The 1,113,209-nt window shown below is 43.8% G+C and overlaps 2 protein-coding genes, 1 non-coding gene and 2 pseudogenes across 4 annotated transcripts; all 5 read right to left on the bottom strand.

Annotated features, from left to right (window-relative positions):
- Nucleotides 1-16,181: 16,181 nt before the first annotated feature.
- On the bottom strand, nt 16,182-16,300 carry LOC144686991 (5S ribosomal RNA; annotated as a pseudogene).
- Nucleotides 16,301-47,299: 30,999 nt separating this feature from the next.
- Nucleotides 47,300-152,034, bottom strand: LOC144686402 (neuropilin-2-like). 2 transcript variants are annotated; one of them, XM_078551552.1, is made up of 17 exons: nt 151,428-152,034; nt 127,094-127,274; nt 118,067-118,248; nt 109,618-109,848; nt 108,602-108,757; nt 106,522-106,691; nt 103,895-104,050; nt 93,237-93,381; nt 91,357-91,715; nt 87,928-88,072; nt 79,157-79,273; nt 69,503-69,664; nt 67,999-68,261; nt 67,790-67,886; nt 66,501-66,548; nt 51,726-51,806; nt 47,300-48,766 (listed from the first exon to the last, which is right to left on the bottom strand). In XM_078551552.1, exons 1-17 carry the CDS (start codon nt 151,498-151,500, stop codon nt 48,441-48,443), a joined length of 2,892 nt encoding a protein of 963 aa, XP_078407678.1. In that variant the 5' UTR covers nt 151,501-152,034; the 3' UTR covers nt 47,300-48,440. The 2 variants fall into 2 exon arrangements, with proteins under 2 accessions (XP_078407678.1, XP_078407679.1); XM_078551553.1 differs by lacking the exons at nt 47,300-48,766; nt 51,726-51,806 and adding an exon at nt 63,883-65,313.
- Nucleotides 152,035-185,869: 33,835 nt separating this feature from the next.
- Nucleotides 185,870-1,062,942, bottom strand: LOC144686400 (partitioning defective 3 homolog B-like). Its single transcript, XM_078551550.1, has 23 exons — nt 1,061,809-1,062,942; nt 965,719-965,820; nt 801,140-801,311; nt 734,922-735,046; nt 695,357-695,439; nt 683,846-683,932; nt 670,330-670,455; nt 668,473-668,840; nt 662,050-662,189; nt 638,383-638,511; nt 598,911-599,096; nt 592,430-592,600; nt 580,195-580,300; nt 576,543-576,648; nt 575,408-575,538; nt 563,708-563,752; nt 513,345-513,551; nt 493,747-493,984; nt 420,116-420,220; nt 368,247-368,531; nt 285,459-285,591; nt 230,493-230,569; nt 185,870-190,500 (listed from the first exon to the last, which is right to left on the bottom strand). Exons 1-23 carry the CDS (start codon nt 1,061,926-1,061,928, stop codon nt 190,104-190,106), a joined length of 3,639 nt encoding a protein of 1,212 aa, XP_078407676.1. The 5' UTR covers nt 1,061,929-1,062,942; the 3' UTR covers nt 185,870-190,103.
- LOC144686401 (cytochrome c oxidase subunit 6C pseudogene) lies at nt 917,300-917,698 on the bottom strand (annotated as a pseudogene).
- On the bottom strand, nt 917,720-917,831 carry LOC144686998 (U5 spliceosomal RNA). The gene has a single exon (XR_013578036.1). It is a non-coding gene; the product is annotated as a U5 spliceosomal RNA (small nuclear RNA).
- Nucleotides 1,062,943-1,113,209: the final 50,267 nt, after the last annotated feature.

Raw genomic sequence — 1,113,209 nt, 5'->3', positions numbered from 1 at the left:
ATTTGGATCCCAGTGTAGCAACATTTTGATTTCTCAAATCTCTTTGTGGCCTTGCTCCTCCCTATCTCTGTAATCCCCTGCCCCACAGTGCTCAGAGATATCTGCGTGCCTCTGCTTCTGGCCTTTTGTGCGTTTTCCATTACAAGACGTCAAGGGTAGAAAATTATAATTCCATTATAATTCCTCCACCATTGGTGGCCATGCCCTCAGTTGCCTGGGTCCCAAGCCCTGGGGTTCCCTCCCTCCACCTCTCTGCCTCTCTACCTCTAAAACACTTCTTAAAACCTAACACTTTGACCAAGCTTTTGGCCAACTCTGCTGATATCTCCTTATGTGCCTCAGTGTCGTATATGTTCCTGTGAAGAGCTTTGGGATGTTTCATTACATGAAAAGTGCTGTATAAATGTAAGTTGCTGCAATACAATTTCTGGCCACCAAGTGGCGCTGCCCCCTATGTAACTGGCACAGCAGCTACAGTGCAACAGTTGTGGTAGAAACAGGTATTATTAAGGCATAAAATAAAAATACCTGGAAAAACTCAGCAGGTATACTCCGTCACACTCTGAAGTAGCATGTTGATTGGTGTAAAGGAAACATGCAATTAAAACTCTCTATCACCGATTCCAGCATAGTGAAGATACTCTCCTCTGCATATTTTTCTACCTGTTGCTGTTTAATTTAACATTGTGGAACAAATGCAAAAACATTTCAGTATTTCTTCAGAGGCCAGTCAGTGTCTCTTTGCCAATAGTTGCTTGTAGTTCGTGATGGAGGCCTTTCAGTTCATTCATCCAAAATATCAAACCACTATGCCCTTTTTTCCCATGAAAACAAACAGGGTCTCCGTTTAACTGCTCATCCTAAGGATGTGAGGTAGCTCCAAAAATAAACACCTCCTTTATTGTGTTGCCGTCGGATATCTCTTCATCTTGCACTTAACTCTCTGCCAATCGATGACACATAGAATGATACCAGGAGGGAGTTTCTTCAGCGCATAATGTCTAGGTAGGCTCTCTGATAGAACTATCCTGTTAGCCCCACTCCAACCTGCTCTGTCCCCTTAGATCGGCAAAGCCTTTCTTTCTTTTCACGTTTTCATCTAATGTCCCAGACATCACCATCACCATCCCTGGGGATGTCCTGTCTCACCAGCAGAACAGACCCAGCAGAGGTGGCGGCACAGTGTGTATACAGTCAGGAGTGTGTTGCCCTGGGAGTCCTCAACATTGACTCCGGACCCCATGAGGTTTCATGGCATCAGGTCAAACATGGGCAAGGAAACCTCCTACTGATTAACACGTGCTGCCCTCCCTCAGCTGTTGAACCAGTGCTCCTCCATGTTGAATATCACTTGGAGGAAGCACTGAGGGTGGTAAGGGTGCAGAATGTAGTCTGGGTGGGGGACTTCAATGTCCATCACCGAGAGTGGCTCAGTAGCACCACTACTGGCCAAATACTAAATGACATAACTGGGTCTGCGGCCGGTGGTGAGGGAACCAACAAGAGGGAAAAACATATTTGACCTCATCCTCACCAACCTGCCTGTCACAGATGCATCTGTACGTGACAGTATCGGTAGGAGTGACCACCGCACAGTCGTTGTGGAGATGAAGTCCCGCCTTCACATTGAGGATACCCTCCATCATGTTGTGTGGCATTACCACCGTGCTAAATGGGATAGATTTCGAACAGATCTAGCAATTCAAGCCTGGGCAACCATGAGGTGCTGTGGGTCATCAGCAGCAGCAGAATTGTATTCAACCACAATCTGTAACCTTATGGTCCGGCATATCCCCCACACTACCATTACCATCAAGCCAGGGGATCAACCCTGGTTCAATGAAGAGTGCAGGAGGGCATGCCAGGAACAGCATCAGGCATACCTAAAAATGAGGTGTCAACCTGGTGAAGCTATAACACAGGACAATTTGTGTGCCCAACAGCATAAGCAGCAAGTGATAGACAGGGCGAAGCAATCCCACAACAAATGGATCAGATCTAAGCTCTGCAGTCCTGCCACATCCAGTCGTAAATGGTGGTGAACAATTAAATAACTCATTGGAGAAGGAGGCTCCACAAATATCCCCATCCTCAATGATGGAGGAGCCCAGCACATCAGTACAAAAGATAAGGCTGAAGCATTTGCTACAATCTTCAGCCAAAAGTGCCGAGTGGATGATCCATTTCGGTCTCCTCTGGAGGTCCCCAGCATCACAGACGCCAGTCTTCAGCCAATTCAATTCATTCCATGTGATATCAGGAAATAGCTGAAGGCACTAGACACTGCAAAGGCTGTGGGCCCTGACAATATTCCAGCAATAGTACTGAAGACTCGTGCTCCAGAACTTGTCGCACCCCTAGCCAAGCTATTCCAGTACAGCTACAACACTGATATCTACTCAGCTATGTGGAAAATTGCCCAGGTATGTCCTGTACACAAAAAGCAGGACAAATCCAACCCAGCCAATTACCGCCCCATCCGTCTACTCTCGATCATCAGTAAAGTAATGGAATGGGTCATCAACAGTGCTATCAAGCGGCACTTGCTTAGCAATAACCTGCTCACTGATGCCCAGTTTGGGTTCTGCCAAGGTCACTCAGCTCCTGACCTCATTGCAGCCATGGTTCAAGCATGGACAAAAGAGCTGAACTCCAGAGGTGAGGTGAGAGTGACTGCCCTTGACATCAAGGCAGCATTTGACTGAGTGTGGCATCAAGGAGCCCTAGCAAAACTGGAGTCAATGGGAATCAGGGGAAAACTCTCCGCTGGTTGGAGTCATACCTAGCACAAAGGAAGATGGTTGTGGTTGTTGGAGATCAGTCATCTCAGCTCCAGGACATCACTGCAGGAGTTCCTCAAGGTAGTGTCCTTGGCCCAACCATCTTCAGCTGCTTCATCAAAGATCTTCCCTCCATCATAAGGTCAGAAGTGGGGATGTTCGCTGATGATTGCACAATATTCAGCACCATTCGTGACTCCTCAGATACTGAAGCAGCCAAATGTAGCAAGACCTTGGCAATATCCAGGCTTGGGCTGACAAGTGGCAAGTAACATTCATGCCACATAAGTGTCAGGCAATGGTCATCTCCAGCAAGAGAGAATCCAACCATCGCCCCTTTATGTTCAATGGCATTACATCACTGAATCCCCCACCATCAACATCCTGTGGGTTACCATTGACCAGAAACTGAACTGGACTAGCCATATAAATACTGTGCCTACAAGAGCCGGTCAGAGGCTAGGAATCATGTGGAGAGTAACTCACCTCCTGAGTCCCCAAAGCCTGTCCACTACCTACAAGGCACAAGTTAGGAGTGTGATGGAATACTCCCCACTTGCCTGGATGAGCGCAGCTCCCACAGCACTGAAGAAGCTGGTCACCGTCCAGGACAAAGCAGCCCGCTTGATTGGCACCACATCCGCAAACATTCACTCCCTGAACTACCGACGCACAGTAGCAGCAGTCTGTACTATCTACAAGATGCACTGCAGGAATTCACCAAGGCTCCTTAGACAGCACCTTCCAAACCCATAACCACTACCACCTAGAAGGACAAGGGCAGCAGATAGGTGGGAACACCACCTCCTGGAAGTTCCCCTCCAAGTCACTCACCATCCTGACTTGGAAATATATCGCCGTTCCTTCACTGTCGCTGGGTCAAAATCCTACAGTACCTACACCACATGGACTGCAGCGGTTCAAGAAGGCAGCTCACCGCCACCTTCTCAAGGGCAACTAGGGATGGACAATAAATGCTGGCCCAGCCAGCGATGTCCACATCCTGTGAATGAATAATAAAAAAAAAATTCCCTTGGAAGTGGATTGAATTGGTACTTTCAAAAGCAAGTTGGATATAGAGTTGAAAATGACAAATGACAGGGCTTCGGGGGAAAAAAGCAAAGGGAGTGGGACTAATTTGCATAGCTCTTTCAAACAGCTGGCACAGGCACAATGGGCTGAATGGCCTCCTCTATCCTGTAACATTCTATGAAAGTAGACCCAGATTTAAATGCTACTGCTGGACTATTTGTGTTGAGAATGTGCATTTGAAGTGTGCCAGGGGAGTTTATATAGGATTACATTGCATATATAGCATAGGAACCATTCAGCCCATGCCAGCATTGATGCTCCACTTTTTATTCATTGTTTAATGGGATTTGGACATTGCTGGCAAGGCCAGCATTTGTTGCCCATCCCTAATTGGGCTTGAGCTGAGTAGCTTGCTAGGACATCTGTCATTGAGAAAATGTTGGAGTCTATTATAAAGGATGTAATAGCAGAGCATTTAGAAACACATAATCTAATCAAGCAGAGTCAGCATGGCTTCATGAAGGGGAAATCATGCCTAAAAAATTTATTAGAATTCTTTGAGGAGGTAACAAGCAGGATAGATAAAGGGGAACCAGTAGATGTAATATATTTGGATTTCCAAAAGGTGTTCGATAAGGTACCATACATAAAGCTATTTAATAAGATAAGAGCCCATGGTGCTGGGGGTAGTATATTAGCGTGGATAGAGGATTGGCTAACTAATAGAAGACAGAGAGTTGGGATAAGGGGGGCATTTTCAGGATGGTAATCTGTAACTAGTGGAGTGCCACAGGGATCAGTGCTGGGGCCACAATTTTTACAATATATATTAATGACTTAGATGAAGGAAGTGAATGTACTATCGCCAAGTTTGTGGATGACACAAAAATAGGTGGGAAGGCAAGTGGTAAGGATGACACAAGGATCTACAGAGGGATATAGACAGGTTAAGTGAGTGGGCAAAGACTTGGCAGATAGAATATAATGTGGGAAAATGTGAGGTTATGTACCTTGGCAGGAAGAATAGAGGAGCTGAATATTATTTAAATGGAGAAAGACTGCAGAACACTGCAGCACAGTGGGATTTGGGAGTCCTTGTGCATGAATCCCAAAAAGCTAACATACAAATTCAACAGGGAATTTGTTGAAGGCAAATGGAATGTTGGCCTTTATTTCAAAGGGAATGGAGTATAAAAATAGGGAAGTCTTGCTAAAACAATACAAGGCACTAGTTAGACCACACGTAGAATACTGTGAACAATTTTGGTTTCCTTATCAAAGGAAAGATATACTGGCATTGGAGGCAGTCCAGGGAAGTTTCACTAGGTTGATCCCGGGTATGGAGGGATTTTCTTATGAGGAGAGGTTGAGTAGGATGGGCCTGTACTCTTTGGCGTTTAAAAGAACACGCTTATTGGAGATTAGAAGAATGAGAGCGACCTTATTGAAATATATAAGATTCTTAGGAGGCTTGACAGGGTAGATGCTGAGAGGTTGTTTCCCCTTGTGGGAGAGTCTAGGACAGAGGGCATAATCTCAGAGTAAGGAGTCGCCCATTTAAAACAGAGATGAGGAGGAATTTCTTCTCTCAGAGGGTAGTCAATCTGTGGAATTCTTTACTGCAGAGGGCTGTAGAGGCTGAGTTGTTAAGTATATTCAAGGCTGAGAGAGACAGATTTTTAATCAGTAGGGGAATCAAGAGTTATGGGGAAAAGGCAGGAAAGTGGAGTTGAGGATTATCAGATCAGCCATGATCTCAGTGAATGGCGGAGCAGACTCGATGGGTCGAATGGCCACACTCGGTCAAATGCTGCCTTGATGTCAAGGGCAGTCACTCTCACCTCACCTTGGGCGTTCAGCTCTTTTGTCCATGTTTGAACCAAGGCTGTAATGAGGTCAGGAGCTGAGTGGCCCTGGCGGAACCCAAACTGGGCATCAGTGTGCAGGTTATTGCTAATCAAGTACCGCTTGATAGCACTGTTGATGACCCCTTCCATTACTTTATACCGATGATGGAGAGTAGATTGATGGGCCATGTTGGATTTTTCTTGCTTTTTGTGTACAGGACATGCCTGGGCAATTTTTCACATAGCTGAGTAGATGCCAGTGTTGTAGCTGTACTGGAACAGCTTGGCAAGGCAAGTTCTGGAGCACAAGTCTTCAGTACTATTGCCGGAATATTGTCAGGGCCCATAGCCTTTGCAGAATCCAGTGCCTTCCGTTTCTTGAAATCACGTGGAGTGAATCGAATTGATTGGAGACTGGCATCAGTGATGCTGGGATATCTGGATGAGGCCAAGATGGATCATCCACTCGGCACTTCTGGATGAAGATTGTGGCCAATGCTTCAGCTTTATCTTTTGAACTGATGCGCTGGCCTCCTCCATCATTGAGAATGGGGATATTTGTGGAGCCTCCTCCTCCAGTGAGTTGTTTAATTGTCCACCAACATTCATGACTGGATGTGGCAGGACTGCAAGAGCTTAGATCTGATCCATTGGTTGTGGGATTGCTTAGATCTGTCTATCACTTGCTGCTTATGCTGTTTGGCACGCAAGTGTTATAGCTTCACCAGGTTGACACCTCATTTTTAGGTATCCCTGGTGCTGCTCCTGGCATGGCCTCCTGCACACTTCATTGAACCAGTGTTAATCCCCTGGTTTGATGGTAATGGTAGAGTGGGGGATATGCGGGGTCATGAGGTTATAGATTGTGTTCGAGTACAATTCTGCCACTGCTGATGGCCCACAGCACCTCACGTGTGCCCAGTCTTGAGTTGCTAGATCTGTTTGAAATCTATCCCATTTAGCATGGAGGTAGTGCCACACAACACGATGGACCGTATCCTCAATGTGAAGACAGGACTTCATCACCACAATGACTGTGCGATGGTCACTCCTTCTGATACTGTCATGGACAGATGCATCTGCGGCAGGCAGGTTGGTGAATATTAGGTCAAGTATGTTTGTCCCTCACCACCTGCAACAGACCCAGTCTGGCAGCTATGTCATTTAGGACTCAGCCAGCTCGGTCAGTAGTGGTGCAATTGAGCCAATCTTGGTGACAGACATTGAAGTCCCCCACCCAGAGTACATTCTGCACCCTTGCCACCCTCAGTGCTTCCTCCAAGTGGTGTTCAACATGGAGGAGCACTGATTCATCAGCTGAGGGAGGGCGGTACGTGGTAATCAGTAGGAGGTTTCCTTGCCCATATTTGACCTGATGCCATGAGACTTCATGGGGTCCGGAGTCAATGTTGAGGACTCCCAGGGCAACTCCTTCCTGACTGTATACTACTGTGCCGCCACTTCTGCTGGGTCTGTCCTGCTGTTTGGACAGGACATACCCAGGGATGGTGATGGTGGTGTCTGGGACATTACCTGTAAGGCATGATTCCATGAGGATGAATATGTCAGACTAGTCTGACTCTCCCCAATCTTGGCACAAGAACCCAGAGTTAGTAAAGAGGGCTTTGCCGGGTCAACAGTTTGCTGTTGTCATTTCCAGTGCCTCAGTTGATGCCAGGTGGCCTGTCCAGTTTCATTCCTATTTTGTGACTTTGTAACAACTGAGTGGCTCACTTGGCCATGAAAGAGTCAACCACAGTGCCGTGGGTCAAAGATCATTTGGCCAGACTAGGTGAGGATGACAAATTTCCTTCCCTAAATGACATTAGTGAACCAGATGGGTTTTTAACAATAACCAGCAATAGTTCCATTGTCATGCTTATAATTCCAGGCTTTCATTTAATTCAAATTCCACCATCTGTCATGGTTGGGATTCAAACCTGGGTCCCCAGAGCATTGATCCTGAGTCTCTGGATTACCAGTCCAGCGACAATACCACTACACCATCACCTCCCCCTAGCTCTAACCAACGTTCGATACAGGTTTAACATAACTTCCCTACTTTTCAATTCTATCCCTCTGGAAATAAAACCTAGTACTTGGTTTACATTTTTAAGGCCTTGTTAACCTGTGGCACAATTTTGTGATGAATGTATTTGTACTCCGAGATCCCTTTGTTCCTTTAGCCTCACCTAGACCCATACCTTCCAAGTAATAAGTGTTCTCTTTTCTCCCTACCAAATGTACTACATTACATTTATCTGTCTTGGACTTCATTTGCCAATTATTTGCCCATTCTGCGAGTTTATTAATGCGTTCCTGTGGTTTGTTGTAGTTCTCCTCAGTATTGATTACCTCTCCCCCACCACCCCCAAGTTTGGTGTCAACTGCAAATTTAGAAGTTGTGTTTTTGATTCCAAAGCCCAAGTCGTTAATGCAAATTGTGACCAGCAGTGGTCCCGGCACTGATCCTTGTGGAACTCCACTTCCCACCCTCTGTCGCTCTGAATAATGACCCTTCATTCCCACCCTCTGCTTTCTGTCTTGAATCCAGCTGGCAATCCATTCTGCCACTTGTTCCGTGACTCTGCATCCTCTGACCTTACTCATTAGTCTATTGTGGGGCATCTTAGCGAAGGCCTTTTGAAAACCGAAGGTGAATTACATTGATGACATTATTACTGCCTCTGTAGTACCTCCTCAAAAAGTTCAATAAGGTTGCTCAAGCAAGAATTTCCTTCTTGAAATCCATGCTGACTATTAATTATTATATTTCTCTCATTTCTAGATGTTCTTCTATTCTCCCCTTTAATGGGGATTCCATTTTGTTTCCTACCGCCAATATTAACCTGACTGGTCTATAATTCCCTGGACATATTCTGTCCCCCTCCTTAAATATAGGAATTACATTAGCTATCTGCCAGTCCTCTGGCACTATACTCATATTAAGTTATCCATTAGAGAAAGGTAGTAATGCCCCCGCTATCTCAGCGTCCCGCCCCCCTGGATGGTATTACAGTGATACCTGCTGGAAGGCTCCTCTGTCTGTGAGCTGACTTTGTTTCTCCTGCTCACTGTCTTGTCATGTTGACAACCTTCCAAGATTGTCCTGGGGTCTCCAGAAATAAAAGATTCATCTTCAGAACACTGCAAGTGGCAAAAATGTGGGAGAAAAGTGAGAGAAGTCAAAAAAAAATTGTTTCTTCATTTGCTTTGAAAGCTTTTGCCAGTCATAAAAGGGGGAAAAAAATGACTGACCAGCAATTAAGCTTCATCCAATTGGAGAATAGAGCCCGTTCATTTCCCAATTGGTTAGGCGGCTGGCATGGCCCAGAGGACTCAGGCAGCACCTTCCAAACCCACAACCGCTCCCACCTGGAAGGACAAGGGCAGCAGATACACAACCACCTGGAAGTTCTCCTCCAAGTCACTCACCATCCTGGCTTGGAAATATATCACCGTTCCTTCACTGCCGCTGGGTCAAAATCCTGGAACTCCCTCTCTCACAGCACTGTGGGTGTACCTACACCACATGGACTGCAGCGGTTCAAGAAGGCAGCTCACCACCACCTTCTCAAGGGCAATTAGGGATGGGCAATAAATGCTGGCCAAGCCAGCAAAGCCCACATCCTGTGAATGAATTTAAAAAAAGATGTCGAATGGCCAAGGACAGTGGTTGAAAGTCATATGATGAATCTTTGAACAGGTCCAATCAGAGTTGGCAACTCTACAATCCAGTGTTTTCTGTGGAATGATTCATATATAAGTGTGTTTGTGGAATAACTGATTACCTTGATCCTGACTTGCAATGGTCACACAACTCACAGAATCACACAGTGCAGAAGAGGCCCTTTGGCCCATCGAGTCTGCACCAACATGTGAGAAACACCCGGCCTACCTACCTAATCCCATTTACCAGCACTTGGCCCATAGCCTTGAATGTTATGACGTGCCAAGTGCTCATCCAGGTACTTTTTAAAAGATGTGAGGCAACCCACCTCCACCACCCTCCCAGGCAGTGCATTCCAGACCTTCACCACCCTCTGGATAAAAAAGTTTTTCCTCACACCCCCCTAAACCTCCTGCCCCTCACCTTGAACCTGTGTCCCCTCGTGACTGACCCTTCAACTAAGGGGTACAGCTGCTCCCTATCCACCCTGTCCATGCCCCTCATAATCTTGTACACCTCGATCAGGTCTTCTCTGCTCCAACGAAAACAACCCAAGTCTATCCAACCTCTCTTCATAACTTAAATGTTTCATCCCAGGCAACATCTTTGTGAATCTCCTCTGCACCCCCTTCCAGTGCAATCACATCCTTCCTATAATGTGGTGACCAGAACTGCACACAGTACTCCAGCTGTGGCCTCACCAAGGTTCTATACAACTCCAACATGACCTCCCTACTTTTGTAATCTGTGCCTCGATTAATAAAGGCAAGTGTCCCATATGCCTTTTTCACCACCCCACTAACATGCCCCTCTGCCTTCAGAGATCTATGGACACACAAGCCAAGGTCCCTTTGTTCCCCAGAACTTCCTAGTGTCATGCCGTTCATTGAATACTTCCTTGTCAAATTACTCCTTCCAAAGTGTTTCATCTCACACTTTTCACGGTTAAATTCCATCTGCCACTTATCTGCCCATTTGACCATCCCGTCTATATCTTCCTGTAGCCCAAGACAATCTCACTGTTAACCACCCGGCCAATCTTTGTGTCATCCGCAAACTTACTAATCCTACCCCCCACAAAGTCATCTATGTCGTTTATATGAATGATGAATAATAGGGGACCCAGCAAAGATCCCTGTGGTATGCCACTGGACACTGGCTTCCAGTCACTAAAGCATCCTTCTGACACCACCCTCTGTCTCCTACAACTAAGCCAATTTTGAATCCACCTTATCAAATTACCCTGTATCCCATGTGCATTTGCCTTCTTTATAAGTCTCCCATGTGGGACCTTGTCAAAGGCTTGACAAACTCCATTGACACCTGCTGCAGAGGCTCACAGAAGAAGCATGAGCTCTGGGGTTGAGGGATAATTCTTGCCTTTACAACCAGTGGCAGTCAAAGAGGGAACAATTTGTTGGGGTTGCTCCTACTGCTGCAATTTCTCTGAAGCCAGTCATCGCTGGGGGCTCTAAAGTCCCACGAGGAGTGTTACCAACTCTGGCTAGGTGTGATCCTGAAGGTTTCATCACATGACCTCCCACTTCATAACCGCCCTGCCCCCACACCCAAGCCATGGTCCAATCGGAAAGGCAGCAAACTCGAATGAAAGAAAAGGCAATGCATCAGTCCTATTGCTTTTCAGATGTAACACGTTGTGCATTTCTAGTAGCCCCTGGTCCACCTCCCATTCTGCAATTGGCAACCGTGTCATCAGCACAGTCACCCCACCCCCAACATTCCCCCCCCCCCCACCAAAATCCCCCCTCCCCCTCCACCCCAGCCTCTGTGCTCTGGAAGTCCTTCCTTAAACCTCTCAACCTCTCCCTCTCGCCTTCCAGCTCATAGTTCAGTGGGTAGCACTCTTGCTTCTGAGACAGAAGGTTGTGGATTCAAGTCCCACTTCAGAGACTTATGAGCACCAAACCTAGGTTTGTGCTTCAATGCAGTTCTGAGGAAGGTGGATATAAATGATCCTGTGGTGCTATTTTGAAGGAGAGCAGGAGAGTTTTCCCTGGTGGTTTTCTGGCCCATATGCCTCAATCCACGCTTCAAAAACAGATTATCTAGTCAATGTTGCATTTCTGTGCAAAAACCAGCTGTCACTTTTCCTAAATTACAACAGTGATTACACTTCGCAAAGTATTTCATTGGCTGTAAAGCACTCTGGGACATCCTGAGGTCATGAAAGGCGATATATAAACATGAGCCTTTGGAGAGTCTGTGGTGTAGTGGTATTCTTACTAGACTGGTATTCCAGAAACCCAGGGTAATGCTCTGGGGTTGGGGGGACCTGGGTTCAAAGCCCACCCTGGCAGATGGTGAAAGTTGAATTCAATAAAAATCTGGAATTAAAAGTCTCATAATAACCATGAAACCGTTACCAATTGTTGTAAAAAATCCCATCTGGTTCACTAATGTCCTTTAAGGAAGGAAATCTGCTGACTTGACCTGATCAGACCTGCATGTGACTCCAGATCCACAGAATGTGGTTGACTCTGAACAAGGGCAATAAATGCTTGCCTAGCCAGTGATGCCCACACCCCATGAACAAGTTAAAAAAAAGTCCCACCTCCTTGACCAAGCTTTAAAGCACATCTTCATAATATCTCCTCCTTTGGGATGGCCTGGTTTCCACAAGACACTTCAGGGGGCTTTTTTCTTTAAATATTTAAGGCACTATAGAAATGTTCAACAAGTCTTCAGGCACCACCTGTAGAGAAAGAAACATTTAAAGTTTGAAACAAAAATAAAAATACCTGGAACAGCTCAGCAGGTCTGGCAGCATCTGCGGAGAGGAACACAGTTAACGTTTCGAGTCCGTATGACCCTTCAACAGAACTAAGGAAAAATAGAAAAGAGGTGAAATATAATCTGGTTTAGGGGGGTGGAGGGTAGAGCTGGATAGAGGGCCAGTGATAGGTGGAGATAACCAAAAGATGTCATAGACAAAAGGACAAAGAGGTGTTGAAGGTGGTAATATTATCTTAGGAATGTGCTAATTAAGGCTAGAAAGCAGGACAAGCAAGGTAAAGGTAGCCCTCGTGGGGGTGGGGTGGGGTGAAGGGAAGGGATCGAAATAGGCTAAAAAGTAGAGATAAAACAATGGATGGAAATACATTTAAAAATAATGGAAATAGGTGGGAAAAGAAAAATCTATATAAATTTTTGGGGAAAAAAGGAGGGGAGATCGGAAAGGGGGTGGGGATGGAGGAGAGAGTTCATGATCTAAAATTGTTGAACTCAATATTCAGTCCGGAAGGCTGTAAAGTGCCTAGTCGGAAGATGAGGTGCTGTTCCTCCAGTTTGCATTGAGCTTCACTGGAACAATGCAGGAGGCCAAGGACAGACATGTGGGCATGAGAGCAGGGTGGAGTGTTGAAATGGCAAACGACAGGGAGGTCTGGGTCATGCTTGCGGACAGACCGGTGTTCTGCAAAGCGGTCACCCAGTCTGCGTTTGGTCTCTCCAATGTAGAGGAAACCGCATTGGGAGCAATGAATGCAGTAGACTAAATTGAGGGAAGTGCAAGTGAAATGCTGCTTCACTTGAAAGGAGTGTTTGGGCCCTTGGACGGTGAGGAGAGGGGAAGTAAAGGGTCAGGTGTTGCACTTTCTGTGGTTGCATGGGAAGGTGCCGTGGGAGGGGGTTGAGGTGTAGGGGGTGATGGAGGAGTGGACCAGGGTGTCCCGGAGGGAACGATCCCTGCGGAATGCAGCCAAGGGTGGTGAAGGGAAGATGTGTTTGGTGGTGGCATCATGCTGGAGTGGGCAGAAATGGCGGAGGATGATCCTTTGAATGCGGAGGCTGGTGGGGTGATAAGTGAGGACAAGGGGGACCCTATCATGGTTCTGGGAGGGAGAGGAAGGTGTGAGGGCGGATGCGCAGGAGATGGGCCGGACACGGTTGAGGGCCTTGTCAACCACCGTGGGTGGAAAACCTCGGTTGGTGACCCTTTGTCAGGAAATTTCTGATGGACAGTCACCAACCTGTAATGTTAACTCTGTCTCCCGCTCCACAGGTGCTGCCCAACCAGCTGAATATTTCCAACATTTTCTCTTTTTATTTCAGGTTTTCAGCACCCGCAGCACTTTGCAGAAACCTCCCTGTTTTAATGGCTGCAATACTTCTCTGCAATACAATTGCTGGCCACCAAGTGGCGCTGCCCCCCATGTAACTGGCACAGCAAGTACAGTGTAACAGTTACAGTGGAAGCAGGCGAATAGACAGAAGTTTCCAATCAGGCATCATTAAGGTAAGCTCCTTAACGCTCTCTAAAGTAGTTTGTTGATTGGTGTAAAGGAAGCATGCAATTAAAACTCTCTATCACTGATCCCAGCCTAGCAAAGATGCTCTCCTCTGTGTATTTCTCTATTTCTCAACCATTTACATCTTGTTGTTGTTTAATTTAACACTGTGGAGCGAATGCAGGAACATTTCAGGACTTTTCAGAGGCCAGCGGCTCTTTGCCAATAGCTAGAGCGATGGAGGCCCCTCGAGCTTGTTCAAGTTCACCCATCCAGAATACCAAACCCACCGCATTTTCCATTTCTTTCGAAACCCAGTTCGTCCACTGATCTCGGTTTAGCAGCTGATCCCAAAGGCATGGCACTGCTTAACTGACGGCGCAGGGATCTTTCAGCACAGAAAGAGCCCATTCTGCCCCTGGTGTCCATGCCGGCTCTTTGAAAGACCTATCCAGTTACTCCCCCTGCCAACCTCCCCAAATCTTACTCCTTGACTGTACAATTCTTTCCCTTTCAAGTATAACAGCAAGTATAACTCCTTAACAGCGCTGTGGGTGTACCTACACCATGTGGACTACAGCGGTTCAAGAAGGCGGCTCACCACCACCTTCTCAAGGGCAATTAGGGAGGGGCAACAAAAGCTGGCCTTGCCAGCGGTGCCCACACCCCATGAATGAAAAAAAAAGCATATATCCCATTCCCTTTTAAAAGTCATTGTTGAGTCTGTATCCACAGCCCTAACATTCGCGATTGTTCATTCGCGATTGTAATAATGTACTCCATAAAAAAAAAATTCCCTTCATCTCCCATCTTGTGCCAACTTTCTTAATCCTGTGTCCTTTGACCCTCCTGCCATCGGAAACAGTTTCTTTTTTACTCCATTAAAACCCTCCACAATTATAAAAAATCTCTGTTAAATCTCCCCTTGCCTTGCTACAATTGCTGAATTTAATAACTTTAAAAAAATATATATAAAACTATATTGTAGTGGGAAGAACAGGATTCACCAGGAACTTGCCTTTACAAAGCACTCTTAGCCTAGTTAAATACCCCGAGCTGCTGGACAGCAACATTTTCTGATAACAACTGACTATGAGCCAAAGAAGGAGATATTAGAACAGTTGACTAGAATCTTTGTTAAAGCAGTGGGTTTTAAGGGGGCAAGGTCCAAATACTGCAGATGTTGGAAATTTGAAATAAGGACAGGAGCTGTTGGGAATACTCAGCAAGACTGGCAATGGGACCCCCAGCTCCGGCTGGACATACTCCGGGGGCACATTGACAGGAGTGATGTCATGGAAAGCCGGCAGCGCGAGGCCAGTGCTTTCTTGGTTTACCAGTTAGCTCACGCAAACAGAGAAAGTACTAGACCCTGCCCGATCAGCTCTTACTGCCGTCAACGTGCAACAATTGGGGGATGGGGGTGGCGGCACGGGGAGAGACACTGGGAACATCAGCGACAGTAAAATCTCGATCTCAGCTGAGCTGCTGTTTAGCGTCTGTCACAGCTGCCTCCAGCTGTCACCCTGCGCCGCGACACTTGGTGTTTCACTTGCAACATGTCCCATCAGCGGACTGTCTCCCCACCCCCACCTCCATGGTAGCCGCAGTGTCCTCAGGAAGTTGTAGTCTGCTCTCCACCCGGGCACCCGCTCTCCGCCCCACAGGGATAGAGAGACTACATTTCCCTGCCAGCACTGCAGAGACCCTCCTTCCTGCTTCTGGGGGAACAATCTTTGTGGAGCAAATTGGCCCAACTCAGTCAATGACATCGATGGAATATTGTTTTAACGTCTCCTGGAATGTTTTCTTTGGCCAGTGGGAGATTGATGCCGATTCCAGGAGACTCCCGACAATTCTTTCAACCCCCTTATCTGGCAACATCTATGGGAGGAGAGAGAGAGAGTTCATATTTCAGATCGATGCCCTTTCATTAGGACCGGAAGATGTTATCAGTGTCACAGGTTTAAAGCGAGAACACAGGTATTTCTTCGCAAGCTGGTAATAGGTCTTCCTTCTCTCCCTCTGCGTTGAGTTCAGTGGGCTCCCTAGCACCCCATTGTTATCAGTCTTGGTTAAACTAGAAGATGTGTGAAATGCAGCGACACTCACAGGATGTGGTACAGAGCCTGGCAGTCACAGCCTCAGGCCAAGCCCAAGGCCCAGGCCACTGGACAACAACAGTCCAGGGCCCTTCCGAAAGGCCTCAGCTGCCAAGTACCCCCACTGTCCCAGCCCAGCCCAGGCTCATTGAGCAGCTGCCATCTTAGTGCCTGCACAGGCTGAATATTTTACACCCACCTGAGAGGGTACTCTGTTTAACATCTCAACCAAACAACAGAGCTGTGCTGGAACTGTCAGCCTGTCTTGCGAGGGCTCAAATGTCCAGAGTGGGACTTGAACTGACAACCTTCTGAGTGAGAGGTAAGGGTGCTACCCACTGGGCCAAGGCTGACACACTTACATAGTGACAAATGTGAATTATTGAACTTTTCCTCTCACTAAAGTTGAAAGGACTTGCAGCAATGTTTCTGCTCGGGTTCGAACCAGGGACCTTGCGTGTGTTAGGCAAGTGTAATAACCACTGCATGATAGAAACACTTAAAGCCTACTGCACCTGGTATTCCCAGGCGGAGTCCCATCCAAGTACTAACCAGGCCTGAGTCTGCTTAGCTTCAGAGATCAGATGAGATTGGGCACTTTCAGACTAGTGTGGCTATTGGCTAAAGGGCTGGTATTGTCCTTGGCTTAAATGAAACAGGTTCAAGTACTGAGCCTTGTCTCGCTGTAGCCCTGGTGCTGGGTGCCAGCCAGCGGGAAATGAACGGAAGGACAGAAGGAAAGGTCTGTGATAGGGTGGAAATCAGGAGAGAAGGACTGACGAGAGGGATGATGGTGCAAGGGGACAAGTAAATGGACAAAAATTGTGTCTAGTGGAGGTGTAAATGGCAATTGCAAAATCATATCCAGCACCTGCCTCCCAAAAAAATGGGAGCTGTGGTTATGAAGTGAAATTGTTGAACTCAAAGTTGAGTTGAGAAGACTGTGAAGTGCCTAATCGAAAGGTGATGTGTTGGTCTTTGAGTTTCCATCGAACCGCATTGGAGCAGTGTCGGAGACGCAAGTCAGAGTGGGTGGAAAATTAAAAATAACAGGGGGTTGGAAACTCAGGGTCATCCAGACTAAACAGAGGTGTTCTGTGGAAAGATCACTCAATCTGTATTTGGTCACCCCAGTCATGGGCAGTGAACACGGTGTACTGGATTGAAAGAAGTACCGTGTCACTGTTCCAACAAGAAAATGTGGAGGTAAAAAGCACATTCTGCACCTCCTGTGCTCACATGGGAAGCCGTGGGCGTTGGGGGAGACGGAGGGTGGGAGGAAACATTCTCTTCGGAATGTTTAAAGGGGAGGGGAGGGGAGGAAAAGTGAGCGTTTGGTGGTGGTGCCATGCAGGAGGTGGTGGAAATGGCGGAGGATGATCCATTGAGTACGGAGGCTGGTGGGTCGGAAGATGAGGACAAGGAAAACCCTATCATGGTGCTGGGAGGGAGGGGAAAGGGATGAGAGCAAAAGTGTAGGAAATGGGATGGACACCATTGAGGGCTCTGGTTGAGGGAAAAAGGAAGACATGTCAGAAGCACTGGTACGGAATGTGCCATTGTCAAAACAGATGAGATGGGAACAGAGAAACTGGGAGAATGAACTGAGCCCTTACAGAAAGCAGAGTGTGTGACCAAGTGTAACCGAGGTAGCTGTGGGGGAACGGTGGGCTTATAAAATGAATTTTGGTTGATAGCCTATCTCCAGAAATGGGGGTAGAGAAGGCAAGGAAGGGATGTGCTAAGGAGCGTCTTGAAGCAGGAGAGGCTCAGGGAGGGAATTCGGAGACAGCATAGCCTCTTGTGCACCCCTAACGTTCATCACTCCACCATTTAGAGCCCCCAGCTTCCCAAGGCCTAATGGAAGGCCAATGACCTGAAAAGTTAACTCTGTTTCTCTCCCCAGATGCGGCCTGACCTGCTAAATACCTCCAGCAATTTCTGAAAGAGTTGCATTTATATAGCGTTTGTCACGGCCACCGGATGTCTCAAAGTGCTTAACAATGAAGCACTTTTTTGAAGTGAAGTCACTGATGAAATGTAGGAAATGCAGCAGCTAGTTGGTGCTCAGGAAACTCCCACAAACAGCAGTGTGATAATGACCAGGTAATATGTTTTCTGTAACATTGATTGAGGTGATAAGTATTGGACAGGACAGGAGGAAGAACTCCTCTGCTCTTCTTTGAAATAGCACCATAGCATTTTTACCATCCGGTCTATCCAAATGAGAGGGCCTTTGTTTAACATCTCATCCAAAAAACATCACCTCTGACAGTGCAGCACTCCCTCAGTACTGCATTGGGTATCAGGCTAGATTTTGGGCTTGAGTCCCGGAATGCGACTTGAAACGAAAACTTGCTGACTCAGAGGTGAGGGTGCCTATCAGCTGAGCCAGGGCTGACGCCGCCCATCTCCTTCTGTGGCTCAGTGTCCGTTTTCTTTAATAGCCCTCCTGTGAAGCGCCGTCAGCTATTTTGCTGAGGTAAGAGTGCGGTTGAAATGCAAGTGTTGTGAGAAGCGAGTTTGCCCCTCAGTTTCTGGATAATCAGTCGGCCACTGGGTGGCGCCCCACACCAGCGCTACAGAGACACAAGGCTCAGTATGTGAGCCCCTTTCATTTGGACTAAAGACAGTGCCAGCCTCTGTCACGATACAACAGCTTCCAAAGAGGGCATGTCACACCCATTTCCACCCTCAGAACTGCTAACGGAGCTCGATGTGATTTGCCGGGTTGGTTCACTGAGCATCCCACCTCAGGAGAGGGAAGCTCTTGCTGAGTGCAGACCCTGGGCAGTAGGGGTGTGGTATATTGTGTGTGGTAGGTGGACAAGTGGAGAGGCTATGGCTGTGGCAGAACACCAACTGATCCAAACCATGAGTCACACTGGTGTCAGTAAAGAAAAAAGCAAAACTGCTTACCCGGAAGTAGTCACTGCTTTTTCAACATCTAATCTTAGGACGTGAGTGTTGCTGGCTGGGCCAGCATTTACCACCCGTCACTAGTTGCCCATGAGGAGGTGGTGGTGAGCCGCCTTCTTGAACCGCTGCGGCCCATGTGGTGTAGGTACACCCTACAGTGCTGTTAGGAAGGGAGTTTAACCCAGTGACAGTGAAGGTTCAGCGATTTAGTTCCAAAACAGGATGAGTCATGGGGTTTGGAAGGTGCTGCTGAAGGACCCGTGGTGAGTTCCTGCAGTGTAACTTGTAGATGGTACACACTGCTGCCATTGTCCGTTGGTGGTGGAGGGAGTGAATGTTTGTGGATGTGGTGCCAATCAAGCGGGCTGCTTTGTCCTGGATGGTGTCGAGCTTCTTGAGTGTTATGGGAGCTGCACACATCCAGGCAAGTGGGGATTTTCCATCACATTCCTGACTTGTGCCTTGTATTAGGTGGACAGGCTTTGGGGAGTCAGGAGGTGAGTTACTCGTTGCACAATTCCTATCTTCTGACCTGTTCTTGCAGCCACAGTATTTATATAGCTTGTCCAGTTCAGTTTCTGGTCAATGGTAACCCCGGGGATGGCTGTTGCCTGACTCCTCACTCCTCAACATCAACTTGCATTTATGTAGCACCTTTAAGGTAGTAAAATATCCTGAGGTGTTTTACAAGAGTGTTATCAGATGAGATTACGTAAGGCTTGTGAGGTCAGCTGTGTCACAGGAGGTAGTTCTCGCCCCTCTCGGGCAGAAGGCCCATGGGTTATCTCACCAGAGACTTGAGTACAAAATCCAGCCTGGCAACCCAGTGCAGTTCTGAGGGAGTGCTGCACTGTTGGAGGGTCCACCTTTTCGATAAGATGTTAAACCAAGACTCCATCTTCCCTCTCAGGCGGATGTTAAAATGTCCCATAGCACGATTTTGAAGAAGAGCCCAGGAGTTATCCCTGGTGTCCTGGCCCTCAATCAACGTGATTAAGTCAGGTGATCTGGTCATTATCACATTGCTGTTTGTAGGAGCTTACTGTGCGCAAATTGGCTGCTGCATTTCTACATTACAACAGTGAGTAGAATCCAGAAAGTATCTCACAGGCTGTAAAGCACTTTGAAATGCCTTTAGGTCATGGAAGGGGCTCTAGAAATGACATTTCTTTTTTTTTTGAGACTTATGGCAGGTAAAATGGATTAATTGATTATTAATGTAATAATGATATTGAGACACTCTCAGAAGTCCTTCGCTATGTGAGAAGAAGCTCCTGGCCTCCACAGTGTGACTCATACTCAATGATGATGGTGCCGACAGTGAAGGGAGATTTAGTCGATGGTGGGTGAGTGCACTGATGACTACACAGGCTGAAAGGTGATGTGCACATTATCTACCTTAAGCCTCCAAAAGAAAAAGATTCATTTCCATTGCGCCTTCCATGACCTCCAGACATCCCAAAGTGCTTTACACCAATGAGGCACTTTCTGGATTCTACTCACTGTCGTAATGTAGGAAATGCAGCAGCCAATTTGTGCACAGCAAGCTCCCACAAACCACAGTGTGATAATGACCGGATCATGTGTTTTAGTGATGTTGGTTGAAGGATAAACATTGGCTAGGACTCTGAGGAGAACACCCACCCACCCACCCCCCCCCCCCCACTCCTTTGAAACAGTGACATGTCCACCTGAGGGGACTGATGGGACCTCGGCAGCTTAAGGCCTCATCCAAAGGATGGCAGCTTGAGCAGTGTGGCACTCCCTCAGCACTGCACTGCAGTGTCGGCCTGGATTATGCGCTGGAGTCTTTTGGAGAGGTGGTGGTGCTAGCACTGAGCTACAGCTGACATTATTGCAGCTATCTTATCCCCGGCACATTGCAGATTATGAGGCAGCTTAGCAACATCTCTTTGGACTTCAACACCTACGTTTCTTAGTTTTCTCCTTGATTTGTGCCATCTTTGTGTCTCTCACTCATTGAAGCCGCTGAACCCAGATCTGATTTATATTTCTATCGCGCGTTTGCTTGAGAGATAAGAACAGGAGCCCCTTGGGAGCGGAATCCAAACACCACTGTGAGCGGAGGATGATCCATGCGTTGACTCTCCCACTCTCCCACTCTGTGCACCGCTTGCTATCTTACTCTCATTGCAATTTTTGAACAGAAAGATAATCTTCTTCCACTCGCCCGTAAGGCACAAGTTTGAAAATAAAGGAAACCATAGCTAGTGATATCGGGACTCGAAGGAATTACACTCGTTTTGAGCTGTTTATTTTCCTTTATACTTTTGTTAGGCGCATAATCATAGTTTCTACAGAGAAAAAAACAAGATCACATCCTGTTATGAAGTATTTTTTAATTTTATTTTGCATTGCTTTTCCAGTCCAGAGAAAGCATTTAATCTTTGTTGTTTGTCATTTTTTTTTTGTTTTGGCTCCCTTTCTATTTTTAGTTTTCCACACTCCCTGTTGTGCAATTCAGTAATCACTGTCCAGCCAGCTTCATTCCTGTGGCTCCTCACTGAATTCCCATTATCTCAGCGCTCAAATGTTCCCTCCACACACAAGTGTAGGCTCTGACTCCTTGATGTGGAGATCTGCTTTGTTCCTCGTCAAACCTCCTAATCTGGCTCCGTAAGAAACTGTTTTGGCAGAGTTTGTCTTGTTCTTCGAGGAAGGAATGGTGTTTATGTGACACCTCTCCTAGACCAAATTGCTTTGAAATGTCCCATGAAATGGCAGGAGCCCACAAACAGGGATTTTTAAAAAATTATCCGTTCATGGGGTGGGGGCACCACTGGGCATTTAATGCCCATCCCTAATTGCCCTTGGCTTAGCTTGCTAGGCCATTTCAGAGGGCACTTAAGAGCCAACCACATTGCTGTAGGTCTGGAGTCACATGTAGACTAGATTTCCTTCCCTAAAGGGCATTAGTGAACCAGTTGGGTTTTTACAACAATTGACAATGGTTTCATGGTCATCATTAGACTTTTAATTCCAGATTTTTTATATCACCACCTCCTGTGGTGGGATTTGAACCCAGGTCTCCAGAGAATTGCCCTTGGTTTCTGAATTACTAAGCCAATGACAGTACCACTATACCACTGCCTCCACCACTTCCCCCTGTGATGTGATGAAGCATCTTTTTTGTTTGGAGTGATGTTGATTGAGGGAAGAACAGTATTTTAGTTGCCACGTGGTGCCTTGGGATCTTTAATGTCCAGCTTAATGTCTCACCTAGTGACACTGGGAGTGTCAGCCTGGATTGTGCACTCACGTCCTGTAGTCGGGTTTCAACCCACAGCCTTCAGAGGTGAGGGTGCTACCAACTGACACTTCTAAGTTTAAATACTGCAATGCGATGGAGTATTGTCCAATGGACGTTGCTCCCATGCCAGGGTCCTGAGCACAAAATCCAGGCTGACAGTCCAGTGCAATACCAAGGGAGCGTTGCACGGTAGGAGGTGCCGTCTTTCTGATGAGACATTAGTCCAAGGCCCTCTCTACCATGACGTTTAATATCCCATGGCACCTTTTGAAGAGGAGCAGGGGAGCCCTTGCCAATAATTATCCCTCAATCAACACCATGTAAAAATGATCACATTGCTGTTTGTGGAATCTTGCTGTGCATAAATATTTCCTATATTACAACAGTTCAAAAGTACTTCATTGGTTGCAAAGCACTTTGAGATGTGCTGAGGGCGTGAAAGGCGCTATAAAAATGCAAGTTTCCTTCTTTTCCGTTTACTTGCTGCTCTGCCTTTACCAGTATAAGTGACAGCCTCATCTTTGCAGAAGTTATCTGGTTATAATTACAGAACCACGAGCAGATTTTTGTCATGTCATGTGGATTGGAACCAGGCTAAAACTACAAAGAAGAAAATACGATCTTCCACAATGATGGAGCTAAGTAACTATTTTTTTTAACGTTGGCATGTTTTATATTGCTTGGAAAAATACCAACGCATGTTTTCTTTTGGAAAGCCGGGATGGTGAGATTTTTGAGAAACCGCATAGCAGTTAACAATTCCTCTTCACCAGAAAGCCTGGGACAGACCTCCCTCCGACTTGGAATACGTGGGAATGAAAATCAGAACAAAACATTCATTTGGCAACCTGTATTTTAATTGGTCTGCTGCATATATACAATTAAAACCCACGCACAAACTATCCAACCATCAGCCAAAGTATGTTATATTGTCAATCACGGGGTTTTAAAGTGATAACTTTACGAGCATATCTATGAACTGCACATATGTCACATAACATGACATCAAATACAGCTGCTTTCTTCGACTCCCTGCTGCTCTCCCCTGCTCCTGGTGAACTCCAACTCTTGCGTGTGTCGGGATACAGTGAACACATGAGGGTGGCCCAGAACAAATTTAAAGGATTGATGTAGAATTCTGGAATAAAGTAAGAAGTAGCCATTCGGCCACAGATTTCGTTACCTGTGAATCATTCGAGGTTTTACCCTGCCTGAGAAGGTCTCATGTGGGATTTGTCCCCCCCTCCTTAAAAAAAAATAAAGCTGTCAATTGGGCTTGTCCAGGCTCCAAGGCGTTACAATGGGAACAAGCAAGATGGCAAAGGAGATCTTTGTACACTTCCGGCATAAATTACTTTGAATCCAGCACCCAATCAAAATGAACTTCATATTGCTGGAAAATGTAGCGAAAAGTGTCAGCAAATTTCAATTTCCAGGTTTTGGTGGGGGGGGGGGGGGGGGGTGTGGGATGCTCCAAGATCCATGTCTCTAAACATCAATCACATTTCCCTCTTCAAAAATTCTTTGCCAATATTTAATTGTTTGTGTTCTTGCTTTTTTCTCAACAGAATATTAGATTGAAATGCAGTTTACGTTGTCTCCTTTTCATATCTCACTGTAACTGAACTTTGTACTCTAAGGGACTACAGTCTGAAACTGGCTGCTAAACTCTTGCCTAGGGACAGAAACAGGACATACGGCCCAACAGGAAAATGTTTTTGTTATTGCGGGTTATTCGTTGGCTTCTCACTCCAGAAGAGATCTCACGCTGGGGGCAATGGTCTTTTGCTCAAAAAATGTACTTACATGCTAACTACTTACAAAGTTTAAATAGCTGGAGCTACTCTCTGAGATGCTTCACACTCATCACCTCTCAGTGAGTAAAGTGCATCTATACTATTCGTCTCAAACTATTCTATGTGGTAGCAAGCTCCACATTCTAACCATTCTCTGACTAAGTAAGTTCCTCCTGGATTCTTTCTTGGGTTAATTATTGACTATGTTATATTAAGCTGATAATTAATGTCAATCGTTCTATTTTTCCCATACTATAAATGAAAGGGACTCTTTCCCCAGTTACACCAACGCGCCTCATCCACATAGACCAGTTCAAAAGCAGTTAAATTATTTTAATAAAAGACATCGCATCTTTCACCAACCAGCAAGTCACCAATCTGCATCACATATTACAGCAATCTGCCATTGGTAGACAACAGCAAGGTGTAACAGGCAGGGCTGTTTTCTTCCAAAAGGAAAGGGCTGAGAGGTGATCCCATAGTGGTCTTTAAAATTCTGATGGTGTTTGATAGGTTAGTTGGAGGGGGGTTGTTTCCGAATATACCCAAGAGGGAATTCAGAGAGCGAATGGAATGTGGAAAGCACTACCACACAGAAGCGTTGAGGCAAATAGAGGTAAATTCTATGTATAACCTTAAATTTGGGAGATGCTGTGGCAGTGTCCCTACCTCTTGGTCAGGAGTTCTGGGTTCAAATCCCACTTCAGAACTTGATGGCCACTGAAGGTGGCTGAACATTGTATAATCATCAGCGAACATCCCCTCTTCTGACCTTATGATGGAAGGAGGTCATTTATGAAGCAGCTGAAGATGGTTGGGCCTAGGACACTACCCTGAGGAACTCCTGCAGTGATGTCCTAGAACTGAGATGACTGACCTCCAACAACTACGACCATCTTCCTTTGTGCAGGGTATGACTCCAACCAGTTGAGAGTTTTCCCCCTGATTCCCATTGATTCCAGTTTTGCTAGGGCTCCTTGATGGCACACTCTGTCAAATGCAGCCTTGGTGTCAAGGGCAGTCATTCTCACCTCACCTCGAGAGGTCCATGTTTGTCTTTTGTCCATATTTGAGCCAAGGCTGTAATGAGGTCATGAGCTGAGTGGCCCTGGTGGAACCCAAACTGGGCATTGGTGAGCAGGTTATTGCTAAGCAAATGTCATTTGATAGCACTGTCGCTGACCCCTTCCATTACACCACTGCTGATGGGGCGGTAATTGGACGGGTTGGATTTTTTCTGCTTTGTGTACAGGACATACCTGGCAATTTTCCACAAAGCCGGCTAGATACCACTGTTGTAGCTGTACTGGAACAGCTTGGCTAGGGGCATGGCAAGTTCTGGAGCACAAGACTTCAGTACTATTGCCAGAATATTGTCAGGGCCCATAGCCTTTGCAGTATCCAGTGTCCTTATCTGTTTCTTGATATTATATGGTGTGAATTGGATTGGCTGAAGACTGGCATCTGTGATGCTGGGGACCTCCGGAGGAGGCTGAGATGGATCATCCACTTGGCACTTCTGGCTGAAGGTTGTAGCAAATGCTTCAGCCTTATCTTTTGCACTGATGTGCTGGGCTCCTCCATCATTGAGGATGGGGATATTTGTGGAGCCTCCTCCTCCAGTGAGTTGTTTAATTGTCCACCACCATTCATGACTGGATGTGGCAGGACTGCAGAGCTTAGATCTGATCCGTTGGTTGTGGGATCGCTTAGTTCTGTCTATCTCTTGCTGCTTATGCTTTTGGCACGCAAGTAGTCCTGTGTTGTAGTTTCATCAGGCTGACACCTCATTTTTTAGGTATGCCTGGTGCTGTTCCTGGCATGCCCTCCTGCACTCTTCATTGAACCAGTGTTGATCCCCTGGCTTGATGATGATGGTAGAGTGGGGGATATGCCGGGCTATAAGGTTACAGGTTGTGGTTGAAAACAATTCTGCTGCTGCCCCACAGTGCCTCATGGATGCCCAGTCTTGAGTTGCTAGACCTGTTCGAAATCTATCCCATTTAGCACAGTAGTAATGCCACACAACACGATGGCAATGTGAAGGCAGGACTTGGTCTCCACAATGACTGTACGGTGGTCACTCCTACCGATACTGTCATGGACAGATGCATCTGCGGCAAGTAGGTTGGTAAGGATGAGGTCAAGTATGTTTATCCCTCTTGTTTGTTCCCTCACCAACTGCCACAGACCCAGTCTAGCAGCTATGTCATTTAGGACTCGGCCAGCAGTTGTGCTACTGCGCCAGTCTTGGCGATGGACATTGAAGTCCCCAACCCAGTGTACATTGTGCACCCTTCCAAGTGGTGTTCGACATGGAGGAGCACTGATTCATCAGCTGAGGGAGGGCGGTACATGGTAATCAGCAGGAGGTTTCCTTGCCCATATTTGACCTGATGCCATGAGACTTCATGGGGTCCGGTGTTGATGTTGAGGACTCCCAGGGCAACTCCTTCCTGACTGTATACCACTGTGCCGCCACCTCTGCTGTGTCTGTCCTGCCGGTGGGACAGGAAATACCGAGGGATGGTGGTGGTGGTGTCTGGGACATTATCTGTATGATATGATTCTGTTGCTTGACTAGTCTGTCTCAGCTCTCCAAATTTTGGCACTAGCCCCCAGATGTTAGTAAGGAGGACTTTGCAGGGTCAACAGGGTTGAGATTGCCGTTGTCGTTTCTGGTACCTAGGTCAATACCAAGTGCCCTGTCCAGTTTCATTCCCTTTTTGTGACTTTGTAGTGAAGTGGCATGGTTTGCTAGGCCATTTCAGAGGGCACTTAAGAGTCAATATGGATCTGTAGTCACATGTAAGGACAACAGATTTCCTTCCCTAAAGGGCAATCAACAATGGTTTCATGGTCATCATTAGACTTTTAATTCCAGATTTTAAAAAAAATTAAATTCAAATTATACCGTCTGCTATGGTGGGATTCAAACCCAGGCCCAGGGCATTACGCTGGGTCTCGGGATTACTAGTCCAACAACAATACCACAATGCCATTGCCTCCCCCTGCTGCGTAACCATGGACCAATCCAGTAGAAGTCCATCGTCGCCAATGGCCTCTTAGGGCAGTGTACCTGAAGGAGGAGGGGGAGGAATCTTAAATTTGGAAATTTCAATGCAATTTATTTCAATCAAGTGAAGCTCATTAACATTTCTGCCCCTCTCAATCTGCAAACCTTGGCAATTCCAAAGGAATGTTTAGTAAATTCAGTTATTATATCAGAGAACACTCTCTTCACCTCTTCACAGTGGTTGCAACTAAGCTTGTATAAACATATCTCCGTAGAAGATAGCTCCCTGCTAAGTCACAGAAAGTTTCTTCAAGAGTAATTTTAAAAATTTTAAAGTAGCATTTTAGCATGTACCTCCTTTTGGTGGGGGGTAGTGAGGTGTGTCGGCTAGGTGGATAAATGCCAAATAAAAACACACTTTAACCTTGACTCTCAAAAACCATCAGCTCATCTTAAACCACTCTAGCTCATGTTTTTGCATTACTGACATTGGGAGAAAAAGAATTTGTTCCATTCTATTCACCGTTCATTTTCTCACCATCTGATCTAATTGATTCTGGAAGCTTCCAGTTGCGTCTGGTAACCTGATTTGTTTTACATTGACACCTTCTAACCCCAGCGAAAACACTTGACTGTTCTTGTGAAAACTGGCCCATTAGAAGGCTGATGCAGTCTTAAAAATACTAATGGTTCACATAGAATCATACAGCTCAGAAGGTGGCCATTCACCCCATCGGGCTGAGCGAAAGGGCTAGCCAAGTTGTACCAATCAAATATTTCCTTTTCAAGTATTTCTCCAAGTCCCTTTTGCAAGTTCCTGTTGGATCTGCCTCCACCAGTCTTTCAGGCAGTGCTTTCCAGGTCACAACAATGGGCTAAAATTTCCCCAAGAAAGGGGGACAGGAGTTGTGGCTGTTTTCAGGGTCTCCAAGCTGCCTCCGGCCGGGAAGTGATTACATTGGTGATTTTCCTGTCGATCAGCCCATAATTGACAGGGTGACAGGTTCCCCATCCCTGTTAAAGGCAGCGGGCAGATTCTAACAGGAGGACCAATCAGAGGCCTTCCAGCTTCAGAGGAGTCCCGGCTGCAGTTCAAGGTGAGTAGCTGAGGGGGCACCTCAGCCAGAAGGTGCCCGCCCGCTCAGCCACTTCTTACAAACCTGAATGGAAACATGGAAAAAAAAGCGGCCAGGCTGCCACTGTGGGGGGCTGGGGAACCCCTCTACAGGGCAGCCTGTGGGTGCACGCCCACACAGATAGACACAGAGGGACTGTAGACCTGTCTTGGAGCACTGGCACCCCAGCCTGCCCCTGGGTGCCCGCTTCCCAGTGGGCAACCTTCCCAAGCCCCAAACCTGCGAGTGTCAAAATGACGAAAGCTGGGATCAGGGTTGGGAAGCCAGCACACCAGCCGGCCTCGCCATTTTCGGAGTCTGTCTGCCCCCGGTCCCAATGGCAGAAGGGCAGAAAATTCAACCCAACAATATCTTAAATCAGTGACGTCTGATTACTACTGTCCCTCCTGACAGTAGGAACAGTTCCTTCTTATTTATCATTTTGAACACCTCCCCTCAGATCCCCCCTTCACCTTCCCTGCTCTAAGGAGAACAATCCCAGCTTCACCATCCTCTCCACACCTCTAAAGACCCTCGTCCCTTGTACCATTCTAGCAAACCTCCTTCGAACCCTCTACAAATGCGTGTTAATGTTTTTCCTTTTGTCCTGCTGATTTAAATTGTACATACGCTCCCTGCGACAGAAAGGCTTTTCAAAATACCGACATTTTAAAAACTTGTGGAGTCTTACAGCACAGGAGGGGTCCCTTCAGCCCATTGTGCCTGTTCGGGCTTTTTGAAAGCACTGTCCAATGAGTCTCACGCCCCCTGCTTTCTCCCTCCCTGTTCTCCACCCCACACACAAGTGTAAACATTCCTGAAGCTCGGAGGAGAAGTAACAGAAAGACCACAAGACCATAACACATAGGAACAGAAATTAGGCCTGCAGGAACAGATTGATGGCCATAGACGATGCAGAGTAGAGCGAAAGAAACATGATTAAGAGACAGGTATCATCATTATCTAATAGCGAGGATCAGAGCTGGAGTCAACAGAATCTCATAGGCTCCCATGTGGCCAATCTAAACTTGTCCTATTCCCCATAACAGAAATATAAAAGTTAAACACAGCTTAACAGCTGTAGAGGACAGCTTGTAACCTAAACGTTTCAAACAAAGACCAGCTATCTCATCCTCCACATAGACTGGGCTATTTGCACAGTCTTCCGTTTCCATGGCAGCCATTTCAGAGATCTGCATGCCTTTTCAAAGGTAATGAATTATCGTGGCTTGGTGGGTCGCACTCTTATCTCTTGAGTCAGAGGAATGTGGATTCAATTTCCACCCCAGGGACTTGACCACAACGTCTAGTCTGACGTTCATGGTGGTGCACCTTTTGGATGAGGCATTAAACCATTGTCCTGTCTGCCCTCTCAGTTACATGTAAAAGATGCCATGACACCATTTCAAAGAAGAGCGGGAAAGTTCTCCCCGCTGTTCAGGCCAATACTTATCCCTTAACCAACATCGCAAAACACAGATTAGCTGGTCATTTATTACATTGCTGACTGTGACATTCTGCTGTACCAAATTTAGCTGCCACATTTCTCACACTACAACAGTGACTATACACTTCAAAAAGCTCCACATTAGCTGTAAAGGGGTTTCACATGCCTTGAGGTTCTCCAGGGCCCACAGTCCTGCCCTGGATTTCACCCACCTCCCCCTTTGACTGGATTCCCTCCCTGGAGGCCACTGATAGACCTACCTTGTGTTGGGGGACTGTGCTCAACAGTTCCCTTAAATCTCCGCAACCCTTTGGCCTTGCCTGATTATGTCATTTCCCCCTATAAGGCTGAACACATGGTCAACATTACTCCCCCCTCACAGTTCCTCAAACACCAGGCTTAACTGGCAGAAAAAGGGAAAGGTTCTACTGTTCCTCGGGTGTATAGCCTTGTTCTTCTTGAGGGTCACAACCATGATGAAGGAATGTCCCAGAGGACAAGTAACAGTGAACCATTGTATTAGTGAGTGCTAATACAAGATTGAGCTGTAACCCACTCACTGTTGAAGCAGGTAGCAGACACTATGACTAGGGTATTGTACAGAATACTAACTAGTCCCAGGAACTGCTCAGCATACTAAACATCATGGTTTAAAACAATGCTGCTGCAATCGAATCAGAAAATATCAGAATGAATTCACATTTGCACCATCTTTAAGGCCGCCTACTTCCACTTCTGTAACATCGCCTGACTCTGTCCCTGTCTCAGCTCATCGACTGCTGAAACCCTCACTGAGCCACATTGGCTCCCGGTCTAGCAATTTCTTGCTTTTAAAATCCTCCTGCTTGTTTTCAAACTCCTCCATGGCCCTGCCCCCTCCCTATCTCTGTATCTCACCAGCCCAACGGCCCTCCGGATTTCGATTCTCCTCTAATCCTGGCCTCTTGAGCTTTCCCAACTTTAATCTCTCCACCATTGGTAGCTGCACCATCAGCTGCCTTGACTTCAAGCTCTGGACTTCCCTTCCCACACCTCTCTGCCTCTCTACCTTTGCTTTCCTCCTTTATGACACTCCTTAAAACCGACTTCCCTGACTAAACCTTTGGTCATCTGACCTAATAAGGCCTTGTGAAGCTCAGTGTCATATATTTGTTTCATAACGTTCCTGTGAAGAGCCTTGGGACATTTTATTATGTTAAAGGTGCTACATAAATAAAAGCTGTTGTTGTTGTTGTTGAATGCTCCTGAAGCTTTGTCTTCCCTCCAGGATGTAGCATCACCTACAGAATTCGAACAACACTTCCAAACTCCACAGCCTCCCCCTGGGAATAAAGAGCGGCAGATGCACAGGAAACTCCATCACCTCTAATTCCCCTCCAAGTCACACACCATCCCGACTTGACAAGGTGGTGTTGGGCGTTCCCCTTGAACCACTGCAGGCCCATGCGGTGTATGTTGTGATGTGCATGTACCTTTAAGGGTGGCTTACCTTAAACCGCTGACTATCACTACCCACCACGAGACAGGATGTGATGTTTAATCCCATGACTCTGCAGACAGGGCACAGCAGCAGTTCTACAGGTCAGACATGTATACATTGCCTCCCAGTTACCATTATATATATATATAGCCTTACCTTCAAATAAAGAACCTACATCATTGTTTTGTCAATCCTTGTTGTATGATTGGTATGTTTACAATAAACAGAGGAACGCAACAGTGTAGGTACACACACAGTGCAGTTAGGAAGGGAGTTCCAAGGGTCTTGACCCAGCGATAATGAAGGAACGGTGATATATTTCCAAGCCAGGAAGGTGTCTAACTTGGAGGGGAACTTGCAGGTGATGGTGTTCACAATTGTCCGTCGCCCCTGCTCTTCTAGGTGATACTTTCTACAGCCTCTCTTCTAGATGGTGCACGCTGTTGCTATTCCCACCAAGATTAAAATTCACTCCCCCCACCCCCCCCCACCCCCCACCCCACCTACAAACCCACCTTGTACACTTCACAGGAAATGGTCCCGTTGATATTAAACGTAATCCTGAATGCGGCACCAAGCAGCATGCTAAAATATTCATCTCATCAACAGGACTGATCACATCAACTGGAATCACAGAATCTGAACAGGATGGAGAGGGGACATTCAGCCCTTTGTGCCCGTGCTGGCTCTTTGAAAGGGCTAACCAATTAGTCCCTCTCCAATGCTGTTTTCTTAGAGAATCTCACATTTTTCCTTATATTGTGTGAAATATACTCCTGATCACTGAGTTTATATAAAATTATACTAAATATTACCCAGGAATATTATATTGATCATGTTTAATATTGTACAAAATGTCTTTTAAATTTTTTAAATGATAAATTACGCATATGTAATCTCTGCTGCAAACTAAATTCACCAATGAATACCCATACAATATATAGCAAGTCCAGTGTTCCACTAAATTTGTACCCGGGAAGCTTAATCATTGGCATCTTGGCAGAGGGGAGGCCATTTGGCCCATCAACTGGCATTGGTGATACTCTACTGCCAGGAATTTCTTAGAGCTGCCCCAAGGAATTTTACCTTCCCTACCAATTGTGGCTGGACAGGTCTCTAGTGGTCCATCATATGACCTTCCACCTTCAAGTACCCCACCCAGTCAAACGGCCCTTTCTTCAATCTCCAAAATGGCTGGTAAACGAAAGGGTTCAACTCAAATGAAATGAAACCCAAGCTTTTTAAAATGCCCTGTACTGTTTTCTCACTGGTTATTTGCAGCAGAGTCCAGTAGGTTGATCCCTAATTGACAACCCTACCCACCCCCTCAACAAGACAAGCACGCACATTTTCTCAAATCCCATCTTCTGCCTCTTTCCCCAGGACCTTTAGTTTTTATTTCCTCAAGTGTTTACCTAGCTCCTTCTGATTGAATGAGTTTTAATCACCACTTGTAGTAATGCAATCTACATCCTAAGAAACCTGCAGAAACTCTTCCAACACTCCCCTTATGTTTCTGGCATTAATCCTCAATGAACACCCTCCATTTGTTAGTCATTTATGGACCGGTATAAATAACCTTTCATTATTTATTATCCCAAGCCCCCTAATAAATTTGGACACTTTCCCTTAACCTTATTGACCGTGTGACTACAATGAGTATCTCATGTCTCACATTGTAAGCATCTCCTCCACCCCAGCACCATTCTTCTGAATTTGCTGTACAATCTATAGCAGGGCGTCGAAAACAACCCACATCCCTACATATGTGATCTAACTAACATAATGCACCACTATTTAGTGCCCCAATCCAGAATCTTATATTACCCAGCAATTGTGGCAGCAATCCCTGTACCCCTAGATTGTTCTGCAGTTGCACCTTATTGAGAATATGACCAGTGAGGGTGACCGAATAGAGGTCTCTAGGATTATGAAAGAGTTTAATAGGGTAAGGGCAAAGATGATGTTTCGACTTGTGGGGGAGGTATAAACTAGGGGCCATCAATTTCAGAAAGTCACACATAGAAAGTATTCACCGGCTACAAGGTATTTGGGTAAGGTAGGGTAGGACAAAATGGAGGGAAGGGTTGAAAGTGTTAAACAGCACTATGTCTCCTGCCAACGCAAGATAGCCATGCAAAATGGCCACCAATACCCGTCTGCGCATGCCCACTTGTCCACACATGCGCAGAAAACCAATGATGTCATTGGCAAGAGACACAGTGCCAGCAAAAACCTGTCAGAGAGTGGCTACTGCGCAACCTAACCTGATAACCTAACCTGCTTATGATTGACGCCCATATCGACCAGCAGTAAGGTCGTATGTCAGTTTGAGGGGGTGGGTCTGCGTGTAAGCCAATCAGGGCTGCGGACAAATTTATTACCAACTGAGGCCCAGAGTGAGATCATGGGTGGGTTAAACCACTGAATCGGTACCTGGGACAAGCCCCACTGCTTCCTTCGGTGGCCTGCTCCAATTTGGGGAGCTGTGGGGTAAACGTTGGGCGCAATGTGAGTTTTCTTTAACTGGTTTGGAGAAGGGGGTCTTGCCTAATGTTTTCTTACAACTTCTGCATTTGCTTAAAATATCTTATGAACTGTTTGATAAGCACCTCTGCCCCTGGCCACTGCCAACTGTTCACTTGTAATTACATTACAGAGTGAAACAGTACAACTGCGCATGCATGGTGTTGGGACCAAACACAGCCAGTAAACGAAGAAACTGATTATAACACAGGAGAAGGATGATGTAGTCGATGAGCCAAGGACAGAATCTATTTGGTTAGAATTAAGGAAGAATGGAGGAGCTGTTATGCTACTGAGTGTAAGCAGTAGGCCACCAAATAGCGAGATGGATATTGAGGAGTAAAGTTTCAGGCAGATTACAAAAAGATACAAGTAGTAGTATAAAAGGTAAAGATGGGGAGGAATTTCTGAAATCTGTGCAATAGAACTTTATCAATGTGTTTTCAGCCCAATGAGGAAGGAAGCAATGATGGATCTAGTTCTGGAGAATGAAGTAGAGCATGTTTCAGTGGGAGAGCATTTGGGGAAGAGTGATCATAATATAATCAGATTTAGAATAGTTATGGGAAAGAGCAAGGAATAATCAATCATAAAAGTACTTAATTGGATGAGGACTAATTTCATTGAGTTGAAAAGGGATTTCATTCAGATAGATTAGAATCAAAAATTGGTAAACAGTAAATAGACAATGGGAGGTTCTCAAAGAGGAGATGGTTCAGGTTCAGAGTAGACTCATTCCCCTGAGGAGGAAAAGAAGTGCATCCAAGGCTAGAGCCCCTGGATTATTGAAGATGTAGAGGTTAAAATGAGACAGAAAAACAAGACAATTGTAAGGTTCATAACATAGTAAAGAACAAAGCGTGAATAAAAAAAGGCATATTAGAGGCTAACATAAAAGGGAACTCATAAGTCTTTTGTTAACATATAAATAGCAAAAAGGTAGTCAAAGGAAGGGTGGAATCGATTAGAAATGAAAAAGGAGATCTCTTTTGGGGACAGGAAGCAGTAAATGAATACTTTTTATCTTCACCAGGGAAGAGAATGCTGCCAATGTAACAGAAAAAGAGGAAGTAATAGTAATATTAGATAAGATTAAAATAGAGAGGATATACTTAATAGGTTGGCAGTCTTCAATGAGACAAGTCACCTGGATCATATGGGATGCGTCCTAGGTTGCTGAAGGAAGTAAGGGTTGAAGTTGTGGTTGCTGTGACTGCAACCTTCCAGACCTATTTAGATTTGGGGCTGGTGTCAGAGGACTGAAGGATTGAAAATGTCAAAAAGGGGGCGAGGGATAAATTCAACAACCACCAGGCCAGTCAGCCTAACATCGGTGATAGGAACTGTTTAAGCCTTGGGAAAATAATGGGCTAATAAATGAAAGTCAGCACAGATTTGTTAAAAGCAAATTGTGTTTGACTAACATGAACATGTTCCATGGAGAGGGCTGATGAGGGTAGTGCAAGTTGATGTAATGTATCTGGACTTTCAAAAGGTGTTTGCCAAAGTACTACATAATGCCAACCCCAAAATATTTGCTTCTACCTCCTTCCGAAGATCCATTAATAGATTGCCCTGGTAGATCTATCATTTCAGTCTGTTGCTGCCCCACTGAACTGATTTCTCCTTATCTCGGCTCTTTTTTTCTTCCCTTGTTCAGTCTCTTCTTACCTATGTCCATGACTCTTCCGAGGTTCTCCATCACTTTAACAGTTTCTAATTTCTTGGGCCTAACTGTCTGCACTTCACCATGGATGTCCAATCCCTCTACACCTCCACCCCTACATCAGGAGAATTTGAAGGCTCTCCACTTCTTCCTTGAACAGTGACCAAACCAATTCCCATCGACAACCAACTCCGCCCAGATGAACTTGTTTTCACATTGAATAACTTCTCCTTTAACTCCACTTATTTTCTCCAAATATAAGGTGTTGCTATGGATAACCACATGGGTCCCAGTTATGCCTGGCATTTTGTGAGATATGTGGAACACCCCTTGTTCCAATCCTACTTGGGCCCCCTACTTTTCCATTACATTGATGACTGTATCAGTGCCATTTCCTACTCTCGTCCTGCATTGGAAAATTTCACCAACTTTGTTTCCAAATTCTACCTTTCTCTTACCTTCACGTGTGTTATGTTTCTTCTGTCGGGTCGCTTTACTCAGTGAACACAGTTGCACATCTATCTACTGGTGGGTGAGTTGGTAAACAAGACACTGCAGACGCAGAGACCAATGTAAGGCTGTTTATTAACACAAGATATAGAGTACTAACACAATGTGCGCTTCTCAAACCAGACCCAATTATAAATTACTGATTAACATTGTAGCCCGTGCTACACAGCAAATGGATAATGCAATCACATGGTCAATCTGCTCACATTCTCTAAATGGCGTATTGCACCTCTGATTACCACATCCTCCCACTTTACTCGAAAGTGCAATTTACAATCTTTACAATTTATCAACTATTTACATAAATCAACTATTTACAAATTCAAAATCTCTGGAGGCTTCATTAAATGTGTTGAAAGTCGTAGTTCTACGACTTCAGATGGTTTATTCGAGGCCTCCACCTCAGGAATCATCTGTCCACTTGGCTCTCCAGTAGGAGCCTGTAAGTTTGTTTCTTCGACTCTCTCAGGCTGAATGGATCCCACAGGCAATTCCAAACCAAGTGGCGTTCCTTCCACATGTGGTGTAGACTCAAACGGGAATGCTTGGTGCATCCTTTCTTGTAGATCTGTTTCCCTTTTCCTGAGGTGATCTATGTGTCTCCTAATTATCTGACCTTCGGCCGATATGTGATAGGAAACGGGTCCTGTCACTGCACTAACTTCACCTGATAGCCATTTTGGCCCATCTCCAAAGTTCTTTGCAAAAACTGTGTCTCCAACAGTGAAGTTTCTTTCACGACTGTGGTAATCGTGTCCATTTTCCTGGGCCTCCTGACTTCTCTCTACTCTCCCCCCTAAATTTGGCCTTTGGAGACTCAAACGTGTCCTGAGGCGTCTCTGCATCAATTACTCTGTGGGGGCAATACCAGTGGTCGTGTGTGGCATAGTCCTTTAGCTGAGTAGGAAACGTGATAAGCTAGTTGCAATAAAGTCTTCATCCAGTTTTTCATTCCGGACTCAAAGGTCTGGGCTGCCCTCTCGGCCAACCCATTGGATGCAGGGTGGTATGGTGAGGTCTTGTGTCATGCCATTGAGACTTGTAAATCTTTGGAATTCTCTGCTAGTGAATGCCGTTCCATTATCAGATACTATTATCTCTAGTAACCCGTGTATCGAACAACTCTGGCGCAAATTGTCTACGGCGGTTGCGAATGTGGGTGATCTCACCTCGAATACATCCATCCACTTTGAGTGAGCGCCTATAATCAAGAGAAACATTGTGCCCAAAAATGGCCCCATGTAGTCAACATGGAGGCGGATCCATGGCCTTCCTGGCCATTCCTAAGGATGCAGTGGGGCAGAAGGAGGCAATTTCTGTACCTGTTGGCACTGCATGCAGCTCTTGACTAAGTTTTCGATTTCTGTATCAATCCCTGGCCACCATGAGTCGCTGCACGCCAACACTTTCATTCTAGAGATGCCGGGGTGAGCACTATGCAATCCGGTCAATAATGGTTGTCTTCCTCTCGGAGGCACAAGGACTCTCACTCCCCACAGCAAGATGCCATTCTGGCAGGTGAGCTCGTATCTCCTATTAAAATAGGGTTTCATTTCATCTGACTTTGGCTTGTTGGACCATTCCTGTAAAACTTTTTCCCTTACTTGAAACAAAACTAGATTGCGGTCTGTCCATTCTCTTATTTGTTTGGCACGTACTGGTGACGCATCCAGAAATTTTAAAAACAAGACAAATTCTTAAGGAATTGAGACATTCACGTTGCTGTTTTTTAGAGGTAATTTGCTCAGTGTGTCGGCATTTGCAATCTGGCTTCCCAGCCGGTGGATAAAAGTATATTCGCAAGCAGCTAGAATCAGTGCCCACCTTTGGATGCATGCCGAGACAATCGGGGGTATTGCCTTAACTTCCCCAAACAAGCCTAGTGGTGGCTTGTGGTCGGATACAGTAGTGGATTGGTGACCATGGATGTATTGGTGGAACTTCTTAATGCCAAATACAATGGATAAGCCTTCTTTCTCTATTTGTGAGTAAGTTCATTCTGCAACACTGAGTGTCCTTGAGATGTAACCAATGGGCCGTTCAGTTATCCGCCATCCAATGAGAGAGTACTGCCCCTACTCCGTAAGGGGATGCACCGCAGGTCAAAAATAATTCTTCTTTGGGTCGAAATGTACCAACAGCGCCGATGAATGTAGCAACTGCTTTACTGTCATATAAGCTTGTCGTTGTGGAGCTTGCCAAGTCCACCTGTGGTTTTTCTTGAACAAACCGTATAATGGAGCCAGTACTGTTGACAAATTTGGGAGAAAACAGCCATAGTAGTTAATCATTCCCAAGAAGGACTAGAGTTCCGTGGCATTTTTCGGGGCTGGCGCCTCATGAATAGCTCTCACCTTGTCTCCTACTGGGTGAAGGCCCTGGGAGTTGCCCCTATGACCCAGGGAAACCACTTCTTTTGCTTGGAAGAAACATTTTTCTCTTTTCAATTGTGAGGAATGCTTCAATACCTCTTCCAGGTTAACCAAGTGTTCTTCATCAGTTCATCCTGTTACTAGGACATCATCGAAATAAACCACAACATGGGGCAAGCCTTGAAGTAAATTTTCCATTGTCTGTTGGAAAATGGCACAAGCCTATGAGACACCGAAGGGCAACCTGGTATATTGGCATAGCCCCCTATGTGTGTTGATAGTCACAAAATCCCGAGAGGCCTTCTCTAGCTCAACTTGCTGGTAAGTGTGGCTCATGTCAAGCTTCATATATACGGTTCCCCCTGTCAACTTGGAGTACAATTCATCAATTTTTGATATAGGTTGCCTGTCAAGTCTGGCCATTTTGTTAATGGTCAGCTTGCAGTCCCTGCATAGTCCCACACCAAGGTTAGGCTTTAGTACTGGAAGTGTGGGTGCTGCCCATTCAGAAAATTGTGCAGGTTGTAAGACTCCCAACCTTTCCAGCCTGTCCAATTCGACATCAACTTTTTCTTGAAACGCATAGGAGACTGGCCTAGCTTTTAAGAATCTGAGGGTTGCCCCGGGATCCACATGGATTTTAGCTTGAAGCCCCTGAATCTTCCCGAGCTCTCCCCTAAACACAGAGGCATACTTCTGTAATAATTCTTGCAGGCCTTTCATTCTGAATTGAAAAATCTCAGTCCAGTCCAACTTTATTTCCTTAAAGCCAGTTCCGACCAAATAGACTTGGACCCTCCCCTGCTACCACTATCAGGGGTAAATTGACAGACTGATTTCCATACTGTACTGGAACCTTGCATATACCTCTTACTTGTATGTCCTCACCAGTATAGGTCTTTAATTTAGCATCTGAATTTTCCAGATTTAATGAATGGTCTCTTTCATTCAGATATTTGAATGCATGTTCCCCTATAACTCTCTTGGATGCCCCTGTATCCACCTCCATTCAGATGGGTTTCCTGTTGACTTCCACTGTCACGAAGATTGGCTCTGTTCTGCCCATTTTTAAGTTGCATAGTGAGTAAATATCTGACTCTGTTTCTTTTGGCTCCTCTATTATGTGGATTTCACGATTTCTACCTTTTTGCTTTTGTCTTAATCTGTCTTTACAATATCGCACAATGTGCCCATTACAATGGCAGTAGAAACACTTGATTCTTTTAAGTTGTTGTTCATCTGCAGGCTCTCTGGTTCCATTTCTGCTGTTATTATTGTGGATTTTCTCTGTTAAATCATTGCTTTTTTGCAATGGTTTTTGCTTTTTGCTGGTCTGTTAATGGCGGCTGTTTCCCGCCTTTCCACAGAGCCCGGCGCTTCCAGGCCATTTCTAACCGGTACTTCCCTCCCGATGTGAAGGATGGCGCCATTTTGTGCACCCTTGATTGCTTCTGGTTCCCTAACTGCGTCTCCATTGCGAGCACCAACTCCAATGCCTTGCTGAAGCCTAAATTTGTTTCTGACAACAACCTTTTTTGAATGGTGTCTATGTTAATCCTACGTATTAATCGGTCTCTTAACATGTCGTTAATCGACGTCCCAGACTCACAGTGCTCTGTCAATTGAACTGGTAATGATACGGCCAAACTGTGACATACTGGGAAGAGATAACTTCGGTGACTCTGATGAAGGCTGTACTCACAATCACCTTGCAAGGTACGGCTAATTTCCTTCTGTTAAATTTTCGCGGCTTTCTTTGGTGTCGGCGACTGGTCATGTTTGGCCTCATCGCCAGTTGTTATGTTCTTTCTATCGGGTCACTTTGCTCAGTGAACATGGTTGCACACCTATCTACTTGTGAGTGAGTTGGTAAACAAGATACTGCAGATGCAGAGACCCATATCAGATGAAGCACGTGCTGTTTATTAACATAAGACACAGAGCACTAACACGTGTGCTTCTCAAACTAGACCCTATTCTAAACTACTGATTAACATTGTAGCCTACCACTACACAGCAATTGGATAATGCAATCACATGGTCAATCTGCTCATATCCTCTTAAAGATGTATTGCACCTCAGATTACCACAATGTGGTCCATCTCTGACTCTTCCCTTCCCTTCCTCAACTTCTTTGTCTCCATTTCTGGGGATAGGGTATCAATGGGTATTCACTAAAAGCCCACAGATTCCTACAACTACCTTAACTCTATTTCCTCACACCCTGCACCGGCCCAATAAGGATTCCATTCCATTCTCCCAGTTTCTCCATTTCTGTTGCATCTGTTTGTTGATGCAACCTTTCATAGCAACACTTTCGATATGTCTTCCATTTTCCTCAACCAAGAGTTCCCCTCCACTGTGACTGATAGGGTCGTTGAATGCATCTGTTCCATTTCCTGCATTTCTGCTCTCATGCTTTCTCCTCCTTCCCAGAACCAAGATGGGCTTCCCCTTGTCTGTGCCTTCTGCTCCATCAGCTTCTGTATTTAACAGATCATCCTCCTCAGCTCCATAGTGAGTAGTCTGAAGGGACGGATTCTTCTGCAACATCCTGATCCATTTCTTAATCATCCCCAACACCCTTTCTTTCTCCTATGGCGCCATCCTATGCAAGCTCAGGAGATCCAACACTTGCCCTTTTACCTCCTCCCTCCTCCCTTTCCACCAACCAATGCCGCCAGTACTTCTTCCTGGTGTAACAGCGACTTATATGTGCTTCTTTCAATTTTGTATACTATATTTGCTGTTCTCAATGCCGTCTCCTCTACATCGGAGAGACCAAGCTTAGCTTGGGTGGCTGCCTTGTGGAACACCTCTGTTCAGTGTGTACTCGAGTTTCCATCATCTGCCATTCTAATTCTCCATCTTGCTCTCACCCTGACCTCTCTGTCTTTGGCCTGCTGCAGTGTTCCATTGAAGCTCAACGTAATCTTGAGGAACAATGTCTCATCTTTCAATTAGGTACTTTGCATCCTTAACCCCTCAACACCGAGCTCAACAATTTCAGATCATAAATGCTGGTCCTTTAGTTTCCTTTCTCTTTACGTGTTTTGATATTATGCTGGTTTCTGTCTTGTTTTGTTATCAGACAGCAGTTCCTCGAGGCACAGCTTTTGTTTCTTTACTTGTCCCATTACCACACCCTTTGACCCAGCACCACCAACTCTTTTGTCATTTAATTTCTCCTGGTCTTCCATCTCATCACAGACCTTCCCTTTTGTTCTTTCCCCACCCTCGCCCCATCTTTCACTTGCTTAAAACCCATTACTTTTCCCAGTTCTGACGGAAGGTTATCGACCTGAGACGTTAACCCTGTTTCTCTTTCCACAGATGTTGCCTGACCAGCTGTGTGTTTCCAGCGGTTTTGCTTTATTTCGGATTTCTAACATCCACAGTATTTTGGTTTTGTATCACAGAATAGACTTGTTAGCATAAGTAACAAGAGTTAGATATAGCCCTTGGGATGAAAGGGATCAAAAGGTATTGGGAGAAAGTGGGAGCAGGCTATTGAGTTGGATGATTAGCCATGATCATACTGAATGGCGGAGCAGGCTCGAAGGGCCGAATGGCCTACTCCTGCTCCTAGTTTCTATGTTTCTATGTTTAAAGCCCAAGGGATTAAAGAGACAGAGACAGCATTGATAGAAAACTGGCTCAGGGACAGAGACTCAGTGAGTAGTGGTGAATAGTTGTTTTTCACACTTGGGGGAGGTATACCCTAGGGGTTGGTATTGGACTGAGGGAATTCACTAAAAGTGTATGGGGTTTGTTACAATGGGGAAACATGTATGTACTTTATTACATTGAAGGGCCCTATGTTCAAAACATGGGGACAACCTAGGACATGAAGGGGAGAAGATTCCTCATGGATTCCACTAGTTTCCCACTGCAATTCCCCAACACTTGAAACTAGCAATCCCCAAAACTCAGCCAGCTGGAAAACCAAAACAAGAAGTTAGCTAATGGGAAGTGGCTGGCGCAAGGAATTGGTGCACTGCCCTTTACCATTTTGGTTTCAATCCAACCCTCGCTTAGTGGGATCTTAGCCTCTTGTTTCAACACTGACAGTCAGTCTGGGAAAATCTCAGTCCCGCTGCCTGAGTACACAACTTGGCAATTTGGCAATAATTAGAGTCAAATTGGTTGTGCTATTCAGAGAGGCTGCCAGAGCAGGTTGATGTGCAAGATGGGATCTGGTACACAGATGATGCAGCTGGGGATGCTTGTGTGAGGTGCTCAGTACAGCTTTTCATTGTATCTCATAAGCATTGAATGCAAAGAGCAGAAAGATTTCAAATGTCCAGCAGAGACCCTTATTATCATAAAATTCACCCTCTTGCAGCTGGCAATGTAGGAAGAGGAGGCCATTCAGCCCCTTGAGCCTGTCCTGTCATTTAATTAGATCATGCGTGATCTGTACCTTAACTCCATTTACCTGTTCCATCTCCCTTAATACCGTTACCCAACAAAAATCTTTCATTTTCAGTTTTAAAATTTTCAATTGACCCCCAGCCTCAACAGCTCTTTGGGGGAGCAAGGTAATTCCCCCTTGTTCAGGACTCCCCTATCAGAGGAAATCATTTCTTTCTCCATTCACTATGTCAAACAGGACCAGTTTTAACTGCCCACTGGAAATATATCCCCGTTCCTTCCCAGTTGCTGGATCAAAATCCTGGAACTCCTTTCCTAACAGCACTGCGGGCTTACCTACACCACACAGACTGCAGCGGTTCAAGAAGATGGCTCACCACCACCTTCTCAAGGGACAACTAGGGATGGGCAATAAATGCTGGCCTTGCCAGCAACACCCATATCCAAAAAAATTTTTTTATTACACAGACTGAATTGCTTGTCCTCGCCTCTTCCGGAGTTTACCTTTTTGTAATTGAGAGGCAAGGACCAATATTGTGAAGAACCAGGTACAATGGATGACAGGCTGAGGCATCCTTCTTCCCAGAGCCTGGGATTGACTCGAACAGCTGGGTCAACTTCTGGCACCTTCATAATGACCGCACTGTGACGTTAATTAGTGTGAGTTGGAATGATTCTAAAACCCAAATTCTTCTGTTTGTCTTTGATACATGCATCCAACTTAATACTGGTTTAGCAAATGACATCTCTCTGGGACATTCTTGAATCAATTTCTCCAATGATGCAGCACGGTGGAGTTTAAATTAGACTGAAGAGATCGACCTTGTTAATGAATAGAGGAAAGATTGGCTTACAGGAAATGTATCCCTCCCACATACTGAATCAAACATTCTTGATATATTTTCCTTGTATAAATCCTTATTTTTTTCTCATTTCTACCCAAGAGCTTATTCTTTCCCCCCTCCCTTCCCCTTGCCAGACTTCCTCCACATTCGAGGTGCGATAGGACGGAGCTCTTTAACTTTCAGTTGTTTCTTCCTCATTCAGTGAGTCATTTTGTCATTACTGGTAGAATGAACTTAACCAATGCCTATGATGGGTTATCATGGGTTTTCCCAATGTTGGATCCCTTTCTCGACACCGCTAATTTGCTGTTGTTCTTAACGGCTTTCATTTATATAGCTACTTTAATATAGCAAAATGTCCTGAGACATTTCACAGGAGTGCTTATCAAACTAAATTTCACATTGAGCTACATAAGGAGATACTCAAGCAGGTGGAATAAAGCTTGGTCCAGGAGGTAGGTCTCAAAGTGCATCTTAAAGAAAAGAGATGCAGAGATGTTTGAAGAGGGAATTCCTGTGCTGAGGGTCTAGATCTGGAGTGATGATAATCAGGGCATCAGAATTGGTGGAGCGCAGAGATTGTGTTAGGAAGCAGAACTGAAATCTGCCTCATTCTGTTTGTTAGACATGCTTCATACCATCTCTTCCTACCCCACCCCCAGCCTTATTCCCAAACATTCTTGAGCTTCACGTTTTCGTCCTCTTATCATCCCACTGCCATTTTGGTACCTCAGTTCCTTGGCCAAATTTTGGCCCTCGGTCTTTTCCTTAATGTGCCAACACAGCTGCAGATGTTGGGAGGACCGTTCCAATTGGAGGTAAACATGACCAGTGGCAAAGCTAATTGTTATGGGCCTGAGCCCACTGAAAGGACTGTGGGAAGCTAACGCCTCAGCAAGTGAAGACGCCTAGCATATCTGCATTACCAGCTCATGAATGGATGGGTGTCTTTCAAATGTCGACTGCTAATAGGCCCCACTGCAGGATCGTCCAGCCCTACCATCCTACTGCAGTGACTTTTGTCCTTTCCGTTCATTCTGTCCATCATCTATATGAACAATATACAATACCTATATAAGGATGTATAACTTACCACTGCCTTTGAGACAACCTTATCTAATGCTTCCTTTTCCGATATTACGACAGTGACTACGCTTCAAAAATACGTCTTTGGCTGCAAAGTGCTTTGAGACAGCTGGTTGTTGTGAAAGGCGTTAGATAAGTGCAAGTCCTTACTTGTTCTTTGTTAATCTGCATTTCTGATATTGCTTCAAATCTCAATTCTGTTAATTTCCTAGAAGTGTTTTAAAGTGAACGAGGTACTTTTTTTTAAGTGTAGTCACTGTTGTAACATTGAAAGCATGGCAGCCAATTTGCACACAAGGTCCCACAAACAGCAATTCAATAATGATCAGATCATCTGATTTTTAGTGATGTTGGCTGAGGTCATTTTTATTAGCCAGGACACTGGGGAAAACTCCTAGGCTCTTCTATGAAATCTTTTACATCCACCCAAGAGGGTAAATGAGGCCTCAGTTTAATGTCTCATCTGAAAGATGGCATCTCTAACACTGCAGCACTCCTTTAGTACCACACTGGGAGTGTCAGCCTCAGATTTGCGCTCAGGTCTCTGGAATGGGGCTGACCTTCTGAGTCACGAGACACGAGCACTATGATTGATCCAAGGCTGACAATTAAAGTGCATCACCACAGAGCTATAGATAGAGAGGCTAATAAGTATAGCATGTAAATGAGAACTGGCAGGATCCCAAGTTAATTGTTCACGCAATAAAAATCTAAATGTGGATTTAAAAAAAAACACTTCGGTGTGCAAATCTTCTCATTTCTGTATATTACGATGTTTTTTTTATTGAGGCATTCATCATATGGCAATAGCTCTTCAGTAATGTATTCAGCTTCTAGAGTCTAGAGTGTTCCTTTACAATTACTTTATTAAGACAGTATTTCAAATCTACAAGGAAAACAATCATTTGCGTCCTCACAGGAGACGAGTTGATGTGTGTGCCTCCAGCAATATCTTGAGTCGCTGCCATTCTTCGCCACCAGGCTGTAGAAACCAGTCAACAACCGCAACTGAAAGAAGGCTCACAACATAAATACTTGCCCAAAGCCCTGAAACACCTCCCAGGAGAGGGAGTGAGTCAGTACTAATGATCCACCCAAAGACCAGGCAAGTACAGTGACCACCCACCTCCCCCACATTCTGCCCCCCCACCCCCCTCCCTCACCCCATCACAAACCCCACGACACCCACAGGGCTGCTGCTTAGGCATTGCCCTCCTAGCTGTTCAGACTATAAGTTACCTCAAAAACACACACTGTTGTCAGCATTAGACGCTTACAAGAATCTTTATGCGTGGATGTAGTCCGCAGGTGAGCACTTGAAAGTAAAATGGCATCACAAAAAGTACGTACGTCTAACGCATACAAGAAGTGGTAGAATTACACAGAATGTACAGCACAGAAACAGGCCATTCGGCCCAACCGGTCTATGCCAGTGTTTGTGCTCCAGATGAGCATCTCCCATCCGACTTCATCTCATCCAATTACCATACCCTTCTACTCCTTTTTGCCTCATGTGCTTATCCAGCTTCTTCTTAAAGGCAACTACACTATTCACTGCTACCACTCTATGTGGTAGCACCTGGGCCCATACCTACGTTTTCCCATTTGACAAGCAGTGAGATGCCATCTTAGCCAAATGGGCATCTTGATTGACCTGTGTCATGGCTAGGTCATTACACATGCTACATGACAAGATTTCAGTGAGGTTAAAATAAAATGACACCACAGACCACAAGTGGGATGTGTGCATCATACATACAGTGGGCACCGCAAGATATGGTATGGCCACCATGTTCACGTGTCTTGCATGATAGACGTGAAATGCCCATTTCGGATATAAACTGAGCATCCTGGATAAGAGTTGATCACCATGGATGTGTAAGTGTGCCATAGGCACTCTTTTATATGTCATAATACCATATATATACTTATATGTGTGTGTGTGTGTGTGTGTGTGTGTGCGTATGAGATGTACATAATATAATACAACATGTTCCATAGAAAGAACTGTGCCCAGTGGTCGACCTCTTCCAACAGACCTTGCTTTCACTTTCACTCCCCATAAACTTGAAAAGCTTTGGACAGGAACTTCCTCAGAGTTGCTGCTCCTCCATCACTGGAACTGTGGTAGAAACTCCATGTGAAGTTAAGGGAAAACCCACACTGGTTTGTGATAGTAAACTGAGCAGGGGCTTGGTGGCACATTGGTCTCTGGACGTCTGAGACTTGGGTTCAAAATTAGCTGACATTGCTGCAAACAATGATGACTTTACAGGTCCTTATGTAACATGCTTTTGGCACTGTCTACCCCTCTAATGAGTTGAGTTCAGTATTTGGCCTACTGCAAACAGACTAGGAAGTTCCCTTATTGAAACCTTGGCCATATGGAGTCAGCTGATAACAGTCAAACTCTACAATTGATGCCTGGGCTATGGAGGAGAGAAGAGAAGATGGGCCCAGGCTCCTGTTCCTCTTTGCTGGGAATACCTCCCAAACGCTGACCTCCACCACTTAGACAAGGGGTAGGAGGTACATGAGAACACCCACCACCAACAAGTTCCCCACCAAGTGCTTCACACTGGCCCGAGGCGGGACGTGTGTCATCTTTCCTTCACTGGGGTCCAAAACTTAGAACTCCTGATCTAACAGCACTGTGGGAGCATCTTCACCACAGGCACTGCAATGGCTCAAGAAGGCAGCTCACCGCCACTCTCTCAAGGGCAATTTGAAGTGGGCAATAAATGCCGGTCTTGTAAACAACGCCCATATCACCAGAATGCATTAAAAGAAAAGCCTGATGCATGGATGATAGCATCAAGCTTGCTACGCTTGGTCAGTTGGTTTTCAACAGTCACTGTCTAGATCTCGCGGTTAAAGGCAGCCACTGGAGCAAGGTACCTAGAGAACTGCTAGCGCCTGTGGAATTGGACAACTGTATGGTTCACCTCTTTTAGAATAGGAGAGGAGAGGTGAAGGGAGCCAGATTTCGGATAAACCGGAGGGGGGAGTTCACTGACAGCATTGTACCCAATGAAAGATCAAAAAGAGATATCGTAAACATGAACCCTGGAAGGGGGGGGCGGGGTGGGTACTGGATCATCTGATGCTAATTCACATTCAACAAAAAAAAATACCCTTTGAAAGCTCTGAATAGCATCAATTGAACCACTGCCAAGTAACACCATTACAAAGCCAGTATTCAAAAAGTCAGCATTTATTCTCATGTTTCTTTAATCATTGCTTTTTTAAAAATGTTTTACTGGCTGATTCAGCCTTTCGAGGCTTGACGGCTGTTTCTAGTAATGGATGGGGTAGTTTGAACAGCTTGGCTCACCTTAAGAAGAAGTCCTCTGGTGTATAGCACTCAAGAAATTGTTCCTTGTAACTCTGGCCAGGATTTTTTAAATAAAATCTCCCAACCACCTCCAAATAAATCCTTTGTCTTTCGGTGTTTCTTTACATCTCTCACCCCTATGACACGCCCCCTAGAAATAAAAAAGTATTTTGTTCTCATCTCCCTCCCCTTTCCAAGGCAGGAGAAAACCCTATCTGGAAAAGTCAATGCACTGTATATTAAATAATAATAGATAAAGTCCTCTGACATCAACAGACACTGCATAGGCCTCAAAGACAGTGCCCAATAAAACATTCTCCTGTCACAGACAGGAGACATGTGAATACTAATCTGTCATAGCTAATAGATCACACTTGTCCAAAGGCACTCTGCATATAGTCCATAATTTCTTTTAAGCTCTGCTTAAACGGTTGAAGTTTGCTTCTCGCCAACGAATGATGAAGTTGTGGGCCTCATCTTTCGAATTGGGCCACCAGCCCCCGAAGATAAGTTTGAGGCGTCGGCCATCTTGAATTCTCTTCCGGTTTCAGAACCACTGAACTGTCGGAAGCCCCAACTGTGGGGGCCAGCAATTTGAAGGACAAGACGTAAACACGATAAAGCTACACGGCACAGCAAGCCAGCATTGTGGCCAGTTTGAAGGAAATGAGACTTCCCTTCACAGCATGAAACAGGATAAACCTCGTCATGGTCTCCGGAAGTAATGCCAAGATGAGGCCTACTCTTACTTCATCCCAAAGTTCACAGTCAGGGGAGTAATGATGGCTCATATCCTTGGGAAAATAGTCAAGTTAAGGCTTTTAGTGCTGACTTCAAGAGGTTCTTAAATACGCCCCTCATTTAACTGGGGGGAAAGTGTGGCTGGTTCTGAATGAAAATGGTTACGATTAAAAGGCAATTCCTTACTTACTGCATCCTCTTGTTTGTTGCTGCCAAGTTACTGATAATAAAAAAAGGCCTTTCTTCCCCCCGCCCCCATTATGATCATGCCTCTGAGCAGCATTTCTGCTGGTTCATCTTCACTTTGTGCTTGATCCCGTCGTAGAGTTCAAAGTTGTAGTTCTCTAGGGTGGTGGAGCTCCGGCTTGACAGGCCAGCATAGGAGCAAGTGCAGTACAGTAAGAGCCCAGCACAGACTGCCCCGAGGAGGACCCCCACTGAGCTCATGACAATGATAGTAACCAGGATTGGGTCCAGGGAGTAGAGCCAGTTCTTGTCTTTTCCAGATGTTGGGGTGACTGACATCCCATCAGAGGGCACCACTGTACTCGATTCTCCATCTTTCCGCGCATTCAAGTCAGATCCCACATCTGTAACACAACAAAAGTAATTGTTGAATGGTTGCGTCTTTAGAAGACCACTTTCTACCTGAGAACATATCAAAGTTTGGCACAGCTTCAATAAGATTTACAAGAATGCCGCCAGGGCTTGAAAATTGCAGCAATGAGGAGGGGAAATTGGATGGACTAGGGTTGTTTTCCTTAGAACAGAGGAGGCTAAGGAGTGACCTAATTGAGGTGTACAAAATTATGAGGGGCCTAGATAGGGTAGATAGGAAAGACTTGTCTCCCCTAGCTGAGGGGTCAATTACCAGGGAGCATAGATTTAAGGTGATTGGTAGAAGGGTTAGGGGGGACATGAGGAAAAACTTTTTCACCCAGAGGATGGTGGGCGTCTGGAATTCACTGCCTAAGTTGGTGGTTGAGGCTGAAACGCTAAACTCATTTAAAAGGTACCTGGACCTGCATTTGAAGCGCTGTAATTTGAAAGGCTATGGACCAATTGCCGGAAAGTGGGATTAAAATGAGCAGCTAGTTTCTTTTTAACCTTTTCTGGCCAGCACAGACCTGATGGGCTGAATGACCTCTTTCTGCGCCGTAACTTTTCTATGGTTCTAATATCCAATTGTGTGTATTATACAATACTGTATTTACAACATGCATTGCAGCAACTCAGAAAGGCTCCTTTGACAGCACCTCCCAAACCCACAACATCTACCACCTCAAAGGCCAAGGGCAGCAGGGGTATGGGAACATCAGCACCTTCAAGTTTCCCTCAAAGTCCCAAACCATCCTTACTTGGACATATATCACTGTTCCTTCATCATCGCTGAATTGTGGAAGCCCTATCAGCACCATACGAGTATCTTCAGCACACGGACTGCAGCGGTTCAAGAAGGCTGCCCATCACCACCTTCTCAAGGGCATCTTGGAATGGGCAATAAATGCTGACCTTGCCAGTGATGCCCATATCTTGAGAATGAACAGAACATTTTTTATAATGTCCACAGGCTGAGGTATCTTTGATACAATAAAAACTTCTGTAGAACCTTGGTTAAACCACACCCGGAGGATTGTCAACACTTCTGGTCTCCATATAATGAAAAGGACATGGGGGCACTGGAGAAGGTGTAAAAAGGATTTACTAGATTTATACCAGAACTGAAAGGTTATACCTATCAGATAAGATTGAACAGGCTGGAATTCTTTTCTCAAGGTAAGATTGAATAATGCCCTGATAGAGGTTTTTGAGATCATGGAAGGATAATTGTAGGGTAAATGTAGGGAAGATGTGAAACCAGAAGTGGGGGTCAGAAATAAAAGACAGTCAGTAATAAATCCAATAGGAATTCAGGAGAAACATTTTAACTCAGAGATTGGTGAGAATGTGAAACTCACTACCACATGGAGTGGTTCAGACAGATGGCATAGATACTATAAGGAGAAGCCAGATAATCACATGAGGGACAAAGTAATGAAGGATCTGCAGATAGCATCAGTTGAAGCCAGGTCAGTAGAGGCTAACATCAACATAGGCCAGGTGGGCTGAATGGGCTGTTGCCACACTGTAAAAACCTAGAAAAAGGTTTTAATTTAAAAAGTGTTTCTGCATTCCCCAACAGACAAACGCCTCCTTCGTCCATGTTAACACACACAGGTTAGGAAAGCTCCAAGGGCAACCTCTGGTTTTGCTGAGTGAGTGGATCTCAGCCAGGCAGTAACTGTGGGGCACCAAACTTTGGCCTGGGCCACTGATTCTCACTGTGGTGTCCCGGGCAATGGAAGAAGCAATGTAAGGAGTTCTAGATTGATATTTAGCAGGGATCTTGTTGTAACTTTAAACTGTTTCAATGCAGCTTTGTAAGACACCGATACAACTGAAATGGTTGAAAAGAATCAAGGAGTAACAAAGTGGAAGCATGTCCACATATGTATAGTATTGTTTGCAGTGCCACTGAGGATGGATGCTGACAAGCTCAAGTAGATGCCAATGGAGTTTGTGGGTTTATAAAGAGCTTCCTTAACCGAGAACAGGCAGTGCAATGTGGTCTTATTAAATTTCTGTTAATGATTATTTCTCTATGTTTTAAGTAGACAGTCCCATGCAGTCATTTTGCTGAAATGTATTCAAGTCTGGAGTCCAAGGCTCCGGCGGCAATTCTGAAGAGTGCTTTGGCAGAGTCAGAACAAAGGATCAGCCAAGTTGAACACTTGTGGTCACCTGTTGCCCATAGAATTGGGGTAGTAAGTTTCCTTTGTACTTGTTACTGTGTGCAACTAGTTGCACTCGACTAGTAAAATTGCTGATTGTCTCCGAATTTGTGGAGTCTTTAAATATGTTTACATAGGAGCTGTGCACCCCGAGTAATAGACAGTATTGATAAGGAAGGAGGGGCCAAAATGGAGGAAGAAAATTACCTCGTAAGGGGGAATAAAGTATTAGCTTGCTTCAAATAGTTCCATTTGTACTTCAGAATGAACATGTTCTAAGGAAAGCTGATGAAAACAACATCTACAATACTCTGCAACCAGCTGTCAGCTCTGGGTAGCACTGAAGGTTCTGAGTTCAAGTCCTACCCCAGGCACCTGAACACAAGATCCAGGCTGATGCCCCTTGGACAACTGAGGGAGTGCTGCACTGTTGGAGGTGCTGCCTTTTGGGTGAGATGTTAAACTAAGATCCTGTCTCCTCTCAGGTCAATGGGAAGGATCCCATGGCACTCTTTTGCAGGGGTGTTCTTCCCCAGTCTCCTGGTCAATATTTATTCTTCAATCAACTAATTGCTAAAACTGAATGATCTGCTCATTTATTTCAATGCTGTTTGCGAGACCGTGCTGTGGATAAATTGGTTGCTGCATTTCCTGTATTACAACACTGGCAACAAAGCTTTTTGAGGCATCCTTACAATAGCACTTGTGCAAAGCCCCACCAGGTGGGATGTCCACTGCCATTTGGAAAAGTTAAAGCAGGCTCCGAAATCCAGTTTACCTTTGCTGTAAATATAGGTGTCAGCTTCCCTGTTGGGCTCAAAGTGGGTCCCTTCAGCATCACTGGAGATCCTTTCTCCCCCTGTAACAGAAAGCAGAAGATTACATCAAGGACAAAGGACAAAGTACAAAATATAAGCAGCTCTACAGAGCAAGAGACTCACATTCCATTTGTGTTGTAACTGCTGATCAATTTTATAGACACAGAGGGCATTAACTGGCTGATATAGCAACATTTAAACAAAATGTGTGCAAGTCAAATAAAATATCTATAGTATCTGTGACCCTTGCCATTTTTGACGATCTTACTATAATCTATTCCCCAATAAAAGGAAGTTCAACTTGGTGGAGGTACAGGAAGAGGCCATTCAACCCCTCAGAGCTGTTTCACCATTTGACTAGATCATGGTTGTTCTCTATCTTAACTCCATTTTACCAGCCTTGGTTTCAACATCCCTCAAAACCTTAACTAACCAAACTGTGTCTTTTCTCATAATTCCCATTGCTAAGTTCTGGAATCCTCTGTGCCACCCCCTTCTTCAATCCTTTCCTGATATCCTTATGAAGGTAACATATTGAGAACTACACAGTAAATGTGGTCAGAATTATCTATACCTGCTCATGGTCAAATACACTTGAGAAATCAGCCCAAGGACTTGGTTTAGAATTGCAGATAGCAGGTTCTGATTGGCCAGAACTCTTCACTAACTGACCAGTAATCACACACGGAATGCCTCACTTCTTGGTCCCTTGCTAGTGGACACTCGTCCGTGCCTCGCCGAATACACATTTCCATTTCAAACAAAAACAGAAAATGCTGGAAAAACTCAGCAGGTCTAACAGCATCTGTGGAGAGAAAGACAGAGTTAATATTTCAAGTCCAGTTCATACGGACTCGAAACTTTAACTCTGTCTTTCTCTCCACAGATGCTGTTAGGCCTGCTGAGTTTTTCTAGCATTTTCTGTTTTTGTTTCAGATTTCCAGCATCCACAGTATTTTGCTTTTATCAACACCTTTCTAATTTCGTACTTGAATAATCTATCCACGATTGACAATCCAGCCACCATTTTTCATTCCATCTGCTTGATTGGCCCTGATCTCCTGGGGTGCTCTTTAATTTCCTCAATATTTAAGGCCTGGCTGTACAAGCCAATGTCGTATTCTCTGGTTATTGATTAGTGTGAGTGGCCGTACGGACTCTCCTGCTCCAATCTGCGTCCAACCCCCTGTCCAGCCTCTCCGCCATCTTTTATAGTGGCCCTCGTTAACACAACAGTGAACTTGAAGCATGCATGTGCAAGTTGCCACGTTTGCCATTCGTGGATGTAAGGCCTTGTGTGTCAATGTGCATTGGACCAACTGCGTGCTGGGTGGAGCTTTAGAAGAGGTGGGTCAAACTAATACACCCCTCATTTAACCATCAAATAATTACATGTATTGAGTGCATGAGCATCCTCCAACGCACTAAGGGAAAGCAAAAATCAGTAAAAGTGGTAAATTAAGATACCAGTAAAACTTGTCCGAACTGGTTTTATACACTTGAAAATGGAACTCCAGTAGTACTGGTATCAATAGTACTGGTTTTTGACTACTTGAACTGTTTTTTCCTCCTAATAACATAATGCAGTGTACTAGATCTGTAATTGCACATCTCCATGCAAAGTTTCCTGCCTCTTCCTCCCTTCCCGAAAAAACCAAGGATATGGGCTCAGCCCCTAAGATCTTCTTGTTCAGGCTTTTCGTGACATCACTTAGGGTAATACTGAGCTGTCAGTTCCCTGTGAAGAAAGAAATTGGAAAGGAAATTTCAGACTGCACTTCCTGTGGACAGTTTTGAGGCATATTGGTGTGGCTCTGGGTTCAGTCCACCATCAGGGTTGAGAAGAGTCATATTGGACTGAAACATTAACAGGCTTCTCTCTCCACAGATGCTGCCAGACCTGCTGAGTCTTTCCAACACTTTTGTTTTCATTTGAGAATAGGGAGTGTTGCAAGGGGGGAAAAAGATGAGAGGAAATCGTAACCTAGTAACTTAGGCCAGAGCTGGAGTATGGTGTCCACTTTAGGAACGAATACAGGGCCTTGGAGAGGGTGCAGGAGAGATTTACTGGAATGGTCCCAGCGACACAGGCCTTCAGTTAAATGGATTAACTGGTGGGGGGCAATGGTCACAGGCCTTCAGTTAAATGGATTAACTGGTGGGGGGCAATGGTCACAGGCCTTCAGTTAAATGGGGCAACTGGTGGGGGGCAATGGTCACAGGCCTTCAGTTAACTGGATTAACTGGTGGGGGGCAATGGTCACAGGCCTTCAGTTAAATGGAGCAACTGGTGGGGGGCAATGGTCACAGGCCTTCAGTTAAATGGGGCAACTGGGGGTCCCAGGGACACAGGCCCTCAGCTAAATGGAGCAACTGGGGGTCCCAGGGACACAGGCCTTCAGTTAAATGGAGCAACTGGGGTGAGGTTGGGGGGGTGGGGGTGGTGTGCAATGGTTACAGGACTTTAGGTTAAATGGAGCAACTGGGGAAGCTAGGATTTGAACAGAAAAAGTTATGGGGAGGTTTAACAGATGTGTTCAAAGTTGTGAGCAGATAAGGTGAAACTGTTTGCACTGAAAGAGGGTCGGTAATCAGAGGAAACAGGTTTAAGAAAATGGGAAAAAGAAGCAAAGCAGAGATGAGGAAAATGAATACTTTAAATTCTGCACCTGCACTTTGTGTTTAAATAATGAAAAACAAAGAATTAATCCCTTTTAAATACTTGGGGCACTGGGCTAAGAACACAAAATAATATAGCTACAAAACGGCTCACTAAACAATAGGAGCATTCCCCCCAAGGTTCATGACACTAAGCACAGTCTATGAAATGTGGCTCTGTAGCCCTGGGATTGACAGATGAGGATGAGCGAGATGCCATTTGGCTGGAGGTAGTGAGCTCCTGGCAGGAACAGGATACTGGGGTTTCCTGCGCCCATGATGTTATTCCAGGTGAATCCTGTTTCTCTGTTACTTCGCTGGAAGGTGGGGAGTTAGAAAACAACTTTTTTTTTGGAAGGGCAATGTCAAGGGGAAGGGTGTGGTAATGCTTTAAACTCTACACCTGGATCAGGATTTGTGTATGATGGGAATGGTACTTGGGAATTCCATAGGTGGCTCAGGATTTCTGTCCAATGAGTTGGGATGAATTAGTGAACAAAGTCTCTGTACTAAGTGAACAGAGTGGGATTAGTACAATTTCCTTTTACTGATACCCAGCCCATTTTTCAAGAGCAAATGTGGACCAGAGGGAGAGGAAGGCACGACAAGATTTGCTTCCTGACCCCATGATTGCAGAGATTTTACACAGTACCTCTCTTGTATAAAAAAATAGCATCTTTATTCCATTCCACACAGTACATCTCCAGGGTGGTGCATTTACATTCAGAACGCAAGAAGCAGACAGCTCCCTCAGCAGTTGTCAGCTAGTCCAAGTACATGATGAGCCATGGTGCAGTGTACAGACCACCCCACTGTAACATTCACATTCACAAGCATGTTAACTGTCAAACCACACGAGACCAATGCTTTCAAAGGAGACAAGGGTGAGTTCGGGGAGGGGGTGGGGGGGGGAGATGGATGCAGCAGCGGGGCGAGGGAAGGGTTGGCATGCCGATCGTATTTTGGGGCATAATCAATACCCCAAACAGCTAGGATCCACATTAAAAGGGCGCTTTGTGTCCTGGTTTTCATAATGCTTCCCACTCCGAGCTACCCATTGCACAGGTGCCAATCTTTTGCCCCTTTTTCTACACAAAAAGCAAAGCTGCCCCTCTATGCGTTTGCTTGCCTAAATGCCAAAGTATTCGAATGAGGAAAACCCACTTAAAGAGAGCAGTACCCAATGCTAGTCAGCTGTAGCTCAGTAACAGTGCTCTTACCTTTGGGCCAGAAGACTTGAGCACAAAGTTGAGGCTGATGCTCCAGTGCAGTACTGAGGGAGTGCTACACTGCTGGAGGATAAGACATTAAATATTACCTAGCTGCCCTCTCAGGGATGTAAAGGGTCCAATAGTTTGCCACTTTAAATAAAGGCAGGTGAATTTGCCCCAGTATTCTGGTCAATATTCATCCCTCAACTGACATCAATGAAACAGATTATCTGGTCATTATCACATTGCTGTTTGTGGCAGTTTGCTGTGTGTAAATTGGTTGCCCTGTTTCTCATACTGCAACAGTTGCTACACATCAAAATTAAGCCATTGGCTGTAATGCACATTGGCATGTTTCGAAAGGCACAATGTAAGACTTCTTTGGCAACTGACTCGCCTTTGGGTCACCTTGTCATAGGGCAAAAGACCCTAGGGCAGTTCAAGTGGGTTGCAGCTTGTCGCACATGCACTCCTGAACACAGGAACAGCGCATCTGTCAGATGTAATACACTGGGGGTGGGGGTGGGGGGTGGAGAAACTGTTTTGTGTGGGCCGCAGACTGCTACCTGCACGGTGTTCTTCATTGATAAAAACAGCAGGGCCTGAAAAAAAATTCTCCCCACAGCTGTGTTGTTTATGGGGGCTGCATAGACAAGGAAAAGAGCTTTCCCTTGTGTTTGTAACCCCCCACCCCAGCCAGAGCCCCCCACCTTTTAAAGTACACAATTTACAAGGCTGAGCATTGAAAAGGAGAGAACATGGGGTGGGGGTGAATGATCATTAATCAGGGGTCAGGGAAGGTAACAAGCTAAGCAAAATTCTAGATGTTTGATTCGCTGGCCAGTATAGTTATTCCCTCCTGGTGACAGGTTTTTAATTGGAGGACTAGTTTGAAAGTTCTTTATAATATTGAATCCGTGAACCTGCAGAGTGAAAGAGAATTCCACTTTCCATATATAACAAGCCAGAAGAGCAAGCTCTAATTTTTTTTTTAAGTGTCAGCAGGGAAAAGAAAGCACAGAGCTATTTACCTAAAAAAAATGTCAAAAGTGGCTTTTCCTGTTTTCGAGGGCCATGGTTTTCATGGTGAAAAGAGTTTGACATTTTAATGAAAAGCAAATCACCAGATTTTATCTTTTCATGAAGAGAGCCCCATTAATGGTCGTCATGAGTGATCTAGTAACAATACAGGGGGTAGAATATAGGAACAGGAAGAGGCCATTCAGCCCCTCGAGCCTGTTCCATCATTCAGGTAGATCACAGCTGATCCATAGCTTAACGCCATGCACCTACTTGGGTTCCCTATCCTTTCATACCCTTGCCTAACAACAATCTATCAATCTTAGTTCTGAACTTTCCAATTGACCCCCGGGGAGCTTCAATGGCTCTTTTAGGGAAGAGAGTTCCAGATTTCCACTACCTACTCTGTGAAGAAGTGCTTCCTGACACCATCTCAATTTTTAAGGTTATGCCTCCTTGTTCTGGACACTCCCACAGAAGGGAAACAGCTTCTCTCTGTCCACCCTATCAAGTCCTTTAATTAACTTAAACCATTCAATCATCCCTTAATTTTCCATATTTAAGGCACAATGTTTAATCGATGCAACCAGTCTTCAAAATTTAACCCTTTTAGTCTCAAGGGAAGAGGCAGTACAAGGCAGGAACTTGACTATAAGATTACAAATCTAAAAATTACTGTTTGGATAAGTGCTTTGCACATTCTTCCATCTGCCCTTTTAGCAGAGTTTAACAAAATGACTTAAAGGCCACATTAAAATAGCAGCAACAGGAATGTCACAAGAACGTGTTAAATACCATCCGCTGGGAATGTTAAGAGTAAATTCCAGGCTACCAACAATGATCGAACTGCTGTCATATTGGAATTAGGGGTCTCAGAATTAATGAGACTGTTCAGCACCCCTGTGGTGATTCAATCAGAAACTCTGTCTCTCCATTCTGGCATAAACCCCTTCCAGATCGAACGCTGCAGCCTGGCATTTGAATCTGGTGCTTTAATTAACTCTCCTCTCCTATTCCTTCTATAACAATCACGCTCTATTCTTGTTAGATGCTTCATCTATTTAGCCGCTATCCTAGCCTTAGTTTGCTCTGTCATTCATAGCTGACCTTCCATTTATCCACAGCCTAACAGTCAGCTGTGAATCAGTAGATAGCAGGCAGGATAAAAGATTGTGGGTTCAAGTCCCACTGCTGAGACCTGAACACAAAATCTAGACAGATGCTTCAGTACAGTACTGTCAGAGATGTTGCTTTGCAGCTGTCAGACCGAGGCCCTGTCTGCCCTCTCAGTTGGGTGTAAAATCCCAAGGCACTGTTTGAAGGTGCACTGTGGAGTTCTCCCTCATGCCCTGGGCAATATTTATCCCTCAATGAACATCATTAAAAACAGATGGTTTTCGATATTATCTGTATATGGGAGCTTGCTGTGTGCAAACTGGCTGCTGGCTTTCCTACGTTACATTGACTATACTCCAAGAGGAACCACTGTGAGTCCTAAATGTGCCTGCCTTTCCATGGAATACCTGAAACATTCTTTGTTCCAGTTCTACTCATGCGCCCGCCCTTACCTCTTTTTACGATATATTGCTGTTTGTTTCCTGCACTCAGCCCAAACTGGAAAATTCATCAACCTTGCTTCCACCCTTCCTTCACCTCCACATGCTCCATCCTGACTCCTCCCTACCTTGGCTTCTGTCTCCATTTCTGGGGACAGGCTATGGGCCAACATCAACTATAAGCCCAATGATTCCCACAGCTACCTTGACTACTTTTCCTCCCAGCCCACTTCCTGTAAGGATTCCATTCCATTCTTCCAGTTTCTTCATCTTTTTTGCATCTGTTCTGATGATGTCACCTTCCATCTTGTCTTTCTTTTTCCTCAATCAAGGATTCCCCTCTGCCATGGTTGACAGGACCCTCGACCATGCCCATTCTATTTCCTGCACTTCTGCTCTCACCCCTTCTTCTCCCTCCCAGGACCACTGTACGGATCCCTTTGTCTCCATCTTCCACCCCATCAGCCTCCATATTCAACAGATTATCCTCAGTCATTTCTGCCACCTCCAGCATGATGCCACCACCAAACACATCTTCCTCTCCCCTCTGCTCTCAGCATTCTGAAGGGACCATTCCTTCCATGACTCTACTCCTCAATCATCCCTAACACCCCCTCCCCATCCAACATCACCTTTCCATGCAAACATGGGAGATTCAACGCCTGCCCTTTTACCTCCTCCATTTTCACCATCCAGGAGCCTGAGTACACCTTCCAGGTAACACAGTGAGTTACTTGTACTTATGCCAATCTAGTATACTGTACTTGCTGCTCATAATGGGGTCTCCTGTACATTAAGGCGACCAAATATAGATTGGGCGATCGCTTTTTGGAACACCTGTTATCTTAATCCTCCAACTGACACCCACTCTGACCTCCCTATCCTTGGTCTGCTGCACTGTTCCAATGAACCTAAATGGAAACTCAAGGGTTGTGGGTTGGGTTGCCAACCCTCTAGGAATGCCCTGGAGTCTCCAGGAATTAAAGATAAATCTCCAAGATACTAGTGGAGAAATAAATATCATTCAGGACATTAAAAAAAAGTATGTTTGTGGGAAAAAAAAGAATATTTGAAAAGTTTTGTTTGCTAGTTACTAAAATATTAGAGTTGTGAGAAATAACAAACACTGCTTGATTGTCTTGGAGGCCATTTGAAGGAACACCTTGCATTGCTCCCAACCAGAGTTGGCAACATTAGGGTACATTAGAAAACAAAGTATGATTCCAACAGACAGGTTTGGTGCACAATTGGTGGACATGTAAGAGATATAAAAGTACACAAAAAAAGGTGCTTATTATGAACATTTTATCTCTCAGTGGAGGATGGTAAACATGTATCTACAAAAAATATGTAGCAACATATTATAGAGAAGACACCTTCTCCACACATAAAGGTCTGCTCTTTAGAGAGGCATCTGTACTCTCGAAACAACTCATCACTGTAGGTGTCTTAATTCATTGTTTATAACAAGTACCAAGTAACTGAAATCTCTTTTTTTTAGATGAGATCTCCTTTGTAATAAAAGGGACATGTACATCTGAATTAACTGACCTCTTGTGAAGATTGTGAGGTAATAATGATTTCTACGATTGTAAAGAAAAAAGGTTAATGTAGGCAATGGCAAACTGGGTCATCTTTTCTGAACCAGTAGGATTAGAGGAAGCAGCCATTGCTTGAAGGGAGGAAAATTCAAAACCAACCTGTGGAAATGTTGTTTCAGTGAGTGAGTGGTCAATCTATGGGAATTGGGTTTCTAGGGAGACTGCACAAGCAGTTAGTGTTGATTCATTCAAATGCAAATCAGATGGATGTATTTCAGGAAATATTTTGGGATGCAGTATATGAATAATTTGAGATGTGACATGTGGTATATGTATAGTAGGCATGGGAGGAACAAGTGACTTGGGAGCTCTGCTTTATAAAGCTCTCCATCAATGGGACTTCCCCTTGAAATTATAAACAAATTGATAGAGATTAATTGTTGGCCGGGTGAGCCCGGAGTGGCTGGGAAACGGCCCACCACCCGCAATCGGCCCCCAACTGCGATTTCATGCTGGCTGGCCAATTAACGGCCAGCTAGCATGAAAGGCGTGCTGAGTAGCTCAGCGCTATCAGGGTGGGGGCAGAAGGAGGGCGAGCGCTGAAGTCTGCGCAGGTGGGAGGGAAGCGCACAATGAAAGCTCCCTGAAGGCAGAGATCTGCCTCAGGGAGTTGAAGAATTTTAACATCAAAAATAAAGATCTTGAAAATCTGAAAAAAATTGTCCCCACCCACCCATGGGTGAGGTTTCCTCAAAAATCCAAAGGCCGCCTGGCCGATTTGCCCGCCCACCAACTGTAACGTTGGACGGGCAGCGAAAAATACAGTTAATTAACTGATTAACGGCCTTAATAGGCCTCTTAATTGAGTGCATGCCCATCGACCAAAGTGTCACGCAAATGCGCGATGACGTCATGACGCTCGCCTGACATCATCACGCGCTATTTCACGTCAAGTGTGTCGGGCACACACCCAAACGCCGGGCTGGAAATCCTGCCCATGATTTCCAGAAGGTTGTTGGAGCAAGGTTTGCTTGTGAGCTGGGATTCTCCTGCCTAGGCTGGGAACATAATGTTGGGAATATACCTATTGCTGTCCCTTTGACTATTTTTTGGGCACTTCAAGCCTTCACAACTGCTGGTCAGAGGCCGTCCAGGATTAGTCTAGTCCTACTCACCTCCAGTGACTCTAATTGTGAGTGCTGCTCACAGCTCCTCCAATGATGACACTGGAGTGCTGTGATGTCATTGGAGTGTTGTGATGTCACTGGAGCACTGTGTTGTCGCTGGAACGCTGTGATGTCACTGGAGTGCGGGGTGTTATTGGAGTGCTGTGATGTCACCTGAGGGTTGTGATGTCACTGGAACACTGAGATGTCATTGGGGCACTGTTATATCACCGGAGTGTTGTGATGTCACTGAGACACTGTGATGTCATTGGAGTGCTGTGAAATCTGAGGGTTTTCTATACGAAAGACTGCCTTTTCATAGCATTTTAAAGGATTTTTCCCACGTGAAAGAAATAGTGCCCTGGCAAGCATTTATTTGAGTTTAGAAGGGATGAATCGGGAGGATCAGACAGTGCAGTGATCCATTTTGGTGCATTATACTTCTGCACCTTCTTTGCTTGCTGAAACGTTTACTAAGCACATTTTCATGAAGGCAGCTGCCTCTTTCAGGATTGAGGAACAGTAGTAACTGAAATGTCACGTTAAAACAATATATCTTTCACTGACTGTAACAAGACAGACAGACTTGCATTTATATAGCACCCTTCACAACCTCAGGATATGTCAAGGTGCTTTAAAGCCAAATAAATACTTTTTAAGTGCAGTCACTGTGGTAATCTGGGGAAATGCAGCACTCAATTTGCACACAGCAAGGTCCCACGAACCTATATGATAATGACCACTGTTTCTTAGTGAAGCTGATCGAGGGATCAACATGAGCCAGGACACTGGGGAGAACTCCCCTGGAATGGAATTTTTTACATCTCCCAGAGAGGATAGACAGAGTTTTTGGTTTAATATCTCACCTGAAAGACAGCACCTCTGACTGCGCAGTACTCTTTTACTACTGCACTGGAGCATCCACCCAGATTTTGCACTCATGTCCTGTCATGCAACTTAATCCCACAACCTCCTGACTGAAAGACATGATTGATGCTCACTGAGGCATGGCTGACACATGGATTTAGATCAAATTTGCAGAAATATCTCCCTGTTCTAATGCTGACGATTATGTGACAATTGCAGAATGAGTATAAGCGCTGGGAATATGAATAAATGTGACATTTGGATTAAGACTGCTTCAGAAAGCATGTCTCAGAGTGAAGGATCATCCACTTACGGAGAGTGATGATTGATTGCTGGGCAGAATCATTAACAGCCTTTTGTCACTGGATGGCGATGTCATGCTGCTCGCTGCAGACTCAAATTACTTGGGAAAAGAAGAGCTGTGAGCATTTTAAATTCTTTTCTTCTCCTCTCCCCCCGGAGTATGTGATTACCATTAGCACGGAGCAAACTCTTCTTCTGGCTAATCACCAGCAAAATCCGGTTTCAATCAAATCTTTCCAAAGACTATCTTCATGTTGACATCTATTTCTAGAGTGGCAATCAGCGTGACATCATCATCTGGTGACAAAAGGCTACTAAACAATGTCGCCAAGGCAGCAAATGGCAGCTCTCAGCACAAAACAACCTCTTTCAGAGGAGGTTTTTATGTGTGTGTATCTGTGCATGTGTGGACATTTGTGCGCGCATGCATGTCTGTGTATAAGTGTCGACATGTGCATGTCTGTACGTGTGTCAGTGTGTGTGTCTTTCTGCTCATCAAGGTGAGAGATCGCATTGCCAGAAATCGAAGCACTTTACGATTTCAGGCACGGAGTCTCAGCATCAAGTGCACCTAATTCAGGAGAGTGAAGTACTTTTGAATTAGAGTCACTATTATAATATAGGAAACGTGGCAGCAAATTTGTACATGGCAAGATCCTTCAAACAGCAATGTGATAATGACCAGATAATGTTTTTAGTAATGTTCATTGAGGGATAAATACTGGTCAGGATACCCAGGGATAACTTCTTCAACACAGGGCTGTGGGGTCTTTTATACCCAGTTAAGGCGGCCAAGAACTCCTCACTTTTAACATCTTATCTGAAAGACACTACCTCTGACAGTGCAGCACTCCTCAGTACGACACTGGAGCGTCAGCCTGGATTTTTTGTGCTCAAACAGCTGAAGTGAGACTTGAGCCCACAATCTTCTGACTATGTTCATGATTGAGGCACACAAATCACTTAAGGGTTAAGATGACTCTGCCCTGGCACAAATCTATCTCCCTGAGGAACGCAGGAACAGGATGAGGCCATTCAGCCCCTCAAGTCCATTCCATCACTCAATTAGATCTGAATCTCAAACTCCATTCGCTCTCCTTGCTTCCGTAGCCCTTAATACCCTTACCCAATAAAAATGTATCAACCTGGCTTGTGCCAGATGCTGGACCATGAAACAAGAAGGTCAAACGTTTTCAACCACCTTCATCAGATCCTGCTCTGTATTAACTTTGGATGGAGAGATGGAATTTGGCCTGATATATGGTTTGGCTGGGCCTCCTTGGGGAACTTTAGTGAAGGAAGTAAATGGAAGATTGCATGATGAAGCAAGGCAGGCATGCTCAGTGGATGAATGGACTTTTCTGCTTTCGTGCCTTGTCAGTGCATTTTTCAATCTGATGAAGGCATGCTGCAGGTGGTTGAAGAAGATGCACCTTCTTTCAGCAACACATGCAAAAAATAACATTGACAAATGTCATCTGTCCTATTTTAGGAAAGTTCTAGAAGGCAGAGATACTTGTGGCAGGTGTGTTCATTTGGCTTCTCAATTAGTGCACAATTTTGCTTGATTTGCCTTTCAAAGATGTAATTTTCAGAACAATAAAGAGCGAAATAGACCTATTTTCGAAAATGCAAAACACTCTTTCATGTTCACGGCAATTACATGTGAATTACTGTCCCTCACAACAGTGTCATGTTTATTATACTCTCCAAGGGTGGGGAACAAGTGAAAACCCACCCCTTTCAACCAGGAGCCAGGTGTTTCAGTTTAGGCCTAATTTTTTTTTCTCTCTAGCAGTAAGGCTTCACTTTTTAAGAAAAACTGGAGAAATCAAGTTCCTAATTTTTTTGTAGCATGTTATCTCGCTAAATTGCGTGGTGGGCTATTCTCAGTTACTTGAAGGCCCCTTCCAAAATGGCCACCCGCCCTGCAACGCCAGGTTGATACAACGACCAATTTGCTACGACAGGATTTGGATCTCAAATTCTCAAATTCCACAAGTCTATTTAATTATTGCAGTGCAGCTCCTTTGAACATGGAGACCTTCAGAAGGAGAGTGGTATTTACATATCAGCACCTTGCCACGTGTTCTGTGAAGCATCTCAATGCTTTGAGTAGAATGAATTGCTCTGAAATGCAGGGGACTGTTGGCTCGCTGGCTGAATTGGCGCACAGCAAGATTCCACAAACTCAATGACCAGTTAACCAGCTATTGGTTATGTTGGATGTGGGAGGCACATTGGGCAGGAGACCAAGGACCGCAATGAGATGCTTTGTCCTTTCTGGTTGGGAGAACCTTTTTGACAACTAATGTTATAAAGCCAGAGCAGGCAGTTCATAAAGGTTGGAGAAAAATTAAGACAGATCGAGAGAACAAACTGAGGAAGACAAACATGGAAGCCAGCATGTACTGCCTAGAAATATTTCACATTAAAGCAACCATTTTGCCCGACCATCAATAAATGAAATTTCAGTCTGCCCTCAAAGGAAAGGCCTTACGGGGAACTGTGACACACTTCCTTGCATTTTTTAAAAAATATTTTTCTGTGTATGTGTGCCATAGATTATGACTGTCAATTTCTTTTCCACCCAGAATTACGTAAAATATCAACAAAAAAAAAGTCTTCACGAGCCACTGCTTCTCGGAGAAACACAGAAGGACCCCCTTCTGGGCTGTTCTTCCAGTTTGCCTCGTACAGTACTGTGAGGAGATCTTGCACAACCAATTCTCTCAGAAGAAGGAAAAAAATGAAAGATAACACGATGTGTGAGATCGTCGCTCTTTTCTTTTCTAATTATAATCCACAGGTGCGATGTTGAGTAGAGAGAATAGAAAAAGCAGGCGTTCCCATGGCGATTGCAGTGGAGAGTGCAAGTAGAGCCAGCGATACGATTAACGTTTCTCGTTTTGTTTTTTTTTTAATATTCCTAGCCGTGTGTTCTCTCAGTTTGAGGTGTAATCTTCCTTTCCAATTTTTATAGTGAGCCCAGGCTCCACTCCAGTGACATAGCCGTTAGGAAACTGGACGTTTTTGAAATTGACCGAGTGAAGGCTCTTCTTGGCTGCAAATCCGTACCGTTGGCGATACAGCACCATGCCCAGAGAGATACAGAGCAGCACTATCAGAGCACCTCCTCCAGCCATTATGTAATACCAGTAATTGGGGATGGGCTGCGCTGACACAGACTCCACTGTGGGTTCGCTCCCCGCAGGGCGTCCCCCTGCTGAAGAGACACAAAATAGCGCTGGGACTAATCTCATTGATCGACAAAGAGCATGCTCAGCGCGCACGGTGCATCATGGGAGCACGCTTTCACCATCAAGTGGATCCCTGTCCTCCCATCAGGTGTCTCAGTGAAACTGTAAGGAGAGGCGTCAGGTAGAGATTTATGGGTAAGAGTTTCCGCAAATCTTGTGACGATCTGGTAGCTCAGGCATTTTGTGGCGGATCACACTTGCTGACGTAGCCAACAGCAAGAAATGCCGCCCAGCCAATCTGATCATTCAAAATGACCACCTTGGGTCTGGCCTAGTTTCCACAGCGGAGCCTGTAGTGAGGCAGGGAGCCACCCAGAATCCACCACAATCAAAAGCAGGAGCTGGGGGCCAAGCAGGATTCCATGATGCACCGTGGCTTTACTTCTTTGTAACTGGGCGATGTGATGAATGACATTATTAAAAGTAAAATGACAACACTTGCAACAGCAAACTAAAGGCAGTCAATCTAGAGATCACTTTATGAGATTAAATTTGCTGCGATAGGCCAATAAATTTGGTCCTCGCATGCCAAAACTAGCCTAAAATGCTGAAACTATGCTGTGACGTATCAAGTGTGTATGCTTCTCTGAATTTCCTCTCTCCATCATTTTAGCTGAGGTGTTAACCTGTTTCAAACAAATAGGTTAAGGCCTCTGTAACAAAGCGAGGGGAGAAATTCCAGACCAATGCATTAAGTTCTCATCCCACAGAGTACTTTCTCAGCCCTCAAAGTTCCAAACTTCTTTTTGCCCTCTCAATTTTGTGGAAAGTCACTCTCTAACTCTGATGCAGACAAAATGGCAACTCTAGGGTTCGTTGTTACCATCAACATAAATCGCAGGACGTTGACAGTGAAGATTTTTAATCGGTTCCTTCAGTGTTTTTGGAGCTTAATTGATTCACTCCCACTTGTGTCTTTAACCCAAAATCATCTTGGCTTTGTAAAAGCCCATGCTACTCGACCAAATTATGCTGAAGTAATCATAGTTCGAATAGGCTGACGGAAAGAGAGCTGGGAAATCAGTGAGAACCTTCAGTGACGGAGAAAATCCCCTTCCATTACCTCACACATTTCCATATAATTCTGTATTTCTAAATACCCATTTATCTGAATAATTGTCTAGCAGCCTCAGATAAAGTACAATCAACTCACCTGTCGGTGTATCACTAGCATGGATTCCTGGAAAGGCACTGATGGGTTCTGCAAATAAAATACACTAACTGTTAGGGCTCTGAATACACAGGGCAACACTTCACTACAGTCTTGCCTCTTTGTTCCATACAACACCAACAATAACTTGCATTTACATAGCATCCTTAAAGTAGTAAAACATGCCACGGTGCTTCACAGGAACATAATCAGGTGAAGTTTGACACTGTGCTAATTAGGAGATAATAGGACATCTTGGTTAAAGAGGTGGATTTTAAGAAGCCACATGGTTTCAACAGACAATCCACTGGTGTCTTTGCATTCGCTGCAAAAGCAGAAAGACCTGAGCTCAAAATGTAGGCTGACACTTGCATTGCAGAACTGAGGGAGCGGTGCACTGTCAGAGTGTCAATACTGAAGGAAAAGGTCACTATAAGAGGTGCCATCTTTCAGTTGAGATGTTAAAACAAGGCCCCACCTGCCCTCTGAGGTGGATGTAAAAGAGTACATGGAATTATTTTGCCAGAGAACAGCCTAAATATCATCGGTTTCCTGACCAATATTTATCCCTCAACCAACATCACTAAAAAAGATTGCCTGGTCATTGCTCTTTGTTGGAGATCGCTGTGCAGGAAGGGCCGCTGCGTTTCTTACATTACAACAATGACTACACTTTAAAAGTACTTCATTGGCTATAAAGCACTTTGAGGTGCCCTTTCTTCAGCATGAAGTTCCTTCTCTATGACCCTGCAATCCATTCTCTTGCCTGCATGCATCTAAATATACCTTCTTTCTGGTCGACTAGGTCGGCTGGTGTTCCACATTTGTATGTCCTCCTCTTCCCAAACACCCATCTATCCTAATTCACTATGCAAGTACTGAGCATGTAGTGTGCCAGTATTACCCACAGGTTGCAAAAGGGCTGGCTTCCTGCGTTATGGCAGGTCACATGTGTTCTTAATCATAATATGGAGATGAAAATAAGCAAAAGATGGTGCGTGAGATGGCTGCACATTTTATCATCTGATGCAGAGCTCCTGGGAAAAACCTCAGAAAATCGGTACAAAATAATCAAGGACAGGGAGCATGAAGAAGTATGTGTTAGAGCTAATTCATGCATAATTGAGTTGAGGATTTCTCAATGAATTAGCTCAGATCTCATACTCTTCTAATCTTGCAACATTCTTTCAGCTCCTCTTTAATCCTACTTCACATGTCGCTATTGGCACAAAGTCAACAGGTAACATTCTGCAGAAACAATTCCCTGCTGATGGTGGGAGTGTGGTACTTACGTATACATTGGTCAGGTGACACATGTGATGCTATGGCGATATCATCAATCGCAAGGTCCCCACTAGCACCATTTCCTGCAATGCCTTCAATGATGACCTAGGAGCAGAGGGTTAATGAGAAAATGGAGTGTCAGAAAAAGAAGAACACTCACTATTAAAGCAGAAAGGGATTCTACTGTTCTGTAGCTACAATGTAGGTGGCACGTTACCTGATAGTCAACGTTGTATCCCGGCAGGATGATCTTTCCCTCTTTCCACTTGTCCCCCTGATCTCCCCTCAATGACCACAACGTCACATCATTTGTCCTCTTCCTCAATAGCACCCGTAGGGTGCCAACATTGGCACCGCGCATCTGGTACCAGAACACCATGCAACGGTGGCTGTTGATGGGTGGTACCATGGGACTAAGCAGCCTGGCACGCTGTCCTTCAACCATCTTAGTAGCTTCAATGTGCAGGTAACTCCATTTATCTAAAAAAGGAGAAACAGAAAGTGTTCCTTAGATGGAGATATCTAGTCCAACCAATTTTACTTGGCTCATTGCTCTATTTGCTCCCATAAACCTCCTGAAGCAAAAAAGAGATTTTATGTCAATTCATTGGAAGATAAAATGCGCCAATGAGAAGAACCATTTGTTTGCCAGGTCGCCAACTCTGGTTGGATGTATTCCTGGAGGTTTCATTACATGACCTCCTGCCTCTAACTGTCAAAGAGCCTTTTCCCATCTTCAATGTGGCTCAAACTGGTAAAGAAAGAGAGGCCTGACCTTTGTTTGACAGCTTTCGCCTGATGACGAGCTCTTAAGATGTTGCTGCAGACATTGACACCTTCTGGTATAACCCCATCCCCTGACTGACTCTTGATGGAGAAGCAACATTCTGACATTTTTGAACTAGCAATTGTTCAGGGCCCCAGACTCAGCAACAACATACATTTATATAGCACATTTTTACTTTGTAAAACATCCCAAGGTGCTTCACAGGCGCATAATCAAACAATATTTGACACTGAGCCACAGAAGGACGTATTAGGGCAGCTGACCAAAAGCTTGCTTAGAGGTAGGTTTCAAGGAGTGTCTTATAGAAGGAGGGAGAGCTAGAGAGGCAGAGAGGTTCAGGAAGGGAATTCCAGGGTTTTGAGCCCAGGCAGATGTAGACATGGCCACCAATGGCGGCAGCAAACATCAGAGTCCAGAATTGGAGGAGCACAAAATTCTCGGAGGTTACGGAGATACTAAGGAATAAGGCCATGGAGGGATTTGAAAACAGGTCTCAGCGCTAGATTCAATATGGTTGAGACATGGTATAAACTCTAAAATTGACCTTGAGTCCTCTGGGCTTGGAGGGGGACAATTCAGTCAGACTTCTGGTTCCTGTTCTCTTTCCAGTGATACTGGTTCTTCAGTGAAAGTCAGACAAGAACAGGATTGAGCTCAGCTATTGTGATTCCACCCCCCACACCTCCCCCCCCCCCCCCCCCCCCCCCCCCACCCGCCTTCACAAGCACTCCCCTTAGCGTAATAGCCAATCATCACTCACCACAAGAACGTCAACCCAGGTGAGGTCAGAGAGCAATGGGCACCAGCTGAATTGTTGTCCAGCATGAACATGAAACTGAACAACAAATGGAAACCAGTGGAAAGCTCCCCATGCAGTGGAAAGAGTGGAACTCCGGGTGAAGATTGCTGCCGCCTCAATTCAATGTTAACTTACCTGCATTGTGGTCCTGGCTCAGTCCTACATCTTCAAACTTGGAGCTGCCAGAGTGGACCATCCACTTAGAGGTGGCTGACGGGTCATTTGTCCATCCACAGAGTTCATTGTTTTGTGGCTCCCCAAAACTGCAGTTGAAGCCTTCGATGCTGGGGTGTATTTCTGCGCAGCCAGAAATAAATTTCTGATCAGGAAACATATTCATTCATCCATTCCCTCCCTGCCCCTCTCATCTTAAAAAAACACAATTCCTTCCCTCACAGCCCGGCCGGACAAATGAGGCGTCGATGAGGGTAACCAGGATATTGAAAGACCTCACCAGAAGAGTTTGCCCACCCCACTGTTTTTCCTTTGTCACATTAACATCCACTTCCTACCTAGTGTGAGGAACAAAGCAGAACATAGAACAAGAGAAGATGAATAGCATAGATATATTTAACAGGAAGCTACGTAAACACCAAGATTGAAAGGAATGGAAGGTTATGCTGATACGGTGAGATGAAGTAGGATGGTAGGAGACTCATGTGGAGCATAAACGCCAGCATAAAACAGTTAGGCCAGAAGGCCTGTTCCCGTGATGGACATTACATGTGCTTCTATGTAAGGTTAGTGCTGTGTAATTTCAACACTTATCTCAATCTGTGCATCTGGCGCTGGATTTTAACGGAGTCAAGAAGAATCAGCAGACTTTTAAAAATGGTGGCTGGGGCCTGAATGTGGAAGTCCCACCCCCATTTCCGACAAATCCAATTTTTTGCCAGCAAGGGGGAAGGGGCAGTATGTGACTCACGTAGCTGGGAAACCTGGACTCTGCAGGGTGTTGAGTGCTGAGTTCAAACAGACCTTCCAGTTTGGCTGGTCCAAGGGCCTTCACCCACAGTATGGGTGTCATGAATTGATGAAGTAGATGTGAACGCTAATGGAGGGTGAATGAGGTCAGTATAACTGTCAGGATCTGAAGTTTTTTAAATGACCCATTCTTAAACATGAAAAAAATAGGCTGAAACTGTCAATGAGAGTTTAAAAAAACTGCTGCTGGACTGCTTTGATTGAACATCTGTCGTAGGTTAGGGAAAACAGTACCATCTGGTCGTGCAGTTTCAAGAGAGGTTGACACTTCCACAAGCGTTATTATTATGTCATTATGAATGCTTGGCTGAGTTTAAAAAGCTACAATTATCTCAGCAGGGAGTTCTAAGCTCATAGTTTGATTTATTAAAGGGTTATCTGTCTTTGACTTGGGGTCTGAATAGATGTGTGCTTGTTTTTATAAGAGATTAACCACTTCAGGACATTCAAAAATTTTGAATGGGTTTGATGAATGAGGTTTTTTTGCACTATCAAGTATGTGTGAGTGAGAGCTGTGTTAGATTGTTAGAGGTTTTTTTTCCAACTACCTGTGGTCTGGCCATGGTGGATATTGGGTGAGTGGCTATGGAGGTGGCATGGGGGTATGAGGGGGCATTGGGGGCTTGTTGGGAGTATGGATTGGAATGGGGGTCGGCTGGGAGTTGAGGAGGTGTGAGGGGTGAGGGCTAGAGACCCAAGAGCTTCCAAAACAACTGAGACCAAGTCCCAGAGAGCCGAGTCGGGCCTTCTAAGAAGCCCACAGTATCCGCCTGCCCCTAGGATTAGCTTCCAGGTTTGGTGGGCCTGACTCGCCAGAGTGAAAACTCGGTCTAACAGGGCGCTTTAAACTGAGGTGAGTCTGCCAAGGCAGGAAATTTCCCGACTCGAGCCACCTGCCTCGGTAGCGAAAAATTGGACCCCCCTGTGCCTATTTGTAGAACTCCCAGGCCAGGTATAAAGCAGCCAACTAGAGAGTGAAAGCTCCCTCTACTCCACTCCAACAATGCACCTTAGCCCAATCTCAGGAAAGAAAACATTTTCACACCTGTCAGCTCCATGGTTTCTTCAGGGTGAGAGTGCCAAATTCGCATTGGCTCTGTCCTGAGGGCACTCCTGTTCTCTCAGAACTGGATCGTAATGCCCAAGAATATGAAAATAGCACCCTTACAATTAGCGAACTTGCAAGCAGGTCTCTAAGCACAAGGCAACAATTGATAATAACATTCTCTTCCTCATCAATTAGCTTCTTGCAGTTTTATGATTTAATTCCTAAATAAAATGGAAATAATCAACCCACTGCCCTGCCTGGTTTCATCTGTTTGGAAAACGTCTTAAGATTAAACCTTTAAAGTGGCGAGTCTCCCCATCAGGAACCCTAATCAAATACCAGGATTTGTAACCACTTTGAAAAGGGAATGTAATCCCTTAGTGGTTGAAGCTTCCTCTTTAAAAGAGGTCAGGTGGAATTTATTTCAATCCATGCTGTTCTTAATAGCTATAGTGTGTAAAATGCCTTCTTCTGTTTGCTTAAGTCTTTAAGGTTTGACTTAAATATGCAAAAAGTGATCAAACAATTATTAATTTAATCTTACATACAAGTCCGATTAAAATAAGCAGGGCTCATGTTTGCGTTGGCTATAAGTCATTAAAATACTTTCTAGTCATTTGTATGAGAGGGGGTTAAAGAGAGAGAGGGAAAAAAACAAAAATCAGCAGGTGAAAGGGTGCAAGGTTGCAGTGGGTGGGGTGGGGGGGTGGGGGGAGAGACAAGAAAGGTGTGAAATAGAATGTGAGAAGTAATACTCATGGATTGTGAGAGAGAGAGAGAGAGAGAGACAGAAAGAGAAACCATGGCAAAGCTTAGTGCCTCCTGCTATCACCATGGAAACAGGGACAGGAAAGGTAAATAGGGAGGTAAGAGATGCTGAACCTGAGTGATCTCGAGCTGGGGAGGGCCTTCATTTAGCCTGCAACAAGCTGAGGACGTGCTGAGAGTTAGCACAGAGGAAAATAAAATACCTCAAAGGACTCAAGGCAACAGATCGTCTCTTCACACCAGCTGAGGACTGCTCTGGTTCTGATAATCAATGAGGGTTAGCCGAGAGAGATAAATATTCCCACCAAGTCTTGCTCCTGATGAAGATGTGCAGGAAAAATGTGCAATACCATACACCCAGTTTTGGTACTTTTTTTTTCAATTGAACAAACTCACCCCAGCCTGCTCCCTAACATTTCAGCTCCTTCCTGCTCTCCATCGCCGAGGGCAGAGCAATTCATGCTGACTGCCGTCACACCATTTGTACAGGCATTAGACTCTGGCGCTGATATTTACAGGAGGGGGAAGGGATCAGGGGTATGTGTTTGAGTGACGACATCCCGGAGATGTTAACAAATTTAATAGCAGGACCTGGTTGACATTTTTTTCTGCAGATGGCCAGATGGGAAATCGCGAAGAAGAAGATTGAGCCAGGGAACCTTGAGAATGGGTTCAATAGTGGGGAGGCGGCGGGGGATTGGGGTTGGCAGTGGGGTGGTTGTGAGGAGGGGGATGGGCGCTTGGAGTACAGCAGTGAGAAGTGAGGGATTGAGGGGAGAGAGGCTAGATATCACAGGGGGTGTCTGTAGATCAATTCAGGGGGGGAGGGAGCATTTTACAATACTGGGTGGGAATGAGAGGACATGGAGAGGAATCTGAAGAATCATGGAGGTGGAGGCTCTGAAAATCATTGGGGTTGTCTGAGGATCACAGGGGTTGTATATCAATTGCAAAGATTGTGAATTTTGCATTGGGTGTCTGCAGTTCATAGTGGGACTGAAAACCATGTGGGTGAATGAAGATCACAGTGGGCTCTGAAGATTATGGAGTTGAGGGGGTGTGAAGATCATGGGGGTGCTGAAAATCACCGGGGAGAGGGAAGGAGGGAGGGAGGGAGGTCTTAAGGTCATGGAAGAAGATTTGCTGGGGGATTGCAGAGTGGAGGACAGGGCAGGGATCAGAAGCACTCCTTCTCCTCCTGGCCCACAAGCAGTGCTGGAAAAGCCCTTACCTACTGGACTGTCAAAATCTGAGGTACAGAACCTCATTTAAATATTATAATTACTGACTCGCCTCTCCAGGGCTGGCTGGCACAAAACCCATTATGATTAAACCAGAAGGAGGTCACTTGCGGCGGCTTGGGGTCCCCGATAGTGAGGAGGCAGGAAGGCTGGTCGTGGAAGGTCTGATTATTGCCGGGCATCACATTTCCAGCACTGCATGGGGACCGGGAGGAGCAGGGGTGCATCTCACTGCATCTCGGAGCAAACCTGCCACAATCTACAGAAACATCTCGACCACGGTCAAATTTATCTCTTGTCCCCTGGCCCGACCGATCCCGCTCATCACGGGGAGGGGTTGGAAAGGTTAAAAAAGCCCCCTGCAGCCTACAACCTTCCTGTTTCAGAGATGAAGTTGTTGGGGAGGTGGGGGGTGGGGTGGAGGTGGTGGTCATTGGGGGATGGGAGAGATGCCATCAACCCCTGGAAAATTGGACTATTTAAGAATAGGATAATGGAGTCACTCATGTCTCTCTCACACTCTGGGTAAGTTTGTTTATAATTGTGGACTTCAGAATTTCTCAGGAGAATGCAAACTAAATATGCAGCACATGGTTGACGATACTGTCAGTCATTTATTTCATTCCACAAGCTTTATAAGTCTCATTACTTACAAGTGCTGTTTTACTTCATGTTCAGTTTTGAAGAACTCCAAAGCTGTGATTTTGGATGTGGCAACTAGCTATCGAGATTTATTTGTTTATTGGTCAGAATTCACAACAGCCTCGTTTTTATTTATTTGATTAAAACTGGCAGTTCCGTTTAGCTAGCCAAAGGCCATCAGCTGAGGTCTAGGCGCCAGTGCAAGAAAATGTAGACCGCAACACTAGCACTTGGCATGAGAGCACTCGAGGTATTCAGGATGTAAAAGTAAATGTTGTGTTTGGATTCTCTCAGCATTCATCTGGAGTGAGTGGAGTTACATGTTTCTCTCCATTGCTGAAATTATTGGTGAGAACTTCTCTAGATTTTTAACCTACTTTTTTTTAAGAATGACAATATTATTGAACCAGTATTTTTCTGGATTTGCTGGATTACTGGGCCAGTGACTCCCTGGGTTTGCTCGGCTATTGGGTCAGAATTTCTCTGGCTTGCTTGGCTTATTGGCCAATGTTTCTCTGGACTTTTGGCCAATGTTTCTCTGGATTATTGGCCAGTGTTTCTCTGGATTATTAGCCAATGTTTTTCTGGATTATTGGCCAACGTTTATCAGGATTATTGGCCAGTGTTTCTCTGGATTATTAGCCAGTTTTTCTCTGGATTTTTAACTCAGTGTTTCTCTGGTTGGTCACATCTGCCACCTGCTGCGGGATTTAGTGCCACAGGGGCATACAGGGCATCCGCTGCCAGTGGCCGTGAAAGTGATAGCGGCACTCAATTTCTATGGCAGTGGATCCTTTCAGGGCTCCACAGATGACCTCTGTGGGATATCACAAGCCTCCACCCACAAATGCACCCATGAGGTCACGGATGCCATCTTCACGAGGGCACACAACTTTGTGCATTTTGCCCAGGACCAGGACAGCCAGGATGCAAAAGCGATTTATCCAGATCTCGGGTTTCCCACAGGTACAGGGTGTCAGTGACTGCACTCATGTGGTACTCAGATCTCCATCACAACACGCAGTCAACTATGTCAACCGCAAGGGATTCCATTCGCTGAATGTGCAGCTGATATGTGACCACCAGAAACGCATCCTGCAGGTCTGTTCATGGTTTCCAAGGAGTGTGCACAACTCCTACATCCTCAGTCGGTCACAGATCCCTGAAGTCTTCCAGGATCCACAGAAGCTACAGAGGTGGCTCCTCGAGAACAAGGGCTACCCGCAGAGGATGTGGCTGATGACACCCGTGCGGCGGCCTCAGACTGCAGCAGAGCGACGGTGTAATGAGGCTCATGCTGCAGCTCACAACTTGGTGGAACAGACCATCGGGATGCTGAAGATGCGGTTCCGGTACCTGGACCAGTCTGGTGGAGCCCTGCAATACAGGCCGCAGAGGGTGTCACGCATCGTCATCGCCTGCTGCGCCCTTTACAACCTGGTGCTCCAATGGGGAGAGAAGCTGGCTGAGGAAGAGATGGAGGAGCTGGAGGTCTCCTCAGATGAGGGGGATGCCGACGGGGATGAGGCTGAGCAGGTCCTCGAAGGCGGCGATGAAAGGGATGAGGCCCTCACACTGGCTAGACAAAGCAGGCGCACTCAGGAAGCCCTCACAGCTGCTAGATTTGTGGAGGATGACGATGACATGCAGTGAGGACACTCCATAGATCTTCATATAGCCTCTGTGAATGTCTGGCCGAGGGCAGCTCGCTTGTGCTCTGTGATCAGGGTCATATCATAGTGACGCAGCCATGAAACTTTAGAAGCATCTGATCCTTTGTTCGCCTTCAGCACCTGAGCCCTTAAGGAGCACAGCGTCAGTGGTCACAGATGCTGAAGAGATGGGGGCCAGCCCTTCCTTAAAGTTGCTGAGAGCACAGAGAGAGAATGATGGAACTCTGATGCCTGTCCACGACATTCTGGCAGCAATGACCAGCACCGTCGAGGTGCAGGCTTCACTGATGTGTCCAGGGAGTGTGAGGCCAGACCATCACTTTGGTCTGAAGGCTGCACAGAGAACAGGGAAGAGACCCTGGACTGAGACACCTGCCTTTATCTTGTGCAGAAAGGTTTCACATCTGAGTGACACGAACACTGCTCATTAGAACAAGGAGCCATAGGCAGGGAGACATTGTTGGGAGTTTATTGACAACAGTGAACATTATGTACAAGTAATTTACACCCGCGCCCAGGCTGTGCAACTACATCTTCTTAACCTCCCTAACCCTGGTGCTACGTCTTGGTGCTCCCCGGATATCCACAGCGGAGGTGGAAGCAGCCTGCTGACTGCTACACCCTGTCTCGGTGTGACCTTGGCAGGCGTCCTCTGAAGGGTTGGGACTTGGAGGGCCCCAGCCTGCTTTCGGGGTCCTGCTGTGTGGCAGTGACACCCTCCTCGGCCTGTGGAGCTGGAGCAGCTGAGGTCACAAGAAGTGGGGATTTGGATGGTCCAGACACTCTTGGAGTCACCTGGATGGATGGCCCCGGGGTGTGCACCTGCTGATCCTCCTCCCTATGGGTGCCCGAGGGCCCCAGGCTGACTCCTTGAGGAGAAGGGGATGCTGGAGTGAGATCGAGCTGGCTGGCACCTCTCTCACGTACACACTGTTGGAGGTCAACTATGGCATCAGTGATGGAGTTCAGCCCATGCAGCAGTGCAGGAGCGATGTCCTGGACCAAGGTCTCCATGGCAGCCGCCATCCTACCAGTGTTGATCTCGGTGCGCTGGTATGCCGGCGCTATCACCTCAGCCTGAAGGCGGACAGACTCCTCCATCGTGCCTTGCAATCTAAGGAGTGCAGCGGACATCCCTTCCAGATGTTCCCGAGTTTGTCTTTGCAGCTCCAGCAGCTGTGACATGACCGAGTCCAGAGGCTCATCATTTGACTCGGACTCAGCAAATTTCTGACCTCTGGCAGTCCTCCGAGTGCCAGGGACCTGGGAAGTCCCTGCCGCCACCTGCTGTGGATCAGTCAGCACAATGTGCTCACCAGATTGTGATCCCGAAGCTATTCTAAGGCTAGTTCCCACTGAGGTGTGTGTCTCTGCGCTGGTGGAGGGTGTGGGTGAGCGCTGTGATGGGACTTCAAGGAGGGTGCCTTCAGATTCCTCTTCAGAGGTTTCTACGGGGCTTGATTGGAGGCTCTGGGTTGTGGACTCTGTTGGCTGTTTCCCAGATATGCCTGCAGAAGCAAAGAGATAATTAGTGCATGGCAGTGGCCTGTGAAGCAGGACATATCACTCACAGCATGGTTATCTGATGGAGGTTGCGCTGCTGGATCCTCACTTAGTAGAGCACCGCCAACCTCACCGTCAGCACAGGAATGGTCCAGATCATCGCCGACCAGTTGGATGGCTCTGTTTTCAAAGTCCATGAGGACCTTGATTTCAGGCATTCCTCCACTGGCCTGTGACCTCTCCCTGTTGTTGAGTGCCAGTTTGTCCTGCATGAATAGACAGTGTAAGCAGAATGCCTGCCGGACAAGATGATAAGTGTGCCTGGCATGTGAGGGTGGTGAGTGGTCCCATGGATGGGATGAGGACAATGAAGGTGTGTGTGAGAGAGTGAATGGTTATGTCTCTTGAACTGGCAGCGAGTGTGGGCTCTGTGGATGTGTGATGAGTTGGTGAGCATGTCCTCTTTTGAAGGGCATTGTCACTGACCACCGCTGCCACTGCCTCCCAAGCCTGGTTGGTCATGCCGCTGCCCATCCTGTGGCCAGAACGGCAGCAGAGGACATTGCAGCGGGCCTCCACAGCATCCAAAAGGCGTTCCAGTGACGTGTCACTAAACCTGGGGGCTGTAGTCTTTATGCCTTTCATGGACATCTTCCCTGCAGCAGTCGTGGTCTGGAATCACTGAGCTGTGTCCACGTGGCTGGACTTTAAATATGGCGCCCGGCATGATGAAGTGGCGAGGTGATGGCGTGGCGGACGAACGAGAACCTGCCCGCCAAGGAAACGGCGTGGTTCCCGGGAAAGCATAAATAATGCACGGGTTTGGGACGGTACGGCATGAAAGCCCATATTCACGGCTGGCGGGTAAACCGTAGTTTTACATGCCCGCTACTACATTTTGTGTAAATCTGGGATGATTCCTCCCAGTGTTTCTCTGGATTACTGGCCACTGTTTCTCTGGATTAATGGCCACTGTTTCTCTGGATTAATGGCCAGTGTTTCTCTGGATTATTGGCCAGTGTTTCCCTGGATTATTGGTCGCTGTTTCTCTGGATTACTGGCCACTGTTTCTCTGGATTATTGGCCAGTTTTCCTGAATATTGGCCAGTGTTTCCTTGGATTATTGGCCAGTGTTTCCCTGGATTACTGGCCCAGTGTTTCCCTAGATTATTGGCCACTGTTTCTCTGGATTATTGGCCAGTGTTTCTCTGGACTATTGGCCACTGTTTCTCTGGGTTATTGGCCAGTGTTTCTCTGGACTATTGGCCAGTGTTTCCCCAAATTATTGGCTAATATTTCCCTGGATTATTGGCCAGTGTTTCTCTGGATTATTAGCCAATGTTTCCCTGGATTACTGGCTCAGTGTTTCCCTAGATTATTGGCCAGTGTTTCTCTGGACTATTGATCCGTATTTCCTTGGATTATTGGCCAGTGTTTCTCTGGACTATTGGCCAGTGTTTTTCTGGTTTATTGGCCAGTGTTTCTCTGGACTATTGGTCCAGTGTTTCTCTGGATTATTGGCCACCATTTCCCTGGATTATTGTCCAGTGTTTCTCCAGACTATTGGCCCAGTGTTTCTCTGGATTATTGGCCAGTCTTTTCCTGGATTACTGGCCCAGTGTTTCCCAAGATTATTGGCCAGTGTTTCTCTGGATTATTGGCCAGTGTTTCCCTGGGCTATTGGCATTTTTTCTCTGGGTTATTGACCAGTGTTTCCCTGGATTATTGGTCCACTGTTCCCCTGTGTTGGTGTTTAACAAAAATCTATTTTTGTCAGCTGCAGCAAGAACAAGAATAATTAATTTAACTACAAGAGAATTTCTTTCGTTTTTTTTGTTACTGGCATCTTCCGAGAATAGTTGAAAATCAATAGATTTGTAAGAAATGAAAAACAGCAATCAGTTTATTGCTGCAATGCCACAGAACTTACCAAGAGTATGTGGGCTGGCCATGCAGGAAGGATCGTCCTCATTGACACATGGGGCCTCTGTGGCATTCTCTCCAATCCACTGTGTGGATACAACAGTTGCAGCAGACGTGGTGGTTGCTGGAAGCATAAAGCAGTTCTAGTGAGTTTACATAGCTGTTGGCAATTTGACATTACATCACTTCAATGTGTATAAAACCTGGTGAGACACCTTGTACTGAGGACATGCAATGGAATGCAGAAGGTTAAAAAGATCTGCTATCATGGACAAAGTGCCGGGGAGGGTTAGGGATTGCAGTTATATAGAGGTTCATTCATGTCTTCAATTCATCTCAAAGCAATTCGCAAACAGTGAACTACTTTTGCTGCAGACTGGATCAGCTGGATATGAGGTGAGGTGAGTTGTAGGAAGGGAGGAACTAAACCAGTCTGCAAATCCATACGAACTTGCATTTATATAGCACCTTTAATGTAGCAGTGCATTCCAAGTCAGTTCACAGGACGTATTATCAGACTAAATTTGGCACCAAACCACATTAGGAGATGTTAGAGACAGGTGGCCACAAGCTTGGTCAAAGAGGCAACTTTTAAAGAACTCCTTAAAGGAGGAAAGAGACGTAGAAAAGAGAAGTTTAGGAAGGGAAATCTGGAGCTTGGGGCCTAGGCAGTTGAAGACATGACTACCAGTGGTGGGGCGAAGGAGGTGGGAGATGCGCAAGAAGCCAGAATTATAGGAGCCAGAGATCTTGGAGGGTTGTAGGACTGGAGTAGGTTACATCATTGGAGGAACATGTACCTCAATGCATCACTGCCTGCCAACTCAGAGCAGGATTTCTCATTTTGATTAACCTTTCCACAAATGCATTTTATATAAACCTTGCCTGGATCTTATAATTAATGACATTATAAACTACTCCCCGACAGATTGACAAATTGCCTTCACTTTGCAACTGAGCAAGATTCGTGCAAATCTGCTCCATACAAATTCACAAGTTATGAAAATAGACCTTCATAAATGTAAATGTTATTAAGAGACAATTATTCCACACACACACACACACCACACCGCATCCACCCCCAAAATCTGTGACCAATTTAGAACACAATGTGCCCTGTAAAGCATCTAAGTATATACTTTAAAAAATGATGTCTGGCCTGTGTCTCAACTTCAAGACATGAAGGGAAGAGAGAATTAAAAGACCAGTTAGTATTCTGGATAATGTTTACTGTTGCATATTGGAACACAGTTATTATAAAAATGAATGAATCCCTTTCTTTCCTGGTCCAACTTGGCACAGTTTCAAAAATTGTCTGCAACAAATCTTTTCTTGATCACAATAGCTTTTTAAAATTCCTCAGAAGCTTTGCATTAAATCACTGCTAAAAGCAATCTCCTGCCAGTTTCCCAGAATACCTGATCCAATTGATCTGGGTTCAGTAACACACATTACACCTCCTAATAAAGTAATGGGATGGAAAATACAAAGTGCGAGCTGATTGAAAGACCACATTATCCAGGCTGATGCTTCAATGCAGTACCAAGAGAGTGCTGCAATTTCAGGGATGCCATCTTTCAGGTGAGCCAATAAACCAAGGCACATGTCAACCTTCTCGGGTAGATGTAGAAAATCCTACATCACTATAGCCAGAACAGGGGCAGGGCTCTTCCTTGCTGCCCTGGCCAATATTCATCCCTCAACCAACATCACTGAAAGAGATTATCTGGCCATCATCTCTTTGCAGTTTGTGGGACCTTGCTGTGCACAGATTGGCTGCTGAGTTGTCTACATTACAACCATGGCCACTTCAAAAAGCACTTCATTGGCTATGTTCTGAAGTTGTGAAAGGTGCAAGAATAATGTATTTCTGCAATAGAAACTCACAAAAGTAACAGAGAGAACGATCCTTTGTCCAACAGTCTGTAAATCTATTGACACCAAATTAAGTTCCCACATTTGACCAAAGCATAGCTCCACATCCCACTGCTGCAGTCAATTTCTGAACCAAGCTTGCTGGCAGCATCAAGTAGTAAACAGTCATTGTCCTGACTGACAGATTCATTAAAAAAAATACATTAAGTAGCATTAGGAATTTTGTACTTTCCAATTTCTGGTTGGTTGGTGAAGCTCTGAAAAGCTCTGGTGGAATTTACAGCTTTAACTTAAATTCCCTTCCACAGGCCTCTATTTTGAATCTTTTGTGTAAAAGGGCATTGTAACTCAAGTCAACTAGACAATTGGTGACAGCTTCCACTAAACAACAACAGTGAGTACCTCAAAAATTACTCTGTTGTCTGCAAACTGCGTTGGGGCGACCTGAGGTCCTGAAAGATTATGTAAAGGCAGAATTTTCTTTAAATACCACGAGGTAAATTCCTGCAGCTTTCCCCCCCACCCCAAAATATACTTTGTTCCTAAAATTTACAGAAGTGCATTACAAAACATTTTGACTTCAAAATTACAGAGAGTGCAATAAAATTCAACTTGTCTTCATACAGCATGTTCCACTCTTAGGTTCCTCAAAACAATTCTAATACTCTTGATATTTACAATATACATTCCACGTCAGGCATACGGCCTGAGGGCAAAATGGTTCAAGTTGAACATTTTTAAAAAGTACAATATAATTCAACTTTTCTCTATACAGCATGTTCCACTCAGGGGTGCCTCAATACAATTTCAATACTTCAATATTTGCTGTAGGGTAGATCTACCGTACAGCGGGTCCTAATAAAGTCTTTGTAGTCTTAAGTAGATTAACTGTATGTATTTATTAGCTACAAGAACGATGTACATCTATACAGCAAAAGGCACCCGGTGCAGAAGGGGGTCGGGAAGGAGGAGGACCTCCTCGTGAACCTGCTCCTGGGCTTGGCCAGGTTGGCCATTAACAAGTCCAGGCAGCGGGCGATCGAGGGTGGAGTCCCGCCCGATTGTTTGTCCCTCTTCCGCGGCTATGTTCGCGGCGGGGGGTCCCTGGAGAGGGAGCACGCGGTGTCTGCTGGTACCATCGAGGCCTTCCGTGCCCGGTGGGCACCGCGGGGACTGGGGTGTTTTGTTGACCCCTTTAATCACATTTTGGTTTAATGTTTGCAAGGTTCCTTTAAACTTTGTCCTTGGTTTTACAGCTGACCTGACTTAGGGGCTGTGCCTGATTTATCCCTTATTGTGTTAATTTAGTTTATTGTTTTAACTCTGAAAGAGATACAGCAAAAGGGTTCAAGCTATGAGTTGTCTCCATACTTGCTTGTGCACACGATTCTGTCCAACACTAGACTGACCACTAGGCGCGGATCAGGTGTTCTTTATATCACTGTGCAGACGGTACTGTACTCAGTCCCACATTAACTCTATATGTGTCAGACTCTTAGACTACAATATTGACAATGTCCATGTCAGGCATATAACCCGAAGGGTTTTGCACAAATTCCAGCCCCTCGGTGTAACTTGTTACCCTGGTCAGTACAAGGTAGAGATAAGGAGACAAGATAGTTGAATGCAGTGGAAGGGAGTGTGTCAGGTGTTGCTTCACAATTGTGGTGTCGGTAATAGACTCCAATAGGAGCAACTCCATGTGGGAGCGTATTCCATATTCTAACCAATCTCTGAGTAATTTCTCCAGAATTCCTTTTTACTCACTATCGCATATTTATGATCCCTAATTTTTGTCCCCCCAACCCCACCCCCCCACACACACCCCTCAACCCCACCCCCAATACTAACAAGGGGAACCAGCTTCTCCACATTAATAAAAATCAAACACCTTAATAACTTTCAAGGCTTCTACCAAGTCATCTGTCAGCCTTCTCTTAGAGAAAAAAGCCCCAGTCTTTTCCAGCTTTCATGATAGTTGTCCCCTCTCAGTTCTGGTTACGTTCCTGTAATTCTGTTTTTACACTTCCTCCAGTGCTTATAGACCTATGTAGAGTGGAGGGGAGCTTAGGTCTAATTTTGATTTGAGAGAACAAGAGTAAAAAATCCAACTAGTATAGCCGTACCACACAGATAGCCACCTCCTGATCAGTATTACCACTAAACATGGAAGAGGCTGCAAACCTGTCTTTTCCTGATTATCGGAGGAATCTTGATTCTTGAGTGACGGAGAAGGAAGGGGAGTGGGAAGGAGAGATGGGGAGACAGGCAGATGTGAGCTAATGAGAGAGGGCAATAAATAAATAAAAACAAGCGGGGAAGTGGTGAAATCTGGGGGCGGTGGAAATTACGCTGAGATCTGAAGATCTATTATTGGGAGCGTCCCAATTGGCCTCAGATGCTGTTGGGCACCGTAATCCACACGAGCAGATGGCTGGGACATTCACACCGAAGGCTAATTGTAAGAGGCCACAAGGCAGCCCCACATTGCGTGTGGCGCCGCATTCACATCCGTGTGCAGGGATAAATAAGCTGGCCTCTCAGCTCCTCCAGCACTGTGTCCTTGTAAGGAAGCCTGCTCTGTCACTTTGGAGGCTGCGCAATGGGAAAACCGGCCTGAGGGGGAGGGGAGGGGTGATGGAGTTGGGGGCAGTGGTGGTTGGGTGGTGGGGGGGGGGGCTGCGGGGGAATGGCAGAGAGAGCTTGTTTGTGGAGTAACTAACTCTACCCCTCCGTGGCTGATTAAGAACAGATCCTTTCGCTTGACAACTTCCTGCACCGGCAACTTAGAGGCCGAATATATGAGATGTGGTTTCAGTAAGTACTTCCCCACACCCAAACATCTGGCGAACAGCCCCAGGCACAAACTGCCTTTAGTTTAAGAAAAAAAATGGCAATTACCAATTCATAAGGGGGTTAGTTGAACTGCAAACACAAATTACAGAGTCCAAGACACACTCTTGCTCCCTGAATCCATCCCTGCCATATTTCAAACTATCAAGAGATTGATTTCACACAATCCCTTTGAGAAGTCTCTAAAATTTATCAAGAAATAAACTCCACATCTGGGTTATTTGTTCAGGATCATTAAACATTTTAAGCATTTATTGCAAGGTTTCTTGGCATGAATATTGCCAACTTATTACGCGTGTGTGTGTGTGTGTGTGTTTGTGTGTGTGTTTGTGTGTGTGTGTGTATGTGTTTGTGTCTGTGTGTGTGTGTTTGTGTGTGTGTGTGTGTGTGGTCACACATGAAGACACCAGCCAGCAAACCAGAAACCAAGATCTCTCTACCTCCTTTCCCTGCTCTCAGGCATCCCTTCAGCTCTTTTTGACCAGGCTTTTGGAGGCCTGTCCTAATACCTCCTTATCCGCCTGGGTGTCAAACTTTGCACAGTAACGCTCCTGTGAAACACCTTGTGGTGTTTTACTACATTAAAGGTGTTATATAAATGCAAGTTGTTGTTGTTCATGCTGATGCTGAAAATCTAAAAAAAAACAAACTGAAGATCCTGTGTCACTGAAGCTGCCTTGCTTGCTGAGTGCTCCTAGCATTTTCTGTGTATAGTACTGTTGTTGTCCCTGAGGTTGTAAGAGATTAAGGCCGAGTGCGCAAGTACAACGGAGTATTCGCTAGTCAGTGAGAGAGTGTGAGTCCCAGGGTGAGTGAGATTGTGTGTGAATGTGAGTCCCAGGGTGAGTGAGATTGTGTGTGAGTGTGAGTCCCAGGGTGCGTGAGATTGTGTGTGAATGTGAGTCCCAGGGTGAGTGAGATTGTGTGTGAGTGTGAGTCCCAGGGTGAGTGAGATTGTGTGTGAGTGTGAGTCCCAGGGTGAGTGAGATTGTGTGTGAATGTGAGTCCCAGAACGAGTGAGATTGTGTGTGAATGTGAGTCCCAGGGTGCGTGAGATTGTGTGTGAGTGTGAGTGTGTGAGTCCCAGGGTGAGTGAGATTGTGTGTGAGTGTGAGTCCCAGGGTGAGTGAGATTGTGTGTGAGTGTGAGTCCCAGGGTGAGTGAGATTGTGTGTGAGTGTGAGTCCCAGGGTGAGTGAGATTGTGTGTGAGTGTGAGTCCCAGGATGAGTGAGATTGTGTGTGAGTGTGAGTCCTGGGGTGAGTGAGATTGTGTGTGAGTCCCAGAGTGATTGAGATTGCACGTGTGTGAGTCCCAGGGTGAGTGAGATTGTGTGTGAGTGTGAGTCGTGGGGTGAGTGAGATTGTGTGTGAGTCCCAGAGTGATTGAGATTGCACGTGTGTGAGTCCCAGGGTGAGTGAGATTGTGTGTGAGTGTGAGTCCCAGGGTGAGTGAGATTGTGTGTGAATGTGAGTCCCAGAACGAGTGAGATTGTGTGTGAATGTGAGTCCCAGATTGTGTGAGATTGTGTGTGAGTGTGAGTCCCAGGGTGAGTGAGATTGTGTGTGTGTGAGTCCCAGGGTGATTGAGATTGTGTGTGAGTGTGAGTCCCAGGGTGAGTGAGATTGCGCGTGTATGAATCCCAGGGTGAGTGAGACTGTGTATGAGTGTGAGTCCCAGGGTGAGTGAGATTGTGTGTGAGTGTGAGTCCCAGGGTGATTGAGATTGTGTGTGAGTTTGAGTCCCAGGGTGAGTGAGATTGCGCGGGTGTGAATCCCAGGGTGAGTGAGACTGTGTGTGAGTATGAGTCCCAGGGTGAGTGAGACTGTGCATGAGTGTGAGTCCTGGGGTGCGTGAGATTGTGTGTGAGTGTGAGTCCCAGGGTGAATGAGATTATGAGGGAGTGTGAGTCCTGGGGTGAGTGAAATTGTGTGTGAGTGTGAGTCGTGGGGTGAGTGAGATTGTGTGTGAGTGTGAGTCCTGTGGTGAATGAGATTTTGTGTGAGTGTGAGTCCCAGAGTGAGTGAGATTGTGTGTGAGAGTGAGTCCCAGGGTGAGTGAGATTGTGTGCGTGTGTGAGTCCCAGAGTGAGTGAGATTGTGTGTGAGCGTGAGTCCTGAGCTGAATGAGGTATGTGAGTGTGAGTCCCAGGGCAAGTGAGATTGTGTGTGAGTGTGAGTCCCAGGGTGAGTGAGATTGTGTGTGAGTGTGAGCCCCAGGGTGAGTGAGATTGTGTGTGAGTGTGAGTCCTGGAGTGAGTGAGATTGTGTGTGAGTGTGAGTCCCAGAGTGATTGAGATTGCGCGTGTGTGAGTCCCAGGGTGAGTGAGATTGTGTGAGAGTGTGAATCCTGGGGTGAGTGAGATTGTGTGTGAGTGTGAGTCCCAGAGTGAGTGAGATTGTGTGTGAGTGTGAGTCCCAGGGTGAGTGAGATTGTGTGTGAGTGTGAGCCCCAGGGTGAGTGAGATTGTGTGTGAGTGTGAGTCCTGGGGTGAGTGAGATTGTGTGTGAGTCCCAGAGTGATTGAGATTGCACATGTGTGAGTCCCAGGGTGAGTGAGATTGTGTGTGAGTGTGAGTCCCAGGGTGAGTGAGATTGCGCGTGTATGAATCCCAGGGTGAGTGAGACTGTGTGTGAGTGTGAGTCCCAGGGTGATTGAGATTGTGTGTGAGTGTGAGTCCCAGGGTGATTGAGATTGTGTGTGAGTGTGAGTCCCAGGGTGAGTGAGATTGCGCGTGTGTGAATCCCAGGGTGAGTGAGACTGTGTGTGAGTGTGAGTCCCAGGGTGAGTGAGATTGTGTGTGAGTGTGAGTCCCAGGGTGAGTGAGACTGTGCATGAGTGTGAGTCCTGGGGTGCGTGAGATTGTGTGTGAGTGTGAGTCCCAGGGTGAGTGAGATTGTGTGTGAGTGTGAGTCCCAGGGTGAGTGAGATTGTGTGTGAGTGTGAGTCCCAGGGTGATTGAGATTGTGTGTGAGTGTGAGTCCCAGGGTGAGTGAGACTGTGCATGAGTGTGAGTCCTGGGGTGAGTGAAATTGTGTGTGAGTGTGAGTCGTGGGGTGAGTGAGATTGTGTGTGAGTGTGAGTCCTGTGGTGAATGAGATTTTGTGTGAGTGTGAGTCCCAGAGTGAGTGAGATTGTGTGTTAGAGTGAGTCCTGGGGTGAATGAGATTCTGTGTGAGTGTGAGTCCTGAGATGAGTGAGATTGTGTGTGAATGGGAATGAATATGATATTGTTAGTTTTTGAGTACTATAGTGAGTGAGATTATGTGTTTGAAGATTGTGTATGAGAGTGCTGATCTGATTGGGTGAGCCTGAGTATAAACAAGGATATGAATGAGTCAGAATACATGAATGTCAGTGAGATTTTGTGAATGCATGACTGATATCGATCAAGGTCTTACAGAGATGAAATCTGTCAAAGTTGCGAAACGGAATTTGTGGTTAACATCAGGTCGCTGACCTTGACAGCGTCACTTTGGCAGGAAGTTACAACTATCCATTGCCCTATTGTAGACAGAAAGTGCAGAGAAAATGCACACACATACACACACACAAACTCATACATACACATACACACACAGCCATTGATACAAACATATGCTCACAGGCAAACACAAACACAGACACACAAACTCATACATGCACACACACACACACACACACACAGACACTGATACAAACATATGCTCACAGGCAAACACAAACACAGACACAGACACACAAACTCATACATGCACACACACACACACACACACACACACACACAGACACTGATACAAACATATGCTCACAGGCAAACACAAACACAGACACAGACACACAAACTCATACATGCACACACACAAACACACACACAGACACTGATACAAACATATGCTCACAGTCAAACACAAACATCAAACGCAGACATACAGACAGACACACGGACAGACACACACACACATGTGCACACACATACACAGACACACACATGTGCACACACATACACAAACACACACACACAGAGGGGTAAAAACACACATACCAATGACAGTTTTCAGAATGCACCTACCCAGTAAATCACACCCCTGCAATTCAAAGCGCATCCCGATACCGGCAGGAGACCATCTCTCTGGATACACTCGGACAAACCGTGCAGGCACAGGATCAAACCTCCGAATCTCAGGAGTGTCATAGTTCATGTTCCCTTCAAACATCTGAGGACAATGAGGAGAGACAGAGTAAGCAAAATTGACCAAAGAACTACCACAGGTATCTATACAACACAGGAGGCACTGCAAACTGACCCCTCCATTGAACTATACGGGGCAATAGCTAAATCCATTGGCGTAACGAATGAAAGACTTGCATTTCTTTAGCACCTTTCTCGACCAGAGGCTGTCCCGAAGTGTTTTTTTTAACGGCCCATGAAGTGCTTTTATGAAATATAGTTGCTGTTGTAATGTAGGAAGAGCTGCAACCAATTTGTACACAGCAAGCTCCCACAAGCAGCAATGAAATAAATAAATATTGGCCAGGACCAAGGTAGCATCATGGAATCTTTTAAGTGCACCCGAGAGGACAGACGGGGCTGTGGTTCCACTGTAAAGATGGCACCTTCAACTGTACAACACACTTTATACATACATCACTGGAGTGTCAGCCTGGAACAAGGCTGGGGAGTGGGGAGCTCTCCGTTGAGTCCTGGCCAACATGTATCCCTCAAACATCAACACGAAATAACAGATTGGTCATTATCACAATGCTGTTTGTGGAAGCTTGCTGTGCGCATATTGGCTGCCGTGCTTCCCACATTACAAGAGTGACTCCGCTTCCTGAGGACACGAAAGATGCTGCCGAAATGTAAGATTTTCTCTCTCACTTCCTTTCTGGCATGTGGCGGAGATGCAAATGTTACAAACTGCTCTGAACATTGTTTTTGCCATGTAGCCCTTAGCTAGGAAATGGAAATTAAGTCAATTGGAAACAAATTCACTAAATTATTAATTAGCAAACGCAGACTGGCAATAGGCTTTTTCACTCATTCTTTGATAATGAAAAACATCGGTTTTTTATATATATATAAATATATATAAAGGGCTTTCCTACTTGATTTTCTGTCCATTTCTCTCTTGGCTGCACCTTTTTGTCTCAAGAGTTCTACTGCTCCAATCATACAATGGAATCATAGAATGGTGCAGCATAGAAGAACGCCATTCGGCCCATCATGCCCCTGCTGACTACTTGAAAGAGCTCTCCAATTAGTCCCATTCCTCCTGTTCTTTCTTCATAACCCTGCAAATATTTCCCCTTCAAGTATATGTCCAATTCAAGTATATGTCCAAATTACAATTGAATCCGCTTCCACCTCTCTTTCCGGCAATGCTTTCGAAGTCCACTGTAACTCCTGCCGGCACCCGAAAAGGCATTAGGAGTAGTTGAGCACGCGCACTCGGCCCACACTGTGGCCACTGGTGCATGTGGCAACTATTCCTGAAGCCTTTTAGGTTGGCAACAGGAGTTTAGAATATGCGCGATCAGCATCAATTTCACTGCGGCAAATAATAGAGGAAAGAGTTGCCAGCAACAATTCATCCCAATTGCCAATCTGCGATGGGATCTCAATGAAATTTTACACATGCTGCTTCCTTAAGCTAGACAGACACAGACTCCTGGCATCGCCTGAGCCTGACAGGAGCCACACAAGTGAGCATTTTGAGTATTACCGTTCAGGTAAATCTCCTCTACATCCTCTCTAAAGCCTCGACATCCTTCCTAACATAGGGTGCCCACATTTGTGCTTGTATTAGTACTTTGTACAGAAACAGCACCTCGATACCACCCTTGCGAGATTCCAGGGGTAGCTGTCACTGTCCCCTCTTGCTGCACACAGATTATAAAACACATCATATTATTTTAATAATGGGAGATGGTAGCGTAATGATAGTGTCACTGGACTAGTAATCCCGAAGCCCAGGCTAATGCTCTGGGGACATGGGTTCAAATCCCAACAAGGCTGCTGGTGGAATTTATATTCAATTAATAAATCTGGAATTAAAAGCTAGTCTCAGTGATGGTGACCATGAAACCATTGTTGATTGTCATAAAAACCCACCTGGCTCGCTAATGCCCTTTAGGGAAGGAAATCTGCCGTCCTTACCTGGTCTGGCCTACATGTGACTCCAGACCCAGCAATGTGGTTGACTCTTAAAAATGCTCTCTTAAATGGCCTAGAAAGTCATTCAGTTCAAGGGCAATTAGGGATGGACGACAAATACTGGCCTTGCCATTGACACCCACATCCCATCCCATGAGGGAATGAAAGCTTTAGAATTAAGTAAGACTGCACAGGTTAAGATTGCAAGTTGGTTTTTCAGTTCGCATTCAAATTACATGAAATTAATTTAATTAATTTCCATCTGGATGGAAAAATGTCGGCCGAAGTTCCCACTCCGGTCCTGTCCGATGAGCTGGTAAGAATGTGGGATGTGGCTGAAGGTGATTAGATACAACAACCCTAGCGGCCCAAAAGCCCCCAAAAACTCACCACTTAGAAGACTCACACATTGGAGCGTACAGTTGTGTCAGATATTGGATGTCTATGGTCAAGGTCCCCTCCCCTCGCCTTCCCCCGACGCCCCTCACCCTGGTGTGTTAGCGTATTCAAGAGAACAAAAATGATTGCCTTTTTTTAAGAATGAGTATTGATCCCACAGTGTCGGCAAATAAGATGGAGGGAGAGTGGAATTTTGGCAGGACCTACCAAAGTCTACTTTGCGGCAAGCAGAGTAGTTAAGCAGACTCTCTATGAGCTACAGCAAAGAGAGCTCACAACCAAAACTACAGCAAAGTCTCCCAATAAAAGCAGGATAACTTCTCCAGCAAAATGCTGTGCGGTGGAGGATAGTTATACAGCTTATGTACATAAAATCAATCCCAGTTGTCAGCCCCAGATGTGATTGGTAGGGGAAAGACCCAATCATCTCCATTCTGACTGGGACTTTTTCTTTCATGGGGTGTGGGTGTCGCTGGCTGGGCCAGCATTTATTGCCCATCCCTAGTTGCCCTTGAGAAGGTGGTGATGAGCTGCCTTCTTGAACCGCTGCAGTCCATGTGGTGTAGGCACACCCACAGTGCTGTTAGGGAGGGAGCTCCAGGATTTTGACCTAGCAACATTGAAGGAACGACGATGTATTTCCAATTCAGGATGGTGTTTGCCTTGGAGGGGAACTTGCAGGTCATGGTGTTCCCATCTATCTGCTGCCTTTGTACTTCTAGGTGATAGAGGCCGTGTGTTTGGAAGGTGCTGTCTAAGGAGCCTTGGCAAATTGTTGCAGTGAATCGTGTAGATGGTACGCACTGCTGCTACTATGTGTCAACGGCAGAGGGAGTGAATGTTGAAGGTGTTTAATGTTTAAACTTGTGGAAACATCATGTGCAGTGGTTAACATTAATGGGCACAAATACGTTGCAAAAAATTGAAGAAATTGAGGGGCCATACCTTGTGTCGTGATCCTCCTGATTCCTTCACAAATGTCCAGTTGACTCCATTCATGCTGTAAGCTAATTTAAACTTCCGCACGAAAGCCTTATTCTCCCCTCCTGTCCCGCCATCCACCACCGATGCTCCTCGCGCACCCTGGATGATGATGGCGCTGATGGTCTTTGGGATGGGCAAGGCCACTTGGAGCCATTCCGTGCCAGGCGGAGGGTGAGACTGTCGTGGGTACCATCCAGATCGGCTGGCAACAAGCCGGGCACTGCCTGATGACCAGTGGTAGTCCCGCGTAGAGGAGGCCGAGATCTGGGAGTCGGGGATAATTCCGGAAAGCATTCCCAGCATATCGGAGCAAGGTGCATCTGTTAAAAGAGAGGGCGTCATTGTATGGCAATGGGCACCTTATATTGGAACTTAAGAAGCTCGTGTGGCCTGCATCTGTACCCTCCTCCAGCTCTACAACCCTCCTGAGATCTCTGTGTTCTTCTAATTCTAGCCTCCTGAGGAAACTTCAATTACATTCACTCCACCTTTAGTGACTGTACAATCAGCTGACCAGGCCCTGAGTTCTGTGACTAGGTACGGTAGGGTTGTGGTTATGTTAGTGGACTAATAACCCACAGATCATCATAAAAACCCAATTGGTTCACTCATGTCCTTTTGAGAACGAAATCTGCCACCCTTACCTGACCTGGCCTTTTTGTGGCTCCAGATTCAAAGCAACCTGGCTGACTCTTAACTGCCCTCTGAAATGGCCTAGCAAACCAGTTGTACCAAAAGAAACTGTGGCGGACTGCAGCAGTTCAAGAAGATGCTTCGACACGGCCTTCTCAAAGGCAGTTAGGGATGGGTAATAAATGCTGGCCTGGCCAGCGATGCCCGATTCCCTGCAAATGAAAAGCTAGTTTTTAAAGTTCCCACTGTATATTTCTCTGCCTCTCGACCTCTTTCTCCTTCTTAGGAACTCTCTCTGTGAGCAAACCTTTGGTCACCTATCCTAATATCTCTTTATCTGGCTCAGTGACAAATTTTGTTTGATTGCACTCCTATGAAAAGCCTTGTAACGTAGACTTCTGCTACATTAAAGATGCTATACATAAATGCAAGTTCTTTCTTCCTTAAATCAAGGTCCCTGCTGGAAAATGACATACGTGAGGGCAGGATTGGGTTTGTCTGTGAGGCCTTTTACAGATTAAGTGCTTCCTAGTCTCAGGCTAGTCATGGAACTTGGGTGAGGTACAATGCCAGCGCCTCAAGGAGTCGACATATCCAGGAGAGAAGTGGGAGGAGAGGGAGGGTGGGCGCTGTCAGGAAATTAAAACAATGGTCTATTTAATATCTCGACCGAGGCATGACATTTTCTTGCACATTCAGTTTGAATTAATGACAAAACTAATGGACACAGCAAAGGCCGTTCACTTATCTTGACATGTGCTTCCTGAAGGGAAGGAAGATGGTGGCATAGCGGTGATGTCGCTACACTTGTAATCCAGAGGCCCAGGCTATTGCTCTGGAGACATGGGTTCAAATCCCGCCAAGGCAGCTGGTGAAATTTGAATTCAGTTAGTAAGTCTGGAATATAAAGCTAGTCTTAGTAATGGTGACTGGGACAACTATCATCAGTTGTCATAGAGACCCATCTGGTTCACTGATGCCTGTTAGGGAAGGAAATCTGCTGTCCTTACCTGGTCTGGCCTACATGTGACTCCAGACCCACAGCAATGTGGTTCACTCTTAACTGTCCTCTGAAATCTTCAGTTCAAGGACAAGGAGGGGTGGTGCAGCAAATGCTGGCTTTGCCAGCAATGCCCACATGCCATGAAAGAATAAAGAGGGGGGGAAAAATTGACAGGGGAGTAGAGCAGGGAAGAGGGAAACCTCACTTGTAATCTGGCATCCATAGAGCTCAAAACGCATCGATATTCCATTGGTCCACATCTGAGGCCTAATCCGGACAAAGCGCGCCAGGACAGGTGGGGTCAGCGTGTTCAGGACCACCTCGTTACCATCTGTGTTGGCCGGAAACAACTAGAGAAGGAAATAAATGCTTTAGTACAAGTTGATGTGCACAAGGATTCATTTGAAGCTGCTTCTTCTTGTTCCTTAAAGCCCCCTCTCCCAGTTCTAAACGTGGTGCTGTTACGCCAAGTGAGAAACAATGCACAAAGCCAGATCTTCAGCTTGGAAATCAGCAGCTGAAACCCTGGCTGATTTTTCACACACTATTTAAGAACAGTCAATCCCAATTTCAGGCCCTCAGATGGTAACAGATAAAGTTAAAAAAAAAGAGAAAATTGACATAAGCAGGTTAAGTATTCATTGCAATGATTTCACAAGCTACAGTTCTTAACACTTGGACAATTTTCTTTGTTTTAAACTTTCTCCACCTCTTTTATCTCTAATACCAGCTTTCTCTCCCAATGTTTACTTCGCTTTCTGCACATGGTTCAAACTTAATTTATCATTCCTGCTTTATACTTCCTGATTTAGACACCGCATGTTTCATTGGTTGATGAGAAGAAACCAGCTCCCAAGAAGGGAGTCAAGAAGCCTTAAAGAAACCGTTAGTGAAGGAAGGGAAGAAGCAGTGAAGGTCGAGGAAGGGGAGTTACTCCATCTACATCTACAAAGTGATGAAGCACGTTCATCCCGACACCAGCATCTCCTCCAAGGCCATGAGCATCATGAACTCATTCGTGAACGATATTTTCGAGCGCATCACAGGTGAGGCTTCCCGCCTGGTCCATTACAACAAGCGGAGATCCAGACCACCTTCCACATGCTACTGCCCAGGGAACTAACTGGCCAAGACCGCCGTGTCGGAAGGGACAAAGGTGGTGACCAAGTACACCAGCTCCAAGTAAAACACGGCAATGAACTGAAAAACATTCTCATTGAGGATTCTTCAACCTGATTGGATGAAGAGCTTCGCTGTTCCTCACTTTGCTCACACATGCCATAGATTCCATGAAGAGAATGCTACACTAGGCCAGACACCCAATGGCAGCAAGTGTCCACCCTAATACCTGTGAAACTCTGTGGGACCCTGTTAATGAGGTGAACAGCAAGTGCTATTCCTTCACTGCTGACTGCAAAATTTGGGCCATTATATTTTAATTTTTTGGTGTGTGCCTGCGTCATTGAGGGCATATCTGTGTATATGCATCGGTGTTTGTCTGTATTTGCGGGTATGCATCTATATGTATGTGTTGGTCTGCCTATGTGAATATGTCTATATAAGTATCTGTGTGATAAAAGCATGTGTCTGCGTTTATTTATCTGCATGTATGTCTATGAATACATGTACAACTGTATGTTACCTCAGCAACCTCTATCACTCTAATGTTGCTGCTCGGAGACAGGATTGAATCCATCGCCTTTGGCACCTGGGCATCTGGCATCGAAAAGTGCAGAAAGGAAAACTGCTTGGCAGTTGGGAATCCCAAGCTGTGAATGCATTTTCCTTCTGTTAATTACAATACATGGAAAACCAGGCGGGTCCTTTTCACTGGCCTGCGAAACTAACAGGGAGTCCAAACGGAATCATCAATCAAATTTAAAAAGGATTGTGAGAAGGGATAAACAACGTGTACTAGGAGGGACAAAGAGAAGGGGCCCACTGGGATGAGTACAATAAATCACAGAAACAGGTTATAAAGGTGGGCTGGATATGAATGCAATGGCCTTCCTCATCTTTATCTGTTCTGTGATCAGCTAAGTCTTGACATGATCGCAGCCCTTGATAACGGGTCCCTGTTTACCACTTCCCGCACCCCTCCCCCTTCCTGGCCCTCTCCAGGGAACAAACAACCAGGCTCACAGAGTCCAGGCGCAGGCTATGAAGGCCATCACCACTCTGGTCGTGTCATCTTGTGCAATATGTAAGGGGTCCCCTGCCCCCATCAAGCCACCAACAAGGCAAGAAACAGTTCAGTCTACAATCTGAAAGAAGGAGGCTCACAGCCAATGTGAGTCAACAGAGTGCAGGGGTGATGGGTGAATGGGACTTGGTATCAGGGAGGATAGGGGCAGTAGAGGGTGGAAGATGGGAGGGTGAGCAGGAGCGAATTGCAATGTTACCCATTGGTTAAAATCCCAACCCCCCCCCCACCCGTCTAAAAACTGGGGCTTTGGAGCGACACTCGGTGGGATTTACACATGAGGTGCAAGTGGAAAATCCTAATCTTTAAACACTGTCGAATGCACAGCCAGTTTCCAGGCTGAGGGTCAGAGCACCAGCATGTTGGCGAAATGTGCGGTTTGAGTCTCATTTTGGCTGCCGTGAGTTATGACTGTGAGGGCGAAGCGAGGAAATTACAGCCCGCGGTCCTCGCATTAACAGAAAAACCTCCACTCTGCTTTGAAGGAGCAGTTAATTTAGGCTGGATTCTAGCAGACGAGGCGAATATAAATGGGCTAATTATGCATTTGAGCGCTGCTGGAACTGATGAATTTTACTTACAACTCTAACCTTTCCAACACAGTACCTCTGGGATGAAAAGAATTTGAGGAAATCTGGTGGAACATTAGTCTTATTCAAACTGGAACAGGGCTGCAGTTACCCAGCAGCAGAGTTTTAGTGTGAGGAGATTTACTGGCATTTTTTTTTTTGCGTTTAAAATGTAACCAGAAGTTGACATGCTGGAATTTTCCATTGAAGGGGCCCGTGTTTGCTCTCTCAGTACAAAAGCCTTGTTCAGGTTTTATCCTTCCCATTGACCTTTGTTACAACTCCCCTTCACCCCTCACAACCCCCGAAAGCAAAGTCCCAGGGTTACCAACCCTCCAGGATTGGCCTGCAGTCTCTTGTAGATCAGCCTCCAGGACAACGTTGTGGGCAACCCTGGAGGAAAATCATCGGGACATTAAAAAAAAAAGGATTGTTTTTGTTCGATTTTCTTTGAAACATTTCTCTTTACCAGATATAAAAAAAAACAGGTGAAAATAGGTGAAAAAAAATCTGTTTGGCTGACAGTCAGTTGGGAAATGAGTCTTTTTGCTTTCCAACTGGTCTAGGGAGGCAGTACATCACTGTGGGCAAGTCATGTGATGAAACCTCCAGGAATACATTTGATTGCAGTCGGTAATCCTACCTGGTACATTTGATCTCTGTGTGTGCTGATTGGTTTCTGGTGCTGCAACATAAGCTCTGGAAGTAACTAGGAAGTAGAGTGGTATTCAATTAAAGGTTTCAGTGGGGGTGGGGGTGGGAACGGGCTGGGATGAGGGGTGGCCATAAGGAAATCTAAAGAGAAGGGGGGGTTGCCAATGACAGTCCTAATTAACATGGGGAAAGTTCACCACTGAGGGCCAAAACTGACTCATCATCAGGGCCTCTGTTTAAAGAGCTGATCTCGCCAACTGGAATCCAAATTGAAAAGGGTGATCTTCACATCCAGAGCGCCATTTGAAGAATTGAACTCATTATCCAGACCCGAATTCGCTGAATAAATACTATGATTTGTTTTAGTGATCCATGTTAGCTGACTGGGGGAATGAGGGTGTGAGATAGAATATTTCATGCTTGGAAACTAGCTAAGGTAAGTACTTATATTCCGTATGCGCTCCTGAATTTATATTTTGCAAGGTAAGAACTTGCAAGTGGTGATTCAGTGATGCCTATCCTTTCAAATCACGTCATATTTTAGTGCCTCTCGTGTTTGCCTAGCCTGGACCAGTCTAAATAAAATACATGCTATTTAATTTAGCCCCATGGCGCTGAGGGATGAAGTTTTCCACAGGGACCTATTTTTCTAGAGCACCTGCTACAGCCTTGAGGTGTCAATGAAAACTGTGTCCTGAAGGAAAACTTACAGCCTCATGCACGGAAGGTCCCTTATTGCCTAAGTTATTTTCATAGAACATCGCAAGGCATGCGCCAGAAAGGTTACTTGGCACCTGGCCTGATTCTTTCTTCGCCATCAAAGTTGTGTTTCAATTGTTTATGTACTGGTTTTATTCCTAAAAAGACGTCTTCATTTTCCACAAAGAAAGTGCTCTCTTCCAACTCACAGATGTCTCAGTCCAATTTAGCTAATTTCCTTAGTAGTCTCTAAATCTCTCTCTTCCAATCCCATCCCACTTACTGCACTCCAAATGGGTCGTCTCCACTGAACGTAACCCGGCTTCTTTAAATTAGGGTAGAAATTAATGTCAGCGAATTTTTGAGAAGACAAGGCGCCAAACCAAACATTCCAATGTGGACAAGAGGAAACATTAACATTACATAATACTTTATCCACGCTCTCCTAAGTGCTTCAAGTTCAATTCATTTCTTTAAGGATTGCCAATATGCAAGTAAATTCAGCAGCCATTTTGCAATGGTAAGATATAGTTAAGCTAATTGCCATCCCTCCAGGATTGCCCTGGAGTTTCCAAGAATTAAAGATTAATCTCCAGGACACGGTTATGAGGAAAAACCTAGCATTTAAATGTACTTTTCATTATCCTGAAGGCTTCCATATATTAATTGGATAAATGGAGGTTGGGGAAAAAGGGCTGTTTGAATGTCAGTCAAGATTAATCCAATCAGGTATCAAAATATCTGCCCCCTTTCTGATTGGCCATGGAGGCAGTGAGGCTGGAGGATGGACCAATGGCAGGACTGTGTGGGGGGTTGGGGGGGGATTGGTGTGGGGCGCCAGTGGTGGAGGTCAAGTGACGGAACCTCCAGGAATACACCGGAGGAGAGCAACCCACTGTTTACCCCATGTTCACAGAGTATTGGGAGGCCAGTTGTATCCATGGGGAGGGAAGGAGGGGATCACATTGGCCACCCAACACGCCACTAGGTGGATTTTGGGAACATTCTGTCTGACCAGCAACATAAATCAACAGTGATGTCTGGGCATCAAACTCATTGCTAGAGTTCATAAGGTCATAAGAAATAGGAGCATGAGTAGGCTACTTGGACCTGCTTCACCCTTTCATAAGATCATGGCTGATCTGATTGTGGCCTTAACTCCACTTTCCTGCCTTTTATTTATGGATTCTATGGTTTCCTTTTACTGAAACAATTGCAGCTCTCTTCGTTCAGTTTAATTATAATGAATGGAAAACTGCTTTAACCAATACATTTTAATGTTCTCCTTACAATACAGCAGCACATTGGAATTCTGTACTCGAATCAGTGTAAATAAAGAATTAATAAGCCTCGAGGCGACTTGGAGATTAGAAATGCTTCCTCTCCCACCCTGCAGAGTAACAGATGTAAGTGGAAGAGATTTCCAGAATTAATCTTGATTGATTAATTCCATCACAGAAGAGCTGAGCTCTCCCATTTCCCCTCCGCCCCACCTAAACAACACCACCCCCATCACTCCTCCCCCCCAACCCAACCACCGTAAAACACCCAGAGCAGAGGGGACTCAAGAGGTGAGTGAGCTGACCTCCAAGGGGGTGTTGCAGTTATTATTATTAATACCTCTTGGTTGGGATGGGAGAGTCCTTCAGAGTTCCTGGGCAGAATCGTCCCAGATTTGTACTAAATGCGGTAATGGGTGTGAAAAACGATGTTTTACCCGTAAGCCGCAATGGCGGGTTTTTGAGCCATACCATCCGCTTCCCGCCCCGTTAGTTATGCAGCCACAGGAAACTCGCCGTCTCACTGGCGGGTGGCCTCTGAATTGCCCACCACGCTGTGACTTCACCATTTCCGCACACCGAATGCCATATCTAAACTGCAGCCATGCACACACAATTCTCAATGCTTGCAGCCCAGGACTGCTCCAGTGAAGACATGGCCCCGAAAGCCAAGAAGAGTTCAGTGGCCTGTCACTGGAATGCCTTTTGGAGGCCCGATGTGATGTCTTCCATCCCTGCTCTAGCCGCAGGAGGTCCAGCAATCTCACCACCCCGGCTTGACAGGCGGTGGCAATGGTGGTCAATGCCAATGCTGCACAGAAGAGGTTGACCATCCAATGCAGAAAAAGAATGAATGATTTTATCTGTGCCACCAGGGTAAGGCAACCATCTCATTACTCTAAACTTACACACTCACAAACCCATCAAACATTCACTGGCATCTCACTCACTGCCAGCTCAAGGGACATCACCACTCACTCTCTCACACACACACCCTCACATCTCCATTTGGCCTCATCTTCTCTCTGGAGACTGCCTCCTCAGCCCTCACCATCTTGAGGCCACTTGCGCAAATCACCATGTGCCCCACACACACCTTGGGATACCCCCCTTCCCCAGTACAGCTTCTCCCTTGCCTTAGGCCACTTCTCCCCCTTCCACAAGCAAACCTTAGCCCTGCAACCATTGAAAAGCCACTCCTGCCTTACGACTGGTCTGGTAGGTAGAGACCTGCCCCTAAGCCCCCTAAAAATCACTTTGGTGGTGCTGCCTGTGAAGCCTGGCGCTGATGACCATGAGTGCTGCCTGAAACAAGATAGGCAAACAAGCCTCAAAGTCCTGAGTGAAGTGCAGTTCACCAGCTGCAATGACACCGGCGTGCCTGGATGATCCAGTGTGGAGGGATGATTCCGGAGGGCAAGGCTTATAATGAGATGCTAAAGTATTGAAATTAGGTTCCCGGCAGGAAACGCCATTGACGGGTGGAGCGGACAATCGCAAACTAGTTTCACGATGGCTTAAAACCAATTTTTGGCCTTCTTGCCATATTGTCCGCTCACGGCCAACATGACACCCACTGCCAATGGGACCAAACGATTTTTCCCCCTGCATCTGATCTCTGCCTAGTGACCACTGTCTGACGTATGCACAAGATGGAGTTGGCCAAGGTCAGAAACAGGTTTGTTATGGTGGCCCTCCTCCTAAAAGTGGACGACACTTCCTGTCACATTTCACACGGGTCATGGGTACTTGAGTAAGTTACAGTACCCATGACCTGCAGCATAGCCAGCAATCAGAAAGGCTCATGCAGCTCAAGAAACCTGAGTAACTAAACTGGGCGGTAGGTTCTCACTGATCAGGAGTCTGCATTACCAAGCACAATGGGCATTAGGTTGAAAATGCTTTTGTTTTATTAAGAAAAGCAGAATATGAACCAGAAAAGCAGGTGGCAACCATCAGGTTCAAAAGCCCTCTCCAGGATGCATGTTTACACCAACACATTTGCAAGTGAGCTTGGCCAGTTTCCAGCCAGGTTTCTACAGGCAGCTGTGGAAAGTGCTTTCCACTCCAGCTGATGATGGTTCTTGTACAGTCTCCTCCCTCAACATCATTCCTGCATCTCTCCAACCAGGCCTTAAATTAACTTCTGTGGATTGCTTCAGATGAGTAAGCAAGACAACATTTCTCTTTTAATGGCCCCTAAATAATATGAAACATATCAAAGGGTGTCCTGCTACAGGAATCATGGTAAGTTAACATACAGGTGCAGGAAGCAATTAAGGAAGCAAATGATATTTTAGCCTTTATTACAAAAGGATTGGAGTGCAAGAGTGAAGAAGTCTTACTTCAATTGCATAAAGCCTTGGTGAGACCACACCTGGAATATTGTATATAAAGTTTTGGTCTCATTACCTAAGGAAGGATGTGCTTCTCTTAGAAGCAGTGCAGTGAAGGTTAACTAGACTGATTCCTGGGATATGAGGGTTATCTGAGGTGGAGAAATTGAATAGACTGGGCCTATATTCAATAGAATTTAGAAAAATGAGATGCAACCTAATTAAAATGTATAAAATTCTTAAGGAGGGGGTAGATGCTTGGAGGATGTTTGCCCTGGCTGGGGCAACACAGAGTTACAGCCTCCGGTTAAAGGGTCGACCATTTAGGACTCAGATGAGGAGAGCTTTTTTCACTCTAAGGAGATTCTCTGGAATTCTCTATCCCAGAGGGCAATGCAAGATCAGTCATTGATTATATTCAAGACTGAGATCAATAGGTTCTTGGATATCAGGGGATATGGGATAGGGTGGCAGGGTGAAATTGAGGTAGAAAATCAGCCATAATCTCATTGAAAGGCAGAGCAGCTTCAATGTGCCAAATGGCCTAATCCTGCCTCTGTTTCATGCGCTCTTATAAATGTTCTCTCAACCAATATCGCTGAAATAGGTATCTTCTCAGTATCACATTGTTTATTTGTGGGAGCTTGCTGTGCAGAAATTCACTGCCGCATTTCCCTGCAACAGTGACTTCAAAGGCACTTCATTGGCTGTAAATCATTTTGGGACATCCTGAGGTCATGAAAGAGGCTATCGAAATGAAAGTCTGCCCTTCTTGTCACTCGCAGTTGCCGCTTGCTGCTTCATTGCTGCAAAGTCTCACTTGTCACAACATTGTGACGCTGTGTCTCCAGCTGACAACCGCATATCAACAGCGATGCAGGTTTCCCTTGACGACTCTCAGAAAGCAAAAAATTGAATTAACTACCCAGCTGCCACTACCTGATCAGAGGCCGACCTTGCACAGAGTCTGCAGCAGAGCCCCTTTCCACCACCACTCCCTCTCATCCCTTCCACCCCCTACTGTCCCCACCCCAACCCACCACGAGTCCCCGCAAACTCCCATTCAACTGCTGAATCTCCCCAGGTATCCCAACATTGAGCTGATCCCTGGGCCTCCCAGATAATAATAGGGAGGGGTAAATGAGTGAGTGGTATGTTGACAGGATTTAATGCAAGTGCTAAATTTCACATTCCTCAATCTATTTACTGAGCTATATTTGTGCAAGGAAATCCACCTTGTCTAGACAAAAGATCAGCAGCACTGGCTTCTAATTCCTCCTTTTGCTGTTGGGTTTTGATGCTTGTAATATAATCCAAGATTCTTCAGGCCCAAGGAAAAGTCTTGTCACCAGCATTTTGCTCAAAACATAAGTGGGAAAAATTATAATAAACTTCTCACTTCAGCCTATCTATTTATTCTTTTGATTTTATAAAATCATTTTTCATTCCATGATGTTTTTCCATTGTAGGAATCAGTTTATTGTCCCTGGTCACAATGAAACAAGACAGCAACAAGCCAGAAAAGTGAGTGACATCCATGCCTCACAAGTGCCAGGCAATGACCATCTCCAGTAAGAGAGAATCCAACCATTGCCCTTTGACATTCAATGGCATTACCATCACTGAATCCCCCACTATCAACATCCTGGGGGTCACCATTGACCAGAAACTGAACAGGACTAGCTATATAAATACTGTGGCAACGAGAGCAGGTCAGAGGCTGAGAATTCTGGGGTAACTCACTTCCTGACTCCCCGAAGCCTGTCCACCATCTACAAGGCACAAGTCAGGAGTGTGATGGAACACTGCCCACTTGCCTGGATGAGTGCAGCTCCCACAACATTCAAGAAGTTCAATGCCATCCAGGACAAAGCAGCCTGCTTGATTGTCACCTTCCATTCACCACCTTAAACATTCGCTTCCTCCACCACCGACACACAGTGGCAGCAGTGTGTAAAATCTACAAGTTGCAATGCAGCAACTCACCAAGGCTCCTTTGACAGCACCAGCCAAACTCGCAACCTCTATTACCTAGAAGGACAAGGGCAGCAGACACATGGGAACACCATCACCCGCAAATTCCCCTCCAAGCCACACACCATCCAGCCTTGGAACTATATCGCCATTCCTTCACTGGGTCAAAATCCTGGAACTCACTCCCTAACAATACTGTGGGTGTACCTACACCACATTGACTGCAGTGGTTCAAGGAGATGGCTCACCACCACCTTCTCAAGGGCAATTAGGGATGGGCAATAAATGCTAGACATACACAAATTCCATGAAAGAATAAAAAAAAGCTGGGTTAACATCAGTGGAGGTACTGTCTGTAACAGAGTGCTGGAGAGGGGTTACTGAGTGCCAGTGTGAGGGAGCTGGATTTACATTGGTAGAGCTATAATGACCAACAGGCTGCTGGGGGGTAGGGTCACTAAGTGGCTGTGTAGGGAATGGGACTAAAATCAGTAGAGATACAGCCAGCAACACAGGGCACTGGGTGAGGTGCTACTGAGTGAGCCTGTGATGGAGCTGGACTAGCATCAGTGGAGATAATCAGTACCATGGGACACAGGGGTGAGGAGTTACTGAGTGCCAGTGTGACAGAGCTGAACTAACATCAGTAAAGATACAATCAGTAACAGAGGATGCTGGTGGGAGGGATTACTGTGTGGCTGTCTAAGAGACTATATACATACAGGACGATATTCAAACATAATAGATTAATGTCTGTCTTGATAAAAATACTGATGCCTATTCAAGCTGATCGGGAGCCCAGGGAATCCCTAAATTATTGCCAGCTAGCTAAGTTCAGTTTCCTAACTGAACGACTGTTAAACATAGGCTCTATGCCATTCACACAGTTCCTTGGGTAGAAAATTTGAGGCCTGTTTTAGAAGGAAATGGAGAAGTGTTCCATTCCCTTTCCCTCAAGTGCCAACACAGACCATTCGGCAAAACAAAATACCCAAGGTCAGACAGCCTTTGAGAATAAAGGAGTAGGTGTTGGCCATTGAGCTACTCGAGCCCTTTCCAACATCCATTAAATCATGGTTGACCTGCATCTCGAATCCATTTACCTGTTTAGGTTCAGATCTGCTCAATATAAATCTGTCTGCCATTACCTTGTGGTTCTTCCCTTGTCGATAGGTCATCCAGTCTTCTCCGTTAGAGCTCACCTCCAGCTTGTAGGTGCTAACAAAGTAAGTCTTGGATGTATCTACAGAGATGGCTCCCTGGGTGGCAACACCGGTTAGGATCTTCAGTATCCCAAGGTCCACCTGGAAGGAAAAGGGGAGGATAAGACATTAAACAAAAAAGCACACTTCTTCACACAACTCAAATTAATTTTGCTCTAAAAAGGCAATTGAAGGCCCCAAGCTATCTTGATGTGGGGGGCTGAAGGAGTGATATTAGCATGCTTTGCTCAATCCTTGCACTTTATCTGAATAGAGACATGCCGAATCGCTTGCCCCTTCCACCTTCCCACCCCATCCCCGATTAAGCAAACCAACCGATATGAAAACCTTCAAAGTGACGCCTTCAAAATAAACCAAATACTTCAAGGCTTGATGACCTTATTCTAATGAGGGCTTGAAGCCTTCAGAAAGCCGCAAGGTGACCCCTGGTTTTGGATTCCCCACAAGTGGAAACCTCACTTCTATGTCTATGTCAGAATCTTGAAGACCTCGACCAGATCAGCCCTCAGCCTTTTCTTTACCCAGAAAAAAGTGCCCCAGCTAGTTCAGCCTTTCCTGCCTGCTATAACCGCTCAATCCCTTGATCCATCCCCTCATCATTAGAGTGTGAATTCCTCTCATCTTTTTAAAAATTCTTTCTGGAGGTATGGATGCCGTTGATAAGGCCAGCATTTGTTGCCCATCCTTAATTGTCCTTGAGAAGGTGGTGGTAAGCCACCCTCTTGAACCGCTGCAGTCCCTGTAGGTGTCGGTACACCCACAGCACAATTTTCCAGGATTTTGACCCAGCGACAGTGAAGCAACTGCAATACATTTCCAGGTCAGGATGGTGTGTGATTTGGGGGGGGGGAGGGGAACCTGGACGTGGTGGTGTTTGCGCTATGCCTGTTGCCCTTGTCCTTCTGGTTAGAGGAGGTCACAGGTTTTGGGAGGTAGAAGCCTTGGTGAGTTGCTGCAGTGCATTTTATAGACAGCACACACCGGTGGAGGGAGTGGACGGTTAAGGTGGTGAGCGGAGTGGATGGTTAAGGTGATGAGGGGAGTGGATGGTTAAGGTGGTGAGGGGAGTGGATGGTTAAGGTGGTGAGGGGAGTGGATGGTTAAGGTGGTGAGCAGAGTGGATGGTAAAGGTGGTGAGGGGAGTGGATGGTTAAGGTGGTGAGGGGAGTGGATGGTTAAGGTGGTGAGGGGAGTGGATGGTTAAGGTGGTGAGGGGAGTGGATGGTTAAGGTGGTGAGGGGAGTGGATGGTTAAGGTGGTGAGGGGAGTGGATAGTTAAGGTGGTGAGGGGACTGGATGGTTAAGGTGGTGAGGGGACTGGATGGTTAAGGTGGTGAGGGGAGTGGATGGTTAAGGTGGTGAGCAGACTGGATGGTTAAGGTCCTAAATGACTGTTTGTCCCACCGTTTGATCACTGCCGCCCCCCCCCCCCCCCCCACACCCCCCACCCCCAGGCCCAGCAGAATCTTTATTAGCTGATTGGATGATTCTAGACTGTCAGTCAATAGCCTTCTTTCCATATTTCTGACATTTGTATAACTAATAAACTAAAGTACATGAAGAAAATTGTTTTGAAATCATAGTTTTTTTTATGCCCTCCTGCTTTTTCTCCTCGATCATTCGTAGCAGTGATTTGGAGGCTCATCTTTAATTCCTGGACTCTTTGGGGCAATCTTAGAGGGCTGGTAACTCTAGAGGTGAAAGGCAGAGCAGAGAGAAGATGGATGTGTCAGGCCTACCTGGTACTATAACTGACCCGGCCTGGGGAAATTGGAATGACAGTAAAATCGATACAAGAGTAAATTCAGCCAAACAATTCACTCAGGTTAAAAGCTGTCATCAATCCATTCCCAGTTAGTGCAGAGCCCACTGTCTGGCATTCCTGAGCATCATTGGCTAATGAAAGTGGATCAATGTTAATTCAGGTGCAGACTAATAGGTAAAACATCCCACAATCCCAGAGATTCCCTTTCAGCCAGAGAAAAATTCAGGAGAGACTGGCTAAGAATGTTCTTTAACCCTTAGTGGTTGAGGCATAGGTGCATTTGAGGGGAAGCTAGATAACCACATGAGGGAGAAAGGAATAGAAGTATTAGGATGATAGGGTGAGATGAAGTAAGGTGGGAGGAGGCTGGTGTGGCACAAAAATACCATCATAGACCAAAGGGCCGAATGGCCTGTTTATGTGCTGAAAAGGCTACTTAATACTACAATAGAATGAAACCGAGAAATTGGTCATTGCAGGTGAGCTTTCAATAACAAATTGTGATCCTGGATAACCCTTTGATTGTCTTAAGTCCATCTTTATTTTCATGTCCATTATGGTGAGGCCTGCAATGACCAATTCCACACAGCCTCTGTACCCTCCAAAACAACTATGGCAGCACTGTACAGTCAGCGGCAGGCCTTTAATAGCTGCTGGCAGTAACCTAACCCCCAACAGGCAAGATCAGATCTTTTGGGCACAGGTCAGCAAGTGCTATCCGCCCTTTTATCTGAACCCGACAGGCGCATTTTGGGATCCTGCTTCTGGTTTGAAGTTCTTGACATACCTGGATCCATTCCCTGACCGTGTCCTCGTTGGGTGTCCAACCATTTATGTGGTAATTGAGCCGCCCCTGGCTCGCATCCCAGTTTCCGTAGGAGTAGGAGGATGAGGCAGTGATCTGCATATTACTGATCTGACCAGATTCCATTCCCAGCGGACGATTGCACTGATAGGCTAGAAACACAATAGAACATATTAATGTCCTGTCACCTTTGACCCGCTGTGTGGCTAAAGTTTGGCTTTTACAAGGTATTGAGATTGGTTTAAAACACCTAAAGAATAATGAAGGGCTACTGGTAAATCATGGATGCATATCAGATGGTTGACGGTGGTATACAAGGGTCAGCGGGTACACATGTGTCAGCTGCAAGAGTACTTTTCTGCCAGCTAAGTCCAGGGTCAGGATATTACCAGGACTTCAAGGGTTAAATTACGAGGAGAGATAACACAAACTAGTGCTGTATTCCCTGGAATTTAGAGGATTTAGGGGTCACTTGATCAAAGTTTTCAACATATTAAGGGGAACAAATTGGGTAGAAAGAGGCAAATTATGTCTGCTGGATGGGGAGCCCAGGACTAAGGGGCAGAGCCTAAAAGTTAGAGCCGCACCTTTCGGGAGTGAAATTAGGAAACACTTCTACGCAAAAAGGATGATAGAAGTTTGGATCTCTCCTCTGCAAATGGCAATTGATGCAGGATCAATTGTTAATTTTAAATCTGAGATTGATAGATTTTTGTTAACCAGAGATATGGGCCAAAGGTGGGTATATGGGGTTAGGTCACAGGTCAGCCACAAATGGCTTAACAGGTTCTAGAGGCTAAGTGGTCTGCTCATGCTCCTTTGTTCCATTTTAAATATACACACAGTTCAACAACTACCTGTGTTGAAATAGCATATTTAACATAGTAACACATCCCAAGGCACTTCAAAAAAGCTTTATTAAAAGAAATTCCACATGGAGCCACATTAGGACAAGCAACTAGAGATTTACAAGGCCTGATTTGGGGGAGCCCAGAGATCTTGGGGGGGTTATGGGGCTGAAGGAGGTCACATACATAGGCAGGGGTAAGGCCATGGAGGATTTGAACACGGGGATGAGAATTTTAAAATTGAGGCGTTACCGGACCAGGAGACAATACAGGTGAATGAGCACAAGAGTGACGTCCCGAATGGGACTTGGTGCAAACAAAACTAGGTAACATTATTTATTGTTTTGAGTTGGATCCTAAATTTGTTGCGGCGTTCCTCTTCAACAGCTTTTCGGAGCAAAGTTAGTATCTGATGAAAGAGACCGGATAATTCAGACCAGGCTGAAAGTGCGGCTGATGTTGCAGTTTGATCGCTCATTGCAGGGCGGAAATTTGGTTTGGTGGGGGTGAAGGGTTGCAAGGCAAAGCAGGGAGCCTCGCACTGACTATTCGCTTCAGCAGAGCTGAATATTGTGTGGGACACACAGTGGATGGCCGATGTTACACTATCTGCTTTGAGCTCCCCCCCCCACTCCCCACCTCCAAGGGTGAGAGATTTCTGGTGCCAGATCAGAAGAAACCAACATGAGATCACTGACATTTTTAAAAATGGTTTTGGCATGCTGTGGTGCATGTCTGAGATGCGATGGACATTCACTAGATGCAAGTCTTGTACGTATATAGGTGAGAGGAAGTGATCAGGTGGTGGCTTCGTGTGGAGTAGGAAAACAGAGGGAGACTCAACGACAAGATACTAAAATAGCATTGTCCCACTGGTTCAAGAGATACAACTGTGACAAGATGTATGGGGCTTGCATGTATCTTAGACATAATAACCTCAGCATAGTTACCCCCATGACACCAACATGACATTTTCCCCATAGCAGCTAGTCTTGGGAAATAGCTAAGTAAGGCCATCAACTAAGTTCTAGTTAGGTTGATGGGACTGTGATTGGGTAAGACTTGATTTGAGTCACCTTATATGCTAATTTTGCTTGGAAGCCTTATCATCCAGTTCACCCGAATTTGATTTAAATCCAGTTCCTGAAGGTGAAAGGTCAGAACTGAAACCCCCTGCGGGTTACCCAATGCCCAATCTCCAATTCCCTACTTACAGTCCGCAGTGTCTTTCGTTGAGATGTTGTATTCAGCAGCAAATCCATCCTTAGCCACGGCCATATCTGTGTGGAAGGTGAGCGACATGATTCCGGTATCGGAACGGATCACAGCTGGGATCTTTGAACCACAATAGCGTCCAATCAGAGGGCTCACTGCGGGTGGAGGAGAAAACAGAGAGAGGAGCATGAAGCTGGAACAGTTTTTATGAGACATTTTCCCTTCCAATTTGAAACTTCCCCTAAGAATTAAATGTGCCAAAAAATACAGAAGGTTGAACTGAAAGTAAGTGAGCGTTTCAGGTGGGATCCTTCAGGGTAATTCAATCCTAGGCTTTCAGCTCTTGTCAGAGTTTGGGTTTGAAAGCAGAGGGAAGTGATTATGGGGATATGAGGCCACAGGAACTTTTTACTAAAGAATTAAAGTGAGCATTTTCTGCAACTATTTGATTTCCTCTGTGGATTCTGTAAGCGTCACACACTTACCTGCTCAAAAACTGTGATACGCTACATTCTTTGTCTAAAATAATTATTGAGAAGACCCTCGAGTTTGCCCCGGTACCATTCACTAAAAAAGACAAATAATGATGTTCCCTCTTCAAAGGACCACAACTAATAAAGAGCTTAACCGTAAAGGAGAAAGAGATCAAACTAAATAATAACATGGTTCTGGATAGCTACAATACATTCCAGTGTCTTTGGTACTCAAAAGTCAGTGAAGGACTCTAGTGTACCAGGGCCACTGGGATGCAGCCAAGGCCATGGGAGGGAGGTAGGCAGCCAGGGTAACCACCAATTCCCCCACCTTTCTGGACAAGTGGGATTTATGCCAGGCCAAACCAATGTCCCACTTAAATCTTGGAAATGGGCTCAGTTTAAAAAAGTGCCACTGGGCTAATTGGGTCAAAAGGCTTAAAAGTGTCATATTTAACAAAAGAAAATGAAGATATTTGGGTGAGGAATACATTTGCTCCCAACAGGCGGTCGGCCTTGGAAATCGCTACAGCAATCCTTACCTTCCGGAAGTCCATCCCAAACATCGAGACGGTCGTATCTGCAGTCTGTTGGTCCAATCTGCAGGGGGTCGTATTCCAGGTCAAAGGTCAGCATGGTGAGGGTAACCTCTGACCTGGGCGGTGCCTGAATGATGTAAGTGCAGTACAGATTGTGAGGGTATTTGTCAGGAAACTTGGGAGACTCAATCGTGCCACTGGGGGCAGTGAAGTTCTTGGAGCAATCATCAGACCCTGCAAAGCAGAAAAGGTAATAAGGCAACCAGTCAGAATGGCAAATTACCCTTCTTCCTCCTCCCATCAATTTTAATGGACTTCCTCTTTCTCTTAAGGATGTAATTTCATTAGAGAGGGTACAGAGGAGAATTATGAGGATGTTGCCAGGACTGGGAAATTGAAGCTATGAGGAAAGGTTGGATAGGCTGGGGTTGTTCTCCTTGGAGCAGAGGAGGCTGAGGGGAGATTTGACTGAGATGGACAAAATTGTGAGGGGCCTGGATGGAGTGGATGGGAAGGGCCTCTTTACCTCAGCAGAGAGATCAGTGACTAGGGGGCATAGATTTAAAGTGACTGGCAGGAGGATTAAAGGTGAAATGAGGAAAATGATTTTTCACCCAGAGTATGGTAGGGATCCGGAACTCACTGTCTGAAAGGGTAATAGAGGCAGAAACCCTCAACTCATTTAAAAGGTGCCTGAATTGTCGTAAACTGCAGGGCTATGGACCAAATGCTGACAAATGGGATTAGGTCGAGTGGCTTGTTTTATTGATCGGTGCAGACACACTGGGGCCATGTGGCCTCCTTCTGCACCATAAACCTTCTATGATTTGACGCGTCAGGCAGAATTTTGCAGGCTGAACATGGGGGACATTAAATAGTTTTCTCATCGCCTATTGGCGTGAGTAACCAGTCACTTCCCATCACTTTGGATTACCGTACCCCAGGCTCACTGTACCCAGCCCCCACCCGCCACCAGCTAGTCTGCTGAGTTTACTGTGCAGTGGGATTGTGTAACTAAAGCTGGCACACAAAACGCATTGAGTAATGCCTAGAACGATAGCCTATGTCCCAGAATCAGCAAGCAACACTGCCGCAGTAGAGATCTATTAGCACCAGTAATAAGGATTTTGACGGAATTATATCTCCTGGTGTTCACTAGATTTTAGATATTGTTCTACACCCTTCACCACAAAACTGTTTTATCAGAATAAAAGTAGATGCTGGGAATCTGAAATAGAAACAGAAAGTGCTGGAAAGACACAGCAGGTCTCTGTGGAGAGAGAAACAGAGTTTACGTTTTGTGTCCAATGTGACTCTTCTTTGGAATCCATTTTATCATGTGCAATCTGTAAATGGGGCAATGGGCATCTAGGACCTCCATGAACAATGGATACAACACTCTATCTCCTTAACCAACAAGAGGAAAGGATTGGGAAAGAAACAGAGGAATGACAGTCGAAGGAAATCGGGTAAATTAGAGACAAATCAAGTACAGAAAGAGAAATAAATAGAGGGAGAGAAAGATTGGAGTAGAATTCAGAATGGAGAAAAAACGTCAAATTTAAAATTTGACATTTTAAAAATCTCTAACAACAATTTACTACATGCAAAAATGAGATTAAACTGTTTAAATTGTTCCCTTTGTGGGCCAGAAGGACTGATTGACATTGCATCACCAATTGTCACATTGTTAAATGGGGATTTGCGCCATGCTTTTCTCTCTGTGGCAAGTTTAACGAGCAGTTAATATGCAAATCCAGCAAGTTCTTCAAAGCAACAGGGAGGTTAAGGGTGAGATGCAGATTGTGCAAACCAGTGTAAATTGACCAGAGAGTTCTGAAAATTGGCAACTCACAACGTATCTCATAATCCTCTCAATTTGCTGGGCAGTTTGCACATTAATAGCACTGAGTGTCGTTAACACACCATTAGCTTCCAGCAAGATCTGGCCCATTGAATTTCTCCGCCAACCGTTCACATATAGTATATTAAAAATCCATCTGTCTGACAGCCTCTTCCTGCCCTGCAATGTTGTGTCTCTGACTGCGAACAACACAAGAGCCTGTCCCATTGTCACACGTCTTACTGTAATTGCCACCAACCCCTCGGGACATTCAGTTAAGTGAGTTTGAGCTGAACAATTGCATAGAACTAAAGGAACTATACACATCATAAATAACAGCAGCTGGCTTGGATCATGCATTACAAGAAGTAATACAATCTTTTAACGGTTCGGATGACTTATAAACTATCTTGAGTTTCAGGCTGAAGCCTTGGATGTCATTTGACTAACTTTTGTTTTTCTTCTGGACAAACCTTGGTGATTGTGTCATGCCTCTGAAATGAACTGCAGGCCTGCTGCTGATCTGTACACTCAGAAACCTTGCCTTCAAACTGCCCGCACAGACTTTTTAATCTCATTGGTTTGTTCAATCATCAAGGCAAAGTCAGAAGCTTTTCCAACTGTGCTCACTCAATGTGCCCTCATTGTCTGGATTCATCCCAGCTCTCACAATGGCCAGTGCTATATCCATAGCAATGCACAGGTAGTTGCTCAGCCTGTACACCAGACGGTGCTGTTCTGAGGTTCAGGGTTGTCCACCCTCCAGAATTGCCCTTCGGGAATGACAGATTAAGCTCCAGAACACTGCTGCGAGCAGCCCACCCAGGGGATAATAGAATCATTGAGTCATTACTGCACAGAAGAAGGCCATTCACCCCCATCAAGTCCATACCAGCTCTCTGTAGAGCAATCCAGTCAGTTGCACTCCCCTGCTTTATCCTTGTAGCCCTGAAGGTTTATTTCCCACAAGTACCCATCCAATTTCTTATTGAAAACATCGATCATCTCTGCTTTCACCACCCTCATAGGCAACGAGTTCCAAGTCATTACCACCTGCTATGTAAAGACATTCTTCCTCACATCCCCCCTGCATCTCTTGCCCAAAATCTAAAATGTATCCCCCTAGACCTTGTATGAACAGCTAATGGGAGCAGCTTTTCTTTATCTGCCTTATCGAAACCTGTCATCACCTTGTACAACTCGATCAAACCTCCCCTCAATCTCCTTCACCCCAAGGAGAACAGCCCCAGCTTCTCCTACCTAACCTTGTAGCTGATGAACCCTGTCCCCAGAGCCATTCTGGTAAATCTCCTCTGCACCCTCACGAGGATCCTCACATCCTTCCTTAAGTGGGGTGACCAGAATAATTATAGGAACATTCATAAAAATGTGTTCTTATCTTTGTTTCCTTTGAACGCTTTTGTTTATTACTTATAAAAATTATTTAGTATGGGATGAAAAGTCTGTTTGACAGACACTTAAGAATCATCTAATTGGGATACCAAGTGTCTGTTCATTTACCAATCAGTCATGAGGAGGGAGGAGCCCCATGAGGATGTATGTGCTGGTCGATCAATAGCAGGAGTGGACGGGGGAGGGGGCAGCAGGATGGTTTGTGGCCATGGGATGAAACCTCCAGGAATGCACCCAACCAGAGTTGCAATACTACCAGAAATGCATAGAAGATGATTGCACAAGTAACTGTACACCACCACCCCTCCGCCCCCACCACCATGATCTTTCCCCTAGCCTAACTCAGAGAGCTAGACACATAGGCTGACCAGGAACAATAGGCTGGAGAGGCTGAATGGGCTTAGCCAGTCTGCATGACCCACACAGCAGCAGTAAGTTTGGGAGTGACGATCCCAGGCAGTGGAGGCACTCAGGTCAAAGCCTCCCTGTACATGGACGATGTCACCGTCTTCTGCTCGGATCCGCTGTCGGTGCACAGACTGATCCACATCTGCAACCAGTTTGAACTGGCCTCAGGAGCCAAGGTAAGTTGTGGGAAGAGGGAGGCCATGTTCTTTTGGAACTGGGCTGACTAATCCTTTATCCCTTTCACCATCAGGTCAGACTTCCTGAAGGTGCTGGGGATATGGTTCGGAGGGACTGGGGCATGCATTGGAAACTGGAAGGAGTGGCTATGGTGAAAAGGAAACTGAGCATGTGGGAGCGACGCTCCCTTTCCACAGTGGGTAAGAACCTGGTCATCAAGTGTGAGGCACTCTCGATGTTGCTGTACATGGCGTATTCCTCACTCCTGCGCGATGGCGATCACCCGAGCCATCTTTCGCTTTATCTGGAGGTTGAAAATGGACCGTGTCTGCAGGGACACGATGTACAAGCCTCTAGATAGAAGGGAAAAAATGTGCCCAACATCACCCTCATCCTGATGGCCACCTTTGTGTACAGCTGCATCAAGCTGTGCGTAGACCCTCGGTATGCAAACACCAAGTGTCACTACGTGCTGATGTTCTACCTGTCCCCGGTGTTGTGAAGGATGGGTCTGGCCACACTGCCACGTAACACTCCAAGTAGTTGGACCGTGCCGTACCACCTGTCCCTCGTGGAAAAATTTATGCAGAGAAACACCTTTGACCACAAGTCCATCAGGCAGTGGTCGGCACGTAACGTCTTAGAGGCCCTGCGGGAAAAGGAGAGGGTGGATCCTGTGGGATGGTTCCCCGAGCAGACTGTCAAAGTCATTTGGCAGAATGCCTCATTGCCAGAACTTTCCAACAAGACATAGCTTGGCTGGTGGTGAGAAAGGCCCTCCCCGTCAGATCCTTCCAACATGCCAGGAGTCTCAACCCCTCTGTACGTTGCCCTCAAGGTGGCTGTGGTGGGGACAAGACCATTGTTCACCTCTTTGTGGAATGTGCCTTTGCAAAGAAGGTCTGGAGAGAGATGCAATGGTTTTTGTCAAGGTTCACCCCGAGCAGTTCTGTGACACAGGACTCTGTGCTCTATGGGTTGTTCCCAGGGACAGACACCGAGACAAACATCAACTGCAGCTGGAGGATCATCAACTCGGTGAAAGACGCTCTTTGCCCGAAACTTGTTGGTCTTCCAGCGCAAAGAGTTGTCCCCGACTGAGTGTTGCAGACTGGCACGTTCCAAGGCCCAGGACTACGTGCTGAGGGATGCACTAAAGCTTGGGGCACAGGGGAAAGGTCACTGTCTAAGACCTTTCTGCCGTAGTGCACCGAGGGACTGGGAATTTTATAGACCCCTCGGGTTGTATGACTCACATTGAATTGAATGTATGCAGTGTAAACTATATGTATCACATTTGTATTGAGGCACCTCAGAGTGCAACATGATCTATGTCGATAACTTGAATACCATTGCACTGACTGTAATGACCGGGTTGAAATGTGTGTAATGTTCATTGATTATATTGAAGCACCTCATGATCTATGTGGAAAACTGGAATATGATTGCACTTTTTATGATGGCCATTTTGAAATGTTTTGTAATGTTCTTTCAGATATTTTATGAATAAAGTGTATTTTTCCAAAATAAAAACTAAGTTTGGGAATCCTGGAATCTGGAGGAACCTTCTATCAAACTGAGGCCAGAGCTGATCTAGGAAATTTGTAACCAAGCTAGTTATAGGTTCAGTCAGCAACCCACCTCGGGTTACAGACCACCAAGAATGTGTGTCTGTCCCTTGACAGCAGAGCAGGCCCAAGGCCAGAGAGGGAGGTATTTGCATTCACAATGTCCGGGTTAACTGCTCGCATGCAGCCACAACATAAGGAGCAATTTTGCAATGTCAACAAGTTGTTAATACAAAATGAGAGCTCCGTCAGAGAATTATTAGCCGGGGGTGCGGGGGGAGGGCAGAGAAACAAAATCAGTCACGGTTCCTGTTGCTGATCTGTGTCCACTGTCCCTTCGTGGGATGTGTTTTTGTGTGGGCATTGGATGAGAACAACCAAAGGAATTTATATGGTACCTTCAGCGCAGTAAAGCATTCAAAGGCTCTTCACTGGAGCTTTTTATTGGATAAAATTTGACACTGATCCTCAAAAGGAGATACTAGGACAAGTGAGCAAAAGCTAGGTCAAAGACTTAGGTTTTATGGGGTGTCTTAAAGGAGGAGAAAAGAGGTCGACTCATGGAGAGATTTAAAGGAGGAAATTCCAGAATTCAGGCCTAGGCAGCAGCAGGCATGGCCACCATGGATGGGAGTGATGGAAACAGGAACACGCAGGAGGTCAGGGTTTGAGAAACACGGAGATTCTCAGCAGGTTGTAGGGCTGGAGGAGGCTGCAGAGATAGGGAGGGATTTGTACACTAAGGCTGGGTCCTCAAATTTGAGACGTGCCAGACTGGGAGTCAATGTCGGGGAGCCAGCGCAGGGGTGCGCTGGGTGAACGGGACTTGGTGTGAGTCCGGGCAGGATTAGCCTTGCCTCTGACACTTTGCACACTTGAACAGTCTGTCGCCATTCGCCGTGTAGCTTCACACTTGAAAACAGGTGCCCTTAGCCAGCCAGTTCGAGAAGGATGTTACGGGGCGGGTGTGAGTGGGGGTGGTGTGAGTGAGGGAAGAGTTTCTGGTAACCCCTAGAATGTCTCCCAGTGAGAATCAGCAACCTCAGGAGACAAGCAGAGGAGACTGGGGAAAGAACAGGGTTTACACCATAATCCTTGTCATATGTTGTTATAAAATAAAATGTGGATCATGCTTGAAAAGTGCAAAGAACATTCACAAGATGTCTCAGGATAAACGTGTGATGCCCCCCCCAGCCTGTCTTCACGTCTGTCTAAATATGTCTCTCTCTCTCTCTCTCTCTCTCTCAGTCTTTCTCTATATCTCAATATAAATTTATCCCTATCTTCCTGTCTCTCTTGCTCTCTCTCTCTCTCTCTTTGCCTTCTCAAATCTTTCTGAATCTCCATATATATCTGTCGCAGTCTTTCTGTTGTTCCCTGTTTGCATTTCTCCCACACCATCTGTCTTTCTGTCCCTGTTCTGCTGTTTTTCCACCACTCTATCCGTCGCTTGGTCTTTTGTGTTGAATCAGGAACAGAGGAAAGTTTAGAAGTAAACATCTATTCATATTTCTTGGCTGCCGACTGCCCGCCGAATGTAAACACAGAAGCACAAGGAGTTGTAAGAGGGAAAAGCAGGAGGTGGAACAGATCACAAATCATCCACCCTCTCAGATCTCAGCTCCACTGTTAAATAAACAGAAGCTTCATTCTTGGCTCCCGATCAAACATTGAACAAACCAACCAGTAAAGCCCAGGCCTCTGTAAAACCTCAAGGCCACTCCAGTTTGTTATTGCCTCTCACAACAGGAGAACAATATGCTAAGCTTTCCAAAAGTTTATTCTGCCAATTATCTACCCACCCACCCCCAGTCCCAACCCAATTCCTTCTCCCTCCCCTGTCCCAAAAGTGCTCACCCCTTACTGGGGTACAGTAAGGTTGCCAATGCATCAGTACTGTCCTGGCATCTCCAGGAATTGGAGATTAATCTCCCAAAACAAAACATATTTTTAAAATTGTGATTTTCCTTCATTTTCTTTATATTTAGTAATTGTAAAAATTTTGCAGATGGCTGAAGAGGGGTGGGGGCACAGGGAAAGGCATGGGGCCTCAAATGCTTGACAAGTCATGATCTAATTGGGCAACAAGAAGTCTGTCCCTATTCTAATTGGCTGTGAGAAGGCAGACCGCCCAGAGGATAGGCCAATGACAGGAGAGTTGGTGGGGTGGGGGAAACATGGGGTTCCAGGCGTGAGGCCATGTGATGAAACCTCCTGGAATGCAGCTAAGCAGAGTTTGCAACCCAAGGGTCCAGTCCCCATAGTGGGGGCCTCATGCCCTCTGAGGCACTTCTCTAAGGCTTATGTGAGTGGGATTCACCATTTCACTGTGATGAGCACAGAGGAACTCCTCCCCGCCCTATGTTTAAAGAAAGAAAGATTTGCATTTATACACTGCTTTTCATGACTACTCGATACCTCAAAGCACATCACAGCCAATGACATACTTTTGAAGTGTAGTCACTGTTGTATTGCAGGAAATGCAGCAGCCAATTTGCACACAGCAAGCTCCCACAAACAGCAATGATGACCAAATAATGTATTTTGTGATGTTAATTTTGGGATATTCACCAGGACGCCAGGGATAACTCCCCTGCTCTTCTTTGAAATAGCACCATGGGATCTTTTGCTTCCAAACAAGCAGACAGAGCCTCCGTTTAACATCTCATCTCACCTCCAACAGTGCTGTGCTCCCTCAGTACTGCACTGGAGTGTCAGCCTTGATCTTTCTGCTTAAGCCCTGGAGTGGGACTTGAACCCAGGACCTCGTGCTTCAGAGGAAAGCTTGCTACCGAATGTGTCACAGCTGACAGCATATATCCATGTATATCTGAAGGTTTACAACACTGTTTCTGGGGGCTGTACGCGTGTCTTAACTTGAGTGTTTTGTGAATTCAAAATGGTGTCTGCCATAAAATGCCTCTGGAAAGAGGCATAGCAAACACAAAGTTCAGAGAAATGTTATATATATAATATTATATATAATAATTTTTATATATTTTCAATGCATACTTTACAAACATGAAAAGAATGCAGGACTAACCTGTCCTGAAGATTTCATAACGCAGCGAGAATCCTGCTCCCTGGTGTGCGTAGTCCGACACAAATTTGATGTACAGGGTGGACCCCGAGGACACAATGGACGATGGAGCGATACTCCCACAGTATTTGCCCAGCAGGTCCGCACTCTCCCCCTCTCCGTCACGGATTTCAATGTAGTCGTACCTTAGGAAAAGCCAAGGAGAGCACAGTAAGTCAGGCATAAAGGGAGTTGGCTGGTGTAGTGAGCAAACGTTACCTGTCATTTTGACTCTGGGCAGTGGCATGCAAAAGGGTATTGTCGATTCAGTGAAGCTCAAACTTTCGTTCCCACCAACTCAATGAAATGAAAATTAGGAGCGGGGCGTATAAAGAGCAACCGGTCCAATATCCCCAGTTACTCAAAGTTGGAACACCCCCCCCACTCCCCCACACACCCTGCAGCGTGCTTAGCTCTATGTGTTGCCCATCCCTAATTCCCCTTAAGAAGGTGGCGGTGAGCTGCCTTCTCAAACTCCTACAGTCCATGTGGTGTATGTATACCTGCAGTGCTGTTAGTGTGGGAATTCCATGATTTTGACCCAGTGTCATGTAGTTCCAAGTCAGAATAGTGTGTGACTTGGAGGGCAACTTGGACATGATAGGTTTGCCATGTGCCTGCTGCCCTTGTCCTTCTAGGCAGTAGAGGTTGCAGATTTGGGAGGTGTGTAAAAGATGCACTGCAGCAACTCACCAAGGCTCTTTCAACAGCACCTTCCAAACCTGCAGCCTCTGCCATCTAGAAGGACAAGGGCAGCAGGTTCATATGAACACCATCACCTGCAAGTTTCTCTCTAAGCCATACACCATCTATGCTGACCTGGAAATATATCACCGTTCCTTCACTGTCGCTGCGTTAAAGTCTTGGAACTCCCTCCCTAACAGCACTGTGGGTGTACCTACATCACAGGGGCTGCAGAGGTTCAAGAAGGCAGCTCACCACTACCTTCCCAAGGGCAATTAGAGATGGGAAATTAATGGTGGCCCAGCCAGCAGTGCCTACATCCTAGAGTCATAGAGGTCTACAGCACAGAAAAAGGCCCTTTGGCCAATCGACCCTGTGCCGGTCAAACAAGTACCTAACTATTCTAATCCCATTTTCCAGCACTAGGCCCATTGCCTTGTATGCCATGGCATTGCAAGTGCACATCCAAATACTTCTTAAATGTTATGAGGGTTTCTGCCTCTACCACCCTTTCAGTCAGTGAGTTCCAGATTCCCACCGCCCTCTGGATGAAAAAATTCCTCACATCCCCTCTAAACCTTCTGCCCTTTACCTTAAATCTATGCCCCCTGGTTATTGATCCCTCCACCAAAGGGAAAAGTTCCTCCCTGTCTACCCTATCTACACCCATCATAATTTTACACGCCTCAATCATGTCCCCCCTCAATCTCCTCTGCTCCAAGGAAAATAACCCTAGTCTATTCAATCTCTCCTCATAACTAAAACTCTCTAGTCCAGGCAACATCCTTGTAAATCTCCTCTGCACTCTCTCTAGTGCAATCACATCCTTCCTATAATGCGGATTCCAGAACTGCATGCAATACTCTAGCTGTGGCCTAACCAGCATTTTATACAGTTCCAGCATAACCTCCCTGCTCTTATGTTCTATGCCTCGGCTAATAAAGGCAAGTATCCCATATGCCTTCTTAACCACCTTATCTACCTGTCCCGCTACCTTAAGGGACTGGTGGACACGCACACCAAAGTCCCTCTGATCCTCGGTACTTCCCAGGGTCCTACCATTCATCGTGTATTCCCATGCCTTGTTTGTCTGTGAAAGAATTTTTTAAAAGTACTTATCTAGTTGTCCCTTAAAGACATTTATGCTATTCACCTCAACCAGCCCATGTGATGGTGAGTCTTATGTTCTACCCACACTCTGGCTAAAGAAGTTTCTTCTGAATTTCCTATTGGATTTATTAGTGCCTATCTTATATTTATGGCCCTAGTTTTGGATTCCCCGAACAAGTGGAAATATTTTCTCCACATTTACCCTATTTAACCTTTTAATAATTTAAGACTTCCATTAAGTCACCCTTCAGCCTCTTTTTTCTGGAGAATGTGAGTGTGTTGCTGGTTAACAGTTCATTAGTTGTTTACTTAGAGTTAGGAGGGCACTTCGGACAAATTCTTAATTGTAGATGAGTTGACAGGGCAGAGAGGCAACTGTTCTCCCCTCTCATAGGAGTGTCCAGAGAAAGGGAAAGCAAGTGTAGAAATAAGCTAATCTGCTTAAAAGCAAACCCAAGTAAAGCTTCTTCACACTATGGGTTGTGCCCATGATGTACTTTTTTGGCAAGTTAAGAGTATTAAGGCACATGGCAGAATCAAAAAAATAGAGCTGTCATAGCTCACAAAATGGAGGAGTAGCTTGTTCTGATGGTGTGCTGCACTGTCGGAGGTGCCATCTTTTGGATGAGACATTAAACAGATTGCCCTCACAAGTGGACATAAAAAAAAATTCCACGGCATTGTTTTAAAGAAGAGCAGGGCAATTCTCCCCGGTGTCCCCAGTGTCCTGGGTAATACTTACCCCTCAACCAACTTCATTAAAGTCGATTATTTGTTCATTATCACATTGGTATTTGTGGGACCTTGCTGTGCACTAACTGGCTGCCATGCTTCCTACATAACGACAGTGACTGCTCTTCAAAAAGTACTTGATCAGCTTTGGGACGTGCTGAGGTCGTGAAAGGCACCAGGTAAATGCAACTTCTTTCTTTCGTACCGAGGGTGACATTTGCCATGGGCACTTCAGACTGTCACTCGCTGGTCCTGGGATCATAGGGAACCTGAGGTGTAATTCTCAACTCCCACCAGCAGAGGACGGCAAAGACAATGCTGCAGCTTCACCATTGGTCAGCTGGATTTTTGCTCTCACATTTCTAACCTTGATTGTGCATGTGGAACATATTCGAACACAGTTAGAAACGCATGTCCTAGTTATACTAATGGGACAGTTTAGGGTGATGAAAGAGTTCAATATTCAACCCAGGAGAATGCCCCAAACAAGACCGATGGTGTGCTGAGTTGATATCTTATCTACACACTGCCGGATTTGCAAGATAGTGATCAAGAGCAGGGGCCCTGGCTGATTTTACTGCTCACTTGACCACAATTTTGTTTTGTAGACATCAGCCATGGCTCAGTTGGTAGTGGGCTTATCTCTGAGTCATAAAATGGTAGGTTCAAGCCACGTGCCAGAGAGTTGAGCACCAAGTCTTGGCTGATAGTCCTGGTGCAGTACTAAGGGAGTGTTGCACTGCTGAAGGTGCCATCTTTCGATCAGAGGCTAAAACTTAGACCTTGTCTTCTCAGGTGGCCATCAAACATCCCACAGAACCTAAAAGGTCAAACAGAGCTTCTTTTCTGACCTCTAAAAAGATAAGACTTGGGTTCGTATTAAAAAAGGTCCACCCAATGCTACTTTTCCCAAACAGTTAAACTTGTCACACAAGCTTACATGCTGCTTATTTGACCATGAACATGAGGAATCACAACGCAACCTGCTGTCCACATGGGCCTTTTCTTTGGTCCATGCGAGCGTTGTGCCGACATGTTGCTGGGGTTGGGGGTGGGGGTGACCAAACAAATTTAGAAAGACAGCAAAGAGCCCATCCACCTCCTCAGGATCTTTAATAATGCCACCGCTGCCAAGTCCCCAACCATCCACATCCTGCAGAATACAACTAACAAGAAATTGAACTGGACCTGCCAAGGGTGAGGGATTTCAATTACGTGGATAGATTGGAGAGGCTGGGGCTGCCTTCTTTAGAGAAGAGAAGGTTGAGAGGAGATTTGATAGAGGTGCTCAAAATCATGAAGGCTCTGGACAGGGTAGATAGGGAGAAACTGTTCCCATTGAGGGAAAGGATGGAGAACAGGAGGGCACAGATTTAATACGATGGGTAAAAGAAGCAACGGCAATATGAGGAAAAGTGTTTTCATGCAGCGAGTGGTTAGGATCTGCCTGACAGTGTGGTGGAGGCAGATCCAATCGTGGCTTTCAAAAGACGATTGGATCATTAGCTGAAGAGAAAAACATTGCAGGGCTATGAGGAAATGGCATGGGAACGGGACTACATGAGTTGCTCTTGCACAGAGCCAGCACGGGCACGATGGGCTGAATGGCCTCCTTCTGGCTGTAGCCATTCTATAATTCTTCTATGATTCTATATGATGCCTTTCACAACCACAGGAAACCAAAAATTTTCAGAAATGCTAAGCTTCTTCTCCATCCAGTGTTGATTAGTTTCCCCCACTTACCTCCGACAAGAAATAGATACAGGTCTGTGGCTTGTTGCGGGGACAGAGGTCTGGGTTAGGACATGGGCAGCAGAGTTTTGCATGAATTACACATGCTGAAAAGTGAACGAGCTGGTGCAAACCTCATCACGCTGCAAAACTAGAATTTTAATGAAAATGAACTTTTTCCCTTAACTAAGTCTTATGTGCCAAGTCTGGCTGGGCCACACGAAGCACTATTAGGTCCTGCTCTCCTCTGCAATAACTGTTCACCATTTCGGGAACATTCTGGAACACAAGGATAAAGAAAACTTTTCACGACAACAAACTGTCTTCTAAAGCCCCAGCCTCCTCCTCCCTTACCACCAATATTCAGTGCGAGGAGCTCAGGGACATTTTCCATCACTAAGATTGATTGATCAGCTGCCTTTGCCACTTTCATCCCTTGCCCTAACCCACTGGGCCAAACACCCTCAAACGCTCGCCCCTGAACCAGCCCTGAACGTCTTTCTCTAATTTATCTCCTATCTCCCCTTATGCCATCTCCGAGCTCACCTTGTCCATGAGACCCTCCACCTCCTCCCTCGGCCTTATTCCCTCTAAACCACTGACCATCCTCCTGGCCCCCATGTTAGCTGATAGTGTCATGGTTCTCTTCACTCAGGTTCAGGCCCTCCCTCCTAAAAATTTGACATCATCATGCCTCTCCTCAAAAAACTCTTGGCTCCTCCTTCCTTGCGAGATACATTCCACCACCAAACTCCCTTGCATCTCCAAAATCCTTGAGCGTATTGCCACCTCCCAATTCCATGCCCATCTTCCGATGTTTAAATCGCTCCAATTAGGTTTCCACCCCTGCCACAACATTAAAATGGCTCCTATCAAAGTCACAAATGCCTTCCAATGTGACTGTGACAAAGGTAAAATATTTCTTAGTTCTGTTGAAGAGTCATTCGGACTCGAAACGTTAACTGTGTTCCCCTCCGCAGATGCTGTCAGACCTGCTGAGCTTTTCCAGGTATTTTTGTTTTTGTTTGTAAAATATTCCTCCTTGTCTGTAGCCTTTGACATGGTTGATCACAGCGTCCACTTCTGACCCCTCTCCACAGATGTCCAGCTGGGTGGGACTGCACGCGCCTGATTCCATTCTTACCTATCCAGTTGTAGCCAGCGAATGACCTGTAATGGCTTCTCTTCCTGCTCCTACACTGTTACTTCTGGAGACCCCTAGGATCTATCCTTGGCTCGCTCCTATTTCTCATCTACGTGTTGCCCCTCGCCGACATCTTCCGAGGACACAACATCAGGTTCCACATGTATACTGATAAGACCAAGCTCTATCGCATCACCGCCTCTCTCAACCCCCCCAGTGACTCTGAGTCGTCAGACTGCTTGTCCCACATCCAGTGCCGGATAGGTGTAAATTTCCTCCAACTAAATACTGGGGCAGGTTGAAATCATTGTCCTTGGTCCCCATCACAAACTTGTTCTCCAGTCACCAACACCATCCCCTCCTTGGCAACTGTCTGAGGCTGAACCAGACCGTTTGCAACCACAATGTTGTGTTTGATCATGCGATGATCCTCTGCTCACGTGTCTACGCCTACACTCAGGCCACCTATTTCACATTCTGCAACATCGCCCAGCTCCACCCCTGCCTCAGCTCATCAGCTGCTGAAACCCTCATCCATTGCGATCTCTGATAGCCTTCATTATCTCCCAGCTTGACTATTCCAACACACTCCCCTTCCAACCCCATCACAAATTTCAGCCCTTCCCACACTCTGCTGCTCGTATTCTAACTCACATCAAGATGCATTCACCAATCATCTCTGTGCCCGTTGACCTACATTAGCTCCTAGCTGAGCAGTTTAAGAGTCCCCTGCTTGTTTTCAATCATTCCAGGTCTCATCCCTCTCTCTACCTCTGTAATCTCCTTCAGCCACCCACTCCCTGAGATTTCTGCGCTCCTCTAATTCCAGCCTCTTGCGCGACCCTGTTTTTAAACGCTGTAAGATTGGTGGCTGTGCTTTCAGCTGCCTTGGCCATAAGCTGCAGAATTTTCCCTCTAAACCATTCTGCTGCTCTCTAGTCTTCTTTAAGGCCCTCCTTAAAACCTAACTCTTTTACCAAGTGTTTGGTCATCTCCTTACGTGGCTCGATGTCAAACATTGTTTGACAACATTCCCGTGAAACCCTTTGGGACATTTTGCTACATTAAAGGTGCTGCATAAATGCACGATGAAGAAAAAGCTTTGAATTTGTCTGGGAGGGAGGCTAGACTGAATGCACTGAAGGCAGTTTTGCCTTTCTTGATAAGTTATTGAGCATTTGCTGTTCCAGCAAAAGTACATTCAGTACGTGGCCAAGATGCCATAATTAAGTCCCAGAACGTCAGCTGCCTTTTCTAACATGCTTGGGCAAGATGCCCAAGTATCTTTACTCAGAGAACTATAAAAACATGGGGTGCTGAGGTGAATAGGTATGTTAATCTGAGGTGCATTACACCTTTAAGAGAATGTGAGCAGACTGGTCATGTGATTGCATTATCCAATTGCTGTGTAGCGCGGGCTACAATGTTAATCAGCAGTTTAGAATAGGGTCTGGTTTGAGAAGCACACATGTGTTAGTGCTCTGTGACCTGTGTTGATAAACAGCACGTGCTTCATCTTACATGGGTCTCTGCATCTGCAGTATCTTGTTTACCAACTCACTCGCCAGTAGCTCAGCGTGCTACTGTGTTCACTGAGCTAAGCGACCCGACAGAAGGAACATAACAATAGGATAGATGCATTTAAGGAGCCAGCAGATAAGTGCATGAAGGTGAAAAGAATAGAGGGATCTGGTAATAAGGTTAGATGAAGAGGGGTAGGAGGAGGTTTGTGTGGAGCGTAAATGCTAACACAGCCAATTCTGTTGAACCACGGAAATTACAGAATAGTACAGCACAGAAGGAGGCCATTTGGCCCATCGGGTGTGAACCAGCTCTTTCAAAGAGCAATCCAGTTAGTACCAGTGCTTCCCTGCAATTTTGTTCTTCTTTAAGTATTTATCCAATTCCCTTTTGAAGCCCACTATTGAATCTGTATCCACCGTCCAAATGGACATTGCATTCCAAATTGGCTAACGACTCATTGCATGGAATGTTTTTCCTCATGTTGGTCTATCTCTAGAATTCTATGTAAGGGTAGGCGAGTTCTCCAGGGTGTCCTAACCAGCGATTATCCCTCAACCAACATCACCATGACAGATTATATGATCCTCATCGCATTGCTATTTGTGGGATCTTGCTGTGCGTAAATTGACTGCAGAGTTTCCTACATTACAACAGTGACTGCCCTTCAAAGCAGTGCTTCATTGGCACGGTGGGTGAGACTTATTGAGAACGTGAAAGATGCGATGCAGATGCGAGTTTATCTTTATCAAACCTTGGTTGAGGGTTGTCTGACTGAGTAAAGGCTGGGAGATAAACTGAGTCTGCTAATACTGGGCAACCCACCATATAATATCCACATCCAATGGTCCACATCCCCAAGGGGGGTGGGTGGGGTGGGGCGGATGGTGGTGGTGGGGGAGGGGGAGGGGGGGGAGGGGGAGGAGGGGGATGGGGGGAGGGGGGGTGTTGGTGGGGTGGGGGGCTGGTGGCTGGTTTGTAAACACAGCTGGGACAAGGACAGTTGGCATTCTCAAGCCAATAGTGCTTGGAGGTCAGTGGGCCCCACCAGCATGTAAGTGTACACTCCTGGTTAGATTTTGACATTCAATCTGTTCCAAAAATCAGGAGTCAAATTAAACAACAAACAAGAGTCACAAAAAGAAATAGTTTGCATTTCTATAGAGCCTTTCACAACTTCAGGGACATCCCAAAGCACTTTGTAGTCGATGAAGTACCTTTCGAAAGGTAGAGACTGTTGTAATGTAGGAAATTTGCGCACAGCAAGCTCCCACAAACAGCAATGTGATAATGGCCAGATAATCTGTTTTAGTGATGTTGGCTGAGGGAACATTCACAAGGTTGAGAGGTGGTTAAATAATTTGGTAGGGTTGACAGAGGGAAACTATTTCCTCTGGCGAGGGGGTCCAGAACAACAGGGCAAAACTTCAAAGTTAGAGTAAGGGGTGATGTCAGGAAACACTTCTTCACACAAAGGGTGGTGGAAATCTGGAACTCTCTCTCCCCCCCAAAATACTACTGAGGCAAGTAATTATTTTAAAACTGTGATTAATAGATGTTTGTTAGGTAAGGGCATTAGGCATTGAAGGATACAGAACAAAGGTGGGTAGATGGAGTTAAGGCTGATCAGTCATGATCTAACTGAATGGTGGAACCAGTGTGAGGGACTGAATGGCCTCCTCCTGTTCCTATGGAAGTCAGGTCTGCACAGCCCCATCAAAATGTGAGGTGTGCACCTTGTCCAAGATGTGTCAATGAGAATGAGATCTCTAACACTACAAATTTCAGGAACTGTACATCAGGGTGCAGAGAAAGAGTGAAAAGTTTCTGAGTCCTATATGAGCATGGTTGACCACTTCACTATGACTAGTGCCAAGGAACCTCTCCCTGCCCCATGATTAGTGTACATCTCTAGGGGGTTAACTATGCCTCCTCCGTGTCTCACTGAGAGCCGCTGGAAATACATTGAACAAACAGAATGTTCAAAAAATGATATGTATACACATTGATATTTGCATTACATCCTTTACAAACAAACACAATTTCACAAAGGGTTTGCAAACTGTTACCTGCAGTCATGTTTTTCAAGTTCAAAGTGCGGGTTAAAGTTCAGCAGGATCTTCTGATGGCTCTCAGGTGCGTAGATGACCCATTCACACCTCAGGTGAGCCACGTAGTCATGTGGGTATCCAGGTGAGGTGATGTAACCCGCTTCTCTTGCGTTTAAACGTTCCCCGCATGGCGGCCCTCCTACAAGAGAAACAACAGTTACCTACTGATGCCAGCTGGGGGCAGCCACTCTCACTGTGAAGTGAGACTGAATATTTATGTTGGTCCACAGCTTTAACAGCCCTCTTGTTTACCATGAGCTGGAACACCCCAGATTAAGTTCAATAGTAGAAGGGAGGTTAGAGTAACGTGGGACTTTTCTATTAGTTAAAGGTGCTACATAAATGCACCTTTAGAACTAGGGGGTCACTGGTTAAAAATAAGGGGTCGCATATTTAAGACAGAGATGAGGAAATTTTTTTTCTCTCATAGGGTGGTGAGTCTTTGGAACTCTCTTCCTCAAAAGGCGGTGGAAGCAGAGCCTTTGAGTGTTTTTAAGGCTGAGGTAGATAGATTCTTGATAAGCAAGGGGGTGAAAGCTTATCGGGGATAGGTGGAAGCTTACAATCAGACCAGCCATGAATGGCGGAACAGGCTCGAAGGGCCAAGTAGCCTATTCCTACTCCTAATTTGTATGTTCATATGTAAATTGGCATCAATGTTGTTGAGATGAGGTGGCCAAGGGCAGCATCGAAGAAACGTCTTTTGAGCAGGATTTTATAGGCCGAGCTTTTGTTTTGAGGTGGAGGGGGAGAGGGGGGGGGGGGTGGGGGTGGCGCACGCAGGAAGTGGGTGGGGGGAATAGCTTCATTGCTTCAGGGTTGGAAAACTGAAGGCCCCTCCAAATATAACAATAGGGTTCAGCCGTAGCTCAGTGGGTGTTCGCGTGTCTCAGTCAGAAAGTTGTGGGTTCAAGTCCCACTCTGGAGACTTGAGTATAGAATTTGTGTTAGCAATTCAAATGTGGTACTGTGGGGACGTTTCCAAGATTTCAGCAGTAACTACAATTCCAGAGTACTTTATTCAGTGTGACATTTGGAGGCTGTGAAAGGTGCTATATAAAGCCAAGCCTTTCTTACAAATTAAATTGATTGCACTTTTATGGGGGAGAAAGGAATTTGAAAGAGTGATGTACTAAGGGCAGGGGAATGGGCAAAGTTCTTTCAGGCAAAATGGGCCAAACAGCCTCGGGAAGGATGACTCCGCAAAGAGAGGTGGCTAACACAGGAACCAACACACCCATACTGTTCTCCCGTAATCAGAACCAAGCACACTCTACCCTGTGGGAACCTGATCACATTAGATCCAGGGAAACCAGTGATTGACAAACCTAAAAGAGCGAGTGAGAATAGAGGGGTCAACATAACAGGTAGAACATTTTTTGAAAACAGCCTCTTCAGTGAAAGGCCAAGACTGAATTTTTCCATCAAGTCTTCCCTCAGAAACAATAGATTTTCTCTAAAGTGCAGTCCAAACTGAAGAGAGCCCTGTGTTCACCTTTGCAAATGCTAATCCTTACAGTGAGGGTCTCTGCCTGTGTCAATGTTAACACCTCATTATTCATTAGCAGCGCTGCTGCAGCCTGTGTAAAGGTCACACTCCTATGTTCCTTAAAGGGCATCATGTTGCCTTAGCAACACCTCTCTTACAAGAAATCGCGCCAAGTTTATACACGGAAGGACAGCGGCGTGAAAAGCTTGGCAATGTGATGACATCAGTGCGTCAGCACACTGGCTATCGTCTTCCTTCATTCTCATTTTCGCTTCTCTGAGCACTCCTCCAATTTGGCCTCTTGCGACTTTCCAATTTTCATTGCCCCACCTGTGGTCGCCTGCCTTCAACTTCCCAAACTCCCGAAACTCTGGAATTCCCTCACTAAACCACTTTGCCTCTCTCTCCTCCTTTAAGGCACTCCTTAAAACCAACCTCTTTGACCAAAGTTTTGAATACCTGTCATAATGTGAGACTGATTGACATATTTATCTGATTACACTATTTTGAAGCACCTTGGGACATTTTGCAATGTCAAAGATGCTATATAAATGCATGTTGTTGTTATCAATTACTAAGAGCTGTGTAGTTGTCCCAGATATGGCACCTGCTGTGGTGGGCGTTGTTTGCTGGTTTGCCACATGCCATCTTGGCAACCATGCTGACAATCCTGTGCCAGAATTGGAGCCACTGGCATGTGAAAATGGTCAATGAATGCCAACGGGTTAAGTATCTATGAGAGGGTTCGGGAGCATGGGGTGGAGCGTCTCACCTTTAACTTGGTACATCGACGCACACTCCTCCAGTAAGGTTTGCCTAAGTGTTGTTGTGCCAGTCGTGGCTCAGGAGGTATCCCTCTCACCTCTGAGTCAGAGGGTCATGGGGTCAAGCCTCACTCCAGGGACTTGAGCATGTAACCCAGGCTGACACTCTGCAGTACTGAGGGAGTGCTGCACTGTCGGAGATGCTGTCTTTCAGTTGGCACGTTTGCCCTCTCTGGCAATGTAAAAGATCATGATACTATTCTGAAGAAGGGTAGGGGACTTCTCCCCACTCTCCTGGCTAATATTTATCCCTCAACCAAAGTCACCAATAAACTGATTATCTGGTCATTGCTATTAATTGGATCATGCTGTGCACAGATTGGTTGCCGCATTTCCTACAACAGTAACTGCGCTTCATTGGCTGGAAAGCACTTTGCGATGTTCCGAAGTATGAAAGTCTGTAAAGAAATGTAAGTCTTGACTTTAGGTAGTGATGAGGAGCAGGGACTGTCCTAGCTGGTCCGGATAGAAGGAGCTGAGTGGGGGTGCCACATTTTCCACACGGTCCCTTGTCCTCTGGTCACTCATTGTCAGAGTTCACGCATGGACTAATGGCAACTGGCCTGTGGGATCTTTCAAATCGCGTGCTGTTTACAAGCCTAATTCAATGCAAGTCAGGTGCTGATCCTTGGCTGTTCTCCAGTCTATCTGATAAGATTGCCCCAGAGACTAAAAACTAAAGATAAATCCACTCGACGTAAAAACTCAGCAGACAAATCTTAAGTGCATTAATGGAAAAATGGTGAGTGTTGTGTTTGTTTACTTTGAGCACTTTCACTTATTTGTTATCAAAATATTGGAAGCTGGGAGAATGGGGATGTGTTAAAACCTCCAGGAATATGTCCAGCTAGAGTTGGCAACCCAAGTCAGACTCAGCTGCTTGCTGGATGAACAGGCTGAGCCAGTCTGGGAGCTGCATCCTATTGAAAACACGACTGTCACACTTTCCATAACTTCCTTTTTTTACAAGACACCTCATGGTCCGTGCTGTCTCCAGGCTCCTGGGGCGGGATCTTCCCAGAAGTGAAGGGGGTGGGGGGATGGGGGGGATGGCGTAATGTCCAATAATGGGAGTTTTTAGGGTAGCCAGTTTGCTCGGGTGGGAGGTGGGACCTCTCCGAAAATATTACCCAGGATGATGCCGTCAGGAGCTGGCAGGCATTGTGGGATGGGGGCAGGCAGCCACTTAAGGAAGGCGGGTGGGCCTTCTAATCTGCCAGGCCAATCAGAGGGCAGCCTTGCCAGAGCCATTGAGATGCTCACTGCTCAGCCTGCAAGGGAAACCAGAGGGTGTCTCCAATCTGAGGCCCCTTCACAGGGGTGCCAGAGAGTTGCATCTGTTGCCAGAGCTAAGCAAGGGCCGTGGGAAAGAGAAGGGAGGGGAGGGGGAGGAGGGGGAGGAGGGCGTGTTATGCTTCCAATGAAATTCCCTGGGAATCCGCCTGGAGACCATCCCTATGTAAGAGGGGGAGGGGCTGCTCTAGCGCTGGCACAATGCCAGCACCTCAGGAAACTAACCCTTACTTGGGCCTTTAGTTGTCTACATTTGTCGCCTGCAGGTAGCTGAGCCACTGCATTCCTGCTGCTGGAACTGCTGGTGGACACGGCTCCCCAGAATTTTACTGCACCCATCCCCCGTCTCCTCACCCCTCCCATTGCCCCACCTGGGGGTTTGTAAAATTCTGTTCCTCAATTGTGTACATAAGTGAGAAAGGGTTTGGTTTCACTCTGAAAAGCTATGTTCAGGTACCAGTTGCTTCTTCCTGAAGCACTTACTATGTTGGGGCAGGAGCAAGTCCAACTCCCCAGCCCCAAGCACCCCATTCACTGGAGTTACCAATGCTGGTTGGTCCTATTCCTGGAGGTTTGATCACATGACCATTCACAGCCAATAACCCCACCCCCACACTCTTGTTATTGGTTACCCCACATGCCCATCCTCCTGCCTACACCAATCAGAAAGCAAACAAGCCTGGCCTCTTCTGATTGGATGATTCTTGACTGCTGGTCAAACAGTTTTTTCTCCATCTTGATTATTTTTAGAACTGACAAACAAAAAGGTTTAAACTAAATTTAAAAATTATTTTTCATGCTGCTCTGATTTTTCTCCTGGGTTTACTCCCAGCACTGACCTGGAGATTGATCTCCAATTCCTGGAGATTCCAGAACAATCCTATCCTCATCCTCCATACACTGACATGGACAGGCACAGACACACACACCCAGAGGAACACACACACCCACACTGTGACATTACCAACATACACACACACACACAGACACTCAGACATATGCCACCCAGGCACACACACACACATCCCAGACACACAGACACTCATACATTCACACACCCACCTCCCCCCAGATGCACATACACACACACAAACATACACACCACCCAGGCACGTACACAGACACACACACACAGACATATACACACCACCCAGGTACACAGACACACATTCACATATACAGACATTCATACATGTACACACATAGGCAGCCTCTTCCCTTACCTGAGGCCACTTCTCCCCCTTCCCCAAGCAAGCCCTAGCCCTGCGGCTGTTGAAAAGCCACTCCGCCTCACGGCTGGTCTGGTAAGTAGAGACCTGCCCTTGAGCCCCCCTAAAAGTGATGTGGTGCTGCCTGTGAAGCCTGGCACTGATGACTGTGAGTGCTGCCTGAAGCAAGGTGGGCAAACAAACCTCAAAGTCCCAAGTGAAGTGCAGCTCACCAAGTGCACGTTGCTTATTTTCAGCTATGAAACGTATCAGCATTCAATCACGCCAATGTGCCCGTATGATCTAGCGTGGGGAGGATGATTCCGGCGAGCTGGGCTTATAGTGAGCTGCAGATGTATTACAATGAAGTTCCCGATGTGCGGTGATGGGAAGCGTGGCCCGCCATTGACGGGCGGAGCGGACATTTGCAAAATGGTTTCAAGATGTTGTGAAATTGACTTTTGGCCTTCTGGCCATATTGTCCGCTCTCGCTGCCAATCATGCCTGCCACCAACAGGCACAGAAAATTCCACCCACAGACACAAACACACACACACAAACACAAACACCCAGGCACACAGATAGGAACATAGGAACAGAAGTAGGCCATTCAGCCCATTGAGCCTACTCTGCCATTCAATACGATCATGGCTTATCATCCACTTCAACGGCTTTTTCCAACACTATCCCCATATCCCTTTGTGTCATTGGTATTTAGAAATCTGTCAATCTCTGCTTCAAACATACTCAATGTCTGACCTTCCACGGCCCTCTGGGGTAGAGAATTCCAAAGATTCACAACCCTCTGAGTAAAAAAATTGCTCTTCATCTTGATCCTAAGTGGCTTCCCCCTTATTTTGAAATCGTGGCCCCTGGTTCTAGGCTCCCCAACCAGGGGAGTATCTTACCTGCATCTGCCCTGTATGTCCCTTTAAGTATTTATAGGTTTCAATGAGATTACCTCTCATTCTTCAAAACTCTAGGGAATACAGGCCCAGTTTCTCCAATCTATCTTCATAGGACAGTCCCGCCATCCCGGGAACAAGTCTGGTGAACTTTCACTGCACTCCCTCCATGGCAATAATATCCTTCTTAAGGCAAGGGAATAAAAGATAGACCCACAAGCACACACATACACACAGAAACACATACCCACACACAAAGAAACACACACACATACACAATAGACACACACACACCCACACACATAGAAACACACACACACACACACAATAGACGCACACACATAGAAACATACACCCACACACACACAATAGACACACACACACAAAGAAACATACACCCACACACACAGTAGATACACACACACATAGAAACAAACAAACACACACACAAACACACGCACACACATTATAATAGAATCGTTTCACTTGTGCTGACGATCATGGCTAGGATTGAGTGCTCTTCCTGCAGTCAGATGTTGAAGGAATACATCACTCCAGATGTGTGACAACCAGCCATGTGGAACACTTTTATACTGGCCAAGGTGCTGTGAACAATAGCTTGCCCACTGACCACCAACTCTAATATTTAAATAAAGATCTAAAGTAAAAATACAAATGCAGAAAATTTGCGTACACATCCTGCTTCGCTGCAATTTTAGTTTAAAATGAAAAATGATCCTGTTGAAGCACTTCCTGAACCCTAGCGACTCCACCTGTCCCTATCTTGAAGGGGAGTCAGGCACAATGATAGACATGTCCTGACATTTACCCTTCTATCCCAAAATGCTTGGGACACAAGCGAAACAAACTCTGCATCAGTTCAGTGGGTTGTGTAGAGTGACCTTCACTCTGAGCACAACTCACATTCTACTTGATTTGGTAATGCGTGCTGGGAAACCGTCGGACAACATTAACTCAGCACACGGCTCCCCTCTAAAGAAAGAACTTGCATTTATGTATAGCCTTTCACAACATGCTGAAGTGCCTCACAGGCAATGATGTTTTGTCACCGTTGTCATGTAGGGAAACATAGTCACCAATCCTCACACTGCACACACCAACAAACTGCACTGAAATAAATGACTGGACAATCCATTGGTTTGGATGATAAATATTGGGTAGGGAAAAGGAGAACTCCCTGTTCATCTTCTGATGCTGCCAAGATCTTTCATATTCAGCAGAGAGGATGGATGGGAGTATCCTTTAATGTCACACCTGACAGGTGGCACCTCTGACAGTGCAGCACTCCCACAGTAAAGAAAGAGCTGCATTTATAAGTAACTTTCATGATCATGTGACATTCCCAAAGCTCTTTACAACCAACAAAGTATTTTTGAAGTGTAATCACTGTTGTAATGCAGGCAATGTGGGAGCCAATCACAGCAAGATCCCACTAACAGCAATGTTACAATGATCAGATAACCTGTTTTTTTTATATGTCAATTGAGGGGTAAATATTGGTCAGGACACCGGAGAGAAGTCCCCAGCTCTCCTTCGAAACAGTGCCACGTGATCTCTTACACCCAGCTTAGGGAGGGCGTTCGGGGTTTCGGTTTAATGTTTCATCCGAAAAGCAGCAACTCTGGCAGTACAGCACTCCCTTAGTACTGCACTGGTCTCAGTTTAAATTATTCACTCAAGTCTCCAGAGTGGGACTTGTAAAGACACAACCTTCTGCAGCAGAGGCAAGTGTGAAACCCTTTGATCTAGGTAACCAATCTGGTTTCTGATGCCGTGGGCAGATCTGAACCAGCACTGCACCAGATTTGATGCTGGTGGCTCTGGGTGTGAAAAATGGAAATGTGTTATCCCTTATCTCGGTATACAAAAAAATACCCCTATAAGAGCAAGTCAGAAAATAAAGATTTAAAAAGAAAGGTCTATTGAAAAGCGCATTGTTTCCCTAATCTCCAGGATCAATGTGACAGCATTTTATTTATGATGCTGATAACTCTGTGTATCTTAGCTGAATGCAAACCAGCCTATCTGTGCATCAGCTTCATGGATAAGGGAGCCGAGTGATGACAGGAAGCATTTATGTGCTAAACAGCGTCCTTTAAACACTGAAAGGCCTCCTGTCCTCAGTGAGCTGTCTTGATGGAGAGATTAGCTTGCTGTAGTCGGTGCCAGAATGGACAAAGTTCAGGCAAGACAGACACCATCAGCTCATTAAAACACCATATTGTTCGGAGAGATCTTGCTTCCTTCTTCTGCACCATCTTGCTATTCTTAGAAACCAATTCCCCTGGCAGTAAGCCTATGGTCACTCAACAACAGCATTTATATAGCACCTCAAACATCATGAAACCTCCCAAGCCTTTTCATAGGAGTGTTAACAGACATAAGTAATGGCACCAAGCCCTGCTTCTCTGCTTCATGATTAGCTGAATTACAGCCCCCCTACACCCAAACTCTCTCTCTGCCTGATTGGTTGGATTAAAGGCCACCTCCATCCTTTGATTGGTTAGATTAGAGATCTCCCCCCCCCACCCCACCCCACCCCCAACCCCTTCCTTGATTAGCTGGAACAGAGCTCTGTCCCTGCTCTCCACTCCTATTGGATAGATTAAAGTCCCCTCTGCCTCTTGATTGGTTGAAATAGAACCCCACCCCCCTCAACCCACCCTATTTCTCTGACCCTCTTTGATTGGCTCTATTAAAACCCCCGCTCTCCTCTTTGCTCCTTGGCTAGCTGGGTTAGAGGCACTGCCCTTCCCATCCCGCCCACCCCCATCCACACATGCCCAGCCTCTCTTCTCTGTCCCATTTGTCTCAACGGGATCAAACCCAGGTTTCACCTACCCTCCCACTCTCTTGCCTGTACTCTCCCCTCCGCTCTCCTCTCTGATCTATGCAATAGGGAACATTTCCCAGTTCTTGGAAGCGATTCCTGACAGGACTGGGTGGGTGGACGCAATGTTTTCCCACCTCCCAATAGCAGGAAGAGCAGGCAGCATCCAACGGGAATGACTCCACTTTGGAGAAGTACTACTTCACTGGCTGTAAAACGCTTTGGCATGTCCCGGCATTGCTCTAGAAATGCAAATCTTTCAGCCTTTCAATTTCTGATTAGTCTGTTTGCACTCTCACACTTAAAACAAAAGGCAGGAGTGGCTCTTGCTTCAGTACTGTGTTTCGTGGATGAATGCTAAAGAAAGATAGCACCATATTAAGAGTGATTTATGATGCTTTATATATGCGTATTTCAAATGAAATGATTGGGTTTAATTCAAGATTCATCAAAGTGCCAATCGTAGATAATATTTTTAAAGATATTGCAGAAGCAGCACATTTGCATCATGTGGCCGTACAGTCTCCACATCTGGAAAACCCATCTGTTTAAAAATCTCCTCAAAGGAAGCTCAGCCTTGTCACTCTACAAACGTACATCAGGTACCAGAGCTGTTGCTCATAACTCAGACACAGCACGAACATCAGCAGCAGAGAGCCCTGGGACTATCGCATGTTAGTCAACAACCCGACCCCCCCCCCCCCCCACCCACCCCCCCCCCCCCCCCCCACCCCACCACCACCAAGAGTGTGAAAGGAAGAAGCAAGGACCCAAGGGCTCAGGGTTGCCAACCCCTCCAGGATTGGCCTGGAGTCTCCAGGAATTGAAGCTCAATCTCCAGGACACTGCTGCATGCAATCCTGGAGAAAAATCATCGGGACATCTAAAAGATTGCTTTCGTTAAATTTTTTTTGAGCATTTCTCTTTACCGGATATAAAAACATTGAAAATGAGGGGGAGAAATGGCTGTTTGGCTGACAGTCCAGCATCATCCAATTGGGTAATGAGTCTTATGGCTTTCCAATTGGGATAGGAAGGCAGTATGTCACAAGATGGATGTGTTGGCTGACACATGGCTGCAGCGTGAGGGCAAGTCATGTGATGAAACCTCCAGGAATGCATTTAATCACAGTTGGCAACCCTACAAGGGCGATCAGTGCAGAGGAACACGCCTCGGACATAGAATCATAGGGCAGAATTTTCTGGTCAACGTGCTGGGGCGGGCCCGACATACTGATACATAAAGTGACACGCAATGACGTCGGGCGGGCATCCCGACATCATCGCACGCCATCGCGATATTTTGTTCGGTGGGCACGTGCTGGAGTCGGTTGCATGTCCGCCAAAATGTAAATGGCCTATTAAGGCCATTAATAAGTCAATTGAGTCACTTGGGAATGCTGACCGTCCAGCCTTAAGGTCCTTTGCATTTTTCAGGAAACCTCATCCACGGGCGGGATGGGGTTTCCTGAAGCTTTTATTAAATAAATAAATACATTTTCATAAATATAAAAACATGTCCCAACTCATGTGACACAGTCACATGAGGGGACATGTTTAAATTAATTTTTAATTCAATTCTTGAATTGTTTTAATATCCATTCAATCTCCCTGAGGCAGCTCCGCATGTGCGCGAAAGAGAGCAGACCCCGACTCTCCCTCCTCCCCACGCCCGCACAGGCAGCGCCGAGCGCTACCAGCCACGTATTATACTGGGCGGGCCTTAATTGGCCCACCCGCGTAAAATGGCGGCGCTGAGCCGATCGCAGGCGCCCACCCCCGCCAATTCCCGCCCAGCCTGCCGGCCATAGGAAAAATCCTGGCCATAGATTCTTACAGCACAGGGAAAGGCCATTTGGCCCATCGTGTCTGTGCAAGTTCTTTGAAATTGCTAACTGATCGTCCAAGTCCCCCGCTCTTTCTACATAACCCTGCAAATTTCTCCTTTTCAAGTATTTATCCGATTCCCCTTTGAAAGTTACCATCAGATCGGCTCTCTCCACCTTTCAGGCCATGCCTTCCAGATCACAACAACTCACTGTGTAGAAAACACTTCCTCAGATTCTTACCCCCCCACCATAGGTTCTTTTGCCAATCACTTTAATGCTGTGCCCTCTTGACAACCAGCCCTTCTGCCCATGGAAATAGTTCCTCCCCATGCACGCTATCAAAACCCCTTATCGTTTTGAACACAGCTATTCAATCTCCTTTCTGGGTCTCTATAAGGAGAACCGCCTCAGCCTCTGTGGTCTCTCCGCATCACTGAAGTTCCAGAAAGAAGTATCTGATCAGAGCAGCCACATAGGCCCTCCATTGTTCAATATTTGGAGGTTATGTTGTCTGTAAAATGTTTGCTGCAGTCAAACCCTGCCCCACACATGTTATTCAGTCCACAGGACTTCACAGTAAAATGTTTGCAAACTTTTCTTTCGCTCAGCTGGCCCATGTCGCTCATATAACTGTGATGGGAGATTTGACAAAAACATATAAATGATTTCAGATGGCTTTGATTTGTGGCCTGCTCTTATTTTCTCACATGCTTGGATGAGGAGGCATTGTGTAAACCATTAGGGGCAATGTAGCTGACAGGAGGTGATGGGCTCTGCTCAAAGGGAGCAAATGCTCATTCACTAACAAGGACTTGCATTTATCTAGCACTCCTTTAACACGGTCAAAACATCCCACAGCACCTCACAGGAGTGGAATCGGACGAAACACTGACCCAAAGCAGGAGACATTAAGACAGGTGCCCAAAAAACTTGGCCCAAAGAGGGAGGAGAGTGGAGAGGTTTAAGAAGGGAATTCCAGAGCTTTAGGACCTACATGGTTGAAGGTGTAGTGGTAGGGTCTGCTACATACAGGGTTAATGTGGGACTGAGTACGGTACTGCCCACACAGTGATGCAAGATGTCACATGACCCAGAGCCAGGGTCAGTCTAGAGATGGACAGAGATATATAAAGACCGAGGATGGAGTCAGCTCCATACCTTCTACTGTATATACGTATATAGCTATGAGTCGTCAATAGAGACTTGCTGTTAATATACTCAAAACTACGAAGCCTACTTCATGGTGCCCAAAGCAGGATTCTTCAGAAGGGACGGGTGCCAATGGTAGAGCAAAGGAAGGAGGAGGGGTGAGGGAATGCTAGACAAGAGGCCAGGGTTTAACAGTGGTTAGTAATAGGGTTAAGTGTCTTCGCACCATGTTTGGCCAATTATTCTTCTTTTGTATTTTAAGAATCTCGCAGCATTCCCATCACGATGAGTCGTACGTGGGTCACGCGTTTCAACGTAAGCACTGCATAAACACACTGGGCAGTTATAAACCAAACAGAAACAGTGGAATAATTTTGCATCCACAAAATAAATGTGGGGTTGGAGGGGGGCAAATCCCTTTGGAACGAACATGGGAATGAACAAGACGGAGAAACACTTTGAACGATTTTCTGTTTCTACTCGCTCAACCAGCATGTTCATTCCTTATGCTGTTAGATTCATTAGAATCAGGAAGAGGATGCTGCTTTGGGAACACAAAAAACATTGCAGAAGGAATTTATTGAAAAGAAATGCAGAGATTACAATTTAAGAAGCTAGAGCTGAAGAACAGTGCGCCAATGTGTCCAAATCAATCATAATGAATGATGGGGATGGGGGGGATCACAGGATCACAGAATTTTTACAGTCCAGAGAGAGGCCATTCAGCCCATCAAGTCTGCGCTGGCTCTCTGAAAGAGCATTCCGCCTAGTCCCACTCCCCTGCCTTATCCCCACAACCTTGCACGTTCTCTCTTTTCAAATAACAATCCAATTCTCTTTTGAATACCTCGATTGAATCTGCCTCCACCACCCTTTCAGGAATTTCATTCCAGTCTCTAGCCACGCTCTGGGTGAAATTTTTTTTCCTCACATCACATTTACTCCTTTTTCCCATTATTTTACATCTGTGCTCTCTAGTTCTTGATGTTCTCTTGAGTGGGAACAGTTTCTCACTATTTACCCTGTCCACACCCCTCAGGATCTTGAATACCTCTCTCAAGTCTCCTCTCAGCCTTCTTTTCTCCAAGGAAAACAATCCCAACCTCTCCAATCTATCCTCATAACTACAGTTCTTCATCCTAGGAATCATTCCTGTGAATCTCCCCTGTACTCTTTCCAATGCCTTCACATCCTTCCTCAAGTATGGCGCTCAGAACTGGACACAGTACTCCAGATGAGGCCTAACTAATATTTTATACTGATTCAACATGACCTCCTTACTCTTGTACTCAATGTCCCTACTAATAAAGCCTAAGATACTATACGCTTTATTAACTGCTCTCTCAACATGCCCTGCCATCTTCAATGACCTATGTACATATACACCAAGTTCCCTCTGTTCCTGTACCTCCTTTAGAGGCTCTCCATTTATTTTATATAGTTTTACCAAACTTTCCTGCATTGGGCTTCATCTGCCACTTGTCTGCCCAATGCACCATGTCTCTGTCCTTTTGAAACTCAAGACTATCCCCCATCACAGTTGACAACATTTCCAATCTGCAAATTTTGAAATCATGTCCTGCTCATCACAGTCTAGGTCATTAATATATATCAGGAAGAGCAAGGGTCCCAACACTGACCCCTGAGGAACTCCAATACAAACCTTCCTCCAATCTGAAAAACAACCATTTATCACTACTCTCTCTCTCCTGTCACTCAGCCAATTTCTTATCCAAGTGCCTACTTTCCCTGTTATTCCATGAGCTAGAATTTTGCTCACAAGTCTGTTGTGTGGCACTGTATCAAATGCCTTTTGAAAATCCATATACACCACATAAACAGCATTTCCCTTATCAACCTTCTCTGTTACTTCCTCAAAAAACTCCAGCAATTTAGTTAAACATGATTTTCCTTTGATGAATCCATGCTGGCTTTCCTTAATTATCCTGCACTTGTCTAGGTGACTATTGCTTTTATCCTGTACACAGCGAGCTGATATGATCTGCAAAGCTCTGCCAGAAACAGATTCAATAGTAACTTTTAAAAGAGGATGGGGGTAAATACTTGAAAAGGGGAAAAAATAAATTGTGGGGCTGTGGAGCAAGGGCTGGCATAGGCATGATGAGCTGAATGGCCTCTTTCTGTGCTGAATGATTCTATACTGATAGTTTACAAATTCCAAAAATGAGGGTCGGGAATAAACAAGAGGGCCGATCAAGCCTGTTCCACACTCACGACCATAATGGCTAGGGCCTTCCTTTAACCACAGCTATTTACCCCTTCTACTCCACCTATCATCTCCTGGGGAAGGATCAACAGAGATAAAGCCAGCACTGTTAAGTAAAAAAAATACACTGTAAAACTCCCTTCTGTTCTGAAATATGAGTGAAAAATTGAACTTATGACAACATATTTAGGCCTGTCAAAAGACTCTTGTAGGATCTTCACAGCTTCCCGCCTCACCACCACCCTTCCCATCTAACTTAACAGCTGTTCCATTGGTTGGTCACTGAATGTTGGCAAGAAATTCAACCATGAGAGGGGCACCCAACTCCGATCCTCTGCTTTCCGGGTCTGTGTCACACCATCAGGGGAGCCCGGAAGAGATTCAAAGGGACTCTTCCAAGTTGGCAATGGTTAAGCAAGTGTTTCGAGGCAGTTTCCCCAACCTAGATCTCGACTGACATCGCACAGGCTGCAGACAGACGGCAGCAGCTGGTAGAATGAAGCATGTTTTTTCTTTTCCTCAGGAAGGTTGAAGCATTTGGCTGCCTGCCAGTAGATGCTGCTCTCGCTCTACAAACTCACACTGCCTTCTATTCACCAACCTTGCTGCTGTCTGCTCCAGCATTTTCTCTCTCTCTCTCTTCAAGGCTCTCAAACTCTCGCACACTCTTCTTTCTTTCTTTCTCTCTCTCTCTCTCTCTCACTCTATGCTTGCTTTACCCACTTCTGTCCCCAACATTCTCCTGCTGCCAGTGGAAGGGAAAGAATATGAGACAGAGTGAAAAAAAATATAAGCTATATATACTTAAAGGGGAAACATTTTCAGAGTTATGGGGAAGAGCAGGAGAGTGGCACTAATTGGATAATTCTTTCAAAGAGCTGGCACAGACACGATGGACTGAATGGTCTCCTTTTGTACTGTGTGATGCTCTATGATTCCATGGAAACTCCTAGACTTATCAAGGAAACTTCAATGTAAAATATTGTGGTTTATCAAGAGATTGACTGCAGGAAGGGCCCTGAACACATGAGGTGAATCTGGCCTGAGGAGGGCTTCCCATCTTGAAGATATCCTCACTAGCATTCAACGAGGCAGCGATCCTGCCCTTGATGGCCATTGGCTGACACCTAGGATGTGAGTGTATGGTTAAGCAGCTGATTGGACAGGAATGGTGCAGCCACATCTGAGCAGCCTTAATGTTCAATCTCAAAGTTCAATTGCAAAAAGAGTGGACATTGTGGGAATAATGTTTCCTCTTTTGGGAGAATCTAGAATTAGGCGTCACTGTTTAAAAATAAGGAGTCGCCCATTTATGACAAATGAGCGGATTTTTTTTTTCTCACAGGCGGTCATGAGTCTTTGGAGCTCTCTTCCTCAAAAGGCGATGGCAGCAGAGTCTTCGAGTATTTTTAAGGCAGAGGTAGATAGAGTCTTGATCAGCAAGGGAGTGAAAGGTTATAGGGGGAATGTGGAGAAATCAGATCAGCCATGATCTTATTGAATGCAGGCTCAAGAGGCCAAGTGGCCTACTCCTGCTCCTAATTCTTTTGTTCTCAATTCAGCCCAACTATCAGGGGATGGCTGGTCCCTTTTGAACTGGCTAAGCTTCTGGGATGAGGAGGGAAGAAAGATGGTCTGTCTCTATTGGTTGCCAGGAGTAACTGAGGAGGGATTTAGGCATTGCGTCCAACAGTTAAAAGAAGAAGCTTTATTTCGTACTTGAGCAAAGGAATCCCTACCCTTCTGGGGGTGAATCTGACTCAGGGCCAAGGACACCAAACTTGTTCATTCAACAGGACAGCCTCCCTTCCCCCGCAGGTGACCTGACTTCCCTGTTTCCATGGTGCCAAGTATAAAACCAAACATAATAAACTAACTTCTTCACCATATTTGGCACTGTACTTGACCCTGAGTAACAGTGGTCTGGCACAGCCTCTCTACCAAATAGTAAGTGGGGCAGGTTCTGTTCCCATGGCAACAGTGTTTATACTCGAAAGATAACAATTTCTCTTATTTATTGCAGCTGATTGCCAATTACTCTCAGGAGCCTCGATGATCTGATCTTTAAAGTGGGGATCTGTTCTATCCTCAGAGCACAGGAACAGAAAGAGGCCTTTGAGCCTCTTGAGCCTGTTCTGCCATTCAGTTACATCATGGCTGATCTGTACCTCAACACCATGTATCCACCTTGACTCCATATGCCTGAGCACCCTTACCCCAAATAAAATCTATCAATCTCAGTCTTGAAATTTTTAATTACCACCACCCACTACAGCTTTGACAGCACTACTGGGGGGAACATCTCACATTTTCACTGCCCTCTGTGTGAGGAAGGATCCCCTTCATTGAGTTACAAAGGATTTCGGAAGACGCCAGGGATTTGCAAGCTTTCACTGACGCACCTTTCCTTCTCCTTAAATGGCACAGAGTTGTGAGGCAGGGTCAAAGTCAGAAAGCATGTCCTCCACAGCAGAAAACCTTGCCAACGCTCACCACCTGAGCTTGTACCCAAGGAATGAAAGAATGGCATTGATACGTTGACAGGGGAGATGGTGGTGTAGTGGTAATGTCACTGAATTAGTAATCCAGTGAAACCCAGACTAATACCCCAGGGGCATGGGCTCAAATCTCACCATGGGCAGCTGGTGAAATTTAAATTCAATTAATAAACCTGGAATTAAAAAAGGAGTTAGTCTCAGTAATGGTGACCATGAAACCATTGTTGATCAGCATAAAAACCCACCTGGTTCAGGGGAAATCTGCTGCTAGTCTGACCTACATGTGACTCCAGATCCACACTAATGTAGTTGACTCTTATAAGTACCCTCTGAAATGGCCTAGCAAGCCACTCAGTTCAAGGGCAATTAGGGATGGGCAACAAGTGCTGGCCTTATCAGTAATGCCCACATCCCATGAAAGGGGAAAAAAAAAATCACCTTTCATGAGCTTGCAACATTTCAGCTAATGAGGTACTTTTGAAGCATAGTTACTATTTTAACGTAGGAAAGAAAGCAGCCAAATTGTGCACAGCAAGCTCCCACAAATGGCAATGTGATAAATGAGTGAATATTCTGTTTTAGTAATGTTGGTTGAGGGATAAATATTGGACAGGACACCAGGGAAAAGTCCCCTGCTCCCTTTCAACATAGTGACATATGGGGTCTATTGCATCCACCTGAGGGAGCAGACAGGGCCCTTAGTTTAGCATTTCATCTGAAATACAGTGCATCTGACAGTGCAGCACTCCCTCAGTACTCCACTGACAGTATCAGCCTAAACTCTTGGGGTGCGACTATGAACCCGCAACCTTTTGTTTCAGAGGCAAGCATGTTGAACCACAGATGGCACTTAATCTACATGGAGAATGAGTAAATAGGTGTTGGAGGGATAGCTTGCTGCGCCTGAGCAGGGGTGGGGGATTAGCAGGGGCCGGGGGGGGGGTGGAATGAGTGTTGGAGTCGGGGTCAGAGTGGGGTATGGTAGCGTGGGAGAGGAAGCAGGAGGCGCTTGATTGGGACGCAGGCTGGGAAGAAGTTAGGATGTGGCTCTGGCAAGGAGACTTGTGGTCACAATAGCATTCCCAAAACTGCAGACAGGTTGACTAAAGTTTTCAGTAAGAAAATGACTTACTGATTCCAATCTCTTTCAGTGGTTACACAGGGCTCACACACTATCAAATGACCATCAGACGCAGAGTCTGATCACAACAGCTGTTTTGAATGTGTGTAGGGGGGTGGGGGAAAGTGGATAGGAAGAGGAAGAAATGCTGCAATTGGAATCAGACAGTTTATACCATCCTGATTACAGTTCATTTGTTCAGGATCTGTTATTAACCAGCTTTCTGAGTCATTTGGGTTTAAGAGTGGAGCCATCAATGCCTCTGCATACCGTATTTACTCATATATAGTCCTCATCTGTTTGTGCTGGTGTGCAGCCTATAGTCAAGTTTTCATTTTATTTTCTTGAAAGAGGAACACAATAATTTAATTATTGGGTTTGCCCAAATGCAAGGTTATATGTGCATCACTGTAACTGATTAAATTTTGCATTATAATGTGTTGGATCTAAGTTTTTAAAAAATTATTTATTCCTAAAATCAACTGCTAGCACCAATCATTTTCCCAGCTTCTCATGTCTCATTTATTCCTCAACCAACACCTAAGAAACAGATTATCCACATACTGAACTCTCCACTTGCCTGGGCGAGTGCAACTCCAGCACCACTCAAGAAGCTTGATATCATCCAGGACAAAGCAGCCCACTCGATCGGCAGCACCACCTTAAACTGTCATTCCCTCCACCACTGATCGGCACAATATGGCCACAGGCTATACCATCTACAAGAGGCACGACAGCAACTCCCCAAGGCTTACAAAATGCACAAACTCTGCCGATGGGATGCACAGAGGCAGCAGGTATTTGCCCCGTCACCTCCAGTTTACCCTTCAAGACACCCAACATTCCAACTTGGACATATATCACTGTTCCTTCATTGTTGCCAGGTCAAAGTTTTGGCACTCCCTACCAGACAGCACTATGAGTATATCATTAACACAGGGATACTTATTATCCCAAAACCAACTGCCTTTGGTGGGAGATGGCTGTGCGCAAATTAGCTGTCGCATTTCCTACATTGCAACAGTGACTACACTTCAAAAGTCCTTCATTGGTACTTGAGCACGTTAGGGTCTCCTGATGTTATGAAAGTTGCTATCTGAACGCAACTCTACCTTTCTAATTTTTTACAAGGGCAGCATAGAATGATTGTTAATCTGTGTACAGCCTGTACTGTAACAGATCTGAGAGAATCTGGTGTTGACACTGGGTGGGAAGTGTCTCATTTTGATGGGCAGGAGACAGAGCTTTAAAAACATGCACTGATCCCACGCCATTAACCCACTCACTTAGGTAGAGTTCCCAGCTAATGACTGGACCCACACCAAAATATCCCTGTGCAGCTTTAAACATTTCCTTCAGAAACTAAACACAGTCCAAAAAAGGCAGGAGAACATTCCATCGTCCATGTGGAAATGAAAAAAAAAATTATCTTGTTTCACAGCTTGTTCGAACTCATATGTAAGTCACACTGGGGAAAAAAAATCAGCAGGCCAGCACTGGCAGAGTTGGGCCAGTGGCGAGGGAGGTCTGCGCAGCACCAATTGTGATGGTAACATGTTGCATACTATACTGAAGATCCCAGGCAATAACCTGTGTGGGCACTCCAAGTTTTTGAGTTTGAGTCCCACTTCAGAGTCTTGAGAACAATGTTTAGGCTCACACTTCAGTGCGGTACTGAGGGAATCCTGCATTGTCTGACATGCCGCCTTTCGGATGAGTTATTAAGCGGATATCCTGTCTGCCCTCTTAAATGATCCCATGGCACTATTTAAAAAAGAGCAGAGGAGCTCTGCCTGGGGTCCTGGCCAAAATGTATCCCTCAATCAACATTAAAAAACAAATCACCTGGCCATTATGACACCGCTCTTTGTGGGAGCTTGCTGTGCACAATTTGGTTGCCATCTTTCCTACATTACAACATTGACTACACTTTAAAAGTAATTCATTGGTTGTCAAGCAATTTGGAACATCCCGAGGTTGTGAAAGGCACTGTATAAATGCAAGTCTTCACTTCTTACACCAGGAAACCTAACTGTAGCCCCTAGTGAACGACACACTAAGTTTGAAAAGAGTGAAAATGGAGCGTAACAGGAAGCTGCAATTAGGCAATGCCGAGTTTGAGCCTGAAGACTTGTAGAGGCAGTAAATGGTTCAGGAACAGCCAACTGTGTGTGATGAATCTGGATATCAACGGGGTGACAATGCAGGGCGGAGCAAGGTTGCTTTGGACAGGGTATTCAGAACACAGGAGAAACAAGAGAGAAAAATTCAGAGGAACTGGAGAAGGTGAAACTGCTGTCTGATGCTTAAGCTGAAGCAACCACTACATAAATACGAGAGAGCTCCTCAAAGGAAATATGAAGGCAACACCGAATGCACAAGAATGGGAAGTATCAACAAGTCCCAGAGATAGAAGGATAGCCTCTTAATTTAGGGTTAGGGGCACTTCAAAGCGGAATGTGTTGTAACGTTAAGGGTTAGGCGTGTCACCAACCTCATGATGAGAATGGGACACGCCATCGCTCAAAATGGTGCCTGCATTTCTCCACCTATGACCGGGGAGACTATGCTTAAACTTTGGATAATTTTTAAAAAGGACAGTTGGTGAGGATTTACCACATCTCCATCCCTGATACACACATGCCCAAACCTCCCAGTGGGAAGCCAAAGTAACTGAGCCATGCCGACCAGAAGGTGTCAGGGTAGATCACTGGTGTGTGATGAATCTCTGTCACTGGCAGAGATGCTGCAGTTGGTCCTGCCACCCCAGAGGGGAAAACCTACTGGGGTTTCAGCTTCAGTGAATGCTACTGGAGACAGCCTTTGGATCTCAGGGTACTGAGGATCAGTGAGACTTCTCTTAACCAGCTTGACTCCACTGTTTCCATTTTAACCAGCTCCTCCATAAACTGCATCCATATGTTCCATATATACCGTATCCACCTCCACATACAATGTATACGTTTCATAAAGGCCATATGGACAACAGGTTTCCTTAACTACAAGGCCATGAGTGAACTATTGGGCGTTTTCACCCACAACCCGATACCTCATGACCACTTTCATTATTTCTTTACAGATTTTTTTTTTTGCACAAAAAAAAGCCAGAATTCAAATTCTCACGGTGGGATTTGAACTCAACGGCCGAGATTTTAAGACCCCGTCGTAAAATGCCGGAGAGCCCTTCACAAATCCATTGAGTTCGGCGGGACAGTAAAAATCCCGCCGGCGGAAAATTGCGCGCAATATTTGGCCAGTTCAGTGCCGGCTTTTCCACACTGGCTTCTGAAGTCTGGGTCCCTGTGTGTAAAACAAAAACTCCAGATGGCGTTGAAAGAGCCTCTGTAAATTTGAATGTAGACGAGAGTTGTGCTGGGAGATGATCAGCTCACTGGGACAGCGCGATAGCTGCAGAGGGAGAGAGGGAGAGAGGGGGCAGCCTGTGGATCACTGCCCTGCTACAGAGGGAGAGAGGGAGAGAGGGCAGCCTGTGGATCACTGCCCTGCTACAGAGGGAGAGAGGGAGAGGGGGCAGCCTGTGGATCATTGCCCTGCTACAGAGGGAGAGAGGGGGCAGCCTGTGGATCACTGCCCTGCTACAGAGGGAGAGAGGGAGAGAGGGGGCAGCCTGTGGATCATTGCCCTGCTACAGAGGGAGAGAGGGAGAGAGAGAGGGGGCAACCTGTGGATCACTGCCCTGCTACAGAGGGAGAGAGGGAGAGAGGGGGCAGCCTGTGGATCACTGCCCTGCTACAGAGGGAGAGAGGGAGAGAGGGGGCAGCCTGTGGATCATTGCCCTGCTACAGAGGGAGAGAGGGAGAGAGGGGGCAGCCTGTGGATCACTGCCCTGCTACAGAGGGAGAGGGGGCAGCCTGTGGATCACTGCCCTGCTACAGAGGGAGAGAGGGAGAGAGGGGGCAGCCTATGGATCACTGCCCTGCTACAGAGGGAGAGAGGGAGAGAGGGGGCAGCCTGTGGATCACTGCCCTGCTACAGAGGGAGAGAGGGGGCAGCCTGTGGATCACTGCCCTGCTACAGAGGGAGAGAGGGAGAGAGGGGGCAGCCTGTGGATCACTGCCCTGCTACAGAGGGAGAGAGGGGGCAGCCTGTGGATCACTGCCCTGCTACAGAGGGAGAGAGGGGGCAGCCTGTGGATCACTGCCCTGCTACAGAGGGAGAGAGGGGGCAGCCTGTGGATCACTGCCCTGCTACAGAGGGCAAAGCATTTACCTATCTCCAAGCTTGAGGAATCTTCCGTTTTCTGCGAACGCGGATTGGGGATTAAATTAAATTTCTCAGGCGCCACTGCAGTTTGGTTAGGTTGCAAACTGGCCCAGCTTTACAATGACAGATAGCTGGGACCCCGGGCAGTCGTTGCGTTAAAATGTAGCGGCGGAGACTGACCAGCGCTCCGAGATTCGTGTGGACCGAAAGGGGCTGGAGGCCGGTTAAACCCCGGTCCGGATTGGTCACTCTCCCGGGTTAAACCCCTGTCCGGATTGGTCACTCTCCCGGGTTAAACCCCTGTCCGGATTGGTCACTCTCCCGGGTTAAACCCCTGTCCGGATTGGTCACTCTCCCGGGTTAAACCTCTGTCCGGGGTGGTCACTCTCCCGGGTTAAACCTCTGTCCGGATTGGTCACTCTCCCGGGTTAAACCCCTGTCCGGATTGGTCACTCTCCCGGGTTAAACCTCTGTCCGGGGTGGTCACTCTCCCGGGTTAAACCTCTGTCCGGGGTGGTCACTCTCCCGGGTTAAACCTCTGTCCGGGGTGGTCACTCTCCCGGGTTAAACCCCTGTCCGGGGTGGTCACTCTCCCGGGTTAAACCTCTGTCCGGATTGGTCACTCTCCCGGGTTAAACTTCTGTCCGGGGTGGTCACTCTCCCGGGTTAAACCCCTGTCCGGGGTGGTCACTCTCCCGGGTTAAACCTCTGTCCGGGGTGGTCACTCTCCCGGGTTAAACCCCTGTCCGGGGTGGTCACTCTCCCGGGTTAAACCCCTGTCCGGGGTGGTCACTCTCCCGGGTTAAACCTCTGTCCGGATTGGTCACTCTCCCGGGTTAAACCTCTGTCCGGGGTGGTCACTCTCCCGGGTTAAACCTCTGTCCGGGGTGGTCACTCTCCCGGGTTAAACCCCTGTCCGGGGTGGTCACTCTCCCGGGTTAAACCTCTGTCCGGGGTGGTCACTCTCCCGGGTTAAACCTCTGTCCGGGGTGGTCACTCTCCCGGGTTAAACCTCTGTCCGGATTGGTCACTCTCCCGGGTTAAACCCCTGTCCGGATTGGTCACTCTCCTGGGTTAAACCTCTGTCCGGGGTGGTCACTCTCCCGGGTTAAACCTCTGTCCGGGGTGGTCACTCTCCCGGGTTAAACCCCTGTCCGGATTGGTCACTCTCCCGGGTTAAACCTCTGTCCGGGGTGGTCACTCTCCCGGGTTAAACCCCTGTCCGGATTGGTCACTCTCCCGGGTTAAACCTCTGTCCGGGGTGGTCACTCTCCCGGGTTAAACCCCTGTCCGGATTGGTCACTCTCCCGGGTTAAACCTCTGTCCGGGGTGGTCACTCTCCCGGGTTAAACCCCTGTCCGGGGTGGTCACTCTCCCGGGTTAAACCTCTGTCCGGGGTGGTCACTCTCCCGGGTTAAACCTCTGTCCGGGGTGGTCACTCTCCCGGGTTAAACCTCTGTCCGGGGTGGTCACTCTCCCGGGTTAAACCCCTGTCCGGATTGGTCACTCTCCCGGGTTAAACCTCTGTCCGGGGTGGTCACTCTCCGCTGGATACTCGCTCCTACAATCTGGGAGCTGACGGTTTCCGAAGGGGCGCTGCTGCATCAGGATTGAGAGCGGAGAGAGAGACAGAGACAGAGAGACAGACAGAGGGATAGAGACAGAGACACAGAGAGGGAGAGGGACTGGAACTGACCGGGGGGCCGGAGAAGCTCAGTCCCTGTGCAGCTGAGGTGGGAGGAGATGTTCTGTCCCGCAAACAGGGATTGGAGAAGAATTCGAGCCGGATTAAACATCAATGCTGAGAAGAGCCGATGGGGGCGACCAGTATCTGCAGGAACCGCCGACAAGAGGCAGGGATTCCTGTGTGAAATAGATCCCGAGACTGCTGGGCTCGGCACAGGGGAGCCGGTCAACCTGCGAACAGCTCCCTACATGAGCCATTGTGTGTGTGTGTGAGCGAGAGAGTGGGGAAAAGACAGAGAGAGGGGCAGATAGAGAGTGAGACAGAGGCACACACACAGCACAGAGACAGATGTAGGGGCAGAGAGAGACTGGGGAGTCCCACTCCTGTTCTTTTTGCCACCCATGCAAAATCCAAATCAAAAATTCTGCTTAGTTGGTAATTTTTTTTTGCCCTTACAGGAGAGACACGTTGCCTTGTGCCCCCTTCCTCCTCCCTCCCCCCTGCTACTTGCTTCACCTGTAGCGGGGAACAAGACTCCCCTCGGCCCGGGGGACAGTTACAACACGCTGAGCTGCCGAGAAGCTGGTTGCTTGGCATTTGAAGAACAGGGGTAGCCGCCCGTCTCACTCCCAACCTTTCCTACTCTGTTCTGTTCTCTGTTTTTTTGGGAGAAGAAAAAAAAAATCGCTTTTATTTAATCCAGATGTGTCCTTAAACACCCGCCAAATTCCACATCTGCCACTTAGGTCGGCAGGGAGAGGAATAGAAAATGTTTCCTTAGCTTCAACAACATAACAGCAAGGGCAATCTGTACCCACTCCGGCCAGCAGCACCTGACAGAATGTGTGAACCAACAATTAAATGGCAGAGAATAACGATCAGCATTCAAACCGCACCGAGTGAGAATTATTAAGCATATGAGCCCGCTCCCTGGAGGCAGAGGCTCCCTTGCAGTCGTTGCGAAAGTTTATTCGGAGATCGTTCCTACCGTTCTGTGCAACGCCAAGTTTCAATACGCAACAGCAAGTGATCCACAGGAGTGGTCCCATTCTCGCCAACATCCTCGCAAAACTTCCTGATTTTGTTCCCCGGAGGGTCAGTTGTGTGTCTGTCTGTCTGTGTCTGTGTGTGTGTCTGTTTGTGTGTTTCTGTAAATTCCACTTCTGATCTCTCCTGATGCCCGGTTATATCCTGGCTGCTCGGGGGGATGTTGTCTTATCCCACTCTGCTGAGGTGTGAGATCCCCTCTCTCTCTCTCTCACGGACACAAACACTTCTTTCCCCTTCTCTAGGCTTATTTTTCTCGGACGACAGTTCCTCCTCCTCCTCCTCTCTCTCTCTCTCTCTCCAAAAACAATTACAGAACGAAGACTGGGTCCTCTTCTCTTTAAGCCCGGGATGGTGTCACTTCCTCTCTCCGATAGCCGGTTCGAAGGTTTCCTCTCTCTCTCTCTCTCTCTGTTACATCCTTGAGGATGGTCTAACACCAGATAAAACGCAGTCCAAACAGCAAGGAGAACACTCCCAGGAACAGAGAGGGGCTGCTTCGGCAAGTGTGGGAGAAGCTGACTGCTGCACCTTGTTAAAATCGGAGTCCGACCAAAAAGCTCTCATCCGCACGAAACCTCCTTAAAACTTCGCCCCGTGACAAAATAGGACACAAGTTAAGGGAGGAAGCACTTCCGTGAAAAGTGCGGTTTCCCCCCACTTTTTTTTAATGTCTTAAGGGATGTGCCGCCTCTGATCTCCAGTTCCTCTGTGTGTGTGTGTGTGTCTGTGTGTGTGTGCCGCTCTCTCTCTCTCTCCTCTCCTGCTCTCTCGGACTGTTCAACACGCATGAGGATGGCGAAAGCATTAAGAACGGGACTATCGCATTACACACACACACACACGCCCTCCAGAACCGCAATTAAAGGCAGTCCGATTATCACCGAGAACACACTCCGGATCACTCACTCACACACACACACACACACACTGGGAATCGTCACTCTCTACCCTGTTTAAAATAAACCTGGCCCATATAACCAAAAAAAAACAGTTCCTCCCTTAGGCAAAGACGCGAGGATTGACGTTTTTCTTCGCGCAGCCCTTTTATTTGAATTGTTTGTGTGTGTTTACAAGTATTTTTGGCGTGATTTCTTACCGCCACTAACAGTCACTAATAATAAAGTTCTTTAATAGCACACGCCCGGAGAAGCATGTTTGGAGGAAACGGCCACTACCTTTCGATATTCAGCGGTAATCTCTCCCCTCAGAGGGGGGCTAGTGCACCAGAGAGAGAGATTCTGATTGTAAAGTGTCTGCCTCCAGATATTTCGCTCATTTAAGAGCTGAACACGGCGATTAAAAAGTGAGGGGTGAAAGCTGTAACTAAGATGCGACTGTGCACGTCCTGGGTACTGTGCTCCCACCCTGTGTGTCACTGTATCGGGACACTCAAGTCTTTCTCTCTCAGTAGTTGTATAAGGGAGAGCGGGGCCTGTGCAATGCAGTAACGCGGTGCGGGCTGCTTGCCACCGGCGGTCACACACACCCACCCACCGGCGAGGGGGGAGCTCCAGCCACCCACTGCAAATCAGGGAGCGAATCCCCCCCCGACCAACCCGGACAGTGTTACCTGGAAGGCGCAGCCGGCAACAGCGGCTGAGCCAGGGAAAGGGTTAAGCAGTGCGGGCTGTGGAGTCTACCTACGGGCCGTTTTATTTTAAGAGGCAACGCTCCCTGCCTCCTCCATCTCCCAGGCTGGGAGCAAAGTAACCAGCTCAAGGATTGCAACTGACAGGGGGAAGGGGCGGGGTGGGGGTTCGCTCTCCCCGTCTGTGCCCTGGATAGCGCTGGGGGCAGATTGACTAGGGGAGGCATCGCAGTACCATAGCTCACTGTAGCACTTACTTCGCACACCTGTTCAATGCAGCCCCCCGCCACCGCCCCCCAACAAGTCTGTTTATGCGTTTTAAATAATTCCGGATGCCGCATTTCGCCGGCGCGATGGTTTCTTTCAACTTAATTGGGCCAATCGTAAGAACCGCTTCTGCACCATGCGAGGGAAGACACAAAGGCTCTGAAAGGTACTGTTTCTGTGTAAACGTCTACCACACGGAGATATAAACTGTTGTCATACCGACTGCTTTGCTGTTGAATTAGGACTAGACAGGGCAGCACAAAACCATTCATTATACCTGGATCCGTGATACGACACCATGATGCATCTGGGATATAACATTGTAATATCTCGATAGAACCACGTCACATTGTGATATACCCATCATATAACGTCATCATAAACTTGTGACAAATCCATGATATAGCTGAAATATAACACCGTGATATACCTGGGATATACCACCATGACATCCCTATGATATAACAATGTGATATATCTGTAAAATAACACAAAATACCTGGGACAAAACACCATGATATAACACCATGATACACCTGGGATATAATGCTGTGATATTCCTATGATATAACACTGTGATATTCCTTGATATAACACCGTGACATACTTGCGATACAACAGTGATATACCTGTGATATAAAACTGTTAAACACCTGGGTGTAACACTGTGATATTCCTTGACATAACACCATGATATACCTGTGATATAACACTGTGATATACGCATGATATAACACTGTGACATACCTGGGATATTACAATGTGATATACTGACGATATAACACTGTGATATACCCGGGATATAACACTGTGATATTCCTGTGATACAACACCATGATTTATCTGGAATTCGATCTGTAATATACCCAGAATATATTGGAATGGGGGCTTCTATACTGCTTCACCTAGGTGCTATCATGTCCAGAGGCCCCTTGTTCAGATAAGGAACAATGATATTCATAACAGAGCATAAAAGGCCCCTTCCCTCTCCAGTTTTTGCCTGTTTAAGGGCAGTGATTTGTTGGAGTGTATCTCCTTTCCAAGTCTCTCACCTGTCCCACTGCCAAAGCTTCTCCTGAAGTCAATAATTGGAACTGGGACACTAAAGACTCCACTTTCCCATGCCCATCACACACAATGTAGCTATTCTCTCCATGTGTGAGAAAGAGTATGAGAGGCATTACAATCAAGCCCCATCATGTCTTCACTTGGTGTGTCCAGCAGCAGTACAGGGACAAAATTTCGTTCCAGTCCTTGGGTATCTAAGACCACTTGTAGCTCTTCAACTGTCACCCAGCCTTCCTTTACTAATAAAACCATTCAAGCAGAGTTATTTTTAAATACATCATCATTGATATACATATTTCCTTTTCATACTTAAAATGATTTACATTTCCCCACTCCCCCTTCCCACTAATACAAAATACAGAAAAGCACTGGAAGTAGGAGGCAGGTTAAGTAACAACCATAAATGGATTGACGCTTCCTCTTTATCCCTGTACAGAAGCTGGCTGCAAATTTCCAACATATTTCATTCTGTAAGATTTCCAGCAGATATTTCATTGGGATATATCGGCTAATGTGGACCCAAAGATTACATTTGCCTATATACCAATAGGAGCAAAGATTTCACATCCCCAAGGGGAAACAAGAATGTCCTTGTGTCAATTGATATTGTAGGACCTTTGGAGGCTGCAAAAACTGGGATTCAGTCCCTTAATCTGTTTAGAGACAGTAAGAAGGGAATTGCTCAGACTGATTTAAAAATATCATACACTAGCTAAAATCAACTTCATAGCAACTAAAGTACTGCAGGAAATGTACATCATCTGAACAAAACCTGATCCTTTCAATCATTGGCTTCTATTGGCTGTTAAACTAATTGACATCACCTCAAAATTAAATACAGAGCTGACTCTGCTCCTGCCTCAGCACAATTGCTGCTGAAACCTTCACCCATGCGTTTATTTGTTACCTCTAGACCTGATTATTCCAAAGCAATCCTGGTCAGACTTGCATTGTCTACCCTCCATAAATGTAGGCCTTTGTGAACTTTGCTGCCCGTATCCTAAATGGCACTGAGTCGCGCTCACCCATCATCCCAGTGCTCGCTGACCTACACTAGCTCCCTGTTGAGCAACTCCTCAATTTTAAAATTCTCTTCTTGTTTTCAAATCTCTCCATGGCCTCGCCCCTCCCTATCTCTGTAATCCCCTCCACTCCTATGACCCTCCGAGACACCTATGTTCCTCAAATTTTGGCCTCTAGCACACGCTCAACTTTAATCACTCCGCCATTGGACCTTACCACTGGAATTCCCTCCCTAAACCTCTCCACCTCAATACCTGCTTTAAAGACAGTCTTTAAATGTTATGTCTTTGACCAGATTTTGGTTACTTGCTGAATTATCTCCTCATTTGGCTCAGCGTCAAATTTTGTTTGATAATACACCTGGAGGCACTTTACTACATTAAACATGCTATATAAAGGCAAGTTGCTGACGTTGTTGTTGTCCAGTTCTTCCTGGTGTCCTGGCCAATATTTATCCTGTGATCAACATCACTCAGAACAGATTATCTGATCATTATCACATTGCTGTTTGTGGGACATTGCTGTGCACAAATTTACTGCAATGTTTTCTAAATTACAACAGTGATTACATTTCAACAAGTACGTAATTGCCTGGAAGGCGCTCTGGGGTGTCCTGAAGTCATGACAGGCACTGTTAAAATGCACATTTTTCTTTTTTTAGATCTCTCTGAGGGCTGTTACAGCACTACAATGCTAATGGTGAGGGTACTATTAGTTGTGACAATTCTATAGCTTGAGTCTTGGGTCCAGGCCTGAAAAAGTGTGTCTGTTGTTGGGATAAGGTTTCAGTAAACATAGGGAGCCAGAGATCTGACATCTCCCCCCACTAAGGGAACTCTAGGAGGGACCTCAGGGGAAACACAGAACCCAGGAGATATCTTTTGGTACATTTCATTGCTTTAGGCCCAAACCAGGCCTTCTGGCTGGTTTATGCAGAGGATGCTGGCTATCTCTGAATGTCAATGAATCCAATCAAACTGCAGTCCGTGACAAACATCCTCCTTTGCTTTGAGGGACTACCAGAAGAAGATGAAGAATCCAATCAGTTGGGTAAAGGGAACATTGGAGTGTTGTCCTTACATATTAAGAACCACTTACATTGGGAAATCAACTTGCCAATGACAGGACAAGTGTCCATGTGGAGGTCACAATGATGGCTCGGCCTGTTCTTTTCTGGTTATTGGGTTTAGAAGTAGTGGACCAATCCTAAATGAGAAACAAGGTGGGAGTGTTTAAAATTCGGAAAGGCGATGTGGAAGCAGAACTTTTTCAATACTGCAGTGGTCAAGAAGGATGATTTCAGACCTTTGTATGAATATGTATGAATTAAGATTAGGAATACTGTGCCTCTCTATTCGTGCTCAGCCGCAGGAGAGGGGTCTCAAGTCCATTGTCTCTGATAAACTGTTTGAACTTCCGGTACATGGTGAGATTCATTGGGGAGTTTTCCAGCGCTATTGTTACTAATGTTTCGGCTCCTTTCATTTACACGGTAGGTGCGTTGGGCTAAACCAAGGGTTAAACCGCCCCTGTTTTTAGGAGTAAATAAGATTGCAGTTTGGAACTTATCTCAGGCCAGAATGGGGAGAGAGCTTCTTAACAAAAGGAGCCTTGTAAAGGAAATATTTGGAAGGCATTCTGGCTTTAATGTGGTGTGATGAGACAATGTCACAATATACCCTCACCCCGCTGTTATCACACTCTGCCGACTGAGGGAGAATAAGAGCCCTCCTTTGTTCACCTTATCTCTGGATGATCAGATAAGACACAATTCACCATCAAACACCTTTCCACTTCCTGACCAGAGAGTGCGCGGTTTCTCACCGTCTGTACAAGAGGCGGATTTTCCTCGTGTGTTTCTCCACAACTTTCTCTGAAGAAGGCCAGTCAAACTCAGTAGCTCCATTGTATTTATTTCATCATGTTCACGGGTTCCGCCCTGAGTCTCTCGATCTCTCAGTTGAAGAATCGTGTGCGATGGGGCGCAAATGGAGGGCAAGTCATATCAACAGACACTTCATAACCAACCCCACTCAAAACCAAATCTCCGAAATGTGCCAGTCTCCACTCTATTTAAATACTTTCCCCCATTAACTTTGTGTCAAATTTCAATAATATGCGATGAACAACAGCTATAGTCACAACGTTTACTGTGACACTTCTGTCAGAGGCAAGGTTAAGGATTCATCCCGTTAATTATACTTCTGTTTTACAGAATACAAATATATCTGGTGTCAGTAACGTTAATGTATAAGACAGCGTGATGGGAAAGGCTATATGATACTGTACGTTTTTAAACATTATTATTGTTGCGTGTCCTTGGCCAGAACAGGGACCATTATGTTGGTATCGAGTTTCAGAGTTGGCGTCTCCTGTTAATCCCCTTTCTCTCGCCTCGTGCCCATCTGGTGCCATTCAGAAAATCATACATTACAGAAGGAGGACATTCGGCCCATTGTGTCTGTGCCAGCTTTTTGAAGGAGTTAACCTATTAGTTCCATGCCCCTGCTGTTTCCCCATAGCCCAGCAAGTGTTGATTCCAAATCCCTTTTGAAAATTACTATATAACCTGCTTGCTACAGCTTTTCAGACAGCACATTCCGCAGCATAACAATTAATTGCATAAACTGATATATTTAATTGTTGTAAGTCAAAACATACTGGTCTACACCTTTTCCTATTTCTTATGTTCTTATAAGGCAGAGGTAGATAGATTCTTGTTGGGCAAGGGAATCAAAGGTTATTGGGGCTAGATGGGAATGTGGAACTCCATACACAAGAAGATCAGCCATGAACTTATTGAACGGTGGAGCAGGCTTGAGGGGCCGAATGGTCGACTCCTATTGCTATTTCTTATGTTCTTATGTTCTAGTCTTTGACCTGGCAATAGTAAATGTCATCATGACAGCATTACAACTATCTTTCAAAAAGGTACTTCATTTTCTGTGAACTGCTTTGGGACATCCTGAGGATGCAAGAGGTGCTATATAAATGCCAGTTACTTTTTTTCAACAGTTGGTTTCCATAGGTTGGGTTTCCTCACAGTCAGTTTAAACTTGTGAAACCATCGGTAATGATGGCCTGTTTACATTGCATCTCCCTGCTGTCTTTCTGATAAATGCCCTTTGACAGTCACATCATGAATTCTCATGTAAAAATATTTCCATTGTTTTCATGACATGACAGTTTCACACATAGGCATTGGCCAAAGTGGCCATGCCAGCCTGCGCACATGTAGAAAGTACAAAAGACTTCTCCATATGTCTCACGACCTCCGTAAACTTTACAACCAATGAAGTACCTTCATTTACATTTCCACAATGCTGTTGGTTCACAGGAGGATATTAAAAAACTAGAAAGATTACTTAAGCTTGTTCTTCTGCAATGTGAAAGCAGCCTAACCTTTGGTTGAAAGCCTGCAAGGGTTGTAATAAGATTTGCTTGATGTAAATTTGGGAGTGCCACAGATATCTATGCAAAAGCTCTACAGCACTATTTTGAAGAGGGGGAGGGAAGTTCTACACCAGTATCCTGGCCAATATTCGTCCCTTAACCAACAGCACTAAAACAGATAACAAAACAAAAACAGAAATACCTGGAAAAACTCAGCAGGTCTGGCAGCATCGGCAGAGAAGAGCAAAGTTAACGTTTCGAGTCCTCATGACCCTTCAACAGAACTAAGTAAAAATAGGAGAGGGGTGAAATATAAGCTGGTTTAACGAGGTGGGGGGGAGAGAAGGGGGGGTGGTTGTTGGGACAAGCAAGCAGTGATAGGAGGAGATAACCAAAAGATGTCACAGACAAAAGAACAAAGAGGTGTTGAAGGTGGTGATATTATCTACAAGAATGTGCTAATTAAGAATGGATAGCAGGGCAAGCAAGGTACAGATAGCTCTAGTGGGGGTGGGGTGAAATAAGACTAAAAGGGCATAAAAGGTATAGATAAATGATCGGTAGAATACATTAAAAATAATGGAAATAGGTGGGAAAAGAAAAATCTATATAAATTATTGGAAAAACAAAAATGAGGGGGAAGAAACGGAAGGGGGTGGGGATGGAGGAGGGAGTTTAAGATCTAAAATTGTTGAACTCAATATTCAGTATTCATATCTCAATATTCATATCTCACTGCTGTTTGTAAGACCTTGTTGTGCTCAAATTGGCAGCTGCTTTTCCTATATTGCAACAATGGCTACACTTCAAAAATACTCAATTGTCTGTAAAACATTTTGGGATTTCTGAGGTTGTGAAAGGTGCTATATTCCTTTCTTGCTTATTTTTTTATTTCTGTTCAAAGTTTATAACTGGGGGCATGGTCTCTGGATAAGGGATTGGTCATTAAGGACTGAACGGAAAAGATATGTCTTCACTCAGAGGGTTGTGAATCTTTGGAATTCTCTACCCCAGAGGGCTGTGAATGCTGAGTCTCTGAGTATATTTAAGACAGACGCTGATAGACATTTCGGATTCGAAGTGAATCAAGGGATATAGGGATCAGGTGGGAGAGAAATGTTGAGGGGTCAGTCATGATCGTATTGAATGGTGGAGTAGGCTTGAGGAGCGGTATGGCTTATTTCTGCTCCTATTTCTTATGTTATGTTCAGGGAATTCAGTCAGTCCCTTAGATGTTCTGGTCATTTGTTACATAAAACATATTAGAGTTGAGTGTTTTACCCTATTTATATTAACATGGTAATAGGGCCCAGGAGTGTATGCAATAGATTCCATTGTCTTATACACTTGTAAACAAGGCCAGTGAAATTATGATCAAAACAAGAAATACAAAATATAGAAGGTATATCTGCATTGAACTTATAAAAAGCAATGCATCTCCAGCACCATTCAGGTAACATAGAAAGGGTGATTTTGAATGGAGCCTACCTCATTCCAAAGTACCATTTCAGAGAGAAACATTCTTCACAGAAACGTATGCCATGCCCAAAGTTATAGTCATAGAGAATACCCAATCATTTCATTGCTTAATTTCTCTGAAGATGGACAGGCTGAGGTGAAGTTTGGTTTGAATTATAAACTCCTTAATTCCACAGTCAGTAAATACACAGAACCATGAGTCATTAGCTGCCCTCCCACTTTGCATCCCCCACAAAGTTTATCTTAAATCCTGTTCATCTGTCAGCCTCATGCTCGCTAACCAATATTGACTCTCAGTCTGGCAGTACGTTGAAGATATAATTTTCATTCTTGTGTTTAAATCCTTCCGTGGCTCACCCCTCTCTATCTCTGTAGCCTCCCCCAGTCCCACATCCCTCCGAGATTTTTGTTTTCCTCTTATCTCCTGCGCATCCCTGATTTACATTGCAACACTATTAGTAACCATACTTTTGGTTGGCTGGGCCCTAACTCTGGAATTCCCTTCCTAAACATCTCAGCCTCTCTAACTCTCTCTCTTTCTTTAAGATGTCCCTTAAAACCTAACTCTTTTGATCAGCTTTTGGTCACCTGCCCTAACATGTTCTTATGTGGCTCAAATTTTATTTGCTAACACTCTTGTGAAGCATGTTGGGATGTGTTACTAAATTAAAGATGCTGTATGAATGCAAGTTGTAAATGAGCAAAGCCTTATCCCAGCAACAGACTTCCATTCTCCAACATAATGTGGCTCCAGAACAGATATAAGTTACACCACAGTTGTTGTGAATTCAAACTGGTGGTAAGATAAATTCTGGCTGAGTGGGATGGGGATATCTCAAGATGCAGTTCATGCAGGACCTCATGCTACTCAATCACTCCTGATGCTACTGGATTAATACATCTTTAAAACTGCTTTCCATTGATACAGAAATGCAGTGTAACTGTGCATGCATAATATAGCTGTATTGCCTTAAGTCAACAATGCATATGTGTGAAGGATTCTTTTGAGGCATTGTGCTAACTGAGGCAAGCTGGGTTAAGTCTCGATAGTATTGGTGTTAAGGTCTATCACCCACCTGGTCCTTATCTTTGAGATGGGTCAGGCATTGTTTGTGTTCACAAGGGTAAGATGTGGAGCATGAACATTCCACAGTGAGCTGTTGGAATGCCAATTCGAAAGACAGCTCCTGCTGGTCCAATAAACTCAAGAACTGAGCTTTTTAAATCGCTTTCACCCCGGCACCTCAACTTCCTATAAATGCCCATAAACTAATGTGCCATTTATCAATTGATTTACAATGCTTTCTTGACACACGGGTAACTGCAAAAGTAGCCAAAATTACATACCCATCTCAAAAGAAGAAAATAAACTCAAAACTCACACCCACGCAGTGGGGCCAGCAGAATTCTCTCAATGCCCCTCTTAAATGATGTAAAGTGGTCCCAGAGAAGATGTGCTCTAATAGAAAGACTTGCATTTAATATATAACATCTTTCAGGAACTCAGGATATTCCAAAACACTTTACAGCCATTATTGTCACTGTTGTAATGTAGAAAATGCAGTACACAATTTGTGCACAACACACAAAACGCAATGTGATAATGATCAGATAATCTGTTCTCTTAGTAAAATTGTTTGAGGGATAAATATTGCCTAGGACACTGGAACATTGGAACAGGAATAGGCCATTTCGTCTGTCCAGCCAGCTCTGCCATTCTGTTAGATCATGGTTGATCATCCACCTCAATACCATTTTCCCGCATTATCTCCATATCCTGTGGTGTCATTATTCTCCAGAAATCTAATGATTTCTGTCTTGAGCATGCTCAATGATTGAGCTTTCATAGCCCTCTGGGGTAGAGAATTCCAAAGATTTCCCAACCCCTGAGTGAAGAAATTCCTCCTCACTGGAAAGAACTCCACTCTTCTTTGAAATAGTGTTCTGGTTCATTTACACCCACTTGAGAGGGCAGGCAAGGCCTTAATTTAACATCTCATTCTAAAGACTGATGTGACTTTTTGTACAACCTTCCCATCTTATTTACCTCTCATCCAGGTGCCATTCCTAAGAGGGTACTGTTTTAACTGGAGACCCAATAACAGCTAATTAGACCTGTGAAAATGTGAACCCTTGACGTGGGGTCCCTAAACATCAGGCCATTGATATCACAGTGAAGTTGATGGTGGGAGACCCCCGGTCACTTGCAGTTGACTACATTCACTTAATGTAAACCTGCCTGAACAGAACATGTTCAGTTGAGTCAGAGCATTGGGGGTTGACTTGTTTGGGAAACCATACACCAGCATTATGGTCTTTGAGGCATAGGCTATAGTAAGGGTCCTTCCATAACTGCCATCTTTGTCACAAGAATCCAGTCAGTATCCTTTTGGCTCCACCTCCCTTCAAAAGTTGGTGTGCATGGACTTACACCTTTCTACCTCACATTCACACAAACAACAAGAACTTACATTTATGTCCCACCTTCAATATAGTAAAATATCTCCCAAGGTGTTTAACAGAAGTGTTACCGGACAGAACTTGACACTGAGCCACTTAAAAAGACATTAGGACTGTGACCAAAAGCTTGGTCAAAGAACTAGGTTTTGAGGGGTGTCTTAAAGGAGGAGAGGAAGGTAGTGAGGCAGAGAGGTTTAGGAAGGGAACTTCAGAGCCTAGGGTCTTGGCAGCTCGAGTCACAGCCACAAATAGTGAAGCGGTAAAAATCAGGGATGCACAAAAGCCAGAATTGAAGAAGCGCAGAGATCTAAGAGGGTTGTTGGGCTGGAGGAAGTTACAAAGATAGGATGGTGCAGGGCTGCTCATGGATTTGAACACAAGGCTGAGAATTTTAAATTTGAGGCATTTTGGACCTAGCATTACCCACACAATTCTATCACTTCTCAATAAAATCATAACCGATCACTAATGATTTTTACTTAAATACTGTTGGTCTCAAAGATCTGACTCTGAGAATAACCCTCAAACCAGCTCAATTAGGAGTTTATACAATCCAATATTTCAGCATCTCTACATGAATGGAACAACACTTGGGAGAAAGAAAAGAGCATGTCAAGAGGGAAAATTCCTTGATTGGATAAAGTTTTTAAGCAAGTGAGTAATGGAGCCAGACGAACCAGAAATGCGTCAGGTTTGATCCCTGGTCTGTCCTGAGTTAGCTGATCTCTGTTGGGGTAATGCATTTAGCCTCAGTATTCCTGTTTCATGTAGAATTACATAGCATTTACAGCACATAGAATTCTGACAACCTTGATCATGCCAATCACTCAGCTCTCTCTCTCTTCTAGAGAAAAGAACCTCAGCCTGTTCAGTCTTTCTTGATACTTCTCTCAGTTCTGGTATAATTCTAGTAAATCCATTTTCTATCTACAGTGCCTATATGTCTTTTTTGTAATATGGAGACCAGAACTGTATATAGGCCTCTGAGTATTGTCCAAACAAGGTTCTATGTAATTTTAACACAATGTCCTACTTTTCAATTCAATTCCTCTAGAAATGAGTCTTGTTAACTTGCTACTTTTAATGATTCTTGAATCTGTGCCCCTACACTCTTGTTCCTCTACCTCATTTAGACTCCTATTTTCTAAGGAATATGTGGCCTCCTTATTCCTCCAAAAGACACCATCTCACACTTACCTACATTCAGATTATTTTGTTAATTACATGCCTGTTCTGCGAGCTTATTAAAGATTTCTTGTATTTTGGCACAGTTTACCTTAGTGAAAACAATACCTCGCGGTTTGATGGCATTCACAATTTTGAATTGTACATCTGATTCCTGAGGCTAAGTTGTTTATGTACCTGATAAACAACATAGATCCCAGCACTGATCCCTGTGGAAAACCACAGCTGGGATTTTTCCGGCCCGGTTGCGGGAGGGACCTGCCGTGGGTGAGGCGGCGCCCCAGCCAGAATCCCATTGACTTGCGGCGGGACCGGAAGATTGTGGGCAGGGACGGGCAGGGAAAATCCCACCTTTCGCCAGTTAGAGTAAATGCCTTTAAGTTTAACACCTATTCTCTGTCTTTTTCTGTTTTGTAGCCAGCTTGCTATCCATCCTACCACTTGTCCTCTGACTCCATCTACGTTGAATGTAGTCAGCAGTCTATTTTGTGATACTTCAGTGAAAACCTTTTGAAAAATCCAAGTTTTTTTTGTGTATATTCATTCATGGGATGTGGGTGTCGCTGGCTAGGGCATCATTTACTGCCCAACCTTAATTGCTCTTGTTCGGAGGGCATTTGAGAGTCAACCACATTACAGAGGATCTGGAGTCACATGTAGGCCAGACCAGGTGAGGGCGGCAGATTTCCTTCCCTAAAGGACATTAGTGAACCAGATGGGTTTTTTTGAAAAAAACATGGTTGTTTTTACAACTATCGGCAACAGTTTCATGGTCAACATCAGACTTTTAATTCCAGATTTTTATTCAGTTTCTATTGGATTCAAATATCACCACCTACCGTGGTGGGATTTGAACCTGGGTCCCCAGAGCATTACCCTGGGTCTCAGGAATACTAGTCCAGTGACAATACCATTACTCCACTTCCTCCCCTTGTCTATTCTGTCTGCTACTTCTTTGAAGCATTTAATAAGGCTGGTCAAGCATGAGCATTTTGCATTTGGAATCTGTGCTGACTATTCTATTTTTATATTTCAGCTTCTGGATGATGTTCTCTTACATTTTTTGAGTAAACATTCATTAATTTTTCTACCCCCAACTTTAAGCTAATTGGCCTATCGTTCCATGGACTTGTTCTTGTAGTATAAGGGTCTGGCACATAAAGGGTTAACGTGGGACTGAGTGCCGTACTGCCCAATGATGTAAGAGAACAAATTACCCGCACCCAGAGGTCAGTGTGGTGTTGGACAGAGCCGTGTGTAGAAGCAAGCATAGACACAGCTCCTAGTTTAGACCTTTACTGTACTTACGTATATAGTTTATAGTAGTTAATAAATACTTACTGTTGAACTACCTAAGACTATGAATACCTTAATAAGGCCCACCAAACTACGTCTAGCACCGTACAATACGGTGGCAGTGAATGGCAAAACTCAAAACCTCGCAGAGGCTGCAGAAGAATATTAAAATCCTGAAAAACTGCAAGTAAAATCAAAGAAGCATTCTAACCCGAAGAAAAGCTCAGGAAACAAAGGCAGATAAGGAAATTGCCAGAGAAAAAGCTCCAAAGAAAGGCTTGGAAGCTGAAGACAGAAATTAAATTCCTCACTGTAACAGAAAACTCCATTGAATCCTGTGGCTTTGACACCCTGCAAAGTCAGCAGACCGAGCAGGGGTGAGCTAAAAATTTAAAACTCCCAGACAACACAAGTCCTGAAAAATGTTAAATACCACAGTGGTCAGAAATTGCTGTTTAAATCGCAGTCTGTGAAACTGAATTCCCGAGTTGGCGCCTGAACATGTGGTGGCCAAGCTCACTCTGAACAAAGAAAAAAATGTCATTGAAAATTAATTGCAACTGAGTCAGCAGCTTTAAACACCCAGCAAAAGTTAGGATTTGAAGACTCTAGACCTGAGAACATTGCGCTAAAGTGGGGAAGACTCTAACCAGTTGATTCAGGCAGCCATTGTTGAAAAAAACTGAAATGCTGATATCGCAAATGCTATTACTGCAGAGAGCCCACCAAAATCAGAAAGCATGGGAAAGCCCTTTGTGAAGAAGTGTATGCGATGCCATCATGGATTATCGGAAACCTCTTAAAGCTGAACCTGCAATTTAAAAATGTTAACCAACTGGACTTATCCAAGCCCAGATCAATCATAAAATTGGGTACTTTAGAGAAAGAGATTCCTTAGATACATGATTGCTTCTGGTCTGGATAAAAAGACAGAAGCTGAATGAGTTAACACATTGCTTTATTCAGCAGGCCCAATAGCTGATGATATAACAGGTAGACAAGGAATCAAAAAATTATCTGCAAAATTTGATGAAGTTTTAAAATCATTTATGCTTATTTTGACCCCAGAAGTAACAAAATCCTTGACAGGGCAAAATTTAATAAACCTGTCCAGAAGCCAGGTGAGCCTGTCGACTCCTTCATAATGAGTGTACAGAATGGCTCAAGGCTGTGATTATGGTGATCTGAAATCTAAGCTACTCGGGGATAGAATAGTTGTAGGGCTGGCAGACGATGCACTCTCAGATACGCTTCAAGTGAAGGAAGACCTAACGCTTGAGAAGGCCATCCAGGCTGTCAGGCAATCTGAAATCTGTCTGCAGTACAGATCTATATTAAGGAGAGAAAGCAAACCATGGTATAAAGTAAACCCCACTGTCCAGTTAGTGAAAGAGCACAGAAAGAGGGACACTCCAGGTCAAGGGAAGCAATACCCTAACTGACCAGTAGAGCGACATACCAGCGCTTTGTAGCAAAGTGGCCCCCACGGTCGTGATCAATGTCCAGCAATTTCAGCCCAATGCTTTCAACGTAACCAAATTGGACACGTTGGGAAGCTGTGCAAAGTCAAAACATCAAAACGCACAGAAGATCCAAAGAGGATTCATGAGGTCGAGACTATACACCAAGAGGAGACACAACCATGCGTCTTGGGTGAGGTTAAAGTTCCTGGATTTTCATCCTGGAATGTGGACATCTTGGTTAATGGCCATCTCACAAACTTCAAATTGGACACGGGAGCCAGTGTTACAGTCCTATCAGGCAAAGAACCGTGGCTGAGAGATCTCTGGCTACGGACAACAAACACACCACTCTATGGACCCGGAGGAATCTGACTTCCAGGCATAGGCATGATCCTGGGGCCACTAAGGTATAGCAGCAAACAAATCTTCAAGCTGATTGTTATACATAAGCAGTCTTTTTCTCTCTTGAGCAGGGATGCCTTAATCTCCTCAAAACGGCAGAGGATGTCAAGATAACCACTGTCATAAATTATGCAGAACTGCAAGTTCCCAAGAGCTCCAACAAGAAAGATTCTCTCGACTGGGACTTCAGCTCTGAATTGTCTTCTCTCTTTGCAGAGCAGGTTTATCCACTTTTGTTACAAGTGCCAGGAGCCCCTCATTGGTCAGACCAGCCAGCCACACAGGTGGTTACTATGACAGCTCAAGTAGATGATGGTCAAGAGAGGAACCAGCAACAAGAAGAGCCTCAACCTCCGGCTCTGACTGCAATCCCCAGCCAGCATGACAGGGCCACAAACGATGCTGGAACCAAGTAGCAGCCATTCATTGATGACAGCACACGACACAGCCAAACACAAAGGTGAGCTGACAACTAAGTCACACCCTCACAACAGGAAGAGCCATCTTCCATCCCAGCATGCATCACAGCAAGCAGCATGAAGGAAGAAGATAAAAAAACACTATAGAGACGATCACAGAATTGGTCCACCCCTTAAAGAATGGAATAAACCAACCATCATTTACAATTGGGGAGTCGACAAAGGGGATTCAATGCCAAAGGATGGCAAAAAAGGATGAAAAGACACCCAGATGCCAGAGCAACCTCTATTTCATCAAAGTTTACCTGCGGCAACAGAGCCTACCACTCCTCTAACAGAGTTAGAACAAGATGCGGAAGGGTTATATGGCCTCCAGACTGCCTGAGCCTATGAAGTCAGAGACTTGAGGGGGGGGTATTTAGGGCAATAGTAATTATGTAAATACATGGGGTTAACTGGGATAACTTGTAAATATGTTGGATAAAGACTTGGGGGAGGTGTAGTATAAGGGTTTGGCATATAAACGGTTAATGTGGGGCTGAGTACAGAACCGCCCACACCGTGATGTAAGAGAACACATGACTCACACCTAGGGGCCAGTGTCATGTTGAACAGAGCTGTGTGTAGAAGCAAGCATGGAGATAGCTCCTAGCTTGGATTTTTACTGCACCTATGTATATGGTTTCTAGTAGTGAATATTATGAATACCTTAATAAGCCCAACACCTTACAACAGTTCTACCTCTCCTTTTAAATATAGAAATAACATTAGCTGTTCCCCAGTCCTCTGGTACTCTTCCCTTTTCTAATGATTTTAAAAAAATCAACAATAGTGCCTCTGCTATCTCTTCCCTAGCTGCTTTTAGTATGCACACATGTGATCCATGCAAACCAGCAGTTTTATCTTCTCTAAGTTTGATTAGTTTATCAATTATCTTCCCCCTTTCCCAGTTATCTTTCCCAGTTCTGTTGAAGGGTCATGAGGACTCGAAACGTCAACTCTTTTCTTCTCCGCCGATGCTGCCAGACCTGCTGAGTTTTTCCAGGTAATTCTGATTTTGTTTTGGATTTCCAGCATCCGCAGTTTTTTGTTTTTATCTTCCCCCTTTCTATCCTCTATATTTTAACACAATTTTTGATCCTTTCTTCTAATGTCATGCCCACCTTGTTAGTCACCCCAGCACCTATGGCAAGTTAACTATTTAATATTTCTGCTGCTTCACTGTCGTTATGTGTGAGTTTATTGTGTGCATCCCTTAGTGGCCCTATCCCTATTCTGATTCCCCTTTTTATTATTTATGGGCCTTCAGATTATTTGACGATTCATTTTTATATCCTTGAGAATTTGATTTTCCAGTTCCTCTAAGCTTTCTTAAAATTTTAACTTCTTTCCCAAACTCTTTCACATTGCATTTTGTCACTCTCTCCTTCATCGTCTTTGCAATTAGGGAGGGTAGAATTGGGCAGAATTCTTATAACATTTTGCAACCCTACTGTTCTAGTTTCTTCCAAATATTAATCCTTGCCCTCCAGCAGAAGAATAATGTTGTAGCCACCCCCAAACGACACCCCCAGCTCCCTCTCCCCATCCCCCACCCCCAACAAACACTTACTTGAATGAAAGCTGCTTTTTCTGGCAAAGAGTTCACACCAGGAGGTAATGAATATGGTGCATTATGTACACTAAGAACAGTAATCTCTCAGAGTGTAGCAATAAAAGGTCAGGACTCTCAGTCTAAGTTAATGGATTTGATACTGTTAACACCTAGCGTGCAATTTGCTGTGAGAGGTGTCCAGCAGTTTTCTAGCATTTCTCCCGTAGAGGGGTCAAGTCAGACTCCGCAGCCCAGAACGCCGAGGACAGAAGGGAGGCAACTTTTTAAGGAAGCCCGCGTTGTTGATCTGCATGCCAGTAGTCACAATCCATTGACTCGAAGAATCATATGGCACAGAAGGAGGCCACTCAGCTCGTCACGCTTGTGCCAGCTCTTTGAGAGAGCTATGCAATTAGTCCCATTCCCCTCTCATTCCCCATTCTCTTTTGCAAGTATATATTGTATTCCCCTTTGAATGTTACTATTGAATCTGCTTCCACCACCCATTCAGGCAGCGCATTCCAGATCATAACGACTCACTGTGTGAAATAATTCCTCCTCATCTCCCCCCCCCGATCCCTGGTTTGTTTTGCCAATTACCTTAAATCTGCTCCATCTGGTTACTGATCCTCCTGCCAATGGAAATAGTTACTTCTAATTTACTCTGTCAAAACTCTTCATAACTTCAAATACTTCGACTAAATCGCCCCTCAACCTTCTCTGAACAACACCAGTTTCATTAATCTCTCCACATCACTAAAGTCCTTCATTCCTGGTACCATCCCAGTAAATTTCCACTGCCCCCTCTAAAAGGCCTTTGCATCTCTCCTACAATGTGTTGCCCAGATTAGTACACAATACTCCAGTTTAGGTCCAACCATTGATTTATAAATTACTGCAATATAGCTAAATATAGCCCAGTTACACCAGTGGGTAGCATTCACGTCTGAACATAGTGGGTTCAAGTCCCACGTCCGAGACTTGAGTATAAAACCTAATCTAAACTCCAGTGCAGTACTGTGGGAGAGCTGCACTGTTAGAGGTGCCATACTTTAGATATGATGTTAAACTGAGGCCTTGATTTGCATTCTGGCTCTAAAAATCTCACTAGGCTGTTTCAAACATGTGCTTGGGAGTTTTGCCTCGTGTCATATCAATCCTTATCCCTCAACCAACATCACACACAAAAAAAGACACCTGGTCATTATCACACAGCACAGGCAACAGTGGAATGCTGGGGCACCCTCTCAAAAAGTTGTGGCTGGAGGGGGTAATTGAAAATTTCAAAACGGAGATGGATTAATTTTTGTTAGGCAAAGATCTAAAGAGTTATGGAATCAAGGCAGGTGGATGGAACAAGGATACAGATCAGCCACAATTTCCGGGGGCTGCTGACATACTCCTGTTATTAGGCTTGTGGGATCTTGCGGTGCATAAAATAGTTGCCATTTCCTACATTACTACAGTGGCTGCACTTCGGAAAGTGCCACGTTGGTCAAGCTTTGGGATGCCGTGAGGTTGTGAAAGGTGGTAAATGAATGCAGGACCTTCTCTCATCATTTACTCTGTGCCACTGGTGATGCCTGAGGTACCTCCAGTATGTGTGCGTGTCGACTGGACAGTCTGGGGAAAGCTGTACAGTTCCTGCTAGTTGCTGCTCCAGCAAGAGTATAGCATTATTGCTTCATGAATTTATATTGTTTGAGCCCAGGTGTGTGCAGACTGTTAAAAGAAACAGTTTCTTTTTCAGAATTTCTTTGCAGCCTGCCTACTCAATGGGAGAGAAGGGTAATATATATAGAACACTGTAGGAAGCACAACCCATTCACAGTGTTATGCTAGAAAGAAACGGACACAACATGTTTTTGTTATAAAACATACGAGTGGTGAAATGAGTGTGAAGCTTACCGCATCTGAATTTCCGCTAAAAAAAAATTTCCTTTTAAAGAAGATATAGAACAGTGTGGACCATATTTGATCTTCAGAAATTCAATAGCTTATGGACATACCTTTCAGAAAACAACTGAAACATTGCTCCGAAAAGCACTGAATTGTCTGAAGACTGAGGAATGAGGGGTGGTAGTTAAGTAGAAATATTTGTACAGTTGGATGTAGCATGTGGGAGTGGAGGGAAGGACAAGAATTCTTAATTGTTTGTTTTAATTGTTTGTTTCATAACTTCACACATAAGTTTTCCCTTTGGGAAATGGGGTAAGTGTTGGAAGGATTAGCAGTCTGATAATCAACCTGTTTGAACCATGTCATGAATGCCCCTTCCATGACCTACAAGCCCTATAGTGGGACTTGAACCTGGAGCTACTGGTTCAGAGGCGGGGAGCAACCTACTGGATATGGAGCATTGCATGGAATGCCCAGTTGGCCAGCCTTCTTCCTGCATCCTTGAAAACAACAATTCTTGTGTTGCAAATTGCTGGAAGCGCAGGTTGATGGAGGCACGGTGAGAACATTTGGAACACCTGGGAACTCTGTGAACGATAGACTGTCCTATCTCCTCAACCCATTTAAGGATTCCAAAATAAACAGAGGAAATACTGAGAAAGAGGATGAACTAAAATGGGTGAATTCAATGTCAAATCAAGTACAGAAAGAGAAATAGGGGGGAAAGATTAGATCAAGAAAGTGAGTGTTAAAAAAAGACAGAAAGGAAAAGTGAGAAAAACATGTAAAATTTAAAATTTGATATTCTTAAAATCTCCAAAAACAATTCATTACTAGAAAGAATGAGGCTCTACACATTAACATTTTCAGTTTATGGCTCGGAGAGGATGATTGGCAGGTATTAACAATTAGCCCACTGTTAAAAGGGTGCTTATGCAATTAATTACTAGACTTAACTTCCTGTGGTGCATTTAATGGGCAATTACTGAGGAAATAATGCAACAATTTCATGAAATTTACTGGGTGGTTAAATCCAAGATTGGGGATGTTTTCTGATGATTGCACAATATTCAGCACCATTCATGACTCCTCAGATACTGAATCAGTCCATGTCCAAATGCAGCAAGACTTGGACAATATCCAGGCTTGGTCTGACAAATGGCAAGTAACATTCGTAACAGGCAATGACCATCTCCAACAAAAGAGAATCTAACCATTACCACTTGACATTCAAAGGTATTACCATTACTAAATCCTGCACTATTAACATCCTGGGCGTTAACATTGACCAGAAACTGAACTGAACTCGCCATATAAATACTGTGCTACAAGAGCAGGTCAGAGGTTAGGAATCCTGTGGTTGAGTAACTCACTTCCTAACTCCCCAAAGCTTGTCCACCATCTACAAAGCACAAGTCAGGAGTGTGATGGAATACTCTCCACTTGCCTGGATGAGTGCAGCTCCAACAACACTCAAGAAGCTTGACAACATCCAGGACAAAGCAGCCTGCTTGTTTGGCACCTCATCCACAAACATTCACTCCATCCACCACCGACGCACAGTGTGTATCATCTACAAGATGCACTACAGGAACTCACCAAGGCTCCTTAGGCAGCACTTTCCAAACTCCCAACTACTGCCATTTAGAAGGACAAGGGCTGCAGGCAGACGGAATCACCACCACCTGGAAGTTCTCCTCCAAGCCACTCACCATCCTGGCTTGCAAATACATCGCCATTCCTTCACTGTTGCTGGGTCAAAATCCTGGAACTCCCTTCCTAACAGCACTGTGGGTGTACCTACTCCACATGGACTGCAGCAGTTCAAGAAGGCAGCTCACCACCACCTTCTCAAGGGCAATTAGGGATGGGCAATAAATGCTGGCCTAGCCAGCGATGCCCACATCCCGTGAATGAATAAAAAAAAGATGCCATTTTCGCAAAGCAAATGATGGAGTGACTCAAATCAGCCAGGGATATGTGACAATTCACAATTCATAAGGTATCTTTTCCTCAGTACGAGTTGCTGGCTGATTTGCACATAATAGCAGACAGCATTGTTCACACACTGTTATATTTTCAGTAAATTTCAGTCCAGTGAGTACAGAATTCCCCATACTGTCAGCCATGGCTCAGTGGGTAGCACCTTCATCTTTGAGTCAGAAGGTTGTGGGTTTAAGTCCCACTCCAGACATGTGAACAGAAATATAAGCTGACACCCCCAGTGCAGTACTGAGGGATTACTGCATTGTCAGAGATACTGGGTGGAATCATCCCAGATTTGCACAAAGCGCGGTAGTGGGTGTGAGAAAAGACGTTTTACCCGAAGGCCGCAATGGTGGGTTTTCACGCCGTATCGTCCCCTTCCTGCCTGATTAATTATGTAGGCACAGGGAACATGCCCTCTTGCTGGCGGGCGTCATCTGATTTGCCCACCATGCCTTACCTCACCACTTCCACTCTCCAAGTGCCATATCTAAACCGCAGCTGCGCACACAGTTCTCGATGCTTGCAGTCCAGGACTGCTCTGGTGAAGACATGGTCCCAAAAGCCAAGAAGAGTGCAGCCCCCTGACTCAGTGACACATCCCTGGGACACCTTCAGGATGTCGTGGAGGCCCACCACAATGTCCTCTACCCCCGCTCTGGCCACAGGAGACCCATCAGTCTCACCACTCTGGCTTGGGAGGTGGTGGCAGAGGTGGCCAGTGCCAACGCTGCACACAAGCAAGCCTGAGCCCTGCAGCCGTAAAAAGCCACCCGCGGCTTACAGCTGGTCTGGTAGGTAGAGACCTGCCCATGAGCCCCCCTAAAACTGACGTGGTAGACCTGCCCATGAGCCCCCCTAAAACTGACGTGGTGATCTCTGTGAAGCCTGGCACTTCCGGAGCGGAAACAACCTCGAAGTCCCAAGCATCTCCCAGATGCATGTGTCGATGTGCCTGGGTGATCCAGCATGGGGGATGTTCCTGAGTCAGGGCTTATAATGAGATGCTAAAGTCTGGAAATTAGGTCCCTGGCATGCGGCAGTGGGAAACGCGGCCCACCATTGACGGGTAGAGCGGCGGTCGCAAACTGGTGTCATGATGGCATTAAACCTATTTTTGGCCTTTTCACCATATTGTCCGCTTACACCCGCCATGGCGCCTGATGCCAACGGGGCCAGAAAATTCTGGCCACCATCTTTCTGATAAGGTGTGCAACTTCTCAGGTGGAGCTAATGATCCCATGGCGCTATTTCAAAGGCGAGCAGGTGAGTTCCCCCTAGTGTCTTGGCCAATATTTATCCCACAATCAACATTACTGAAAAGCAATATTTGGTCATTATCGCAATTGGGACCTTGCTGTGTGCAAATTGGTTTCCCATAGTACAATAGTAAATACACTTGAAAAGTACTTAATTGGCTGTAAAGTGCTTTATGAAAGTCCTAAAGTCATGAAAGATGCTGTATAAAGACAAGTCTTTCTTTATTTCATACCTACTTGCAATTATTTAGAGAAGAAGTGTACAATAATCTATATATTAAAGTTCTTTTAATTCTGGCACTGAGCTGTTCCCACTATGAGATATATTTTCACAACTAAAATCCGGGATGATTCTTTGCTGCAGACTATAATGTTTCCTTCTTTCAGGGGCTTTCAGAAAACTTAAAGGAAAAGGACACTGCCTGGGGATGGGAAATAAACGCTTTTGTGCCAGTGTCACCCGCATCATGAAAAAAAAATTGAAGTGGGCAAATCAGGAGTTAGTCATTTGTGACCCAAATTTTGAGAACATGGAATGTCCAAACATATTCCTGTACTCACAGACAACAAATCCTCAGCAGTGACATAGCAAGATGAGTTAGGGATGAAGGCAAAGTGGTCTGAGCAACACAAACAACTTGCATTTATGTAGCAGTCTTAACATAGTAAAACATCCAAAGGTGCTTCACCGGAGCTTTATCAGACAAAAAAAAATGAGAGAGGTGGAGAGGTTTAGGGAGGGAATTCCCTGAGCATAGACAGCTGAAAGCATGGCTGTTAATGGTGGGGCAGCAGAAATCAGGGATGCTCAAGATGCCAGATTTGGAGGAGTGCAGAGATCTCTGAGGGTTGTAGGGCTGGAGGATGCAACAGTATTAGGGGACGGATTAAGGCCATGGAAGGATTTGAACACACAGAAGATAATTTTAAAATGAAGATGTTGGTGGACCGAGAGCCGATGTAGATCAATGAGCGCAGGGGTGATGGGTGAACAAGATTGGTACAAGTTAGGGTATAGGTGGAAAAGTTTTGGATGACCTCAAGTTTATGGAGGGTGGAAGATTGGAGATTGGCCAGGAAAGCACTGGAATACTGTTATGTTCTACTGTGGGGTTATTTTGCTTGCGAACCAGTTGCACACTTATCTGTCGGTGGGTGAGATGATTACAATATACTGCAGACGCAGAGACCAATATGAAATGAAGCATATGCTATTTATTTACACAAACAACAGAGCACTAACATGACGTGTGCTTCTCCAACCAGACCCTACTCTAGACTAACATTAACATGGTAGCCCCGCTACACAGCTATTGGGTCTTACAGTCACGTGGTCAATCGGTTCACATTCTCTTAAAGGTGTATTACACCGCGGATTGCTACAAATATGTCAAGTCCATAGGTAACAAAGGCGTGGATGAAGGTTTCAAAAGCAGATGAGTTGAGGTACAGGGCGGGGATTGGCAATATACAGAGATGGAAGTAGGTGACTTTTGTGAAGGAGTAGATATGGGGTGACAGGGAATAATGGGCATCCAATGATGAAGAAAGAAAATAGAAATGACAAGTATAATTTGGGCACAATATGAGGAAATATTAGAAACTTACAATACACGGTGTGAATAGGTCACTGCTTACAAGAAATTCCCCACAGCAACTCTTTTTTTCTATTATATAAATAAATGCTGTGACTCAAACCTCCAGTCCCAGGAGACGCAATCCTGTTCAACTACCATCTCCTGCAGACACCTGGTTTTAACTCTAATCCTCCCTCCCAGGTGTGAGCTGCTACACTTTATTTATTTTTGACACAGAGGCTGAGCTGGATTAAGAAGTCAGCTGTCTCCAGCAAGGAAATTCTGATCAGAAACTTGATAAGGGGGATGGAGAACATTTCCAAAGTAATTACTCAGACACCATGTGCCAAAACTGCCTCTGTACTGGCATCAGGCATTTTCTTCCCTCTCTGAGCTTTCTAAAAGGAACAATATTATCCTCTCAATGTCCTGTAGATATTTGAAGTCTTCTTGTAGTTCAATATTTCAAGCTTTGACTACCGGGGCATCTCAAATCCAACTCATTTTTCTTGAAAAGACATAAACTCACTTTGATGTATCACATTCCTAAAATTAAACCGTGACTAACTGGGTTTGCGTGCAGTCGGTTCTAGTTTTTAAGCTGCTTTTTGCCTTGACCTTTGAGGTTTGCTGCTGCTGGCCCCAGTTTAAACTTGCCAGATCATTGGTAGCATTGTTTCCACTGAGTTAGAAGGGTGAGGGTTCAAGTCCCACTTCAGAGGCTTGAGCACAAAACCTAGGCTGTCACTCCCAGTGCAATACCAGGGAGGCGCTGCACTGTTGGAGTTGCCATCTTTCGTATAAGATGTTAAACCGAGGCCCGCTCTGCCCTCCGAGATGGATGTATAAGATCCCATGGCACTATTCTTAAGTTGACTAGGGGGAATTGTCTCTGTTACACTAGCCAATATTCTTCCCTTGACTAATAACTAAAATACAGAGGATCTGGTCTGATTATTTCCTTGCTGTTTGTGGGAGCTTGCTGTGTGCAAATTTGCTGCCGCTTTTCCTGGATGGCAACAGCTACAATAGTTCAAAAATACTTCATGGCCATGAAACACTTTGGACCTCCTGAGCGTGTACAAGGTATGAGAGCAATACAAGTCTTCCCTTCTTTCTGTAGTGCTGGGAATATTTAATATTTTAAAAAAAGGCCTGACTCTTCACATTGACCAATTTTGTAGGGCTAGGCCTTACTCTTGTTCTGTGGCTGTCTGCAGCTTTCCCTCTGTGGCTTTCCACCTATGCAGTCCAATCCTGTTCACTTCCATCTGTCTATTTGCATCCAGTGGAGGTTTGGTGTGTCTTCCATGTGAAGCCAAGTCCAGTGGACTTATCTCTCTCATAGAAACCTATAAAATTCTAACAGGACCAGACAGGGTAGATGCAGGAAGGATGTTCCCGATGGTGGGGGAGTCCAGAACCAGGGGTCAGAGTCTGAGGATACGGGGTAGACCATTTAGGACTGAGACGAGAAGAAATTTCTTCACCCAGAGAGTGGTGAGCCTGTGGAATTCGCTACTACAGAAAGTAGTTGAGGCCAAAACATTGTATGTTTTTAAGAAAGAGTTAGATATAGCTCTTGGGGCGAAAGGGATCAAAGGATATGGGGAGAAAGCAGGAGCAGGCTATTGAGTTGAATGATCAGCCATGATCATAATGAATGGCAGAGCAGGCTCAAAGGGCCGAATGGCGCACTCCTGCTCCTATTTTCTATGTTCCAGATTCTTCTCTTTTTAATGCCCTGAGTAAATCCTTGTCGGTTTTGCTAGCAGTGTTATCATTGCATTTGCCTTGAGGTGCTGGTGCTGCAGCTTGAAACTTAGCTCAAGGTCAGGCATGGAGAGAAACACCGAGAGACTAACTTAAGCCCAAGACTCAGAAAAGTATCTTCCATTCCACCTAGGGACATTTCAACCCCTTACACAGGGGTATTGCTCATTTGTTACTACATTAGTAGCATTTTGAGACCAGATCTGCTGGAAATGAGTTCATTTTGCGATGGAGTCCCCATAAAACTTTCATCATCCCACCATAGGGTTGCCAACTGTAATTTAATCTATTCCTGGAGGTTTCATAATATGACTTGCCCCCATGCTCCAGCCATTTGTCGACCAACACATCCATCCTTGTGACACACTGCCTCCCTACACCAGTTTGGAAAGCAAAAAGACTCATTACCGAATTGGATGATGCTTGACTGTCAGCCAAACAGCCCTTTTTCCCCCCATTTTCAATATTTTTATATCTGGTAAAGAGAAATGCTCAAAGAAAATGACAAAACAAAAATCTCCTTTAATTTTTCTCCAGGGTTGCACACAGCAGTGTCCTGGAGATTGATCTTCAATTCCTGGAGACTCCAGGCCAATCCTGGAGGGGCTGGCAACCCTATCCCACCAGTCTAGATGTGTATTCAAGACATAGTGCCTGAGTGAAAGGAGAGGGTGCTTGTCCACTGGGATATCCAATCCCCAAGTGTGCAAATTTCCAATGCTAATCACATGCCGCCATATAGATCACTGCAGAACATAGTTATCAGGAAAGGCTGAACAGACTGGTGCTCTTTTCTCGAGGAAAGAGAAAGCTGAGGGTTGATCTATTAGAGGACTTTAAGGCTGTGAAGGGGTTTGATATGGTAGACATAGAAAACATACTTCCACTTGTGAGAGAGACCAAAACTAGGGGACATAACAAAAGATAGTCACCAGTAAAATCCAATAAGGTATTCAAGAGAAACTTCTTTCCCTAGAAACTGCTAAGAATGTAGAGCTCGCTACCACAAGTTGTAGTTCATACAAATAACATAAAGACATGTAAGGGGAAGCTGGAGAGAGGAATAGAAGGATATGTTGATAAGATAAGGGTGTGAGAAGACTTGTGTGGAGCATGAAGACTGGCATAGACTGAATGGCCAGTTTCTTGTCTTGTAAATTCTATATATATATATGTTCTGAGTGAATAACTTTCTTTTCTGAGACACCTAATTCATTGTGGCAATGGCTTTCCCCTTCCCACAAAATAATTTAAAAAAAACACTCTTGTGCAGTTTTCATTATTATTTTTAGTGGAAACTTTTTGTGAGAAACCAATTTAGATTTTTATTCCTTCCTCTTTTACCGCCAATTCTCGCTCCTGTCTTTACCCTTTCCCAGGGATGTCAGTTCCTTGCTGGGGTACAATTCTGGGGGCACTGGTAATTTACTCAAATGGTTGTTATTGACATGTGTGCAGGGACAGCATGTGTTTGCTATCATGCCATTTTCAGCTGCCATTCAAGCACTAGCACTTCCACCAAGGGTCACCACACTATTCAGTGTTTCTTTTAAGTCAAAACAAATTAAGGGAACTTAATGAATAACTATTTCTACCTTTTCACTTATCGCAAATCTGCACTTACTGCACAAGCTGGCAACTTGTTTCAAAGGTCAACCTTGAGCAGGTGAGAACATGGACTCAAAGGAAGATCTCAGCTCCTTTGAGTCCACACCCACACACCTCTGTGCTGTCAGGCTGAATGCCTGACATTAAATGCTTGATGAGTCAATATGAGCTCCAAATACACATTAGAAAGGCTGAAACCGTCATGTTTGACGACTCCTTTGCCACTAATGGCATCAGCCGTGGCTCAACGGGTAGCACTCCTACTGCTGAGATTGTACATTGAAGAAACCCTCCAGGCATCTGAGCACAAAATCCAGGCTGACACTTAGCGGGAGTGCTGCAGGTGCTGTCTTTTGAACGAGATGTTAAACCTGAGGGCTTGAAACATTGATTCTGTTTCTGTCTCCACAGATGCTGCCAGGCCTGCTGAGTTTTTCCAGCATTTTCTGTTTTTATTTCAAATTTCCAACATCTGCAGTCTTTTGTTTTTATGTTAAACTGAGGCCTCATCTGCCCTCTCAGGAGGATGTAAAATAATCCCATGGCCCTTTTTGAAGAAGAACTGGGGAATTCTCCCCAATATCTTCAACCAATGTTGCTAAAATAGATTATCCGATTGTTATTTCATTGTTGCTTGTGAGGCTTTGCTGTGAACAAATTGGTTTCTGTATTTTTCTACCCTTGAAAAGTATTTAATTGGCTGTAAGGTGCTTTGGTACATCTATAAGCCTTGAAAGGCAAGTATTTTTTTGCTAATTCCATCCACTCCTGCTCACTCACTCTACTCAAATCAGCTCATAAAAAACTTTCACGTCAGGTTCAACTGAGAGTTTGGTTTAAAAGCACGCAGGACACACAAATAGTTTCTCCTTGTTCCCCCCAGGCCCCCACCCCCAATCCCATGATTAGTACTTTTTGCTTCTGTATTCAAGTTCGCCTACTTCCAACTCTACTATAGCACCAGCTTCCTCTGATACTTGGTTTCCTACCAGCCCCAACTCCCTTACTCACACTTTAGATTTCTCCAATGATTTTCCTCCATAAACCCAGTCAAAGGACTTGCCCATGTCAAGCCCAGCACCAATTCCTTGTTACCCCTTTGCTAGTTTACATTGGACCCCTGTTCCCAACACATTGAATCCTCTTCTCTAAACACTCTCCATAACTTCCTTCAACTCTACCTTTGTAACTTCCTCCAGCCTTAAAGCATCTCCCTTTGGTCCTCTAACTCTGAACTTCTGTTCTGAGAGACCAAACTCAGACTGGGCGACCGCTTTGCAGAACACCTTCAGTCTGTCCGCAAGAATGACCCAGACCTCCCTGTCGCTTGCCATTTTAACACTCCACCCTGCTCTCTTGCCCACATGTCTGTCCTTGGCCTGCTGCGTTGCTCCAGTGAAGTTCAACGCAAACTGGAGGAACAGCACCTCATCTTCTGACTAGGCACTTTACAGCCTTCTGGATAAATATTGAGTTCAACAACTTTAGACCCTGAACTCCCTCCCCCACCCCCACCCCCTTTCCGTTTCTTCCCCCTCCCTTCTGTTTTTTCCAATAATTTATATAGATTTTTCTTTTCCCACCTATTTCCATTATTTTTAAATGTATTCCACCCATGGTTTATTTCACCCCACCCCCACTAGAGCTACCTTGCTCGTCCTGCTCTCCAATCTTAATTAGCACATTCTTTTAGATAATATCACCACCTTCAACACCTCTTTGTTCTTTTGTCTGTGTCTTTTGGTTATCTGCTCCTATCACTGCTTGCTTGTCCCAACACCCCCCCCACTTCCCCCGCCCCGCCCTCCCCCGTAAACCATCTTATATTTCACCCCTTTCCTATTTCTATTTAGTTCTATTGAAGGGTCATGAGGACTCGAAACGTCAACTATGTTCTTCTTCGCCGATGCTGCCAGACCTGCTGAGTTTTTCCAGGTATTTCTGTTTTTGTTCTGAACTTCTGTTAATCTTCCCATCCTTTAACTCCGACACTGGTGGTTAAACTTTCACCCACTTCAGCTGTGGGATGAAAGAAGAAAATTTTGCATTTATATAGCGCCTTTCTCAACCTCATGGCGTACCGTAGCACTTTAAACACAATGACATGCAGTCAAATGTGCCAACCAAAATGCACATAGTAGGGTTCCAGGAACATCAACGAGAATGACCAGATAATCTGTTTTTTAGCGATGGTGGTCAAGGGATGAATATCGGCACAGGATGCAGGGGAGGAATTCTTTGAAAATTACCATGGGATCTTTTACAACCAACTGAGAGGGCGGACATCTTTGTCTAAAACCTTACCTAAAAGCTAGCACCTCCGAGTGCAGAATTCCCTCAGCACTAAGGTGCCGGGGTTGGTCATTTGGTTAAGTCTCTGGAGTGGGACGTGAACTTACAACCTTCTGAATCAGAGGTGAGTCCTACCAATTGAGCCACAGGTGACACACAAGTTGAGAAACTCACTTCTTAAACTTCACTCCCCTCCACCCCTGCCTTTAAAACCATTCTTTTAACCAAGCTTTTAATGAACTCTCCCAATGGGGCTTTGGGATCAGTTCTTTATGTTTTTCCCTTTGGGGAGTGCCTTGGCACATTTTTCCATGTTAATGGTGCTACATAAATTTAGGCTGTTGTCAAGCTCAGAGACATTAACTACTTTTATTTATCTAGCATATTTAACTTAGTAAAGCGTTCCAAGGCACTTCACAAAATTTGACACTGAGCCAAATAAGGAGATATTTGGACAAATGACAAATATTTGGTCAAAGAGGTAGGTTTCTTGAGCTTCTTAAAGAGATAAATGAATTGGAAATGTGATCAGAGGCTCAACTTGGTGTCAAATGCAACACCAAGGGCAAGATTTTTAGGTTGGCTTGGGGGTGCGCACCCGACCCGATTGTACGCAAAATTGTGCAATGTTTCAGTTGGTGGGCGCCCGTGAGTGTCAGAAGTGCGCCTGCCAACAATTAAGACGACAATTAAAGTTGTTAAAGTTCCAATTGTCCCAGATTTTTTTGTGGTCCGTCCAACCTTACAGTTGGCGGATGGGCGAATCTGTCAGGCGGACTTTTGCATTTTTGCTGAAACCTCATCCAAGGGCAGGATGAGGTTTCCGTTTTTAATTAAAAAAAATAAAAATGTATGGACAGAATTTTCATCATCTATATGTTCAGGTGACTGATTCAAGGACATTTTTTTCTGGGTTTTTAAGTCCTCAGCTCCCTGAGGCAACTCTCTGCCTTCAGGGAGCTTTCATTCAGCGCACACCCGCGGCCGTGGTTACATCAGCACCCACTCTCCTCCTGCCCCCGCCCTGGCAGCACTGAGCATTTGAGTGCGCGCTTCACGCTGGCTGGCCAATTAATGGCTAGCCAGTGTGAAATCGCGGTGGGGAGGCCGATCATGGGCGGCGGTCCTTTCCAATGACTGCGCCCGCACGCCAACCTGAAAATCCTGCCCCAAGATTGTGAATGGTCTGGTCCAGCCCCAGTTGTCAGGGGGTGGATGGATTACTTGGGTTGTTGTGGTACTACTGCACAGGCAAATACGGACGAAGTCTGAGCTCTGGATTTGAAGTGTGGGTGGAGTGCTGTCTGAAACCACTGAGAAAAGCCACAACGAGACTGAACACATATTAATATATAATTGGTTCAATCTTTTTTCTGTCTTTTTCGCCCGACAACAAAACAGAGAGATTGCATCTTTGCAGCTCAAGAGACAACACAATGAACTAATTAGCTTCTGAGTATTTCAGTCTCGTGATGAGGCACAGCTCTGGTTATAAAGCACTGAGGCGGGCAATGAGCACTTGAGATTCACCACTTAATATCAACAGGCAGTTTTCTCTTCCCAACTCCCCACACCTCCAATTTCCCTTTAAACAGGAAATCAATGCTAGGCTGCTGAAGGAGTGTTCTGTAAGCTGAATCGATGATGGTTTTGCCTTAACATATGCTGGGAGACGGTTTCCTTCATTGCTGCACTTGGTAATATGAGGCTGCACTTGCTGAGTTTCATTAGTGTGTGTGATGCTTCCTGGCTGGGAGAAAGGAGGAATAGTAACTGAAGGAGTGCCCAGTGCACAGAACTGTCAAAGCCAATTACTGTCCTTGTGCTGCATCAAGACTGGGGGGAACAGCTCAGGGATGCTGACGACAGATGAGGTTTTTAATGTTAAGACTGTGCTAAATCCAGCTGAGCCACTAGGGGATGCTGTGCATTTCTGACACAATCCATTTACTGGAAAGTTGAATTCTTGTTCATCGCTCCCCCACCCCCACCTCTACCCCCCCCCTTTTGTTTTCATGTCAAGCTGTGCAATGACGTTCTTCATTTGAAGAGACAGCCTCATTAACCTGGATCATTTGAAGTGTAAAATATCACACTGTCACAGGAGGGTCTGCATCCTTGTTTAAGGCACTTCAGAGAAGAGCTGCTCTGAACTGTTAACTAAGAGGCAGCTTGCTTTCTACATAAGTCACAAGAAAAACTATTTGGGTGCAAGTTTATTGCATGCCTGTTTTATGTCTGGGCAGTCTGTTTTCTGAATGAAGTGTACAGAAACTTCTTCAATATAAATTGATCAGAAGTCAATGTTTTTATTGAGCAGGAATTCTCGCTATTCATTTCTCAGCATGTGGGAATGTTAGCTTTTAAAATCAACAGTTTTTCGGGAGCAATAACAAAAACCTTGCAGTGCCAGCCAGCCCTCTCCTTACCCTATTCTGACCTTGAGACAGCTTTGGGTTTTGGGCTTTAGTAAAAGTGAGATTCTTTTTGCATTACACACAGCACCAGAGGTAGTTATGGTTTTAGAACTATTTGTGTACCCAGAATTTACAGAAGAGCAATGTGGATTGGAAGGGGTGGCTAGGGGGGTGGTCAAATGGACTTTGGGTGATGTTCGCACATTCATTGGCTGCACATTTATTTATTTTCATCCATTGCCCCTGTGTTCGCTGGCCTGCGTGGGCTCATGCCTCAAATTTCAAATTCCCATCCGATTGTTCGAATCCCTTCATAGCCTCAATCTGTCTCCATAATTTCCTCCAGTTCTTACAAGACTCTACACTCCTCCAACTCTGGCCTTTTGTACTTCCCCCCTCCCACTCCCTTTCCCTTCAGACATCTGGGCCTCTCCTTCTTTAAGACACAGCTTAAATATTTGAGCAAGCCATTAAGAGGCTGTGTCAATTTTTGTCTGATCGTGCTCCTGTGAAATACCTAGGGATGCTCAACTACATTCAAGGCACAGCACGAATGCAAGTTGTTATTAAATATCTTTAGCGCAGTCCCATCTCCACTTTTAGTGCTGGTTTAGGAAAGTTTCCATCCCTTTGTTCGCCGTTGTGGCATGAATCATCATTAGACACTGGCAGTTTTGCAAAAGATAAAAATCCTATTTTGTGAGCAACCTCAACCCAGTTTTCCTCAGATTATCCTGTGGGAACATTATCTTCCCCTCCCCTTGCTGTAAGTAGAAGAAAAAATATCTGAGGAACAAAATCAGTGAGTATATGACTAGTGCACAGGGGTAAATTGATGACATTTGAGCACAGGTACATTGAGGGGAGGTTAAAATCATATTCTGTTGACATAGATAATGGAGTATGTAGAAAAGAACAACAAACTTGCATTTCTATTGTGCCATTCACAACTTCAGGACATTCCAAATCACAGCACAGCCGATGGAGTGCATCTTAAATATAGTCACTGTTGTAATGCAGGAAATGTAGCAGCCAGTTTGAATACAACAAGCTCCTCCAATCAGCAATGTGAAAATGACCAGGCAATTTTTTATATAGCAAATGTTGATTGTGAAACAAATATTGACCAGGACTCTGGGAAAAATTCCTTTGATCTTCTTCAAAATAGTGCCATAGGATCTTTTACCTCCACCTGAAAGAGCTGACAGGGCCTCGGTATAACACCTCATCGGAAAGATTATCTCTCACATTGTCAGTGGCAATCACTCTGTATGCTCTCCCTCGGGTGGGAAGAGCGAGGGCTACATTCTTAATTTCTGTTGCGAATAAAAAAAATGCCTCAGGTAGCCAATTCAGATTTAATAAAGAAAATTACCCTGTTTCCCCTGCAACCCGCCCCACCCTCCTCCCCCTCCACTTCCCTGTGTTCTTTTAAAATATAAAGTTGCTCCAGAAATCTTCCGAATAGTCGTCTTTGAGTGCAACCAGACTGACAGGCAAGACAGGGAGTCAATCATGTGCGTCACTATCTCAACACACCTCCTGGGACTCAGGGTCAGACTACAGAGGTGTGATTGGAGGAAATGCATTGCTTAGTCCGCTCAGCTGTCTGCAGTTAAATGGCAGTCCTGCTGGGCTAGTAGGGATGCGACTCTGCTTGACATTAATGAAAGAAAACTTTTAGAAAGAAATTATATTTTTAATTGGCAGACTGTCGGTGGTGGAGATGCGATGTTGGTGAACCCACCTCTGTGCAAGGCCAGTTAAGGAACACGGCTCCTTAAAGTTGCCACTTCCTGACATGTCCATGGGCAGAGAGAGAGATTAACCACATAGTACCCAAAGTAGAATGTACTGGCACATGATTCAGGCGAAAGTAATTGCTTTTATGGAATTGGCGTGCATGTGTATGTGAAAAAAGAAACCTCAGTCTGTTAATTGATAATAAATGTTTATAAAAGAGCAAACAGAAGCACACAAGAGCAGGGGGGAAGGATTCTCAAATCAATTTTAGCCAAAGGAAAATAATTTGTAATCCCATTAGATTTTTGGTTCCGTTGTTGAAATGCTCCAGCAGCTCTCAAAGTTGTTGTTAACATTTTAATTGTTACCGGCAAGATCTAGTACAGAATTTCAGTATCCAGATAGCCTTTAGTAGGTGTTCAGCCATCATTATCATGGTGCAGTCGTACAATGGGTGTCCAGAAGTGATATACAAATGATTAACAACAGTTAAACTAAGAGGGAGTTCAGATAGTGTATAATGTTTTAACCATCAAATAAAACTATTTATTAGATTTGTAATCGCTCTGGGTTATACATCATTCTTTACCTTAAAATTAACAAAATTGTTAGATACCAGGCACTATATGGAAACAGAAAGTCAGTCAACACCTGTAGAAAGAAAAATTAGTTTGACATTCTGGGCACAACCCTTCATCGGAAACTTCTGAGCACTTAGATTAGACTACTACTGGTAATCATCCTAAAATAGGTAATCCTTCTAGGCAGAAGATGTTTCAACCCCTTGATGAGGTATCCTGTTATTTGTTCCTGAATATCCATTATTCTCTACTTCACCTGCAATGTTTCAATTCTCTTCAGTGCTGCATTCTCAAACATTCAACTGAGGATAGTCTTTCTCCAACTGAGAGCTTGATGAGATACTCCAACTGGGTGTCCAGCACCAGTTTATCACATGGGCGATGATGGACGGCTCATGAATTGAGCCCAGCTAGGCCAGACTTTCAAAAGCCGCAGAGCTTTGAAAATACCAGTCAGTGGCTCAGAAAATGGGGCAGCAAGCAGCTGTATGGGGCTCCGTGTGTATCTGGGGACCTTACCTAGATGACAAGGCTCTACCAGTGTCCTCATCTTTTAGATCATCTTCCCTAGCCTCAGTTCACCAAGTAGGAGGATATGGAGCTCAGTGATACCACATGTGCTTCGTACATATGAGGTACTGGGATTCAGTCCTCAGCATCTTCACGTTAATTTTTACTATATTTGGTGATTGAAGTGAAGACCCATGTCAACATTTAAGATTAAGTTAAGATATCTGTAGGAAAGGGTGGGTAAAGGGATATGGGAATGGGGTAGGCAAATGAGATTAAGACTACTATTCATGGAGTGGACAAAAAAAGCAAAATGGGCTGAAAGACCCATTTCCAGGTAATAATTCTGTATAAATATAATACAGGGGTTGGACAGACTAAACTTGAATTCCCTTGAATATAGAAAGGGTAATCTAACAGGAGAATTTATGGTGATTAAAGGATTTGATAGGGTAGATGCAGAGAAAATATTTCCTCTGGTGGGGGAGTCCAGAACAAAGGGGTATAACCTTAAAATTAGCACTAGGCCGTTCAGTAGCGAGGCCGGGAAACACTTCTCCTCACAAACGGTAGTAGAAATCTGGAATTCACTCCCTTCCAAAAAGCTATTGAGGCTTGGGGGCCAATTGACAACTTCAAAACTGGGATTGATAGATATTTATTAGTGAAGAGTATTAAGGGATATGGCACTAAGACAGGCGATTGGAGCTGGGATTTACAGATCAGCCATAATGGCCAGGATTTTCCGATCCCACCTGCACTAGGACCGGAAATTCCTGCCTGAAGTCAACAGACCTTTGTCCAATCCGTCAAATTTTCCTTTCCGCCGTGGGCGGGACCGGAAAATCCCAGCCGATATAACCGAACAGCAGAACACGCTTGAGAATCTGAATGGCCCCCTGTTCCTATGTTCCAAGGAGCTGTCTTCTGATTAGAATCTCCTGTTTAAGAGAACATCCTCTATTCTATCCATAGATTGGATAAAGTTCATGGCCATCAATGTTGCTGAAGCAGACTTGAGGGACTGAATGGCTCTTGATACTGTGCCGCCACCAGCTTTTGTACTTGAGTAAAATCCATTCAAAGCAGCCACAACCTGATTTTAGCCTTTTATCTCTCGCTGTATGTCTCTCTCACTGCAGCTTAACCCATGATTTTACTTGGAAAATCACCTCATTGAGATTCTGGAATTGTGACACCACAAGGCATGGATTCCTAGGTAATCAGTGCTGCCTGGCTCATCATAAAAAGATATCCAATCACACACTGAAAGCTTCTCATGGGTGTAAATTGTTCCATTGGTGCACCATTCAAAGGCCTATCAAATTGTCATGAAAACCTGTGCAATGTGCCAGTGGGAATGGATTCTCAGGTGGATTCTTTCTCATTTATTGACAGCAACTGCAGGGGAGTGGAGCGGAATGGGTAATGCATTCTCCCCCTCCCGTGCCAATATTCTTGCCGCCTTCTCTTGCTGGTAAATTTCCACAAGCACCCGTCAGCTTGCCTCAGCAGATAAACAGTGAGTGACGGAGAACTACTGACCATGGGGGTTAGGGGGTGTGTTGGTGCAGGGAGGGTGAACCTCAGTCAAACCTGTTCCATCTACGTCAAACATGGCACTGGGAAGAGGGCACGAGAGGGAGGTGTGGGTCGTTGGGTAACTTATCAACGGCAGGAAGCCTGGATGATCCCCATTACTGCAACCCCCACCCATATCCAGAAGCCAGTTACAGCTACTCTGGTAGAGATCAGTTAACAGCACTCACTGATGGATGTGGGATCTTCCAAGTTTGTTTGTCTCAGTAAAACCGCATAAGACTCACTTGAGCCATTAAACATTGATGGAAGAGTGCGGTTAGAGACCTTTTGCCATCAGATCTTAATGTTACCCTACTTGATACTAACTGAAATTACATGGAGATCTGGGAGTTCATTTTCTTTTTCTCACGAGTGCAGAATGCTTATTAAGACAGGGAAACACATTTTCTATTTAATTACTGATGAAAACCCATTTTTAATTAAATTTAATTGCAAAAGCTCTCTTAAACTGACATTTATAGTCTTCCTATATATTTTAGGCCAGCTGTATGACATCATTAGGTGGTGACAGGAGGCTGAAAATTCTCTGAAACACACTAAATGGCATCTCTTAGCAAATGGAGAGCAGGCTTTGAGACCAATTTTTGATCTGGTATCACAAATTATATCTTGCTAATAACCAGATATTGAAAGAGTATTTGACATATTAAAAGGGAAATTATTGCCGGTCCGTGGAGAGATAATTGAACAGCTGGGGCTGAATAGAATGGGGAATGATGTCATGTGGAAGAGATACAAGAAGGACTTTTAAACTCATATGGTATTGCCAATAATAGAAACTGCTTTCTTGTGAGATTACAATATAATGGTACGCGCTATAATATGTGTGGATTAACAATAAGCATTTCCAAATCATCGCACTGCATAAGCTGTGCATTCGTCATGGTTTGTGCTTGTTAATATCTTAGGAAGCATCATTAAACAGGTAAAATAAGCATCACAGTGCTAGAGTCTGTACCATGCTGGTTCTGGAAAGTTCTTCTTGGCTCTTAAACTCTGTAGGTCATTTCAGCCTAAATTTGGCACTTGCAGCTTCACTATCATGTACATTCCTTCACAAAGCAGTTCAAGGCTAGCCCATTTACATTTTTACATGCGGACCATCACATGTATAATAAGCAGTTACATGGAGAATACCTGGGAATTGATGCATTGCTGACGATTGAATCAAGGATTTAGATAATGTCCCTTTGCTGGTTTATACGCTCATCTGAAAATTGCAATTAAATTCCCGCCCCGGAATATTTCCTTATTTGCAAGGTGCGCTGTAGTTAATTCTAGACACGGACTTGATTCCCTTGCAGCCTCACCATTCTGATTATGTGATGAAATTTGCAATGAGGATTAACAATCGTGTTATCTTTACTGCAGCCTTATCAGGAAAGGATCTGTGGTTGCTTACTGGAGAAAGTGTTCCCTTGTTGCAGGGTCGATCTCCATCAGCTTTCCTTTAGAGCGTTATTTGTAAACCTGATCACGGTAAAGGCAGTTCAACGACTTATCTGCAAACTTGATTAGCATCACGTAACTATTCATCAAGGCAGGCAAAATGATCATTCTCATCTGACTGGTGGGACAGGCCATTCTTTCATAAAACATATTAGAATAACACTTAGTTGAATTCAGATGTAGAATAGAGCAATTAGAGACGTGGACCAGCAGTGGAAGACCAGGTCTGTTGATGTATTCCCTTTTGTGCTGTAATACAATGCCTTTGTACCAACTTTTGACTAGACAGCTGCTGTCATACCATTCTTTTGCCTGGGATCTTGATGCCGGCCATCCTGGTAGGGGTACCTGTATCGGTCCGGGCTGCTCTCCCTGTATGCCATCTTGCCGTGGTCGTGGTGGCGAGGCATTTTAAAAGTCTGCGTTGGGGATGGAGGCACATCGTGCCTGTGGGGCCCCTTGTACTGGTTTGGAAGATTGTACGCAGCCTCCCGCAGCCTGGCGCTGTTCAGGTAGTCAGGGATCCTCGGGTCCAGGCGGCCGTCAGCCGCATTTCGGGGATAATTCCCTCGATGCGGGTATCCTGCAACATGATGCTGGGCTCCCAGGTACCGGGGCGGTTCTCGGTCACCATAGGGGCCCCGAAGATGATATTCATCCGGCTCTCCAGGAAGATGCCTAGAGCAAAACAAAAAGCACAGGCTTTATTTATGGCTGCGTATGGAGACAGCAAAAGTCTTCCTAGAATGGAGATGATTGGGTAATGCCCCTGTCAATTATGCCTGGAATTGCAGTGGTAGGAGTGTTTGGGATTGATTTTACACACATATTTTATAATTCAAGTAACTTTTCTCCTCTCATGGCATCCTAGTTAAATGGGACTGCATTTGCCAAAACAACGGATGCAAAATTCTTTTGTCATTTAATCTCTCCTCCCTTCCACCTTATTATCAACCTTCCCTTTCATTTTTTTCTCCCTCTCCCATCCCCCTAATCTTTCCCTGTCTTTTTACTTGCTGAACTCACCTCCTGAGGCAAGGTAAGTAACTCACTCCCTGACTCCCCAAAGCCTGTCCACCATCTACAAGGTACAAGTCAGGAGTGTGATGGAATACTTTCCACTTACCTGGATGAGTGCAGCTCCAACAACACTCAAGAAGCTCAACACCATCCCGCTTGATTGGTACCCCATCCATTACCTTAAACATTCACGCTCTCCACCACTGACTCGCTCTGGCAGCAGTGTGTACCATCTACAAGATGCACTGCAACAACTCGCCAAGGCTCCTTCAACACCACATTCCAAATCCGTGACCTCTACCAGCTAGAAGGACAAGGGCAGCAGATGCATGGAAACATCATCACCTGCAAAGTCCCCTCCAAGCAACACACCATCCTAACTTGGAACTATATTGTCATTCCTTCACTGTCGCTGGGTCAAAATGCTGAAACTCTCTTCCTAACAGCGCTGTGGGTGTACCTACACCATATGGATTGCAGCAGTTCAGGAAGGCAGCTCACCAACACCTTCTCAAGGGCAGTTAGGGATGGGCAATGATTGTTGGCCTAGCTAGCAACAACAATATCCCATGAATGAATAAATTAAAACCTGTTACATTTTCCAAATTTTTCCAGTTCTGATGAAAATTCATCATCATGAAGCATTAACTCTGTTTCTCCGTCCACAGATGCTTCCTGAACTGGCGAGTATTTCCAGCATTTTCTGTTTTTATTTCGAATATCTCTTTTTGTGGTCCGGTGCTAATTTTTGTTTAATAATCACTCTAATGAATTGCCTTGGGGAGTGTTACTATGTGTTAAAGAGGCTATATAGAGGCAAGCTGTTGTCCTGGACCACCTGGCTCATAGAATCCCATACAGTCATCATGCTCCTTTCTTGAAGATGCTCTTTAAAGCATCAATCCCCCATCACCATTTTGATTATATCCTCGAGGCTCAGTGTCCTGTGCAATTCTTCTCTCCTCCACTCCTGAAAACAATGGCACACATGCAGGGATTCAGCTGCCTGGTTTCTACAGAGCTTTAGAATTGCACTCAAATGGTTATTTTTTAGATGTGTTTTTAGTCAGGAACTTGGTAGGTCAGCCCCAGCTCAGGCCTATCCGTCCTTGGCTGATGTCAACATGTACACTGATTTACCATAGCAATGGGAACCTTGGCTATAGGCTCAAGGGATGGGATCTTATCCCCTCTAAAAACAATCGCGGGTTGGCACAATTTCCGGGTCCTGACACCGCACCTGTTGGCAGTGCACCCAACAGTGCGATCTTAAGGGAGACGGCCTCCTAATTAACCACACCCCACCGTCCAAATAAGGACGGCAAGCGCACTCCTGGGGCTGCAGGCCCAATCCGAGGGCCCGTAGCCCTGGGAGTCAGGTGGCCTCATTGCCATAGGTAGGTGCTGCTGCTATGGGAGGGGCAGCACAAGCACAACACCATGTTGAGGCGATCCCTGAAGAGTTTTCAACTTTCTTAAAACATACCGTGGCCACCATTGCCAGGCCAACACGTGTGAGCAGGAAACCCCAACACAGGTTGGCTTATGGCCACAGCTGAGAGCCGCTGATGCCTGTGGCTTTGGTTGGGGGGCGGAAACTAAGAGAGGCCTCATGAGCCACCCCTACCAGCTGTAGGCAAGCTGCCTCTGTACACATGCTGGGCTTTGGCCTTAGCGAGAGGGCCCATCCACTGCTTTGGCAGGACTGGGGCATGCAGGAGTAACAAATATTTCCTAAAGAGCTCTTTGAATAAAATTTATTCCAATATGTGGTCCATGTGATCTCTTGGACTTTTTCAATGACCTGAGGGGGTCGGAAAGGAATTTTCTAGAGTGTTCTTTCCCTTACCGGCTCTATGTTTATTTTTTGCCTTTCCTAAGGAGAGTACATGGCTGGGGTGGGGTGGGACGGAGTGGTGGTGGTGGGGGGTGGTGGGATGGGGGTGCTGGTGGGTGTGGATTAGTGATTGGGGAAAGTGGGCTTTGTATAAGGTGCTCAGTCATGAATCTCTAGTCAGCATGGCATGGGTGGCAGGCTTGGTGGATCAGCTGGTCTTTTCTTGTCTGTCCATCCTGCACGTTTGTATGACCACCCACTTCGATCACCCCCTCATTCCCCGCACATGTTGTCTTTTCTCTTTCCAGCTGTAAGTACACAATCAGACAAGTGACCCAGGTTGGTATTTCAACAATATTTAACATTCTTTTCTGAAAAATTCAATAAAGGAACTTTTCTTTAAAAATAAAACATGTTAAACAGCTGACTTTGTTGCTGTTGTTTTAATTTCCAAGAAAACCCTGAGGAGTTCTTCTGGGCAGGGGTTTCTACTGCAAGAACAAGTTTTCATGGGAGTAAAACAATTACCAAATGAAAAACAAGCGGTTGTCTGGGACGGAATATTGCAATTTGCAGAAATGTTGCACTGTCCCGTGCATTTCTCTGATCCACTCTTCTGGTTGTTAAATGGTGGAAAAAGTGTCGTTTGCAAACTATAAGATGCTTACCGCAAGCGCAGGGCCAATTTGGGACTCCCCTCTCACCACACCCCATTTCCACCTTCCTGGGCTACCTTTAAGGGTCTGTTTAGTGTATTACCGAAATAAAGAATGATTAATATGTGTCTTAAGCGATAGAGATTTAAGTTTGGTGTGAGTTGAAGTAAAAGGGAAGCAGTGCACTTTTCAATGGGAATATCACGGTAGCAGGTGCCTCTGGTGTTGCTTGTAGCGAGTTGAGGATACATTGTTTACAACAAGGTGCAACAGGGAAAGTGCTACAGGAAACAAGTGTGACACACATAGGAAGTGTACACTTCACAAGACATATATACAGAGCCACTTGTACACCTAGATCTCAATATATAATGCCAGGACCAGAGTACAGCAAAAAGAAAAGTGAGCCACTGATTGTAGCAATTATATAAACTTTAATCAAATTCAGATAGCAATATAGTTAGTTGTACATAGATAATATATATCTATATAGTTTCATATATATATGATATAAAGATATAGACAGATACGAAGATAGTTGATAAAACAAAGTTTCTATGACTGTGGCAATCACCGGCTCATTTTTCCTCTCTCCACACCACATTCCTGCATGATGATCTATTATTATAATGTCTCTGAAGGATGTTGTTTTCTCAGTTCCTTCAGTTACATTTTCTGGAGCTGATGTGACCCTTTGCAGAGTTAGTCCAAGAACTGATCTATCATTTTGCCTTAGGACTTTTGTTTTTTCATTTCTAACATCTAGGATTTTGAGTGTGTGATTACATTTATTATTGAAGTACCTTCTCTTCAGAGGGGCGCTGAATGTTCCTCTCTTCCAATCGATATGTCTGGTTTGCAGTTTTGCTTGTGGTCCAGCTGGGAAATGGTTCTCATTGTATGAACAGCTCGGGCCTCACCCATATGACTTATAACACACTTGCATGTTCCCATTGTTATGCCCAGAAAAGGCATGTCATGTTCATAATTTTAAATTTGGACTCCCTGCATTTGTATAGAAGTTTCTGCAACTGTCTTTTATTTAAAATGGACACTGGTGAACTGTTACAAAGGCCGCCAAGGGTCAGGTGACATTCTGCAACTTCAACACAGCCTATCTGATGCTTTCAGAAAGTTCCTAATTGCATCACACCGGGTGGGGGCCTCTCCCTGGAATGGACAAATCAGGACGAATACTATCTGTGGAATTCACACTTACTATTGTTTGGGGATTTACCCAAAACGCAAGCCAAGAATCCATGACTCCAAGTTGGAATCCTAACAATAATGGCTGGGCAGAAACCAATTCATCCTGATTAATTGTGAAGAACTCATCTATTATCACCATCGTATAGCAATGGCTTTCAGCTCAGTCATTCCAGGTGGACAATACCAGTACTGAAACCAGCTGAATTAACAAGTCTTTATCTGAAGGCCCCGAAAAACCTCGGCAGTCTGCAGAAGAACACCAAAACAGATAGCAGCCACAGCAAAAGGCTGTGTCACCTGTGCCTTTAAGGACTCAGATGCCACACATCTTTAGATGACCCTACCAGCCTGATTCTAAAACTCCATGTCCATCAGTAAAGACTTTGGACCTTTTTAAAAAAAATTATTCATGGGATGTGAGTGTCGCTGACTAGGTCAGCATTTATTGCCCATCCCTAATTGCCCTTGAGAAGGTGGTGGTGAGTTGCCTTCTTGAACTGCTGCAGTTTATGTGGTGTGAGTACACCCAAAGTGCTGTTAGGGAGAGAGTTCCAGGATCTTGACCCAGCGACAGTGAAGGAACAGCGATATATTTCCAAGCCAGGATGGTGAGTGGCTTGGAGGGGCACTCGGTGGTGTTCCCATCTGTATGCTGCCCTTATCCTTCTAGATGGTAGTGTTCGTGGGTTTGGAAAGTGCTGCCTAAGGAGCTTTGGTGAATTCCTGCAGTGCATCTTGTAGATGGTACATACTGCTGTCACTGTGCGTCGGTGGAGGGAGTGAATGTTTGTGGATGTGGTGCCAATCAAGTGGGTTGCTTTGTCCTGGATGTTGTCAAGCTTCTTGAGTATTGCTGGAGCTGCACTCCTCCAGGCAAGTAGAGAGTATTCCATCACACTCCTGACTTGTGCCTTGTAGATGGTGAACAGGCTTTGGGGAGTCAGGAGGTGAGTTGCTCGCTGCAGGATTCCGAGCATCTCACTTGCTCTTGTAGTCACAGTACTTATATGGCTAGTCCAGTTCAGTTTCTGGTCAATGGTAACCCCCAGGATGTTGATAGTGGGGGATTCAATGATGATAATGCCGTTGAATGTCAAGGGGCGATGGTTAGATTCTCTCTTGTTGGATATGGTCATTGCCTGTCACTTGTGTGGTGTGAATGTTACTTGCCACTTGTCAGCCCAAGCCTGGATATTGTTGTGGTCTTGCCTCCTGGTACGAAAACCACAAGTGCCTAACTTCGTGACCTGCTGAATATTCATCTCTTTGAGGGGATCCTGCACAATCCGGATATATGACTTTAGCTATTTGAACCCATCTGAACTACAATTCAAGAGTGGAAAAAGACTCCTTTCTTTATTGAGCCCGCAGCGTCTGTCCTTCTACTACAAACCCGACGTGCAAACTATGAACTATTCTTTTGGGTTACAACTTGTAAAAGTATACTATTTTCTTTTTCTGTATCTTTCTTTTGTGCGTGGGAGTGATTGACACAGTGTAGACTTTTGGGTTGAACATGTGTGAATAAATAGCTCTCTTTGTTTAAACCCACAGAAGCTTGCTGCTGTTAATTCTAAATTGATCACACACACTCCAGGGGCTAAGAACCACAAATATCTTCCTCTCCAAAATCACACTGACTATGGATAGTAAGGGAAAGGGTACAATGGTTGCAGTTTATCTCTCCTCCCCTGTCCGTAACACCTTGCTTTGACCTGCTTCCTCTTGCACAGAATTGCACAGAATGTACAGCACAGAAACAGGGTCATTCAGCTTAACTAGTCTAAGCCAGCATTCATGCTCCACACATGCCTCTTCATCTAACCCTTTCTCCCTCATGTACCTATTTAGCTTTCCCTTAAATGCATCTACACTATTCGCCTACTTCTTGTAAGTTACACATTCTTGTCAGTTTCTGGATAAAGAAGTTGCTCCTGAATTTCTTATTGAATTTATTAGTGACTATCTTATATTTGTGATCTCTAGTTTTGGCTCCCCCACAAGTAGAAATATCTTATCTACATCTAGGGGAATTGAATAAACACTTGAAGGGGAAAAGGTTGCATTGCTTTGGGGAAAGGGCAAGGGGGTGGGACTAATTGAACAGCTCTTTCAAAGAACTGGCAGAGACATGATGGGCCAAGTGGTCCCCTTCGCTTCTGCATCAACCTATGATTGCACCCTATTAAACTCTTTCAATATCTTAAAGGTCACCCTCAGCTTTCTCTTTTCTGGTGAAACGAAAACCCAGCATTTCAGCCTTTCCAGGAGGGGACAACCTCTCAGGTCCTGGGATCATCCTTGTAAATCTCTTTTGCATTTTCTCCAGCACCTCTATATCCTTTTTTATAATACAGAATAATGCATCGCATTGTGTGGTTAAACCAGGATTCTACATAGCTGTAACATAACTTCTTCCTTTTTCAATCTGATCTCTCCAGGAATGAATCCCAGTGCTTTTTTCACACTTTTTATGGTCTTACTAACTTGTGCCGTTACTTTTAGTGGTTTGTACATCTGTATCCCTTTGCTCCTCTACCTCATCTAGACTCTTAGTTTCCAAGCAGTATATGGCCTCACAGCACTGACCTCAGGGTTCAAATTTTTCATATAAATAGGGAATAGAACAGCAGTGGTCCCAGCACCAAACCTTGTGGAGCACCACTTCCCACATTTTTTCTTCTGGTAGAACATTGGCTCATTGACCTTTACCCAGTGAGGACCTGAGGTGTACAGAGTAAGCCGGTCCCAGGTTCAAGCCCTGGCAAGCGAGCTGGCATTAGCCAGGATGATTGTTGCAATACTTGGGTTTTAGCAGTTGAAGGCAGGAATCATAGTTCAATTATGGTGTCAGTAGCAGCTAATTTGCACACAGTAAGGTCCCACTAACAGCAATGTGATAAATACCTGACAATCTGTCCTTTTTAATGTTGCTTGAAAGATGAACATTGGTCAGGACAACAGGAGAATTCACTGCAAAAACAAAAATACCTGGAAAAACTCAGCAGGTCTGGCAGCATCTGCGGAGAGGAACACAGTTAACGTTTCGAGTCCGTATGACTCTTAACAGAACTAAGGAACAATAGAAAAGAGGTGAAATATAAGCTGGTTTAAGGGGGGGGGGGATGGGACAAGAAGAGCTGTCCCACCACCCCCACCCCCTTAAACCAGCTTATATTTCACCCCTTTTCTATTGTTCCTTAGTTCTGTTGAAGAGTCATACGGACTCGAAACGTTAACTGTCCTCCTCTCCGCAGATGCTGCCAGACCTGCTGAGTTTTTCCAGGTAATTTTGTTTTTGTTTTGAATTTCCAGCATCTGCAGTTTTTTGCTTTTATCTTAGGAGAATTCACTGGTTCTTCTTTGAAAGTAGTGGGAGGTCTTTCATGTGCACCCGAGAGGGCAGAAGGAATCTTGGTTTGACATTCCATCTGAAAGATCACATGCCTGGTGCAACACTCCCTCACTACTGTACTGAAGTGCCAATCTAGAGTAATAAACTACAGTTGCTACAAGTACAAAATGCAAGGCCTGAATTCATGTAGCGCTTTATTATATCTATGCTTCACACGCAATGAACGACTCTGAACTGCTGCAGCAACTGCTGCTGTGCAAGAAAATGAGGCAATCATTTTGTATCCATCATTCTCCTACAGAGAGCAATGAGATGAATGACCTTTTTGTCTGCTTAGTAGCATGTGAAGATGTCCTTCACAACATTACTTCCAGGCAACTGTTTGCTCCTCTTCAATATTCAGTGTAACCAGGAGAATAGGTGGACAAAATGTTGATTCAGAAACCCCTCCAGAGGTGCTGTACTTATGATAAGACATCATTCCCTCAGTCCTGCACTAGAGTGTCAACCTGGATTACTATGCCTGAGTCCTGGAGTGGGATTTGAACTCCCCGCAAGGTTTATCTATCTGGGTTTCCATAGCTGGAGACACAAGAACAACTTGCATTTAATGCCCCAAAGTGCTTTGGACAAACTTTGATGCTGTGACACATGAAGTAGTATTAGGACAGGTGACAAAAGGCTTAGTTAAAAAAAAGGTAGATTTTAAGGCGTACCATGGAGGGAGAGAGAGAGAGAGATGGAAATATTTAAGGAGGGAATTACACAGCTTACCAACGCAGCTACCAACGGTGGGGAGATGGAAATCGAGGATGTGTAAGGGGCCAGAATCAGAGGAGTGCAGAGATCTTGGAGGGCTGCAGGCTGGTGGAGGTTACAGAGATAGGGAGGGGCGAGAGGCCATGGAGGGATTTGAACACAAGGATATGAATTTTAAGTTTGACTGCACAGAGTTAACAGTGTCTTGAATGGTAGAAGTACAATGATGCTGTCCTGGCGCGTGTGTGCGTAGGCAGAGAACTGATATTGTGCATTATAAGGTAGGAGCTTGGCAGCAGCCCTAGGCCCTTTCAAAGGATAAGCCAAGATGAATTAGTAATATTCTTTCAATTTATTTAGCTGCAGTCAATAGCTGTGAAATCAGATAATGCTGCAATTTAATCCAATCATTGGCAATTTTTCACATAGCAACCTTGTGGACTAACCGTCCCCCAGTAATTGCTGCTCACCATCTCATATTTAAACACTCTCCACTTGCAACATTTCTGTCTGCAGTACTAACTTTCGGTTGTACATACGAGCATATGACTTTTTATATTTTAATTGAATAAATATTTTACAATCATTGCATTAGTCAATTTGCTGTGACAATGTACACAGGGAGTTCTGATCAAATGCAGTGAAGCGGAGTTACACGATAGGGAGGAACAATCGAACAGGGCGCGCAGGCACAAGTCAGACCCCCATTTTAAAGTCAGGTCCTCATTTTGGTATTTTCATTATAAACTCCTAGGTTCACATTTATAATGGGAACTGGCTATGTAAACATGTCAGGCTGTAATTACAGCCTCCTGCCAAGGATGACACTATAACTTCAACTGCGGGAGTGTGATATTATAGCCTGTTATTTGGCAGTTGCACTCAAAAAAAAAAAATTCTAAGGCATTCCCTAGATTTACTGAGAAAACGTGGCTGCTCTTGGGACCATGGAAGGGATGGACTCTGCTATTAGCTGCAGCGTCAATTCTGTGTAATGTACAAAACGATACTGTGCGTTATGCACCATATTATAAATAAAAAGACAAAAAATAGTTAGAAATACATAGGGCTGCATCTTCCGGTTGTGAGAGGGGTGGGGCCCGCTTGCTGATGCGTAAAATAACGTGGGGTGACGTCGGACGTGCGTCCTGACGTCACCCCGCATCATTTAGATTTTCAGTTCGACGGGCGCGCAGCCGAACTGTCAAAGGCCAGTTAATGAGCAATTAAAACAATCAACTGAGCTGCCCGGCCAACCTTAAGGTTGGGGGGGGGGCAGACGAAGAGCCCAGGCGGCCATCAGAAAATACATGAAACCTCATCCGCGGGCGGAATGAGGGTATTAAAATTTGTACAAAATGTTTAAATAAAAGAAATTGACATGTCCCAGCTCATGCCCATAATCATTTTATTATGCCTGCAGATGTGCTATATGTTTCCAGTTTTTAGTTCATATTCTGAACGTTTTCGCTATTTTACTCTAAATGCTGGAATCTATTACTAAGGACATGGTAACAGGGCACTTGAAATGTGATGGGCAGACTCAGCGTGGTTTTATGAAAGGAAAATTGTGTTTGACAAATCTGGAGCTTTTATGAGAATATAAATAGAAGGGAGAGCCCTGTGGATATAGTATATTTAGGTTTCGGAAGGCATTTGATAAGGTGCCACACGACAGCCTGTTACACAAGGTTAAAGCTCATGGGATTAGGGTAATATATTGGAAGGATTGAAGATTGGTTATTGAACAGAAAACTGAGAGTAGGAATAAAAGGGTCATTTTCTTAGATGATTACTTTGTAAACCGTGGCCCAGATTTTCACCACGACAGAGAAAATGGTGGAAGTGGCTGAAGTCCCGCTCTGGAATAGGGCACTTCCCATTTTTGCAGGGTGGGAATGGGGGAATTTCGCTTTTCGCACATGTGCATTTTACGGAGGCAGCTAGCTAGTCAAGTCATCAGTTGCCTCCACTGAAGTCAGATTTTGATAGGCCAGGAGTGTGAAACCTGAAGTGTGCAGATCAGACCTGGTAAGAGCAGGTCTGAACTTTATGGATTTTTTTGGATCACCAGGTTTGTACCCCTTTGAAGAGGTAAGGTACCCCTTTGGATCTGGTCCCAGGACATCTTTGAGGGAGGTCAGGTGTCCTTTGGTGGAGGTCAGGAGCCCTTTGAAAGTGATAAAAATAGGCATGAATGCGCATAAAAAGTGCATAAACTCATTAACTGTCAAGCTCATTGGTACGGTCAACAGACCTGTTAAAGTCAACTACCAAAGCTGTCAAAAGCACCCATCAAAGGAAGCTGTCAAGGCATTTAAAAGTTCTGCACTTTAAATCTTTGTTAAAAAAATGTCTGGAGCGCTTAAAAAATGATTGCTTGCTAGTTCACTCTGCCTGTCGGCATAAACATGAGGGTTTCCATTACTGGATTAGTGCTGCATGACTTATTTCACAACTCCATTATCACAATGGGTGCCTGCTACTTCACAGTTTGATTGACAGCTCAAAGTGGTTATACACCCTTTGAAGTGGGTCTATGAATTCCAATGCTTTATGTTATAAGGGATTGTGCACTTGAATGAAATGTTTGCTGTTATAAGGTTTTATGTAGTTGAAGGAATGTAAATGTAGTAAATGAGTTTTTATAAATGAGAATGCTTTTTGCAATTTAGTGAAGTCTGCAATAGACATTTAGATATTTTACCTCATCTCTGCGTGGGTTCTGAGGTCTGCCCATGATGGACACTGGGTGAGTTGGCATGATAGGTGTAAGGGCAAAGGTGGTGGGTGGGGGAGCATGAGTTGGCACTAAGTTGACAAAGGGGCTATAAAGGGCCATGGGATTGGGTGCAGGGCATAGGTTGGAATGGAGGGTATGAGGGGCCATGCAGTTGGGTACGGGACATAAGGTGGCATTGGTTGGCATGGATGGAGCATGGGAGCATGTGGGGCAGGGATGAGGGAATGTGAGCGCTGGGAGCTGGAGGAATGTTTTCTGTTTTATTCTTTTTACTTTTGGACACAGTGTCAGAGACCCTGATGCAGGGCTTCCACCCAGCCTGCCTCGGCACCCAAAGGCTTCCTCATTTCTTCCCAGGTTGCCCTCCCCGATTTCTACTCAAGCACGCCTCAAGCATACATAGGCTTGGACCAAAAAAATCCAGCATCTGGGCAGCCATTTTTAAAGGTCGGGTTTGCAGGGCCAGGAATTCTCCCGACTCTGTACATGGAACCCAAGAGCGACGGTCTGGGCCTATGTATGGAACATCTACTCCCATAAAATGTGTGCACGATTATATAGCTAAATACCAGATCTGCGGGGCTACAACCATTAGGAAAGATTGAGCAGAGCAGGACTCTTCTCCAGGAATGAGAAGGTTAAATATGGCCTGACAGAGAGCTTTATTATTGTGAAAGAGTTTAGAGTTTAACAGAGTAGATATGGAGAAGGTGTATCCACTTACAGATGGGACCAAAATAAATACAAGATAGTCACTAATAAATCCAATAGGATGTTCAGGAGAAATATCTTTACCAAGGGACTGGTTAGAGTGTGGAAATTGCTATCACATTGAATTGAAATGAATCCATTTAAAAGGTAGCTAGATAAGGAAGAAAGGAATAGAAGAATATGTTGATAGAGTCAGATGAACTAAAGTGGGAGAGGGCTCTGTGGAGCCTTAACACTGACAAAATCCTGTTCGGCTGAATGTCCTGTTTCTTTGCTGTAAATTCTATGGAAATTGACAATTATTTCATAAGATATATATGCAAATGGACTATTAAATTGTATGGTAGCTTAAGTAAGTACACCTACATGTATAACAGTTTCATGACATATGTGTGAATGTTTACCTACATTTACAATAACTTCAGACAGATGCATAAAAGAGATTAAAGATTTTCTGCAGGACCTTTCCCCAGTGCTCAACTTGTCCTTTCAACCTTTGTGTTTTCCTGTTCAGGCTTTGTGAAGGAATGATGGGTATGCCTACTCTCACGTCACAACGTCTATGGCTGAGATTTTCCGGCCCTGCTGCAGTGACTACAGCGAGCCAGCCAAACGTCCATTGACTTCGGCGGCACCAGTAAATCCCACCGGCAGGCAGGACCGGGAAGTCCCGGCCTATGCAACTGCTCGTTTTCACTTGTCTCATTTGGCAAATGAAAGAGCGTTTTCAACCATATAAAAATCATCTTTTGCACGCAGGTTATTTTGCTCCCTGACCAGCAATGTGTGGCAGATGTGGCTCCCAGCGACACTCTCACCTCTGAGTCAGAAGGTCGCGGGTACAAGTCCCACTCTAGAGGCTTGAGCACATAATCCAGGCCAACACTCCAGTGCTATGCTGAGCCTCATCAACTCGTCATATCGCTTTAAAAGATTAGTGAACTTCCAGCTCTCCCTTTCGGACAAGCTGCTAAACTGAGGCCCCATCGGTCCTCCAGGTGGATGTAAGAGACATCAAGGCATTATTTTGAAGAATAGTGGGGGAGTTCTCCCCGTGCCTTCATCAAGATTTATAACAGATTATTCAATTGTTTATCTCATTGCTGTTCGTGGGACCTTGCTATGGGCAAACTGGCTGCCGCAATTTCCAACAATACAGCTGTAAATTTAGTTAAATCCAAAAATAGGGGCAGGATTTTGAGCTCGGCAGGCGCGCGCGATTGGCGGGCTGGCCCCGGGAGCGGCCGGGGGAACGGGTTACCGGCGGCGACCAGCCCCTGACTAACGGCCAGCCAGCGTGAAACACACGCTGGAATGCTCACTGCTGCCAGGGTGGGGGCGGGTGCTGACCTAAGTGCGGGCGGGGGGGAGCGCGGAATGAAAGCTCCCTGAAGGCAGAGGGTTGCCTCAGGGAGCTGAAGAATTTAAGAGCAATCAATAAAGATTTTAAAATCCATTAAAAAAAAATGTTCATGCATCAGAATCAGTCACCTGAACATATAGATGATGAAAATTCTGTTCATACATTTTTATTTATTTAATAATGGAAGCCTTGTCCCGCTCTTGGATGAGGTTTCATCAAAAATGCAAAGTCCCCCTGGCAGATTCACCCATGCGCCTACCGTGAGGTTGAATGGACCACAAAAAATCCGGGGGGGGGGGGTGGTGGGGGCGGAGGTGCGGGTAGGTGGTGGTGGGAGGGTACAACTGGAACTTTAGTGGGCTTAATTGCCCTCTTAATTGTCGGCGGGCATGCTTCAGACTTTCGCACGCATCCAGCGACTGAAATATCACGCGAGATGACGTCGGGATGGTCACCCGACGTCATCACGTGCTATTTTACACTCGAGTAGGTTGAGCGCATGCCCACACACACGCCGAGCTAAAAATTCTGACCTGGGATCTTAAATCTGAACAAAGCAACTTACGTAGGCATGAGGGGCATTTTGGGAAGGACAGATTGAGAAACTAGATTAAAAGATATGGGGCAGGATTTTCAGGTTAGCGTGTGGGCACGAGCCTGACCCGCTCGAGTATAAAATAGCCCGTGATGACATTGGGCGAGCGTCCCGACGTCATCCCACGTCTGTGTGATATTTTGGTCGGCAGGGTGTGCACAGAAGCTGGAAGTGCGCCTGCCGACAAGTGAGAGGGCAATTAAGCCCATTACAGTTGTAACTGTCCCCGGTTTTTCATGGTCAGCCCAACCTCATGCATGGCAGTCGGGTGAATCAGCCAGGCAGCCGCATTGCATTTTTCATGGAGCCTCATTCGAGGTTTCTGTTATTAAATAAAAACAATTAAAAATCTATGGACCAGAATTTTTATAATGCATATGTTCAGGTGATGCTTGGACATTTTTGTTCTGATTTTAAAATTTTTATTTAATACTTTTGAAGTCTTCAGCTCCCTGAGAACATAAGAACAAGGAGCAAGAGTAGGCAATTCAGCCCCTCGAGCCTGCCCCTTCATTCATTACGATCGTGGCTGATCTCATTTTGGCCTCAACTCCAATTTCCTGCCCTCTCCCCTTAACCTTTCAACCCAGCTCTTTGCCTTCAGGGAGCCTTCATTCCGCACTCGCCTGTGCCCGTGCCAGCGCCCGCCCTCCTCCCGCCCCCACCCCAACAGCACTGAGCATTTCAGCACACGCTTCAACTGGCTTGCCGTTAATTGGCCAACCGTGAAATCGCGGTCGGGAGGCCGATCGCGGTCAGCGGTCTGTTCCCTGGCCACTCCCGGACCCGCCAATCGCAAAATTCTTCCCAAGATGTTATAATCAATGGCAAAAGTTGTTTAAAAAAACCATAATTTGCAATAATTATATATCCCCTTAAGGAATAAAATCCTCTCAGGAAAAGTAGTCCAACTGTGGCTAACAAAAGAAGTTAAAGATAGTCTGAGGTTTAAGAATGCAGCTTTTAATGTTGCCAAAAAGAATCATAAGCCTGAGGATCAAAAGAATTTAGTATTTAAGGATGACTAAGAAATTGATAAAGGATAGACAATATAGGACATGGGAGAAAAGTAGCAGGACAAATAAAAATAGATCGTGAAGGTTTCTATATGTGAAAAGGAAGAAATCAACAAAAGTAAGTGTGAATCCCTTACAGACAAGGACAGCAGAAATGATGATGGCAGAATAAGGAAATGGCAAAGATAGTAAAGGAATACTTTATGTCTGTCTTCATGTTGGAAGACACAAAACAAATAGTGAAAATTATGAATTTGAATAAATGAAGACTAGAAAGGAAACAGAACTGGAAAGTTGATGAAATAAAAAACTAACAAATTCCCTGGACTTGACGACCTGTATTCTAGGGCTTTAAAAGAAGTGGCTTTAGAGTTAGTGGATGCATTGGTTTTAATAGTCCAGAAATCCCTGGGTTTTAGAATGGCCCCACGGATTGGAAGGTAGCAAACGTGATTCTGCGATTCAAGAAAGGGAGGAGATAGAAAACAGGGAACTATAGCCCAGGTAGCCTGAAATTAGTAGCAGGGTTAATGCTAGAATCTATTATTAAGAATGTGTAACAGGCCACTTAGAAAATCACAATATGATTGGGTGGAGCTTGAGGTGTCAGCTGTGGCTCAGTTGTTAGCACTCTCGTCTCTGATCACAAGGTTCTGGGTTCAAGTCCCACTCCAGGGCTTGAACACAAAACTCCATGCTGACAATCCAGTGCAGTAATGAGGGAGTGTTGCACTATTGGAAATACTGTCTTTCAGGTGAGATGTCAAGGCCTCATCTGCCTGCTTGATTGGATGTGAAAGACCTGATGGCACTAGTTCAAAAAAGAGTATGGGAGTTGATAGAAAAGCAGAATACTCTCTACATGGCGAGAGACTGGGAAATTTTGGTGTTTGGTGGGACCTGAGCATCCTTGTACATAAATCGCAAAAGGTTAACATGCGGTTTTGGCAAACAATTAGGAAAGCCAACAGTATGTTAGCATTTATTACAAAGGGATTTGAATATAAGAGTGGAAATGCCTTACTTCAATTATATAGGGTGTTGGTGAGACCACGTCTGGAGTACATTGTTCAGTTTTAATTTCCTGATCGAAGGAAGGATATACTTGCCTTGACAGGGAGTGTAACAAAGGTTCAGTAGGCTGATTTCTAGAATGAGGGGATTGTCCTATGTTTGAGTAGACTAGGCCTACACTCACTAGAGTTTAGAAGAATGAGCTGATCTCAGTGCAACATATAAAATTCTTAAGGGGGTTGACAGGGTAGATGCTAGGAGAATATATCCCCTGCGGAGGAGTCTAGAACTAGAGGCCACAGTCTCAGAATAAGGTGTCAGCCATTTAGGATTGAGATGACAAGAAATACCTTCACTTAAAGAGTTGTGAATCTTTGAAATTCTTTACCCCAGAGAGCTGTGTATGTTCAGTCGTCAAGTACATTCAAGACAGAGATTGATAGATTTTTGGACACTAAGGTAATTAAGGGGTGTGGGGATCACGTAGAAAGGCGGAGTTGAGGGAGAGGATCAGTCATGATCTTAGTGAATGGCAGAACAAGCCAAATGGCCAGCTCCTGCGCCTGCTTCTAATGTTCTTATAAATACAATTCAGAAGTACTTCATTAGCCATGAAGAGTTCAAGGATGTCCTGAGGTCAGGAAAGGCACCATGAAAATGCAAGTTCTATCTTGTGTTGTCAAGGCTGATAACGGAGCAGTGGACTCTCATTATAATTATAATTAGTCCAAAGAAACTTTCAATGTCTCCATGCAAACATTCGAGTCTCCTGCCCTGAGAGTCATGTAACTTGGGCTCAAAACAATTACAGTATTTAGCTTAAATCATGGGATTTTGTAAGTGAGTTACATGGGTAACTGCAAACCCTTCCATCTTTTAGGTCTGTCCATCAAACCTTACGTTGAGCCAAATCTCCGCCCTCTAAACTGGCCATGCCCCCAACTCTCGAATAAGAGCATCCTTCAATTGCGTTCGTTCAGGGGTCTCTTAACCATGCAATCAGATTTTAAGATGCAGCAGGAAACAAAATAGGTTTTCTGTATTTTTTTTCATTTATCCTCATTTGAGACCCACTCCATTTTATTTTGTTTATGGGACAAGTCACATGAAAAATGGGAAAACTCCAAAGATTGCAGATTCCTATAAACCTTGCGCCTGAGGTGCGCAATTGATGGTTAAATGAGTGGAAGCTTAAGTTTTGTACTTGCAAGAAATGCGTTAGCATGCTTTGGGCACTTTCTTTGGGCTTGAATATTTCTGCTGATTTACTCTCATTTTAAATTCTGGCGGTTTCTTTTGCGATTAGAAGGATAGTTGGCAATGGTATCAAGACTGTTTTTGGGTCTAGCTTCTGGGTTGTGCGCAAAGAGGACACTTGGGACCCAAGAGCGATCAACACAAGGAATGGACTTCTGAGTATGGTTTTTGAGGCAAATGCCCTCAAATCATTGAAGAAATAGGTGGATGAGCTAGGATGGCAGCCTTGTCTGTATCTACTCATAGAAGCACACAACATAGAAGGAGGCCATTTGGCCCATCGTAATCTTTGGCAGCTCTTTCAAAGAGCGATCCAATTAGTCCTACACTTCTGCTCTTTCCCCACGACCCTGCAAACCTCTACTCTTTAAGCATATATCAATCTGTTTTCACCAGTTTTTCGGGAAGCTCATTCCAGATCATTTTAACCCACTGGGTAATTCTTTTTTCTCATTGCCTCTCTGGATTTTTCTTTTTGCCAATTACTCTAAATCTGTGTCCTCTGGTTACCAAAACCCCTGCCAGTGGCAACAGTTTCTCTCTATCTGCTCTATCAAAGTCCTTCCTAATTTTAAACACTTTTATTAAACCTCCACTTAAACCTCTCTCCAGGGAGGAGAACAATCCTAGCTCCTCCAGGCTCTCCACATAACTGAAGACCTTCATCCCAGGTACCATTCTGGTAAATCTCCTCTGCAATCCCTCTGAAGACTCAATATCCTTTCTGAACTGTGGTGCCCAGAATTGGACACAATACTCCAGCTGAGGCCCAAATAGTGTTTTATAAATGTTTAAGCTTTTGTACTCTGTACCTCTGGTCAAAAATCTCATATGTATTTTTTTTAAACAACAGCCTTCTCATTTGTCCTGCGGCCTTTGTGTAAATGATATCTCATATCTCCCTATTTCTGAGTCCCCATTAAGGCTGTATCATTTAATTTATATTGCCTCTCCTCATCTTCCTACCAAAATGATTCACTTCGCACTTCTAATGATTCCATTTTCATCTCTCTAAAGCACACAAGCCTGCAGCCTAACCAAACAGACTCTGGAACTCTATTCTTTTCCATTTTATCTGCGCCACATTGAATACACCATGGTGATGGTGTCTGTCAGCAAAATAAAATGAAAGATTAACTTTATGCAAAGAATGCAATGCAAATTCAGGGCTGCTCAATTGCAGTTTGGTCAAGGGAAATTCAGCCATTTGGAGAGATTAGAGAAGCAGGGATTGTTCTCCTTAAAGCAGAGAAGATTAAGGGGAAATTTAATAGAGGAATTCGAAATCGTGAGAGATATGATAGAGTAAATAAGGAGAAACTCTTATCACGTAGAAGGGTTGTTATTTAGAATACACAGTTATAAAACATTGGCAAGAGAACCATAGGGAAGATGAGGGGTATAGTGTAAAGGATTAATATAAATAGACAATCTACATCATCAGTGATGTAAGATCACATGACATCAGAATATGCTGAGACATAGTTCTATGTGAAGCCTCGTGCTAAGCCTCATCCTGCACATAGTTAGAGGAATGTTTAATAAAAGTTAATGTTTACCAACAGCCTTGCCTCCATCAGTCTCTCTCTATCCTTACCAAGGACAACTTCAGCTAAGATCAATAACTATGGTAACAGAAGGAGACGTTTCTGTTTATGCAGCAAATTATGATGATCTGGAACGCACTGTCTAAAAGAGCAGTGGAAGCAGACTCAATGGTAACTTTCAGAAGGGAATTAGAAGGGAATTGGAAAACAAATTATTTGCATGGGTTTGAGGAAAGACAGAGGTTGGGGACGAATTGTACAGCTCTTTCAAAAGGCCCAGATAGGCTGAATGGCCTCCATCAGTGCTGCATGATTTTAATGAGCTTTCCATTGACATCGTACACATTTTAAAATCCGCAGGTAGAATTTAGTGTTAACACCCATTTTGAGCTTTTATATGCAATCCATCCCAAGCCTGCCAATTAGAGGCTCCCTGCTAAAATGTTGAACAGAGCAGATTAGAATGACTCAAAGGAGAGGAGGGGGAGAGGGTTTAAAAACAGCTTTTTTTTTTAAAAAAGGCCTATGTTACAAAACGTAAAGCTCAATCAAAAATTCTCATTGTGCAAATTAATTATTAAGACTTGCAACAGTGACGTTAAATGTTAATTTATTCACACAGAATTAGCTCTAGGCTCACCAAGACCAGCTTTATATGCATTGAAAGGTCAAAAAATTCTGAAAGATGTTGACCAAATGAACAAGAATGGGCTTATTTGACTGATTCCATTGATGAGAAAAGAACAGAGTTGTTGACAATCAATTGTTCATCATGCACTGGACAATTACAAATGTTTAAATGGTAAGGAGCTTCAGGACAGAGGGAATGAAATACACACTGCAACCAGTGTTCATCTACTGAGACAGATCATTTATTCAAGATTGTTGCTATTGTGGAAGCCAAACCTAAAATAACCATCTATTCGGAAACAGGTGGGAGGGTGGAGACAGGGTTGTTGGAGGAGGGATGTCAGTGATGAATACCCCAGGAATGCCCAACTAGAGTTAGCAATCCTAGATCTGAATCCTGTCCCCCTCTCCCCTGAACTGAGTGCAACTGTTGCTAACTTGCCAAATTTGACAATAACCAGAACAGTACTGCTGGAACTAGGCCTGGTCAAAAATTGTTTTCTCAGAGGAACTTGCTGGATATTGTAACATGCTATTTTTTTTTTAGCAGTTTGAGCTTATAGCCAACGAGCCAACTCAACACAGGGTTACCAGCTCGGGTTGTACATATTCCTGTAGGTTTCATCACGTAACCTCCTGTCTCCAACTGCTCCATCTTTACACTCTTGCCATTGGTCTTGTTATATATAAATGACTCAGAAATGAATCAGATCTAAGCTCTGCAGTCCTGCCACATCCAGTTGAGAATGGTGGTGGACTATTAAGCAACTCAGTGGAGGAGGAGGCTCTACAAATATCCCCATCCTCAATGATGGAGGAGCCCAGCACAGCAGTGCAAAAGATAAGGCTGAAGCATTTGCTACAATCTTCAGCCAGAAGTGCCGAGTGGATGATTCATCTTGGCATCCTCCGGGGGTCCCCAGCATCTCAGTTGCCAGTCTTCAGCCAATTCTATTCACTCCATGTGCTATCAAGAAATGGCTGAAGGCACTGGATACTGCAAAGGCTATGGGGCCTGACAATATTCTGGCAATAGTAGTGAAAACTTGTGCTCCAGAACTTTCCGCGCCCCTAGCCAAGCTGTTTCAATACAGTTACAACACTGGCATCTATCGGGCTGTGTGGAAAATTGCCCAGGTATGCCCTGTATACAAAAAGCAAGACAAATCCAACCAGACCAATTACCACCCCATCAGTCTACTCTCGATCATCAGTAAAGTAATGGAAGGGGTCGTCAACAGTGCTATCAAGCAGTATATGCTTAGCAATAACCTGCTCACTGATGCCCAGTTTGGGTTCCGCTAGGGTCACTCAGCTCCTGATTACAGCCTTGGTTCAAACATGGATAAAAGAATTGAACTCCTAAGGGGGGGTGAGAGTGACTGCCCTTAACATCAAGGCAGCATTTGACTGAGTGTGGCATCAAGGAGCCCTAGCAAAATTGGAATTGATGGGAATCAGGGGGAAAACTCCCCGCTGGTTGGAGTCATACCTAACACAAAGGAAGATGGTTGTGATTGTTGGAGGTTAGTCATCTCAGCTCCAGGATATCACTGCAGGAGTTCCTTAGAGTAGTGTCCTAGGCCAATCATCTTCAGCTGCTTCATCAATGACCTTCCTTCTATCATAAGGTCAGAAATGGGGATGTTCACTGATGATTGCACAATATTCAGCACCATTCGCGACTTCTCAGATATTGAAGCAGTCCATGTCCAAATGCAGCAAGACCCGGACAATATCCAAGCTTGGGCTGACAAGTGGCAAGTAACATTTGCACCACACAAGTGTCAGGCAATGACCATATCCAACAAGAGAGAATCCAGCCATGGCTCCTTGATGTTCAATGGCATTACCATCACTGAATCCTCTGCTATCAACATCCTGGGGGTTACCATTGACAAGAAACTGAACTGGACTAGCCATATAAATACTGTGCCTACAAGAGCAGGTCTGAGGCTAGGAATCGTGTGACGAGTAACTCACCTCCTAACTCCGCAAACTCTGTCCACCATCTACAAGGCACAGGTCAGGAGTGTGATGGAATACTCCCCACTTGCCTGGATGAGTGCAGCTCCCGCAACACTCAAGAAGCTGGACATCATCCAAGACAAAGCAGCCCGCTTTGGCACCACATCCAGAAACATTCGTTCCATCCACCACCAACGCACAGTAGCGGCAGTGTGTACCATCTACAAGATGCACTGCAGGAATTCACCAAAGCTCCTTAACAGCACCTTCCAAACCCACAACCACTACCACCTGGAAGGACAAGGGCAGCAGATAGATGGGAACACCACCACCTGGAGGTTCCCCACCAAGTGACTCACCATCCTGACTTGGAAAGATATCACCATTCCTTCACTGTCACTGGGTCAAAATCCTGGAATTCCCACCCTAACAGCACTGTGGGTGTACCTACACCACATTGTCTGCAGAGGTTCAAGAAGGCAGCTCACCGCCACCTTCTCAAGGGCAACTAGGGGTGGGCAATAAATGCTGGCCCAGCCAGCGAAGCCCACATCCTGTGAATGAATTTAAAAAAAACTCAGACCTGGGTATAAGGAAACCAGTTATCATGTTTGTGGAGGATACAGAACTTAGCAACGTAGTAAATAGTGAGAAGGATGATAACAGAATTCTCTCTCTTCAGGTACCATGCCCTGAGAGGATGTTGGCGACCTTGGTCCTCCATGTTAATCTTGCTCTGGAGGCATTTTTGTTGGTGGCACATTCATCCAGCTTGCAAGGCAGACACGTGGTAGGTTCAATCTAATGCAGATAAGTGTGAAGCGTTCGCTTTGAGAAAGACAATATGGAGAGGTCGTATAATGTATATGGTACAATTTTGAGGGGAGATGGTGCAAGAGCCCTCTGCGGTCTTTGCACAAATTCAATTCTGGCCTCATGCATATTTCTAATTTTCATCGCCCCACCATGGAGTTGCTTATTCAGAAATCTTTGAAGGTAGCAGGGCATGTTTGACCATTAAGAAAACATACGGCGCTGAATATTTGGGGGCCTCCTGAAGTCGGGAAGGGAGGCAGCAATGTCCTAAAAATGCCGGCGTCGAGTAGCGTGTCAATCTTGAGGTGCCAATTCCAGTGTTGGCAATGATCACCAGTGTGGGAGAAGGGCAGGACAGGACTCCCGCTCTCCTTCCAAGTGAATCAATGCGTTAAAAAGTTTGCTTAGTGTTTGCCAGGGCAAAAGTTTCAATTTTTAAAGGGCTGGACAGCTTATCCATCCCTTCTGAAAATGACCAGCTGAAGGCAAGTGAGTACTTATGGAAAGCCAGTCATGGTTGCCTCAGGGCATCAACCCAGCCCTATAAGGGGGTCAGCAGGGCAAAGGGAACTGGGCAGTTGGTGAGGGGTGATTGTACAAGTGGCCGCTAGAATGGGCACTCAGCACTCAGACTTTGTATGGGGTTGGCATCACAGGGGCAGAAAATCAAGGGCTCGTTTCCCACCTGTGTGGCAAAAAATTCAGCTCATGGGATCCTTGGCTTTAGAAAGAGGGGCTTTGAATACAAATGCAGGAAAGTCATGCTAAACCTTTGCAAATCTCTGCTTAGGCCTCAGCTGGAGTACTGCGTCCAATGCTGGGGACTGCACTTTAGGGAGGATGCCAAGGCTTTGGAGAGGGTACAGAGGAGGTTTGCCAGGATGATACCTGGGGGATGTGGGACTTCAGCTATGTGGGAAGTTTGGTGAAGCTGGGAATGTTCTTCATGGAGCAGAGAAGGTTAAGGACAGACCTAATAGAGGCACTCAAAATAATAGATCAGGCAGTGAGAAACAGTTTCCTCTGGCATGTGGGTCAGTAACCAGAGGTCACAGATTTAAATTAAATGGCAAAAGAACAAGAAGGAAAGTGAGAATTTTTTTCCACACAGAGGGCTGTTAAGACCTGGACTTCACCATCAGGAAGTGTGATGGAAGCAAATACCAGAGGAACTTTCAAAAGGTAATTGGACATGTGCATGAAGAGGACTAATTTGCAGAGTTATGGGGAAAAAGCTGGGGTGTGGGACAAAAGTGGACACATCCCTTAAAGAGCGGCATGGGCACAGCACATTGAATGGTGTACTTCTGTGCTTCAATGATTCTATTATATAGTAACTTTCATAGTCTCAGGATGTCCTAAAATGCTTATGAGATAAACTTACATGGTAAATTAAGATATAGGCAGAAGACAGTATTCCGGTAAAACAGGTATTATACAAGCCACAAGATAGGTTGGGTAGAGGATATCCCTTCAATCCATTTCACCCTTCTAGATACAATCTCCTCCCAGCATAGAATGCAACTGTTTCTTAAATTAGTTCAATTATACACACAAACACCCATATATCCATACACACACAACCATATATCCACATATACACACAGCCAAAATATTTACAGACATATATAAATACTGATATCAGTATCATGTGGCAACTACAAAAATATGAAAAAAACACTTGTAACATTGCCAGGCTGCACTAGGGGAACGAATATATATTTCTTGCTGTGTTGTGCTTATCTTTGACTTGGGCACACATGTTTAAAAAGACAGACTTGCTGCTGGCCTCTCGAGCTGTGGGTCTACTCTGGGGAGAGGATTTAGACTGAACGCTGCATTGATGAAATAGTCCTCATACACACAAGATGAGCTGCGTTCCTGTTACTATGGCACCCAGAATCACTGCAGACTGATGGCTGAGGAGTTTTGTTGCTAGGATTTTGCTGCCATCACGACAGGCTGGTCTTCAGGGATGTGACAGGATGGTGCAGCTGGCAATGATACTATTTTCAGCTACTGCCCTATAGTCTCTGGGGGCTCAGGGTTCACAGTTCCAGGCAGAAAGAGGGCCAAGATAAAGTCCTCTGTTTCCTCTATGGCCCGAGATAGAGCTTGTCAAGCCTTCAGCTTTTCTTTCTTACAGACCATCAAAGATTGTTAAAGAAGAAAGTAACTTTGTGAACGTTAAAGAGGTAGACGGTCTATGGGGTAAGTGTTTGGCAGGTTAAAAGATAGATAACTGGAATCAGAGATGTGCATTCTTATACAGCAACAACTTATATTTACATAACGCCATTGGAATGGTAAAACCTCCCATGGCACATCACAAAGAGTTACAGCATCAGAAAAAAACTGACACCATGCCACATAATGAGACATCAGGACAGATGACCCAAAGTTTCGTCAAGGAGGTGGATTTTAAGGAGTGTCTTAAAGGAGGAGAGCGAAAGAGATAGTGAGATGGAAAGGTATATGGAGAGAATTCCAGAGCTTAGGGCCCAGACAGCTGAAGGCAGGGTCGCCAATGGTGGGGCAATGAAAATTGGAAAGGTGCAAGAGGCCAGAATTGTAATAGTGCAAAGACCGCAGGGGGTTATACAGTAGGTAACTCAAAGGACTTGTTGTAGGACCAGATAATTTGAGAAGAGAAGTTTTGGAGTAATGTCCAGTACTGAGATATATCATAGGTCATTCCAATATTTGACATTTAAAGTGACATAAATTACTGTTGGAGGTATTATTGTACAAATACTTTGTGAACTCATGTTAGCCGTGGCTCAGTGAGCAGTATTCCCACCTCTGAGTCAGAAGGGTGTGGGTTCAAGAGATTTAAGCACACAATCCTGGCTGGTACTGCAGTACTGAGGGAGTGCTGCACCGTAGACGAGAAGTTATGTTAAGGTCCGGTTTGCCCTTTCAGAGGGATGCGAAAGATCCTTTGATGCTATTTTGAAGAACAGTGCGGAGTTCTCCTGTTCAATATTTATCCCTAAATCAACACCGCTAAAACAGATAATCTGGTCATGATGACATTGTTGTTTACGGGACTGTGCTGTGTACAATTTGGCCTTTGTATTTCCTACATCACAACAGTGATCACTCTTTTAATATATTCCATTGGATGTGAAGCACTTTTGGATATCTCCAGAATGAATATTGCAATATTTTGTTTTGTTGCATGACAACAAAATTTCCATGACTGAACCCCAGTATAAAGCATCTCATCAGAAGGCACTGCTGCCTCTTCTGCTTTCTGATGAGTTCTTGACCCCTATTATCTAGACAACACACTGAATTTTTCAATTAATAAAATTAAGAAGCAAACAAAAATGGAAAAGCAATGGCATTATTCTTTGACCTATACACAATCATCATGTGACGTTTCTGCCTGATAACAGATTCTCAAACGCCTGTTAGAAAGACAGGAACGCTTTTGTTAAAACAAGACTGACGGTTCAACACAGACCATTTAGATGCAGAGCTTTCTCTTTTACAGATATCAGCCGTCTCTCAAAGATCTCATTATTTTAAGTCAATTTTCTAAAAGAGAAAAATAAATAGTGTGTGACTGCATCGACCAGACACTGACTCCTTTACCCTCTAGGTTTTGTGAAAGAAAAAAGGAGTCTAATTTCCATTTCTACTCAAAAATTTATCTCGAGGTATTATAGTTTTCCAGCATTCTCCTTTTATTTTCGACTTGTAACGGGCACACACAATAAGGCTTTCCTTTTCAAGATGGACAAGGTGCATGCTCATTGTTGCTCAATGACTTGTGCTACCTTGAGAGTGGACAATGCCGGTCACTACATCTGGGAGCAGATAATGCTGGACACTACATCTGAAAGTGGGTAAAGCTGGTCACTACGCCTGGGAGTTCTTCACTGATGCACAGTGCATGTTCCAGACAGAGCTCAACACTGTTCCACAGGGAGTCACAGACAGGGCTTGACACTGGTTTACAGTGTGTGTTCTTCCACCCTTAAGGCTACACCCACTCTTCTCTTCCAAACGTTCTTAGTTGCTACTGAATGTGCTCACCTTTGACAGACTCTTGCCTCAACCCAGTTCTTAGTTACTCAATCCCACCCTCCAAGGTATGCGCTAGTTAGCAGCCAGTGAAGCACTTGCCTATAGCTCACCTGCTCATCCATTTCCTATGAAGCACTTTGAGATGAAAAGTTATTGAAATATCATTCAAGATTATTTCAGCTGGCCCTCAGAGCTGTTGATTGCAACGTTCATTTAAATCCGCTCCTAACCTGATCAACCAGATTACGTTTGGATTACATGACCATCTCCAAATATTTTTCCCATATTAGCATTAATTCCAAAACAACTTTTTTGCCTTTCCACAAGGGCGTAGGGGGATTTATTGCTTGTAAAATAAGCCCATCAGTGGCCAGGCTTAGCACAAGTTGTCCACTAACTCACTCCTTGCCTGGAATCTTCCAGCTCTCCCGAGGCAGGGCCAGCGAGCCATTGAAATCTCCGTTTGCATCGGTGGAACCAGAAGATCCCGCCGGGGTGAGCAGCTGGAAAATTCCGGCCCTTGTTTGTGAGAGAGGACTAAGCTGTCCGCTGAGGGAAAGAACCAGGTTAGAGGTTGTCTCCTACTCTTGGACTCTAAGGGGCTGAGAATCCAGTTCACTTCTGAGAGAAGCAAAATTTATTTCTCTCCACTTTACATACTAATGGCAAAATTTAGGCCGACCCTCCAGTGCAGTACGGTGGTAGAGCTGCACAACCGTGGGTGCTGTCTTTCAGGTGTGATGTTAACCCAGGGCCTGGACTTGCTCCCTTGGGTGGATGTAAAGCATCCTACAGCGCTTTTTTTGAAGAGGGGTGAGAAAGTTCTCTCCAGTGCCCTGGCCAATATTCGCCCTTTAACCAACATCACTAAAAAAAATCTGATCATCATCATGTTGCTGTTTCTGGGTGCTGTGTGCAAATTGTTGGCCATCTTTCCAAATTTCAACAATGAACACTTCCTAAGTACTTAATTGGCCGTAAAACGCTTGGGGGTGTCCTGTGGATGTGAAAGATGCTAAATAAGTGCAAGTTTCTCTCTTCAATTGTTGGGTCTATATTTTTGGAAACATATTGGCCATAAATAAACTCGGCAAAAATTTAGTGATTTTTGTGTCTGTGTTGGTTAGTCCTGATTTTTATAAATACTTAAGGGTAGCCCTCTCACCGTATATCATCACCTGCTTCCCTGAAGACAACGAATCCTGATGAATACAGGTTTCATCTGCATCTGTGGCTATCTGGGCTTGAATCTTTCAGGCGGTGGGTGGGCTCAGCGGGAGCAGTCGGGGAGCCGATCGCCGCCTGCGTTTCATTCACTGATCAATAAGCCACAGGGAGATTATCAAGGATGTCTCTCTCCTCTTGCATGTGACGGCGACTCATGCTGGAGAGGTGTTTCAATGGCACCTCGCCCAAGTGGCTATTCCTTATGGGTGAACCTGGAGGGCGAGTGTTGGCAAGCTGTTTCTTCATGGGAAGCATCAGAGCCGATCCCAATCCTGTCTTATACTCAATGCCAACACGTTTACTTTTCTGTATGGGGCGTTGGTTGGCCATCAAGGTAAAACTTTCAGATTATTTTTTCTTTCCCTTCCTTGCCCAGCTTTGGCAACTCTGTCATTGCCATGTCAAAGATTAGCTGCCTCAGCATGGAACCAGGGACTTTCCTGATCTCCAAGGCACCACCATCTCGTGCAGAGCATTCACTCTCTGGGCAATCAAAAGGATCTCGGAGAGTTTTGCTGCATAATTTTAGTAGTAGACGAAGAAAGGCTTGGACCACATGGCAAATGTGTCTCATTCAACAACAGTCTGCATTTATATAGTGCTTTTAAAGCCATAAAACATCCCAAAGCACTTCATAGAAGCGTTACCAGACAAAATCTGACACCGAGTCATATAAGGAGATCTTAAAACTGGTGACCATAGCTTGGTTAAAAAAAGGCAGTTGTCAAGGACAGTCTTAAAGATGGAAGAGAGAGATAGAGAGAGAATTCCAGAGATTAAGGCCCAGACAACTAAAGGCCTGGCCACCAATGGGGGAGCAATGAAAATCAAAAATGCACAAGAGGCCAGAATTGGAGGAGCATAGAGATCTCAGAGGGTTGTAGGACTGGACGAGGTTACAGGGAGAGGGAGGGGAAAAGCCATGGAGAGATTGATGGCAAGGATGAAAATGTTAAAATTGAGGCTTTGCTGGTTCAGGAGCTGATATAGGTCAGCGAGCACAGCGTTGATGGCGAATAGGGCTCGGTACGATTAGGATATGGCAGTAGGGCTTTGGATAAGCTCAAATTTACAGAGGGTGCAAGTGAGCAATCACCTCGACTACATTGCTTTGGACAGGCTACAAATGGGTGCACTTGAGAGGTTAACCTACAACACTGGGAGTTAGAAGCCAACATACGATCCTCTGTGGATATTGTTCGCTGCAACATGGCTAAGGAATCCATTATTAAGAAAGTGGTAACAGGGCACTAAGCAAATCATACCATGATTATCCAGAGTTAACTTGGTTTTATGAAAGGGAAATCATGTTTGACAAATCCAATAGAGTTTTTTAAGGATGTAACTAACAGTAGATAAAGGACAACCGGTAGATGTAGTATATCTGGGCTTTCAAAATGCATTCAGTAAGATGCCACACTAAAGGTATAATAAAAGGGCTCATAGGGTTCTGGCTAATATATTTGCATGGATGGAAGATTAGTTAAAGGACAGAGCACAGAGTAAGAATAAGCCAGTCATTTTCAGATTGGCAGGCTGCTACTAGTGGGGTGGATACTAAGGGAACCAACTGGTATGGGAATAGGGCAAGAAATTGGAAGTTGAGGTAGACGATCAGTCATCACCTTATTAAATGACTGAGCAGGCACAAAGGGCCCTGTGGCCTACTCCTGGTACTATTTTTTTTTAATAATCTGGATATGAAATGAAACTTCATAAATTGTAATGTAATCTGCGCAAAAAGCATATTCACCAAGGAGGGAAAAATAGCAAAAATAATTCTATTAACAGAAGAAAGTACAATAGAAATTTGTTTTGGGTTTTACAGTTTCTAAATAGAAAACCGAACTGCATTCTTCCATTCCTGTTTTCTGAATGGAAAACGTGGTTTGTGTTTTTCAGCATTTACCTATGAAATAGAAATTTGATTTAAGTTTTCAGTTCCTATTTCTGCCAGTGGAAGGATATATCTAGTTGCTTTTGCTTCTCATCCTGAATCGTATTGAACTCAGTTTGTATTGGTGCACTTAATGAGATTATTTACAATAACCAGACCGAACAGAGAGAAATCCGACCAGTTACAGGTAAGGTTGGCTCATTTTCCAAGCTGGTGAAGGTCAGTGGACTAGCCAAAGGAGTCCACCCTCTGCACTGTCAGAGTGGCATAGCTTAGGTGCCGTCATCTGTAAAATACCATTAGGCCGCATTTCAAGGGTTTCTGGCACGTAAGAACTCTTCCTGAACATTCTGGAACAATCTAGAAATTCACGCGGAACAACAACTGTAAAGTTTCACGTGCCAAGTTCTCCTGCCAGTGAACCTTCATATAGAGGTCTGAATTCCATGTTGACCGTCCTTCATGGGAATTATCAGGTAGGGCGGTAAAATAGACAATGGCACAGGCAATCCCAGTTTTTCTTCTTTCCAGCATCTCATTGTCTGGGCCTTTTACTGAGCTCAAGGTGAAAAAAAAACCAAAATGTTAAGAGGCAGCATGGCCGTTGATGGCTCTATCCTACCTGATCAATCCAGGCTGACATGCCAGGGCCCGTACAGAGGGATTGCTGCACAGTCATAGATGCCATTTTTCAGATGCGACGTTAAACCTAGGCCCTGTCCGCCCTCTCAGGAGGACATAATAAACTCGAGAGCGCCATTTTGAAAGAGAATTGTCCCCGGTGTCCTGATCAATATTCATCTTTCAACTATCATCACAAAAACAGATCATCTGGCCATTATCATATTGCTGTCTATGGAACCTTGCTATGCACTAATTGGCTGCTGATTTTCCTACGTGCAACAGTGGCTACACTTCAAAAAATATTTAATTGGCTGTAAAGTGCTTTTGGGATGCCTGAGGCTGAGAAGGGTGCTATATAAATGCAAGTCCTTCTTTTTAATGCAGCTTTAAAATATTAACAAAAGAGAGAGAAAATGCAGTTATGGTTCATGCGTTCAAGCTGCCAAATTTCCAACGTTACTTTGACTCAATCGAATGTTTTTTTAAAATCACAACTTTAACCACTTAAAAGAATCCTCAATTATTAAAATAAATTCCTGTCTCAATGCTGAGTGAAGCTTCCTTATGTATAAAATTAATTTTTCACAGCTGTAGATTGTATATATATTAAATAAATAATTCTGTAAACAGCTCAAGAGTCAATGACAGATTAGGGCAGCAGTGCTTCCTTTGAAACTTTATCCTGGAAAAGTTAGCTAATTAAGAGGATTTCTGTCAAAGCGTAACACTGAAAACTTTTGGAAGACACCGGATACCTCCCAGTAAATCACTCTCACAGTGAATAACCAGAGGACATGTTAAACTGTCTGCTAGTTCCGGTGGATGCGAGAGATTCCATGACACAGCTCCAAGAAGGTCAAGTGTGTTCTTCTGGTTTACTGACCAACATTCATCCTTCGCTTAATACCATCAAAAAGAAAAGCAGATTATAACTGGCCATTCACCTCAGTTATTGTGGAATCTTGCTGTGCAAATCAGCTGCACGTAAAAAAAAGCTGAATAGATTGGTTGTGAAGCACTTTGGGATCTCCTGAGGATGCAATAAGGGGATGATATACAGATAAAGTTTCTTTCTCTTTCCTTCTCGGCATGTCACAAATCAGTCACCCACTCGGTGTGATTTAGCAGCAGTAAACTTTACTGAGATTCCAAGGCTCTGTGTTGAGCGAACTTGACTATAAATTTGAATTCATTTACACATCAGCAGTGGCTCAGCTGGTCAGCACTCTTGCCTCTGAGTCCTACTCCAGAGATCTGACCACAAAATCAAGACCAACACTCCAACATAGTGCTGAAAGAGTGCTGCTTTGTCAGAGATGTTATCTTTCAACTGAGGCCAAATCTGCCCATTCAGGTAGATGCAAAAGATCTGTCAACTCTATTTTGAAGAGGAAGAGGTTATTTTTTAAAATTATTCGTTCATGGGATGTGGGCGTCGCTGGCTAGGCCAGCATTTATTGTCCATCCCTAACTGCGCTTGTTCAGAGGGCATTTAATAGTCAACCACATTGCTGTAGAGTCACATGTATAGTTTATCTAGGCCAGACTAGGTAAGGATGGCAGACTTCCTTCCCTAAAGGGCATTAGTGAACCAGATGGGTTTTTATAACAATCGGCAATGGTTTCCATCAGTCTTTTAATTCCAGATTTTTATTGAATTCTAATTTCATTATCTGCTGCGGTGGGATTCAAACCCAGGGCACCAGAGCATTACCCTGGGTCTCTGGAATACTAATCAGTGACAATACCACTATGCCACCATCTCCCCTAAATATTTATCCCTCAACCAGCATCACTAAACAGATTATCTGAACATTACCACATTGCGGGGCATTTCTGTGCCTAAATTGGTCGCTGCATTTTCTACATTATGTCAGTGATTACACTTCATAAGTCCTTCATTGACAGTAAAGTATTTTGGACATCCTTAGGTCATGAAAGATGCTGCAGAAATACAAGTCTCTCCATCTTTCTTTTTGCAAAGTGCTGTGGTTACTAGGTTTATTCTGGGTAATCAATGGGAACTTCCGGGATCAATACTGACACAGGCAATGGAGCACTAAATGAATACTTCTTGAGTGAAAAGCAATCCACAATCATTGCTTACTCACAACTGCTGTAACCATTGCTATTAACGAAATAATTTCAACTTTGGTTGAAGTTAATCCTTTTTTATTGCCCAGGCCGTACAATTCAATAATTCAAATAAAATAATCTGATTTGGTCCCAGAAGTGAGAAATCTGGTTTAAAAACAAACTTTCAAAGACTTTCCCTGCACTGTGGTGTTGAAGAATTGGGATTACGAGGCGTACACACATGTATCTTTGAAGGAGTTGCATACTTGGCGTTTTCGAAACTTTATCTGAATGCACTCTGCCCATTTGAACTCATGGCCAATTACAATGAGCAACATAAGCATGAGCCTGCCTACTCAGCTGTCTTTGCGATACTCAGCTCTGAGTCGGAAGGTTGCTGGTTTCAAGTCCCACTTCCGAGACCTGAGTCATTAAAAATAACCGAGGTGTTCACACTGCTGTTTTGTTGGAGCTTGCTGTGTGCAAATTGGCTACCACATTTCCTCTAACACTGGTTACACCTTATCGGTTACAAATCAATTAATTTTATACATAAGGATGCTTCACTCAGCATTGAGACAGGAACTTATTTTCATAATTGAGGAATCTTTTAAGCAGTTAAAGTTGTGATAAAAAACGCTTGAATAAGTCAAGTAACACCAGAAACTTGCCAGCTTGGATACACATGCCCTTACACATGAACCATAGCTGCATTTCCCTCTCTTTCTTGTTAATGTTTAAAGTGGCATTCAAAAAAGATTTGCATTTATATAGCATTTCTTGAGGTTGTGAAAACATTAAATAAAGGCAAGTTGTTTCTTCCTTTACCTCTGCCAGGGAACTAAATGTGTGAGCAAAAGTGAGAACACATGCAGCTGCAGACTTCACTGCTCATGGTCATGGAAGAGGCGTCCTTAGCAAGCTAACACATGTGTTTCTTTTGTTTTTAAACATTAAAAAAAAATCCTAGTTTTATCTGAAGGATTTTTGGTGATTGAATCCTTAATATCATTGATTCTGCCACCAACAGTGAATTAAAGTGTATGTTTTCTTTAAGATAAAAGTTTGTCTTTTGTCTTTAAAGTTCAGCCACAATTTCCTGAGATAAGCATTCCACAGTAACATAGCTTAACGTTATTTCTCCACAAATCCCCTAAGCTCAGTAACCCCATGAAAAACAAGCTTACTTCCTTCCCCTGCTTAGAGCCCTCTGATTTTGTTTCTTAAACCTTACCAGTTTTGAAACATCTGTTTTCTAGGGTTTGTGAGAGAGCTGTGCAATAGATTATAATTCACTTGGCTGTGCTCAAGGTGAAATTTACATTACCTTCTCTGCAAGTTTCTCCTTGCCCCTCAATACCTTAAGGGACACAGCACAGAGCTGGTTTTAAAATGGCCATTGGAGGGTAAACCTCACCATTGTTGGGAAAATGGTGAACTAGTTTTTATCTCTGTGTTTAATTGACTGCCACTCCTCTTCAAGAAATGCCTACCTTGAAGAAGTACTGCTCTGCTCTCCAACAGGATTTCCGTATCTCTCTTCTGCCTTGTTCCTAATATTACTCAGTTCTGTCGAATGGTCATGAGGACTCGAAATGTCAGCTCTTTTCTTCTCCGCCGATGCTGCCAGACCTGCTGAGTTTTTCCAGGTAATTCTGTTTTTGTTTTGGATTTCCAGCATCCGCAGTTTTTTGTTTTTATATTAGTTTTTGCTTATGTTGGCTAGCAGACTTGAGAGTGACAATAACAGGAATCCACTCCAGCCATTGTCAGTCCTGAAGATAAGCCATCCTCAACTCTTGCAGCACTCATCTCGCGCGCTCTTTCAATTGACGTTAAGGGAGGCACTGGATACTGCAAAGGCTATGGGCCCTGACAACATTCCAGCAACAGTACTGAAGACTTGTGCTCCAGAACTGACTGCGTCACTAGCCAAGCTGTTCCAGTACAGCTACAACACTGGCATCTACCCAGCTATGTGGAAGATTGCCCAGGTATGTTCCATCCACAAAAGCAGGACAAATCCAAGCCGGCCAATTACCGCCCCATCAGTTTACTCTTGGTCATCAGCAAATTGATGGAAAGGGTCATTGGCACTGCTATCAAGCCTCACTTACTCAGCAATAACCTGTTCACTGACACCCAGTTTGGGTTCTGCTAGGGCCACTCAGCTCCTGGTCTCATTACAGCCTTGGTCCAAACGTGGACAAAAGAGCTGAATTCCAGAGCTGAAGTGAGACTGCAAGAAAGCAGCTGAAGTTATTGGGAATCAGGGGGAAAACTCTCCGCTGGTTGGAGTCATGCTTAGCACAAAGGAAGATGGTTGTGGTTGTTGGAGGCCAATCATCTCAGTCCCAGGATACTGCTGCAGAGTTCCTCAGGGTAGCATACTAGCCCAGCCACTTCAGCTGCTTCATCAATGACCTTCCTTCCATCATAAGGTCAGATGTGGGGATGTTTGCTGATAATTGCACAATGTTCAGCACCATTTGCAACTCCTCAGATACTGAAGCAGTCCATGCCCAAATACAGAACAACCTAGACAACATTCAGGCTTGGGCTGATATGTGATAAGTAACATTTGCACCACACAACTGTCAGGCAATGACCATCTCCAACAAGAGGGAATCTAACCATCTCCCCATGATCTTCAATGACATTACAATTGCTGAATCCCCCACTATCAACGTCCTAGGGGTTACCATTGATCAGAAACTGAACTGGACTAGCCATATAAATACTGTGGCTACAAGAGCAGGTCAGAGATTAGGAATCCTGCGACGAGTAACTCACCTCCTGACTCCCCAAAGCCTGTCCACCATCTACAAGGCACAAGTCAGGGGTGTGATGGAATACTCTCCACTTGCCTGGATGAGGGCAGCTCCCACAATGGCAAAGAAGCTCTACACCATCCAGGACAAAGCCCCTTTCATTGGCACCCCATCCACCACCTTAAACATTCATCCCTCCACCACCGACCCATAGTGGCAGCAGTGTGTACCATCTACAAGATGCACAGCAGTAACTCACCAAGGCTCCTTCAACAGCACCTTCCAAACCTGCGACCTCTACTACCTAGAAGGACAAGGGCAGCAGATGCCTGGGAACACCACCACCTGCAAGTTCCCCTCAAAGCCAAACACCATCCTGACTTGGAACTATATCACTGTTCCTTCACTGTCGCTGGGTTAAAATCCTGGAAACCCCACCCCCCCAAACAGCACTGTAGATGTACCTACACCACATGGCCTGCAGTGGTTCAAGAAGGCGGCTCACCATCTTCTCTCCTTCAAACAGCATTTGAGGCCAGGATTGGTGACGGGGTGGTGGGTGGGAGGGGAAGTCAACCAAAAAATTAAAAACCAGATTGATAGATTTTTGTTGGTAAGACTATTAAGGGTTACAGAACCAAGGCAGGTAGATAGAGTTAAAATACAGATCAGCTTTGATCTAATTGAATGGTGGAACAGGCTTGAGGGGGTGAATGGCCCATCCGGTTTCTATGCTTCATGCACAACCAATGCCCACTTAGGCGAGTGAGTGAAAGGCCACCAGAGTCCTCAAACATGTACATCAATTCACATTTAGTTGCTTTTAGCACAGGTTGGGAGGAGGTCGGGAAGGTGGTGAAAAGAAATGATTGCAATGGGGGAAAGAAAAATCAGGTGAGGAGAGTAGAGTAGAATATTGACATGTTAGATGTGGCTGATGGGGAAATGGTATCACTGCTAAGTCTGATTAGGCTTTTGTCTGACATATATTCATTGAAACTTCCACCAAAAGCTATGGGATAACATTGAGGAGCTGGACTCTTGACTGATTTCCCCACCCACCCTGCTGCATAGCTCTGGGACAGTGCGCCAAATATAGTAACCACTCAAAGGTCTTGGCTTAGCTCAGCATATCCTGCCTGTTCCTGGGGTCTGGCTGGCCTGATGCATTTACCCTCTCAAGTCATTTGGAGAGGGATAGGGCATATGCCGTGTTGACACTCATGCAAAAGTTCTAGGTCCAACGTACAATGGTATACTATGCCTCAATAATGCGTATTCCGTTAGAAAATACTTCTGTTGTTTTGAGATTTACTCAGTGTAACAAAGTCTTACAGTGAAACCTAGATTAAGGAGCTCAACTTTCAAACCTGAACCCTTAACGTGCTGAACATAGAATATCCTTTGCAAGCTGTTAAATAAACACACATTTCCTGTTCTATAATATTGCTGTAACAGGTTTGTGTGTGTGTGTTTATACTAATCAAGGCAAAGGACTGTCAGGCAGGGCACTGGAACACATTCTTCTTGTAGTCCGTGACAACATCGAGCAATACCTGGGCAGACATATACAGGTCATGCTAAATTCCTAATTCCTTCTACATCACCCCTACAATGTACCTTTGCTCCAACTCCAAGGATCAAGCTCTATATTGTGTCACTTTGATATTCTCACATCAGGCGAGTCTCTGAAGGAAGCTGCCTAATTAGTGCCAAATTATGGGCTGTTTAAGGCCATGCACCGAGAGTCATAAGGAACTCAAGTTAATGCTGCCTAAACCCTTGGGAGGCTAAAGAGTTGTCAAGGAGAAATGACTTGCTGACTAATCAGTTTGGAACAGATTCAAACTAACCTCCAAGAGCAGGAGGAACAAAATTCAAAAGCGTTGCAGCGTCGTTGCATTCAGATCTCCATTTCCTTGGAATGTTTGAAAGAAGAAATAAACTAAAGGATTTGATTATTTTTAAGATCACTATCTGGACTGATTTTCTATTGAATTCCTCAAAAGGCCATTTAATTTCTCTTCAATGCTGCTGGGGCTGTTTTCATTGTGTTAGATTTCAACAGTGGAGCACTGCCTTGTTTACAGGTTTAGCTGCTCAGAATTTCACATCTGTGGGGGCAGGAAAGAACAGAAGGAAGGAAAGAAAGAGAAAGGACTTGCATTTATTTAGTGACTTTTACACCTGAAGATGCCCCCAAAAATGTTTTGCAGCCAATTATGCAATTAGGTGTAGCCACTGATGGAATTTAGGGGAAATATGGTAATGAAGCTCCCACAAACAGCAATGTACTAATAATCAGGTAATCTGTTTTAGTGATGCTGGTTGATTGGTTATAGATCCTAGCCACTAGAACTTCAGGGAAAACTCTGCTGCACTTCTTCAAAATAGTGCAAGAGGCCAGATGGCACCCCCAACAGTGCAGCACTCCCCCACTCGGAGTGTCAGCCTGCTTTTTGTGCTCAAGTCTATCGAGTGGCACTTGAACACACAACCTTCGGACTCAGAGGCAATGCTGCCATCAACTGAGCCACATCTGATACCTGATAGTGGGAAAAAAGTTCTAAAATTCCTCTCCGGCCTCTAAGGTTATCAAAAACAACGCAGGTTGTTACGTGGACCATCAGTAATTATAATTAAGAAAATTATATTGTGCTGGATTTTTGGCCCCCACTGTTTGCGGTGGTGGGGGGAAACAGATGCTGGCAGGCGTGGAATTTATCAGTTCCCCGGCACCATCCTGCCCCCAGGCCATTTTCCCAAAGGTGAGATGGGAGGGCAGCAGGGCTTCCTGCCCTCAATCAGTGCGTAGCCAACTTACCCAATTAAAAAGCCCATTAAAGGCCTGTTAATGGAGACTAACTGGGATTTTCCAGTCTGCCTCGAGGTTTCTGCAGGCAATGGGGGTCAGTTTAGTTGTCTGGAGGTGGCTTCCCAGCAGCAGACCAGGGGGTGAGTGCTCCTGGCAGGCTTTGAGGCCCTTCCTGCCTGCCTGGGTGCTACAACAGCCATAGGACACCCATACTAGGGACGCAGTTTCCCCCTACAGTGGTGGCCCAGCTGCAAAGGCCATGTTAAATTTGAAGTTTGAAAATGTCGAAGAGTGCCCTCTCCCTCACTTACCCTTACTCTTGCTGCTGCTTTTAAGCTGATTGGCCCTCCAGCTTTGACAGCCAGCCCTCTACCCTTAATTGGACAGTGAGCCTACAAACTAGAGCAAATTACATTGAGTGACTGTTTCCCAAATACTGAGCACCTTCTGACCCCCATTTAAGTATGGCAGTGGGGCTTAGAGGTCCATGGGGAAAAACCTACCCATGGTGTTTGTTTTCAATTGGCAATAAATCTAGCTAAATACTTTTCCAAAAACACAATGCCCTGTAATTTACATGATAAACTTCTCAGCTTTGATAAAAACTGATTAGTTAAGACAGGTTACTGGGAGAGTAGGGCAGGGGTTACTAAAATAAGTGGTGCAATGTATCCAAGCTTCAGGCAAGACTGGTAATCTGATGGAATTTATTTACCTCAGGTGGCAGCCTCTCAGCAAGAGCAATTAATGCTGCATCAACCAACAGCTGGATGAATAACTGGTTGGGAACAGGATGAGAACAGGACAATTACGGGCAGAGATAATGGGTTCTGGGTCATTGGACTCTTGGGAATATCATGCCAAAGAAAGCAATAGATCAAGAAGGAGTCATGTAGGATGAAAAGTTAGCAAAATAGTTGAACTTTTTTTTGAGGACAGAAAGGAACTTTAACGATCTGCTTGGGAGACTAAAACATAAGAACATAAGAAATAGGAGCAGGAGTAGGCCATTCAGCCCCTCAAGTCTGCCCTGCCAATCTATAAGACCTCAAGTCTGCCCCGCCATTCTATAAGATCATGGCTGATCTGCCCCAGGCCTCAACTCCTCTTTTGAGCCAGCTCCTCATAGCCCTCAACTCCCTGATATTTCAAAAATCTATCTACCTCCTGTTTAAATATTTTCAGCGATCTAGCCTCCACAACTCTCTGAGGGAGAGAATTCCAGACATTCACTACCCTCTGAGAGAAGAAATTCCTTTGCATCTCAGTTTTAAATGGGTATTCCCTTATTCTGTAACAATGTCTCCTAGTTCAAGGCTCCGCCACTAGTGGAAACATCTTCTCAACATCTACCTTGTCAAGCCCCCTCAGAATCTTGCACGTTTCAATAAGATCACCCCTCATTCTTCTAAACTCTAATGAATTAAGGCCTAACCTGTTTAGCCATTTTTGATAATTCAACCCCTTCATCCCAGGAATCAGTCTAGTGAATCTCTTTTGAACTGCCTCCAATGCTAGTATATCCTTTCTTAAATACGGGGACCAAAATTCTGCACAGTACTCCAGGTGTGGCTTCACCAACACCCTGTACAGTTGCAACAAGGCTTCCCTATTTTTAAACTTCAACTCCCTAGCAATATAGGCCAAAATTCCATTTGCTTTCTTAATTACTTGCTGCACTTGCATGCTAACTTTTCGCACAAGAACACCCAGATCCTTCTGTGCTGCACTTTTTTGGAGCCTCTCTCCATCTAAATAATAGTCTGCCTTTTGATTCTTCCTACCAAAGTGCATGACCTCACACTTTCCTGCATTAAACTCCATCTGTCAGGTTTTTGCCCATTCACTCAAACTATTTATATCCCCTTGCAGATTCCTTATGTCCTCATCACAACATGCCCTCCCACCTATTTTTGTATCATCAGCAAATTTGGATACATTACACTCTGCCCCCTCCTCCAAGTCATTAATATAGATAGTAAATAATTGAGGCCCACAGGACTGGTCCTTGTGGCACTCCACTAGTTACGTCTTTCCAATCTGAAAAAGACCCATTAATCCAGACTCTCTGTCTGCTCTGTGTTAACCAATCCTCAATCCATGCTAAAACATTGCCCCCAATACCGTGAGCTCTTATCTTGTGCAATAACCTTTTATGTGGCACCTTATCAAGTTATGGGTTAAGTAGGTTCTATTTATAGTGAAATTGTGCATTTTCTTTTTCATAATAGGCTTGATGGATCTCCATAGAGTCATAGAGCCATAACGTCACAGAAGGAGGCTACTCGACCCATTCCCTGCTCATTGTGCTTTGCACCATCATCCCTTTTGTCATTTAATTTCTCCCACCTTTCACCCCATCACTGACCTTCCCTTTTGTTCTTCCTCCATTTCTCCGCATCTCTACCCGCTTAAAACTTTTTACATCTCTAACTTTTTCCCAGTCCTGACAAAAGGTCAACCACCTGAAATGTTGGGCCTAATTTTAACACTGGGCTTTTGAGTGAGTTAAAATCTCACCCAGCTAACTCTTTTCTCTCTCCACATATGCTGCCTGGCCTGTTGAGTGTTTTCAGCATTTTCTGTTTTTATTTCAGATTTTCAACATCCAGGTATTTTGCTTTCATACTGTTGGACCAAATGACCTTTTTGTTCTTCATGATTTCTTGTGTCGTGCAACATGGCTTTGCACAACAAAAGGATAATGTTACTGGTGCAGCTTGCCTTACCTTGGTAAGGTAGTGTACTGATGTTCCAGCTCTTCAAATTGGGATCGACCATTTGGCCCTTTTACAGGAGCTTGTATCTGTGAACGAATGCATTGATTATTAATGACAACATCTGACAGTATATAGTATTAGCACAGCAACAATTGTTTGGCAGTAGAATATACTTTCCTCCAAAAAAATTAAACTTCTAACCAAATCAGCCCAGGGAACTAGCCAAAGCAGTCAGCCCGCAAATAACCAACCAACTTAACCACCTCAACTTATCTTAACCTGCCAGCTGACTAAACTCACTCAGCTTGTCAACCTATCAGCTCATTCTACGAGCCAAACCCAGACTTCACATGGACCAACATAGTTATCATTAATTGAGGTGGTTAAGTTTTTGACAGCCTGGGGAGGTTGGACAAGAATTTTCAATAAAGGTTTTTCCCTTATTGATCCTGGATTTATCTCTTTTTTTTCCTCGCAATTCCAGGAGATTTTTTCATTGCGGAATGGGAGTAGAGGGTAAGAAGTATTTAGATGCCCGAGTCATCATGGTGTGGACAGGGGCTGTGACTAGTGGGGTACTGCAAGTGAGTTGCGAGGAGGGCGCAAAGAAGCTTCAGGGGGGTTTGAAGAGGCTAAGTGAGAGGGCAAAAATCTGGCAGATGGAATACAATGTGGGGAAACGTGAGGTTATACATTTTGGTAGGAAAAACAGAAATCAATAGTATCTCTTAAATGATGAGAGGCTGGGTAGTGTTGAGCTTCAAAGGGACTTGGGTGTCAGGAATCACTGAAAGCTAACAAGCAGGTATAGCAAGCAATTATGAAGGCAAATGGTACATTGGCCTTTATTACAAGAGGATATGAGTATAGGAGTAAAGATGCCTTATTGCAATTATACAGAGCCTTGGTGAGGCCACACCTTGAGTATTGTGTGCAGCTTTGGTTTCCTTATCTAATGAAAGATATACTTGCCATAGAGGGAGTGCAATGAAGGTTCACCAGACTAATTCCTGGGATGGAGGAATTGTCCTACAAAGAAAGATTACATAGACTGGGCCTTTATTCTCTGGAGTTTAGAAGAATGAGAGGTGATCTCATTTAAACATACAAAATACTTACACGGCTCGACAGGGTAGATGGAGGAAAGATGTTTCCCCTGGCTGGTGAGTCCAGAACCAGGGGACACAGTCTCAGAATAAGGGGCAGGCCATTTAGGACTGAGATGAGGAGGAATTTCTTCACTCAGGGGGTGGTGAGACTGTGGAATTCTCTGCCCCAGGGGTCTGTGGAGGCTCAGTCAATGAGTATGCTCAAGGCTGAGATTGATAGATTTCTACATATTAAAAACATCAAGGGATACAGGGATAGTGCAGGAAAGTAGTGTTGAAGTAGAAGATCAGCCATGATCTCACTGAATGGCAGCATAGGCTCGAAGGGCTGAATGGCCGACTCCTGCTCCTATTCCTTATGTTGTAATGTTCTTATTCAACTAGATCATCGCTAACCTGTATCTTAACTCAGTCCGCCCACTTGGTTCTGCAACCTTTAATTGTCCTTGCCCAGCAAAAATCTAGTTTTGAAATTTCAATTGACCTCGCCTCAACAGGTTTTTGGGAGGAACAGGTTTTCAGATTTTCACCGCCATTTGTGTGAAGGAGGGTGAACGCATTTTGTCCAACTGACTATAAATGAACATCGAGAAGGAGGATAACCCCCTCTGATGCCCTCTATACACCAGAGCAAGCGGCACAAAGCCAATCACTAGCCGCACCTGCGTAAAAGTATAAAACAACACAACTAAATAACAGAAACATCTGTGCGCTACTGACACCAGCAGCAATGAGGAGTTTAAAAAAAAGGCTTGTAAAAGTGAGGCAGTAATCTATTACACACAGCCATGGTGTTCATATCACACTGCTGACTGGAGGCTCTCCTGGTACATTCATTCAAGTGAATAGTTGGCGGCTTGAAGGATGATAGGATAAGATAACCCACCAGCAATGCATTATTGGCTGAGAGATTGAAGATTCGCTCTGACATCAGACCGAGTCGGCACTCACCGTGATTCTTGGAACTTAATGCAAGAGAGTTTTGGATGCTTGGGGAAGAGGCAAGATTTCTGTTACAAGTAATTCTGGAGATGAAGCTAAGTCAGAACCACTCAAGGCACGAAGACAGTAAATGGGTTGAATGAAACATACAGTGTCTCAAGAAGCCAAAGCTGAGGATCTTGACAGATAACTACTGCAGGTAGATCTGGTTATCATCACTTGTAATTTAGTTTAAGGATTGGGACGGCCTCAGTTTTCCTGCTAAAATCAATAGGATCAACTAAGAAAAAGAATTTGCAAACAGTGCAAGTAATATAAACCATGGATTATGAAGATTATGTGCTGCCATTGATTTTTTTTTAAACATGTAAGAGATTGTTTTGAGTTATCATATAAAATAACTATTGAATGGAACTCTCCTGCTCTTACTGATTTTAATTGAAGAAGTGGGTAAGAACAAATTAAACAATTATTTAGATGCAAGGTATACGGTGTCAGATTTAAAGGTCAGTCATATAATTAATTGTGTCAGGTGAGTGCTCAGTGCCAAACATTTACTCCATAAATTTGTTAAAGAGCCACACAAGGGACAGCTCCTCGATTGGCTTGGAATACAATGCTTCAATTTTTACTTCAAAACGTTTGGGACTTTCATAACCGTAAATAAAATGATCGATTAACAACAGTGGCAGCACTTCTCTTTTGGGGAAATTACTCATCTAAATCCTATGGTCCATTTGTCTTATTTGCTCATATCGTAACAATAATGGACTTTGCTCATTTTCACACTTCTGCACAACCACAAACTGCATCGTCCTTGCGCTAAACATGTTCAGTGGATATGTCCCAGAGAGCTCCGCAATAGTGAGCGGATATCAAGCATGATGGAAAATAGCAGGAGGGTCAAAAAAAAAAAGGTCACAGAGCAGGGTTTTAAGAATGCGTTCAAAAGGTGGATAGGGAGGTGGGAAAAAAGAAAGCCCATCACGGCCTCAGGATGTTCCTGCGCTTTAACAGCCAATGAAGTACTTTTGAAGCGCTTTCACCATTGTGACACTGGAACTTGGCAGCCGATTTGCACACAGCAAGCCACCACAAACAGTGGTGTGATAATGACCAGATAATCAGTTTTTTTCGAGTCACGTTAATGCTGATGGACAGAACATCACGGAAGAGTCTCTTACTCTTCTTCAAAATAGTGCTGTGGGATATGTTACGAGGGATGACTGGGGCCTTGGTTGAACGTCTCACCCAATAGAGAGTGCCTCTGACAGTGCAGCGTCGGTGTATGCATCCTACCATCATAAACGGAGTGGCAAAAATCAGCAAGAAACAAAACGTAATTCCCTCTTCAGGTTGTCATCCAACCACTCAATTAAGTAATTAACTTCTTAGAAGTAATTGTTGCAATTCATCTGCAGGAGATTGTCAGAATATTTTCAGATTGCAACCAGGTTTTATTTGCCCCCCCTCCCCTCACTTGAACTTCACACCTTTTTGCTGACTGAGGAGGGAGAAAAACTGAAAATATTACCGAACTTCGCAAAAAAAAATTTGAATTCCTTTACCAGTCAACAATCAATCTGACGATCGTGTGCCAGTATTTGTGCACACGCACGTTTTCCACATAAACCTGCAAACTATGTGCACACAAGTGTGCGGCCTCCACACGAACACGAGTGTTCCAATTATGGGCATGGAACAAGCACATCAGGTTTTGTATGAGTGAGAATCCATGCATGTGCACCTTCAGTTTTCCAGGCATTCAGGAGTGACATGTGGAAAAGTGCCTCGAGATGCCGGTAAGCAAGTGATGATTGTTATCATTGACTTTAGACAAGTGGACGGGACTTGTTAGCAGGTATATATTTTTACTGTATGCATTAGATATGTGTTTGGCATGTTTATATAAGGTACTTGTTGTGGCTCAGTTATTAGCACTCTCGCCTCTGAATCCAAGTCCCACTCCAGAGACTGGAGCACATAATCCAGTGGAGTGCTGACAGAGCGCTGCATGGTTAGCGATGCTGTCTTTCAAATGAGATATTAAACCAAGGTCCCATTGGCTGCTGTTCTTTTCTGGTAAATATAGGACTGTCCTCTCTAGAAAGAAGCACCTTTGATGTTTTTTGACAGACTGTGCCATTACAGATCAATTACATTGGGTCCCATAAAAATCTCACATTTCTACTTCAACACATCATCATCAACCTCAACACATAACAGATTTGGTTTCAAAAACAAGCATACATAAATTAATATGAGCTCCATAAACGTGGCAGACTTCTTAATCTGGCAATTTAGTCTCCAACAGTCAGATTAATGAAGTGGAACTGTGTGCGTGTTGCATAACTGTGACTAGTGATATCAAACCATAAATACGAAACTATACCTTTCGCCACACGACTAATTTTTATTCTCCAGTTGACCCCGAGGCTGCTTATAGAACTGAAAAATCATCTTTGGTAACATACCTTACCACAAGATAACACTAAAAATTATTGATGGTTGATGATTTCACCATCATCATATAAAACTATACTTAGCCTTATGAGTTTCTCATTTCGATAATTAAAATGTAACAAAGTAACTGATGTGAAATACTGTGTCATACATCAATGGTCTGTGGCGATTTTTAAAACTCATTCTTGGAATATGGGCGTTGTCAGTGAGGCTGGCATTTTACTGCTTAGCCCTAGTTACCCTATGACAGAGGGTGGTGAGCTTCCCTCTTGAACCTCTGTAGTCTGTGTGGTAAAGGTGCTCCCAAACTGCAAGTGGCTCAGGAGTTCCAGGATTTTGACTCAGCATCGATATATTTCCAAATTGGGATGGTGTATAATTTGGAGGTGTTGGCGCTCCCATACACCTGCTGCCCTTGTTTGTCTAAGTGATGGTGGCTTGCGGGTTTGGGAGGTGCTGTTGAAAAGGCATCCTCTAAAGAGGGAGAGTTTCTCTCCCCTCCTCTGGTGCCTAAAGCATGCATGTGTGTCCTGCTCCCTCCACTCTTTGCACTTTCAGCCACGAATGCCAAACTATTGTGTGAATGGGAGTTCAGCATCCAGCATTGAGGGCTGATGTTCTGCATCATTAGCACTACAAAGGAGGCAGAGGGGGTGCCTTTTTAACATGGCTGAGTGCATAAGCTGGAGCAGGTGCAGGATTGGCTGAAGAGTTAATGGCAAGTGGAGAGGGTGAAATGCATGGGAGAGGGGAGGGGGAGGAGAAATGGAAATTACAATAGAGAGAAAAAAAGGGGGTGAAAGGCGAAGAAAGGCGGAACACCAATGGGTGAAAAAAATGGAAGTATGGGCATAGGGGTTAGGGGAGGCGCCTTTCTCGCAAATATTCAAGGGATAAAGATCTTATCCAGGAGTATTCTTTGTAAACAGATTTAACAGACTCTTTGGAGCTTTTATTTGTTTGGTAAAAGACTTCGACACCTTGTTTAGTTTAGTCATGTAAATGATTTATAGTTACTGTCTAAGGTTTGAATATTGGATTCTGAATTGAAGAGGTAGAACACACTTAGAAGCAATCTTGATCGAAAGCTATATGTTGTTTGGGTATTTATCATTATATCACCAAGATATTGAATATGACACAGAGATGATTGTGAAGGAGATCGAGCTGAACAGAATGATATTGCTATACCTGGTGTGAAATTGGGCTTGAAAAGTTAGTTACCGAGGAGATAGCATTAAACTTTATGTTTTAAGAAATTCTTATTGGGACTGAATGATGCAGTAGGCTCACACATGATTTAGTTTCAGCCTCTGGAATTCTGGCTAAAAACTAGTCTACGTGAATGGGGTGAAAGTCTCCGCAGGCTGTGATTGTAAAATAGGATTGAATGAGCATGGACAGTCAAACCCGCTGCCAATAGGTGTGATGTCATACTATCAGCTCGCACTGATCTGACAGTTGGTTGGCGTAAGAAAGGCAAAACTCACACTTTTGCACTAGGAGATGATTTTTGGATGTTGACAATAAATGCACTGTTGGAGCAGTACAGAGGAAGAGTTAGAGAGATTTTTGATAGGCAAAGGAGTTAAGGGTTATGGTAGGGGGAGTGGAGGGAGGACGGAGTGGTGGGGGGGGGGGGATGCGGTGTGGGTGGTGGGGGGGGGGAGGTGATGGAAAAGTGGAGTTGAGACACAACTAGATCAGCCATGCTCTTGTTGAATGCAGGCTCAAAGGGCTGCATGACCTTCTCCTGCTCCTAACTCCTATGTTTCTATATTCCTATGAATGTTTAATCTGCAACTAACCTGTAAAATACCATTTTTCTTCAGAATGCTTAATACCAATGCTAGTGCAAAAAGTAAATAGCCCATTTCCCAGTACTGACAATCTCCATCTCAAGGAGTGGAAAATTCTACTTTAGTTAAAATACAATCATAAGAACACGAAGGTGGGTATAATCTTGTAAAGTATCCTCCTGTCTGTGTGCCGTGAGAAAAAAGATCTAAAGGAGATATATATTTCTACTTGTCCAAAATCCAGGACTGGATCAGCTGCAGTTTCCTCCAGTTAAACATTGGAAAGACCAAATCCATCATTTTCAGTGCACAGCACAAATTCTGTTCCCACTCATTTATTCCCACGACTCCATTCACCTCCCTGGCCACTGTCTCAGACTAAACCAGCCTGCTCGCCATCTCAGCATCCTATTCACCCCAGAGTTGAGTTTCTGACCCTATACTCCCTCCATTACAAAATCTATCACAGAATTAGAGAGCACAGAAGGAGGCCATTTTGTCCATTGTGCCTGCTTTATGAAAGAGCTATCCAATTAGTCCTACTCCCCCTACTCTTTCTCAATACCCTGCAAATTTTATCTTTTCAAGTACATATCCAATTATCATTTGAAAGTTACTATTGAAACTGCTTCTACCACCCTTTTAGGTAGTGTATTCTAGATTATAATAATATAGATATAAAAACATAGAAAATAGGAGTGGGTCATTTGGCACTTTGACCCTCCTCCGCCATTTAATATGATCATGGCTGATCCTCTATCTCAATGCCATACTCCCGCTCTCTTCCCATACTTTGATGCCTTTAGAGTCTAGAAATCTATCTATTTCCTTCTTAAATATATTCAGTGACTTGGCCTCCACAGCCCTCTACGGTAGAGAATTCCACAGGTTCACCACCCTCTGAGTGAAGAAGTTTCTCCTTATCTCAGTCCTAAATGGTCTACCCAGTAGCTTGAGACTGTGATCCCCTTTGTTTTAGGCCCCCCAGCTAGAGGAAATAGCATCCCTGCATCCAGTCTGTCCAGCCCTGTCAGAACTTTGTATGCTTCAATGAGATCCCCTCTCATTCTTCTAAACTCCAGTGAATACAGGCCTAGTCAGCCCAATCTCTCCTCATATGACAATCCTGCCATCCCAGGAATCAGTCTGGAGCACCTTCGCCACACTCCCTCTATGGCAAATATATCCTTTTTCAGGTAAGGAGACCAAAACTACACACAATATTCCAGGTGAGGTCTCACCAAGGCCCTGTACAGCTGCAGTAAGACATCCTTGCTCCTGTACCCATGTCCTCTCACAATGAAGGCCAACAAAACATTTGCCTTCTTAACTGCTTGCTGCACCTGCATGTTTGCTTTCAGTGATTGGTGTACAAGGACACCCAGGTCCCTTTGTATTCAACATTTCCCAATCTATCACCATTTAAATAATACTCTGCCATTCTGCTTTTCCTACCAAAGTGGATAACTTCACACTCATCCATGTTATACGACATCTGCCATGTATTTGCCCACTCACTGAACTTGTCTAAATCTCCTTGAAGTCTCTTAACATCATGGAGTCATGGGAATAAATGAGTGGGAACAGAATTTGTGCTGTGCACTGAAAATGATGGATTTGGCCTTTCCAATGTTTAACTGGAGGAAACTGCATCTGATCCAGTCCTGGAGTTTGGACAAGTAGAAATATATATTTCCTTTTGATCTTTTTTCTCACGGCACACAGTCAGGGGGATACTTTACAAGATTATACCCACCTTCGTGTTCTTATGATTGGAATGTAACTAAAGTAGAATTTTCCACTCCTTGAGGTGATGATTGTTTTGTGCCATCAACAAACTTGGAAATATTACACTTGGTTCCCTCATCCAAATCATTGATATATATTGTGAATAGCTGGGGCCCAAGCACTGATCCCTGCGGTACCCCACTAGTTACCGCCTGCCATTCCAAAAAAGACCCATTTATTCCTAATCTCCGTTTCCTGTCTGCTAACCAATTCTCAATCCATGCCAATATATTACCCCCAACCCAATTTTGCACACTAATCTCTTATGTGGGACTTCATCAAAAGCTATCTGAAAATCCAAATACACCACATTCACTGGTTCTCCCTTGTATATTCTGCTAGTTACATCCTCAAAAAACTCCAGTAGGTTTGTCATAACTCCCTGGTTCAAAAAAATTTTCATCTCCTCTTTGGTTCCTTTTCCAATTACTTTAAATCTATTTCCTCTGGTTACCAACCCTCTGCCAGTAGAAACAGTTTCACCTTATTTATTCTATCCAAACCCCTCATAAATTTGAACGCCTCCATCAAACTACCATTCTGCTATCTCACCTTTATATCACTATCAGCACCTTCTTTAGTCTTTAACACTACCATTAACACTCCTTTTGTCTTGTATCCATGACATCCTTGTCAAATTTCTCCTTAGCTCCCACCTATCCCCGACCTTCTATTTTGCTCCACCCCCTCTTAAACAGTATAAAATCCATCACATTTCTACCTCGCTTTAGCTTTGAAGAGTCATACGGACTCGAAACATTAACTCAGTTCCTCTCTCCACAGATGCTGCCAGGCCTGCTGGGTTTTTCCAGCATTTTCTGTTTTTAATTTCGGATTTCCAGCATCTGGGGAATTTGGTTTTTATTTTATTACCTCCATCGAATCTCCCCTTAAACTTCTCTGCTGTAAGGAGAATCCCAAATTCTCTGGAATAAAAACAAAATACTTTATTTGTTCCACTTTTTTTTTTCATCTTGCTGCTCCCAGTGGACCTTCAGGTGTTTCTGTATCTAAGATCAACAATGTTGGATGAGGAGGTGGCCAGCTTCCATGTCAATGTAACAAGGTGTGACTTTCCTTTCCCCAGGCAGGGAAAAGCCTGAGCTTCTCTTGTTGCCTTCCTACAGCACCACAACTGAACTCAGGAACTCACAGTATGTAGAACTACATAGAACTTAGAACACAAAAATAGGCCATTCAGCCAAGCAGGTCTATGTCAATGTTAATGCTCCGACGAGCCTCCTCCAACCTTCTTCCATTTACAGCTTTCAATATAACTTTCTATTCCATTCTCCCTCATGTATTTACATAGCTTCCCCTTAAATTCATCTATGCTATTCATCTCACTACATTATGTGGCAGTGAGTCCTGTGTTCTAACCACCCTCTGAGTAAAGAATATTTCTCCTGCAGTCCTCATCTGGTCTGGCCTACACGTGACTCCAAACTCACAGCAATATTGTTGACTCTTCCCTCTGAAACGTCTGGGCAAGCCACTTGGTTCTCAAGGGCAATTAGGGATGGGCAATAAATGCTGGCCTAGCCAGCGATGCCCACATCCCGTGAATGAATAAAAAAAAATTGTACATTTTTGGTCCCTAGTTTTGGACTCCCACCCCAAGCAGAAACAAGTGCAGGATAAAATCTTCATCTCACCACTCAAGACCCTGCTATCGAGTATCATCATAATCAAACAGAGCTGAGAAAAATGGCCTGGTATGTAAGCTCCTTGGTGGTAGGACAGCTGCAGGTTCTCTTGGCTAAGAATTGTAGTTGTAAGAATAATTAAATAGCTCCCTATAGCCTCCCAAATTACTACTATCCAACAACAATTTGCATCTATACTGTAAGTTTAAAGCATAAAATGTTTGAAGGCGCTTCACAGGAACATTATCAGACAAATGTGATACCAGGCGATATAAGGAGATAAGAGGACAGGAGGCTCAAAGCTTGATCAAAGAGGTAGCTTTAAGGAGCATCTTAAGAGAGAGAGCAAGGTTGAGGGGTGGAAAATTTTTTGAGGTTGTTCCAGAGTTTTGGGACCGGATCCCTCATTTATCCCCTAAACTTATTTATATTCAGTGCTATACTGCTGAAGGCACAGCTGCCAATGGTGAGGTGAGTGAAGTTGTGGATGCACAAGTGGTCAGAATTGGAGTAGTTCTGAGGGAGTCAGTACATTATAAGGGTGAATAGGTTAATTACACAAGTAAGGATGCCAAATGTCAGCACTTTGTACTGTTGCTAAAACAAGTGCAACCCATTAAAGTTTATCAGGAAGCGCTGAAGCTGCTATCGATGAAGCTTGGAGGTCACTAAGCTCAATCATGCATGAAGCAGCAGAAACATCATTTGGTAAAAGCAGGACCCTCAACTGGTTTGAGACCGACTCAGCTCAGATGACATCTGTCATTGAAGCAAAGAAACAAAGCCTACATGATAAATCTGCTAAACCTCTGAGGTAACAACTTAAACCCAACAGCTAAGACACTGCACGACCTGAAAGTAGCCAAAAGCACAAGAAATTGGAGCAGCAGTAGACCATTTGGCTCTTCGAGCCTGCTCCACCATTCAATGCGATTATGGCTGATCTTGGGCTTCAGCTCCAATGCCCATTCCCGATATCCCTCGATTCCTTGAGACACCAAAAATCTGTGGTATAGATTTAAATATATTCAATAACTTCACACTTCCCCATATTACACTCCATCTGCCACCTTGTTGCCCACTCATTTAATGTCAGTATCTCTTTGCAGCCTCTCTCTGTCCCCCCCACAGCTAACCTTTACCACCTTGCCAAGATAGCCACGCAATAGATAGGGAGATAATGGAGAAATAAACACTGGATCAATTTATTACAAGAAATCCAAACTGTCTGTGACAGTGGAAATTTACTACATATGCATGAAGAGATCAAGGGGGCACTTGGTCCTACCATCACCAAAGTTGCCCCCCTGAAGTTGACAGATGGTGAAGTACTCACCGACAGAAGTAAACAGATGTCCCACTGGGCTAATCACTACTATGATCCGGACTCCTATGAGACAGATATCGTCCAATCCACCCTTGACACTCTCCCGCAGCTTCTTGATATGAATGAGTTAGACAAAGAACCCTCATCACTTGAGCTCGAGAAGGCCATAGTTCACTTAGCAAACAGCAAGGATGAAATCCCAGCCAAATTGTTCAAGCACTGAAAGCCCCATCTATTGCTGCACCTTTACGAGCTTCTCTTTCTCTGTTGAAAAGTCGGCTTCTTTCCACAGGAGCTGTGTGATTCAACAATCATCACACCGTACAAAAACAAAAGGGACTGAGGAGACTGCAACAACTACAAGGGCATCTCAATCCTTAGCCTCACAGGGAAGATCGTTGCTAGGGTCATACTTAAAAGACTCCATCTACTTGCAGACCAACTGCGCCCGGAAACACAGTGTGGTTTCCGTGCCGACAGATCTACAATGGACATCTTCTTCTCCATACAGCAGCTACATAAGAAGCGTAGGGAACAGGGTATACCTCTTTACCTTACTTTCATAGATTTCACTAAGGCATTCGACACTATCAGCAGAGCAGGACTCTACAAGATTTTGGGGAAAATTGGCTGTTCACCGAAGTTCCTCAGTCCCATCCGCTCCTTCTATGACAACATGTACTGCAATGTACAGTTTGATGGCTCCACTTCAACAGTTTCAGAGTGAAGAATGGAGTGAAACAGGGCTATGTCCTAGCCCCCACTCTGTTTGGTATCTTCTGCTCCATGGTCCTGACCTTTGCCTTCCCTGCAGATATGGAATGAGTTTACTTGCACATTAGGTGAGGCGGCAAGTTCTACAATCTATCAAGACTGAAAGCAAAGACAAAAACGCATCATGTCCTGATCAGAGAACCTCTCTACACAAATGATGCTATGCTAGTCGCCCCGGAAACCCAGCTACAAAGACTCACGGACTCTCTCCCATGCCAGTAACTTGTACTCTCTGACTATAAGCATCAAGAAAATCGTGGTCATGGGTCAAGGTGTTACATCTTAGCCCCCATCACATTAAACAACACCCCGCTAGACATAATTAGTAAATTCTGCTGCCTCAGGTCCACAATCTGTCCCCTGATGCAGAACTTGATACACACGTAGGGAAAGCAGCTACCACCTTTGGCTGACACACAAAACACGCAAGGAATAACATCAAGCTAGCCCGGAGGACCAAGCTGATTGTTTATGAGGCCTGTGTTCTTAGCACCTTATTGCGTGGCTGTGAAACATGGACGACTTGAAGCGATCAAGAAAAGCTCAACAATTTCCATCTTCGCTATCTGCGGTGCTTTATGGGTATATCCTGGCAGAAGAATATCACGAATGAAGCAGTCCTCTCAAAGGCTGAGCTTCCACATTTGTTAGTACTCTTCAAGCACGAGTGGTTTTATTGCCTTGGGCACGTCTACAAGATGGGAGACAGTCACATACGCAGGGACCTGCTGTATGTTGAGGTAGACGGAGCCAGATGGCCAGTGGGATGCCCAAAGCTCCATTTCAAGGATGCTTGCCATTGTGATGAGCTCGCTGACTTGCTGATGAGAGAAAAATAGCAACACCTCCTGTGGCTGGCGTGCACCACCACGATGACCAGTGGCTACAACAGCTTGGCAATAGATGCCAAGGCGGAAAACAACAACCCACAATGACACCTGGTAGCTTCATGTGCAGCACTTGTGGTAGGACCTGCCTCTCAAGGATTGGCCTCTACGGCCATCAGCAAAGGTGCGCCATATGAAGACAACCCATCTGAAATGGAATGTTTGCTGCATGTCCATTATCATTTGTAAATGGAAGAATGCAGCCTCCAGATGGAGGTTAATTAAAAGAAAAACCGTTGACAAGGTTCTTCCTTCCCTCCATCCCATATAAAGCACAAGAAACCATGAAACATAGTAAAAAGGCACAGTGTTTTTATTTAAGAAAGTCAATGCATGCTGCTGCTCTGGAAATTTTGAGGCAGGTATTATAGATGGGTTAATAAATAAATAGACGTTTGTCTCTTTCCAACCATTTGCCCCTCTACCTGAAATAACAGACTCAATTCCCAAGGTCAAGATCTGCTTGTTCTCGCTTCCTGCTGCTTGCTGGGTGGCATGCAGTTTAATCCTCCAATTCCATTCTGCGCTCCTGTTACTAAACTTCCCAGTTTCCACAAATTGTCTCCAGATTTAGCGTTTCCTCTCTATTTTTCTCCAAATCCTTCTCTCCTGCCCTGTTGCATCCCTCCACCACTCTCCCCACAGCTAAAAAACAAAAATCAATTTACTGCACAGAAACAAACATCACTCCGTTACAAACTACCCCTAAAATTCAAAGGTCAAAGTTCGACACAGCTTAGACAAGAAGGCTTTTGTGATTACTTTCCAATGCAACCTGCCAGTGTCTAGCACAATGGTTTCTTTCTGCGCGCTTGCATGTCCTGACCGAAGACTGCGACACCATTCAGTGGAACATTTCAAGCCTCTTCTCAAAACAAATATAACCACAGGACGTTCCCACTTGGACCGACCGGTTGGCTAGAACTCACACTGGGACTCCTTTTTCAGAGGGATACAATGCTCGACAAGTGTGATGGCTGAACCTGAAAGCCCTTGTTTGACAATGGGTTGACTGTGTGCAGGGATCATTAGGAAAACACTACTCCAATTCAAATTAAACTCCCTGCCACTGTTGCGTACGCCCAGCAGGCTTGGCACGTTCCTCAGAACCATCGGTACTGTGCGTGTGAAGGGGATTCTTGTCTGACTACAGCAGCTCCAGTTTGACTAACGACCTCTCAGATGTTTTAGTTATGTCGGAAACCCCCATCAATTGACAAAGAAACCAAAACAGGGCTGTCTGCACAGTTTCAGCTCTCACTTCCCAGACATGTCCATTGCTAAAGACAGAACCTCAACACCAATAGCCTCTCTGTTTTTAAAAAAAAAGCATGCCAGAATTGCACCTCCCCCATCTTAAAGAAGGTCTCTATGCCAAGATATTTTTCCTCCGGGTAAAGGCTATATAAAGGTTAGTAATGGACACTATTACTGCATAAGAACAAGTCTCTCATGCTCCCTTGCAACTTTCTCCCCTTTCAAAATGCCCTTTAGTGTTTGCTACGCAGTTTTTCCAGCAAACTATTTTGAGAAGGGACTCAAGGTCTCAATTGAGACTATAATCAAAACAAGTCCAACTCTTACACACCAGTGAATATATTAATAGATTCTATATCCTACATGATGCATTTCACACAAGATGCTGAGGACTAAATAAAGATCACAGCGCTGAGCCCCACAACTGTGCCACTTAACCACAGACTAGCTTATAATGGTTGTGGATTTTAAAAAGATAAAAGTGAGTCTCTTGGTGGTTTCTTTATAAGCCAATCTTATTCACAAGCACTCTAGTATCCGCAGGTCCAATCACACTTCCCTAACTTGCAACAGAAATCTTTTCAAGTGCTAATTGAAGTGGATACTAGGACAGGCAGGAACCACTGCTACTAACACTCATAAGGTTATAGTGTGAATGATATATATGGATAAAAGCACTGTAGAATCTACATCTCTCCCTCTTATACATGCACACGGAGTGCAGAATCTGCCTGCCTTTAATCCGTATTGCATGAGTAATATGCACATGGTACAGTGCTCCCCAGAAACTTTAAGTAAAAACTAATATCAGTGCAGTTTAAATGATGTGCTGTTCAGCATTAAAATCACGATTCAGTTGAAGCAGGCTATTGTCTGTCAATGTGCCCACAGCACTGAACTCTAGCAAAAAAGACAGCATTAATATATAGAATAGGAAATAAGCTGGAGCGTCTAGTGTATCTTGGGGATCAGATTAGGGTTGCCAACCCTCCAGGGTTGTCCTCGAGTCTTCAGGAATTGAAGATCAATCTCCAGGACAATGCTGTGTGCAACCCTGGAGAAAAATCATCGGGACATGAGAAAAGATTGCTTTCTTTTTGTCATTTACTTTGAACATTTGTCTTTACCAGTACATCGAAGGATGAATGTATTGGTTGGCAAATGGCTGGTGCATGGGAGCAAGTCACAGTTGGCAACCCCAGATCAGGTGCAACTGATAAGCCGCTCATGTATTGTTCCCATGGCTTATGTTATTTTCTGAATCTCAATGGGTTTCATTTTATACTAGAATTAAGAGTTTTTTTCTTTATTCTTTCATGGGATGTGGGTATGACTGGCAAGGTTAGCATTTGTTGCCCATCCCTGATCCCTAACTGACTTGGCCATTTCAGGGAGCAGTTAAGAGTGAACCACATTGCTGTGGATCTGGAACCACATGTAGGTAAGGAGGGCATATTTCCTTCCCTAAAGGAATTAGTGAACCAGGTGGGATTTTACAACAATTGAGACTAGCTTTATATTCCAGATTTGTTAACTGAAATTAAATTCCACCAAATGCTGTGGTGGGATTTGAACACATGTCCTCTGGATTACTAGTCCAGTGATAATTTCACCATGCCACCATCTTCCCATATGAATCTAACAGTGTTCAATGTTATTTATCTAGAAATTGGACAGAAACTTCCAGTGATATAGACATCAAATGGCATAAATTGCTGACAACTCATAGATATGGATTAAACTTGCCAAAAAAAAAATAGGGCTTGTCCATTCCAGTGTAAGTATCCTTTTAACAGCGCAACAAGTCTTAATTACTACCAAACAACCTCTTCAATACAGAATATTAACTTTTACAAGGATGGAGTCTCATTCCTTCTGATATTAATTATTGCTCGAGATTTACAAAAATAAAAAAAACTTCTTAAACTTATTTTTCCGTTTTGCTTTTCTCTCTCTTAATCCAGTCTTTCTTTCCCTCTCTTTATTTTGCTTTCTGTAACTGAGACTCCACAGGTCCTAGAGGCCCTGTAGAGAATACTGCACTTTTAGATCACTAATTGTAAAAGCTCATAGAACGTCCATGGGCAAGATGGAATTAAAGCAAACATTCGCCTCTCAATACAAAATCAAATGCTATGTGCTCTTTCTATCCAGGAAAACACTCCAACTTGCATTCTATCTAATGGTAATTTGTGTTTTCTAATTTACATATAGACTACTGATACAATACCAGCTAAGATCTTCCACGGTGCTGCCACTTGAGGAATGGATACTGAGTGGCACTTTCAACTTAAGTAGAGTTAGAGGTCATGGGGGTGGGGGGAACGTAAGGAGATTATTTGAACCAGAGCTGAAGGTGGGCTGTCACGTCAGAGGCCTGAAGAGATTAGAGGGGGAATATTGTTGCGTGGGCAGAGAAGATAGGCTGAGGTTAGAAACCAGGGGAAGTAAGAAGAACGACATTTTGACTTTCCAAAGCACTTTACAGCCAATAAGGTATTTCTTTTGGGGTGTAGTCACTGCTGTAATGTAGGAAGCACTTAACAGCCTCTTTGCACACAGCAGGCTTCCACAAACAGCAATGACCAGGTAATATGTTATAGTAGTGTTGTTTCAGGATAAATGTTGACCAGAGACACTCGGGATGGGATAGGATGGGGAAGTAAGAGGAAACATACAGCAGGGTTAGGTGGTAGATGAAGATTGGAGGCTGAGAAGGGCAGTGGTGGGAATGGATAGAATAGGGTTAGAGCCAAGGGTTGGGGGAGAGAGGGGTGGGGGGCGGTGCGGGGAGGGGTGTGGGAGGAGGTGTGGGGGGGTGGTGTTTTGCTAAAGAGGAAGAGTTTAGCTGTAAGGGACTCCATTCACTACCTTCAAGAGTGGAAAGTTAAAATTTGAAAAGGTTGGAAGGGGGAAAGGGAAATGAAAAATATAGTAAAATTAAAGTAAATAATTCAGAATTAAGGAAGACAATATGAAAAAAAGTGCAACCATGCTTGATTTGATACACAGTATTTTCATTAATGTAAACTTTAATTAACAAGGTTTCAGTAGTGCTTTGGAGGCAAGTTATCATTTAAATATGACAACTTCACATTTTTATATTTCTGTTTATTGTTGGGGATATGTACAATACTGGCAAAGCCACATTTATTGCCCAACCCTAGTTGTCTTGAGAATGTGGTGGTGGACCTTCTCCTTGAACCAGTGTTGGTCCTTGTGCTGATGGTGCTCTACATGGAATATATGTATTGTTTGAAAAGATTCAATTATTTGCAGCATTCTCCTGTTTCAGTTTGTTCAGTGCAGATGTTATTTAAGAAATATTATTTTTCCATAACTTTTAATTGCACAGAAAAACACATACAACTTATGCATGGAGACAATGGGAAAGCTAGAGACCTCGTTTAGCTAAACAGAAGTAAAACAGGAAGCTATCAGGTGGGGAGCAGGTGAATAATGCTTGGAAATGACATCTGAAGAGTGGGTAAGGGTTGATCTGGAGAGCAGGCGAAAGTACCTTATCAGCAGACGTCTGGGTTCAGATGAATCCCAAGGTTCAATTGAAAGCTTAAAAACCCATATTATTTGGCAAACAGCTGGGTTTCTATTGGTGCCCTGGCCAAATTACCTCCTTTAAGCATCCAGAAAAAAAAAAATCAACAGGTTATTCCTTCAATTGTGAAGTCTTAATGTGAATCAAATCGGTTGCACTGTTAGCCTGTACCACAACAATCGCTCTGCTTCTAAGTAATTGGTTGTATGTGAAGCACTTTGGGTTTCTATGCCTATCTGGAAAATGCAGCACCGTAACACTGGGGGTAATTTTAACTGAACCTAGTCCTGCAAACTTCAACATAGAATAATATCAGGCATGGTGCAAAACAGGCGGCTGACCCTATCCTGTCAGTTCCGAGGGTTCAATTAAAATGGACCCTTCCTCAGTCTTTCTCAGGAGCACAAATTGCACCAAAGTTTCTAGCTCCTCACTCCCCCAAACCCTGGTGTAAAGAAAGAAGGATTTGCATTTCCAAAGTGCCTTTCACAGCCTTAGGATATGAGAATTCTCTGCCCCAGAAGGTTGTGGAGGCTCAATCGTTGAGTAATTTCAAGACTGAGATCGATAAAGTTTTACATATTAAAAACATCAAGGGATATGAGGATAATGCAGGAAAATAGTGTTGAAGTAGAAGATCAGCCATGATCTCATTGAATGGCGGAGTGGGCTCGAAGGGCTGAATGACCTACTGCTGCTTCTATTATTTTTTCATTCATGGGAAGTGGGCATCGCTGGCTAGGCCAGCATTTATTGCCCATCCCTAATTGCCCTTGTTTAGAGGGCATTTAAGAGTCAACCACATTGCTATGGCTCTGGAGTCACATGTAGGCTAGACCAGATAAGGACGGCAGATTTCTTCCCTAAAGGATATTAGTGAAACAGATGGGTTTTTACAACAATGGTTTTATGGTCATTAGACTTTTAATTCCATATTTCTTATGTTCTAAGAACTTTACAGCCAATGAAGTACTTCAAATGTCATCACTGTTGCAATTTAGGAAATGAGGCAGCCAATTTACGTGCTGCAAGGTCCCACTAAACAGCAATGAGATAAATGACCAGGAGATCTATTTTAGGTGTTGGCTTAGGGATAAACATTGGTCAGGGCATCAGGGAGAATTCTCCTCATTTTCACAATAGTGCTGTGGATTTTTATGTCCAACAGAAAGGAAAGATATGGCTTCGGTTTAATGTCTCCTCTGAAAGGTGACACCTCTGTCAATGCAACAATGCAGTGCTGAAGTGTCAGCCTAGGTACTGTAATCAAGTCTCCATGGGACTTGAATTTATAACCTTTTGATTCAGAAGGTGAGAGTGCTACTGCCTGATCCAAAGCACGGACTTATGAGTAGGTGGTTTTCTCCGTTTACTGTTCTGTACTCTGATATTTCTCCATACCCAGGACAAAGCAGCCCACTTGATTGGCACCCCATTCACAAACTCCCTCCACACTGATGTACAGTGGCTCTAGTGGGTACCACCTACAAGATGCACTCCAGGAACTCACCAAGGCTCCTTAGACAGCACCTTCAAAACCCACGACCACTACCACCTATAAGGAAAAGGGCAGCAGATGCATGGGAACGCCACCCCCTGCAAGCTCCCCTCCAAGTCACTCACCATGCTGACTTGGAAATATATCGCTGTTCCTTCACTGTTGCTGTGTCAAAATCCTGGAACTCCCTCCATAACAGCACTGTGGGTGTACCTACACCACATGGCCTGCAGCAGTTCAAGGCGGCAGCTCACCATCATCTTCTCAAGGGCAATTAGGGATGGGCAATAAATGCTGGCCTAGCCAGCGGCGCCCATATCCCATGAGTGAATTTTAAAAACCCTATATTGGTTTCTATTGGAGGTGGTGGATGGGGTGCCAATCAAACGGGCTGCTTTGTTCTGGATGATGTAGAGCTTCTTGAATGTTGACGGAGCTGCACTCATCCAGGCAAGTGGGGAGTATTCCATCACACTCGTGACGTGTGCCTTGTAGATGGTGGACAAGCTTTGGGGAGTCAAGAGGTGAGTTACTCTCTGCAGAATTCCCAGCCTCTGACCTGCTCTTCTAGCCACAGTATTTATATGACTGGTCCAGTTCAGTTTCTGACCAATGGTAACCTCTAGGATCTTGATAGTGAGGGATTCAGGGATGGTAATGCCATTGAATGTCAAGGGGAGATGGTTGGATTCTCTCTTGTTGGAGATGGTCATTGCCTGGCATTTGTGTGGCGTGAATGTTACTTGCCACTTGTCAGCCCAAGTCTACATGTTGTCCAGGTCTTGCTGCATTTGGACATCAACTGTTTCAGTATCTGAGGAGTCGTGAATGGTGCTGAACTTTACATACTGTTATTTCACCTCTGCGGCTTAGGCTTGAATCCAGACCGGGATGGTGGGATGAAAGCTTCCTCTTGCTCAGCCATTTTCCATTGGCTGTGGAGATTTGATGCAAAATGAGTTTGATACAGTTTGAAGGAAGGGATTCCATGTCACAAAGCTGTCACTCAAGTGACAATCTCAAAGAGCGAACTCAAAGATAGCTACCGCATCAATGACATTTCATAATTGCGTTACTGGGGTGCTCACAAAAGGTAGGACTTAAGGCATGCTACTGCAGCAAAGTAGAACAGAGCTTTGCCCAGCATTAAAAACCCCCAGTACATCCAACCTGACTGCACCCAATTCTGCTGCACGAAATTGATCAGCTTGATGAGCAAGAAAATTTATCAGGGAGGGAAAACTGGGGTCACTCCTACATTAGTACTATTCTGACGAAACTGGCTCCCAGTCTGGCAATGCCTTGATTTTTAAAAGTCATCCATGTGTTCAGATCCCTCCATGGCCTACAACCTTCCAAGGCCTTTGCATTCCTCCAATTCAGGCCTCTTTTCCTTTGCCTCACTGTTGGCAGCCCTGTCTTCAGCCATCTAGCTCCAAACTTTGGAATTCCCACATTAAACTTCTGCACCTCTCTCTTCTCCTTTAAGAAGCTCCTTAAAACCTGCCTCTTTGAGTCCTGTCCTAATATCTCCTTCTGTGGCTCTGTGTCAAATTCTGATTGATAATGCTCCTGTGAAGCGGCTTGAGATGTCTTACTACGTTAAAAGGCACTATACAAACACAAGAACAAACATATCTGTAAAAACTCAGCAGGTCTGGCAGCATCTGTGGAAGGGAGCACAGTTAACGTTTCGAGTCTGCATGACTCTTCAACAGACCTGCTGAGTTTTTCCAGGTATTTTTGTTTTTGTTTTTGATTTCCAGCATCCGCAGTTTTTTGTTTTTAACTATACAAACACAAGTTGTTGCAGCTATAACTGCACACACGCATGCATCTAGATGTACCTTGACACTTTGTGCTCAATTTATCTAAAGATCCTTCTGAGAACGTAAATGAGAAAGGAATAAAGTAACTCTAGATGGTTGAGTGTAGCACTTTCTAATTGGCTTGAGATCATTCCACTTCCCCAGAACAGCTTATATGAACTTGATTTGAAAAAGACCTCCAAACCGAGAGGCTAGACAGCTAGAATTGCTATATCTACTGCAGTTTCTGGGCTGATTAAAAAGAACTGCAAACCTGAAAAGGATAACCGAAACTCATTAAGTTTCTGGCACTGACATATACTTGACTGAAAATGTGGCACAGAAAAGCCGAGACTCCATTTGCTGCACTATATTATAAGCATGCTTACCACAATTCACATGGGAAGAAAGATACATCAGTATTTTGTCAACAGTGGAAAAATTACCAATTGTATCTGTTGGTTTATGGTGTCAGCTGAATTCATTATAAATGTGCAATGTTGAAAATAGTGTTGCTAACCCTCCCAAGATTGCCCTGGATTTTCTAGGAATTATTGATTAATCTCCAGGACACTGCTGTAAGTAAAAAAAACTCAGGAGAAAAAACAATGGCATAATAATTGTGTTTTTAAAATTAAATAGTTTGAACTCTTTTGCTTTATTGAATATAAAATTGTCTGACATGGGGAAAAATAGGTTTTTTGATTGACAGTCAAGTATTATCCAATCAGTTAACAAAGAGTTTATTCACTTTGTTAAGGAAAAGTTCTTCTCTGACTTCAATGAAGTTCTCACTACTATCCCAAAATAAGAAAAGATTATCCTTCTGAAGGACTTTGCCAGGGTTGGCCATGACTCCAATGTTTGGAGTGGAGCCATTGGGAAAAACAGGGTGGGAAAAGCCAATGCAAATGGCATTCTCCTGCTGACGAAGCGTGCTCAACATGGCCTCATTATAACAAACACCGTCCTTCGCCAGAAGGACAAATACAAAACAACATGGAGGCATCCTAGATCAAAGCAATGGCACCTCCTGGATTATGTCATTCTTCAGGTCAAAGATCTAAGTGATGACTGTATCACTTGATGCATGCAGGGGTCCGATGACAACTGGACAGATCATAGGCTTGTTCAATTGCTGATGAACATCCACCTAGCCCAAACACATCACAAGGCCCAAAAGTCCAAGAGGAAGAGGATCCATGTCTCAGCCCTAAAGCACCCCAACCAAAGAGAGGAATTTCAAGTGTAGCTCGCGGCCAATCCGGAAAATCTTCACAAGTCCAGCTCAATTCCAGAACAGTTGGGATCGAGTGCAATCAGCTGTGCTAGCCCATGTGCCCAGGCCATTGAATTTGAGCATTGTCATCACTAGTTCTGGTTCGACAAAACCAATGCTGAAATATGTGACCTCCTGGAACAAAAACGAGCAGCCTTCATTGTCTGGCAGAACAACGCAAGACTGCAAGTCAAGAAGGCAGCTCAAGCTGACACCCAAAGACAAATCCAGAAGATAAAGGAGATGTGGTGAGAAGAGAAAACCCAAGAGATTCAACAATATGTTGACCATCATGACATGCAAAGCTTTTTTTAAAGCCATCTATTGACTATAGACAAGCTATACACCAAGGTCAAATGGACAAAATAATAGCACAATACTGCAGATTCTGGAAATCTGAAATAAAAACAGAAAATGCTGGAAAAACTCGACAAGTCTGGCAGCATTTGTGGAAAGAGAAACAGAGTTAATGTTTTAAATCTGTACGACTCTTCTTCAGAGCTGGCTCAATTGGACAAAATCCCCTTTGCTCTCAGGATGGTGTTCCTCTTCCAGTGGATTGCAATGTCATCCGTCAATGCTGGAAAGAACATTATTAACAATTCCTCAACAGCTGGTCGGTTTCGCAATGTCAAGACTCCATGCATATTATCCTATGGATTTGGGAGGAAAAAGAACTCCCACAACCCCAACTTCAGGAATGTGATAATTGTAATTATCTTCAAGAAGGTAGATAAATCATGCTGTGGATCTATCAAGGTATTTCTCTCTTGTCCATAGCAGGAAAAATCCTGACAAGCATTCTCCTGGATCGCCTACTTCCTGTGGCTGAGTAAATCCTCCCAGAGGCACATTGTGGTTTTAGATCTTCCACAGGAACTTCCAACATGGTCTTTGTTACCAGACAAATCCAAGAAAAATATTGAGAACAATGCCAAGAACTCTTCATTGCATTCATAACCTGATCAAAGCATTTGGCTCAGTAAATTGTGAGGCTCTGTGGGTTTTGCCCTAAAGATTTGGATGTCCAGAAAACTCTCTCAAAATACTGCAATTGCTTCACGATGATATGACTGCAACTATCTTCAGTGCGAGAACTGAAACAGATACCTTCAAAATCTGGACCGGGGTCAAGCAAGGCTATGCGATAGCTCCCATACTATTTACAATCTACCCGACAATGGTTATTCACCTCATCAAAGATCAACTGCCCTCTGGTATCAGTATTAAATACCACTTAGATGGAAAGCCCTTTAACCTCTGTCACCGTTGTGCCAAACTAATTTGCCCACCATAGACATACATGGTCTACACTTTGCGGATGACTACAGTATTGTTGCCCACTCTGCACCGGATTTGCAAGCTATTCTCAATTTCTTCAATTCTGCATACGAGAAATGCAGCATGCCCTTGAATGTTGCTAAAGCAAAATTCATTTATCAACCCACACCCAGTCGGCTAAATATTCCACCCACCCATCCCCACCACCAGCCCTGCACCCTCCCACATATGTTGAAGAAGAGACACTGCAAAATGTTGAGCACTTCCCATACATTGGCAGCCACCTCTCTCAAAAATAAACCATTGTTGAGGAGATCCAACACTGGATTAGCTGCGTCAGCTCAGCCTTCTACAAACTATGGCAGCGAGCGATTGACAACAAAGACCTCCTCTAGTCAACAAAATTCCGGGTGTACAGAGCAGTTGGCGTCACCACACTCCTGTCCTGCAGTGAGTAAGCGACATGAGAGCCTTAGAGAAATTCCATCAGCAATGCCTCCACCACAACTTCCGGATTCAATGGGAAGCAGTCAAACAAATGCTAGTGTCCTTCTTGAAGTCAGTTTCACAACCATCTAGGCAAAACTCCTGTAAAATAAGCTTTGATCGACTGGACACTGCCTGGGTTGCCAAAAAGCATTAGCTCTGCCAGTTCCTGTTTTCTCAACTCTCCAGAGGAGGACAAAGAAAATACTTCAAAGACACTCTGAAGCTCTACTTGAAGAGTGGCAGCATTGACATTAATAATTGGGAGAAGCTTGCTACCAATTGTTCAAAATGAGGACAACTTGCCCATCATCTTGCATCATACTTTGAGTCACAACATCTTAATGGTGAGGCAGAGCGGCAGCAGGGAAGGAAAGAAAAGGAAGCAAAGCCTGCACTCTGGATCCCACTGCCTCGTGCCTCGTGGGACATCCTGCCCCATGTGCACTAAGATCTATGGGTCGAGAATGACCTGCTCAGTCACATGGAGACACTTGGCAGAAATGCGTGACCCTGAGTCGACGTCATCCTTGAATCGAGGGACAGCCGTCATCGATGGTGATTCACTTTCCAAGGGGGCTGGGCAGGTGGTGCACCATGAGGATGGCGAGTGACCAATGGCAGAAATGTGGGAGCAGAGTGCGGGTTGGAGGCAGGAGGTTATGTGATGAACAGAGAGTGTGGAGAGAACGAGGCAGAGAAGAAGGGAGAGAAAGAAAGATTGAGTGCTCAGATTGGCGAAATCTATGCACAGAAAGAATGACATTGATCCATCCCACCTCAGCATGTCTAGTGCTACTTTGTTAGCCTTCTCTCGTCCCTCTTGAAAGTGCTGATTCTTGCTGGGGTTTAGTTTCGCAGATACTGGCTGGCCTCCTGTACCTCACCCAGGTAACCGTTTCTCACATGTGTGCCCAGACAGTGCATGTTGGCATGAGTGTGGCATCATCACTCAACCCCAGCCTTCTTCTCCATGGGATTAACAACTAAGCCTATTTCCCAGCAGAGGTTTCTGAATTGATTGATTTATCTCTCCCCCACCCCCAGCACAAAAGCCAACTGCGCATCTCGACTGCAAACCTGGCTCAGATCATCCAATACAGCACAGACTGGAAGTCAGGCTTAGAACCTTCCAGTCTATGTGGCTCAACCACACACCAACTTTGCCAAATGAAGAAGTGAAAACGTACATTTCTACAGTGTCTTTACAGCCCAGGATGTTCCAAAGCATTTTGCAGCTTTAAAGCACTTGTGATGTGTCATGGCTGTGATAATGTCAGAAATGTGGTAGCTAACATATGCACAACGAGGTCCCACAAACAGCAATGTGACGATGACAATTTAAATCTGTTTCATTGATGTCGGTGAGGGGATAAATTTTGGCAAAGGCACCGGGGATAACTCCCCTGATCTTCATACAGCGCAGCAAGTACTGTACTGATAAGGGTACTGATCACCAGCCCAGGTTCTGCGCTCAGGACTCTGGGGTTGGACTTGAGACCACGATGTTCTGGCTCAGACGCAAGAACGCCGCCAAGTGAGCCATGACTGACATCACGGCGAAAGTTGCACACATCCGTTCTCAATGCTTTAACCTGATTTCCTTACGGTGGGATTGGTCATTTTCAGAAATTAATCAATAACATTAATTGGAAGGTGGGGTAGGAGACTGTCATATCCAATCAGCTCAGTTGGAGGGTGGGATTGTAAATTGTCAGAAGCCATTAGGGACGACGGTTGTTGATATTACCCAATCGGGTGGGTTAATAGGAGGACTTAAACATTGCCTGACTCAATTAGGCAGGACGATATTCATCCATTTTCTTTCCCCACTTTTGCTTGCAAATGAAGTTCCAGCAGGGTTGCCAACACTGATCTGAATTATTCCTGGGGCTGAATCTTCGGCTCAGTGAGCAGCGGCGGCGCCTGCTCGCTGAGGCGTAAAATGGCGCGGAGCGACATTTAACTGAATTTAGATTTTCAGTTCGGCGGGCACGCAGCCCAGTCGGTTGTGCGCCCACCAAATTGTCAAAGGCCTGTTAAGGCCATTAATGAACTAATTAAGCCTATTGAGAAAGCTGCCCGTCCGACCTTAAGGTTAGCGGGCAGGCGAAGAGCCCAGGTGGCCTTCGCATTTTTCATGAAAGCTGTACCACAGGTGGGATGAGGTTTCATAAATGATTTAAAATTTTCAGAAAAATTCTCATTAAAATTAACGCACATGTCCCAGCTCATGTGACAGTTTCACATGAGGGGACATGTCACAAAAATTTTTTACAACACTTAATTGAGCTGTTAAAACATGTTTTATTGATGTTGGCGAGGGGATAAATTTTGGCTTTCCATGGATTCCAAATGGCAAAAGGTGCGAAAGAGCGCACTCCCGACTCAGGGACCACTCCCCCCAGCTTGCACAGGGAGCGCACAGCGCTTCCGGGCATGCGTCACGCATGTCACCTTAATTGGCCCGCCCACGTAAAATGGCAGTGCAGACCCGATCGGGGGCGCCAATCAGGTCCGCGCCTGCCCCCGCACAACCTCCCTGACGGGGGGAAAATTCTACCCCTGGTGATTTGATCATGTAACATGTGATCATGTCATACGTGAGACATGAACATGACGTTTTTCCCACTGTTTGCAAATGTTAATGCATTTACTTTAATTGAGTCTTTTAGTCTCACCATGTCCTGAATAAAAAATTTTGACTGTTTTTTTGTAGTGAGATGAATTAGCATATATTTTCCAAATCAAATAAAGAACTGACAATAGAAATACTTAAGGAAAAGTGATATTTAAATAAAAACTACTGCTGTGATATTTCTACATCAAATGCTGTGAGAACTACCAAGTAAATACCATTGATTCAACAAAATAGTGGATATTAGCAACTTCTAAAGTTCTTGTACAATTTTATGACTTTTTTTTTACAATACACAGCACGTTGTAAAAAATAATAAATAAACCAAAACCGAACCTCAATCAATCCACTGACTCCCACACATCACCACAGAAACCCAGGGATGTGAGGCTCAGTTCTCATGCAGAAGCACGGGCGCTGCCTGAATCCACTAATAAAATGCATTAAAGAACAGCACAGCTCATAACACAGGCTGTCATGAGCTGCTCCTTTCCCAGTGACTGGGTTTAGTCTGGACAGAGGCTGTGGTCTGTGGCTCCTTTCCATCCTTTCCTCCTCACCCTGCTCTTACTGATTCTGATAATCTGATCACAAACATTGCAAGCTGGCCTGGTTCGCAGACATAGAAGTGAGTATAGTGTCTCAGGCATGGAATTTCCTCATTTCTGGGTTGAACCCCAAGGTGTAACTTTACTGGAAGCTTGAGGCTTTGAGGCTGGACCAGCTGCAAAGAAATTCCAGACCAGTTCTGGGTATCAGGGAATGACTCACACAATCAGACAGCCTCATCGAGCAGCATGGCAGAGGGGTGGGGTTAGGGGTTAGTGCAGGACTGAAAATTGGGATAGCTAATGCTATCCATTCTGTGAATGGTAAGTGTTCATCTTCTGGATCGCCAGCAGCAGTGCCCAGAGGACCAGCCCGCTATTCAATGTGCAAAAAAGATTTATAACTTTGTTGTCAAAATGGAGAGGTCATGACTATGGAGAGGACTGAACAGGCCAGAGCTCTTTTCTAGAAAAGGGAAGGTTGAGGTACGACCTGAGAGTGATGTTCAAAATTATGAAGGGGGTTTGATGGGGTTGACCAAAAGAGAATATTTCCACTTATGGGATATCCAAAACTAGGGGTTATAAATATAAGATAGTCAGTTTTGGTCTCCTTACCTAAGGAAGGACATACTTGCCTTAGAGCGAGTGCAAGTGGTGATGTCCCTTGCCAGTGAATGTGTGATGGGCTTGTGAGTGTGAGAGTTTAGAGTGATGAGATGGTTGCCTTACCCTGGCGGCAGGGATGAAAGCACTCATCCTCTTTCTGCACTGGATGGCGAACCTCTTCTGTGCAGCGTTGGCATTGACCACCACTACCACCACCTCACAATCCAGAGTGGTGAGGCTGATGGACCTCCTGCAGCTAGAGTGGAAGTAGAGGACTTCGCGGTGGCCCTCTATGGCATTCAAAAGGCGTTCCAGGAACATGTCAGAGAAACTGTCGGCTGAGTCTTCTTGCCTTTCGGGGCCCTGTCTTCTGTACAGCAGTCCTGGGCTGCAAGCATCAAGAGCTATGCATGCAGCTGCAGTTCAAATATGGCGCCCAGCATGAGGAAGCGGCAAGGTGACTGCATGGCAGGCGAATCGGAGGAAGCCCGCCAGCGAAATGGCGTGTTTCCCGTGTCTGCATAAATAATGAGGTGGGAAGGGGATGATACAGCACGAAAGCCGTCCATTGCTTTACATGCCCGCTACTGCACTTAGTGCAATCCTGGGAGAATTCCACCCATTGTCTTTGGTCTCCACTACAAACTCTACTAGTGAGCCACCAACTCCATCCCTCTCCCTGGCAACTGTCTGAGGCTGAGCCAGACTCTTTGCAACCTAGTTGTCACACTTGACTCAGAGATGAGCTACTGACCACTTATCCATGCCATCAATATGACCACTCCTGCAACATCGTCTGACTCTGCCCCTGCCTCAGCACATCCGCTGCTGAAACTCTTATCCATACCTTCGTTCCCACTAGACTTGGCTATTCCAACAAACTCCTAACTGGCTTTCCAAATTTTACCCTTGTCCTAATTTGCACCAAGTCTCTTTCGCCTGTATTCACTGACCTAACTTGGCTCCTGGTTAAGCCATGCTCAATTTCAAAATTCTCATCCATCAACTCCCTCCATAGTCTCACCCATCCCCATTTCTGTAATCTCCTCCAGCCCCACAACTCTCCAAGATAGTTGCAAGCCTCTAATTGTGGCCTCTTGAGCATCCCCGATTTTAAGCACTTCAACACTGCTGGCTGTGCCTTCAGCTGCCTAGGCTCTAAGTTCTGGAATTCCATCCTGAACCTCTCTACCTCCAAATCTCTCTTCCCTCCTTCAAGACACTCCTTAAAATCTATTTTTGACAATATAGGTCACTTCTCTTAATATCTCCTTATGTGGTTCAGTGTCAAATTTCATTTGTTAACGCTCCTATGTAGCACCTTGGGATGTTTTACTTTGTTAAAAGCGCCAAAGTTGTTCTTGTCGCATCTTGCTTCAGTTTTGTGCGAGCGTTTATTTACTTTGTAATGAGTTGTAGCCAGCTTTTCATGATCTAAGAAGATGGGAGATCTGACTGGATTGGGAACACGTTTAACCTAAATTTTTAAATGGATATTTCTACATATGTATGAATGTCAGTTGTGTATTAATTGAATGTTTAATGATTTTCAGATGATGGGCATCAGCTTGGAATTCACTCGTGTTCCTATAAATAGGGGCAAGCTGAAATTGTGGTTTTTGGGTTTGGAGGTGCATACTTGTAATGTGTATCTCTGAAAATAAAAAGCTCATCTGTCTGTAAATATTAGACTCCAGCTCTATCCTTCACTGCTTGGCTATCTGGAATAGAAAAAAGGTTAATGCAAATACTGTGACACCCGGGACGAATATTTGGCCTGTTTGTGCATCAGTGTGGGGCCTTGTGATGCTCAGTAACTTCAAAAATTGCTGTCAATTTGTTGGCACACTTGTGGTGAAGGTCTCTCCACTACTGATCGAGTGAGAGAAAGAAAATGGGAGAACAGGAGCTTTCACTCCAGCAGACTCTGAGCCATCAATATCCACACTAAAACATGAACAGTGACATTAATAAATCAATAGGAGCATACAGTAATATATTGAAACTCCTCAGATGAGAGGTCATCAGCCAGGGCCATTAGAGTGTGTGAAATTCAGCTCCCATGCACAATCTGGCAAGCCATGTTTTCATGTGTTTGAGTTTTAAAATAAAATTCTTAATGATTGCAACGTGCAATAGATTTCATTTCCGTTACAAGGAAAACAACCTTTGACAGACTCAATATGTGTATTTAATGCTTTAAAAATGGAAAAGCTTTGAAATGTGCAAAAGCTGATCGGCTACTTAGAGACACATTCACATTTGTGAACTCTTCAGTACAACTGTTTTAAAACATCATTTTAACAATTGAGATCCACCTTATCTACCCTTATCTGATGTTACTTAGAATTTGAAAAATCTTTATTTATAATAGTTCAGGAATTGCACTCGCAAACCACAGGTAATCCCTGACCTGCCTCTGAAGTGGAAGGGGCAAGCAGGACATGTGCGAATGTGACCAGAATGTGACTGCACCTTCCTTCACCTTCCCTCATAATGGCCTGAGCAAGAGAAGGTACTTACACAGCAGGCAGGAGCTAATGAATCTGTAAGAGATGAAGTACAAATGTCTCACATTGAAGCTCCGCTGCACTGAGACACTGTTCTGTGATCGAAGAACTTATTCAGAATCCTCTTACAGAGTGGAAATTTGAAAGCGAAGGATCCAAAAGAATAAATGGATTCTTTTCTCTTGTGTGGGGGAGGATTGAAGAACTGCACATACAATCTCAAATATAGATTAAGATGGCACATCATGTCATGCATATTGATTATACATAGAGTTGCAACTTTGACTGTGCGGTGACCCTTGTGATACTCATTTGAATGTATAATCCATTTACACATAATGTGAAGGCTATCTAACCCATTTAAACCCACTTAACTGCATACTGGATAATGGGATGGGCAAAACGCAGCTGATGCCAGATGCACCAGACTGTGGAATCCTAGGACATGCACAGGGCAATCTAAATGTGATCACCTTGAGAGACTAGGGCATTAGAAATTTCAGATCTTGGCACTGCAATTCTGATTAAAAAAATATGATTCCACTTAAATGCTGATGAATTTACAGAACATAATCAAGTCTGAAAAGATCATTAAGTCACCACTTCGCTACTCTACTGCATCTCATCCTGTGGCCTTGTCTTTATTGAATGGAAATATTTGCAGGAATTTAGCATTTCTCTGCTATATATTCTAACCTTGTCTACAAGGCAGGGATAGGGTCACTGGGGGCCTTGCTGTACTGAGTGCCATTAGATAAACCATCGATTTGCACTGCCCTCTCTTTCAAATTATCATGTGGAGAAAGATTAATCAAAATGAAAAGTCACATTTCCACAAATATATTGCTAGACAGCTGTGACAGATTTACTACAAAAAAACACTATTTTAAAATCGAACAATCCCCTTTCAGGTAAAAAGGACCATTAAACCAAGTATATCACTGGTAGCCACGCATGGTTCTATGGCTATCTATATTTATGGAGTTGTCAGCCATGGCTCAGAGGTAGAGGTTGTAGGTTCAAATCCCAGTCCAGAGCCATGAGCACATAATCCAGGCTGACATTCCACTGCAGTACTGAGGGAGTGCGGCATTGTCGGAGGTGTCGTCTTTCGAATGGGGCTTTACACCAAAGTCAGAAGTGGACTCCTTACTGCTGGAACCTAGATCTGACCAAGGTTTCCAAGCTCTGCAGGGCATGCCTCACCTTGGCATCATTAAACTGCAGGGGCTTGGAGCAGGTCAACCATTCAACCAACCCAAACCATTTAAGCAGGACAACCATTGATATAACCCAAACATCTAATTAGGACATAAATTTTGGCTGCTAGGATTACTGTGCACAAAGTGTCACATTTGTTGAATACAAATATATTTTTAAAAAACATGCATCAATATATGCCGTTCATAAAATATCATAGACATATCTGTTTTTGAGATTGTCTTTAATGTAAATGTAAATGACTGTTCATTTTAAATGTGGACTGCATACTCGCCACTCCCAATAGAACACCAGGTTTTGTAAATGCAATGGGCCAGATCTGTCTCCATTTCCAAGTTGGCTCAACCTTCATTTTGTGGGACAATGGTGCTCACTCCAGCGGCGAAATCAGTCTCATGTCTAGAAGCTGATGGCTTTCATTTAGTTTCACAACCCAGTGTACTGGTATCGCTTAATGTTTGCTTGTTTCTCAAACTCCTTGCGTGCATGTTATGATTTTAAAAAAAATTGTGGTTTGGTTTGCAAATGAAGCTCAGAGCATTTTGATTCAACTAAATTTCTCAATCATACTGAAATGGGGCCTTGGCTGGCCAAATATCATTTATTTTGAGATGCACAAGTAGGTTATTTAGCAATGGAATTTGAAGTCTGGCCTTCAAAATTGCCAACAGGTTAAACAGCACTGGAATCCTGCAACAAACATCCCATGCAGCTAAGTGAGTGGCTTAAGTTTACATTCCATACCCATCCCTTACATTCATTTGTGATGGATCACATGCATACCCTAAGTCAGCAAACAAAGTCGAGGTTAGGGTGCACTCATGGAGAAAGTAAGGCTTGTATTTATACAGTGTGCATCTTGACCTGAGGACTCAGAAAGCACTTTACATCCAATTAAGTACTTTTTGAAGTGCAGTCACTACCATAATGGTGTACACGCAGCAGTCAATTTGTGCAATATAAGGTTCCTTGATAATGAGCAAATAATTTGTGTTTTTTTTAGTGATGTTGGTTGAGGGATAAATCTAACAGGACACTGGGAGAACTCCCCCATTCTTCTTTGAAAGAATGCCATAGACTCTTTTACACCCACCTGAGAGACCAGCTTAACCTCTCATCTGAAGTAAGGCTCTCCCAACAGTAAAACAGTCCTGGAGTATTAGCCTGCATTTTGCGCTGATGTGAGACTTGAATGATCAGCTTCCTGATTCAGCTATGAATACTACCCACTGAGCCATGACTGATACTTTGGTTACTCCTGTGTTGCTACTGCCTAAAGTATGCTCTGCATTGCCTGAAAGTCACAATGTGACTCAACTTTTCACCTCAAAAGGGGAAGGAGGTTGGCTAACACTGTTTGACTTGACATCATATGAATAACAGGGCATTTTTATTGCCTTAAAAGGGATTTTCAAAATGAAGTTTCGTGTGTGTGGATGCTCCCATTCACCTCTGAGTCAGGAGGTCATGGATCAAGCCTCAATTCGGAGAGATGGGCACACAATATAGGCTGACACTAGAGTACAGTATTGAGAGATCACTGCACTGTTAGAAGTTTTGCCTTTCAGATGAGATGCTAAGCTGACTTAAATCAATGGCTAGGGCTCAGCTGAGTATTGTGTCCAGTTCTGGGCACCACACTTTAAGAAGGATGTCAATGCTTTGGAGGAAGTGGGGAGCTTATTTGTTCGAATAGTTGAAGAGATGAGGGACTTCAGTTATGGAGAAAGACTAGGGAAACTGCAGTTGTTCTCCTTAGAGCAGAGAAGGTCAAAAGGAGTTTAAATCGAGGTGTTCAAAATTATAAAAGTTTTGATAGAGTAAATAAGGGTAATTTAAATAAGGGTTATCAAAAATGTTGATGGGTATTTTTGTGACTGGAAGGCTGCTTTCAGTGGGGTTCTGCAGGGCTCAATACTAGGTCTCCTGCTTTTGGTGGGACAAACGATTTGGATGTAAATGTAAGGTGAATGATCAAGAAATTTGCAGACGGCTCAAAAATTGGCCACGCTTAGGAGTGAGGAGGATTGCTGTAGACTGCAGGAAGATATCAATGGACTGGTCAAGTGGGCAGAAAAGTAGCAAATCAAATTCAACCCAGAAAAGTGTGAGGTGATGCATTTGGGGAGTTCAAACAGGCAAAGGAATGCATAATGGGAGGATACTGAGAGGTGTAGAGGAAGTGAGGGACCTTGGAGTGAAAGTCCACAGATTCCTGAAGGTAGCAGGACAGGTTGATAAGGCAGTTAAGAAGGAATATGGAATCCTTTCCTTTATTAGCCGAGGTATAGAATATAAGAGCAAGGAGCTTATGCTGGAACTGTATAAATTATTAGTTAGGCCACAACTTGAGTAGTGCGCGCAGTTCTGGTCACCTCATTACAGAAAGGCTGTAATTGCACTATGGATGGTGCAAAGGAGATTTACGAGGATGCTGCCAGGACTGAAAAAACACGGCTTTCAGGAAAGATTGGATAGGCTGAGGTTGTTATCCTTGGAACAGAGGAGGCTGAAGGGAGAATTATTGAGATGTACAAAATTGTGAGGGGCCTGGATAGAGTGGATGGGAAGGGCCTATTTACCTTAGCAGAGAGGTCAGTGACTAGATATTGGTATAGATGTAAAGTGACTGGTAGAAAGATTAGAGGGAAGATGAGGAAAAATCTTTCTACCCAAAGGGTAATGGGGGTCTGAAACTCACTGTCTGAAAGGGTAATAGAGGCAGAAACTCTCAACTCATTTAAAAGGTATCTGGATATGCACCTGAAGTGTCGTAATCCCCAGGGCTACGGACCAAATGCTGGAAAGTGGCTTTAGGCTGGGTGGCTCGTTTTTTGGCTGGCGCAGACCCGATGGGCCAAGTGGTCTCTTTCTGTGCTGTAACCTTTCTGTGATTCTATGACAAGGAGAAACTGTTTCCACTGGCAGGTGGGCAGTAAGTAGCGGATACGGGTGTAAGAGAATTGTCAAAAAAAAGAGGAAAGACGATAGAAATTTTTCTTATACAGCAAATTCTGGAGCGCACTGCCTGGAGGATTGCTAGAAACAGATTTAATGGTTACTTTCAAAAGGGAATTTGATGCCAACTTGAAAAATAAATATTTGCAGGGCTACGGGGAAAAGGAAAGGGAGTGGAACTAATTATATAGTACTTTCAAAGAGCTGGCACAGGTGCAAAAGACCGAATGTCCTCCTTCTGTGCTCTATTACTCTGTGATACTATGTTTCCAACAGAGAACATCTGTAGGCTTGGACTGAATTCATATCTAGTTCCCAAAGATGAAATAACAATGTGCCAACCAACTTTGCCATCTGAGAGTCTCTTTTGACGATTTTCACAATTAGCAAGACATTCAGGTGATTGCGGGTGAGAGAGTGGGGGCACTGGTGAAGTGGGCGTGCGATTTGTCAAGTGCCATAATAATTATAATGCATGTTAAGAGGAGTTCAGGTCTTGTAATTGCACCCAAATCCTTTTTCAGTTTGGATTGTCCCAGTCTTTCTTGGTCAAATCTTGCTTTTACTTCCGTCTCCGTGTGTTTAAAAATAGGCTGACTGTTGCCGAAAGACAGCAAAAAAACGTTTGCACTGTTCTTCATGAGTTGCTTTCACTTCTGTACAAAGCCGTTATCAGATCACATATGCTGTATAAATAGATTCAAGTTGTTGACCCATTCAGAAAATAATGTCCAAGCTGCACTGTAAACGGCCATAATTATTGCCTGAAATACAAACAGGAAATGCTGGAGATGCTCAACAGCTTGGGCAGCATCAATGGGGGAAAGAAACAGAGCTAACATTTTAAGTTGCCAACCTTTCGTACTTGACAAATCTCACATGTGCTTCAGCGATGCCCCAATCTCACACCTATTTCACCAATGCCCCAGTGCCACAGCTGCTAGAGGTAGTGAATGGCACAGTGGGCTAGGACAATATTACATCAGCCTTGGAACTGACTTGAAAGTAGCCCTGAGAGCAGGATGAAAAAATCTCCTCCATCTCAGTTGACATTAAGGGTTCTATGGAGGATTAGCTTTGCTGGTCTTAATCCAGTTCCTAACAACTGTTGGCTCAGAACATAGAAAATTGCCTATCCTTAGCACAATTTGGCAATTGATCATAGACTCATTCAGAGAAAAAGAAAGACTTGCATTTATATTGTGCCTTTCATGATCTCAGGACATTCCAAATTGCTTTACAGCCAATTATGTACTTTTTGAAGCATTGTCACTGTTATAATGTAGTAAACAAGGCAGCCAATTTGCACACAGAAAAGTGCCAAAAACAACAGTATGATAATGACCAGATAATCTGTTTTAGTCGTGTTGGCTGAGTGATAAATATTGACCAGTACAAAGGGGTGAACTCCCGTATTCTTCTTTGAAATAGCGATGGGATGCTCACCTGAAGGGAGCTTTGGTGTAACCTCTCATATGAAAGATTCCCTCTGACAGTGCAGCACTCCTTCAGTAATCCACCGAAGTGTTGGCCTGCTTCATATGATCTTCTCTGGAGCGGGCTTTAAACCCACAATCTTCAGACTCAGAGGCTAGAGTGCTGAACCACCGTCAATACTTTAGGAAATTAACATCTGTAAACCCATCTGAATTATTACTCAGTCAATTCTCCGATTGCTACTGAAAGCAGAAATTCATGGAGTGTGCTACTAGGGATATTTACAGTGTCTCATCCAAGTATTTACTTTTGTGTGAGCCTGAATGGTGACTGTCAGGAGTATGCTGGAGTGTGAAAGGACATCACAACTATGCCCAACACTTCCTCAATGTACACCTACATGCTCACATTTTCAACAGAATCATCAGCAGTGGGGAAGTAGTGGTGATGGTGAGCTGTCTTCTTGAACTACAGCAGTCCGTGTGATGAAGGTACTCCCATAGTGCTGCTAGGGAGTCAGTTCCAAGATTTTGATCCAGTGACAATAAAGGAACGGCAATATATTTCCAAGTCAAGATGTTGCGTATTTTGGAGAGAAACTTGGTGGTGATGATGTTCCTGTAAGCTTGCTTCCCTGGTCCTTCTAGGTGGTAGAAGCCGTGGGTTTGAGCGGTACAGTTAAAGCCTTGGAGAGTTGCTACACCATATCGTGCAGATGGTACAATATGCAGCCACAGCATACTGGTGGTGGAAGGAGTGAATACTTTAGGTGATGGATTGGGTGTCAATCAAGTGGGTTGCTTTGTCCTGGGTGGTGCCAAGCTTCTTGAATATTGTAGGAGTTACAACCACCTTGGCAAATGGGAAGTATTCCACCATACACTTGATTTGTGTCTTATAGATGGCGGAAAGGCTTTGGGGAGTTAGGGGGTAAGACATTTGCCTCAGAATACCCAGGCTCTGACCTGTTTCTGTAGCCTAAGTGTTTATGTTTCTGGTCAGTGGTGAACCCCAGGATATTGATGTGTGGGGAATTCAGTGGTGGCCATTTTACTGGGGAAGTGGTTAGACTCTTCATTGAGGGATCAGAAACCAATGTTGGTAAACAGAGTTGAGATTTGGATCAGTCAAGATCTAACTGAAGAGCAGAACAGGCTTGAGGAGATGAATTTTCATTCATAATAAAATCAAGACTCATCTATGACCATTTGAGAAAGGTAGTGGGGAGTTTTAGGCATCTATGGGACAGTGGCCCAGAACGAGTTGGTGTATTCTACAAAGAAATGGGGAAATAAAGTCGAGGTAAATCTGGACAATGCTCAATGCTCACCTGCCAAGTATTTGGGGAGCACTCTACATGCACACAACCAGGTTTTCTAATACAAATCCAACTGGCCAATTGCCAGCCCATCAGTCTACTCTCAATATTTAGCAAAATTATGGAAGACGCCATTGACAGTGCTATCAAGTGGCAATTACACAGCATTAACCTGCTCATTGGTGCTCAGTTTAGGTTCTGCCAGGCCCACTCGGTTCCAGAGCTCTTTGCGGTCTTGGTCCAAAAGTGGACAAAAGAGGTGAATTCCAGAGGTAAGGTGAGAGTGACTGCCTTTGACATCAAGGCAGTATCTGACCGAGTATGGCATCAAGGGCACGAGTGACATTAAAGTCAATGAGAATAGGGGGAAAATTTTGCAGTAGCTGGAGTCATACCTAGCAGAAAGGAAGGTTGTGGCTGTTGGAAATCAATTATCTCATCTCCAGGACATCGCTGCAGGAGTTCATCAGAGCAGTGTCCTAGACCCAATCAGCTTCAGAGGCTTCATCAATGCCCTTCACTCTATCATAAGGTCAGATGTGGGGATACTTGCAGAGTATTCAGTTCCATTTTCAGCTCCTCAGATGATGAAGCAGTTAGTGCCCAAATGCAAAAAGACCTAGATAACAGGCTCGATAAGAGGCAAATAACATTCATACCACACAAGTGCCAGGCAATGGTCATCTCCAACAAGAGAGAATCTAACCACCTCTCCTTGATTTTCAATGGCATTACCATCACTGAGTTCTACACATCCTGAGAGGTCACCATTGGCCAGAAACTTAACTGGATCAGCAACATAAATACCGTGGCTAGAAGATCAGAGGCTGGGAATTCTGAGGCAAGTAACTCACTTCCTGATTCCTCAAAGCTTTTCCACCATCTGTAAGGCACATGTTAGAAGTGTGGTGGAATATTCCCCACTTGATTGGATGAGTGCAGTTCCAACAACACTTAAGAAGCTCAGCCTGATCCAAGACAAAGCAGCCCGCTTGATTGGCACCTTATCCAGTAACATTCACTCAATCCATCACTGACGGACAGTAGCAGCAGTGTGTACCATCTACAAGATGCACTGAAACATCTTACCGAGACTTCACTAACAACATCTTTCAAATCTGCGACCTCCACTGCCTAACAGAACAATGGCAGAAAACACATGAGAACACCACCACCTACAAGTTCTGCTCCAAATTACGCACTATCCTGGCCTGAAAACACATCACCTTTTTTACCGCTACTGAGTCAAAATCCTGGAATTCCCTCCATAACAGCACTGTGGGTGTACCTACACCACATGGTCTACAGTGGTTCAAGAACATGATGCAATATCAAAAACTCGAGAGTAATTAGAAATAGGTAAAAAAAATTTCTGGTTTTGCCAGTGACGCCCACATCCCATGAATGAATAAAACTCCATTCAAATCCACACTGCTGGTGGAAACCAGTCCCACGCCATTGCAGCTGCACGACAAAACAAACTGGCCGGAATTACTGAACAGCTGATATTATGACTTCACAAGTAATTGATTCAGGCAATTATGCCATAACATTGCATGATACTTGGTGATCCCTCAAATGATGAACTTGACCACACGTCACATACCTGCAGCATCAAGGTGGCTGCTGTGGAATACCTGATGCTGGGGGTATAAAGAAAACGAGAGAGGAACAACCACCAATCCTACACAGCACATTACCAAAAAAGAAGGATGCATTGGAGCAAAGTCAAAGCCACATGATTCAATTGTAAATCATTTAGGCTCAGCTTTAATGATCTATGGCATCGCTGAACTGCTGCTTGAGATTACTGCCTACTAATCACTTCCAGATATCTACTTTCTGAAAACTTTGTTTAAAAAGTGCTGATGGTGAAGAGTAGCACAATACAATGAGACTGTTGTAAAGAATTAGGACAATGAGCAATTTAAGAAAAGACTGTCACTCTTCCAAACAGTAACTCTGTCCAAGTGTGAAGCAGCACACTGCACAGGAATCTATCCACTGTGGTACATTATCTAAAAGCAGCATCTGTCTGAGAATTGGCCAGGACAGCAGAGAACACTGAACACTCCCTGCTTTTCTTCACAATAGTGTCCTTGGATCATATACGTCCAACAAACAGGGTGGCCTTGGTTTAACATTTTATCTGAAACACTGGGAGTGCTAGCCTAGATTAACTGCTCAGGTTTCTGCAGTGGGATTTTGTATTTTTCTTTATTTGCTTAAACACAAGTCCTGATGATATCATAAGAGTGTCTGAGCCAAAGTGTGAGGCAGTGGGAGAGATGCAGTCACTACCCCGTGGTTGAACCAATGATTGTGCTAACGTAATGACTATACACATGTCAAGTCATATCCCTTACAAGATCAGGATGGCAAATTTCTTCCAGCCATTCCAGTGGGTGTTAACTGTGGCTCAGTTGGTAGCACTATTGTCTGTGAGTCAGGCGTATGTGGGTGCACGTCCCATTTTAGAAACTTGTGCACAAAAAATCTAGGCTGACATGGCAAGGCAGTGCTGAGGGACTGCTGCACTGATGGAGGGGCCATCTTTTGGACGAGACATTAAACCTCTCTAAGGTGAACTTAAAAGATCCCATGGTACTATTTTGATGAGGATCAGGAAGTTGTCTCCAGTGTCCCAGTCAATATTTATCCCTCAGTCAACATTATTATCTTGTCTTTATTTCACTGCTGCCTGTGGGAGTCACTATGGGAAAATTAGCTACCACATTTCCTACATTACAATAGTGACTACACTTCAAATTACTCCATTGGCTGTAAAGCGCTTTGGAATGTCCTGAGGTTGTGAAAGATGCTATAGGAATACAAGTCTTTCATTTTCTTTCACTTACCCCAACACAGGTGCAATGTAGTGGAACATAAATTTATACATATTCCAGAAATGATGCTGCACCTGATCAATCTAACCAGCCCTACGTTCTCGACAGAAAGCCCTACACATGGTAATGTGAAATTTGTCTGAATGGCCTCTCTGTGTAAAAGAAAAGTACTTAAATTCACAGTTAATGCCCATGTGCATTTAGCACACCTCCATGTGTCACATGTGGATTATAATGTTAATTTACTCTGCACGTGCTTCCCTTTGCTCCCAAATCTTCACCCAGTGAGAGTTGCCAACTCTGGTTGGACAAATTCCTGGAGGATTCATCGTATGAGCTCCTGCCTAGCCTTTACACTTCGAACATTGGTCACCTGACATGTCCAACCTCGCAGTGCATCACCTTGCAATGCCAAGCAGAAAATGGATGACTCTTAATGCAATTGGATGATTCGTCACTGTCACCAACGCCTCTCTTGCCATGTCCAATGCTTTTTATAGATATTAAAAAGTGTTCAAAGAAAATTAAAAAAAAAACATTTTAAATGCCCCTATGATTTTTCTCCCGGACTTTTTGCTCACAGCAGTGTCCTGGAGAATAGCTCTTAACTCCTGGGCACTGCTGGAGGGCTGACAAACCTTAGCCCAGTGGAATATCTGAAACAATTAATGCCATTCCACAGTGAAGGCCTTTTCAACCTGTGCCAGTACAAAGATTGAAAAGCACTTGCACTCATATTGCACCTCATCAGTGCTTTCACAAACCAAAGTCTCAAATTGCTTCACACATTGAGTCATTCTGAGGTATAGTTACAGTTGCTAAATATGAGTGCATGGTGGCTATTTTATGCACATAAAACAGTCCCGTAAACAGTACTGAAGTGAACAGCCAGTTAGTTAATAGTTCCTGAAGCCCAGGTAAGACCAAATGGAACTCAGGTAACCTGTGCACCAAAAATGTAAACATCCATTTTAAGAACACATTTTAATTACAAAAGGAGAAAAAGAATGAAAGATCCTAGACACCTGGGGGCAACAGAAAATTGGTCGAGGTTCCTCCCTTCCTGACACTAGGTAGAATAACATGAATGACCACAGGGCTTTGAGAATCCAGCAATTCCTGGCGCAAAACACATCCTGGTTGGAAATCTGAATAGGCCCCCTATGCACAGTTATGATAAATAAATAAACACGGAACATGTATTCTTTGAACATGTGGTCGGGATATGTAAGCTAGCACAATTTTCAAGGGTCCCTCATTCTTTTCCTCCCACCTAAAAAATAACAAGTGGTGAAGCTCGATCAAAGCACTTGTGAGAGCTATCATGACTATCAAAGTCAAACTATCAAAACTATCAGGGTGTTAATGCCTATTTCCATAGGACGAAGGAATGCTCAATGTTTGGTCAAAAACAAATTTGGGATTTTGAAACATTTTCCACCAAGATTGTGTGCTTTTGGTAAACCCCCAGTTTCTGCAATTGCCATTTCATAATCAGTGAGTTAGCAAAGCTCATCAGCTGTGGCTCAGTGGGCAGCACTCTCACCTCTAAGTCGGAAGGTTGTGGACTCGAGCCCTATTTCACAGACTTGAGAACGAAGTCTAGGCTGGCACTCCAGTGCAGTGCTGACGGAGTGCTGCACTGTCAGAGGTGCTGTCTTCCCAATGAGATGTTAAACTGAGGCCATAGCTACTCTTAGGTGGATTTAAAACATCCCATAGTACTACTTCAGAAAGATCGGGAGTGTTATCCACGGTGTGCTGGGCAATATTTATCGTTCAATCAATATCATTAAAGGTAGAGTATCTGTCACATTTCTGTTTGTGGGAGCTTGTTGTCCACAAATTGACTACTGGGTTTCTCTATAGAACAACACTGGCTACTTTTAAAAAGTACATAATTGGCTGTACAGCACTTTGGGATGTCCTGAGGTCATGTCAGACACTATATGTATACTTTCTTATTGTTCTTTCAAGGCTCTGCATTTTCCTCTGTACAGATCTCCAAAAGTATTACTAGTGTTCTGAACCTGTTGCTCACATACAGTAAAGTGGTTGGCATGCACTTCAGTCCCATGATGAGAAAGAAGCTGTGTAGGGAGGCCCCATAAAATCCACTTATTGATAGACTAGTTTCCATGGAATTATATCAAATTTACAGCACAGAAACAGGGCATTCAGCCCAATGGGTCCATGCCAGTCTTTATGCTCCACATGAACCTCCTCCCACCTTACTTTATCTCAACCTATCGAAATAACCTTTCTATTCATTTCTCCCCTATGTGTTTATCTAGCTTCCTCTTAAAGGTATGCTATTCATCTCAACTACAATTCCTCGGATCAAGTTCCACATTCTAACCACTCTCTGGGTAAAGAAGTTTCACTTGAATTCCTTCTTGGATTTATTGGCCACTATCTTATACTTATGGAGGTCTTGTGCAGCAGTGGGTAGCATCCTTGCCTCTGAGCCACAGTTCATGGGTGGTAAAATTGGTTTCAAACTGGAAGGGGGCGTGTGATGTTGCACAACACCATCCCTGACCTGGGAACACTTGAAATAAAAACAGAAAATGCTGAACATGTTAGCACCATCTGAAAAGGAAAAAAAAAGATTAACATTTTGGGAAAAGAGCTTTTATTGGAACTGAGCTCAGAAGAGTACTTCTTGATGCTTCAATATCACTAAAAGATATAGATGATCCAGCCATAATCCCATTGCTGTTTGTGGGAGCTTTCCATGCACAAATTGAATGCCTCATTTCCTGCATTGAAAGTGATGACATTTCATTGGCTGTAAAATGCTTTGAGATGTCCTGAGGTCATGAAAAATGCTATATGAACACAAGTCTTTCTTTTTGGAAGAAGGATCTCTACCCAAAATGTTACCCTGCACTATATCTGCTCCAACGCTGACAGATCTTATGCATCCATGCCACTTTATGGTTTTAGAATTCCTGGTTTTATTTCTGATGCTCATCATGCGCAGTGCCTTACATCTTCACCGGGAATGCTTCATGAAGATGCCTAAAGCTGTGCCATCATTTTCAAAATTACCACGTCCTGGAATCTCCCGCTGAACATTTGCTGTTCAATGTTGCAGCAACACCAGATGCTTGTTGGTTACGAATAATGGAGAGAGGGTAAATTGCCTCAACAGATGAAAAATCCTCTTTACCAAGTCTCACAACTGAGCTGCACACCACAGTTAAACTCACTGACTGTGGAGCTTAAATTAACTGGAGGAGCTTCTGCTTTCTTTACTAATTATCTTACATGCCCCACTACATTCCTTTGTTTGTGGACTTCTTCACACAGGGATAGCGGAAATCCTCTCCCCAAAAAGCTGTTTGAGGTTAGGAGTCAATTGAAAATTGCAAAATTGAGATTGATAGATTTTTTGTTACGTAAGGGTATTAAGGGCTACAGAACCAAGGCAAATAGATGGAATTAAGATACAGATCAGCCAGGATGTAATTGAATGGTGGAACAGGCTAAGCAATCTCGAGTTCCAGGGCACTTGGGGAAACCCTGGAGAGGTATCAAATTAATGTGCATGCACTAGCTGCTACCACTAGGACATTCATTAGTTCCTCAGCTTAAGGCTACAGCCACGGGTTCCAGAATGAGTTGGCTTTTGAATGACAGCAAAATGATATTGAGGTATCACTTTTCATTACATGAATTTATTTTGGTTCGATGTTATTTGATGTGAGCAGACATGCAGATGGGCAGCAGATGCATTAGCTTGAATTAGCCTCTAGACATAAACTAAGCCAAAAACTGAGCACACATACACACATCATTCCCCTTCAGAGCAAAAATATACCAAAAACAAAGTGTGCTTTCTCTTAAGGTTGCCTTCAAGTTTTAAAACAATAAATCTCTATCTTTTCCCCCTCCCCAGCTCAAAGGTGAGGTTCCAGCTCCCAACAGACAGACAGATAGATCATTTAAAGGTCTTTGTTAAATGGGAACGAAAACAAAAATGTAAGGCTTGCATTCATATAGCACCTTTCATGACCTCAGGATGTTCCAAAGCCAATGAAATACTTTTGAAGTGTTACCACTGTTGTAATTTAGGAAATTTAGAAACCAACACCAGCAACTGCAAGTTCCCCTCCAAGTCACTCACCATCCTGATTTGGAAATATATCGGCCGTTCCTTCACTGTCACCAGGTTAAAATCCTGAAACTCCCTCCCTAACAGCACTGTGGCTGTACCTACACCACATGGACTGCAGCAGTTCAAGAAGGCAGCTCACCACCACCTTCTCAAGGGCAATTAGGGATGGGCAGTAAATGCTGGCCTTACTAGTAATGTACATATCCCATGAAAGAATCAATTAAACAAATGAACGTAGCAAACTCTCAAAAAAGTAATGTGATGATGACAGGCTAATATGTTTTAGGAATTGTTTGAGAGATAAATGTTGGCCAGTAGACCGGAGAGACTGTAGAAGGCAGTTGACCATCATCTTCAGAAAGGCAATAGATGCTGACCTTGATGCTCACGTCCCATGAATGAATATATCAAAATAGTGGCTCTTCTTTAAAATAATGCCTTGGGATCTTTTATGTCCACCTGAGAGGGCCGATGGAGCCTCGATTTAATCTCTCATCCAGAAGACAGCTCCTCCGACAGCGCAGCATTCTCTCAGTACTATATCAGTGTGTCAGCCTAGATTTTGTGCTCAATAGTCAGGAGTGGGGCTTAAACCCATAACCTTCTGACTCAGAGATGAGAGTGCTACCCACTGAGCCTCAGCTGACACTTATTTCATCAAACTAACTGATCTTATTGACACTAACCACCACTACTCTTTCCCATTATAGCACGAATGTCACTCAGTGACCAACATTACATCTCCAGTCTTAATGGGGTTGTCACTCAACAGACCAAAGTTACACCTTCTCCGTACAGTGGAATTGCCACTTGCTGACCTACAGTACAATGCCCATTGCATTGAACCTCAAATAAAAAGTAATAAAAACATTTATTTGAAGTAGCAATGATGGAACTGGTCAGATAACTTGCATTGCCCAGCAGGCTAAGGTGTTATTGTGAAGGTCAATGATTTCAACTGCAATTACATGAGAATAAATAGACACAAAAGAATGATGTTGTGGTAGTGGGACCTACATTTCTCATCATAGCTAGCTCAGTGATAACCACAATTTAAACTACTCATAAAGTGCTAATCTACAATAAGAATGCTTCTGTGACCAATAGAAAAAAGAAAGATTTGCATTTATATAGTACTTTTCACAATTACTAGACATCTCAAGGCGCTTAACAGTTTTGAAGTTTAATCACTGTTGTAATGTAAGAAACACAGCAGCAGTTACACACAGCAAACTCCCAGAAACAGCAATCTGATAATGACTAGATAATCTGTTTTGTGATGTTGATTGAAAGATAGATATTGCCCAGGGCACTGGGGAGAACACCCCTGCCCTTCTTCAAAATAGTATCATGGGATTTGTTTATATATATATCCGAGTAGGCACAGGCAGATGGGGCCTCGTTTTAACATCTCATCCGAAAGACAGTACGTTCGACAGTGTAGCACACCCTCAGTACTGTGCGGAATCTCGGCCTTGGATTTTTTACTCAATCTCTCGAGTGGGTGGGGGGGAGACACTTGAACCTGGGACCTTGTGATACAGGGGTCAGAGTGCTACCAACTGAGCCACAGCTGACAACAGCAATAGGTAATTGAAGGGTTTGAATAAATGAATAGAATCATAGAATGGTTACAGCACAGAATGGGACCATTTGGTCCATTGTGTTTGTGCCGGCCCCCTGCAAGAGCAATTTAGTAGTCCTACTCCCCTGCCCTTTCCATGTACCCCTGAAATTTTTTTTTCCCCGTCAGATAACCAGCCAATTCCCTTTTGAGAGTCATGATTGAATCTGCCTTCACCACACTCTCAGTCAATGAATTCCAGATCCTAACCACTTGCTATATGAAACAGTTTTTATTCATGTTGTCTTCGGTTCTTTTGCCGTTCACCTTAAATCAGTGTCCTCTGGCTCTCGACCCTTCCACCAATGGGAACAGTTTCTCTCCATTTACTCTATTCAAGCCCCTCCTGATTTTGAAAACCTCTATCAAATCTCCTCTGAATCTTTTTTTTCTCTCTCTAAGGAGAATAGCGCCAGCTTCTCCAACGTATCCACATAAAGTCCCTTATCTGTGGAACCATTCTCATAAATCTTTTCTGTTGAGTTGATAACCCACTGGGGCCTTGTTCTGTTAATATCATGATGCCATAAAGTATTTTCACAGGCGCATAATTCGGGGTCCTTTGAAAAGCAGAGACAGCAATAAGACAATTTTGAGACAATGAGGAACTTACACACACACTAATGGGAAAATCCAAATGGCAAGTTCTGAGGCAGAAAGCCAAGAATAAGGCTGAGAGTAAGCTTTGGATATACTGGTTGATCTATCTATCAATATGTATATATATGTTATCTTCTTCATGTGTTCAACCTCCACACACGAATAAATTGTGTAAAGGTACCTCAAATGAGGTGGAAATCTCTATGACTAGATGCTAAGGTTGGCTTGGAGTACCACAGCTCTAAGGTGTCAGCCTTAAAACTCAGTGGGTAGCACTCTTGCCTCAGAGTCTGAAGGTCGTGGGTTCAAGACCCTCTTCAGAGACTTGCAGCACAAAATCTAGGCTAGTACTTCTGTGAAGTACTGATGTAGTGCTGCACTGTCAGAGGTTGAGTCTTTTGGATGAAAAGTTAAACCAATCTTCCCCCTCAGGTGAACGAATAGTGCCCTAGTGAATAGGGCACTATTTTGAAGAAAATTAGGGGAGTTCACCCTGGCTAATATTAAAATTTCAACCAATATTACTAAAGCAGATTATCAGGTCATTATCACCTTGCTATAATAACCTTTCTTTTTCCAAATTTGCTGCTGTGTCTTCAAAAATGCTTAATTGGCACTTTGGGACATTCTGAAGTCATGAAAGGCACTACGTAAACGCAAGACTTTCTTTTACAGTAACATGAGCTGTCAAGGCCAACAGTACTTTGGAAAAGCACGCAAATTACTTTCAGTTCTTTCCTCGCAGGAAGATTTGTGAAAAGCCTTCTAACAGACTGCAGAGTCTGTGCTCAATGAATCAGGCATTCACTGGAAGCCCTGCTGCTTAACCTGGAACTGGTAGGCACTTCTGAAAATCAAGTGCAGCCTGTGAAACATGCAAAAACTTTCCACATACATCCGTCACTTGGAAAGGATTCATTCAGCAACATACAGTTCTTGAAACCAAACACCTCCGTGGACCTGAGTCAAGGACAAATCAACAAATACAAAGATACAGTCAACTGGAGTCCCAATCAATCAGCTTAAGTGTAAAAGCAATAAAAATCATGCTTCAAAATCAAAAGCCAATGCAAACGACAGCTAACCTGAAAACTAGTCTGTACTTTGAAAGTACAAAACAAAAACAGTGTGGAGTGGTAGAAGGGCTAGCTAATAAGTTGGAGAAAACACACCAGCACTAAAGGTGAATGCTGTGTTGGTAACAGAGCGGCTGTTGCTGATTACAGGAGGAAAGGAATGCCTGAACTACGTTTTGAAGAACAAGGCAGAAATCACCACAGGGGTTGAGGAAACAACAAGATCACTATGACTCCTCCTGCAGTCAGCCAAACTGAGCGGTTTTCACACTATTCAGTTTGGTGGCACCTCTGTACATACTGATACATTCCTGGGGACTATCTGTAAATACTGATATACTCCTGGGAACTGTCTGTAAACAGTGAAACATGTATGGGGTTTGCCTGAAAGTGCTGATGCACTCTTGGGAACTATCTGTAAGTACTGATACACTCCTGAGTGATGTCTGTAAATATTGATACATTCCATGAGATTTTTCTGCCCTCACTTCTAAAATACAGAATCAGCAACACCACATCAGAAAAAAATACGCTAACATGAAAAAAATTGGAAACATATGAAGAGTAGAATTCTTGAGACGCTGCTCACAACACAGGGTGCTCCTGCTCCACCTGGTCAAAGATCAAGCCTTGTATATGTTCTTTGATCCGTAGAATAAAGATCAAAAATTTAAATTTAAGAGGCAATAGAATTTTATTATTGTTTGGATGATACCCTTATTCATTTGTCTGTGGAGATTTAGGAAAAATGATTACTTTCAGCGCATTATCAGGAAACAGCATTTTATCTGTGAAAGATCAATTTTGTATTGGAAAACACTTAAGGAATTCCATTTCATACAAACAAAAGTAGATAGTTGTGGATAAAGCTTTAATGTTGCACTTTTTGACAAATGTTCCTAGAGTTTCCTCTCTAAGTTCAAACAATCAGATTCTTACCATTTGATCACTCTTGATGATTACTTTACTAACCATTACATCCACACTGGTGTTCTCTCCCCCTGGGAAAGGTATCTATGCTACACTGCTTGAATACTCAACAAACTCTAATCTTTAACCCTAGTGATTAAGTGACTATTGCTTTATCCATTCACACGGTGATAATTTCACTGACTAAGCTGACTACTATTAACCCGAGCACCCATCAGTCATGACTTTCCTGTCCAGCCCAAAGCCCAGCTATCAAGAAAATGCCAATCTGATGTCGGTCGTCGGAACTATGGTTACTCACCTTCTGGTTCTGCTTTGGTTAGTGCATTCTATAATTTATTTTAGATTGCCTGACTGGAAGAGAATTAGGCTTACCGAACTCCCATTGGTTTGCTTAGTGACATAGTGGGCCAGTGCATTCATGTCAAATGCCAAAGAGGGGTTAGAAAGGGCTGGTAGTCCATTCCAATGACCCCACACACCATTAATTCCTGTCCGTGACTGTGCCATAAGGGAATGCTAGGAAGGATAAGAAAATAAAGGAGGTTCATTGCAAACAGCTCTTGGGCATCGCCGTCACTGATTATAAATAAATCATTCTTCACTGCTTATCAATTGCCCGAGCTCTCTGTCAGCAATGGGGTATGGCATCCTACAAGAGAAACATTAACAAACTATCACTATAATAAAGGCAAATCCTTCACGATTACTTACTTGCCGATTAGGAATTCTTACAATATGGCAGGTCACCTACACTTTAGTTTCGCATGGGAATAAATAAAAGTTTACTGTATAGGCATCACCATCATCCTGTGCTTGATGACCTGCAACGACTCCCTGTCCAGCAATGTATTGAATTTAAAATAGTCATCCTTGTGTTCAAATCTCTTCATGATTTTGCCTCTCCCCATTGCCCGATGGCTCATCCAACTTTGCCCTCTTGTACATCCCTGATTTCCTTCTTTCCGCTATTGGTGCCCATGCCTTCAGGTATTAGACATGAAGTTCTGGAATTCCCTCTCTATAACACTCCACTTCTCTTTCCCTCCTTCAGGATCCTCCTTAAAAGCTACCTCTTTGACCTGTCCTAATATATTTTTGTCTGACTTAAGGCCGAGTCTTCACCATGGAAGTGGGATACAGGAACCGGGTCTGTTTTTTGTGTCAGAGACCCACCCCTGGTGGGAAAATGACTGAAGTTAAGATTTTCCCAGGGCTAAGCTTAATTGATATGGATGAGTCTCCTGTACAATTAAAACTCATGGGAGCAGAAATGGAGGCGAGTTTCAGACAGTCATTTCTGAGGCTGCTAGTTGTCCTGGGGAAAAACATTTGTGCCAAAGCCTGCCAATGCACCACAGGGAATAGAGATGTCATGGGGGGAATGGAGGCCTGGCCCCCATGAGGGAAAGAGAGATGTCCCCTTCCTGAAGGTTGGCAGGAGGAGGCTACCTCGTTATGCAGCAGGGGCACCTCTCTGTTTAGCTTTGTCCCCCTTTGCCTCCAATTCTTCCTCCTGTCTTATCTCCTGCTCCTCCCCCTGATGAGCTGACCCCTTCCAAGGCCTCACCGTCCTCAAGATCCACACTTCTCTCGAGGGCCATGTTATGGAGAGCGCAGCAGACCACCACAATGACTGAGAACCTTGCAGGCGGGTATTGCAGGGCATCCCTTGACCGTTCCAGGCACTGGATCCAGTGCCCTCTGCACTGGTGATGCTCAATTTGTTGTAAATCTGGCGTGTCCATCCTTGATGAAAAAGGGCATCTGTCACCTGGGTGATGCACAGGTGTGCAGCCGCCTGCGAGATGCCACAGAAGTCCGCACTGACCATAGCACAGATACCTGTCGCCACCTGCCCAGAGAATCGCAGTCTCCGGCACTGGCTCTCAGTCATCCATAAACCTCTTCACCTCCACCTGTAGATCCTGTGCTCATGGTAATGTCCCCTTCTCCTTCGTGCCGCTTGTCCCTCTCCTCTGGCCTCCTGATGCCCTACGCTCTGCCATCCAGCTGAGGCTTCTGCACCCTATCTCCAAAGGCCTCAGTTTCTGAGGGTGCAGCACCATTTCCAGTTGCACCCTTCCTGGTGCTCAATTGGAGCCCAAACAGGTTCTCCCACTGCTCCGATGCCCACACGATGCCAGGACGGTGGAGATCCCTGAACTAGCAAATTTCTTAATGCTGACTCCACCCCTGACCTGTGATGGGCTGCTGCAATTTTAATTTCATTGGGGTGATCCTATGACTCGGCCCTCACATGGTCCTTACTTGCCCTCGGCTGGTCAGAGGCAGAGAGCTCCCGAATGCTTGCTGCCCCCAGGAAGATTCAAAAGGTTTGCAGAGGTGGGCTTTTAACAAGACCTTAACCACTTTAATTGCCTGTTTAGTAACATGGGTGAGCTCAATGGCCCGCACTCCTCCCCGCCCTCACAAAGATTGGAGATACTGGAAACGGAGGTAGGATGTCCAGTCACATGACATCGCCATTATTTTCTTTAGTCCACCTGCCTCCGTTTCAACCCAATTCAGGCCATGACAGTCTGGCCGTCAGTCTCAAAGTTAGTCCAGTACCGCTCCTGTGAAGTGCCTTGGGGCATTGTGCCAGGCTAAGAAATAGGATTATAAAAAATGGAAATTGTTGTTGTCAGTCACAAGTTGGAATATCATAACAAATGTAATTAAATACTCAAGAGATGGCTCGCGATCAGTGTGAAAACTGACTCCACGCATCGTCTACATTAGTAGGAAGCAGGCATGTTCTAAGGAAATCCTCTTGGCTGTTGTTACTGGAACGCGCCATCATCATTGTTTCACTAAAGAACTAAAAGGGTCTCATCGTGGGAAACTTGAAAAGTATTTTTGTTCTTTTTAAAATGATACTTGGATTGAACAAAAAAATAAAAAAATACCTTGGTATCACTTACGCAGAGATAGGCAGCTGATGCTCATAGTAATTACTCCTACTAATTTTTTTTTTAACTCCTTAAAGAAAAATGCAACTTTGAATGCCATGGCACACATGGGGTTATCATGTATGATACAGTAGCTTACTCCGATATGAGTAAGAAAAAAAGTAAGAAAGAAAGACATGCATTTATATAGCGTGTTTCATGACCTCAGGGTGTCCCAAAGCACTTTGCAGCCAATGAAGCACTTTTTAAAGTGTAATCACTGTCGCAATTTAGGAAACACTTTAGACAATTTGAACACAGCCAGATCCCAAAAACAGCAATGGGACAATTACAAAATAATCTGATTTAGTGATATTGTCTGAGGGAGAAATATTGGTCAGGACACCAGGGAGAACTCCCTTGCTCTTTCTGAAAATAGTGCCTTTGGGATCGATTATACCCACCTGGGGGGGTAGCTGGGGCCATGATTTAACATCTTATCTGAAAGATAGGGCTGTAGAGTGTCATACTACTGAGTCATGAGTAGAGTCTTCCCATAGAGATTGATAACCTTTAAACATGAATATGAATTTCTCAGAGGCCTATGCAAAGAACTGCGTAACAAGGTTTCATGCTTTAGGATTTTTACTGTAACAAACTAAAATCAACAATGACTAAACATTACTTAGGAGGCAACTTATACCCTACGCTATGGAAGAGGTACTTCCCAGTAGTTTCTTAACACAACTGAAAACCCCCTACCATGTTTATACATTACACCATGTTCTCAGCAGATATATAGCCTTGTATTTAATGTCTCCTGGCAATTCAACAGGCTCTCTTCTCTTTGTCCCATACGGGGTGAATCTTCCTATGTCCTTTTAAAAAAAAGTCCCCTTCACCCAATCTTCTGAGAATACTTGAATGGAATTTCAGAAGCAAAGCACCCACTGTTGATTCTTTGGTCTTCGACTCTCCACCACAAGCTTCATTCCTTTCAAAAGGGGTTCCGTCCTCCACTTGGCGATTAACCACAGAATTGCAGAATCTTTACAGTGCAGAAGGAGGCCGTTCGGCCCATTAAGTCTGCACTGGCTCTCTGAAAGAGCATTCAACCTAGTCCCACTCTCCTGCCTTATTCCCCATAACCTTGCTCATTCTTTCTTTTCAGATAGCAATCCAATTCCCCTTTGAGTACCTTGATCAAACCTGCCTCCCCCACCCTCTCAGGAAGTTTCTTCCCAACTCCAACCACCCTCTGGGTGAAAATTATTTTTCCTTTAAAAACATTTTTAAAAAATTGACCCGAAAGCAGGTCCTTTTCTTCTGCCTGGCCTAGCAGCACCTGCTTTTGGACTGACTTAACTCGGAGAGTCTGTAAGTCTGCAAGCAGCAAGAACAGCTGCCTTCTCGTCTGTGTTCAGGTGTTAAAGCTCACGCCTGACCTTCAATAGGTTTTGACCTGGGCTTCTGTCCCCCATGGCAACCAAATCATATGGGCCAATCGACGGGTAGGGTTCAGTACAACTTCACACCATCCCCCATCCTGGGCATTCTGTTTTACCTTAAACTAAAAGAGACAGTTTGTTAGTTTTAAACATAACCATCTTATAATGTCCAGTGATTGCAACAAGTGCAACTCACTGGAACTGCTGGTGGACTATTATGAACAATAAGAAGACTGAAGTGATTCCTGAAGAAACATTCTGATTAACAATTAGCACCTATTGACAAGCTAATTTTGGCACCATGTAACTGCCTCTTTAGCTATGATGTTTGGCTGGATTTGAAATACTGGCATCCTGATAGCTACCATGAGTTTGCTATGAGAAGGCCAGCATCCCACAGGTCCCACAGGAAAAGCAGACATTGCCTCCTTCATTTCCCCTATTCCTGAAAGGGGCTGATTTGTACCAGCTGTCACTGCACCTTTCCCCTCCCCATTAAGATTCAGAAGACTTATCCCAGTGCCCTAAGCAACATTAACCCTTCAGCCAACACCACTAAAAGCAGATCATCTAGTCATGTTGCTATTTTTGGGGCCTTGCTGTGCACAAATTGGTTGCGTGCATTTCCTACATTATAACAGTGAATACACTTCAAAAGCTATTTCATAATGCACTTTGGGATGCCCTGAGGATGTGAAATGCACATGTATGCTATGGAAATGCACATTCTTTTCTTTTCTGAAATGCCCTACTTTCATAAATGTGTCATCTCACTGCCTGGCGAAGAACTCATTCAACGAAGACATGCCAGGTTGAGTAACGGGCAACATCACCATTTTCCAACTGACAAGCAACATCTTGTACTACTGCAGATGCTGGACTTCTCATAGCAACATTCGTTATCAGAACATGGTCCAAATCTGATTGTCAGTTCACATGCAAACTCCCATGAGTTCTAAGCTTTAATCTCTCAAATTATACCCTCCATAAATCTCTGAAAAATGTCGCCTTTGCCAGTTCCACCTGGGTGAGCAAAGAAGTGACTCTCTCTTCCTCTTTGGGTCAATGGAATCTCTCCTCGCCTTTTCCCCACCCTTGATCGAGTTCAGAGACTCACAGCTCTGGCATGCCTGAGGGGAAAACACTCATCATCCCACCAGACTGCCAGCACACCACGCAGCTTCAGGCTTTCATACTTACAGTTCTAACCCATTAAAAAATACTTAACTTTTTTGTCGGTGGTGGTGGTAGGGTAGGGGGGGAGGTGGAATCTAATTTTCCTGTAACCTCCACCATCGACAGTAATCAAATGGAAAGAAAGGCTAAGTCACTGCACATGAGAGTTGACAACTCTATTTGGTCATATTCCTAGAGGTTTCATCACATAAGCTAAGCCTCCAGTTACCCTGTCTAGTAAAATTTTTCCAATCTCCAATATTTTAACATAACATAATAAACCAACATGTCCAAAGAAAATACAAAAAAAAACCTCACATGTGAACGATTCTGTTTTAGAATCGTTATGTTTTCCTCCTTTGTTCCTTGCATGAGTGTTCACGTCTTTCCTGTAGGATTAGCAACCCTAAACTGCAGTGAGGGACTAGTCTGAGCGTCACCCCACAACACCATGGTCATTGTTATGGAGGCACACTGGGTTCTGAAACCATCCCGACTGTTTGTTCCCAACAAGTTAACTTGCTGGAGCGATCGTGACAGAGCAAATCAGTTGTTGTTTACTTCCTTGGTATCTGGGAAGCAGTGTTTTTTTTTCCCTCTCTCTCTTAGTAATTCAAAATAAACTCACTTGAACTGTCTCCTATGTACTTGAAAAGGCAAGAATCCCAGAAGTATGATGCCCCTTAAGGGATAAACTAAAGAGCAATGCTGAATAAATCACCAAAAAACAACACTGCCCTGATCTAAACTTTATGCAAAAAAAAGCCCCATGGATAAATAATACAGAATTCTTATCCCTGCCATCAAAATAACCATTCATCTGGGAGAAGTCAAGAAACCACATGGTGGCACAAGTAAATATTTATTGCTGCCTACTGCTGGCCAAACAACATTAGAGCCATGTTGTTCTGCTTCATACATGCCCGTGAAGCACATACTCAAGACAGCTGTGAATGAAATCAATCAGCTGGGATTTAACGGCTTAGGTCACTCTGGGTTTCTACTTTGCTTTGCTCGAATGTTTAGCTGTACAAGAAATGGGTCCAGTTTTATGGAGTTTACTTAAGCTGGATAAACAGAGGGCACTCCCTCATCGATATAGCATGCGTCAAGACTTACCCAAGGTGGTTCATAGTCATTAGGCCACCGCCTGCCTTCAAGCTCTTCGTAAGATGGAATGGCACCCTCTCTTCTGGCCTGATGGTACTCCTTCCTCAGTTGGTGGATTCGGTCCATGTTAGCGGGTCTTGCACTGCACAGAAGAATAGGACAGGATTAAGTGTCGACTTCCTAAACAGATTTTTTCTGAATGCTGAGGCAGCCCATGCCCTCATCTTCCAAGACTGCCCACGTACACCTCTTTAAAACTGGCACGTATCATTTATTTTCTCCCATTAAAGGTGCAAGGAAGGTACAGTAATATGTTTTGAAAAAGAACCTTATCAATGTTTGCTACAGAGGACAGCAGAATGGCGTGCTGAAATCAACTCTAGGATTCAGTGCTATGGACATCACATTTCTCATCACAGGTCAACTCATCAGGACCTACCAGCCATGTACCTTTGGAGCAAGCTGTTTCAGAAACTCATCCACCCCTTTTAATACTCCTCGGACAACTACACTGTTCCCGCTTCTCTAGAAAAGAGAAGACCAAGAAGTGACCTGATAAGAGGTCTTCAAAAATATGAAAGGGCAGATGTGGGAGGGAATAAAATGAGGACCATAAATATAAGATAGCCACAAATTCAATAGGAAATTCAGGAGAGACTTCTTCATCTAGAGAATAGTTAATTCAACAGAGAATTCAGAATTCATTATCCAGAGAATGGTGAGAATGTGGAACTCGCTACCACGTGGAGTAGTTGAGGTAAATAGCACAGATTTTAAAAAATATTTGTTAACGGAATGTGGGTTTCGCTGGCTAAGCCAGCATTTATTGCCCATCCCTAATTGCCTTTGTTCAGAGGGCATTTAAGAGTCAACCACATTGTTGTGGGTCTGGAGTCACATGTAGGCTAGACCAGGTAAGGACAGCAGATTTCCTTCCCTGAAGGACATTAGTGAACCAGTTGAGTTTTTACAACAATTGGCAATGGTTTCAGGGTCATCATCAGACTTTTAATTCCAGATTTTTATTGAATTCAAATTTCACCATCTGCCGAGGTGGAATTCAAACTCGGCCCCCCATAAGAGCATTACCCTCGGTCTCTGGATTACTAGTCCAATGACAATACCACTATGCCACTGCCTCCCCCTAGATGCATTTAAGCGGAAGCTAGGCAAGTACATGAGGGAGATGGGACTAGAAAGATACATTGATAAGGTGCGAAGAAGGATGCTCATGTAGAGCAAAACACTGCATAGGCCGGTTAAATTGAATGGCCTCTTTCAGTGTTGAAAATTCCATGTACTTCTATGTAAAGAGATGTCAATTTCTCCTCAAAGGAAGTGGTGTTCTGAGTTCCCTGAAGGCTTAGCAGGTGAATGGTAGCATGGTACAGTATTAAGTTATACTGACCAGAGGGTGCTAGGTCTGATTTCACAGCTTGTGTCAAATCAGGCTAACTCAGCTGGGTAGCAGTTGGGGTACTGTAAAACCTCAGAGCCCCCATGCTAGGAAAAGAAGAAGGGGCAAATTCAGTTATGGTTCCAATTCCAATGACATGAGCACTGAATCAATACAGGATTAGGCTTAGTTCTGATCCTCAGCAGACAACCGATAGAAAGAAACAGCTTGCATTTCTACAGCATCTTATCCATCCATAGGACATCCTAAAGTGATTTAAGAACATCAGAAACAGGAACAGGAGTCGACCATACAGCCCTTCAAGCCTGCTCTGCCATTGAATATGATCATAGCTGATCGGCTTCAACTCCACGTTCCCACCCGTTCCCCATCCCTTCATTCCTTGAGGGACCGAAGATGTCCATCTGAGCATGAAATATATTCAAATGAGGGAGCATCCATAACAGTCCGAGGTAGATAATTTCAAAGATCCACAACCCCAGATCAAAGAAATTTCTCCCTATCTCAGTCTGAAATGATCGATCCCTTATTGATCCCTTGGCGTCTCCCCTGTCAAGCCCCAGATGAAGCACTTTTTGAAGTGCAGTCACTGTTGGAATGCAGGAAATATGGCAGCCAATGCATCCACAGCAAGATCCCACAATCAGCAATGATAAATGGCTAGATAATTGGTTGCAGTGATGTTGATTAAGGGATAAATATTGGCCGGGACACAGGGGAGAACTCAACCTGCCCTTCTTTGAATAGAGTTTTAGAATTCTTTACGTCTCCCTGAGAAGGCCGAGGAGGCTTCAGTTTAGTGTTCCATCAGAAAGGTGGCATATCCAACAGTGCAACACTCCCTTCGTACAGGCACCGAAGTGTCATCCTAGATCTTGTGTCTCTGGGGTGTGACTTTAGCAGAATATCCTGTCAACTCTAACTGTCTAGACCCAAACATTTAGAGTGCCCAATTTGGTGGTGTTGTGCTGCTGAACTGAATTGCAGAAGCAATGCTTTTAGAAAAGGGACAAAGATAAGAGGTAATTTACCTACTAAACACACCTAAAGTAGTGATTGTGTGAAGGCTTGGAGAGGTTTCAAGCACAGGAGACAATGTACAAATGCAAATCTCATTTTTTTTCTCCCTTTAAAAAACTGTTAAAATAAAATTACGGTGATAGAGTGCTGCGATTTGGAAGGATTTGACTGGTATGTCAATGGGAATTGTTTCAGAGTTTCAAGGAAGGGAATGGTGGGTGGGGGGAGTGGGCGGGGAGTGAAATCAGGTTTTCTCCTCTTGATTCTTATCATGTTAGAACAGTTAATGAATTCAGGAGAAAAGGGGGAAAATTTGGTCCAGTTTATAACGGCAGATGTGATTGACAATGCTGTGGTGTCAGCAAACTACCCATCTCAGTAAGAGTTTGCATTTATTTTTGGCTTTTGGTGTGGTAAAATGTCCCGAGGCACTTCACAGGATTGTAATGAGATAAACATAGACACTGGGCCAAAGAATAAAACATTTGGCAGGTGAACTTAGTCAAATAAGTAAGTTTTAAGCCACGTCTTAGAGAATGAGCGTGATGGAAAGGCGGAGGGACTTGGGGGGTGGGGGGGGAGTCCAGACCTCAAGGCTTCGCCAGTTGAAGGCACAACTACCAATAGTAGGACGAAAAAGGGGGGGTGATGCACATTGGTTTGAGTTGGAGGAATGCAGAGATCTCAAAGTGCTTTTAGGGCCGGAGAAGGTCACAAAATTAACAATCACTTGGATAAATGGATTAATTAAGTAAAGTCAGCATGGATTTGTTAAAGGCAAATTATTTTTAACTAACATGGTGAGGCAGTGGCATAGTGACAATGTTACTGGACTACTAATCCAAAAGCCCAGGCTAATACGCTGGGAACAGGAGTTCAAATCCCATCATGATGGAATTTAAAATTTGAAAAGCTAGTCTCAGTTATGGTGACCATGAAACCATTGTCGATTGTCATATAAACCCAGCTGGTTCATTAATGTCCATTAGGGAAGGAAATCTGCCTGGCCCTATGTGCGACTCCAGACCCACAGCAATGTGGTTGACTCCTAAATGCTCTCTGAAATGGCCAAGCAAGCCACTCTATTGTATCAGTTGTGACAAAGTCGAAAAGGAATGAAACCAGATGGGCCACATGCATCAACCGAGGCACTGGAAATGACAACAGCATACCCAGCACCAGTGACCCAGCAAAGTCTTCCTTAGTAACTTCTGGGGGCTTGTGCCAAAATTTTTGGAGCTGTCCCACAGACTAGTCAAGCCTGACATAGTCATGCTCACCAAATTATTCCTTCCAGACAGTGTCCCAGACACCTCCATCACAATCCCTGGGTATTGCCATGTCCCTCTGGCAGACTGGCTGCAAAATGGTACACGTTGGGGAGGGAGTTGCACTGGGAGTCCTCAACATTGATGCGGGATTCCATGAAGTTTCATGGCATCACATCAAACATGGGCAAGGAACCCTCCTGCTGATTACCACCTATCACCCTCCCTCAGCTGATGAATCAGTGCTCCTCCATGTTGAACACCAATTGGAAGAAGCACTGAGGGTGGCAAGGGCACCGAATATACTCTGGGGGTGTGGGGGAGCAGGCGGGGACTTCAATGCTGCTAGACTGGGTCTGCGGTGGGTGGTGAGGGAACCAACAAGAAGGAAAAACCTACTTGACCTGGTCCTCACCAACTTACCTATCAAAGATGCATCAGTCCATTGGTAGGAGTGACAACTGAACAACCCCTTGTGGAAACAAAGTCCTGTCTTCACATTGATGATATCCTCCATAGTGTTGTGCGGCACTGTACCACGGTGCTAAATGGTTTAGATTTCGAACAGATCCAGCAGCTCAAAATTGGGCATCCATGAAGTGTTTTGGGCCATCAACTGCAGCAAACTTGTATTCAACCACAATCTGTAACCTCATGGCCCAGCACATCCCCCACTCTACCATTACCATCAGGCTGGGGGATCAAGCCTGGTTCAATGAATAGTGCAGGAGGGCATACCAGGAGCAGCACCAGACATACCTAAAAATGAGACATCAACCTGGTGAAGCTACAACACAGTACTACTCGTATGCCGAACAGCAGAAGCAGTGATAGACACAGCTAAGCAATCCCACAACCAACGCATCAGATCTAAGCTCTGCAGTCCTGCCACATCCAATTGTGAATAGTGATGAACAATTAAACAACTAACAGGAAGAGGCGGTGTCATAAATATCTTCATCTTCAATGCTGGGGGAGCCAAGCACATCAGTGCAAAAGACAAGGTTGAAGCATTTGTAACTGTCCTCCGCCAGAATTGTCAAAGGGATGATCCATCTTGGCCGCCTCCAAGGGTCCCCAGCATCACAGTTGCCAGTTGTCAGCTAATTTTATTCACTCCATGTGATGTCAAGAAACGGCTGAAGGCACTGGATGCTGCAAAGGCTATGGGCTCTGACAACATTCGAGCAATAGTGCTGAAGACTTGTGCTCCAGAACTAGTTTGCCCCTAGCCAAGCTGTTCCAGTACAGCTATAACACTGGCACCTAACCAGCAGTGTGGAAATCTGCCCAGGTATGTCCTGTTCACAAAAAGCAGGACAAATCCAACCCGGCAAATTACTGCCCCATCAGTCTACTTCTGATAGTCAGCAAAGTGATGGAAGGAGTCACCAACAATGCTATCAAGTGGCACTTATACAGCAATAAACCTGCTCACAGACACTCAGTTTGTATGCTGCAGGACTACTCAGCTCCTGACCTCATAACAGCCATGGTTTAAACTTAGTCCAAAACTCTCCACTGGTTGGAGTCATACCTAGCACAAAAGAAGATGGTTGTGATTTTAGAGATCCATCATCTCAGTGACACAAAACTAGGTGGAAGTGTGAGTTGTGAAGCGGATGCAAAGATGCTTCATGGGAATTTGGAGAGGCTAAGCAAGCGGGCAAAAATTTGACAGATGGAATACAACGTGGAGAAATGTGAGGTTCTCCACTTTGGTAGGGAAAACAAATCAATAGTATTCTTAAATGGTGAGAGGCTGGGTAGTGTTGAACTTTAAAGGGACTTGGGTGTCCTTGTTCATGAGTCACTGAAAGCTAACATGCAAGTACAGCAAGCAATTAAGAAGGCAAATGGCACATTGGCCTTTTTGACAAGAGGGTTTGAGTATAGGAGTAAAGATGTCTTACAACAATTATGTAGAGCTTTGGTGAGACTGCACCTGGAGTAGTGTGCGCAGTTTTAGTCTCCTTACCTGAGGAAAGATACACTTGCCATAGAGGGAGTGCAATGGAGGTTCACTAAATTAATTCCTGGAATGGAGGGATTGTCCTTTGAGGAAAGATTAAATAGATTGGGCTGTTATTCTCTGGAGTTTAGAAGAATGAGAGATAATCTAATTCATACATTCAAAAATCTTATGGGGCTTGACAGGGTAGATGCAGGAAAGATGTTTCCCCCGGCTGGTGAGTCTAGAACCAGGGGACACAGTCTCAGAATAAGGGGCAGGCCATTTAGGACTGAGATGAGGAGGAATTTCTTCACTCAGAGGGTGGTGAATCTTTGTAATTCTATGCCCCAGAGGCCTGTGGAGGCTCAGTTGTTGAGTATGTTCAACACTGAGATTATTAAAAACTTATTAAGAACATCAAGGGGTATGGGGATTTGCAAAGAAAATGTTGTTGAAGTAGAAGATGAGCCATGATCTCACTGAATGGCAGAAAGGGCTCGAAGCACTGAATGGACTACTCCTGCTCCTATTTCTTAAGTTCTTATGTCCCAAGGCATCGCTGTAGGAGTTTCTCAGGGTAGTATCCTAGGCCCAACTATCTTCAGCTGTTTCATCAATAGCCCTCTCTCATAAGGTCAGAAGTGGGGATATTTGCTGATGTTTGCCCACTGTTCAGTACCATTCACAATTCCTCAAATGCTGAAGCAGTCTGTGTCCATATGTAGCAAGACCCGAACAACATTCAGGCTCGGGCTGACAAGTGGCAAGTAACATTCATGCCACACAAGTTCCAGCCAATGACCATCTTCAACAAGAGAGAATCCAACCATCTCCTCTTGACATTCAATGGCATTACCATTGCCAAATCCTCCATTATCAACATTCTGGGAGTTACGATTGACCAGAAACTGAACTGTGGCTATAAGTGCAGGTCAGAGCCTGGAAATTCTGCAGCGAGTAACTCACTTCCTGACTCCCCAAAGCCTGTCAACCATCTCCAAGGCACCAAGTCAAGTGTCCAAGAATAGAGTCCACTTGCCTGGATGAGTGCAGCTCCAATAGCACTCAAGAAGCTCAACACCATCCAGGATAAAGCAGCCTGCTTGATTGGCACCCCATCCACCACCTTCAACGTTCACTCCCTCCACCACCGACACACAGTGCAGCACTGTATACCATCTGCCACAAATCACCAAGTCTCCTTCGACAGCAACTTCCAAACTCGTAACCTCTACCAGTTAGAAGGGCAAGTGCAGCAAATGCATGGGAACATCACCACTTGCAAGTTCCCCAAGCCACACACTATCCTGACTTGGAACTATATTGCCATTCCTTCACTGTTGCTGGGTCAAAATCCTGGAACTTGGTCCCTAACTGCACTATAGGTGTACCTACACCACATGGACTGCAGTGGTTCAACAAGGCAGCCTTCCACCACCTTCTCAAAGACATCTAGGGATGGGCAACAAAATGCTGGCCTAGCCAGCGATGCCCACATTCAGCGAAAGAATAAAATAACTTGATTGAGTATTTTGATGAGGTACATTTTGGTAAGAGGAAAGAGAGGGGCAGGTCTTGTGCTGCAGTGGGCAGTGGCAGCACCCTTGCCTCTGAGCCAGAAACTCAGAGTTCGAGTCCCACTCCAGGCCTTGATGGCCACAAAAGGTGCATTCATCACGTTGCCAAACAGGTTGATTATCAACATGCATATCCTTCTAACATGGCTATGACAGGTGGTAAGAGCAGGAGAGACTCCTGGTCAGCCATGCTTGAAGCAGAGTCAAACTACAGCCTCTGGCTTCAGGCTAGCAACCTGGTTCAGGAAAAACAAGTTATGGAAAACAGGCATAAGCATTCACTTTGTCTGCCTCATGCATCTCTAGACATGGGAAGCCTTCCAAGTCTAAAGAGGAGAGGCAATATAAACTAAAAGTTATGATTCTAAATGGGAACAGAGAGTTCTGTGAATATTTGTGCACAAATCATTCAAGGCAGCACGGCAGGTTGAGAAAGCATATGGGATCCTGGGCTTTATAAACAGAGGCACAGAGTAGAAAAGCAAGAAAGTGCTGATGAGCCTTTATAAAACACAGGGCTTCAGCTGCATGAATCTATTGGAAAAGCTGGGTTTGTTCTCAGCCTTTCCTGCTCTAAGGAGAAGAAATTTGATAAATATGTTCAAAACCAGGACGAGTCTAGATAGAGAGAAACTGTTGCCACTGTTGGAAGAGTTGAGGACCAGAGGACACAGGCTTAAGGTGATTTGCAAACGAACCAAAGGCGACATGAGGAAAATCTTCTTAGCACAGCGTGTGGCTGTGATCTGGAATGGATGTTGAAGGCAGATTTAATTGTGGCTTTTAAAATGGAAAAGTACTTGAAGGGAAAAAAAAAGAATCGCACAAGGGCCACAGGAAAAATATGTCGGAGTGAGACTAGCTGCACTGCTCTTGCAGAGTGCTGGCATGGGCTGGGTGGGTTGGTGGGTTGGATGGCCTCTCCTGTGCTGTAGCTATTCTATGAGATGGAGGGGCGAGGCCTTGGAGTGCTTTGAACATGAAGGTAGGAATTTTAAAACTGAGACAATTGTTGTATCCTCTACACAAAATAACTTTACGTTGCGCTGTAAGACACCACCTTACAACCATTTTAAAATTACAATATAGCTTGGCTTCACCCAAGGGCTGAAACTTCTCTGCTGTGAAATCACATCCCTTTCACTATCAATGTGCAGTCCTCAGGAACAAAGCATCATTTTTCAAGGCTGATCCGAAGACATTCATCAACACATCAACAGTCATTTCACTTGTAAGTCATGGAAAATGTTTTGGAATGTTTTTGAGAGACAGTTTGGACGTATGCAGCCTTTTCGTGTAGAAAAATGTCTCGAGGCACTTCACACAGGAAGAAAGAAATGGACACTCAGCCTTTTGTAGGCAGATTTGAGAGAGGTGAGGAAAAGCTTGGTGAAACGAGCCTTTCAAATATGGGGAGCAAGACAGGTGGCAAGTTTCAAAGGGGTAGCTCCAAAGGAAAGGGCTGCAACTGTGGACATTCTGTCAAAAGAATGTCAGCTATAGTTCAGTGGGCAGCATGCTCACCTTTGAATCAGGAGGTTGTGGGTTCAAGTTCATTCCAGAATTGAGCACATAATATAGCCTGGTACTGAGAAAGTGCCTAACTTTCAGAGGTGCCACCTTTTGGATGAGATGTTAAACCGAGAACCCTCTTCTCTCTCAGTGGCGTAAAAAATGCTACTGCATTATTTTGAAGAAGAGCAAGGGAGTTCTCTGCATTGTCCTGGTCAATATTTATGCCTCAGCAAACATCGCTAAAACAGATTGTCTGGTCATTATCACCTTGCTGTTTATGCAAACTTGCGATGTTCAAATTGTCTGCCACATTTCCTACATTACAAGAGTGAGTAAACTTCAAAAAGTATTTCATAGGTTGTAGAATTGTGGAAGGTGCTGTATAAATGCAAATTTTTCTCACTGATTTGCTAGTATTCATGGTTTTGATATTATTAAAGTAGATAGTTGAATTGTAGACTTTCTGAACCTTCTGTATCTCATGTTACATTCAGAATTACCAGTCTATCATTTCCAAGGTCGTTCTCCAGTGGAGAATATAAGCGTATTTTTCCAATAGCGCTCAAGAGTTAATACAGTGGGAACATTAAACAATTTAGTATTGAATGCTGAAGAAGATAGATGTAAAAATAACAAAGGGTGTAGAGTTTCCATTAGTTTGTGCTTGTTTTATGAGTGCAATTGAATGAACCAGTGCAAAAACGTGGGGCATTTTAAAACCAAGTAACGTCAAGCCGGATACCGGGTTTCTGCAATCTTTAACGTTGAATCAAAAATAATTTTGCCCCAAAGCCACTGATGCCCACAAAACTGGCCACACCCCAGATAGAAATAATAGGCATGGCGAGTTTCTGCCGACTGTTCCCATCTGTGGCCATTTGAGGAGGGTCTTTAAGTAGAGCTAATTTTTAATTGGCACACAGGCACATTTTAAACAAATTAAAAGAATTTAACTTTCTAAGAAACTGACCAATAAAACTGGTAAATTAAACTTATTTTAAAGCCACTTTCTGTGATTTAAAGTGAGGTTGTACACAGATGGTGACTAGACACTATTCTTAAAACTGCCTATTTTTTATGGCAAACACATTTTCAGCTGTATTAATAAAACTGCAACAGGTTACCATTATTGAATACATCCAGGAATATCCTATGTTGCAAAGAGAAAAAAAACGATTGTGTTCTATTAGACTGATGGTTTGTGCTGGCCCATGGAAGATGTAACATTTGTGATTATGCAAATGAGATTCAGGGGAAACACGAACTGTGACCCATTTCCGCCCAAAGCGGAAACTTACCCCCAGGCTCTTTTGTTATTCACAGTGCCCAAAGGAACCAGAATTCAACCTTAAGTTTTTCTTTCAGTAAGCTGGTCACGGACATAACAGGATTCAGGTATGACTTGTGGCCTTTCTGCTACAGGCTGTGCAGTTTTCACATTCATAGATGTTGTAATTCAAAGCACAGTGCTTACGCCTCACATCAAATCGCACCACCTGTACACCTCCCCCCTGCAACCCCCAATCAACTCCAACAATGGAAGCCAAATTCACCAGAGAGCACTGAAATAAGCCTATAAACCAGATCAGATATCATTCCAGTTAAAAGATACAAACAAGGAATGCCCATAACCCTAATGATGTGTAGTGCTACTCAAAAGTATCCAACTAACTAAAATATAGGCAGATAAACAGAAATATATAGACAGATATAGATCAATATAGACAGATATAGATCTATATAAATATATATATATATATATACACACACATATATATATATATATATAGATAGGCTGATATATATGTATGTTACATATTCATAAGAATGAGAGAAAGAAAGAGTGCGCGATACTTATAAATATATATCTTATGATCAGAAAAAATATGAGCATATAAATTGGAATATGTCACTGATGCCATATTAAGCATATCTTTCTTCTCGAGTCTATTTGTTTTAGCCAGCAATAGTATGGCTTTCCCAAGCTCTCTCCAGCATTTGGTCTCAAGCCCGTTGCGTCCTTGCTCAGGTCTCTGGGCCTCTCTAAGCTCCTCCACGTTCCAGCTTTGGACGTTAAGCCTCTCCCTGTTCAAGTTTCACTCCACTGTACTTGACCTCAATCCACTCCATTCCCAGCCAGACCTTCTGCTACAGCATCTCTCTCTCTCACATGCATATGTCTGATATTTCAATTTCAATATTATTCAGGTGCATAGTTCCACCAGGATACCAACAGGAATGCTTTTTAGTTTGGGATCAAGGCGCAATGCCAGGTTAGACTACAAGCCCATGCTTCTGGGAGTGTGAGTGGGAGGGTGGGCGAGTGTATGATTGTGTCCGACTGTGGGAGAGAGGAAACTAACCCAACAAATTTGAACAATTAAATAAATATGTAATTAAACAAAAACCTGACAAATTAAATACAAATTAATTTGAAACCAGGCCAAACCCATCCACTAAGTATAATCGAGATCTCAAATAATTCTAATATAACTGGAATTAAATTACTGCTAATAAATAAAGCTAGAAATTACAGCGTAGGTAGTGTACAGGGACTGCAGTATGTAGGCTTTTGTGGAAATAAAGATTACCCTGGCTTGTCACGCCTGCAGGTAATGTCGCTTCCTCGGGTCATTCCAGCTCAGAGTCATTGGGCTGCAATGAGTCTTAAAAAAACCCCTGCACATTTGTAAGGAGACATATTTGGATAGTTTACTCACACCACTGAGGACAGTACAGATGCATGAAGAGGAGTGTGGAACAGTCAGTAAGTCAGCCGAGTCAGCAGAAACTAGCAAAATTAGGTCCCACGGATATTGATCCTATCCAACAGGTACAAGCCACTTGATACCTGTGAGAACAAGGAGGATGACGAGAATACCAACTATAGGACTGGGAAGCAGGATGCAGTCCAGTTGTAGGGGATTCCATAGTTAGGGTGATAGACAGCCTTGATTGAGAGTTGCAAAAATTATGTTGTCTACCTGGTGATAGAATAAGGGGCATTTCAAATCAGCTGGAAATGTTTCTGGGAAGGGAGAGTTGTTGTAGTCCATATTGGGACCAACGGCATAGGAAAGAGTAGTCAGGAGGTTCTGCAAATGCAATATCAGGAGTTAGGAGCTAAGTTAAAAATCAAGACCTCGATGGTGGTAAGAATCATTACCTGAATCACATGCTAATTGGCACAGGGACAAACAGATTAGGAAGATGAACACACGGCTGCAGGAGTGGTTGTTCCATTTCATGGGACAATGGCACTAGTACTGGGACAGGAGGCAGCTGTACTGTTGGGATGGGCTTCACCTGAATCAGGCTGGGACCAGGGTCCCAGTGAAAAGGATATAAAGGATATGATAAAAAGGTATTTAAACTAATAAATGACAGGGGAAAACTTGGTCAGAGACAGTGGCAAATATTAGAGTTCAAAGATAAAAAGAAGAGATAAGAGCAGAGTTCAGGTCACAAACAGCAATTTAGATACTTCAGGTGATCAGGATACAGCTGCAGTGACAAATAAGAAAGATGTTAAGTTAAATAGGCCGGGATATAATGTGGAGGCGATGGCCCTTCCGCCAGCTGGAAAGTTGGGGGTGAGCTCGCCGCTGCCGGCTTGGGAGCCATGACCGGATTTTATTGTAGACAGGCAATTAGTGACTTGAGGTTGTGTTCCTATCATTCCTCCTGGGCAGAATTTCCTGCCTCCAAGAGCTGCCAGCCAATCAGATCATGAGATGGCTGGCAGCTCTTCATTTCCCAGCAGCCCTACTAGGTGCAATGGCCACTGCTGGGACTGCAGCCAGTCCCCAACCAGGACCAATGATGAACAGAGTGTGCCAGGTTGGAAGGCCATCTCATGTCATTAACAACGAACTGCAAGGAATTTGGAAGACATCAATCAAAATCGACCCGTCTAATTCTATACTACGGATTGGCTCTATTGAACTGTTTTATTTCACCCTTGAAATCCATGTTTTGTGTGTCTTATGTGTGTGTGTGTGTTTGTGTATAGGGTTAAGAAGGGGTAGAGTTTAAGTTATAGAGTTAGAAGTTAGCAGTTCATATTTCTTTCTTTTGCCACTGGTTAACGACAATTTGTTTAATAAACAGTTATTTACTTGTTAAGTTTACAAACCTGGTTAACCTAAATTAAACAGTTAGGTAGAATTGGGGAATCTGGTGGTCTAATCAAACTTTTCACGTTTGTCTCGGCTCGGGGAGCAGTGGGCCTTGAGATTGCAGTGCACTATCCCCAGTGAGTCGTGACAACCTCTAAGAGGCAAGAGCTGTTCCTACGACGTAAAACAGCCATAGTCGATAAAAGACGTAAGAGATAACATAAAACTAAAGAAGATAGCACGCAAAAATGCAAGGAATAGTGGGGATTCACGGGACTGGGAAAGATAAGAACAGCAGTCAAAAAGACAAAGAAGACAGTAAGAAAATAAAACAAAGGACCTTGAGGATTATAAAGATAAACACAATGGGTTACTGCAATTATATTTTAAGAGAGGAGGTTACCAAGGGTAATGTGGGCCGTTTAAAAATAGACGTGGGTAATTTTGCAAATGAAAATAGGGGAATGGATGACTTGTTGAATAATTGCTTTGTGTTCATTTTCACAGTTAAAGATGAAGGTAATATATTTGACATTCCAGGGAAACTAACAATCAACCAAGGACTAGAACTCACTAAATTTAAATTATGCAAAAAAAAAACTATTAGAAAAAAATAAAATCACTATAGACTAATAAATCCCCAGGCTCTGATGGTTTTTACCCCAGCGCTTTAAAGGAAGTAGTTAAGGAACTTGTAGCCTCTTCAGCCATAATCTTGCAAAGCATTGTCAATTCAGGGTTAGTCCTCTTAGATCGGAGAATTACAAATGTTACTCCATTATTTAAGAAAAGTAAGAGAGAGAAAACGGTACATTACAGACATGTTAGTTTAACATTGGTTGTGGGGATCTATACTGGAATTTATAATTAAGGGCAAAGTGACTCAACACTGTGAGAAATTTGAGCTGCTTAGAAAGCCAGTGTGGATTTGTAACGAGTGGGTCATGCCTAAACAACTTAATTTAATTTTTTGAAGTAGTAGACAGAGGAATGGCTATGGATTAGTTTATATTTTATATATTATACCTTCTAGAAGGGATTTGATAAGGTTCCATACAAGAGGCTGTTAGCTAAAATTACAGGTCATGAAATTAAAGGCCAATTATTGACCTGTTTAGGAGACTGGTTAGGTGGTAGAAGGCAAGAGTATGAATAATGGGTATTTGCAGTTGAATTGGAAGGAAGAGGCCGTTAAGTGTCTTGCAGGGATCTCTGCTTGGGCATCAATTATTCACTATATTTATTAATAACTTAGATAACACAATACAGAGTCATACATCCACATTTGCCATTGACCCTGAGGCAGAGGCATATAAAATGGAGAGGCGTATAAAAGAGGAGTATAAAATTTATAATTTATAAATATAAATTATTTATATAATTTATATAAATTAAACAAGCGGGCAAAAAATGCAACAGATGGATTTCAATGTAGCTAAATGTGAGGCCTTTCATTTTGGACCACAAATTGATGAATCCAATTCCTTATTAAATGGTAAAAAGCAGAGGAGGATGGCAGTCCAAAGAAGATTTTGTTATCCATGTACACAGATCACTAAAATGTAATGGTCAGGTACAAAAGATCATCAAAAAGGTTAATGGAATGATAGCCTTTAGAGACAGAGGCCTAGGAATAATTGGAATATAATGACATTTTCTACAGATGTACAAAATCCTGCTTAAGCCACATTTGCAGCAGGGCATATTGTTCTGGGCACTGCATCTTAGGAAGGGTATATTGGCCTTGGAAGGAGTGCAGTGCAGATTCACCAGAACTTTGCCAGTGCGCCAAGAGTTACAATATAAGGGGATATTATATAAACTTCCCTAGAATGTAGAAGGTTAAAGGGTGATTTGATTGAGGCTTTTAAAGCGTGTGAAAGGAAAGGATTGGGAGGCTGGACAGAAACCTTTTTCTACTGGTCTGGGTCGAGGGGTAGTAACCTTAAAATCAGAGCAAGGCCATGCAGTACAGAAGATAGGAAACACTCCCTCATGCAAGAAGTGTAGAAGTGTGGAACTCCCTCCCACAAAAAGCAGTAGATGCTATCTCAATTAATAATGTTAAATTTGATCTGATAGTCAGAGAGTGATGGATAGAGGTTGAATGAGGGAGTGCTGGCACGTGAGGGAGTGCGAGCAGGTGAGAGGATGTAGAGAGCGAGGAGGGAAGTGAGTGAGATCGTGTGAGATAGAGGATGAATATGTGTGAGAGTGTATGTCCGTGCGTGTGTATGTTGGCTACAAAGAGAAAGCTAACAAGCAAATAAAACTAAGTGAGTCATATAAAGAGAGGCAGAGAAAGGAGGCCAAATGGATAGAGAATGAAATAATTAGTGAATGAGAGAAAATCAGAGGGAACAGGAGTAGTTAACATTTCTACTTTAATTTTATGTCTGTAAGCAATGTCAACGGGAGGTCGACTAATAAATAGAAATGCACAGGGCTGGATGATACCACCTGATTGGTGCCACAGTTCCAAAATTATTTGACAGTATGTCCTCTCACTGTGTATGTGTAGGTAAAGACATACATATTACACAAAATGAAACATGATTACCAAAGCTTCGAAACAAGACAAAATTCACCAATAAATAATTGTGCGAACTGCAGTAACCAATCAGTTATGATAGCAGACATCAAGGCAAAAAGAAGATGCACATCATATAAAACAGCCATGACCCTCCACAGCCAGCTACATGAATGGTAACCCTGATCGCAGCATACTGAAATGTAAAACATCTGTTTTATTGAGTTTCTAATAAAGCCACATTCATCAGAGTAAGCACAAGGTTTTTTTTCTTCAAATGCTAGGGACAGAAGGCATTGCTGTCATTATTACTTGCAGCCAAACCAAGTCACGCATTTTTAATTTAGAATAGATGACCTCAAGCTACCATGAGGGAGGTTCTTGCAGGCAGCCTTCTGTATGTTTATTATGAGAAAGCTATTAATTATCCTTTGCAGCGCTCAGGACAACAGGCAGAGCAGCGGGAAGACGACCATCTATTTCAAAGTTACAATCAGGAGCAAGTTGCTGGTAATTAGCTTTAAATAAACTCGCATTTCTCTCTTCACGATCACCCCCAGATATTTTGTTCACAGATTTTGGAGGGGGCAGGGAGGGGAATGAATGAGGAGGGGGATAAAATGGAATTTTTGTGTACAGCTAGATAAAAGTGAGATACCCATGGGATGCGCCAGGGGCAACTTTCGGAATACCGAGTAAGATGGAAGTGAGTTATCTGTAGACTAATTAATAGGTTGGGAGTGACTTACCTGTGGAATAATTGTTCATTTAAAGAGAAATCTGAACACCCCGTAAATTAACTGACAGAACTATGCCACAAGATTTCATAAGCTTTATACTAAATAAGAAGAATTAAACAAAGCAAGCACTATTAACTTAACATCATAGTTTACAATTACTTATGCTATGAATTAATTTCCCTTATACATTACAAAAAACTTGAAGGTTCATTCACCTTTCCTGGAACCAATCCAAAAGAATGCCACAGTTCCCTGGAGGTAACTTTGATCTCTCCTCAGTATTCCAACTATTCTCCAAGGTATAACATTTCATGGGGATCCTTCTATTTTGGCTGAATGACCCTTTAACTTCCCTTCAAAACCTCATGACTGTGGACTTCTCAGCTCAAACTTAGGCTTCACTGCATTCAAGTTTAGGGATTTAAACATCAGGAACATCCCTGCTTCCTAATGACCCTCTATGCTCCCACAGTTTCTGCACATTTGCTGGTCACACTGCTGATTCCTGGCAGATGCTTTCTCTCTGCCTGTTCCAAGCTGACTGCTTCCAAGCTAATTGCAAGCTACCTTCTGCCGCAAGGCTCTGTGAGGACCACTGTAGATTTCTTCTTCTAGTTCTGAGCTAGGCAAATCGTCCAGCTTCTTTTAGCCTCATGAATTCCAAACAGAGGCTTGAGCCTCACTCACATTCCACACAGTGAACAATCAAGTTAGCATTTTCTCTGCTTAAGGCGCAAGCCTAATTTCCTTTGCCTCTGCCAATTCGGTGAGCTGCAGTCTATACCAAAACCAAAACTGCAACTTGAGAAATACCCAGCCAAATTAAACAAAGGAACCTTCTAACCCCTACAGCCCATCTCCATGGCAACATGGCATGCTTTGGAATGATTCAAACAGAGCTGCAAAGTATTTTACCTTCAACATAAATCTTTGATTCTGTAGCCCATATGAATAACTATATCTCTAACATTAGAGTTTTACAATTTTCTTTCCCAGAATTGCTAGCTTTTAGCTTCTTCCATGGAAATAACGATAAGCACCCTTGTTCTATTTGGGGGCCAGAAAAGGGCAATCCATTGTTCAGCGCTTACACTCCTAATTTTGACCTTGAAGATAAGCACAAGCTAGCTTTTAACTGTAATAAAATCCAATCTTGTTGAATTTATTTACTTCAGGGTTGCTTATCAATTTCTCAAACAGATGTTTCCACATATGTTATATTTAAGCACTTTAACCTCCAACCTAAAAGTTATATTCCTAAAACTAAAAGTTATATTCCTAAAACTAAAAGTTATATTCCTAAAATTAAAAGTTATATTCTAAAACATATGAATTATAAACTAGATATTCACAACATAATAAATAAATGGGAGTGAGTTACTTGTGGAATTTGAAAGAGAGGGGGAGATCACAGATATGGAGACTCATTTGCATTATTTGGCATGTCCTAAACTGTTTTTTCCTTCCTGTTTCACATTCATGTCACGAGGCACTTCATAGAAACCTTACCAGTCACAATTTGATACCAAATCACATGAAGAGATATTAAGGTAGATGGCCAAAAGCTTGATCAAAGGGGTAGGTTTTAAGGACCGTCTTAAAGGAGGGATGAGAGGCAAAGAGGTTTAGGGAGAGAATTCCAGAACTTAGATTCCTGACAGCTGAAGGCATAGCCACCAATAGTGGGGTATGTGTAAGAGGTCAGAATTGGAGGAGGTCCAGATATCTGGGAGGAAGCTGGAGAAGATAACAGAGACAGGGAGGGGCGAGGCCAAAGGGGAATTTGAAAACATGGGTGACAATTTAAAATTGAGATACTCTCGGACTGGGAGCCGATGTAGGTCAGTGAGCTCAGGGATGATGGGTAAACAAGACTTGGTCACTCAAAATAAACAGTCTACCTGAGGTGCACACTGAATGCACCTCCCACAATACTAACTTTGGATTTCTGCAGACTTGTCCAAAATAACCTCCTCACTGAAACAGAGCTCTGTGATCCTATTTCACGGACATTATGCATGGAAAAGAACCATTATCGGATCGCGACACAAATCTGCGCACGATTGTTGAGTCAGACACCAACTAGGCGTTAAGAGGGAGCCAAACAAAAGCCACAGGGGCACCAAGGGGATTCATTAAAATAAAAAAAAAGCTAACTAGTTATAATGAAGTAACTGGAAGAGAAAAGTTGAAAATTACTGCTGTCCTGGAGGGACAGGTCACAGTGATATACAGTAAAACACCAAAGATAAAGCTGTGAATATGGGATTATAGGGATAACACACGCTCTATGTCACACAAATATATGAAGCAAAAGAAAATGGGCTGTCATGAATCTTTTAAGTATAATAGAACTCCATTAGCTAAAGCTCGGGAGATAATTACGCCTGCCATTTTGATTAAGTAGGCACAAACAGCACTGACTAACAACACTATCAATATTAAATTAGATTTAAGCCAGTGTCTGACTGCTTGAGTGTTCAGTCTCTACTCTGCAGAGTGAAATGAACTGTGCTCCGCAATAAATTACCTTTCGCTGCTGTGCTTATTTATTGAATATATTTAAAAGCAGTAAACCAGGAAGATGAAGCACAGCTTCTACCACATGGATAAGGTTAAGGTTTGTGGTAGCATTATTTTCCAGTTTTAAACTATTTGGCATTTCTGTGTTTCCTTTCCCATGTCACTGTGCCAAGCCCTCTGCCAATGTTACAGTGTATTCAGGTCAGCATGAAATGTACATGCACAGCTCACTCAGAAGGAGACGACTGAGAATTTCTACATTAGCTTTCTTGTGGCTAAGCACTTCACCTCTTCTCCATATCGTAACAACTTGCACTTGTATAGTGTCTTTAATATAATAAAAGCATAGCAAGGTGCTTCATAGGAGCATTATCAGACAAAATTTGACCATGAGCCAAAGAATGGGACATTAGAGCTAGGTTTTAAGCAGCACTATTTACCTTCCCAGCAGTGAACAGACCAAAACCAGGCATTTGCCAACTTGCAAAAATCATTCTGCCACACTTCACCTCAGTGGGCAGCTTAATTTTGCCCTAATTTTTCATCCGCTCCCCCTCTCATCTGATGGCACCACCTCTCATTGTAGTTGGGTTCCATGAGTGGCAGCAGTCCTTCAGCAATTCATCCAAGTGATCAATCTTTGCAAAATGAGCTTAGAAAGTAATTGCGCAACTAAACCACGCAGGTCAGGAAAATCCCATATTTGATGTCCTGGTCTACGTTCAGGTACCTGATCTCAACTGGGACAGGGGCAGGGGCAACAGTGGCCTTGCCTCCTTGGGCCAGGCAAGGAAAATCATCAGTTAGGGCTTCCACTCCTGCCTGTTCTCTAGCGCCTTCTGCTGCAAAATGCTGATGAGGAGATATTGATTGAAGATTGACTGTGCATGACTGCAACACTTCATCCAATCAGTTTGAAGAGCTCAACTCATGTGTGTAGGATTGTCACTTGACCAAGGCAGAGAAAGGTGATTAGTACTTGCAAAATGCTACCCTGGCAATAGAATCATACTGCACAGAGGAGGCCATTTGACTTGTTGTGCCTTTGTCAGCTAATCTGGTAGCGCTATCCAATTACCCCCACTCCCCTGCACATTCCCATAGCCTTCTAAATCTTTCCCCTTAAAATATTTATCCAAATGTTTTTTGAATGTTGCTATTGAATCTGCTTCCACCACCCTTTCAGGCAGTGCATTCCAGATCATAACAACTTTCTACGTAAGAAACAAAAATCTCCTTATAGATCACCTCCCCACCACGATTCTTTTGTCAATAATCTTTAATCTGCATCATTTGGTGACTGGTCCTTGATAGATCGTGCCTTCTGGAGTGGAGTGGAAAGTTTTAGAAAATGCAAGAGTAAAATAAATACTGTGAGGGCACTTAAACACCAAAACGTAAACAAAAAGATAGTTTTGCTTTCATTTTACTGCTGGTAAACAACAAACATAAATGAATCAATCTCTAATGTAATATCATTAATAGAGATCTGTAGAGTTTACTTTTCTGGAACTGCAGCACGATTAAGAAGAGGTGGAGAATTTGATAACTGAAAGTGCCCTCAGGTGCTTTAAGTATTAGCAACAACCCCTCATGACCTCCTCCAGCTTTCTTAGCTCCATTTCCAGAAGCCCACACTTCACATGGCTTCAAGGGATCTCCATGAGTAATTAAACACCCACTGTGGCTTGTGAAATGTGCACAGGCTAATCAGCCACACAAAAATCCAAAGACGTCAATTTCTGCAAATGTCTCAGCAGAAACTGCGACACAACCAGCCAGACAGATGGCAGCCAGATGATTTCTGCTAGATTGTTGCACACTGCTGTTTTGTTTTCCAGAAGGAGGCGGGAGAGAAGGGGAAGTTTTAACTTGCCCCGAGTTATGGTCATGGGACAGCAATTGGTGCTGAAAATAATGCCAAACTGAGGTCATTCCTTCTTTGACTATCACCCGAGCAGGAAGATATTCGTGTTTGGTCTCCATATAAAAAGCGGATCTAGAAGCACTAGTGTAAGCAAAATTTATAAGAATGAAAATGCAGCTGAGAGGTAGGAAAACCTGATCAGGCTGGGGCTTTTTTCTCTAGGAGAAAGATTGCTGACTTAATTGAGGTTATTATTGATCGTGAAAGAGTTTGAGAAGGTCGACTTAGAGACAATGTTTCCACATGTAGAGAATGTCATAAATCCTGCAGGGAATTCAGGAGGAACTTCTTTACCCAAAGAGCGGTACAATATGGAACTCACAATCACATGGAGCGGATGAGGTGAATAGCATAGATGCATTTAAGGGAAACAAGAAGATCTTGTTCTACGTTGCACCCTTAACATATTAAAATGTGCCAAAGCACTTAACAGGGGCGTTATAAAATCAATTTGACAGATAACCACATGAAGGGACACTAGGGCAGCTGGTCAAAAGCTTGGTCAATGAGATAGGCTTTAAGGAGCATCTTAAAGGGGAAAGGAGAGATAGAGAGGTGGAAAAGTTTAGGTAGGGAATTTTACCTTTGTCACGGTCACACAGCACATCATTTCTGACTTTGGTAAGAGCCATTTCAGTACTGTGGAAGGGACAGAAGACTGATTAGATGGATTCAAACATGGAGTTCTGGTAAGGATTGGCACTGATTTGGGTGGCAACAGTGCATTCAAAGACTTTGAAGAGAAAAGGGAGCTTGGAGATGGATAGTAGTTTGCAAGGATGGAGGGGTCAAGGGTTACATTTTTTTTTGGAGAGGGATAATGACGGCAGATAGTAAGCCAGGTTAAAACATGAGGGAGAAACAAAGAAAGATATGATGTTGAGGTGAGATGAAGTAGGATGGGAGGACCTCAAATGGAGCGTAAGCTTTGATGTAGACTGGATGGGCCAATTTGAATGTACAGTACAGAAATAGGTTACGTAATTCTGTGTGTGTTTGGGGAAGTAGCTACAGGTTAAAGATCTAAGTGGGTTCACATGAGATGTATTTCTCTTTTGATTGAAGACACTGGGATAACTAATTCATTGGATAAGGTTTCCCCAACTCATTCAAACACCTTCCAGAAGTTGGTTATGGAGTTGAGTGGGGTGTGGGAACAAGTTGGTTATGCACTCTCTTGCCTACAGTTGTCAGCCATGGCTCAATGGGTGGCATTCTCAAATCTGATTCAAAAGGGCAGAGTTCAAGTTCTGCTCCAGATGCAAAATCCAGGCTAACAATCCAGTGCATTACTGAGGGAGCGCTGTACTTTTGGAGGTACTGTCCTTCAAATGAGATGTTAATCGAGGCCTCCTTCTGCCCACTAAGGTGGGTGTAACAAAGAGAACAGCAGGGGAGATCTCCCTGGTGTCCTGGGCAATAATTATACTTCAACCAACATCACTAAAACAGATTACCTGGAGATTATCACATTGTTTAATTGTGGGAGTTTGCTGTGCACAAATCGGCTGTTGTCAACATTACAGCGGTGCCCATACGTCATTGGCTGTAAAGCGCCTTGGGACATCCTGAGATTGGGAAAGGCACTATAGAAATGCAAGTTTTTTGTCGTCTTTCTTTTATAGAAGCATGGGGGTGGGAGAGAGGCAAGAGATACAGACTTTGGGCAATATTTAATGGAGGTGACGAGGGTCTCGCCTGCGGGCTGGAGAGCCAGCAAGAGCTCTCCTGTCACCTCTTTTAGGGAACTCCCGCTGAATGAAGTGTCACTTAACTGGGCAGCGGTGGGCCTTCCCCAGGATCAAGACCCCAGGGGCAGAAGTCCCACCCACCAAGAGCTGCAAGCCAATCAGAGGCCGGTAGCATCTACTGCATTGCAGGTCCAGGGCGGCAGTGGCTGCTGCTGGTATGACACCACCCAAGGCTTAGGAGGATCGTACTGGATGATCAGTTGGTGATGGCAGGAGGAGGGTTGTGGAGTGAAGGGCATTAAATTCTGCTCTTATGGCTCGGTAGTAGAGGGAGGCAAGTTTAAGTCCAGAGAAATTATTTAGTGAATGGATGAACACAAAACAAAATAGAGTTGGGGAAGGACTGAATTGTAAAATCAAACCCTGAATAAACTACCTGGCAACATTCTAATTGCTCTGCTTAGGGGTCACAAGTGGATTTTTAAAAAACAAAATGCTAACAGCCTGCTTAAACTGTTCAAGGGAATTCGATTGACTTTATCCCACTGATGAATTCCTTGAATTTTACACCTTTCCAGTGGGACTGATCTATTCTATTCTGTTAGTTATGTAATGGGCCTTACACTGAAGTTAAACTTCTTAACACTGGCAAACTTCCTTCTGGTAAGGGGTCAGCGTGTCACTGGTGCTGAACATCTGGAATGGGCAGTCCTGATTGTGCAAGATAATGGGGGTGGAGTCTAGATAATGGATTTAAATAGCAGGGTTTAATTGAAAACATTCACTGAAATGTTAAGTATTTTCCTATTCAGCTGGCTCGTATTATGTCTGAGTGTCATGACCGTAGCTCACACACAACACCTGGACCACATGGAAAGATCAATGGTTCTGGGGGAGTCAGGAAAGCAGAGGCCATTAATAAGTTAATGTGAATGGTAAGATTGTACTGTCTCATGGTTGGTGCTGCATTTTCCTTTTAGAAAATGAATTGGTTGATCATCAATTTATTTGATTGAGAGGCAATTAAAGCAAACCCATATTATTTCAGGCTCAGTTCTAATTTGACAATGCCAACGCTCTTCTGGCCATCTCCCACTTGGCACCCTCCATAAACTTGGAACTCATGCAAAAACACTGATTCCCATCTCCTAACTTCCACCAAATCCCATTCAACCATCACCTGTGCTCGCTGATTCCCGGTTTAGTAATGTCTAGACTCAAAAATACTCATTCGTTTTTCCAAACAGCTCTATTGCTTCACCCCTCACTATCTCCGTAACCTCCTTACAGCCTGACACACATTCTAAAACTTCGCATTCTTCCAATTCTGACCTCTTGAAAATCTCTGATTTTCATCGCTCCAGCATTGGTGGCCATGCCTTCAGATGCATAGGCCCTAAGTTCTGGAAATACATTGGGGTTCCTGTAGCCATCCCACAGAAGGAGTGGTGAGGCAGTGGTGGCTCAGTAGGTTGGGGGTGGGGTGGTGGTGGTGGTGAGGTGGTGGGGTCGGGGGTGGTGGGGATTGAGGCCAGTTTGGAAGGGGACAATGAAGAGGAGAACATCGGTGACTGAGAAAGTTAGAACAATCCTGAGACGCTGTTCTTTCTTACTGCTCTTTGTTCTTCCTCCATTTACTTTTCCTGTATTAAAATCTGGACTTCATTCAGCAGGCAACACTGTTGAAACATGATGAATTCCTAGGCAAGACTACCAAATCAATGCAAGTATGAGCCGTTTATTGCTCAACAATGCATTTCGTGTTTACATCAATTTTTCCATGAATTATAGTTACCATACAATGTACTGATTGCTTTCTAATTAAATATTTAACAAATGAAATTGCTCCTGCTCAGTAAATTGTCCCACTTGTGTCATTTAGCTCTCCCTCTGAGCAAACATGGCAATTTTGATTACATTTCCTTAATTCCCCTATATAAACTTACATTTTACGAGATTTGAAAAAAAATAAACATTTTTTCCTGTCGATTCAGTAGGATGTGGATAATTCAAATGCTTGACAATAAAATGATTCCTCGAAGGAACATTTTTTTGGTTATAAATATCCCAAATTTCAATAAATGCTCCACGATCCCCCTCTGCCCCACCTTATCTTGTTCGCTAGAATTCAATGAGTAGAGTTTTACACTTCATTTATATTGGAAACAATTTGAAAGGAATGCATTTACTGAACGCTTTCAAGGCATTTCATCTTTTCTCTTTAATTATCTCCACGCAATGCATCATTCCCCAGCCAAGTGGACATAAAGCTGCCCTATTGCCACGTTTCTACTATTATCTCTCATGATTAGGAGTCATAAATGATCCTGGGTGAGATCAGAAACAGTTAAGGACATATAGAAGGAAAGAAAGAATGAAGTTTCATTTATATCATGCCTTTCACGACCTCAGGACATCAGCAGTGTTAATGACCAGATAGCCTGTTTTAGTGATGTTGGTTAAGGGATGAATGTTGCTGAGGATACAGGGAAGAACCCTCCTGCTCTTCATCAAAATACTCCTATGGCATAATTTATGTCCACCTAAGAGGGCAGCAGGCCTTGGTTTAACATCTCTGAATGGCAAACTCAGTACTACATTGGGAGTGTTAATCGGGATTTTGCATTCAAGTTCCTGGTGGTGGGACTTGAAGGCATAATCACATCATATAACAAGTGATGATCCATCCTTTCCACACAACCCACGCTCACAACTTGCGACTTTGACTGGGGTGAAGGCCTGATTCAGCCATGGTGGTCATACATCAAAACAAGTAGATTCTAAGTCTTTGTGTTCCAAGGAGCTGTTCCATCCGTCACTGAAGTTCCCCAGGGCATGAGCAGCGTTAGCATAACAATTTAACAAGTTGCTAATGCATGCGAGTGGGCCACCAGACTGACAGGCCTTGCAGTACCCATGTTGTACGTGCATACACCGGCAGAGATGTCGTCTTTCAGGTGGAACATTAAACCAGCATCACGAAAACAGATTATCGGGCCATCAACACATTGCTGTTTGTTGTGTACAAATTAGCTGCCATGTTTTCTACGTTACTACAGTGACTAAACACCCAGGAACAAAGTGCTGTAGATATTCAAGTCTTTCTTCTTTCTTTCATTTTCACAACAAGTGACACCACCATCCCTCCATTCCTCATGCCCCCTCCCCCACTCCCATGTTTGTCAAGAACAACAAGCTGATCCCACGACTATCCAAAGACTGCCTTTAAAAGTTAACCGGACAAGATCATGAACATTGTGATTTCCATTATTGTCACACACTTTGCAAATTTACTTTAGTACTTTGCTGCAAACATTATAATGCCTAAGACCATAATATTAATTTTACCATAATTCATAGCTCATTATAAAATTTATGTAGTATTAAGGTGTTTGGGACTGTAAGGGTTAATGTGGCATTGGGGAAACAGTACTACCCACATTGTGGTGCAGAGAGTCACAAGGGAGCAGTGGAGTATAGTAGTGAGTCTGGTAGAAGTCGGCTTGAAGATAACACCTAGTCAGGATTGTATCCTGTACATAGTTGTGTGTCATTAATAGACAGTTATCGTTCAACCATACAAGCTCTAGACCTCCTCATGAGACAATATACAACCTCACGACACTTTCCTCTTGCTTACTTGCCCTGAATAGTTTTGGGATTGGACGCTACTTCTTCACTCCCACAAAATACTGATCTGACCCAGTGAACCTTACAGCTCCAAATTTCCTGCCTTTTAGAGGTCGATGGGATGGTGCATGTGCAAATTTACTCCGTCCGAGTCAGAAGTTCTGATAATGAGCTGCATTCTTAAACTGAGACAATGACAATCATCTTTATCTGGGGTTGCAATGGGATGGGGCGAGGGGTGAAAGGAAGCTGTAGTGTCCACCCTTTTGCCTACTCTATTCATTTGTTTCGCAGGAAGAGATCTAGATTGTTTCCCTCTGTCCCCAAAGACAAATGGCATGTCTATGTAACACAGCAGGCTTCGTAATTTATCTTTGATGCTTGCCTACCTACACTGGCATGATAGTTACAGGGTCCGAGTAACTCAGGGATTATTATGTTGCACTTGAATATCAATTTGAGACAGGAAAACAACAAATGAGGCAGATTCAATAATAACATTCAAAATAGAATGTAATGCATACTTGAAAAAGAAAAATAGGCAGGGCTAAAGGGAGGGGGACTAATTGAATAGCTCTTTCAAAAAGTCAGCACAGGCACAATGGCCGAATGGCCTCCTGTGCTTAAGATTCTATAATGTCAAGGAAAAATCAATAAATTGTATCTCATCCTTATTCACAATGACTGCACTTATAGTTCGGAGAAGTGAGCATTGGAAACATTCAAAACTATATGTAGGCATCAATAAAACATGTTTTATATTTAAAAAAATGGAAGCGGCATCTTTAATGGGTATTAGATTAGACATTTGGAAAATCCTATTACAAATTTGTCACCAAAATAATACTTGTGCTTTCAGTTATTGCCTAATGCGCTGAAAGAAATATAATTTGTTGTCATGACATTGGGACTGCTGCTATTAAAGATATCATCTGATGTCAGGGAGGAGCATGACAAGGATAGGGGTGAGCGCAGCTGCCACAAAGCACAACATATTCACAAGCACTCATACAGAAACTGTTACAGCAACAACAACTTCAATTTATATACTGCATTTAGGGTAGTCAAATTTTTCAAGGCACTTCACAGAAAGGTTATTATATAAAAGTAAACATGGAGCCACATTAGCTAAATGATTACTTAGTGTCTGTCTTCACTGAGGGAGATACAAGCAATCTCCCAGAATTAGAGATCCAAGGGAATAGGAAGAGTGAGGAGTTGAAGGAAATTAGTATTAGTAAAAGAAGGTTGTATTGGAGAAAGCAAGGGGACTGAAGGTTGATAAGCCCCCAGGATCTGATATTCTACATCCCAGAGTGTTGAAAGATAGTGAAAGCACTGGTGATCATCTTCCAAAATTCTTATGGATTCTGGAACAGTTCCTGCAGATTGGGAGGTAGCAAATGTCACAAGGAGGGCAGGAGAGAGAAAACAGGGAACTACAGACCAACAGGTTTACATCAGTAAAAAAAGTAAAAAAAAGTAATAAAACTTACATCAGTAGTAGGGAAAATGCTAGAATCTGTTATACAGGATGTGATAAATGGACACTTAGATAATAATGATCTGATTGGGCATAGTCAGCATGGATTTATGAATGGGAAATCATGTTTGACGAACCTGTTGGAAGATTTTTGAGCATGTTACTAACAGAATTAATAAAAGAGAGCCAGTAGATTTTCAGAAGGCCTTTGATAAAGTCCTCCACAGGAGGTTGGTTAGCAAAATTAAAGCACATGGGATAGGAGATAATATACTGGCATGAATCAAAGATTGGCTAACAGGCAAAAAACAGAGAGTAGGAATAAATGGATCATTCTTGCATTGGCAGGCTGAGACTAGTGGGGTACTACAAAGGATCAGTACTCGGGCCCCAGCTGCTCACAATATATATCAATGATTTGAATGTGGGGACCAAATGTAATATTTTCAAGTTCGCGGGTGACACAAAGTTAGGTGGGAATGTGTTTTGAGGAAGATGTAAAGTGCCTACAGGAAGATTTGGACAGACTTAGTGAGTGGGCAAGAACATGGCAAATGGAATATAATGTAGAAAATGTGAGGTTATCCACTTTGGTAGGGGGAACAGATGTGCAGAGTATTTCTTAAACGGTGAGAGATTAGAAAGTGTAGATGTACAAAGGGACCTGGGTGTCCTCGTCAATAAGTCACTGAAGGCTAACATGCAGGTGTGGCAAGCAATTAGGAAGGTTAATGATATGTTAGCATGTATCACAAGAGGATTTGAGTACAGGAGCAACAAAGTCTGGCTTCAATTGTACAGAAGCTTGGCGAGACCGCACCTGGAGTAGTGTGTGCAGTTTTGGTCCCCTTACCTTAAGAAGGATATTATTGCAATAGAGGGAGTGCAGTGAAGGTGCACCAGCCTTGTTCATGGGATGGTGGGACTATCCTGTGAAGATAGATTGGGGAAACGGGGCCTGTATTCTCTAGAGTTTCGAAGAATGAGGGGTAATCTCATTGAACCCTTTAAAATACTTAAAGGAATAGACGGGGTGGATGCAGGTAAGATGTTTCCCCTGGTTGGGGAGTCTAGAACCTGGGGACACAATTTCAAAATAAGGGGGAAGCCATTAGGACTGAGATGAGGAAAATTTATTTACTCAGAGGGTCGTGAATCTTTGGAATTCTCTACCCCAGAGGGCTGTGGATGGTCAGCCATTGAGTATGTTTGAAGCAGAGATTGACAGATTTCTAAATATCAATGACACAAAGGGATATGGGGATAGTGTAGGAAAAAGCCCCCCATTGAAGTGGATGATCAGCCATGATCGTATTAAATGGCCGAGCAGGCTCGATGGGCTGAGCGGCCTACTCTTGCTTCTATGTTCATATAAGGAGCTGTTATAAGAGGTGACAGAAAGCTTGGTCAAAGAGGTACATGTTAAAGACCATCTTAAAGGAGGAAAGAGTTTTGCGAGGCGGAGAGGTTTAGGGAGGGAATTAAGAGATTAGGCCTTGGGCACGTGAAAGCACAGCCACCAATGATGGTGTGAAGGATATTGGTGATGCGGATAAGGCCAGAAACTGCAGAGATCTCAGAGGGATGTAGGGGCGGATTTATTGTTTTTGGACCTGGCAGTTTGGAATGGGCTGTTCTTAACATTGTTCCCTATTTGGTGGTTAAGTCCTAAAGCAGAACACTGAGATGCATTACTATTCATGGCTTCAGATAACGGAAACATGGACATAACTTTATTTAAAAACAAAAAATGCTGGAAATATAACTTCATATGTGGTACTAGACGAATTCAAAACTTCCCCAGCATAAAGCAAACCCTTGAACAGGATGAAGTGTCGGAAAGCACTCAGCAACACCACAGGCAGAGAAAATAAATAAGCACACGTGTGCCTACCAACAAAGACAACTGTCCAGTATCAACAAATAGTCAGATAGACATAGCAACTAGCCACATGCAGTAACAAGATGCATACACACCACGCACACACATAGACACCACACATAGTCACCACACACAAACACACAGACATAGTCACCACACACAAACACACAGACATAGTTACCACACACACACATAGACCCTACACATTAGCAGAGGCATACACACCAAACACACACACGCATAGGCACCACACACATAGACACCACGCACATACACTACACACACGCACCACGCACACACACCACACACACACAGACACCACACACACACCGCCACACACACTACACACAGAACCACACACACACCGGCATACACACCACACACATAGACAGTATACACGCTACACACACACACATAGATGGTGTACACGCTACACACACGCATAGACACCACACGCTACACACACACACACAGACACCACACGCTACACACACACGCATAGACACCACACACATACGCATAGACACCACACACATGCCTAGACACCACACACATGCCTAGACACCACACACACGCCTAGACACCACACACACGCCTAGGCACCACACACACGCCTAGGCACCACACACATGCCTAGACACCACACACACGCCTAGACACCACACACACGCCTAGGCACCACACACACGCCTAGGCACCACACACACGCCTAGGCACCACACACACACACACACACGCATAGGCACCACACACACACACACACAGACACCACACACACACACACACATAGACACCACACACACACACAGACACCACACACACACACGCCTAGACTCCACACACACGCCTAGACATCACACACATGCACACACATGCATAGACACCACACCCACACACACATAGACACCACACCCACACACGCGTAGACACTACACACACACGCGTAGACACTACACACACACACGCGTAGACACCACACACACACACGTGTAGACACCACACACACACGCATAGACACCACACACATGCATAGATGCCACATAGACATGTGTGCACACACGCATGTACAAACACATGCACATACACATGCACACATACCACACGCAGACACAACACATACACACTAGCACACAACACCTGCACACACAGACACCACAGACACACACACGCATAGACATCACACGCATACACACCATACATACATGCAAATACACCACACAAACACATACATGCACCACACACACACCCCCTACACACACACGTACACCACACACACACACATATACACCACATACATACATACCACACCCACACATGTTTAAATTGCATCCATAACATGCCCCTGCTCATGTTACAGAGTCACATGATGGGCATGTTTTTAAACATTTTTAAGTTCTTTATTTATGTTTTTAAAATCTTCAGCTCCCTGAGGCAGCTCTGTGTCTTCAGGGAGCTTTTAGTGCGCACACCCGCGTGCAGGCGCTAATGTCCGTGCTCGCCCTCCTGCCGCCCCCGCCCCGGCAGTGCTCTGCGTTGCAACGCGCGATTCACGCTCGCTGGCCGTTAATTGTCCAGCCAGCGTGAAATCATGGTCATGGCCCTGATCACGGGTGGTGGTCAGTTTTGCGGCCCTTCCCGGGCCCACCCATCACATCCACTCGACGAGGGGGAAATCCTCCCCCAAGAGATTCTTCAAAAGCACAGACCTTCTCAGGAAGAACATAAAACTGAACAGAATGGGCCCTTCTCTTCAGATTGTTACTGACTTTACAGTAAATGGATGACTACCGCCCAAGAATATGAGCCCTCAGTACTGCCCCATCCTGTGTCAAAGCTCAATTAATTCCCACAACTGCCTGATGACCAAGTGTTTTTCAGCCAAAAAATTACGTTTGACGTGCAGTCACTGTTGTAATATAGGAAACGTGGCAGTCAATTTACACACAGCAAGCTCCCACAAACAATAGTGTGATAATGACACAATCTGTTTTGATGATGTTGTTTAATGGGTAAATTTTGTCCGGGACACACTTTTCTTTGAAATTTTACCATGGGGTCTTAATTGCATCCATTTGAGGCCCCAGACAGGGCTTTTGTCTCATCCCAAAGATGGCACCTCTGACAGTGCAGCACTCCTTCAGTACTGCACTGAAGTGTCAGCCTTTAATTATCTGTCCAAGGCCTGAAATTTTCCCGCATTGGGCGGGCTCAGCGGGAGCGGGTGGTTGCAGAGCTGACCGCGAACGGCTCCGCACCGCCATTTTACGCGGGCGGGCCAATTAAGGCCCACCCAGCGTAAGACACGAGCGGTAGTGCTCAGCGCTACCCGTGCGGGCGGGGGGGGGGGGGGGGGGGGGGGGTGGGGGGTGGGGTGGGGGGGGAGGAGGGAGAGTCGGGGCCAGTGCTCTTTTGCACATGCATTCAAAAGAGCGCTTCAATCTCCCTGAGGCACGGAGCTGCCTCAGGGAGATTGAAGCGCTTTTGAAATAAATAAATGAATGGATTAAAAATTTAATTAAACATGTCCCCTCATGTGACTGTGTCACATGAGATGGGACATGGTTTTACACTTCGGAAGTTTTTAAAATTTAATTCATTAAAGCTTTAGGAAACTTCATCCCGCTCGTGGATGAGGTTTCCTAAAAAATGTAAAGGCCGCTTGGCCTTTTCGCCTGCCCGCCAACTGTAAGGTTGGACGGTCAGCGTAAAGTTGACCTTAATTACTTCCTTAACGGCCTTAATGGGTCTTCTAAATATCAGCAGGCACGCAGTCGGCTCCGGTGCGCACCCGCCGAACGAAACATCGCGATGATGTTGGGACGCACGCCCGACGTCATCGCGCAGTGTTTTATGCACCAGTCTGTCAGGCCCGCCCCCGCATGCTGACTGAAAAATCCTGGCCCAAGGGTCTGGGGTGGAACTTGAACTCACAGCCCTCTGATGCAAACGCGAGATTGTCACCCAATGGTGCAATTATTCCATTCCACAATGAAAGAAAAAGACCCCATTCCCTCCAATTTGTTGAAAATATTACACGATTGTTTATTCCGAACTTCTGAGGGCTTGAGGAACAACTCAAGCAGTTGGTTTCCGTCTTTTCAATGAACTTGTTTGCTTAAAGAAAGTAAAGAAAAACACAGCAATACGGGTTTGTGTAAGGCTTTAACATGGTTGAGCATCTCAAAAGTACTTCACCGGAGCATTATCAGGCCAAATTTGATTCTCAGCCACATACGTAGACATCAGTACCGTAGGGCAAAAACTTGGCCAAAGAGGTAGGTTTTAAGGAGCATCTTAAATGAGAAGAGACAGGTAGAGAGGTTCAGGATGAGAATTCCAGAACTTAGGGCTCAGATATTTGAAAGGTAATGGGGATTTTGACGGTGAAACCAAGGTCTGACCCATGACTGGAGGTGCCCCTGAAATTCCACACACTGTCCGAGATTAGGTGCAAATTAAACACATTCCGCAGCAAGGCAGTGTAATCTAAACCAAGGATGATGTGATGTGCGTGCAGGCTGACAAACAGAAGTATGGGGATATAAACAAGCTGTCACAGGGAGTTTGGGAGAGGAACAGCAGGCTGGATGGCTGCCTGGCAGCAAAGGGTTTTGAAATGGAACCAGGGACCAAGCCAGCCAGCACACAGAGAGCATGCTCGCTACAAACCGACGTTAATCAGCAATTTAAAATGGGAAACCTATCTTTCATTCATGTTGAAAAATCACAACAACCACTTGCATTTATACAGCACCACTATAAACAAAGCAAAATATCCCAAGGTGCTTCACAGCAGCATTGTCAAGGAAAGGCTTAGGGATAGAATTCTGGAGATTAGGACCTAGGCAGCTGAAAGCTGGTCGTCAGTGGGGGAGTGAATAGAATCAGGGATGTGGAATTAGGCCAGATTTGGAAGAGTGCAGAGATCTTGGGTGCTTGTAAGTCTCTCAAGAGGTTACAGAGATAGGGAGGGCAGAGGCCATGAAGGGATTGGAAAAAAGGGATGAGAATTTTAAAATTGAGGTGTTGCTACCCTTGGGGGTGGGGGGGGGGGGGCGGGGGGCGCAACCCACAGGTCAGCAAAGCACAGGGGTAATGGGTGAATGGAACTTGGTGTTAGTTAAGATATGAGCAGAGCTTTGGATGAACACCACATTTTGAAGAGTGGAATATGGGAGGCAGGCCAGGAGAGGATTGGAATAGTCAAGTCTAGAGGTGGATGAGGGTTTCAGCAGCAGATGAGCTGAAGCAGGGGCAGAGCCTGGGGTGTTACAGAGGTAGGTGAAAGTAGGTAGTCTGGTTGTTGGAGCACATACGTGGCTGGAAGCTCACATAAATTCAAACACAATACCAAGATTGCAAACAGTATGACTGAGATTCAGACAGTTGCCAGGGAAAGGGATGGATATGATGGCCAGGGAGAGAAGCTTCGATCTTCCCAGTATTTAGCTGGAGGAAATTTCTGCTCATCTAATCCTGCATATCGGACAGTCAAGAGCTGATGAGTGTCACCATGGTACCCTGTGTAACCTGGCATTGTGTTTTCAGGTAATGTTGCTGAGGAGCAGCATGTAGATGAGAAATAGGAGGAGGTCAAGCATACAGCCTTAGGGAACTCCAGATGTAACCGTATGGGAGTGAGAAGAGAAGCTATTTCAGGTGATTCCCTGGCTGCAGTCGGATAGATAAGAATGGGACCAGGCGAGTACAATCCCGCCCACTGGACAATGTAGGGCAGGTGTTGGGGGAGGATTATATGGTCAATCATATCAAATCACATCAAGGATCACACTGATGGCACAAATTTAAGCTGCTATTTTCACTGTAACTTGCACCAAGTGCCATTCACCCATCATGCCTGTGCCCTTTAATCTACATTGGTTACTGATCCAGCAATGCTTTGAAGTTAAAGTTCTCATTCTCTTGTTCAAATCCCTCCATGGCCTCACCCTCTCTATTGCTGCAACCTCCTCCAGCCCTACAATCCTCTGAGATCTCTGCATTCCTCCAATTCTGGCCTCCTGTGCCTCCCCAATTTGCTTCCTCCCCACCACAGGTTCCCAAGCTTTCATCCGCCTAGGCCCTAAACTCAGGAAGTCTGTCCCTAAGCCTTCCCTCTTTTGTCCTTTAAGATGCTCCTCAAAACATATTCTTTTGTCACATGTCCTTATGTGGCTTGTGTCAAATTTTGTCAGATAGTGCTCCTGCGAAGGGCTTTATATAAATGCAAGTTGGCGTTGTTATTCTTACAGAACTTACTGGTTACGACTAATTGATCTAATGAATATTTTTCTCCCATTGTTTTGGACTGAAGGTATGATTTTACTGCTACTAGCAACATTCCATTACGTCACCCTAGCCATTCTTTACCTGACCATGAACAGCTATCAACAGCAGGATTCTCAACCATGCAGGAGAGACCATGTTTGGTGACAGCATAGAGGTGTTGGAGAGGTAGGACTAGCTATTATCAATGAGTGTATCTGCAGATGACATTGCTAAGAGGAAGCATGTGGATGAAAAAGAAAACAGAACAAATGATGGATCCTGGGGACAGTCTGGAGGTAATCGTCAAGAGCACTGAAAGAGAAGCCATCTTTGGAGTTACTCTGTCTATGATCAGATTGGTAAGAGTGGAAGCAAGTGAGGGCTATGGAAGAGGATGGTGTGGATGACTGTATCAAAGAGTTCAAAGCACCATGTTTACAGTCATAGATTGGTTTACATGACATTGGTTAAGATCATTTTGGTATTATGGGAGGAGTGGAAACTTGACTGGAAAGATTCAAACAGGCAGTTGTTGGAGAGATAGGCATAAATTTAGGAGACAAGATGTTCAAGAACTTAAGAGGAACGGGAGGTTAGAAATTATACTCGAAATAAAAATATGAACTTTAATCACATGTGGCATCCATCAGGCTCAGCTAATGCCAGGAGCCTGCGTCTGTCCAAGAGTAGTTTGCAAGAAGAGAGAGACTGATATAGAAGAGGTAATGAGGTTGGTTTGAACAATGTACAATGACAGCTAGTACAGGGGCCAGGAAGAAGTGTCCTCTCCAAGTTGCCTGGTCAAGTTGCAACTGGAAAGTTCCTAAGCAGGCCACTTCAGCTCCTTTCAGTTCCCGCACATGTGAGGCCATGCAAAAAAATTTTAAGGAACCGCACATCTAATTGCCTGATGTATTCCAAAAATAAAACAGAACGTATGTTGTCAGGGAAGTACATTGTGTGGTCAGCAGTTTAGTAGGAGTAAAGTTAAGGGAGGTGGCCTCATGATAAGATGTGCCCAGAGTACGGATAGGAGGGAAACTAGATAGAGAGAGAGAGAGAGCTGGATAGAATTAGAGGGAAGGGTGTCAAAAGTGAAATTTCACTTGTTGGGGAAGGGAAAGGGAAAGAAAGGCAGCAGAACTAGCTGAACAGAAGTTGATGAGCCCTTCACATTGCTCACTGGGGATGAGGGTGAAGGGGGAATGGAATGGGTTTAAGGATACGGTTGGTAGTGGAGAAAATAATGCAATGCCTTTACCCTTTGAGCTACTGGGGATTGTCACAATGCTGTTTTGTGACTTAGCCTGGAATATCTACCAGAGGCTTCCTTGCTGTCTCTGTAACAGCAATGGCTTAACATGAAGATGTCAGGACAAGGCAATTAGCACAGAGACAATTTATTATTTCAATATCTTATAAACTATTTCTTTTCCAAAACCATAAATCTGGAAAAAATACCTTTTAAATAATGTAAATTTTTCTTGAAAAAGTAGTAAAAAAAAGTTCTAATTTTTTTGAGGAGTAAAAGTTGTGTTGCAATAGTTAAGAAGGTACAATCCATACAATCTTCCGCTTATTGCAGAGCTATCAACTCACTCTCAGCTTAGATACTTCTTACCAAAAATAAATGTTGGGTTGCAACAAATGAAAATCATGATTTTGTCTACACCTCATACTTCCAGCATTCACTTTTATTATTTCCATGGAAAAAGTTGGAAAGACTTGAAATGACACTTTACGAGTTAACCCAATATAACAAGATTTAGACCTGGATTTTCTCTCCAGAGTCGGGTAGCGGGAATTGGAAAATCTCCCAGCTTGATAACCTGCTTCAGGATAAATTCACCTGAATGGTGGGATCCTCGCTTTGAGTGGAGGGGCAGGTGTGGGTGCGGGGTGAAGTCCATTGTCCACAGATGCAGATCAGAGGCAGCTACAGGAGCTGCTTAGTGCCAAAGCCGGCCAATAAACGGTCTGCCTCAGTTCTTTGGAACTCCAGTTGATTTGTTAAATATTAGGCTCTCTAGCCCTCAACCCTCATACTCCCTCATCGACTCCCCATGTACCATTCATGGCACTCATGCCAACCTATGCCCCCATCACCCCCAGTGGCCCCCCCATGCCCTCCATGCAACCCAAGCCCTCCACCTACTCCCATAGCTCCTTATAGTCCCCATGCCAACTTAATGCCAACTCATGCCAACCCATCCATTGCACTTTGCCTTTACACCCTCCATGCCAACTCACCAAATATCCACCATGGGCAAACCTCAGGAGCCAAATTGAGGTGAAATAAAATAAAGTTCCAAATATCTATTACACCCTTTAACTATAGTAAAAAGAAACTCCTAGTCAGGAAAGCCTATTAAAAACATTTAAATCCCCTTAAGTACTTAATCCCTTAAAAACAAACATACTTGTATTTATATTCCAACATCAAAGGCGGCTAATCCTTTAATAACCTTTTTGAGCTGTCAACAGTTTGCTATGTTCATTTATTTAATTTATTCTTTCATGGGATATGTACACTACTAGTAAGGCCAGCATTTACTGCCCATCCCTAATTGTCTTTGAGAAGCTGGTGGTGAGCTGCCTTTGTGAACCGCAGCAGTCCATGTGGTGTAGGTACACCCACAGTGCTGTTAGGGAGGGAGTTCCAGAATTTTAACCCAGTGATAGTGAAGGAACGGTGATATATTTCCAAGCCAGGATGGTGAGTGGTTTGGAGGGGAACTTCCAGGCAGTGGTGTTCCCATGTGTCTGCTGCCTTTGTCCTTCTAGATAGTAGCAATCGTGGGTTTGGAAGGTGCTGCCTAAGGAGCCTTGGCGAGTTCCTGCAGTGCATCTTGTAGATGGTACACACTGCTGTCACTGTGCATCGGTGGTGGAGGGAGTGAGTGTTTGTGGATGGGGTGCCAGTCAAGCTGGCTGCTTTGTCCTGGATGGTGTTAAGCTTCTTGGGTGTTGTTGGGGCTGCACTCATTCAGGCAAGTGGAGAGTATTCTATCACATTCCTGACTTGTGCTTTGTAGACGGTGGACAGGCTTTGGGGAGCCAGGAAGTGAGTTACTCGCCGCAAAATTCTTAGCCTCTGACCTGCTCTTGTAACCACAGTATTTATAAGGTGTGGGTTCAGCATAAAATCTAAGCTGATATTTTGGTGCACTACACATGCACTGTGAGATGAAATGTTAAAGCGAGGACCTCTCCTTCCTCAAGTGGATGTAAAAAAAATCTTCATCACTATTTTAAAGAAAATCAGATTATTCTCCCCAGTGTTCTAGCTAATATTTATCCCTCAACGAACATCACCAAAACCTATTGTCTGTTTGTTATCACATTATTATTTTGTGGGATCTTCCTGTATGCACATTCCCCTACATTACACCAATAACTACATTTCAAAAATACCTTATTGGCCGTAAAGTGCATAGGAAAATCCTGAGGCCATGAAAGGAATATTATCAAAGCAAATTGCTTTTTCTTTCATACAGATCATATGGAAAAGTTCAGACTTTTTTCTCTTGCCCTTCCCCCTTAATTATGCAGCACCACATGCCATACGCCACTTCCTGAATAGTAAGGAAAGCTAACTACTGGTAACACCACCACCAACAACCCCTCACCCACCCCTCTTCCAGGGCTCTGAACCTATAGCACAAAAGAAAACACCAAGAGGAGCACCTGTGTACTTCCTTTGTGTAAATATGTACATACACATTAGAGCTTTCAATCTCAGTTGGGGCCACACAGGGTAGGTAGAAGGGACAGAGAGGAGATGTACAAAGGCAGGGCCATTCTGCTACCACAATGGAGCAAAATAGAACATGAATCAGTCAAGCACCACTGTTCTCTTGTCCATCCTAGCAATCTGTGACAGAGCATCTCTGGTAAGAGCTGGCCATCTGGAAGATGCACCAACTCTCATGTTTAGGGAAGGAAAGAATGCAATCGTTTTATGACAAAATGGAAAATACAAGGGATGGCATGGACACTGTAGTTGGCCACATTTGCCAATGAGCTTGGGGCGAGGGGTAGGAGGCAAGGGAAGGGTTTGTACAGAGGAAACGTCAAGATTCTCATTCCTGAGCAGCGGCGTTTACATGTGACCGTCTGGCGTCAACAGGCTCACACTTAACTCTCATGGTTTCCCATGGGTTGAACGGAAAGTGATCAAAAATTTAGTGAAATATTGACCTTTCTCTGAAGGAGCCTTGGAACGTGCATCGCACCTCAGGAAAGATATATTGACCTTGGAAAGGGGTACAGAGCTGATTCACGAAAAAATGTACCAGGGCTTGAAAGGTTAAATCACGAGGGCAGTTTGCATAAATGGGGCTTGCACTCCTTTGCCTTTAGAAGGTTGAGGGCTGATCTAATGGAGGTAGTTAAAATTATTAAAGGATTTGATAGGTTAGATATTTCTGTTGGTGGGGGAAAGCAGGGTGAAGGGCATCATCTTAAAATTAGAACGTGGCCATTTAGGAGTGGTGTACTTAACACAAAGGGTTATGGAAACCAGAAATTCGTTTCCCCAAATGGCTATGGGTGGTGAGTCAATTGAAATCTCCAAAACTGAGGTTGAGATATTTTTGCAAGGCACAGGAGTCAAGGGATCTGGAGCGAAAGCGGGTAAATGGAGTTGAGGTACAGATCAACCATGATCTAACTGAATGGCAGAGCAGGCTTGAGGGGCTAGGTGGCCGGTTCCTCTGTTTGACAATGCCTGAGCTCACACACAAACTAGCAGAGAGCTGCTGGGACTGTACCCCACCTCAAGTCAAAATCCCTGAGATTCAGAAGCCTCGAGGAAAATTGAAAAGGGGCGAACACTCCACGGGTGGGGACAGATGTAGAATAATTGTTATTAGAAAGATGTCACACAGTGAGCTAGTCTAATGCAACCCTTAATTGATTTAAATATAAGCCATTTGCAAAAGTAATGAGGGAGGTGGCAGGAAATAAAGTAGAGCATCATATTACTATGATTTTATGACAGCAGCTATTCCATGCGATTGTTACAATTAATCAAATTTATCCGTTACTGTGGTTTTGGAAATGGGGAAGGATTGGCCATTGCTAAATTCTTGCTGATGGGTGATATTTTTATGATCAATGTCATGGTGAATCTATTACTTTCGAATTCCCGAAGCCTTCCTTGATTTGCCACCCGCGACTAACAGATGAAATGATATCTAAAGTCATTCTAATGTAATGTATAGTTTAATTATCAATACCATAAAGTTCCATGTAGCGGAATGAAAGAATTATGTTGGTTACTTACTGATTAATGAGCTTCATAAAGCAGTAAACTTACCTGATGAGTAATTAAATAATGAAAATAGTGTGCATTATCTATCATTTGAAGTAATGCATCTGTGCACCTCAGTTATGCGTATTAATTTAGAAGTAATGTGCAGGAATTTTCTATCTGTGTAGAACTGTGAGCTGTGTACAACACATATTAGGAGAAAGGAGGCTGAGATAGCACACTTCAGCAACAGCAATTTGAATTTATTTTGAACCTGCAATGTGGTAAAACATTCCAAACCAAAGCGCAGGAGTGTAGTCAGGCAAAATATGACACCAAGCCACACAAAGAGATATTAGGAAAAGCAACCAAAAGCTTTTTTTCTCAGTTCATTCATGGAATGTGGGAATCGCTGGCAAGGCTAGCATTTATTGCCTACCCCCAAATGCCAAGGAGGTGGCGGTGAGCTGCAGTCCATGTGGTGCAGGTATAAACACAGTGCTATTAGGGAGGGAGTTCCAGGATTTTGACCCAGCTATAATGAAGAAATGGCAACGTTATTTCCAAGTCAGGAGAGTGTGCAACTCGGAGGGAACATGTCGGCGGTGGTATTTCTGTTGACTTCGATTTTACTTCAGGGTTTCTTGATGCCACACTCAGTCAAATATGGTCTCGATATCAAGAGCAGTCACTTTCACTTCACCTCTGGAATTCAACTCTTCTCCATGGGCTGAATTTTACGCCCCACAGGTGGGTGGGCGCATGCCCACTTTATGCCCGATCGCGCAGAAGTCGGAAGGCGGCCTTTGCATTTTTCATCAAACCTCATTAAGGGCGGGATGAAACCTCTGCTATGAAATGTAATAAAAATAAATATCTGTGGGACAGCATTTTTATCAGTTATATTTTCAGGTGATTGTGATGCACGGATTATTTTCTTTGCAGCTTTTTAAACCTTTTTTATTTAGCTTTTTCAGGTCTGCAGCTTCAGAGAGCTCCCCCGCAGCGCCCACCCGCACTCGCGGTGATGTCGTCGCTCGCCCTCTTCCCGACCCTACCTCGGCAGCGCTGAGCTTTTCAGCGCACATTTTCGCGCTGGCTGGCCGCTAATTGGCCAGGCACAATGAAATCACGGTTGGGGGCCGATCGCGGTCGGGGGCCCGTTTCCCGGGTCTGCCAATCGTGGCCACCAGCCAAAGGTAAAATTCAGGCTCATGTTTGGATCAATTGATTCAATTGAATCAACTGATTCAATGAAGGCTGGAGCTGAGCGCTCCAGGCAGAACCCAAACTGAGCATTAGTGAGCAGTTTACTGGTAAGTGCCGCTTGACAGCAGTCTCAAACCTTTCATCACTTTGCTGGCAGATATGTCTTTCATGACTCGGCCAGCTCAGTCAGCACTAATGGCTACCAAGCCAATCTTGGTGATGGACATTGAAGTCTCCCATCCAGCATACGTTATGTGCCCTTGCGACCCTCTGTGCTTCTTCCAAGTGTTGCTCAACATGAAAGAGTACTGAGGACAGTAGGTGGTAACCAGCAGGAGTTTCCTTGTCTATGTTTGTCATGATGCCATGAGACATCATGGGGTCCAGGGTCAATGCTAAGGACATCCGGGGCAACCCTCTCCCAACTGTATACCAGTCTTGCCATTTTTGGTAGCTCTGTCTTGCCAATGGGAAAGGATATACACACGGGTGATGATGGAGGAGTCTGGGGCATTGGATGAAAGGTATGATTCTGTGAGTATGACTATGTCAGGCTGTTTGTGGGAAAGCCCTCCCAATTTTGGCACAGGTAACCAGATTTTAGTGAAGAGGGTCGACTGGGCTGGGTGTGCCTTTGTCATGTTTGGTGCCTAGATTGATGCAGGGTGCTCAGTCCCAGTTTTATCCTTAGGCCTTTTTTCGTGTCGTTTTGATGCAACTGAGTAGCTTGCTAGTCCATTTCAGGGGGTAGTTAAAAGTCAACTACCTTGTAGTGAGTCTGGGGGTCACGTGCAAACCAGATAGACTACAGATGGCAGGTTCTCTTCCTTAAAGGATGTTACTTTTTCTTAATGCCAATCCGTTAGTTTCATGATCGCCATTACTGATACCAGCTTTTTATTCCAGATTTATCTGATTCAATTTAAATTCCACAGCTACTACAGTCAGATTGGAACTCAGGTCACCTGGTGTAGCACCTTGCCCACTATAGTGCAAATTGGGCACCATGTGCACGCCGCTCCTAATATTCTGGTGTTCACTTTTAATTGGGCAGAAAATCATGGGTTGCACTATTGTGATTTTCTGATTCTGCATTCCCAGTGGCTTATACTCTGACCTGGGAACACACAATCATAAAGGTTTAACCTCAAGTGTATAGTCTGTAAAATCCTCACTTTCTGAGTTGTAACCCATTATCCACCTAATCTGACCTATCAAGTATAGAAACAGTCTTTCTGTTACTTGTTGCACATAATGGCAAACTGAATGACACCTACAGCAAACTCATGCGGCAGAACTCTTGATGAGAAATCTCCGCATTTCCACGTCATAAAAGCAAAATGTTTCCAATGCTTTCTCCTACCATTTTTGCCAATTATTTTAAATGTTCATCATCTGGTTATCAATCATCCTGCCAGTGAAAATAGTTTTTCCCCATCTATTCTATTAAAACCTCTCATAATTTTGAACAACTCAATTAAGTCTCCCCTTTTACCTACTCTGCCTTAAGGCAAGCAATTCCAGTTTCCCCACATAACTGATGTACCTCATCCTTGGTACAATACTAGTAAATCTCTTCTGCGCCCTCTCCAAGGCCTTGACATCCTTCCTAAAACCTAGCATCCAGAAATGAATGCAATACTCTGGCTGAGGCCTAACGAGTGATTTAGAAAGATTCAGCATAGCTTTTGTGTTTTTTTACTCAGCATAGCCGTTCGTGAAGTCAAGGATCCTGAATGCTTTTTTTTAATGGCTTTAGCAAGTAATGAAAGAAAAAAAGATGTGGGTGGTAAAAGAGAAAAGACAGAGTCAGAAAAAGACAGAGGGAAATGAAAGAAGTGTCTTAAATATGTTAGCATTACTGGTAATCTGTGGCCCAAGCATTGGACTCAGTTTGTTCATTTTTAAATCGTGTTTACATTTATGGCACGGAATGGTGCTTTTCATATTCTGCTCAAGGCTGAAAATCTCACCCCTTGGACTTGTCCAATTCTGACAGCACTGTGTAAAATATAAATGGCAGAGGGTTGTGGTCAAGGACACAACACAATCCGGCTTTCCATGGCTCTTGTTGTCTGCCTGAAGCTACATTCACCCGGATTATGACATTTCCGCAACCCTATGAATATTGCAACATGATCCCAGACATCTATTTTGATTGAACTATGGCACTACCTTCTCCAGTTCACCATTCCTGCTAGAGTGGTGGCTGGCCAACAGCACATGTATTTTACATCCACGCAGAAGGCTAGTACTGTAGTCAAATTAGAGTCCTTTAAGGCCACCTGTTGACCAACCACTTGTGGTATTAGTAGATTAGAAAATTGTTCCTTGTGCTGTCAAGGGATACTTGTTAGCAACACAAACTGTACTAATGCCTCACAGTTCCAAGTAGTGCCGGCTCAGATAGAAACATTCACTAGTAAATATGTACCATCATAAACTGTATAAAGTTAACCGAGAGGAAAAGATAACAAGCAAGACAACAACAACAACAACTTGCATTGCTATAGCACTTTTGAAGGATTAAAGACATCACAGGACGCTTCACAGTAGTTTCATCTGACAAAATCTGACACCAAGGGCTGGATTTTCTGTTTGGGTTTGGGACCCTGCCATCGGGACCAAACGTGAGCCCTGACCTTGCACCCTGTCGGGAATAGTCACCTGCCACAATTGTTTTCTAGAAGAGGCCAATTAATGGCCAGCAGGCTAGCTCGCCATCCAACTAAAGACAGTAGGAGAGCTCCTGACACTGGAGGCCTTCCAGCTTGAAAGAGCTGCATTGAGAGAGACAGAGAGAGAAAGAGAGAGAGAGGGAGAGAGAGAGAGAGAAAGTACCTCAAGATGGAGGTGCCTGTCGTGTTTGTTAGGAGGATACAAAGGCACCAATTGCTCATAAGAGATTGGGCAAACATATTTTGGTTTCATCTATTGAGATTAGGCACATGAGAACAACTATACAATCAGTACCAGAGCTCTCTGTGTGTGCTCTGCTTAAAAGCAAAAGTAAAACTAAACTGGATCGCATACCACACTTCCTTTCTAGTGATGTCATGCTCCTGTCCCTTAAAGGCATATTACAACATCCCCCTTTCTTTTTAAAGATGCTTTCCCCCGTTCCAAAGAAGTATAATTATTTACAATACATGTTTATGTTCAGTTACCATTACATAAGCATATAGAACAGATGAGTCTCTAAAGCGTACACCCAGGTCTTGTAATGGTAACTATGTCTGGAAGATTCTTTAATTGCTCACAGTGATCTGTGGGATTGTTATTCTTGGATGTTCCTGGTTGCATTTGGGATCTAGTCCTTGATGCAATAGGACTGCATGGTGGTTGAGGAGCTGGAATGGATCTGGTTTGTCCTCAGTTACACCATTGTGCCTTTGTGCGTAATGACTTAGTAAGCACTGGTATGCTAAACATGAGCTCTGCTGGTGATGGAATAGTTGCACTTAAAAGTGCAGCTCTCAAATGTAACTTTGCAATGTTAGATCTTGCTTGGTCTGTCTACATTTGATAATTAGGGATTTCACCATCCAAATCATTCATTCAGCTAGGCCGTTTGATCTAGGGTAATGAGGAGAAGAGGTAGTGTGATCGATATTCCAATTCTCACACCTATCCTGAAATGGCTTACCTATAAATTGCAGACCATTAACCACAATGAAGTCTTTAGGTGCACCAAATAAACTGAGAATAGCACTTAAGAGTGTGCGTGACAGTTGTGCTTGACATATTGTGTAACTGTCGAATAATGGGGTACTTGGTAAAGTAGTTGACAATGACGATGAAGTCAGTGCCATGGACATGAAAGAGGTCAGATGTGATTTTGGACCAAGGATGGGTAGGAACTTCGTGTGGAATCAGTGGTTCTTTGTGCTGACTTGGCATATGCTGTTGACATGCCTTGCACTTCTTGGCGACAACTTCAATGGCATTGTTCATACCCAGCCAATGGACCATCTCTCTGGCGAGTCTTCTTGTCCGATCTATGCCCATGTGTGAGTGATGAAGTTTTGAAGAATATCAAATTACAAAGATGATCATCTACCTGCCTTTAAAAATGACTCCCGGGGAGATGCCTTGCTCATCCCAGTAAGGCCAAAATTAAACAAAAACAGAATTACCTGGAAAAACTCAGCAAGTCTGGCAGCATCGGCGGAGAAGAAATCAGTCAATGTTTCGAGCCTCCATGGCCCTTCGGCAGAACAGGCCAAAATTGTCTCACGTGTTTATGGACATGTTGAATTAAATCAGGCCATCCTTCAGTGATGGTTTTCCACAGTTTCTGTAGTGTGGAATCTTTTGCCGTTTCTTCTTGTAGCTGTTGGTATTTGCATTGCGCAAAAATGTACCAGATCAATTGACAGACTTGCATTCCCCTGCAAACGTAATGTTGCAGCTCCCTCAAAACTGCCAATTTTGTCAAAACATTCCAGATATTTCAATGTTAGGTTATGAACTGAGACAAAAGGAGCAGTTTGAGTAATTTGCCTTATGATGTCCGACTAACTTCATGGATTGTTACTGGTGTGAGGTCACGGTATGCTGGTAGACATGCGATTTCTTGGCCTTTAGTCTCCATGATGTAGAACATCTGGGACACACAGGAGGAGTGATTGTACTTGCATTTCAGGACTATCAATCCTGCACATGGAATAAGTGAACCGTTGCATGCTGAAAGTTGCGCAGTAGTAAATTTTGCTAAGACTTTGTACGTCTGTAAATACATGTCTTTTAGAATTTGCAGGGATAGTATGTTGGCATTTGCCCCCATGTCAACCTTGGCCAATAACAAGTAGTTGCCAGCTTTCTTAGGACAGATAATTTGAATCTTGGCAAACGTATTGTAGGTGTGATGGCATCTATGTTTTCCACGAGATTGACAGTGTGAAACATGTGTTCACCACTCTTTGGCTCGTCATGTTTTGATTTGTCAACCACCTCAGGTGTATGTTTCTTACGGGACACCAGATGGTCAGTCGTATTGCTTGAAGGTGCCCGTTGTGTACATGCTGTTTGGATCAGTGCACGGCTCTTTGTAACTGCATCAGCCTGTGGCCTAGTGCACTGTCACTGCCAATGGCCCTTTCTGCCACACGCTTTGCAGAATTGTCATAAAACTGGGCATTTCCTTGGTGCATGCAGAAGGCCAGACCTTCCATGTCTTGCTAAATTTGGGTGTTACAATAAGTGCATCAACAATTGGGGCTGTGCTTAACACCTGTAAGTAGTCTTGAGCACTATCCTGGCACTGTGCCTTCAAAGCTTTTCTCCACAGCAGCATGCTGCGCTCTCAACACTCTCTGATGCTTCGACTCCGTTGCAGTCTGACCAAAACTTTGAGGGTCGTTTCATGCCATGTAGCATGATCTCATAAAGCTATAGAGTTATACAGCACAGAAACAGGCCCTTCAGCCCATCGTGGCCATGGTGGTCTTCAAGCACCTATCTATTCTAATTCCATTTTCCAGCACTTGGCCTGTAGCCCTGTATGCTATGGCGTTTCAAGTGCCCATCTAAATACTTCTTAAATGTTGTGAAGGTTCCTGCCTGTACCATGCCCTCAGGCAGTGTGTTCCAGATTCTGACCACCCTCTGGGTGAAAAGAATTTTCCTCATATCCCCTCTAAACCTCCTGCCCCTTACCTTAAATTATGGTCTCTGGTTATTGAAACCTCCGCTAAGGGGAAAAGTTTCTTCCTATCTACACCCCTCATAATTTTGTATACTTCTATCAGGTCCCCCCTCAACCTTTTCTGCTCTAAGGAAAACAACCCTAGCCTATCCAGTCTCACTTCATAGCTGAAACACTCCAGCCTAGGCAACATCCTGGTGAATCTCCTCTGCACCCTCTCCAGTGCAATCACATCCTTCCTAGAGTGTGGCAACCAGAATTGCACATAGTACTCCAGCTGTGGCCTAACTAGTGTTTTATACAGCTCCAAGATAACCTCCCTGCTCTTATATTCTGTGCCTTGGCTAATAAAGGCAAGTATCCCATATGCCTTCTTAACCACCTTATCTACTTGTGCTGCTGCCTTCGGGGGTCTACGGACATGTACACCAAGGTCCCTCTGATCCTCTGCACTTCCTAGAGTCCTACCATTCATTGTGTATTCCCTTGCCGTGTTAGTCCTCCCAAAATGTACCATCTCACACTTCTCAGGATTAAATTCCATTTGCCATTGCTCTGCCCATCTCACCAGCTCATCTATATCATCCTGTGATCTAAGGCTTTCCTCCTCACTATTTACGACACCACCAATTTTCGTGTTATCTGCGAACTTACTGATCATACCTCCTATATTCACGTCATTAATATACACCACAGACAGGGTCCAAGCATCGATCCCTGCGGTACACAACTCGTCACAGGCTTCCAATCGTAAAAACAACCTTCGACCATCATCCTCTGCCTCCAGCCACTAAGCCAATTTGGATCCAATTTGCCAAATTTCCCTGAATCCCATGGGCTCTTACCTTCTTAACCATTCTCCCATGCGGGACCATGTTAAAAGCCTTACTGAAGTCCATGTAGACTACATCAACTGCACTACCCTCATCTACACAACTAGTCACCTCCTCAAATTCAATCAAATTTGTTAGACATGATCTCCCCCTGACAAAGCCATGCTGACTATCCCTGCCTCTCCAAGTGGAGTCTAATCCTGCCCCTCAGAATTTTTTCCAATAGTTTCCTTACCACTGATGTTAGACTCAATGGCCTGTAATTACCTGGTTTATCCCTAGTACCTTTCTTGAATAACGATACCACATTTGCTGTCCTCCAGTCCTCTAGCACCTCTCCTGTGGCCAGAGAGGATTTGAACATTTGTGCCAGAACCCCTGTGATCTCCTCCCTTGCCTCACATAGCAGCCTGGGATACATCTCATCTGGGAGTGGGGATATATCCACTTTTAAACCTGCTAAAACAGTTAATACCTCCTCCCTTTCAATGCTAATTTGTTTCAGTTTATCACATTCCCTTGCCCTGATTTCTACACCTATATCGTCCTTCTCCACAGTGAACACAGGTGAAAAGTGATCATTCAAAACCTCACCTACTTCCTCCGGCTCCATGCATAGATTGCCACTTTGGTTCGTAATGGGCCCTACTCTTTCCCTGGTTATCCTCTTGCCCTTAATATATTTATAAAATACCTTGGGATTTTCCTTTATCTTGCCCGCAAGTGTTTTTTCATGCCCCCTCTTCGCTCTCCTAATTACTTTTTTAAGTACCCCCCTACACTTTCTATACTCCCCTAGGGCTTCCGCTGTTTTCAGCCCCCTGTATCTACCATAAGCCTCCTTTTGTTTCCTTATACCTCTTGACATCCAGGTTTCCCTGGACTTGTAGGTCCTACCCTTCACCTTTACGGGAACATGTTGGCCCTGAACTCTCACTATTTCCTTTTTGAATGACTCCCACTGCTCTGATGTAGACTTTCCTGCAAGTAGCTGCTCCCAGTTCACTTTGGCCAGATCCTGTCTTATCATGTTGAAATTGGCCTTACCCTAATTCAGGACCTTTATTTCTGGTCCATCTTTGTTCTTTTCCATAACTACCTTAAATCTTACTAAGTTATGGTCGCTATCCCCAAAATGCCCCCCCACTGATACTCCTGCCATTTGCCCGGCTTCATTCCCTAAGATTAGATACAACACCGTCCCTTCTCTTGCATGCTGCAATGCTGTGATGCATTCTACATGCTGGCTCAAAAAGCTCTCCTGGATGCACTTTAAGAATTCTGCCCCCTCTAAGCCTTTCACACTAAGACTATCCCAGTTAATATTGGGGAACTTGAAATCCTCTACTATTATTACCCTATTATATTTACACTTCTCTGAGATTTGGATACATACCTGCTCCTCTTTCTCCCCCTGACTGTTTGGAGGCCTATGGTACACTCCCAGCAAAGTGATTGCCCCCCTTTTGCTTTTAATTTCTACCCATATGGCCTCATTTGAGGAACCTTCTAAGATACTATCCTTTCTTACTGCAATAATTGACTCCTTGATCAATAGTGCAATGCCACCTCCTCTTTTACACCCACCCCTGTCACGCCCGAAGATTCTATACACTGGAATATTGAGCTGCCAGTCCTGTCCTTCCCTCAACCATGTCTCTGTGATAGCAATAATATCATATTCCCATGTGTTAATCAACACCCTCAATTCATCTGCTTTACTTGTAAGAATCCTTGCGTTAAAATAGATGCAATCCAACCTTGCATTATTCCCTTGTGTCTTAACAGGTATACATTTGCTCTGCCTTCCAGGCTGACTTAGTTACTGTTCTGTTTTTGGCTGTGCATCACCCCCTACTGTACCTCCACTCTGTATCCCATCTCCCTGCCAAATTAGTTTAAAACCACCTCCGCAACAGCACTAGCAAACCTCCCTGCAAGGATGTTGGTCCTGTTCTGGTTTAGGAGAAAACCCGTCCGACTTGTACAGGCCCCGTCTTCATTAGAAACAGACCCAGTGATCCAGGAAACTAAAGCCCTCTCTCCTGCACCATCTCTTCAGCCACACATTCATCCTCTCTATCCTCCTACTCCTCTACTCACGAGCACATGGCAAAGGGAGTAATCCAGATATTACAACCTTTGAGGACCTACTTTTTGATCTGTTACCTAGCTCCCTAAATTCTTGTTGCAGGACCGCATTCCTCTTACTATCTATGTCGTTGGTACCAATGTGAACTGCAACCTCTGACTGTTCGCCCTCCCCCTTCAGAGTGCCCTGCAGCCATTCTGTGACATCCTTGACCCTGGCACCAGGGAGGCAACACTCCATCCTGGTGTCACATCTCTGGCCATAGAAGTGCCTGTCTGCACCCCTCAATATTGAGTGTCCTACCACTATTGCTCTTGCACTCTTGCTCCTCCCCCCTTGTGCAGCTGAGCCACCCACAGTGCTGTAAACTTGGCTCTGGCTGCACACTCCAGAGGAACCTTCACCCTCACCATTTTCCAACACAGACAAACGGTCTTGAGTGAGATGCACTCTGGGGTTTTCCTGACTACCTGCCTGCCTCCCTTCTTCTGACTGGTGGTCACCCATTCCCTCTCTGACTGCACTTCCTCAAGCTTTGGAGTGCCCACATCTAAAAATGTGCTATCCACATAACCTTCAGTCTTGCGGATGCACTGCTGTGTCTCCAGCTGATGTTCAAACTCCGAAACCTGTGACTCTAAGACTGTTCACTGTGTCGTACCTGTGCTTAATCTTGCCACCAGGCTGAGCACCATGTCGTTTAGAAGGAACCACGGCCGTAATCCATGTTGTGTTTGTTATGGTGATATAAAGGCACCAGTCACTCGTAAGGGATTATGTAAACATGTTGTAGATTAATTTATTAAGGCTAGGCATGAGAACAGTTATACAAAGGTATAAAGCTTGAAGCAGCAGAGCTGACTGTGCGTGCTCTGCTTAAAAGCAAAAGTTAAACTAAACTAGATCACATGACACACTTCCTTTCTAGTGATGCCATGCTCCTATCCCTTAAAGGCATATTACAACTGTGCCCCTTTGTGGGGGGAGCCTATCTAAAGAGTGGGCTGCGGTTGCACCTGTGGTAATTTTTCATCATTGATTTGGGGGACAGGGGGTGTGTTTCAAATCAATCTGTCATTGCAAGGCCATCTCCTTTCTCTGGTCATGGCTTGGCCACTGCATGGGACCTGCCTATCGACTGGAAACTTCCATTCAGCGTGGGAGAGGGGCATTAACGGAGACCTTAACTGGTTCAGTAGGCTGGGTAAGGGGGAACAACCAAATATAATATCCTGTGGCACCCTCAAGCATCCTGCCACCACCCCAAAGTCTATCCCCCACACTGCCCCCTTGCTGTAAAATGGACATCGAGACTTCAGATGAAGCAAAGATCATCTTTGTGAATTATTGACCTACAATCATTATCCAGTTTTACAATAGAGAATAAGCACTTGGGAAAGGGACCTGAAAGGTAGTCATTGTCCTCAGAACCATTGCCTAGAATGATCTCCACCTTGGAAGAGGAGATGGGAAATATTTGATCAAATATTGTACTGAGCAAAAAGCATTTTCTGGTAGTTATAACCTTAAGCAATAACACAAAATCTAGGGTACAGCAGCCCCAATTCATGTTTTTTCAATTCATAAATGGGACTCTGAAGAGTCACCTAAACGCAGCTTTCAAAACTAGAGTCCAGTTGACTGGGGGAAATCAGCCCTAAGTTATGACAAAACGTACTATCCAAAGAATATAAATGAGGCATTACCATTACAGCATCAGGTCCATCATTATACCTGAGGGGCTACTTTTCACAAGAGAGCTCTGATTTACAGCGATGGGATTCATAAAACCTCACAGCACGATATGTTAGAATTTAATTATTTAAAACAAAAAAAAATAAACTTAATGGGGACGGGCTCTCCAGCTGCTAGATGCCAATGTGACCTTTGCATTTCTCATAGATTTGAAGTTACCTCCTGCTGACGAAGTCTCTTTCAAAGGATGACTCCAACCATCATGCTCCTCTTTCAAGAATGATTTCCACCTTCCATCCCCCTTTAAAAAGTGACTTTCACCTTCAGGCCCCCCTCATTTAAAGGATGGATCCAGCCATTGGAACAAAAACAACAGCAGCTTGCATTTATTTAGAGCCTTTAACATAACAAACATCACAATGAGCTTCACGTAGGTGTTATCAAACAAATTTTGACATTGAACCATTTAAGGTGGTATTGGAGCTGCAGGTTTTTAAGGAGTGCCTTAAGGAAGGGGAGAGAGATGGAAAGGGTTAGGGATGGAATTAGACAGCAGTGGGTCAGGCAGCTGAAGTCATAGCCACCAATGGTTGTGAGATGGAAAAGGGGATGTGCAAAAGGCTAGCACTGGACAGGTGGCAAAATCTTAGAGGGTTGTAGGACTAGAGGAGATTACAGAAATTGGGGGAGATGGAGGGATTTGAATGCAAGAATAATAATTTTAATATTGGGGTGTTGTCAGACTGGAAGCGAATGTGAGTCAGCAATCAGAGGGTGGTGGATGAACTGGAATTGGTGTGAATCCTGAGCACTGCGGTGTGAAGGGAAGTGCATTTATTAAAAGGTTCAGACAATGTACTGGGATTAAAGGCATCCTCAAGGCATATGTTGGAGAAAAACAATAAAAATGCCATTAAATCCTTCTCTTCTGAGTCATCTCCCTCAAACCAGCTTTTATATGGTAATATTACCTTCTTTCGAATAATTCACTGCGAAGCAAAGTGTTTTCAAGGCTCCAGCAGTCTACCAAAGGCTGTTTGGAGGAAATAATTCAGGTGGTTAACTAGTGTAGATGCGACCTGAGGCATACAGTAAGTTTTTTTTGATACGCATGAGACAAATGGCAGGGTCTTTTGGATTTCTGGCAAACTGCTAATTGAAAATGTAGCTGGAGGCATCTCGTCTATTGGAGTGCATTTCACGACCAAAGAGCTTCAATTTAAGGGGCAGGAATTTCACGAAGACTATCTCTGAGTCAAGGAACAGGAATTTCCTGGCAGACTTTTGGACCCCACCATGGTCAAATAGGGGTCAGAAGCCTGCAGTGGGTGGGGAGTAATCACCCAGCTGAGAGTTTCCCCAAATTGGCCAATTAATGGCCAGAAGATGGGCTCTTGAAGTTGGAAGGCAAACAAGAGGCCCTCCAGTGCTGAAGAAGCAGCAGGTTGTCTGAAGCCGGGCAGGGAGGGCACCAAAGCCTGCAGTAGACCAGGAGGCCCACACCATACTGTTCCCTGACACCTCCGACCTAGATACCGACTGGAAAATTCCAGTTGACCTAGGTCCTACAATAGGCCTCAATAGACCTTTAACAAGATCAATTGGTGTCCGCTCCTTGCGGCAGGTAAGCCTGCTGCCAACAGCCCACTCCCAACCCCTCCATCCCACCTCTGGGAAAACTGTGCAAATTTATGCACCTACCCACCCTCCTGCTCACACCCATCAGGGCTTAGGAATTCACCCCATGGTGTCAGTCATGGTCGACCTCTGAGTCAGAAGATTGTGAATCCCGCTGCAGGGGTTTGGAACGAGCAATCCAGGCCAACACTCCAGTGCAGCACTGAGGGAGTGCTGCACTGCCAAAGGTGTCGTCGTTTGAACAAGATATTAAATTAAGGCTTTGGTCTAACTTCTCAGATGGGTATAGAATATCCTGTTGCACTATTTTGAATAAGACCAGGGGAATTCTTCCCAGTGTCCTGGCCAATATTTATCCCTCAACCAACATCAATACAACAAAATGATGATCTGGTTGTTTACCATTTTGCAGTTTGTGGAACATTGCTGGGTGCAAATTGGCTGTCTTGTTTCTTGCATTATAACTGCACTTCAAAAAATGTTTCATTGGTTGTAAAGCACTTTGTAATGTCCTGAGGTCATGAATAGGGTGGGCAACACTCCAAGATTGATCTGCTGTCTCCAGGAATTGAAGATCAATCTCCAGGACACTGCTGTGTGCAACCCTGGAGAAAAATTACCGGAACATTAAAAGAAATTGGGTTTTTTTTTGTCATTTTCTTTGAACATTTCATTTTACCAGGTATAAAAATGTTGAAAATGGAGGGGGAAAAAAGGCAGTTTGGCTAATAGTCAATCATCGTCCAACTGGGTGATGAGCCTTTTTGCTTTCCAATTGGCGTAGAAAGGCAGTACGTCACAAGGATGGATGTGTTGGTCGACTAATGGCAAAAGCATGGGGGCAAATCATACGATGAAACCTCCAGGAACACAATTAATCACAGCTGGAAAACCCAGTCATGAAAGGTGCTAAGAAAAAGCAAGATATTCATTCTTTCTCTTTCCTAAGAGCCAGGGGTTTTAACCTATGTGGGAATTGTTACGCCTTTGGTAAAACAATAGCACCTCATCATACAGCAACACAGACATTGTGCTATGTGACAGAGAGTGCTATAATCGAGTAAAGCAGCATGTATCATTTCTCTGCAATAATCATGACAACTGACTGACTCCATTATTGAGCTGCAAAGCTTTACAGAAAATTCTTCAGCCATAATACTGACAGTCAATGGGTAAAACTCCTAAAGGAAAACACAAAAACCAAACCATACAAGCAAACCCAAGTGAGAAGCTTGATTCAGGGCTGAAAGCAAATACTTGAGGTTCAAAAACTTAAAACAGCTACTGGCTTCCAGTTATTAGAATCACCATCGCTTATTATTAATTTGTTAAGAACAGGTTACATCATATGGTGAAGTATAAATTCACAAAATAGATCATGTCGCATGATATTACCTCAGCTTACATCATATGGTCGGAGTCCACACAATTAAATTGAGGCTGCACAATCGATAGATAAAAATTAAATATACCAGATGTTCTCGATGACTGTGCTCACTGCACAGTTGGTGTGCTGTTAATCCTTGCTGATTAGGAAGGTTTTAGGCTCCCAGTCTGTGACCGTCCACCAAAGTCTCAATATTAAAATTCTTATTCTCATGCTCAAATCCTTCATGACCTTACCCCCACCCCTCCCATACCTCTGCAATCTCCTTCAACCCCACAACCCTCTGAGAACTCTGTGTTTCTCCAATTCCAGCCTTTTGCGCCTTCCCTCTCACTTCGCCTCAGCTGTCCAAGTACTAATCTTGGGAATTCCCTCCCTTAGTCTCCCAATCTCTCTCTCCTTTAAGACACTCACCTACATCTTTGGCCAAACATTTGGTCACCGATCCTAAGGTTTCCTTCTTTGGCTCGGTGTCCATATGCTGCTGAGAAGCGCCTTGGGGTGTTTTATAATTTAAAGGTGCTACATTGATTGCTGTTTGCGGAACCTCGCTATGCGTAAGTTGGCTGCCATTTCCCTCAGAACAGTGATTCCAAATCAAAAGTAACTTATTGCATGCAAAGTACTTACAAAGTAAGTTCTAACAGGTACAAAGAGCTTTATACGAACACAAAAGTCAATTGACTTTTGGCAGCCTGTCCAAATTTTCTGTTCCTGCCGTGGCCCGGGCCGGAAAATCCCGGCCAAAATTTTTGTCCGGATGAGGCGTGAATGACTGTATATAATTTAAATGTACAACTTGTTTTCTTTTTATCAAGACCTTGGTGGGGGGGGGTCCTGAAATTTAATGAACTTTGGATCCAACTTTTGATTGATCAAGTAGTTTATCACAGGAGACTTGGCTGCATTTACGTACAAAAGTGTGAAATTTTTAAAAGTTTGCAAGACCAGCTGTTTATTTTTTAAATTTATTTCAACCATGGAGATCTGCAGAGGAGCATCTGAAAGCATGGGGGCTGAGGGGGTATTGATTCAATTCAGCCTTGTAAACCCTTGTGGGGTTTAATTTTTTTTGTAACACTTCAATTTCAGTGCTCTTGTCTGTCAAAGTAACCAGATGTGTGGTTGCACCTCGGGACTTGAAATCGCAAGGGCTTATTCAGCTGGTAGACTGTGTACGCTCTGAGCTTGAACTCTGATTAGATTGCTGTTGTGTTGTAAGGTTACTCACCCTCCAGGATTGCCTGGAGTGTATCCAGGAATTAATGATTATTCTCCAGGACACTGATACAAGCAACAAAGGAAAACAATTCATGGAGGCCTTCAAAATAAATTGTGGGGTTTTTAACATTTTCTTTGAACGCCTTTATTAGGGTTAGAAAAAATATTGGAGATAGGACAAAAAAACACTAATAGAGTGTTTGACTGAGTCAGGAATAATCCAATCAGGAGGATGGACATGTCAAGCGACCAATGGCAGGAGTGTGTGGTAGGTGCTCCTATGCTGAAACTTCCAGAATTGGCAATCCTATTGCGCTTGAAAACTGGGATTGTGCAGAAAATGATTGAGGATGAAGAGGGAATGAGGTTGCAGATGGGGGCAGGGGAAAATTTCTATTGGCAGGAAGCTTTGACCAAGCGTAGGCTTTGGAACAAAAACATTTTGCTCCATGATCTTGCGTTGACAGAATAAAATGCTTGTCATGTCTCCACCTAGCCTGTTTACGGCAATGGACCAACTGGACCTGAATAAGGGCAATACTATAAGGAAGCAGAGATCTTCAGGTGCTTCTCTTTTTGCCTGTCAGCTGAGTGCAGTCAATGAACTCTGTGTCTGCTGTGTCATGAGGTCTGGAATGAAATGTTATCCACAAGCAATCAGCAGAAAACTGTCTAGCTGGTTTAGACAATGAGATGTGCTACTACCCATGAACAACCCAAACAAAATAAGGGTGCTTATCCCATCAACAGGGAACTAAATGTCCATTCAGAAATGCAATAAATAGGCTAATTTGAGAGAAAGATACTCATCTCATCCACAATTTTAAGAAATAAGGGGTGTGAGATTCGTCTTGGTAGTGCCGCAGCCGATGCCCGTGAGGGGTGCGTGCTGTGCCAGCAGCCGCTTCTGCTAGAAGTGTTTGAACCAATTGATACGATGCTGCCATTGCTCAAATCTGGACCACCCAAGTCCCTTGTACGAAGTTGTGCATCACTCAGCAAAGATCAAGGGTGCAGCTGCAAGAGCACTTGTGTTATTTAAAGGGCCAGGCACCCACTTCATAGGTAAGGTGATTCTTGTTAAAGAATTTCTGCTTTGCAAAGTGTCTGAAATTACTGTGGAATATTGTTGGAGGCGTTGTGGCAAGTTCCCAGATTTGGCAGGGTGTGTTGCTGCATCCTCAAAGGAAGGGCAGAGGGGTTTTGGTGAATCTGTCCCATACAAAGGCTGCAACAAATTGTGGGGTGGTGGTGGGGTGGGGTGTGCCTTCAGCTGCAGTACCTCTAGTTGTGCAGCATGACAGTGAGTTGGAGCAGTGGCTGCAGAGAGGGAAAGCTCAAGACAATGCCCTCTGTCAAATCGGAGATGGACTCCTCCTTGGTCGTATCAGTGTGATTGCCCATCTTCAGCCATGCTGTACGATGCTACCACATTGAGGTTTTCACCTGAGTCCCCTGTAGTAGTACTGATCTGCGGGGGAGCTAGCAAACAAACCATCCTCTAGCCCTGGGTTTGGGTGCATGCTCGGTGACACCACATGCTGATCTCAACTCCATTCTAGCCTTTAAGGTACGTGCTGTGCCAATATCTGAGCTGGCGGCTGCGAGTGCCAGATCAGGTGATCTGTGTTCTGCTGTTGCTCTCCCTCCTCCTGAGACTGCTGTGGCTGGGCAGGTGGCAGTTCCTGGGTGTCTGAAATCAGGAAATCAGAAGGGGAAGGTTGGTGTGAGGGAATGGGGTGGGGTGGGAACCAAGAGGTCCATGGTCACACCATCAGCAGCTTGCTCATCATGCCAGATAGCAGGATGAGGGTGAACTGGGAGAAAAGAAGGGGCATAAAGCAAGAACATCAACATCCTCGATATTCAGCTGGCCCATGATGCAGAGAATTATCTCCTCCATAGATCTCAGGAGATGCATGCATCCTCGTCCACAGTCAGTTTTACACTGTTTCCCTCTATTCTGTGCCACCTTGTTCTATAAGTGAGTATGTTGCACTGCGTTTGGGTATTGTGCCTGCCACAGCTGAATAGCTGGAGGTTTGTGGAGACAGTGAGGGGTGGGTGTGAGGCTGGCAGCATTGGTGGGTGGGTGAGGGTGAGTATCTGGGTGTCAGGTGTGAGTTCTGAGTGCCAGGGGCTGCTGCTGGATCAGTGATGGGGGTGTGATGCATTGAGCAGCAGAAGAGGCTGGTGAGGCAGTGGGTAGGAGATGTCAAGTGAAGATGCATATACCCGTGTGAGGCCATTAGACTTTTTGTGGAACTACTGCCAGGTCCTCAGGTCCAGACACCAGGAACTGACTTTTCTTGTCACTGCTCCCAGGAGGGTGGATTTTGAGGACCTCTTGGCATGCCTGGCAGAACCATGGTGTCTCTCCTCCTGCCCACCTTTCATCACTAAGGCCTCCAGCACTGCATCCGTGACCCTGGGGCCCCCTCGCTGCCCTGCTGTTCCATTTCTCTTGTTTATAACTACAGCAAGATATACCGTGGGCTCCTGACATTCAGTGCAGCTTTCCTTTAAGAGGGACAGACTGCCTATAAAAGCAGAAGGCTGGCTGCACCGTGTGAGCGCTGTTCGGCTTTCTGCTGAGCCTAGAGGCAGCCAGCAGCAAAGGAGCCGCTCAGTCCAATGGAAATGCAGTGGCACCACTGGAACTGGGGTGGGCAGTTTGTCAATTGCGACCCCCATGCCGATTATCGGCACTATCCAATTTTAAGTCCAAGAACTGAAACTCAGTTAAATGGTATTAGGTGGAATTGGTGCTTCAGCATGGCTGAATGGATCATGAAGATGACAAGAGAATGATAAGATTCCTTCACTCCATCATGCAAGCCCATCAGACGATGCTTATTGTGGACAAGACAGTCCGATGATAGCTCTTATTCACCAGTAAAAAGGACTCCAGTTTCCCTGGGATGAACCTTCTGACAGGATGCAACAATAACTGTGCTGCCGCTGCCCTGTCCAGGCCCTCTCCTTGGGTAGGAAGGTTTGTAGAATTTGATTTAAATTACAAACGTTTACACCGGATAAGAGAGTATTTAGCATATGACACTTGTCAAACCCCATCAAGGGTCCAAGGCAACTAACCAGGGTGAGAACTTCACACAGGGGTTGGCATGGAAGATTTAATCATTCCTGAAATGAGGAGCACTCACTTCCATTACTTCTATGAATTATTACATAGAATTTTAGAACACAGAAATAGGCCATTCAGCCCAACCGGTCTATGCTGACGTTTATGCCTGAGCCTCCTGCCATCCCATTTCATTTCACCCTATCAGCATATCTTTCCATCCCTTTCTCTCTTATGCACAGGATCCATGTTAGCAGAATGGGAAATGTCTCCTTCCCCCTTCTCCATTTTTGAGACTAAAACTCTCCCCACATCAGAGGCATTTTATTTCCTGGACCACATTCTGACTGTTTCCTGCCAATGTCATTCTGAGCTGGTCACAATGGATTTCATTACCTCACTTTCCTCACCCTCTGATGTGGGGCACATCCCTTTCTCCAGTGACTGGCGCCTGCCCACAGTGAAATGGCTCAGAATGGCTAGCCAGTAGATTTGGCGATTAACCCCATGTTCAGTGCTGCCACTTCTGCTTTTTTTCTGAACAGCCAGTCTCTGCAATTAGGACCCTTTTAAAAATGAACCAACTAGTCCTTTTTTGATTGCCATTGATATTCTAGTATAGTGATGATATCACTGCAAAAAAATTGCTTGAAGAGGTTACAAATGCATGGAAGCTGAGCCAATACTGGTAGAGATGTTTAGCAATTAACATGGCAAGCCTCAATGGTCCTGTTATTTCAATTGCATTTAACAGCTCAGCCCTTCACACTATTTCGAGGTCACTTATCTTTGGTATTCCCTGAGCCAAAATACATAAAGACCAGGCATTTCATATATCAGAAATAAAATGACTGCATATTAGATCATGCAATCTTGTAAAGTTAAAAAAAATCCACAACTGTTATCCTGTCTTTCTCTTTCAGATGTTGTTTGATCTGCTGTGCACTTGCTCTGTTTTCAAGTACCAATCCTCCTCCTTCAGGTACCATGCCCTAAGAGTGTGTTGGTGACCATGGACTTCCGTTGGATTGGTCCATGATTACTCTTGGCAAAGTACTACGGTGGTTTGCCATTGCCTTCTGCAGTATGGCTGACCAGAAAACTCTCCCAAAACTCTTACCACCTGCCATCAGGCATATTGGAAGGATTTACAGGCTGATAAGATAAAAGCTAAATACTGCAGATGCTGGAAATCTGAAATAAAAACAGAAAATGATGGAAAAACTCAGCAGGTCTAGCAGCATCTGTGGAGAGAGAAACAGTGTTAACGTTTCCAGTCCATGTGGCCCTTCTTCAGAGCAGAGTCAGTATATTTCCTTCTCTAAACATCATCGGTGAACTGATTGGGTTTTTCTAACAATCCAACCACTCATGGTCACCGTTACTGATACCAACAGAGTTTGCCCCAGAGTTATTAAACTGAATTCAAATTCTCGAAGCTCTATGGTAGGATTTGAATTATTATTCTCCAGATTATTATTCCAGGCTTCGGGATTACTCAACTATTGAACATAAACACTGCACGGCCATAGTTATATCCAACGTGATCAGTGTGCAATTCGTACTGAGGGATAAAATTCAAACTCATTTATTTCTTTGGCAATAAAATTAAGATACCATCCACCAAACAGAAATAGATACATCTAAGAAAAGAATGCTAGTAAAACCCAAAGGCTCGACTTGCATTGTTCTATCATTCTCAAAGTAAAACTCGTATCTTAAGTACTCAAGGTGCCAGCTGTTGGCTCAATGGCCCCTCAGGCAGATATAAAGGCATGACATTATTTTGAAGAGCAGGGGAATTCTCCTGGCCAATATTAATCCCTCACCCAATTGGCGGTTTTTTAAAGGGGCCTGTACGAGCCGGAAACAAGGCGGGCAGGGGTACTTAATTAGGCAGGAGCCAAAACCTCGGCTCCCCAATGGCGGGTTGAGAGGTAGAGATTAAGGGCTGGATTTTGTCTGCCAAGGCAAGTATGTTGAGCTGGAAATTTCCCGACTTGCAGGACCTGCCTCGGTAAAAAGTACCCCAAAATGTGTGATTTTTGTTCCTGAGGCTGGTGCGGGATAGAGTCACCGCAGGAGTTGTAGGTTGCCCTGGGACGAGCAAATGCTGAGACGGGCTGGTAAGAAGGCCTGCCTTGATTCTCTGGAGCTTTGGCCCAGTTGTTTTAGACACTGTTAGGCCCCTTAGCCCTTGCCCCGCATCATGTCCCCTCATACTATCCATGTCAACTTACATATCCTGTTAGTGGAAAATACACTTGTGTGGTCACTGCATAACAGCGGCATGAAACTGCTTGCTTAGCCTGTTGCTCAAATTTTTGAGATACTTTGCCTTTCCAAGGTAATTTTAATTAGATTGGGCATTTTTCATGTCTGAAATTGGCAGCCTTAGTCCCATTTGTGAGTTTGCGCGATACACAGTGATTCCACTAACAGGATGCTGCCATCAGCCCAAAAGGATTTTCTGTCTACAGCACAATTGAGCCATATTGTGTATGAATTCCAGTGCCAGTGTGATGCCAGGTAAGTATGCCGTACGTCCTAATGATTGGCTGACTGAATCAAACAGCATGTTCTTTCGTTTGTTCACAATAGGCAGAGTATAGATGAGATTCAACCAGCCCGTGCTTGTCAAACCCAAAACAAAACGTCTATGTTGGATGTGGTTCCACAATTGGGCAGCACTTGCTGAACAATCCTGAGTGCGCTAACATCTACACTAACAACCAATTTAAGATAATCAGTTGCACACATAACATTGCTCATTTATGCTTACAACATACTTTCATACGCAGGGACCCGTTCTCTGCAAACAAAAGGAATTTGTTCAAACCTTGCGCCTTTTCTGAATTATCCGGGAGCTTGAGGAGCCTGTAGGTCCCCATCTCTTTCTCCATTGCAATGCCCTGGACAATCAGAGTCAACTTGCCAACAAATCAGCATCCTTTTCTCCTGTAGTATAAATTGTTGTGATCATTTGAAATTTGGTATTCTTGCATTTGTCCTGATGAGTGCAAGACGAAAAGTTTCGGCAACATGTCTCTCTTTTCAGCAATATTCAAATTCTGTGCTACCAAGTGACTGTTCACAGAAATATGCGGGATCCTGCATCATGATCTGCAACCACATAGATTTGGTGGAAACCCCATGCCAGTGGCCCTCAAGGGGACAGCAGTGATCAATGTTTTCGCCAGTGGTTGTTTCCAGGACTACACGAGTTACATGTATGGCACGTCTCAGGCTACCACACACATGCATAAAGGAGATGACCAACGTCCTCTTCTGTTGTGCGAATAAATTCATCAAATTCTCCACAGTTGAGGACAGTCAGGCGGCCAGAGCATTGGGCTTTGTGGCCATCGCTCGTTTCCCTAATGCGCAAAGGGTGATTGACTGCACTCATATAGCCACAGGAGCTCCCTGGGACTAGCCAGCAGCATCTGTGAATTGTAAGGGCTTTCATTTTTTGAGAGTGCAACTGGTCTGCAACCACAGGCAAAGAATAATTTATGTCTTGGTTTGTTTCCCAAGAAACACTCATGATTCCTACATTTTACATGGCTCACAGGTCCCAGGGCTTTTTGAGGTCCCAGTCCAGGTCCACAGCAGGATCATGGGTGACAAGGGATATCCCCTCTGGACCTGATTGATGTTGCCAATGAGGCATCCCCACCATACAGTGGAAGAGTAGCACAATGCAGCTCATGTCTCCACCAGCGCCATCAAGCAAACCACTGGCTTACTGAAAATGCAATTCCACTGCCTTGAACGGTCTGGAGGTGCTCTGCAGGACACACCACAGAGAGCATCTCAAATAGTGGTGGTCTGCTGTGCACTACACGACATTGCCATGGAACTCAGAGAACTGTAGGAACAAAACGAGAGAGAGGAACAGCACACCTCCTTCAGTTGAGGATGAGCCCGAGGAGGCGGCCATGAATTCGCATAAGCCTTTGCTGGATGCCAGGGCCGTGGACAGATGCGCAAGGGATACCAGGGACAACCTAATATACACCTGATGGAGCCCTTAAGGCCTCAGACCTCCAGAGGACATCTGCCACGGTCATCAAAGACAACGAGGCAGCGCACTGAGTAGACGGCCACCTCCTCAGCTGGTAATGTTGGGCTTGCACCAAGGTACAGTGGCCGTAGGACAAAAGTAAGACTTTATGAGAACACAAAGGTAGCATGGGTGTTTTAAAAAAACAGTGCATATTATATTGTTCTAAATTTACTCGTGTGGATCATTGTCATTTGTTGGGACTAGCTTAGTCAGAGAGCTACATATACTGGTACGCCTCATGATTGGCACACATTGATGGCTACAGGGTAGTTAGGGACTTTTCCTTTATTGTGAAGGAAGCGATGTGTGTTTGATTTCAATATTTAATGAATGTTCTGTTGGTGTCCAGTTTTGTATTCACCAGTCTGTTGTACATGGCTGAACAGGCTCAGCTGGCCCTCCTTATATGCATTGTCAAGAAGATTGTCCAAGATTACTCTCCACGGTGATAATTGAACTGTTGTAGGTGAACTCAAAGCCCTGTAACAATGGTGCAGGATCTGAATTCTTGATCATGGTATGCTGATTGACATGTGTCCAAGTGCAAAGCAGATGTCCTCGGGACCTATATTCACTCGCAAGTGCATTGGGGCCATTGCTCATTTCCTTAGAATGCAAGGGGTCACTAACTGCACTCATGTAGCCATTAGATACACGAGCATGGTCCCATCACCGGAACTCCACTGCCTGCTCAGGATGTATATCAATCTCTGCCAGCCTCCCTCCCAGAGACGCCTCTGAACCTGCGTCCTCTGCCATCGAGGAAAAGCAAAGAGAGTGGACCTTTGTCACGCACACTTGCGAGTGAATATAGGTCCCGAGGACATCTGCTTTGCACTTGGACACATGTCAATCAGCATACCATGATCAAGAATTCAGATCCTGCACCATTGTTACAGGGCTTTGAGTTCACCTACAACAGTTCAATTATCACCGTGGAGAGTAATCTTGGACAATCTTCTTGACAATGCATATAAGGAGGGCCAGCTGAGCCTGTTCAGCCATGTACAACAGACTGGTGAATACAAAACTGGACACCAACAGAACATTCATTAAATATTGAAATCAAACACACATCGCTTCCTTCACAATAAAGGAAAAGTCCCTAACTACCCTGTAGCCATCAATGTGTGCCAATCATGAGGCGTACCAGTATATGTAGCTCTCTGACTAAGCTAGTCCCAACAAATGACAATGATCCACACGAGTAAATTTAGAACAATATAATATGCACTGTTTTTTTAAAACACCCATGCTACCTTTGTGTTCTCATAAAGTCTTACTTTTGTCCTACGGCCACTGTACCTTGGTGCAAGCCCAACATTACCAGCTGAGGAGGTGGCCGTCTACTCAGTGCGCTGCCTCGTTGTCTTTGATGACCGTGGCAGATGTCCTCTGGAGGTCTGAGGACTTAAGGGCTCCAGCTATTGTGGGTCTCCCCCACTGGGGCAGTGCATCCTCCACTGTCTCGCCTACTGGAAGAACCCCAGTCCACAGGAGGTTTCACCAGTTCCCTCTGTCGTCAGCCAGCGACCCGCAGGTGCAATAATCAGCGTCACATTTGTAGGCACCCTTGAAGTGGAGCTTTGGGCATCCTATTGGTCTGGCTTCAGCTACCTCGTCACACATAAAGTCCTTGAGTATGTAACCGTCTTCCGGCCTGCGGATGTTCCTGAGCCAATGAAATTGCCTCTGTTTGAAGAGCGCTAACAAACTTGGGAGCTCTGCCTTTGAGAGGACTGCAACATTCGTGACTTTTTCCAGCCAGGATATACCCATAAAGCACCGCAGATAGCGAAGGTGGAAATTGTTGAGCTTTCCTTGATCGCTTCAAGTCATCCATGTTTCACAGCCAGGCAACAAGGCGCTGAAAACACAGGCCTCGTAAACAATCAGCTTGGTCCTCAGGGCCAGCTTGATGTTATTCCTTGTGCATTTTGTGTGTTGCCAAAGATGGTAGCTGCTTTCCCTATGTGTGTATCAAGTTCTGCATCAGGGGACAGATTGTCCGTCACCGTGGACCCGATGTAGTAGGATTTGCTAACCACTTCTAGAGGGGTGTTATTTAGTGTGATCGGGGCTGAGATGTAACACCTTGTCCCATGACCATGGTTTCCTTGACAATTAAAGTCAGGGAGGACAAGTTTTCTGTGGGGGGGATTAGTGCAGCATCATCTGCATAGAGGAGTTCTCTGATCAGGATACGATAGGTTTTTGTCTTTGCTTTCAGACTTGATAGACTATAGAGCTTGCCATCTAACGTAGTATGTAAGTAAACTCCTTCCATATCTGCAGGGAAGGTAAATGTCAGGAGCATGGAGCAGGAGATACCAAACAGGGTGGGGGCTAGGACACAGCCCTGTTTCACTCCATTCTTCACTCTGAAACTGTTGAAGTGGAGCCATCAAAATGTACATTGCAGTTCATGTTGTCATGGAAGGAGCGGATGGGACTGAGGAACTTTGGTGGGCAGCCATTTTTCCTCAAAATCTTGTTCAGTCCTGTTCTGCTGACAGTGTCAAATGCCTTAGTGAGGTCTATGAAAGTAGGGTAAAGAGGTATCCCCTGTTCCCTATGCTTCTCTTGTAGCTGGCGTATGGAGAAGATGATGTCCACTGTAGATCTGCCAGCATGGAACCTGCACTGTCCTTCTGGGTACACTTGGTCTGCAAGTAGATGGGGTCTTTTAAGTATGACCCTAGCCTAGGTCATGCCTGTGAAGCTAAGGAGTGTAGTGTCCTGCGTGACAACATGCAAATTTAGTGACATGTCGCATGACACCTAACCCCTTGTCTGCACACATCTCCATCACACGTCAGTGATATGTTGGAACCAAGTGCTCACAAAATCCAAACTATCACATGCTTTGACCTCAATTGCCATGAGGTACTGAGGCTGCTCATGCATTCACCTGCCTGGCCTAGCTGCCCACTCACAAAAGTACATTACTTGATGACCCTATGAGAGACTCTTTGGTAACATGCGACCGTGCCACTTAACCTGGTAGATCAGAGCAACTGGACTCAAGATCTTTGGAAGTCCCCACAGTTGCTCTCCTTCTCTGTGATCTCCGTCCAGGCCACCTTGGTCAGAACAGAGGGTCTTCTGTTAACATCTGTGGGAAAGAGTTCCTTTGAAACTATTTCCTCTCATGGGGGAGTTCAGGACAAGTGGGCATAACCTTAAAATCAGAGCTAGGCTTTTCAGGGATGGTGTCAGGAAGCACTTCTTCACACAAAGAGTAGTGAACATCCTATTTTGGCGAGGTCAATTTGAAATTTCAAAACTGAAATTGATGGATTTTTGTCAAGCAATGGCATCAATGGTTGCGGAAGCAAAGTGGGTAAGTGGAGTTAAGATACAGCTCAGCCAAGATCGAACTGAATGTCAGAACAGGCTCCAGGGACTGAACAGCATTCCCCTGTTTGCTGGACATTCAGTTGAATGAGGTTTTGGCTCATCTGGACTTGATGGGAAATAGGCAGTTTGAGATGGTGAGAATAGCCATTGAGTTAACAGAGGAGATGGTGAGACAGAAATATAGGTGTTAATTTTGGTCCATGCTCCAAAATATTTTGCTTTGAGATAATATCTAGAATATAACAGATAAAACTGGAACCAGGAGTGAGTAAAATTCCTTGGTAATAGTGTAAATGAGGCTACATTGGATTTGATGAGCCACTCATACACATCTCCCAATTTTTATTTCATGTAAACCATTTCACTATCACCAATGATTAAAATTATCCTCATTTTCCTTTAAAAAGCTAGTTAAAAAAATATTGGAGGTGGGAAACAAGGCTGTTTGGGCAGAGCAGTTGGAGGAGGGAAGTCATGTGGCAAAACCTTGAGGAATATGCCTAGCCAGAGTTGACAGTCCCAATAGTAGCGAGTGGGGCCAAGCTGGGATGGAGGTGTCCAGTTGGGGAGGCATGAAAGAGTAGGACAGAGAGACGGTGTGCGCAGAGGCAGGAGAACATATGCTTTAAGCATTGGCAGGCCTTTCAACAATGGAGGGCATATTAGCATCAAAGTCCATCGCTCTTTCCAACCAGAGTCAAAGGCTAGCTAGGAGGGAATGCAACAGGCTACGTTACCTTCTTTAGCCCAAGGGCTCTGAAGTCCCGCCGAGCAAAAATCCGCTAATTCAGCAGAGAGCTGAGTTTAGTACATGTTGGGCAGTGTCTACACCCAGATAATTGTGGGGTGATAATCACAAAAATCCTGGTGTACCAGAATAGTGTGGAATAAATAGCTTCTGTGAAAAACATACTCAGGGCACAATTTTCACTAAGTGACCATTTAATTCTGATACTTTTAAAAGAACCAAATCCAGCACTGAAGTCATTCATTATGATACATTATTCCATTTAAAGTAACTACTGGGAAGATTTCATAGCTATGGTTAGTACACATTTATTTAGGACTATGGCATCTTTGCTCTGTTCTGCTGCAATTATGGGCAACCGATATTACTGAGGGCTTGCAGTTGTTATGGCAACCCTTCCCCATCTTCACATAACATTGGTTTCATTAATCGGACATGGGAGGCCAGCTTAACATCGAAATGTGGAGTCCACGTACTTTACGCCTTCTATTATTGGCAAGAGGAGAGCCACAGTGAGAGGTCCCAGGGAGGCTGAAATAAGTGGCTACCAACAAGCTGACCAGAAGCAGAAAATAAAATTCCACAATCATTTGCAGTGATTACACTTGTTGGAACAGTAAGCGATGTAATAAACAGAATGGATTCACTGTTGGGTGTTTAGTTCTGTTTAATGCTGCGCTAAGTGATTTGTATTGGGTTGATGAGGGGGGAGGTTGCAGCATTAAGAAACACTTAAAATCCTGAAGTGCTTTTCACAGCCTCAGGATGTCCCAAAGCGTTATACAGTCAATTAAGCACTTTTTGAAGCACAGCCACTGCTGTAATGTTGGAAGTAGCCAATTTGCGCATGGCAAGCTCCAACAAACAGCAATATTATACCGACCAGATAATCTGCTCTTAAACGTTGGTTGAGGGATAAAGCTGGAACTTGGGTGATTGGCTTTTCCAGGTAATAGTGGTACAATCCCCATAGAGACCGATTACTTTTAAAAAGAGATACGAGTTTTCCAGCTGCCGACAGAATGCATCACACAAGATTTCACATTTTAAGACTTATACTGTAACAAACTAAAAACAACATTGACTAAACATTGCTTAGTGGGCAACTAATACACTAGACTACAAAAGGTACCTTCCCCATGAACCAATTAATACAACTGAAGACCCCACACCACATTTTTACATTACGACATACTCCCAACAGATATGCAGCCTTGTCATTAAAGGCCCAAATTCCCCTAGCTATCCAACAGGTTCTCTTCTCCCTGCTATACCAGGGTGAGTTTTCTAGAGTCTTTTTAAAAGTCTTTTCACTCAATCATTTTGCAGGATTGTCCTGTATCGAACTCCACTGTCCTATGTCCTCGGCTGCATGCTGCCGGGACACTGTTGGTCCCTTAATTCTGGGACTATTCCCCCACAGCACCCCACCACCCCCTGCCCACTCATGCAAACCTCTATGGCAGGCTGTCCCTTAATTTTCTCTGAGGGAGTTGGTCACCCTACACTCAATCTCCTGAGCATAATCGAACCAGCATCAAGGCACTCTCTTGAGACTCCTTACTCTTTAAATCTCTACAAGTCCCATCTCTTCAAACAGGGAATCCCTTCTCACCAGCCTCCTGCTTGGTTGCTAACACAGAAAAAGTCTCTCCCTCTGCTTGGCACAGCAGCCACTGTTTTTGGTTTTCCTGTCCAGTTCTCTCTGTCTGATTGAGACTGCAAGTCTGTGTTCAACACACCAGCTGCTCCTCTTTTGTAAAGATGAGAAACCTGGCACTTGAGTTTCTATGAGTTTCAACCTGGGCCTCTGTCCCTATGGCAACCAGATCACACAGGCCTGTTTCCGGGCAGAGTTCAGCATGATTACCATCCCCCATTCCAGGACTTTCTGTTTTACCTTAAATTAAAAGAGACAGTTTAAAATATAACTGTCTTATAAAATCTTGCCATCATAATGCTGACCCAAAGACTTTGCAGGATGTGTTCAGGACTATGGAAACCCTTTGAAATCTGCCACTAGCTGTGCATGTGTACAAGGCCTGATGAGTTTCCCAGGGATTTTCCTTCCTCCTGTGCACTCAGCTTCAGCTTGGCAGAGGTCAAGAACTCAGGACATGATGTATTGCAGGCACCAACCCAATTCCTACACAACTGGCATCATGTTCCACTAACGTGCTCCCCATTCTCATCATGATTTTGGATCCTGATATATGATTCCACAGGTATTAGTGGCTCTGCAGTAGCCCCAGGAAGTGGTGATTCTTCATCTGGTGGATCTCCACAGCAAGTTATTTCGTCATATATGGCATCACAGGTGATCCTGATCCTGTCTGCATCTGACTTGCGCACGCACGGGACATGCACTTTCCATATAGATCACTGCACAGAGTTCAGGAGCAGGACCCTCGGCTAACCTTTCCTTTCCTACCGTAGGGCAACAACAATAACTTGCATTTATATAGCAACTTTAACATAGTAAAAGCATCCAAAGGGGCTTCACAGGAGCGTTGTCAGATAAAATCTGACAGCTATCCACATGAGGGGATTTTAGGAAAGTCGAGCAAAAGCCGGGTCAAAGAGATTGGTTTTAAGGAGCAACTTAGAGGCAAGGCAAATAGAGAGGTTTAGAGATTGAGAGACGAATTCCAGAAATTGGGGCTAGGCAGCTGCCAGTAGTGGGTTGATGAAAATCATGGGTACAAAAGTGGCTGGAATTGGAGCAGTGCAGAGCAAGCTCCTCCAAAAGGGTTAAAAGCAAACCTAATAACCGAGATATCTTAAAAGGAAATATCTTATTTAGGCTGCAAGCTTTAATAAGGCTCTTAAGTAATTCATCCTTAGTTAATGCAGCCTTTCATTTCCTGTTACCAGCACGGCTGTATTCTTAAAATTTTGCGAAGTTTACTTTTGCACTGATAAGCATGTTGCCAGGCAGCAGACAATCCGATATCTTGAGAAGCTGAGGTAAAGCTTTTTGTTTCTTCCTGGGGAGGCTATTTAATTGCCTGGATGGGGAATAAATGACAAGGTTAGGCAAGAGCGCAAAAAGCCACTTCAGGCTCAGAAACGTGGCCCGGTCCATAGTGCCAGATGAAGGGCCACACTCTCCATCTTTCTTAAATTAGCAATGATAAATCCATAAAAGGCACTCCAGACAGACGTGTGCTGAATTTCCCAGTAATCTGTCCACTTCACAATCCTGAATCATCAGCAGCACTTCCTCGACTGAAGCCCATGCCTAATGCACTGCGGAAATGGCTAGTGATTTCTCAAAGAAAAGAAATGCATTAACCAGCACCCACCTCCTTGCATCATTACCACAGATGCATATGCACTCCAGTTGAGGGTCGCCTGCCCACCACGATTATCCTAGAATCTCTGGGAACTGAAGGTAAATCTCAAAACATGACTGGGAGCAAGCCAGCAGAAAAATCAAAGGAACATTTAAAAAAAAATACATCTCAAACTTTTGTTAGTTAAAAAATATATTGGAGCTCGAAAGGAAACAATGCTTGATTGATGATCGAGGATCATCCAATTAGATGGTGAAAAGTCTGTTTGTTTTTCTGATTGGTGCGGAAAGGCATTGTTCCATGAGGGTGGGAGCATCGAGCGCCCGATGGGGACAGTGTGGGCATGAGGCGAATCTAGGGAAGAGGGCGCGTGATGAAACCTCTGGGAATATATGCAACCAGAGTTTGTAACCTTACTCCAAGCCAACGTTTATCTAATAAACATTGGGCATCAAATGTATTTTTATGTAACTGTTGGTATCAATTTAAATTTGTCTTTTTCCCCACTCATTCCCTTTTTTTCAAAAAAAGATAATACTAACATCGTCTTATCATTTGAGAAGAAAACAAGTTTAAATGTTGGCCCAAAAGTTGTCTGTTGTGAGGCTGATAACTTCATGAGAGATTAGTGATCTGAGAAGTGATATTTTTGCGATATGGGGCATAAATGATTTGAGCGGATTAAGGTTAATCTGCCAGAGATCACGAAATTTCATCCCGAGTTAGTTAGTCTTTTTCTGTTCTTTTTAAGAATTGTATTTTTTATTCCCCCCACCCTGCAATGCTGCTGAAGGTGAAAAAGGACATTATGGGGGGCTGGGGGGTGGTGGAGGGAGAATTTAACACTTTCCTTTCATTTACTACACTGAGTGCCTAGCATGGAGTATTCACAGTTTGTTGATATCATGAGATAATTGCAAATTAAAGGAGGGATCCAGACTCAAAACCTCCAAACGCATCGGTATTAAAGTTAGCTATGGCTCAGTGGGTGTCACTCTTTCATCTCCGAGCTAGGAGGTTGCAGGTTCAAGTTCCACCCCAAGGGCTCAAGCACGAAATGTAGCCCGATACTCGCAAGGGCAGTACTGAGAGAGTGCTGCACTGTCAGTGGAACTGCCTTTTGTGTGAGATTTGAAAAGCCAAGGCTTCACCTGCTTTCTCAGATGGATGTAATCCCTGCTTCTTCTACATAGGTCAATTTTCCATTCAGAGCCATACTCCTACACCTGACTCTTTAGTTTAGCAATTATTTACCAACACAGAACATACTCAAAAGCTCCTTGAAAACTATTTTCTCTGTACTTCCCAACCCTACTAGGCCAGTAATGTTTGCTTTTAAACTTCATTGGGTTAATCATACATGTCCCCCACCCACTCTTACTGCCCTTTAATAAGTTGCATTTCCCTAAACGTTCATGTATCGAAACTCACGAGGCTGTTTTGAAAATTTTCCTACAACAGGTGTTGAAATATACTGGCTTGTGGTCTAAAATAGTGCCCCTGGGCCTTTATCAAATAATGTGGTTACACTAGCTGCTTTACAGGCTTCAGGAAGCTCTCAAATGTCAGCTGCACCAATTTCAGATCCCATTTCCTTTAAGACTCCTGGGTGCAAGTTGTCTGGTCTCGACACTGTTTATTTTAAGAGCATCTAACCTTTTTTAAATTATATCTAACATTAATTTCATACCATTTGGCTCTTTCTTTGCTATTCCTGGAAATCTGATATCTGCCTTAGGACACATTTCCTCTTCTTCCGGGATCGTAGCTACTCTTTGTTCATCCCTAGCTTCTAGATTCCCCACCATCAATTTCTCGTGGATCAATTTTTTTCTCTCTCTATTTACTTGCTGTGTAGGCATAATTTTAGAAATGAAAGTTTTACAGTGGCTAAGCAGCCAACTATCCTTGAAATGCTTCAACTGTTCTATGTCCTGAATGAGTTCTGTTGCAGAAATCTCAACCACTTCTGGCTGAGTTCAGCATAGATCACAGGCCAAACCTGGTCTATGTGGTTCACTATCACACCAATAGAGCCATTGCCCAAGTCTTTTCATCTGGATGGATCCCTGCCACAGCAACTTTGCACTTACCTAATCAGCCTTCAGGGAACTACTTCAAAACACAGGCAGGAAATAATTTCCTGGAGATTTTCCAAGGAATATTAGGAAATAGAGATTTAAAAAATTCAACGATTACATGTAATTATATAAAATCTACAACACAGAAACTGGCCACTTCACCCAAATGGTCTTTGCCAGCCTTTATATTGCACATGGGTCTCCTCATTATTTATTTACCTCTTTCCACCATATCCCTCTATTCCCTTCTCCTCCAGGTATGCAATACATAGGCATTATCTACCTGCATTTCATTGTGTGAAAGGCTGATGGCCGTAGATTCAGTAGTCTCTTTCAAAATGGAATTGGACAAATACTTGAAGGAAAAATAATGCAGGACTATGGGGAGTGGGATTAATTGAGCTAGCAAAGGCAGGAAAAGCCAATCGTACAATCTGATTAATCTACTTTAACTACTGTATGTGGCAGCAAATTTCACATTTGCACTACTCCCTTGTGCAAGGACATTCTTCCTAAATTCTTCATTTGACTTGTTAATGGTTTTCTTACATTTATGCCCCCTCTTTTTCTTGGCTCACCCACAAGCTCCTCCAGGTCCACTCTATCAAGCCTCTGCATAAGTATAATTATCTCCATAATGAATCTCAACTCATAGTCTCAGAACAGACAGCATCAAAAAGACAGCCTTGTTTTATTTATCTCTCACTCATCTCATTAGACCTATTGAGAATATCTTGGAAAAATTCAATTGTAAAGGCTTGTTCTGGCATTAAAACAAGCATGGTTTTACTTCATTCTAAAACCGATTGTGTTGGGACAGAGTTACAGATAGCATCATCATATCCACAAAGAAGTTGATAGTTCAACACATATGGTTAATCTTTGCAGATTAATTAATTGCATTTACAAGCTACTGGCATACACACAAATCCATTCAGGGCGACTAAAGACAAGGTGCATTTCCTCTACAAGAAATGTATTCAGTGGAAGAGATACAACACTCCCCCCACATTGTGCGAAGGAGATCTCATTCTGGGAGGCCAATAGAAACCAACTAAAATGTTCTCTTAGAATATTAGAGCTTTGAAGTAAAGGTGGGAGCTGGTCTCCACATTACACAGCCATGATGCAGAGACCAAGGCACGGGTTTTCTGTATGATTGTATGACACAGGAATCTGGTCAGAAAGAAATGAAGCAGTGCAAACATGTTTGTGGAATTTTAGGCACGAGTTGTAGCCATAAACATTTTCGACTGGAGATTCTGCAATTTTGTGCTACCTTTCAAAAGTCCCTTCACAGAAGCAGAACCCACCCACAAAGCTGGCCATGCCTCCTGGTCACTATGATGGGCTTTCGATGACTGATCCCCTTCAGCAGTGGTCAACATATAGCATCCATTCAGGTGCACAGGCATTTGTGTTCACATTAATCCTGCATTCTTACTTTAACTTCAGTTTAAATTAGTTAGTAAGCTAACCAGATCAATTGACTAGAATTGATGCGCACATGGTACATAAGACCTGCCAGCAACCGGTTAGCTTAGATGATTAGAGCATGGCGCTAATAACACCAAGGTCACGGGTTTGATCCCTGTACTGGCCAGTGTGCCTGTTCTGAAAGAAATGGCACTTAAGGCCTGCGATCAGCAGTCACTGAAGCCACACAGGTGTATCTTGCTCTGCTGCAGTAATCAGTTAATTGAACACAGCAGTGACCAGCAGTCAATTGAAGCCAATTAAAAAGTTAGGCCAGGAACATTAAATCAGTCAGCTGAAGGATGGCTCATTGCCTGGCAATCCTACTCTTCTTTGTGATGCTGGAGGATGCCCTATTTCACTCGCTAATTGATTATGATCAATAATGTTGCTTGACTGCGCTGATTCATGGGAGATTTTATGTAAGGCTTTTGCTAATGTGTTTGCATGGAAACTTGGGCAAACCAATGCTGTGTCCAGCACATTTTCCTAAATGCAACTCTAGAGTAAACTTTGTATGCAGCTCTGGGATCCCAGCCTAAAATCAGGAGGGTTCCTGGAAAAAGTGTGCAAGTAGCAGCTTTAGATGTCAAAGACTTTCACACTTCACCCTATCGATTCTGGTGCATATCAACACCTTATTATACTACAGCATGACACCATTTGTTCTACTACGCAAGTAGGCGACCGTGGGGTAACTTGACACAAGCTATTCTGTTCACTAGTTAATGAATATGTCGAAGAATATAAGCTCCAAATTAATTGGACCTTTGAACTGAGGGTGGCCCAGAAGAGTAGGGCAGAGGGGCAAGGCACTGGTTTCCTCCCTTCTAAATTCACAATTTTGCTGAATTGGGTTCCTAAAGTCAACTGACTCCTCTGAGCATGTAAAGAGAGACCAGAAGCACACAAAAAGTCCCCTTAAGGGAATGGAAAGCAAACAAAATTGTGGAGGATGCAAGTCAAATCACTTTTACAAGGTTGAGATTGAAATCCAACAACTTGAGCCCACAATCTAGATTACACTCAAAATAGAATATAGAGCTACAATGTCATAAATCTCATCCTTTGGATGATGCATTACATTAAACCTTGCCTGCTCAGATGGACACTAATGATCACATGGCATGAAGAATAACAAAGAGCTCTCCCTTTATCCTAACCAACATTCCTCCCTCAACAAGTATCAACATAAAACCCAGAATAGGTTATTTATGTCATTGCCTATTTGTGGTACATTTGCAAAACAACAGCCTTTGCACTAAGAAAGTAATTAATTGTGTTAAGCACGAGATATTTTGTCAACCTGATGAAGTGTTATATAAGTGCATTTTTTTTCTCTTATCCAGTCAAGACAGCAGCACAGGACACACGACGCAGGATACCCATAATCTGTCCTCAGTGAAAGAATAATACAAAGATAACAAGGAGGATAAAGCTAAAGCACACGCACCAATTGGTAATTCGATAGTTCAAATAAATTCAGATGAATAATAATACATTTCATTTGAACTTGATGTGGTTTGGCACCAATCACATTGACACTATGCCATGTACAAAACAAAAAGCAGGAACCAGTGTAAATTGCATTAGCTTTAAGGATTGCCATTGTCCTAATTTTATTTGTCTGGATCTGAAACAGATGTCGCTCATCTCTGGTGTATTATACGGTCAAAGCCCTTTGGAAAATTAGAGCAAATAAGTGCATGCAGTTTCTGAAAGACCAATTGATGGAATTAACACAGCAAGAGATAAAGAAGGTAGCAGAGCCAAAGTGAAAGGGTTTAAATTCCAAACACAGCTATTTAGATCACACTTAAGAACCAAGAATTCTTCTACCTGAGTGCCAACAAAGCCAAGGAATTCTCTTTGGCTACTGCCAACCCCATTGTCTATCTGACTATAACCCTTTTAGGTTGCCACCTCGGTCAGACAGGCAGCACCTTAACCTACGGCTGAACCATGATCAGCTTCCTCCCCTGCATCCGATAAAGTACCAAGTGTCCTTTCTTCTATCTGCCATAAATTTCCTCTCTCCTTCTCGGTTGTTGAAGCTCCAGGGCACTAGTTGATTTCTCATTAGATATTAGCCATGGAAGTCCTGCTTTTGGATAAGAAGTTTGTAGGCTAAAGATGCACTCCAGGGCCTTCAGCACATAATCCAGGCTGATATTTCAGTGCAGTATTGAGGTAGTTCCGAACTGTCAGAGGCGCCCTTTAGATGAGAAATTAAATCAAGGCTCCGGCTGTCCCAACAGGTACACATAAAAGATCCTATGACACTATGCTGAAGAAGGACAGGTGAGTTCTCCCCAGTGTCCTGCCAGTGCTCATCGCTCAATGAACAAAGACATAAAAAATTAATAATCTGGTCATTATCTTATTGTTGGTTGTAGGGCCTTGCTGCGTGCAAATTCGCTGCCACATTTCCTACATCACAACAATGACTACACTTCAAAAGTATTTCAGTGACTGTAAAACACTTTGGGATGTCCTGAAGTTATGAAATGTGCTGTTTAAATGCAAGTTTGTCTTTATTTTTATACAAGAAACAATATAGGTATGTAGCTATGAGCAATGGTGTAAACTGTATCATTGCGTGTACACGCTCTGGAATTCTTGTTGTAAATCTCTCTGCATCTCTACTTATCTCTCTCCTCTCACAGATGCTCCTTAAAACCCTAAATCTTTAAATAAGTCTTTGGCCAACGGTTCTAATAGCTCTTTACATGGCTTGGTGTCAAAATTGTGTCTAATAATGCTTCTGTGAAGTGGTGTTCTACTGCATTAATGGTGTTACATAAAAACAAGCTGCTAGAACCATAGAAAAATTACGGCACCAAAAGAGGCCATTCAGTCCATCATGTCTGTGCCAGGTGTTGCATGTCACTTGGCACCGGCTGTCTTGCGTACACTCATGAAGTGAGAACAGGACCCGACTTGGCTGTGATGTCCACCCTGGGAGAATAGCCTTTTCAAAACATGCTGCTTGGGTTCATCAATAAAGAGTTATCCAATTGAAAGCCGCAGTGGAATTCTACCCTGGCATAAATCAGTGCGAACAGATGAAGAAAAGAAATGCTGCGACAGCCCTGAAGGAGTTAAACAAGCTTTAGAAAGCTGCCAGTGGCGTTCAGTCTAACCCATGTTCTGCGAGAAGTCTTGAGCTACAAAAAAGGTTAAATATATCCAACTGATTGATAAATGACCTACCACAGTAGCACGTAATTGCCCAGATGCTCCAATAAGTGTCCCGGGGGCTTGGATAAGTTAATTTTGTGAGGCTTAAACCCTTTGCATTTCCTTTTGTTTTACAGTAGTTGGGAGCCAAAGGCAAAGGATCTTTTTGTACTTTGTCAGCTGGCCGTCTACATGGAGAAGTGATCCATCCAATTGAAGTGGCATTTCCATCTGCATCCAAATGCTCTTACTCAATCAGATTCCATCACTAGTCACTGTTTCAATCTGTCTCATGAGCTAGAGAACAGCATGTGAAGTGTGCCAGCATATGCAGATGACACAGGCTCTAACGCAATACAAAAGAAAATACAATTTCCACTTTAAGAAATAAGCAAAACACACACCCAGGTTTCACCAGTTAACACGAAATGCCGTGTGGCTTTTAAACCACACTTTCTGTCAGGCATTCTCAAATTACTAGCGAGGAAAGAGAGCAGGGATTAAAAAGCACCTTCTCCAGGTGCCCTGGTTACCACTTACCTCTCAGCCAACATCTCTAAAGCAGGTCATTTGGCCATTTATATCATTGCTGTTTTTGAAAGTCTGCTGTGCAAAAATCGACTGGCACATTTCCTACATTCTGACAGTGACTGCACTTCAAAAGTACTTAATTGGCTATAAAGTGCTTTGGGATGTCCTGATGTCATGAAAGGTGATATATAAATGCAACTCTTTTTCTTAGTATTTACATTGGTTTAGTGCATTGCCAGTGTCAGTTTTCAACATGCAACTCTTCATGCAGCTAGAAACAATTCCAGGGAAAACTTGTTAGAGCGACTGAAGCCAACTGCTGTGAGGGCCCCCCGATTTAAAAAGATGGATGTTCATGGCACCTGGTACATTTACCCTGGAATTAGGATTTCTACTCTGGTTGAGCATATTCCTGGAGGTGTCATCGCACGGCCTCCAGCTTCCAACCGACCACCTGCTCGCACCATCCCGCCACCCACCACCAACACGCTTGTCACTGGATGCCCAACATGTTCATTCTTACACAAACACGAAATACTGCGGATGCTGGAAATCTGAAATAAAAAGAGGAGAAGCTGGAAATACTCAGCCAGTCAGGCAGCATCTGTGGAGAGAGAAACAAGGTTAATGTTTCCAATGAAAGGTCATTGACCTGAAAAACTCTGTTTCTCTCCACAGATACAGCATGACCTGCTGAACATTTCCATCATTTGCTGTTCTTATTTATGTTCGTTCTTATGGTGCCTGCCTAGGCCTTTGAACAGGCTCTTTATCACCCAATTAGATGATTCTTGACGGTCAGTCGAAAATAGCCTTTTCCTTCTTGTCCAATAATCTTGAAATTAACAGAAGCGTTAAGATTTATTTTTAAAGCAACAGTTTTATAATGCACCTGTGACCTTTCTCCTGGGCTGCTTGCAGCAGGGTTCTGAGCATTGCTCTTTAATTCCTGGAGATTCCAGGGCAAACCTAGACGGGTTGGCAACCCTACTCGGAGTTGATACAGGCAGCGGCACTAATGCCCCATTAACTGTAACAGCAGCTCAAGTTTGCAACCAGCTGGGAGAAACCACTTGTTCAGTTTACTCTCCATTTGACTGCCTCCTCTATTCTTCCAGAGACTGGCTCCACTGGCAGCAAAGTAATTTAAATCCAAAGAAAATGCACACTTATATTTATTAACACCTCTCACAACCTCAGGATGACCCAAAGCATTTTAAGGCCAATTACGTACTTTTAAAGTGCAGTCACCCCTGCATCAGCCAATTTGCGCACAGCAAGGTCTCACAAACAGCACTCAGGTAATGACTAAATCATCCGATTCAGTTCATAATGTTGATTGAGTGACTACATTGGCCAAGACACAGGAAGGAAATCCCCCTCTCTTAAAAATAATGCCATAGGATCGTCTTGCCCTTTTAATACATCCTCCTATTCCTTTCTCCCTCATGTGCTTATCCAGTTTCCCCTTGGATACATCTACGCTATATTCGCCTCAAACATTCCATGTGGTAACAAGTTCCACATTCTCACCTATTTGTCAAACAACTCCTTATTCACTCCTGTTAATCCCAGTGAGCCAAACACTTACTCCTAATTCTCAATGTGCAGAATTTCCATTTCAGGAACAATGCTCAGTAGTTCAAGTGTAAAATGCTCTCAAATTATATGCATTTAAATTTAATTTACTGTACACACACAGGCACGTGTGCATGCACACACGCACACAAATTTGTTGGAACATCAAATATTGTTTTCAGTACAAGCTGCTCATCCTATTAACTGTGAAATTCATACCCACATTCTTCCTTTAAACATGCTCTTCTTGTCACTGCCAAAGTTGCGTGCTTAGTAGCCATAACTGTCATGATGGATCTCATGCAGAATGCTACATGATAATGCATGACAGTGCAAAATATAAACGCTGAACAGGGAAGCACCTCAACAGGAAATAAAAGTTCCTTAAGAAAGTTTAAAAATGCAGTTGAACTGCAACAAGGTTACATCTGCCAAACATGGGCCAGGTTTCCTTCAGGTCCAGGCTCACAAAATTGCAAACTCATTTCTGGTTTTGCCGCAAGAAGTCAAGAGTGAAAAGCTTTTCTCATCATATATGTATCATTGGTTCTTTACTCTCAATTTGTGATAAAGACAATCCCTTCTAAACGTTATTGTATCTGTTACAAAAAAAAAAATTGCTTTGTATAAAAATGTTTGATGGTTTTTTTTTTAGGGTAACAGAAAGAATGATCTCCCCCAGAGGGCCAAGAACAAGGCTTCAACTGCATACTTCTTAGACTTAAAAGAAATCCAAGTAATCGTTAAGGAGTACATGGGTGGTCAAATGTGCTATGCCATCAGGTGATAACAAGTTTAGTATCTATTCTTCCCTCACAAAGGAAAATTTACAATCTCTTGATTATGCTTCCACCCAGACCTGCCCAGACTGTCCATCCCATCCCACCCCTGTTCTTCAATCAGATATGGTAACTACCAGTACTGTTCTGTAATTGGCTCCAAATGGATTAAAAACAGCATTTTTGAATTTCTTCAAAAGTTTTTTAAAAAGACTTGCGTTTATAGACCATTTGTCACAACCCCAGGATGTCCAAAAGTGCTTTATAGCCATAAGTTTTGAAGCGTAGTTACTGGTTTTATATCTGAAATGTAGCAGCTAATTTGTACACAGCAAGGCTCCATATGCAGCAATGTAATGACCAGAGAACTATTTTTTTTTGAAATGATATTGATTGAGGGATAAATATTGGCCACTAGGCTGGGATAACTCCCTGCCTCTTCTTCGAAATAGTGCCTTGAGATTCTTTACGTTTACCTGAGAGAGCAGATGGGGCCTCTCATCTGAAAGGCGGCACTTCCAACAGCGCAGCACTCCTTCAGTACTACACTGGAGTGCCAGCCTAGATTTTCGTTCTCAAGTTTCTCGAGTGAGACTTGAACCCACAAACTTCTGATTTAGCGGCAAGCATTCTGCCAACTGAGCCACAGCTTAGAAAAGTTTCATTCATTCATTATAAAGCATTTGGAGATAGGAAACAAGGCTGTTGCACTAGACAGGATGATTGGAGGAGGGAGGACATATGATGGAACCTCTGTGAATATGCCCAGAGTTGGCAACCTAACCTGTTATTATAATTGGCACTGTAGATAATGGCAGGTGAACTGGGCATGTAAAGATGGCCACACTCCCTGAAAGTCAAAGCGACCTCAAAGCGAGGTTATAAATCATAAAGTGAGGGATTTTAACTAAATAATAATTTTTCCATTAGCGTAGATGATTAAGTAAGCTCGACCACTGGTCCAAGCATAACGTTTTCTTGTGATCCATTACCAGGACACAACTGCACTAAGTCAACTTTCTTTTCCTAGTAGAACTGAGGGCAGCCTCTGAAAACAAGCGGAGACAGGATTCAAAGCTCTGACTTCAAAAAAAAATCAGTACAATTGCTTTGGTGTAAAATGTACTTTTGCGTGACTATTTACATTCGAGTTGCAAGGACACTGTTTAGGGCAGGGCTCGATTCTGTTTAGTACTTTGAAACTTTAGGCCACTGTATTTCTGGGACACAGCCAAAGTGACAAAAATCAGTTCACCAGAGAGCAGCTGAGATCAACTTTGAAGCACAAAGTCAAGGACACAGTGAACAGGACGAGGAAGAGGAGGAGTGGGGCAAGTAAAAGGAAAATTGAGAGAGACACAAAACTGGGCCAGAACAGAAGCTTCAAAGTCAAGGCTTAAGCTTTGAAACTGAGCAGGACAAGTAAAATGTTTGAGGCTTTTCGAGTCTATATGCTCCATATCCCTAAAAACAGCCACTAAATCTTTGTAGTCAGACGAGACTACAGTCACCCCATCCTTAAAAGCAATATCAGTTAACCTTCAGCAAAATATAGTAAAATCTAATTATTCTACAAATCTGGGAACATTCTTAATCTTTGAGGCATCGCTGCCCATCAGCCATGGTTTAATGGGTAGCACTCTAGCCTCTGAGTCAGAAAATTGTGGGCTTGAGCTCTACTCTAGACACCTGAACACAAAAGTTAGGCTGGCACTTTGTTGCATTATTGAAGGGGTGTTGCACAGCTGGGAGTGCTATTTATCAGAATTGTTAAGTCAAAGTCCCGTCTGCCTTTTCAGGTGGATGTAAAAAAATCCCTAGGCACTATTTCAAAAAAGAGCTGGGGAGTTTTCCCCAGCATCTTGGCCAATATTTATTCCTCAGCCAACCTCACTAAAAACAGACGGTCAGGTCATTATTGCATTGCTGTTTGTGGGAGCTTGCTTTGTGCACTGGCTGCTGCATTTCCTACATTTGATGGAGATGGTGGTGTAGTGGTAATGTCACTGGACAAGCAATCCAGAGGCCCAGACTGATGCTCTAGGGGCATGGGTTCAAATCCTGCCAAGGCATCTGGTGGAACTTGAATTCAATCAATGAATCTGGAATATAAAACCAGTCTCAGTAATGGTGACCATGGCAATTATCATCAATTGTTGTAAAGCCCATCTGGTTCACTAATGGCAATTAGGGAAGGAAATCAGCCATCATTACCCAGTCTGACCTACGTGTGACTCCAGACCCACAGCAATATGGTTAACTGTCCTCTGAAATGGTCCAGCAAGCCACTCAGCTCAAGGGTAATTAGGGGATGGGCAACAAATGCCGGCCTTGAATAAATTTTAAAAATTACAACGCTGTAAAATGCATTGGAATTTGCTGAGGTCATGAAAGATACCATATAAATGCAGGTTTTTCTATTTTTCATGCCACCTCTTCTGCTGCTGCTGTGGCTGCAATTGCTGCAGCAGGGCTTCATTTCCCTTTGCAGCACTGGTGGTCCACCTCTCGGGTTGGGGAATCCTCCCAATAAGTCCAGTCTGCAGGCCAAATGCTTCTATTTCACCCAAGTTTATTACCTTGGTGTCCTGGAGATAAGAATGCATTTTCAGGTATGGACTGCTTGTGTTCCAAGTGTTCAGTCTTGGGCCTTGACGATGAGTATTTGCAAACTGTTCAAAGTGGGAGAGGCTAGAGATGAGCCAGATTGTGTCCACTCAGGCATATACCTCCAGAAGAGATTGCTGAACAGTAGCAGAGCCCAGTCTGATTCTAATTTTTTTATAAACCCCAGTGGGGGGACATGATCCAATGTAAACGCGCCACTCCCTTACATCAGCTCGTTCAATATGGGTAAACATCTACAAGCATAGGCATTTTTAGGAGGAAGTAAGAGCTTAAATATATTTGGAAAGGTAACAAATCATTTTTTGAATTTTCATCTTGTTCTTGAGTCAATTTTTGAAGCATATGCACAAGAAATTGGTCTAGTTTACAAGCCACTAGGTATTATCACCAACATCCGAAAGGTAAGTAAATTGTGAAGAAACAAAGCATCAATGTCAATTGCATACTTTTAGTGGAAATATCCCAATTACCTGTCTGGAGTGGGGGTCTGCTGCTTGTTGATCTTGGCATACAGTCCATCCAGGTTCTCCTGCTCTGCAGTAAAGTCCCGAGGCGGGTTTATCGAGTGCAGCTGGGGAGAAGGGGCCTTGAACACACTAGCAGGTGGGGGCGGCTCCCGGAAGTGGTTCACTTTGGCATAGTTGGGGTCCATGTCATCATCTTCGATGTCAGGCACGGAGGGGCCAGTGGGGGGCAGCTGATCATACCGTTCCTTCGCCTGCCTCTCCCTCAACTCCTGGTGCTTGGCTTCAATCCTAGGAGGATAGAGTTAAATGTCATCAAAATTAAGAGATTAAAAATGATGCCTTCCTGTGATAAACTTCTGAGAATATCTCCAATAAAACTGAAGCAGAAAAATCTTGTTAAGGGCATGCACAATTTCCCCACTTACACTTGCTCTATCAGGTTCACAGCTGTAGAAAATTGAAGCAAAAGGTGGTATATTATTGTCATTTTGGAATGATGGGAGCTTACCATTGTTATGTAGAACAAAAAACCCACCCTATGGTTCAAACAAGGTCATTTAGGCATCAGCGTAGCTTAGTGCTAGCCCTCTTACCCTGAGTCAGAAGGCTGTAGTTTCAAGTCCCATTCCAGAGACTTAAGTAGATAATCCAGATACTTCAATGGCAATAATGTGATTTGGATTGTCCTATGGTTGTGAAGGTGCTACATGAATACAAGTTCCTTATTTCTCCTTTACACGTTGGCTGTTGTTAACCCGCTCCTAAATTTTCTAGCATTAGCTAAGTGTGTATTAGAAAATGCGACAGCCAATTTGCATACAGCAAGTCCCACAAATAGCAATGTGATAATTACAAGCTAATCTGTTTTTAATTATGTGAGTTGAGGTTCAATATTAGCCAGGGCACCATTGAGAATTCCCCTGTTCTTCTTCAAATAGTGCTGTTGGATCATTTATATCCTCTTGAGAGGGTAGACTGAACCTCACTTTAACATGTCACCTGAAAGACAACACCACTGGCAATGTAGCACCCCTTAAGTATGGCACTGGAGCTTTACCATAAATTTTGTGCCTTTGTCCCCTTCACTGTCAGGGCTGACGGCCTGAAGGTGCTGGGGATATGGTTCGGAGGGACCAGAGCATGCGTTAGAAACTGGAAGGAGCGAGTGTCTATGGTGAAAAGGAAACTGGGCATGTGGGAGCGACGCTCCCTCTCCATTGCAGTTAAGAACCTGGTCATCAGGTGTGAGGCACTCTCGCTGTTGCTGTACGTGGCGCAGGTCTGGCCCATTCCACACTCCTGCGTGGTGGCGATCACCCGAGCCGTCTTCCGCCTTATCTGGAGGTCGAAAATGGATCGTGTCCGCAGGGACACGATGTACAAGCCTCTAGATAAAGGGGGAAAAAACGTGCCCAACATCGCCCTCATACTGATGGCCACTTTTGTGTGTGGCTGCATCAAGCGGTGTGTAGACCCTCAGTATGCAAACACCAAGTGTCACTACGTGCTGAGGTTCTACCTGTCCCGGTGTTGCGAAGGATGGGTCTGGCCACGCTACCGCGGAACGCTCCAAGTAGTTGGACCCGTGCCGTACCACCTGTCCCTGGTGGGAAAAGTTATGCAGAGAAACACCTTTGACCACAAGTCCAACAGGCAGTGGTCGGCACGTAACGTCTTAGAGGCCCTGAGGGAAAAGGAGAGGGTGGATCCGGCGGGATGGTCCCCTGAGCAGACTGTCAAAGTCATTTGGCAGAATGCCTCATCGCCAGAACTTTCCAACAAGCACCAAGACGTAGCTTGGCTGGTGGTGAGAAAGGCCCTCCCCGTCAGATCCTTCCTACATGCCAGGAGTCTCACCCCCTCGGCACGTTGCCCTCGAGGTGGCTGTAGTGGGGAAGAGACCGTTGTTCACCTCCTGGTGGATTGTGCCTTTGCAAAGAAGGTCTGGAGAGAGATGCAGTGGTTTCTGTCGAGGTTCATCCCGAGCAGTTCTGTGACACAGGACTCTGTGCTCTACAGGCTGTTCCCAGGGACAAACACCGAGACAAACATCAACTGCAGCTGGAGGATCATCAACTCAGTGAAAGACGCTCTTTGGTCTGCCCGAAACGTGTTGGTCTTCCAGTGCAAAGAGTTGCCTCTGACTGAGTGTTGCAGACTGGCACATTCCAAGGTCCAGGACTATGTGCTGAGGGACGCACTAAAGCTTGGGGCAGCCACTGCAAAGGCGCAATGGGGAAAGGTCGCTGTCTAAGACCTTTCTGCCATAGTGCACCGAGGGGTTGGGAACTGTTGAGAGCCCCTCGGGCTGTACAGCTCACAATGAATGTATGCACGGAATACTAATTGTGTTATAATTGTATTGAAGCACCTCAGAGTGCAACATGATGTATGTTGATAACTCCAGTACCATTGTCTGATTGTCTGTAATGACCATATTGAAATGATTGTAATATTCATTGATTGTACTGAAGCACCTTGTGATCCATGTGTAAAAGTTGAATCTGATTGTACTTTTTGTGATGGCGATTTAGAAATGGTTTGTAATATTCTTCTAGATATTTTATGAATAAAGTATATTTTTCAAAACAAAAACCTTTAGAGTGGGACATGAATATTCTGATTCAGAAGTAAGCATGCTACCTACTGAGTTATGGCTGATGCACGTGGGAAGCCCAAGAACACACAAAAGCACCTATTGAAGTGATAGATCCATCTAGATTGTAGTTCTACTCACTCCAAATGTTTCCTGTATTGCTGACAGACAGCTTGATTTCAGGATCTCACAGTTGGTTAAATAAGCCCTGTGGTTACATGCCTTGGAGCTCCTAAAACTGAAGGAGAACTTTTCAGGCATATGGTCTAATATGGCAAAATGTTAAAGTTGTCTATCATTCTCAGCACAGTTGTGTCCAGCCAAAGTTGTCACCCATTAGAACTTGAAACTAATGATCAGTTACAGATCAAAGTAAAGAAATCAATAAAAGATGGTGGATAGATACTAAAGATAATTTAAAAGGTTAATGAGTTATTGGCCTTTAACTCACTAGGAGCTGGAATTCGAACAGTGGAAGTTATGTTCCAGCTGTACAGAGCTCTGGTTAGTCCCTATCTGGAATACTGTGTTCAGTTCAAGACACAGCAAGGATATATTGGTTTATCAGCTTTGGAGGGGGTGCTGAGTATTATTGCCAGAATGATAACGGGCTAAATAGGTTAAATTGTGAAGACAGGTGGAAAGACTTGGCTTGTATTCTCTCGAATATAGAAAGTTAAGGGGGTGATCTAATTGAGGTGTTTAAGATAATGCTGTGTCTCCTGCCAATGCAAGATGGCAGTAAATATGACCGCCGATACCCGTCTGCACATAAGCACTTGTCCACATATGTGCAGAAAATCAATGACGAATTTTGTCCTTCTAAACTTGGGTTATGTCAGGGGCTATTTTTAAACTAAAAAATACCATTGTAAACTGATGTGGCATGATCAATGAAATGATTGGAGAACTGCAGTCATACAAATTAAGAAATCATAATATAAACAGGTCCCACAGAGGCTAGCTGTAGTATAGACTAATGCTAGTCTAGCTTGTAAAGCATCCCACAACGCTGCACACTGTATACTGCAGATTTTTTATGAGTCTGTGTCAGCTCTCCAGTCTCCTGATGTAATTTTCCAACAACAAAACAAGCAAAAGGGAAAAGGGTAGAATACAGGAAGAATAACCCATAAAAGGAAAATGCTGGACAGAATGAGCAGGTCCTGCAGCATTTGCGTAGGTTAACGGGTCAGAGCCCAGAATCTTGTCTAGAACTGAAAGCTAAATCCTAGATATAATTGCAGTTTATTTTCCTTTATTTCTGTCCTGGCTGCTGCCTACTCCATCGCTCCCAATTACGTCATGGAGTAAACAGTACAACTGTGCATGCACCACGTTGGCAACCAAATGCAGCCTGAAGATTCAAGGATTTGATAGAGTAGATAAAGAGAAACAATTTCCTCTAGTGGGGGAATCCAGAAGAGGGAGCAGAACCTTAAAAGCCATTCGGGGTGATGTCAGGAAGCACGCTTTCACAAATCTAGAACTTACTCTCACAAAAAGCTTTTAAGACTGGAAGTCAACTGAAAGTGTCAAACTGAGGTTGATAGATCTTTCTAAGGTAAGGGACATGGAAACAAGGCGAGTAAATGGTGTTAAGATACAGATCAGACATGATCTATTTGAATAGCGGAACAGGTTCAATTCCTATTCCTACGGTTCTATCAACTAACAACTGCTGAAACCCCTTGTATTTGTCAATCAACACTTTCCCTTTTGCAGCCATACAAAGCATACACCTCAGGTATGGACATCCATCTTTGTGCAAGATCACTGCAGATCTGCTTGGGTCAGGTATCAGAAGTATATTGCCGTTCCTTCACTGTCGTTGGGTCAAAATGCTGGAACTCTCTTCTTAACAGCACTGTGGGTGTACCTACACCACATGGACTGCAACGGTTCAAGAAGGCGGCTCACCACCACCTTCTCAAGGGCAATTAGGGATGGGCAATAAATGCTGGCTTAGCCAGTGACACCCACATTACATGAACAAATTTTTTAAAAAAGCTGATTTGCACATGGCAGGTTCCCACAAAGGAAAATGTGATAATGTTCAGATAATGTGTTTTAGGGGTGTTGTTTGAAGGATAAACATTGAACAGGACAGCAGGGAAAGCCTCCCATTTCTTCTTTGAAATAGGATCTTTTACGTTCACGAGGGAGTCGACGGACATCGGCTCAATTAAGACTATGTGCCCTTTGAGGATGATCTCTCTGGGGCTCCCTCATCAGGGCTGAATATTTTGAAGCATTAAACCCATGAACAAGGAATGAAGATGATCCGCATTAGTTATAGTGGATGAGTGGAATGGGGATGAAAGTTGAGTAGGAGTGTATGGGCCCGATTTCTGCGGAGCCAGGAAGACTTCTGATAGATTCAAGTTTTGCCAGCAGGAGTAAGGGGATTCACACAGGCAGGAAACCCAAACTCAGCAGGGCCATTTGAACTGAGCGCTGAGTTCAAACAGACCATATTTTGGTTGCTTCAAGGGCCCTAACCTGCAGCATGGGAGTCATGAATTAATGGAGTAGACATAAGTGCTCTTGGATGGTGGATAAGGTCTGTATAAATGTCATGAAAAGAGGATTTTTAAATTCCCTGTTTTTTAAAACATGAAAAACAACAGGTTGAAGTTGCCAGTGAGAGTTAAAAAAAAGCCTCTGCTGGACTGCTTTGACTGACTGGCCATCTGGCGTACATTAAAAAATAGATTTCCATCAGGTCCTGCAGTTTCAATAGAAGTCTTTGTTGATATTTCCAAAGAGCTAATATTTTGAATGCTTGGCTAAGTTTTCAAAGCTACAATTATTTCAGTAGGGGATTCTGAATTCAGACTGATTGATGGCTTAAATCCTTTAAACTAAAGGATTAGCTGTCTTTGATGTGGGGTCTAAATAGAAGTTTGTTTGTATTTATAAGAGGTTAACCACTTGAGGAGATTTAAAAGCTTCCAATGGGTTTCATGAATGGGAGGGTTTTTTTTCAAAATTGTGAGCCAGAGCTGTATTAGATTGTAAGAAGTTCATTTTTTCCATCTCCACATGGCTCCCGAGGTCTGCCCATACTAAATACAGGATGAGTGGCCTTGGAGGTAGCATGAGGGTGGGTTTGAGTAGGCGTGGGGTTGGGTGGGGGACATGAGTTGACATGGAGGGGTCATGGGGGGGTTAGGTGGGGCATGAGTTGGCATGGAGGTGGCATGGGAGTTGAGGGGGTGTGAGGGGTGAGGGCTAGAGGTCTTAACAGCTTCTAAAGCAACTGGGATGAAGTCCCAGAGAACTGAGGCAGGCCTTCGAACTGACACTCGCCTGGCCCTGTGGCCACCTAAGATCTGCTTTCGAGGTCTGCAGGCCCAACTGATCCTACCCCGGTCTCCCCAAAGGGAATATTGGGTGTAATGGGGCCCTTTGAACCAAGGTGGGTCTGCCAAGTCAGGAAATTCCCTGACTTGAGCTACACACTTCGGTCGTGAAAATGCAGGACCCTGTGTGAGGATAATGGTGAGCAGAAGCGGAAGAGATTGAGCAGATAGAAGATTGATGTGGGATTAGAGGACAATGCTTCAGAACCAGCACCTGTACTGACCAGTCATAGAAAATAAACCTTGAAATTCTTCTCCCCAAATGATCCACATTTATTCTGCTGTGAACTGTAAGAAGTCCAAGGATGGAAATATTGTTAAGTGGCTAACAAATCTGTGAAGACAGAGCGCGGCATAAGTATGAGTGATGCTAGAAGACACAAGTTCAATTTGCTTTGGTAATCACAATATACTCCTTGGCAGATGACTCCACAATACTCAAGTGTCCCAAGTTGACAGCTCGTTTCATTCAACATTTGAACTGAGAAACTGAAGAATGCAATTGAAGGCCAGTAGAATTAACTCATGCTTCATTTTGACCCTGAGTAGAAGCTATCATGGTAGAAATAACAATCTAAGTTTGGGCCATTTTCAAACTGTGTCCAATGAAAATCTCTATCGTGCCAGCTATGGAGTTGTTAACCTTTATGCAGCAGCACCAACCACCGTCATTTTTTATCCTTTGCTACGTTTTATTTATTCTGTGGAAGACCTAAATAAAACAACTGGTCAGGCATTGTACGATGCACTTGATATTTGGTGTCAGCTGTAGCTCAGTGAGCAGCTCCAAGTCAGAAGGTTCCAGATTCAAGTCCCAGTCCAGAGACTTGACCACAAAAATCCAGGTTGACATTCCAGTGTATTACTGAGGGAGTGCTGCATTGCTGAAGGCGTGTCATTTTGGATGCAATATTAAACTTTATCACCTTTCCCGTCCTCCAATTTTGGCTTCTGTGCTTCCCCCTCTTTGTACTCCAGCTTCAATAACAGAGGCCTCAGACATCTTGGCTCTACTCTGGAACTCTTGCCTACCCAAATCCTTCTGCCTCTCCACCCTTAAAAGACATTTGTCAGAAGTCAGCCTTGCTTAGTGCCACACAACACAATGGACTTCGCAGTAATCACTCCTTCCAGTACAGTCATGGACAGATTAATCTGCAACAGGTAGACTGGTGAAGGTGCCGTCAAGAAATTTTTCCCTCATGTTTGTTCCCTCATTACCTGCTGCAGGCCCAGTTTAGCAGATACTTCAGGACTTGACCAGCTTGGTCAGTGGTGGTGCTACCGAACCACTCTTTGTGATGGACATTGAAGTCTCCCAACTAGAGTACATTCTGTGCATCTGCTACCCACAGCGCTTCTTCCAAGTGGTATTCAACATGGAAGAGTACTGATTCATCAGCTGAGGAAGGGCAGTTGCTGGTAATCAGCAGGAGGCTTCCTTGCCTATGTTTGATGTGATAGCATGAGATTTGATGGGGTCTGGAGCCAATGTTGAGGACTTGCAAGGCCACTTCCTTCCGATTGTATACTACAGTGCTACCACCTTTGGTGGATCAGTCCTGCTGGTGGGACAAGGCATATCCAGGGATGGTGATGGAGGAGTCTGGGACATTGGCTATAAGGTATGATTCTGTGAGAGTGAATATGTCAGGCTGCTGCTCAACTAACCTGTGGGATAGTCCTCCCTGTTTTGGCACAAGTCAGATGTTAGTGAGGAGGACTTAGCAGGGTTGACTGGGCAGAGTGTGCATCGTTCCTAGTGCCTAGGTCGATGTCAGGTGGCCCGTTTGGTCTTATTGTTTTTCAACTTTTCAATAGCAATTTGATACAACTGGGTGGCTTGCTAGGCCACTTAAGAGAACAGCTAAGAGTCAACTGGAGTCACATGTAAGTCAAACCAGGTAAAGGCGACAGGCTTCCTCCCCTGAAGGGCATTGTGAATCAGATGGGTTTTTTAATGACAATCCAGAGTTTCATGGTCACCATTACTGAGACCAGACTTTAATTTCAGATTTATTAATTATTTGAATTTAAATTCCGCCAGCTGTCATGGTGGAATTTGAACTTATGTCTCTGGAACATTAGTCTGGGCCTCTGCATGACTGGTTCAGCAACTTAGGTGCTGCTTCATGCTCTCGTCTGGACCTGGAAAAATTTATTAATTTTGCTTCCAATTTCCACCCCTCCATCATTTTCACATGGTCCATCTCTGACACTTCCCTTCCCTTCCTTGACCTCTCTGTCTCAATTTCTGGTGATAGACTGTCCACCAATATTCATTACAAGCCTACCGACTCTCACAGCTACCTCGACTACAGCTCCTCACACCCCGCTTCCTGTAAGGAGTCTAACCCATTCTTTCAGTTCCTTCGCCTCCGTCACATCTGTTCTGATGATGCCACTTTCAAAAACAGTTCCTCTGACATGTCTTCCTTCTTCCTTAACCAAGGTTTTCCACACATGGTGGTTGACAGGGCCCTCAACCGTGTCTGGCCCATCTCCCACGCATCCGCCCTCACACCTTCCTCTCCCTCCCAGAACCATGATAGGGTCCCCCTTGTCCTCACTTATCACCCCACCAGCCTCCGCATTCAAAGGATCATCCTCCGCCATTTCCGCCAATTCTGGCATGATGCCACCACGAAACACATCTTCCCTTCACCCCACCTGGCAGCATTCCGCAGGAATCGTTCCCTTCGGAACACCCTGGTCCACTCCTCCATCACCCCCTACACCTCAACCCCCTCCCACGGCACCTTCCCATGCAACCGCAGAAGGTGCAACACCTGCCCCTTTACTTCCCCTCTCCTCACCGTCCAAGGGCCCAAACACTCCTTTCAAATGAAGCAGCATTTCACTTGCACTTCCATCAATTTAGTCTACTGCATTCGTTGCTCCCAATGCAGTTTCCTCTACACTGGAGAGACCAAACGCAGACTGGGTGACCGCTTTGCAGAACACCTTTGGTCTGTCTGCAAGCATGACCCAGACCTCCCTGTCGCTTGCCATTTCAACACTCCACCCTACTCTCATGCCCACATGTCTGTCCTTGGCCTGCTGCATTGTTCCTGTGAAGCTCAACACAGTCTGGAGGAACAGCACCTCATCTTCCGACTAGGCACTGTACAGCCTTCCAGACTGAATATGGAGTTCAACAATTTTAGATCATGAACTCTCTCCTCCATCCCCACCCCCTTTCCGATCCCCCCCCTTTTTTTCCAATAATTTATATAGATTTTTCTTTTCCCACCTATTTCCATTATTTTTAAATGTATTTCCATCCATTGTTTTATCTCTACCTTTTAGCCTATTTCGATCCCTTCCCTTCACCCCACCCCACCCCCACTAGGGCTACCTGTACCTTGCTGGTCCTGCTTTCCACCCTTAATTAGCACATTCCTTAGATAATATCACCAGCTTCAACACCTCTTTGTTCTTTTGTCTATGACATCTTTTGGCTATCTCCACCTATCACTGGCCCTCTATCCAGCTCTACCTGTCTCACCCCCCCCTTAAACCATCTTATATTTCACCTCTTTTCTATTTTTACTTAGTTCTGTTGAAGAGTCATACGGACTCGAAACGTTAACTGTGTTCCTCTCCGCAGATGCTGCCAGACCTGCTGAGTTTTTCCAGGTATTTTTATTTTTGTTTTGGATTTCCAGCATCCACAGATTTTTGCTTTTATATCAGTAACAACACCACTATGCTACTGTTCCCGAAACATAGTATGAGCATTGAGAAACTGGAGCACAATGTAATATATATATTTATTTTACATATATATATACATATATATATTTATATATATATATAATATATATATATTTATATATATATGAATTAGGGGAATGTCTTCTGAGTTGTTGAGTACCTGAGCAAACACATTACAAATGTGAGGCAGAACACATTTCCATTCCCTGGGATGGTCATCTGTTAATAATCACCTCGACATAGGGTTGCAGAGCATAATAACTTTTAGTTAGTCATTGTTTGAATTCCTATGCCTGGAAGACAGAGTTATTTTTATAGTTGCAGCAACAGTTTAACATGAAGCACATGTCAACTGTCAGGGAAGAAATACTGATACAAGAATGCTGACCAAAACATAAAATAAAATACTCCACCCCCCCACCCACCTCCCACCCCCAACCCCGCCACCGATTTAAAAGCTTGGGCCCACCATTTTTTCTTAATTTTTTTTCTCAGAGAGAAAATAAAGGTAAAAAGCAGGGAGGAAGTTTGAACATGGAGGTGAGTATCAATCCAACCTCTGCCAGCTGAACTAGCACTACAAGTGGTAAATACAGGGCTGACAGTTTTCAGATGGAACAGAGTTGCAAGATCAAATAGAATAAAAACCGCGAGGTTTGGAAACAAGCAAGTGAACAAATAGGGAGTGTGGATGCCTTTTACGAGCATCACAAAGACATTCCACTCCTCTACGCAAGATAAGCTTTCATCTTTTACTCCTGCTTCTCATACTTGGCACATTTGTTCTTTCTGAAGCACGGATTCGTGATTCTGAATGAATTATAACAGTCATCTTTAATGTTGATCAGTTGTGACATTCTTAACTGTAATACCACAACCACACCATAAAATTTCTCCCGTGACATAAAACCTTAGCTGGCTCTCGCAAGATTTTGATTTGTAAAGATGATGATAATCGGGGCAGCAGTTTACAGCGACTAAATAAATCCTGTTTCTATTTTGTGGGATTCTGGAATTGTTTCCAGTGTTCTGGGGAATGCATTTGCCGCCACAGTCCATTTTTCCTTGAGAGCTGTAAACCAGTGGTCCTGACGAGAACATAGTCATAATGGCTGCATTGCAATCATTTCTAAGTTGTTTATTTTGGAACATCAATTGAGGTCCCACTGCTATCTAATTGCATTAACAGTCTAATCACCTAATTTAATTAGAGTAACTGGAGGGTTCTTTGTGGTCAACATGAGTTTCCTAGTTTGGTTCTTTCTTTGGAAGATACAGTCTGTCGTTGGGACCACTGTCCTGCAGACCTGGGCTGGACTCAAGGAGCTCTTCCAAATGCCCATCCTTCAAATGTGAACATGCCCATCTAGTTGGAAGGGACTGGTGGCATCACAGAAATTCACATATGGATGTTGTCCAGTAATAACCAATTGTAACAATGAAGAAAGGGCATGCAAATGGGCATGCATTTTCTCCTACCCAGGCCACCGGTACTCTAGATATTCCCAATTCCTATCTTGGCACAGATTAATATAACTCAGAACAAAGTGCTGATGGAACATGGGACCATTGTAGTGCATATGGTTCAAACCAGGCAACACCATTACACACTAGATAGACAGGAAATTCTGTTTACACCCACCTGGTCACCAGGGGAGCTTGAGTATAGCATCTCAAAACAGAGTGTGATGAGGACCCTGCTAGCTTAATATTGAGTGGATGCTGAGAGAAGGAACTGTGAATTAAAGCAGGTAGGAACAGGTTGATATTTACATAGGAGATCTCCAGTATGGGGGTTCCCAGAGTAGGCCAAGGAATCAGGGTTCTAATTAGAGAGGAAATTGATTCCCAAAAATCCTGATCGATGGGCTTTGCAGCGTCTAATTAGCTACTGGCACACTACTTTAATTTGGAAATGATGATCAATGAAGCTTGGAGTTTCTGTAAGGAGGAAAATAAGACTTTCGGTGGGTTGCTCAACCTCAGGAATGAGAACTGCATTGTGAGGGAGGGCTAGCGTTTACAGTCAGCTATTCTTTGATAGCACATCCCAAACCTACTGCCGCTGCCACCTAAAAGAACAAGCTGGATGGTTCATCTGTGTAAGAGGAGCGCCAGTAGAAAGGAGGGCCACAATCTGTGCTACCTATGTGGAGCTGGGTTCTGGTTGCAAATGAAGACACTAAACTCATGCGTTGATACACGTGCTGGCACTTGAAGCAATACCATGGTAAACACCTCACTCACGGCTGGCTCTTACATCTTACGCCTTTCCATTGATGGTACTTTACAGTTAAAGCAAACAGTGTGATGGAAACTTTTATACCGAAACAAAACCTAATTGTTGCTGTACAGTGGTATCCAACCCATTCTTTATCTGGCTGGGTCGGGGTGGGGGTTGGGGGGTGGTTGGCGCTTGATGCTGACACAGAGCTCAGTGGAAGGAAAAAGTTCCATTGTTTTCCACTGACATCCATCATCTTGAACCACATTAAATATTCAACAACTAAAAATGTTTTGCAGTTCCAAACTAAAGCAAATTACTTTGGGAGCCAGTAATAAATGTGGTCAGATTTTTGACAGCAATATTGAAACTAGCCACTGGTATTTAAATTAAGTAATGGGTTTCCTAAATACTGACCTTGCAGAATTTATAATGAACTCTGAAATAATAACACACTTCTCAAAACAACTGAAGCACTTTTTTTAGAAAGTGCGTTGTGCAGGTTTGACAGGGATCTAATCTATAATAGGGAGGGCAAAGAAAAACAAATCCCCAACAACCACAGAACCAAAAAGTTTTAAAAAACAACTTGTGCTTTGTTTGAACATACTCCTGGCATCATTTCACAGCGGCAGTGACTAAACGGGTAGGCTGTTCCAAATTCATTCCTTCCCTAGCTGTCAAATGAGCTAACATGCACTTTCTGTCTGTTTGTATGAATTAAGAATTGCTGACTCCTGCACTCGTGTCAGTGACTCATATGGATAATCTATATGCGCTTTATTCCCTTTTGATCACATCACCCTCTCCCAGTGTGTGAAAAAGGATTTAATGCCGAGGCTGAGATGACCAAGTGTTTACACTGGGCTTTGTGTGGTGAAATGTCTGTGTCGAGCTGTTGCTATCTATATAAAGCATGCTGCATGAGGAGAACCATGTCAAGTCCAGCTTGTTCTCAATGTCTGGCCTGGGGCATGAGATTGATTGTTGAATTCAAGGCTTTGTTCAATAACCTCCTCATGCCTTAACAAAGGAGCCAAATAACGGGTATTTGAAGTTTGATGGTCGTAACAGATGATTCTGAATTTTACATGCCATTGTTATTTCCATTATCACAACAGAATGACATAAAGGCAAGTGTAGCATTACATTGTAATTAACAGGCAGTCTGCAGAGAAGTGTACCTACATCTTTATAGAGTATTCTCCCTGCCTTTTTTAAAAGATCTAACAATTCATTAATCTTACACAGCACAGAAAATAAAATGTAGGATTTTAATGCACAATCATAACTCTATGTGGCAGATGGGACACACTTTTCCCTCCCTCTGCCCACTCATCTTTAGCTGCTGATTCTTGCTGGCATGTACTCAATAGTATTTTACCCAAGATAAAATTCTTCATGTTCAAGCCTAAGTGGTCTGTGTCAGCAAACTATTATCATGAAGGGGATCAAAGTTAAACACAGTTCTTTCCACAACCAATTACATTAAATGTGCATTTAGTTAAGAATGAATGCCCCAAGACGCTTCATGAGAGAAGGGTTGGATGGTAAGCAATGGAAGAGGTAGTTACAAGAGGTTTGTAGGACTGGAAAGGGACAGGAGATGTGAGGAATTTAGGGAGATGATTCTAATGTGTTGAGCAATGCAGTTGAAGGCTCTGTTAATGGTGGATCAGTGGAAGGAAGACAGATAGTCTTGCATTTCTATAGCGATTTTCATGACTTCAAGATGTTCCATATTGCTTTACAGCCACTGAAGTACTTTTGAAGTGTAGTCACTGTTGTAATGTAAGAAACACAGCAGTCAATTTGCACACAGCAAGCTCCCACAAGAAACAATGAAATAATGCCTGTTTTCATAATGTTGGCTGAGGAATAAATATTGGCCAGGATACCAGTGAGAACTGCCCTGCTCTCCATTGAATAGTGTCATGGGATCTTTAACATACACCTATAGGGCAGACATCACCTTGGTTTAACATCTTATGTTATGGCATCTCTGCTAGTGGAGCGCTCCCTCAGTACTGCACTGGGAATGTCACCTCAGATTTTGTGCTCATCTCTGGAGTGGCACTTGAACCCCTGATTTGACTCAGGGGTGAGAATTTTACTGCTGAGCCACAGCTAAATTCTGAAATTGCAAAGGGATGCAAACAAGCCCAGCATTAGATGACAGGGCATAGGCTGGGACAAAGGGCTGAATGAGGTTGCAGAGTTAGGGAAAGGAGAGGCTGTTGTGATGACCCATGTACTAGGAAACATCTGTATTTTCTGTTGTGCGATGCCCCTTTTAAGACCCAAGGGGGCTAGGGAGTATTTTGAAAGAGGGTTAACTGGTTTCCTGATGATATCATTCAGTTCCAAGAAATGCCCATGAAACGTGAGATTGCCATAGGGATGAAAGCAAAGAAGCAAAGCGTAAATAGAAAGCTAATTGCAGTGGAGTTGGGTCAGCCAGTGTTTTCTGCTTGGCACTTCAGAACACACTGAAAATTCATGTCAAGAGGAAACAAGCACGGTTCTCTCTGAATGGAACAGTTTTCTGGTTTACAGCTTTAGAACTTACCTTGCAGTTGAAGCAGGGCTTTGAGAATAGAGCAGAGGCTGTTAATTCATGTGTTATCCAGTTGGAAAAGACAGAACATTGAAGACTGGAAGGGATGGAATTATGGGTTGGACAAGACCCATTGCAACTCTTGTAGCATTGCTAGAACCGAATAGGCCATTTAAAGATTGGAAATGGGAGTCTCTGCGGATTCTGTGCCATCAAGGTAATCATGACCTGGGAGAACCTGAAGGGGTTCGCAGATGTGCGCCTTGTCGGTGGTAACTGTTGTCCAGTGACTCTGAATGGAATACGTTTGCTGGTAAATGTGATTCAAGGGCCAAAATGATTGGATGGGAAGCGAGAAATCCTATAAAGCGGAGGCTGAGTTGTAAAGACTGTGAAATTACCCAAGGTCCCATATTTATGTAGGAAGTAATGATATTTATGTAGGAAGTAATGCAAGTGCTTGTAACCAGGTGAGGTTTATCTTTGTTGCATTGACTATTTAAAATGAAATTTACTTTTTTTTTACTTGAAGTAACCTTTATTTGTTAATTAATATTTAGGTTATGTTGATTTCAGTTGGTATGTTCCAGGAAAAGTTATAATCTTGTCCATAGGCTTTCTTTCCATCGGCTTCGTGGGATTCCTTTATTCTAAAAAAGTTATCGGTCTCTACAGGAATTCTAACACCATGGACTGATTTGTAAACAAAGATGATGATTTTGAATTCAGTGCATGAGGATATCGGTAATGGGCAAGTGGGATATTGTGTGGTACAGAGTTTTGGTGGACAAGCTGGGTTTAGCTTAAGGTGTGGTATGGGAGACCAGTGAGGAGAACGCTGGATAAGTCAATCTTGAAAATAAGAAGCAACAATTTGAACTTTATAGCACCTTTAACATAGTAAACTATCACACAGGAACATTATCAGAAAAAAACTGACAAAGAGCCACCTAATGAGTTATTAGGGCAGCTGACCTAAAGCTTAGTCAAACAGGTTTTAAGAATCATCTTGGTGGAGGAGAAAGAGGTGGCAGGTGGAGAGGTTTAGTGATGTTGGTGAAGTGTGGATAGGGGTTTCTGCATTTGTAAAAATGAGGTAAACAAGGCAACTGTGGATGAGAGGACACCTAGACTCCTTTTAGATGACTTTCCCAGGCACATCCACCAATCTCATATCAATTTGATTGACACCAAAACTCTGCAGAGTGGGGAACATCAGCAACGAAGCTAAGTGGTATCAGTCCCTGCTTTGATGCATTGAAGCAATAGCACATTGTTACACTCCATCACTTTCATCATTTATTTGATGCCTCAGTATTGTGCAGCAACCTTGTATATACAAGAGTACATAACAGTTATTAGAAAGTGACAGATTCCCAAAAGCTTAGGCAGAGCTGACAAAAAACTATATCAAATTAAATTTGGAATTCTTAGAAAAGTGTAAATTACTCAGTCCGTTTAAGCTTTCCATTTATAAGGTTCCAGAATTTTAAAACAACAGTGCCTTAATTGTTTTCCCTGCTCATTCTGTTATCCAGGCTCTCTCTACAAACAGAAGAACGCATCTACAACACCTGTTTCTCTAGTGCCTTTCTACGTAGTACAGAACATGCAGACAAAATCACCTCAAGTTTCAATCCTGCCCTATTCTAAGATAGCTGATCTCAATTGTGGCAGTAGTGGGGCACAACAATTGAGCTCAGTGGGGCCAATTTTAATTTTAGATGCACAACTCAAGGCCAGCCACGGTCCATTGCTGTCATCATGAAGCCTGAGCCATTTTGAGGTCCAAACCATCATGGGACCTCATTTACCTGTGATATGAATGGCATTTTCTTATTCTTACCTTTTAAGAATTTAGCTTTTAAAGAAAGAAGGACTTGCATATATAAACGACTTCTCACAACCACCTGACATCTCAAGGCACTTTTCAGCCAATTAAGCACTTTTTGAGGTGTGGTCAATGTTGTAATGAACATAGGACTTAAGGGGAGTTGGCCATTCGATAAGATCATGGCCGACCTGATTGTGGTCTCAACTCCACTTTCCTGTCTGCCCCCCATAATCCTTGACTCCTTTGTTTTCAAAAATCTATCCAATTCAGCCTTGAAAAAAACCAATGACCCATCCTCCACTGCTTTCTGGGGAAGAGAATTCCACAGGCTAACATAATGTGGGAATAAAATCGCAAACTACAGTTTCATTATGGGCTATGATATTTCTGCACTGTGTAACTATATCCCTGGGAGTTAGGAATGAAAGAAAACACCTCTCAGTGAAAGTATTTTTAACATTGAAAGGCAATCAAACTCAAGGGACAGGGACAGAGAGCTTTACAAACAGTTAAGTACTATGAATATTAAATACCGATAACAAGTATTTCCCTCCGCCCCCAACCAAACATGCAAAATTGATCTGAAAGTGACATTTTCAACCCTATAAGTCTTTCATTTGTTGAATGAGTATCAGTGGAATACAGCCAATAACCCCAGGCAATTCAACAACGGTGAATTAATAAGGACTACTGAAGCAGACCCAGTGCGGGTCAATTATACCTTCGCTGGTATTAATTCAGCTCCCTCATGCTGCTAGACTTCCCCCAACCAGCACCATGTTAATGACTTCATCTCTGTCAATATTAAGCCATCCTCCTCATACTGTCAGACTCCTCCTGGCTAACCCCTATTAATGGTTTCCTCTCTGCTGAGATTAATCCATTACCTTCACACCGTCAGAGCTCAGCAATTCCTCCTTGCCAACAACATGCATTAACAAATAAACCTCCTCTGGTTTGAGTCAGTTTTACTTTGGAACTCCACGGTTTCTTCAAACCAGTTTGCCCGATGCTGTCATTCAAGCAAACACTTTTTTTTAAAAAAAGGAATTACAAATCAGAGTGAATCAGAAAGAAAAGTAGGTTAATGTTAAGCTGTTATCTTGAAATAGTTTAAATTTCCATACAGCACTCCTGGTAAATTATAAATAAAGTCAGAAAACGTTAGAAATATTCAACAGGTTTGGCAGCATCTGTGCAGAGAGAAACAGTGTTAATGCTTCAGGTCAATCACCCTTCATCAGAATGGGATAAAGTTAGAAATGTAACAGGTTTTAAGCAGGTGAAATGGGGAGTGTGTGATAGGATGGAAGACAGGAGAGATTAAAGAAAATTCTCCTGTTTAACACCTATTACTGCAATAAACTTGGTGTACCGGACAGGCTTCTTGTAAGAAACAGTAAACTCATCAGCTCCTGATGAAGCTACATGCTTGTACCAAGACCAAGGCTAGAAAGCTCCACCCCTAAGATTACCCGCGCTTAGGGCTAATTTGTCTGTACAGTCCCATGATCCCCACAACAGTCTGAAAGGTTTTACTTACAATTATTACATTCCTACCCCTTTAATTTTGTTTCACCTCTCTTACTTACAAAAATATCCGAACCCATATTATATACCAATTTAAAGAGTTCATGCAATCATAGATTTAGTCTTTGAGGTGGTTTTCTGATTTGGGTAGAGCGATGCAATTCTATGACTTGAGATTCTTCCACTGGGTCGACTTGATCAGGAACTGCAGCATCAGGGACATCCATAGACAATGACAGTTCAGAATTATTTACTTCAACAGAGACATCAGGTATGTCTATTCTTTATCGATCTGGCACCTCAGGGATCAAAGGTTCGACTTCAATTTCAGGTGGAATAACTAGCTGTTGGAGTGCCTCTCTACTTCCTAGATGATCCACGTATTTCCCAACAAACCTGTTTTCCACTTCCTGTACGGGCTGCTGCTGCACACCTTCCACCTCTTTGCCCCTGCCTGCCGCCTGGACATGCCTCGGTGTGCCATGTTGCCGTCCGACGGCAGAGGTCCCCAGTGGAGGACTCTCTACGTGGGAATCCTCCCCCTTGCCATCGGGGACCTGGGGTGAAGGGTGTTGCGTGCAGCAGTCCTGTACAACCGTAGGCTACGCTGGTTTACGAGCTCCCAAGATGCCCGCGTCTTTCGCAGCCTTGTGGAGTCCATGGACCGTGTGTATGTAAGTTGTTGTAGGCTGCACTCCCTTTTTAGTTATTTGAAAAACCTTCTACTTCTGTTTTGTTTGCGCTTCAGTCCCACCCTCCTGATCTACAGGCACCCGGAGCAGAGGGGGCTGCTGGGAAGGAGGAGGACCTCCTCATGAACCTGCTCCTGGGCCTGACCAAGCTGGCCATCAGCAGGTCCAGGTAGCGGACGAACGAGGGGGTTACCCGGCCCGACTGTCTGCCCTTCTTCCAAGGCTACATTCACAGCTGGATGTCCCTGGAGAGAAAGCATACAGTGTCCGCCAGCACCATTCAGGCCTTCCATGCTCTTGGGCACCCCGGGGACTGGGGTGCTTTATTGACCCCTTTAATTACATCTTGATTTGATGTTGTAAGTTTCCTTGAAGATTAGCTTTTCATTTTGCAGTGTCCCTTTCGGGGATGCCTCTTACTTTGTCCCTCGTTTTCTTTAATTAAGTTTAATTGTTGTCAATCAAAAGAGTAAAAGGGAAAAGAAGTGAGGAAAGTTTTCTCTGTAAGGAGTTTTCTGCATTCGTGAAAAACAACCCTATGAAGGGAAGGGACTGGGAGAGCCTGCTCCACTGCAGAGTTCTCTCCTCTCTGTTCTCATTCACTCTCTGGACACAGCACTTTTCCTTTTGAAGAGTTTGTTCCTGCCTGGAGCCCGTTCCCACTTGGAGCCTGCTGCTGAGGGCCTGCAGCAGCTGACTGAGGTGCAGGGGCCTGGAGCCTGCAAGGCCTGAGGCCTAAAGAGCTGGAGGAGAGGGAGAGAGATGACAATTGGGTGGCCAGGAGGCAAGGATTTTATTATAATATCAGAGGTGGGTTGTCTGGACTTTGTTTGGTGGGGGTTCAAGAATTTGTGCACTGTTTAGGGGGAGGAAAGAAGACAGCCAAAGAGACTTGGGGGGGAAGGGGTGCGTGTGTGTGTGTGTTTGAGATTCCCCCTCCCTCTGTCTTCAAGTCCAGGTAGCTGGTGCTGCCTGGTGAAGAGGGACTGTACCGACTTCTGTGTGACAGGCAGTGCCCGCTGCCTGAAGACATCGCCCTCCCCCTACCAGAAAACCAGCAGGGCCCCCACCCCACTCCATCTAGTGACACCCACCCACTCTACATCCTTTACTCTTTCCCTCCTGTGTCTCCCTGTCCTTTTCCCGCCTCTCTCTCTCCTCCCCTCCACATCTTTTCTTGCCCTGAGGAAGGAGAGGTCAAGCCATCTTTTCCCACTCTCCCGCCTACTGACCGAAAAGAGCTCAGGGTGGGTGTGGCTTATCCCCCCATGGCCACAACAAGGTCACCGGCAGCTGGGCCCTCCGGGACAACTGTGGGCGTGGCGCCATCACCGGTAGCGGGGCCATCCAAAGCTACCCATGCAGGAGCAGTGGCCTCCTCAGCTCCTGCTGCTGCTGCTCCTGAGGCCCGGTCATCCTTTTGACTGGTGACGAAACAACACGGGGTAAAGAGCTACACCCGCCCAGAAATGACAATTGAGGCTTGTGTGAAGGCAATGGCCAGGGTCGTCAGCCCCTCAGCTATTGTCTCAGCCTCGAAAATGTACGAAAGCCATCTTTTTTTCTTGGCTGGAGCTGGCGGTGCACCTGGTCCTTGAAAAGGGGCTCACTATGGGATTTGGAGGCCACCGCCCAGAGGGTGATCTTGTTGAACGTCCAACCCTTCACCCCCAGTGGGCTCCTCCTCCTCCACTTCCATCTACCCGGGGAGGTTAGGTCAGGGATTGCACCAATCCCACGGCCTCAAGGAGGCAACCCTCCACCACGTGTACTCCTTCCAGCGCCAGGTTTTCATCTGCCTGGCCCGGGAGGAGTGCACCGAGGGGAGTTCCAACGCGGAACATGAGGGGACCACCTACCGTGCCTTCTGGATGGCGGACTGAGGTGCGCACATCCCCGAGCTGGTGGTAGTGCTACACCAGGTGCATATGCCCAAATCCCAGAGGGCGGAGCATCGGGGAGAGGAGGGCGAGGAGAGGGGATCCTCCGACAAACCTCGCTGGAAGAGGCGCCACCCCTAGGAGGGGGAGGACCTCGTTGAGTACGAGGTCAAGCACGTCAACACCTCCCCTGGTGAACAGGCTGTGGTGTTCTCATCCCCCCCCCATCGTGTGATCCTTTGCCCCGCCCTCTGGGAGACCAGTGTTGCCAAGTCGCAGTAGTCCTGAGGTGGGCGCCTTGGAGGGTGGTGAAGGTGCAGCCCCTCTAGTTGCACCCTGCCTGGAGCGACCCCCCCCAACCTCGAGGCTCCTGTTGACCCACCAGGGGACTGCAGTAGCACCAGTGATGCTGGGCTATCGGGTGGTGGTGGCTAGGAAGGCCTCCCCGCTCCTTCCCAACCTTTGGCACTGGATGCCTCTGTCCTAGGTCTGGAGCTTTTTCAGGACTCACCAGGCGACTCGGTGCCTGAGGGGGAGTGGGGTTCTGAGCCGCTGCTGCCCCTTGGCCCAAAACCCCCAAAGGAGACCAGAGAGGACTCCTCTGCCTTTGATCCCGGGGTAGGATCGAGGCGGAGTTAGAGCTGGTGGCTCCAGACCAGTTCCCCTACTCAATACAGGGGAGGGGTCGGAAACTGGAGGCGACAACCTGGAGGAGGACAGGATGTTAACAGCGAGCACCACTGATGACCTTGAGTCACTGGAGCCAGGTAAGGTGATGGGGGCTTTGGTGCCCGCTGTCGACTCCCCCCTCATCCCCGTCGGGGAGCTCCAGGACTTTCTTCCTGGCAATTGTGGTCGCCGAGACAGGGTTCAGTCTGCCTTGGACTGGTGGAATTCTTTTCGACTGGTGTTCTGGTCCACCCGTGCGGCCCTAAAGGCCCCTGAGCTGGACGGGAGCACTAAGCGGAGGGTCCACACGTTTCTCGCTGGGCTTCTGAAGGAGAGGGATACTTAATACTCCTCTCCTTCTTGCACTTTCACGGGTGCTGGTGATGGTTGCCAGTACTCTTGACAATGAAGATAACCATAACAAGCCTCAACATCAGCGGCAGCAGATGGTCAAAATGCAGGCTCCAGAACTTCTTGGTCCTCAGGAATGGGAAGTATGCAGTGTGCTTCCTGCAAGAAACCCACACCGTTCTGAGAGACAAAGCTACATGGTTCCTGGAGTGGCAATGGTGGCGGGGGGGCGGGGGGGTATGGCAGGGGGAGGTCTACAAGAGTCACCCAATTCTGGTAGGGTAGCTATCTTGTTGGTCCCACATTTTCGGCTGGAGATCTTGAAGGTCAAGGAGGGGGTGTGTGCGATGCTTCATCTGGACATCTGGCGACATCTCCATCCTGACTCCAGCACCTTCACTTTGTGAGGCCTAGAGTCGTTGCATCCAGACTCGACTGCCTTTACGTTTCCAAGGTGTTCATGTCCTGTGTTCTGTCGGCCTCCGTGCAGCAGGGGCTGTGCTTGGACCACTGTCTGGCGTGGGCCGAACTTGTTCCCGTTCTGTGCTCGGTCTGCGTACTGGCACTTTAGCAACCTGCTGCTGGAGGATGAGCAGTTCCTGGATTCCTTCCGTCGTTTCTGGGCCTGCTGGAAAAGGAAGCGGGGAGGCTTCCCTTCCTTGAGGATATGGTGGGACGAGAGCAAGACTCACGTCCATGTCTTCTGTCAGGAGTATGCGGAAGGGTTGACAAAGAGGTGGAAATCCAGGATTGAGGAGTTGGAAAGCAGGGGCTTGACCTGGAGGCACCTCTTGGTCAGCCCGATGAGGGCCTGGCCCTGCAGCTGGCGTACGAAGAGAAGAAGGGCTGCGGAACCTGCAACTCGTCGGGAGGTTGTGAATCTGGTTCGTCAAGGACCCGGACTGAGGCTCCCGCTTCTTCTGCTCACTGGGAAAAAGGCACGGGATCCCTTGGCTCAGATCCGGAGGGCATCACGGCTCAGAACGCTGCCCTGTTCTCTCCAGGTCCTTCCAGCGAGGATGCTCGCAGAGTTCTGTGGGAGGACCCACTGCAGGGCGGTCTGGAGGGCGCCGGAAAGTCTGACTCTCCTATAAATCAGGGGGAGCTGACCGGCACCCTCAACAGCCCCTCCAGGGGTAAGTTCCCGGGGCTGGACCGGCTGATCGTGGAGTTCTTCAGGGCATTCTGGGATGTCCTGGGGAACGACTACGCGGGGGTCCTGGGGGAGAGTATCGCTACCGGGAGATGCCCCTCTCGTGGCGCAGGGCCGTGATTGCCCTGCTGCCTAAAAGGGGGATCACCGCCATCTTAAGAACTGGCGCCCGGTCTCCCTCCTCAGCATGGATTACACGATCTTTGCCAGAACAATGTCTTCTTGCTGCGGCACTGTGCTGGACCACATGATCCACCCTGACCAGTCCTACACGGTCCTGAGCCAGACCATATTTGATAACATTCATCTGGTCCAGGACATTATCCACTTCACCCAGAGGACTGGTCTGTCGAGCGCCTTCCTGTCTCTTGACCAGGAGAAGGCGTTCGACAGGGTGGGTCACGAATATTTATTTAGGACCCTGCAGGCATTCGGGTTCGGGATGCATTTTGTCACCTGGATCTGACTTCTGTACGCTGCCGCAGAGTGTCTAGTTAAAGTTAACAGGTCCCTGACGGCCTCCCTTCGCTCTGAGAGAAGAGTGCGTCAGGGCTGTCCCTGTCCGGCCAATTGTATTCTAACTGCGTGGAGCCTTTCCTGCAACTTTTGTGGAGGAGGTTGTCAGGATTGGTTCTGCATGGGCTGGGCATCAGTGTGATCTTCTCGGCTTACGTCGATGATGTGCTCCTCATGCTTACCTGTGGAGGTCTACTCTGCCACGTCCTCTGCCAGGGTCAACTGGAGCAAGTGTTCTGAGCTCCTGGTCAGTCAGTGACAGATGGACATCCTACCTGAGAAGCTCAGGCCTTTCACCTGGAGCAGGCCCAGCCTCTTCTACCTGGGGGTCCACCTCTGCCCTGCTGAGGAATCCTGGCCAGCGAACTGGCAGGAGCTGGTGGCCAAAGTCACCACCCGCCTGTGGCGCTGGACAGGGCTGCTCCGAGTGCTGTCCTACAGGTGTCGATGCTGGTCATAAACCAACTGATTGCCGCCATGCTGTGGTACTGGCTGGTCACTTTGACCCCTCCCCTGGAGTTTGTTAAAAAAAATCCAGAGAAAGCTTGTCCATTTCTTCTTGGACAAAAAGCTACACTGGGCCACTGGCTGAGGTTCTGAGTCTCCCGCTTAGGGAGGGCGGTCAGGCGCTGGTGTGCCTTCGCACCCAGGTGGCGACTTGCCGCCTTCTGGCCCTGCGACGATACCTTTACATCGCGCCAGCTCCTAGATGGTGTGCCCTGGTGATGGCCTGAATTATGACGTGCAGCTCCTGTTTACAGACCTGAGGGGGCCTTGGGGTTCCTTGCAGGCGTTGCCCGTCTTTTACCAGGACCTGATCAAAGTCTGGAGCGCGGTCACCTCGCGTCGCAGCTCTCTGCCGTTAGGAGTGGCGGCTGTCGTCATGGAGCCCTGCTCAGGAATCTGCACCTCCACCACTTCAGGCGGCTGGCGGAGGAGAGGGCTGTGGCCTCTGGGGTGATCAGAGTCGGGACGTGCTGAACGGCGGAGGAGTGGGCTGGATGATCCTGCAGGAGCTGGTGCTTCCCGTGGCAACGGACGTCCGGCTTGCAGCCAATGCTATCCATGACCTCAGGGGACGTCGTGCTTGGCCCCGACTGCATCCGTGGGCCGGAGGAGGACTCCCGTCCGAGCATACCCCTGCTCGGATGGAATTCCACACTGGCCCCGAGCCCCGGACACTCCCTCGGGAGCTGGAGCCCCACAACCTGAGCTGTCTCATAGAAATGCCCTCTGTGCCCTTTTGTTTGGCACGGAGGGGTTTCCTGTACAGGCTGCTGCTACACACATCCCATCTCTGTGCCCTCACCTGCCGTCGGGACACGCCTTGGCAAGCCATGTCGCCATCCGGCGGGGGAGGTCCCCAGTAGCGGGGGAGCTGTCTAAGTGGCAGTCCGCTCCCTTACCATCGGAGTCCTGGGGTGGAGGGTGTTGCATACAGCAGTCCCGCACAATTGTAGATTACGTTGGTTCATGGACTCCCAAGACACCTGCATTTTTTGTGGTCTTGTGGAGTCCACGGACCACGTGTATGTAGGGTGTTGTAGGCTGCACTCCCTTTTCAGTTATTTGAAAAACATTTTACTTTTGTTTTGTTCACCCTTCAGTCCCGCGCTCCTGATCTACGGGCACCCAGTGCGGAGGGGTCAGGGAGGGAGGAGGACCTCCTCGTGAACCTGCTCCTGGGCCTGGCCACATTGGCCATCAACAGATCCAGGCAGCGGGCGATTGAGGGAGTTGTCTGGCCCAAGTGTCTGCCCCTCTTCTGCAGCTACATTCGTGGCCAGGTGTCCCTGGAGAGGGAGGCCTTCCGTGTCCAGTGGGCACTGCGCGGTCTGGAGTGCTTTAGTGACCCTTTTAATCACATTTTAATTTGATGTTTGTAAGTTTCCTTTAAGATTAGTTTTTCTTTTTGTAGTATCCCTTTAAGGGGCTGCTTTTTCAATTTGCCCCTCATTATGTTAATTTTGTTTAATCGAAAGAGTACAAGGGAAAACAGGTTCGGCAATTCTACGTGTAGAGAGAGTTTTATGCACCAGAAATAAAACTCTATCTGAAGGAGTCAGTCTTTGTCTCGGTCTTTATTGCCAAACAGCTACTGGAGCTTTACAACAGTGCTCTGTTAACCGTTTTAACTTTGCGATGTATGTTGTGATTGACTCACCTGGGGCTCTTACTCTAGAGTTGAACTTGAATCTTTGCATGATCACCAATGGCTTAGGTTGAAAATGTGCCTTCACAAGGTCTACTAGCTCGGTAAAGGATCTGGAGTTTGGGGCCATCGGACTATGGATTAGGTTATAAGTCTTGCTCCCGCAGACACTTAGAAGAATTGCCTTGTTTCACCTCTGCTGTTATTCCATTCATCACAAAGTAGAAACCTAGACGCCCTATGTACTGACTCCAGTCTTCGATGGACGAGTCGTACGGGTCAATTCTGCCAACGAGTGGCATGACTGGTGTGTATACTTTTCTTTCTTCCCTTAAAAATCAAAATACTCACATTCATGAGGTGAGGTGCAGTGTCGGAGCTATTTATCCTCATCGCCAATTGTAATTAAATTGGTGTGGCGGACGGGCTTCTTGTTAGAAACAGTAAACTTTATTTACAGAGCTCCTGATGAAGCTACATGCTTGTACCAAGGCCAAGGCTAGAAAGCTCTGCCCCTAAGATTACCCACGCTTAGGCCTGATTTGTCTGGACAGTCCCATGATCCCCATAACAGTATGAAAGGTTTTAATTAATGACATTTCTAACTTTTCCCAGTTCTGATGAAGGACCACTGGCCTGAAGTATTAACTCTGTTTCTCCTCTCCACAGATGCTGCCTGATCTGTAGTGTATTTCCAGCATTTTCTGTCTATATTTTACATTTTCAGCATTTGCAGCATTTTGCTCTTGTGCTGGTGAGTGATCATTTCTTTAGTTTGGTTCATGGTTTTAATTTTTATAACCCAGCCTACCTTTAAATCAGCGCGCCAACACCAAAACTCTTGCATTTCTTAAGGATGTTCATACGTGAACAATAAGACGGATGGAAAGAAGAAACCCTAGTTGATTTTGGCACTTTACGGCATCTAGATTTTTGTGAATTATATCCTTTCGCTTAAGCGTGTGAACAGATCTTCCCACAAATCTGAAGGATGACATGATCTTTCCCAGTCAAACAGGAACTCCAGGCAGTTACAGTGAATATTTTCACTTGCACCCTCTGCCAAATAAACAATTCCATGCAGTCGCTGAATAACCCTTAACCTGCTGAGCAAACAGTAACTTTGTACAGTTACACAGTGAGTAACCCTTACCCTGCCTACAAAGTGTAAATTCAACCTCGGCTTCCTGTACAACAGCAGCAGCATACAGCCATGCAGGAGTAACTAATACTCAAATAATTAAACTCCCCAAGCTTTCACACACAACTGACCTGTGCAGTAATGAAGTGTTGACCAGAAGGGGTGCTGACTGGAAAACACATGCAAAGTGACTGGTTTTTTTTTGGAGGACATAAGGGCAAAGAGGGAAGTAACAGGGCACAGAGGTGCAAGGAGAGAGTACCAAAGGATCATATACGTAGACAATTCCACTATTAAGTAAGCGAAATCTAGGATGGAAGGGGCAGAGGGATGCACAGTCATCCAGAGTTTGAGGATCATGCAGGGATGGAGTTGGCGATGCAGCATTATGCAAGGGTTTTGTAGATGAAGCCATGAATGTAGAATTTAGTGTAGTGGCGGCAGAAAATCAGTAGGGGTTGCCAAGGGTAGGGGTAATAAAATGAGGAGTGGGAGAAAGAAAACAAGATTAAGAGTGGGAGTGGGAGTGGGGGTGGGTGGAGAGAAATGTATAACAACAATAACCTGCATTTATATACCGACTTTAACATGATAGATTGTCTGAAAGTGCTCCACAGGAACACCATAAAACAAATTTGTTACTGAGGAGATATTGGGGCAGCAAAGAGGTCGGTTTTACGGAGCGTCTGAAAGGAGGAAAGAGAGCTAGAGAGGCAGAGAGACTCAGGGAGAGAATTTCAGATCTTAGGGCCTTGGCAACTGAAGGCACAGCGTTCAGTAATGGCGGAGTAATTAAAATCAGGGATTTTAGTAGGCTAGAATTAGAGGAATGTAGATATCTAAGAGGGTTCTGGGGCTGGTGGAGATTACAGAAAAAGGGAGAGGTGAGGTGGGAGGAAACTGAAAAACAAGGATGAGAACATTAAAATAGAAACGTTGCTTAACCGGGAGAAAAAATAGGTGAGCGAACACATGGGTGATGGGTGAGTGGGACTTGCCACAAGTTAGAACAGCAGAATTTTGGATGGCCTCCAGTGTACAGGGGATAGAATGTGGAGGCAGGCCAGGTTTCTGTTATAATAGTCATATCTAGGGGTAACAAAGGCATGGATGAGGGATTCAGCGGCAGATAAGCAGAGGCAGCGGAGAGTCAGGTGATCTTACAGAGGTGGAAATAGGTGGTCTTAATGATGGGGTCGGAAGCTTATTTCAGGGTCAAGTGTGACATGAAGGTTGCTAACAGTCTGACTCAGTCTCGGACAGTTGCCAGGGAAAAGGATGGAGTCAGTGGCTAGGGAACAAAGTTTGTAGCAGGGACTGAAGACAATGGCCTTAGTCTTCTAAATATTTAATTGGAGGAAGTTTCTGCTCGTCCAGTAATGGATTTCAGACGAGCAGACTGGTAAGTGGAGGAGTTGAGAGAGGTGTTGGTAAGGTAGAAGTGGATCTTATCAGCGCACACATGAAAATTGATGTTGCATTTTTGGATGATGTCACTGAGGGACAGCATGCAGATGTGAAATTGGAGAGGGCCAAGGATAAATCCTTGGGGAACACCAGAGGTAAAGGTGCGGGAGCAGGAAGAGAAGGCACTGCAAGTGATACTCTGGCTACGATCAGATAGATAAGATTAGAACCAGGTGAGAGCGGTCCCACCCAGCTGGACAATGATGGAAAGGTATTGGAGGAGGAAGATGCCGTCACCTGTGTCAAAGGCTACAGACATATGGAGAAGGATGAGGAGGGATAGTTTAAAAAATGAAGGAATATTTCTCACATGCCTGAGAGAACCATCAAAAAGTAAATAAAATTATATTTGAGATTATACTTGAGATTCTTTTTCAGAAAAGCTCCTGTAATTTAGAGGAAGTTTCAAAATGTTCTCTTTCTCCCTCCACTTTTCTTGAATTCTCTACTGTTGCGCCTGGCACCTATTCACTGTTGAGTGGGAGGGCAAACTGATATGTTATTGCTGACCTGGGTTAGTCATGGGAAACACACAATGGAATGGGCCAAATCTTCTGAGGAGTGGCACCCACCGTCAGATTCCGCTCCACTCCTATTTACTTACCTTGCATCGGAGCTCCACAATTTTTACCCCAGCTTCCAAATTGGGCCTCCTCAGAGATGAGGAGTGTCAAGCCCTCCTTCATAGTGCAGAAACCAAGCCATACCCGCTTTTTATGGCACTAGCTGCCGTGTTCCGCTAAGGTTAAATGTTCACAAGCCACTTTGAGAAGTTACAACGAGCAGGTAAGTGGGTGAGGGGGTAGGGTGGCAGATAAGCAGTAGCGGGGGTAGGTTGGCAGGTGGGTGGGTGAGTCGGTAGGGTAGCAGGTGGGTGGGTGAGTGGGTAAAGTAGCAGGTGGGTGGGTAGGTAGTTGGGTGGTCAGGTGGTTAGTCAGGGTGGAGGGGTAGCTGGATGGTCAGGTGGGTAGTTGGGGGCTAGTCGGGGATGGGGTTAGTCAGTGGGGGGTCAGGGTAATTAGTCAGGGGGGGTAGGGGAGTTAGTTGAGTGGTCAGGGTTATTAGCCGGGGGGCGGGTGGGGTTAGTTGAGGGTAGTCAACTGGACAGGGGTGGTAGTCGGGTGGTCAGTGGGGGTAGCATAGTTATCCAGGAGTTAGAACTAGTTTTAATCTTTCTAACCTTTCCTGGGTAGCATCTCTGTTAAGTAATTTGGAACCATCCAAAGTCTCTGACTCTAACTCAGGGTTTCGGAGGCTCCAGACACGGGGGATGTTGAAACTTCCCGAGCAATTCCTGTGAAGTCCTTGTGTCAGGACTTCCAAGGGGTCCCCCAGTGTACCTTCCGGATTACCTCCGGGGTATGACCATCCGGGGATCATAAGATCTGGACTACTGTTAGCTAAGAATGTCCCAGTTACTGATGTTGCCTTTTTGTCAGCTGTGGTTCAGCTGATAGTGCTCTAGCCTCTGACTCATGAGGATCCAGGTTCAAGGCTCACTCCAAGGGCATGAGTATGTATACCAGGCTTGACACTCTAGTGTATTTATCACATTGCTGTTTGTGGGAGCTTGCTGTGTGTGAATTGGCTGTTGTGTTTTCTTCTATAATAATAATGACTACACCTCAAAGGTACTTTTTTGGAAATGTCCTGAGGTTGTAAAATGTACTAGATAAGTGCAAGTCTTTTTTTGCTTTCCTTAGCAGACTGCTAAATGCAAACTGAGCATTTGTTCCACTCTTCTAATTCCTTTCATTTGGAATCTTTGTTACCCCGTAGACAAGTCATCAGCATGCTGCATGGCTTGTACCATCCCATAATTCTGCTAGACAATGAAGCTTTTTTGTGGATCTAACTCACAGCAGCCCTCCTCTAGCTTCTCAAAATATCGGGCAGTATCTTCATTTCTTTGCATTCCGTATGTCATGGCTATCTCATTGCACACAGGACAATGAACAGAGATTATAGAACAATATGACATGCACCATATATAGGATTTTTCTGTAATCTATTCTAAACCAGCAGACAACCAGAACAAGCAATATGACAGCCTGAGATAGCGAGCATTAATGCATGGCAGAAGTCATGTTCGTTAAATGACTTGTTTGCAAAAGCAGGGAAATGGGTGTAGAGTAGATAACTCTGGTGTGGAGTTGGCTGTGCATAAGCGCTGGCTTCCTGTGCTACAATTTCTCTGAGTCTCTACATGATGTTATAGACAGTTTTCACTATTTAAATCATCTTAGGCAACCGCCTACATCAGGTAAATGGCACTAACCATTTACCATAAAATTCAATTAAAAAGGCAGTGCTCCTAAGTGCCATGGCTATTTTGGGTAGTTAAATAAACTTTTCATACCTGGTTAAAATGCGATTATGTGCTGATAACCATTTATATGAACCTCCGATGACTGCCTACCCCTTTGTTAATAGAATCCAAGCAGGGTGGTGAAGTCAAAACCAAGACACAGCGCTTTTCTTCACTGAGAGGGTTTATTGGCTTTGTTGAGCCTCATAGCTCTTCTCACACACCCATTGTCCCAGCTTTTCCCCTAATTATATGTGCTCAAAGTGCTTAATTAAACAATGCCTTTGTATCCAACAGTATAATTAACGAATCATTAACAACCTTCTGTCTCTTTTTAATACCCTAGAAACATCTGAAGTTATTTGATGGAGATGTCAGGCAGCTTCAATCAGTTGTTCGCTAATCAAAGACAATCTGTTTGTTTATGATTTTGCACCAATTCCAATGCTCAACTGGCCAGCCTCTCACCTACCACCTTCTGTAAGTGTATCCATTACCCCTGTGCTTGTTGACCTTCTCTGGATCCTGGTTTGGTGAATCCTTTATTTTAAAATACTCATCCTTTGATGTCATGGAGGGATTTGAAAACATCCTTCCCAATCTCTGCAACCTCCTCCAGCCCTACACCCCTCCAAGCAATCCGTGTTCTTCTAAATCAGGCCTCTTGTGCATCCATGATTTCCTTTGCTTCATCATGAACGGCTGTGCTTTCAGCTGTCTAGGCTCTAGAATACCGTCTCTCAATCTCTAAGTGTCCCTACCTCTCTCTCCTCCTTAAAGACGCTCCTTAAAAACCTACCTCTTTGATCAAGCATATGGTTGTCTGTCTTAATATCTTATGTAGCTCGCTGTCATTTTTTTGTGTGATAAAGTCTGTGAAGTGCCTGAGGATGTTTTACAGGCACTATAGAAATACAAGTTGTTGTTGTTAATTTAGCGTCATACAATTCTTTATTCCCACAACTTTAAAATTAGATTGTGGATCTACAGAGTCTGATGGATTTAGCATCTTTCCAACTTACTACATGCGGTGGAGACAGTACTCGTAGATCGCTCATTCCATTGTTTACGTTAAAACGAATGATGAGCGTTTTCAGGGCAGGAATACATAAAATATAACAAGTGTGATCGTAACTTCAGGCACAACAATAGAGAAACTGCCCATAGAAATGGCATGAACAGTATTTACACCATCTTTTCTCCCCAGAGGTTTCCACAGTTCTTCTGCTGAAGCTGCGATCTGAAATCCGCTACGGAAATTAACACACAATACATTGTTTTTTTCTGCTAAGCGTATGAGTCTCTTTAAGGCTGACAGACTTTAATTGCTACCAAATAGACACATTGGTCTGGATTTTATGGTACGTGTGGTCCCTGCTTCCCCCCAGCTTAAAAGTTGGTGGAGAGCCTGTCCACGGGAGAACGACTGCCCCCCCTGTCATTTAACGGCAGTGGCTGTTAATAGGCTGGAGGCAGAGTTTCCACCCTTCAGGGACAGGGAGTCCTGCCTCAGAGCTGCTGGCCAATTGGATGGTCAGCAGCTCTGTGGTCCTGGCAGCGCCACTGCTGGGACTGCAAGCAATACCCAATGGAGATTGTTGCTGGAACCAGATACTAAGGTAGGTGGTAGGTGGCGGGTGGCGGGTGGGGGTGGATTTCGCTGGGGTCAGGCTGGCAGGTGAGGGGGAGGATGAGGAGGGTGGGAGACCAGGTTTGAGGGGCTGGGTAGAGGGTACAAGGCGAAAGTATGATCTCGGAATGGGTTTGGGGCGTTTCCGATGCAAAGCGGACCCGCAAAGCGGACCCCCACATTGTCTGACACCAGCCTGTGCAACTAAAGCTGTCGGACTACCTGCTTGGTATGGGCCTCCGCCAACTATGGTTAAAACAGTAGCGGGGGCTGGGATGAGGCCCTTAAGTGTCCAATTAATTGGCCACTTAAGGGCCTTAATAGGCCCAAGGATGGACAGGCTGCCCAATGCCTGCATTGCCTCCGTGGAATTTTATACAGGTTGGGGCGACTGGGTAGGCAGCGGGAAGACCACGCTGTGGATGTTACAAGACCACCCGCCTTCAAACCTGCCAGGGTGTCAAATCCAGCATATGGAGTTCAAAGAACAGCAAAATTAAGAAGCTGCAGACATTCTAACTCTGGTGTTGTGTTATTCTGGAGCATTCTATTGTTCCACTATGCCATTTTCTGTTAAGTGGAACAGAAATTTTAGTGTGATACAAGGGTTGCCAGGGAATAGGAGATGGGTGAGGTGACATACTATTTCAGTGATATCAATATTTAATTTATGCAGCAGTAATAGTTACTGCATTATTTCCCATTAATTGTAAATCATTACTGATTTTTTATTTAAAATTATAATGTAGTTAAATTCCTTAATTTTAGATTTTCTGAAGAGCTTAACGTATATGTGCAGTGAAGGTGCAGATGTGCTTTAAATCAACTCGGCCAATTTCTTGGTCAGTGTAGGGATACTTGACAGTGAAAAATCAATTGGACTTCTAGGGAATCACAGCACAGAAAGAAAGAAGGGCTTGCATTTATATAGCGCTTTTCATGGACACCTGATATCTCAAAGCGGTTTACAGACAAAGTACTCTTAAATTGTAGTCACTGTTGTAATGTAGGAAACGTCACGTGGAAAGCCCATTTGGCCCAACTGGTCTATGCTGGTGCTCATGGCCCACAGCATTTTGCTCCCATAATAAAAGATCAGTTGAGCAAAGCACTAGAGAGTTGCTGATACTCACAATCTGTACCCTGGAAAGAAGCAGTGCTTTTGAGAGGTGAAGATTGGAAACTGGGGAGAAAGCCTTTGAATATATTGTCCCTGCAGTTTTTTTTTTTGGCCTTCCAATTCTACCTCATGCATTCCCTGTGTGAATCAGTGAGCTGACTGCCTCCATCCCAAGATGTGGAATGGGCGTGTATAATTACGCTGCTCTGTCCTGTGCTCGCATTCCTTCAGAGTTTGTAGCTTCTTTGTAAACAAAGGTGATTACTCAAAATGAGCAGCAGGGTGCTATATTTTTGTGATATTTAGTGCAGCTGAAAGCAGCAACTACATTACTAATGCACTCAGCAAGGCTGTTAAGTTGATGTAAATTTAGTGGATGATTTTTGGGAGTTCTGGACATACCTTTTGACTGCGGTGCTATTATATAAATGCATCCCCTATGCACAGAGCAGGTCTCCTAAGGGAGTGCTTTTTTCACCACCAAATTCTTTAATTTAGAAATATGCCATTACTCATATCATTCACAGGAATTTTTCATTTAACAAAAAAAAGCACAGGCCTTTTCAGAGTGTCTTGAATGTGTGCCATGTAATCACTTACTGAAGTTGGCTGCTATTGCATTTTTTTTTTACCAATTAAATAAAAGCTTCAATAAATAATGTGAAAGGTAATAAAGTCCAATAGCGTCTTCAGTCTCTTAGGATATAGATTCAATGGATTTTATTTTACTTTCATTCGTGTTCTTTGGGAAAAGATATAAGTCGCTTTTATCCCCCAAAGTAACATTCTCAATCATCAAAAGCACTTGCTCCACCTTAACCCAAGGAGTTATCTCATAAAAGACAAAATCCATTTCCAATCTTTCATGAAACGATTTGCATCTTTAGCTTAACCCCCTCCTCTTGTATGGGCCCAAGACTGCAGGGATTTCCAAATAAACCAAACAACTGCTCTACAGGAGGTAAGTACACAAGGTGTTAGCAAGAGAGATTGGGCTGGTGGGAATATTAAAACCAGCAGCACGATTACATAAATCAGTGCAATATTGAAAGACTGGAAAGGACAGGACTCCCATAAAATAACAGGATGCATGATGACAGCCTCTATTCCACAACCACTACTTTCCCAGTCCTGATTGTGATGTTTAAGGGAGATGTGGAGCTAGAACAACAGGTAATATGAAAACTGGTTATCCTGACCGCTACAGCAAATCAGCAAGCAGCTAGCAGAAGAGTGAGAGGTCTGAGACCAGGTTGGGTGCCCACCATGTCTCAGTGGGCAGCACGCTCATCCCTGAGTCAGAAGGGGACTTCAGCACAAAAATCAAGACTGACAATCCAGCGCAGCACGGAGAGAATGCTGCACAGCTGGAAGTGCCATATTTTGAATAGGATGTTAAATCAAGGTGCCACCTGCCTTCTTAGCTGAATGTAAAAGATCCCAAGGCACTATTTTGAAGAAGAGCAGGGGAGTTATCCCCAATGTCCTGGCCAATATTTATTCCTCAATCAACATCACTAAAACAGATTATCCAGTCATTATAGCTGTTTGTGGGGGCTTGCTATTCATAATTTGGCTGCCGCATTTCCCACATTACAACAGAGACTACACTTCAAAGTGCTTCATTAGCTGTAAAGCATTTTGGGACTTCTGGCAGTCGTGAAAAGTGCTAAATAAATGGAAGACTTTTTTCAGATTGTCTGTCCAAGTTGTTGGTCAGTGTGCCTATGTAAGTGGAGACGAGGGGGCAGGCGAGGGAGAGAGAGAGAGGTATGGAATGCAGTAATGGAGAGCTAAATAACATTAGAGCAAAAGGGAAAGGCTGTTCAACATAAGATACAGTGTATAGCAGCCTAAGACAAATAGTAGCTCAAGTTGCTCCAATTATGAAGTGAGTTTGTTCAATATTAAAAACATTTTCTATGATGTCCAACCAGTTTTACCCAGCTACCTCTGCCAATTACTTCTTCCCAAATGAACCAAGAACTTGCTCCCTAGAACATCCTCTTCCTTTCAATGAATTTTGACTCAAAATTCACTAAGAATGCTGCTTTGTAGGTACTGGAGTCTCATTTTTATTTGTTCTTGTCAAAAGCCACAGGAATGTCTATGTCTGCAAAAGTAGAAGTGAACGTTGCATAGTCCTTCAGAAGACAAAGTTTCATCTCTCACGGGAGAACATCTTCCATTGTGCAGTATGCCGGGGGACTGATTGAAGATGTATCTAGCAGCTGAAACACAGGTGGACCATAGCATAGTTGCAAAGGAAAAGGCTAAAGTCTTTGCAAGTATCATTCAAAAGTTCAGGTGGGTGATCATTGGCCTTCTCCAGAGGTTCCCACAATCATAGGTACCAGTGTCCTTCCAATTTGGCACACTAAGTGGGCAGAATTTTCTGCCTGGTGGGCAGGCCCGACCCGATCCCCGCTGGAGAAGTGGGCCCCGCCGCCATTTTAAGCGGGCAGGTCAATTAAGGCCCGCCCAGCGTGATGCCTGGCAGGAAGCGCTATGTGCTTCCTGTGCGGGGGGGATTCCCCAAATGCGAGAGTGCACTCTTTTGCGCATGTGCACATCTCCCTGAGGCTAAGTGCTGCCTCAGGGAGCTCGCTGACACTTGTACAAACATTAAAAATAGAAAAATAAAAAATCCTTAACATGTCCCCCTCATGTGACAATGTCACACGAGATGGGACATGTTAATAAATTTCACTCAAACTTTATTAAACTTTTTTAAACCCTACATGAAACCTCATCCCGCCGGTGGATGAGGTTTCATGTTTTTTCTATTCCCCGCCGGGGCTCTTGGCCTGCCCGCCAGCCTTAAGGTTGGGCGGGCAGGTCCTTTAATTGTTTTAATTATCCTGTCAACGGCCACAATTGGCCATTGACAGGTCGGCGGGTGCACAGCTGATTTTGCTGCGGGCCCACCTTCCTGAAGATTTAAACGGGGTGGGATGATGTCAGGGGTTCCCCCGATGTCATCCCGCGTCATTTTGCCGTTGGCAAGCGGGCCCCAGCCCCCTGCTTGCCGATGGTAAAATTCAGCCCAGTATGATATTAAGTAGTGGCCATGTCAGTCAAAGGTTTTGCACTCTGACAGCATCCCAGCTCTAGTCCTAAACTCCTGTGTACCAGAGATGGACATCACCTCCACCCACCTCTCAACTCCCAGACATATCATTCCAGCACAGCTATGACTCTGGCACCTACCTGACAATATGGAAAATAGCCCAGATATAACACATCTACAAAAATACAGGATTATCATAACCCAGAAAATTAATACTTGATCAGGTTTCTTTCAATTGCCAGTAAAGTGATGGAAGGAATTAGCAGTAGTACCCCCAAATAACTCTTTGACAATAAATTTCTCACTGCTGCTCAGTTTTGGTCCTGCTAGAACTACTCAATGGCAGACCTAATCACAGGTTTAGTCCAGAAAGACTGAAGAGGTGAATGCTAGAGGAGAGGTGAGAAGAACATCTCATGGAACCAAGGCTGGATTCTACTAAGGATGGTACCAAGGGGCCCCAGCAAAACTGAAGCTGATGGGTCAAAAGAAATGGCTGGACTTATGCTTGATGCGAAGAAAGATGATCATGGTTGTTGGAAGGCCAGTCATTTCAGCTCTAGGACATCAGTACAGGAGTTCCTCAGGAAAATGTCCCTGGCCTGGTTATTTTTAGCTACCTCATTAATCGCATTCCATCCAAGAAATGATCATGTGTGGAGCTGTTATCTAGCAATTCCACAGTGTTCAACTACCATTTGCAATTCCTCTGATAATGAAGCAACCTATACCAGAAAACAACAAATCTGAATAATGACCAGAAGGGCTCTTCAGTGACAAGGAACTTAGGTGTCACACTAAGAGTCAGGTAATGACCATCTCTAACAAAAGAAAGCCCAAACTCTTCAATGGCCCCAACATGGCAGAGTCCTCCACCATCAATATCCTGGGAGCTTACCGTTCAGCAGAAACTGGATTGAGCAGGCCATGTAAACACTCTGGTTACAGGATCAGAACAGAGGCTGGGTACTCTGTGATAAATGGCTCAGCTACTGACCCCTCAAATCCTCTACACCACCTACAAGGCTCAAGTCAAGAATATGATGGAATGCTCATGACCTCCCTAGATGGAAATGTGGTTTACTCTGAACTGCCTTGTGAAATGCCTTAGCAAGCCACTCAGTTCAAGGGCAATTAGGGATGGGCAACAGGTGCTGACCTTGCCAGCAGTGCCCACATCCCATGAAAGAATAAAAATAAAGAAATACAACTGCAAGAACAGGAAATTTAATGCCACCTACAAGACAGCAGTTCACTTGATTGGTTCCCCTGCCACTGAAGTTAATTTCCAACAGTTCCACTACTAGCACCTCCACATTCCCATTCAAGTTACTCACCATCTTGACTTGGAAATGTATCTTCCTCATTTTTTAGGTCAGAATCCACGAATTGCCTCTCTAACAATGCATGGGAGCACCATCACCGCAAGGGCTGCAGTGGTTCAAGGACCATCACACCCTCTCAAGGCAAAAAGGGATGGCAATAAATCTGGTTGAGGTCACATCACCCACAGCCATGGATTAATGTTAAAAAAAAAATCACAGCCAGGATTAGATACAGCCTTATTCTTTTCCAGTTATATCGCAAATGGTTTACAAATTGATTAAAAAAAAATCAGGGGAGACAATGGCATAGTGGTAATGTCACTGGACTAGTGACCAGGCTAATGCTCTGGGGACATGGGTTCAAACCCCAGAACATAAACACCGTCAATTTTCATAAAAACCCATCTGGTTCACTAATGCACTTTAGGGAAGGAAACTGTCGTCCTTACCTGGTCCAGCCTACCTGGGACTCCTGACCCACAGCAATGTGGTTGGCTCTTAACTACCCTCTGAAATTGCCTAGTAGAAATGGTGGCCTCACCAGTGATGCCCACATCCCGTGCAAGAATTAAAAAAAAAAATCAGGAATGGCAGAGGTTGCGGAACATGATAATTACTTTGAGCTTACAGCACAGAAACAGGCCATTTAGTCCAACATGGCTATGCGAGCATTTTAAGATCCACACAATGCTCCTCAGATTCCACTTCAATTCCAGTATAATATTCTATTCCTTTCTCCTTCATGTACTTATCTAACTGTCCTTTAAATGCATCTATGCTACATATAAAGAAAAACGCACAATAGGGTCAAATGCTTCAACTTTCATTCTGGATTCATTTTGGATGCTAACAATGCCAAATTTAGTTTCAATTTTTTATCATAAATTCATAAACCATTGGTATGTGAAGATGGTGCCAGAGGTCAACACTGCATATGACATGACAGTAAATGCCAATGAAATTAGTGGTCAAAGATACCTCCACATTTTTTCTCATTGATTCTTTTCACAAAATTTATATATCCTGTTAGGATAAATCTTGACATTTAGTTGAAAAATGCTTTTAACAGCTTCTGATCTTACCCAGACAACTCTACTGTGCTTTTGCTTATTTTAAAAGCTTCTACTGACCTTTCCGAAACAAAGAATTCTCAAATATCAATCCATCATTAGCTGCATATTAAGGGAATACCATTGGGAGTCTCACATAAGGCTGGGTACCACAATTATTCATAACCAGCACTGCACCACAAAAGGTGGATTCAGTAACAATCAAAAGCTGCACTTTAGGAACAGATTTTAACAGAGTTTGATTAATTCAATCAAACCAGGGTTTGAACCAATGTATTAAAAAAAAAACCTTGCAAAGATTAATTAGAAGGTACTTTAATTCACCATGTTTGGATTTGTTGGGATTTAAAATGATGAGGGTTGTCTGCGGATCGAAGTTGAACAGCCTTTCTTGGGGTGGGGAGGTGAATTCTGAAACTGTTCTCAACAGGTTGTACTGTGGAACGGAATTGGAAGTTTATTTCCGGATTCTGCCGATGTGTACAAAGCCACAAACAAGGAATGGGCAAGAATCCGGCCTGGCATGCATAAAATCAGGTACAAAATGCAAGTGTGATCAACTTTACATTTTATAACCCAGCAAAGCCAAACGTGACTCTTGAATAGACCAGTACACAGATGACGCCAGACATATCTAACACACGCAGTAAAATGCAAACCACTTCCCAATTGTGCCCACGGTCCTCGTGGATCATGTCCCTTCTACTGATGTTAATTGTATTCAGGTGGGCGCAGTTAATTGAAGACTCATCAGTGTTGATATAGGAGAAGGCAGAAAGGGTGCATAGTATGCAATGTGTGTCTCTTGTAAGCAAATAAAGACTAGACTCCAGTATTCTATCCTTCGCCATCCAAGTTTTGATAACTGATTCCTCTTGTACACACAAGTATCAATTGCTGGCATCTTTAATGCAGGCAGTCAAAATTTTTGACCCAGTGATTATTTATCCTTATTACTGGAAAAAAGAAAATCAGTGAGCCAGCACCCTGGGTTTCACAGTGGCCATTTATGAACTTCCTTAGTCAGTCCTACTGCATAAAATTATATAGAATTTAAGCTACAGCACAGGCTGTTAATGCTTCACATGGGCCTCCACCCATCATTTCATTTCACCCCATCAACACATCCATTTCTTCCTTTGTCCCTCAAATACACCTATACTATTTCCCTCACCTAATCCTTGTGGTAGCTGTTATATTATCACCACTGATTACCATGGTGTATTATAGTATGTGGTGATGTTTCAATGATGAGATCTTGAGGCTTTTATATTTAAACATGAACCCTTTATTGTTAATCTTTAACTATCTGCGGATCCCAGGTTACTGTCATGCATGGTGCTGTTGTCATACAGGTAGGTTGCTTCCAGAGTGTTCTTTCTAGACTGTTCTCTCAGGCTATTACCATGTGGCTCTACAGATTATACCATGTGCGGTGCTATCCTCCAGTACCACATTAACCCTTGCTCCGCTGCGCACCTTTACATTACAATGGCATGCAGGCGCATCCAACATCATACAACAGTAGCGACTTCCACATTCTAGCCACACCCTGGGTAAAGATTTTTCTCCTGAATTCCCTATGAATAACTATCTTATACTATATGGTGCCTAGTTCTAGTTTCCCCCACAAGTGGGAACATCTCGATGTCTACCCTATCAAACCCTTTCTTAATCTTAGGCCTCTATCAGGCCAATTTCTCTTTGTAGAGTGAAGAGCCCAGCCTGTTTAACTTCTCCCTAATGCTCGGAGTTCTTACTCTCAGTTCTGGTGTCAGGTTTTAAAGTCATTTCTGTAGCATCACTATATGCTTGATGTAATATGGAGACTATGCACAGTACTTCATGTTGTTTACCACTACAGACTTCTAATTATGTTGCTGCTGCTGCTTTGCCTGGGGAACATGCTGAAAGAAATGAAGTGACACTGAAGAAAACATGATCAATTAGTCTATAAAAAATAAAGATCATACGACCATGAAAGGCATTACTCAATTGCAAGTGATTTCTTTTTATTTGTAAACTGTCAGTTTATCATCAGCAGTTTATACAGTTCTTCTCATTCAAGTATATTTATCGACAGAAACAAAAAAAAAATGCTGGAAAAACTCAGCAGGTCCGACAGCATCTGTGGAGAGAAAGACAGAGTTAACGTTTTGAGTCCGTATGATTCTTCTTCAGAGCTGAAGGGAAGTAGAAATGTGGTGAAATTTATACTGTTTAAGGCGGGGGGGGGGGTGGGTCAGGTGAAGCTGGATAGAAGGCCAGCGATAGGTGGAGGCAAAGGAGAGATTGCGAAAGATGTCATAAACAAAAAGGTTAGAGGGTTGTTAATAGTGGTGATACTGGCTAAAGGAGGTGCTAATGGTGACATTAAGAGTGGAAAGCAGAATATGATAATGGCTGGACCAGGGTAAGCACTCTGGAAAGCGACAGATGGCCCTAATGAGGGCGGGGCGGGGGGAGAGGAAAAAAGATCGAAAAGGCTAAAAGCTGGGGATAAAACAATGAATAAAAATGGAAATAAATATTAAAAATAATAACAATGAAAATAAGTGGGGAAAAATATAAAAATAGATAAATAAATAAAAAATTAAAAAATAAAAATGAATAAGGCAAAAATGGGGTGGGGATCAGAAAGGGGTGGGGATGGAGGAGAGAGTTCATGGTCTGAAGTTGTTGAACTCAAAGTTAAGTCCGGAAGGCTGTAAAGTGCCTAATCAGAAGATGAGGTGCTGTTCCTCAAGTTTGTGTTGAGCTTCACCGGAACATTGCAGCAGGCCAAGGATGGACATGTGGGCATGAGAGCAGGGTGGTGTGTTGAAATGCCAAGTGACAAGTAGGCCTGAGTCATGCTTGTGGACAGACTGAAGGTGTTCAGAACAGTGGTCACCCAGTCTGCGTTTGGTCTCTCCAATGTAGAGGAGACCGCATTGGGAGCAGCGGATGCAGTAGACCAAATTGAAGGAGGTGCAAGTGAAATGCTGCTTCACTTGAAAGGAGTGTTTGGGTTCTTGGATGGTAAGGAGGGAGGAAGTAAAGGGGCAGGTGTTGTACCTTCTGCAATTGTATGGGAAGGTGCCGTGGGAGGGGGTTGAGGTGTTGGGGGTGATGGAGGAGTGGACCAGGGTGTCCCGGAGGGAACGGTCCCTTTGGAATGCCGATGGGGGGGAAGAGAAGATGTGTTTGGTGGTGGCATCATGCTGGAGTTGGCAGAAATGGCGGACGATATCCTTTGAATGTGGAGGCTGGTGGGGTGAAAAGTGAGGGCAAGGGGAGGCCCTATCATGGTTCTGGGAGGCAGAGGAAGGTGTGAGGGCAGAGACAGGTTGGACACAGCTGAGGGCCCTGTCAACCACCGTGGGTGGGAAACCTCGGCTGAGGAAGACGGAAAACATGTCAGAAGCACTGTTTTGGAAAGTGGCACCATTGGAACAGATGTGGCGGAGGTGAAGGAACTGAGAGAATGGGATGGAGTCTTTACAGGAAGCAGGGTGTGAGGAACTGTAGTCGAGGTAGCTGTGGGAATTGGTGGGCTTGTAATGAATATTGGTGGACAGTCTATCACCAGAAATTGCGACAGAGAGATCAAGGAAGGACCATGTGAAAGTGATGGAGGGGTGGAAATTGGAAGCAAAATTGATAAGTTTTTCCAGGTCCAGACGAGAGCATGAAGCAGCACTGAAACAGTCATCGATGTACCGAAAAAAAGAGTTGAGGGAGGGGGCCTGAGTAGGACTGGAACAAGGAATGTTCCACATACCCCATAAAGAGACAGGCATAACTGGGGCCCATGCAGGTACCCATAGCCACACCTTTTATTTGGAGGAAGTGAGACTAGTTTAAGGAGAAATTGTTCAGAGAGAGAACAAGTTCAGCCAGACAGAGAGTGGTGGTGGATGGGGATTGTTCAGGCCTCTGTTCAAGGAAGAAGCTAAGAGCCCTCAGACCATCCTGGTGGGGGACGGAGGTGTAGAAGGATTGGACGTCCATGGTGAAGAGGAGGCTGTTAGGGCCAGGGAACTAGAAATTGTTGATATGGTGTAGGGCATCAGAGGAATCGTGGATATAGGTATAAAGAGACTGGACAAGGGGAGAGAGAACGGAGTCAAGATAGGAAGAAATGAGTTCCGTGGGGCAGGAACAGGCTGACATGATCGGTCTACCGGGACAGTCCTGTTTGTGGATTTTGGGTAGGAGGTAGAAGCGGGCTGTCCGAGTTTGGGAAGCTATGAGGTTGGAAGCTGTGGACGGAAGATCTCCAGAGGAGATGAGGTCAGTGACAGTCCTGGAAACAATGGCTTGATGTTCAGTAGTGGGGTCATGGTCCAGGGGGAGGTAGAAGGAAGTATTTGAGAGTTGGCGCTCAGCCTCTGCGAGGTAAGGTCAGTACGCCAGACAACAACAGCACCACCCTTGTCAGCAGGTTTGATAACAAAGTCAGGGTTGGACCTGAGAGAACGGAGTGCAGCAAGTTCAGAAGGAGGTAGGTTACAGTGGGTCTGAACTTGTTCCGCCCCCCCCCTTAAACAGCAGATATTTCACAACATTTCTACTTCTCTTCAGCTCTGAAGAGGAGTCATACAGACTCGAAACGTTAACTCTTGTCTTTCTTTCCACAGATGCTGTCACACCTACTGATTTTTTCCAGCATTTTTTGTTTTTGTTTCAGATTTCCAACATCCACAGTATTTTGCTTTTATCTTAACATTTATTGACAGTCTAGTTTTGCAGGTATCAAATGTGGCTAGTTTTATGTTTCAGCAACATCAACAACTTGCATTTACCTGGTATTTACAGCGTAGAAAAAGACCATTTGGCCGAACAGGTCTGTGCCTCATACCAGCCTCCTCTCACCTTTCTTCATCTAATGCCATCACTTCACATGATATCAAAAATGGCTGAAGGCACTGGATAATGCAAAGGCTACAGGCCCTGACAATATTCCGGCAACAGTACTGAAGACCTGTGCTCCATAACTTGCTGCACCCCTAGCCAAGCTATTCTAGTACAGCTACAACACTGGCATCTACTCAGCTATGTGGAAAATTGCCCAGGTATGTCCTGTACACAAAAAGCAGGACAAATCCAACCCGGCCAATTACTGCCCCATCAGTCCACTCTCGATCATCAGTAAAGTAATGGAAGGGGTCATCAACAGTTATTAAGTGGCACTTGCTTAGCAATAACCTGCTCACTGACGCCCAGTTTGGGTTCCGCCAGGGTCACTCAGCTCCTGACCTCATTAAAGTCTTAGTTCAAACATGGACAAAAGAACTGAACACCAGAGGTGAGATAGCAACTGCCCTTGACATCAAGACAGCATTTGACCCAGTGTGGCATCAAGGAGCCCTAGCAAAACTGGAGTCAATGGGAATCAGGGGGAAAACTCTCTGTTGGTTGGAGTCATGCCTAGCACAAAGGAAGATGGTTGTGGTTGTTGAAGGTCAGTCATCTTAACTCCAGGACATCACTACAGGAGTTCCTCAGGGTAGTGTCCTAGGCCCAACCATCTTCAGCTGCTTCATCAATTACCTTCCTTCCATCATAAGGTCAGAAGTGGGGGTGTACACTGATGATTGCACAATGTTCAGCATCATTCACGACTCCTCAGATACTGAAGCAGTCCATGTCCAAATGCAGCAAGGTGTGAACAATATCCAGGTTTGGGCTGACAAGTGGCAAGTAACATTCGCGCCACACAAGTGTCAGGCAATGACCATCCCTAACAAGAGAGATTCCAACCATCACCCCTTGATGTTCATTGGCATTACAATCACTGAATCCCCCACTAACAACATCCTGGGGATTACCATTAACCAGAAACTGAACTGGACTAGCCACATAAATACTGTGGCTACAAGAGCAGGTTAGAGGCTAGGAATCATGCGGCGAGTAACTCACCTCCTGACTCCCCAAAACTTGTCCACCATCTACAAGGCACAAGTCAGGAATGTGATGGAATACTCCCCAGTTGCCTGGATTAGTGCAGCTCCTACAACACTGAGGAAGCTGGAGACTGTCCAGGACAAAGCAGTCCACTTAAAGGGCACCACATCCACAAACATTCACCCTCTCCACCTCTGACGCACAGCAGCAGCAGTGTGTACCATCTACAAGATGCACTGCAGGAATTCACCAAAGCTCCTTAGACAGCGCCTTCCAAACCCATGACCACTGCCACCAAGAAGGACAAAGGCAGCAGATAGATGGGAACACCAGCACCTGGAAGTCCCCCTCCAAGCCACTCACCATCCTGACTTTGAAATATATCCCCGTTCCTTCACTGTCGCCGGGTCAAAATCCTGGAACTTCTTTCCTAACAGCACTGTGTGTGTACCTACTCCACATGGACTGCAGCGGTTCAAGGCGGCAGCTCACCACCACCTTCTCAAGGGAAACTAGAGATAGGCAATAAATGCTGGCCCAACCAGCGAAGCCCACATCTCGTGAATGAATAAAAAAAATACATTATTTTTTTCCTTTGCCCTTTGTGTTTATCTAGCTTGCCTCAACCATTCCTTGAGGTAGCAAGTCCCACGTTATAATTATTCTCTAGTTCCCTTGACATTGGATTTAATAGCAGCTATCTGATATTTATGGCCCATCGTTCTGGTCTCCCTTGCAAATGGAAACATCTTTTCTACATCTACCTTATCAAATCCTTACATAAGTAAAAGCCTCTATCAGCTTCAGGCCTCATTTTTTTCTTTTCTAGGGAAAAGAGTCCCAGCTTGTTCAATCTTTCCTGATAGTGTAAACTCTTCCATCTGACAGCATTTTCGTCCATCTTTTTAGCGCCTGATACTGTGCCTCCATGTATTTTTAACCACGGTTCTAAACAAGTTTAACATAATTTCTATGCTTTTCAATTCTATTCCTCTAGAAATTATCTCTGGTGTCAGCACTTTGTGATTTGTGTACCAGTACCCCTAGATCCCTAGGTTCCTATTAGTCATTTATTTTACAGAGAATGTGTGTTCTCCTTGTTCTTCCAATCAAAATGTACTACCTCACATTTATCTATCTTTAAAATTAATTTGCCAATTACAAATGCATTCTGCAAGTTTATTAATGTCTACCAGTATTTTGTCACAATCCTCAATTGCATTAACTATACTCTCCAATTCAGCATCTGCAAATTTTCAAATTGTATTTCCAATTCTGGAGTCCAAATAGTTTGTGTAACTGGTGAACAGCAGTGATCCAGCACTGATACTTGTGAGTAACAACCTTAATCTCTGGCCCGGCATTTCATGCAGGTTTGGGAAAATGCGACTAGCACACTTTTGCGGCTTTCGAACTGCACGCTCATTGAATGTGTGACTTTGCTTGGGACTTTTGTCCTCTCACACAGGGATCAGGTTCGCAGTGCAGCTTGCAAACCCCGATGGAATGCAGCAGGAGAGCGGGCGTAGAGGCAGGTTGGTTCGAAGGCCCGCTGCGGTTCTCGGACACAGCAGCCCAGCTCTCAACATTGCTTAAAGGTCCTCTAAACCTCACCCCTCATCCCCCTCACCCCACCATGCCACACCACACCCCCTCAGATCACCAATGACTCCCCCTCCCCATGTATCCTCCTTGGCCACTCACCCAGTATCGACTACATATGGTCCTCAGGAGACAGGAAATAGCATTGGAAATTATTTTAAATACAGGTGTAAAAATTTAAACCTGTGACAATCTAATAAAACTCTCATTCAAAGCTTTGTTATTGATTAGGGGAGGCGATGGTGTGGTGCTATTGTTGCTGGACTAGTAATCCAGAGACCCAGGGTAATGCTCTGGGGGCCTGGGTTCGAATCCTGCCATGGCAGATGGTGGAATTTGAATTTAATAAAAATCTGGAATTAAATGTCTAATGATGACCAAGAAACCATTGTCACTTGTTGTAAAAAACCCACCTGGTTCACTAATGTCCTTTAGGGAAGGAAATCTGTCGTCCTTACCTGGTCTGGCCCACATGTGACTCCAGACCCACGCCAATGTGGTTGACTCTCAAATGCCCTCTGAACTAGGGCAACTAGGGATGGGTAATAAATGCTGGCCTGGCCAGCGACACCCACATCCCACATCATGAACGAATATTTTAAAAATTGCAAAAACACACTGTTTTCCATTGGGGGAAAACAAGCTAACCCTTTAAGTTGCCATTAAGTTGAGTAAACAAACAAACATGTATTTTGAAACCACATCAAAAGCAGAATATGTTATTACAACCTTGTGAAACTCTTAGTCATTCCCTTGAACAGCTGTGTTAACAGAACTGAGTACTGCATAGTTTTTGGAACTCAGCCATGCATTCATAATGTCCTCAGCTATCAAAACGTTACTGCAAATGCAAGAGCCTGAAATAGAAAGAACAGATGGCGTCCTCTCCATTTCAAAGCGAATTGCCTGCCAATCAACGGACAAGAGCAGCTGCCTAGTTTTTTTTTAGTATTTCGAAAGCAGGGATTTTCCACACAGTCAAAGCCATCTGTACATTTAAATCCCAGGACCAAACATGACAAAGAAAATTTACCAACATCTTTTCTATATTTTTGAATGCATTATGGCACTTTCTCCAATGGAAAAAGTACTGTAATATATGTCAACACCTACACCACGAAGGTCAATGTAATGGTTAACTTACCTTTGTAAAACAGAGTCTTGTGATGAATCTACATTACAATACAACATCTAATAGTGACATCCGAAGGTGTCAAAACAATTTACAATTACTTTTTAGAATGCTCCCGGTTCCTCAACAGGCTTCCCCCAGTGGTCACAAGCTCTTCAAGGAGAGGTACATTTTTTACGGCTTCAAAAACCGAAAATAGTATGCAGGAAGAAATACAGTTTCCCTGTGGTCCTCACAATGGGCACCTGACCTCAGAAGAGTGCGTGTGCATTTTGCACCCACGCACTTCGCAACCCGCTAAAAGGTGGCACAAAAATGGAGTGGGGTTGGGAAGGCACAGGAAAATTGTTTTTACAGGAAAAAAAACTAAGCTCAGCATTTCACAACCTGACCCACACCTCTACTGGAAGACAAAAATCCGACCCTCTATAATCTGTTTGTAGCTAGGGTGATATCCATTCTGCTACTTGTCTCCAGACTCCACATGCTCTGACCTTGGTCATAAGTCTACAGTGCAGTACCATATCAAAAAGCATTTTGTAATCTGAATATATTGGGGTACTTTTTCTGCTTTGGATGCCAAGTGCAATTGTGCAAAAATATCGCCCATTTTGAACAATGTTTCTTGCCCCCTACCAAAGACTCTGCTCATACTCATTTGCATATTGCCCAATGCAAAATGTGGCATTAACCAGTGTCTGTCAGTAACATTAATACTGGAATGAAGTTAGATTTCACTCATTATAATTTATTCCAGACTTGAAAGCCTATTTTTATAATATATACTTGCATACACACAGATATAATCGTACATATTCTGTAACTCTAGGCTCTTAAGTCTAATTCTGTATGTGACCTCACTGTCTCCTGTGAACTGTGAAAGACTGTTAATTACCTTTGGATAGTCTGATAAAAATTACATTAAACTATGTAAATGCTTTCTTATAATTCTGAATTCTTCCTTATCTTCAATTTTCATCACTCCACCATTGGCTGACACGCTTTCAGCTGCCTAGGCCCTAAGCTCTGGAATTCCCTCTCTAAACCTCTCCGTCTATCTATCCTTCTTTAAGACTCTCCCTAAAACCTCTTTAAACCAGGCTTCTGGTCACCTGAACTAATATCTCTTTAAGTGGTTCAGTGCCAAATTTTGTTTAATAACTCGACTGTGAAGCACCTCCTTTGAATGTTTTACTACTTTAGAGGTGCTACATAATGTACATTATTGTTGATGTAAATGTAGATGTGGAGTTAAAAAAAATCTTATTGTTGACATCAGTTTTCTCCACATGCAATTTAAAAAATGTCCTGAGATGCAAAATATAGTTGAAAAAATTAATAGATGCTATAGTAATAACAGGTTAATTATTTCTTCCAGTTACAGAATTCCGATAGTCATACAAATAATGAAGGGCTTCTGGAGTGGAATTGTTTGTGATAGAAAGCATGGTTGATTGCATACATGATTAAATATCAGAAAGATTTGCTGTGTGCCACGATCATTAAAGCTCTTAAATATGTGGGGTAAAAAAATATACAACACATACAAAACATACACACAAGGAATGTAACATAGAACATCGCTCAGTGAAAATATTTCCAGTATTACTGAGCTTCCCAATGTAGTCATTGCTGTGGCTCCTTTTCTAGGTGACATCATCCAATCTACTGTTGCCCTCAGAAGATTGAAACCATCACAGTGGAATGCATAGTTTTACAGCGCTGAGGGGATCTGTTTGAGCATACTCGCCTCTGATTCAGTTTGTTGTGAGTTCAATTTCTGTTGTAAGATATTTTGTGTAGTTTGGCAGGTCTCATGAAGAGGTTTTGAATCTTGTATGATTTAACAGGAAGTGTTTATTAACTACTTTAACTATATCCATATATTCAGTATCAGGTCTAGGTTAGAGCTGTCTCCATGCTTGCCTCCTCACGCATATCTGTCCAGTACAAGACTCACACCGCGCACAGTGTGATGTAAAGGAACTCATGACCCAACTCTAAACTTGGGTCATGTGTTCCTTTACATCACACTGTGGGCGGTACTGTACCCAGCCCCACATTAACCCTTTCTATGCCAAACCCTTATACCACAATTTGCACTCCAGAGACTAGAGCACAAAAATCTCGGCTGACACTCCAATGCAGCACTGAGGAAATACTGCATTGTTAGAGGTGCAATGCTTCAGATGAAACAATGAACTAAGGCTCCGTCTGCCTCTCAGGTGGACGTCAAAGGTCACCGTGTACTATTTCAAAGAAAAGCAAGGGAGTTCTCCCAGGTGGCCTGGCCAATATTTATTGCTCAACCAACATATGCTTCTTATCACATTGTTGTTTGTGGGACCTTGCTGTATATAAATTGGCTGCCATGTTTCCTTCATTAAGCCAGTGACCACATTTCAAAAGTATTTCATTCACTCTAAAGCACTTTGGGATGCCAGGCGATTGTGAAAGGCACAAGATAAATACAAGTCTTTTTTTTTATTGCATACAGTTTATCTGCAAGTCAGACATTCCAGAAATGTTAAGGCTATGAAAGCAAAATCAATGGGTTCTGACGATCACAGAAATCATTTGGGCACAGTCACCAAAACCAGGTCAAGCTAAAAGCAATTTTCCTTCACCAAACCAGATTCAATCAAAAAAAGCAACATTCCTCCAGGAAACAAAGACTTTGAGATTTTAGGGATTTTTGAGGATAGATATTATATATATACACACATATCATTAACAAAAGTTGGAAATGACTTGAATACTGAGTCAATCTCAGATTTCAAATGATGTTTGGAAACTCTGCCGCGTGCTTACTGTTTAAGGCACCTGAAAGCACTGAATGAATTGTCTTTAACCCGTTCCAAAGTAAATACTGTTCCATACATAAACAACTTGATTAGATTAATCTCCATACAATTCATTCTCAGCTACTTTTTCTCTCTTTTAGCTGAATTTATTTGAACAAAAACTCCAAATATGCCTGTGCACACGAGATCTTCCCTCTTGCTGTGATATTGTAGTAAAATACTGCGTGCAAGTGGCTCCGTTGCAAACAGGAGGGCGAGGCATGGTGAACTGCAGAAGGGCCTAAGAGTTAATCTGGGGCCCCCTGGCTCTTAGAAACTGCGGCACAAGTGGATAGAAAAAGCTAATTTCAGGTAAATTCATAATTTTGTCCTATAAAAGGAGTTGGTACGGAATGAAAAGTGCTTCCCCTTGACATACCTTCCCATTCAGTTACTGATTACACTCATAAATAGTAAGCTGGGTCTGCCATCTCGGGGGCGAATTGTAACTTCAGAGTGCAGGCTTTCACAACCTGTGCTCCTTTGAAAGGAAAAGTAATGCAAATTTTTCCAGCCCTTGTCGCTCAGTGTTCTCCACTCTGTGACACCTGTGACTCAGGGACACTCCTATTTCATTGGCTTCCACAGGGCTCTTGTACTTTATCCAAGTGGCCATTCTTCCCTTGCAAACTTTTTTCCCACTAGCCATTTAATCAGAAAGGCTGGGTGTGAAGTGGGGGAATCAGAGTAGAGCACAATCCCATCCTTGCCCAATAGCCACAACCCAGTAGGGGACACTTCATCACTGGAACAGGCTAAGCCACTGGATAGATTCCTGACCAACATCCTTTTATTACCATGTTTTGGTCGATCCAGACTTCATTTTTTACCTCTTACCAGCAGTGACTGTTGACAAAGCTATCTAGGAAAATGACTAAGAAGAGCTACACAATCAACAAGCTGAGGGAGCTGAATTACCGCTAGAGGATTATTTAAAAATATTTCAATGATTGAGTCATTTCAACAGTAACTCATTAATTCATTGTGCCCTGATATCACTGGCCTCAATAACTTACCTGAACTAGTTCACATATCATTAGCACTCAATGGTAAAACAGTTATAAAAATCAAACTACAGCACAAACCTCTTTTCTCAAAGGCAATAAGAATTCACCCCACCCCCAAAAATGCTCTGCAATTTCTACTGATGTGAATTTGTCAAATCACATTCTCTTATGAATATAACTTCCAATACAGTACAAAAAAGTTAAAACAAGGAATAGACAAGCAACATGTTGTTTGGATACGTGTACAGGACTGGATCAACCATTTTCCCCGACCTTTTTGTGACTCACACAAATCCCACAGGATATGGAAGAATGCACTAATCGGACTATCTCTATCCCTCAACCAGAATAGGTTGTTATCTGATTATTCATCTCATTGCCCTTTGTGGAACCATGAATATATAGATCGGGCGCTGCGTTTGCCTACATGACAGTGACTACATTTTAAAAATACTTCATTCGCTGTGAAGTGCTTTGGGACTTCCTGAGGACATGGAAGGTGCTTCATAGCTGCAAATCAGTCTCGAATGTGTCAATTGGGTCGACCATCACTGCTGTAGATGGCAATCTGTTCCATATGTTAATCTGAAGAGCTGCTTCTTAAAAATATCCAAGCTGTGAATGTATGACTTACTTCATGTTTTCCTTAATAAGATCAGTTTCAGAACCAAGAAGGTTCTGCTCCAACTTTCACTCGTCATAGCTGCTATGCTATGACTCAGGCACAAACTATCAACAGGGATGATTTTCTCACTGTGAAAACAACTTCACAACTTGGGTTGGTAGACTTCAAACTTACTCTACTACCAAACAGATAACCAAAATGAGATCAGGGCTTGCTGTTTTCTGAGTTTCAAACAGGAAAAAAAAATCTGACTTTTTATTTTGGTTAAAAACTTCATCCAGTTAGAAAAATTCTGATGAGTGGTTTAGAAGATTTTGTAAATGTTTAAATGAACATTACCAATCCTCCCAAGACTGAGTTATTGTTTGCACTTGATTAACACTTTCTGATTCTTTTATATATCCTACCTGTCACGCTCTTCCTTCATTCTCTCCAGCTCTTCTTCATTCAGGCCATCACTCTTTTGCTTAGACTTTTGTTCCTTCCCTTTTTCCTCTTTCTTTTTACCAAATCTGTTTAAAAAGGTAATAATGATGCTTATTCAAAAAAAAAATCATGACAAATAGACAGAGAACTATTGGAGTTTGTATCTATTATTACAGCTCCTAGATTTGTTGACAACACATAAGACACAACTTTTCTACTTGCTCACCCCAATTCTTCTCCTCTCCTATATTTGGCAACTCAGATTGACATATGGATCCACAGGTATTGGCACTCCCCTGGCATCTCACATGCATGAGTTGGGCAATGGGCGTCAGCAGACTGCTGGAGTGCAGGGGCATCACAGCCAAGATTGACATCCCTACCTTCTGTACCAAAGTACGTGCTTCCAAGAAAGTTTGTTGGACTGCAATCAGGGGTGGGAATTTCTCTCCCTACCCCAGGAGCTTGGAGGCATATTCCAGCACCCTGCCACGGCACCCTTGACTGAAGTCAGCTAACTTAGCACAGGCCAGGAATCAAACCTGTGTCTTTCTGATCAATAAGCATAAATTAGTCACTTTCTCCAGTACATGCTCCCACATATGCCTAGAAAGTGTTTGAACCCATGCATTTGCAAGGGTATTGAATCTGAGTCCTATCCTATCCACATCACACATTCACACAAGCTCATCTTCTCGCAGGGGCTCATTTGGCACTAATTAGCTTCCTAGCCCAGGACTGCTGAAGCCAATTATAAAATCGCCAACATCACCCTTGACCGAGGCCAACTAATCCAGCACTGACCTGGAAATTATCTCAGAAAACTTCCTGTTCTATGGCTTGCATCATATCAGACAGCACATTAATCCTGTGAACCCAACAGTGTTCTGGGTTCGTTAATTATTTGACCTTGAGAGCGCTTTTTGGTTAAAGCTATAATATGTTTTTGATACCAATCTTAGCTGAGGATTATTAAGGATTAGCATGCAAGTTGCAGAATCCTTACTGTCGCCTTGATAGAGGAAGGCAAACTAAGGACCATGGAGACACTGAGTAGATTAGTATATTAATGAACTCTCATGAACTTAAATGAGCCAGCCATTGAAATGGTTACCATTGACAGTCTGTGATCATACATAGATTAATTCAGACGCAGTACTTTCAACAGGAAGTTTTAGGCACAGGATGGCCGGAGAGTTTGCTTTCGGCATTCGGCTTGGGAGTTGTCTGTCGGGCCAGTTAGATGCTGAGCCCTGGGCTGGGAGAGGATCAGAATTCAGTGCCTGAATTTCTATCCATCTCACAGACAAGGTTTGGACTTTATATATTGTCTTTAATGAAAAAAAAAGCCCCAAACTATTTCACAGAAGCATAATCAGAAAGCATCCCTAATGGTAATGAGGAACTTGTCCTCTGATTCACTTTAACTAACAGTTTGGTGGATCTATTAGTATTATCCAAAGAACAGCATAACTGACCACTCTACGTGAGGCATGCACTACTATCTATCTGTTACCCTCAGTATTCCTGCACTGAATTCTAATAAAATTACCCACATGAGCAATTATGCAGATTAGGTAAAAGGAAATCTTACTGTTATGTTTAAAACGAACACCATCTTTCACGTGACATTTTGACAAACATGGAACATAGCTGGAAGTGTCAGATGACTCACTTACATTACAGACATGAAGGACTAACAATGTTAGCAGCAAGATTGGCTAATTGAATACGGTGCATATGCTGAAGCAGATGATATATCTCAGCCCAAAATCTCTCAGTTTCACACTGTCACTGTACAGTCATGTTGGGCATTAACAACATTCATTTCAACGGATCTGTCAATGTCTGTGCAACTTTTAGTGAGACATGGGCAGCCAGAATCTATCTGGCCAGGTCTCCACTTACAATGTTTGCAAACATAGCAATGCTCATTGATGGGGTGGTTGACAACAACGAGATCAACAACTCTGGTTGTCCCAAGGTTTTCTACCCTCTTGAAATCAGAGGCAAATCTTTGTAAATGGGGGTATTAGAATCCTATCACAGCAGTGAGGACAATGTCAGATTTGCCCCCACAAATATTCATGGAATCATACGGCACTGGAGGCTATTTGGCCCATTGTGCTTGTGCTGGTTCTTTGAAAGAACGACCCAATTAGCCCTATGCCTCCTGCTGTTTCCCCAAAGCTCTGCAAATGTTTCCTTTTCAAGAATATATATCCAATTCCCTTTCGAAAGTTACAATTGAATTTGTTTTCAGATAGTATGTTCCAGATCATTATAACTCACCACATATATATAAAAAAATAAAATCTCCTTTACTTCCTTTGCCAGCCACATTAAATATGAGCCCTCTGGTCAGTAACCCTCATGCCAGTGGAAAAAGTTTCATAACTCTGATCACCTCTCTTGAATCTCCCCCATGGAACAACCCCCAGCTTGTCTCCACAGTACTGTCTCTCTCAGATTGATCATACTGTCCAACAATGCAATATGGTGTTCGAATACACAGCATCTGTACTGGAACAGAGCACCAGCAGCTAAGAATGAGGCTGAAAAGCTATGTTTTATTACTTGTGTACCTGTTTTAAACAAATGAGCAACATCAGTGCAACAAAAAATAAACATGTTGTTGGCAGAGCTCTACACTGTCTCAAACAGTGTTCCATTTTCCATCATTCGACTAGAACAGGACTCTATATAAAAAAAATACACACAGATGCATATGCGATGGTATATTTATACTTTTGCCACCGTGCAAATACATTACACTTTCCCATCTGCTTTCATCAACAAATTCTACATCAGCTCTGAGCTACTACTGAAGCTGAATTAATTGCATGAGTAGAGACAGCACATGGTACGTTTTAAAAGCTTTTGAGGAAACTGGCATTTCTCCGTGACGAGTGAAATTATTACACACTTCCAATTTTTTTAACAGTCCCACTTAAATATGCAAAATGAAAGCTTATTAACACAATTTCAGTCAACACAATTTCACTGGCCGACAAGTGTAATTTTCACACCACGAGGTGCTGCAACAGAGCATGCTCTGATCCATTATATTGGTGTTATCACATTAGTGAAAATAGAAAATTGATAACTTTCTTTCATGAAAAGTTCTAAATTGCAAAAGCTGATTGAACTACATATTAAAAATGAGTAACAGTGAATCTCGCAGCTGTGAGAAATGTACCTTCTAGTTTTTTTTTGTGGATTGCAGGGGTGATTTAAGTGCACGCCCCCTTTAAATATTTTTGCGTGACTGCACACGGGCAGTAACTCAAAGGGGCTGACTTGTGCACGTTCTCTGCGGAAAACTTTCTAGTTTCTGCATAGCTGTTCAGCTTAGAGGGAACATTGTCAGTCAAACAGCCTCCATTCCTTGGTCCTGAGCATACAAAAGGGCATTCAGTTTTGAGGAACAGTGCAATGGGTGTGGCAAGGTGGCAGAACGATAAGTTTGATTTCTCGGTTATGGGTATTGTTTTTTTTTACTTACAACGACACCACTGCAAAAGTTGTGCCACCGACAGACTGTACTGCACTCAGTGGAATGGAGCTCCCAGTGGCAGACAATTCATGGCCCCCATAGCAAGTTCTAATGCATCGCTTTAGTGGGCTATTCTCAACATTCGGGAGCTGAACATTTTAACATTTAAAAGGACAGTCTTTGCCGAGGACCAGATTACATTAAAAAAAAAGGAACACAATCACAGAACCTTACAAGACAGGCAGAGGTTGCTTTACCCATTGTGCCTGTGCCAGCTCTTTGAAAGAGCTATCCAATTAGCCCCATGCCCCCTGCCTTTTCCTCATAGCCCTGCAAATAAGATCCTTTCCAACCATATATCCAATTTTCTTTTGAACGTTCCTTTTGAATCTCTGCCAGCCAACACCCTAAGATGGACACACATTTAGGGAATACTGACACCCTTTAGGCCTCTCATTTTCATATCTTGACTGACTATTCCCACCACCCAGGATGTCAGGCCCTTCAATCCTCCAAGCCCCCGATCCCACTCGACATCCACGTCCCCACCTCACCACCAACTAACCCTTACCAATTCCAAGCCTCCATGCAAGCTGCCATCCTCCTGCTCCCCTCCCTTGTGTCGTAAAGTTAAAAAACAACTGACCTCACCCCCAACTGCACAAAGCTGACAGGTGCATGCCACCTTTAAGCAAATGTGGACTGGTTGCCACGAGATTCTCTAGCGCCGCTGACTTTATCTTGGAAGGTAGGATGTAATTAAAAACAGTTTTATGCTAATGAGCATTTGTGGCATGCAAATGTATTACAGGTATGAACCTGCCACAGGCTGGCATGAGGCACGACATGCCACAAACACACTGTTGACTTTATCTCTGCATCTCAACCTGCTGTCAGGAAATCAAGTTTTTACATCTGACTTAATTAAATCACCTCGCACACCATGTCTCCATCTCTTGCGGGCTGCATTTCCTCCTGTAGAAAATATATACCACACCCCAGTGGGAATCGTAGAAAATATACACTGCACCCCTTAAGGAATGCAGAAAATATAGTATGCACCCCACTGAAGGACGTTGAAAATATACACCGCACCCCATTAAGGAATGCAGAAAATATACAACGCACTCCACTGAAGGATGTTTAAAATATACTCTGCACCCCAGGGGGAAATGTATACTACACTCCAATAAAGAATGTAAAAAAAAAATTGTTTATTTACTTTCTTTTTGTTAAAAAAGCCATTTTTCTCAAGATGTAGCATGGATTGTAAATGGTTCTAACTGCCTCCAAATGCCACTCACCTGTGGATACAATACAGCTGTTACGGACACACTAACAGGAAAAATAAATGTTGGCAGTTGAGGACTTGGGAAAGAAAACAGGGTTAGCAATGCCAAAATTAGCTTAATATTGCCGTTCCTTGTCAAGGATCAATTTTTGCATGACAGTCACCTTTACAACTGTAAGAGGCTGATTCAGCATTAGTTATGTCGGAGATGTAAGATGGATACAGTGGCGTTACCTCACAGTCAGATGTTGCCTGTTTTCTTTTAAAAAGCCCGGAATAGTTGAGTGTCAGCATGGAGTTGCAATACAATTAATAAGTGAGCCAGGCCTTTTAAGCAATAGAAGTTCAGATTAATTTAAGCATTAATGAATGACAAGCACCACATAAAAGACACAAGAGGAAAGCTTTCCATCTTGGCAGTAATTAATGAGAGCTGGGTGTTATTTTAGCGACAGGAGTTTTAAAGCTTGGGGACTGTGCAGTCCCAGAACAATGAGACAGCAGTGCACTGGTTGACTTAAGGAATGGAAGGCAAGCTTTCTGTGCATGACAGTGAAAAGCAGATGACAAGAGGAAGCAGCATTTGAATTCAAATTTCACAATGCAAGCAAATCTCAGCAGATTCACCTGCTTTCCAGGTAAAAGGAGGAAAGAAATACTTGCATTTCAACAGCGCTTTTCACAGCCTCAGAACATCCCAAAGTCCTTTACAGCAACTGTTGTTTTATTGCGGTGTAGCCACTGTTATAATATTGGAAACACAGCAGCCAATTTACACACAGCAAGGACCCACAAACAGCAGTGTGATATTTATCAGATAATCTTTTTAGATGATCTTGTTTGAGGGACAAGTATTGTCCCAGGACATCAGTGAGAACTCCCCTGTTCTTCTTGGAGATAGTGCCATAGGATCTTTAAATCCACCCGAAAGAGAGATGTGACATTGCTTTAACATCTCATCCAAATGACAGCATCTCCAATAATAAAGCACTCCTTCAGTACTGCATTGAAGTGTCAACATGGACTACGTACTCAAGTCTCCAGAGTGGGACTTGAATCCATGACGCTCGACTCAAGAGTACTATCACTGAGCCATGGTTTGAGACCTAATGCACTACAGAATTCTGCTCAGTGCTGGTCTATTTTACCAATTACATGCACAGCAGTGCTAAATGAGGCATTGTGAAGGAAGTTTTACTCTGTTAGACCTGGAAATGTTTGATAGGGCAGAGCAAAGGGGGCTTTATTGTGCATCTAACATGTGGCATATCTCTCCTGAAGTGCCAGGTGTGGAAGCGTTAGAGTTATAAAACAAGTCAGGGAGTGATAGTGCAGTGCCATGAGAACTTCACTCAGACAGGAAGTGCCTAACCTCTGTTTTGATAAGTCTCAAACAGTTGTCTTCAGTATAGGCGGATGATCATTTGGTTGAAATGCTTCGATTAGGAGACATGTCTCATCACTGTGGAACACAGTGATTCAGCACATCTACATGCAGACATTTGTCACACCAATTCCAAAGGGGTGCAAAGGTATGCGTTGGATGGCTAAATAGAACTGGCACTAATTATTACTCCATAATTGTGCCATCAAACTGTACTACCTTATTGTGCCTTAAGTTATCAATGCTGTACATTCAATGTCACAATGAACCATTCATCCTAAGAATGGGAATTCATTGAGACAACTGCTTAACAAAACATAAAATCGGACTTATGCAAGAGTCTTTAGGGATAAGTTAAGGACATGAAGTGAGCAGTGATCCATGAAGCAATGAAGAATAGATAACAAAGGGTAACAAAGCCAAGATTCAATCTTGTGTTTCTGATGGTTACCATGTAGAAGAGACAGCAACCAGTGATTACATGTCTACTATCTAATCTAAGAGCTCAAAATACAACCTAAACCGTGGGACAGAAGCTGTGTTTGTGAATTGTTTTAAATCCTTGATTAAATTATGGACTTGTAACACACTCCATTATTTTCTGCAGAACAACATACAAAGCAGCGAGATTCCCCTCAGTGATATCACTTCTGACACAATTACATACACAAAAACTAAATTTATCTCTGTCACTGCCCACCATGATATTTGTGCTGGAAAAAGGAAAAAAAGTGGGGGGGGGGAGGTTTGGAGGGAAAGCATTTGCTCTTCTGATTATCAAAACAGTCTGAAGTAGCTTGCCCATCAGTAGTGCATCAATAGGCTTAGGTTAAGCTAGGTGTAATCTAACCAGGCAATGCATTACAGGCTCATAACATACTGCACATTGTGCAGTATTCTATCTATAACCTAGTTAAACCTCTCCCATGGTTTTCAGTTTATAACTTGATTCTGTGTAGCCATTATACTCTATTGTAAACATATTCACCCAAATTCCTCAATTAAATTTCAGCCTTTAACCAGAATCACATAGAACATGCAGCAAAGAAAATGGGCATTTAGCCCAAGCAGTTCATACTGCCATTTATGTTACACCTTTCTTGTCTCCTCTTGTTTTTTCTAATTTAACACCATCAATATAACCCTCTATTCTCTTCTCCCTCATTTGCTTATTTAGCCTTCCCTTAGTGCATCTATATAGTTCGCCTCAACTGCACCCTGTGGTAGCGAGTTCCGCATTCTCACCATTCTTTGGGTGAGGAAGCTTTTCTCAATTCCCTATTTGACGGGGAGGCAGTAATCCAGAAGCCCAGGGTAATGCTCTGGGGACCTGGGTTTGAATCCCACCATGGCAGACGGTGGAATTTGAATTCAATAAAATCTGGAATTAAAAGTCTAATGATAACCGTGAAACCATAATCGATTGTCATAAAAACCCATCTGGTTCACTAGTGCCCTTCAGGGAAGGAAATCTGCCGTCCTTACTTGGTCTGGCCTACAGGTGATTCCAGATCCACAGCAGTGTGGCAGCCACTCAGTCTCTCAAGGGCACTTAGGGGTGGGCAATAAACACTGGCCTAGCCAGTGATGTCCACATCCCGTAAATGAATAAAAAAAATCTCGGTGACTATCTTATATTGATGGCCTCTAGTTTTGCCCTTCCCCACAAGTGGAAACACTCTGTTTGTGTCAACTCTATCAAAGTCTTTCATAATTTTTTAGAAACCTCATTAGGTCACCCCTCAACCTTCTCTTTTCAAGAGAAGAGACCCAGCCTGTCAATTTTTTCTTGATAGGTATACCCGCACATTTCTGATGCTCTCCTTGTAAATCTTTTTTGCGCACTCTCTAGTGCTCCAGTGCCTGAATGTCTTAATTTAGATTCCAGCCTGTGACTCAAAGGCATTGGAGAGAATGCAGAAGAGGTTTACGAGAATAGTTTCAGGGGTAAGAAACTTCAATTATGAAGATAGGTTGAAGAAGTTGGGTCTCTTTTCCTTGGAGAAAAGGCGGCTAAGAGGAAGTGTGATAGGGGTATTCAAAATCATGAAGGACCTGGACAGGGTAGAGAGGGAGAAACTGTTCCCACGCGTGAAAGAATCAAGAACCAGAGGGCTCAGTTTTAAAATAATTGGCAAAAGCAAAAATTATATGAGAAAACACTTTCTCACACAGTGAGTGGTTAGGACCTGGAATGCCCTGGGAGCGTGGAGGAGGCAGGTTCAATCAGGCATTTAAGAGGGAATTAGCTGATTATTTGAAAGGAAACAATCTGCAGTGCTATGGGGAGAAGGCAGGAGAATGGCATTAGGTGAATCGCTCGTTTGAAGAGCCAGTGCTGACACGATGGACTGAATGGCCTCCTTCTGCACTGTAGCAATTTGTGATTCGTTCCCAGAGATTCATTATTCCATACATAAACCATCCGAATCGATTGCTAGATTGCATCTAACTTCTAGATATCCATCAGTATCTAAACAACTCGTGCACTATTCTGTAAATGCAAATAAAAATTTCACCATCTTTTAAACAGATTGTTAGTTTAAAGAAGAATCCTGACACTGCTTAATTTACAAGGTACATTTCAGGGGATACTGTCAAATCTTAATAGCCAGGGAAATTAAGATTTTCTTTTAAATTTCTGAAAGCCACAGTATAGATCATCCATGAATCAAATGGCAAGAAGAATAAGAAAGAATATATTACTTGCATTTCTCTACCATCTTTTACCACCCCAGGATGCCCCAAACTGTTTTATAGTCAATTAAGGTGTTTTTTTGCAATGTGGAAATGGTGTTAGTCAAGACAACAAACCATTACAGCACACTGACCATGACGTCACAGTTAAACTGGGGTTTAAAATATTTATTTTAGTGACAGTTGAAAGACTTTTGGATTTTCCGGCCCCCCTGCAGCAGATGCGGCGATCCAGCCAATAGCCCATTGTGGGACCGGAAAATCCCACCGGTGGGCGGGGCCGGAAAATCCCACCGGTGGGCGGGGCCGGAAAATCCCACCGGTGGGCGGGGCCGGAAAATCCCACCCAGCCCAAGTAAACTGATACATTTTTAGTTTATGCGTTTAAAAAGAAAATCTTAGTTTCTCTGCTTTCTTTCATCTCCTCATTCCATCCAAGGTGAGGAGCAGACAACCTGATCTCAGACGCTTTATCCCATTGTGGGAGATGCAAAGCAGGGAGATCAGTGGACCTCGGGAACATGCTGCCAGGAGGTGCAGTGGACGCTGATTCATTGAATTCGTTCAAGCAAGAGATGGACCTGTTGCTAGATGAAACAGGGATCACCTTGTACACAAGATAGCTAGCTGCAAGACATTAATCAGGGCCAGTGATCTCCCAACCAATATTGAACTGGATTTTTAATTTGGTTTTTCATCTTTCCCAGGAGATCACATACTTTTGGATGGGGTGGGGAGTGAATACATTGCAATGCACAAGGTATCACAATTGTGTGGGACTGGCTGAGTGGGCCAGAGGGTCATTTCCTGTCTGTCATTGTCCGTATGAGAACACCTCCCATTTTGTCCATTCACTGTGCTGAGGGACCTGACCTTCAGGTGGTTCCTCTGTAAAGGAGCATGCAGAGATTACAATCAGTTCAGCAACTACATTTTTCCCTTCTAATTTTCCCCCTGACCCCGACCCCCACCACTTCTGCTGGAAGCACTGTCTGTTTGTGGAGTGCCTTCACCCAAATGCCCAAACATTCATGTCCTAGCCCTAGACACTCAATGTTGACAGGAATTCTAAATGAGTTATCATAAGGGCCCAAACCTTGTTCTTGCCCAAGATGTGCACTCTTTTCAGCAAATCCTATTGCATCTGGGTGAGAAACTTTGATTGCTTTTCCCCCTCCCGAGTAAAGCAGCCCTAAGGGTAACAAGAGCTAAAATCGAGGCCAGTACTTCAGTGCAGTGCTGAGGGAGCGTTGCTGAGTGTCAGAGGTGCCATTTTTCACATGAGATATTAAACCAAGGCCCCGTTTACCTGCTCAGGTAGATGCAAGAGGTCCCATGGCACTAGACAAAGAGCATAGGATTCTCCCTGGTGTCCTGGTCGAAATTTATTCTTTAACTACTATTTCTGAAACAGATCGTCAGCTCGTTATCTCACTGCTTTTTTGTAGGTGTGCGCGAATTGTATGTCAAGTTGCAAATATACCAGCAGTGACTACACTTCAGCAAAGTACTTCACTGGCTGTAATATCCTTTGAGAAATCCTAAGGTTGTTACAGTGGATATAGAAATACAAGCTATCTCTGCTTTCTTTACTGCATTGGCTGAGACCAGTTCACTCCCTCAAATTAAGGATCAAGCCATACTGCACAGATACGCACAGAGGAATTGGATCAGAAAAGTTACAAAAATCTCAAGTCTGAACGTGCACTCAATTTTCCGGAAAGCGGGCATTCCCAAATTTGGAAACGGACATTGACATTTTGCTGGCCGCTACGGAAAACAGAAAGCAGAATGGGCTACGATAAAAGTAAAATACTGTAGACGCTGGAATGCTGAAATAAAAACAGAAAATGCTGGAAAAACTCAACAGGTCTGACAGCATTTGTGGAGAGAGAAACAGAGTTAATGTTTTGAGTCTGTATGACTCTTCTTCAGAGCTAAAGAGAAGTAGAAATGTGATGAAATTTATACTCTTTAAGCCCTCCTTTAGCCCTTACCACCACCATTAACACTCACTTTGTCCTTTTGTCCCATGACTTCTTTGGAAATCTCTCCTTAGCCCCCACCTATCGCTGGCCTTCTATCCAGCTTCACCTGCTCCATCTCCCCACCTTAAACAATATAAATTTCATCACATTTCTACTTCTCTTCAGCTCTGAAGAAGGGTCATACAGACTCAAAACGTTAACTCTGTTTCTCTCTCCACAGATGCTGCCAGACCTGCTGGTTTTTCCAACATTTTCTGTTTTTATTTAAGCAGAATGGACTCCCTGTGTAGTGCATTTATACACTGAAGATCCACAGGTTAGGCAGATTTGAGGTTTGATTTGCAGTCTGTGTTGAGTTTACTGGTTTCATCCCATGTACTGGTAGGGACCAGGAAATTAACCTCAGCTCCCACTGCTAAGTACAAAGGGACTATGGCATTTCTGCTGCCCAATTGTTAATGCTGAATCTTGGGCCTTGGGTCATGATGGGTTTAGCCTTGGTTGTGATGCTCAATCAAAAGGGAGAAAATCAGAGAAGGATGGAGGTGATACCAGGGTATATAAAAAACATATTCAACCAAACACAGGAGCCTGACTGCACAAGCTGGTAAAGAAAGATAAAACTTGCATTTATATAGCGCTTTTCACAACCTCAGGTTGCCCCAGATTGCTTCACAGCCAATTAACTATTTCTGAAACGCAGCCACTGTTGTGATGCAATGATAGCTAACATTGAGTGAAGGGACTGATGAAGGACTGTTTCAATTTGTAATGTTTGGGCCAAATGATTTACGAAACTTCCATCTATCTTACTGACTTGAACAGAAAACAAAGGAGTTGGGAGTATAGTTTGCCCGAGGGGGAAAGCTGAAATAGTTTTTCTTTAATTTCACACATGGAACAAAATACGCCCAACGTTTTGAAATAATAAATAAAACACCAATAAGGTATAAATCTGTGCTGGAAGGATGCAATACTCAACCACTGTATGTTTCGTGGTTCAGTGTTCTTTTCCATAACCAGGCTCCCTCATTCAATTCAAATGTCAAGTCACGCTGCAGGTGGGTTTTTATTTTTGCAGTGAAGTGTCCCAGATGCCAGCTCTCTGACACGACCCTGGAAACAATGTGCTGCAGCCAGCTGAGGGGAAAAAAACATTTATCAGGGAGCCCTGCTTCCTGTGGCTTAGGCAAGATAAATGACACACGAGGAAACCTCAGGCACGTTCATGAGTTCCTTGTTTGGGGGGACTTGGGAGAAAACACTACATTTAAGCCAAAAGTCCAGCTGGTCCTCACCATTCTTCATTCCTTTGTAGCAAAAGATTCACTCATTTACATCCCAGGATGTCTGCTGATGAACAATAAGAAATTTAAATTCTTCCCAAATCATCTGCCAGCACTCCAGAAAAATCAGAAGCTCTGTTATTTTTCATCCAATCCCCCAAAAGTCAAGGGACATTAAACCCACGGAGAGAAATACGGGAATGTACACACTCAGATCACTGCACTCTCCATTGCCATGGCAACTCTCAGCACTCAAAGTTGGTTTCGAGGCCCCTAGAAATAATAATTTTAATTACAAAATTTCCTCTCAATGCTTAATTCATTTACTGAATTAATTATTTTCAAATTAAATATTGAGAAAGTGACCTCAGCACTTGCAATGATTGTAATGGTGCTGTACTGGCACACAATATCGTAATAGTATTATTTACCCCTTTCAGCACTCGCAAAGATTGTAATGGTATTTCAATGGTACTGGTTACCCCTTTCAGTGCTTGCAATGATTGTAATGGTGCTGCATTGGAACACAATGCTGTATTGGTACTCTGTAATAGTGCCTTCCAGCATTAAAGGTGTACAACTGTAGGGCAATAATTGAAAACCTTCAGAAATGCTCCATCCTTAATGTATATCCCATTATACAGAAAATACAGTGTGGGTAGGAGTGTGTTACAAGGCTGTTTAACCAGGGCTGAGCACATTGACAAATCCTAGTCCTGAGGCTGTCACGAGTCACATACGCAAGGCACCCACTCGCACTAAAAATGGGTTAAGTTGTATGTCCTATTGGGACTGCCAAAGACAGCCAAGTGGCCTTAGCACCTTCATATTTTCTTTTTTTTTTGCTCATTTCTTGTCTTTTTCTTTTGCTCTCCTTATCCCTGGCAGGCTGTGTTTTACACCAGAGTGAAGCAGAAATATCACGAGCCCTCTGAGTATAAAGCTCAAACAATTTATATGCACATTTAAACTCAGAGAATGCATGACAGGATCTAACATCCTAATATCCAACCAGCACAAAACATGCAAGCTTCACAGTGGGCATCTTACTAGAATGTAATGAAAATCCACAATAGTTTAAACCTACTGTGCTTTTCCTGTGTGTCCAGTACTGGATGAGCAGAAATTGCCACCAAACAAATATATGTTTGTATTTTATGTGTGGGGAGGTGGGGGGATGGATTACCTGCCCCACCCCCACCCTGAGGTAAAGGTCTGTTGGCACCATGCTGCCCCACAGCAATAATATGCCTGGGGCAGCACTATTGAGAATGGGAACTCTGCCCCTCAGGGACAGGAAATCCCACCCTCGAGAGCTGCTGGCCAATCTTATTGGCTGGCAACTCTGTAGTCCCAGTAGCACCAGAAGATAGTGGTGGCCACTGCTGGGACCAGACGCAGTACCCAGGAAGGAAGATGATGTCTCCCGGCCTTGAAGGTTAACCTGGGCATTTTGGGCGGTCAGTGAAGGTCCCAGCTGTGGTGGGGGGGGGAGGTATTGAGGTACAAATGGGGGGTGGGGGGTATACCGTCTTGGGGAGGTGTCCTTGATGGGCAGAGGAGGCCAGCCCCTGGAAGTATTTAACAACCCCCTTCCTTCCCATCAGCAGCCTGTGCTGTCAAAGCTACTGGGCTGACCACCTTCCTTCTGCCTTCCCCAGCAGGTTGAAAAGCTGCAGCAGAGGTGGAATGAGCCCCTTATTTGGCAGTGAATTGTCCATTTAAGGGCTTCGACAGGCCAAAAGGCAGGCGGGCTGCCTGATGCTTTATCCACTCCCTGTAATATGGGAAAAAACGTGGGGGGGAGGGCGCGGGGAAGGTGGTTGCTTGCCACCCAATTTATTTTACATGCCCCCCACCACCCCCACTCACATATGCCAGTGGGGGGGGGGGGTCTGTAAAATTTACCCCACTGCCTTCGGTCCACATTACAAACTTTCTTCCCTAGCCACTGACTCCATGCCTCTCCCTGGCAATTGTCTGAGTCTGAACCAGACCGTTCACAACTTTGGTGCCGTATTTGGCCCCGGCTGTGCTCCTGACCACATAAGCGTTTCGCCACCAATGCTGCCTATTTCCACCTGCCTCCGTCCCTACCTCAGCTCATCTGCTTCTGAAACTCTCGTCCCTGCCTTTGTCACCTCAAAACCCGACTGCTCCCATGCACTCCTGGTGGGCCTCCCACATTCCACCTTCCATAAGCTTGAGCTCATACAAAACGCTACTGTCCCTATCTAAACTCGCACCAAGTCTGGTTCACGCATCTCTCCTATGCTCGCTGGCCCGGCTGAGCAATGCATTGATTTTAAAATTCTCACCCTTGTTTTCAAATCCTTCCATTGCCACAACCCTCCTCAATTCTGAAACCCCCAGGATGTCTGTGCTCCTCCAATTCTGGCCTATTGCTCATCCCCAATTTTAAATGCTCGCTGTTACGATCCCTGTAGAGACCGATAATTGAAAAAAAGAAATTCGAACTTCCAGTTGATACCTGAGAGGATGACAAGACAGGTTTTCACCTTTAAGGCTTTTACTGTTATTAACAGGCTAAAAGCACTACTGACTACAGAATGGAGCTTTCCCCTTTTCCTCTTAACAACCCACTTCACAGGTATACTTTGCACCGTCCCTTAAGTGGTCATTCAATTCTTCCGAAATCAGTCCAAAGTGATTCTTAGCTCCCAAGGGTTTACTTCTGTTCATTTCCTTTCCCAGTCTGGTAACTTTTAAACCTGGAACTGCCTTTCACGGTGAGAATTTTCCTGGCGATTTTCCCTTTAGCACAAGCTGGGCGAAGCTTCCAGCCTTGTTTCAAAGCGTCACAAATTTGATCTTTTCAGTCCGAGCACAAACTCCCACCTGCATTCCTGCGCGGTGAACCACAGAGACTTTCAGCCTCTAGCTGCTCCCTCTCTCCCGGATCCTAGCAGACCGCATGTGTCTTGAGCGTTTCAGGAATACCTGCGAAACCCTTCTCCTCTCAAAGCGCATCTCCATGGCAACATAAATCAAATGGGTCTTGTATCCAGGTAGAAATGCTCATTAGCTATCCTTGAGGCCCCCAATCCTCTTTTACTTTGGAAGTAAATGGGCAGCTTCAAAGCATAGCTGTTTTCAACTCGACATTCTCACCACCTTCCTGGGACTTTGGTGACTAGCAGTTTAACCACTGTTAGCACAGATGCTGCTGCCATTGTTTCCAAGTGTGAACATCTTGCGCCCTCTTTCCAGTGAAACAACCTGGGCCACCTTTAATCTTTAACTGACACGTCACCCAAGCCTGCTGTTAGGCAGACTTCAGAACAGGTCACATGACCCCCTTCATTGACCCTAAATTAAAGACACAGTCCCGAAACATAACAACCTTATAAATTGCTGAAAATGAGAGACATGCTGTCGAAACTTATAATCATGCATTCATCAGGACAGATTTGCAAGAATACCAAATACCACCAATTTGGTATTCTTGCGAAACTGTCCTGATGAGTACAAGATGAAAAGCTTCGACAGCATGTCTCTTTTTTCAGAAATACTCAAGTTCTGTACTACCAAGCAACAATCTTATAAATCTCTTATTTGTAGCATCCCCCATTGGTGGCTGTACCTTCAGATGCCTAGGCCCTAAACTCTGGTATTCCCTCTCTACACCTCCCTGCCTCTCTAGCTCTCTTTCCTGCTTCAGGCGTTCCTTAAAACCGAACACTTTGTCCTAGTTTTTGGTCATCTAACCTAATACCTCCTCATGGGGCTCAGTGTCATACTCTGTTTGAAATCAGCCTGGTGAAGCCTTGGGACATTTTACTACATTAAATGCAATACTTAAATGCAAGTTGTTGTTGATCCTTTATCATGTGATTGGCAACTGGTTGGGAGGGTGACGTCAGAGAGGCGATAGAGAGAACTGATTGGCGGGAAGTGACAAGTGGTATTTGCCTAGATCTGTACTGTGGACTCAGCATTTCAATCTATGTAATAATGACTTGGTGGAAAAATAGAAAGTTGCATATTCAGGATTGTAGATGACATCAAGTCAGGAAGTACCATAGATTGTGAGAATGATAAGAGAAAGTTACAAACGGACATTGACGAGCAAATTCAACAGGCAAAAATAAGACAAATGAAGTTCAACATGGAGAAATGTGAGGTTATCCACTTTGAACCAAAGGAAGACTCATCAGAGCATTTTATTAATGCTGAGAAATTAGGCACTACGGTGGACCAAAGGGGTTTTGGTGTCCATGCAGACAGATTACCAAAAGTAATCTAAATGGCTCATAGAATGCTAGCCTTCATCTTCGAGAGTGAGGTTGTTCACTTCAAAGTGAGGAAGTGATGCTCCAGTTGTACCGAGCTTTGGTCAGATACCATCTGGAATACTGCTTTCAGCTTTGGGCTCCAAATCTCAGGAAGGATACATTGGCCTTCAATGAGAACAAAAGAAACATGACCAGGAGTAGGCCATTCGACTCTTTGAGCCTGCTCCACTATTCAATAACATCATGGTTCATCTTCCAACATTGTCTGCATAATCCTCAATTCCCCTAGTGTCCAAAAATATATTGATCTCTGAGTTGAATATACTCAGTACCTGAACGCCCACAGAAATAGAAAACTCCAAAGGATCACAAATCTTTGATGAAATTTCTCCTCATCTTCGTCCTAAATGGTTGACCCCTTTTTCTGAGACTGTGACCCCTAGATATTTTTTAAAAATTCTTTTATGGGATGTGGGTGTCACTGGTAGGGCTAACATTAGTTGCCCATCCCTAAGTGCCCTTGAACTGAATGGCTTGCTAGGCCATTTCAGACGGCAGTTAAGAGTCAACCACATTATTGTGGACCTGGAGTCACATGTAGGCCAGACCAAGAAAAGGATGGCCCAAAGAGAACCAGGTGGGTTTTTATGACAATCGATGGTAGTTTCATCGTCACCATTATTGAGGCTAGCTTTATATTCCAGATTTATTAATTGAACTCAAATTCCACCAGCTGCCATGGTGGGACTTGAACCTCTGTCCCCAGAGCGTTTGCTTGAGCCTCGGGATTACTAGAATTATCTAGACTCCCCAGCCAGGGATACCTTCACCAGCCCCTTAAGAATCTTATACTTTTCAATTAGATCACCTCTCACTCTAAACTCTAGTGAGTATAGGCCTAGCCTATTCAATCTTCCTTCATAGGACAATCTCCTCATTCCAGGGATCATTCTAGTGAACCTTCATTGTGCTCCCTATAAAGCAAGTATATCATCCCTAAAGTAAGGAGAACAAAACTGTACACAGTACTCCGGGTGAGGTCTCAGCAAGGCCTGTACAATTGCCATCGGACTTCTGCGCTCTTATACTCTTTGTGCCCTTTGTAATAAAGGCTAATATATCATTTACTTTTGTAATTGCTTGCTGTATTTTGCATGTTAGCTTTCTGTGATTCATGTACAAGTCTCATCATTTTAAAAAATATTCTGCTTCACTGTTTTTCCTTCCAAAGTGATTAACTTCACACTTCCCCACGTTATATTCGATCTGCCACATTTTTGTCCACTCAGTTAACCTATCTAAAACCTTTTGCAGTCTCTTGCCATCCTGCTCACAGCTTACTTTCCCACCTAACCATGTCTCAACAGCAAACCTGGAGACATTACACTCGGTCCCCTCATTTATTCATTGTTATATATGTACTGTAAATAGGTAAAGTCCAAGTACACATCCTTGGGATATTCTATTCGTTCCAGCCTGACAACCTGAAAATAACCCCTTTATTCCTACTCTTTTTTTGCTGCCAGTTAACCAGTCCTCAATTGATAATAATATGTTACTCACATCCCATGAACCCTAATTTTGTGTAATAACCTCCTTTATGGCACTTTATCAAATGTTTTTTGAAAATCCAAATACAGTGTATCACTGGTTCCCTCTTATCCACCCTCTGAGTTACAACCTTAAAGAACTCTAACTAGGGTTGCCAACTCTAGTTGGAAGTATTCCTGGAGGGTTTGTCACATGACCCTCCCATTTCCAACTGCACCACCATGCCAAACAGTTTCATCGCCAATATTTCCACAGCTAATAAACAAGTGTGCTTTAATTAATTGGAAAGGAAAATTATGCTATTTATTTTATACCCTATGATTGTTTGTATCACAGCAGTGAGCTGGAGGTTAATTTCTAATTCCTGGAGACTCCAGGCTAACCCAGGAGGGTCAGCAACCCTAACAAATTAGTCAAGCATGCTTTCACTTCCATAAGTCCATGTAGGAACATAGGAACAGGAGTAGGCCATTTAGCCCCTCAAGCCGGTTCTACCACTCAGTGAGATCAAGGCTGATCTGCAAACAAATTCCATATACCTGTCTTGACCCCCTCTATGGAAATACAGCATTAGTTTGTGCAATCTCTCCTTGTAACTTAACCCTCAGGGTCTCGGCATCATCCTGGTAAATTTACGCTGCACTCCCTCCAAGGCTAATATATTCTGCCCAGAACTGCTCACTGGATCCTAGGTGTGATCTAACCAGGGTTTTGTATAGCTGAATTATGACCTCGACCCCTGTGTATTCCAGTCCTCTAGGTATAAAGGCCAGCATTCCATTAGCTCTTTTGATTGTGAGCAAAAATTTATCAATCTCAATTTTAAATTGAACAATTGAACTAGCAGCAGTTGACATATCCAGGAAACAGCTTGAAAAATTTACCATTCTTTGCATGCATAAGTTTTTCCTAATTTCACTCATTAAAGGTCTGACTCTAATTTTTAGACTATGTCCCTTAGTCCTCAACACCCCAACCAGCAAAAACATTTTCTTTCTACCTAGCCTATCTGTTCCCCTTAATATATTGAAAACTTTCATCAAATCACATCTTAACCTTCTAAATTCTATGGAAATACAGCGTGAGTTTGTGCAATCTCTCCTCGTAACTTAACCCTCATAGTCTAGGCATCATTCTGGTGAATCTACACTATACACCCTCCCAGGCTAATATGTCCTGCATAAGATGCGGCACCAAGAACTGCTCATTGCGTCCCAGATGTGATCTAACCAAGGTTTTGTATAATTCAATTATGACTTCTACTCTTGTGTATTCCAGTCCTCTAGGTATAAAGGCCAGAATTCCATTAGTTCTTTTGATTATTTTCTGTGCCTGTTCATGACATTTCAATGATCTATTTGCATGGACCCCCAATCTCTTTGGACCTCTAACTTTCCGCCATTTAGAAAGTACCCTGTTCTATCCTTTTTAGGTCCAAAGTGGATGACCCCACATTTGCCTGCATTGAAATGCATTTGCAACAGTTTTTTTTCTCATTTAGTTAAACTATAAGTATCTCTTTGCAATGTTACATTTCCATCTACACTGTCCACCTATCTTTGTGTCAGGGGCAAATTTGGATATGTGCTTTCTATCCCATCGTCTAGGCTGTTAATGAGTACAATGTATAGTTGAGGCCCCAACACAGATCCTTGCTGGGTACCACTTGTCACATTCTGCCAATTACAGTGCTTATCCATCATCTCCTGCTGCTCAGCCAATTTCCCATCCAGGCCAATAATTTGGTCAACCCATGAGCTTCAACCTTATCTAACAGCCTCTTTTAAGAGACTTTATCAAATGTCTTCTGGAAGTCCGGATAACTAACATTCATAGACATTCCCCTGTACACTACCTTAGCCACCTCTTCAAAAAATTCAATCAAACTCATCAGGCATGACCTATCCTTTACAACTTCACGTTGTTCTATCTAGTCATCTGAAAATTTTTAATGTTTTCAATTTTAATTTCCTGACAACAGACATTAGGCTAACTGGTCTAACAATTCACTTGTTTCTCTCTTTCTTAAATAGCAGAGTGACAGCTGCAATTTTCCAACCTAGAGGAATGGTCAGCTTAGGTATTGTGCTGGATTTCCCCAATTCAAAAGGCAGTGCCCTTGGACTTCAAATCTAGATCATTGGTCGAGCACGCAGATAGCATACAAACTAATCTCAAACTTCTGTTTTGCAATTTGCCTCTTAATTAGTGAAAATCTTAGGGGATACAGTGGCGTAAGGTTAATGTCATTGAACTAGTATTCTAGGGTCTCAGGCTATTGTCCTGGCGACATGGGTTTGAATCCCACTACAGAGCTGGTGGAATTTAAATTCAATTAATAAATCTGGAATTAATACAGCTGGTCTCAGTAAGAAACTATCATTGATTATTGTGAAAACCCATCTGGTTCACTAATGTCCTTTAGGGAAGGAAATCTGCTGACCTTACCTGGTCTGGCCTACATGTGATTCCAGGCCCACAGCAATGACTCTTAACTGTACACTGAAAGGGGAATCAGCGGGTGGCAACAAATGCTGGCGCTGCCAGTGACACCCACATCCCATGAAAGAATAAAGAGAAAAAAAAAACACTCATCAAATAAAATCTCAGAACCTTAATGGCTCAGACAGTGAAATTTAACTGATACCTCACCTTACCTTTAATAGCATACACGAGTCTGGCTACTGCAAATTCTGAACATATGAACATACAAATTAGGGGCAGGAGTAGGCCATTCAGCCCTTCAAGCCTGCTCTGCCATTTGATAAAATGGTGATCTGATTGTGGCCTCAACTCTACTTTCCGGTCTACCTCTGAAACTAGTGTATCTTATCAAATTTGATTTTCACTTTATGACTGCTCTATGTTTTACACTGCTGTTTCTGGGAGATTGCAGTGTGTAAATTGGCTGCTGCATTCCTTCCGTTTCAACAGCAATCACACTTCAAAAAGTAAATAATTGGTTGTAAAAAATCTTGGAATGTCCTGAGGTCGTGAAAGGCACTATAGAAATGCAAATCTTTCTTTCTTTCTAGAAAGTTCTATTTTGCTGCTTGCAGGAAATTAACCTGATTACACATCTGAAATTTTACCTTGACCCCACAATTAATATACGGTACAGTTCTGGACTCCCTGTACAGGACATCACTTCACAATATAAGTCCTTAAAGTCCCTAACCTCTGAGATATCTGTACTCAGCTAAATCTGGCTCCTTGAGCATCCCCAATTTTAATCGCCTCACCTCTGGTGCCCACACTTTCAGTTGCCTAGGTCTTAAGCTCTGGAATCCCTACCTACACTGCTTCTCTACCTCTCTACCTTGCTTTTTTCCTTTAAGACACTCTTTAAAATTTACCTCTTTGACCAATCTTTTGGTCATCTGACCCAATACCTTCCATGTGGCTCAGTGTCATACTTTGTTTTATAATGCTCTTGTGAAGCGCCTTGGAACATTTTATTACATTAAAGGTGTTTTATAAATATAAGCCGCTGTTGTTAAAGCACCAACACTGGTGGGCTCTTAGGGCAATAACATTAATTGCTAAGACTGCTTAAGCATGTGAATGCATACATGTGTAAAGGCAATACATCCTCCTAAGTACAGGTTTTTAAAGGATAGATGCTGGGAAGATGGGTTTTCTTATGAAAGTTGCATACCATCTTTAAAAAACTGACTTCTTCACTGTATGTAATTGAACATAATTACTTTTCTGCTCAAAGTTTTAAATTTTAAAATCATGACTGTAATTCTAGAATGGATCAGTTTTTTTCCTTGATTATACGAGAGGCATCTGTAGGCCTATACACACAGGCAGTCACCACACATGTTAGAATGCTTTTTTAAAAAAAAAACAATCAATAACCCCTTGCATAACTTTAAATTACATCTAAGATACATTTGAGAAAATTAGAAACCTATCTTCTACATAAAAAAAACCTCAACTTTCAACAGCAAATATTTCGGTCCTTTCTAACATGTTAATTATTGGATAACAACTTATATCTATATAGCATCTTTAGCATAATAAAATATCACAGGAACGGTATGAAACAAAACACGACACCGGGGCACATAAAGAGATGCTAGGTCAGATGGCCAAAAGTTTGGTCAGAGAAGTAGGTTAAAAAAGTACCTTAAAGGAGGAAAATGAGGTAGAGAGGTGGAGTGGTGTGGGTTGGGAGTTACAGAATTTAGGGCCTGGGCAGCTGAAGGCATGACCATCAATTGTGGAGTGATTAAAATCAAGGATACTCAAGCAGCCACAATTACACTTCAAAATCTCTCACATGAGTCACATCTGGAAAAATGCTCCCTCTGCTTTACCTCAGAATTACACTTGTGATTGCACCAGTTCCATTATTTTTCATCTCCCAGTTTATTCTAAGTGAGGCTTTAAAAAAATACATTCTGATCATATGAGTGTCGCTTATATCATGTTAACCATGTTAAATCACTACTGATTGCACCAAATTTGGTGAATTCATGTGCTAGATACTTGTAACAGCTGGGAACTGGTTTAGCATCACTAGACCCTTGCAGATGGAGGTGTTGTGGTGCAGTGAGTAGCATCCCTACCTCAGGGCCAGAAGCTCTGGGTTCAAGTCACGCTTCAGGACGTGGTGGCCATGGAAGGTGTGTTCATAACCTGGCCAACAGGTTGATTACCAGCCTGTAAACCCTTCCAATACCTGATGGCAGGCGGTAAGAGTGGGAGAGCTTCCTGGTCAGCCATACTACAGAAAGCAATGGCAAACCACTGCAGTACTTTGGGAAGACCATGGTCAGCAATGCCTTCTTTGGGCATGATACCTGAATGAGGAGGAGGAGACACTTGTATCCTGTATAATGGACTCAAATCCATAAGCAGCATCAAATCAGAATTGGAACTCTAACCTCCAACTTCTGAAGAATGAGAAGGACTAGAAAGTGATGATGAATAGTTCTTCAGCAGGTATCAATCTTACAATTGAACACTGCCACATTGTTGAGAGATTTTGTGTTGTTCACTACCTTGTCTGCATTGACAGGATTACATAGAAACAGGCCATTTGGCCCAATTGTTTTATTCTATACAGCATTCCCCTTCCACCTTACTTCACCTAATCTTACCTCATAAAACCTTCAGAATAATCTAATCTTTTCTCCCTTATGCACTTAACTAGCTTCCCCATAAAAGCATCATGCTGTTCACCTCATTTACTCTATGCACCAGTGAACCCACATACTCACCACTCTCTGGTTAAAGACATTTCTGCTGAATTTGTTATTGGATTTATGAGTGACTATCTTATATTTATGGCCCCTAGTCTTGGACTCCTTACATCTACCCTACTTGAGTAATTTGAAAGTGCCATTTCAAATTATATCTGCTTGACTTAAGACTGCAATGTCATCAGTGTGGGCTGAAGGCCAACCCAAGTGCCAGAGGTATAGGGACGGAATTCTATCTTATTAGTCAACCCACTTTATCAATCTTGGTAGAGAATGTTGGAAACGAGTTTACAGCAAGCACAGATATACACATAGGGCATTAGAAAGATTCTCAACTCTGCCAATACTTTCAACTCATTTAGATTGGCTTGCCAGCTGGAGAAATAGCAAAAAGGTAAATGGGGATAGCTTTAAAAATGAAGATAAAATAAAATTTCAAACCAAGAAAAAGAAAACAAGGGGGGTAGAAAGTGATGGGCCATAAATGGTCATGTTGTGTGATTGTGCTGTTTAGAAATTATAGCACAGTAAAATTGATTAGATTCAATGACTTAAGAAGCCTTTCAGTTTCACAGCACCACTGCATGTACACAGGCAGCTCAATGGCAAAAATTCTCATTTTGTCTACTTAAAAACACTTACACCAACTAATCCATATCCAGACCATGAGTTTGATGGTTACTGCAATCCATTAAAGCATAGAATTAAAATGTTACAAATAATATTTTCACTTTAGACAATTGCAATGGATCCAAATTTTACCATTTGCTACCAATTAAAAAAATGGTAAAGACCTTCCTATTCACTTCAACTGCATACGATTCCAAGGAGCACAGTCACTATACAGAATTACTGATCCAAATACAACATGATACAAGTGCAAAATGGCACACTATCTAATTCTTAATAATAAGTGCATTAACACAGCAAATCCTGTGCCAAATTCTACTAAAGACAGCCAGAGCACACTCTGGAAGTCTAATCTCTTATGTAAAATATTTTTTGCTAAGTGCTTTTCATTATGTTTTGTTGCTGAATAAGTAATTAAATGGGCTGCATTACGAAGACTTGCCATGTGGGCAAACGTAATCCTTACCTCGTAGAATCCCTGATCCAAGCATAAATTTTTTTGGCAAACTGTGTATGCTGTTAAGTCAGGATTTGACTGCATCAGCAAATTCCTCATTTAAGCAAATGGTTACCCAAGGGCCCTGATTTATTCCCAACTTCAGAACTAGTGCAGCCATTACAATTCACAGGACTCTAACAACGAGACTCTTTCTCGATTCTTTTGACCGAACGCATACATTGAGTTCCCTCTGTCAATGCAGACAAGGTAATGAGCAACACAAAATCTCACAACAACATGACAGTTGTCTTGTGGCATATTTTACGAGTGGTACACAATTGACAGGTTCATTTGGTGACAAATTGCTAAAGCCAAGACTAAGTGATTTATATGTGGAATAAAACATTTGCTGAAGGCACAGCGACCAAGGCCTGAAGCGCTGGAATTCCTCCCTAAACCTCTCCGCCTGTTCTACCTCTTTCTCATCCTTTATGACGTTCCTTAAAACCTAGCTCTTTGACCAAGCTTTTGATCATATGTCCTAATGTTGCCTTATGCAGTTCAGTGTCACATTGCATCTGATAATGTGTGTGAAGCACCTTGGGACTGTGGATGCTCAGTTGTTGAGCATATTCAAGGTTGGGATCGATAAAGCTTTAGACTCTCAGGGAATTGAGGAATATGGAGATTAGGCAGGAAATTGGAGTTGATGTTGAAGATCAGCGAAATCGCTTGCTAAAGAGGAATAACTGCTCCATGAATCCCGCATGTACTCAAGTATTGTAAACATAGACCATGCAGTGCATTTCTATACAATTTCAGCTTCCTATACATCTTCTCCATTCCCTGAGGCACTAATATTTTCAAAAAGTCTTAATTCTATTAGACAGTATGTGAGGAACTCTATAACCTATTGCCCTCTGGACTTCAGGCTACGTTACCTATTGCGTAACACACTCTTAGCTACCTGTAACCATGCAACTCACTGCAAGTTAAATGTTACTCTCTATGCAATGTACTCCAAGTGATCTACTATCCTCTCAATACAGATACTTCCAAGCTAGGTTAGCCTCTACATGACAAACTCTGAACTATCTAATATTCTTTGTGTAATCATTTTCTAGCTATCCATTATCTTCCGTATAAAACCTTCCTGTAATCTAGTGCACGGTACATGAGGCAAGGTTATGACCTAAGCTGCATCCCAATACTCTACCTAATTTCACTGTAAGTTTCAGCTTCCATACACAAACCGATGCTTCCATTGATTGGAAGCTTGGGCTTATCCATTAAATATCTGATGGCATTGCCACATGGCAATATAAAGAAAGACTTGGGGCAGAATCATTCCAGGACTGCACTAAGTGCGGTAGTGGGCGTGAAAAACATTTTACCCGCCGGCCGCAATGGCGGGTTTTTATGCCGAATTGTCCCTTCCCGCCTCATTAATTTGCAGCCACAGGAAACCATCTCGCTGGCAGGTGGCCTCTTAATTGCCCGCCATGCTGTTACCTCACCGTTTCCTCACTCCGGGTGCCATATCTAAACTGCAGCCACGCACGCAGTTCTCAATGCTTACAGCCCAGAACTGCTGCTGTGAAGACATGGTCCTGAAAGTCAGGAAGAGTTCAATGACCCGTCACTGGAATGCCTTTTGGAAGCCCACCATGATGTCCTCCACCCTGGCTCTGGCTACAGGAGGTCCAGCAATCTCACCACTCTGGCTTGGGAGGTGATGGCAGTGGTGATCAGTGCCAATGCTGCACAGAACAGGTTGGCCATCCAGTGCAGAAAGAGGGTGAATGATCTCATCCTTGCCGCCAGGGTAAGGAAAATATTTTAACATCCTAAACTCTCACTCACGAGGCCCTCACACATTCACTGGCATCTCACTCACTGCCAGCTCAAGGGACATCACCACTCACTCTCTCACACACACCCTCACATCTCCATCTGACCACATCTCCATCTGACTTCATCTCCTCTGGACACTGCCTCCTCAGCCCTTAACATCTTGAGGCCACCTACACAGATCAACATGTTCCCCCACGCACACCCTAGGATACCCCCCTTCCCCAATACAGCCCTTGCTCTGCAGCCTCTTCCCTTACCTGAGGCGCTGTCTACCCCTTCTCCATGCAAGCCCTAGCCCTACAGCTGTTGAAATGCCACCCCCACCTTACAGCTGGTCTGGTGAGTAGACACCTGCCCATGAGCCCCCCTAAAAGTGATGTTGTGCTGCCTGCCAAGCCTGGTGTTGATGATTGCAAGTCTGCCCGAATCAAGGTTGGCAAACAAACCCTGATGTTCCGAGCGAAGTGCAGCTCTCCAGGTGCATGTTGCTTATGTACAGTTGTGAAACACGTCAGCGTTCAATCACACCAACGTGCCTGGATGATCCAGTGCGGGAGGATGATTCTGGCAAGCAGGGCTTATAACGAGATGCTAAAGTGTTGAAATTCGGTTCCCAATGTGCGGCGGTGGGAAACGTGGCTCGCCATCGATGGGTAGAGCAGACGATCGCAAAACTGGTTACACAACAGAGTAAAACCAATTTTAGGCCTTCTCGTCATATTGTCTGCTCACGCTGCCAAACACGTGCAATACCAACGGGAGCGGAAAATTCTGCCCTTGCATTCATATGTGTCTTTTACGAGCTCAGGATGTCCCAAAGCACTTTACAGACAATTAGGTAGAAAACATATGACAGCAAGCTCCTGATAAGGACCAGGTTGCCAATTTTAGGATTTAGCTGAGGGATAAATACTGGCCAGGACACCAGACAGGACTGCCCCGCACCACCTGCTCTTCTTTAAAAGAGTACCACGGGATCTTTTACATCCACCGTAGAGAACAGACAGGACCTCATTTTAATATTTTTCCTGAAAGATGGCATCTCTGACAGTGCAGCACTCCCATCGTACTGCACTCGGAGAGTTGGTCTTCATTTTGTGCTCATGTCTGTCGTGGGATTTAAATGCTGCCTGCACACTGTGCGCTCCTGACTCTATGAACCAGCAGTAAATGCCACCTTGACAAATAATGTAGTTTAATGTAGTTAATTTTTGTTCATGTAAATTTATACAAAAGCAAGAATAAGTCGGTAGATTTAAAAAAACACACACAAGTAGTTCTTTATCCTCTTTACTTGAAAAATTGTCTTGTTCTAACCAAAACAACAGAAGGTTTTTTGGAGGTCCGCCTCATCACAGCAACCTGTACATGTAATGGAACTGCATGGACTGATCTAACCGTCAGCAGCTGTCACAATTATTTCTAGTTTGTACTACCTCTGGAGACAGAACCATCCATCAAAAATCAGAAGACACACAAACACATAATGACAGGAGTTAGATCGTGTAGCATTTGCTTTAATCGGTGATGCTTGATTCTGATAAAACATGCGTCAGGCCAGCTTTGCAAATACAAAGCTTACTTTTTAAAGGTTCCAACATTAGAGGTGCTGACAGCATTTCAACCACCCACCCCAACAATCCCCTGTACCCCCCTCCTCAACCCCCGTCTCCAACTTGGCAAACCTGGCATCCTTACGTATATCAGCATGTCGCTCATCAAGCCAAGATGGACAATGTGAGGGACTGTGCACAGACAAATAAATAAACACGGGCAGAATCTTCACTGCTTCAAATACCCTTCCATAACAAATCCATGCAGTTTGTATGTGCTCTCATTCATATATGCAGCAGCAATATCTCTCAGAAAACAGTCACAGAAGCTGCTTGAATTCTTGAAATACTAGACAAAGCTACAAGTGTCTGTAAGAAATACAAGAGAAAGCTACAAGCTGAAACACACTCTCATAATCTGTTACTCTCTATGTAACACACTCCTTCATAATCTGTTACCTTCTATGTAACACATTCTCAGGCTATTTATCACTGCTTATATAAGACATGTCTAATAGTTTGTCAGCTCGCAACATTGTTTGCTGCCTGTTCCCCCATGTAACTCACCCTATGTTACACGCTTTTAGTTATCTTACTATCTATTGTAAATTAAATACTCCTATCTAGCTATCTTGTGTTTTGTATCTGGGACACAAAAAGGAAATGTTAAAATGAGCAGCCAACAGTTATAAAACCAAGAGAAACATCTTGAAAAAGTTGGCTGAAAACCGTTAGAAGAAGTGTTGATATTCATGAAACACTGTGTACTTAGAATTAATTTACAGAGTTCTTAAAAGTCGTGATCTTTTAGCATTTTGCTCAACGAGTTAGACAAAAAATCAACTACAAAGGTACAGCCAAAATGTAACAACTAGAAATAAAACAGAAAATGCTGGGAACACTCAGTAGGCCAGGCAGCAATTGTGGAGAGAGAAACAGAGGGCGGAATTTTCCATTTATGAGACTAAGGGCGGTGGCAGGCAGTTTCGGCAGCGCTCACCCTCCCTCCTGGCTGGAATGGCTGGAACTCGCGCCTGATTCTGCGCTTGGAAGTTCATTAATAATGCACAGGCAAGCATCGCTCCCAACCACCTGGTGGGTTGGGAGCTGATTCATCTGCCCGCCATCAGCTGGTGGGGTCGAAGGTCTGGATGCCACATTTAAATGCCAATCCAACGCACACTTCTCACTCTCTCCAGTCCACCTGTATTCAGAACACGTGCAGAGATGCCTTCCAGCCACAAGAAGGCGGCAGCACTCTGCCTCACCCACCTGACCCTCCAGGCCTTGATCAGAGGAGTGTGGGCACACAAGCATGTCCTGTATCGCAGGCATGGCTCAGGAAGCACAGCAGCCTCATGTCTCCGGCCTGGGAAGCCGTCACAGAGCAAGTCAGTGCAGCTGGCAACCACACTGCCATCCAGTGCAGTGCCATCCGCTCTGCCAGGGTAACTCATCCTTCAAATCGCTCCAATATCAAACTCTCATCATGACATCATGCACTCAAACGGCTACTCTCTTCAGGGATCTCACACAACCATTAGTGGGGGACACATGTCAACATTTATTCTCTCATGGAGACTTTCACATCACCACGATCCCATCTATCACACTCCATCCTCTGGCCCTTCTGGGGAGGGAACACACAGGGGACAGGCATCTCACAAAATCTCTGCCCCATCCCTTCTCATCACATGCCTTTCTTTCCCCATTACACAGGCCAAGCTGGCACACAACAGGCTCGAGAGAGCGCAGACTGGGGGAGGGATGGCCGACATCATCGCCCTCACTGAGTTTGAGGAGGCTGCAGCTGAGCTGGCTGGGAGGACAGGGATCGCACCTCTGGGGAAGGGGAGATCGGCCTCTCCCAGCAACACGATTACAGATTACAGCTCCAACACCTCATCAAATCCTGACAAGCACAGTGAGTCACATGCAATCTTAGAGCTCATGCACATCAACTGAAACTCTATTTCCTATTTCTAGGCACCAGCAGATCGAAACCCATAAGGAAGCCAAGCACCGGTCCAAGCACCCAAACCACATCCAGAGAGGAAGCTCCGGAAGATCCACCCTGGCGCTCACACACACCCAGCACCAACTCAGTGACACACATGTTGGTGGGGCACAGATGTAGGTTAGACTCAGGCTCACTTTCAGGAGAACGCCTCATTGGCACGTCCCCCACAGCAGTCGGAGACAGGGACAACCCAGGTCTCCGGCACTCGGAGGGCTGCAGGAGACCAGCCACCCACGGTCCTAGTCAGGTGATGAGCCTCAGGCAGCAGCTGCCAACTCAATGCTGGCGATGCAACGACAGGCAGCGGAACATCAGGCAGAGATCTGACAGTCACTCAGTAGACCAGGGTGAATGATGAAGGAGTTCATCCACGTTTTGTCTGATGTTGTGGCTCTGACATGCGAGCGCCTCAAAATCACCATGGGAGGGCTGTGACCACCATGGGGGCCTTGGTCCAACAGGTGTTGCCGGATTTGTGCTCGGCCCTACGCTCCATGGCCACACACCCTGCTGGGCACCAACAAGATGTAGGCAACATGGGGTCAAGGCACTTTGACCTTCCTTGAGGTGCGCCATCTCCTGCAGGAGCCAGGTGGCACCCTCAGACACCCACAAGGAGGATGAGTATCATCTAGGGCCTCCTCTCAGGACACTCCAAGGGTGTGCAGCTGCTCTCACTCCCCTCTGCCTGTGCTCCCATCCACTCCAGCTGCTCAGGTGGCCAAGGGTGCTTTTGTCCGAGCAGGAGACCCTCATCAGGCCAGGGCCCTCCAGGCCTCAGGCCACCAGAGGACGTATGTCACAGACATCAGGACGTAGCAGTCAGCAGGCTTCCGCCACCTCTGTCGGGTTAGGAAAGTTAAGAAATTTTGATGTCAGTTTTGGTTCATGGATGTGATATACATGTAAAGAAATTGCACTTTTGTGAATACATTTGATAGTTATGTGAATGTTTTGGTCAACTGAAGGTGTTGTGAATTTGTAAATTGGAATCCTCTTCTGTCGAGGTTTATTCATCTTCCCACTCAGTAATGGTGTCCCACTGTGAGATTCATATTCGTGCGATGTCAACCCCAGTTGTGTGATGTCAGGGAGATGTGTTTAAATTTTTATTTGAAGTGCGTGATGTAAGCCTTCTAACCCTTCTTCCTCAAGGAACATCATTGAGTGAGGGCAACTCATCAGTATTGATAAATTAGCGGCATGTGTGTCTCCTCAGTGCTAGTGGCAGAAGAAAAGACATGCATGGGAGGAGGAGATCCCTAGGCACATCCACATCTCAGTCACAGCAGTGTTTGAATCATTAGGTGGCAGTGAAGGCTTCAAGTCTTTTCCCGCCTCGTTCTTGTTCCTCAGTGGATTCTCAGTTCCCAGAATGAGCTCACTCACAGGGCCCCACGGACCAAAGCAAAGATCACGGCCTGGTGACTCATGAGGCCAGAATGCGCAAGTGTGAATGCAGGACTTGTTCTTGCTGCAAGTGGTTGGACATCCCCTGAAATGAAAGGGAATGCCATTGAGGGCTAGAAGAGATGTGGCCATATTCCCTCACTTGACTTTACTCTTCCTGGAGCCTGCAAGCAATTAATGTATCAGTGGCATGTCTCCCACGTCTTCCTTCCTCCATGGTGAGATTGCGCTCATACTGACCCTCAGCAGCCTCCTGAGGATCCTGGGCCTCCGGATCTTCATCCTCCGATGAGCTCTCATCCTCCTCCAGTTCATCCTCTGGCAGGGGGTCACCTTTTTGCATTGCCAGATTGTGAAGGGTGCAACGCACTGTGATGATACGGGGTAACCCTGTCGGGAGTGTATTGGAGTGAGCCACCTGAGTGGTCCAAGCGTCTGAAGTGCATCTTCAGAACCCCTATAGTCTGCTCTATAAGGGAGCGTGTGGAGCTGTGAGCAGCATTGTACCTCTCCTCAGAAGGACTCGGAGGGTGATGCACTGGTGTCATCAGTCAGGTGTTCAGTGGGTATCCATTATCCCCAAGCAGCCATCCCCGCAGACGTAATGGCCCCTCAAAAATCTCAGGCACCTGGGACTGACTCAGGGCATAGGGATCATGGCAACTCCCAGGGTACTGTGCATATACGTGCAGTATGTGCTTCCAGTGATCACACACCAGTTGTACATTGATGGGATGATAGCCCTTGCGGTTTATAAACATTAGGGGCTGCTGCCATGGAGCCTATATAGCCACATGGGTGCAGCCTATTGCACCCTGCACTCTAGGGAAGCCTGAGATAGTGGCAAAGCCGGTGAATCTCGCAGACTGACAATCTTCATCCAGAGCAAACCTGATATAATGATGGGCCTTCCTGTAAAGGGCATCTGTGACCTCCTTTATGCATCAATATGTTGCAGACTGAGCGATGCTCCACAGGTCGTCTGTTGATCCCTGGAAAGAACCAGAGGCAAAGAAATTTAGCGCTGCTGTCACCTTCAAAGCCACCGGCAGGGGACACCCTCCAACTCCACGTGGCATCAGGTCTTCATGAAGAGTGGCGTATGCGAAGTACCAGAGCTCGGGACAAGTGCAGTCATGCACTGCATTGCCTCTCACTCATTTGTAAACAGGAGACTCCGCTATGATAAACCCTAGGTTTGGGAAGTTGCCCCCGTAGTCTGGGTCTCTCCTCCTGACCCTCCTGTTCATGCTCTGGTTCCCCTTGACGATGTCCTTCAGGCGTTGCCTCCTGCTGGAGCTGCACACAGTGTTGTCTCTCCCTCCTTTACCTCCTCCATTGCATTAAGACCCTGACAAAGGCAGCATTGAGCCCTGGATCCATATCTGTTTTTGCCTTCTCTCTGAAAGGAAACATTGAAGACATTAATGATTCAAGGGCAAGAAAGTGAAGCTCAGAAGATGACACGTTTAGAGACTGTAAGGGTCCATAGTTTTTCCTGCTCTACTTGCATGGTGGCTGATGCCGCCTTGTCCCTGAGACACTAGCACAGACAGCAGGGTGACCAAAATGGCACTGTAGATATGTAACATCTTGAGCTCTGCGTGGGATGTTAAAGTTTAATTGAGATGAGTGACCCAACCTAGCTCTGTGCTCCAGTTTCTGATGTGGCATATTAATAACCAATCAGCTGCTCATGGTCAATAAGTGGGTGCCCTTTGGTCTGTTAGGAATGTCAAATCTGGTGAACGCTCATTGATGGAATGCCATATACGATACACCTGTGCCTTCTTCTCTATTGCCTTCATTCCCAAACTCTAAATTCCTATGTGTTACTCCTGAGATGCAGCGACTGTGATGTGAAGCCACTGAGTTCTGAGTAGCCCTTTAACAATTAGCTAATGGAGCCATTGGTTTTAAGTGGCTTTCATCACATCCTTTCTCTCGAAGCAGGCTCCTGTTCACTCTTGTGGCAACAAGTTACAGGGCGACCCCAGGAAGGCCCACTTGTGTTCGGCCTTCCCCCTCACAGCCGTTCCACAGCCTTCCAACCCCATTAGCCACTTTGTGTTCATCATCCCCTCCCTTGCCTCACACCCCCCGGTCAAAGTGCTAGTTTCTGAAAGTGGAGTCTGCCTGACCACCACTGTACAGTGGTGTCCTTGTGGACAATGGTCTCAGCCACCGGGAGTAGAAGGCTCCTGGACTCCCCAGCCCTGGCCACAGTACTGGTCACTGTCTGAAAGTGGAGGCCAGCATGAGTAACACAGCACAGTGGCATCCTTTAGGACAATGTAGGCAAAGAACAGGAGCAGACTAACCCTACAGCCCCAGCAGTGTGGTGTTCACTTCAACAAGACCGGCGCAGCGCTATGGCAGGTAGGCTATGTACGTTGCATTCACCTCGAAGTTACAAGCGAACTGAGGTCCGACCTGTGCGCACCACTTCTTTTCAAACGGGTTTGAGGCTGACATAATTTCCCATGGCGTGATGCAAGATCGGAAGGCCTGACAAGATTCTGGCGAGCAGCTGTTTTAATGAGCATTCGTGAGATGGTAATGAATGCCAATGGAATTCACGCCAGTATTTGGCGGGGTAACCCACCCTCCATAAGCCATTAGGAGAATTGCAAACTCTTTTTACATTGGTAGATTTCCCGCTTTTTTTTGCCTGTCGCTGGATTCTCCACTCCAGCCACCATAAAACCCGCCATGGGCGGGATGTAGGTTGTCCAATCATTCATTAATGATTTAATGTTAAAAACAGAGTGCTGTACCAATTTTGAAGCATGAAGTGAGATCTTGCAGCATGCTTCTAGGCAATTACACATAATAGGGTTTGCTGTTCACATACCCAAGAATGTTATCAGAAGCTTCCATAGAACTCAGGAATCAACGTACTCCAACCATAGATAATCTCAATTAAAAATTTACTACAGAAGAAAGTTTATTTTTGTCTCACCTTTAATATAATCAACGCCAAGCTGTCAATTTAGCTCTCCCATTCCACCACACTCCTAGTTATCTGTCAGCTTAGAAGAGTTTGGATGAGATCATAAACAGAGATAACATTGAACGAGAACCAGTATCAGAAAATTGAGACTGTATTTTTAGTACTGAACATGCTCCCAGACATTTGTTTCTCTACTATGTGCACTTTATTTACATTTATCTTCTCATTAAAGTTCTACCGTGAGACGTTCCATCAATCAGCATTACTTTAAACCATAAACATTATGGTTGACATTTTCTGGGTTGCTCTTCGTTACATAACCAAGTAAAAGGAAAAGAAAATAGTAACTAACAAACAAAAGGTTGGAATGGCTCTAACTGCCATGTTTTGATATCCACCACCCACTGATTCACTCAATCCAATTCTCCTCAAAATACTCCAACTGAGTCCATGGTTGCTGCACAAGGTCTGCGTGCCAGTTCTATGTGTCAATGACTCCAAGTGTGAAGAAGTTATTCCTTAAAATACGTTTAGCCTTGGGCCTCTTCAATTTATTATCTTTTTCAGGTTTTAAAGACAAAATACCTCTCCACATACTCTTTATCAATTCTTTTCACTACTCTAAAAGCTTGAGCCACGCCTTCTCTTATTTCGATTTCCAGCGAGAAAGGGTTCGATTCTTTACAAATCAGTGACGTAAAGAAGGCTCCCACCACCTCCTCAAGGGTATTGGGATGCACAGGAAATACCAACAATGTCCATGTCCCATGATATGAAATCCTCCATGTTTTTGTTCTCAGTCCATCCCACCATCCTTATCTTGGAAGGTGGGTATTTTTAAACACGTAGGAGGATAAAAAATTACAGATGACAGAAAATATTTCAATCACACAATATCAGGCACAGGGAGTGGCCCAAGTGTGTATCAGCTGTGTAACACACTGAAATACATTTTCAGTTTCCTTCCTCTCTGCCCTTCCCCTTTCTCCTCCAAACAAAAGAGGATTTCCAAAAATACGGATCATAAATAGAATGAATCAAATCAGTAATTCAGAAGAAACTTCTTTATGCAGAAAATGGTTAGAATGCGGAACTGGCTACCACATTGAGTCATTAGGGTTGCCAACTGTGGTTTGATGTATTCTTAGAGATTTGATCATGCGACATTTACCCACATAGCATTCAATCATGCGACACTTAATCACAATGTTTGATCATGTGACATCTACCCACTGTTACTGCAGTTTGCTTCAGTTTCTTAGTACCACCAAACCATAATTAAATTATTTAACAGGTTTTATAGTGAGACAAATAACATCATTTGCAACTCAAAGAAAGAACATTGTTGATATAAGTAAATTCTAAATAATATTTTTGAACAATTTTATCAGTTTTTTTACAATACACATTTTTTCTTTACAATACACACTGTAATCAGGCCTCTGACCTGCTGCGAGTAACTCATGTCCTGACTCCCCAAAGCGTGTCAGGAGTGTGATGGAATACTCTCCACTAGCCTGGATGAGTGCAGCTCCAAAGACATTCAAGGAGTTTGACACTCCAGGACAAAACAGCCCACTTGATTGGCACCCCATCCACAAACATTCACTCACTCCACCACCAACGCACAGAGTATACCACCTACAAGATGCACTGCAGGAACACACTTCAGACAGCACCTTCCAAACCCATGACCGCTACCATTTAGAAGGACAAGGGCAGCAAATCCAATGGGAACGCCACCACCTGGAAGTTCCCCTTCAAGCCACACACCATCCTGACTTGAAATGATATCATCGTTCCTTCACTGTCGCTGGGTCAAAATCCTGGAACTCCCTCCCTAATAGCACTGTGGGTGTGCCTACACTGCATTGACTGCAAAGGCTCAAGAAGGCAGCTCACCATCACCTTCTCAAGGGCAATTAGGGGTGGGCAATAAATGCTGGCCTTGCCAGTGATGCCCTCATCCCATGAATGACTTAAAAAAAAAACAAATCCTAATCCAATTCACTGATTTCCACAGCCCACCACTGAAACCCAACTTCACAGGAGTGAGGCTCAGTACTTGGAAATCAGAACCAAAGCTGCCAAATTCTCATTGTATCTCTCTCTCGCTCGCTCTTTGCCTTTCCAATTTGTTTCTCTTTCTCTCTGCCTCTGTCTCCCCATCCCTTCCCAGTGTGTATACCTCTTTTCCCCCTTCCTCCAGTTTGTGTTGCTGTCTCAGGACTGACAAAAGTTAAACCTGATGCCACCTTCCTCACAAGCCACAATGAAGCTGTTAAGAACAATATACAATTTTTAAAGTTGAATATGTATATTTGTGTGTTAAGAAAGGTAAAATGGTTCTAGTTTCATTTAGGATATTTGTGTGAACCTTGGTGCTGGGAAGTCTGGATGGCCTCCTGACTTAAAATGCCAGCCTTTTGTGTTTGTTTCTATACATACATTTTAAATGAGGTTTTACAATTCCTGAAGTTAAAGAGATGGGTTAAAAGTTTAGCAATTCTGGGAAAATAACAAAGTAGAAAAAACTTTACTGTTGCCTAGCAGGGACACAGGTACACAGAGACAGGAGCTGAGAAGAGAGAGTTCGGTGTGTGTCAGAGGAAACAGGGATTTTAGCTCTTTGAGAAGTAAAACTATAAGGCAGTTGGAACAGATGTTAACTGAAAGATCAGTTATAAAACTAAGTAAAGTGATCAGTTTAGCAGAAGTGTTATTGGGAGACTGAGTTTAGGGAACTCGTGTTTCTCTGAAGTTGAAGCAATAGTGAGTTTAGAGTGTAGTTTTGGATGTCTCGGGAAGAGATACGAGCGGGGTGAAAAGTGTCGCGTGATTGCTCAGGAATTCACCAGAAGAGAACCATTTGCAATTGTGCCAGTCCCAAGCAAGAAGCCTTTGTGCCAATTAGTGGTAAATCCTCACCGGTTTGTGTGTCTATACAGATATTGCTGGGGTTAAGGAATAGTGTGAATTTGAAGCATCGTCTTGTGTTTGTATTGAGATCTTTCCAACCTTTTTTTCTGGCGTAATACTGTTTATTTTTCTTGTTTAATAAATATTTAATTCTTTGTGTTGAAAGTTCATCAGCAGTCTCCTGTGAATTTGTTCAGTAACTTTCCTCCACAGTTTTCCAAAAAGAACAATGTTAGGATCTATCAAGCTAGGTTTCACTCTGAGATCTGACTTGTCCAGTAGTAACATCAGCTGAGATCATAACAAAGCAGTGCATTTGAAATAGCGGGGAGACCAGCAGGGCCAAGGCAATGCTTGCAAGCCATGATAGCTGAGGTATTGCGCATACGTGAACCACGAATGAAAGGACCGTTTCTCCTGAGTCACCAGCAGCAGTGTCTGGGAGACCAACCCCCCATTCCGTTAGACCCCTGTCAAAAGTAGGAGGGTTGGGAAACCAAGGAGCCATTGAGACAGATAACACAGATGGATTTAAGGAGAAGCTTTGTAAGTACATTAGGGAGAAAGGGATAGAAGGGCAGGCTCATAGGATTACACGAAGTGGGGTGAGAGGAATTTTGTGTGCAGCATAAACATCAGCACAGACTGAGTGGCCTGTTTCTCTAATTACTGTAATTTCAATGCAAGGCACGTTTCCACTTCTGGAAGTGAAGCAGGTAACCAATGACAGTCAGTAACAAGCCATGTGGGGCATCTCCTCAGAGCACTCTACTCTGACACTTTGCCAAAAATCGAGGATTCATACTGAGTGGATTATCACAGGTTGCAAGATCTTGCATTCTCTGACTCCATCATGCCGGAACAGCGACCCTCTCTGCACTTAATTAGCAATGTTGTTTCATAAAATTATCAAGCTACCTCCATGCATCTATGTTTGTCGTCAGATCCACAAATGAGTAGCAGAACTTGGTTTGAAAACTTGACTTGCTGTAAGGAATACAATATTACCTCTCATTTACCCTCATCTCAATATACCTCTCATTTATTTTTGTGGCTTTTAGTTATTTGTGGCAGGGTAAAATTGTAACGCCACATAAAGTAGATTGCAACAGGCATGAGAACAACAGTAACGTATTAACAAGTAACAATTGGTTTATGCAGGGTATCCAGATCACTGATCAGACCTCAACATGAAGAGCCATTTCTTGTGGTGTGAAGGGAACAACACAGTTTCAGAGAGGGAAAAATCACTTTTGCTTGTATACTTTCTCACCAAGAGAGAGAGATGGAGGATGAGAAAGGAAAAACATGCATGCAAATATGTGCAGTACCGAGTAAGAGAGCTATAAAGAGATGCACAAGAGGAAAAAGTAATCAGAGAATGAGATGCAGATGCAGAGAGCCAGAGATGCACAGCTTAACAGAGCCAAATAAAATACATTGAGACACAAGTAAATATGCAGAAAGAGAGAGAAAACAGGTCAAAGAAAAATCAAAAAAAACACAGAAAATGGGCTACGTAGCCTGATATAGGGAGAGAAAGTAACATTCAGACACAGCTCAGGTTGTCAGGTTAAGAAAATTAAAAATCAGGCACTGTTTGCAAAGAAATACTCACAGCTTCAACACATTTGGGTGGAAGCTGATTTTAGTTCTAAACACAGAGCTCAAACAACAAACATATTCCCTGGGTCACTTCTGACCCTAGACCCTGAAATTACTTCTCAAATGCAGCCAACATTATGGTGATCCCCTACAGGAAGAAAAACAAATAAATAAATCACACAAAATAATCCCTGTCCCTCAGCCTCTCTTCTGTTCTGTTCTCTGATGTGCTCATTAAAGGGTGTAGAGCTCGGTACAGCTGTAGCTGTTTAACTGCAAGAGATGCAACCAAAGGAAATGATGGCAGTTCAGAGAGTTAGTGGAATGTAAAAAGATTATTAACATGTTTGAACTGCTTTTGTCTGTTGGGCTGGGTAATGATTTGGGGCCTGGTACTACATCGCAGTTTTTATCTTCCCATGCCTCCATGTGTTTATTTATAACTTGCAGCGTCTCTCTCTAGAGAGTGCGTTAACGGACAGATCCATTAATTAGCTGCAGCAAGCCCCCCTCCAGAGACTGAAAGAAGAAAAAATGAACAGGAAATGTTTGGAAGACTAACTGATCACAAACACTTTCCTCCCCTCTGCCTACCAACATAAAAATAAAACAACAATAAAACTTGTAGTCATCAAATGCATGGGGCTTTTCTTTCTAAGATTTGTGCTCAACAAGATGGGAGGGGTGGGGGGGGCGAAAGCACAGTGGAATGAACTAATCTCACACTTGGGTTCAGTGATAGACATTATACTTCAAGCAACACATGCTGTTGGGCATACGCCTCTCAAACCTGTTTCAGTTTCAGTTTCCACTCTAACAGCACTGGACTCTATCAAGAAGACTGGAGATTTAACCACTGCCATAATTTAAAGGTGCCCTTTTCTCTTTCCAGCGGATTTGAGTGACACCCTCCCAGCCCAATACATTTCATGTCGGTCCTAAAAGCTAGTGAGAGAGATGGTCGGTGTCCATTTAGTTTTAGCTGGATATAAAAGTGGCACAGCCCCTGCGCAGGTCAGTGAGCTAACCACCTCAGATACAAAGGTAGCTCCTATTATTTGAAAACGCACTGGGATTTTGCACTGTCCCTATTTCCCATTGGCCACCACAGAGAAATGGATGCAAATCGTATATGGCAACTTAGTTTCACTGTGTTAATGAGATTGGCTTTACAGGACAAAACACATTTTATTCTCATAACGTTAATAGGCCCTGGTAAATTTCAGGTCCACACAGTTTTATAACATAGGAGGGATCTATTCAGTCCATCATCCCTGTGTGAACTCGTTGAAAGAGCTCTGCAATTGGTCCCACTCTCTTACCCTTTCCCCAAATCCCTGCATTCTTTTTCTGAAGTATATATTCAATTCCTTTTTGAAAGTTACGACTGAATCTACAGGCAGAACCACTATGCCGAGGTTTTCAGGTTAGTCAATGTCGGGGGTCTCAGTGAGGGGTGGGGGGCGGTGGGGTGGTAAGGGGCCAGGTTCAAGAGGCCAGGAGGGCCCACAAAGGAGGTCGTCCCAAGGCTTGCCCGACATCAGCTTACGCAGCTAAAGCTGCTGGGCTTCCCGCACGGCACGGGCCTCCACCCGCCAAGGGTAAATTACCAGCAGCAGGTTGAGGTCCTTAAATGATCAGTAATTAGCCACTTAAGGGCCCAAGGGTGGATGCCCGCCACCCACCCCCCAACGCCACCACCCGCCTCCGAACCCCTATAAAATTTCGGGCAGGTCGGGGGCAGGCGGGTAGTGGCAAAAAAGCCACCTGCTGGATTTTATATGCCCACCCCTACCTTCGACCCCACTGGAGGAGCAGCATAAAATCCAGGCAATGGACAAACAGCTAGCCCACACTTACTGTCTATCTAGTTTCATGCATAAACAGTCATTTGGGAACGGTATTTGCGGACGCCTGATGTCCACATAACCATGGCGTTTATCTTGTGAGTGATCGGAGTCCATTGTGGAATGAACAAAAAAAAAGGAAAGAACTTGCATTTATGTAGAGAATGATTTTTTAAAAATCTGTCTACGGAAGAGCCTTGGGATTTTTTCTATGCTGCATGAATGTGAGTTGCTGCTGTTATCTCTGGGCATGTCACCAATTCAAGAGGAGAGAATAGGGAAAAAAATCTGTAAGCACAATACATTTAAAATAAAATACACCACAGACAGTGAATTAGCATCTTCAGTAAGGCCAAATGAGACCCTCCAGGAAACCACACAAATGCAAGCAACAGAAGACAGTTCAACAAGGTCATGGTAATTATTATAGTGAGTTAATGTGCCAATGCATCTAGAAGAAGCAGCTATTGATATAATAATGGGCACTTTACCCTGCTTTCAACTGGAAGATAATGAATGTGAGTAACCTTTGTCCATTGGTGACAAGATCTCAATACGGCCACATTGTAAAGCGATGGAAAAATTCTTTAATTATTGAAGTTATCTACTTTTGCTACAGTAGTTTATTTACCGATCAAGCTTCGACTGAACTCAGATTACAAGGAGGCTCGCACTAAATTGTTAGGGGATGTAAAAATGTACTGGATCAATATCTGTAAGACAGATCCTGTTGCTTTCATGAAAACATCATCATTTCTTCTGTGAAGATTAAATGAAACAGTTCCCTCTATGTACTCCTAAACAGGTTTGATTGGTTAGTAACTACCTGACTGCATTTTCCTATTATAAATATCAATAGATATTTTCCTTCCTTCTGCCTCTCTCTCCCCCACTCCCAAGCCGCTCACCATTTTCCTGACTGTAAGAATGAGTTCCTGTCTTTTTCTTTGCCACATTTTAAGATAATTAGCAAAAGAGCCACGATGTTGGGGGGAGATGGGGGGCGGGGGGTGTTGCAGATGAGGAAAAATATTTTTTACACAGTGAGTGGTTATGGTCGGGAATGCACAGCACATTAATTAGTAACTTACAAAAGGGGATTGGATGTGTACTTGAAAAAATTGCCAGGTTATAGGGAAAGAGCAGTGGAGGGGGACTAATTTGATAGGTCTTTCAAAGGCCACAACAGACATGATGGGCTGAATGGCCACCTTCTACACTATACAATACAATGAATCTTGAGCTAGCCTCTGTTGAAAGTCACCCCATTCTCATCTGGTGTTACTGCTCTCCATTCCTCTAAGAAAGCAGCTGATCTTTGTTATAACATCCCCTTGACCCTCAACAGTGACTCAGCCACCATCAGAATGCCATTTTCTGGTCAAAGGTGGGTGTAAGATGGTCAGGTTCAGATTCCGGATGGTAGGACCTTGGTGCACTTATGACCCCAAACAGTTTTTCCAAACGCATGTTAAAACTGAAAATATGAACCTTTGAAGGCCAATAGTAGCAGTGATTTTCTTCTTCCCCCCAGTTAATTGGTCAGAATATCTCAGCCTGTGACATTATTATTTACTCTAAGTACAGAGTATTACTTACATGCAATCTTAATTAGCTTTAATGCATGATAAACAGATGCTGTCTTTTTTTAAAATAAAGATCAAGGGGAAAATTGATCACATCAAGGGAAGTCGAGCACTAAAAGGAAATTGATTCAGACTTTTTATTGAAGCCACCTCCCTCCAGAAAACTTTAATGGAAGATAATTTTGATAGACATGGGCTTAAAAGTGGACCCTGGCATTTGATTCATCACGGCCGCATCCATTTCATTCAATCACTATGAGAAACAGCACAGGATACACATCAGGAAACGCAGCTTCTTCTATAAGCAAAACGAAAAATAAAATGACATTTTTTTAAGAAGTAGAGCCAACAAGGCACATTATCTTTGAGCTCCAGGCGCAGTTGATACCATAGTTCTTACTTCCTCATTTCAACATTGGGTAGACTGAGGGACCCACCATTCATAACCCACCAGAAACTGCATGCTTCGGACATCATCTTCACTATTCACTCAGGTTAAGCTAGACACTATTCAGATCTGATAAAAGGGCATCGACCTGAATCATTAATTTTGTTTTTCTATCCACAGTCACTGCCTGATCTGTTGGGTATTTCCACCATTTTCTGTTCTTATTTCAGATTTCCAACATCTGCAATATTTTGCATTTGTAGACAGTATTCGAACTTGATTCCTTGTTCAAATTTCAGCTAAACAGCAAACCCCATATCCAGTCCATCATCAAGATGCCTACTTTTACAACATTGTTCATCTCCATCACTACCTCTCCCCTACCGCTGCCAAAATTCTCACTCACCATGTCTTCATTGGTTTGGCTTGATTTCTCCGACACTCTCCTAGCTGGCATCCCAAGCTCTCCTTTACATTAACTGCAGCTTTTCCAGAAGCTGAATGTTCATATTTTATCCCACATTCCTGCCAATCCTGCCCTCACCAACTTCCAGGAGCTCCTCAAACCACGGGCATTTCAACATTAGGGTTTTCATCCTCCTTTATAAAGTCTGTCAATGTTTAGTCCCTCCTTAAATTTGCACTCTTCCCTAACTTTATTACTATGTGAAACCTCTTCTCTTCCAACAGTTTATTCTTTATCCCTCCCTGCTTTCCCTTTCACTACTGATGCCAGTGTCTTCAGAATCACATGTTTGTAATGCAGACATTTAACACCAATCCACCTTGCCTACTCTTTCATTTTAAAAAGTCTCCTTAAAATCTGATTGACTGCTTTCTGTCATCCCCTCCACATCCCTCCCTTTCCCTGATCAGGTTCCTGATCTGACAAGTTATCTTGGGACATTGTAACAACATACATTAACGTAGTGCTTATGACATAAAAAAAATGCCTCAAGGCAGTTCACAATGGAGATTAGCTAGAGGAATGATTGATAACTCATAGGAAAACAGATTCAAAAGGGTAACCAAAATCATGGTCGTAAAGATGGGTTTTGACAAATTTGTTAAGAGAAAGAATAGGAAAAGTGGAGGAGCTTAGGGAAGCAGCTGCACAGGGTAGTGCCAGGGTAGTTAAAAACTATTCTATGATTCTATGAAAGGAAATATTTTATATAGGTTTCTGATTTAGAACTTATTGCACTATCTTACAAAAGCACAAAGCAAACAGCCCCCAATGCATGACAATCTTCTCATTGGCGTAATAAATGACTGCATGATAAACTTGGCTCAATCACTACATAATCCGAGCTTTTCATCATACCATAATATAGGGGTTCAATTCCAGAGGAGCAGAATTGAAATGCAGAGAAATTATGTTAAACTTAAATATAACCTAGGTAAGACCACACTTGGAGTCGTGCACAGTTCTAGTCTCTGTATTACAAAAAAAAGCAGGGGACTGGAGAAGGTACAAAAAAAACTTACATGGATGAAACACAACTGGCGGGTTATAACCACCAGGAAAGGCTGAAAAGGCCAAGAAACTCTTCTCTAGAAAGGAAAGATGAACTGATGGAAGGTTTTAAAATTGTGAAGGGTCTGACAGGGGAGATGTTGTTTCCATGTGTAAGGGAGACCAGAACTATGTGCCATAAATGTAGATAGTCACTAATAAATCCAATAGGGAATTCATGAGAAACTTCTTTACCCAGAGAATGATTAGAATGTGGAATTGCTACCACAAATAACATAGATGTATTTAAGGGGGAGCTTTAGAAGTATATGAAAGGGGAAGGAATAGAACAATATGTTGATAGAGTTTGATGAAGTAGGGTGGGAGGTGACTCCTGTGGAGCATGCCTGTTGGGTTGAATGGCCTGTTCCTATGATTTAAGTTTTATGTATCTGAATACCTCTGATTAGAGTACAATGATGCAACTGGCCACTGTATTCTGCCTTCTATCAGAAAGTTATCCTATTTTTTTATTTTTTTTTATTTTTCAGTACTGTAATTCTTAAGAAAATCTAACTTGGACTACTAATAAATGTGCTAGGCGGTTCTGTTTTCTATCTGAACTTGTCGACAGCCATTAATTAAAGGCAAGTATTTGGTAATGAGACAACTTAAGGGAAAAACTATAAGCTGTTAATAGGCAAATTGGAGTGTTGAAATATTTCTCTCAGAAACCAACACCAAGGAACAGCTCATTAATTCCATGTAACCATCATCATTGACACTTAACAAACTGATCAGTATTCATTTGACTTATCCCCATTTATCATAAACCTCATGAACTTTAATTTATTCCACCCAATTAGATGCATTGAGCAACATATGCCCCCAGCTTAAATAGTATGGGTCTGGAGTGCTACACAGCCAGTGCAACAAGTACTATGGAACTTGAGCCTTCATAACCTTTTGGGTAATTAGCACATGTCCCCCATCACAGTTACAAAGCCCAGTGAACAAGAAAGCTGAATGCCAGTCACATTTAAACTTATTAAATAGACATTTAGTTAATTGGGCAGTGCTGGAAGCACTAGCTGATAAGTGAAAGTCAACCAAGAATCCTCCCCTCCATTTTGTCACCATCCCCTTTCTCTGTGCCTATTCTCGTTCACTCTATGTGCAATTATGACCTGCTGCCAAGTATAAGGCAGTGGCATTGATTATTGATGCACACAGGTAGGGTTTGCCAACTATGACTGGGGGCTTTCTGGAAGGTTTCATCACATAACTTCCCACCGCTAATCACCATCCATCTTCCTTGCCAGCAATTGGTAAGCAAATAGACACTTTGTTACCTGATTGGATGATTCTTGACTGTCGGTCAAACAGCCTTCTTTCTCCTTCTCCAATATTTTTACAACTGATAAAGAAAAGTGTTTGAAGAACATTTATAAAGAAAAACATTTTGATTTATATCCCAGTGATTCTTCCTCCTGGGTTGCTTGCAGCAGTGTCCAAGAGTTGATCTTTGATTCATGGATATTCCTGGAGGGTTAACAATCCTCGTGTGGCCCAAACTGACTGCCCCCACCACCCCATCTTGACTTAAAACAATCCCTGATGAGTGCCCTTGATGGCCTACTGGGTTAATGCACCACCTGAAATGGTATGTAGTACGAGGTACAAGATTCAATCCCCAGTATGTGCTGAGTTGGCTGATTTCATTAGGGCAATAATAAGAGTTCTATAGCTGGTTTTAAAGTTCAGGTAGGATTCCCCGCGCCTGATCACTACTCAGAGGTGGCTGCTAAAAGCGTTAATAGCCTGTCACAAACTATCATAGAATGGTTACAGCACAGGAAGAGGCCATTCAACCTGTCAACCTTGCAAGCCCAGCTAAGCATTTTTCCCATCCATTGGCCTGACCAGGGTCAGGTAGCCGGGGTTTTACTGGGCTCAAGAAACTGCAGTTATGTTTTACACAACGTTACTAAGATCACCGGGAGAAATTAAACTTTTCCTTCTAAATTCACACTCCTGCCAGCTCCCCGTACCTTACCGCAGGCTCGACCGTTCCAATGCTCTTCTGACTGACCTCCCACCCTGGCGCCCTCTGTAAACTTGAGTTCATCCAAAGGTCTGCTGCCCATTTCCTAAATCCAGTCCACTTCATCAAGGGTACATGATTGGAGGAGTGCAAAACATGGAGGGTTGTAGGTTAGAGAGAGGGGAAGGATTTAATACAACTATCAGGATTTTAAAAAGTTGCAGTGTTGCCAGATCAGCAGCCAACGTAGGTCAACAAGCACAAGGTGATAGGTGAACAAAATTTGGTGTGAGCTAGGATTTGGGCAGCAGAATTTTGGACAAGCTCAAGTTTGCAGAAGATGCAAGGAAGAGCCCGGCCAGGAGAGCATTAGAATAATCAAGTCTAGAGGTTTTCAAGCATTGTTTCACTCACTGCCAGACAGAACATATCAGAAACAAAAGGTATGATAAGGTTGAACATTACATAAGAGGATTTGCTACAGACCAGGGCACCCCAAGTGACCAGATGTGGATGTGTGCCACCATCCTCACGGATTGAGCTCCTAATCTTGGTAACATCATCAGAAGACAAGGCCAATCGTGAGTAGCTTTGGCAACCAGGAATCAGGAGTCTGTCCCCTCTCTATTCTTCTATCCTTTGAGTCAGGCCTATTTATTAAGCGGGGGAATGGGGCAAGGCATAGGCCAATCTAAAGACTGAAAAAATAAATTGTCGTGAGAGGTACAATTAAAAACTATTTGGTTGCGAATCTCACTTTTTAAACCTTTTTTTTAATGTGTCGAGTTCCAGCCCATTTACTCTAATCTCTTTCCTTCTTGCCTTCTACAATAACCCATGAAAACATACCTGAGCACTTCCCATAATTATCTACAGGTGCAAGGGCTTTTGCAGAGCAATCCTCCTCCTTAAAACAAAAACACAGGCATGATGTGAGGAAACAACCTCCAAAGGGGGCTGTATAATGTGGAGATCAGACACAGTACATTAACAAAATGTAAAACTCACACACCAGGGAGCCGTACACTTCAAGCATAAAATACTAGAGGAAAGCTATAAAAACCAAAGCAGCGACACAGAAACCGACAGCAACACCAGTACAATACATCAACATCAGTTTAGGAAACAAAGTGACTCAATTATTGCAAAAACAAGCCTCAGCAGCAAAAGCAGGCAAGGCAGAGGAACTGAACGCTACTCGGTATATTACTTTTCACTAGATTACACGTATTATTACTTCATCATTCAGCATTGAGCACCAGTCTTTGCCAATGAGGTTCTCCATCTGACTGCGAGGAATCCTGCGCAAGCAGCATTCTCACACTTATGTGGCATCTTTTATCAGGTTTAAATGGCCCCACAGCATTTTGTGCAACTCATTACTTTGAATCGCAGTGGCTCTTGGTAAGCAAAAACAATAAGTCATTCAGCCTCAGCAACATTGTGCCAACAGCAATGGGATGAGGAATGTTGGCCAAGACTCCAGGAGAATGATCTGCTTTTGTTACCTCCTAACTCAACTTTTTAAAAAGAAAATCATTCTTGGGATGTGAGCATCATCGGCAAGGCTTTATTGCCTAATTGCTCTTGAGCAAGTGGTGAGTTGGCTATGACTGAGTGGCTTGCTAGGCCATTTCAGAGGGCAGGTAAGAGTGAATCACATTGGTGTGGGTCTGGAGTCATGTGTAAGCCAACTGGATAAGGACAGCGGATCCTCCCCTGGAGGACATTAGTTTTTACAACAGTCCAGTAGTTTCATAATCATTATTAATGAGACTAGCATTTCACTCTAAATTTATTAATTAATTGAATTTAAATTCCCCTGCAGCCGTGGTGGGCTTTGAACACATTTCTCCAGAGAATTAGTCCAAGCTTCTGGATTGAGTAACATTACCACTTTGCTACCATCCTGGCCAGATTCCCATCTTTTGACATCTGTAAACTGGAACTAATCCAAAATTCTGCTGCCCATGTTTTAACTTGTTGCAAATCCCATTCACTCAGCTGACCTACTTCAGCTCCAGGTCCTGCAACACCTCAAATTTAGAATTCCCATCCTGGTGTTCAAATTCCTCCACGACCTCGCCCTTCTATATCTCTCGAACCTCTTCCAAAGCTAAAGCCCTTCAAGAACTCTGTGTTCCTTCATTTCTAGAACCAGTGTGCATCCTTGGTTTTCCTCGTCCCACCATTGGCGGCCATGGCTTCAGCTGTTTAAGCCTCAAGAAACACAGGAACCAGAGTACACCATCAAGGTCATCAAGCTCAATTCACCCATTCACTTAGATCATGATCAAGTTGTACACCGACTCCACTTACCAACTTTTGTTCCATATCCTTTCATAACCTTACCTAATAAGAATCCATCGATCTGGCTCTTGAAATTTTCAATTGGCTTCAGCAGCCACAGCCTTTTGTGGGAGCGAGTTCTAGATTTCCATTATCCTTTCTGTGAAAACGTGTTTCCTGATTTCACTCCTGAACGACCTAGCCCTAATCTTAAGCTTATGCCGCCTTGTTCAGGAATTAACCGCTCAAGAAATTTGCTTTTCTTTACTGATGCTATTAAAATCCTTTAATCGTTTAAACACCATAACGAGATCACCCCTCAACCTTCTAAACATGCAAGAATACAAAACTAAATCTATTGCAACCTGTCCTCATAATTTAACCCTTCTAGCCCTGGTATAACCTTGGTGAATCTGCATTGTACCCTTACCCAGAGCCAATATATCTTACGTTTGGTGTCCAAAGATAAATGCAGTAGTCAAGAAAGGATCTGACCAAGGCTCTATAGATTGGTCTCTGAAGATTAGAACTAGGGGACACAATTTAAGAATATGAGGTCTGTCTCCATTTTTAGATGGAGATAAGGAGAAATTTTTTCTCTCAAAGGGTCATTAGTATGTGTAATTCTCTTCCCCACAAAGCAGTGGAGACTAGGTCATTGAATTTATTCAAGGCAGAATTAGACAGATTTTTTATAGATGGGGGAGTTGGGGGTTTGTTGGGGGCAGGCGGGAGAGTGGATCTGGGGCTGCAGCCAGGCCGGCCATGGTCTTGTTGAGTGGCAGGTCGGGCTCAAGGGGCTGGGTGGCCTGCTCCTGCTCCTAAGTCCTATGTTCCTATGTTCCTGTACAAATGAAGTACTACTTCCTCACTTGTGAATTCCAGTCACCAAACTCCCTCTTCCTAAAACCAAGGACGGAGCAAAGACCAGTTGCAGAAGTCATCACAGCACAAACCAAGGATTAATTACATTCATGGAATCATACAGATCAGGAGGAGTCTATTTGGTTCATCATGACTCTGAAAGAGCTATCCAATTTTGTCTTTTCCCCATAACTCTCTGAAGCTTTTCTACTTAAGCATTTATCCAATTCATGATTAAAAGTTACTATTGAATCTGCTTCCACTACCCTTTCAGACAGTGTGTTCCTGATCTTAACAATTCATAAAAACCCCTTGATATTTGTGGTTACCAACCTCACTGAATAAGAAAAATTAGCAAATCAGGTTACCGACCCTTCTGCAAATGAAAGTAGTTGCTCCTTATGTCCTCCTCCACCTTCAGGTACCATACCTCAAGAGGGCATTGACGACCATGGACTTCCATTGGATTAGTCCACGGTTATGCTTGGCAAAGTACTGCAGTGGTTTGCCGTTGTCTTCTGCAGTATGGCCGACCAGGAAACTCTCCCGCTCTTACCACCTGCCATCAGGCATATTGGAAGGATTTGCAGGCTGATAATCAACCCGTTTGGCCATGTTACGAATGCACCTTCTGTGGCCATCAAGTCCTGAATTGGGACTTGAACCCAGAAATTCTAGCCCAGAGGTAGGAGCACTTACACATTGCGCCACAAGGCCTCCTGCTCCTTACTTACGCTGTGAAAATCCTTCATGATTTTGAACACAACTATCAAATTTCCTCCTCACCTTCTCTGTTTTTAAGGAGAACAACCCCAGTTTCTCTCGTCTTCCAACATAACTGAACTCCTCTTTCTCACCCCCAATATCATTCTCCTCTGCACCCTCTCTTAGGCCTTGACCTCCTTCCTTAGTGTGGAGCCCAGAATTTGACATAATAGTCAAGCTGAGTCCCAACAGTGATTTATAAAAGTTTAGCAAAAGCTGGGACCTTGTTTGCCTGTATAGCCCCAGCGGTCATCAGGTAAATTTTCTGAGCACCTGGGGGACCACTTTTTAGACCAAAAATTCACTCCCATGTTCGGATTATATTTATGCAACATTAAAATTTTATTGCCAAGATTTATACCATCACACCACGGGTACGTTAGGGCCTTGCAACACACTCACAGACACTTAATTCATAACTTGTAGAAAAAGTCATATCTCAACAGAATTTCCACAAGCCTGTTTTGTTTTCTTCATGAAAATGCAGAGAAGAAACTCAGTGCCTAAGTATCATCATATTTTAAGCAATAAATGCCTGTCATCTCCACACTGTTTGTTTGAACATTTGCCTTGGGATTCCTGATAATCCCAGTGGTACTGTTCAAAGGCGGCCAGAAGTAAAAAAATACCAGTTAAGTGAGAATGCATGCATCGTATATTTCAGCAGGGAGCCTAGTCTTCCGCACTATTGTTCCTTCCCAGCCTTCTCTTCAAGGAGCTAAGCCCTGCTGGTTCCACAAAGCAATCCTTATGTGTGTAAGAACCTGGAGAGTTGAATGTTAACAACCATCACATCATCAAGGGCACAGGGAGAAGAGATGCACTAGGAGTTCAGCCCAATCCAAACATTTTTGCTTTCTGCCAAAGGCTATTGGATGTGGATCAGAAGTGGAATTCCTTGTATCACTTCCCTGCCCCTGTTGAGCTCAATGGCAGTATCCTCACTGCCTGCCAGACTGAGATCTGCTAACAGCATATACCGGGCTATAGCCCTGTGACTTTCTTGATCTGCACTGCATGGCTCAATGCCACATTTGTGATGCATGCAATCACTAAAGAAGGAAAAGGCAGACTTGCATTGCTACAGTGCCTTTGTCGATCTAGGACATCCCCAAAGCATTTTAGATCCAATCAAGTACTTTGTTGCTATTGTCATGTAGGAAATTCAGCAGATAATGTATGCACAGAAAGCTCCCACAAGCAGGAATGTGATCAGATAATGCTTTTGTGATGTTGGTTGAGGGATAAGTATTGACGAGTACAGGAACAGAGAAACCTGGGGGTACATGTTTACAAATCGTTGAGGTTGCAGGACAAGTAGAGAAAGTGGTTAAAAAGCCATATGGGATCCTGGGCTTTATAAATAGAGGCACAGAGTACAAAAGCAAGGAAGTTATGATGAACTTTTATAAAACACTGGTTTGGCGTCAACTGGAGTATTGTATCCAATTCTGGGCCCCACACTTTAGGGGGGATGTGACTGCATTAGAGAGTCTGCAGAAAAGATTCACATGAATGGTTCCAGGGATGAGGGACTCCAGTTGCATGGATAGGTTGGAGAAGCTGTGGTTGTTCTCCTGACAGAAGGTTGAGAGGAGATTTGATAGAGGTGTTCAAAATCAAGAGGTGTCTGGAAAGAGTAGATAGGAAGAAACTGTTCCCATTGGACGAAGGATCAATAACTAGAGGATATTGATATAAAAGGTGATTGGCAAAAGAATCAACTGCAATGAGGAAAAACCTTTATCTGCATCAAGTGGTTAGAATCTGGAATGCACTGCCTGAGATTGTGGTGGTGGCAAATTTAATGTGACTTTCACAAGGGAGTTGGTTAAGCCCCTGAAGAGAAAAAAATTGCATGGCTTTGGAGAAAGGGTAGGGGAGTGGGGCTAGCTGAGTTGTACTTTCAGAGAGCCAGTGTGGGCAAGATGGGCCAAATAGTCTCCTTCTGTGCTGTAACCATTCCATGTTTCTATAGGATACTGGGGAGAGTCCCTGTTCCCTTCTTCAAAATAATATCAGGGAATCTTTTACACCCACCTGAGAGAGCAGAAGGAGTCTCAGTTTAATATCTCATCTGACAGATAGCACCTCTGACAATGCAGCACTCGCTCAGTATTGCATTGAAGTGGCAGCCTAGATTCTGTGCTCAAATCTTTGGAGTGGGGCTTCGCAGCATTCAGCAGAGCTAAAATAGCCACATTTAACGCGTAATACAAAGCTGTGCAAACTAGGAGGTCACAAATACAGTACAATTCTGGGCCTGTGACAATTCAACTGATCACAGCCAGGATGGAATTAGCGGTGCTCTAATTAATATCTGTGTCCTAGGGTTAGGCAGGAGGAAATGTTTTTTAGTATCTTAGTATCATTGAACTGAAAAAGGAAAGAGTGGATGTCACGGAAGAACAGGTTTGGCCTTAGCTGTGATGCCCTCCACAGCCAAATAGCGTGACTATCCACGATTCAATGCTTTCATGAGAGGTAAGGATAAACTGAGAAACAAAAAGCGTGAGTCACAATGGAGGGAACTGGTGTGCCACTGTAGTGTGCTATTGGTTTAGTAATATGTAAATTGACAATTATTCATATTCACAAACAACCATTCAACTTTATTGCCTATATCCTAACATCCACCAAGTCCTATTCAACAATCACCCCTGTACTTGTTCACAAATCCCTCCAAGGCACCCCCACATCACCCCTCCCTCCTCCCCATGTCTGCAAGCTCACCCAACCCTATGATATGGAGGAGTATGAGATTATTCATTTTAGTAATAACAGAAAAGCAGCATAATTTTTGGAAGACATGAAACTTTTAAACATTGATGTGCAGAGACACTTGGGTGCACTCGTACAAGGAACAGAGAGAGTTTGTATGCAAGTATAGCAAGCATTTAGGAAGGCAAATGGCACATTGGCAAGGGAACTGGGATACAATAACTAGTAAGTCTTGCTACAGTTGTATAGGGCTTGGTGAGACCACACCTGGATTACTGTACATAATTCTGGTTTCCTTATCTTAGGAAGGATATACTTGTCTTGGAAGCAATGCAGCAAAAGCTCACTAGGTTGGATCCTGGGATGAGAGGGCTGTCCAATGATGAGAGGCTGAGTAAATTGGGCCTATATTCTCTGGAGTTTAGAAGAAAACAAGGGGATCTCATTGAGACAGACAAGATTCTGAAGGGGTTTGGCAGGGTAGACACTGAGAGGTTGTGCCCCAATTGAGGAATCTTGAACATGGGGGCACGGTCTCAGGATAAGGGGTCGATTATTTAGGATTGAGATGAGATAAAATTTCTTCACTCAGAGGGTTGTGAATCTTTGGAATTCTCTACCCCCGGTTGCGAATGCTCCATCATGAATTATCTTTAAGGGGCATCGAGGCAATGTCACTGGACTAGTAATCCAGAGGCCCAGGGGGCTAAAGCTCTGGGTACTCAGGTTCAAATCCCACCATGGCAGCTGGTGGAATTTAAATTCAATTAATTAATAAAAACTTAATTAATTAATAAATATCTGGAATTGAAAAGCTAATCTCAGTAATGGTGACTATGAAACTATCGTCAATTGTCATATAAACCCATCTACTTTATTAATGCCGTTTAGGGAAGGAAATCTGCTATCCTTACCTGGCAAACTCAGATCCACAGCAATGTGGTTGACTCTTAACTGCCCTCTGAAATGGCCTAGAAAGCCACTCAGTTGTACCAGACTGCAACAGAAAAGTTGAAAAGGAATAAAACTAGATGCACCACCTGACATCAACCTAGGCAACGATACTGGCAATGGCACACCCAGTTCTGTTGGCCCTGCGAAGCCCTCCTTAACATCTGGGGCCTTGTGGCAAAATTGGGAGAGCTGTCCCACAGACTAGTCAAGCGACATCCTGACATAGCCATACTGACCAAATCGTATCTTACAGACAATATCCCAGACACTACCATCCTGTGTATGTCCTGTTCCACCGGCAGGACAGATCTACCAGAGGTAGCGGCACAGGGGTATACATTCGGGAGGAGGTCCTCGGCACTGGCTCCAGACCCCATTAAGTCTCATGGCATCAGGTCAAACATGGGCAAGGAAACTTGCTGCTGATTACCACCTATGGAACTGCTGGATCAGTCCTCCTTGGTGTTGAACACCACTTGGAAGAAGCATGGAGGGTGGCAGAGGCACAGGATGTACTCTGGGTGAGGGGTTTCAATATCCCGCACTAAGAGTAGCTTGGTAGCACCACTACTGATCGATCTGGCCAAGTCCTGAAGGCTATATATGCCAAACTGGGCCTGCGGCAGGTGGTGAAGGAAGCAGCAAGAGTGAAACACTATTAGAACTTTTCCTCGCTGACCTACTGATCATACACGCATCTGCCCATGACAGTATTGATAGAAGTGACTGCCACACAGTCCTGGTGCAGATCGTAGGATACCCTTCATCATGTTGAGCGGCACTGCCACCAGGTTAAATGGGATAGGTTCAGAACAGACCTAGCAGCTCAAAAGTGAGCATTCATGAAGTGTTGTGGACCATCATCAACAGCAGAATTGTATTCAGTTACAATCTGTAATCTCATGATCCAACCTATCCCTCACTCTACATTGCCATCAAGCCAGAGTATCAACCCTGGTTCAAGAGCGCAGGAGGGCATGACAGGAGCAGCACCAGGCATACCTAAAAATGAGGTGTCAACCTGGTGAAGCTACAACACAGGACTACTTGCATGCCAGACAGCAGAAGCAGCATGCAATAGACAGAGTGAAGCAATACCACAACCAACAGATCAGATCATAGATCTGCAGTCTGGCCACATCCAGCCGTGAATAGTGGTGGACAATTAAACAACTAACAGGAGGAGGTGGCTCCACAAATATCCCCTTCCTCAATAATTAGTGCAAAAGACAAAGTTGTAGCATTCACAACCACCTTCAGCCGGAAATGCTGAGTGGAGGATCCATCTCGGTCTCCACCTGAGGTCCCCAGCATCACAATCTTTTGCCAATTTGATTCGCTCCACGTGACATCAAGAAATGGCTGAAGTTCTTGGCTACTGCAAAGAGTATGGGCCTGGACAACATTCCGGCAATAGTACTGAAGACTTGTGCTCCAGAACTAACAGCGCCCAGAGCCAAGCTTTTCCAGTACATTTACAACACTGGCATTGACCCAGCAATGTGTAAAATTGCCCTGGTATGTCCTGCCAAAAAAAAGCAGGACAAATCCATCTGGCCAATAGTGCCCCATCAGTCTAGTCTCGATCATCAGCAAAGTGATGGAAGGTGTCATCAGCAGTGCTGTCAATTGGAACTTACACAGCAACAACCTGCTCAGTTGTGCTCAGTTTGGGTTCTGCCAGGGCCACTAGGCTCCTGACCTCATTACAGCCTTGGTCCAAATATGGACAAACAGCTGAACTCCAGAGGTGAGGTGAAAGTGACTTTCCTTGACATCAAGACAGCATTTGACCGACTGTGGCATCAAGAAGGCCTAGCAAAACTGGAGTCAATGGGAATCAGGGGGAAAACTCTCCACTGGTTGGAGTCATACCTAGCACAAAGGAAGATGGTTGCGATTGTTGGAGGTCAATCATTTCGGCCCCAGGACATCACTGCAGGAATTCCTCCGGGTAGTATCCTAGGCCCGACCATCTTTACCTGTTTCATCAATGCCCTTCCCTCTATCATCTGATCAGAAGGGGGAATGGTTGCTGATGATTGCACAATGTTTCAGCCATGATTGAATTGAATGGCTGAGTAGGTTCGACAAGCCACACAATTTACTCCTGCACCAATACTTGTGTTTTTATATAAACCTCTGAGATCTCCAAGTGCCTTCAATTCTAGCCTCTTGCACATCCTCAGTTTTCAATCCTGTCACATTGGTAACCATGCCTTCAGCTGCTAAGGCCCTAACTCTGGAACTCCCTCAATGAACTTCTATGTCCCTCTCTCCTCCTCTAGCTTTTGGTCATGCACCTGTCTAATATCTCCTTCTATGGCAGATGTCAAATTTTGTTTGCCAACACTCCTATGAAGTATCTTGGGAGGTGTTGCTAGTTAAAGGAGTGATATAAATCTAAGTTGTTATTCTAGTTCTCAGTCACGTACAGAGCAAAGGTCAGGCACTTACCCACATGGCTGGCTGACCGGCAGCGACAAGAGGTTACAAAGCAATCTGCTGCCCTCTTACCTGCTCAGCTGAGGAACACTGCATGGTATTAATTTGAGAATTAAAGTTCAAAGTATCTACATATGATGTATTTTATTTTAAAAAATTAGTTGATGTATAGAGGGGGCTCCTCTGGGTCTCCGAGGACTAGAAGTTCTTTTGCACCCACAACAAAATACTGCGCTGAGCACCCAGAGAATACACACAGCTGCAGAAATGTTCCACAGTTCTGCAATGTTTTACTCTAAATTTACCTGATTAAAGATGACAGCTTCAGACTGGTGGCTTATTCATTTAACACAACAGATTTTTTGACCCCCTTCTTATCCACTTGAGCATATCATGCAAAACCACAGCAGGTGTGCTAATCCCCTGTCTGCCCCAGTACCTCAGGGACACAGACAAGACATAGTAATTTCTACCACAGTGCCTCCAGCCTACCAAGGCACTGTCTGCTGGCAAAGAGCAATATTTTCTTACAATTTTAAATAAAAAGGGAGACAAATGAACACAATCCAGGAAGAGATAAAAACAAAAAGCTAAAAGCTAAAAGAGTTTTGTTGGTAAGTTACTGGATAATAAATCAAAAGGCAGTTGACCTACTCTCATCCTTCACTCTCAGTAATGCACTTAATTACAACAACATAGCCTTTATATAGCACCTTCAATCTAACATTTAAAACAGATGGTCTGGTCCCGTATTTCTTTGTTATTGGACTTGGCTGCGCTCAAGTTGGCTTCAACATTTCCTGTATTTCGAAACAAGTGGTACGTTAGCCTTCATCACAAAGGGATTGGAGTATAAGAATGAAGCCTTACTAAATTAATACAGGGCCTTGGTGAGACCACTCCTACAGTATTGTGTACAGTTTTAGTCTCCATTGGCATGCAAAAAAAAGGTTCACTCAACTGATTCCTGGGATGAGGGGACTGTCCTATGAGGAAGGATTGAGTAGGCTGGGCGTGCGTTCCCTAGAACTCGGAAAAATGAGAGGTGATCTCATTGAAACATGTAACACTCTTAAGCGGCTTAATGCTGGGAAGATGTTCCCCCTGGCCGGAGAGTCTAGAACCAGGGTCGACAATCTCAGACTAAGGGGTCAGCCATTTATCACTGCCATGAGGAGAAATTTCAAAGGGTTATGAATCTTTGCATTCTCTACCCCAGTGGAGCTGTGGATGCTCAATGTATTCAAGACAGAGATCAATACAAAGAGAGCTAAGGGAAATAGGTATAGTGCAGGTAGGTGGAGTTGAAGCAGAGGATCAGCTATCTTATTGAATGGACGAACAGGGTCAAAGGGCCAAATGGCCTACTCCAGCTCCTATTTCTTAAGTTCTTATGACTACACTTCGATAAGTATTTCATTGCCTGTAACCTACTTTGGGACATCCTAAGATTGTGGAAGGCACTATGTAAATATCATTATTTCATTGCGTGAATCAGCGATTTCACATTACCCCTTACCCCTCTTGTAAAGGGGGGACCTCCATCCAATCTCAGTGTGTGTGAATGATGGGGTGCAAGCTCCCTCCTTCTGATGAGGTTGTGGCAGGTGGGGGATTGCATTGTTGGGGAGAACAGGATGAAATTTCTGGGTACACAGTGAGTTCAAATATCTTCCTTTCCTATAGGATGGAAGTGCAGTGTCCTAACTTGCCGCATTGATCATTTTCTAGTGCCTTTGAGTTTGCACTTGAGGGATCAAAAGCAGAAACTTTTTTGAATTAGAAGTTCTCCATCTGCTAAAGTATTCCCTGTTCATCCCACCCCCTCCCCCCACACCCCACAAGCAGAGTTAAACTAATGCGAGGGAAATCTCCCCAGCCATTAATTTAAAAGCCAAGTAATCACATTTCAATGCATTTTAGGCTCCGCCAGGGTTTATAAGGCCAGATTAAATTTTATTTAGGATATAAGTGGCGCTGGCCAGGGACTGAAAGATGTATGGGAGTACACGTAGATTGTTGAGCAGTTTATTTGATTTCTTTTCATAGCGGTGGTAAATCTGTTGTATGAAAATGATGAAAAGTATCTCTGAGATCCAAGTCTCCCAATTTTGTATAGGTGGATTGGGATGTTGTTTTCTGCTGCCTATATTTGTCCACTCCCCCAGTACCCAGCAATAGTACACATTGCCAAGCTGTCAGTCAAAAAGGCAGCCATTGCCACAACTACCACCAAACCCTTTACAAGTTATTACTCAAAAGCTTGTGTGGCGTAGCAGGCCATATTACTTTGCGGTCAGACGGAGGAAGTTGGGACATCATTGGCAGCAACCCAATGAAATGATGCAAACTTCAATACAAGCTAAAATCAGAGAAGATCAAACCAGAACCCCTCAAAAAGGCTACCTCATGATGGCTGCTAAGCCAGCTACAGTGTAAACTTTTGCCTGGAATCTAACATGGAGTCCCAGCAACAAAGTCCCCCAAATGGGATGTTATTGAAGCAGAGGAAATCCCAGAAGCATCCTTCCAAGGTGAGAGTGCCCCCAAAATGTTAACATTCACTTATTGCTTATGGGTTGCTTACTTAACCTATATTAAGCAAAGAAAAGCTGTTCCCATTAGTTGACAGTGCAAAGACCTATGGACACACATTTGAGGTTCTGGGCCAGAGATGCAGGAGCGATATGAGGAAGAGCTTTTTACGCAGCAAGTGGTAATGATTTGGAACTGATTGCCTACGAGGGCGGTAGAAGCGGCAGCATTGAATAATTTCAAAAGGAAATTGGGTGACATGGACGCAATGGGCCAAGTAGCCTGCTTCTTCACCATAATAACTCTATATCCTATGACATTTTTGTGTCTGTCCTGTCCTGAGTTGCACGGGTAATCTTTGTGACAGACTCAGCGCTTCTTGTGATTGCTGCCTGTGGTGTTATATCTGAATGGTTCAGTCATAAAAGCAACTATAGCAATCATTTTCTCCCAAACAAATTCTGTGCATGAACAATTGCCAGAAAACTTCCCACAGTAGGGGTTCCTGATATCGGCATTGAGTGAAAAGTTTCCCTATACATCGATGAATTGAACAAGAAAGAAAATATCAGCGGAGATGGCTGTCTCCAGCAACGCTCAGGCATTATGAATAATAGTGCTATCTGTAACACTCACGGGGCCAGGATACCTACCTGAGAGGGGCTGGTGACTGGTGTGAGGAGGCCAGAGGGCAGAATAAGTAAAAATAATAAACACTGTTTTTAAAAAAAAAAATCTGCAATATTGATACTCAAGCCTGTGCAGACCCAGACGTTTGCCTGTCCATAACCAAACTAAAGCATTAGGTTCACACAAAATCAACCTCAGCTCTTCAGAGCAGTTTATCTCTGTGCAGTAGGTTTCTTGTTTCAACGACGTGTCTGATATTCTCCTTTCATTCAAAAGCATAGTCATCCCTTTGTTGCTGTTGCAGTTTTATCACAAACAGTGTGAGTCTTCCGTTAATAAGGACAAGTTGTGTTACTTCAATTGCCGTCATCTCTCCCAGTAAACCAACATTTCCATATATATATATATAAGCACAAGCCCAAAGCATTCAATCATTTCAAGTTAGAAAGCCAGCATGGAATGTAGTTAATTATTCTTGCATAACCACACGAACTGGGACATCAAAACTGCTCCCAATTAAGGGATCACTTTCATCTATTTATTGGAAATGGGTTTATGATGTGCGTCAGGCAGGATGAAAGGTTGCCTGCATGGTTAACATGTGGCATCTGCAGGGACACAATTAGCATCAAGTGCGAGATGGACCAGGACTAAGTGACCTGGGAGTGATTGATGCAGGAGGGGGGAAAATGGAGCTTTTCCCTACAACTAACAAATGGTGTAAGTGGCCTGCAAGTGATTGATGGGAACAGAACAGGAGAACTTTAGCCTGCATATGACCTTGCTACAGCTGATCTGGGAGTCATTAATGGAATAGGGACACAGAGTTTTACTCTGCATCTAACTCGTGGGGAAAGTAATGTGCGACTGACTGATGAGCTACAATCTTAATTTATGAATGTTTAGGTGATTTGGTGCTGATTGGCATGGCTATATAAAATTCAGCAATCCTGCTTATCCCATCACTGGCATCCATATTGTCACTGTCAGGGCCCTACACTCTTGAATTCCCTCCCCAAACCTCTCTTCCTTTCTATCGCTCTCTCACCTGTTTTAAGACAATCCTTAAAGGCTACCTATACAAAAGCACTCATACAAGTTCTGTTGAAAGGTTACTGACCTGAAGCTTTAACTCTGCTTAACTCTCTCAGGAGGGTTGTGCAACTTTGGATCTCTCTGCCTCAGAAGGTGGTGGAGGCAGGGTCACTGAATATTTTTAAGGCAGGGGTAGATAGATTATTGTTAGGCAAGGGAATCAAAGGTTATCAGGGTTAAATGGGAATGTGGATATCAAAACACAAGATCAGCCATGATCTTACTGAATGGCAGAGTAGGCTTGAGGGGCCGAATGGTCTACTCCTGTTCCTATTTCTTATGTCCTTGTGTTCCCTCTCCATAGATGCTGCCAGATCTGCTGAGTATTTCCAGGATTTTCTGTATTTATTACTTAAAACTTACCTCTTTGACCAAGCTTTTAGTCATCTTTTGTAATATCTCCTTATGTGGTTCAGTGGCAAATACTGTTCAATAACACTCCTGTGAAGTGCTTTGAGGTGTCTTGCTATATTAAATGTGCTACAAAAATGCAAGTTGTTGTTACTGCTCCTCTCCTACGCCATAACTGGCTAAGGGTTTGGAGGAGCACCGTGGAGGGAGTTTTACCATCTGTTTAATCGATGGCATAAATGACTTGGGAGTGCACAATTAAGCGAGCGGTGTGCTGCTTCTAGCCAAACTGTACCGGACCTGGGAGTGATTAACACAGCACTGCAACAAGAGCTTAAAACCATCCAGCTGACCCTCACGTGTTGAAGAGGGAGAAAATGGTGCACTGTGCAGAAGGGAGTTTTATGTCCACATGCTTACCTTATTTTCATGAATAATTTTCATATTTCATGGATATAAAATTATATCGCTTCTAACTATTGGTATAGTTTCCCTTTGAATTCAACAGAATAGAAATATTCTGAACAAACATTTTAAAACTCACACCACACAATAGCCTAATTAGCACTCTCAATGACTCTTGCAGTACTCAAAAAATACCTCAAAGGAATACAGTGCACTATTATATCCATCTGATTAGTTTCTTTACCCAATTAATTTATCCAGATTTTTACTAAATTAATTTTAAAAAATGTAATGTATAAGCATAACACATTACATAATGGCAGGAGGGATATGATATATATCCCATTAGTGGCACTGACCATAACTCACAAGCAAGTTACCAGGTACCCCCTAACTACTCTGCATCTAAATCACGCTGTACCTGATCTGGGAGCTCTCAATCCTGACAAAAATAGGAAGCTGCTCCATTCCCAATTGAGGGATCGCTTTCATGTGTTTAATGGAAATAGGTTTACGATGTGCAGTGGGCAGGATGAAAGGTTGCTTGCACGTTTAACATGTGGTATCTGCAGGGACACAATTAGTATTAAGTGCGAGATTGAACAAGAAAGGGGGATTGAACATGGAAAACGCACAAAACCACTGCTTGGCTGAGAAACAAAGAGGCATTCTGAAAGGAATGTTACTTAAAATGGTTCAGCCTGTTAGGGTCAGTTTGTGACAATTCGTGTGAATGACTTTTTCTGTGGAAATCCAGGGAATAATAAATTCTGTCTGTCTGTAGGGGATTGGTAAAAATGTACACACGTACAAACGCTTTAGCCACTAGTGAGCCAATTGACAGTAAATTTGATAAAAGTAAAATACTGCGGAAGCTGGAAATCCGAAATAAAAACAGAAAATGCTGGAAAAACTCAGCAGGTTTGGCTGCATCTGTGGAGAGAGAAACAGAGTTAACATTTTGAGTCCGCATGACTCTTCTTCAGAGCTCTTAAAAGCAGACTGCTGCAATTTTTAACTGCAGCCCGCAGAATCAGAAATTTTGAGAAAGAAACATTTTTTTCTGTAAACCAGAAGCAGAGTGCTACCCTCCTTGCTCATCCTGAGGCAGCATTTTTAATATGTCTGGGACAAGGAAACTGTGTTGCTGTGCACTCCAGTTTACCAGTGCTGGAACCCATTGCCTGGCAGTGTGTGGTGAAGAGGCAGATGCAACAGGACTCCCTAAACCAGCCTATCTGTCACTCTGGCTGCCCTGAAAGATTGGAGCTCAGAGGGGGAAAAAGATCTTCACTGGAGGAAGGTTCGCTTGGCTCATCTCTTCAAACTGATTTTGGAAGGTTCAAATAGGTTTACGATGTGCAGTGGGCAGGATGAAAGGTTGCTTGCACGTTTAACATGTGGTATCTGCAGGGACCAATTAGTATTGTGTGTTTGTATGTGGTGGGTGAGTCCATGTTAATATCTACCAAGTGGGCTAAAAGTGAGGTGGGGTGGGTGGATTAGGGTTTGGGGGGGGTGGGTGGGGGGCAGTGGTGGGAGTGTGGGGAAGTGCCTCCTGAGCACTTAATATTCTTGCGTAAAGGTTCTGTATCAGCCCATTGGGTAGTTCTCATGTCCAAAGCCACTTCTTGCGCCAGACCTGGACTGTGGTCATGGTGTATGGTCCATGAGGTAAATGCCCATCTGTGACAAGAGATTGTTTGAATGAAAGAAGAATTGGCAGTGTAACATTTCCCACTGAGCAGATGAGGTCACTTCCATGCAAATGTCAGAATGGGAGAGAAAATTATGAATAAAATGTTTGCATTAATTATTATTAATGAATGGACCCATTTTCGAATTACTATCCCTTTTTCTCAGTCTCTGCCCCATCTCATCAATACTGCCATTGAGAATCAGCAGCTATCCAGGCAACTATTAGGCCTCCTGCCAACCTGAAACTCTCTCCTCCAAAAAGCTGTTGAGGGTTGGGGGATCAGTTGAAAATTTCAAAACTGACATTGATGAATTTTTATGTTGGGTAAGGGTTTTAAGAACCAAGGTGAGTAGACGGAGTTCAGATATAATTCAACCATGTTCTAAATGAATGGCTGGAGGGTCCGAAAGGTCATCCCCAGATACTACGTCAGTGTCTCCAGCTTCCAGGAAGTTTATGAGATTTCCTGAGATGGGGTGTGGCAATTTGAGCACAGCAATTTCAATGGTTTCTGGATTACACTGGGAATTTGCATTGCAGGAAAAATTCTAGGAATGATTTTGTGCCCTGCCACTCGGTGAAATGCAAGCAATTGCTCATTGGATAGCACTTTCATTTCAAGGGTCAGAAAGCTGCAGGTTCAAGTCCCACTCAAGGTACTAGAGCACAAAATGTAGCCTGACATCTCTGCACTGCTAGAGTGCTGCAGTGTTGGAGGTGCTATTTTTCCAATGAGATGCTAAAGCCCTGTCTTCCCTCTCAGGTGGATGGAAAAGACCCTACTGTTGCAAAGATGAGGAATTTTCCCTGTTGTTCTGGTCAATGCTTATCCCTCAACCAAACATCACAATACAGATCATCTAGTTTTTATTGTACAGCTGCTTGTGGGACCTTGCTGCACACAAATTGGCTGCTGCGTTTCCTACATTACAACAGTGACTACACTTCAAAAGTACTTCATTGTCTGTAAAGTTCTTTGGGACATCCTGTGGTTGTCTAAGGCACTATACAGCCTGCCATAATTGTAATTTGTATATATTTCAAGATTTCTTGTTGCCAATTTTGTGTCACCTCCACTTAAGAAGGAAAATGGTCTGCTGGCCTTTATTACAAGAGGATTTGAGTTTAGGAGTAAAGATGTCTTGCTACAATTATATAGAGCCTTGGTGAGACCGAGTGTGCAGTTTTGGTTTCCTTACCGAAGGAAGGATATACTTGCCATATAGTGAGTGCAAAAAAGGTTCACCAGACTGATTGCTGGGTCGTAGTCGTTGTCCTGTGAGGAAAGGTTAAATAAGCTGGGCCTTTATTCTCTGCAGTTTAGAAGAATGAGAGGTGATCTCATTCAAACATACAAAATTCTCACAGGGCTAGACTAGGTAGATGCAGGAAGGATATTCCCCTGGCTGGGGTTGGCCGGGGCGGGGGGGGGTGTCTAAAACCAGGGTACACGATCTCAGAATAAGGGGCAGGAAATTTAGACTGAGATGAGGAGAAATTTCTTCACTCAGAGGGTGGTGAGTCTTTGGAATTTTCTGCCCAGAGGGCTGTAGAGTCTCAGTCATTGGGTATGTTCAAGACTGAGATCGATAGGTTTCTACATATTAAGAGCATCAAGGGATATAGTGATAGTGCAGGAAAATGGCGTTGAAGTAAAAGATCAGCCATGATTTAATTGAATGGCGGAGCAGGCTTGAAAGGCTGAATAGCCTACTCCTGAGCCTATTTCTTATGTTCTCCTATTCCCTATTTCTATTTCTCCATTCACTCCCATGTCACAAATTCCAAGCGTCACTCTTGTGTTTTAAGAAAAGGGATTCTGTTTTACTGTAATTACTTAAAGAACAGGGTAAAAGCTATAAAAGTCATCACAAGACGACTGTAATTAGTATAACGACCAGCAGTTATTGCCTCGACCTGACACAACCATTTATTGGAGTGACCAAATAGATTGTGGCTTCATTAAGGTCGGCATGTACTGACTGTTAATGTGAGGAAAGGTTGGTCTCACAAACCCTGCTCTGAGTGAATTCCTTCTTTTCCCCTTTAAATTACCTAATTTGGGGGGGGAAATAATAAAAAGGGCAGATTTTCCTTAAGAAAAGAGTTTCAGCATCTTCTTACAATATCTGTGACAACCGTGGGTCTTCAGCATTTTAGTGCTGCTAGCATTTCTGGCAGCACTTCAGCTTCTGAGTCACGAGGTTGTGGATTTAAGTCCCACTCCAGAATTTAGAGTGACACTCCAATCAGTAAAGAAAGGCTTGTGTTTCTATTGTACTTGTCATGGCCTCAGGACACCCTGAAGCATTTTACACCCAGTGATGCACTTTCGAAGTGTAGTGTAGTGTAATGTCAGAAACATAGCAGCCATCAAGATCCCACAAACAGCAGTGAGTACGTGACCATATCATCTGTTTTTTGACATCGGTTGACGGATAAATATTGTCCAAGATGCTAGGGAGAAAGCTGCTGGTCCTCTTTGAAACAGTGTCATGCGATGTTTTACGTCCACCTTTGAGGCAGGGCCTCAGTTTAACTTCTTTGAAAGGCAGCACCTCTGACAGTGCAGCACTTCCTCGGCACAACACTGGGGTTAACATAAATTTTTTGTGCACTATTCAGAAGTATTTTTTTCAAAATGAATAAATAACTTTCCTGTAATGATGTTTCCTCAGACAAGTCTGTGCCATTGCAGAATTTGGTCGATTCTCAGGATACAGACAGCATGGGCGCTAGTAACTTACACTATTATTTCCAGCATTCTGAGATCTACGAAGCTTGGCTGTTGTTTTATAGAAAGTGCTCAAGACACTCGGATTTAACAGCGGCAGGTCCATAAAATGTAATTATAAGCTTTCTCTACTCAGTTTAACCAGTGAGTTGCAGAACTCAATGGGGAGAATTTTCTCCGCGTCGGGGGGGGGTGCTTGGACGGGAGCGGGCGCAGCTGGGGGTAGGCCTGCGATCGGCTGCGCGCCGCCATTTTACGTGGGTGGGCCAATTAAGGCCCGTCCAGCGTGAATGGCACCCGGAAACGCTGTGCGCTCCCTGTACGGGCGGGGGGGGGGGTGGTAGGCTGAGTCGGGGCCTGCGCTCTTTCGCGCATGCACGCAGAAGAGCGCAGAAATCTGCCTCAGGGAGGTTAGTTTGATTTTGGAAAATTTTAATAAAGAAAAAAAAAAAAAATTTTTAAGGCATGTCCCCTCATGTGACACTGTCACATGAGCTGGGACATGTCAATGAATTTCATTAAAAATTTTTATTAAACTTTAAAAACCTTCATGAAACCTCATCCCGCCCATGGGTGACGTTTGGTGAAAAATGCGAAGGCCGCCTGGATTCTTCGCCTGCCCGCCAACCTTAAGGTTGGACGGGCAGCTCAGCTCATTAGTTTAATTGGTGTTTAAATGGCCTTTATAGGCCTTTGACAGTTCGGCGGGCGCGCAGCTGACTCCGGTGCACGCCCGCCGAACTCAAGACCTGAATGACGCGCGGTGACATCGGGACGCACGCCCGACGCCACCGCGCGTCATTTTATGTGTCGGCGAGCTGGCCCCACCCCCACTCGCCGACCCAGAGATTCTGGCCAATATGTTTACATGCGAATAACCCATTCCTGTCTTTGAGACCATTTTAAAAAACAAATTAAAGAATATGAGGACTTTTGATAGAACAAATAGGGAGAAACTGTTTCTCCTGCTCGGAGGGTCAGCAACCCAAGGACACAAGTTTAAGATAACTGGCAAAAAAAGCCGGGGGAGACGAGGCAAAATTGTACAATCAGCGAGTTATGATGATCTGGAATGTGCTGCCTGAAAGCATGTTGGAAGCAGATTCAATAATAACTTTCAAAAGGGAATTAGATATACACTTAAAACATTTCTTCAAAAAATTACAGGGCTATGAGGCAAAGGGCAGCAGAATTAGACTAATTGGTAGCTCTACCAGAGAGCTAGTATAGGCAAGATGGGCCGAGAAATCTCCTGCTGTGCTGTTATGGGTCCTATAAATACCAAAATTAAACCCGCAAGGCAGCCAATATATGCTTCCTATTAAAATGAAAGTAGTGAGCCAAGCAGAGGAGATTTAGGAGGATGTTGCCAGGACTGAAAAATTTTAGCTATGAGCAAAGATTGGATAGGCTGGGTTTGATTTCCTCAGAACAGAGAAGGCTGAAGGGCGGCTTAATTGAGGTGTATAAAATCATGAGGGGGTTAGATAGAGTAAGTAAGGATTACCTATTTACCATTAGCAGAGGGGTCAAAAACCAGGGGGGGGGGGGCATAGATTTAAAATAATTATAGAAGGATTAGAGGGGAGGTGAGGGAACAGTTTTTCACCCGGAGGGTGGTAGTTGATCCTGAACTCACTGCCTGGAAGGCTGATGGAGGTAGAAACTCTGATCACATTTGGATAGCTTGAAGAGCTGAGACCTGCAGGGCTATGGACCCAGTGCAGAAAAGTCTGATTAGGCTGGGGCACACTTCGGCGACCAGCACAAACAAGATGGGCCAAATGGCCTCCTTCTGTGTCATAGATTTTGTAATATTCTATGATTCAATTTGAAAGTTGGAAATTTAAGAGTATTGGAAACATTTTGCCAGATACACCAAAAGACAAGTAGAAAAATGCCATCATAGCATTGTTAGCTGTCCAAGAGTCCTCCCTCATCCATTCATTGGCTGGATGCCACGGGAAAGTGCTTATAAAGGTGAGTACTGTAGATAAGGATAAGCTTTTGGAAAGCATTGGATGATCTCTGTTCCTGGATTTTCAATGAAGAACATGCTTGAACAGAACCATTGGCATAACTCTCCCTGTCTCTCCCACTCCTCTTGCAGTGTAATTGTTTTGACATTTCAAACAGGCCGGCATATTCCACACAATGGTACAGCCAGCAGAATTTGGATGAACTTTAGAGAGATAGTAATTCCTGAAAAATGTTGGTGTATTTTGTTTTTGGGGGGGGGTATGTTGGAGGGGAAGTTAGTAAGTCGCTGAACAGAACAGCAAAGGAACCATTTATGGAAATCACAGGCTGAAGTTCAAAACCATTTCAGTCTAAGAAAGCCTTTACCTAACGGCTGAACTATTTAGAGAACTTAATTCACAAAATAGACAAAACCGCAGGTAGTGCCATGAGAAAATTGTTCCTCAGGCAGTGGATTCCAAGTTATTATAACTTCAGTGTGCTGCCTTACTCAAACAGCTCATTTGAAATGAAACGGGTGAGAGTCATTTTAGTTGATTTTAATAAGAAATAATTTTGACAATTTTCTTGTGCTCATCAAATATAGCAACCTTAATGTCAGTGAAATGTCCAAAGGTACTTTATGGAAAGCAATCAGACAAAAATTTGACGCCAAGCCAGGTAAGGAGCTATCAGAATAAGTTAACAAAAGCTAGGTTTTAAGGAGTGTCTTAAAAGAGGAGAGAGAGGTAGAAAGGCAGAGAGGTTTAGGGAGGAATTCCAGAGCTTGGTGCCCAGTCTGCTGAAGGCATGGCCACCAATGGCGAAGCAAAGGAAATCGGGTATGTTACAGGCCAGAACTGGAGGAGTGCAGAGATCTTGGAGGGTTGTAGGGGTGGAGGAGGTAACAGAGATAGGAAAGAGCGAGTAAGTGAAACAGAGAAATTTCCATTTGAGGCATAGAAGCCTCAACTTTAATGTAACTGGCCGAGAAGGAAGGGCCAGACGTCCATTTTGAACCCTTCTGATGATTCAAAATGGAGAGTGAAATTGGCTGGACGTAAAACAGGCACTTGACCTGAAAACCTGTGCCATTCCCACTGGGCAAGATCGTTTATAATTGGGGCTATCACATCATTCTCATTAAAAAAAAAGATAAACCTGTATTAATTACAATCTTCATGGTGGCCTAGATTTTATCTCAGGTGAAATCGCAAGTAGAAGTAGGAAGGAGTGCAATTTGCACCTACCTGATGTGAAGTGAGATGATCCTGCCAACAGTTTCAGGAGTCAAATTAATGAAGCTATTTTGGGCATGTTCCAAGTGGTGGATGAGAGTGAAAGTCTATTGGAGGGAGAGAGAGAGAGGGGCGAGATGGCCAGGAGGAGGAGGAGGAGGAGGAGGGGGAGAGGGAGGGGAGAGGGGAGGGGGAGCAGAGAGAGAGGGAGAGGGAGAGAGAAAGAGGGAGAAATGGAGAGAGGGAGAGAGGGGGGAGACAGGGAGAGAGGGGGAGGCAGGGAGAAAGGTGGTGGGGGGGAGAAAGAGAGAGAGAAAAAAGGGATAAAAGCAAAAAATTGCGGATGCTGGAAATCCGAAACAAGAACAAAAATACCTGGAAAAACTCAGCAGGTCTGACAGCATCTGCAGAGAGGAATACAGTTAACGTTTCGAGTCCATGTGACTCGTATGGACTCGAAACGTTAACTGTATTCCTCTCTGCAGATGCTGAGACCTGCTGAGTTTTTCCAGGTATTTTTGTTTTTGTTAGAGAGAAAAGGGAGGTTGCTAGAGAGAATATGAATGAAGAGAGAAAAAGATCTAGAGAGAAAGTGCACAAGATAATGCACATATTAGAGAGAGAGCTATAGCAAGTGCACAAACTAGAGAGTGTGAGCACAACAGAAAGACAGTACACTAGAAAGAGAGTGTGCAAACATGCTGACGGGTGTCACTCTTTACAAGGCGGAAGATGATCAAACCCTGGGGAGGAAGGTCATACAGGGAGGTTGCTGCCGATGAAGCTGGAGGATAGATGCTGCCTGCAGATTTGTCAGGAAACTCTGCTTCTCCTCATTCCTATTCCTCTATACTCCACTATGCCAAAAACTAGTGTTATTTCTTTTGTCTTACTTATAAGAACTGTCTCTTTTAAACTCCTTCCACAGTGGCTGAGTTTAACAGCTCGTTAGACTCAACCATATACACCAAGTCTATCCCAATTACTAGGCAGGGTTGGTTGTTCGTTTACTCAGTTATGTAACTGACAGCGCATCTGGGTATTAAGACAAGGATGTGCACTCTTGAACGTTTGGGGAGTTGGAACTCAAACATGAGAGTAACCTAAAATTCAATATCGGAAGAAAATCTAGGGTATGAAGGTTAAAAAAGATCTAAAAAGCATATGACACCCACATTAGCCATCCCGAAACCCTTATGTAACAATTCCTTTCACAGCAAGTGAAATCTGAACTCTGGTCCTCAGCAACCCATTACTTTGCCTCCCGCAGATGTGCCTAAGGAATCTGAACCAAGCACCGGTGCATCTGGCCATGCCACTTCAGAACATGTGCCATCCTCCCATGGGAGGCAGAAGGCAAAAATAAATGAAGATTTGCATTTATATAGCACCTTTCACAACCTCAGGATATTCAAAATGCTTTACAGCTGTAGTGATTGTAGGTATAACCTTTCCTACTGCTTTTAGGGGTCACGTGATTATACTGACAAATCAGCCCTAAGCGTGGGTAGTCTTAGGGACGGAGCTTTCTAGTTGTGGACCTGGTTCAAGCATGTAGCTTTGACAAGAGCTCTGTAAATAAAGTTATCTGTTTCAAGTAAGAAACCCATCCGGTACATCAAGTTTATTACAACAACCAATGTAGGGTATCCAGGCTGACATTCAGACTGCAGTACTGAGAGAGTGCTGCTTTTCAGATGAAACGTTAAAGGGGAGGCCCTGTCTGCTCTCTTGGGTGGACGTAAAATATTCCATGGCATAATTTCAAATAAGAGCCGAGATCTCCACGGTGTCCTGGCCAATATTTATCTATCAGCCATTCTCAATAAAAAACAGATCATCGGGTCATTATTACACTGTGCACAAATTGGTTGCCACGTTTTCTACATTACCACAGTGACAGTACTTCAAAAATATTTCATCGGCAATAAGGAACTTTGGAACATCCTGTGATGACGAAAGCCACCATACAAATGCAAGTTATTTCTTGCAGAATTGAAGCTGGTCTATATGCAGCATGTGTCATAACCTTTGATGACTTCCTTGGAAAAGCAAAGCTCTTAGTGGCACAGTTACATAGTGAAGTGGAGGAAGGAATGCTTTTAATTTCATACTCTGGTGTTGTATTCTTTAGTTACTTGATCACTTCCTCCTCCTCCTCTAAGCAATAAGGAGAGCGCGGAATTCCTAGGGAATTGCCAGTTGAAAAAACAATGTGCACCACCTAAACGGGGTGGGTTAAACTATCAGTGCCTCAGCGTATACGTGGTAAGAAACTGGCAACAGCAAAAAAAAACATAAACAGAAGGATGAATGGACTTTAACTGCACCTGCTAAAATGAAATTCTGGCCATTAAAAATTGGAACTGGTCCTAAGTGGGCGGAGTTCCTTTTTAATGGATATTGTTCTCATTTCCCATTGCCTGATTGACCAATGCATGATTTTGTAGCACCACTGGAAAATCAAGGCTTTTGAGGACTGAAAAGAAGGGAATATGACCAATAAGCCACCGTATAAAATTTGATCTGTCTAAGGAGGCTTTGAAGACTTCTCAATCTACACATTACCTCCCTCCCCCTTCACTTGCTCCCCTTCTTTCCTGAAGGTGATGACACAAATATCTAGTTCATGGTGCATGTTAATATTTTGGAGGTAATGTTTAGTTCAGGGAAGATTGTTGTTGTGAAGGTAAGATAACTAAAATGATGGGCTTTAGAGATTGCCAAAACACCTGAAAGAAAATGGCAGTTCAGAAGGTTACCTATGTTTGTTTAATAGAGTCAGAATAGAAGAGGCGGGGCCATAAAAGAGCAGGTGGGCTTACTTAACTGGAGATGGGGAAGTGCAGTCCAGAGAGATGCTTTGTTTTGGGAGTAAGAGCTAAATTAGTTTAAAAGCATTCAGTGAATCCTGAAAGTCTACATTGTTATGGATATGAGTGGACCTTAAGAAGGTTCTCTGGTTTCAGTTTATCTGTGTGCTTGCTGGGAGAAGGGTTTGGTTGCAATTTGGACCTTGTGGGGTTTGCAGCTCACAGAGAAGCGCTGGGAACTGTTAGCAGGCTCCAGGCAGTTAGGGCTTAGAGAAGCCTTGGGGAGCTCAGAAGATGGCGGAAGCTCGCTGATTCTATGCCAGGCAATTAGGACTCAGCGAAGCCCTGGGAGCGATTCATAGCTCAATGCAGCAGGGAGACTGGAGTTCAGAGAACCGCAGAGCCAGTGCCAGCTTAGTGAAGCTAGTGGTCTGTGAAAGAGTTGGAAGTGTGCCAGTAATTAGAGGCAGGAGTGCAGTTTTGTGATTCCCATGGAACACAGTCTCAGGAGAAGAGATTGAGCCATCAGGGAGTGACCTGTCATTAAGGCAGTGTGAGTCAGAGCAGCTTATGAGAGAATTCAGAGGCTATATCTTCAAAAGTGAAGAGTTTAAATCCCGTGTGAGGGAGATAGTGTTTTAGCAAAATTGTGTGGCTCACAGTGGTCACTGATTTTGGGGTGGGCTGCTGAGGAATCTATGGGATCTGTCTCGGTTGCATCTGCCATGCAGTGTGGTGTATTCAACCAGTTTGCCTGTTAATTCACATGTACCTTATGTGAATTCTGAATGTTAGAGTATGAGATAAATATTGTATACTGTTTCACTTTTCTGACCTTGTACTTTAAAGTTTATTTTGTTTGTTTAAAACCGTGAAGTCTTGTGGCCTTTACTCCTGGTGGGTAATTGGGATTTCAAACTTTGTCTACTTTAAACAAAAAGCTAATCTCCTAGGCTGTGATTTTCCGACCCTGCCGTGGTGGGACCCGCCATAGGAGATGCAGAAGTCCAGCCAAAAGCCTATTGGCTTTTGGCGGGATCGGAAAATCCCGATGGCGGGCTAGAAAATCCCAGCCATAGTGTCTCATTCAAGTAGCAGGCTTCATGGATGTTCATAAAAAGGAGATATCACAGGCAAGCTCAACCTTGCTCTTATCCTACTTCCACACACATTTCCAACAATGGCCATTGGATAATAAATCAGGAAGATTCAGCTCATCCAAAATTCTGCTGACCATATTCTGAGCCCAACACCTCTGTGCTCACTGACTGTTATTTCTTCTCAGTCCTAAATGCCTTAATGGAATTTAAAGTTCTCATCTTCGTTATCAAATCCTTCCGTAGTCTTGTTCCATCTCTGTAACGTCCTCCAGCCCCACAACCCTATGAGGTCTCTGCATTGTTATAGGCCTGGCTTCCCCTTCACCCTTGATTTCTGTTACATTTCTGTGAAGTGTTTTGTGACATTTTGCTATATTAAAGGTGCTACAAATTGCAAGTTATTCTTAAATTGAAACGCAATTTCTCCCTTCCTAGCTGTAACTTCCAAGGCAAAATGTAGCATATTCACTAGAGGCAGGTTGAGATTAGCATAGCACAGGGTAAGGATCGAACCTTGGGCCTCCAACATCCAAGATCTAATAAAAACACAAAAGGGTGGTCTCACCGCCAGTTAAACTGACAGAGAATCTGGGTGAGCTTGTGAAAGATTCTTAACAGCCTGTCTGGAGAAACTTGTACAAAGTTCTAAGTTACCAGAATCAATCAGTTTCCTGGACACTCAAATACAAAGGCCGCTGAGCCCAAATTCCAAATGTAGGGTGATAATTGTCCATGAACGCCTGAATGCCTGTAGAACGTTTTTATGACGAACAGATAAATGCTGATATCATTATCAAACCCATATCAATTCTAACCTTATATCAGAATCATACAGAAAAGCTCTGTCTAATCCCATAGGGCGAACTGGAAATTAGAATTTATGGAACATAGGAACAGGAATAGGCCATTCAGCCCCTCAAGCCTATTCCCCTATTCAATTAGATCATGGTTCCTAGATCTTAATTCCATGTACATTGCCTTGACTCCATATCCCTTAATACCCTTGTCTAACAAAATTCTATACATCTGAGTTTTTAAATTCTCAATTGACTGCCAGTCTCAAAAACTTTTTGGAGGGGAGAGTTCCAGATTTGCACTACTTTTTGTGTGAAGGAGTCACCCCTGAACAGAATAAAACCCATCAAATACCTAAGCATTGCTCCGAATCCTTTCTTCTTAGCTTTCTTTTCTTGGCTTTCGTTTTCCTTCTTCTTCTCTTTGTCTTTGTCCTTTCCTTTTATTTTCACCTTCTCTTTCTTCTCTTTCTTCTTTTTCTCTTTCTTTGCCTTGCTTTCTGAGTTCTCCACGTCCTCAAGCTCTGCAGTCCCTTGCAATGTGGATTCACTGCCTGGGGTCTCATGGCCTGACTGGGAGCTCTCTTCAGAATCTGTGCCATACATCAAAAAAAGTGGATGTGTAAAAAATAATTCATAAGTGCATAGCCATTTTAAAAAGTACATTTTCTACTGTTTCCTGGTTTTCCCATCATTTACATCATTCTCTGTGCATAAATATGTACTAAGGTGCAACCTCCACACAATATTCTTCCATCTGAATCCAATTACTTGGAGGGTAATTAATTGCCTTCCAATTACCCTATTTATGAGCCAAAGGGTCTAGGTAGAAGGCCTACTATAGAGATTGAGTGCAAGATATATGCTGACACTCAATGCAGTATTGAGGAAAAGCTGCACTGTTGGAAGTAACATCTTTCCTTTGAGGCATTAAACCGAGGCCCCCAACTTCCCTCTCAAGTGCTTGTGAAGTTAGTGATTACTGACACTTTTTTTTTATCACATTACAATAGTGATTACACTGTGGGTCTTCACGGGACTTTGCTTTAGATCAGGGAGGGTGGAGAACAAATATCCAGGTTTTACTTCCCAGTGACTTCTGATCGTTTGATCAAGGAGCTGAAGTCATTCACATGAGGCAGTACAATCCAAATGGTGCAAATTTGGACCTGGGGAGAGGTGTGGCAGGAATATTGAATTTCACACCAGAGCCCTCCAATTACCCTATTTATGAGCCAAAGGGTCTGAGTAGAAGGCCTATTATAGAGATTGAGTGCAAGATATATGCTGACACTCAATGCAGTATTGAGGAAAAGCTGCACTGTTGGAAGTAACATCTTTCTTATGAGGCATTAAACTGAGGCCCCCAACTTCCCTCTCAAGTGCAAAAGATCTCATGTTATCAACTGAAAAAAAAACAAGGGAGTTCTCCTAGTTTTTTAAAATTTATTCTTTCATGGGATATGGGTGTCATTGCCTAGGCCAGCGTTTACTGCCTGTCCCTAATTGCCCTCGAGAAGCTGGTGGTGAGCCGCCTTCTTGAACCGCTGTAGTCCATGTGGTGTAGGTATGCTCACGGTGCGGTTAGGAAGGGAATTCCAGGATTTTAACCCAGCAACAGTGAAGGAACTGAAATACAGTTCCAAGTCAGATGATGTGTGGCTTGGAGGGAAACTTGTAAGTGATGGTGTTCCCATGCATCTGCTGCCCTTGTCCTTCTAGGTGGTAGAGTTCATGAGCTCGGGAGATGCTGTGGAAGGAGCCTTGGTAAGTTGCTGCAGTGCATCTTTTACATGGTACACACTGCTGCCACTGCATGATGGTGGTGGAGGGAGTGAATGTTTAAGGGGTGGATGGGGTGCCAAACAAGCTGGCTGCTTTGTCCTGGATGTTGTCAAGCCTGAGTGTTATTGCAGCTACACTCATCCAGGTAAGTGGAGACTCTTCCATCACGCTCCTGACTTGTGCCTTGTAGTTAGTGGACAGGCATTGGGAAGACAGGAGATGAGTTACTCACTGCAGAATTCCTAACCTCTGACCTGCTCTTATAGCCAGAGTATTTATATGGCTGGTCCAGTTCAGCTTCTGATCAATCGTAACCCACCTGGAAATTGATAGTGGGAGATGCCATTGAATGTCAAGGGGAGATGGTTAGATTCTCTGTTGGTGGAGTTGGTTGATGCCTGACACTTGCGTGGCGCGAATGTTACTAGCCACTTAACAGCTCAAGCCTGAATGTTGGCCTGAATGTCCCAGCCAATATTTATCCCTTAACCAACATCGCTAAAATATAGACTGCCTGGTTATTATCATATTGCTATTTATGCAAGCTTGCTGTGCACAAATTGGCTGCTGCATTTCCCATGTTACAATAGTGACTACAATTCGAAAAGTTCTTGGTTCACTGTAAAGCATTTTGGGACGCCCTGACATTGTGAAAGGTGTTACTAGAAATGGAAGGTCTTTTTTCCTCATTGATATGCCATTTGTATATGTCTAAATGGTTTTTTAAAAATACTTTGGTGCTTCCTGAAGTCATAACAGGCTCTATAGAAAGATAAATCTTTCCTTTTGGCTGAGATGCAATACCTGGCCTACATTTTAAGCCTCCCAACAACAGTAGAGATCAGGAACCTAATGGAGTGAAGGAGAAGGAGGTGAAATAATGGAATCATAGGGCTGAATTTTAGGACCGAGGCTGAAGTCCTGCCCCAGGTCTGAAAGCAAGAGACTTTGGCACATGGCGCGGCCTAGCCGGCATATTCCTAGCATTGGCCAATTAAGTGGACGCTGCAGGGGCTGCTGACCCGATTAAGAATGATGGACCATCCTCCAGACTGAGGGCCCAATCAGAGGGCCGGCAGCTCAGCAGTGCCGCTGCTTGCAGAGGCCATTGCGGAGACCGCACCTGCAAGACAAAGACACATCGACGGCTGGCTGCCCTGGCAGGCAGGGACGCAGAGGCCAGTGATGCGGAAGGGGCTCAGGTCACTGAGGACCGAGGGTGCCATTGCTGAAGGGGCACGCATTGCCACTCGGGGGCTCCTCTGCCGGCTATGGAGTGCTCGATCTGGAGGGCCTGTTGCCCGTTGCCCAAGAGCCCGTTGGGAGGCTGCCAGATCTCACGGGTCAGTCTCCCCATGCAGCAGCAACCCACCCTGCCAGCACACCCCACTCCCCGCCCCACCACTGGCAAAATGCCAGTGGGAGTGAGAAGAGGAGCTTAACTGGCCACTCAAGTGGCTCGATAAGACTCCAAGCAGGTGGCTCATCTGCCATCTCCCCTGCCATTGGCAAAATTGCATGGCAGCCGCGAGACATGGGGCACACCTCCTGACACCTTCCTGTGCCATTTTGCCATCCTTCTCGTCTCCCGCCCCATCGTCAAGGGGCTGGTAAAATTTAGCCCTTTGATTCTATCATTTTTCAAAACTCTAAAATGCTCCCGACTCCCATTTTGTCCTTGTAAAAAAAAAATGACCAAAGTGTTACGAATAATTCAACGTTGTTTTGCTTTGTTTCTCATGCCTTTAACATTTTTTGATTCAGTTCAGATATTTATTTATGAAGTTAGAGTTCTTTAAACTTTGCTATGAGAGCCAATGTCTCCGACAAAATTCCTTGGCAGTACGAGTAGGAATGTTGAAGCTCATAATGCTCAAAATAAACTCAAAGAAATCACACAAACATCTCAAAAGATATGCACTCAGAACTCAGTGCCTAACCTGGAAGGCAGGGTTCAATGGAAAATAAAAACTCCAACTGGGTGCAATTTGCCTCACCGGGGTTTAGAGTAATTAAACAAAAAAAGCTGAACGGCCTGAATTTTACCCTAGGTTGCCGCCCGTCATCGGCCCCCGACTGCGATTTCACTCTCACTGGCCAATTAACGACCAGCCGGTGTGAAACACATGCTGAAATGCTCACTGCTGCCAGAATGGGGACGGGAAGAGGGCAGGCGATGATGTTTCCGCGGGTGCGGGTGAGCGCTGCCTCAGGGAGCTGAAGGCCTGAAAATACTAAAATAAACTTTTAAAAGCTGAAAAAAAGTGTCCATGCATCATAATCAATCAATCAGTCATTCATGTGTTAGGCTCTTGAGGGAGAGATTGGAACACCATGCCCAGGAGCAACATACCTTCTTGTAACCTGTACAGATGTAGTACTCATAAGCAAGTCTTAAGTAAGTGTTAAGTATGACTTACAGTCTGTCTAGTAATCAAGTACCATCCCTAGAGTCCACAGTTAAGATAAAATCAGATGGGCAAAGGTAGGGTAGATGAGGAGTTCATAGAATGTTTTCAGGATAGTTTCTTAGAACAGCAAGTTCTGGAGCCAACTAGGGAGCAGGCTATACTAGCAACGTTGAGCAACGAGGTAGGATTAATTGATAACCTCACAGCGAAGGCACCCCTAAGTGGCAGTGATCATAATATGATTGAATTTTACAGTCATTTTGAGGGAGAAACGAGTGCATCCAAACTAGTATTTTAAACTTAAATAAGGGCAATTGTGAGGGCATGAAAACGGAGCTAGCTAATGTGAACTGGCAAATGAGGTTAAGGGACAGGTCAATAGAGGTTCAGTGGCAAACATTTAAGAGGATATTTCAGAATACACAGAATAGATACATTCCAATGAGAAATAAAAATTCCAAGGGGAGGACCCACCATCCATGGTTAACTAAAAAAGTTAAAGACAGTATCAAACTTAGAAAAAGCATATAATTACGCAAAGACGGGTGGCAGGCCAGAAGATTGGAAAGAATATAAAGAATGGGAAAGAATGACAAAAATATTAATAAGGAAGGAAAAATTAGAGTATGAGAGAAAGTTAGCTAGTAATATAAAGATGGGTAATAAGAGTTTCTTTAGATATTTAAATAAGTGAAGAGTTAACAAAGTGAGCGTTGGTCCTACAGAAAGTGCGTCTGGGGAATTGATAATGGAAAGTAGGGAGATGGCGGATGAATTAAACAGGTCTTCTGCTTCAGTCTTCACTATGAAGGACACAAGTAACATCCTGGAAATAGAAGGAAGGGGGAACTCGGGAAAATTACAATCACCAAGGAAGTGGTATTGAGCAAATCGTTGGGGCTGCGGACTGACAAATCCCCAGGTCTGGATGGGCTTCACCCTAAGTCTTGAAAGAAGTGGCTAATGTAACAGTTGATGCATTGGTTTTAATTTTCCAAAATTCTCTAGATTTGGGGAAAGGTCCATTAGATTGGAAAATAGCAAACGTAACTCTTTTGTTCAAAAAGGGAAGAAGATAGAAAATGGGAAACTACAGGCCAGTTAGCTTAACATCTGTCAAAGGGAAAATGTTAGAAGCTATTATTAAAGAAGTTATAGCAGGACACTTAAGTAAATTCAAGGCAATCAGGCAGAGTCACCATGACTTTGTAAAAGGGAAATCATGTTTAACCAATTTATTGGAATTCTTTGAAGGAGTCACATGGCTGTGGATAAAGGAGAATCAGTGAATGTACTGCACTTAGATTTCCAGAAGGCATTTGATAAAGTGCCACCTCAAAGGTTATTGCAGAAAATAAAAGCTCTTGGTGTAGGGGGTAACATATTGGCATGGATAGAAGATTGGTTAGCTAACAGGAAGCAGAGAGTTAGCATAAATGGGTCTTTTTCTGGTTGGCAGGATGTGACAAGTGGTGTGCCACAGGGATCAGTGCTGGGGCCTCAACTTTCTACAGTTTATATAAACGACTTGGATGAAGGGACAGATGGTACGGTTGCTAAATTTGCTGACAACACAAAGATAGGTAGGAAAGTAAAATATGAAGAGGATGTAAGGAGGTTACAAAGTGACATTGATAGGCTAAATGAGTGGGAAAAGATCTGGCAGATGGAGTACAATGTGGGCAAATGTGAAATCATTCATTTTGGCCGGAAGAATAAAAAAGAAGCTTATTATCTAAATGGTGAAAGATTGCAGAGCTCTGCGATTCAGAGGGATCTGGGTGTCCTAGTGCAAAAATTACACAAGATTAGTGTGCAGATACAGCAAGTAATTAGAAAAGCTAATAGCATGTTATCAGTTATTGTGAGGGGCATTGATTACTAAAGTAGTGAGGTTATCCTTCAGTTGCACAGGGCATTGGTGAGACCACATCTGGAGTATTGTGTACAGTACTGGTCTCCTTATTTAAAGGCAGATGTAAATGTGTTAGAAGCAGTTCAGAAAAGGTTTACTAGACTGATTCCAGAAATGGGCGGGTTGTTTTATGAGGAAAGGTTGGACAGATTAGGCTTGTATCCACTGGAATTTTGAAGACTAAGAGAAGACTTAATTGAAACCTTTAAGATCCTGAGCAGTCTTGAAAAGGTGGATGTTGAGAGGGTGTTTCCTCTTGTAGGAGAATCTAGAACTAGAGGTCACGGTTTAAAAATAAGAGGTCGCTCATTTAAGACTGACATGAGGAGAATTTTTTTTTTTTTCCAGAGAGTTGTTAATCTTTGGAACTCTCCTCCTCAAAAGGTGGTGGAAGCAGGGTCTTTGAATATTTTTAAAGCAGAGTTAGATAGGTTCTTGATTAACAAGGGGGTGACAGGTTATCAGGGGTAGGCAGGAATGTGAGCTTTTGGTTACATTCAGATCAGCGATGATCTTACTGAATGGCGGAGCAGGCTCGAGGGACCTACTCCTGCTCCTAATTCGTATGTTCGTATAAGGGGGACCACCCCAGAACAGGTACAGATCATCAATGATTAAACTGAATGGATGAAATGCTGGGTCTGAATGGCTAACTCCTGTTTCTATATGTTTTAATTTGCAGAGCTAAGGGCAAAGAGCAGAGAGTGAGACTAAACAGATAGATTTTTCAAAGAGCTGGCACAGCCACAATGGACTGAATGGCTCCTTTGTGTTCAGTACCATTCTAAGATTCTATAACAGTAATGGAACGGCACGTCTACCCAGCTGGCTAGCTTTTAGCCCCATCTTATTTATTATGCAACTGCAGTACATATAACTGATGTGTTTTGGTAGCTGTTAGAATTTTAATTTGTACTCTTTGAAAGTGATATGTTCCAAGTGAATGTGTGCATGATAGCTTCATAATCAAATGTGGTTTTGAAAAATGTCCTCATCTAATATTCAGATGGGAGTTCGGCATGTAATGAATTACAGGGTTGCTAAGTTTTTAAAATCATTTCTGGAGCGTGTGCATCGCTGACTATGCTGGAATTTATTGCCTATTCCTCGTTGCCCCTAAACAGGATGGTGGTGGGCGTTCTTTTTGAGCTGTTGCAGGCCATGTGGTGAAGGTGGCCCCACCATATTGTTGGGTAGGGGTGGTTCCAGGGTTTTGACCCAATGATGATGGAAGAATGATGATACATGCCCAAGTCAGGATGGTGTGCAACTTGGTGGAGAACTTTGAGGTGACGATGTCTCAATGCACCTGCTGCCCTTGCCCTTCTAGGTGGTGGAGCTTGTGGATTTGGAAGGTGCTGTTGAAGGATGGTCAGGCGGGGAAAGTGTACTCCTAACTCCCCAATTCACGCTGTTGGAACTGGTCTTGGAGGCGGGATGAAAGGAAGAAGGAATCCAAGTGTGTATTAAGGATTGCAGCAGCTCAGTAACTATTTAAACAATCGGATGATGGATAAACTAAGATAGGCTGTACAGCCTTCCTTGTCCTTTTCTTTTAATCTCGCAATCATCTGACAGAATTGGGCTTGGCCAGGAAGCCCTAGGCAGGTGAACAGCCTGCTGACTATCACTGACTGAGCTGAAAACAGGACAAGGTGCAAGCAGGCACCAAGCACCTGTAAAACCATATTCCAGTTACAGTGATCACCTTCAAGAAAAGAAGGAAAAAGAAACGGCATAAAGGATAATTCAAGATATATGGTATCTTTAACTGGTTTCTACGAATAACGGATTTTGTACCTAAATGAAGCTTAAAAGCCTTCAACAAAATGTATGTTTTTAAATCTACACAGTATCTGTTACCATTACGCTGATGATTCAGTTGAATGCATAATGCTAGGATAGTATAATTCCATGCCTTGATGTTATTGTTGGGTAATCACTTAATTTGATTTGTCCGAGAGCAACAGGAATAAACCATTCAAAAACCTAGGTGCCCCTCAATGGCTGTTCTGCGCCATTCAACAAGATCATGGCTGATATGTATCTCAACTCCCTTGACCTACCTTGGTTCCAAATCCCTTAAAACCCTTGCCCAACAAAAAACAATCAAAACCAAAGTACTGCAGAGGCGGCAAGTACTTTTTAAAAATTAGTTCATGGGATGTGAGCTTGGTTGGCATGACCAGCATTTATTGCCTGTCTTCAATTGCCTTTGAGAAGGTGAGGCTCAGCAGGTTTGGCAGCACCTGCGGAGAGGGAAGCAGAGCTAATGTTTCAGGTCGATGGCTTTTTATTAGAACTACGTGTACTTTGAGATGTTACAGTTTTTAAGCAAGCCAAGGGAAAAGGGAAGCGGAGGTAACAACAAAGGGGAGGGTCTATGATAGGCTGGAAGATGGGAGCGATTAAATGACTAAGGAATGACAATACAAAGCAAAAAGTGATGGGTAACGGGACAAGTAAAGAAACAAAAGACATGTCTAGAGGAGTTACAAATGGAATGGCAGAATCATCACCTACAGCTGCCATCCAGACAAAAATGGAGGCAGAGGTTGCTTTCTGAAATTTCTGAACTCAATGTTGAGTCCCCTGCTCATCTTTGAAACCCTCAGTACTGCACTGGAGTGTTAGCCTAGATTTTCAGCTCACATTCCTGGAGTATGACTTGAAACCACAACATTCTGACTGAGCGGCATGAGGGCTGTATTCAATTCTTGTCTTGAAGGTGCAGTGGGAAACATATAAGCCTTAGCACTGGAGCAGACAAAGTTCCAATGCTGCTTTTAGTAAATAGGGCCTTTGGTAGATGACCCAAGTAAAGTTTTCATTGATGATATATTATTCTGATATTTGCGTTAGTATGCTGCTCACCAAACTCCATAGCTCACCAGAAACGAAACTGATGTTTGTTACAGTACAAGAAAGCATGACGATCCAGGGCCCCCTCTAGCTAAAAAAGTAAACAGATTGCACAGACTTCAGCCTTTTTTTGGTTGAAAATCAGGTTTGGAGTTGCATGCACAGCACATCTGTGGTCAGCATGACACATACTACAGGCAATGTGAGGCATCAGTTGAGACTCAGTGATTGCATTCTCATGTCTGAGTCAGAAAGTTGTGAATTCAAGGTCCACTCCAGAGCCTTGACACAAAAGTCTAGGTTGACACCGCAGTGCAGTACTGAGGAAGTGCTGCACCGTCAGAAGCGCCGCCTTTGGATGAGATTTGAAATGGGACCTGCAGTTGCATATTACCGGGGGGGGATGGGGCGCGGAGGTCTTGACCGTCCGGAAGCAAAGTCGGTGGGAAGCCAACACGCTGCACGCAAGCCCACCCCACGCCCATAACGCGCTGCGGGTGGGCTAAATTGGTTATTCTTTTTTATCCATTCATGGGATGTGGACGTCGGTGGCTAGGCCAGCATTTACTGCCCATCCCCAATTGCCCTTGTTCAGAGGGCAGTTAAGAGTCAACCACATTGCTGTAGGTCTGGAGTCACATGTAGGCCAGACCAGGTAAACACAGCAGATTTCCTTTCCTAAAGGACATTAGTGAACCAGATGGGTTCTTACAACAATCGACAATGATTTTGTGGTTATCGTCAGGCTTTTTAATTCCAGGCTTTTATTGAATTCAAATTTTACCATCTGCCGTGGTGGGATTCGAACCTGGACCCCCAGAGCAATACCCTGCGTCACTTGAATACCAGAGCAGCGACAATGCCACTATGCCACTGCCTCCCCCTCAATGGGACTTCTGCCCCTCACTGGGATGAAAGTCCCGCCCTCAGGACTGCTGGCCAAACAGATTGGCAGGCGGTTCCTGTCGTCCCGGGAGCACCAAGAGTGCATTAGTGGGTGCTGTTAGGACTGCAACCAGTCCCAAGAAGACAGCCCAATGGATCCCAGAGCCAGGTAAGTTTGGAGTATTGGGTGGGAAGGGTTGAGCCAGTTTATGGAAGGGGTCAGGGTGTGGCAGTGGTGACTTTTGGCGAGCAGGCAGGTAGGTAGAAAGGGGGAGTGGGTTACTATTTAGGGGGGCTGCCCTCCCGATGCGCAAATGGCACCCCCAAAGATAGTACCCCCACCCCCTCCTTCCTTCCCCCACTTTTAAAAAGTTTTAAAAAAACAGCCTGCCCACTCCTGCATGATAGCCCACGACAACCGTGTTATGGCATGTGTTTGTACCCCGGTCTGCCTTCTCAGGTGGAAGTAAAAGATCCTCAGGCACTATTTGAAGGAGAGCAGGAGAGTTCCCCTCAACGTCCTTTCCAATATTTATTGTCCAACGAACATATATAAAACAGATGACCTGGTTGTTATCGCTTTGTTGTTTGTGGGATCTTGCTGTGCACAATTTGGCTGCTGTGCTTCCCGCATTACAACGGCGGCTATTTCATAAGGCACATAATTGGTCGTAAAGCACTTTGGGACATGCTTAAGGTCATGAAAGGCTCCATAGAAATGCAAATCTTCCTTTTTAACAGAAACAGGCCTGATCCTTGGTAAGAAAACCATGGTGATTTAATTGAGTGAGTCCTTCACGAATTTAGCAGGAAATCATTTATTTTGAACCAATTCACCGCTCAAAAAAAAAACTGCAAGTTTAATCGTATCTTCTAAATATTCTTCATAAAAGCACAGCATTCTGCGACCTCTCCTTTCAATATTTGATATTTTGTGGGGATGGTTTTGTCCAAACAGTGCATAAATAATTTAAAAAATCATAATGGAAGGGCACTGACATGGGATTTGTATTTCCACAATACGCTTTACTTGGCCTTTCAAGTGGGAATAAAAATCCTATTTCTTGTCATCCAGAATGTTTTCTGATTTTAATAACTGTCGGAGCTCTATAAATAAGTAATTGGGTTTGTTTATATTTTATTTTAAAGAGGAATATTACCTACATAGAGGGATATTTAATATTCTCATTTATATCATGTGAGCTGCCAGTCGCCTCTCTTCAGAGGGACCTGCCAATTGTTTTTGTAAATGGCCTTAATGTAGCTATTAACTGCTGAATTTACAAAGGGCTTTCTCAGCCTCAGATGCAATTCCTATCATTGACAGGTCGCAGAGCTGATATGAACCCGCAGTTCCGCAGCTTGAAGACACATCAGAAATTCCAACAGCTTCTGTTGTTGAATTGTCAAATTGGTCACTGTACAAGAAAAAAAAAAGCCACCGTCTACGTTCCCATGCCAGTGGCACCTCCATGCACACAAGGGGCTGTGTACGTGGCCAAGAAGCCAAGGCAGGGCACCTGTGGTGAATGTACAGGTAGTCTTTGCGGGAGAATCTAAAGGGGCAGATACAAAAATAAACATATTAAAATGTCAGTGAAGTGTTGGCTTTTAGGGCATTGGGCTATGAAGTGGTAAAAATATATGTTTCTAGTTATAAAGGCTACACTACATGTGTGTTCAGTTTTGAGCACTGCACGTCAGGAAGGATGTACTGGCCCTAGAGGGGATGCAGTGCAGATTTACCTGAATGACACCAGGGCTAAGAGTGGTAAATTATGAGGATAGGTTGCAGAGAATACGGGCGAGATTTTCGTGGAGTGGGGCTGACCGTGGATGCCTTTAAAAATGGTGGACGGGACCCAGGTGTTGAAGTGTATTTTTCATTCTTTCGCAGGATGTGGGTGTCACTGGCGAGGCCAACACTTGTTGTCCATTCCTTGAGAACATGGTGGTGAGTTGCCTTCTTGAACCACTGCAGTCCATGTGGTGTAGGTACATCCACAGTGTTGTTAGGGAGGGAGTTCCAGGTTTTTGATCCAGCGACAGTGAAGGAATGGCCATATATTTCCAAGTCAGAATGGCATGTGGCTTGGAGGGGAAATTGCAGGTGGTGGTGTTCCCATGCATCTGCAGGCCTTTCTTCCCTTCTAGGTGATAGTAGTCGTGGGCTTGGAAGGTGCTGTTGAAGGAGCCATGGTGAGTTGCTGCAGCACTTCTTGTACACACTGCTGTCACTATGCATCAGTGGTGGAGGGAGTGAATTTTTAAGTTGGCAGATGGGGTGCCAATCAAGTGGGCTGCTTTGTCTGAATGGTGTCAAGCTTGAGTGTTGTTGGAGCCACACTTATCCAGGAAGGTGAAGAGTATTCCATCACATTCCTAACTTGTAGATGGTGGACAAGCTTTAGCAAGTCAGGAAGCGAGTTACTCACCTCAGAATTCCTGGTCGCTGGCCTGCTCTTGTAGCCACAGTACTTGTATGGCAGGTCTTGTTAGGTTTCTGGTCAATGGCAATCCCCAAGATGATGATGGTGGGGGAATCAGCGATGGTAATGCCACTGAATATCAAGGAATGATGGTTAGGTTCTCCCTCTTTAGAGATGGTCATTGTCAGACACTTGTGTGGTGAGAATGTTACCTGCCACTTATCATCCCAATCTTGAATGTTGTCGAGGTCTTACTGCATATCTATGTAGACTGATTCACTATCTGAGAATGTGTGAATGGAATTGAACACTGTGCAATCATCAACAAACATCCCCACGTCTGACATTGTGGTGGACAGAAGGTCAATGATGAAGTCGCTGAAGATTGGGCCTAAGGAACTCCAGCAGTGATATCTGGGGCCTGAGATGGTAGGCCTCCCACAACCATCTTCCTTTGTGCTAGGTATGGCTCCAACCGTTGGAAGGCTTTCCCCCTGATTCCCATTGAGTTCAGTTTTACTAGGGCTCCTTGATGCCATACTTGGTGAAAAGCTGCCATGAGGTCAAGGGCAGTCTGGCAGAACCTAAGCTGGGCATCAGTGAGCAAGTAATTGGTGAGTGCGTGCAACTTTCTCACAGTGTTGAAGACAGCTTCCTTCACTTTGCTCATGATTGAGAGTAGACTGATAGGGCGGCAATTGGCTGGACTGGATTTGTTCTGCTTTTTGTGGACAAGACATTCCTGGGCAATTTTCCACATTGTCGGGTAGATGCCAGTGTTGTAGGTGTACTGAAACAGTTTAGCTAGGGGCACAGCAAGTTCTCGAGCACAAGTCTTCCATACCACAGCTGAGATGTTGTCAGGGTCCATAGTCTTTGCTGTATCTAGTGCATTCAGCCATTTCTTGATATCACATGGAGTTAATCGAATTGGCTGAAGACTGGCATCTGCGATGCTGGGGATGACAGGAGGTGGCTGTGAAAGATCATCCACTTGGCCCTTCTAGCTGAAGGTGATTATAAACGTTTCAGCCTTGTCTTTTGCACTGATATGCTGGGCTCTGCCATCCTTCCATTAGTTTATTTTAATTGTCCACCACCATTAACAATTCGATGTGGCAGGATTGCAGAACTTTTGATTGCTTAGCTCTGTCTATAGTATGCTCCTTCCAGTGCTTAGCCTTGAAGTTGTAGCTTCACCAGGTTGACATCTCATTTTAGGTATGCCTGGTGCTGCTCTTGGCAGAGTCTCCTGCACTCCACATTGTACCAGGTTTGGTCCACTGGCTTGACGCTAATGGCAGAATGAGGGATTTGCTGAGCTATGAGGTTACAGATTGTGGTGGAATACAATTCTGCTGCTAACTTCCCACAATGCCTCATGAATGTCCAGTTTTGAGCTGCTAGGTCTGTAATGAAGCTATCCCATTTATCATGGTGGTACTGCCACAAAACACGATGAAGGGTATCATGAGTGTGAGGGCAGGACTTCATTTTCACAAGGGTGAGCAGTGGTCACTCCTACTAATACTGCCATGAACAGATGCAAATAAACATCTGTGACAGGTAGATTGGTGAGAATGAGGTCAAGTACATTTTTCCCTTGTGGTGGTTCTCTTAAAACCTGCCACAGGTCCATTCTATTAAATATGTCCTTCAGGACTCAGGTAGCTTGGTCAGTAATGGTGCTACTGAGCTACTCTTGAAGGTGCATGTTGAAGTCCACCAGCCACTGTGTGCCCTTGTTACTCTCAGTGCCTATTCCAAGTTGTGATCCATGGAGGAGCACTGATTCGTCAGTTGAAAGAGGGAGGTAGGAGGTATTCAGCAGGAGGTTCCCTTACTCATGTTTGACCTGGTGCCATGCAACTTCATGGGATCTGGAGTCCATGTTGAGCTCTCCCAAGGCCACTTCCTCCCTCCTGTATACCACTGTGCCACCGCCTCTGGTGGTGCAGGACATATCATGGGATGGTGATGGAGGAGTCTAGGAGGCTGGAAGGAATGATTCTGTGAGTATGACTCTGTCAGGCTATTGTCTGTGGGACAGCATTGCAAATTTTCACACAAGCCTCCAGATATTAGTTTTCCAGGGTGGACTGAGCAGGGTGTGCCTTAGTGCTTAAGCTGATGTTGGGTGTTCCTCCTGGTTTTATTCTTCTTCTGAGGCAGTTTTACATAACAAAGTGTCTTGCCAGATCATTCCAGAGGGGAGTTAAGAGTCAACCACACTGTTGTGGTGTCTGGACTCACACGTAGGCCAGACTGGGTAAGAGCGGCAAACTTTTAGTGGTATCTGGCGTCACATATACGCCCGGTTGAGTAAGGATGGTTTATTTTTAGAGACATTAGTGAATCAGATGGCTTTGTACAACAATCCAGTAATCTTATTATCATTATCAATGAGACTAACATTTTATTCCATATTTATGAATTGAATTAAAATTTCCCCAGCTGCAATGGTGGGATTAAAACTCATATCTCCAGAGCATTAGTCCAGGCCTCTGGATTATTAGCCCAGTAACACTGTCAGTATGCTACCATTACCTATAGCATATAGTTGTACATAGCATGAAAAAAGATACAGAAGAATCATGAACAACACAAAGAAAGAGACAATGTATATAGCACAAGGGAAGGACTCGGGAGAATTATAAACCACATAAAGAAAAAAAATACACTGTATATTAGCTCTGCTACAAAAAATTAATTTGTTGGGACCTTGTCTATGGAGTTAAAAAAATTAATAGCAGCAATGTAGAGCTGAAATCATCATGTCTGTCATATAAACAAATGTTAGCTATTACACCACAAGCGGTTTATTATAGGAGTGATTTTCATGAATATTGAAAACCTACAACTCAAAAGAAATGAAACTGCTCATGAGATACCAGTTTTTTCTCATGCGTGAAATAAGCCAGTAATCAACTGCTAGTGATATGGAGGAGGAGAGGAATGGTAAGATAAACCATGTCTATAACCCTGTCTTCAATGAGGCAAACTGCCTTTGTGATGTATACACTTGCTATTTCAATAGCACGAAGATTTGGCTCTGCAATTGAAAACCAGTTTCCATGTTAAAATATATCTAGCGGATCATAGAGAAATTAATTACTACAATAATACAGGAACTGCAAACCCATCCTTGATATAGCTCTGGCCCTGACCCAGCCATGTCCTTCAACCACTGTCAACGACCCTTTGTTCCACATCTATGTTGGTCCTAAACTGCAAGTTATTAATGCCGGTATTCAAGCATTCAGCATCTTATCACACTGAAATCTCTCAATGTGAAACTGTTTTATGAGTGAAGTGACTGTTGTTATGTAGGCAAATGAGGCAGTGAATTTTGCAGCACCAATGGCCGACAAACAAAGAGATGAATGACCAGACAATTATCGCACCACCAGCCCCTCCCTTGCAGTAACGTTCTGGGAGGAATGTTAAATTGGCAATGGGAGTATCATACAATGTGAAAGGGGGACATTCGGCCCATTGTACCTGTACCAGTTCCATTCCGTGCTCTTTCCTGATAGCCCTGAAAGCTCTCTTCTTTACTAGTATGTATCTAATTCCCTTTGAAAGTTACAATTGAATCTGCTTGCACCATTCTTTCAGGGAGTGTATTCCAGATCATAACACCTCATTGTGTAGATGAGGTTCTTTTCATCCTTTGCCTGATTTTTTTTGTCAATTACCTTAAAATTATTCCCTTTGGTTAATAACCCTCTCTCCAGCCTCTCCTTATCCAACCTATTGGAAACCTTCATTATTTTGAATACCTCTAATAAAGCTCCCTTCAACCTACTCTACTCTAAAATGAAAAATTCCAGCTTCTCTAGTCTCTCCACAAAACTGAAGCCCATCATCCCTTGTATCATTCTGATCATTCTGCTAATCAGAAAACATTGGGAATACTGAGGTTGGTCTGGTATCATCTGTGGAGAGAGAAACAGAGTTAATGACCAGGATGGGCTGGCAGGTGGATGGGGAGGGTGGGGGGGAGGCGGGTGGGGGGGGGGGGGGGTTGTGTGTGTGTGTGTGTGGGGGAGGTGAGTGGGTGGGGATGACGGGGTGGGCAATATCAGGTGCGATGGCCGGGTGGTTGGGGGGACGGTGTGGCATCGTGCCTGTTGCCTACCCACCTCTACTTTATTTTACCAGCAGCGGGGTAGATGTAGGGCAGATTGCCCTGCCTTGGGACAATTAATGACCATTTAAGGGCCTCCTCCTGCTTCTGCTGGGATTTTACCAGCATTGAGGGGCACCCATGCCATGTGGCAAGGCTGCGAGGCAAACCTTGGCGGCCTGGCTGCGGGAGCAGGTATCCTTGCTGAAACACCACACTTCCACCCTCACCCCTCCTCAGGGCCTGCCTGACCGGCCCCTGCAAAGTCACCCCACTTACATTCCAGTTTGGCCTTCAGCAGAAACCAACTGCCGTTCAAATAGAGGCCAATGCTCCCAGTCATGCTGACGGGGCTGATAGAGCTGCTGACCATTTTATTGGCCGGCAGCTCTTAGAGGTGGGACACCCTCCCTCACGGGGGGAGAAGAAGCTATACCTTGAGGCAGCTAATTGGCTGATGACCGTAAAAATCTGGTTGAGTCATTCCTGCCCAGCGGACTTTTCAGCCAGTGGGTGTGGCCTCAGCATCTGTGTAAAATTCAGCTGAGCATTTCAGGTTGATGACTTTTCGTCAGTCACATTGCAGAATTTACCATTCTAGTAAATCTCCTCTGCACCCGCTTCATGGTCTTGACACCTTTTCTGAAGTGTACTGTCCAGAATTAGATGCAAGACTTGAAGCCTAATCAGTGATTTGTGAATGTTTACCATAACTTTACTTGCTTGTACTCTGTGCCTCTGTGAACAAACCCTAGGATCATGTGCTTATTAAATGCTTTCTGACTTGTTAAAAAATTTGTGTATGTGAACCCCCAGATACCTCTGTTCATACACCCCCTTTAAACTGTCACCATTTAGTTTATACTGCCTCTCCTCATTTTTCCTTCCAAAATGCATTAATGAATTCCCTTCCCTTATTTGAACACTGGCATTGAATCTTTTAACACCCATCAGAACAGGAAAAGAGGACAATGGTTTAAAATTATAAAAAGGATATAGAGGCACTGGAGAGGATGCAAAAGTATATTTTTAAAAAATGATACTAGAAGTACAATTTTACCCATATGGAAAAGATGAACAGCATATTCTCTTTTCTCATGAGAAGAGAGGTTGAAGGGTGACCTAATAGAGGTCTTTAAAATTCTAAAAGATTTTGATGGAGTAGATACAGGAAGAGTGTTTCTACTCGTGGGGAACAGCAAAACTAGAGGCCTTCAAGAGAAGAGACAAGACTAAGAAATCAAAGAGAGAATTCAGAAGATTCTTTACCCAGAGGTGTGGGGAATAATAGGAGGTCTTGTGGTGCAATGGGTTGAGTTGCTACCTCTGGGCCAGAAGCTCCAGGTTCAAGTTCCATTTCAGGACTTGATAGCCATGGCAGGCAAGCTCATAACATGGCCAAACAGCCATGGTTGATTATCAGCCTGTACACCTGATGGCAGGTGGTAAGAGCGTGCGAGTCTCCTACTCAGCCATACTGCAGAAAGCAACGGCAAACCATTGCAGTACTTTGCCAAGCAATAACCATGAGCCAATCCAATGAAAGTGCATGGTCGCCTATGCCCCTTAGGACATGGTACCTGGAGGAGGAGCTGGTGTTGGGAATGTGGAACTGGCTAACACAGGGGAGCAGTTGAGATGAATAGTATGGATGCATTCAGGGGAAAGCTAGGTGAACATATGAGCAAAAAGGGGATAGAGCGTTAAACTCAAACAGAATTACAAATAGTCGTTTGGTAGTACAGAACTTGAGTATTGCTGAAAAAAGGCATTTTTTGTCAAAGCTTTTCATTTTGCACTCATTAGGACAATTCGCAAGAAAATACCAATGTTGGGGGAAACAACATATTTATACTGTATGAAAAAGGGTGTACTGGAAGTCACATATATTAATACACAGGGCCCTGTTCTTTGCAGGCAGAAAGAACATGTACACACATTGCTCCTGTTTTAGCTAAACAAAATGAGTGACAGCCATTCACTGGTTTATTCCCCAGGGCAATGTCTTGACCAGAGTCAAGCTGCCTGGTATAAATGTCAACAATGCTTAGCAGTTTACTGTCAGTCACCATCAATTGGTGCATTCTCCATGGCAATGCCTCTACCAATCAAAGTCCACTTGCCAAGCAATCAGTACTTTCTTCTCATACAGTGTGAATATTTTGTTGCCCCGTGCCAAAAATGTCTCTTTTTTTCAACAATACTCAAGCAGAATTAGTTGAGGAAGGATGGGAGGAGGCTTGAGTGGACCATAATAAGTGGTGTTGACTGATTAGGGGTCAAATGACCAATTTCTGTGGTGTATATCGTACATGATTCTAAAGTTTAACATCTCATTTGAAGGACTGGAACTCTTGCTTTGCTTCTCGTTTCAATTTCACCTTGCCCTAAATGGACTGATTCAATGGTGCTGTAGGTTGAATCCCAGCTGTGGTTTCTGCATCAGTTCTTAAGATACAGCATTGCTAAGGACGTCAGTTTCTAAGGAAGATGGGGATCAATATAAGAAAATGCCTTGAGATGTAGTGGAGAAATGCTGAATGCCGAATTTAAATAGGAACATGCTGTACTGCAATTTCATAATCAATTCCAATGTGTTGTGATTGCAGGCAGGTTTTATTATCCTTTATCACAATAAAATAGTAATGGGTTAGCAGTATGGGAGCAGCAAACTAAGGGAAACCAAATGCAGGATTGTCAGAAAGAGAGGGGGAGAGGGCAAGTGCACCTTTGGGTGGTGGAGGCAGATTCACTCAGGGCTTTCAAAATGGAACTGGTGGATAAGCAACTGAAGGAAGAAAAAATTGCAGGGCTATGGGAAAATTACGAGGGAGTGGAACCAGATAAATTGCTCTTGCAGAGAGTTGCCAAGGGCTTGATGGGCCGAATGGCCTCTTTCTGTGCTTTCCAATTCTATCAGTCTATCGGGAAAAATTGAACTCTCTCCCCAAAAAATGCTGATGAGACCGGGAATTGACTGAAAATTTCCAAATTGAGGCTGACAGATTTTTAAGTAAGAGTATTAAGGTGGGTAAATGGAGTTGAGATCCAGATCAGCCACAATCTAATGGAACGGCAGAATAGGATTGAGGGACTGTATGGTCTACTCCTGTTCCCCTAAGTACACGTGAATGATGGAGTCTATGTAATGAGAAGTCTGTACAGAAACACACGCTATGGTTCTCATTAGCTACAAAACAAATTAGTTATCACAATTTAGGAAGCATGCTGCTAAAGAGAATTTATGGACCCAAAGTGCTACTTTTCACATGCTGAAACATTTCTGGACTACAAGCTTACACCCCAAAGATAGAGTAGATATGTCAAACAGCATGTTAACAATCAGGCTCGATGTTCAAGTAAAGGAATTAGAAAGGTGGGAAAATAGTTTCCAGTCTGATTGGGTAGCTAATTCCAACAAACACTGCTGGCATCATGAACCATGAAGAGGATAAGCTAAAACATTTAGGAGGAAAAATCCTCAGATTGCTTTTCTACAATGTGAAGCCAGGCTATTAAAAAAAAACTGTTACTTACCATCGTCAGGGATCTCTGGTCCATCGTAGGACTTGTCAATAGCAGCTCTGAAGCTTTCATTACAACCCCGACCACGTACCATATGAGGTCGGGGTCTGTGGAAGGGGAGTTCGTTCTTCCTGACCTCAGCTACGGCCGTTTGCAAACTCTCAAGAGAGCTAGACTTCTTCAAGCCCAGCATGGGACCCACATCGTTCCCGATGGAATCTGGTTGGGAGGGGAGAAAAACACAATATTTCATATGTGTAACCCAAAATACAGCATCTCTATTGACACCATTGTGCCAGCCAATGAGTTGGAAGTGGGCTGGCATTTACAGCAGGACCAACAGCGAATGCTGTATTGTACAGTAAAGAAAGTTATTTTATTACTCACTAAACAGAGTCCATTTAAACAGCATATAACAACAAACAGTATTTCTCTTTTGGTTTTTTCCCATGTTACATGGGGTCGCCACAGTGGCGATTGATCGCCCTTCTCCCTCTCCATCATATCAACCCATCATTTTTGGATTTGGTGGGTGGTTTTGTAGCTGGATGCCCTTCCTACCGCTAACTCTCTCCATTTATCTGGACTGGGGATCCACACCAATATCCGCTGGCTTGCCTGTGCCAGCAGCTGGATTCTTCCATGGTCAACAAGTCCTGGGGCTCAAATCTGGAGTATTCTGTCTCGAGGCAGGGTGCTACTGCCTGAGCTACAAGACCTCTACCACAACAAACAGTCTATAGATTCTAATTAAAATAGTCTATCCAAACTCTCGGAAAAAGAACTTATAACCAAAATAATAACAACGTTACCTGGTAAAAGCAAAATTATTTCTCTAACAAAATGCAGTAAGTGGAGGGTAGTTCATACAAATTAGGTGAATGAATTCTAGTCACCTGCAGCAGTGTGGTCTCTAGGTGTGAACGATGGGGTAAATTGCTCAATGATCTCCATTCTGGCTGGGAATAGTGATGTCTCAATATGCCATCCCCAGTATTAGGCATCTTATTTTTCTCAAGAGTACAAATGGTAGCCCTTATTTTTTAATTTTACAAACCATTACCAACAAATTGCACTTTGCAATCGGAAATGCTTTAGAGAATTCAGCTAGGATGGCCCCGACCCAACTAGGTGCCAGCATCTGAGTCAGAAAATGGTTGGTGCAAGTCTCACTCTAAAGACCTGAGCTCAAAAATTTAGGCCGACCATTCCCAGTGCAGTACTGAGGGAGTGCTGCATTGTCATAGGAACAGGAGTAGGCCACTTGGCCCCTGAATCCTGTTCCACCATTCAATGAGATTGTAACTGATTTGTGACCCAACTCCATATACCCACCTTTGCCCCATGCACCTTAATATTTTTCATTAACAAGAATCTATCGATCTCAGATTTAAAATTTGTGATTCACCGAGCATTAATTGCCATTTGTGGAACTCTATCCTACCCTTTGCGTGTATAAGGGTTTTCTAACCTTACTCCCGAAATGCTTAGCTCTAACTTTTAGACTATGTCTCCTAGTCCTAAACTCCTCAACCAGCGGAAATCGCTTCTCTCTGTCTACCTTATTAATTCCTCTCATTACATTGAAAACTTCATTCCAGTCCACACTTCAACCCTCTAAATTCCAGGGAATACAGCCCTTGTTTGGGTAATCTCTCCTCGCAATTTAACCCTTGGAGTCCACACATCGCTCTGGTGAACTGATACTGCATTCTCTCCAATGCCAATATATTTGTCCTAAGGTGCGGTCGAGAGTCGTCCAGGTGTGGTCTGGTAAGGCTTTCGTACAGCTGAATCATAACTTCTACCCCCTTGAATTTTAGCCCTCTACACATAAAGGCCAGCATTCTACAGGCCTCTTTGATTATTTTCTCTCTCTACCCTTGATACTGAACAATCTATATGCATGGACCCCTAAGAATCCTTGTATATCCACTATTTCTAGATTTCATTATTTAGGAAGTACTCTGATCTGTTGAAGGTGCCACCTTTTGGATGAGACATTAAACCGAGATCCCATCATGAGAATGTAAAAGATCCAACAGCACTAGTTGGAAGGTCAGCAGGGAAGTTCCCGTTTATCTCCTGGCCCACAAACAATATCAATTATTTGCTCATTATCACATTGCTGTTTGTGGGAGCTTCCTGTGTGCAATTTGCAGATGACTATAAAAAATAGAGGAAACGGGTATTTTATCCTCTTAGAGCAGTGGACATGATATAAAAAAACTCATTTGCAATACTGGAAATGTGCACACAAACGTTTTATGATTAATCTATTATTCCCGTAGTCAGAAGCTTCAACGAGAACTCCTACCAGAGATCCATCCAGTCTGTAGCAAATTAAATGAACATATAATTAGTGTGTGGTTTACTGAAGTTAGTCAATAAAATAGTCTACCCCAATCTACAAATCGTGATATAGGACAGCGATAGTCGTATACAGATTGCAAGACACTTTAGCTGCTTGTCACAGCTCTAGAATAATGATCAGCTGTACACTCCATTAGGCAAGCCTACATAGGTTGTAATAAAACAAACGTTTACCGCTTCCTAACTTAGTGAGTTATTCCTACTCACTCCTTTCTCTCCATCCTGTTAATAACACTTATCACTTGGGCAGGCCAGGGGTGGGGTGGTTGTGGTTTTTGGTGGGAGAGAAGAGACTGGTGTCACAGTAGTCCTTGCCCCCAAGCAACATTCCTCAAAATTTGATAAAAGAAAGAGCCTAAATGACGTGAACACACACGTGGAAGCTGATCGCATGTTTCTGGATGATGTCACTGAGAGTTAGCATCTAAGCAAAGGGAAGTGACCACAGTACAATTTCAAAGAAAAACAGGGGTGTTCAGGCCAATATTTGTGCACCATCATCACCAAAACAAATGAGCTGTCCATTATCTCACGGGATGCATGTTTGTGGGTGTGTGCTGTGCATGCATAAATTGACTTAATCATTTCCTATATCACAACAGCAGCTACACTTCAAAAACTAAATTAGCTGTAAAGCCTGGAGGACATGAGAGGTGCTACACAAATGCAAGTTCTTTCCTTTCTCTATTGTTATTTTCCAATTCCACTGTATGGGACAAATACATGTACTGGGGCATTCAGGTTTGATGCCTAAATAAATATTATGCATACACATTTGCGTACGCTGTTGAGATCTGCTTTGAGCTGAGTGCAGTCTAAATATCAATGGCTCATTTGCAGTCAGTAGATTCATGCTGACAATGGCAATTTTTATGAAGTATTAAAAATCACAATCCAACACATGCATGCATACGCACATATACACGCACATCCTTGCATGCCCAATTTTTAAAAACCTGCCTCCTTCATCTTTTTTCCTACATTACAGTAGCTTAAACTTTATTAATACCAATTTCTTGATCACTATAAATATCACTATTACCTGCCCTCTATGGCAGACACAGCAATGAACTCACCAATTGTTGAATGATTACATCTTAAGCTGCAAATTTCTGCTTCCATGATCCTCTTACCCCTCCTTCAGGTACCATGTCCTAAGAGGGCGTTGACGATCACGGACTTGCAATGGATTGGTCCATGATTATACTTGGCAAAGTACTGCAGTGGTTTGTCGTTGCCTTCTGCAGTATGGTTGACCAGGAAACTCTCCCACTCTTACCGCCTGCCGTTAGGCATACTGGAGGGATTTACAGGCTGATAATCAACCTGTTTGGCCAAGTTATGAATGCCCCTCTCATGGCCATCAAGTCCTGAAGTGGGACTTGAACCCAGAACTTCTGGCCCAGTGTTAGGGAGCTTTTACTGTGCCATACAAGACCTCAGCCTTCCATGATATCCTCCAAAAATAGATAATATCCATTTTCCACAACATTTGTTGAAAGTTCCAGAAACTGTGTAGTCAGCAGCTCTGCCAAGCTCATCAACAAATCCTAAAATCCACAAAAAGCAGATAACTGCATTCCCGTATGCCCTCACACACAAGATATCTCAAACCACTTTACATCCAAGGGAAAATGATGGAAGCACCATGCTAGAGGGGAAAATGGAAAGGGTTACGGAGGGCTAAACAATGATCAGAGAAAGGCTCTGAGGAGACATTAAATCGAGGCAATTACAAGGAATATGAAGACAGAGTTGGCTAAAGTGAACTGGGAAATTAGGTTAAAGATAGGACAGTAGAGAAGCAGTGGCAGACATTTAGGGAGCTATTTCATAACACTCAGCAAGGATACATTCCAGTGAAAAAGAAAGATTAGGAGAAGGATGCATCATCCGTGGCTAACAAATGGAAGTTAAAGATAGTACCAAATCAACAGAAAAAGCATACAATTCTGTGAAGATAAGTGGCAGGTCAGAAGATTGGACAGATTTTAAAAGCCAACAAAGAACAACTTAGAAAAAAAGTTAAGGAGAATTTAGAGTATGAGAGAAAGCTGGCTAGAAATATAAAAACACACATCGGGCCTGAACTTCCTCGGAGTGGCAATCAACTTCGGATCACCTCTCCGTGCCCAATTTCTTAGCTCAACTGTTCTCCGATCCGATCTCACCCGACCTTCCGACTCAGGCCGGATGAGATCCTGGCAGTGCAGCGCCTCCCCAGGGCCCAGCGTGGAAGGGCAGGAGACTCAAAGTGAAGGAGGCTCCGCCCCTTTTTTTTATGGCACGAGCTGTCGCAAGCCAGGTAGTTTAAAGGCCCATTGAAATTTAAAGGTCCTTGACAGGCCAGGGAGAACGTAAGTGTCTAAGGTAAGAGGATAGGGTTTGTTGGGTGGGGGGGGTGTTTGGAGGTCGGATGGGGGGGCGGGGGGGGAGGGTGAAATTGGAAGTCGGGGGCGGGGATCGGAGGTTGGGGACGGTGCTGGGCCTCTGGTGAGGGGGTTGGGCTGGAGTGGTGTGGGTGGGTTAGTCAGGCTTTGGGCTGTATCAGGTCAGGCCTTGGGGGGAAGGGTGGGGTGTGTGGGGGGGTTGGGCCTCAGGGGTGGTGGGGGGTGGGGAGGAGGGTGAAGGTGTCAGGCTTTGTGGGGGGGTGAGAGTTGGGCCCGCTGGGGGTGGGGGAGGAGTCCCATACAGTGGGGGGGAATCCCGTAGATCGTAGTCGGGGGTGGGGAGAGACCCATGGGTGGGGTAGTCGGCAGGTGGGGGGGTGGGGGAGGCCCTTGCAGGGTCTGGGGTTGGGGAAGTCCTTTGGGTGAGGGGAGGGGGGGGGGGGGGGGGGGGCGGTTGGGAGGTCGGAGGAGTTCCCTGGGGAGTCAGGGGCCTTTGTGAGTTGGGGGGCAGGGGGTTGGTCTGGGTCTGAACAACAGTTACCCAGAAGTTAGAAGTTGTTTTAATCCTTCTAACTTTTTCTGGGTAACTATTGATGTTACCAAGTCAGAATCATCCAAAGTTTGTGATTTAAATTGCATTTTTGGATGGCTCCCAGTGCAGGGCAATTGTCCACGGGAAGTCTGCACTTCTAGACAATTGCCATGCAAACCTTAAATGGGAACATCTGAAGGGGGTACGGCCCTCCCTGCAATGTGTTGCTGGGGGCCCGGAAATTATGGCCTATAGTGTGAGTTCCTAAAGCGTTTAAAAAAGAAAGGAGTAACTAAAGTGAGCGTTGGTCCTCTGGAGAGAGATTCTGGGGAATTAATAATGGAAAACAAGGAAATGGTGGAAGAATTGAATAGGTAATTTGTGTTGGTCTTCACCGTAGAAGACACAAAGACCATCCCAAAAAATACTTGAAAAACAAGAGGTAAAAGGGAGGGAGAAACTTACAACAATCACAATCACCAGGGAAAGATTTTGGGAAAACATTAGAGCTAAAGGCTGACAAGTGCCCAGGACCTGATGGCCTGAATCCTAGGGTCTTAAAAGAAGTGACTGCAGAGGCAATAGGTGCATTGGTTGTGGTCTTCCAAAATTCCCTAGATTCTGAAAAGATCCTAGTGGATTGGAGAATAGTTAATGTAACAGCTCTTTTCAAGAAACGAGAGAGACAGAACACAGGAAACTAAAGGCCAGCTAGCCTAACATCTGTCATAGGAAAAGGCCAAAATCCAATACTAAGGAGGATATAGCAGGATGCTTAGAAAATCACAATGTGATCAGGCAGAGTCAGTATGGTTCTGTGAAAGGGAAGTTATGTTTGACTAATTTATTAGAGCTCTTTGAGAAAGTAACAAGCAATGAAGATAAAGGGGAACCTGTAGATGTGGTGTACTTGGATTTCCAAAAGGCATTCAAAAGGTGCCACATCAAAGGTTACTACACAAATAAGAGATTAACATGGATAATGGCCTCCCTCTACGTCGTAACAATTCTGTGATTCTGTGAGGATGGGATATATAACAGGAAGCAGACAGTAGGGATAAATGGGTCATTTTCAGGTTGGCAGGGTGTGAATAGTGGAGTGCTAAAGGGATCAGTGTTGGGGCATCAACTACCTACAATCTAATTCAATGATTTGGATGAAGGGACCAAATGTATGGTTGCTAAATTTGTTGATGACACAAAGATAGGTAGGAAAGCAAGTTGTCAAGAGGCCATAAAGGATCCACAGAGGGATATAGATAGGTTAAGTCAGTGGGCAAAAATTTGGCAGGTGGAGTATAATGTGGGAAAGTGTGGCTTTGGCAGGAAAAATAGGAAAGCAAATAATGGAGACGCTGCAGAACTCTGTGATACAGAGGAACCTGGGTGTCCTGGTACATGAATTACAAAAAGTTAGTATGCAGGTAGAGCAAGTGATTAAGAAGGCAAGTGGAATATTGTCATTTATTGCAAGAGGAATGGAATATAAAAGTAGGGAAGTTTTGCTACAGATGTACAGCTCCATAGTGAGACCACATCTGGAGCAATGCGTATAGTTTTAGTCTCCTTATTTAAGAAAGTATAAAATTGCTTTGGAAGCAGTTCAGAGAACATTCGCTTGACTAATTCCTGGGATGGAGGGATTATTTTATGAGGAAAGGTTGAACAGGTTGGGCCTATACCCATTGGGGTTTAGAAGAATGAGAGGTGATCTTATTGAAACAGATAAGATCCTAAGGAGCCTTGACAGGGTAGATGCTAGGAGGATGTTATGGGCGAGACTACTACTAGAGGACACAGTTTAAAAATAAGAGGATTTAGGATGGAGATGAGAAGAATTTTCCTTTCTTGCGGAGTCGTTAGTCTGTCAAGTTTGCTTCCTCAGAGAGCAGTGAAGGCTGGGTCACTGAATATATTCAAGGCCGAGTTAGACTCTTGATTGACAGGTGCATCATATGTTATGGGGGGCAAACAGGAAAGTGCAGTTGAGATAAAAACAAAAAACGCTGGAAAATCTCAGCAGATCTGGCAGCATCCGTGGAGAGAGAAACAGAGTTAATGTTTTGAGGCCGTGTGACTCTTCTTCAGCTCTGAAGAAGAGTCATTCGGACTTGAAACATTAACTCTGTTTCTCTCTCCATGGATGCTGCCGGACCTGCTGAGATTTTCCAGCATTTTTTGTTTTTATTTTAGGTTTCCAATATCCATAGTATTTTGCTTTCAAAGGGGAGTTGAGGCCACATTCAGATCAGCCATGATCTTGTCAAATGGCAGAGCAGGCTCGAGGGGCTGAATTGCCTACTCCTGCTCCTAATTCATGTGCTTGTATAAGAGTTTCGAAAACAGCCACAGAAGGAAGTTGGCAAGCTAGACGGAACTAGTCGAGTGTTCAAGGAGATAGAAGTCAATAGCTGAATGGGTGGCAATAAAAGGCGAGTGGGGAAACAAGGTGCAGCTCAGTGTTAAACAAGCAGATAGTGCCTGTGGTGGCTTAAGACGAGCCTTAAGGTCAGGTGTGGGTGAAGCCAAGTAAGGATTTGAAAGCAAGATCCATTATTTTTATAGCAACATGAGATAAGGTCTTGGAGAGGATAGAGGAACTGTGAAAGGACTTTATGTGGGTGAGGATGCAAATTTTAGCATTGTGAATGAGGTGCAATTTGCTGAGAGTGGAACAGAGGAGTTTAGCTAGGAGAGCACCACAATACTTGAGCCTTGAAGCGGCAAAGGTATAGCCTTGGGTTTCAGCAGCAATAGGGATACTGAATAAAGAGTCAGATGAAGGCTGCTGTCATCTCAAACCCAGCCTGGTCTAAGTAGCCTTTTGCCAAAAAAAAAAAAAATGCTTTCCTGAGCTTTTCCCTTCTTCCCCTCTTTCAAGGTTTCACTTTTTGACTTTGCGTCAATCTTTACCACTCCTTTCCCTCCCTTTTCATGAGGCAATTTCCAGCTCGGGGTCCAACTCAAGTTTAAAGCTCTGTGAGCAGAACAGTGGGCGAGTCGCAGCCTCGTGACAAAGGTGACCAGTGCAGGACAATATTGTTGGAGCTACCGCAATATGGAAGTGCAGTTAACATTTTAATTTTTTTCCAGAACTGTTGAGTCTTTTCCATGCGATTATCATGCTCTGTGAGAAAAAATGAGAGCATATGGATAGGTAAGATAATCAAAATTGGCGCTTAAAGGACTTGGAATTTCTCTCTCTTTTCCCCACCGTAATTGCAACTGGCTCCTTTTTTTTTTAAAATGGGAATAGCTTGAGATATCGTAACGTATGACTCTGATTGGTTACTTTTGAACAAATGTGACCTTTGAGCCAGTAAGCATCCTTTGTGCACCATGGTCACATCAGGCGCCCAAGATTTAATTAAGTCGCTGTACGCTGAAGAACAGTTTAAATCTGCAGCAAGGTTATTGGCATTCCTCACAAGAGACACTTGGCCCATTGAAAAATGTCTCAGAACAAAATGAAAGGAGGGAATGTGTAATGGCAATTTTAAATTTCTGCAAAAATTAAGGCTCTGCTCCCTCTAAGCTTATAATGCACAAGCATAATCAATTCTACATTAAATTAGCAGTTATTTATCCACCCCCCCACCGCATCCCCCCCCAGCCCTTTTCATCATACAGAAGGCAATCAGTGGGCAGGATGGTCTGTCCAGTCACTGCGCTGTGATGCACTCACAGAAGGTTAAACAATCGCTGAAGGCTTATCTGAATTAAATATGGAATTTATTTCCAACAATAACAACAGAAATTATATCATATGAATTTTAAACTTCACACCAACTTCCCCAAAGACATTTTGATATATAACTTTTTTATTAAACTTGCTGCATTATTCCACCATCTCCCTTCTCTAAGATTCCTTTACTATAATCGAAGCTTCACATAGAAATTGAGAAGGTGGAGATAAAAATGTCACTCAAATAAATGTCAATTACTTTCTTTACAGTCATCACCAAACAGTCTATACTCCCTTATCTAAAACTACATTTCCTCCTCTACGATGCCCTAATGCTCATTCATAGTATCAGGAAAAAACACCAAGCTATTTTTCCTCTCTCTGAAACTTGCTGATTGATTTCACTTAGCTGGCTGAATTCTACATAATTCTTGGAGGGAATTTATGGCTCAGCAGAAGCAGAGACAGAAGATAAAAAGGAAAAAGAGCAGGAGGAATAAAGACCAAGCCGAGGGGGGAAAGTGGGAAGAGAGTGAAAGCAAGAGGTATGGATAGAAAGGAGGTGGGGTGGGGGAAGAGGAAAAAAGGGGAAAAGGAAGAGAAAGGGATGGAGTGAGGGATAGAGGCCAGAGGGCTAAGGGGCAGGGGTGAGAGGGGAAGAGGGAGGTGAGATGGGGAGGGGCAGAGGCAAAAGTGGGGCGAGGCGAAGGGGGAAAGGGGGAGGTGAGGGGGAAGAGACGCAGGCGAGAGGGAAAGGGGGAGGTGAGGAGGGAAGAGACGCAGGTGAGAGGGAAGAGACGCAGGCGAGAGGGCAAGGGGGAGGCGAGAGGGCAAGGGGGAGGCGAGAGGGCAAGGGGGAGGCGAGAGGGCAAGGGGGAGGCGAGAGGGCAAGGGGGAGGCGAGAGGGCAAGGGGGAGGCGAGAGGGCAAGGGGGAGGCGAGAGGGCAAGGGGGAGGCGAGAGGGCAAGGGGGAGGCGAGAGGGCAAGGGGGAGGCGAGAGGGCAAGGGGGAGGCGAGAGGGCAAGGGGGAGGCGAGAGGGCAAGGGGAGACGAGTGGGGAAGGAGGTGTCAAGAGGGAAATGGGGGTGTCAAGAGGGCAAGGGGGAGGCGAGTGGGGAAGGGGGAGACGAGAGGTGGGATGCAAGAGGGAGGCGGAGGCATGGGGGGGAAGGGAGAGGCTTGAGCAAGAGGAGGGGTAGGATGGTAGGAGAGGGGGGCAGGCGAGAGGTGAGAGAAAGAGTGGGAAGCAGGAGGGAGGGAAGAGAGAAGGGGAGAGACAAGAGGGAAAGTGTGAGGTGAGAGTGGGTGGGGAGGACTAGAGGGGAAGGTGAGAGGGAAGAGGTAGGAGGAGAAAATATTGTAGTTATTAAAAAAAGGTTAGAAAAGGGGGAAGAGAGAGATAGAATGAGTGAGAGAATGAGTAAAAGAAAGAATAAGAGATGAAAGAAAATAGATTAAGTGAGGGTGAAAGACAGAGAAACTGATGAATAGTGTTAGAGAATGCAGCAAGACTGGGACATGGATGAAGGAGTTGGCAATGCTTGAATAAGAAGGGGACGTACAAGTCAGAGAGACAAGGGTTTTGCTTCCATCTGCACTCTGGTATCAGCTAGTCAGCCTCACTCATCCCAAGACAGAGAAACTTTCTCTTCACGCTCCCAAATACCAAACAATATTTGAAACTTAATAAAAACTTAAGTGAGTAATGGATACCTGGAAGAATTACAACATGGTATATCAGAAACATCATCTGAATCCTGGTAATGAGGTCAGCTTTACATTATTTATTTGTAGTAATATAAAAATATAGATATGTCAAAGTTCAGAGATGTTTTTATTTAGCTTTGAGAGGTTTTTTTTGCAGCCTGGATTCATTGGCGGATTTCATGCAATGGTTCGGAGTTCGACAAATGATAAATTTGCTGGGAAATAACGCACCTGGTACACATTAAGCAGAAACATGATCAGTTTGGGTTATGTATAAATGAGAAAAGTGCTGCTCCTTTTCTTCTACCCACAGCATTAATGACAGTGAGACAACTGAAGATGAAGCTGACCTGGATATTACACTACCATTGAGCCAAGCAACTCCAAATGAAAAAAAACATTTACTTTCAAGCATCACAGGCAGAGTGGTCGCTAGGCCAAAATCCTGGCGTTCCCTATCGGCACGGGGAGAGCACCTTCACCACATAGACTGCAGCAGTTCAAGAAGGAAACTCACCTGTAACTTCTCATAATGTTAACTAAGGCTAGGCATTTTTTTTAAAAGTTACTTGCATCACACCATAGTGCCTGCCATGGCTTCAGGCCATCTCAAAGTGCTGCACAGCCAATGAAGTACTTTTCACATGTAGTCACTGTTGTAATGTAGGAAACAGTAATGCAAGAAAAATGTTGGCCTTGCCCCCGCACAAGGGTGAAGTGCAAAAATTGGGCTAAGTCAATTAAATTAGATTTTTCGTGCAGAGTCAATGTTGGGAATGGAGGTGGGAGGCTAACTCACATTCATCTCCTGGCTAATTTTTCTTTTATTGGCAATTAAACAAGGATTTATGGAACATGAGTACTACTGTTAGTGCAAGAAACCAACTATGTTTGACACTGAGGAATGGATTCCCAGTGCAATCTATTGCATTGAAAAGGATGGACCACCTACAGAAAGAGAGATAAAAAATAAATTCATGCAATAAATGTGAATACATCTCAAACGGCCATGGAGTTTAACTCAAAACCGAAACTGGTACCAGCTCAGACTCTGAGCTATACTGTTGGCAGGCTTCAGGACGAAAGACCGGAGGGTTTGGGCGTGGGAGAGGCGGATTCTGCATTCAGGAGGGGGCAATGGAAAGGCAGAGCAACGCAGATGAGTTACATTCCAGCCACACACACAAAAACAACAATCATGTCTTATTTAGCACCCACATGCCTTGGAAACCAAATCTCTCTTTTTGTGCTGGGGCTGAGCTTGGCGACATTTCAAAACCCATTGAAAATCGACTCTGAACAACAATAACTTTGAACATATGTTGGCGTGGAGCAGATGTCTGCCTTAACAAGTTCCACAGTCACTTAATGTGCCACAAAAAGTTATGAGGAAGGCAAGCAAGCACAGATGTTTGAGAGGTTTATGTTGCTTTTGTTACTCTTGTTGCAGCACACACTTAAAAGTCAATTGGAAAACTGTTAACAATTGCACGTGCATTGGTCCTTGTGGTGACCGGCAGTGTGGAATGATATCAACCCATGGGCTTGTGCCTGCAATTCTTCACAGCTGAGATTACAATCCTGACAATTGGGGTTGGACAATGGCACCAACATAACAGACAAAGGGAGAAGGATATATAAAAAAAAGCAGCAGGTAATTCTCCTCAGTGTAGTCATGGCTCAGTGAGTAGCATCTATAGCTTCTGAGTCAGAAGGATATGAGTTCAAACCAAACTCCAGAGATCTAGGCTGCAATTGCATTATGATATTGAGAGAGTTTAGAAGTGCCAACTTTTGGAAAAGTCATATTTCACTCCATAACACTATTTCAAAGAAGAGCAGGGAGTTAGCAGTAGTCTCTTGCCCACTATTCATCCTGTGCTCAACACCTCAAAACAGATCATCAGGTCATGATTGTAATATAAGGGTGTTCTGCATAGCAAGGGTTAGTGGGGGACTGGAGAATACCACTCACAATATGATGTAGAAAGACACATGACAGGAAAGAGTTGTATGGAGGGGCTTGAGTGGAAGTCAGTACGAAATTAGCTCCTAGTTTGGGCTATACTTAATTGTACATATGCATATAGTTATGTGTTACCACTAAACACTACTGTTCAACCGTACAAACTTCTGAACCTCTTCACGTGACCTGGTGAACACTCACGACAATTATCACATTGTTGTTTGTAGGAGCTTGCCATATGCAAATTGGCTGCTGCTTTTCCTACATTACAACAGTGACTACAAAAGTCATCAAAGGCAACCCTTTCTTTCTTTTTATTGGGATATAATTCCATGGTGCTTTCTGGTGTCTCTCCAAAGGTCATTCTTCATATGGGAGCCTTGATAATTATTACAGGAGTTTAGGAGGAGTATGGTAAGACAAAGGGGAGAGGTATCCAGTTATGTTGCTCTAACCATTATGGTGTGGGGTAGACTTGATGAACCAGCTGATCTTTTCCTGTCATCAATTTTGAATGTTTATAACATTACGCAACAAAAATTGCATGAATATAAGTGTACAGTGTGTTCTTTCGAGTTAAGCAGAGAAAGACCAGAATCTTGTGGAGGTGATAGGGAGTCTCAACCACTGGCTGAGGAGCTGGTGAGAGTCCCGCATTGCCTTTTTCCGGGGAGGCATGCTGCATCTTATCCCACTCAGGCACCCGATAAGCTAAAGGCGGGCCTTCCCCTGGAATCAAGAGCCCGGGGGTGAAAGTCGTGCCCATTGAGGACTGCCAGCCTGTCACAGGTCAATCCACTGAACTGCTGCTGCCAGCACAACACCCACCATAGACCTAGGATTGTCACAGGGTCCAAGGCCAGAGGTGGGTGATTGCACGAAGGGGGCGGGGAGTATGAGTTAGGAGTCACAGGGGAGAGGAATCGGCAGCGAGGAGATGGGGATGGCTCTCAGCGGGCCTCCCCTTTCACTATGGCAGGTTCCTCAATCAGGGACTGAGTGCCTTTGAATGAGGGAACCCCTCCGCCCACCCCAACCCCGGAGCACGTACCTCCATTCTTACCGCATGGAATGTCCCGCACCCACCGCTGGGTTAATGCCAATAGCAGCAGGATGAAGCTCTTAAAGTGGGCAATTAATTGGCAGCGGGATGGGAAGGCTGTCCATGGGCCTTCCTGCCCCAGGTTTAATCGGGGTGGAGGTGGGAGGGTGGCGGGGTCACCACCTATCACCCTCCCGCCTGACTAAATACCCCCTTGCCACCAAACTCGGCACTGGGCAGGGCAAAAGGTTCCGCCCAACATCTGTGATGAATTGACTGCTATCTTTTTAACTGGGTAGGTCCCCTGATCTATCTGAAACCCTACCAGCCTTCCATGAGCACGCCAAGGAAGAGCCAGCTTACCAGAAGCACAATTTACTTAAAAAAGGACTTTCACCATCAGGAAATCATTTAAAAACCAAACAGCTTTTTAATGATTAATGAGATTCACATTCTTTGTTTTGCTCCATCCAATTATGAATAATTTCTGCTCAGGCAATGAAGCTGATGATATCAGGGTACTGGCTTGAATGGCTTATTGACTTTATTGGTGTAAAGCAACTGGATTATCATCAGCCTGGGAGTCATTACCTCAGCGTCAGTGGCGTGTGTTAATTCATCTTCCTTACAATTTCGGCTCAATAACCCAGAAAATGGCAACAACCCTTGCTCTTTAAATAACAATGAACCAAAACGGTCTAAACAAAAGGGTGGTCGACATAATTATAATTTGTACTGGATGGTTGAGATTTCAAAAGAATTTTTAGGTCAAGGATTTTCTTTTCATTCCCAAATTTCTTTGCAATGACTTCCTCAGCATTACCATAATGTTTCTTCTGCTGAAAGGCGAGATAACCTAGGTGGCAAACATCTTCGTGACTGCCATTAAGAAAAGTCATGATTCAAGCTGGTCTATTAAACCTTCAGCCTCTTCATCAAAGTTAGGATATTCTGATTCCACAAGGCGCTAGGGTTGCCAACTCTGGTTGGATATTTTCCTGGAGGCTTAGTCACATGGCCTACTTCCTCCCTTGGCATACTTCTGCCATTGGCCAATCAACAATTCACCTTCCCATGCTAACTATAAACTGAAAAGACTTTCACTAGACAACAGGATGATTCTTGACTGACCCCATCTCCAATATTCATCTCCAACATTTTTACAACTAACCAACAGAAGCGTTCAAAGAAAATGAAATGAAATCCCACAATTTCTTCAAGAATCAGGATGTCTGTGGGTATCAGCTGTGGCTCAGTAGGTAGCACTTTTGCCTCTGAGTCAGAAGGTTGTGGATTCAAGCCCCAACTCCACAGGTTTAAGCTCAAAATCTAGGCTGACGATCGTAGTGCAACAGTGAGGGAGTGCTGCATTGTCAGAGGTGCCATCTTTCAGAAGACATGTTAAACCAAGGCCCTGCCCTGGCCTCTCAGGTGGATGTAAAATATTCCTTGTGTTATTTTTCAAAGAAGAGCACAGGAGCTTTCTCCAGTATCTAAGTCAAAATTTATCTCCCAACTAACATCACTAAAAAAAAGTCTGGTCGTCATCACATTGTTACTTGTGGAGCCTTGCTGTGTGCAAATTGGCCCCCATGTCTCCTACGTTACAGCAGTGACTACACTTCACAAGTACATCTTTTATTTATTCCCAGATGGGAACTTTGCTAGCAGGGCCACCCTTGAGAGGATGGTGAATAGCCACCTTCTTAAACGGCTGCAGTCTGTGTGGTGAAAGTGCTTCCCACGTGCTGTTAGGTAGGGGGTTCAAGGATTTTTACCCAGCGACAATGGAGGAACAGCAATATACTGGTATTTCCAAGTCAGTGTGGTTTGCGAAGGGATGGGGAACTTCCAGATGGTGGTACTCCCATGCGTCTACTGCCCTTGGTCTTCTGGATGGTAAAGACCTTGGAGGTTCAACAATGGTTATACCATTGAATGTTAAGTGGAGGTGGTTAGATTCACTCTTGTTGGGGATGGTCAACGCCTTTGGGATACCCTGAAAGGATAAATACAAGCTCTTTCTTTTTCTTCATCTGCTAAGACAAGGAGCTGAACATAGGACTGAAGAGGGAGTTTCTACCCTGAGAGGGTAGAAATTGGTGCACAACACTGCAGTCGATCTTTCTTGAGAGATCGTGACTTGGGTCTTCTGAGCGCTGAAGTTAACAGGCAAGCTCTGTGAGTAATAATGTTGCCAGGATTGCCTTTTCTCAATAAACCAATGTGGAATGGAAACTTACAAACTTAAATAATAATATTGTTGCTGGTATCCACTATACACTCTGGTTCCTCTGGTGCCCGCTGGTCGTGGAAGGCCTTAAGTAAACCAGCGGACATCACGTGCTCTTTCTCCAGGTTCGCTTGGGTGCGGACAAGGCCATAGAGAAGAAGTATGCAGCCAGAGCGTCCAACATGGATTTGTACATGATCACTTTCACCAGGCCCATGGAGAACGTTACCAGGAATGAAGCGGACTATCGCTGCCTCTGAAGAGTTCAGCAATGAGCTTTTTTTGCAGCGGGAAGCTTTGTGGGTTAGTTTATAGCCAACTCACTAAATGCCACTAAGAAAAGTGAATTATTTTGCTGTGAGCCTTTCCAGTGTCAGCATGTACTGCAGTTACTCCTGGTTTATGATGAAAAGCTGTTTTTTTCTAATGTGCTACTTAGAGCCTGCAATACTTCCCTCAATGCAGTTAGGACCAGCATGACTAAGAAACCCATAAAATAAAAAAAATGGGTTTTATTATTTTTTAAAAATGCTTGGTCTTCAACACAAAACAAAATTCCTTTACGATTGCTTCATGCAGCTCATTATTTTAACAAGTGCCATGGAAAATAAATGCAATAAGGAGCCGTGGAGGAGGTCTGGGAAGGTCAAGCCATCTTATAATTGCATCTTACTGACAAATCTTCCTCAGTGAGAAGTGTGCTGTTGCTGAGAGGTGTCAAACTTGAGAGAAAAAATATTCTTTTCATCATAAAATTTACAACCACAGACAAAGATAACCTGCAGAGCCAGGAGTTACATTGCCAAGTGGCACAAGTTTGACTTGTTGCATTCACACCAGTCTCAGTTCTGGTCAATCTGAAATGTTCACCATGCAAGACAACATTGCATCTTGTAAAGAGGATATAAGATAGTAATTTTAGAACTTAGAATCTAAATGACTACCAGAATTGTGGATCAACAATTACAACAACTTGCATTTATACAGTGCCTTTAACGTAACAGAGTGTTGCAAGGCACTTCAGAGAGGCATTAAAAGCAATATAACACCCCGAGCCACATATGGGCATCTTAGGGCAAATGAGCAAAGGTTTGGTCAAAGAGGTAGGTTTTAAGGAGTATCTTAAAGAGGAAAAAGGTAGAGAAGTGGAGAGGTTTAGGAGGGCATTCCAGAGCTTGGGGTCTTGCAGCTGAAGGCACAGCCATTAATGGTGGAGCAATTAAAGTAAAGGATATTCAAGAGGCTGGAATTAGAGGAGCACAGATATTCGGAGGGTTATGGAACTGGGGCACATTGCAGAGATAGGCAGTGGCCAAGCCATGAAGGGGTTTGAAAACAAGCATGGTAGTTTTAAAATGAAAGGCGTTGCTTAACCACTAGGCTTAAGATGAACAAGAATCAGGGCATCTAATGAAAACTTAACCTGCTCTATGATTATTTAGTTCCTGTGTAACGTAATTTAGGATGTGTTGATAAAATGACTAGGGTAGCTCCTGAAATAATAGGTGTGTCACATTTAGCACATCTACCACTCCCCACCTCTGAAAGTTCCTCCAGCCCTACAACTCTTGAGACCACTGCCATTCCTCCAACTCTGACACTACTCCGATTTTCAACTCTCTACCACTGGCGGCTGTGCCTTCCGCTGCCTAAGCCAGGAGCTCTGGAATTTCTCCTTTAACCTCTCCACTTCTCTCTCCTCCTTGAAGACACTCTTAAAATTTACCTCTGCAATAATATCTCCTAGGTGGCTCAGTGGCAAATTATGTTTGATGACACTCTTATGTAAGTGCAAGTTGTTGATGCTTTGTGAGAAAAGAAAACATTCATAAAGCTCTTTACTATATTACTTGTAATATTCCAAGGACTTCAGATCACAGCAACTGCTTATAGCACCTTTAACATAGTAAAACTTTTCAAGGTGCTACATCCAATAAATTACTTTTTGAGGTGCAATTCTCATTGTTATACGGGAAAACATAGCAGCCATTTTGCGCAACCCAGAATTACGCAAAGAGCAATGAGGTGAATGACCAGTTAATCTATCTTCTGGATGGTGTTGGTTGAGGGAGGAATGCTGCACAGGAGACAAGGAGAATTCCCTGCTCTTCTTCAAATAGTGTCATCGGGTTGTTCACATCCATCTGAACTACCTGGACGGATGCTTGGGGCCTCCTTTATGTCTCTTCTGAAGGATGTTGCCTCTGACAATGCAACACAATGCTGAACTGAAGTGTCAGCTAGATCATGTGTTCATGTGCCACATTATGTGAGAAAAGGTGAGAATGTAACCAATTGAACTAAGCTAACAATGAACTCTAGTGTTGACAGAAAAGTATTCAATCCCAAAGGTTTGAATTATAGCTTCCAATTTGTTTATACTCACATGCCTACGTTACAACAGTGTGAGCCTTACCCTGCTGAATAAACAGGACACCCGTACAGTTATACAGTGAGTAATCTTTCACCTGTTGAATCTTAACCCTATTCAATAAACAGTAAATGCACAGACACAAAGCCAGTAACCCTTACTTTGCTGGATAAACAAATCCATTCATTCAGTTACACAGTGAGTGATCCATACCCTGCCGAATAGCAACATATAGCATTTTTAACATAGGCAAAAAGAAGTGCAATACGACAACAATTTAGGACAGTTGACAAAAGCTTAGTCAAAGAGGCAGGTTTTTTAAAGAGGGCTTAAAGGAGGAGAGGTCATTATAGGGGGGTTTAGGGGAGGAATTCCGGAGCTAAAAGCCTTGATGACTTAAGGTACAGTTTCCAATGGTGGACGAAGAGGGTGGGAGATACACTAGAGGACATAGTTGGAGGAGACTAATGTTCTCGGAGGGTTCTAGAGCTGAGAAGGTTGCAGAGATAGGGAGAGACCAGACCATGGAGCAACTTGAATAGGAGAATGACGATTTTAAAAATCGAGGCCTGACTGGGTGGCAATGTAAATCAGATAGCACAGTGGTAATGGGTGAATGAGCCTTGGTGTGAACAGGGATACAGCTGGCAGAGGTTTGAATGAACCGAATATAATACAGGGTGTAAAGTGGAAAGCTGGCCAGGAGAGCATTGGAATAGTTGAGTCTGGAGATAACAAAAACATGGATGAGGGTTTCAGCAGCAGATGGGCTGAGGCAGGGTTGGAAGTGGAGGTCTTTGTGATGGAGATTAGATATGATCTCCATAGTCACTTACCAAATAAACCATACTTCATATACAAATAAGTAACAAACCCACACAGTCACCCTTATCTGGATGAATAAATAAAATCCATATAATTGCACATTAAAAAAATTCCCTGGTAAAACAGGAATCCCACGCAGAGCGAGTAATCCTTGTCCTGATGGCTGCATGGAAACTCTACAATTGCACAAGACATGCAGTGATGAGCATTTTAAAATACAGCAGAACTGAAAATAGATATCAATTTTGTTATTCCTGACATGTGGCATCATTTCTTGAAAGCTTTCAAACTCACGTCATTAACCAGTGAAAAAAATACGCCTTTAGTTAATGCCAAACTGACGAGACTGCTCCCTGTAGGGTACTGCAGCTGTAAGATGCATCAATTTGATGTAAATTGAACCCACAGACCAGATGTAAATAAGGGCCTTCTGCAGGATCCCATACTAGCAAGAAAAATAAGGTAGAGGGAGTAAGCCATCCACTTCTCAATAATTTGATATTCATGTTCTGAAGCACCCGTTAATTTTGGGTTTAAACAAAGGCTCTCTGGTTCTCATCATGGTCAAATTTATTGTCGCAATGTATATTGTTCACAACAATAATCATTCATTACTGTCTGATTTAATCATAGGACAGACATGGGTCTCTGTTTTGATTGGCCTATTTATTTTTTTGGTCCAGTCAACATCAGGAAAATTGAATGCAGAGCTCAGAGCCCAAAGCATCAACTCAAATTTACAGCAGAGATTAAAAAAACCCCAGGCAATTTTATTATGTCAATAAAATATAAGAAAACGAATAATTAGCAATAATGTAACTGGCTTATATTGCAGTCTTGGCACTGACAACTATATTACTTGAGCCTTTAATATTGTAACTACACCATGATTGCACCAAGGGATGTTCTGTCTCCACAGTAGCAAGCAGGGTTTTTATATTTATTTTATAAAAACTTACAAAATCCCTTTGCTTTACTTAAGTAAACTACAAACGAATTGGACTGAAAATAATGGGTTTCTTCATCAGAAGTTATTAAACATTTATATAAAATAAAAGTCCTGTCACTTTCTAAAGTGAGCATTTTCTATCATTAAAATAAGTCTTGTCAGTAAATTTTTAATGATCTATATTGCGAAGCATTGAGAGAATAAAGTTTGGGGTCGTTAACCAGGACATTGGTAGACCCATGGAATGATATGATGGAAGAAGGGGTGTGGTGCAAACTGGCAGCTGCCACAATTCCTTAATGCTGATGTTTCTGGGAAGATATCAGATATCAACTTGGGGCTGGGAGCACAGCAGAGTTGGGAGAAGATTGCGGGGGGGTGGGTGGGGGGGTTGAGGGGGTGGGGGTGGGGGCTCGTGGGTGGGGGGTGTTGCCGCTGAATTCCAGTGGAATCTAGAAGTATGGGTTTCCCGACTGCCAGCCAAATTGACAGGCTCACTGAAAATTGACATGTTGGTCAGGAAATCTGCCAGGAATTGTTGTCACATAATTCTGTTCTCGCAGAGTTGGGGATGGGGGGGATGCTAATCAGACATCACTGGGGTGAGGGGGCAGTGAATTAGACAATGTGAGAGACCTGACAAGGGGTCTGAAAAGAAGCTCACTTGGTGAGCTGGAGGAGATGGACTTTTGGTACTCCTGGTCCGCAATCAGTGAAATAAAGGCATTTATGTCATGGGTCCGGCCGTTCTCACCTCCTATTATCTACTGGGTTTTCCAAGGATGAGGGATTCCCTAACCTCCATAAGTTAAAAATGAAAATGCACTTAAAACGGAAACATGCAGCCTCCTTAAAAGGTATCATTGACTGACTCGATTCCCAAGAGCAAAATGGTTGCCCCCTTCCCCAACCCACTTTGTTCAATCTGAAGGTGGGCAGTGTGGAGGTTGATTAGGATTGAGTTTGCGGACTTTAGTTCTTTAACCCTTCCAATCCTCACCCACCCCATGCTACACATGCTTGAGGGTTAAAATTCCTCCCTGGAGGTTTCCCAAGAACGAGTGAGAAAAAAATAAGTTTAACTCAGAAGCTGATCAATAATAAGCCATGGAAATATCGCTGGCTTCCATTCAGCTAGTTAACCCCAGCTGGTATGGTTGTTGGTGGTGGAGAAGGAGGTTGCTGTTGGCCTCAGCACCCAGAGCTCGGATTCCACTCTCTCACTATCCTGTTGAAATGGGCAATGGTGTGAAAACTGGGGGCAGGAGTAAGGCTCAGCTGCGAGATGTCTTTTCCCCAAAACTGGCTGCCAGTACTACACAGATTCCTCCTTGAAGATTGGCCACAAATATCCTAATGCTCCAGTGAGTAGCTGATCACAGAAAGAGCTTGGGGTTTGATGGGGCATGATTAGCTAACCTCAACTGGGCAGAATGGGGGTGCTACAATTGATCCTATGGGCAGAGAATTAGGCTGAAACGCAAGGTGGGGGGTAAATAGTGAAGCTTCCACTCTTGAATACCATCTTGCGACCCAGGCTGGAAGGGCACCTACTTAAACAAGACTTTGCTCACTTGTGAATGTTGGCCAACACTCAGTCAAGGTGAATAATGGTTGTTTGTGTGAGGTACTTCAGGGTGACTTGCAATTGTGGAATCGCACTCTAGTGAGAATTCAACATCTTCATAAGAAAAAGTACACATAGGAAAACTGGTTTACAAATCTGCCAAGAAAAAGAAGAGGGTGGCCAGTAAGACACTGCAAGCCTTTCAGCACCTGCTCAACCAACAGGGGTGAGCGTATCTCGGGTTGAAATTGAAAGAAATAGATCAGTGATCTGATCACCACCGATATAAAAGCAAAACACTGCGGATGCTGGAAATCTGAAACAAAAACAGAAAATGCTGGAAAAACTCAGCAGGTCGAGCAGCATCTGTGGAGAGAAAAAACAGAGTTAATGTTTCGAGTCCGTATGACTCTTCTTCTGAGCTAAAGAGAAGTAAAAATACAATGAAATTTGTACTGTTTAAAGGGGATAGAGCAGGTGAAGCTGGTTAGAAGGCCAGCGATAGGTGGGGGCAAAGGAGAGATAGCTAAAGATGTCATGAACAAAAGGACAAAGGGGTGTTAATGCTAGTGGCACTGGCTAAAGGAGGTGCTGATGGTGGCATTAAGGTCAGAAAGCAGAATGTGATAATAGCAGGACAAGGTTAAGCACTGTGGAAAGTACAACATGAACAAGTGACAGATGACCCTTGTGGGGGTGGGGTAGTGGGAGGGGACAGTGGTGGGAAAAAGATTGAAAATAGGACAAAAAGTGGGGATAAAATAATGAATAAAAATGAAAATAAAAAAAATAAAAATAAGTGGATTAAAAAAAATGAATATTGAAAAAAGGGGGATAAAGAAAAAGGGATGAGGATGGAGGAGAGAGAGTTCATGGTCTGAAGTTGTTGAACTCAATGTTAAGTCTGGAAGGCTGTAAAGCGCCTAATCGGAAGATGAGTTACTGTTCCTCCAGTTTGCACTGGGCTTCACTGGAGCATTGCAGCAGGCCAAGGACGGACATGTGGGCATGAGAGCAGGGTGGTGTGTTTAAATGGCAAGTGACAGGAAGGTCTGGGTCATGCTTGCGGACAGACCGAAGGTGTTCTGCAAAGCGGTCACCCAGTCTGCGTTTGGTCTCTCCAATGTAGAGGAGACCGCATTGGAAGCAGCGAATGCAGTAGACCAAATTGAAAGAAGTGCAAGTGAAATGCTGCTTCACCTGAAAGGAGTGTTTGGGCCCTTGTACAGTGAGGAGGGAGGAGGTAAAGGGGGCAGGTGTTGCACCTTCTGCGATTGCATGGGAAGATGCTGTGGTGGGGGGAGGGTAAGATGTTGGGGGTGATAGGGGAGTGGGCCAGGGTGTCCCGGAGTGAACAGTCCCTACAGAATGCTGACACGGTGGGGTGAAGGGAAGATGTGTTTGGTGGTGCCATCATGCTGGAGTTAGCGGAAATGGCGGAGGATGATCGTTTAAATGCGGAGGCTGGTGGGGTGATAAGTGAGGACAAGGGGGACCCTATCATGGTTCTGGGAGGGAGAGCAAGGTGCGAGGGAAGAGGCGTGGGAGATTGGTTGGACACAGCTGAGGGCCCTGTCAACCACAGTGGGTGGGAAATCTTGGTTAAGGAAGAAGGAAGACATGTCAGAAGCGCAGTTTTGGAAAGTGGCATCATTGGAACAGAGGTGGCGGAGGTGAAGGAACTGAGAGAACGGGATGGAGTCCTTACAGGAAGCAGGGTGTGAGGAGCTGTAGTCGAGGTAGCTGTGGGAGTCGGTGGGCCTGAAATGAATATTAGTGGACAGTCTATCACCAGAAATTGAGACAGAGAGGTCAAGGAAGAGAAGGGAAGTGTCGGAGATGGACCATATGAAGGTGGTGGAGGGGTGGAAATTGGAAGAAAATTGCTCCACCCACTTTAAACAGTATAAATTTCATTGTATTTTTACTTCTCTTTAGCTCTGAAGAAGAGTCACACGTACTCGAAACGTTAACTCTGTTCTTTCTCTCCACAGATGCTGTTCGACCTGCTGAGTGTTTCCAGCATTTTCTGTTTTTGATCTGGTCACCACTGACTGGTTCTCACAGAACTTCCAGCAGTCATGTTTTTTCCTCCTTTATATTAAAAAAACACCCTGACATGGGATGGATTAACTGAATAGAACCTGTCCAGGAAATGTAGAAATGATAGTGGAAGAAGGTAGTGCCTGAATAAAAAAAGTGAAGGAGAAAACAAGAGAATTACATATGAACATGGAGCAGGAGTAGGCCATTCAGCCCCTCGATTGCTCCGCCATTTAATAAGATCATGGCTGATCTGATAGTAACCTGAAATCTGCATCCCATCTATCACCCCCTTGCTTACCAAGAATATATTTACCTCTGCCTTAAAAATATTCAAAGACTCTGCTTCCACCACCTTTTCAGGAAGAGAGTTCCAAAGACTCACGGCCCTCTGAGTGAAAAATTTTCATCTCTGTTTTAAATGGGCGACCCCTTATTTTTAAACAGTCACCCATAGTTCTAGATTCTCCCAGAAGAGGAAACATCCTCTCCACATCCACCTTGTCAAGACCCCTCAGGATCTTATATGTTTCAATCAAGTCACCTCTTACTCTTCTAAACTCCAGTGGATACAAGCCTAGTCTATTCAACCTTTCCTCATAAGATAACCCACCCATCCCAGGTATTAGCCTGGCAAACCTTCTCTGAACTGCTTCCAATGCATTTACATTCTTCCTTAAATAAGGTGAACAGTACTATGCACAGTACTTCAGATGTGGTCTCACTAGTGTCCTGTACAACTGAAGCATAACCTCCCTACATTTGTATTCAATTCCCCTCACAATAAACGATAACATTCTATTAGCTTTCCTAATTACTTGATATACTTGTGTACTAGCCTTTTGTGAATCATGCACTAGGAGACCCAGATCCTTCTGCACTGCAGAGCTCTGCAATCTCTCACCATTTAGACAATATACTTCTCTTTTATTCTTCCTGCTAAAATGGACAATTTCACATTTTCTCACACCATACTCCATTTGCCAGATCTTTGCCCATTCACTTAACCTATCTATAACTTTTTGTAACCTCCTTATGTCCTCTTCACAACTTACTTTCCTACCTTTCCTTTGTGTCATCAGCAAATCAGGCAACCATCCCACCCATCCCTTCATCCAACTCATTTATATAAATGGTAAAAAGTTGAGCTCCCAGCATTGATCCCTGTGGCACAGCACTCGTTACATCTTGCCAACCTGAAAAAGACCCATTTATGCCTACTCTCTGCTTCTTGTTAGCCAGCCAATCTTCTATCCATGCCAATATGTTACCCCCTATACCGTGAGATTTATTTTCCGCAATAACCTTTGACGTGGCACTTTATCAAATGCCTTCTGGAAATCTAAGTACAGTACATCCACCAGTTCCCCTTTATCCACAGCACATGTTATTACCTCAAAAAACTCCAACAAGTTGGTAAAACACAATTTCCCTTTCACAAAACCATGTTGACTCTGCCTGATGACCTTGAGTTTATCCAAGTGCCCTGCTATAACTTCTTTAATAATAGATTCTAACATTTTCCCTATGACAGATGTTAAGCTAACATGTAGCGTCCCGCTTTCTGTCTCCCTCCCATTTTGAATAATGGACTTAAATTTGCTATCTTCCAATCCAATGCGTCCTTCCCCGAATCTAGAAAGTTTTGGAAAATTAAAACCAATGCATCAACTATCTCATCAGACACTTCTTTTAAGACCCTAAAGATAAAGCCTGATTGTGGATGGACATGCTACACCATGATTATGATGGACCCTCATAGCCTTCCACATAATTTTCAGCTGGATGAAGTCATAGAATTATGAGGGAGCATGAGAGTGTGAGAGGAGGACCCTGGGACAGCAGTCAGCAGCACCTAGAGGAGAGTGCGAGAGGAGGGCTCTGGGACAGGCAGTCAGCAGCACCTAGAGGAGAGTGCGAGAGGAGGACTCTGGGACAGGCAGACAGCAGCATCTAGAGGAGAGTGCGAGAGGAGGGCTCTGGGACAGGCAGACAGCAGCACCAAGAGGAGAGTGCGAGAGGAGGACTCTGGGACAGGCAGACAGCAGCACCTAGAGGAGAGTGCGAGGGGAGGACTCTGGGGCAGGCAGTCTGGATGACCACGTGTGCAGGAGGTGCCTCCGACAGGAGCAACTCGAGCTCTGGATTTTGGAGCTTGAGCAGCAGCTGGGGACACTACGGTGCATTCACGAGGCTGAGAGGTTCATGGATAGCACTTTTCAGGACATAGTCACCCTGCAGCTTAAGGAAGTCCAAGCAGAGAGCGAATGGGTGACCGCCAGACAGAAGAAGGGGGCCAGGCAGGTAGTGAGGGAATTCCCCCGAGTGCATCTAACTTGCAAACTGTTTCTCGGCCTTGGAAAATGGTGAGAATGACGGTTCCTCTGTGGAGGCCAACCAAAGCAAAGGCCATGGCACTGTGGGTGGTCCAGCTGCTCAGGGCGGGAGGAAGAAGTGTTGAAGGGCAATAGTGGTAGGGGATTCGTTAATGAGGGGGGTAGACAGGCACTTCTGCAGCCATAGACGTGACTCCAGGATGGTACACTGCTTCCTGGGTGCCAGGGTCAAAGATATTACAGAACGGCTGCAGGACATTCTGAAGTGGGAGGGTGAACAGGCAGAGGTCGTGGTCCATATTGGGACCAATGGCACAGGAAGAAAGAGAAATGAGGTCCTGCAAGCAGACTTTAGGGTGTTAGGTAGCAGGGCAGGTAGATAAGGAGGCATATGGGATATTTGTCTTTATTAGCCGAGGCACAGGGCAGAATTTTCCAGTCGGCCTGTGGGGGCGGGCGTGACACGCCAATGCGTAAAATGATGTGCGATGACACGCGTGCGTCCCGACATCATTGTGATCAGTGGCGGTGTTTCGTTCGGCGGGCATGGGCCAGCCGATATGTAAACGGCCTATTAAGGATCTAATTAAAGTTAAGGTTGGCGGGCAGGTGAAAAGGCCAATCGGCCTTTGCGTTTTCTAGGAAACCTCATCCATGAGCGGGATGAGGTTTCCTAAAGCTTTTATTAAAATAAATTTTTTAAATTTCAAAAATTTAGAAACATGTCCCAACTCATGTGACATGGTCACATCAGGGGACATGTTTAAATAAATTTTTACATCTTTTATTTAATAATTTTATTATCGATTCAATCTCCCTGAGGCAGCTCCATGCTCTCAGGGAAATTGAAGCACTCTTTTGAGCGCATGCGCGAAAGACCGCTATCCCCAACTCTCACTGCTTCCCCCCGCCCACACAGGTAGCGCTGAGTGCTACCGGCCACATATTACGATGGGCGGACCTTAATTGGCCTGCCCCCGCCCGATCCCACTGAGCATGACGCCATATGAAAATTCCTGCCCCTAGAATATAAGAGCAGGGAGGTCATGCTGGAACTGTATAAAATTCTGGTTAGGCCACAACTGGAGTACTGCGTGCAGTTCTGGTCACCACGTGAGGAAAGATTGGATAGGCTGGGGTTGTTTTCCTTGAAGCAACGAAGGTTGAGAGGGGACCTGACAGAGGTGTATAAGATTATGAGGGGCATAGATAGGGTGGATAGGAAGGTACTTTTTCCATTACTAGAGGGGTCGATAACCAGGGGGCATAGATTTAAGCTAAGAGGTAGAAGGCTAAGAGAGGAGTTGAGGAGAAATGTTTTCACCCAGAGGGTGGAGGGAGTCTGGAACTCACTGCCTGAAAGGGTGGTTGAGTCAGAAACTTTTGTAACATTTAAGAAGTGTTTTGATATTCACTTGCGTTGTCATAGCCTCCAGGGCTATGGGCCAAGTGCTGGAAAATGGGATTAGTGTAGTCAGACCTTTGTTGACTGGCGCAGGCACAATGGGCCAAATGGCCTCCTTCTGTGCAGTAAACATCTATGAGTCTATGAATTGAATAACGTTCAACACTTCAGGAGGAAGGAAATTCAGACTGTGCTAACCCATAACACTAGTTATTCATGGTTAAGTAAAACTTGTGCCGTTTTATTAAAAGTTAGGCACAATAAATAGCCTAACGATGTCAGCTGTAGCTCAGTTGGTAGCCCTCTTGCCTGAGTCAGAAGGTTGTGGGTTCAAGCCCCATTCTGGAGTCCTGAACTGAAAATCTAGGGTGAGACTCCCCAGTGCAGTACTGCAGGAGTGTTGCACTGTTGCAGTTGCCATTTTTCAGATGAGCTATTAAACTAAAGTCTTGTCTGCCCTCTGAGGCGGATGTAAAAGGTCACATGGCGCTATATGAAGAAGAATAGAGGACTTCTCTCCAGTGTCCTGATCATTATTTATTCCTCAAACTACATCACTTAAAAAAAACCAAATTATCCGATCATTATTCCATTGCTGTTTGTGGGATTTTGCTGTACGCAAATTGGCTGCCATATTACCTATATTAGAAGGATAGTTGTGGTGGTTAAAAAAAAAAGGTTCACTTGAGACATCCTAAGGCCATGAAAGAAGCTACATGAACACAGTTCCTTTCCTCTTGGTAAAATACTTGAGATAAATGATCTCTCTCCCAATTCTGGCAAAAGATGCAACATGGAGACTTATTCTATTTGCTTCTGTAGTCTGTACAGTCTGGGGATTTGGAACTCATGGAATGTACGTATAACAGAATTACATGACCCAGCAGTTTTACAGTTCTCTTAGGAAGGTCGAATTGATAGCAGTGAGCGATCTGAAAAGAGCACTGGTCCAACAGTTTTTATCATCCCCTTCCTCCCTCAGCAACGGACTCCACTCCATCAAGTACTGACGGGTACATATGTGTCAACTGATTAGTTGCCAAGGAACCTCTGCATATCCCGACACACGACTGTGGCAAATACAGCAGTAAGATTTAAAACAGTTATATTTACATAGCGCTCATGCATGATGTAAGAGACACTTCAAGACTGCTTAGCAGAACAGTGGATGCCACGGAATTACATAGAATTGGCATCTCAAAATCCTTTTTTACAGGCCATTTGGCCCGACAATCAATGAAGTGCATGCTCCACGTGAACCTTCACTCACCTTACTTCATTTGACCTTATCAACATATCCTTCTATTCCTTTCTCCCTCATATACTTATCTAGCTTCCTCTTTAATGCATCTTGGCTATTCCTGTCAATTCTCCACATGGCAGAAAGCTCCACACATAAAGAAATTCATGTATTAAAAAGTAGCCCACCCAGGAAATATCACAAACTCCCAGCAAGATGAAGGTCAACATTACAAAGCCCCCATCCCTCAAATGTTCCCTTGTAACAGCCACCATTTGTTTCTCAGATTTTCCTCATTTTACTCAGTGCATCATTATTCACTGATGCTCCACTTTCCCACCCACATAAAATTTAAATTGCAGCTCTCTTCCTGCAGAGTTGGGTCCTTAAAGCGGGAATGTCAATTGCTCTGAGAGATCTAGATGCAATAATGCCTCTATGAAAATAATGATCTTGGTAGAACATGTAGAAACAGAATGCTCTAGGGTCCATGTAAGGTTTAACAAATTCTGTGCAGCACGACATAGTCAGCAGTAAAATTCATAAAAGAAACCAGATCACCTGGACATCTTCCTCACCTCTCACTTCTTATCCTCAGCTTAAACAAGCACCGTTTTCTTCACTTGACTCTCACAGGGAGAGAGTTCTAGTCCAGAAAGCCAGAAAATGAAGGATTGAACCGGAACTAATCTTCATATACTTTTATAAGAATTTATCTACAAATACACATTAGAAACATGCATCTCCTAACCCAACAAGCACATTTTCAGTCTGTGTCAATTTACAGAGGAACAAGTGAATCCCCAGTTAATATCCATCACCTGTGTTGTGTTGTGGGTTCATTTGATGTCTCAGAGCTGAGATCTTGAGACTTGTATGTTTAAATAAGAACCATTTATTGGTAATCTTGAACTATATACAGGTCTAAGTTATTGACATGCATCGTGTTGCTGCAATGCAGGTACGCTGCTTCTAGAGTGTTCTCTCTGAGTCTATTACCATGTGACTCCATGCATCATACCATGGGGGGGTGCTATTCTCCAGTCCCATGTTAACCCTTGCTATGTTGAGCATCTTTACATTACAATGGCATGCAGGCACATACAACATCATACAACATTCCCCTTTCTTCCCTTCCAATGGAGTATTACTGTTTACAATACAACCTTTACTTGCTAACCCTTCTCCCCCACCTCAAGTCTCTGCCATTATGAATTTAGACTGTCTTGAGGCTTGACAGTTCTCCCACGTCTCGGTCTGTCACATTTAGAGGAATGGCAGCAGTAGTCTATGTTTCTGGTACTTGGTTATCTCCATTTGATTCACTTTTTATGCTCCTTCAAGTTGCATTTCTCTTTGTTAATAACTCATCTGTTTTTCTCGGACGATGTGGGTTTGTCCCATTCCTTCCGCAGGGAATGTGCACTCTGTTCATTCCGAGAAAGGACTCGAATTTTCTTTCTCCATGGCGATCACCATGTTCTTGCTGCACATATGCATTTCGCAATTGGAGCCTTCATTTCTACTTGTTTCACAAGTTCAGCCATTTCACTTTTCAACAACTCAATGGTTCTCAGTAAGTCTGAGACACCCAGTGCTCGCTCTTCTTCTAGCTCCTTGCGCTTGAGTGTCAGATTTACATTTTCCAATTTCATTTCTGTCTTTTCTTTCTCTGTCTGCAGCTTGGAAAGTTCTACGGATTTTCCTGTCAATGCCTCCTTGTTTTCATTCAGCTGCTTCTTCAACTCTTCAATCTGTTTCTTGCAGCTTTCGGATTCTCCTGGAATACGGAACATTGCAAACCTTCTCTGCCAACCGGTTCTTTAGTTTGCTCAGAGTGATGTTAAATTCATTTTGTTTCTCTTTGTAATTTTCTAGAAGAATAAACTTTGTCCTGAGAGATTCTTGTAGCGTGTGAAGATTCTTCAACAGGTTTTCCTTTTCTTTGCGAGGCTCAATTGCTTCATCGTGATTTTTTCCTGAAAGTCAGCATAGTGTCAAGTTTCTTCTGCTGTGCTCATTCTGCTGTTTGAGACAGACAGTCTTCATTTCTTCATCACAAAACAAAAAACAGAAAATGCTGGAAAAGCTCAGCTGATCTAGTAGCATCTGTAGAGAGAGAAAAAGAGTTCACATTTCAAATCCGCATGACCCTTCTTTAGAGCTCTGAAGAAGGGTCATACGGACTCGAAACTTTAACTCTGTTTCTCTCTCTAGAGATGCTGCTAGACCTGCTGAGCTTTTCCAGCATTTTCTGTTTTTGTTTCAGATTTCCAGCATCCGCGGTATTTTGCTTTTATCTTAGTGCTTCATTTCTTCATGTTGCTGAATGCTTCCGCAGTCCTTTTGCATGTGATCATGACGGGTAATCAGCTGTTCTTGCAACTGTTTATTTTTTTGTTGACCTCTTGCCAACTCACTCTGGGCTTCACTGCATTGTTTTGTTGCTATTGATACTTCCAACACAGCTTTATCTGAAATAATATTCAACGTCCTTTTTAGCTCATGTTTTTCCATGGCTACATATTGATTCTTTAAGGAGTCTTTCAGGGTTGCAACTTCTTTGCATGCCTTTTCTGCCTGGCTACACATCTTGTTGAGTTTTCCCAACTCCTACTTTGGTTTGCCAACTGTGGAATTGAAGGTCATTATTTCCTCCTGGTATGTTTGTGTCATCTCTGAAATTTGTTTGTTCAGACCTTGAACAGCTTGGTTCATTGAAGATTTCAGTCTACCATGCGTTTTCAAAGGTATATACTCAGCTTGAATCTTGCACTTCAAATCTTCCAGTTCAGCTCTGATGCAAACATTTTCCTGTAGAACAGCTTAATTTTCTTTTTGCACATTCTGCCTCTCAGTCATTTCTTTCTTCTGCACTAAACTCTTTGGCTCGTGCATTTTATTGCACTGACATGGTCAACAACTGTCTTGTGGTTTACTTAAATATTGTCTTCCTCACACTGGGGTCTTCTGTCTCCCTCTCACTGGAGTCTCTTGTTTCTCTCTGGGGTTTTTTGTTGCCCTCTCTCTGGAGTCTTCTGTTGCCCTCGGCACTTTATTGGGAGTTGCCCTCTCTCTGGGGTCCCTTGTACCCTTAGTGCTTTATTGGGGATGTGCTAGACTTGCTTCTAGGGTCTGCGCTCTCTACAACTTGGAGTTTATGACATCTATCAAAGCCTTTTAAATCTCACCCAATGTTGTCGAGTATTGACCTATATGTTGGTTGTGGAGTGCTTCACCAGCAAATGAACCAAACAGGAATAAAAACTTATCAACTTGTGCTTCTTCTGATTCCTTATTTAATCCTGTAATTCTCCTATAAACTAAAGATTGTCTTCTCCAAGACTTCCATTCCTTGATCAGGTTTAGCTCTTTCCTTATCCAAAATGTGTCTGGCTCTTCTAACTTTCTGTCCATGGCCATTGTTTTTCTTGTAGTTACAGCTTTAAATGTTGTTTCCACTTTAAGGCTATCAGTGCAGTAACTGTTTCTTTTCATTCAGGCTGTCTGCAGCCTGCTGGTTTTCTTTGTTATGAGTTTCCCACGCTTTTATGATTTTGGCAGGCTCTCTGGCGACTGTGGGCCCCGTTTCTTTTTTAAAGTCTTCAAACTTATAAAATAGCAGCAATTCTTTTCTGGAAGATTCTTTCTTATTTTTCTTTTACCTCTGCAGGTTCTTTTTTTGAATGTCCCACGCTTTGCGAGTTCCGGCAGGCACATTTTTAAAAAAAACTTTTATTTCTGCAGGTTTTTTTTTACTTTTAAGCTTTCAAGACTGTCAACTCTGCAGAATTGTTTTTTTTTTACTTCAGCTCAGCCACCTCATGTTATATGGTGCCGGCTATATTGCAGCTTTTCTCCAGCTGCCCGATGGATATGCTGAGCCCTGGGGCTGCCACCTATTCTACAACCCAAGTACAGCTTCTTTTTTGTAATTTTGCTCACTGTCTCGTGAACTGTCCGGGTCCTTTGACTCTGTGCCACTTAGGGTCTTGCAATATTCTATAGTGTTGCTCACCCTGAGCAGTTTTTTTTTTGCTCTGTGTCACTCAGGGGTCTTAAAATATTTGTGATTGTGCTTACCCGTCTTTGTGATCTGAGCAGGTGTCTTCACTCTGCGTCACTCGGGTGTCTCACAATGGACTTCCACTCACTCTGGTGGAATCCTCAACTTCCAAGTCTGTAACGAAGGGTCATCAACTATTTCTTCAAGTTTCCTTCTTAGGTGCATATCTCTCTGATCAGGCTACAGCTGCTTTTATTTTCTCATACTTTGGGATTGTGTTCTGGGTTCATCGTTTAAAATGCCATCTTTCATATCACTGCTGTTGTGTACCATTGCTGATCACCATGTTGTATACCACCAATGATCGTCATGTTGTATACCATCACTGATCACCATGTTGTATACCACCGATGATCGTCATGTTGTGTACCACCGCTGATCACTATGTTGTGTACCACCGCTGATCACCATGTTGTATACCACCGACGATCGCCATGTTGTATACCATCGATGATCACCATGTTGTATACCACCGATGATCGTCATGTTGTATACCATCACTGATCACCATGTTGTGTTATGGGTTGGTTTGATGTCTCAATGATGAGATCTTGAGACTTATATGTTTAAATATGAATCATTTATTGGCAGTCTTGAACTAGACACAGATCCCAGTTATTGCCCTGCATGGAGCTGCTGCCATGCAGGTAGTCTGCTTCTAGAGTGTTCTCACCGAGTCAATTACCATGCGACTCTATGCACGATACCGTGGGCGGTGCTATTCTCCCATCGGACTTGAACCCTTACTCTGCCGCGCACCTTTACATTACAACTGCATGCAGGCACATACAATATCATACAACAACCTGCATACAATTAATTATAAATAATATACAATTAACAAGGATGAATCCTCCCCTTCCTCTTGAAAATGCTGGCGCCTGATGGGAAACAGGCACCAGCAGCTCCCAGGACCTGGCCCAATTAGCCAGCATCTTTGTGTGAATGTAGTTAGTGAAAGCCAGTAGCCTGGGTGGGGCGGGGTGGGGGGGGTAGTTCTTTTGGAACATAATGATTTTGCCTGTACTTGCTGACATTCCTCAATGCACTATCTGCAAAGTGGGCCTGGTGACCCTCGGGATAAGTATGGTGCCCTAACTTTGACCCTTGATTAAGATCAACTCACTTGGCATAGACCATGAATCTTGCCTTGTCGGATTGGCTCAGTGCCTTGCTTCACAACTAGTGTTGCTCTAATCAGAACTTAGTCCAGAATGATTTGTTGAAAAACACCCTATTAATTAGTTAAAAGAACCATCTTAAATATACCAAATTCCTTGATCATCTTAAAGACTCCATGTAGTTGCAAGTTCCACTTTCCCACCACTCTCTGGGTAAAGAAATTTCTCCTTAATTCTCTATTGTATTTATTAGTGACAATCATTTATTCACGGTCCCTTGATTTGGATTCCCCCACATGTGAAAGCATCTTCTTTATGGCTACTCCATTGAACCCTTTCATAATTTTGAAGATCTACATTGTGTCACCTCTCAGCTTTCTCTTTTTGAGAAAAAAAAGGTCCCAGTCTATTCAGTCTTTGCTGATATTAGGTTCTATCTTCTATAAGGCCATAAGACGTAGGAGCAGGAGTAGGCCATTCGGCCCATTGAGTCTCCTCCGCCATTCAATGAGATCATGGCTGATCTGATAAACTTCACCTACACTTTCCTGCTTTTTCCCCATAACCCTTGATTCCCTTACTGATTAAAAATCTGTCTATCTCCGCCTTGAACATACTTAACGACCCAGCCTCTACAGCCCTCTGCAGTAAAGAATTCCACAGATTAACTACCCTCTGAGAGAAGAAATTCCTCCTCATCTCTGTTTTAAATGGGCGACCCCTTACTCTGAGATTATGCCCTCTGGTCCTAGACTCTCCCACAAGGGGAGAATAGACTCTCCAACTAAAGCATTCCCCTTCATATTGACTGGCATTAATTGATGCATTTTTGTCCCTTCTTCCTGGTTTAACCCGGCGTATTTCTATTCGCCACTGTTCTGTCATTCTCGTGGTCTGGTACTTAAACAACAACTCTCCCTTCAAGGATCAGCCATCCTCCCAGTTTCAATCTAGAAATTTCCCTCCCGGCACCAGTTTTAAAATCGGCAGCAGAAGCCTCAAGTGAAAGCTTCCATTAATGCGGCATGGTCCTGAAGGAGTAACGTTTGACTAGGCTGCAGTGGAGTAACGTTCAGAAGGAGTGCACCTGTTATGTTACTGCTTTTGGACTCTCTGGGGAGAAGCTGCTTCACTTGAAGGAGAACCAGCCAGTGGGAGGGCCAACCTGATCAGGGAGGTCACAATTTTATGCAATACAACCCCTTAATTTGAGTTCGGATCAGGAATGCAGATTTCAAGTTTCACATTCTGTGCTGCAACTAAAAGCAGAACCTAAAGTTCAAAGTAAGTAATGCATTAAAAGTGTGCCAATGTGCAGATCGCTGCTGCTGATATTAATATGAAAATCTAACCTACCATTACTTGGCTTAAAGAAAACTGCCAAAAAAGCCAGAGATGAGATGAGATGAGAATTTTTCTTATGCAGCGAGTTATTACAAACTGGAACTCAGTACCTGAAAGGGTAGTGGAATCAGATTCAATAGCAACTTCCAAAAAGGAATTGGATAAATACTTGAAAACAAAAATGTAGCAGGGCTATTGGAAAAGAGCAGGGACTGGGACTAATTGGAGAGCTCCTTCAGAGTCCACGATGGCCAAATGGCCTCCTTCTCTGCTGTCTGACACAACGATTATTTGTAGCACAGTGTGCACAAAACTTGAAAATGATTCTACAGAGGTGTTATCAACATATATGATAACACTAGGGAATAGCAGCAATGAACTTTATGATCAAAAAGAGGGAAATCAGCAGCAAATTTATTCAACACACAAACAGCCAATAGTTAATTACTTTCAAGAATGAGATGCATTAGGACTAAGACTTGCATGGTTCACTCAAAATGAGTGAGATATGACAGATCTGAAGAAAGAAAGACTAGCATTTATATAGTACCTCTCACAGCCTTAGATGTCCCAAAGCCCTTTACAGTCAACGAAGTACTTTTGAAGTGTAGTAACTGTTGTAATTAAAGGAAATAAGAAAGCCAACTTGCACACAAGAAGCTCAGATAAAAGATCAGTTCATCAATTTTAGCTGTTGAGGGATAACTCCGCAGTTCTTCATCAAACTAGTGTAGTGGAAACTTTTACATCTAGCCGACAGGGCCTTGGTTTAACATCTCATTCAAAAGATGGCACCTCTGACATTGCAGCACTCCCATAACACTGCACTGGAGTGTAGGCATAGACTGTATACCCAAGTCTCTGGTGTGGAACTTGTACCCTGCAACTTTCTGACTCAACTGTGCTGCTGTTCAGCCATGACTGACACCTAGATATGATACATAGGCAAAGGCGCAAGACAGATGTGTATAAGAGAAAGAGAGAGGTGCAAAAAAAAAGTGTTAGGAAAGATTCAAACATCCACAGAAGGACATGCACAAATGGACGTATAAAAAAGATACATGCACAGATTGAGACAATTACTATATGGCATAAAATAATACCAAAATACTGTGCATGCTGAGATCTGAAATAAAAATTACCATATGGCAAAGCATGCAATACCCGCATCAGCCCTGCGCTCCCAAGATGCTCATGTATACAAATATTTGATGCCTTGAGCATTCCTTCACCAGTTTCTGCTACAATTACATTGTTTACCAGTAGCAGCTCTAATGCCAGATGGGAGTCCACGGATCTTGCAGAGAAATTGCCAGGGTTAGCAACAAATATGTTTTTGACGTGCTTACTGATGAATAATTGCATTGACATGGACGATAAACAATTTGAAATGGATGTGAAGAAACAAACAGTAATTGTTTGCAGAGTTTGATCATTCAAGACCCACACAGGACTTGAGCAAGCAATCTCGTGCTGCGTTAGTCATTCAGGTGCGACATTAAACTGAAGCACAGTCCAGTGGACACAAATGGCAGAGGAGTTCTCTCCTCAACCAATACCACCAAAAATACTTCAGTTGATTATCTCATTGCTGCTTGTGGGACTTTGCTTTGCGCCTCGTTTATCTACAATACAACAATGACTCCATTTCAAAAGTAATTCATTAGCTGTGAAGGACTTTGGGACATCCTTAGGACATTAAAGAGGCTGTATAAATCTTTCTCTTTCTTTCAAATTCAGAGCTTGAAAGCCTCCCATCTGACATGGTAACCAGGGCACTACAATAACTTGCATTTATACAGCACTTTTAACATAGTAAAACATCCCAAGGCATATCACAAGAGGGTTATCAGGCAAAATTTAATACTGAGTCTCATAGCGAGGAGATATTGTGCCAGGTGACCAAAAGTTTGGCCAAAGAAGTAGTTTTTAAACAGCATTGGTGTAGAAGTGGAGAGGTTTGTGGAGGGAATTCCAGAGCTTGGGGTCTGAAGGCACAGCCACCAGTGAAGGAAGAAAACTATAGCTTACTTCTATCTGTACCTTGCTCGTCCTGCTTTCTACCCTTAATGTCACCTATTAGCACATTTCTTAGCTAATATCACCACCGTCAACACCTCTTTGTCCTTTTGTCTATGACATCTTTTGGCAATCTCCACCAATCACTGGCCCTCTATCCAGCTCTACCTGTCCCGCCCCCCCTTAAACCAGCTTATATTTCACCTCTCTTCTATTTTTCCTCAGTTCTGTTGAAGAGTCATACGGACTCGAAACGTTAACTGTGTTCCTCTCCGCAGATGCTGTCAGACCTGCTGAGTTTTTCCAGTTATTTTTATTTTTGTTATAGCTTACATTTGAGGTTTTTAAATCCAAATGATTTAATGATTTAAATTTGCTTAATTTTAATTATTGAATAATGAAATGTTAGCCTACCCCCCAACCCCACCAAAATTTAAATCATCAAGAGGAAACTAACAGAATTTTAGCACTATTTACTTTGTCTTGTTCTTCACTGCCTTGGCTCTATACCAAATATATTTGGTTATATCTGGCATCCTGAGGTTGTGAAAGGGGCTATATAAATGCATGTTTGCTCTTTCCCTTTTTAAAAGCTTATGTGCCTGAGAACAGAAGTATATGTGTTTCAGTAGTACAATGTTATTATTGTAATGAAGTTCCTCTGGCATCTGACTTGGATTCTTACTCTAGTATTAGGGAATTTTTTTTCACTATTGCAGTGTTTCAACCTGAATTCTTTAGAACAAAAAATGGCTGACCAGGGAGTATAGATTTCCCTGGAGCTGCCAGCAGATGAAAGGTTAAAAGCAAATGCCTGAAAGTGGTTTAGCAAATGCTGTAACAGATTAACCCAGCAAAAAAAATGTGTCACTTTATTGGCACATAACCCTCTTCCTTTCCCAAACTGTACACTCAGGCCCCCAAGCTATTGGCAACGCAAAGGGGCACATTATTAGGAACAGCAGCTTCAAAAATGCAAACCCTCATCAGGCTGCCAAATCCAAGGTAACTCGGTACAGGATATGCTTTGTACACAGTAATTGGATCAATATTAATGGCGGTAGCATAAATTCCTGTTCAAGAGGGACTTTTTCTGTTGTTTATACTGGAAATTCTTACTTGCACTGGAGAAATTGATTGCAACTTGCCTTTTCAGCAGTTTCATATTGAAGCCACCTTTAACTCCCTTGGTGAAGGGGTAAAACTAGTGCAGCTGGGAAAGCAGAATATCCAATAGGCTAAATGAGTGTTAGTCAGATGTCTATGGAAGTGTTCATTTTTAACCTTCCTGTTTCTGAAATTTGGATGTTGGTTGGTGCTAGTCTCACGGGGTGTGTGCAACATTGGTAACATCGGCATTTACTGACCACCCGCAATTGCCCTCAAGAAGAAAACGGTGAGCCTCCTTCCTGAATACCACCGAGTGGCCTGTTAGACCATTTCAGACGACAGTTAAGAGTCAACCACATTGCCGTGGGTCTGAAGTCACATCGAGTCAAGCATGGCAGATTTCCTCCCCTAAAGGGCATCCGTGAACCTGATGGGGTTTTAACAACAATCCAGCCGTTACAATGGTCATTATTATACTAGCTTTTTATTTAATTTCTTGAATTGAAATTCCCCCAACTGCCATGATGGGATTTGAACTCATGGGCAGGATTTTACATCCCGTGGGCTGGCGCGCGCCCGACCCGATCGGGAGTAAAATAGTGTGCGATGACGTCGGGCGAGTGTCCCGACGTCACTGCGCACTCGCCCGATATTTCGGTCGGCAGGCGCGCGCAAGAGTCGGCAGCGTGCCCACCCACCGACAATTAAGAGGCCTATCAAGGCCCTTAATCAATTAATTTAAACACATTTTTCACTGCCCGTCCAACCTTACAGTTGGTGGGCAGGCGAATCGGCCCAGGTGGCCTTTTGATTTTTTAGCAATTAAATAAAAAATATAAGTTTTTTGGTTTTGGGCAGAATTTTTATTCTGTTCATGTTATTGTGAGTGAGTCCCGTGTTGGGACAATTTTTTCAGATTTTAAAAATCTTTACTTTTGATTTTAAAGTTGTTCAGCTCCCTGCCTTCAGGGACCTTTCAGCTGCTCCCGGGCCCACCAACCGCACCCACCCGACGAGCCGAAAATCCTGCCCCATGTCTCTGGGTTATGAGTCAGGTCCTGGAGTACTAGTCCAATAACATAACCATAATGCTACCATAGCCCTTAGTGCCTTCCAACTCGCGTACTTATCGTTCGGTCATGCCTCCTTCTGCTGTCACTACAAGATGTCCAGCTTGTATCTACCTATACAAACTTCTTCAGCCCTTCAATTAAAATGACAGAGAATTTACTCCATGTCTCAACACAAATCATCTTTGCACTATTTGTAAAAAGATGCATTTATGTCACTGCGCTGTGTGGGAAAACTGTATTTTCATGTCCCCTTTCTAAAGCCCTCCCTGGACTTGAAATGCAGAAAATAGGTGAACTCCTCGTGCTGACCTCTGCTCACCTTCAATTCCTATCGCTCAGCCAACACTTAATGCCGGTTCTGACCATTTATCACATTGCTCCTTGTGGGAGGGTGTTGTGTGCAAATTAGCTGCTGAGATTCCTGCATTACAACAGTGACTGCACTTCAACTGGTACCTTTTCACTCATTCTCAGGATATGGGCGTTGCTGACAAGGCCAGCATTTATTGTCCATCTCAATAGCCCACAAGAAGGCAAAGGTAATCTATGTATTGAAGGTACTGCCACAGTGCTATTAGGGGTTTCAAGGATGTTGACCCAGCGATGATGGGGGAATTACAATATAGTTCCAAATCAGCATGATGTGTGACTTGGAGGGGCATTGAGGTGGTGGCATTCCCATGCACCTGATGTTTTTATCCTTCTAGTTGGTAGAAGTCACAAATTTGGGAGGAGAAGCCTTGTTGTTGAAGAAGCAACTTTCAGCAGTGTACCTTGCAGATAGCACACATTACATCCATCTTGTGCTGATGGTGAGGGAAGTGAATGTCTTAAGCTGACGATGGGCTGTCCATCAAGTGGGTGCTTCATCCCGCAAGATGATGTCAATATTCTAGAGTGCTTTAATAGCTGCACTTATCCAGGTAAGTGGAAAGCATTCCATCACATGCCTGACTTGTGCCTTGTAGGTTTTGGAAAGGCTTTGGGAGTCAGGAAATGAATCACTCACAGCAGAATACCCAACCTCTGACCTGCTCTTGCAGCCATGGTAGTCATGTGGCTGATCCAGTTAAGTTTCCGATCAATGATGATTCTCTGGGATATTCAGCAATGCTAATGTCAATATATGTCAAAGGGAGGTGATTTGACTCTGTCTTGTTGGAAATGATCATTGCCTGGCGTGGATGTTGTCCATATCTTGCTGCATGGGGGCACAGGCCTCTTCATTATCTGAGGAATTGTGAATGGAACTGAACACCGGGATCTTCATTGGCTGCAAAATGCTTTGGGGAACCCTGAGGTTGTAAAAGGTGCTAAATAAATATACAATTGTTTTTTCTTATTTCTGTTATGAATTCCGCAGTGTGACTGATCATGGACAGACCCCATCCCCTCATTACAGAAGAGCAAGAGTGCTCCTGACAGACTTTTCCATCCGGCCAGAAGTCAGGAGCACTCTGCTGATATCAGCACCCCCGGCTATAAATACCTCAGGGCAGGTTGTAATTTCAAACATTAGGTGAGGCTGGGACTTGAACTTTGGCGTTTGAACTGCAGGTTGAAAGCCAAAACAATGAAACCGCTGGGTGCATCTGGTTTGCTCCCTTGCTTTCAGTTCTTAATTGAAAAGGGGGCGAAGATCACTCTATTGAGGAACTTCCAAGTCAGGCTCAGTCTTTAGAAAAGCTTGCTCTGGGGAAAGGAAAAAATGCACCAACTCTCTTTGTCAAGTCAGCTGCCATGCTAAATCAACAACACATTTCACCAGCATCAGCATCCCTTTAAGAAAGCCGAAATAACAGAAAATAAATTGGCAGATTTCTTACGCTACAACATCTGAAAGAGTGTACAGCTGCTGGAAGAATGGCTGGTGCCTTAATGAGGTGCAGTTTTCTGTTAATAAAAATGCATGACGGTTAATCTGGAAGAGAAGAATAAATGACCGACATTTTCCTTATTGGAAAGTCAAGAGCACGTCAAAAAAAAAAAGCTGGAGCTGCTGAACATGAGGTTGTTGCCATCTCCTCAACAACTGCATTCCGCATGCACGCTGCCAAACATTAAGGTCTAATCTATCACAGGGAAACTGGAGGAATCACCGGCATTAATAACACTGCTCCTCACTTGCAGGGATGGATTGGGTAACTGAATCCAGCTGCTGTTCACATACTGATCTAATTCCAATTCTTTTAGGTTTCCCTAACAAGACGTATTTCTAGAATATACGGAGTGGATGGCAGCGGGGAGTGAATTACAAGGCTGTAATCTAATTGAAGTGGGTTCAGACGGCATTGTAATCTCCAAAAGTGAAGCTTCAGCACAGTAATGAACCTCACCTGAACATACACAATTAACTTGCAGCCAGGATATTCCTCCTTGCTTTTGTTTATTTATATATATACACACACAAATTGACATATCCTTACGTATACCTTATATGCACATACATATATACATGTACACATATAAAAAGTACACTGGATAATGTAAAACAACAATTACATCTGTAATTCTTATAATTTCCAGCTGTATCACTCTTCATTTTTTACACATTTTGGGGTCTCTGGGGTAAACAGGCTCCTGAAAATTGTAGACGACGACTCTCACTGAAGGACTCTACAGGTCAGTTCCGTTAAATGATAACAACACCACAAAGTGCTTGGCAGACACGGAGGTCCCAGTGCAGGATCTCTGAATGGGCTAAACACACTGCCAGCAATGCTACTGAACAGATGCACTGAAAGGGGATTCCCTCCCTTCTTGGCTGGTGTCATCCTGGCGTGTCCGTGTGATCAGAGTGATTTCATCGTGAGATGGATGGAATGCTGAGCTCCAAAGCAAAGCCCAGCAAATGCAAAATGTATTTTAAAGAGCAAAACTGAAAAGCAAAGTCACTGATGCAAGCACACTGAGAAAGAGTTTGCAGTTACATAGGATTACATAGAATCTAACAGCACAGGAACAACTGATCTGTTCCATTATTTATACTCTATTTGAATCACCTCACAATCTATTTCATCTAAACCATCAACAAACCCTTCAATTACTTTCTCCCTCATGTATTTATCTAGCTTCCCATTTAATGTATCTGGTCTCAACTGCTCCTTACTGTAGCGACTTCCACATTCTAACCACTCTCTGGGTAAAAGGTGGGATTAGAATGGGTGTCCTTGGGCTGGCATGGACAAGATGGGCCGAATGGCCCCCTTCTGTGCTGTAACTTTTCTATGGTTCTTTCTATGGTTAAAGGAGCTCTTCCTGAATTCCTTAATGAGTTCATGAGTTACTATCTTATGTTTATGGCCCCTAGTTTTGGTCTCTCCCACAGCAGAAACATCTTCTCTATATCTACGCTATCAATGCCTTTCTAATTTATCAGGTTGCCCCCTCAGCTTTCTCTTTTTCCAAAGAAGAGAGCCCCAGCCTATTCAATCTTTCCTGATAGTTATATCCTCTCCATCTGGTTATAATTCTTGTAAATCTTTTTTGCACTTGGTCCACACCCAGCCTCATATTGTTGGTACACCGACTCGTACTGGTCAGGAATAAACTGGGACCTTTTAAGGGATCCCTTGCTTTTGAGGCTTTTATTTATATTGGAATTGAAGATCCAAGTATTTCACGGAACAGAATAATTATCATGCACTCCAGTTTGTTATATCCGATGGGATCTTGCTGTAAAAAAATCGGCACACGTTGTTATTAATGTGCAAATCAGCCAGTTACAGGAGGCGATTAAAAGATACAGCGTGTGCTACACAATTCCCAAACCCATTGGTGGATTTACAATGCTACACTGTTTGCGTCACACAAACGCCATCTTGTCCTTGGCCTCCCCCAGTATTTTTAACGAGGTTTCATTATTAATGCAGTGTCAGTCCATCCGTCTGACCCAAGAAGTGGACAATTTAAATTGTGCAGTCTCATTCCTTCAGTTGTTCTGAGATTTTTTTTTAAGTATGTCAAACACAATTTTTTTCTTGCTTTTCCTTTCGATCTCTTTTCCTTCCTCTCTCCACGTGCCCAATTTTTCTCAAAAACTCATCTTATTTCCTTCTCCTGTTTCTTTCTCAAACCCGAAATCTAATTTGTTACGGACAGGAGGGAGGAGGGGGAAAGTTATGTTAAACAGCCCAGGTTGCTCCTCTCACCACCCATCTATAAACAGAAAGGCGTTTTGATTTTGATTTCCCTCTTTATAAGCCGTGGCGACTTTCCTAACCCTTCAGTTTTGGTGAGATCCAATGTTTATTAATAACCCCACAGCAAACTCGAGGTAGGGTAAACTCAGAGTTAGTTTACTTGCACACCCTCAAATGTGGGAGGAGTGTCACAACATAGTCCCCTGTGCATTCATACAATAAAAGAGGGATAGAGGAAGAGAGAGTTACAGGGCAAAGACCACAGAGAAAAGGATTATTGTTTCATATGAGTCCAGAATCAAAGTCCCATGGTGCATTCCTACACAAAAGGCAGCAGGCTGAACTGATGCTGAATAATTCCCTTTTCCAGTAGAGTTTCACGCAGTGATGAAGACAATGGTACAGAAGTTCCAGTCGGAACAGTGTAGATGGGGTCCAAGCATTCAAACCTAGACAAAGCCCTTTTTCTGAGCTGCTGCTTGGCAGATGGAAGGTGGCAGACTGAGCTTTGCAGCTCCACAAGGCAATATTACTGGTTCCACAAGCTAGTGGGGGGTGGAGGTGGAGGGGAAGGGGAGGGCGTCATGTCACATGACTCCCACCTCCCCACTTTGGCTTCGACAAAAAGGTGTGTATCCCTTTGTCTGGGTCCCTGAGATTGTTATTGTTCGAATTATTAAGTCTTAGAGGGAGGTTGCAGGGCTCTTTATTCTGGCAGACGAGTCAGCTCCAGTTGGCCAGCCTGGCTTGTGAAATGTAGATAAAATGTATAGTTCCCTTTGAATTTAGTCTCTGCAACCCTCAAGGGTCGTTAGGGTCCCTTCAGGTATAACGAGGTGAAAATTTCTTCGATACTGCCAAACAGCCCCTCTTGCCCACAGTCACAGACAGACATAGCTTTGGCCATTTTAAAAAGGGTCTTTGTCTTGTTTTTTAAATGTTAGAAATTGGCCATGAGGATATATATATATTTTATACAAATATAGACTGCAAGTTCTTAGCCCCCTGACACATTGCTTAAGGAAATAAACTGTCGGTCACTTGGGTAACAAATGTCCTGTTGCCCTCACTGTGTCATTAGCAGTTAGCATTTCCGACAAGTTGTGGCGTAAAATAATTATGGGCTGAAACGAAAGGTGCAGAGAAAAGTCCAATTAACGGGGATCACCGTGAGATGCCCCAGTCCAACCATATCCAGCTCAGTATGATTTTAACTTTGCAAATAAATTAGGTGCTGATCGGTTACAGGTAAAAGGAAATCGATATCAAGTATGCAATACTGGAAACCTGTTTGGCAAAGTGAGTTTTATTGTTTGCAAAGCAGGACAGGTCGAAGAAAGGATACTTCTGCTGGCTAGGCTCCAGTCAGGAACTAATAAATACAAGAGCATCAACACCCTGTTTGTGGGGAATTTTAATCGCTCTGTTCTGGAAGTTGAGTATCATTTTGGCATCACCCACAAGCAACACAACATGACTCGTGCTCATAAATAGATTAAGAACAAAAAAACTTGCCTAATAAAGTTACAGGGACAGTGATGTCCCTTTGATAGATTATGCTGTGCACTGATGAGAATGGGGAATATGGATCACAATGTGATGCGCTATTAAATGGATATTACTGCCTCAATGGGGAGTTTGTGGCAGGATCAGTTGTAAAACAGACTGCTCCAAAAACTCAGCTGCTTTATCCCCCTGTCGATCACAACAGGAAGTTTGTTCTACTGCACAGATTTTATATTTTTTGCTAACGATTTTTCTATTTCCTCGAGGAACATGGCAGGCAGGGGAATAACCTAGAATGAAATGAATCATTTTTTGCCCTCACAGCAGATGTGATAAAATGTAAACTAAGTCACTGAGTTACCCTCTCGCTTATTAACCTGCCAGTGAATCATTGGTCTAACACTGTCCCTGTTAGCAAACAAAACAGACACAAAGTGTGTGCAGATTTTGGCTCTAAGAGAATATCCATCTAACAGAGGCTCAAAAAAGAACAGAATACAAATCAGCATGATGCCACAACAAAGCACATGACCACAAATAACAGTGCAGTTCAGGGTACAACAGTGATGACACACTTCAAAAAGTGCTTCATTGCTGTAAAGCATTTCGAGACATCTGGTGGTTGTGAAAAGCACTATATCAATGCAAGTCTTTCTTTCCTTTTTCTCTGCAGGAGGAAGGTTTATGTACCGTAAGATCTGATTTAAAAGATGCATCCTTTTTCACTCTAGCATCGTCATCCTCTCAAAAGAACACTGGAGGCCTCTGTGGTGAAGGTGCAAAGGAAGAGCGATGTCCTGTGTCCACAGGGAACCAGGAGACACTCCAGACACATACTCAGAAGGCACTGGACAGATGCGGATGCCAATGCTAGGAGTCAAGCCCCAGGGGCCTGGGTGCAGTGCCACAAACAGGTCAATGACCTCATAGGAGTGGCTGAGGCCAGTTCATTTATCTTCAAATACTACATCCCACCAACTGCACCACTTGCCCCACACACTGCTCAATTCACCACACCTCCATCACTCAACTACCAAAAATCTCCAACAAGCACAACTCATACTTGGCATTCATATGCTCCACCGAACCCTCATGCACTTGACACTGTTGCAAGCCTCACACCCGGCAGATGCTGCAAACTATTCAACCACGACAGTCGCATCAGCCAAACAGATTGCACAACACTCACTGACACACTTCCCTCTCTTGTAGGAAAAGGTGGTACACAGCTGGAGGCAGCAGGAGCTAACCAGAGGGAGACAGGTGTGTCTGCAAGTCCTAACCCCCATTCAGGAGACAGTGGCTGGCTATTATTGGTCATAAGAGCTAGGTCCACGAATAGCCCATTCAGCCCCCCGAGCCTGCTCTGCTGCTCAGTAAGATCATGGCTGATCTGATTGTGGCCTTGTTTCAACAAGATCACCTCTCATTCCTCTAATTTCCGCCTTTCCTCATAAAGGCAATACCTTAATCCCAGGAATTAGCCAAGTCTGAACTGGGATGGTTATTGTTGAGACAATGACCAGTGGGAGGGCTGAAACCCCACTGAAGATGATGGTATCCTCATATCTAATCCTCCTCCTCAAATTCCACCATCCTCATCCCAAATCTCTTCCTATTTATAAACTGCAGATGGTGTAAACATATGCTGCTTACTTCCCACCCATTCCCTGCACCACGTTCTTAACCTTGTGCCTTTCTCCTTTCAGGTATCCAAGAAGTGCAGCCTGGTCAGGCAATGAAGGAGCAGTAAGAAAACAGTGATGCAGAAGACACAACACTGTCACTCAATTTCATGCACGTAGCCAGCAGCACTGATAGTGACGCTTTATGTAATTTACAGAATAGCATAAAAGCAGGATCTACACATGGTGAGACACCAGGCAAAAGTGGCCTGTAGCGAGGGTAGGAGGCAAGGACAACACAGTTGCCAGCTGGCCAGAGGTTGAAGTCATGTGCGAGTTCTGCTGTAAAGGGCCAGGCGAGCTCTTCAATGGGGCAGCCTACAGAAGAAGGCTGATGGGTATACACAACAAAATGTTTGATCCATTGGGAAGCCTGCGATCAATGTCAAGGGAGCAACAGTTTAGTACAGGGCTTTGCACAGAGCTTGGAGCCCACCCTATCCGGCATGGAAGTGGTGACCAACTCCATCAGCGTACTTGTGGGCCCAACCACGGTGCAGTGTCTAACATCTCAGCTGCCGCTGCAGCACAAGCAACTTCCACCAGAAGGCTGAGTGTGGCAGTAGAAGCTGCAGCTGCAACCTGGCAAGTTCATTTTTATAAACGACATAGATGACAATGTGGGAGGTAGGATTAGTAAGTTTGGGGATGACACAAAGACTGGCCAGGTGGTTAACAGTGAGGTTGAGTGTCTTGGGCTACAGGAAGATATAGACGGGATGGTCAAATGGGCAGATAAGTGACAGATGGAATTTAACCCTGAAAAGTGTGAGGTGATACACTTTGGAAGGAGTAATTTGACAAGGAAGTATTCAATGAATGGCATGACACTAGGAAGTTCTGAGGAACAAAGGGACCTTGGCATTTGTGTCCATAGATCTCTGAAGGCAGAGGGGCATGTTAGTGGGGTGGTGAAAAAGGCATATGGGACACTTTCCTTTATCAATCGAGGCATAGATTACAAAAGTAGGGAGGTCATGTTGCAGTTGTATAGAACCTTGGTGAGGCCACAGCTGGAGTACTGTGTGCAGTTCTGGTCGCCACATTATAGGAAGGATGTGATTGCACTGGAGAGGGTGCAGAGGAGATTCACCAGGATGTTGCCTGGGATGAAACATTTAAGTTATGAAGAGAGGTTGGATAGACTTGGGTTGTTTTCGGTGGAGCAGAGAGGACTGAGGGGCGACTTGATCGAGGTGTACAAGATTATGAGGGGCATGGACAGGGTGGATAGGGAACAGCTGTTCCCCTTAGTTGAAGGGTCAGTCACGAGGAGACATAAGTTCAAGGTGAGGGGCAGGAGGTTTAGGGGGGATGTGAGGAAAAGCCTTTTTACCCAGAGGGTGGTAACGGTCTGGAATGCGCTGCCTGGGAGGGTGGTGGAGGCGGGTTGCCTTACATCCTTTAAAAAATACCTGGGTGAGCACTTGGCATGTCATAACGTTCAAGGCTATGGGCCAAGTGCTGGTAAATGGGATTAGGTAGGTAGGTCAGGTGTTTCTCACATGTCGGTGCAGACTCGATGGGCTGAAGGGCCTCTTCTGCACTGTGAGATTCTGTGATTCTGTGCTGCCATGCAAGGCTAGACTGCCGCCACCATGCCTGTGGATTAAAATGTTCAAGGAGCTTGCATGGTGTCACAGCAGTCCAGCAATCTGTCTTTGAAAAAAAATTACAAGGATTGTTGAGGCAGTGCCCCAGAGGAGTGACTGAGGCTCAAACTGATAACATTCATCCTCCCATTCTGGTCAGTTCACCAGTGCCCTTGCTGTTGTCTGTCAGCCAACCAGCCCAGACTGCTGTTGCCCATGATGATGTGGTGCAGTCTGAGGCCAGGCCGGTCACCTGCTTTGTGTTGGGATGAGTTCTTCATGGACAGCCGGGCTAGGGTGTTTGGGTTCCCTCCTCGCTTTCTTCTCGTGCTCCTGCTCCTCATCTAAGCTTCTTGCCATACAGCTGGTGTCAAGGGCTGTCCCCGCACGATGGTGAGGTTGTACAACATGCAGCAGAACATGAGGAATCTCGACAACTGAGTACTACTGAGGGCTTGCAGGCGGCAGAAGCGTTGTTTCATTTTCACCAATGGTCTGCTCTACATGGTGTGTGGCAGCACAGTTGTCATAGTTTGCATACTGTGCCCATGTGTGTAGGTTACATACTAGAGTTGACAGCCATGAGGTCAGGGGATAACTGTTATCACCAGTAGTATTCCCCTTGTTTTACTGTGGTGGCTTAAATGCAGTCAACACGACAACTGCTGCAGAATAAAGGTACAATGACTGCTGCCAGGATTATGAGCATTGACCAGGATGATTGTCTGCCTATTTGGCATGTACCAGCTGGACACTGAGGGAGTGAAATCCCCTATCGGTTTCAGTATAGGGCAGGTTTGACATGCGGCACCTGAATAGGGATATGCCAGCAGCCAATATCACTCTTCACCATGGGGAAGCTTACAATCCTCGTGAAACCACATTCTTGCTCCACCTGTTTCTCCCTGGCAAGGGAAGTGTGAAAAGTAGTTAGCTCTCATTGAATAGAGAGCCTCAGTCACCTCCGTTATGGAACAGTAGATAGCAAACTGTGGGATAGCACAAATAAAGCTAGTCCAAGCCTAGAAGGAACCAGATGCATGAAAGTTCACTGGCCACAGTCACCTCACTGACAATGTGGTTCCGCTCTGAGGCTGCAGCAATGGCAGATTTCAGGGAGGATATCCTTACTGAAGTGTAGATGCTGCGTACATTGGGCAGAATTTTCCTGGTCCAGGGGTTTCAGGCTAGGAAAACAGTGTGGAGCTGTGTTGGGTTGCTTCCGATGCAGACCCGCTGATGGGTATATTTCCTAATGGCGGGGTGATATGCAGACTGCTGCCTAACGAAAGGAGCTGACTTAAATAATTGGAGGCCCTATTGAGATCAACTTTCCCGGGCCGCAGGCATTTTGCTGCAGTAAAATTCAACCTATTGTTCCTTGCTAAGGCTCAGGTAGGATAATTGCTCCCTGAATAACCATGGATAGATTGGCCTCCGCTCATCCTTCTCCTCCCTCTTCCAGGAACTGGCCCTGCTCCATGTGGCTTCTGTTCACTTTACAAGTTATGCTGTGTTGCAAGGGGAATGGCTACAATGGCACACATATCTGGGAGCAACTGGTTTGCATAGAGGCCTTGAAGTCAGCATCTGCCATGCCTTGTAAATGTCAGCAATTTTAAACAACAATAGAAAGCACCAAACACTTTCAGAATCAAAGCAACAACCAGAAGAGATCAACCAGCTACTAACTAATGATCCCTTTATATAGCACTGGTTTTGGAGTCCTTCCTGCTGCTTAAAGTGGGTTTAGCTGTGTGAGGTTAAGAGGGGGCGTTAGCTGGTGTGTTTTGGCGTAGTGGACATCATTTTGAACGCCAAACACAACGGCCGACATGGTTCCAAATTTCACACCATATGAGTCTGTGCCACAATATTAAAGGGAAAAAAAAAATCAGATTGGAGGTTTGACTTCTGCACCATATTTTGTGGAAAACAGAGAACATTTTATGAAAAAAAATTTCAAGTAGCTCAATAAATCAGACAGGCTTTGAGTGAACACAGGGTAAGCCAAACGTTGGACCGAAGGGAATGAATTACTGCAAAGTCTTACCGTATTGATACATTGCCAGAGATCCAACGTTGCTCTCATCTGCCACTGAAACACACAAAGAAAAGCCATTTAAAATTTCCTCAGAATACCTTCTGTCTTTCCCTTCAGCCGTAGCTCAGCCAGTAACAACTCTCGTCTCGGAGTCAGAAAGCTCTGGGTTCAAGAGCTATTCCAGAGACTTGAGCACAGAATGTAAGCCAAAATTCGAGCAGAGGGAGTAATGCACTGTTGGATGTGCCCTCTTTCAGATGAAACATTAAACTGAGCCCTATCTGCTCTTGTTGGTGGGCATAAAAATTCTCGTGGCACTATTCCAAAGAAGAGCAGGTGAGCTCTCCTCAGCATCCTGGCCAATATTTATCTCTCAAGCACTGTCATTATAAATGGCCTGGTCATTCTCACATTGCTGTTTGTGGGACCTTGCTGTGTACAATTTGGCTGCTGTCTTTTCTACGTTGACTACACGGCAAAAAAAATACTTAATTGGTTGTAAAAAGTGTTGGAATTTCCTGAAGTCACGAAAGGCGCTATATAAATGCAAGTCTTTCTTTTCACATTCCATGACAGCCCCTCCATGCTAATTGCTCCCCATGTCTCCAAGTCCCTTTGTTGTCTGCTCTATCAACTCTAATTCGCCATTAAATCCAATCCTAACTTTTCTCATTTGCTGCTCCTGACACATTGCCTGTGTCTGCCAACCAAAGTCGCCACTCAAATTTTTCTCTTTCTATCTGCTTCCACAGCAAGACAAGTATTCAAGGAGTCATACCGGAAAAGTGGCCTGTCACAGTTTCCCCTCACGTTATTTTTTTATTAATCATTCAACTGATCATTTTCACACTTGGAAAGGAAGGCAATTGGTTCAGGTACCAAGCCACCAGGAGGTGCACCCAGTTACCGACTAACATTGAGTCCTTAGGGCAAACTATGCTCAGCTTTTACATTTGCACACAGCACACACACTTAAATATTAATGTAAACAAACAAATTCAGCGATGTATGTTAATCAGAACAAGTAACAGGTAACTGCATGAATTATTCAGTGTCCACAGATTATATTTTCACTTTGATCCAGTGTTATTTAACGTTGTTAAATGTGAAATTGTGTTTTGCAATTGCAATACAACACTCAAGCAGCTACTGTCAAGGGGCACCAGGAAGGTTTAAAATTGCACACTGGTTTCACGAACCATACCAGACTCATGAAATCTCCTACAGTCGCCCAAGTTATCTTTGTTTTTGGTCTTCCTTCCCTTTCCTGGAGCTACATAGAATTTATAGCACAGAAACCGGTCCATTCCAGTGTTTACGCTCCACACGAGCCTCCTTCCACCTCCCTTCATGTAACCGTATTAGCATACTCTTCTATTCCTTTCTCCCTTATTACATTTTCAGCCTCCTATTAAATGCGTCTGCATTATTCACCTCAATGAGGCAGCAAGTTTCCACATTCTAAACACACTCTGGATAAAGAAGTTTTGCCTGAAGTCCTTATTGGATTAGTGGCAATCTTACATTTATGACCCCTAGTTGTGGACTCCTGCACAGGGGTAACATCTCTGCAACTACCTTATCAAACCCTTCATAATTTAAAGGTTCCTTTTCTTTTCCCAGAGTTAGAGAGCCCCAGTTCAGTCTTTCCTGATAATTATAAACTATAAATTATATCAATTATAATTCTTGTAAATCTCCAGTGCCTCTGCATCCTTTTTGTAATACAGGGACCAGAATTGGACACATTATTTCAAGTGTGCCATTCTTCATGCGAGACTGTAGTTCTTGACTATGGACATCATCGAGTCAATTTTGACATTGTCTTCACTCTATGTCAACAAAGGTGAGAGAGTGCGGTGGTGGGGATAGACTTTGAAGAAGGGTCAGAAGCCCAACCTGATTTTTCTCTTGCCCAATAATGGAGCACAATGCCAACTGAACCGGCTTGATCAGCAAATACGGAAATGTTTCTGGTCAGTAAATTTTGAAATATTCAATGTCCTCCGCTGGTGGCTGAAAGGAGTTGGCCTCAAACTGTTTGTACAGAGATTGAAATCCCCTACTGGCAAGGAAGCTACTCAGGGCTAAAGAAGCGGTTGGGGATCCCCATTTCATTATTTTCTCCCCTCTTCGTCTTAAATGCCATTATTCAGGCCTATCCCAGAATAGGAAGAAGCTGAGGTCTATTTAGGCATTTCCCCCAACACATTTGTGACGATGCATTGCCCATGCTGTGGTAAAACAGAATTTGTTAACAAGGTGGGGTACTCCACCTCCCCTTACTTATGCAAGGCCGGGTGGCGGACGGGAGCGGGGGAGGGCGAGTCGGTGATTGAACTGTTGGCAGAAAAGCCAAGTCTCAGGAAACATATGGACGATAACAGATTCTACCTCAATGTGTCACGTTCAACAGGAATGGATTCTATTTTAAAAACATTAACTAAATAAAGCCAATTATGAAATAAGTTCACCTGCTTTTCCAAGATCACCCGTAGACCCCAAGCTAACTCTAACTCAGGAAGGTCTTGATCCAGGAGGAGACTTATTGGGCATTACCTGGAGCAACAAGTTCCGGAGCACGATGAGCGAAAGGGCTTGGCAGCAACAACCCTTTAGGAGCCACCAAATTGCTGAATAAAACAGCCACAGTTTCCCGCAACTTCACATGAAAACTCAAACTGTGTGGCCCCACTTATAGAGATTCGTTTCAGCTGAAAATTTACTTGCAACTGGAGAGACTGAATATCTGATCTTGCAGAGATGATAAATGGTCCTTTATTTAATGTTTGCTGTAAATTGAGATTTCTACATGCAGTAAAATGCTCAGACTGGTTTATAAAACAGAAATAAAAGAGATGTTGCTGTTCTGGGAAATACTTACAACCACCTAAACTGATATAGAATATTAAAATCTAAGTAATAAAACCTAAGTAATACCCAGTATTTAGCTACGTGTAACCAACACAAACTGAGTGGATGCCATGATGTATCTAACACTGTGTGGGAAGTATTTCATTAATTTAAAACATATCGCAGGTTGGCTTGGATGTTACTGAATACAAAGTTTAAAATGTGTATCATGCTGTAGTCATTTATAAATTACCATGGGAGCAGGTCATTGGTTCCCTTCCACCCTCCATATAGCTGAGCTTATCCAAAACTCTGCTACCCATATCCTAACTCACACCAAGTCCCCCTCACCCATCACCCCTGTGTTTGCTGATCTACATTAGTTCCTGTTCAAGCAACACCTCAATTTTAAAAATCTCATCTCATTTTCAAATCTCTCCATAGCCACGCCTCTCATTATCTCTGCAACTTCCTCTGCCCTACGGCCCTCCGAGACCTGTTTATCTCCAATTCTGGCTTCCTGCACATCGCCATTTTTCACCATCATTCATGGCCATATCTTCAGCTGCCCACGCCAAAGCTCTAGCATTCCTGCCGTTAGCCTCTCCATCACTCTACCTCTTTGAGCAAGTTTTGGTCGCCTTCCTAATATCTCCTTATCTAGATGGCTGTCAAATATTGTCTAATCATGGATCCTGTGAAGGGCCTTGGGTATTTTTAAATCAATTTTTTTATTCATTCATAGGGTGTGGGTGTCGCTGGCAAGGCCAGAATTTATTGCCCATTCCTAATTGCCCTTGATAAGGTGGTGGTGAGCTACCTTCTTGACCCACAGCAGTCCCTGTGGTGTAGGTACACCCACGGTGCTGTCAGGGAGGGAGTTCCAGGATTTTGACCCAGTGACAGTGAAGGAATGGCGATATATTTCCAATTCAGGATGGCGATGAGCCTGGTGGGGGAACTTCCAGGTGGTGGTGTTTCATGTGTCTGCTGCCCTTGTCAATCCAGATGGTGGCGGCCATGGGTTTGGAAGGTGCTGTCTAAGGAGCCTCGGTGAGTTCCTGCAATGTAGTCCTCCACATTAACGATGCAACATCAATACATGTTACTCCTGTTGTTGCTTTAAAAAACAGGTGAAGCTGCTGGAACTCAGCAATGTTGCTGGACCAAGCAGTAGGAGCACAGTTCACAACAGTTGATTTCTCGCATTGGGAGCTGCTGGTTTCAGCTACTCGAATGCAAGAGGTCATTAAGCAGGAATCAGGCAGGCCACTCCGCCACCCCCCACCCCCACCCACCCAGGAAAGTAGGGCACAAAATCTGAAGGGTGTTGCAGGCCCAAATTACTCCCTCACACAAACCCCTCACTGGAAAGATACTTATCTGAGACCTGAACAGTATGTTGAACAACCCAATCACTTGGTCATGATTTAGCATCAGCTACTGGAAGAGCAGAGTTTCGGGAAAAACATACTTGGGAACAAAAAATGTGTAATGGGGGGAAATTTTAACTGAACCTAACCACTAGGAAACTGGCAGTTTTATATCTGACCTTGCTCTCTGTTGAAGTCGATGGAGAGAAATATTGTGCCAACATAAAATTGCACCATTGTGAAACCAGCATTCCATATGATTTCCCACCCTGCGAGTTAGGTTAAAATTACAACAGACTTGGACAACATGTAACCTCCACATTCAGCCTAAAGAACCCTGTGTGACCATTAGTTGTATTGGGTTCTCTTTCATCAAATGACTGTTTGTCACCTAATATTTATTACCACCATTTGTATCTTTTAAAATCTGCGATATTTACAAGAGTGCCACTGTCACTGACATCTCTGAGCTTCCGGGGCAAGGTGGGGGTTGGGGGGGGTGGGGGTGGGGTCACTTTAAATTTTAGGGCTTGCAGGCAAGAAAATCCCAGTGCCAAAGCTCCTTTTTAAACACGAGCTTGTGCATTTAGTGGCCATGCAAACATTTCTGAGTCAAATTGGACATGGCGTATCAAGTGAACTGCTTGTCCTGGTTTTGTGCAGGGATGGGTATTGTGTTTTCCTGCTCTCAACCAGACATGCACTTGAAAGAAATGATTAAGAGAAAGCACCGGATCATAAATCAATGTCCAACCTCAAGAGTTCATCTAGAGAGTGCTGCCCTAATGACTTACAGCCATTATCCAAACTCCAGCCTCATGGTATCTGACCAGACAATTGAACTTACAAAGGAATGCACCTGACCCACTGGGTTTAACTGTTCTAAGCAAGGAAGTCAAGCCTGTGCGGGGTATTCATGTCTCAGTTTCACGGCCTTGCCTTTCAAGTATTTCTTCACATAATTAAAAACAAAACTTAGTTTGCAGTTGAATTCTCTCCTCCCATCCAGCCTCAAAGTTGTCTCTGCTGACCCTTTCATTTTCTGAAGCAGGTAGTTTGTTCTGGGGTAGGCAGACAGGAACAGGCCACTCAGCCCCTTGAGCCTGTTCCATCATTTTCACACTATCCTGGCTCGTGCATATAATCACCATTTCTTCATTATCACTGGGTAAAAAGTCTGGAATTTCTACCTCCCAATGGGAGCACCTTCACCACACAGATTGTATTGCAGCAGTTCAAGGAAAAGCTGTGTTTGCTAGTGATGTCAACAAACCCCAGAATGTATTAAAAAAAAGCATTGCCCTGAAATGGAATTGTTCTCCTGACAGCAGAGAAGGATGAGGGGGAAATTATTTGGGTGGGGGGGGGCGGGTGGCTTTAGCCTTGCCCCAGCTGAGGCCCTTAAGTGGCAAATTATTGAGCACTTAAGTACCGTTTCCCACCCGGACTCAATTTTTAGGCTGGTGGGATGGGTTCAGGGGCGGAGGGGGAGGGGGGTGCAGTCCCAAAGATAAACCAGGTTCAGGCCACAGGCAGGAAGCGGGGTTGTCGCCTCCATCAGCAGCCCCCTTTTAACACCAGGCACCCCCCTCCCCCCTTAAGGTCTGGTCAGCGCAGGTACTCCCTCCTCCCTGGCCTCTTCACCAACACCCCAATCCCCCTCTGTCCACCACCCCCGGGGCTCACCTAACCTTCTTGCTTGGGTTTTGGAATTGCAATGCTGTACTGACTAACTGGCTTGCCACGGTCATGTGACTCTGCCATGAGGCACTCTGCCTCTGGGGGCAGACATCTTAGGTTCGTTTAATAAGGGCTCTCACTGAGTACACACTTATACATGAAAAATAGCGCCAGAGGTGGAGAAAAAATAGATTTTTGAACCCTGTAAAAGGAGCAGAGAAGACACTAAGAACCCAGGAACACAGAAAGGTTCAAGTCTGCAAAAAATGATGCTGAAAATAACAAAGGAAAAGAGACAAAGGCTGCAAATGAGACGGCTCAGAAAGAGACACAGAACAGTACAAATCTACAAAAAAGCTGCTGAATAAAGGACAAAAGAAAAGCACATCCGAAGGAAACAGAGGCTGCAAGTAAATTACTGAGTGAGTAAAAATGGCTACAGTAAATTTTCCAATCACATCTCCAGTCCAATTGAAAAATGATGCATGATAAATGATGCATCCACTCACAATGGCAAAACAATGGGATTGCAACAGGCTTAATGAACAAGTCTGAACCGATACAAGTAGCCACGCTGTTAACACTGCTGGGGAAGGACTGCTTTGAAAGCCTTGAATGCACATTTTGAACCCCGAGTGAATGTTACATATGAACGTTATGTATTCAACACTAGAGTTTTGAGTGAAAATTAGACCATTGGACGGTACGTCACGGGAGTAATGCAGCTTGCAGAATCATGTGAATTCAGACAGCTAAAGGGTGATCTGATTAAAGATAGATTAGTCTTAGGCATGCGGGACCCCTCGGTGAGAGCAAGTCTACTGAAGGATGAGAAACTGACACTAAATAAAGCGATAGAAGTGTGTTGAAATGCAGAAGTTGTGAAACAACAGATAGAGCATATGTATGGCAGAGCAGACTAGGAGATACGTTATGTTGAGAGACAGTCCAAGACAAAAGAGCTGAGCAATCGCAGACAAAAGGCGGGATGCAAAAATGCGGAGGACAGCATGCATGGGAAAAGGAGGATTGCCTAGCATGGGGAAAGCAGTGTTTTAACTGCAAGAAGCAAAATCACTTTGCAGACAAGTGTTTGACCAAGAAAATGAAAAACAAGCCTATACAGATGGCCACTGGAGAGGCATCAGCAGACGAGCCTGATGAAGAACTACACATGATACAACAGGTTGGTTCAGTTAAGTCCGCAGGTGACAAATGGTTTGTGACTGTTACAATGGTGACCCCAGAAAGAAAGTATCAAGCAAACAAGAAATGTCAGATGGACACAGGTGCATCATACAACATCATGAACTTCACAGGCTTGTGTGAAGTGGTCCAACATGGTGATCCAAAAATGAAGCCCTCGAAAGTAAGACTGAGGCTATATGATGGCACGATACTTATACTGAGACGACAAATTAGTCTGACAACCCAATGCAATGGCAAGAAGGGAGATCTCAAGTTCCAGATCATAGATGGGAAGCAATGGCCACTCATCTCAGCTGGATCAAGTCTAAAGCTTGGGCTGAACGTGCCAGCAGAGAAAGGGCAACATGAAACTCCAGAGCGAGGGAGACAGAAGGCCCAGAAAGATGGAGACAATATTCAAGTGAACTGCAAGATGGTTGCTGACCATATCAGTGCAATGAAATGCACAAGCCAAAGGTAAATGAAGCTGTTCCACAGGAACTTGTCCAGAGACTAATGTCACACCACACGCGAATTACTCTTCCAATAACAAAAAGGCCGCTGAAACCAGAGGTAGTACCAGGCATGAATGAAAAGATCAAGGTGAAACAACAGAAAGCCAAATTTCAGTTTGACAAGACTGCCAAACCATTGCCAGAGCTGAGCATTGGAGAGCCAGTCAGGATGCAAACCTTTCACTCTCTCAACAGGAGTCAGCCCACGTGTAAACTTGGCATTTGCATAGAGAAATTGTCACCTCGATCGTACACAGTGGAAGCGAACGACCAAATATACAGGCGCAACGCAGGCATATCCAAACAACCAGCGAAGCTATTCCTTCACAGCAATCGGGCAGTCAGGAAGAAGGGACCTCACCAGTTGTACTGAGTACAGAACTACCACCAATCCCAGAGTTCCATGAGTCCCCAATGTCATGACTCACTGGGGATAGTGCGCTGTAATATCAAGCCCCACTGTTCCCTGAGCCATAACAAATATGAAAAGTTTGACTGAACCACCAGATTGCCCCAATTCTACCTAACTGTTTAATTTAGGTTAACAGAATATGAGCACCAGGCTTGTAAGCTTAACAAGTAAATAACAGTTTATTCAACAAACTCATTAACCAGAGGCAAAAGAAAGAAATATGAACTGCTAATATCTAACTCCATAACTTAAACTCTACCCCTTCTTAAATCTCTACACACACGTACAAGGCACATACAAGACACACAAAAACATGGATTTTAAGGGTGGGATACAACAGTTCCATAGCACCAATTCCGGAGTACAGGATTCGATGGGTTGATTTTGATCAATGTCTTCCAAGTTCCTTTCAGTTCTTGTTGATGACACAAGGCGGTCTTCCAACGCTTTCAGTATTTAGTTCACTGGTTGAGCACTTGCCTTTCAATGTTTCTAGTGGTGATTTTCCCCTTTGCCTCTTGATAAGGGTTTTCAGAGAGAAAGAGCAGGTTATAGAGGAATGAGCAGAAAAGGCCAGCTAGCTATTATTCTGGAATTTTTGGAATCTTCCACACACAGCAGCAAGAGGTTTTAGGTCTTGTTCCTTACAGGCTAGGAGCTATCCTGCTTCATCGCTCTCTCACAAACCCTGGTCACCTGGTCAGCATCATTGCCAGGCAGCTCCCTTGGTCCAGGGTTCCTTTCCGGCACCATCCTGCCTTTCATGGCACACTCTGTTCCAGGACTGCAACATTTTATAAATATCTCTCATCCTGTTCTAGTGGACATATCTTTCAAACTGCAACTATTGTAATTTTAATCCACAGTCCAACGGAAAATAAAAAGATATGTTCTTTACAATAGTCCAACAGAAATAAAGAGATATGTTCCTTACACCAACAACAGCAATGGAATACTAAAAGTCACCAAGGCAACAAGTACCACGGGAATAACACTCTCCGGACAAAAAACATCACCCAGAAGAACAGCTAATGACAATGCACACATGTTCCATTAAGAGACCTGCATGGTTTGAAGACAGTGTGCAATGCATGTGCAGAGACTGACTAGTAGACCAAACAGTTGTCAATGCATGAGAACAGTGGGTATACAGTGGGTAACTTGGGCAACTCACAGTCACACAAGATTGTGCAGGCAAATGTGACTTATGTTTGCTGGGGAAAAAAGAGGATGTTTGTATCTTTCTTTTAACATGAAAAGGGGGATGATTGTCTCTTTATTACATGAAAAAAGAGATATTTGGGTTTTGGAAATGCAATGGTGTCCTGACTAACTGGCTTGCCATAGTCAGGTGACTCTGCCATATGGCACTCTGCCTCTGGGGGCAGACATCTTAGGTTAGTTTAATAAAGGCTTTCACTGAGTACACACTGAAGAAGTATAGCTGTCCTTATACTTGAAACAGTCCCCGGCCTGAGACCTCCAAAACTTACCTGGTCCGGGACTTAGGCTCAGGGGATTGCTTGCAGTCCCATTGCTGTCTACTGCAGCTTCTGGCAATGCAGCCAATCAGGTTGACCAGCCGCTCTCTGAGGTGGGACTTCCTCCCAAAGGAAGGGCCAAAGTCCCGCCTCTGCCTCCAGCTGATTAGTGCTTGTTGGAGCGTTAAATGGCTATGAGACAGGCAGTATCAGTAGTGATGTGTTCCAAACCCACTCTTTAGATGGCGGGAAGGGAAACCCCATCATCCTAAAAGTCCTGGCCAATGTTTTGATACAGTAGATAGGGAGAAACTGCTTCTACAGACAAGGGGGTGGGTAACCAGCAGACAAAGTTGTTGTATAATTAACAACAAAATTCAAAGTTCTGCATTAATAATGAGTAGAAATTCTTTCACGCAAAGAATTGCTAGAATCTGGAATAAGCTGCCTGGTGGGGTGTTGGACACAGATTTAGTAGTAACTTTAAGAAATCAGATATATACTTAAAAGGAAAAATTTGCAGAACTAATGAGAGAAGGATAGGAAAGTGTGACAAACTGGATAGATCTTCCAAAGAGCTGGCATATGAAAGGGATAGAACACGTTTTATGGTTCTACCAAGTAAGGTCACCTCTACAATAGATGCTGCACAACAGGATCACACACACCTATTGTTCTATTATGATTTAAAACTTCTTTGAAGGATTAACAATGACATATATACTAAAAGCTTTGCCCATTAAATGTGACCACAATGTCCACTTTATACAACTTTTTTTTTGCATCAGCGTAGTGAGCAATGATTTCAACTTCTGCGAAGTATAGAGATTGCCCATTATAATTAAGTCTAAAGTAAGTAGAGCTCCCAGAATTTACAGAATAATTATAGGGAATCATGTTTGGCAGATTATAGGAATTGTGGCTACATTCAGAAAGGAAGGAAGCTGGGAATGTGACACCCAAAAGGTTAAAGCAGCATTGCTCAATGCAAACTGGAATGGAAGGCCACAAATGATGTCAATGCTACATCTCAGAATGACTTCTCAACACTTTCTTCTGCTTCTCAGCCTTACATGGCGGCCACATCACAGAATTATCCCTATTTTCTAAGTTTCAACTTTACACACTTGATGAGACCAGTTGGTTGCCCTCAAGAAATTCCCTGCCATTGGCAAGGAAAAGATCCGTAAGAATTTTTATTTCACATATAATTTACCAAACCCTAAAAATTCTTGGCAAAATAGGAAGAGAGTCATATTGTGTTATTCTGTGAACAACTGTGTGCTGCATTTTGACCCAGTAACCAAGTTAGATCACAGGCACACACAAAGCAGCCCAAGGACATTATAGGCCAGTTACACACAACAACATAGACCCATTGTACCTAGTGTTCCCACCTGGTGATCTTAGCAAATAATGGCAGGGTTAATTTTGGATTGTAAGAAGCTGTGTATGAACTACAGGGTATTGTCAGTGCCTGTTAGCTCAGGCCTAACCATTGGCAGCGGTGAGTTGATCTGCCTGGGCCCGACATTCTGGAATTTCCCCCCAAAACCTCTCCACCACTCCCTCCTCCTTTATAACACTCCTTTGAGCTAACTTTTTATCACCTATCCTGATATCCCCTTGTGTGGTTTGGTGTCAAATTTTGTTTGTTAATTGCTCCTTGGCCCATTTTGTTATGCTAAAGGTGCTATATAAATGCATTTTAATGTTGTCTGGTGAAGCTAATTTTCAATACTCATTATTATTAAAGGTATCTTTCAGCATGGAGTCTAACATTAATGAGACTGAACTGGAAGTATGGAGGGATCTTGCCAGGCTGGTGTGATTAAACCTCTAATATATGGAACTTAATAATCATCATCCAGTTATACTCCCCTGTGAATTCTATAAAGACTGCAATTCGCTGTGATATCAATGCAGTCTGTCCCCAACTTCAATCAATGTCACTTTGGTGTTACTTTTAACCATCATTAACACTACTTTCATCTTATTAAGACCACAGTATAGATTACAAGAAAGCTACAGATGGCAGGGAGAGCACAAAGATCTAATTTAATCCTGGGGGTTCAGATGACATCTATAATCCACTCAGTTTTGGCATGTTAAATGACAATAGGGTGCAAACTATTTTTAATTTATCTTCTCTACGTTAGTTATTTTAATTGGTTCTGTGAGTGACAGGTTGGCTAGTTGGCCCTTACCCAAATCCATGCTCTTCGAACTGCTGATTTTGCCAGGAGACTGCCGCTTGACAGTGTTGCTAGCCTGACTTTCTGTAGCTCCAGCCATCGGCCTTTGTTGCAGCATTTGTGAAGCAGAATTGAGGTCGGAGCTGTGGAGAGAGCGAGAGCTAGGCATAATTAAATAGCATATTAAAAAACAAAGTTTCTGCCCACCACCTCAGATGGCAGCATTGTGGTAACTATAAACTGCAAACATGGACCACAGTCTTGGGCATTCATTGCTCCAGTGAATCCTTAGTCACTCTGTCAGCCATTGCTCAGTGGGTAGCACTCTTGCCTCTGAAGTAGAAGGTTGTGAGTTCAAGTCCCACTCCAGAGACTTGAACACAAAAAGCACTCTAGGGAAAACATGAAATAAACGGCTGGTTCATGTGCTATTATCAATAATAACCCTTGCGGAGATAGAATAGCTACTCAAACGATGCCCAGTGGCACAGGAGTTTGGCTATTGCTCTGGAATGATTCTGGCATTCAGTCGAATGCATATTCCTAAGGATACTCAATCTCACAGCATAAATTATTAACATACACAATCTAGCAGTGACAAATACCCTAAAAACACAACAGCACATTAGTCACTCTGCAGAGACTTCAATTTGTATGACATGGCTGGTAACTGGGTAGCACATATGCCAGGCATTTCTATTATTCATTTTCTCCTTCCTCAGTTTTGATCAATTAAAGAGTAAATGTTGACATCTAAAGTAAACTATCATCAATTTTCAATATTTAGTTCTGAGCTGAAGTTTTAATTGCTTTCCTCTAAGCTTTTGTGCTCAATATTTATCCCTCAAACGACGTCACTGTAACAGATTATCTGGTCATTATCACAATACCCTTTGTGGGACCTTGCTGTGTGTAAATTGGCTGCGACATTTCCTCCATTACAACAGTGACTACGCATCTTTCAAAGCACTTTGGGACATCCTGAGTTCATGAAAGGTACTATATAAAGGCAAGCTTGCTTTCTTTCTTTCTCCTAGCAGTGTGAGGAGCTAAATTAACATCAGTAGAGGTTCAATCAGTACCTCCAGCAAGCTACAGTTACACACATTACCAAGTTAATGACTAGGGTTAACTTCTGGTTACGAACCTTTTATCTTCACGAAAAGACCACATTTTGTACACTCCCATGGCTTCCTCTTCTTCGGGATGTGGTGGAACCGGAGGTGGAATTTCAGCCTCTCCGTCATCATTCACTGAAAACATAAATAAACAAACAAGACTGTAAAATAATATCCTAGAAACTGCAAGATCTAGAAACAACTTTGCTTACTACATTCTATACCGTTAGAGTGAATGGTGAGTGAATCACTTCACTGCATTGGGTTATCTCCAGTAAAAAGGAGACACAAAATAACAGGCATTATGATTCTAGTCACGCACTGCATGGACACATTCCCAAGAGGCTAGTGTCCAGAAAGAGCACTGCCTCTGAAAACATCTCAACTCAAAAACCATTGTGGATTGCTACAGAGTAACAAAATGTCCATGTTCTCAAGGAATGTGATTCCTTCAAAAGAACTGCTTTCAGAACCTTTAAGAAAACACTAATGTACTCTAAATTGAGCAAGAGCTGGGGATGGCAGAGAATGTGACAATATTACCCAAATGGAAGCTGAAAAATGACACAAATGTGGACCACACAGGCAAACACATGGACCCAAGGCTTGATACAGTATCCCATCAATATCCTGTACTATTTGAGATAACTGATAGCATTAGATCTTGGTAACAGTTATGGTGTGACAAATGATGATGATGATGATGATCGCACTTTTATGCTTGGAAAGGGAATGTGTTTCACTGGAGTTCCCTCTATGTGAGGTTTTCCTACACAACGATAAGTGACTATGCTTCATAAAAGTAACTCAATGATTGTGAAGCGCTTTGGTACATTCAGAGAACACAAACCAACGCTATAAAAAATGTAAGCTCACTCTTTATTTCCCTACTTGCTGTTGCCGAGTACTCGAAGCAGACACTAAGCCATCAGTGCCAATGTGGATGCTTGGCCGAAAGTAGTAAAAGTGTAAGTTACAGCAGGGTTAAGGACAACAATGATGAGGATTGCAACAAATGTCACAGTTTAGAAAAAGAAAATGGGCTTCTACAGCTGGGAATTTCTCAGTTTTCTGATATTCATAACTTAACTCAGTTGAATTCTCAAAATGGATGGTGGATTGGGTGAAGTTGGTTGGGTGGATGTGGGTAAGAGAAAAAGAGAAGCTAAATACATAGGGAGATCATTCTGGTTTGGTCTTATGCCAGCATGCAGCCAGACTAACAATATGACTTCTGGCGAACATTTACATAAATATTTCAAAATTCTCATTGAATATACATTCCACTGACAAATAAAAACTCCATGAGAAAACTCCACATGTGGCTAACTAAAGTAGTTAACAATACTTTTAGATTAAAGGAAAAATCAATGGGACTAAAAGCCAACAAATCCCTTGGGCTTGATGGCCTCCATCCTGGGGTTCAAAAGAGGTGGTTGCAGATTTAGAGGTTTGTAAATCTTTGGAATTCTGTACCTCAGAGGGTTTTTGATGCTCAAGTTGTTGATCATATTCAAGGCTGAGATCAAAAGATTTCTAGACTCAAGGAAATCAAGGGGCAGGGAAGGGAAGTGCAGCTGGTAGGGAAGTGGAGCTGAGGTTGAAGATCAGCCATGACCTTATTGAATGGTGCAACAAACTTGAGGGAGACACGTAGTCTACCTCTGCAGCTATTTCATATGTTCTTATGGGAGCAAGGTTTCCTCTTTCAATGATCTGCTAATAGTGACAGAGTTTTCAAAGTGCAAAGATAGGGACAAAAGCATGGAAGAAGATATAGAAGAACGTGGCCCATTGAGCACGTTCCTCCCACAGCTTTGCACAATCTACCTGACCCTTGAATCTATCTCACATATTCTATTTCCAAGTAAGGTCTTTGCAAGAGTCTTCCTGCCTACCTCCAAAATGCAATAATATAGTCTACATGGTATGTCACTCATCCTTGACTGGCTGTTTTTCTTAGTGTATCGTTTCTGTTTTCCTGGCAGCTCAGAAACAATAGCCTGACTGGGCCAAAAAAAAAGCTGTGAATGGAACCGCTGATGCAAACTAATAGCTTGTAATCTGCAAGCTTTCGCTACCTAAAAATCCTCCTCTTTAGAAAATATTGCATAAAGTTCAGCTATTAACTATTTATACAATACATTAATGCATCTTAAACTTGCTGCAAAGGAACAGAAATAGGCCATTCAGCACGATCATGGCTGATCCGTGTCTTAATTCCATCCACTTGCCTTAGTTCTCTAATCCTAAATAGCCTCAATTAACAAAAATCTATCAATCCCAGTTTTGAAATTTTCAATTAGCCTCCCCAGCCTCAACAGCTTTTTGAGGTAGTGAGTGTGTTCCAGATTTCCACTCCCTTCACAAAGGTGAGGAAGTGCCTCCTGACCGTTGAGTGAGGCAAGGGAGGAGATAGCAGGGGCGCTGGCAATAATTTTCAATACCTCTCTGGCCACAGGAGAGGTGCCAGAGGACTGGAGGGCAGCCAATGTGGTACCATTATTCAAGAAGGGAGGAAGGGATAAACCAGGGAACTACAGGCCAGTCAGTCTAACCTCAGTGGTGGGAAAACTATTGGAAGCAATTCTGATAGTGAGGAGGATAGCCTTAGATTACAGGAGGATATATACGGGCTGGTCAGATGGCTGATCAGTGGCAAATGGAATATAATCCGGTGATGCACTTGGGCAGGACAAACAAGGCATGGGAATACACGATGAATGGTAGGACCCTGGGAAGTACCAAGGATCAGAGGGACCTTGGTGTGCATGTCCACCGGTCCCTTAAGGTAGTAGGACAGCTAGATAAGGTGGTTAAGAAGGCATATGGGATACTTGCCTTTATTAGCCGAGGAATAGAATATAAGAGCAGGGAGGTTATGCTGGAACGGTATAAAATGCCAGTTAGGCCACAGCTGGAGTGTTGTGTGCAGTTCTGGAATCCGCATTATAGGAAGGATGTGATTGCACTGGAGAGAGTGCAGAGGAGATTTACTAGGATGTTGTCTGGGCTGGAGAGTTTTAGTTATGAGGAGAGATTGGATAGACTGGGTTATTTTCCTTGGAGTAGAGGAGATTGAGGGGGTACATGATTGAGGTGAAAAAAATTATGAGGGGCATAGATGGGGTAGACAGGAAGGAACTTTTCCCCTTGATGGAGGGATCAATAACCAGGGGCCGTAGATGCAAGGTAAGGGGCAGGAGGTTTAGAGGGGATGTGAGGAAGAATTTTTTCACCCAGAGGGTGATGGGAATCTGGAACTCACTGCCTGAAAGGGTGGTAGAGGCAGATACCCTCATAACATTTAAGTAGTATTTGAATGCGCACTTACAATGCCATGGCATACAAGGTTATGGGCCTAATGCTGGAAAATGAGATTAGAAGAGTTAGGTGCTTGTTTGACCAGCGGAGACTCGATGGGCCGAAGGGCCTTTTTCTGTGCTGTAGACCTCTATGACTCTATGATTCTATGATATCGCCCCTAAACAACCTAGCTCTAATTTTAAGGTTACGCCCCATTATCAAAGGAAACATCGAACCCATAAATCATCTGAAGCACCTCAATTTGATCAACCTTTGATCTTCTATTTTCAAGGAAGCACCTAGTCTATGTAACCTTTCCTCATAATTTAACCCTGTTGGGTAAATGAATTTGATTCTGCCGTACCAGGAGCTTACCTATAGTCACCCTCTCTCGGAAACCAGGTGATTGGGTATGCCACTGGCTGGTACCGTTACTGCTGCGAGTATTGTGTATTTGCACACCACCAACCTCCAGACGATCCTAAGAACACAAAACACATTTGTCAGGCTTTAAACAACTTGCATGGAGCATGTTTGTTCAACAATGCTGCTTTTCTGATTAAATCTTTCTGATATCCAATATTTACAGTGCTAAAATTTGGAACCGATAAATTAGAACAACACATAGAACGTGAGTGTCATTTCTCAAAGTCAGGAGATGCCCCCAACAGGCTGAGGCACCTCAAGCTTACGTTGTGCTTCCAAGGCAACTTTTAAGGCCAGATCGCTGATTATCTGAAACTCTTGAATTGAACAATTTAAGGAATCTCTTCAGGAACGTCCTTCAATGCACTGTTGAGTGGGTCTTCTCTTGATCCCTATTCCCTCTACCTCCTAGTCCTGCAAGATGTGTCAAGTCTTAAGTTAATCTTAACAGAGAGGCGCACACCTCCCATGAAGCATGGCTAGGATACACCACTTTATTTTAATTTCTTTGAATTTTCTCCACTTGGTTCCTCATACTTTCCTTAAGATTTGGGCACATTCAATGGATGGAAAATCCTAGAACCTACATCCAACCTTAACTATGTGAGCTGCCACTAGGTTAAAATTCCATTGGCTAGTAGTCAAATGATTTTCTCATTTCCAAGAGGCTGCCAAAGAATGTGGATGAACGTCTTTCTCAGCATATCATCTTCACTTGGACAGAAAGACAGAAAAAAATATATAGGAAGAGAAAAATAATAAAAAAACAAAGGGAAAACAGGAAGGGAGGGGAAGAGAGGATAAGGAGCGAGTGGGACAGGGGGAGAAAGGGAAAATGGGAGGGGGAGGGGGAGGGAGAGAAGAATGGGATGGAGCGAGAGGGGAAAGTGAGAGTGGGAGGGAGGAAGGAAGAGGGGCAAAGGATGGGGGAGGATGGGAGGGAGGAAGTAGAAGAAGGGAGAGAGGAAGAGGATAGATCAGGAGAGACACGAGACAAACCAACAGAACTCAGTAAACAGAAAATGGGCTATTATAGGTCACAAAGCAAGTCAAACAGACCAATGAAGCAAATGCGCCCCATGAGAATGATCCTGGCTAACATTACCAAAACACATCTGCTCTGTTGATCAGCCCTCACATGAAGCTCTTACAGAACTCCAAGGATGAGTCCTACTCCTAGCCAGAGCAAGCATTTACCATTCAAGGCGCTTATCCAGAAGAGCATAGAGAAGTGAGTGTTCTGACATGATTCATTATAGAGGGAGCCATATGCAATGGACTTTTATTAGAGAAGGCAAATCGTCAGTCAAGCTAGAGCGAGGAGCTATTTTTTTTTTTCAAAACCAAGCATGAGCACTGCATGATCAATTATAGCCCATCATAATGTCTTCATGTGAGTTTCAAAAAAAACAATTGTCCCCACTATCCAATGACTACAACTGGTTTCCTGTTCCACCATTGGTTGTTAAATATAAAACTCCGTCACACAGATGACCTTCACTTGAACCCGCAGTCACTTGGTTAAAAACATTAATGTCCGCACCCAGTGATTATTCACGGGTGTTGCTTCTGGAATGTTGGGAACAACAGCACATGGTCAGAATGGAGAACTGAAATAGAATCTCAGAGCACAGAAGGCCATTCAGCCCACTGAGCATGTGAAAGAGCTACCAATTAATCCCACTGCCCTGTCCTTTCACCGCGGTGCTATAAATGTTTCCTTTTCAAGTATTATTTCATTCCCGTTTGAAAGTTATTGTTGAATCTGCTCCCACCGCCCATTCAAGCTGTGCATTTCAGAGCACAACAACTCACGGCATATGCTGTATATAAAAAAAACTCTCATCTCCCCTCTGATTCTTTTTGTCAATTATCTTAAATCTGTGTCCTCTGGTTAAATAAAAACGGGATTCTCTTTAAGTGAGGAGAAAGCATTTGGCCTGATGGTCGATCTCATCGAAAGTTAAGAGGATTTGTGTGACTTCATTCTTCTAAATCAGTCTCACTGGGAATTTCTCTGCAAAAGGTTTTCTGGAATATTTTTATACACTGAAGCATTAGCATTGCAAATTTCTTCCCCTTTTCCCCCAACCCCACAATCTTTGCTCAGTCTCTCCTGATGGCAGCAACTCGTGATCAGACACAGTTGCATGGACACGCGAAGTCGGGGTCCCATCATCTTCATTCGCCAGCCTAGACACTAACTCTGGCTGACCTTTTTGCCAAGTAAGCCCAGGGGCAAAACAGCATCATAAAGCATGACACCAAGGCTGAGATCAGTTATCTCGGCATGACCGGAAACTGAACTGGGATCTTCCATGTTGTTGTGTGTTTCAGTGGCACACATCGCCGCCTTCTCCACCCACCCCCAGGCAGTGTCTTTAGACACCACACAGAGGGAACTGTCCACTGAATGGACATTACAGTAATGGCTGTGGTGTCCCATCAACACCTTTGTGAAATCCCTACGCAACCTATCTTTCAAGCAACAAAAATCAGTATATTTTTGAACTTTGCTAGCAAGACGTTTGGCATCCCTGCAGCATAAGCAGATGATATGCCAAGAAACGCTCATTTCATAGAATCAAACCGCACAGAAGGAGGCCATTTGGCCCATCATGTGATGACTCTGTGAAAGAGCTATCCAATTTGTCTAACTCCCCTGCTCTTTCCCCGCAGGTCTGTAAAGATTTCCCCCTTCCAGTATATATCCAATTCCTTTTTAAATGTTACAATTAAGTTTGCTTCTACCGCCCTTTTAGGAAATACAACCCAGGCCATAAAAACTTGCTGCTTTAAAAAATTTCTCATCTCATCTCTGGTTCATTTGCCAATTATGTTAAAGTTGTGTCACAACACCCTCACCACTGCCACTCACAAGTTGTCTGAGATCATCCTCACTAGTAGAGCCTGAAAAATATCAATATTTTTGGAGCCCCCAGCAACACAAGCTCAAATCCCACCACAACAGCTGGGGGAATTTAAAGTAAATTAATCAATCTGGAATAAAATCTGGAGAACAGCTAATGTGGTTCCGTTATTTAAGAAGGGTTGTAGGGAACTACAGGCCAGTGAGCCTCACTTGGAGAAAGTTCTGAAGGAGACGATCTATCTCCACTTGGAGAGGCAAGGTTTGATCAGGGATAGTCAGCATGGCTTTGTCAGAGGGAGGTCACGCCTAACAAATTTGATTGAATTTTTTGAGGAGGTGACCAGGTGTGTAGATGAGGGTAGTGCAGTTGATGTAGTTTATATGGATTTCAGCAAAACCTTTGACAAGGACCCACATGGGAGACTTATAAAGAAGACAAATGCACAAGGGATACAGGGTAATTTGATAAGGTGGATTCAAAATTGTCTTAGTTGTAGGAGGCAGAGGGTGATGACAGAAGAATGCTTTAGTGACCGGAAGCCAGTGTCCAGTGGTGTACCACAGGGATCTGTGCTCGGTCCCCTATTATTTGTCATTTATATAAACGACATAGATGGCTATGTGGGGGGTAGGATTAGTAAGTTTGCGGATGACACAAAGATTGGCTGGGTGGTTAACAATGAGGTTGAGTGTCTTGGGCTACAGGAAGATATAGACGGGATGGTCAAATGGGCAGATAAATGGCAGATGCAATTTAACCCTGAAAAGTGTGAGGTGACACACTTCGGAAGGAGTAATTTGACAAGGAAGTATTCAATGAATGGAATGACACTGGGAAGTTCTGAGGAACAAAGGGACCTTGGTGTGTGTGTCCATAGTTCTCTGAAGGCGGAGGAGTGTGTTAATGGGGCGGTGAAAAAGGCGTATGGGACACTTGCCTTTTTCAATCGAGGTATAGATTACAAAAGTAGGGAGGTCATATTGGAGTTGTATAGAACCTTGGTGAGGCCACAGCTGGAGTACTGTGTACAATTCTGGTCACCACATTATAGGAAGGATGTGATTGCACTGGAGGGGGTGCAGAGGAGATTCACCAGGATGTTGCCTGGGATGAAACATTTAAGTTATGAAGAAAGGTTGGATAGACTTGGGTTGTTTTCGTTGGAGCAGAGAAGACTGAGGGGCGACCTGATTGAGGTGTACAAGATTATGAGGGGCATAGACAGGGCGGATAGGGAGCAGCTGTTCCCCTTAGTTGAAGGGTCAGTCACGAGGAGACATAAGTTCAAGGTGAGGGGCAGGAGGTTTAGGGGGGATGTGAGGAAAAACTTTTTTACCCAGAGGGTGGTGACAGTTTGGAATGCACTGCCTGGGAGGGTGGTGAAGGTGGGTTGCCTCACATCCTTTAAAAAGTACCTGGATGAGCACTTGGCACGTCATAACGTTCAAGGCTACGGGCCAAGTGCTGATAAATGGGCTTAGGTAGGTAGGTCAGGTGTTTCTCACGTGTCGGTGCAGACTCGATAGGCTGAAGGGCCTCTTCTGCACTGTGTGAGTCTGTGAAAATGCTAGTCTCAATAACAACGGTCATAAAACTACTGGATTGTCATAAAAACCCATCTGGTTCACTAAGGTCCTTCAGGGGGGGAAACATGGCATCCTTTCCTGGCCGTGCCTATATCTGGTTCCCAATCTACAGTAACGTGGTTGACTCCTAACAGCCTTCTAAAAAGGCACACCAAATTACTACAGAGCAAAGCACTGTAGCTTTACGTACCCCACATGGACTGCAGCGGTTCAAGAAGATAGCTCAACACTACTTTTCCAATTAGGGATGGGCAATAAATGCTGGCCTTGCCAGTGATGCTCACATCCTACGAACGGTTAAAAAAACCTCTATATTCAAGCCTGCTGCTACGGCTTAGTTGGGATCACACTCACCACAAAGTCAGAGTTATGCCTGCAAGTTCCACTCCGAAGGCGTGAACACAAAAATTAGGTTGGCACTCCAATGAGGGAGCGCTGCACAGTCAGGCAAGCCATCTTTCAGGTGAGAAGTTGAACCGAAGTGCTGACTACTTTCTCAGGTGGACATGAAAGCTATATTCAAGGAACACTAGGGTGTTCCTCCTCCTACCCACCTCTGGTACGCTGGCCAATATTTATCCCTCAGCCAATTCTTAGCATAGATTATCTGTTTATCATCCTGTTGCTGTTTGTGGAACCTTGCAGTGACAAGTAGCTGCTGTATTTCCTACATTACAACAGTGACAGCACTTCAAAAGTATTTTGTTGGCTATAAAGCATTTTAGTTTGTCCTGAATTCATGAGGGACGCCATAAAAATGTAGGTCCTTTTTTTTCGTTATTTATCAGGTTTAAATAGATCAATTTTTATTTCATTAAACAAAAAAACTATATCGGTGTTTTGGGTATTGCAATCAGCAATTCCATTTATTTATATTTAGGGCTACTGGATTCTGGTGTCTGAAGGAGTCAAATTTCATTTTTATTACGCCAGTTTCTGAATGGTGACATTCCATGATTCTGCCCACTGTTCCATGATTTTCCCACTATTTTCAGGTTCAAATTCCATTATTCCACCAGGCCTTCGCCATATGGTACTCACATTTTGCAATTTCACCCACTTTTCTCAGAAGCCGCCTATAATGCTTTGTGTACCACCACATTAACAGAAGAATTAGAGACTGGTGTACTTTCACAGCAGGATCAACAAGCAATATTCTTCTGCTAATTAATGGCAGGGGCAGGGTGTGGGGGGGAGTGGGGCAGCGAGGGTGATGGAGTAGAAATTCTTCATACTGTGTAAAATTCTCAAGACTATAACGTTGGATTTGTCAATGATACCAAATTTTGTTTTGGTGCCGAATGACCACATTTGTGGCTCCCTTGAAAAATAAAGCAGCTTTTACACTGGCGCTACTTTAATTAATTTCCAAGAGGGCCAAATGGCTACCATTTCCAGTGCTAAATCCGGCTTCCATCTCCCAAGAATGGATTCATAGGCCTATATGAATTGAAGTGACATCAACAGAAAAGCAGTTGAAGGTTGCGTGTCATAAAGACTTACTGCACTTCACAATGATAGGTAATTCTAGTGAATCCATCAGACATTACTTATTACCTCATTTGGTGACTACATTAACTAGATCTGAGCAAGAAATGAAAAAGAGTATCCCATTCTTCATTTTATTCCGAAGAATCCGGTTCACTAGTGCATTGCATTCTTTCACCTCTACTTCATTACTTTCATGGCTTAAACTTGCCAACTTTTTTTTGTGCTTGATAGAGAAATCAAGGGCACATTTTTCAAAGCTGCAGAGGAAATCCAGCGCTGGGAAAGTTTCGGTTGTTTAATCACCAGAACAGCAAAGGGATTTTGCTGTACAGAGCTGACAGAAGCAGGCAGATGTCAAAACAATAGAAATCATAAGGGAAAATGAGGGGAAAAAAAATCCCAGAAAAATAAGAAGATGGTATTGCAAGTTTCAAATATTCTCAAGGAAATAGTCCATAGTTTCAAGGCTAGAAGCACTAGCATCAACAAGTTTAACAACTGCTGCCTAGGCTGCCTAAGTCCTATGCTCTAGGATTCCCTCTCTAAGCCTCTCTTCTCCTCCTTTATGATGCTCCTTAAAGTCAGTCTTTTTAACGAAGCTTCTGGACACTTGCTTCAATATATCCTGACAAGAGCTGGTATCAAAATATCTGATTGTTCTCCTGTGAAGTCCCTGGGGACATTTTACCATGATATTGTGCTACATAATGCAAGCTGTTGTTGCTGCAATGTATATAATGGGAAAATTGTTTCTGCTAACTTAGAAACTATGTAAATATCACAGTCAGCCAATGCTTCCTTAGGCAGTGATCATTCCCCAAAAAATTCATTCATTTTTTGAATTACTATTCAAAGAACTTTTCTACCCTGCCAGTTTCTTGCTGCTTTTAGTCATGATGTGCAGGCTCTCTGAAATGTTTCATTTTGCTACAGATAAATTGCTATAGAAACAGATTGATGCAAGGAATGAAATATGTGCCAGGAGGCTTTACATTTTTTTAAAATGGGGTTTACTATTCTGTGTGCGCAAAGAAAGCATTTGTCAAACAACAACTACTTTGCTTTCATACAGTGCCTTCAGGAGAAAATGAATGTCCCACACTTTTTCACAGAAAGCTGTAGAGAGATTGGTTGCTGAGGAAAACAGAGATTAAGAGCAGTGACCAAAAGCATGGCCAAAGAGAAGGGGCTGGATGTTGGCACAGAGATGGGAAAGGGAGCAGGCAGGTGGGGGGCTGTTTTGAGGTCAGGGAACTTGGAAGGACAGGTTTCCCCGAACGTCCTCACATCTTTTGCTGGAGGTTTCTCACCTGCAGCTCGCGTCGTTGTCAGATTGGAGGACTGTCGGGCATGAAATCCTGCAGCATCGGGCGACAGCCATGCTGGGCTGACAGCAGTGGATCTAGTGGTGGGGGGGGGAGAAGGGGTGGTAGTAGCTGAACGGGGTTGGGTCGCAGGTGGTGGGGGCAGATGGCACTCAGGGAGACAAGGCTGTAGTTGAGGATGAGTCCAGTTGCAGGAATTACGTGGATAGCAAATAAGTTGTGGGGGATTGGGGATGGGGGCGGGGGTAGGTGTGGGTGGCAGGGGTTCACTGCTGAGCCTGTTGGGCCTGGAGAAAACACACCAGCTCCTACTGGCCCAAAGCAGCGCTGTTAAAGGCACTTGCCTTATGGATGCAGCTCTACTCTCCTACTTTTACCTGCTGGGCTTCCCAAAGTAATGGAAACCTGGCCAGCTGTGGTTAAAAATTGAGGCACTATTACACTGAAGGCACGCTGTCTTCTTAAAATATTTAAATGATCAACCCAACTCCTGCAAGCAGATTAGTTACCTGCTCCTCCTCCCCACTCCATGAAAAGCTGAAGTGAATGGATTCCTGTTTGAGATTTTTACCTTTTTAATTTCCCACCTGAACCAAACCTACCCATTTTTGGGAGTTAAAACCACCCCCTCAATGGGTTCCATACAAGTTTTTAAAGGAGGAGAGTTAAAGAAGGAATTTAAAAATGAGAACAAGGATTTATATTTAATGCATTGGGCGGATGAAGAGCTAATGACAGTAAATGAATGCAGGGGTAGTGAGACTTATTGGTAAAAGACAGGATGCACGGCAAAGAGTTTTAGAGCATGTAGAGAGTAGGGAATGAAAGGCCAGTATGCAGAGAAAGAAAGAACTTGCATACACATAACACATTCACAACACAGAATGTCCCACAGCACTTTACAGACAATTACTTATTTTTGGAGTGTAATGTAGGAAACGCGGCAGCCAATTTGCAAACAGCAAGGTCCCACAAACAACAAATGCAATAATGATCGGATAATCTGTTTTTGGGATGTTCGTTCAATGAAAAACATTGGTCATAAACACGGGGAAGAATTCGCTTGCTCCTTATGTAAATAGTGTAATGGGATCTTTCATGAGGGGGCAGAAGCGCCCTCAGTTTAATGTCTCAGCTGGAATACAGCACCTACAGCAGTACACTTGGAGGTGTCAGCTGTGGCTCAGTTCATAGCACCCTCGCCTTTGAATCAGAGGGTTGTGGGTTCATGTCCCACTCCCGGAAACCAAGAACTGTGATTGTACTCGAATGAGTTGCAATCTGTGACTGTTGATAACTCGAAAGAGTTTCAGCAGTACACTTCAATAGGACTTCACTGACTGTAAAGTGCAAAGGAATATCCTAAGCCCAAATGTAAATTATTTTTCTTTCATTCTAATGCCAGCTGCGCTAAATTAAAACATTACTCCTTTAAGTGGTGTTCAGATACTTCCAAGCGATCCTGAACAATAAGCATTTTGTTTTTTCCAATTTGTAATTCCCTGTTTGCTGGGAGACAGAAGGCTCATTATACTAAGAGGGAGGGAAAAAAAATGAAATGTGGGTACTAAATAAGAACACTGAACAAGTTAAAGCATCTTTTCCAAAGGCTTTTATTCCATTAAGGCAAACTATTACTAAATTAAAACATTGCCCAATGGGAGAATAGAAATGTGCAGAGCCAAGCAAGAGCACACTCACTTAAAATTCCTCATCATTCCCTGATAAATTACACGAATCAATACGATAGCGGCAAATCAGTACTCGCCCTAATTAAAGTATCTGGCTTGTAGAACAGATCAGTCACTGCCCTGTGCATTACTGTCTAAACCAATAAAGCCATAAAAGATTGTTTAATGGTGTAAGCTTTACAGACAGAGGTTGTGATGCAACTGCAAAAGGTTGCAGCCTGCTCCCCCGACACGACCGCCATTTGACTAAATTACCATTGATCATAAAAACACACCCCTGAAAAAAAACTTTTACATTCACTTCTTCATGTGGAAAATGCAATCTACAAAAGGGCACAGGTGTCTGCAGACAGACAGGCAGACAGACATGGCCCAGCCTTCAAAATACTCCCAAAACAAAAATAAAGGTCTCGGCGATTGGATTTTTGGTTCAAGTTTCCATTAGAAGGGTCTGGAACCCAAGAGTTATCAACTAGAAAGGAGAATTCTGATTACATTTGGAAAAATTAGATAACGCAACGCAACATTAGAATTATGATCCCAGTAGAGACTGATAACTTTTAAAAAGAAATTCGAGCTCCCAGTTCATAGCTGAAAGAATGACATGTCAAGATTTTATGTTTTAAAACATTGACTAACAACAGGCTAAAAGCACAATTGACTAAACACTATCTTTGTAGGCAACTTATACTTTGAAACACAGAACGGAATACCCGCTTTTTAGCCCAACCAAGAAAAACACACTTCATAGTTACATTTTACACTGTCCTTTATGTATTTATTTAGATTCGCAGAATTAATCCACAGTGATTCTTAGTCCCCGATGGTTTATTTCTGTTCTTTTCTCAGCCTGGTAACTTAACATAAGAACATGTGAATTAGGAGCAGGAGTAGGCCACTTGGCCCCTTGAGCCTGCAGGCACATGACCTGGGGCTAATGCAGACTAGAGGTAGGTAGCAACATGTAAGGACCTAGTATGGGGTCCTCTCCATACCTTTACTCTGTACTGTAAATATGTACTTAATTCAGCACTGTTAATAAAGACTTCTTTGTAACTTCAACAAGACTGTCCAAGCAGTACACATCACAGGTAGCAACAACAGAACAGATCAGCTCTCGAAACTATTTGCAAGATAGTGCCCACCCCCCCCACCCACTTCTACTGTGAATGTATTCCTCGCCACAACAGGTATGTGACTGAAGTACATGGAGGACATACTGAAATCAGCAACAGGTATGCAGCCCAACCCAAATGGGCAGTTCAAACTGGAGAAATCCAATGTGATTTCCTTGAAAGTGAACTGTCTGCAATCACCTTGAAGAGCAACAAACTGACAATAGAATCCAGAGCCTTCTTTGCTCCTTGCTCAATACTAGCCACAGATTCCACATCTAAACCCGCATCACTCTCAGCAAAGCCACAAAAGATATCGCAAAACCTTAAATGTATCAATGTGTTCTTCCCTTAAGCACTGTCCAGTAAAAATGTATGATAGCTTTGTGAGATACACAAGTGAAAATTCAGTGAACCAAATACTCATGTTGTCAATGGTAATCTTGAACTAAAAAAATCCTTCTTTTTCGAGTTTTTGCTCTTTAAGCAATTGCAAGTACAGGTAATAACATTAATGGTGGTTCCTCTATTCAGTCCAAAAACACGCTTTGATCCCCAGCCTCAGAAGAGCAATTCCTGGTACGAGTAATTTGCATACACAAGTCATCTTCACAGCATTTCAGATAGGAATACCAATTTGGCTTTTATCATTTTTTAGTACCTTTAATGCAGTAAAATGTCCCAAGGCGCTTCATGGGAAGTAAGCAAACAAAACTGACCCCAGGTGACTAAAAGCTTGATCAAAGCTGTAGTTTTTTTAAGGAGCATCTTAAAACAGGAGAGCGAGGTGGAGAGGCAGAAAGGCTGAGAGAGAGAATTCCACGGCTTGGGATCTAGGGCAGCTAAAGGCATAGCCATCACTGGCAAGGGAAAATAAATCAGGGGTGTGCAAGAGGCCAGAATTGGAGGAATGCAGAATTGTCAGTGGATCTTAGGCCTGCAGGAAGCTATAGAGATAGAGAGGGCAAGGCTGTAAAGCATTTTGAATACTATGATGAGAATTTTAAAATTTTAAATTGGGCTGATAGGTGAATGGGACTTGATATGAGTTAGGATACAGGCAGCAGAATTTTGGATATGATGAAGTTTATTGGAGGGTTGGAGATGGGAGACTAGCCTAGACAACATTGCAATGGTCAAATCTGAAAATGACAGAAGCATAGATGAGCATTTCAGCAGCAGATGGGCTGAGGTAGTGGTAGAGAAGGGTGAAATTACAGAGCTCCATCTTTGTGATCAAAGCATTAACAGGATGTGAACGGTCTGGTTCAACCTGAGATAGAGGGGAAAAGAATCGGAGACATAGAAACACTGTCAATACAGCAGGGACCAAAAGGATGACTTAGGACTTCTCAATATTTAACTGGGGAAAATCCAGTTCATCTCGGACAAGCAATCTGACAACAGAGACAGTGGAGGGGTTGAGAAAGGTGATGGGGGTGAAGTCGAGCCGGGTGTCATCAGCATACACATGGAATCCAATGTTGTGTGTTCAGGTGATATTGTCGAGCAGCAGCATGTAAATGAGAATTTGGAGGGGGCCAAGAGTAGCTCCTTAGTGGATTTCAGGTGTAACGATGCAGTGGGGAGAAGAGAAACGGTTAAAAAACTTATTTCGTTATGACTGGATAGGTTAGAGGAATCAGGCAAGGGCAATTTCACTCAGCTGGACAATGAAGGAGAAGCATTGGAAAGAGATAGTGTTTTTATCTGTGTCTAAGGCTATTGAGAGTTTAAGAAGGATGAGGAGGCATAATGCAGCATGGTCACTGTTAAATAAGATATCATTTGTGACATTCACGGCTGTTTCAGTACTGTGGCAGACATGAAAGTCTGACTGGCAAGTTCAAACATGGAACTACAGGATTTTCTATTGCATGAAATTATGCCCAATTTAACCTGGGCTGAGGCTATTTCAACTAATTTCATTCAAGAACCACCCAGTTGAAAGAAAGCATAAACAGCACTCTGGGTTTTATTTTCCCCCAAGACCAACAGATGAAAGTATAATGTTTTTTGACCACACTACTTCCGCCTGAGAGAGAAAGCCACTGAGGTCACTCATTTCCTAACTTGCTGTGCATATTCAAGTCAAGAGCCTACCTCTTGGTGTTTTTCCATCCTCCTGGCCACCATCACCTGGATCATTCCTCGGATGTTTCCCTCCATTGACATGGATCGCCGTAATGTTTCCAAAGCCTCATGGTTAGATTTCTCCAGTAGGTGTTCGCCATTCACTGCAATCAGCTGATCATTCATCCGTAGCCGCCCATCCTGCATGATATTGAAAAGAATCAGATCCATCTGACATTAATTTTGTTCCTCAGTTTCCAGCTCTATTCAATGATAACTTTTATTTATGTAGCGTCTTTAATGTAGTACAAAGCCCAAAGACATTTTGCAGGAGCATTATTAAACAAAATTTGACATCAAGCCACATAAGGAGATACTGGAATACATAATAGGCCTAGTTAAAGGGACAGGTTTTATGGACTGCCTTAAAGGAGGAAAGAGAGACAGAGAGGTTTAGGGATGGAATACCTTAGCTTGGGACCTAGGCAGATGAAGCGCAGCCAGCAATGGTGGGCAATGAAAATCAGGGATGGTTGAACGAGACTTGGTGCGAGTCAGGATATGGACAGCAAAGTGTCAGATGAGCACATAGTATCTCAGAAGGGGTCACAGGTGACCAAAAGCCTGGTCTAAGAGCTAGGTTTTAATATTCCTTGTCATCTGTCTGGTGCCTTTAGCCTTGCCTCATAGCTTGCTAGGGCTCCCCTCAAAATTCCTCTGTATCACCCATAATTAAATTGTTGAGATCTACGGCTCCCAAACTTCTAGACGAATTTGAATTAGCAGTTCTTGCATGGACTGCACTTCTATGCCACAGAATTAATAATTTCATTGTATAATTTAGGAGTTGATGTATAGGTTTCTCCATGGATTGCCACCTTGATATGGTGGAGAGGGGCTCGTGTTCTCAGACAATCCTTTGAGCAATGCCATTAGAATCTCTTTGCTCCTGGTAGGGCCACTCGTACACACAGGGCAGCAAGGTCTGGGGGGATTGCGGGGAGGCGCCAAACAAAGTGTGGTCCAAAACGTCCTGAATGGCAGAGCAGGTGAAGGGAGCCCGTGCATCTCACCGGCTACGAATGTAGTTCTAATCATCATGGTTTGACATGTTACTGAAATCTGATCACCAAACTGTCAAGATCGTGCGGACAAGATGGTGCCCCAAGGCCCCCATGTTAAATAAAGTCACGCACAGGCTTCTAACAGGGTCCATTTGCTAAGTCCTGTGCCGATAGAGAATTGGTGATGGGAAACAGGGCTGTGTCACCCTGGGAATTCCTAGCCAAGAATCTAGGGACAGGTGCCAGATGCATGAAGGTCACTGTCCCAACTCAGGTATCTCTGGGCATCAGCATCTGTGATTTGAGCAGTCCTCTTCAGGATACCCTGCTCACCTTAAATGGGGAGGGGGCTAGAAAAGATGCCCCAAAAATAGGCTGTCCCACTTTCCCCTGCCATGCCCTGCAGGATCACCATCTTTGTGGTCAAAAGAAAGAAAACTTTAAATTTTGCAACTTGGAATGTTGGAGCACTCATGGGTAATCTTGAGAGTGACCATCCAGATAGAAGAACTGAAATATTATCACGTGAGCTATCAAGATTCCAAACTGACACCGCCGCCCTCCATAAAACCCACGTTCCTGGGAGGGGCAGCTGAAAGGACAAGCTGGGGATACACCCTCTACTGGAAAGAAAAGGCTGACAGGGACCCTTCTGTCCATGGGGTTGTCCAGAATAGGATCTTGGATGCACTGACAGAACTCCCCAATTGTATAAGTGAAAGACTCCTGACAATTCACCTATAGATCAGTCGTAACCAACATGCCACCTTCATCAGTGCCTACGCCCCAAACCATCACTCCAATGAAGATGCTAAGGAAAGTTCTATTCTGATATTAATGAAGCCCTCACTACTATTCCAAAATAAGAAAAGGTTATCCTTCTGAAGGACTTTACCAGGGTTGGCCATGACTCCAATGCCTGGGGTAGAACCATTGGGAAAAACAGGGTAGGAAAATCCAATGCAAATGGCATCTTCCTGCTGACAAAGCATGCTCAGCATGGCCTCATTATAACAGACACCTTCTTCTGCCAGAAGGGCAAATGCAAAACCACATGGAGCTATCCTAGATCAAAGTATTGGCACCTCCTGGATTATGTCATTGTTCAGGTCAAAGGTCTAAGTGATGTCTGCATCACTCAATCCATGCAGGGGACTGATGCCTGCTGGACAGATCATTGACTTATTCAATTGGTGATGAACAGCCACCCAGCACAAGATTTTACAAGGCCCAAAAGTCTAAGAGGAAGAAGATCAATGACTCAGCTTTAAAACAGCCCGACCGAAGAAAGGAATTTCAAATGCAGCTCACGACCAATCTGGAAAATCTTCACACATCCAACTCAATTCCAAAACAGTTGGATCAAATAAAGTCAGCTGTACTGAATTACTGTGTCCAGACCAGTGGCTTCGAGAATCATCGTCACCAGGACCAGTTCGATGAAACCATGCTGAAATATGTCACCTCCTTGAGCAAAAATGAGCAGCCTTCAGTGCCTGGGAGAACAACTCAAGGAGGCAGCATTCCAACAGCTCAAGGCTGACGCACAAAAACAAATCCAGAAGATAAAGGAGATGTGGTGGGAAGAGAAAGCCTGAGATATCCAACAATATGCTGACCATTATGACATGTGAAGCTTTTTTGAAACCACCAGGGCTATCTATAGACCAAGGTCAAATGGACAAAATCCCCTTCACTCACAGGATGGCGTTTCTCTTCTTAAGGATGACAGTGTCATCCATCAGTGCTGAAAAGAACATTTTCAACAACTTCTCAATCACGAATCCACAGTGGCAGCTGATGCTCTCCAGGCTATCCCCCCCAGTGTCCTGTGGTAGAATCCATCAGTGAACCACCATTGATGGGAGAGCTGCAACTAGTAATCAAATGGATGGAAAACAATAAAGCTTATGGCCCCGATAGAATTCCAGCTGAGGTCCTCAAAGCTGGAGGATTTAGCTCATGTGAAGACTCCATGCACATCCTACGGATTTGGAAGGAAAAGAACTCCTCCCCACACCCACCCTCCCCCCATTTCAGGAATGTGACAATAGTAACGGTCTTCAAGGAGGGAGATAATCACGCTGTGGAAGCTATCGCAGTATTTCCCTCTTGTATGTAGCAGGGGAAATTCTACATGCATTCTCCTGAATCACCTACTTCCTGTGGCTAAGGAAATCCTCCCACAGGCAAAGTATGAATTTAGGTCTTCCATACGAACCTCCAACCTGATCTTTGTTGCCAAACAAATCCAGGAAAAATGGCGAGACCAACACCAAAAACTCTTCAATGCATTAATTGACTGAACCAAAGCTTTTAACTCAGTAAATCGAGAGAGTTCTGTGGATTGTGTTCCAAAGATTTGGATGTCCAAGAAATTCATCACAATTGATGAAATGACTCCAACTGTCTCGAGTGGGAGATCTGAAACAGATGCCTTCAAAATCCAGACTGGATCAAGTAAGGCTGTGTGATAGCCCCCATTTTATTTGCAATCTACTTGAAAGTGGCTATTATTCGTCTCGTCAAAGATCAATTGCCCTCTGGTGTCAATGTTAAATACCGTCTAGATGGAAAACTCTTTCCTCAGTCTCCTCCGTACCAAAACTAAACTGACCATCGTTGATATACATGATCTACAGTTAATGGATGACTGCGGTGTCATTACCTGCCCTGTGTTAATGTTAGAATCATGCTGCAATGGAGTGCATGCTTTATGTTCATAATTAAGAGCAGCTGCCACCAATTGGGGAAAGATTAGGGAATTATTGCAAGCGTATAAAAACCAGTTCACACTGTGTGTAGGGGGCATGTCCGGCTAGCTCAGCCGGTAGAGCATGCGATTCTTAATTTGAGGGTCGTGGGTTCGAACCCCTAGCTGGGCGCTGTTTCAAAATTTGAATAAGAGTCGTACTGACTGGGAACATTGACCCTGTTTCTCCCCCCCAGCTGCTGTGTGTAGGGGGGAAATAAGGGACTCTGCCTTTACTCTGTAGTCCAGGGTATATACCAGGATTAAGGACAGGACTGGCTTCGGATTCCTCCTTCCCTCAATGCACGAACAATGACTTTAACACCCTGCACCAGATTTGCAAGCCAACTTTCGCTCTCTTCAATTCTGCATAAAAAGATCTCAGCCTGTCCTTAAATGTTGTCAAAGTAAAACTCATATCAACCCACATCTGGTCAGCCAAATATTCCACCACCCCTGCACCCTCCCATATATGTAGAAGGAGAGATTCTGAAATGTATTGGGCATTTCCCATACCTTAACTGCCACCTGTCTCAAAAGGCTACTATTGGCAAGGAGATCCAACACCAGGTCAGCTGTGCCAGCTCAGCCTTCTACAAACCACAGCAGCGAGTGTTTGACAACAGAAATCTCCGCAAGTCAACAAAAGTCCTAGCGCACAGAGCAGTTGTCATCACCATACCCCTATACTGCATTGAGATCTGGACTGTGTATCAGCAACAGACAAAAGCACTTGAGAAATTCCATCAGCAGTGCCTTTGCCACATCCTCCGATTCAGTGGGGGGCTACTTTTGAGCTAGTGTCCTTCTTGAAGCCAAGCATTCAGGAAAGAATCCTGGAAAATCAACATTGATGGACTGGACACTGTGTCCAGATGGCCAAAAACCGTCTCCCCTGCCAGGTCCCGTTCTCTCAACTCTCAAATGGCCAATGTTCCAGCGGAGGACAAAGAAAATGCTTCAAAGACACTCTGAAGCTCTCTTTGAAGCACAGCAGCATTGACATTAATGACTTGGAGGAATTTGCTACCAATCATTCTGAATGACAACAATTTGTCCATTAAACTGCATTACACTTTGAGTCACACTGTCTTAACGATGAGGCAGAGTGGTGGCAGAGAAGAAATGGAAGCAAATCCTGCACTCCGGATCTGACTACCTCTTGGGACATACTGCCCCATACACCCAAAGATATCTGGGTCAAGAATTGGCCTATTCAGTCACATGAAGATCCATGACAGAAACCTGTGGCCCTGAGTAGATGTCATCCTCGAATCGAGGGACAATTGACAACGACAATGCACAAGCCCCATATGATTGATCTCTGACGAGAGCGAGAGAAAGGAGGAAGAAAAATTATACAAAAAGAAACTTCCAGCGACATTGGAAGGGGCCAGGGAGTAGGTTTCTTGGCATTTCCTTAGCTAGGGAATGGGACTCGGAGGAAAAGGGCACTTCAAAACCTACAAACAAATTCCTACAGATGAAGCAGCAACTTTAAAATTCAACTTTAAATATATGGTTAATTTAGTTAACTAGTAATTAAATTAACTAACTACAACATTAATTAACTAACATTAGTTAAGACAATGATAACATTCAGTCAACTTTAGTTTGGTCAGCATCAATGATGGCCACTGTGACACCTTGAATAGCCATAAAAACTGCGCTGGCGAAACCGAGGGAGGTCAAACGACAACATCAAGAGAAACTTTGGTATAGACTTCGGAATGAAAAAGAGAAAAATAAAAATTCAGATGCTTTTAGCTTCTCTGTTTCCTCCACACTCGTTGCCCAACCTGCTCAAAGTTTCCAGAATTTTGTGTTTTTTGTACGGGCCTGGGAATTAGTCTCATTGAATAAGTCTAACGCATTTGTGGTACGGAGTCATATTAACCACGGAGGTCTCAAATAAAGGGTGCCATCATTGGCCACACTGCGATGGACCATGTAACAGGAGAGGGGAAAAACCCCACCATAGCTATTGGTCCGGATTGCTTGCTGGAAAGTACATGTGAACACTGGACGAAAACGATATCTGGCCTTTCTGTGATATCCAGCATGGTTAAGTAGTATACCAAAGCCCGCCAAGTACACCCCCAGTGAGAGCCCCAAGAGCATAAGGAGGCATAGCTCGAGACAAAAAACATTAGTTCAGTCAACGACTTTTATCTATATTGCACCTTTTACATATTAAAACATCCCAATGTGCTTCACAGGAGTATTATCGGACAAAATCTGACACTGAGCTGTGTAAAGGGCCATTAGTCAGGAAGAGGTGGATTTTAAAGGCCCTCTTAAGAGAGGGAGATAGTTTTGATGGGGGTGGAAGAGCTCCCGAGCTTAAGACCTCGGCAGCTGAAGACGTTGTCGCTAACGGTGGGATAAAGGAAATCGCGAGTGCATAAGAGGCTGAAATTGGAAGAGCACAGAGAGCTCTGAGAGTTTTGGGGCTGGAGGAGGTCACAGAGATAGGGAAGGGTGAGGACATGGAGGGATTTGAATGCAAGGAGGACAACTTTAAATTTTCAGCTGGGTCATTCACATTCATTCAGGTATGTTCGACCCTTTAATGACTTCCTCCCTAACCTTAGAGTCATGAGGAAAGTTCTGCAACAAACACTTTCTGATCCTTAAAAGGACATTAATACAATTTCCAGAATCTCCACAATTCAATTCTTTCCAATTGAGTTACCTTAAAGGCTGCCCCTCCATGAAGAATGGCCTTAATGAATATGCCAAGGTCGGCCCCAGTGTCCTTGGATTTGTTCCCTTTAAGGCTGATGCCCAGCCCAGCAGAGCCCGAGTCATTGAGCGGGATCTCAAAGGTCAGGTACTCCTTTTTCTCATCTCCTGGCAGATTACAGTTCTGTTCCCCCTTCTGAAACAAAATAAATGCATCGGGTGATTGTAGAAATAATATCAGATCTATAGTCGGCTGTCAGAACTTTAAGGGGTTTCATGGATGGGCACCCAGCATGCTGGTTTTAGAATTTTAACCTTGTGCTGAGAACATAGATTTGGCTACCCTTTCATTCCAAGGTTCAGAGTTCAAGTCCCACTTGTGCACATAAACCTGGCTGACACTCCAGTGCAGTACTGATGAAGTGCTGCCCTGTCAGTGGTGCAGTCTTTTGGATGAGACGATGAGGCCACATCTTCCTTCTCAAGTGGGCTTAAAAGATCCTGAAGTACTATTCAAAGAAGAGGTGCATTATCCTGTGTGTTCTGGCTAATATTTATCTCCAAACATGACTAAAACAGTTGATCTGGTCATTATTTCATTGCTGTCTGTAGGAGCTGGCTGTTCACAAATTCCTTGCCATGCTTCCTATATTACATCATCATCTCAAAAGTACTTCATTGGTTGTAAAGCATTTAAGGATGTCCTGAAGCTGTGAGAGTCTTTCTTTCTTAAGCCTGATTCAAAGGTTGAAAGTTTGTAGTTCCTAAAATACTAAATTATGGTAACAGTGACAGGCTTTTATTCCCACAACATTAGAGAATAGTAGACACTCAAGAATAATAGCACTATGAACATAAGAGTTAGGAAAAATTGTCTGGAGATTAATGAACAGATCTGACCTCATGAGTTTTCAAGAAACAGTTCAATGGACAGCCATGAACAACAGGACTCCTGTCTGCTTTTCCAACCTTTATCTCAGGGACACTGATATCAGTTATACAAGTCCAAATGGCATTCTGATTGCGGTCAAATACAGATATATACCCTCTAACCATTCAATAACTGCACTATCATCCATGACAGTATTGAATGGCGGGGCAGGCTTAATGGGCTGTGTGGCCTACTCCTGCTCCTATTTCTTAAGTTCTTTTGTGCTATTGAGAGAAATCAGCGGTTCTTCATTTTCAATAGGTACATCTGCCAGCCAAGTCAACAATAGATAAGGTGGCGTAAGGGCTCGTATAAATGTCAAACACACTCCTGGATAGATCATAGTAAGACTTTCCAAATCACAGCACTGTTTTCAAATGAAAGGGACTAGTAGAAAACATGGTTTCCACTCACGAAAGAAAGAAAGATAATTCGGGAGTCAAAGTTAATTACATCTCTCTCTCTCTTCAGGTGCCACTAAGAAGGCTTTGGCAACCATGGACCTACATGTTAATCTTGATCTGGAAACGTGAATCATCTTCGTCGGTGGTACATTCACGCAGTTTGTGAGGTTCTTTAGAAATATTGGTCTTTGTCAACCTTGATCTCTTTTACCATTGATCTTTCCTATTAGCATCAGACTTTCTAAATCATGATTTCTTATTACCTGCCCAAGAAACTACCCCCTCCAACGCCCCCCACCACCCCCGCCTCTTCCTGATCTTGGTCAGCAGAGTTCTTTTGATCTCAGATTTTTTTAGCATCCCTTTATTGGTAGTGGCTTGACCAAGATATTTTCATTATTCACCTCAGAACTAGCTACATCACCAGTAAAATAATGAAGACTGCCACCTTAGTGTTTCCCAATCAAATGAAAGTGTATTTTATCAAGGATTTTATCAAGCAGAGGAGTTCATTGGGAGTTAACGATGGTTTTTGCTGGTTTTATATGATAGCCACCAAGGGCAAAAATAAAGAACTCAAATGGCGAAGAGCCAAGCTTAATTTACAGATACTAATTGCAAAGACAAACTGTTGAACACAGGTCTAAGCAAAACAGTATTACTGCATTTAGAAGGAGAAAAACATTCAAGAGTTAAGACAGAGTTAAGAACCGATTCCAGCATTTACTGCAAGAATACACAACTCACATGTAACTACGATTTTAAATGTGAATCAAGCCAATGTGTTTACCTACACAAACACCAAAAATGAATTCCCCAATAGCCAGCAGCATCCTCAGGGTTAAAAACAAAAAGCTACTGCGGATGCTGGAAATCCAAAACAAAACAGAATTACCTGGAAAAACTCAGCAGATCTGGCAGCATCGGTGGAGAAGAAAAGAGTTGACGTTTCGAGTCCAACATGACCCTTCAACAGAACTGAAGTATAGTTAGGAGAGGGGTGAAATATAAGCTGGTTTAAGGTGGGGGGTGGGGGGCGGGGGGAGAGAAGTTGAGGGTGGGGTGGTTGTGGGGACAAGCAAGCAGTGATAGGAGCAGATAATCAAAAGGTGTCACAGACAAAAGGATCAAAGAGGTGTTGAAGGTGGTGATATTATCTAAGAAAAGTGCTAATTAAGAATGGATGGCAGGACACTCAAGGTACAGCTCTAGTGGGGGTGGGGTGGAAAGACTGGCAAGGTATTAGTTGTAGATTTAAAAATAATGGAAATAGGTGGGAAAAGAAGAATCTATATACATTATTGAAAAAAAAGGGAGGGGGAAGAAACGGGGTGGGGATGGGGGGAGGGGGAGTTTAAGATCTAAAGTTGTTGAATTCAATATTCAGCCCGGAAGGCTGTAAAGTGCCTAGTCGGAAGATGAGGTGCTGTTCCTCCAGTTTGAGTTGGGCTTCACTGGAACAATGCAGCAAGCCAAGGACAGACATGTGGGCAAGAGAGCAGGGTGGAGTGTTAAAATGGCAAGCGACAGGGAGGTTTGGGTCTTTCTTGCGGACAGACCGCAGGTGTTCTGCAAAGCGGTCGCCCAGTTTGCGTTTGGTCTCTCCAATGTAGAGGAGACCGCATTGGGAGCAACAAATGCAGTAGACTAAGTTAGGGGAAATGCAAGTGAAATGCTGCTTCACTTGAAAGGAGTGTTTGGGCCCTTGAACGGTGAGGAGAGAGGAAGTGAAGGGGCAGGTGTTGCATCTTCTGCGTGGGCATGGGGAGGTGCCATAGGTGGGGGTTGAGGAGTAGGGGGTGATGGAGGAGTGGACCAGGGTGTCCTGGAGGGAACGATCCCTACGGAATTACGCCAGGGTGGGGTGAAGGGAAGATGTGTTTGGTGGTGGCATCATGCTGGAGTTGGCGGAAATGGCGGAGGATGATCCTTTGAATGCGGAGGCTGGTGGGGTGATAAGTGAGGACAAGGGGGACCCTATCATGTTTCTGGGAGGGAGGAGAAGGCGTGAGGGTGGATGCGCGGGAGATGGGCCGGACACGGTTGAGGGCCCTGTCAACGACCGTGGGTGGAAAACCTCGGTTAAGGAAGAAGGAGGACATGTCAGAGGAGCTGTTTTTGAAGGTAGCGTCATCAGAACAGATGCGACGGAGGCGAAGGAACTGAGAGAATGGGATGGAGTCCATACAGGAAGCGGGGTGTGAGGAGCTGTAGTCGAGGTAGCTGTGGGAGTCGGTAGGCTTGTAATGGATATTGGTGGACAGTCTATCATCAGAAATTGAGACAGAGAGGTCAAGGAAGGGAAGAGAAGTGTCAGAGATGGACCATGTGAAAATGATGGAGGGGTGGAGATTGGAAGCAAAATTAATAAATTTTTCCAGGTCCCGACGAGAGCATGAAGCAGCACCGAAGTAATCATCGATGTACCGAAGAAAGAGTTGTGGGAGGGGGCCGGAGTAGGACAGGAACAAGGAATGTTCCACATACCCCATAAAGAGACAGGCATAGCTGGGGCCCATGCGGGTACCCATAGCCACACCTTTTATCTGGAGGAAGTGAGAGGAGTTAAAGGAGAAATTGTTCAGTGTGAGAACAAGTTCAGCCAGACGGAGGAGAGTAGTGGTGGATGGGGATTGTTCGGGCCTCTATTCAAGGAAGAAGCTAAGGGCCCTCAGACCATCCTGGTTGGGGATGGAGGTGTAGAGGGATTGGACATCCATGGTGAAGAGGAAGCGGTTGGGGCCAGGGAACTGGAAATTGTTGATGTGACGTAAGGTGTCAGAGGAATCACGGATGTAGGTGGGAAGGGACTGGACAAGGGGAGAGAGAAGGGAGTCAAGATAACGAGAAATGAGTTCCATGGGGCAGGAACAGGCTGACACGATCGGTCTGCCAGGACAGTTCTGTTTGTGGATTTTGGGTAGGAGGTAGAAGCGGGCCGTCCGAGGTTGGGCGACTATCAGGTTGGAAGCTGTGGGAGGAAGATCTCCAGAGGAGATGAGGTCAGTGACAGTCCTGGAAACAATGGCTTGATGTTCTGTGGTGGGGTCATGGTCCAGGGAGAGGTAGGAGGAAGTGTCTGCGAGTTGACGCTCAGCCTCCGCGAGGTAGAGGTCAGTGCGCCAGACAACAACAGCACCACCCTTGTCAGCGGGTTTGATGACAATGTTGGGGTTGGACCTGAGAGAACGGAGTGCAGTAAGTTCAGAGAGAGACAGACTAGAATGGGTGAGAGGAGCAGAGAAATTGAGACGGCTAATGTCACGCCGACAGTTCTCAATGAAAAGATCAAGAGAAGGTAAGAATCCAGAGGAAGGGGTCCAGGTGGAGGGAGAATATTGGAGGTGGGTAAAAGGATCCGTTGAACGGGGAGAGGACTCCTGCCCAAAGAAGTGAGCACGGAGACGAAGACGGCGGAAGAAGAGTTCAGCATCATGCCGAGCCCGAAATTCATTGAGATGAGGGCGTAAGGGTATGAAACTAAGTCCTTTGCTGAGCACTGAACGTTCAGCATTGGAGAGGGGCATCCTCAGGGTGACCACCAGGATAGTAGGATTGTTAAAAATGGGTGAACATCGACACCACTGTATCAACAACAAACAACAACATCACCTTCTATTTATATAACACCTTTGAACAAGTTAAATATGCCAAGGCGCTTCCTGGGGCATTTGACATCGAGCCACATAAGGAGATATTAGGGCAGATGACCAAAAGCTTTGTTAAAGAGGTAGGTTTTAAGGAATGCCTTACAAGAGGAGAGAGGGACAGGGAGAGAGGTTTAGAGAAAGAATTCTAGAGTTCAGGGCCTAGACAGCCGAAGTCACTGCTACCACTTGTGCAGTGATTGAAATAAGAGGCGCAGAAGAGGCCAGAATGGGAAGAGAGCAGGTATCTTCGAAGGTTGTGGAGCTAGGGGAGGTTACAGAGATAGGGAGGGGTAAGGCCTTGGAGGAATTTGAAAACAACGAAATTTAAAATCAAAGCTAAAACGTTAGAGGTGGAGTGGGGCGGGACATACAACAGGATCTACACAAATTTACTCAGCATACAATATCTATTTAAACATAATTTTAGGCCAGCATTTACTGCATATCTCTAATTGCCCTTGAGAAGGTGATGGTAAGCCGCCTTCATGAAGCTTTGCAGTCTGTGTAATGAAGGTACACCCTCAGTGCCATTAGAGAGTTCTAGGATTTTGATCAAGTGAAGGTGAAAGAATGGCGATATATTTCCAAGTCAGAATGGTGTGCGAGTTGGAGGGCAACTTGCAGGCAGTGGTGTGTTCACCGCATAAAGAAAATCTTTGCAAAATACCATAAACAGTACTCACAAGCTGAATAAAAGCAAAATACTGTGGATGCTGGTGATCTGTAATAAAACAAAGTGCTGGAAAAACTCAGCAGGTCAGGCAGCACCTGTAGAGAAAGAAACAGAGCTAACATTAGAGGTCCAATACGACTCTTCTTCGGAACTGGCTTTTTTTTGGCTCTAAGGGTTCTGAAGAAGATTCATATTGGACATGAAATGTTAACTCTGATGCTGCCAAACCTGCTGAGTTTTTAAGAGCGCTTTGTTTTTATTTCACAAGCTGAATCATTGCAATGTTTCCCATTCAAAGGACAAGTGCTTCTCCAGCAAAGTGAGTGGAAAATGGTATATATTGTGTGCATAACGTCAATCCTTACATCATTTACAGCAGTGGGATCTTCCGATTAACAGGGGACTTACCCAGTCATCGTTACTCTGAATGTGACTTGTGTTGTCACTTCATGCAACCTTAAAGAAAACGTCCTGCCCTTTAGTCTGCTGTAACACTTAGACCAATAAATCCAATATAGAATTCCCAGCTTCAAGGACCTCTCAAGGATTTGCGTGCACAACCTGGGTTTACCCTTCATTCACTGAGGGTGTGCTGCATTCTCGGTGGTTCTCATATGACAGGTAATACCGTTGGTTTGAATATTGTGCTTTCACCTCTGTGACCTAGATTTTAATCAGAATCAAACCTATTTCATATGGAACGCTTAGAGCCAGAAGAGAGTGGAGAACTCGACCCAATTAGTGTTATGGCATTGAAAATCAGGTCACAGAGGTGAGAGCACAATGTTCTAACCAACTGTATCATCTCACCTCTGCCTATACTAGATACTAATTAAGGCGTACCTAGGGAGCAATGAGCAGTGGAGAGGCATTTCACCCAACGGAGTGTTAAAAATCAGAAGTTGGTCACAAAATACAGTCACTCTCTCATAATCCATAAGGCTCAATTGAAATGGCATTGACTGATAATGGGAGATGCGGGAGAGATAATGTACATCACCAACCTCAGTCAAACCTTCAGACTGTACAACAATGCACAGCCTTTCCAAATTGCACTGCCTAGTGGATGAATCTCAGATATCTGCCATCCTTTTATTCTGGCCTTTTACACATTCACCAATGGTGGCCAAGCTTTCAACTGCGTAGGCCCTATGGATTGAAATACCCTCCCTAAGCCTCTCTGGATTTCTATCTCTTCTCCCTTTATGCCACTCTTTAAGGCCCACCTTGTTGCCTAAGCTTTTCATCATTAGTCCTATTGTCTCCTTATGTAGCTCGGCATCAAATTTTGTCTGATAACGTTACTGTGATGTGCCTTGGGACGTTTGGTTATTTTATGGTGTTCTATACATGCAAGCTGTTGTTATTGACTACTGGGTAAACATGGTTAGAGAAAACAGAAGATTCAAGTCATATCCCACCTTCAGGGCAAGTACAAAGTGAGAACCGTTTACTTCTATGAGGCAGCAGAGCAAGTTTATGGGCCAAGCATCAAACTGCTTGAGTGTCCAGGCTAAACATCATTTATGCACCTCTCACTAGCCAGCCTACTAAAGAGGGAGAAATGCTACATGGAAGCAAGATTATATTGCCTTTGATTCAGACACATGGGAGTGGAGCATCCAGGATGATTAATGGTTACCAGGAATCTTATGCTAGGAAGTTGAGTCAGGTCTGCTGTGAAAAATACTTCAAGCTGACCTATTCAACATTCTCAGATTATGAAAGGAAGTGACAAGGAGTTGATCAGGGTAGTTGTTTCCTGTATTACTAAGGTCACCAGTTACAAATTAGGAAGTTAAGAATTGATAAGGAAATGATGTTTTTCTTCTTTGTATAGAAGATCATGAGGAATAAGTTATCGGGAGATGATTGAAGCAAACATTGTAGATTGGTTCAGAAGCTAATTGCATGCATTTCTGGAGAGAGAAGGATCGGGGGTTATCGTTCAGGTTGGACGTATTTCACAGGTTAGATTTGTTCCATGGAGTCTGAAGTCAAGGAGACCACATGAAATTATCCAAATTTACTGCATTGCTGCAGGTTGCTCCTTCTGTAGTTCAGCAACACAGCATATAGAGCAACAGAACATGATTCATTCTGCTTATCGACATAACTCCACAGTTCATCGTTCTCAATAGATATATCCAATGGCCAAGTTAACAATACTAAAGAAAGCTTACATGTTTGTACCAATGACAAACACATTCTTGGATAGATTATAGTGAGGCTTCCCATGTTGCAGTGCAGTTTCTAAACAAAAGGTCAGGTCATTTGGAACTTTTACTGTAACCATTTTAAAGTTTGTAAAGTGCACTTAGTTCTCTTATCTTCTGATGTTGCCCTGCTTTTCTTTTGGCCGAACCTTTTGCTTCTTTGCGCTGATTTTATCTCATGTGGCTCAGTGCCATTTTTTTTCCACTGGGTCTCCTGCTAACACAGTATGGCCGCCGATAGAAATCCAAAGACGTCACAGCTGGAGCCTGCAGCCTGGAGCTCAGAGTGGCAGAAAAGGGAGGGAAGGACTTGCAGGCGGGAAACTAAAATCTTTTCCTTGTAGGATATTTTACTGCAGTCATGTTGGTGAGTGTTTCTAAACTCTGTCTCACTATCCCAGTAATGCAAGTGGATTGTAGGTTTGTGCGAGTGTTAGACGAGGCAATATAATTTCCAAACTACGTCACTGTCAGTCCAGGGTAGAAATTCACAACATTCTCTCCTCCTGCTGCCAGTGATGACATCGAACGCACCCTGCTGCGCATTGGCCCCAATAAATATGGCAGCAGTTAACCCGGGCCTGTCACCAGCATACAACTGTGCATATACGGCATTGGCAGCAAATGCAACCTTTGTTTTATAACACTCCCATGAAACGCCTTGCGTTAAATACAAGTTGATACAGTTACCGTTGAGAGAGAGAGAAAAACAGAAAACATGGCACCTACTCACTTAAACAAAAGAATGATTCAGGCCTCAGGGTTAACCACATCACTACGACATTAGTACAATAATGAAGACTGCAAGCCTTACAGTGCTTTATCATGGGGAACCATGAAACTGAAATTTAAGTGTGAGCCTCCATTCCACATTTTACATGATGGTTCAGGCAAGTCAACAACTGGCCAGATAAAGGGGAATTCCAACTGCTCTTGTGCCTTACATCACAGAGCGCCAAAGCACTGCCTCATGGAGCCACTGGTCAAGTGACTGAAAGCATGAAGGGTTTAGCCACTTGATGTGACCTCAATTAATGCCCAATTAGGGAATTCTGCTCACTCATGTGTCTGTAAGATTTTATTATTTATTGTGAAGTTTAATAAAAAAAAATTGTTGCATCCTGTTTGGCAGACCATATAACTGTTAAAACGAAATTAGATTTTCATCCAACATCCCCTACTTGTTCTCCACTGGTCTCACAAATTGCCCGGAAATTCTAACAAATAGTACCACCGCTGAGTCAGTGACAAGAATATTGTGGATTTTGGAAGACAGCTTGTTAAAAAGGGAAATTTGAACAGGATGCTGAAAAGTTTTTATTTGAAGCAAGAATGTGATCCACTTAGTCCAATATACTTAAAAGTCTTTTTTCCCTGACAACTGACCGACTGAATATCACAAGTTCACATTCAAATTAAACAAAATACAGCCTCCTTTGCTTAAGGCTGCATTTACAAGAGGACATACGAAGCAACAAACGTTTTGTCCTCTTACTTTTGCTGATCACATGCATCATTAGCAGCTATGGCTCTATAAACCTTCCTATCAAAGCCAGGCTTCAATGTTCCATATAAAATAGAACCAGCACACTGTCATTTGTGCTTTTGAGATAACAACTAACGTTAACGTGCTGTAAACCACCAGGAAACAGTCAAACATTTTTTTCCTCAGCTGTTGAAAGTGTCAGATTCTTGCCTCACCAAGCTCGTAACTGAAAATTTTAAACATGACTCACATTGGGTAAAGAATATTTATTGACAATGCATCAGCTATTTAGATAAACAGAAATAAAACCTCAAGTGGTTTGTTTAAAACTCATCTTTAATGGTTCCTCAGCGTAGGAGTAGATATTTAGAGGTTAGACTCCTTTGTGTATAACACATTAATCAAAAACCAACAGGTTAAGAGAGGGATGCAGTCTGCTCCTAAACATCGACTAATGCAACGCTTCAGCCAGACTCAGAGAAGGGACATGGTGGGCGAGGCGGTGATGGCAAAACAGAGGCAATGGCAGAAGTTGTACGTAATTATCTTGCCAGCTGTTGATGCCAGCCATGGCTCAGTGGGTAGCACACACACCTCTCCATGTGAAGTTTCAAGCCTCACCCCAAAGACTTGAGCACATAATCTCGGCTGACACTCCAGGGCAGTAGTGAGGGAGTGCTGCACTACCTAAAGTGCCATCTTTCAGATGAGGTGTTAAAGTCAGACCACATCTGCTCTCTCAGCTGGATGTACAAGATCCCAAGGCACTTTTCAAAGAACAGCAAGGGAATTCTGATCAATATTTGCCTCTCAGCCAACAGCAGCGAAACAAGTCTTCTCCATCGCTGTTTGCGCAATCTTATTGTGTGCAAATTGGTTGCTGTGTTTCCGACATTGTAAGAGAGACTACACTTCAAAAGTACTTTATTAGAAGTAAAGTGCTTTGGGGCGTCCTGAGATTGTTAAAGTCGCTACATAAATGGAAGCTATTTCATTCTTTCGGGTATTCTCCAAGCTCATGAAATGCACCATCAAAAAGAAAAATGTGACCTGCAAGAAGAAAACGTGAACTCAATTCATGAGCACTCGCAGGAAATGATCCCACTTGGGGAATTTTACATGGAGGCGGTGGCACTGTCCCCAGGATTAAAAGCTGGGATGAGCCTGCCTCTGCTTGACCAGGTCACCTCAGGCCGAATTAATGGCTGTCAGGACGTTCATGGGCTCAGGGTGGGACTTGTCTCCCACCTAAGAGGTAGCCCTGCCTTCGAGAGCTGCTCGTCAATCAAATATCCAGCAGTTCGCTAGTCCCAGCGGCACCACCGATAACGGGTGCACAGCAGGGGCCAACCCTTTGGCAACTTTTCAATGGCTATTTTCATCTCTTCAATGTCTCAACTTCAAACGAGGGGCCATGGATGGTGATTAAGAGGTGAGTGGTGACGGCCTCCCCTGCCACTGGTAAACTACCATCAGCACAGGTAGGCAACAGCATGGTGCCACATCGAGCCACCCGATTTTATCCCTCCCCCCCCGCCCCACTCCCCCACCTGCCAGCCTGCTCCTGGGAGGAAGGGGGTGTTGTGGGGGGGCTCCTATAATTCCACCCTACCTCTCAAAACTAAATCACACCACTGCACTAAAATGCCTCACCGCCCTTTAAGCACTTGATTTATTTTCATAATAAATGCTTTTTAAAATGTGACAGCTTTTATTTTACAGACATGCTTGATTTTTCCTTGAAACGACAGGGTAATAAAAAACATCAGGCCGCATGATGTAATACTGATATCCATATAAAGTTGTCCCTTTTTAAGACACAGACGAGACAGAATTTGTTAAAATTGTTTAGACTTTGCACGTCAATTTAAATGGATTTGTTTACTTTGGATTTGCTCTGCACTGTTTTTTGTACAAGGATTTACAAGGATCTGAGACGGATGATGTTGATGAACAGATTGTTTTTGTCATTCACAGTTGTCTGAACCAGTTGAAAGGTATCCGGCATTAAAAGAATTTTTTTTGAAAAAAAATGCCGTCAGTCTCCTTGGGGAGCAGGGCAGGAAGCTGCGTTTGTGTAATACGTCGGGACCTTTTGGTACCTGCACATTGCCCTTGACTGCATCTCTGTCAAAATATCTCAAGTGAGCCGCCTGGCCCTGTCTGGCTGTTGCAGGCCGATAAGAAACCAGGGTCCCCAGAGTCCTATTTCCAGCCAGGAATTGGAGGCGGTATCCTGAAGATCAGGTATTCAGCAAAGGAAATCAGTCAATTATATTCCGCTTCCATTTCTTTTGGCACCCCACATAAGGGTTATACTCCACTACTGGAAGCATGCCATAGCCTCTGTTGTCTTCTAGTCATTGGGGTGGAGTTAGAGTTCAAGGGTCATCTCTCACCCTTGCTCGCACAGCAGGGCCAACCCTTTGGCAACTTTTCAATGGCTATTTTCGTCTCTTCAATGTCTCAACTTCAAACGGCTCGGCTATGACTTAATGTCTTTGCACACTGTGAAATTCTTTCAGGATCAGAGACCCACTGCCTCATTACCACAAGGGGATAACAGTTTCCCTCAGAGCCGTTAAGAACAGCCGCATTTGGTCTGCAAACAATCCATTTGGGGAGGCTTTTTCTTCTGAACTATGGAGTGGAACGCTAAGCACTGTAGAAGGAGCCACAATATAAACCTTCTTCACACCCCTTAGCACAGAAGGTGAATGCAGCTTTCCTGTTACACAGAGAATCAGGAGGACGCTTGGGAAAAGAATACAAAGCAGTAACCTGATCAACAGTTTCAGCTAAAATCCTAAACTGCAACAGTTAACTTCAAGCAGTTTATAAGTTAACATGAGATTATAGACTTGAGAAATCAACCTGAGGAAGTTTTAGTTTTGGATCAGTACTCCTTTGTGCCATCACTAAAACCATCCCAACTCATTTGCTGCTGAAACACTCATTCATGTCATTGCTACCTCTCGACTTGACCACTCCAATGCACTCTTGGCTGGTCTCCCACATTCTACCCTTCATAAAATTTGAAGTCATCCAAAACTCTGCTGCCTTAACTTGCACCAATTCCCTTGCCTTATCACCCCTGTGCTCGCTGACCAACACTGGCTCCCAGCCAAGCAATGTCCTGCTTTCATAAATTCCCATCGTACTGTATTGCATAATTCCACTTTTGGGTGTGCTGGTGTAAATCGAAACTAAGCCATGTGAAAACATGCCCATTTTAAGGATTTGATTTCCTATGGCTATTAATCTCAGTTAATATACTGCACTGCATGGTGGCCATTGGCTTCTGCTCATCATTCCTGGCACTATGGGGGTAATTTTAAGATAAGCAGGATCGTCCTGGAGTCTCCAGGAATCACTGCAAGCAACCCAGGAGAAAAATCATAAGGGCATTAAAACAATTTTTTTCCCCAAATTTTGTTTGAATACTTAGCTTATTAGCTTTAAAAAAAATTGGTGATGCAAATCAACCAAAATCATGCCAACGTGTTTGAGAAAAACATTACAGGAAAGGGAAAGATTTTTGATTGGAAATTAATTTAAATTAAAGTTGCCCTGAATTTTAAAAAAAAGGAAAAATCTGAGCCGATACTCCGCTGCAGTGCTGAGGGAGTGCGGCAAAGTCGGAGGTGCCATCTTTTGGGTGAGCCATTACATCGAGGCCCTGTCAGTTTCTTCAGGTAGATGTAAAAGATCCTCCGGCACTATCTTGAAGAAGAGCAGGGGAGTTCTCCCCGGTGTGCTGGCCAATATTTATCCTTTAATCAACATCACTAAAATATCCAGTCATTTTCAAATTGTTGTCTGTGGGAGCTTGTTGTATGCAAACTGAAGGCCACATTTCGTACATGACAACAGTGAATGCAATTCAAAAATGCTGTGAAGCATTTGCAACATTCTGAGTTCACGGAAGATGCTGGGCTGGGCTTTCAATCAGGGATTTGGAACTAGAAATGTGGGCCACCTGCAGGTCCCAAACCGGCACAGCATGCTTTAGGCATGCCCACAGGGATTGTGGAGGCCGCAGCCAATGAAAGGCCAGGGAGCAGGCTTACCCTCCAATCAGGGATGGCAGGCAGGCTCCCGACACTGTAGAGCCACTGGGGGGGCCCTTCAGCACTCAGTGATCTGCAGCCCCACCCCGGTCAAGGTGGGAATTGGCGATCTGAAAATGAAGAATGTGAGGGACAAGGGCAAGGTAAATTGTCCTCACCATGCAAAACGGCCACAGCGGCTTGGCCGTGTTCCTGGAGGGGGAACCCCACCAGGGACAGCCAGCAGCCGCAACTGTGGTCCAACAGCCGTTATGGGTAGTCGGGGCAGGGGGAGTCCCTAGTGTGATCCATCACCCCCGGTTCCCCCCGCAACCCCACCCCCTGGCCAAACTCCCCTCATCTCCCACCCTCAACCTGCCACATTATCCGTGCCAATGTAGGCCACTTGCAAATGCTGACTGAGAATCCCAGCCAGCACGGGAATGAGGCCTGAACAGGCCCACTAATTGAAAATAATTATCCTTAATTGGCTGCTTGCCAGGAAGCAGCGGGCATCCAATCCAACCCTGAGCCACTGTCATTGAAAATGTCTCAGGCTCGGCATCGTGGCGGCACAAAATTGTGCACCCGCCTGCCTGTGATCGGGACCCAACTAATTTAAAAATCCAACCCGCTATATAAATGCGAATGTTTCCTTTCACCTTATTCCTCAGGGAAGCGTGCTTGCACCGCTGCTGTACAATATCTACACGAATGACCAACCTATAGACGGTGTCACACGCTGTTTTATATATGCCGATGACTTATGTGTCACTGCCCAAAGCACTGATTTTAACACCGTGGAGAAAACGCTTTCTGAGGCCTTCGAGGGACTAACATCCTACTATGAAGAAAACCACCTTCGCGCAAACCCATCAAAGACACAAGTTTGTGCATTCCACCTCAGAAACCATGAAGCCAAATGCCAGCTTAAAGTAACCTGGTGTGGAGCAACACTGACGCATTGCAAGCACCCTATCTACTTAGGAGTCACCCTTGACAGATGCCTCACCTTCAAGAACCACATCGAAAAGACAAAGGCAAAAGTGAGCGCACGAAACAACATCCTGAATAAGCTCACTAACACAAAATGGGGAGCAAGCTTGAAAACATTGTGAACCAGTGCACTTGCTCTTTGCTATTCCACTGCCGAAAATGCCTGCCCTGCATGGGAAAGATCTACTCATGCTAAGAAGATGGATGCCATTCTGAATGCAAGCTGCCGACTTATCACAGGTTGTTTAAAACCAACAAACACCAACAGCCTATATATCCTGGCAGGTATCGCTCCCCCTGATATAAGAAGAACGGCAGCCAGCAAGAAAGAGCAACTCCGTCAAACATCAGATGAGAGGCACCCTCTACATGGTCATACATCTACACCCAGCCGCCTAAAGTCAAGGAAGAGCTTCATGAACAGTGTTGTTCCATTACAATCAACCTCATCTGAAGCCCGCATTGCCTTGTGGAAAGACCGGCTCGCCAGTCTCGAACAACCCCCAGTGATGGAAATTCTACCGGATGAAAGGCTTCCCCCAGGAGCTAATTGCAACTGGGCAACCTGGAAGTGCCTTAACAGACTTAGGACTGGTGTAGGTCGTTCAAAGGTGTCACTAAGCAAATGGGGATATACAACCAGCCCGACAACTTGTGCATGTAGAACTGAGCCACAGACTATGCAACATCTCCTGCAATGTCTATCGCTAGAGGAACCCTGCACTGTTGCAGATCTTGCCGAATTCAACAACAAGGCGCAAAAATGTGTCCAATTCTGGCTGGGCCATGTATAGACTGTCTGTGGACACAATAAAAAAAAACCTTATTCCACACTGAGTTCAATCAATGTATTTATGATCTTCAATTTCTCTTTACACCTAGATGCTCATCTAGATCCTTTTTTTTGAAAAAGGTGTTAAGCAACCCAGCACTAACTACTTTAAGTTGGAGCCTATCTCACACACCTACTACTGTGTTGTGAAAATTAAATCCCTTCCAAATCCAGATTCAAAGCATGGGAATAAGAATTGAAAAGTGAGAAGGCCATATCCGCCGAAGATGTCTGCTATTACAATTTTAGCACATTTGCATCCAGTACCCTGAAGACAGAATTTGCTTATCTATCCTTGACATCACACCCCTACTGTCTGGCCTGCATTCCTTTGGGATAATTTAGCAATCCATTTTCTCAACATATGTCCAGTTATGCAAACAATATTGAATTAAATTAGTTAAATCTGACCTGAAAAATGATTTCATTACTTAGTCCAAAGTGGCAAACAGGAGCCAAAGCAAGATAATACTACTGGGGTTAACATACTCCCATTTGCTTACTGAATTTACAAGAGTATTCCCTTTTCGCAAAATATTGCAGATGCTGGAAATATGAAACTAAAACTGAAAATGATGGAAACACGCAGGAGGTTAGTCTGGAGAAAGGGATATGTAGATACATGTAAATAGAAGTAGTAGGGCATTAAAGAAACAAGCAACAGCAAATTACATTTATATAGCACCTTTCATATAATGAAACAAATCCCTTCATAGGAGCATTATAAAACAAAGGATGAACCAAGCCACATAAGGAGATATTAGAACAGATGACCAAAAGGTTGGTCAAAGAGGTAGGTTTTAACGAGTGTCTTAAAAGAGAGAAGCAAGGTAGAGAGGCAGAGAGGTGTAGGGAGAGAGTTCCAGAGTTTGGGGCCTCGAAGGCACGGCCACCAATGGTGCAGTGATTGAAATCAGGGATTCTCAAGAGGCAAGCATTTGAGGCGTGCAGCTATCTCGGAGAATTGTGGATCTGGAAGAGATTACAAAAATGGGGAGGGGCGAGGCCATGGAGGGATTTTGAGATATTTAAAATCAAGACCCTGCTTGACTGGGAATCATTATAGATCAGTGAACATAATGGTGACAGGGGATTGGGACTTGGTGCGAGTTAAGACATGGGCAGCAGAGTTTTGGATGACCTCAAGTTTATGGAGGGTAGAATGTGGGAGACCAGCCAGGAGTGTGTTGGAATAGTCAAGTCTAGAGGTAACAGAGGCATGAATGAGTGTTTCAGCAATAGGTGACCTCGGACAAGGGCAAAGTTGGGCAATGTTCCTGAGGTGGAAATGGGTGGTCTTAGTGATGGCACAATTATGAGGTCAGAAGCTCATCTTGGGGTTAGATGTGACACCAAGGTTGCGAACAGACTGGCTTAATCTCAGATTCTTGCCAGGGAGTGATATGAAGTCAGTAGTTAGGGAATGCAGTCTGGAGTGGGGGCCAAAAACAATGGCTTCAGTCTTCCAAATATTTAATTGGAGGACATTTCTGCAGTCTTATCATTTAGCAGCAGAGTAGGAGTCAAACAAGGGGTCGTGAGGAAGAACTGAGTGTCATCAGCGTACATGTGAAAACTGGTGCTGTGCCTTTTGATGACGTCACCAAGGGGCAGCAAGTAGCTGAGAAATAGGAAGGAAACAAGATCAGAGGTAACAGTGCAGGAGCAGGAAGACAAACCACTGCAAGTGATTCTCTGGCTACAATTAGATTGATAAGAATGAAACCAGGTGAGGGCAATCCCACCTAGCTGGACAACAGTGAAGAGGCTTTGGAGGAGGATGATTTGGTCAAACATGTTAAAAATTGCAGGCAGGTCAAGAAGGACCGGCAAGGAAAGTCTATCTTTGTTGTAATCACGTAGGCTGTCATTTGTGACTTTGTTAAGAGGTGTTTCAGTACTTTGACAAAGAGGAATAATTATGGGAGCGAGACTCTAAGGCAAATTGGGGAGATCAAAAACATGGAAGCCCTGAGGAGCAGGTATGAAATTGAAAATGATTAAACTACTAAAGTCTGAAGTTACTGGCACTGGCCAGAAGGTTGCAACATGCCCAGAAGAAAGATGAGATGTTGTTTCAGAGCATCAACGGTACATTGTACCCAGGCAATGACAAGAGAACTCAGGTTAGTAATGGGAGTGGGGCTTAGAAGTGGCAAGCCACAGGTAGCTCAGGCTCACACATACAGGCAGAACGGTAAAACTGTTGTCTAATCCCCAATGTAGAGGAGTGTGCATTGCGAGAAACAAACATTTAATGGCTTTGTTTGATCAGAATCCTGTGCAGTCAGGAGTCCTAGCACCAGCACTTCCTGACTAGGCATTTCCTGGCTGCATGCACCAATTGCTGACTGTGAATCAGCCTGCATCCCCATAGGCCACAACTCCAGCAACTTCCATAGGATTTTAGGAGCCTAGGGTTCAGCTCCTACAGGTGCAGTTCAAAGAAACTTTTGGAAAACATCTATTCATGTGTCAGCACATGCAAAGAATTCCCTCCAGCTTTTTTTTCAGCTCCCTATCTAAAACATCCAGGCCCTGTTGAATATACATGAAGTGCAGCCAGACAGGAAACAGGAAGGATTGTTTCCACTACCACTATTTTTTCTTCATGGACCTGTTGGCTATTGAGTAAACAAGACAGTTTCATCAAGTCAAAGGTCACTTTCCAATGTGAGTGTGCAGCATGAACAGGGCATTGCACATACACCCAATGGAAGGAAACATTGCACACAACACAGGAGATGTGTATCTAAACTGCAAAATGATTAATATTATTTTCATTTCAAAGTATTTTAAAATACTTGTATTTGTAATCATGTCCTTCATAGCTTTACGATTCCCAAAGTGCTTCACAGGCAATTAAGAATTTTTGAATTGTAGCCATTGCTATAATGTAGGAAACCCAGCAGTGAGGGCCCAAAAAACAACAAAGTGATAATGTCAGATTATCTGGCATTTTTTTTTAAAGTTGTTAACTGAGGGATATGGGTTGGCCAGGGCACTGGAGATCTTCCCTGCCCTTCTTCCAAATCGATGTTGTGGGATCTTTTATGCCCGCCTGTGATGGTAGACGAGATCTTGGTTCAACATCTTATCCAAAAGATGGAAATCTGACAGTGCAACACAGCCTTCCTACTGCACTGGAGTATCAGCCTAGATTTTGTGGTGTCCCTGGAGTGGGACTTGAATCCACAACCTTTCCTGGTCTTCAAAATCATGAATAGCTTTGATGGTGTAAGTAAGAAGTTGTTTACAGTGGCAGAAGGGTTAGTGAGATGGGGACACATATCTAAGGTGGTTGGCAAAAGAACCAAAAGTAACAAACATAAGAAAAACATTTGTGATGCAGCAAGTTGATCCAATCTGGCATGCACTGCCTGAATCCATGAAGGAAGCCTGTTCAATAGCAACTTCCAAAAGAAAGTTGGGTAAATACCTGAAAGGAAAAAGAATGATATAGGAAAAGGGTAAGGCAGTGGGACAAATTGGATTGCTCTGCTAAAGAGGTAGAATTGCCTCCTTGGGTGCTCTGACATTCTATGCTCCTTTGATTTTCAAAATGTACTTCAGCGACCGTGAAGTGCTTTGAGATGCCCTGAGGTTGTGAAAGGCATCATGTCAATACATGTATTTCTGGTTTTCAATCGTGGGTTCCAAAAACCTGTTCAATCTTTTTTTTTAAATTCATTTTACGGGATCTGGGCTTCGCTGGCTGGGCCAGCATTTATCACCTAGCCCTAGTTGCCCTTGAGAAGGTGGTGGTGAGCTGTCTTCTTGAGCCGCTGCAGCCCATGTGGTGTAGGTACACCCCCAGTGTTGTTAGGAAGGGAGTTCCAGGATTTTGACCCAGCGACAGTGAAGGACCCTGAGGAAAAGTCCCTCACAGTCTCTCTCTACCTTCCAAAATGTTCATTGAGCAAAATTCCACAACGCCAGTCCAACCTTACATTATCTGTCCTTGATGAATTGTCTTCCCTGATATCACATTTTAGTACTTCCAGCAATTTAGGAACTATCATGTTTCACACAGCATTCAATTATCTCTGTCTGTAATGCCCTTTATAACCCTCAATCATGCCCTGAACCAATTCATCTGTCTTTTTCCAAAGAGAGCATTAATTACCACACAGTACCAACTGCTTTATCTGATAGTCTATCTAATTTTCACTGATTGACTAAATACACCCACTTAGGATACGGAAACAAAGCTATATAGGAGTATAAACCCAACATCAATATTCATCACCACCCCTTATTTTTCATTAATGCGTGGCTCATTGCTGTCAGCCAGGGAAAACAAACTAAAATTTGCATTTATATAGAATAGCCCTCGTGTGTTGGAAACTTATCATGCTTTATAAAATGAGGAACCCAAGTAGGAAGAAAGGAGAGGAGGGTGGCTGTTGGCAATCAAAGAGTTTTTAAGGAAGGAAGAGAGGTATCATGGTAAAATTTTGGACAAGAATTCCACATGGTACAGGCTGTAAGAATAGATGGGGCAGGAAATAAGGAGCAAGTCTGAACAGAAGGTCTTGACTGAGTTCGCAAAATCATGTAGGGGTGTGAAAGAGAGATGTGATCGTGAAATCATTGGGGCGTGGGAATTAATGAAGCTTGCTGATGGGGAGGGGTGATGAGTATACAAGATTGTGTAGAGACAAGAACTCAGGAGACTGAGTCTGAAAGTAAATGCTCTCCTGGCCAGCCTCCTATCTTGCACTGTCTGTAAACTTGAGTTCAACTAAAGGTCTGCTGCTTGTATCCTAACTCACACCAAGTCCCTTTCATCCATCACCCTGTGCTCATGACCTGCATTGGTTCCTGGCCTGGAACACCTTGATTTAAAATTGATCATTATTGTTTTCAAATCCCTCTATGGCTACACCCCACTCTAATTGCAATGTCACCTAAAACTCTCCAAGATCTCTGCGCTCATCCAATTCTGGTCCCTTGTACACACTGTCCCACAATTGAGGGATGTGTCCTCAGCTGCCTGAGTCCTAAGCTATGGAATTCCCTCCATAAACATTTCCATCTTTTGACCACTCTCTCCTTTAAGATGTTCCTAAAGCACAACCTCTTTAACCAAGCTTTTGGCCATCTGTCCTAATATTTCCTTTTGCAACTTGGTTTCAAATATTATTTGATAACACGCCCATTAATGTCCACCTCCTATGTCGTTGTGACTCTATGTAAAGCGCCTTGGGGCGTTTTACTATTCTAAAGACGCTATATAAATACAGAGTTGATAATTCTGTTATGGGAAGCAAGTGCAACAGCTGCAGAATGGTGCAGCTTCAGAGGAGGGAATCAAAACACATGAAGACTTCCTGCAAGAAAACAATACAGTGATCAACGCGTGCAGGCAGCAGTCATGTTGAAACAACTGGGGGGGGGGTAGTAAGATGGGGGAGGGGTTCAGGGAGGGAGTCCCTGCTGCCTTCCCTCTTATTAATGCAGCACTGTTCCTTTCCCTTGGCTGACAAGAGGCCTATTCAAGGAAAGGCTTTTGTTTCACGGCTGTCAGTGATAATTCTACAGCTCAGGAAGGTGGCAATTAATTATTCTTTAATGGCCCACCCCACACAATGTGTTTAAGAAAACAAAGCATTAAAAGGCCCTTGTGTGCCCTCAGAATCCCTTTAACACGAGTAACAAAGAATCGGGATTAACTTAATATCCTCGTCTTTGTTTTGATCTGTTTCTATAGACTTAATTTTCTTTTGGCTCATCTCACTATTTAAATAGCAGCCTTCAAGAAGAGCAATTGGAATAAGAGAGGAACTGCATGGATTGTGAAGAAACTGAACTGCATTGTAAGGAAACTGAATTAACACACATTTGAAATGACACAAGTGCAAAAGGTGCCGTGAGTTATTAATCTGCAAGTTTAAGCATGATGAAGTTGAATTGTCAGTTTCATTTACTCCTCAATGTTTTGTTTACAAGAATATAAGATAGGAGGAGTAGGCCAGTCGCTCCTTTGAGGCTCCTCTGCCATTCAGTATCATGACTGATCTTCCACATCAACTCCACTTTCTTATTCTATCCTTTGATTACCTTACATTCTCTACCCCAGAGGGCTGTGGAGGCTCAGTCATCGAGTATGTTCAAGGCAGAGGTCGACAGATTTCCAGATACCAATGACATTAAGGGATAAAGGGATAGTGTAGGAAGGTGGCACTGAGGTAGAAAATCAGCCATGATCTAGTTAAATGGTAGAGTAGGCTCGAGGGGTCGAATGGTCTACACCTGCCCTTATGTTCCTATCCAAAAATCTGTCTTGAATATACTCTTGCGGGATATTCTGTCTATATCCCTGTCTTGAATATACTGAACATCCACAGCCTCTGCAGTAGAGAATTTTGCAACCCACTGAATGGAGAAACATCTTTTCATCTGATTCCTAAATGGCCAACACTTTATTCTGAAATTGTGATGTCTAGTTTTAGGTATCCCAACAAGGATACCTAAGCTTTTTTAAAAATTACAAGTTTCAATGAGATCACCTCCCATTTTTATAAACTCGAGGGAATAAAGACCTCATCTACTCTCATAGGTCAAGACTGCTCTCCCTTTAAGGGAAGTGTATCCATCCTTCCTTAGGGAAGGAGACCGAAGCCATACACAGTATTCCAGGTGTAGTCTCACCAAGGCCCAATACAGAGGCCATAAAACTTCTATATTCTTAAAAATGGACGGGGTGTGATTTACACAGGGCAATTTGAACTCAGGCCACTTTGGCTGTTGCAAGGGCCTTCGACTGCAGTTTGGGAGTCACAAATTGATTAAGTAAACGCTAATGCTCTTGAAGGGCAGATAAGGTCTGTATAACTGCCATGATCCGAAGTTTTTCAAGATGTCCTACTCTTTCAACTTAAAAAAAAACAGGCTGCAACTGTCAGTGAGAGTCTATAATAAAAACCCTCTGCTGGAATGCTTTGATTGACAGGTGTAGGTTAGACAAAAAGCATTATCTGGCTCAGCAATTTCAATAGAGGTCTTTGTTGACATTTCCCAAGGGCCATCATTATGAATGCTTGACTGAGTTTCAAAAGTTAGTTATCTCAGCAGAGATTCTGAGTTCACAGTTTGATTGACAGCTTAAAGAGGCTATTAAGGGAGTAGCTGTATTTGATGTGGATTTGAGTAAAAGTTTGTTTTTGTAAGAGATCAACAGCTTGAGGAATTTAAAAGATTGATTTTTCCATGGATGGAAGCTCTGGATGGGAAGGCAAATGGAATGTTGACCTTTATTTCAAAGAGAATGGAGTATAAAAATAGGGAAGTCTTGCTAAAACTATGCAAGGCACTAGTTAGACCACAGCTAGAATACTGAACAATTTTGGTCCCCTTATCTCAGGAAAGATATACTGGCACTGGAGGCAGCCCAGAGAACGTTCTCAAGATTGATCCCGGGTATGGAGGGATTTTCTTATGAGGAGAGGTTGAGTAGGTTGGGCCTGTATTCATTGGTTTAGAAGAATGAGAGGCGACCTTATTGAAGCACTTAGGAGAGAATTTTCCCTCCGTCTGGGGGGCTTTGCAGGGCGGTCAATTAAGGCCCACCCAGTGTGGTGCACAACCGGAAGCACTGTGCATTCCCTGTGCAGGTGTGGCTGGGGGGGTGGGGGTGGGGTTCCCTGAGTTGGGAGCGCGTTCTTTCGCTCAGGCGCACAAAAGAGCGCAGAAATCTCCGAGGCACAGAGGTGTCTCAGGGAGATAAGTTTTACATTTCAAAAGTTTTAATAAAGAAATAAAAGAAAATTTAAGACATGTCCCCTCATGTGACCTTAAGGTTGGATGGGCAGTTTTCTCAATAGGCTTAATAAGTTAATTAATGGCTTTACTAGACCTTTGACAGTTTGGCAGGTGCGCAGCCGACCCGGCTGCGCTCCCGCTGAACTGAAAATCTAAATGACGCTCAGTGACGTTGGGACGCATGCCTGACGTCACCTCGCGTCATTTTATGCCTTGGCGAGCGCGGCCTGTCCCCGCTCGCCAAGCTGAAGATTCAGCCCATAAAATTCTTAGGGGGCTTGACAGGGTAGATGCTGAGAGGTTGTTTTCCCTTGTGGGAGAGTCTAGGACCAGAGGGCATAATCTCAGAGTAAGGAATCGCCCATTTAAAGCAGAGATGAGGAGGAATTTCTTCTCTCAGAGGGTAGTCAACCAGTGGAATTCTTTACCACAGAGGGCTGTAGAGGCTGGGTCGTTAAGTATATTCAAGGCTGAGATAGACAGAGTTTTAATCAGTAAAGGAATCAAGGGTTATGGGGAAAAGGCAGGAAAGTGGAGTTGAGGATTATCAAATCAATCATTGAATGGCGGAGTAGACTCGATGGGCCGAATGGCCTACTTCTGCTCCTACTTCTTATGATCTTTCACTATCAAGCCTGATTAGTGTCAGGTGCACTCGATTTTTAGAAGTTTTTTTTTCATTGCTATACGTCTCTTGAGGTCTGCCCATGGTGGATATCAGGTGAGTTGCTATGGAGGTTATGAGAGACCATGGTGGGTGGGTGAGAGGCTGATGAGGCCTCGAGAGCCTAACAACTTGTATAACAACCAGGACAAAGTCCCAGTGAACTAAGGTGGGCTTTCTAATCAGCCCACCTCGGCCCTTGCCCACTTCCAACACTCTGTTTCCAGGGATGGCGGGCCAGACTCTACCCCACACCAGGCACCTCCACCTCCACCACACTGCCCCCACAGAGTGGAAATCATGGATTTTGGGGTAGTTTTTAACCAAGGCGGGTCTGGTGACTTAGGCATTTTCCCGACTCGAGCTACCTGCCTTGGTAGCCAAAATCCAGCTCCAGGATAACTCACTCATGGCGGGGGGGTGGGGAAAAGGCTTTCTCTCAAGCAAATACATAGGAATAACAGATCAACACACAAGTTGCTAATGTTCTATCTAAAACAGACAAAACTTTAAAAAATGCACAACCAATCATGCAAGCTTCTATATCCCAGGAAAGACAAACAGCACACTGACTTCTCAGTAGTTAATATTTACAAGTGAAAGATAAAAGAAGCCAACAAGCTAATGCCTTGCCTGTATTAAGAAAAGTTGTACATGTAAAATGATGAAGTGCTTTATGGTAGAGCAGCAAGGTGAATATAGAGTCTAGGGTTGGAATTTCAGTTCCTGACTTGCGACCCTGGTGCCAACGTGAATACGTGCACACATCGCAATTTCCGAATGCAAATAACCCAATTGGCCATGAGTCACGTTTGGCACCCAATTAGCAATGACAGATGAGGGACCAAGGCAGAAGCAAGCCCAATTTAAAAGGTAAGCAGCAGGCATTGCTGAGGGTGCTATTCCTTCACAAAATGGCATGGGTAGAGGGGAGGGCAGTGGGCTGGTTGGGGGGGGGTTGCTAGTGCCACAGCAGCACCCCCCCACCCCACCCCCCGCCTCCCATTTGCCCGACGAGTCACTGCAGGTCCTGATGGAGACGGTTAGTGCTGGTGCACACTTTCTCTTCCCTGCCAGCAGTAACACAACGGACTAAAAGGGTATGGCTAGAGATGGCAAAGAAAGTCAGCAGTAGAGGAGTGGTAAGGAGGATCTGGGTGCAGTGCTGGAAATGCTTCAACGACCTTATTAGCTCTGACAAGGTGAGTGGCGAGAGAGACCCACCGTGGTATGCATCCTGGTCATCAGTCGTCAGTGTGCCAAGGAAAGGGGCATCCTGACGGCACATAGACGGCTACTCAGCTTGGGAGAGGGCTGGGCTGTGGTGTCTCACTGACCCAGGAGCTTCAATCAGAACCCCGGTGCTGCTGGTCAGGTGGCTGGAGTGAAGTCTGTAACGTCGTCAGCAAGTGAGAAATCCTGCAAGTGGAGAGGAACAGAGGCCCTGTGCTAGTGGCATCGTTCTTCACCATGAAGACCAAAATGGAGAAGAACTCTTAAGGGACCGGGAGGACACGCCAGGAAGGTGGCCAGGCACAGCTCGCAGTTCTCATGGGGAGCAAGTGCTTAATATGGTCAAAGTGTTCAACCTCAGGGATGCAGAGGGCAGAGAAATGGGGATCCGTCGCAGATAGGGTGAAGACATCACAACATCTCCAAGATTCGACATGCATGCCAATGCTCCCTGTAAAACCAGCTGTCAATGCATAAGCTGTCTTCTCATTATTTTAAGCAGTAGAAGCATCAGCTGAGTGTACTGATATCTCCTCAATATCTTCTCTTGTGTCTCCCACAGGGACAGCTGCAGGGGGCCAGTGGTTGACGCACAGGGAACAAGACCCCCAAGACTCAGAGGAGGAACTCACCTCGGAGGCTAAATTCACCACATCTTACTGGTGCGCCCTCCACCAGCGCAGACACTCGCACCTCAGTGGGTCAAAGCGCATCAGCAGAGATGGTGGCACAGGGCAAGGTGCACGTCACTTCAGAGCAGAAGATTCCGGGGATGCAAATTTGACTGTGGCCAGTCCCCCATGGAGGATGGAGGACACCTGCAGCACTTCTTAGCAGGGTGGAGGTGCTTTGCCTCGGGAGTCACAAAACAGGTGGCTCTACCTGGAGAACAAGCATGAGACGTGTGCAACATGTTGGAGTTACCTGAGGCACAATGGAGTCGTGGGATGAGAATGGAGGAATCCGTTCATTTCATGCGCTCTACAATGACTCAGTGCTTTAAGCATGTGAGACCCTCCCTTTGGAGAGTGGTGAACATCATGAAGGGCCATGCGCGTCATCACTGAGAGTGGATGCAGAAACAACGCACTTACATGCACAAGATGCATGCCAGACTCACCAGCATTGACCAGACAGTGGTGCTGATGCCTTAAGAGAAGCCTGGAGCGGATGCCAACTGTGCCCCTCCAGTGATCAAGGGCACCATGAAAGGGCTGAGATAGCAATAGACGGTGATGAGGGTGGCACTCTTCAGAGCGTTCCATCATCATCATTTGCCCCACGACTCCTCCGACAGGCAAGGCATCAGTGGAGTCACGCCCTGTGATAGAGGCTGCACCTACAGCATTACCAGTGTGGCAGCCTTTGGAGATGTCGCTCCCAGAATCACCATGAGGCAGTCGCCATGGACATCTCAGGCACAGACAAGCACAGCCGAACAACCTACCTCCATCTCATCCTCTGCCACAGTGGAAGCACCTCATAGGGGTTTTAAAAAAAATAATAATTCATTCACGGGATGTGGGCGTCACTGGCTGGGCCAGCATTTATTGTCTATCCCTAATTGCCCGCCCGCGGAGCCCACAGTGCCAGTTTGTTCACTTTATGGGTCACTTGGCTGTTTATAATGAGAGAAGATTTTCACTGCTAAGCCATTAAAGCTTTTGGAAAATTGTTACACTAGGGCTGACTTGTGTTTCCAAGTAATCCTGGGGAGACTCCAGAGAGTTGGAAGTGAGAGTTGGCAGAGCAAAAGGAGTGTGCTGGTGAGGATTTTGTCTAGGTCTGGAGCCTTTCTTCCCCTCCTTCCTGACCTCTGCATCCACATTGCCCAAGGGTCTGCCTCTGCTCTGGCACATGCCGTGCCCTATCGGTTCTCAGGTCAAACTCTGTGAAGCTTGACACCATTTCCTCTTGTGTCCTTCCAGCACTCTTCTATCATTGGCATGGGGTTGTGTAGTCTGTATGAAGCCACCCACCCCCTCAGAAAAAAAGCCCTAGTCAAGAATTCATAGATCTGATGGATACTTCTTATCACGGAGCACAACTACTTGGTGAGATAGCATGACAAAAAGTACAAAAATGGGAATTCAACACTACAATGATGAGTGCTAACATTAGGCGGAAGGTTCATAAAACTTCTCCAAAGAGAAAAGACAGAGTAACATCTCAGGTGCAGATGTGGTCAGTTCTAACAGTGACAGAAGTTTCCATTAATATTACATCTTTAATGTGGACAGACCTCAAACAAAAGCATCATGAAAATTAAACAGTGAGCCAAAGGAGGAAGGGCGGCCATAAAAAGGATCTCCACTTCAAGACTTTGCCTCAATTTTCTTTTCGCATACACTGATGGACTTACCAGTATTTTACCAGAATCTTCTGCTTTAATTTTGCTAAATTAAAAAAAATCATTAACAGGATGTGTTCGTCACTGGCATGACCAACATTTGTTGCTCATGCCTAATTGTCCTCGAGAAGCTGGTGGTGAACAGTCTTCTTGAAGTCTTCGCTGCAGTCCATCTGGTGTAGGTACACCCACAGTGCTGTTAGGGAGTTCCAGGCTGTTGACCCAGCAACAGTGAAGGAACGGCGATATATTTCCAAGTCAGAATGGTGAGCGGCTTGGAGGGGAACTTCCAGGTGGTGGTGTTCTCATCTATCTGCTGCCCTTGTCCATCTAGGTGGTAGAGGTCGCAGGAGATGCTGTCGAAGAAGCCTTAGGGAATTACTGCTGTGCATTTCGGATATGGTACACATTGCTGCCACTGAGCGTTGTTGGTTGAGGAGGCGAATGTTCAAGGTGGTGGATGGGGTGTCCATCAAGGTGGGCTGCTTTGTCCTGGATTGTGTCCAGCTTTTTGTGTGTTATTGGAGCCGCACTCATCCAGTCAAGTGGAGAGTATTCCATCACATTCCTGACTTGTACCTTGTAGATGGTGGACAGGCTTTGGGGAGTCAGGAGGTGAGTTACTCACTGCAGAATTCCCAGCCTCTGACCTGCTCTTGTAGCCATGGTGTTTATGTGGCTGGCCCAGTTCAGTTTCTGGTCAGTGGTAACCCCCAGGTTGTTGATAGTGGGGGATTCAGGAACGGTAATTTCATTGTATGTCATGGGGAGATGGTTAGGTTCTCTCCTGGTTACCACTGTGTCCTCCTCCTCCTGTGTCCCTTAGCAATTTGCTGTTGTTGAGAACTCTGCATCCTTTCTGCGGTCAACACTGTGAGGCGAGGGGCGTCTCACATTCTCCCAGACTGGTTGCTGCCTTTTGCCTCTGTCCCAACTTTGCTGATTGCCCCTGATCCGTCACCACCTCCTCCTTTATATCATCACCCTGACAGCACATTGCGCTCGGCTCACAGAAACAAAATTCAAATCTACCTCTTGTGCCAGCTGTTATCATGTTCCTTAATGACTTAAATGGCCATTTAACAAAAAGGGTTGCAACCTTCGCCTCCTCTCGGCGTAATCAAAAATTTGAGTGGTGCCAGTCTCGCGACAGGAAACCTGCACACTGACCAGGAGGTGGGGGCGGGTTTCAGCAGCCAGTGGCCACCAAAACCCACCCTCTCTAACAATCCAAAGTCCTGGTCTAGGTGTCTGATTGGAGAGTGTTATGATCCCAGCTGATGTTACTACTGGAAACCTGGCTTGATAGGTCCTAACTTTTTCTTTTTTTAGAAATCGTGGCGGTAAGTTGCTGAACAAATTCACATGAGTCTGATGAACGTTTAACAAAAATAATAAAACATTTATTAAACAAGAAAAGTGAATTACGTTACATCAAACAAAAAGGTTGAAAAGCTCTCAGTTAAAAAAAAGTAAGAAAATGATTCAAATATTCATGATTCCTTCATCCCAGCTATATCTTTACAGATAAATAGAAATTCAGAAAAATAAAACAATTTACCATACCAGTCTTTTACTCTAATGTTCAGGCTAAGTATGCAATACATGTGAACCAACTGGTGGATTATGGACAGACACACCACACTCCAAAGCAAATGGCAGATGCAACCAAAGCATTTCTTAACAAAGGATTTCTTAACAACCCACCCAGGCACTTGTTACACTGTGAACCAACTGGTCTTGCTGAAACTCTCTTTCCTACGAGGTTTTCCAATCTCCACATTTGAAGAACTTTCCTTAGAATTCTCTTCAAGCATCGCTTCCACTCAGATGGCTTCAACCAAGTGCCACTTCCAGGGTTTTAACCTCGCCTTCTGAGATTTCTTTCCTCTGGGTCTCCCGCGTATACTCAAGCTTCACCTTCCAAGCACACTTTCAGATCTTTGACCATACCAAGCAGAACACCACTACTCCAAAAGGGTACCTTTGCCCTTATGGCCCGCATCACAGAGCCACCAACCTCAGCTCTCCTCTTGGATCTTCAGGCTTTCTCCAGCCCACTTTGCTTCAAGTTTGCTCCCTGCAGCTCTCTCCCATTAATTTGGAGCCTATTTCTCTTGCTCTTTTTTCTCAACTTTAAACAAGATCTATTTCTCATCTTTGTCCTTTTCCCTTACCGGGAACCTCCTTCTGGGATCTGTTTCTGCCCCACTCCCTAGTTTGGGATCTTCTTCTTTGTTTGGGACCCTCTCCCTACCCCATCCTGTGTCCTGCTGTCCAGGACACCTTCTCTCAAATGGCGTTCCTCTTCAGGTCACCTGACCTGCACTTTCACACTGTTTTGCTGTTCTTTTCCATTATCTTCTGCGCATGTGCGCAGGGCCAGTGCCTGGCCTGAAGACGGTGAAATCAACAAACTGTGCATGTGCGGCTATTCTCCAGCTGACGCATGCTCAGGAAGCCTGAAGCCCGGTAGAAACTGTAGTTCACAAGCTCCGAACTCCTGATCTAGGTAAGTATGCTTGGGTTTCCTCACAAGAGTTGAACAACAATTTGTATTTATACGGTGCCTTTACCATAGTAAAGGCATTATCAAACAAAATTTGACATTGAGCCAAATATTTGAACCTGTGGACCACAAGCTTGATAAAAGAGGTAGGTTTTAAGCAGTGGACTAAAGGAGAAGAAGTGGGTAGGTAGAGATATGGAGAGGTTTAGGAAAGAAAATCTAGGGCTTAGGGCCTAAGCAGCTGAAGGTGCCACTGCCGATGGTGGAGCAATGAAAATCAGGGTTGTATAAGAATCCCACGTGTTATTAACTGGTCAACTGGGCCAGGTCAGATTCCAAAACCAAATCAGAAACCTGCCATGTTAGTTCCTGTGAATTTAGTCTTAAGTCTCTACATTCAGTCCCAGAAATGTATTAAAAATTGGGTCCATGTACGATAAAAAACAGTTCTCTTAGTAGTAATGATCTGTGTAAGGGCAGATCCCCTGTTCATTTCTTCATGCCTCACACTCTTCCTCTTTCTTCTTCAGTTATTCATATTTCACATTTTAAATTCCAAGTTTATTCTCTTTCTCCCTCTTGGTCTATATCCTTTTAATCTTCCTTCAATCACTTCCTTCATCAAGTTCTCAGGCCAATCCAACCCTGTTGCCTTTTCTTGATGATATTCACTAATGATCTTTTCTCCTCCACCATCCTGAGAACTTCTTCACTGACCTTTTGTTCTCTCCAACTGACCCACTCCATCCTTCTCCAGAACCGCATTCCACAACTTTCTGGTCTTTATATTTCCACTTTTCTTAAAGTTCACATTTCAGCTACGTGCAACAAGACACTGCAAATCAAAGAACTGATCACTCTTAAGATCTCTACTCATTTCTATGCTGAACAATCCTTTACCTCTGGACAATGCATTCATTGCCATTGTTACTTGAGCTCTGATTTCTTTATGGCTTTGATATGAAAAATCTTTCAATTGGGTGAACTAGCAAAGGCTGCTGAAATTGCTGAAGACCAATCAGAGTTGACTGCAGAGATAAAAGAACTCTGTACATACTACAATCTGGACAGTAATTGGTGAAACTGAACCTAGTGTAATCTCATGCAGAGTGAGACTTGGCTGTCTATTATCATCATTGCTCTTGAGCATTTATGTGAAAGCCATGATAATAGAAGCACTAGATGAAGTACAGAAAGATGTCAAAGTATAAGGACAATTGGTGAAGACAGTAAGATTTGCACATGACCAGGCCTAGTGGCTAGCACAGCAGATCTACAGATACTAATGGGTAGAACGAATAAAGTTGGTGAGAGCTTACAGAATGAAAATTAATGTCGAGAAAACAAAAGTTACGAAGACTAGAAGAAATAATGCTGGGTAAGCAGAGGTCAAGATAAATAGTCAACAGCTGGAACAGGTTATCACAATTTAAGTAACAGGGGAAAGGCTTCTCAGAAGATGGTAACTGCCATAAGGTTTTCTTAGCAGCTATACATATCTCACTGTGGTCCTGCCTCCTATTTTGGCTAATTCCAAACTTCAGCCCCTACCAGCCTCCCATGGGTTGGAACTATATGGATGTTTGCACAGGTGACACACTCCTGTCAAACAAACATCAATTGGACAACAAATTTTTTTTATTCTTTCACGGGATGTGGGCATCATTGGCTAGGCTAGCATTTATTGCCCATCCGTAATTGCCTTTGAGAAGGTGGTGGTGAGTTGCCTTGTTGAACCGTTGCAATCTAAGTGGTGTAGGTACACACACAGTGCCGTTTTGGTGGGAGTTCCAGGATTTTGACCCAGCGACAGTGAAGAAATAGCGATATAGTTCCAAGTCAGGATGGTGTGTGGCTTGGAGGTGAACTTGCAGGCGGTGGTGTTCCCATGTGTCTGCTGCCCTTATCCTTCTAGGTTGCGGGTTAGGCAGGTGCTGTCAAAGGAGTATGGCAGGACATAATCAAAACAAGCAGTCTTTGGCACATGAACAGGTGTGGACTGCAGACTGATGGCTGCAGAATCGAATACAATTCAGGCCAATCTGTAAATGACAACACTTTTGGGATAAACAACATATGTTACAGCATCCCCCTCCTCCAATAAGGGCGTACATATGTGCCGCAAGAAGAATGTGTCCTTGCCTCCAACACTCCCAGGATTTGTGGAAGCTTCAATATTTTATTTTAAATAATTTTTTTTTTCTCCACGTGTCAATGCATGGTGTGGTGCTGAAATATATGGTGGAATTTTCTAGTCCCGCCGCTGTCAATGGACTTTTGAACGGCTCATTGCTTTTTAAAAATTCTACCCGTACAAATCAGGAGATAGCACTTTCAATCCTTGGGCCAACCCCAGCAGCCAGCCAGCACTCCAGGGTTGAGGAACATGGCGAGTAAGGATCTCACCTCCCAATCACCAACCAGTAGTGGCTGTTGTGTAGGTCTGCATCCCTGGACACACAAGAGGATAGCATCAAGCTCCAATCTTGTGACTTCCATGATCAAATAGCATGCCATGCTCCATCTCGGATCACACAAGTAGATCAACGACTGGGACAAGGTACGAGGTGACTGCCAGTGCTATTTTCTGTAATTGCTTTAAGCGAAGGGAGATGGCGTCAGTAGAAAACTGGTGTGTAATGAAGGGGAAAAGATATTTAGCATTTTCACCATGCTGCGTAACCCTGGCCATTCATCATCCCCAGCCAACAAGTTTGCTTTTCTGTTTCCAGCTCTCCACTTATGTATCTGGTTGCTAGGGAGTTCACATAATACCTGCGGATGAGCCTCAAATTTTCTGATACTTTTCTTGAATCATATTTGAACTTGCCCCATGTGTGGAATCACTGCTGTGCACCTACGTTATACCGCTCTGTGACACAAGTGCGTTGGAACCACTTGTATAAGGTTATTTGAAGATAAAAGGCAGAGGTGGATGAGATAAACAAAATGGATAAAGATCAAGAAAGATCTTTCGTTTATAAACACTTCATGACCTCTGGACGTTCAAAGCACTTTCCAGCCAGTGAACTACATTTGGAGTGAAATTACTGCTGTTAATAGGACAGGAGTAGGTCATTCAAGCCTGTTCCTCTATTCAATTAGGTCATGGCAACTCTCCATCTTAACTCCATCTACCTGCCTTGGCTCCATAACCCTTTAAAACCTTGGGGAGAATTTTTCCTATGGCGGGCGGGTTGGGCGGGCCAATTAAGGCCCGCCCAGCGTAATGCGCGGCCAGTAGCGCTCAGCGCTACCTGTGCGGGCGGGGGGATGAGGGAGAGTCGGGGCCTGTATTCTTTTGCGTGCATGCGTGCGAAAGAACGCAGCAATCCCCCTGAGGCACGGAGCTGCCTCAGGGAGATTGAATTGATTATAAAACATTTAAATAAATGAAGTAAAAATTTGTTTAAGCATGTCTCCTCATGTAACAGTGTCACATGAGTTGGGACATGTTTGTGAACTTTGGAAAATTTATTCATTTATTTTATAAAAGCTTCAGGAAACCTCATCCCGCCCGTGGTTGAGGTTTCCTGTAAAATCCGAAGGCCGCTTGGACTCTTCGCCTGCCCGCCAATCTTAAGGTTGGACGGGCAGCGTTCTTAACTAGTTCGAACGAAATATCGAGATGACGCACCATGGCGTCGGGACGCACGCCCGACGTCATCGCGCGTCATTTTACACGTCAGCGTGTCAGGCCCGACCCCCCCCTCCAACCACACCAGCCAGAAGATTCAGCCCCTTGTCTTACAAAAATCCATCAATTTCAGATTTGAAGAAAATTCTTAGAATAGAACAGAATAGTACAGAATAGAATAGAATTTGACACCATAGAATGAGGCCATTCAGCTCACCGTGCCTGTGCTAGTGTGAAAAATAGGCTTTTAAAAAATATTTTTGGGGAATATTGTGTTATTCTTTGAAGGCGGCTGTGTGTGCCTGTGTATGTGTGTATGATTTAATTATGCTGGGCAGAGGTTAATAACAGACAGGTTGCCTGGGGGGCTTTGAAACTTGAAAAGGATAGAGGTGTTGGGTTTGAGGTGCAAGTTTTTTTTAAATTTATTTACGGGATGTGGGTGTCGCTGGTTAGGCCAGCATTTACTACCCATGCCTAACTGCATCAAAATCCAATGCCTTCTAGATGGTAGCTGTCCTGGGTTTGGAAGGTGCTGCCTAAGGAGGCTTGGTGAGTTTCTGCAGTGCATCTTGTTCCTGCACAAACCAAATCTCAGAGGGAAACTTGGCTTACCTTTTGTTTTTGTATTCTGAAAACAAGAAGAAGGCATACTAATCTCAGCAGCAGGGAGCCCAGTAACACTTCTGGGATTTTAAAAATTAAAAGTTTCCGGTGGTGGAGGGAATGAATGCTTGTGGAATGGGTGCCAATCAAGTGGGCTGCTTTGTCCTGGATGGCGTCAAGCTTCTTGAGTGTTGTTGGAGCTGCACTCATCCAGGCAAGTGGAGAGTATTCCATCACACTCCTGACTTGTGCCTTGTAGGTGGTGAACAGGCTTTGGGGAGTCAGGAGGTGAGTTATTCGCCATAGGATTCCTAGCTTCTGACCTACTCTTGTGGCCACAGTGTTTATGTGGCTTCTGCCACTGGAAACAGTTTCTTCCTGTCTACTCTATGAAACATTCTCATAATTTTGGGCACTTCTAGTAAACTGTTCTGTTCCAAAAATATTCTGAGAGCATGCAGTGTCACAGAGATCATTTTACAACATATCATCAAAAAGCAAAAGCATGATTAGCAGACCATAACAGAACTGTTGCCTCCAACCTCACTATGTGTGCTGCGTCACACACTGTTCCATAGTGGGAAGTCATCTTTTAGAAGGAAGGCTGCCCACGATTCCACAAAATTCTGAATTTAAAATCAAGGGCAGTGGATCAACTAGTCGAAAGACTGAATGTGCATGTCATAGTAATCAAATAAGGCCTATAACATCCAATTTTGACCAGTGTTCTTCCAGCATAGAATGGTGGGGGAGGATAGGTTAATAGCCCATGTACTGTGTACATGGATTTTTATATCCATATAAAAATTCAGCCTTCTAAAAAAATTTAAATGAAAGTGTCGAACTGTGCAGCTGACAGATTTTTAGGTCAGACAAGTTTAATGCAATTTTAAAGGACTCTATTGTTTCAATTAACCAAATGGTGTTTTGTTAGACCCTGTTGAATTTATATCAACGCTCGCACTGGTAACATGAGGGAAATGGCTTGGAGGAGTCCAACAGTGTTTGGAGCTCAAATAACAAGAGAGATGTGGTAATTTGCATGGAGTATTTTGGTGGCTGTGTCAACCTTCAACAAAGTTTATGGTAATCTAGCCTCCTCATATATGCAAGCCCTACAAACTATTTCCTCCAATGCTGTTCAAATCCTTCACAGTTCTCTGTGATGGTACAGGGGCAACATTTATGAACGAGAGAAATAACATGGAAGTGCTGGACGAGGTGCTAAGAGGTTCAAACTAACACATCTGCAGGGTCATACGGTATTTACATAGAGCACTAAGAGAACAAGGAGAGATAAACCCAGAAGCTACAGTTTTAACATCAATGGTGGAAAAGCTTTTAGAAACTATAATACTGGACAAAATCAACAGTCATTTGGACAGTATAGGTTAATTAAGGAAAGCCAGCACAGACTTGTTAAAGGCAAATTGTGTTCAACTAACTTGACTGAGCTTTTTGGTAAGGTAACAGAGATAGTTGGTGAGGGCAGTGCGGTTGATATGGTGTACATGGGCTTGTAAAAGCTATTTGATAAAGTGCCACATAATAGACTTGCCAGCCAAGTTGAAGTCCATGGAATACAAGGGAGAGTGACAACATGGATACAAAGTTGTCTGAAAGCCAGGAAACGGAGAGTAATGGTGAACAGTTATTTTTCAGACTGGAGTAAGCTATGTAGAAGGGTCCCCCAAGTGTCAGTACCAGGACCACGGCTTTTCAACATATATCAATGACTTAGGAGTGCAGGGCATAATTTCAAAATTTGCCAAAGACACAAATCTTGGATGTATTGTGAACTGTGAGGAGGATAGTGATATATAGACTGCAGGAGGACATTGGTGGAATGGGTGGAAATGTAACAGATTAAAGTTAATGCAGAGAATTGTGAAGTGATAAATTTTGGTAGGAAGAGCGAGGGAGAGGCAATATTAAATAAGGGGTAATTCTAAATGGGGTGCAGGAACAGAGGAACCTGTGGAAAAAGTGGTTTAAAAGGCATACAGAAGCCTGGGCTTTATAAAGAGACGTAGGGCTGGATTATATGGCTCCCCTCACCCTAGAGTAAATGCTGGGGATGAGCCTGCCGCCGCTTGGCCAGCTTGCCCTGTTTTAATTTTTAGTTGATGGGACTTTAATTACTATGAGGTGAGACTTCCCCGCCTCTCTACAGGAGGAAACTCCACTTCATAGAATTGCCGGCCAATCGGAGAAGTGGTGGCCACTGTCGATACTGCAGCTAGGCTAACGGGATTGGTGGTGGTGGTGGGGGGGTGGGAACACGGTGACGTTCAGCAGTGGACCTGGGGCCTCCAAGTAAGTCTGAGATCTTGCCAGGGCCTGGCTGGCAGGTCCCAGCATGGGGAGGGCAAACCGTTTCAGGGGGCCTCCAACAGGCACCCACAGCCACCACCCCCTCTGACTGGTTACCAGCCTGCAGGGACAAACCCTACTGCAATGCACGCTGGGCACAGGCCACTCCTGCTGCCCATTAAATCTGAGTAGTGATTGGAATGAGGCCCTTAAGTGGGCAGGTACCACACCCAATGCTGTAACATTACATCAGGGGCGGGTTGGCCAGCAGCGCATATGTCACCAATGGCACAGCGACCTATTTTACTCACCTATGTCCACTCACCTTCTTTCACACCCTTGGTGGGGGGCCTATAAAATCCAGCCCATGAGATCAAAGGCAAGAAAGTTGTGATGAATCTTTATAAAACAGGTTCGACCTCAACTGGAGTATTGTATTCAATTGTGGGTACTGCACTTTAGGAAGGCTGTGGAGGCTTTAGAGAAGGCGCAGGGAAGGTTTACAAGGATGGTTCCAGGGATGTTAAGTTCAGTTAACTTCAGTTAAGTGGATAGACTGGAGAAGCAGGGGCTTTTCTCCTTAGAAAAGAGAAGGTTGAGAGGGGATTTGATAGAGGTGTTAAAAATCAGGAGGGTTCTGGACAGAGTGGACAGGGAGAAACTGGACCCATGCACAGAGGGGTCGAGAATCAGAGGACACAATTTAAGGTGACTGGTAAAAGAAGCAATAGTGACATAGGAAGAACCTTTTTTAATGCAGCAATCTGTTAGGATCTGGAGTGAGGCAGAGATAGGTTCAATCGTGGCTCTCAAAAGGGAATTGAATAAGCACCTGGAAAGAAATAATTTGCAAGGCTACAGGGAAAGGGAGAGTGGGACTAGCAGAGTTGCTCTTACAGGGAGCCAACCTTCCTTAGCCTCCTTGTGTGCTATAACCATTCTATGATTCCATGTCGGCCATTTTAGGCATTGACAATCATTACTCAAGCATCGTGGACACTGGAAAAGTATCAACGGATTGGAAACAGACTGATGTGGTTCATTATTCAAACCAGATGATAAGACTAACACAGGCAAGTGTAGACTCATTAATCTTACTTCAATTCTGTTCAAAACGCAGGAGAGAGAAATCCGTCCCATAAATCTGTACTGCATTTTTAAAAAGGCTCCAAAAATGAAAGGATAATACTGCTCTAAGCCACCGTGCTTTTCACATGCTTCCTAAAACCAGTATTAAATGTATCACCAAAGAAAATATTCTTGATTAAGCCCTACAAAACTCCAAACTTTCCAAATTTCATGACCCATCCCCCTACTCTCCTCTCATTTATTAGGGACTTATTATCTTCAACACAAATTCCATCCTCAACCAAGTGAATGGGTTACGTAGACTTCTGGGCTAAAATTCTCTTTCCCAAAGATGCAAGGAAATGAAATGAGGAAATAATTTGGAGGGCTCACAAACATGAGGATGCTGAACTAACATAAACACTGCTGGAAAGCCTGTTGCCAGGCCTCAGTCTAACTCTGCTCTTGACCCAGTAGGAAGAAGGAGCACAAGGACAGCCCAGCTCAAGTGGCTTGTTGCACAAGGTAAAAACCAGCACTCACACCAACAATAAATGTCATTATCCTTCATACTTCTGACTCCCTTTTGTCCTCACACTATTGAAAGCAGCTGCACTAAACCTCACCTCCCAGCCTCAGAAAAAACCTCAAATAGATCTGTGGCAAGCACAGTATCTGCCTACAAATATTTTCACAGAATTCTTTCTTACATCATGTTTAGACAAAAGCTTCTGAGAAAATGGATACCGTGACTTTCAAACCTAATAAACATGTGGCCAGGAAAAGTGATTGCTCTGCAATAAATTCTAAGGAGGGAGGCAAACAATGAAGAGGTTGAGGAGGGACAGAGAGGCTTTTTTAAATGCTCTCTGCAACAGATAATAAAAAAAAGTCGAACAAAAGTAGGAAATCCGTTCCTTCCTTCCTTCCTTCCTTGCGTAGGATTTAGCGCAAAATAAGGTCACCTGCATCAAACCTGGAAACAGAACTTTAGAATCTGAAGTCTGTATAAGGAGGAGCAAAAAGCAGAGAGCGCCAGGGACACAGAAGTTGCACAAAGAATAAAGACAGGGATTCAGCAAACAGTCAAGAGAATCAACAGAACAGGAGGAACCCTACTGGGCTACTTCAGTATCAAAAGGCTTTAAGAATGATAAAGGAGCAAGAGAGAGAAACATAAAAAGGATGAAAAGAAAAGATAAAGGAAGAGAAGAGAGAGGAAAAGATAATGCCTTGATAATGCACCTTGCTTTCATGTGCACACTATTTTTAGTTCTTTATCTAGATGCAGTTAATAAGGCAACTCTCAATAGCATGCTATCTTTTCTAATAACGAACGTACTAGAAAATGCATTCAAGACATAAAACTGTGAAATAAGCGGAGGGTAATAGAATGTCTGGTAATAAGTTGCAAGGCAGTCATTTGATCAGCAGTACAGGTGATGTCATAAATCACAAGAGCAAAGCTCAAGTCATTTAAAAATTTCAGCAGAACCTAGAGATTGAATTACCTCTTGGGACTCCATCATCAAACATTTGGAATTTTTCACATTATATAGCCATTTTAGCCATTATGGACAAGCTGAGTATAGTGCAGAATATCAGATTGAAGTGAAGCATTTATAGAGATAACAGAAACGTGGGAGCTGAGGGTATAGGGCGCTCATTATGTGTTGTACACTGATTCTAGGTGACAACACACAGTCTTCCAACAACCCGCTGCTTAGAAACATACAGTATCATGAAACATCCCAGCACACACATGTACACAGCATAGAGTTATCATTATGGTTCAAGTCATAGGAACAGGAATAGGCCATTCAGCTCCTCCAGCCTGTTGCGCCATTCAATTAGATCACAGCAGATATGTATCTTTAATTTCAACTACCCACCTTGTTTCCATAACCCTTAATACCCTTGCCTAACTCAAATCTATTAATCTCAGTTTTTAAATTTCAAATAAACCTAGACTTAATACTTTTTGGGGGGGAAGAGAGCTCCAAATTTCCACTATCCTTTGTGTGAGGATTTGCTTCACACGTCTTTGCACGTGATATAAGCAGACCTCTTGCTTTTTGAACAAAAACTGAATGTACATTACCAATTCTCGAGGCACAAAGACATCGTCTTGACGAGCAATCACAAGGGCAACAGTTTCTCCTTGTTTAGTACTGCGCAGCATTGCGACTAGCTCCTCCTGAGCCTTCCCCGTTATGTCAATGCCATTCACCTGTCGGAACAATAACAATCAGCAATAAGCATAACACCTCCAAATGGAATAAAGTGGGGATAAGCACAAGAAAATCACATCCCAAAGAAACTGAAGAGCAACCACAGGTCGAGTATCCTTTAAGCTGTAAATCAGAAAACCTAACACATCCAAAAACTCCACATTTCTTGAACCTGATCAACTCTTAGCACGAGACGTGTGTGACCCGAGCCAACACGACCCAAGCCGACACTAACCTCGCCAACCACACCCAACCTTTGCGTGGGAAGTCTCTGACCCAAGCCGATACACGAACCTTGCTGACCACACCCACCCTTTAGCACAGGATGTCTAGTAGTTTGTCTGCACCGTTTACCTTGCGATTTTTGGCTGCACTGTTTACCTTGTGAACCCTCTCCTACAAGCAGAATCGCAGATGGTGCCACGGGTGGGAACTTATTACAGGTACCCTCCATTTATTATTCTGTGGTACATCTTACTTTTCTAAACCGTTTTATTTACTTTATACTATAGCTAGCCTAGGCTTCGGCCATTGTAATGTAAGCAGGCTTAGGCCTGTATGCAGTATCTGAAAACCAAAATTATCTGAAATCCCGAAACACAATCGTCCCCTAGGGTTTAGGATAAAGGATACTCGACCTGCATTACCATTGAGTTAATTATATTTTGCCCTGTGAGCAGGGATAGAAAAAGAAACATTTAAAACTTAAAGCTAAAGAAATAAAGGAAAGACTTTCATCTATATGGTGCCTTTCATGATCTCAGGACATCTCAATGTGCTTTACGCCCAATGAAGCAGTTTTGAGGCGTAGTGACTGTTGTGGAGGTCTTGTGGCTCAGTGGTAGAGTCCCTACCTCTGGGCCAGAAGTTCCAGGTTCAAAGCCCACTCCGGAACTTGATGGCCATGAAAGGTATGTTCATAATATGGCCAAACAGGTTGATTATCAGCCTGTAAATCCTTCCAATATGCCTGATGGCAGGCGGTAAGATGGGGGGAGTTTCCTGGTCAGTCATACTGCAGAAGGCAACTGCAAACCACTGCAGTACTTTGCCAAGCATAATCATAGACCAATCCAATGGAAGTCCATAGTCGCCAAAACCCTCTTAGGGCATGGAACCCGAAGTTGGAGGGTTCACTGTCGTAAGGTAGGAAATGCTGCACTGTCGTAAGGTAGGAAATGCTGCGGCCAATTTGCACACAGCAAAGTCCCACATACACCAATGTGACAATAACTAGGTAATCTGTTTTTGTGGTGTTGTTTGAGGGATAAATAATGACCAGTGCACCAGGGCGAACTCCCTTGCTTTTCTTTGGAATAGTACCTTCCTTAAGATCTTTTATGTCCACCTGAGAGGGTAGAAAGGACCTCAGTTTAACTTCTAATCTAAAAGGAGCACCTTCAACAGTGCAGCACCCCTTCAGTACTGCATTAGAGTGTCAGCTTTGATTTTGTGCTGTCTTTGGAAGGGGACTTGAATCCAAAATTTTGACTCAGAGGTGATAATTCTTTTACCAAGCTATGACTAAGCATTCAAAGGATTAGACAGGAATGCAGACTTGGGAAAAATTCAGATGTGGTTTGTTTTCTGTCTATGAAGTCAATTTATGAGAAATCATTCCTTGGCAATAAGTGAACATAAGAAATAGGAGTAGGAGTACAGTTCCTCAAACCTGCTTCTCAACTTAACAAGGTCACTGCTGATCTTCAGCCGCAACTCCGCTTTCCCACATTCATTGGTGATGATGCATTACCCAGAAAAATTCAGTCATAAGCTACACTTCACAGTGGTTGGATGTGGATCCCATGTGTTTGGGAAAACAAACACAAAACTAGCAAATTACATTATTAACTCTCTAACCAAGTAGAGAATTAAAGGTATGACCTTCACTTCCTCTCGTTTCCCTCTTTGCAAATCCAATCACCAAAACAGGTATCTTCAATTGATAGTCGACCTCCCACATCTTTACTGACCTGCCACTAGAAAAAGTTGACGCCCTACCTAATATTCCCTATTAGACAATTTCTTCCCCCTTTATGGACTGTATCTTCATATGGAGGATTGAGTTATGAGAGGAGGCCAGAAAAACTTGGGCCAATTCTGCCTTGAAAAGAACGGAATGAGATGGGGACCTTGTAAAGGTATAGATAAGATCAGAATAATCCTAAGCATTATTTCAAGTTAAACTACAAGTACAGGTCATATATACAGGGGTGAATTTTCGCTCCCAAGCCAGGAAATCAGAATCAAGAGGCTTGGGAGAAAGTGTCTCGGATATTCGCTTCAGGGTGGGTGTTAACAGAAGTTGGGTCTGCCGGCAGAGGTGGGCTGTTTAAAAGGCCTCCCTTGGTGCTCTGGGACTTCACCCCAGCTGTTAATAAAAGCCCCCCCCAAAACAGCCCTCTAACTGTCACCAGCTCCCCCCACAACCCGCCCATCCCCCGCATACTCCCCAAACTCTGGCGAAAATGATGGGTGCCACTTTCGGGGATGGGCCTTCCAGAATCGGGGCTCCGGCGCCATTTTGGCTAAGGTTTTCTGCCTATGAAGATGCATTACCTGGAAAAATTCAGTCATATGCTACACTTCACAGTGGTTGGATGTGGATCCCAACTGTGTGGGGAAAGCAAACTTTCCCAAGTCCGCCGTTGCAAAATTTGAGCCTCAGGCACAAACTGTGAAAGGCAAACGTTAGAAGGGGTGGATGTCTTCACACAGAAGCATTATAAAACAAACATGACACAGAGTTGCCTAAGAAAACATTAGTTCAAGTATGATGACCAAAAGCTGGGTGAAAGGGGTTTTAAGGAGTGTCTGAGAGGAGGAAGGCTAGGTAGAAGGTTGAGAATGGCCTTCTGGGCAGGGTATTAGAGGTGAAAATTCCAGAGTCATTCAAGCAGTTAAATAATGTTAAAGGGGCGGGGGCAGTGCTGGGAGAATCATAAATGGACTAAATGCCTGAATGGCCTGCCTCATCTGTATTTAGAATTAGGAGCTTCAACAGTTTTGCCACTTGCAGATTACCTCTGATATCCTCATAGCCATTCTTAACTTTCATTCCTTGGTGTTTATTTTTTTCATCCCTCCTCTAATCATACCATTTCTGAATTTGAGAGGCTGGGCATCTACTATGAAACCACTCTGTTATTCAGCTTTCTTCTAACTCAGACCTAGCAATTCAAGTCACAAAGGTGGATCTCCTTACTTCTGCTTCTTTGTGTGCTATTAATAAGCTGCATTAAAGAGTGCAAGGCAACTTAAAACGGCGGATCTTACCAGAGCTCTTTAGTGTGCAAGAAGCACCTCAACAATTTGACAAGGGAGTTTTTCAAATTAGAGTTTGTGTACACAAACATACGAACTAGGAGCAGGAGAAGGCTACTTGGCTCCTTGAGCCTGTTCTGTCATTCAATAAGATCCTGGCTGATCATGGCATCATCAACTCCACATTCTCACCTACCCCTGATAACCTTTCACCATCTTGCTTATCAAGAACCTATCTAGCTAGCTCTGCCTTAAAACTATTCAAAGACTCTGCTTCCACCACCTTTTGAGGAAGAGAGTTCCAAAGACTCAAGACCCTCAGAAAAAAATATTCTCCTCACCTCTGTCTTAAATGGGCGACTCCTTATTTTTAAACAGCGACTCTTAGTTCTAGATTCTCCCGCAAGAGGAAACATCCTTTCACATCCACCCTGTCAAGACCCCTCAGCCTTTCATGTGTTTCAATCAATATGTGTTACAGATCATTCAGGGAGTTCAAGTTGCTGTGCTAACATGCACTTTGACATGAATGTCGTAGTCTGGAGCTATGGATAATGATGGTAGAGGCTCCAACTTTCTTTCCATCACATGGCTGACCAGGAGTCTCTCCCACTCTTACTGCCTGCCATTGGCGTCTGTTGGAAGGATCTACAGGCTGATAATCAACCTATTTGACAGCTTCCTTGGCCATCAAGACCTGGGGTGGGACTCATATCTGGAGCTTCTGACTCAAAGGCAGGGACACTACCCGCTGCATCACAAGATCCCCTGAATTAGTGAACCTTAACTCTGTCACATATGGAGCATTTTACTTCCACTGTTGACACAGTGATGACAGTCCTGGCTATCCGCTACTTTGACTTCTGATACACTGCTTCTAAATACTGTAATAAGCAGGTATGACAGGGTAGCGGTTATGTTTCTGGACAAATAATCCAGAGAACTCATATTCAGATCCCATGGTGGCAGCTTGAGAATTTAAATTCAGTTTTAAAACAATCTGGAAATAAAAGTTGTCTCTGAAAGTGACAATGAAGCTTTTGGAATGTCGTTAAAAACTTCACTAAAGTCCTTCAGGGGAGAAACCAGCCATCCATAATCAGCCTGGCCTGTAATGTGACTCTAGTCGCACACTAAGTGCCTATGATTTTCTGATATGGTTTTGTAAGCCACTTAATTGTATCAAACCACTAGAAAGAATAAGAATACACCAGGCGGACTACAGCCGTTCAAGAAGACACACCACCACCTTCTCAGAGCAACTGGGAATGAGCAATAAATACCAGTGTGGTCAGCGGCGTCTACAACACAAAAATGCATCATTAAAAAAAATGCCAATCTTTGTTTTGTAGTGCACCCTCAATTCTAACGAAGCCACACTGTAATTCCAACAAATGGATCCCTTAGAAAGCACATCAAGCATTGTGTCCATTTATACTTTTCTTAGAATTACAAGGAGGACACTTTGATCTGAGAGTGGTGAACTGAAAAAAAACTGATAGCTCTCATTTCCTGAGCAATGTATTATCCCTCTAGGGCCTCGCCTCAACCTCCATCTCAGCCTGGATTCAATTGTAGGTCACTCCTTCTGAGTAGACTGAACCTTTAACTCTGTCACACATGGAGCACTTTACTTCCACTGCTGACACAGTGATGACAGTCCTGACCACATTGAGCAAGCTTCGGATGACAGGGGAAGATATATAATTTTGGTAATATGATGACATGAACACTGAGACTACCAATTTGACCCGGATTTTACCCATTCGGCAAATGCATTTCTTGCACTTCACGGCAAGCTCCAGATGTCTCGGTCTCAAGGCTCACCACACACTAAAATTCCCAACAGATTTCGAATTGAAGGTTTCACATTTTTTTTGCAAAAATAAAAAATGAATACCCAGTGTGTGAGCGGCATGAAAGGACTGTGGAAAACGGGAGAGCATTAAGCAAGCAGACGATGTGACAAGAACAGCTGTATAAATAATCCCTATGGTTCTACAGTTCAGTCCAAACTTGAACTTCTACAGTCAGGGCCCTCAAGCTCCTGCCAGCGTCCTTTTGGCTCAGTGCCAGCAGGCGTGAGGTGCCACCCAGGTAGAAAGGCCCCAATAACCCGGCCAATGGGGCGTGCCATAGTCTCCACTCTACATCTGCCTGCTCGGTGTCGATTAAGGTCAGGAGGTCAGCACAGACTTGTGCTGGCGATGGTGGAAATAAAAGAGTGAGATTTCCATCACTGCCCATTAGCCCCTGCTAAAGGAATAAACTAAAGACAAAAGCAAAAACCTGAAATAGAAACAGGAAATGCTGGAAATACTCAGCAGGTCAGGCAGCATCCGTGGAGAGAAAAACAGAGTTAACGTTTCAGGTCAAGGGGTGCAATTTTTAGTTTGGCGGGCGGGCGGGCGTGCGACCGACCTGACTGAGCGTAAAATGACACGCGATGACGTCAGGCGAGCGCCGCAACGTCATTGTGCACCTGTGCGATATTTCGGTCAATGGGCGCACGCCAGAGTCGGCAACGCACCCACCGACAACTAAAAGGCCTATTAAAGCCATTAAACTATCAATTAACTCGAATTTTTTGCTCTCCGTCCAACCTTACGGTTGACGGGCAGGTGAAAAGGCCAAGCAGCCTTGGCGCTTTTTAGGAAACCCCATCCACGGGCAGGATGACGTTTCCTAAAGCAAATAAAAATAAAATAAAAATTTTTAAACTTAATTAATACCATGTCCCTGCTCATGTGACAGAGTCCATGAGGGGACATGTTTCATTATATTTTTATTTTCTTTATTTTTTTTTTTATATACCTCTTCATCTCCCTGAAGCAACTCTGTGCCTCACGCTCGCCCTCCTTCCCCTGCCCCAACAGGCAGCGCTCAGCGCTGCCGCTCATGTTCCACGCTGGGTGGGCCTTAATTGGCCAGCCAGCGTGAAATTGCCTTCCAGCCCCGATCGCAGGCGGCGCTTGGCTTCCCGACGGCCACCGCCACCCCACATGGGTGAAATTCTGCCCGAGGAGATTTCTTCAGATTAAATTAAAGGCAGCCAAACATAATTAATGCACCCTCTCTCCACCCAAACTGATCTTAAGTATTGTCTGGAATATCAGGGAGAAAGAACCCCCCCTTGCTCTTTGAAATAGTGCCACAGGATCTTTTACACCCACCACAAAAGGGCAGGCCATGCCTTGATTTTACATCGTATACAAGAGGCACCCCCAACAGTGCAGTTAATAGCTCAGCAATGCATCGGAGTGTTCGCTTATCTCTTGTGCTCAAGTCTCTTGAGTGGGATTTTGAGGCCATAACCTTTTGATTTAAAGGCAAGAATTCTACCGCTGAACCACAGCTGACACCTGTATCAGACAGTGCTCGGTCCCTGAATAAACCATACATCTAACAATAGCCAACACCACCTTCAGAAAAAGAAGAGAGAAATGATACAGTGAGCAATGAGGCTATTCCACCACAAAACACATCATAGCTGAGCACTAATTCTGTGCTCATGTAGTACCCAGACACTTTCCAGAAAATGCCCCTGAAGAGCAATCAAGAGCTGGGAACTCTGACTTTGCTCTTCTCCATAGCTGAGTGACAATGGGGCTGGATTTTACAACGCACCGTGGTCCCTGCTTACCACCCCCCCTGCTGGCTAAAAAGCCAATTGGCTGTTAATAGGCTGGAGACAGGCTTTCCTCCTCCTGGGGGCAAGAAGTCCCACCTCAGGCAGCTGCCAACCAATCATTAGGTGTCCACTGCTGGGACTACAGGCAATCCCCAATGAAGATGGTCGCTGGAGCCAGACACCAAGGTAAGTGGAGGGGATTTTGCCAGGGGTCAGGCTGGCAGGCTCCTGCGACACGTGTGAGGGGTTTGGGGGCCAGGGGTAAAAGGGAGAATTAAGTGTGTTCCTGGGGGAGGGATGCCTCCAATGGGCACAAGAGACCCACAAAGGAGTTACCCCTACTTTTCTCTACAACGGCCCACGAAGCTAAAACTGACAAGCCAACAGGCTGGTGTGGGCCTCCCCCTGCCTTGTATAAAATAATGGCAGGGTGAGGCCCTTTAGTGGCCATTTATTGGCCGCACTCAATAGGCCAAAGGAGGCCTCCACCACCCCCGTAAAATTTCATACAGGCAATGGGTGAATGAATAGGCAGCGGGAAGGCCAATTGCTGGGTTTTACTAACACCCCCTACTTCAAACCTGCTGGGGATGTCTAAAATCCAGCCCAATGCATCACCCCAAATTGCACCCTGAGATAAGCTAACTCTGCACGAACGACTGATCAAATTTCAAACACCTAGGCCATTCTGGCCAATTCCTGTAAGACAACACGGGAACTAGAGCAGCGAATGGGTATCAAGCAACAGTGAGGAGGCAAATAGTGACGGACAGACAAAGACCCTCTGATCCATCCAGTCTGTCCCAAATAATGCAATGCCTTATGCATCACAAGTACTACATCCGCAACCTATCATATGATCTCTCAGAAGAGGCGACAAACCAGATAAAAAGCCAATGCTTTTGACAGTGCCAATTTTCCACTTATGTTACAAAGAGATCAAGCCACACTTTGGTGTGGCTCATTCAACCTACTATTTTCATCCTTCCATAAAAAGCTCCCTGCACAGCATCTAATTGCCTCCACTACGCCAGCCAGATTATCATTCCAGGCACTGATCACTTTCATATGAAGCAGTGCTGCCTGACATCAGTCCTGAACAAGCCTTTAACCCAGGGGCTGGGCAAACTATGGCCCACAGGCCACATTCAACCCATGGGAGTTTCTCATCCGGACCTCGGGCTGCATTATATCCATTTCAGGCTATCCAACGGATGCAGGAAATATTTTGAGGAGTAAGAATCAGAAACTTGTAGAGGGGAAGGAACTCAAATTACCTGCTTTAGAGTGCCTTTAGTGAATGACCACAGGAAATGGCCCAAAGGTATGCCACGGAGCGGCGGCCAGAGGCAGGGCTTTTGCAATGTGGGAACAGAGTGCAGCTGCCACATGAGAAGGGGAAGCACACTCAGAGAAGGACTGGGAAAAGCATGAAGATCTATAACGGAAGTATCCCTCTGTTTCCCATTTTGACAAGGTGGACATGGAAAGGATATTTCCTCTGGTGGGTGAATCCAGGACTAGGGTGCATTGTTTTAAAATTAGGTGTCGCCCTTTTAGGACAGAGATGCGGAGAAATTTTTTTCTCTGAGGGTTGTGCGACTTTGGACCTCTGTCTCAGAAGGCAGTGGAAGTTAGCTCACTGAATATTTTTAAGGCAGAGGTAGACAGATTTTTGTTAGGCAAGGGAGTGAAAGGTTATTGAGGGTAGATGGAATGTGGAATTCAAAACACAAACAGATCAGCCATGATTTTATTGAATGGCACAGCTGGCTTGAGGGGCCAAATGGCTTACTCCTGCTCCTATTTTGTATGTTCATATGTTCTGCTGCCTTTGTGTTAAACACTGGAATGGATTTAACGGAAGTGGTTTAAAGTGCCAATGGGCATAGTATAGGTAAGTTATAAAATCTACCAGTAGCGATGCATATCAAATATTTTCACGAATCTGGCAAACATGAATGTTATTCTGTTTTCACTGATTTATTGATCAGTAATTAGTTCATCCTTATCCAAAGCACAAAAAGAATATTGGTGGACAATCTGTACAGCTGATAGAAAACACCTGTTTTCTTAAATGGATTCTTAAAATACTTTGTGTTTAAAAGCAGCATGTCCATGTTACTATTTCATAGCAGCACTACCTGAAGTGGGGAGGTGGGGGTGTCGAGGGGTGGCTGTGGACCTGTGATTATATTTGAAAAGGTGTCCTTCAAGCAAAAACTTTTGAGAACCACTGGTTTAGCAAAAGAGGGAGAAATAGAATATATATCACCACTGCACATGAATAAAAAAAAGTGTCTGCGCTACAGTATTTTTGCATGATTCGGGCCTCCCTAGGGTTCGTTGATTTTGATATGACTACATCAGTTTTACAATGTCTGGCCAGAAAAATACCCATGAACTGGAATCCAAATTAGGCAATGACCTTATCAAAGATGCTGAATGCTGAAAATCCAACAAAGAATGGACTTCTAAATATTTAATATCTAAATAGCTGTTGTTAACACAATTAATTTCATGCTAGCAGTCCTCAACACCTAACCATAACTTGTTAAATGGGCCTCCAGTCCAAATAGTTGCCCAGCCCTGATTTATCTAATCTGTATCTGTTTGCCCTTCTTCAGCAGTACTCGGATCAGATCTTTTCTATTCTACTTCTACATCGGAAAGCTGCCTTCTCATACATCTGTTTCATAAACCATTCCTTGTAACTTAGTTCTCCCACAATTCTTCCAAGCATGGTTAAAAGGAGGCAATAAGCCCCATTGCTAGGAATATGCAGAAACAATAAATGAACAAGACAACGCTTAGACTTATACAAGCTACAGTCAATTTTCTATTGCAGAAACTTTTAGGCACTAAATTGTCTATCCAATCGTAACTAGATTATCACTTGTAATGACTTCGCTTTCTATTCCTGCACCGCTAACCCAAGGATCTATCCTTGGCCCCCTCCTTTTTTTTTTCATCTACATGCTGCCTCCAGGCAATATCATCCTAAAGCACAGAGTTAGTTTTTACATGCATGCTGACGACACCCAACTCTACATCACCACCACCTCTCTCAACTCCTCCATTGTTGTTAAATTATCAGGCTTCTTATCCAACATTCAATACTGGATAAGCAGAAATTTCCTCCAATTAAATATTGGGAAGACTGAACCCAGTGTCTTTGATTCCCATACTCTGTTCCCTAGCTACTGATTCCATCCCTCTCCCTGGTGACAGCCTGAGACTAAGCCAGACTGATTGCAACATTGGTGTCATATTTGACCGAAAGATGAGCCTCTGACCACATATCCGCATCATCACTAAGACAAGCTATTTCCACCTCCACAACATTGTCTGGCTTCATTCCACCTCAGCTCATCCGCTGCTTAAACCTTCATTTGTTGAGCCTTTGTTGATCTAGACTTGATAATTCCAATGCAGGCTAGCCTTCTACATTCTACCCTCCATAAACTTAAGGCCATCCAAAGCTCTTCTGCCCATGTCCTTATTTGCATGAAGTCCCATTCACCTATCATCTCTGTGCTCGTTGACTTGCATTGGCCTGCTGTAAAGCAAAACTTGATTTTAAAGTTCTCATCCTTGTTTTCAAATCTCTCCATGGCCTTGCCCCTCTCTTTCTCTGTAATCTCTGCCAGCCCCAAAACCCTCAGAGACATCTGTGCTCATCTAATTCTGATCTTTTCAGATCAGAATCCTTGATTTTAATTGGTCCACCACTGGTGGCTGTGCCTTCAGCTGCCAAGGCACTAAGCTCAGGAATTCCCTCCCTAAACCTTTCCATCCACCTCTCTTTCCTCCTTTGAGTTGCTCCTTAAAACCCACTCCTTTGACCACACTTATGGCCATCTGCCCTAATATCTCCTTATAGGCCTAGTGTCTAATTTTGTTTTATACTGCTCCTGTGAAGCGCCTTGGGACATTTTATTGCACTAATGGCACTAAGACGGAGATGAGAAGAATTTTTTTCTCTCAGAGGATTGTTAGTCTGTGGAATTTTCTTTCCCAGAGAACAGTGAAGGCTGCAAAATTGAATATTTTTAAGGCTGAGTTAGATTGACTCCTTGTCAGTCAAGGATCTAATGATATAGGGGGTAGACAGGAAAATGGAGGCCACAATCAGATCAACCATGATCTTATCAAATGGCCGAGCAGACTTGAATGGCTGACTGGCCTATTCTTGCTCCATATTTATAATTTACACACACACGAGCATATGTAAGTAAGTAAACTGTTGTCACTTTGAACAAATAGGAATATTAGTTTCCAATGCAACATATTTAAAAGGTCTCTATTTTTCCCAAATGACAAATCGAGGCATATGTAGGAAAAGAAAGGCGAGTCAATGGTGAATGCGGCATTCTTTTTTGCCACAAGACAAAAGTAGGAATGACTCCCGAGTTACTTGCTGCAATGAAGAAAGGTTCAATGAATCGTCACTTCTGAGCACAAACAAGGTTTTCAAAGTCGGAACCAGCTTTGTCACGATCAGGGACTATGGGGCAAAACCAGAACAGTGCCAATTACAAACATACATGGAGGTGCTAAACTGAGTTTGTTTCTTTAGCTCTTTATCCCTGCTCCATAAAATTTGGGTAACAAATGGGAGACATTGGAGGCTTGTTGCACCATTGGGAATTTTGTAACGGTGAACTTCTTTTGTTTCTGAATGATCACATAAACAAGCAATTATTCTGTCGACAGCTGCACTAACGCCAGTTTAATTTCCCAACACGGTAACTTTGTCCTAAGCACTGTTATTGCAATTATGTATGTCACAAATATCAAATTCACTTCAATCAGCTAAAAGAGGCCAAAAATACATTATTTTCCTCCCCCTCATTATCTCTTTTCTACTCCTGAACACACTGATTTACGCTGGGCTGTGATTTCGCAACAACAGCAGCCCACCAACAGTGGGCTCACCAAAATGACCATCCTTCCCATATGAGCCTGAAGTGTATCAGCAGGCTTTCCAGCACACCCAACATCAACATGCCTCTTAGCAGAAGGTCGTGGTTACAAGTCCCACTCCAGACACTGAGCACAAATCTAGCTCAATACTCCAATGCAGGGCTGAGGCAGTGCTGCACTGTAGGAGGTATCATCTTTCGGAAGAAATGTTAAGCTAAGGCCCTGTCTACCTTCTCCAGTAGATGTTAAAGATCCTGTTATTTTGAAAAAGAGCAAGAGAGTTCTCCCCGGTGTCCTGGATAATATCTACCCCTCAACCAATACCTAAAAGCAGCTTATCAGGTCATTTGTCACATTGCTGATTGGGGGGCTTTTGCTGCGTGCAAATTGGCTGTCACATTTTCCACATTATAACACTTCAAAAAAAAAGTACCTCGTTGGCTGTGTAGCACCTTCTGACATCCTGAAGTCACAAATGGTGCTATACAAATGCAAATCCTTCTTTATACACGGCACTTTGCAGTAGAGATTTCTGGCACAGCAATCAGGAACAAGAACTGTACTTAACTTTTCCTCTCATTTCCCATGACCAGGGCAATGCCTTCCAGCTTTGCCTGTGTTAAGGTCAACTAAGCCAGCACAGGCCAAACATCAAACTTGGGCCCTTCTAGGTCTGTACAGCTGAGCATCACACTAACTGGTACACTTACCTACAAAGCTAAGGAAGCCAAGGGCAAAACTTGTCCAAACTGAATTTAATTCAACAAATTAAACTTCTTGAAACAAGCTTTTGATTGTAATAAAATTTTTTGAATGATGGGAGAAAAGTAGGAGGAAGTTTTCTTTTGGATAATTATTCTAGGATATTCTTTGATGGACTTAATTCTCTAGATATGTCAGTCAGAACTCAGACCCCTATGGTCTTTTTTGTAAGTTGACTCCTTCCACCTGCCCCTTAGAAAAGGTTGTTATGAAGGTCAGATTGGAACCTACCCAATTTATAACCATTGTAGAGGGCTTGTGAGGGAAAGGAAGGCAGAAAAATATGCACCTTGGGAACTCAAGTCTTTCAACACCGAAAATGAAGCAAAAGAAAAAAATCCAAACGTCTATTTGATAAATATATTGAGTAGATGGCGAAAGGCCACGGAATTGAATTAGAATAGGAGGCTTGAATATTCCTGGCTTGGAATAATGCCCAAATTTATAGTGGTTTCTCTTCCAATTTTGCCAATTGGGGACTTACACCTAAATTTCCTGAAAACTCCATTAGCATATGTCAGAATGTAAATACAGCGTAAAACAAGCGGAAATCAGCAAAAGCAACTGGGGGGCCCAGTGGAAAGCGTGGAACAAGCTTAATTTTTCTTCCTCTTTATCTTATTGATGTCCTGCTTTTGGGTGTAAATCCACAGCAATTAAGACTGCTTTACACGCAGGAAACTCGCATTGGCCGTCCTTTTGCTTTGGGTGCGGAGCTACGTTAATGAGCCAAGTGCGGTTATGGTGCAAACAAACTGAGAAAATCTGCACATAGAGACGCTTCGACGTAAAACACATGCATGAATTTCCTCAAAAAAGTGTAAATCTGCTCCTGCATCATAGTTATGCCAAAGGTTTTCAAGAAATTCCAGGCTGATGGCTTGGTGCAGACTCGGTACAGGCATGATGGGTCAAATGTCCTCCTTCTGAGTTGAGATTTATATGACACGTTGATTGTCTATCCCACTTTCTCTTCTGTTTTGTAGAGACCCAGGTGTGCTAATCTTAGATGAGTGCTCAAGGATATAAATCCGGCATGATGCCTTAAAGGAGTTTAAAGGGTGTCAACAATATAAACAAAGGAGGACTGTAGTGGTGGGGGATAGACCAGGAGGAGAGAAGAGGTGGGGCGGGAGAGGAAAATCCTGTTTATTCATAGGTGGAAATTAATCTTAATTTATAGTATAATGAAACAAGTTAAAATATGAATTCACTTCTTTTTTAATGTGTTCTACTCTGTACATACTATTGGCCTGATCAAGCAGTAAAGTTACTACACAGGATGAGGCAGCAGGATGTTTTCAGCCTTCATTGCAAGTGACAACCAACATCACATTATCTCTACACTGTGAAAGAACAAAGTTGTGAATATTTTCCCTTTGTCCTGAGCACCCTCCATTATCTCTATTTAGTGCCATTCATGCCTGGTCGTTGAAGTATGCCTGCAAGAGATGCCTCCAGCAGTGTGCCATTCATCCTTGGGGAGTGATTACCCTAAATCTTCCAGATGAGCGACTGACATAATGAGCAGCGCTCATTCTTCAAATCCCAATCCATGCAGGTTTTTTTTTGCCTGGCTCACTCTTGTCAGGAGCAATATCTTGTATAAACAAAACTGCACTCTGCAACACCTGTCTCTCTCTGCACCAGACTGCACAGTCTCCTATGAAGACATATCAGCCTTCTGATGTAGGTAGAATGCTCTCCTAGACTACGCTTAGCTTGAGCAACAACCGGCATTTACAAAGTGTTTGACAAACATTGACTTCGAGTCAAAAGGGATGATGTTAGAAAGTACGGCGCAGCTCAATCAAAGAGAACACCAAGGGCGAGGTCACAAGTTATTCTCATCCCGTGGCTGGTGTTGCATGTCAGTCGGAATCATTACCTGAGTATGCAACATGGCCAGTTCTCCCTCCTGCAGTCCCGTACTGACCCTCCAGAGGCATCACACAGAAAATGATAACTATTCCAAAAGATGGGAGCATGCATATCACTGAAGTATCTAACAGACCAAGATGAAAAGAAAACTGCTTATAGATATTTTTGTGTATGTAACTGGGTTGAGAATGCAGAGCATCAGCAAGAATTCTCAACATAAAAGAAACTAGAGGCATTAATTCGACATTCTGAGCCCAGATGCAAGTTAATATAACATGAACACTAAACAAATGTTTCACCACCCACACTCCACAATTAAAAAAACGTAAAAGTTTCAAACATTGACTTAATTTTATTATCCTCTCTTATCTCTAAGATTTTGACTATTTTTCATTTAAACAGTGAATAGCAATTGTTTTCATGGATGAGGAAGTGTGGGGGCTGCTGGAGGAGAGGGGGCACAGAGAAGCTACAGAAGAGTCCAGTGTTATAAGGAAACCAAAACAAGTCAGTTATAATTACACACTGAACCAAGACAGCTTAATAACTGTATCTACTGCTGTTAATTCATCTCACTTTCAGCAGCTTGATGGCGGGGATCTTGAGGCATTCCAGCTGTCAGAGATAATGTAATTCACAAGGATCACCGAGGGACCCCCAGGCCACAGGTGAGCGAGGGCAGGATGGGTGTCGTGAGGAGGGGGTCGCAGGAAAGGTGCGGCGGGATGGTGTCGGTAGCAAGGTCAGGGGGGTGGTTGCTCTCAGCGGCCCCCCACTCCCAATGACAGGTCCCTCGATCAGGCACTGAGTACCTGACTGAGGCACCTCCTCCCTGGGAACCTGCAAACAAACCTGACAAGGTTTGCTTTTCAGGCTTCCTGCTTGGTGACTCCCCCGTCCACCACTGGGTTAATACCAGCCGCGGTGGAGTTTCAGGCTTGGTTTTTGTGCTCAAGTCCTGGATTGTGATTTGAACCCACAACCGTTTGACTCACAGGTGAGTGTGCTGCCAGCTGAGCCACAGCTGACACACTGGGCTCAGTTGTGTAGCTCAGCTGGTTGAGCTGGAAGTCAAACGACGTCAGGATACAGTCTCAGCAGATTGCATTCAGACTCTCACCATTCCAAGGTGGAAAAACTGAGTCGCATGCATTAGGATCTGGAAATATTCATCTTCAGGTAGTCCTTAGCTGTTAAGACTGGAAACTGGGATCAGCAGCACACCCAATGAACTGGCTTCCTGAGAGAAACTGAACTCCAGAGGGAATGCCTCCCTCTTGCTGCAATATATAATATTTACAAACCTTTCTGCACAAGCACAGACATTTCCAAACAAATTTTGGGCTTGTCAAGGTGAAGTCAAGGGAATTGAAGTCTTTTCTCACTTGATGTCACCCCAGTAGCAGCATGCACTTCCACGCCAGGTTTAACACAGTTTATCTGCATAGGAAAGCACACACTGCGTTCCTCTTTAAGCACTCTGCAAATCAGGTAATACCATGAGCTTTAGTGCAATCTAAAGCTCTTACTATTTTCCCCCCCAAAAGGACCATCTTGATTTCCTCTGCTCCATTCTTGTTGGCCGTGCCTTCAGCTGCCTAGGCCCCAAACTCTAGGTTTCCCATGCTAAATCTCTCTATTGCTCTCTCCTTCTTTGAGGCACTCCTTAGATCCTGCCTCTTTGCTCAAGCTTTTGGTCACCAGTCCAAATACCTACTTAGGTAGTTTGTGCCCATCAATGCTCCTGTGGGGCACTTTGAGAAATGTTACCAAAGCAAGTTTTTGCGAAACATTGTAACCCGGCAAGAGTCCTGCTTTATCCCCTACCCATCCCAGCATCAATACATCATTATCGACTAAAACTACTCTCCTGAAATGTCAACATGATGTTAAAAAAACCAGACTGTCTGGCCAATGTCTTATTATGGTTTGTGGGACCTTGACATGTGCAAATTGACTGCCCTGTTTTCCTATATTACACCAGTGACTACACCTCAAAAACACTTCATTCACTGTGAAGTACTTTGGGAGGTCCTGAGATTGTGAAGTCTTTCTTTTGCCCCCAGAATAGCATTTCAACAACAACTTGCATTATTGCAGCATCTTTAATGTAGAAAAACATCTCAGGACTCTTCAAACAAACACAATCAGGCAAGAAAAGGACATTGAGGCAAAAAAGATATTAAGAGACAATGATAAAAAGATTTGTCAAAGAAGTAAGTTTTGAGGAAGGTCTTAAAAGGAGGAGAGGGTGGTGGAGTAGCAGAGGGTTTAGGGGGAGATTCAAGACATGATCATCAATGGTATGGTGAAGGAAAGCAGAGTATACACAGGAGGCCAGAGGAATGAAAGGTTATGCGTCTGAATTCTGGTCAGGGTCAATAGGATATCCAGCTTGCACACAATCTGCTTCAGCCTAAAACAGTGGCCAAGTCACATAAATACCATGATTACGAGAGCAGATCAGAGGCTAGGAATTCTGTAGCGAGTAACTCATCTCCTGACTCCCCAAAGCTTGTCTACCATCTACAAGGCACAAGTCAGGAGTGTGATGGAAGACTCTCCGCTAACCTGGATGAGTGCAGCTCCAACAACGCTCAAGAAGCTTCACACCATTCAGGACAGAGGTGCCCACATGATTGTCACCCCATCCACCAACTTAAACATTCACTCCCTCCACCACCAACACCTGGTGACATTGTGCATACCATAAACAAGATGTACTGCATCAATTCATCAAGGCTCGTTGGATAGCAGCTTGCAAACCAGCAACCTCTACCACCTAGAAGGACAAGGGAAGCAGCATCACCATTAATATGAAGGGCTCCAGGCTTTGTAGGAACAATACAGAGGCAGAAAGACAAGCCATTGCCAACAATCGGAGTGGAACCAAGTGAGCGCAATCTCACTGAGGCTAACATCAGAGGAAAGAGAATGGTGTGAGCAATTGTCAAAAGCTGCAAAAAAGGACAAGGAGGATGAAGAGGGTTAACTTGTCACAGTTTCATAGTACGCCACTTGTGGAATTGACTAGGGCTGTTTCACTGCTGTGGCAATGACGGAAACCTGATAGCAGAGATTCAAAGATGGAGCTGCAGGAAACTTACCTATTGATTTAGAAGGGGACGAGTTCAAGGAGTTTGGAGATGGTTACAAGGACAAAGGAACATAGAACGGTTTTTAAAGGAAGGGAGTTAATGGTGGTAGTCTAGGAAGCAGGAGTATGTGAGAAAACTATTTACAACAGCATGAAAACCAAGAAGGGAAGTTGTGCAGTTAGCAGTTTAGTGGAAACAGAGCGAAGGGAGCAGGAGATGGTTCTCTGGACAAGGTGAGCTTTGAGGGCATCAGAGGAGATACAGATGGAATTAACTAAGGTAGGAAGTAGCATAGGAAAAAGTTGCAGAGATAACTGAATGGATGGTCACTAAGCTTAGTGCGAACAAAGCCATAAGCTTTTGGCACTTGATCAAAGAGGAGAGGACAGGGGTGAGAGTTTTAAGGAGATATTTTGAAATTCATTCATGGGATGTGGGCTTTGCTGGCTGGGCCAGCATTTATTGCCCATCCCTAGTTGCCCTTGAGAAGGTTGTGGTGAGCTGCCTTCTTGAACGGCTTCCGTCCATGTGTTGTAGGTACACCCACAGTGGAAGGAGGGAGTTCCAGGATTTTGACCCAGCGACAGTGAACGAATGGCGATATAGTTCCAAGTCAGGATGATGAGTGATTTGGAGGGGAACTTCCAGGTGGTGGTGGTGTTCCCATCTATCTGCTGCCCTTGTCTTTCTAGAGGGTAGTGGTCGTGGGTTTGGAAGGTGCTGTTGAAGGAGTCTTGGTGAATTCCTGCAGTGCATCTTGTAGATGTACACACTGCTGCTACTGTGCATTGGTGGTGGAGGGAGTGAATGTTTGTGGATGTGGTGCCAATCAAGCGGGCTGCTTTGTCCCGGGTGGTGTCCAGCTTCTTGAGTGTTGTGGGAGCCGCACTCAACCAGGCTAGTGGAGAGTATTCCACCACACTCCTTATTTGTGCCTTGTAGATGGTGGACAAGCTTTTGGGAGTCAGGAGATGAGTTACTCATCGCAGGATTCCAAGCCTCTGACCTGCTCTTGCAGCCACAGTATTTATATGGCTAGTCCGGTTCAGTTTCTGGTCAATGGTAACCCCCAGGATGTTGATAGTGGGGAATTCAGTGACGGTAATGCCATTGAACGTCAAGGGGTGATAGTTAGGCTCTCTCTTGTTGGAGATGGTCACTGACTGGCACCTGTGTGACGCAAATGTTACTTGCCACTTGTCAGTCCAAGCCTGGATACTGTCCAGGTCTTAATGCATTTGGACATGGTCTGCTTCAGTATCTGAGGAGTTGCGAATGGTGTTGAACATCGTGCAATCATCAGCGAACATCCACACTTCTGACCTTATGATGGAAGGAAGATCATTTATGAAGCAGCTGAAGATAGTTGGGCCTAGGACACTACCCTGAGGTGCTTCTGGAGCTGAGGTGACTGGCCTCCAACAACCACAATGACCTTCCTTTGTGCTAGGTATGAATCCAACCATTGGAGAGTTTTCCCCCGATTCCCATTAACTCCAGTTTTACTAGGGCTCCTTGATGCCATACTCTGTCAAATGCGGCCTTGATGTTAAGGGCAATCACTCTCACCTCACCTCAGGAGTTCAGCTCTTTTGTCCATGTTTGAATCAAGGCTGTCATGAGGTCAGGAGCCAAGTAGCCCTGGCGGAACTCAAACTGGGCATCAGTGAACAGGTTATTGCTAAGCAAGTGCCGCTTGATGACCCCTTCGATTACTTTACTGATGATCAAGAGTAGACTGATAGGATGGTAATTGGTCTGATTGGATTTGTCCTGCATCTTGTGTACAGGACATACCTGGGCAACTTTCCACATTGCTGGGTACATGCCAGTTTTGTAACTGTACTGAACAGCTTGGCTAGGGGCATGGCAAGTTCTGGAGCACAAGTCTTCAGTACTATTGCTGGAATATTGTCAGGGCCCACACCCTTTTGCACTATCCAGTGCCTTCAGCCGTTTCTTGATATCATGTGGAGTGAATTGAATTGGCTGAAGACTGGCATTTGTGATGCTAGGGACCTCCAGAGGAGGATGGATCATCCACTTGGCACTTCTGGCTGAAGATTGCAGCAAATGCTTCAGCCTTATCTTTTGCACTGATGTGCTGGACTCCCCCATCATTGAGGATGGGGATATTTGTGGAGCCTCCTCCTCCTCCTCCAGTGAGTTGTTTAATTGTCCACCAGCATTCACGATTGGGTGTGGCAGGACTGCAGAGCTTAGATCTGATCTGTTGGTTGTGGGATCGCTTAGCTCTGTCTATCACTTGCTGCTTACGCTGTTTGGCATGCAAGTAGTCCTATGTTATAGCATCACTAGGTTGACACCTCATTTTTAGGTATGTCTGGTGCTGCTCCTGGCATGCCTTCCTGCACTCTTCACTGAACCAGGGTTCACCCCCTGGCTTGATGGTAATGGTAGAGCCAGGCCATAAGGTTACAGAATGTGGCTGAATACAATTCTGCTGCTGCTATTGGCCCACATGAATGCCCAGTCTTGAGTTGCTAGATCTGTTCGAAATCTATCTCATTTTGCACAGTGGTAGTGCCACACAACACGATGGAGGTATCCTCAATGTGAAGGCAGGACTTTGTCTCCACAAGGACTGTGCAGTGGTCACTCCTACCGATACTGTCATTGACAGATGCATCTGCAGCAGGCAAGTTGGTGAGGATGAGGTCAAGCATGTTGTTGGTTCCCTCACTGGCCGCAGACCCAGTATAGCAGCTATGTCCTTTAGGTCTCGGCCAGCTCAGTCAGTAGTGGTGCCACCGAACTACTCTTGGTGATGGACATTGAAGTCCCCCACGCAGAGTACGTTCTGCGCCCTTGCCACCCTCAGTGCTTCCTCCAAGTGGTGTTCAACATGGAGGAGCACTGATTCATCAGCTGAGGGAGGGCGGTACGTGGTAATCAGCAGGATGTTTCCTTGCCCATGTTTGACCTGAGACTTGTGATCCAGAGTCGATGTAGAGGACTCCATCCCAGGGCAACTCCTTCCCGACTATATACCACTGTGCCACCACAGTGATGGTGGCGCCTGGGACATTACCTGTAAGATATCATTCCGTGAGGATGACTATGTCAAGCTGTTGCTTGTGAGACAGCTCTCCCAATTTTGGCACTTGAATCAACGGCTGAGTTTGCCGTTGTCTTTTCCAGTGCCTAGTGCGATGCTGGGTGGTCTGTCCGGTTTCATTCCTTTTTTGTGACTTTGTAGCAGTTTGATACAACTGAATGGCTTGTTAAGCCATTTCAGAGGGCATTTAAGAGTCAACCACAGGTAAGAATGACAGATTTCCTTCCCTAAAGGGAGGAACATTAGTTCCATTAGAACTGAAGGACATTAGTGAACCAGATGGGCCTTTACAACAATCGGCAATGGTTTCATGGTTATCATTAGACTTTTTTAATTCCAGATTTTTATTGAATTTGAACCTGCCATGGCAGGGTTCAAACCTAGGTCCCCAGGATTGCCCTCTGGGTTACTAGTCCAGCGACAATGCCCCACTACGCTATCGCCTTACTGATAGTGAAGGACAGGAATTCAGGATTATCTTTGCTCACCAGGATGATCTGGAAGCAGTGCCTGGTTTTGGCAGAGGAGAATATGACCTGACAGTATCCTTGATGTGACCCACGCAGAATTAATGATAGATGGCTGAATGTTTGGTGCATTTCCACTTCCCACACCAATCACCCTTGTAACCTCATTGAATGAGATCGTCAGTCAGCATTGAATTAGGGTCAGTTTCAAGCTCTGCACTCATGTGCTACCGGAAATAAGATTCATTATGCATGATCATTACCCTCATCAGAGGAGGAAACATGAAGTTATCTCAAACAGAATGAAAGGGACACTAACGATTTAGCTGCTGGGTGAACTGTTTGTTGTTAAGTTGAAGGTAGGAATTGCAGATTCAGCCACAGCATTTAGCAAAGCCTTGTACGCGCACAACTAAGAAAAAAGACATCTTTCTCACAAGGGTTCCCAACCCTCCAGAAACAGGGCCTAGATCTCCCAGGCTTTGCTGCAAGATGCAGGGGCTAGGGGCGGCGGGGTGTTTTGGTGGTGGGGGGTGAGGGGTGGCGGTGTTGTGGAGAAAGGGAGAATGGGGGAGAAAAGAGAAAGGGGTGGGAGAAAAAGAAAAAATGGAGGGAGAAGCTGAAAGAGAGAAGGGGTGACAGAGAGGAGGAGGGGCAAAAAAGAGAGGAGGAGGGATGACAGAGAGTGAAATCCATAGTTAACCCTTTTATTTATTTCTCCGGTTCTAAATTATGATTCGGAATGGAATTCTCAGGAATTCTTAATCTTCAACTGTTTTTTTTATATATTCATTTATGGGATGTGGGCGTCGCTGGCACGGCCAGCATTTATTGCCCATCCCTAATTGCCCTTGAGAAGGTGCTAGATTTTCTCTATTTTGTTTTGATTCTCCCAAGGAATTAAATGGCTGTGAGAGGTGGTGATAGGGTGATGGTAGGGTGGAAGTCACTGGGACTGATGGTAAAGCCATTATGGTGTGGGGCAGCCTTGATGGATGAGTTGATATTTTCCTACCCATTAACTTTGTACATTCATACAAATGTGGGCTGCAAGGGGTAAAATTTCACCAACAGTTCTTTACCCACAAGTTCAGTGGGAGATTGGCAGAAATTCTGCAGCAAAACAGTGGAGATGCCTTTTCTCCAGGGCTTCTGCTGATTCTCCATCAAAATTTTGGTGGGGCATTGGGAGAGTCCCAAACAGAGTTTGTACCTGAGATCTGCAGCTTCCTCAGCAAGTTAGACTTACTCAATACTTGGATCAGAACGCAACGTTCAAGTTTAACAATTGGATGTCAATCTTGGCTAAGCATCTGGTCTGTATTAACTGACGTCGTATATCAACAGTATTTCATTAGCTGTGAATCTCTTTGGCGCATATTTTTTTATCCATTCATTCACGGGCGTGGGAGCCCTTGGCTAGGCCAGCATTTAGCTTGAGGTTGTGAAAGGTGTTTTCTAAATGCAAGCTCTTTCCCTTACAGTGGTAAATGAAATGTCACTCCTGAACTGTCAAAAAGCATCTCAGCTATGCCTAGTCCCACCAAACTGGGCAATAAAAATGCCATTTAAGTTGGAGATGGAAGTCAAATTCTATAAATCTGGGAACAAGGGGAAGCAGGATGGCCTGTGAGTAGGCACTTTGGCATTAGCCACAATCATGATGGAACAAATTCAGTTGGGCATATCTAGAACGGTTTCATCCCATGATCTCCTGCTTCCGAAATACGTGCCCACATTCTCCCACTATTGGTTATTTGATATGACCAATTCCCACAGCGCACCCACCTTCCCAGTCAATTAGAAAGCAAATGGGCTCTTCAGTACCTGATTGGATGGCTCTTGACTATCAAACAAACAGTCTTTTCCATCCCATCTCCAATACTTTTATAACTAAATAGATAGAAGTGTTTCTAGAAATTGGAAACTGAAGAAAATCCACACAATTAGTTTTTATTGCTCCTCTGATGTTCCTCTTGTATTTTAACTCTGAAATTAACCTGGGGAAGGAGGCAACTCTAGTTGGTCAGGAGCAAAGGTTTGAGCACATGATTCCCACAGAGGAAGGAAAGCAACCACATCTGCTCAACAGCACAAGGGTCGGTCGCATATATGCTCTCAACATTGCAGGGAGATCAAAAGAAACGCAGGGTTAAAACATGTAATGGAACCTGCATCATCTGCAAAACGCTAGCTAGCAAGTAGCAGCATCTGTTTGTGAACATCTAGTACAAAAATAGGCGAGAGTGTTTAATATCGCTAAAGTGCAGCATAAAATGATAGGCATGTCATGTCAAATGATTCTAGGTCATCATAAATTCTGCATTATGAAAGGACAGATCAATAAATCTGTGTAGCTGGTTAGCGAAACACAGATTCTGTTGTCCAGATCTTGTTTTCATCGTGTGGAAACAGATGTATTTTTTTACCTCCAGGATTCTGTCTCCAGACTGCAGTCTACCATCTTTTACTGCCGCCCCTCTTTGCAGAATATTTTTGACGAGGATGGGACCAGGTCCATGCACAGATGACTCTCTGGTGACTACTGTGAAACCAAGACCCTCTGTACCTGGGCATAGGAAGAAGCAAAGGAAAATTTGGATTAACTATTTAGCAACACAGGACAAGCACTAACATTTTACAATAAACTTACAATCAATTGAATATGCATTATTACAATTATGTATTAAAATACAGATACACTAGACCTTCTGAATAGATCAATTATGCAACCATATAAGTATACTGTAAAGAAAGCAGGCTATAGATTTTAATTTCTAAATATGTATCCAGAAATAATGCATAATCTGCCACGTAACAAGAATTAACACACTCCATAAACTTGAGCTCATCCACAACTCTGCTGCCCATATCTTAACTCACACCAAGCCCCATTCTGATAAGTGGCAAATAACATTTGCGCCACACAAGTGCCAGGCTATGACCATCTCTAACAAGAGAGAATGTAACCATCACCCCTTGACATTCAGGGCATTACCATCGCTGAATTCTCCTGTATCAACATCTTGGGGGTTACCATTGGCCAGAATGAGCTGCTGCCTTGAACCACTGCTGTCCATGTGGTGTAGGTACAATCACAGTGCTATTAGGGAAGGAGTTCCAGGATTTTGACCCAGTGACAGTGAAGGAACGGCGACATATTTCCAAGTCAGGATGGTGAGTGGCTTGGAGAGGAACTTCCAGGTGGTGGTGGTGTTCCCATCTATCTGCTACCCTTGTCCTTCTAGGTTGTAGCGGTCATGGGTTTGGAAGCTGCTGTCGAAGGCACCTTGGTGAGCTCCTGCAGTGCATCTTGTGGATGGTACACACTGCTGCCACTGTTCGTCAGTGGTGGAGGAAGTGAATGTTTGCGGGATGCCAATCAAGCAGACTGTTTTGTCCTGGATGGTGTCAAGCTTCTTGTGTGTTGTTGGAGCTGCATTTATCCAGGCAAGTGAAGGGTATTCCATCACACTCCTGATTTGTGCCTTGTAGATGGTGGATAAGCTTTTGGGAGTCAGGAGTTGAGTTACTTGCTGGAGGATTCCTAGCCTCTGACCTGTTCCTGTAGCCACAGTATTTATATGGCTAGTCCAGTTGCAGTGAAGCTCAGACTGCTGTCATGCAAGGTCAACTTGGTGCCATGAAAGCTCAGGTGGCTGTGAATTACCGTGTGCAAATGGGCTTGCAGGACGTCATAGCAGTCCAGCAATCTGCCTCTAACAGTTTGCTAGGATTGCTGAGGTACCCCCTCCCCTGCCCTACCCCAGACCTAGCAGTGTGGCAGCAACTCCAAGGAGCTTGAACCAGTTGTCCTCCCTCAGGATGGACAGTATTCTTGCTCCACCCCTGCCACTCCACCAATATCCTTGCTGTTGCCTGTCAGCTAGTCAGCCCAGACTGCGAAAATGGGGCAAAGCGCAACCGATTCTTCTAGGCTCAGACCTGCTTGAGGTCGCCTTCTAAGACCATGCGCCATCTCCTCCACTGAAAACCAGCATCCTTCCACCAGCCAAGCTGCAACCTCTGGGGTAACACTGCGTAGGAGTTACTAGGGCAGCAAACGCAAATAAAGACAGGCACTGAGGGAATGCTCTTTTATATGCTGTATGGCATGATTTCATTTATAAATATGGTTTGGAATGTTTATTTTGCGGTGGTATTTATTTTTGCAATTTGACCAAGCGGACATTGCAATGGTCAGTGACAGAGGGAAGATAAGATTTTGGAATATTGGTGAATGGGAAATTGAGGTTGCAGTAACTGGTAACGGACTCAAATGAGTTCCTCATGGACAGTCCAACCAGAAAGGCCCTTGCCCTACTCTGAGATAGCAGTTGTGGCTATAGAAGCTGGTAGATTTTGATGAGGGCATCCTTACTGAGGCACAGGCAATGTTCCTCATTAAGGTTTAAGTAGGTGAAATGCTCCCTGTACACTCTAGGTGGATATGACCACCTGTTGAGAGCCCTTCTCCCTTCCACCTCCTCCCTCTTCTGCTCTGTGTCTCTCTGTTCATCCTCCAAGTCATGCTGTATTCCAAGGAGAATGACTCTTTATGCACCCATACCTGGGAGCAACTGCTTTGTGCAGAATCTTTAAAATCAGCAAAAATTTCTTCAGCACCTACCAGAGCACTCCCTGTAGAGAGTCATGGAAAGCACCAAACACTTGCAGGAGAAATCAACCAGCAACTTATCTATAAGTAGTTGGTGATCCCTTTAAATAGCGCTGGTATGGTCAGGGGCCTTTCTGCTACTGAACTTGCGTTCAGCTGTGTAAGTTTAAGAGGGGGCATTAGCTGCAGCGTTGAGCTCCAGAATGGTTACTAGTGGCGTTCAAATCAGCGTTGCTCACTTACTGACATCATGATGCCATGGTGTCCCCAGGGTCGTTGCCACCGGTAGGTAAACTAGTTGGTCACCTACAGCAGCAAAATTTTGGGGGTGCCAAAAAACTGAATGAACTATCCAGGAAACTACATAAGTTAACAAACAGGCTACAGCAGTGGGAAAGAAAGTTCTAGATCTACTCATATATATCCACATTTACTGACATACATATAGATTTCCATGTATTCACATTGCAGTCTTACCCAAAATTTATTATAGTTCTCATTCTGTTTAAGAAACAATTTTACAAATTTGCACATCTACATGACTATCCCAAAACTGCAAACCAGTGAAAAATATCCAATAACATAATTTAATCTAGCCTACTCTATGGTAATGATTATTGAATGCGTAAATTGCACATAAAATCATCCAGTAACTGTTGCAGGAACACATGGTATCACATTATGTGAGCCATATTACACAGCATAATGTCCATTTCTTCTAGTGGATATCCTGTGATAAGTGTAGAACAACGAGAATGTACAATCAATGTCTTAATATTCTCTTTTAATCGTGTAAAATAAACCTGTAATAATAAAGGCAGAATTTTTATTCATACTAACACACAATATCCATTTTCGAAAGTTAATTCTGGGGGGAGGTGGGATGCAAGGCTGAAGGTTCGCCTAGGGCACTTAATATTCTAGCCCCTGCCCTGGGTGTCCTTGCTCTGCAGGCTTCTGATGGACGTTCACCGCTCCTCTAACACCTTCAACAATATGGTATGTGGCATGGCTCGCCCCACACATCCGCACGCCACTGACAGAATTTTAGAGCTCTCGGGGTACTCATGGTGCCCAACTCATCCCACAGTTCATTGAAGCTGGTCACACTGCTTAGGAGTACTAGGGCAGTAAAGGCAAATGAAGACAGGCATTAAGGGAATAGGTAGAAGTTGAACAGCGTGTGCATTATATGTTGAGTATTAGGAAATGGCTTGGTGCTTTGAAAGGTTATACAAACCAATGTACTATGACACAGAGTTCAGATAATGAGCAATCTTTGCTATACTCATGTATCAGCACACAAAGGAAATGCTGATCCCATGCTCTCGAGTGAAGTGACAGCTGAAAAACAGTTAATGAGAATGTTCATTTCCAAAGGGGACATTTTCTCAGGCCCCAATTGATTTCCAATGCACAGTACACTCCAGTTAATGGGCACCTAGATAATGGGAAATGTTCATTTAAAGAAAACATTTGTTTCCGTAGCAGCTCCCAGTTCATTCCCCATATATTATCAATGTTTGCATTATAATAACTGAAAACGTAGGTGACTTCCTCATCACTGCATGGAAGTTATGTTCTAAGGAGCAAGTTTCTTCATCTAACTGCCACACAAAATAAATCTGTAATTCTAAGCGTCATAAAAGTGGATATCAGCATGCCTGCCTTTGACTCTGGAACTCATCTGCACAACATATGAAAAATTCTGAGTGCTCCTGTTTGTTATGCACATTTCCTGGTGTCACCTTTATAACATCCCACAGTGTCCAAGAGGTAACGCCAAAGGAAGAAAAGAAAGGCTTTTATTTCAGTAGCGTCTTTCACAATCTCAGGATGCCCCAAGCTCTTTGCAGCTTTGAAGTGCTTTAGAAATGTAGTCACTGCTGAAATGTAGGGAAGTCCGCACGGTCTCACAAACAGCATTGTGTTAATAACCAGGTATTCTTCTTCTTTAAGCGCTGTTGGCTGAAGGATAAATATCAGCTAGTATACTGGAGATATCTCCCTGCTTTGCTTAGAAATAGTGATTTGGGATCTTTTAATTTACCTATTGGCCTATCCAAAAAATGGCACCCCTGACAATGCAACACTCCTTCAGTACTGCAATAAAGTGCCAGCCTAGATTTTGTGCTCAAGTCCTGGAATGAGATTTGCACCCACAATCTTCTGGCTCATGAGTGTAATAGCAACATCAGAAGTGTAACATTAAATATTTAATAGGTAACAGTAAACACCCTTTTATTCGGTGTTCCCAAATGACAAAACATACTGCCACCCATTTGTCTCCCATATAGGTTTCCTCCCCTTTTTAAAAAAAAACTTTGACTTTTTATTTTAAAGAAATAAACTGCTATTGCTGCCCTTGAGTCTTGTTACTCTTCTCATGCTCCTCCTATATTAATCACCTGGCACTGTGGTCTCTTCCATTTTCACCCCATTGCTGCTACTGCCCTCCATCTCTACCTACCCTTCCACACCCTCTCTCTTGCCCATCCTTTATTGCCTCTCTCTGCAACAACATCTCTGTTTCTTCTATCTACTCTATCTGCGCCTACTCAGTGGCAGTTCTTCAAGTCCACCAGCCTGCCAGATCTCTTCTGCCTGCTCCTCTCTCTTTCCCTCCCACTTCTTCAGTACCATAGCCTCCCATAGCCCCCACAGCTTCCTCTTCCCATCCTGAGCTGCTATTTTCAGCCTCTGGTGCCTAACATTCCACCAACCTATATAGAAAAGAAACAGAAGCACGATTCTCAGCTGTATATTACAAGACACACTTGTGTGTGTTGTGTGTGTGTGTGTGGTATGTGTGTGTTGTGTGTGTACGTATAGTGTGTGTGTTGTGTGTGCGTTTGTTTTTTTAATATAATGCTTACTCATCGAAGAAATGGAGAAGGGAAAAGGAAGACACTCTATCCAGAACAGGCAGACAGAGAGAGAGAGAGGGGCAAACACAGAGACAGAGAGAGACAGAGACAGAGAGAGAAAGAGCGAGAAAGAGAGCAAAAAACAGATACCAAACGGGAAATAGGTAGACAGGGAGACAAGAGCAGGAAGCAGGAGAACAATGAGGAGGGAAGGTTGCAGTTGCACAGGTGACAGAACAGAACAGTGTGGGGCTGGAAATCACAAGGCAGAGAGGAGTCAGAGAGCAAGGAAGGTATAACCTCGGCTGAGAGAGGATGTCAGGAGGAACAATGACGTAGACAATGTAAAAAGTCAAGGTGATAGCAGTGATGAGATGAAAGGCATACTGTTCACATTTAGACAGGGCCAAAACTTTCCCAACTCACCTGAGCGGTCCTTTAGAAATCTGTTGCTGACCTCAGTGTAAAATCTTGCACATGAAGTGCAATCATGTTTCAAATATGTTTTGTGTAACACTTTACTTGTCACACTTAGTTCATAATATCCCTATTACAAAATAGCGCACCCCCAATACAATGAGCAATGACACGACGATCCTATTTATATATATGTATATCTATAGTGCAGATGCTGATACGACAAATCCCTGCCTGAATGGAGGTGCTTGGGCAATTCCTTGTTCAATCATGCCTGGAGATCGGACTGCAATAAGTGACCGAGATTGATTGAACTCACATAATTTGTATTGTGAATGCATCCCCCACTGACTGCATTTTGCTGCAGAAATAATCCTATTGAACATCCAATTCACATCACTGAAAGAGGAGGTCTATAATGTGAGCAGCAATATTACTCACAATACACAGGAACCAAAGGCAATATTGGAGTCATGGTTAAGCTGTACCTTTACAGCATTTAATGTGGTGGAGTTTGGACTGCTCTGAATATCGTGCAACAATGTCACATAAGCATTAAAGTGAACAAAATGCAATTATTCTTCCCAATGTTTCCCATGGCTCAGCGGTAGCATGCTTGCATCAGATGATTGTGGGTTCAAGTCCAAGTTCTGAGGCATGAACACAAAATCTAGGGTGACATTCTAGTGCAGTAGTGAAGGGGTGCTGCACTGTAGAAGGTGTTGTTTTTTGGATGAGATGTTAAACTAAGGCCCTGTCTGCCCTCGCAGTTAGACGTAAAAGATCAGGGCCAACGTTTATCCCTCAATCAATGTCACTACCTGGCTATTATCACATTGCTCTTTGTGGGAGCTTGCTGTTCTTAAATTGGCTGTTGTGTTTTCTATATTACACAGTGACTACAATTCAGAAGCACCCTGTTTCCTTCTGGGTTGCAGCACAAAACATACCTTTTTTCAAATCGATTTTGATCTTTTTTCCTTGTTTCTTGGTCCCAAGTCCACCTAATGATGTTGGTGAGGACGTTTTCTTTGGCAGTACTGAGTGACTGTTGCTCCTCAACTGTTTAGGGCTACTGATCTGCATTAAAATCAAGGGTGAGCTATTCTCAGAACTACTGGAATAAGTCAAGTCCGTAGGTTTGCTGGTTGGCTTTGGACGTAATGGAGGTGGAAACTTGGTTTTGGAATCATCTTCGTGGTTGTAACTACTGAGGGGTCCAATTGCAGACCTCTCATACCGATCCCTGTTATAACTTGGAACGATCTGGAGCTGCACAGCAGGAAGCTGCATTGCATTCCGAAAAACCTCCTGCGCTCTGCAATTCAAAAAAAAGGAGTTTAAAGTCAAACTGCATCATTAAGACATGAGGCACCAACAAAAAGTTTCCTACATTTTTGAAACGTCTCATTCTGTCCCTTTGTGTGGATGTCTTCCCTGTCCCTCACACCGTCCAGACAAAAACAGCATTCTGCTAAGGTTGAGAAGACTGTGGCCGTGCTATAAGCCAACTGCTAGGAGGCGCTCACGAGCAGCATTCACTAGGGCAGTTTGTCCTATTGGTTTTGCTTCCCTCCCTGATGAGGAGCACATCACCTCTAGCTTTGGCACTTCCTCCAATGCCAGAGCTGAAACATGAAGTTCAATGGCCAGAGACTGCTTAGCAGAGGTCCATGCTGCACCATCATAAAACAGTGAGAGAAACACTGCATTCTGGTAATAGAATTTGAAATTTTTGATCAGTACTCATCTTATGGCACGAAACTGTAACTAACTTATGATGAGTTTCACCGAATGAGATTCACCTGAACGATAATGCTAAAAGAGTTAAATTACGGGGACATATGATGTTGCACAGACTCGCCCTGTATTCTTTAATTGAGGTATTTAAGATGATTGAAGGGGGTGAGAGGTAGAAACAATGACCTCTGGGTGGGACTGTTCAGAATAAGTGAGGATAACCTTAAAATTAGAACTAGGCCACTCCAGGGTGATGCCTGGAAGCACTTCTTCACACAAAGGATGGCGGAAATTTGGAACTCTCTCCCTCCCTCAGAAAGTAGTTGAGGTTGGCGGGTCAATTGAAAAATTTCAAAACTGAAATTGATAGATTTTTGTTTGGCATGTGTATTAAAGGTTACGGATGCAAGATGGGTAATGGGGGTTAAGATGCAGTTCGGCCATAATCTAACTGAATGGCAAAAAAGGCTTGAGAGCTGAATGGCCTTCTTCTGTCCCTAAGCTCACATATGTATGCAACCCTTTTTAATATCCAAACATACCTGGGATCATACAGAAGGATTGCTGGCCTCCAAGGTTATCATTACAAGTACATAGGATGGGAAACTGCTGTAACATAATAAAAAGCTATAAAAGAGTGTAAGCTAATTTAAGGGGCAGCTTGGCACACACATGATGGAGAAGGGAATAGAGGCATTTGTGGGGTTGGAAAGAGACTATTACAATGGGAAGGAGCTCATGGAGTATAAAGACTAACATAGACCAGTCGTGCCGAATGCTGTACTTTCCATGTACGTCTGTGGCTCTTTCAGTTTCAAATGAGGACAACTGTTAAAAATGCCCAATCAAGCAAGAGAAAGTTAATCACAGCACCAAATATATTGTGGGTATACCATCTAACTCCTCACCCTGCACACCCAATATAGAAGATTTAATAAAAGTGCTCTCTGCCTCCCAATTGTTCGCTTCACTCAGAATGTTGAAGCTTTGAGAGAGCCCAGGTACACTCAGGGCTCACGAGAAAAATGTACAGTCACAAGGTTTGAGAGAAGAACAGCCACACTTACTGGACAAATGTTCTGTCTGTTAAATCGCTGTCATTAATTTTGACAATGCATTCGTTCTCTTGGAGCAGCCTCTCTCTTTTTGATCGGCTGTTCTCTTCAATGCCACGAATGCACAGACCAAGGAATCTGCAGGGCGCACAACAAAATAAAAGCATGTAAAGATTTACATACAAACAAATGAATTAGGAGCAGGAATGGGCCATTTGGCCCCTTGCGTCTGTACCACCATTCAATAAGATCATGGCTGATCTGATTGTGGCCTCGATGTCACCATCCTCCCTACCCCCGATACCTTAGACCCTTGTTAGTCAAGAATCTATCTACCTCTACCTTAAAAATATTCAATGATCCGGTCTCTATCACTCTCTGGGGAAGGGAGTTCCACAGACTCACTACACTCAGAGAGAAAAAAATTCTCCTCATCTCTGTCTTAAATAGGAGATCCCTGATTTTTAAACAGTGTCCCCTAGTTTTGGTCTGTCCTGACAAGGCGAAACATCCTCTCAGCATCCACTCTGTCAAGTCCTTTCTGGATTTTACATGTTTCAATAAGATCAACTCTCATTTTTCTAAACCCCAGTGGATACAGGCCCAACCTTTGATAAAACCTTCATCCCAGGAATCAATTGAGTGAACCTTCTCTTAACTACTTTTTGGAGAAAAAATCATCCACCTGCCTGATAGAATTGACCAAGTCAAAGTCAAAAGTGGAAAACTGTACGAGTTTGTGATAACAGAAATTGCCCTGTGTTTTTGAATCTGGCACCCATTTAGCTATCCATTGTAATATTCACAAGGTAGCACTCCTGCCTCTGAGTCGCAACGTTCCGGTTTCAAGCCCCACTCCAGGGTATGAGCACAAAAATCAATGCTGACGCTCCAGAGCAGTACAGAGGAAATGCTGCACTGTCAGAGGTGCCGTCTTTTGGATGAGATGTTAAACCGAGACCATGCCTGTCTGCTCACATGGATGCAAGAGATCTCATGGCACTATTTCAAAGAAGAGCGGGAGTTATTTCCAATGTCTTGGTCAATATTTATCCCTCAATCAACAACACAGAAACAGGTTATCTGGTCATTATCACATTGGTGTTTGTGGGAGCTGACTGCAGGAAAATTGGCTGCTGTGTTTCCTACATTACAACAGTGACTACACTTCAAAAGTACTTCATTGGCTGTAAAGCACTTTGAAACATCCTAGGGTTTTGAAAAGCATTATGCAAATTCAAGTCTTTTCTTCAATAGTTTTAGATAATTTCAGGCTTATTGTTCTAACACATTGCCTTGGAAGATAATACTACACCATGCCAAGCGTTTTGCTTTTATCTTTCCAACTGCCTAAATTAGTTTGTCATAATTAGAATCAATATACAATCAACTTGATATACCTGACCCAAAGACTGCAGCACAGCCCTTTTTATCACTTCTATTTTCTGTAATATCAATAGATTCAACCACTTCCCGTTGCATAAAATTTCAAGTGATTCAACTAATTCCCATTCACTTCCACCATATAACAATTCCAACTTTCACTGCAGCGAATTTTCTGCACCCAAGCATAAAGCTTCCTTTAATTATCTGCACAGCAGAATAAATATAGTCACTCTTCTACCAAATCTAATCTAAAGTCAGCAGGTCATTTTATAGGTGTAATCAGTTTTGTGTAAAATATGTTTCGGCTAAGTGTTTTTGGTTGCTTTTTGTTTAGATTGAATTGCTGAAACAAAAATGATTAAATGGGGTGAGGTACTAAGATTGCACATTGGCTGTACTGCTTCAGTGCTTTGCAGAAACCCTGACACAAGCATAAAATGGAAGACTTGTCATGCATTTTTAAGATTCAAACGTGGGTTCAAAATTCTTGATGGCAAAACTGATTACAAATCATTCACTATCCTGTTTAAAACACATTTTAAGATGAAGACTGATTAAGATGACTGATGTTCATTGCCCTCTTCCCTCCTGCACCCCCCCCATAAACCTCCAATCCATCAATACTCTCCTCTTTCTCTAAAGGAAGTGACTTATAGAAAGATACATTTTTATTGACATCAAATTCCATCCAGCAGCTCAACCAAACTCGTTCGTCACACAGTAAACCACCAACTTTCTTCCCACAGCCTTGGAAGGCAGTTACGCTGGGGTGTGGTTCCACAGTAAGTTTCGGCAAGCTTGCAGCCAAGGCCAAACCCATCCTCACCAAAGCATCATTATGGTCATTTTCCGGCAGGCATTACTGGACACTGATGGGGAGCAAGTAGCCTGGCAGCTCTACATGCCTATACCCACCACAACTTACTCTGGCCCAGAGGCCAATTATAACATTTGCCACATCTGATGAGATCAGTTAATACGGCAGAGACCTGATGCAGAACCTGGTACTTTCTGATCCTGAATGGCTCAGCACTGGACAAGGCATTCAGTGCATACTGAACCATCAGTGCAATTTTGCCTTGACTGCACAGACTGAATGATAGTGTGAGAAGAATGCAAAAAAATTCCCCTCACTCACCCACGCAGTTAATACAGCTGTTGCATTTTGAGTAGTGCAGCATTCAGCAATACCGGACTATAAATTTTAAAGTTTATTGCAGCTATTGATAAATATTTGTTTTCTTTGAAGGAAGGAAAAAAAAATCAATGGCATACAGAATACAGTGCCAAATCAGACGATGATTTGTATTTCTTGGCCTAGCTCTGAAGTTCAACTCTATGCTGAATGCTCAGATAATTCAAGTGACTAAAATGCAGCATTAGTTTTGGGCAGCTTAAAAAAAAAATCAACCTTTTTAAGGCCCCAAATCAAACAACATGCTTTTAAGATCTTATAAAGTTAAGTCTTATTAAAGTATCTTATACTTATTAAAATGTCGTGTCATAAAGTTAACTTTCTGATTCTAACTTTTATAGCTCACAGGCCACTCCAAAGAAAAGCAGCATTAAACTGGACAATGTCATAATTCAAATTAATGAATACATACACAGGAATTTGGATCCGGACTAGCTGCTCTACCATTCAATAAGACCAAGACTGATCTGATTGTAAACTTCTCGCCAACCCCCCTGATAACTTTTCACCCCCTTGTTTATCAAGAATCTATCTACCTCTGCTTTAAAAATATTCAAAGACTCTGCTTGCACTGCCTTTTGAGGAAGGGAGCTCCAAAGACTCACGGCCCTCTTAGAGAAAAAATCCCCCTCACCTCTGTCTTAAATGGGCGACCCCTTATTTTTTAAATAGTGATCAAGAATCTATCCACCTCTGCCTTAAAAATATTGAAAGTCTCTGCTTCCACCGCACTGTTGGAAAATCTCTCATGCCGTGAACTGTCCAGGGCATCTTGATTTTTAGCACAAAATACCTAAGTTGTTCTACTTGTACACACTGCACTGAAACGAGACAATGCAAAACTATGTTACAAGGACAAAGCATCCCTGTTTTATTTATTGGGAAAGCTCTTGTCAGTTGGCTCTGCATGCTGTGTTGATCCTTTCTCATAGCGATCACTTTCTTCCTCCCTCACTGGAGACAGGAGGAAGAAATAGAGATGCTGCACAACAAGAGAATAAAGGAGGGGAGAGAGGTGCAAATAGGAGGGAACATGTGGAACAGAAAAAATAAAGGTAATACGTAAAAAAGAAGAGAGGGAGGGAAGAAGTGGGGGAGAAAGCGAAATTGAAGCAGAAGTGAAAAAGGCTGATTTATCAGAGAAGCGACAGAGAGAAAGGGAGAGAAAGAAATGAAAAAAAGGCAGAAAGGAATAGGGATAAAAGGGAGCAAAATAGATATTAGCAGAAAAAAAGGAACAGAGCTCAGTGGAAAGAGGGTGGGGGAAGCCAGAGAAAGGAGCCGGGGGTGGTGGGGGGGTGGGAGGATGGCAAAAAGGGCAGGGTGATGAAGAAAACAGCTAAGGGTGATAGAAGAAAAGGGCAGGGTGGGTGCAGAGAGAGCAGTGGTGGAGTGGGGGGGGGGAACAGAAAAAAGGGGAAGGTGGGCTGGAATAAAGTGGGTGTTGGGGGGTGGGGAGGGTGGGGGGGAGTAGTCTGGAGAAAGGAAGGGAGAAGGGGGACCAGAGAAATGGGCAAGCTGAAAACTGGTGAAAAGGGCTGGGGTGGGGGTGGTAGGTGTTGCTAGATAAAAGAGAGGGCGGTGTTTGGAAAAAGGGAAGGGAGGTGATCAGTAAAGGAGAGACAGGGATGTAAGAAAAAGTCTAAAAAAATTGAGTGGAAGTTAAAAACTAGGGCTTTGGACAGGTTAGATCAAAAACTGTTTCTGATATTGGTCATTTTTAGGGAATGTCAAGCAGTATGGAACATTCGATTGGGGGGGGGGGGGAGGTGAAAAGGGCAACTGTGAACTAAACCAACATTATTAAGATAATTTAAGTGCTTCAAAGATTTAACATTTGCACAAGCGTTTGTTTCCTCAAATAGGAGCCAATTTCTTGCTGGAATTTTGAAAGTTTAGAAGCTACCATAAGTTTACAACTCAGTGAGCCTTTGTTCCGAAAGAGCAGTTAATGTGAACACAACTATTATGTTAAGCATCAACTTTTCCAACTTTAGTGGTACTTCCAGATCCCTTCTCAATGAACAATACCATTTTTCATCCATGACTTAAAAAGAGTTTTATGCCACAAATCTAGCCTTTTCATTAAAAGTGAAAAAAAATCATTGGCATGTTTACGCCCATAGCTTACTCCAGCTGTAGCATACAATTTTTCCAGTGACTTTATAGGTACTTTTTCCCGTTTCTCTCCTACCCTGGAGGGCTGACTCAAGTTAGGATCACAGTTCCCACAACAACCGGCAGCCCTCCAATAAGTCGCCCACTTGGTCAGACCTGAATGGTGCAAAAAAAAAAGCAAAACGTTTGTCTCGAGCAGTAGCAGAAAACAGCCTAAAATGATGCGGCAGCCCAGTTCGTACCACCTGAGCCAAAGTTAATCCCTTGCTGCATGGGCCATCAGCCTCCTTGATTGTGACAGGCATCATAGCAGAGCCCAATCGCATGGCTGCTTCCTGAACGGGGACTGCTAGAAGAGGTACGAGAACAGGTTGCCCACCTCGCTAACATAACCGCAGGTGCTCTGTGACACACGGGGGCCGTAACGGAAGAAAGCACTTTTTTTTGGGGGAAGTGGCGGGGGGTGGGGGGTGGGGGTGGTATTGGTGGGAAGCAGAGAGGAAGCAACAATTTTTTTCAAAGCAACTAAAAGGCATTATTTCAACCGTCACAACCTCGTCGCTCATTTTTATTTCGCTCCTCAGGAGTGAAACTCGCTCCTTTGGCCTCCCACTGCTAATTTTGACTTTTATTTAAAAGACTTATGGCCGTAATCAGCTCTTGCTAATCTTCAAAGTATGTGAGTCCTAATATAATAAATTCAAATTTCAGAATCATACAGCATAGGAGGCCATTCAGCCCCATCATGCCTGCGCCAGCTGCACAATTATTCCCACTTCCTCCACTCATTCCTTATAGTCAGACAAGTATTTTCTGTTTCAAGTATATATCCAATTCCCCTTTGGAAATTATCATCACTTTCATCACTCTTTCAATAAGTGCACTCCATTTCACAATCCACTGCATAAAAGAATTTCTCATTTCACCACATTTGTCAATTAAAGTCTGTCCCCTCTGGTTACCAACTGTCATTTCAGTGAAAACATTTTCTTTCTATTTACTCATAATTTTGAATGCCTCTATTAAATCTCCCCTTAACCTTCGCTGTTTCAAGGAGGACAATGCCAGCTTCTCTAGTCTCTCCACAGGACTGAAATCTTACATCCCTGGTGCCATTCTAGTAAATCTCCACTGCACACTCCCGAGGGCCTCGACATCCTGCCTAAAGTATTGCACCCAGAATGGGGTACATTATTCCAACTGGGACCTAACCAGTGATTAATAAAGATCGAACATAACTTCCTTGCTTTGTTACTCTTATGCCTCAATTTATAAAGCCCAAGATCCCATATGCTTTTTCACAATTAGTGAATTCATTCTCCTTTGAAAGCTTGCCTCTTTTTAAGTGGGGTTGCACAGCAGTCAAATGGCTTCGTAACAGTGTGCCAAAGTGCTTTCACACATTTGATGCATCCAAGAAGCCAGTGCATCAACACCAAAAATTGCCACAGAAAAATCAAGATAAGGTCTGGGTACCTCGGCAGAAGTCAGAGGTTTTAGAGGTGGCTTTACTGTGGAGCATTGACATCTATGTGGCCTTATTGTTTAATGCTAATGTATGTGTGTCAGTGAATCTTTACCATATGAGTGGAGACCATGGATGGCAGCAAAACGAAGTCGTTTTGATGGAAACGTTAAATTGAACACACAGTCCTACTGGTTCACGATGGCAAACCTGAATACGTGGCCCGCAGCCTGAAAATGCCGACTGCAACCGGATTCACTAATGGTGCTAAGGAATGTTCCAGCACAAAGTGAATTCTTAGGTTTTTGCATCAAAGCCCATCGCACCATCACCATGAAGTATAATCCCTCCAGGTTAAGTGATTATTATTTGCCTACAACTCATTCAAAGGCAAACAGAGAGATGTTTAAATAACAAGTAATAAATAATAGATAAAACACAGCCAGAGGCTGGAAAGTTGCTTTAGCAATCGTGCCATATAAACCTGAAAACTCACATTTTTAATCTTTGATTTGTGCTGAGTTAATGTCTTGGGAGGGGCTGGTGGTCGAGAAGGGCAAGGGTTGAGGGGGGAGGGGCTGAGGGGGGGAGCAGTGCTGGGTAACATGTTTGTCTGCCTCTGGGATGGGTGCATCTCATATTCCGAGTCAAACAGCCTGCACCCATTCAAAGTTCAATTCATAATTCAAGAACTACTACTTCAGCAAAGGACTAAAGGGCTGTCCACAATCACGGGTCTGTGCCTCATTATGGGACACCATTTTTTGAAGAGAGCATTGAGGCTCATTGCTTCCGTGGTACAGAGCATCACATGTTGCAAACTCATTATTTAAGTACGAGATTTAGAAATGCTGAGAGTTGCTACCACGGTCTATTACAGAAGAAATTCTTAATGGTGGCTGCAGTCTTACAGGGAAAACCATTTTGCGCGAGTCTGACTTCATACACAGAGTAACGGTAAATAACAACAACTTGCATGCCATATTGAATCATCCTGAAGTGCTTCATAGGAGCATCATCAGACAGAATTTGACACCAAACTACATTAGAGGATGACAAAAGCTAGACCAAAGAAGTTGTTTTTCTTTATTCTTTCATGAGATGCGGGCATCACTGGCAAGGCGAGCATTTGTTGCCCATCCCTAATTGCCCTTGAATTGAGCGGCTTGCTTGGCCATTTCAGAGGGCAATTAAGAGTCAGCTACATTGGTATGGGTCCGGAGTTGCATGTGGGTCAGACCAGGTATGGATAGCAGATTTCCTTCTCTAAAGGGCATTCGTGAACCAGATGGGTTTTTACAACAATCGATGATAGTTGTCACGGTCATCATTACTGAAAATAGCTTTATATTCCGGATTTATTAATCAAATTTAAATTCCATCAGCTGCCATGTCCCCAGGGCATTAGCCTGATCCTCTGGATTACCACTCCAGATGACATTACCACTCCACACCATCTCCCCGAGTTTTAGGGACCATCTTGGAGAGGCAAAGGGGTTTAGGGAGGAAATTCCGCAGTTTGAGGCCTAAGCAGCCAATGGTGGAGTGAAGGACATCGGGGAAAACAGAAATCAAGTGGAAGAAAGTATTTTATCATGGGCACTCTTTCCTCAGGGTTGCAATGGGAACACAGGTTGGGGTTGGGAAAAACACAGCCTGTCCTGATCAACTGATGGTCAGAATTAGATCAAGAACCACCCCTCTGGCTTGTTTCTCACAGGTGCAAACCTGGGTAGCACTTTTGTTGTGTTACAGGACACTAATGCACAAAAACTAGTGCCAATGGGCCAACTAGTTCTCAGTATCTTATTAAACGCTGAAGTGAGCAATGTGGCAGAAGAGATAACGAACTCAGTTTTTCACCACTCATTGCCGTTTTATAAAAAGGAATTTTCTCCGAGCGCTTCAGTTAAAATTTATGCCTACTCTTCCCTGGCAATTTGTAAAAGTTGCAAACGTAAAATAAATAAAAAAGTAATCTAGTGCTTCAGTGATAACAGTATTTCAAATTCAGCCATTTATAGATGAGTATTATTGATCACCCGTTCATTCTGGTCTATTACTGATCTCTTAATGCTTCTCTTTTTTTATCCTCTTTCTCTCCAAGGAATTTAGTGTTAAACCTTTACAGTCAATGTACGGTAGATGTAAAGTCAAAGGCCAGAAATATTATCATGTTTAAAACATTATATATGCGCACCAGGGGCATAGAGAAGCACATTAGAAATATGCGGTTGACAAACTATAAAAATTTCCAATTTTCACCTCCAATTAATAAGCAATGAGTGTGGAGGGGAACATCCAAAATTCCCCACAGTCCAAAGCTTCAACTTCCGTGGTTTTGTTAAGCCACTGACTGCCCAAATGCACAAATCTATTTGGGTGGGCAATTTCTCTACAACTGCATTTATATAGCACCTTTAACATGGTAAAACAATCCAAGGCACTTCACAGGTACGTCATCAGAAAAAAATTGACACCAAGCCATTTAAGGAGGTATTAAATTCTAGGGAGCAACTTAAAGGAGGAGAGGTAAAGATGTGGAGAACTTTAGGCAGAAAGTTAGGGAAATGGGACTAGCTAAGTAGCTCTTACAGAGACACAGCATGGACATGACAGACTGAATGACCTCCTTCTGTGCTATAACTCTGCTGGCCTTTAAAAATGATGGGTGAGACCCATATGCAGAGGTCCTGCCCCCAGTTCCAGTAGATCCAATTTTTGTTGGCAGGGAGGAAGGGGCGGGGAGTGACTCATCCAGATCAGAAACTTGAACTCAGAAAAGCTATTTGAACTTTGTGCCGAGTTCAAGTAGACCCCATATAAGCTGTTGAAAGGGCCTGACCCACAGTGTGGGAGTTACAAATTTATAGAGCAGATGCAAATGCTCTTGAAGGGTGGATAAGACCTGTTTAAATGTCATCACCTAAAGCTTTTTAAAACCACCACTCCTTAAGCATGAAAGAAAACAGGCTTAAGCCATCAATGAAAGTTAAAAGAATTCCCTCTGCTGGACTGCTTTGATTACAGGCCATCTGGTGTAGGTTGGTAAAAACATTACTACATCTGATCGCGCAGTTTCAATAAAGGCCTTTGTTGACATTTCCTTACAGAGTACAATGAGGTTATTATGAATGCTTGGTTGGGTTTCAAAAGCTACAATTATCTCATTCTGAGTTTACAGTTTGATTGACAGTTTAAACAGGCTATAAAAGGATTGGCTGCATTTGATGTAGGGCCCGAATAGATGTTTAGAGATTAACCACTTAAGCTGTAAAAGCTTTGAATGGCAGTTTTTTTCACTATCAAGGTGTATGAGTGAAAGCTGTATTAGACTGATAGTTTATATACTTTTTAAACTCCACATGGCTCCTGAGGTCTGCCCATGGTGAATGCTGGGTGAGTGGCTATGGAGACGGAATGGGGGTGTGAGGGGGCACAGGATTGAGTGTGGGGGCTTGGGTTGACATGGAGGTAGCATGGGGGTATGAGGGGCCATGGGAGGGGGTGGAGGGCATGAGTTGGAGTGGAAGGGCATGGGGGTATGAGGGGGCATGGGAGAGTGGTTAGCATGAGTTGGAATGGTGGTGGCATGGTGGCTGCAAGGGGCCTTGAGGGGTGGGAGGGATGGTGAGAGGGTGTGGGGGGTGGTTGAGGGCTAGAGGACCTAACAGTATCTAAACAGCAACTAAAAGGCATTATTTCAACCGTCACAACCTCGTCGCTCATTTTTATTTTGCTCCTCAGGAGTGAAACTTGCTCCTTTGGCCTCCCACTGCTAATTTTGACTTTTATTTAAAAGAGTTATGGCCATAATCAGCTCTTGCTAATCTTTAAAGTATGTGAGTCCTAATATAATAAATGAGAAGCTGCATTATCAGAATCATACAGCATAGGAGGCCATTCAGCCCCACCATGCCCCGCGGGCCTGACTCGATCTCTCACCCACCATCCTGGAGTGAAAATTGGGTCTAAAGGGGCTCGTTACACCGAGGCGGGTTGGCTGAGTCAGGAAATTTCCCCACTCGAGCTACCCACCTTGGTATCGAAAGTCCAGCCCTATCAAACTTAGGGCCGAGGCATCTGAATGCATGGTTGCTAATGGCAGATCAAAGGAAATCAGGCTAACTCCTCGTTCATGAATTTTCTTGTTTACAAGCAAGGGTCTCAAAATGGTGAACAGGATGTCCGTTGGCACCCATCCCGCTGAAGGTTTTCCATTTTAACGCTTTCCACCGATGGCAACTTCAGTTTGGGAAGGCTGGCAAACTTGGCATCTTTAAATGTACAGGCCCCACCGCTTGTTAGCGGGTGAGTTGATTTCAATGTGATTTGTTCGCTATGTAATGTGTAACCAGAACATCATTAGTATGGGCTGAATCCATTGCTGGCTTGCTTTACCTTAATGTGTATATGACAGCACAAAAATTACTCTCGCCTCCTCCCCAATTTAAATACCACGTGAAAGTTTAGGGGCCGGGGCTCTGGAGTACCTGGCAAGAGAGATCCTGGAGCTGGTGGGCAAGGTGACATGAGGGCGGGCATCCCCCAGGCAACAGAAGTGACGGGAAACTCAAGCTGCTGGGTGCCTCACCATCTCCTAGGGCAGTGGGAGAGGCGGGTGCGGGATCGAGTCAGCTCCACTGACCCTGGAAGCAGATCACTCGGTGACCACATGGCAAGTGCCAAGGTGGGCTGGTTAGAAGGCCCGCCCCAGCTCTCTGGGGCCTTGCCCCGGTTGTTTTAGGCGCTGTCAGACCCTCTAGCCCTCACCTCGCCCAACATCCAGGCCCTCCCGCCACCAAAGAAATCAGGCCCTAATCCAGCCACCAGTGGTGGTAAATCGGTTGGCAAGAAGAGCTGGTGGCAATTACAGGACTTTTAAATGCCGTGGGTTGAGCAGGGGACTGGAGCCAGCAAGGTTGTCTGATCCATGCTGCAGAAATCGTGCCATATTTGTATTTTGATGAAGTGTAAATCACCCTAAATAGCTGGCATGTTTGATATATTATGTGCAGCACCTTTGTGTTTGATGCCAATAGCACTTGGTCAGCTTCCTCTGCCCAATATAGCTGCTTGTCTAGGACATGTGTTGATGGGATAAGTGCAGGTGTGGTGTGGCGGGGGCTGTAATTACAGTTGGAAACTTTCTTTCTAACCTGAAGCCATCTGCTGACAAGGCACGAAAGGATCTGTGCTTGTCTTATTGTCTCATGTGTAAAAATTCCCTTCAGGATCTGCTTAAATTAGCTTCTCCCAGCAGGGAAATAAAGCCTTTGATTTTGTATTTTTGCCAGTGACCCTGCAGAGTACAATCACCTCATCAATGCCCTTAGCTTCTTTACTTACAACATCATTGGTACCTTACACATTTCTACACACAAAGACTAGCCGAAATCTGGCACATGCACCCCTCAAAACATTGTGGGTTACATAGAATTTACAGCACAGAAACATCCAATTCAGTCCAACTGGTCTGTGCCGGTGTTTATGCTCCACACCAGCCTCCTCCCACCTCGCTTTATCTCCCCTATCAGCATGACCTTCCATTCCTTTCCCTCTCGTGCACTTATTTACTTTCCCCAAAGCACATCCATGCTCTTCGAGCTCGGGGCCAACTGAAAATTTTATCCGAGATATTTGTAAGTTTATCGAGGGTTACGTTACCAAGGCTGGTAAATGGAGTGAAGATACAGATCAGCCAGGATCTAGTAGCCTGGAAGAATAGCCAGAAGGGTCTAAATGGCCTTTCCCTCTCCCTATTTTGCCAAGCTGTGATTGGGAATTTCTGCCACACTCATGATGGATGTCCAGTCAAGTTTTCCTCCTTCAATGAAATACACCAAAATAACTTGGCATATTTACTAAGGTGCCAATCTCATGTAGTGCACTTTGCAAGATGTAGAATTCTTGCTGACGTGGCTGGCAATGGGCATTACCAGTCTTGGTTTTAACGGAAAAGGTTGTTCATTACAAAAAACTTAGAGTTCACTCTCTGCATAAATTCAGCAGGACTCCCAATCCCCAAACAGAATAATTAACTTCTGAAGTTCTTCCAATTATTACACTACATAATAATGTAATTTCTCTCACGAGTTATGATGATCTGAAATGCACTGCCTGGGAGGGTGATGGAAACAGATTCAGTACTAACTTCCAGAAGGAATACTTGAAGGGAAGAAGTTTGCCAGGCTATGGTGAAAGAGCAGGGAGGATGTAACAAATAGGAGAGCTCTTTGAAAGAACCCAACACTGATACAATGGGCTGAACTGCCTCCCTCTGTGCTGTAAGATTCTATAATTATACTGTTTATGGGATTGTTTCTTCACCACGTGTGGAACAGATAAAAACACAAACCACAATAATGAAAGAAAAATAACAGCCGGTGATGACTGACATGAAGAAACTATACACGGAACAGAAAGGATCAAGTCATGTGGTATGATGTCACGGCACATATAAAAACACAGTCATGCACAATGACCCCATCCGTGGGATTTGCTGGCTTATTTCCAAGCAAAATTAACTTGGTGTACTTATATGAAACTACACAGAATTTACAGCACAGAAACAGGCCTTTCGACTTAACTGCTTGCGTTGGTATTTATGCTCTATACAAGCCTTCTCCCACCCATTTTCATCTAATCCCATTAGCATATCCTCCTATTCCTTTCTCCCTCATGTATTTATCCAGATTCCCTTTAAATACATCCATGCTATTCATCTCAATGACCCCATGTGGGAGTGAGTTCCACATTCTCACCACTCCCTGGATGAAGAGGTTTCTCATGAATTCCTTAGTGACTGTCTTATATTTATGGCCCCTAGTTTTGGACTCTCCTACATGTGGAAACACTTCTCTATGTCTACTCTATCAAATCCCTTCATAATTTTGAAGACCTCTATTAGGTTACACTTAGCCTTACCCTTTTTCAGAGAGAAACGCCTCACCCTGTCTAGTCTTTTGCCCTTGAGATTTCAAAATAAACAGCTAAATTGAGATATTCACCCCAAATTAATGGAAATAATGTAGAACCTAGGAGAAAAGCTCTAGCCTTATTCTGCCTCAAGTTACTCGACTCACTCTACAGCCTCCACAGATAATTGTATCAACACCAATCTCACTTGAGGCCAAATTGTTATGGACTGCAAACCTGTAACATTCTGTAAACATACATATTGACAGAGAAACAATGCTTTGTCAATAAGGCCTGTAGCCAAACCCACTTTATTGAACCAGTGCTCAGCTGGAGGAGTGCTCATGTCGGGAGCTGTATTATCCACAGGCACCATATGGAACCTGAACCCAAGGGACACAATTTCTCTGTAGTTTTAAGTATAGATGCACTTTTGGATACTTTACCTTCCACTCAGTGTAGAGTTAAAGGGTACTACATGGATTCCCAGGGGGCCACCATCTCCAGAAAACTCCACCTTCTTTGTGAAATGACTGCCAAAAAAAAAAGACAAGATGGATGAGGTTACACCCAACAACAGCTGGGACTCTACAAAACCACAGCTTTTTAACCCATTTTCCCCAATAAGTAAACAGTGTAGGGTGACTGGATTATAGTGCATCTGTCAGGGCCTTAAGGATATTTAAGAAAAAAGACTCAAATAAGTCAAATGCAAATAAACAGAACAAAGACTCTGGACTGCTGTTCTTCCGACAGCTGGCTGCTTACAGCATAAACGAGCACAATCGATACTACAGTTTGGTCTTCAGTCAAAGCTCTCAAAAACATGATTGCTTAAACGAGGGAGTAAAATCTCCTCATAGTACAGTGCCATGACAGAACACTCAAGCCGCGAGTGTACTTGAGAACGAGAGAGAGATCAGGTTAACTGCACAACTTTCACAATGAGCAGCAAAAAGTGTGATGACCATTAATAAAATAAGTTTCAATGTCTGAAATGCTATAATGTTGTAACGAACATGAAGTTTGAGATTGTTATGGTTTGGAACTGTCTCCTTAATTTACGTGAAAATGGAGGAATGAAGGGGGTCATATGACTTGTTCTCAATTCTGCCTGACAATAAGCTTGGATGGCCTGCAGGTTGTTGAAGGTTAAAAGGGGGCACAGGCTAACTTACTGGGAAGAAGGGGAGAGATATTCACACCTGTAAACAATGACAAGGGCAGCTCTGCTGGTGGTGGCTGGACTGATGGGCCTGGATTTGCACAGGGTCGTGGAGGCTCTGTGGCTTATCAAAAATGGCACTGGGACCTCAGATCCAAAAGTCATAAGTCCCGCCCTCATTTCTGATTGGTGCTTGCGTTGGTAGTGGGAAGGGAGCAGCATGTGATTCACATATGAGGGAACCCAAACCCAGCAGGGCCATAGGTTACTAAGTTTAAACAGATCTTGTTTTTGCTGGACCGAGGTCCATTTCCCACAGTGTGTAACTTATCATTTTTAAGAGTAGATGTGAACGCTCACGAAAAATGGATAAGGTCTGTGGAACTGTCAAGCTGTCAAGTTATTTAAATCCCCTGTCCTTTAAAAAAAATTCAGCCTGCTGTGTCTGCGTTGAAAAATGTTGGTGCTCGTAGTTTCAGTAGCTCTTTGTTGACATAACCCTAAGGGCTATCATGATAGCATTGTTACTGCTTGACCGCTTCCACAACCTATCCTTATCACAGTGGGCAGCCGTAAGTTCATAATCTGATTGACAGCTCCAAGAGGTTATTCAAGAGTTAGCTGTCTTTGGTGTGGGGCTATGAATACAAATGTTTATTTTTACAAGGAATTAAGTACTTAAGGGGATTTAAATGTATTAAATGGACTTTTATCAATGGGATTTTTTGATGTAGTGAAATCTGTAATAGATGCTTAGAACTTTATTTTATTTCATCTCAGCATGGTTCCTGAGGTCTGCCCATTGTGGGTGCTGGGTGAGTTGGCATGGAGAGTGTAAGGGCAAAGGGTGGTGGATCATGTGTTGGCACTAAGTTGGCATATAGGTAAAAAGGGGCCTTGGAGTTAGGTTGGCATGGGGGGTTATGAGGAGCTATGGGGTGGCAGCATGGGTTGGCATGGACGAGGCATGGAGAGTGGGTGTGAGGGCTGGAGGGCCTATTTTCAACCACATAACTGGGATGAAGTCCCAGAGCACCGAGGCAGGCCTTTTAACCAGCCCACCTTGGCATTCGGCAGCCCTTGTGGCTGACTCCGAATTATTTGCAGGGATGGCAGAAACACCATTCAGTTTAAATACTATTCATTAAGCAACTTGTACTCTAAAGTACAGAAAAGATCCCCCATTTAATTTTTAAAATGACTGAAAATTTCTCTCCACTATTATACTTTACTTTGTCCATTAAGTAGACACTTCATTCTCCAGGAACCAAAGCTATTATCAGCTTCTGATGGCTTGCTTCCCTTTTCTTTTCCAGCTGGATAACTTGTAATCCCCGAGCTGACTTTCACAGTGAGGTTTACCCTGGAGATCCTGCCCTCTAACCAAAGCTAGGCAAATCTTCCAGCCTTGTTTAAATCCTCACAACTTGGTCTCTTTAATCTAAGCACAAGCCAAGTGCCCCATGCCAACTTAGTGCCAACTCATGTCAACACATGATCCTCCACCCACCACCCCATGCCAACTCACCCAGTATCCACCAAGGGCAGACCTCAGGAGCCATATTGAGATGAAATAAAATAAAGTTCTAATGATCTATTACCGACTTCACTGGTTGCTTTTAGTTTGTTTATTGCAGTGAAATTCTCAAGGCTTGAAATCTTGCTGAGAGATCTTTTCGGTCAGTCACTGGAATTCAAGTATCTTTTTAGAAGTTATTGGGGATCGTAACAATATCCAGAACTTTGGAAATCCTTACCATGTCCAGAAGGAAAGCTAGTGATTTAGGTGGGGGCAGAGAGGTGGAAAGCCACTTAGTTTGGAATATTTACCAGTGGAAGTTATTGTTCTGTTGCTCCTTGAGTGACTGTTGATTAGCTGAGGGCATCATGGCTAAGCCCAATTCTCTCTCCAGTTAAGAGACACACACCCACACCCACACACACACTCACGATGGGATATACAAGTGCGAAATCTGATTGATTTTCCCCCTCTGTAGACCAGGAACACAAAAGCCAATTGTAGTATACACTATCTGGATAACACGATAGACTAGAAAAAGAATAGTGAGACCTTCTGTACTTCATGTAGCGCTGCACCAAACAGAGCCTTGACTCAGCTTGTCATCAGGGAGCATTTCTGGTACATTTTCATCGCTAAAAAAGATATATTAGAATCGGGTGCATCTACTGATGACACAACAGATAAATCTACTGCCTGATATGCCTTAAAGGGAGAATTATGACAGGTTCCATCTGTCCTGGGTAAACATCTCAGAATAATTCATGGGAGTAGGGGAAAGGGAAGTCAAGGGGTGGAAAAGAAACATTGAATGAAGGGTGTTATGCCCCTTAACAGTTTTTAAAATCTAAACAGTTAGAAGGTCTCGTACCTGACAGTGGGTCTGTGCTGAATTAACTGCTCAGCCCAGGTGGGGTGGGGGATGCTAAAAACAATGCCTTTGCATCAGAGAGTGAATAACAAGTACTTTCCCACTTCTGCTCGGCATCCTGCTAGAAATGCATGCTTGCCTGTCAGATGAAAAGCGTTGGCCCTGACTTTGAGGAAGGGTATTTGGTCATACAAACATATAAATTAGAAGCAGGAACAGGCGACTCGGCCCCTCAAGTCTGTTCCGCCATTCAATAAGATCATGGCTGATCTGATTGTAACCTCATCCCCACGTCTGCCTACCCCCGTTAACTTTTCACCCCCTTACTTATCAAGAATCTATCTACCTCTGCCTTAAAGATATTGAAGGGCTCTGCTTCAACCGGCTTCTGAGGAAGAGAATTCCCAAGTCTCGCCACCCTCAGAGAGAAAAAAAAAGACTTTTCCTCATCTCGCTCCTAAATGGGAAGCCCCTTATTTGTGCCGGGATTTTACAGCCCCGCTGTGGCAGGACCAGGCATGGGCGATGCGGCAGCCCAGCGGCTTTCGGCGGGACCTGGCAATCCCGGCAGTGGGCAGGGCTGGGAAATCCTGCCCTTTGAAACAGTGACCCTGAGCAAAGCTAATAGAATGTTATTGTTTATTGCGAGGGGAGTTGAATACAAGAGTCGGGAGGTTATGCTTCAGGTATACAAGGCATTGGTGAAACCACATCTGGAGCACTGTGTACAGTATCGGTCTCCTTTATTTAAGGAAAGATGTAAATGCGTTGGAAGCAGTTCAGAGGTTTACTAGATTAATACCAGGAATGGGCGGGATGTCTTATGAGGAAAGGCTGGACAGGCTAGGCTTGTATCTGTTGGAGTTTAGCAGAGTAAGAGACGACTTGATTGAAACATAGAAGATCCTGAGGGGCCTTGACAGGGTGAATGTGGAAAGAATATTTTCTCTTGTGGGAGAATCAAGAACTCAGGGTCACTGTTTCAAAACAACGGGTCACCCATTTAGGACAGAGATGAGGAAAAGATTTTCACTCAGAGGGTTGAGAGACTTTGGAATTCTCTTCCTCAAAAGCTGGTTGAAGCAGAGTCCTTGAATATCTAAGGCAGAGGTAGATAGATTCTTGTTAAGCAAGGGGGTGAAAGGTTATTGGGGGTAAGCAGGAATGTGAGGTTAAAATCAGATCAGCCATCATCTTATTGAACGGTGAAGCAGGCTTGAGGGGCCGAGTGGCCTACTCCTGCTCCTAATTTGTATGTTTGAATGACCAAATGCCCTTCCTATGCTTAATACAGCTTGCATTTATACAGTGCCTGTGACATAGTAAACCACCCCAAAGTTACTGTACAGGAATACAATCAGGCAAAATTTAACATCGAGCCACACAAGGAGATATTAGGGCCAGTGACCAAAGGCTTGATCAAAGAGTTGGGCTCTAAGGAGCATCGAAAAGGAGGAGAGAGGGGCAGAAAGCTTTAGGGAAGGAATACCAGAGTTAGGGTTGAGGCATCTGAAGATACGTGAACAATGGTAGCATTATTAAAATTGGGGATACGCAAGAGGCCAGAATTAGAGGAATGCGGAGATCGCAAAGACTGGAAGAAGGTTAGGGAGATAGTGATGAGCAAAACCACAGAGGGGTTTGAACAACAGGGTGAGAATTTTGTTACCATCCCTAATTGCACTTGAGAGGTGGCGATGAGCCAGGAGAGCATTGGAATAGTTGGGTCTGGAGGTGGCAGCAGCATGCATGAGAGTTTCCGCAGAAGAGGGGCTGAGATAAAAGTTTATAGTCGACTGTCATGCATGAATGACCAGAGATGCCAGAGGGGGTCAGGTGCCTCATGAAATCGGATCCTGGAAAGGAGTTTCACCTTCAGAGTTAAAAAGGACAGGGTTGAAAAACTGGAGCAAGAAATAAATCTATTTAGCCCTCTTCCCTATCAATTGCAATTATACAAGAGACTTTGTTCTTATAGCTAGTCAGCCTGGATTTTTTTTTATTTGTTCATGGCATGTGGGCATAGTTGGCAAGGCCAGCATTTATTGCCCTTTCATAATTGCTCTCAAAAAGGGGCTGGTGAGTTCCCTTTTTGAACCATTGCAGTCCGTGTGGTGTAGGTACACCCACAGTGCTGTTAGGAAGGGAGTTCTAGAATTTTGACCCAGTGACAGTGAAGGAATGAGAATATAGCTCCAAGTCAAGATTGTGCATGACTTGAAGGGGAACTTGTTGGTGGTGGTGATCCCATGTGCTTGCTGTCCTGGTCCTTCTAACTGATAGAAGTCACAGGGAGGTGTTGTCGAAGGAGCCTTGGCAGAATACTGCAGTGCATCTGTAGATGGTACACTGCAGCCATGTGGATCAGTGGTGGAAGAAATTAATATTTAAGGTTGTGGACGGGGTGCCAATCAAGCAGGCTACTTTGTCCTGGATGGTGTTGAGCTTCTTGAATGTTGTTGGAACTGCACTCATCCAGGCAAGTGGGGAGTATTCCATCACACAACTCCTTCTCAACTCTCTGGAGTGGGATCTGAATCCACAACTTTCTGACTCAGAGGTGAAAGTGCTACCAATGAGTCATGACTGACCCCTTTATGTACAAGTCTAGGCAGTGAACACCAATGGGCTTTTTGACTATCAGGGTCATCATAGTCAAACCTGACCTGGACCTTGCCCAATGTTCACACATGCCCATATTTAACTGCAAACTTACTGATTAACAAACTGGAGCAAGAACTCTCTCTGATCAATCATTTCCCTTCCCCAGCACTAGAATGATGAAGACAATTTCTTGTTCCATTTTCATGCAAGAATCTTATTGCAGGCACCCTCAGAGTTAATCTGCCCAGCAGTTTATCCCTTTTCCAGCTTTCATAATTGTAGGCAAAAGCACGCAGATGCTTTGTGTCATTTAACATCTGGTATAAGTAAATATGAACATCTCATACAACATGTAAAAGAACCAGGGGGTAGATGAGGAGAATTTTATGCAGAGTCATGATGATATGGAACGCACTGCCTGAAAGGGTGATAGAAACAGATTCATAGGTAACTTTCAAAAGGGAATGAATGTGCACTTGAAAATGAAACATTTACAGGGCTTTTGAGAAGGAGCAGGGAGTGGGGCTGATTGTTTAGCTCTTTCAATGAGTTGACACAGACACAATGGCCAAGTGGCCTCCTTCTCTGCTATGTGATTCTATAACTCTAAGAGATACACACAGCTATGTGATGTCTCCCTATTATTTTCCAACTGTATATAAATTATATATAGATAAGATTATTCAACTGGTTATACAGTTTTCTTTGACATTGTGGTGGAACTTAATTAGCTTACTGTCAAGACCCTCTGATTGCAACTGAAAAGTTTTTGCGTGCAAATAAATTGCATAGGGATAAAGGGCTTCCAAATTCCCCGATGCACTGTGTGACTTCACATTTCCACTATAGGTATTCTTAAAATCTAAAGAGGTAAAACTTCCTACTATTTTTTAATCCCTTCCTTTCTCTACTACCCCCCCAAAATAGAAATTGCTCTTGTTTACATTAAGAAATTTTGGCACACAGACCAGAAATTCCTGAAAGAACAATGCCAGCCAAAGGAAAGAGAATCTATGCTTCGCTCACCCCTCAAGACACACCTGTGCATCCTAGCTGACCATTTTTGGGAGGAGGCGGTGTCTGGGTCAGCTTATCGGCTTAATTCAAGTTGGAGGCAGACAAAGGAAGGTCAAGTGGCAGTAAGATGCCCATTAGAGAGGAAAGACGCATGCCAAGGAGAGGAACAGAAATTGTGGGGCTCTCCCTCAGACAAGAAAACAAATTGGACACACAAACCCTGTACCATTCCACCACTGTCGGCTGGGTCGTCAACCACATGGGTTCAAAGCTCTGGAATTCCTTCCCTAAACCTCTCTACTACTCCATCTCTCACCTTAAACCTAACCCTAACCTGTTCTAATATGTGGCTTAGTGTCAAATATTATTTGACAATGGTCTTGTGCAGTGCCTTGGCATATTAAATATGCTATATGAATGAAAGTTGTTGTTGCTGTCAAACTATTTTCTCTGCTGTTGTCTCTCCGCCCTCTCCCTCCCCCAAATAGTTTGGTTGATCCAGGAATACACACTTTTTAACAATGCAGGAAAAGAAAATGGGGTGGGTAAATTAACTAAAAAAAAAGCTTACATAAACTTTCACTGCCTCCCAGAGACATCACAGTTGTACAGCGTGAATAGAAAAAATAAATCAGAAAGATTTATGAGCAAGAGCAGTCAGAGGCACAAAAACAAACACAAGAGGGCTGCGGATGGAGAAGCAACTGATAACTCACTTGTTAGCAGGAAATGTAAAGTCACCAGTAACTTTATCAGTCTCTTTTCCTCACAAGGGAAACAGAAAGATAAGAAGAGATGCCACATTTCCGCATGAGATAGAATGTGCCATTTCCAAGGCTACGATGGGTGGGTGGGGGTGGGTGGGGGGGTGGCGGTGGAAGGCGTGGGTGAAAAAATAAAATATCAGTCTCCAAACCAGGGTGTAGGGCTACCAGCTTTGGTTAGACATATTTCTGAAGGTTTTAGCACTTGACCCACTGCTGTGCCCTATTAAACAGCCTTTTTTTATTCTTCAATACTTTTTATCTAAAACGAATATGAAGAAAACAGACAGCCCTGGAGATTAGTCTTCATTTCATGGAGACGGCATGCCCCAGAAGGAATAAACAGTAAAAACTGGGCAATAAGAGTACTGGTCCGAACTGCTTGTTCCTTCTGTGCAGGGCAATAATGGAGACCTGCAACTCTAGGTTCACGAATGTCAGGGTTGCAATCCCTCAACATCCCTGTGATCATTTAGTGATTGAAATATAGTGAATAGGTAGCCTCATTTTTCTTCCATAGGTTTTGTCGACCACATTTTGTTTTTAGATCTCTGCTGTTCTCACTCTACTGGAACAGGCAGCTGCAAGGTGCTGGGTTCAATAAGAGACAGAGACAGAGAGAGCGAACGAACGGGATGGAGAGAGAGGGTGAGTGGGGTAGAGAGAGAGAGAGAGGGCGAGCAGGGGAGAGAGAGAGGTGAGCAGGGGAGATAGAGAGAGAGAAGGTGAGCTGTGGAGAGAGAGAGAGAGCGAGCAGGGGAGAGAGAGAGCGAGTGGGGGGGAGAGAGAGGGCGAGCGGGGGGGAGAGAGAGAGAGCGAGCGGGGGGGAGGGAGAGAGCAAACGGGGAGAGAGCGCGGGCGGGGGAGAGAGAGCAAGCGAAGGGAGAGAGAGATAGAGAGAGCGAGCGGGGGAGAGAGCGAGCGAGCAGGGGAGAGAGCGAGCGAGCAGGGGAGAGAGCGAGCGAGCAGGGGAGAGAGCGAGCGAGCAGGGGAGAGAGCGAGCGAGCAGGGGAGAGAGCGAGCGAGCAGGGGAGAGAGCGAGCGAGCAGGGGAGAGAGCGAGCGAGCAGGGGAGAGAGCGAGCGAGCAGGGGAGAGAGCGAGCGAGCAGGGGAGAGAGCGAGCAGGGGAGAGAGCGAGCGAGCAGGGGAGAGAGCGAGCGAGCAGGGGAGAGAGCGAGCGAGCAGGGGAGAGAGCGAGCGAGCAGGGGAGAGAGCGAGCGAGCAGGGGAGAGAGCGAGCAGGGGAGAGAGCGAGCAGGGGAGAGAGCGAGCAGGGGAGAGAGCGAGCAGGGGAGAGAGCGAGCAGGGGAGAGAGCGAGCAGGGGAGAGAGCGAGCAGGGGAGAGAGCGAGCGAGCAGGGGAGAGAGCGAGCGAGCAGGGGAGCGAGCGAGCGAGCAGGGGAGCGAGCGAGCGAGCAGGGGAGCGAGCGAGCGAGCAGGGGAGAGAGCGAGCGAGCAGGGGAGAGAGCGAGCGAGCAGGGGAGAGAGCGAGCGAGCAGGGGAGCGAGCGAGCGAGCAGGGGAGCGAGCGAGCGAGCAGGGGAGCGAGCGAGCGAGCAGGGGAGCGAGCGAGCGGGGGAGAGAGCGAGCGAGCGGGGGAGAGAGCGAGCGAGCGGGGGAGAGAGCGAGCGGGCGGGGGAGAGAGCGAGCGGGCGGGGGAGAGAGCGAGCGGGCGGGGGAGAGAGCGAGCGAGCGGGGGAGAGAGCGAGCGAGGGAGAGAGAGAGAGTGAGCGGGGGAGAGAGAGCGAGCGGGGGAGAGAGAGAGAGCGTGGGCGGGGGAGAGAGAGAGCAAGCGAGGGGAGAGAGAGAGATAGAGAGAGCGAGTGGGGGAGAGAGAGCGCGAGCGGGAGACAGAGCACAAGAGGGAGAGAGCGAGCGAGCGGGGGAGAGAGCGAGCGAGCGGGGGAGAGAGCGAGCGAGCGGGGGAGAGAGCGAGCGGGGGAGAGAGCGAGCGAGCGGGGGAGAGAGCGAGCGAGCGGGGGAGGGAGCGAGCGAGCGGGGGAGAGAGCGAGCGAGCGGGGGAGAGAGCGAGCGGGCGGGGGAGAGAGCGAGCGGGCGGGGGAGAGAGCGAGCGGGCGGGGGAGAGAGCGAGCGGGCGGGGGAGAGAGCGAGCGAGCGGGGGAGAGAGCGAGCGAGGGAGAGAGAGAGAGTGAGCGGGGGAGAGAGAGCGAGCGGGGGAGAGAGAGAGAGCGCGGGCGGGGGAGAGAGAGAGCAAGCGAGGGGAGAGAGAGAGATAGAGAGAGCGAGTGGGGGAGAGAGAGCGCGAGCGGGAGACAGAGCACAAGAGGGAGAGAGCGAGCGAGCGGGGGAGAGCGCGAGCGAGCGGGGGAGAGAGCGAGCGAGCGGGGGAGAGAGCGAGCGAGCGGGGGAGAGAGCGAGCGAGCAGGGGAGAGAGCACAAGAGGGAGAGAGCGAGCGAGCGGGAGAGCGAGCGAGCGAGCGGGGGAGAGAGCGAGCGAGGGAGAGAGCGAGCGAGCGGGGGAGAGAGCGAGCGAGCGGGGGAGAGAGCGAGCAAGCGAGCGGGGGAGAGAGCGAGCAAGCGAGCAGGGGAGAGAGCGAGCGGGGGAGAGAGCGAGCGAGCGGGGGAGAGAGCGAGCGAGCGGGGGAGAGAGCGAGCGAGCGGGGGAGAGAGCGAGCGAGCGGGGGAGAGACAGAGAGCGAGCGGGGGAGAGACAGAGAGCGAGCGGGGGAGAGACAGAGAGCAAGCGGGGGAGAGACAGAGAGTGAGCGGGGGAGAGACAGAGAGCGAGCGGGGGAGAGACAGAGAGCAAGCGGGGGAGAGACAGAGAGTGAGCGGGGGAGAGACAGAGAGTGAGCGGGGGAGGGAGAGAAAGCAAGCGGGGAGAGAGAGAGAGCAAGCGGGGGAGGGAGAGCGAGCGGGGAGAGAGAAAGAGCGAGCGGGGAGAGAGAGAGCGGGGAGAGAGAGCGAGCGGGGAGAGAGAGAGAGCGAGCGGAGGAGAGAGAGAGCAAGCAAGCAGGGGAGGGGGAGAGAGAGAGAGCGAGCAGGGGAGAGAGAAGGAGCGAGCCGGGGAGAGAGAGAGAGCGGGGGAGAGAGAGAGCGCGAGCGGGGGAGAGAGAGCGAGCACAAGCGGGGGGGAGAGAGAGAGGGAGCATGAGCAGAGGACAGCGAGCGGGGGAAGGAGAGAGGGCGAGCAGGGGAAAGAGGGAGAGGGCAAGGGGGGGAGAGAGGGAGAGGGCGAGCAGGGGAGAGAGGGAGAGGGCGAGCGGGGGGTGGAGGGCGAGTGCGAGAGGGTAAAGAGTGAGAGCGGGACAATGGTGAGGGGGGAGAAAGAGAGAGATGGTCAAAAAATGTCAGAGGGAGAGACAGAGAGGGGGAGGCCCTTCTGATTTCCTACTTGGCTATAGTTAAGCTGGTTGTCTCTTATCACTTCTATCTACCTGTTGCCCTCTTTCACTGTCAAGGAGTTGAAATTGAGAGCTCATGCCCCAACACTGTGTGGTGTCACACTATCAACATCGCATGACTGGCTTTTGGAGATTCACTCACTCCAGTAGACTGTTTTTAATAAAGCCCTATTTTGTGAAACTCTGCAATGTGATATCCCATGTAACGTAGCAAAAGAAATAGTGGTGGAACCTGAGTGAGATGCTTTTCCCTACAAAGAGAAATTGGAAAACAGTCAAAAATGTTGAGAATTGGAGAAAGTAGAAGCCATTTGAAGAAATGGGGATGATTAAACAAGCTAACCTCAGTTAAGTAGACTACTGATCTGATGGTACAGTTTGCTATCAAGTTATAGGGTAGGGAAATAAGTTTCTTGTCCCATTTCCCCCAACTAGAGGGCAAGAGGAAGGTCTTCCCTGGGGTGGTCCATAAACCAGTACGTTCATGTGGAAATTTAATAAATTTTGGAACAGCAAATGTAGCTACATTCCTTCAGAAAGTTAAGATAACAAATGGCAAGAATACAAAGAAAAAAAATATACACAAGCATCTTTTCTTTCACCGAGTGAACCAGCCGCCAAGTTTAGCACTCTGACACTAAGTGATTCACCATACCCATAAGTAGTGCATTTTGAATGGTTGTCCATCAGTCCTGAGTGGTCTGTTCTTACATCATCTGTAGGCGTCCAGTTCGCTCCCTGTAAAATTAGGACAAATGGTTACACAAGAATTGCATCTGGAGATCACTGGGGGCTGTGTGTCAACTTAGCCAATTTTGTCAGTTCGCTCGGTTGGCATGTACGATTTACTGTGGTTCTGTTCTGAAGTACACTTCTTATGTTCCATATTTTGGACTTCTGGCAGTAGATGCTAAACAAACTGCTGAATTCAATCAATTATATAAGCAGGAATCTTAGCATCTCACGCAAGCATTACAAAGACATGATTTGTTAACAGAGGCCAATAATTTTATTGATTTGATTTTTACTTGTAAGCAAATCAATAGTTTAACTTCCAGGAAGTTTTGGATTGCAAACCATATTTATTCTGTCTTTCATTAAGAAGTCTTCATAAAACCAGTGACATAAAATAGAATCTTGTAACTGTAGTTGGGCTTATCTTACTGTGTCTTTGATATAGTAAGCTTTGAATTTCACAACGTTTAAGCCTTAAGCACATGGACTGAAACATAAAGCCAATGTGGACCGTGCATTTCAACACAGCGAGCTGTTACAGATAACTGACAACAAGGAAAAGTGTCCACCACATTTAGGATTGTAAATTCACTGATCTGAAGAACAAATTTTAAAAAAGCTTACAAATAGTTTTTGTTCATGAATCTTGATGGTTCTAATGGCTCCTTCGCAAACGTTAATCAGTTAACTGTACTTTTGAGCTGGGGATTTTAACACATCACTATCAACCTAATTTGTGGAAAGGCTACTGTATGTATGAGAAGGTGTAACAACTGTGCAGGAAAACAGTGTACCAAGGGTGCATCTCCTAAAACTGATTGCACCACATTGGGGTTGAGAGGTCTTGTGGTGCAGTGGGTAGTATTCCTGCCTCTGAGCCAGAAGTCCCACGTTCAAGTCCCACTCTAGAGCTTGATGGCCAAGCAAGGCGTGTTCACAACATGCCAAACAGGCTGAATATCAACTTGTAACTCCTTCCAACACATGCCAATGGCAGTAAGAGGGAGAGAGTCCTAGTCAGCTACATGATGGAAAGAAATTAGAGCCTCTGCCATTGCTCCAGGTTACAACACGCATTTAAAAGTGTATGCTGTCGCAGCAACTGGGGGTCTGGTTGGCTCAGTTGCCCGGACTGCCTGTGTGGATCAGATTGGTGCCAAAAGCACAGTGTTCAATCCCCATTCCAGCTGGGGTATATTCGAGGGCCTGCTTCCTTGCCCTACCCTACCTATGGTGGAGATCGCGGCACTGTGGGTCAGGCCTGCCTTTTGGGCGAGGAGGAGGTGGTTGGGGTCAGCATTAAAAGCCTTAGAGCACTTCATGCAAGGTACCAAAGAGAACAAAGGTAATGACATGCTAAAGAAACTCTAGCCAAGCAAGTGATTGATAACTACATTTAAGGTTTAACAATTGGCATTTATAGAGCGCCCGTAACATGGCAAAACATTCCAAGGCACTTCAGGATTGATCATCAAACTACATTTGACACAGTCACATAAGGAGATAACGAACAGGTGACCAATAGCTAGATTAAAGAAGTAAGTTTTAAAAAGCGCCTTGAAGGACGAGAGTAAGAGGGGTATGCAGGTGGTGAGATTTAGGGAGGGAATTCCAGAGCTTAAAAAAAGACTTGTATTTATATAGAGCTCTTCATGACCAAAGCACTTTGCAGCAACAAGGTACTTTTGAAGTGTAGTCACAATTGTAATGTAGGAATTCATTTTTGCTTGTTTGTTTTCCTGTCAATTATTTATCCCTCAATAAACATCACTAAAACAAATTACTTGGTCATTATCTCATCGCTATTTGTATGACCTTGCTGTGCACAAATTGGCTGCCATATTTCCACATTGCACAGTGGTTACAATTGAACAGGTATTTTGTGTCTGTCTTCACGGCAGAAGACTTAGAAAACGTCCCAAGAATAATTGAAAATCAAGTGGTGATAGGGAGGGATGAACTTAAAGCAATTACCATCACCAGGGAAAAGTTGCTAGGGAAACTATTATATCCAAACTTGAAAAGTCCCTAAGGCAGGATGGCTGGCATCCTAGGGTCTTAAAAGAAGTGGCAGAACAGATAATAGATGCATTGGTTATAATTTTCCAAAATTCCATGGATTCTGGAAGGGTCCCAGAGGATTGGAAAAAAGCAAATGCAACACCTTTATTCAAGAAAGGAGGGAGACGGAAAGCTGGAAATTACAGGCCAGCTAGCCTAACATCTGTCACAGGGAAAGTGCTAGAATCCATTATTAAGGAGGTATAGCAGGGTCTTTGAAAATCACAATGTAATCAGGCAGAGCCAACATGGCTTTATGAAAGGGAAATCGTGTTTAATTGATTTATTAGAGTTTTTTGATGAAGTACCATTCAAGGTGGATGAAGGGGGACTGGTGGATGATGTGGTGCACTTGGGTTTCCAAAAGGCATTTGATTAAATGCCACATCAAAAGTTACTACACAAGATAAGAGCACACAGTATAGGGCGTAACATGTTAGCATGGATAAAGGATTGGTTAGCTACTAGGAAGCAGAGAAAATTGGGAAAAATTAGTCTTTTTCGGATTGGCAAGCTGTAAACTAATGGAGTGCCACAGGGATCAGTGCTGGCTGGGTCCTCAACTATTTATAATCTAGATCATTGACTTGGATGAAGGGAGCAAACGTATGGGAGCTAAATTTGCTGATGGCACCAAGATAGATAAGAAAGTAAGTTGTCAAGAGAAGGTAGAGTGTCTGCAAAGGGATATGGACAGGTTAAGCGAGTGGGCAAAAATTTGACAGATGAAGTATAATGTGGGTAAATGTGAACTTGTCCACTTTGGCAGGAAGAATAGAAAAGCTGTATATTATTTAAATTGAGAAAGATTGCAGAACTCAATGGTACAGAGGGATCTGGATGTCCTGGTACATGAATGACATAAAGTTAGCACACAGGTACAGCAAGTGAATAGGAAGGCAAATGGAATGTTGGTGTTTATTGCAAGAGGAATGGAATATAAAAGTGGGGTAGTTTTACTGCAGCTGAACACAGCCTTGGTGAGACTACGCCTGGAATTCTGTGTATAGTTTTGGCCTCCTTATTTGAAAAAAAGATATAATTGCTTTAGAAGCAGTTCAGAGAAGGTTCAATCGACCCATTCCTGGAATGGAGAACTTATCTTATGAAGAAAGTTTGAACAGTTTAGGTCTATACCCATTGGAGTTTGGAAGAATGAGAGGTGATCTTACTGAAACATGTAAGATCTTGAGGGAACTGGATAGCGTGGATACTGGGAGGAAGTTTCGCCTTGTGGGGGAAACTAGAACTCAGGGATATAGTTTACGAATAAGAGTTTAACACAGAGCTGAGGAGAGTTTTATTTTCTCTCTCAGAGGGTCACTGGCGTGTGGAACTCTCTTCCCCAGAACATAGTGGAGTGGGGGTGGGGTGGGGGGGGGTCTTTAAATTTATTCAAGGCTGACTTAGATTTTTGTTACACAAGGGAGTCAAGGGTTATCGGGTGCAAACAGGAAAGTGGAGCTAGGACCACAACCAAATCAGCCATGGTATTATTGAATGGTGGGGCTTGGCTGTAAAGAGCCTCAAAGGAGGTCTTCTGGGGAAGTGCGTACCACCCCTGCCTCTAAACCAGAAGCTCACAATTCAAGCCCCACTCCAGGACTTGATGGCCATGAAAGGTGAATTCATAGCATGGCCAAACAGGTCGATTATCTAGGCACAGGAAGAGAATCAAGAAGAAGAAAGTGCTTTGGAATGCCTCTGAGGTGATGAAAGGTGCCATATAAATACAAGCCTTATGTCTTGAACTATTCTTCAGACAACCTAATACTTAGAATTCTTTAGGACATAAACATTAGGGAACTTAATCATAGACCAAATATCGATCAGTTGTAACAAGTGGTATTTTGTTGAATGCTTTTAGGGCATCTGGGATGCTGGTCAACAACAAAAACAACTTCCATTTATATAGCACCTTTAATGTAGCAAAGCATTCCAGGGGGCTGCACAGGAGCATTACAAAACACAATTTGGCACCAAAGCACAAAAGGAGATATTAGGGCAGATGGCCAGAAGCTTTGTCAAAGATGCAGGGTTTGAAGAGCATCTTAAAGAAGAAGAGAAAGGTAGTGAGGCGGGGAATTTTAAGGAGGGAACACCAGAGCTTATGGCCTTTGAAAGTCATCAATGGTGGAATGATTAAAATCAATAATGGGCAAGAGGCCAGAGGTGGAGGGGCACGGCTATCTCCGAGGATTGTAAGGCTGGAGGAGGTTACAGAGATATGAAGGGGGCGAGGCCATGGAGAAATTTGAAAGCAAAAGATGGGGGTTTTAAAATCGGTGCATTCCTTAACTAGGAGCCAATGGAGGTCCGGCTAATATTAAGTCTCTACTTGGAGACGAAAAGAACATCAACTCTTATGCAGGAAATGCAACATAGTCATGGCGTTCCTTTTCACTTTGCTTCCTAGCTAATCCTCGTGGTGACAAATAAAATCACCAATTAGGAAGCAGTGCATCTAGCAGTAGACAACTGAAGTTGATGGCCTTTGTCAGACTGTAGAAAACTAAAGTCAGTAGGTAGCAGCCAATAAGCCTCAGGCAAGAGGTGCATTCTTATCTTGGAAAACATTGCTGCCAAGAGTTTCAAAGGCACTTTGTTAAAAATATTGACCATGGGAGGTGCCCTGGCCATGCTTAAAATATTAGGTAATACTGCCTCCATTTGTAACATGATCCTACCAAGGCTCTACACAGTATTTTTATAGTGCAAAAGGAGGCCATTCGGGGATCAAAGCCAATGATGGACACAGCTTATCTTGCAGAGAAAAAACAAGGACATCAGGATTATCAGAAGTGACAACACCAACAAGAGACAACAGGCTGGCCAAAGTTGTTCTTTTAATGCAAATGTAATACATGTGCACAAGCATATGCCAAAAGTCAGAGCTGCCAATGTCTGAGTCTAGGTTCCAAATTGGCACTTCAGACTGTTTGTGATGCCCATTTCTTTCCTGGAAATGTTAGATAGAACAGGGATGTTCTGTTCTCAGCCCCACCGTGACTACATCTGAAAGAGATTTATTTTGAGCTAATAATTTGTTTTGAACATTTGCAGTTTCAGTCATACCCAGACTGACTGGGGGCCAGTTTTCCTGGTGCCCCTACAATCAGTGTATTTACTGAGGGTAGGGAGTAGCAGGAGGATGCAGTCCAACAAGTCTACATAGCACGTAGCCCTTCTGTTAAAGGGAAAGGAAATCTTTGCCTCACCTGTAACTCAACATTGCAAAGTCAGTACAAAAACTGGGGCCAGTGTTGAGTTACAGGTTAACACATATGCATGTTCAATAATCTTCAAGATTGGCAATTCCATTTAGTAGGATTTCAACGGGACAGTTCAGTTGACCTGAAGAGAGGTGAACAGGCCAACATTTACTCATACTGATGCAGACTTGCAGATAACTTGGACACATTTTGTTACAAATTTGCTTTTCTAAAGCAATAAACTGCAGGAAGCTTCCTTCACTACAGATTGTAAGATACTTGAGTGTTACGACCAGTCAATGATGAGCCACTGGACTCAATTATAATGACTTCAGCTAAAATTGGTAGTGCTGAAGAAATTCTAACACCTTTCTGTTTGCATTCCAGACTGCTAGCCAGTATAAACAATGTAGTGTTAGAATAACATAAAGTACTTCATTAAAAAAATGTATTGATGTGCTTTAAAACAGTTCTAATTACTCCTTGGGGGAGAGGGGGAAATTCACTGATCATCAGCAACAACCTACCCAAAGGAGAGACAACAGATCCGTTTGGCCTTGTATAATCCAGCTGTTGGTTAAGTAGAATGCGCACAGGGACATCACCTTGTGGCCTTGAAATACTTGAGCTGTGGCCAATCTTCCACTGTCTCTGCATTTCACTTCCCCACATAATTACAAGCAGAACAACAGGCAGGCAGTGAGTTAGAGAGCGCTGAAGGGGGAAAAATAAAAGAGACAGAAGACAACAGACGGAAAAAGGGAAAGAGGAGAGAGAGAGAGAGAGACAGAGATAGAGAGATTAGGAATGAAAGGAATGAATTCCAGAGAGTGAGAAGCCAATGTGTTGCAAAGGTGCGGGGGGAGCTGCACAACTGGACAGAGTTAGAGAAACAGGAGTTTGGGGCAAAGGATTGGGGGGTGGGGGTGTAGTTTCTAGGCCTAAAATAGGTTACAAAAGATTTGGAGTTGAGACCTTACAGGCTTTTAAGCAAAGATGAGAATGTAACGTTTTAGGGTACTGGGCAGCAAAAATTCAAAGTTGTTCAGTACAGATACAGGGAATGGGCTAATAAGACTTGGAAACAAAAACAGAATTACCTGGAAAAACTCAGCAGGTCTGGCAGCATCGGCGGAGAAGAAAAGAGTTGACGTTTCGAGTCCTCGTGACCCTTCAACAGAACTGATGTTCTGTTCTGTTCTGTTGAAGGGTCATGAGGACTCGAAACGTCAACTCTTTTCTTCTCTGCCGATGCTGCCAGACCTGCTGAGTTTTTCCAGGTAATTCTGTTTTTGTTTTGGATTTCCAGCATCCGCAGTTTTTTGTTTTTAATAAGACTTGGGTGTGGAATAGGATAGGGGAGCAGAGTTTTAGACAGAGTTAAGTTACAGAGCATGGAGAATGGGAGACCATCTGAATAGTTGAGTCTGAGTGTGTCAAAGGCAGGGTGAAGGTTTCAGTCCTCTTGGGGATATGTAAAAGATTCCAAGGCACTATTCAAAGAACAGTAGAAATGCACTACCTGGTGCCCTCACCAGCATTTCTCTATCAAGCTACATCATTAAAACAGGTTATCTGGTCCTTACCTCATTGCTGTTTGTGGGACCCTGCTGTGCGCAAATTTCCAGCCTCATTTCCTGCATTATAACACTCCAAATATATTTTATTGGCTGTAAAGTGCATTTATCTGACCTTGGCTTAATGTCTCATCCAAAAGACAGCACATCCAATGGTACAGCACTGCCTCAGTACTGTACTGCACGTGTCAGTTCTAGATTTTATGCTCAATTTTCCAGGGTCAAAAGCATGAGTGCTACCAACTGAGCCACAGCTGACATAGGCAATAACACTGAGTCTGGAACAACAGCAAGAATGCTCATCTGAGTATACACAGAGAAATTTCATCGTACAAAGCTATGGCAGAGTGTCATGCAATCATTCATTTTTTATCCCCATGTGCTTCGTAAGCTATCACCCGTGGAGACTGTAATATTCAGGGCGCAAGACGCTCCCATACTCGTTACATTTGATCCCGCCGAGTAACCAAAACTTGGAGCGTGTTGATAGGTCACCCAGATCAGTTCAAGGGTCGGTGAAGAGCAGTTTAAGAGTCAATCAGTTTTAGTCAGTCAGACAGCCAGGAGCAGGAGAAGTTGTTCCATGCGATTAGAGTGCTGTTGTTAGCTCTGAGGAGTTGGGTTAGCAATCTCCAGGCATTCAGGGCTCCAGAGATCTCCTGAGCAGCTGAGAAGGTAGAGGAAGGGCAATGGTTCCAAGCTGGAGAGAGCTCAGAGGAAGCCCAGGGATCCATTTATTGCTAGGCATAGCTGGGGATATTGGAGCTTGGTGAAATCCAAGGCAGTGCCAGCCCAGTGGAGCTAGGCAGCTATTAAAAAGAGTTGAAATCGCACCAGTATTTAGAGGCTAGAGTGCAAACTTGGGAAACCAGGGGAACGCAGTCTCAGGGGGCGAAATTGAAACCCTGGGAGGTGAGCAGTCGTTGAGGCAGTCCGAGTTGGAACGACTTTTGGAGGGAATTCCGAAGCTAGATCTTCGAAAGGAAGTCTGAAGACTTGCAATCCCTCATCAGGGAGACAGAATTTTAATGAGATTGCATAACTCACAGTGAAAATTGACATCTGGGTGGGTTGTTGAGAAACCCATGTGATCTGTCTTGGTCACATCTGCCAATTATTGCGCAGGGTGGTGTATTTGACCACAGTTTGCCTGTTAATTCACATGTTGATTCCGAATGTTAGAGTATCAGTTAGGTATTGTAAATTTTTTACTTTTCTGACTTTGTATAGTAAAGTTTATTTTGTTTGTTCAAAAACTGTGGAACCTTGTGGTTTTGTTCTCTGAGCAAATACCTGGGATCTCAAACTTTGCTTAAAATACAAATAAGTTACTAGACCCTAGCCAGATCATAACAAATTTGGGGGTCTGGTCTAGGATAATAACAAGAGATTATGAGACAGAGGCCCTGTTCATCAAGAGAGGACAGTGAGTAGACGATATGAAAGAGTTCAAAGTTGAACTCTGAGGCCTTTTGGTAGGCCCTGGAATGAAGTTAAGCAGACATCATACAGCAGCATGGGATCAGATTCTAGGGCAGAACAAGCGACAACTGGAATGGATCAGAGGTACTGAGTGAAGATTTCCAGTGGAAGAACAGAAAACAGCCACAGAATTATGCCAAATCTGGCAGCAAAGGCAGAGAATACAGTCTCGCTGAAAGTGGCAGCAAAGGTAAAAGCCATAGTGAAGCTCAGATTCCAATGAAGGAATTAAATTTGGCTCAGCGCAAAGAGATAGCATGCGTGAGAATGCGCATGAGAAAGGAGTGAGATGGAGCGGGGGGGAAAGATAATGAGCATGTACAAGAAAGAGCATGCGCAAAGGAAAGAAGGAAATAGAAAGTCACTGCACAGGATAATGCAATAGAAATAAGATTGGATGAATTAAACATGAGAAAAATCACCTCATTTTCCCTCACTTCTGGTGCCATCTAATTGCTTCTTTCAATCAATCTTTTACTATAGTCTTCCAATGTTGGCCTGTCCTCTTTCAGTGCCACAAAAACGTGCTGGAATGGATTGGTACTTGTCTGTCATTGAACTTACAGCATCGACAGCCATTACCTTGCTCGTCATCCTCAGACGAACTACTGGAACAAGCAGCACCCAACCTATTTCTTCCCTCTCACTCAGCCCCTTGCTTTAAAAACATAACTGAATACCACCACTGAACACCCAGATCATGTTGCGCACTACATGCTACAACTGGCAGTCGGGAACATAGTGACATTAAGCCAAGGTAGAAAAATGTAGTGAATTGACCCCTTATTTTCCGGTTTGCTATCTTGTTTTCTGGGATGAAAGTTAATGGCTCCCTGCAGCAGCAAGCAACAAAATGTATGAACATCATTGTATTGGTAAAATTCACAGCATTTGATGATATACATCCAGAATAGCTCAATGAGATTCCTTTACAGGGACATCCCAAGTGATGCTAAATACACGGAGTGGGGTAGTCCAGTGAGATCACAAAGTTCAGGAGAATTTGGTTACAGGAGCAGAGGCAAAAGAAATGATGCCACATATCACACTTAGACTGGGTCCTAGAGTGCATCAAACTGAATCGCTGTACTGAAAAAAACTAAAAGATAGTGGAGGAGTAGATTTCCAGTACAGCACCACCTGGAGTACAGGCTGAACAGTTGCCTCTCCCACACATTGATTGCCCTGGCCAATACTTGCCCCTAAATCAACAACACTGAAACAGATTGCTAATCATTATCACATTGGGAGCTAGCTGTGCACAACTTGTTCGCCATATTTAATGTATTACAAAAATGGCCATATTTTAAAAGTACTACATTGACTGTAATGTGCTTTGCGCTGGCCTGAGGTTGTCAAAGATGCTGGCCGGGGTTTTCCATGCCCGCTGGTGCCGGGAACGTTTGGTGGCATAAGTGGCCAAATCGCAATCGGTTCCATGACGGCGTGAAACCAGTTTGTGATTGTCCACTCAGCCCACCGATGTCGGGCCGCGTTTCCCGCCATCGGGCGTTGGGAACCTCATTGTAATACATCAGCATATCACTATAAGGCCAGCCCAGCAGACTCATTCCCCTCCTTGGCTGGATCGTCCACTCACGTCAGTGGGTGTTTCTCAGCAGCACATAAGCAACTTGCACCTGGTGAGCTGCACTTCGCTCAGGACTTCAAGGTTTGTTTGCCTACCTTGCTTCGGTAAGCACTCAGTCATCATGCTGGGCTTCACAGACAGCACCGCATCACTTTTAGGGGGGCTCATGGGTAGGTCTCTACCTGCCAGATCATCCATATGTGGCTGCAGGGCAAGCTCTTGCTTGGGAAGGGTCCCAGAGTGGTCCCAGGCAAGGGAAGAGGCTTCAGGACAAGAGCTGTGCTGGGGAAGGAGGGTATCCCAGGGGTGTATGGGAGGGCACATGTTGAACTGTGCAAGTGGCCTCAAGATGGTGAGGGCTGAGGAGGCAGTCTCCAAAGGAGATAAGGCCAAATGGACATATGAGGACATGTGTGTGAGAATGGGTGGTGGTGTCCCTTGAGCTGGCAGTGAGTGAGATGCGAGTGAATGCATGATGAGTTTGAGTGTGTGAGTTTAGAGTGATGAGATGGTTCCCATACCCTGGTTGCACGGGTGAGATCATTCATCCTCTATCTACATTGGATGGCCAACCTCTTCTGTGCAACATTGGCATTGATCACCACTGTCATTGCCTACCAAGCCAGGGTGGTAATGTAGCTGCCCTTCCTGTGGCCAGAGCAGAGGTAGAGCTCATCACAGTGGGCCTTCACGGCGGTGGAGGGCTGCAATCTTCTTGCTTTTTGGGGCCATGTCTTCTTTGCTGCAGTCCTGGGCTGGAAGCACTGAGTGCGGCTGTACTTTAAACGTGGTGCCTGGCGTGATGAAGCGGCGAGGTGGGCAAATGAGGGCCCACCCACCATCGAAACGGCGTGTTTCCCGGGAATGCATAACTAATGCAGCGGGTTTGTGGTGATACAGCATGAAAAGCCGCCAATTTGGCCGGCGGGTAAAACGTCGTTTTACCCACCTGTTACCACGCTTAGTGCAAACCTGGGGCAATTCCGCCCACTATATAAATGCAAGCCTTTCTTTTTATACAGTCCTCATGAGGCACAATGGGGTCAGCAAAAGACCTCTTTAAAAATGTTTAGAAATACAGCTTCTGACTTCTGCTTGATTACATAAAAAACTGGAGAGATAAACATTAAAGAAATTAGATATTAGGCGAGTCTGGAAAGCAGGCTATTAGAGGATATGTATGCATTCCAGAGCACAGCTTAATTATTATTTAGTAGGTGAAGACTAAAGCAAAAGATTACGTATGAACAGTGTTAATACAGTAAAAATAAGCATGCAGGTCACTACTGAAATAGCCATAATAATCTCCAAATCTAAAGAAACTTGATCTGCATTTTATGGTGTGCAGAGAAAAGTTTGAATTACCAAAAGTCACAGCAATAGAGCAAGAATATTCTTTGCATACTATGCGAGATTGGCCATTTATAGGACACCATTCGAGAGTTTAAATAAACATCTCCTTTATAACAACAACAATGGAGCAATGTGAGAAGAAAATGTTTCCACACAGAAGGTTTATGAGAGCAGAGAACGCCTATCCATAAGGAAAAAACAAGTAAAACTTGGGAAATGCCTGGTACTGGTCCAAACTGGTCTTGTATACCTTAAAAAAGAATGCTAGTTCGGACCAGTACCAGTCATTTCCCAAGTTTTACTTGTTTTTCCTTCTGGGTAACCACAAGTGACTAGAGGGATGGCGACTAACATGGAAATGACAAGGGGATAGAAGTGGATTCATGGAATCCAAGAATCGAACACAACAGGAGGCCATTTGGCCATGAAAGAACAATCTTGTCGCGCTGCTCTTTTCCCATAGCCCTGCAGATTTCTCCTTTTCAAGTATATATCCAATTCTCTTTTGAAACTTTCTACTGAATCTGCTTCCACCATCCTTTCAAACAGTGTATTCCAGATCAAAACAACTCGCTGCGTAAATAAATTCTCACCTCGCCTCTGTTTCTTTTGCCAAAATTATCTTGATCCTGCACCCTCTGGCTACCGACCCCAACTGCCAAGAGCAACAGCTTCTATCTGTTCTACTCTATCAAAACCTTTCATAATATTGAACAACTCTATTAATTCTCCCTTGTCCTTCTCTGCTTTAAAGAGAACAATCCCACCCTCTCTAAGCTCTCCAGATAACTCAAGTCCCTCATTCCTGTTACCATTCTAGTAAATCTCCTACATACCCTCTCCAGGGCCTTGGCTTTCTTTCTAAAGCCTGCCGCCCAGTTTTGGACGTAATGCTCCAACTGAGAACTAGCTAGTCATCTACAAAAATTCAGCATAACTTCCTTCAATGTTGCAACAGAAGAGTTAGCACCAGCACAGCCACGATGGGCTGAATGGCTTTTCATTCACTTCTTGTCAGTCTTTAATGCCTAGGTTGCTGAAAACTAAACTTTATGAGTAACACAAGAAGGGTGTTTTATTTTGCTTTCTACTCTTCTCTCCATTCAGAAAACCTCAATATCGACTTGCCCAAGAAGAACCAAACATGCTGACGGTTGTTGACCTATGTTGAACAAAAAGTAATGGTGCAACTCGAAATCCGAATTATGACGAGGTTACGAAACTTGCCAGCTAAATGTTGTTCAGTCAATCCCCTTTCCCAACACCAGTGTTATCTGGGTTCGCTGAGAATTACATCCTTGCAGGGGCAAGCAAATGTGTCCTTGCATAGGTGATGGTACTGCAAAGAAATGGATCATCTGAACGGCTGTGGTACATTTGTGAGAATTGTGACCACGGTCCAAATAAATGCAAGCATTTCTTTGCACAGAAGAACAATTTTTACCTTATAATTGGTGTGATTTTTTAATGATATTCTTAAAAATCAGCATACCAGATACAAAAACAAATAATATACATGGATGTGACATGACAGATTTTACATATTTAATGTGCTATTCCCTCTTTTGCTGTTAAATTTGTACATTGGCAAAGTTGTGAATTACATCTCATTTTTTTTTTCTGTGGCTGGGTTCCGAAGTGTTTTTTCTTTGATTTGTTGCAAACTTTACTCACTAAGCAAGCACACAAGTAGGAACCCAGAGTGCGATCTGAGTCTCTGCTCCTTAATTCTATTTGTTGCTAAACATAAACACCCTTCTTCCCAAACACCTCCCCAAACCGCCCCCACCCCCCCGACCATCCTCCCTCTAAACCTCTATTAATTGCTTTGGGAATATTAATAATGAGTTTTCTTTCGTCTAAAAATAATCTCTGCAGATTTATGAATAGATCCTTCAAGGTCTTTGAAAAGTTGCTTTGTTTTGTCGACTGTTGTATTCGAAGTACTAAGTTTTTATCATTAACTGCGTTTTGTGAAATGGATACACTAAATGGTATGAACACTAGTTAACAGATGCATACTTGTAACATACAGTGGCCAGCTGGCTGCCACACTGAAATATATTTTTGCTGATAATGCATTGCCAGGGGAAGCAAATTCTGCAAAATCTCTCACAGTAGCTTAATTTCTGGGGGCTGTCTATAATGGCCCTAAAAAGTAGTCACTTTTTGTGTTTGTCAACAGTGCCTAGTGAAACTGAATAGTGGCATTGATTTAACTGTTGTCATTTTTAATTAATTGTAGAAAAAACTTGCTTTTCACAACCTCAGGAGATCTCAAAGCACTTTACAGCCAATGAAGTAGTGCACTTTTGAAGTGTAGTCACTGATGTAATGTAGGAAATGTTGTAAAGCTGAATTTCTAACCAACAATGAACCATTTGGAAGAGTGTTTGAAGTTCAAGGAGGAAGTGTGATGCTACAGGTGTTATATTCGTACTTATTTAACTTTCCTCAACACTTCTACATTATAGATGTGCCAGTTATGAAACAACAGTAAAAAAATACAACTCACTTGAGCATTGTGGGTGAGTCACACAATTAACCTTTCACCCCCTCCAACCAGAGCTTGAATCCACACCAGATCAACTGAAAACAAAGGCTACTTTACCTCTCCATCAGAATTAGGGTCCAAAGTCAGCAGACACTTGCGCATAATTTAGCAAAAATTAGCAATCTAACTTTGATAAGCCACAGAATAAACTAGATTGGAAAACAGATTGTTGTAGTGGTACAGTATTGGGTGCTGATCTGCGGTTGGAGTTAAGGCATTCTATATGTTGAGGGATGCACTAAAGCTTTGGGCAGCTACTGCAAAGGCTCATTGGGGAAATGTCAGTCTAAGGCCCTCCCTCCATGGCACACCGAGGGGCTGGAATCAGTGTAAAACCTCTCGAGCTGTATGTACCAAAGCACGTTTGACATGGGCTGCATATTGTAATCGTAAGTCAGAGTCATTTACAGCACAGAGGGAGGCCACTTGGCCCATCAAGTGTATGTCAGCTCTCAGCAGAGCGATCCAGTCAGTTCCATTCCTCCAATTATATCCCCTCAGCCCCATAGGTTTATTTCCTTCAAGTGCCCATCTAATTTCCTTTTGAAATCATTCAAAATAGGAAAACATTCCAGTTCTTAAATATCTGAGAATAAATATTGAAGGGAAATGTACGAGTCAGCTTACTTAGCTTGCTCATCTGGTTGGTGTGTGGGGTGGGGGGGGCAGGGAGTGTGTTGGTTCTGACACACAGCCTTCACCAGGTTTTTCAGGTGTCCATACACCTATGCTCATTCCTACACAAATGAGACAAATTGCCAGAAACACCTCTTTCTACCTCCTAATCGTGACAGCAAAGTGTCTGCACCATTTGAATTTTTTTTTAAGAGCCATTATGTGTAGTCAGACACCTACAACTGCCACATACTGCAATGAAAAATATTGAATTATTTTGTACTGGATATAATGTGAAATTTCAGCTGTTGTATAATGTACTTTTTACAAATTTCATGAAAAATATAGTTTTTTTAAAAAGAAAAAAATTGTTGGGGTTGGACTTAAGGCACTTGTTGGGGAAGATGCCACCCCATTCAGTTGGATCGTGCCGTACCATCTGTCCCTCATGCAAAAAGAATAGCGCCTTTGATCACAAATCCATCAGCCAGTGAACTTTGCGTAACATCCTCGAGGCTCTGCAGGCAAACGAGGACTCTGTTGGATGTTCCCTAAGAAGGCTATCAAAATCATTTAACAGAATGCCTCATCGTCAGAACTTTCAAAAACCACCAAGATGTAGCACTGACTGGTGGTGAGAAGGGCCCTCTCCGTCAGATCCTTCATGCACATAGTCTCATCGCCTCCGCATGTTGCTCTCGAGGCAGCTGCATTGGGAAAGAGGTAATCACGCACCTTCTTTGGAAATGTGCCTTTGGCAAAGTAGAGCTGGGCAGAGATGGAGTGGCTTTTGTTGAGGTACATTCTGAGTAACTCTGTAACACAGCACTATGGGCTGTTCCCAGGGATGCCACACAGAGACAAACTTCAACTGCTGCTGAAGGACCATCAACTCAGTGAAAGGCGCTCTTTGGTCTGCCCGAAACTTGTGGGTCTTCCAGTGCATGGAACTGTCAACAACTGAGTGTTGCTGACTGGCACATTCCAAGGTCCAGGACTATGTGCTGAGGGACACACTAAAGCTTGAGCCAGCTGCAAAGGCTCAAGGGGGAAAGTATTTTGAATTGTAGTCACTGCTGTAATGTACAGAAATATGATGGTCAATTTTGCACTCAATTAAGGCGTCACAAACAACGATGTGACAATGACCGGATACTAGGATTTATGAAATTGGTTGAGGGATAAATATTGGCCAGGGCGCTGCAAGGACTCTCCTAAATAGTACCATGGGATTACTTACATCAAGGGGGGGCAGAAAAGACCTACTGTTTAAAATCTCACCTGAAAGGTGGCATATTCAACAGTGCAGAATGCCCTCTGTACACACAGAATTATGTGGTCAGGTATCTAGAGTGGGACACTCGCCCACAACCTTTTATCTCAGGGCCAAGAGTGCTATCAAATAGGCCGAGGCTAACATGTAAAGAAGTTTAAAGAAAAGATTTAACTCTCAGGCTTGTGTTTGAAGTGGGTTTCCATTTCAGTTCTCAATAAATGATTTAAGTGCCAGCTTGGCTCAGTTGGCTGCTTTAACACCTCTCGATAGTGTGAAGGTGTGGATTTGAGCTGCACTTCATGGTTTGAGCACATAATCTAAGCAACATTTCACTGCCGCGCTCAAGGAGTTGTAATTTGTTTTTGAATGGGACATTAAACTGAGGTCTGGTCTATTTGCTTAGGTGGTAATAAATGATTGCATGACACTATTTGAAGAGGCGAGGTTTCCTGATATTTTTGAGGCAACATTCTTCTCTGTTGGATCCACCACCTAAAGCAGATCAACGGGCCATTTTGGTGCTATTTGTGGGATCTTACTGCGCACAAATTGGCTATCACATTGATCTACATAATCAGAGACTGCACATCAAAACATAATTGGTTGTGAAGTACTCTGGAAGCATCCCAAGGATGCAGCAAGACACTCTACAAAGGCAAGCTGTCTAGTTTTGATCCATTATAATTGTACCAATGAATTGGCTCTGCTCCTCCTCCTGTGTCGGATTTGGGGATTACAGGCTCAGTTCGACGCAGGACACACATGCACACTGGAAACAATCGCCAGCAAATGTTTACAGGAAACCAATTTGATTTCACACTGCAACGATTTCACGATTAGCTTCTTATGGCTTTCATTATACGTAGCCCTGTACATTAATTGATTAGCTTGAAAACTTGCCTTGTCGGCAACACTTTATGGCTGATTTGCTGACTGTCAAACATTTGTGACAGATCAAATATTTCTTCAGAAAGCAGTTTCAAATTGCCGCCAAATAGTGACGGTCACTGCCAAAGAAGGAAAATAATATAGGCAAATAAGTGACAAGAAATAAAATGCAGCCATGAAATAGAGACCACGGTGGAAAGTTACAGGGTATTAAACCTTCCTCAGATTACGAGGATGCATATATTCACTATAGTGGATTAGATGTGCTTTGTGGTAAGCAGGGAACTCTGGAGGAGCTGCAACAGGAATGATTTCAAAGGCTCGGTTTCACTCCAAGTTTACCAGATGACCGAATTTCAACTTGCGAAGGTGGAGATTGTGCGAGTCAGGAAAGAATGCACCTGTTGTTCATCACCTGCTTAAGAAGATTATTAATCTCAGCACTGCACAAAATATTGAAAACCAACAGGGGTTACATTACTTCATTAGGGATGGGGTGCTGTTTTGGCGTGAGTTGGTAGTCTGAGATGGCATCACTGACCGCTGGTGTGGTTTTTTTTTAATTCGTTTACAAGGCATGGCTGGCAAATTCAACATTTATTGCCCAGCCCTAATTACCCTTGAGAAGGTGGAGGTGCGCCAGCTTCTAGAACCACTGCAGTCCGTATGGTATATGCACACCCAGGGTGCTGTTAGGGAGGAGTTCCAGGATTTTGACAATGATAGTGAAGGAACAGTGATGTATTTCCAAGTTAGGATGGTGGAGGGGAACTTGCAAGTTGTGGTATTCCCACCCACCTGCTGTGCTTGTTCTTTTAGGTGGCAGAGGTCACGGGTTTAGAAGGTGCTGTCGAAGGAGCCTTGGCCAGTTGTTGCAGTGCATCCTGTAGATGGTGCACTGGCGGTGGAGGGAGTGAATGTTTATGGTAGTGAATGGAGTGCCAATCAAATAGGATATTTTGTCTCAAGTGATGTCAAGCTTGTTGAGTGGTTTTGGACCTGTACTCATCCAGGCAAGTAGAGAGTATTCCAGCTCACTCCTAATTGCACCTTGTAGATGAAGCACAAGTTTTGGGGCGTCAGGAGGTGAGTTACTCGCTGCAGAATACTCAGACTCTGACCTACTCATAACCATAATATTTGTGCAACTGGCCCAGTTAAGTTACTGGTTCATGGTGACCCCCAGGATATCGATGCTGGGGATTCAGCAATAGGTAATGCCGTTGAATGTGAAGGGGAGGTGGTTAGATTCTCTCTTGTCAAAGATGGTCATTGTCTGGCACTAGTACATTATGAATGTTGCTTGCCACTTAACAGTGTAAGCCTGAACCTTGTCTAGCCGTTACTGCACATGGCACGGACTACTTCATTATCTAAGAAGTTGCGAATGGAACTGTTGCATGCACACCTTGGCTCAGTGGTAGGACTCTCGTCAGAAGGTTCTGGGTTCAAATCTCACTCCAGCGAGATGAGTGCATAAACTAGTCTGTCCCTCTAGCGCAACCCAGAGGGAATGCTGCACTATCGGAGGTGCCGTCTTTCAGATGAGATGTTAAACTGCACCTACACTCTCAAGGGGATGTAAAAGATCTCATAGCACTATTTCTAAGAAAAGCAAGGAAGTTCTACTTGGGGTCCTGGTCATTATTTATCCCTCAACCAATATCACTAAAAGAGATGCATGATCATATTTCTGCTTGTATGGCCTTGCTGTGCAAATTGGCTACCATATTTCCAATACTACAAGAAAATATCAAAAGTGTTTCGTCGGGCTTTAGGATATCCTGAGGTTGTGTATGGTGCTATATAAATGCAAGTTCTTTCTTTCATTCCCTGATTAAATACCAACAGCGACTTAAAAGCAGAAAACTAAAACTTCCTTTGTTCCCTTCCTCTTCCCCCCCCCAGCCACCAGTGCTCAAAAGACCATAAATCATTCTCATTGTGGCACCTCAAGAGGTGAAATGGCATTGCCTTGTTGCAAACATCCAGTTATATTTAAAAGCAGTGTTGGTTTCACCTGAACCTGGAAACAGAAGCAATCACTGTACTTAGTTATCAGTATACCCTTCACAACAGTTTCTGTGAATGATGAGCAAAAAACTAATTAGAATGCAAGACAAGATAAAATGATACAATCGCGAATAAATTCAGCACACTAAAGAATCATGCAGCACAGAAGGAGGTCATTTGACACATCGCCTGTGTCAGCTGTTTGAAAGAAAAATTAGCCCCATTCCCCTGCTCTTTCCCCTTAGCTTTGCAACTTTTTCCCCTTCAAGTATTTATCCAATTCCCTTTTGAAAGTTGTTAGTGAATCTGCTTCTATCACCCTTTCAGGCAGTACGTTCCAGAACAACACAACTGTGTAAAAAAAAAATTGTCCACATCTTCCCTTCAGGTGTTTTGCCAATTAAAAAAGTTAAAATAAGATAAAAGTCATTATTTCAACAAGAGCACGGGGCAATGTTGTTTTGCTAAATGAAAAGTGTCTTGATGCTTTTAAAACACGTAGAATAATGAGCCTTTCACATCTATCAAAATGGATTGTTTTCCTTGCTAAAGTCCAAACTGGGTATTGCTAAAACGACCTTGTGTAAAATAGAGTCAAGGATTTACTTCAGGAGGCTTAATCCTGTGCAAATCACACTGAAGTGAAACTCTTCAGGTCATCTAAACATGACTTAAGATTCCATTTGCCGACAACAAGACTCCCAACAGATCAAGTTAAAAGGCTGTCAGTTTTATAGATGGAAAAGAAGAATGGGATCGGCTTTGATGGTCTTGAAGACACCAGCCTAAGAAAACAGAACAATTGTAGATTTATGAAGGGGCTGGGTGTTGGGGAGGGAGGGGGGGTGTTGTTGGGGGATAGAGGCTGGAAGAGAGAAAAAAAGGAGTTTGAAGACACTGCTGAAATGGGAGACAGAGTCCTGTAAAGCTTTATGTAAAATGCTACCGTGTTGGGAATGGCCTCTTGCACTGTTAATTGACAAAAAGAGCAAATACTACTTGTAATTATTAACTGGTGACCCCTAAATTTTGTTAAAGGCCTTATCTCCTCAGGAATTTCTTGCTAGCATAGCAAGCATGAAATTACCAATGACGTGAAGCATGGAATGAGAAAAGACCTTTCAACCCATCAAAGCCACTTATTCGTTTAAAAAAAAACTATTGTTTTGTACAATTTGTATTCCTTAAGCAATTTAATCTTTTGAGAGAAAGTAGGGATCACAAGAAGGGGCCAGGGGAATCAGTTATTTCCACTGTGCACCACCACAACTGCACCCCGCCTCTTCACCATCACCCCTCCAAAGAGAAATGCTGAGCCACACCACCAGGTAGAAGTTTGCAAATGGACAACTGAGGAAAGTTGAGAAACGATATCTATACGCGGCGAGTCTCATAAACTCAAAATTAGACGCAGAGTACTGAACGTGCGGAAGCTTCACAAGCAGCTGAATATCACTTGTAAATTTTACTTCTTAAACCCTGGAAGTGCAGCTGGGGGACCCAGATACAATGCCATGTTGACCAGGGACACAAATCATGCATTGTTTTTTTTTTAAAGAAAGAAACTGCAATGAAAGCTCACAGTTTATCAAGCATTCTCCCCTGCAGGACAGCTCATCGTTAATATGTCACTTCCTGAGAGTGCACTCTGAGTCCTAGGGCAGGCTCCATACAGATGCTGTCCTTCCAGCCTGGAGGCAGCTCATTCCAATCTCTCTGTTTGCCTCCATTATCTCCTCTGCTCCTTGGATAAGCGCGTCTGAAAGCAGTTTAAATTTAACCATGACAGCACTCACTGCCAAGACATTGGCGTGACTGCACACTCTCTCAGGGTAAAGATATCAAATTGTGACTCATTCCTCTTTTGTTTCGCTCCCGCCGACAAAAGAAAAATGCAGACAATTTGAAAGAGGCAGGCAAACGGTTGTGACTGCATTGGAAAATTGGATTTCATGGTGCGTTTTCTAATGCATGCGCAGCTAGAAAGAAATCTAACAGGGGTGAAAAGGTAACAGAGAAAACACTCAAAGACTGATGGTCCTTCAGGTAGCATCATGATTTCTTTCTGGTCTCTTACCGGTTTGCAGTGCAACTTAAATCACATGTTGACATCGCAGCATTGGTATATGCTCAGCGATTTCTGACATTGCTTGCCAGGGCCTTAAGCACCTCAAACAGCTTCTCCAATCTTCCAATTGGAACCCTTTTTTCTTTCGTGAGCAGGTGCATACAGTAAATGATGCCGGGGCACACAGGTCAGATGGATCTTTTGAGGACAATCTCGTTTAAGTGAGGAAACTGGAATCTGATAAGTGGTTTACAAAATCATAAAAGGTTTTGAAAACGAAGAAGAGTGAAAGGCTGGTTGGCAAACTGGTAACAAGAAGGATTAGGCCCTGTTTTTTTTTGCGGTGGGCAGGTGGGAAGGGGGTGCAGGGCGTTTCAGGAAGAGTTGGGGGCGGATGGGAGACGGGCAGTGCTTCAGGTGGGAAAGCCGGAGGTATGCATTTTCTGGGGATGAAATTAATTCCAGGATGCCACTTAAGTGCTTTCAATAGGTTTCCGCCAACCGGACTGACAAATTAGTTGCTTTTCAGGCGAGAAAGCAGTCGGGGAGTGGATGCCAGGTAAGTGAGATATTGAGGGCGGTGTGACAGGGGTAGGTTTGCAGTTGGGTCCAGGCAGCTTTGGGTTGGCCAGGGGTGAGGGTGGGTGGGAAGCACTCATGATAAAGCAGTGTGATAAAGGCACTCACCTCTCGGATCTGGCATCTCTCTCCTGCTACCTGCATTGATTTCCAAAGCTTGGGAATCCCAGTTTTCACGTATTAAAAAATAATAACCCAGTTAAAATGGAGGCACAAGGCCCTCTTGAAGGATTTCACTGACCAGCCCACCTCCTGAGAGCAGTTTGGTCACCACCAATTCCCCCTCCACTTTCCAAACCACCTCCCCTAAAACTGGATGAGAGCAGATTGGAGTTTGGCACGGGTCAGATTTGAGAATTTAAATATATTTAACTTCCCCTACTGTTGCCAATCCTTGGGGGTTAAAATTCCCCCCATTCACTCAGAGTTATCATAAGAAGGATGATTGAAAAGTTGAAAGTATTCCCACAGAGTTATTGGCATATGGAATGCTTTGTCACAAATGGCTATTGAGCCAGAATTGTGTCATCATTTAATTGCATAAGCGTTTGCAGGGAAGGGATCTTAAAGAATTGGAAAAGGGGCAGGGAAATGGAAAGAGAGTAGACTTCCACAGTTGAAAAGCTAGAGCTAGTGCAGGCACAATGTCCAAACAGAACCATTATGATTCCAGAAATAATGACAAGAATTCCACATGCCAACGTAAAAAGAAGTAGGAAAAACTGACAGTTCCCCCAAGAAGCTGTCAAAAAAACAGATATGAAGTTAGGGTGATTCAAATCTTTCCATGGCCTCATCCTATCTATCTCTGTAACCAAATCTAGCTCCATAACCAATGAGAACTCAATGTTCTGTCAGTTCTGGCCTCTTGCCCACCCGCCATTTCCTTCACCTTCACTGGTGTCGTGCCTTCAGCTGCCTAAGTTCTGAGCTCTAGTATTTCATTCCTGAGCCTCTCTCTCCTCCTTTAAGGCTCTGTTTAAAAATCACCTTTGACCAAGCTTTTGGTCACCACCCTAATATCTCCTTCATTGGCAATTTTTATTTGGTTATGCTCCAATGAAATGCACATTTCACTTTTAAAGATGCTATATAAATACAAGCTGTTATTTTGAGATATACAAACAGGCAGTTGCACTGTAAGTTGAGTGGGATAATATGCGGAGTACAATTTAAGCTGCAGATATACACAACATTTCATCACTTGGATTGCAGCAAGTAAAATGAAGGGCACAAATATGCAAAATGATGATGAGTATTCAAGCTTCCCACGTCAGATATTTTTGACCTAGATTTGCTGCACTTCCCAACATTTTGGTGTTCTTTGTGATTCTGCTCTTCAAGTCAAAACAATTTAAGATGTAAAGCAAAACATTGTGAATGCTGGAAATCTGAAATAGAAAAAGAAAATGCTAGAAATACTCAGCAGATCTGGCAGCATCTGTGGAGAGAGAAATAGGATTAACATTTCAGGTCAATGACATTTCATCAGAACACTTGATGAAAGATCACATCAGAATCATTCTGACAAAATGTCTTTGACTTGAAATGTTAACTCTTTTTCTCTCTCCTTACACGCTGTCTGACCTGCCAAGTACTTGCTGCATTTTCTGTTTTCAAGTTAAGAAGAAAGCAGCTGCCCAAACCTCAATACAATTTTGCAGAGTCCCGTTCATTCTCTCTGAACTTAATCCCAGATATAGAAGGTTGGTTACTAATCCTTAATTGGTATCCAAATGAATGAGTACATCATCTTGTTTTCAAACTCCTCTATAATTCATCCCAATATGTTGAACAAAACAGGACTCCAGAAGGGATCTGTTTCCTTCTGGCAACTAAGTATAAAGGAACCACCAAGATTTCCCTTCCATGCCAGTTGATTGCAAGGGGTATTTGCGCTCTCCTTGATTGAACTCATACTTCACCACATGGGAGCATTCCTGCCCTGATCAATGTGGTTGAGCACTCCTCAGGTTACATATGAATTATAGAGCATGGGTAACACAATTCAAAGACACAACCACTTATAAGGGAGGGCTGGGAGGCTGGGAACATCAAGGACGAAACTGGAACTTGGAATAGAGGAAGAATATAACGCAGGCAAAAGACGTGCACCATGGTTTGGGGGGGGTGGGGGGGGGAAGGGTTGCGGCGGGTGCGTGGTTGGGGGGGTGGTAGGGAAGAAGAGAAGTGGCAGAGAACACATGCCCCACTAATTTCCACTCTAACAGTGGTTGCACCCAGAACAGACACAGAAATTTGCGGCCTATCCTCAAACAAACGATGATCACTCCCCACCATTTTGCACTGCTTTGTTTGATAACTTAGCGTTTCTACCTCACCTAACCTAGCCTCCTGCAGAACCTTTAATAAAAATCAAAATGTTTACCTCCTTTTTCCTCATCCAGCTATTACTGTTCATTTTGAACGTGTGGGTGATCTTTGCAGGAGAAAGAAGTCTTTTAATTTGTGCAAAGCAATATTTTAACAAAGGCTGTTCTTTCTCTGTCTGCTGGGCCCTGGGAGGTAGCAATGCTCATATCATGGGTCAATGTTTGAAGCTTTTTGTGTGATTGGGCATGATGATGCTGTCCTTTGGCAAGCAAAATTGCCTAAGCCACCAGAATTCAACTGTACCCAGACAAGTAAATTCAGCCAAAGTATGGGACTTTTTTTTTCCAAAATTAAGAGTATTACATAGTATTGTATAGAATTTTATAGCACAGAAACTAGCCATTTGGCCTTAATCGTATATTCCAAAATTTATGCTTAATATCAAGCTCTTCCCACCCTACTTCATCAAACAACATCAGCATAACATTCTACTCCTTTCTCCCTCACAAACTTATCCAGTTTTGCTTTAAAGGCACGAATTTTAATTGCATCAACCCTGTGGTAGCCAGTTCCACATTCTCTCCACTAGGAGTAGGATTCATAACTGATACTGCACAGCCTCTAATCATGATATTGTGCTGTGGGGATGGGCATTACATAAATAATGTTTTCGATCAGGACCTGTCAATGAATGTTGCTCACTCAAAACTGGCGTACTGGGGAAAACCTATTTCTGCTGGTTGCTGAACTATTAAGTAGAGGGCATACGTTTATCACCTCTGCCTCCTCGACAGTAACATATAACTTTACCACCACCTTAAGCATCTATTGCACCTGCTACTAGTGCATCATTCTGTCCAGTACACTATCATGAAGATACAACTGCAGCAACTTCCCAAGGCTTCTTCGACAATATCTCCAAAACACATGGGGCAGAATTTTGCCCTTGGTGGGTGGGCAGGACCCACCGGCTCAACGTCGGGCACGCAGCTGATCGCCGCTGCCAAAACGGGCCCCGCTGCCATTTTGAGTGGGCGGGCCAATTAAGGCCCACTCAGCGGGCCACCTGACGGGAAGCGCTATGCACTTCCTTTCCGGGGGAGGAGGGATTCCCCAACTGTCAAAGTGCGCTCTTTTGTGCATATGCGCAAAAGAGCGCACATCTTCCTGAGACTAAGTGCTGTCTCAGGGAGAGCGCTGAAAGTGTTATAAACTTAAGATAGAAAAATTAAAAAATTATTAACATGTCCCCCTCATGTGACAATGTCACACGAAATGGGACATGTTAATAAATATCACAAAGTTTATTAAAGTTTTTTAAAACAGACATGAAACCTCATCCTGCCAGTGGATGAGGTTTTTCATGTTTTTTCAGAAGCCAGTTGGGGCTCCTGGCCTGTCCGCCAGCCTTAAGGTTGGACGGGCAGGGCCTTTAATTGGCTTAATCATCCTGTCAATGGCCTCAATTGGCCATTGACAGGTCGACAGGCGAACAGCTGATTTCGCTGTCTGCCCGCCTTCCTGAATATTTAAATGAGGCGGGATGACATTGGGGGCCCCACCCCCAACTCGCTGACGGAAAAATTCTGACCATGAGCTCTATTACCTAGAAGGACAAGGGCAGCAAGTCCATGGGAATATCATTCACCTACCAAGTTCCCCTCCGAGTCGTCACATACCATCCTGGCATGGGCATATTTCACCATTCCTTCAATGTCCCCAGGGCAAAATCCTGGCACTCTCCATTGAGCACCTGCACCACACCAATCTCAATGGATCAAGAAGGTGGCTGACCACCACCTTCAAGGAAAAGCAAGGACAGCACAATAAATGTTGCCTCGGCAGTGATGCCCAGACTCCAAGAGTGAATGAAGCGAAGACATTTATACAGCACCTTAATATCCCAAGGTGCTTCATAGAAAGGCATGTGGAAAACAGCCACCGACCTGGCAAGGGAGGGATTAGGAGCAGCAACAAAAAACGTGCTAATAGACATGTGCACCTAGAAGGTTTATTTTAGAAAGGAGAAAAAGATGGAGAGGACATTCCAAAGAGTAGGACTCAAGACAGCTGAACATGCTGTCAGCAATAGTTGGGCACACAAAACAGGGAGGTGCAGAAGCAGCTGGAGTAAGAGGCAGAGGCATTACGTGCTCCAGTGAGGGGTATATAAGGCAGGAGGAAGGTGTGGAAAGGCCAACATGGGATTGGAAGATAAGTACGGTGGATTTTACATTCCAATTGTTCGTGAAGAGGGAGCTAGAGTTGGCCAAATTGAAATTGGGCAGTCGGGGAGTGGGGCAATGAGTGAGCAGGACTAATTGTAGTACAGGATATGCCTGTTCTGGGTTCTGGGCAAGCTGGAGTTTATGAAGGATGGGAGGGCAGGAGGAGGGGCATCGGAGTGATTGAACCTGGAAATGAAGTATGAGTTTCTGCAGCTGAAGTTGGGCAACAGCAGCATGAAAGAAAGAAAAAAAAAAGTCTTGCATTTTATAGTGCCTTTCACCACCTAAGGATGTTCCAAAGCACTTCACAATCAATAAAATACTTCTTTTTGAAATGTAGTCACTGCTGCAGCATATGACACACAGCAGGCAATTGGCACACAGCAAACTCCCACCATCAGCAATAAATGGCCAGATAATCTGTTTTAGTAACATTGGTCAAGGGATAAATATTGGCCAGGGCACCGGGAAGAAATCTGCTGCTCTTGTTCGAAATAGTGCTGAGGCCTTTTACGATCCACCTGACAGGGTAGACCGGGCCTACATTGAGTTCTCATCTCCAAAACAGCGTCTCCGACAAGCCCAGCACTCCCTCAGTGCTGTACTGGAGTGTCAGCATAAATTTTTGTGCTCAAGTCTCTAGAGTGGGGCTTGAACCTACAACCTTTTGATGCAGAGGCAATTGTCCCACCAACTGAGCCACGGCTGGCACCTAAGGTAGGAGTAGAGACAGGAAATAGTGCAGAGCTGGGAGTATGGAGTCTTTGTCAGAGAGAGGATATGGAATCTGAAAAACAAAGGAAAGTTAGGAAACAGGGTCAAAAGAATGAAGGGAGAGGTTCAGAAAAGTTTTATCTAAAGAGTTGTTTTGATGTGGAATGCACCAACAGAAACCGTGCGGGAAGTAGGATCCACAATAGCTCTGAAAAAGGAAAAGGATAAATATATTTGAAAATTAAAAGAGCATGAGTTCAGGGCAGGAATAGGACTAAACAACGGTCTATGTCAGGCACAATGGCCTCTTTCTGTGCTGCAAAGTTCCACAATTCCACCCTGTATCGTTAAGCATTTGCCTGCAATATAAACATTGCAGAACAGGGTTTGCAGTCCATGGCACACATTGCGTGATGAGAAATCTATTTTCTGACGTTTAAAAACTATGGTTGCAGATTAAAGGGGTATTGCTATGGTTTTGATGCGTCTGTGAACCTCTTTGGATTTGGCTTTCAAAGAGGATTTGCTGAAAACCACAGTCCATTGATATCACAGCTGGCTCTCGGGATTGCTCACCAGGAACCAACAACTAGCCTAGTCCCTTGCACAACAAGAAAAGCTGGCATAGATATAACACCTTTAACGTAACTAATGTCACAAGGTGCTTAACAGGAGCATCATGTGGTTAACATTAACACTGAGCTAAAGAGAGAGTGTTTAGGAACAGTAACCAAAAGCTTGGTCAAAGAGTTAGATTTTAAGGAGCACCTTAATAGGGAAGTCAATAACTAAAGATCTGTGGAAGAAAATAGAGGCCTTAGAAAAGTGGATGCTGAGATGTATGCTAAAAATGCCATATACAGACCATAAGACAAATGAAGAGATACTTGAAATAACAAGACCAAAAAGAACTCTAAAAAGTGACATCCAGAAAAGAAAATGTCAGTATTTTGACCTCTTGATCAGAGCTGAAAAGCTACAGAGATCTCTTCTAAAGGGCAGCAGAAAGAGGGGTCAACCTAGGTGCACTTGAATGACTGACGTCATGGAATGGTTGCAGATGAGCTACAGTGGGCGTGTGAGGATGGCAGAAGTCAGACAAGTGTGACATAACATGACAGCAGGTCTCCTAGTAGGAATAGCTACAAGCAGGGCAGGACAGAAATAGAGGGGAGAGAGGGAGAGAGAGATAAAGAAGTTCAGGGAGGGAATTTCAGAGCTTCAGTCCAAGGTGGCTGAAGGGATGGCTGCCAATGATGGGGCAAACGAAGCAGAAAGCACAGTGGGTTGGAATTAGAGGATTGCTGGGGGTGCAGAGAATCTTGGGGGGCTGTAGTACTGGAAGAATTTACAGAGACAGGAAGGGCCCAGGCCATGAGAATTTACAAGTTGAAGAGATGACGTGCATGATTCTGCTTCAGGATAGGGAAGGTGATTTTAAAAGTGCAAAGGTGATAAATGTGACTCTGCCAGATTTCTTTCTTTTAGCCTCTATACAAGAGAGTAGCTCCCCAGGCCTGATGGTAAAAGCGAAAAAGAAGTTTCAAGAGACGAGAGTGTGGCCAACTAAGCCCGTTCACTAGTCATAGATGGGACCACGGTTACAGAAGGTAAAGCTAAAATGTCCCCAAACTTTTTTTTAAGTGGCAAACCAAAATTACAGTATATGTTTCGGTCTCTTTTACCTTCTGAAACTTTTGTATTAACATCTGATAGATGTCAAACAGAGACAATTTGCCAAGGGCGGCCCATATTATTGTAGAATAAAACTTACCTGCCCTAAAGGCCTGTTAACCTGCATTTCTATGAAAAGTATTTCAAATTTCCTCTCTGCAACCCAACCTTCCATCCCCAGAAGACTGCCCAGAATTCTTTTGCAAATAGCGAGGATGATCATGTTACTGCAAAGAAAAAGCTGACCTAATTTTATAATAAAATGATGAACAAACCTTCATTTAAAACATGCCGCAGGCTCCAAATTTAAATTGCAAGTCTTTTTACTCCTTCCTGTTTTTAATCTGAAAGCTCCGGTTCATTCAAAATGGATGCTTCTGAATTTTTATTATAAGACCTGCCAATTTCTGTTTAATAAGTAATGGGTCTGCACTGATTGAGAAAAAGAAATATTGCTCTCAAACATCGACATTGAAACTGCCCCAGGCTTTTGCTGAAGTTGATGCATTGACTACTGATTCCAATGCAGGAGCAAATCTCCAACCTAGCAGAATTATGTATTATTTGGCCTGAAACGTACATCACCCTGCACCCACCTCGCACCGCCCCCACCCCCACCCCACCAAAAATTACTCAAACCAAGATACAGTTTCAAGGGCGGCAACAACAGCCTGACGGTACCTCACTGGAGTGGGCGCCTTCATGTGGACACCGCATCAGTTAAAAGGCCTGTGGGTTGTCCCACCTCCCCAACAAGTCAACGGCAATCCTCACCAGGTGTTCACTTGATCAGGGACGGGGTGGGTTGGGACATGCCCTCAAAAGCGTGTGCCTGGCTGATTCTTTCCCTCCTCGCCATTTCGCTAACCCAATGTCAGCTAATTGAACACAAACCATAGGTAGAACTTGGGATAACACTGACCTGTATCGTACAGTGCCATGTCGCTAAGTTATTGGGAAGCTTCCAATTACAACGTTCAGAATATTCTTTAAAGATGACGGAAGTGAATACTTGTAATATTAGAAATTAAAAACGTGGTTTTACAACTACATTATCTATCCATTTTCTTGCCTTTTAATTGGGAAATGCATTACACTTGGCACAGAAGTAAGGACAGGGTCATGAATTTTTGTGACAACTTTTTGTATTTAAAAATAATTGGATATAGACGAAAACATGCCTGGGTCTGAGCACTGGGCGTGCAAACAAAGAACAAAAGAATGAGAGAACTTGCATTTATACAGTGCTTTCTATGACCTCAGGAGGTCCCAAAGTAACTCACAGCCAATGAATTACTTTTGAAGTGCAATCACTGTTGGAATGTACGGAAATATATCAAGTATCCTGGGTATTCACATGTACAGGTCTTGAACACATCCTTAAGACTAATACCAGATGTGTTTATGTACGTGCAGCTTTTAAACACAATCAATCAAGGCTGCCACATGTTAGTGTCTTGCGTAAAACACAAGCAAAAGCCTTGATACGGAGCGTATACAGGTCTAGCATGCAAATCCACCGGTATCAGGGCTGTTGGATGTGTTCAGATCTAACATACAAACATGTCCAGTATTTTTGCCATTGTGCATGGACAGAAATACCATCTCAGGCCATACACGCCACCATCACTAAACCCCCCTCCACATCCTGCACGCCTGAATGCGTGCAGATCCAGTACACAAATGCATCACTTTGTAATTTCCCAAGTACCTACGGGTTTTCAAAATTCTTCCTCAAAGTCCTCACACGTTCCTCTAGGCTTGCAGATGGTTTTTCAATTATCAATTTTACTCGAGTAAGATTTATTTTGAGGGGAAGTGCAGGTAGAGAGCAGTGGTTGGGGTGGGGGTGTTGGCGGCGTCAAGGAAACATGAGGAACAATAGATCAAAATGGGATTATGGATGAATGGAAGGTGGTAACAAACTTGGTGCAGGCCTTCGGAAAGGAGAGAAATGGGGGGTTCTCAGAAAGGAAATTGGTTGCAGACTCAGGAAACAAGTATGGCTGCTTCGGAGTGGGGGCCAGTGGCCGCGACACTGGCCTCTAGCACGCAGCTGTTATTTGCAGGCAAATGTTATGTGGCTAAGAGCGGAGAAAAAGGTCGAATTCTGATCATTAAAGGAATAAAAGCATTTTATGTGAGAATCAAGGGCCTCTTTTACGATACAGTATGCATTTCACTTGCACTGGTCCCATCCTGGTACTGTTTATTCAATGCCACTCAACTTACAATGGAATGGGGGGTCGGTTCAACAGGAAAGAATGAAAACACTTTACAAGAAATCCCCGACCAGACACGAGCAGAGGAATGTGTAAACCACTTCTAAGTGTCTTTTGCCTCTGTGGCTGCTCTGTGAAGTGGTGGAAACGATAGGTCAGAAATTCTGCAGCTGGAGATAAACAGACACTTATCATAGTGGTGCTGGCCTGCAGTGGCACAAAACATATTTATTTTAAATCCACATTCACTGCAATCTTATCAACAGCCTTTACACAAACAGTGGCCACATAAGAGAGACAACCAACGTTCAAACAAAAAGGAGGAACACCCAGAAGAAATCTCTTTGATAACCACCGCAGCGTTTGCGCACAAGATTATTATTGTGTTATGCCACATGAAAATGAAGAACGCCGACACTTTTGAAACAGTTGTTTAAGCGTGAAATCCTTCGTGACACATCTTCTGGAAGCTTCAGACATCAGCTTCTTTAGCCAGTAAGAAGAAAATCTCATCAGTTCTCCACACAACACTGAAACCACTGCAGTTACCAGCTTTGTGGCGCTGCTATTAATATTCTCAATTAACCACTGGGAGTACAAATATGCCTTTCATGTTTCCCAAAATGCACCTCAAAGCAACCATGGCAAGAGATGCAATGCTTTGGGATGTAAGACTGTGGGGGGGTGCTACGGGTGAGATTTCCTCCCAACTCTCATTACTAGTGCTCACTGCAAAAAGCAGCTTCCACGGTTTTTCCTATGAGACAAAGCTGAACCTCTTGCAGGTAGTGAACAGAGTCATGTCAGCCATGGTTCAGTGGGTAGCACTCATGTTTCTCCGTCAGAGGGCTGTGGATATAAATCCCACTCCAAAGGCTCTAGCACAAAATCTAGGCTGACACTCCAAGGCTGTCCTGAGGGAGCACCGCACGGCTGGAGGCACCGTGTTTCAGGTGAGACAATAATAAAACAATGCCTTGTCTCCACGCTCAGATAGGCATAAAAGATCCCATGACAATATTTCAAAGAAGAGCCTGAGAGTTCTTCCTGGTGCACTGGCCAACAGATGATCTGATCAGTGGATTTCAACAGAGGCTTGGATAAGCACCTGAAGGGGAAAATATTTGCAGGGCTACAAGGAAAGGGCGGTAGAATGGAATTAGCTAATTTGCTCTTGCAGTGAGCTGGTGCAGACCTGAGGGGCCAAAAGGCCTCCTTCAGTGCTGTAACCATTCTATGAATATCTCATTGCTGTTTGTGGGACCTTGCTGTGTGCAAATTGTCTGCTGCTGTGGGATATAGCTGTGCACATATTAGATGCTGTGTATCCTACAACAGTGACTATCACTTTCGGACATCCGGAGGTCGTGAAAGGTTCGATATAACTGCAAGTGTTTCTTTTTCATTAAACTACTTTCTTTGAAGGTGTTCAGGTTCTTTTCTCAATAGGAAAGTGCTCAATATTAAATATTTCTAACAGTAAGCTGGAAGGGAACTGTGTACAACCGGTTGTCTGCAAGAGTTGTGTATCCTTCAAGTCATGTGTAGAGACTAGAGAAGCCGGGGTTATTCTCCTTACAACTGAGAAGGTGAAGAGGAGATTTAATAGAAAAGATAAAATGTTTTGATAAGAGTAGACTGGGAGAAACTATTTCCACTGGCAGGAGGATTGATGACCAAAACCCATTTAAGGTGATCGGTATAAGAACCAAGGGGGAGATGAGGTTTTTTGTGCAGCGAGTTATGATGATCTGGAATACGCTGTCTGAAAGAGTGGTGGAAGCTAACTTTCAGAAGGCAATTGGATAAATATTTGAAAGGGAAACATTGGCAGGGACATTGGGAACGAGTAGGGAATATGGGACTAAGTAGACAGCTCTTTTAAAGAGCTGGCACAGGCACGATGAGCCAAGTAACCTCCTTCTGTGCTGTGGGATTCTCTAACAGGCTCACCACAAAGCTCATGTCTGAACAGGCTGCCTTTGTTTGTGAAACCATACGATGTAGCAAGCCAGCATGTACCATCAGAACATCTAAAGCTCAGCAGACAAGCTCTCAAGCTAAAGGTTCGAAGGAAAAATCAACAGGAAGAGCAGCACTTGTTTCTACAGAACCAAAGCAGATAGGAACAGAGAGGCCAATCAGTCCATCATGTCTGTGCTAACTACTTTCTCAAGTAATATAGAGTGCCAACTCTGGTTGGACAGGTTCCTGGAGGTTTCAACACGAGCTCCCACCTCCATACTCCCCACATTGGTCACCTAACACGGCTATTCTCACAGTGCACCATCTTCTCAGTCCATTTTGGAAATGCACAGACCCTTCATTTTCTGATTGACAGTCAGAATAATCCAGTCCAAAAGACTTTCTTCCAATTTTCAATAAACTTATAACTAATAAAAAGGATACAATGAAAATAAATAAAAATAACACCATGATTTTCTCCCAGATTGCTCTCAGCAGTGTCCAGAGATTAATCTTTAATTACTGGAGACTCCAAGACAGTCCTGAACAGTTGGTAGCCATAAAGTAATCATCTAATCCCACTGCTGTGTTTTCTCTCCAGAGCCGTGTCATTTGCTTTACCACAAGCATACAGCTACTTCACTGATTTTCCAATAAGTGAAACAGCATTTCCCTATTCACTCTACCAAAACCCTTCATTAATTTTAAAACTCGCTAATAAATATTCTTGGAGATGTTTTTCGCTAAAGTCTTTCCTACAGGTCAACCATGATCTCACTGAATGGCGGAGCAGGTTACAGGGGCTGAATGGCCTATTCCTATTCCTATGTTCCTTACAATAGTTAACCCTCTCTGCTGTAATCCTGGTGAATCTATGCTGCGTGCTGTGGCTGTAATGCTCTGATAGGTCAGAGATGGGTATTCTGTGAAAAATGGCTCATTTCTCAACTACTCAATGCCGCTCCACTACCTACCAGGCACTGTCAGAGTGTGATAGAATATTCTCCACTTTTCTGGATGAATGAAGCTACACAACACTCAAGAAGCTTAACACCATTCAGGACAAAGCAGCCTCCTTGACCGATAGCTCATCTACCACCTTGAACATCCACTCCCTTCACCATCAGCAGACCATAGCAACAGTGTATACTATCTATATGATGCACTGCAGCAAATCGCCAAGGCTTTTTTCACAGCACCTCCACCACCTAGAAGGCCATGGGCAGAAGGATAGCAGGTGCATGATACTTTCAACATCTCCAAGTTCTCCTCCAAGTCAAGCATCATCTTGACTTGGAAATATATTGTCATTCCTTCACTGTCACTGGAACTGGATCCTGGAACTCCCTACCTAATAGCACTGTGGGAGCACCTTTGCGACAAAGGCCGAAGTGGTTCAAAAAGGTGGTCCAACATCCCCTTCTCAAAGGGTAACTAGAGATGGGCAATAAATGTTGGTCTTGGCAACAGTGTACACACCCTGAGAATAATTTTTTCAAAATGTTCATTTGATAAAAGAAAATTTCAGAGTGCTAGCTTAACTACAATTGAAGTCAAAATATTTAACATTACCAAAATGAAAGACAGCTAACAGTTTTCATCAACATCCATCTGAGAGGGAAGAAAGGACCTTGGTTTAATGTCTCATCTAAAAGGTGACACCCCTGACAGTACAGCAATCAGTGCTCTTCTGGAGTGTCAGCCTAGATACTGTGATCAAGTCTCTGGAGTAGAGCTTGAACTCACAATCTTCTCGTTCAGAGGAAAGAGTGCAACCAACTGAGCAACGACCGACATCTATGAGAAAACTGCAGATCTGAAACTGACAAATGAAGAATTCAAATGGGTTGAAGGACTTTCTTCATCTAAACCTATATTCTGGCCTTGTACTCTTATGGGTTTCCCCAAAGAAATATGGGCACCTGCTCTTGTCCTTGATGTCAAAGATGGAGCTCCTTGCAAACTGGGAAAGCCAGGAGGAAAATAAATCATTTGATTAAAAAAAAATGGAATATATGAGAGGGGTTTGCGAATCCTTTATGTGGTGACAACCTACTCTACAAACATGTCACCACAACAGTGGCAGCTAATCCTTCCACATAATATTGCATTCAGGCTGCTGCCAACCTTCATTCATGTCCCAGGTATCCTGCCACCATGACCTTAACATTCAATTACTTTAAAAATAACAAGGGTTAAGTCATTTTAAAAATTCACATAAATTGGACACGGCATCCAACAACATCTCCACACCAACATCAAAATAACCCATAGAAAACAGGAAATAAATGGAAATGGACAAAGAAAGTGAATGAACAAAGAACAGGCTCACTATGCTGGGCAGCTGTCCAGCTTGTTTAATTTGTAGTGAAAGCTCCTTCTACTCTGTGGAATTGTTTTACTTCTGAACTCTCTCGAAATTTGACTGAATGTCTCTCCATTATCCATTTCCATTGCTACTTGATACATCGCAGCTCACATCACTTGCTACAGGGAATGGACAAAGAGAAGCCGTTTACAGATTGGTACTGTGACCTCCTGTTTGTAAACCTGGCCTACCTGCCCAGTACTCTATCAGCTTGAGGAGAATGTAGTGTCCTTCAGATGGGATGCAACTGGTCTAAGGGAACACATAGCTGCTCATATTTCAGACAAGAGTTAGACCTCTGTGAAAGAATTTCTTGTAGCCAATTTATGCATGGAATTGGCTGATTTATGAGTAAAATGAGTGTGTTTTAAGTGTTAACTGATGTTAATTTTACGGCTGCATATATTCAGTTGGGTCAGAATAGCCGTTTTGAAAAACATAAATGCAGTGATATGATTGGTGAAAATTGCAACCCTTTCAAGTTGTTAGATTTCAATGAGAACTTTGCTGTCTATATGTCAGCTAATTAGCAAGCTTAAGTTCATTTCAGCCAATGAGGAAATAGTGTTACATTCCTGCCGTGGACAGATTTAATGCAAGAGCCACACATTTGCACTATACACAAGACTTTAACTTGTATAAATACACATGTGGCAAGTGCGATGTTCTAAGACTAATGAAGCTCAAGAATTTCCCAGTGGCCAGTGTAGTGACATTATATAGGTGTTCGCAAAGACTAATTCTTTCCAATGTAAATAGCAAAGCCATGAACTTCGTTTGAACAGAAGATTTTGCAACATACACCGTACAGAGAATATCTTCACAAACATATCTACAGCATCACAACGCAGTGACTAGAAAAAATTTGCATTCTATTTTGTGTGTTTTATTATGCTTGGAGAAAATTATTAGTGGACCCCTGCCTTTTGTGGATGCTCAAAGTTAAATAAGCAGTTTCGCTATGTCACAGTTGTAGATTTACTAGCAAATAACTTACTGCAAATGCGAGAGAATGTCCACATATATAGACAGCAATAAACGGCTGGCAATGCGTTTAAAGCTAAATTCAAACCAAGCAGTTTCAACAATCCCAAGGATAAAACTTAAGTGGTCTGTGATCAATAGAATGCTTGAGATTCAAATACTACCTTAAACTCACTCTCAATTTACTGTATTTGACGTATATATCCTAAATAGTTTCTTGGAAAAAAAAATGAGCACTTAATGGAACAAAGTCCTTCAATGCTGGTTCAACTAAGTGGCAGAACACTGCTTTGATCATATTTTCTGCTCAATTGGAGATGCATGCCAAGGCCATGGCTTAACCATCATCCCGGGGAGGGAGTGGGGTGTGGCAGGAATAAATTAGCAGGGCTGGAATTATTCTTGCAGCTCCCAATATCCAACCAAGGAGGACACCACTGGATGAAGGGTACCTATCCACTTAATAACAGAGACCCAAGTCCATGAGAGTCTTGATGGTGTTGATAGGTAGGGCAACAATTAACCCCTGTGCTAGAAAAGAAAAGGGAAAAAGGAAGAAAGACTTGCATTTATACAGTGCCTTGTATGACCTCAGGGGGTTCCAAGGCACTTTACAGCCACTTAAGTGCCTTTGAAGTGTAACTCCACAGCCAATTTGCACAGAATAAGGTCCCAAAAGCAGCAATGTGATAAATGACCAGATAACCCATTTCTTTTAAAGTGATGCTGAGGGATAAATATTGACCAGGGCACTAGCGAGAACTCCCCTGCTCGTCTTCCAAATAGCGCCATGAGATCTTTTAATCTATCTGAGAGGGGAGACCATTGGTTTAGCATCTCATCCAAAAGATGGCTCCTGATAGTGCAGCACTCCCCGTCAGTCCTGCCCTGAAGAGTCAGTCCAGATTTTGTACTGAGGTCGCAGAGTCCAGGTTAATCCTACAAAGTTTCTCTCCCAAATGGCAGTTCAATGCAAACTCTTAGCTTTAAACAGTGTTGGCCAGCAATCATTGTTTTGAGTCCGTACAACCAACTGTTATAGATAGCCAGCTGGTCTTGCGATCGCTGTCACCGTCCTTTTGAATATTAATTTAGATTCTCATCTTTAATGCGGTAACTAGTAAGTAAAGAAAATGCTGAGTCTGTTGGTCTTTGAGTCAGCAACTGATCAATTTCATGGCATTTGCAGTGCCTTTAGATCAAGTCTAATTTTAAATAGTGCTAGTTAATAGTGCAGCACTTACTAACTGTAAAACCAGCTGTTACAGTTTACAGCCTAATTCTACAGTAGATATAGAAAGGCAAATTATCAGCACCACTGATGAAACTTGAAGAACGGATAAGGGGAGAAACTGGGAAAGCTGCAGCCCGATAAAAGGCATTTTTGTTTTAGGAACTTGGGGTTAATTATACGGGGTGCTGGATTCCCCACACCTCCCCCACACTCAGCTAAAAATGCAAGGGAGGGGGGTGGGGGAGCCCACCGAGGGGAACACCAGCTGCCCTGCAGCCATTTAATATTTTAATAGGTTGGAGGCGGGATTTCTGCCCCTCAGGGGCCGGCAGCTTGAGGGTTCCAAAGTTCACCCCCTTGCCACTGGTGGGGAACATGGGCAATGTGTAAGAAAGGGTTGATCAAAACAGGGTGAAGTACAGTCCTTGAGTCCTGGGCCGCTTTGGTTACTGTGAAAGCCTGTTAGGAACCCTAGTCAACAGACGGGGCTCTGGCAAACAAGTCCTCAACAGCAGAACAGGTGGAGGAAGTTGTGCAATCTAGAATATCTCAATAGCCATTCTGGCAGACGAAGGCTACTCCAGAACGAAATCTCCGATCACCTTGGTTTCCTTGCCATTGGATCGAGGTTTCGTTCTGTCAAGACACCATGTGGAAACCGGTGTGCAACCATGCTAAAATATGTCACACATAGGCGTCTTTCTTTGTGCCATAATGTCTAAAGATTCTGAATTGCTTTCATCAGCTATCTTCAGATCCATGGAGGACAATCATTCTCGCTAGCAAAGGGTAGCCGATAATCATCAAGCAGGCTAAACAGCCAATCACAATGAAGGGTTCTCAAAGACAGCGAACCAGTAAATAACAAGCAAATCTCATCATTTATCTTTTATAATTTTACAGAAAGTCAAATAAAAATTGGGAAAGACACATTGGATTACAGTAGAATCTAAAATATTATATACAAACATTAAAAGTATTTTTTTATTTTAAAAATCTATGGAATTTTGTATCATGGAATGGAAAAACTTGCTATTGCACAAAAATAAAATTACCCTTTCAAGGCCAGGGATTATCACTTACTTAAAAATCCAATACACTCATTCAGGAAAGGATAACATTTTTAAGGGTTTTTCCATTGAGACAAGCAGTGCAACAAAGTGGCAGTTCACATCAATTCAGTGATTTCTAATTGCTTTGTACCTGCTAAGACTTCAACAGCACACTCTGTAGAGGAGCAGGGAATCCCTACTGAATTTCCAAATTTATCTGCTAAATGCAGTTTCCAAAGTGACTGCCAGTTTCACAGATTAATGATGAAAAACACTTAGTTTTGCTGTCAATACAATGGCAAAATTCAGAACATTAACAGACACATCGAGGGTAATTTCAACCTAACTCTCCAGGCAGGCATCCCACAGGATTGTGTGGAATGCTAGATTTGCACCCCATTCAATTACTTTAATGGAGGGTAAAATCAGATGGGATGCAAAACTCAGTTTTTTGACAGGCAGGATAGGTCAAATCTTCTCCCAGTCCCTCTTTGCAACTCATTAAGCATTTTAAAAAAAAACTAACATTTGAAGCTGATGAAGGCGAATCACTGCCTAAGTTGGTGGTTGAGGCTGAAAAGCTCAGCTCATTTAAAAGGCACCTGGATCTGCATCTGAATTGCTATAACCTGCAAGGCCTAAGACCAGGTGCTGGAAAGTGGGATTAAAATGAGGGGCTAGTTTCTTTTTTCTCTTATTGGCCGGCGTGGACACGATGGGCTGAATGGCCTCTTTCTGCACCATAACCTTTCTATGGTTCCGTGGTTCATCTGCATCATCATCCCTTGCCTCCACTCTGTCATAGATCATTCTAAGGGGACCAATTCTGCGAGTTAAGAGAAGACAGTGTCTCTCATCCTGAATTAACCTGGAACAGTTCCATACATAAGTGAAGTCAAAAAGGAAAGCCTAAGTGCAATATGGGCCAACGCACATCTGATTAAGCCAGATTTAGTTCAAAAGCCCTTAGGTATATAGTATGCATGTGTCAGGAAGCTTACTGCTGGTTGAGAGGTTTATTGTACCAACAAAGACTACTAGATAATGCAGGAGCTGTAAAGTTATTTTCCAGCTTTCAGAACGCTCGCTTTAATACCAAGTGAGATGGTGGAGTGGGAAGAAGCATTTTTCAAGTGGTTGAGGCAACACAAAGTACAAGTAGACAAATGTAAAAATTAAACATTCTTCAGTTCAGGCGATTCTGTAAGCAAACAAGGCATCTACAAACTGCATTACATTTTCACACAGAAATGATCCTGCTGTGCTTAAGAGGGTTGCAGACATCAGCCTCATTAGTGTTGCATACCTGCGTGCTCTCCATTAATTCCTGGGCGTTAAAGGTTAAACAGTTCCTAAAGTGTTTAACAGCCTAAATAAACACATATTGGAGTTGATACCGTGCATCTCCAATAACACCCAACCCCCTCCTGCCATGGCTTACCGGTATGACAGGCTTCACGATCAGGTTCCTATTAGGAGGTTCATCAGAATGAGAAGCACCTGGTTGAAACAGAGCAGGTGGGACCAGCGCTGGATCACTGCTTCTCCGCACCATGAGTGGTGTGCCTGTGGAGAACAAAGTCAAAGTCAGAGAAGTGCTCAGCACCTTAATTAAGACAATTGAATACTACTTCCCCAAACAAGCCTCACATTTGTCTCAAATAAAAACAGAAATTGCTAGAAATACTCAGAAGGTCTGGCAGCATCTGTGGAGAGAAACAGAGTTAACATCAGGTGATGACCTTTCAACTGAACTGGGAAAAGTTAGAGGAGTAACACCATATATACTCGTGTAAAAGCTAAATTTTTTAGGCCAATTTTTTAAGCCATGAGTTAAGGGGTTGACTTTTACAAGGTAATATTTGAGGGGTTGGCAAGCATGCTTGATTTGGGCCCCAAGCGAAATTCAAAAAGACCATCACAATGAAATAAAGTAAAAACCAACAACACTAAAGAACTCATTTTAATTATTTAACATTTATTTACTTTATAACATTACGAACTATATACATTTCATCCACTGCGAAGGTAAAATCTAAAGATTCCCACATGTATCTTAAAATTAATGAAGTGTAGTAATTACCTGTAAGTAATAAACAATCACAATACAGTTTGCAGTCATAATCTGATCATTTTAATAATTTGAAAAAATAAAAACAAAACTTAAACGTAAATGTTTTCAGCAATTATTTCAGCAATTACTTACCACTACTCATTTACATTCAAATCAAATCATTACCATCTTCAGAATTATACATTGGTTCTGAAATTTTTGGGCTTTTGATTTTTTTTCTTTATTCTTTCATGGGATGTGGGTGTCGCTGGCAAGGCCAGCATTTATTGCCCTTGAACTGACCCTGCTTGGTCATTTCAGTCAAGAGTCAACCGCATTAACGTGGGTCTGGAGTCGCATGTAGGCCAGGCCAGGTAAGGATGGTAGATTTCCTTCCCTTTGGGACATTAGTGAACCAGATGGATTTTTACAACAATCGATGGTAGTTTCATGCTCCCCATAACTGGGACTAGCTTTATATTCCAGATTAATTAACCAAATTCAAATTCAACCAGCTGCCATGCTGAACCCATGTCCCAGAGCATTAGCCTGGGTCTCTGGATTACTAGTCCACCGGCATTACCACTATGCCACCATCTCCCCCGAAAAACTACGGTCGACTTTGACACACAACATATGGAAAATTGGAATTTTTTTTAGCCCAAAAATTATGGGGTCAACTTTTACATGAGATCGACTTTTACTTAAGTGTATATGGTGGGTTTTAAGTAAGGTAAATGGGGAAGGGTGGAACAAGAACAAAAGGGGTGTGTGATAGTGCGGAAGTTGGGAGACAGAATAGTGAAACGACTGCAGTCCGAAAGCAAAAACAAGAGAAAAACAAGATTAAGACTGAAACATGCAAAGAAAACAAAACAATATGGGGCGGTTGGGAGAGAAGAACAGAGATTACGGTCTGAAATTGTTGAACTCATTGTTCAGTCCAGAAGGCTGAAAGGCTCCTAATTCAAAGATGAGGTGCTGTCCCTCAAGCTTGCGTTCAGCTTCACTGGAATCCTGCAGCAGGCCAAGGACAGAGATTTCAGCATGATAGAAAAGCAGCGAATTAAAATGGCAGGCCACTGGGAGCTTGAGGTCATGCTTGCAGACTGAATGCAGGTGTTCCACAAAGCAGTCACCTAATCTGTGTTTGGTCTCCCCAGTGTAGAGTGGAGTGCATTGTGAGCAGCAAATAAATAATACTAAATTGAAAGAAGTGCACATAAGAAAGAAGAGCTGTTTCATCTGGAAGGGTTTGTCCCAAGACAAACCATCACCCACCCCCCACCACCCCAGCCCCACCAGGCTCCCTCCTGTCCTAGCACTGTATCCAGTCTCACCCTAGTTTCCGTCCCATTATTCCTCATGCCCTCACTGAGCCCAACTTGGTCTTGACTCCCACTTCCTGCTTCCTTGACCCTATTCTCACAAAATTGTTGACCACTCAATGTCTTGGACCACCATACTAGTGGTCATTGTAAATGGTTTCCCCACAAATACTGCCTTCCTCCCATTCAAAACCATTATCACCCCTCCTCTCCCTCCCAAAAGAAATCACTCGACCTCTCTGTTCTTGCAAACCACTGCGCATCTCCAATCTCCCTTTCTCCGAAGTCTTTGAACATGTTGCCACCTCCCAAATCAGCGTTCTTCTTTCCCACAACTGTCTGAATCTCTGTTAAGGTTTCTGACCTCTGAGCAAGTCCCATTCGCCCATCACCCCTGTCCTGACTGACATACATTAGCACCGACTGCCCCTAATTTAAAAATTCTCTTCCTCGCATTTAAAACTCTTCATAGCCTATCCTCTATTCTTGCCCACAGCTCCATCACCCCACCACCCAGCCCCACCACATCATGCCCACCCATAACTCCATTCCTCAGTTTCCGACCTCTTGTGCATACTCAATTTCCTTCACCCCACACCCATGGTGCATTCAGCCGTCTGAATCCCTTGTTAACCTGTTATTTGTTAACCAAGCTATTTATTGAAGCCGAAGCCAGGCACAGAGATTTTCTTTATTGGAGTTTATTGACTTGTTCAGTCTCACGGCTGTCTTCCCATACAACCTAATGTCCCAACTATCCCCTATTTATATTCTTTTTAACAAAATAAAAAACTAATAAAAGGGGTGACAGCCCCTTAAAGGGGCACTGTAACTAAAACAAAATTTTAAAAGGAGGCTTAAATTAAATTAAAATGTGTTCTGTCCCCTATTTATATGTGCACAATAACATTAATACCCATCACCTGCTACTCTTAATCTTAACAATGTAATTGACATGACCTTAACAATGCAGTTAACAATGCAATTAACAAGACATAACATCCCTGACTGTCAAATTCTCTTCTAAAACTACTCCACCTCTCTCTTCTTCTTTAATATCCTCCCTAAAACCTACCTCTGTGGCCTGGCGGTGGGGCCTCCCCTTTATTAACTCTCTTAGTTTTTTTTTTACTGTCATCCATTTCTGTCAAATTACACCTCTGTGAACTGCTCTAGGACGCCTCTCTATTTCCATTCTCTGTAACTGTGAGTAACCGTTGTTGTTGGGGTTAATTCCCACTCACACTTGCTAACCTACAGGATAGCACACATTATAGACCTCAGATGGCAGGACTGGACCTAGCTGTCATCAATTAATTTCAGCCCTGAGATGCAATCATGAAGAGGAGAATCTTAAGTGAGGCACTGCAGCACGGTCAGTGCCCACAGAACTATAACATGAATCAGTGCCTTCAGAGAAAGGGAAGAAGAGCTTAGAAATTATATCAGGATGACATCCACAGAGAGGGGAAAGGCTGATTAATTGTTTTCTCCTATTTTTATAAAGGATACATACTCCTAGCACCACTTATACTAATCATGCTACTACTAAGTCACCAATCTGAAAGCTGCTTAACCAGCGAAACAATAACTTAAAGGGAGGGGGGGGGCGGTGAAGAAAGACATATTTATATTTTATGGCCTTCCACTACTTCATGGCATTCCAAAGTGTTTAACATCCAACAAGGTACTTTTATGAAGTAGGCCATTCAGCCCCTCGAGACTGTTCCACCATAATTCAATTAGATCATGGCTGTTCTGCACCTTAACTTGACTTACCTGTCTTGACTCCATATCACTTTCCCCACCAAAAACCAATGCAACCTCAGTTTAGAAACTTTCAACTGACCTGCAGCCTCAACAGATTTCTGGGGGCGGATTTTCCAGATTTCAAATAATTTCCTCAGCGTTCAGTTCCGAAGCAAATTTTCAGAGCGCTGGAGATGGGTCTGTCCCTCCCTCTCCCAACACCCACCCACAGCACCCACCCACCCATCCACCCCCATTCCAACACCCGTCCACAGCACCTACCACCCCCCACCCCTCCAAGATCCCCGAAACATGCAAGAGAAAATTTAGAACAAGCAAGGGACAGATTGGAAAACATTGAGAAATGCAAAAATGCAAGATCTGAGATTTACGATCAAGGTGACCAAGCTCTTTAAAAGTAAAACAACTGAGCAATGATTATTGGTTCTCAGAGATCGGTTAAAAGTGGACCACTTTTTGAATGAAAATGAAGGACTCTCATTCCAGGTGAGTCAACATTCAATAGGTCAGATACCAGATGCTTTACCAGGTGCATGTGGAAACAGAAGTGTAAATGTGTCTCATTAAAACTGTGCTACTCCCCGCGCAAGTCAAACTCGGGCAATCTTCTTTGCAGGTTTAATTTGCTGCTTTTGAGAGGGGGAAGGGTCCAATGTCATCAGCTGTAGCACCAAGGTAAGATAGCTGCTAACCTCCTGAATCAATTAGCTGCATCTCAGTAAGATCGTTATCGTTATCCACAATTTGGTCAGGCTAAGCACGCAGTCAACAGATAAGCACCTCTGATAGCCGGTAATCTGATGGAACCCTGCTCAAGGAGAAACAGGTAGACTGGAAAACACATTTGTTAGACAGGATTACTGTCCAAGACTAAATCTGCTTTAGATTACACTATGGCCCTTTTTAACAAGTAATAAACCATTTTCAGTTCAAGGATACCTTCTGAACCAAAGGTCTGTCAATCAAGTTTGGCAGCACTTTTGCAGTACCTTTTCCACGTTACAATTTACTTTATGTCAGGCGTTAGCTGCGGCTCAGTAGACAGCAATATCACCCGAGTTAGAAGGCTGTGGTCTCCATTTCCACTCGGGGTCTGAGCAAATGAACTAGGCTGACACTTAAAGAATCATGGAAAGGTTATAGTACAGAAAGAGACCATTCAGCCCGTCAAACCTATGCCAGCACTCCGCTACTAACTAGCTCCACTGGCCAAGCTCTTTCTCTGGAGCCCTACATTTAATTTCCTTCCAGGTCCTCATCTAATTCCTTTTGAAAGCTATGAGTGAATCTGCTAAAATCACTCTTTCAGGTAGTGCATTCCAGGTCGTAATCACTCGCTTTTTATTAATATTTACCCTCATGTCGCTCAAAATAATTTTGCCAATTGTCTTAAATCTGTGTCCTCTGGTTCTGAATCCTTCTGCTGATGGGAATAGTTTCACCCTATGTCTAGTTGCTTCATGATTTTGAACACTTCTATCAGATCTCCCCTCAACCTTCTCAAAGGAGAAAATCCCTCCTGTCTGACCTGCCCCTTAACTTGACTTACCTGCCTTGACTCCATACCACTGAACCAACCAAAAACCAATGCAATCTCAGTTTAGAAACTTTCAACTGACCCCCAGCCTCAACAGGTTTTTGGGGGCGGATTTTTCAGATTTCAAATTATCTCCTCAGCATCAAGCTTTGAAGCAGATTTTCAGAGCGCTGGAGATAGGTCTCTCCCTCCCACCAATTCCCACCACCACCCCTACTCCAATACCAACCCCCATCGAAACGGAAGTCCCCCATCCATGGAAGTATCCCTGTAAATCTTTTCGGTATTCTCTCTAAACCCTTCACATTTTCCAAAAGTGCTGTGCCCAGGGTTGTATACAATAGTCCAAGTTGAAGCTGAGTAAGTGTTTTGCTTCCTTGTTTTTGTGCTCTAAGTCTCTATTTATAAAGCATAGGATCCTGAATGAATTTTAAATCACTTTCTCAACCTGCCCTGCCGCAATTATCTAAGTGGCTGTTAAGTTTCTCCCAAATTATCGTTTCTCAAAGCTGACAGGCCTGTAATTGTTGGATTTATCCTTTTTTTGAGCAAGTGTGTAACATTTGCAATTCTTCGGTCCTCTGGCATCACTCCCCCATCCATATCTAAGGAGGATGGGAAGATTATGGCTGGTATGTCCACAAATTTCCACCCTTACTTCCATTAGCATCCTTGGATGCAGCCCATCCGGTCCTGGTGACTTATCAGCCTTTCCTGTATCTCCTTGTAATTAAGGTTTAGCTCATCCAGTATCTAAACTACCACCTCTTTCACTGCGACAATGATAACATCTTCTTCCTTGACAAAAACAGATGCAAAATATTCATTTAATACCTCAGTAGGGTCCTCTGCTTCCATACATGTGTCTCCTTTTAGGACCCTAATAGACCTCACTCCTCCCCTTACCACCCTTTTACTATTTATATGCCTATAGGGTGCTTCAGTACCTGTACTGAGAGAATACTGCAGTGCCAGATGTGCCATCCTTCAGACGAGATGTTAAACTGAGGTCCTGTCTGTCCTCTTAATTAAAAGCAAAAAATCCCATGCCGTTATTTTGAAGATGAGCAGGCAAGTTCTCCCTGGTGTATTGGTCAATCGGTATCCCTCAACCAATATCACAGGATCACAGAAACTTTACAGCAGAAGGAGGCCATTCAGCCCACTGAATCTGCACAGGCTCTCTGAAAGAGCATTCCACCTAGTCCCACTCCCCTGCCTTATCCCCATAACCTTGCACATTCTCTCTTACAGATAGCAATCCAATTCCCTTTTCAATACCTCGATCGAAACTGCCTCCACCACCCTCTCAGGATGTTCGTTCCAGACTCCAACCACCCTTTGGGTGAAAAAAAATTCCCTCATTTCACTTTTGCTCCTTTTGCCAATTATTTTGAATCTGTAACAAAAACAGAAATACCTGGAAAAACTCAGCAGGTCTGGCAGCATCGGCGGAGAAGAGCAAAGTTGACTTTCGAGTCCTCATGACCCTTCAACAGAACTAAGTAAAAATAGGAGAGGGGTGAAATATAAGCTGATTTAAGGGGTGGGGGGGGTGCCCTCTCGTTCTTGATGCTCTCTTTCTCACTATCTACCCTGTCCACATCCCTCAGGATCTTGAATACGTCTATCAAGTCTCCTCTCAGCCTTCTTTTCTCTAAGGAAAACAGTCCCAACCTCTCCAATCTATCCTCATAACTACAGTTCTTTCTACTTGGGCTCATCCTTGTGAATCTCCTCTGTACTCTCTCCAATGCCTTCACATCCTTCCTCAAGTATGGCGCCCAGAACTGGACGCAGTACTCCAAGTGAGGCCTAACTCGTGTCTTATACAAGTTCAACATGACCTCCTTACTCTTGTACTCAATGTCCCTATCAATAAAACCTGATATATTATATGCTTTATTAACTGCTCTCTCAACATGCCCTGCCATTTTCAATGACTTATGTACACATACACCGAGGTCTCTCTGTTCCTGCACCTCCTTTAGAGCTTCTCCCTTTATTTTATATTGTCTTTCATATTCTTCCTACCAAAATCTGTGCCTTCTAGTTCACCTTCTGGGAGCAGAGACAGCCGGACCTGTGAGGGACACCTCTACTCGGACAGCAGATAAATAGAGGTTGAGGTTCAGGGCCTTCACTCACCTTCCGGGAGCAGAGACAGACAGACCTGAGGGACACCTCTACACGGGCAGCGGATAAATAGAGGGTGAGGCTCGGGGCCTTCACTCACCTTCCGGGGGCGGAGACAGCCAGACCTGTGAGGGACACCTCTACTCGGGCAGCGGGCTGAGTTTGAAAGAAGTCCAGGAGTGACATCACAGGAAAGCTATAAGTTCATTGGTTGGTGAGAAGCTGCTGTTAAGGAGTGTGTTTAAATAGCTTCAAACTAAAAAACGTATCATTTATAAAGAAGTAGCTACTTAGAATTCAGTAAGGAACACGAGCAATAGGGAAGTAAAGTTAAATCAAGTCAAAGTGAAATAAAGTAATAAAGCAAACCGAAGTAAGATGAAGTTAGTGTAATTGTGGTAAAGTCAAGTTACTGGTAATTTATTCTACTCATTCTACTTACTCTAAGTGTAATAAATAGTTTTTAGAGTTACGGGAAGGCAGGTCAGCTCGGCCAAGTGGAGCGTACATCCTGTGGTATGTGTGAAGTCATGGACACACCATGTGTCCCTGACAAACACATTTGTAGGCAGTGTCACCAGCTGCACAAGCTCGAGCTCCGGGTTTCGGAACCTGACGGCGGCTGGAGTCACTGTTGTGCATCCGCAAAGCAGAGGACTATGTGGATAGCACATTTAGGGAGGTGGTCATGCCGCAGGTCAGAAGTGTATAGCCAGAGAGGGAATGGGCGACCGCCAGGCAGTCTAAGTGAACCAGGCAGGTAGTGCAGGAGTTTCCCGAGTCTATCCTGCTTGCTAATCGGTTTTCCATTTTGGATGCTGATGAGGGCGATGGTTCCTCAGGGGAGTGTAGCCAGAGCCAAGCCTGTGGCACCACGGGCGGCTCAGCTGTATGGGGAGGGGGCGGGAGGAAGAAAAATGGAAGGGCAATAGTGATGGGGGATTCCATAGTCAGGGGATCAGACAGGCGTTTCTGCAGCAGTAAATGTGACTCCAGGATGGTGCGCTGCCTCACTGGTGCTAGGGTCAAGGATGTCATGGAGTGGCTGCAGGACATCCTTCGAGGGGTGGGAGATCAGCCAGAAGTCGTGGTCCACATTGTGGTACCAACGACATAGGGAGGAAGAGGCATGAGGCCCTGAAAGCAGATTTCAGAGAGTTAGGAAGGAAAGTAGAAAGCAGGACCTCAGGAGCAGTAATCTCAGGATTCCTCCCAGTGCCACATGCCAGCGAGCATAGGAATAGGAGGATTGATCGATTAAATACGCGGCTGGAGAACTGGTGTAGGAAGGAGGGCATCATATTTCTGAGGCCGGGTTGGGACCCGTTCTGGGGCAGATGGGACCTGTGCAAGCTAGATGGATTACACCTTAACAAGACTGGGACTGATATACTCACAGGGAGATTTGCTAGTGCTGTTGGGGTGGGTTTAAACTGGCTTGTCAGGGGGGTGGGAACCTGAGGGGTCGCCCAAATTGGAAGAAAGTAAAGTTGGTAACAGGGAGTTGTAGTGAGACTAGATGGCAGGAGAAACAAAGTAGAGTATTGATCATGCCTTGAATGCAGAATGAAGTCAAAAAGACAAAGTTAAGGGCACTCTACCTGAATGTGCGCAGCATTCACAATAAGGTTGATGATCTAAAGGCACAAGTAGAGATAAATGGGTACGATATAATTGTCATTAAGGAAACATGGCTGCATGGTAACCAAGACTGGGAACTGAATATTCAAGGATATTCGATGTTTAAGAAGGACAGACAAGAAGGGAAAGGAGGTGGAGTTGCACTGATAATAAGGGGTTGGGATCAGTACATTAGTAAGGGAGGATCTCAGATCAGAAGAACAACGTGTTGAATCTGTTGGGTGGAGCTAAGAAACAGCAAAAGGCAGTGGACATTGGTTGGAGTTGTTTACCACTACTGTTTGGTGGCCTATAATGTGGGGCATGGTATTAATCAGGGGATGAGAGAAGCAAGCAGCATGGGCAATACAGTAATCATGGGTGACTTCAACCTGCATATAGACTGGGTGAACCAACTGAGCACTAATGCTGTGGAAGACGAGTTTCTGGAGTGTGTTAGGGATGATTTTCTAGAGCAGTATGTTGAGGAGCCGATTAGAGGGCAGGCTATTTTATTTCTAGTATTATGTAAGGAAAAATGGCTAATTAATAATCTTGTAAAAGAACCTTGAGGGATGAGTGACCAAAATATTTTAGAATTTTACATTATGTTTGAAAATGAGGTAGTTCACTCTGAAGCAAGGGTGTTAAAGTTGAATAAAGGAAATTATGAAGGCATGAGGGACAAATCGGCTGAGTTGTATTGCGAGAATACATTAAAAGGTATGACTGTACATAGGCAGTGGATAGTCTTCAAAGAACTATCACATAGCTTACAGCACCTATACATTCCTTCAAGGTGCAAAAACCCAAGAAAGGTCAGTCGACCGTGGCTGACAAAGGAAGTTAAGTGTTGTATAAGGTTAAAAGAAAAGGCTTATAAAGTTGCCAGGAGTTGTAGTAAACCTGAGAACTGGGAGGTTTTTAGAATACAGCAAAGGAAGGCCAAGAAACTGGTAAAGAAAGGGAAAATAGAAAATGAATGTAATCTAGCAAAAAAACATAACAACAGACAGTAAAAGCTTCCATAGGTGTGTAAAAAGGAAGTGTTTGGCCAAGACAGGTGTGGGTCCAATACAGGCAGAGTCAGAGAATTCATAATGGGGAATGGAGAAATGGCAGAGAAGCTAAATGATTACTGTGTGTCTGTTTTCTCTGAGGAAGATACAGGAAATCTCCCAGATTTAGAGATCCAAGGGACTAGGGAGAATGAGGAGTTGAAGGAAATTAGTCGAAGAAGGTTGTATTGGAGAAATTAATGGGACTGAAAGTTTAAAAGTCCCCGGGACCTGATATTCTGCATCCCAGAGTGTTGAAGGAGGTTACTATAAAGATAGCATTGGTGATCATTTTCCAAAATTCTATAGACACTGGAATGGTTCCTGAAGATTGGAAGGTAGCAAATGTCACCCCACTATTTAAGAAGAGAGGGAAAGAGGAAACAGGGAACTACAGACCTGTTAGCCTTAGATCAGTAGTAGGGTAAATATTGGAATCTATTATAAAAAATGTGATAAAATGAATACTTGGATAATCATGATCTGATTGGGCACAGTCAGCATGGATTTGCGACTGGGAAATCATGGTTGATGAACTTGTTAGAGTTTTTTGAGGATGTTACTAGCAAAATTGATAAAGGAGAGTCAATGGGCGTAGTATACTTGGATTTTCAGAAGGCTTTTGATAAAGTACCCCACAGGAGGCTGATTAGCAAAATAGAAGCATATGGGATAGGAGGCAATATACTGGCACGGATTAAAGATTGATTAACAGGCAGAAAACAGAGGGTAAGAATAAACGGGTCATTCGCGCATTGGCAAGTTATGACTAGTGCGGTACTGCAAGGATCAGCACTTGGGCTCCAGCTGTTCACAATATATATCAATGATTTGGATGTGGGGACCAAATGTAATAATTTCCAAGTTCACAGATGATACAAAGCTAGGCTGGAATGTGTATTGTGAGGAAGATGTAAAGCGGCTACAGGAGGATTTGGACAGACTTAGTGAGTGGGCAAGAACATGGCTGATGGAATATAATGTGGAAAAATGTGAGGTTATCCACTTTGGTAGAAGGAACAGGCGTGCAGAGTATTTCTTAAACGGGAAGAGATTAGAAAGTGTAATTGTACAAAGGGGCCTGGGTGTTCTTGTCCATAAGTCACTGAAAGCTAACATGCAGGTGCAACAGGCAATTAGGAAGGCTAATGGAATGTTAGCCTTTATTGCAAGAGGATTTGAGCACAGGAGCAGTGAAGTCTTGCTTCAATTGTATAGAACCTTCGTTAGACCACACCTGGAGTACTGTGTGCAGTTTTGGTCCCCTTAACTCAGAAAGGATATTATTGCCATAGAGGGAGTGCAACGAAGGTTCACCAGACTTGTTCCGGAATGGCGGGACTGTCTTATGAAGAGAGATTGGGAAAACTGGCCCTGTATTTTCTAGAGTTTCAAAGAATGAGAGGTAATCTCATTGAAACCTACAAAAACTTAAAGGAATGGACAGGGTAGATGCAGGTAAGATGTTTCCCCTGGTTGGGGAGTCTAGAACCAGGGGACACAATTTCAAAATAAGGGTGAAGCCACTTAGGACCAAGATGGGGAGAAATTTCTTTACTCAGAGGATTGTGATCCTTTGGAATTCTCTATCCCAAAGGGCCGTGGAAGCTCAGTCATTGAGTATGATTAAGGTAGAGATTGATAAATTTCTGATTAACAACAAAATAAAGGGTTGTGGGGATAATGTGGGTAAAAGGCACTGAAGTGTTCCATCAGCCATGATCGTATTGAATGGCAGAGCAGGCTCAATGGGCTGAATGGCGTTCTCCTGTTCATATGTTCCTAAAATTAATCACTTCACACTTCTCTGCATTGAGTGTCATCTGCCATTTGTCTGCCCAATCTGTCTATGACCTTTTGAAATTCAAGGCTATCCTCATCACAGTTGACGTTTCCAATCTTCGTATAATCAGCAAATTTTGAAATCATGCCATCCAGGCCTGGTACCTTATCTGTTTTAAGAAAAGATAGCCTTTCTAACACCTCCTCCTTCTCAATTGTAAGTTCTTCTAGTGGACCAGTTACCTCCTTGGGTAGAAACTGCTTCCTTTGTAAAGACAGATGCAAATGGTAAAATTGTATATGGTTAAATATGATTATAGATTTAATTAGCAAGAATCAACACAGCAGAAGAACATGACAGAAAACAAAAAAAATCACCCTGCCATCTGTGCCTGTGGGTATTACCACAATTGGAGGAGTAGGGAGGGAGGGAGGGAGCATAATTTCTGCACCTTCCCCGTGGCCTGACCACTCGTGAACCAGAGGCGTATTCAGCAGCAGATATCTCAGCACTGAGCTTCTGCTGGCCACCAGCTGAGCAACTACAACTTCAGCTACTGCCTCATGGAACTGCCCATTTTTTCCCCTTTGTATCCGTGACTGTCACAGCAGAAACGGGCACTGGTGTCTGTCTATATTGTAACTCTTTCGAGTACATTCACAGTTCTTGGTTTCCGGGAGTGGGACATGAACCCACAACCTTCTGATTCAAAGGCGAGGGTGCTATGAACTAAGCCACAGCTGACATCTCCTGGTGTCTGACTAGGGCGAATCGCAGCACTCTCCGAATAAGATTATCTGGTCATTATCACATTCCACTTTGGGGTCCTCGTTGTGTGTAAATTGGCCGGCTTGTTTCCTATATTAAAACAGTGATTGCTGATGTTCTCTCTTAGCTGTGCAGGTGTGCAACTATGCAGCAATCCAGAACAACAGTGCAGAGTAACGAACAAGCCACACACACACAACTTTTAAGACATACTTGTGCTTGAGCACACAGCAATCTTAAAGGGACCATGTAGTGCAACAAAGTGACTGCGCACAAAGAGAAATTAGAGGGAACAATAGTGAATACACTTCAAAATATTTAATTGGCTGCTTTGGGTTGTCTTGAGGTAATGAAAGGCTCCATATAAATTCAAGCCTTTCTTTATACAAGGGAGATAAGGGCATTTCTCTAGGTCAAACAGAAGTCAGTATCCTCATATGCCCAAGTCATTGGCTTCATCATCAGTTGCACAATGAAACAATGGGCAGGTTAACCATCTTCATATCCAATAACTCGCAGCTTAACATGGCCACCTCCGATTTTTAAAAAATGGAAATATTTTTATTTTTAAGACGTGAACAACTTGGTTAGCAGGGTTGTTTCGGAGCACTGACATTTTAATAGGATGGTAGACCTGTATGGGTTTCCCTCTTGGGTCTTTAGGAAGCCTTCTTAAATCCCTCAATCTGTTACTAATTTGAAAACATATTCCTCCCTGCGGTTTCTAAAATAAGACTTGGTCAGATATTTCTGATGGCAGATTGAAGATACAAGCTGAAAACAGAAAAGTTTCTTAATGGAAGCCGGTGGCGGGGGAGGGGTGTGTGTGTGTGTGTGGGGAGGTTATAAATTGTATGATCATGGTTTGCACTGAAACACAGAGCAACAACAACTTGCATTTATGGAGCACCGTTAACTTAATGAAACATCCTAAGACAATTATCTTCCCTAGTCTATGTAGGTGTAGATTTTGATTTGTGCTGTTAGCTATCTCATCTCAACAACACAAGGAAGGTAGATGGGGTGGAGGAGAGGGGTGGGGTGTGGTGGGGAGAGGCGAGGGTAGAAAAGGGGAAAAACAGATCAGCCTAGGTTCTTCTGACTATGACCCATGGCGGAAATTGCATGTTTTTGGGCAGCTGTGGTGCCCCCTACAGTCAAACAGCCCATCAGCACAGAAGATGAGCAGTAACTGGGGTACATTTTCCCAGGCAACAGCGGAGGGGTCACCAGAGCCACAGGCACAAGATGGTGAGAATGTCCCAGGCTATGGATAGCAAGAGTTAAAACAATTTCATGCTATCCAAATTCCTTCAGTATAATTTACAACAATTCCTCACCCACCTGCTACAGCTCGTTAAAGCTACAGTTAAAAATAAAGAAGTTGTGCTTAAATTTGAATTAGGCTATAATGACCCAAGAAAGATCTAATACTGTTCACACTTGCCTGCAGTGTTAATTGCAGCTCTGATTCATAATAAAGTGGCAGAAGATTCATCATAAGATGTTAACATGAACAGCAGAGCTTTGTTTCTTCCCTTCATGAACCATCGTTCACTGGGTAGCACTCTTGCCTCTGAATCAGAAGGTTGTGGTTTCCAGCACCATTCCAGAGACTACAGTGCACAATCTAGGCCAGTAGTTTGCAAACCTTTTTTGGCTGAACATCTCCTTTCCAAATGGGTTAGTAATCAACGGGGGAGGCGGTGGCATTGGGGTATTGTCACTGGACTAGTATTCCAAAGACCCAGGGCAATGCTCTGGGGACCTGAGTTCAAATCCCACCACGGCAGATGGTAATTTAAAAATCTGGAATTAAAAGTCTGATGTCGTAAAAGCCCATCTGGTTCACTAATGTCCCTTTAGGGAAGGAAATCTGCTGTCCTTACCTGGTCTAGTCTACATGTGACTCCAGACCCACAGCAATGTGGTTTACTTTTAAAATGCCCAATAAATGCTAGCCTATCCAGCGATGCCTACACCCCATGAACCAATGTGAACCAAACTAATGTCCCTTTAGGGAAGGAAATCTGCTGTCCTTACCTGGTCTGGTCTACATGTGACTCCAGACCCACAGCAATGTGGTTGACTCTTAAAATGCCTACAAACATGAATTAATAAAAAAAAACCCATCTAAATTAGGGAAAATGGTGCCCCAGGACAACTTGTATTTTGGTGCCATTTCTTTGAGTATTTGAATATTTAATATTTAAATATTTGAAGAAAATCCTCCATCTCTTTGACAAGGCTTCACTCACCTGATGCCTTCCATCAGCCTTGGGTTACTTACTGTGGGTCTACCTGATCTTCCTAGCACTCTTAGCGCTCCGCCAAGTGCACTCCCCTTGGAGATGGGACAGCCAGCCCACACTGTGCCACAAATGTGACAGCACTCCACTCTCACCTCCTGGTTCACACCAAGCCTGCCTCCCACCGCTGCTTAGTCAATTATTCTTTGCCATGATTCCCTGGGGGGGGTTGTCCATGTCTCCCACCCCTAAGGCTGGCCCTGCTCTTTATTTCGGTGACCCCCCCCCTCCCCTAACCTTGGAGAGTCCCTGTGGAGCCCTAGGGGTCCGTGGACCCCAGTTTGAAAACCTGCGATCTAGGTTGACACTCCGCATGAGGGAATGCTGCACTGTTGAGGGTGCCATCTTTCAGGTGAAACATTAAACCGAGGTCCCCTCTGTCCTGTCAGGTGGCATTATTTCAAAGCCGACCCAAGGAGCATACCCCGGTGTCCTGGGCAATACTTATCCCTGAATGGACATCATTAAGCTAGGCTACCTGGTCATTATAACATTGCTTTTTGTTGGACCTTCCTGTATGTAAATTGAGTGCCACGCTTTCTACATTACAACAGTGACTGCATTTCAAACTTACTCCATTGACTGCAAAGCACTTTGCACATCTTGGTATCATGGAACATGTTGTATAAGTGCAAGTTCTTTTTGTTTTTTCTTTTCTGCCTCTTGTAAGAATACTATTTACCAGGAGTTGGATCCCCACTGACAGCCAACAGACGTTGAAAACCATTCTTCATGCCAGAGGTTGGATGGGAAGTATCTGTCGGCTGTTTGACTGTGAGGACCTCACTACCAAGATTACCCTCTTATGGCATCCACAAATATGGAAGAAATGAGGACCCCGATTGATCACTTCCACCCTCTCATCCCCACCCTGGCCTCCACATCCCCTGACACTAAGCCAAAGTGGAGTCCAAAAGTGCTCACTGTGTCACCCCACCTGAGTTAGTTGAATTCAGTACCCTTAAGTCAGGGGCTGGAAAAGAAAGTACAACCAGAGCTCTTTCTCTTGGTCACTATCCAGTGATCCATGCTGAAACACAACGTGCGAATGCATTACGCGAGAAAGGATTGGACTCAGTTGTGAAGAGGCAGACCAGGATGCATCATGTGATTACCCAGGCTTGCCAAGTTACAGATATAAGTTTTGAAAGTGCTTGCAGCAAAAAATAACCTAGAATGAATATGACTATTTGGCCAGGCGCAGAAGCTGAAGACTAGCCTATGGGTCAATCCATGATAAGCTCAGGAATGTGACCTCTAGGTCAGGATAAAATAAGTTGATGAATGGTCTTTGAGTTATACTAGAATAAACTGATAGCTTGACCTCAGAGTCAAGATCACAGAATCACAGAATTGTTACAGTGCAGAAAGAAGCCATTCAGCCCATCGTGTCTGCACTTGCTCTCTGAATGAGCATGGAGATATGCAGGTGACTAGGCACTGCAGTAAAATATCAGGATAGATAAGCAAAGTGCATGTTTCGGAACATTGTGTGCGTTATTGGACAAGTCATTCCGTGATTGTTTTACAAATTCCTCCGTAACTGCAAAGATGATGCACAGGTCATTCCATGTTTATGTTGTAATGACTTAGACGTACAAGATAAGAACATTGTGAGTTAATGATGAGTTATCCAAAAGATGGTATAAATAATCGACAGAAGTTGTATAACTTCGAATTACCTCTTAGGGCTTCTGAGAGAGCATTCCCCTGCAACATACTTGTATTGAATAAAACTGCTGCTTGTTTTGCCTACAGCTGACTCTGTGTTGAGTGTGTTTTAGATACTCCACAAACATTGCAATGTTCCCACCGTTGACTAGCTTACAATGCACACCATCAAGGTTCACACATAAAAATGGTCATGCACAGAATCTACTGAAGGATAACCACCCACCAGCTGACAAACCAGAATTGCTACAGAGGGAGGGGGGAGGGGGCAGCGGGCAGGGAGGGACAGAGGGGGCAGTGGGCGGGGCAGGGGGAAGTGCAGGGGCCGCGAGGGGGAAGTGCGGGGGCCGCGAGGGGGGGTTAGGGGCAGCGAGGAAGGGTTAGAGGCAGCGAGCAAGCTCCAGCTGTAATGCAATGGAGGCTGCAAGACACATTTGCATCAACTCTAAATTCTGATCAAGAAGAGGCCTTTGATAAAATAACTTGCATTGCACATTCCAAATAAAACCTCTCTCATCGCAGAACAAAGACAGCTGGTTTTAACTTCAGCTGCTCTCGCCTGGGTGCGACATGAGCACCAACACATACAGTGGGTCTAAGGCATAGGTAACGAGACAGTAAACATATAAATGAGAAATTTGCATGCATCTTTCGACTGTGCTGTTGCAAGATCGAGAGTGAAATCAAGGCATAATGACAGAACATTACCAGAAGGAAAGCTCTTTTGCTACAGGGAGTGTCAATGTATAATTTAAAAAATTAAATTGATCATGGGACAATCATTCTCAATGCTTTGGGTGGCTAAAGCCAAAACACTAATATATCTTCCATTCTCCCCTCAAAGTCATACAAGAAAGTACCAGAGGCTTTTACAGCTGGTTATTATCCACTTGGATTGACAATCACAATTACCCGTTGTCTTTACCCTTCTTAATTCCACACCCCTCATGGGGGTGCCAAATCTCTAGGATTGGCATGGAGACCCACGATTTAAAGAATAATCTCCAGGGCACTGCTGTGTGCAATGCACTGGGGAAATTACAGAAGCAGTAAGAAAAATTTAACTTTTTAAAACACTTTTGTTCATTAGTTATAATAATATCAGACACGGGGAAGGGAGGAGTAAAGGCTGTCAACTGACAGTGAAGAATCATCCAATGAGATAATTAGCCTGTTGGCTTTCCAATTGGTGGGGGAAGGCAGGACACTGCGAGGATGGACATGTTGCGCGTCCAATGGTGAGGGGGTAGTTGGAAGTGGAAGATAACGTCTTAAAACCTCCTTGAATATGACCAGAGTTGGCAACCCTACCCAGCCCCTCCCCAAGAATGTGTTGTTACAACATAATTACGACTCTTATTCTTTTAAAACTTAATTACTCTGTATGTTCTCCTTGCCCTGGCGCGCGCACACAGTATTAAATTTTATGGCAGCAGCAGTTGCTCCGTCCACCAGCCAGAAATGTGCGGACAACCCTGCCGCAGCCATATCCGGAAGACCCGGCGTGATTCTGTGCCCATCAGGCAATGAACTACCTTCCATTGGGACTCCTGACCCTTTTAAGGATGGATATCCCACCTCCAAGACCCAACCACTCAGAGAGCCAGGGGCTCTTCAGTCTCAGCAGCGCCACAAGGAGCAGTGGCTACTGCTGGAATTGCCATGGGTGAGGGCCAGGTGACCTCTGTGGCTCACCAGGTGCCCTCCCCACCCTAAGCCCACAGGGAGGTTGCCAGCTTTACTGAGCAGCCTCCCCAAGTGGCATAGGGCTCCCTGTCACTCGTAGAATGTCAGTGGTGGCAGGATGAGGCCCTTAAATTGCATTAACTGACCACTTAAGGGTCACAACTGGCCTCCAGGCAGGAAGGCCGACCTCAACTTTCCCCTCCTAACTCAACTGGAGGCATTCCAACCACCCCCAGCCTTCCCTCCCAATTCCAGAGACCCCACTCCACCTCCCAGCCCACTCTCAAGGGCCAGATTAAATTCCGACCACAGAATTTTTGGGGTTTATACAGTCTACATGGCTGAGAGTGCAGGTGAACTGCTCCTTAGCAGTTTCCATTTTTCAAGCAACAAATTTCAGTTTGATCACATTTTCTGCCCTAAGGGAACCTGGCCTCTGCTCAGTGCCTCTCCACAGCAGCAGTACAAAAATCATAAATGCAGCCAAGCGGTGCTTGGCAAATCTGAATTGTTCTCTCACTATTCCCCCTCCTCCGCCTACCCACCAGGAAATGCAACTTCACCCAGAGCAGCTGCAAAATATGGGATCAAGTAAGAAAGGAGCTGCATTTATAAAGTGCCTTCCACAGCCTCAGGATGTCCCAAATCACTTCACAGCAAATTAAGTACCTTTGCAGTGTAGTTACTGCTGTAATGAAAGTAACATGGCAGCCAATTTACTCACAGCAGACTCCCATAAACAACTGACTAGATAATCTGTTTCAGGTTGGGCGAGGGATAAATATCAGCCAGGACACTAGGTTGAGCTCACATGCTCTTCTTCGAAATAGTGCCGTGGGATCTTTTAAATCCACCTGAGGGGGGCAGATGGGACATCTGTATGATAGGGCATCTGAAAGAAGGCTTCTCTGACGGTGTAGTGTTCCCTCAGTACTGCACTGATGCATCAGCCTAAATGATGTGCTCAAGTCTCAGGAGTAAAAAAAAAATGCACTGCATTGGTACAATAGGTGAAACCCAAGAGATTGGGATTATAGCAGATTAGAGGAAGTTTCATTTGCAGCTAGCCAGCTGCAGCAATATACCTGACCTGAGAGTATTTGGTGCTGACATGGGAAAGCTGAAAGAGGAAAAAAGTGTTAATTTTCTAGTACTAACATTCATCGCTTCCTGGACAACAACATTGAAAGTGGAGACAAACCAAATAATAAATTTAAAAGATTGGTATTGTTTCAGTGTTAATTTCAAAATTAAGTAGGTGTTAGTTTCAAACTAAACACAATGTTATTCTAATTTTTGAGTGTTTCAGAGTCTGGCATGTAATAATTACCTGCTGTGAAATTTATTTGATTTGACCGCAGTGAATGATCAGTGAATAGTTCAGAATTTAGCACATTTAGAACATGTTTAAATAAGCCTACGTAAATTAATTTAGCACATTCAGAATTTATCTGCAAGTCTATATAAATGAGGACATACAAGTGGACCTGCATTGCATGAGTGGAGTGGTATAATCATGGAAGAGAGAGTGAAAGAGAGAGGCTGTTTTAACAATGAATGTCTCAATCAAATTTGGATCATTGGGGAGGTGGCAAGCAGAGGTGAGATGGAAAACTGCAGGGTAAGTCAACATACATCAGTCCTAATGGACAGCCATGTAACTTCAGCAAGAATGTGAACAGGTCATCTGCGGACATGAGCAAAGCTAAAAAAAAAAGGAATAAAAAATAGATGGGAGAGAGCACAAAGCTACTAAAAAAATGAACAAGTGGCAAGACCACTGTGAAAAAGAGTGCATCAGCTTCTCCCCCTATTATTACATGCAAGATATACCTCATTATATTTTTTTTAAAGAATCTTCTACGTTCTCCCATTTTTCTTCAATATTTTCATCCAAAGAAATTAAAATAAAAACATAAAAGACACATTAAAAACCCATCATTGTTTCTGTGCAACTTTTCTCCCCGGCCTGAACTCTGAGTCCTTCCATAAATTGCTAGGTTCAAACTGTGCAGGACATTAGGTTGATTTCTCCTGTACGTAGGCATAAAGTATTTAATTAAAAGCAATGGTAGGCACTTTATTTTTGTAATTAAGTTATTGGCTCTGATGTACTGAAACCACTTTCTACAGTACAAGGGATTACTGCCAAATTTACTTCCTTAGGCTTAAAACATTTGCAGGGGGTTGGCAGGCCGGGTGGAGAACTGCTGTCTCATTTCGGTGCCAAATCCATCACACAATTCTACATGTAGTTCTCAAATTCCACTATACTGAATGGCTCAGTTGGTAGCATGCCTGCCTCAGGGTCCTGACACTCTGGTGCAGTGCTGAGGAGAATGCTGCATTGTCAGAGACTTTCAGACAACCATAGAGGGAGTGCAGTGAAGGTTTACCAGATTGATTCCTGGGATGACAGGACCGTCATATGAGGAGGGATCGGGTCGACTAGGCCAGTATTCACTGGGGTTTAGAAGAATGAGGGGGGAAATCTCATTGAAACATATAAAATCCTGATGGGGTGGGACAGACTGGATGCAAAGATGATGTTTCCTCTGGTTGGGGGGGGAAGTGGGGGGGCTCTAGAACAAGGGGTCACAGTCTCAGGATATGGGGTAGGCCATTTAGGACTGAGATGAGGAGAAATCTCTTCACTCAGAGGGTGGTGAACCTGTGAAATTCTCTACCAAAGAAGACTGTGGAGGCCAAGTCATTGAATATTTTAAGGAGCAAATAGATAGATTTCTAGACTCAAAGGTGTCGAGGGGCATGGGGAGAGAGTGGGAGTATGGCATTGAGGTAGAGGATCAGTCATGATCATATTGAATGGCGGAGCAGGCTCGAAGGACTGAATGACCTTCTCCTGTTCCTATTTTCTATGTTTCTTGTCCAATATTTATTCCTCAATCAACATCATTTAAAACAGCAGGGTTTTAACAAGGCCTCCACTGGATGAGCATTTGGGCTTATTTAATTAAAGAAGCTGAAACTGATTACTCTGTAACTGGGTCAGCTAGACCTAGTCTTAGGTGCATATAAAACCAGCAAACTTAGTGTGTCTTAGCACATGATTGCGACTCAGAAGAGTGCTGGGGGTTGTGTGATTAAGGGAGTTAGGAGAGGAAGGGAAAGAATGCTCCTTTGTCTTAAGCATTTGATAATGGAGAGGAGCGGCGGCCTTAAAGGGTGAGGGGAACCAGGCCCGAGACAAAGAGAGTGTTAATGGTAGTGTTAAAGACTAAAGAAGGTACTGATAGTGGCATAAAGGTAAGATAGCAGAATGTGTTAATAGCAGGAGAAGGATCAGCACTCTGTAAAAGCACAATATAGAAACAAGTGACAGATGGCTTTGTCTTGTGTCCATGATATATTCGTCAATCTCTCCTGAGTTATCTTTGACCTTCTATTTTGCTCCAACTGCTCCACCCCCTCTTAAGCAGTATAATATCCAGCACATTTCTACTTCTCTTTAGCTCTGAAGAAGAGTCATACAGATTCGAAACATTAACCTGGATTCTCTCTCCACAGATGCTGCAAGACCTGCTGAATTTTTCCAACATTTTCTGCTTTTATTTAAGATTTCCAGCATCCACAGTATTTTGCTTTTGTCTTATTATTTAAATGGTGATAGATTGGGAAATGTCCTTGTACACCAGTCACTGAAAGCAAGCATGCAATGGAACAAGCAGTTAGGAAGGCAAATGGTATGTTGGCCTTCATTGCGAGAGGATTCGGGTACAGGAGCAAGGATGTCTTACTGCAGTGAAACAGGGCCTTGATGAGACCACACCTGGAGTATTGTGTGCAGTTTTAGTCTCCTTACCTAAGAAAGGATATACTTGCCTTAGACGGAGTGCAGCGAAGGTTCACCAGACTGATTCCAGGGATGACAGGACTATCATACGAGGAGAGATTGGGTCGACAAGGTCTGTATTCACTGGAGCTTTAAAGGACGAGAGGGGATCTCATCGAAACATATAAAATTCTGACAGGGCTGGACAGACTGGATGCAGGGGGGTCTAGAACAAGGGATCACAATCTCAGGATACGGGGTAGGCCATTTAGGGCTGAGATGAGGAGAAACTTCTTCACTCAAGAGGGTGGTGAACCTGTGGAACTCTCTACCACAGAAGGCTGTGGAGGCCAAGTCACTGAATATGTTTAAGGAGGAAAATAAATAGATTTCTAGACTCAAAGGCATCGAGAGGTATAAGGAGAGAGTGGGAGTATGGAGTGGGAGGTAAAGGAGCAGCCACGATCATATTGAATGGCGGAGTAGGCTCGAAGGGCTAAATGACCTACTCCTGTTCCTACTTTCTATGGGCGGGATTTTCCGGCCCTGCCCACTGCAGGGATCATCCAGTCCCGCTGAAAGTCAATGGACTTTTGGCTGGGCCGCCGAATTCCCCCCGCCCGGCAGGTCCTGCCTATGACGGGGCTGGAAAATCCTGGCCTATTTTTCTTGTCGAATATTTATTCCTCAATCAACATCATTTAAAATAGATTATTTGGTTGTTATCACATTGCTTTGTGCAAATTGGATGTTGCATTTTCCACAACATTACAACAGTGACTACACTTCTAAAATACTTCATTGGCTGTGAAGTGGACAGACTTTAGAGGAGCCAGGAGGTGAGTTACTTGCTGTAGGATTCCCAGCCTCTGACCCGTTCTTGTAACCACAGTATTTATGTGGCTGGTTCAGTTCAGTTTCTGGTCAATGGTAACTACCGCCCCGCGCAGAATGTTGATAGCAGGGTATTCAGCGATGGTAATGCCATTGAATGTCAAGGGGAGATGGTGAGATTCTCTCATGTTGGAGATGGTCATTGCCTGGAACTTGTGTGGCGTGAATGTTACCTGCCAATCATCAGCCTAAGCTTGATTGTTGTCCAGGTCTTTCTGCATATGGTAATGGATCATGTCTAAAGCGTTGCGAATGGAACTGAACATTGAGCAATCATTAACAACCATATGGCTTCAACACCAGGAGTAATCAAGATTTGCCACCTAGAATGTTTCCAAATAGTCAGGAGACCTCGACAACTTGTATTTACGTAACACCTATAATGCAATACGACATCCTAAGGCACTTCACAGGAGCTTATTAGACACCTTTTTACAACCAACCACAAGGAGATATTAGAACAGGTGACCAAATGCTTGGTCAGGGGTATGGGGGAGGGGTGGGAGGGGATGGTATTAATGAGTATCAAAAAGGAGAAGAGAGAAGGAGAAAGTCGAAGCAGTTTAGGGAGGGAAATCCAGATCTTGGGGTCCAGCTGGTGGAGACACAGCTGCCAATGGCAGAGCAATGAAAATCGGGGATGCACAATTAAGAGGCTCGAATTGGAGGAGCACCCAGATCTCAGAGGGTTGTAGGACTGGAGAAGGTAACAGAGAATAGGAGGGGGGTGTTCGTGAGGGTGTAAACAAGGCTGAGGATTTTAAAATCAAGGTCAGAGGTGGCATAGAATTGAATCTACATTAGCTGAATATACTGGTCCTGAGGGGGTGGACATCCTATTAATAAAATGGATGTTCAACAGATGTGATACTCTTGTGTTCAGAAAGTTTAATTTGGTAATTAGTTAGTAAACAAGAGGATACAATCCAAAAGCTACAAAGAGTAGACATTGATCATTGAATCTTTTTGTCATTAGCGATTTAGGCAAGCTAGTCCCATTACATGGGATATCTTTTCCTGCAACATTTTCCACTGATCAGAATAACATATCTTCCAACACTGACAGCAACGACAGCTTCAAACATTTAGCTATCTCACTAATTGATTTTTCTTAAAAAGCGCACAATTGGCTGCCTCTCCTTGCCTTTCCTCTTCGTTGTTTACAGAGATCGAAACAGATAAAGGCCTTCGGTGAGGGTCAGGGGTCGCATCAACCTCCTGACCTTTCATCAATGGGCCAGGACAAGAGGTCCCCCACTACATAAGAATGCACTGTTGTACAATGGCACTATAAACACTGACAGATGTCAAAAAGCTGTAATGCACAGTAATTATTTATCAGCATTGCAACCCCCTGACACACAAAAACTGATGAACTCTGACTGAAGTGCAGATAAGTTCCACAAAATTAGCTTCTATCAAAGCTGAATTATCCCCTTTCACTGACACAAGACTAAGTTCTGCTCCAACTGACACAGATTTAATTAACTTTGTACGGCATTTGCTCAACACACTCCCTTTCTCTCTTGAAGACAGTTTCTCACACTGGGGCATGGCTCCATAGGCGTGTGTCATCCTCGGATACCTCACTCAAGTCACCAGTCCTTACGTGAGGATGAGCAGACTACTGAGCGCCGTGAAAGGCACTAAATGAGCGCAAGTCTTTCTTTAAGCTCTCTCAGATAAAAAATGGCTAGCAGATTCAATGCTTCCTCATAACTATTGCTATAGTGTCACCCCTGGTGAATCTACATTCCCTTAAATTAAAAAAAACATTCACAACCTTTGGGTGACCTCAAACCACTTCACAGCCAATGTGGTACTTTTTTTGAAGCGTCACTGTATATGCATAAAATGCAACAGTCAATTTGTGTACGCGATCCCACAAAACAGCAAAAAAAAAGCCAGATAATCTGTTTTAGCGACATTGACTGAGGGTTAAAAATTGACCCATGACTTTGGGGAAAACTCCCCACTTATTCTTTGAAATAGGGGACGGGATCTTTCGCACCCATCCGAAAGAGCAGATAGGGGCTCGGTTAACATCGCATCGAGAATCATGCACCTCCGACAGCACAGCATTCCCGCCACACTAGCGCTGAAATGTCAGTCTGGATTATTTGCTCAGGTCCCTAGAGTGGGAATTGAATCCACAACCTTCTGACTCACAAGTGAGGATATTAGCCACAGAGCCATGACTGTACAACTCAGCTTGCTCTTTGGTCACACAACACTCATATCTCTCAGGTGTCAAGTAAGCAATTCAGAAGTGGGAATTCTGGATGAACTTTCCCTTCTCTAGCCCACAAGTGCCAACCAATTGCAACGCTCATATTGCTGCACCAACATACTGGCTAACACGACACAAGCCAGGAATCAAGTCTGAACAGTTCAGCACAGTTCAATCAGACGCCATCAGCATCAACAGTTGAACGAGGGAGGTCAGGAGAAATTTCTAATGCAGAACTGCCAAGTCAGTACTTCCAAGGATGACAGCAGGTAGAAAATCTAAACCAAGGATTTTCAAATCACGCTGTTTAACCTTCAACCCTAATGTGGAGAATTAGGAGAGAATTGAGCAGCAGAGAATAAATAGAGAGCAACTCTGGTTCTAATGATTTTTCCAGTAATGGAACACGAACACAGCTAGAGCAGCCTAAACCTACAACCTTGCTCTCCACACCCAACAGTACATCACAATACTGAGTCTGGGTCATTTGAACACCCGACCCTTGAAACAGGAGTTCAATGTGGGTCAAAGTTGTTGGTGGGGGGGGCATGCTGAATCATTCAGTTTAGTGACTTGGAATTTCAATCTGGATAAATTAATCTTGTTGGAATATTACGCCCAATCATCGCAGTTAGGGCTGGCATGACCTCTCTTTTTTTTATAAAAATCACATGTTGCAGGATTTGGTGTCAACATTCACAGCAGTGTTTATTTTCTTTTTAATTATGCACACATAGCAGGTCTGACGAAGGCGGACAAATAAAACCACAGATGGTGCCCAGCAGGTACCAGCTTTAGCTCCAAATTCAAATGCAATCATTCCAACAAATTCACCATTTCCCTACAGACCTGACCAACCCCTTCACAGCAGTGACCTGAAACAGACTTCACATTACTCATGGTTCATTATTTTCCCCCTTTCACCTAGAGTTGCCAACTCCCCAGGAATGAAAGGTTAACCTCCTGGGCACTGCTGTAAGCAATCCCAGGGGAAGGACAGGGGTATTTAAAACATTATTAAAAGTTTTCTTTCAACACTTTTATTTACAAAATAATTTTTTTTAAAAGTAATTGGGAGAAGGGGAGTGAAAGGCATCTTGATTGCATGAGGCAGTTGGAAGTGGGAGGTCAGGTGATGACATGCCCAGGAATGTATCCAACCAGGGTTGTTAACTATACTTACTTTCCAAGGGTTATACTGTTGGAATAATTGCAAGTGCATGAATGTTAATATCGCAAATCTCACATCAGAATGGGAGGCGGTGGTGTAGTAGTATTGTCGCTGGACTACTAACGCAGTGACCCAGGGTAATGCTCTGGGTTCAGGTGGTGGAATTTGAATTCAATAAAAATCTGGAATCAAAAGTCTAATTGTCGATTGTTGTAAAAACCCATCTGGTTACAATGCCCTTTAGGGAAGGAAATCTGCCGTCCTTATCTCTTCTGGCCGACACGTGACTCCAGACCCACAGCAATGTGGTAAAAATGTGGTTAAACCTAGCAAGCCATACTCAGTTGTATCAAACCAGATGGATCACCTGGCATCGACCTAGGTACCGGAAACAATGGCAAACTCAGCCCTGCCGACCCTGCAAAGTCCTCCTTGTTAACTCCCGGGGCTTGTGCCAAAATTGGGAGACCTGTCTCACAGGCTAGTCAAGCAACAGCCTGACATTGTCATCCTCACGGAATCATACCTTACAGATAATGTCCCAGACACCACCATCACCATCCCTGGGTCAGTCCTGTCCCACCTGCAGGACAGACCCAGCAGAGGTGGTGGCACAGTGGTATACAGTTGGGAGGGAGTTATCCTGGAAGTCCTCGCGTTGAGTCCAGACCATATGAAGTCTCACTGCATCAGGCCAAACATAGGCAAGGAAGCCTCCTGCTGATTACCATGTACCGCCCTCCCTCAGCTGATGAATCAGTGCTCCTCCATGTTGAACACCACTTGGAGGAAGAACTGAGGGTGGCAAGGGTGCAGAATGTGCTCTGGGCGGGGGACTTCAATGTCCACCACCAACAGTGGCTTGGTAGCACCACTACTGACCGAGCTGGTGAATCCTAAAGCACATAGCTGCTGGACTGGGTCTGTGGCAGGTGTGAGGGAACCAACAAGAGGGAAAAACATACTTGACATCATCCTCACCAACCTGCCTCCTGCAGATGCATCTGTACATGACAGTATCAGTAGGAGTGACCACCGTACAATCCTTGTTGAGAGAAAGTCCCAGCTTTACGTTGAGGATACCTTCCATCGTGTTGTGTGGCACTACCACCGTGCTAAATGGGATAGATTTCGAACAACTCAAGACTAGGCATCCATGAGGCATTGTGGGCCATCAGCAGCAGCAGAATTGTACTTGAACACAATCTGTAACCTCATATCCCCCACACTACCATTACCATCAAGCCAGGGGGTCAACCCTGGTTCAACGAAGAGTGTAAGGGGGCATACTAGGAGCAGCACCAGGCATACCTAAAAATGAGGTGTCAACTGATGAAGCTACAACACAGGGCTACTTGCGTACCAAACACATAAGCAGCAAGTGAAAGACAGAGTTAAGCAATCCCACAACCAACTGATCAGATCTAAGCTCTGCAGTCCTGCCACATCCAGTTGTGAATGGTGGTGGACAATTAAACAACTCACTGGAGGAGGAGGCTCCACAAATATCCCCATCCTCAATGATGGGGGAGCCCAGCACATCAGTGCAAAAGATAAGGCTGAAGCATTTGCTACAATCTTCAACCAGAAGTGCCGAGTGGATGGTCCATCTTGGCCTCCTCCAGAGGTCCCCAGCATCACAGATGCCAGTCTTCAGCCAATTCAATTCACTCCACCTAATATCAAGAAACGGCTGAAGGCACTAGATACTGCAAAGGCTATGGGCCTGACAATATTTCGGCAATGGTGCTGAAGACTTGTGTTCCAGAACTTGCCACACCCCTAACCAAGCTGTTCCAGTGCAGCTACAACACTGGCATTTACCCGGCAAGGTGGAAAATTGCCCAGGTATGCAAGACAAATCCAACCGGGCCAATTACCGCTCCATCAGTCTACTCGCGATCATCAGTAAAGTAATGGAAGGGGTCATCGATAGGCACTTGCTTTGCAATAACCTGCTCACTGATGTCTAGTTTGGCTTCCGCCAGGGCCACTCAGCTCCTGACCTCATTACAGCCTATGTTCAAACATAGACAAAAGAGCTGAACTCCCGAGGTGATGTGAGAGTTACTGCCCTTGACATCAAAACCGCATCTGACCAAGAGTGGCATCAAGGTGCCCTGACAAAACTGGAGTCAATGGAAATCAGGGGGGAAACTCAACGCTGATTGGAGTCATACCCAGCACAAAGGAGGATGGTTGTGGTTGTTGGAGGTCAGTCATCTCAGCTTCAGGACATCACTGCAGGAGTTCCTCAGGGTAGTGTCCTCAGTCCAACCATCTTCAGCTGCTTCATTAATGATTTTCCTTCCATCATAAGGTCAGAGGAGGGATGTTCACTGATGATTGCATAATTCAGGACTCCTCAGATACTGAAGCAGTCCATGTCCAAATGCAGCAAGACCTGGACAATATCCAGGCTTGGGCGACAAGTGGCAATTAACATTCGCGCCACACAAGTGCCAGGCAATGACCATCTTCAACAAGGGAGAATCTAAACATCATCCTTGACATTCAATGGCATTACCGTCACTGAACTCCCCACTATCAACATCCTGGAGGTTACCATTGACCAGGAACTGAACTGGACTAGCCATATAAATACTGTGGCTACAAGAGCAGGACACAGGCTAGGTATCCTGCAGCGAGTAACTCACCTCCTGACTCTCCAAAGCCTGTCCACCATCTACAAGGCACAAGTCAGGAGTGTGATGGAATACTCCCTGCTTGCCTGGATGACTGCAGCCCCTAAAACACTCAAGAAGCTTGACAACATCCAGGACAAAGCAGCTCGCTTGATTAGGACCACATCTAAAAACATTCACTCCCTCCACCACCGATGCACAGTAGCAGCAGTGTGTACCATCTACAAGATGCACTGCAGGAATTCACCAAGGCTCCTTGGACAGCACCTTCCAAACCCACAACCACTACAATCTAGAAGGACAAGGGCAGCAGACAGACGGGAACACCACCACCTGGAAGTTCCTCTCCAAGTCACTCAAGACTCTGACTTGGAAATATATCACCATTCTTTCACTGTCGCTGGGTCAAAATCCTGGAACTCCCTTCCCAACAGCACTGTGGGCGTACCTACATCACATGGACTGCAGTGGTTCAAGAAGCTTCTGAAGGGCAACTAGGGATGGGCAACAAATGCTGGCCCAGCCAAAAATGCCCACGTCCCGTGAATGATTTAAAAATATATCCTGCGTGAGAGTGGCCTGTTGAGTGTTTCCAGCATTCTCATAGACATTTACAACACAGAAGGAGGTCATTCAGCCCATTGTGTCCACGTCGGTCAACAAATTCTGACTACACTGATCCCATTTTCCAGCATTTGGCCCCTAGCCCTGGTGGCTATGACAGCGCAAGTGAATTTCTAAATACTTCCTAAATGTTACGAGAGTTTCTGACTCAACCCCCCTTTCAGACAGTGAGTTCTAGACTCTCACCACCCTCTGGGTGAAAACATTTCTCCTCAACTCCCCTCTTAGCCTTCTACCTCTTACCTTAAATCTATGCCCCCTGGTTATTGACCCCTCTACTAAGGAAAATGTTCCTTCCTTTCCACCCTATCTTTGCCCCTCAATCTTATACACCTCTATCAGGTCCCCTCTCAACCTTCGCTGCTCCAAGAAAAACAACCCCAGCCTATCCAATCTTTCCTCATAGTTCAGACCATGCAGCCCAGGCAGCATCCTGGTAAATCTCCTCTGCACCCTCTCCAGTGCAATCACATCATTCCTATTATGGTGACGAGGACATTCTGATGAAGAGTCATATGGACTCGAAACGTTAACTCTGTCTTCCTCTCCATGGATGCTGTCAGACCTGCTGAGTTTTTCCAGCTATTTTTGTTTTTGTTTTGGATCCAACTTTGCCTTGGATCCCATGGGCTCTTATTTTCTTGACCAGTCTGCCATGAGGAACCTTATCAAAAGCCTTACTAAAGTTCATGCAGACCACATCAAATGCATTACCCTCAAACACTTCTGGTCACCGCCTCAAAAAATTCGATCAAATTTGTCAAACACGACCTTCCCTTAACAAATCCATGTTGACTATCCCTGATTGATCCATGTCTCTCCAAGTGCAAATTTTTCTGTCCCTCAGAATTCTTCCTAGTAACTTCCTCACCACTGAGGTTAGGCCGACCGGCCTGTAATTTCCTGGTCTATTCCTTCCTCCCTTTTTTAATAATGCGACAACATTAGCAGTCCTCCAGTCCTCTGGCACCTCACCTGTGGCCAGAGAAAATTTGAAAGTTACTGCCAGGTCCCTTGATATCTGTTCCCTTGCCTCGCTCAATAGCCTGGGATACATCTCACCCGGGCCTGTGGATTTATCCACTTTTAAGGCCGCTAAACCCACTAGTACCTCATCTCTCTATGTTCATTTCTTCTAATATTTCACAGTCCTCTATGTTGATGTCTATACCTGCATTGTCCTTTACCATTGTGGAGACCAATGCAAAGTATTCATTGAGGACTATACCCATGTCTTCTGGATCCACACACAGATTACCTCTATGGTCCCTAATTGGCCCTACTCTTTCCCTAGTTATTTTCTTGCTCTTTATATATTTTAAAAATACATTCTCTGTTTTTTGTTTCAGATATCAGATTTGTTATCTAGAGTGAGTCTACAGGACAGGACTGTCTCCTCTGAAATATGGCACCTCAGACAGTGCAGCAGTCGCTCAATGTCCTGCATTTTAGCATCAGGCCAGATTTTGTGCACAAGTCTCTAGAGTGGGAACTGAGCCAACAAACTTCTGAGTTAGAGGAGAGTCACCTGATTATTTGGAGGGAAAAAGCAAAATGATTGAAGATCTTATCTCCCCAACTTTAATCCGACATGCCTGGCAGGAAAAAATGGCGGGTTTGGATCTGATGTCCATTTCACACTCAGTCTAACTTTAGTTCCCACTGAGCTTAATGGAGAATTTAGAATCATAGGATCATACAGCACATAGGCCCATCAGGCCTATGCCGACTCTTTGGAAGAGTTCTCCAATTATTCCTGCTCACCATGCATTTTCTCCATACCCCTGCAATTTTCAAGTATTGGTCCAATTCCTTTTTGAAAGTTACTGTTGAACCTGCTTCCTTTCAGGCAGTGTATTCCAAATCATAGCAATTCAGTCCATAAAACAAAAATTCTCATCTCACCTCGGTTCTTTTGTCAATTACCTTAAATCTGTGTCCTTAGTTTACCGACGCTCAAGACAGTGGAAATAGTTTCTACCTATTAACTTTCAAAACCTCTCAAAGCTTTGAGTACCTCTTTTAAGTATGCCTTCTCTAGTCTCTCCATCTTGTACTTAAATTAATCAGATGCTGGACTCTCAACATCATACATTGCAATTTCTTAATCAGCCGCAATTTAAACAGCATTTGTACAACACCGAGTGGTTAGAATAATGTGCTGGAACAATCGAAGCACCCAGTCCAAACTAACCAGTTGCAGATTTTCTCTTCTTATGTTGTTGAAAGAAATACTTGTTTTTTTTTTTTTACGACACTGCCTTTCCTTCCACTCTCCTCGGTCTCTAACACCAGTTACTAGGACGCACTCCAACACACTGCATTATAATAATGAGCTTACTTAATCCCAACCCGGTTTCTAGTGGTCAGGAGTTCAAGCACAAAACAGCCCATAATTTAGCATTAAATTGGCAGTTTCTTTCAGAGAGGCTGCAAGGCTGGCTGGTGTGGGAAGTAAAAATATCACATAAGTTGAGAAAGGGAAATTAGAAGGAGAAACTATTTCCATTGGCAAGTGGGTCAGTAACCAGAGGACGCGGATTTAAGATAATTGGCAAAAGAAACAGAGGAGAGATGAAGAAAATTGTTTTTACAAGGCAAGTTATGATGGTCTGGAATGCACTGCCTGAAAGGTCGGAGGAAGCAGATTTCAATAGTAAATTTCAGAAGGGAATTAGATATATACTTGAAAAGGGAGAAAAGAATTGCAAGGCGGTGGGGAAAAAGTGGAGGAGTAGGACAAACTGGAAAGCTCTTTAAAAGAGCTAGCACAGACATGTTGGACCAAATGGCCTCCTTCTGTGCTGTATGATTCTGATTTTGGATTAGGATGGCATGACTAGCTTTCCCCTGCACCTAATAGGCTGCTAAAAAGGCTTGCATCGAAAATGCAGTAATTTCTAAATATGAATCAATGTTTACTGTCAATGGTTGGAGATGCCCAATTGGAATAGCTTGCTTCACTTTTCTCATTTGAGTACCAGCCAGAGCAGGATGTTGATTGTGCTATTTAGATAAGTGCTTTGTATCTGTCATGATTGAGGGCCTTTTATTTATGTATTTACTTATATTTTGCTCGTTGTGATTCTTGGCATGATTGCGATCGCACATTGGGAAACTCTGCACAGATCTAAGCACTCTCATACTGGCATGGGTCCAGTCAACAGTGCGGTCAGCATGCAGTTTCCATGCAAATTACAGGCCAGTAAATAACTACAATGTTTGTATACGGTGGGGAGTTGTGAAGGGAGCAAGGACTTTAAGAAGGGTTGAAGGGAATTTTGCCATATTTTGTTCCATCCCTGAATTGGCCAGCAGCTTTCATAATGTAAAAAACAGGCTGGCACTTACATTGTGCCTTTCGTGACATCAGGGTCCCCTAAACTGCTTTACAGCCAATGAGGTATTTTTTTTTTTGGAAGTGTGTTCGCTGTTTGATGTTATAAACACAGCAGCCAATTTATGCACAGCTACACACGAACATACGAATTAGGAGCAGGAGTAGGCCACTCGGGGCCCCTCGAGCCTGTTCCGCCATTCAATAAGATCATGGCTGATCTGATTTTAACCTCAACTCCACATTCCCGCCTACCCCGATAACCTTTCACCTCCTTGCTTATTATGAATCTATCTACTTCTGCCTTTAAAAATATTCAAAGACTCTGCTTCCACCGCCTTTTGAGGAAGAGCGTTCCAAAGACTCCCGGCCCTCTGAATGAAACAGTTTCTCCTCATCTCCGTTTCAAATGGGCGACCCCTTATTTTTAAACAGTGACCCCTAGTTGTAGTTTCTCCCACAAGAGGAAACATCCTTTCCACATTCACCATGTCAAAACCCCACAGGATCTGAATGATCTTATATGTTTCAGTCCCACTAGATCCCACCACCAGCCATGAAATAAATCACCTGATTTAAGCGATGGTGGTTGGGGGAAAAAATATTTGCCAGGACAGCGTGGAGAACTCTCCTGCTCCTTTTGGTTCAGTCTCTCAGAACCTTTTGCGCCATCTGATTGGACAGATGGAGCTTCATTTTAACACCTCATCTGATAGACAGCACCTCCAACAGTGCAGCACTCCCTCAGTATTGCATTGGAGTGCCAACCTAGATTTTGTACTCAAATCTTGGGAGCAGGCCTTGAGCACTTAAAGGTCAAAATGCTACCCATTGAGCCATTTGTGTTCTTCTGCTTCTCCCAAGTGGCCACATGGCTGCTGGTGGGAGGTTATGATAATTAGTTACGTTGTGCGTTTAACATAGGCTCAATGGACCAGTGGGTGTTTTCCTGTCCATCATTTCTTATGTTTGAATGAGGCACCAAGGCCTGATGGGTGGGGGATATTAAGCCCCGAACCCCACTTGACTCAGGGTATTCTAAAATTCTGCACTGTGGACTACTAACTTGATACGAAATGTATTTATGGTACAAAAAGACTTGCATTTATATAGCCTCTTCCACACACTCAAAGCCTTCCAAAGTGATTCACAGCCACTCTCAAAGTGCAGTTGCTACATAGGCAAGCAAGGTCTAACAAACTGATAACAAAAAAAATCACCAAATAACGTTTTGGGTAGTGTTTCTTGATGAATAGATATTGGCCAGGGCACCAGAACAATTCCCCCTCTCCTCATTAAATATACCATGAGAGCTTTTACATTGGATTTAATATTTCAGCCAAACGGTAGCACCCCTTCAATGCTGCATTGAAGTGTCATCCCCTCAAGTACCTGGGGCGGGATTTGAAGCCACAAGCTTCTCACTCAGAGTACGACTACAGGGCAAGCTGTCAAATGTTTTAATTCGGAATAGCTTTCTGCTAAATGGGTGTTATAGCCCACAATTATCAGTGGAAAACGAATTCTAAAAGTGCTGTGCAAGCTACTGACTATTTTCTCTAGTGTTTGCATTGCTCTACTTGCAGTGATCACTGTTGCCTATTCTAAAACTTCCACCGCAACTGTTCATCCTAACACTTTCATCTTCTTTGTGGAGCGCTAGGACCATTATTCCAAATGTTTCATTCCCAGGCCCTGGGATCCATTTCATCAATGGAGGGCATGAGCTATATTTCAAATACAAAGGAAGTTTAATGCCAAGAATGTGGGTCCAACAACCACAAGAGAACATTTTTTTGCACGTATCAGCAGACAAGTAGCCTTGTTAACGAATGAGAATGTGGTCCTGGCTCTGTTTCTTAAGGTACTGCTCTATGAAGTTAGGTCATAGATCAGCCATGATTTCACTGACTGGCAGGGAATGTGCAAGGGTCTAAATGACCTCCTCCTGTTCTGATATTATTTTTCCTTTAAGAACTATCAATATTCTCCTCAAAATCCCACCTTTAGCATTTCCCAACCTCCCAACACACACATTTCAACTGCTGTCTTATAACTAACAACCCATCCTTTTCTCCCTCAAAACATTCTTGACCACATGGTTGCCATGCAATGCTCAAAATTCCCTCTTCAAATCCGAGAATCTAGAGGCCAGATTTTCGTGCACCAAACCAGGTTGGCGGCCAAGAAAATGGTGCTGACATTGTGTATCATGACGTCCTGCCTCAGCTCCTTACCCTGCTGCTTTTTGCAAGGGTGGGATGAGAGTGGGAAAGTGAAGCTGTCCACATTGTTAATTGGGCACATTAAGGTGATTAAGCATCTCCTTAACAGCTCATCTTGTAGGATAACAAAATTTTCATGGGGACAAGCGGCCATTGGGAGCTGTGCAAAGCTGAATAGCTCCAGGTAATTGGGAACAGGGTCAGCAGCATGAAAAAAGTGTTTTATTTGATTGGAGAAAATGCATGCTTCAAATAAAATATATTGCACAGAACTGAAATTTTCATGACACTAGCATTTCCCTACTCTATCCTCGGTTCCAGCTCTACATCTGCCCTGGCCAATTTGAAGATGGAGATTCTTTCATTTATTTTAAATTATTCATTGCTATGGCTGACAAGTTGGGCCAGAGCATGGCTTGCTTCCCTGGTGTCCTACTTTCATTCCTGCCCTCCACCCCATGCTGGCCACTAATTGGCCGCTATTCCGGACCATTTACTAATGAATCCCTTGCCTCCACCAAAATCAGAATCTTTGTCTGCTTCCCAACAAGGGCGAGCTCACCTCCAGGTTTTCACCTCCTCCATGAAAAACCGGCCCTAGTTTCCATCCAGTTGTAGCAACGAATCATTAATGGCATCCTCTGTAACTGCATACCCTCTTTCTCTAATACAAGTTTACCTGCTGCGCCTGTGAGCAGTCCAAATAGTATAGATTATTCCTATACTACTAAAAAATCCATTGAAAGTTTACTTATATCCTTTAACCTTGTTAATTTTCTTCCATATTGCCACATTAACCTATCTAAACTCATTTTTGTAACTCTCTTGCACTCATCCTATTTTTCTTTATTATTGGCCCTGTAGATGTTAAATTTTTTAAGCTTTACATTTGATCTTATCTCCTTATAGAGCATGGTGGATGGAATCATTTTTTATACTGTAAGAAAATAGTTATTTTATTCATCCTTGGCACATCAAACTTCAATGCATTCCTTTTTATCCTTACTGACATATATTTATTTATTTTTTATTCATCCTTACCATTTCATGCTTGAGCATTTTTCATTGCTGATCTGTGATTCCAATCGTCAATTATATTCTTCCATTCCATCTAAAATAGGTTCCCTTTTATCTCGCTATAACTTACCTTTTCCAACTCCAGTACATTTTATCCTTGGACTTTTATTTTTATTCTAACACTGAACCTCTATTATGGGATCATGATTTCCCAAATTTTTCTCTACCTGTAGACCATGTACTTGCTCTGCTTCGTTACCTCAAGCAAGATTAATAAGTGCTTCTTCTCTTTTTCCACCACCCCAGAGTTAACTAAGAACAAGTCCTAAAAGCATGCAATGTAAATATTTTAATCCTCTTTAACAAAAATAATTTCTTTGTGACAACAATTTTGATAATTAAAATATTGTACAATTGTGATTTTGCTATTATGCCACTCTAATTTATCCAGGATTCTCATCTTTCATTTGCATTCTACTGTTCATTGGCCTAAAACATGCCCAATAATGCGATCCATCTATTGCTATCAATTAGCTAATCAACAATGAAAACTTGTACTTATATAGAGCCTTTAACATACTATAGCATCTCAAGGTGTTTCACAGGAGCATTACAAAGTAAAATTTGACACTAAGCCATCTAAGCAGATATTAGCAGAGATCACTGTTGTAGGGTGTTGAATACCGTTTGGTAGATCTTAATGAAGTATTCATAGTCTTAAGTAGGGTAACTGTATGTATTTATTAACTACTGTATATATGTACATAGTTCTTGTAAAGGGTTCAAGCTAGGAACTGTCTCCATGCTTGCTCGTGTACATGACTGTCCAAAACTAGACTGACCCCTAGGTGCAGGCCATGTGTTCTCTTACATCACCATGTGGGCAGTACTGTACTCAATCCCACGTTAATCCCATATGTGCCATACCTTTATACTACAATGACCAAACATTTAGTCAAAGGGATAGGTTTTAAGGAGTGTCTTAAAGGAGGAAAAAGAGATAGAGAGGGGTTTGGAGCTTAAGGCCCAGACAGCTGAAGGCACAACCACCTTCAGCAATTAATGGTGCTGCAATTAATATCCGGGATGCTTAAAAGGCCATGATTACAGAAGCAGAGGTATCTCAGAGGGATGTAGGGCTAGAGGAGATTAGGGAGGGACGAGACCATGGAGGGGTTTGAAACAAGGTTAAGAGTGTTAAAATCAAGGCATTGCTTAGCTGGAGACCATTGCAGGTCAGTGAGTATAAGCATAATGGGTGATTGGAACTTGGCATGAGTTAGGTCATGGCAGCAGAATTTTGGATGGCATCAAGTTTATGGGCAGCAGAATGTGTGAGGCTGAGATTGGCGGAATAATCAAATCTAGGGGAAACAAAGGCATGAATGAGGGTTTCAGCAGCAAATGAGCTAGGGAACAAGGGAAGTTAAGCGATCTTGTGGAATTGGAAAAGATGGTATTTGTGATGGTGCAGATATATCATCAGAAGTGCCTCTCAGCATCAAATGTGGCACCAAGGTGCAGTCTGATTCAGCCTCAGACAGTTGCCAAGGAGACGGATTGAGTCTGTGGATAAGCAACGGAGTTTACAACTCAATCCGAAAGCATTCTGTTCGAGTCCACCTGCCTTTTATCTCAAACTCAATCCCTCAGCTGGTGAAACCCTAATTCATGCTGTTAATGCATTACAGTAGATAATCTACTGGATAGAGTGCTATTCTGCATTGTGCAACATTCAAAGCTCATCCAGTTTGAAATCCAGCGTTGACTGTGGGAAATGTCCCCATTGCTCTCATTTTTCCTTTCTTTCAGCTCAGCCATCCATTTGGCGGTTTCAAAGCTTATACAGATGTCGGAGCTTTCACTAAATCTTTAAAGAACAGCTCACCCATCTGTTGGCTCTCTTCAAAAGCGCTAATGGATACTGCTCAATAGGGATTGTTTACACAGTCATTCAGGGGAATGTCAGTTTGAATGTTTGATTGTCTTCAAGACCGCTAATGGATTCTGCTCAGCAGGGTTCATTTACACAGCTGTCCAGGGGAACATGAGCTTTCTTACTTTGGCAGGTTTATGAGCTTCTGAAAAGGGTAATTTTTTTTTTAAAGAGTGCCCTTCAAGTAATGTTTGTTTATTTTTTGACAGCTTTATGAACTTTTCAAAGACTTCAACATATTATGATAGGGATCATGTGTTTTATTTATATTGAATATTGCGTGAGTGGATTGCAGGGTGAGGAGGGAAAGACAGGGTGTTAGGAACGTTGAAGGGAATTTGAGGGAGTGAGAGGGTAAAGAGGTGATGAGAGAGGTAGGGGTGAGGGGAGTTCAGGGGGTGGGGGGAGTAAGGCAGGTTGAGAGGGTTAAAGGGGTAAGGGGTGTGAAGAGGGCTGAGGAGGCGAAAAGGTAACGGGCTGAAGGTGATGAAGGGTAGAGAGGGATGGCTGAGGGGTGTTGAGGGGATAAAGGGGTTGAGAGTGGTGAGGGGGGTGAGTGGATGAGGGTGTGGTCAAAGGGTTTGAGTAACATGGATTGAGAGATTTAGGGGGTGAAGTGGGTAGAGATGAGAGGAAGGGTACGGGGTGAGGTGGGTGAGGGGGTAGGGCAGTGAAGATTGGGGAGCCTCACATTGATTTTCAGAATGCCGCCAGTGTCCTTGCAAACAGAGGCAGGCCTTTTAAGCTGGCCGCCTCAGTCCCCCTCTGTCTCTCATTCAGGCCTGACTCCACCCCATCCCCTCTTCCGTTGGATGAGAACCCTGCCATCTGGCACTGCCTGGTAGGAGACAGGATCATGACTTCGGGAAAATTCCTGACTCCCGATTCCCACCTCAAACACAAAAATCAGGCCCAACATCTCAAACATCTTCCTTGCTAGGTGTGAATTCGCTATTGGGCGCGTAGGTTGGCTGACTTAGTGAATTCCCTCCCACACACTGGGCACATGAACAGCCCCTGCCCTGGTGCGAACTCACTGGTGATTCAGCAGGTTAGATGAGGGAAAGAATTCCCTGAGCCCCTTCCCACACCAATTCCAACTTGTCCAAATTCTAGCTTCCCTACCCTAAATCCCATTCAACAATCACCCTAAATTCACTGACCTTCACTGGCTCTCAATCCCAAATCATTTACTTCAAAATGCTTGTAATTGTTTAGCAATCTCTGTGGCCCTACCCCTTCCAGCTCTATGTCTCAACCAGCACCATGTGGTCCTTCAGCTGTTCCAAGCTTGCATCTCGTTAGTGGACTTTTTTTTTCAACATTCTACATGTTAAACTCTGGAAGAGGTGTCAGCTGTGGCTCAGTTCATAGCACCCTCACCTTTGAATCAGAGGGTTGTGGGTTCATGTCCCACTCCCGGAAACCAAGAACTGTGATTGTACTCAAAATAGTTGCAATCTGTGACTGTTGATAACTCGAAAAGTTTAAACTCTGGAACTCCTTGCCTACACCTCTCCCTTGCTTCTTCCTTCCCCCTCTTAATAACCTGCACAAAATTTACATTTTGATTTAAAACTTCATTGAAAATTGGTGAAAATTACAATGTTACCAAATTAATGGGCAGTAGAGTCAGATGAAATCTGCAAGTCGAACAAAGGTGGGGGAGGGAAGCAATTCAAATGAACTTCCGCAGGCAGAAGTGTAATGAGTTGCTGAATGAAAAAAATAGGTATTGAATTAGCTGAAGTAGAGTTGGGGGATGATTGCAGACTCCGCATTTAACACATCCAATCAATACAGAGCAGCAACAAACAAAGCAAATGCAATACCCAACTATAGTGCTGAAGCTTTAGCATGGCTTCCCTCCTCCCTATCTCTATAACATCCACCAGCCGTACAATACCCTAAGATCTTTGCCCTCTCCCAATTCTGGCCTCATGCACATCCCCAATTTTCTTCACTCCATCATTGATGGCTGTGCCTCAAGCTACCTTGATCCTAAACTCTGGAATCATCTCCCTATACATCTCCCCTTTCCTTCTCTGCCCCCTCCTTCAAAACGCCCCATTAAAGCCAACTCTGACCAAACATTTGACCAGTCATCCTAATATTTCCTTACATGGTCAGTGTCAAAATTTGACTGATTATACTCCTGAGAAATGCCTTGAGGTGTCTGTAGAGTAATGGGCTAATGGTTGTGTTAATGAGACAATAATGTTAATGATGATGCAAATAGTTTGACAAAATAATGTAACAATTTTGAGATTATACTTGTGGGGAGATGTAAACAGTTAATGGTTATGTTAATGAGACAATGATGTTAATGATGATATAAGTATGACATCAGGGTCAGACGACCAAGCAGCTCCAAGAGAGCAAGAACAGAATACACTATGTCCATAGAACCATGTAGTTACTATAAAGTCTTGTAAATAGTGTAAATAAGTAGTTTCTAGAAAAGCTGTATACTATTTCAAGTCACTCATAGAATAAGTGAACCCTCTTCAAAACAATGTCTTACTATGCTAAGGATGCCAAATAAATATAAGCAATTGTTGCTGCTGAATACAGATCAGAGGATGCTGAAATCCTAATAGTATTCTGACCAGACCAGTGTCCAACTTTGGTTACCAAAACACAAGGGAAACATGTGAGCCCTGATGACAGAGCAGAGGAGCCACAAGGCTAAGTGCCAGCGTCAGGAATGAGCTACAAGAAAGCCTGAAAAACTTGAGCACTTCAGCCTTCAAAGGAAGACTGCTGAAAGGGGACCTCATCGCAATACACGCAATACTTAAACGATGTAGAAAAGGTAAATCCAGAGCACCCTTTCAAGTTGAATTGCAACAGGAGGGCAGGAATTCAAACTGGTGAAAAACAGATTTAGGACTGATACCAGGAGGCAGTTCATGCAGCATGCAATCAATACTGGGAATGAACTTCCAGTTTAGGTGGTGGGATTCAAAACTGTGGAATTACTCAAAACACAGTTAGGGCATACACTTGAGGGGATGGGGTGACAAAAAGAACTTGCATTTCGGTAGCGCCTGTCACAACCTCAGGCATTCCAAAATGCTTTATAGCTGATGGGGACTTCTTTTTGGAAATGTACTCATGTTTGTAATGTAGGAAACACATCAGCCAATCAGTGCACATCAAGGGGAAAACGATAAAAGACCGCTAATTTTTCCGGAAGAATAGTCTTCCTCACCTGTATTTATTTTCTGATATTCAAATGCTTTTCCCCCACAGTAAGGCATGTCTTGAACATGGCAAAGATGTCTCTCAAATCTGGCTGCCGAAGGTGATAATGCCTTGAACAAGGGTTGATATCTTGAATAGGGTCCCCCACAGTGAGTGTGCCTCTTTAACAGGGGTTAACACGGTTTCACTGCCTCTCTGATAGTGGTCCTCGTTGGAGACCGTACCTCCTGGAATATTTTGTATCTTGCAATGTGGTGCCTTGTTTAAATGGGATCATCCCAGGAGAATATTAGGCATCACAAAACAAGACCAGAGCTGCTGACACAGCTTTACAGATCACACAATCTTTTCATATTATTCTTCAGGTATGAAAGCCATATCTGTATCTAAGGCACAGATATTATCCCCTAGAGGAAGTTTCACACATTTTTTAAAAATCCTGTTACAGTCACAGTATTAAGCTCAAGTCTCTCAGAGATGTATAATTTTTCCTACTTCAATTTCTGGAATAATGGTCTCTGCCTATACAGTGTTTTGCCTCTGGTATTGCAGACTGAAAATTTTTACAGCTCAGGGCTGGCTAAAATGGGTGAGGGTCATCATCATCATCTTGATATTTGTAAGTAAAGCTACCCCCACCACCCCAGAAAATTGCATAGAATGTACAACACTGAAATAGGTCATTCAGGTTAACAGGTCTGCTCTGGTGTTTATGCTCCACATGATCCTACTCCCACCCATCTTCATCCAACTTTACCAGCATTTCCTCCTATTCCATTCTCCCTCAGGTGCTTAGCTAGCTTCCCCTTAAATGCATCTATTCTACTAACCTCAACTATACCCTGTGGTTCACATTCTAACCACATAAGCTATTGGATAATGAAGTTTCTCCTGAATTCACTATTGGTCTGATTAGTAATTAGTTTTGCATTCTCACAAGCGGAAACATCATCACTACGTATACCCAATCCAAGCCCTTCATTAAAGACTTCTAGTAGGTCACCCCTCAGCCTTCTCATTTCTAGAGCGAAGAGCGCCAGCCTGTTCAGCCTTTCTTGATAGATGTAGTTCAGGGATCATTTTTCTACGTCTATTTTTGCACCATCCACCAGGATCTCCAAAGCATTTTTATAATAAGGAGGCCAGAACCGTGGCACTATAGCTGTGCTAGAACCAAGGTTTAATGCAAGTTTAACATAACTTCTAGTAGTCGGGTTTGAGTACGCCATCCTATTTCAGTACCCCACCCCCACCCCCACCACCCCCCCTCCACACCCCCCTCCGATCAGTAAAGAATAATTCCATTTAGTAGCTGAACAGAAAGTTAAAACAAGGTACAATACAACATATTGTAGTTGGCAGTCTGAATGTCAGCCATTGTTCAGGCTCATACACCCTCTTAGCCACAGGAATTTATTTCCAGGATCATGAACCTTTTGGGCCATCTCACTTGACTAAACTTATGGATCATTTTAAAATTGTAAAAGCAAACAGAAATCTTAAGGACCAATATATATTAAGGACTAACTTGTACAAATTTACGTAGCATATTTCATGACCTCAGAATGTCCCAAATCGCTTTACAGCCAATGAAGCGGTGCTTTGTTTTGAAGTGTAGAGCAATTAAAAGTAAACTATGTACAAAAACCAAAATACATGATTAAAAGTCATCAGCTCTTCCTCTCCCAGTCAAATTCATGAGGGTATAAACATATTGTGTCATTAAGGTACTTTAGCGGCTTTGTTAAATGAGCATCAGCAATGGTCCTGTGGTCTCTGGTGTCACAGCCTTACGATTTCTGCATATAACCAACCCTTGTTTTGTAATGTAATCTTTCTGCAAAATAATTGAGATCTGCAGTGTTATTTTCTCTGACTGATTCCACTGTTCTTTTGCCTCGGGCTGTGAATATTTTCCATTTGTTCATCATGATCCTCAGCCTGGCTCCTTGCAATAAAGCATTGGTAAAAATGCCCAGAGCTTTTGCACAGCATTTTTTTTAAACAGACTTGCACTTTTCTTCTCCAGCCTACCGTTCTGCTATCATTATATGGCCACCAAAGTCACTCCGCTGCATCTGCGGAGTTTTAACTGATCGCTAATTAGGATTCTGCATCAATTAATTAATTGTCATAATTATAATCAGTTTGCGCCATTGAAGGAGGCAGTTTTATGGCCATGCAACTTGAGGGAGAGGAACAAAATGTTAAGACTTTTTTTCTTCAAATTTTGCTTGGGCACCTGGATAATAATGACTCACAAGATCATCCTTCAGCAGATTGGAATGCGGCGGCATTAAGGAACAAGAACCACGCATACAAATTTTTAAAAACTTACATTCAGAATGATGAAGTATTTTTGAAGAGCTGTACTCTAGGGAACAATGGCAACCAATTTGCAGACAGATAGGTCCCACAAACAGCAATGTGAGACTGACCAGATAGCTCCTAGGGCTTCACTTTAACATTTCATCCAAAAGAAGGCACCTCAGGCAGTCCAGCACTCTATTAATACTACACTGGAATAGGACTTGAACACACAACCTACTGTCTCAGAGGTGAGAGCGATACCAACTGAGCCTCTCACTCATCTCCATGCCAATTGGGCAATTTAGAGAATTCCAATCTATGCCCATCAATAGAAGTCTTCCCCTTATCCCCACCTATCTCAAAGCAATCAGATGAGTCTCTTCTAGTTCCACTCTTAAAAAAACTTCCAAAATAACTAAAAAGGAATCACAATTCAACTTTCAGAGCACATGTTCTCCTTAATAAATTACCCACCGGGGCTACGCAGTAAGCTATACTATTCAAATACATTAGTTTTTTTTTTAAATAAAGAATTAAACTTATATACCTCAACTGAGGGAATTGCAAGCCAAGTCTAACAGAGGTCATGCAACATTGAGGCTCTCCATTACTTGAGAGACAGAAAAAGGTGGAAATTCAGCTATTATGCTTAAACTGCACGTCTTGTCAATTGATCCCATATGAAGGAGATTGCAAAGTACCAATGCAAAATATCTAATTATACTGAAATTGTGGGTTATTTGCAGTTCATTCTAAGTTCATACAATCATTGCATAATATTTCTGCATACAAATGGGAACACATATGGAACTGTTACATTGGGGGGTTGTGTGGCGCGAATGTTACTTGTCACTTATCAGACCAAGTCTGAATGTTGTCCAAATCGTGCTACATCCAGTGCAGTGCTGAGACTAGGTTTGATGTATTCTGAGATTTCATCATGTGGCATCTGATCACAAGGCAATTGATCACATGACACCACTCATGTGGTATTTAATCCTTTCCTTTGAAGGATGCATCAGAACACCACTACCTGCAAGTTCCCCTCTGAGCCACACACCATCCTGACTTGGAACCACATCACTGTTCCTTCTTTGTCGCTAGTCAAAATCCCTTCCTAACAGTACTGTTGGTGCACCTATACCACATGGACTGTAGCGGTTCAAGGAGGCAGCTCACCACCACCTTCTCAAGGGCAAATAGGTATGGCAATTAGCCAGCAGCACCCACATCCCATGAATGGATAAATAAAGATCACACGGCATTTGCCCACTGTTTGCAAATGTTATTGCGTTTACTTTGGTTGTGTACCTTAGTATCACGGAGCCCCAAAATAAACTTCCTTCCCAGCTCCTGAAACTCTGCCTGCAGGACCTCAACCCTTTTCATTCCTAAGTCATTAGCTTCCTTGCATCATGGCTTCTGGCTGTTTCCCTTCCACCCGCAAGGAGAAATATTGCTTCAACAAAATCATCAATAAGAAACTTCAAACTAAAGTTCTCATACAATTTAATGACTCCTTGCATTACACAGGAACTCACAGGAATAAATAAAATCAAAGAAAACTTAATTCATTGTCAGCATAATTCTTAGCACACCGAGGATATTTTTTAGCAAATGTCCAATCGCAGAATCACATCTAATGTTGGACACTGTGTTTTGAGTTTTGCAAGTATGGGCTGATTGGGTTCAGTCTGTACCTTGCCCATTGCGAACAGTGAGTGGAAGGGACATGCTGTTTGATATGATCTGCCAGTCTTTGGGACATATGGCCTACATACCTAGCATCACACTGGCACTGAAATTCATATACCACATTACTCATTTGTGTGATAGACAGAATGTCATTTTGGCTTGATGGCAGCATCTTGTTAGTGGCGAACAACCAATTTAAGATTGTCAGTTGGGCTCACAGTGTGGCTCGTTTACGTGCACTGAAAGCTACATACATTCATATACAGGGCCCTGTAATTTGCAGTCGGAAAAAACATGTACACACGTTGTGCCTGTTTCAGCTAAACACAATAAGTGACAGTCATTCGCTGGTTCATTCCTCAGGGTAGTGCCTTGTCCAATCAGGGTCAAGCTGCCTGGTTTACATTTCAAATAATGCTTGGCAGTTAAGTGTCAGTCACCATCAACTGGTGCATTCTCGATGGTACCTCCTCTATCAAAGTCCACTTGCTAGCTAATTAGCACTCTCTTCTCAGGGTATGAATTGTTGTACCCTTTACATTTGATATTCTTGCAAATTGTCCTGGTGGGTGCTAGACAAAAAGCTTTATTCAGCAATACTTCAAAAGTGCTTCACTGGTGGTAAAGCATTTTGGAATGTCCTGAGTTGTGAAAGGCACGAAAAAAACGCAAACTTCTCCTTTTCTTTGGATTGCATACCCACATTAGCCCCAGAAGAAATGAGTAAAACAAAACACTGGAAACCACATCTGGCTCTCCTCTTCTTTTTCCATAATCAAATTGGAGAGATTTTCCATTTCTGCAAAGATTATCCGCAGCCACAGAAGATGGAATGTGGGGCCACTGGAAATTTTATTTTTCGCTAATTTGACCTTCCACCTCTGCCCCACCCCACTTTTTGCATGCAGTCAGGTGAAATTCTGGTCAGATGCTGTTTAAAGCTTCCTTTGTGGTACCTCAACTTTAAAAAAAACCTTATACCAGGCGGATTTCTTTTTACCAGTAATCTCGCTTAAAGACAAATTACACATAGATTTTGCTCAGGTTCCTGTATCAGTTTGAGACTGGATAGTGATCAGATCTCACTTCAGTTAGCGGGAGAGGTGAGAATGGTTTCTTCAGGCTGGGCTGAGACAAAAAGACAATGTATTACTCAGTGTGCCACAGTAATTCTTTTTATAAAGTTAAGCACTCTGGCCTCGAGGTTCTTTTTTGCAGTCAGCCATTAATTAGATACCCACAAACTTGCAGTACGGTATCAAAATCAACCACTGGGTGTGACTGACATTAGGCATTGCTAATTGCTGTTTGTACCCATGAAGGGATGGATTAAAAACTGAAGAAAACTATCCAAACAAATCTCTCCATGTACATTATAAATAACAGCAATGCTGGAGCAATTTCGGTGCAGTAACACAGCCTTTTGCATTAAGAGTGATAGTCATTAACCTCTCCTCCTCCACTCTTCTGACTGTTAGCGTCACCTAAATCCTTTGATTAACTTACTACATTATAATTAATTCAATGCAACCATTATCCTCCTGAATATTTTTAACCATGTGGTCCAAATATTATAGGTCACATACAGCAGTGCGGCACAGTAAATACTTGGCCATTCTTGAAACAGACCAGGGCTCACTTGTCTAGATGTTTATCATCTGTCACTACGGACGACTGTGGCAAACCATTCATACAGAGAGTGTCCACAAGAAAGGGAAGAAATAGAAACTAAAGGTTTATTTATTTAAAAGGGACGGATAGGCAGGGGGACGGGGAGGAATGCCTCAAATGCAGGGCATTTCTCCCTCTTTGTTCCTCATCTATGGAAGCTAATGAAAATAAGCTAAACATTAGGTCTTATGTTTTTTTTAAATCAGCACCATGCCACAATCCTGAAGAGATTGAATGTTTCAAGGCAGATGGAGGCCCTGACAATGCTGGGCACACAGCTCATTATAAGCTCTTAAACACAAGTTTCAGATAGGCAACCAGAGGGCAAAGAGGTTATCACACCCCACAAAGTCAGCAAAGACTTTTGTTTGGATTAAGTGGCCAACATCATTTCATGGCTCCCTTCAGTTCAGTTTCTCAGGGGTATATTAATGAAGTCAATTCCCTTAATTAAAAAAAAAACTTTGCCCCCTGCCAAGTTGCTTTCTCTGCTCTCAAAAGCAACATCCTGTGCTATGCTTGAATTCATGGACACCTGCGTGTATCTGACCCACATTTAATGAGCAAGTATAGACAGTAAGTCCCAACTATAGGGTCCAATTTCATTCTTACCCTAAGTCTGCGCATATATACCTGATATAGGAATAGCAAGGCCAAGTGCAGCCTAAGTAAAAAAAAAGATAATTTCCAACAGGCAAACGTACATTACACGGAAGTACTTCTCCATACAATATCCATTCTCTCTTACTGCTATATTTCATTAAAGAGGAAGGTACTTCACAGTTTAAGCAGATATTGATATTTATTTCTCAACGCTTCTACTGATTCGCTTGCTACAAGCAATACTTGACCCTCCGCAACCTTTGTAGGATCCTTTCGGAGTAGAAAAAGAGGTTGCATGGGCTTTTGGCTGGTGAATGATGATGTTAATTTAAACAATCTGGAGGACCAAGTTTACTGATGAATTTGACATTACTCACATGTCAGCCACATTTACTTTCACACACTCAAGTTATGGTTTGCAGGGAGGGCGGGTGTGGAGAGGACAGAAATAGGTTTTTCCAACAGATAGTTAAGCAGATCAGGCTCAGACGTTGTGGCGCTGGTTAGATCAGTTGGCTACAACTTAATAATAACGATGGTGCGGGCTCAGTTCCTGTACTGACCAAGGTAGTTCTTGGACACAGCCCCTTCGACTTGCCCCATTATGGCATCTTGGAAAGACAGCTCAAGCTGATGTGTGGAGAGCCATAGCATCTTAGCATTGTTACAGTGCAGAAGAAGGCCATTCAGCTCATCGTGTCTGCACTGGCTCTCCGAATGAGCAACTCGCTTAGTGCCTTCTCCCACCTTCACCCCGTAACCCTGCACATTCCTCCCCTTCAGTTGACGGTCTATTTCCCTTTTGAAGGCTTCGATTTTTAAAATTTGATTAGCAGCCTCCAGACAACTGAAGACACTACAGAGAGAGAGAGAGAGGAAGAGAGTCTGGATGTTCTGAACTTCCTTACACTCACTCTGTGAACCAGGACTAGGACATTTCTCTGAGAGAGGTAACTCTCTCTGATGAGGGTTTCAATGCCACTGCAATAAATGACAGGAAATCCATACTCAGCACATGCATGCTCTTAAATGGACCTGCCCTATAATGTTGAATGGAGAGCATGTGGGTCCAGGTGACAACCACAAGTGGACCTCACCCCATAACACACAAGCCATCTGGAACAGCAAAAAGATACAACAGAGTTCCGTTTACGCAATAGACAGGCATCAATAGCTATTAACGCTCCACTACCTTAAACATGAATTCCCTCCACCGTCAGCGCACTGTGGCTGCAGTGGGTAATATCTATAGGATGCACGACAGCAACTGGACAAGGCTTCTTCAACAGCACCTCCCAATTCCATGACTTCTACCACCTAGAAAGATAAGGGCAGCAGGTGCGCGGGCATCACCTCCAAGTTCCCCTACCAGTCAAACACCATCCTGACCTGAACATACGTTGCCAGCGTTCCTTGATTGTTGCTGGTTCAAAAGCCTGAATCTCTGAACTGTGGGTGCACCTTCACTACACGGATGGGAGCAGTTCAAGACAATGGCCCATCACCACCTTCACAAGGGAAATAAGGATTGGCAATAAATGTTGGCCTTTCTAGCGACATGCACTTTCCGAGGCTGAATTTTTTTTTAAACTCAAATTGTTCTCTCAAGGTCGTAGCTGGATGAGTCTGATCTCAGCCAGGGCAGTGGTAAGAATGCTGAAAGGCAACACAAAAGAAAACAAGAGATACTTAAAACAAAAAAATCCTTCTACCGACCATTATCCACATTGAACCCTGCTGGAGAATGCACATGGGAGATATTCTCCGAGGTCATGACTGGGCTCAGCTCTGACAACCTGCCTGCGGACACTAGCACTATAGAATTAGGAATGTAGGAAGAGGAGGAGGCCATTCAACCCCAAAAGCCCAGCCCGCCATTCAATTAGATCATGGTTGATCTGTATCTCAACTCCATGGATTTGCATTCATTCTCCAACGTTCTTACTAACAACCTATCAATCTCAATTTTGAAATTTTCAATTAACCTGAAGCCTCAACACCTTTTTGTGGGCAATGGAGGGGAAGTGTGTTCAAGATTTCTACCAGCTGATGTGAAGAAGTACTTCCTGACATCACCCCTGAGTGTTCCGAGACTAATTTTCAGGTTATGTTCCCTTGTTCTAGATTCTCCCACAACAGGAAACAGTTTCTCTCTATCAACCCTATTGATTCCTTTAATGATTGTAAACAGCTCAATCTGATCAACTGTTAATCTTCTGTGCTCAAGACAATACAAGCCTAGACTAAGCAAGCTGTCCTGATAATTTAAACTTTTTTTTTTAGCCCCAGTGCCTGCTGACACTTACTGCCTGGGCTCAAAGATTAGCTACTTGACGAGCAGGGTGGTCTGAAATCTGAAACTGTATGCCAGACACAAATCTGATTCAGAGAAAGAGGGAAAGTGGATGTGCGGGGAGGGCGTGTGGGAAGAGAGAAAGAAACCAGGGCGTAAACAGCAGAGGGAAAATATGAAAAACGTTGTGGGAAATGCAGCAAAACAAAAGACACAGGTCAGCTGATCACTTTTGTGCAAGATTGCCAAACCTTGTACCTGTGAAACATGGTTTAAGATAAGAGTCCTTCATCATTCGCACATTTCATACTCTGATTACTTTGAAGAGAGGTATTTTTGTGGATCATGTCCATAAATATGGCTTTATTGGAAGTGTTTCTTGCCGCGTTAGTTATGCTCTGTTGCTTAACTGACATCATCATCTTTCTGTTTGAACCAAATGCACTAATGCGTGGCAGCAGGCTTGTGAAACCTGGCCACATGGTGCGAACAGGTTAGAAACGCTCCTGACAAAGTAATGATCATACTGCTCTGAAGGACACGGTAACAACACAAAAAAAAAATCCTCCTATTTAAACTTGTAGGCTATCAGTAGAGATATGCATTGGTCAATTGCCACATCACACAGCATTGAGGATCCATATCTGCTCCCCCTTCCCCACCTCTAAATTATGAAGCAAAGTTTGAAATTTTGTACAAGCAAAATTGAATTCTCCACATTTAGGATTTCCTCACTCTCTCCAAAATGAGCCAAACAAGAAATAGTCAGAACAGATATCTGTAAAGTGTGACAGAGCCTATTTCAAGTTCCAGCACAACTTCCCCAGTTTTTTTTCTCAGTGGTGGTTGAATCTTAAACAAGAAAGACAGACAGAAAGGCGAAAAGACGAAGACAGAAAGAAATGGATGCCCCAAAACCACTGAGGTACCACTGTAACGTAGGAAGCACAGCAACCAAAAGCGCACAGCAAGCTCCCACAAACAGCAATGTAACAATGTCCAGTTGATCTGTTTTAATGAAGTTGGTCAAGGAATAAATACCGACCAGGCCACTGGGAAGAACGCACTTAACTCTTCTTTGAAATAATGCAGTGGAATCTTTTGTGCCCACTTGAAAAGCAAGACAGGGCCTGGTTTTAACGTCTCATTCGAAAAAAATGGCACCTCGGACAGTGCATCACTTCCTCCGTAATGCAGTGTCAGCCTAGACTTTTTGCTCAAGTCTCTGCAGCGTCTTGAACCCATAACCTTCTGACTCAGAGGTGAGAGCACTACCGGTGGAACCATAGCTGACTCCTGAACCAGAAGCCTGTTTCGAAATGGTGGCATGTTACCTCTCTCCACTAGCCCAACACGGAGAGGAATTTCCACCTGGTTACTGTGACAACTGCGCTTGCTTATGGGAGATGGTGACGTAGTGGTAACGTCACAGGACTAGTAATCCAGAGGCCCAAGTTAATGCTCTGGGGACATGGGTTCAAATCCCACCACAGCAGCTGGTGGGATTTAAATTCAGTTTATAAATCTGGAACATAAAGCTAGTCTCAGTAATGGTGGCCATGACAGCTATCATCGATTGTTATAAAAATCCATCTGGTACACTGACGTCTGCCATCTTTACCTGGTCTGGCCTACACATGACTCCAGATCCACAGCAATATGGTTGACTCTTAACTGCCCTCTGCAATGGTCTAGCAAGCCACTGAGTTCAAGGGCAATGAAGGATGGAAAACAAATGTTGGCCTGCAATGTCCACATCCCATGAAAGAATGAAATGAGTCAGTAAGTGCTCAGCTCTACCCTGTTCACAAGCAACTCAATTGTGTTTTTAAACAGCAGAATGCCTGCCGACGGTATAAACAGTTGTAATGGTACCCAGCTGAAATCTTCCTTCGATGTTACACAGATAGAGAGAAGCAGAACCCGAGCAGCTAGAGAACAAAAACTCATGAAACCATATAGCACCAAAGGAGGCCATTTGGCCCATTGTGCATGTGCTGGCTCTTTGATAGAGCTATCCAATTAGTCCCGCTCCCCTGCTCTTTCCACATAGTACTACAAAGTTTTCCTTTTCAAGTATATATGCAATTCGTTTTTTTGAAAGTTACAATTCCACCACCCTTTCAGGCAGTGCATTCCAGATCAGAGCAACACACTATAAAACAAGTTCTCTGGTTCTTTTGTCAATTACCTTAAGCCTGTGTCCTCTGGTTACCAACCCTCTGTCACTGGAAACAGTTCCTCTTTATTTACTTTGTCAAAACCTTCATACTTTTTGGCAACCAAATCAATTGCGTTACTCATATACTGATGCTGTTAATTGGGATGTGCACTTTCAGCAGGCTTTCCCTGTACTGCTGAGTACTATCATTAATATATTTAATATATCTAATGTCCAATTATTAAAATTAATATCCTGACACCAGCCCTTCTCCTTTGCTTCCTTCCTTAACATAGGCCCCTTTGTCTTTTCCTTTCGAATGTTAACATTCCCAAGACACTATTTGAGAAAAAACGGGCAGCTCTGCTATTGCCCTGGCCAACATCACCCCCGACCCAAAATTTATTAAAAAAACAGACAGGTTAACTGATCATTCAGCTCGCACTGCTGCTTGTGCAACAATACAAATGTAAAACAGCTGCCATGTTTACCCACACAACAAACAGTCAGCTTACTCGAAAAGTAATTCAGTTCAGCATGACCAAACATTGAAAATGTAAGCATTGTGGTTTGTTACATTTTTATTGATTGGCGCCCTGGTGGGATTAATCACAGATAAAACTTCCACCCGAAAACGCTCCAATCTCCACTCTGCTTCTTTCCCTACAACCTAATATAACTACTTTTCCTCTTGTACTATAAGATATCAATGTAATATTACAAAATCATTTTTCAACAATGAGTGATAGTATTCCATTGAAGGCATTTTTCTGGTCCCAATAGAGCTCGAATTATAAATCTGCACAGTTAATCATCTATATCTATATTTATATCCAATATAAGCCTTCAAGCCTGCACTTAATCAGATATTCTTCTGCATCTTTTTTTAATTAAAAGGAATTAATCGGCATAGCAACAACTACTTTTGGTGACAAGAGGCAACTCATCTTTCACCCACTCACATAAACACTGGGAAGGAAGTAACAAGCCTTGGTGGGGTTGGGTGGTGTGGGGCTGGGAGGGATGGGATGGGGTGGGGTGAGGAGGGATGGGGTGGAGTGGGCTGAGGAGGGATGGCGAAATAACAGCATAGCGCCACACAACCATTCATCGCACCAGTTATGAAGAAGGAGCCCCAAGCAATTAATCCACCTCACAATCTGAGTCACACCAACATGACAAAAACAAAAAGAAACTGGGAAGAAAAACACTGCCACAGGCTCCAACACTGCATGAATTTGAAAGTTTGAATTTTGAAATAATTTCTGATCTCATTTCACATAAACTAATAAAGATAGGTGTAACATATCAAACACTTCAGTAGGATACACCAGCTGGGCTTACTTTCCTTGTGATAAAGTCTCTTATGAATATATTCAACTCTTAGGATAATGATATCCAATTTTACCCTTCTACCACTGTGCATTACGACTGCTTAACCAATGAGCAAAAAATTGCTTCAATTTGCCATAAAGACTAAAGCTTGGATACCAATGAAATTTCACATCTTCAGCATCTGTCTTTTCCTCTTCCTTTAGCACAGTGTCCCTGCACAGTGTCCTCTCTGTTCTAACTCTGGCCTCCTTTGTATTCATCCCCTCTCCACTTTACTGGCAATGGTAGAGACAACAGCCATTTCAGTCAAACACGGTGAGAATGCCATCCAAATCCCTCTTCACCCCTCCTTTAAAAGCCTCACAATCTTTTGACCCCAAAGGAACATTGGACTTTATCTCAAGGGGGCCTGTAAAGGAAAAGGGGAGGAATTTATGTGCAGTTATATACAGGTCAAACCCCATTACTGCATTCAGTCTGGGCACTGAACCGGAGAAAGGGTATATTGGCCTTGGGATAGGTGGCACTGCACATTCACCAGGATGATACCAGGGCTAAAAAGGCTAAATTAAATGGTTGCATAGTCTAGGATTGTATTATCTTGAGAACCTGTTATAGAGTTGATCTTCCAGACAACTTTTCTTAATGGACACATTTAACTTTATTTACAAGGCAGCAGCAGCTACACATGTGCAGCAAACTCCACAACTGAAGAAGAACTCTCTACCAGAGATTCCCCGTGCTGCTAACCCATTGGTTTACCCAGACCCATGTGATCTTACAACACAGGATCATTCTTAAAGCTCCAGTCCTACGTTTCTCAAAACCATAATTACTTCATTTCTTCCCTTTTAACTTTTCTATACATTTTCTATTTACAAGGACATGCCAATATTTACACTGGTCATGAAATTACAAGTTCAGTCTTTCAGGTGGTTTCCTGATCCATGTGGAATGTCGTAGCTCCATGACTTCAGATTCTTTTGTGGGAAACACATTCTCTGGAACCGCATTATCAGGTACCTCATTAGGCACATGCAGTTCAGTGTCTTCCACTCCAACAGACATCGGGCATGTCTGTCCTTGGCTAAGCAACTTCAACAGGAACCACAGATTCAGCAATGGTTACAGGTGGAACATCATTTTGTTGGGGTATCTCCCTTTTTCTTAAATGATCCACATGCTTACGGATGATCTGGCTCTCTACTTCCACATGGTACGGCAATGATCCAGTCACAGAACTTACTTTACCAGGTAACCACTTCAGTCCTCCACCAAAATTCTTTATATACACTGCTTCTCCGATAGTAAATTGTCGCTCACGGCTATGCAAATCATGAGTTGCTGTTTGGTTCCCTTGACTTTTCTTCACCTTCCCCTCCAAATTGGGAAGTATTAGATTTAGTCTTGTCCGAAGACAGCACCTCATCAGTAATTCTGCAGGTGTTGCTCCTGTCGTAGTGTGGAGGGTTGTTCTGTAGTGAAATATGAAACAAGCAAGTCTATTTTCCAATGATTCACCTGTTAACTTTTTCTTCCCAACTTAAAAGTTTGTACCACTCGTTCTGCCAGCATGTTAGATGACGGATGGTACGGTGCAGTCTTCACGTGGTTGATGCCATTGGTGCTGACAAATCATTGAAACTCAGCGCTCGTAAACGCAGTACCATTATCTGAGATGATTATCTCTGGCAATCCATGGATGGCGAACTCTGGCGTAGTTTTTCTATAGTAGTGACCGACGTTGGCGATTTAACCTCAAACCACTAACCGCTTGGAATGACCATCTATAATCAGTATAAACACAATCTATGTGCAATCACACCCAGGGTCTACCAGGCCACCCCCATGGGTGTAATGGGGCTGCCACCGGCAACTTTTGCAGCTGTTGACATTGCACACCATGTTTTACCATCTTTCAATATCTTCGTCCATTCCTGGCCACCAAAGATAACTTCCCGTTATTGTCTTCGTTTGTGAGACTCCTGGGTGGGCACCGTGTAGCTCTACTAAGAGTGGTTCCCTTCCTTGTGAAGAAACTGCTACTCGTGCATCCCATAATAGAATATCATCTTGTCTGCTCATCTCATGTCTTTGGTTGAGAAATGGCTTCATTTCATCAGAGACTGGTTCCTGGGACCAACCATGTAACACTTGGTCCCTCCCTCAAGACAGGACTGGATCACGATTCATCCAGTTTCTTTTTTGCCTGGCACAAACTGGTGAGGAATCTAGGAAATCCATCACTAACACGAGTTCTTGGGGAATTGGGACAGGGTCATTGTTATCTTGCAAAGGAAGGCGGCTTAGGGCATTGGCATTTGCTATATGAATCCCTGGTCTATGTACAAAAGTATATTTATATGGCTGTCAAAATTAGGGCCCATCTTTGTATACGTGCAGAAGCTATGGGAGCCCTATCCTCGCTAAACAGACCCAAAAGTGGTTTGTGGTCTGATACTATCGTGAAATGTCACCTGTGCATGTATTGGTGGAAATCTTTTACACCAAAAATAATCCACAGACCTTCCTTTTTGATCTGAGGATATCCTTTCTCAGCTGTGGCAAGTGTCCTGGATATGTAGCCTATTGGCCTCTCTGTGCCGTCATCCATCTTGTGAGATAGTACCACTCCCACTCCATAGGGGGACGCATCGCATGTTCGCACCAATTCCTTTGTCTGGTCATCATACACTCTTCAAATTTGTTAGTGCAAGAGTTGTTCTACTTTCATGAAGGCTTCTTCTTGGGGTGACTCCTAAAACCAATGCTGTTTTTCAATTAGCAGTGAATGTGGAAGGGCTAGAACTGTTGATAAATTTGGTGGAAATTGCCCTCAATAATTTAGTAAAATGATTTAAGTTCAGAGGTGTTCTTAGGAGCAGGTGCCTCTCTGATTGTTTTAACCTTCTCTTCAACAGGGTGTAACCCTTGGGCATTTACCCGGTGGCCCAAATAAATGACTTCTGAAAACTGCATTTTTCCATCTTCAGGTGCACTCCTGCTTCTAAAAATAATTTCAGGACCTCCCCTAGGTTAGCCGAGTGCTCCTTTTCTCTGAATCCAGTTATTAGTACATTGTACAGGTAGACCACAACTTGAGGTAGTCCCTGTAGCAAGCTCTCCATTGCCCTCTGAAAAATGGCACAGGCTGAGGAAACACTGAAGGGCAGGCGTGTGTATTGATATAACCCTTTGTGGGTATTTATGGTCACAAATTCCCAGGAGGCATCATCCAGCTCCAGTTACTGATATGCTTGACTCATGACAAGCTTTGTTTACGCTGTCCCTTCTGCTAGTTTGGCATATAGATCTTCAATCTTGGGAACAGGGTAAATGTTCAGTTTGGCTGCTTTGTTGACCGTTATAGTCCCCACAGATCCAGACAGTCTGGTCTGGATTAAGAACCGGGACTATGGGTGCTGCCCATTCTGAGAACTGAACTGCTTTGAAGATACCCAGCCTGTCTCAGCTGGTTCAGCTCAGCATCAACCTTCTCTCTCACGGTGTATGGTACCTATCTTGCTTTCAAGAAGAAAGGCTTTGCTTCTGGGTCCACGTAAATCCTGGCCTGTAGGCCTCAAATTTTTCCGAATTCATCCTTAAAGACAGTGTCATATTTTTTGGCAGCTCTAGTAGTCCCCCCTGCTCACAACTGGATGACTTTGGGCCAGTTTAATTTAATCTATTTCAACCAAACACGCCCTAGAAGGCTTGGTCCTTCACCTTCTACCACCATCACTGGTAGCTGTGCTGGTTGGTGTCTATAATGAACAGTTACTCTGGTGATACTTTTTACCTGGATTTCTTTGCCTGTGTATGTTTTCAACTTGGTAGATGTTTGTTCAGAATTTAATTATTGATCATCTTTATTTAAATATCTGAAAGTGTGTTCTCCTATTACAGTGGTAGAAGCACCCGTGTCTAGTTCCATTTTTAAGGGTTTACCATTCACTTGCATCGTGACAATAATTGGCTCTGTCTTCCCAACTTTCATGTTGAATAATGAATAAATGTCAGACCATGAGACTATAAGATGTAGGAGCAGACATAGGCCATTCAGCCCAACAAGTCTGCTCCGCCATTCAATGAGATCATGGCTGATCTGATAATCCTCAACTCCATTTTCCTGTATTTTCCCCATAACTCTTGATTCCCTTACTGATTAAAAATCTGTCTATCTCAGCTTTGAATATACTTAACTACCCAGCCTCTACAGCCCTCTGCGGTAAAGAATTCCTACCCTCAGAGAAGGGATTCCTCCTCGTCTCGATTTTAAATGGGTGCCCCCTTACTCTGAGATTATACACTCTGGTCCTAAACTCTCCCACAAGGGGAAACAACCTTTCAGAGAACCATCTACCCTGTCAATCCCCCTAAGAATCTTATATGTTTCAATAAGGTCGCTTCTCATTCTTCTAAACTCCACTGAGTACAGGCCTGACCTACTCAACCACTCCTCATAAGAAAACCCCTCCACATCCAGGACCAACCTAGTGAATCTTCTCTGGACTGCCTCCAATGTCAATATATCTTTCCTTAGATAAGGTGACCAAAATTGTTCACAGTGTTCTAGATGTGGCCTAACTAGTGCCTTGTATAGTTTTGGCAAGATTTCCCTATTTTTATACTCTATTCCCTTTGAAATAAAAGCCAACGTTCTATTTACCTTCCCTATTACCCGTTGAACTTGTATGTTAACTTTTTGGAATTCATGCACAAGGACTCCCAAATCTCTCTGTGCTGCAGCCTTGTGCAGTCTTTCTCCATTTAAATAATATTCAGCTCCTCTGGCCAAAGTGCATAACCTCACATTTTCCCACATTATATTCCATCTGCCAAGTTTTTGCCCACTCACTTAACCTGCCTATATCCCTCTGTAGGCTCTATGTGTCATCCTCATCACTTGCCTCCCCACCTATTTTTGTGTCATCCACAAACTTGGCAATAGGTCATTAATATATATTGTAAATAATTGAGGCCCCAACACTGATCCTTGTGGCACTCCACCGGTTACAGGTTGCCATCTCGAAAATGCCTCCTTATCCCAACTCTGTCTTCTATTCGTTAGCCAATTCTCTATCCATGCTAATATACTACTCCCAACACCATGAGGCTCTTATCTTATCATGTAGCCTTATGTGCGGTACCTTATCAAACGCCTTTTGGAAATCCAAATATATTATGTCTACTGGTTTCCCTTTATCTATCCTGCTTGTTAACTCCTCAAAGAATTCCAGTAAATTTGTTAGGCATGATTTCCCCTTCATGAAGCCATGCTGACTCTGATTGATTAGATTATCTGTTTCTAAATGCTCTGCTATTACGTCCTTTATAATAGACTCCAACATTTTCCTAATGACAGATGTAACTATAGGCCAGTTAGCTTAACATGTTTTTTGTCTCCCTCCCTTTTTGAATAAGGGTGTTACATTGGCTATTTTCCAATCCTCTGGGACTTTTCCAGAATCTAAGGATTCTTGGAGGATTACTACCAGTGCATCCACTATCTCTGTAGCTACTTCCTTTAACATCCTAGGATGGAACCCATCAGGTCCAGGGGGCTTATCGGCCTTTAGCCACACTAGTTTCCCTAGTACTTTTTCTCTCGTGATAGTTGTTGTATTTATTTCCTCCCCGCCTCCTTTTCCCCTTGATTATTTAGTATTTTTTGAATGCTATTAATATCTTCTACCGTGAAGACTGAAGCAAAGTATTTATTCGCCATTTCATGGTTCCCCATTGTTGTGTCAGAATTGGTTGTTTCTGACTCTTCTACACTATAGACTTCATTGGACTCCGTTTGTTGTTTGGAAGCCTGTTTAAATCTCGCTTATGTGTCCACTTCTGTGACAAAAGTAACACTCTACTTTTTAAAATTGCCAATCGCTAGAAGTATGATTGTTTCCACGTGATGAAAATTAGTTTTTGATTTTGTTGCTAAGCTGTTTCCTCTCTGTTCTCGGTTAGCGGGGGCTGTTTCCCACTTCGCAGCAGAGTCCCGGCTGTTTGCGTCACTTTTGGCTGACTGTTACCGCCCAACTAGGAGAACGTCGCCATTTTTGTCCCTCGAATTGCCTGTGAATCCCTTATGGCGCTTTCCGTCGCCAGCGCTATTTCTAATGTTTTCTTAAAATCAAGATCCACTTCAGCCAGCAAACTTCACTGAAGAGCATCCTCCTGCACGCAAAATACCAGACGATGCCTGAGCATGTCATTCAGGGCTTCACCGAAATCACAATATTCCGTTAGTTGTTTTAATTTCGCCACGTAGGTAGCAATGGTCTCCCCCCGGGGCTCTATTCCATGAATTGAACCTGAACGTCTGCATTATGACTGAGGGCTTGGATTGAAAATGTCCCTTAACGAGGTCTGCTAATTCACTGAAAGTCTTCGAATCTGGGGCGCTGGGGGCAGTCAAACTTCGAATTAAACTGTAGGTTTTGCTCCCACAAATACTCAGGAGGATCGTTCTCCTCTTTCCCTCTCCTGTGATTTTGTTGGCTTGAAAGAAGAACGCAAGACATTCTATATATTGAGACCAGTTGTCTGTGGCTGGCTCAAAGGGATCAATTCTTCCAAACTGTGGCATTTTAGATGAGTATATCTTCTTTTCTTTTTAACAAACTTAGATGCTCACAATCGCTGGGCGAGGTACCGCACCGAATCTGATTTATCCTTGTTGCCAGTTTGTGATAGAGTTGATCTTCCAGACAACTTCTCTTAGTGGACACATTTAACTTTATTCACAAGGCAGCAGCAGCAACTACACGTGTGCATCAAATTCCATGACTAAAGAAGAACTCTCTGCTAGAGGCTCCCCGCACTGCTAACACATTGGTTTACCCAGATCATGTGATCTTACAACACAGGGTTATTCTTAAAGCTACATTCCTACATTTATCAAAACTATAATTACTACAGTATCAAAGATTAAGGGGTGATTTAATTGAGGCGTTTAAGATTATTAAAGCATTTGGCAGCGTTAGTAGGAACTATTTCCTCTGGTAAGGGAGTCCAAATTGAACTAGGCCATTCAGGATTGGAACAGACTCAATGGGCTGGCTGGCCTACTTTTGTTTCTATGTTCCTACCTCTTCGATCAAGCCTCCAGCCACCACCAGCCACCACCGTTCATACTCTTCCCACCATTGCTGGGTGATGGGTAATTTTTATCTTGTGGAGTTCTATCTTAAAAGCATTATATATGTGCAGGCACTGTCATTCAAACCACATACTTCCTCCTTCCTCCTCCCTCCCCCACTACTCCCTTTCACACAAGGCACGATATCTCTTTTGGTAGCCCTCAAAAATTAAGTGCCTGACAAATGGAAAAGGGAAGGCACTTTGGAGCATCTGAAGGGAAAAGCAAAATTGGAAGTCTGGTAGATTGAAAAGAAAGCCTATCTAACTGATGCATTTCACAAATTATACAGCATCAAAATGGATATTTACACCCACAGATTACACATCAATGCACCAGAAGAATATATGGAAATTAGGAAAATGTTTTTATTGAGAGAAGGAATACGCAATACAAAAATTCTAATGTACAACATGTTGACACTCAGGAAAACATTAAGAAATTACAGGTTATTCAAAAAAAGGATTGCAGAGAGTGTTTTGATAAAATGTATTTAAGTATAAAGACCCACTTATTTTCATGTACAACACTTATAAACGTAAAATGCTGGGTTCTTTTTGCAACAATCAATGTTTCAAATTTTCAAGTGAAAACGTATACTTAGAAAGTTGACGGAGCAGTAATGGGACACTTATTTCAGTAGCTCACAAATAATAATTTAATTATTTTCTCGACTGTATTATTAAGCAACATTTCAGCTGAGGATTTGAACTATAGCATGCTTCAAGAGGAGCCAAACATTGTCTCTAAGAGGCACATGTAACCACACACAATGTCTCAATGAAGCATGAAATATAAACGATTCAATTATGGTTTTTAAAAATTATTTTTTGACTTTTTTTCAATTGTTCAAGTGGAGTATTGAGCTAACCCATGTCATGTGCATCTTTTGTCTTTGATCACAAACCCATAAAGCCCACATCCATCATAACTGCTACTCAACAGCTGAGTGTTCTATATACCAACACATTCAGCACATCTAAGGCCTCCCATGTCTGTTCTCTTCAATCACTCCCCACTTGATCTTAACCTTGAAAGCCTCTATCTCAGCCTTCCATTGATTCACTCAAGGTTTTCTCTCTCCTCCTTTTCCAATTCCCACATGGGAATCGCAAGCTTAAAGTAGCTCAATACTCTTCTCTGCATTGACTGGCAGCATCTATAGCCAGAGGAAGGAATCCAGTGTAGGTCTAAATATCTGCTGGATGTACAAAACTGCTGTCAGGTGCTCAATATTTTTGTTGGGGGGGGGTGGAGAAAGAGAGGGGAGAGGCATTTCCTTTGCTTTCTATGCATAACTAAGGTTTCCACTTTTGCTTACATGTATCCCAGGAGGTTTCACTTTCTGAGCTGCGAACACACCCCAACACTCCTGATATTGGGCAGCTAACACATCCATCATCACAGTGTCCCAACTCTTCATACCAATTGGAAGGCCGATTGGATTACTCTCGACTATCAGTCAGAGCAACCATTTCCCCTTTTCAATTTTTTCATAACTAATGAACAAAAGTGTTTAAAATAATTTTTTAAAAAGCCCCTATGATTTTACTCTTGGGATGTTAAGCTGTGTTCTGGAGATGAATCTTCCAGTGCGGCGATAATTGGAGACTTGACTTTGTTATTCAGAAATGTGATGCCAACTATTTTGCTACGCAATGGATAGTCGCTCGAGGTGATCATCATTCCTTTTGGAGATGTATCATTCTCTGCTTAACATCCTTGCCAACAGAAAATCAAAAACTCCCTGTATGGAGTGACATTAGAACAGACTAATGTTCTATCGGTCTACAGCACATCACATCACAGCATTAACAATTCACTGGTGTGCACTGCTGCGCAGGTTTAATATTTTACTCAATTTCAAAATTCTCATCCTCATTTCCAAATTCCTCCGTGGCCTCACCACTTCCTATCTCTGTAACCTCCTCCAGCCCCAGCACTCTGAGATCTCAATGCTCCTCCAATTCTGACCTCGTGTGCACCCACAATTTCCATTTCCAAAAGCACCACCATTGACAGTTATGCCTTTAGCTGCCTGGGTCCTAAGTTCTGGAATTCCCTCTCTAAACCTCTCCACCTTGCTCTCCTCCTTTAAGAAGTTCCTTAAAACTTGCCATTATCACCAAACTCTTGGTCATCTGTCCTGATGTCCCCCTCACATAACTCAGTGTCAAATCTTGATTTATAATCCTACTGTCAAGAATCTTGAGACATTTTAGTGCATCATAGGTACTATATAAATGTGATTTGCTGCTGGTAACTGGAAATCTGCCTGTCCACCAACAGATTTTCAATCATAAGAGAAGTAATAACAGCCGCAGCTAGTTTTAGCTTCTGTATATTGAATGTTGAAAATAGCACGAACTTTGGTTCACATGAGGGTTCATTTGGGCAGCCAGTCATCTGTGACACATTTACATGGTGAGCTTATTGATTTATTTTCTTAAACTGAACACGTCTAAGGTCATCCTGTTCACTGGAGTCGAACACCAAAAGAAAACATTGCCAACAATATTCCATTCCATTTAAGATTAAGTTTAATTTTTTTTCCTCCAAGGAATAGTTATATTTATTCCTAACCAGAATATAAAAATTATTTGCTTCTTTTAATAATTTATTTTTGAACTATAGAAAGTCAACCTTATGTGTTTATTTTTGTTTTAACATGGTAATTACAGTAAAGGCCATTCAATTCAGCAGGTCTACGGCGGTGTTTATACCCCATATAAGTCTCCTCCCACTTTAATTCTCACTCCACCAAATTGGTAGCTCATTAAGAGGCCATTTTTTGGTGCATGAATCTACAGACTATCAGCAAGATTAACAGCCAATACAGAACATCAAAGTCAACCCTGATTCCACCCTCATGCGCCAAAGAAAAAGCAGCAGAACTATCGTCTACTCTGCATGGCAAGTATCTGAAATAAACTGACTTGGGCACCACTTAAGGTTGCCAACCCTGATTGGACATGAAATCACATGATCTCCCACCTCCAACCACTCCACTGCCCACATGCCTGTCAGTGGACACCTGATAAATAAATCCCTGTGGCATCTTGTCTCCCTGTGCAAACTGGAAAGCAAGGAGACTTGCCTCAATGGGTGACTCTTGGTTATAGGTAAAACAGCCTTCCCCCAGCACTTTGTCATTATTTTACAACCAATAAATAAGTGTTCAAAGAAACTGAAAAAAAAAAATGGATGCCCCTATTATTTTTCCCCTGAGTTGCAAGTTTCAGCAGTGTCTTGGTGATTAATCTCTAGTTCCTGGAGACCTGAAGACAATGCCGGAGGGTTGGCAACCCTTCCTCCACTGCTGCCCTAATTTAAATGATGCAAGCACAGGTCTGAGATAACTTGGAACTTTCCTAGTCCCTGACTCAGCCCAGCCTCAGGCGATTCGTTTATTGACAATGTCAATCTGTGTAATTTTTTAAACTTCTTTCCTATGCAATCTGATGGCTGTGAAAACAAGCATCTGACTCAGGGCTCATTTCTTTTCTGTTCATTCTCAGGATATGAGCACTGCTGGCAAGGCCAACATTTATTGCCCATCCCTAAAATTATGGCAGGCTTAGAATCAAAATTAACAAATTTTCAACATTACCCACAGAATTTTCACCTTGTACTCACCAACCAATCCCTCCTAAATATAAACAATAGGCGTTTTGGCTTTGAAGATGCAAATTTAAGATCAAGCCCATTGTGGTCAAAGCAAAGCGAGGGCTGGAATTGGATATGTTTTCAAAGCATTGTATGACTTACAGCTATTAAAACAAACACTGTCTAAAGGGGCGAAAAGCACACATGAAAAAAAAGTAGACATTTAATTTTTCACTAATCAATGCTGGAAATTTCCAGTGGCCCTCATGGACAGTCAGAGGTCACTTCTCACTCCCACAGAAAACAATGTGAGCTTTAACTTGCTGTTTCCTTCTTATTCATCAGTCGACCTGTGTTTTCCTTACATAGATAAACCAAGTGCTCAGCAGAGATTACAAACCCATTAATGTGACCCAGATGCTCCTTTTCGTCCCTCTCTTATATCAAACATAGACAGTATGATTGCAAATTACCAAGGACGTAATCCTACACGTCTTCATTTTATAAGAGGGGTATAACTGTCAGTATGTTGGGAATCTACATCTGCCAAAACATCCAACGAATAAATCACAGCTACATCAACCACTTTCTTTTTTTTAAATTCCGGTTTCCATTCCTCCACTGCTGAAGGTGGCGATCCTTACTACGTGATCCAACAGGCATCATCTCTGCGTATTCAACAAGTAGTCATTGCTCAAGTTTGGGCCTGAATATCAATAGAATATTCAAGGGCACGGTTGCTTAGTGGTAACTTTACCGGACTCGTTATCCATAGACCTGACTATAATGATCTGGAATTGCCAGTTCAAATTCCACCACATCCACTGGGGGAATTCAAATTCAGTTAGCTAAATAAACTTTGAATAAAAAGCTAGCCTCAGTAATGATAACCAAGGAACTGTTGTTGTTGCAAAAAAAAATCAAACCGGTTCACTAATGTGCTTTAGGGAAGGAAACCTGCCGTCTTTACTCAGTCTGGCCTATATGTGACTCCACACTGCAGCAATGTGGTTGATTCTTAACTGGCCTTTGAAATGGCCTAGAAAGCCACTCACTTGTATCAAAACTGCTATGAAAAACTACAATCCTCAGGGACTGCAGTGGTTCAATGAGGCGGTTCACCACCATCTTCTCAGGGGCACTAACTGCTGAGTTTGCAAGCAACGCCTACATCCTACAATTGAATAAAGAAACAAAAAAAAAAACTGCGCAGGTCATTGAAGCAGAATCTAAACTGGACTCACCTGAGTACGTATACTCAGTAAAGATTACTGGTTAACCATTAGGAACAGGAACCCCGCAAACAATCTCCTCCTACTCCACCCGCCCAAGTGTAGGATGACTGAAATAAATTACGACGTGCCAACATTGCCCTGGCTAAAATTCAGCTAAATTTGGTTCTCTCCAGGGAGCAAACTTGGCACTTTACTGCCGAGCAAGTAAGGCTCGTCGGGCAGTGCGTTTATTCACAGAGCCAGAGGATTACCATGCAGACAACAGAGCCAGCACCCTAAGGATGCACTGCAACTCACTGTTAAAATAAAATTGTTCTCAACATGTAAAGCAACAGAGACAGGAAACATCAGCAGGTTTATTCTTTCCTGCTTTAAATGAATGGAATAAACCTCACCAGTGGTTTAATAGATTAAAATACCTGTTAATTGTTATGCAAACCAGGCCCGCAGGATCCAGGGTTCAGTGGGCTGAACTCACTGGCCTTAAGAGGGGCAAGTGGAAGCTGCAGGAGTTGACTTCAACTGGTTCCAACAAGGTAGCAAAATCGTTGTGATCCTGGAGAGTTTTGCTGGTCGATAATCATTGACATAAGCTCACCAAGGGAGAAAATCTACTTGGGGGAAGGAATTGCACACAGATGCACATACATATATTAGATACACACACATGTTATATGACTTAAGCTAAGCTTAACATGTATTGTGTGAACAGATTTGAAATCCAGCCGGAGTGAGAATGGCTCACTAGTACCAGTTAACATGAATTCAATCCACTTTACTAGTGTAAACGGAGGCAACATCGACTCACCGCCTTTCAGTGCCGAGGAGGTGACCTCGATTTCTCCTGTAATGGGCTGAAAAGCCGCTAACTGAGCTGCCAGCTCGCTCTCGAAGGTATCTGGGCTCTGCCTGTCTGCCAGGCTGCCATTGGCGACTTCATCCGCACGGTGCATCTCTTGCTCCTCGTACACAGCGACAAGCTGCGGGGACAGGCAACAAAGAAATTGATGAATCTTAGTGCGCACAGCAGGCTGTTTAATGCAACAACTTACACTTATGTCGCACCTTTAACATAATATTATGCTCAGAATGCTGCACGCCACTGAGGCATTTGATGGCCATCTTGGGCAAAACTGAGCCAACCCGTGCAGGTTTTGAGATGACTGCTGATTTCTTCCAGAACCGGAAGTGTTCTGATTAAGATAATGTGTGAAAAAAATGGAAGGATGGCCAGTCACTAAGCTGAAGTATGGATTACAGTTACCTCTTTTTTAATCATGTGCCTCCTTAAGTTTCTGTATTGAGGCCAGAGTTAATTTAATTGGTTGGTAAAGACAGACAACAAAAGAAAACGCAGCCCTGAGAGAAAGAGAGCGAGGGAGAGTGTGAGTGAGTGAAAGTGAAAGAATGAGCAATAGAGAGAGGGGGGAATGAAAGGGAGGGTGAAGTGGGGGAGAAGAAGGGTGAGGAAGGGAGGACTGGGGGAAAAGAGGGAGCAGGAGATGAAACGGAGGGGAAAAGAGGGGGAGGCAGGTGGAAGAGAGAGGGAGGGAGGCGGAAGAGAGGGGGAGGGAGGGAGAGAGGGAGGGAGCAAGGGAGGTGGGAGAGGGAGGGGGCAGAGAGAGGGAAGGGGCAGAGAGAGGGTGGGGCAGAGATGGGGAGGGGGAGGGTGGGATAAAAGGGAAGGAGGGAGGGAAGAGAGGGGGAGGGGAAGAAGCAGGGAGGGAGGGAGGGAAGGGGAAGAGAGGGAGGGAGGAAGGGGGAAGAGAGAGAGGGAGGAAGGGGAAAGAGAGAGAGGGAGGAAGGGGGAAGAGAGAGGGAGGGAGGGAGGGGGAAGAGAGAGAGGGAGGGAGGGGGAAGAGAGAGAGGGAGGGAGGGGGAAGAGAGAGAGGGAGGGAGGGGGAAGAGAGGGAGGGAGGGGGAAGAGGGAGGGAGGGGGAAGAGGGAGGGAGGGGGAGGGAGGAAGGGAGGGGGAAGAGGGATGAGGGGAAGAGAGAAGGGGGGAAGAGGGAGGGGCGAAGAGGGAGGGGGGGAAGGGGAAGAGAGAGGGAGGGAGGGGGGGAAGGGAGAGGGAGGGAGGGGGGGAAGGGAGAGGGAGGGAGGAAGGGGGAAGAGAGAGGGAGGGAGGGAGGGAGGGAGGGAAGGGGAAGAGAGAGGGAGGAGGGGGACAAATAGGGAGCGGGGAGAGATAGGGGAAGGGGTAAGAGGGGGAGGGCGGAGAAGGGAGAAGAGTGAGGGGAAAGAGAGGAGGTGGTGAGAGAAGGAGGGTGAAGAACGGAAGGAGGAACGGGGGAGAGGGAGGGAGGAGAGAGGGAGGGGAGAGCAGGAGGAGGAGACGAGTGTAATGTATTCTAAGAACTGGGCATTCTGTTATACAGCCCTCTCCATTGGGGAGGTGTAAATAAGTGTCTTCAACATGGCTACTTACAGTTGAGCCCATGTGTGACCTTTCTCAGGCCAGTATACAACAAGAGAAATGGGGGATGGATGGAGTGATGGTAGATGGAGGGATGGGATGGATAAAAGAAAGAGGACACGATTGAGCTGATGAAACAGCCACACTTTAAAAGCCTTGAGCTATAACATTTGGGTACAGAACTTAAAAACAATAGAACTTTCCACTTGAACAGCCATCTCTGCATAAATTGATTGAATTCAATCGATTGGATTGAAACATCATGTATAAAGTACAAATAAAAACCAGTGTGCCTTGTGCTACAACTGCAGGAATCATTTGTCCCTGGGTCGAACTCTGTCTGCACAGAAAACACTACAAAGTTAATACTTCCTGATCAGGAGGACCAAATTCCACTCAAGAGAAAACTTCAAATTGTGAAGATAGAAAAACATGCTTCTAGAAACCTGAATTGTAGCGCTTTGTTCACACAACAACTAAGCAAGGTGTGATTTCTGAATGAACTGAAGTAATATTGCTTTCAAAACCCTGAACTTGCTGCAACATTCTGCCTTTCGTGTACACTGGGGTTTTTAATTTCACCACGTCACAGGACAATTTTCAATTTTGGAGTTAAAATGGAAATCTGCCAAGAAGCCATGCAAGAGGAGATCTCAAGTCAATTTTCCCCCGATTTTTCTCTCTCTCTTACAATGTACGAGTGTCTTATCTCTTTTTAGCTTGATTCCACAATCGTTTCAGAGTGTAATTCTTTAAAAGCCACAACCGTACTTTTTACAAAGTACAATTTTGCTGGTGATTCTCAAAACACAACCCCGTAAAAATGAGCAATCCCTTTTCAAAAGAGATAAACTTGATATTATCGTCACTTTGAATATAGTTGACTCACACCTAGTCAATTTCCAAGACTCCAAACAAACTCGAGGGCTTGTTGGCAAGTTGATGCAAAAGTATGGGCCACAAAATAAACAAACAAGACAATGTAGAAAACGTATGCACGGCAGGGAAAGGGCCAGTGGCAAACCAGAGTAGGTGGAACGTAGGTTTAACAGGCTTACTATGTCACTGTGAGCAGAGTGGAGCATGAGCCATTTTGAGATCTCTGTCACGTGCCTTCCACTGTTCTGACAAGCAATACTGGCATTAACCCAGGAGCAGGTCCCCAATCCCATCACCTTCTCAACAGAAGCCCTGCAAACATCACACTGGAATGAATTGCAGCTATTGTGTCCGAGTTACACTACAACAACTTGCATTTATATACTGCCTTTAACATAGTGAAATGTCTCTTTTGCAGGGGTGTTAACAAACAGATTGCGACACTGAACCATGTAAGGAGAACATAGGACAGGTGGCCGAAAGCTTGGTCAAAGATGTCTGTCTTAAAGGAGGAGAGGTAGAAATGCAGATTGGCAAAGAGATTTATGGAGGGAATTCCAGAATTTGAGGCCTGGACAGCTGAAGGCGCAGTGACCAATGGTGGAACGATGAAAACTAGGGATGTGTAAGAGCGAGATCTGGAGGGGTGCAGAAATCATGGAGAAGGGACTGGATTAGGCATAACCTTAAAATGAAAGCTAGGTCAGGGCTGATGTTATGAAGTATTTTTTTGCCACTTCTGCCTACAAAGGGTTGCAAAAATTCAGAACTCTTTCTCCCCCAAAAAAGCTGTTGAGGCTGGTTGGGTGGGGGGTGAATTGAAAATATCCAAAAAAAGTGATTGATAGATTTTTGCTAGGCAAGAGTATTAAGGGATATGAAATCAATACAGGTAGATGGAGTTAAGAAACAGATCAACCATGATGTAAGTGAACGGCAGAACAGGTTTGAGGAGCTGAGGAGCCTCCTTTTTTGTTCCAATGTGGATCAGGCTGCTATTGCTGCATGCCACACAAACTGAACCCTGACAAGGACAAGCCAAAGCAAAGGAGCTTCCACAAAAGGGGCAGCAAGTCAGCCTGTGGAAGGTTACCATCATCATCCTCTTCTGGGCAGTTCAAGACAGCTTCAATTGGGGGCTGGTAACTGTTGTAGTGTGGCCTTGTTGCCTATTTGTTATAGAATTGATCTGCAGACAACTTTCTAAGTGGAAACATTGGGTTTATTTACAATACAGCCAGCAGAAACTACACGCGTGCTTTCAACATCATCTCTATCTCTATACTGACTGTGGAGAAAGCCTGCGCTGCTAACACATTGGTTTACACAGGTCATGTGATCTTACATCACAAGACTATTCTTAAAGGTACAGTCCAACATTTAACAACACCATAATTACTACAGTAATCAATCCTCTCGACTCAGAGAAAGCTGGCTTTACCGGGGTGAGCGAATTCTTCACAGACAGCAAATTAAATTTTCCCACTTATGATCATACCTAGAAAGGGTCTAATATCTTGTTATACAAGGAAATACAGATCAAATGGATAAGTATAGGCATGCATCAAGTACGATACAAAATACTAGGTTTCCTGCCTTGGGACCACAATTAAAGTGAGGGAAGACAATGCAAATTGGTCCGTGGGAAGAGGCAAGCACAAATCAGAGTAATAATATTTCTTGTTCCACATACTGATTTTGTTGCTGCACTTTTTTCTCTTGGGGACATTCCCAGCTTTCCAGAAAAGCTAGTTGGCTGTCCCTCAAATCCCCCAGAGCTCCCTCTAAACGATTCCTCAAGGATCAATCAAATTGGGTTCAAATTCTAAAACCCAGCTACAATGCAATTGAAAGTTTACATCAAAGGTTTGCTAATGGAGACGACACTTAATAGTAATGTTAGCAGGTTTATCCAACTGATGTGATGCATAATGTGCAGCCACACTGAGCTCACTGTACGTTTGGAAAGTTCGAGATACCACGCTGAAAAACCATTATGTTTGACAGGGCAAGTTACAGACTAGGCTTTCATCAGCCTGTCACATATGCTTTCTTTTGGAGTATTTAACTTTAAGTGCTGCTACTCTAGACATCCGTCGGGAGTAGATTTTTTAAAAAGACAAATAGTCCTTTACAATGCCTATCTAAAATAAACCAGTTGTGCTTTGTGCACATGCGCAGAAAGATTCTACTCCTGTTCTTCTCTGGTGCATATAGAACTCTTCAAAGGTAAATCCTTACCGCATCATGTGAAAACTGGCTCAATAAAAATCACTATTCTTCTCTGCCCTCCTCAAACAAGCAAAATGACCATCAGTCAAATTAGCTGAAACTCATAATCCACCCACCGACATACACAGTCCGCTAAATATTTTCTCTCAATCCCACCTCCCCCCCCACCTCATTTCACTTTTGCTTACAATATGTAACAGAAAACATAACAGTTCTTTTGGGGAAAAAAAATCACAGAATAATGAATCCTATGTCAAAGGCAATGAATGGATGGAACGAAAGAAAGAACGAAAGAACGAAAGAAAGAAAGAACGAAAGAAAGAAAGAACGAAAGAAAGAAAGAACGAAAGAAAGAGAGAAAGAAAGAGAGAAAGAGAGAAAGAGAGAAAGAAAGAAAGAAAGAAAGAAAGAAAGAAAGAAAGAAAGAAAGAAAGAAAGAAAGAAAGAAAGAAGTACTTTTCAAAATAGAAGGCTGAGGGTTGACCTCGTGGAAGTTTTTAAAATTATGAAAGGTTTTGATTCAGTAGTTACTGCTGTCATGTAGGAAACACGACAGCCAGTGGATATGGCGCCGAAAATAAGAAAGCATTTAATTCCCTAGTGCTGTAGCTCCCACCTTGACAGGCACATCAGGGTTTTAAATAATTATGATTGGTTCTGAATGCCCGCCACCAAATAGTTTCACTTCCATTTAGGCAGCATCTTTCAACACTTCTACCCTTTTTTAAAAGGTTACTTTTCCCTGTTCACGCCCCAGTGAACCATTTTCTACTCCCAGTTTGAAGAGGAATGGAGGGGGGGAAACGGGATGAGGGGGTTGGGGAGGGGAGGGGGTGGGGGGGAAGGAGGACGAATCATACTATTCAGCATTCGGCGATCCACCGACTGTAGCCAGATGCTATAAAGAATATGAGAATGACCCATGGTAGGTCAACATCCATTTTTACTTCCTCTGGGAAAACAGCTAGTCTTTCACTCAATTCTCCCTTTCCCTCTAACATCAATATAAAGCCTGGGTCCAAACAAATAGCGCACAAGTGCAGACACAAACATGCATGCTACAGACTTGTAGATATCCTTAAATTGTTGGCACCACCCACCCCCACACAAAGTGCTACCAACATTCACTAAAGCAATATTATGCAAAAATGAACACATTCAGCTCCGACTGTGATTTATGTGCATCTATGTGAATTACAAATTTGAAAATACGCAGCACCATTAATACAAAGCACACTCAATCACACTCCTCGGCGCATCAAGCTTGTCTGCTTTGATTCCAATTTTATGCTAAAAAATTCAGCGGGACCCGCAATTTCAAAGGCGGCAACGAATAGTTCGGATTCCATAAATCTTCTGAAACGAGATAAAACAAAGGGTAGAAGATTTTTTTAAAAGATGCATATGGAAATAAAACTGGGAGAAACTTGAAATAAATTTACAAACCGGAAAAATCCCTTGGAGCTTGGCACGGGTTTCTGGCAGATAACAACGACTTGCATTTTTATAGCGCCTTTAACACAATAGAACGTCCCATTGTGGTTCAAATGATTGTAGCCAGAAAAGATTTGCCACAACAAGGAGGTACAGGTGACCAAAAGCTTGGTCAAAGAAGTAGGTTTTAAGGAGACAGGGATAGAAAAGTGGGGAGGCGGCGAAGCTTATGAAAGGAACTCCAAAGCTTAGGGACTGGACAGCCGAAGGCATGGTCAAGCAATAAAAATTCGAGGTGCGCATGCGGCCAAAATTAGAGGAGTGCAGATATCTCAGAGGGTGCAGGGCTGGAAGAGTTTAGGGATAGAAAGGGGTGATGCCATGGAGGGATTCAAATATAGGAATGAGAATTTTTAATTGAAGAGGTGCCAGGCCGGGAGCCAACATAGGTCAGCAAGCAGGGGAGTTTGGGGGCAGGTGGGGTCAGGGTGGAATCGGGTAGGTGACATGTTGGTGAGGGTTAATTTAACAGGAAGCCACTGCAATGACAAAAACAAAAAATGCAAATTGATTGGGACGCTACTACCTGTGTACATCAAACTGATTTGCAGTGTGTCCAATGGGCCTAACATTTTCCAGTCACTCAGAGATTGATTAGTCCAACTCAAAGGAGGCACACATTCCACAGCCCTCTTGCAGCCAGGCTGTCTGGTGGTTTCAAAGCTCTTTACTACAGCCCTAGTCACATTGTCAGTGACTCTGTACTAAATCCAGTCACGAGACTGCAGCTTCTAGACTGGTGTGTGCCTGTCTGGAGGCTGCTGACTCTCAGATTGTGCTCTCTTTCTTTCCTCGACTCATGCACCTCAATAACAATGATGACCAGACTCTCTGTCCTTTACTGTATTTCATCAATTATCGAGCAGAAGAGACATTTGGAAAACATTTGGAAAACTTTCATGTTAGGAGACATAACAGGGCACATGAAGTAAAATGTCAAAGGCTTTGGAACGTTTTACTATTTGAATAGGCGCAACAATTCAGGTTGCTGTCCGACTGATTGATCTCTAAACAAATGGAAAATATATCCTCTGAGGAAGTAACCAAGCTAACACAAGCCTCAGTGCATAGATTGAAAAGAAAAGCTGAACTCGGATTTATATAGCACCTATCAAAACTTCAGGTCATCCCAGCTTTACAGTCAATGAAATAGCTGAACAGGCACATGAGAACTCCATTGCTTCCAAATTCCCCTACATGCCACACACCATCCCAACTTGGACATATTTTGTCATTAAGTCTTAGGGCTATGGACTGAAGAAGTTCAAGAAGACAACAAGCAAAGACCTTTCTAAGGAATAAATGCTGGCCTTGCAAGTGATGTCCACATCCCAAAAAACATACTTAAAAATAAATAATTAAGGTTTTTAGCTTCATTGGTCTCCCACGGTTGTAATATAGAAAGTGCAACAGGCAATTTGCACATAACAAGGTCCCAATAACAGGAATGAGCAGATAATCTGTTTTAGTGATGTTAGTTGAATGATAAGCATTGGCCAGGACACCAGGGAAAACGCCCCCGCTCATTTTCAAATAGTATCATGGGAACTTCCATGTTCACCAAGAAAGTCTCAGCGTGGCACAGCAGCAGTCCCTCAGTGCTGCACTGTTCAACTCTCTGACTCAGTGGCAAGATTGCCACCAGCAGAACCACTTGCACCAAAGAGACATCAGGCTGTCCCTTCGCCCAACTGACCCTAAGTCTACATGGTGAAAGTGCCGATGGCTTTAGTTTTGGTGCTGCACCACAGTGTAGTTGAAAAGTTCATGGGTGCCAGCTCACACGCCACAGTGGAAAAGCGAGCCAATGCTCCCACAAGACAACTTACTGAATTAACAATCTTATAGCTTTATGCCCCTTCAGATAAGCCTTCAAAATAATTAAACCATTTTTGTTAAAAACATAGGCCTTAAAAAGGAAGCTTTTTTTCCTGCAATTCAATGGGCCCACTATCTTAAAACATATCAAAGAGACATGCTACAGCAATCACTACTGATCACTCACACAATGATCATCTCCATGGGAGCACATGGCTTACTTGCAGGAGCAATAGACTCAATGATCATGCCCATCACTCTACCTGATTCAAAGGTGGCACAGAAAGAAGCAAGAACAACTAGGATCAGGGTCGGTCGGAACATGTTACAGGCAACTCCCTTTTCATGAAAAAGGAGGGACAAAAGTGAGAAAATCTCCATATGATGGGGGAAAAGGATGACGCACCCCCTGCCTCACTTCCAACTTACCCCTGTGCAATTCCTTCCATTTAGTTAGAGGAGCACTTGTCCCATCAGTCCCCTCAGTTAGCATAAAATGCTTGGAGACTTAAGCAGAACCAATGAAGCAAAATGCCTTTACCAATTTTAAAAAATTTGTTTTACTGGGATTGTCCATCCCTAAATACCCTTAGAAAGGTCTTAGTTTGCCTTCTTCTTGAACCTCAGCAGACCACACGATGATGGTACTCCCAAAGTGCTGTAAGGACTTAGCAACAATATATGTCCAAGGCAGGATGGTATACGACACTAAGGGGACTTGGAAGCAATGGGGTTCCTATATGCCTTTTGCTCATGTCCTCCTAGGTGGTGGAGATCATGGGCTTGGAAAATGGGTTTGCAGTCCGATATATTCATGTAGTTTATGGGTTCTCGCCAATCACAGACGCTGTTTGGTGTCAAACAGATGTGCAGTTTTCCTCTGGCTAAGGAAGGAAGGAAAAACAAAACCAAACCATCCTGTTGCCATGAACTGTTTCCTATCCCTGGTCACAATCCATTGACCCCCCTACTGAGAAACAAGCATGGTGACAGGCACTGGGCAAAGACAGAATTAGGCTCAGCTGTGATGTTCTTTGGTGTCAAATAGCTAACTGGCACTCCCCAAATCAGGCGTGGGAAAGCTGGCTACCAGCAACAGTCAAACTATATCCCAAGCTGGGCTTGTGCCTTCAGCTGAGATGGAACAAAAAAGAAAGGGGCAATTGCAGCAACATTTCAAAACATTACCAGGGGAGAAAGGTCTCAAAGAGTTAAATAAAGCAGGTTTAATGAGCTGGTTGGAATATGAAAAATTGTCATCTTATAATGAAAGATAAATCAATGTGACATTACTAATCTTCTAATGTTTTGATCTAGGAAAATTAAGGAGTAATTGAAGAATGATTTGTTTTTTTTTCTTGCTGCCTGTGAACTGCACTACACAGGTTTACATTCATTGTAAGATGAGAGACTAAACCTACATTAATTATTTGCCATCCATTAATATGTAAAATGGTGTCAAACCTTATTTTTAATTTTACCAATTGGCTTTAAAAAAAATACAATTTTTATTGTTCTGCTTTGTTTTATTCGTTAACATCAAGGTTGTTCACGATGCGGAATGGTGGAAAATGTTTCCCTCTCTCCAGCACTTCTTTGTTGAGTGTGACAGGATAAAATTCCCTCCACCAATCCTGTCTCCCCACTCCCCACCTAAAGTGTGTTCCTTAGTCACAAAATTTGAAAGTGATCTCAACTGGTGATTTTTCTTCCTCCATTTCCCTCACCAGAAGGCTGACTGAAATAGTCAATGCATGGTCTATAGCATAGAGTTCTTAGACACACTGGAAATCAATTCAGTTGCGGGAGAGAAACACAAGGGGTGTCCCACAGCAGGAGAGATTGCTCTGCTTCGAGCAGTGAAGATTAAGAGGCGATTTATCCGAGGTGTTCAAAAGTATGAAGGGTTTTGATAGAGTACATGGGGCAAAATTCTAACCACTGGTTGGAGGTGGGGGGGGGGATTCAGTAGCCAGATGACACAGATCGAAGATAATTGGCAAATGGACCAAAGGGAGACTTTTTTTTTAAAAAGTGTAGTGAATTGCTGCAATCTGGAATTTGCAGGGCTTGGAAAAAGGGCAGGGGATTGATTCTAACTAGATAGCTGTTTCAGAGAGCCTGCACAGACACAATGGGCAGAATGGCCTCCTACTGTGTTGTAAGATTCCATGATTCTTTGGTAACACAATAAGAGAACAATAAAACCCATGCATGCATTCTTGTTTTAAAGTTGCAGTCTGGCGTTTTACATGTGCATCATTTGGAATGAAATCAGGGGGAAATTAAAAATAAATGGAATAGGTAGTATATTTGAGGCTCCATTGATCCATTTAAAATGCTTTGAGATGTGGTAACAAAAGAATTGCATTAGGGCATCTCTTCTGTCTCTGGGCAGGTACACCACCTTGGTAGCTAGGAATCCATCAAGCTTCTAAGAGGTACTGTATGACTCAGCCTCTGGTTTTAGTCCCCTCTCCCCCATTCCCATAGAGGTGAGCTTGCCAGGTTCTACTCATTAAACTCATTGCAAGAAGTTAGAGCTCACACTCAACAGCTTGAGCAAAGCCAAACAACCTCTTCAGCCCAGACAGTGGACGATTTAAACTGAGTCTCATTCCTGCATGTTGAAAATTCTTCTTAGAAATCTTAATTTTTCAAATTTAATTTTTTTTGCTTGATTTCCTTTTGTCTTTTTCCTCTCTCTTATAATCTAATCTTTCTTTCCCTCCCTTTCTGCACCTGGTTTGACTCTAATTCATCCTATCTTCTCTGTTGTTCTTCTGTTTCCTTACTCAATCCTTAAATTCTCACTGATTTAAGGAGATAGACTCTTGGCTCCATCATTCACGAAAGTCTCAGATGCTCTGTCTATTATATGAGTTCGCTAGAAAATGTTACTAATAGAGCATGCGGCAAAATGCCCCATTCTTGCAAACTCTGGGCCAACAAGGAACAGGTCCACTTCCTACCACTCTGGGGACAGATCCCAGGCTTTGCCACAGAAGTAGGTTTATTTCTATAATTACACAGCCTCTCCCCAGAAATGTTGTCAATGTACTTTCTGGTTGCTCCTTGTCAAGCTAGGAAAAGAAGAGAAAAAAATTCTTCTGGGTCTTTGGTGAGTAACACGAGCAGCCTGGATAGAAGTCACGTTAACATATCACCGGCCATTCGGTAAATGAATGCTGGAGCTCATGTCTCCTACCTGCATGAAATGATTTGCAGCCACTATGAACAGGTGGACTGCTGAAGGGGGATGGGGTGGGGAGACGGTGGAAGGGATCTCACTCTCATGCGCAACCCACGGCATAAAATAAGGCAATCTGATTAGCCGTAAATTGTATCTGACAAGGGAATCAAAATGCTGTCAAATGCAATGACACGGCTAAGGCATCTGTTCGTAAAGAGCTTACCCCACTGGCAAGGTGACAAGCAGATGTATAATGCCGTGCGCATGGTAAATTAATTCATTTACTTATGATAAAAACAAAATCAAAGGCTTCCACACCACAATTTCCATTTAAAATCTTGTCAATCTCTCAGCGAATCAACACAGAATGCAACATGGCTGATATTGGGGATTGGTGACACTTTAAATCACCTGTGTTAGTTCACTTAATTTAACGTTCGCCACGTTTCGTTTATTCTCCTGGTGCTGCTGCATTGAAATAGTAATTAATTATGACTGATCGGCATCATAAATGACCAGAGCTAGTCAGAAACAATCTACCTTTTTTTTTGTTTTGGGGCCTAGCTTGACTCCTGTTAATTGTCGAAAAATCTTGGTATAATTATTCACGGTCTTAACAAGGGTGGTTTGAAAACAGTGTTTTGTTTTGCCATCTTAAATAGGTTTTAATTCTCCCTTCTTTATTTTTCTGCCCCTTACAGTTGGCGCAAGATTCCCAAACTGAAAGGATGCGAATTTGTTGCCAAACCCTTGCCGATCCAATGATTAGTGGCAGCCAGAATTAATACTGTTCTGTGGAAAGTTACTGATTCCTGATCAATACCTTTTCCCACTTACCCTTCTGCCCCACCCACCAAGCCTGAGCAGGAACTTACTCTACAAGGGGTGGGAAGAGGGATCAAAATATACATTTCAACCCTGCTCTGTTATCTATCTATCCTGTTGTCACATACCTTCCACCCCAAATAAACCACTGAACCTCCCAAAACATGAGTACAAACAACAGAAATGCCGGTGCTCTCACAAACCACATACTTTGAAATTAAACAAAGTTACTTGTGCAGACCACAGAGCAACTTAAAATACATGAAATCTGCGAAAATACTTTTCCAATTTTTGCAATGTCAAGAGAGTGTCCAATTGGAGAGCATGCATTTGATATCCTCCTGTAACACCATCCATTCCACCAGGCCAGTTAGGTGTCTCAGTCAAATCTCTGCCAGTTTTTTGAAAAACGTGAAAGGAAAACCAGGCTCAATTTTTTTTTAAGATGCTTCCCCCCGACCATAAACCCGACAGCCCAGTTTGTTTAGGGGTTGGGGTGCAAGGGTTGAAGCTGGGAGATAAAATGACTCTGCAAGCAACATTCAGGGACGCTCATGGGTCTCTTGTAAAAGTAATCACTTCTTCACTTCCCCAGCTAATACAATTCCTGATATATAGGTTGAGTCTGGATCAAAAATGCATAGTGCACTGCCAGTGACCAAAAACTTACAAACCTTGCAGGAATTATTAAAATACAGGTGATTCCTTGACACCAAACAAGTAGTCATATGGAAAATGCTGTTCAGTTTATTGCGGCTGAATTGCACAAAGAAGTAGGGATATATTTATAATTGTTAATATACTCTGATATCTTTGCAGTGAGACATCAGTGCAATTTGCATTCATATCATCTCCATACTAATAGGATCGATTATGACTGATGTATTGCCCTGTCACCAACTTTAAGCTAATCAAATTAAATGGAAGCACACAGATGGAGTGAGCCCATTAAAGTGTGTTGTTTTAATATAAACAGGCATGCAAAAGCGCATCACTGGGATTGAAATAACTAAAAGCCTGTCACAGTCAGGTATCGGGGCCAGCAGAAAAACTGACAGCCTGCAGGAGACGACTAACAATCAAGAAAATACAATTTCTTTTGATCGCCATTTCACTGAACGTCAAATGCAATTTATCCCATACGCCCAAGAATAGATCTCTCAGTCTGGTTGAAGTGGAATCCTGTTATAAGCAATAGATCAGGACGGACAAAAGAAGCTTCTGATGAGAGGGTGGCTGTACCATTGGTTATTTGCACAAGTGGCAAAAGTGGGGCTTGGCACCAATTTTCATGCATCGAAACATTGCCAGAAATCCTTTCATATCACAACTGCATAATTTGTCAATGCCACTTTATTCAAATAGCCAAATTTCACTCCAAAAATACTTTATGTTCATACTCAAATACTCTAGCTTTGTATTCAGTGTAAGTTTGATGTTCAACAACTTCGTGACAATTCATTTCCCAAATAAATAAATAGGCGGAAAAGCTGCATTGTTGCATCCGAAAATAATTAACTGAAATCAGAGTTTCCTGATAACTGAGTTAACTTTTAAGACGTTACCCTTTTCTCCCCTCCTCATTCTTTTTAGGACTTTGTTGTCAATCAGTGGTGAGCGCAATGGACACCTCTGTACAATGACCAGAGCTGATGAAGGTACAGAGGCAGAAGATTAAACTCTCTACAAAAAGGAAGTTTGGACCAATGCTTTAATAAATAGATATGGCTGGCATGAAGCAATATAGTACATTATAGCAAGAAAATTTAAAAAAAACAGCAGACAGGCCTCTGTAAGTTACAAGATAATGATAAATCTTGGCAAGGGAGCGGGAGTCAGAAGATATACTGAGCCATTGTAATTATGGATCAAATCCTGCTTCCACCTCACCTCAAGTTTAAATTCATTCAGCAGTGAGGAATTACAGAAGAGCAGTAGCAGTTCATTAGCATGCTTCCCACAGCATGGCATCACTGAGGAGGTGGTGTGGTGGGGGATTGGCTATTGGCTTGGAGAAATTAAGAAAATCCAGGCCACCAGCAATTCTAAAAACCTAGCAACAGGCTACAATGCAACCCTGGTGAACAAAGTCGTAGCCTTCATTGAGGTTGCCAAGTGACTGAGGCTTCTCCAGCACACAGGGACAGTGGCCCACATAACTTCTTCCTTGTGCAGTAATTTCCAAGATTCTACAACAACCACCATAATGGTTCCCCTGTCAAATAGATGGGTCCAAGGAGGAACACAATACTCTAAATAACTTCATTTAAATCTTCCCCCCAACATTGGCACACATTACCCTCAAGGTTAGAGAGTTAGCAAGTCCCAACTCTCTAACCTTCTGTCACCAATGTTCACGAGTTGAGACAGAGGAAAACGATCAGGGTGAACTGCCCGCTCCTTCTGAAGGGGTAGGTTAGGGTTGCCAACTCTTTAGGATTGTCTTGGTGTCTCCAGTAATTCAAAATGAATCTCCTTGGACACTGCTTCGAGTAAAGAGATACAAGAAAAAATACATAAAGGTAATGTAAATGTAAAAGATTGATGTGATTCATCATCTTCTTTGAATGCTTCTGATTTAATAGTTACAGTATTTTGGAGATGCACTATTGCACCAGGCAGTGAGCATGTTGGCGAATGATCATCTGGCAAAAAACCTCCAGCGTTACAATTTGGAAATTTATAGGATTATGATGTTTTGGGACTGTGTCTTTAATTTAGGGTAAAATGAAGGGGGTCATGCGACCTCTTCTGAAGTCTGCCTAACAACAGGCCTGGGTGACATGGCTGTTAAAGATTAAAGAGACCCCCAATTGTCTTGCTGGAAAGAAGGTGCAAGGTATTCACACTTGGAGACAATGGCAGCAACATCTGTGTTAACAGTGGTTAGACTGCTAGTCTCCAAAGTCCCAGGAAGATGCTGAGAATGTTATGCTTGAAACTGTCCATTTTTAAAATATTCGTTCAAGGGATGTGAAATTCGCTGGCTAGACCAGCATTTATTACCCATCCCTAATTGCCCTTGAGAAGGTGGTGTTGAGTTGTCTTCTTGAACCGCTGCAGTCCACATGGTGCAGGTACACCCACACTGCTGTTAGGGAAGGAGATCCAGGATTTTAACCCACTGACAGTAAAGGAACAGTGGTATATTTCCAAGCCAGAAAGGTGGGTGGCTTCCAAGACTTCTAAGATAAGAGAGAGAAGAGAGTTGAGGTCTCAAGGATAGCTAATGGGCATTTCTATCTGGATACAAGGTCCATATGATCCACATTGCCATGGATATGGGTTTTGAGAGGGGAAGGGTTTCCAAAGTATCCCTGAAACTCACAGATACAGGCAGTCTTCCAGAATCAGGGAATGAGGGGGCAGCTAGAGGCCAAAAGTCTCTATGATTCACCACGTAGGTACGCGGGTGGGAGTTCACACTCGGATTGGAAAGACCAAATTTGTGAGGATTTAAAACAAGGCTGGAAAATTAATCTGGCTTGCACTAGAGGGAGAATCTCAAAGAAAAGCACTCATTGTGAAAGACAGTCTGGAACTACAAGTTACCATGCTGGTAACTACAAAAATAGTATTTAGTCTATGGTGTTTTTTAGTTGGTTTGTTACAGTAAAAGCCTTAAAATGTGAAACCTTGAGACATCCCTTCAGCCATCAACTGGAAGTTTGAATTTCTTTTTATCAGTCTCTATGGGGATCAGAACACCAGGAATGTGCACAAACTGAATCAGCAATCCTCAGGTAGGCAGGTAGTTGTCGTTCAGTACACACTCCTACTAAAAAAATGCCCAACATAAAGAAAGATAGAATAGCATTTGTAAAAACACCTGGAGTATTAAAAATAAATGAACCCCACAACTGCCATGATTGTACTGTGAGTTTGCAACAAGGTGTGTTATGTGGCATCAGGTAAAGAACAGAGTATCGGTGGCAGCAGTAATGACTTTCAACCGAGTGTTGAGCTATATGTCAAGATTTCTCAGCTCTCTGCAAGGCAACTAAATGGAACTTTCCAACTCCTTTGGGAAGAATATTGCAATATCTTTCAATCAGCAACCAATTAATCCATCGTTTTTAGCCCACCACAAATCAATTAAACAGGAGACAAAGCACTGCTAAGGATGCTTCTGGTGTGCCAAATCCAAGATATATGCTCAATTTTGTGACCATTAAAGTTGCAGCTGATGTTTTTATAATTTATGTATTTCCATTACATAGCAGCTAAGATAAACTGGGCATTTATTGCATGGGTAGTGCTTAGCCAAGAGTCTATAGCCATGAATCCATAGCTTGGAGAACCGTATAGCGGTATCTCAAGAGGTTAATGGATATCGACCCATGAGGAATTAATATTGGGGTCAAATTTAAAAAGGCATGCGCAATAAGACAACACAAAGGAAGTGGAATGCAAAGAGTGGTACATGTTACAGGATAGGTGTGGAGTGTTCTGGCCTCTAACTACTTTCTAACTTTAGTCAAATGGAGAAAAAAACAAATGATTTACATAAATAATATTAGTATACCTACTAGTGTCTCCCCTGCCAGGTCCTGTTATCTCAGTGCTCAAGTGGCCAGCATTCCGGGGGAGGACAAAGAAAACACTTCAAAGACACTCTCCTTGAAGTTCAGCAGCATTGACATTAATGACTGGGAGGAACTTGCTTCCAATCGCTCAAAATGGAGACAACTTGTCCATCAAGCTACATCATACTTTGAGTTACACATCTTAATGATGAGGCGGAACAGCAGCAGAGAAGAAAACAAATGGAAGTAAATTCTGCACTCCGCATCCCACTACCTGCTGGGACATCCTGCCCCATGCACTCAAAGATCCATGAGTTGAGAGTCGGCCTGTTTAGTCACATGAAGAACCCATGGCAGAAACCCGTGACCCCCTGAGTAGACGTCATCCTCAAATAGAGAGACAGCCAACGATGACCTGCTACTGCAGTAACAAGGAAAAGAAAGACACTGAGCAGCAAACAGGAATAGCTGGATTGTGCTTAGCAAAGAGACAAGATTCTAAGAAGGTTTTGAAGAAATACAGTGGTAGCAAGACAAAGCTGTTTAAGGAAGAATTTTTAAAGAGCAGGGCCGCTGCATCCAAACAACTGAGCAGCGTGAAGTGAGTAGTAAACCAAAAGTGGGGAAAAGATATGGGCTAGAACAAATGATTATGAAGGGAGATTAGATAGGCCAGGGTTGTTTTCCTTAGAGCAGAGAAGGCTGAGGGGGGGGACCTAATTGAGGTATACAAAATTATGAGGGGCATAGATAAGGTAGATAGGAAAAAGCTTTTCCCATCAGTGGAGGTGTTAATAACCAGGGGACATCGATTTAAGGCAAGGGGCAGGAGGTTTGGGGGGGATTTGAGGAAAATTTATTTCACCCAGAGGGTGATGGGAATCTGGAGGACACTGCCTGATGGGGTGGTAGAGGCAGGAACCTTCACAACATTTAATAAGTATTTAGATGAGTACTTGAAATACCATAGCATACAGGGCAACGGGCCAAGTGCTGGAAAATGGGATTAGAATTGATAGGTGCTTGATGGCCAGCCTGGACACGATGGGCCGAAGGGCCTGTTTGTGTGCTGTATAACTCTATGACTCTAAGATGGATCAAAATGGGTGGGATGAGACTGCAGAAGGACTTGAAGACAAGGCCAAAGATATACTGTGATGGAGGATAGTGCACCAGAGAAGGTATTTTCCCCGGTTGCAACCCTTTCCATCCAGTTAGCCAACTTTGCATCTTTACCAAGTGATGTAATTTATCATTTTTTATTATTGAACATAAATATTCTCTGGACAGAATTCAAATAAACAAGGTCTTTAATATTTTAATAATTAAGTAAAAATTATATCATAGTAGTCTTAAAAATTCAATATTTATCCCTCAACCAACACCAACAAAAAGTTATCTGGTCATTATTATATAGCTGGATCTTGCTATGGCAAATTGCCACATTTCCTGCATAACAGCAGGGACTAGACTTCAAAAAGTCCTTTATTGGTTGTGAAACACCTTGGGAGATCCTGACATTGTGGAAGGAGCTATATATAAATGTAAGTTCTTTCTTTTTCTAACTCAGAGGCAAATCGAAATCAGAATCAACTTGATAGACATCTTGTCTGGGTCCATTGAAGGGACAAAAATCAGAACACAGTTAACATTTATGACAAAAACTTCACACAAATTCTGACTAAAAAAGAGTTTCATTATCAGTTTTGTTCCCAATGAACATGCAATTTATAAAAGAGACCTAACTCTTTTTTTTAAAAAAATGACCAGTATAATTTCTACCACACCAAAAAAGCCATGAAGGAAACTTTTCATTATCAGAATTATTAACCCTTCCTTCTCCCATAACACGCACTGTGTACAATGTCTGGTGGCACTGAGCTGGAGTTAAATCAAAGGCATGTTGAGAATAAGAAACTACACTGCACCAAATACGTGAGCGATTAACAAAACACTAAGTGTCTCTGAGACTCTCTGGAGAGATGTGAAAAAACAACTGTTTAATTCAGGAGGGCAGTGATAAATGTAACCAATGTAACAATGAAAATGTAATTAAAATACAAAACCAGCCCAGAATGAGATTGGGAATTCACCACATTAGGAAGTCATAGGGGAGAGCTGCAGCTTACCAATATGAGGCACAGTTGGGTTCCTGCACCAGTAGAGTTGTGTCACCAGACTATCATGCAATTTTTTTTTTAGTTCATTAAAATAATGAGCTCTTGAAATAATTTATTTTAAATGAGTCACTTTCATTTTGAAGATGTATGATTTTAAAAATTAAAAAAGCATAATTATGTTTGATTTATAGATCGACTGATTCAATCTTTCAGGGGCATGTGCAACAACTTAAACTTGCGCTTAGTGTATGGGAAAAACGAGGAAAGTAATCAGAGGGGACAAAAGTTTCCCTTTATCTTTATGCAATACGTGAGCTCCCTCCCACAACAGAACATTACATTGCAATAGAAGGAAGCATTATTTAAAAATAGATAAAAACAAGAGGAAATCCACAGCATTATGAACTTTCTATCTTGATGACTTGTTACAAGGGCAGATGATGACTAGTGGGGAATTGCTGATCAACAGAAGATAAAGGGGATTTTAAAGAAAGAGAGATGATGGGGGGTGGGGGGAGGCTGAGGGGGGTTGAGGGGGGAGCCACAGTAAATTGGGAAGGCCACCCCAAACCATCCTAAGAGAGAGCTGGGGAGCCTACAGCACGCAAAAGAAAAAGTAGCACTGGGCTGGTTTTGTATATCTCTTTTGCAGAAAGACTTTTGTTGAGACAAACATGGGTGCTAACTAAGCTCCCACTTACCTTAACCAGGGAATGCGTATGACACAGAGGTATCATGGAGCAGAAGGGAAAGAAGGGGAGGCTAACAAAAACAAAGCAACCACACAAAACCATTTTTAAGATGCTGCCACGTACAACAACAATGGACAAAATAAAAAGCTAGTTTTCATTAAGTTCACATGAAGCAAGGCAACAGTGATTTGCTAAACAAAAAAGGGCTGAGCCAAATTGACAACTCCTGTAATTTGTCTGGTTCATGTCACTTTGTGTGTTCCATATGGTGTGCATCTTTGCAGAGTAACCATCCTGCTGAATGCATTTATTTTTCAGAGTTAAATCGCATTAACAATTGACATTTTCCAGGTTTACGTTGAGCTAACAAAGCTCACCCTGAGAATTAATATCTTCAAATCCCTTTCCTGTTGATAAATTTTTCATTCAAACAATCCCAATTCTGTTGCCGTGCAGGATAGTCCTTTAATATTGTACATCTTAATTTCTCTGCCAGGCACTTTTCAGATCACACAGATTTTCCACAGTTGCAAGGGGCTGTGGACCTGGAGCAGGATTAAATTACCTCTTTTTCTAAAAGGGCACAAGTTCTTCTCCCCAAGGTTTATTAGCGTGAGAGGCTCCATCCAGTTCAAACTCTGTCTTAGGAAACATCCATCTGTTTCTTCTTAATGGAAGGGTTTTCATTCTCTCTTCTTACCTTCTCCATTTCTCACGCCCCACAACACCTACTCCAACGCTCGGCACCAACCGTGGGCAAGCAACCTGATCCTAGCCAGGCCTCTTCACTGTAGTCAGATATCAGGAGGCCGAATGATGACAGCAACTGTGTGTTGATTTACTTTCTTTACAAGTCTCACACAATCATTTATGTGGCACACGTCGTGGTCGGTCCACAAACTTGTGTCTCACCCAGGCAGAAAAACTGTAGTTTAGTGTGCAGTGCCCTCTTCTCAAAGTTTTTCTTTCAACATTAAGAAAAAAAAAGACTTACATCGATATATTGTGCCCACTACGACCTCAGGAAAAACCAAAGTGCTTTATAGCCGATGAGATACTTTGGAAGTGTAGTCACTGTCGTAATGTAGGAAGCGCCGCATCCAATTTGCACACAGCAAGGTCTCACAAACTGCAATGTGATAAACGACTAGATAATTTGTTAGTAGGTTAAATATTGGCCAGGACACTGGGAAGGACTTCTGTGCATTTCTTCGAAATAGTGGCATGGGATCTTTTACATTCACCCGAGAGGATGGAGCCTCATTTAACATCTTATTTGAATAGAGCACCTCAGACAGTGCAGCACTGGCCAGGGGTGTCAACCTAGATTTTTATGCTCTAGTCTCGATTGGAACTTGCACCCATAATCTCTCTTACAGCCAAGAGTATTACCAACCGAGGCATGCAGTGACAGCCCTATTTGGGGGGAATCTGGCCTAATGCTAAACAGCAATTTAAAAAAAAACGTTGGTAGCACTCTTGCCTCTGAATCACCAAGTTTCGGGTTAAAGTCTCACTCCAAGGCTCAAGCACAAAAATCAAGGCTGGCACTCTAGTACAGTACTGAGGAAGTGTTTGTACCATCAGAGGTGTCATCTTTCAGACGAGAAGTTAGATTGGGGTTGCATCTGCCTGCTGGAGTGAATGTGCCGTAAGAGATCTCTTGGCACTATTTCGAGAAAAAGCAGGGGTGTCCTGGCCAATATTTATCCCTCAATCAACGTCACAAAAACAGATTGTTTGTGGGAGCTTGCTGTGCACAGATTGGTTGCCATGTTTCCTACAGCACAGAGACTACATATCAAAAGTATTTCACTGGGTGTTCAGTGGTCATGAAAAGCACTATATAAATGCAAGTCTTTCTTTTTCCTGTTAACAGGGTAATGTCTCTTTATTAGGGAACATTTTGGACACCTCAATTTCCAAAATTCTTCCCCCAAGTTCCAAGGTAACAGATTTAATGTTGCACCAAATTAGGTGTACCACGCTTGTTTAAAAAAAACACTGCAGGAAGTGCTACACATCTTCACAGTTATCTAAAGTGTGGTGCAAAATTAAAAAGTATGAGGATTAGTGGCAAAGTGGGTGAAGCACACAGTTCACATCCAGTCCAGACTGACGGGAACAAAGTCTTATTGGTTGCAAGAGCCCTATACAAAATAACTTCAAATAGTCAACCCATACCTAGTGAAAATGTACCATCACTGTCAATTCAGGTCTAAATGGCAACATTACTCAAAGACAAAAAAGCATGGCTGGTGTAAGAGGAGAGAATAGCACACTAAGCAGTCGGTGGTGTTTGGAGTCAGCAATTGAGGTGTAACGCGTGGAGGTAGTTCCAATCTAAAGCCACCTGCGATATACCAGGCTGATGGTGTGACACTGATACCAGGCACCTACTACTGAAGAAGTGATCCGTGCGCCCCTTCCTGCCACCCCCGCCTCCTCACCAACCCCCCTCCGCCATCAACACATCAACACTGGTGAACACAAAAATTCACCAATATAGAAAAAAACTGCATGTATGCATGTGTATACGCATCACCATGGCATACACATCAAACCCTTTTGTTTCGAGGGAATTAAGCGTCACAATTTTAAGCCTCTTCTAACGCCGCAATTCTACACAGCATTACTTTCCAGTTTTGATATTTAAATGTGTTGCCTAGTCTCCAGTTAAGTGCACAATGTTTCCTTTGGCACCTTGTGTGAAGGGTCCCACAATTTGGCATCATACAGCTCATGCTATTTATACAAATGCTCTCCAACACTCTTCCAACTATGTGAAGCAATAGAGACATTTAAAGTGCTAGTTTCATCCCATCTCAACTCTCACATTATTGTTTGAAATTATGAATTTATTGCAGCCTTATACAATTACTGGCCCAAACTGAGCCTTGTGTTTATGAAATAGTGATTCTATTCTAGAGCAGAGCATAAACACGATGAGGCACTTCTGTGCAATTCTGCAATGTCGGAGGTCTTGCCTTTTTTGGATGAGACGCTACATTAGGTAGGGAACCTTTTTACCATCAAGAGCCATTCACACAGACAAAATCACAGACACAAAAATAAACTTAATTTAGTTTCTTTTTAGAGAGAATACAGAAAAGTTCAACTCACCCACTGTTTTAATGTGATGGCTGAATTTGAATATTACATTGTTAAATACTATTATAGTAATTTAGCTGACAATTTTATCCAAGGCAAATTCATAACGATGATGATAAATGCTATTTTGAAGGCGCTACTGTCATAGGTCTACATTTTAGCAGTCTTGCTGCGGTCCGAATGAAATTGAGCAATGGGCCTTATCTGGCCCACAGGCCATAGTTTCCCCACCCCTGCGCTACACCGAGGCCCATTCTAACAAAGAAGAGCAAAAGGAGGAATTTCATCTCTCAGAGGGTCATTAATTCATCAAAGCCTGCACACCATCTACAAGGTACAAGTCAGGAGTGTGATGGAATACCCCTCACTTACCTCGACGAGTGCAGCTCCCACACACAAGAAGCTTAACACCGTCCAGGACAAGGCAGCCTGCATGATTGGCACCACATCCACAAACATTCACTCCCTCCACCGCCGAGGTACAGTAGCAGCAGTGTGTACCATTTACAGGATGCATTGCGGGGATTCACCAAGGCTCCTAAGACAGCACCTTCCAAACCCACGGCCACTACCATCTAGAAGGACAAGGGCAGCAAATAGATGGGAACACCAGCACTTGGAAGTTCCCCTCCAAGCTGCTCAGCACCCTGACTTGGAAATATATCACTGTCCCTTCACCGTCACTGGGTCAAAATCTTGGAACTTCCTTCCTAACAGCACTGTGGGTATACCTACACCACATGGACTGCAGCGGTTCAAGAAGGCAGCTCACCACCACCTTCTCAAGGGCAACTCGGGGTCGGCAATAAATGCTGGCTCAGTCAGCGAAGCCCGCATCCCATGAATGAATTTAAAAAATAAATAATTACCTTTGGAATTCTCTACCCCAGAGAGCAGTGGACGCTGGGTCATTGAACATATTCATGGCTGAGTTATACAGATCTTTTATCAGCAAAGGAGTTAAAGGTTATTGGGGGCGCAGGAAGGTAGAGTTAAGGCCACAATCAGATCAGCTATGATCTTATTGAATGGCGGAGCAGGCTCAAGAGGCCAAATGGCCCATTCCTGCTCCTATTTCTTATGATCTTATGTAGCAGGGAATTCTCCAATCTGGTGTATAAGATGTTCTGGCCAATGTTTATCTGGAAACCGATAATCATCAAAGATAAAACAGATTGACTGCTCATTATCTCATTGCCCTTTGTTTGTCGGACCTGGCTGTGCTTAAATTGGCTGCCACATTTCCTGCATAAGATTGACTGCACTTCGAAATTACTTCACAAGTTGTGAAGCACTTTGGGATGGACTAAGATCGTGAAAGATGCTATATAAATGCAAGTTCTTTCTTTCGCTCAACTACTCCAACAGCATAATAAAAGACTGAAGAAAAAGTGGATCTGCATTACTGGCCACCACAGTTTTGTGTCCTTTGAGCAAGACCAACAACAGAAGAATTGGGTGCCAGCAGCCAATGGCATGAGACAAGGCAGGGACACCTTTAATGGAGCCTGGTCTTCAACAACAATGCCAACATGCATTTACACAGCAAATTACCATACCAGAAGCATCCCAAGGAACTTCACAGGAGCCTTACCAGATAAAAATCTGACACTGAGCCACAGAGGAAAGTATTATAACAGAGGGCTAAAAGCTTGGTCAAAGGGGTAGGTTTTAAGGAGAACAGACAAGTACAGTCACAGAGAGCTTGAAGGAGGGAATTCCAGACCATGGGATGTAGACAGATGAAGGCATGGCTGCCAATGGTTGGGAAAAGGGAATCAGAGATGCACAAAAGGCAAGAACCGATGAAACAGTGCTTGGAGGGCTATAGGGCTGAAAGAGATTATGGAGTGAGGGAGAGGCAAGACTATGGATGGATATGATCACAAGAATAAAAATTTTAAATCTGAGGTGTTGCTGGACGAAGACAAAAGCTTTTCTATTTATTTCTCCACGTGGAATTGAGAACATAGGAGCAGGGCTAGGCCACTGAGTCCCTCAAGCCATTCTACACGGCTGATCAGTGCCTCAACTTGATTTCTCTGCCTTTTTTCCATACCCCTTGATAGCCTTTACCTAGCAACTATCTGTCAATCCCTTGAGAGCTCCAGCTGCCCCAGCATGCATAAACTTTCAGGTTAAGGGATTTCAGATTGTTTGGATGACAAAGCGCTTCTTGACTTCAGTTCTAAATGGCCTAGTTAAAATTATAACCTATTTTTCTAAATTCCCCCGGCAGAGGAAATAGCTTATCTGTATCCACCCTATCAAACTCCTTTCTCTTTTTAAAGATCCCACGGGGTCACATGCAAGAGGAGAAGGGTTGTGCCTCTTGACCGCCACATCTGAAGAATAATCTTCACTTAAAATATTAACAGTTTTGTTCTTCATACAGATGCTGACTGAGCCTGCTGTGGTCTTCCAGTGTTTTCAAACTTCAGCTTCAGGTTCCCAGCATCTCCCATTTATTTATTTATTTTTTGCTTTTTATTATGTTCTTTCGATCATTGCCAGTGTTAACTTGTTAAATCTAAACAAATCCATCGTAACACTCTAACTAGTCACAGAAGAGGGTTGCAGCCCAGTTAGGACCAATACCAAAGCTTGCCAGTAATCAAGAATAACATTCCTAAATCGCTTATTATACTGACAGTCCCACTCTGCAGATTCTGCACACGTTTATTGCAGATGTTCCAATCTGTAGGGTCTCCTTTTTTGTGTTGGTCTATACATATGAGAAGTTAATTCTTTTTTTCCTGCCAATTCTAATTAGTGAGCATTTCCTTACATTCGTGGTTTCCAGGTCTACGGTGCTTCCTGCTGGAGGATGACCCAGCCTCACTGCGTGAAGTCGCACATTGTTCCAGTAGTACATAAAGGCCTCCTGATGGGATGCTGAGCGTCTCTCTTCTGCTGCAGGGGTCAGGGACAAGGACCTCAATCAGCAGCAGAGGTTTCATCTGGAAACCTTGGTGATTATCCTCACAAAACCTCTTCTTTTCCTGAAGTAGACATACGCACGCGAATACACACACACTCTCTCTCTCCTTGTATATCATAATAAAATTGTGATTCCGTTTACACTTACCACCATCCAAATGGGGCTCTTTATGCAGCTAAATGCAAATCACTAGCTATTGCATGTTAGCTCAAGATGTTGCGGGGAGTGGACAGGCACATTTAAAACAGGGGAAAAAGGACTACTTAGGATGCACATCAGATCAAATTTCTAAGCAAATAACTGATGGGCAATCAGAATGGTCTTTTTGGTTAGTGAAGACAACAACCTTCAGATTCATTCACATTACCTACAGATGATGCAAAACAAGAGGATGGATGCAGGGTAGGTGAGGGGAGATGTGGGGGTGCAGGGAGAAAAAGGTTTTCCTTTCACTTCCCTAAGCAGTTCAGCCAGAATTAGCTTCCACCCTGTTTCTTGTGAATCTCTCTCTCTTTCCGTATTGCTCGCTCTATTTATTATATATAAAAGTTTTGGTCTGCATGCATTTCCTATTTGTCACACTTAGTTATTACATAATAAATGTTGGATGGTATTTAATCGAAGCGACGAGGGTCTCCTCAGGCACTTAAGTGACGAGCAGCAGGCCTTCCCCAGGATTAAGGACTTCAAAGGTGGAAATCACCCCAACACCTGCCAGTCAGGGGTTAGCAGCTGTTCATTGCAGGCAGCCCCAGTGGGAGCGGTCGTAGCTGCTGGCATTGTACCCACCCAGAGGCCCAGGATCAGCGAGTGACCAAGGTCACAGGTGAAGGCAGGATGGGGGTGACCGTCAGTGCCACCTCCACACCCAGTCCCGATGCCCGTTACTTCGATTAGACACTGAGTGCCTGACGAGGGACACAGCCACCCGCCACTACCCCCGTAGACCCACCCCTTCCCTCCCCTCCAGCGATCCCGCAAGCAAACCTGATAGGGTTTGACTTTTGGGCTTCGCATGTGGCAATTACCCACCTGCTGCTGGGTGAATATCAGCTGCGGCAGGACGCGGCCCTTAAGTGGGCATTAATTTCCTACTTAAGGGTCTCAATGGGCGCTGGAGTGGGAAGGCTGCCCATGAGCCTTCCCAACATAGACTTAATCTTGGCAGTAGTAGGAAGGTGGTAAAGTCCCCACCCATCACCCTCCCGCCCCAAAGTTCTCTCTGCCTCCAAACTCACCTCAGGGGAGGATATTAAATTCCACCTGTTGTGTCCTAGTCAATATTTATCCCTCAACCAACATCATTCAAACAGACCATCTGATCATTATCACATTGTTGATGTGGGACCTTGCTGTGCGCAAATTGGTTGCCATGTTTCCTATATTAACACAGTGACTACACTTCAAAAAGTACTTCATTGGCTGAAAAGCACTTTACACTGTCCTGAGGTCGTGAACAGCACTATACAAATGAAAGTTCTTTCTTTCTTTCGAGGCCTGATTGACACATGTATCGTACTGTACTTGAACAAAGCTTCTAACCTGTCAGATGTTTTTAGTCAGCTTTCTACTTTGTGGGCGGGGAGAAGGGAGAATGAGGAGAGAGAAGCAACAACTTGCTTGTCAAAATAAATCTGCACATATCACCCAGGCTGAAGGAGCACGAGTTAGAAGGCTGGTTTGTATGAGACATCACCAAGATGCGTAATATACCTTTTACGAGCCTGGGACTAGCATTGCCAACTCCCCAAGATTGTGCGGGAGTCTCGAGGAGTTAAGTATTAATCTGCTGGCCACTGCTGAGAGCAAACTTATGAAGAAAAATCATTGGGCATTAAAAAAATTGTCTTTTCCCCCATTTTTATTTCAAGACTTTCATTTACCAGTTATAAAAATGTTGGAGGTAGAGGAATAAAGGCTGCTTGATTGGACAGGATGGTTGGAGGCAGAAAGTCATGAGATTAAGTTTAATGAGATCTGGCAACCTTAGCTAGGATGGTTATCTCCATCATATATCTATCCAGATTTCAGCATAGGAACGGCAGCATCTCTGCACTGGATTACGGCAACTCACCCACAAAACTTTAAGGAATTAGTCCTCTAATACCGTCAGGAAACCAAGACAAGAGCGGGGCTTTTGATCTGTTCGAAATGCATCATCTTCGAAGGGTCATCCTTTTTTACATTCAAATCAAAAATACTGTCAGCGGCATCGTTTGGGAGGGGAAGGGAGAAAATTAAAAGCATATGATATCAGCTTCACTTGTGAGGAGATGCGGGTAATTTATTACAGCTTGCAAGTGGTCTGCAGCTGAAACCGATCCAAACGTTTCTGTTGTGTCAAATGGAATCAATTCAGATCCCTTCCTGTGGCCATTGTGCTTTGATGTGCCAAAACAGAATCGGTTTTCCTGTATAGACTCGCAAAGAAACAGCTGATTAAGGAGCCCATAAGTCTGACAAATCAAAAATAAAGTCACACGTTCATTTCGAGCACCCGGCCAGATGTTGGTCGTGGCTCCTGTTGTACAATCTGGCAGCAAAACTCCCACTGACATTCGAGTTGTGCTACCATTCATGACCTCAGGGAAACAGGTACTGTGTTTCCTTCTATGGTCATTGCCACATTTTATGGAGCTTTCACTAATCAGGTTGCTCTAAAATACCCGTAGGAAAGATTTGAACAGGAGCAAACACTCTAGCAGCCACAAAACCAACTTACGTCTTCTGTTGGCACACTCGAACACAAATAAAAGGTTCAACAGTGAGAAAGGACTTGACTAATGCTGTCAGCCCTCCAGGATTGTCTTTGAGACAATCAAATTAAAGCAATTAAAGATTAATCTCCCAGACACTGATGCAAGAATTCCCCTGAGAGAAAAATCACAGGCATGGTTAAAAAATTGTGTTCTCTTTTCATTTTCTTTGAACGCTTTCACTTGCTACCTACAAAATGCTGGGGCGGGAATTAAAAAGCTGTTTGATAGGGCGGGGATGGTTGAAGGCAGGGGGTCATGTTTTAAAGCCTCCAGGAATACATCCAAAAGGAGTTGACAAGAGTAAACTTACTATTTGTAGATGCAGCTGCCATCAGGCTACCAACGCCTTTATTTCAGACTGCTTTATATATGACAGGCGGCGACAAGTCTTGCAGAGAACACTGCCATTCTGGCAGTAGCCCCTCTTTAATAGACATCTTTCTCAACTCTGCTTCAGATAACAATGAAGCATTGCACCATGTTTCTCCTTTTAGCAAGCTTAGTGAAGGACCCAGAACAAACAATATCTCTGATTATCAGGACATAAGAACTGGGGGAAAATAATTTGGACGATCGTGACTGAATAATGCAAATTTCGTTTTATCATATGAAGTTGCTGCAAGAGTATTCGGCCTCATATTTTGCAATTTGGGCTTCTTTTCTGTGGAAACATCAAATCCCGCCCACCCAGCCCACCCCACCAATGCATAAAGAAAAGGAAAGAAGTCGCAATTAGACATCATTTTTAATGTACCAAAATGTCCCAAGGCATTTCGCAGGATCATTGTCAAACAAAACTTGAAACCAAGCCACACAAGGAAATATTAGGACAGGTGGCCAAAAGCTTGGCCAAAGAGGTAGGTTTTAAGGAGCATCTTCAACAAGGAGGGAGAGGTTTAGAGAGAGAATTGCAGAGTTTAGAGCATTAGGCAGCTAAAAGTGGTGGAGTTATTAAAATTGGCTTGCTCAGGAGACCAGAATCAGAGCAGTAATGATTGTAAGCAAACCTTTCAAACTGTTTTGGGGATCACATGATTGTACTGACAAATCAGCCCTAAACATGGGTAACCTTAGGGGCGGAGCTTTCTAGTCGTGGAAGCTGGTGTACAATTGAAGAAAGAGAAGTGTACCTTCTAAGCGACTGAAGTCACTTATTTGGATCACCGAGTGGATGCCCAAGGGTTGCAGCCAGTAGAGGAGAAAGTCAGGGCAATCAAGTCTTTTTTTGCGAATGATAAATTATCACAGTCACTTCTTACCAAAACTGTGTTAGCCCCTTTACATTTATTATTGACGAAGAACCATAGATGGTCATGGAAAGCACAACTACAAGAAGCCTTCGTAAAAGTCAAGAAGCTATTACACGCATCATGTCTTCTAGTACATTATGACCCATCAAAAGAATTAACACCTGTGACGCAGATAAAGAATTGGACAAACCGGGATCCAATTTTATTGAAAGTCCGAGAAAAGAATGCATCAGTCTCTGAAGAAATAAAACCATTCTATGCCCGTAAAAGTGAGTTAAGGTTGTCAAGCTGGAGTCCTGTTGTGGGGAGCAAAAGTTGTCTTCCCTTCACAAGGAAGAGAACCACTCTTGACAGAGCTTCACAGTGCATATCCAGGCATTTTGAAAATAAAGATGCTTGCACGAAGCTATATCTGGTGGCCAGGTATAGACAGTGACGTAGAAAAAATGGTTAAACACTGTCTCCAGTGTCAGCAACAACAGAAGTTGCTCGTTTCAGCTCCACTGCGTCTGTGGGAGTAGCCTGGTCGACCCTGGGTTAGGCTAAATATAGACTATTTAGGTCTATTTTTAGGTACCATGTTTCTATTGATCATCGATGCACATTCTAAGTGGATGGATGTGTATGAAGTTAGATCACCGCCATAGTGTGCAACTATTGAAAAGCTGCGCCAACGTTTTAGTGTACACGGCCGAACAGAAGTCATTGCCTCAGATAATGGTACTGCCTTCACTAGTATGGAATTTCAAAGATTCATGAGTCTAAATGGAGTTAAACATATTAAAACAGCACCATATCACCCCTCATCCAATGGGTGGGCAGAAAGACCAGTACAAACTGTTAAAATAGGAATGAAGAAATTATCCGAAGGAACGTTAGAAACACAAATTTCACGATTTCTCCTCAACTATCGCATGACTCCTCATGTAACCATGGGTTCAACACTATCTGAATTACTAATGAAACCTTTGTACAAGGTTGAGCCTGGTGTTTCCTAAGTTAGAGGGGCAGGTAGAGAAGAACCAGGGTAGTCAGAAAGTGAATCATGATGTTCACAGTAAAGCTCAAAAATTTACTCTGGGAGAGACAGTTTTCACGCAAAATTTTGGAATTGGACCTAGCTGGATTCCTGGTGTAGTTGTCTCTGAAACCGGACCTTTCTCATGCCAAGTGGAAGTGGAAAGCCGGATTGTCTGAAAATATGTGGATCATCTAAGGAGTAGAGAGACACTCCAACAACCAGTTACTCCACCTGAAACTGAAGTTGAACCTTCAATCCCTCAGCTGCCAGATCAACATAGAATAGACATACTTGATGTCTCTGTTGAAGTAAATAATTCTGAACTGTCATTGTCTAAGGATGTCCCTGATGCTGCAGTTCCTGATCAAGTCGATCCAGTGGTAGAATCTCAAGTGGTAGAGCTACGTCGCTCTAACCAAGTTAGAAATCCACCTCAGAGACTTAATCGATAATCACATGAACTGTGTATATTTGTATATGTTATGGATCAAAATATTCTTGTAAATAAGAGATGTTAAAAAAAAATTAAAGGGAGAGGAATGTAGTGATTGTAAGTAAAACCTTTCATACTGTTTTAGGGATCACATGATGGTACTGACAAATCAGCCCTAAGCACAGGTAATCTTAGGGGCGGAGCTTTCTAGTTGTGGGCCTGGCTCAAGCATGTAGCTTCTTCTGGAGCTCCATAAATAAAGTTAACTGTTTCTAACAAGAAAATTGTCTGGTACACCGAGTTTATTACAGAGCAGTACCAAGATTGCGGAGGGTTGTCAGGCTAGAGAAGGTTACAGACATAGGGATAGATGACCAAGGGCCACAGAGCAAAGATGGGCCAATGGCGACGATCACCAGGAGGCTGGGAAGCATCAATTTTCTGTTCATTCATATGTTCTGCAGATTTACTGCTATTAACTTAAAACGTAGGGGAGGCAGTGGCGGAATGGTATTGTCACTGGACTAGAAATCCAGAGACCCAGGGTTTTGTTATGAGGATGCGGGTTTGAATCCCAGATGATGGAATTTGAATTCAATAAATAAATCTGGAATTAAGAGTTGATTGTCATAAAAACCCACCTGCTTTGCTAATGCCCTTTGGGGAAGGAAATCTGCCGTGCTTACCTGTTCTGGCCTACAAGTGACTCCGGGCCCACAGCAATGTGGTTGACTCTTAACTGCCCTCTGAAATGGCCTAAGAGGCCACTCAGTTCTCAAGGGCAATTAGGGATGGGCAATAAATGCTGATCTAGCCAGCGACGCCCCCATCCCATGAACAAATTTTTAAAACTTGGGTAATAGGAATGTATTATTCAAATTTGGGCATAACTGTTTCTGGGCAGAGTGAAATTACACAGTTTCCATGATGTATCAAATGCAGCTTAGTCCTGTTAGTTTGTCTAGCTTTTACTATGTGGTAGGAAAGCAGTATGATTAAGGCTCAAGGGCGACTCTCATTTTATAAACAGTTTTGCCTTTGTCCCCATGAGTGTTGCTAAATGAAATAACTCATCAATGACAAACTAAACGAAAAGCAAACAAACCACCAGGCAATCCAGAACTACATATGTGCACATATATCTTTTTGCTGATTAACAAGCAAGAAGATCTTGCTTCTAATGGGGCTCGCTCATCATTAAACAGAGGTGATCTAGGAAACTTGTAGGCACTACACAGTGCATCAATCATTCTTAATGCTGAGATAATTCCCAGAACCATCAACACCTCCGTAGGAAATGCTTGTCCCTCAATGGTGACAGTCAAGCAATGCATAAAAAGGAAGAAGTTGCATTTATGGAACGTCTTTTACATCCTCAGGATATTCCAAAGCAGGTTACAGAAAATGAAATTTCATTTGAAGTGTAGTCACTGCTGTGGTATAGGCAAAAGTGGGAGCCAATTTGCATGCAGCAAGATCTCCCACTAGCAACAAAGTGGCAAATGACCCAATAACCTGTTTTAGTGGGGTTGACTAAGGGATCAATATTGAAGGGAAACGACCCCTCTCTTCACTGAACAATGTCATGAGATCATTTACACTTGCCTGAATGGGCATTTGGATTAACTTCTCATCCAAAGGATAGAGCCTCTGACAATGCAGTATTGTCACAGTACTGCTCTCAAGTGTCCACCTCGATTACAGTGCTCTGGAGTGGCACTGTAACTCAGAGGTCAGAGTGCTACCAATGTGCCAAGGCTGGTCCACTAAGTTAGATTACGTGAAGTAATCAAGTTTAACTCCCCAGATCGTTAGATTTTCCCCACACTCCCAGTAAAAATGTCATTTATGATTTCTCTGAAAGGTTATAATTATTATACCATCATATCATCAGTTACTTTTACTGTGAGTGCTGTGATTTCTTCCATTAAAGGGGTGGAAGTGATGGGTATCACATGACAAACAGATACACACACACAAACACATATACTCATTGAAAATAAATCTATTTACTGCAGCTTAAGCATTCACACCAAATATTACAAAGTGGATTTAACTCGATCTTCTGCCTGGAGTTTCCAGAAGCAGGCACATCAAATTAGTGCAAAAAATTAGTCATTACACACTTTAAAAATTGTACAGTAACTGTCGCCAATCACATTTCTCAGCTCATTTCAATCGTGGACAGAAGTAAAAGCTAATTTATGACCCATTAAAGCCTCTAAGAGTTAAGGGTATGGAGGAAAATAAAACAAATCACCAATTTCAGAAAGGAGGCAATCATTCACCTCCCCAAAATCAAAGACCGTAGAAATTGGTATTCTCAACTCTACAATGGAAGTTTTAGTGATTATAGATTTATGGTCTTCAACACAATGCATCACCATGTGGCTGAACGCAAAACCAGCACCCTCGTTTTTTCTTTATAAAGACAGTTCCCAGATTTGGCAGAGTATCAGTCAAATGCTGCACACAGAGCCTCAGCATGATCTGAACAATGGACGGAGGGGAGGGAGGAAAGAAAAAAAGCACAGGAGTTACCTTCACATACCTCATCATTCACCCTATAATCGATTGAGAAATGGCACATGGGCGAGAAGCAAAATGAGGATCAAAACAAAAATGTGGAAATAAAACCAGGATCGCATTTGATTTCTCATGATCCACCCTATACTAGAGGCAAAAGCTTCCAAACACTGTGCGCTCTTTGAAAAGCTGATAGACAGTAAGCTTAATGATCAAGCGCAAAAATTGAGGCTGCCACACCAGTACAGTACTCAGGAAGTTCTGCACTGTCAGAGGTGCCGTTTCTCAGATGAAACATTAATCTGAGGCCTGTAAAAGGTTGTATGACACTATTTTGAAGAATAACAGGCGAATTCTTCCTCGTGTTCTGGCCAATATTTAGTCCTTCACCCAACATCACTAAACCAGATTATCTGGTCTATGTCTCACAGCTGTTTGTGGGATCTTGCTGTGTGCAATTCAGTTGCCCCCATTTACTGTATTAAAACAGTGACTACGCTTCAAAAGTGCTTAATTGATTGTTAAGGGTTTTGGGACACCCTGAGGTCATTATAAATGTAAGTTCGCTCCTTCTTTCCTTCAACATGAACAGATAAACTGCAAGCAAAAAGAGTAGTGCCAACTCCAGTAATGTGCCAACGCCAAATATTCCACAGCATTCAACATTCAGCATCAAGCATTAATGCTTAATTAAGCACTGTCTCACTGATCTACAGGCAAATGCCTAACGATCACCAGACTCCATCTGCTGTGGGCCTCTGTAGTTCAGCTAAGATGCAATATCATTTTACAGTCTGTACTTTCAATGAAACAAGCGATTAGAATTAGTTTTGGTGGAAGTTTAGAATTGTTTCCTGTCATTTGATCCATTCAGATCAATGTTAAATATAAATAAATGGAGTAATTTCAAGCCTCACACGGATGAAATAATTCTAGATCACACACAGCGGTTATGTTGCAGGCACAAGTGCATTAATAATGAGTTAGAAGACTTGTCATATATAAAGAACAGTTGACACTCTGCAGTTCTCCTTTGCTCAGCCAAAAGGCTCCTCCAAGCAACAGAGGTTAAACACTCTCTGTTGGCAGAAGAGCTGTAGGTGCAATGTATTTCATCAGAAATCTTAGTATAAATAGGCGATTAAGAGGATGACAAAGTCAGAGGGAGGGTGAACAAGCAAAGATAAAATGAGGGAACAATGAGATGTAATAATGAGAAGAGAAATAAAAAGGAAAGCCTGATAATAAAGAACTGGCTGAGTGTCTAGTGCAGAATGGTTAATTCTTCCCATCTGTGTTTTTTTTTAATGCACACATCAAATAAAGATCAGATATATCTTCAGCTGTTGGAGTTACCATGTTATTTTTTGATTAGTACAAGTACATCTGGGCTTTTACCTCCCCATTCCACACCCTAAGTCTTTGACAACAAAGACAAGAAATTATCCTTAACGTTGCTTTTTTTAAAAAAAAATGTGAACTACAACCCATCTACCATAATTACCTATAATCCTTCTGGATGACTGCAGGTAATTCTATCAGCATTGAGTAAATTCTGTGTCTCATTAAAGTGATACTGCTAGTGAAGTAGTTTGAGTCCAATGTCGTTTCAGTAGCGGAGGGGTCACTGACCCCTATCCCACAGCACAATAAAGTATATGGTTCATATATCTGGAAAGCCTATTCATCTCGTCAAAATATTTGTAAATTCCATTATTCCCCAAACTGCATGAGGAAAGTGGATTGGCGTCACACCACTGCAGGCTGCAGTGTACATTATACTGTCTTGATTATGACACATTAATACTGACAATCCATCAGACTCTATAGATTAGCTGGCTCTAAACAAATACTGTGATATGTATGGAGACACAACTTATTGACTGCCACAAAGATTTGTGGCAGGGGTGAGGTGCAACAAGAGAGCAGTCAGTGGATGCAGACCTCTGGTGACATGACCCAGGGCACAGACGTCTGTGAAACCCTATAATCTGCTGTACTTATAAATCTTTCTTCCCTCCCAATCATCAGCACCCACGCCACCACCCCCCGCAACGTGCACACCATACAGACGGTGCATTACTTCAGTGATCTTTGCAATTCCTTATGCATTTCACATACAAGTGCAATTATAATCTCTCATTTTAAGCAGCCTGGTGCAAGCAGATGCTTGAAGATTAATGGAGCTAAAGAACAGAAGTGTGTGATATGGAAAGGAAGGAACAGGGCACATCATCAGCAAGAGTTTGCAAGGTGCAGTACTTCCTGCAGAGGATGAGGCACAGCCAAATAAGCTAGAATTTATTTTGTCCCCAGCTACAATCCCTCTACCTCCTTGAAGACGGTGCCACCCACAGTACTGTAGATTTGCAGAATTCTTCATCGTCAGTAGACCCCCATTGCAGGCTTGTCACCAGAATACAAGACAAAACAGTCACTACACATGCTAAAAATACATTGGCAGAAAGGGAAAGAGACTCGCCTTAATATAACAGCATTCATACTTCGAGACTTCTCAAAGCATTTTACAGCCAATGAAGTACCTCCCAAACTACAGCTGCTGTGGCAACACAAGAAACATGACCTACAATTTGTGCACAGCAAGCTTCCACAAACAGCAAAATAATAATGACTAGATAATCTGTTTAGTGATATTGGCTGAGGGATAAATAAAGGCCAAAACATTGGACAGAAGTCCCCTTTGCTCTTCTTTGGAATAGTGCCGTGGGATCTTTCCGAGAGGGCAGACTGGGCCTCAATTAAACATTTAATCTGAAAGGTGGCACCTCCAGCAGTGCAGCACCCTGTTCAGTGCCACACTGGTGAGTCAGCCTTGGTTATGGGCTCTCATCCTTGGAGTGTGACTTTTTGAGGCGGAAGGTTGTGCGTACGAGGTGAGAGCGCTACCACCAGTTAAGATAAAGGTAACATGTTTTCTAAAATTTTGAATTCTTCCACATCAAACATTAGCATCCCAGTGACCATAAAAATGGCCTCTGTAAACAAAGAATCTAGGATGTAACTTTCCCTGGACAAATATTGAACTTTTTTTTTTAGAACTGTTCGCGTGATCCTTGAAATAGTTAAGGTTCACCCCGTTATTCTTCTCTCTGAAACTGATGGCAAAAATACACTTCCACATCCACCCAATCCCACCCCATCCCGACCACCCACCATTTGCTTGTTCTCAGGATGTGAGCAACACTGGCTAGGTTGCTTTTATTTCCCATCACCACCTACCCAGAGGTGGTGGTGATGGACCTCCCACTGTGGTTTTTAGGTCAGAAGCCGGGGTTTTTTCACCCTTATTTTTAATGCTTTCTGGTGATACTGGTTATGAGAGTGGGGTTTGCTAGGTCACTTCAGAGGGCACAAAGAGTCAGCTACATTGCATGGGACCTAAGTTGCAGATAGGCTAATCTGGGTAGGGGCAACAGGTTTCCTTCCCTGTAGGATAGTGGTGAACATTACGACAGGCCACTTCAGGCTAAAAATGGCAAACTAGCATTTACTAAGGGACAAAAATAACACACAAGAGAAAGAATGAGCAGAATCAGTGTAATAAGTAGAATATTTTATTTTTCACCAGTGCATCAAAACAATTCAAAAACAATAAAAGCTCCAAAGTCTTAGATACTCTTTGCATAACACGGATCTTGTGTCCATAACGTAAATCTTTTGTGCAAGACTGACATCCACCACCACCATCTCACCCCACCCCTCTACAGAATGTCTAATGCTTCTGGCTTATCTCACCCTACACCAAGGAGGGAACTCAGGAACCTGTGTTGTCAGGCTCACTTATATCTCTCTTCCCTTTGATCCAGCTTGGTAGATGTCGATATCGTACATAATTAAATCAATGCTGTCAATCAAAGTCACTGAGGCTAGACTAAAAAAATTGGCCAGTGACCAAAAATCAAATTGTTCTATTACCTGGGTGGGCTTAACATCTTGTAACACTTGTTGAGCAGTAGAAATAGCTCAGTCCAAAATGATCATGCACGTCTGCTATAAATCAGGAAATGCCAATTCTGACACAACCTTGCTGACAGATGAGAAACATTTTGATATTTCAGTCAGTAGGAAAAACTAACAGAGACAGAGTTACACTAACTCCTGAAAATTTAATTCTCACAACACAAAGGAAAGATTTTAAATGATCAATAATTGGGATTCAGAAACTTAAATAACACGGCACAGCCGATACTTAGTGCCAAAAAATAATTGAATCATGACATTTCATCTTATCAAGCTGAAACATTAACGTTGATTTTCTCCCTCCACCGATGCTGCCCGGCCTGCTGAATACCTCCAGCATTTTCTGTTTTTATTTTTGAATCATGGGAATATTTGAATTAAGCAATTCCAAACCAAAAAGTCAACCCCTTAAAGTGTCAAGCCAAACAAACAATCTTGGCCCAATAAGATAACATCGAAAATTTGTGGTGCAGAAGGAAGCTATTCAGCCAGTGCCCGCTGAAAAGCAGCTATCCAGCCTAATCCCACTTCCAGCTGCTGGTCCGTGGCCACATAGGTCATGGCACTTCAAGTGTCTTTCCAAGCATTTATTTTAAATGTGATGTGGGTTTTCTGTCTATACCCCGCTATCAGGCAGCGAGTTACAGACCCCCCACCACCCCACTGGATGAAAAAAAAAAGCTTATTCCAAACTCCCCTCTAATGCTCTGCCCATTACTTTAAATCTATGCCCCCTTGTTGTTGACCTCTCCACTAATAATGACTTTTGTTTATGGTTCTGTAAGCAAACTAGTTTGTCCCTAATACCATCAAGCTTCTTGAGTGTATTTGGAGCTGCAACCACCCAGGCAAATGGAGAGGATTCCATAAACTTCTGCCTAGAAGGTGGCGAAGAGATTCTGGGGAGTCAAGCGGCGAGCTATTTGCCACAGAATAATCCAGCCTCTAAACTCTGGTAGCCACGGTATTTAAATGATTGGTCCAGTTGAGTTACCGGACTACGAAAAAAATACAGACCTAAAATTCAGCAAAGGCATCACATAATTGTCTGCAGTCTAAATTTAGGATTTAAATTCAATTTCAAATTCTAAAGAGCCAGAACTTTTTTTTTTTAAAAACTGAGGTAAAATTCCCTGCACAAAGAATGTCAGTCTCAATTAAGCACACGTAGAAAGTGATAACTGCAATGACACCTTCACCATCCTGGCCTCTCCAGTACAGTGGACAAGGTTAGGGGTGAAAATCTGTCACTCTTTAGTGGCGGAACATTAACAGAATAATGTCTCATTGAATGACGGCACTTCTGATGGCCAGCTGCCCGTCTCCTATGTGAATTTATCATCAGACGTGTGAACTGTTCAACTCGTATGTTTAATCGCAGATAAACATATACGTAAGAGAGTAGGGAGTGAAGGGAGTGTGAGGGTGCAGGGTATCAAGGGGGGAGGGGGCGAGGAGTGGGGAGAAACACCACACTGTTAAATTTACAGGGGCAGGGGTATACATGTAATTCCATAAGCAAGTTAAAAAAAGTTATTAATAGGAAACTAAAATGTAAGCTATCAGCCTGATGGATGGGAAGCCTGTAAAATACTCAAATTGAATAATTTATCTTTTTATTCCAGAACAAACTCCTTTAATTTTCACAATATTCCAACTCAATTGAAATGTCTCTTGGTCATTCAACAAAATGAGATTTCATAGAAGTACTTAGAATCTGCAGCAGCACAGAACCTGGCCATTCGGTTCAAATGGCCTATTCTGGTACGTATGCTCTGCATGAGCCTTCTCTCATCCTACTTCATCTCAGCATATCAACAGATCCTGCTAGTCCTTTCTCCCTCATATACTTATCCAGCTTCCTCTTAAATGCATCAAATGAGATTAGCACTGCAATGCAGCTGGTGATAATCCCAAGTAATCGCATTTATCAGAGAAATGGATCAGAGCAAGGTGATCGCCATCCTTTTTTAACCAACCCCCATCCCCCATCTCTGAAATTCAAATAGTGCTTTTTTTTTTAAAAAAAAAGTAATCTCAAGACACGTCAGTCAAAATTAGCAGACCCGAATGAATCACCGTCAGGAAATCATGGGCAGAGATTTATTTACTTTATTATGGAATACAAAATTATACTAACAAAATCAAACTGAATGTTTCAATGCCAGTCCTCCATCAGACTAATAGCAAGAATTTAACTTGAAAATGGAGACTCGTTGATTGCGGCACTGACAGCATTGTCTGACAGAATCATTACCACGGTGACCAGGTGACCCTGAGCTGAAGCTGTAGAACAAGTTCACCCTCTTGGTCCTTCTGCGTATAATCGCCATGGTTACAGAGAGCTGGCCGATGATGCAGCTGGAAGGTACCAAGCTATGTCATCTTTCCCAAGGAACAATGCAATGGTATATCTTCATATTGGACGAATACTTACTGCTCCACGAATGGTACATTTGGTTCAAGGCACCTAACATCAAGTTTACAAGTAAACTGAACGTATTTCTTTCAGGAAAAAAAAGAATTCTTCTTTATTGCTGCACTTTTCAAATTAACTTTGCCATGATTCTTAGCTTTCTGAAAATAAACCATCCATATTCATGATGGATAAATAACCCCCTATGTGTCCACTTGCACAGCTTAAATGTGATGGATCAAATCTGACTTCTTTGACTCCAGAAATTTGTAAGTAACACCAAACAGCTGGATAGTAATATTTAAATAGATCAGCTTCAGCGACAACAAACTGTATTTATATAGGTGTCTTTAACATAATAAAACATCCCAAGGAGCATTATAAAACAAAACGTCAAACTAAGCCACATATTAGGGTATATGGCCAAAGGCTTGGTGAAACAGGTGGGTTTTAAGGAATGTCTTATAGGAGGAAAGAGAGGTAGAGACCCAGAGAGGTGTAGGGAGGGAGGTCCAGAGCTTAGGCAGCTAAAGGCATGAGCAGCCAATGGCAGGACAATTAAAGTCACGTATGCTCAAGAGGTCAGAATTAGACGAGTGCAGATATCTCAGAGGGTTATGAGATTGAAAGAGATTAGAGAGATGTGGGGATGGGGCAAAGCCATGGAGGGACTTGAAAACAAGGATGATCATTTTAAAATCAAGGCATTGCTTGACTAGGAGCCAATGTCAGCCAGCGAGCACAGGGGTGATGGATGAACTTGGAGTGGGTAAGGGCATGGGCAGCAGAGATTTGGATGATGCCAAGTCTATGAAGAGTAGAATGTGGGATGCCTGCCAGGAATGCATTGGAACAGTCAAGTGTAGAGCTAACAAAGGAATGGATGAGGGTTTCAGCAGATGAGCTGAGGCAGGGGCAGAGTACGGAGGTGGAAATAGGCAGTCTTAGCGATAGTGCAGATATGTGGTCAGAAACTCATCCTGGGGTCAAACATGACGCCATGTTGTCAACAGTTTGGATCAGCCTCTGGTTTCAGCCAACACTTGGATTCAAAAACAAACAGAATTTTTTAAAAAGCATTTGAAGGCAGGAGATGTAAATGTGATCTTGAAAGAATTTAAATCAACAATGAAAATGTCTCCTGTCTCTACTGTACCATCCCCATTACAAGAAAGCCAACACAGTAACTAGAGATCTGTTTCTGCTCCCTGTGCTCTGTGTATAAATGCATTATTTAACACTAATAATATCCAGCTGCAATTCATAACTAACATAGCATGCAAAGCCCAGGAAAGGTCCATTAACCATTTTTATTCTTTTTTCTCCGCCTCTAATAACATCATTTCTCATCCACTTTAGTAACAGCATTGACCTGCAGCTACTCTCAAGAATTTAACACATGCACCATAGTATTTAACTCCTCACTCGACCTACTGAGCTGATAACCAAAAAGCTTTTATACTGACAGTGCTGCAATTATTGTTTTAAGAGTATTTAAGGCAAAGTTTGTAAGAGTACCGCTAAAACGGAACAGGACTCCACTGTCCCATCTCCCCAGTTCTTTTCCCTTCCATTGCCTGATGGCATTGGCTACTCTTCATGCGAGACAATAAGCAGCGAGTTTTTAAAGGATCATCAATACACAGAAAGCACTTCAAGCTGAGCACCAAACGGACTGTTATGCAAGACCTCCATAAGCGCTTTCCAGTGGGAAGCACGAGATGGCCATCGAAGGCAGGAACCTTAGACGATTCCACTCACTCTGCACCACAGGGAAGAGAGGCTTGTTTTAGGCACTCACGGTGCCACCCGGGTTGTGATTTGCTAATGCAGCAAAGAATGGAGTTCAAACCAGTGTCCCTCCTGGTTGCATGATTGAGATACGCATTACACAACCCTCCGACTGAACTCCTCGAAAAGGTAGGTTTAATCTAAAAGGACTTACAGAAGGCATCTGATAATGTTCTATATATATGAGGCTTTTAAAGGTTAAACAAATTAATTAGCTGGGATAAAAATAGTGTTAGAAAAAAAATTAAAGTTGACACCAAATGAGTATGGGTCTTTTTAATGTGGATAGATTAAAGGTAATACACATTATGAGAGATGAAACATTTGGGTGTGATTAGTGTCCATTCACTGAAAGCATCTAGTCTTTGGAAAGCTGTCATCATCCAGGCTAATCAAATAATGAGATCCAAATGCATTTTGTTATGGGATTAATTTAATCTTGTATAATTCACTGATACAACCACATTTGAAATGTTGTGTCATTATGTAATAACCTTACAGGCAATGGAGATGCAGTGGACAAGGTTCAGAGAGGAAGAAGAAGGATAATGCTGAAATTTATGCTCACAATTTACCGATGGCCTCACAAAACTGATCTGCTTACATCTGAGGAGGGAAGATTGAGAGCAGGCATTACCTAGGTATTTATTTTTTGCTTCTCAGCATTTTAATGGAGATGTAATCCAATTATTTCACTCCACTCTGATCACGGATCTATAGACCACGAATACAAAACTGGCAAACTGCAAGATTAGAATTCTCTCTGCCCCCCCCCCCCACCAAAGTAAGAGATGTGAAATAGACTCCCATTAAAAGCAGCTGATGTCGTGTCAATTGGCTTCTTTAAAGCAAAGCTCAACAACATCTGTTTGAGAATGGGATTCAAGGTACTAATGATAAGTACAGGCGTTTACAAAATAAACTACAGGAAGAGTGATTCATGTCTTGCTGGGATGCTTATTAGAGAGTTTTATCAGCAAGCAGTTGCAATAATAATTGTTTATACACAAGGTATGTTTTATTTCGTGGGTTGTATTTCCATTCATGGCCTCGTCCCTCCCGATCTCTGTAACCTCCTCCAGCCCTATAGCCCTCCGGGATCTCTGCATTCTACCAATTCTGGCCTCTTGTGTATCCCTGATTTTCTTCACGCCGCCATTGGTGAAATGCCTTCAACTGCCAAAGCCCTAGGCTCTTAAATTCCCTCCCAAAACCTCGCTACCACTCTCTCCGCACTTCTTAAATTCTACCTCATTGCTCAGCCTTTGGTTACCTGCCCTAATAGCTCTTTATGTGGTTTAATGTCAAATGATATATACAATAATGCTCTTGTGACTAAAAGTGCTATTTAAATGCAAGTCCTTGGTGTACCCCACCAATAGAAGAGTGCTAAAATGCTATAAAATTCTAGGTGTTGTGAAAAGGGATCCCAATTTTCTTATTGGTACATGAGATCTTCCATGCCTGTTGCAATGAGTGAATAATGCAAGTTGTTGCAACAGGGTCCCCAGATTAATAACATTTACATTTTCTAACTATTAAGACGACAATGGCGATGTTAACCAAATCCTTTGAGGTTACTTGAAAATTCACTATTGCCCGGTTAAAATTTCCCATGCAATAAACCATTTCCACGGGTCTAAAAATACCTGTAGTGGCTGGTGTCAACGTTTGGACAGATTGCATAAGAATTCCGACCCACCGTACATTGTTGTGTTAATTGATCTTAAGATTATAGGAAAGACAATAGGGGGACTCAGATTAAGAACCGCAAAGCAGCATTGGAAAGGAAGGTCGAAGGGGATGTGGTGGTTAGGGGGGTGTGGCGGGGAAGGTATGAGGGGGGTGATGATGGTGCACAAAGAGGGTGTTTCACACTGACTTTCACCTGTTAATGCAGCCTGTGACCTCAGTGAGGTGAAGCATGTAGTTAGTATGTATGCAAATCAATGGCTTGCACTTTCCATTTCATCAAGGGAAATGCCTCTCAGCAGAATGACAGCAAGGGGAACAGAATGTAACTTATAAGACGGGGGAGTGAAGGCAAGCTGTCCACCTCGTTTCTACTGATTGTAGATAGTATTGGCAGAATAGATAATGATGTCTTCTTCTCCCCAGATTCCACCCCCAACCACCTAACCACCCACCATAGCCGCCCCCTCCCCCACCCCACCCCCCACCCCCCACCCCCTCCATTTCTCAGCCGTCAAATTTGGATTCGCTGCCAGTTTTAAGAAGGTAGCTGTAGGAAACTATGACCAGCACTGACAGACTGTCAAAGCTGCTATTTCTGATCCACTTTGCCTGTAACTGCATTAACCAGCTCTCCCTCTGTCCCTTGAGCAAAAACTGTCAATCTTTTATGTTTTTGTTTTAATCACCTCTCCATCACTTGATATTCAGAATGCAGTCCTTTTTTTAAAAAACTTTTGGTGCACATTATCTGAGGCAAACACGCAATTTCTCTGAGGGAAGTGAACACACAACCTACAAAGCAAAGGACCAACACGGACTAAGGAATTATCTACTGCAAGTTGAGGGACTCTTTTGGAAAACAATGCAGACAGCAACTCTAGGTATCACCTCCTTGGGGCCAGTTTCTTTCCAAATGGCCTTCCTTAAAAAAATAATTGATTTTCAAGATCATCCATTTCATTCTTCAAACAATTAACTAAAAACTACAGCTAGCCAAAAAAAATTCCCTTGGAGTGTGTTCACTCCCTAATGAGTGTGTCTTTGGGATTTAGCAGTCAGCCATGCCTCAGCTAGTAGCATACACAGCTTCAAATTAGAAGGTTGTGGGTTTGAGATCTAGGCCAACACTCCAATGCAGCACCATTTGAGTGCTGCCTTGGCAGAGGTGCTGATATCGGTTGAGACATTAAACTGATACCTCATCTGCCCTCTCAGGTGGACGGAAAGATCCCATGGCATTATCTTGAAGAGGAGTAGGCAAGTTCTCCATGGTGTCCCAGCCAAGATTTATCCCTCAAACAATGCAACATAAAAGCAGATTATCTTGCAGTTATTATATTGCTGTTTGTGGGACCATGCTGTGTACAAAATTGGTTGTCACATTTTCGACATTACAACAGCGACTGCACCTCAAAAATGTTTAATTTGCTGCTTTTTAATTCTTATTCATTCACGGGGCGTAGGTGTCGCTGGTTAGGCCAGCATTTATTGCCCATCCCTAATTGCCCTCAAGAAGGTGGTGGTGAGCTGCCTTCTTAACTGCTGCAGTCCACGTGGTGTAGATACACCCACAGTGCTATTAAGTAAGGAGGTCCAGGATTTTGACCCAGTGACTGTAAAGCACTTTGGAACATGCTGAAGTCACGAAAGGAGCCGCATACCTTTTCATTTCTGCTTCCTCATCTGCTTTGAAGCTAACCATGAGGTATCCTTTCTATCCCCATGGAATTTGCAGAATAAAAACGTTGAGTTACTATCGCTTATCAAACCGACAATGTGGGATGCAGGTACAATGCCGCACCATGTTGACTACAGTGAAAATCCAGGACAATACTCTTGTCTCTACTCTGGGCTACAAGTACTGCATTTTCATTGCTGATCTGGCTCAGATCAGCTAATTGAGAATGGGTAAGGGATTTAATCTAGTCCATGGCCTCTATATCTCAATGCTACATCATGAGATCACCTGGTCTTTAAAACTGAAGTTTCAAGTTACGATTACTGCAACATTGAAATAAATAATGGTCCGCAGTGACTCCTGCCTTGCCTTGTTGCAGGGTCTTCAATTTGGGGTCATAATCAAAAATCTAAGTCAGGTCCTGTTTCATTAACCTCCCAATACAAACCATATAAGCATTTACTAAACTACTTAAAATGTTAATGTCTATTTCTCGCCACTTAATAAAAACACACGCACACACTCAACTAAGGAAACAACAATGCCTCCGAGGAGGATGCAGGCACAGCAGTTCAGGAACTGCTTCTGATATTAAGTGTATATATTAGGAAGGCCCCTGCTTAATCAGCATTTATGCAACTAAATAATGCTTCAGTTCAAAATTTATGTCGGCAAAGAATTTACAGTCAACCACAATTGCCAAGCATTACTTGGCTGCCCAAAATGAACACCATTTTGTTCATTTGTGGCAGAGTGCTTTTACCTATTGAAGAGGGCACAATAACATCGTTAGCGATGGAATATTGTCACTTATCATCATATTAAAATTATAATTTACTGCAAGTTAACATGAACCTATGCTTCAAGGAGGTGCTGTGATTCTTTTTGTTATCCACGTGCTTGCTAGAAATGGTAGACATTTTATGTAGGTTGCGAACTGATCTAGTGAAGAGATAATTAGTGTGGTTTAGGAGAGAAAGTTGTAAAGAATTTGCATTTTTTCGGTGCCTGTCATGTCCTCAGGACATTCCAAAGGGCTGCGCACTGAGTGAAGCAATTCTGAGGTACATGCACTGTAGTAATATAGGCAATCACAGCAGCCAATATGCACATTGCAAGGCTCCATAAATAGCAACGAGATAAATGAGCGGTTATGATTGAGGGGTGAATGTTAGCAAGGAGAACGCTCCTCCTCTTATATGAATAGTCCCACAGGATCTTTCACCCAAGAAGGCACATGAAACCTGTCTTTAACATCTCATCCCAAAGACAGCACATCTGACATTGTAGCACTCCTTCAGTACTACATTGGAGTCTGCATGATCAAGAGGGACTTGAACTCTCAACTTGGTCTCGGCAGATGAAATTGCTACCAGAGCACCAGGAGTGACGCTGGAAAATAAGATATTTGCTTTTGGAAAGAAGAGTTTTCTCAAGGTTGTACTCAAAAGTATTTTACACTAATGATATGGTTTTAGAATCAATAATAGTTCTGTATCACAAATTAAAGATTGGATTGATTTATTTTTTATAATCCTAAATTGGTTTTCAATTTACACAATGATTGCATGGTATAAAAACTTATGCTCACATTGCCTGATAAATTAATTTTATTTCAATAGAAAAGTTCAAAACAAAGTTTCAAAAACAGAAAGTACATTGAATTCTCAGGTCTGACCAGAGTTGGACAACCTTGAAATAATGCAGTGGCGGGCACAGTGCACTGAGCACTAGTTTCAAGAGTGGGAAGTGATAATGGAATAGGGGGTTGAAGCAATCAGCTGGGTTTCCTACTTCTAATCATCATCATGCAGTGCCTGCTAAAACCTGAGCTTGCAGACATTGGCTAGCAACCAGACTGTGATCCTTACAACCTGGGCAAAGTAGTGAAGTGTTGCCAGTGCTCATGCAGTCATAGGGAGCAGCCCGCTTGATTGGCACCCTTTCCACAAACACACACTCCCTCCCTCCAACACCGATGCACAGTGGCAGCAGTGTACACCAACTACAAGATGCACCACAGGAACTCACCAAGGCTCCTTAGACAGCACCATCCAAACCCACGACCACTACCATCTGGAAGGACAAGGGCAGCAGGTACATGGAAAACACCACCACCTGGAAGTTTTCCTCCAAACCACTCACCATCCTGACTTGGAAATATATCGCCGTTCCTTCACTACTGTCACTGGGTCAAAATCCTGAATCTCCTTCCCTAACAGCACTGTGGGTGTACCTACACCACATGGACTGCAGTGGTTCAAGAAGGCAGCTCACCATCACCTTTTCAAGGGCAATTAGGGATGGGCAATAAACACTGGCCTAGCCAGCGAAGCCCATACCCCGTAAAGGAAAAAATAAAAAAAACCTCCTGCCTCGAGGCAGAGAAAAAAACCTGCGTTTACATAGCACCTTTCACAATTTGTGTGCCGCAATCTAACAATGACAAGATAATCTATCCTAGTGATATTAGTTGAGAGATAAATATTGGTCAGACACAAGGAGAACCCCCTTTTCTTTCAGACAGTACCACAGGATCTTTCATCTCCAGAGTGGATGGGACCTTAGTTTAACATCTTATCCAGAAGATAGCACCTCCTACAGTGCTGCACTCCCTCAGTACTGTACTGGGAGGGTCAGCCTGGATTATGCGCTCAAATCTCTGGAGCGACACCGAGATGTGAGGGCTACCATTGAGCTACGACTGACAATGGTTGCAGGGTGCAGGGTCAGGGGAAGGGTGAAGGTGGAGTTGGGTGTAGGATGGAAGGAAGGAGGAGGGAGAAAGTCAGAATTCAGTGAAGAGAAATACATTAATTTGTGCTTCGTTTTTTCATCCTTCTATGTAGAAAAATATCAAAACTCCAGAAACCAAAACAGCAAGGTTTGAATATCTAATCCCATTCATCAATATAATGTGCAAGTTTTATTTTAAAGGACATCACCAAGCTATCCACATACCTCCATTCAAATATTATCAGTATTACGCACACCTTAAAAGTGCTTCATTTCCACAGCCCATGGTGACAAAGCTTCAACAAAACCTCTTCAGCATCAGCCTTGATAAAGCTAATGCTTGTCACATTCTGCAATTGTTGATAAGTGGTTTAGTTCCCCATTAGAGAACTAATTCGTTTGGTTTGTGATTAAATTTTAATTTACTCTATCCAAGAAGCACTTTGGGACTCCTGTCCCAGTACTGCTGTCTAATCGTGCAATTGTGTATTTGCAGTATGGCTGAGGTCTCTTTATGCAGGAGAAATGGGGCGTCACAGCAGCACGCATCAAACTGCTGCGTCAGCGAGTGCATTTAATTCACCACTGCTAATAAAACTTTCAATCACACAAGAAAGGGTGGCAGCCGTTATAAGTCAAAGCTAAGACTGAACAGGCTGAGGCACTTTTCCCTAGAAAAGGTTGAGGGGGTGACTTGATAAAGGTCTTTAAAGTGATGAAAGGGTTTGATAGGGTTGACGTGGAAAAGTTACTTCCGTTTGTGCGTGAGTCTGAAACTAAGGGTCATAAATACAAGGTATCCACGAATAAATCCAATAGGGAATTCAGGAGACACTGCTTTATCTAAAAAGTTGTTGGTGTGTTGAACTTGCTGTCACATGGGGTAGCTGAGGCCAATAGCATAGATACATTTAAGAGAAAGTTAGGTAAACACACGAGGGGGAAAGGAATAGAAGGAGATGATTAGAGGGCTAGATGAGGTACGGTGGGCAGAGACTCGTGTGGACCATAAATATCAACAGGCCAGTTTGCTGAATTATCTTTTTATGTGCTGTACATTCTATGTAATTCTAATGGAAGATACTGTACAGTATATGGAGCTCAGAGTTTGAACACCTAAAGTTTTTAATTGTTCGCGAAAAGAAAACCGATGTGCTTACGTCCATCACACTGCACCTATCAATAAAGACCAAAAATCACTCATTTGTAATCTCTAGGGGCTGCAAGATGCAGCTGAGCTACAGTGTGATTGACAGCGTACACTGTGATCCGATTGACAATGAAGCCCTCTCTCTTCACCTCGTTTCATGCAGTCCCAATGCTCAACAGAATTTTGTGACCTGGCTTTGGCCCTGGGCGTGCGCAGCATCTCACAGCCCCTTTCAGTCCTGTGCTTTATTACCAGAAGAACTTTGTAGCAACTTGCCATCACTGTACTAATAGGGTAAGTGACTTGTCTTTTGTTTCTGTCATACTCACCACTGCCTCAAAAGACTGCATAATACCTGCAGCCAACTGACAGCCCTTTTAAACTGAAAAACTAATGCAATGTCTACACTTGACATTTCCAACAGCAGGAAATGTCAGTTTCGAACAACGTGACAATTTATTTCCCACTCCTGGGAAAGGGGAAACAAAGGAGGAGGAGGACGAACTAGGGAGCACCACAGGCAAAACGAAAGCTTCCCAAACACTAACATGGCCGAGTGTTGTACCTGCCACAGGAGCCGCAGAGCTTAACCAGGTGCAAACAGCATGTTCATTCCCTTTTTCTTTGTACATCTTGTTCTTTCTCCCCATTCATTTATCCTTTTATTTTAGTGACAGTTGCCGACGCTGTTGAATTTGCAGGTGTTTCTCTGCTGTTTTTTTCCCAATGTAAAGCAGAGAATGCAAAAGAAGATTACATTTGTAGGGTCTTCCTAGCACTTATGAAGATAACAAAAGCTGATTATAACATTGGGGTTTATACTTTTAACAGGGAACTTGCACCAGTGTGAATACTGGGATAGCCCCACTTCCACGGAAACCTTTTTTTAAATTTGTTCATGAGGTGCCATTGTCACCGGCAAGTTCAGTATTTACTGCCATCCTTAATTGCCCTCGAGGAGGTGGCGGTGAGTCGCACCTTGAACTGTTGCAGTCCATGTGGTGTATGTACACCCATAATGGTGCCAGGAAGTGAGTTCCAGGATTTTGACCCAGGGGCAGTGAAGGGACAGCGATATATTTCCAAGTCAGGATGGTGTGTGGCTTGGAGGGGAAACTAGCAGCTGGTGTTCCCATGCGCCTGCTATCCTTGTCCTTCTGGTTAGGAGATGTTGTGGTATTTGGGAAGTGCTATTGAAGTAGGCTTGGAAAGTTGCTGCAGTGCATCTTGTAGATGGTGCACACTGCTTCCACGAGCGCTGGTGGTGGAGGGAATGATGTTTAAGGTGGTGGATGGGGTGCCAATCAAGCAGGCTACTTTGTCCAGAATGGTGTCAAGTTTATAAAGTGTTGTCAGAGCTGCACTCATCCAAGCAAGTGTAGAGCATCCAACCACACCCCTGACTTGTATCTTGTAGATGGTGGACAGGCTTTAGGGCCTTAGAAGGTGAGTTACTTGCCTCAGAATTCCCAGCCTCTGACCTTCTCTTGTAGCCACAATATTTATGTGGCTTCTCCATTTAAGTTTCCGGCCAATATTAACCCCCAGGATATTGATAGTGGATGATTCAGGAATGGTAATGCCATGAATGTCAAGGGGTGATGGTCAGGTTCTATCTTTTTGGAGATGATCATTGCCTGCCACTTATTAGCCCAAGCCTGAATATTGTCCTGGTCTTGTTGCATAGAGATATGGAATAGGCTTCAGTATCTGAGGAGTTGCGAATGGTATTGAACGCTTTGCAATCAGTGAACATTTGCACTTGTGACTTTATGTTGGAGGGAAAGCCATTGATGAAATAGCTAAAGATGGCTGGTCCTAGGACACTGCCTTGAGGGACTCCCTCAGCGATGTCCCCTGGGATGTAATGAGTTTCAGCAGAGAAGGAAAGACAGCATCTTTCATGGCCTCAGGATTGAAATGTAATCACTTTTGCAACCTAGCTATAGTGTGACAGCCAATTATAGCATACAAACAAGGTGACTCAAACAGCAAGGTGGTATGGTCAGATAATCTATTTCAGTAATGTTGATTGAGGGATAAATGTTGACCAGGACACCAGGACCACATTTTAACATCTCATATGAAAGGCAGCACCTCCAGCAGTGCAGCACTCCCTATGTACTACACTGAAGTGTTACCATCAAATTTGTGCTCAAGTCTCTAGAGTGGGGAGTTGAACCTACAACCTTCTGACTCAGTAATGGGAATGCTATCACTGAGCCATGATATAACGTAAGGGGTTTCAGTGGACCAAATCACCAGGTATTAACCCAAACTGCCAGATATCCTTTGTCCGATGAGTGAACTCCACTCCCAGAATTAAAAGAAAAATAATTCTCAATAAGAGAGACAGGTTTGTATTGAGCCACTGGTTGACATTTCTCCAGAGCTGCTCCAAATCCAGTAATCTGGTGACTGAAATCCAAGTTCGAAATGGTGCTGATGGAGGGAGACCAGGGATTTAGTAAAATCTTCATACGGGCTCTTTTCAATCAATCATTCATTCCGATATAGAAAATTAATTATGACCTATATTGCAATGGTGACCAGACTTCACAAGCATTTCAAAGGCTGTAAAGAGCTTTGCGGTGTGCTGCGGCTGTGAAGGACACTATATAAATGCAAGTCTTTCCTTCTTTTGCAAAGGAGTCCTGTCAAAATACATATCTGCTACAATTTCTGTTTGATTACACTCCTGCAAAGCATCTTGGGGTGTTTCACTACATTAAAAGCCACTACATAAATGCAAAATACACACGTATATGTTTCGCGATTGGACAGCTTTCCATCCACCCCACCCCACGACCACCTAATGCCAAGGCCACCGATCTGGAAATATCAGCTCAGAGCTAGCTAGGCATGTTTCCCCTGAATGGCATACAGGCTATTCAGGCATTGAGAACGGCCAATTGCAAGAAAACGGAGAGCCAGCATCTCGAGCTAAACTCACTTGAGTAGACACTGAAGGATTCCGCAGCTGATTTCGCATCAAGTATAAATAGAATATCCTTGCAATCAACTGACAAATCATGTGTCAAAAGTTACTGTAATCAGAAAAGCTAATCCATTAGTGCATTCATTATCATAGAGCGCACTGCCAACCACATTCGGTACAGAACAGGCCAAAAACAGGCACACACAATTCACACCTTGGAGTGATTGCAGCAACAAATCCTTGCATTTATATAGTATCTTTGACATAGTAAAACTAAGGCACATCACAGGATCAATTATCAAAAAGAATTTGGCATCGAGCCACATGAAGATAAATTAGGATAATTGAGCAAAAGCTTGGTGGGATTTCAGGAGATGGAGGTACAGAGGTGGAGAGATTTAGGGAGGGAAATTCCAGAGCTTGAACACAGGCAGTTGAAAGGCATGGCTGCCAAAGAAAGGATGAAGGAAATTGGGGATGTGCAAAACAGTATCTTAATCTCTGGTTTCAGACTGGTTATAAACTATTAACTTGCCACACTCAGTCTGTTCTGACAATAGTTGTAATCTACTACCACTTCAATCACAAAAGATTTAGATTATGTCTTCAATGAAAAAAGCATAACTCAAGCACTTTGTAAGAGTCAACCAAACTCCATCAATCTACAAGTTGAACTCACCCTCATATATTCATTATTTTCTATATTAAATTCAAATTTATATATGCCATGCTCAAAATGAGGAATTAGATTTCCATTTCATTCCTTTCCTTGGTCATACATGGAAATTTTTCTGGGAGGTTCTGACTCGATGCCTCAACTAACCCCCAGTATTTGCCCGGGTTGTCAAAGTTCAATAAAAACCAAACATACTGTAAATAGTCAGCTGATCTGGTAGCAACTGTGGAGAGAGAAACAGGGTTAACATTTCAGATCTATGACCTTTTTCTCTCCATAGATGCTGCCTAATCTGCTGAATATTTTTGTTTTTATTTTGGATTTCCAGCGTCCACGATGTTTTGTTTTTGTCTAAGTTTAATGTTGATATTTAAGAAGCTCACCATACATTGAAATTTCAAAATCACACAAAGTTATTTACCACACCTAACTTAGACTGCTACTTTAATTGTGCATGGCTCACTCATCCTGAACAGGTCAATACAAGCTCTTTTGTCTAGGCAATTTGTCTTTGGGTGGAAAGCTGGTCAAAGTGGCAAGGGTTAGTGCTGGGGAATGGAACACTTATTCCACTTGGCCACACTTGGGTCAAACACAAAGCTTTCAACACTTTGTTTTCAAAGCCAGGGCCCTGGACCATTCGCACAGTTTACAAGGACATCACACTTTTGCAATTTGTGATCAGGTTTTTGCATTTTTTAACATATGAAGATGCCACAATAAATACAGGCTGAAACAGCAACTGCAGAAATCTTCATCAGAGGATTGAATTTCTTTTAAAAAGTATATTCCTGTTTCTCCCCATTGTGATTTTTCTTTGAAAGCGATCATTGGATCAACATTAACACACAGGGAGAAGGACACCTTGCCCATCGGCCTCCTAGTGCTGTTTGGAACCCACCACTAGATGGAACATAGGAGTGGCCTGGGTTGACTTGTTGTCAAACATTTCTCACTCCGTGGCAAAACCACGCTCAAGTCAAGAGCTGCCATTGAAACATGGCAAGGATCAGGAACTCATCCATGAGGGGCTGTGGGTTCATGCAAGACCAGGTGACCAGCATAGAGTCACTGTATACCAATGAGAGCAATGGCTTCCTTAGGGTAGGTGGCACTATCTTCCAGAAATCAAGATCCCTGAGCATATCAATAATTTTTCAGTGGGTTTCACACATAGAAAACGGCTGACATATTAGAACAGGTTAGATACACGACAAAGAGCCTTCATCACAAATCTCTGAAGAGAACTGCCCCTGCAAAAACAGGGATCTCAGCTGGGTGTAAGGCACTATTTTTAAAAAAAAGCAGGGCAATTATCTTCAATGTCCTGGGCAATATTTATTCCTCAACCAACATCACTAAAAAAACAGATTACTTGGTCCTTACTTTGTTGCTGTTTGTGGGGCCCTGCTGTGTGAAATTGGCAGCCGTATTTCCTACATACAACAATGGCTACACTTCAAAAATACTTCTTTGGCTGTAAAGTGCTTTGGGACCTTCCAAGGTCATAGAAGGAGTTATATAAACACAAGTTCTTTACTTTCTCACATCCTATCCACTCATATTTCCTTGTCAGAAATTACCAAATTATAGGCACTTTTGCACCGATTGGGTGCAGTACTTAGTACAGTGCAAAGTCAGGACCCTTAGAAGCAGCACGAAGGGGTGATTTCCATCAAATTAAAATCAGGTCCCAAAGGAGATAGGGCAGTGGTGCATGATCCATCTGCCTTTCCATAGCCTTTATTTGTATCAATGTCTGGTTGCAAATTCTAAACTGGATGATGCAGTATGCTGATTCTGGATTTATAACAGGAACTCAGTCTTGTGCATCCTGCAAAACAGTGCTGAAGATAGGAATGAGGAGGAAACATAACTCATCACTTTACATATACAAAAATTGAAGCCAGCTACATTACAGGAAGCAATTTCAAGACAATGAGGTTGTCCTAGCCACCACCTGCGCCAGAGTGGGAGGACTTGATGTTGCTGCAATAATCTCTTAGTTGGGGCAGCGATGCAGCTGCAGAATAAAGGCCAGGTATTTTCCAATAAGGACGGATGGGGCAAGGAGAAATAGGCGAGAGGGAACCATTCCAGGCCACCCTCACTTGGCTCATGGAGGTTAACTCTGGGACAGCAACCGCAGGTGTCTGGGAACAGTTTGCCAGTCCATCCTCCTGGCACTTGAAGGATGTGCAGCAGTCCAAGGACAAAAGGCCAGCATTAATTATGAGTCAATTAAACTTTTAAAAGTGACAGAATCAACTTTAATACATCTGTGTAACAAATGCTCCAATTGACCAAGAGGTGGAGGGAAAGAGGAGGGTAGAGGATATTAGAAAACAATACCTGTATTAATTGGATCGGAAAATGTATGTCAAGACTTTCTGCTTCATAATCTCAATGGGAGTAGGAAATTGTGACATCTGCCATTTTACCACATTGTAGAATGGATTAAAAAGCAGAATGATCATCCCTTTATACAGGACTTTTCACGACCTCAGGGTGACCCACAGAGCTTTACAACTAATTAAGTAATTTTCAGCTATGGTCACAGCTGTAATGTAGGAAAGGCAGCAGCCCATTTGCACACAGCAAGTTCCAACAATCAGCAATGTAATAATGACCAGTCCATCTATTTTAGTGACTGCTGGAATTAATTCCCTGCGATTCTTCAAAATAGTGTCATACAGTCTTTTACATCCATGTGAATGGGCAGAAAAGGCCTCAGTTTAATGTCTAATCCAAAACAGCTGTGCTGAGAATGCAGCACTCCTCAGTGTTGCACTTGGCGAGTACCAGGCTACATTTTGTGCTCATGTCACAAGAGTAGGACTTGAGCCTGCTATCTTCTGGCTCAGGTGCATGAGTGCTATCAACTGAGCCAGGGTTAACACTGTCCTGGCACTCAGGCAGACAGCAGTGGAGCATTAAGACTGACATGTGTAAGTATTGGGCAAGCGTATGGACAAGGTTGGCTGTGATGGTCCTCCATGGTCTAAATGTCTGCCAACATTCTTTGCAAAGGTCAAGGAGAGGGAAATTACCAGCAGACCTGAAGCTTTGGGAGCGCTGCCAGTTTTCGATCTGCCCTTGATCCCAAGACTACATTTCAGTCAACAATCTAGTTATCGATTTACGTGCCTGGTACTTGATGTCTCCTTCCATTTCAGAAGCCTGAGAGAGAGATAAACTGCGCCAGGGTGCAGATTAAAAACACAATTCTGATCAGAGGCTGAATATCCAGAGTCAACAGGAAACTTTTTGTAAAGTTTTATCATCCTTTCTTGGCTTCAGCTCAAGAGGGCATCTGCTGCCAAGACTGATGAGGTTTCAAAATTATCACTGATTTGAAAACATGGGAGGAGTCATTGTGGATTATGTAATTTTTTTTCTTTTCCCTGCTATCTGCATACACCATCAATTAATCCGTAATTATTTCACTACTATAACACAACTCAAACAAAAAAAAAAGAACCATCTTCGGAAGCCATGGGAGCAACTGTGTTACACCAAGGGTGCTGGGAGCTTCAGGCTAGGATCAAGGGTGTTATAAATAATGGTGTTTTACATTTCAGGGCCTTCAAAATCAGTTTTAAACAGATAAATTCACAAATAAATTCCGAATTTGTTATGCAAGGTAGAAACGGATTTCCTCCTGAATATAAAGGGAGGAAAAAAATCTAAAATTTGCCGTAGTTTTCTCGCCATACGTATATTTTTTTTAAAATCAGGCTGAGAGATGCGTGCACATTGCATTTGTGAAAAGAGCCTTCATAAGGGCACCAGCAACATTATTAACATAATGGATGCACTGCACAATGTTAATGAACTATTCACAGCACGCGACAAAACTACATTTCAGCATCAAATAATTTCATACTTCAGTCACATTTAGAGTTGCCATCTCTGGTTGGCCGCATTCCTGGAGGTTTTCTCAGGAGGCTTCTCACCTCCGAGCGCCAAGTCAAACAGCCTTCTCCCAATTCTTCAATTTTTCTTTTATATATTATAACTAATTGACAAAAATGTTTAATAAAAGTAGAAAATGAAAAAAAAAAATCATTATTTTTTTCACCCCTCCATACACATGGACTTTTGCCCTGGGGCGACTTGCAGCATCCTGGAGGCGAATCTTTAATTCCTGGATACTCTGGGAAAGTCCTGGAAGATTGGCAACACCAGTTGCAACTTTAGCAACATTCGTCCTTCATGACACACCGTGGTGATTTTTAGCAGCCAACACCTTGCAGTTCGCAATCTATTCACAAATGCAATCCTGCTAAAATAATTTGGCAATATTTTATGAGCATAAAAACTTACATTACTTTTGGAACGGTCATTGAGGGCCATAAAAGTGGTTTCCGTCAACAGTGTAAATGATTGTTGGCTGAGATTTAATTCAACTGTGCCTGGTTAGTCTCTTGCTCATTTTCCTTTAATGAGATTTTATTAAAAACTGGTTTTCACTCATTTCTTTCCAAATTTACCCTTTATTAGCTTTTACTCCACCTTGATTTTCTCCTAGATTTCATGTAAAAAATAAAATTGCTTCCGTATTTACTTCAAAATAATTGAACAACATGAATTGCAGTGTGCGCCACATCGACAAGTCTGTATTGGGATAAAGACCATAAACATATCATAGCAGCAACAGAAATGAAGGGGCATGTTAGTGGCAGCATATTTTATTAGCTTATTTTGTTTATACATTAGCAAAACCACAGAAAATATTACATCTAAGCAAAAAAAAACTCAGCCCTTGAAATTATGGCTCGAGCATGTTAACATTTTGTGATGGTACTGAATTTGCTCTGACTATTAATTTAACTTAAAATCTTAAAATAAGGGGGCTACCTCTGCCTTGAAAATAGCACAGAAGTTTTATATGAACAAATTAAGTTAATATACATGGTGTAATTTCAAGACCTAAATTCTTCATTAATATGAGTTTTTTAAATTATTCATTCATGGGATATGAACATCACTGGCAAGGCCAGCATTCATCTCCCCTCCCTAATTGCCCTCGAGAAGGTGGCAGTGAGTCACATTCTTGAATACAACTGAGTGGCTTGCAAGACAATTTCAGTTAAAAGTCAACTACTTTGCTGCGGGTTTGGAGTCACGTGTTGGTCAGGCCTGGTAAGGATAGCAGATTGCCTTCCCTCAGGGATATTACAACCAGTACCCAGGCGAGGTTCCACCAATTTGTTATGATCCTGGACGAGGTACCCCAAACTGTTATGCTCCCGGGTAAGGAGGGGGGAACTGACTCCCTTTCTTTATTCAAGCCCCTCAGTTGGTTGCAACAAGGTTAATTTAAAAAGGATCCCTTCCCTCGTGGATACCTTTTCCCAGTCCAAATGTATTTATGTTTTAAAAAGAGCCAATTTAACTAGGCTGTCTTGTGTCAAAAAAAGGGTGAGTTTATTAGTTATTAAATGCGAGGAAAAATAATAGAAATGCATACACAGATTAGAAATGAGAAATTGAGTCCAAAAATAAAAGTTAAAAGAAAGATATACAAATCAGTTCTTTGGCTTGTCTGTGAGGAATAGGTGGTGAAATGTTGTGGCCGTTAAGTTGGGTGATTCCGATAGAGCTGAGTTGGAGATTCTTGGTTCTGCAGGTTAGCTGTAAGGAATTGTCCTGTTTCCTTTTCAACTGTGGCTTTTCTGGCTTGTGACTTGCTTCCAGCAATCAGAGAAAGGGTTTTTATCCCTCAAGTGCAGGGATCCTCATTTGGTGTTCTTCAGCTATGACCTTCACAGCACACACACACCAGAACAGAACACCAGGCTAGCACACAGAACTAGGGTTGCAGTTGACTTTTCAAAAACCCTTTTCCTTGTGTATTCCTGGAAGGAAAAACAAAAATGTCTTTCGCCCAGATCGGTTTTCTTTTCAACTCCGTTCCCATGTTCACAGTCTGGGATACAACTCAACAGGTGGTGGTTTTGATTGAACTGGTAATCATTCTCCATTATCTCTGCAACCACAGGAGATTACAGTTCAGTTTGCGTTGTATCTTCTTTTGAAGTGCCTCTGTCTGAAGTAGGCGTGTCGCACCTTTTAAGTGCAACATTTCTCTCTCTCTCTCAACTAGTTGGTCAAGTAATCCACATAGGAGTTTTCCAGCAAGTGGTTACCTTACAGTCTCAGACAGCTTTTGCTTATATGTCCTTTTTATTAAAAAAAAACACAGCCTTACTTAAAAGTTCAATATGTCCATAAGTAACTGGGGGATAGGATCCATAGCCATGACAAGGAAATCAGCGAACCAAATAACATTTTACAACAACTAGGTATTTTCATGGTCACCATTACAGATACTAGCTTTTTATTCCAGATTTATTTAATTAACTGTATTTAAATTCCCTTGCTGCCATGTGGGATTTGAATTTATGTCTCCAGGTCATTAGTGCAGGCCTCTGGATTACTAGCCCAGTAACATTACCACTATGCTACCATACCCCTAAATTCGAGAAAAAAAAAATTGAACAAAATAACTAACAATTCTCAACCCCGCTGCTGCGCCACAGTGAAGAAAACATAGAAACCTAGTCAGGTTACTACTGAGGTACTGAAACAGCTGGCTGAAGTGTGGAATCAGCATTACTCGCCCACATTGGCTTCCAAATCTCTACAAAGAGGATAGAAAATGGGAATGAGTTAAGAATAAGTGGCTGATGCTTGGATTAGAGATGGGTTAGAAGCTGTGTATTTCAAGGCTGGTTTGTTTTTACACTTGGTAGGCATAGGTGGTCCGGGTTTGGGCAGACGCAACACAATTAGGTATTCAAGCTCTGCATGGACATATTCCTGGAGACTTTTTTTTAAATCACATGACCAACCACCTCCAAACACCCAGGCCAAGTCAAAACAGTGCCCCCTAAATCCAATATTTTTGTTGTTTCATAAACAAAAGTTTTCAACAAAAAAAAAAGAAAAATATACTAATTTTTTAAGGTCCCTATACTTTTGGTTGCTTGCTGTCATCTCTTGAAACTTTATCTTTAATGCCTGGAGACGCCAGGGATTAAATACAGTCTCAACATTCACTGGCGAGACAAAAGTGAAAGGTTGGGAAAAAACAATGATAAGGATGGTGAAAGGTTTCCGGAAGAGCAAGGCTGGTTGGTATATACAACCTAACGTGGGTAGGAATGAGGCAGTATATTTTGGAAGGAAAATCCAAAGAATGCACTTAAAGGGAGAGCACTAAAGAAAGTGTATGAACAGACAAAAATAAGGATTCAAACGTATCTTTTTCCTGAAAATGGAAGTGTACATTGTTAAAGCCATTTTTTAAAAAAAGCCAACTTTTTTAGATTTATAAGCATGCGCAGAAGGTACAAGAGGAAAAGGGGCAATGAAGAATTTATGGAAAGACATGGAGTTAAGCCACAGTTGAATTCTCTGTGAATTTTCGTACATCCCATTATAAAAAAAGGATCTTAAAATCCAGAGATAACATTCAGTGTACATTCACCAGGGTGGGAAGCTATAAAGAGGGTGACATTGGGGCCGTTCCTACTGCAGGGGAGATGGCTAAGAGGAGATTCGATACAGTCATCTAAAATTATGGAGGAATTTATTAGGATGAATAGAGGAGAGAAAAAGACTATTTTTGCTGGCTGAGGAGTGAGCTTTCAATTTAAAATCATCGCTAGGAGAGGAAGTAGATTGTGAGAAATTTCTTAATGCAGAGGAATGTTGAAGCTTGGAATATTTTGACAAGGAACGGTTCAGGAAGAGAATACTGCACTTTTAAGAGAAAATTGGATAAGTATTTTAAGCAGTGGATAATATAGGGCTATGATGAGAATGTGCAACAGTGGGATTAGCTTTGATTGCTCAATCATAGGTTGGCGCCGACACAATGGGCCAAAAGAGCTCCTGCTGTGCTGGAAGATTTTGCTTTATGGAGGAATTTCATACGCTTTTACAGAAACAAGGTGGCTCAGTTCATACTATAGAAAGTTAGCTGGCCAATGCCACTACCAAAATGATGTGCAGCCTCCTTCCTATGCACTTGATGCTATTTTAAATCTAACGTCAACATGCACTCTGCACTGATTCAGTTATCCAGTTCTCAGGGTGGTGGAATGCTTCACAGGCCCTTCATGGTGTAATGAATCAGAGAGAGGGTGTACAGGATGCCTCAAATGACATGGTCACGCTCATTATGAACGGTGGATTATGTTTATCAGTTATGCTATCAAAAGGAAAGTGAGGATGACGGGTATTCTTAAACAGTCATAGGACTTTCTTGCTCCAACTGGCTAGGGTGAAAGGGTGGGAAAGGAGAAAATAAGAGACAGGGTTCTATAAGCAATAGGATTCTCATGAGTTGGGTGCTGATCTTGCCAATCTCCTCCCTGCCTAATTCACCCTTCCCAGTGCTGATCCTGTGGAGTCTACCAGAGGTCCAGTTATCACCGTCTTTTTCCGCATCTTCTTCTGGAATGTTTGCTTCCTTTTGAACAAGGCCCTTGCAGTACATAAGCTTACTGTGGATGGTTACATTGACATCATGGCCTTGATTAATAACTGGTTAAGTAGTGATGACACTTTCCCATTAAGTGAAAACACCCTGCCTGGCTGCGCCTTTCACCATTTGCCTCACCCAGACTTTCGAGGTGGCAGTGTGGCTCTTATAACCAAATCATACTTTGGACTGTCTCACTACTCCACTGGCTCTTTTCTCTCCTCTGAGCACCTGGCCTTGTTCCACCCCCGACTTCTCATTTAAAACCCTGGTTCCCTACTACCTGCCCAAGTACCATGCCAATTTTCTCAACAAGCTACCTTCACCGCTTTCCTCTCTCAGCTTCTGCACCGTACACATTCTCATCCCCAATGATTTCAACACCCATCTCAAATCATTATGTTTCTCTCCTCTTGAGTTCACTGTCCTCCTATCCTCCCTTAATCTCACCCTCCATGTAAACTCCCCAACATTTATTCACAGCTATCTGCTTGACCTTACTATCTCACTCCTCCAGTATCAATCTCTGATAAGGTCATATCCGATCACTTCCTTGTAGTGCTCTCCACCCCTGTCCTGCATCCTCCTCCAACCTTACTTCTTTCTGTATCCGCTCCTGGAAAAACCATCCCCCAATTCACTGACAGCTACACTCAAAATTCTAACAGTCCAGCCTTTAGATTCCAATCACCACAACATTTTTGCACTTACTGTCTGTTCAACCACACATTCATTACCTTATTCCCCATTAAAACCATTACTCTCACTCACCAGGCCACTCCCCTGGTACAACCCTCATTTCCACTCCCTTTGGTCCAAGGGATGCAGACTTGAACGGACGTGGCAGACAACTGGACTATATAAAACTCTATCAGATCCTGCTCTCATCTGCTAAAACTGATTATCCTAGGGTCATTCTGGAATGCAAAGGTAACCCCAGGCTTCTTTTCTCTACTGTAAACCAGTTTGTTAAGCCCATCTCCCATATCTGCTCCACCTTAACTCCAATGACAAGAGTCAGGAATCATGGATTTCTTTGTCACTAGAGATTGAGACCATCCAATCAGCTGTCTCTGCCACTTCACTCCCTCCCCCTGACCCACCTGGCCAAACTTCCACCAAGGCTCCCCCTTGCCCTAGCACTGAATTTGAATCTCTCTCCAATTTCTCTCCCATCTTCCCTCATGCCCTCTCTCAGCTCATTTTGTCCCTGAAATTCACCTCCTGCCCTCTCAACCCAATCTCCACTAAACTATTGACCACCCAGCTTCCCTACCTGGCTCCAAAAGTAGGCTGGCATTGTTAACAGGTCCCTCTCCTTGGGTTCTGTCCCTCTTTCCTTCAAATCTGCCTTCATCACCACTCTCCTCAAAAAAAAACAGCCTGGACTCCTCCATCTTTGCAAACTACAGCCCAACCCCAGCCTCTCTCTTTCCTCTCCAAAGTGCCTTAACACGTTATCGCCTCCCATATTTGTGATCATTCCTAGAACTCCATATCCGAATCCCTCCAATCAGGGCTCTGTCCCCTGCCAGAGTACTGAAACAGCTTTTATTAAAGTCATACATAAATCCTATGTGCCTGTGATCAAAGCAAACTATGCTTCCTCAAATTGTTTGCAGTCTTTGACACAGTGGATCACACCATCCTCCTCCAACACCTTTCCACCATTGTCTACTTAGATGGGGCTGCACTCATCTAGTTCCATTCTTATCTATCTAATTGTAACAAAAGAAACATCATCAATGGCTTCTCTTCCCATTCCCAAACAGTTACCCTGTGTCCCACAAGGAATTATCCTTGGCCCATCTCAATTCTCATATTCATGCTTTACCTCAACAACTTCATTTGTAAACACAAATGTCAGTGTCCATATATAAGCTGACAGTGCTCAGCATTAACTTACCTCAACGTCTCCCTCAACCTCTCCAATATCTCTAAATTGTAAGACTGCTTGTCTGACATCCAGTGCTGGAGGAGCAGAAATATTCTTTAATTAAATATTGGGAAGACTGAAGCAATTGTCTTCGAACCTCGTCACAAACTCTGTTAAGTAGCCACCAACTCCTTCCCCCTCCCTGGCAACTGCCTGAGGCTGAACCAAACTGCTTGTAATCTCGGTGTCAAATCTGGCCCCAAGATGAGCTTTCAATTGCTTTTCCATGCCATCACTTAAGACCAGCTGTTTTTACCTCCGTGATATTGCTTGACTTCATCTCCACCTCAACGCTTCTGCTGCGAAATCCTTATCCATGCCTTTATTGCCTCTAGACTTGACCGTTCTAATGTACTCCTGTCTAGCCACTGTTCTATCCTCTGTAAACCTGAAGTCCAACAAAGCTTTGCTGCCCATATCCTACCTCACACCAAATCCCAAGCACCTGTCATCCCTCTGTTCACTAACCTATACTGGTTCCATGTTAAGCAACACCTCAATTTTAAAACTCTCATACTTATTTTCAAATTCCTCCATGGCCTTGCCCCTCCCTACCTCTGTTAACCTTCTCCAGCCTTACAATCTCTAATGCCAGCACCTTGATTTTAATCGCTCCACTATTGGCGGCCGTGCCTTCAGCTGCCTAAGCTCTAGAATTTCCTCCCTACCTCACTACCTACATTTCCTCCTTTAAGAAACTTGGGCTGAATGACCTGTTCCTGTGCTGTATATGCAATGACAGTTGTTACAGTTGGTGTTCCATGGATAGTGAATAAGTTAACCAGTGAATTTAACAACAGATCAATGAAGGGTAAATCTTGTAGATCAAGGAAGACATTCCAACACCAGTGGGTGCCAAGACACTACCATGCTCCTTTGTTTTTTGTAAACTGTTCCTTGTGCAGGCCTTTTATAAGCTGCCTGTCAACAATATCCTGCGAGAATGGAGAACAACATTTTGTTTGAAGTGTTTGTGGATGTTTTGTCAGCTAGAAATCATCTAGTCTAGTGGCTGAGCTCCGAAAAGGTCTGTTTATTCATTGCTATAGGGTGGATGAGCAGTAGGGTTACCAACTTCCCCAGGATGCCCAGGAGTGTGGTATTGTGCTACCTATTGGTATTAGGAACACTACCTCAACTTCCTAATTCTTGTGTGTGGGCATTAATTAATGGTTCCTCACTGATCTACTAGATAAATGTGCACCATGAGAGGTTACATTATAGTTTGCAATCAGGATGGACTGGCTGTAGGGCCAAAAAGTTATTCCTCCTTATAAGAAAGCGCTTCTTCAACAATCTGCTTGAACTCCAAAACTGAACCATGTTGCCCTGGGATTACGATGGGGTGAGAGGTACATTATCACTGGATACATAATAATACTAAGAATTACATAACTATACAGCACAGAAGCAGGCTGTTTAGTGGGATTTACATGCTACTCGTGCCTCCTCCCATCCTTCCTCACCTAACTCCATCAGCATAACCCTCTATTCCCATCTTCCTCACTTGCTTATCCAGCTTCCCCTTAAATGCATCTATGCTATTCACTTCAATATTAATCTTCAGGACAATATTGTAAAGGAGGCAAAAAAAAACAATATAAGGGCTTTAAAAAAACAACTTTATTGTATTTTCTTTGAACATTTTCTTATATTAGTTATAAAAGTAGTGGAGATGGTGGATAAAAGGCTGCTGACAGTCAAGAATCATCCATTTGGATTCCAAAGAGTTTGTTTGTTCTCCAATTAGTGTGGGAAGGCATTGCATGTATTGAACGACACAAATGGCAGCAGCATGCAGCAGGGTGGCTAGAGGCACGAGGCCAAGTGAAGAAGTCAGAATTGGCAAGTCCAAAAAGGAGCTAAATAGTTACTCATATTACATTAGTCTAGTTTCAGCTATGTGCCTGTGTTCTGTGGTACAGTAAAGTTGGTTTTTGAAAACGTAACCTTCTTCCTTTTCAATCCCGTGTGAAGAAACAAGTCTCAATTATTCGCATCACTCAGAAATCTCTCATCAGGTTTTACATCCTGTACAACGCATTGCTTTTACACTGAAGTGCAGTGAGTGTTAAAGATGCACTGTCTGAGACCGAGAGCTCCAGAGTTAGGTATTTACTGGAGGGCTTCGGGCTGAACAGCAGAATCGAGAGGATTCCCTTGGCCTAAGTTCTTATTCCCCCAACAAAATATATTTGTTCCAAATCCTCTCCACCAATTCTAATCATGATGTTGCGAACGTGGGGCTGGATTTTCACTCTGGGGGCAGGAAACAGGAGCCAGGACTGTTTTGGGGTCCCAAGCCTGCCCCGGCAAGAAACAGTCACTCTCTGGGGTTTTGCCTGGGGTGCCCCCTTAATTGGCATGGAGACAAGTTCTCTGTCCAAATTAGGACAGCAAATGGGCTCTCGAACTGAAGGGACGACCAGAGACCTTTCAGCTTGAGAGGAGCGGAAGGCTGCAGAATAGGGTAAGTAACTGAGAGGTTGCGTCAACATGGGAGGCACCCTCTTAACATTGTTAAAAAAATTAAATAAAAATAGAAAAAGCAGACAGACCACCACTGTGTGGTGTGGGGTGCTGGGGAAGGTTTGGGGTGGGCGAGGTGAATCCATCTATAGGGCAACCTTAGGCTGCATCTGCACCCAGGAAAGGAGCGAAGGCCTGTAGGCCTGCCTGGAGGGCTGGCGCTCTGGCCTGCCTGGAGGGCTGGCGCTCTGGCCTGCCTGGAGGGCTGGCGCTCTGGCCTGCCTGCTGCTAGGTGCCCACCTCCACCTGGGTAATTAAACTGCCCCCATTGTGTCAGGTAGCTGGAGGCCAACTAGAAAATTCTAGTCAGTCTCTTTTAGCCAGTGTTAACAAGGCTCTTAATGTTGCTCATTAGCTGCTCGCCTCATGGGTACAGGCAACCCTGCCAGTCCTGAACTCTCCTCCAGGCTTGCCAGCCCTCCAGGATTGGCCTGGGGTCTCCAGGAATTGAAGATCAATCTCCAGGACACTGCAGTGTGCAACCCTGGAGAAATATCATAGGGACATTAAAAAATATAGTTTTTGTTAATTTTTCTTTGCACATTTCTCTTTCCCAGATATCAAAACATTGAAAATAGGCTGTTTGGCTGACAGCCAAAAAAATTTCCAATTGAACAATGAGTCTTTTTGCTTTCCAATTGGCGTAGGAAGCTAGTGCGTCACAAGGATGGATGTGTTGGCCAACTAATGGCTGGAGGGTGGGGCAATTCATGTGATGAAACCTCCAGGAATACATTTAGTCATTGTTGGCAACCCTTCCCGCTTCCCCTATAATGGCCAGTGCTGGAAACAGAATTGGGAAACTGGCACATCAGCGGGCAGCAGTATTTTCTGGCCCTGTCCGCCTCCATTCCCGACCCTCTTCAGGACCTGAAAATTCAGCCCCTTGAATCAGGTCCCTCTACCTACCCACAACTTTATTTTCTTCTGATGAGAACTTCCCTTTTTATGCTTCATTAGAACACTGCAGATATCCATGACCAAAAACATAATTAATTCATTCCCATTACTGCTTCTCATAAGATTTGAGTTGTACATGGTAGGGTGAAGGCAGGAAACTTTTGCCATAATTCCAGCAAAAATTGGGGTATTTCTAACCTGGTAGACTTTAGATACTAGGATACAAAAAAAAAAGTCAAATTAGCTTCAGCCTATAGAACACCAGCTTGGCCTCATGGCATCTGAGTATTGTAATTAAATAGTCATTTGGTAGTACAGAACTTGAGTATTGCGGAAAAAAGGGAGAGCTTTTCATCTTGCACTCATCAGGACCTTTTGCAGGAATATAAATCCAAGGGATACAACAAATTTGTACTGAATGAGAAGAGGGTGCTGATTCATTGGCAAGTGGACTTTGATTGGTAGAGAGTTTGACATGGAGAATGCACCAGTTGATGGCAACTGACAGTTAACTGCCAAGCATTATTTGAAATTGAAACCAGGCAGCTTGACTCTGATTGGCCAAGGCATTGCCCCGAGGAATGAACCAGTGAACGGCTTTCACTTATTTTGTTTAACTGAAACAGGCGCAGTGTGCGTACATCCATTCTGTCTGCAAAGAACAGGGCCATGTGTATTAATATGTGTAGCTTCCAGTATGCAAATACACCACACTGCAAGCCCAACTGGCAATCATAAATTTTAGTGCACTGAGGATTATTTAGTAAATGTTGTCCAATCGCGGAATCACATCTAATGTTGACCACTGTGTTTTCAGTTTTGCGAGCACAGGCTGGTTGGGTATGGCCTGTACCTTGCCCATTGTGAACAGCAGCTGGAGCACGTTGCTTGATACGTTCTGCCAGTCTTTGAGATGTACAGCCAACATACCTAGCATCGCACTGGCACTGAAATTCATATGCCACATTACTCATTTGTGTGATAGACAGAGCGTCTTTTTGGGTTGGTGGCAGCATCCTGTTAGTGGTGAATACTACTCGTGTTGCTACTGCATAGTAGCAGCGTGAAACAGCTAGCTTCACCTGATGCTCAAATTTTTGAATTACCTTGCTCTTCCAGACTGGGTATTTATCAGGGCCGAAAGTGATGGCCTTTGGCCCATTCATGACTTTGTGCGATACATAGTGCAAAATGATCTGATCAGGGTAGCCATCATCCCTCAGGATGCTTTTGACACACCCTATTTCAGCATCAAGCTTGTATGGTAAGCAAATGGCTCGGGCCATATTTACGAAGTTGTCAATAAGGCCAATCTTATAGTGTGAGAGACCAAGAGAATCCCAACGTGTATAGTGACTACTGAGGCTAGGCTTGTGGTAGACTGCGGTATAGAACTCCTTGGCAGATTTCTCAATGAGTAGGTCAAGGAAAGAGAGTTCATTTGACTGCTCCATTTCAAAGGCGAATTGGAGCACAGGATGAAGCCCAGAAAGACATGTAAGGAAATTATGACACGTAGTTGCAGATTTAAAAAGAGCAAATATTTCATCCACATATCGGAAATATGCAAGGGGTAGGAGGTTAGGTGTCATTCGATCAAAGACACGTCTCTCATAGAACCCAACAAAGGTGTTTGCAAGAGCTGGGCCTAGAGCGGATCTCATGGAAACACCATCTATATGGGCATACATGGTATCACTAAAACTGAACTCAACTGCGGGAGTTGCTGATAAACTCACTGAATACAGCTTCACACAATGGTGGCGGGTCTAGATCGCCATGATATAGTGCCACAGTACAAATATCTATGGCCTTCTTAAGTGGAACATTGGTAAATAGGCTAGTAATGTCAAATGAGCACATGGACATAGCATTGTGACTGATATGCAAGCCCTGTATGGTCTTCGCAAATGCGAAGGAATCCTTCACTGTGTACGTGAAAAACCTGCTCAAAACTGGTTATGACAATTCACCCAACCATTTGGCCAATTCATGCTGTACAGAACCAGTCATAGATAAGATAGGGCGTAAAGGGACATAATTTGTGTGTGTCTTAGGCAGCCCATATATACGCGGACACAGAGAACTGTGAGGATGAACCCAGTCATATATATCGTGCAGCAACTCATTGCTCTTAGACATGTCCAACAAGCATTTTTTTCTGGCTTACCTTTCGAGCAAGGCTGTCCAATTATGTTGAGCAGCAGATCCAATGGATATGCATTTGGACCTGTCATTAAGAATGGGGTGCATTTTGTTGATATAGTCACGCTTGTTGAGGACGACTACTCCCGTCTCTTTGTCGGGTTTAAGGATCTGTATGTCCGGGTTGGTCTTAAAGCCTTGCAACTTTGCAAGACATTCGCGTTGCATGTGAAAATCAGGTAGGTCTTTCAGAATCCTGTAATTGCACTTTCAAGGATTCAGCATCTTCAGTGGACACTGGTTCGTGGCAGGATAGTTGAGAGTAGAGGAGTTTTGAACTCAGCAAATACCTCTTCCCGTTGGTGCACTCTCCATGGCAACGTCTCTATTAATCAGAGTCCACTTGCCAACCTATCAGCACGCTCTTCTCGTACAGGATAAATTTGTTGTTTCCTTTGGATTTGCATTCTTGCAAAATGTCCTGATGAGTGCAAGACGAAAAGCTTCCACAAAAAATGTTGTTTTCCAGCAATATTGTATGTAAATGACTTATACATATTGTGAAAGCTCTATCCATGTGAAGGCTGGTTGAATAAATTTTCATTCATACTAAAGAGCCAAATGTGACCCCAACTAGAATTACCTACGTGCATAAAACAGCGGACCATTATAACATCAATTACAAACACAGACTCAAACAGGGTCAAATTCTTCAATGTGCAAAGGCCTGTAAGCAAAATATGTCATTTGTCCAAAAAATTAAGTTAATCTTGCAGCAATCCAGCAGGTCATGGTGTGCATGTGTTGTGCATGAAGCAACACAGAGTAATAAGTATGGTTTAGTTCTGTGCAGGAGACAACCCTGCAGGCAACAAGTCTAAATGAGCTAATGCAGTCTGGAGTAGCTAACTGAAAGGTGGTGGTGAAAAATGAAGTGGAAGTAAATTAGAAACCGGTACAGGCCTAGAAACAGCTCCTGCCAGTTGGTCACCCAAGGTCTAATAACTTGCATTTATTTAGCACTTCATAGAAGTTTTATCAAACAAAATTTAACACCAAACCACATAAGGAAATATTAAGACAGGTGACCAAAAACTTGGTCAAAGGCATAGGTTTTAACGAGGCTCTAGACGGAGGAGAGTTAGAGAGGTTTAGAGACATCATTCCAGAGCTTTGGGCCCAGGCAGCTGAAAATATGGTTGTCAATGATGGGGTGAAAGTGGGGAGTTAGGAGAAGCTAGAAATGAAGGAATGTTGAGATCTGAGAGTATCAGACTGAAGGAGTGAGGAATTTGAACACAAGGATGAAAATTGTAAAATCAAAGCATTGTTCAACTGGGAGCCAATGTCAGTCACCAAATGGGCTCGGTGTGAGTTAGAGCACAGGCAAAAATGTTTTATATGAGCTCACCTTTATGGAGAGTCAAAGAAAGTAGACTATAGTCATGTCTGGAGGCAACAAAAGCATGAACGAGGCACTCAATAGCACCAGCTGAGGCAGAACCAAAGACGGGACAATAATAGGGAGATGTAAGTAAGTGTTCTTGTTGATGGAGTTGACGTGGGGTCAGCCTGGGGTCAACTATGACATGAAGGTTATGAACATTCTGGTTCAGCCTCAGACAGTTGCCGGGGAGATGGATTAAGTTGGTGGCCAGGAAACAGAGTTTGTGGTGGGGACTGAAGGCAATGGCTTCACTATTTCCAACACTTCGATGGAGAATATTTCTGCTCATCCAGGAATGGATGTCAGGCAAGCAATGTGATAAATTAGAGTGTGGAGGGGGTCGAGAGTGGTGGTGGTGACATATGCCTCTATGTCATCCAGATACAGGTGGAACCCCTGCATGTTTTAAGAATGAGGTTGCCAAGGGGCAGTGCGTAATGTGAAATAGAAGACCAAGGATAGATCGTTGGAGGACTCTAGAGGTAACTGTGCGGGTGAAAGAAAAGAGGCCATTGCAGGAGATTCTCTGGCTATAACTGGATAGATAAGAGTGGAACCATGTGAGGGCAGTTCCACACAGATGGACAAAAGTAATGGATGACAAAGGAGAAAGACTGCAAGGTTAAGCAAATTGATATAGGGAGTGACAAGGTATTGGAGGTGTTGGCAGGCTTTAAAGTGGACAAATCTCCAGGTCCAGATGATTTGTGTCCCAGACTGCTGAGGGAGGCAAGGGAGGAGATTGCAGGGGCTCTGACCCAAATTTTTAATTCCTCTCTGGCCACGGGGGAGGTGCCAGAGGACTGGAGAACAGCTAATGTGGTTCTGCTACTTAAGAAGGGTTGTAGAGATAAGCCAGGGAACTATAGGCCAGTGAGTCTCACGTCAGTGGTAGGGAAACTATTGGAGAAATTTCTGAAGGAGAGTATCTATCTCCATTTGGAGAGGCAAGGTTTGATCAGGGATAGTCAGCATGGCTTTGTCAGAGGGAGGTCATGCCTAACAAATTTGATTGAATTTTTTGAGGAGGTGACCAGGTGTATAGATGAGGGTAGTGCAGCTGATGTAGTTTATATGGATTTCAGCAAAGCCTTTGACAAGGTCCCACATGGGAGACTTATAAAGAAGACAAATGCACATGGGATACAGGGTAATTTGATAAGGTGGATTCAAAATTGGCATAGTTGTAGGAGACAGAGGGTGATGACAGAAGGATGCTTTAGTGACTGGAAGCCAGTGTCCAGTGGCGTACCACAGGGATCTGTGCTCGGTCCCCTATTATTTGTCATTTATATAAACAGCATAGATGACTTTGTGGGGGGTAGGATAAGTAAGTTTGCGGATGACACAAAGATTGGCCGGGTGGTTAACAGTGAAGTTGAGGGTCTTGGGCTACAGGAAGATATAGACGGGATGGTCAAATTGGCAGATAAGTGGCAGATGGAATTTAACCCTGAAAAGTGTGAGGTGATACACTTTGGAAGGAGTAATTTGACAAGGAAGTATTCAATGAACAGCATGGCACTGGGAAGTTCTGAGGAACAAAGGGACCTTGGCGTGTGTGTCCATAGATCTCTGAAGGTGGAGGGGCACATTAGTGGGGTGGTGAAAAAGGCATATGGGACACTTGCCTTTATCAATCGAGGCACAGATTACAAAAGTAGGGAGGTCATGTTGGAGTTGTATAGAACCTTGGTGAGGCCACAGCTGGAGTACTATGTGCAGTTCTGGTCGCCACATTATAGGAAGGATGTGATTGCACTGGAGGAGGTGCAGAGGAGATTCACCAAGATGTTGCCTGGGATGAAACATTAAAGTTATGAAGAGAGGTTGGATAGACTTGGGTTGTTTTCGTTGGAGCAGAGAAGACTGAGGGGCGACCTGATTGAGGTGTATAAGATTATGAGGGGCATGGACAGGATGGATAGGGAGCAGCTGTTCCCCTTAGTTGGAGGGTCAGTCACAAGGGGGCATAAGTTCAAGGTGAGGGGCAGGAGGTTTAGGGGGGATGTGAGGAAAAACTTTTTTACCCAGAGGATGGTGACAGTCTGGAATGCACTGCCTGGGAGGGTGGTGGAGGCGGGTTGCCTCACATCCTTTAAAAAGTACCTGGATGAGCACTTGGCACGTCATAACATTCAAGGCTATGAGCCAAGTGCTGGTAAATGGGATTAGGTAGGTAGGTCAGGTGTTTCTCATGTGTCGGTGCAGACTCAATGGGCCGAAGGGCCTCTTCTGCACTGTGATTCTGTGATTCTGTGTGGTCAACTCTGCCAAAGGCTGCAGGAAAGGTCAAGGAGGAGTAGGAAGGAGAATACACTGTATTCCAAAAGGATTCTATTTGGGGACAATTAAGACAACTTCAGTAATGTGGAAGGAGTAGAAATCCAAGTGTTGAGTTTCAAACATGCAGTCATGGGAAAGGTGAAGAGATCTGGAAGCAACAACAGGTTCAACGATGATGGAAAGAAAAGGGAGATGGAGATGAAGTGTTAGTTTGACAAAACATAGGGGTTAAGAGCAGGTTTTTTGACAAAAGGAGTGATGTCAGCAGATTTGAAAGGGAGGGAACAATACCAGAAGAGTAGGGACAGTTAGCAACATCAACTAACATGAGGGACCAGAAAGGAAAGTTGGGTGGTCAGTAGTTTGGTGGAAAAAGGAGGCTGTCCTCAAGGGCAAGGTGAGCTCTAAGTGGGAATGCTGAGGGATGGGGGAGGAAATTGAGAAAGACACAAATTCATGGTTTGGACAAGGGAGGGAAGAGGCAGAGGCAGCTGAACAATTATTTCAATTTTGGTGACAAACAAGTACTGGTAGAGCATTGGAACGGACCGCTCCAAGCCTGCCCTCATATTATGAATGGAGGGGTTATAATTTGGCTAGTACGCACATCTGGTAAAAATCCAAGAGAAACAAAACCTAAAAAAAGAGAGAAACCACAAATTTTAATCACGAATTGTTGTATTCAGTTAGCTGGAAAAATTGCTAAATGCACTGCCAGCGATAGACGCTGAGCTCTGCACTGTAAACACAGTCAAAAGTTCTACAGATTCCTTAATCCTGCTCCACAGACAAATTCTCCCTAGTGAAGGAAAGCAGGGCAAATCTTGCTATCTTGGATCTCCATTAAGAAAATGTCACACATGCTCTGTAAATATGTTCTGCAAATTTACAGCTAATGGTGTGGAAATGGCACTGTACACCTCTGGTCTGATAGAGTTTAAGGTGGTAGGGTTTTCAGTTATTTATCCTCCTACACATTAAAGGCTGCATTTTCACAAAATGCGGACAAACACATCAAAAACAGTACCAAATGGCATCTCTCCAAAACACCTTTTAGCGCAAACACTGATCACAAAACACATCTAAGGTTGGAATCAAACCTCAATACTTGGTTCACAGCACTGGCCTTTGAGGTGCTGAGCTGAACAGTTTCCATTCAAGCACATCTCTGCATCACTTATGTTTCATTCTTCAACCCAACAACCTTCGTCAGCCCACACTTTAATCCACACTTCAGTCCAGTGCAAATTAACTCTACAGCATTCGAAACAAAAGCTACAATTTTTGCTAAATGCTCTGCAGCAACTTAAGATTTAAAATGCAACGTAATTGCAAATCCCTGGAGTGCAGACCGTTAGCTTCCATATACAAACTGTCCACCTTGTAGCACGAAAGTTGAAAGAGTGTGTCCAAAAATAAACTTAAAACAAGTTTTAACTTTGTGTTCTATTGCAAGATTTGATTGTGCAGACTGTTAGCCACAAAGCCAAAAATCACATATTCCTTGTGGATGGAATGATTTCGGATAGAAATTCATTGAGGGCAGTGGCGCAAAATGTGCAATATCAGATCAGTCACCCATTACATTCTGCTCCTGATATTCAGTTCCATTGCAATCAATGGAATTAAGTATCAGGTGCTGTGTATAACAGACAGTCAATCGCTAACGTCCATTTTGTGCCACCATTTGAGATTGATTTCTAGCCCTTGAACTCTACAAGAAAAAATTACTGTCAGGTCTAACATTTCCAATTTGATACATACAAGATAATGCCATGTGAAAATGAATTATCCATGACCTTGTTCTGAGAACACTGCACTTCTTTAGGCTGACTCTAATACTAAGTACATACTGTTCACTGGCAAATAACCCTTAGTGAAGTTGAGTGGTTAGATGGCAGATAGCAAATGGTGATTTGAATCATCACACCTAATACTGCAGGCAAGTGATATCTTTGGCAGCTTTCCATCTCAATGGATGATATGTTGGTGGTCAACGATTTGTTAAACATCACCTGGCCTGGCCCAGGAGCCAGAGCCTGGCATGACAGTCTTTGCCACAGTTGCTGCAAAGGAAGACAGTGGGCTGAGAAGATGCAGGATTTGATGGTCCGTTTCTCTGGGGTCATTTCTCGGTTAGTTAAGCTTTGTTTCACCTTGGCTGTTCCAATGACCCGCCAGACAGTAAATCTCAAGAGATCACGGTCGTCAATGATCATCTCCCAGTTATCAGCGTCAATGGTCTGCCACCTTTATATTTCACTTGCAGGTGCCCTTGTAGTAGAGGTATGGATGCCCAGGGTGTCATGACTCAGTGGCCAGTTCATTGTACAGAAGGACTTTGGGTATATGGCTGTTGTCCATCAGATGGACATGGCTACGCCCGTGCAGACATTATGGGCTTTGTAATGAGTGTGTGCTGATGAAATTAGCATGCTCCTGGGCCTCCGAGTTGGTGGCCTCGTCTGCCAAGAATGTCGAGCATTCTTCTGAGACAGCAAAGGTGGAAACTGCTCAGCCTTTCGTCCTGCCTGGTATATATTGTCCAGGACTCATCACCATAGAGGAGTGCGCCAAGGACACAGGTTTGGTGGACTCAGTTTGGTGTTCACTGTCAGGTTGCTGTTGTTCCACACTCTCTTACTCAGCTTGGACATAGCACAATGCGCGTGTTGATTTCAGCAGCAAGTGACAGATAGCTGGTGATTGTGGAATCTAGATGTATGAGGCTAGCAACCACCTCCAGAGTCACATTGTCAATGCTGATTGATGTTGATATGACAATATCCTGGGCCATGACATTTGACTTCCTGATTCTGATAGTCAAACCAAACTCCTTACAAGCATTAGACAGTGCCCATTTGCAGCTGAAGGTGTTCGCCGGTATGGAACACTAATGCAACATCATCGGCATACTGCAACTCTCTGATGAGGACTTAGAGTGCTTCTGTCTTGGATCTCAGACAGATGAGGCTAAATAGCTCTAGCATTTAAGCAGATAAACCTCGGTTCATCAACAGAGGGTATGAGAGTGACAAGGATAAGAATATACCAAAGAGTGTCAGTGCCAGAACACAACTCTGTTTGTCCCCATTGCAGATCTCAAAGTGATCTGCTGTTGCCCTGTCATAGCTGACCTTACCCACTTTGTTATCATCGAAAGGGGAGGTCACACGGAGCAGCTTTGGCATTTTGCATTATCAAACAAGAACATGGAAGGGATGCTCAAGTGGCCTTTGCCTATAGTTAGTGTATGTAGCATTAGGGTGTTCAGGGCTGAAAGGGTTAATGTGAGGGACTGGAGAAACAGTATTACCCAGATGATGACGTAAAAGACACATGACCAAGCTCATGGCTTAAACGGAGTAATACCTGTAAATAGTTACGTTCCTCCAATAAACTACTAACTGTTCAGACATATCTATGTCTCTGCAATCATTCCTTAACCAGGAACAACCAACATACAACATTGTGGCAGCAGTGAAGGACCCTGAATCTCTGAAGATCAACTTAGTTTGCAAGTCTAACCTGGAAAAAAAGGCGCCAAAACTGAAAACCTCGGTAGGACAGTTGAAAATCGCCAGACGAGCTCCACTGAAGACCTGGAGGCTGAAAGGCAGAGATAAAAAAACAACTGCTTAGCTTACTAAGGGCTACACCATAGCATGTGGTGGTCCATGAAAAATTCCAATCCAGCAACATGGTCAAAGGACCTGGTGACGCTTGAGGAAGGGTGAGCAAACCATGAAAAAAGCTCAAAATCTTTAGATTAATGGCGCAGTAAGCAGGCAGCGCTAGGAAATGTTCCACTTTAGTGAACCCAGGTTTCAATACACCCCACAGCTTGGGTCCGAGGTCAGCGCCATTACACGTGGCAACCATGAGGCAGCAATTGAAAAAAAGATTCCGCTGCTTGAACACGATTCCCCAATGGGAGGGAAGCAATGAATGGGGCTTAATAGTAGTTAATTCCGAAATTCTGCAAAGCTTTTAATTTATGGAGTAACAAGGTATTAGAAAGAGCCAAGTTTAACAAAAATGGTCCAAAAACCTGGTAAACCAGTAAACCTTCATCAATGGCTTGTATCGATTGATTGAAGGTTATGAATTTGGCGATCTTAAAAAGGAGCTGCTATGAGACCGCATCGTAGTCGGGATTACCAATGACACCCTATCTGACCTATTGTAATCCAAAGAGGACTTAACGTTGGAGAAGGTGATACAGTTAGTCAGACAGTCAGAGGTCCGTCAACAAAATAGAGTCACACCAAGAGGAGAGGACAAACGGTGGTTCAGTAAACCCCCAATGACAGTACAACTTATTAAACAAAAGAAATTGTCAAAGACATTCCAGGAAAAAGACACCTTATGGAACAAAAGCTCAATATGCCATTAAACCATGCCAGCACTGTGTTGCCAAAAAGCCCCACGGGCATGAACAATGTCCGGCAAGCACTGCAGAGTGCTTTCATTGTAAAAGGCTTGGACACTTTGGAAAGATGTACAGAACTAAAACTTCTAGATACACAGGGGATAACGAGAGAATCTTCACATACAAGGCCATTAACAAAATTGAGGAACCTCAACAAGAAGAAGAATAACAATGTTTCCTAGACAAGATCAAAAATCCAAGATTAACATTCTTGAATGAGGACATTTGTGTCAATGGACATATCACACATTTCAAATTGGATACAGGAGCAAGTGTAACTGTCTTGTCCGATAAAGAACTGTGGCTACCAAAACAATGCTCGAGGACAACTGAAACCCAGTTAAATGATCCAGGAGGGATCAAATTACAAGTATGTTGCAAACAGCGCTCCAATGCAAGAACAAATAGATACTGGAAATATTATATGTTATTTGCAATCAGGAATTCTCACTTCCAAACCGAAATGCGTGTGGACCTCAACCTCATCAAGACAGTGGAGGACATCAATGAACAGTCATCAATGAGACCAAATTGGAGTCCCTCAAATCATCAACATGTACTGACAAACATGTTGTCAGTATTGGGACTTCAGCACTGATTTTTTCAAAACTTTTTACAGGGATCAATAATCCAGCTCTTTTCCAAGGTGTCCAGCGGGCAGAAGATAAACTTGTTCTTCCTGAAGCAGTAACGAACCAATTGGGCCAATGAGTACCTGAGTGTAACTCTGATCCTTGATCACTTTGCGAGCCTGTTGAGTAAGTGGAAGGCAAAACTCAAGTGATATAATACACTAATATACCATGTGACAGTGGTGACCCTTTGTAAGTGCATCCACACCTATCCATCCACCAAAAGTGATAGTCCAGGATGCGAGCAGTGAAAAACATCCAGAACCAGAGACAGAACCAAACCTGACAGGGTCCATCTCTTCCAAGTTCAAAGACAGTGACCTTACTGCTACACCAGGGTTACTGGAGTTCAAGGGGAAGCATGATGTTGATCAAGTGTCTTCCTCACAGCTTCCTGTTCTGCCTACACAATTGTTTACAGAGTCAGCAGTCCAAGATTATCCAAGGCTTCATGAACAAGAGACTACAAGGAGTCATCACTCCAAAAGTAAGGAAAGGTGGACAAAACCATCAAAAGGAACCAGGGTCAACTCAACAGACAAGGATCAGGAACATAACAAACACAAGGAGAGGATGAACCCATAAACCCCAATCATGAGAGAGAAACATCAGATCGAGAGAGGTATCACAACAGGGAGAGGAAAAAGAGGGTCTATTCTAGATCCAGATAAGAAAATCTTTCATTATACATTTGGGAGAACCAGATGTTGAGAGTCAAACTGACAACGCACCAGACACTGAAACTCTTACCAAAAACCAGCCAAGTCAAAGCAAAGAAGTCCAAAGGGAGACTACCGATCTTCCAGGTCTGACAAGAACACAATCAGGGAAAGTTGTGAAACCTCCAGACTGCTTGAATCTATGAAGTCAGAGACGTGGGTTGAGAAGGGGTGGTATGCAAATATAAATAAAATATATTTGGGCATAGACTTGTTGGGGGAGATGTAGTATTAGGGTGTTCAGGGCTGAAAGGGTTAACGTATGGGACTGGAGAAATGGTACCACCCACATGATGATATAAGAGGCACATGATCGAGCGTTGAGAAGGAGAAGGCTCATGGCTTAGACTGAGTAACAGGTGTAGTCTTGTAAATCTGTAAATAGTTATGTTCCTCCAATAAACCAGTTACTGTTCAGACATACCTATGTCTCTGCAATCGTTCCTTAGCCAGTGACAGTTGAACCAACAGACAACAGTATACACACAGGACTGCAGTGCAATTTTAAACATATCGTCACGACATGAATTGAAGAAAAACCTCCCTTAATGAGACAACGGCATATTGTGGAGCCGTTAGAGAAAAAAAACTGTTCAGATTTTGTTTCAGGGCAGAAAAGGTCCAGTGTGTGGTCTATCTATAGCAAATTTCACAACATTTGGCAGAACAATTCAGCACGAGAGACTACCTACAGGTCAAGCTAATACATTTGTTGAAAATGTAATTTTTTTTATCCACAAGTGCAAAGGAAAAACACACTAAGAAAGATACCAAGGCCTTGGAGGGGATGCAGAGAAGATTTACAGGAATGGTGTCAGAGACTTTTATGGCAAGACTAGAGAAACTGTGATTGTTCTCCTTGGAGCAGAGAACAATAAGGGAAGATTCAATAAAGGGGTTTCTAATCATGAATAATGTTGTTAGCGTAAATAAGAGTGGCTGAAGGGTGAAAGAGGAGACAAGATTTAAGACAGAACAAAAATGGAAAATACTGGAAATATTCAATCGGCAGCATCTGCGGAGAGAGAAAAACAAGTTAATGTTTCAGGTCAATGACCTTTTCTTGGAACTGGAAGAAGTTGGAGATGTAACAGGTTTTAAGCAAGTAGAGGGAGGCAAAGAGCGGAGGGTGGAGGGGAAGAAAGAACAAAAAAATCTGAGAGGGGGTGGACAGGCAGAAGAAATTAAGTGACAAGAGGGATAATGGTGCGAGGCAGAGGGTGGTAATACAACAAGTAAAGAAACAGAAATATTGGTCTCGACATGTAAATAACAATAGTAGAATCATTACCAACAACTGCTGTTAGGTGGTTATGATCTGAAACTGTTGAACTCCATGTTGAGTCCAGAAGGTTGTAAAGTGCCTAACTGAAAGATGAGATACTGTTCCTCAAGCTTCCTTTGAGTTTCATTAGAATAGGGTAGGAGGCCAAGGGCAGAGAAGTCAGAGTAAAAGTGGAGTGAAGAATTGAAATGAAAGGCAATGAGAGTTCAGGGTCACGTTTGCAGATTGAACAAAGGTGTTCTGCAAAACAATCACCCATTCTGCATTTGGTGTCTCTAACGTAAAGCAGTGAATAATTTATATTAAATTATAGGGCATTACAAGTACAAATACATCACTGTTTCACCTGGAAAGAGTGTTTGAGGCTCTGGATGGTGGGAAGGGAAAAGGTAAAAGGGGAGGTACTGCATCTCCTGCACTTGCAACAAGTGCTGTGAGAAGGGGAGACAATGACTGAAGAGTGAACCAGGGCACCACAGAGGGAGCAGTCCCTTCTGAATGCTGAACGGGAGGGGGTAAGATGTATTTAGTGGTGACAGAAATGGAAGAGGATGTTCCATTGAGAGTGAAGACTGGTGGGATGGAAGGTGAGTACAAGGGGAACCCACCATGGTTCTGGGAGGGAGGGGAAGGGCTGACAGCAGAAGTGCAAGAAATGAAACAGACATGGTCAAAGGCCCTGTTAAACATGGTGAAGAATAATCCTCAGTTGAGGCAAGAAACATATAAGAAGCAATGGTACAGAAGGTGACATTGTCTAAACAGGCGCCATGGAGTTGGAGAAACTGGCAGAAAGCCAGTTACAAAAAGCCGGGTGGAAGAAAATGTATTGAAGGTAGCTGTGGAAGTCTATAGAAGATGTTAGTTGACAGCTATCCCAGAAATGCAGATAGAGGAGCAGAAGGAGGGAAGGGAAGGGAAGAGTCAGAGATGAACCATGTGAAGGCAAGAAAAGGATGGAAATTGGAAGCAAAGTTAATTAAATTTTCTATTTCGGGATGAGAGCAGGAAATGGCTCCAGTACAGTCACCGATGAGCCGAAAAAAAAAGTGAGGGAGGGGGCCGAGTATAACTGGATCAAAAAAAGTTCCACATATCCCACAAATAGGAGATGTGAGACTGATTAGTTTTTTCAAGTCAGCTCTTTCAAAGAGTCATCACAGGCATGATGGGCTGAATAGCCTATTCATATGTTGCATTATTCTATGGTTTTAAGAAATAATTACAGAGGGTATTAGCAAGAGCATAGTAGGTGCCCCTGAAATGAAGTGAGCAAATCAATGATGTGATGACAAGAAAGAAGGTTTGATCACTGGTCCACAAAGTTGGTGCAAAGACGCTACATTTAACCTAATTTTTTCTGGGCCATAGCACGGAAAACAGAATCAACCAAAGGCTCCTGCCCTAATTGCTCGCCAGGACTAGAAAGTCCAAACAATAATTCACAACGAGTGAGAAGATCAGAGTGGGCCCAATAACAACCCCTTTTGTCAAAAAGTTGATTTTTTATCTAGACTGAGGCACAGAGAATGGCTACTTTGGCAAGGTACCAGAGCGTGAGGCTGAATCTCGGAAACCAAACCCAAGCAAAAGAAATGGAGCAAACATTTGTCTTTAACAAGGTAACAAATACAATAAATATACCATAGAAAATTACATATGCCCACTGCTTTCTCTGGAGGAAGAAGGATTGCTGTACCGGATAGATTCAGGCTCATTAATGACCCATCACCTCAAGGAAAAAGATGGGAAAAAACGTAATTTAATTGAAATACACTATATTCACACGCAAAATTAACCTCCCAGAACTAGAAAAAGAGCCCTTCCCCACTTGGTCAACAGAACAGTTTTGTTTTGTTTTGCAGATGATCTTGCTTCAATTAACAAGCAACTTTTGTGAGAACAGAAATAACGAAGGCCCCATTTAAGTTGCATTGCCACCTCCGCAGCCAATATGGTAACAAAAATGAGGAGACATACATGTCTCTAAGGGAGGGTGAAAAAGGCACATGGAAGTAGTTCGAAGATGAGTGGGGGAGTCCTCCCCAGTGTCCTAGCCAATAATTATCCCTCAACTAACATCACTAAAACAGATTTTCTGCTCATTAACATATCAATGCTTATGTGACCTTGATGTCTGCAAATTGGCTGCCCCGTTTGCTACATGGCAACAGTGACTACATTTCGAAAAGAACTTCAGTGGCTGTAATATGTCTGAAGTCATGACAGATGCTATAGAAATTTAAGACCCAACTCAGAAGGCAGTTTAGTTCCCTGCCAGTGGGAGCAAAATAACCAGTTCCAACCAGGATCCCCAGGTCATTTTGACCTCCAGTGGCCTAGTGAGTTTTGGTCCCTTTCCACCAGCATTGAGGAAAGTTCATGGGCAGAATATTTTATGGTACCAACTACGAATGCATTAAGGTATATTTGGAAGGATATGAAGGCTTTAAAGAAGGTACAGAAAAGATTTACAAGAATGGCTCCAGGAAGAGGGACTTCACTTATGTGGATAGATTGGCGAAGCTGGGGCTGCTCTCCTTAGAGGAGAGAAGATTTAGAAGAGATTTGATAGAGGTGTTCAAAATCATGAGTGGCCTGGGTAGGGTTGATAAAGAGAAACTGTTCCTATTGGCAGAAGGGTTGAGAACCAGAAGACATAATTTAAGGAGAATGGCAAAATAAGCAATGGGCAACATGAGGAAAAACTTTTTTGTGCAATGAGTGGTTAGGATCTGGAATGCACACTATGACAGCATAGCGGAGGTAGATTCGATCATGGCTTTCAAAAAATTGGATAAGCACCTGAAGAGAAAAATTTGTAGAGCTGCAAGGAAAGGGCAGGGGAATGGGACGAACCGAGTTGCCCTTGCAGAGAGCTGGCATAGGTGCAATGGGCTGAATTGCCTCCTTCTGAGCTGTAACCATTCTATGATTCTATGAAATGTGCACAGTAGTATTTAATCAAGTCCATTTGTTTCAATCTCATTGAATTCTCCCCTCGGTACAAGTCAGACAAATCCAGCAAAAAGGGACCAAATTATGTTGGAGAACTACTTTCAATGGGGCGTTAAATCTGGCAATTGTAAATTATGTTTGTAAGCGTGAAAGAATGACAGGTATAAAATAAGTCACATTATCAAAGTAAACAACACTGAGCAGAATAGAAAATTTCATGGACAGGTTTATTTGAAGCATAGAAATGTTTTTTTTTAGAAAGAGGTGAAGGTTATTTTCATGAAATTATATTATCTGTCACTTGCTTTGCACGTTAAACTAATTACTTTGACCTAGAATATAGTAATTCCACAGGAAGCACATTAGTTACCCCATCTCAGTGCTGAGCTGCAATATCTAGTCAACATTCCCAAATACAATATAATGCTGCCCCCTACAGTATATGTTCCTGGGCAAGAAAATTAGTCCAGCAAATGTCAAAAGCTGCATTTACAATAACAACTTGCATTTAAATAACATCATTAACATAATAAAACATCCAAAGGCACTTCACAGGAGCACTATCAAACAACATTTAATACCGTGTCACATATGGAGATATTGGGCAGATGGCCAAAAACTTGGTCAAAGTAGTTTGTTTCAAGGAGCTTCTTAAAAGAGGAAAGGTAGGTAGAGAGGCAGAGTTTTAGGGAGGGAAATCCAGAGCTTAAGACCACAACAGCTGAAGGGATGGGCGCCAGTAATGGAGCAATTGAGCAATTAAAATCAATGGTGCGCAAGAGGCCAGCACTGAAGGACTCTAGATATTTTGGAGGTCCATAGAGTACAAAGAAGTTACACATATAGGGAGGGGTAAGGCCACTGAAGAACTTGAAAGCAAGGGTGAGAATTTTAACAATCAAGTTGTTGCTTAACTGGGAGCCAATGTAAGTCAGTAAGGACTCAGACGATGAATAACTGGGACTTAGGGCGTGTTAGGACACGGCAGCAATGCTTTGGATGAGCGTTAGTTTATGGTGAGCGAAAGATGGGAAGCTGACCAAGAGAACATTGGAATAGTCAAGTCAAGAAGTAAAAAAGGTACCAATGAGCTGATGTAGGTGTGGTGTTTGGCGATGTTATGGAATTGGAAGGAGGTGGTCTTAGTGATGGCACGAATGTGGTCGAAGTTCACCAAGGACAAATACTACTCCAAGTTTTCAAGTACCCTGGTTCCACCTCAGAGTTGCCAGGGAGAGGGATGGAGTCGGTGGGTCAGAAGCAGAGTTTGTGGCAAGGACAGAAGGCAATGGCTTTAATCTTTCCAATATTTAATTGGATAAAATTCCTGTTCATCCAGAACTGGATGTCAGACCAGTAATCCCCTATATTCCTTCTAACTTCTGTTTGCTAGTGTGGTCAGCTTGTTGTACTTCACAGTCTTTTAAGCTTGAGGGGAGGGTGGCACAGTTAACTCATTCCCTTGAGACACTAGCCACAATGGTGTCAGCCATGGCTTAATAGCAGCCCAAATTGGCTACTACATTTCCTACATAACAGCAGTGACCACACCTCAAAATAATTCAGAAGTTGTAAAGCACTTTGCAATGTCTTAACATCGTCAAAGGCATGATTTGACCACAAGAGCACGACCAAGTCGTTTGGTTCCTCAAGCCTACTCTACCATTCAACAAGATTATGGTTGAACTTTTTGAATTCCAGCATCTGTTAGTCTCTGTCTTTTCAACAATATTCTGTTTTTCAATTATTATTACCAACATGGATAACTTCACACTTACCCACATTATATTTCATATGTTACTTTCTTGCCCAATCAGTTAACTGGTCTTACATCTGCTTTTATGTTACTTGTCAGCATACTCTCAAATTCTATTTTCTCCGACTTTATCAATTTCTTGGTCATTCTTGGCATATTTTTATAAATTGCCCAATCCTCGGGGTTACTACTCTTCTTGGAAAATTTGTAAGCATCTTCTCCTAATCTAATATTATCCTCAATCCTTCTAGTTAGCCACACTAGTACCATTATACCAGTGGTGTTTTTATTCCTCAAGGGAATGTCTATTCATTGCAAATTATTAATTATTTCTTTAAACTTTCGCAATAGCTTATCTACCATCATATAATTTAATCAAATTTCTCAATCTAAATCAGCCAACTATTCCCTCATACCTCTATATCTGGCCTTGTTTAAATTTAAGACCCGAGGTTGGAACTTAACCAAATCACTCGAACTTAATGTGCAATTTTACCATATTATGATCACTGTTCCCCAGAGGATACTTTACCACAAGATTACTAATTAACATTACACAATATTAGATAGTCTGCATTTCTGTTGGCTTCTCAATATATCGTTCTAAAAAACTGCCTTAAATGCATTCCATGAACTTGTCCTCAAGGCTACTTTTGCCAATTGGGTTTGCCCAGTTTATATGAAGATTGAAGTCCCCCACGATTATTGCATTACCCTTGCTACAAGCTCCTCTAGTTTGGTGATTTATACTTTGTGCAACACTATGATTACCATTAGAGGACCTATCAACTACTCCCACCAGTGTTCCCTGTTGTTTGTTATTTCGCAGCTATAGAACCGTTAGTCTTCCAAATGCACAAAGCTCACATTTTACCAGCATAACACAACAACCTGTGCCAAATCCCTCAATATTTCTACACCTACAATGATTGGCTGCCCAAGCACCACAAATTTGCCTTATAAAGTCCTGGAGGCAGTAAAAATAAAGGTTTTGATGCACAGATGCAGCTTTAAGAGTGCAACGTTATTTCACATGGGAGCTGCAGAAAATAACACAGGTGGAGTCTCTCTCACATAAGAGGGTAAACAGTGCCCATAAGTACAAAACCAAGAAAGTGGAGTAACAAATAAATACTTAGCATCAAGTCAACCCAAGGAAATTAAGTGTTACAGTTATAAAGTCTTCAAGAGGTTCAGCTGTTACATGAACAACTCTCACACCAAGGACTTGGCCTGATTATGGATAGATTACCAAATAAAGTCATTTTCCGCAGGTTACTGCAGATTATTGAGACAAACAGCACATTATTGTAAAGAAGTTGCATTGGTTTGGGATTCTAATAGAATACCAACAAATCACTTTCCCTGCTCAAATGAATAGATGCAAGGTGTATGGGGCCGGTGGGGGGGGGCGTAGTTTGTAGTTTTTAATTATTATTTTCCTTTTTAGTGCAGCTGATACACAGTGTGATCACCTCAAGCTTACATATGCATCTATGTTCCATTACCAGCATACAATATGGCCAAGCAATGCAATGTCATCAGAAATCATTCTACTACCATCATGTAGCTGTCAACTCTCTTTAAACCCCAAGTCGCCAATGGCATCATTACACGTTGCACAGTCACTCCATCCTTACTCCCCTCAGTGTGGTGCTTGATAAGGGTGAAAAGAAAACACAATCCCACATACAATAAGAAACAAACATCTGTCAACACATCTAAGACAGTAATTCAATCTCTCAGTTTATAAACTGCACTCAGGGTTTGCATGGTTATCAGAACCACCCAAGTATTGCTTTGTAACCCCCTCTGTCATCCCTCATAGTTGGTGCAGGCTCATGCACATGTGGTTCATGTTAGTTAATTCATTAAAGCATATTTTTTTTAATGGAAAAACTTACGGTATTTACCTTTACACATGCTTGCATTTTATATATCAAATCATCATTCCTACAGACATTGTTGATTTTCGTTGGGAGGAAAGGAGAAAACAATGACACAATTCTGTTCTGTTGAGCACCAGGGAAACTCAATAGACCTAATAATCAAGAGAACAGCCACAGCCATCGCACATCTACAAACAGATTTGGTATTCTTGAGACAGTATGTGTCTTCATCAGAATGAGTATTAAAAAAAAGTGCAAGAGACTTGCTGACAAGCCCTTTATTGCCAAGAGTCCCCTCTCAGTAGTTAGATGTCAATTTTGTAGCAGAACACCTTGCAGTACTAATGTTCTAACCTAGTAATAAACTTTAAAATAAATTTAAGAGGGGGAAAAAAAAGTCATGTTGTTTATCAGCTGCCTGGATTTGCTCTGGAAAGTAGAAACTGTTATTTATTGCTGCACTTGTGATTTAATTCCTGTGTGGATACAATTGCCCAGGTTATCCACTAATTCAATATCTTGCAGTTAATTTATTGCAGCAGCTAGTCTCTGTAGAACCTTAGCTCTCTCTGCTATACCCGCCTTGTTACTCCTCAATGTTTTCACAATGGACATAAGTCAGAACTTCAAATTATTGTACTGAAGCAATGGTTTCTGCCCCTTTTGAAATGTTGGGCTAGCGCAGGCTAGTATAGCATTTCACTGTGGCAAAGTAAGGGTTCAATGCACAACCCATGCTTCAAGTGTGCAAAGTTATTTCTCACGGGAGCAGGAGAAAATAAACCAGAAGGGAGTCACACACACAAGGGTAATTGAGTGCCCACAAGTATGACACCGAGAAAGTGGAGTAGCAAATGCTTAGCATCAAACTACACCAAGGAAAATGACCACAAGAGCCATAGTTATAATGCATTGCATTCAAAGTCTTCAGAAGATGCAGGGATTTAGGGATATCCAATAAATGCTGGTCTTGTCAGCAACACTCACATCCCAAGAATGAATAAAAAACTAAAATGCACAATGATCACAAATAGATCTTGATGCCAATTATAAAGTTGCTAAATAAAGTAATTTTCCATAGGTTAGTGCACATCATTGCAAATATGCATTATGCATTTATTACACTTTTAAAAATTAATTGTTTAACCAATAGTAAAAATTAATTGGCTGAACTAAAAAGGGAACAGTAAAATACTAGTGAATAGCTAAGTCTGTGGCAAGTTTACGGCAACTATAAGTGCATTAAAAATTCCAGAAATTCTGAAAATTTAGTCCCCTGAAGCTTTGTCAACTATTAAATCCAAATTTGGAAATTGCAGAGGAAGAAAGAATGGACAAATGAAGGTAGCACAGTAAGGCCAGAAAAATTGAATGTTTGCATCAGCAAGGCTTTGAAACCAGGAAATCTGTATCAAGTCCTTTTGAAACTCCAAACCATGCATTATAATCCTAGCCAAGACGTCCACAACTATGTTGGCTAATATTACCCAACCCCCTTTATTCTGAGAGTTATTTTCTCCTCTGTTTGTTCATTTTGTTGCATTGTCATGTTCTCAGATAAAGTGATAATCAGCTTGTAGTGAATTAAAACATTTCATACTGTAAGTTGTCTGCTGGTCTAAGAAAAGCCTGTATCACACAGCAGCTTGTGGCTTAAGTGCCCTTGCATTGCTATTGGTTCTTTGACACCTCAAGGTGGTATTGCGGCAACTCTATTCCCTACAATTTATGATGTTGGCCTCATATTACAAAAGTGAATATGCTTCATCAACCAAAAGTACTTAACTGGCTGGAAAGCACTTTGAGGAGCAGGTAGGTTTAAGGAGCATCTTAAAGGAGAGAGAAACAACAAGGTTTAGGAAAGGAATTACGGAGCCAAGAACCTGGACTCCACTGAAGGCCTGGCCACCAATGGTAGAGTGATGAAAATTGGAGATAGCAAGAGGACATAATTGGAAGAATGCAGAGATCTCAGAGATCTGTAGAATTGGAGGAGATTACAGAGACGAGGAGCAAAGCCATGAAGAGATTTGAACATAAGTCTAGTTTGTAACCCCCCAACTACCTCCTTCTCCCTAAAAATTTACAATACCCGCTCAGTTCTTAATTTAAAGATGGGAGTTTTTCGAACACTACATACTAAAATTATCAGAAAACTCAAAAAGAGCAGTACAAAATTAAATGCATTGTGTGAAGAAAATTAAGAGGACTTGCCTCATACTTGAACTGCTGTAGTCGTTAAGGACCCAGCCAAGTATTTCAGCAGTTTAAAAATATCCTCCACTAAGTTGAAGTTTCCATGGCTACCAAGCAAATTAACCATTGGGCCTGTGACCAGCTCCTAATATGAAAAAAGCTGCAACCTCTCCAGACTGTCACCACTGAATGGATTTTTATGTTAACGGAGTTCTTTTCTTTTTTAGAAAAAAGTCCCTTAGAATAAACATTTTTAAAACTTCTAATCAATATATCACATGAACTTGTGCTTTTGTTTTAAGATTCAATTCAATTCTCTCCCTGCCCCCAATATTTTAGATTATAAACACTCACCAATTTCATTTTAAGAACAAATCACTTGAATGCAAACATCTGTATTGTTGTGGGCTGAGGTACAGATGAACAGAAAAAAATCAGAACACTACAGCAGAGAATCTCAGCAAAGATTTCAAGCTGTGAGTGGTTATTGTTCCATATAATCATCTGTGGATAAAATGTATTTTTTTGAATGGTGCAAATTGGACTGGGGTTTTAGACAGAGGAGGGGCATAACAAAAATAATGTCAATAGATAAGGTGATATACTATAAGCCCACCAAGCAGTGAGGCAGCATATCCCTGAAAAGCCAGCCCTTTTTAGCCAGCCACAAGCCATTGTGCAATGTAACATTTGCAATTGCTCTAAGGACATTACACATTTAACAAACACGTATAAAGGCAAGAGAGAAGAAAACCACAACTGGTCCATCAAGCCTGCTCCAAACCTCATGATGGATGGAGCATTACAACCACTGCATCTGCTCCTCAATGACAACCCCCCCACCCCAACTCCAGCAACTTGCCAAGCCTTCTTCGATAGCACCTCCCAAACCTGTCACCTCCTCCACGGAGAAGGACAAAGGCAACAGGTGTATGGGAACATCTATCATCCCCAGGTTCCCCTTCAAGACACGCATACTCCCTACTTGGGCGCATGTCATCATTCCGTCATCATCGCTAGGTCAAAATCCTTGGACTCTCTCCTGGCTCACCACCTTCTCAACAGCAATAAATGCTGGCCTTTCTAGTGACGCCCAAAGCCCATGAGAAACAAAACACATTTTATTCAAATTAATGGCACAATAATAATCGACATATTTGGTACAGAGAAACTAATCTATAGAGTACAGAAGAACAGTTCACTGAGGATCTCTCTCCCTTGTAAAAAAAAGTTGGGAATTTTTAAAAAAAACAGTACTGTTGACATCACCAGGGTAACTGCCTTGGAGGAGTTACCAAGCCACATGGAGCTGAATTATCATTAGTGGCGACAGTCAGTAGCCTGGGCAGCATCAGCTTCAAACTAACACTAATCCAGCTCCTATAGACTGTCAAGCTCCACAATTCCCTGCAGCCAATCTGCGATGATCTCATTAGCTTTCAATCTAATTTAAAAGTACAAGAGAAACAATTTCAAAAGAATGTTAATTCAATTACAATTCTTCAGAACAAATACATTTTTAACAAATGGCAAGGGTGCCCTGTTTAAATACAAGACTGTGCTGCTGAAAGAGTTAACCCTACTGAAGACAGATTTTTTTTATAAATGTGAAAGTTATCTTGCAACAAGCTGCAATTATGCCGTACTTAATGCTGTGTGCCATAGAACCCCCTGATTATAGCCTTGAGCAGCATTTCCTGGTACCCAAGTCAATATGCCCTGCCATACCTATTCACAGCTGACTTCCACTGAGCACAGCCTTTACAAAGGGTCTAAATTGGAGCCCCAGTGGCAAGAGGGAACAGGAAGCGGCGACAAAGAGCAAAAGCTCATTTCCAAAAATTGCTCCACAAATTGCTCTAATTATTTTAATGGTCGTACACAAAGGGTCCATTGACAAGGCCCTCCTCCCAACGGTTTATAGAAACCATCAATTGATCAAGCTAATAGTGTTCAATTTTTGTTCCCCCTCTCGCAACCTTCAAGTACTGGCTGGATGCAACGCAAATAAAAGTTTGATTGATGCAATTCAAAGTACATTCTTTGAACAGTAGTAGTGTTCACAGGTTCAAAATGACACAGGCAGAGTTTTAAAAAAAACATGTTTAACTCTTTCAACCATACAATTCCTGCACTACAACAGCGAATACACTTCAAAGTTACTTCACTGAATGTAAAAAACTTTGGGACACCTCATGGCCATGACCCTTGGAACAGAAGCGAAGCAAGGATTGGCTGACTAGGGTTGCGATTTGAACTTGAAGTTTGGCCAACTTGGAAAGGGAACTGAGCTGGGAACTGGGGAATTCCAGTTCACCTAATTTGAAGGCCAGCCAGGAACCGCACAGAACTCCAGGCCGGAGTCAGGTGACAAATATTCCTGGGAGCGAAAGCCATGTTTGGCGACCTCAAAATTATTTTTCATCATCTCAGTCCCCTTCCCCGATGCTCCAATGATGGGAGAAATACTGATGCTTGTGCAGATTTAGCAGAATTCCCAATATAAATGGAGCGAATGATACCCTTTTTTCCACCATCTCTGTAGCAATGAGGCCTGACAGATTTCCCTTTTATGAAGCACCTGTCTGGCTGAATGTTACTGTTTCCTAAAACCTGAAAGCAATGTTCCACAGATAAGAGACACAAGCCCTCCATTGGTTTCTCACTGCTGGGAATCAAGCCTGAGATCACAGTCACTTGCCCAGATGGGAAAGATGTCTCTCTGCACACTTCCTGATGGGCTGCATCAAGGAAACACTGTCAGGGGTCACCTGTCCTTGCATGCTCTCAGTAAAGAATGGTCTTTGAAGTCAATAAAACGATGACACAGCTGATAAAAAAATAAATGGTATCGACAATTATCTTCAGTAATTCAAATGAGACATTTATTACTACTAACACCTAATTTCATTGGACTTAATCCGACAAGGGGATCACCTGTTGCAATGAGAAAAATAGATGGTTGTGTAATTATGTGGCTGTTTGTACTGGATACTTAGTTTTTACTGTTGTTACCAGAGCCAAAGATTGTACCCAATGTGGGCCAATGTTACCTGAGCAAAGAATGATAAAAGCAGGAGTAAGCGCCTTAGCCTCTTGAACTTGTTCTACCTTTCAATTAGATCATGGCTGGCCTGTATATCAACCCCATCTTTGCTCCATATTTTGATACCCTTAACCAATAAAAATCTATCGATCTCAGTCTCAAGAATTTCTATTGATCCCCAACATCCACAGCCTTTTAGTGGGGAGACAGCTGCGGAAAGGATTCCATATGTCCACTACCTTTAGTATGGAAAAAGTGCTTCCTGATTTTACTCCTACATGCCCCACCATACACCCTGAGAGGAAATAGTTTCTCCGTACCTTCCCCACTGATTGGAATGCTTTCCTTTATTTACGTGTTACAACCCAGTCTTGGGGTTTCACTGGGAACTGTAGTCTTTTACATGTGAAATGGACTCCTTTGCATGTTATTTCATTTGCTTATGTTGGGCCCCTGCATGGGACATCAGCTGGCAGAGTATGGATTAGAAATGACATGCAAGTGTTACGCAAGAACAATGAGAGACAGCCAATGACCCTCTTGTCCATCAAGCTTGTTCCACGTCGTTCGGATATGTCTTGCATCATAATATATAGACTCCACAACCCAACCAAAACCATGTGGTCACTTGGAAGAGGCAAAAGTTCCAGGCTGAAAAAACCAGGCCAATTTGGTGGACATAAAATCTGGGAAATTCCTCTCCCATCATCTTGGGCAATTGGAACTTGTCCAAGAGACCACTCTGGCTCCGATGAATATTATAGGATACCTATCTTTTACACAAGGTCATCTTCACCCCAGTTAGAAATAGATGGGATAGATGTCGAGAGTGCTAAGAGTGCATTTTTGCTACAGTTGAGTTAATGGCAGTAAATTTATTGGTAAATTTGTGACTTTTTATTTATATGCTTATAAATTGCACTTTTGGGGTATATGGCAGATGGATGAATGATCTTGGGCAATGTGGCTGGGTAAATATTTGTAGTTTGGTCAAATCCTTTTTTTTGATGGGTGATCGAGAAAGTTTAAATTGAAAGAAAGGTTTTACGTTATAGAATGCAGGCACAAAAGTAGAACACAATCAAAACAGAAGACAAAATGGTAGAGAAAGAAAATTAACAAGACAACTGGTACAAGAGAAGGCAGGGCACAATAAACTCTAAAGTTGCACGTGGCAATCTAAAATTAGCCTCAGTTACAAAAATTCTATCAATAGTCTTAGATTAGGCATGCGATAAAGGAATTAAGATCATGACGAATGTAACTTCGGCTTTCAGTTTCACAATCTAACTTCCGGACACAACATAGCTTTACTTATGTATCCAGCAGACAGAGAGAACTCTTCCCAAGTGAACATCTGGTTAAAGCCAGAGTTTGAACATTTTGATGCGTCCAGTGATATAATTTCCCCATGGCAGTTTTTAAGAAGAGAGGTTCCTGATATTCATCATATGTGTAGCTTCAGGAAAATGCTGCACTCCCCTGGCAACCCCTAACCCCGCCCGCCCCTGTGCCCCCAACCCACCCTTGCCCTCTCTCTCATTTTTAAATTGGCTCAACAACAGAGCCAACATTTGAAACATGAGTTGCATTTTGTTGGTTCTTCCCAAAGGCACCATCAAGAAAGGCACTCCTTTTCCTCATGTCTTGTCTCAGAGACTCCGAGACTTAATCAACAATAACACCCAAACGCATATTTTTGATTTCACAATTAATTTTCCATGAAGCTCTAAACATTTTTGCCAAGCATTGCATAATTTTTTTTCTCCTCCACCCACCCCCCCGCCTCTCCAACAGTCCTCTCCATGTGTGAGATACAGCTAACTGCACAGTAGAATAACCAGGATTAACCCCCACCAGATCTCTGTTGAATTCCTGCAGCTCATCAGCAAACTGACAGACATGTTTATGTTTTCCCAGTTCGCTAACCCCCAACCACTGGATTGCATCACATCATAATTATTCCCCACTCCTCACGCAACACCCCAGCCTCCTGATTATCTGCTTTGTTTATGGCAAAAACAGTAACCATCATAATGGACACTGAACAGGCCAATATAAAATATTTACAGTTAACTTCTTAAGCTGCATTGCAACAGTGCCAAATGCTTTCCGTGAGCACCAACAGTAGTGTCCATTCAAGGGCAAACAGGAAAGGGAGTTGTGAAATCAGAAAAACTGGAAACTGAAGCCAACAAAGGAACTGAAGCTGGACCAAGTCTCCTATCAGAAATTACTGCATGGATTTGGATTAATCTGTTGAATAAACAGGAATGCAGAGGTTCTTCAAAAACATCAGTAGCTTGCTAAATAAAATAACCATGCAATAAAACAACAACTTGCATTTATATAGCGCTTTTAGCATAATAAAACGTCCCCAGATGTGTCACTACCACAATAAAATTGATACTAAGTCGCATAAGGAGATATTAAGAATGACCAAAAGTTTGATCAAAGCCACAGGTGTTAAAGGGCGAGTGAGACACAGATAGGCAAAGAGGTTTAGGAAGGGAATTAGGCCCAAGTAGCTGAAGGAACGGCCGCTAATGGTTGGGGCAGAGAAAATCGGAGATGTGCAAGCGGCCAGAATTGGAGGAGCATGGATGTCTTGGAGGACTGTAGAGTTGGATAAGATTACAGCACTGGGGAGGGCGAAGCCATGGGAGGATTTCAAACTAAGGGTGACAATTTTTGTTGAAAAGGGGGCTTTGTCAAACTTGGAGCCAATGTAGGCCAGCAAACACAGGGCAATGAGCGAATAGGATTTGGTCTGAGTTAGGATATGGGCGACAGAATTTTGGATGTGCTGAAGATTCTAAATCGAAGGTGGTGCAAGATGGCAGCCCCAAATGATCAGGCTGAGTGGAGGTGAGTTGTCTTGAAGGTGAGCTGTGAAGTGGTGCAATATATTCTTCTGCTCTGAGTCAGCCTCAGCTCAATTGGTAGTACTTTCACATCTAGGTCAGAAGGTTGTGGGTTCAAATTCCAAACCAGAGTCTCCAGCATATAATCCAGACTGGCACTTCAGTAGAGCACTGAGGAAGCGCTGCATTCTCAGAGGTGCTGCAGGAGATGCTGAATCTTAAACTGATGAGACTGTGATAGCCCCAGAGTGGGTCAGGTTGGTAACTGGTTACACTGGCATTACGTACTTCTCAGGAACAAAGGGGGGAGGTATACTGGAAAATAAATCACCTGTTACCCCACCCAGCTAACTTCTGGAACAGCACATGACTTATTCCAACTCCACGGTGACACTAACTGACAATGTAATCCTTTAAGAGGTATAATGAGGCTCTGGTGTCAGAAAACCATAGGATACAGGTTAATTCACTGTATTCTCTCTGCGTTAAGTGCAGACCCTTGCCAGATGTTTGCTTTAAGGCATGAAAAAGAAGAAATAATTTTAGTGACTTCAGGGTATTTGTGTGCACCTCTTAAGTGGCCAACTATGGAGAAATCCTAGCAGTAAGTCAAGTGCTTGATCTCCAACTAGCTCATTGAACAGTAAAGTTATTGGAGGCTAAGGACAGGAGGAGGCTATTCAGCCCATCGTGCCCATGTCAGCTCTCTGAAAGAGCTCTCTGATTAGACCCCTGCTCTTTTCTCTTTTTGTTTCAAGTCCATATCCAATTCCCTTTTAAAAGTTACTTCCATGACCCTTTCAGGCAGTGCATTCTAGGTCACAACATCTCATTGCGTAAATACAGTTCTCCCCATCTCACCTCTGGTTATTTTGTCAATTATCTTAAATCTGTATCATCTGGTTGTCGACCATCCTGCCAGTGGAAACAGGAAATAGAAGAAAGCTCCCCATTACAGAACATGAAAGATGCCATTTACTTTGAAGATCAACCTACAATCTGTTCTGCTGTTGCAGTCACTGTTTGTGTGTGTGTGGGTCATGAAAATTCTTCTCTCTGGATTCACTAACTGTGAGCTGGACTGAATTGAGAGACATCAACTGCAGCAGCAGGAACTTACTGTTTGTTTAGAATGCAATTCACACAATCCCAGTTTGTGGAAAAGACAGTACTCTATATCATATTTACGGAATATGAGTACAAGTGTCCATCAGGAAAGTTATACACCTCTGACTTCAATTGACCTATGTAACATCTAAAAGCAAATTACATTACTGGCTTGCAATATACTCCAGTCCTTGTTTTAGTGAAGAGCTACTACATTGATCAAGTAATTGTATACCATATACAAACAAGGTCATCTCCAAGAACTAGGTTGTATTTCATGTTGATGATGATGATGGATATCATAAGTCAGATGACTGTGTGGTGGTGGGGTAAATTACCCAGTTACGATTCTGTGATCTCACACATTTACAGTGAACATAATTCTATCTTATTTTGATTTCACACTGTGCAGTTATGAACAGAATAAATAACAAAGAGCAATACAACCCAATTTATATCCCACTTTTGGGATATCATTCCAACTATTCTGATGTTGTCCCGATGGACCTCCCATGTTCCACCCTCTGTACATTTCAGTTCATCAGTTCAGTTTAGAGCTGCCTAACTCACATCAAGTCCCAGTTGCCCTTCACCTCTTTGCTTGCTGGCTAGCATTGGCTCCAGGTCCGGGAGTGCCTCAATTTTAAAATTCTACTATCTCTGTAACCTCTTCAGCCTACAACCTTCTGAGAACTCTGCATTCCTGCAATTCTGGCCTTTTGTACTTCTCCAATTACCTTTGCCTCACAATGGCGGCCTAAAGCTTCCTGGGCCCCAAACACTGGAACTTTCTCCCTATACCTCACTTACTCTCGACCACTCCCTCTTCTCACTAAGAACATTGCACAAAACCTTCAGTCGTGCTTTTGGTCACCCAATATTTCCTTATGTGGCTCCATGTCAAAGTTTGCCTGACAATGCTCCTGTGAAGTACCTTGGGACATTTTACTCTATTAAATGTACAATATAAATACAAGTTGATGTCATGACACTGAGCACCATTAGGCAGTAATTAAGGTTTCTGCATATAGTGCAATTTGCCACATTAAATAAAATCCTAGTTTTGGAGAAATGGTTTTGATCGACAACAAAGTCCCACAACAAATCACTTGCCCCACCTGTAACTCGGAAGTGTCAGGCATAACAGAATTAAGGACCTGGGATTGAAGCTGCATTCTACAGGTCAATCTGGTGTTCTATGTAACTCTTCCTACTGCTTTGGTAGTGTTGGCATCACAGATTACATTCATATTCCACCAACATTTATGAATGTGGTTGGCACTAGCTCAACCAGACATGACCAGAATGGTATGGCTGATTTGGTATCCTCTCAGAACTACTCCTGTCACCTCTCAGAACTACAAATACAAATTACTATGCAATTTCTTGTACTTTGGAACCAAAATGAAACAATACTGACAAGACATTCACTTCAAGTTCAAGGATTCACATTATAGAATGATACAGCACAGATGAAGGCCATTCCTTCCATCATATCTGTACTGGCTTTTTGACAGAGCTATCCAATTAGTCCCATTGCCCCGCTCTTGACCCAAATTCCTGCAAATCTTACCTTTTCATGTGTATATTTAAATCTCTTTTGGAAGTTATTATTGAATCTTCTTCCTTCACCCATTCAAGCAGCGCGTTCCAGATCATAACAACTCGCTGTGTAAAATAATTTCCGCCTAGATTTTTAGCCAATTATGTGAAATATGTGTCCTCCAGTTACCGACACACCTGCCGCTGGAATTCCACATGAATTATACATAAAATAAAAAATATCAATTCTTTTTGACTACAGTGCATTAAATATTCTAATTTCCCATTTCAAATTTATTAGTGATTTTGAGTTAATAAAAGTCAAGCAGAGGGTGGGTTCCTTGTTCTCCCTGGTGTAAGTGTTCCATGCCTAATTGCGTAAGCCTGGTGTTAACTATCGGCAGAGAGCAAGAATGATGTCCCTCTACGCCAGTGAAACTGCAGTGACCCCTCACTTCCTGCTTAGAATTCCATTCTGTTTCCCTCCACACCAGCAGCCTGGATCTCATCAACCCACTAGCAAGAGAACAGGCTGCAAGCTGTGCTTGCCGGGGCAAGATTGCACAACCCCTGCCGGGCCACTTTAACCATCTGCGGCGCCTGCTGACACTGTTCCTGTCAACAGTGCTAATTCGAAATGCTTGGTCCTGTGCCATTTTCTACACTTAAAAAAAAAAATCAATTTAAATGTAAAATGGGACCGCCTCTGCTCTGTGATAAACTGAGCACACAAGAGGCCAAAGCAAATCACGAACAGAAAGGGAGTCTGCACTGTGATCTTGACAAATTAAATGCTTCTGCACTGTCCACCAGAGGGCATGTACTTCTGCGCAGATCTCACAGCGCCCCTCAAAAAAATATTTGCATACTACAAGCCCTGGCTAAAGTGGCTAATGCCATTGTCAATCGTAGTTGGAGACCGCACTGCTGTGAGCAACTGGAATTGATTTTACACACGTAGGTAGGATTTAAAGAGTCTCTTAAAGGTTGGGGGAGGTGGAAAGATTTAGAGAGAGAATTTCAGACCTTCGGGCCTCGTGATCCAATGATATGGCCACCAATGGTAGGATGTGGAATAGACCAGAATTGGGGAAGTGCAGAGTTCTAGAGGGGTGTTGGGCTGAAGGACATTATAAAAGGTAGAGCAGGGTGTGGCCATGGAAGGATAAGAACAGAAAGATCAGAGTTTGAAAATTAAGGCCTTGACAGACCAAGAGCCAATGCAGGTCACCAAGCACAGGAGTGATGGTTGAACAGGACTTCATCTGTAGTGAGCTTCCTGACAGTTTCCGTGTAACACATTCAGTCCCAAGTACAGAACGCTAAATGCCACCTCAGCAATTTATTTCAGAGATAAATGACTGACTGTACAGCCAACCGATTATAAAATTTATCATTTGCATTTCTAGTTTGGCAGTCTCCCCACTTAATAAATAGAATGTTTAGGACAAGATTTTGTCCCCTTGCTGTTTTTTGCTGAATCATTAGATGAAATGAAAATGCACCTAATCATCAGCAATTGGCCACCAGCCCTATTGACCCCTCGATTCCATTACATAACACTGTTCATTTAGGCTGCACTTGCTGCCAACACCGGGTATGCTGTTAACAGAGCCAGGTTAACTGCCGCCATATTTATAGGGAGCAATGTGTAGCAGGGCACATGCACGTCATCACTGGCCAGAGCAGGAGGAGAGAATGTCATGAATTTCTATCTTGGACTGGCAGTGAAGGGTTTTGGAAGCTCCTTTTACAGGGGGTTAGAAGGGAAGAATTTGCAGACGGGAAACTAAAATCTTTTCCTTGTGGGATATTTTGCTGCAGTCACATTGGTCAGTGTTTCTAAACTCTGTCTCACTCTCCCAGTAATGTAAGTGGATTGTAGGTTGCTGTGAGTGTTTGACAAGGCACTATAGTCCTTAGCCAACAAAAATATATCAATTTCAGTTTTGAAATTTTCAATTAACCACACCCACCATTTCCCCCCCCTCCCAGTCTAAACTGCATTTCCAGTGAGGGTGGGGCAGGGAAGAGAGTTCCAGATTTCCGCTATTGTTTGTGTGAAGAAGAGTTTCCATACACTGTTCCTGAATGGCCTAGCTTTAATTTTAAGGATAATAGGGGACAAAATTGGACATATGTTTTGGTAGCACGTGTTTTTAACAGAGAAACAAAATAATATTTCCGTTCCTTATATGATAATGAAGTGTCCACACTCAAAAATTCACTCGTCTCTGTTCTTGTCAAAATAATAGAAAGGAAGATTGCATTCATATAGCATCTTTCACAACCTCAGGACATCCCAAGCACTTTACAGCTGATGAAGTACTTTTGAAATGTAGTCACTGCTATACTGCAGGAAATGTGGTAGCCAACTTAACCAAGTTCCTAGAATCAGAAATGTGATAATGACCAGATTTTCGTGATGCTGGTTCACAGATAAATACTGGCTCTAGAAAACTCCCCTGCTCTTCTTTGAGTAGTGCCATTGGATCTTTCATGTCCATCTGAGAGAGCAGTTATAGCTGCAGTTTTTCATGTCTCACCCAAAAGACACCACTGGCACAGCAGTGCTCCCTCAACACTGCACTAGAGTGGTAGTCTGTATTTTTGCGCCCAAGTCTCTGAAGTGAGACTTGAACCCATACCCTCCATCTCAGAGGTGACAGTGCTATGCACTGAGCCATGGCTGCTAGAGATGCAGATTGACCTGCTCAATGTTTGCAGCATATTCTGTCTTTATTCCTTAAAAAGGAATAGATAGTTTAATGATTTTCTTTCCCCTTTCACTACCCTTAGCCCCAAAGCTCAGCAGTCATGCTCCTGTGGATCGATAGACAAGGGTGGCTGTACCCAAGAGGACACACTGGGGTAGGTCGTCTACTATGTACAGGAGCAACTCCCTTGGACCACCCACACTGAGAAGCATGACCCTTGACTAAGAAGTAGAAACATTACCCTGTTTTTCCTTCAACATGTGGGGTAACTGGAATCTAAACTATAGCTTGTGAATCATTTGTGGCCCTGGAGTCCAGACAACCAAGTCTATAAAGACCAAGGCAATTGAACACCGTGGAGCACACTTTTAACTCATGAAATATCCCGAGGGCCTTCTCAAAGGGGAAATAGACAATGCACCATGGAGGGTGATACTAGATGAGGTGAGGAGGACTGAAAGCCAAATGAAAAAGATGTATTTTGAGGAGGCTTTTGTTACAGACAGGGAGTTGGGAGGCAAAACTGAACTCCTTTATTTTTCTCACAATCTGTCTGTAATCAGAGGTGTTCTAACTTTTGAAATAGGCTGTGGCACATTTCCCCAAACCCTCTGTTTGCGAGATCAATTTTTAAAGTGACACGCAGCAAACGCTCTTTAAGGTTAAATCAGAAGTATAATTTATTCACACATTCAAACCCGGGAAATAGTCACAACTTCATACACGCACACAAGCACACAATAAGAAGATAGGAAAGAGGAATTTTTACAACTATGAATAACTTAAGATAAACCACCAGAGGTATGGATATCAGTTTGCGTGATTGCCAGAGTCCAGAAAGTTAGAGTCCAGTGAGGTTTCCTTCATGGAGGAGCTACAGTTCAGTGGATTCAGCTAGCTGAAGCAGGATTTGCAGAATTCCTTTAAAGGTGATGGTGGACACAGCGAGATGAGGTTTGTATGCAGAGACTTGGTCTGCTTGGTAACCAATGGCAGAAATCTTCCAGAGAAAACGGGCTCCGGGGTGACTTAGACTTGATGTAGGCTGTTGGTCAGCCTGGAGTCCTGCTTTGATGTTTGCAGGCTGCAGTTTAAACAGCAGATGAGTTGCAAGTCTAGAAATCTAATATTAAAACTTTCTAAAGACCAGAAGCTTAGGTCATGTGATGTTGCCCATTAATGAGTCAGTTGCAGGCTAACAAGCAGCTTCTATGCCTCTGGTCAAAATCCACTGTTCGCCTTAGGAGATAGATTTTTAGCACCTCTGCGGGTATAACGAGTTTCAATGGCTCTCCCATTGTTCTGAGACCAAGCTGGGGAGACCAGTGTCTGATGGTCCATGGTTTCATTGATTGTAGTTTGTCCTCACAATGAGTGGTGTGAGATTCCCCAAGGATGAGGGCTGAGCTTTTGTTGTTTTAAAAGGAGAGAGAGTGAAAGAGGCATTAGGGTTTTGGGGAAGGAGCCCCAAAGCTGTTGAGGGCTCTGGCACCAAGGGTGGGGCAGTCAGTAAAATGTGGGAGGGGTTGAGCAAGAGCTCACAACAGACTAGAAACGAAGTGTTCTGAGATGTCCCTTCCATCTGTGGACTCTGGGCATGGTACTTGGTTAGTAGACAGGCTGTATCTGCTTAACATTTGTTTATTAGTACTGCCTCTAAACAAGTTACAGAGTAGGCATGTTGTTCCAACCTCTCAAGAGAGAGTCTAACACTGACTAACTAATGTCAGTGGAACATCATCATCATAGATTAGCATATTGCATCTGTTAACCCTTGATACTACACCTCCCTCTAAGTATACTATCCTATCTTCAGAAACAACTATATCTTTAACTATTTACACTGCATTTCTGCAACTCCATTTTTGCAACTACAGATTCAACCAATCTCCAACTCCTACTCTTCCCCTCCCCGAGTCACAATCCTGAGGGATTCAATCTCCCACAGTATTCTCAGCCCTTAGGGAAGACATCTTGGAGACATGAGGATTTTCTTCTGCACCTGTAGGACATCATCATCTGCAGAATAGGACAGCAGTGTAGCAGCATTTCTGTTAAGCAGAATATTGGTCATAGGGTGGCTGAACTGCAAGGACAACGATGACTTTTCAACAAAAGACTTATCCAAGAGAGAAGACTGAAGAGAATCAACCTTTGGACGCTCTGGGACTAGAAGAGAAGAACTCAAATTCCCAAGGAACTTGTTGCTCTCATGAAGCACACAGGGAAAGACCTTTAGAAGAGGAATGATCTTCAACTCCAGGGAAGACTGTCACAGCCACAGCATTCTTGGCAGCATCAAAGACTGAAAAGCCATTGAAAATTTGATATTTCAATTAACCTAGATGACGAAGGAAAAAAACAACAAAATTCCTGTAAGTCTTTCAGAAAAAGATGAAGAGATGATTTCCCAATGATATTTTGGGGGACTGTCTACATTCTGTGGGCAGTGTTAAGATAGCCTAAGTTCTCTCTGTGTGAGGTTGCTCCATTATGGGAAATGGGAAGAATTGCTGAGGATACGAAGACAAGACAACCTCACCTTCTGTCATGAGACAAATTTCCTGTAGACAATTAACTCAACCACAAGATTGCGGTACAGGATTCTGCAGCTTCAGAAGTGCTAAAGACTGCTGCAGCTTCTGTGCTGACCAACAGCTCTGGAGGCAAGAAGACTTTCAGCTGGGACTGAAGTATGTGTGTCAAGTGACTTTCACTCTTGGAAGGTAACAGCTCTTTGGCAGTGTGGTCCTCTATAGGCTCTGACATGGAATCAGGCAAGGCATTCTCTGTGGAGGACTCATTGATAACAGGAGATAGGCTAGGCAATGCATTGGTAGGTTCAGTGGAGCAAAAATCTGAATGCTGCTCAGCCACTAGAAACACAGCTGACTCCTCTAAAAAGATGACAGAGACTACATATGGCACATCTATCAACTGGAAAGATGAATCAACCTCCAACAGATCACTCAGCGCTGCAAGGACTTCTTCCTCATCACTTTCCAGCACTCTCCAGTGTGTGTTCAGGTCCAACAAGTCTTCATGGGGATGGTCACCATTTGTTGCAGTGTCTTCTGTATCCATCACCTTTGGTCTTGCTCCATTAAGAACTGAGAGATTCATAACTTCAACCTCAGCCCAGGGTTTAGTGGATGGTGTCTCTGAAAGAAAGGAACTTGCTGCTGATTGTACAAACTTCCTCAGCCTCTGAAGGCTGAAGTTCCATTGGTTCTGAATAAAAAGATTTAAGATTGTTGCATGAAAGACAGTGAGTCGTTTAAATGGTGGGTATCGTCTGTTTTTTCTAGGATTCCTATAGGTATGCCAACATCACCACTCAATAAGGATATACGTTGTTCTCTCTATGTTCTTCACAATCAATGATCTGCCGCCCCTTGTAGCTAAGAGGAGCAATAATCCTGCCTTTGAATGGAAGGTCTGTGCCACCTAGACCTTGTAACTTGATGTCTAATGGATGAACGGTCATTGGCTGAAGCCAATTATCTACTAATATTTTTACAGCAGCTGCAGAGTCAATTTTAAAGGTGGTATCGAGACCTTGAACTTGGACTTTAACTGACCAAAAGTCTGGACTAAGACCATCAATTTCCCCAGGAACTCTGTATCTCATCTTTATCTTGATTTTCCATTTCTTGGATGGAGTGTGTTTCATAAATACTTTCATGTTTTCTACTCCAATTAAAATTGTTGGATTTGCAGAAATGCTTCAAATGTCCAGTTTTGTCGAGCTGGAAGCATATCGTACCCCTTGTGGACAGTCCTGGCATCTATGCTGGATTTTCGCGCTACAGTTGAAACATCTCAAAATGGCTGCTGGTGTGGAGTTTCCCACTCTTTCACCTGTTTTGGTGGGCTTTCTTGTGGGTGGGGCCACTGCATGTGGCCAGTTAACGGAGTCATGTGAAGCCTCAGAGTCACGCCAAATTATTCCCCGATTAAATCCTCAAGCTCAGCCTTCCTCGCCTACTGGACTGCTTGATCCAAACTACAGTCATCTTTGGTCTGCAGAAAGTCAGGGTTTTCCATCTTGGACACCTACAACTATGCGATCAAAGATTAACTCATCTGCAAGAACTAGCAATGCGATATAGATCGGTTTGAGATAATTCAATTGATTCCTCAGGTCCTTGTAACCTCTAGTTAAAATGTGCTCGTTCAATTACTAAGTTTCGTTTTGGGCTAAAATAGGTGACAAAGGCTTTAAGAAAGGTTTCAAAGTCCACGGTGGACTTCTCCACACCCTGGCTTCGGACAACGTTGTCTGCCATGGGACCTACAGCATAAAGAAAGGAACTGATGCTTCTGCTCTTCATTCCTGCAAGAAATTTTTTTTTAATATTCATTCATGGGATGTGGGCTAGGCCAACATTTATTGACCATCCCTAATTGCCCTTGTTCAGAGGGCATTTAAGAGTCAACTACATTGCTGTGGATCTGGAGTCACATGTAAGCCAGACCAGGTAAGGACAGCAGATTTCCTTCCCTAAAGGACATTAGTGAACCAGATGGGTTTTACAACAATCGACAATGGTTTCATGGTCATCATTAGACTTTTAATTCCAGATTTTTATTGAATTCAAATTCCACCATCTGCTGTGGCAGGATTTGAAACTGGGTCGCCCAGGGGATTACCCTGGGTCTACTAGTCCATCAACAATACCACTACACCATTGTAGGGTGTACACCCCACCCCCTGGTTGTAAGTACACAGTAGGACAGAGTATTAAAAAGAAGAGATAATGGGAGCTTGTCAGAAAGGTACAACAATAATCACAGGGGATTTTAATCTACACATAGACTGGAAAAATCAGGTGGGCAAAGGTAGGGTAGATGAAGAGTTCATTGAATGTTTTCAGGATAGTTTCTTAGAACAGCACGTTCTAGAGCCAACCAGGGAGCAGGCTATACTAGACCTGGTATTGAGCAACAAGGTAGGATGAATTGAAAACCACATAGTGAAGGCACCCCGAGGTAGCAGCAGTCATAATGATTAAATTTTACATTTATTTTGAGGGAGAAATGAGTGCGTCCAAGACTAGTATTTAAACTTAAATAAGGGCAATTATGAGGGCATGAAAGCAGAGCCAGCTAAAGTGAACTGACAAATGAGGTTAAGGGACAGGTCAACAGAAGTGCAGTGGCAGACATTTAAAGGGATATTTCAGAATACACAGAATATATACATTCCAATGAGAAAGAAAAATTCCAAGGGGAAGGTCCACCATCCGTGGTTAACTAAAGAAGTTAAAGCCATTATCAAACTTAAAGAAAAAGCTTATAATTACGCAAAGATGGGTGTCAGGTCAGAAGATTGGAAGGAGTAAGAAGAACAGCAAAGAATGACAAAAAGATTAAAGGGGAGGTGGAAATTAGAGTATGAGAGAAAGCTAGCTAGTAATATAAAAACAGATAGTAAAAGTTTCTATAGATATCTGAATAGAGAGAGTTAACAAGGTGAACGTTGGTCCTGTAGAAAGTGCGTCTGGGGAATTGATGATGGAAAGCAGGGAGATGGCGGATGAATTAAACAGGTATTTTGCTCCGGTCTTCACTATACAGGACACAAGTAACATCCCGAAGATAGCTGTAGATCAGGAAATGGAAGGAAGGGAGGAACTCTGGAAAATTACAATCACCAGGGAAGTGGTATTAAGCAAATTGTTGGGGCTGCGGGCTGACAAATCCCCAGGTCAGGATGGAATTCACCCTAAGGTCTTCAAAGAAGCGGCTAGTGAAATAGTTGATGCATTGGTTTTAATTTTACAAAATTCCTTAGATTTAGGGAAGGTTTCATTAGATTGGAAAATAGCAAATATAACTCCTTTATTCAAAAAGGAAGGCAGAAAGCAGGAAACTACAGGCCAGTTAGCATAACACCTGTCATAGGGAAAATGTTAGAAGCTTTTAGGGCAGGGCACTTAGAAAAATTCAAGGCAATCAGGCAGAGTCAACATGGCTTTTTGGAAGGGAAATCAAGTTTAACCAATTTATTCAAGCTCTTTCAAGGTGTCACGTGTTGTGGATAATGGGGAACTGGCGGAAAGGATGTTTCCTCTTGTGGGAGAATCTAGAACTAGGGAGTTACAGTTGAAAAATAAGGGGTCACCCATTTAATAAAGAGATGAGAAGAATTTTTTTTTTTCTGAGAGGGTAGTGTGTCTTTAGAATTCCCTTCCTCAAAAGGCAGTGAAAGCAGAGTCTTTCAATGTTTTCAAGGCAGAGGTAGATAGATTATTGATAAAGAAGGGGGTGAAGGGTTACTAGGGGTAGGCAGGAGGTTACATTCAGATCAGCCATGATCTTATTGAATGGCGGAGCAGGCTCAAAGGGCTGAATGGCCTACTCCTGCTCTAGTTCATATGTTCATGCCATTATGGGATCTTTTAAGACAGATGGAATCTTGAACTCGCCCTCAGACAATAAAGCACTCCCTCAGTCTGGCACTCTGCTAAACTAGGGGATACATTCCTTCCTTGTGTTAACCCAAAAAATTACAAGTATGCAAAAGAAGTTCACCAATGCAGTGTCAACCATCAGTGTGTTCCATTCCTCATGGGCACTATTATAAGTGCTCTTGAGACAAGTAAGATGAGGCACATACTCAAGTGATAACCAACAGCAACTGGGGGCTGATTGCAAGGTCACTTAAGCTAATAATTGGCTTCCCTGCTATGAAACTATTACAACACCCGCACAATAAAAAAGGATGTTAGTGCAACTGAAGGGAGGTTGTTTTGCTGACATTAATTAGTACAATTCCAGATATCAAGTCAGAACCGTTAAGCCAAAGAGCAGTTTACCTCAGCTTTTTTCCGAAATGTCACTATTCACACCAGGGGATGGAGAAGAGGAAGAAACAAAACAAGATGGGGGGGGGTGGGGAGAGAGAACAAGAGGGTCGGAAAGGAGATTGTTTTGCTTTTTTTTACATTAAAATTGGTGAACTCTGGTTTATTTTAAACGGTTTCTTTACCTCACAATTCAGATTTTTAAACCTAAATAATGAATAGGTATTGGTTACATTTCAATTCATCTATTTTAAGAGATCAATTAGATTATCACTTGTCCAAAAGTTCATCACATTCCCCACCTTAAGAGAGCCAGCCCATGCCTCCTTAACTACACACCCACCCCACCCCCACCCCAACCTAACTAACAGGGAACTCTCTCTAATTTGTTCCGCAAATTCGCATAGATACTGTCTCCCTCAAATTTTTCCGATTTTCATTGGCGCCTGACTTTTTGCATGCCACATGAAACAAAACAACTTGCCTATGTACAGCACCTTCAATGCATTAAAACACCAAAGGGGCTTCACAGGACTGTTATCAGATAGATTATAATACTGGGCTGTGCACAATATTCGGACAAGTGACACTGAGTTAATGAAGTAAGTTTTAAGGAGGAGAGAGAGAGGTGAAGAGACAAAGAAGTTTAGGGAGGGAATTCCAAAGCTCAGGGCCTAGACAGCTGACAATTAGCCAACAAAGCTGATCGCTTCTCGGCCTTTTGGCTAAGATCAAGTGTTGCAGGGGCGACACCATGGTCCTGCCAAGGCAAGGTCGGGATGGAAGGGCGATAACCAATCGCAATCTGAATCCATACCGTGGGTTACCTATCACCGTCCGAGTCACGGTGAACCACAGCGACGAAGGAGGATCACCTATGGATCGGGGCTTCTTCACCAGGAGGATCCTGTTGAAGGCGTGCGGCTTCCAAGCTACGGAGATCTTCACCCTGCACGACTCCCGCAAAGGTGGTTATTTCGACGTGACGTTCAAGCAAGTGGCAGACTGCGTCCGGCTCCTGAGGGTGTTCGAGGAGAAGAGAGACCTGCCGGAGATGAAGATCCTGACGGCGGAGCCGCACTTTTCTCTGCCGTTGCAACGGGAACGTGAGGTGATGGTGCATGTGTACAACCCCTTCGTCCCTGTCGCCGACGTGGTCACCTTCCTCACCAGGTACTTCGATAAGGTGGGGAGCGGCACTGAGATTCGAGACGACTTGGGGATCTGGACAGGCAAACGCCTGTTTAAGGTCACGCTAAAGACCGATGGTAAGGGAGCCATTTTCCACCCTCCTTCCAGTTTCGCTATCGGGGGAAACCGTGGCTACCTGGTCTACGCTGGGCAACCCAAGCATTGTCGCTCATGCGGCAAGGCTGGTCATGTGGCGGCCAACTGCAGCGCCTCCCTCTGCAAGATCTGCAAACAGGAAGGGCACCAGACAAAAGACTGCAAACAGGCCAAGTGCTGCAACCTGTGTGGCGAGGCAAGTCACCTCTACAGGACCTGCCCCAAACGCTGCCGTACTTACGCACAGGCAGCCAAAGCCGACCACGGGGAAGCAGAAGAAATGTTCCGTGTCACTCCAACCACCAAGGCCCCCAGGGAGCTCAACGGGACAAAGGAGGACACAGAGAGAGACAAGGTGGAGAAAGAGATTGAGGCAACAGAGAGCCAATCAACAGCACTACCCCCTGAACCTTCCAGTCCTCAGGACAGCGAATCAATGGAGGAGGAGGCAGCAGTGGAAAAGCAGCAGGGGGAGTGGCGGACGGTGAAGAACAAGAAAAGTAAGAGGGAGCGAAGAAGAAGCAAAGGCGTTTCCCAGAGAAGCGGCAAGAGGCGTCTCCCATCCGACACGGATGACAAGGGCAGCAGCTCTTCGGATGATGAAGTGCCAGAGCGGCACCGACAGAAGAGGCGGCAAAGCTCCAGGGCGTTGGAGGACGAGACACCCGAGCTCCAGAAAATTGGAGACAACAAGGAGACCAGCGCACCCCAACTTTGCCTGCAACCTGAGGAGGCCAGTGCACCACAGCCCCTGGAATCTGGGAGCAGTGAGGCAATCATCGCACCCCAGCTCCAGGAAGCCGGGAACAGCAACCCCCCAGAGGGGGTGAGTTTTGGAGAAGCTTCTCCAGCAAAGGTCATCTCAAAACCCGCTCACTACGTGAACCTCCAGATGCCACTGGAGCAGAACACGGCCAAGGAGATCTACCTCAGCCCATCCAAAGTGAAGGAATTTGAGCTCACTACGGGTATGAAGGAACAGACTAAAGGTCTGGGACTCTCAGAGACAGTGGGTTTGGTAGGAGAATAAATGCTTTAATATGGGTTTAAAGATTGTATCCATAAATGTGCGTAGCATTAAATCTACTACGCGATGTGTTGCGACCTTGGACTACCTAGCCAAGGTCAAAGCTGACCTGTTGTTTCTGCAGGAGTGTGCGATACCGCACCTCAGCTCCTACAGGCAATGGTCACGATGGTGGTCCCACGGGCCATCGATCTGGTCGGGCGGAAACGACTCTCGTTCCTCCGGCCTGGGTATTCTGCTGCGGGGAGGCAACTTCACCGTCTCCGAGGTCAAGGAGGTGGTGGGCGGGCGACTCCTGGTAGCAGACGTAATGTACAAGAACGCTCCACTCCAGTTAATTAACGTGTACGGCCCGGCACAAGGGGCTGAGCGGCTGGAGGTTTTTCAGCAGCTCCCACTGCTGCTGGCGACCTCCAGGCCGGTCATTCTGGGCGGGGACTTCAACTGCATCATCGATGCGGCTGGACGATCCGGCAGGGCCGGAAGCAGATTGGACGCTACGTCCAGATCCCTGATGGAAACAGTTAAGGATGCCAAGCTGCACGACGTCTTCAGCAACCCTGCAGACGGAGCGCAGCGTAGATACACCTGGTCGCGGCCAGACGGGTCCATTCGTTCCAGGATAGACTTCCTGTTTGTGTCCCGTGCATTCACAGTCAGATCCACCGACGTCAAGCCGGTGTTCTTCTCTGACCACTGCCTCCTACTGGCGGACTGCCACTTGGAGGAAGACCTGAGGGTGGGCAGGGGGGCATGGAAGCTAAATGTGCAACTGCTGACCCCAGAGAACATTGAGGAGCTCAAGAGGGATTACAAAGATTGGAGAACCGTGAAACCCCTCTTTGAGTCCCTGACACACTGGTGGGAAGTGATCAAGGGAAGCATCAAGAGGTTTTTCATCCGCAAAGGCACCCAGAAAGCTAGAAAGGAACAGAGGGAAATGTCCCGACTCCAGGAAAAGATGCAGAATCTGCTCCGGCTGCAGTCGATGGGGGTCGATGTCAAGGAGGAGCTCCAAGAGGTGAAGGGCCAGCAAGCCTCGCACTTTGCCTCGGAGGCCTCCAAGATCATCTTCCGTTCCAGAGTCCGCTCCGTGGAGCAGGATGAGACGTGCTCACGTTTCTTCTTCCAAAAGGTACACAGAGAGCGCTCTGTGATCAGCAGCCTGAAGGAAGAAGACGGCTCAGTAAAGTCATCACGGTCCGACATTCTGAGGATCAGCAAATCCTTTTATGCCGGTCTGTATGACGTGAAGCCCACGGACAGCACGGCCTCCCAGTCCTTCCTGTCCTCTATCACGGAGGTCTTAGACCACAGTACGCGGGAGAGCCTAGACAAACCGCTAACTCCTGACGAACTGACTAAGGCCCTCGAGTCCTTCGAGAAGAGTAAAACCCCCGGAAGCGACGGCCTGCCGGCGGAGTTGTATTCGGCTCTGTGGGACTTGATCGGCCCAGACCTGCTAGAAGTGTACGAGAGTATGCTCCTGGCCGGCAGCATGTCAGAATCCATGAGGAAAGGCATCATCACCCTCATCTACAAGCACAAGGGGGAAAGGGAGGAAATTAGAAATTGGCGACCCATTTCACTGCTGAATGTGGACTATAAGATTCTGTCCAAGGTCATCGCCAACCGGGTCAAATCCGCTCTGGAATTGGTGATTCACCCTGACCAGACCTGCTCTGTGCCAGGCAGGAAGATCTCGGACAGCCTGGCGCTGCTCAGGGATACGATTGCCTATGTACAGGACAGGGGTGTGGACACCTGCCTCATCAGCTTGGATCAGGAGAAGGCCTTTGACAGAATATCGCACACCTACATGGGGGATGTGCTCTCCAAAATGGGGTTTGGGGAGGGAATTCGAAATTGGATCCAACTGCTCTACACTAACATCAGTAGCGCAGTCTCAATCAATGGGTGGGAAACAGATAGCTTTCCGATTAAATCTGGAGTCAGGCAGGGCTGTCCTCTCTCGCCTGTCCTTTTCGTGTGCTGCATAGAACCCTTTGCCGAGTCCATCAGGAAGGATCCGGGCATAAGAGGAGTGACGATCCCAGGCAGTGGAGGCACTCAGGTAAAAGCCTCCCTGTACACGGACGACGTCGCCGTCTTCTGCTCGGATCCGCTGTCGGTGCGCAGACTGATGCACGTCTGCGACCAGTTCGAACTGGCCTCGGGAGCCAAGGTAAATCGTGGGAAGAGCGAGGCCATGTTCTTTGGGAACTGGGCTGACCGATCCTTTGTCCCCTTCACTGTCAGGGCTGACGGCCTGAAGGTGCTGGGGATATGGTTCGGAGGGACCGGGGCATGCGTTAGAAACTGGAAGGAGCGAGTGGCTATGGTGAAAAGGAAACTGGGCATGTGGGAGCGACGCTCCCTCTCCATTGCGGGTAAGAACCTGGTCATCAGGTGTGAGGTACTCTCGCTGTTGCTGTACGTGGCGCAGGTCTGGCCCATTCCACACTCCTGCGCGATGGCGATCACTCGAGCCATCTTCCGCTTTATCTGGAGGTCGAAAATGGATCGTGTCTGCAGGGACGCGATGTACAAGCCTCTAGATAAAGGGGGAAAAAACGTGCCCAACATTGCCCTCATACTGATGGCCACCTTTGTGTGTGGCTGCATCAAGCGGTGCGTAGACCCTCAGTACGCAAACACCAAGTGTCACTACGTGCTGAGGTTCTACCTGTCCCCGGTGTTGCGAAGGATGGGTCTGGCCACGCTGCCGCGGAACGCTCCAAGTAGTTGGACCGTGCCGTACCACCTGTCCCTGGTGGAAAAATTTATGCAGAAAAACACCTTTGACCACAAGTCCATCAGGCAGTGGTCAGCACGTAACGTCCTAGAGGCCCTGAGGGATAAGGAGAGGGTGGACCCTGTGGGATGGTTCCCCGAGCAGACTGTCAAAGTCATTTGGCAGAATGCCTCATCGCCAGAACTTTCCAACAAGCACCAAGACGTAGCTTGGCTGGTGGTGAGAAAGGCCCTCCCCGTCAGATCCTTCCTACACGCCAGGAGTCTCACCCCCTCTGCACGATGCCCTCGAGGTGGCTGTGGTGGGGAAGAGACCGTTGTTCACCTCCTTGTGGATTGTGCCTTTGCAAAGAAAGTCTGGAGAGAGATGCAGTGGTTGCTGTCGAGGTTCATCCCGAGCAGTTCTGTGACACAGGACTCTGTGCTCTACGGGCTGTTCCCAGGGACACACACCGAGACAAACATCGACTGCAGCTGGAGGATCATCAACTCGGTGAAAGACGCGCTTTGGTCTGCCCGAAACTTGTTGGTCTTCCAGCACAAAGAGTTGTCCCCGACCGATTGTTGCGGACTGGCACAATCCAAAGTCCAGGACTACGTGCTGAGGGACGCACTAAAGCTTGGGGCAGCTGCCGCAAAGGCGCAATGGGGAAGGGTCGCTGTCTAAGACCTTTCTACCACAGCGCACCGAGAGACTGGGAACTGTTTAGAGCCCCTCGGGCTGTACAGATCAAAATGAAAGGCTGTAAATGATTGTAATATTGTTTGTACTGATGCACCTGGTGATACATTTTGTAAAAGTTTAACCTGGATTGTACCCTTGTAATGTTGTTTTTGAAATGGTTTTGAATGTGATTGAAGATTTTTTATGAATAAAGTATATTTTTACAAAAAAAAAACAAAGCTCCATACTTGCAAGGCAAGGATCAGTCATAACTCCCACTCCTGCTCACTGTTCACCTTCCTGTATTGGAAATTCAGGGAAAATAATGTAGCCATCCACTATTTCCCTCAGGTCCCTTTCTACATCTTCCTATATTCATTTAATTCCATTTGTTGTACAATCAAGACAGAGTTCTTAAAGCTTAAATTTTCATCTGGTTTCTCACCTTTTGTTTCTCTTCACTCCCACTTGCTTCAAGTTCTAACTTCCTCCCTACTCATTTGCAATGGGACAGTGAAAGATTTTGGGTAATCTGCTTAAAACTAATGATAATGATTTCTCAGGTATCTTTGCAGTCAAATATCTGATTTAACCCACCTTTAGAAAATTCTAACACTCCTTCTCAAAGCTCCCTCTGTATCTCCCGTATTTTCTGTTTTTCCTTATTTGTCCTCACTTTAATTGCCTAGTTAGGAACTTTGTAATTTGCTTACACTTATTTTTCTAAGGTTTACATTTTGCTTGCTGTTGCAACGTTATTATACTCTACATACTCCCCACATCAAACCAAGATTCATCACACCAGTACATCTCAGTTAGTGACTTTTAGCTTTTCCATCATTTCTTTGATAGTTGCCTTTTTGAAACAATCACTGTTGTTTTTCCTGACTTTTACCAATAATAGACCAGTAAAAATATTTTCATTTAGGTAGATACTTTCATGACCACAGGGATTTCCAAAGTGCTTTATAGCCAATTAAGTATTTTTTTTAAAGTATAGTCACTCTGGTAAAGTAGGAAACATAGCAGCCAATTTGCACAGAGCAATGTCCCACAAACAGTAATGTGATAAATGACCAGGCAATCTATTTAACGGGATGGGTTGAGAAATAAATGTTGGTCAGGATAACAGGGAGAATTCCTCTGCTCTTCAAAATAGTGCAGCGTCTTTTACACCCACTTGAGAGAGGGCAGACATGGCATCGGTTTAATATCTCATTCGAAAGACAGCACCTCCAACAGTGCAACACTCCCTTGGTTCCATACTGGAGTCTCCATCACTGTCATTCTATTATCATGTTGTACACAGAACAGTGCCAGAACAGTGCCAGCACTGCATAAATGTATGACCATGTGTTGTAATCGAGATCAACTGCAATAGAAAGTTGCAAAAGTAAAAATTTCACACTTTGCTGTCTATGCAATTGCTCAAGACAATGTACACAGAGTAAAAATTGGGGGTGGGATAACAGTAAAGATAGCCACTGCAAGCTGCAATAACTTCACCAATTGCATTTGTGGCCAACTGGCAGTAAGTGAAGAGGTGGAAATAAGACTTTTCCTTTGTCTCTTCGAATAACATCTCTTTTCATCTGTCTAAGGACTAATTTATTTACTGGTGTTGTATATCCATGTCTACACGGATCTTTTCTTGGTCTGTCTTTCCGTGAATTAGCTTGAGCAGCAGTTACCTATAATTAGTGCTACCTTGGAAACAAGCTAAAGACGGAGCCAAGTTAAACATGGGTGGAAGCGTACAGCTGTACTTCATATAGCCAATCCCCCGTTTTAAACTGTCAGAATGGCAGAGGACACTCTGCCTGAAATTGCTTTTTTTTTTAACATGAAAAGAAAAGTGGGTTTTCAATGCTATATATAGCTGCATTACGAGAGAGGCAGGTGCCCAGCTGCATAGAAAGGTTCAATTTAAAATGTGCCTGCATTTTACCAGCAGGACACTACATAAAACAGTCAGCGGAACAAGAAACTGTCACACAGGAATGAACACTTCATGCTTTATGGCACATGGAGGAGTGATCCATTTGCAGTTCTTTTGAAACCTGCAAATAATAGGGTTGGCATCAGAGCACCCTGTGATCACTAAAGAGAGAGTGCGGGGAGGGGTGGGAGGGGGCATGCAAGAGTGGTAAGGAGTAGAGAATAGGAAAACGCGTTAAAAAGACTTGCATTTATATAGTGCCTTTCACAACCTCAGGATGTTTGAAGGGCTTCAGAGCCACAAAACATTTTTTTTAAATGTTTCCCCTGTTGTAATGGAGGGATTGCTGATTTTTTTTTTTATTTCGAAAAAGAATTCTACAATTGTGCAGCTTCTCTCCTCCAAACATTGAACAATGGTTATCTGATGAGAACTGGAATTGAAGATTAAAACGATAAATTTATGTCCACGTAATTAAAAACTTTATGGAGCACTAAGAGGTACATAATTCAGGACATGACAATATTACTACAAAGCAGCTTGCAACTTCAGTCTTTCTGTAAGGTTTTAACCTATCTTGCATCACCTCCATCAGGAAATTATATTAACAGCGTGTGACAATCCAAATTGTCCATTAGAGAGAATAGTGCTCGATGAAGTAAATGGCCTTTTCCCAATCTGCAGTCTCCCTGTGATGCTAAAAGCTGCTTTTGTTAAGCAAAGATTGTAGATTTTGTTGCTATAGGAATAGAACAGGACTTCGAAGAGGTTGCATATAGTGTATTCACAAGACAACAGGAAGCAACCCATTCATCCTCTCTCCAGCATCGTATAATTGACTTTCCCATTTAGCTGATTTTTTTGTGTGAAAATATATTTCTATCACTGATAAACTGAACATGGCATAGAATGTATGGCTAGAAACATACCATTTGGCCCAACTAGTATGTGCTATTCCATATGAGCCTTCTCCCACCCCTCTTCATCTCGCCCTATCAACATATCCTCTATTCTTTTCTCTCTTGTGTGTTTATCCAGCTTCCCCTTAAATGTGTTTATGCTATTTACTTGCCATTACTGGGGAAACTAGATAAGCAACATTACCCTGAGCCAGATCATCACTTTCTCAGGACTCTCAGATACCAGAGGAACCTCTGTATGTACAGGAAAGACGCTGCTTAATATTAATTTAGGGCCACTCTTCCAATTGATCTCATTCAATCATGTCTCAAAGACATGTTCCAAACTTGGAGGCAATGCCTAATTATGTTGACTGATTTCCATAGCTACCTCAATTACACTGCCTCCCAGCTCACTGCCTGTAAACTCTATTCCAGGGGTTCTCAACCAGGTACACTACGGGTCCACCAATATAGCCCAAAAATACGCTGTAATGTACCTGCACACTGCCACATTCACCATTCCAAACGGCAATTTGTTCACAGCATCATTGCTGGTAAAACCCAACTGATTTGTTCTTTTGCCATCTTTTGGCTACTGTCTCCCCAGCCTGGCCACGCATGCATCAGCAGCAGTTCCTTTGACATTCGTCTGCTTTTGCAGCCTGTATGCACTGTGCGGTAGCTGGTTAGCAGTGCTGGAGCCGGACAGCAGCCCTTGAAGAAGCAGGCAAGGCTAGCATCAGAGGGACTTAAGCAAAATGATTCAGCACCACGCTGCAGTTATGAAGATGAGGCCACTATAATCCCCAGTGTCCAGGATCCAGGGCTCACAGGAGGTTACGAGCAGTTAGAAAAAATTCAGAAAAATGGCGGCCATCAGGTTTATCATTAAGAGAGATGGACCGCAGCCTTTCTAAATACACGAAGTGGTGTTTATTCATCTGTGGCAACCACAATGAGACACGTTTAAACAAACATGATTGACTCACTCCTGATACTTCAGATTCATAGGTCTCTTACTTCCATTATTTTATAACTTCTTCCCCTTTTCACAATGTAAATGCTGCTTTTTTGATACCAATCTGTAAAGTTCCCATTATAGCTTTTCTTTAGGAGGGACTATTGTGCTTTTAAAGATTCCTCCATACAAAAGGTATATGCAAACAAGCAAAATACTGCACGTTGGAAAAATACTTGCATTATGTTACGGGTTGGAGGGGGGGGGGGTGGGGGGGGGGGAGAGAGAGGAGGGTCTGCGGAATTTTAACAACACAGGAGAGGGGGCCTCAGAAGCAAAAACGTGGAGAATCCCTTCTCTATTCCACGATCCCCGTTCTCTGCCTCTTGCATCTGTGCTGATGATTTCAACTCCCGCACCAGTTGTCTTTTTTTTTTTAAAAACGGTCAGAAAATTAAATGTTTTATTTTACCTCAGGTATAGAATGCACAAAGTATATCCTTTTGTCTCCATTTCCCAGTCTGTATTGGAGGAGCAATCCTGTCACTCATTCCAAGTTTCCTTTGCAAGAATTTACTTCTTTGGTTTCACACTTTCAAACACACCAGCGTCCCTCATGGCTTCAAATGCCTTCATGGCATCACACTGCTTACAGAAGTCAGCATATGCTCTCTTCCTGGAGTCACCTACTACAAACTTGAAGGTGCCAGCCACGGAAAAAGCTAAAGTAAAAGCCATAGCCAGGTGAAACCATAGACGCTTGGCCAACAGGCCTCTCATCACAGGCTTGGCAATCACAGCAGAAGGCATGGTTTACTCTCTATCCACACAGCCTTCACCTGCCAGAGAAACCAGCACCAGTTAGGTTTTTTTTTTCTAAAGCGGGGCCACAAAACATTAATTTAAACTCTGAGTGCTCCTCTCCACGGAAATCTTTCGTAAAAGGCGAAAGATTTACACGATCTGAAGAGAAACCAGAGCAGAAAGAGTTAAAGGAGTTCCATTGCTAATTGTTAGTTAACAACCTAAGCACTCATTTGGTTGTAAAAAGGGATAACTGGTGAGGCAAGCTCTCTCTGTGGAGAGAAATAAAACGCTATCTGAAGGTGTCTATCTTGGTTTTGGTCTTTATTGCCAAACAGCTATTGGAACTGAACAGGCAACGGTTCCGCAGCGTGTAAGTTAAAAGATTGGAAACTAAGCTTTCTTCAGACAAAATACTGTGTTTGGAGTTAACTTTAAGGGCAGAGTGGTTTGCAGTTACTCAAAAATGGCTGAATCAAAATGTAGAGTCGGGGTATGATTACCCACTGATGTTTCCTGAATACCAGCCATATGACAAATGGAAGAATGAAGTAACTATGCAGACACGTCCTTGCCAAAGGAAAAAAGCAGAGAATAGTTTTGGCACTTTCGCTACCGTATGAAAGCAAAATATGATGCAAAGTATTTTTGGGGCAGAATTTTGCCCTTGGCGTGCAGGCTTGGCGGGGGCATTTGGGAAGCCAGCCGCTGCCCTCAATTGGCAGCGCACCGCAATTTCACGCTGGCGAGCCAATTAAGGCCCGCCCAGCGTGAAAGGCAGCTGGGGAATCTGCGAGAAGGGGCGGGCAGGGGCATGATGTCCAGCGAGTCCAAAACCGGCCCAGGCAGCCGCTGGAAGGCTGACCATGGAAGTCTCCGTGGATCTCGTTGCGGTTGGACACGGCAGGCGGGAGGGCAGGTCGGAGGGGCAGTCAGCCCCGCGTTTCTCGGGTGAGTGCCTCGCTGCCCTCCTGGAGGAGGTTGCAGCCAGGAGGGAAATCCTTGTCCCCAGAGACGGGAGGAGGAGGCCCTCACACCTCACCAAAAAGGCCTGGGAGGAGGTGGCATCCAGGGTCAGCAGCCATGACGTGGTGAGGCGCACATGGGTGCAGTGCCGGAAGTGCTTCAACGATCTGCTGCGATCGGGAAGGGTGACACGGAGGTCACTTTGCAGAAAGGTTAGGAGCTGGCCATCCCCCCGTGGACCTCTGAGGTGTTAGAGTGTGTGGTAAATGTCAATGAGGAAGCATCTGGCCAAGGGGGTGAGCCCTGGCTGCTTGGACTGAGTGCCTTGCGGCTCCAGGGTCACGAAACGACTGAGCCCTTCGAGGTGTTCCTCAGGTGGGTTTGGTCAGGCTGCAATGGCGCTGCAGGTAGAGAGTGGCCTAATCAATGCTCCTCTATCCTTTCAGGAGAAGACATCCCATGACAATATTGAGAGGTTGCAGACTGGTGGGGGACCCCCACACCTACTAATATTCACTCGTTATGAGCAGGAGGCCCTGGAGCTGGTGCACCTCGGTCAACTGGCCGAGGTGAGGTTGGGATGCCACAGGGAGGTAAGAGTGCAGTGCACTGATGAGAGAACGTTGGCTATTGCAACCATTCTAGTGTAGTCTCTATATTGATGTGAGCCTCGAAACTGGAGTCCCTATTGATAATCGAAAGACGAGGGCACCATGCTGCATATCTCTGTCTCACCAGGGTGCCTGGCATGCACAGTGACAGAAGACACCAATGAGTCCTGAAACAACGCCGAGAAATGCTCAGAATGCAGCTCTGAAGCGAGATGAAGCTGTCCAGTTCACAGAAGCAACCAGCAGCAAGTTATATCCAAAACTCCTCACTACTCGCATTGAGAACGCCACTGACCCTTCTTATTCCGCGCACCCCCCCCCCCCACCCCGCCACCTCCCCGTGGATGAGCTTTTGCTAATTGTGGCCTGCCTGCCTGCCCGTTCAGCCTGTGTGACAGCTGAAAAATCGCACGGGCTATGTAAACTCTGAGACAATTGGTGTGTCAAGGGCCTTAACTGGCCTCTTAATTAATGAGAGGTGTGCCTCCGTCTCCATCGTGCGCCCGCCTCAGGAAATATCATGAGTGTGCGCATTGACGTTGGCATGCTCAGCCGACGTCATCGCGCGTTATTTCACGTTCAAGCCGGATGAGGTTTCCAACAGCAATTAAAAATAAAATGTAAATTTTAACATTTCATTAAGAACATGTCCCTGCTCATGTGACAGAGGCACACGAGGGGACATGTATTTTAACAATATGAAATTGTTTATTTTTAATTCTTAAACTCTTCATCTCCCTGAGGCAGCTCTGTGCCTCAGGGAACTTTTCCAGTGCGAAGTTGCATGCTCACCCTCCTCCCAACACAGGCAGCGCTGAGGGCCGAAGCACGCGTTTCACGCTGGGTGGGCCTTAATTGGTCCCGCCAGCGTGAAATCGCGGTCCGGTCCTGATCGCGGGCGCCTTCCCGAGCACTCCCGCCCGCCCAACGAGGGGAAAGTCCTGGCCAATGAGTTTCGGGATATGTGCGAAAACATGAATATAACAGTTATGAATACAGCAGCAGAAAACTGAATCACGCTGTAATAGATGAGATGCTTCGTAAGATTTTAGCAGACAGACCAAACTGTAAATTAACATCAGCCCTAGCATGGGCTGTCCACGCCAAGAATTCAGTGCAGATGGTTGGAGGCTATAGTCCATATCAGTTGGTTCTTGGTAGAAATCCAAAAATTCCTTCAGTCCTGAGTGATCATCCTCCAGCTTGGGAAGGAACTATGATTAACTCTACTCTTGCTGAGCATTTAAATGCGCTACACGTGGACAGAAGAGCGTTTCTTAAAGCCGAAGTTTCAGAAAGAATTTGGCATGTCTTAAGGTACGGTGTACAGCCATCGGAAACTATCGTCAATCAGGGAGACAGGGTATACTATAAAAGAGAAGGGCTTAACAAGTGGAAAGAGCTGCTTTTAAATGCAAAAATAAACTTTTAACATATGAGATAAGCATGTCCCCACACATGTGACTCAATCACATGAAGAGTTGTTTTTTAGTAAGCGTTGGAAACATCATCCTGCCCGTGGATGAGGTTTCATTAAAAATGCAAAGGCTGCCTGGCCTATTCGCCCAAAAATGCAGCAAGAAATGCAGCTTAGTTAATTATTTAAGGGCCTTAACAGGCCTCTTAATTGTCAATGGTAGCGCTGCCATCGATCGCGCGTGCCCACCCACCGATCGCGCGTGCCCACCCACCGATCGCGCGTGCCCACCCACCGATCGCGCGTGCCCACCCACCGATCGCACGTGCCCACCCACCGATCGCGCGTGCCCACCCACCGATCGCGCGTGCCCACCCACGTGCACGCGATGACGTCGGGACACTCGCCCAATGTCATCGCGCACTATTTCACTCCCATTCGGGTCGGCGCACGCCCGCCTGCAGGACAATATTCTGCCCATAGTATCATTTCAGACAGTGGGTCTGGGAGTGAACATTCCCCTAGGGAGAGATCACGAACTGTTGAAAGAACATCTATAAATAGGAAAGGGAGATCAAACATTAACAGTCCAGAGCATGATAGAGGGCAGGATAAAGGGCGTAGTTTAACAAGGTCAAGGAATATGGTACAGACTGGTAATGCTACAAGGAGAAGCCCATATGATTGAGAAGACTTAGTGGCTTCAAACAAATTTGATGATAAATTAATAAAAGACGCCAAACAGCAAGAACTATATAGTAGGAAAGAATTTGGGCTATACACAGAGGTGTCAGATAGGGCACAACCTGCCCTGTATCAAAGATGGATATGCACAGAAAAGGTGCTTCCTGATGAGATTTATAAAGCTAAAGCCAGGCTAGTAGCTAGAGGGTTTGAAGAAAAATTGGGTGACCAGGATATAAGAGTAGATTTGCCTCCCAGAAAAATACAGCAGCTTCTGAAACAGAAAAAGAGGAATTCAGAAGTCTAATTGGGCAACTCCATTGGCTAAGCAAACAAACAAGGTCGACGTCAGTTTTGACGTTTTGGAATTGAGCACTAAAATGAACGATCCCAAGGTTGAAGAAATCATTCGAGCAAACAGAACATTGACAAAATTAAAAATGGAGCAGTGTGTTTTGAAATTCTCATCTTTAGGTGATCTTAGAAAAGTGAAACTGATTGTGTTCAGTGATGCAGCTTATGCAAATCCATGTGATGGATTTTCGAGTGCAGGAAGATTTATAATATTTCTCATGGGGGATAAAGGTAAATGTTGTCCTTTGGCATGGGAATCTTAAAAGGATAAGAGCTCTAAAAAGTATGTTAGCAGTGGAGACTCTCACCCTTGTTGAGGCGGTAGATAGTCTTTATATCAAAGATGCTGACAGAAATTTTCATTGGAAAAGGGTATTCAGAAATGGTACCTATCGAATGTCTTCTAGATAATAAGTCAACTTTGGGAAAATGTTCACTCTACGAAATGTATTAACGAAAAGAGATTGCGAATTGACATTGATGCTCGAGAATAAGGAGATTGCCAATGTCAAATGGATTGATAGCAGCTACCAATTATGTGACCGATTCATGAAAAGCGGACCGAGCTCGAAAAAGTTATTCGAGATCCTCAAAGAGGGACGTCTTTTTCTTTAAGACAACAAAAAGAAATATTCCTTTTGTGTGGACATATCTAAACAAGCGTTTTTTAAAGGAGGGGGAATAAATTGAATTTATTGAATGAAAAATATACTGATATTTGTTGGTTTTTTGTGTTCACATAAACTTAAGGGTTACTTTATTTTTAAAAAGAGGGGAATCTGTTGGGGAAGGAAACAGTTAAAAGAGTTCAATTACTAATTATTAGTTAACAACCTAGGTGGCTATTTGGTTGTATAAAAGGGATAACAGGTGAGACAAGTTCTCGCTAAAGAGATTTATGCACCAGAAATAAAACGCTATCTGAAGGAGTTTGTCTTGGTCTCGGTCTTTATTGCCAAACAGCTATGGGAGCTTAACACCAGTACTTCTGATGTCTTCCTTTTTCCTCAGCTGAGGACTCATCTCCACCACGGTTGATAAGGCCCTCACCAGTGTCCTTCCCATTTCCCGCAACTCTGCTCTCACCCCTTCACCATCAAAAACCCCCACCCCAATTCACGATACAATTCCTTTTGTCCTCACCTTCCACCCAACCAGCCTCCACATTCAACAATGTATCATCCTCTGCCATTTCCAACGCCTGTATGATACTACCACCAAACATTTTCCCATTCCCCGCCCCCCCGCCCACCCCATCGTTCCTCCACAATACCTGGTCCACTCTTCATTCACCCCCAGTGATCTGTCACATTCCCTTAGCACCTTCTCCTGAAAGCATAGGAGATGCAGCTCCTGCTTTTTTTTGATCTCCTCCTTTCCCATTGTCCAGAGCCACAAAACTCCTTCTGAGTGAAGTAGCTATATACTTGTACTTCTTTCTATTTAGTATACTGTACTTGCTGCTCATGATGTGGTCTCCTCTACATTGGGAAGGCCAAATGCAGATTGGACGATCTCTATGCCGAAAACCTTTGTTCAATCTGTAAACGTGATCCTGAGCTTACAGTCACCTTTCATTTTTATTCCCCACCTCACTCCACTTTGACCTCTCTGCCCTGCATTGTTCCAACAAAGTTCGATGTAAGCTCGAGTAACAGCACCTCATCTTTCAACTGGGCAAATTACAAACTTCCAGACTCGACACTGAGTTCAACAATTTTAGACCATAACCTTTTGTTTTTGTATGGCAGCTGTTGGTGAGAATTCTGCTATTTACATTAGTATCTCCTCTAGACACATCTGATTTTCTACTTGTCCACTGCTATGTCTCCTGACCTTACACTATCATCCCTTTTGACATTTAATCTCTCCTACCTTCCACCCGAGCATAGACCTTCCATTTTGTTCTTCCCCACCCCTCCACTACCCGCCTCTGTACTGGCTTAAAACTTGTTACATTTTTTTTTATTCATTCAAGTAATGAGGGCTTCGTTGGCTGGGCCAGCATTTATTGCCCATCCCTAGTTGCCCTTCAGAAGGTGGTGGTGAGCTGCCTTCTTGAACCGCTGCAGTCCATGTGGTGTAGGCACACCCACAGTGCTATTAGGAAGGGAGTTCCAGGATTTTGACCCAGCAACAGTGAAGGAACAGGATATATTTTCAAGTCAGAATGGTGAGTGACTTGGAGGGGAACTTCCAGCTGGTGGTGTTCCCATCCATCTGCTGTCCTAGTCCTTCTAGATGGTAGTGGGGGTTGTGGGTTTGGAAGGTGCTGTCTAAGGAACCTTGGTGAATTCCTGCAATGCATCTTGTAGATGGTACACACTGCTGCTACTGTCGGTGGTGGAGGGAGTGAATTTTTGGTGTTGGGGTGCCAATCAAGCGGGCTGCTTTGTCCTGGATGGTGTCAAACTTCTTCAGTGTTGCGGGAGCTGCACTCATCCAGGCAAGCGGGAGTATTCCATCACACTCCTGACTTGTGCCTTGTAGATGGTGGACAAGCTTTAGGGAGTCAGGAAGTGAGTTACTCATTGCACAATTCCTAGCCTTTGATCTGCTCTTGTAGGCACAGTATTTATATGGCTAGTCCAGTTCAGTTTCTGGTCAATGGTAACTCCCAGGATGTTGATAGTGGGGGATTCAGTGATGGTAATGCCATTGAACATCAAGGGGGCAATGGTTGGATTCTCTCTTGTTGGAGATGGTCATTGCCTGGCACATGTGTGGCACGAATGTTACTTGCCACTTGTCAGCCCAAGCCTGGATCTTGTGCAGGATTTGCTGCATTTGGACATGGACTGCTTCAGAATCTGAGGAGTCGTGAATGGTGCTGAACATCGAGCAATCAACAAACCCTAATATTTTCCAGTTTTGACAAAAAATTGTCAAGCTGAAACTCTGGGCGAAGTTTCAAAAGGCCGCAGAGATGGGACCAGATTCAAACAGACCTGCAATTTCCCACAATCGGCCAAGGATGCCACTCTGTGACCCTGACTCTGGGCCATTTCTGTTCAGGAAGGATCGGCTGGGGTGGTGGGGTTAGATGGTGATGGCTACATGCCCACAAACGGCAGATAGCCCATCAGGACAATTAATGAGGCTATTAAGGCCATTCAGCGGATGTGGACTGGAATTTTTTCAGTTGCTATGAGGTAACCCCCACCTCCCCCTTCCCCCACCAGCCCTGTGGGTGGCAGATTGGGGCTGGGGGTTGGGGGGGTGGGGGTGGTGTGGTGTGGTGATGGTTTCTGGCACTCCATCCAACTAGGGGAGCCACCTCCTCACCCTGATGATGGAGGTGCTGATGTATCAATGCTGGAGAGCCTCCTATTGGCCATTCAACCTCAAGAGCCCACAAGCGCTTACAAGCCCTTACAAGCGCTCACCCGGGCCACTAGTTGGGCATTCTGACAAAAATCATGTCGGGCTCCAAGGCCGAAACTTGGAAATTGACCTGATGCTCGTTAACCAGCTAAGTATTTCCAGAATTTTCTGTTTCTATTTCAGGGGTAGTGCAACTTCACAGTCTGAAATGTTTGAGCTTGTTTTTCAAAACTATAAATTAGCTGAACAATGATAAGCCACGAAACAGACACCATTTACATTTGGACCATTAGCATACTTTTTATACCCGCATACAATTTTTTGATGCAAATGCCTTTAAAACTGGAGAATTTTGGTCACATGCTGGGTACCCTATTGTTTTAGCACAAAAGTTTGTGTTAGTTCTGTCAGCTAGCTGCTGCACTGAAGCAACATGCATGCACCGCCTTTTCCTTACAAATGCACCTGGCTCAGTGGGTAGCACACTCACCTCTGTCCAAAGGTCATGAGTTAAAAAGCCACTCCAGCGCCTTGAACACTGAATCGAGGCCGACGTCCAATGCAGTGCTGAGGGGGTGCTGCACTGCCACATCAAAAAATTATATGCGGGTGCAAAAGGTAGGCTAATGGTCCAATTGTTTGCCATGTAAATAGCGTCCGTTTCATGGCTTATCATCATTCACTGTCTTTTGGCTGAGACATGCTCTTTTGGATGGAACTACAAGATCCTGACTCGAAGACTCAAAGAGGAGCAGGGAGTGGTTCGCAGTGTCCTTGCCAACATTCAGCCCTCAATCAACATCACAAAAACGGTTTATCGCATTGCTGTCTGCGGGAGCTTGCTGTATGCAATTTGGCTACTGTGTTTCCTACATTACAACAGTAACTACACATCAGAATTACTTAATTGGCTATAAAGCGCTTTGGGAAGTCCTGCAGTTGTGAAAAGTCCTGTATAAACACAAGTTCTTGTTTCAAATAACGATACGGATCCAAACCAGTTAGTCAAAGTTGTTCAGTGATCAGCATCCAGCACTGGAAATAACAAAAAGAGGCTGAAAAGGTTTCTAGTGAGTGCCTGGCTTCAGCTAAGTGGAAGTCAAGGCTTTCAGATTAGAATGAGAGATTGTTTGCTCAGTGTGTGCCCCCCTAAAAGAATATTCTGACTTTAAAAAAAAAACTTACCAAATGCAAGAAGAATCTACTCGCTATTAAAATCTAAAACATGCAGAATTAATCTGGCGCTGTATTTACAATTACCCTGCCTGTTGGCACCCTGCTCTATTTGATGAAGATGGTCAAGGGTAAATTTACCAGAGGTGTTCAAAAATATCGAAGTTTTTCCCTGCCCACTGTCGCAAAATCTGTTTCTACCAGCAGGAGAGTCAGATACCCAAGGACACATATTTCAAGTCATTGGCAAAAGAGGCAGAGGCGACGTGAGGGGGAAAAAAAATACGCAGTGAGTTACAACGTGGAACACACTGCCTGATAAAGGTGTTGGAGCCATATTTTACGGCAGCTTTCAAAGAGGAATTGGATATATAGGGGGGGCGGGGGAGGGGGATGGGTGGTTGGGGGGGAGAAGAAAAAGCTGCAGGGCAATGGGGAAAGACCAGGAGGGTGGAAGCAATTGATAACTCCTTCAAAGAGCTGGCACAGGTACGATGGGCCAAAAGGTCTCCTTCTGGGCTGTTGGATTCTATAAGTGCACTCATTTCTATGAAATCGTGAAAACTTTGGTGCACTGCTGCTTAATTATTCAATATTTAACCTCATGAAACCACCACCAGCCCATCCCCTTCGATATACTCAGAACCTCACATGGGAATACTTAATTCTGATCAATTTTTTTTAAAAGAATTAAAATCACCATAACAAACCCAAAAGCAATGGGTAACACTGGATTGTAATTAAACCTGCATTATTTCATCACAAGGTTTGAGATTTGGTGTAGACAGAATACACCAAACGCACCTGATTGCTGATTCATTTTTAAGCAACTCTTGCTGGAACATTTAATTGTAACTTCATCAATCCCAGTAAGCTAGCCAAGGGAGACATGGCTCAGGGAAAAAAACTACATCATTACAACAGAGGTGTCAGCTGTGGCTCAGTTCATAGCACTCTCACCTTTGAGTCAGAAGGTTGTGGGTTCATGTCCCACTCCCGGAAAAAAAAAGTCAAGAACTGTGAATGTACTCGAAAGAGTTACATCATTACAACCCCGGCCCACAGTCCTTTAACTGCCACCTACACCCACCCATCAAAAAGCTATTGGAACCTTCCCTCATCATTAGGACCCTCTTACAAATTAGACTATTCAAAAAAAATAACAGGTAACTTATACAAACTTATTTAGTTCAACAGACTTTGGCCATTTTCAAGCAGAGAGTGACAAACTGCATCAGAACAAATTACTAAAAAGGAGTGGTTCAGACCAACAAGGCACAGCAGCTAAAGAGAGAATACAGTCACAAACTTAGCATTTCATTAACTGCTTTACTCCAGCTGCAAACATCTACTTGTGCAACAACTTAGTTGCCTCACTGCAGCCTCGGCATGTTTTCCAAACAATTTCTCCTGCTAAGGTCATCAATGTAGTTCTAAGCAAAAATGTCACACTGAACTGCTAACCTTGATAGGGGACAAAACAAAGTAAAATGATGTTCAAAAGATTGGTGATTGTGCATCAGCTAGTGTTTTTTATGTTTTGAAAAACTCCTGATGGGGTCCAACTCTTCCTCTGTTTGAAATAAATTCAAATACCAGGCAGATACACAGACAGAGGGACACAGAGTGAGTGAATGAGAGAGAGAGAGAGAGAGAGGTAAGAGAGGAGAAAGACAGAAACAGAGACACAGAGCTAGAAAGGAAGGGAGAGAGAGAGAGAGAAAGAGAGGAAGACAAACAGTGAAAGAGGTGGACAGCACATCACACTACATAGGCAGACACAACACCAGGCACACACACACACAGACACAAACACACAGACAAAATCTTTGTATGCGTCTCACTGCAAGACAACACTAAGTCTACCCCCAACACCTGCTCACAAACAGATACCATGGTGATAATTCCTCATCTCTGAAAAAGTTCTGATAGCAAGTTCCTTGCCCCTTCAAGCCTCAAAACTCGTGGCTTTGGCTGAAACGGAGAAAGCCAGGAGGAGGGGCATTACCCAGGAAGAAATATGACAAGAGGCACAGGCTGGGGCTAGGAATGAAGCACAAAGTGGAAAAAACAGTTGGAATTTGAGGCAATGCCAGTTGAAGCAAGAAGGATGGCCTTGTGTTCGTTGCCCAAAAACACAGGCAGCAGTCCAAGCTACATGTTCACGTGTTTGGTATTTCTCAACAAGCTCAGATATGAGGCATCCAGACTCAACCAGTACATTAACTGGAATGGTGGCTCAGTGGGCTTAGCTAGCACAAACACAGCAGGCCACATTATCAGTGACTGACAAGCAAAAACGGAGTGAGGGTGGGTGGTGGAGGATAAAACTTGTGTGCCCAGCCTGTTTTGTTTTTCCCATCAAGAATATTTTATTATATCAGCAGAAAAGAAACAAACTGCAGACTTCAGGAGCTGCCAAAAATTCCTCGGCACTGGCCCAAGGCAGAACTCAGCCAGGAAACAATGAACTGGCATTCATTAATTAGATGAGCGCTGTCATCCAGCAAAGTGCCTCACAAGTCAATTTACCAGGTTAAGAGATGGAGACCATAATAATGTGATTGGTAACGTCTTGCGCCGAATTTATTTTTAAAAAGCTGGATGATTCTTATACATAAATACTACTACCCTTGGGGGAAAAAAAAACGACGGCCTCAGATACAGTAACGGTTACAATTTGAACTTTGCTCAACACAGCGATGTTTCAGTTCCGCTTTGAGCAAAAACTCCCTGTTGAAGTAATTCTATCCCCTTTGTAAACAAATATTCCTGGCCACACGAGAGATACATCCTTCACGCCGACTCCAGTGTTATTTAATTTCAGCGGTTACATAGGCAGACAGCAGAAAGTAGGCTCCTGTGACCCAAATCGCGCATCTGAACTGAAATACCATTGCTCAGATGGACTTGAAATGCAACGATAATAATCTCAGGCGAAAACCAAAACAGTCAGGGGGTTGGGGGGTGGGGGGGGGGGGGGGGGGTGGGTGGGCACTGTGGGGGGAAAAAAAACAAGGCTACCCTCCTCCCCTCTCTCACACAACTACAGATTTCTCCCCTGTGTGGGGATTCTATAAATAATACTGAGTTTAATGTATTTCAAGAAGAATTCTGCCAATAGCTGAATTCCCCTTTGTTGAACGCAAGTGAGATGCCAGAGAGAGCATGTCCAAGCAAGAGAATGTTGCTTTGTTCTGTGACTGTAGTAAGGTTATGCCCCCTATTGGTTTATGTTGTACGTCAAGATCATTTTCTCACATAGTCCATGCTGACATTATTCAAAGGAGGTCCCATCTGCCCGCTCAGATGCATGTTAAAGAAGAGCGGGGGGGGCATTCTGCCCACGCTCCTGAGCCAATGTTTATCCAACAGCCAACATCACCACAACAGATTATCTGGTTATTAGCGCCTTGCTGTGCACCAATTGGTCGCCACATTTCTTACCCAACAATAACAACTGCACTTTACTTAAAAAAGAAACAAAGTGGCTGATGAAAAGATGTCCTGAGGTGGTGAAACACACTACATAAATGCAAGTCTTTCTTTTCTCTTTCTTCACATCCCCAAAAGCCTCCTCACCAACTCCTGTTTTGGGTACTCAACCATTGTTCAAATCTTTTTAGCATTTAAATAGCCCATCTCTACAACAGGAAAATAAAACATAGGCCGATAGTCTAAACTGTATCCTTGGGAGGGCAGATGATTTGGTTATACAATGGCACACTTAAAATAAACCATCCCTGAATAGTTTATCTTTTAATTCCAACACAAACATGAACTAAGTTTAAAGTACCTATTATGTGAAGCGCTGCCAGTTGTATTTTTTCTTCCTTCCAACAATTTTTTATACACCCCACACCCCCCCCCCCCCCACCCACCCACCAAACTTCACAATAGCAGAGTGCCTACAGTGAAGGAGGTTTTGGTGAGAGAAAATAATTAATCTGTAGCAATGCATGCCCTGTGTGCGGAATAGGATTAAAGTCACTTGATACAGTGCATGTGCCTTAATTAACACAGAAAACATGTGGATCAAGCATCGGATGTACAAGGAGGCGGTGGGAATTGGAAGGGTGGATTCATTTCCGGGTCAATTAACCCACACCCTCGACACAAGATAGGAACTGATCGGCATTTTCATTAAGGCAGAAGCCTCATTGGTGAGTGGTTGGGAGTGGCAGATAATTAGTTGTGAGGGACACCAGGGGAGCAGGCCATGTACTGGCCCAATCTGGCATCCTCTACTGTGGCTGCCATCTGTGAATGATGTAAATAAAGGAAAGAATCATCTTCAAATTGGCCAGGGCAGATGTAGAGCAGGATGGGGTTAGTGTTAATAACATTTAATTGCTGTGCAATAGGTTTTCGTCAAAACCTCCACTTATTAAAAAAAAAAATCACATAAAACTTTTTCAACACTGTCAACGCGGTTCCTGACAGGCTGGAGCTGTTCAGCTTTACACAACTCCCAATAGCAGCCTGCAAAAATCTTGGGATGATGGAGAGCAAGCTCTTATTGAACACCTTAATTACATAACTGCCCCTAATTATTGATCTGGGCATCTTCGCTTTCTCATCCTCCCCCTGCCCTCACGAAAGTCAGCAGGGTTGGGAACAGTGGCAGACTGGCACGCTGGCCATTGGGGATTTGTTTTTGGTCACCTGCCTCTGTGCTGGCCCAATTCAACGCACAAAAGTTCAGTCCCAAGCCTCGCACCAGTAGAGGGATTGCCTCCTGACCAGCAGAGAACAATCCTGATACATCTGGTAGACCAAAGTATTGATGGGAGGACTCATGAATACAAAGAGTTTAAGACGGGGAATAATAAAGGGAAGAATTGCCCTTTACTCCACAAAAATAAGAAACGTTGACACAAGGTGCTTTACAGACAACAAATTACTTTTGAAGTGTTCTCTTGAAATGAGGCAGCCATTTTGTCAAGGACCCATAAGCAGATAATCTGCTTTTTAGTGATGTTGGTTGAGGGATAAATATTTGGCAGGACACCATGGAAAACTTCCCTCCTCCTCTTTAAAATGTAGCCAGGAGATGTTTTATGTTAAGCTATGAGGGCAGATGGGGCCCCAGTTTAACATCTCATCTGAAAGGGTGAGATCAGACATGAGCAATTTAGAAGGTACTGAAAAGTGCTCAGTACCAGATTTAGAGTCATCATATTAACCAAATGTTTGTGAAAAAAAGTCTCCAAAAGAAAATTTACAATCAACAGTGTTTATTTCTACTCACTACTGGGAGCAATAGCCTATACACACTGCGGGGCTGATCTAAAAGTTGGTCAATTTTTTATGACATTGCATGTATACAGTATTAGAAATGTGTTGACAACGCCAGAACATAAATGCAGTGTGAACATTAAATAATTCAAGGTTTAAAATGTTTAAACAACAGACAATACTTTGGAGGTTGCTGCTTAAAGAGGAGCCTTTTTCAGAAACTCCAGTAATTTCTCAAGGGTTAAACAGACCCCTGTACTAACATGCTAATACATCATGGAGACAACTAGGCAATATCCAATTCAGCTAACTGCGTAAGAAATGTAAACTCAGAGAGACGCTTTGTTTAACAATGGATGCCAAGTAAAGCATGCCATAAAACATCATACTGTCTGGAATGCATTGTCAATATTACAATTACACCATCTAATTTAAACGAAAGAAAAGCATCTGTTTCAAACAATTTTTCCCAGAGAGCTTTTTGAAACAATGATCCTGTGTCAACAATATGGGGGGGGATAAAAAGTGCACATTGAAGAATTAATGGATTGTGCCATTTTTGTCAATGATAACCTGCTTCTGGTCAGCTTTAGTGGGAATGAGCCATAAAATGTGGCATATAAATTGACTTTTAATTAATCAAGTGGCTTCAAGTGTAAGGAAATCCTCACCCTGATGTTCCACGGTGCATTGCACTGGAGCACCAGCACACTCCATCATTCCACCAGGTTAGCAGGAGAGTGCAATTAGTTAGGTGACTCACACTGAGAGAAAAAAATACAGATGTAAACCATTTAGATGGTCTAAATGGTTTACATCTAATGTCTGAATGCTCAATGAATTTTGCAGTTTTTGGCAGTAGAAAAAAGAGGGGGAGAAAAGAGCATGTGTTGGGGGGGGTGGGAACGAAACTTGAATCGCCCATTGATGTTCCTTGTATAGGCCCATGTATGAAGAATGGCCGCCCATGCTCACGAACTGTAACCATCATGAAATCTAGTTACTTTCCCATTCAGTTGTGCAAGTCTTCAACAGAGAAAAAAGAAGAAAGACTTATATTTATGTGGTACTTTTCACAACCACTGGAAGTCTCAAAGGCTTCACAGCCAATGACATACTTTTTTTTTGAAGTGTAGTCACCGCTGTAATGGAGGAAACACGATACCAAATTGCACACAGCAAACTTCCACAAACAGCCATGACTAGATAATCTGTTCCTCTGATGTTGATTAAGGGATAAATATAGGGGACTAGGGATTACTTCCCTGCTCTTCTACAAAATAGTGCCACGGGATTTTCTTTTGCATCCATCTGATCGGACAGATGAGGCCTCAGTTTAATGTCTTATCCGAAAGGGGGCACCTCTGACAATGCAGCACTTCCTCAGTTCTATACTGGAGTGTCATCCTTGATTTTTGTGCTCAAGTCTTCAAGTTTTTAGAGATGGAGCTTAAAGGTTTAGAGTGAAGATGAGGAGGTGGATGTGAATAAACCGTGCATTTCAACAGCACACAGTGAAGTCAGTTACTTTATATTATGTTGACTAATGCTTATAATATCTTTCCAAGTTCAGAAACCCATTTTAACTATTTTGGTTCATTTGTTTTCCCCGCTTCCATTTGTTGGATTTTGTTTTTTGCCATACCTTGCCGCACAACCTATACCGATAAAAGGTCAGCTTGATGCCACTCAGTCTTACCCCTTACTGAGAGCAGTGCAGCTTACAATGTTGCCTCCTGCAGTTAAATTCAAAGGATGTCACTGCAAACCAATTACATAAATACTGCTCAGTATAAAAGAGAATGAAGGAGAGGAGCAAAAGATCCTGCAGCTTTCAAAATATCCAGTGCAGTCTGGCACAGGGCCTAGAAAAATCCAAAACACACATTTGATTTGGAAGGCAGGTAGCAGAAAAAGTTTGATACAAAGTTATGTTTTAAGTTTCCAGAAAGCTCTATGGTCTAAAGAGTAAAAACCATCTGTACAACAATGATTGCTAAGAAATTTAATACATTTGACTGTGTCATTGCATTGCATTGGAATTGTTCTACAAGCAATAAGAGCTCCAAAATAGTCTGCTAGAATACCAGACCTTATAAGGTAACAAGTCCTCCTGACAGTTTTTCAGAAGTCATAGCATATAGAACATGGCCCTTCTGGTGAAGCATGCAGGGCTGGACTCCAACAGTGATTGGGTACATGCCATTACAGAGAACCTTTTTCCATTGTCTTCTTCAATTTTGTTTTGGCATCAGTTTCTGCATCCAAAGGCACATATTTTATGCCAATGAAAAGAACTATTGTCTTTGTTAAGTGCTTAATGCTGACACAAAGAACAATTGGCTAAATTACAATTTGTATACAGGGTGAAGCTTTTCAACACTGACCTGCAAAAAGCAGGGGACAAAAAGGCAGCAGTCCAACCCACTCCCAATCACCCAAAGCACCAACATCTATTCATAGATCAGTTTCTTCTTTTTCTCCTAAATTCATCATCAGGATGTGGATGTCTCTGGTAAGCTATCCCTTGTTTCCCTGAAAAAGTGGACCTTCATCTAATTACAAACAACCTTTTCAGATTGCTAGGTCTTAAATTAACCGTGTTGGTGTGGAGGTCGCGCCACATACAGATCAGGTCAGGTAAGGAGGGCAGGTTTATAGCCCTAAAGGACTCAAGAGCCTAAATCTTCTGGCCAGTATGCAGGGGCGGGCCCCGCTCGTTGACGCATAAAATGACGCCCGGTGACATCAGGAGTGCGTCCTGATGTCACCACATGTCATTCCGATCCTCAGTTTGGCGGGCGCGCCATTATTAAGGCCATTATTAAACTAATTGAGGGACTTGTCTGGGCTGCCCATCCAACCTTAAGGTTGGCAGGCAGGCGAAGAGCCCAGGCGGCCTTCGCATTTTTCCTCACCCACAGGCAGGATGAGTTTCACGAAGGATTTATAAGTTTAATGAAAATTTTTATTAACATTCATTGACATGCCCCAGCTCATGTGATACTGTCACATGAGGGGACACGTCTGAAATTTTTTTTAAAAATTCTTTTATCCGGTTTTTCATTATCAAAGCAATCTCCCTGAGGCAGCTCTGTGCCTCAGGGAGATTTCTGCGCTAAGCGCTTCCAGGTGCGCGTCACACTGGGCGGGCCAATTAAGGCCTGCCCACACAAAATGGTGGTGCGCAGCTCATCGCGGGCAGCGATCGGCTATGCGCCTTCCCACGCCCACTCCCAAACCGCCCACCTGACGGGGAGAAAATTCCCCCCAAGGCGTTTTTGTTTGACAAAATGTGCTGGGAAAACTCAGGTCTGGCAGCATCCATGGAGAGAGAAACAGAGTTAACTTTTCAAGTTCAATATGACTTCTTAGGAAGAAGCTCCAGTTCCAGAGAAGGGTCATATTGGATTTGAAACATTAACTCTGTTTCTGTCTCCACAGATGCTCCCAAACCTGCTGAGCTTTTCCAGCATTTTCTGTTTTTAATCTCAGATTTCCAGCATCTGCACTTTTTTTTTATTCTTTCACAGGACATGGGAATCACTGGCTAGGCCGGCGTTTATTGCCCATCCCCAGTTGCCCTTGAGAAGGTGGTGGTGAGCCGCCTTCTTGAACCGCTGCAGTCCATGTGGTGTAGATACACCCGCAGGTGCTGTTTGGGAGGGTGTTCCAATATTTTGACCGAACAACAGTGAAGGAATGGCGATATAGTTTCAAGTCAGGATAGTGTGTGGATTGGAGGGGAACTTGCAGGTAGCGGTGTTCCCATGTGTCTGCTGCCCTTGCCCTTCTAGGTAGTAGAGGTTGCAGGTTTAGAAGGTGCTGTCGAAGGAGCCTTGGCGAGTTGCTCTTACATTTATTTTGGTTTTTTTTTGACAGTCTAATAAGTTCATGGTCACATTTTTTTCTTTTACTGATGCCAGCTTTTTATTTTCAGAATTTTTTTTTAAACCTGAATCAAAATCTCAAACCACCATGGTGGGATGTGAATTCACGTTATCTGTTATCTATTAGATCAGTGATTGAATCACAACTGTCAGTCAACGTACACTTTAATCCCCCAAAAAATCAGATAACTCCATCATTAACGAAGCAAAACAAATCCGACGCATAATTTTCATTTCCACAACGCTCAAGTTCCTAGTGTGTTCCAGACAATGAAATTCAGAGAAATGAAATAAAAAGTAAATTCTATAAAATAATCCTAATTTACCACAGAAGGAGCCTACATAACAAAGAGATTCATGAGAATGGTTACAGGGACGAGGCATAATGGAGAGAATTAGAGGAGTTGGAATTGTTCTCTTTAGAGCAGAGATAGTCAAGTAGAATTTTAAGGGGTGTTCAAAATTACGAAGGGATTTGACAGAGTACTTAGACTAAAACAGCTTCCACAGGTTTAAGATAACTTGCAAAAAAAAGAAAACAGCGAGATTAGCGGAGTTCGTTTTTGTAGCAAGATGTTGTGACGAGAATGCACTCTCTGAAAAAGTGGTGGAAGCAGATTTAATAGTATGTCTCTTAAGGGATTTGAATTGAAGCTCGAAAAGAACAAAATCTCGAGGGGTATGGGGAAGGAGCAGTGAAAGAGCCAGCACAGGCATGATGGACCGAATGATCTCCTTCAAGTGCTGTATGATTCTATATTGGAGGTGAAAAACAAAACTTTTACTTGAAGTTATTCCTCATGCCTTTTTGTAAAGCTCACTGAATTGAAGAATCAAATATCTGAGTTACAAGTGGCAAGTTGAATCTCTCAATTAGGTTGGAATCTTGGAATGCCCAGCCAGCGCTCTGCATCTTAAACAACTTGCTTCACACCGAGAATGCTAAAAACATCACTATAGGCGAAATAAACAGACTAGCTTAAATCCGTCCTTTGTAACCTTTATTGGCCTTTTCAGATTGATTTTCTATTCCAGTTGTCTTTCTGTAGCGGCTGCGGCTTGAAATCAGAGTTCACAGCATCTTATCAACCTGATATGACGGCATGCATTACATCCGAACCTTTCCCACCACCCCAGCGCGGGTTTTGCACTCTGATGGGCTCGAGCCCTGACAAAAAAAACTGGCCATTTTCTAAATCATACAAACGAAGAGAAAGCAGAAGAAAAGCAGCCTCAGAATACTGCATGGGGGAAACACAGCACATATCAAGGACAGACAAACAGATAAAGATGAGATAAGATACAGGGGCGGTAAAATTTTTTTTAAAACTTGAAATTGATTACAAGACAACCATGTCAAGGTTCATACGTAAACCATCTGAAACTGTCCATTAAATCAATATCCGTAACTTGCATCCATGTATCCATTATTTTATGTATTAAACTATTAGAACCACTCAATTATATTGCAGCCTGTAACTCACTCACAGAAATCCATTATTCTGTACGCAAAGTACCTGAACCTCAGGGTTACATTTACACTTTGCTGCTCACTCCCAGCTATGTATTCATTACTCCATAACCCCCCACCCTGCCCCACCACCACCCCATCACATTCCAAATTGACAGTAAAATTACAAAACCTGTAACCATATGCCACAACTCCAGTCCTAACCACGAAATGAGTAATATGCATTTTGTCATACAAGTCTTGTTACAATTAGCCTATCAATTGACTAAATCAATGAAGTACAACCTCTACTGACTCAGGAACATCAACCGGAGCCTATTTAAAGCGGCACAGCCTCAAGAGACGAACCCCAGGGGTAGAATATTGCCGTCAGCGTGCGGGGGGCGGGCCCGACATGCCGATGCATAAAATGACGCGAGATGACATCGGGCGTGCGTCCCGACATCATTACGCGTCATTTCGATGTTGCATTCAGTGGGCATGCGCCGGAGGGGGCTGCGCGCCGGCCGAACTGTCAACGGCCTATTAGGGCCATTAAGAAAGTAATTTAACTGATTAACAACACTGCCCGTCCAACCTTAAAGTTGGACGGGCAGGTGAAGAGCCCAAGCAGCCTTCGCATTTTCCAGGAAACCTCATCCACGGGCGGGATGAAGTTTCCTGAAGGTTTTATAAAATTAATAAATAAGTTTGTTAAACTTCACAAACATGTCCAGGCTTACATGACACTGTCATATGAGGGGACATGTTTAAATAATTTTTTAATTTATTATTTAAAAACTTTCATTATGTACTTAATCTCCCTGAGGCAGCTCCGTGCCTCAGGGAGATTGCTGTGCTCCTTCGCGCGTATGTTGAGCACTACCAGCCACGTGTTACACTGGGCGGACCTTAATTGGCCCGCCCGCGTAAAATGGTGACGTGCAGCCGATTGCGGGCAGCGATCGGACCCCGCCCAACATAGGTAAGATTCTACCCCAGGAGATATTTGGGCTAGGTTAGCATTGCTGCTATGCCTATAGTTGCAATGTAATGCCATTTATTCAGGAATCAAGCATTTCTGATCCACTTTGAACAAAAAAAAAATCCCACAGTGGTCCCTCTAAACCATGTAACCATGTTACCACGATGGATAGATTCTTGCCATCAATGTTATTGCTATTGTTATAACCGAGCAGTTGGTAAAGCTGAGTTATTTTTTAAAAATACCAGAGGGAAACTTTAAATAACTGTCAAAACTAATAATTTTAAGTGGTAGGTTTGAGATGCAACTCTAAATTCAGGAATCATACCGCCAGTTCTCAAGAGATTTTATATGAAGCTAACTGAAACATTTTATTAATTTACACAAATATATACACATGGCTACAAATTGCTACGATCATAACTTTTAACAAATTCCCCAACTAATCTCCATTAAGGCAAAAGCAGCCCATAGACTTAACCAGACACCAGGCAAAGCTTTTTCACCTTACGAATTCAAAATGAGGTTTTCTTCACTTTGGTTCCTGTGGAGACAGTTGGAGGCTTACAGCTGCTTTTGATCTCACATCGCCTCTCCTCTACACACACAAAACGGTTGTCTTGTTATACCTAGCACAGTCCATTGAATGTAAATTCTCATTGTATCAGCAGCCACTTTGAACTCCGCCTCTCCAACAATAAAACCCCTTTCGCAGAACCAATTTTATTAGTAATGTAAACATATTGCTTGGTCTCTGCTAGCTAGGTGCCAGAATTCACCCCATTTCTTGAATGGTCTATTCAAAAAAATGCAAATGCACTCTACCTCTCTTAAATATCAAAACTAGTACACATCAAAGCACCCAGACTAGCTGGCTCTAATCCAATTAGGACACACCCACAGACTAAACCTCTATTTTAAAAGAAAAATATTTTCCAATAATATTATATACATTAATAGCTTCATGACACTATCAAAGCATTAAGAATTTGGATAAGCGTTGAATATTTTTTTGTTTCCTTCTTACCTCTTATTTTAAATAGATTAATTATCTTTGAATAGAAACTGCTATCTTCGTCCATAGCAAATATCTTCTACCTTTTTCCCATCCCACATTAAGTGTAAGACACCAAATTTTACACACCTTTGAGAATACACAGAACACAAGCAAACCGGTCAATGCTAATAAGTGGCATTAATTCCTTCCTTCAGGTCTACCCATGCCATGCAACACAACCCCCCATATGTGCCAACTAAAAGGATAAACAGCTGCCTGTGCCTAAGCTTCTGTCAATGCTACATTTATCAAGCGCTGCAAACTTGAACAGGGCCTAACCACTGGAATTATCTCCCTAAACATCTCTGCCTCCCTGTCTTCCTTTAAGATGCTCCTTAAAACCTTCCTCTTTGATCAAGCTTTTGGTCATTTGTCCCAATCTCCTTCCGTGACTGAGTGTCAAATTTTGTCCAGTGTGTCTTGTGAAGTGCCTTTTGGAACATTTTACTGCAGCAAAGGGCTCTAGGGATATGAGCCATTGTTATTTCAATCCTCAGAACCATCTCAAAGTTCTTTACATAAAGCGCACTTTCTGCTGTTGCATGAAGTAATCGCTACAAACATTTGGCACAAAAGGATCCCTTGGACAACAATGAAATAAACATCTAGTTCATTTGCAGAGGTAGAAGAGAATGTCCATGTGCTGATTCTCCCTGGTGGCCTTGCATTCCTCCAACCCAATACCTTCCATCCAGTCGCCACCCAAGCAGAATCCATCCAATAGCACAACCGAGGCATCATCTAATTCTGTGGATAACAACAGCGATAGGTATCATTCCACAGTAGTCAGCCAGAGCTCCAAAGAACTGAACCTGCCCTATTCTGCATTTAAAAGGTGCTTTTTAGAAGGAGAAACTGAGGTTCTAACAATACAATGTCGATGCATTACAGGCTCTTATGAACAACAAGCTCAAAAGGCAACCGCCCAGAAATGGTGCTTTAGTTAGTTTGGGAAGTAACTTGTCTTCAATCAAATTCAAATATTATTGAAATTAATGCATTATTCGGTGTTAAGAGACCCTCCTGGCAGTGAGCAAAGCTTTCCCAAGTTGCAGCGCTACTAGAAGGTGCTGATTACTTTTCAAAAAAAACAACCGTGGATGTGCCTGCTGTGAATCTACAAAGAATTTTTCAAGACAGACCTGATTTGCACCATGCTGGTTTAGATTCAGACGCTGGGGTTACAATACCCCGGGGAGCTGAATCTAATTTGGATAAATCGTACTCCAGGAACTAAACCAGGTTGCCCACGGGGGAGAAATTCCGCAGCGTGGGGAAAAACATTGCCAGGTACAATCACATGTATCCACAGCTCTGCCTGGAATAGCCAAAACAGAAAAAAAAAGACAACGTTGTTTTCAGCAGCAGCAGGGGAAGGATAGGGAAATGGAGGAAGATTATTTCGAAAGCCAAAATTGCAGCAGCACTCTTGCTGTGCAACCGGCACCAGATATTGCGTGGCAATTCAGACGCATTCCAAATACGCTGGATACAGCCAAACAACTTTCTCCTCCATGCCTTCATTTGAAGGATTAAAAGTGGCTTTTTTATAAAATTATTCATCTTCAAATCATGACATTTTAAGCCAATTTTTTTTTAAAATTTCTTTCACCCGCCCCGCGCCCACTTGCCAACTTTAAAATTTTAAGCAGTCCTTCGGCTGAATTATACCAATGTTAAAAGAGGGAGAATTAAGACTTGATTTATGGCGGGTACCCATACTGGAAAGAAGAGTGCTGAGGTGTTGAATTCTTCAGGGATGCCTATGTATTGTAGGGCAAACAAATTCAGAGCTCCCTGAATGAAAAAGGAGATAGAAATTAAGATAGAAAAGAAAAAAAGTGTGCTTATGACAGGTGTCAGGTAGAAAATACAACTGAGAACCAAGCGGAATATAGAAGGTCCAGAGGGGAGGTGAAAAAGCAAATAAGAGAAGCAAAGAGGGATTGTGAGAAAAGACTGGCAGCCAGCATAAAGGGTAATCCCAAAGTCTTCTATCGGCACATAAACAGTAAGAGAGTGGTAAAAGGGGGAGTAGGGCTGATTAGGGACCTAAAAGGGAATTTACACATGGAGGCAGGGGGAATGGCTGAGTCATTTAATTAATACTTTGCATCTGTTTTTACCAAGGAGGTAGATGCTATCCAGGCCATGGTGACAGAGGGGGAAACTCTGTCACTAGAAGGGTTCAAACCTGTTAAGGAGAAAGTGTTGGATAAACTGGTCAGTACTTAAAGTTGGCAAGGCACCAGGATCAGATGAGATGCATCCACGGATGTTGAAGGGAGTGAGAGTGAAAATTGCAGGGACACTGGCCATAATCTTTCAGTCTTCCCTAGACTCAGAGGAGGTGCCAGAGGACTGGAGAATTGCACCCTTGTCACATCATTGTTCAAAAAAAAATTATAAGGGTAACACCAGAAATTACTGACCAGTCAGTTTAACTTCAGTGGTGGGGAAGCTTTTGGGAACAATTATTCGGGATAAAATTAGTAGTCACATGGAAACGTATGGGTTGATTAGAAAGAGCCAGCATTGATTTCTAATGGGGAAATCGTGTTTAACTTGCTGGAGTTTTTTGAAGAGATAACAGAGAGGGTAGATGAGAGTAATGCTGTTGATGTGGTGTACATGGACTTTCAAAAAGCATTTGATACAGTGCCACAAAACAGACTTGAGAGGAAAGTTTTAGATCATGGAATAAAAGGACAGTAGCAACATGGATACAAAATTGGCTGAGTAATAGGAAACTGAGGGTAATGGTCAATGGATATTTTTCAGGCTGGAGGAAGGTTTGTGGTGGAATTCCCCAGGGATTGGTATTGGGACCCCTGCTTTTGCTGATATATATTAATCTTGGTGTGCAGGGGACAATTTCAAAGTTTGCAGGTGATATGAAACTTGGAAGCATTGTTAACTGTGAGGAGGACAGTATAGAACTTCAAAAGGACATGGACAAGTTGGTGGAGTGGGCAGATAGATGGCGGGTGAAATTCAATGTTGAGAGGTGTGAGGTGATGCAATTTGGCAGGAAGAACATGGAGAGAAAATATAAAATAAGGGGTACACTTCCTAAGGGGGTGCAGGAGCAGAGGGACCTGGGAGTATATGTGCATAGATCATTGAAGGCGGCAGGATAGATGGAGAGAGCAGTTAATAAAGCATATAGTATCCTGGGCTTTATTAGTAAGGGCATAGAGTACAAGAGCAAGGAGATTATGCTGAACTTATATAAGGCACTAGTTAGATCTCAGCTGGAATATTGTGTACAGTTCTGGGTGCCAAACTATAGGAAGGATGTGAACACATTGGAGAGAGTGCAGAAGGTGTTCACAAGAATGGTTCTTGGGATGAGAAACTTCAGTTATGAAGATAGATTGGAGAGGTTCTCCTTGGACAGGAGAAGGCTAAGAGGAGATTTGATAGAGGTGTTCAAATTCATGAGGTGGCTGGATAGAGTAGATAGGGAGAAACTGTTCCTGCTCGTCAAGGGATTAAGGACAAGAGGGCACAGATTTAAAGTGATGTGCAAAAGAAGCAAACACGATTTGAGAAAAAACTTTTTCACACAGCGAGTGGTTCGACTCTGGAATGCACTACCTGGAAGTGTGGTGGAGGCAGGTGCAGTCGAGGCATTCAAGAGGGCATAAAATTATTATTTAAATAGAAATAATCTGGTGGGTTACGGGGAAAAGGCAGGAGAATGGCCTAAGTCATAATGCTCATTCGGAGATCCGGTGCAGACGCGATGGGCCGAATGGCCTCCTTCTGCGCCGTAACAATTCTGTGATTTCTTAACTCACTTGTTTGTCAAGTTTGAATTTTGTAGGCAATATCATTTCTTAGCAACAACACGGGATATACGCCAATTAATTGAAATACGGGTTAAAGCTTTGCACGCAGAGAGAGAATGCATGAGCGAGGAGAGGGCAGAGAGTGGCAGAGATTGGGGTAGTGGCAGAGATTGGGGTAGTGAGCACACGAACAGGGCAGTCTGCAAGTGGATGGAAATAAGTACTGGGCAAATGGAGAGAGGGCGAGAGGCGGAGGGAAGTGTGTGCGGCACAGATATTCCAAACCTGTCTTGTACATAATCTCTGTTCAGTGGCTCTCTTCCCACTTCTACTGTTGTGATCAGGAACTTGGCACTCGGGTAATAATAGGACACTTTCCCTTGTCTTGTTACAAAATTTACAAAGCTATGTATGCACAGTGATGACAATCAATCAACTAGTATTGAAGAGGGAATTAAATATTTAAATGAATGGTTATCAAAAACCCCTCACACTGTTGCCTGCATGACTTGGTTAGTGAAACACACAGGGTCATGCTGTTCATTGAATCCTACAGTACAGAAGGAAGCCATTTGGATCATCGTGTTTATGCCGACTATTTGAAAAGCTATCCAATTAGTCCCACGCCCCTGCTTTTTTCCTGTAGCCCTCCAAATGTCTCTACCATGTTCTTTAATTCATCTTTAAAGATAAAAATAAGCAAGACCACAGAATAGCTCGGTTGATCTGGCAGTTTGCACACATCACCGGATTTGGGCATTTACATCATGTTATTTCTATAAAGGACTGACAACACTGAATAGCTGAAATAAAAGGATAATTTGAGCATTTGACATCCAAAGAATGAAACGCCAGCTGAATAAATTGGACTTATTCAATGCAACAAGTGCCACATTACCACTTAGGGGATCTGATTAAAAGCACATTTGACTAATGATTTAGTATGCCGCACTCAGCAGTTAACTATGCATTCCTCACTTTGACAAAGATTTTCTTTGATCAATCTATCTGACATACCTGTAATAGAATCCGATATGCTTCAAAAAGGAATGCTATAACAGCCAACATAGACCACTTGGGCCAAGTGGCCTGTTCCTGTGCTGCAAGGCCATCGCTATAGGTCATGTACCAGCATGCTCCACCACAGAAGCAGGATTCAGGTTCCCGTTGCTGACCTCAGGCATATGGTCAACTGGAAGTGAGAAGCGGAGATCAGCGTTCCCCACAGGGTTGGGACAGGGAGAAAACACAAAGGGGATACAATGAAACCCAAGGACATGCAGCACTAGCTTTTTTTTTAAAAAGCAGTTTCTTAGAGCAGCAACTGATGAAGTTACCTGCCCAATCCCTCGGTTGGTATAGGGAAGGGGGTTCTCAGTCAAGGTTCGAAAGCCCCTGAAAGGGTCCACATGAAGGTGTCAAGGGGTTCATCAGTGATGAGAGAATGTGAGACTAGGACAATCTGGCTAAGCCTCTCTGTCTCTAACGAAAAGGTAAACTTGTGCCTGAACACCATAAGCGTTCGATTCTTTCAACGGTCAGTAAGTGAACTTTGCTGCTTACGCAGGAGCAATATAGTTCGAAACTACAACACATCACTGTACCCCTCACCTGAGCCTCCATCTGACCCCCTGCACTACCGACGAGTTTCGTATTAAGCCAGTAAAATGCAAATAATGAATATATATGTTTAGTATAAATATTTTTTCTGTGTAAAAAAAATTAGTTGTTACGTTGCAGAGGATCTGTGGAATTGTTATAATACAGGATGGGGTGGGGAAGGTGGGCCTCAGAAACAATAAGATTGAGAACCCCTTTGTATGAGATGTGGCACAATAGGGCTTAAAGTCAGAAAATTATTTCCTTTTAAATAAAAGAAGGGAATATGAAAACCAAACTTGTTGACCAAATCATTCTTAACCTGTCCAGGGTAAACAACCAAAAATGATAAAATTATTTTTTTGTTGAAAGAAAACGGACTGTGACTGTAACCGGCCACTTGATGCAAGGTTAATCGGCAACTTCTGGTAAGTTACACACAATTACAGATAGAATTCCTCACTTTAAGCCTTTTGGCAGCCAGCTGCAATCCTACGGAAGCTTTTTGGCATGGCATGGGAGTGCTTGTTTAAACATCTTTGAATTTTTATTTTTTTTATTTTTCAGTGCATTATCAGCTATTACATCAACAATTCCGATTACGTTAAAATGCCAACTTCTTCTCCGACTGAATTGCAGCCGTTTTACTTACAATGCGTTCCCAGAACATTGGTGCAGGTGGGAAGCTTTGAAGATTGAAACTAAAACAAAAAGCTGGCAGTGCTAACAGAAGTACAGCTTAATGCTGCTCGGGAAGTAGCTTGTTTGCATTAAATTACAGGACTACCTGGTCTCAAAGAATTATTTTTCCCCCCAAAAAAATATTTTCTGGAAACATAGAAACTAGGAGGAGTAGGCCATTTGGCCCTTCGAACCTGCTCCACCATTCAATATGATCATGGCTGATCCTCTATCGCAACGCCATATTCCCGCTTTCTCTCCAGACCCCTTGATGCCCCTAACATCCAAAGAATTATCAATTTCTTTCTTGAATATACTCAGTGACCCGGCCTCCACAGCCATCTATGGTAGAGAATTCCACAGGTTGACCACCCTCGGAGTGAAGAAATGTTTCCTCATCTCAGTCCTAAGTGGCCAGCCCATATCCTGAGACTGTGGCTCCTGGTACTAGATTCCCCAACCAGGGGAAACATCTTCACTGCGTCTAGTCTGCCTAGCCCTGTTAGAATTTTATGCGTTTCAATCAGGTCCCCTCTCGTTCTTCTAAACTCTAGTGAGCACAGGCCCAGTTGAACCGATCTCTCCTGATACGACAGTCCTGCCATCCCTGGTATCAGCCTAGTGAACCTTTGCTGTACTCCCTTTATAGCAAGTATATCCTTTCTTAGATAGGGAGACCAAAACTGCACACAATACTCCAAGTGTGGTCTCACCAAGGCCTTAAGAAAGGCATCCCTACTTCTGAACTCAAATCCTCTTACAATGAAGGCCAACATACCATTTGCCTTCCTAATTGCTTGCTGCACCTACCAGTTTACTTTCATTGACTGGTGTACAAGGACACTCAGATCCCTTTGTGCATCCACATTTCCCAATATATCACTGTTTAAATAATACTCTGCCTTTCTGTTTTTCATACCAAAGCGTATAACTTCACATTTATCCACAATATATTGCATCTGCCATGTGATTGCTCACACACACAACTTGTCTAAATCGCCCTGAAGCCTCCTTGCATCCTCCTCACAACCCTGCCCAGTTTTGTGTCATCAGCAAACTTGGAAATACTGCATTTGGTTTCCTCATCCAAGTCATTTATATATATCGTGAATAACTGGCGCCCAAGCACTGATCCCTGTGGTACACCACTAGTCACCACCTGCCATCCAAAAAAAGACCCATTTATTCTCACTCTGTTTCCGGTCTGTCAACCAATTCTCAATCCATACCAGTATATCACCCCTGATCCCATGTGCTTTAATTTCGCCCACTAGCCTCTTACGTGGGACCTTATCAAAAGCCTTCTTTAAATCCAAATGCACCATATCCACTGGTTCTCCCTTATCAATTCTACTAGTTACATCATCAAAAAACCTCCAGTAGATGAGTTAAGCTTGATTTCTTTTCATAAACCCATGCTGACTTTGTCTAATCTCGTTAATGCTTTCCAAGTGTTCTGTTACCACATCATTTTCCCCACGACTGATGTTAGGCTAACTGGTCTGTAATACTCTGTTTTTTCTTTCCCTCCTTTTTCAAATAGTGGGATTACATTTGCCACCCTCCAATCTGTAGGAACTGCTCCAGAGTCTATAGCATTTTGGAAGATGACCACCAATGCATCTGATATCTCCAGGGCCACTTCCTTTAGTACTCTGGGATGCAGATTATTAGGCCCTGAGATTTTTCAGCCTTTAACCCCATTAATTTCTCTAGCACCATTTTTTAAAAACTAATACTGATTTTCTTCAATTCCTCCCTCTCACTAGACCCTTGGTTCCCTAACATTTCTGGGAGATTATTTGTGTCCTCTTTTGTGAAGACAGAGAACCAAAATACATGTTCAATTCTTCTGTCATTTCTTTGTTCCCCATTGTAATTTTCCCCCGTAAGGGACCTACATTTGTCTTTGCTAATCTTTCTCTCTTCACAAATTTATAGAAGCTTTTACAGTCAGTTTTTATGTTCTCTGCAAGTTTACTCTCATACTCCATTTTCCCCTTCTTGATCAATCTTTTTGTCCACTTTTGCTGAATTCTAAACTGTTCCCAACCCTTAGGCTTGCTGCTTTTTCTGGCAATTTTACATGTCTCCTCTTTGGATCTAATACTATCCCTAATTTCTTTTGTAGTCCATGGTTGAGCCATCTTTCCTGTTTTATTTTTACGCCAGACAGGAATGAATAATTGTTGTAATTCATGCATACATTTCTTAAACATTAGCCATTGCCTATCCACCGTCAACCCTTTTAGTAAGGTTACCCAATCCATCATTGCCAACTCGCGCCTCAAACCCTCATAGTTCCCTTTATTTAGATTCAGGACCCTAATTTCGGATTCAACTTCACCCTCCATCTTAATTGACAATTCTATCATTTTATGGTTGCTCTTCCCCAAAGATTGTTAATTAATCCTTTCTCATTGCACAATACCCAGTCTAGGATAGCCTGCTCTCTAGTTGGTTCCTCAATGTATTGGTCTATAAAGCCATCACGTACACAATCCAGGAAATCCTCCCCCACAGTATTATTGCTAGTTTGGTTTGTCCAATCTATATGTAGATTAAAGTCACCCATGATTACAGTTGTACCCTTATTGCATGTGTCTCTAATTTCCTGTTTAATGCCTTCCCTTACATCTCTGTTACTGTTTGGGGGCCTATAGACTACTCCCACCAACAGTTTCAGCCACTTGGCATTTCTTATCTCCTCCCAAACAGATTCCGCATCATGATTTTCTGAGCCAATGTCCTTCCTCACTGTTGCATTGATTTCCCCCTTTACCTCCTTTCCCTATTTGTCTGTCCTTCCTAAATATTAAATACCCCTGGATGTTCAGTTCCCATCCTTGGTCTCCCTGCAGCCATGTCTCCATAATTGCAACTATATCATAATCGTTTATATCTATTTGCGCTGTTAATTCATCTACCTTATTGCGAATGCTCCGCACATTAAGACACAACGCCTTTAGACTTGTCTTTTTAACCTTGTTAGTCATCTTAGCTTTATTTTGCACTATGACCCCATTTGTTTTTTGCCCTTGTTTTTTCTGCCTTCCACTTTTGCTTCTTACTTTTCTGCCTCTCGTTTCTATCCTTGTTTCCCCCTCTTCTGTCTCCCTGCTCAGGTTCCCCCCTGCCCGCCCACACCCCGAGGACATTGGTCCCAGTCCTGCCCAGGTGCAACCTGTCCTGTATGTACTGGTCCCAACCTTACCCAGAACCAGCCCCAATGTCCCAGGAATCTGAATCCCTCCCCTCTACACCATTTCTTCAGCCACGTATTCATCCGATTTATCCTGTTATTTCTACTCTCGCTAGCAAGTGGCACTGGTAGTAAACCTGAGATTACTACCTTTGAGGTCCTACTTTTTAATTTGCATCCTAACTCCCCATATTCAGCTTGGAGGATCTCATCCCTTTTTCTACCTATGTCATTGGTACCAATATGTACCACAACCACTGGCTGTTCATCCTCCCCCTTCAGAGTGCCCTGCAGCCTCTCCGAGACATCCTTGACCCTGCCACCAGGGAGGCAACACACCATCCTGGAGTCTCTTTTGTGGCCACAGAGACGCCTATAAGTTCCTCTTACTATTGAATCCCCTATCACTATAGTAAAAGCAAAAAACTGCGGATGCTGGAAATCCAAAACAAAAATAAAAATGAAAATACCTGGAAAAACTCAGCAGGTCTGGCAGCATCTGCAGAGAGGAACACAGTTAATGTTTCGAGACCGTATGACTCTTCAACAGAACTAAGTAAAAATAGAGGTGAGGTCAAATATAAGCTGGTTTAAGGGGGGGTGGGACAAGTAGAGCTGGATAGAGGGCCAGTGATAGGTGGAGATAGCCAAAAGATGTCATAGACAAAAGGGCAAAGAGGTATTGAAGGTGGTGATATTATCTAAGTAATTTGCTAATTAAGAGTAGAAAGCAGGACAAGCAAGGTACAGATAGCCCTAGTGGGAGTGGGGTGAATGAATCGAAATAGGCTAAAAGGTAGAGATAAAACAATGGATGGAAATACATTTAAAAATAATGGAAATAGGTGGGAAAAGAAAAATCTATATAAATTATTGGAAAAAAAGGGGGGGATCGGAAAGGGGGTGGGGATGGAGGAGAGAGTTCATGATCTAAAATTGTTGAACTCAATATTCAGTCCGGAAGACTGTAAAGTGCCTAGTCGGAAGATGAGGTGCTGTTCCTCCAGTTTGCGTTGAGCTTCACTGGAGCAATGCAGCAGGCCAAGGACAGACATGTGGGCATGAGAGCAGGGTGGAGTGTTGAAATGGCAAGTGACAGGGAGGTCTGGGACATGCTTACGGACAGACCGTAGGTGTTCTGCAAAGCGGTCACCCTGTCTGCGTTTGGTCTCTCCAATGTAGAGGTAACCGCACTGGGAGCAACGAATGCAGTAGACTATCACCATAGCCCTGCCACTCTTCTTCCTGCTCTCTTGTCCAGCAGAGCCACCCGTGGTGCCATGGACTTGGCTCCTGCTGCTTTCCCCTGGGAAGTAGTCTCCTCAATAGTATCCAAAACGGTATATCTGTTAGAGAGGGGGGACGGCCACAGGGGACACCTGCACTACCTGCCTTCCTCTACTCTACCTGGTGGTCACCCATCCCCTTTCTGCCTGTTCAGTCTTTACCTGCGGTGTGACCACCTCACTGAACGTGCTGCCCACAACAATCTCAGCATCGCAGATGCTCCACAGTAAATGGAGTTTGCCGTCCTGAGTTCTTTCAATGTTTTAGTCCAGGGATTCATACGGGGCCATAATTTGCTACTGCACATTATCTAATGGGTTCTACCCGTGGTTAAACATGTTGTGGTCCATTTCACTCTTAAGTTTTTTGTGTGCCAAGTTGCTGAAAGTACAAACTGGTAACATTGCACTGAGGGAAACCGGGCATCTGGGACCTACAAGAACAGAGCAATCAACTGTTTATCTACTTAACCAGCCAAATATAATGATTGTGAAATTAACTGCACAAAGACCAAGAGTCAAATGTAAATTAGAGTGGGTGAATTTCATGTCAAATCAAGGGAAGGAGAAATAAAGGTGGGGGAGGCAAAGAAAGATTGGATTAAGAGAAATGTAAAGAAAATTTACAACTAACATGTTTAGAATCTCCAAAATACAAGAACTGAAGCATGAGACTCCACATTGTAATAGTTAATATTCAGTGTCAGGGAGGTTGACTGCCAGTAATTAACAATTATCATGTCGTTAAAAGGGTACTTTGACTGAAATGCCCAGGATTTAACTTTCCGTGGCGAGTTTTGTGTTATCTACCACGCAAAGACATCAATTTGACAGCTTTAATATGTTTAAAATGCCAAGACAGACAGTGAGATCCCGTTTCATGAAGCTAAGGGTGGAGTATTGCAACTCCAACAACAACATTTGGATGTTTTATTTAAATCGCATATCTGCTCCTTGCCTGAAGTTTCTGTAGAACATCAGTATAAATAGCCATGCATGCAGTTAGCCTCACCATTATTTTGACAGTAAATTCTGAATCATGGTTTAGTTTATTGAAGAAACAATATAGTCTTGCACCTCTCCTAGATAATAGAAACGTCAATCTGGTGTAACCCAAATACCTTTTTGCCTTTTGCCTAAAAAGAACGAAAAATAAAACAAAAGAAATTGCATCTGTAAAGCGCCTTTCACGACCGCAGGAAGACTCAAAGTGCTTTACAGCCCATTAAACACTGTTTCAGAGTCATCACAATTGTATTGGATGAAACGTAGCAACCATTTTGTGCACAGCAAGATCTCATCACTAAACCACAAATTGTTACCAATCAGATAATCCACCAGTTTTAGGTGCTGCATGAGGGGTAAATGTCAGCCAGGGCACGAAGGAGAACTCTCTTGCTTTGCTTCAAGACAATGCCATGGGGTCTTTTACGTCCACCTGGAGACAGTAGACGGGGGCCTCGGTTTGACATCCCGTCCAAAAGCTGGGACTTCCGACAACGAGGTGCTCACTTAGGACTGCGCTGGAGTGTCCCCGAAAAGCCAAGGCAGGTGCATGCCGAATGAGCAAGAGTCCAACAGCAGCAGAGCTGCACTGTGCCTTGAGCTTATGAGAAATATCAGTTCTCCTCAGGATGCAGCATGCAGCTGTTAACATTTAATCCAAAGATAAGCAGAGGTTGATAAATTACAGGCGAGATCTGGAGAAAGCGATGCAATTACTTTGCAGTGAAGAGATTTTTCCCCATTTGGTATCCCGATCCTTTAGATTAGCAGTAAATAGTCAACTGGTTGTGAATATAAACAACAGCAAATTCCCACATGACTTTTGGTACCACAGTAGAAGTGGGATTCAGTGGGCTGAATCTTACACTGATCGGGCAGGCGGGCGTGCGCCTGACCCGATCGGGCGTGAAACCGTTCAAGATGACGTCGGGCAAGCATCCACTCGTGCTATTTTTCAGTCGGCGGGCACGCACAAAAGCCGGAAGCACGCCCGCCAACAATTGAGAGGGCAATTAAGCCCATTAACGGCGCATTTGTCTGTCATTTTACCTGGCCCGTCAAACCTTGCAGTTGGCGGATCGGCGAATTGACCAGGCAGCCTTTGCATTTTTTGAACAAACCTCATCCATGGGCGGGATGAGGTTTCCGTGATTAAACAAAATATATATAAATTTCTGTGGACAGCATTTTCAGGTGACTGATTATGATGCATGGATGCTTTTTTTTTCAGCTTTTGAAACCTTTATTTTTTGCTGTTTCAGGTCTTCAGCTTCCCTGAGGCAACTCTCTTGCCTCTAGGGAGCTTTCGGTCAGTGCTTGGCCCGCGCCCACGTTGACGTCATTGCCTGCCCTCTTCCCGCTCCCCACCCTGGCAGCGCCGAGCTTTTCAGCGCTCGTTTCACGCTGGATGGCTAATTAACGGGGTCAGGAGCCAACCGCGGCCGGCGGTCTGTTTTCCGGCCAATCCCGGGCCCGCCAATCGTGCCCGCTTACCCAAGCTGCAAAGTCAGGCCTACGGGCGTGTGCCCGACCCATTCCGATGCGAAACGACGTCCGACATTTCAGTCGGCCGGGGAAGGGTGCGCAAGAGTGTTGGAAGCACGCCCACCGACAATCAAAGTGGCTAAAGTTCCAACTGTCCCCGATTTTACGTGGTCTGTCCAACCTTACGGTTGGCGGACGGGCGAATCTGCCAGGCGGGCTTTGCATTTTTGATGAAACCTCATCCAAGGGCGGGAAGAGGTTTCCGGTATTAAATTTAAAAAAAAAAATAAAAATGCACGGGCAGAATTTTCATCATGTGTTCAGGTGACCGATTCCGATGCGTGGACATATCTTTCTGGATTTAAAAACCTTTATTTAATTGTTTCGAAGTTTTCAGCTCCCTGAGACCTTCTCTCTGCCTTCAGGGAGCTTTCGTGCAGCGCTCGCCCGCTCCCGCGCTAACGTCAGTGTCCGCCCTCAGCCCGGCAGCGCTGAGCATTTCAGCGCGTGTTTCACGCTGGCTGGCCACTGACTGGCCAGCCAGCATGAAATCGCAGCCGGCCGGTCCGTTCCTCGGCCGCTCCCAGGCCCGCCGATCTAAAGATCCTGCCCTTTGTGTGTTTCAGTCACAATCGCAGTACACATAACAGCCTAGGGAGGGCAGCAGAGTGTGCTGTGATTGCACTGCACCCTGGCTCAAAATCTTGAGACGGAAAAACAGATGATGTGCCCTGGGATGGTAAAAAGTGAGTTTTTAATAGACAAGGTTTTTTTGATGTATCTCACTCATGGTTCATTTTTCTCTGGTGATCCACCAGATACATTTAATAAAATTAAACACAGAGATAAAAACAAACTGCCGAAGGGTCACGAGGACTCGAAACGTCAACTCTTTTCTTCTCCGCCGATACTGCCAGACCTGCTGAGTTTTTCCAGGTAATTCTGTTTTTGTTAATAAAATTAAACCCTGCTCAATAAAGCTTCTCATAAGAGGCTGTTGGCTCTAAAGTTGAAACCCATGAAATTGAAGGCAAATTATTGACCAGGTTAGGATATTGGTTGAACGGTAGGAATCGTAGAGTAGGGATAATGGAAAGGTACCCTAATTGGCGGGATGGACTAGTGGCGTCCTGCAAGGATCTTTGTTGGGGCCTCATCTATTCACCATATTTATTAACAACTGTGATCGAGTGAATGGGAAAAACGGTAACAAATGAATTCAATGTAAGCAAGTGTGAGATCATCCACTTTAGCCCCCCAAAAAAAAGATCGAACAGAGTACTTTCTAAAAGACAAAAAGCTAGAATCAGTAGAGGTCCAAAGAGACTTGGGCGTCTAGGTATGTGGATCATTAAAATGTCATGGACAGATACGAAAGAATAATCAAAAGAGCTAACGGAATACTGTCTTTATACCTAGAGGACCTGGATACAATGGGGTAGATATCACCAAAGCCCTGGTTAGACCACACCTAGAGTACTGTGAGCAGTTCTGGACAGCACACCTTAGGAAGGATAGAATGGCCTTCGAGGGGGGGGTGCAGTATAGATTTATCATAATACCACCTGGATTCCCAGGGTTAATTTACGAGAGAGATTGCCCAAACTATATTTATGCTCCCTGGAATTTAAAAGATTATGGGATGATTTAGTCAAAGTTTTAAAGATATTAAGGGAAGCTTACAGGGTATAGTTAGAGAGAAACTATTTTAGTTGGGGTGTCTAGGTCCAGCCTATAAAGTTAGAGCTAGGTCTTTCAGGAATTAACTTAGGGAACACTTTTACACACAAAGGGTGGATGGGAGTTTCGAACTCTTTTATGCAAACAGTAGTTGATGTTGGGTCAACTGTTAACTTTACATCTGAGCTTCATAGCTTTCTGTTAACCAACAGTACCTAGGGGTATGGGGCAAAGGCAGGCATACAGAGTTAGGTCGCAGATCAACAATGATTTCACTTAGTGAAGGGGCAGGCTCGAGGGGCCAAATGGCCTACTCTTGTTCTTATGTTCCTACCAAACCAGTCAAAATGATGTGAGTTCAAGGCCCACTCCAGAGACTTGAGTGCGTAATCTAGGCTGACACTACAACGTGGCACTGAGGGCGGGCAAGAATGTCAGAGGCACCAGCTTTCAGATGAGATGTTAAACCGAGGCCCCTTTCGCCCTCTCAGATGGATGCAAAAGATCCCACTGAATTTCGAAGAACAGCAGTGGAGTTCTCCTGGGAGTCCTGCCCAATATTTATCCCTCAACCAACATTGTATCAATGAAACGTGATCTTGTCATTTCCACATTGCTATTTGTGGGGCATTCCTGTGCACAAATTTGTTGATGTGTTTCTTACCTTACAACAGTGACTGAAACTTTATAATACTTGATAAGCCTTGGCGAGAGGTCATTGGCCTGAAATGTTAACTTTGTTTCTATTTCATCAGTGCCGTTGTGGAAAGGATTTGACCTGGTTCTCCAACAGCTGTCAACTCCACAAATAAGTCTGCCCGGAGAGGGGTTCCCATAGAGACGGTTTCCTGGGGCTCCGGTTGCACCTCCGTCTCCTGTTTCTGCCCACTGTGAGGTGGCAGGAAGTGCACACCTGCTCTCCCACAATATCCCCGGAACAGATTAACCATGATCTTATCGAATGGTGGAGCAGACTCAAAGGGCCGAATAGCATACTCCTGCTCCTAGTTCTTGTTGTGCCACAGATGCTGCCTAGCTTGCAGAGTAATACCAGTATTTTCTGTTCTTACATCAAAATACTTCATTGGCTCACGAGCACTTTGGGAAGTCCTGAGGTCATAAAGCTACTGTATGAATGAATATCAATTCTTTCTCTTTCTTTTTAAATTCTGAAATCTCTTCCAGGTTCTACACGTGTGCCCTTCTATACCCCTACAACTTCAGTCCTCTTAGCACTCCAAACTTCTTTCATACAATTGGTATCAGAAATTTCAGCTGACCTATCTTTACTCTTTGGAGCTCCCCATCTGATGCCTCTCTTCCCAGTTATTTCACTCACACCTCTACCATCTATTCAAAAGCTACCTTCAACCATGCTTCCTGATACTTATCCTAACTTCTGTTTGCCCTCCATTCAACCTGAGTGAAATGCCCTGGGACATGTTACTGTGTTCAAGGCTCTATGCAACTACAAGCAGCGATATTTCAAAACTATCAGTGTTTGTTTTTTTCCTCCATTTTACAGAACTTTCTGAACTTCCTATCTTGTGTTTGCCTCTAGTTTCCTTCCACCTGCACTGACGTCGAAGTCTACAAGTGTCCCCATTAATTAGGAGATTTAACAGAGGTCTTCGAAACTATGAGGGGTTTTGATGGAGGAGACAGGGGGGAACTGTTTCCACTGGGAGAAGAGAGTAACCAGATTAAAGATGATTGGCCAACAAAATAAAGAAAACAAGGGAAAGAGGAAGAGAACTTTATTTTTATGAAGCAAGTTTTTTTTATGACTTGGAATGCACTGACTGAAAGGGTGGTGGAAGCAAATTCAATAACAACTTTCAAAAACGAAGTGTACTTCAAAGGGGCAAAATGGCAGGGTTACAGGGAAAGAGCAGGGTAAGAGGACTAATTGAATAGCTCTGCCAAAGAACCAGAACAGACATGACAGGTCTAATGGCCTCCTTCTGCGCTGTACACACCTTTGATTCCATGATGTCCTTGGAACATGACAAAACAAGAACCAAGCAAAATGGAAAGCAATTTAGCTAATTCATCATGCAATTTACTGTCACAAAGAACCTACAAAGTAACTTGACACAGCAACAATTACACGCAAAACTTAATGTCTAACCTTTTGTCGATTCTTCAAAGATAAGATTCACTTAATGTTATAAATGATAATATTGCCCAATCCCCTGCTATAGCATTGCCCAAGAGTCCCTGAAAGAGGGCAATGCCAGTGGACACTCTGTCCCACGATTCTCTGACGAGTGCCTACACACTCTCATGGAGGTTGTGAGTGCCTGGTGTGATATTCTCATGTTGCAGGGTGGCAAGAGGAGGCCACCCCACCTGATGAAGAAGGCCTGGATGGAGGTGGCTGCTCAGGTGAGTGGGCAAGATGTCATGCGCCGCACATGGATCCAGTGTCAGAAAATGTTCAGTGATCTTCTGTGATTTACAGTATCAACTTTGCATGGAACTGTGTATAGATGTGTGGAGCGTGGCCGTTCGTCGTGGTGTCAGGAGTGTGAGATGAAAAGTAGCAAGAGTACCATACATATCCCTGTGCCAGCCAAGGCTGGGAGATGTGCCTGCTTGCCTTGGGTGCATAGAAGGATGAGGTGCACCAATCTGATGGGCACCTCAAGCTGGCTCTCCTGGAGGGTGGGGGCAAGGTTGGTATGGTGTTACACGTGGAGGGTGGACTAATGAATGTACTTTTGCCCATAATGAGCTGGGGCGCGCACGAATGGGTGATGGGGGTCCCCAACATCCTGATACTTTCCAAGTTCGAGATGAAAGCCCTGGACATGGAATGCGAGTGCGGGGCAAGATCCACAGGTCACAGAGAGGCAGGGGTCTCAGATGAAGGTAAGAGTCCAGAGGACAGGTGAGAGATTGGGGGAGTGTGTAAGAAATCTAGGATCATGGCATCTCCAATGAGAAATTCTAATCAACAGTCTCCATTACTCATCCAATCACAGTGCCTCAGTGAGGCAGTTGTCCATTCTGACAAGCAACCATAGTTTATGCACAGTCACTTTGTTGCACTGTAAGCAACTGACATATTCTGTTACAAAATAAAAGCAAAATACTGCGGATGCTGGAAATCTGAAATAAAAACAGAAAGTGCTGGAAAATCTCAGCAGGTCTGACAGCATCTGTGGAGAGAGAAACAGAGTTAATGTTTCAAGTCTGTATGACCCTTCTTCAGAGCTAAAAAGAAGTAGAAATATGATGAAATTTATAGTCTCTAAGGAGGTGGAGAAGGTGAAGCTGGATAGAAGGCCAGCGATAGGCAGGGGCTAAGGAGAGATTGACAAAGATGTCATGGATCAAAAGACAAAGGGAGTGTTAATGGTAGTGGTGAGGGCTAAAAGGAGGTGCTGAAACTGGCATAAAGGTAAAAAAGCAAAACATATTCTGTTCCTCCCTCAGAAGTGCCATCCTCATGATGCCCGATAGGCCGCGAGGACCCTCCCTTGACACCCGAGGAGCTGCTGTGGACAGAGAAACCCTCGTCACATCATCTCTCCAAACCAAGCACCAGTGCAGACACAGGCATGCCGGTGGGCAATAACATGTCAGATCACTTGGTAGTGCACAATGGTGAGGGCACATCACACTTGCTTGAGGAGCTGGCAGAGTGTGCCCAGGGTGGCGGCAGTCGGAGGACTGTTGGAGACCAGGAGCAGGCCGCCTCTCATGCTGCTGTCAGTGAGGGGGGGTGGCACCAAGATGCAAGCGGAAGTTTAAGGCACCATTAACACAAGAGGGGTTGTCACGGGTGATGTTACTTCAGCTGAAATGTGTTCTATGTTCAAATTGTATACACATGACCAGCATTTAAAGATGTTATTATGTTTCATGGTCTGAATGTACTTTATGTTTCTCATAGGTGTTGGGCATGTGGCAGATGGGAATGGCTGCAAACTTTATTTTAGAGGTAGTTAGTTGACATGGGGGCCACAGCACAGCCTCAGCAGGAAAGTTTGGTAAGGAGGCTTCACCCTTGCCCTCACTTTCAAGCCATGCCTCAGGCGTCTAGCTGAATGAATGGAGAATCAAGGCCTCCCCGGTCTCTGCCTCCCACAAGGTTCATCACTTCTGCAGCCACATCCTCACCCTGGGTCTCCTCCGGCTCCTCATCAGACCCATCAGTTGAGTCATCCTCTACGGCCTGGGGAGCTGCCTCGCTGTCTTCATCCTCCAAAAGGTGCCCTCTCGACACAGCCAAATTGTGCAGAGCGCAGCACAGAACAACAATGAGCGAGATGTGCTCTGGGGGATATTGCAGTACTCCCCCTGATCAGGCCAAAGCATCTGAACCTCACCTTCAGCAGCTCAACGGTCCTCTCAATCACTGCTCTTGTGGAGGCATGACTCCTATTGTACCTCTCCTCCACCTCTGTTCTTGGGTGCTGGAGTGGCGTTATGAGCCACCTTTTCAATGGATATCCTTTGTCAGCCAACAATCAACCATCCAGCCGAGCTGAAGCTATGAACAGCCTTGGCACCCAGGAGTGGCACAGAATTGCAGAATCTGTGCCCTGCGGTCACAAACTATCAGTACGTGCATGGAATGGAACCCCTTTCTGTTCACGAAGACACCCAGCTCATCCGCTGGTGCTTTGATGGCCACATGAGTATAGTCGATGTCAGTCTGGATGCGGGGGAACCCTGCCATTGCTGCGAAGCCTGGCTCGCTCAGCCTGGCTGGCCTCGTCATTCCGAAAATTAATGAATGTCATGACCGTCTGAAGAAAGCGTCAGTGACCAGCTTGATGCAACTGTGGGCAGCAGATCGGGACACACCACATAGATTCCCCAGGAACCTCTGGAAAGAACCAGTGGCGAGAAAGAGGAGGGCTGCTATGATGTTTAGAGCCACCAGCATAGGGTGGCCACCCATGCTATTGGAATTGATCTCCGGTCCAATCATCTGACATATGGAGGTCACAGCCTCTCTAGAGAGGCGGAGCCTCCTTTGGCACTGGACTTCAGACATGCTGAAATACCTGGAGTGCTGCCTGTAGACTGTGGGTGCAGGATAGTGGCGTCTTCTGCGGACCTTTCTGCCTCCTGTGCAGCCCCCCTCCCCCACCCTGTGGCTGCGCCTCTCACCCCACAGGTCGCTCCCTGGGACGCTGCAAGTAGGAGTGACAGAAGAGTTCTCAAAGAAAAAGCGAGCAATACAAAGAGTCCAGCAGAAAATACCGAAAAGGCTATGAACTATCGGGAACAAACCAGTAGCAAACTCTCAACTAAACTACTCACACTGCCAGGGCTCTGGACCTCTTTTATCCCACCCTAGAATGAGAAATCCACCAAATCGGAATAGCCGCCTGCTCATGTTGCCCTGCGCAACGACCGCAAAGTCACGCGGGCAATGTAAAACTCAAGACAATTGGCTTTTTAATGGGCTTAATTGCCGGTTTAATTGTCAGCGGACACGCTGCAGACTCCCATGCGCACCCGCTGACTGCAACACGGCGCAAAGGCACGATGGCGTCGGGACACTCGCCCGACCTGTTCTCGCACAATTTCGTGCTCATTTGGGTTGACCAGGCGTCCGCGCCTGCAACGCAGAATTCCAGCCATTGTCTTTCGAACTACTGCAGCTCCTCTTGTATTATTTCGTGTATCAATAACAAAACGTGCATTTTCCTCTTTCTTCTTTGTAACTCACATCCTCTGCTCCCACCATTTCCCATTATCATGACCTTTCATTGCTAATTCCTTTTCTCCTGACCCACAAAGTAACTCCAAATAGGTCAGTGCCCAAACACAATGCATCATCAGCCTCCCCTTGGTTCTTAAAAAAAGAAAATTGGTGCAGTAGATAGCGGTGCAGTGATCCGAACATAGTCCAAACTGATTATGTGAAATTTTCATCCAATCTCTCCCAGCAGCTGGAAGAATCCTACAGTAAATGAATCTAGTCAGTGTTAAAACTTAATTGCTTAATTGCTAGTGGGCAGGAGTCCACAGCACAAAACTGCTCATAATTCAGCATCAATAGGCAAGAGCACTTAGAGAGGCAACAAGGACAGATGGCGAGAGAGATGAGAATATCGCACCGATGCAGTCAGGGATGTTGTCCTGAAATTCATGTTAAGGGATATTGATGGGGATGAGTGAAAGGGCTCTTACCACACCCAACTCGCACCCATTCTCCATCATGATGATCGCAAATGCAATTTAAAGAGACAAATAACTCAACTCAGTAAACAACTTGTGTTCCTACCATTATTCATTTGCTCTGGTAGGATTGATAACTTGTAGACAAGTAGCTTACACAGAGATATTGCTAGTCTTGTGCACCACCCCCTCCCCCCAACTTCCTCTGTTTCACTATCAGTGGCCATGCCTTCAGCTGTCTAGGCCCCAAGCTCCAGAATTCCCTCTCTAAGCCTCTCTCTTCTTAAAACCCAATTATTTTACCAATCTTTTGGTCACCTATCCTAATATCCAAAGCCACTTGGTGTCAAACTTTGACTGATAATGCTGAGGCTTTTAAGGTTGTTCTTGTGGTTATAGTCTACACAATGGAAAAGCAACAAATCATTCCCAACACGCCTCTGGAAATATTGCTTCCCAATATGAATTTTTGCTACCGAACCAGAAGTTGGCACCTGGTAGACAGCTCATCAGGGAGTCCTGGCACATGCAACTTATTGCTACACAATTAATATTACAATACAGAAGATAATGGCACCACAGTGGGCTCAGAAATACAACAAATTAGTTGATATGAAAACAAAAATTTACTGCATTTGGCTATCAATGGCTGACATGGCAAAAATATTTCAGTAAACATTTCAAACTGAGGATCAACCAAAACAGCGGTGGTTTATCATGGACACTTTCCCATCTTTGTGAAAGTTGATTAATTTCACGAGACCCAATTTGGAGACTTTTTAGAATTTTGAGCTTCCTAGAAATTCCTTCCATCTTGCAGTTTTGTAAACTAATCTTACACAGAATTTACAGCATAGAAACAGGCTGCTCTGTCCAAGTGGTCTGTTCCAATGATTATGCTGCACGAGCTTCACCTCATTCCATCTATATATCCTTCTATTCCTTTCTTATGTGCTTACCAAGCTCCCCCTTAAATACATCTATGCTATTCGATGCAACTACTCCATGTGGTAGCAAGTTCCACATTCTAACCACTCTGAGTAAAGAAATTTCTCTCGAGTTTCTATTGGGGTTATTAGCGACTATCTTATATTTATGGCCATAGTTCTGGATTCTCTACAAGTGGAAACATCTTTCTACATCTATGCTGTCAAACCCTTTCCTATTATTAAGGAATTCTATCTTGTTTCCTACAGTCTGAAAAATGCACCTTCTGACCACACTTTTAAAAATTATGATTATGAGCTATTTTAGCTTTGTTGGCCAATTGCAAATGGACCTTTCCCACAGCAAGAACATTTACCATGAGTCTAGTGACAAATATCAGTTTGGCCTTCTGGTCTGGAAGACTTCAGAAAACTAAGGAAGGATTTGCAATTACGTACCACCTCATCAAATTCTTACCCAAAAACTTCCATAACCAATAGAGTTGGAAGTGTGGACACTTATTATGAAGTCATCTGCAGAAGTCAATTGACGCACAGCAAGGTCCTATAAACAGCAAGCTAAATAACCACATTTCATCAGATTTTGGTGAGGGAAGAATGTTGGTCAGCAGATCAGGAGAATTTCCCACTCCTCTTCAAACACTGCAAAAGATTTTTTTTTACATCCACCTGAACTGGGCTGTAGATTAACATTTCATCCAAAAGAAAAGCACCTCGAGTAATGATGGCAGTCCGTCAGCACCAAATCAATCAGATGCTCAAAGTCCTGAAGTGGAACTTAACCAATGAAGTGAGCCAAGTTACCAATTAAGCTCAAGTTCCATCCAATGTGAAATTACACATCCGAGGATAAGAGATGCTTATTACCAATAATTAGGTAGGAATGTGTTTTCTTAAGTTTGAGCCCACCAGTTTTCTCCCTCTTTGTTCAAAGGTAATGACTTATTCTAGGGTAAAGATTACAGGTCACAAGCTCTGGCAGCTTCACTTAAACGGCCATTGTGATAAACCGTAAGTCTGCAGCTTTATGAGAGTTACAGTTTCGGGAGAATATTAAGTCACAGGGAAGCAATGCGGTCAAGGTTCATCTTGCTCCTACCCAACACCTTCCCCTTGGGTACTTTGCACTTACCAGCAATAAACATTCAGATCAGGGAGGGGGTACAGTGTGGGCTCAAGCCAAGAGGAATGAAACACTCAAGGACAATACAACATGAAATGCTCCGCTGCTCCCACTGAGATCCCATTTCACTATTAACATTCAGTCGTACTATCCCAGTCACGTTATCACACCTGCTTCATAATATATTGCTAAATTTCCAAATTCCCTTTAATTAAACCTGTTCTTCTGTATTATTTGGTATTCTGATTATGCAACACATTTTTTTTCACTGCTGTATTTGATTGACTTCAGTTTCTGCAATCTTGTAACCTCAAAACCAATTAGTCATATTATTGCTTTACAACAATTTGCAATACTCTCAGCTGCTTTTTTATTTGAAGTCTGTTCCAACTCTAATTACAGTTTTGATTTGGGTTCCACAGATAACTTTGCCACCAATTTGTATTTCCACATCATGTATCCCACTCTCCCTCAAAATCCTTTTTTAAAAAATTGTCCTGCTTTATCAGTTAGATCGCAATGGTATAAACTTGGAGAAGGGAGGCAGCACTGGTGAAAAGGGGAGGAGGGGTTGAAATCAACTTCACTTGTCCAGAGTCAAAATAGAAGTGAAGTCAATCCAAGTAAGTAATTGGGCAGCTGGAGTCCAAGCCCATGTAGGGAGAATATGCCTTCGTATAATTTTCAATTTTGTGCAGCCATGCATAGCCATTGCTCTTTTGCCTATGAGCTCAAAAAAGTGCCCAACAATCCATCATCAATCTTACTTAGTGATAGTTTTTGGAAATGTAATAAAACCTACTTCACGTATTCACGCATAAGGCATTGTGTTTTTAATCCCAGCAGTCTCTTATGCCCGCACATTCACAGCAATGAATCAGGGGTTCACTGTCAATCATGGACACTTAAAATACAAAACATTGAAAGGAAGGAAGGATTTGTATTCATATTTATATAGTGCCTTTCGCAACCTTAAGACATCCCAAAATGTTCAAGGCCCACGAAGTGCTTTTGAAGTATCATTATTGTCGTGATGAATGAATGAGGCAGCCAATTTGTGCGCAAAGTCCTACATAACAATGAGATAATTGACCAATAGTGTTGGTTGGGCAATAAATATTGATCAGGACACCAAAAGATCTCCCCTGCACTTCTTCAGATATGCCATAAATGCTTTTACATACACCTGAGAGATCAAAAAGGGCCTCATCTGAAAGAAAACACCTTCGACAGTGCAGCACTCCCTCATTGTTGCATTGAGGTGCGAGCCTACATTACGTATTCAAGTCACTGTAATAGGACTTGAGCCCACAACCTATGGCTCAGAAGTAGGAGTGCTGGCAATGAACCAAAATTGGCACCATTGAGACAAATGGTTCAATTCTTGCATCCCAGCTTCGAGAATAGTGTGGAAAGCATGTCCAAGATCATAAAAGAGGGCAAGTTAAAGTTCTTCAAGCTACTGAAAGATGGGATACTTCAATTTTTCTTTTGCTTCTGCTTTCATTGTATCAACATCACAGACTAATATCCATATTCCACCAACATTTATATAGGTAGTGCGAGCTAAACCAGACATGATCTACTGAGATGTTAGTCCTGATAAAAACCTTTAAATGGAAATAATCTAAAGATGGGTTTTGAAGATTTCAAGTGATGGGTCTGTGACTTGTTCCTTGGGGAGAAAGATTGTTGATACACTATCTTGGAAAAAAAATGGTTTTTGTAGTCTATGTGAATGGCTAACTGATGTTATGCCATTGCCAAAGGACACCAAGTACTTGTCTCTGTCCATTCCATATTTTATAGAACTTAGTCAGCCTACTTTTCTCTCTCCTTTGCTGCAGTGATTCCCATTCCGAATCTTTGATCAAGGATGTGACACTGGAGTATTTCCCATACTGATTCATGCAGAATCGTCTTTGGATTGCTTCAATCTTATTTATATATCTCTCGTCACATAAGGATCCCACAGCCTGCATACTCCAGAACTGGACTAACAAATATTTGGTAAGCTATAACTCTGATATTTTTGTTGCAACACCAAAGATTCCTGCTCAGAAATCCAAGAACCCTGTTTGCATTGGGTGTCATCTGCCGAATGCGGAATCCCCACTGAAGATTGTTTTTAAGATGAACCCCCCAGGCATGGCTGTGGAGAATTTGATTACAGATCCTAAAGCTATATATGTTTTGGGGTTTTTTTGGTTCATCTTCATTAAAATTAAATCTCAGTTCATTACACTATAAATTATTTTAGCAAAATGCCAAGCGCAATGGAAAAAAATCAGCATGGCCACGGAGTGTGATTTGAATAGTTCGACTGGTTGGGGTCGGATTACTTGATGATTATTCACTGATGGTTTTTTTGTTGCATACTGTTTGTTCATCAGTAGCATTTTTCTATCAGAGTACTCATTACAATGAAAACCCATAGTGTTCCCACAGTATCCAATCACCCACCCTTTTAAGCAAAATAGTGGGCTTGTAAATTTTCAAACTTTTTGCCGCTTGTACGGCAGAACAACAACCTGGACGTGCTTTTACATTGGGATTAAATGGTATGCCAATGCTGGTGCGTCCTGCTGCTTACAACTTTTATGCAGCACCTTTAACCTAGTTTAAAAAGTCCCAGGGTTCTTGGGTCTCGTGCAGGTCGCAGAAAAACCCAAGGAAAATAGCTGAATTATATTCAGCTGTCAAAAAGGAACAGTGGAAAGCCGATATAAAAGATGCTTTAAGTTACTGTCTGAAGTCAGCTAAATAACCAGCATGGCTAGTTAAGTGAAACTGGCTGTCCTAAAAGCAATTTGAGGTGATGAATTAAGTGCATTGCATAGATTAAACGTATATTTGGCTTTAGTTGAATTTTTACCTGGCTTATGTACTAAATAAGCCTAATGACAACACAGTCATCTCCGCCTACACTTATTCAGTCAATCTGCACTCTCAGTTATAAACATTTGTTCATCTATCATTATTTTAAAGCAGCTAGCCCACATAGTGGGAAGTGCTTTTGTTATGCATTTCCCCTCCACAATTGCTGCTCCAGGCATAAAGTTTTTTTTTAAACTTTAATCTCTAGTTTAACTTGACACTTGCCGATTCCATGCTCATTCCTGATGATGTGTTCACAGTTTAAAGTTTAATAACAGCTTTATATCTACACCATTCCAGTCTTTCAGCTCAATGTTCGCTCTATCGTGCCTCCTGTGAGTGCTTTGCACAATCCCTTTAGTCTATTAATGCACCTTACCACACGAGTCCGAGAATCACCTCCATCCATTTTATCTGAACCACCTCCATCACATTAACATCTTTTTGAAACCAAGGCCTCTGAACGACCATATTCCTGATCAATGAATTGCAAAAGGTTTCCTCTCGCCTTCAGTCTCCACTATCCTTTCTAAAATATGCACAGTGTATCAATGAGGCCCAAGTGCCCGGGCACCTCAGCCAAGTGGCCGTTCTTCATTAGAGAAGCTAGTCAACCACACAGTGTACCACAGTTGAACCTGATGCTTCCTCACCTGTCTCAACATGCAGCTCAGTGAGGATCACTGCAGTAAGGTTGCCAATTCTGTATGGATATATTCCTAGAAGTTTTATTGTGTCTTGGCTTTTCAGTCTGCCCAGTCAAACAGCTCCAATGTTTTTTTATAATTAATAAACAAAATTATTCAATTTATGATGTACAGTAGTGCCCAGAAGATTTATTTTCAATTCCTAAAGATTCCAGCATAATCCTGCAGGGTTGGCAACTCTAAGTGGAACATCCATCAGAGACAGGAACCCCCAACTGATTTCAATTTTTTCCCCCTACACTAGCCCAGGAGTATGGAATCCAAACATAACACCTTCAACCTGGGAGTTAGAAAAAGGCTAAAATGACTTGTCCCACGGGTTTATAATCATCACAATAGAAGGTTTGCAAAAACGGTAACAAGGAAACCAAAAAATGAGCCTTTTACCTTATCTTTGTCTTCTACGACATCAATCAGTACGTCATCTGGATCCAGTATTCCTCCATCCATATATTCCAAATGGTGAATCTTAATCGAATATCCAGCATCCTGTACAATGGGGGGAAAGAAAGTATATTTTGATTGTGACCATCAAAAATGGAAATTGTGTTGTGCCAAATGGACATGTGTCATTGTTACTTCATTATTGCCATGTCAAAATCCTGGAACTTTCTACCCAACAGCACTGTGGGGTCACCTTCAGCATGTGAGCTGCAGCAGTTCAAGAAGATGGCTCACTACCACCTTCTCAAGGGAATCTCGGGATGGGCAATAACACTGGCCTTGCTAGTGACACCCATATCCCCAGAATGAACTAAAAGAAAATTAAACTGGGGGTTTATTTTGTGACTTAGGTGACAGTGCTGCTGGGCATTTGACAAATCCTGTATATAAATTCACACTACACCAGTTATCAACATGTTTTCCCCAGAAGCAGTTTGTATTAACTCTTTTTCTTGTATTTACAAAGCACAATCAATTCCACTTTTTTCTGTTGGAAATGATCCACGTGGGTCAAATGGAACAACCCTTCGTCATGCCAGTTCATATTGCAATGAATCTTTTTAGCTGACTGCTCACAGAAACACTAAAATCGTTACAACCATTGAAGATCGATGTATATAAACATTAAGACTTGTCAATCGCATTTTGGGCATCACACAAGCAATTTTCTGTGTCATATGCGAAAAAAAAAAGTGACGAAGGAAAACTAGTTATTTTCAACATAGTGATAATCTACCCTGGAGCAGGAAACACCATCTGACTGACTTCGAGACTCATACTTAAAAGAAGATAAATCACTGATCTGTAATCGTCTTGAATCCTCTTAAGATCAACTTGCTTCTAACCTGACCTCAGCAATTACACTTTGTGACCTTAAAGTGGCATACTTGCACAGAAAGAATGAAAAAGCTTAAATAGTCCGGAGTCAAATTTTGTCTGATTGTCACTCCTGTGAATTTCTTTGGATATTTTACCATGTTAAAAGGCAGTATAGAAATGCAAGTTGCTTTTATTATTATGCCGACAAGCATGAGCTTGATAAAAATGACGAGCTCCCACTGCTGCACATAAACACGTCACTGGGAAAGGGCTGCACAGGCATTCTACCTCTACTATCGGGGGCAATGGAACAAATCACTATTGTAATGTAGGAAATAGTGTAATGGAATCTTTTACTTCCACCTGAGAAGACAAACTAGGTATTGGTTAAAAGTCTCAAACGAAATGCGGCAACTCCAACAGCGCAGCTCTCCCTCAGCACCCTTTTGTGTTGAAGCCTCTGGAATGGAACTTTCGTCTGAGTGAGAAGTTTGCGGGTTATACAGCACTCCCATTGAGCAACTGCTGATGCCATGGGATGGGGGAAAAGAGGTGGATGGCAATTAGAAAACATGAAATTGTACGCCGGCAGGAATCAATCAATCAATGTGACAGTTCAATAAAAATAGGAAAAATCCTCTGAAGCAACTCGAGAACAGTTAACTTGTGTTTTTTTTTCCCTCAGTAGGGATTGCTGAGGAGACCACAGTAGTGGGAGAAAATGTTGTTTTTAAAAAAGTCACCATGGCAACATAATGCTTCGCACAGTAGTTCACACTCCCACACAAACTAATTAGTAACTGTCTAGCCTTGATTCAGCTTCCATTTTGGTTACTAATAGCTCTATACTTTGAAATTACAGTAATTACCTAAAAGGTCCCTACCAATTGACACAGTTTCATGACGATTCACAACATTGTTCAGCTGCAATAGTGTGCGTGCGCATGCACTCATGTACCTGTCTCTTTGTTTTTCTGTCCACTAAAACTATGGAATTCTGAAAATTCTAGAGGGATAGAATTAAAACGCAGGAAAGTTTTCTAAAAACATTGTAAAGAAACTTGGTTAAACCGTACTTACTGTGCACAGTTCTGGTTATGATATTACAAAAGAAAGGATAGACCGACACTGACAAAGGTGCAAAAACGACCTACACAGGTAATACCAAAAACAAGAGACTGCAGCTCTCAGGGAAAAATGAACAGGCTGGAATTCAGAGGTCGATAGGTAACTTCGGAGGTCTTTAATGTTATGCAGTGGTTTGATAGTGCAGGCTTAGAAAGATGATTTCAGTTGTGAAGGAATCTAAAAATGAGGGACCATAAATATAAGACAGTCACAAATAAATCCATTAAGGAATTTAGAAGAAACTTCTTTACCCAGAGAGTGGTGAGAAAATGAAACCTGCTAGCAAATGAAGTGCATGAGGCAAATAGTATAAGCATTTAAGGGGAATCTAGTAAACACAAGGGAGAAAGGTGTGGATAGATATTGCTGACCAGGTTCGATCAAGTAGTGTAGGTGGAGGCTCGTGTGGAGCATTAAGACCAATATAGACTAGTTGGGTCAAACGCTCCTTTTTTTTCATGCGTTATAAACTCTACATAATATTAAAACATTTGTTTGATCACCAGCTTTGGATAAGTGCCATGGTTTAGAAGGGGTAGAGTTTTGTTAATTGTGTTGTTACCTACAGGACGACAAAGTGTGCTGAGGAGTATATAATTTTACTTTGTTTTAATCTCCATACAGATTTAAAGGTGGAGTAACATCAGGTGCTTCTACAGCCTATAACAACCCTCTCATAATGGAACCTGCTATTTTTGCTCAGGAGCGTTTCCTGGTAGAGAGCGCTCAGACGACGATCAAGTGCAGGAACTCTTATACATTTTCTGCCTTAGCTGTATGACTTGGTACAAAACTATCTTATGCGTTTATCCATAGGGTTCAATTGATATTTGCGTACATGCCCTAATGGGATGTTAAGTAATGCCTCCCTTGTGCCCTCTCAGGTGGAACTCAAAGAAATTCACAGCACAGTTTCAATGAAGAGCAGAGGAATTCTCCTCAGCATCCGGGCCAATATTTACCCCTCAGCCAACATCACTAAAGCAGATTATCTGGTCATTATCTCATCACTGTCTGCGGGAGCTTGCTGCTTGCAAATTAGCTGTCGCATCTCCTACATCGCAACAGTGACTATACTCACAAGTACTTCATTGGCTATATGGTGCTTTGGGGCATCATGAGGTTGTTAAAGGTGCTAGATAAAACCAAGTCTTTCTTTCATGGACTGTATCACAGAAGGTATCAGCACCTTCATAAAGGGAAGAAAAAGAGCAGTTTAAAAAAAAATCAGCTGAATAGTAATCTGAGCACTGTATTGTATTTTATGCTCCATCATTCAGATTATGAATACTTTTGAAAAGTTGTCGCTGATGACACTACAGGGCTTAAGGAGTTGAAATAACATACCGAAATGAGCAGAGATACAGTCATGAACAGTCAGCGTTGGTTTGCCTTCAGACACAAGTAAGAGTTTTTTTAAAATGTTCATGTTACTTGCTCTGACTTTTTGTTAATTATACTTCTTTAGGCTTCGTTCTTCTGCGATTAAAACTTACTTTTCATCATGTCGGTCAGCATCTTGATTTGCTATGGTTAGAAACGGAATGAGAGACCGTGCAATCTCATAGCCACATAGGGAACAAGGGCCATTCAGCCCTTGAATCTGTTACTTTATTAAGTGAGATCATGACTGATGTGCATCTTAACCCCATTTGCCCACCTTGATTCTATATCCCTCAATACCCTTAGCAAACATAAACCTATTCATCTCAGTTTTGAAATTTTCAATTGACACCCAGTCTGAACAGCATTTTGTTGGGAGGGGGGGGTGGATGGGGGTGGGGTGGGGGGAGAAAGAGTGTTCCAGATTTCCACTACCCTTCGTCTGAAGAAGTGCTTCCTGACATCCCCTCTGAACAGCCTGGCTCTAACTTGCAAGGTCATGCTCCCTTGTTTTAGACTCTCCCCCCACCCCCCCACAAGTGGAAAAAGGATAGAAAGAAGCTATAAATTACCTTAAATTGTCTTAAACACCTCAGTTAGACCCATCTATTGACTCAGTGCCCAGGTTTTGTAACAGTGTAAAATCAGGTCACTTTTTAAAGAGGAGAGGAGAAACACAAGGCGAGGTGCAATTCAGTCCAGTAGCTGTGCTCAGGTTAAAAGATCTTACTGCTATTCCTGAGCTTCACAATTCTTTACCTGGATACTGGGCAGATTAAGGCACACTTCCCAAGGTCACAGAACGTGCTATTGAAATAAAAAGCTTTTTTCTCAATTTAGTATCTGTCACCCAGACAGCCAGAACGTGAGCAAAGGCCAGAGCCATTTTCCCCAAAGGAGTGTTCAATGTCACACGAATCCCGTGCAGGATCTGCCACAGTGGCTTTAATGGCATGATTTTCACGCTGACCTCAATAGGGATAACTCCTGAAGAAGCACTGAAGAATAATAAACATACATGAAAGAAACACTTGCACTTATATAGCGTTTTTCATGAGCTCAAGAAGTCCTAAGCCAACAGGGTACTTTTGAAGCAGAGTTGTGTTGTAATGTAGGAGACGTGGCACTAATTTGTGCACAGCAAGACCCATAAACAGTGATGACCAGATAACCTGCTTTAGTGATGTTGGTTGGCTGGGACAGCAGGGAGACTTCACTGCCTTCTTCAAATACTGTACTGCCACTGAATCTGTTACGTTCACCTGAAAAGGCAGAATCTGTTATAATGTAACACCTCACTCTAAATCCTGCAGATTATCACATGGGCACGACAACGTTCACATAAAAGGTCCTGGCATCTGCCAATTAGGGCAATAATGGCAGAAGGCCTTCAAAAGTTGAATTAATTTTACTATGTAATGACACTTAAGGCACCTGGGTGTCCTCGGGCTGGCATGGACAAGGTGGGCCGAATGGCTTCCTTCTGTGCTGTAACTTTTCCATGGTTCTACGGTGAGATGCAAAAACCTTTTTTTTTTAAACGCAGCTAGGGGCTTGGATTTGGAATGCCTGAGAGCGTGTTGGGGGCAATTACACTTGTGGCATTCAAAGGGGAATTGAATAAGCACCCAAGAAGAAAAAGGTTTGTAGGGTTACAGAGAAAACACAGGGGAGTGGGATGAGTTGAAATACTCTTGGAAAGAACCACACTGACTCAATGGGTTGAATGGCCTCCTTCTGTGCTGTAACCATTCTATGATTCTATAACAAGCCCCATACCCCAATCACAGGACAGTGCCTTAACTGCCAAAATGGGCAAGCTCCTTCTCAAAGGGAATTTCCAGAGCAACCCATCATGAAACAATGAATCACATCATACAGGCTCATTGTTATGATCTCCATAGAGACCTATAACTTTCAAAACAAAATCTGAATTTCCAGTTAATAGCTGAAAGGATGGCACAAAATTTCCCATTTCAAGACATTTACTGCAGCAAAAGGCAAAAAATACCATTGAATAAACACTATTTCTGAAGGTAACTTGTGTTTCAGACCATAGAATGGAATACCCCCTCTTATTTTTAACACAACTGAAAAAACACACATTACACCGCCCTTTAAGGAGGCATTCTACTCTCCCAGAATCAGTTCAAAATGATTCCAAGCTCCCAAGAGTTTACTTCTATTCATTTCTTTTCTCAGCCTGGTAACTTCAAACCTCAATGTGACTTCACATTGAGATAACTGTTGGAATTGTTGGCTCCATCTTAAGCAAGGTTTGTTTTAGCTCCTCATGAATTTGGTCTTTTCAAGGCGAGCACAAGCTTCCACCTGCATTCTGGCATGATGGACCATGGAGACTTTTGGTCCTAACTTCTCTCGCTCTCTCCCGGATCCTGGCAGACTGTCCGTCTCTCTAAGTTTTCAGGGATATCTTAGAAATCCTTCTCTCAAAGCCCAGATCCATGTCAATATGGCAATGTAGATCAATGAGCCTTGTATCCAGGCAGAAATGCTGATTAGCTATCCCTGAGAGCCCAGTTCTCTTTTATTCTTTGAACTAAATGGTCAGTTTAAAGCACAACTGTTTACAACCTGACATTCTCAACACTTCTGGGGCTTTGGAGACTCTCAATCTATCCAATATTAGCATGCAGGCTGCTGCCACTGTCTCGTAGTGCAAACCCCTTGCACCTTCTTCCCAATAAAACAACCTGGGCACTCTTTAATCTCTAACAAGCAAGCCACCTTGGCGCAATGTCAGGAATGCTTCAGAACAGGTCACATGATCTCCATCCCTTCATTTTACCCCAAAATTAAAGACACGGTCCCAAAACGTAATAATCTTATAAACCTCATAATTGTAACACGGTCAAGGCTCGCCGACTTGAATGTAATTCAATTGCTATGAGAGAATAAAATTAAAAACTTCTTCCATTTCTAACCTATTTCCCCTCACATTGATGATTTCCTGTGCTGGCCAGGTTTTGGGGGACAGTGGAGGGCTTGGGGTGGGTGGTGAGAAGGATAACTGAAGAGGTGGTTAAGCAATCCCATTTCATTGCAACAATTTTGAGAGCATTTTCCATGAAAATGAAATAAATTTAAGTGGAATTTATTTTACCTGGCAGTACTAGCCCTTCTAAGTTCACTTACACGCAAGCTAACTTCAACGTCACCACAATAGTCAGACAGTGCAAGACTGAACGTCTTCACTGTTCACCGCTGAAGCTCTCCTTGAAACTCGCCCGGATTTACATCTTTGTACAGAACATTTATCTTCAAACGATAGTAGCCATCACTGTAACATAGATTATCATCGCTTCATTACAGCTTCTGCAAGAATCATCTCTTTGCACATGTGCTACAACATATATATCTTTAAAAAGAACACACTGCCTCGTTAAAACAACTGTTCCAATGCTGCCTACAATCTGTGCACATTTAATATGTTCTTCAAATTACAAAAATAACTCACGGAAGACTCCTCTTCCCCTACGCCTGACAACCATTCCAAAGATACAGTTAGTAATTACGATGTTGATTTCATTTCTCTGCAGTCAACGACAATGCTGCTGCCCAGGAATACAAATAAAACTTCAGCAAAATTAAAAGAAAAAAAGGACAAAAAAAATAACATTACAAAAGGGAACAAGTCATAAATTATGTCAGAAATTATGACTACATGGGTCCTTTGTATCTATTTGAAATCAACTGTTTACACAGCTTGATTGCCATGAATGATTTAATTGCCATTAAGCAGTTAATCTAATTCAATTATTTGCCATTATTCCTGTTGGAACAGCATAATTGAGCAGATTCCACAGATCTGGGGAACATAGGCAAACAATACTGTTTCTACATGTGGCTAAATTCAAATCGGCTTCCTACAACAGCAAGTAATTCAAAGGGGGGAGGGAGCAATATCTTGTGATGACCTAAGAGTGGCACAAGGCCACTCGATAAAGAATAGGCAGATGAGAGGGGGGGGAGAATTTTGAGAGAACAATGATATACAAACATTTAAAAAAAGCAGCAAAAAGGGTCAAAAGGGGAAAAAATGATAAAAAGGCAAAATTAATGGCTCTTTACTTAAATGCACATAGTATTCAGAACAAAATAAATGAATTAATGGCACAAATAGAGATTAATGGGTATGATCTTATAGCCATTACGGAGGCATGGTTACAAGGGGATCAAAGCTGGGAACTAAATATTCAGGGGTGTGTGACTTTTTGAAAGGGCAGGTGGGGTAGCGTTGTTAGTATGAGATGGAATAAGTATGATAGCAAGAAAGATCTTGGATCAGAAGATGTAGAATCCAAAAGGGTGGAGGTAAGAAATAACAAGGGGAAGATGATACTGGTGGGGGTAGGCAACAGGCCCCCAATCAGTGGCTATACTGTGGGACAGAGAATAAATCAGGAGATAATGAGGGTATGTTAAAAAGACAGTACATTAATCATGGGTGACTTTAATCTTCATGTAGATTGGGAAAATCAAATTGGCAGAGGTAGACATGAGCAAGAATTCATAGAGTGTATTCAGGACAGTTTCCTAGAACAATATGGTTTAAATCCAACCAGGGATCAGGCTATTTTTGATCTGGTAATGTATAATGCAGATTTAATAAATGATCTCAGAGTAAAGGTTCCCCTAGGAAACTAGGAAACATAATATGGTAGAATTTAGCGATCAGTTTGAGAGAGAGAGAAACCTGAGTCGGAAACAACTGTGCTAAACTTAAATAAGGGTAATTACAATGGAACGAGGACAGAGCTGGCTGGACCGGGAAAGCAGTTTAGCAGACAAGACAATTGATGAACAATGGCAGACATTTAAGAAAATAGTTCATGACTCACAACAAAGATACATCCCAGTGAGGAAGAGGATTCAATGAAGGGGGTAAACCAAGGAAATAAAGGACAGTATCAAATTGAAAGAAAAGACATACATTGTGGCAAAGATTAGTGGTAAGCCAGAGGATTGGGAAAGTTTTAAAAAGCCAACAAAAGATGACCAAAAAATAATAAAGAGGGAGAAAATAAGCTTTGAAAGTAACCTAGCAAGTAATATAAAAACAGACAGAAAGAGTTTATTTAAATATATAAAAAGGAAGAGAGGCGCCAAAATGAACATAGGCCCCTTACATAATGAGGCTGGGGAAATAATAATGGGGAACCAGGAAATGGCAGAGGAGTTGAATAACTACTTTGCTTCAGTCTTCATGGCAGAAGACACTAAGAGCATCCCAAACAATACTAAATAATCAAGGGGAAAAAGTGGGGGGAAGGAAATAAATACGATAACTATCACCAGAGATAGGGCTAATGGGGCTAAAGGCCGATATGTCCCCTGGACCTAATGGGTTGCATCCTAGGATATTAAAGGAAGCGTCTACAGAGATAGTGGATGCACTGGTGGTAATCTTCCAAGAATTCCTAGATTCTGGAAAAGTCCCAGAGGATTGGAGAATGGCCTATGTAACACCCTTATTCAAAAAGGGAGACAGACAAAAAGCAGGTAGCTATAGGCCAGTTAGCTTAACATCTGTCATTGGGAAAATGTTGGAGTCTATAAGAGTCTAGCAGAGCATTTGGAAATATATAATCTAATCAAGCAGAGTCAGCATGGCTACATGAAGGGGAAACCATGCCTAACAAATTTATTAGAATTCCTTGAGGAGGTAACAAGCAGGATAGATAAAGGGGAACCAGTAGATGTAATATATTTGGATTTCCAAAAGGCGTTCAATAAGTTACCATACATAAGGCTACTTAATAAGATAAGAGCCCATGGTGTTGGGGGTAGTATATTAGCATGGATAGAGGGTTGGCTAACTAATAGAAGACAGAGAGCTGGGATAAGGGAGGCATGATCAGGGTGGCAACCTGTAACTGGTGGAGTGCCCCAGGGATCAGTGCTGGGGCCTCAATTATTTACTATATATATTAATGACTTAGATGAAGGAATTGAATGTACTATCGCCAAGTTTGCGGATGACACAAAAATAGGTGGGAAGGCAAGTGGTGAGGATGACACAAGGATCTACAGAGGGATTTAGACAGGTTAAGTGAGTGGGGAAAAAATTGGTGGAGTCTAATGTGGGAAAATGTGAGGTTATGCATTTTGGCAGGAAGAATAGAGGAGTTGAATATTATTTAAATGGAGAAAGACTGCAGAAGGCTGCAGCACAGAGGGGTTTGTGCATGAATCTCAAAAAGCTAACATACAAGTTCAACAGGAAATAGGGAAGGGAAATAGAATGTTGGCCTTTATTTCAGAGGGAATGGAGTATAAAATAGGGAAGTCTTGCTAAAACTATACAAAGCACTAGCTAAACCACACCTAGAATACTGTGAATAGTTTTGTTCCCCTTATCTAAGGAAAGATATGCTGGCATTGGAGGCAGTCCAGAGAAGGTTCACGAGGTTCACCCCAGATATGGAGGGATGAGTAGGTTGAGCCTGTCATTGGAATTTAGAAGAATGAAAGATGACCTTATTGAAACATATAAGATTCTTAGGGGGCTTGACAGGTTGTTTCCCCTTGTAGGAGAGTCTAGGATCAGAGGGCATAATCTCAGAGTAAGTGGGCGCCCATTTAATACAGAGATGAGGAAGAATTTCTTCTCTCAGAGGGTAGTCAATCTGTGCAATTCTTTACTGCAGAGGGCTACAGAGGCTGGGTCGTTGAATATATTCAAAGCTGAGATAGACAGATTTTTAATCAGTAAGGGAATCAAGGGTTATGGGGAAAAGGCAGGAAAGTGGAGTTGAGGATTATCAGATCAGCCATGACCTCATTGAATGGCGGAGCAGACTCGATGGGCCGAACAGCCTACTTCTGCTCCTACGTCTTATGGTCTTATAGATGAGCTTCCACTGTTAGAGGATGGGCGGCAAGCAGCAATCTTTTTTTTATTTGTTCATGGGATGTGTGCGCCGTTGGCTCGGCCAGCCTTTATTACCCATCCATAACTGCCCTTGTTCAGAGGGCATTTAAGAGTAAGCCACATTGCTGTGGGTCTGGAGTCACATGTAGGCCAGACCTGGTGAGGGCAGCAGATTTCCTTCCCTAAAGGGGTCAGGGTCATTTACGAAGAATATCACGAAGATGAGATGGTTGATGATATTGAAGTAAGTGGGCCAGGAGAGAAGTGAAAACTAGTGAAGCTGGGCATGAAGCAGGGATGAGGGAGAGTGAGTGAGTGGAGTCCGCAGAGTTCTCAATTAATTCTTGGCAGAAGTGGAGCCTTGGCGCCAGCATAGATCAGCTAAGCCTCTTTCTGTATTATATGTTCTATGTAATTCTACATAACTGGAGTTTGTGGAGGGTGGAGGAAGAGAGGTCCAAAGTGGAGGTGGACAAGGTCGACACACCGTGTAAGCTGACCCTGTGCTTCTGGATAATGCAAATGACAAATAAGAGCAGGACATGGCACAAGGAGCAAAGCAGTTTGAGCGGCTGCAAGGGATTGTCAAGAATGACACCAATGGATCCAATTTCTATGAAGGTAGGCCAAAGAAAAGAGGTAGTGGAGGGAGAACACCAAACAGTGTGAAAGGTGTCCACAGCAAATGGAAGTGGGACAACACAGACACACATTTACATACCAAGTAGAAAGCGACTTGGGCCATTTGACCAAAGTTTGTTGTGAGCAGGTACAAAGGTGGAGCAAAGTACCTTTATGGTACTGTAAAGATGGGTGTAAGAGTTGGGGGAGTTGGGGGTGGGTGGGGGGGGGAACAAAGCAACAAGGCCTGAAGGAAAAAGGTTATGTTGGAGCTAAAGCAATTTGAAGTGGTTAAGCTTTCATTCATAAATTATTTTGAAATTAATTATCAACACATTTCTCTCTTCTTTTGCCCTCTTTACCCCCATCGCACCCCAACCAAAAATATTCCTTTTGTCAATGCAGACCATGCCTGAACCATGCTGTATACTTCTCAAGGTGCTCACTATACTACATTTAAGTAGAATGCAAAAATCTCCCAATCATTCCAATCGATTCTGCTGTTGCCTCATAGTTAAGGCCTTGGGAGCAAGAAAGAAAAACTTGCATTTATGTAGTGCCTTTCACAACCTCAGGACATCCCAAAGTGCTTCACAACCAATTAAATGCTTTTGAAGTGTAGTCTTACTCCTGAAGGTGTCAATTTATGTTGGTGGTGGGTGTCACATTTCAACCTGGCAATGATTATCAGCATGTTAGTCAGTCCTGGATGCAGCAGCCATGTACAAACTCGTTCTCAACCTCAAGACCTTAGTTAAACAACATCAGAGTACTGTGCACATTTCTAGTTTGCATAGTATAGAAAGGATATAAAGGCACTGCAGTTGCTGCAAAAAACATTTGCAAGAAATACACTTGAATTGAGAAATTGTAACTATCAGGAAAGTCTGTACTAGAAAAAAAGACTAGTGCCCTGATGGAGATCTTCAAAATTATGAAAGAATAAGTTAAACAAAGAGATGTTCCCACAATGGAGAGAGTGAAACTAGGGGCCATAAACATAAGACAGTCAATAATAAAGGAATAGAACATTATACTGATAGCATTCAATGAAGAGAGATGATAGGAGGCTTGTGTGAAGCATAAATGCCAGAATTCACCAACTGGCTTGTCTCTGCGCTGTAGACAACAGCCGGGATTTCCTGTGCCCGATGGCATCAGGCGTGTTCGGTGGCATGATCTTACAATATGGCGTGAAACCAGTTTGCGAACCTCCACTCAGCCCACAGATGGCAGGCCACATTTCCCGCCATCAGACATCAGGAACCTCATCCTAATACATCAGAACATCATTATAAGGACAGCCCACCAGGCTCATTCATTACCATCCCCCCCCCGACAGTTGGATCGTCTGCCCACATCGGCGGGAAAACACGCCAATGTGTTTCACAACACCTCAGAAGCGACGTGCACTTGGCAGGCTGCACTTCAAGGGTCTTCAAGGTTTGTTTGCCTACCTTGCTTCGGTCAGCACTCACAGTCATCAGCGTCAGGCTTCACAGACAGCACCACGTAATTTTTAGAGGGGCTCATGGGTAGGTCTCTACCTACCAGATCAGCCATATGTAGGTGGCTTTTCAATGGCTGCAGGGCAAGGTCTTGCTTGGGGAAGAGGGAGAAGTGGCCGCAGGCAAGGGAAGAGGCTGCAGGGCGAGAGCTGTACTGGGGAAGGAGGGTATCCCAGGGTGTTGATCTGTGCAAGTGGCCTCAAAATGGTGAGGGCTGAGGATATAGTCTCCAGAGGTGATGAGGTCAGATGGACATGAGGGTTTGAGAGAGAGAATGGGTGGTGATGTCCCTTGAGCTGGCAGTGAGTGAGATGCCAGTGATTGTGTGATGGGCTTGAGTATGTAAGTTTAGAGTGATGAGATGGTTGCCATATCCTGGCTGCATGGATGAGATCATTCATCCTCTATCTGCACTGGATGGTCAACTTCTTCCATGCAGCATTGGCATTGACCACCGCTGCCACTGCCTACCAAGCCGGAGTGGTAATGCAGTGCCCATCCTGTGGCCAGAGCAGGGGTAGAGGACATCATAGCGGGCCTCCACAGTGTCCAGAAGGCGATCGAGGGCTGCAGTCTTCGGGGCCACGTCTTCTTTGTTGCAGTCCTGGGCTGGAAGCACTAAGCGCAGCTGTACTTTAAATGTGGCACCTGGCGTGATGAAGCAGTGAGATGATGGTGTGGTGGGCGAATGGGAGCCGCCTGCCATGGAAGTGGTGCGTTTCCCAGGAATGCATAAGTAATGCGGCGGGTTTGGGACGGTACAGCGTGAAAACCCGTAAACAGGATATCTCATGAAAACAGTCAATAAAAAAGGAATAGAACATTATGCTGATAGCATTCGATGAAGAGAAATGGTGGTGCTTTGTATCAAACATAAACACCAGGTTTCACCAACTGGCTTGTCTCTGTGCTGTAAACAATGGTTGGGATTTTCCTTGCCCGCCGGCGTGGGGAGTGTTTGGTGGCATGAGCGGACAATATGGCATGATCGATTTCATGATGGCGTGAAACCAGTTTTCGATCGTCACTCAGCTCACCAATGGCGGGCCACATTTCCCGCCATTGGACATCGGGAACCTCGTTGTAATACATCAGCACACTATTATAAGGGCAACCCCCCTCCACAAGACTCGTTCCCCCTGCCCCCGGCTGGATTGTCCATCCACATCGGCTGGAAAACACGCCGATGTGTTTTACAACAGCACAGAAGCGATGTGCTCGTGGCGGGTTGCACTTCACTCGGGTCTTCAAGGTTTGTTTGCCTACCAAACATCATTTCATCCGCCTGCTATCGCACTTAGTGCAAATTTGGGATGATTCTGCCCAATGTAATTCTATAAAAGACCATGGATGCACACTTCGCAAAAGGTGTCACGGCACAGCAGTTAAGAATAGGATGTCTTGTCAACTTTCATCTTTCCTGCCCCTAATTCTAGTCAACAGAATTAAGAACATCTACAGACCCATTGCTCCACCTGACTCTTACTGCGTCAGTCTAACTAAGCCATTAATTAGGGCAGCAGACTGTAATCTTCTATAATATGAAAACTATATGAGGGATGAATACAATCAGCCTATTTGGAGTTGAAGACTTTTGCTTCGCAGTGAGAAAGATACGTACTGAAGCTGCCTTTTTGGCCTGTATTTAATATGTTGCATATAGGATCTTGTTTCTTTACCGAAGTTTATGAAAACATTTGAAAATAACTTTATTCCTGCCAAGTAGATATCAAGACCATTTTCTGTCTTAGACAAAAAAGCAACAAAATAAAGTAGGAACAAAATAGTTATCAAGATGATAAATGAAACAGTTTAAAAATAAGTGAAACTACCCACTTAACTGGCATTAAGTCCAAGGCTGTTTGAGTTTGATGCCAACTGTTTGTACTGTCCTGGAATGATCTTACAAAAGATGGTGTCTTTAATCAACTGTGAACAGTGAAAAGGACTTGTTGCTCAGGGAGATTTAGCATTCAGAAGCTAAAGCAAAATTGCAAATGTCACCGATGCACTACAAGAACAAAATCTGGGCAGAAGAGGTAGTAAATGCTCCATCGGTTTGCATACGCTTTGGAAGCAGCTTTTGCAGTTCACCAACACTTTCTCTGTTTGGCAGTATTCCCTTGCTACATCATTTTCATGTTGTATGCAAAAGCAGATTGAGTGGGTGAGAGGGGAGCAATGATGTCCCTTTCAGTGCTATTGAACTGCTGCCACTCAGTCATCAGTAGCACTTCCAATTCTACCAATTTCCGCCCCTTTTAGTGCGAGAATGTTTGTTCCTTACATCCCCGGCTCTGGCTCCATCTGATCCCATTACTTAAAGAAGCCAAGGCAACAGTCATGAAACAACTATATTCTTGTTCCTCATTTAAACAACTCACAAACTGAAGCAAACTTCTGGTATCCAGCATGTTCCAGTCACCCGTTGAGGGGACAACAGCATAGCGATTATGTTATTGGGCTTGTAATTCAGACACCTGAACTAATACTCCAGTGACATGAATTCAAATCCCATCATGGCAGCTGGGGAATTTAACTGAAGTTAATAAATAATTCAGGAATAAAAAAACTAATATCTGTAATGATGACCATGAAACTACCAGACTACCGGTTTCACCAACATCTTGACCCCATGAAGTCTCATGGCATCAGGTCAACCATGGGAAAGGTAACTTACTGCTGATTACCATTCCATCAGCTGATGGATCAGTACTCATCCATGTTGAATGCCCCTTGGAAAAAGAACAGAGAGTAGAAAGGGCACAGAATATACTTTGGGTTAGGGGATTCAATGTCCAGGACCAAAAATGAATTGCCAACTTGGTGAAACTACAAAACAGGACTACCTGCATGTTAAACAGCAGAAGTAACATCCTACCGACAGAGCTAAGCGATCCCACCATCAATGGATCAGATCAAAGCCCTAAAAGTCCTAAATGGTGACAGACAATTAAACAAATAACAGGAGGAGACGCCATCAGCAACCCCAACCCCAATGATAGCAGAACCCAGCACGAGTGCAAAAGGTAAACTTGAAACATTTGCAACTATCTTTAGCCAAAAATGTTAAGTGGATGACTCATCTGCATCTCCTTCTGAGCTGTCTGACATCACAGGGTCCAGTCTTTAACCAATTCAATTTACTCCATGTGGTATTAAGAAATGGCTGAGCATGCTGGATACAGCAAACACTATGGGCCCCAACAACATCTTGGATGCAATGCTGAAGACTTGTGCTCCAGAACTAGCCAAACCCTAGCCAAGCTGTTCTAGCACTGGCATTGACCCAACAATGTGAAAAATTGCCCAGGTACGTCCAGTTTATGAAAAGCAGGACAAATCCATCCAGTCCATTAGTGCCCCATCAGTCTACTCTCAATCATCAGCAAAGAGATGCAAGGTGTCATTGACTGTGCTATAAATTGTCACTGTACCATCTCTCCTCAGCATTCAACAGCATTATCATCACTGTATCCTCCACAAGCTACATCCTGATGGGGTCACAATTGACCAGAAACTTAACTGGACCAGCAATATGAATAATGTGGCTACAAGAGCAGGTCAGATGCTAGGTATACTAAAGTGGGTGACCCAACTCCTATGTGCCCCACTCCCCCATGCCTTTCCACCATTTACAAAGCACAAGTGAGGATTGTGATGCAATGTTCTCCATTTGTCTGGATGACAGTAGCTGCAACAACACTTAAGGCCATCAGGACAATGGAGCTGACGTGGCTGGCACCCCATCCACCACTGATGTTATGTGACTGCAGTGTGTATCCTCAACAAGATGCATTGCAGCAACTCACCAGAGCTTCTTTGGCAGCAGCTTCCAAAGCCACAACCTCCATTGTCTTAAGGACAAAGGCAGCAGGTGCATGAGGGTTCCATCATCTCCAAGTTCCCTTCCAGGTCTCACACCATCCTGACTCAGAAATATATTGTTATTCCTTTATTGGGCTTGGGCAAAGAAATAGGTTTTAAGGAACGTCTTAAAAGAAGAGAATGGTAGAGGGGCACGTGGGTCTAGGCAGGGAATTCTAGATCTAAGGATCTAGATTGACAAAGGCATGGCCACCTATGGTGGGGTGAGAGTCCAGAATTGGAAGAATGCAGAGCTTCCCGAGGGTTGTAGGACTGGAAGAGACTACTGAGATAGGGAAGAATGAGGCCATGGAGGAATTGGTAGACAAGTGTGAGCATTTTAAATGTGAGGTGCTGCTGGAACTCATGCCAACCCAAGTCAGCGAGCACAGGTGTGATGGGTCAAAGGGACTTGGTACAAATTAAGGTGCAGGCAGCAGAGTTTTGGATGAGCTGAAAATTAGAGGATGGAATATGGGAGGCAGCCAGAAGAGCATTTGACTAGTCAAGGGGAGGTAAGAAAAGGCATAGATGTGGTTTTAGATGGGCCGAGCCAGGAGCCGAGCAGGAGAAATAACAAACAAATTGAAACTGCCACATCAAGGGCCACGTTAACAGTCACCATGTTTTTCCATTGCTATGCATATGTTGGCTGGCTTATAGTTTCAAGGGTAATGAGACACTGTCCTCTACGTAGGAGCTTCATCCTTTGCCCAACCTTTAATTAGTGCGCTAAAATCTATCTGAACAATCAGTAGACTATTCAATCAAGAAAGAGCAGGCAGAACATCTCAATAGAGCCTTATTTTGTCTTTGCCAGACATTCACAAGAGAACTTGCTACCACAGGTGACGGGGAAGAAATCGAAAGCAGGAATCCTGGCTGCTTTCTTTCCTTGTACCTAGCTAGGACACAGAGGTCAACATTTAGCACCCCAAAGACACTACTGCAAGACAAAGGATACAATTCTAAAGGGGTTCCAGGTATAGGAGACCTGGAGATATATGTGCATAAATTGTTGAAGGTGTCAAGGCAGGTTGAGAAAGCAGTCAAAAAGGCATTTGGGATCCTAGACTTTATTAACAGAGGCACAGAGTACAAAATCAAGGAATATATGTTAAACCTGCAGAAAACATTGGTTTGACTTCAATTGGTGTATTGTGGAAGAATTCGAAGGCTTTAGAGAGGATGCAAAAAGAATTACAAGAAAGTTCCAGTGCTGAGAGATGTCAGTTACATGGATAAATTGGAAAAGACGGGGTTGCGCTCTTAAAGAGAAGGTTGAGAGCAGATTTGTTAGAGGTGTTCAAAATCATGTGGAGTGTAGACAGAAGTGTAGATAGAGAGAAATTGTTTCCACTGGAGGAAGGGTCGAGAACCATCTTAAAATCATTGTCTACTGATTTGCGAAAGAAGCAACAACAATATGAAGAAAAATGTTTTTATGCAGCATGTGGTTAGGATCTGGAATGCACTGCCTGAGAGTTTGCTGGAGGCAGATACAATTTTGCCTTTTAAAAAGGGAATTCCATAAGCACCTGAAGAGGAAACATTTGCAGGGCTAAAGGGTAGTGGGACTAGCGGAGTTGCTCTTGCAGAGAGCTGGCACAGGCACGATGGGTCAAATGGCTCCTTTCTGTGCTGTAACCATTCTATGACAATATTCTTCATAAAATGTTCGGGCTGACAACAGGAAAAAGCAGCACTGGGTTCTAAGGACACTTTGTATTGCAATAAAATGTGGTACGGTAGTGTAGTGCTTATGTTACTGGACTTGTAATCCCTTTGTCATTTAATTATTGCTGCACTCCGCTGTATCAGACTTTTTCCTTTTTCAAAGTGTTAGCGCCTCTCGAATTTGTGCCCATCTTTCCTGAAACTCCATGTTGAATCCCTCCAAATAGGTTTTTGTGCCTGCTACCGTACTTAATTGGCTCTTATCAAAGTCACAAAAGGCATTCTACCTGACTGTGACAAAGTAAGCTATCGCTAATTGTCCTTTTCAATCTGTCTGCAGCCTTCGACACTAATGACCACACCATCCTTTTCCAATGCCGCTCCACCGTTATCCAGCTAGGTGGGAATGCACTCAATTGATTCCATTCTTAGCAATCAAATCAGAGGCACAGATTCATCTTCCCACCTGCGCTGTTGCCTCTGGTGTCCCCAAGAATCTATCCATGCCCCCTCATATTTCTTATCTACATGTTTTTCCTTGATGACATTATCTGAAAACAGAGCATCAATTTCCACATGTATGCTAATGGTACCTAGCCCTACCTCGTGACCACCTCTTTTGACTCCTCCACTGTCTCTACATTATCAGAATGCTTGCCTGATAACTAGTGCTGGATGAATAGAAATTTCCTCCAATAAAATTCTGGCAAGACCAAAGCCATTGTCTCCAGTTGTTACAACAAATTCTGCTCCTTAGTCACCAGCTCCATCCCTCTCCCTGAAAAACGTCTGAGATTGTATCAGGCTGTTCGTAACTTTGGTGTCATGGTTGTCCCTGAACTTTCAGCCACACATTTGTGTCATCACTAAGACCGCCTATTTCCACCTCCATGACATTGCCCAACCTTGACCCTACCTCAACTCACCTGCTACTGAATCCTTCATCACGCCTTTACTACTTCTAGACTTCACCATTCCGACGCACTCCTGGCTGGCTTCCCATGTTCTACCGTCACTAAGCTTGAGTTCATCCAAAATTCTGCTGCTTCTGTTGCAACTCACATCAACTTCCATTCATCCATCACCCCTCTGCTCATTGGCCTACACTGGTTCCAGGTTATGCACGTCTTGATTTTAAAATTCTCTTCCTTGTTTTCAAACCCCTCCCTAAGTGTAATTTTCTCCAGCCCCATGACCCTCCAAGATATCTGCACTCATCTAATTCTGGCCTTCTATGCATCCCAATTTTAATTGCTCTATCATTGGTGGCTGTGCCTTCAGTTGCCTAGGCCCCAAGCTCCAGAGTTCCCCGTCGACACCTCTTCATCTCTCTAAAATAAAAGCAAAATACTACGGATGCTGGAAATCTGAAACAAAAACAGAAAACACTGGAAAATCTCAGCAGGTCTGGCCGCATCTGTGGAGAGAGAAATGGAGTTCAACATAACTCTTCTTCAGAGCTCTGAAGAAGTCATACTGGACTCAAAACATTAACTCTATTTTTCTCTCCACAGATGCTGCCAGACCTGCTGGGTTTTTTCACCATTTTCTGTTTTTATCTCCACATCTTTACCTCACTTTCCTCCTTTAAGACGCCCCATAAAAACTACCTCTTTGACGAAGCTTTTGGCCATCCGACCTAAAATTCCCTGATGTGGCTTGGTATCAAATTTTGCTTTATGCCACTCCTGTGAAAGGCCTTGGAATGTTTTATTATATTAAAGGTGCTATACAAATGCAAGTTGTTAATTTGTTCTTTCCATCCCCCTCGGTTTTTTCTGGCTCGATGCTTGCTTCAAAATTGTTCCTCACCAGGAAGTTCACAGTTCTGAAGAAAGGTCCTGAAACATTAATGCTGTTTTTCTCTCTCCACAGATGCTGCCTGACCTGCTGAGTGTTTCTAGCAATTTTTAAAAAATTTTGATTTTGGTGATTGAGAATGCACAAATTCAAATCCAGTGAAATTCAACAATCAACTTCAGCTTGAGAGGAAATCTAGAAATAAAAAGTTGGTGTCAGCAACAGTGAACAAGAAGCTGTTGAGTTGTCATAAAGATACAACTGATTCACTAATGCCCTTTAGGGAAGGAAACCTGTCTTTCTCAGCAAGTATGAATTGTTTACGAGTCCAGTCCCACAGCAACCTAGCTGACTCTTGGAACAGCACCTCATCTTCCGACTAGGCACTTTACAGCCTTCTGGACTGAATATTGAGTTCAACAACTTTAGATCATGAACTCTCTCCTCCATCCCCACCCTCTTTCCGATCCCCCTTTTTTCCAATAATTTATATAGATTTTTCTTTTCCCACCTATTCCCATTATTTTTAAATGTATTTCCATCCATTGTTTTATCTCTACCTTTTAGCCTATTTCGATCCCTTCCCCCCACCCCCACTAGGGCTATCTGTACCTTGCTCGTCCTGCTTTCTACCCTTAATGTCACCTATTAGGACATTTCTTAGCTAATATCACCACCGTCAACACCTCTTTGTCCTTTTGTCTATGACATCTTTTGGCTATCTCCACCTATCACTGGCCCTCTACCCAGCTCTACCTGTCCCACCCCCCTCCCTTAAACCAGCTTATATTTCACCTCTCTTCTATTTTTCCTTAGTTCTGTTGAAGAGTCATACGGACGCGAAACGCTAACTGTGTTCCTCTCCGCAGATGCTGTCAGACCTGCTGAGTTTTTCCAGGTATTTTTATTTCTGTTTTTGACTCTTGACTGCCGTGGCCTAGCAAGCCACACAGTTGTATCAAACTGCTTGCAGTAGGTAAAGAAAGTGGCTCACCAGCGTCATCTCAGGGACATAAGAATTGGGCGAAAAATGCCACACCCACATACCAAGGGAAAGGGAAACATATGTACTATCATACAATTTCTGTGCAGGTAAACTTAATCAGACATTTAAAAATAAGTGTAGACCAGACCAAAACTGAGTTGCAATCAAAGGGTATGATCATATTTAGTGCCTTGGCTAGCTAAAACTGAACCGAGCCCAGAGACATTCTTGAAATTCTTCCAAAGGGACCGGCATTTATAAAACAGTGCTACACCCGTGGAATCACACCTGTTCTCTCCCTTATCTCAAAAGATTTATCACAAGCTAACCTTCTACAGCAAGCTACTAACTGGAAATCACAATGGGTTTAAAAACATGTATAGTAAATCAATACTCTAAAAATGTCAATATTGGGAAATGACTGCACCATGGAGTTTACAAGTATGCATCAATCTACACTTTACGCAGCTTTACGCTGTTCAACAAAAGAAAGGCATTAGCATCATATATAACTGGTTTGTGTTCTGATAATAGAAACGGGTGTAGGCCATTCAGCCAGTCAGGTCTGTTCTACCATTCAGTTAGGTTTTGATTAACCACCTTTCCTCCATATCCATTAATATACTTACCTAACAAAAATCAACATGCCCATCATAGTGCCCCACTTTTCCATCCAATTGTAAAGCAAATAGACACTTCTTTCTGCAACTGGATGACTCTTGACTTTCAGTTAAACAGCCTATGCTAGCGTCTCAAATAGTTTGTAATTAACAAATCATTTAAGAAAATTTAAAACACTTTTTTTTACACCCAACAGAGTCTCTGAGATTAGTCTTTAATTACTGGGGACTCTCGGGCAACTCTGGTGAGTTAGCAATTCTAAATTTGTGCCTCACACCAATCTCTAGCAAGGTATGTAAGCATGAGAACAGCTTCCAATCCTTTAACAATATTGTTCTTGTGCTGTGCGTAAGGAAATGCATGACAGAGTCACACAGTCATTTATGCTTCCATTCTTAATCACTAAAGACGACAAAGAACATCATAACATAGCAATAGAAGTAGACCATCCACCCTATCGAGCCTATCTGTCATTCAATTTAAATCATGGTGCATCTTGGGCTTCAATCCACTTTCATGCCTGTGCCCCAAATCCCTTGATTCCCTGAGACACCAAAAATCTGTCTATCTTGGCCTTAAATTTCAATGATGATGCAACACAGCCCTCTGGGGTAGAGAATTCTAAAGATTCACAACCCTTTGAGTCAAGAAATTTCTTCTCATCTCAGTCTTAAATGATTGACCCCCTTAACCAGAGACTGTGTACCCAACCACCCCCCGTGTTCTAGATTCCCCAGCCAGTGAAACAACATCTCAGTATCTACCCTATTAAGCCCCTTCATAATCTTGAATGTTTCAATGAGATCACCTTATTTTTCTAAACTCCAGAGAATATAAACCTCAAATTTGCTTAGCCTCTCATCATAAGACGACCCTCTTATCCTAGGGACCAATCTAGTGAACATTCAGTGTACTACCTCCAATGCAAGTATATCCTTCCTTAAATATTGAAAACTGCACACTGTATTCTAGGTACAGTCTCACCAAAGCCCTGTACAGTACTCTAATCCACTTTCAATAAAGGCCAACATGTCATTTGCTTCCCTAATTGCTTGCTGTACCTACATCCATATTCTTAGGTTCCTTCAAGACATCAATCCAAGATTACATACATAGCTGTAATCCTCCCACCATTTCCATTTCCTTTCTGGATAATGGTTGAAAGCTGGCCCTTTCTTTTAAGCCCAATGTCAACCAATTGAAGCCAGCCTTCAGCTGGTGCCATGTACAAGAGTGAATGGCGGCTACAAGTTATCATCCATGATGAAGACTACAGCTGTGGGATGTAATCTTGGATTGATATCTTGAAGGAAGCTAAGAATGACTGGATGCAATATGGGCAGTGCTTACGTTTATGTGTGGTACACTGAATGCAAGGTACTTGTTTTCTTTTGAATTGTTAAAAGCTGCAGTGTTCCAGGGGTTTTTTTTATTGTAGAAGATCTGGAAAAAAAATACAAAACAGATTTAACTGTAGGGGCAGAAATTTGAGATTATAATTATCAGGAAGGCAGAGCAGGCTGGGGCTCTTTCCTCTAGGGAAAAAAAAGGTGACCTGATTATAGGTCTTAACAATTATGGAAAGAATTGCTAGGGTAGATGTAGAGAAAATGTTTCCATTTGTGAGGGAGCCCAAAACTAGGGGCCATAAATGTAAGGTAGTCACTAATAGATTGAACAGGAAATCCAGGGAATGCTTCTTTGCTCAGAGTGGATAAAATACAGAACTCACAGCCACATGGATCTTGAAGGCAGATAACATAGTTGGATTAAGAGGAAGCTAGATGAGTACATGAGGGAGGAAGGAATAGATGGGTACATTGATTGGGTGAGGAGGAAGAATGAGGTTTGCAAGGACCATAAACACCTGTACCGATCAGTTGTGCCGAATGGCCTGCTCTCTCCTGTAAATTCTCTGTAATTTACCTGAGCTACTTACGAAAAATTGTAACCCAAGTTGAACTTGGAATATTTGAATTTTACATTGATTTGACCCCCCCATCTCCCCATCAGTCCAGCAAATAGCCTTTCTGTAAAATAGTTTGCCTTTATATCATGTCATCTTTCTCTGAAACATCTGGGGCACTGTTAAAACTAGGGGCCGCCCTTTTAGGACGGAGATGAGGAGAAATCTTCTCTCTCAGAGGGCTGTGCGACTTTGGCCTCAGAAGGTGGTGGAGGCAGGGTCATTGAATATTTTTAAGACAGAGGGAGATTGATTCCCTTGCCTAACAAGAATCCATGGTCATCGGGGTTAGATGGGAATGTGGAAATCGACATACAAGAAGATCAGCCATGATCTTATTGAATGGCAGAGCAAGCTTGAGGGGCCGAACGGTCTACTCCTGTTACTATTCTTATGTTCTTATGTTCTCTCATGTCGCATCGCATACAGCGAACCACTTAGAAACATAGTCTTTGCAGCCGAGGGCATGAGTCCCAAAGGCTGTGTTGCCTGCCCCGGGCCTAGGTTAAGGACATCATCTCCAGGCTGGAGAGGAGCTTGAGTGGGAGGCGAAGGATCCAGCTGCATGTGGGTGCCAACGGCATAGTTGGGACTAAGAAAGAAGTTTTGCTGAAGGAGTATGAGCAGCTAGGATCTAAATTTAAAAAGTAGACGCACACAGGGTTATAATCTCTGAATTACTTCCTGAGCCACAAGCAAATTTGTATAGGGTAATTAAGATCAGATAGTTAAATGCATGGCTCAAAGATTGATGTGGGAAAAATGCATTTCAATTCATGGAGCACTGGCACCAGTACTGGGGAAAGAGGGAGCTGTTCCACTAAGATGGTCTTATCAGTAGGGGAATATCTGGGGGACAGTGATCATTGTATCATAAGGTTTAGGCTGGCTATGGAAATAGACATGGAACAATCCAGAGTAAAAATAATTAACAAAGGGAAAAGCCAACTTCAGTGAGGTACGAGTGGATCTGGCCCAGATGAATTGAAGGTTGCAGACAAGACTGTAATTGAACAATGCGCTACCTTTAAAGGAGAGATAGTTTGGGCACAGTCGAGGTATATTCCCATGAAGGGAAAAAGTAGGAAAACAAACGCAGAGCACCCTAGATGACAAAAGAGATAGAAATTAAGATGAAGGAGAAAAAGTGTGCTTATGGACAGACAGGTGGCAGGTGAATTTTAATACAGAAGTGTGTGAAGTAATTCATTTTGGGCGGAAGAACACAAGAGAGGCAATTTAAAATAAAGTACACAATTTTAAAGGAGGTGCAAGAGCAGAAGGACCTGGGGTGCATATGTGCATAAATCATTGAAGGTGGTAGGGCAGGTTGAAAGAGTGGTTAATAAAGCATACAACATCCTTGGCTTTATATATTGGGGCATGGAGTACAAAAGCAAGGAAGCTATGTTAAACCTGCATAAAACACTGGTTTGACATCAACTGGAGTATCCAGTTCTGGGCAGCACACTTTAGGAAGGATGTGAAGGCATTAGAGAGGGTGCAGAGTAGATTCACAAGAATGTTTCCAGGATCAGGGACTACAGTTACGTAGATAGATTGGAGAAGTTGGGTTGGAATTGTTCTCCGAGAAGATTGAGGGGAGATTTGATAGAGGTATTCAAAGTCATGAGGGTTCGGGACAGATTAGAAAGGGAGAAGCTGTTCTCCTTGGTGAGGGGGGATCAAGAACCAGAGGGCACCAAATTTAAGGTAATTGGCAAACGAAGCAATGGCAACATGAGGGAAACATTTTTCATGCAAAGAATGGTTAGAATCTCGAATGCACTGCATGAGAGTGTGGCGGAGGCAGATTCAATTGGGGCATTCAAGAGGAAATTGGATTGTTATCTGAATGTGCAGGGCTATGGGGAGAAGGCAGGGGAGTGGTTCTAAGTGAATTGCTCCTTCAGAGAACCATGCAGACACGACAGGCTGAATGGCCTTCCTCTGTGATGTATCCATTCTGATTCAACTGAACCATGCCGGGATAAGTGTCCTGGTGAGTCGTAGAACTAATACCACAGAGAGGGCTTTAAACTAAATAGTTTGTGGGGGAGGGTTCAGATGAGGGGAGATTTGAAACCTTAACGAGATAGGACAAGGCAATAGTTGTTACAATCACAGCCGATATTATTTGCTGAGCAAGCCAGATCCCAGAGGGAAATGTGTCATACTGATCATAACCTTTTTTTGTATTTAAGGAGGAAAAGCTACTGATCCCAGAAGCATAGCATAGAACTCCAGTAACACCTTTAGGACTTTAAAACGTTAAAAGGTTTATTAACAGGAAAAAAAACTTAAATACAGATTAAAGTTACACAGTTAAAACAGTCTTACAAAAATCCACCCCCCGGCCTCGCAAAAAAACTGGTCAGAACACGCAAGTAAACTACTAAGCAACAACTCCCTTATAGATTTTTAACTATAAAAATCCAATAATATTACCCCAAGGCAAAACTGCTGCTACTTTAGTAAAGGTGTACCACACAACTCCTCAAACACTTCCACTCTGCTGTGGAAATCCAAGAAAGTTCAGAAAACAAACCGCTTTCTGAAACAAAGACTTTTCTAGTTTGACTGGATGGCTAGTTCAGATTTCACAGCTCCTCTCAGGACATCTCCCCCACACAGCCACCACCACGCAGCTCAACATCTTTCCTTAAATATCCTTTTCCCCTTCATCTCCGATTCCATTGTTTTCAGCACCTCTTTGAACTCAACTTATCCAAAATATAAAAATCTTTCATGTTTTCCTATTGTCTCCACTTTCGGGTCAAATAAAATTTAATAACCTTCCCTTGGTTACTTATGAAACCTTGATAAGTTGTAAAAGTCCCTTAAACTCCCCTTTGAAATTTAATAACTGAAAAGCCAAGTCTCTATCTATCTCCTAATGCACATTTTAAAACCCAGCCTATTTACTTATAAATCCAACTTCATAGCCTCTCATTACAACTGCATGCACGTGCACCTTTACCCTTTTATGTGTCAACTCTCACAAACAAACTGTCTCAATTAACCTCCCCCCAGCTTAATTAATCATGGACCCACAGACACACACACACACACACACGCACACACACACACACACAGACACACACACACTCTTTTCAAAAAACCACCATATTCCCAAAATATTTTTTAAAATAACATCCATCTTCACAATAGTGCAAGGTGGCTATATGGGTAATGGTAACCAGAGTGAGACAGGAAGGAAAAGATCATACAAACATAAGAGTGCACCAGCAAATATCATCAGGAAAAGATGGCTTTGAACTAACAGAGGGGAGTAGGATTTGGGTGATGGGTGGTTTAGAAATCTAGAGATAAAAGTTGAGGCAATAGAAAAGTAAAGCAATGTAACCAAAGACTTTAATAGCAATACTGCATTAGAGAATAAGGTCCATGCAAGGGAATAGTAGTGAGATATAGAATTGAAGTCACTTTAACTAAATGTGCAGAGCATCTGCAATAAGACAGAGAACTAGTGGTACAAATAGAGATAAATGGTTTAGATCTAATGGACACATGGCTACAAGGTGACCAAGGTTGGGAAATAAATATTCCAGGGCACACATTTCGAAAAGACAGGCAGAATGGAAATAGGAAGAGGGCTAGCCCTGATAATAAAGGATGATATAAGGATGTTAGTGAGAAAGAATCTTGGCTCAGAAAATCAGAAAGCAACCAGTCCACCATGGTGGGGAGCAGTGGAGGGAAGCAAGAGGCATCGGCCCCTCTACAGAGCAGCTTTCCGCTGCACACCCACCCAGACAGGCAGGATTGATTTGTAAGCCTGTGTGGAACACTGGTACCCTAGGTGCCTGTCTCTAGGCGGTTAGGCAGCCCTCCTTTATGTCCGGAACTGGTGGTGGACTGGACACCCCGGTTGACCTCCAATGTGTGAAGGCACTATCATACTTGTCCTGGTGTGGGTGTGTGTGTGTGTGTGTGTGTGTGTGTGTAATTTAGGTAAAATGCAGACGGTCAGACCGCAAGGTTTGAATCATCAAAGGGATCAAGTGTAAACAACAGACATTTAAAATGCTAATGGAAGGGAATTTGCATTTTTAGATAAGTGGGGAGGTTGTTGGCTTTTCAAAGGAACATGGTTAGATGTTTACAACTGGCAGGATAAATAAGGCATAGTTATTAAGTATATTTTTCCCCATAAATGCTGGCCATAATGACAACATGGAGGATTTTTATATTCTGGGAAAATTAACTTCCAAAGACAGGTTGAAACAATGGGATTTACAGATCAAAAGGGAGGAAATATTTTTTTTTAAAAGATGGAAAGCTGTATGGGGTGAGATCTTGAAAGGTGCACTATGAAAAATGGCCCCTAGCTATTCTGGAGAAGTCTGCTGTTTCAGTAACCAAGGCTGTGTTAAAAACCTTGAGTTTCACTGTTGAATGAGAGGGAGAAAGAAGCTGTGAAATATCTCCCTTATAGAAACAGTGAATGCATTTTGGTAATCTTGCTGGATGTTTTATAGATTAAGAATCTATTTTGAACTGTTGCCAGAAAGGGGTGTGTAGTTGTGAGTCCAGTGAAGTAGAAATTTGAGAACTGTTATAAGTCTAAATAGCAGTGTAACTGTAATCTTGTGTGTGTTTAAGTTTGCTTTTGTTAATAAATGTTTTAATTTAACCTTTAAAATCTCTAAAGGTGGTAGTGGACTTATTACTTCTGACTTCAGTGTACAAACCTTCTCATAATAAATACAAATTGCAAAATCATCATGATAGTGTGGCCATGTTTCCCTTTGGGATTTGGTCAACCTGGCAAATACCACCTGCCATATCATAACAAATGCTTACCCCTAACAAGGCTCTCAATAAGTCAAATGAGATCCCATTCTGACCCATGTCAAATTTCCTCAGCAAAGTTCAAGGATGAGGTTTTATACTTATATGAGTTTTATATGTAGATTAAAAAAACCTGATTTGTTATCTCTGTTAGACATTAAGATTGAAGTATTTCATTTTAAAAACACATGTCTATAATACCCTTTTCTTTCCAAGTTTTATTTAAGGTGCTTTGGTTGGAACACGAACAAGTCCACAAGCTGAAAGGGTGCAAGCACAACAAATATCTGCCCATAGTCTTTGTTCTGCATTGCACTTTTAGCTTCAGATGGGACTTTAAACTGAGGCTCCATCTGTTCTCAGAGGCATACTTTTAAGATCCCATGGCATTACTTCAACGAAGAGCAGATGAGTTTTCTCCTGTGTCCTGAACAATATTTATCCCTCAATCAACATAGCTACAAACAGATTATCTGGTCATTGTCACATTGCTATTTGTGGGAGCTTGCTGTGCATAAATTGGCTGCCACGTTTCCTATGTTACAACTGTGACTACACTTCAAAAAGTACTTAATTGGGTGTAAAGCACTTTGAGTCACCCTGAGATTATGAAAGACATTATTTGCATGTATATCTTTATTGACATAATCTGTTTTTGAAGGAAAATATTACTTTCAAATAAATGATTTCTGAAACTGTCCGGTAGAAAATTAGCTGCTATTTTAGATCAGGAAGAAGCCAATCAAGTCCATATTATTGAACACTAATAGATATACATCTCTGGAAAAACAGTGAAGGAACACACCCAAATGCCAGAAATAATTAACATGCATCACTAAGCTACTAAGAAATGAGAATCTAATGTGAAATGCCCCAGCCTAGATGGTATTCATTAGACATCACAGACGATCACCCCTTGCTTTTGTGTATGTGTTATGGAGCTTAAAATTCAATATTCCCAAAAGCCCCTCTGTCACCAACTGAATTCTTGAAGGGAACACCATTTTAAAAGTGAAATATGGATTCAGAAATCAGAGACATGTTCTTTACAGTTTTAACCTGGCTGCAACAGATGCAGCGGCAAGATATGACTCTGCGGATAAGTGCCTGCATAATTCCAAGGACTAATCAGTGAAGTTGTTCCCCCGAGAAGTGTTTGTCTATCGTCCGTGAGAAAGATCTGCAAAGTAAGCCATACAAATGAATTCAATTGACTGGTTTATCTGTTTAATCATTTCATGAGCTGGTTCAAAATTGCCGTGTTAATTGTACCAGCTCTCGGTTACTGCAGTATATGACTAAATCCATAATTAGACTAGTTTGGTAGATTAGTTTGCTATCAAGGTCTTCAGATTCACTGATGTTAATCAAGCAGCAAGCCCCACAGAATTGCTGTCGCTTAGTACCATCACTACTATCTCAATACAGCCACAGAATCTCCATGAATTGATTCTTATCCTACCCTTGCAATGCCACCTCCAGAGTCCTTGAGCCTTTATTATAGGAGCCGATTTTTGCCTTGGGATAGGGAACAGGAGCTATGTTTGCCCTGTACAGAGCAGCATTTGGCTGCAAGACCGCCCAGACTGGGAGGGAGGTCTGTAAACCTGCCTGGTACACTAGTATCCTGGCCTGCCCCTGGGTCCCTGTCTGTCTGGGTCGATGGTGCAATGCTGTCAAAACAGTGGAGGGTGGTTAGGGAACCTGACAGAGCAGGTGGGGGGGGGGAGGGGTGTGGTGGGGGGCAGGTGATTGACAAACTTGTAATAGCGGGGGGGTATACTGCAGATGCACACAAGCTGGGAGATGAGACCCCAGCCTCAAAAATAGGAAGACCCCAGGAGATCAAGGCAGTTAGTCAGCATGGCTCCTGCCCATCTGCATCATCCACAGTCTCTACATGTATGCTGACAACACAGGTCTTTACCTTTTCATGACTTAGAGCATAAGAAATAGGAACAGGAGTACACCATATGGTTCTTTGAGCCTGCTCCGCCATTCAGTACGATTATGGCTGATCTTGGGCTTTGACTCCACTTTCTCACCCACTCCCCATATCCCCTGAATGATGTAAAATTGATCTGTCCCAGCCTTGAATATATTCAATGATGGAGCACCAACAACTCTCTGGGGTAGAGAATTCCAAAGATTCAAAACCTTTTAGGTTAACAAATTTCTCATCTCAGTCTTAAATGATTGATCCCTTATCTTGCAACTGTGGCCCCATGTTCTAAATTTCCAGCCAGGCCAATCAACCTCTGTGTCTATCCTGTCAAGCCCCTTCCAAATCGTATATGTTTCAATGAGATCACCCTTCATTCTTCTAAACTACAGAGAATATAGGCTCAGTTTACTCAGCCTCTTAGCTTGAGACAACCCTCTCATCCCAGGAACCGATCTAAAGAACCTATTCTCTACCACCTCAAAAGGTGCTTCTTCGTGATACACTTCTCTTGCTTCCCCCTCCTGCATCAGTATCATCAAACTGTCCTCATTCAGACTTCCACGAGGCTAAGCTTCATCCAACACAGCACAGGGAAGACCAAAGCCATCAATTCAGTCCCCACTACAATCCCTACTTAAGCCATTCAACCACCACCACCTGCACCTCCTCTGAAATTCATTAACACCTATGCAACCAAGAATAAATTGCTTTGATGTTTTCCTCACTGCTCTCCCACCTTCCACTCTCCATAAACTCTACATTCTACAAACTCTGTCACATGTATCTTGCTCCCCCGCCACCACCCCAACCAAGCCTTGTTTGACCATCTCCATATCCTATCTGACCTATAGTGGGCTCCCTATTCCTGCAATGCATCACATTGAATACCCTATATCCTTCTTTTCTTTAAATCCCTTCATGGCCCCAACACCAATGCCCCCTGCCTCACCCATTTTATCTCTCCAGCCATCTACCCCCACCCCTCTTCCACCTGAACATGATGCTTCAGATTCTCGCCTAACTGCACTTTCAGCCACCGAAAATCTATTCTCTGGAATTCTTTCTGCCTCCTCTCCTTCTAAGAGAAAACTGTTCAACATCTTAAACTTTTGGTCACACCTACGATTCTCTCCTCCTCCTCCAGCACTGAACTTCCTTTATACCAAAGCGACAAAAACTAGTGGTAGGCCAGAGGATTGAGAATTTTTTTTAGGAAACAGCAGCAGATGACTAAAAAGCTAATGGAGAGAAAATTGATTATAAACGTAAATTGGCAAGAAATATGAAAACAAACAGCAAGAGCTTCTACGGGTATATAAAAAGAAAGAGAATAGCTAAAGTGAGCGTGGGACCCTTGGAGGATGTGACTGGAGAATTGATAATGGGGAACAAGGAAATGGCGGATAATTTGAACCAATATGTTGCATCGGTCTTCACAGGGGAGGACACTATAAACATTCCAAAGATATCAGATAAGCAAGGAGCTAATGAGAGGAAAGATCTTGTAACAGTCTCTATCACGAGGCACAAAGTGTTTGACAAACTAATAGGACTAAAGGCAGACAAGTTGCCAGGACCTGATGGCCTACATCCAAGGGTTTTAAAGGAAGTGGCTACAGATATAGTGGAGGCATTGGACGAGATATTCCAGAACTCACTGGATTCCGGGAGGGTCCCAGTGGATTGGAAAACCGTTATTGTGACACTCCTGTTCAAGAAGGGAGGGAGACAAAAAGCAGCAACCTATAGGTCAGTCAACCTAACATCTGTCGTTGGGAAAATGCTAGAGTCCATTATTAAGGGAGAAATAGCAGAACATTTAGAAAAGCTTAACACAATCAAACAGAGTCAACATGGTTTTGTGAAAGGGAAATCATGTCTGACAAATTTGCTAGAGTTCTTTGAAGACATAACAAGCAGAGTTGAAGGGGAACCGGTAGATATTGTGTATTTGGATTTCCAAAAGGCATTTGATAAGGTGCCACATAAAAGGTTGTTGCACAAGATAAGAGTTCACAGTACTGGGGGTAATATATTAGCATGGATTGAGGATTGGTTAACACACAGAAGACAGTGAGTTGGGATTAATGGGACTTTTTCAGGTTGGAAAGACATAACTAGAGGAGTGCCACAAGGATCAGCCCTAGCGTCTCAATTATTTACTTTCTATATTAATGACTTGGAGGAGGCGGCAGAGTGTAATGTATCCCAATTTGCTGACAATACAAAAATAGGTGGGAGGGCATGTTGTGATGAGGACATAAGGAATCTGCAAGGGGATATAAACAGGTTGAGTGAGTGAGCAAAAACTTGGCAGATGGAGTTTCATGCAGGAAAGTGTGAGGTCATGCACTTTGGTCGGAAAAATCAAAAGGCAGGCTATTATTTAGATGGAGAGACACTCCAAAAAAGTGCAGCACAGAGGGATCTGGGTGTTCTTGTGCATGAAACACAAAGTTAGAACGCAGATGCAGCTAGTAATTAAGAAGGCAAATGGAATTTTGGCCTGTATTGCTGGAGGGATGGAGTTTAAATATAGGGAAGTCTTGTTACAATAACTGTACAGGGTGTTGGTGAGGCCGCACCTGGAGTGCTGTGTACAGTTTTGGCCCCCGCATTTAAGAAAGGATATACTGGCATTGGAGGCAGTTCAAAAGAGATTCACTAGACTAATTCCTGGGATGAAGGAGTTGGCTTATCAAGAACGCCTAAATAGGTTAGGCCTTTATTCATTAGAGTTTAGAAGAATGAGCGGTGATCTTATTGAAATATACAAGATTCTGAGGGGGCTTGACAGGGTAGATGTTGAGAAGATGTTTCCACTGGTGGGGCAGTCTCAAACTAGGGGGCAAAGTTACAGAATAAGGGGGCACTCATTTAAAACTGAGATGCGAAGAAATTTCTCCTCTCAGAGGGTAGTGAATGTCTGGAATTCTCTACTTCAGAGAGTTGTGGAGGCTAGATCACTGAAAGTATACAAAGAGGAGGTAGACAGATTTTTGAAATATCGGGGAGTTGAGGGCTATGAGGAGCTGGCACCAAAGAGGAGTTGAGGCCTGGGGCAGATCAGCCATGATCTTATTGAATGGCGGGGCAGGCTTGAGGGGCCGAAAGGCCTATTCCTGCTCCTATTTTCTTTGTTCTTATGTTCTATTGTGAACTGCATTTTATATGGAATTACTGCACAGAAACAGGCCATTCTGCCCACACGAGCCTCTACTTCATCTAACCCTATCAGCATCTCCTTTTATATTCCCTTCATCTATGCTATTCGCCTCAACCACACATTGCGGTAGCAAGTTCCACATTCTTACCACTTGCTGGATAAAGAACTCATTACTGGATTTATTCGTGACCATCTCATTTTAAGGCCCTTAGTTTTAGACTCCCCCTGCAGTGGAAACATCTCAACATTCACCCTATTAAAGTCCTTCATAATCTTGAAGACATCTATCAAGTCGCTTCTGAGTTTTCTCTTTACTAGAGAAATGAATCCCCAGCCAGCTTGCTCTTTCCTGACAGCTGTAACCTCGCATTTCTGGTATCGTCCGGGAGGCGGAGATCTATTGTTTTCTAGGCCATGCTATCAAAGATTATTTTGCATCAAAGGGCTGCGTTCATTTATGTAAAAATTCATATTGTTACAGGTTTGCCTATGGGAGTCCAGAAAATTGAATGGCCACTGATGATATTTGCATCAGATCACTATTGCGTGTCTCCAGTGTCATGGTCACTGCAGAATGAGCCATTGCTCCAAACACGCAATTATAACCTACAATTATAGATAGCACTTCTTCTGTTCTCCCATAATTATGAGGTCATTTGATTGCTAGTGCTCTAAAAAAGAAAAGACTTGCATTTACAAAGCGCCTTTCACAATTACCAGTGGTCCCAAACTGCTTTATACCTTTTCAAGTGTGGTCACTGTTGTAAGGCAGGAAATGCAGCAAGCCAATTTATGCGAATTGAGGTCCCATAAATAGTAATGTGATAATGCGCAAATAATCTATTTTTGTGATGCTGATTGAGGGATAAATATGGGACATTAGACTGGGGATACCTCCCCTGCACTTAGTGCCAAGAATTCATACATACACCTGAGAAGAGCTTGGTTTTAATGTCTTGTCTGAAGGACTGCATCTTCAACAGTGCAGCATCCCCTCGGTGTTGCATTGTAATATTAGCCTAGATTTTATGCTCAAGTTTCTGGAGGCTTGAACCCACAACCTTCTGACTCAAGCGAGAGTGCTACCACTGAGCCATAGCTGATGAAGACAGACATTTAATCACTGATGATATATTGGCACATTAAAAATGTAAATCTGCTTGAGGTGTTTGAATTTAAGATACGTTGCAGAATTAGGCCATATGGCCTCTCAAGCCTGACCCACCATTCAATAAGAACATGGCTAAACTTCTACATGAACTCCACTTTCCTGCCCTAGCTCTTGATTCCTTTAGTACCTAAGAATCTATCCATCTTAATCAGTTTAGTCAATTAAAAAATGTTTCTGGGCTGGACAATCAAAGGTCAAAGGTTTTCCACAAGTAGGGCAAAGTGGGGGGAAAATGCAGGTTCATTATTGGCTAGGAATGTGTTCATGCCTGTCTTGGTAATGCCAGAAATATGTAAGGCCCCAAAACCTGAAAGACCTGAAAAACTAGAATGTTGTCTCCATGTTGCCTACTCCCCATCATGAATTCACCCAAAACAGAGCATCTCCAAATACTGTCACATACAGTACAAGTCTACAAATAAGTCTACAAAAGAACAAAAACAAAGCTGTTGAACATCTCTGCCAGAATAGAGGGACTCTGGACCAGCAAATAACAGAATGAATCACATATTCAATCCTACAATCCACCCTTAGAAGGTGGATTCGCTGTAAAATCATACATCATTGAACCTACCATTCCTACACAACAGTAATACACATTATCCACAAAGCAATTGGAGTTCATTTTTTAAAAATCAAAAACCATTATTAAAACAAAAATATAAGATTTCAGTTAATCCCCTGAAAGTCATCTGAGTAATATCCCACTTGTGGAAAGGGGCCGATCATTAAATTTGTAAAGTTAAAAAAAATCTTGGAATTATATTGCACAAAAACATCTCTCTTATGTGAATTGTGCTAACTGTTACACGGCTAATCACGAAAGCAATGCTCTACCAAAAGCCAGAGACCCACAAATAGGACTTCTATTTAGTAGGATTGGAAAAGAGAAGAATTTTTGTCATCACATCAGGACAACACCCTGCTTCCCTTCAAAAATGTGATGCAATCTTTAAGTAACCATGTGAACTGACAGATTATTTACAGCTTTCACCTGAAGGATGACAATTCCCTCAATACTGCATTAAAGCGCCAGCCTAGATTAAGTGTTCAAAATCTGGAGTGTGACTTGAATCCAGGACGTCATGGTCAGGGAAGAAGGGCACTACCAACTAAACCAAGTTGATACCTTTTGCTGACCAGTGATGCCATGACATTATATATGGCCACAGTAATAGACTAATATGGGAAGGATTAAGCACAATGGCAACAGAGATCCAATGACTGACTTGATTGTTAAGGGGACGTGCTGGTTTAGCATTGCTATATTTTGTCTTATACAAGTATGAATTTTAAATTTTGTCAAACATGACATGACAATATCTTCCAGTAACAAATCAGTGTCCAACTACTGTTTTACAGTTGTAAGAAAATGGTTTGAGTAAAAGTTTTCTTTGAGTGAATAAGTAAATGGATAAGGAAGTGGAATCTGTGGTTGGAAGGTGATCAGAGTATTGAGGTTGGAAAAAACAATTAGAGGTTGTCTTTGCAATTAATTATTGCACTACAGGATGAGACAAGCAAACTTGGAAGCTGACAGATTCTTAAGAATGAAATGTCCCTTACAATTTTTAACACTTGAGAAGCATAGCCATGTATACAGAAGTAGTACTTTAGTTCTAATGATGTAGGTCCAGGCCCAGGATTCAAAATCCAATTCCTGATCCAAGCAAGTACATAACGAGACCCACGTGGACAACTGGCTAAAGGGAGAATGCACCTGAGGACAAATACAAATTAGAAGGATGCCAGAGAGTGTTAATTCTGCAAAAGGGAACAATTTCCTTAAATATGGCATCCTTTCTTGATGTCACAAAGCTGATGTAAAGCCTGGGAGATAAAGGAAAGATGTTAACAAACGAACATACAAATTAGGAGCAGGAGTAGGCCACTCTGCCCCTCGAGCCTGCTCCGCCATTCTATAAGATCATGGCTGATCTGATTGTAACCTCAACCCCACATTCCCACCTACCCTCAATAACCTTTCAACTCCTTTCTTAACAAGAACCTATCTAACTGGAACAAAGATGCCGAGCATTGTACTTTGGAAGTGAAATGCCTGTTGTAATGTAAGGTGTCTTCCAGAGACCATAGCTGAAAGGACAGCATGCATGAATACTGGATAAAACATGATCAGAGTTACTTGTGATACTCACTGTGCTGTCCAAGAGGACTGCAAGGGACAGATTGTCAGGAAAGCTGTGAGGAAGAGGAAAGGCTAATTGGTGACAAAATTCAGGGCAAGAGACAAAGAACTAGAAAGGTAGAAGATTAACAAACTGAAATTATATTCAATGTCAGACCAACTGCTTACTGTGTATGCTATCATAGAAAGGAGGAAAGAGTTGTACAAAAATGAGGTTAGATTAGATTAGAGCATGCAAAAAAATGTCAAGCTGTAAATTATTTTTACAGATTGTGAAGAGAGTGTCAAAATCTCAATGAAAGCACACCTTTTAGTAGAAGCTTTTGCATGGCCAAAGGTAAAGCTTAAGGAAAAAGCACAGAATAACATTGAGGCTGGTATTTTAGAAAGCAGAGAAAAATACCAAGAGAAAAGCAGCACAAAAAAGGGAAATTAGAAGAGTCAAGAAAGAATACATCATAAAGAATAACAGCCAAAGGTTTTTTCAAAGCACTTCAAAAGCAAGGAAATAATCCAAGAAGTCAATCTTATACAGAAATTAAAAAGGAATGGCAGAAACATTTCAGTGTTTTGACTGTATTTACAGGAGCAAGGTCTGCAGTAACACCAGAGGAAGAAATACAAAAGCTTCTAATACACTTTGTAAAGGATTGGTATAATTGCGTAATAAATGTTTATGTGCATTCTTGAGAACACAAAAGAAAAATTAGAAAGGAAAGTGTATTAAAAGGTTAATGTGACTAAAGAGTTGATAGGTCACTAAACCTGGATAGTCTGCACTCTACCCTGCTGAGGGAAGCTGGTGATCAGAAAGCAGCAGGTAATCATCATCAATTCTTCCAACAGTAAAGTCAACAAAGGATTAGAGGGCAGTGGTTCAAGGATGGGATTGGTCAAGTAATTACGAATCAGCGAACCATATGTTGACTGTAGAAAAATTACTAAAGGGACAATAATGAATAACATGAACTCTTGAAAGGTATGGTTAATCAGGGACAGTCACCACTGATTTGCAGTCAGCAGGTCATGCTCAACTAATTCAATTAAACTCAGGAAATTACAAAGCAAATGAACATAATGCAATACATTTTGTATATTTAGACTTTCAAAAAGCATTAGATAAAAGTGTCACACAGGAGACCATGCACGAATTATGGTCCACAATATTTATGGTAAGATGGTGCTACAAATCCCCCAATGCTCGGGAAGGTCGACGCCCTGGGGATGACTTACTTCCACTCCAGTTCGATGGGTTCAGAGATGGCTTATCCAATGTGTGATCTGCTAACTCGGCCACATGTGGGGCAGGTGCCATCTGAAGGGTCAGGTAGGTGAGTTATTTGGAGGTTTGGGTGCTCTATCTAATGCTTTGACTTTGCCTCTGCATATTCCTGACAAAGTCTTTGGATGTGTTCGGTGCCTTCCCGAATAAACCTTCTCCATTTTGGTTGGTCACAAGCCAGGGACTCCCATGAGTCAGCCAGGTTGTCAGATCCCTTCACTTTGAGGCCAGCCCTAACATGTTTCCTGGGAGTCTGAGGCCCCTGCTGCCACAAGAGTTCCAAGTTGCTTTGTGAGTCTGGCGTCGGGCATGCCGACAACACGTCCTGCCTAGTGGAGCTGGTTTTGAGTGATCAGCGCTTCAGTGCTGGCCATGTTGGCTTGGGAGAGGACACTGCTGCTGAATTGCCTTTCTCGCCACCGGATTTAGACGATCTTGCGAACGCACCACCAGAGGTACTTCTCCAGTACTTTAAAGCGCCTGCTGTAGATTGTCCAAATTTTTGAAGCATACAGGATTACTCCTGCCTGGTAAATCATGACCTTAGTCTCGGGTTTGAGATCCTCATCCTCAAATACTCTTTTTGTCTGGTGGCCAAAGGGTGAACTGGCACATTGGAGGGAATGATGAATTTCACCATCTATGTCTGCCTTCGCCAAGAGGATCATCCCAAGATATGGAAAATGATCCATATTTTCCAGGAACTCGTTGTTGATCCTCACCTAGTCTAAACATTTACCCACTCCCTCACCAGCTCAACAAGGCTGCAGTAGGTAGAATTTTCTATAGCAACGTAGACTTACTTCAATAACTCTGGAACATTTATTTCTCAGAATGGGAAGAGCATAAATACCACGGGAACACCGTCAGTTCCAGGAGTCACACCATCCTACCTAATATATCATTACTTTATTGCTGTATCAATATTTTGGAATTCCATACCCAACACCATTGTGGGAGCATTAAACTTCCAGCAGTTCAATAAGGACCAGTGTCATCACTTCAGAGCTACTCAGGGTAGGCAACAAATGCAGCCTCGCCAGCATCATCCAAGTCCCAAACGAACAATGTAGAGCAATGGCTAAAAGATAGAAAGCAGAGAGCTGGGAAAATTTTCAAGAGGCTGCACACTGCGGACAAGGAGTCTCACCCACTGGCTAAATACTGAATGCTAAATCATTGGCGGCAAAGCCAGAAATTGCCTGATAAATGTTGCCATGAGCCAAGGGAAAGGTTTTAGGATTTGGGTTGGGGTCAAATGGAGGTCACAACCCCACAGTACGTGGAATACAATCATCTGGCAGGGATTTTCCCCAAATTTGTCAATTAGTGGCCAGAGGGCCAGTTCACTGTCCAATTAAGGACAGCCAACAGAAGCAACAGCCTGCAGCTCGACAGAGAGAGAGAGAGAGAGGAAGAAGATGGGGCCGACAAACGGCAAACTGCCACACCAGTCGACGGCGCTGAGCTCATTTTCACACCCACCCATCTCCACACTTGCCCCATATGGGGACGAAAATCCAGCCCTAAGTTTCTCCTCCAGCAGTCAACTTGGAAAACTAACCCCTTTTGGAGCAAATAAAGGTTTTAGATTGTTAAGATGTCGAGAATGGCACGCACAAGAGATCCATGAATTTAACACGTGCACTTACTATTATCACAATTTTTGGTAACAGCTTTTATGTCAATATTTATAATCAAGTTTTCCTTCCTGATCCCTATAGTGAGAATTTCCATTAACTTAGCCTCTACTGTGTAGCTGTAGAATTCCCACAGTTGTGACATCTCTCCTTTTACCCAACTCCCAGCCCTTCAACTTGCAACCTCACTCCCTCACCTATTTTTCAAATCTCTGGCCCGAGGCTCTCAGTGTTGCCCGATTTTGTCCACTGTCCTGCTTGGTCATCTGTGGCATTCTCCTTTGGGCCGGAGTTTCTACACAATTCCTGGTCATTTGCAACTTTAGTGCCACAAATGGTGTCACCACCTTCGCTCACGCCCCAATTGTCCACTCCTAGCTTGTCTCTCTGACTCTCCAAATTTAATTTTCTTTTCTCGCTTAGCTTCATTTTCTTTCCCCATTGTTCACAGCCTACACTTCCCACTCCACCCACGGTTTAATTATTTTCAATGTCGTGCCTTTCTCCTTCAGTTTCATCTATCCCTTTTCTACCCACAATTATTTTTTTTTTAAATCCATTATCAATAGAATTTTAAAAAGTAGTAAAAATAACAAGGAAGAAACTCATTCCTTCACACGAAGATGCAAAATACAGGGGGAAATAAATCATCAGGCCTTTACTAGAGACTACTACTTAAATATTGACCAGTCGCACATTCCAAAGAAAAAGAATTCAAGGGTAGACCAGGAATTGCATTACGAAGTACATAAATCAGACCTGTATACAGATACAAAAGAGAACACAAAATAATCATAAATCAGTGCCACAAATAAAGACAAACATCAACCATAACACACATTATTCAACACAAAAAACATCACTCCCACAAACATACAAATCTGCAAGTGCACAATTACTCCAGACAGTTTGAAACAAGCCCACAAAAGCAAGATGTACAAGCATCGCAGCAGAAAGACAACAGTTGACAGAGAAACTGAGGCACAAGACAAATTCGTCACAAAATCACAGCTTGTGGAATGCGGGGCAGACAAAAAAAAAGTCACAAAGCAAGGTGTCTCACCACAAGCAATACCACAGAGATCCAATATTGATCCTCTCGTGACCTTTACGCCGTCAGAACTGCAGTGCCAGTATACCAAAGATCACAGGGCAGTGGAGGGCCTTGCAAAAGGCAATGGAGTGGCCAGAGAAAGCAAAGAAAGTAGACAGCAGTCCCCACCCGAGTGAGGGGTGGCTGTGCCCAGGAAGGTCTGCAAGAGCTTTGGGGAGTTGGGGTGGGAGCAGTGGGGGGGTGGGGGGTGAAGGTGGAGAGACGAAAAGTATATGCCAGAAGTATATGTTCGAGTTGGCGCAGTCAGCAGCTTTCAGTCGTTGGGGGGGGTGGGGGAGACCAGGCAGGGTACACAGCTGAAAAAAAAGAAGAGGGAGGTGAGGAGGGCTGGGCCAAGGGAACATGGCTGGCCAGGAAAGAAGAAGAGCAGCCGAGACCAGCAGCTTAAATTTGACTCCAGGAGGGTAGAGTCTGCCGAGGGTGTGGGTTGGCTTTCATTCTTGGGCAAATAAAAAAAAAAGTTTGTAGGCTATGCTAGAATGCAGGAAGTTGGAAGACAAAACAGTTAAACTGAAAATCCTTTGAACAATTGAGGTATAGAAAAAGTAGAGCTTCTTGTGAGTGAGTTTATGCACAGTACAGGCTGAGCTTTTGGAAGATGGAAAGAATAATTGGAGGCACTGTAGCACCACCCATGGTGGAAAACACATGCAGTAGGGACAACTATTGACACTTAAAAAGGTAGAAATCAATTATAAACATTGACATAAAAGCCTTGACCAAAAACCGTGACAATAGGAATTAAGGCCATCCAGACCCTAAGCTCTGGAATTCCCTCCCTAAACTTCTCCTCCTTTAAGTCATTCTTTAAAATCTCTCTCTTTGACCAAGTCTTGAATCACGTGTCCTAAAATATTTCCTCGTTTGGCTCATCATCCTTTTTTTTCCTCTGATTACATTACTGTAAAGTGCTTTGGAATGCTTTATTACATTAAGGGCATTGTCCTTTGTAGTCTGTGGATAAGCCTTGTACGAGCCTTGTAGTAATATGCAAATGTAGGCATAGTGGGATTTTCAAAATTCACTAGCGATTCCAAGGGGACACAGACAATAATGGGGAAGTGCACAGGAGACTGCGAGAGGCAAATAGATTATGAGAGTGGGCAAGCTATGTGGTAAATGGAGTTCAACACAGATTAATGGAAAAAAAATACTTTTTTTCCTTTATTCTTTCATGGTAGTGGGCATGCTGGCAAAGCCATCATTTGTTGCTCATTCCCAATTGCTCTTGAACTGATCATTTCAGAGGATCTGGAGTCGCATGTAGGCCAAGCCTGGTGAAGATGGCAGATTTCCTTTTCCTTAAGGATGTTACTCAACAAGATGGGTTTTTACAACAATTGATGATAATTGTCATGGTCATCATTACTGAGACTAGCTTTATGTTCCAGACTCATTAACTGAATTGAAATTCCACCAGCTGCTGCCATGGTGGGATTTGAACCCACATACCCAGAACATTAGCTCTGGATTACTAGTCCAATGGCATTACCACTATGCTACCATCTCCCCCAGAGGAAAAGCAGAATGGAAGTATACTCAAAAATAGAAATCAAGTGGAGTGAAGGAAAGTAGGTCTGGAGGTGCAGTTACACAGGCCTTTAAAAAGGAGGATTGCATGTCACAACAAGGGTAAACATAAGATTCTGGATTTTACACACAAGTAGAAAAGCAAGGTGGTTATAATGAATCTGTACAAGACATTAACTGGACTGGATCTGTTGCACACTGTGCAGTCTTAAGTATATCAGGATACTGGAGTCATAGAAAAGATGCAATCTGAATAGAGAATGTAGTTATGATGAAAGACTTAAGGGTAAGACTGCATTCAAAGAGCAAAGATGATTAAGGGGAGACCTAATAAAAGTGTTAAAACATTCAAAAAAGTAACGAAGGCTTAAATAAAGATTTTTTTTCTCCACGCGAAGCATAATTAATAAAATGGAAAATGAAAGTGGTTATTTGAAGCCCCGTCAGTCAAAATTTAAAGAGGGATTTTGATAGGCACTTGATTAAAAATATTCAAGAATACAGGTAAAGGGTAGGAAAATGAAATTCAAGTAGGACAGTTTAGACAGAAAGAGCTGAATGGCCATCTTCTAAGCTGAAATTTGTATGATGGAAGTATACAGAACAAGATGTAAAATATGTACATACATCAGCTACAATTTAACCGTGAAGCTCTGACTGAACAAGTCATTTCATTCCCATCCCTCTATCCCAAATATTTCATAATTTGGGAAGAATAAACAGATGAAAATAGACACAAATGGAAAAAAAACTTTAGAAGTAGTACAAGGGCACGGAGACATAAGAGGTTCAGATGCATAAACCTTGAAAAATGGAGGACAAGTTAATGAAAAAAGGCACACATACTGGATCTTAGGGACAAAGAACAAAAGTGAATTGGGAATTCATAGAATCACAAAATTGATACAAATCAGGCCCAGAGAAAGGCAGGGTACAGAAGAGATTCACGGAGGTGATAACCAAGAATTCGAGCTTTTAGTTATGACAAACTGAGACTCTCTTCATTCAAAGGGAGTTAAGGGATAAGGTGTTCAAAGTTACACGAGACGTTGATACGGTAAGCAGGAAAAATTATTTGCAGCAAATCTTTGGTTAGGCCACAGTCCAGCTTGGACATTTGGAAAAACATCAGGCCCGTATGAAAGGGTACAGAAGAGATTAACTGAGATGATAACCAAGAGTCGGAGCCTTTAGTTGAGACAAAAATAGTACAGGAACTCAAACTCTGGTTTAAATAGAGAGCTAAGAGATCTGATAGAGGTGTTCAAAGTTACAAGGAGTTTTGGCACAGTAAACAGAGAAGAATTATTTGTGCCAGCAATGAACTGGTAATTAGGAAACATAAATTTAAAATTACTGCCAAAAGAATGAAGGAGTTGAAGAACTCCCTTATTTAACACAGGATTGTTAGAACATGAAATGTTCCACCAGTGGAAACAGATTCCACAACAGCATTTAAAAATGTTCAAGGGCAGGGCAATGAAACTAAGTGATTACTCTTCCAGAGAGCTGTCACATTTATAAATAGGCTGAATGGCCCAATTCTATACTTTAAACATCCTATGATTTTAGCCAATTTTTGAATATTGATTAATTAGTTCCAAATTGTTAGACAGTATGGCTGCTTTAAACTAACATTGACATCAACGGAGATGCTTTTGATTTGCTTCAGGATGCAAAGAGGATTGCTGAAATTAACACAAAATAATTAAAATACTATACTGATGCCAGAGTGCACTTCTATTAATGCTAATATACAAACAATTGCATTTCAGCCCATCAAGTTTTACCTTAGAGACACTGCATCCATTTCATTCATTATATTATGCATTGACAAAAATTATAATTGCAATTCAATTTGCCATAACTGCCATTAACTACAAATAAATACTAAATCATTGACTAACAACTGATTATAAAAGCAATTGAAGAAAAAAAACTAATTAATGGGAATGGCCTGTTCATTCATCTTATTGTCAATATCCATTCCAATAACACACAGTGACTGGATTAAACACAAGAGCGAAATAGGTCAATATATATCAGTAAATATGTATGTAGGCACTCAACCTTGTTTACCAATTAAGCACTTAGACACCTATTGTGTTTACATTGTCATTCTCCACATATCAAACCATAGATAAAAGGAACACTCCCATACGCATTGCACTTCAACTGATCTTTATCAAAAACATCCTAAAACACTCCACTATATCATGGGCAACTCTAAAGTATTCTAAAAGCAAAAAACTGCGGATGCTGGAAATCCAAAACAAAAATAAAAATACCTGGAAAAACTCATCAGGTCTGACAGCATCTGCGGAGAGGAACAGTTAACGTTTCGAGTCCAAATGACTTCAGAGACTCGAAACGTTAACTGTGTTCCTCTCCGCAGATGCTGTCAGACCTGCTGAGTTTTTCCAGGTATTTTTATTTTTGTTCTAAAGTATTCTATATTATAGAGATAAACTCTCAGCCAATTTGAATGAATGGTCAGAAAACTTGTCTTTGATAGTATTGGTTGAGTGTGGATTGTTCGAGAGGACACCAGGGAAATTCCCTGCTGTTCTTCACAGTGCCACCTGCTCGACTTCTCGCCTCAGTGTCTCAGGCAATGCCGTTCCATGTTTGGTTTCTCCACTCTGGAGGAGGAGTCAAAGCTCAGGCGGAAATCTGGAGGAACACAGGAGCCACCCACCCATGGGAGACCTGGTCCATTTTGACAGGCGGGTCTCATCAGCATCCCACTGCCCAACCAAAAGAGATCCCCAGAAGTGGCTCACCAGCTTTAAGCCTATGAATTTCAGATGAATCAACAACCCGCATGCATATAATACCTTAGAAATCATAGAATCATAAAAGGTTTAAGGCACAGAAAGAGAACACTTGGCCCATTGTGTGCGTGTCAGCCAAAAAACAAGCCACCCAGCCTAACCACACTTTCCAACATTTGGTCCATAGCCCTGCAGGTTACAGCACTTGACCATAAGACTATAAAACGTAGGACCAGAAGACTGTAAGACGTAGGGCCAGAAGTAGGCCATTTGGCCCATCGAGTCTGCTCTTTCATTAAATGAGATCATGGCTGATCTGATAATCCTCAACTCCACTTTATTGCCTTTTCCCCATAGCTCTTGATTCCTTTACTGATTAAAAATCTGTCTAGCTCAGCCTTGAATATATTTAATGGGCCAGCTTCTCCAGCCCTCTGCGGTAAAGAATTCCACAGGTTAACTACCGTCAGAGAAGAAATTCCTCCTCATTTCTATTTTAAATGGGCGACCCCTTACTCTGAGATAATGCCCTTTGGTCCTAGACTCTCCCACAAGGGGAAACAACCTCTCAACGTCTATCCTGTCAAGTCCCCTATGAATCTTACATGTTTCAAGAAAGGTTACTTCTCATTCTTCTAAACTCCAATGAGTACAGGTCCAACCTACTCAACCTCTTATAAGAAAATCCTTTCATACCCAGAATCAACCTAGTGAACCTTCTCTGGACTGCCTCCAATGCCAGTATATCCTTCCTTAGATAAGGGGATCAAAGCTGTTCAGTGTTCTAGGTGTGGTCTAACTAGTACCTTGTATGGTTTTAGCAAGATTTCCCTATTTTTATATTCCATTCCCTTTGAAATGAAGGCCAACATTCTATTTGCTTTCCCTATTACCCTTTGAATATGTATGTTAGCTTTTTGGGATTCATGCACAAGGACTCCCAAATCCCTCTGTGCTGCAGCCTTCTGCAGTCTTTCTCCATTTAAAAATAATATTCAGCTCCTTTATAATTCCTGCCAAAGTGCATAACCTCACATTTTCCCACATTATATTCCATCTGCCACTTTTTTGCCCACTCACTTAACTTGTCCATATCCCTCTGAAGACTCCTCGTGTCATCCTCACCACTTGCCTTCTCACCTATTTTTGTATCATCCACAAATTTGGCAATAGTACATTCACTTCCCTTATCTAAGTCACTAATATATATTGTAAATAAGTGAGGCCCCAGCACTGATCCCTGTGGCACTCTACGAGTTACAGGTTGCCATTCTGACTCTCTGTCTTATCCCAACTCTCTGCCTTCTATTATTTAGCTAATCCTCTGTCCATGCTAATATGCTACCCCCAACGCCATGGGCTCTTCTCTTATTAAGTAGTCTTGCGTGCGGTACCTTATCGAATGCCTTTTGGAAATCCAAATATATTACATCTACTGATTCCCCTTTAACTATCCTATGAGTTACCCCTCAAAGAATTCTAATAAATTTGTCAGGTATGATTTCCCCTTCATGAAGCCATGTTGACTCTGCTTGATTAGACTGTGTAATTCTTTATAATAAACTCTAACATTTTCCCAATGACAGATGTTAAGCTAACTGGCCAATTAACTGTTTTCTTGTCTATCTCCCTTTTTGAATAAAAGGTGTTACATTGGCAGTTCTCCAATCATCTGGGACTTTTCCAGAATCTAAGGATGCTTGGAAGGTTACTACCAGTGCATCCACTATCTCTGTAACTACTTCCTTTAATGTCCTAGGATGCATCCCATCAGGTCCAGGGGACTTATCGGCCTTTAGCCCTGTTTCCCTAGTACTTTTTCTCTAGTGATAGTTCTTGTATTTATTTCCTTCCCCTCTTTTGCCCCTTGATTATTTGGTATTGGAATGCTATTAGTATCTTCTACCGTGAAGACGGAAGCAAAGTATTTATTCAACTCCTATGCCATTTCCAGGTTCCCCATTATTATTCCCCAGCTTCATTCTCTAATGTTTACTTTGTCTCTCTCCTTTTTTATATATTTAAAGAAGCTCTTACTGTCGTTTTTTATATTATTTGCTAGTTTACCCTCAAAGAGTATTTTCTCCCTCTTTATTTTTGTTTGGTCATCTTTTGTTGGTTTTTAAAACATTCCCAATCCTCTGGCTTACCACTAATCTTTGCCACATTGTATGTCTTTTATTTCAATTTTATACACTCCTTAATTCCCTTGGTTAACCATGACTGGTTTATCCCCTTCCTTGAATCCTTCTTCCTCACTGGGATATATCTTTGTTGTGAGTCATGAACTATTTTCTTAAATGTCTGCCATTGTTCAACCACTATTGTCTCTGCTAAAATCCTATCCTAGTCCACTCCAGCCAACTCATTCCTTTGTAATTATCCTCATTTAAATTTAGCATACTTGTTTCTGACCCAAGTTTCTCACTCTCAAACTGAATGCTAAATTCCACCATGTTATGTTTCCTAGGGGGGTCTTTTACTCTGAGATAATTTGTTAAACCTGCCTCATTGCACATTACCAGATCCAAAATAGCCTGATCCCTGGTTGGACCCACAACATATTGTTCTAGGAAACTGTCCCAAATACACTTTCTGAATTCATTCTCGTGGCTGCCTCTACCAATTTGATTTTCCCAATCTACATGAAGGTTAAAGTCACCCATGATTAATGTATTGCTTTTTTTTCCCCATGCCCTCATTATCTCCTGATTTATTCTCTATCCTGCAGTGCAGTTACTGTTTGGGGGCCTATCGGCAACTCCCACCAGTGTCTTCTTCCCCTTGTTATTTCTTACCTCCACCCATATGGATTCTACATCTTTTGATCCAAGATCCTTTCTTGCTGCCGTACTTATTCCATCTCATATTAACAAAGCTACCCTCACCACCCTTTTCTTCCTGCTTGTCCTTTCGAAAAGTCACGTACCCCAACACCTTTTAAATGAGTTGAGAGTTTCTGCCTCTACTACCCTTTCAGGCAGTGAGTTCCAGACCCCCACAACCCTCTGAGTGAAAAAGATTTTCCTCATCTCCCCTCTAATCTTTCTACCAATCACTTTAAATCTATGCCCCCTCGTCACTGACCTCTCTACTAAGGTAAATAGGCCCTTCCCATTCACTCTATCCAGGCCCCTCACGTCACAATCAATTCTCCCCTCAGCCTCCTCTGTTCAAAGGAGAACATCCCCAGCCTATCCAATCTTTCCTCATAGCTGCAGTTTTCCAGCCCTGGCAGCATTCTCGTAAATCTCCTCTGTACCCTCTCTAGTGCAATTACATCCTTTCCAATGTCCCAGGGCATTTCACTGAAGGGTACTCAGACAAAATTTGACACCGAGCCATTCAAGGTGACCTTAGGACAAATGACCAAAAGGTTGGTCAAAGAGGTAGGCTTTTAAGGAGCACCTGAAAGAAGGGGAGAAAGAGGTAAAGAGATGAAGAGACTTTGGGAGGGACATTCAGAGCTTGGATCCTAGGCAACTGAAGGCATGGCCACCAATGACAGAGCAATGAAAACGGTAATATGCAAAAGGGATAAGATTGGAGGATTGCAGAGGTCTCAGAATGTTGTAGAGTTGGAGAAGGTTATAGGAAGGAAGGGATAACGCCATGGAATTATCCGAAAAGTGAGAACTTGAAATTGAGACATTGTTAGGCCAGAAGCCGAGGTAGGTCAGTGAGCACAGTGGCGATGGGTGAACAGGATTTGATACAAGTTGGGATACAGGCAACAGCATTTTGAATGAGCTCATGTTTACAGACAGTGCAAGGTGGGAGTCCTTAAGATGTTGGTGCTCGCATAGATGATGTTAGGTAGAGAATTCAAGCTTATGTCTAGTGATTTGCTAATGTACGATGCGTTCAGGCCACTCAACAAATCTCTTTGTTCCTCAAGAGCATTCTGTTCCTCTGACTCTAGCCATCAAATCTTCACTTAATATTCAATTGTTAGAGCCTTCATCTGCCTCGCTTCTACGCTTTCGATTGTCTTTTGAAACACACCCGTCTTAGCGTCTCCCACTCCACCTTGGGAAACCTCAAAACCTCTCTCTATGATCTAAACTTCAGTCACCTCACCGAATTTATTCCACTCTGGCTCAGCATTTGCTTGTGTTGCATTTATTTGTAATAAATACAAGTTATTGTTGCCTTGCCAAGCTTTATTGTTGCCAGCAAGACCCTGCCAAGAGTAATATTTGAGGGGGTTGAAGAGCAACACTGAACAGATTTGATGACTGCTTCCACATAAATTAAATCAAATGTCACAAACAGCCTCCAACAAGCTCTAGGATAGTTAGAGAAAAAAGGCTTGCATTTATGTAGCCTCATGGCCTCAGGGTGCTCCAAAGTGCTTTCGAGCCAATTAAGTAGTTCTAAAGTGTAGTCACTGTTATATTGTAGAAAACAAGGGGAGCCATGTTGCACACATCACTATCTCACGGATAGCAACATGATAATAACCAGATAATCCATTTGTTGGAAGGCAGACAAATATTGGTCAGGACATTGGGGAGGACCCCCTACTTCTTCTTCAAATTATGCCATGGGATCTTTTCCATCCACCTGAAGGGGGCGGGCGAGACCTCAGTTCAACATCTCATCTGAAAGTTCAAAGCTTATAAAAAGCTGGTAAGAAAGTTAAAAAGTCATTCACGAAAAAGAAATCTCAGGCGTACTATCTCAGCTTCAAGCGATTGGTTCCAGATAACAAATTCAGGGCAACACAACGAGCCAGCTTCAATACCAAAGCACGCTAAAAGACATGCCCTTGTAAAATAACATTCCTGCAAACACCCCAAGTTAACTTCCAAATTCCAAGAACAAGTCCAAGAGGTGGTGAATAGGATTTTAGAGAACCTGCTCCACTAGATGTCTAAATCTTATGCTGCTACGTCATGCCTCTCAGTTACTCCTGCATGTCAAATTACAAGGAATCTCTACATTCCAAACACAGATTGTATTTAATACACAAGACACTCCTCCACTGTTAGCTCCTGGCATTGTCTTTTTGTTTCCGTATCCATTTGGTCTAAACAAAACAAGTTTCAAACTACATTTTTCCCATTTAGCAAGAACATCTGCTTATTCATTTAGGCAGATGGCGAGGTTGTTAGAGTATCAGCCTGTCGCAAGAGGATAGAATACTCTTGGTGCCAAGTTCATTCCATAAACTACTGTACATGACAAAAAAGAAAAACAAAAACGTGAAAGGATTCCAAGTGATGGCTTTTCAATGTCAGGACACTACCACTCTCCTCTCACCCTGGCCAGTCCCCCTGGTATGGCCCTCATCTCCGCTCCCTTAAGTCCTAGATATGTAAATTGACGGATGTGGAGAAAACTAGTTTACCCATTCACTGCCAGATCTAGCTGACTACATAAAGTATTATTAGGTCCTCCTTTCCTCTGATAACACTGCTCATTACTCCAGGATTATCGCGCAATACAAGATAATTTTGGCTTCTTTGCTGCTAAAGCAAACCGTCTTCATGAATGTCTCTTCTGTGTTTCCTCAAACAAGCATGAGGAGTTCATGGATTTCTTGGTCATGAAGACTGAGACCATCCGATCAGCTGCCCCTCATCCACCAGGTCAAACTTCCCCTAAGGTACCCCCTCCATTATTCCTGAACACACATTATTACCTAGCTTTTCTCTTATTTCTCCTCATGCCCTCTTTTCAAGTTCAGCTTGTCATCTCTTTCTCCCTCTACCCTACACCTAGCAAAGTGCTGACCAGTCAGTTTCCTTGCTGGCTCCTTTTTTAACTGATATTGTTAACAGTTCTCCCTCCTTAGGTATGCTACTCCTCTCTCTCAAATCAGATGCCTTCACCCATCTCCTTAAAAACACCAATCCTTGACTCCTCCATCCTTGCAAACTAACGCACCATTGCTAACTTCCCTTTCCTCCCCAAATTCCTTGAAAGTGCTGTCACCTCCCAAAGCCGTGACCACCTTTCCTAGCAATTGATGCTCGAATCCCTCCGATCGGGTTTCCACTCCTGCCACTTCCGGAATGGCTCCTATCAAAGTCACAAACAACATCCTATGTAACTGCTACAAAAGGTAAACTACCCCTCCTTGACATGCCTGCAGCCTTTGACACAGTTGACCGCCCCTTCCTCCTCTAATGCCTCTCCATCATTGTCTAGCTCTGACTGCACTCGTCTGGTTCCATTCTTACCTATCTATTCATAGCCAGAGGATCGCTACCAATAGCTTCTCTTCCTGCTCTCACCATTACCTCTGGTATTCCTCAAGGATCTATCCCGGGCTCCCTCCTATTTCTCATCTACATCATCTTGAAACACCATCAGGCTCTACACATTTATTTTTATTTATTCAATCATGTGATTTGGGCTTCACTGGCTAGGCCAGCAATTATTGCCCATCCCTAAATGCCCTCGAGAATCTGATGCTGTGCTGTGCTGCCTTCTTGAACCACTGCAGTTCATGCGGTGTAGGAACACCTACAGTGCTGTTAGAAAGGGAGTTCCAACATTTTGACCCAGTGACAGTGAAGGGTTGGCAATATATTTCCAAGTCAGGATGGTGTGTGGCTTGGAGGGGCAGGCAGTGGTGTTCCCATGCATCTCCTGTCCTTGTCCTTTTAGATGGTAGAAGTCACAGGTTTGGAAGATGCTGTCGAAGGAGCCTTGGTAAGTTGCTGCAGTGCATCCTACCTGAATATTTTCCAGGACTCACTGAAGTAGTCCATTACTATATGAGGCATCTGAGGAGAAATAAACATGGTGCAAACATCAGTGAACATCCCCACTTCTGACCTGATGGTGGAGGGAAGATCATTGATGAAGCAGTTAAAGATGGTTGGGCTTAGGACACTACCCTGAGGAACTGATGTTCTGGGACTGAGATGGCTGACCTCCAACAACCACAACTATCTTCCTTTGTGCCAAGTATGATTCCAACATATGGTAATGACACCTAGCTTTACCTCTCCATTGTTTGTAAATAGTCAAACTGCTTGCCCAACATCCAGTATTGGATCAGCAGAAATTCTGAAGCGAGCTGGGAAGGATTGTTTCTGTAATTGAAGACAGGGACAACATGAAACACATGATCCCAAGCGAACATGAAGCTGGACAAAAGCACTCTCAACAACAAGGAGGACACAGAAGCCTTTTCTTGTGAATATGAATAGGAAGTAAACACAAATCAGAAACCACTGGTTCCACGTGCTGGATGTTACAGGGCACCGCAATCTCCACCCTCCTGGCTAAAGTCTGGGCAGCCCACCTATGTACCTGACAGCTGCCAGTAATTTAACGCTGGGAGCCTCCAATGGACCTAGGGGACCTTCAAGAAAGTCCCTCCCCCCGCTTGCCTGACACCAGCTTCCAACATTGGGTGGACCTCCCCCATTCTGGTAAAATACCATCAGGGGCAGGATGAGGATTAAGTGATCATTAATTGGACATTTCAGGGCCTCGATAGACAGAACGGCAGTTGGACCGCTCAACGCTTACCACTCCCCCATGAAATTTCAGGCAGGCTAGGGAAGGCAGGTAGGCAGCAAGAAGGCCACCCACTGGATTTTATGTGCTCCCCCCACCCCCCCACCACCTTCAAACCCACTGGGAGGGGAGCATAAAATCCAGCACTATAATTCAATTAATTCAACTATAATTTAATTCTAGAATACAGTATGTTAAAACTCAATTAGTGAAAGCTTCTTACACTCAAGTTTACTGATGAACTGTGATCCAACAGATCAGAAACAGTATGCCCGCTGCAGTAATTATTATCCTGGAAAGCTATTTAGCTCAGTTCTCAACTTGACTTGAAAATTACACAAGCAGGTAAGCTGACTTGTCTTTTAGTTTTACCCAATTCTATCTACCATAAATGGCCAACAGAATGGCAACCATATACATATAGCATTCTAATCATGACCGATTGAATTGCATGAAGGTAGCAATGGGATCCAAGTCCCATTGCCATGACTGTGAACAAGAAGTACGAATGATCACTGCTTTCATCCTTCCTGGACCAACTGACCAGGTGGGGTAGATAATCGAATGGGATTATTGCCAATTTGACTCACTTGATCATCAATTCAGTTCAAATTAGAAGGTGTTGGTCTAATCCCCGCATCAGAACTAGAGTGGGTAATCTAGGCTGAAAACTCACTACAGTCCTGAAGAGCGTTACATTGTTGGCAGTGCAGCCTGTCAGATAAGCCTTAATCCTATCCACTCATTCCGGTGGAGAGTGCAGACATTGACGGTCTCATGGCATTATTCAAAGCTTGGAATGTTCCCGGTTGTAGAAATACACTCTGGGAGGCATCTTAGCCAAACGGTGGGGGGCTGGGGCTGCTCAGCCACCGGAATATGGATAGGATTAATCTTATCTGACAGGCGCACCTGCCAACAATGTAACGCTCTTCAGGACTGTAGTGAGTTTTCAGTCCCTAGATTACCCACGTCTAGTCAGCGATTATGAACAATCACGTTACCCCTACTCAGTTGAACTGGTTTTAAAAGTGAAAGCATCAACAAAGTAAAGACAAAAATTACCTGGCCATTTAGCTCCTTGCTGATAAAAAAACTTGCACAATGGCTACCACATTTGCTGAAGTAACAGAACTAATTCACTTTGGAATTCACTAGTACAAGGAGTGGTTAATGTGAATAATATAAGTGCATTTTAGCAAAAGCTAGATAAATACATGAGGGAGAAAGGAATAGAAGGTTATGCTGATTGGGTTAGAATTGAAGAGGGGTGGAAGCGTGTTCGTGTTAAGCATGAACACCGGCATAGACATTAGGATGGAATGGCCTGTTTCTTTGATATAACTTCTATGTAACTCACAGTGTCAATCACCAGGAGTCACCTCAGGAAGATGAGACGTAATATAAATGCAAGTGTTTCCTCTTGGTTAAATCAATGCTCCACTATTACGGAGCATACTGCTGCACTATCATTTTGAAAACTGTATGATTGCAACAATTTCCTTAACTGACAACAATTCCACCAACTGAGGTTTTTTAAGCTGTACAAACTCCACCCTAGTAAATGAAAGAAAAACAGCACATGTAATCTCGAGAACAATTTCCATAATTAACAGCCTCCCATCAAATTGACAGATAGCTTCCTGGAACAACAAACTGCAGCTTCCTCCTCCAGCTCACATAGCACATTACAAACCATGCTTACAGCAGCTGTGCCGTGTCCATGAGAGACAAGCGTGCATGATTATGATTCAGTTGGATCATGGAGCATTCATACCAGCATCGCAATGCACTGCAGCTTCACCAACACCTTCCAGCATGAACAGTGTGTTTTGGGAGCATTCATATGAGCCGATTTTAAAAAGAGCAAGGAGACTTCATTTATAAAGGGCGCGGAGACTTCATTTTTTTTTAAAAAGAGCGCAGTGAGCAGGGAGACTTCATTTTAAAAAGAGTGAGGAGGGGGAGAGAGCAGCGAGACTTCATAAAGAGGCATGAGAGGGAGAGGAGGAGAAGATTGGTGAATGACAGATGAGTAAGCACTTTGTATAAAGTTTAAGGTATGTCATGCAGCTCAGCCACGTGGAATGTGCATCCTGTGGGATGTGGGAAGTCGTGCAGGCATAAAGCACCCTCGATGACCACATCTGTAGGAAGTGTCACCAGCTGCTTAAGCTTGAGCGGCAGCTGGAGTCACTCTGGTGCATTCGCAAGGCTGAGGATCATGTGGATAGCACATTTAGAGAGGTGGTCACACCGAAGCTAAGAAGTACACAAGCACAGGCAGAGAGGGAATGGGTAACCGCCAGAGTATCTAAGAGAAACAGGCAGGTAGTGCAGGAATCCCCCGAGGCTATCTCACTCTCTAACCGCTTTTCTGTTTTGGATACTGGTGAGCGAGATGGTTCCTCAGAGGGCTGTAGGCAAGAGTCAAGTCCGTGACACCACAGATGGTTCAGATACACTCGGACGGGAGGTGGGAAGAGTGGAAGTGCTATTGTGGTAGGGGATTCCATAGTTAGAGGAACGGACAGGCATTTCTGCGTCCGTAGACGCGACCCCAGGTTGGTATGTTGCCTCCCTTGTGCCAGGGCCAAGGATGTCACAGAGTGGCTGCAGGACATTCTTTTGAAGGGGGGAAAGCAGCCAGAGGTCGAGGTCCACATTGGGACCAATGACATAGGCAGGAAAAGGGACGAGGTCCTGAAAGCAGATTTTAGTGAGTTTGGAAGGAAATTGAAAAGCAGGACCTCAAGAGCAGTAATCTCAGGATTACTCCCAATGCCACATGCTAGTGAGCCTAAGAATAGGAAGATTGGGCAGTTCAATATGTGGCTAGAGAAAGAGAGTAAGAGCGAGGGCTTTAGATTTCTGAAGCATTGGGACCAGTTCTGGGGCAGGTGGGACCTGTACAAGGAGGGCAGGTTACATCTTAACAGGACTGGGGCTAATGTACTCGCAGGGAGGTTTGCTAGTCCTATTGGACAGGGTTTAATTAGGTTGGCAGGGGGATGAGAACCTGAGGGGACATTCAGAGAGGAGGGGAGAAAAACTGGCAGTGGGAAGTAGAGAAGTATTAACTGATAAGGACGATATATCAGAGAGTAGTATCAAGATAAATAGAATACTTGAAGAGTTCGATAGAACTACTGTAAGTCATTAGATGAGATGAGACCAAGCGGGAAAGTTAACAAGCCTAAATCAGGATTAATGTGCACGTATGTGAATGCACAGAGCGTGGTTAATAAGATTGATGAACTACAGGCACAGGTTGACAAATGGAACTATGATATTATTGCTATAATAGAGACCTGGCTCAAAGAAGGGCAGGACTGGGCATTAAATATTCCTAGGTATAAGGTATTTAGGAGAGACAGGAAAGGAAGAAAAGTTATAAGGATTGGTGGGGGTGTGGGGGTGGAAATGAAAGTATTGATATTACAGTACTGGAGAGAGATGATGTTCCGGGGGGGGTCAAGGACGGAATCTCTCTGGCTAAAGGAGTGAAAAAGGCTCAATAACATTGATCGATGTAATATATAGACCACCAACTAGTGGAAGGGGATGTAGAGAAACAAATTTGCAAGAAATTACAGAGAGGTGCAAGAATTGTAGAACAATTATAATGGGGGACTTCAATTATCCAAAAAGACTGGGATAGGAATAGTGCAAAGGGACATGAAGGGCAAGAGGTCCTGGAGTGTGTTCAGGATAATTTTCTGCAGCAGTATGTTTCCGGTCCAACAAGATGGCAGGCACTGTTGAACCTGGTTCTGGGGAATGAGTTGGTCTAAGTGGATCAAATAACAGTGGGAGAGCACTTGGGGGGACAGTGACCATTGTATCATAAGGTTTAGGTTGGCCATGGAGAAGGACAAGGAGCAATCCAGAGCAGGGGTAATTAATTGGGGGAAAGCCAACTTCGATGGGATGAGAATGCATCTGAGTCGAGTGAGTTGGAATCAAATGTTGGCAGAAAAGACGGTGGTTCACGGTGGAAGACACGAGTAACATCCCCAAAGTTCAAGAGAGTTGGGGGGCAGAGGTGAGTATGGTGGCCATTACCAAGGAGAAGGTGCTAGGAAAACTGAAAGGTCTGAAGGTGGATAAATCACCTGGACCAGATGGATTACGCCCCAGAGTTCTGAAGGAGATAGCTGAAGAGATAGTGGAGGCGTTAGTGGTGATCTTTCAGGAATCACTCGAGTCAGGGAGGGTCCCAGAGGACTGGAAAATCGCGAGTGTAACCCCCCTGTTTAAGAAGGGAGTGAGGCAAAAGACGGGAAATTACAGGCCGATTAGCCTGACCTCGGTCGTTGGTAAGATTTTAGAGTCCATTATTAAGGATGAGATTTCAGAATACTTGGAAGTGCATGGTAAAATAGGGCAAAGTCAGCATGGTTTCATCAAGGGGAGGTCATGCCTGACAAATCTGTTAGAATTCTTTGAGGAGGTAACGAGTAGGTTAGACAAAGGAGAGCCAATGGAAGTTATCCACTTGGACTTCCAGAAGGCCTTTGACAAGGTGCCACACAGGAGGCTGCTCAGTAAGATAAGAGCCCATGGTGTTAGAGGCAAGGTACTAGCATGGATAGAAGATTGGCTGTCTGGCAGGAGGCAGAGAGTGGGGATAAGGGGGTCCTTCTCAGGATGGCGGCCGGTGGCTAGTGGAGTTCCGCAGGGGTCAGTGTTGGGACCACAACTTTTCACTTTATACATTAATGATCTAGATGAAGGAACTAAGTTTGCAGATGATACAAAGATAGGTGGAGGGACAGGTAGTATTGAGGAGGCAGGGAGGCTGAAGAAGGATTTGGACAGGTTAGGAGAATGAGCAAAGAAGTGGCAGATGGAATACAATGTGGGGAAGTGTGAGATCATGCACTTTGGTAGGAAGAATAGAGGCATAGATTATTTTCTAAATGGGGAGAGAATTCAGAAATCTGGAGTGCAAAGGGACTTGGGAGTCCTAGTCCAGGATTCTCTTAAGGTTAACTTGCAGGTTGAGCCGGTAGTTAGGAAGGCAAATGCAATGTTGGCATTTATTTCGAGAGGACTAGAATGTAAAAGCAGGGATGCACTGCTGAGGCTTTATAAGGCTCTGGTCAGACCACATTTAGAATATTGTGAGCAATTTTGGGCCCCGTATCTCAGGAAGGATGTTCTGGCCCTGGAGTGGGTACAGAGGAGGTTCACGAGAATAATCCCAGGAATAAAAGGCTTAAGATATGAGGAACGTTTGAGGACTCTGGGTCTATACTTGATGGAGTTTAGAAGGATGAGGGGGGGATCTGATTGAAACTTACAGAATACTGAAAGGCCTGAATAAAGTGGACGTGGGGAAGATGTTTCCATTAGTAGGAGAGACTAGGACCCGAGGGCACAGCCTCAGAGTAAAGGGAAGACCTTTTAGAACAGAGATGAGGAGAAACTTCTTTAGCCAGAGAGTGGTGAATCTATGGAATTCATTGCCACAGAAGGCTGTGGAGGCCAGGTCATTTGAGTGTATTTAAGACCGAGATGGATAGGTTCTTGATTGGTAAGGGGATCAAAGGTTACGGGGCGAAGGCGGGAGAATGGGGTTGAGAAACTTATCAGCCATGATTGAATGGTGGAGCAGACTCGATGGGCCGAATGGCCTAATTTCTGCTCCTATGTCTTATGGTCTTATGGTTGAACAATGGGCTACCTTCAAAGAGATAGCATTGCAAGCAATGTCGTCAAGGTATATTCCCTTTAAGTGGAAAGGTAGGACAAATAAATCCAGGACGTCCTGGATGACAAGAGAGATAGAGGTGAAGATGAAAAGGGAGAAGTACGTGTGTGACAGTTGTCAGGTAGAAAATACAATAGAGAATCAGGCTGAATATAGAAGGGCCAGAGGGGAAGTGAAAAAACTAATTAGAAAAGCAAGGATAGAGCATGAAAAGAGACTGGCAGCGAACATTAAAGGGAATCCCAAGGTCTTCAATAAGCATATAAATAATAAAAGGGTGGTAAAAGAAAGGACAGGGTCAATTAGGGATAAAAGAGGTGTTACAATCCCAGCTGAGGTTACCCCTAAACAAGCCTGATCCCAGGGTGGAATCCAGCTTGATAGATTCTAACTTTTATTTGTTTGTTTAGATACATGGAGAGTAGCTACTAAATAGAGGCACTGGAATCAGTTGTTGAACTTTTAACAAATGAACCAAACATTTATTCAACAAGAAAAGATGAACGATATTACAATACTCCTTCACCCACAACTATACCTTTACGGATATATATACAGATTTGTAAGGATAACACAAGCTACAAAAACTATATCCACAGTTAAGTCCATGTAAACCTATGGCACACTGTGGTCAGACACACCACACTGTGAAACCAAGTGACAGATGCCACCTCAAACAGATGCTATGGATCTCTCCTCAACTCCCCCCAGATGCTTATCACACCATGAGTCAACTAATTTCACTGAATTCCGTCCTTCACATGAGGGTTTCCAATCTCCAAGGCCTCACCTTGGAATCTTCTCCTAAACGACGCTTTCTCTCAAGACGCCATCCGCAAGGGATCACCTCCAGGGTTTTGAACTCTCCTTCTGATGTTCCTCTTCCCTGGATCACCACATGCATTCAGGCTGTCTTCTATGCACTTTCCCTCACCAACTCAGGTTAACAGTACATCACTGCTTTACATGCCCATAGCAAAGAGTTACAGACCTTCAGTTGTCTTCTCAGGCCTTCTTGCCTCTTGCAAGATGTTCTCACTTTAAATCTACTTTCTGCAGCTTTTGTCTCTAAGTCTGAAGCTTGGAGCCTTTCTCCCTGCCCTTCACTCTTAACTTCACTAACAGGACCTTTTCCCAGGTTCCTATCCTTCCTTTGACTATAAGGTTTTCTTTGGACTTTCCCCTCTTCCACTCTCCTGGATTTTTGGGGTTTTTCTTAGCTTGGGACTGCTATCTGTCCTTTATAGGCTGCTTCAGCTTCACAGCTTTCTTCAAACCAACTGAACTCCAACAGCTTCCAAAACAAACTGATGTTTCTCTTCTGTTTCTCTGTGGGAGGGACATGCCTCTCTGGCCCCCTGTTGCTAGACAACAGCCAGTTTTCTACTGTTGTGTTAGATTAACTACTCCTTAGGGGTCGTAAAACTCCTCGTTAGAAATGCAAGCACCTTTTTAAAGTGAAACTAAAACTCCATTTGACCTTTTTAATGCACAGATACAGAAATACTAATCGAACTTAAACTTTAAAGCTAAAACTCGTTCCTAACACCTACAAATACCAATATAACTTCCTTAAACGATTTCTTGCGATTTCTTGAGACTTGCATGTGGAAACAGAAATAGCTGAGATATTAAACGAGCACTTTGCATCTGTCTTTACAAAGAAAGAGGATGCTACCCAGACCAAGGTGAAAGAGGAAGTAACTGGTACACTCAAGGAATTTACAATCGAGAAGGAAGAGGTATTAGAAAGGCTATCTTTACTTAAAATTGATAAGGTACCTGGACTGGATGAGATGCATCCAAGGATACTGAGGGAGGGGAGAGTAGAAATTTCAGAGGCACTGGTGATAATCTTCCAGTCTTCCTTAGATGTAGGGGTGGTGTCAGAGGACTGAAGAATTGCAAATGTTACACCCTTGTTCAAAAAGGGGTGCAAGGATAATGCCGGCAACTACAGACCAGTTAGTTTAACTTCAGTGGTAGGGAAACTTCTGGAAACTATTGTTTGGGACAAAATCAATACTCACTTAGACAGGTGTGGGATAATTAAGGAAAGCCAGCAAGGATTCATTAAGGGAAAATCATGTTTAACTAACTTGGAGTTTTTTGAGGAGGTAGCAGAGAAGGTTGATAAGGGCAGTGCAGTTGATGTGGTGTATGTGGATTTTCAAAAGGCATTTGATACAGTGCCACACAATAGACTTGTGAGCAAAATTCAAGCTCATGGAATAAAAGGGGAAGTAGGCACTTGGATAAGAAATTGGCTGAGTGACAGGAAACAGACAGTAGTGATAAATGGTTGTTTTTCAGATTAGAGGAAGGCTTTTAGTGGAGTTCCCCAGGGATCAGTGTTGGGACCCTTGCTCTTCGTGACATATATTAGTAGCCTAGACTGTGGTGCGCAGGACATGATTTCAAAATTTGCAAATGATACAAAGATTGGAAGCATTGTCAACAGTGATGAGGACAGTCTTGAACTTCAAAAGGACATAGACATATTGGTGGATTGGGCAGACAAATGGAAGATGAAGTTCAATGCAGAGAAGTGTGAGGTAATTCATTTTGCAGGAACAATATGGTTATCTGGAGTACTGTGTCCAGTTCTGGGCGCCATACTTGAGGATGTGATGGCATTGGAGAGAGTACAGAGAAGAATGATTCCTGGGATGAAGAACTGTAGCAATGTGGATAGATTGGAGAGATTGGGTCTATTTTCCTTGGAGAAAAGAAGGCTGAGAGGAGACTTGAGAGAGGTATTCAAGACTCTGAGGGGTATGGACAGGGTAAATAGTGAGAAACTGTTCCCACTCAAAAGAACATCAAGAACTAGAAGGCACAGATTCAAAATAATGGGAAAAAGGAGTATAAGAAGTGATGTGAGGAATTTTTTTTTTAACCCAAGGGTTATTGGAATCTGGAACCAACTTCCTGAAAGGGTGATGAAGGCAGGTTGGATCAAGATATTCAAAAGGGAATTGAATTGCTATCTGCAAAGAAAGAATATGCAAGGTTACTGGGATAAGGCAGGGGAGTGGGATTAGGTAGAATGCACTTTCAGCAAGCCAGTGCAGACTCGATAGGCTGAATGGCCTCCTTCTGCACTGTAAATATTCTGCAATTCTGTGAAAAGTCCAATGAATCCAGATTATTCATGTTCTGACAATCCTGTCTTTCAACTCATATCCTCATTGCCAGAACAGTGCAGCTGACACCAGAAGGACAACTGAGGGGGAGAGTAGGCTAGGTTAAAAAAAAACAATGAGTAAACTTGTGCTCCACCGCTCTCCAATACTGTGTTCTGAACAAATTCATCGATCTGGATTTTTACAGGGCAGTGCAACAGCCTTGAAGAGATGTACTACAGAATAGATCTTTCCTGCCCATGTGCAACAAACCCTCTAATCTTTTGTTTGTTGTCAGCACTTGAAGTGCACAGGGCCCTTTTAATTTTTTTATGTGACAACTTAAAAGGGCAGAGTTGTGAGAACTTTTAGGTTGCTGTGCAGCCATGCATCGTAGAAGGAACTTTGCCCGTGAGGTGCCAAACTTGGGCACGTTGTCAAAAGATGGCACTGATTGGAGCTTAGAGAGAGCACTGACAGAGGCCTCCGAGCAGGCCAGGTACCGCTTTTGGCAAGATTTTGCAAAACTGATGCATGATATTTAAGATAGAGGACTGGAGGTTTCAGTTTCCCCCTTTTCAGGCAAATTCCTGGTCCAGGGAAAGTGGGGGAAGTGGTGCAGGTAGAAGAATGAAAGGGACAGTGACTAAGGTTAAATTGCCTATTTACAAGCAAAGAAGTAGTGTCAGGGAACATTACCCACAACTCATGCTCACACTTCTTCTACAGAAGGGTGAAAAAAAAAGAGAAAGGAAAGAAAATAGAACAAATGAATGACATTTCTACAGCACCCTTCATGATCTGAGGATGTCCCAAAATTCTTAACAGCCAAAGAAATGTTTTTGAAGTGCAGTCACTCGTCAGAAATGTAATAGCCAATTTACACACTGTAGGCTCCCACAAACGGCAATGTGACGATTACCAGATAGTCTATTTTTATATGATGTTGGTTCAAGCATAAATATTAGGCAGGACACCAAGGAGAATTTTGAAATCGTACCCCAGAATGATTTACAACCACCTGAGAGGGCAGACATGACCCGAAAGACAATGCCTCCAGTAGTGCAGTGCTCCCTCAGTACTGCACTGAAGTATTGGCCAGATTTCACCACCAAGTCTCTAGATCAGGACTTCAACCCACAACCTTTTGACTCAGAGTTTAGAGGAGTACCACTGAGTCATGGCTGTTGCTGCCTTATAGCAGTAATGGTATAAACATGGGGGAAGGTTATATGGCTGCCCTAGACATGACAGAATGAGTTCTTGAGTAAGAGTTCTGTATTATAATCTTTGGAGTTCATGTGGTTAACCTAGATCCTAGGCAGAAAATGATACATTCCATTTCATAGCCAATAAGTGGTCCACTTACGGGAGTTGCTGTCTGACACTGACGCCACTTAAACAATGTAACTTTAAAACTGAGAAATGTAAGTTATTAATGAAAAATAAATTGACTTTGATGCTTTTATGGATCATACATGTGACACCAAGCCATGTAGATCAGGGAGGCTGAATCCAATCATTCCTGTGTCAAATTATCTGCTTGCAACTTGGATGTCCTATTTGATCACAACATCACTTACCACCACTCCACCCCAGCCTCCCTCCTGTGACAAGCCTCATATATGTCTTTTCCACCTCCAGACTCCTGGCTGGCCTCCTATCTTCCATGTTCTGTGAGCTTCAGTGCTTCCAAATCACATTCTATCACACAACACATCCTGATCACCCTTCGCGACTGTCCTTGGTGACCCACATTGGCTCCTGATTCCCCAATTGCTCCAGTTGCACATTCTCATCCTTGCATATAAATCCTTTTATTGCCTTATTCCTACTTAGCTTGCACTGCAACCTCTCCAGAAATGTCCATTCATCCACCTCTGGCCTCTTCACACAACCCCCATTTCCTATGCCCTGACCCTTCAGCCTTCCATTTTCTAGAGAAAAGGGCCCCTTGGCCTGTTCAATTTTTCCAGACAGTTATAACCTCTCAGTTCTGGAACTGTCCTTGCACCTTCTCCAATGCCTCTATATACTTTTTTATCATATGGAGACTAGAACCGTACAAAGTACTTCAACCAGGGCTCTACACAAGTTTAACTTAACTTCCTTGGTTTTCAATTCGATTCCTCCAGAAAGGAGCCTCAGTCCTTTGTTTACATTTTTTTTATGGCCTTTTAATTTCCGTTATTACTTCTAATGATTTGTGAACGTGTACCTCTAGATCCCTCTTTACTCTCCCCAATTAGTCTCTAAGACCATGTGCACCCAAGTGTGAATCATCACCTTGAGTGGAGGAAGAGAAGAGCGGGTTTTTAAAATAAAATTGCGAATGCCTTTCAGGAATAGGTCACATCACTGGCCATTCAGTCTCCACTTCTATGTATAAACATGGTACTAACCATGGCAACACAAGTGCTACACAATTATGTTATACGCATTCAGTTTTATGGTCATTCGAAAATGTGCCTGTAAATTTTATTTGACAAAGCTCTGACATCACCAGCATGCTCACTGGCAGCTTTCAAAAGGAAGCACAATGGCAAGTATTGTTGCCTAACCAGTGAGCTGGCAACAAAGCTCATTCTTCTGTTTCAGTTATTTTACCTCGAGAGATAACGACTGGGCTGACATTATACTCCTCTATCCAGCCACAATCCCACTGGTATGGTGGAGTGCAAAAAAAAAGAGGGCTGCAATTTTCAAACTTCAGGGAAATTGAACAGAGGACTAAAAGAGAGGGAAGACAGGAAAACAGCTTTTTTTTTCACATATAATGATCCTTTAGCCACCTCTGCCCTGGAAATATGCAATTCATAATCGTACTGCTTCTGGAAGATCTCAAAGACCAAGGAAAATGGAAGAATCTTTTCAACAAAAGAAAGGAATTCAAGAGACCGACAGAATCCACTGTCTACGGAGACAGTTGTGAAACCTATAAGTAGTAATTGATTGCTATCTTCATTTTTTTTTTAAACAATTACTGTTTAAGGATAGTTTTTACTTCAAAATAATTACATACTGCAGCTGAGAAAGGATGTCACAATATTTCGGTCCACAGATAACATTGGTATACTTAAACCTGCGCATTATAGTGCCATTATGTTATTTGTCTCTTTCTCCAGTAATTGTAAAGCACTGTAACTAGAACAGAAAAGAGTGGAATTTGGAAGAGCATAACCATATGGTGCTGCTACCCTCCTCTAGGGTTGTCCAAAAATTTCCAGGAATTAAAGATTAATCCCCAGAACACTGCTGCGAGCAACCCAGCAGAAAATTCTTTGAGGCATTAAAGAAAAAAATGCTTTTACATTTTCTTTCAAAGGCTTTTGTTTTAGCTGTAAAAGGATTAGAAATGGGGAAAATTGAAACTTTTACCAACAGTTAATGATTATCCAGCTGGGTAACAGAATCTGTTCGCTTTCCAACTGACATGGGAATTCGGAGAGCTGCAAGGCCAAACATGTTGGGCAACACTGGCAACTTGAGGACAGTTTGGTGGCACAATCTTCTCTCCCCATGAGGAAAGCAGGACATTTTTAACAGGAAGACTGCTAACTGCTTCAGTGTTGGGGGAATGCTAGATTAAATGAACACCACCGGGTGTTAAACCAGGGGAAGTGAATAGAAACCATTTCCTAATGGAAACAAGACAACAAGACGATTGATTTCTTCTTTTTTTAAGAAAAAGGTTTTTTTATATCACTGCTCAGCTTGGATTGCAAGGTAGTGGCATTGATGCATTTACAGTGCTCCTGTAATGTATTAATACGTTACGAGCATGCACAAGTTCCTTCTAATATATAACAGACTCCATCCTCGTCACTGAAAATGTTATACATTGGAGGAACTTGTAAAGATGGCCTGGTCACATGTTTAACGACGACATCACGCACTGGGCATGCTCATAACATACATTACAGATTCCACATTTAGGGATGGACAACAAAATGCTAGCCTTGCCAATGATGCCAACACCCCATGAAAGAATAAAGAAAAATAGACATCCCTGCAGTAGAATTATAGACCCACAACACAAGGTGGATCAGTTCGCATCAGCAGATTTAGGCTCAGCTCTAAAAAGGTGCTCAACCAATTGTGTAACATCAGCTGTTAGATAAGAAAGATGAAAAGAATGACTCAATTTCTATAGCATTTTTCACACTCTTAGGATGTCCCATAGCACTATTCAACTTATACAATACAACAGTGACTGTTTCAAAAGTAATGTAGGAAACACAGCAGCCAATTTACACACAAGGACCCACGAACAGTCATGAAATAATGACAAGAGAAACCATTTTAGTGACATTCGCCGAAGGATAAATGTTGGCCAGAACAGTGGGCAGAACTCACCTGCTTTTCTTTGAATTGTGCAATGATGTCTTCTACATCTGCCTGAGAAGGCAGACAGGACCTTGTTTTTACATCTTAGCCATGGACATCACTTCAGACAGTACAGCACTGGACCATCAGCCAAGCTTTTGTGCTCACAAGTAGACTTCAGTCCATAACATTCTGAAGAGACATTACCTTTACAAAAATACTTGGCAAACCCTGCTTTGCTTATTTGCAATATGTCTATCAGTTATGTAAACTGTGCCAATAGGCATCTTTCATTACCTGCTTTATTTGGGGGAGATGATGGTGTAGTGGTAATGTCACTGGACTAGTAATCCAGAGGTCCATGCTAATGCTTTGTGGACACGGGCTCAAAATCCCACCACGGCAGCTGGTGGAATTTAAATGTAATCAATAAGTCTGCAACATAAAGGTAGGCTCAGTAATAGTGACCATGAAACTATCATCGATTATTGTAAAAACCCATCTGGTTCACTAATGTCCTTTAGGGGAGGAAATCTGCCATCCTTACCCAGTCTGACCTACATGTGACTCCAGACCCACAGCAATGTGGTTGACCCTTAACTGTCCTCTGAAATGGCCTTAGACAAGCCACTCAGTTCAAGGACAATTTGGGATGAGTAACAAACACTGGCCTTGCCAGCAACGTCCGCATCCCATGAAAGAATTTTTGAAAGATTAATATTTTTTTATTATGACACTGCTTTTTACAATGAAGCACCAGTGCTTGTACACCTTTGAAACAAATACTCAGCTAATCAAGATTTGGCATGGCTATAAAACTGAACTGTCCCTTGTAGCCTAAGTTAGCATGGGGCAATAAACCTGTCACAGCATTCCTCAATCTTATCAATGGGTAGAATGTATCCAAGTCATAGGTACCAAACGAAGGGAAGCACTGCCTTGCAGTGAACAAATAGAGAGAATAAGATGTTAAGTTCACTTTCATTAGCATGACTAAAACAGCAAAGCAATGCAGGGATTCTGGGTCAATAGTTCTGCAGTGACTAGGCTATTAATTGGTGACACAAGTAAATAAAATACAATACACTACAAACTTTGCAGATTAACATCAAATACCAGCTTTGAAAATGTCTAAACCTGCAAGGCAAGTGAGCTAAAGTTGGATGTTAGTTAATGATTCAATGCACACACAGGATCTGGAAACTGAATCTGTGCAAGTCAGTGCATGTGTATTTACAAATGAGGAACAAACAGGCAAAGGCAGCACTGCACCATTGAGCTCCAGGGTGCTGAACCAGTGATTGGCAAGATGTGCAATGGTGCCCACCTCACTCTCAGGCTAGGTTCCCATTTTCGACCTTCCGCTTTAAGGGACCTGATGAGTAGAAACCAGGCACTTCCGTGCAGAGGCCAGGGAAAGGGAACTATAAATAAAAGAACAGGTTACTCAAAACTGTAAACCTGCCTACATCTGAATCCAAAGAGGTAAATTGATCAGATTTGTACAGCACAGAAATAGGCCATTCTGCCCATCTAGTCCAGGCCTATGTTTATGCTTTATACTCCTCCCATTATATTTATTTTTTCTCATCCTATCAATGTACCTTTCCACTCCATTCTCCCTCATGCATTTATCTAGCTTCTCCTTTTATGCATTTATCCTATTCACCTCAAATACTCCATCTGGTAGCAGTTCCACTTTCTGACCACTTGTTAGGTAAAGAGGTTTCTCCCAAATTCCTTATTGGGTTCATTAGTTAGGATCTGAGACTTGCTCACAAGTGGAAACATCCCCCCGACATCTATCCCATCGAACCTCTTCATAATTTTAATGACCTAGCTGGTCACATTCAGTTTTCTATTGATAAAGACCAGATGCAAATCACCTGCCCACTCTCTCAAATTGGGAGAGGATACGTGATCCTAAAAAATGAAAACAAGGTGAAGCGAAGTAAACAAGTTAAAGAGGTTTTGTAATGGCTGGATCTGTACCGGACTTTGTCCCACAGGTTACATTCCCACCACGGGTTAGAAGTTGCATTCCTTCTGACCAGCCTTTTCATGAGCAGAGAGTGATGGAATTAAAATATCTCCCTATACCTGTCCTTTCTGTAAAAATAGATGAAAAGATTATATAACCGTAGAGCACAGATGGTAGCCTTTCAGGCCATCGCACCTATGTCAACTCTTTGAAGAAGCTAGCTGATCAGACCCAATCCCTCTACTCATAACTGACTGCCGCGTAAGTTTTTCCTTTTCAAATATTTATACAATTCCCTTTTAAGTTTACTATTGTTTATGCTTCTAGAACCCTTCCAGGTAGTTCATTCCAGTTTATAACTCGCTGCCTTTGCTCCCCCACCCCTCCACCCCACTTCTCCCCTGGTTCTTTTGCCAATTATTTTAAATCCAGCCTTCCAGTTACAGATCCTTCCTGCCTGTGGAACCAGCTGATCCCTACTTACACTATGAAAACCCTGCATAATTTTGAACACTTCTATTAAATCTGCTCTTAACCTTCTCTGCTATAAAGATGATTGTAGCAACTGTCGCTTGAAGGAATGTAGTGGCTGTAGCTTCAAGACTTATTATACTGTGTAGTATCACATGACAGTGTGAACGAATCAGTCCGAAGCGCGGGGAACCTTGGAGGTGGAGTTTGTATCTAGTTGTCATTCTTGATGGTAGCATGTAACTGCTGCGGATGCCCTGTAAATAACGTTCACTTCTTATGAGAAACTTGTCTGGAAAATCAAGTCTATAACAATGACAAATCCCAGGTTCGCTCATCACCCAAGATAACTGAAACTCCCCATCCCTGGTAACTTTTGGGCAAATCACCTCTGCACTCTCTCCAAGGACCTGATGTCCTTTTGCAAGTGTAGCGCCCATTGGTTAAACCTCAATGAAAGTGTCATGTCCAATGATTTATAAAAATATTACATAAGACCCTTATTTTGCCTTCATTTATCAAGGCTCCCAAATGTTTTTTTTAAGAATCTTTATCAACTGGTCCTGCCACCTTTTTTTGCTGATTTGTCTCAGAAACCTGGGGCTAGCAAGTGGTAAAAAAAAAGTTAGCGTTCCTGCTTCCAATTCCTATTCAGTGACCCTTGCTGAAAATGCATGTTAAGAAACGAATGGGGTCTGTTTTAAGGTCCTCACATGCAAATAGCTTACCCAATCCTCACTGTTTAGGCTCATATATGAGGACTGACTACTTGGTCTAGACACCAGAGGGCTGTGGACTCTGGATTCTTACCCAAGAAAGAGTCAATGGCTTGAGGAGAGAAAGGGGAGGAAAAGAAAAACCTTATATAACCACATTGGTTGTTTTTAATTAGTGTTCAGATCTATATTTAAGTAAAATAAGGGGGTTGTGAATCCTGGCAAAATGAAAAGTCACTCCAAAACTGTTCTTGCACATCACCGATATTAAGAGCAGTGTGGTGGAGCATTCTAACTAAAAAACTTACTGGAGTCAATTTGGTCATGGATGTTAAGATTCATACACACTTCGACAGCAACTCAGAAACCAACAAACTCCACCACTTAAGGAAGATAAGGGTAGCAGCTCCTTGGGAATACCTCCAAGTCACGTAAAACACATGGGACACGGATCGCTGTTGTGTCAAAATCCTGGAACTTCCTGTGGAGTCAACGCGTCATCCAAGGAACAGCATCTCTTGCAATGAAGTAATCACTTAATACTGCACTGGAATGTCAACTTAACTTGTGCTCAAGAACTGGAATGGATGATCTTGAACCCAGCTGAGAGCACTGTGAGAGTATCTTCATGACATGTACTTCAATAGTTCATGAAGAAGGTTCACCATCACCTCCTCAAGACCAACTAGGAATGGGCAATAAATATTAACTCTGCTAGCCACATCCAAATCCTGAGAATCCTCGGCCCAGTGCAAAAATATACTTCCACAGCCAAGTCTGCACTCGCTGTAAACCAAGATGTGACCTCATGGATTAAATAAAATGGAATACTGGGGTTCATAGTGAACAATAAATCTGTGTTATTGATTAAGATAGACATTAATAAAGAGATTAGCAATCATTGTGTTTCAGCTGCTTGAAAGACCAGTTAACTCAAGCTACAAATGACAAATAGGGTTGATTAAATAAAATTCTACAGAGTCAACAAGAAGCAAAACAATTTTCACTGAACTACAGAACTCAACATATATCTCTCCTGTTTCAAAATAACAAAACTTATCAAAATGATGGCTCTTTCCTTTAGTATAAAATGTCTACTTTCAATCAGTATCTACAATTGTGTGTAAAATGGGATATTCACAAGAATATTCTAGCATATACAGCTGATTTGCTGCCTCACTAAGCCATGATTTATCCAATAAATGCTGAAGTAGAAGGGGCCACAATTATGACCCTTCTTTGCTTTTAACTTTGAACTTGGACAAACAAAAAAAAATGGGCAGTTATTATTCCCAATTGAATAACAGTGCCAAAGATGCCTACATAGGCACAAAAACTGCCCAACAGATATTCTGATTAGCACTTTGCAACAAAGCACCTCCGATGGAAAATGATGGGCTGGCCAGCGTCACCATTTCAAGACACAGCCAAGGCTATACTGGTAAGAAAATTACAAAAGTTCCAGATAGATGTAAAAAAAAGTCGACTGCCCTGTGATCAACATTAACATGCCTCATCCCTGGGTCATCTCTGCACCTACCGTTCACTAGGCAATCCACCTTAAGAGAGTTAACTCATCACCCTTGAGGTGGCACCTATGCACAAGCCAGGGAACATAGACATGTCACTCTCAGCTGGGCCATAAGCAATTTTAAAGTGGATTTATGATGCAAATATGTTTTGAGAGTTCAAGAACCATTCCAAGCCTTGAGCACAAGGTGAGATTGACATGACAGTAAGTATTAAGTGAGTGGTCCATTACAAGAGCTCCATTCCATATGTGATACATTAAACTAAGGTTGTGACTGTTTCAAGTAGATGTTAAAGATGCCCTTACAATACTTGATCAAGAGCAAGTACTTTTTCTGGTGTTCTGGCCAACATTCTTCTTCTCAAACGCCACCACCAAACAGATTAATTTGTTCTTTCTAGCATGCTTGTTGGTTGCTTGCAAATTACTTGCGTTTTACTCTTGAAATTTTCCAGAATGTCATCTTAACCACATGCAAGCCATCTATTGTACAACTCTGAAAAATGTAACGTGGGATAAGGTGGCCCAAATGGAGGAAAACACCAGTGCAAACTCACTGAGCTGAGCCAAACGGCCTCTTTCTGTGCTGTAACATTACTTGTGATTCTACTGTTCATGCACCCTGGCAAAGGCTTACACCAACTCTGCATTCCATTCACTGTGATACTGCAGCAGTTATGGCCCATCAGTTCAGAACTTGAACGTCACTCTTGCCTCAGAGCCGGAAGGTTGGGGTTTCCAGGTCCTGTTGTAGGGGCTTCAACATAAAATCTAGGCCATACTGTAGGAGAGCTACAGTGTCGCAAGTGCCATTTTTCAGATGCCCCATTCTGCCTTCTCAGGTGGGAGCGAAAGATTCCATGGCACTACCCCCTACTTTCAAAAAAAAAGCAGGCTACTTCTCTCTGTATCCTGGACAATATTTGTCCCTCAGCAACATCATAAAACTGATTATCTGGTCATAACCATATTGCTGTTAGTGGGATCTTGCCGGACGCAAAGTGGCTGCCACATTTCCTACATTACACCAGTACTTAATTGGCTGTAAAGTGCTTTGGGATGACCCAAGGTTGTGAAAGGCAAATCTACAAACGCAAGTGTTCCCGCTTGAATTAATGCTTGCTGGTCTGTCACCAAACAGTAGCACGTTTTGACAAGTACTCAATAGTCTAGAGCTGAAGGGGGGCAGCGAGAATCAAACGAAAATATCAGCTTGGATTAGCCCAAACATGACAAAACAAACCACTCTTCGAATGACAGAAATTTACAGCACAGGAGACAACTATTTAGCCTATCTTGTCCACACCAGCTGATGAGAAGCCATCCAGTCTAATCCCACGTTCGAGCTCTTAGTCTGTAACTTTGCAGGTTACTGAACTTCAACTGCATATCCAAGTATCTTTTTAGCATTATGAGGGTTTCTGCCTTTACCACCCTTTCACAGTGAGTTTCAGATCCCCACCACCCAGGAGGTGAAAAATTACCTCCTTGAATCCTCTCTTAAACCCCCTACTTCATTTCCTAAGTCTATGCACCCCTCAACCCCACCCCGCACCTCCCCAACCAGTTACAAACCCTTCACCTAAGGGGAATAAGGCCTTCCTAACCACTCCATCTAGACTTCTCGTTATTTCAATTCAATTCACTTCAATTAGATTTCCCCTCAGCCTCCTCCATTCCATAGAAAACATCCTTAGCCTATCCAATCTTTTCGCATAACTAAAATTCTTCAGTCCAGGCAACAGCCTTGTAAATCAACTCGGCACCTGCTCTAGTGCAATCACATCTTTCCCATGGCGTTGTGATCAGAACTACATGCAGTACTCAGTATGTGGCCTAACTACTGTAATGTTTTAAACAATTCCAGCATAAACTTGCAGCTCTTGTTAGGCATAGAACTAACAGATTCAGCATGTTGAATATAGATGGGGAAAAAAATTAAAATGATAAAATATTTCAAACTTTTACTTGAGACGCTGTATTGCATAAAATACAATAAAATATGAAACATGATATAATGCAAGCCTGTTGCTTTCTTTCTTTATTTCTCTGGGGATCAGCAGCCAGTACATCTGTTGCAAAGGATGTCAAATCAGGACTTTTGATCAATCTTTTAAATTGTAGTACACTGAATAATTTGTTTGGAACATGGGGGTTAGATACTTTATTCGTCCCCGAAGATATTTCACCCAGATTTTATGAGATCCTATTTGGGTAACAAGCTTTGTAGAAACACTTCACAGATAAGGGCAGTGTAAAGGAAATATCTTTTTTTCCCTAATATTACTGTGGGAAACTTTAAAGCAGGCTTATGGTGTGTGTGTGTGTGTGCGTTTGTGTATACACATATGCATGCACGTCTATCTAGTTGAATTAAACTGCAGACAGTCAGACTGCAAGGTTTGAATCATCAAAAGAGATTAGGTGTAAAACAGGCATTTGAAATAAAGATGGGTAAACTAGGATAATGCAATGTGAATGGAATTTGCATTTTTAGATAAGTTGAGAGGCTGTTTGATTTTCAAAGGGACACGGTCAGGTGTTTACAACTGTCAAGATAAATAAGGCAGAGTTATTAAGTTTATTTTTCTCCGAAAGTGCTGGCCATGATGACAATATGGAAGGTTTTTATATTCTGGGAAAAGTACCTTCCAAAGACAAGTTGAAACAATGGGGTTAATAGATCAAAGGGGAGGAAATATATTTAATGAAAGATGTAAAGCTGTGTGGGGTGAGTGGCCGCGTGAGACCTAGAAAGGTGCACTGTGTGAAACAGACCTGCGGGAAAAAATCTCTAGCCACCCTGGAGAAACTTGCTGCTCCAGAAGGCAAGGTTTTGTTAAAAGCTTTGGAATTCCATTGTTGAGTGAGACGGGGGAAAGAAGCTGTGAAATACTTCCCTTACAGCAACAGTGGGTGCTTGTGGTAATATTGCTGGATGATTTATAGATTAAGAATATATTTGGAGCATTACCCGAAGCGGGTGTGTAGCTGGGAATTTAGTTAAGTAGAAATCTTATGATAACTGTTACAAGGCTAAAAAAACTGTAACTATAATTTTCTGCGTGTTTAACTTTTTCTTTTCTTTTGTTAGTAAATGTTTTAATTTAATCTTTAAAATCTCTGACGGTGGTAGTGGACTCATTACTTCTGACTTCAGTGCACAAACCTTCTTGTAATAAATACAAATTGCAAAACCGTTGTGATAGCGTGACCTAGTTTCCCTTTTGGATTTGGTCAGCCTGGCAAATACCACCTGCCATATCATAACAGAGACACTGGTATCTGAAGGAAACAAAAAAAAAAAGAGTACACATGGGCACATTTACTGAAGGGAGGAAGGGTTATTAGAATATGCACCTAGCTGAAACCAGGCAGCTATAATCATACTGAACAACAAAAGGCAAATGATTAAAGCAATGTAAGTGCTGCATGAATGGATTGTAAACTAGAATAAAACCTGCCAGGTGATCCAGGACTGGATGTCAAACAGTTTTCCAAATCAGAGACAGTGGGAGTTGAGGAGGTCAAGAGAGGTGGTGGTGGGGTAGAACCAAGTGTCATTAGCACACATCTGAAACCTGACACTGTGTTCTCAGGTGATATCACCAAGAGGCATCATGCGGATGAGAAATAGGAGGGGATTTGGAGGGCTCCAGATGTATTGGAGCAGGAGAACAATACAAATTCATTGTTGGCCATTCTCTGTATATGGCTCAATAGATAAAAATGGAACCAGGTGAGAATAGGTACAAGTGAAAAAAAAATTGGGAGCCTTCAGTACAATATTTAATTGCAGAGATTTCACAATATATCATTGTAAATCAATGGCCTAGTGCCAGTTTTTTTTTTCCAAATCCCTCCATGAACTCACTCCTTTTCTTTCTGTATAATCTCCTCCAGCCCACAACCCTCAGAGATATCTGCACTCCTCTAAATCTGGCCTCTTGAACACCCCTGATTATAATTGCTCCAGTATTGTTGGCTATACTTTCAGCTGCCAAGGCCCCAAGCCCAGGAATTCACTCCCTAAACTTCTCTGCCTCTCTACCTCCTTTGCACTGCTCCTTAAAACTAACCTATTTTGGCAAATTGCCCTAATAACACCTTGCATGGCTCAATGTCAAGCTTTACTTTATAGCACTCCTGTGAAGCGCCTTGGGTCATTTTATTACATTAAAGGTACTTTATAAATACAAGGTGTTGTTGCTATTGTTGTCGTGGATAACCACCTGAAGGACTGGAAATTACATTCATACATTTCAAAACCCCATCCTCCTCCATCCCCAACGGTACATTTTAAAAGCAGGCCTGAAAGGGAGATAAGAGGCAGTATTGGGCTCTGACGCACAGGTTAATGGAAAGCAGATAGCAGATTAAACCATCCCGAAACACATTACACTCAGCAAGTTATTCAGCAATATAACAATCACATATCAGAGAGTTCACACTACTCAACTCTTAAATTTTGTATTCCCACTCTTCCCCTTCACCCAAGAAAAGCACTTACTCCCACTGTCCTTTTTAAGTTCTCGTTGTCCTATTGTCCCAAGCAACAGAGCATTCCTGATCCAGGGGCTCAGTGTGAATAAGCTTCTGTCAATGGTTCAAGTGAGTAGAACATCCAGCATCTTCCATTCTTACACAGGTTTTAACAGCAATCACAAAGATTTCAGTCTGTCAAGCCTTGGGATGATCACAATGTTGCACTGTTTACAAACTTTGTCTGACATCAATGGGGAAAACCAGCAATCATTTTATGGCAACTTAATCGCAACTGTTACATCAACTTTTGTTGATATTATGGCTGTTAAGCTGTTTACAAACTTCAGAATCGAAGTAGAGAGAAACACACCAATGCTGTTATTAACACGGCTGCTCCCCAATTATTAACTGTTGCAATTGTCATCTGTAGTTAAGGGATTACAAAATAATTTTCCCATGTAGTAATTGCATGGTTCTTGCAATGCTTTTATATGACCTTTCAAAATAAAACATCACTGCATGAGCAAAAACCTACGTTCTCCAAGCTGAGATTGCCATTGAGGATTCTCAGAGCTCCCAGGTGGCAAATGTCCTTTTATCAAATATACCCATTAGTTTTAAAAACTAAAGAATCTTGAGAAAAATAAAATCACGACTGTTGGTGCTATTTTCCTACATAGCATTTCACTGTATTCACCTCTTTCATAACAACCCACTACTTATCTTAATTAAGTAAGAAATATCATCCATTTGCACATTAAAAGCAGCACGCACTAATCATCCTCAAGAGCTGGTGGGAAAGAAAGATTTCCATTTGTGTAGTGCTTTTCGCAACCTTGGGACTTCCCAAAGCACTTTGCAGCCAATGACTATTTCTGAGGTGCAGTCAAAGTTGTAATATAGGAAACTTGGCAGCCAATTTGCACACAGCAACCTCCCACAAACAGCAAAGAGATAAAGACCAGATAATCTATTGTAGTGATGTTAGTTGAGGGATAAATATAGATCACGGCACTGGGTGGAACTCTACTGCACCTCTTCAAAAGATCACTTGCGCCCACCTGAGAGGGCAGAGAGGGTAATGTCTCATCCAAAAGATGATACCCCGATGGAATGCTGCACTCCATCAGTACTGCACTGAAATATCAATCTGGATTTTGTGCTCAGGTTCCTGGAGCAGGACTATGGCTCACAACTTCTGACTCAAAGGCAAGAGACACTGCTAAAGTGGCACCTGTTTTTGCAAAATTTTAGTTTGGGCTTTTCTCTGCTTGCAACAGTCCTTGCGGTTCCTGGAAGCACCAAGTGATGCATATATACACTCTGGGGTCATAATACCTTTGCAGAGTTAGTGTGGAACCAGTTTCTATTGTAACAAGAGGAATTCCTACATATTAACTCTGCAGCAAGCTGCCAGCTCTCAGATCTCTACCAAAGCTACTCTGAGGCTGGTCACTAAGAGAAATGCCAAACTCAAGAGGCCAATCTCAATCTTGTGGGAAGGTGTCTGCACTCCCTTTTCTCTTTACAAGAATAAGGTGGGGGGGGGGGGGGGGGGAGAGGGCGGAGAAAATTGCAGTCACAAGTGTATGCCACTTGAAACAGCATATTCGGGATCAGCAATTTACTCAGTCATCGCATAACCACCCCACCACCCGCCCTTAAAAATAACTTACTGAGGTCGTTCCTTCTTTCCTGGTGGCAGAATGTAGAGAAACAGGGAAGCAGACAAAGCAGCCTGCCTGCTTGGCACCCCACCCACCACCTTAAACGTTTACTCCCTCCACTACAGGAACACAGTGGCAGCAGCATGTACCATCTACAAGAGGCCCTAAATCAACTCGCCAAGGCTTCTTTGTTGGCACCTTCCAAATCCACAGCCTTGACCACCCAAAAGGTCAAAGGCAGCAGGTGCATGGAAACAACACCACCTGCAGTTCCCGAAAATGTCACAAACCTTCCTGACTTGAAAAATATCACTGTCCCTTCACTATCACTGGGTCAAAATCCTGGAACCACCACCACCAAACGCACCCCCCAACCAAACAGCAGGGAAGTTACGCTGATCTTTTGTAAAGCTCTGCTTTGGTCACAACTAGAGTATTGCATCTAGTTCTGGTCACCACACTTTAGGAAGGATGTGAGGGTCATTGAGAGGATGCAGAGGGGATTTACCAGAAAGGTTCCAAGAACGAGGGATTTTAGCTACAAGATTAAGTGGGGGAATCTGGGACTCTTCTGTAATTGTCATTCGGTAATGATTATGACTGCAGCAGTTCAAGAAAATGACTCATCACAAATATCTCAAGGGCAACTAGGAATGAGCAATAAGGCTTGCCTGCGACACCCACATCCTGTGGATGAATATTTTTTTAAAATTGTCTTCATAAAGTGGCTTTTTGCATATTTCTCTCCATCTATCCCCAAGATTACACAGATTCCTAGTTGCCAGAGGTCCACATACACTTCACTCAGTTCAATGAGAAAGCAGACAAGGAGGTCTATTCCCTGACCTTGGATCATTTCTAAAAATAAGGTCCCTGTAACTAACCTGACTAGCTAGTTAAAGATGCCAAACAAACTGAAATTGAGGTCCTACAGTTCCTCCAAAAGTTTAACAATTACAAAAAGACTAGTCATTGAATCCTGGCTGATCACTTTCCTTACCCTGGATATTTCTCCCCAATAAGTGACAATTTAATTTGTTTTAAAAAGAAAATTGTACAATTACAGAATTGTTACAGTTCAGAAGGAGGCCATTCAGCCTATCATATCTGCACTGGCTCTCTGAATCATTAATTCAACTGGTGCCATTCTCCCACCTTCTCCCTGTAACCCTGCACATTCTTCCTTTTCAGACAAGCCTAATCCCATTTTGAATGCTTCAATTGAACCTGCCTCCACCATACTCTCAGGCACCTTAACAACTCATTGTATGAAAATGTTTTTCCTCATGTCACTTTTGTCTTTTTTTAACCAATTATTTTAAATCTGTGCCATCCCATTATTGTTCCTTTCACAGGTGGAAACACAGTTTCTCCTCATCTGTCCAGGTCCCTCATGATTTTGAATACCTCTATCAAGCCTCCTTTCAGCCCTCTTTACCCCAAGGAAGACAGTCCTAACTTCTCCAATCTATCGTCATACCTGAAGTTCCTCATCCCTGGAACCATTCTCACAAATCTTTTCTGCACTCTCTCCAATGTCTTCACATCCTTCCGAAAATGCGGCACCCAGAATTGGATTCAATTCTCCAGCTGAGGCCAAGCTAGTGTCTTTTACATGTTCAACATGTACTCTACACCCCTATGATTAAAGCCCAGGATACAGTATGCTTTATTAACCGCTCTCTCAAACTATCCTGCCACCTTCAATAACTTATGAGTTAAAACACCCAGGTCCCTCTGCTCCCCCTTTAGAATTGTGCCCTTTATTTTATATTCTCTCCATGTTCTTCCGAACAAAATGAAACATTTTCACATTTCTCAGCTTTGAACTTCATCTGCCACCCGTCTGCACATTCCACCAACTTCTCTATTCCCTTCTGAAGTTCTACACTATCCTCCACACAGTTCACAATGCTTCCAAGTCTTGTATCACCTGCAAACTTTAAAATTGTGCCTGATACACCACGGTCTAGGTCATTATATATATTAATGACATCAGGAAGGGCAAGAGTCCCAACGCTGACCTTTGGGGAACTCCATTACAAATCTTCCTCCTGCCCAAAAACATCCATTAATCATTACTTTGTTTCCTGTCACTCAACTAATTCTGTATCCATGTTGCTACTGTCCCTTTTATTCTATGAGTTATAACGAGTCTGTTGTGTGGCACTGCATCAAATGACTTTTGGAAGTCCATGTACACCACATCAACTACCATGCCCTCATCAACCCTCTCTGTTAACTCTTCAAAAAAACTCCAGCAAGATAGTTAAACATGATTTTCTCTTAAAAAATCCATGCTGGCTTTCTTTAACGAACACACGTTCGTCCATGTGACTATTAATTTTGTCCCGAATTTTTGTTTCTGGAAGTTTCCATATCTGCGAAGTTAAACTGGCTGGCCTATAGTTGCTGGGTTTATTTTTACACCCTTTTTTGAACAAGGGTGTAAATTTTGCAACTCTCCAGTCCTCTGGAACCACCCCCAAGTCTAAGGAAGACTGAAAAATTATGGCCAGTGCCTCTACAATTTCCACTCACTTCCCTCAGTATCCTTGGATGCATCTCATTCATTCTTGGTGCCTTATCCACTTTAAATACAGACAGCCTGTCCAATACCTCCTCCTTAGCAATTTTAATCCCTTCTTGTGCCTGAATTACCTCCTCTTTCACCATGGCCTGGGTAGCATCTTCTTCCATGGTAAAAATAGATGCAAAATATTCATTTAATACCTCAGCTATACCGTCTGTCTCCATCTGTAAATATCCATTTTGATCCCTAATGGGCCCTACTCCTCCTCCTGCCACCGTTTTACTATTTAAATACCTATAGAAGTCTTGGGGTTCCCTTTATGTTGGCTGCCAGTCTCCTTTCATACTCCCCCTTTACTTCTCTCATTTGCTTTTTCAAGTTGCCTCTGAACCGTCTATATTCAGCCCGTTTCTCAATTGTATTTTCTACCTGACATTTGTCATAAGCACAGTTTTTCTATTGGTAGTACAGAACTTAAGTATTGCTGGAAAAACAGACATGCTATGAAAGCTTTTTGTTTGCACTCATCAGGACAGCTCGCAAGAATTTTCCAACAGTAAAAAGTAACAACAATTTATACTGCATGTGAAGAGAGTGCTGATTGGTTAGAAAGTGGACTCCGATTGGTGGAAGCATTGCCATAGAGGATACAGCATGGAACAGTTAACTGCCCAGTTTTGTTCAAATTCAAAATGATGAAGATGCAATGTATCAATATGAGTACTGATCGTACCCAACCAGCCTGTGCATGCAAAACTCAAAACCTAGTGTCCAACATTAGGTGCGATTCTGCAATTGGATAATACCTGATAAACTATCCTGACTGTACAAAGAATTACACTGAAAACGAATTTAAGATCGTCAGTCGGGCTTGCAGTGTAGCTCACTTACACATGCTAGAAGCCACATATCTTTCCACACAGAGCCCTGTCCTTTGCAGACAAAAGAAACATGTCCACACATTGTGCGTTTTTGAACTAAACCAAAGCTGAGGAAACAGTCATTTCTCAGGGCAATGCCTCACGGTTGGCGGGCAGGCAAACAGGCCAAGCGGCCTTTGCATTTTTTTGGAAACCTCATCCACAGGTGAGATGAGGTTTTCAAAAGCAAATAAAAATAAAAATTTTACAATTGAATTATTACATTTTTAATTTCTTTATTTTTTTATATGAGGGAGTTTTGTGCCTCAGGGAGATTATGAAGCACTCACTCACGCGCATGCGCAAAGTTCACGCTCGGCCCGCTTGCCCTCCGCCCCCACCCCCGCCCCCCCACAAAGGCAGTGCTGAGCACTGTCGTTCGCGTTTCACACTAGGCAGGCCTTAATTGGCCCGCCAGTGTGAAATCGCAGTGTGGTGCTGATCACCCCCGTCCATCAAGGGCAAAATTCTGCCCTTTATCTTAATTGCTATCTCTTTTGTCATCCAGGGAGCTCTGGAATTGTTTGCCCTAGCTTTCTTTTTTGTGGGAATACACCTTGACTGTGCCCGAACTCTCTCTTCTTTGAAGGTAGCCCACTGTTCAGCTACAGTTTTTCCTGCTAACCTTTGACTCCAATTTATTCAGCCCAGGTTTGTTCTTACTCCATTGAAGTTGGCTTATTCTTACTCTGGATTGTTATTTGTCCTTTTCCATAGTCAGCCTAAACCTTATGATATAACGATCACTGTCCCCTAAATGTTCTCTTACTGATCCACTTGGCCCACCTAATTCCCAAGAACCAGGTCTAGCTGTGCCTCCTTTCTCTTTGGACTGGAAACATACTGCTGCAGAAAATTTTCCTGAATACACAGTCTCCGAATCCTTGCACCTCATTCCCCTTTACACAACTACTATCCCAGTCTTTTTTGGATAATGAAAGTCCCCCATTATAATTATCCTATAATTCTGGTACCTCACTATAATTTCCTTACAAATTTGTTCCTCTACGTCCTTCCTACTAGTAGCCTATAGACAACATCGAGCAAGGTAATTACTCTGTTTTTGTTCCTTAGCTCTAGCCAGCATTGCAATGCTCTCCTTAATCAATGCCGCCACTCCTCCCCCTCTTCTTCCTTTCCTATCTTTCCTGAACACCTATTATCTAGGAATATTTAACACCCAGTCCTGCCCTCCTTTGAGCCAGGCCTCTGTTATAGACACAACAACATATTTACACATGACAATCTGCGCCCGTAACTCACCAATCTCATTTACTACATTCCATACATTCGCATACATGCACTTGATTACTTTCTCCCTTACTCTGACCCCATCAATTAACTTACTATTCCTTTTTCCAGTGCCATCTACCTCTCCCAGTGTCCTGTTCATCTTGGTATTCCTCTCTATTATCTCTTGGTTCTCCCACCCACACCAAGTTAGTTTAAATCTCCCCCAAAGCACGAGCAAAACAGCCCACAAGGGACTCAATGTGGCTCTATTTTGATGCAACTTGTCCAGCCTGTGCAGGTCCCATCTCCCCCTGAGCTGGTCCCAATGTCCCAAGAATCTAAAGCCCTCCCTCCTGCGCCATCTTTCCAGCCACAAATGCATCTGCCTTATCTTCCTATTTGTATACTCACTTGCACATGGTACTAGAAGTAATCCAGATATTACTACTAAATTCTGAACTGCAGGACCACATCCCTCTTTCTGACTATATCGTTCGTACCAATTTGGACCATGACTGGTGGCTATTCACAGTCCCCCCTCAGGGTGCTCTGCAGCCATTCAGTGACGACCTTGACCCTGGCACCAGCAAGGCAACACCATTCTGGATTCACATCTGCAACCACAAAAATTCCTATCTATTCCCCTACCCAACACTATTGCTCTTCCAGCCTTCCTTGTACCCTGCTGTACAGCTGAGCGCCACCACCCCACCCCCTTCCCCCCCCTCCCCCTACCATGGTGTCATGGACTTGGCAAACACTATTAACTTTTATAAAAAGTTTCAGCTTAATTAAGCACAACATTACAACATTGAGAAATGTACAACTGCTATAGCGCACAATGCTCCGATTGGAGTTTGCAAACTTGTCTGTCGCACAAACTCCTCGCCAATAACCAGTGCCATTTTATGCAATCACAAATCCACAGCTGGTCAGCTGCTATTGACTGCTGTTCTCCTTTTATTCACACAGAAATGAAGTTTAGAAAAACAAAAGCTACCCATGTGTTCATAATCATAATATCGTAACACATGAGAAAAAAACGGTTTGAAAAATCCCTTTTGCTCCAAAGCTTTAGTATTCCTCCTACGTACATGTGCCAGATGGCAATAGACTGTTATTGGAATATACTAATCGGATATTAAAAATAGTCCAGGTCAGGACACAAGCCAAAAATGTGAAGTGGGGGTGGAGAAAGTCAACTTCACCGAGTGAAACTAAACTGCCACAAAAGGAGACAGAATCAATCAAGTGTATGTCATTCATTGAAACAAGAATGTAATTTATGACACAGCACTGGAGTAGATCCCACACATTAATCAAGAATGGCATGGTATAAAGATATGATATGCTGCAGTACAAGTGACAAGACGAGAGACATAAATTTAAACAATACAGCTCAGAATTAGGAAACCCATTACTCTTCGATTAAGGGAAACCCTCAAATACTGAAACTGGTTTATAGTACTATATCACATAGATCTGTTCATCTGTTCCTAGCACTATATCACATAGATCTGTTCCATTAAAGCCTAACATAATTACTTCCATCAATTAAATGCTTGTTCAATTTTTAATATATTTCTCTTCCCCTTTCACACAAATTCCTATTTTCCATTTTATAAGCGTCCCCAAAACAAAATGAAACATATTCCTGAAATGTAGGATCTCAGCAAGAAAACCTGTAGACTTAAGCATCTCGGAAAGTAAGACTCTTGAGGTAAATATATTTTAATAGTTACAAAGGGAGCTCACTTTTGCTATGAAGAAAGTGGACAGGTTACCGCCATCCCACTGTAACAGTCTGGAAACAACATACAATAGTAAAAATGACCAAGGAGCTGGAAATATTCACCAAGTTTCCCAGCATTTGTGGAGAGAAAAACAGAGTTAATGTTTCAGGCCAACGAGCTTTCATCAGAACTGGAAAAAGTCAGAGATGTAGCAGGTTTTAAGAAGATAGAGAGGCAGAGAAAGGGAGTCGGGGTGTGGGTGAAATCACAGGAGGAACAAATGGGATGATGGCAGGAGAGATACAAAGATACGAATTAGGGGGAAGAGAAAGCCACTTGGCCCCTCGAGCCTGCTCCGCCATTCAATAAGATCACGGCTGATCTGACTATGGCCTCAACTCCACATTCTTGCCTACCCCCATTTAATTTTTTCGATTAAATGACAAAATGAATGTTGTTGCAAGGCAAAAAGGGACGGCAATGGAACAAGTCAGGAAACAAAAGATGAGTGTATAGGGGAGGTGTAAATGAGAATAACAGAATCATCAACAGCTGTTACCAAATAAAATGGGAGCAGAGGTTATGATACAAAATTACTGAACTCAATGTTCAGTCGAATTGATTGTAAAGTACCTAATTAAAAGATGAGATTACGTTGAATAGTGTAGATGGCCAAGGACAAGGAAGTCAGAGTGGGAGTGGGGCCGAGAATTAAAATGACAAGCAACCAGAAGCTTGAGGTCACACTTAGGCTCTGAATGGAGGTGTTCCACAAAGCAGTCACGCACTCTGAATTTGGTCTCTCCAGTGTAGAGGACACCACATAATGAGCTGTGAATGCAATATACAAAATTGAAAGTTGAAAGAAGTGCAAGTTAATCAGTGTTTCACCTGGAAAGTGTGTTTGGGGCCCAGGATGGTGAGAAGGGAGAGGTAAAAGGGCAGATACAGCATCTCCTGCACCTGGCATGGGAAGGTGCGTTAGGAAGGGGAGGGAGGTGGACCACATTGTCACAGAGGGAAGTGTCCCTTCGGAATGCTGAAAGGAGGTGTGGTGAGGTGTGGTGGGGGGGGAGGGGGGATGTGGTGAAAGATGTTTTTGATGGAAGCATCACTCTGGAGATGGCAGAAAATTATCCATTGAAAATGGAGGCTGGTGGGGTGGAAGGCGGTGAAAAGAGCAAGCCTATTAAGGTACTGGTGGGTGGGGGAGCGGAGAAGGTGGGAGAGCAGAATTATGGGGAATGGAACAGATGTGGGAAGCCCTGAAAATCATGGTGGAGGGTAATCCTCAGTTGAGGAAAAAGGAAAATACATCAGAAGCGCTGGTAGGGCATCGTCAGAACAGGTGCAACGAAGATGGAGAAACTGGGAGAATGGAATAGAGTCCTCACAGTAAGTGGGGTGTGGAGGGGAGGAAGTGCAGTCAAAGTAGCTGAGTCAACAGGCTTATAATGAATGTTCGTTACAGCTTATCCCTAGAAATGAAGACAGAGAATTCAAGACAGGGAAGGGAAAAGTTGGAAATGGACCACAGGAAGGTGAGAGAAGGGTAGATATTGAATACAGTGTTGATGGAATTTTCCAGTTTGGGGCGAAAGCAGGAAATCACACAGAAACAGCCATCAATGCACTGGGAAAAGGGTGAGGAGTGGAACAAAAAAACCTTCCACATATCCCATAAATAGGATGCATAGCTAGGACCCATTCAGGTTCCCATGGCAACACTTTTTATTAGAAGGAAGTGAGTAGATTCAGAGGAGAAGTTGTTCAATGTGAAATCAAGTTCGGCCAGGCAGAGGACAGTGGTTAGTATTTGGATGGCAGTTGTTGATAATGATTCTGCTATTGCTAGTTACACCACCTCCAGGCACATCTTTTGCTTTTACTTGTTCCCATTGCATCTAATTTTGATTGCACCATCATACGCAAGGTAATTTAATCTCTGTTGCCTTCCACCCTACCAGAGACCTTCCCTTTGTTCTTGCTCCTCTCCCCGCTTTTCCCTCCCTTTGTATTTGCTTAAAATTAGATTATATCTCAGGTTTTTTTTCAGTTATGATGAAAGGTCACTGGCCCGAAATGTTAACTCTGTTTCTCTCACTGCCGATGCTGCCCGACCTGCTGGGCATTTCCAGCATTTTCCTGTTTAATTTCAGATTTCCAGCATCCACAGTATTTTTTTTACCACGAAGCTGTGGGATTGTTGCAAAAATCCAACTGGTTCACTAATAACCCTCAAGGGAGAGAAAATTGATGTCCTTAGTCAGTCAGGTCTACATTTGACTCAAGCCCCCACACCAATTTGGCTGACTCTTAATTGCTCCTTGAACTCACTTTGGCAGCTTTGCCAGTGACACCTATGTCCTGAGAATTAATAAGATGCCAGTGCCACAAGATTCTATTACTGAATTGATGTTGCCAATTGAGAGGTTAAAACTCACCGTGTTTCTACGAGATCCCAGTCTCCAACCTCTAGCACAACAGTTACATTGAATTTACAGCACAGAATTAGGCCATTCGGCCCACTGGTCGATGTTCGTTTTTCCACTGCATGCGGATCTCCCATCACGCTACTTCATCTAACTCCATCAGCATATCCTTCATTCCTTTCTTCCTCATGTATTTTTCTAGCTTCCCCTTAAATGCATGTATGCTATTTGCTTCAACTACTCCATGAGGTATCAAGTTCCGCATTCTAACCTCTCTTTGGGGAAAAAGATTTTCTCCTAAATTCCTTATCACATTTCTGAGTGACTATCTTATAATTACATACTGATTTAAGTTGATGTCAAAAAAATTCACTTCAAATTGTCTCTGTCTGGCAAAGAATACAGCCTTCAGTGCCAAATTATGCTCAATTTAAAATCCTTGTTCTATGCCATCCACCCAAGTATCACACCAAGTTTCTCATTGAGATATCTTCTCCCCTTTCCTTCCTCAGCCTTTGCACCACCGATTTCTCATCCTCGATAATTTGAACTTCCATCTTAACTCTTCTAGCTCTCTTGCTTGAGTTCACTGCCCTTTTTTCCTCTTAAAACCTCTCCCCCACCCCCATACCAACTTCCTTACCCAAATTCACAACCATCCTACTTGAGCTTGCAATCCAACGTTTTGCTACATTAAAGGTGTACCAATGCAAGTTGTTGTTATATCTATGACTCAAGAGTCTAAATTTCTGACAAACACCCATGTTCAAAGGATTCCTTGGTGAAGTCCTGCATTTATTAAGAGACTATGTGGGCAGAGGCAGGGAAAATTCTTTTCAGGGAGATCCAATTTCTATTTGCATCTGTTTGGCCTCATTAAAGGCTTGTTGTTTAACATACCCCAAAACAGATAACCACTTCCCTGGCTGGGGAATCGAGAATAAGGGGTCACAGTTTCAGGATAAGAAGCCGATCATTTAGGACTGAGATGAGGAGACATTTCTTCGCTTAAAGGATTGTGAATCGTTGGAATTCTTTACCCCAAGAGGGTTGTGGATGTGCCATTACTGAATATATTGGAGGCTGAGCTAGACAGATTTTTGGTCTCTGGGTGGAGGGGGGGGCAAGAAAGTAGAGTTGAAGGCCAAGATCAGTCATGAACATACTGAATGGCAGAGTAGACTCAAATGGGGCGTTTGGTCTTCTCTTGCTCCTATTTCTCATGTTCTTATGTTCTTATTAATTTCTATTCAGTAGTTGGATTATTGGCAAAAAACAAGATCAGGAGAAAAATATTTATGCAGCGAACTATGATCTGGAATGCACTGCCTGAAAGGACAGCAGAAGCAGTTTCAATAGCAACTTTCAAAAAGGAATTGGATAAATATGCTGGGCTATGAGAAAAGAGTGGGAAAGTGGTACTAATTCGGCAGCTCTTTCAAAAGAGCCAGAACATACATGATGGGCCAAATGTATGCCTTCTGCATTGTATGAATGCTGTCGATAACTTCCATTAGCAAAATTTAGGGCACATTTTGCAGCATTGGCAGCAAATTGTCAGTGAGTACACTCCACTAACAAAGAAGATAGAGAAGTTTTAAGACTTCTTAAACAAACACCATTCATCTAAATCCTGTATTTAACTGGCTGACTGAATTTCTTCCCCCATTTCAAATGGTTTAACAACAACAATTCTGAAGTGTTACAGAGAGAGCTATTGTAAAAGTATTAACCAATTTCTAAATTATGGCACTGTCGGGCATTTAGGAAAATCTATAAATACACTTTCTATGAAAGAGAGTATATTTATAAAGTTATAATTACAAACCTGAAAAGCAAATCCACAACAAGTGCTGTATCCATGAGCACCAGTGCAGTCATTTCCATTATCTTCCTGTCCTATTTGTGAACAAGTTTATTTTTGTCCATTCTGACCTATAACATATAAAAGGGTTCCAGGGCGATTCCAAAAAAAAGCGTGGTGACTTTCCAAAACGGAAACATTTTCTTTTATCTTTGCTGCAAACCTTCAATTGAATTTCAATCACTATAAAAATGACTGTTTACTCACATTGACAATGTTTCACTCCTTTTTTCTCTGAATTTATGTGTCAGCTTTGCCTCAGTTGGTAGCATTCTTGCCTCACAGCCAGAAGGTGAGAGTTCAAATGCCACCCCAGGGACTTGAGCACAAAAATCAAGGCTGACACTGCATTGCAGTACTGAGGGAGCACTGCACTGTTGGAGGTGCTGTCTTTCAGGTGAGACGTTAAACTGAGGTCCCATCTGCCCTTTCATCTGCATGTAAAAGAGTCCATGGCACTATTTTGAAGATGATCAGCGAAGTTATTCCCAGTGTCCGGGCTAATATTTCTCTCTCAATCAACACCACAAAAACTGACTATCTAGTCATTAACACATTGCTTTGTTTGTTGAGGTTTTCCATGCACAAGTTGGATGCCACATTCCCTACACTACAAATGTGACCATATTGAAAAGTACTTTGTTAGTAATAAAACACTTTGGGATGACCTGAGGTTGTGAAAGGCACGATATAAACGTAAGCCTTTCTTTTGTTTAATTGAGCTGGGGTTTTGTTTACAGCTCCTTTCCTCTCTCAGGAGATTATATTGCTACTGGTTGGCAGTAAGGTATCCAATCACAATGGCCCAGGCATCATGACTATGTGGGGTAGGCTTGATAGCCAGGAAAAGACCACCTGGTCTGTTATTTTGATATGACTATACAACATTGAAGGAGGTTTTATGGTGCAGTGGGTAGCATCCCAGTCTCTGAGGGAGCAGCTCTGGGTTCAAGTTCCACTGCAAGACTTGATAGCCTTGGAAGGTACGTTTATAACATAGCCAAACAGGTTAATTATCAAACTGTAAGTCCTTTCAATACACCTATCGCAGGCAGTATTGCCAGTATCCCGGTCCGCCATGCTTGATGTGGAGTGGCACCCCTCAAGCTATAGCCTCTGGCGACAAGCTAGTGACCCTATTTAAGGAAAAACTAGCTACAGGGACAGACGCAAGTATGTGCTTCGCCTGCCTTATATGCTTCAAGGCTCAGGAGGAGAATCAAGAAGCGGATACAGCCCTGAGTTTCCTGGTAAAAATAACATCAAATTTAATGGGGCTAGCCATTGCTGTGTAAATTGCCCAGCATCATGTGATGAGAGATCCCGAAACTTTTAAAGTCAGCACAAGCCGCTGGATGATTTGTCATTTTGTTGTTAGCCTCACAAAAACGGCAGCTCACCACCAATCTTGTGAGTTTCAACAAATTGCTGCGTTTTTGCTGTAAGTACGAATTAAATTTATCGCACAAAGTTAGTGCTGATACTTAACATGCAAGATCCTTTAAATTACAAGATTTATTTTCCGACATTTCCACTCAACCTCTCCACCCCAGAAAAAGAACAATTGAAACTGTGTCTCCCTGCCAGAAATAAATTGTTATGAAACTTTTTTTTTTTAAATTTACTTTGTTTTTAATTTTTAATCTTTGTTTCTGTCTTCTCTTTTCTCTCTTTTAACCCAATCTTTCTTTCCCTCTCTATTTCTTTCTCTGTACATGATTTGATTCTAAGTCACCCTATTCTCTGCTGTTTTGCTGCTTCTTTCTCAACCCTTCAATCTCATTGGTTAAGGGTACAGACTGTCGGTCCCCATTGCTCATTAAGATTGTCGATGCCTCACTGCCCTCCCACTTCCAGCAAGTTGCAGTGCAAAAAGTTCAAGCTGAAATACAAGGGAAAAAGTTTAATTGTTGACGGCCATGTCTTCAGCTGTCAAGGCCCTATTCTCTAAACTTCCCTAACTAAACCTCTCTGCCTTTCCATCTCTCTCACCTCCCTCAAGACATTCCTTAAACCTACCTTTTTGACCAGCTGTCCCAATATCTCCTTTTGTGGCTCAGTGCCAAACCTTATTTGATCGAGCTCCTGTGAAGCACCTTGGGGCATTTTACTAAATGGTAGATGGTACACAAATGCAAGTTGTTGCCATTATTGTAAATAAGGGGGCATGCCACAAAATGCACCACGCCAGGTAATTCTAGGCCAAAATTTGAATTAAATACTCGTACCTCTTGACCACCAAGCTAGCCTACCCAGCAATCCCAATTAACAAAACTTGTGATTGCATCATCTTTAGATTCCCAGTTAGGTACAAGTGCCAATTCCCTCTTCAAAGAAATGCAACTTGTTTTGAAAATAAAGCACACCATTATAAAAAGCAATCCTGTATCTCAAAACTAACTATTACAGAACAAAATTAACAGCTAGTATTAACTGATTAATATTAATACATCCACAAGAAGCTTAGAGGCTAAGAGTTTGAACTGAAGAGATGGGAAACAGGGTTCCTGAATGACCCCATGAGTAAAATAGCTGTTTAATGTGTCCCTGTGTAACCAGACTCTCCGGTCATTTCATAAATGTACCTAGAAATTGCAACGTAGAAACAGGTCATTCAATCCAATTAGTCTATGTTGGTGTTTGTTTTGCACATGAACAGTAATCCTAATCTTGTGCGCCATTCAATTCCCATATCCATTTATTCCTCTTTCCTTCAACCACCCATCTAACCTGTTTTCAAATGTTGACGTGGCTTCAAATAGGTATTGTCAAGGTTAGCGTCAGGGGGAGTGCGTAACTAATTATTGGACAAGCGGACTAGCCCGTGTTGCATCAACCAAACACAGATCAACAATTTGAGTCAGCTATCTCCCATAACATGGACGAGCTCCGGAAAGCTCAAACTCCAAAACCCTGGTGGGAAAATGATATTCTCACTAGGCCATCTGGTCCAAACAGAATGCAATCTCACCAAGTTTTAGGTGTAATTTGATCCCACCCCACTCAACCAACCTCAATAAAATAGGTGATCAGATCACAATCATTTGTGGGACATTGCTGTGTACAATTGGCTGTGACTTCAAAAAGCACTCGAGTGGCTATAAAAGTGCTTTAGGACATCTTGAGGTCAAGCTATATAAATGAAAGTTTTCTCTTTCTTTACAAAAGTGCCATCACATACAAGTATGTTCAATTTACAAACACAAGATACACAAACCTCTGAGGGGAAAAATAATCTCAGTAAAACACTCTTTTTGTCTGTTTATTATCTTTACCCTTGGGTTACTATTATAATACTGGCCAAAAGTTATGGTCACGTGAGATAGAATAATATGGTCATAGCAAAAGCAGTCCTGTAACCTTCTCAACATTCACCATCGTGTACTATGTGAAGAGATCCATGGGAAGAATTCTCCCCCTGTCGGGGGGGGGGGATGTGCAAGAGCGGGCGCTGGCAGGTGCGCCTCCAATCGGGCGCGCCGCTGTTTTACGTGGGTGGGCCAATTAAGGTCCACCCAACATGACGTCCGCCAGGATGCACTATGCGCTCCATGTGCGGGTCGGGGGCGGGGGTGGGGGGGTGGGGGGGCGGTGGTGGGGGGGGGAGTGGATTCCCTCAGCCGAGAGTGCACTCATCTCCCTGAGGCTAAGTGCTGCCTCAGGGAGATCGGCGCCAAATTTAAAAATGGTAAAGGTGCAAGAGCAAAATTTCCCTGACGTGTCCCCTCATGTGACACTGTCACATGTGTTGGGACATGTCCATCACTGTAAATCACACATTTCTTAAATTTTTTTAAACCCTCATGAAACCTCATCCCACCCCTGGATGAGGTTTCATGCTTTTTCTGAAGCCCGTCAGGCCTCCCGGCCTGCCCGCCAACCCTAAGGTTGGACGGGCAGTTCCATTAATGAGGTTAATGACTTTTCGTCAATGGCCTCAATTGGCCGTTGACAGGTCGGCAGGCGCACAGCTGATTTGGCTGTGCCCCCGCCGACCTGAAAATTGAAATACGCAGGGTGACGTCAGGAGTTCGGCCCAATGTTATCCCACATCGTTTTACATGTTGGCGAGCAGGCCCCCCCCCCCCCATCCCTGACCTAAAGATCCTGACCCATAAGTCTGAGAGTTAAAGCAAGGTAAGCAATCATTTATTCCTTACATGATGATGCTTGAAAAAGATGGAAGGTTTCAATGTATGATAACAACTTGCATTTATACAGTGTCATGCTTTACAGAAGCATAGTCAGACAACAATTCATTGTCACAGGATTAAAATCCTGAGAAGGACCTTCACCAAACAGACTACAGCAGCTCAGGGTGGCCCATCACCAACTACTGAAAAGCGACTCAATATGGACAATAAATATCTGTCTTGCCAGCAACACTCACATCCCAAGAATGAATACAGCTTTTAAAATTGACTCCATTTAGCTCAGTGAGTTTACCAATGAAGAGCTGTTTGCTTGTTCTGCGACACAAGCAAGGCAATATCCAGCTGAAGACATTTTAATATTTAAACATCTCAGTTTCTTAATCCTTGGAGTCACAGTTCATTATCAAATTGCTGGAATAGGCCTGTCTTGAACTTCAGTGTCAAGCTATTTAAGGATTCAGTCCACAAGATGTAGATTGTATGCAGCTCTTCTGACCATGTTTTTAAAACTCAATATGCAGGCCACACTGCTTTGCAATCCATTGTAGTTCATCACAGTCCTGCATTTAGACTCATTAAGACCCAAGTCTGGCTTTGTGTGCCTGTCAAACAAGCGTCTTCATTTGCACTAGAATCGTGTGCGCAAATGGACTGACCTACTTTTGAATCGAACAAAAACAAAAGCATAGGAGCAGAGAAACCGCTGCCACGTGCAGCTCGCTGGTGCAAAACCTTGTAAGTGGCTTCCAGTCAGGGGTAAAATAAGTAGGCACAATTTGGATATGGATTTCCTAAGCAAGTGCTAATGCAGTTTTACTCTCAAAGTCGGCATGAATAGAATCAACCACTGATAGGTTAACAAAGTGGAGAAGACATTAGTAAGACCAGATAACTGATACTGTGCAGTACAACAACTTATAGTAGTGGTAAAGCAACCCCAGGTAGCTTCACAGAAATGTAATCAGACAAAAATCTGACACCAAGCCACATAAGGAGATACTAGGACAGGTGGTCAAAAAAAGAGATTACAAAGAGAGGGAGCGGAGTGGCAAGGCCATGAAATATCTGAACAACAAGAACGAGAATTTTAAAATTGAGGCATTGCTGGACCAGGAGCCAGTGTAGGTCAGTGATGATAGAGATAATGAATGAGAAGGACTTGGGACTCCTTGGAGTTAGGAGATGGGCAGCAGAGTTTTGAGTGATCTCAGGTTTACAAAGGGTGAAAGATGGGAGGCCGTACAGGAGAGCATTAAATTTATTAGCAAACTGGATAAAGAAATTCCAGGAAAATATATTTGTTCCTAATGTAAATAGTTTCCTTTACAGTAACTTACATGCAGCTTTTAGCAGCATGTGGATCCGTCCTCACCAACATATAAACTGGTGAGCAGTATACTTCCAAACAACATTGAAGATAGTGTGAATTTAATTATTAGTGTGAATTTAATTATTTCCTGCACTGTCCTTTGGTTACGGGGTAAAGGCTCTATATACTTTACTAGAAACTGAACTTGGGTTGTGAAGCACAAGATTTTCATCAACCTAAAAAAGTCAGAAAGTAATTTCCCCAAAGGCTCAGTTTGTCCAGTGAATAGCTTATGCACACAGGAAGGAAAGGCCTCATGCTCACATCAAGGTGAGATCACTAGATAGAAAAAAAAGCAGTGGCAATCCTGGCTGATTTGTCCTTCTCAAACCAGAAACCACCAAGACCAATTACAGGATCTCTCTGCTAATTGTGCAAGGAACAGGATCCAAGTTCAATCTCATCAGAAAGCCCAGCAACATTCTCAGAAAGCTCACACATGAACAATGACCCTTGGGCAAAATAATGAGAGAGCAACCAGCATTTGTGGAATTATTTCCCTGCAAAGGCCAACCACCAACTTCAAGAAAGATGGTGAGGAGAGAAAATTGATGGAGAAAGCCTGATGTCAGATAATTATTTCTTGGCAGTGTCTGTTAATCAGATCAAGAATCATAATCCTAACAACCATTGGCCACGGTTTTGTCTTGAATAGGCAAAATTCCTGTGTCCACAATAGAGTATCTATTTGGCAGCATTCAACTTCAGGATGCTGCCAAACAGTACATTACAGTTATTTTCACAATTTCACAAGAACTTAAAATAATGTGATTGTCAAATATCTTCCACTGCATTTTAATATTTAAGAAAAAAGAACAATCTTCGAAACCAGATTTGAAAAGATTGTGATGGGTTCACAACTGTGAAGGGCAATATTACTGTAATGTAAAATCACTTTCGCATTGTTACTACAAACACACACTTTTTCATCCAACAAAACTCTATCCTTTCTGATCATTATGACATTGCCACTTATGAAGCCTTTCTGTGCGCAAATTGGCTGCCACGTTTCCTACAATAGTAACTACACTTCTGAAAGTACTTCATTGGCTGTAAAGTTCCTTAACATGTCCTGAGATCATAAAAGGTGCTATTTAAATGCACATCTTCCTTTTGACTTCTTATTTACAAAGCCTAAACTAATACTGATGCTACCTTGCTGGTCCTTACTCACCCTAGCAACCCAAGTTAAGCTTGCTGACAAACATCCACTTTCACGTAGTTGCAAGCAGGTAAGTTCATCATTTTACACACAACCTTTCACCTAAGCAACAATGGTACATACTACAACCCCTCCCCCACCTTAAACGAGCTTATATTTCACCCCTTTCCTATTTCTACTTAGTTCTGTTGAAGGCTCATGAGGACTCAAAATGTCAACTTTGCTCTTCTCCACCGATGCTGCCAGACCTGCTGAGTTTTTCCAGGTATTTCTGTTTTTGTTTTGGACAATCCAATGATTTGTGGTCATTCACTGGCAAATTCTATTATTAACACGACAAGGTATTCAAAGGTTTTGTCTGCTTCATGTTCATACTACTCAATTCATCTATTTTTCACATTCAACAATAACTTGCATTTATTTGGCACCTTTAAAGTAGTGAAGCATCTCACGACATTTCACAGAAGCATTACCAAACACAATTTGACATTGAGTCACATAAGGGGATATTAAGACAGGTAATGAAGTAGAAGAGGTAGAAGAAGCAGAGAGGCTTAGGTGGAATTCCAGAGTTTAGGGCCTATTCAACTGAAGGCACGGCCACCAATGGTGGGTGATGGAGATGGTGAGATCATGGAGGGATGTAGAACTGGAAAAGATTATAAAGATATATGGGGCCTTGGAGGGATCGAAAACAAGAATGAGAATTTCAAAATTGAGGTGTTACCATATATTCTTGTCCATTTTCTGGAAAGTGCCTGGTGTTCCCAAAACCATATATATATCACACACAGATATGTATACATACACATATATATATATATATATATATACACATACATATATATATATATATCTCATTGTAATTGAGCTAGCACTTGAGTTAAAAGAAAGGTTCTTTTTCTGTTTGAAACTTGTAAAAGCTAAGCAATCATATACTACAAAATCCGGACTTTTGGAAAAATCTCTCTCTCCCTTCAGGTACCATGATCTAAGATGGCATTGGCAACCATGGACCTCCATGGTAATCTTGCTCTAGAGGCATGAATCATCTTAGTTGGTGGTACATTCATCTAGTTTGCGAGGCTCTTTAAAAAGATCATTTTTTGTCTACCTCGATCTCTTTTACCATCGATTTTTCCCATCAGCATCAGACTTTCTAACACATGATTTGGTGCTGAAAAAGATCAAGCTCACCTAAAAAAAAGTTTCATGTTAGAATGAGAAAGCTTTGTATTTATATAGTGTCTTTCACAACCTCAGGATGTCCCAAAGCACATTACAATTAATGAAGCACTTTTGAAGTGGAGTCACCATTGTAGTGCAGGAAACGTGACAGCAAACATGCTGACAGCATGGTTCGAAAAACAGCAATAAGTGACCAGTTTCAGGTGTTGATTCAGGGATTGGACCAGGTCACCAGGAAGGATTTCCATGCTCTTCTTCAAAATAATATAATGGGAACCTTGACATCCACCAGATAGGACAGACGAGGCCTCAGTTTAATGCCCCATCTGAAAGATGGCACCTCTACCACTGCAACATTCCCTTAGTGCCGCACTGAAGTAGCAGCAGCCGAGGTTTTGAGGTCAAACCTCTAGAGTCAGACTTGAACCTAAAACTTTCTGACTGAGCCGAGAATACTGCCACTCAGTCAGAAGCATCAAAGTTAGTAACATTTTTGAAGACAGATGAGTAAGACAACACAAATCTGGTTTTATATACATTTATAGTTTCACCTGTTGCCAAGTCCAAAACTGCCAGGTGAAGGAATGCCTGATAACACTTACTTTGGCAACGTATCAAAACTCTACCAGTAAACATGGAACATTAAAAAAATAAAGTGGTATTGTGAGAATGACACCAAGAAACAAGCCTCTCAGTGTTAACAATGACTGGATCAGTTTTGGGAGTTTAAAAAGATGACCTATAAATGTCCATCACTTTTGGAAGTAAGACTGTGGAGTTCACAGTCTCTCTAAGTACCTGAGGGGAATAGCAGAGATTCACTTAAAAGGGGGTGTATGAGAAAGCAACAGAAGGTTACAATGAGAGGGTTAGATGAGATGCCAGAGAAGGCTCACGTAGAGCATAAACACAGACATCAGTGTCCATACAGTAACTATTATTCAATATGTAATTTTCAGTGACTATTAAATCTCCCTATTCACAGTTAACACTTTCAGGGCCGCCATGTTGGAAGGCAATCTGTCAACAGGTAAACATTGACTCTCCCCTGTTTACTTCAGTTCAAGAGCAGTGTTGGGACGTCCACCTTCTTACCTTGGCGGTGTTCTTGCAGTACCTCTGCACGGCTTGGTGGACGAGTTGTTGGACGGTGAGGGTCCCGTCCCCACAAGGCACGACGATCCCAGTGCGGCCGAACTGCACCGTCACCTTCATGGTGGCGGCGGCTGGTAAGAACAGGTGAGTGGTCCCCGCGCGGTTGCAGGTGAGCACAGGTGAGTGGTCCCCGCGCGGTTGCAGGTGAGCACAGGTGAGTGGTCCCCGCGCGAGCCGGCGGGAGCAGCACACCTGAGCGCGAAAGACTGCTCGCTGGGCTCGCTAATAACAATTAGATCCCCCGCATAGTTACCATCCTCAGTCAGAGGGAGACAGGTGAAACTGCTTACAATTTATATCTTTTTTTAAAAAGTGAAAATTGTGCTTTAAATATATTTTCATCAATTGAGTCTCTTCCCCTTCATTTGCTTCCAGAAGATCTGTGAATGAGATAAATGCAGACAATATATATGTGTGTATATATATATATATTCCAATCCTTAGGTCCTTAAAGTCGATGGAGATCTTTAGTTGTCGTTTATATTGTTAATAATGTTGCTCCGGTTGATTTCCTCTGCACCCTACAGGTGCGGTTTAAAGAGGCAGCCCCGCTCCCTCTTGTCTCAGACCCCACACGCCGCCGGAAGGAATAGACTTCCTTTTCCCAGGTAGAACAAGGCGGGTGAGTGGGAACAAGGTTTGACCGGAAAATGGGAAAACTTTCTCCGGCTGTCTCTCAACACCGAGCCACGTCCAGCGCAGCTCTTGTGTTCCTTCTCGCTTTGAGCGCACAGTCAAGTAGCAGAGGCTGCACTTTGCTTTCCAACGCTGAAACCTCCTTCCCTTCCTTGTTTGCTCCCTGCCCGTGACTCTTTTTTCCCTATTTTTCCATTCTCCTTTTCTTCTCTCACAAGAGTTTCGAACCCCAAATGGGCGCCGTCGTTTCGGATCTGTTGTGAGTTGTTGTTGTCCCTCACTCACCTGGGGGAAGACTCGGCTCAAAGTTCTTTTTTTTTATATATATATATATTTCCCACCTAAAACTCTTCCACCCGAGATACTTTCACTTAACTTTCCCTCTTTCGTAGCAGCAGCGGCAGCAGAGACACCAGGCCTCGGTCGATCGATCTCTCTGTGAACGCTGTGCTCTGCTCTGAGGTTAACCCTCTCCTCGCCAGAGCTCTCCGTAACTCTGCCCAAATCGGAAACAGTCACCCTGGCAATCGGCAAAATCAAGGGATTGACACTAAAGTTGCAAAACAACAAAATGCTGAAACTGCAAAATATAATTCAAAGAGAGTGGGAATTGTGCATGTGTTTAATGCTAGCATATATTTCAAGTATTGTGTGGAAACATGAAGGTAATCCATATCTACAATTGGGTTAGATTATTCACAAAAGAACCATAGGGGAAAAGAGATTATTTTTTTTCTTATGCAGAGAGTTATGATGATCTGGAATGTGTATGGCCTGAAAGGGAAGTAGGTTACATCATAACGTTTGAAGGCAGAAGGAGTAGGCTAGTGGGACTAATTGGATTGCTCTTTCAAAGAACTGGCACAAACAGAATGGGCTGAAGGGCCTTTCTTTGGGCTGTACAATTCTATTGCATTTAAAATAACCAGCACCTGGGAGTGATTACAAAGCCTAAATCTGATTGAAAGGGTCAGATGATGTCATAAACCATAAGGGCGCAACTTAAAAATTAGATTACTCTCTCATCACTCCAGGGAATGTTTCTTTTTCTTTCACCTCTCTGTAATAATGAAGCAGTGTTATTTCCCAGTAATCGCCAACAGATTGAATTTCTGCAATCTTGCTGTGATTGTCACAAATCAGCACTCAGATCTGTCATTGGTCAAGTGCGAGTGATAAAAAAAAAATTACTTTAGGGATTAAGGGGGAATAACTCATTAAATTTAATTTGTTAATTATACATGTCAATTTAATACTTCAATAAGGTCCCACAAACTGCTGCGTGATCATGAGCACGTAATCTCTTTGAGCAATGTTGGTTGAGGGGTAAATGTTGGTCAGGACATTAGGGAGACCTTTCCTGCTATTCCTGTCCTCATGATGCTGACTTGTGTTAGAGTACAGTCCCTTCAGCAAAGGCAGGCCACCGTACCTTGCTGCAAGCCACCATTCTTCTTGCCGAACCAGTGAGTGTCACCAGGTTATTCAACGACATGGGCATCACAACAACAACAAAAACTTGCAAACATATCCTAAATGCAGGCATGCTTGCTTTTGAGCAGTAGTCACGAAACGGTGAGAAGGAGCAGGAACACTACCCCGGGTGCACCTCGGCATTTGACGTACTGCTGACACTGACCCCAGTTTAAACTCAGTCATTCATCACAAAGTGGAAATAAAAACTAATCCCTTCTGCCAGCCGTTGCTGAGTTGGTAGCCCTCTCTAACCTCTGATTCAGGAGGCTGGGGGAACACGTCCCATTGCAGAGACTTGAGGGCAATAGTCAAGCTGCAGTGGTGAGGGAATGCTGCACTGTCAAATGAACTGTTGAACCGAGAGCCCTTTTGTCCTCTTGAAAGGACTTTAAGGACGTTATGGCATTCACAAAGAAAAATGGGAAGATCTTCCTGGTGTCCTGCCCAATATTTGTACCTTGACCAACATCAAAAACAGGCTATCTAGTCATTATCACATTGCTGTTTGTGGGGCTATGCACAGATTGGCTGCTGTGTTTCCCACATTACAAAAAGGGCCACGTTTCAAAAGCATTTAATTGGCTGGAAAGCACAGTGGGATCTCCTGAGGTCAGAGGAGGCACTGTATAAATGAAAGTTATTTTTCTCAGTTCCAGGCCACATGGTGCATTTATCCACTGAACCATTTTCTGACCCAGTTTGTGACAGTAGCTTTCTGTGCAGAAGCTAAGGGTTAGCAGCTCAGTGTGGTCTTTGCATGATGCTATACATGATAAACAATGGAAGAATGTGATTTAAGATTTTTTTCCTGATAATTACATAGATTTTAAAATCCACTTTACACCCAAACAGATAGATTTAACCAGCTCACAGTTTCTTGCAATTTGCTGATTCTTGAAAGTCTCGGGAGATTTGGCTGCGTGTGCTACTTTCAGCTGCGTGTAGAGATAACACTAGAGAGCATATCAAAAGCTTTCAATCACTTGCTGTTCAGTACAAATTTTTAAAGATGAACGTTGGCTCGACTTCGCTCCTGCCTCAGCTCATCAGCTGCTGTAACACTCATCCATGCCTTAGTTACTTCTAGATTTGGCTGTTCCAATGCATTCCTGGCTGTTCTGCCATATTCCGCCCTCCATAAACTTAGAGGTCACCAAAACTTTGCTGCCTGTGTCTTAACGCACATCAAGTCCAGTTCAACCATCACTCCCGTGCCCATTGACCTACATTGCCTCCCGATCAAGCAATGTCTTATTTTAAAATTCTCATTTGTGTCTTCAAATCCCTCCACGGCCTCACCTCTCCCTATCTCTGTAATCTCCTCCAGCCCCAGAACCCGCCGAGCTATCTGCACTCCTTTAATTCTGGCCTCTTGTGCAAGCCCGATTTTAATCGTTCCACCATTGGTAGCTGTACCTTAAGTTGCCTAAGGATCTAAGCTCTGGAATTTCCTCCTTGCACCTTTCTCCCTCTCTACCTCACATCTCCTTTAAGAGACTCCTTAAAACCCGCCTCTTTGACCAACCTTTTGGCTCAGTGTTAAACTCTTTTTGTAATGCTCCTATAAGGTGTCTTGTAGCATTTTATTATGTTAAAGGTGCTATCTAAATATAAGTTCCAATAAATAAAATGCATTTTGAATTTATTTCAAACTACCTATCTAGTAAAAGTAATATAAATAAGTGCACACGTTGTTTGCTGCATTCATTTGTAACATTGAAATTTTCCCCCTTAACTATTTCTGCCCACACTTTTTTACAATGCCAATTATCTGGCTCTGATTTTTGTTCAAATGTTAAAGAAAAATTGGAAATGAAGTTGTGAAATATTAGCCACAAGAAATAAGTTGAAGTTGTTGGTTCATGTAAATCTAATGGCCTGTAGAATAACCCAATGTGAGGGAAGAGTGACATTATAAACTGTGAGGGTTATAAAGAGGGAGAAAATGAGCTTGCCTTTACATTATCACCTTTCACAACCTTGGGACACTGCAAAGTACTTTACAGCCAATGAAACACTCTTTAAATGCAGTCACTGTTGTAACACAAGCAAAAACAGCAACCAATTTGCACACGAGGTTCCAGCAACAGCATTGAGAAAATGACCAGGTAATCTGTTTTTAGTTATGTCGGCTGAGAAGTAAATGTTGCCTAGGTCAGCAGTCTTCTCTTACATCTACCTGAGAGAGTTTAAAAAGAGCGCGGTGAGCGAGGGGAGTTCATTTTAAAAAGAGCGCAGTGAGCGAGGGGAGTTCATTTTAAAAAGAGCGCGGTGAGCGAGGGGAGTTCATTTTAAAAAGAGCGCGGTGAGCGAGGGGAGTTCATATTAAAAAGAGCGCGGAGATTGAAAATAAAAGGAGGGAAAGCTGAAGAGGAGCGGCCAGTGTATGAGTGGCCCAGTGAAGGAGTGGAGCTTTGAGGCTTTGGCTCGAGAGACTTCGGCAAGCAAAGGCTGAGGACGAGCTTGCTCCCAGTGGGGTAAGGCTTTAATTAAATTAGGAGTAGGTAATGGAGGCAGCAGTTAGGGCAGTCGAGTGCTCCGAATGCAGCATTTGGGAAGTCAGGGACAGCACAATTGTCCCTGGTGACTACACCTGCAAAAGGTGCATCCAGCTGCAGCTCCTGACAAACCGAGTTAGGGAACTGGAGCTGGGGCTGGATGAACTTCGGATCATTCGGGAGGCAGAGGCAGTAATCGACAGGAGTTTCAGGGAGACAGTCATCCCTAAAAGTCAGGAGGCAGGTAGCTGTGTGACTGTCAGGAGAGGGAAGGGGAATAGACAGAAAGAGCAGAGCACCCCTGTGGCCATTCCCATCAACAATAGGTATACCGTTTTGGATACTGTTGGTGGGGACGACCTACCAGGGACAAGTTGTAGTGGTCGCGTCTCTGGCATCGAGGCTGGACCCTCAGCTCAGAAAGGAGGGAGTGAAAAGAGGAGAGCAGTAGTGATAGGGGATTCGATAATTAGGGGGACAGATAAGAGGTTCTGTGGGAGAGATCGAGAATCCCGGATGGTCTGTTGCCTCCCTGGTGCCAGGGTCCGCGATATCTCGGATCGAGTTCTCAGTATTCTCAGGAGGGAGGGTGAGCAACCAGATGTCGTGGTCTATGTAGGGACCAATGACGTGGATAGGAAGGAGGAGGAGGTCCTGCAAAGAGAGTTTAGGGAGTTAGGTGCAAAGTTGAAGGACAGGACCTCCAGGGTTGCGATCTCAGGAGTGATACCTGTGCCACGTGCTAGTGAGGCTAGAACTAGGAGGATAATGCAGCTAAATACGTGGCTAAGGAGATGGAGGGAGGGCTGCATGTTTCTGGACAATTGGGCTCTGTTCCAGGGAAGGTGGGACCTGTTCCGATGGGACGGTTTGCACCTGAACTGGAGGGGGACTAACATCCTTGTGGGTAGGTTTGCTAGTGCTGCTCCGGGGGGTTTAAACTAGATTTGCAGGGGGAAGGGAACCAGAGTGTTAGAGCAGATAGTGAGGTGGAGGAGGATAAAGGTCAAGCGAGGAATGCATGTATAGACAGAAATCAAAGGTTTGTACGGGATAGAAATGTTCTCAGGTGCATCTATTTCAATGCAAGGAGTATTGTCGGAAAGGCAGACGAGCTTAGGGTGTGGATTGGCATGTGGGATTATGACATTATTGCTATTAGTGAGACTTGGTTGCAGGGGGGGCAGGACTGGCAGCTCAATGTTCCGGGGTTCCGCTGTTTCAGACGTGATAGAGGGGAAGGGATGAAAGGGGGAGGAGTGGCATTACTAGTCAGGTAAAATATCACAGCTGTGCATAAGCAGGACATCTTGGAGGGCTCGTCTACAGAGGCCATAGGGGTGGAGCTGAGGAACGGGAAAGGTGTGACCACACTAATAGGGTTGTATTATAGACCTCCCAATAGTCAGAGAGAATTGGAGGAGCAAATCTGTAGAGAGATAGCAGACCGATGTAAGAAACAGAAAGCTGTGATAGTAGGAGATTTTAACTTTCCACATATTGACTGGGACTCCCATACTGTAAAAGGGCTGGATGGCTTGGAGTTTGTCAAATGTGTTCAGGAAAGTTTTCTAAATCAATATATAGAGGTACCAACGAGAGAGGATGCAATACTTGATCTCCTATTAGGGAACCAGACAGGTCAGGTGACAGAAGTATGTGTAGGCGAACATTTTGGGTTCCGTGACCACAATGTCATTAGTTTTAAGTTAATTATGGATAAGGATAGGTCTGGTCCTCGAGTTGAGATTCTAAATTGGAGAAAGGCCAATTTTGTGGAAATGAGAAAGGATCTAGGAAGAGTGGATTGGGATAAGTTGTTTTCTGGCAAGGATGTGTTCAGTAAGTGGAAGGCATTCAAAGGCGAAATTTTGAGAGTGCAGAGTTTGCATGTTCCTGTAAGGATTAAAGGCAAAGTTAACAGGCATAGGGAACCTTGGTTTTCAAGGGATATTGGTGATCTGGTTAAGAAGAAGGGAGAGGTGTATAGCAGGTATAGGCAACATGGAGCAAATGAGGTACTTGTAGAGTATAGAAAATGTAAGAAAATACTAAAGAAGGAAATCAGGAAGGCAAAAAGAAGACATGAGGTTGCTTTGGCAGATAATGTGAAGGTAAACCTGAAGGGTTTCTACAAGTATATTAAAAGTAAAAGGGTAGTAAGGGACACAATTGGTCTCCTTGAAGATCAGAGTGGTCGTCTATGTGTGGAGCCTCATGAGATGGGGGAGATCTTAAACAGTTTTTTTGCATCAGTATTTACTCAGGAAACTGGCATAGTGTATAAGGAAGGAAGGGAAGCAAGCAGTAGTGTCATGGAACATATAGAGATTAAAGAGGTGGAGGTGCTTGCTGCCTTACAGCGAATAAAGATAGATAAATCCCCCAGGCCTGACATGATATTCCCTCGGACCTTGAGGGAGACTAGTGTAGAAATTGCAGGGGCCCTGGCAGAAATATTTAAAATGTCCTTAGCCACGGGTGAGGTGCCGGAGGATTGGAGGGTAGCTCATGTTATTCCGTTGTTTAAAAAAGGCTCCAAAAATAAACCAGGTAATTACAGGCCAGTGAGCCTGACGTCAGTAGTGTAAATTATTGGAAGGTGTTCTGAGAGATCGGATATACAATTATTTGGACAGCCAAGGGCTGATTAAGGATAGTCAGCATGGTTTTGTGCATGGTAGGTCATGTTTAACGAACCTTGTAGAGTTTTTCAAGGAGGTTACCAAGAAAGTAGACGAAGGAAAGGCTGTGGATGTTGTCTACATGGACTTTAGTAAGGCCTTTGACAAGGTCCCACATGGGAGGTTAGTTCAGAAGGTTCAGACACTTGATATCCATGGAGAGGTTGTAAACTGGATTCAAAATTGGCTGTGTGGGAGAAGACAGAGAGTGGTAGTGGATGATTGCTTCTCAGACTGGAGGTCTGTGACTAGTGGTGTGCCTCAGGGATCTGTGCTGGGACCATTGTTGTTTGTTGTCTATATCAATGATTTGGATGATAATGTGGTAAATTGGATCAGCAAGTTTGCTGATGACACTAAGATTGGAGGCGTTGTGGACAGCAAGGAAGGCTTTCAAAGCTTGCAGAGGGATCTGGACCAACTGGAAAAATGGGCCAGAAAATGGCAGATGGAATTTAATGCAGAAAAGTGCGAGGTGTTACATTTTGGAAGGACAAACTAAGGTAGGACATACAAAGTAAATGGTAGGGCACTGAGGAGTGCGGAGGAACAAAGGGACCTGGGAGTTCAGATGCACAATTCCCTGAAAGTGGCGTCACAGGTAGACAGGGGTGTAAAGAAAGCTTTTGGCATACTGGCCTTCATAAATCAAAGTATTGAGTATAGGAGTTGGGATGTTATGGTGAGGTTGTATAAGACATTGGTGAGACCAACTTTGGAGTATTGTGTGCAGTTCTGGTTGCCTAACTACAGGAAGGATATCAGTAAGATTGAAAGAGTGCAGAGAAGATTTACTAGGATGTTGCCAGGTCTTAAGGAATTGAGTTACAGGGAAAGATTAAACAGGTTAGGATTTTATTCCTTGGACCGTAGAAGGATGAGGGGAGATTTGATAGAAGTTTACAAAATTATGAGAGGTATAGACAGAGTAAATGCGAGTAGGCTCTTTCCACTTAGATTAGGAGAGATAAACACGAGAGGACATGGCTTTAGGGTGAAAGAGGAAAGGTTTAGGGGGAACATTAGGGGGAACTTCTTCACTCAGAGTGGTGAGAGTGTGGAACGAGCTGCCATCTGACGTGGTAAATGTGGGCTCACTCTTAAGTTTTAAGAATAAATTGAATAGATACATGGATGGGAGAGGTCTGGAGGGTTATGGACTGGGTGCAGGTCAATGGGATTAGTGGAATAATATTTCGGCACAGACTAGAAGGGCCAAATGGCCTGTTTTCTGTGCTGTAGCGTTCTATGGTTCTATGTCACCTCTCACAATGCAGCAATTCCATAAAAGGTGCACTGGCCTGTTAGCCTATATTGTGTGCTGAAGGCTCTAGAATGAGATTTGAACCCACAACCTGCTGCTTCAAGTCTACTAATCCAAAGCAAATTTAAATTGGAATTATTTAGTATTATATGTACTCAATAGTTAATTAGTATGAGTAATACTGTTGGATGGTGGTGAACTCTTTTTAATGTCTGAAATATTCCACCACCACCAACCACCCCCACACAAAACATTATCAATTCTTTCTAAAAGGTTTCTTATTTTTTTCGGGATGGTGGGGGGGTGGTGAAATTCTAAACGTGCAGAGTCTTTGGTCAACCACAGTACTACCAGGCCCATTCCCCCACATTTCCAAATAGATTCCTGGTTAGCCTTTCGTACCTTTTGATGTAGTTCCAACAGAACAAAGCTATTAGACTTTCAGTCCTCTGCAGTTCTTGCAAGCTAAAAACATGGGCTGAAAAGGTTTGGATGAGTTCTGTTATGGACAGGGTGAGAGAGAACTGCTGAAATTCCTGTTCCCTTCCCTGACTGCCCATAATCAGTAAGCTTTTGAGAGGAAGATGTGTGTTTTTTCCTTAACCTCGGAGTGTTGGACAATGTAAATAACCAGCAGCAAGCTTTTTGTGGGTTTAAATGAAGAATATTGTTTATTTACACACTTACCCTGAAATTTACCTCTATGGCACTCACTCTCACAGCCTCACACACTCAATGAAAGCATAGTTGAAGTGAACAGTGCGCTTTTATGAGCAAAAGAATAGCTCATAATTCATGTGATTGTCTTATTCTGGTAAACATGTGGAACAGGCCTGATGAAGAAGATGTCTTCACTCCTGAAGAGTAGTTTGGGTGAATTCAACAGCCAAAGTCATTTCAGGATTCTGCATTTCTGCAGGTCACGAAATTAGTTGCTTGTAGCATCGTTACCAGGAAGTTTGCTGTTTGGTGGACCCAAAAATGAACAGGTTTGGAGGCCTTGTGATGTTGCAGCCTCTGGTTCTTTTATGGTATGGGTGTTACTGACCCTTCTGCTGCTACATCTCTCTGCAAAGAGCACTTAAAGATTAAAAGGAGACAAACATGGCTGCCCTACCACGTGGCTCCTCACAACTCCTTTTCCAAATATAGTGGTAGTATTAGCTTGATGAGGCATATCCTGGCTCATTGTTTTAACATATTCATCCTGCAGGGGTTAACTTAATACAATCATCTTCTTTGTTTCAAGAAGACCCATTCAATTCAGGGAATGTCTCCTGATGGTTTCAGGATGGTTGCAGCTGATAACTCTTAGTCTGGAATGTATCCTTGTGTCCTTTTGAGACAATGAGGCAGTTTTTGAATACACAGATCACCTGACCTTCGGTGGCCATCTTTGCAGTACATTGGCTTTTCTTTTTAAAAATGGCCAATTTCAAAGAACCCACATCGAATGAAGTTTGTACCTTGAAGGTTAGGAGTATGATATGTCTTTACTGGGCATAACAGTTCAAATTTATGGAGGAGGCTTCCGTCAAAAGATGCTGTCAAAATAAACCGCAGTAGCATCCAAAGGCTAGGAACAGAAAATACCTGCCAGCGTTTCTGCTCCAGATCAATATCACGCAGCTGCACTGGAACTACACTTGGGTGGACATTGGGTGAGGGCAACATGAGCCTCAGCTAGGTCATTGTTGAGATCAAAATGCATCTGGAAGTTCATGATTGTGGCTCAAACAGGAAGAATAGCCACTTGAATGAGATGGGTGCCACTACTGAGCCACGGCTGACACATGAGCCCAACTCTTATAGGCCCATCCTTGCCTATTGTCACACTAACTTTCAAAGCATTCAGCAACTTTGTTAATTTAGTGATTGTAAATAATATTTTGTAATGGGAAAGACTTTTTTTACATATCTCTGAGGATCAAAGTCCCTAGATTGTTTCAACAAATTTGTAGATATTGCGATTTTTCCCAAAATTGATCTCTGAGAGATTTCTCTACTTAATGAGGTTGCAACTAAACAAAATCGATTGACTCCAGGCCCACTGCCAAGTCTGAATTAACAATTCCAATCAATAAAATATGTCAACTGTTATGGGTTGTAGAAATTCTGGTGTGTACCAAATCATATTTCTGACAAAAAAATTGTGTTGTTTTGCACACCACAAGTAGCAAACCTTTAACTGGGACTGAACAAATCCTTCAGCTGTAACTGGGGGTAACAGTGAGTCCAGTATTTGCCCATCTCTGTCCCAGCATCAGCCTAGTTGCTGCTGAAACCCTCATCCATTCTTTTGCAGCCAGCAGATTTGACTATTCCAATGCCTTTTCGGCTGCCTTTTATTATCCACTCTGCATAAAACTGAGCACATCCAAAACTGCAGCACTCCACACCCTACCTCACATCGAGATCCATTCATCCATCCCCTGTGCTCATTGACTTACATTGACTCCTGGTCCAGCAATACCTGGCTTTTAAAATTCTCATCCTCATGTTCAAATCCCTTCATGGCATTGCCCCCTCCTCCCTCTGCAACCTCCTCCAGCCGTATAACCCTCTAAGCCAGTGGTGGGCAACCTGCGGCCCGCAGGCCACATGTGGCCCATCAGGGCTCTGAGTGCGGCCCGGGAGACATTTTGTTGACTGTCGCCCACACGTAGGGTTGGCAGATTCCGCTGGTTTCCACCCGTGTAGTTTCTTTCCTACCGGCATTACTAAAGTGATAAGCATGCAAAGCAAGGGCACGTGAAGTGAGGCGTGTACTGCTTGCACACAACCTTGACTGTGAGACCTATGCGTCCCTTCTGCATCCAATCAAAGCGCTGCTACGGTTCAATTGGCACGTCCTGCAAATTCGAGGCACGCAAGTGCAGTGAGCAAAATTATCCTATCCTGGGAGGCCGTCTTGGTTACGACGCCAGTGGACACGGGGGGGTTGCGGTTTTTTATGTTACTTTTGCCAGTACTTATGCGCGTCATGGTTAGTGCACACACCCGATTTCAATCTTGAGGCCCACTGAGATGAAGGAGGGTCATTCGTGCAGCCTACTCTCTTGCCTAGGTTGCCCATCATTGCTCTAAGATCTCTGCGCTCCGCCAATATTGGCCTCTAACCCAGGCGTGGGGAATGTTTTTCTTGTCACAGGCCATTCACACACAGACAAAATCAGTTGCACATGCATAAAAATCATCTTAAATTCGTTTTTTTTAGAGAGAATGCAGAAATGTTCAACTCACCGGCTATTTTAATGTGATGGTTGAACATTATATTGTTAAATATTGTTATAGTAATTTAGCTGACACTTTTATCTAAAGCACATTTGTAACGATGATGATAGCTATTTTGAAGGCACTACTGTCGTAAGTGTATATTTTTGGAAATCTTGCTGCGGGCTGGATGAAATTGAGCAAAGGGCTGGATCCGGCCTATAGGTTCCGTAGGTTCCATTAGCCGTAGGTTCCCCACCCCTGTTCTAACCCATCCTTAGTTTCCTTTGTTCCACCATTGGTATCTGTGCCTTCAGCTGCCCATGCCTTAGGTAATGGAATTCCCTCCCTAAACTTCTCTGCATTTTCTTTCTCTCTCTCTCTCTCTCTCTCTCCTCCTTTAAGTTGCTCTTTAAAATCTGCCTCTGGGTTAAACTTTCAGTCACCTATTACTTTATCTAACTAAGTTATTTTTTGTCTGATTATTCTCCCCTGGGGTGGCTGGGAAATTTTGCAATGTTAAAAGTGCTATCTAAATACAATTTATTATTGAAGAGCCAAGGCAATGCTGACTGGCATTGTGGTTGGACATTTGAATTCCATTATTATTTCTATTTTTGGGGGATGGGTAATGTTACAAAGGAACGTCTTTAATAATGCAATGTAAATGACTGCAAGGAAGTATGAGAGACTCATTATACCAAGTTCTGTTTTTCTTCATTCCTGTGGAAAGCATATTTTTCTGCTTACCATCTCATCATAACAATGTAGCTGATATCAGGACATTTTCAAAGAAATGAAATAACCCGTGTTCCATTACTTATTGCCGAACATAGAATGCTTGACAAGATTATTGAAATGAGTAACCCACAACATCTGGACATGGAATTACTTGGAAAGATTGAAAATGGTTTAGGAGAAATTAAGGATGCTTTCCAGAATGATTAATATGGAAGGACAGTATACTACAGATGTATGATTTTGAAAAGTGCAGATGAGCAGAGAAACCTTGGTGTCCATATGCACACAAATCCTTAATGGTGGTAGGACAAGTTGATAAGGTTGCTAAAAACGTATATGGATGACTTGGTTTATGAATAGACAGATAAAATATAAAAGCAAAGAGATAATGCTGGAGCTTTATAAATTACTGGTGTTACTATCCCCGCAGAGATTTCTTTCCCTCTCTCTGTCCCTCTTTCTGTCCCTCGCTCTGTCCCTCGCTCTGTCCCTCGCTCTGTCCCTCGCTCTGTCCCTCGCTCTGTCCCTCGCTCTGTCCCTCGCTCTGTCCCTCTCTCTCTCTGTCTCTCTCTCTCTCTCTCATTCTCAGTAAGCAGAGTTATTTTGGTCTCAGGTTTTACGAGTAGCTCTTCATTCGTAGTGTGACTTGTCCAAGATATCTTCACCATAGATATCAATAACTTTAAACAAGTGATTTGAAATCCCAGTGATTAACTTAAAGAATTTCAAGTTTTAAGACTCCAATGTATCTATTCTGCGTATTCTGAAATACCCCCTTAATTGTCTGCCACCGCATCTCTATTGAACTATCCCTTAACCTAATTTGCCATTTCACTTTAGCTAGCTCTACTTTCATGCCCTCATAATTGCCCTTATTTAAGTTTAAAATACTAATCTTAGATCCACTCTTCTCTCCCTCAGATTGAATGTAAAATCCAATCATATTAAGATCGCTGCTACTTAAAAGCCTTCACTATCAGGTCATTAATTAATTCCCTCTCATTGCATATTACCAGATCTAGTATAGCCTGCTCTCTGGTTGGCACCAGAATGTGCTGTTCTAAGAAACTATCCTGAAAACATTCTGTGAATTCCTCATCAAGACTACCTTTGCACACCTGATTTTTCCAGTCTATATGTAGATTAAAATCCCCCATGATTATCACTGCACCTTCCTGGCAAGCTCCCATTATTTCTTCCTGTATACCCTGTCCTTCCATGTGGTTACTGTTAGGAGGCCTGTACCCCACTCCCACAAGTGACTTCTTGGCCTCATTTCTCATCTCTACCCAAACTGTTTCTACATCCTGGTTTCCTGAATTTAGGTCATCCCTCTCTATTGTGCTACCTTTTGCTAGCTACCTGTCCTTCCTAAATGCCATGTACCTTTCAACATTCAGGTCCCAATTCATGTCTTCCTGCAATCATGTCTCTGTAATGGCTGTCTCTTTGCCCACATTATGAACCCACCTTCCATGGCCATCAAGTCCTGAAGTGGGACTTGAACCCAGAGCTTCTGGCCCAGAGGTAGGGACGCTACCCACTGCACGGCACAACCTCTCTCCCACACTTCAGCCACAAAATTTGACTGTAGCACCATTCGTTTCAGTGCTTATGATGAGGCTTAAAAGAAAAATGGGGTCCGCACCACATCCACCCACTTCAGACATGGCTGCACTTTTTCTTATTCATATTCATATGGCTGGGGAGACAATTACAGTTCGATGTTGAGGTTAACAATTCATTCAACAGCTTCAGTGTGAATGGTTGTGATGCCACCAGGAATGGATCTCTCATATAGGAGTTCAGTAGATGGACGATGGTCTGACTTGGATGGCCACAGTCACAATTTCCGCAACCCACTTTGGCCAGCACTCCTATAAGGCTCATAATGCCACAAAAATCAACATCGAACAGCCGATTGGGGTGCTAAAGCAAAGGTTCCACTGCCTAGACCACTCTGGAGCAGCCCTCCAGAACTCACCCAATTCATGGTCTGCTGCATTCTCCAAAATCTGGCACTCATGAGGACACAACACTTGCCACCGTGGATTCAGCAATAACCTGAGGAAGAGCAAGACATTCCAGACAGGCTGTCCATGAGCACTTAATTCCAGTACCCATGAACACAACCCTGAACCGCATTGTCCAACAGTTGCACACCTTATCTCTGCCCTCAGTTAGGAACCATTACAGTGTCCTTCTGACTACATTCCTGAAATAAAAACCATCACAAGACAACCATTTCATACTAACATGATCCAACAAAACATCCCATAACCCATACAAAACTCAACTAATCGCCCCGCATATTCCCTTAGAGTTTGGCCTGATGATCCTCTACAGTGCTACCCCAGTGGCTGAAGTATGACCGATGGAAGGTTGCTGAGTTTCCATGGGAGAGACTGCAGGTCGTCTTGCAGGACACCCTCAAGGAGCTTTGGGCCTAGAAGGCTCTGTTTCGACCTGCACCACCCCAGCACGGGCAGCAGCCGCCTGAGCTGGCTGGCTGATGGGCACTGACATAGAGTGGCAGTGGTGAGAGCATGCACACTGTAATCCCGAGAGAGGAGAGCAAGTTTCTGCTCCATGGAGCCAATGCCAGCCTGTGGCTCAGGATCTGTGAACCCCATGGGTTATGCCTGTATGTGCCTTTGAGCATTGGTGTCCACAGCCGTGATAGCAGCAGTATGAAACTACATGGCCTCAATCTGAGTTTCTACTGCAGTACTGAGATATTGGGTGGCTTCTTTTTGTGCTGCAATGGAAAATGCGATATCGGCCATCAGCCAATCATGTTGCGGTCTGCAAGATTTCTCATGGAGTTGGCCATCACTTCCGTGCTGGAAAGGATGTGCTCCAAGCTCTGCCCAAAGCCCTGTGCCAAGCTGGAACCTGACACCTCCATGCTCCTTGACAGTGACACAGCTGGTGGCCATGAGTGACATGTTTTATTCCAGAAAGCATATAACCATGCCTTCCTACCTTACCCACGACCACCCCCCACCTCAGCCTCCACAAATGAGTTGCTGCTGCGAGCTATTGTGGATCAACTGATCTTGCAAGAGAGAAGAAAATATGTCAGCAAGTGGAGTGGATTTGGAGGATTTGCCTGCCACAGTTGAAGAGCTAGCAGTATGTGCAAGCTCTGAGTTGTGTGTGTGCAGCTTGTAGCAATGCTAAGTATGTGAGGGTGAGGCAAGTGGGAGGTATGAATCATGTTTGATAGAGATTGTTGATAGATAAGTTAAGGGGCTATGGTGAATGGTGCAGTGTGTGAAGCTAATGGTGCAGTTGGTCGGGTATGGCATGTGAAGGTGCATTCGCTGACCTTAACTACTCATGCAAGGTCATTGAACTTCTTGCAGCACTGCATCCAGCCCCTCAGGGTTAGACTGCTGGCAGTGACCGCAATGGCTACCTGCTCCCACTGTAGCCTTCTTTATAGCTGCCAGGAAGACTCCCTGGACCCCTGGAGGGAAGAGGACCTCTCTCCTCTGTGCTCCTTCTGCACCAAGACCTCAAGCGTGGCATATGAGAAACTTGGGGCATTGCTTCTGGCCATTTTAGTAGGTTTTTTTTGGTCTTCAACTCTTTACCCAGTTCCAGCTCCTATTGCAGCTAGAATATGCCTCACCTTTAAGAGGTGTAGTCTGTGTTAAGTAGTGCAGGCCAGCTTTACGTGATGTGAGCCTCACACAAACTTGAGCCCCCTGCTATGGCATGCAGGCACTCAACAGCGCATTGGGCGTCAGGCTGCACGTCATAATCATTTTAATTAGCAAGCAGCACAGAGTTTGCATGCTGCCTGCATCACTTTATATACTGGAATGGTAGCATAGTGTTTACGTTACTTGACTAGTAATCCAGAGGCCCATACTAATGATTCAGAGATTTGAATTCCTATACAACTACAAGCAGCTGAGGAATTTAAATGCAGTTAATTAAATAAGTCTGGAGTAGTACCAGTAATTTTTTTTATATATAACAACCTTAAATTTTAATGTATGACCATGTAATTATTGGATTATTGTTAAAAAAAAAACACATCTGGTCACCAACGCCTTTTAGCGAAGGAAATCTACGGTCCTTATTCAGCCTGGCCTATATGTGACTCCAGGTCCCCAGCAACGGGGTCGACTCTTAACTGCCCGCTGAAATGGCCAAGCAAGCCACTCATTGTCAAGAAGATGGCTCACCACCACCTTTGCAATTAGAGAGGGACAATAAATGCTGGCCTTGCCAGTAATGCCCACATTCTGTGAATGAATTAAAAATTAACTTTGAATGGGAATACCACCACCTGTTTGTTTCAGGTGTGGGTCAATCATGCATCACAATTCCTGCCCTCTACATCCCAACATATCTTTCTATTCCTTTCTCTATCATGTACTTATCTAGCTTCCCTTTTAGTGCATGTATTCGCCTCAACTGCTCCATGTGGTAGCGCATTGCACATCCCAACCTCTCTCTAAGAAGTTTCCCCTGAATTCCTTATTGGATATGTTAATGACAACCTTCTATTTATGGTCCTGAGTTTTAGATTCCCCCACAAGTGGCAACGTCTTCTCTAAATATACTCTAGCAGAGTTGAAAGACCGATTAGCATTGTTGTTGGGTAAATTAAACTTTTAGATCAGCAGGGTTTTTAAAAATTCACGAATGCATGTGGGCATCACTGGTAATGGTGAGTTGCCTTCTTGAACTGCTGCAGTCCATCTGGTGCAGGCACACTCATAGTGCTGCTGGGAAGGGAGTTCCAAGATTTTGATCCCCAACAGTGAAGGAATGGCAATATAATTCCAAGTCAGGATGGTACGTGGCTTGGAGTGAAACATGCAAGTGGTGGTGTTCCCATGCGTCTGCTGTTCTTGACCTTCCAGGTGGTAGAGGTCATGCGTTTGAAAGATGCTGTCAAAGGAGTCTTAGTGTTTTAAGCACTAAGGAGGCTGAGGCGCACAAGTGGCTGTCAGTGAGCTTATAGCAGAAAGCCACATTTCTGAGGCATCTTTAATGTGGGAAAACAGCCCAAGATGCGTCACAGAGGCATGAAGAAGAAAACAGATGCTAAGCCAGAAGGAGATATTAGGAAGAGGGGCCAAGAGTTTGGTCAAAGAGACGGCTTTTAAGGAGGGTTTTAAAGGAAGATTGACAGAGGAGTTTAGGGGAGGAAGTCCAGTGTCCCGGGCCCAGAAGTCCCATCGTTTATGTGGTCAGGGTAGCTCACAACACAAAAAGCATAGGCATTTTCCATGCTATAGAATCATAGAAGAACCATTGAATGGTTGCAGCAAAGAAGGAGGCCATTCAATCCATTATGTATGTGCTGGCTCTCTGTAAGAGGAACTCACCCACTCCACTCCTCTACCTTTTCCTACGCAGTCTGCAAATTTTCTCTTCAGATAATTATCCAATTCACTTTTGAATACCACAAATGAATCTGCCACCACCACCTTCCATTCCAGTGCATTCCAGATTTTAAATAAAACTAGAAAATGCTGGAAATACTCAGCAGTGCGGACAGTATCTGTAGAGAGAAACAGAGTTAATATTTCAGCTTGGGTCACCATGACCTGAAACGAAAATTCTGGCTGGAATTTTCCACTCTGGGACTAAGCCCCGTGTTGGAGGTGGGGGAATGTCGGAGTGACTTCTGTTGTAGAGGGGGCTGGGAGAGCACGCTGAATCATGCGCTGCTCTTCTTATTAATTATGCAGCCGTGAGGTTCACATCAAGTCAAGTAGCAGGACAGGCAGGAAATCGCGCACCCCACCATCATGTCAAGGTGCCATATTTAAAAGGCACCTGGACAGCCATTCATTCATCACATCGGGACTTTAGGAGGCAGAAAATGCCTATGAGAAGGCAGCAAGCACCGGCCCCAAGCTTCAGCGATACCTACCTGGAGAATCTTGTCCAGGCTATCGATGAAAGACTCTTTCCAAGGGATGGCAGCAGGAGGTCCACTCGCCTGACCACAGCAGCCTGGGCGGAGGTCGCCAGGATAGTCAGCACCTGTGGGCTCCAAAAGTGGACAGCCCTGCAGTGCAGGAAATGGATGAATGATCCCATCCACACCACTAGGGTAAATGAACCTTCTACTCACCTCAAACTCACATCACCACTCATTTTGTGATGTCAAGGGGCATGAGTGTCATTGGCAATGTTAGCATTTGTGTTGCCCTTCCCTAAATGCCCTTGAGAAAGTGGTAGGGTGCTGACATATTGAACCGTTGCAGTCCATGTGGGGTGCTGTTAGAGAGGATTTTGACCGATCCACAGTGAAGGCACAGCCATGGGGTATAGAGTAGACAACAGCTTGCAGGTGGTGTTGTTCCCATGTGTCTGCTGTCCTTGTCCTTCTAGCTGGTAGAGATCGCCAGTTTGGAAGGTGCTGTCGAAGGAACCTTGGTGAGCTGCTGCAGTGCATCTTGTAGATGGTACAGACTGCTACCACTATGCGTGGATGGTGGAGGCAGTGAATGCTGAAAGTAATGGATAGGGTGTCAATCAAGCGGGCTGCTTTGTCCTGAATAGTGTCCACCTTCTTGAATGTTTATGGGTCTGCACTCATCCAGGCAAGTGGAGAGTACTCCATCACACTTCTGACTTGTGCTGTGTAGATGTTAGTCCAGCTTTTGGGGAGCCACAGAATTAGCAGTCTAGGCATGGTCTTTTCATCAAACGTGTCCAGAATCTATCTACATGTCTTTATGCGGGAGAAGACAGCCCACAACAGGCGGGAGAGAGAGAGAGAAGACAGGATGCCTGAGCTCAGACCCCTTACTCAATCTGAACTGCAGGCTGCCGAGACCACGCCTGAACCGATGGCTGGCCTCTCCCAAGAATCTAGTGAGGAAGCAAGCATTATTCTGAGAACTTTGAAGAATCAAGGTGATTGATGCGTGCAATGTTTGAGCCAGCCTATGCAGTCACTCATTCTCTCTTTTCTCCATTCTAGGTGCCTACAGGGAGAGGGGGAGGCCAGCCCCAAACCCCAGGAGAACTCAGAGGAAGATGATGAAGACTTCACACCTATAGAGCCATCACAGCATTCACCTGCACCCCCCCACCAGCCCAGAGACACACACCTCAGTGGGTCATATATCTAGTTTAGGCTTGGGGGTCACATTCTGGTGGTAACCTCACAGACACATGTCCACAGCATGCGGAGGAAATGATAGCCAAGGTTTCTGGCACTCGGAGGATGGCTGGAGGACAGGCACCTGCTAAGTCAGAGTCAGATGTTGAGCCACTGGAAGCACCCATGGAAAATATGCTGTCAATTCAGAGATATGCATAGGAACATCAGTCAGAGGTGTCAGAGAGGGGCACGAGAGATGGAGTCCATCTACGTGCTCTCTGATGTCATGGCTCTGACATATTAGTGAATGGAAGTCACCAAGGGCAGGATGGTGGACCCCATGGAGACCCAGGTCCAACAGAATGCAGTTTCTGCCAGTTGTGTGTTTGGACCTGCCATGGTCTGTCATAGCCATGGGTGCATTTCAGCAGTAGCGAGGTGAGAGGGGGATGGGACACCTCGACCTCCCTCCTGTTGCCCTTCTCAAGGAGCCAGGAAGGGCCCCTCAGGTGCCCAAAAGGAGGAGGAGTGTCAGGTGGACACCCCAGGGGCATCCAGCCAGGACACAAGGGTGTCCAGGCCTTACCAATCCTCTCTGCCTGTGACCCCATCAGCTCCAGCTGCTCAGGCCACAGAGGGTGCACTTGCCCCTGAGCAGGAGACCCAAAGAAGACTGGGGCACTCCAGAGGACACGCGCCGAAATCATCACAGACAAGGGGGCGTAGTAGTCAGCAGGCTGCCTCTGCTTCTGCTGCGGATGTCGAGGGCATAGTAGTCGGCAGGCTGCCTCTGCTTCTGCTGTGGATGTCGGGAATGAGGGACCCAGATGAAGTGGTGGATTTAGAAAGATTAAGAAGCTTTGAGTGAGCACTGGTGTACAATCATTGTAGTTTTGGCACTTGCAAATATATGTTAGCTCACACTGACTGGAAGTCTCCTGGATTCATTCTTGCTGCTCGTATTTGTAATGGTCGTGTGCACTCCACCCTTCCAGGTGAAGGACATCCTGGGGGACCATGGATGGGTCTTTCTCCCCCTAGTACATGCCTGTGCATTGGAGACATTGCTCTTTGACAAGAGCCATGTGCGAGAAGATTCCCATTCACACTATTCCACTTGCCTCCACTGCCCTCGAGATGTTATAGAGAGATATTTTCCTTGACATAATAGAAAGACTAACCACACAAGTCCTTGTCAGAGAGGTCCATTCCCCCATGAGGATGGAGGTTTGCAGTCATGAGTTGGCCGCAGTTCACCTGCATTCACCTTGAAGACGTCCACCTCCCTCCCTCACCTCCTCCTTAACTCTGAATTGAGCTGATGGCAAATGGATCAGAGTGAATAGCAGCTCTATACCTTGTTTTGGACTTTGTTGTATTGAGAACCCTCTGGGACATACCTGCTGCCATGTGGGTTTCACCAGACCGTGTGGATTTCAAAAGCACAAAGCTCTTGTACAGTCTCCCCATGATTATTAGGGTTTCCCTTTAGTTGTCCAGTTGTGCTGACCTTCAGCTCTACCCAGCTGAGAAGACCCTCCTCCCACCTTGATATTTTACAGTTGGACATCAAGGATGTTGCCTTCCTGGTGAACTGCCTGTGTCTCAGGACGCTGTGTGTAAAATTTGAGACAGTTTCCACCAGCTTTTACCCTCGTCCTGTCACCCACCAACTTTTCCCTCATCACCATAGACCCCCCCCATGTGACCTTCACTCCCCCCTTGGTAACCCTTGAACCTCCCCCCATCACCCTGAACCCTATCACTGTCAACCTGGACATGCCTTCACTCCCCGCTGAGCCCACACCGGTCATTGTATCCATGCCCACCCTGATCCTGCCCACTACCGTAATTCATGCCACCATCCTTGTCCCCCTCAATGACCCTCCAGAAGAAAACTGCACCTGCAACACAAAAATCCTGACCCTACCACCCTACCGCATCCCACTTCCCCCTCTTACACCTTCCTACCACCAGCACCCTTAGTTCTTCCCCCAGGGTTCCAGCATTGATTCAACTGACTGCTCCCTTTAAAACACTCTGCCTCCATCCCAACTTCCCTGCTCACTCTCCCCCTTCCCCTTCATGCCTTCCTTACCCCCCCTTTCTCTTTCCTGCCTTCCTTAACCCCCTCACTCCACCCAGCCTTGAGGAAGAGAGTTCCAAACACTCACATTCCTCCGAGAGATAAAGATTTCTCCTCATCTCTGTCTTAAATGGGCGACCCCTTATTTTTAAACCAGTTCTCAAGAAAAAAAGAGGGTGGTCAGAAGCAACGTGGAACCCTTGACAAATTACAACAGTGATATTGTCAAGGAAAATAAGAAAATGGTGGACATGCTGAATAATTACTTTGCATCGGTATTTACAGTCAAGGAAGAGGTAGCATTCCCAACATCTCCAGGAAACTAATATTGAGTCAGGGACAGGCACACAAAGTAACAGTAATGAAGAAAATGGCACTCAAGATTGACAAATCCCCAGGACCAGATGGCTCCCAACCCAGGACTTTAAAAGAAGCAGGTGAGAACATGGCAGATGCCTTAACTATAATCTTCCCAAGTTCTCCTGATTTGGGCAACATTCCTCTAGATTGGGAAATTGTACATGTCACTCCACTATTTAATAAAGGTGAGAGAGGAAAAATAGGAAATTATAGACCATTTAGTATCAGGTAATTTATTGCCAAATAATTACGAAAGTTTACAATTAATACAAGGGTGATTGAACAGCTTGAAAATTTTCACCTAGCCAGAGAGAGCCAGCATGGTTTTGTAACAGGGTAGGTCATTCCTGACAAACATGTTTGAATTTTTTTAACAGGTACTAAAGTAGTGAACAGGGAAATTTCTACGGTGTTATTTATATGGGCTTCCAGAAGGCACTTGATATAATCCCTCGTAAGAGACTATTGGCAAAAATTGAAGCCTATGGAATTGAAGGCAAATTATTGACCACATCAGAAAATTGGCTGAGCAGCAGGAGGCAAAGTAGGGATAAGGGGCAGGTACTCTAATTGGTGGCATATGACTGGCGGTGTCCTGCAAGGATCTGTGTTGAGGCCTCAACCATTCACTGTGGTTTTTCATGACTTATGATGGCAAACGTATTTCAATGTAGGCAAATGTAAAGCCATTCGCTTTGGGCCTAAGAGGGATAGACCAATATATTTCTAAGTGGTGAAAAGCTAAAAACAGTGAAGGTCCAAAGAGATAAAAACAAAATACTGTGGATGCTGGAAATCTGAACTGAAAACAGAAAATGCTGGAAAAACTCAGCAGGTCTGACAGCATCTGTGGAGAGAGAAACAGAGTTAACATTTCGAGTCCGTATGACCCTTCTTCAGAGCTTCAGGTCCAAAGAGATTTGGGTGTCCAGCTACGTCTATCACAATGTCACAAATAGGTACAGAAAATAATCAAAAAGGCAAATGTGATGCCGGCCTTTATGTCTGGGAGACTAGAATATAAGGGGGTAGAAGTCATGCTTTTTCTATACAAAGCACTGGTTAGACCACACCTGAGGTACTGTGGGCAGTCTTGGCACCATACCTTAGGAAGGATATATTCTTAGAGGGAATATAACATAGTAGCTTTACCAAAACAATACCTGGACTCCAGGGTTCAAATTTTAAGCAGAGACTCCATAAACTATGATTGTATTCCCTAGAATTTAGAAGAGTATGGGATGATTTGTTCAAAGCTTTCAAGATGCTGTAGGGAACAGATAGAGTCAATAGAGAAAAACTATTTCTGCTGGTTGGGGAGCCTAGGACTTGAGGGCATAAATATAAAGTAACATAAACAAAAGGTGTTAGATGTTCGGAACTCTCTTCCACAAATGCCAATTGATGCTATATCAGTTGCTAATTTTAAATCTGAGATCGATAGATTTTTGTTATCAAAAGATATTAAGATATGGGGAAAAGATGGCTGTGTGAAGTTTGGTCACAAATCAGCCATGACCTCATTCAATGGTGGAACAGGCTCTAATCTCTGGAAATTGCTCTTTAAATGTCTTCACCTTTCCACCTCCTTTAAGACACTGCTTAAAACCTACCTCTTTGACTAAACGTTTGGTCACCTGTCCTAATATCTCCTTTTGTAGCTCAGTATGCAAGTGTTTGTCATAGTTAAACAGAAACATAATTTGGTTAGAGGCAGGAGCCATGTTTTCATGTTAAGCACCTGCGTTGGCCAAGACAGCTGGGTTAGTGTTGACAAATTCACTGATAAAGAATTCTCTTTGATGGAAGGGGAATTATGATTAAAATGTTAATGGATGCAGATTCATCAGACTGATCAGCATTGGTTGCCGTTTGAAAATGTTGGAAAGTGAACATCACTGTTACGGTCAATCATCCAGTTATGTGAAGACTATTAACATTTTGTTAGCTTGACTTCTTCAAACAAAGTGCTGCATTACCATGCCCCAGTTCTGACTTACAGTTGCAAAAATATATCCGGCTCCATGGGCTTTTGAGATCCATGTATTCAATGAAAAATACAGTCTAAAACTAAGGATTGTTTACCACAGAACAGCAGAAGACTCATCTAATTCATCTAAAAAGCTGCTCCACTCCCAGGAAACTGTCATTAACAGTGAAGACAACAAGCAAGGCAAAGTCATGTGCTGTTTCTCAGGATGGCACCACATCCAAAACTTCCCATCATTCCCATTCAATGACTGCAGAAGTGGCAAGGCTCCTGATGAAGGAGGTTGACCTATAACCTACTCCACCCCTACAACCCTCTGGGAATGGCCTCCTCCAAATCTAGCTGCTTGTTTATCCTCCTTCTTACTTCACCCCGTCATTAGTAACAGTGACTTCAGCTTCCAAGACCCAAGGCTCTGGAATTCTCTCCCTGAACTTTTCTGTCTCTCTCTCTCTACTGCAAGAATGATCCCTAACTCGCATGCTTTTAACTCCGACTAAAATGCTGGAATCTCTCATGCCTGTCACTGCTGATACAGGGTCCACCACCATAATAAGAATACCATGTGGACACACTATAACATCAGGGCAAAGTATTTTTATGAACCAGTATCTGCAGTGCTGCTGTGTCTTTCTGTGAGGCTCAAGAAATTGAGGCAGCCCCCAACAAAAACAACATCAACATCTTGGATTTAAATAACACCTTTAACATTGTAAAATGTCCTGAGGCATTTCAGGCGGGAGCTTAATCAGACAAAATTTGACAGTGATTGGCACATGAGAAATTAGGACTGATGATCAAAAGCTTCGGTAAGGAGGTAGGTTTTAAGCAACGTCTTCGAAGAGGTTTGGCGAGGAAATTCCACAGCTAATGGCCCAGCTGCTAATGGTAAAGGAAATTGGTGTTCCACAAGAGGTCAGAATTGGAGGAACGCAGCGATCTTGGAGGGTTGTTGGGCTAGAGGAGTGTGCAGAGTTTGGGAGGGGCGTAGCCATGGAGGGATTTAAATGCAGAAATAAGAATTTTAAAATTAAGGCATTGGTAGGCTGGGAGCCAACGTAGATCAATGAGCACAGGGTTGATGAGTGAGCAGGACTTGGTGCTAGTTAGGCTATGGGCAGAGTTTTTGATGAGCTGAAGTGCACGGAGGGTAGAAAATTAGAGTATTGGAATAGTTGAGTCTGGAAGAAACAAGTCTGGATGAAAGTCTCAGCAAACAAGTTGGGCTGAGCTGGGAGGAAGATAAAAAGTATTTCAGGCTTTGACTCTAAAAGCACATTAACAAATTCATGCCCACTTGCCTCAATTTACAGCCATCTGTAGACATGACATCTGTGGAACAGCTCAACCATTACAATCTGATTATTTAGACAGAGAAAGGATTAATCTTCATCATTAATGTAGCTTTGGTCAATTTTGACCTGAATTTAACCATTCTGAGAAGCTCATTAAAACTAACTTTACTTGAAGAAAAGAGGAAACTGATCCTCACAGCAGCTCAACCAGTTGGGAAATACTAATTATTTTATCAGGACGTCTTATCTGTTACCTAGTAACCACAGCACAGGTCCCATGATGATAGTAGACCTTAAATGATTTTTGTTACTCCAGTTTTCTACTCAAATCACTTCTTTTTCTGAAGGCAGTGACAACTGCTGGCACAGGCTTCCATGCAGCCCACAATAGCTTTTTCTTCCCCATGTGTGCCTAAAAAGCAAATATCCTAATAAAGGAAATGCATTGCAACTTTGGTCTGATTATTGACTTGAACAAGTTATTTGTCTCCACCATTTCCTAAATCACATTCCACTCCACTACCATCCAGTTTGGAGCTGTTTTACTCAACTTATGCCTTTATAATCCCTTTTCCATTTGACAGACATAGAACTTTGTATATTCTACAGCCCTTTTCAAACCTTTCCAGCCCTTCAAGGAAAAATAGGTTTTCAAATTATTAAATGCTTTAAGCACTTCCTTGTGATGTTTAGCATGACCTTTACGTGTTGTCTCAAACCCTTTTTGTTTGGATTAGTTCTATAAAAGGGCTGTTCTATCTTTTCTTTATTCTTTCACAGGACGTGGGCATCACTGGCTAGGCTGACATTTTTATTACCCATCCCTAATTGCCCTTGAGAAGACGTTGGTCAGCCACTTTCTTGAACCGCTGCAGTCCATGTGGTGTAGTTACACCCACAGTGTTTCTAGGAAGGGAATTCCTGGATTTTGACACCGCGACAGTGAATGAACAGCGATATAGTTCCAAGTCAGGATGGTGTGTGGCTTGGAGAGGAGCTTGCCGGTGGTGATGTTGCCATCCATCTGCTGCCACTGTCCTTCTAACTGTTAGAGTTCGTGGGTTTGCAAAGTGCTGTCGAAGGTGCTTTCTTAACTTTTCAGTTTCGATGGGCGGGGGCCGGTGGGGTATATACCTGAAAGGTTAAACTGCAGTTTCTTTCTTCAGTTGTAAATACACCTACTGGTGAAGGTGTCAGCTGTGGTTTGGTTGTTAGTATTGTTGCCTGTGATTCAGAAGGTTGTGGGTTCAAGCACCACTACAGAGACTTAGGGCGGAACCATCCCAGATTTGCACTAAGTGTGGTAGCAGGCGTGGAGAAAGATGTTTTACCCGCTGGCCACAATGGCGGATTTTCATGCCATCTTGTCCCCTTCCTGCCTCATAAATTATGCAGTCACAGGAAACATGCCAGATCGCTGGTGGCAGGCCTCCGAATGGCCCACCACACCGTTACCTCGCCGCTTCCTCACTCCGGGCACCATACTTAAACTGCAGACACGCACACTTTTCAATGCTTGCAGCCCAGGACTGCTCCAGTGAAGACATGGCCCCAAAAACCAGGAAGACTGCAGGCCCCGATTCAGTGACGCATCCCTGGGACACTTTCTGGATGCCATGGAGGCCAGCCATGATGCCCTCTACCCCCACTCTGTCCGCAGGAGGCCCATCAGTCTCACCACTCCAGCTTGGGAGGCAGTGGCAGACGTGGTCAGTGCCAACGCTCCACACAAGAGGTTGGCCATCCAATGCAGAAAATGGATGAATGATCTCATCCATGCCACCAGGGTAAGTCAACCATTTCATCAATCTCAACTCACCCACTCACAAGCCCATCACACATTCACTGGCAGCTCAAGGAAAATCACCACTCAGTCTCTCACACACACTCACATCTCCATCTAGCCTAATCTCCTCTGGAGGCTGCCTCTTCATCCCGTCCATGGCTCCACTGAGCACACATGCAGGCCTGGGATCCTTCTCATTTGGCCTTGCATGCGCCTTGCTCACACTCTCTCCATCTGCCTTTATGCAGGACAAGATCGCGCACGATCACTGGGAGAGGTCCAAGACCAGGGGTGGAGGGCTGGACATCAAAGTCCTCACTCTGTTCGAGGCCCAAGCGTTGGAGCTGGCCGGAGAGGACTTTGACCATTCCTGCGGTGACAGTGAGGTCAGCGGAGAACGCCCACATGAGGATTCTGCACTATCCCTCTCTCAGCACTGCTCTGAGTCCACTGTTCTGTGTTCAATGCGGCTGCCCAGCACTAATAATCTCCACTTCCTGTCCTAGGCACATCTAACACACCCTCAGGTGACCGTGACCCCAATCCCAGCGCCAAGAGCACCTTGAATGAAGATCCTGAGGGCAGCACCATTGAAGACCCGTCACAGAGCTCATCCACACCCTCCACCAGCGCAGCGACACACACCTCGGTGGGACCTAGATTTAGAGTAGCCTTGGGATCACAAACTGGTGAGCACAGCACATAATCTGTTCCACAGCAGTCGGAGGCAGGGACATCCTTGGTCGTAGGTACTTGGAGTTCTGCTGGAGGCAAGGAATCTGCTGAGTCCGTGTCAGATGATGAATCCCTGGACTCAGTCCTCAATCAGTTGGTGGAGCTGAAAAGGCAATCACGGGAACACCAGGAAGGGATGTCTGGTGCACTCCTCAGATTGCAAGGGACAGTAGAGGAGTCTACCCACCTTCAGTTCGAGTTGATAGTACTGGCATGCTGACGCATCGAGGTCAACACTGGCAGGATGGCGGCCGCCATGGAGACCTTGGTCCAGGACATAGGCACAGCTGCATGGGCTGAGCTCCATCGCTGATACCATAGTTGGCCTCCAACAGTTTCAACTTGAGAGGGGTGCAGGGCAGCTCGATCTCAGTCCAGCTTCCCCTTCTCCTCAAGGAGTCAACCAGGGACCGTCAGGCACCCTTGGGAGGAGGACCAGCAGCTCAACACCCCGGGGACATCCACCCAGGTGACCCCAGGAATGTCAGGCTGTTCTGAATCCCCTCTTCCTGTGAGACCCACAGCTCCAGCTGCACAGGCCGAGGAGGGTACAGCTGGCCCACAGCAGGACACCCAAAGCAGGTTGGGACCCTACAGGTCCCAGCCCACCAGAGAACGCCCGCCAATGTCATCACAGACAGGGCGTTGCAGTCAGCAGGCTGCCTCCACCTCTCCTGTGGATGTTGGGGGAGCACCAAGACATAGCGGCAGGGTTAGAAAGGTTAAGAAGATGTAGCTACACAGCCTGGGCACGGGTGTTAATCACTTGTACGTAATGTTCACTATTGTAAATAAACTCCCAGGAAAGTCTCCTTGCCTATGGCTCTTCGTTATGATGAGCAATGTTCATGTCGCTCGGATGTGAAACCGTGGTTCCTGCACAAGATAAGGGCAGGTGTCTCAGTCCAGGGCCTCTTCCCTGTGCAGTGTGTAACTTTCAGACCAAAACAATGGTCCGGCTTCACACTCACTGGACACATTAGAGATGAATGTGCCTTGATGGTGCTTGTCATTGCTGCCAGAATGCCGCGGGCAGGTGTCACTGAGTTCCATCATTCTCTCTGTGTGCTCTCAGCACCTTTAAGATGGGGCTGGCCCCCCCATCTCTTCAGCATCTGTGACCAGTGACGTTGTGCTACTGAAGGGCTCAGGTGCTGAAGGCTGACAAACGATCAGGTGCATTTAAAATTTCACGGCTGCATCTCCATGACCTTGATCACAGAGCTCAAGCAAGCTGCCCTCAGCTGGACAGGAGTCAGACATTCAAAAGGGGCAATGTGAAGATCTATGGACAGTCCTCGCTGCATCTCATCATCATCCTCCACGAATCTTGCGGCTTTGAGGGTCTCACGAACGTGCCTGCCCCATCTGACCAGTGTGATTACCTTATCGCTGGCATTGTCGCCTTCGAGGACCTGATCACCATCATCCCCTTTGACGTCCTCCTCATTGGAAGAGACGCGCAGCTCTTTCATCTCCCTCTCAGCCAGGTCCTCTCCCGTTGCAGCGTCAGGTTGTGTAGCACGCAGCAAGCTACGATGATGCGCAACAGGTTTGGCGGATTGTATTGCAGGGCACCTGTCAAGGCACTGGAACCTCATTTTCAAAATGCCTATCATTTGCTCCACCAAAGTCAGGGTGCGGCATGAGCCTTGTTATACTGTCACTCTGCTGTAGTCTGAGGCTGCCACATGGGTATCATCAGCTGCACCCTCTGTGGGTAGCCCTTGACCCCCAGGAGTCAACCCTGCTGCCTCACTGGACCCTGGAAGATGTCAGGGATCTGAGAGCTACTAAGAATGTAGGAGTTGTGGACGCTCCCTGGGAATCGAGCGCAGACCTCTAGCCTCTAGGATGCTCACAACAGCTGAACATTCAGCAAGTGGAAGCCCTTGCAGTTGACACAGTTGACTGCTTGTTGCCACAGAGATCTAAGCGCCACATGAGTGCAGTCGATGGCACCCTGCACCTGTGGAAAACCAGAGATCTGTGCAAATCCCAGCACTCTTGCTTCTTGACTTTTCTAATCCTGGTCGAAATGCACAAAGTTCTGTGCCTTCGCAAAGATGGGGTCCATGGTCTCCGGGATAGAATTGTGTGTGGAGGCTTGTGAGATCCCACACAGGTCACCTGTGGAGGCTTGGCAGGAATCACTGGCATAAAAATTGAGTGCCAAGGTCACTTTCACGGCCACTGGCAGTGGATGCTCTCCATGTCCCCATGGCACCAAATCCTGCAGCAGGTGGCATAGTGATCAACCAGTTCCCTAGACATGCACAGTCTTTGGCTACACTAGTTTTCAGTCATCTGCAGGAATGACAAGCGCCGTCTATAGACTCTGGGTCTAGTGAAGCGCTTACAATTGTCGGCTCTCTGTGGATCTTCAGGTGCGTGTGCAGCAGGTCCTGTCGCCCTTTTATCTTGAGGGAGGTGCTCCTCCCTTTGCTGAGCCAGGCACCTCCGCCGCATTCTTCTTCTTCTCTGGTCTCTCTAAGCCACGAGGCATGCCGTTAAATCACCAGGCTCCATGATCCTAATGTTCCCCTCCTGCAGGATCAAAGAGAGAGACGCGTGGGTTAACATATGTGCCCTAAGAATCTCTATTGGATAAGTCTGAAGGCCCCTTCATGCATGCAGGAGAGTGCTGGCCACCACTTGGATGGCCGATGTGTAGTGCGCTTCGTGGCTGTCCGAAACGACACCCACCTCCGCCCCATTCCAATTGACCGATCGGCGGTAGATTCGGTCACTGGACTGCAAGGGGATGCTGCAAATTGCCCAGTCGGCCCATTGCTCTGCTGCCCCCTAAAACGCACCTTCATTTGCAGACTGCGTACGAGGGGTGAAAAGTTCTGGAGCATTTGGCGGCACTTTCATGCTTTTGCTTGAGTGGGCAGAAAAGTTTCAGAGGCCCATTTCCAAGCATATCAATGGATCTGCTGCTGAATGGTCTCAGCTGTGGAAGAACACTCATTTTTAACCAGCTTTTCCAAGTACAAGGCCGCTTCCCTCACCACCCACACTCCCCACCCGCCCCCACCTCGTTTCCAGCACGTGCTTGTGTACTTCCTCCAGCCTGTGCTGCCTTGCCCCCACCCACCCCCAGCCTCCCCCGCACTGGAGCCCTTGGCCCGACACCACACTGAAAGCCAGCTGGGAGAAAGCACTTGCCTGTGCCCACCCACCCGGGAATGTGCGGCACCTTTTCCTTAATGCCATGTGGGCGATGCTCGTGAGCAACTGCCCAAGGTTGTGTGTACTCACTTCCGAGTTCCCCTTAAAGTTCAGCTTGCCAGGTGCGCGCCTACCGAGTTCCCCTCAAGGCTCAGGTCGCCAGGCAGTTGTGAAGCACGCCATTCTGAAGCCACGCCGGCTTGGGCGGTAAATTTGATTCCGGCTCGCAGGGCTGATAGAGATGCTAAAGTATTGAAATTAGGGCCAGGATATTTCCGTCATCGGGCGGGTTCGCGCGGGAGAGGTCGGGAAGCCGACCGCCGCCTGCCATCAGGGCCGGACCGCGATTTCACGGCTGGCGGGCCAATTAAGGACCACCTAGCGTGAAAAGCATGCTTCAACGCTCAGCGCTGCCTGTGTGGGGCGGCGGGGGGGGGAGTGGGGGAGGAAGGCGAATACACAGGTTCGCACATGCCATCAAGTGTGGGCAGGAAAAGCTCCCTGGGCCACAGAGCTGCCTCAGGGAGATGAAGAGTTTTGAAAATTAAAAATAAAGATTTTTAAAATGCTAAAAAAGACATGTCCCCTCATGTGACTCTGAGCAAGGACGCGTTAGAAATTAGGACGAGTTTTTAAAAAAAATTTTTTAATGACGGATCGAAACCTCCTCCCGCCCGTGGATGAGGTTTTGTAAAAAAAATGCAACGGCCGCTTTGACCTTTTCACCTACCCGCCAACCATAAGGTTGGACGGGCAGCGAAAAGTTTAATTCAATGACATTGTTAATGGCCTCAATAGGCCTTTTAATTGTTGGCGGACGGGCTGCCGACACCCGCGCGCCTGCCCGCCCGCCAAAATATCGCGCAAGCGCGGGGTGACGTCAGGACGCTCGCCCGATGTCATCGCACGTCATTTTACACTTGTTCAGGTCGGGCGCGCGCCGCCCGCTCAGCGAAAAATCCTGCCCAAGGTCCCCGATGTGAGGTGGCAGAAAATGCTGCCCGCCATTGATGGGAGGAGCGGACGATCGCAAACTGGTTTCACGGCGACTTGAAACCGATTTCTGCCTCTTATGCCGAATTGCTCCCCCCCCCACCGTCCCGCCTGCCATCAACGGGACCGGAAGATTCCGCCCTTAAGCACAAGTATAGGCTGATGCTCCCATTGTTGTGCTGATGGAGCACTGCATTGGCCAAAGTTCCCATCTTTTGGATGAGACATTAAATCGAGGCCCTCTCTGCTCTCTCAGGTGATGTAAAAAAAAAACCATATGATGCTATATTGAAGGAGAACAGGAGAGTTCTCCCTTGGGTCCTGGCCAGTACTTATCCCTCAACCAACATCACTGAAGTGGTTGAACGGTCATTATCACATTGTTGTTCATGGAATTGCTTATGTGTAAACATACTGCTGCATTTCATACGTTACAGCAGTGGCTACACTGCAAGAGTAACTCATTAGCTGTGAAGTGCTTTTGGACATCCTAAGGTTGCGAATGGTGCCACATATATGCAAGTCTTTCTTTCGTTTCACTGAGCTAACCATTTCCACTGCCCTAATATATTTTTCAAATTTCATTATAGACGTTTAAGGCTTCTACACACATTGACATCATTCATTTGGTTATTATTGCAGTGCTGGATATCAACAAAACACAGCTGTGGTTGTATTGCTTTTAATTATCTACCATGTAAGTGCTCCAGCAGGAATGGCATCAGAAGGGAGCAATGGACCAACTGGCATCCCTGAAATATCCACTCCCCAACTCCAAACAGTTACTTATCTTTGTGCACTTGTTTTTGCCAAACCAGCAATTTTCCCTAGTCAAAATAAAATTGTAATTGGTTTTTCGAATTAATGAAGAATATCTTCAGAATGGCAGGTATTTCATTAATACAAGATGGTCAAGATATTTTGAGAGCGGCTGGAGCTCCAAAAGCAAGTGTTCCTTGTTAAATATGGGGCTGACAGGTTGTTTTACATTTCCTGATAGGCAATGTGCAATAGTAACCGACCATCCAATGGTGAACCTATGAGATAACGTCCTCCTTCTGTGCTATAAGCATTCTATGATTCATTCTATTGGGTGACTCTATGATCTCACTGTGATATACATCACATACTTTCAGTTTTAATCTGACTCCAGATTTCCTTATGGCACTTTCCACTTCTTAAACTTGTGAAAGGTGCGATATGATTACAAGTTATTGTTGTTAGATACATACAGGAGTAGGACATTAACCACACCCGCACCCCACCCCCCTCCCCCAAGCCTATTCTGACATTCAATGAGATCATAGCTGATCTGTATCTTAACTCCATTTAGCCTGCCTTTGTTTGTATCCCTTAATAGCATGACCTAACAGAAATCCACCAATCTCAGTTTTAGATTTTCAACTGACCTGCACCCTCTCAGACTTTTTGAAGGAAAGAGTTTCAGAATTCCACTACCCGTTGTGTGAAGTTGTGCTTCCTCATATCATCCCTGAATGGCCTATCTAATTTTAAGGTCATGCCTTGTTCTGCACAACACCGCCACAACGGGAAATTGTTTTCTCTCTACCTACCCTGTCAAATCCTTTAATCATCTTAAACCCCCTCAATTATATTACTCCTTAATCTATAATAGTCAAGGGAACAGAAGCTTAGTCTATGCCACCTGTCCTCATAATTTAACACTCTGGTGAATCTAAGCTGCATCCACTCCAAATCCTAAGGCGTGGTGTCCAGTATCGCCCACAGTACTCCACATGGGGTCTGACCAGAGATTTATACAACTGTGACATTGCTTTGTATTTCAGCCCCATAAGGTAAAGGCTAACAACCTATTAGCCTTTTTATTATTTGTTTGTGGGGTTCTCTGGTCAGCCTCGTTGCGATATTTATCTGCTTCTTCACAAATAACGAATGTATTAAACCACTTGGTGCTGACTCTTTCTGGCTGTTCTGCAATGGATCTTCCTCAGAAATTCAACTCACAGATAACACAATCCCCAGTCAATGGTGGGAAATTGAAGACAAATGAGTGGCAGCAGGTTGCTGAGGGAAACAAGATGACAGCTTGAGCCTGTACCACTCAACATCCACATATGTGCGTTCTTTAGCAACCACAAGCATGAACCCTGGCAAATATCCCCAATGACCTGGATCACTGAGGCTAGCTTCACCTTCCCAACTACTAACCCTGCTGGGAGAAAAAAGAGACTTGCATTTATATAGCACCTTCCGTGATCACCAGATGCCTCAAAGTATTTCATAGCCAATGAAGTACTTTTTGAAGTGTGGCCATTGTTGGAAACGTGGCAGCCAATTTGCATTGAGTAAGCGCCCACAAACATCACTGCAGCAATGAGCACATAATCTATTTTTGTGATGTTGGTTGATGGATAAATATTGTCCAGGATACCATGGAGAACTCCCCAGCTTTTACATACAAACATACGAATTAGGAGCAGGAGTAGGCCACTCGGCCTCTCGAGCCTGCTCCGCCATTCAATAAGGTCATGGCTGACCTGATTTCTCCATGTTTACGCCTACCCCCTATAATCTTTCCCTCTCTTACTTATCAAGAATCTATCTACCTCTGCCTTAAAAATATTCAAAGACTCTACTTCCACCACATTTTGAGGAACAGAGTTTCAAAGACTCACAACCCTCTGTGAGAAAACATTTCTCCTCATTTTGGCCTTAAGTGAGCGACCCTTTACTTTTAAACAGAGGCCCCTGGTTCTAGATTCTTCTGCAAAAGCAAACATCCTCTCCACATCCACCTCTCAGGATCTGAAATGTTTCAATCAAGTGGCTTCTTACTCTTCTAAACTCCAGTAGATACAAGCCTAGCTTGTCCAACCTTTCCTCATAAGACAACCCACCTATTCCAGGTATTAGTCTAGTAAACCTTCTGTGAACTACTTCCAATGAATTTACAGCCTTCCTTAAATAAGGAGACGAATACTGTACGCAGTACTATTTCTTTGAAATAGCACCATGTGATCTTTCCTGTCCACCTGGGAGGGAAAAAGGGGCCTCAATTTAATGTCTCAGCTGAAAAACAGCACCTCCCACAATGCAACACTCCCTCAGTACAGGACTGGAGGGTCAACTGATTTTTGTGTTCAAGTCCTGGGGTGGGATTTGAGCCCGTTGTTTTTTTTTATAATGATATAAAGACATCAATCATAAGGGATTGTGTAATCATGTTGTGGATTCATTTATTTAGACTAGGCACATAAGAACATATATGCATGGATAGAAAGCTGAAAGATGTCAGCAGCAGAGCTGTGTGTGCTGCGTTCTGCTCACAGGCCTAAGTGAAACTGAGACTGGATCAAATGCTGCTATCCCTTAACGAGATATTACAACAGAGACCACAACCTGCTGGCTCAGGGGTGAGCGTGCTACCAGCTGACTCTCAGCAGACTACTGAGATCAGCTAAATCTGGTGGAAGGGCAGTGGAAACCGATTCAATGATAGCTTTCAGAAAGGGATGGGGTAAATGCTTGTAAAAGAAAACTTTGCAGTGCTATGGAGGAAAGGACAGGTGAGTGGGAAAAGAGTTGAGCAGGCGCAATGAGCCAAATGGTTTCCTTCTCTGCTGGAAGATTTCACAATGCTATTGACAGTGACTACACTTCAAAAAGTACCTAATCGGCTGTGCAACACTTTGGTAAATCCCAAGGCAATAGAAGGCACTATGGAAAATGCAACTTCTTTGTTTTGCCAAGTTTGAAGAAAGGAAATTTCTGGCCTGCGCAAGTGAGTAACATTATTGACGGCTCAGTTACGTATGCAACTACCGGGGGCAGTTTAATTGAGGCATTTGTTTTGAGTTTTAATTTTAGAGAAAACAACTTTAGAACCTCATTGGAAAGTCGGATGTTCCTGATGATTATATTGCGAGTGCTGTTTGTAAGTAATAGGTCTGAAAGCCTTAAGTTTTTCTTAAGGCGAAGCTGTTTGAGCCCCATGGAAATTTGGGAAACTTGACTTCTACCTGTGTAATGTCATACACTGTAGAACAATGCATAGGTGTTATTGCTGTGTGACTTTGCACCATGACAGCTTGATGGTAAGCTCTGCACTCCCTGCCTTGAAAAGTCCCTTCAAAATCTCCTCTTGGGCCATGACCTTAAGTCAACCTCCTGGTTTTATATGGATGCAACTTGTAATCTCATTGCAGCATTGTACTGACCAGCTTCTCCATGCCAATGGTGACAGCTGTATTAAAAAAATGACTGGCCATGATAGTTATTCTTATTCAAATAGTTGTCTGCCAATTTTGAATCATTATCATGATTACAAATTATTGAAATAGTTAGAGCTGTAAACATGCACTCAGTTGAAGATAAAATGGGTACAGCCCTGTTTCAAATAAAGATAGAGGGGTATGGTTGCAATGGCATGTTGAAATGCACATAACTATCATCTGTGGAAAGGTGAATAATCTTCGTGCCATGTTGAAGTGCAGAGTTAGCCAAACCCGCAGGTCTGTGGATATTAGAGCAACCTGAAGGAAGTTCAGAGGCCTGTGTTTAGAGGGATCGCAGTCTGGGAAATTAAAGTGGGTGTGTTCTGAGGGCCAGTGTTTAGAGGATGCCCGAATTTACGAGCTGTAGTATCACAGAAATATCACACAGAATGTAGCCATTCAGACCATCCTACTTGTGCCTGTACTGGCCTCACATCTGCAATATCTATGCCTGTTCCACTATTTTTAACCCATATCCTTTAATATTGTTCCTTTGCATGAAGTCCATGTAATGTGAGTCAGAATCAGGCCTTCATTTGCTCCATATTAATCCCTAATAATCTCTTGCATGAAAAAATCTTCTCATCTCTTCTTTATCCTTTTGATAATCTGATTTTATATCTCATTATTACAAATTCACCATCTAGCAGAAAGAAATGTCTCATTGTTTACCCTTTTAAACTCTTAAAACTTTGAACACCTTTCATCGATCCCTTTTTAACCTTCTCTACGGCACCTGATTGAAGACGAGGTGTTTTAACCAGCCGGTACTTAAAGGGAACAGAGACACTGATCTTACTGCATTTTTTAAAATTCATTTTTACAGGATGTAGATGTCATTGGCTAGGCCAGCAATTATTGCCCATCCCTAATTGCCCTTGAGAAGGTGGTGGTGAGCTGCCTTTTTGAACCGCTGCAGCCCGTGTGGTGTAGGTGCACCCACAGTGCTGTTAGGTAGGGAAGTCCTGGATTTTGACCCAACGACAGTGAAGGAATGGCAATATATTTCCAAGTCAGGGTGGTGAGTAGCTTCGAGGGGAACCTCCAGGTGGTGGTATTCCCATGCATCTGCTGCCCTTGTCCTCCTAGATGGTAGTGGTCATGGGTTTGGAAGCTGCTATCTAAGGAGCCTTGGAGAGTTTCTGCAGTGCATCTTGTAGATGGTACACAATGCTGCTACTGTGCGTCGGTGGTGGAGGGAGTGAATGTTTGTGGAAGAGGTGCCAATCAAGAGGGCTGCTTTGTCCTGGTTGATGTAAAGCTTCTTGAGTGTTGTTGGAGCTGTACCCATCCAGGCAAATGGAGAGTATTCCATCACACTCCTGACTTTTGCCTTGTAGATGGTGGACAGGATTTGGGGTGTCAGGAGGTGAGTTACTTGCCGCAAGATTCCTAGCCTCTGGCCTGCTCTTGCAGCCACAGTATTTATATGGCTAGTCTAGTTCAGTTTCTGGTCAATGGTAACCCCCAGGATGCTGATAGTAGGAGATTCAGTGATGGTAATGCCATTGAATGTGAAGGGGCGATGCTAAGATTCCCTCTTGTTGGAGATGGTCATTGCCTGGCACTTGTGTGGCGCAAATGTTACTTGCCACTTGTCAGCTCAAGCCTGGAGGATATTGTTCAGGTCTTGCTGCATTTGGACATGGATTGCATTAGTATCTGAGGAGTCGCAAATGGTGCTGAACATTGTGCAATCATCAGCGAACATCCCCACTTCTGACCTTAGGATGGAATGAAGACCATTGATGAAGCAGCTGAAGATGTTTGGGCCTAGGACACTACCCTGAGGAACTCCTGTACTGATGTCCAGGAACTGAGATGATTGACCTCCAATAACCACAACCACCTTCCTTTCTGCTAGGTATGACTCCAAGCAGTGGAGAGTTTTCCCCCTGATTCTCATTGACTCCAGTTTTGTTAGGGCTCCTTGATGCCACACTCAGTCAAATGCGGCCTTAATGACAAGGGCAGTCACTCTCACCTCACCTCTGGAGTTTAGCTCTTTTGTCCATGTTTCAACAAAGGCTGTAATGAGGTCAGAAGCTGAGTGACCCTGGCAGAACCCAAGCTGAGCATCAATGAGCAGGTTATTGCTAAACAAGTGCCACTTGATAGCACTATTGATGAGCCCTTCCAACACTTTACTGATGATCAAGACTAGACTGATGGGGCGGTAATTGGCTGGGTTGGATTTGTCCTGCTTTTTGTGTACAGGACATACCTGGGCAATTTTCCACATTGCCGGGTGGATGTTAATGTTGTAGCTGTACTGGAATAGCTTGGCTCAGGGCTCGGCAGGTTCTGGAGCACAAGTCTTCAGTACTATTGCCAGAATATGGTCAAGTGCCATCGCCTTTGCAGTATCCAGTGCCTTCAGCCATTTCTTGATGTCATGTGGAATGAATCAAATTGACTGAAGTCTAGCATCTGTGATGCTCGAGACCTGCGGAAGAGGCCGAGATGTATCATCCATTCGACACTTCTGGCTGAAGATTGTTGCAAATGCTTCAGTCTTATCTATTACACTAATGTACTGGGCTCCTCCATCATTGAGGATGCGGATATTTGTGGAGCCTCCAGTGAGTTGTTTAATTGTCCACCACCACTCATGACTGGGTGTGGAAGTACTGCAGAGCTTAGATCTGATCCGTTGGTTGCGGAATCGCTTACTTCTGTCTATCACTTGCTGCTTATGCTATTGGGCATGCAAATAGCCTTGTGTTGTAGCTTCCCCAGGTTGACACCTAATTTTTAGGTATGCCTGGTGCTGCTCCTGGCATGCCCTCCTGCACTCTTCATTGAGTCAGGGTTGATCCCCTGACTTGGTGGTAATGGTAGAGTGGGGGATATGCTTGGCCATGAGGTTACAGATTGTGGTTGAGTACAATTATGCTGCTGCTGATGGCCCACAGCACCTTATGGATGCCCAGTCTTCAGTTGCTAGACTTGTTTGAAATCTATCACAATTAGCACGGTGGTAGTGCCACACAACACGATGTAGGGTGTCCTCAATGCGAAGGTGGGACTTCATCTCCACGAGGACTGTGCGGTGGTCACTCCTACCGATACTGTCATGGACAGATGCATAGCGGCAGGCAGGTTGGTGAGGATGAGGTCAAGTATGTTTTTCCCTCTTGTTGGTTCCCTCACCACCTGCCGCAGATCCTGTCTTTAGGACTTGGCCAGCTTGGTCTGTGGTGGTGCATCCGAGCCACTCTTGGTGATGGACATTGACGTCCCCCAACCAGAGTACATTCTGTGCCCTTGCCACCCTTAGTGCTTCCTCCAAGTGGTGTTCAACATGGAGGAGCACTGATTCATCAGATGAGGTGGGGGCAGGGATGGTGTGATATGTGGTAATCAGCAGGAGGTTTCCTTGCCCGTGTTTGACTCGATGCCATGAAACTTCATTGGGTCCGGAGTCGATGTTGAGGACTCCCACGCCAACTCCCTCCCGACTGTGTATCACTGTGCCGCCACCTCTGCTGGGTCTCTCCTGCCAGTGGGACAGGACATACCCGGGGATGGTGATGGTGGCGTCTGGGACATGATCTATAAAGTGTGATTTTGTGAGTATCACTATGTCAGGCAGTTGCTTAACTAGTCTGTGAGACAGCTCTCCAAATTTTTGCACAAGCCCCCAGATGTTATTAAGGATAACTTTACAAGGTCGACAGGGCTGGATTTGCCGTTATCGTTTCTGGTGCCTAGGTCAATGCCAGGTGGTCCGTCTGGTTTCATTCCTTTTTCTTGACTTTTTCGCCGTTTGATACAACTGAGTGGCTTGCTAGGCCATTTCAGAGGGCATTTAAGAGTAACCACATTGCTGTTGGTCTGGAGTCACAGGTAGGCCAGACCAGGTAAGGACGGCAGATTTCTTCCCCTAAAGGACATTAGTGAACCAGATGGGTTTTTACGACAATGGTTTCATGGTAATCATTAGACTTTTAATTCCAGATTTTTATTGAATTCAAATTTCACCATCTGCCATTGTGGGATTTGGACCCTGGTCCCCAGACCATTACCTTGGGTCTCTGGATTACCAATTCAGTAACGCATTCTACAAGCCCCAAAAATGTACATCAAAGCATCTTTAAAACTATGTGTAGTATATACAGGACAACATGAATGGACAAGACAATTGTACATAACTGTAAATAACTGTATACCTTTGAGTAGATGTACAAATTAAGAAATATGCAATATTAAAAGCACAGCAAGATTTCTGCAATGGTTTGAATGAAAATAAGCCTTGTCAGAGTCTGTAAACGGTTGGAAAATGCTCAGTTCAATAATACAGAGCAGATTCCCCTGTGAAATGGATGGAAAACAGTCACTCCTCACCTTGTGTCAGCAGGCATGTTACATTGTGCATTAAAAGATGGTGATAATCCAGTGGCCCTTGGCACCAGTGTGTGCCGCATGGAACAATTGGAGTGTTGGGCCCCAGCAACTGCATCATTTTCAATTGGCACCTGGGAAAGAGTACGAACAATGCAAAATCAATGCACCAGGGTGCGTTATGTTGAAATGTGTCTATAATTGATTTTTCCCCCTCTGAATTCTGTTTCCCTCTTCTCCTAAAGATTGCTCAATCTGGGTACGATTCCATGTGCTGTCAGCAATCAATCGTCTATTTGTCACGTGCCAGTATAGACAGTGGGCAGAATTTTCTGCTCCTGCCAGTGGCAAGAATTGCGGCAGATGGGGGCACAAAATTTGTCATGAAGGCAAAAATCAGTTTCCCACCAGCAGGAATTTGTTTAGGAATCTTGTTCTCCCGACTTTGATGGCGTACTCTCCCGCTGATCTATGTCGGGAACCACATTTGCATTCATTTCCATCTCATTAATGCTCCAGAATTACATTCTCCCTCCAAATTAAGTGCCCCGCCAGCGGATAATTAGAATGGTCTGTTTCCTGACGCTATATAAGCTTCATTTCATCAATGACTTCAGAGTACATAGACACTTCTTTTGCTTACCTTTAACAAAGCTGCTGCGAGAATTCAGGCGTTTGTATCACAAACTGAGCCAAGGCTGGGCAGGGGAGGCAAGACCAGCAGGGACAGGGATGGCAGAAGCAGGACTTGTGGGGAGGCGAATGCAAGGAACAGAGTGGAGCAGTGAAAGATTGTCCTGTGGCAAGAGTTATAAGGTTGTCCAAGGAGGAATCAGAGACTGTCCTGGGGCTGAGGCCTTGCTGTCAGGGGCATATTCAATATGCGATCCTGGGGCACAGGCCAAACTGTTAGGGACATATTGAACAGACTGTCCTGGGGCTGAGACCAGGCTGTCGGGGGAATATTGAACAGACTGTCCTGGGGCTGAGACCACACTGTCGGGGGAATATTGAACAGACTGTCCTGGGCTGAGACCAGGATGTCGGGGACATATTGACCAGATTGTCCTGGGACTGAGACCAGGCTGTCGGGGGAATATTGAACAGACTGTTCTGGGGCTGAGACCAGGCTGTCGGGGGAATATTGAACAGACTGTCCTGGGGCTGAGACCAGGCTGTCGGGGGAATATTGAACAGACTGTCCTGGGGCTGAGACCAGGCTGTCGGGGGAATATTGAACAGACTGTCCTGGGGCTGAGACCAGGCTGTCAGGGACATATTGAACAGACTGTCCTGGGGCTGAGACCAGGCTGTCGGGCACATATTGAACAGACTGTCCTGGGGCTGAGACCACACTGTCAGGGACATATTGAACAGACTGTCCTGGGGCTGAGACCAGGCTGTCGGGCACATATTGAACAGACTGTCCTGGGGCTGAGACCAGGATGTCGGGGACATATTGAACAGACTGTCCTGGGGCTGAGACCAGGCTGTCGGGCACATATTGAACAGACTGTCCTGGGGCTGAGACCACACTGTCAGGGACATATTGAACAGACTATCCTGGGGCTGAGACCAGGCTGTCGGGCACATATTGAACAGACTATCCTGGGGCTGAGACCAGGCTGTCGGGGACATATTGACCAGACTGTCCTGGGGCTGAGACCAGGCTGTCGGGGGAATATTGAACAGACTATCCTGGGGCTGAGACCACACTGTCAGGGACATATTGAACAGACTATCCTGGGGCTGAGACCAGGATGTCGGGGACATATTGAACAGACTGTCCTGGGGCTGAGACCAGGCTGTCAGGCACATATTGAACAGACTGTCCTGGGGCTGAGACCACACTGTCAGGGACATATTGAACAGACTGTCCTGGGGCTGAGACCAGGCTGTCGGGCACATATTGAACAGACTGTCCTGGGGCTGAGACCAGGATGTCGGGGACATATTGAACAGACTGTCCTGGGGCTGAGACCACACTGTCAGGGACATATTGAACAGACTATCCTGGGGCTGAGACCAGGATGTCGGGCACATATTGAACAGACTGTCCTGGGGTTGAGACCACACTGTCAGGGACATATTGAACAGACTATCCTGGGGCTGAGACCAGGATGTCGGGGACATATTGAACAGACTATCCTGGGGCTGAGACCAGGATGTCGGGGACATATTGAACAGACTGTCCTGGGGCTTAGACCAGGCTGTCGGGGACACATTGAACAGACTATCCCGGGGCTTAGACCAGGCTGTCGGGGACATATTGAACAGACTGTCCTGGGGCTGAGACCAGGCTGTCGGGCACATATTGAACAGACTGTCCTGGGGCTGAGACCAGGATGTCGGGGACATATTGAACAGACTGTCCTGGGGCTTAGACCAGGCTGTCGGGGACACATTGAACAGACTGTCCTGGGGCTGAGACCAGGATGTCGGGGACATATTGACCAGACTGTCCTGGGGCTGAGACCAGGCTGTCGGGCACATATTGAACAGACTGTCCTGGGGCTGAGACCAGGATGTCGGGGACATATTGAACAGACTGTCCTGGGGCTTAGACCAGGCTGTCGGGGACATATTGACCAGACTGTCCTGGGGCTAAGACCACACTGTCGGGGACATATTGACCAGTCTGTCCTGGGGCTAAGCCCACTCTTTCGGGCACATATTGAACAGACTATCCTGGGGCTGAGACCACACTGTCGGGGACATATTGACCAGATTGTCCTGGGGCTAAGCCCACTCTGTCGGGGACATATTGAACAGACTGTCCTGGGGCTGAGACCAGGCTGTTAGGGGGACATTGAACAGACTGTCCTCGGGCTGAGATGATTGACCTCCAATAACCACAACCATCTTCCCTTGTGCTAGGTATGACTCCAAGCAGTGGAGAATTTTCCCTCCGATTCCCATTGACTCCAGTTTTGCCAGGGCTCCTTGGTGCCACACTCGGTCAAATGCTGCCTTGATGTGAAGGGCAGTCACTCTCACCTCACCTCTGGAGTTTAGCTCTTTTGTCTATGTTTGAGCCAAGGCTGTAATGAGGTCAGATGCTGAGTGACTGCGGCAGAACCCAAACTGAGTGTCAATGAACAGGTTATTGCTAAGCAAGTACTGCTTGATAGTACTATTGATGAACCCTTCCATCACTTTACTGATGATCGAGCGTAGACCAATGGGGCAGTAACTGGCTGGGTTAGATTTGTCCTGCTTTTTGTGTACAAGACTCACCTGGGCAATTTTCCACATTGCCAGGTAGATGCCAGTGTTGCGATAGATTTCGAACTGGAACAGGAACAGCTTGGCTAGGGGCACAGCAAGTTCTTCAGCAGTATTGCCAGAATATTGTCAGGGCCCATTGCCTTCGTAGTATCCAGTGCCTTCAGCCATTTCTTGATATCATGTGGAGTGAATCGAATTGGCTGAAGTCTGGCATCTGTGATGCTGGAGACCACCGGAGGAGGCCGAGATGGACCATCCACTCGACACTTTTGGCTGAAGATTGTTGCGAATGCTTCAGTCTTATCTCTTGCACTGATGTGCTGGGCTCCTCCATCATTGAGGATGGGGATATTTGTGGAGCCTCCTCCTTCAGTGAGTTTTTAAATTGTCCACCACCATTCATGACTGGATGTGGAAGGACTGCAGATCTTAGATCCAATCCATTAGTTCTGGAATTACTTATCTCTGTCTATCACTTGCTGCTTATGCTGTTGGGCACACAAGTTGTCCTGGGTTGTAGCTTCACCAATTTGACACCTCATTTTTAGGTATGCCTGGTGCTGCTTCTGGCATGCCCTCCTGCACTCTTCATTGAACCAGTGTTGATCCCCTGGCTTGGTGGTAATGGTAGAGTGGAGGATATGCACTAGCCATGAGGTTACAGATTGTGGTTGAGTACAATTTTGCTGCTGCTGATGATGCCCAGCCTTGAGTTGCTAGATCGGTTCGAAATCTATTGCAATTAGCATGGTGGTAGTGCCACACAACATGGTGGACGGTATCCTCAATGTGAAGATGGGACTTCATTTCCACAAGGACTGTGCGGTGGTTACTCCTACCGATACTGTCAAGGACAGATGCATCTGCGGCAGGCAGGTTGGTGAGGATGAGGATGAAAACAAGAGCTTTCCCCCCTTGTTTCCCTCATCACCTGTTGCAGACACAATCTAGCAACTATGTCCTTAGGACTCAGCCAGTTTGGTCTGTAGTGGTGCTTCCAAGCCACTCTTGGTGATGGACATTGAACTCCCCACCCAGAGTATATTCTGTGCCCTTGCTGCCCTTAGTGCTTCCTCCAAGTGGTGTTCAACATGAAGTACTGATTCTTCAGCTGAGGAGGGTGTGGCACATGGTAATCAGCAGGAGTTTTCCTTGCCCATGTTTGACCTGATGCCATGAGACTTCATTTGGTCTGGAGTCGATGTTGAGGACTTCCAGGGCAACTCCCTCCCGACTGTATATCACCGTGCCGCCACATCTGCTGGGCCTCTCCTGCCAATGGGACAGGACATTCCTAGGGATTGTGATGGTGGTGTCTGGAACATGATTTGGAAGGTATGATTCTGTGGGTATCACTGTCAGGTGGTGGTGAGCTGCCTTCTAGAACCGTTGCAGTCCATGTGGTATAGGTACACCCACAGTGCTGTTAGAGAGGGAGTTCCAGGAGTTTGACCCAGTGACAGTGAAGGAACGGTGATATATTTTCAAGTCAGGATGGTGTGTGGCTTGGAGGGGAACTACCAGGTGTTGGTGTTCCCATGTAACTGCTGCCCTTGTCCTTCTAGATGGTAGTGGTCTTAGGTTTGGAAGGCGCTGTCTAAGGAGCCTTGGAGAATTTCTGCAGTGCATCTTGTAGATGGTACACACTGCTACTAATGTGCGTTAGTGCTGGAGGGAGGGAATTGGCTGAAGACTGGCATCTGTGACCTCTGGAGGATGCCAAGATGTATCATCCACTCAACACTTCTGGCTGAAGATTGTTGCAAATGCTTCAGCCTTATCTATTGCACTGATGTACTGAGCTCCTCCATCATTGAGGATGGGGATATTTGTGGAGCCTCCTCCTCCAGTAAGTTGTTTAATTGTCCATTCATGACTGCATGTGGCAGGACTGCAGAGCTTAGATCTGATCCGTTGGCTGTGGAATCACTTAGCTCTGTCTATCACTTGCTGCTTATGCTGTTTGGCATGCAAGTAGTTCTGATTTGTAGCTTCACCAGGTTGACACCTTATTTTTAGGTATGCCTGGTGCTGCTCCTGGCATGCCCTCCTGCACTCTTCATTGAACCTGGGTTGATCCCCTGGCTTGGTGGTAATGGTAGAGTGGGGGATATGCCAGGCCATGAAGTTACAGATCGTGGTAGAGTGCAATTCTTATGTTGCTGATGGCCCACTGCGCCTCATGGATGCCTATTCTTGAGTTGCTAGATTAGTTTGAAATCTATCGCAATTAACACGGGGGTAGTGCCACACAACACGATGGAGGATATCCTCAATGTGAAGAGGGGACTTAGTCTCCATAAAGGCTGTGCAATGTTCACTCCTTGCTATGACCGACACAGCTGGTAAAGCGGGGTTGTTTAAAAATCCCAGAGGGAAACTTTAAACAACAGTCATAATCAATAATTTTAAGTGTTATGTTTGAAATGTGATTCTAAACTTACGAATCAGACCACTAGTTCTCGAGGTTTTACATGAAACTAAATGAAACATTTTATTAATTACACAGGTTAAAATATATACACATGGCTAAAAATTACTGCTATCATAACTTGTAACAAATTCCCAAACTAATCTCCATTAAGGCAACAACAACCCATAGACTTAACCAAACACCAGGCAAAGTATTTTCACCTTACAAATTCACAATGAGGTTCTTTTCACTGTGGAGCCAGATGGAGGCTTGCAGCTGCCTTTTGATCTTATATTGCCTCTGCCTGCACATCCAAAAACTACTGAAATTATACCTACCAGCTCCATTGAACGTCAATTCTCATTGTATCACCAGTCTCTTTGAACTTTACTTTTTAACAATGAAACCCCATTCATTATACCAATTTTATAAATAATATAAACATATTGCTTGATAGCTGTTAGAAAGTGTCAAGTTTCACCCCACTTCTTGAAGGCTGTATTCAAAAAATGCAAATGCAACCCACCTCTCTGTTTGCATCTCAAGCTAGCATATATCAAAGCACCCAGACTAGCTGGCTTTAACCCAATTAAGACATACCTGCAGACCAAACCTCTATTTTAAAAGAAAAATATTTTCCAAAATATTATATACATTAATAGCTTCATGACATCCCCCTGCTTATCAGAAAATGAACTGTCATAATTCTAAAAGATGGCTTCATTTCAATAACCCATCTCACACCATTTCCTATACTTATTACACTATTACATTACTAGATGCATACTATATATATATATATATATATATATATATACACACACACAAGTCCTTGGTATCAACAGAAATCACTCCAGTTCAGTGTCCAGGTTTTTTTTAAATGTCCCAATTTCCTTTAAGCTTCAAACTCTTGATAGTGCATTTGCGAACAGATTTTCTCTTCCAGCAATATGTATAATACATAGAATAAATGGTTGTAACAATAGACTCCTACTGAAAAGCCTTGCACTTTTGTCTCAAAATTTGTCCAAAAACTTCAAAGGATTAAGGTCTGTTTCTGATGAATTGTTTGCAACATAAATTTCAAAATCCTGCAATGCTAACACCAAACTCAAAGTCTCTTTTTCAATCGTTAAATATCTTCCCTGTTGCACATTTAGTTTCCGTGAAAAATACCCTATAGGTTTTTCGATTCCAGTGCCATCTTATTGTAACAGTAAAGCCCCAAAGCCTATATCGCTTGCATCAACGGCCAACTTGATTTGCTTGGCATAATTGGGTACTGTCAAAACTGGTGTCGTAGTTAATACAGTTTTCAAACTATCGAATGACTTCTGACATCCAGTATCCATTGAAACTTCTTGTACTTTTTTAATAGTTCAGTCAGTGGAACAACCACTTGGCTAAAGTTTGGTACAAATTTCTGATAAAACCCACTCATGCCCAGAAATCTCAAAACTTCTCATTTTGTTGTAGGCACTGGGAAACCATGATAGGCTTGACTTTCGCATCTCTCAGAGCCACCTTACCATGTCCAGTGGTATGGCCTAGATACATAACTTGCACTTTTGCATATTTACTTTTAGCCAAGTTCATCACCAAATTAGTTTCTTGTAGCTGAGCAAATAATTCTTCCAGATGCTGTAATTGCTCCTCCCACGTTTGACTGAAAACAATTAGATCATCAATATAAACTGCACAATTACTTAGACCTGCAATTACTTTGCTTGTCAGTCTTTGAAATGTCACAGGTGCATTCTTCATACCAAATGGCATGACTTTAAACTGATGTAGTCACCTTGATGTTACGAAAGCTGATATCTCCTTTGCCCTCTCCAACTATGGTACCTGCCAATATCCTTTTAGCAAGTCAATCTTTGTGATAAATTTCGATTGTCCCACTTTCTCAATGCAATCTTCCAACCGTGGTATGGGATATGAATCTGCTCTTGTCACTGCATTCACCTTTTGATAGTCCACACACAGTCTTTGTGTTCCATCTGGTTTCGGTACCAGTACAACAGGCAAACTCCAGTTACTGCAACTAGACCCGATGATATCATTTTGAAGCATGAAATCAATTTCTTTTTGTACTTGTGATAACTTTGCTGGATTTAATCTATAAGGTTGTTGCCTCACTGAAGATGATATTTCTATACATACATCATGTAAAATTAAATGTGTCTTTCCCAACTTATTTCCACAAATAGGTTTGTGTGACTTCAATAGCTTTTCCAAATCATTTTGACACATGCTTGGAAGGTAACTCAATATTGCATTTAAATTTTCAAAACACCCCCTCATTATCCAATTTGATTAGAGGAAAATCAGTTTCAGAGTCCTGCACTTCAACCTCTTTCTCATCATCCACCATCACTAATACCTCTTTTTGTTCCTCTTCCCTGTCAAAGTACTTTTTAAGCATATTCACATGACACACCCTCTGCTTCTTTCTTCTATCTGGAGTATGTATTAAATAATTCACTTCATTCAATCTCTTTTCAATCCTGTAAGGCCCATTAAAGCTTGCATTTAATGAATCCCCTACTACTGGTAACAAAACTAATACTTTCCAGAAAGAAAGCTGTAAATTTTAGCCTTCTTATCTGCTTTCACTTTCGTCACTTGCTGTGATTTTCCTGTTACTTGACATATATGACAGAATTTATATCTACAGAGTTTGACTGCATCCCTATGCAATCCTGGCCAGAAAAAAACCTCTGCATCTTTTCCTGTGTTTTCCTAATTCTTAAATGGCCCCCCATTGGAATTTCATGAGCAATCCTCAGAATCTCATTTCTATACAGTAATGGGATAACAATCTGATGCACCCCCCCCGCCCCCCCACCCCACAGCTATCATTTGCTGAGAAGTAATCCGATCACCATTTTCTCATTAATATATTCCCTCGAAGATAATGATACGCTGGAATACATTTTGCTTCGGCTTCTGAATAAGCTTTCTGATATAATTGTTTTAATTGCAAATAATTTTTCTGTAACTCCACTAACCTCTTTGAGTTAAACACTTCAACTGAACTGAACTGCATTCCTTCCTCCTGAACAATGTTATCAAATACAATGCCAGCTAATTGGATTTCAACACCTTCTTCTTGCCTTTGAACTACCTGCTTATCTTAATAACTAAAAACAAAAAGCTAGGGGAAATCCAAAACAAAAACAGAATTACCTGGAAAAACTCAGCAGGTCTGGCAGCATCGGTGGAGAAGAAAAGAGTTGACGTTTCGAGTCCAACATGACCCTTCAACAGAACTGAAGTATACTTAGGAGAGGGGTGAAATATAAGCTGGTTTAAGGTGGGGGGTGGGGGGAGAGAAGTTGAGGGTGGGGTGGTTGTGGGGACAAGCAAGCAGTGATAGGAGCAGATAATCAAAAGATGTCACAGACAAAAGGACCAAAGAGGTGTTGAAGGTGGTGATATTATCTAAGAAAAGTGCTAATTAAGAATGGATGGCAGGACACTCAAGGTACAGCTCTAGTGGGGGTGGGGTGGAATGCTCTCTTGCCCACATGTCTGTCCTTGGCTTGCTGCATTGTTCCAGTGAAGCCCAACGCAAACTGGAGGAACAGCACCTCATCTTCCGACTAGGCACTTTACAGCCTTCCGGACTGAATATTGAATTCAACAACTTTAAATCTTAAACTCCCCCTCCCCCCATCCCCACCCTATTTCTTCCCCCTCCCTTTTGTTTTTTTTTCAATAATTTATTTAGATTCTTCTTTTCCCACCTATTTCCATTATTTTTAAATCTACAACTAATACCTTGCCAGTCTTTCCACCCCACCCCCACTAGAGCTGTACCTTGAGTGTCCTGCCATCCATTCTTAATTAGCACTTTTCTTAGATAATACCACCACCTTCAACACCTCTTTGATCCTTTTGTCTGTGACATCTTTTGATTATCTGCTCCTATCACTGCTTGCTTGTCCCCACAACCACCCCACCCTCAACTTCTCTCCCCCCGCCCCCCACCTTAAACCAGCTTATATTTCACCCCTCTTCTAACTATACTTCAGTTCTGTTGAAGGGTCATGTTGGACTCGAAACGTCAACTCTTTTCTTCTCCACCAATGCTGCCAGACCTGCTGAGTTTTTCCAGGTAATTCTGTTTTTGTACTTGCTTATCTTGTTTATTTTGTTCCTTCCGATGGGCCTTTGATCTCATTATACCACAATCAGGAAACAATCCAGGATGTTCCTTCTGTAGCACTCCTGTTGAAAACATTTCTACAGGCTGCTCAACTACCATAGGCATCACCCACATTTGGAATCCAGCTATATCATTACCCAGAAGAAATTGAACCCCTGCAATAGGCAATTTTTCCACCACTCCAAATATAACCTCACCATTCTTCCATTTGCTTTTTAAATTTACCTTCCATAAACGGAATAGATTTAGCATCTCCATGAACCCCACTTATTATTACCTTCTCCTGCAGCACCCCCTCTGAACAACAAATATCACTATCCCACGATATTAAGGATTGATTAGCCCCTGTGTCTCTTTAAATTTTAACATCTTTACTTGCTCCATCCTGTACCCATGGAAAGACTTTCCCTTCACACACAAAATCTTTAAACGTTTCTGCAACCTGCTCCTCAGAATTCTCTGGAGTAAACTGTGGACACATTCCCACTTCTTAACCTTTCAGTGATTCTCCCTATTTCACCTGTACACAAACCATTGGTTTCTCCTGTGCCTGAACCTCAGAACCCACAGTACGTTTACTTCCAGAGTTTTTCTATGCCCCAATAGTTCCTACAGATTTTTTCTGCAACCTCCAACACACTGGGCAGAATCTTGCCCTTGGATGGCGGGCGGGCCCCACCGGCTTGGCGGTGGGCAGGCAACCGATCCCCGCCACTGAAACGGGGCCCGCCACCATTTTAAGTGGGCGGGCCAATTAAGGCCCGCCCAGCGGCATCCCCGACGGGAAGCCCTATGCGCTTCCTGTGTGTGGGGGGGGGATCCCCAGCTGTCAAAGTGCGATCTTTCACGCATGCGCGCAAAAGAGTGCACTTCTCCCTGAGACAAAGTGCTGTCTCAGGGAGACCAGTGACAGT

The sequence above is a fragment of the Cetorhinus maximus genome, chromosome 11, assembly GCF_964194155.1.
Source record: "Cetorhinus maximus chromosome 11, sCetMax3.hap1.1, whole genome shotgun sequence".
In the NCBI taxonomy this organism is placed as follows: domain Eukaryota; kingdom Metazoa; phylum Chordata; class Chondrichthyes; order Lamniformes; family Cetorhinidae; genus Cetorhinus; species Cetorhinus maximus.
The sequence above is the reverse complement of the archived record's forward strand: the minus strand, read 5'-3'. Positions and strand labels throughout refer to the sequence as shown.

What these genes read in the sequence shown, in the direction of transcription:
- LOC144686400 (XM_078551550.1), bottom strand. Translation starts at nt 1,061,928, where the DNA reads ATGAAGGTGACGGTGCAGTTCGGCCGCACTGGGATCGTCGTGCCTTGT. An exon ending in ACCAGAGATCCCTGACGATG is followed by an intron (nt 493,985 to 513,344) that starts GTAAGTAACAGT and finishes TGTATGGCACAG; the next exon opens with ATTCTGAAGAGAGCTCCCAG. An exon ending in GGATTCGGAGCAATGCTTAG is followed by an intron (nt 420,221 to 493,746) that starts GTATTTGATGGG and finishes CTTTTTAAACAG; the next exon opens with ATTTGGTAAAAAGAAAGAGG.
- LOC144686402 (XM_078551552.1), bottom strand. Translation starts at nt 151,500, where the DNA reads ATGTTGGCGAGAATGGGACCACTCCTGTGGATCACTTGCTGTTGCGTA. An exon ending in CTTGAAAAACATGACTGCAG is followed by an intron (nt 118,249 to 127,093) that starts GTAACAGTTTGC and finishes GCTTTTCCTAAG; the next exon opens with GTACGACTACATTGAAATCC. An exon ending in CGGTCAGGGAATGGATCCAG is followed by an intron (nt 104,051 to 106,521) that starts GTATGTCAAGAA and finishes TTTTCCTTCCAG; the next exon opens with GTGGACCTTGGGATACTGAA.